General features: G+C 43.0%; 126 protein-coding genes, 8 long non-coding RNA genes and 1 pseudogene across 260 annotated transcripts; 63 read left to right on the forward strand and 72 right to left on the reverse strand.

The window, feature by feature from the left end:
- The first annotated feature begins 26700 nt into the window (after positions 1–26700).
- Positions 26701–29136, forward strand: LOC6725374 (serine/arginine repetitive matrix protein 1). Its single transcript, XM_002106355.4, has one exon. The coding sequence runs from the start codon at positions 26962–26964 to the stop codon at positions 28972–28974; it is 2013 nt and encodes a 670-aa protein (XP_002106391.1). The 5' UTR covers positions 26701–26961; the 3' UTR covers positions 28975–29136.
- Positions 29137–39140: 10004 nt separating this feature from the next.
- Positions 39141–39808, reverse strand: LOC27207964. Its single transcript, XM_016183589.3, has 2 exons — positions 39653–39808; positions 39141–39592 (listed from the first exon to the last, which is right to left on the reverse strand). Exon 2 carries the CDS (start codon positions 39578–39580, stop codon positions 39242–39244), a length of 339 nt encoding a protein of 112 aa, XP_016038427.1. The 5' UTR covers positions 39581–39592; positions 39653–39808; the 3' UTR covers positions 39141–39241.
- A 21849-nt stretch (positions 39809–61657) lies between these two features.
- Positions 61658–128217, forward strand: LOC6725375 (homeobox protein cut). Of its 7 annotated transcripts, none has more exons than XM_039298079.2 (7): positions 61658–62802; positions 98617–99813; positions 113018–113505; positions 113576–113754; positions 114750–116186; positions 123466–123886; positions 123981–128217. In XM_039298079.2, exons 1-7 carry the CDS (start codon positions 62680–62682, stop codon positions 127195–127197), a joined length of 7062 nt encoding a protein of 2353 aa, XP_039154013.1. In that variant the 5' UTR covers positions 61658–62679; the 3' UTR covers positions 127198–128217. The 7 variants fall into 7 exon arrangements, with proteins under 7 accessions (XP_039154013.1, XP_039154016.1, XP_039154015.1 ...); XM_039298082.2 differs by having other exon boundaries at positions 61659–62802; positions 113579–113754; positions 115287–116186; XM_039298081.2 differs by having other exon boundaries at positions 61660–62802; positions 115287–116186.
- Positions 128218–134574: 6357 nt separating this feature from the next.
- Positions 134575–156588, reverse strand: LOC27208056 (mucin-19). 5 transcript variants are annotated; one of them, XM_039296290.2, is made up of 6 exons: positions 156384–156588; positions 140503–142056; positions 139943–140440; positions 138994–139875; positions 138706–138924; positions 134575–138631 (listed from the first exon to the last, which is right to left on the reverse strand). In XM_039296290.2, the coding sequence occupies exons 2-6, from the start codon at positions 142053–142055 to the stop codon at positions 138043–138045; spliced, it is 3741 nt and encodes a 1246-aa protein (XP_039152224.1). In that variant the 5' UTR covers position 142056; positions 156384–156588; the 3' UTR covers positions 134575–138042. The 5 variants fall into 5 exon arrangements, with proteins under 5 accessions (XP_039152224.1, XP_039152222.1, XP_039152221.1 ...); XM_039296288.2 differs by having other exon boundaries at positions 156380–156588; XM_039296287.2 differs by lacking the exon at positions 156384–156588 and adding an exon at positions 148477–148731.
- On the forward strand, positions 144753–147019 carry LOC120285228. Its single transcript, XR_006542022.1, has 3 exons — positions 144753–144854; positions 145003–145687; positions 146892–147019. It is a non-coding gene; the product is annotated as an uncharacterized LOC120285228 (long non-coding RNA).
- An 85-nt stretch (positions 156589–156673) lies between the features above and the next one.
- On the forward strand, positions 156674–162475 carry LOC120285227. The gene is made up of 3 exons (XR_005544492.2): positions 156674–158970; positions 159211–159882; positions 159974–162475. It is a non-coding gene; the product is annotated as an uncharacterized LOC120285227 (long non-coding RNA).
- A 1668-nt stretch (positions 162476–164143) lies between these two features.
- LOC6740011 (general transcriptional corepressor CYC8) lies at positions 164144–169361 on the reverse strand. Its single transcript, XM_039296291.2, has 2 exons — positions 169120–169361; positions 164144–165842 (listed from the first exon to the last, which is right to left on the reverse strand). Exon 2 carries the CDS (start codon positions 165832–165834, stop codon positions 164188–164190), a length of 1647 nt encoding a protein of 548 aa, XP_039152225.1. The 5' UTR covers positions 165835–165842; positions 169120–169361; the 3' UTR covers positions 164144–164187.
- A 3997-nt stretch (positions 169362–173358) lies between these two features.
- LOC6725376 (protein HIRA homolog) lies at positions 173359–177164 on the forward strand. The gene is made up of 5 exons (XM_016173576.3): positions 173359–173513; positions 173615–175521; positions 175673–176037; positions 176104–176308; positions 176374–177164. The coding sequence occupies exons 1-5, from the start codon at positions 173477–173479 to the stop codon at positions 177001–177003; spliced, it is 3144 nt and encodes a 1047-aa protein (XP_016038431.1). The 5' UTR covers positions 173359–173476; the 3' UTR covers positions 177004–177164.
- Positions 177165–177246: 82 nt separating this feature from the next.
- On the reverse strand, positions 177247–179635 carry LOC27209313 (negative elongation factor B). The gene is made up of 3 exons (XM_016184753.3): positions 179401–179635; positions 178024–179322; positions 177247–177961 (listed from the first exon to the last, which is right to left on the reverse strand). Exons 1-3 carry the CDS (start codon positions 179530–179532, stop codon positions 177608–177610), a joined length of 1785 nt encoding a protein of 594 aa, XP_016038432.1. The 5' UTR covers positions 179533–179635; the 3' UTR covers positions 177247–177607.
- A 346-nt stretch (positions 179636–179981) lies between these two features.
- LOC6725377 (lateral signaling target protein 2 homolog) lies at positions 179982–182994 on the forward strand. Its single transcript, XM_002106358.4, has 2 exons — positions 179982–180621; positions 180924–182994. The coding sequence occupies exons 1-2, from the start codon at positions 180438–180440 to the stop codon at positions 182399–182401; spliced, it is 1662 nt and encodes a 553-aa protein (XP_002106394.1). The 5' UTR covers positions 179982–180437; the 3' UTR covers positions 182402–182994.
- Positions 182995–183121: 127 nt separating this feature from the next.
- On the reverse strand, positions 183122–185977 carry LOC27207226 (pyruvate dehydrogenase [acetyl-transferring]-phosphatase 1, mitochondrial). Of its 2 annotated transcripts, XM_039297966.2 has the most exons (5): positions 185922–185977; positions 185319–185766; positions 184237–184738; positions 183579–184146; positions 183122–183515 (listed from the first exon to the last, which is right to left on the reverse strand). In XM_039297966.2, exons 2-5 carry the CDS (start codon positions 185430–185432, stop codon positions 183272–183274), a joined length of 1428 nt encoding a protein of 475 aa, XP_039153900.1. In that variant the 5' UTR covers positions 185433–185766; positions 185922–185977; the 3' UTR covers positions 183122–183271. The 2 variants fall into 2 exon arrangements, with proteins under 2 accessions (XP_039153900.1, XP_044779708.1); XM_044923773.1 differs by lacking the exons at positions 185319–185766; positions 185922–185977 and adding an exon at positions 184792–184818.
- A 227-nt stretch (positions 185978–186204) lies between these two features.
- On the forward strand, positions 186205–188102 carry LOC6725378 (ras-related protein Rab-39B). The gene is made up of 2 exons (XM_016173577.3): positions 186205–186634; positions 187109–188102. Exons 1-2 carry the CDS (start codon positions 186527–186529, stop codon positions 187655–187657), a joined length of 657 nt encoding a protein of 218 aa, XP_016038436.1. The 5' UTR covers positions 186205–186526; the 3' UTR covers positions 187658–188102.
- Positions 188103–188739: 637 nt separating this feature from the next.
- LOC6725379 (mitochondrial import receptor subunit TOM40 homolog 1) lies at positions 188740–191355 on the forward strand. The gene is made up of 4 exons (XM_016173578.3): positions 188740–189072; positions 189260–189522; positions 189780–190197; positions 190299–191355. Exons 1-4 carry the CDS (start codon positions 188859–188861, stop codon positions 190436–190438), a joined length of 1035 nt encoding a protein of 344 aa, XP_016038437.1. The 5' UTR covers positions 188740–188858; the 3' UTR covers positions 190439–191355.
- A 24786-nt stretch (positions 191356–216141) lies between these two features.
- LOC6725380 lies at positions 216142–218059 on the forward strand. The gene has a single exon (XM_002106361.3). The coding sequence runs from the start codon at positions 216215–216217 to the stop codon at positions 218057–218059; it is 1845 nt and encodes a 614-aa protein (XP_002106397.2). The 5' UTR covers positions 216142–216214.
- Positions 218060–219867: 1808 nt separating this feature from the next.
- LOC6725382 lies at positions 219868–220438 on the forward strand. Its single transcript, XM_002106363.4, has one exon. It carries the CDS (start codon positions 220042–220044, stop codon positions 220372–220374), a length of 333 nt encoding a protein of 110 aa, XP_002106399.2. The 5' UTR covers positions 219868–220041; the 3' UTR covers positions 220375–220438.
- Positions 220439–229341: 8903 nt separating this feature from the next.
- Positions 229342–230487, forward strand: LOC6725383. Of its 2 annotated transcripts, none has more exons than XM_016173580.3 (4): positions 229342–229505; positions 229586–229723; positions 229782–230228; positions 230287–230487. In XM_016173580.3, the coding sequence occupies exons 1-4, from the start codon at positions 229427–229429 to the stop codon at positions 230415–230417; spliced, it is 795 nt and encodes a 264-aa protein (XP_016038439.1). In that variant the 5' UTR covers positions 229342–229426; the 3' UTR covers positions 230418–230487. The 2 variants fall into 2 exon arrangements, with proteins under 2 accessions (XP_016038439.1, XP_016038440.1); XM_016173581.3 differs by having other exon boundaries at positions 229343–229517.
- A 44876-nt stretch (positions 230488–275363) lies between these two features.
- On the forward strand, positions 275364–291725 carry LOC6725391 (carbonic anhydrase-related protein 10). Its single transcript, XM_016173583.3, has 8 exons — positions 275364–276058; positions 284222–284269; positions 285930–286066; positions 286167–286358; positions 286441–286603; positions 287783–287937; positions 288768–288899; positions 289313–291725. The coding sequence occupies exons 1-8, from the start codon at positions 275971–275973 to the stop codon at positions 289397–289399; spliced, it is 1002 nt and encodes a 333-aa protein (XP_016038441.1). The 5' UTR covers positions 275364–275970; the 3' UTR covers positions 289400–291725.
- Positions 291726–300325: 8600 nt separating this feature from the next.
- LOC6725384 (mitochondrial carrier homolog 2) lies at positions 300326–302073 on the reverse strand. Its single transcript, XM_002106365.4, has one exon. The coding sequence runs from the start codon at positions 302064–302066 to the stop codon at positions 300753–300755; it is 1314 nt and encodes a 437-aa protein (XP_002106401.2). The 5' UTR covers positions 302067–302073; the 3' UTR covers positions 300326–300752.
- A 3850-nt stretch (positions 302074–305923) lies between these two features.
- LOC6725385 (mitochondrial import inner membrane translocase subunit tim16-B) lies at positions 305924–306579 on the forward strand. Its single transcript, XM_002106366.4, has one exon. It carries the CDS (start codon positions 306017–306019, stop codon positions 306467–306469), a length of 453 nt encoding a protein of 150 aa, XP_002106402.1. The 5' UTR covers positions 305924–306016; the 3' UTR covers positions 306470–306579.
- A 179-nt stretch (positions 306580–306758) lies between these two features.
- LOC27208819 lies at positions 306759–308443 on the forward strand. 7 transcript variants are annotated; one of them, XR_005544604.2, is made up of 9 exons: positions 306760–306912; positions 306970–307200; positions 307266–307351; positions 307410–307543; positions 307604–307746; positions 307799–307934; positions 307995–308137; positions 308190–308222; positions 308283–308443. It is a non-coding gene; the product is annotated as an uncharacterized LOC27208819 (long non-coding RNA). The 7 variants fall into 7 exon arrangements; XR_005544606.2 differs by having other exon boundaries at positions 306759–306912; positions 307822–307934; positions 308190–308443; XR_005544603.2 differs by having other exon boundaries at positions 308190–308443.
- A 5530-nt stretch (positions 308444–313973) lies between these two features.
- On the reverse strand, positions 313974–316233 carry LOC27207342. Its single transcript, XM_016183042.3, has 2 exons — positions 315266–316233; positions 313974–315212 (listed from the first exon to the last, which is right to left on the reverse strand). Exons 1-2 carry the CDS (start codon positions 316088–316090, stop codon positions 314073–314075), a joined length of 1965 nt encoding a protein of 654 aa, XP_016038442.1. The 5' UTR covers positions 316091–316233; the 3' UTR covers positions 313974–314072.
- Positions 316234–316327: 94 nt separating this feature from the next.
- Positions 316328–322214, reverse strand: LOC6725392 (defective chorion-1 protein, FC125 isoform). 3 transcript variants are annotated; one of them, XM_016172874.3, is made up of 6 exons: positions 321974–322214; positions 320548–321908; positions 319643–320469; positions 319323–319585; positions 319009–319133; positions 316328–317046 (listed from the first exon to the last, which is right to left on the reverse strand). In XM_016172874.3, the coding sequence occupies exons 1-6, from the start codon at positions 322124–322126 to the stop codon at positions 316377–316379; spliced, it is 3399 nt and encodes a 1132-aa protein (XP_016038443.1). In that variant the 5' UTR covers positions 322127–322214; the 3' UTR covers positions 316328–316376. The 3 variants fall into 3 exon arrangements, with proteins under 3 accessions (XP_016038443.1, XP_016038444.1, XP_044779510.1); XM_016172875.3 differs by having other exon boundaries at positions 319643–321908; XM_044923575.1 differs by lacking the exon at positions 316328–317046 and having other exon boundaries at positions 319039–319147; positions 319643–321908; positions 321974–322213.
- Positions 322215–323035: 821 nt separating this feature from the next.
- LOC6725393 lies at positions 323036–325809 on the forward strand. 2 transcript variants are annotated; one of them, XM_016173587.3, is made up of 4 exons: positions 323036–323218; positions 323436–323536; positions 323702–324631; positions 324753–325809. In XM_016173587.3, the coding sequence occupies exons 3-4, from the start codon at positions 323777–323779 to the stop codon at positions 325773–325775; spliced, it is 1878 nt and encodes a 625-aa protein (XP_016038448.1). In that variant the 5' UTR covers positions 323036–323218; positions 323436–323536; positions 323702–323776; the 3' UTR covers positions 325776–325809. The 2 variants fall into 2 exon arrangements, with proteins under 2 accessions (XP_016038448.1, XP_016038445.1); XM_016173584.3 differs by having other exon boundaries at positions 323436–323472.
- Positions 325810–325934: 125 nt separating this feature from the next.
- Positions 325935–327970, reverse strand: LOC6725394. Its single transcript, XM_002106374.4, has 2 exons — positions 327480–327970; positions 325935–327380 (listed from the first exon to the last, which is right to left on the reverse strand). The coding sequence occupies exons 1-2, from the start codon at positions 327824–327826 to the stop codon at positions 325943–325945; spliced, it is 1785 nt and encodes a 594-aa protein (XP_002106410.3). The 5' UTR covers positions 327827–327970; the 3' UTR covers positions 325935–325942.
- Positions 327971–328773: 803 nt separating this feature from the next.
- Positions 328774–330649, reverse strand: LOC27208125. Its single transcript, XM_016183746.1, has 2 exons — positions 329837–330649; positions 328774–329787 (listed from the first exon to the last, which is right to left on the reverse strand). Exons 1-2 carry the CDS (start codon positions 330647–330649, stop codon positions 328774–328776), a joined length of 1827 nt encoding a protein of 608 aa, XP_016038449.1.
- A 244-nt stretch (positions 330650–330893) lies between these two features.
- LOC27207908 lies at positions 330894–333350 on the reverse strand. The gene is made up of 3 exons (XM_016183539.2): positions 332569–333350; positions 331993–332515; positions 330894–331940 (listed from the first exon to the last, which is right to left on the reverse strand). The coding sequence occupies exons 1-3, from the start codon at positions 332931–332933 to the stop codon at positions 330969–330971; spliced, it is 1860 nt and encodes a 619-aa protein (XP_016038450.1). The 5' UTR covers positions 332934–333350; the 3' UTR covers positions 330894–330968.
- On the forward strand, positions 333344–336166 carry LOC6740013. The gene is made up of 4 exons (XM_016181047.3): positions 333344–333928; positions 334344–334848; positions 334905–335092; positions 335231–336166. Exons 1-4 carry the CDS (start codon positions 333603–333605, stop codon positions 335895–335897), a joined length of 1686 nt encoding a protein of 561 aa, XP_016038451.1. The 5' UTR covers positions 333344–333602; the 3' UTR covers positions 335898–336166.
- Positions 336167–336255: 89 nt separating this feature from the next.
- On the reverse strand, positions 336256–337785 carry LOC6740012 (acetyl-CoA acetyltransferase, mitochondrial). The gene has a single exon (XM_002076862.4). It carries the CDS (start codon positions 337662–337664, stop codon positions 336432–336434), a length of 1233 nt encoding a protein of 410 aa, XP_002076898.1. The 5' UTR covers positions 337665–337785; the 3' UTR covers positions 336256–336431.
- Positions 337786–338046: 261 nt separating this feature from the next.
- Positions 338047–340661, reverse strand: LOC27209394 (serine/threonine-protein kinase Nek2). Its single transcript, XM_016184826.3, has one exon. It carries the CDS (start codon positions 340499–340501, stop codon positions 338279–338281), a length of 2223 nt encoding a protein of 740 aa, XP_016038452.1. The 5' UTR covers positions 340502–340661; the 3' UTR covers positions 338047–338278.
- A 1441-nt stretch (positions 340662–342102) lies between these two features.
- LOC123327024 (NADH dehydrogenase [ubiquinone] 1 beta subcomplex subunit 1) lies at positions 342103–342350 on the reverse strand. The gene has a single exon (XM_044923805.1). It carries the CDS (start codon positions 342348–342350, stop codon positions 342180–342182), a length of 171 nt encoding a protein of 56 aa, XP_044779740.1. The 3' UTR covers positions 342103–342179.
- On the reverse strand, positions 342103–342536 carry LOC27206764. Its single transcript, XM_039298136.2, has one exon. It carries the CDS (start codon positions 342534–342536, stop codon positions 342372–342374), a length of 165 nt encoding a protein of 54 aa, XP_039154070.2. The 3' UTR covers positions 342103–342371.
- A 308-nt stretch (positions 342537–342844) lies between these two features.
- On the forward strand, positions 342845–345829 carry LOC6725387 (general vesicular transport factor p115). Its single transcript, XM_016173582.3, has 2 exons — positions 342845–342979; positions 343047–345829. The coding sequence occupies exon 2, from the start codon at positions 343180–343182 to the stop codon at positions 345673–345675; it is 2496 nt and encodes an 831-aa protein (XP_016038461.1). The 5' UTR covers positions 342845–342979; positions 343047–343179; the 3' UTR covers positions 345676–345829.
- A 929-nt stretch (positions 345830–346758) lies between these two features.
- On the reverse strand, positions 346759–348499 carry LOC6725388 (40S ribosomal protein S6). Its single transcript, XM_002106369.4, has 3 exons — positions 348353–348499; positions 347913–348117; positions 346759–347427 (listed from the first exon to the last, which is right to left on the reverse strand). The coding sequence occupies exons 1-3, from the start codon at positions 348356–348358 to the stop codon at positions 346892–346894; spliced, it is 747 nt and encodes a 248-aa protein (XP_002106405.1). The 5' UTR covers positions 348359–348499; the 3' UTR covers positions 346759–346891.
- A 469-nt stretch (positions 348500–348968) lies between these two features.
- On the forward strand, positions 348969–350769 carry LOC6725390 (bystin). The gene is made up of 5 exons (XM_002106370.4): positions 348969–349243; positions 349308–349425; positions 349487–350279; positions 350335–350454; positions 350515–350769. The coding sequence occupies exons 1-5, from the start codon at positions 349115–349117 to the stop codon at positions 350663–350665; spliced, it is 1311 nt and encodes a 436-aa protein (XP_002106406.1). The 5' UTR covers positions 348969–349114; the 3' UTR covers positions 350666–350769.
- A 39-nt stretch (positions 350770–350808) lies between these two features.
- Positions 350809–354961, reverse strand: LOC6725395 (fibroblast growth factor receptor 3). Its single transcript, XM_039297627.2, has 5 exons — positions 354344–354961; positions 353596–354042; positions 353345–353522; positions 353132–353268; positions 350809–353080 (listed from the first exon to the last, which is right to left on the reverse strand). Exons 1-5 carry the CDS (start codon positions 354423–354425, stop codon positions 352902–352904), a joined length of 1023 nt encoding a protein of 340 aa, XP_039153561.1. The 5' UTR covers positions 354426–354961; the 3' UTR covers positions 350809–352901.
- LOC6725398 (protein hold'em) lies at positions 354747–367581 on the reverse strand. Of its 2 annotated transcripts, XR_006542102.1 has the most exons (5): positions 366521–367581; positions 366301–366457; positions 365950–366223; positions 355010–355303; positions 354747–354784 (listed from the first exon to the last, which is right to left on the reverse strand). XR_006542102.1 is itself a non-coding variant. In XM_002106378.4 (3 exons), the coding sequence occupies exons 1-3, from the start codon at positions 367434–367436 to the stop codon at positions 365836–365838; spliced, it is 1461 nt and encodes a 486-aa protein (XP_002106414.1). In that variant the 5' UTR covers positions 367437–367581; the 3' UTR covers positions 364626–365835. The 2 variants fall into 2 exon arrangements, 1 of the variants encoding a protein (XP_002106414.1); XM_002106378.4 differs by lacking the exons at positions 354747–354784; positions 355010–355303 and having other exon boundaries at positions 364626–366223.
- LOC6725396 (very-long-chain 3-oxoacyl-CoA reductase) lies at positions 356030–359050 on the forward strand. The gene is made up of 5 exons (XM_002106376.4): positions 356030–356639; positions 357025–357071; positions 357856–357931; positions 357997–358337; positions 358395–359050. Exons 1-5 carry the CDS (start codon positions 356474–356476, stop codon positions 358728–358730), a joined length of 966 nt encoding a protein of 321 aa, XP_002106412.1. The 5' UTR covers positions 356030–356473; the 3' UTR covers positions 358731–359050.
- Positions 359342–365797, forward strand: LOC6725397 (sorting nexin-25). The gene is made up of 11 exons (XM_002106377.4): positions 359342–360257; positions 360329–360468; positions 360606–360702; positions 360765–361076; positions 361494–361666; positions 361728–362134; positions 362196–362933; positions 362994–363173; positions 363236–363373; positions 363439–364122; positions 364188–365797. The coding sequence occupies exons 1-11, from the start codon at positions 360142–360144 to the stop codon at positions 364560–364562; spliced, it is 3360 nt and encodes a 1119-aa protein (XP_002106413.1). The 5' UTR covers positions 359342–360141; the 3' UTR covers positions 364563–365797.
- A 384-nt stretch (positions 367582–367965) lies between the features above and the next one.
- On the forward strand, positions 367966–369284 carry LOC6725399 (synaptobrevin homolog YKT6). Its single transcript, XM_002106379.4, has 2 exons — positions 367966–368101; positions 368192–369284. The coding sequence occupies exons 1-2, from the start codon at positions 367977–367979 to the stop codon at positions 368664–368666; spliced, it is 600 nt and encodes a 199-aa protein (XP_002106415.1). The 5' UTR covers positions 367966–367976; the 3' UTR covers positions 368667–369284.
- A 205-nt stretch (positions 369285–369489) lies between these two features.
- Positions 369490–378342, reverse strand: LOC6725400 (ATP-dependent RNA helicase dbp2). Its single transcript, XM_016172871.3, has 4 exons — positions 378205–378342; positions 376124–377648; positions 374120–375902; positions 369490–374055 (listed from the first exon to the last, which is right to left on the reverse strand). The coding sequence occupies exons 2-3, from the start codon at positions 377633–377635 to the stop codon at positions 374574–374576; spliced, it is 2841 nt and encodes a 946-aa protein (XP_016038464.1). The 5' UTR covers positions 377636–377648; positions 378205–378342; the 3' UTR covers positions 369490–374055; positions 374120–374573.
- A 680-nt stretch (positions 378343–379022) lies between these two features.
- LOC6725401 (dehydrodolichyl diphosphate synthase complex subunit DHDDS) lies at positions 379023–380602 on the reverse strand. Its single transcript, XM_016172870.3, has 2 exons — positions 379802–380602; positions 379023–379577 (listed from the first exon to the last, which is right to left on the reverse strand). Exons 1-2 carry the CDS (start codon positions 380456–380458, stop codon positions 379332–379334), a joined length of 903 nt encoding a protein of 300 aa, XP_016038465.1. The 5' UTR covers positions 380459–380602; the 3' UTR covers positions 379023–379331.
- Positions 380603–380950: 348 nt separating this feature from the next.
- LOC27208950 (40S ribosomal protein S14a) lies at positions 380951–381968 on the forward strand. Its single transcript, XM_039297290.2, has 3 exons — positions 380951–381052; positions 381286–381547; positions 381607–381968. The coding sequence occupies exons 2-3, from the start codon at positions 381311–381313 to the stop codon at positions 381823–381825; spliced, it is 456 nt and encodes a 151-aa protein (XP_039153224.1). The 5' UTR covers positions 380951–381052; positions 381286–381310; the 3' UTR covers positions 381826–381968.
- Positions 381969–382117: 149 nt separating this feature from the next.
- Positions 382118–383088, forward strand: LOC6740014 (40S ribosomal protein S14a). The gene is made up of 3 exons (XM_016181048.2): positions 382118–382209; positions 382455–382719; positions 382788–383088. Exons 2-3 carry the CDS (start codon positions 382483–382485, stop codon positions 383004–383006), a joined length of 456 nt encoding a protein of 151 aa, XP_016038466.1. The 5' UTR covers positions 382118–382209; positions 382455–382482; the 3' UTR covers positions 383007–383088.
- Positions 383089–383169: 81 nt separating this feature from the next.
- Positions 383170–401221, forward strand: LOC6725402 (E3 ubiquitin-protein ligase Ubr3). 3 transcript variants are annotated; one of them, XM_016173590.3, is made up of 12 exons: positions 383170–384012; positions 384072–384906; positions 386977–387713; positions 387783–388011; positions 388071–388483; positions 388550–388708; positions 394750–397632; positions 397687–398110; positions 398204–398970; positions 399043–399174; positions 399246–399385; positions 399450–401221. In XM_016173590.3, the coding sequence occupies exons 2-12, from the start codon at positions 384264–384266 to the stop codon at positions 399565–399567; spliced, it is 6645 nt and encodes a 2214-aa protein (XP_016038471.1). In that variant the 5' UTR covers positions 383170–384012; positions 384072–384263; the 3' UTR covers positions 399568–401221. The 3 variants fall into 3 exon arrangements, with proteins under 3 accessions (XP_016038471.1, XP_016038469.1, XP_016038470.1); XM_016173588.3 differs by having other exon boundaries at positions 383170–384906; XM_016173589.3 differs by having other exon boundaries at positions 383170–384906; positions 397690–398110.
- LOC6740015 lies at positions 388780–394481 on the reverse strand. 2 transcript variants are annotated; one of them, XM_016183928.3, is made up of 5 exons: positions 393707–394481; positions 393209–393532; positions 389817–390535; positions 389366–389752; positions 388780–389304 (listed from the first exon to the last, which is right to left on the reverse strand). In XM_016183928.3, exons 1-5 carry the CDS (start codon positions 393974–393976, stop codon positions 389010–389012), a joined length of 1995 nt encoding a protein of 664 aa, XP_016038473.1. In that variant the 5' UTR covers positions 393977–394481; the 3' UTR covers positions 388780–389009. The 2 variants fall into 2 exon arrangements, with proteins under 2 accessions (XP_016038473.1, XP_002076900.1); XM_002076864.4 differs by lacking the exons at positions 393209–393532; positions 393707–394481 and adding exons at positions 390979–391143; positions 391213–392030.
- A 40-nt stretch (positions 401222–401261) lies between the features above and the next one.
- Positions 401262–403231, reverse strand: LOC6725403 (DM7 family protein GD16138). The gene is made up of 2 exons (XM_002106383.4): positions 403090–403231; positions 401262–402982 (listed from the first exon to the last, which is right to left on the reverse strand). Exons 1-2 carry the CDS (start codon positions 403112–403114, stop codon positions 401277–401279), a joined length of 1731 nt encoding a protein of 576 aa, XP_002106419.1. The 5' UTR covers positions 403115–403231; the 3' UTR covers positions 401262–401276.
- Positions 403232–403235: 4 nt separating this feature from the next.
- LOC6725404 lies at positions 403236–404002 on the forward strand. 2 transcript variants are annotated; one of them, XM_044923642.1, is made up of 2 exons: positions 403236–403367; positions 403447–404002. In XM_044923642.1, the coding sequence occupies exon 2, from the start codon at positions 403585–403587 to the stop codon at positions 403945–403947; it is 363 nt and encodes a 120-aa protein (XP_044779577.1). In that variant the 5' UTR covers positions 403236–403367; positions 403447–403584; the 3' UTR covers positions 403948–404002. The 2 variants fall into 2 exon arrangements, with proteins under 2 accessions (XP_044779577.1, XP_002106420.1); XM_002106384.4 differs by having other exon boundaries at positions 403278–404002.
- A 69-nt stretch (positions 404003–404071) lies between these two features.
- LOC6725405 (neuropathy target esterase sws) lies at positions 404072–415284 on the reverse strand. Of its 3 annotated transcripts, XM_016172866.3 has the most exons (12): positions 414398–415284; positions 411345–412076; positions 410348–411276; positions 409714–410285; positions 409002–409420; positions 408600–408875; positions 408358–408544; positions 407203–407319; positions 406203–406319; positions 405517–405728; positions 405118–405462; positions 404072–405054 (listed from the first exon to the last, which is right to left on the reverse strand). In XM_016172866.3, exons 1-12 carry the CDS (start codon positions 414497–414499, stop codon positions 404653–404655), a joined length of 4410 nt encoding a protein of 1469 aa, XP_016038476.1. In that variant the 5' UTR covers positions 414500–415284; the 3' UTR covers positions 404072–404652. The 3 variants fall into 3 exon arrangements, with proteins under 3 accessions (XP_016038476.1, XP_016038477.1, XP_016038479.1); XM_016172867.3 differs by lacking the exon at positions 407203–407319 and having other exon boundaries at positions 414398–415283; XM_016172869.3 differs by lacking the exon at positions 406203–406319 and having other exon boundaries at positions 414398–415283.
- Positions 406319–408739, forward strand: LOC120285329. The gene is made up of 2 exons (XR_005544621.1): positions 406319–407102; positions 407185–408739. It is a non-coding gene; the product is annotated as an uncharacterized LOC120285329 (long non-coding RNA).
- Positions 415285–416562: 1278 nt separating the features above from the next.
- On the forward strand, positions 416563–432437 carry LOC27207085 (protein singed). The gene is made up of 6 exons (XM_016182837.3): positions 416563–417278; positions 429137–429417; positions 430673–431093; positions 431161–431730; positions 431794–432042; positions 432114–432437. Exons 2-6 carry the CDS (start codon positions 429213–429215, stop codon positions 432205–432207), a joined length of 1539 nt encoding a protein of 512 aa, XP_016038480.1. The 5' UTR covers positions 416563–417278; positions 429137–429212; the 3' UTR covers positions 432208–432437.
- Positions 432438–442131: 9694 nt separating this feature from the next.
- On the forward strand, positions 442132–479519 carry LOC6725406 (tyramine beta-hydroxylase). Of its 3 annotated transcripts, none has more exons than XM_016173593.3 (8): positions 442132–442350; positions 445760–446090; positions 470432–470790; positions 470847–470998; positions 475166–475557; positions 475794–476143; positions 476230–476417; positions 477634–479519. In XM_016173593.3, exons 2-8 carry the CDS (start codon positions 445865–445867, stop codon positions 477935–477937), a joined length of 1971 nt encoding a protein of 656 aa, XP_016038481.1. In that variant the 5' UTR covers positions 442132–442350; positions 445760–445864; the 3' UTR covers positions 477938–479519. The 3 variants fall into 3 exon arrangements, with proteins under 3 accessions (XP_016038481.1, XP_016038482.1, XP_039152569.1); XM_016173594.3 differs by having other exon boundaries at positions 442132–442346; XM_039296635.2 differs by having other exon boundaries at positions 442132–442285.
- LOC6740017 (DM7 family protein GD24576) lies at positions 465765–467591 on the reverse strand. The gene has a single exon (XM_002076867.4). It carries the CDS (start codon positions 467486–467488, stop codon positions 465866–465868), a length of 1623 nt encoding a protein of 540 aa, XP_002076903.2. The 5' UTR covers positions 467489–467591; the 3' UTR covers positions 465765–465865.
- A 3998-nt stretch (positions 479520–483517) lies between the features above and the next one.
- LOC6725408 lies at positions 483518–485480 on the reverse strand. The gene is made up of 5 exons (XM_002106388.4): positions 485232–485480; positions 484722–485043; positions 484593–484669; positions 484111–484501; positions 483518–484050 (listed from the first exon to the last, which is right to left on the reverse strand). Exons 1-5 carry the CDS (start codon positions 485450–485452, stop codon positions 483796–483798), a joined length of 1266 nt encoding a protein of 421 aa, XP_002106424.1. The 5' UTR covers positions 485453–485480; the 3' UTR covers positions 483518–483795.
- A 663-nt stretch (positions 485481–486143) lies between these two features.
- LOC6725409 (homeotic protein female sterile) lies at positions 486144–509281 on the reverse strand. 18 transcript variants are annotated; one of them, XM_044923697.1, is made up of 13 exons: positions 509055–509281; positions 507660–507955; positions 503728–503898; positions 501891–503654; positions 499454–501050; positions 499154–499324; positions 498229–498348; positions 497972–498103; positions 492244–492302; positions 491789–491906; positions 489282–491631; positions 489033–489201; positions 486144–488969 (listed from the first exon to the last, which is right to left on the reverse strand). In XM_044923697.1, exons 4-13 carry the CDS (start codon positions 503190–503192, stop codon positions 488904–488906), a joined length of 6084 nt encoding a protein of 2027 aa, XP_044779632.1. In that variant the 5' UTR covers positions 503193–503654; positions 503728–503898; positions 507660–507955; positions 509055–509281; the 3' UTR covers positions 486144–488903. The 18 variants fall into 18 exon arrangements, with proteins under 18 accessions (XP_044779632.1, XP_044779633.1, XP_044779630.1 ...); XM_044923698.1 differs by lacking the exon at positions 509055–509281 and adding an exon at positions 508808–509017; XM_044923695.1 differs by lacking the exon at positions 509055–509281 and adding an exon at positions 508707–508808.
- An 89-nt stretch (positions 509282–509370) lies between these two features.
- LOC6725410 (integrin beta-PS) lies at positions 509371–517933 on the forward strand. Of its 4 annotated transcripts, none has more exons than XM_016173597.3 (7): positions 509371–509516; positions 511672–512267; positions 512339–512567; positions 513865–513949; positions 514751–515185; positions 515247–516470; positions 516547–517933. In XM_016173597.3, exons 2-7 carry the CDS (start codon positions 511790–511792, stop codon positions 516610–516612), a joined length of 2517 nt encoding a protein of 838 aa, XP_016038486.1. In that variant the 5' UTR covers positions 509371–509516; positions 511672–511789; the 3' UTR covers positions 516613–517933. The 4 variants fall into 4 exon arrangements, with proteins under 4 accessions (XP_016038486.1, XP_016038487.1, XP_016038485.1 ...); XM_016173598.3 differs by lacking the exon at positions 513865–513949 and adding an exon at positions 513192–513276 and having other exon boundaries at positions 509372–509516; XM_016173596.3 differs by lacking the exon at positions 513865–513949 and adding an exon at positions 513192–513276 and having other exon boundaries at positions 509455–509660.
- On the reverse strand, positions 517928–523205 carry LOC6725411 (regulator of nonsense transcripts 2). Of its 3 annotated transcripts, none has more exons than XM_039296281.2 (4): positions 522992–523205; positions 520171–522897; positions 519803–520094; positions 517928–519732 (listed from the first exon to the last, which is right to left on the reverse strand). In XM_039296281.2, exons 2-4 carry the CDS (start codon positions 522819–522821, stop codon positions 518962–518964), a joined length of 3714 nt encoding a protein of 1237 aa, XP_039152215.1. In that variant the 5' UTR covers positions 522822–522897; positions 522992–523205; the 3' UTR covers positions 517928–518961. The 3 variants fall into 3 exon arrangements, with proteins under 3 accessions (XP_039152215.1, XP_016038488.1, XP_039152214.1); XM_016172863.3 differs by having other exon boundaries at positions 520171–522935; XM_039296280.2 differs by having other exon boundaries at positions 520171–522900; positions 522971–523205.
- Positions 523206–523528: 323 nt separating this feature from the next.
- Positions 523529–525927, forward strand: LOC6725412 (dynein intermediate chain 3, ciliary). Its single transcript, XM_002106392.3, has 2 exons — positions 523529–525362; positions 525429–525927. Exons 1-2 carry the CDS (start codon positions 523836–523838, stop codon positions 525855–525857), a joined length of 1956 nt encoding a protein of 651 aa, XP_002106428.1. The 5' UTR covers positions 523529–523835; the 3' UTR covers positions 525858–525927.
- A 96-nt stretch (positions 525928–526023) lies between these two features.
- LOC6725413 (17-beta-hydroxysteroid dehydrogenase 13) lies at positions 526024–530821 on the reverse strand. Of its 2 annotated transcripts, none has more exons than XM_039296285.1 (4): positions 530790–530821; positions 527039–527534; positions 526786–526968; positions 526024–526551 (listed from the first exon to the last, which is right to left on the reverse strand). In XM_039296285.1, exons 1-4 carry the CDS (start codon positions 530804–530806, stop codon positions 526288–526290), a joined length of 960 nt encoding a protein of 319 aa, XP_039152219.1. In that variant the 5' UTR covers positions 530807–530821; the 3' UTR covers positions 526024–526287. The 2 variants fall into 2 exon arrangements, with proteins under 2 accessions (XP_039152219.1, XP_016038489.1); XM_016172862.2 differs by lacking the exon at positions 530790–530821 and adding an exon at positions 529052–529535.
- LOC123327366 lies at positions 530609–532716 on the forward strand. The gene is made up of 2 exons (XR_006542096.1): positions 530609–531414; positions 531578–532716. It is a non-coding gene; the product is annotated as an uncharacterized LOC123327366 (long non-coding RNA).
- On the reverse strand, positions 531528–535278 carry LOC27209151 (EF-hand calcium-binding domain-containing protein 1). Its single transcript, XM_016184644.3, has 5 exons — positions 534540–535278; positions 532374–532716; positions 532188–532311; positions 531766–532125; positions 531528–531712 (listed from the first exon to the last, which is right to left on the reverse strand). The coding sequence occupies exons 1-5, from the start codon at positions 534541–534543 to the stop codon at positions 531593–531595; spliced, it is 951 nt and encodes a 316-aa protein (XP_016038490.1). The 5' UTR covers positions 534544–535278; the 3' UTR covers positions 531528–531592.
- Positions 535279–535489: 211 nt separating this feature from the next.
- On the reverse strand, positions 535490–537279 carry LOC27206359 (ubiquitin-conjugating enzyme E2 H). The gene has a single exon (XM_016172860.3). It carries the CDS (start codon positions 537277–537279, stop codon positions 536728–536730), a length of 552 nt encoding a protein of 183 aa, XP_016038491.1. The 3' UTR covers positions 535490–536727.
- Positions 537280–543960: 6681 nt separating this feature from the next.
- LOC6725415 (NCK-interacting protein with SH3 domain) lies at positions 543961–549605 on the reverse strand. 3 transcript variants are annotated; one of them, XM_044923705.1, is made up of 9 exons: positions 548535–549605; positions 546814–547082; positions 546604–546753; positions 545333–546532; positions 545079–545276; positions 544909–545017; positions 544641–544850; positions 544380–544552; positions 543961–544313 (listed from the first exon to the last, which is right to left on the reverse strand). In XM_044923705.1, the coding sequence occupies exons 2-9, from the start codon at positions 546985–546987 to the stop codon at positions 544122–544124; spliced, it is 2406 nt and encodes an 801-aa protein (XP_044779640.1). In that variant the 5' UTR covers positions 546988–547082; positions 548535–549605; the 3' UTR covers positions 543961–544121. The 3 variants fall into 3 exon arrangements, with proteins under 3 accessions (XP_044779640.1, XP_039152216.1, XP_039152217.1); XM_039296282.2 differs by having other exon boundaries at positions 548517–549605; XM_039296283.2 differs by lacking the exon at positions 548535–549605 and adding an exon at positions 547182–547515.
- A 447-nt stretch (positions 549606–550052) lies between these two features.
- Positions 550053–566103, reverse strand: LOC6725416 (glutamate--cysteine ligase). Of its 4 annotated transcripts, none has more exons than XM_016172858.3 (6): positions 565915–566103; positions 565338–565501; positions 552751–553377; positions 551501–552672; positions 551255–551436; positions 550053–551190 (listed from the first exon to the last, which is right to left on the reverse strand). In XM_016172858.3, the coding sequence occupies exons 3-6, from the start codon at positions 553373–553375 to the stop codon at positions 551001–551003; spliced, it is 2169 nt and encodes a 722-aa protein (XP_016038496.1). In that variant the 5' UTR covers positions 553376–553377; positions 565338–565501; positions 565915–566103; the 3' UTR covers positions 550053–551000. The 4 variants fall into 4 exon arrangements, with proteins under 4 accessions (XP_016038496.1, XP_044779641.1, XP_016038494.1 ...); XM_044923706.1 differs by lacking the exon at positions 565915–566103 and adding an exon at positions 565596–565871; XM_016172856.3 differs by lacking the exons at positions 565338–565501; positions 565915–566103 and adding an exon at positions 555251–555392.
- An 837-nt stretch (positions 566104–566940) lies between these two features.
- LOC6725417 (testis-expressed protein 10 homolog) lies at positions 566941–569068 on the forward strand. The gene has a single exon (XM_002106397.4). It carries the CDS (start codon positions 567066–567068, stop codon positions 568977–568979), a length of 1914 nt encoding a protein of 637 aa, XP_002106433.1. The 5' UTR covers positions 566941–567065; the 3' UTR covers positions 568980–569068.
- Positions 569012–571114, reverse strand: LOC6725418 (WD repeat-containing protein 46). The gene is made up of 2 exons (XM_002106398.4): positions 569290–571114; positions 569012–569227 (listed from the first exon to the last, which is right to left on the reverse strand). The coding sequence occupies exons 1-2, from the start codon at positions 570964–570966 to the stop codon at positions 569075–569077; spliced, it is 1830 nt and encodes a 609-aa protein (XP_002106434.1). The 5' UTR covers positions 570967–571114; the 3' UTR covers positions 569012–569074.
- Positions 571115–571277: 163 nt separating this feature from the next.
- LOC6725419 lies at positions 571278–578977 on the reverse strand. Of its 2 annotated transcripts, XM_016172855.3 has the most exons (6): positions 578441–578977; positions 576733–577490; positions 576371–576656; positions 573027–573203; positions 572265–572409; positions 571278–571961 (listed from the first exon to the last, which is right to left on the reverse strand). In XM_016172855.3, exons 2-6 carry the CDS (start codon positions 577251–577253, stop codon positions 571576–571578), a joined length of 1515 nt encoding a protein of 504 aa, XP_016038498.1. In that variant the 5' UTR covers positions 577254–577490; positions 578441–578977; the 3' UTR covers positions 571278–571575. The 2 variants fall into 2 exon arrangements, with proteins under 2 accessions (XP_016038498.1, XP_039153205.1); XM_039297271.2 differs by lacking the exon at positions 578441–578977 and having other exon boundaries at positions 576733–578322.
- A 595-nt stretch (positions 578978–579572) lies between these two features.
- Positions 579573–581578, forward strand: LOC6725420 (zinc finger and SCAN domain-containing protein 21). The gene has a single exon (XM_002106400.4). The coding sequence runs from the start codon at positions 579699–579701 to the stop codon at positions 581511–581513; it is 1815 nt and encodes a 604-aa protein (XP_002106436.2). The 5' UTR covers positions 579573–579698; the 3' UTR covers positions 581514–581578.
- A 480-nt stretch (positions 581579–582058) lies between these two features.
- On the forward strand, positions 582059–584765 carry LOC6725421 (dynein regulatory complex protein 1 homolog). Its single transcript, XM_002106401.4, has one exon. The coding sequence runs from the start codon at positions 582322–582324 to the stop codon at positions 584551–584553; it is 2232 nt and encodes a 743-aa protein (XP_002106437.2). The 5' UTR covers positions 582059–582321; the 3' UTR covers positions 584554–584765.
- A 151-nt stretch (positions 584766–584916) lies between these two features.
- On the forward strand, positions 584917–588909 carry LOC6725422 (zinc finger protein 239). Its single transcript, XM_016173600.3, has 2 exons — positions 584917–585849; positions 585905–588909. Exons 1-2 carry the CDS (start codon positions 585655–585657, stop codon positions 586655–586657), a joined length of 948 nt encoding a protein of 315 aa, XP_016038499.1. The 5' UTR covers positions 584917–585654; the 3' UTR covers positions 586658–588909.
- Positions 587085–591721, reverse strand: LOC6739896 (mothers against decapentaplegic homolog 3). The gene is made up of 2 exons (XM_016180903.3): positions 591428–591721; positions 587085–590707 (listed from the first exon to the last, which is right to left on the reverse strand). The coding sequence occupies exon 2, from the start codon at positions 590463–590465 to the stop codon at positions 589005–589007; it is 1461 nt and encodes a 486-aa protein (XP_016038500.1). The 5' UTR covers positions 590466–590707; positions 591428–591721; the 3' UTR covers positions 587085–589004.
- Positions 591722–592266: 545 nt separating this feature from the next.
- LOC6739895 lies at positions 592267–593486 on the reverse strand. Its single transcript, XM_002076749.4, has one exon. The coding sequence runs from the start codon at positions 593238–593240 to the stop codon at positions 592344–592346; it is 897 nt and encodes a 298-aa protein (XP_002076785.2). The 5' UTR covers positions 593241–593486; the 3' UTR covers positions 592267–592343.
- Positions 593487–593573: 87 nt separating this feature from the next.
- LOC6725423 (phenylalanine--tRNA ligase alpha subunit) lies at positions 593574–595305 on the reverse strand. Its single transcript, XM_002106403.4, has one exon. It carries the CDS (start codon positions 595192–595194, stop codon positions 593698–593700), a length of 1497 nt encoding a protein of 498 aa, XP_002106439.2. The 5' UTR covers positions 595195–595305; the 3' UTR covers positions 593574–593697.
- A 208-nt stretch (positions 595306–595513) lies between these two features.
- LOC6725424 (zinc finger protein interacting with ribonucleoprotein K) lies at positions 595514–597548 on the forward strand. Its single transcript, XM_002106404.4, has one exon. It carries the CDS (start codon positions 595648–595650, stop codon positions 597043–597045), a length of 1398 nt encoding a protein of 465 aa, XP_002106440.2. The 5' UTR covers positions 595514–595647; the 3' UTR covers positions 597046–597548.
- Positions 597549–597633: 85 nt separating this feature from the next.
- LOC6725425 (zinc finger protein 22) lies at positions 597634–598331 on the forward strand. Its single transcript, XM_002106405.3, has one exon. The coding sequence runs from the start codon at positions 597702–597704 to the stop codon at positions 598182–598184; it is 483 nt and encodes a 160-aa protein (XP_002106441.1). The 5' UTR covers positions 597634–597701; the 3' UTR covers positions 598185–598331.
- A 51-nt stretch (positions 598332–598382) lies between these two features.
- Positions 598383–600252, forward strand: LOC6725426 (zinc finger and SCAN domain-containing protein 2). Its single transcript, XM_002106406.4, has 2 exons — positions 598383–599094; positions 599163–600252. The coding sequence occupies exons 1-2, from the start codon at positions 598516–598518 to the stop codon at positions 599913–599915; spliced, it is 1332 nt and encodes a 443-aa protein (XP_002106442.2). The 5' UTR covers positions 598383–598515; the 3' UTR covers positions 599916–600252.
- A 40-nt stretch (positions 600253–600292) lies between these two features.
- On the reverse strand, positions 600293–601843 carry LOC6725427 (guanine nucleotide-binding protein subunit beta-5). The gene has a single exon (XM_002106407.4). The coding sequence runs from the start codon at positions 601694–601696 to the stop codon at positions 600620–600622; it is 1077 nt and encodes a 358-aa protein (XP_002106443.1). The 5' UTR covers positions 601697–601843; the 3' UTR covers positions 600293–600619.
- Positions 601844–602434: 591 nt separating this feature from the next.
- Positions 602435–604102, forward strand: LOC6725428 (zinc finger protein 311). The gene has a single exon (XM_002106408.4). The coding sequence runs from the start codon at positions 602590–602592 to the stop codon at positions 603988–603990; it is 1401 nt and encodes a 466-aa protein (XP_002106444.2). The 5' UTR covers positions 602435–602589; the 3' UTR covers positions 603991–604102.
- Positions 604103–604180: 78 nt separating this feature from the next.
- On the reverse strand, positions 604181–606911 carry LOC27206358 (TNF receptor-associated factor 6). Its single transcript, XM_016172853.3, has one exon. It carries the CDS (start codon positions 606768–606770, stop codon positions 605343–605345), a length of 1428 nt encoding a protein of 475 aa, XP_016038501.1. The 5' UTR covers positions 606771–606911; the 3' UTR covers positions 604181–605342.
- A 191-nt stretch (positions 606912–607102) lies between these two features.
- On the forward strand, positions 607103–608588 carry LOC6740019 (acidic phospholipase A2 PA4). The gene is made up of 2 exons (XM_016181050.3): positions 607103–607901; positions 608117–608588. Exon 1 carries the CDS (start codon positions 607236–607238, stop codon positions 607890–607892), a length of 657 nt encoding a protein of 218 aa, XP_016038502.1. The 5' UTR covers positions 607103–607235; the 3' UTR covers positions 607893–607901; positions 608117–608588.
- An 853-nt stretch (positions 608589–609441) lies between these two features.
- On the forward strand, positions 609442–611013 carry LOC6740023. 2 transcript variants are annotated; one of them, XM_002076869.4, is made up of 2 exons: positions 609442–609729; positions 609795–611013. In XM_002076869.4, exons 1-2 carry the CDS (start codon positions 609590–609592, stop codon positions 610873–610875), a joined length of 1221 nt encoding a protein of 406 aa, XP_002076905.1. In that variant the 5' UTR covers positions 609442–609589; the 3' UTR covers positions 610876–611013. The 2 variants fall into 2 exon arrangements, with proteins under 2 accessions (XP_002076905.1, XP_016038503.1); XM_016181051.3 differs by having other exon boundaries at positions 609798–611013.
- On the reverse strand, positions 611000–612251 carry LOC6740021 (E3 ubiquitin-protein ligase MARCHF5). The gene has a single exon (XM_002076870.4). It carries the CDS (start codon positions 612064–612066, stop codon positions 611104–611106), a length of 963 nt encoding a protein of 320 aa, XP_002076906.1. The 5' UTR covers positions 612067–612251; the 3' UTR covers positions 611000–611103.
- Positions 612252–613453: 1202 nt separating this feature from the next.
- Positions 613454–615058, reverse strand: LOC6740020 (odorant receptor 7a). Its single transcript, XM_002076871.4, has 2 exons — positions 613876–615058; positions 613454–613670 (listed from the first exon to the last, which is right to left on the reverse strand). Exons 1-2 carry the CDS (start codon positions 615049–615051, stop codon positions 613593–613595), a joined length of 1254 nt encoding a protein of 417 aa, XP_002076907.2. The 5' UTR covers positions 615052–615058; the 3' UTR covers positions 613454–613592.
- A 1178-nt stretch (positions 615059–616236) lies between these two features.
- LOC27207642 (mitogen-activated protein kinase kinase kinase) lies at positions 616237–626342 on the reverse strand. Of its 3 annotated transcripts, XM_039297270.2 has the most exons (11): positions 625714–626342; positions 625175–625610; positions 624456–625108; positions 624230–624396; positions 623986–624161; positions 623704–623724; positions 623224–623400; positions 623048–623162; positions 618744–619185; positions 618231–618673; positions 616237–618155 (listed from the first exon to the last, which is right to left on the reverse strand). In XM_039297270.2, exons 2-11 carry the CDS (start codon positions 625484–625486, stop codon positions 617218–617220), a joined length of 3444 nt encoding a protein of 1147 aa, XP_039153204.1. In that variant the 5' UTR covers positions 625487–625610; positions 625714–626342; the 3' UTR covers positions 616237–617217. The 3 variants fall into 3 exon arrangements, with proteins under 3 accessions (XP_039153204.1, XP_016038506.1, XP_016038505.1); XM_016183330.2 differs by lacking the exons at positions 616237–618155; positions 618231–618673; positions 618744–619185 and adding an exon at positions 619604–622666; XM_016183329.2 differs by lacking the exons at positions 616237–618155; positions 618231–618673; positions 618744–619185; positions 623704–623724 and adding an exon at positions 619604–622666.
- Positions 626343–628318: 1976 nt separating this feature from the next.
- LOC6725430 (MAGUK p55 subfamily member 7) lies at positions 628319–689683 on the forward strand. 11 transcript variants are annotated; one of them, XM_039296714.2, is made up of 18 exons: positions 628333–628655; positions 630090–630549; positions 639110–639292; positions 639392–639449; positions 653663–653793; positions 658247–659473; positions 659856–660124; positions 672947–673185; positions 673275–673366; positions 674377–675375; positions 677085–677315; positions 684814–685045; positions 685114–686401; positions 686464–686660; positions 686821–686877; positions 687015–687146; positions 687212–687393; positions 687463–689683. In XM_039296714.2, exons 2-18 carry the CDS (start codon positions 630463–630465, stop codon positions 687655–687657), a joined length of 5799 nt encoding a protein of 1932 aa, XP_039152648.1. In that variant the 5' UTR covers positions 628333–628655; positions 630090–630462; the 3' UTR covers positions 687658–689683. The 11 variants fall into 11 exon arrangements, with proteins under 11 accessions (XP_039152642.1, XP_039152648.1, XP_039152637.1 ...); XM_039296703.2 differs by lacking the exon at positions 686821–686877 and having other exon boundaries at positions 628334–628655; positions 674077–675375; XM_039296707.2 differs by lacking the exon at positions 686821–686877 and having other exon boundaries at positions 628337–628655; positions 674077–675009.
- Positions 689684–689835: 152 nt separating this feature from the next.
- Positions 689836–690684, forward strand: LOC6725432 (proline-rich receptor-like protein kinase PERK1). The gene is made up of 2 exons (XM_002106412.4): positions 689836–690103; positions 690158–690684. The coding sequence occupies exons 1-2, from the start codon at positions 689989–689991 to the stop codon at positions 690526–690528; spliced, it is 486 nt and encodes a 161-aa protein (XP_002106448.2). The 5' UTR covers positions 689836–689988; the 3' UTR covers positions 690529–690684.
- A 20-nt stretch (positions 690685–690704) lies between these two features.
- Positions 690705–692661, reverse strand: LOC6725433 (C-factor). Its single transcript, XM_002106413.4, has 3 exons — positions 692164–692661; positions 691410–691461; positions 690705–691349 (listed from the first exon to the last, which is right to left on the reverse strand). The coding sequence occupies exons 1-3, from the start codon at positions 692287–692289 to the stop codon at positions 690784–690786; spliced, it is 744 nt and encodes a 247-aa protein (XP_002106449.1). The 5' UTR covers positions 692290–692661; the 3' UTR covers positions 690705–690783.
- On the forward strand, positions 691703–697241 carry LOC6725434 (thioredoxin reductase 1, mitochondrial). 3 transcript variants are annotated; one of them, XM_016173605.3, is made up of 4 exons: positions 691703–691947; positions 695299–695644; positions 695715–695941; positions 696013–697241. In XM_016173605.3, the coding sequence occupies exons 1-4, from the start codon at positions 691932–691934 to the stop codon at positions 696897–696899; spliced, it is 1476 nt and encodes a 491-aa protein (XP_016038513.1). In that variant the 5' UTR covers positions 691703–691931; the 3' UTR covers positions 696900–697241. The 3 variants fall into 3 exon arrangements, with proteins under 3 accessions (XP_016038513.1, XP_016038515.1, XP_016038514.1); XM_016173607.3 differs by lacking the exon at positions 691703–691947 and adding an exon at positions 692793–693264; XM_016173606.3 differs by lacking the exon at positions 691703–691947 and adding an exon at positions 693627–693708.
- Positions 697242–697838: 597 nt separating this feature from the next.
- Positions 697839–700949, reverse strand: LOC27207495 (NADH-ubiquinone oxidoreductase 75 kDa subunit, mitochondrial). The gene is made up of 6 exons (XM_016183176.2): positions 700797–700949; positions 700401–700588; positions 699998–700329; positions 698904–699930; positions 698354–698842; positions 697839–698294 (listed from the first exon to the last, which is right to left on the reverse strand). Exons 2-6 carry the CDS (start codon positions 700581–700583, stop codon positions 698130–698132), a joined length of 2196 nt encoding a protein of 731 aa, XP_016038516.1. The 5' UTR covers positions 700584–700588; positions 700797–700949; the 3' UTR covers positions 697839–698129.
- Positions 700950–701895: 946 nt separating this feature from the next.
- LOC6725435 lies at positions 701896–721464 on the forward strand. Its single transcript, XM_016173608.3, has 8 exons — positions 701896–702638; positions 712941–713105; positions 714715–715165; positions 715233–715443; positions 716534–717378; positions 717462–717663; positions 717725–718799; positions 720933–721464. The coding sequence occupies exons 1-8, from the start codon at positions 702606–702608 to the stop codon at positions 721110–721112; spliced, it is 3162 nt and encodes a 1053-aa protein (XP_016038517.1). The 5' UTR covers positions 701896–702605; the 3' UTR covers positions 721113–721464.
- On the reverse strand, positions 718833–720345 carry LOC6725436. The gene is made up of 2 exons (XM_002106416.4): positions 720080–720345; positions 718833–719781 (listed from the first exon to the last, which is right to left on the reverse strand). The coding sequence occupies exons 1-2, from the start codon at positions 720177–720179 to the stop codon at positions 719237–719239; spliced, it is 645 nt and encodes a 214-aa protein (XP_002106452.1). The 5' UTR covers positions 720180–720345; the 3' UTR covers positions 718833–719236.
- On the reverse strand, positions 721316–722814 carry LOC6725437 (pyridoxine/pyridoxamine 5'-phosphate oxidase). The gene is made up of 3 exons (XM_016172852.2): positions 722684–722814; positions 721690–722215; positions 721316–721625 (listed from the first exon to the last, which is right to left on the reverse strand). The coding sequence occupies exons 2-3, from the start codon at positions 722202–722204 to the stop codon at positions 721499–721501; spliced, it is 642 nt and encodes a 213-aa protein (XP_016038518.1). The 5' UTR covers positions 722205–722215; positions 722684–722814; the 3' UTR covers positions 721316–721498.
- On the forward strand, positions 722409–725382 carry LOC6725438. The gene is made up of 4 exons (XM_002106418.4): positions 722409–722755; positions 723265–723611; positions 723707–724206; positions 724266–725382. The coding sequence occupies exons 1-4, from the start codon at positions 722549–722551 to the stop codon at positions 724358–724360; spliced, it is 1149 nt and encodes a 382-aa protein (XP_002106454.1). The 5' UTR covers positions 722409–722548; the 3' UTR covers positions 724361–725382.
- Positions 725383–731613: 6231 nt separating this feature from the next.
- On the reverse strand, positions 731614–820349 carry LOC6725439 (acetylcholine receptor subunit alpha-like). Its single transcript, XM_039296715.2, has 12 exons — positions 820143–820349; positions 818841–819107; positions 784066–784848; positions 761739–762033; positions 761374–761554; positions 756643–756758; positions 742188–742356; positions 737604–737740; positions 736370–736516; positions 736198–736290; positions 735123–736116; positions 731614–732091 (listed from the first exon to the last, which is right to left on the reverse strand). The coding sequence occupies exons 3-12, from the start codon at positions 784118–784120 to the stop codon at positions 731891–731893; spliced, it is 2388 nt and encodes a 795-aa protein (XP_039152649.1). The 5' UTR covers positions 784121–784848; positions 818841–819107; positions 820143–820349; the 3' UTR covers positions 731614–731890.
- LOC27207650 lies at positions 779317–779944 on the reverse strand. The gene has a single exon (XM_044923548.1). It carries the CDS (start codon positions 779699–779701, stop codon positions 779399–779401), a length of 303 nt encoding a protein of 100 aa, XP_044779483.1. The 5' UTR covers positions 779702–779944; the 3' UTR covers positions 779317–779398.
- An 18928-nt stretch (positions 820350–839277) lies between the features above and the next one.
- LOC6725440 lies at positions 839278–846676 on the forward strand. 4 transcript variants are annotated; one of them, XM_044923618.1, is made up of 6 exons: positions 839279–839801; positions 839884–841089; positions 841838–841891; positions 844801–845603; positions 845660–846023; positions 846124–846676. In XM_044923618.1, the coding sequence occupies exons 1-6, from the start codon at positions 839675–839677 to the stop codon at positions 846522–846524; spliced, it is 2955 nt and encodes a 984-aa protein (XP_044779553.1). In that variant the 5' UTR covers positions 839279–839674; the 3' UTR covers positions 846525–846676. The 4 variants fall into 4 exon arrangements, with proteins under 4 accessions (XP_044779555.1, XP_044779553.1, XP_044779554.1 ...); XM_044923619.1 differs by having other exon boundaries at positions 846094–846253; XM_044923620.1 differs by lacking the exon at positions 846124–846676 and having other exon boundaries at positions 839278–839801; positions 844801–845607; positions 845660–845969.
- Positions 846677–854610: 7934 nt separating this feature from the next.
- LOC27209245 lies at positions 854611–856222 on the reverse strand (annotated as a pseudogene).
- Positions 856223–856440: 218 nt separating this feature from the next.
- On the forward strand, positions 856441–862060 carry LOC6727414 (basic proline-rich protein). The gene is made up of 3 exons (XM_039297199.1): positions 856441–857549; positions 857663–858203; positions 858468–862060. The coding sequence occupies exons 1-3, from the start codon at positions 856938–856940 to the stop codon at positions 860084–860086; spliced, it is 2772 nt and encodes a 923-aa protein (XP_039153133.1). The 5' UTR covers positions 856441–856937; the 3' UTR covers positions 860087–862060.
- A 3-nt stretch (positions 862061–862063) lies between these two features.
- Positions 862064–864835, reverse strand: LOC6725441 (GPI transamidase component PIG-T). Its single transcript, XM_016172850.3, has 2 exons — positions 864314–864835; positions 862064–864097 (listed from the first exon to the last, which is right to left on the reverse strand). The coding sequence occupies exons 1-2, from the start codon at positions 864486–864488 to the stop codon at positions 862365–862367; spliced, it is 1908 nt and encodes a 635-aa protein (XP_016038527.1). The 5' UTR covers positions 864489–864835; the 3' UTR covers positions 862064–862364.
- Positions 864836–865761: 926 nt separating this feature from the next.
- LOC27206892 lies at positions 865762–887992 on the forward strand. 8 transcript variants are annotated; one of them, XM_039297198.2, is made up of 10 exons: positions 868564–868702; positions 875617–875691; positions 880516–880904; positions 881057–881361; positions 881423–881641; positions 881703–885715; positions 885771–886029; positions 886093–886346; positions 886410–887248; positions 887323–887992. In XM_039297198.2, the coding sequence occupies exons 3-9, from the start codon at positions 880894–880896 to the stop codon at positions 886920–886922; spliced, it is 5574 nt and encodes a 1857-aa protein (XP_039153132.1). In that variant the 5' UTR covers positions 868564–868702; positions 875617–875691; positions 880516–880893; the 3' UTR covers positions 886923–887248; positions 887323–887992. The 8 variants fall into 8 exon arrangements, 4 of the variants coding, with proteins under 4 accessions (XP_044779542.1, XP_039153132.1, XP_016038534.2 ...); XM_044923607.1 differs by lacking the exon at positions 868564–868702 and adding an exon at positions 865762–865871 and having other exon boundaries at positions 886093–887248; XM_016182672.3 differs by having other exon boundaries at positions 886093–887248.
- Positions 865877–869733, reverse strand: LOC27206572 (cysteine-rich perinuclear theca protein 1). Of its 3 annotated transcripts, none has more exons than XM_039297202.2 (4): positions 869645–869733; positions 866489–866756; positions 866313–866419; positions 865877–866249 (listed from the first exon to the last, which is right to left on the reverse strand). In XM_039297202.2, exons 1-3 carry the CDS (start codon positions 869691–869693, stop codon positions 866416–866418), a joined length of 321 nt encoding a protein of 106 aa, XP_039153136.1. In that variant the 5' UTR covers positions 869694–869733; the 3' UTR covers positions 865877–866249; positions 866313–866415. The 3 variants fall into 3 exon arrangements, with proteins under 3 accessions (XP_039153136.1, XP_016038528.1, XP_016038529.1); XM_016180863.2 differs by lacking the exon at positions 869645–869733 and adding an exon at positions 867659–868298; XM_016180864.2 differs by lacking the exon at positions 869645–869733 and adding an exon at positions 867061–868298.
- Positions 887993–890825: 2833 nt separating the features above from the next.
- On the reverse strand, positions 890826–891691 carry LOC6740028. 2 transcript variants are annotated; one of them, XM_016180862.3, is made up of 3 exons: positions 891550–891691; positions 891200–891481; positions 890826–891141 (listed from the first exon to the last, which is right to left on the reverse strand). In XM_016180862.3, exons 1-3 carry the CDS (start codon positions 891622–891624, stop codon positions 890926–890928), a joined length of 573 nt encoding a protein of 190 aa, XP_016038535.1. In that variant the 5' UTR covers positions 891625–891691; the 3' UTR covers positions 890826–890925. The 2 variants fall into 2 exon arrangements, with proteins under 2 accessions (XP_016038535.1, XP_002076912.2); XM_002076876.4 differs by having other exon boundaries at positions 891197–891481.
- A 485-nt stretch (positions 891692–892176) lies between these two features.
- LOC6740027 (mitoguardin) lies at positions 892177–894609 on the reverse strand. The gene is made up of 3 exons (XM_002076877.4): positions 894048–894609; positions 892793–893986; positions 892177–892731 (listed from the first exon to the last, which is right to left on the reverse strand). The coding sequence occupies exons 1-3, from the start codon at positions 894120–894122 to the stop codon at positions 892423–892425; spliced, it is 1578 nt and encodes a 525-aa protein (XP_002076913.2). The 5' UTR covers positions 894123–894609; the 3' UTR covers positions 892177–892422.
- A 198-nt stretch (positions 894610–894807) lies between these two features.
- Positions 894808–898580, forward strand: LOC6725442 (bleomycin hydrolase). Of its 2 annotated transcripts, none has more exons than XM_016173613.3 (5): positions 894808–895078; positions 896696–897519; positions 897574–898049; positions 898115–898235; positions 898294–898580. In XM_016173613.3, exons 1-5 carry the CDS (start codon positions 895075–895077, stop codon positions 898507–898509), a joined length of 1641 nt encoding a protein of 546 aa, XP_016038537.1. In that variant the 5' UTR covers positions 894808–895074; the 3' UTR covers positions 898510–898580. The 2 variants fall into 2 exon arrangements, with proteins under 2 accessions (XP_016038537.1, XP_016038538.1); XM_016173614.3 differs by having other exon boundaries at positions 896885–897519.
- A 389-nt stretch (positions 898581–898969) lies between these two features.
- LOC6725443 (uncharacterized protein F58A4.6) lies at positions 898970–900040 on the reverse strand. The gene is made up of 2 exons (XM_002106423.4): positions 899422–900040; positions 898970–899359 (listed from the first exon to the last, which is right to left on the reverse strand). Exons 1-2 carry the CDS (start codon positions 899803–899805, stop codon positions 899087–899089), a joined length of 657 nt encoding a protein of 218 aa, XP_002106459.1. The 5' UTR covers positions 899806–900040; the 3' UTR covers positions 898970–899086.
- Positions 900041–905281: 5241 nt separating this feature from the next.
- LOC6725446 (T-box transcription factor TBX1) lies at positions 905282–912597 on the reverse strand. Its single transcript, XM_016172849.3, has 7 exons — positions 911637–912597; positions 909478–909851; positions 909177–909409; positions 908951–909107; positions 908724–908885; positions 907757–907824; positions 905282–906878 (listed from the first exon to the last, which is right to left on the reverse strand). Exons 1-7 carry the CDS (start codon positions 911797–911799, stop codon positions 905957–905959), a joined length of 2079 nt encoding a protein of 692 aa, XP_016038539.1. The 5' UTR covers positions 911800–912597; the 3' UTR covers positions 905282–905956.
- A 1694-nt stretch (positions 912598–914291) lies between these two features.
- Positions 914292–915129, reverse strand: LOC6725447. Its single transcript, XM_002106427.4, is given in 2 exon segments — positions 914292–914506; positions 914509–915129. Coding segments are annotated over 2 exon segments (543 nt in total). The 5' UTR covers positions 914986–915129; the 3' UTR covers positions 914292–914440.
- Positions 915130–915850: 721 nt separating this feature from the next.
- On the reverse strand, positions 915851–917724 carry LOC6725448. Of its 2 annotated transcripts, none has more exons than XM_016172848.3 (3): positions 917525–917724; positions 916557–916721; positions 915851–916501 (listed from the first exon to the last, which is right to left on the reverse strand). In XM_016172848.3, exons 1-3 carry the CDS (start codon positions 917580–917582, stop codon positions 916029–916031), a joined length of 696 nt encoding a protein of 231 aa, XP_016038540.1. In that variant the 5' UTR covers positions 917583–917724; the 3' UTR covers positions 915851–916028. The 2 variants fall into 2 exon arrangements, with proteins under 2 accessions (XP_016038540.1, XP_002106464.1); XM_002106428.4 differs by having other exon boundaries at positions 916557–916670; positions 917525–917721.
- A 468-nt stretch (positions 917725–918192) lies between these two features.
- Positions 918193–920051, forward strand: LOC6725449 (splicing factor ESS-2 homolog). The gene is made up of 2 exons (XM_002106429.4): positions 918193–918669; positions 918809–920051. The coding sequence occupies exons 1-2, from the start codon at positions 918309–918311 to the stop codon at positions 919954–919956; spliced, it is 1509 nt and encodes a 502-aa protein (XP_002106465.1). The 5' UTR covers positions 918193–918308; the 3' UTR covers positions 919957–920051.
- Positions 920052–920144: 93 nt separating this feature from the next.
- LOC6725450 (sepiapterin reductase) lies at positions 920145–921130 on the reverse strand. The gene has a single exon (XM_002106430.4). The coding sequence runs from the start codon at positions 921000–921002 to the stop codon at positions 920217–920219; it is 786 nt and encodes a 261-aa protein (XP_002106466.1). The 5' UTR covers positions 921003–921130; the 3' UTR covers positions 920145–920216.
- A 1404-nt stretch (positions 921131–922534) lies between these two features.
- Positions 922535–923340, reverse strand: LOC6725451. The gene has a single exon (XM_002106431.4). The coding sequence runs from the start codon at positions 923231–923233 to the stop codon at positions 922688–922690; it is 546 nt and encodes a 181-aa protein (XP_002106467.3). The 5' UTR covers positions 923234–923340; the 3' UTR covers positions 922535–922687.
- A 1509-nt stretch (positions 923341–924849) lies between these two features.
- LOC6725452 (sepiapterin reductase) lies at positions 924850–926100 on the reverse strand. The gene has a single exon (XM_002106432.3). The coding sequence runs from the start codon at positions 925847–925849 to the stop codon at positions 925028–925030; it is 822 nt and encodes a 273-aa protein (XP_002106468.1). The 5' UTR covers positions 925850–926100; the 3' UTR covers positions 924850–925027.
- A 1843-nt stretch (positions 926101–927943) lies between these two features.
- On the forward strand, positions 927944–930131 carry LOC6725453. Its single transcript, XM_002106433.4, has 4 exons — positions 927944–928062; positions 928431–928619; positions 929304–929395; positions 929464–930131. Exons 1-4 carry the CDS (start codon positions 928006–928008, stop codon positions 930005–930007), a joined length of 882 nt encoding a protein of 293 aa, XP_002106469.2. The 5' UTR covers positions 927944–928005; the 3' UTR covers positions 930008–930131.
- Positions 930132–930857: 726 nt separating this feature from the next.
- Positions 930858–933069, forward strand: LOC6725454. Of its 2 annotated transcripts, XM_016173615.3 has the most exons (3): positions 930861–931239; positions 931381–931441; positions 932730–933069. In XM_016173615.3, exons 1-3 carry the CDS (start codon positions 930912–930914, stop codon positions 932758–932760), a joined length of 420 nt encoding a protein of 139 aa, XP_016038541.1. In that variant the 5' UTR covers positions 930861–930911; the 3' UTR covers positions 932761–933069. The 2 variants fall into 2 exon arrangements, with proteins under 2 accessions (XP_002106470.1, XP_016038541.1); XM_002106434.4 differs by having other exon boundaries at positions 930858–931239; positions 931381–932797.
- Positions 933070–934107: 1038 nt separating this feature from the next.
- LOC6725455 lies at positions 934108–935629 on the forward strand. The gene is made up of 2 exons (XM_002106435.4): positions 934108–934215; positions 934286–935629. Exons 1-2 carry the CDS (start codon positions 934147–934149, stop codon positions 935156–935158), a joined length of 942 nt encoding a protein of 313 aa, XP_002106471.1. The 5' UTR covers positions 934108–934146; the 3' UTR covers positions 935159–935629.
- Positions 935630–936256: 627 nt separating this feature from the next.
- LOC6725456 (chorion protein S36) lies at positions 936257–937368 on the forward strand. The gene is made up of 2 exons (XM_002106436.4): positions 936257–936365; positions 936452–937368. Exons 1-2 carry the CDS (start codon positions 936318–936320, stop codon positions 937250–937252), a joined length of 849 nt encoding a protein of 282 aa, XP_002106472.1. The 5' UTR covers positions 936257–936317; the 3' UTR covers positions 937253–937368.
- A 1390-nt stretch (positions 937369–938758) lies between these two features.
- On the forward strand, positions 938759–940136 carry LOC27208227 (chorion protein S38). Its single transcript, XM_016183833.3, has 2 exons — positions 938759–938888; positions 939127–940136. Exons 1-2 carry the CDS (start codon positions 938844–938846, stop codon positions 940000–940002), a joined length of 921 nt encoding a protein of 306 aa, XP_016038542.1. The 5' UTR covers positions 938759–938843; the 3' UTR covers positions 940003–940136.
- Positions 940137–940809: 673 nt separating this feature from the next.
- On the forward strand, positions 940810–941646 carry LOC120285247. Of its 2 annotated transcripts, XR_005544520.1 has the most exons (3): positions 940810–941040; positions 941115–941199; positions 941353–941646. It is a non-coding gene; the product is annotated as an uncharacterized LOC120285247 (long non-coding RNA). The 2 variants fall into 2 exon arrangements; XR_005544521.1 differs by lacking the exon at positions 941115–941199 and having other exon boundaries at positions 940952–941040.
- A 282-nt stretch (positions 941647–941928) lies between these two features.
- Positions 941929–946551, reverse strand: LOC6740029 (protein ovarian tumor locus). 3 transcript variants are annotated; one of them, XM_039296536.2, is made up of 10 exons: positions 946435–946523; positions 946343–946374; positions 945593–945830; positions 945410–945507; positions 945171–945325; positions 944718–945113; positions 944528–944664; positions 944204–944329; positions 942702–943958; positions 941929–942585 (listed from the first exon to the last, which is right to left on the reverse strand). In XM_039296536.2, exons 3-10 carry the CDS (start codon positions 945818–945820, stop codon positions 942409–942411), a joined length of 2574 nt encoding a protein of 857 aa, XP_039152470.1. In that variant the 5' UTR covers positions 945821–945830; positions 946343–946374; positions 946435–946523; the 3' UTR covers positions 941929–942408. The 3 variants fall into 3 exon arrangements, with proteins under 3 accessions (XP_039152470.1, XP_039152471.1, XP_039152473.1); XM_039296537.2 differs by lacking the exon at positions 946343–946374 and having other exon boundaries at positions 946435–946551; XM_039296539.2 differs by lacking the exon at positions 944204–944329 and having other exon boundaries at positions 946343–946532.
- Positions 946552–946756: 205 nt separating this feature from the next.
- Positions 946757–974275, forward strand: LOC6725458 (solute carrier family 41 member 2). Of its 10 annotated transcripts, none has more exons than XM_016173620.3 (9): positions 946757–947015; positions 967866–969092; positions 970731–971014; positions 972141–972465; positions 972533–972679; positions 972748–972895; positions 973429–973634; positions 973696–973844; positions 973942–974275. In XM_016173620.3, the coding sequence occupies exons 2-9, from the start codon at positions 968642–968644 to the stop codon at positions 974143–974145; spliced, it is 1914 nt and encodes a 637-aa protein (XP_016038549.1). In that variant the 5' UTR covers positions 946757–947015; positions 967866–968641; the 3' UTR covers positions 974146–974275. The 10 variants fall into 10 exon arrangements, with proteins under 10 accessions (XP_016038549.1, XP_016038551.1, XP_002106474.2 ...); XM_016173622.3 differs by lacking the exon at positions 967866–969092 and adding an exon at positions 948960–949042 and having other exon boundaries at positions 946758–947015; positions 970653–971014; XM_002106438.4 differs by having other exon boundaries at positions 946758–947015; positions 970653–971014.
- A 1246-nt stretch (positions 974276–975521) lies between these two features.
- Positions 975522–1013345, forward strand: LOC6725460 (neuroglian). 5 transcript variants are annotated; one of them, XR_001599844.3, is made up of 9 exons: positions 975522–975628; positions 990089–990400; positions 990705–990834; positions 1003114–1005927; positions 1005997–1006164; positions 1006235–1006612; positions 1006674–1006777; positions 1007257–1007574; positions 1008288–1009396. XR_001599844.3 is itself a non-coding variant. In XM_016173625.3 (8 exons), the coding sequence occupies exons 2-8, from the start codon at positions 990328–990330 to the stop codon at positions 1010215–1010217; spliced, it is 3924 nt and encodes a 1307-aa protein (XP_016038554.1). In that variant the 5' UTR covers positions 975522–975628; positions 990089–990327; the 3' UTR covers positions 1010218–1013345. The 5 variants fall into 5 exon arrangements, 4 of the variants coding, with proteins under 4 accessions (XP_016038554.1, XP_016038556.1, XP_039152460.1 ...); XM_016173625.3 differs by lacking the exons at positions 1007257–1007574; positions 1008288–1009396 and adding an exon at positions 1009961–1013345; XM_016173627.3 differs by lacking the exon at positions 1007257–1007574.
- Positions 983698–987807, reverse strand: LOC6725459 (actin cytoskeleton-regulatory complex protein PAN1). Its single transcript, XM_002106439.4, has 3 exons — positions 987437–987807; positions 984016–987336; positions 983698–983953 (listed from the first exon to the last, which is right to left on the reverse strand). The coding sequence occupies exons 1-3, from the start codon at positions 987627–987629 to the stop codon at positions 983895–983897; spliced, it is 3573 nt and encodes a 1190-aa protein (XP_002106475.2). The 5' UTR covers positions 987630–987807; the 3' UTR covers positions 983698–983894.
- Positions 1013346–1013389: 44 nt separating the features above from the next.
- On the reverse strand, positions 1013390–1016944 carry LOC6740573 (integrator complex subunit 4). The gene is made up of 2 exons (XM_016175376.3): positions 1014721–1016944; positions 1013390–1014654 (listed from the first exon to the last, which is right to left on the reverse strand). Exons 1-2 carry the CDS (start codon positions 1016821–1016823, stop codon positions 1013689–1013691), a joined length of 3069 nt encoding a protein of 1022 aa, XP_016038557.1. The 5' UTR covers positions 1016824–1016944; the 3' UTR covers positions 1013390–1013688.
- A 77-nt stretch (positions 1016945–1017021) lies between these two features.
- LOC27208129 lies at positions 1017022–1018502 on the reverse strand. The gene is given in 4 exon segments (XM_016183749.3): positions 1017022–1017506; positions 1017569–1017722; positions 1017803–1018008; positions 1018069–1018502. Coding segments are annotated over 4 exon segments (621 nt in total). The 5' UTR covers positions 1018172–1018502; the 3' UTR covers positions 1017022–1017348.
- Positions 1018503–1018733: 231 nt separating this feature from the next.
- On the forward strand, positions 1018734–1027663 carry LOC27206587 (non-canonical poly(A) RNA polymerase protein Trf4-1). Of its 13 annotated transcripts, none has more exons than XM_016181055.2 (5): positions 1018734–1018963; positions 1021322–1022553; positions 1022660–1023340; positions 1023559–1024232; positions 1024473–1027663. In XM_016181055.2, the coding sequence occupies exons 2-5, from the start codon at positions 1021548–1021550 to the stop codon at positions 1025112–1025114; spliced, it is 3003 nt and encodes a 1000-aa protein (XP_016038562.1). In that variant the 5' UTR covers positions 1018734–1018963; positions 1021322–1021547; the 3' UTR covers positions 1025115–1027663. The 13 variants fall into 13 exon arrangements, with proteins under 13 accessions (XP_016038562.1, XP_039152468.1, XP_016038560.1 ...); XM_016181053.3 differs by lacking the exon at positions 1018734–1018963 and adding an exon at positions 1018983–1019108; XM_039296528.1 differs by lacking the exon at positions 1018734–1018963 and adding an exon at positions 1019129–1019219.
- A 60-nt stretch (positions 1027664–1027723) lies between these two features.
- LOC6740030 (C-type lectin 37Da) lies at positions 1027724–1028462 on the reverse strand. Its single transcript, XM_002076880.4, has 2 exons — positions 1028304–1028462; positions 1027724–1028236 (listed from the first exon to the last, which is right to left on the reverse strand). Exons 1-2 carry the CDS (start codon positions 1028413–1028415, stop codon positions 1027782–1027784), a joined length of 567 nt encoding a protein of 188 aa, XP_002076916.1. The 5' UTR covers positions 1028416–1028462; the 3' UTR covers positions 1027724–1027781.
- Positions 1028463–1028578: 116 nt separating this feature from the next.
- On the reverse strand, positions 1028579–1030529 carry LOC6725461 (serine protease snake). Its single transcript, XM_039296545.2, has 4 exons — positions 1030394–1030529; positions 1030023–1030277; positions 1029533–1029749; positions 1028579–1029467 (listed from the first exon to the last, which is right to left on the reverse strand). Exons 1-4 carry the CDS (start codon positions 1030470–1030472, stop codon positions 1028840–1028842), a joined length of 1179 nt encoding a protein of 392 aa, XP_039152479.1. The 5' UTR covers positions 1030473–1030529; the 3' UTR covers positions 1028579–1028839.
- Positions 1030530–1031367: 838 nt separating this feature from the next.
- On the reverse strand, positions 1031368–1032126 carry LOC6725462. Its single transcript, XM_002106442.3, has one exon. It carries the CDS (start codon positions 1032124–1032126, stop codon positions 1031368–1031370), a length of 759 nt encoding a protein of 252 aa, XP_002106478.1.
- Positions 1032127–1032788: 662 nt separating this feature from the next.
- LOC6725463 lies at positions 1032789–1046936 on the forward strand. 7 transcript variants are annotated; one of them, XM_016173634.3, is made up of 10 exons: positions 1032815–1032937; positions 1033931–1034075; positions 1041940–1042660; positions 1042890–1043009; positions 1043262–1043342; positions 1044254–1044362; positions 1044425–1044684; positions 1044979–1045035; positions 1045710–1045977; positions 1046039–1046936. In XM_016173634.3, exons 3-10 carry the CDS (start codon positions 1042072–1042074, stop codon positions 1046616–1046618), a joined length of 2064 nt encoding a protein of 687 aa, XP_016038572.1. In that variant the 5' UTR covers positions 1032815–1032937; positions 1033931–1034075; positions 1041940–1042071; the 3' UTR covers positions 1046619–1046936. The 7 variants fall into 7 exon arrangements, with proteins under 7 accessions (XP_039153703.1, XP_039153704.1, XP_039153705.1 ...); XM_016173629.3 differs by having other exon boundaries at positions 1032819–1032937; positions 1033934–1034075; XM_016173628.3 differs by lacking the exon at positions 1032815–1032937 and adding an exon at positions 1033580–1033702.
- On the reverse strand, positions 1034783–1035226 carry LOC123327374. The gene is made up of 2 exons (XR_006542111.1): positions 1034960–1035226; positions 1034783–1034893 (listed from the first exon to the last, which is right to left on the reverse strand). It is a non-coding gene; the product is annotated as an uncharacterized LOC123327374 (long non-coding RNA).
- Positions 1046937–1047217: 281 nt separating the features above from the next.
- Positions 1047218–1049188, forward strand: LOC27207672 (kelch domain-containing protein 3). The gene has a single exon (XM_016183360.2). The coding sequence runs from the start codon at positions 1047554–1047556 to the stop codon at positions 1048763–1048765; it is 1212 nt and encodes a 403-aa protein (XP_016038573.1). The 5' UTR covers positions 1047218–1047553; the 3' UTR covers positions 1048766–1049188.
- A 229-nt stretch (positions 1049189–1049417) lies between these two features.
- Positions 1049418–1050362, reverse strand: LOC6740032 (INO80 complex subunit C). Its single transcript, XM_002076881.4, has 2 exons — positions 1050177–1050362; positions 1049418–1050117 (listed from the first exon to the last, which is right to left on the reverse strand). The coding sequence occupies exons 1-2, from the start codon at positions 1050307–1050309 to the stop codon at positions 1049918–1049920; spliced, it is 333 nt and encodes a 110-aa protein (XP_002076917.2). The 5' UTR covers positions 1050310–1050362; the 3' UTR covers positions 1049418–1049917.
- A 251-nt stretch (positions 1050363–1050613) lies between these two features.
- On the forward strand, positions 1050614–1059966 carry LOC6740638 (DENN domain-containing protein Crag). Of its 2 annotated transcripts, XM_039297766.2 has the most exons (14): positions 1050614–1051199; positions 1052085–1052401; positions 1052753–1053299; positions 1053357–1053507; positions 1053570–1053841; positions 1053905–1054118; positions 1054195–1054515; positions 1054585–1056005; positions 1056063–1056365; positions 1056701–1056781; positions 1057783–1058215; positions 1058280–1058741; positions 1058811–1058995; positions 1059058–1059966. In XM_039297766.2, exons 2-14 carry the CDS (start codon positions 1052101–1052103, stop codon positions 1059374–1059376), a joined length of 5010 nt encoding a protein of 1669 aa, XP_039153700.1. In that variant the 5' UTR covers positions 1050614–1051199; positions 1052085–1052100; the 3' UTR covers positions 1059377–1059966. The 2 variants fall into 2 exon arrangements, with proteins under 2 accessions (XP_039153700.1, XP_039153702.1); XM_039297768.2 differs by lacking the exon at positions 1056701–1056781.
- Positions 1059967–1060883: 917 nt separating this feature from the next.
- LOC6740033 (chromatin assembly factor 1 subunit A) lies at positions 1060884–1065129 on the reverse strand. Its single transcript, XM_016180854.3, has 3 exons — positions 1062710–1065129; positions 1062481–1062650; positions 1060884–1062421 (listed from the first exon to the last, which is right to left on the reverse strand). Exons 1-3 carry the CDS (start codon positions 1064967–1064969, stop codon positions 1061279–1061281), a joined length of 3573 nt encoding a protein of 1190 aa, XP_016038576.1. The 5' UTR covers positions 1064970–1065129; the 3' UTR covers positions 1060884–1061278.
- A 2542-nt stretch (positions 1065130–1067671) lies between these two features.
- LOC120285343 lies at positions 1067672–1072089 on the reverse strand. Its single transcript, XR_005544645.2, has 3 exons — positions 1071695–1072089; positions 1071331–1071544; positions 1067672–1068569 (listed from the first exon to the last, which is right to left on the reverse strand). It is a non-coding gene; the product is annotated as an uncharacterized LOC120285343 (long non-coding RNA).
- A 17438-nt stretch (positions 1072090–1089527) lies between these two features.
- Positions 1089528–1107277, reverse strand: LOC6725468 (homeotic protein ocelliless). Of its 2 annotated transcripts, none has more exons than XM_039296659.2 (4): positions 1106604–1107277; positions 1099150–1099518; positions 1097087–1097241; positions 1089528–1090823 (listed from the first exon to the last, which is right to left on the reverse strand). In XM_039296659.2, the coding sequence occupies exons 2-4, from the start codon at positions 1099319–1099321 to the stop codon at positions 1089528–1089530; spliced, it is 1623 nt and encodes a 540-aa protein (XP_039152593.1). In that variant the 5' UTR covers positions 1099322–1099518; positions 1106604–1107277. The 2 variants fall into 2 exon arrangements, with proteins under 2 accessions (XP_039152593.1, XP_016038580.1); XM_016172846.3 differs by having other exon boundaries at positions 1099141–1099518.
- Between the last annotated feature and the right edge of the window lie 15682 nt (positions 1107278–1122959).

The following is a 1122959-nucleotide window of genomic DNA, read 5'->3' on the forward strand; positions in this document are numbered from 1 at the left end:
TCGTATCGGATTTCGGCGACGCGTCTATCAGGCACCCACCGTGGATCGTTTTTGGAGCACTTACTGTAAACACTTACACATAGCTAGCCACCCGCGGCTGTAAATAGGACACTTGTTGTTCTGTTCGAATTCAATCATCGACTGATAAAAGCTTACTGCTGGTGGGGACAAAATAGAGTTTGCTGGACTATATGGGGAATCAACTTGCGATTGGCAACAACCGATATTACAATCAATTGAAAGCCAGGGCTGCGAAATTCGAGGGCGGGAAATGAGCTTTGAGCTAGATCAACAGAGTAAACGACTTTTGATTTCAAAAAATTAAATATAATATCCGTGCCGGACAACATCATCTCCATCAGTTAATGTTTTCAGTGCAATTAGTCCAGTTTCTGGTGCTCCTAAAACATTACCAATTTGCCACTAAAACCCAATATCAGAAGATCATAACTCGGTCAAAAATAGTCGGATCATTGAATGTTATACCTTCCGCAGCTCTGCTCAATGAGTACTTTCATCTGGTATCAATATCAGAAAACAAAAATTTTGGTCAATTTTTTTTATATTTTTGTGGGGATAAAAATAAAAAAAAAAATGACTGAAAAATTTCAAAAAATCGAAATCAAAAGATTAAGCACAGATTTTTAGATAATTAAATTACAAAATTTTAGACGTATGCCACTTTGAAATCGGAAGTCAATAAAAAAAAGTTATAGGTGTTACAAGTCTAGTTTCTGGTCATCCTAATCCAAAGCCAAAAAACAGTCGGCTCACAGAAAAAAAAAATAAAATATACCTTTAGATAATTAAACTACATACTTTACTATGACAAGAAACCGGGTCATTGTTATTATTATTAGAGAATTAAACCCAACGAAGTCAATTTACGAACCGATTCATGGTCAATGATGTGATTTTGGAACAAATTGCAATAATTAATCTTATTGCGAATATTGTTGCAAAAATGTTGACGTTATCAGGTGTCCTAAATATATTATTAAATAATTTAGGCACGTCTGCCCTGATTGTGGAACCAAACTGATATTATCTTAAAACCACGTTATTAATTACTTTTTACTTAACCCCTATAGGGCTATATGAAATTTTTTTTTTTCAAAATTCCTCGAAGCAAGCCTGATCGCGGGGTCACCATTTTAGCCAAATTTTAGGCTTGGATCAAACTTTTTTCCAGTAATTTGCATGTTGTTTACACTCTCCGGAAACGTGGCCGAATTTTGTAACAAACCCGGTCATAACCCGAAAAATCCACGGAAAGCAATCCAAACATTTCCTGTGCTCTCATCGTCTCAGGTAGCGCACTTCTCATGAGATTGGCCTTAAAAATTATTTATATTTTTTGTTAGAAAATCAAACAATTAACCTCGAACTTGGTGTTGCCGCCGTTGCCACTCTGCGCTTACAACATGTTTGAGACATAAAAATTTCCAATTAATTTTTTCACCGGCTTGTTTCGGTGTTTTTTTTTTTTAGTGGGCAAGCAACTTCCACGGAATGGGATGAACGAAAAAAAAAATTGTCACAGCCGCCGTTTACAAATAATTTTTGTGGCTGCTCGTTTTTTCGGCTCTTTGGGGTTTTCAATGGAAACGAAACACATAAAACATGGCCAAACAAGACCGGACAAACGGAGAGGCGGACACACTGACTGAATGACAGTCGAAGCGACAGGAATGCCATAAAAAATAAAATATAATAAAAAGCCAAACACTCGAACGGGAGCAATTAAAAGTTTGCTCCGATTGACCTTTTTGACCGGTCAAAAAGACAAATATACAATACATTTTCTGTAAATAAAGAACACGAAGAGAAAACCAGATGCTTCAAAAATCATATTCAAAATTATCTTTTATTTAGTTTAATCATTAAGTTCGATTAAAGACCCCCCTTTTGGCGCAGATTCCCAATTGATTTTCATCAATATCAAGAGCACTTCCACCATCGTAGCGAATTAACCCACATGTTGGCCATGTGGCTGGCAATGACAAAAGTTCATTAGCGTCGCCTCAGTGGGTTAAGCAGTGGACACTCTCTTATTATTGAGTAGAAAAACCACATCCGGTTCGGGGGTGGCTTCTGATTTTCTGGACGCCTGCTGGGCTTTATGAGTAATAAATATTCGACCATAAATTCATAATTAATATTGTACTCTAAGAACAAGGGCAGAAAACGCACCCACACATGCATATGTATGTATGGACGTGTGCCTTGACGAATTCAAGAAAAATATAATCTGCAAGACACTAAACACCGCCATTTAACCCATTCCCAAAAGGCAAGAACACACAAATGTGTAAATGTAATTTAAGCAAATATTTTAATTGTTTTCGGTCCAGGAGCATTTCATTGTCATTGCCGTTGGAGAGACGGCACCTGAAAATACTCACATGTGACGGCGTCTTAGCAATGGGTATGGTAAAATTTTATCGCCTGGAAATTTTTCAATTTCAAAATGAAACGACTATGGATATGGAAATGAAGATTTAAACGCAAGCTTTTCTGATGCTGCTTAAAAAACGAAGAATAACCGAAGGAGTGGGGCAGCGGAATCAAATAGTCCACCGACAGATGATGCCTCTTATTAAGGCTAACAACCCGCAACAAAACGGGCATGTCGAAGCCCTCAATCTTGAAAGGTTCTCTCTTTCCTCCTGGGTTGTAAAAAAGGACATGTTCCACTTGAAAATAACAATTTCATTCAATTTTTGATCATTTGCTACCAGAAATGGCAAATCAAAAAGCCATAAAAACCGACAAACGACCAAAACCAACAAAAAAAATATATATATATAAAACCCAAAAACCAAAAACGGACCAAGTGTCCCGTTCTGTCGTCCTGCCGTGTGTCGAAGTACTTGCTCCTTAAGCGATTTCCAAGGGCGGGTTTTTGACTACCCTTACCAAAAAGTATATGGCATTCAACAGAATGTTGACATTTATATTCATATATATTTATATTTATATTAATTTATATTTGGTATTTAGAGGATGGAATTTATTTTTATTTTTTTTTTTATTCGTTTTTTTTTTTTGCAATATATTTTATCAAAAGTGTATTCCTACATTCAGTGTTCAAATTTTTCACTGGCTCTTGTGTTTTCTTTTTCTCGACTGTCCTGTGGATTCGTTGGGCGGAGGACGGGGGTCAGGGTCGCTGGGTCTAAGCTCGTTTGGTTTTAAAATTGAAATGATACACACACACCCGCAGCCAGTCCACTTGCACTTGTGATTGAGTTTTCCGCCCCCGCACTTTTCCAACCCCACTTCGATTTTTTTTTTTTGGGCGATGGCCAGGCAAATCCTGCACGCAAAATTTATGTTGCATAAAATTTTTCAATGAATTTTATACCAGGAATTTGGCTTGGCTCTTTCCGTTGGCTGTCTTCTTAAATTTGAAAACGACTTTTGAGCGTTGCACGTGGCATATGGAGCGTAAAGCATTTGAATTGGGTTTGGTTTATTTTTGCCACCCTCTAAAGGATTCGCCGATGTCCTGGGAAAAGGAACTAGAGCCACCACCGAATATGCTAAGAGATTTTTAACGAGCCGGAGCGGTGGAGCCGGATTAGTCGTAAAATAATTATTCTTCTTTTTTCTGGTGATCATGTAACCAAATTAATGTTTACAAAATCAAAAACCTGGTCAGGTGAAGAAGAACACCTTATAAAGAAGTTTGTACACTGGTAAAAAAACTAAGCATGAAGCTCGAAGTTTATGTTGTTGCCACTGTGCCCTAAACTCTCAGGGCTTATGCACTTTTTCTTAAGTGCATCCGTGGGTGCAGCCACAATGTTGCGGCATCGCTCCTACAATTATTGCATTTTGCTGTTAAACAAAGCCACCACAGATGGCTATCCTTGAGGACTTGTCCTAATCCTCCTTCGGATATCCAACACTGCTTCCCCTCCTGCAACTTGTAACAAATTTGTCGCTGTCCATTTGCCAGTTTTGTTTCTTTTTTTTGTTGGCCAGAAGGTGTGAACACCAACAACGGCGGCATAAATTTAGAACCAACAATCCCAACAATAAAGGTGCATCCATGAGATAAATCAAAATTTGATGCAGCCAAAAACACCGAAGCCTTGGGACCACCAGCGTCAGATAAACAACAACTGAAACCACAAATCGGAGCAGGGATAGAAATATAGTACACTAAGTCTTTGAGTTAGGTAGCCCAAAATCAAGATCGATTTCCGAACCCGTAACTCATTCGTTGGTCCAAACACACAGCCACTAAAACAGATTGACGGGCGAAGAAATCTTAAAACACTGCCCATCGATATCAAATCGATTTGCCTGAGGTTTCCCAATAATTTGTGATACATTACACTTGGGAAAAAATCGATGGATCGAAAATGTGCGCAATTTAGGTATGATGGAAATAACCAAACCCAAGTTTTTGTTTTTACAAAAATTCTATAAAAATATAACTTATATTTGTTGTACAACACACTGACAATTTTTTCAAGTGCACAAAGTGCTTGGTAGCGCACAGGTAAAGGATGCTCATTAGTTAAGAGAAATGCTCGGGGAAAAGTGAAAGTGCCGCTCCATGGAGAAGGTAGGCAGGCAGGCAAGGGCATCAATAAGAACAGACAGGGTTTCCCATTGAAGATCGGCAACGAAGGAAAATAAGGAAATATCGGCCCAGCGAGTAGCAACCGTTTTGACTTATTACAGGTGATTTGTCAACATCGGACATGGCCTATCTCCATCCATCTTTGATGCATCTATACGAGTTCTATGAAACAAGCCAGAATTCTTCTAATAAGTTTCCGTTGCAGACGTGAGCTATTGGAACGTACATATCCCCCGAAATCCCCCCAAAGCCAACAAAAAAGACCAAAAACAAAACGGGAGATAAATCTCAGGGCCCGATCTTTCTACACACATGTGCATATGAAATGAATCGTTTGTCATCCGTAATACGATTTGAGTCTGAGAATCGGTTTCGGTTCGTGATCACCGGGCCAAGCTAGCAATAAAGTGATCGTGAACAAGCAATTAGTTTGGTAATCGCCATAAATCAATCAGAAATCTGCAATCTACACACATCGTCGATCGGTTGTTATTTAACGTTCGCCACAGTGCAAGGTCAGTTTTTTTTTTGGCATGGCAACTTGTTGGGATGGCACTTCCAAGTTGATATTATAATGCTAACAATGGTCACAGAAAAGGATCCCATTTTGCTCAAATTTTGTTATGGAAAGTTCGTTTCTGCAGTCTTTTAATTTGTGCAATTACTTGCAAATATTTTAACTACTATCTGCTTTTCAGCCGGGGCATCTTGCAATATTATTGGAACGATAACGACCACGATGATTACCCGTATTTGTCGCTCCCAATTTTTAACGATCCTCCCTCACAATTCTCCCACTCTTTCTCTTTATTCTTCTGAGCGTTCTCCCTTTGATTGTTGCTTTCTCCTGCCGCTTACTCATTTTATTGCCCTGGCCAAATAAACAAATTACTTGTTTGATTTCTTTTGAACGAGCCCCGAATATTTACCACAGCCTCAATAAATTCTGCAGCAAAGCGCCCAAAAAAGAAAAGAAGAAGAATTAAAGACGTACGAAGACCGGCATCGTTTATTGAAACGTTGCGACCGCTCGCGTCTTGTTTAGACAACAATTTCCATTGTTGACTTTACTTGTTATGTTAATGAGAGTCGAACCGTCGGCCGGATCGTTTGTCGGAAAAGTGGGCGGAGGGGCGGGGCGAAAAGGGGGCGTCCAATGGATGGGGGCGGGGTCGTAAAGGGCCGCAATATCTGATATGAACTGCGACTGACGCGTGGCCATGGGCCTGTTGACATTCCGTTTGACATTATTGACACACGAGTCAAGCCAAGTGGTTGTGGACGTGCAGCAAGAACAATATGAATTACAGCAAATTACACGGTCATTATCAGTTTATCGAGTTAAAAAATCGATAAAAGAAACCTAATTTTTAAATAATTTCAAGATATTATTACAAGCTTGGTAAAGAGATCACTACTTTCAGCAAAGTAATAAACACATTGATCAAAAGGAATAAGACCGACCTTAATGATTTTAAACGGAAATCTGGGTGCCGAATCTTACAGTATTTGTGCCACTGCCAATTAGTCGAAAGATCAGCTAATTCATATTCACATGAAATGGAAAGCGGAGAACGCAGAACATCGGCGATATCAAGATATTCAATAAGTTTATGACACCGAACAGAGTGAAACACCAAAATATAATTATAAAAGACGGCCTGCCGCCGTCTGTGATTCTAAATGGATATCTCGGTGGAGAGTTGGAGCCTTAAGACTTATCTGCAATTTGGCGATCGTAACAGTTTTGACAAATCACACACACATGCGGCCATTGTAAAAGGTGACTGCCTCAAAAAGGTAGTCCCCAGATTTGGGAGGGGGTTTAGAGGGGGTTAAGGGGCTGTATCGCTTGTCGGCTGGCTCTTTGAGCTTTATTTTGATTTCAATCTAAAACACACAAATCGTTCATTCTGCCTGCCGCTTCTTCGGCGATCTTTACTCTGTGCACAGTGGAGCGAATCGCATATTTTTGCTCATAAAAAGGCCGCTTAAATTGAGCTCCGTTTAGGCCGAAATCGGGACGGGTACAGGCCTCTTTGGAATGACATTTTTATGATGCTGACGCGCGTTCCTCAACACGGGACGACAACTGCCGGCAGAGTCCGTGATTTGCATGCTTAAGCAGCCGACTGAAACAAGCTGGTTATGCTCCTTAGGGTGTGGGGATTTTAGGGGTTCTGTGAGAGTTGCGGTGGAGTCAACAAGGAGTGGCCGAAGGAGGTTTCTAACTCCACCCAAAACTTCTATATCAAATTACATTTCGTTCATATAATTTAAAATATTTGTCCATCTTTTTAATTTCTTAAAATCGATTTATTGTAGAGATTTTTTTAATCTATAATTTCATATTGAAATCCTTTAAGTGCTCCTTAAAATATTTTTCCGCTATACCTGTGTTAATTTCCCAAAAAGCTGTCACCACCACGTAAATTTAAGCCGTCCAGCCGCGAAACACGTGATTGAATGTCCCAGGAAACAGAAAAAGATAAAAGACGACGAGCAGAGACTGACCACAGCGAATTCGATTTGGTGATGGAAAAACTCTTGGACGACAAGAGTCACACTCTGTGAAAAGAAGAACTGAAGTGCGATTTGGGGGCCCCCACAATAAACAATTTGTAGCGCCTGAATGCACAAATCTGGAGTCGTTAAAAATTAACTGCAGAGCACTCCTCTTTCTCTTCCCTGTTGCTGCCCCTCTTGGATTTCAGTCCACCTCATTTGGCGGCGTTGCATAATTTGCATTTCGATTCGATTGGAACGCTCGCTGGGCTTTTAGAGGCGCGTGTCCGCCGACACTTTTTCGTGATTTACCAGGCCAAAGACTTTGACTGTCGTTCGGTTCTAGGAAATCACAATAAAAATTAACGAAATTCGTTCTAGTAAACGGCTTCGACGGCACCTTGCCAAAGCCCCAAAGACTACAGCTGGAGCTGGAAATGGAGAACTGGTACCCAGAACTCAGAGCTCAAAGCCAAAACCAAAACCAAAACCGATGCCAACCCAATTCCATGTACGTGACACGATCACTGGTTGGTACTCTCTTATATTTGCTTTGCTTGCGCGATTTGTTTTGCCCTAACCTCAAGCCAAATCACCAGGTTTCATAATGGCTGGGGCCTTTGATTGATTCGACTATGGCAAATCTCTGACCAAGATCGCCGGGCCACGTCCAATTGTGATGACAAATCAATTGTCAGCGCCTGCGGTCGGTACGTGGGATCGGATCAGTTCAAATCGGTTGAATGGCGCTGTGGATGGGTTGCATTTGAATCGGACAATGAGGAGCGTATTCCAAGCTTTTGGTCAGTAGAAACACAGAGACATGCGCAAAATCTGAGCATAGCCAGGCATACTAGCCAATCCTAATATAATAACCCCCTTCAAAACCAATCAGTGACCTATGAACCTTTTAACGCCCAGGCGAAACCGAGCAGCATTATTAAGTACTCAAGCCACATAAATGTTTATCCCTTTCATTGTTCGATGTCTGCCGGAGCGGAAGTAAAAGTGTTGGACTGTAATTCTTTCGTCCTGTTTTTCCATCAATCAATTAGTCGAAATGAATTGAGTTATCGGCTAATAGGGCAGCAAACCCAACGTACACGTTGCCATCATTAATAACGCTCAAAGTGACGCCAAGTAGTTCCGAATCCGATTCCCCCCGATTTTCACCCACCCGGGAATCTGACTGGGGAGTCCCATTCCGGCGTGGCCGATCGCCGTGGATTGAACAGATCAATTACCCGCTGACTGCTTGGCTGCTTGCCCGATGCTCCAATGCTTTTATGCGGCGATGCCAATGTGTTTCCTTGCTTCGATGATGCTGCGCACAGAGAAAAATCAGGGGCATATTTCATGTATTAGGCATTGAGATGCCAACAAGATGGAATATATCTATTAAAACTGATTTTAGGTTATACAATTTTTTTTTAAATTATCTGTACATATACAAAACTGTTTAGTCAGTACACGAATGCGTTTTAAGTGTTGAACCTGAGTTTTCTTTCAGTGTGCGCCGCATAATCAGGAACACATAATTTTATGTGTTTTCACCTCCTGTTCGTACTTTTTTTTTCTTTTGGATAAATCACGCAGGGTCCAACGGCTGAAGCAGAAACATCGGCAGCACGCCAGCAATAATCTATCACCTGTCAGCACCTGTCATTCAAGCGTCGCAGCTGCGATTGGCAGGCCCAACATGCACCTACTGGAAGTCGGAAGGGGCATCGCCAAGAGATTGGTGCATAAGCTGGGGGACTGGGAACTTGGAACCGAGGATGAAGGACGGAGAATGTAGATGGAACAGCCAGAGAAACGAGCCGAGTTTGCCTCAAGTGTCAGTTTGACATCATTAATCATGCGATTAGTTAAGTGGGTGTTCGCTCATACGATTTTGGCCGTGGACCGGCGTTTTTGGTGCGATCTGCTGCCTGAAATCAGTTCCGAGCTGTTTAATTTGACGTTTGGACGCATGATTGCATTCTCAATTTGACATCGACGGCGACAGCATCGACAACGAACATCGACGGAAGTTGAAGGCTTCCTCCGCCGTCGCTGTCAAAATAATCACACGTACAATTAGCATGACGACATGCCCATCAATTTGTTTGCCCTGGACGATTGCCAGGTAGACGAATTGATTGGTTTGCTAGGGAAATTGGGCGTAAACGATGGGAAATCAGGAAGTTAAGAGATTGTCAATGAATGGAAAAACTTAAGTAAATGGGTATTGTAACTTGTTTTCATAATTTATGTTTTATAATAACAGATTAAGATTGAGTATTGACAAAATAAAGTGTTTTTTTTTTGCAAAACAGCTATCGGAACTTATACTCTTTTGTTCTTGTGATGATACCAAATAAACTCAATTTTAAAGAGCTTGCTGAAATTCCTTCCCTTTGGAACACTTAACCCCAGCTGACCCCCATCAATCCGTACCTCAACTGCCGGCGAAAGGTGAATGAAAGCCACACTCTGGTGACCCCAACTCCCCTGACCAAAAATCTACCAAAGCAGCAACTGCAAACTGACAGCATTCGGTGGCCGTGTGCCCATCAATTTTGCGCATCATCATCGGCATCAGCAGGCGCGTCTAACGTGTGGACCACCAGCCAAGCCCATGCAACACCTACAACGACACCTCATAGACCATCGAAGCATCGCAGCATCGAAGCAACGCAACAGAAAGCACGAAGGCAAAAAAGCATTGAAGCACGGCGGCACACTGAGACAAACTTGTATCACTATATATGTAATGTGTAACATAAATATTATTTCTGAAAATATATTTAAAAAGCATAAAAACCAAACAATATTTTTTTTATATGTACATAAAATAAAGTATTAAATATGTATTATATATGTATTATACTTATTTTTTTTTTTATTAATTTTTAAAAACCTCTTGTCCTCTTATTTTTCGTCCAGTGCATTGCTGCTTCGAAGCCAGCAACTTGAGCGAGTATCAAGTGTGTAATTAATGTTTTATTAATACAAGCGACAAGCGATCGCTGCCAGCTTCGACTTGGACTTCATTGGCCCTCCGCTGGGAGACAGCAAGGGGCCGGTTCCTCCGGCTCCACCATAATCCTTCCGATCTCCCCATACCCCAAACCATAATCCTCTTCAATCCGCTCCTCACCTGTTGCTCGCCCGGCAAAGATGAACAGCAGTCGAATTGCAATCGATGCGGTGAGGCAGCGGCAACCGACCAAGAGATTCATATGCACAATGCCATAAAATATGTTCACCGGGCGACTCCGACTCCGATTCCGACTCCTCCTCCTCGTTTGCATGCCAAACCGACAGTGGACTTGGTCTCAACTGAACCGAACTGAACTGAACTGAACCAAACTGACTAGCTGGGATAGCGGCTCAGTTTCCTGCGCTTAAATGAATTACCAGATTAATGGACGGCATAAATCACATTATCGCTTCACTTGTGGACCAACTGGATGCGGTCGCATTTAGAAGCTGCTCATCATGCGGCCGGGCGGCCTTTGTGGGCGGCCCACTGTCTCTGTCCGCTTGTCCATTTGTCCGTGTCCGTGTCCGTTTGTGTCCGTGCTTGTGTCCGCGGACGGTTAATGATGCTGCCAAGTGCGTTGGGAGCGAAGAGAATTTATTGAACCATTGCCTAAAAGTCCATTCAGCCGACACCAGTCAAAAGCCAGAACCAAAGATACACTAAGCAAAATTTCATTGAATTTGCCTCTTTTTTTCGCTGTTTTTTGGAATATTAGCGTAAGTAATCATATTTTTGTGTATCCATCCAAATGTTAATTTTAAAAATATTCCTATGATACATTGACTCATAATTTAACAATTTATTACTTATCAACATATCATTTTCTTTGTGTGCATTGAACTGCCTCCTGATGCATGATTCACTCAATAAAAAATAAATGCAAAGATCGGCAAGGGGAATGGCAGGGTATGAAAGAGAGCGAGCAGGACTGTGATCGGTACAAAGACAAATCACACCTTCTGCATTTGTTGAACAAAATAAATCTCGTAATGAGTTACGATAAGACGACGATTTCGACAGCTAAACAAATCACCTGCAATTGATCTTGTGTATGCAAATCGCAGAGCGAGGAGCCCTGGCAAGAGGAATGCCTGCGATTTCGAATACTGGAGCACCACCTCTCTTTTAAAGGGAAAACGGGTCTTGGGTGCTTTTGGTTTTTGGCTGGTATAGTGTGGTGTGGACAATCAACAACACAAACATGACATTTATTGACTGCTTGGCTGGATGGTATAAATTACAAATGAGTGGCCCAGGAAGAGCCCAACCAGACCATGTGCCCGAGGGTCGCTAAAGTATCGGATCGGATCGGTTCGGTTTGAATTGAATCGGATCGAATCGAACCCATCCAAAAGCATAGCAACGGTGTCACACAGCAGGACATTGGCTCAGTGCACGCGCGGAGGGCATAACTCACTTTCGCCTCAACAATTCATCCATAGAGAGGGATTCCGATTCCGATTCTCGTTCCGGGGACCAACCACAGCGATCTGGGCGAGATGAGCTGGGATTACAGCAGCAACAGCTCTCGACTTCGACTGTGCGTGCCGTTTCTCGGTAGGGGAATATATATTGCGATAATGATCATGACAGCCTATATAGTCGCTCGAATGCTGCCAAATGACATTTGTCTCGTCTCACGCGCCCAGACACACACTCTTCTTCATCTCGCGGACCTCTCGCTGTGTTTTTATGCCTGGCAAAATCAAAACCAGTGGCTAAATTGCAATAATAAGCCACCTTTATAAATCGACCAGCGCGCGCCTCTCGCCCATCCACTATTTGTCTATTGGCCAGTCCACGGAAAAGTTGGTGGGAGTGCTATTGGTGGTGCGATGGAGCTGTGGGTGGGGATCCAGAGGTTTGGGCTCGGATTCTGATGCGGATTTGGTTGTGCTATGCGAGGAACGCCCTCAGTAGGTGGGCGACTACTGATGGCTACTTTCTGATCGGGACGGACAATATATAAAGAGGCGGTGTAAAATATGTTTGGCGCCAAAAGAGGGGCCTTAAAAGCCAATATTAATCATTATTAAAAAACAAAATAATACATAAATAACTTGATGAGCTCTTTAAACGATTGTATTCATTAAAATTATACATCCTTTGCTACATAATGCTTCTGTCGAATTTGTTATGCGTTTGTGTAACATAATGCACTTTTAGCCCTTGACCACCTGAACCGCTCCTGTTTTTCGTTCTTCTGCTTGTGCTTGGCTTGGCGTGGCAGACAGTCAGCTCGAACTATAAATTTTTGACAGTTTGAAAAAATTGCCATTCATTGTGACCCCTATTGTGTAGCCGCGCCACCGAGCTGCAATCCAGCGATCGCTGATCATAGACCTGGAACTTGGAACTTGGAACCTGGAACGTGGACTGGGGATTCTCGGCCAGCGGTTGTAACACGAGCCAGAAGCTCCATCGTCTCGCTTCATAATGGCACTTTTGGTGGGCCAACGACGACGACGGCGATGGGGTTTCCTTCTTGTTGTTGTTCAATAGAATTGTTTGCCAGGAATTATGCTTTATTGATGATGATAATGATGTCCTTGGTGGCTCCTTGCGGCCCACACCAAGCGATGCAACACGAGTATAAGCCTGAAAAATTCCCGGAATGCCGCTGTAAGCTTCACAAAAAAGGGGTTCTGGTAATAAAAATGCCATAAGTCAATATCAGACAGTGGAGAGAAGAGAAGTTGAAAGAGTTGGGCATGCTTGGTGTATGCTTAATGAGTGCCAAGATGGGTATTGTCTTTGGGGTCAAGTTGGACCAGTGCAGCTGCCCAACACTGAAAGAAAATACCATAAGTAATGAAATCAACATTATCCTTTCAAATGACTTTTTTTACGACTTAACTTATGCTTTGGCAATTCTTGTTTTTAAATTCCAGAAAAAGTTCCCAGGACACAGTATTTTCGTCAGTGCAGACAAAACGATAATGTGCCAATGCGGACACTTCAGTTTGATATCATCAATTAATGCAAAGATCTGATGCAAAGGGACGCGGGCGAGGGCGCAGTGATCGACGCATGAATTATGTTTGCTCAGCAGTTAGTTTTAATTGAAAGTGACATTTCAATAAATTGGTAAGCCGCCAGTGCAGTCTGCATGGTATGGGTAATATATGAATATGAGTATGAATATGAGTATCTCATCTCATCGCCGATCATTAATGCCAATGATGATCGTTCCACTCGGCCTAGTGTTAATATGATCAACGGCAGCTCATCAGCATCTTAACTTTGTTTCTTTTTTTGTTGTTGTTGTTTGACTCTTGTCAATGCGATCGTTGGATCGCCAATCGTGAGGCAAAAGGGCGTGTGAATGCTTCAATTCAATTGAGTGTGGAGAAATTTAACTTAATTGAAAATGTTTCTCGTTTTTTATTCACTTTGAGAGTTTCCGTTAGGGAACAGGAGGCCGGAGGAGGCATGTTCAACTTGTTAAGTGATCACTTCATCGCCTTGGATATATGTACGTATAAGTATGCATGCGGATGCTGAATATTTGATTATGCCATGAGGATCAATTAGTGAGGCGGAGAGACAACAGCAATGATCATCGGTTAATTAGATTAGATAGGTTTGATAGTGGTTTACAGCACGATTAGCTCCGATTGTTCGGATTAACAAATGTGGGCTGAATGTGCGTTTTATGTGCATTATATCGAGATATTTCATAAATTTTCAAGCAACAGACTATAAAATATGTCCCAACTATTTAAAAAGTTCAACGACTATCCATGAAATGCAATCAAAACATTCTGAATATGAAAATCATAATATTTTACGGCCCGGATAATTTATATGGAGTAGGTTTAGATCAAGTGAGGTCGAGCCCCAAATCATATCATTAGATTGTCAAAGGTTCATTGGATCGCTAATAAAGATCATCCGTGTGGCGCTAAAAAACGTTGTGTTGTCGCAAACGCCCCCAACTCCCTAGAAATAGTTTCGATGTATTTCATGGATGGAATGGATGTAATGGATGGGATATGATGGAATGGTATGGGTATGGGAATGGCCACCAAGGTGGTCCGAGCGGCTGCCACCAGCACCACCGGGTGGTGCAACGCGGTCGTGTCGGCTGCAATTTTTTATGATTGTTTCTCTTTTTTCATTTTTATATGTTTATTTGTTGCCATGCTTAGTTTTAGTCCAACTTGAGAAGGGGATATGGGATATGGCTCGGTGTGCCCATCATTAACCCATTAAACTTCCGATTTGCCGGCAGCGATAAACGCCGCCCGACTTCATCTATCTATGTATGTATATATACAAAATACCTATATGTATTCTTCTTTTGTGTGTTATGTGTGTGTGTGTGTGTTTTTAATGACATATCGTAAAGATTTGTTAAAAGCCGACACAAAGATCTTCAAAATACGTTGCGCTTCCTGCATTTCATGGGTTCAATTTTAGTTGATGCGTGAAAACATATCGAGAGTTGGAGATCTCTAGAGAAATGCCAGAGATACGAGGAGAATGAGCGGAAACTAAACTAAACGTAATGCAAGTACTCGACTCGAATGCCACCTGTGAGTTAAGCGCCATCGAAATTGATCAAATTTTCGCTATAAATTATGGGCCGACAAATCCATAAAGAAAAACCTCAAAGTATTGGAACGTGATCGAATCGGCGAGGGCCACCCAAACGGTTAACAGTGCGTTTCATAACAAATATGAACTATTTATCATAAAAATCAATGGGAACTATTAAATAAAGCATAAGTAAATTCTTGATAAAAACATTATTCTTATCGCTTAGAATCATTTTATGCTGACACTTGTAGCTTTATCCTTCGACCTTACACTACTGATCCTCAGTGTATCTGAACACCGAATTGATGTAACCGCAATGCTGCAAAGTAATCAATTTTGGTTTCGTTTTTTCCAACATTTTTCCGTTGTATGTTTGTTCTGGCCACGACTTGATTGAAAATTGCAAATAAATTGTATAAGCGGTGCCAGGCAAAATGCAAATATTTCTGCCCGCGTTTGCGGTGGTCCAGTGGTTTGGTTGGGGTCTCCAGTTCTTCAGTTGGTGGTTCGATGGTGGTCAGCCGGGCAATTGAGCAATTTGCAAACGCACACATAATTGTGGCACGTTCGCCTTTAATGAGTTAAGGTGGAGCCATGAATCCGTGAATCTGAAGATCCCTGTACCCACAAAGGGATCATGGTTGGGATTCTGACTGGTTCATTTCGGAAGCCGCATACGAAAACCGCAGATCCCAACGTGATTGCCAGACATTCCTTCATATCGGCATATTCCATACGCTCATATTTATATTCGTTTACCAAATTGTCTTCGTCTTTTCAGCTGTGATCTTCTTTGGTCAAGTGTTGGATCGTTTAGCATAGTTTCACAATGACTGCCACCGGTCTTGGGTTTCTTCTTGGGGTTGGGTTTAATTTAGGTTAGTTCAAAGATCGCCTTGCTGTCGCCGGTAATTTAGTTATTTTACTTTTTTAGAGACTTCTTTTAGAGACTGACAAATAATAACGGGTAATATAACCTGTGACTTTTGATATGGTCTTTGTGTAAATTAGAAAGCAACTCAATTAAGACAATTTAAACATCGAACATCAGATTTTTATGCTTCCTTGTGAACCCTCTAAATAACCTATGAACATATTAGCGCAACAATAGAATAGCAAAAAAATCCACGCGAATGCCATGAACTGTGATTACCGATCGGAGTGAGCTTCTTGCCAAGACCAATTGCTCCAATCAGATCTTACAGGTCTCTCAAGCCTGAAGATCTTGGTACTGGCTTATCGGTTACCGATCTATGCTGACCCTATAACTCTGGGGCCCCTAAGAGGCGCCATTGAGGGCAGGTTTTATGTGATTTTTTACACACTTGAGAGTCGATGATGATCGCGAATTGCAAACGGTGGGCCGCAACCCCAAAACAAATGAAATGCGAACGAAAATTAAATTAAAACGCCGCTGCAAAATGGTGGAAATGGAAATTGGTTGGCGTGGAAAAAGGCAGCGATCGCATGCGAAAACAAAAGACGACAACGCTAACGACGATGACGACGACGTTGAGCGATCATCAGTGGCAACAGCCAGCCCAAGTATATAGAACCGATACATATGTACGGATGGATATAGGCACTGAAACAGAAGCTACATGTAAAATATATTTACATTACCATTTTAAAAACAAAGTTGCCTCGCACTACAGGTACACCATATATAGTTTATGAAATAAATATTCTTTTAGCATATGCATTTGCAACATTTGTATCCTACTCATATTTTTTCAAGTGTAGCCCTTAACTGGAGCTCAAGTGTGGCAAAGTCTTTTCGCAGAGCTTCAGTAGTTCCCGCTGCCTTACTCCCAGACCCCTATCATCCCCTCCCCCTTAACCCTTGGCAGCCGAAACCCCCCCGTCATCCCCCTTACCCCTCTGGCTTAACCCACGGCAGGCACCCTCCCTCTTTTGGATGATAACTCGTATGTAACAGGAGACATGCTCTACTGAACATGAGGTTCGATTAAATGTTAATGTTGGTTAACTTTGGGGTTTTCCTTTGGCTTGTTTTTATTGTTGTCCGTCCGTTCGTCTAACTAACTGACGGAATGGTAGTGTTGTTGTTGTTGCTGTTGCTGTTATTGTTGCTGCTAGTGCCTTTTGTGTGACTCGGCGACCGTGTATTTGTGCATCTATTTAACTACCGAACTTGTCTACGTTCACACATAAAAATCGCATACATATCGGCCTCAGTTACTTCTTTATTGTTGTATATTTTTCTCTCCAGAGTGTTTTTTTTACATTTTTTTTGGGGTTTGCTGCTTGGTTGGCTGGCGCACTGAAACGTAATGGGCGACTCGACTTCTTGCGACTGAGATGCGTAGCTCTCACTAGTCACTAGGCAGCCAAAAACGCATGAGAAACACCTTGCACTCAGTGCACTGACCAAAATGTTGATGGAAAAATATTTTTATCACGAAATTAATTAGTAAGAATTCTTGAACATTTTAAAGGACCTATACTATGCGACACACTGGGGAAGATTAAACACAAAAATTCGATTAAAAACGTAATAAAGTAATAAAGCTTTTTTGAAGTCAGTATATTCCTTTTTTTCCTTATTTCACCACCAGACTTTTGTGGACCGTTGTAAGTCTTTTTTTTTTTTTAGTGTACTTTGTGCTCTCCCCTTCAAAGTTACCTCCCTTTTTCTCCGCCCACACATGCGCAAGCGCCTTCGACTGCGCTTTTGGCTTTGCGCAGGCGCAGGTGGTTCGATGTTGGTGTTGCGATGTAGCTGCTGCTGATGGGTTTTTATTTCTCGGCTTCTTGGTGTTTTTTTTTTTCTCTGATTTTTGAGAGGCTCATTTTGAACTCGGCAGCTATTGTTGTTTGCCTTTTGCACTTCACTTCACTTCAATTTTGCACCGCTTGGATGCTCCGCTCAGTTCAGTTCAACTTGGCTCAAAGCTCGGTTCAAGTTGGTCTATTCTTTTGTAGTTTTTCGGTTTGGGTTTTGGTTTTGGTTTTGGGGGGAGTCTGCGGGTCGTAAATTTCCGTAGGCCTCGTCTGGCTGTTGCCTATTAAAGTGCGATTTGTTTAATGATTTTCTACAACTCGCTGTATAAATTTCCCATTTGAAATTACATACGATGTTTGGGGTTTTCTATTATTTTAGTTTCGCTGGCATTTTTTTTTTTTTTTTTTTTTTTTGACTTCTTTTTCTTTTTGGAAATGCTCATAGAAATTAAGTGTTTTATTATGCAAAAATCAGTCGGCCAATGCGCTGATTACGCTTAGAGACCCCTTTGGCCCCGCATTACCCCCATTTTTATTTGAATCCACTGGTTAACTGAGTCACGGCTTTGGCTTTTGTGCTTTTCTGAACTTTGTCCAAAGTCTGGCTCTTAATTTCCATTTTGGCTTCGGTTTGGTTTTGTTCGGTTTAGTTGGTAATATTTAGTGGTTTTAATTAATGGAGTAGCTAGCTGCTCTTCATTTCCGTCTTACCGTTGGGCAATAAGGTGATTTGCATTGAGTTCGCCATGAGAAATTGGCATTGCGTTGTAATAGGGCTTACAATGATATTACGCATCGCTACCACGGCCGGTCCGGATTAAGCGGCGTCTCGAAATTGTAAGCCAAATGTGAGAAAACATTTGGAGATATGTATTTTGGTTACAATATATTTGAATAACAAAAATCATATTATTTATTTACCCTTAAATTGTTAATTTGAATTCATCCTGAAAACGTAACCGATCTCAAAGGCTTACAAATATATATAAACCTTCTAGGCAACCCGTTCAATCAGTCAATGCCCCCGAAATGAAGGCACCATCTTTACCACCCCGCACTTTCCCCTTAATACCACTCAGGTGAGGAGTTGTGCCAATTGCCGCTATTTACCACACACATTACACGATGCGAGCAAACCAAACAACGCCAATCTATATGGCCAACAGCAAACCGATGATGATGATATATAGCTCGGATATGGGTGGGTATATACGTACGTACGAGTATGTGTTGTTTGTGTATGGCGCTTGGCTCGAAGAAGTTGGCAATCAAAGAACCGAAGCAAACAAGAACAACACCATCGTCCAATGCTAATAATTCAAAATGCTGCACATGCGACGCCAAAAAGTAGGGGGTCGGTTCTATGTGGAATAAGGTGTATAAGAAAGTAAGGTGGCAACTTCTGATTTATGCGCAGAGGGCCCATAATGACTGAAAGCAATGGAGTATGCATTATATGGCCACAAAGACCAGAAAAGAACGGAGAGATGAAGAGGAGGCAGTTCGAACCCCCAGTTTCTTATAGGCCATACATCAAGGTGGGGACCTCCATACCATAACATACGAGTACCATACCATTCCATCCCACAGACTATACCATCACAGGTCCAATCCCAACCGAGTGCCGATTCGCGTGATAGAACAATGTAAAAATTATGAACGTGTAAAATATGGGCAAAAGTTGCCATACCCCATAAATATGCATGGGATTTATAGGAAGCTTTCGTAGGGAGTGAAGTGGATCGGAGTGGAGTCGAATCTATGACGATGAGACTTCTACGAAAATAATTGATAAGCCAGCGTAGAAGAAAGGAAAAGAAAGAGATTACACATAGAGTATTTTTGATAACCTAAATGATGATTGATTGTTGTCCAATAAAATAGATATATAGAAATTAATAATCAATATATGGTGGATGGCAAATTTTATAGAGGATAATACTTCTTTTAAATTCTTTGGAATTCTACTGTCTACATTGCAGAAGTTATGCTCCATATTTACAGTGTAGTTATGGTCCCAGCTGCAGCTATAGCTATATAGATTCCATTATGATTCAACTTAATAAGCTGCACGCCCGGGTGTTGATGTGGTTGAGTGGTTTGATTTAATGGTCCCCGCTTAGGGCTGCCGCAAAGATAGTCCACCGCGTCCAGAGTCTCGAGCCACATAAAACCAAGCTACTGAAAGCTGGAAACTAAAGCCACGGCATCGTCTTCGGAGCGCCGGAAAGCAGACGAGTCATGCTGATGGATTGGAAATCAAGACTGCAGCCCGCGGATTCGGATTCGGTGGTAAAGCTGTGGGAAGAACGCTGGGAAAGAGGTTTTCCTCACACACACGCTGGTGCGCTGGTGGCCATGGCCACCATAATATAATGTTGGCACACAATTGCAGAAACACTGCCGGAACCACGAGGGTTACGACTTAGGGAAAGCTTAGGTCCCAACTGAATTTAGTTGATATTAAATCCGTTGACGGAGATTACATGCACGTAGCTTCCATGGAAACTTGGAGTTTAATTATTGAATGAATTTCAAAGTAAAGATTACGAAACATTTGGATTTAATTAATAAATAATTTAGTTTAGAACTTTATATTTTATGAAAAATAATAGCGATTCATATTTATATTTCCAAGTAAATCTTGTTACATTTGCTCCCACCGATAATTCGTGATACTTAATACTTAATTGGATTAGTAAATGGCAAAACAGCTTTTCTCATTTAATTTCTATAACAGCCATAAATCGCGCAACCATAAACTTAATTTCATTTGTTGGCATCTTAAAACCATTTCCTGTCCCTTTGGAAATTCCCGCATTTCTTTTTGGCTCAAGAAATCGGGCTAAGCCGACTTCCAAACCTCTGAATTTCTAGAACAATGGATCATAGATCATATTTTAATGACTCTCGACTTCAACTCGATGTCGTTGTCGTTGTTCTTCCGTACAATGAACTTTCAATATGAATATTTTACACGAAAAAAAAGTCGCACATTTTCACCATTTTTGTGATGCGTTACCCATTTTTATATACGTCTTGAAATCTTCTTCCTATCCATCCATCTATCTTTTCATATATCTATCTCAAGCGCTCCTACCTAGCCGTCTCTGTCGCACTTTTTTTATGTTTTTTAATAATTTTTTGTTGCTGTTATTATTTTGTTTTTGTCCCTCTTGCTGCTGTGTTGTTGTTTATTTGTTTTTTATGGCCCACAACGATGGCGGCATCGTCGACGACGGCGCGTCTTTTGATTGGTTCAAGTTGAGCGTTTTTAACGAGCTCTGATTTCTGCTGCCACCGAAAGATAGAGATAGAGGCTGGAAACAGAGGCTAAAACCCGAACTGGGGGCCTGAGACTTGGAACTTGGAACTGGGCGATTATCTCGCCAACGATCAGCGGCTGGCGGAGCCGAAGTTCTGCTATATATCTGTACGACTTTTATATCATAATTCACCTATACGTTGACGCGTCGCAATTAGGGTTACGCCTGGGATAAACACTTGGATTTAAGAACATCAAACAGCATTTAAATAATACTTAAATTCTAAGAACTGAAAACAAAAATCGTATGCTAATTGATTGGCTTACTAAGCCAAAACTTTATTTTTCTTGTGCGAAGCAAGTTAAAGTTGTATTATACAAAAATATTAAACAATTAGAGCAACATATTAAGAATTTTTAAGAATGCGTTGTAATATGGTCATTTTCTTTAATTTTGTGACATTTAGGCAAGTTCTGACCCCTTTTGCTTTGCGTGTATGTTCATAGAGAGACTGCGTGGTTGGCTTTGGCGACGTGACTTCGATTCGCTGGCAAAGATTAGCGGAAGCTAACTGGGATTGGCCAAGAAGTGCATCTAAAAGCGGCCAGATGGATGTACATAGATGTCAGCTGAAGGACAGCAGTTCCTGGATGCATCTGGCCAGCTGATCGACACTGGTAGATAACCGGGAACTCGGCTATAATGAAGATCTCCGCCTAGTCGGATCTTATAGATGGCCTGGGAAAGTTTTTCGCTTTTTTGCAGATCACGAGTGGCCACTTAGCCGGGTCATGACTTGGCCAAAAATAATGGAAATGGAAGTGAAAACCCAACCCGAATTATGAAATACAGAAGCAGCTGCCGAATGACTTTATTGTGCCGATCCGATCCCATTCGATCCCATTCGATTCACATTTGAATGGCACCGATGGATCGATCAAGCGATCCTCCGTTCGATAGGCAATGCCCAACCCCTCGGGGAAGTTCCTAATTACATGACACAACCGCAGGTCAAGTTACCTGGTGTCCGTTCGCACCTGTAGCTCACCTGAATGCAAGGAGAAGAGGAAGAGACAGCACACGACCCCAAGTGGCATTTTAATTGAAATGGTTTTACTGTCTCTCGTGTTTTTGTTTTCCTTTTCTTGGCCATCGAGGGGTATATTGTTTTTCAGCCTATCTCTCACGGCCTTTATATAATCATATAAAAATATCTGAATACCAGTAAGTACGTTTTATAACATATATTATTATGTCTAGATTATATTTCAGTGTAAAATTTCCATGTTTAATGTCCTATAAAAGTAATAAAGGGCATTTATCAAGTAAACATTGCATATTCCAAAACAACATAAAATAACAGGGTATTTTGTAATCGCATCCTTTTGCAGCTCTCATCATTTATAGGTTGTTCTTATTTTTAGACCGCGCTTGATTGATTTAGAGATCGGCACTGACCCGCACCAACAGGACATTCATCCCGTTAAAAAGGAAGGAAACAACCACCACCACCACCAGTGGCAGGCACCACATCATACTAGATGCAGCACCACCATCTAGTTTCCATCAGGGTTCCTGCGTTTTGGTATCTTAGTAGTGCTGCACCTGCCTGCCCGCTGGCCAAGAAGTCTTTGGTACGGGCCATCAACTGGCAAGTCGCATAATGGAATTCCGAGCGGCATGCGATCGACACTCACCTCACCCTCTTGTTCCCCCTTTGGAAGCCCACGAAGAACCCCCGCCCCTGAACATATATTTCCCTCAACCGGGTGCACCAGTGCGATCTTGTCCGTTGATCTTTTTGGTGCATTGGCTAAGTTAATTGGTTGTAAAACAATTTTTCGAATTAACATAAAAATGTTTCATCGGAAAAAATATTTATATGTGCATATATACTATACGTTGGTCTCTTTCCCCGGGTGCAATTAACATTGGGTCTTCGGTTGGAATCGCTTCGTTTGCGGTTCCGATCGCGCCCGCATATTAGCAGGAAACTATATGGAGGGTATCTTTTGGGTAGTGGGAGTTTTTGAGTACGTTCCGGGTTATTCGGAAATGTCTATTAATGTTTGATATATGATGAATGCCCAAATGCATGCAGAAACATCGTTTGACAGACAGGAAAGTCAATAAGCCAGCTTTTTTCATAAGGAAGAACTAAATTTTAACTATTGGAAAGTTTTTCCCAGCATTTTACAACCGAACGTTATTACACTGAATAACAATTGAGTTATATAAACTAAATTCGAATGCAGATCTGTTCATTATTCGGGGCAGAACGAGTACAACGGAAGAGTCGCTCAACCGTTCATTCTACCAAAGTTCGTCATCGTCATTGCGAATGCTATCGTCATCGAAACTGCAATCGTCATTCATTGTCATTGGCAGCGCTAATATGAGATGTGTGATATGCAATGTACCGCGACTGACGAACTGCGGATGGAACAAGAAAGCCAACACCGAATGCCCAACCAGCCAGACAATTGAATTGTTTCGGCTCTCCAGTTGACTCTCTTTTTTCGTCCACCCCCTACCAAAAATCCCCTCTGAAAATGTCCCTCTTTCCACCCCCACTAGTGGCACCCGCAAGACCATTCAACCATGAGCTGGCCACAAATGCAAATTGAATGAAATGGGAAATGGAAGTACAAGTGTGAGTCCGCGTATGTTGTGCACTCAGAGAAAACACAAGTGCAACAAAATTTCATCTACATTTGCCTAGCAGGTAAATGTAAGAATTGGATCTTAAAATATATGTTAATCATTAGCAATATTATGTAAGAGTTCAAACAAACTTTTTGATAGATTGTTTTACAATTAAACATTGGTAATACGTTTATTTTTTGAGTGCACATGAGCGCAGGCTGCGCAGAGACCCGCGCAAATAAAGACAATGGGAAGGCGACTTTTATTGGTTCCATTCGATGATCAGAGCGCGGCTTCAAAGGCCGTCAGTTGTGGCGTACTTAGTGACACCATTAACGCCGCCAGTACACAGTTTGCCTCTGTTCCCCATAACCCCTTTGAACCGCCTCTCATTTTGTGGCGGTAGCTGCTGGGCTACCAACACATCCACATCCGGCGTGCGCGCATGCGCAGCCCGTCTGTTTGATTGATTTTGTTCCAATGCAAGGGTCGCCGCTTTGCTAGCCTTTCTCTCCGCTCGACTTCGAGTTTATTGTTGGGCCGCCTGAAATGTTGAATGTTTATTGCAATCGGTGTGAAATTTCACACCGCAATGCTTAAATGATTCCCGGTCGCAAGTCGCTTCCTCTTCTTTTCCCCGACTATTCAGTTTCTTCTTCTTTTTTTGGCCCGCAAACGGCAAACAAGGCGCAAATGGGCTTAAAATACAGAAGGTGGGCTTAAAAGACGGAGGCGCAAGTTATATAAGGGGTCCACCGAGCCATGGCCACAAATTAAAAACGGGAAAAAAACATATTTTTGTAATACATACAGTCAGTAATACATACAGTCAGAAATAAAAACAATTGACCAAAAATTTAATTTTTTGTTATGAACCCCAGATCAAAGTACTCATTGAGCAGAGCTGCTGAAGGTATAACATTCCATGATCCGCCTGTTTTTTGCCGAGTTATGATCTGCTATTTATGAGCTTTTGGGACTGGACATATTAACCTTGGATTAAGGTGACCCAAAACTGGCCTTGTAGCAATCATAACTTTCTTTATTGACTTCCGATTTCAAAGTGGCATACCTCTAAAAGTAATTGAAATTTCTAAAAATCTTTATTCAAATTTTTGATTTCGATTTTTTGAAATTTTTCAGTAATTTTTTTTTTATTCTCCCCATAAAAAATATAAAAAAAATTGACCAAAAATTTTGTTTTCTGATATTGACACCAGATGAACGTACTCGTCGAGCAGAGCTCCGGAAGGTATAACATTCAATGATCTGACTGTTTTTAGCCGATTTATCATATGCTGATTATGAGCTTTAGTGAAAAATTGCCTTTGAATTAGAGTGACCCGAAACTGGAATTGTAGCAATCATAACTTTCTTTATTGACTTCCGATTTCAAAGTGGCATACCTCTAAAAGTTTGTAATTGAATTAGCTAGAAATCTGTATTTACACTTTTGATTTTGGTTTTTTGAAATTTTTTAGTAATTTTTTTCGTGCTATCCCCAAAAAAAAAAATAAAAAAAAAATTGACCAAAAATTTAGTTTCCTGACATTGACACCAGATGAAAGTACTCGTCGAGCAGAGCTGCGGAAGGTATAACATTCCAGGATCCGATATTTTTTGGCCGAGTTATGATACGTTTAAGATGGGCTTCGACTGACAAATTGGCTTTGGATTAGGGTGACCCGAAACTGGCATTTTAACACATATATCTTTTGTTAGTGATACTGAGTGGCATAAGTCTTAAAATCTTTAATTTAATTATTTTTATAATAACTATAATGTCAAAAACAAACTAAAAATTGAACGAAAATTGAGTAATTAGAAAATGATATTAAATAAAAGAACTTGTTGGACTGAGCTGTGAAAGGTGAAATACTCAATCATTACACTTTTAATTAGCCAAGTAATGCTGCGCAAAACAAATTATGATGACATTAAGAAATAAATTGGTCCTTTTCTAAGGAGTATTTACTTGTGTCAATGGGCTTTAATATACATAGGACTTACACCGAAACTCTAAATTCAACACATTAGTGCAACAAGTGTGACCCCGTTTTTCCCTCCACAAAGTTGGCCATTCGATAGGTTCCTGGGCTGCCTGTAATTGCAAGCCCTTCAAGTGCCGAGACCCCCTTTTCCCTGACGCGCCTGGAAATGCAACTGAAACTGCAACAATTGGCGTCACGCTTGGCTGGACTATTGCATACGACTAGAATGAAGGAAGAGGGAGAGAGAGAGCGAGTGAGGGAACAGGACAGAGAACGCAGAAGCCAGAACTGGGAACTCGGAATAGGAACCCCATATAAACCATATGTACATAAATGTATGTATGTATGTATGTATGCGATGCTATGGCATAGGGCTGATTGAAAGATTATTTTGCACTGATAACGCTAAAAACGTATGGATGGATGGCCCAACCACCAACTTGCAACTTCCAACAACCACCGAGCGCAGCAAACAAACAAACAAACAACAAAAGTCAAATAGAGCGAGGCAAGAGCGGCACAAAAATTGCTGTTCGAAAATTGTTGCGCTTTGGGTTTGCGTGTTTACAATTTTTGCATTCATTGTCCGCTGCTGCTGATGTCTGCGGTGGTCGTCATCGTCATCAATTCGCAATGCATTTCCCACAGACCAGCGACCATCATCATTAATAATATTGAAAAGCCCTAATTACGGTTAAGTGGCCCAAACGAGGCAAAAAAAAAAAAAAGAAAAAAAGAAATGAGACACAGGAGAAGGAGGACCGACAGGGGGGCTTCCGTATCGAACTTTGCAAAGGGTTCGGTTCCGTTCGGTTCGGTTCAGTTTGGTTCAGTTTTGGGTTTCCAAACTCCCCTTGGCGTTACTGAAGCGAATCATCATCATCAGAACTGTGTGTCCCGCTCATTGCGTAAATCATTTTTCCCACCCCTAAGCCAAGTGAGGACGACTCACCTGCCCAAGGTGCACTAAAACTTGCAGGTGCATCAACCTTCATTCCTGACCTACGACGACCCTCGATGGTTCGCTCTCGTCTTAATGAAATCATTTATAATTTTTCTTCCTACCCTGTGTGATGTCTTGCGGTTGGGTTCGCTGGTTTTCTTCCTGGCCCTTCGGTATTTTTTTCTCTTGTACCTCTCTTCCCCGTTGAGTTTGTGTTTTCCTCCTGACGCTTGATTGCTCATTTCGAGACCCATTGATAGGGGATAGTTTCAGTCTTAGCACGTGGCTACTGGTGGATCACCTGCTTACAGCGAGTTCAGCTGCCCAAGGATCCGCCTAATGCTTGATCAAAAGTAAGAAACACGGAGCCACCTCAGCAGGCATGGCAATTTCAAGCACTTAGGCGCCTGGTAATACTTTGTTAAATATACTTTCTAAATGCTTTTTAGCATAACTGGGTAATCTTTCAGTAAACGCAAGCATTTTCATTTTTACAGTACACTTCAAAACCTACGGGCATTCGATTGACAGATAAAAAAAATTGAAAACAAAATTAGAAAACACACAAACAATACACATCATATTATATAGTTTTAGTAAACCAGAACAAGCTCCTTTCGGCCCACGTTTAAATTAATTGTTTTCGTTGCTATTACTGGAAGACCATCTCTATCCCCACAAATCCATTTCCCGAAGGAATGCATCAGAGTATATGGAGCGCGCCGCAGGTAGGTGGTTCTGGTGGCGCTTTGAAGGCCTTGGCCAGGAATGTGGCCAATCATCTGAAGCTGAACCGCAGCAATATGAAACGAGTGGTGGCCCAGGTGGTCGCAGAGCACCATACCCTCGGGGAGGTGGCCGACTACAAGGGTCACATGTACTTTGCCAAGCCGGATCGCTTGAATTTTCACGAGCTGATTGCCCAGTCCAAGGAGGCCTTCGATGATCTGTTGCTCCACGAACCGCGATCTGCGAAAAAGCAAGCAATCACGAAACGTTCGAAGTATCCGACCAATCCTAACGTTAAACTACAGATGACAGTATCACCACCGCAATTAGAAAAACCACAAAAGAAGCAATCAACTATTAGAAAGCCCGGTCTTCCAAAAAAACATTCAAGGCCAAAAATTCGGAGTCGGAAGAAGAGTTCCACCACCATTTTTCAGCTGGCGGATGCAGGTCGTCGTAGTCTAAATGGTGTAATCATTGACGAAACTCATTTGCCGCTCGATGGTGAGCAAAGGGAGATCCTTTTGCATGTGCCCCCGTCGCTAGTCAAGCGGTCCCGAAGGCGTCTCCGATCTGCCCAGACCAAGGATACATCGGAGAAATGCCCACCGCAGAAACCGGATAAGGATCCCGATCAGAAGAAGACAGGACCACAGAACGATGGCGAGAAAATCACCGAGGAGAAGATTCTTCAAGTTCAAAAGCATCAACCCGAGAAGAAACGCAGCGAAGTACCGAAGCCAGTAAAGAAAATGCAAGAAAACCACCAGAAAGAGCTGATTCGGTCACCTTCTCGCCCCCGATCGGGGTCCCCTTCGGTTCCTCAGGCCCGACCGTCTCCTTCACCAGTTCGTTCACAAAAAGTGACATCTGTTCGGAAAGCGAGCAAAGCACTTCGCTCACCACCCCACAAGACAATAAATGTCAAGAATCATGCCTTTAATCAACGCATTAAGGCGGGAGACACCAAAATGGCAATTTCCAAGCCTGCGGAAAAGATGAAATCGAGATCGATGCTAAGAACAGTCAAGAAAAAATCATTGCCGCAAAGAAGCTACGACAAGCCGTGGATACTGAAACGCTCTCAAAAAAGACGCTTGTCGGCGGGAGGATCTCAATTAAAGAAAAATTTACAGCGACCGATGAATAGCGATGTCAAGAGAAAGCAAAAGTCCGGTAAGGGAGGGAAAATCCAGCATTCAGCGAGAAGCACCAAGGTGGAGCAAACAAAAATCTCTGCCCAGATTAAACCCACATCACATGTTGGACGCCAAATGCAAAGGGTAAACTTCCCGTGGTATACTCCCTATCAATTCCAAGGTGCCGCCGGAGCAACCCAAATACCAAATGCCGGGGTCGCCATACCGCCGTGCCAATTGCTAAAAGAAAAAACCCGCAAACTCACTCAAAGACTATCGGTAACCCAACCAATTTCCCAAATGAAACGTCCCAATATCACCAGTCGCCAAAGGCACAATCTCCGTATGCGGGAGCGTTTGATAAGAGATTTGCAACGCGAAGAGGACATCGATGATCCACTAAGCAATGGATCGGGGGTTCTTCGCCGAGCCCGCGGTGGAATGCAACCATCTCAGCAAATTAAGGAACCTGAGCAACCGAAAAAGGAGCAGGATCATCGTTCTGTGGAGCGCGTGAGCTCGCGAATCAAGCGTTTGCCAAAGGGAAGACGCTATCGCCAGCCCATCGCCACCAGCGAGCGGATCATGATCCCGCCACCGAAGGTGAATAATAATAATAACAATAATAACAAATCGATGTCTCCAAGTCGCCCCAACTTCATTCCACGAGTCCGTCGAAGATTCCGATCCGTTCTGGTGGACAGCAGTCTGGGAAGTATCGCCTTAATGGGTCAGCCGGTGCAATCAAAGCAAACACTAACTCCCGCAAAACGTCACCTTACCATTGCTTTTATGAACAAGAGATCAGAACGAACAAATGCAGCCGTTCAGCCCTGGAAGTAGAACTCCTATACTCCTATTCAGCAAAAACATATTCTTTGGCACCCCACCTTTTCAACGATGCTGTATTATCTATTGATACTGTTCATTTGTCGGAGCTAATAAATTATCAAGTTGGAATGCCAATTAAATGGCGTCGTTTCCATGTTGAGTATGCTTTATAAACACGTAGTTTTTATTATTTTGTAACATGGGACCTCCGTCACATATTGCAACACAGGTGGGTTTTTTCCTGATTAAATCTATTCTAAATGAAAGGTTGAAGATCTAGCGTCGAGGTCAGGAATCAAAACCCAAAGGCTGAGCGCTTAACCCCGTGTCAAATGTCTTTCACTCGTATTCCAATATCCTTGCCTTTAACCCACATCTTCCATCCCATCCTCCTTGAATTATAGCAATTTTTTCATGCATGCAACAAGACAACAGCGCCAAATGCCATGGGGAGTCAAAAGTCAGGCAGTCGATGAGCTCAACAGAAAACTGACAACAGCGAAACACAACAAAGTACGTATATAAAGTATAAAAAAGGAAGAAATAATACGAATAAAGACTGAGGAGCAACAACAAGACCATAATTTAAGTCGCTAAAGTTTTGCGCCTTTTGTTCGCCCGGCACAAAAGTTATTGATAATCGCGCAAGGGTTGAGTTTTCGTCGAAAGGGTTCGAAATTGAAAAAGAAAGCAAATGTCAGGTGGTTGAAAGTTGGAGGTTTTTTGGGTTGGGTGGCTCATTGGTCGTTGGTGTGGGTGATTTAGTGTTAAATAAAAACTTTTAAATTGCCATTTGATCGTTTGTTTAGCGACAATAATGTCGTCGTTGCCAGTCTTGTTCGCTTTTCGCTTCAATTGAATGGAACCTGGGTCCTGTGACAGGTTTATAGGTCGCTTCCTTCGCGATATTTGTGCGAGTATTCCTTTAAAAAAGGGTGAGGACTTTTGCTCGAGGTGGGCCACAAGGCAAAGGACCTCGGTGAGGGCGTCGTGACAATGACATTGTTTCGCTGACAGTTGTAGCAAATTTATTGAAAAGGTGTTCCCTGGCATTTGTTTCCCTTCGTTTCGGTACGTTACGTTGCTATACTTTTTTTTTGTACTTTTCGTTAGCTGTGTCTTCGGGAATTGTCAAAAATTTATTGATATGTTGAAATTGCTTCTTGGCCTGCCATAAAAACTTTGACAGCTCCATTTTTTCTTTACCATACCATTGGTACGCTCATTGTAGTAAATTTGACAGCAATTGTTTCGTTTGACAGTTTGTCGTCTCTGGCAAAATGATGATGTCAATATGCAAAGCAGTTTTGCGGAATTGCGAGGGTGATGCCAAAATACCCAATCGAGGGTTCTCAGCTAGAATGAATGCATGTATAAACGACTGAATGAATGGGTTATTGGCGAGTTGACAGCAGACGTTGACAGCTTGCAGAATTTTTTTTGCTTGAAAAGAGATTTCTTTGTCATTGAGGTATTGATTGCAGTAGCTTTGGATAAGAATGAAAAAAATCACTTCTTACAATTGAACTTTAAACCATTGCCATTGAACTCTGCCTGACCAAGGCTATCCGCAATTTGCGTTTCAATTCGAAATTCAAGCACCAAAGCCACCATTTTCCCCACCATTTCCACTATATTTATGTATGAGCATAGCAAACACAATCGCCAGAGTGGGAGAGAAATATTTTTTATGAGACTGTTTCGTTTTTCGCTTAATCACACTAGAAAATCTCTAGAAATGGCAGAAGGAAGATGGGTTAAGAAAAAACAAAAAAAAAAACGAGGCGAGCGTTCAACTTGAAAATATGCCAAAAGACAATTGGTTGTCGGGTGGTTTGGTTGTTTGCCTGTTCGGAACGCTAAGGGCACGGCCCAGTCACCAGTCAGTTTTCAGACTTCAGGCCCCGGAGATTCGAAGACTCTTCTTCCGACTCCGGTCTAAGTCGCAGTCTTAAGTTTTCTTCAATGTTAAGCGAAGCGTGAATAGTATTAGAGAGCCCAAAGAGGAGGCTTCTTCGCCAGAGGGATAAAGGGTGGGCAGGCATTTATTAATAATTACCACACCGACTGGGAAAGAGCGAGATAGATCGAGAGAACATAGTTGGAAAATTTATTTGTTATTTATCTTTTTGGCATTATGCATGAATGGCAATAAAAAAAATACACACACACTCACACATACCGAGGGGTATAGTATATAGCTTTATTCTTGCTGCTGGCATAAATAGTTAACCAGAAATATGCGGCAGCAGATCATAAAAAATTATAACAATCCATTCGCTTGTAACTCTCGAGTTCTCAGGTGTACCATCGCTCCTCTCTGGGAGTTCAGTCAATAGATTTAGATCACTTTCTGCAGGGGAACACGGGGCGAAGATGGGACACAGTCCCGGCACAAAGAGTCATAAAAGTAATGAGCTGGGCACGACGGCGATGGCGATGGCGACAATCATGATGTAGATGATGAACAGCAAGAAGTCTTAACTAGGCAGAGAATACCGGGCAGTGCGTACCATTGAAATACGGCTCATCAACTTTATAATTTAGAATGCGAACTCGCCCACATAAATATATCCAATTAAAGATATTTAAATACTTGATTTTAAGCTTTGCCCATGAATCAGTCGAAATCCCCTAATCAACAGAAAAAAGTTTCTATTATGATACGCACTTTACATGCAATCACAATTCAAGAACATTTCATTATGATTTTGATAATGATGATGTGACGGATGCTAATCTTATTGACTTTCGCAACTGTACTAACCACATGTCAGATGCGAAGAAAATAAAATAACAACCTTCATGCTTGTATTTTTTCTTTTGGTTGAGCTTCCACTTATTTGCGGCTGAGGAATTCCTTATCGCAGGGCAAACAATGAAATAATTTCTATGATTCCTAATGTGAAGTGTTATTATTGTTAAGGCATTTGCTCTATTTACTTATTTGTTCGGGGGGACAACTTCCCCTTAAAAAGGCCCAAATAAAAAAAAAAAAGAAAAAACAAAATCACAAGTTATTCTAGGAAAATTGGCCTCATGGCTTTGGCATGCTGCGGTTAGCTGATGAAACCTAAGCTGAAGCTGAAATCCACGACATAAAAAAAAAAAACGAAATGCCCAGGAAGGCAATGAGTTTTCGGTTCTATATCTTATCGCTCTTACCGGAGACACATGCATACAGAGACCAAATAAACCGAATGCCGAACACCCCCGCAATTCACGCAAGCCGGGTCTGATAAGTCGAAAACACAAATGAATCTATGGCTTATCAGTACCAGAGTCCCGAAAATGTGTACCTTCTACCATCCTCTACACACCTCCCTCCCTTTGAAACAGGGTGTGTACATTGTCAGGGATCGCATTGTTCAGTGTGGAACTATTTCTTATTTGCATAAGAACAACAGGTGCCAGCGAAGCAGCAGCGTCAGCATCTCGAAACTGAAAGATGACAGGCGTTGCGCAATGATCATGAGATCTGGAAAGTGGACCAAGTAACATCGTAAATTACGTTGGAAATGTTGAGATTAATTGATACTAAGTATCCATTCTGCACAACGGTGTAACTGAACCTTTTTACACGTTTTCCAATCAGAATTAAATTTATTACACATTAAACATTCCATAAGCTTTTACATCGCCATCCATCCACATTGCGTTCAGTTACGGTCCCCTTGATTAACACAATTTTCCCATGGAAAAAACCCAACCAATCGCACTAATCACACAATCTTCAACCGATTTCAACAACACCAAAACCCAAAACGAAAAAATCTCATCAAAAGTTTTATAAGGAAATACCCACAAGTGCCTCTCTCCAGAGTCCCCGCACTTCCCCATGGGCCGTTGCATTCGAGAAATTTCAATAATTGCGGCTCATTAAAAGTGCCCGGATAATGGGAGCCCGCCGCAAAGTACACACCACATACTCTCGGAAAACACTTCAGCCCACCTAACACTTCCGATTATGAAATTTGTTCATTTGACAAAATGCCATAAGAGAGTCAGTCAGCTGTCGTTGGGTGTTCGTCTGTTGTTCGTCCGTAGTTCGACAGACAACGGTAATCACAACATGGAAATATCTATAATGTAATTACAATTACGACCAGATCGAGGTGACTGTCGGTAGTTGTTGAAGAGAATCAAGTAAAACGCTAAAGCGATCACAGAGAAAAAGGCAACCAACCAACCAGCGAAGACGACAACGACAGCGACTAAGACTCATTAAAACAATTTTAAAAAATAATACAAAATAATTACAATAAATTATGATTACGCTTGACAGTGACAGTGGACGCGGACTCCATCGATGGTGGTTTTTGGTGTCTCAGTGGAGAGTAGAGAGTACTGAGTTCCGAATACCGAGTACCAAGCACCTAGTGCCGATTACCGCCACAGGTGCAACCGAGAGACGGCGTCATCGACTGGTGACGATGAACAGGCAACCGCCGAAGAAGCCCTGAAGACCAGAAGACCAAAGACGATGACGACGACACCCAAGAATCACTCAACTGTGGCCAAAAAGTTCGTTGTTCATTTGCGCTCGACTCCCGGCTTCATTATGCTGGGTAAGCGGAATAGTTAAAAACGGGTATATCAGGCCAAGCCGGAGTGTATTGAAGTTAGTCTATTAAATAACATTAAAATAAGGCTAAATGAGTTGCCAGAAAAAATGTTAAGCTCTTAATATATATAAATAAAGTAAAAAATGCAAGCAATTTATGCATGTGAAACGAATAGAGTGGAGCTACAGAAGATTAAGTATTTCCTTTTGCCCAGGGTAGGCGTACGTCGAGTTTTCCAGTCTTGAGACCCATTGCCTGCCCTGATGGTTTCTGCCATTGCTTTCCGTGTGCACTTCACCTCTTCGCTTTAATTCAATTCAATTTGGCCACAGAAATAATTACAAACTGTCCAGGTTAACGCGCAGCGTGTGAGCGTCGCAAAGTGGCGCCGCCCAGCGCTGATGACATGTACTACCCGTTCCAAGGGCAACTATATGTATATAGTCATCCAGGTTTTTCACATCTTAGAGGAGTTCTCCAGGGAGTATAGTAGACTACGGGGGCGCCCCGAGGAAGGGGGGATTTATCAAAAGGCCATTAAAATCAAATTGAGGCGCAGACAAGCGACAAACAAGTCCAAATAAATGAAGAGATGGAGATGTCGAATGTGATGGACTGATGGAATGATGGACATGTGTATTGGGCCCATACATCTGACGAACTCGATGCTCTGTCAAATGCATTTCTGGCGACATAAAAATCTCCTCGAATCGTTAAAAATGCATCATCATCAATTTTTGATGCATATTTAATGTAACGAGAGGCTCGCGAGTATCTTTGTATCTCTTCGATGGCATCTGTGCACTGAGCAGGAAATGTGACTGCTTTTGTACTTTTAAAATCTTAAAATTTAAATCCAGTTTTTACAATCAAGTGTATTTGTATATTTCGCTTGTTAAATATCAATTTATTCTGTTTTTACCTTAAATAAATTTTTTATATAATAATATTATCTATATTGAAAAATGAAAACAAATAACATTTTTTTAGTGTAACTGTGCGCTCCTCCAACATTAACTGCAAAGTGCGGCATAAAAATTGATTTACTCTCAACGCTGCGTCGGCACACGAAAAGCGAGCCAAATACCGAATGGCTTCGATTTTGGGGCCATATCGAAGACATTATAGCTCAATTAGAGGCGTTAAGTCCCTGACCAGTAAGTGACGATGACGATGACAATGACGATGCCCCATCCCCGGATCCCCGGATATCCTAGGCAACAAGATTCCAATGATCCTGCCACTCCTTTGTCGGCATTTCAATTTCATGGTATGTACCTGTTTCGCTGGTTGTCGGTTAACCTCAGGTCTGGTAATCTATTGAGCCTATTATTGTGTGCTTACAATGCCCCTAAATGCGACCACAACAAGTAAACGCGAAATTTCACAGGCAAACACAAATATCCGCTTCCCGGAATCCTCAGATCCTTGGGTGTTTTATTATTATGCGGTCGGTGAAAGTTCTTAGGGAATCTGTATCATATCAGAAAAATAAACTAAGCACACACTTCGATGGAAGTCCATGTGATGTGGAATCCGGCTAGTTCCATATATTTGCCTGCGAAACACTTGGCTGCTTTCCGGTGGTCTGGTCGCTCCCCCAAAAATACAAAAAAAAAAACAAAAAAAAAAACTGAAAGAACCGAAAACCCAAAATTAAAGTCAAGTCAGACCAACTTTCATAAATTAGTCATTGAACCCGGCAAATGGGCAGTCACAATGGCGGCGTGAAATATATAAAATCATAATAGTAATAAGCTAAATGCGAGCATAACAACAAAGAAGGGGCTCAGCTAATTTTGTTACAGTGTGAATCCAGCGCCAAAAGCCCACTAAAACAATATATAGTATCCGCATCAAGCTGGGTCTACGCTTTAATAACTTTCAGATCTTTTGGGTTCGCTACTTCACTTTTGGAAGAGTACATCGACTGACGAAGTTAGTTTGAAAAAAAAAAATAATATTTTAGGCTGGTAAAATGGTTTACCGAGGAATACATTTTGTAATCGAATTCAATTCATAATTTCATAATTTATGTATTTTTTTCTTCCCTAACAAAACTCAGTTTAAGTGCACATTCTCGGCGTTAGAATAATAATTACGTTACCATTACACATCTTTCATCTTAAGACCTAAACCTCTTACCCTATCCTACACCCCCTATTCCTGACTTTCCTCCACCATTTGCCATGGGCATTCCCCTACAAACTCTTGAGATTCCCGAAACGCTCTTGGCTCACCTTCGAATGCCCAGTCAACTGAGCCAAAAAGCCACCCACCGGCAAATGGCCCAACCGAAAAATATTTAATTTATGCAAAAAAAAAAAAACGACTATAACCTGGATATGGATATGGATGTGGGATTATGTGTGGCGTAGGTACTACGTGTATTCAAGGGAAACTTGACTTTTGAGAGCTGCGGGCGGAGGCCGAGGCATTTCCATTTCCCAGGGGCTACGCTAATTAGCCAAATACAAAAACCCAAAAAAATAAAAAATGCATAACTAACAATGAGCATAAAATTTGAAAAATGTTTTCATTTCTTTCCCATTTTCTATGTTCTTTTTTTTGGTTGATAAATATATATATATTTTTGTTAACTCATATTAGAGGCATTCGTCCAGAAAACGAAATTCAAAAATGGCGCACACTCGAAAAAAGAGCAGGTGGAATTTGAGCAGCCACCGATAAGAAAACTTGAACTCGGAGACGCTTGGCTGACCGACTGACTAACTGGCAAACTGACTTAATGACTAACTGGCGAACTGACAAGCCGACTGAATATCTGACTGATTTTGGCTTATCCGCAACTGTACGCTGTATTTTTGGACTTTTTTGTCTTGGCTTTTTCGTATTTTCCTGGGCTGTGATCCATGACCATCGCCATTTTTATGATTTGCCAAAATAAACAGAAACTTTCTATCCACCTTTGGTGGGGTCGAAGAGCCAAGAGATCGCCGGCAAGCTGCGTGAAAATCAAAGCAGCGATCAAAGTTCACCAAAAGTAATTGCTGGGCCATGGAAAGTTTTGGAAAAAAGTTGTAACATAATACAGCTTAAATGGGAATTTTATTATTATTTAATAAAAAAAATCATTATAAATTCTGTTGGCAATTTACAAAAACTCCAAGTAATAGATTGACCCATTTTAATACAAACTGCGCACCAATGAGGCCAAAAAAAGCACGTCTTTTAATTTTATTTCATTGTCAGGTTTCTGTTTTGTGGCGCCAGAATTCAACAAAAACGGATGCAAGTCACAGGATGTCTTCAATAAGCAAATGATCTGCATCAGCATACGTATTTGTATCTTTAAATGTATCTTTGCGGTTCTGCATCTGAATCTGAAGCCGCGAGAGCATTAGCCTACAACACACACGGTGCAATGCATTTTTAGTGTAAGCAATAAAATTTACTTTTATTAAAGAAAAACGAACCAAATTCAAAAGAATTTTTCGCGACTTGTTTTGGCGTCGACAACGACAACGACGACCACATAAATTTAAAACCACCTACACATAAATTTTTGCTAGATACAAAAAATAAACTGCAATAATCATTGCAGCAGCAACAGCAACAGCAAAAGCAAGTGCAACTGTCAACTATTAAATGACATTTAACATGCCCACGAAGTGTCGCAGGGTGTAGATCTAGTGGGGCAGTTGGTGTGGGGCGGGGTGGTGTGGGGTTTTGGGGGTGGATAAGACAGGCCACCAGATTCCCGCACCACCAGGCATTAGTTTCTTAAAATATCATTTCAAATTTGAAATCAAGTCATCAACGGCACCGTCTCTTTTCGTTTCGTTTCGTTCGGCTTCCCTCCTCCACTTGTCATATATATCTCGGATTCAGATTCTGATTCGAGGCAGCGCTTTTTATCAGTCAACCAGTGTATGGATAATTTCAATTATAATTTATATGCGATCACAGTGCTATTTTTAGACAAGTGACATCTCTGCCATTTCCTCGGCTGTATGCCGAACGTCATTGCATGGGGGAAAAGCCGGACTTTATGGAGAATAGTGAAAATGCCTTCTTGTAGTCCAATATATTTTCCATTAGATAATACCCTCGATCGCACTATGGTCCAGAATTCGTTTTTTTTGGCATAAAGTCTAAATTTTTATGTCAATATATCGTCCTCTAGCAATTATTTTCTAATAGAAAATTGATCATATAAATAAGAACCAAAAACAAAATTGACCGAAAGCTTCACTAAATCGTTTTATGAGCTTTTAAAGTTGAAGTGTTAAAAAGCTGATTGAGAGAATGCAATTTCCGAAAAATTACTTGCTTACTTTTGCATGTGGTATGATCGTTAATACGCATCCAAAAATTATAGTAAAATATGGAAAATAAATGCCAAGGTATGATGTTTTTAACTTATTTAGGTAATATATGTATAGTTGTACTGTTTTTATGTTGTGTGACATCCAATTTATGTGTATTTTAACAGAAAATTCTAACGTGTCCCCTGTGTTTCGTGGAGTATAACTAATTTTCTGACAATTTCTGACAAAAGTTAAAAACGTCAGTTTGTACCTTTAACTATTGTCTTTCACGGTAAAGTAATATCTTTTGCCCATTTTTGCTCGTTTTCTTAAAAATTTGATTTTATATAGGCAATTTTGAGTTCAGACATAGCGACCTCCTGGACATTTGGAGGCGTAACAATAGGCAAATAAGTTATGTTTCAGATTACGTTTATTCCGCAATCAACAACTATAATCAGGAATCGAAAAAGACAGAAGAGATTGACAAAAAAATAGTAAATTTTGAATTATTTATTAAAAGAAAACTGCCCGAGTGTAACAGACAACTAGAGCGATTTATTTCCAAACATACCAAGTGGATGGCGTCTAAGATAAGAATTCTTGTTAGTGATTTTGAAAACACCAAAACACCCCAGCAAATGGGACGCCGAAACTTATCCTACCAAAATGCAGGAGAAAGATTAAAAAGGAAACTGAAAATGCGAGTGAAGCCTGGAATAAACTTTACAAAAGGGACCGACTATCACATGCAAGGAAAAATAGTCGGATCAATAGGATGAGTGATATTTTCCACAGAGCGATTGATAACTCGGACCCACTATTATCAACAATTAGTTTAAAAGAAAGAGAGAGAAAAAATAGGAAAAACCACTTCCGAAGGCAGTAATAAGTCTTTTGGAAATACAGTATAATTTTAAACCTGATCCATGAGACAAAATATTGGATTCACAATCTGATTCTGATTCGAGTTCAGATTCGGAAATTTAAAATGTAGAACTAGAAAAAGAAGAAGAGGGCGATTATTTTTAAAACAACAATATACACGACTTTAAAAAAAAAAAAAAAAAAAATGATATTTCGTTGACTCCTGAGTCATACCAGTAGTTAATATGGGAGGCAAGAGAGGGCGTGGTCGCACAGACTTCAAATTTTCTGTGCAAACTATTTGTGATTTACCAACAAAATGTACAAAGTTTCAAGTCTGTAGCTCAATTTTTAGACTTTATGCCAAAAAAATCGAATTCTGGACCACAGTGGATCGTGGCTATGTTCATTTTCAAAGAAAAATGGTACTAATGGTGCTAGTTTATATGCTTACAAATTTAGAAATGTGTTTTTATTTGAACTACATTTTTTTTACAAAATTGGAGGTATTACGCAAATTATATATTAAAATATAATTTTATATTAAAGGATTGAGGAATTGAGATATTATTCCTTTTATTTAGACCTGCCATTAGAATTTTTGTTGCGTTGCTCGAAAAATTTAGGGTCCTTTAGATCCAAAACACTTTGCATAAGAATTTCATTTTTCTGGCGCTCCATACGCAATTCCCTGGCCAACTTAATAACCTCCTTGGCCAATTCTTTGGGATCACTGACCTGTTCGAGGAGGGATTCGGCACAATCATATCGTCTTTTAATGGGTTTTTCCGAACCGAGAACTGTGGCCGAGGTCTTCTCAGGTCCTTTTGACCAGCATGATATTAGTTGCTGCCAATCCAGACGAAAATGTCGTATTCCTCCTATCGCCAAGGTCCTTTGCTTTACAAAAAACATTCTCGCCAGACTCTTGAATTTCAAATACAATATTCTTAATTGGAAAAAGTGGAATATTTTTTTTGTGCTTACCGATTTCCAAACGAAATGTTATAACCGATACTTTGTGTAAGCTAAAACTAGTGCTTTACGTGTGAAAGGCAGTGACTGAATGAGTGTGAAAGTTTTCAACTCGCCTATGACAGCAGGAATTAGAATGCAAGGACTACTTGGGACAGAAAAAGGTATAAGTCCCCAAAGCAGCTGGTTGAGGGGATGGGTGCTTAAACTTGCTACCATATGGATTTGCGGCTTGGTATAGAGCACGCCATATGAGCATTACCACCCCACTTTGTCCCGAAATCGGGCACATTATTCATTATTCCGAACAACTTCATCAGCGAGGAAGAAAATGACGGGGAAATTCTTGCATGAACTATTTGCCACATATACACATTCGATGAAAAATTAGATTTGCGTTTTGCATACAACTAAGGGCTCGAACTTCCCTCATACTAAAATACAAAAAATAATGTATATATATATATATGTAGAAAAACATAACAGTTAGAAGTCGCAGTCGCATTTTGATTGATTTGAATGTTACGTTGAGTGCGCAGCTCAGCTCCGCCTTGGATGTGTGACTGATGATTGATGGACTTGCCAGTACCCTGCACTCCCCCAACTTCCAACTACCGATTGCCAGACGACCCTCAAAAAAAATATATATTCTCTTACCCAAAAAAAAGACCAATGTTTCCTTCTTTGAGAGGAAAAAAATACGAATCGGAGAGAAAAAATAAATGTAATTTCCAGGTTCTGACAGGCGTATGTCAAATTCGACGACATGCGAATTTTAATAAACAACAAATTGGCAACAAAAAAACTCAGAAAGTTTAACAGATATTAGTCAATATAGGAGCAGAAATGGCAAAGATTGGTTAACACTAAACTATTAAGCGTGCTTTAGTTACATGTTAGTATCCTAATATTATAGCTGCATGAGACCCATAGCTATCCTTCAACATTTTACACATCATTTCCCACAGAAGTTCACACATTTCCCACAGTCGACGGTTAAATCCTTTTCAAAGTGCCAAGTGTCAAGTGAATGACCGAGGCAATGTTCTGGATATAATCTTCAAGTGATAACTGGCCCTCCTGCTAGCCGATTTTGGCTTGACCCAGTGAACTTTCTCTTGTTTTCCAGTAGCTCCAGAAAGCTCACGTGTGTGGGAGCCGAAACTCAAAGTCAAGCCAAAGACTCTGACTCAAAGTCAGCTCTCTACTTCCCCAAAAGACGATGGCCGGATGTGGTTGCGTAGAAAGAGTCGTGGTGGTGGTGTTACTGTTTGTACCGGTAGTGGTGGAGTGGCGACCCCACCAAGTCGGCCTTTCAAGAGCCACAAAAAAAATATATCAAACAAGTAAAAAAATAAAAAACAAAAAGAACCAGAGAGCCAGCCGCTGAAAATGTCAGCGACAGCATGCAATGCGGACTTTCTGTTTGTCTAAGACCGCTCCAGGTAACTAAAATAATAACAATAATAGTACATAATACTAAGTCAAAATGCCAACTTCCGAAAGACGAACTCCGTCATTACTCCATTTTTACCACAATTAAAAGGTGGATGTTGTGTCTTGAGTGTCTGGGTGAATGTCTTTCCTATCTCTCCCCACTCTATTTCATTTCGTTTTATTTATTTTTTAATTTCCATGTGTAGACCTTTCATCTTGCCACTCTGTGTGTTTGTCTTTTTGGTTGGTTTTTTTTCTTTTCTCCCTGGGCATCATCACCCAGGCTAATGTCAACTTCCGTGGAGTGAAACCAAAACGAAAAAAGGGAGTGGGGCTCGAAAAGCTTATCGGAGCCAGAGGTTGAAGTTCAGATTGGTTAGGAATTAGTTTATTTATTAACAAGTCATTTGTATATATTACTATAGCTAAACAATAGTTTTGAAAAAATGCAACGAATATTTATATATTAAACATTGACTTAACCAAAAATCCATCAAGTGATGGGAAGTAAAATGGGGAAACACACGCATCCATGGGATAGAGATAGGCCTTCTCTGTGGTTTCCCATCGCAAATTATAAGCCACGATGGGAACCCAGCCGATCCATCCAGTCCCAGCCAATTCAATCGCAGTACCAAGTACCCAAGTATCATTCCAATCCCTGGGTTTCGTGCGTGTAAAGTTTTGCTTTTGTCGCGGCATTGTGTTTCGAAAGTCGCTTAACTGACAATTTAAGCGAAAGATAGATAGAAATGGTATAAAACGCGATCCGTCGCACGCAACAAAAAAAGGGGGATTTTTAAGGTGGGCGAAAAGTCTGTGGAAAGTCTATAAAAAAAAGGATTCAATATAGAAATTAATGTTGGGCCGCCTTGCCAGGAATCGCTCGACAAATGGAATGGGTAACAAGAATGCCAAATGAATTACGATAAGCAGCAGGCGGCCACCCACCGAAAAACAACAAGGATAAACAAGGAAAGTCCGAGGGCGGGAACGTGGTGAAAGAATTTCCAGGGGGCCGCCAGCGAAAGGGGCGAAAAATTGCACCAAAAATTAATAAGGAGCCGGTTCACAAGAAAAGTAAAAAAAAATTTCGACTTGTGTAACAAAATCTTCGGCTGCAAGCTGAACCAAAAATGTAGGCTCTAACGGCTAGAATGATGAGCGACAAAATGAAAATTATTATATATTTAATTATATATTTAAAAATATTTAAAAAGAACCGGATATATACATATACTTTAGTATATTAAATATTTCTGCGTAATTAAATTCTATATATATGACAATTCAGAATTCCATAGCTCGAAAACCCTGTGCATCTTTAAACCAATATCGTACATTTTTTAAAATATACCCCATATACCCAATTTTTTCGATTATAGCGCATTTCCGCCAATGGGCAAAGGTAAAAAATTATTGAAAGTTTATGAAAATAACAGTAGAAGAAAAAATGAAGAATGGAAAAACCAAACCGAAAAAAAGAGTAGAAATAACCCAAACACAGCACAACAATTGCTTGCCGGTGTCGGTTGCGGCTTTCTTTCTTTCTTTTTTTTAACTACAGCAACAGACGGTGTCGCTGGGGTTTGGGGGGCAGTAGAGGGTTAAGACGGCGTCAACATTGCTGGGCGGCATATTGCAGCCTTTGATTCCTTTTCATTTACTTTTCTCCGATTTTTTTCCTTGCCTTAGTAAAGGATACAACCCACAAGAAGAAGAAAAGAGAAAGGGGAAGAAAATTTTATTGTTACACCAGAAAAATAACAACAAACCAGAACAGAACGGTGAGTGGGTAAAAGGGGGTGTTGGGCGACAGCAGGGCGTCGCATTTTGGCTACATTTCCGTTTCCGTCGAAGACGAAGTCAAAAGTCCAAAATCCCGAAGTCGAAGTCAAGGAATATCGAAGACGATTACTGGTAGAACGAGAAAAATGGCAAACAAAGCAAAGTGGGGAAATCCTTACATACACTTATATATATATATAAATATATATATATATAGGCAAACGGTTAAAGGCAAAAAAGGAAATTATAATAACTTTTTTCTTTTCTTTTTTTTGCCTGCTGGTCAACTGCAGCTGGCGGCCAAGAGGGGTTATGGAAAACTCGGGGGGTTGAGAGGCCAGCCGATTGTTAGTCCTGCCTAAGAAACACTGTTTACATTTTTAATAATGCAAAAGCAACGGCTGAAAGAAAAAAATCGAAAGGCTAAAAAATTATGCATTGAACAGTGTTGAAGGAAAGAAGCCGTCTACACTCAGAAAAAATACTACTTATACCGTTCTTAATTGTGTGATCAGAAGCACATTTTTGTGTCTCAGAATTAGAGTTATAAGTAATATAATTTTAGAAATTAATTTAAATAGTGCACAATTTTTCTGAGTATACGAATTATTAAAAGGAGTTCAGCTCAATAAACCTGCAGAACAATGGCCAACCCCCTCCCATCCCTTCGAGCAACTAATGATTGAAGTCTATATACCTCCCTGACTACCTTCTTGGTTTTTTGTTTTTTTATTTTTTTGCTACAATTTACAATTTTTATTACCCAATTTCTGCGAGTCAAATTAAAAATTAATTATATACATCCAAAGGGGATGGCTGGCGAAAAAAAATAAAAAGGAACCAAAACGAAAATCAAGCAGTGAAATCTTTTTGATTTCTTGGCGATTTTTTTCCTTTTCTTCAGTATTACTGTTGTTGTTCGAAATAATTCAATTAAATGACGCCACACGATGATTGCCCCAAAAGGCGGACGGAAAGGGGCGGTGGGTAATAAAAAGGGGGTGGAAGGAGGTTGATATGGTTATGGTTAGCTGCCAGTTAAAACGCACGACGCAATTAAAAACTTCCTGATTAAAGCCCCAAACGAAGGCAACAAAATAATGAGACATCGCAGAAACAAGAGTAATACTAAAAGCGCACACAGAAACCGAATCTGAATCTGAATCGGAATCGACTACTGAGAGCTACGAGATCGCCGGGCACACAACAAAAAGATATCAATTAAGTGGCCACACGATGAGTAAGTAAATGTGAATTTCGACATTATTTGAATTTGAATTTACGATGCAACTGAACTGGCAAACCCAAATCCCGCATTTCGTCTCCAGTGTCAGCAATTTGAATAATCAAGTAACTCAATTAAATTGAAGGAAGTAAAATCATAACTTAAATCGTATGATAGGATAAATGTCATTTAATTTTTTGAAAAAAATGTGCTGTGATCCTTAATTGCAAATTGTAAGGTAACGACATAAATGTGTCTCAATTTTTAACGTTAGTATACTATACAAAATACAACACGAAGCCTATGATTTCACCATGATCTCCTTGAAAATGATTTCCGAAAACAAAATCACATGCATACAATACCTTTGTTTGTTGGAAACTGAGGCAACATTTTCGAATTAATCATTTAGCAGGTAATGCAATAACAATAAAATATTATTATTAACAACCAGTTTACCCGGCGACTATTATTATTATCGTTATTGTGATTGCTGCTGCTTTTTTTTTCGAGCTGTCAGACAAAAAGTACAGTCCGGCCCAAAAGTCGCCTTGAATTCAATAGGCAAAGGCTTTCGGTCTTGTGGTCAGTTTACTTTTGGCAGTCAGTGTATACGGCCGAGTCATGACAATAAAGCAAATAAGAGTGGAAAAAAGTCACCAGTTTATGACAGCAATTAAGTAATTTTTTAAACACTCTCCGCACTTGGCCAACAGCAGTAGCAGCCCAAAAAAGGGGGGAAAAAACACAAACCTCCCAAGTAAAACAAATATGGATCTGGTATCTGGTTATAATTTTTTTCTTTTGTATGTGAGTATCTTACTTAAGCAACAACATAAGCAACAAAAATTGTCATAAAACTGCCAAAAATATACGTTAATTACCTTTTAAAGGTTTTTCAAATTAAACTCGTTAAAATATGATGATTCCCTCTCTGTCTGTCTCTTTCTGTGTGCAGGAGAGACGGCAAGAAAGCACCGTTCCAAAAAGATCGGAAAGGGCCACTTCAGCAGAGACATTGCATATATAACGTGTGAAGTTAATTAAACCTGTGTACAAGTTTATTACAAAATATGATTTTAGTTCACACACAACCAACAAGAAATCTTAACGAGTGAAGGAGACTGATAGTTTAGAGCGAGATAGACAAGTTGAGTCAAAGCTTTTTAATATGGCGCACAATATGGCGGCTACCTTTGGGGTTTCTTGTTTTTACCATTTAATCAGTACGGGAATTCTGAGAAACTTGGGTGTCCAGAAATTCTGTGGGAACATTTCTTTAGTGAAAGAACAGAAAAACGATAATTAAATGCGCTAAATAAGTAATAAAGGTATATAGTATTCGTTTGCTTTAAAAGTCACTTAATAACATAATAAACAAGTTGGTCTTTACCTAATATAATACGAGCCGATAAATATTTATTATTTACTTTGTATGAAAATATATTACAAAGGGAACGTATATGGAATAGGGTGAGGATACTGCAGGCAACACATGCACTGATGTATGAATACCAGTGTTATTAATAAATGAATTGCATGTTAACAATAAAAGTTAAGAGCGGTGGCCAAAATGGAGCAACATGGGAATGAAAAGCAGCTGAAAACCCGTGAAAATGACGATGTGTACGGGAATATGTGTGTGTACTTCCTGCCGGGTTCCGTTCAGTTTTCGGTTTCGGGTATCAGGTTAAAGCCAACCGGCAAACAACAACCGCGAATAGTTGGTAATAATAATGAACGAGGCGAAATGAAACGAATGAAACGCTTGGCTTTTGGCTCCGACTCACTGGCTCCTTGCCCCTTTTTCCCTTAACGGCGGAAAAAAGTAGATTAATATCTCCCTCGAGTCCTTTTAGTCAAGTTTATACCTTATATATTTGGGTCTATATACATTTAGGTGTATTCAACTTTCTTTGCATATGAATTATAAGCGCTTCACATGTCCCAATTTAGGCAACATTGGAATCCTAAAATGCATTGAAAAATTACCTTCAACGGTGTTCATTTGGTTACAATTAACTTCAAGAAACATGATCATAAACATCGCCCAAGGAAAACCAAACTAACGGGCGATTATCTATCAATATAGTAAAATCTATTATTTTGAACACATATTCCAGAAAAATCCCACTGTGGTGTGTCGCAGCCAAATTTCGGACTTCTTAAACAAAAGCCAACGAATGAGTTCTCACATGCAATGTGTCTGAGTTCGCCACATCGACTTTCGTCATCTATTGGTTCCATATGCAAACACAATACACCTTATGTTAATATACACACGAAATGTAAGTTTATATGCGATACATATATACATAAATATAAACCCAACTATTACCGCAAACAGAAGTAGAGAAGAAATACTAAAATGTGGGGCTATCAGTCAACAAGAATGAGGATGATCTACCATATATGCCATTGATTTTTAATTCTGGCATCACATACTACTTTTAGTTAAAGCCCGAAATAAAACCCCTTGGAAAACTACACCACTGATCGAAACAAATATACTATAGCCAACAAAGAAAAATGTCCCACACTGCCGTCGTTGACTTTATTCGTATTCGTTTTAAATGAAAATTAATTTATGCGAATCGATAAGCCGTCGGCTGGCCGTTGGAAAAAGAAAAATAAATTTGCGGGAGTTGTGGAAAAACCCCCTCCGAGTCCCCTTAATGGCCGCTAGGTGGCGCCACGATCATTTAGGTCGCCAACAGGCCGAACAACATTACATTTCATTTCAGGACCTGTCAACCCTTCAACCCCTGTAAATACGGTGTGCGTGTCCTGCCAAGGGAATGTTTTTTACCACCACCCCTTCAACTAACCATTTTTTGGTTAGTCACTGGTCAGTCGAATGGTTAATTGAAGTCATTTTTCTAGCCCTCGTTTTGGGCTGGCTAACTTGACTCCTCGACTGTTGCCACCAATTGGTCATGTGCATTTCATTATTGAAAGGTGATAACAGTCCTTCGTTGGACAGACGAAAAACGGGGGTGTTAAATGGGGTTAAGTCCCTGGCAATTTTGAATGCATGTCTGGGCATACCAGTCGGTATTAATGGAGGTCTCTCACCTTTCGGTCTTAAGGTGAGATAGCCCTTTTTATCACCTTAAATGCTAATTTTAGTTGAAGCTATCAATCTTAGGGAGTGAACTGCAACCGAGACAAAGATTTAAGATTTGAGACCAGCCCAACCCAATACTATGATTCTCCTCATTTTTTGGTCCCGCAAAGAAATTATCACGATTTGGCACGTCGATCGCAAGGGACAATCGTTAACCCCGAAAATCGATAGACATAGAATGGTTTTAATGATCTCGAAATAAAAACTCGTAGGCCGTAGAATGCCGACACGTGCCCAAGCGATGCCAAAAGCTCGGAACTTGAAGAGTTCTGCGTAAAGATTTCCATCATCATGAGGCGATGATCATGGTGATGATGATTCGTCCCAATGCAACGCACGCATAAGTCATAAGGGAGAACTGAAGTGCGGTGGGGATATGGGGGATGGGGACTTGATAAAAATTATTACACCTTTATGGGTGATCACGTACGCAGAGCGAACAATAAATTTCAGCTAGAAGAAGCAAATAAGCTGATGATGGAGCGAGATGACAGATAAGGAGAGTCCCATAGAAGTCAAGAACAAGCCTCTCCAGTCTCAACTTTTGCCCTTAATTACTAGACACAGGGGATTGGTAGGGTATGTAGTACACACACAGAAAGGTAAGTGGGGCTCTATATAAATTTTGAAGTGTAAATAAAAGTATAAATCAAAATTTATCTTAAAGATTTTTGTTTTTTCTAGCGAGGCTCAAAGCTAACGTGGCCCAAAATAAAAAATGTCTTAGTTTTTGGTTGCTTAAAGAGTGGAAGTGAAAGGTATTGTGTCACGTAATGAAAATCCTCCCCGATGGCATATGTTTAGCCAGTAATAACGTAATAAATATTCAAATTACACTATTCCTCTCCATTCGAGCGGCCATTTTTCGCCCATTCGAATTTCCATTTCTCCACCTGGCCAGCGGACAAATAGCCAAACGTCAACATTAACACAACTAAATGTATATATCAAGAGCCACATAAACAAATACATATAGACGCGGGTCGCGGTAAAAGGTCGCGGTATTGGTAAAAAGTAAGCTATATCACATTTATAGTTGCATTATGCTAATCAAATGACACCCAATGGTGGCATATCGAGTCCCCGGGCTGGACTTTCGACTGACCCCTGTGTTTTTTGTGGGACCCTCGGGTTATACAATTTTATATATGGGGGTTGCTCGCCCGGTCGCATTTATTTTGACATTCAAGTTAATAGATCGGTTTTGGCCATAAATTAGCATTTTATATAGGCATATAGGTGTGTAAGGTTCGTTATGTACTATACGAATACTATATTAACTATATACGAATATGTGTACAATAATATATCCACCTTTATAGGTTCGTGTGAGTTGTCAAGTGTGGCGGCCAAATGGGTTTGTTCCCCGGTGGCGGGTTTTTCTTTTAATTCTATAACAAAAAAGTTATCGCGACTTGAGGGAGTTGTTGACTTTGCTGTGGATAAGCGATAATTATACCGAAATCGAAAGGCGGTGGAGTTATTCAAATGTATCATGTAATTTGGTGGCTTTCATATTAAACAGTATACTGAAGACGTAGTTTTCCTAATGTCATTTGCTTATTGATCCATTCAAAAGTTACGTTTTGTGTCACAAATCAACCTAGAGTGCTTGAAATCTTAACAAATCGTATCCAGCTAAAGGTGTTTTATCGCCAACAAGCCAAAATAATATCAATTTAAATTATGCAACGGATGAAACCTGAAATTTCACACATTTTTTATCTCGTTGTGTGACCATCAAGTGGCATTGATGATCGCTCGGCTACCTTTATTTCACCTTTATGCGGACGAAATTCAGCTGCTGTCTGGTATTTACATATGAAACAAACTGACGAAACTCCAAAAAACTTTTCGGGTAGAAAGGAAGGAAGCAGGGATCAATCAATAAGAGTTTTGGTTATGTAAATGACGAGGAACCGAGCATACATACCAACATCACATATTTTCATTTCCATCCGTAGACCCGAAAGTCTAAAATATCGACACCGACTCAGAAATGGGTCTGCATTTATAATTATGAGAAAATCGCGCTGGCCGAAAGGCATCGATCGGGCAGACATCTGCACCCATTAGAAGGTAACAGGGACTGGCGAAATCCAAAATAAGAAATACCCAAAATAATGGAAATAAATAATATCCGCTGGCATTGATATGCAAATGATCGGCATCGGAAGTGTATTGAAATCGGAATCAGGGAAAGGATCGAGGTCGAGATTTGAGATTCAGATCAACCCTTACCTTGGACTTGCCTCAAGATTATGATTATGCAAATCGGACGTAACAAAAAATGCCGCATCTTTGGGGGTTGAAATATTCCCCGATAATATATCCGCATCCTTTGAAGAGCTCAGCTATTTGGCAAATTTGCCAAAATCAAATTGATTGTTCGCATTGTGCGATTTGCGACAATTTCGAGTGGCATTTTGTGGTAATTGATACAAGTCCGAAAACCATTATCGAACCCATACCCAATCCCAATCCCAAACCCAAATCCTTTTTGTGCGAAAATTTGCCAGCTCTGAGAATGGAAAGTTGGCAAAACAGCGCAAAACATTTGGCGAAAGGGTGAAAGTGCCTAACCCTTTTCCCCGAAAAAGGCAATGTATCATGTAATGAGATCAACTTGGCATCGTTTACCGTCGTTTTCGGGCATTGTTTGCTAAAGTTGATATGTGAGATCCCAAGTGCCAAACAATAGATCCCGCTGGGACTGTGTCGTTTTCGGGAATTAATCTGCATTTATGTCGACTGACTTCTATATAGCAGATTAAATCTGCGAGTGGCCAATTTTAATGTGATTTTACGGAATTAACTTATTAAGCATAGTTTGGAACCTGATAAATATACTATAATAATAGATATTCAACAAGATATTTGGGTATTCGTTCCATGACAGCTTTGGCACTTACTTTGGATACTCATACATACTATTCTCATCTGGATCTCACCCTATTTTTGAGACTATGTATATCATGGTTATTGCCCACTTTATTTGCTGCGCTTTTATCTTTATATGTCCGATGAGGAATGCCTGGCATTACGAGATCCTCATCTAAGATTTTTTTATTGCTGCTCTAGATGCATCCATAACCAATTTGGTTTCAAGATCATCTGTCGATAGAGAACTCTTGATGAACAGCCAAGAAAAAACGTGTGTGAATCTTTTCCGCAATTCAACTTTTATTGAGTGGATCAAACCGGAGTATGTGTGCGTGTATGTGTGGAGGGGTTATAATACCACCACTATAAAGCCAGGGCTATACAACGTATATCAGGGGTTCACGTTAGCTTCTGTGGTCGCAACTGTTTGTCTATTGTTCTAGACAACTCCGACTGTTGCACGAAAATTAATTTCCAACGGCAAGTGCAATGGTTCTATGCTGGGTTTCAGCGGGCTAAGGGGCTAAAAGGGGGGTGGCATTGTAGGGGGCCATTGCAGATTTACCAGGCACTGATAAAAACCAGACGCTAAGGCTTGAAAAGGTCGTCGTTTGCGGCTGTGTGTGCTGCATGTTGCTGTTGGGTATGGTGTTGCTACTACTGCCACTACTACTGCTAATGTTGCTGCTGTTGTTGTTGTTGGTGCAAAGTTTTCGCGGGCCGCATAGCAAAATGCACCGTTATGCGAACGGCAAACGGCGAATTGCTAACCATGTGCCCTGCGTATCTATGAGATACAAATGGGCAAAAAGGCAAGTTTACATATGTGCCGCATCTCAACTGCCATGCCTGAACCTGCTGCTGCCACGCCCCCACTGGCAGCCCATTCCGGCCGCCCCCATTTTGGCCAATGTTATTTAGTAGTTAATAATGAGCATGTTGCCGCTGTCGTTGTTTGCTTTTCGCCCACGCTTCCCTCTTTGTTTTCTTTTTGTTCATTCGATTTTAGCTAGGGTATCATGGGTGATCCAAATTGCAAAGGGTTCGCAAATTTTAAAAAAGGTTTTTACCGGTATATAATGTAATGCCCAGAGTTCAATATGCTACATTTTAAACTTACAATTTAAACGTTTTCAATAATTTATATCGGGTAAACACAAATGTACATACAATATTTCTTCTTATATTTTTAATGTGTATAAAACGCATATTTTCTGTTACTTGATAATTAGCATAAAGGATATATCTCGAATGCAACCCTGCATCGAATACCTTCAGCACGCACTTGTTGCCCTCCTTCGCATATCGATGCGTGCATCTAATGCACTTTCTCCCCCCATTTCTCGTTCCCTCTAATCCTGCTCTAAATTCGCAGGAGGGAGAGTCCTGGCCTGCCTGACTGCCTGTCCTGGCATAATGTGATGTAGGTTGTTGTTTTCCGTGTGTTTGAGTCTGTTTTGCCAGCGAGGAAGAGAGGAACTCAAGGACATGCCGCTTCTCACGGACTCACAAACTCACCTCCTGAATGGTTATGCAAATTTGGAGCACCAGATATATATATAGCTATAGCTATACCCATGCCTACGATGCATTGTGCGATGGAATTCCCACAGAATAAATAGATAAAGTTGGGTACAAAATCAAGAGGGGGCCTTGAGGTTTAGTAAAAAGGGAGCCCATTGATTGGCTCACGCACTTGTTGTTCGGGACCATTAATCAATAGGCCAAACGAGATGACGTCGGTGGTTTCTTTATGCTAATGTCCTGGATTCTTGAGTTTCTGAATTACCGGAAAATAGGGCAGGCAGAGAAAGAGAGACTTTTTGCTAAATGCCAGAAAATGCCAATAAATCACATACGAAAGAGAGAGGCAGTTGCGGTTTTCTCTTCGCTTCACTTGTCAGCGGCATCATTAATAATCCTTTACTTGCCCCGTAGCCTACTTAACGGCGGAAAAGTGGAGAAAAGTCTGGGTGGAAAAAGCAAACGAAAATCTAACAGAGAGTCTGAAGTGGAAGAAGGTAAATGATGCAAATAAACAAATGTCATATGCGTTGCGCATCTGCAGACGGTGGAAAACCCTTTTCGACTGCTGTCAACCTCAAAAATGTCATTAGGCAGGACGTGCTCTCTCCTTTCTCCACTTTCTCCTTGGATCCATTTCCCAGCCTTACAAGCCTGTCACACATATGCTCAATTCGTGTAATTCGATTCAAAAGGACTCGCATTCCTTGATTCGGAATTAATGCAAATTAATGATGCCCAAAACGGATCCCAACATCCTGTGTGAAATCAAATGTTTTTTTGGCCCGAGACGATTGCAAATAGTTTTTTAATGATTTCTCTTCTGGGTATTTTTCCTTTATGTTTTATAGTATTTCTGTGGCAAAAAGTTTTATGGGAATTCCTTGGTGAGAAATAAGTCATTTTAAATATTAAATATATATATGTTGGTGGCAACTCTTCTTGGCCTTCTTTTCCCTTACAAAATGTTCAATATCTTCGAATCTAGCTTCAAATCAACATTAAAAATTCCCCACACGTCTGCCAGCAAGTATCTAGCAATTTTGGCACTTAAAAATTAATAATCCACCTGCCTTCTGCCCTGGCAACAAGAAATAAAGATCTCGAGTCGAGTACAATTGACTGGCGAGTGGCACTTAAGAGTGATGGAAACCGAACAATCAAATCTGAATTATTATACAAGCCGTAAATGGGAATTAACAGAAGCTGAAGTTGAAACTCGAACTAAAGTTGATACTGGAAATGAAACAAAAAACTCGAATGTGCGAACGTATCAAAGTCTGAGCGGACGATTTATAGTTTGAAGCTGACAATCAAGGTGGGCAAGGGAAAAATCTCTAGCTTTATTTTTGGAAGCTGAAACAATTTCAAGAAGACCCATTAACCTCAATTAGTGACTTCGGCCACGAACGAGATGCAAAACAATGGCAAACACAAACCAAACGCAAACCAACAAAAAAAAAAAAAGAAAATACAAAACTCGAACTGAAACTGCTAATTAAAATAATGTCAATAAAATTGTTGTCCATTATATGCCAGCCGAAAATTGCATCCGAACGCCGGAGACTTGGATTGCCAAACGCTGAGAGGGCCAAAAGTCGAACGAGTAAAAAATAACAAATACAGAAAAAATAATTCAACACAAAACAGAAAATAATCACAAGTTGGCCATAAAAGTCAAACTCAAAGTACAAAGCAAGCCATAAACGAAAAACGAAAGATGAAAACAATAAGTCAAGGAGTTAACTTATTTACTCACACGCCGACCACAGTGCGTGCCATTAATGTAGAGCTACGAATTCGGGGTAAGAATGAGTTCAAGTATATGTTATAAACTAAAAATATATAATTACTAATTATTAACTATTATATAACCAAACACAGCAATTTTATTTTGAACATCGGAAATCCCAAATAAATACTATTCCTAACCGCTTGAAAACCATTGTATGGGCATATAAACTGAACAATCGAACAGGAAAATATTCCCACAAATTTCGTAAGTCCACAGTCTGCAATTGTGGCTGCTGGCAAAGCTAATTATTAGTTAACTTGTATCTTTAAGATACGCGCGACTCAAGTCGCAGCATTGCTTAATAGACCAGAACTCCCCTTCTTCTTCTTGCTCGGTTTTCCTTATGCCCAGTAATAGTAATCTGAAGACCCCGAGCCCCTAACTCCGAGATTCCCGCCAAAAGTCCGTTGGTCTGATGGCTCCATTGTCATAACACGTTTCCGTGCAGTTCGTCGCTTAGAGGTTTTGTATCTCATGGATGCACACACAAAGTCCATCCAATAGTACAATTCATTGGCTTTCCCAGCGCTGTCAAATGCATGATTTTCACATGTATCTATTAGATACGTTTGTATCTCTATGATTTTTTTTCCTTTTTCATTTTTTTTTTTGGCGCACTGAGCGTGTCAATGCGTAGCAAACGACACAGTTTACCTCGCCAGCGGCCACGCCCACCCCTCGAACAAAATTATATAGTCCATGTACTATATATAACTGCAGCTAGTTGGTAATTTTCCAAGAAAGATTTCTCCCCTGTGGGAAGAAAAAAAGATATCTTAAGAGGTACGAGGTGGCTCTCTAAAAGCTAACAGCTTGCAGAAAAAAAATAGGTAAGCGATCAGCGTTCGAAATTCCGAAATCTGCATAATTAAAGACGATAGCAGGACATGGATACTTTACATTTCACAGTGGTGTGTGACTTTAAAATAGGGTAGTATAATTATTTTAGCGAATTTTACTCCTATTTTATCTTTTAAGAAAATACTATTTATTGGCTTAATAATTATGCTTAAGAAAAAGTCTTCAATTTTTTGTACTTGTATAATTCAAAGGCCTTATTTTGTATTAAACCCTGTTTCTAACCACTGTTCTATGGATAAGTAACAAGGGTTGAGGGTGCTGTAGTGCACACTCATTAGAAAAAGGTCAGAAGTGGGTTGGAAAAAATCAAACATTTGTGCAGTTGATGTTCCCGCAGGAATCGCCGCTATCTATAATGCGTTATGTCTATCTGCGATTGGCAATTGTATATACTTGTATACTCAAATATTTTAATGTTTCCAGTCGGTGGCATATGCAAGAGTCATAAATCTGCTTCGAAATGCTGATGATGAGCTATGCGTTTTCCATGCAAATCGCGACGGGGGAACGAGCGAGACTTCTCAGTTTAATTGAAATGCAAATGCAGGAGATTGGCAACTGGCGGCCATTGTGGTCAGAAGATCACGCTTTCAAAACAATTCCAAAACGAACCCAAAACAAATTTAAAACACGATCAAATGCTAACGAAATCCGAGATCGCTGACGTTGGTTCTATGCACATTGTATCTATATATCGCTCAGTATCTCTATCTGTATCTACAACTCGGAGGCCTTTGCTTTTGTCTTCTGTCTGTTTGCCAGCTATCCAATAGCCCAGCGCAATCCGCAATTCACAATCCGCAAGTCACAAGTCCAGGTATCGGTGTCCATTGGACGTAATTAGAACGAAAAGCTCAAAAAAGATGCAACGGAAATTTAGTGTGCGACTGAAATGCATCTGGCGGATTCTAATTCCAATTAAAGAGGCGCTTACCCAGGCGTTGAAGGATGTTTACCAAAGCGTAATGCGATCTCATCTATCAGCAGCACTTGAAGAAAACAAATATTGCAAGATTCGGAAAGGGTTTTAAATGTGTTAAATAAATATAAGGTTCAAGAAATCGCATTCTCTATGAGTATTATTGACAATCAATAAGTAAGTTATATTAACTAATAAACTTTAAATTTTAACGAACTCAATTTAAACCAATATTTAGATTTATAATATAAGAAATATGTTTCTTTACTTGTGGAATTTTCCCATTTCCTAATTTGTAATCCATTTGTCAAGGCAATTTTTTATGCAGTGCAGCCGCGTGATCATTGCGATCGAGAGCAACGTTGCCGATTTTCACGGCAATCGAAACTTGAGGCAGCTGGCATCTTCTCGGCACCCTGACACCCTAGACTCTAAACTCGCCACCCTCCCCCCGCTTGATTATAATAATTTAAGCCGAATAAGAAGAAACCGAACCGAAGAAAGCGCCTTCAACAAAGGACAAGGAAGAAAAATTACTGCCTAGGAAGTGGAAGTGGGATGGTTTTAAAGGAGCTCCGAACTGCGCCTGCAATATGCAAATTAGCACGAGCCGAATCGAGATATGTATATATATATGTATTGTGTGTGTATGAAAATACACCCGGCTGTACGGCGGGCACCCTTTCGATTTTTATAAAGAGCGGACAAACCCTTGAATCGAAGGTGAGTCCAAAGTTCCGAATTCCAAGTGAGGCGAGTAATGAGCAAAGGTGTTTAATTGTCGGCTGGCAGGACGAGGGAATTTATTTCTTCATTTTTTCTGTATTTATTTTTCAAAAGCAGCTGGATAGCAAAAGCGGTAGCTTCGCAACATGTAGCAATTGCCACGTAATGGCTAACTTTTTGAGTCGCAATTTTGATTGTGTAGGAATATCAATCGCAAGGGGGTAGATTGAATAAAGTGTTAAACGGTTTTTAATGGTCTTGGAAATGTAAGTTCCTCAGTTTTATTTAGAGGGCATATGTTGTTTAAAAATATATAATAATCAAGTATGTAGATATTGCAAAAATCATGCTTGTCGCTTTTTAAGGAGCGCTTAAATGATATTAATTCGCCCATCTAAATACCAACGCCCCCATTAACTCTTGCATTTAATTTCACTCCATCGTTTTGGCCTGCGGCCGTGTAAACAACAATTCGCGAATCATTTATCTATTACGCAATTACGGCGGGCGCAACAATTGCCGCCTGTTGCTCCTTTTACCCCCTTCGGTGAAATTACCCAACCCTCCGATCCTTCTGGTGGAAATTCGCATTGCTAAATTTGGTGTAATTTTTTTCGCAGCTTTTTTGTTTTCCAAACCACCAACAATGTGCAGGAGCAACAATGGCACGCACTGTTATTACCCCCGTCTTGAAGCTACCCAACCCTTTGCCCATTTTCAGGTTCACCCCTCGCTCTCGGCCGCCTTTCAACCCCTTGCAGTTGCAACACCTTTGCGTACTAGCCACGCCACGCCACAGCACACCACCCTCTCCGCCCATTGCCATTCCCCTTTCTCCACGGACTCCTTTCTCCTCATGTGTGCAATTATCGCGCATTTATTGCGAAACAATGCAAAATACACGGCAGCAACAGCCAAGGTCCAGTTCTATCAACTGTTGCTCTACGCGTATCTTCTAAGGCTCACGACTTTAAATGGGCTTAAACACAAGGAAAATGTGACTAAATGTGTACATTGGAGAATAGCTCAGTTATTTAAGAACAAGCAACAAAAGGGAAACTAATTATACTTCGATAACTTCTATTTTTTCTCTCTGTATATGTGTGTTATGCAATTTGCTATTCTTTTTTTTTCTTTTTTTTTGGCAAAAAGGTCAAAAGGCAACCGATGTCCTGTGGCGCTGCTGACGCCGGCAGAGGTACTCCTGTAATTGCTGTCAATCTGCAGTATGGTTGTTGTTGTCGTTGTTGTTTTTTGGCAGCGAAAGGGAAAGCATTTTTTGTGAGATTTTTCATGTTTACGTCTAATTAACAGTAATTAACGCATTAAATGGGCGTTTGTATTGTACGATATGTGTGCGTGTGTGTGTGCAAGTGAAAGTGTTTAGCAGGCCCTTTGAAAAATTATACAAAAGTGTGTGAAATTCAATCAGCAAAACCGCACGTTTGAAAAGAACAGGGTAAAAGAATTTTCACAACTAGAAAATATAACAAGTTCTTACCAAATAAGAAATTAAAATAGGTTTGAGGTCCATACCTGAAAATAAATAAATTAATTAAATTAAATAGAATCGAATTATTGAAAATAATAATATTCATCTGAAATATTTATAGTCGCTTTCAATCTAGTGCCGTAATCAAAGCGTCTAGCGTACACTGCTCAAAAACGAATTGATTCGTTTGTTGCCCAAGAAACCCGAAAAAAGTCAAAACAAATCAAATCAATTTGCGACGCGCACACACACATGCAAGCACATGTCGAATCAGCCAACCAAAAACAACGCTAATATGACACTTTAACAGTTAGGCCAACACACACACGCACAACTAATAATAAAAAATCATAATTTCAATCAGCGACAACAACAACAACAATGAATGCCAGCAAGTGAGAGGGAGTACGAGATAGAGAGCAAGAGCATCATCGGCACCTGCATATCGCTCACTCCCTTGCACTCGTGCACTCACATTGACGCAGTCGGCAGCGCAGTCGACGCAAAAAGAAATAAAACAAAAATAATAAAAGTAAAGCAAGAGCAAAAAAATATCACTCAAAATCCAAAAGCGATGAGAGCGCCTGCGCGCACCGACAGAGAATGAGTGCGAAAATGAGTGAGAGAGAGTGGAAGGAGAGTGAGTTTCTAGAGCGAGCGAGAGCGAGAGGGCGCGGTGTGAGCGAGCGAGAGGCCAGAAAGTAAACTTGAAAGCCGAAGAAAAATCAAAGCCAAAAGCTGTTCGAAAAAAAGTAGGAAAAAAAAACAGAAATATAAAGAAGAGACATTCAATGGCGTTTGGTGCGAGCGAGATACAACGAGGCAATTGTTGTTTCTCTATCTCTTTCTATCTTCGCTTTTCTTTGATTTTTTACCATTAGTATTAACTGAACTATTTACCTTTGAAGGTTGGATATGTCATACAAAAATTTAGAATATTTCCCTTGCTTTTAGTTAGAATATTATTGAATTGCTTTCCTTTAAAATATTTCTTTAACTTTAACTAATTACATTTTTAATCCTTTTGACCTTCTATAATTACAATGCATTTGCGTTTACCCACTTTTTGATGATCAGCAAGATTAAAAACAATATGAATTTTGTCTCATCAATTTCAACAAGTCAATGAATTACTTAACATAGTTCTGTGGTCTTATTTCTTTTATTCAACATCAAATTTTTAAATATATAAACTATGTTTTACATTTGAAGGTACGCTGCATTTATAAATATACCACTATTAAATTTGTTGTTAAATTAAATTTGTCGATATTTTATATTATTTATATATTAATTAGCCATAACTGTTTAATTATTTTAAATTTATAGAATTATTTTATGTCAGATTGATTCATTTTGGATCAGAAAATTTTGTGATTTTGTAATTCGCATGTGTATTTTTAAGTCGATACTTAATCCATTTCAACAAATCCAACAAAACCCTTAAATTTTGCTTGTCTTAAAATTTTATTATTTAAGTTTCCTTACAAACTTCATAATTCCTTGTTGATGTTTTTAAGTTTTGGGGAGAGCAACAGATATTGGATGCCCCTTGCAGGTAGCAGTGCCGTCGACGTCGACTTCGGCAGAGCCGCACACAGTCGCACACGTGTGACATACATGAGTATGTGTGTTGTCCATTGACGTTGTCGTCGTCTGCTTTTCTGTTTTTCTGCTTTTCTTTTTGCTCGCCAATCAAATGGGGCGGGGCTTAAATCGTTTGCTTCGCTTTTTTCTTCTTTTTTTGTCAGTCTCTTGCCCTCTGCTACTGCCGCTGCCTCAGTCGGCGTCTCTGCCACGGCGTTTCTTCTTCGACTTTTTATGTGACACTTGGCTATGTGTGTGCGATTTGGTTTTTATTATGCGAATTATCGAAAATCGAGAGCGGCCTGTCTAAATGAGTGATTTTTGGGGCTTGAGGGAGCTAGTTTTAATTTTTTTATTTGATTAATATTATTTAATATATTTGATTCAATTATTTTCAAACCTCAAATTCATCCATTTAGTATAAGAACTATTAATATTACCGGAAACTGAGTCAAAATCTAGCATCCTTCTTCACTAAAATGAATTTTTAATAATTGTCCTGGAAATGTACACTATATGTAGCAAATCCAAACAATAATAGATATTTTGAAAGCAAATCAAGAACATAAACAACTTAAAAACATAAAACAGAACATAGAACAGGTAAGGTAATCAACTTTTAATAAGTTGGATGTCTTAATGGAAGTTCGAAAATATTTCGAAAACGAGTTCGAACCCCTTGCATTTTCGACTCAAAGACAGGAGAGCGAGTGAGTGAATATCTTGTGAGTATTTGGATTGAGTGGTTTCTTGAATTCCGCCGATTTTAATCCAGTTGGAATTCTGCTGGTTGGCGGACACTTGTTTCTATATGGGCGATTTGTAGGGGTCTTGAATGCACTTATAATTTGTAATGTTGCATAGTTGTGTATATTTTAAAATTAAGAATTTAAGAGTGGGTTTTTTCACGTCTTATCATTTTTAAGAACGAATCTTTCTTTGAACTTCATAGCCTTTACGAATTTTATCAGTCATTCCTTTCATGATAATTATAACAAGCAGTGATATTTTTTTAAAATTTGTTAGAACCTTATATTGTATACTTGCATATTGTATTTTGTTGTATATAATCGCATAAATAATGTATTAAAGAAATTGTATAAAAATCCCTTATTGGTTTCCCCAATAATATGTGGCTAAATTCCCTTACCTTTGTGGGTGGGGTTGGCGGTTGGGGGGTAAACTAGGAGCAATAAAATGAAATGAGTATTTTTTTCGGGGTGAGTACATTTTTCGACGCCGACGGCGGAACCGAGCATCGTTTTTTGTCTTCGTGTAGTTGGCGCTGCCCTTTCTCTCGGCTCTCCCGTTATTTTCGTTATTTTGCAAGCCGACGACGAAGTCCCCGAGCAGATCCAAGCCCCCAATATTCCCCGTGCACCCCATTTACCAACAATTTTCCACCCAAATCCCTACCGCTTTTCAACCGATTTTCCTCTCAGACTGCAGCAACGCATCTGCGACTGCGACTTGGGTTCTCAGTCTCAGTTTAGGTGTAAGCCATAACCCCTTGGAAAATCCCAACCACATCGCCCCTCCCCACCCAGCAGAAATCGTGGGGTTTAGTGGAAAAATGGTGGTGGGGGGTGAGAAAACCAAGGGGGCGGGGGCGTCTGCATTGCACTTGGCGCTTCGATACAATTTGAACTTTTCTTTATGCGAAAATCCCGCAACGGGACTGCAAATTCCAGGGGTTTGCGGAAAAACACAAAATACCAGGAGGCTGAGAAGGGGCTTACTCTCCAATTTAATATTCCATGGATTTTTGAAGAGCCGAACAGAGACAGCCAGCCAAGGGACTTAAGTTGGGAATGCAATTTAAGGTGCATCATAAAGTGGCGGAAATTCGGAAAGAACAGATTGTTTTTAAAAGTTACATTTACCTCTAAAAAAACATATAAATTAAAACAAACCACCAAACATAGAATTGTTTGTCGAATTTACATTTAGCTTTTTTTACACATCCTATTCAATTTTATCACTTTACATCACTTTCTAGTATGTCTACTATGTTATAACATTTGATAAATATAGCAGCTGCTTTTAAGGAATATTCTATTGTTAAACTAGTTTAAGAAGGTGTTTTCTAAGACCAATTTCATCGAACTTTGAGTTCTTGAGCTCTTAACTTTAAACCTTATCAGTTTCCGAATAATACTTGAATTCCAGGTAAATCCTCCCAAAACCAAAAAATATTACAAGTTTCCGAAATATCCTCAATCTCAATCCCTCCGCCGGCGTCACAGTCGACGTTGCACTCAATCCTGCGCTCAATAAGCAACAACAACAAATAGTGGTGGAGAGAGGCGAGCGCCTGGCTCTTTCGTTTCCAATAAGAAATGCGATGTGCGAGCGGGAGGGCTCTAGCCAAAGTGTCTGTGAATGAATGAATTTCAATACATGCAACTGACATGCGACGGCGCAGAAAAATGCTCAAAAATAAGAGTAAAAAAAAAGCGGAGAAGGAAAGCGCAAAAAAAAGTGAGAAAATCAAAAAGCTATTGAAAGAAATCAAAAGCAGTGCACGGGAATTGAGTGAGATTCTCTTGCGCGGAGCGTGAGAGAGCGAGCGAGAGAGCTGCGCTGCATGAGTGTGTTGTGTGTTTGTGGCGCCTCTGTCGCTGCCAACGCCGCTGTCGGCGCTCTCTGCGGCAGAGGGTTGTCGGCGCTTCGTTAACGTTCGATTTGTTCAGTCATCAACAGCATTCGTGACTGGCAACGTCGTTTCGTTCGTCCGTCGCCGAAAGAAATCGAGAATTTCAGAAGATTTTTGGATTCTACTGCCCCACAAGGCAGTGCAGCTTCTTCTTCTTAGCCGCGGCGCGGGTGTGTGTGCGTGTGTGCCCCTCTCTCTCACTGTGTGTGTACGTCGTGTGTGTGTGTGTGCAGAAGAATCCCCCCACCCACTTCATACAAAAAATTCATAAAAAATAATTGCAAAAGAAAGAATCTCGCTTGCCAAGAAGAAGAAACGTATTGATCATATTTATAAACAAAACAGCACACAGCCAAACAAATCAAAAAGGACTAAACGAACGTATAATATAACTGTTTATTATTTTTTTCAAGTGCATTTTTGTTCGCTAAAATATGTGCGCGTGTATGAGTGTCAAGTGTAAACAACAACAGCAACATCAAAAGCAACAACAGCGACAGCAAACATGTGCAAAATAAGCCACAGCCAAAAAGCAACAACAGCAACAACATAATGATGATGGCTTGAAAAAATCACACACACAACAACAACAGGCAACAACCAAAACAACAACATCATACCCTCACCATTCAACAAACAACTACAACAAAATCCCCCACACAACAACAAGAAGAAACCCCCTTCCAAGAAATCAAAAAATTCTTTTTCGGAACTAAAGTGAACAAAATATAAAACATAACATAACCATAATAATAATAATAACACACAGAAATTGGCTTATTTATGAATTTTTTTGAGCACGTAACAAGAAACATACTACTTAAGGTGTAAATGTGATGACTAAAAACGAAAACCATTAAATAACAACTAACTAACAAGTAAAATCGAAACGACAACAGAACAGAATAATGCCAGGCCTTATTAGCCCCAAATTGGTAGAATCCAAAAACTGAAAAACCCCAAAAAACCTAAGCAAAAACTGACTGAGAATTATTGAATTAACCCAAGAAAGCCCACGAATGCAGCCAACATTGCCACAAGCCGCTGGGACAGCCGATATGGATCTGACGGCTGTTCAATCAATCAACGATTGGTTTTTCAAAAAGGAGCAAATTTATTTATTGGCACAGTTTTGGCAACAGGTAAGAAAAGTTAACAAAAACGTGCTTGAAAGCAAAGAGTTTCGTGTTCCAAAGATAATAATGAATATAGTTCAATTGGTTTGCCAAACAAACTGAGATTACGGGTTTTAAAATGTTCGGTGCAAAAGTGTTTCATCTTCTGTTCTTCCCTTATATTCGCTTTGGCAAACAGTCTTACGTTTATATTACATGCAAAGTGTATCTTATTTTTGTCAACAAAAAGATGAAATTACACCTGTTATATGTAGCATAGAATTTGATACTTGCGGCTTCTAACTTTATATGAATGAAATGAATTCGATTCATACAGTATTGTGTGTATTCAAAGTGAAAAGTTTAGGGGAGCGTTACGCGAAAAGCCCAAAGCCTTTAAAACGTTATATGCGAAATTAAAAACCAAAGAACTTTACATACATTGATTAGACTGAAAAGTCATATACAAATTTGCAATTATCATTGTAAGTAAACAGTGAATAGTTCCCGAGTTCTGTGATATTCGTTGCATTTCACTGGAAACTCCCACAGCTGACAACAATAACCCTAGAGCGCCCAGCCGCCCACTTTAACCCCACACAGCCCCCATATTTTGGCCCCGCCAACTGCTTAACTTAACTTAAGTTAACTAATTGAGTTTGCGTGTCTATGGCAAATGTGTTTTTATTGTTGCTGCCCCGTTATTGTTGTCTAATTTCTTGTTGTAAATTTATTTATTTTTTCTGCTATTATTGATTTCTGAAAAAAATTTGTTTGCACAAAACAAAAGCAAAAATGCAAAGTGCAACAAGCAAGTAATAAGTGAACAGTTTATTGCTTGAATAACTTTTTTTTGAAGCGTTTTTTTTTTTGTTCTGTTTCCTACTACCAGTGAACCGAAAAAGATAAAGCCAGACAAGATCGGCCAGACGGAAGAGACACTTCAGAAGGGGGGTTTCGATGTAAAAGGGGGCGTGGAAAATCGGGAGGCGGGGGCCAGACGATGCTGAGAATTTCGCTGGCCAAATGCCAGACTCCGAACAAATAAGGCGGCAAAATAACATTAGAGGCCAAAAAGGGGAAAAGAAAATCATCTGCCAGACCAGACATGGAAATATCAACTGCTGTATATATTTTTGAATATTTCTATATATAAAAATACTCTCTATATGGTTTGGCAAGTTAATTAGGTTGCGTCGACAGCCGGGCAAATTTTTTAATTGGAGTTTCTTCTTCGATTGATCGTGAAAAGCGAGAGACGCGCACAGTGAAAGACAGACATGGAAAAATTCCCGGAAAATCTAGACATTTGCCGTCGGTGAATGGCGTTTTTTCCCGCTCCACAAATATTTTTGTACGAGATATGGCGATGCAAACTGCAATCAATAAAACTTAAATAAGCAAAACCAAAAGCTATCCTATCGACTTTTTCCCGAGAACCACAACAAAGACAAAAAGATGAGAAGCCGCAGAACTCGTTAGGATTACTTAAAGTCAGTGGTGTACACAGGATTTTATGAATGGGGCTTTGCGGATTTCAAACAGAACCGGTTTTAATTTAATTAAATGCATTTGCTTGTTATATTTCAATATTAGATATGTAGTGATAGAGCAGAGTGTTGGCGGCCCAAACGAAAACCCAAAACCCCATCTAAAGGCGCCCCTGTTTTGGGTTTATTTTTTCCTCTTGCCTAACGATCATTTAATGGCTTTCAAAAGCTTCAAGATCCCTCAACCAATGATCGATTGTGATCAATGAATCAATATTTGAAAGGTTTCGTCATGCCTTCGCATGCTGATCAACCAAACAAAATTAGAACTCGATCCATAAATACCATTTCTCTGCGGCAGAAAAAAGGTTATTCAACATAATTAAATTTGCCAACCAAAAATAGAAGTTTATTAAATAAATTAAACAAACCGCAGACAGACGTCTACAGCTGTCCAAATGAGTTGATAAAAGACTTTTTATAGTATTTCACTTATTTATTTATTTACATTTCAAGAACAGAGCGCGCGCGAAAAAATTGACACAAATCGAATTCGAAAAAGCAACAATAAAAATGTGCTTGATTAACACAAAGTTTTGTCATTAAATATATAGAACGGTGGCACCGAAAAAATGATCACAAAAAATTGAAAAAAAAAACAAGTGCAAGAACAAAAAGCAGAAGCCAAAGAAGAATCAAAAGTTAAAAAGAGCAAAATTAATTTCCGTAATGCAATCTATAAACTTGACCCATTAACATCGAACAGATTTTTTTAGCTTCTACAATTACCGAAATCCGAAAAACCAAAAACCGAAAACTAGACGAAAGATGAGGTTTCTGTCATTGATTTGTGCTGATTCAAACTAGAAAAAAAGATGGAAATGGAAAGACAACAAAACCGAACTAATTGCCAAATGCATTTGCTGACTTAAAAAATATTAAAAAAAAGCAAAGTTGAATTGAAAAGATGAGAGCAAATCGAGTTTGGGTTCCGTTTTAATCGAATTGAAACCGGTTTATAGGGTAGTCACCACCACCATAGCACCATCACAGATGCAGATACGGATATAAAATACGAAATGCGGAATACCGGGGACGAGCATTGATAGTTTATAAAGTTTAATTTTCAAAGATGGCGTCCCGGCATTTGCATATGCCGAAAATGAGCAGCCAAGGGTTGTCCCTTAAGCCCTTGGAAGCACACGGATACCTTGTACACATATACCATACCATAGATACCATAGTACCAGATACAGTATACAGATAGAGATCAGATCGGTGGACTGAGCGGCGGCGTGTGTCGTATAATTTTTAGCGTTTTAAGTGCAATTTACTCGCTCTCTGGCAGAGAAGCCAGCTAATGAGTCACAGAAACCGAAACGGGGGGAAAAAAGGGGTTATACCAAGAATCACAGACCGAATTCAACCACCCACACAGCACACAGATGCATACATATGTAGATATACCCACACACACACACGAATGGTATACGAAAATATTTCAGTCAGTTCAATCGTTCGATCGCTGGAAAGATATGTTAATATAATTAAATTAATTTGTCAGCACGGAAATTAAAACAGAAGCGGCATCGGCAGCAGCAGCAAAAACAGAAACAGAAACCGAAATGTCCATCACATCCACATCGGTACATACATAGTATCTATAACAAAATGCGACGAACGAATCGAAACGATACTTTACTATACTATACTATACGAACCGAACGAAACGAAACGAGACGAATCGAAATGAAAATCGAACAATTAAAAGCTTGTGGTGGGTGGGTGGAGATGCCGATCTGAACCCGAGAACCCGAGAACTCGAACTCGATCTGAACTACCACGCAACTAATAATGTGAAATAAAAAATCATTTGGAAATTATTATTAAAAATTGAGTTCATGAACTATGTGTGTCCGTCCCGTCCGTCTATGCTAACATATGTGTATCTGTATCTGTGTGTGCTCGATCAATTTTTATTATGATTATTTGCTGTTTCCCTCTCTTTCCGGTTTATGGCATTAATTATGAATAGCCATTGAAGCTAATTGAAGCCGGTCGAGTGGAGTGTCCTCAAGTAACTTGGGAACTAACTAACCATCAAACGCACTTCAAATTTCCCATGTGATATGTTTAGGCCGTAATTAGCTGATTTTCAATCGAATGAAGCATCCAGCTATGCAATGACCTCAAGTAACTCAGCTTGCAGTCATCTTAATCAATTGAAATTTTACACAGCACTAAAGTGGGCTTTTCAAAGCATGTGGGTTGTGTGTTTGGGCATTTTTTAAAACCAATACACCAATATACCGAATCGCAAGAAGCTCAGCTTGTGGTTATCAAATAAATAAATACCTATTAAACAACCCTGATACTTTACATACTTGTAGTAAGCACTTAAATAAGTACACATTAGTCGTCTGTCGGCTAACCTCATGTAACTCAGCTTGCTGCCATCAAATCAAACTGAAACTTCACACTCTCATATAAGTGGGAAAATGGGGGGATTGGGGAATGGATCTCCAGCTAAATCGCCACACGGCAAACAGCGACACTAATTGAGCATAAATATCATAAATGCTAAATGCGCTTTGCGTGGTGTGCATCAATTGTCATTGCATCATTAATTCCGCATCTAGACGAACGAACCGAACCGTCTTACAAAAGCTGGCGATGCCAAAAATGAAGAAGCGGCAGTGGCATCAGCGGAAAAGAAAAGATTCGACGGCTTTTGTGTACAACTTAATAACAACTAATTGTCTTTTTATATGCATATATATATGTACATACATATACACATCGGAGGGACATAGGAAAAAAAAAGCCAAACCAAAAACGATTGTGGAGCGGAAAAAAGGGGAAAGGATGGCAAACCTGTCTTGAAAATCTTTGCCTTTGTGTTTTTTTTTTTGTGTGCGCGCTGATGCCTCTTTCATCTTTCAGTTGTCAGTAATTTGTGCAGCTCAATATATCAGTCGATATCTTATGAGTTTTTAATTTCAGGTTTCTCATGTGTGTCTCGCCATCAATTTGATTTCTTACACGGCGAGTTTTTCTTTTTCTCGCTTGAAAAGGACAAATCGTTAAAGCGAATGAAAAAAAAAACCCACTGATGTTGAGGATATTGAATAAAATATCATTTTGTGCACGCCCCCTTTTCGAGAGGAAAACGAAGAGGAACTCGCCACAGAACCAAACGAACCAACTGATGATGATGAGTTTTGTGAGCTTCTCCTCTCGGGATTCCCTTGGTATTGGCAACATTTTGTGTGATCGATACGTTGAATGCAAAAAATAAGAGTCAGAGAAATATAAAAGGAAATATAGTATCTCGGCTGCCGAGTCCCACAGAGAATCCCCTCGAAAAGTTCGTTTCTTGAGTAATGACCAACGCCCGAGGAGTGCACATTAAAAAGGAATCATCATTATTGGCAGGGGGGATCAAGGATTTTATTGGCGGGCTCGCTCCATTAAGGCAAAAACAAAACACAAACAAAAAATGAGAAAAAGAACAGCTCTTGATCTTTTCGCATTTTTCGTCTTTTTTAGTGAACCGAATTTTTGCACACAATTTTACATCGCTGTCCCCGTGGCGTTTTTCAGATGTTTTTACAATTTTTTATTGATGCTTTAATTAAGTTGTTGGTTTTTGCGCGCCTAACACGCCCACGCCAGACGCCTCCCCTGCCAACGCCCCTGCAATATATGCATTTCGTCGTCTGCTTGGCTCTCTTTTTATTATTTTTGGCACGACATGAAAATTAGTTTAGAATTTAATTCGCTTTGACTTTTGAGTGCTTGTTACCATTTGCAATCCATTGCTCCCCCATCGCCGCAGATTTCTATGTGCACAAAGCAGTTTTATGTTTAATTTGCTGTTATTGAAATATTTGATGTGGCATAACTTTAGCTGTTTACCTTAGATTCCCCCTTCTAGTATCTAGAATCAGGCGTGTATTTCTTTTTCATCGGAATCGACAGACGCTCGATTGAGCTTTATAGTTGCACAAATGGAACGGCAGCTTGGCGAAATGTTTATATAATTAATTATGTGAAATATTCCCCCCAAGATTCCGTATCGTTTTGTGGTTTTGCACTGCGGCATTAGGATGTGCATGTGTGTGTGAGAGTTTGCTGATTATTTTTATAGGGAATAAGTCTTGAAATTTCCTCCTGAGGGAGCTCAACGGAATTTCGGGTGCTCATTGTTTGCGATAAGGTTCAGAGTTAGTTTCTAATTAACATTTACTTGGAACTGAAGGATTTCGCTTTAAATATTATTTAGTGTGGCTCGGATGATCACAAGAAAAGATTGACTGTACCCCAATCGTTGTCATAAGGTTTCCATTCGTTTTCCCGGACATAATCCCACGAGAAGAACTCGTTTGCAGCTCGGATCTTGTCATCGTTCGATTAATTTCATTCCCGTCGAGAAGTTGGACCTTGGGAGGGTTTCCCCGTGTCGCCTCATCTGCTGTTTGACCCTTTCACATGGGTGGTTGCTCTTTTCCGCCCGGAAGGGTTGGTATTGGGGTTGGATTGGCTTCGGTTTTTCGACCGGGCTTGGGCCAGTTTGTCAATTGTCGGGCCTGTTTCGCTATAATTTATCAGTTGGTATGCAAATGAGTTTGATTTATTCAATGAGCTGAGCACAATTCCAATTTTTTAATTCGAGAGAAGAGCGGCACCAAAAAAATCAAACGAAAATAATATATTCCTCTGGTTTTTTTTATGGACAGCTGGGATAAAATTCTCAATTTTTTTGATATTTTTTCGGTCGTTTTTGTTTTTTGCATTTTTTCTAGCTATGCTGCTGCAGCATGCCACAAAATGTTGCGCCTCATTGCAAGGCAACAGACGTAAAAAAAAGCGAGAGGGAGATAGAGGGGAGAAGAAAAAAGAAAAATATATATCTGCGGCATATGCGGCATGAATATCGGGGTTGGTTAAGAAGGGGGGCACATCCCGATCCCGATCCCGATTCCGATCCCGAGTAAAATAAAAACACATTTATGCATTTTATCTCAGAGCCTGCGAGTGAGTATGTGCCCCACTCAATCATAAAGCATTGGCAGGCGTAAATCAAATCAAGTAGCAACGGTTGCAGTTGCAGATGGATGTGGAGTTGAAGATGCTGCATGTTGCACGCACACCACCAGCACAAAGACAATGATTAAGTAGGCAAAATACTCTTACTTCCCTCCTCACCGATTCTTCTGAGTCGTCTCTTCTCCAGTTCTCCGGATCTCCAGTCTTCAGTTTTTAGTTTTCGGGCTACCCTTTGCCGGTTTTTCCTTTTTCTTTTTTTTATGTTTTTAATTATTGCCGTACGGTGGCTGACAAAAGTCTGCGACCAAACAGTGACAAACAATGCGCACATGTTGGCTTCCCTTTCCTATATTTAGATTTGTTTTTCCCGCTTAGCTTGCTACCATATAACTTGGTTTCCCTATTGATCACACGATTTCTTACTGTTTGTGTGTGCATTGCCATATCGTTTTCATCTTTCGCCTGAAATGCAACTTGAACGATTGATAGAACTCAAGAACTTTGGTGGCATAACACGAACAACTCAAGAGTTCGATTTTCAGATCTTTGGATCTCGATACGCCTACATGCAAGTCGGAAAAATTCTCATCGGCCCAACGATCTGCTTTTCACACACTAATGCCCGCTGTAGTTGAGAAGCTTCTTCTACTCAAAACTCTGCATTCAATTCAAGACCCCTCATCATCCAGATAGATTTCTACTTCTGCTGACGCGGCTTTTTCAAGTTTCCTCTCATTGTGTGGATCATCATCCGTTGTTGTTGTGCCCAAATAATGCTTAAACATATGAATTACTATATAGATCAACTGCAAATGTACAGCGACAACGAGAAGACAGATCCACAGGACACTGGGAGAAAAGTTTATACTATAGCACTAGATTAACAATGTTTTCATTTGTAAGTAAATATATATATATAAGTAAATATATTCATAATCATATTTACTATATCATTTTTCCGCTCTGCGGTCTTGCAGATTAAACTATAATCTTAATCATTTTCAAAATATTTTGCTTATGCCAACTATTTGATATTTTTCATCAGTGTTTCAGCAGAGACAGCTACTCGAGATATTTGTTGTTGCTCGTGTTTTACTAAATACTTTGTCTGTTTAGATATACAGACACACACAACTGGCAGCCAGCGATCAATGTGATCAATCGCGCTTCAATTTTTCTTCTTTTCAAAGAAGAAAGAGATTTGGTTTGCTGGTGCTTTTTTTTTTTTTGTCAGCGGAAATCTTTTGTGCCACTCTATATATACTGTGATGTGGCCTCAAGTGGCCGCTTGTTGTTGTATTATTAGCTAGTTTGGTTTTTTATATTTCGGTTTCTTTTTTTGTTTGATGGAAATGGGGGTGTCGGTCTCCGTCTCCAACAAGTGGCAGTTGAACGGTTGCTAAGTAGCTCAGATAATGGCATAGCGTAATGCCCTCCACTCCCCACCAAGCATAAAAAAAGTAAAACATATAGACAAACACCCCCGCTCTCGAATAATTGAGTGTCAATTATACACACACATGAGCCATGGGCCTCTTGAGTTTTGGTGTTACTCGATGTCAGCTGTTGAAAATATTAGAAAAAATTATGGACGTAAATATTGTGCATTTCATTGATGGTTTTCTTTGCTTCTGTTTTTTTTTTTTTCTGTTTTGGGAAAATATATGGGGGCGTGGAAAAACAGTTTTTAATGTGCGGGGGAAAATATCTTTATTTATTAATTTATGGATCTGCAGCAGGCCGAGAAGGAGAAGATAATGTGTGTGGAAATTCGGGGAAAAATTAAACAAGTCCACATATAGGGCATTCTTTCGGTGCAGCTTCTCCTTTTTGGCAAATTGATGATCTCAGTTGATTTTTGTGCATCTGCAGCAACTCAACTCTACGGTTCTCAAAATTCTCGAAAGAACAAGGAAACACAATTTCCATACATATAGACGTGTATAAAATCAAATTGCACTTGTTGGCAGCCATCGTCACTGGGGAAGAGGCTAATAAAAAATTTTCGCTGCTGCCATATCGAACGACATAAAAACTGATCGACAACGACAAATATAACTCGTTGCGGCGGTGGCTTCGTTTTGTTTCAGCTTTCTAGTACCCGTTAATACGATGGGTATATTGTATTCGTCAGTCATTTGATTAACACTGCAATATCGCGGGATCTTTACAAGCCAAGCGAATCATTCGTGCGAATCGGAGAGTTAACTTAGTTTATGTGTGAAATTACGCCCTTTGGGTATGCAACTTGCCTAGCAAGAAGTAAGAGGTATGTCCTAGTCGTTCAATTCGACTCTAATGTTGTTTTTTTTTTCGGAAGGCATGAAAAAATAATGCCCAGAGAACCGATGGTTGCCTTTTCTGGGATCGAAATCAGAATCGGGACTGGGACTATGGGGCCTGGTCCCTGGTGTTGTTGTAAATTTTAATGATCTGTCATTTCGATTTATTTTATTTTCAACCGAAAACGCCGAAAGAGACAGAAACAGATACGGCGAATGGCCAACAGAGAGACAAAAGCGAACTGACTGACTGATCGGACGGCGATCGTAGAGCGCACGTCAGCTGCATATTAAATTAAAAGGTATTATATTGTACTAAATATATATATATGTATATGTACATATATGTTTATACATCTCTCGTGCGAAAGAGTGAGGTGGTGGAAGGAGGGGGCGGGCCAGGGGGATGTATAGCGCTCTTCCTCTTTGTTGTTCATGTGACATGACGAAGTGATCTGCTCCGGTCTCGACTCGACTTCGATAAAAATATCCACACATCGATAGAATTTGAATTTGAATTTGACTTTTCTGTGTTCAGTTCAGTTCAGTTGAGTTTCGGTTTCAGTTTTTTGTTTTTTCAGACCCTCCCCCCCTACCACCCGACGTCTTCCCTTCCCCCAATTTGGCATAGTTTTCGTGGCCCATTGTTGGGGAACTAATTCTTGCCGCCGTATATTTGATTCGATGGGAACTAGAGCGCATTGTACGCTTTGTTCTGGTGCCTCTTCTAGTTCACATGTCGCTACGTTATAATTTTTCCTTTTTGTTTTTGTATTTTTTGGTATATTTTTCATTTAATTTATTTGTTTTTTGATTTCACAATATTTCGATCGGGCCAGGCAAATAAATTTTCAACCAGAATATACGAATAATACTTTTACTGGGCTTTCAGAAAAAACTGAAAATTTATTGAAAATCCAAGAGGCAGACAAAGAAAGAGAAGACACAACAAAGAAAAGCAAAGTTTGTCATAAAATTTTATAACTTTTCCCGCCGCGCTACATCTGCACATATAGTATATCTATATGCTATAGTCTAGGATATCAGTTGTGACAATTTATGGTGATTGCCAATACTTTTGCGTGTGTGGGCGATGGACCATTGTTATGTTTCGGGGATTAGTTTGCCACTGTTAATTTGTTAAAATTTATTTCAAATTGCTCTGTTTCTTGTGGTGTTTTCTTTCCCCGGTTTTTATGGGGAAGGGGGCTTTATGGTGTGTGTCCATGATAGTTGCTCATTTGGCTGGCTCATTTGGTATCGGGGCATCATAAATATTTAAGAGGTCATAAAAGCGAGGGCGGGCCATGCCCCCTCCCTCATAATTGGCAAGCACTGATAAGCACACATACATGTTTGGTATATTCCCTTTAATTATGATATAATGTTTGGCCCAAAGTTTTCCCTCCGCATAATTGCCAAACATTTTTGGCATCCGTCGGGGGGTTCCGAGGGTTTTCTGGTAAATTTCTATTGAATTCTCTTGTGCTGGGTGTGTTTGTGTGCGTGCGTGTTGTATATTTTTTGTAGTTCGAGTAAACCGTTTATGAAGTCATAATTTCTGTCATATCATGCTCTTGGCCCAGATCGGTGGCTTATGATAAGCCCTGCTTCAATAAAACTAACGAAAACAACAAGGGTCAACTGATGAATCTTAAGTGGCCTGTGCCGAAGGGTCTCGAGTGTTTAATTTGATTTCGGACGAATCAATGTCGGCGGCACTGTTTGCATAGGTTGACTTATTGGTACTAGTGTGGCCAAGGATCCGTCCCACCCCTGCTTTAAAGCCAGTGTGGCCAGCCTCCAGTGTCATTAACCCACACACACGAGCATAGGATTTTAGAGAGCATTAACTGCTTTGGCTGTGTTTCGGTGCCAGCCAAAAACTATGCCAAAAACTTTCAAGGACACATGCAATGCACGCAGCAGCAACAACAAAAAGCAATTGGGTGGTGGCTGGGCGGTGGGTGGCGGAATCATGCGTTTGCGGCATTTTCCGAGACGCGCACATGCAGCCATGCCACCCATCTCACTCCCGCTCGCAAACTCTCTGTCTGTCCGTCCCTCTCTGTCGCCACCGCAAAACGTGCGTAATTAAAAGTGAGGGAGTGTGCGTGAGTGTTTACAGTTATACTGTAGCATTCACAAAAGTCTTTAAAGAAATAATCCTAATTATTTAAGACGAATTTTTGGACAAAAAGTTTTTAAAGTTTTAAGTTTTTTAAATAATATGAGTGGCCGTATATATTTAATATGAAAGCGAACCGCTTCATTAAAGAATCCATTTCCATAAACTCTAATAAACATTTAATGAGCCTTGAAGAAAACTAAAAGCTTTCCATATCTTATATTATGAAGTAGGTTAAAACCAGCTGTGACTATCTCTTTCTCTTGGTTTAAACTGTTGCTCGCTTTAAAGTTTAGACATAGGCTCAACAGCTCTTGCACACACATAGCCTGGCATATTGAAGCTCAAGGACGTGGTCTAAGTTTAAGACAGCACAAAAAAAAAAAAACAACACTCACAAACAAACAACAACACTAATACAAAGCCAAAAGTGCCTTGTCTTTCTCTGGCTTTGAAGCCCCATCCTCCATAAACACACACATACACATAGTACTCCACTCCCTATTTTCTACCCCCTTTTTTAGACCACGTCTTCGTCTTTTTGCTCGGCTCTTTTTGATACTAATTTTGCTACTTTGCCTGCCAGCTGTGGAAAGAGAGGGGGCTAGCGTGGAGTGAAAGAGAGCGGGCTAGCGTTTAATTTACTTGAGGGCGCCTTACACTAGGCAAGGTTTTCGTGCTTTTTTCGGAAGGAGGGATTCGTTGTAGTAGTAGGACTCGCCGGTTTTTCCTTTAAATTTAATTTCTTTTGCTAGTTTTTTGCCGGGCCAGCTGACGACGTCGTTGTCGGCTTGCTTAGAATTTTCGTTATTGTTTTGTTGTCTGAGGTTAGTTTTCACTGCCGACGTAGTCGTCGTCGTCGTCGTCATCATCATCACCATCATCATCATTATCATCATCATCGTTGCCTCTTGGCACATTTTCCGTCTTTTCCCGTCTGCCATGCTGGCACTGTATGTGTGTGCCAGCGAATGTTTGTGCCTTTTACTGTTGGCTTTAATTAGAACATTTCACTCTTTTTTGGGGTGGCAACAGTTGGGCGGCTTTAAGCCAAAAACTCCGTTCAAGGCCCCATTTAATCGCATTGAAATTGGGCAAACAACATAGAAGTATCAAGCATTTTACTCTGATAAAACAAAATTATACGTTTTGTATAAAATTTTAACGACTCTAAGATACATATCGAACTTGTCTAATTGACATGTCTTCTTCTTTTTCAGGTATGTGTACATCGAAGTTACTACAAAAAGAGCTTAGTGTTAAATAAAATATAGTAAGTATGTACAAGTATTTCGTGCAACGATGGCAGGAAGTGAATCAGTGATAAAAAATAACTACTGATTAAATGTTGGTAATCCGAAGAATTTGATTTTTGAGCCACAGAAATTTTAATAAGAAATATCAAGAAACGGAAGCTGACTAATAGGTTAAATAATTTCTGTGCTTGCAATCGCAGTTGATTTTGATTTAGTTCATGGGCGTGAGCTACTTTGCTAAATAGTTTTCCCAAAAGTCGACACTATTTTTTACGACACCCCAATAATATCCCCAAGTTATTGTTTTTGTTGCACTTATCGCACATCTGTTGGACATAACACTTCATAGCTCCTTGGTTCCCATCTCCATCTCCATATCGCATATTCCCCTCCTTGATCCCGAGCGCATCTCATTGAATTCGTCGCACATCCCGCACACAGCCACTATACCATATATATGATATATGGGCAGATCGGAGGAGCACACCTTTTACAGCTAGAGGGAGACTCCGAAAATGAGGTCTGTAATTCCTTGAGGAAGCCAAAAATAGACAGCCAAGCGCAGCCTTTAATTGGGAGGAAGTCATTGAATCACATATTTCATTGTTGGAGAAACATAAGTCCGCATTTTGATTTATATGCACGCCCGCGCATTTAATGCTCATCTTATATTTTTTTTCTTTTACTCTACTCTTGCAAGTTAATGTTCGATCGCCACGACTTCATCTGAATAGAGGTTCAGTTCTGTTCTTATGCAAATCCCAACTCGAACCAAACCGTACTGAACTGGAGAAATCAAATTAAAGGCGGGCGAAACGCATCATTGTCAGATGCACTCACGCTCCCTTATGGCATTCAATTTTAATTTGAATTTCCGTTGAGCATAAAAAGTCGGGTACTCGGGATCTCGAGTCTCTGGGAGCTGAACGATCCGTATAGGAAATAAGGAGAGGGTCTGCCGCCTAATAAATCTATAAAGTGGCAAACGCAAGTACACGCATTATTACTTTGATTTTTTATGATGAACACAGGAAGCAGCCTACACACACATGGATATGGAGTAGAACAATAAAATGTTGGCCCCGCTTCTGTTTCGACTTTTGTTTCACTGCTGATTGCCTTTGATTTTCGGGCTATTTATGCTCTGAGCTCAGCTTTGCTTTTGCTTCTGCTTCTGCTTTGCTTTCAATTTATTTTGGAGCGACTTCCGTTTGTTCTACATTGACATGCCAAAGTCGGACCCGCTCAGTTACTACTGTAGTCAGTAGTCGGTAGTCAGTCCAGTCCATCCATCCATCCAGTCGTCAAATCGAATTCAATTAAGTGTCTTTCCGCCGCCAACGTCCGGCGGTGAATCTCATATCTCAGATACGGACTCAGCCGGTAGTCGAACTGATTTACCAGTTAAACGCAACACTTTTTCTGCTCGCTGCCCGGGCAATTGATCATACTAATGATTATTATCTGGCCGCCGGACGAGACAATCCCAATCCCATTCCATCATTCCCCATCCCCCATATCTCAGTCAAACAAAAAGAAAAAACAACCAAAACCGAATCCAAACCAAACCGAACCAAACTGAGTCTGATAATTGAAGTCAACTTAGCCGAGCTTAGGCTCATTGTAAGATTGTTTAACTACCGGATGTTTTAAGCTGCGCGATCGCCATAAATGTGGCTTCGCTTCTGTGGCTCACTTTTATTTTTGTGGGTTGGCATGTCTGGATTTCTTTGATTTTTATACACATTTTCGGTTTTCCAATCATAGTTTCAATCGTGCAAAGTTTGATCATTATTGCCCGGGCAAAAGTCAAGTTACTTGAGTTGATTTCGCCTAAGGGTAAACATGTAGGTGGATTTTGTTTTAACTGAATCAATGAGTTGATCATTAGCATTTTGCTTTGATTTGATTTGTATTTGATTTTCATATAATTATACATTTTAATAAAGCAATTTGTATATGCTTACTTTGTTGTTATAATGTGTTTGCATGTTGGGATTTAATTAACCGACATATGTGTTTGGCATTATTATTCGGACTTCACGTTATCCAAGTTTTCTTGTAATTAAAAGCGAGTGACAATAGAGGGAATACCAGTGGCAAATCGCTCATAAAACCGCAGCCGGAAACTTTCTACTTCCCAGAACCCTCGAGATCTCTAAAGATTTTCAGTTATTATTGATAGACCAAGCAGGAACTTAAGCCTAAGTCGAGTCCCAGCTTCATAGCCACTCAAGTAACCGAGTTACGTGAGGTTACTCCATACGGGGCAGCCAAAAGAGGAGGCCAGGATGTGGGGAAGTGAAGATAGGGAGCATAAAAATCATCAAATAGCGCTGGCAGAGGGCAATTTATTGCCATGTACACGGCCAAAGCTATTCAGAAAAGTGCTCCAGCCATTCTAGATTGTATATAGCATGCACACAAATATCTATGGCCATATATATGCATTGCTATGTATGGATTGCTGGCCATGTATATATATAGAAAATGGCAAAAATCCTGCGCGCGCTCGAAAAGAAATAAATTCCCTTATTTTCTTTTTTTTTTTTTATTTCTTATATGCCGCGATTGCTTTTTCTTCTTCTCCAACTTCGTTTTTCTTTCATTTTTCCTTTTTTTTTTTGTATATATATTTTTCCTCCCGATTTTCATTTCTGCTAACGCGCGCAATCAAGAACAGGAGCCGCACACACACAAACATAGAACGAGAAAGAGAGCGAGTCGAACTCCTAGGACCTCCCAAAGACCCCATAGCCCCTACCCAATTTCCTCCCATTTTTCCTGTCTTTTCTTTCGCTTCGAGCTTCTCTTTATTTTATTTTATTTCATTTCATTTTTTTCTTTCTGCTGCCCTGCTCCTCTGGCTCTCGTTGCTCTTCTTTTTCCACATATCGGGAAATATCCTTGAATCGGAATGTACGGCTCCTCCTCCAGTCAGCCAACCCCCAATATCCACCATATCCATTCACCCCCCGAAAGCTGGCAATCATCCCTACCGAACAAAAATCTATACACGTCAGAAAGAAAGAAAGAAAACGAAACCCGAAAGTGAAGATGAAATGAAATAAAGCAGCAGCCAAAAGTGGAGGTGGTGGAGGGTGTAGGGTGGTACTGGGTGGTTTTGCTGCTGGTTCGGTTCGGTCTGGAGGTGGATATAAAAAAAAAAAGATGTAGGGAGCGCATAAAAATTGGCAGCAGTTTGGGGCAGACAGCATCGCAGACAAGTAAACTTTTTATGCCACCACCACCCCCTCGACACACACACACACACACAGTCAGTCAGTCCCTCCGCACACAGACACAGGCACACTAATACACAGACAGGGAAAGAGACAGCAGCGAACTGTGCGGCTAAAGCTGAAGCCATCGTCTCGGCCAAAACGACAAATGTGAAAGGACATTGTCGTCGTCGTCGTCGTCATCATCATCGTTTGTGTAGTCCTCGGCAGGACCCAGTGCTTCCTCTTCTCTTCCTTTTCACTTCCTCCCCGTGGTCCTCGTACTTCTTCTTTCTCCACAACTCGTTATTACGACGAGTACGAAGGACGACGCCTGCACTGGGTATCCTCTTTTCTCTTCTCCGGCTGTCCATGTCCGTTCAGTTCAGTTCTGAGTGCGTCGACACTGACTCCCCGAAAGACCCTACCCCATATATAGGGCCTCCTATAAAAGTCCCATCCTTTTGGTCCTTCAACACACCCTTCTCCTCACAATCGGAATCCCTCCTGCCTTCTAAAGACCTTGCGGGCATGCCTCTGCAGTCTGTGGATGGGTCTCTCAGTACAACGCCTTCTTTTTGTATTGGCAGACTTCGTTTATGGCCATGGGGATAAAAGAGGGATTTGTCTTTCGTATGTGTGTGGGTAAGGGAACTCTTGGGCAATCGGAAACCAATCGGAATCGGTAATCGGAAATCTTAGGAGGAAACGAGAATCTCTTGGAAACTGAAGCTAAGTTCTAGTCGTAAAAATGCATGAACCAATGTGTTGGCAATGTTAAAGGCAGCAAAGATTAAACAGCTTTTTCCACCTGTTTAAGAGTTAGTAAGGATTACGTTAGAGGAATAGCAAATAGATTAAATAGACTTATATGTCATATATTTCGAAACTTTATGCTAAATTTTAGCCAATGGTTACTTCAACTAAAAAAAGTACAGTGTATTTGCACCAACTACACACATGGATGTCCTTTAACAACAACAACGATAAATCGACACCCAACTAACAACAACAAGTGGTGAACACATATGTACTTATATATATGTATGGCCAACAAACGAAACGAGTCCTTTCTCATTTTTTACTTGTCCCCTCAAATGTGAGTATGTTTTTGTGAGCTGGGAGGGATCTACATATGTACGAGGCCAGCCCCTTGAGGTCCCCCCCTAACGTGCCATTTTCGTACGTTTCGTTTCGATTCGTTTTACTCGGTATTTATCGACCAATGATATTGGAAATATGTCAGAGATGCGCACAAGGAGCCGGCATTTGCTGCGCTTGGACCTCGTGATTTTTCTATGAACTTAAGTGTGGCTTTGCAAGGGGAATGGGCGTGATTGCTGCAGTCAGTTTGAGTCTTCAGTTTGATGTACCTTCGAATATCCCTTGTCAATGCATACATTTCACAACCTCCCTAAAAGTTGCTTTAGTGAAGCTGCACTTTGTTTTAAGTGTAGATGCAGTTTGCATTTTTATTTACCATTCAATCCATCCCTTCGACAGCGCTAGTCGTTACCATTTTTTATTTCATTGTGTGCCATTTTGATTGGAAAATCGTACGCAATTGGAAATTTTTGCCATTGGCTAAGAGTTCAATACACACTAACACACAGACACACACACACACGTGAGCGCGAGCAGCGCTGCCTCGGCCGACGTCACTGCCTGGGGTTGGATATTATGGAAAATCAATCAGTGAAAAACAGAAATAAACAAAAAATCTGCGAGAGAACGGATGAGAGAAGAGGAGAGAAAATTTAACGGAGAGAGTGCTCTCTCAATTGCAACCAAGAAACTGCAATTACTTATTTGGTTTTTTAGCTTGATTTTTTCAAGAGACTGTGAGTGAGAGAGAACACTCAAAATAATGCTCAATACGCTGCGAATCATTGAGTGAAACTGCCACAGAGAGAGACGGGGAGAAAACGCCCGCTCGTACGAGTGTGGCAGAAGGAGATAAGCAGAGTGAAAGAGAGAGGTTGAGAGGGACAGAGAGAGTACGCGAGCAGTTGCAGCTGATAAGACACACACATACAGCAGCACTCGGTTCAATGTGTGTTCGATAACCCAGAGCAAATGAATGAAAGAGCAGAAGCGTGGCGTCTGACGAGGCAGTGGGGTGGAGGGTGTTAGCCTGCAGTTGAGTCCGTTTTTCGAGAGGGGTCTCTCTCGCTTTCTCACTCTCTCTCTCGCTCTTTCACGTGTGTGTGAGTGTGCGGACATCGACTGCGTCGCCGTCATCATGAACATCATATATAGATAGATTTTTAACAAACCTGATTGGACGTTATTGACTGGCGCACACACACACAAGCACACGGCCGATGATTCGTTCGCTTTGCCTGACTGGTTTCAAAATCCACACATGCCTGTGTGCCTGTGTGCTTGTATCAGCAATCGACAGGCGAACCGAAAACCGAAAAAGGTGGAGGGGCCAATGGACGAGCGGTTCGAACCACATACGATATATCCACACATATGTATATCGTCCCGATTTAGAACCGAATCCCATTCCGTACTTTTGCACTAAGATCTCTTACGTGCTTGACCTCTGATTCACGATCGATAACTGGTTCATTTTCAACTTGAGCGCGATAAGCAGTTCCCCCCTGTGATTCATTAATTTGGCTATTTTTTTAATTATTAACCATGGACCAAAGTGCTTTGGGGTTTGCATTCATCGCTCACAGCTCATGGGTTTTAGAGCACAGGCGGTCCTATCTTAATTTTGACTAATGCAATTGGCTGTTTTTTCCAAATAAGCAAATGGAAATATATGTATATCAAATATACTTTACTTTATTTAATAACTTAAAGATTAGCAAATTTCAAAAATCTTCCAAATGATTAGTTATTTTGAGTACACGCCTGCTGAGTAAGTTAATAATTTTTGGAAATATGTGAGGCAATGTGATAAATATTTTAGTGACTAATCAAATGTACTTGTTAGGTATTTATAGATTTACTAAAACCAAATTTAGGTTCTCAATCAACATCTTAAATCTACAATGTATTACTTTTCGAATCCCTTACTTGTCCACTTCAAAGAAAGTTTCCAACGAAATCAGAAGTCCAGCTTCTTGGGTTATAATAAGCATTGACATCCAATTGCAGCTCCCTGCTTTGTTTCATTTCAACACTGAATAGCCCACGTAAGACCCTGCCAAAGTTTCATCTGGTTAGCTCGAGCAGAAATCGAGTTACTTAGGGTCAACTACTGTGGGAATACATCAGCTACCCCTGCCTCCCTATATACTCGGTAGTACAACGTATATGTGTGCTTGTGCCGCTGCCTGTGCGGTGAAAACCAATCACAAGTGGGGCCCGAAAGGCGTTGCCGATATGTATTGAAAGCAATCCATATATATACGGTGGGTATCTCTGTGTGTGTGTGTGTTTATGTGCGAAAGGTTAACAGCTTTTCGTTGTCGCTGACTGCGCTGCCAACAGCGCTGCCCTTTTTTCCGTTCTTTCTTTCGCTCCCTACACACACACACACGCACACAAATCCACTCGTGCGTTTCTGGATTCGTCCAATCGAATTCAATTGACGCACAAATTTTTATGTGGAGAAAAAAAGGAAAGCGAGGGAGAAAACCAAAAAACAAAAAAAAAGGAGAGGAAAATGTTGTGCTCCTTCTCAGTCATCCAGACACCCAGTCACCCTCCCCTAGATGCCAATACACGACATCCATCCAATCACCCAACAACCAACCCCCCTCGACAAAGTTCTACACCCACTTTTTCCCCCATAAACCGAACCGAACCGAACCGAAACTGAAACCAATCCAATTTGGTATTGCCCGTATGGGTTCCTTTTTTTCGAGCCCCCCTTCCTTGCGTTGGGAAAGGACCTCCTCTCTTGCTCAGCACTTGCTGTCCCTTTCTATCTTGGCACCCGAACTCGAAAACCGAAGCTTTGGCGCTATAAAAAAAAATAATAATATAACAAGAACGTAAAAATGAGTGGAAAAAAAGCAACACACAAAAAACCAATGAAGGAGGGTAAGGGGATTCTTACTACCAGACAGCTATAAAACACAAGGAAGAACCAGCATTGGGTGGAGGGGTGAAGAAAAAAAAAAGAAAAAATTACAAGGCGGCACTTTCACTCGACTCAATGCCGAACATCGTTGAAGCCTTAAAGCTGCTACCCAAGGAATATTGTCAACCAGGGCCCACCCAAAAAAAAAGTGGAGAGAGTACAAGAGAGAAAGAGAGAGAGAGAAAGGAGAGCGAGCAAACGAGTGAAATTTCTATTTTAGGGTGGTTAGGTTAAAAAAAAAAAAAATCCGAAACGTAACCGAGAAAAAGGAGCGAAATACATACGAACATCGATTTCGATTGGGAAGCCATCAACAGCTAAGGCCCTGAAACGGGAGGCTGCCACCCACCCCACCCAGAGTTTCCACCCAGCACCGCCTACCCTATTCTGAGCTACGCTTTTTCGAGAGGAGCTTCGTACACTTCGTTTTTCGGTTCGTGTTCGTTTTCCTGTCGATGGCGATGTCGCTCTCTCTCAGCGCCCTTTAAGCTTCGGTTCTTTTTTTCTTTATTATTATTATTTTTTCCAACCCCCTATGCAACCCCTACTACTATCAGGGGGGTTTTTTTCGTGCGTTTTGGGGCATTGAATTGGGGTGGGGATTGGCTTTTCGGGGGTTTGGGTTGACAAGTTCCCAAGTTTCAAAGGCGCCCAACCAGCGTTGAGGGGGGTTAACGTCAATATATATAATATACATGTGTAGGGAGCCAAAGGAAAAAAAACCGAAGGGGGATAAAGAGAAAAAGAGAAGAAGCAGAAATGTAATCAAGTGCACACACACAAATACAGAATGGCATGTATGGGTGTGTTGGTGGGAAGCCTTGTTGTTGTTGAGTGGCGAGTGAAAAAATAGTAGCATGCTTTTAGGTGCTAAGAAGCGTACTCAACGAGCGGCAAGGAAGAAAAGCAGGTGTAAAGAAAGGAGGTTGTCGTGTGCGTGTGTGTTATTTATGTCATTATTGAATATGCGTTCGAGGCGCAGCCAACCCAAATCCAGCCCGCTTAGACATGTGTATAGAGTATATCTTGTGGATACAGCATCGCATCGGCTTATGTACTCAGGACACACACATACGTATCCTTATGGCATGCGTTTTTATGCTTATTCGATTTTATTCGAGTGCTGGCACAGAAACATCTACACAGCTACGTATAGGTGTGCACACACATATATGTATAGTCGTACGTGCACACAGCGACAGAGACAGATACAAATACAGATACAGATACAGATGGAGCATCAGGATTTGCTGGATGCTGAGGCTTCCTTCCACCTCCATTTTCCACCCCCTCCCCATTTCCATTCGCATTTCCACTGCCATTCGAGCTTCAGCTGGCTCCGATTTCTTTTCACTTGGCAGATTTTTCTTCTTTTGCTTTCCCATTTCTCGTTTCCTTCATTTCTTTTCGTTTCGATATTTTTCTTCTTTTTTTTTGCCACTTGTGCTCCGCCCCGTTTTATTGTAGGGATTTCGCTTGATACATATAGATATATAGATGGGCAATGTACATATATCAGTTCGCTCGTTTATATATTCGCCGATTGTGTGCACAGATAGAAGCGATATATACCATTTTTTGTTCCTGCCCGTGTTTCATTGCATGTCATTTTAGTTTGCTTTTTCATTTATTTTTTATCTTTTCGATAGTTGACATATTATATATATATAGCTTCACAAAAGTCTGTACAATACTTTCAATAGCAAAATATGAAAATCATACGAAATGATAGTATATGGATTATTTGTTAAGATCAGTTTCGGTCTAGTGGTGTTATATCAAAAACCTCCAGACGTCAAGAGCAAATACTCCAAGTAGCTCAAGGTTTCCAGTTTTTCACACTTTACTAACCAACTGACGCCATTGCCTAATCAGCGTGCCACATAGTCACATCGCCTAATATATATCTGCACGTATATCTGGCCGATTTCTTACAAATCACTATATGATGGCCGTATAGCCCTACCATAAATCTTTCAACATGTTTAGCCAACAACTAAACAATTTATGACGATTGTCTCCGCCATGCGGGCGAATCTTTCTGTAAGTATGAGTGTATGAGTATGTGTGCGACTATATGGCCCACCGATTAACTGATATCTCGGCTATATCTATGGCTATATTTCGAGCTCGTCAGGCAGATATGACTGCCACTTCTTGACTTCTTATCTCGCTGGCACCCTTGTCTCGCTTTTTGTTGTAATTTGTTTTTATTTATACGCTATTTGTTTGTCCACTAAGCAGGCGAGGATATATACTATATATACTATATACGCGGCTTATATAGGCGTATACATCAGGGGCAGATAAGGTGCAGATCTTATCTGTATATGGGGCGGTACAGTATCACTCTGTATCTGTACCTTTGGCCAATAGACGAAGCTCTACTTGACTGACTTGATTACGTCTCCATATAAATATGGCAGCTATTTGTCTAGATATCTTAGGCACACATTCGACTTTAACTTTATCTGGGCCCACATATGTATATCTCTGACTCTCGGTATCTTTAGCAATACCTAAACATTGCTACACGAAATGTATGGCCTTTATAACACCTGATCCCCTGCTTCTCGGCTCGGCCACAAATAAAATTGATAAAAAAAACGGCAACAGGAATTTAATTTTATAATTATGATGATGATGATGTATTTGTTTAGAAATTGTTGCTCTTCTTTAGCTTTATCCAACTAATGCCACACAAACACACACAAAGGCAGCTTCAGTAGCTGCCTTGTGATTATTTTATTTCATTCTGGTATTCTTGTTTTTTTTTTTTTTTGGGAGCTTTAGATTTGATTTTATTTTGTCGTTTATCACAAAATGCTGCGGCCATTTCGTGTGTGGATACACACACACAGTCACATGTGTATTTATATGGATTTCATATATATATATTTGTGTGTGTATTTGTCCGTATGTCTCGGTGGGCTGAAGTTTTTTCGCGCTCAGAATATTTTGTCCAGCAAATTATCTACATCAGTTGTTAATTGCTATTTGACGCGTTATATCGGCTACCGACGTATTCCGACCGACTTGGCTTTAGCTTCGAAATATTTTCCACCAACTTTGTGGTTATACCAATTGATTGGTGCGTGAGCAGTGTTGGTATATTATATCGGTTTTGTTATCTGTGTATGCTTTAAAAATTCTAATGGTGATCTAAGATAATTTGCAAAAATTGTCACATTGATTGCTTTTTTTACATTTTTCAATGCGGAAACTTGAAGTGATTCACTCTTTACTCTGTGCCGCATAAAATAAGATATCTTTGTAGATTTTAAAGTGAGGTTACCTAACCTTGATCACTGTTTGATATAATATATATCAACAATTTTAACGTGATTCACCGCTAGTTATTCACTGTTCGGTTCATGATTTTCAGTAAACAGATAAACACAGATAAAAAAGAAGTGATTAATTAAACAATAAATATTATAGTTTAAACTAGTACGCCAAAACTATAATTATAAAATTAACAATAATTTCCATCTTCTCTTTGCAGGTAATACTCCCACTCCATTGCTCTCATTCAGAATTCGTAAGTTTTCGACTGTGTTTTTTCGTTTTTCCCTTTCCCCTCGGCCAGACAGACACTGTGCTCCACTTAAGGTGGTGAGCAACTAATGATGTTTGTCGCGACTGGCATTATAATGATAACTACACACACACGTGCGATTGGGGGTCCTGTTTTCAGATTTCTCTTTCCCTCTTTTTTTTCTGCATACATATTTTTCACTTTTTTGCGCTTTTTGTTTGGCCGTGTTGTGTGTGTGTGTGTGTGTTTGCTGCCTTCGAGCCGCATTTCATTCATTTGCGTTTCATTCATGTCGTTGCTGTTGTTGTAGTTGTTGGCGGTGCTGTCCTCTCCATCCTCCTGCAACAAAATATGTCAAAACTTGTCTCGTCTGTCTGCCATTAGCAGCAGCAGCAGCAGCAGCAGCAGCGACAACAACTTGGCAACAACAGCAACATCAGGAACAGCACGGCAGCAACATCAACAGACACGCCAGCAACATCTCGCCCACACAAAGTGGGCGCAACAGCAACATCATCATGCTCATTACCAGATGATCATCAATTTGGGTACCAGTTTTTGGGCTTTAGGGTTTCCTTTTTTTCATATTTTTCAAGGTAAAGAGGGGGTTACTTCACCTTAAATGTAATTTATGTTTCCAGTTTACAATAGACTTATCCTGGGACCAAAAGAGTTAGCACACGACTTGATTGCAGCTACTGTGCATGAAATGCTTCATTCATAAAAAATAAAAAATTAAGGCAAAAAATAAAAAAAAGCCCCGAAGCCCGCAGACCCCCGAAGACCCCCTTTATTGAACGCCCCCAGTGTGTCGCCTTCATTATATGCAAATTTCAATTATTTGCACAAATCAGACGCTCAAGATCTGCCAGATCCAGCCACGACCAGGCATTATTATCAATCCCCCGCAAAAAAGGCTAAAGCTAAAGCTAAAGCCCAAAGAAGAGAGCGAAAAATATTGTTCAATTTCGTTCTTCGCTTTTTTTTTATCGGAGCAAACAGGAAGAGCCATAATATAATTTATTGTATTAATGCTGTCCCGCATAACGTCAGCATCATCATCATCAGCAACATCATTATCGCCATCAGAGTTCGTTCAATGGGAAGCATTTCATTGATACCCTTCTTATATTATAAATACGTATATATGTACATATATGTATAGATGTGCGTACCCTGTTCTCTTGTATTATTATTAATTTAAACATAAACATGGATTTCCTGTTTGCCCTTGTCGATATGCAAAACCAAAAAAAAAAAAGAATTGGTTCAGCTTTTGAGCGATTCTTTGTTGGGCTTTTTGTTTTTCGGCATACAAAATGCTTTCGATCGAATTTCACATTTTGTCTGGAGGAAATTAAATTAAGCGTTCGCCTCGCTTCGTTTTGGTTTTGTCGTATTTTTTCTTTGTTGGAAAGATCATCATTAAGCATTCATCCATTGAATGCGTGGGAGCATTCGATTTTAATTTTGATTTTGATTTCACATTGAAGGTCACGCCACTCATCGTCTGCTCAACCGTTGAGGAATTGATAAAAACATTTTAAAAAAATGTGATTGAAGGAGAAGGAAACGAATTATAAGCCAACTGCAGTTCGCAGAATACCAACTTCAGGGAAAATAGATATCCAAGTAGGCAGGAATTTATGGGAGGGCGGTCTTGTAATCTTATCTACTTGGAAAAATTAGTAGTCTGAAACAAAGTAGATACCAAGAAATAAATCACCGCTCCCGTTTATTATCCCTATTAACCTCAGTTTGACATTGAAAAGTCATAGGCCTCGGGTGCTCCCCAAAAAGCAACGAACTCGGAAATTGCCCGCCCCCTTTTTGCGAAAATACGCGCAACCTGCGCATGTTGTTGACATTGCGTTGAGTGTGGACAATGTGTGTGAGAGTGGGTGTTGGGTGTGTGAAAAGTGGGTGGCCTGTGGAATGGGGGGCTGGTGACATCTCCCAGTGGCCACTGCAATTGACACAATTTCGCAGGGAGACAAGGCCGGCAGTCAGTCGGCTGGCATTGACCAAAAGGCACTCGCACTCGCAATCGCAGTCCAGCATAGCACAGCACAGCACGTGGCCAGTTTGTCACTGTATGGGTTAATATCTGTGTGCGTCTGTGTCTGTGTGATGTGCAAATGATACACTCGCTCACACACAGCCAGAGACGCACAGTCACCGCAGCATACACATGCAATTGATTTGTACTTTGGGGTCAGAAGCATACCAAACATGCCAACGCAAAATGCCGAGCAACAGTTTGTCTCTACCCCTCTCTTTCACTCGCTTTAAAATCCCCAACAGAAATACCCCCCACCCAAATGTTGTGCGTAAAAACCGCAACATTTGCAGACTCTGAAACCACCCACCTATATCCATTTCCCCGATTCTGCCTCTCACTCTCGTTTGGGCTGTATTCTTTTTTCCTTTGTTTATCCGCGAATTTTTTCGAGGGGTTTTTTTTTTTGCCAAGTGGCTTTAAGTCGGCTAAACAGTCTCGAAATCAGGTCAAAACTAAGCCCAGGATTGAGAGCATTTTGAACGGTTGTAGGAAACAGTGATAACTGAAGGTTGCAAGGAAATCATTCTAATACACCATTCGCAACTAATATTCAATTATGAAACCGTATTGATACCATGTTCTTAATCACCCCCAATGACATCTACAGATCCCAGACAGAGTCAAATTCGTTGCGCTTCAATTCTTCTCGCTTCTCGCCTGCTCCGTCTGCTCTTGTTCTTCTTGTCAATTAGTGAAAATCGAATTAATATTGTAATACTTTAATGAAATAATGCATGCATCATGCCAGACAGAGCAGGCAAAGAGATAGAGAGAACGCGACAGTTATTTATGCGGAACGACAAGATGAATCTGAATCTGCGAAATGTCTCTCCATTTCTATATTTCCTCTCGCTCTCTCTCTCTCCTCTGCATCGCGCCCTCTCTTTCTCTGTCTGCCGCATAATAAGTGCAAAAAAGCCCAAAAACTAAAGTTGATAAAAATAAACGAGAGCCACACATCGCAGACGTGAAAATTCAGACGATGAAGGAGCAGTAGAAGTAGAAAGGGACATTAGGGGGGCATCAAAAGGAGTGCGATGTCTCGTCTCTTTTTCCCTTCATATCCCCATCTCTTTCGGCAAGCCTTTGTGCAACTTTGTCAATTGTTAGGGCGGTGACACTTGAATTCTGCGGGGGTTGGGGTTCCGGAGAGTGTGTGAGGGGCGGTTGACTAAATGGCAAGGTGTGGAATGCGTGTATGACAAGAATTGATATAAAATATGCTAATTGCCTTCTAGAGATGGAGGAACTGTCGCACTGAATGAAATCTACGGGGGATGTTGTTTGAAAAACGGTTGCTATTGCTATCGATCGGCTGGAAAACGTAAATGTTACTTTTGACATCATATATTCCTTATATGTACAAATTTGGGTCACTTGCCAACTTCAATTTATTATGCACAACGAAAAAATTAAAATTCCATTAGGTTAATTAGAAACAAGCGTTTGATGAATAATTAGCATTCCATTGACTTCATTAATTGGTTGGTTAGCCCTCGAAATCATTATCTTACCTGAGAATACCCAAGCTCATTGAACTGCACCCATTGCCTTGCATTAACTCATCATATCAACTGAATGACATTTCATTGCAAATACTTGACTTCATTCCTGCTTATCCAATTAAAATCGCCCATTAAAATAGCAATGCTTAACTCTCTCCCCTTTTTCTTGCATTTCAAGTTGCAACTAAGTTGCAGTGTGTCTTTCGTCTCCTTGAAACATAGAAAACAATTGCAAATGTCTTTGAGAGACGGAACCCGTTCGCCATTTATGTGAATTATTGGCAAAAATGCATAACGGCAAACAATTGAAAACGCAATCAAGTGTTGGCCAAAATGCCTCATCAGTCTGCTTCTGCTGTGGCTGTCTCTTTCTCTGCCCCCTCTCTCTGACTCTTTCACTCGCTTTAGCCAACGACGGCGGCAACATTTGCATGCCCCAACAACTACAACATTGGCGGCAAAAACACCAACAACAGCAACAACAACGTTGCCAATTAATCAAGAAATTCTTAAATAATTATTTGCCTATTTTTATAGAAGAGTCGAGGGATATGAAGACAGACACATACGCATATATATATATATATATGAGTGTAGGTATATATAAATGAGCGCATATATATCAGCCGATATGAGGAATATGGGACGGAGGCGGAGGGGGCGGGACTGCATTATAGACAGCCGCTCTGGCTGACTGAGTGACTGGCACGACGACATCGTCTGTTGGAGTGTAAATTTGTTGTTGCCCCAACTCTCGGATACAAAGTATATAGTATGTTGATATACATATACAGACGCAGATATAGATGCACCGTAGAAAAATGTTGACCATTTCAGTACATCAGTAAATAATAGTCTCAGTTTGAATAACTATTTTGTAACGTAAGTTTTACATTGACTATGTAAAAATGGTTTGCATAATTAGATGTTACATGTTGATAGCTATAATACCTTGTCGATGACCTACATATTTTTTTATCTGTATAAAAATATATGCAAATATATCGCATATGCATATTTGTGTCTGTTCATTTGCCTGATATTATATGGGAGAAGCATGCACTTTTCGATTTTCATTTCTGTGATTTGTGCTCCCTCTCCCGCTCGTCATCTCACTTGCTCACGCTCTGGTTCATTGTTGTTGTAAAAATAAGTTGCCCGCCAGCCAGACCCCCCCGTTAACCCCCCAGCCCCCTTAACCCCATAATGCTCCCTTTTCCGATACGTTCCTCCGGCCATACAAACAAATTTCTATGAAGCATTGCAGTTAGATGAGCCGTTTAGTGACAGTCAAGTCGTTGAGGGGGGTAAAAAACACAAATAAAAAAAACAGACAGGAGTAGGGTGTTTGGGGGGGAGGGGGGTTCAGCCAGTGCGAATCAGTGGCATGCATTTTTATGCAGATATATAAGCACATATATAAATCGAGTGTTCGCTGGCCGAGTGCATTGCCATCGCCATTTGCGGGTCGACTAATAATAATAAATATTTTTGCAGAAATTAATTAACAGCAGCAGCAACAACAATAGCCAACAAAGTGTTAAAAGAAGCGAGAGATATATTGAGTGCTATATGCGGACTGACATTATCTTTGCAGTAGTTGTCTGAGTCAGAAAGTTGCTGTTAATATGTATATGAAGAATAGATTTCTCTGTTTTCCGAACGGCGGAAATAAAACTTTAAATTTAACCCAAATAAAACCACTAAAAACCGGGCGAACAAAGCTTTTGCCAGCGAATTCTCCTCCTTGGGCAATTACTCAAATTCAAATTTAGTGGCGGGGCACCCACACTTACGCACACGAACACACATACACGAGTATATGTATAGCTCTGTAGACCGAAACCCACCTCCCCCAACTCCGTTTGGAAAATTCCGAAATGCCGCAACTTGTCTCGTTTTGTAAATAACAAATCAGGCATTTATAAATGATGTGAGCATAAAATTTTGGCGCCACCACCCAAAAGTTCACCCTTAACACCCCAAGAATACCCCCACACAGCCCATCGAAATTTAACCCACTAAGCTCCGCTGGCAGCACTTGAAACAAAAGCAACTCTTTGGCAGCTGACACGCGCTGTTGTTTCATTTTGCCAGCAACAAAACTGTCGTCCTTTTCCCGATTTCCCGCCTTGATTTTCTCCCCTCGCCCCTTGATTTGCCGAGGGACAACGTCTTGGTTCGTCGTCGTCGTCGTCTTCTTCATACGTCTCTAATAAGACATGATTGTAATTAATTAAATTAATTCGTTTCGGTTTTAATACACGAAATGTTTTTCGATTTTGCCAGGACAGCAGCAGAAGCAACCCCAAGTTTCTCCCTCTACTCGTAGACTTTCCTCGCTCACAAAAGGATTGCCAAATGAAAGCGAAAGATTTCTGATTTACGTTCTCAAATATTTGTTTGTCACACACTCTGCGGGCTAAGCCATCGAAAAAGGTAAGGTGAGGTCTTCTCATCTCTATAGAGAACGACCGGAGCCCCCGTCGAAAAACCCCCAAACTATAAAATGTTGTCGATTTTGATTAGGCAAAACTTGACAGGCAACTTTTGGGCTTCGCTCCATCGTTGTTGGCGTGGCTTTTCATTAAAAATGCCAACTGAGTTTTGTCTTCGGGGTTGCTTTAGTAGCAGAATTTTAACCAACCAACCCCAACCATCAAATTTGGTTGCCTTGGTTTTTCAAGAGATGGAGCAACTCGGCATAATGAATTGACATTGATTGGAAATTTTGATTGAAAAAGGGTCTCGTCCTGGAGCAAAGAAACTTCGCTATAAAGCGCAAATAATAAATTGCTTCATTTTCGGTTTAATTAAGAGATTTTTCGAACGGAGCTAGCTTAGGCATTGCTATTCCAGCACCCAAAAGAATTATTGATTCTCTAGTCTGCGGGGCCTTAAGCATTAATACGTTCATTTATATTAATGCTTTGGTCTGATTAAGCCCAGAAAGGATTCACATAATATTTAATTAGGTATTCACATTCACATGCTTCGTGCACAACTGTACCACCACCGAGGAAACTGAAATCATTAATTTCGCTTAGATTTTAAAATGTCAAATTTTAGGTAATGGACAACCCTTCGGCTTTCCTTTTTTATCCCCACTGAAAGCATTTTGCGGCCCGCATAAAAATGTCAAAAATTACAAGGGTTTAGGGGCGGGGCTTTCTAATCATTATTTGTATGGCCTGACCGAACACACACATCCCCCACACCCCAAACCCCAACCCCAGCCCCCTTTAACCCACACAATGCCCACATATGAGTTATATTTATTTGTATTTGTCTGGGCCCGTTTTCTGCCTTGACTTGACCATTCCCACACCCTTTGCTTTGTGCTATTTGGTCAGTGTAATGCTTAATTATTTACTTTACAAAAAAGAGAGAAAAAATACACACAACAAAAATCCTGACCGAAAAAGGCCTACCGGAAAACCTTGGTTGGGATGGGGCAGACAGAACAATGGGCTCACCCACTCACCCACTGGATCACAAAAAAGGGTCATCTAATACACACACATGTATGTCCAGCGTTCATTTTTGATGTACGATTGGTCCTGTTGTTAGTGGAATGAGTATTTTTGGGGCATACAAAAAAAGGTATGCATACGTTATGTAATAATAAGGATAAGCCAAAAAATTATTATTACTTTTGGTCACTCAAAGCGGGAAGGTGGAATTCCAAAAGGGTGGTTTAGAAAACGGAGGGGGATTTGCAATGCCCCCCGTTAATCACAAACGGTAGCAAAACTTGGCTTGGTAGTATCAAGGAGGTAATTTCTGAAAAATTCCCGTATTCTTCAAACTAACTTTAACTTATTTTGATCATCGATCGGTTTCACAGCAATCCGCCAGTTGTACTTCTTTAACTGTTCTCTTCTAACCTCTTAATTTCCCTTTCCTCTATGCCTATGGCAATTATAAATCCTCTAATTTGATGCCCACTCACACACATTCGCATGCCTTGGGTATTATGAATACTGTAACTGTATCTCTCAAGCGGAATACACACGCACACTTTGACACTTTTTGGCGTAGTGAAAAAACTCGTAGGAACTTGAGTTTCACAATCTCTCTCCACATATAACTCTTTTCCGCTGTCATGTGACGCATTAAAAATCGAAAACCCCCACACTGTACATTTTCGCCAAGTCTCGTCTTCTTCTTGCTTTGGCGCACGCATTAATCCTTTTTTCCAGCATCTTTTCACACAAAACAGACACATATGCAGGGCACGCGTGTATATAATCCTTTTTTACAGGACCCCAACCCGAATATCACGCCCCATCCATTCCTCCCCCCAGACTTTTCTCATCTTCGTCAGCAGCTTCGCATATCAAAGCTAATTTATATTTTGTATAGCATACATTTGGGCGTGCACGCAGTTTTCAGTTACCAACAACCCCCCAACCTCAAAAAAAAGCATAAAACAAAATAAAATAAAAAAACACCAACCCCTTCTCAATGCCTTTTGCCTGATTTTTGATAAGTAAATAGAAAATGTTATAAATTTACATACGTGTGTGTGTGTGTGTGTGTGTGTGGAGAAGGATGTGTGGGTGAGGCGCACACATACGTGTGTGTTCGTTCGAGGCAATAAAAAAGAAACAGAATTTTAAATTAGAAAATATTAGTTAGCCAAAAGAAGAGGAGGCACAAGAGCTCAAATCTCCAACGGTATCTCAACGAATGTACAGTTATGTATTTGCACACAGAGCCATATCGTTCTCTATCTCTCTCTTTTCTTGTTCTTCTACTCCTCCTTGTCTTGTGTGTGCGAGTGTTTTTTATTTGTGTGCAGACAGGATCCCCATATCATCGCCCTCTCTCTTTCAGCATCAATACATCATTTTCGTCTTTTCTCTTCCTCTGCATGTGTGTGTGTGTGTGAGTGGTGTTTCCTCTGTGTGTGTTGATTTTATGGCACTCTTTCCATTTCGTTTTTTTTTCGGTTTTTGTTGCAGTTTTATTTTTTTTTTTGCGATGTGGGGTTTGAACTCGTTCCTTCTGTGTGTGTTTTGGGGATTTTTTGTTTAATATTTAAATAAATAATTAGCAAAAAGGGATATATATGTTTGTGCACATGTGTGCGTGTGTATTTCCCACAACCCCTTCAAAACCTCCTCTGTGTGCGTTGCTAATGATGTTTGAAATTGTAAAGCAAATGCAAAGGCATGCCCCGAATCTGAAGAATACTTTTTGAGGGGGGGCAACAAAAAGTGGGGGTTTCGAGCAGGAGTTCCTGGAGTATTAAGTCGAAAAGCAGACCGAGCAATTAATGGATAACAGTTGAGCTACTTAAATGCGCTTTGGACTATGAAGAGGGATTTTTAAATCGCGCTTGGAGGGAAAGGGTTATATTTCCAAGGCACAGAAAGAGTTTAATGCTTCTTATATTTATTACTTATTTTTATTTAATATTATGGAACTCCTTCGATTTCGCGGAACATCTTTTAACCATATATATGTATGAACACATATGTATGTGCTCCAGTTTTCAAGTATATATATCCTTATTTTAGCATTTGTGGCTGTCAAAGCAAGAGCTTAACCTCCATTTCCGTGTTTTTTACCCTCCTCCTTTGTCTGCGCCAAATGTCAGGCTACAATAATTTTCGCTCTCATTAGACAGGCACACACATATCTATATTTAACCCCTTGTAGCCATCTTCTACTTTTCTGAAGCTTTATCTTTGGCTTGTGCTGTTTAATGTGTGTGTAATTGTAAAAAACGCTTTGGGTTCTTCGTCGTCATCTCCTCGTTTTTTATGGGGTATTGGGGGCACAGCATTTTCCCCATGACAGCCTGTCATGTCATGTAGGCGTTTAAGTGGCAGTCATGGGTTAAGGGAGGGACTTTCAAGAGTCCTTCGACTTTTGCAGCTAACTAGGGAGTAGGGTATACTGGCTTCAAAGAAGTAACGGCGTGTGCCACCTTATCCCCCTCAGGATCCCATTCTTTTACTCCATCTGTTGTTGCATTGATTTGCTTTGATTTATTGTCCAAAAACCGCACAATGCAGCCTCGCGTGTTAACCCTTACCACGACCAACGATGTAGCTACCCTTTTCGGGCAACAGGGGGTTGAATATGCCCCCTGGAAAACCAGGAGAAGAAGATGAAGGCACTCGAGCTTAAGTTGAAGCACAATTCATAACATTGCCTTCGTACTAATTACAAAAAGTGCTCTCGCTGAACCTCCCTCCTAAAAAAAAAAAGAAGAAAAGTGCGGGAATCGTGAAATCCAGAAATTCAGAAGCTCAGAAATCCTGAGGTCCCGAAGTCCTGACAGCAGCTGCTGCGCTCCTTGCCAAAGAGAGAGAATTCCCCGTTCGCGGGTCTTGAGGCAAACTCACTTCAGACAAACAGCTTGAGACAATGCCGCATGCTGCAACTTCAGAGGGTGTGGAAAATGGGTAGGGTAAAGGGGCAAGGGGGTTTTTGGCAAATGAGTTGACATGTGCCAAGCACACGACAATTGCGAGCAAACAACTCAAACACACACACGGCTACGGACACACAAAACATTATAAAGAAAAAAATAAAATACAGAATCTGAATCAGAATCAGAAACAGGCGCTCAAAGTGGGATAAGGACTTTCAAGTTGGACTTGCCAATAGTTGATACAATTGCAGTCTGCGACCGAAACAAATGAGCCATAGAATTACCAGTTGAATTTAATCCACTTAAACCTAGTAGTACCGCACTTTTGTGAATACGTATATATCATTTAGCCATCCATAACCATTCCCAATTTCAATTCAATTTGTAGTATGACTGGAATTTTAACAGACCCTTAGACGAGGGGCTAACATTTCACTTAACATTTTTGGTTCGCGCGCGAAAGGTTTTACCCGTTTCTCTGTGCAATGATGCTTATATATATATATAAATATATATATATATATACATTTTTTTTTGGAAAGCTCCTTTGAAGTGGCAACCGGCAAAATATTAAATGAAACCCAAAAATAAAAGGGGAGCATGGGGCACGCTAAAAGGGTGCTCAATACGAAAAGCCTTGCCTTGCCATAAGCTGACCACACACACGGGCCAAAAGGACGAGAACGAGAGCCATTGAAGTGGGTAGAGTCCCGAAAAAAAAAAAAACAGAGGAAAACCCTCTCCAACTGGGGGCAAAAAAAAAGGAATGCCCGGCAAAGCCACCCGCATTTTAGTTAATTAACTCATTTGGTTGGCAACTGCTGCTAAGCCGAACTCAAAGTGGGCCAGAATCGTTGGACTGGCTGGCATTAATTGATTTGCCCAGACTACGAAGAGTACAATTTCCAAGAAACTATTTTGGCGAGGTGAAAAAACTGGACACCAACAAGTGCTGCCTTTCCCACGGGGATTACTTTTCAGTTTGATCGATTTTGGTGGTCGTTTTGGTCCAGCAAAAAGTCAGCGAAAGAAATGGAAACCGGGAATGAAAATGAAAACGGAAAAGTATCCTCTACAGCCTCTCTCTTTTGGCCATTATGAAAACAATTTTCAAGCTTAAGCAGCTCACGGGAAACGACAACCGGCAACAACAAGACAGTGGCATCAGCAGCAGCCGCCGACCGAGGTCTTAAAACAGAGCAACCACTGAACCACCGAGAGAGGGAGAAGCCACCCAACCGCCCAGAAACCACCCAAGCCCACCCACTTTCCAGCTGTCTGCCAGTGTGTCTGGCATTCGAAAGGACGTCGGACGAAGGACAAAACTGCACCCAACCACTTGTCTTGTTGTTTGTACTTAAGAGCTTTTAAATATCATAAATATATATCTATGCGAGTCTCCACTCCTTCCTTTCGATTCCCCCGTAATGAGGATGATGATGTTGACAAATATGCCTGGCAGGGCAAGAAAAATGATTTGCTTTCTGCCATTCGACATTCGCTTTTCCCAGGGATATTGTCATTAAGCGTACTCAAAATCATCGAATGTCGAACGATTTGTGGTTTTGGTTCTAGCCATTAGGGGAAGTTCTATAAGGGAAACTTACAGATATAAAACAAAATTCAGCTGTTGGCATTTTAAAGCCGAAGATCTGACCATTTTTCTTAAGTGATCTATACTTTTCAAAGTATTCAGCACAGCTTAAATATCGTATTTACAACCCACAAAACTCAACTATCTAGCACCCTTTACCCACATTTCTATACTCTGTGTAACGACTTCCTGCTTAACTTTATTCGGAAAATTGGAGGCAGAAGGACCTTCATCGATATGAAGTAGTACAATTTGGCCAAGAACCAACGGCAAAGGCTTAAAACTCACACCAAATAGTTTTGGCAGCAGCAGCAGCACTAGCCCACCGACTAATTTCCAAAGTTCTTTATTGCCTGCAACGCCCACCGAAGTCCTGCTTTTTTGCAAGCTTCCGGTATTTATACAAATAAAATTGCACAAAAACCCCAAACCAAACCGAACAAATCAACGGAAAATCGAAGCAAAAGTCATTGCCATTTGGTGCTTGGCTTGGGCTTAGGCAAAATGGAATGGAATGGAATGGAAGCCTTAAAACTTGGGGGAGATCCTGATTCTGGTCTGGGTCCCAGACTAATTTGCCAAAAAAGTTTGCACCGCATATTTTTGTAACCTTCTTTGGGAGTTCTGTACTCTCTTCTCCTTTTTTTCCTGTTGTATTGCCCAATGCTTTCTATTTTGTTGTTTTAATTTCTCATTTTGGCATTTGAATTCAGAGAAAGAGTCTTGCAAGCAGGCAAAACCGTCGAAGGTCAGGTCACTAATAGCAGGGAACATTTTCAAGTTGGGCTTATCGATACCGACGATAAACTATAAATTTGTTGGTCCTGGCTCTAGATCCTTGTTGTTGTTTTGGTTGCTAATGCAGACGGAAATACCCCGGAATGTTTTTTAAGCCTTCCGTCTGACTCCTTTTGGCCTATTTGGCGTGTGATTGTGTGTTTGGAAGAACTCTTTTTGGTGCTGGCATTTTGGGGGGCCGACAAAAGTTTTTGCAACGTATTAATTTGGCTAAATTTAACCCGTAATGACTTTAAAAGTAAAATTAATGAGGGTCGATAGTTGGCAAAGTCTGAATGAGGCAGGAGTGTAAAAGGGCTAAGCAAACTTTTAGCTTTTTGTTCGTGTTAAAAGCAACATATGTGCTTGATGTTGCTGCACAGCTTTTGAAAGGGGATGGTGTTGCCTTCGAGTCGCTTTTGTACAAATATAATAATTGAATTATTTGTATTCATATATCTGTTTAATAAATTATTTATTTATTTTTGATTTATTATTTTTTTCAGCGCGCAACCCTTGCCGAAAAGGAAGTGAACACACTCAAAGAGCAGCTATCCACCGGCAATCCCGACAGCAACCTCAACAGCGAAAACAGCGATACAGCGGCAGCGGCAGCAACAGCAGCAGCAGTTGCAGCAGTTGTTGCAGGAGCAACAGCAACAAACGACATCGAGGACGAGCAGCAGCAACAGTTGCAGCAGACGGCCAGCGGCGGCATTTTGGAAAGCGACAGCGACAAGCTGCTGAACAGCTCCATTGTTGCAGCGGCCATAACGCTGCAGCAGCAGAACGGCAGCAATCTGCTGGCCAACACAAACACGCCGTCGCCCTCGCCGCCGTTGCTCAGCGCCGAGCAGCAGCAGCAGTTGCAGAGCAGTTTGCAACAGAGCGGCGGTGTTGGCGGCGCCTGCCTCAATCCCAAGCTTTTCTTCAATCACGCCCAGCAGATGATGATGATGGAGGCGGCAGCCGCGGCAGCAGCGGCGGCATTGCAACAGCAGCAGCAACAGCAATCACCCCTCCATTCGCCGGCGAATGAAGTTGCGATTGCCACAGAACAGCCAGCGGCAACGGTAGCAACAGGAGCCGCTGCTGCAGCAGCCGCAGCAGCAACACCGATTGCAACTGGCAACGTCAAGAGCGGCAGCACCACCAGCAACGTCAATCACACCAACAGCAACAATAGTCACCAGGACGAGGAGGAGCTGGACGAAGAGGAGGAGGACGAGGAGGAGGATGAGGACGAGGATGATGAGGAGGAGAATGCCTCGATGCAATCGAATGCTGATGACATGGAGCTGGATGCGCAGCAAGAAACCAGAACTGAGCCAAGTGCAACAACACAACAGCAGCAGCAGCAGGATGCAGAGGATCTTGAGGAGAACAAGGATGCGGGGGAGGCTAGTTTAAATGTTAGCAATAATCACAATACAACCGATAGCAATAATAGTTGTAGTCGAAAGAACAACAATGGCGGCAACGAAAGTGAGCAACATGTGGCCAGTTCGGCGGAGGACGATGATTGCGCCAACAACAATACAAATACCAGCAATAACAACAATACCAGCAACACCGCCACCAGCAACACGAACAACAACAATAACAACAACAGCAGCAGCGGCAACAGCGAGAAGCGCAAGAAGAAGAACAATAACAACAACAACGGCCAGCCTGCTGTTCTATTAGCTGCCAAAGATAAAGAGGTAAGTTTCAACTAACCGGAGGTTAAGTGGAAATAGTCGGTTGACAGGTGGTTAAAAATAAAGTTCATTTCGGCTGAGCAAATATCTTACTCAGGCCATGGAGCCTACGAAAAATGCATCCCAGAAGTAAAGTTTAAGATGAATACATTTAAATGTTATTAACCGGAGGTTAAAGCTTCCTGTTAAGTTAGTGCAGATGTTTTAAGTTTAAGTCTACCTTTTAACCCCTCGTCAGTTCAAGTACTAGGGATTAAACACAACCCTATTAACATAAAACTTCTCCAGTCTGCTCAGTGAAAAAAGACCAACTTTAAGTGACTTTTTAATTTAATAAACTGTAGCGGACTAAGGTAGAATATCCTTAAAATCCACCCAAACCACCGCCAGACAATTACCCGGCGCAATGAAATGTAAAACCGTTAAGATTAGACAAACGTCGCCGCCCACACCGGAATTTCGGAATGTGCAAGTGTGTATTTGGGGGGAAAAGCGGTTGGGAAAGGATGCCGTGGGCTGCCAAAAGGAGTGAAAGAAGCGTAAAAAAGTTAACCGCAGTACCAAGGAGAGGAATTTCAACCGCAGACGACGACGCACGACTGACCGACCGCCGTCCCCCCAAACCAGTACGCACAATTGAGAAAACACTTGCACAAATAAACAAAACCCCCCTCACTTTTCCAACCACTCGGCCACTTTTCTTGTAATTTTCTAGCCAAACAGAAAAAATGTTGCCCGAGTACGACGAAACCGAAACCGGGAAAAATAGAAAACAAAAAAAGTATACAAGGCAAACAAATGAGCGGCGGGACTTTTGACTTCTTCTTTACACGCCCAAGAACAAGAAGAAGCAGCAAAAGGGACAAACTGGCTAAAAAAAAAAAAAAAATAAAAAAAAACGGAAAAAAACCAACATACAGCCAGGGATTTCGAGCCTTTTCCCTGGGACAGCAATTTCAACCCAACATCAAGCCAAGGGAAAAAGTTAGAAGGAAACTTTTGCGGCAGGCAAACAAGGACGGGGTCCCAAGGACAAGGACCAAAAACAGGGGGTGTAAAGTGATATCATTAAAATATTGACAAGACAATTTTTACGCCTACAAATTTGTTGAATGCCTTTGTTTACACAGTACCAAGTGGGAACGGACGAAAGATGTCGCGTCGAGAAATGGGATGAGATAGAAAAAAAAAAACAATGAAGACTTAAAGTTAAGGGCTTAGGATGCAAATTATTGCAGATATGAATGTCAATATTCCTTAATCAAACACCGATTCGTTTTACAAGGACCATGCCCATTAGATGTCCCCAGAAATCTACCAATTTCCCTAATGCAAAAATAAGACGGCATCCTTCCTCTGCTTCTTTTTGTAATGCGCACCGCATTGAATGATTGCTTATCCAGAAAAACCACCCGTGAAAAGCTTTGACTTGAAGTGTTCCGTGCGGCTTTTTGTGCTGATTCGAAGATGTGCACTCGGGAGTGGTGCACATTGCATTTTAGCATCAATCATTATCATTTGCCATTAAGTGCAACAGCAGCAGCAGCAGCAGCGGCTTCTCTTCCATTAGCAACCCCTAGGTGTTGCCGCATAAGAAGAGGGCAAAAGTAAAAAAGGAGAAGCGCATTTCTTTAATGTTTTATCACTTCTCTTGGCCAGACACCCAACCACCCACCCAGAGGCTTGCATGGGATATTGGCGCGGGGGCTGAAAGAAATCTGAGTGGTTTTCAAAGAAGAAACACATTATTTGTAGTATAAGAATATACATATGTATACTGATTTCATAATGGGAGAAAATATCACTTAACCTTTAAATTTTAATCGATTTACATAAATAATTCTCACTGTGCACCCCTGGAATTCTGCGTGGATTTGGCTTTTAACCTGCGTTTTCGTGGCGTTTTCTTATTTGAAATCCATTTAAAGCTATTTTTGCCGCCTGGTGGTGGGCCCAGGCTCATTAGTTTGATTACTGGCGCCCGGGCGACACCTCCCCAAGCCCCCCACCCCCGAAAGAAACACCCCTCTTGCGATGCATCACACCCCCCCCCCCTTCCCCCCCTGAAACCAACGTCCATGCACAGCTGTGATAAATGCACTCGACTGACAACTAAATCACTTATGAGCGCTGCTGTGTGCGTAGATTCAGATTTATCTGTTACACATGTTCATAAATATGCGACAATATTTTTTTGTCCTCGAAGCGGCGGCAGCCAAAGATGATCGACAGGAATATGAACGGCGAGGCCCTGGGATATATCTACAGTTGTGGGAAGAATAATAGTTGTCTTGGATACAAAAATGTTGGCACACACAGAAAATATATGCAAAAGGATATTCTTGAATTGGAATTACTTGATCATTGCTTTATAGACTTTATTCGAGTGTTCAGTCAATTTGAGAAATGCATTTTGCTTTTCCCACTACTATTATTTGCAACACATTTGTATGGGGCGCGAGTTTTTGCCCAGAAATCATGTTAAATGGAATTGCAACAGTTGTTTGTTGTTAGAGTCGAAGTGCAGCAGCTCCTCTCACTAGCTGTGCGTTTGTTTTGGCTATGAGGCATGTGTTTATTTTTTCGCAGAAGTGCATTTTTATAGACAAAGTGCTTTTGGGCCGCGTCTTGCTTCCAAAAATAAAACGCATCGAAAAAATGGGAAAATATTATCAAAAAATAAAAAACAAAAAAAAAATGGGGAAGAAATACGAAATGCTTCTTGACAGAGCAAACAAATGAACAACAAATTAGCAGCCAACGCAGCTTCCGCTTCGATTTTGTTTTGTTACTAATACTAAGCACACAATAATTTCAAACAAAAACGACACGTACGGTGGCAGTTTGTTATACTTTTTTTTATCACACGCCGCAAACAAAAACAAACAGCATATGCGGAAAAAACCAGCGGAATACAAGAAATGTATTTATTAAATAACATTCACGATTTCGTTTTTTTATCTGCCCCTACAAAAATGTGTATGTGTATTACACATATATATTTATAGAATTTTTTTATCGACATTTTTCGACATATTTATTTTATGCACAACAAAAACACCGACGGAAAAAAGGCCAAGCCCCAAACCGAAATCAATTTTTTATCTACTTTGTTATGCGGCTAGATTTAGTTGTTTATCCTAACACTATGCCGTAGAAGGAGAAATAAAAATTAAATAAAAATATATCTGATTAGCAGTGTTAAAAACCACAAGCGTTTATAAGCTGACCCATTATTAATACGAATCCATTGATAAGGTTTGAGGTTTTTCAATGTGGTCCCATACAATATTATAGTTTTCTCACAGAGCTATCAAGCAGCAAGTAAAAAATATATTTAAATATATTTTAGCGGCTATTTTAAGAACCTTTCAAACAAATTTGACTGATAACCAACACGATTATTGAGCACATAGTTTTGTGTCCCGCATCTCGTCAACACCCATCCATTGACCAGCATAAAACGACATCTGGGACGTGATAGATAATCGGTTTAGGAATAATAGAAATAATCATAATTTTTCATGCACAAATTCGATTTGTGCTTATCATCGCGTGACTGCGATCCCCATTTAATTCGATCCCACGATGGGCGCTCAAAAATAATATAATTCTAATTCTCGCATTGACGGATGGCTTTCTCGGCTAATTGGAATTGGAGTATACGTGTGTATATACACATATATATATATATGTATATTTGAAATAGTTATTTGCCCAGACCGTCTACGTCAGAGGCAAAACCCCGAAAGGGTTGGCTCGCATATATTTTTTTTATATATGTGCCACAGTTTGGCTGACAGACTTAAATATTTGGATACACGTTCCAGGCAAAAGACAATGCCAGTGTGTTATTTTTAAATGCAAATCGAGCGGAAAATCCATCAAATGTCTAACGCAAATGGTCTAAAATTAAACGCAGCCGGCAAGCAAGGCAAGACAGCCAAAAACCAGATCAACTGTTTAAACAACTCATCGAATCGATCCCCCTGAGAAATTTGGTCGCACTCCCCTACTTCATTTCTCTGCCAGTCTCAGTCTCTCTTTTTCTAATCAAACAACAAATAATAATTGAAATTCGTAATCTTTGATTCAAGGCAAGAGCTCAATTATTTTAGATTTTTTATTAATTTGATTCTCATTAGGTTTATTTGTTGCTTTTCGCACTTGTCAAATGTTCAAGAATTGAAACGAAGCAAACCAAATTATTGGCGACCATTCGAATTTAGTATGAATTATTATGCCAATCGAAGCAAAAGTTTGACTACAAAAATTTATTCGGTGCGCTGCTCAGAGAAATATCATGAAACGGGTGAGGGCAACATTTTCGTATCGGATTAGTGGTTTAGTTATTGAAATGGTCTCTATCCATCTCAACATGTCATTAGTCTCAATTCAAACACAAAAACGAACTGAAAATGTACAAAAAGACATACGGCGATACGAATAACAATAATAATAATGCAAATACAAATACAAGTCGCACAATTGCAATTATTCAATTCAAATCAATCAGCACACAAATACCAAAGCACATGGATTACTGGAGACATTGAGCTTAGTTTAGGACTACTAGTGCCTGCAATCATTGCTGCTGCTGCTGCTGCTGCTGCTGCTGCTGTATGATGATGTTGCTGTTGCGCTTATCGTGGCTGTTGTTGTTGCTATATGTATTTGCTGATTAAAGTGAAAAACAGTCATTATCGTATGCAGTGGCGTAAGAAAAAGGGACTTTCGATAAATAAAAGCAGGCTTCTTTTGAAATTCCAAAACTAACAGCTAGCTTCTTCGACTGCTTACTTCTATTGCTGATGATCTGAGGGATTGAGATCATATATGCCTTTGTACAAACCCATATGCGATCCCCATTGCAGTACGCCACTGATCCATCAACACACAAACATACTTGCGAGCCTATACACACCAACCAACCCCCTGGCATTTTCGACCAATTGCGGATAAATTCAATTTATTTATCGCATATGGATTCTGATCGGCGAGTGTCTGAGCAGTCCGGCCATAGAGATAGTCCCTCTCTATCTGGCCGGACAGCCCTCTCTGTCGCACATTGACTGATTGCCGTAGAGCAGTGTTGTACTTAGTATAGTTTTGTGCCGGGTAAATGTGTGATTTTGATTTTTTTAAATTGATTATTTCCTTATTTTCGTTCGCTTGGGCTTTTGTTGTTGCGTGAGCTAGTTCAGTTCAATTTGGAATTTAAAAAAATTATTGTTGATGCGGCGACGGCTGTTGCATCAGCATTATTGTTGGATTTATCAACTTTCCCGCGCCTCATTAAATGGAAAATCTCTCCATTTTTTTCTTCTTTTTTTGTATTTTTGCCACTTCGTATATTTAGAAACATGCACACGGCTCTACCTAATTGGAGGCCATTAAAACGGTGACAAGTCGAAAATGCAATTGGCCAAAAAGAAAAACCGAATTCGCTCGTGATTTATAGCCAACAAATAATCGGCTGAAGAAGGTGGTGTTTTGGGGTGGGTGCTCAAATGAAAAATCTGCCAAGTCTTGGCCCAAAATCTTGTAGCCATTAATATTTTTCGGTATGGGGCCTCCGAAAAACTCACACACAAAATCACTGGCAATTTCTGGCAATCTGTAAAATTGTCAATTTCGATTCCACATCGCACCTCTGGGCCTCCAAGTCAATTACAGGCATGAACGGAAATTTAGCATTTCAATTAGCAAAAGACGACGAGACTCCTTCACCTTCTCCTGCTCCTTCATTTTGCCTGTCGATAAATCAAATTTCATTTCTTTTTATTAATTTACCATTAAATTGAGTTTGCAAGCAGTCGGAAGGTAGCAGCAGCACAGCAGCAACATGTTGCTCTTTTGCTGATCCCACGGCAAATAGCAAACCTGGCAATTAATTAACTTTGCATTTGAATTTATTATCTTGAAGATAGTGGCAAAAAGCATACAGATATTCAAGCAGTCATGGTTAAAGTTGCTGTTGCTGCCTGATGTTGCTGATGTGTTTGATTAGCCTCCGTTGGCGTTTTTGTTTGCTAACCTTCGGCGATGTGTGTACGTGTGACAGTCCAAAACGATTATTATGATAGATAGCCAAGTACAAAAAACAAGACCAAGAATTTATGCAATTGCCAAGATGCGGTAGTAACACGCGATTAAATATGGCACAAAGAAAAAAACCAAATAACGAGAAAAAATATATTTATCTTGCTTGGTTTTATGTGCGGAAAAGCAAGCACCTAGGCGAAGCTAAGCAATTAACTACACAATTGATTTCAAATTAAGAACAGAACAGTGGCTCAAATAAAAATCATTCAATTTGGGGCGGTAAATGCCTGGTCTTTAATTAGTTTGCTATGCTGTCGCTTCAATTTTGATGCAAGTTAACCGCGACATCGTCGCCGTCCCCATCTTCAATTCCCAATCTTCATCGCCATCTCATCTGAACTCATCTCATCTCGACTCATCTCCGTTTTCGTCGTCGTCATCATCCGCATCCGAGAAATCTCCAACTCAACGCAAATTAAGCGTCGTCAAAATAATTGCCGTGGCTCGGTCAAAATGCGACCGCAGACCCAGACGCACAGTGGGCGTTGTGGGGTTAATTTAAAAATAGTAACACTTGATTTTATTTTTCCCTGTTTGTTTTTGCTCTTCCAACTCAAGCAAAGTGTTTTGTGCGTGGAATATTTCCTAATATCCGATGAATTACCATCACTTGAATTAAAATTCTCAATTTAACCCACCGTTGCTTAGCCAAAAACTCCAACCAACCAATTTCACTACCATTTCCTTTTTACCCCACCTCTAAGTCAAAACAAGGCGGGCAATTAAAATAAGCTGGCCATATCTATTTTTCCCGACTTCTTTTTCGGTGCTTTTTATGCATTTCCACTGGCATTTAGCCCTCCAACTGCCGACCGTCTAATAGGAATGAAATTGTCATCAAACGAAGATTGAGTTTAGAAGGAGACGCAGGCGAGTTAATCGATGCACAGACAGCGATGAGGGGCTGAAATTCAATTAGAAGTTGACGCTGATGTTCAAATCAAATTAGTGTCCCGTCATAGTACCGCCCCTCTGCCTGCCACGCCCCCGAAAAAAAATAGAGAACAACAAATTTTGCGGTGACTTTCTTTGGATCGAAATACATTTTGTATTTGCTTAGCGGCTCTTTTGATTGCATCGATATCTTACTTTTTTCACCTTTATTTGCCAAACTTGCAGCTGCTATCGTCGAATGACTTTAACCTCTTGACAAGCCCCCGGACTTCCTCCTTTGACCCCTTAAGTAGCTTTGTGTGTTGCAATTGCAGACACCTGCTTAACCTCCTACTTTTCAAAAATTTCACTCGAAACACACACAAAAAGCTGGCAAAAAGGACAACTGCAAGCGGAAGGAAGTTGAAACCATTAGAAATTGGCAAACCCCCCATTTGGAATTTTATACCCGTCCGTTCTTCATATTTTCATATATCCATTGAGGGCCAACACAAAAAAATAGCCGAAAAAATATGAAAGCACACACAGAAAACAATGATTGCGACCAGGAGCGGCAGGATCATCAGACAGGATGGAGAGGACTTTCGGTTCGAGCCTTACGACTGTTTGCTCGAGAGATGTTGATTGGCATTCGAGGGTTAAGTGGGAGAGGGGGCATTCCTCCATGCGGGCAAAGGACCAAAAACAGGACCAAAACAACAGGACCGAGAGATGAGCAATGTGCCGTGCTCATAAATTATTGTCTAGACTATGATTTTAACGTTTTTTGATTATGAAAGACCACTCAAACCCACACCAAAAACAGGAAAAAAAACCTATATAATAAAATTTCGCTGGCATACACAACCTTTTTCGGATTTCCCTTTTTTTGTTTTGCGTGTGCAGATATCATATCAATAAGCAAAAGGATTAGACATGTGACTGGGCCCCGAATAACCCATGGACCACCCATCTCACTTCGAGTGCTTATCGACAAAAAATATATAAAAACCTGATTCTACACTTTTTTTGGCAATATGAATAAAAGTCAAGGGGTTTTTTTTATGAGCCAGCCAGACAATTATTAAGCAAAAGTTTAACGAATTATAAACAAAAGTTTGAGTCGAGTGTGAGTTAAGGTGGGCAACTTTGATTAAAATTATACATATGTAAGGACGTTTGGGGGTTAGGACAAGCAGTCCGCCCACTCAAGGGTTAAATAGAGAGAGGCAGGGGAAAAGGCAGCGGCACAAATCCTTGTCTTCCCTTTCTCACGCACAAAATGGCAGACAATAAAATCGAAACATAAATCGAAAATTGTAAAATTCTAATAAGAAAATGCGCGGTAAAGAAGAAGAAGATATTTGCCCCCTCATATTTTCTGAATGATAAGGTGGGCGATATCGGGGGGTCCTGGGAATTGTAAAGCTGTCAAATTTTAATTACAAAACTTTATAATCCAAAAAATACAACAACATCAAGGGGGATAGCAGAAGAAGAAAGGCGAAAGACGAACGAGTTGCGAATTGCGTGCCCCCAAGGGGGAGCTTCAAATGCCATTCGCAACCCCCCTCCCCCTTTGGAAGCCCCCTTCAAATCAATTCAATAACTCTGGAACTGTGTGCGTGTACGCGTAAATAAGCGAATGAACGAATGACTGACTGACTGAATGACTATTTGACTGACTAACTGACAATCCCCCCTTTTTAGCCACCAAAACCCACGTTTTCGTGCCAACTTCAACTTGCAAAATGTTTGATTTATGCCTTTGAATTGTTGTAAATTGCCAGGTCCCCTCGAACTCGTACCCCCACATATACACCGCCATCCCCCTGAAATTTTCAAAACCCATCCAGAACCCCCCGGCAATTGACAAATAATGCAAAAATTCTGGGGAAATTACCTGCGATTTGAGGTCTTTAAGTTGATGAATTGTCTGTCAGTGGGAATGAATGAATAAGTGAATGAATTAGGCGATTGAGTGAGTGAATAAGGCCGTGCAATCAAAAGCACGGGCCAAATATTCAATTGAACAGTTCGTTTAGGATTACAACTCCACGACTTCCAAGTGCTTTAATAGGGCTAAGTGTGATACCTCGGATTTTCCGATAATATGTATTTTTAAGCTCGCCAGAAGTAAACAAAGCGAAAGTACCCTCATAAATATCATAAATACAGAAATCTTCCAGATGAATCATTTTCGATAGGATAAAAGTTGAGGGAGGCTGGGTGCATGGGTAAATGGGTGGCGGGGGCTTACTTACTGTAGGGACTCTTTCCATATGTGACCTCTTTCGGGGTCTTTGTTTCTGCTTTGTATTTATGTTTGCTTTTCTCCGCTTTTATTTTTTGTTTTCACTCTTTTCTTTTATTATTTTTTCTTTCGTTTCTGTTTCTGTTTGCGCTCTCGCTCGTCATATTCTTTGTTATCTTTTGTTGCAAATTGCCAACTTGGGCATTGCCAGTTGCAAAAATGCAACATCCACAGCGATACAAACAAACAAAAGCCTTGGCGTCAAAGCTCTGGGGTGCACTTGGCAGACTTTTAAGCTTCCTCCCCCGGAAAATGCCCCTTTTTTTATCACTCGAAGGCCCCTCACAGCCCGTCGAAACATCGCGGACCATACTCCTTTGCCAACACTTGAAACAATCAAAAATCAATGACAAGCTGCACGGCAAAGAATGATCACTGAGCGAAATAAATACGCAACTAGCTTATGGGCCTTATAAACGAATCACGATTTTTCTCTCCGTGTGGCACATAAAATTCAGCAAGGAACGCCAGAAAAAAAAAAAAAACAGTTGACGACATTGAGACGAAGCTTCTTCCCCGGCTGTTGCCTTTTACTCATTTGTCTTTTGGCTTTTTGGAAATTAACAACAGAGTCAACCCCCGGCCAGCCTCCCAAGCCCCCCACCCGCTACCTGATGTTGATGTTGCTGCTGGCAAAAGTTACCCCTTTTTTATATGCGCTATCTCTATCCATCACTCCACTTTCGCTGCTGCCAGTCATATATATATTTTAAAATTTTTATGCCCGAATGAATTTTAATTCCTTTGACGGTTTTTGCCTTTGCCATTGGCAGCTGAAGGCCTAAAAGTTAAAAAAAAAAAATACAACAAAAAAACAGAAGAGAATTATTTTATAAGCAAGCCCTGAAGAGCTTCGTTCGGTGTGGCTGTGTGTGTGTCTTTGATTGCTTATTGTTAATTTGTATTTGTAGATTGGTGTCTTTGTGTGTACATATATGTGTGTCTGTGTGTGTGTGAGATGCTGCTGCTCGCTGATTAAACCCTTTTTTTACACCCCCACCACCACCCACTCACCATGCTGAAAACCCTTGCCTCATGTGGCATATATATGTGTATGTATAGAGACAGCAGACTGAGGCATAACCTTAATTCCTTTTGGCATTTTATGCTTCCTTCTGTCGCACTGAAAAAAATAGAGCTCATTTGACTTTTAAAACTAAGGCTTCTATAAAAGCTTGTCACTATCGATCGTTTAGATTTCTGCCCTAATCAAAACTACTTTAATGGTCTTTATTCCTACTCGGTCATATTCCCACTTGAAAATTTTTCCATGTGTAAGCGAAACTCCTGCTGCCAATTGTGCGACGTTTCTCGTCTTTTGCCTTCGAGTGTTTGTTATTGTTGTTTCACATCCCAACCTCCCCCCAAAAACCCCCCATATATGTATATTGACTGCTTTGTCAATTGTTATGCAAAGGGTAAAACGAAATGCGGGAGAGGAATGGGAACTTTTCGGCTGCTTGGCAATTTTGTTAATTACAAATCGTTTGCTTTTCGCTCGCTGCTAATGTTCCACATTCCCGTTCTATCAATTTGTTGTCAGAAATTATTACCCAAACTAAGGGAAATCCAGCAGCAACAGCTCTCCTGTCCAGTTCTTTTGTCCAGCTTTTGCTGTCGGTTTAGAGTGGGTCGGGAAAAATGTAAATTTTCATAATTTCACAGTCAATACAGGAGGCAAAAACCAACACAGGAGTCCTCAAATAACCCCCCACCCCGCTCAAAAGTATTTGATATAGTTTGTTTGATTGCTGTTAGATGTTACATATATAATGCCCCCCAACCCCCTGAGGGACCCACCAGTTTGCAGCCTCATCAACCACAGAAGGAGTTGCAGAAAGTTTGTGCTCAAGGGTTGAAAATGATTTCTGCTGTCTGTGTGCTGGAAATCCAAAAAGTTGATTTATCGTTTTAATATTTCTTTTGCCAGGGCGTTTTTCAAAAATTTTGTGGCAATGCAAAAATCGAAATGACAGTTTCGCCCCTTAATTTTTGGCTTTCAATTTGCATACGTTGCCTGGGCATTGTTGTCAAACTTCGTTGTCATTTATGTTTACTAATTAAGTTTTTCACTTATTGTAACAGTGCAAAAGTACCTCAAAGAATCGCATAATGAATACACAGATCCACGGTACAGTTGCCACATGTGCGACTGACTACTCATCCGCGGGGGGACACATGCCCTTAAATGTAAGATGAAGAAAATCCATTCGAGTGTTTCCCCGCGACTTTCGCTAATTACGTTTATTTAAGAAAGCTGAAAAATTTCATTCTCCCAAAGAAGGGGGGGATTGCGAAGAGCTCTGAGCTTCGCTTGTCTGCCAAGCCAGTTGGCAATTAGAAGAGCCACCCCCTCAGGACCTAAAAACCTCCTGGCTTACCGCACCCATAGGATTTTTATGCAATTAATTTGAGTCGTTTGTCGTCTTGTCATGTCTTCTCCTTCGAAAGGGTGGCTCGTTCAGTAAGTTTGGTATTCTCCGTATCCCGTATCCCGTATGCTAATGAAAAATCGAACACGCATGCCAACATATTCGTTCACCCCATCCGGGGAGCCATACGAAAGGGACAACAACCAAACCCAAGCCGCTTCACATGTCCTGGATCCTTTGATTGATAATAGAATTAACCGGCTGGCGGCTGTTTTGCATTTTTCGCCATGCCACATGGCAATACACGCATGTTGTTGATGCTTTTTTAATGCCAATTATGTGCTATGGTTCTGGCCCATTGTTTATGGCCAATAATCATCAGCGTTCGTTCAGGCCCATCCACAAATATTGATAAAATAGACACATGAAGTGGGGCTTGGTTTGGGTTGTGGTGTTCCCATGTTGATGAAATTATTGTTTATGCCCATGTTCGACACAAATCACGCAATGACACGCAAATTCGTAGTTAGAATTATGTTGATTCCTCAACTTATTTATTTGCATATGGGTTAAAGTTTACTCATTCCCCATTAGAACAGCTCGATATTGGTAGTTTTCCTTCGGCGGAGTTATACATAGTTGCCGAAAAGCATTAAAGAAACAATTATGTGACTAGTTTACTAATCAATTTAAATAAAGTCTCCTGGTTATACAATTAAAACTATTCCCTTATGACAAAGTCACTTTTCATCATCCGACAACCGAGAGATCGATATATTCCAATTTTAGCGTGCGGACAAAGTTTGATCATGGGCCCCGTGGCAGATGCGTCAATTAAAAACCGCGCCGTAAAATTAATTTTAATCACATAATAACAAATACACACACACACGCGTGTGTGAAGGAGGATAGGGGGCGGGACACGCCCACCTGCCTGACATTAAAAAATTTCGTTGCATACCACACGGCGCTGCCGAAAAACTTTATCTTGTCAACTTTCACCAAGAAAGGGGGCGTTTTTAAGAGTGGGGGTGGCACGAAAACGAAAATCAAGAAGGGATGAGAGTTTGTGTGTGTGTTGTCGACGCACTTAAGAAAAATTCCCTTGTCAAATTTGCCAATTATCATATTTTCATCAAACAAACAAAGTTCCAAACAAAGCCCACATCGGCAAAGCTGGGGGCGGAATCTTCGTTTGTTGGGCGGCTGGGGCTTCACTGTACCTGGCGGCATTTGGCGGTTGGGTGGTTTGTGCCGCCATCACCCATCACTCCCTGACAATCACCGCCGAGCGACATTGACGTCGTTGTTAATTTTATTAAAAATTATTTTATAACTCTCGAGAACTTTTCACGCACACACGCTCGAACGTATGCTCATGTGAGGAAAATGTGTATTTCCCTGAAGGTAGACGATGAAAACACAAGACAACAGCTATCGATGGGAAATGGCAATAACATTAGGAACTTAAGTAACTAAGGAACCCTTTTAAAATCAAATAAGAATCAAGGTCTAATCGAAATCTCTACTTTGTTTATTCTAGATTAAAGCACTTCTGGACGAACTGCAGCGCTTGAGGGCGCAGGAGCAGACGCATCTAGTGCAGATCCAGAGACTGGAGGAACATCTTGAGGTCAAGCGTCAGCACATCATTCGATTGGAGGCACGTCTGGATAAGCAGCAAATTAATGAGGCGCTGGCCGAGGCGACCGCTTTGTCAGCTGCCGCCGCAACCAACAACAACAATAATAGCCAGAGCAACGACAACAATAAGAAGCTTAATACCGCTGCAGAAAGAGCGATGGATGCGTCATCATCCATTGCCGATCTACCGGAGTCCACAAAGGCTCCAGTTCCGACGGAGGATGACGAAGAAGATGAGGATCAGGCCATGCTGGTGGATTCCGAGGAAGCGGAGGACAAGCCAGAGGACTCACATCACGATGACGACGAAGATGAGGACGAGGATCGGGAAGCGGTCAATGCCACCACAACCGATAGCAACGAGCTCAAAATCAAAAAGGAACAGCAGTAAGTGTACAACTCAGGGGAAAACAAGGCAATTTCCCTTTTAACATTAAAATGCACTTTACACTTTCAGCAGTCCGCTGGATCTGAATGTGCTCAGTCCGAATTCGGCCATTGCTGCTGCAGCCGCGGCCGCCGCTGCCGCCGCCTGCGCTAATGACCCCAACAAATTCCAGGCTCTGCTCATCGAGCGGACCAAAGCCTTGGCCGCAGAGGCGCTCAAGAATGGTGCCAGCGATGCCCTCAGCGAAGGTAAGTCTTGAATTCTCGTCGCAGGTATCAGCTGGGTGGATCGATTAGTAACATTAAAAGAAACATTTAAAATTAGATTGGCAGAGTTAACGTTCTTCTTTTATTAAGAAATATATTTTTTGATCGCCTAAAGTGCATTCTAAGTCGACTTATAATCGATTCACCCTAGTGCGTACTGTACTTCCGGTTTGTCTTGCCTCTACTTCTTCCTTCCTCTATCCTGCTTCCTCCGCTTGTCCGATATTTCTTGGTTTATCAATCGCTTTGATTTGGAACCGACGGCGTCTACATGCTGTATTTCTTGATTTATTTTTTTTATGGTTTATTTGACCGCTTATCGCCGGCGGAGGATAAACCGTCCGGAGAAGAAGGAGCATAATTATATTATGGGGCGGGGGCGGTGAGATGAGGAGGGGTTTCAATAAAGGCAGACGGCGCCAGATTTTATGGGCTTAAAAGGCAAACAGCTCTCGTTTTCTTTTTCCTTTTTACTTGCCTTTCATTTCCACCTCTGACAAAATATTTGCATCGAGCGAATGTGAGCGTTCGATGGTTATTGTTGCTGTTGTTATTTTGTTGATATTAATGTTATCGTTGTTGTTGTTGTTAATGAAGTTGATGTTGTTGTTAAGTTCTGCATGTTTATCGATAGCAGAACGACACACTCCATCTCTCTACATCGCTATTTTCAATCATAAATCGTTTTAATATGTCATATTCATATATATATATATTTATACATATATACTCCAACACACCAGAGATTCTTTGTTATTTTGTTGCATTAAATTGGCAAGAAAAAAATCGAGAAAACAAATTGATAAATACAAATTTCGCTGTGAAAAAAACAAAGAACTGGCTAAAAACAAATTTTGATTAATTTTTGGCGTTATGTTCCATGGATGTTGTTGACCAAATATACAATAAGAAACATATGCTCTTGCTTTAAAAAGCAGCAACAACAAATAGCCCCATTTGTTTGTTGTTATCCCCAGAAACCAACCGAAATCATGAAGACGAAGACGAAGTGTCGCCAGCAGCAACTGCAACTGCAACACTCGCAACGCCTGCAACAGTGGCAACACCAATTGAAACACTGGCCACCGATTCGGAAGCAAAAGCCAGCAATGACATGGCGACCAAGCAGGAAATCGAAGAAGTGGATGATGAGGATGCCACCGATGAACCGGTAATCCTGCCGGAGCAACTAGTCAACGACTATTGGCGACGGGGCTTTGTCGAATCGGGGAATAACACTAATACGAGCACCGCTGCAATGCCAGGGAGCAAAACGCCAACAATTTATCAAAATTTTAAGGTCGAGCAGCAGGCACAGTTGCTGCCGCCACCGCCGCCGCCACCACCACCCCCGCAGCAACAAAATCAACAGCAGCAACAACAACATCTACACTTTTCACAGCAACAACAACAACAACATCAGCAGCAGCAGCAACATGGACCATCGTCCACAGCCCTGCTTAGTCAACTGGTTAACTCAACATTTTCCAACTCTTCCAACTCTTCTCGCCTAGATGCCCACCATCAGCAGCACCACCAACAGCAGCACCACCACCAGCAACAACACCACCAGCAACAGCACCTCCACCAGCAACATCACCATCACCTGCAACAACCAAGCAGCGGCAGCAACAGCAATCCAGCGAACAACGACCACCATCATGGACACCATTTGCATGGCCATGGCTTGCTGCATTCTTCGGCGGCGCACCATCTGCACCACCAGACGACCGAATCCAATTCGAATTCGAGTACACCCACAGCGGCGGGAAATAACAATGGTAGCAACAACAGCTCCAGCAACACAAATGCCAATAGTACCGCTCAATTGGCCGCCAGTTTGGCCAGTACACTCAATGGCAGCAAGTCCCTGATGCAGGAGGATAGCAATGGCTTGGCCGCCGCCGCCATGGCGGCTCATGCCCAACATGCGGCAGCCTTGGGACCAGGATTTTTGCCCGGCCTTCCAGCCTTTCAGTTTGCCGCCGCCCAAGTGGCAGCCGGTGGCGATGGACGGGGTCATTACCGTTTCGCCGACTCGGAACTGCAATTGCCACCGGGTGCTTCGATGGCCGGTCGTCTTGGAGAGTCGCTCATACCCAAGGGTGATCCCATGGAGGCCAAGCTCCAGGAGATGTTGCGCTACAACATGGACAAGTACGCCAATCAGGCGCTGGATACCCTGCACATTTCGCGACGTGTCCGCGAACTGCTATCGGTGCACAACATTGGCCAGCGACTATTTGCCAAATACATACTGGGCCTGTCGCAGGGCACCGTTTCCGAGCTGCTGAGCAAACCCAAGCCGTGGGACAAGTTGACGGAGAAGGGACGCGATAGCTACCGCAAAATGCACGCCTGGGCCTGTGACGATAATGCCGTCATGCTGCTCAAATCGCTGATACCCAAGAAAGGTGAGTGGATTAGCCTGTAAGCGGGGCGGATATATGTATGGTATGGTAAACGGGCTTTGCAAGTTGGACAGCTGGGCGTGGCGCGAAAGTTGCAATGCTGTCCAACTTAATCTAGCATATATATACATGCATACATACATATATTACTATACCTATTTTATAGAACCTTCTATTGGACTGGATATTCCGTATTATCAGTTCATTGAACTAGTTTCAAAACCACTATGGCCCGATTGAAAACCTTAGGCTATGACCGATTGAAGAGAATCCTTCAGCTCGAACTTCAAACGATGTCCTCTCTCCTTTTTTAGCTTTCTTATTTTTCTCATATTCCTGCGGCTTTTGGCGTTTTTCATTTCGTTTGGCCGGCGGCCAAAACATTAAATTGTGAAATTTTAATTATTTTTGATTTTTGCGTATAATCAACGTGCCAACAGCAGCCACACAGAGCACCAGCAGCAGCGACAACAAACTTGACGACGCCATTTTCTGAGGAGGAGGAGGAGGATGGTGGTGGCGGCGGCGGTAGTGGGGGGCAGTGGTGGCCCAGGGAGAGGGGGGCGTGGCGGACCAAAAAGAGACATTTGCGGTGCAGTTGGAGCGGCCATTTGGCTGTCGCCATAAATTTCGGCAAATTCGCACATTAGGCGTGAAAATGAACAGGAATTCGTTTCAGTTTGTCTCGTTTTTCGATCTAATATTTTTTGTGTTTAATTTTTAGTTCTTGTTTTTCATTCACGGCAAATTCCGAGACGCGCAATATTTGGCGATCATGTCTGAGCATAGCTAAAAGTAACAACTTTTACTTATTAAATATGCCATTTTAAAGTACAAAACAATTTGCAGTTATTTCCCGCAACTTGTTAGCTTATTTAGTATCACTTACCCCAATGTCTGTTCTTGTTATCTAGTTGTCTTGGTTTCCCGCTCCCTTATTGATTAGTCATCAATTTTATGTCCGTAAAACTTTCTGGCAGCGCAAAAAGCGAAAATATGTCAATGCAAAAGTATGTTTAAAGTGCTAGCACGCATTCGGAACCCCCTTTCGGTCGACGCCCCTTCCTCACCTGCTGCAAAGTTAATCAAATGTGTGTGACTGTGCGTGTGTGTGTTGGTCTAAGTGCATGCAAATGTTGACAATTAATTTATGACGATTACTCATGGCAGCTAAACTAACTGTGACTGTTTATAGAGAAGAATTGCTGATGGCAGGGCGGGGGGTTAAAGTTGCCCAGCAGAGGGTTAAGAGTGAGATGAGGGGTGCGGAATCCAAAGGCTAAAGTGCAACCGAGGTTATTCGACTTTTTTTTCAACTTAACGTTGCTAATTATAGGCAAACATATACGAAGAGTTGTGCCAGAGGATCGTAGATTCTCAAAGATTATTCTTTAACTTCATTTAATCAATTAATTAGCATTTATCAACTTCATCTTTAATCGACTTTTTTTCTAAGTGAACTCTCTCCCCCCTCTGGGCATCCATCTAAGCTCCCTCTCTAATGTGCGCCCCTGTCAACTCTGTTGGCTAACAATACTTTGAAGTCATTGTGGCAAAAGTTAACCCAGGATGCGCGTCAATGAATTTTGAATTGTAATTGTTTAAAGCGCGTTATGAACGAAACCGCTAAAATGGGTGGACATAAGGTGCGGTTTGGGGGAAAGTGGGTGCTAAAAGTGGTTACAAAAAAATGGGGAGGAGGAGCTGGTTCGACGCGACGACTGCCGTGACAATTGGTCTGTGAAAGGCTTAAAACAAAATAAAACAGAAAAAAATGGTAAAAAAAAAAATAACCATACATATAGCGAACAACGTGAAGTTGAATTAAATGTAAACAACAACCAGCGATGACGACGACAACAACAACAATAGTAATAACAACAACAGTAACAACAACAACTGCAACAACAAATACCAACTGCAACTGACTTCAACGAGGCATGCAAAACGTTGACGTGCCGAGCGTTTGAAGTCGTCTTTGTGGCTGGCCAAAAAGAGGGTGGTACTGGGTGGTTGTGGGTGGCATACCACTGCAGGGTAGGCATAGCACCACTAGCTCGAAGCAAAAGTTTTTGCGTTTTCGGTTTGTTTTCCTATTTCTTTGCTGGCTTCTATTTTTGCTGTTTCTTTTTTTTACATTTAACGACAATTGTTGCATATTAAACTGCAAGCGCAGGGTTAACGTTTTGCGGAGGACGAGTTGAAATATCGATAATGGGTTAGGGCTATAGAATTCTATGATTTTAAGCTGGGCCAATCGAATATTAATACTCGTATTAGTCTGCTTTCACATAAAAAATAAGATCAATAATTAACATTTTGATTTTTTTCCGTGCTCCCAGGTCAATTCCCTTTTTCCCTTCGTTTCTTCCCCTGCGAGTAAAGTTTGCTTAAAAACCACAAACGCACAAAAACTGTTGACAGGACTTTGGATATAGAAAAAAGTAGCAAAATAGGAAAGACCAGGGGAGATTTAAGTGCTCAATTGAAACTCGTTTAGCATGGCGCTCAAAGCCAAGGCAAATACAGCGCAAAAAAAAATAGAAAGAAAGAAATTACGCGGCGTATACGTAATGACAAAAGCGGAGCGTGGAGTTCAGAGGAGTCGAAAGGCGGAAAAGAGGAAGGCAAACGGAGCCATTATAGCAGCTAATAATACTAGCATATTAACACATAATTTTCAGCAGGCACCGCCGTTGTCATTTATTTGCTTTTAGCCAGGCCAACTCGGGCCAAGACAAAAAAAAAAAAGAAAAGCAAAGAGAGTGCGAGTGCGAGTGCCTAAGAATAGAACCAAAAACACAACGCACACGGTATTCGACAAAACAAAAGCATTCCAAACGCCAAAAGATGCGGCTGAGTAAAAACAAAAAGAAAAATAAAAAAGCTAGGCAGACTGCCACACATTCATTTGCGGCCGCTTCACAAATTATTTGTCACAAGCCATAAAGCGGGCTAAAAGTGTGTGTGTGTGTGTTGATGCCACACGAAGAAAATGAAACAAATGCTGGGAGATATTGCTCTGACTAAGTGACCAACGGGGCGTATCAATTCCTTCGCTTTTACGCGATTCTTGGCCCCCTCTCGATTGTATTTCATTTTATTTGATTTTATTTATACACATTAAAGACAGGTACAGTGCTAGGGATGCGCATATGCCGATAGGGTGGTTAGCACTAATATATCGAATATACCATTTCAAAATACAAGAATATGTAACATATCCATTTGTATTATCGAAACTATACTCAGCTAGCGATCTTTTAGTGACATCCCTAATGCACTAACACTTGGCCATGCAGCCATTAAAATATTGTTCATTGAGTGGCATCGCATAAGTGTGGCGACTCATTGCGGTAACAAAAACAGACAGATGAGGTGGTTTTTCTTTTGGGGGGAGCCGTTGGATTTGACTGCGTGGGCCGGCCAAACAATATGCATAAATTAGCATAAAGCTCGCTCAACAATTTTCATAAATCTGACGATCGCCAGCAACAACAAGAGCAGGCAACGAGTAGCGTAGCTAGAATTTATTTTATTTTGAATTTCTTTGATATCTTTTGTGATGAACGAAATGAGGCAATCAGGAATGAAAGAGCCGCGGCCGAAGAGTAATGGCCTCCGATCAGGGAGTGCTAATAATTTGATGAGGACTAACCGAAAAATACTGTAATAAAAAGATAAATAACAGAAAAAATAAGCAGACAAACTGGGAAACTTTTTAAGCCCACCGCCACACACTCACACACACACCAACCAAATTAATGTTGCACATGTCGTGTTCGTGCTTGATTTTTGTGCTTTTTATTTTGCATATAAGGCAGCTAATTACTTTGTAATGAACTTTGACAACAGCAGCGAAGGATGGCGGCCAGGGGAGTGGTCTGAAAGGTGGAAGAACAAAGCGAAATCATGACGAAAACAAATTAAAATGCAAGACAAAGTTGCTGCACGTTACCCATTCCATCCATACATCGAATTCTCCTGGCTGCTGCCGCCTCTGCCTCAGTCTCAGTCTCAGTCTCTCCCCCCGACCCAGTGCCCTAACCTTCTCTTTCGCACCACCCTCTGGCCGTCTCTGTCTCTCATATTTTCTGCCTAATTGCAAGACAAACAATGAGTGCGAAGGTGCCATTGGAACGGGTTAAATGGCAAAGAAGCGTTTTTTATTTTTTGATAACAGGTGACGACCCTGTCTCCATACTCTGCAGTGCAGAATGGGCCCACATTCGTTCGTATACCCCGCTTCCTATCCTGTCGAAACTCTTCAATTCGCCATGCTACGTTTGGTTTCTGCTCAGCTAGAAGAAGAAGCCTCCAATTTCGTTTCCAATTCCATTTGAAGGTACTTCCCTACCCTCTCCAAGCCCCACTTGGCCTTGTCTTCAGTTCCTTTTTTTTTTTTAATTGACACTTCTGCTAATACACAGGAGCAACTGACAAAGTGCGGGGTGGCGGATGGGGGTTTTCGAAAAACGGGGCCCAAAGGAGTCACTGAGTGGGGGAAAAGGAAAAACAAATGACTGGCATTTTAATTAGAAAATTTTTCTTGCAATTAATGCAAATTGCGTGCGTGTGCCAATTTCAATGTGCCGTTCAATTCCGTCCTCCTATATTTTCCCCCTCATATACATATTTATACATACATACATATGTATAGATATATAACCCTTTCAGATCGACGCGACATGTTGAAGTACGATTACATATTTGTGTGCTGGCAAATATTTATTGTATTAGAATAAAAAACAAACGAATCAACCCCAAGGCCCCAAGACCTTCTGGAGCTGAAGCAGCCACTTCACTCTACTGTCTGGGCTCCTGCTCCTGGGTTCTTCGTCCTCTGATTTGTTATAAAAGGCAAATATTCATCAAGCAAATTGCGAGGGTGGGGGTCAGAACGAGGAAAGGGAGGGGCACAAAGATGGGATAGATTGTCATATAAAAATATACGATATATATATATTTGGTATGTGCTAGACAAATATGATAGCTCATATCTGGTGCGCATATTTCCCCCGTCCGATTGCCGGTCCGAAATCCCTTTGAATGACAATTTGGTCAACATGTTCCTCTCTAATAAATTACAAAACAAAAAATCCAAACAGCATCTGGGGAGGGAGAACGAATGGTGTGGGTTACACAACACACAACGGAAAAAATAATGTAAATCGCAGACAAAAAAGTGGCCAACGGTAACGACAAATATATATCCATATCTGCTGCCTCCAACTACCGAAAAACCTCGCTATCTATATCTCCATATATATATATATATATATATAGTAAAAAGTTGAATGATGGCCATAAAGGATGGCAGCGAAAGTTGGGCCAAAAAACTGCGGGCAACTTCAGGAATATAGGATGGTTTGGTTGGGGGGCGACAGCTTTGTCTGCTCAGCAAATGAAATGCGCCACGTGAGACTCTTAAATTTTTGCCAAAATATTAAAATGATGGCTACAAATAAAAATGTAAATCGGGTAACAAATGCTCGGGGTTTCCTTATTGGCGTTTGGCTTTGTTGAATTAACTCCTGAGTTCGAAAATGAAGCAAGGCATAGTTTTAGGAAAAGCAATTTCCCATACGTAGCCCAGCTTTAAAGCAACCTACTAGAGTAGCAGTAGTCCTTCCAACACATCCCAAACCACATTTATCCAGCTGGCCACAATCATCCACTAAGACCGCTTAAGCTGTCTGTGTCTGACCAACGCCATACCATCGCTTTGTTCGATCCCATCTCTGGTCTGGGTCATTCCAGGTGTCATCAATGTCATCTTCGACTTTATAACACAAAAACACTTTGTAATCCCCAAATGAAGCGACGACAAGGAGTCCATACATAAAGAAAAAAATTCCCACAAAATCGTTTTTCCAATTTTTATTCCATGGAAACGAGAGCAAAAACCAAATGGGAGTGGAGTATCTATTGTAGTTGGCCATTTTATCGCCCTTATCCATCTACTCTCGTATCTGGGGAGTTCAGGCCCATACTATCACCCTATTTTTCAAATCTCTCGCTTCAATGGCTGTCAGCCAGGATGTTGAGCGGAGGAAAGAGGAAACGTTACCCGGTGCCTGGACATTTGTCATTCATGTGTTGATTTCCGTTTCCGCTAGCGTCCGATTCTTGCAGTTTTATTTGCGGCCAAGTGTTTGCTCCTTTGGGCATCGATTATGCTTGGCAATTGTAAAGCGATTTTCAGTTATTTCATTTCGCTGCCCATTCCCCAGCTTCAGCTCTCCGCATTGCGTTCCATTCCGCTGAACGTGTGCGGCTGATTGATGTTTTTGCTGTGGCAGCCACAAAAACATGCCGCAGGACATCACACAGGAAATTCAATGGTCCCTGCTCGGGCGCCACGCCAAGTCCGGGTTTGGGTATGTCCCTGCCCGGTCGCCATATCAAAGTATCACAGTGTGCATGTGGGTGGCTCGAACCACTTGTGTGATTATTTTGCAATTTACCACTCGATTCTCTGTCACGAGAAGCAAAAAGTCAAAAAGCAAAACGCTTCTCCATTTCGTTTTCAATTGAATTTCAGCAAAACAATTTTCAGTTTTACAATTTTTTCAAGCCCCTCCCATTCGCACTTTTTTTTTTTTTTTGCATTTCCTCCGACCGCTCTCAATTGCAATTGAATTCATTCATTTATTCATTTCGTTTCGTTTATTCAACTCCTGGACGCTCGCTTCGATGAGCATTTCCCTGGGTTTGAGGCCAGGCGCGTGCCAAATTAGCGCAACGCTTTTGCATCGAACAACTATTTGAGGTCCAGAGTTGGATGGGAAAACTCAGGTTTGGGGATGTACAAAAATAAAATAACACGAATTTACACGAATATTTTTTTTGTACACCATTCATGAGCACCGTTTGTGTTTGTGCTTGCTTGCTGGTTATAATTGAGCCGCCCCATGCCCCTTGGGGCATTCGAAATTTCTGTCAGTGCATTGGCTAGGCGGTTGGGCAAGAGGCGTGGCATTTGGTGGACACTTGGCGGGACCCTTTCAACTGCAGCGCCGCTTTATGGCCGCAAATTCGCTTTGGCTTTTTGAACGCTTTATGGCTTAATTGGTTTCGGTCTGGTTTGGGTTCCAGGTCCCACGTCCCAGGTCCCAGGTTCATGTCCTCTTCCACTTCCATGTCTATGTCCTGCCAATCGAGCGAGCATACCCCATATAAATGATCCGGCTTGGCATAAATTTTTACAGCATTTAATGGGCTTTACGATCATCTACCTCCTACTAATCTGGAATATCAACCATCTTCTTCGTCTTTGCAGATTCTGGACTGCCGCAGTATGCTGGTCGTGGAGCCGGCGGCGCTGGCGGCGATGATTCCATGTCCGAGGATCGGATTGCACATATCCTCAGCGAAGCCTCTTCGCTGATGAAACAGAGCAGTGTGGCCCAGCATCGGGAGCAGGAGCGTCGCAGTCACGGCGGCGAGGATTCACACAGCAACGAGGACAGCAAATCGCCACCGCAGAGCTGCACGTCGCCGTTCTTCAAGGTGGAGCAGCAGCTGAAGCAGCACCAGCATCTTAATCCCGAGCAGGCTGCTGCCGCTCAGCAAAGGGAAAGGGAACGCGAGCAACGAGAACGGGAGCAGCAGCAGCGACTGCGGCACGACGACCAAGACAAGATGGCTCGTCTCTACCAGGAGCTGATTGCACGCACCCCGCGTGAGACGGCTTTTCCAAGGTATGTTTACTCATGGTTTTTAAAGTATGGACATGATTTTTATTTGTTGAACAGTATGCAAAACATTAAACTGGTGTATCTGTTTCTCCCATAGCTTTCTCTTCTCACCCTCGCTATTTGGAGGAGCCGCTGGCATGCCAGGAGCAGCTAGCAATGCCTTTCCCGCCATGGCCGATGAAAATATGCGTCACGTCTTTGAACGTGAGATTGCCAAGCTGCAGCAGCACCAACAGCAACAACAAGCTGCCCAGGCTCAGGCACAGTTCCCCAACTTCTCGAGCCTGATGGCTCTGCAACAGCAGGTCCTCAACGGAGCCCAGGATCTCTCGTTAGCTGCCGCTGCAGCCAAAGACATCAAGTTGAACGGTCAGCGATCCTCGTTGGAGCACAGTGCCGGCAGCAGCAGTTGTTCAAAAGATGGCGAACGAGATGATGCGTATCCAAGTTCCCTACATGGTCGCAAATCCGAGGGAGGTGGCACACCCGCACCACCTGCCCCACCATCTGGCCCAGGAGCCGGAGCAGGAGCCCCACCCACAGCAGCACCACCAACCGGGGGTGCCAGCAGCAATTCGGCAGCACCCAGTCCGCTAAGCAATTCAATCCTTCCACCGGCATTGAGCAGCCAAGGTGAGGAGTTCGCCGCGACAGCAAGTCCTTTGCAGCGAATGGCCTCGATCACCAATTCACTGATTACCCAACCCCCGGTGACGCCGCACCACAGTACGCCACAGCGACCCACCAAGGCGGTTCTGCCACCGATCACCCAGCAACAGTTCGATATGTTCAACAACCTTAACACCGAGGATATAGTCAGACGTGTGAAGGAGGCCCTGTCGCAGTACTCCATCTCCCAGCGATTGTTCGGCGAGTCCGTGCTGGGTTTGTCGCAGGGATCGGTCTCCGATTTACTGGCTAGACCCAAGCCATGGCACATGCTCACTCAAAAGGGCCGTGAACCCTTCATTCGCATGAAGATGTTCCTGGAGGATGAGAACGCGGTGCACAAACTGGTGGCCAGTCAATACAAGATTGCCCCCGAGAAGCTAATGCGAACGGGCAGTTACAGTGGAAGTCCGCAGATGCCACAGGGATTGGCAAGCAAAATGCAGGCTGCCTCCTTGCCCATGCAGAAGATGATGAGCGAACTCAAGCTGCAGGAACCAGCACAGGCGCAGCACTTGATGCAACAAATGCAGGCGGCGGCCATGTCGGCAGCAATGCAGCAGCAGCAAGTGGCGCAAGCGCAGCAGCAGGCTCAGCAGGCGCAACAGGCACAACAGCATTTGCAGCAGCAGGCGCAGCAGCATTTGCAACAGCAGCAACATCTCGCCCAGCAGCAACACCCCCATCAGCAGCACCATCAAGCAGCCGCTGCGGCTGCCGCATTGCACCACCAAAGCATGCTTCTGACCTCGCCCGGACTGCCACCCCAGCATGCCATCAGCCTGCCACCTTCAGCGGGTGGAGCCCAACCAGGTGGTCCTGGTGGTAATCAGGGTAGCTCAAATCCCTCAAACAGCGAAAAGAAACCCATGCTGATGCCGGTTCATGGCACTAATGCCATGAGAAGTTTGCACCAGCACATGTCGCCCACCGTTTACGAAATGGCCGCTTTAACCCAAGATCTGGACACCCACGACATCACCACCAAGATCAAGGAGGCGTTGTTGGCCAACAATATTGGCCAGAAAATATTTGGCGAAGCCGTTTTGGGACTTTCCCAGGGATCCGTATCTGAGCTGCTGAGCAAACCGAAGCCCTGGCACATGCTCTCCATCAAGGGCAGGGAACCCTTCATCCGGATGCAATTGTGGCTCAGTGATGCCAACAATGTGGAACGATTGCAGTTGCTGAAGAATGAGCGACGCGAGGCCAGCAAACGAAGGAGGAGCACGGGCCCGAACCAACAGGACAATAGTAGCGATACCTCCAGCAATGATACCAATGACTTCTATACCAGCAGTCCGGGTCCAGGATCCGTCGGTTCGGGTGTCGGTGGTGCTCCGCCGAGCAAAAAGCAGCGTGTCCTCTTCTCCGAGGAACAAAAGGAGGCACTTCGTCTGGCATTCGCCTTGGATCCGTATCCAAATGTGGGCACCATCGAGTTTCTGGCCAATGAGTTGGGCTTGGCAACGCGGACGATCACCAACTGGTTCCACAATCATCGCATGCGATTGAAGCAACAGGTGCCACACGGACCTGCCGGTCAAGATAATCCGATACCGAGTCGCGAGAGTACCAGTGCCACGCCCTTCGATCCCGTCCAATTCCGCATTCTGCTGCAGCAGCGTCTACTGGAGCTCCACAAGGAACGAATGGGCATGAGCGGTGCCCCCATTCCCTATCCGCCGTACTTTGCTGCCGCTGCCATTTTGGGCCGCAGTCTGGCGGGGATTCCCGGTGCGGCAGCGGCCGCAGGAGCAGCTGCAGCAGCCGCCGCAGTTGGCGCCTCTGGCGGTGATGAGTTGCAGGCCCTGAATCAGGCCTTCAAGGAGCAGATGAGCGGTCTGGATCTGTCGATGCCCACCTTAAAGCGGGAACGCAGCGATGACTATCAGGACGATCTAGAACTGGAGGGCGGTGGCCACAATCTTAGCGACAACGAATCGCTAGAGGGTCAGGAGCCGGAGGACAAGACCACCGACTACGAGAAGGTGCTGCACAAATCCGCTTTGGCCGCTGCCGCCGCTTACATGTCCAATGCAGTGCGGAGCTCACGACGAAAGCCAGCTGCCCCACAGTGGGTCAATCCCGCCGGAGCGGTGACCAATCCAAGTGCTGTAGTTGCAGCCGTCGCTGCGGCCGCAGCTGCCGCGGCGGACAATGAACGAATCATTAACGGGGTGTGCGTGATGCAGGCCTCCGAGTACGGCCGCGATGATACTGATAGCAACAAGCCAACGGACGGCGGCAACGATTCCGATCATGAGCACGCCCAGCTGGAGATCGATCAGCGTTTCATGGAACCGGAGGTGCACATCAAACAGGAAGAGGACGACGATGAGGAGCAATCGGGATCGGTTAATCTGGACAACGAGGACAATGCGACTAGCGAGCAAAAACTGAAGGTGATCAACGAGGAGAAGCTGCGAATGGTCCGAGTTCGCCGGCTGAGCAGCACTGGTGGTGGTTCCTCAGAGGAAATGCCAGCTCCCCTCGCACCACCGCCTCCTCCACCAGCAACTTCTTCTATCGTCAGTGGAGAAAGCACCAGCAGCAGCAGCAGTAGTAGCAGCAGCAACACCAGCAGCAGCACACCAGCGGTAACGACTGCAGCTGCAACTGCGGCAGCCGGTTGGAACTATTAAAGTAAAACAATTAACAGAACTAAATATGAATTCAGTGCAATGTGTAGAGAAGCGGAGATGAAAACGCGTTTACTTGTGATTAAGTTTGAATGTTTAAGCGATGTGAGGACCCAGGAGATATGCATACATACATATAAATAGCACTTAGGCTTTAGAAAACTATATTTTTTTTTGTTTTTTTTTATTAAACAATAACTACTAAATATAGGCGTTAGTTGTAGCCGTTAAGGTAGCCTTAGGTTGAGGAGTTGTAATAGTTGTAGCTAAAAGTTTAGAGACGCTATGCGATGATGATAATTATGATGAGAGAGCAGCGCAAAAGTATTAATGAGAAAATAAACCCCATTTAAGAACCCCGACTTGCCGAAGAACTTTAACCAAAATGTCGAGATCCGATTGATAGTGAAAGATTTGATCTTGCAAAGATTTTCGATTTCGATTTTTCGATTTGTTTCTACTTGAAGACTGTAAGCAAAGGCGGTAGGATTGATAACTACAAACGTAATTCTATTCTACATACATTTTTTTTGAGAAACTATTATATAATTATTAGCAGTTTAGCTGGTTAAGTGTATATAAATAATTAAATGAATGATGATGACGTTGATGGTGTACATAGATTTCTCGCGAGGCATGATCTTGCTGTCGTTCTTCCTAAAAAAATCCTACCTTCTACCACCCTCAGCAACCGACTTGTTTAACTATCTTTTGATCTCAAGCAAAAAACAAAACAAAACTAATACGAAACGAAACAAAACAATGCAGAAATTGAAAGGGAAATGTGGAAGGCATGGAGTGAAAATCCAAAGTAAAAGATAGTTAAAAGAAAGCTGAATTGCAGCGAGCAGAAAAGTTTTCCCCTATTTTGTTGTCCAAATAAAATATAAATATGTCGATGAGGAAAGGAAAGGCAAATCGAGAAAAAAATATATAACAATAATCTTTGTAAATTCTGAATTTACATAAAAAATCACACACATAAAATACACCTACACAACAAAAACACACACACAAATTGAGTAATTCATAATTATAGCAAAAATAAACATGCAAAATGCACTAAATTATTTATAATCTAATTATTCTATACATAATTATATATGATTATACATATGCATATAAAGCGAAAAATGGAAAATTTATCAACTTAGCCTAACGGTAATTTAAATTTGCATTAAACCCTAGCATAAATAACAACAATTTTTTTCTGTGAATCTAAAATATTTAAAGATAAAAATAAAAAACACAAACCGCATATCGTACTAAAGAAATTACACAAAAGAAAAAATATAAAAAAAAAATAAGAAATCAATAAGCTAAGACAGCCAATTTTTTTTTGCCTAGATCTTAAGTTTACAACGTAATCGTAATATTAAATAAATTACAAAATAAACAAACAAAAAAATAAAAAATAATCTGTTTTCCTATATGAACAAGAGACAACATAGAAAACCAAGAAGAGCAAAAAAACAAATTTTAAGAAATATTTAAACCTTTTTTTTCCTAGGCTAAATGTTTAAGCTAAACAAAAAACAGATTTCTCAAACCAAAAAAGCTAAATAAATTAAAATTACACGAAACCATTTTTGCATAGGCCCAAAATTTGCCGCGTTATTATTATTATTATTACATACATATATATGAGACGAGTAATAAAGAGAAACAAATTACCAACATATACCAAACACATTTCAAAAACCTTAAAAAAAATGCAATTTGCGAAATTTATACAAGAAACAAAACACGAAACAACTAAAAATATTTTTAAAAAATATGCAAACAACTTTTGCCCGCTGTCAGCGAAATTTGTTACGATCTTCTTAAAATTATTATTATTTTTATCTTTTCCTCCTGTTTGCGTTTAAGTTATCGAGTTAAATACTTTGCATTTTCATACGCTTTAGCTAATGAATAAATTACATCTATATGGATATGAGATAAACAAGTAATAAATAAATATATATAAAATATATACAAAATATGGATAAAAAAAAGTTGAGCTGAGACAAAAACCGACACGACACGTTGAAATGGTTCGCAACTTTTAGTTTTAATTATTTCTTAAATACAATTTTTTTGTCTTCGTATTTTTATTATTATTATTATTATTGTAATTATAATATAAATATTATAAATATATATACATTAAAAGAAGGAAAAAGCGAATACACAAGCGACAACATACCAATAATACATGAACATGATCGAAACTTTATCAAATAAAAATGTTTTCTTAAACGAAAAAAAACCCATCGATATCCTTTTTTATTTCCCTACAACAAAAAACCACCAAAATCGCAGAAAATGCCGCTGAGGAACGAAAGTACTCGCAATCTCTTGTAATCCCGCAATCTCGTGACCCCGAGAACCCAAACAACCCATCTCCTACTACTCCTCGTCCCACGGAAGACCCATCACTTCCCCCCAAACAAGAAAAAATAAACATCAGACACAGAAACACTCTGAAATTGTATAGCATACTTTTGGGAGTTCCGATTTGTCGAAATACTCCCTCGCCACCCAGCCGATAAAAGCCTATATAGGACCTAGTTATATGTATGCATGATCAGCATTTTTATACATAACATTAATAGTTATATTTATTAACAATATGCGGTGCTAGCCAAGTAAAGTAAAACGTACAGATATTGATGAAGAAAATGCGCTGACCCGCATTATATGTATACATAACAACATACATACATACATACATATGTTAGTAAAGTAGGCAGTGGAAATTTTTTGCATAGATCCGTACTGCTCCAATAAAAACATACGTAATTAATTTTAAACAAAGCAATTAAAACGGTAACGTTAATTGATTCAAATCAAAAGAGTTGAGCTGTAAATACGATATATATGAAATTATCCTTCCAATTCGAAACACACACTCATACATTTTTTATACCGACTAAGAAATTATCTGTTTTTTTTTAGACCTTTAGACACAGATATCTGAATATACATGAATATAAATGAATTTAAGCCCATGGTGATATGCGCACACACTCCACTCACTTTGCCAATTGTCCTACCTTTTCTTCTTTTCCACCCACTACATATTAACTGTACATACGAAAATGAAAGGCCGAAATATAGAGGAATCCCAAATTTATGGATCAGAAAGTTATAACATGAGAAAACAAAAACCAGACCATATCAATATTATGTTTAAAGCATAAAGAGTAAGAAGTCGAAAGGATATACAAGCAAGTTATTTTAGCAGATCCAAAAACAAGTAAATAAAAACAGACTTGAAATAACCATATAGTGTTAACCAGCAGATATACATATATACAAACGTCTCTATATAACGTAATAACATATATGAAAAAACATGCATTCAGTACTGTTGAATGATGATGAGATCCAGAAGAAGAACAAGAAAAAGAACCGTAGTTAACACATAGAACAGATCTATTGAACCGATACCAAGCCGATTCCCTTAGTTTTTCAACCGACAGAGATCTTGATGAGGACAGCCAGCTCCGTTTTTCAGTTTGAAATCCGCCCAAAAATGCAATGAACATAACATAAAGAAAACCAGAACAAAATAAATGCAAAGCGAAGCGACGAGAGTAACAAAAATTAAGGAGATTCTTAAGCAAATTAGCAAAATGTGCCCAAAACAAACAATTGAAAAAGAAAAAGCAGCAAAAATATCAAAAATATACATATAAACAAAGTAAATAGAAAAACAAAAACCATATATAGTTATATATATTATACATAGATATTAAACTTAAGCACATACAATTTTTGGCAACCTCGAAATCATTTTCTAAGACCTAAGCAGAAGCAAAACGTAAAAATTAACCAAAATAAACTTAAAAAAAAATAAACAAAACAAAAGCAAACATTTTTTTGTAGCATTTCTTGTATAAATGCACACGAGCATAAAAATAACAACAAACCAAAATAAATTAAAAGGTAATGAATATTTTTTTTAATTAAGCTAAACTGTAATTGTGTTTTTGATTTCACACTCATTGAAAACGTTTTTCCAGCAAGCGGTTTGCAAAGAAGACAAAACCAAAGCGAATTAAAAAAAATCAAACGAGAAAAGGAAACAGCCACGAAAACAATTATCAAAATATGAGAAATGTCGCGAGAAATGAGAAACACGAGATAATGCGAATATAAATAATAATAATATGATTAATAAACTAGTTTATATAGCATGTAAAACTGAACAGAAAAATCAAATTCAATAAAGACGAATCTACTGTATTCCAATACTAACGTTATATTTCATTTGGGGGAAACGAATAAAACTGAAGTTAAAGTTTAAAAAAATCATTGGTACATTTCTTTTCCAAAAGCGTCTTCAGTTTGAATTTAATTTAAGCTGATTGCTACGAAACTATTTTGAGATATCTATCTCCGCCACCTGGCGGTTTCAAAGAGCTTTAAGTCTAGGGTTGTGCACTCGCTAAATCGAGTAGGTGTCTTTGCTACTTTGGATGGTGTATTTACTTTTGTAAATTTGGAAAAAGTAAAACGTTTAAAAAGTAACGGCTTTATAACTAACCTAACAAAAATGTTTATTTATTAACTATAATTATAAAAAAGGATCTATTGTAATGTTGATGAACACAAATCAATTAAATAACACATTCATGTACTTGCCTTTTCTATTTTTATTGTTTTTGTCGAAGTTTGTATATGTTGAGACAATTTCCATTTGAAAATATTTCACAAAATACTTTTTTTTATTATTTTACACAACCGGGCAGGTTTTATATACGTATTTCTACCATTATGCCGAAACCGATTTAGTAATTTTGCGTCTCGCGAACATCTTTTTACATTTAAAAGATTTAAAAGTGTTTATTAAAACCTCTCACCGACGCAGGAGGTCTTTTTTCCCCGCAAACCGACGTGATCGAAAACTAAGAACGGTAAACATGCCGAAATGAAAGCGCAAAAGGACGACGGATTAGTCGGCAAGTCTATATTGCGAAACAAATTTCCGTTGGTATCTCGTGAACACCTTTTTAACTATTATTAAAACACTTTTGTGGCACTTTAAGCCGCCTGCGCAACAGCGCATAGGATCTGTCGACCCAAAATTTAAACTGCACTTAAGCACATAAAAAAAATACACTTCACACGAAAACGGTAAATCAAACGGTACTTCATTTCTTACCGACAAGTGCAGCCATTTCTCCGGGCTTTTGTACCTGCGAACCGACGGGATCGAAAACCGAAAGGCAACTAAATGGCAAGCCTACGGCGATTCCGGAGAGAGCGTGCAGTTATGAAAGTGGAGAGATTACAAGGAGGTGACAAAGAGAGTGAGTTTACGGTTTTCAGGTTGGGCTTGCGAATTGTAATGTTGTGGCATCTCTAGGACTGCAAAACTGTATCAGATCCTTTATTGTTTTCTCTCCTTTTATTCAGTGCAGTTATGAATGCGGCAGAATAAGCGGAGAGAGTTGAAGGAGACGACAAAAATAGCGAGTTTAAGCCTCTTTAAGTTGGGTTTACAAATTGAAATATTTCGTCAGCTTTAAGACCGCTTAACTTTGTTAAAAATGGTGCGATTCTAAATCGCAATGGCTCCCCTGATTCAGCTCGTTGAGTACTTTAATCTTATTACAAAACATTTATACAACTTTTTTGATCAATTTTTCGTTATTTTTGTATCATTCAAAATTGCAAAGAGGAATTCAAAAAAGGTAACTGAATTAAAGCTCTATGTGCAACAATTTATTGATATTTCGCAATATATATAAAACGAAATTTTAATTTAAATACTTTTCCACTTCCCACATAACAGCACGCTATATTGCGAAACAAATTTCCTTTGGTATCTCGTGAACACCTTTTTAACTATTATTAAACACTTTTGGGGCACTTTAAGCCGCCTGCGCAACAGCGCAAAGGATCTGTCGACCCAAAATCGAAACACACTTATGCACATAAAAAAAATACACTTCACACGAAAACGGTAAATCAAACTGTACTTCATTTCTTACCGACAAGTGCAGCCATTTCTCCGGGCTTTTGTACCTGCGAACCGACGGGATCGAAAACCGAAAGGCAACTAAATGGCAAGCCTACGTCGATTTCGGAGAGAGCGTGCAGTTATGAAAGTGGAGAGATTACAAGGAGGTGACAAGGAGAGTGAGTTTACGGTTTTTCAGGCTGGGCTTGCGAATTGTAATGTTGTGTCATCTCTCGGACTGCAAAACTGTATCCAATCCTTTATTGTTTTGTCTCCTTTGATTCAGTACAGTTATGAATGCGGCAGAATAAGCAGAGAGTGGAAGGAGACGACAAAAATAGCGAGTTTAAGCCTCTTTAAGTTGGGTTTACAAATTGAAATATTCGTCGTCTTTAAGACAGCACAACTTTGTTAAAAATAGTGCGATTCTAAATCGCAATGGCTCCTCTGATTCAGCTCGTTGAGTACTTCAATCTTATTACAAAACATTTATACAACTTTTTTGATCAATTTTTCGTTATTTTTGTATCATTCAAAATTGCAAAAAGGAATTCAAAAAAGGTAACTGAATTAAAACTCTATGTGCAACATTTTATTGATATTTCGCAATATATATAAAACGAAATTTTAATTTAAATACTTTTCCACTTCCCACATAACAGCACGCTATATCGCGAAACAAATTTCCTTTGGTATTTCGTGAACACCTTTTAAACTATTATTAAACACTTTTGGGGCACTTTAAGCCGCCTGCGCAACAGCGCAAAGGATCTGTCGACCCAAAATCGAAACTGCACTTATGCACATAAAAAAAATACGCTTCACACGAAAACGGTAAATCAAACGGTACTTCATTCCTTACCGACAAGTGCAGCCATTTCTCCGGGCTTTTGTACCTGCGAACCGACGGGATCGAAAACCGAAAGGCAACTAAATGGCAAGCCTACGTCGATTTCGGAAAGAGCGTGCAGTTATGAAAGTGGAGAGATTACAAGGAGGTGACAAAGAGAGTGAGTTTACGGTTTTTCAGGCTGGGCTTGCGAATTGTAATGTTGTGGCATTTCTAGGACTGCAAAACTGTATCCAATCCTTTATTGTTTTGTCTCCTTTGATTCAGTGCAGTTATAAATGCGGCAGAATAAGCGGAGAGAGTTGAAGGAGACGACAAAAATAGCGAGTTTAAGCCTCTTTAAGTTGGGTTTACAAATTGAAATATTCGTCGTCTTTAAAAATTTAACCACAAAAATGTGAAGGTATCACAATTTAAGATTGGAGTCCAATCGTCATATTTATGGGATCGAGAATCCCAACCAAGTTTTAGTGCATAACTATCCGAGTAACTAACTTTCAAAATCTGGTATTAAAGATAAATAAAATATTTCCATGAAAGAACAGCCAGACGGATTTGCTCGATATCAACAGATGGGTGGAGAGTAATTTATTTATTGTATGTTCATACACAATTCGCTTATACACAAAGATACAGGCCCAAAGATCAGTCCCAAATCGGTTTCGCACTTGGTTTGCTCGTCTTGTTCCGTGTGTTTTCTATAAATTAGCAACAAATGGAAATTATAAATTTTACCTTTCATATGCATACATTTTTTACAATCGTTTCTTTGGTTTTCGTTTACTTGTTGTTTGTCTTTTAGTTTTACATCGTCCAAAAAGTAGAAAAATGTTATGTCTAAAAAAATACAGGGTAACATTTTCATCCTAAACATTTTTGTCTTTGCTTTCATACGTACGTACATCTACGTATGTACATACATATGTATATATATAAATAGAATTTATGTTTGATTTGCTTAAGTTTTGCTTGGTATTTCTTAAGTATCCTAATTGATTTACTTTGCTTTTGTATATATTTTGTATTTTATGTTTTTTTCGTTATTTTTTTTTGGTACAGAGGTTTTAAAGACATAAAAACAGGCGCTAGTTGAAACCTTGGAGGGCAAACAGATTGATCATCCTATTCATCGGAGAGATATACAAGTTTGTTTGTATGTGGGCAAATATATCCCAATCCCTTCGGTTTGTTCGAGATGTTTTGGATACCCTGTAGTCTGTACATTGTGTGTAGGTGAGTGTCTTATCGTTGTTATCTTTTTTTCAGGCTAAAGCAAGGCGGGGCTTAAGGATCGATTTCTTTTAGCTTCAAGCTAACACTTTAACAAACGAATCTATGAAAATTGGCAACAGTGCGACGTTTAATCAAAGCTCTACTCTGGTTTTGGCCCAGGTTAATTTTTTTTTGTTTCAACTTCATCATGGGAGGAGGCAGGCACTTACTATAGTTCAACAGAATCCGATCTCTCTATATAAACCCTATATTCATTTATGTACAACTACAAGCTATATTCACATTGCTGTCAATAGGAGTAGAAATTAAAGTTTATAAAATAACAACCCACAAAATGATAAAATGATGTGAGAAATTTAACCGAAATAAAACACATAGAGATAAAGAAAATATTTCACATTTTGATTGGTGTGTATTTGGTACGCAAAAAAAGTTGTATAATCATATATGTAAGTATATATACCATGAATATATACGGTAATAATAATAATGATGCGATATAATAATTAAAGTAGAAGAAAAAACACGGTAACAAAAGTGGTTAGCTCATCGATTGTTTTTTTTTTTTTTGCAGATATATGGTGGATTATGGGCTATAGAATCTGTGGGTTCGGGAAGATAGTTTTATCCACCTTATCTCGGCAAAAGCTTAAGGTTGTATAACAATATTTGTTGTATATGTACTTTGCTATTGCTGTGTGTGTGTGTGTGTAATCTATATATATATATTACTCGTAGGTATCTATAGCTACATAGAATTTGTTTAAACTTTAAACTTAAGCGACAACGACAACAACACGGGCGGCGATTGTCTTTCACTGTGTGTCGTACGAAGGATTTTATGAAAAAGGTTTGTATTTTGGTTTTTTTTCTTGCTTTTAGGACCTTAAGTTAAAGCTAGGCATACAATTATTTTGTTGTTCTCGCTTCTGGTATTTTAGTCACATTCCTTCCCCAAAATATGCATCAAGGCAATATTTTTACGTAATTAAACTAAAAAAAAACAAAAACCATAATCTTAGTAATAAGTTGTTGAGGGAACAAAATAGTTTTAACATTGTTTTTCTGTTTTTTTTTTTGTTATATGTTTTCTTTTCTGGTTTGTAACAACTAGCAAATTGGTTTCTCTTTGACATCAACATTTAGTTTAGTTTCGTAATTGGTAGTTTAAATATATGTATGTATACAATTTTAATGCGATCTTTGCTTTTGCGTTATTTGCTTTTTGCTAAAAAGGTACATGAAGTGTAACTTAGGGCGTTCTTGGTCAAGTTTTTCCTTCCGCCTATTTAATTATTTAATTAATAAGTATTTCTTGGTTTCCACAATATGCCTATGTAAAGATGTGCAGCATCATTTCAACAGCTTAATCCATTTTGTATATATGTACACCTGGGTAGGGAAATTGCAGGAGGTTCATTCAACTAAAATCGGCTAGCTTACGGTTGGATTCTTGTTAACAAATGTTTAGCATTTCAACTATGCACGTAACCATCTAAATGAAGCTTACAATTAGGATTTCCGGTTTAGTCCCTGGCTTATCAACTAAATATCTTTGATTTAACATTTGCTTGAGTGTGGTGAGGGGGAGGGGAGCGGAGGGAAGGGGTTACTGGGCAGGTCAAAATAGGGATGGGGCCTTAAATATATATAGAATATATATATGTACTCATGCATTCGTATAACAAAGCAGTTCAAACAATTCAACATTTTCTCTCTTTCGTTTTTAGCTAAGGACTCAATATATAAGGCGCTAAATGTGTGTTTCTTTGTGGGTTTTTTTTGCTTGGCTTATCTTACGTTTCTCTATATAACTCTCCATCTATATGTATATATATATATATGTATATATTTTTATATCGCTTGTTTTTAGATCATGTAAGTAGGGTGTTTTGGATCTTATAAGTGTAGGAAAAACCTTTTCTTGCGGCACAAGACCGAAATAAAAAAGAATCTTAATTCTGGTTGCTATTTGTACAAACGTTGCGTTTGCTTTCTACATTTTTTCCTTTTTCTTGCGCTTTTTACAATTTTTTTCTTATTTTCTTTTACTTAGCTACTCTTTCCTACTTAGCTCAATTGGTTGGTGTTTTATGTGTTGTTTCCTTTGATATAAACCTTGTCACTGATACGCTGGAAAAGTTCACTTTGCTTGTGTCCCTCGTGTCGCGAGTTAAAAAACAAATAAACTAGACTTTTTTATATGTATTAAAAGCTAACAACGAATTGTGGGCCCTAAAAAACCAGATACATTTTCATTATAACTCTGATTTCGATTTCAATTGGTTGCCATTAAAAGTAATTTCGTTCTGCGATTGGTCTGTTAAATATTTGCACAATTTAAAATTACAAGCTAAAATATAAGAAGTCACTTAACATCTAGGAGTTCTAAGAAATTGCAGCTAGGATGGCTTATAAATCATATAGTAATAGTTAATCAAGTAATAATTAAATGGCCAACATTCAATTGCGGGGCATAGTAAAGTCACAGAAAAAAAAACCTAAAAACATAAGGGCTAAGGTTTTAAATTAATAATCAAAAAAAAAAATGGTAGTCAAAAAAACTTCTATAACAAAAACGAAAACACACAAGAATTTGTAAAAGATAGAGCAATAAAAAATCTGAAGAAACTATGAACTTGCTAAGATTACGAAATTTAGTCTAAATGCTCTGTGATTTGAACAATTTTTGCTTTAGAAAGAGACAACAACAGATCGCAGGGGCGGGAGGGCGTATGGGCAGGGGCGTGGTTAGGGTGGCGATCTTTGGACGGCTGTACTAGGTCCATTTGCCGCCAGCCTGTCGCCATATTCACCGCATCCAGGCGGACTTTCGCTTAAACTTGGTGCGTAATCCTCGCAATGGTTTCACCTTATTTTTACTTGCCGCCGTTGCAGCACTCAAATGCTGTGGCAACATGCCCGCCGCCACGCCCACCGAGCCCACACCGCCGCCACCGGGCAAACAGTGATTGTTCAGTCCGCCCAGATACATACTGGCATTGTGTCCAGCCGTCGAGGAGTACAAGTCCTGGTGAATCTGCTGCTGTTGAGCAAGTGCCACATTGGCGGCAGCACTGCTCAATAAAGCCATCTTGCTGCCACTGCCATTGGTGTAGACCGCTTGAGTGCTGCCAAATTGCTGGTGGTGATGTTGCTGTGGCTGCTGCTGCTGCAGCTGCTGTTCCCTGTGCTGCTGCAGGTGCTCCTCCTCCAAACTGTGACTCGAGGCTCGCTTGTGCGGGGATCCATGGCTGCTGCCGCTGCTCCCGTTGCTGTGATAATGTGTGGTGGCCACCGAGCCGCACTCCACAATCGAGGAGCCGGATAGCGAGAGCAGGGCGTCCACGCCGTCGCGATGTCGCTGCCGATCGGCCATCTCCTCGGGCGTGATGTTGTGACTGTTGATTGAAGGGTACAAAAACCATCGGTTATAATCGAGAAACATACACGAAATCCTTTGCGATAAACTCACTTCTCCTCACTGCTATCGTAGGCAGCATCCGAGCTGGCGCAGTTGCTATCGGATCCAGCGCCTCCCTGGTTATTCTGAGCCTGGGCCACTGCTTGCGCCACGCTGGCCAGGGCATTGCCATTGGTCAGTGGCGTGGAGGAGCCGCTGTCCGCATTGCTGTTGCCACCCGCCGAGTAGGTGTGATCCTCGCTCGGCGAACTCGTTATCACCGGGCCACTGCTGTGGAGCAAATAACTGTGGATTAGATATCTGGATTGACTAGAAGGTACATTCATGCCCGACACTTACCCATTCTGGAAGGGCTCACTAAAGGCCTTTGGTCCGTGTTTGAGGTAGAGCATCGCCGTCGCCGCATGCACATCGTCCATGCTGTCCGCTCCGCAATCGCGGGCCAGTCGCGCGAAATTGATGCCGTCGGAAGCTCCATTTGCGTTGGACCCAGCACCACCGCTGCCAGCTCCATTTGACCCATTCAAACCCACGTAATTGTACTTGCTGCCACTGTTATTGTTATTATTATTATTGTGATAATCGCCGGACAGCTCGTCATCGAGGGCATCTTGCAGCAGTGGCTGCCCGACCGTATCCTCGCGTATATTGCGGAAAGCTTTGGACAGATTGGGGAATAGGTAGGGATCGAAGCGGGCATGACTGCCACTGCCACCACCATTGGGACTATGCGGCCTGGCCGCGTTTGTGGCCTGACTAGCACCATTGGCCAGCGCCAGACCATTGCTTTTGGTGGGCGTGGACAATGCCACGGCTGCGGCAGCCGGAACTCCAGCACCAGCAGCCGCTGGCTGAGCCGAGGTAACCGCACCACTGCCGCCGCCATCGAGGCTATCGTATGCGGATCCACCACTGGGACTCTTGAGCGAGGGACTGATTTTATCCACCGCCGAGTTGGGAAAGAAGGGCGAACGGTTTAGCGCCTGGATGAGATTCTGGCGCTGCTGTGGCTCCACACGCCACAACGATCCCTTGCCCATGTTCGGCGCCTTTTCCACCTTGACGAAGCTCTTGTTCAGCGAGAGATTGTGGCGCACGCTATTTTTCCAGCCATTGGGAGCCGTCTTGAAGTACGGAAAGTGCTGCACAATCCACGCATAGATCTCTTTAACGGGCAGTGCCTTCTCATTCGAACCCTCAATGGCCATGAAGATCAAGGAACTGCAATTGGTTGATAACATTTAAATATAACTCAATTATCTCACTTTTCGTGTATGTATATAATTACCTAAAGCTATATGGCGGCTTGTTATTGGTATGCACTAGCGGATCGTATGGCACGTTGTTGGGATGCTTTTGCTTTTGCGGCGTATTGGAACCAGCTCCGCCGCCATTCACATTGCTGTTGGCGTTACCATAACCGTTGGCTCCATTTTTGGACACCGAATATTGCGGCGTGCTTGTGTGCAAGCGTGAGCTGACCACCAGATCGAATTCCTTGAGGGAATCCTCGTTGTCGTAGCTGGCGTAGCTATTAGGACTCCGCAGGTTGGCTCCTCCTCCTCCGGATCCTCCTCCCCCTCCTCCTCCTCCTAGTGATCCATTGTGCACTTGACTCGTGGGCGTCATATTTGGCGGCGGCGGCGAGACGGATAACTGCAGACTGCGCGGCTGCAAAGTGGTTGTGGTTGTGCCCGCTGATGTGGTGCTTGTGGCATAATAAGTTCCTGGCAACAAAGCCGCTCCGGGTGGCGTTTCCGGAGAGGCAACATGCGCTGGTGTGGAACTGAAAGAGAAGGCGTTAGTTATTGGTGTCTAAAGAATAGAATAGATTCTAGATGAACTCACAGCACATGCGGCGTGCTGGCCACTTGATTGACGAAGCTATAGCCCGGCGGCAGGGATCCGGCACTGATCAATGTCGTTGTGGTCACCACAGCCGGCGACTCCTGGCCATGGAGTATGGCTTGACTGTTGGGTGTGCTGTTGCTGCTGCTGCTGTTGCTGGCAGCCGATGTGGCATAGTTGACCGCCTCGAATACGGTGCTAAAGCTACTGGTCTTGGGCACTGGGCTATTGCCACCATTCACAGCCGCTGTCGAGGAACCCGAACCGGATACAGAGCCTGTGTTGGAGCTGCTAATCGAGGAATTGTTCGAGGAGGCCGGCGAACTGACCACCGTAACGGTTGAGGCCACATGACTGCTGTGATCCATCTGGACGTGCATCTTTTCGCGCAGATACTTCTTGTGCGGATGGTGGGTGGTGGTGTTGCTACTGCTGCTGCTGGTGGTTGGCGAGCTAAGTGCCGGGTTGGCTGCCTTGTAGATGGTCCCGCCGCCGGCTGGTGAACTGCCATTGCTGGTCACGTAAATCTGTTGCGGTAGCTGCTGTTTGGCGGGCGATAGTATGGGTTGGCTGGCACTGCTGACCACCACTGGCATATAGCCGTGACCCACCATTGTGGTTCTTGTCGGCGTTGGCAAATAGGTCGTCTGTTGTTGTTGCTGCTGCTGCTGCTGCGGCTGTTGCTGCTGCTGATTGGCTTTGCTGGCCTTGTACTCCACCACGGTGGTGGTGCCACTGGCTCCTTTGTGCACCGTTGTGGTGCTGTACACAGTTGATGCTGCTGGTGCCGACCCACTTGCTGCTCCTCCGGTCGACTCCTGTTCACTGGTTTCACTCAGATTAGTGGGTAGCTCTTCTATCAAATCGCTGACTATACACAGATTGCCATTGGGGGCACCGGATCCCACCGTGCCTGCTGCCCCAGCCGTCGACTTGATGGCCACCGTTGCACCACGTTTTCCTGCCTGTCCGGCCGTTGTGGTCACAATGCCCTTAATTAAATTGGTATCGCTGAGCCAGGACAGTGAACGCAACTCGCCATCATCTTCAGTTGTTCGCACATTGACCAAAGCCTCGCCGGAACTGGCTTCCAGCGGCGCGGCTGCCAGGAGTACTATATTGCCACCGGTGGCACCTACAGTTCCGGTGCTGCCCGCTGCTGTTGTGGCTGCAGAGCCATCGTATGCCGTAAAACCACCATTGTGATTGTGCTGCAGAAATACATATTTTGAGGCACTTGCCGGCATGTTGCTATTGCTTGTGGATATAACTGGTGGTATTACAGGTGGTTGAGCTGATGCTGCTGCTGCTGTTGCAGATGTTGCTGTGCTGCTGTTGGTGCTGCTGCTAGTGCTGCTACTGCTGCTGTTGTTGGCGGGTTGTTGGGTCGGTGCAATGGTGCGGTATCCATGGGCGGCAGCCACTGTTGCTGCTGCTGCTGCCACCACAGAAGTGGGCGTGGAGGGCACCGCTACTGTTCCGGATTGCAGATGTCCACGCAGTTGGCTCAAATCACGAGTGGTCAGCAACTGTGTGGGATTATCTGTGGACATGCTGCAAAGGAAAATGGAAATGAAGATGTTTAGTCCGTGTCAGAAAGGGTAATACCTTAGAAATATTGATTATTCTATTAATAATAACAACCATTTCTTTCTAAAGAAACCATACATTAATGCAACATCCAAGATAATTTGCATGATGTGTCAAAACCACAGTTATTGTTCATTACATCATCGGCCGATGATTTTAGACATCAGGCTTGGTCATTTGCTCTGAGTCAGAGTTTGCAATTCGCCCTGTTTAACTTTAGCTTGACCAATCCAAAGACCGTTGTTATAATCTGATCTTACATCACAAAATTATATGGCAAATGCGTTGGTATAAGAATCGATTGTGATATTGGTATGGCATCAATTGCATTCAAACACTTTAGAATGCGATCATCGAACATTATGTGTTGTCATAATCTCAGTAGATTGCCTCATCATTAGGTATGAAATTCCTTTTTGGTTATCCGCGGCTATTTAAAGCCAAGTTTGTATTTTTAGCCCAACCCGCTGATGATCTAATGATTGTTTGATGAAATGATCAATTTACTGCACTTTGTACGGTCATCAAATTGACTTTCCGTAAAGTGCGATTATTGTTTACTAGACGACGAAAAACCGCATAAGTAATTATTTATCAGTTCAATTTTATTGTTATTGAACGTCCTTCGCCGTTTTTATTGCATACTTTACTGGGTATTTTCCCGGAGCACCCGCTCTATAATAATAATATTGCCTTTCCTAATTTTACGCAATCGAAGACATTTTTTGTGTGTTTTTATACTTTTTTGTTGTTACTTCTAATTTACGCGTGTTTGCTTTTTGTGGCATTTTTATGACGCCAACAGGGTTGGCACTTCACCTGCTCTCTTTCTCAAATAATGAACCTGTCTCTCTCTCTCTGTTCTTGTAGCCCCCTCTCTTTCTACATGTGTGTGGAGATTATCTTATCAGTATTTCTGTATGCGGGCGTATATTCCCTTATAGTTTCTAGTTATTTTCTTCAACTAAAGTTCCGAGTAATTCGACTCTAATTCAAAGAGAGTCCAAAGATCAATGATCGATGACCAATCAAATAGAAAGTATTGAATTTGCCAGCAGTGAAAATCTTTTCTTATATTATCAAAGATTCGCTTTTATTGGGTGTGCACACCTCAATAAAGTTTAAAGGTCAAAATACGTTCTTTCGAACAATTCAAAGATCTATGATCGATCGAACTAAAGTAATCGAGTAATGTATACATCATTTATTCATCCATTTAGTCAGTTGCTCATCACATGCTATTACATCAAAGGCAATTAACTTAAATATTCATTTTGCCCGAGGGGCAACATATATTTGCTGTCGTGCATCGCAAACCTAAAGAGCGAAAGAGAGGGCGAATAGTTGGTTAAACAGAAAGTGAGGGATGCGAGCGGTGAGGGGGGCAGCCAACAAAGTGTATTATTATTTATTGATTTTCATTTGGGGCAGGCACAACAAGAATAACTACGGAAACTAACGAAAACTCGACAATAGAAATGTCCAAGAAGCAATTTTACTTTTACTAGCTAGTACAGAGGGACCGCGATAAAAGGAACATATCAACATATAAGAGACAAATTGTGAATCGACCTCTTTTCAAGTCGCGTTTTAATTTTGATTATTTAATTGTATATCTCGTACATCTTATTTTTATCAAAGTTTTTCTATTCGAGTGCGGACTGTATTTCCTTTTCTTCTTCTTGCGCTAACCTACCTGATTATTACCCATTGTTTTGCATGTGCAAAACGTATGGCAAAAGGAAGGGCAAAGAGACAGGGGCGGGGCGGGAAAGAGAACGAGGAGAGGCAGAAAAGTGCGCGCCACAACAAAACCGTAACCGTAAATGCGAAAAACACAACAAACGCGACGAGAACGAAACGCACGGGCAACAAAAACAATAAAAACAAAAACGAAAAAACAAAGCTCCGCTGACCTCCAACGCCGACAGCGCAGTCGACGTCGCCGTCATTACACTGACCGCCCAAAACCAAAAGTACAGCTTGAAAGTTGTATTTATTATTATACACGGAAAATAAAAATGTATAATTTATGGTGTTCAAAAAGATGCGTACATTCATTTACAGAAAAAATTGGGAATTAATATCGCGGTAGTGCATATTTGTTTTAAATCACTAATGAAACTGATTAAATATTAGTCGGTATATAATTTCCTTTCAAATGTCATACATTTTTTACTGCGTAAAGTCTGGAATTCGTGTATTGTAGCAAAAACGACGCAATTTTTGTTTTCTTTTTTTCGAAAGTCTACTCGTTGTCTTGGCAACTTTTTATTTTGCTTTTTTTTATATTTTTGTATTTCTTTTTCAGAGCAACAACAAAATAATAACAAGACGCTTACGAATATTTTATTTTGCAGCGTCGCAAGAGAGCGGCAAAAAATAGAGTGAGAGCAAAAGAGCGTGTTTGAGATAAGAAGAAGATGAACGGAGGTGGAAGTGGAGGCGGTGCGTTGTTGCTTTGACATAATTAATTAGCAAATATGGCCGCATGGAGACAACAACAATGAACAAGAACAATAAGAATAAGAGAAGCAATAGCAATTTTTGGCCAATGCAGCACACTGGAAAAACTCTCCATCGCAAAATGCCGATACATATGTTTCCTCTCTCTCTCTCTCTCTCTCTCTCTCTCTGTCCGGTGAAAGGCTCTCTTTTCCGCTGCTCTCAGTTTGAATTTGTTTATCTCAGCTTTATTGTTGTGTTCGAAAGAGAACAAAAAAGAGAGAAAGCTACGCATTTGATTTTGAGCCGCAGCTACGGTTTGTTATTACAGTGGAACTTTCCTAAGGCGAAATAGCTGAATTCGTTTATTTTCAATTTTGTTTGATTACTTTGGGATTCAGATTTTAGCTGAATAAACAAAATTTATTTTAAATTCGCAAAAAACTTTGTCTTTTCATGTTTTAGAGCGTGCACTGTAAACGTTGCGAGATTAGTATTGTGTTCTAGAAACGTCAACGTCACAGTCAACAAAATGCCTCTCTCGTTGGCTTTTTAGCTTTTGGGCTGTGACCTGAAGACCTTTCTCCAGCACGGAGCCGTTTTAAATGTCATCTGGAAACCCCCCAAAACCATCCACCCACAAAAAAAAAGGAAATGGACAGAAAGAGAACAGGAGAGAGTGCAAGTCTTGCATTTGGGTCTTTTCTTCTGCGAGCCAATTAACAGCAAAAGCCAAAAACAAAAAAACCAGTGGTAACTGTACCTGAGCAAACTGCTTGCTAAAAAACAAAAGCCAAAATAATAAAAAAAAAAAATGAATAGAAAATAGTATAGAAGCAGCCACGCTAATGAAACGCCATGAAACTACTGAGGAGAACATGATGATGATGATGGAGGATGAATCATCCAGATACATGATATATATGTATATGTATGTAGCAAAGTGTGCACAAACGCGGCACACGGATGCCTATGAGCGTGTCAAAAAAATAATCGTAAGGGAGCCACTTAGCAGCAAATAAAACCACCGACTAGCAAGTGGAGTTAAGTCACGACGATAGCGAGACACCGCCCGTTGATACCCTGCAAATTATGCAATTATTAAGAAGTCACTGAGACTGCCAGAAATACTAACGAAATATGAAGAAAGGTGCGTTGAATATACATTTATTTACGAGTTCTCAATGCATATTTTTGTGCAACCGCTTAATTACATTAGTTGGAATCCAAGAAATCATGTGTTAATGAATGCGTTTTTCCGCATAATTTTTCTGGCCCCATTTTGTTGGTGTTTACATAAAACTATTGATACCCAGCTGACGGTAGAAAAATGGTTAAGCCTCGTAAGGTAATCAGCGTGCGACTGGTTCAATAATACAAACAAACAAATAATTGACAGCCAGCATGTTTCGTTTTTCTTGCTGTTGTTGGGAAAATTGTCGCCCAATTGAAATGGCAGAGGGGAAAATGGGAAAAAATATGGAATATGGAAAAAATGTTAAATGAGTTGTTTCCTCTTTTAATAAATGTAATACGAAAAATGAAGAGCGTGAGATAACAAAAAATAATGGTATATTAAAATGCAAATACGTTTGTCAGATGCCAGAAAGAGAATGAGTAGCCGGCATTTTTGACTTAACTTCCATTTACAATTATCGTAGATTAAAGTGTAATGGAAATTGCCTTGATTTAAAATGCTTTGTTTGCGGTCTGTGTATTTAATTATTTTGATTTGTGTTAAATAAAATATACAATAAACAATAGGCGAAATTATTGCAACAGCTTTCAAAACATTCAACGTAACAAAGAGCGAGAAAGAGAAAAAGCTTTGCATACTTCCGGCCATCAACAAGATAGCATAGAAGGCAAAAAGCTAAATGACCACAACAACAACAACAGAAGGTGTAATAAAATCGAGAAACAGCGAAAAAGGAAAAGCAGCAGCAGCATTTTTTGAGAGAACTTTTTTTCTTTCTTTCTTTGTGTTATTCGCCCTGTTTCTCTCTCGCTATCTCTCATTTGATGAAATATAAACAAAAACTTCTGAAATTCATTCAAATAACAGAGAACAAAGGTGAATCAAAAATGATTTTTAAACAATTACGAAGGGGAAATTGTTTATAATACATGTTTGCGATTCAGATTTATTCGGTTTTAGGTGTCCAAACCGCGATAAGAAAAATGCTTAGCATTAGTAACTTCAGTATTCAAGAAATTGTATACCTTGTTTGTTAGTTATTCGTATGATACACAGAGTTTACTTATGCATTTGCTTTAAACAATATGGGCACTTATATTATATTTTCGTTAAACAGCTTTAAATGAATATGTTGTATTTTCCCACCAATTTTCAGGTCGACACTTCGTTAATGTTTCTTTAAAGCAAGACGGTTCACTTTTATCGTCAATTTCGTACAATTTTCTCGATATACAATGCCAATAACAAAAGAAGGAAAATTATCAGAATAAATAAAATGGAAAGAAAATAAGAAATGCGATGGCGACAACCACGCGGCGTATACGTAATGCCTGACGTTGTGGCCGCCATGTCTGTGATTCTGCCCTGGTGTCGGTGAGTGTGCGCATGTGTGTGTGTGACTGCTCTCACGCGCTCTCTCTCACGCTCTCTTACGCTTTGCCTTGCACATTACGTATACGCCTGGGTCAAATCATCGAAAAGAATAATCAAACACCGACAACAGGGCGTATGAGTTATGAAAAAGATGAAATTGAAAAGGAAACTCATTGAAAAACCAATAAGAAGGGTGCATGAAAAGTAAAAGTTTTCGATTTGTATTATATTTTATGCAAATCCACCATCTTCTATAAATATTCACAAAGAATAAAACATGTATGTCTGGCATAAACTATTTACCAAAAGCGAGGCAAACAAAAATTTGTTTAAAAAATGTGCTTGGAATAAATATAAATAAAAACGCAACAAATCTGTACAAATTTGGCTAAGTTTTTCTATATATGTACACACGACTGAGTTGGATTTGTTTTTGGTTTTTGTATACACTGAAAAACGCAACAAGGCCGCTAGAAAAGCGCTTTTGGCGTTTATAATTGCTGTTGATCGCTTTTGTTGTTGTCTATTTATTGTTAGCTTATTCGCGTCGTTTTCATAAAACAAAAAAAAAAAAACAAATGTCATTGCACGTGTGTGTGCGAGAAAGCGTAAAAGAGAAAAATAGTGTGGACGATAAGAGAATACATTTTTTTTAGTGTGTCAGCTAGTCTGCAGTGCACTCTTTACAAAATATCTAGCTCCAAAACGAATTACTCATGAGTTTTAAGTTTATTATCAATTTCGGAGAAGAAGTTCAGTTGTATTTAGTTAGGCGTAATACAATTTCTATACTTTGGAAATAGCGATTTTGGTTCATTAATGGAGCTTTTACTGTGAAATAGCAGTTTAAACTGCTTTAAAGGCAGAAGAGAACCAAAAGACAGTGTCAAAGAGAAAGGGCAGCCGGAGAAAGAGAGGAATATAAACGAAATTTCAACGTGGTTTTCGTTTCTTAGGCATTTTTTTTAGTTGTTGTTATTTTTATACATTTAGTAGCTAAGTTTAAGGCATGATTATGAAATCGGAGAATGCATAGAAAATCGGGCATTACGCAAAATAAATGAAATTGCTCGAATGGGGAATCGATTACAAAATGCCAAGTTGTACTTTTGATTGGAAAAAAACCAATTTAAAATTCAAATTGTAATCTGTGATCCTCCGTCTCTCTACCACACTCGCTCTTTCCCTCTCTCTTTGTTTGCCATTCGTATTTCTTATTATTATTTTTGTTTTACTCACACACAAACACCAACCAACACACACACACTTTTGTTATTTTTATTTTATTTTTATGGCCCGCTTTAAAAAATTTGGTTTTCTTCTATTTTGTATTTATATTTATTTTGTGTGGATTCAGTATCACATACCTCCATACAAGGCGTTCTTGCAGTTTCGTTGTCGTTTTATTGGCACGCAAAAAAAATTTCTTAAATGTTTAGGAAATTGTTAAAGACTTCTCCATTTACTGTGGCTATATATTTTGTTCGCAAAATTTGTTTATGAAACCATGGAGTAATTTTTTTTTTGTTAAAAGGTTTTTACAAGATTTTCTCGTTAATCTCGAACCGTAAAGCACGCGAGCAGGCAAACGAATGAAGCGAAGCGGCAGCAACAGCAATTGAAAAACCGACCCCCACCAGCCCCACTCTGTTGAGCACACACACACCGCAACACCCACACGACACACACACTCTCTCTCTCTCTCTCCCGCTCACTCTCTGGCAAAAATCACACAAAGCTTTCATTGTGTACGAGAGCGGAGAAACGAGAGACAGAGAGAGCCGGCAAAGCGACAATAAATAAAAATAAATAAAAGCCAAAGCAAAGTCAAAGCGTCGTAAACAAGCTAGTGAGTAGGTACAGTAAAATATAATTTAAAAGTAGTTAATGAAACGTTTATAATCACATAATTGCTAAGCAGCTGTAGCTTTCAATTCATATCTGGGTATTTTAATCTCACTGTAAGCAAAATTAGTTCAAATTAAGCCAAACAGTCTGCCTATGCACTTCAAATAACATATCGATTTCTATTGCCGATTTTCGAGTGCCTACTGTACACCTCTCAATATATTTGTATGTGTCTGTGCGTTCGCGCATGACATTGCCATTTATTGAAGTGAGCAGAAACAAATACAAACGCGACAAAAATATGCGAAATAAAACTATACTTTGACAAAAAAAAACAAATACTCAAATTCGAAGCTCGTGGAGGCCAGCTGGCTGTCCGTCTCTTTCCGTCTGCAGCCCTTGCAGCTTTCCCCATCTCACCCTTCTTTTCTGCTCCTTAACATAAACAACTTTTGGCAAGGATCTCGTGGCAACAACAAAAGCCAAAGGCAAAAACAAAAATAAGGCACAACAAACAGCTGTTTGGGCTAGGCTTGAATTATAACTCTTTATAGCTCTTACTTCAATTGGCTCTCTTCCAAACTTCTCTTTGCTGTGCTCTTGGGTGAGCAAATGTGACTCAGAAGTCTGTATTTTATTACAATTCTCTAAATATTTATAAATAAACAAAATGGCAAAAGCAATGTGCGCTCAACAAAGTACGTCATTATTTCTGACTAAAAAACTAAATTTATTTACCATTTAACCACACATATTTGATGACCTAAGTCGCCAAAAACCGAAATCACGAGTTTAAAAATATACGTAACAATCAAATAAGATGTCATAATTTTCTTCAAATCGAATTCACATAAGAAGAAAAATTGATGCTTTTATTACAATTCATAGTGTTTTCAAATAACATAGATACTATGTTCACTTATAAAAATAAACTTAAATCAAATGAAACAATCTAGCCAATTGCCTAATTTAATTAATTAGAAGTCGCACAAGACAAAATTCGTGTATTAGCAACTGAAACTACACGTCATAATTAAAAGCCGCAGAAAAACATCTCAAACACTTGTTTACTTTCCTAATAAGAAAAACTAGCTCAATAGTTGATTAAATGCATAATTAAATTAATTAATATAACGCCAGCGATTTAGCCGCTTGCCAAAATTAAAAAAAAAAACCAAAAGCACAATCTAAAGCGACACGTGCGACAAAAACAGGGCGAGAAGTGGGTGGGTGAGGAGGGGGAGAAGAGAGCCAAAGAGGTGAGCGATAAAGCAGGAAATACAAGAAGCCAAAACCCAAACGCACACACACTAAATAAATTAAGCGAACGCAAATATTCCAATACCAACAACATATCGAATGCAGCAACGCACTGAAAAAAATTTAATAAATTTTTAATATATAATGTATTCCATAATTGTTATAAGATCTATTAATTTTGTTTTTATTTACATTTGTTTTGCATATAAATATTCCAAAGAACATGTTTAAAGCTCTTTACTTCCCGTCACACGACCGAATGATATAAGTTTCTCGCAGTGCATTCGCTTTGTTTGAGTTGTTTTTAGTTTCGCATTTGTTGCTTTTCGGCGTTGCTGTTTAACCATATTTAATTTTAGCAATAGCAGCGGAAAATTGAACAACGACGACCGCTTATGTATCATCCTATATTTGTTGAAAATATAAATAAATTTATACAACTTTTTCCCCATTCCACGGCGCACGCACAACAACGAAATTGAAAATGAAAACGCCAAGAAAAAAAAACAAAGCTAAAAACAAGAAGAAGAAGAAAAAGAGAAAATCACAGAGCGAGAGCGCGCTTTTCAAAGAGCATTAAGCGCCAGAAGAAAAGAGCGTAAATAAAAACGAAGTTTGCCGGCTTTTTGGGCACGCCAAAAAAAGACAGACAGACACAAAAAGCTAAAAAAGAAACCAGAGGCATGGGCAGAAGAAGACGGTGAAAACTGCAGCAGGAGAGACAACAAAAGAAAGAACTAAATATAAATGTATGCATGTAAGGCAAGTATATATTCTGTATATATACATATGTACAATAAATAGATGTACATATGTACATGTATCTATGTAGCTAAGTACAAATCTGGGTACAATTGCGGTTAATATGATGGCAACTTTAATTATGCATCAGCACTTTGTAAAGCACTTAAATAATATTTATAATCTTACAAACTTAGATGAAGTGCATAAAGTTAAATTAAAACAAACCACTTTTCATAGTGAAGCCATTTTTAATACGAATATTATTTGATTTAAATAAACCTTTGTGAAACATTGATTTCAAATCTATACTTAATGACTTTCTTATGGTTATTTTATTGTTGTTCAATTGAATTTAAGTGGTGTAGTATCGAAAGTATATACTTAATGCCCGCAAATGCCTTTCTTTACATACATTTATGTGTTTATGCAGGCATGTTGCTAGTACATTTTGTTTGCTGTTTTGTCGCTTTGGCATTTAGGTCTTTTTCGCTGTTGCCAGGCCAACTAACAGTCCCCGATAATCCCCGCAAATACAGCAACAAAAAAACAGAAGAAAAAATCACCTCGATGATCATCTGAGACGACAAATTACGGACTCTACCTTTCCTTCGACTGACAATTTCGATTTTATTCAGCTCGATTTTACTCGACTTCTTGTGGTCGGCGAAAAATTTCAATTTCAATTGATTTCGTCGTCGTTCAACCAAAATAAACCCATCATGTGCTCTTTTTGGCTTTTCCTCGTGCACATCTGCATTTCACCGTCTGCTGTGTTTGGTTCAGTTTATTTTTACTATTTTTCTATAATTTGTTGTTTTTTTTTTTTTTATTCTTTGTTTTTGCTCTAAGCAATTACACAAGGCGTCGCCTGTGCAAGAACAACAAATTGGGTCAACCGCAATTAATACAACTAAATATAGCCAAAGCGCACATTTCCCTCGCGAAAAAGCAGAAAAAAAGAATAATAACAATAAAATGAAAAACAATATGTGTGCATACAACAAAAGCCTGGGGGAAAAATAATAATGAATAATGAGTGTGTTCAGTGTTGACAGAGCAAAAGTTGTTTACCCTTTTGTGGGCAGCAGGCGAAAACGTTCTCAAATACAAAAAAAAAAAAAAACCAAAAAAAGAAGAAGAAAAACCAGCAATCGCTGATAACAGCGGGAACGATGTGCATCGGTGGCGTATACGTGATGCGGCTTAATAAGGGAGCATACTTGTCCCCTAACTGAAATCTGAATGCCACAATTGCATTTCACACAGCCCACCAAAGTGTCACCACCCATGCATAACACATATATCAGCAAATGGTTGAAAATTGATTGAAATCCACATTTTAAAGCATCACAAACTACAGTGGGCTCTCTATAACACTGTCCGTTCACGTTGTGAATGCTTTGTACAGTAGCCGCTATTTTAACTAACAGCTTCATCCAATATCATCATTAGCTATTTTCAAAGCCCCTTCAATTAGTGTCGTTTCAAGCGAGTGACCACTGTGACCAAACAGTGCGTGCTGGCGAATGGTTAGCAATGGGATGAAAACTTTCGACAAACACTGTGCTCGTTTGTTTGTTTGTTTGGCACACTCGTACAGTGGGCATCAGGCACAGTGGGATGCCCTTCAATCAACCAACTTAAACCAATTGACACAGACTCGTACGTTAAACGTTTCCCACTAATTAGCACATTCGTAGATGATGGAGAGCAGGAAAACACAATAAAAGAAAGAAAAAAACTAATATGGAGTACCAAGCCACGTTATTTTTTCGTTAAACATTTGGTTAAATAGATGGATTGATAATTGATGGAAATAGGAGCAGGTCGGATGGCATTACGTATTCGTACTGTTGGCTAACGATTAAAGTTGTATTATTTTCTCTTATATTAATTTGCATAATGCATTTGCTCAGCATTGAGTGAAAAACGAACATGTGAACATGTGCTAACAGCTGGGAAAACATTCCATATTGGTCTGAATGGGCGCAGAGTGGGAAACAGGTGTATTCTAAACAATTACAAATGGAAAATATGTATGCTCGCTTGAGTTGAAAATGAAAACGAAAAATATATGTACGAATATATCGCCGCAAAGTGAAATCCAAAACCCAATTATGAGTCTTCATTGTAGTTCGCATAATACAGAGTTCGTTATTCATTCAAAAAATATGCCATGATGGTTGAAACACTGTATACTCAACCTCTATTTGATATCTCAATAAACCGCATATCTTAATTTATTATTTACCATTGATACATTTCTATAAACTAACATGTTGCTAAACGTGCTTTCGACCTGCTATTTCCGCTGCTTCTATTTTCAATCCGATTGTAATTGCAATTCGAATTCCAATTCTAATTTGGATGCAGATGCGTCGCTCTATTTTCTCCGCCTTTGCTGTTGTATAACAATCGACGACGAAACAACAAAGTTGTCGTCTCCTGTTGCTACTTTTAAGTTTTTTTTTACTTTATTTTTTGTTTGCATTTTGCGCACTATTGCCGCCGTTTAGTTGTTGTTTTAATAGTCGCTATATCTTATCGCGCTAACAACTTGGTTGTGAATGTGTTTTAGTTGAGCACACCAGCACACACCAGCTCACACACACACAACATTTGTACATACATACATAATTATTTTCATTTTTTATGTAATCAACAAACAGAAAAAGCAACGCCTCAGCCTCAGTTTGCCTTCTATGCTGAGGTTCTCAAAAAAAGCACACCACACGCCTCAACAGCAGCGGTCAGATGAATAGCTCTCAAGCAATTTAATTCTTAAAGTAATATAAATTTAGTGCAAATGGAGCCTAAAACCCATTTTATAAGTTCTACAAGACCTAATAAGTTGCCCATGGTTGTCATACTAGCACGAAATGTTTATTGCTTTGAAGAATTATTTAAATTTTTGTAGTACCTCTTCCTTAATTATCATTTAAAAAAAACTCGATCCAACTGGAATGAAGCTATGAGAAAAACATAAATACACGCGGTGAAATAGAGAGAGAAGCCACTTTGGCAGCACGAGTTTTTCGGCTTTATTGTTGTTTTTGGGTGGTGCGCGTCTTGCGTGCCGCCGACAACCACCCAAACGTCCGCCACCGCCACCGCCCACCACACCACCCACTTGCCGCCCCCGAAACGTCGGAAATGTTACGGCCGATATTCAATTAGTTTTTAATCCCGCCCAGCGTCAAGGAATTTCAATTTCCAATTGGTTTTTAAGTCGGAAATTGCCGCCACACGCATACACGCAACCGAAAAAAAAAAAAACTACAACAACAACTAGTAGGAAAAACAATAAACAATACACACAACGCAAAAAGCTTTGAAAGTCTGAAGTATTCATTGGATTTTCTTGAATGCTCGTCGTTGCATAATCGCCGTGCTAATTGCACAGAGTGCTTATGAACCCTAAACCCAAACTTAAAGCTACTAGTTCCACGTGATCTTCACAATCTGCATAAGTGCTAGCTAAGTTTTTTCGTCATTCCAATTGATGATACAACTGAATTTTACAAACTATAGAAGACGGTTAACTATCAGGGGAAAAAATACAACAACAAAAAGAAGGCAGGCAATGGCGAGGTCGCTTTATCAAGACACGACGCTATATGCTATATAGCACCACTAGCAACAACAAATTAGCGTCTCGGTCAGATAGAGAAAGGCAGCGAGACAGGGAGAGCAACAGGGAGAGAGGGACAAAGAGAGAGAGAGAGAGCGAGAGAGAGAGGGTGAGTGAGTGAGTGCCGGAGAGACAGGGAAGAAGAGGAGAGCAACAAATCACACGATCGCAACTCACACATGAAATATGCAAGAGGAGCAAAAACAACAACGACGCCAAAATAAAACCAGTAACGAGTATTGTCGATCAAACATAGCATACCCTACATAGAAACCAATCGCGATCATCAGTTTGTAACTGCTAGAAATCCCAAATTCGGGCTAGCTTATTATGTTAACGACTACCAAACGTTGTAATTTGGTTTACACATTTTTGTATTTGGATATGCTGTATGCTAATTATGAATCAGCGTAGCGATATCTGCCTAATATACCGCTATGGTACATAAAATACAGGGTATAATCAACGACAAAGCGTTGTCGATATTCTGCGCCTCGTTTCTCTGCCAGAACATTTTCTTGCTGACGCAGCGGCGACGCACACCCCCTCCCCACCCATTACCCCAACCCCCTTTCCAAACACACTCTCACACACACACACACACCGCGCTCGTGTGTAGATTTGTGTGCGCATGTAAGGGTAACAGGCCAACGCGAAACCGAGAAAAAAGTGACAACAAACCAAAGTGGATTACAGTGGAAAATCATTAAAACCTCAAAAAACGTGTTTTTCAAATAACAAAGAGATAATTCACTGTCTACTATATATACACAACTTAAATATGTGGTTCCGAAAGCTCTATAGCCGGGATCTTTTGAAATTCATCATAGTTAGGTCCACCAGTAGCTGGTGTAAATTGTAAAGCGCAAACATTCACTTTTCGGGTTAGAATAGGCTTAGGTAAAAGGGTGTCAAACATTCGGCATGGGATTTGCATTAGAATTGAAGTCGAAGAGGGGCAAATAACCCAGATTTTGATTGATATGCGTTCATTGCACGAGTATGTGTGTGTGCGAGTGTGCTTATATAAAAGGCCAACAGGTGGCGACGATTTAATTTCAAAATGATTGATAGAAAGAATCTCAAAAATTCGAAATTTGCGGCTTAACTAGAGTTTATATTATTTTCTATTTCTTCAAATTCCAATGTGGCATTGTTTTGACTTTTAAATTCAGCTATTTGGTCTGAAAATAATATCAAATTTTGTTTTCATTCTCTGCGTATGGTAGTTTGAAAAATATTGCGTTTAACTAACAATTGTGCCTTGTTTTATTTTAATTTTTCATGCGGGTGCCCCGCCCCCTTTTTGTAGAAACGCCCCTATCCTTTTTTGTTTTGAGGGATCATTGATAATTTCGCTTGCTTCCAGTTTCCAATTTTCCCGTCTTCCAAGCGGGGGGCGTGAAAAGAAGTGGAAATAACAGAAGCAGCAGCAACAACAACAACATAGCGGGGGACACACACTCACATTTGGTGACACACAAACACACACACACACATACGGTGGGCAGCACTAAAAATACTCCTACAATATTTGCTGTTTACCACGTTGTTTAAGCTTTTTGTTGTTTTATGTGTTGTTGCTGCTTTCCCTGTTATTCTTCTGTTGTTTTTTTGGCACTCACTGTTTTTTGGCTTTGCAGCACACTCTCTCTTTTTTCTTTTTGCGAATATCAGTTTCTTTTTTTTTGCTGGCGGCACTTGCAATTTTTGTTTTGGATTATGTTATTAATTATCACAAATTAATTAAACACAAGTACACTTGTAAAAAAAAAGGTTTGGCATACCTACTGAATTATTTTTGGCTTATCAACGGCGGCGTTTCGTTAGCTTTGCTTGGTTTGTTTTGGAGTCTTAACTTTTTGCTTATGTTTACTTATTGCAGTTTATTGTTTAAGGGGGTTTCTTTTTCTTTTCGTAGATACTTTACGTGCCCACGTCCGCTGCGCTGAAAGGCAAAAAAATTAATGCGGAGGCAAACGCGAGAACGTCAAGCAGACAAGCAGCGCAGACGGCGGCGGCGTCAGCTGAGGCAGAACAACAAAAACAATGGAAAGCGTACCAAACAAAAACAAATAAAACAAAAACACACACAGTTGTTCGCTTACTTTACAGTCGAAACATATATCGTGTGTAAAACTTAAATCTGGCATTGCTGATATTCTTCGAGCTGCCGTATTAACATAAGGCTCAAACGGCTAATTGATTGAAATGGTTGCGATTTGATTTTGATTTGTTTCTGAAACGCAGCAAAGCAACGGAAAACACATGGCATAGAAGAGAGTGGCGCTCTCTTGAGCGCTCTGAGAGCACAAGAGCGCAATGAGCGCGTGGCAAACACATGGTTTTTGTTGTTGCCAAAACGTAGAAGTAGCGAAAGAAGAAGAAGCAGCGCTTACAGTTACCTCGCGTTGTTGTTCTTGCACAGTGGCACATTTTAAAGAAACAAACGCAAGCGTTAATAATATTATAATATGTTATAACTTTATGGAACTACACAATAAAACTGCTTTGAATTGTAAAATTAGGTAATGTATGTATACATTATTATATTTGCTAGTAATGATGAAACCAAAGATAGATATTCATGCAGAGTATAGCAAATTTTTGGCTCACAGTGCCCTCTTATTTATTATCGACAAAAGGTATTCGTCGCATTTACATAAATTCTACACACTGTATTAAACCGCTTCTGTGTGGGTGAACATATGTCACACGCAGCGGCGAAAAAGTCAATCACACTCGCGTTTTCTCTCTCTTTATCTCTCAGAATTTGTTGTTATTGTTCTTATCGGTCCCCACCCGCGCGCAAATAACAAAAATACAATGTATCGGCATTTACTAGGTGAGAACGAGTGAAAGAGAGATAGGGATGCCGTTATTGTTTTTACGCTGCGTGCGTATTTGTCTTGTATTTTAAAATCGCTCTAGTTTTGGTAACTCTCTTCGCATTTTGTTCTATTAATGAAAATTGTAATGCGAACGTGTTAATTAGAGAATGAAAAACGGTGAGAGAGCTGAACGAAACAAACAAAGCAAGCTAAAGAAAGTCAGAAAGACGATAAGCAACATAAAGAAAGAAGGCATGTTCTTATCGTTTGGTTTGTCATCAAAAAAATATACAAAATTTTGATGATTGCCTAGAACAACACAAGCGCACAGAGAAAGAGAGAGAAAAGATCTCTCGTAACTCCAATAGGAATTGTTTTCCCAATTTTCCGGCCGGTTTATTCGCCTCCAACAAACCGATTTTTCCAACAACGTGGCTTTGGCCAAAAATACGCAAAAGAGATAGATAGAGAAAAGAGCGAATTTAACGAAAACGAAAAACGTGTGTGTTGGAAAATAGAACACTCACACACAGAAAAACAAAGCAGAAGCTCGTGTAGAAGCAGCTGAAAAATATGGTTGTCATACCGATTTTTTTAAAGTCTTCTTATACAATAGGCAACATTCAAAGTTAATTATTTACATACATACATGTAGATTTGTACAATTAATAATTCATATTAACATTTTTGATCACTTCCTAATAATACCTACGTATGTACCTATGTTGTAATAGTAAGACAACATTTATATATAGAATTGGTCTACTTTTCTTGAAATATGACAACCCTAGAGAAAAACTAACAAACAAAAATTATGTGGGACAAACGCGCATAAACAAACTCTCTCGCAAAGATGTGAGTGAAGAGACGCTAGAGAGCGGCCCCAATTGTTTACTCACAACTTTTTTACGCGACGCCACTGTGTTTGTGTCGCTCTCTTTGGCTCTCCCATTTGATTTGCCATGCGGTTATCGTTGTGGTACAGTGGAAACTGCTTTAATTGGAAATAAATGAATATAAAATTATGTAATAATTGTAATATATATAAGCTAATAAAAACTAACCTATAACAGTAAGTTAATTAAATCATTGAACATTTAATATTTAAGCTACAATAAGTTTCGCACCTAATTGCTTATTTGGAGGCCGTACTGTAGTTGTTGTCGCCTGGTCTATATACACGATCTCACATAAATAGTTATACAACTCGCTCTGGGGGCCAAATACCAATGGGCAAGTGAAATTGCAGTGCGAAGGAATTTCAAAAAACCAGTTAGAACCATGGCAACGTTAATGGGGGGCTTACATTACCAACCCGCCCCTGCGCACCAACAAAACAACGCTTAAAACGGCGAAAAAACAAAAACAGTTAAACAGGTGCAAAAAAAGCACAACAAGCCGGAGTCAAAAGAGAGCTAAAAGAGAGCGGAAAAGCTTAGAAAGAGCATGCTTTAGAGTGACCATAGTTACCAAACTCGTCGGACCTAACAACAACACGTGATTTAACAATATAGTTGTATCACACATTCCTTACCCTATAAAATTTTGTAAATTCAACATAACCTTTAATCTCGCGCACTTATAATTAATTAAAGTTTTGGTTTTATTTGTACTTTGTTAATGATAACTTTTCTGAATGTCTGATCTGCATAGCAATACCAAAATATGTACATATTTTATCATCGGTTCAGTGAAATGATAAGAGCTTGTATAATGGGAAATAGCTGTAGAAGAGCATTAATTGATCGACATCATTAGCACTACTTTTGAATTCTTAATATTTGCAGATAACAAAAGAATGAAGGTAAACTTTGACGTCACTATGCGCATGTTGTTGCTGTGCAGCGCAAACGACGACGACAGCGACAAATGTGTAGATCAACAGATCAGTCACTCAAAAAGCGAAACTAAAAAGTAACCAAATAAAAAAATGAAACAAAACAAAAAGAACGTTTCGAAAAAGACATTTTCCACCGAACAAACACACACACGCACACACATACAAGCCGCAGGTATACTACATATCTGTATCTGAGTGTGGAGTATGTTTGTATAATCATGTGATACCAAAATAAAGAAAAATGTGAAAATCAAATAGCAGCGACAGCGGCCAGGGCACTAAAAGTCACAAGCAAAAGTGGAGCAATAAAGCAAACAAACCCGACAAATTTTCTGTTGCCATGTACAACCCCAGACCACAACAGCACCATCCCCATCCCCATCGCCATCGCCATACGCATCCGCACTCCCACGAAACCATCCCATCAAAACCGAACGATCAAACCATCTTCATCATCGCCACTATCACCATCAACCCGTCCAATGTCGCATGTAGTTTCGAATCGGACTCGAAATATGCAAATGCCGAGCACCGAAATTGAATGCAATTAAAAGACACACACAATATCACACACAGTTCACATAGGAATCGTATTGAAGATATCAGCTACAGTATCTGTGTGAGTAGCCAGCGAACTTCCTATAAGGGAGGGGAAAAGTGTATAAAACCGCGTTATCTTAACCTTATAATCTCATATTTTTACATTGTAGAACGTCTATACCTTCTGGTTGGATATGTCTTTAAGACACTTTTGACCTTGAGTGGAAAAATCCCAATGTGTAGTTGGTAATCCTACCTAACAAACATTTTGCAATGGTAATCATAAAACATAACCCTTCTCGAAATAAGACCTTTATAAACAATTAAAAAAGCGAAGTTATCATTATGTCTGCCTAAATGTTCCGAAGCTGTGAATGGTGCCGGCGGCTGTATTAAATTTCAATGAAGTGAAAACAAAGCGATCAAATGCGCGGCACTGCATAGAGAAATACACACAATTAAAGATACAGAAAAGCGAAAATCCAAAGGCATTAACAAAAACATTTTTAGCAGCCAGAGGTGTAGAGATGTGGATCCGAATCGGTGGCTATATAGCCCCAAAATGTTGTTGATGGGACGCCAAAGAAAAATGTAGCTCATGCGGTGCACAGTGACACAAGGCTTCCAAAAAATGGCATATAAATGTGGAAAAGTAGAACTACATTCGAATTAATGTTATGTATCTGGCTTATAAATAGATTTTCCCAGATCTTCAGATCTATCTAAAGATTGCGCTTTCAATATATTCATTTGGCATATTTAGCCTACCTGAGGTCTATGCATGTAATCTGTAGTTTTCTGGATTTCTTATATGTGCGTATTTTGGATAATTAGAATTTCAAATCTGCGTACCTTTCCCATTTGCATATCCACAGTATCCATTGATTGATCGGCAAGCATATGCACATTAGTAATTGTTTTATCCCATTGCCATTTGCATTTTCGTTCCACGGTGCCTCTTCATCGTCTTCTTTTGTCCCTTCTGCTCTTCCCTCTGTTTGCCTTATTGTCTAGCTGAGGTCGTTGAAAAGCGTTGATGGGCAGGGGGAGTGGCGGCGGGACGGTGGGTGGCGGGCGGTTGGACGCATTTAGCCATGTTTAATATTTTGTTGCATTAAGCACGCTCTCTCGCTCTCTCTCGTCTTTCTTCGCATAAAGAGCGCGTAAAAATAGGCGGAAAATTGCATAGAAGTCAACGATTTCCCCCATCCACTCGTGTTCGTTAATCTTTGTTTATTTTTATGGCATTTATCTTAGACGCTTTTTGGTGCTGACTTGTCGTTTTCTTTTCATCGTTTAGTTTTATTCAACTTATTGGTTTAATTTTGGTTGTAAATTTGGATATTGGGCATTTTGTTGTTAAGTTTACTTGCTTTTGATTTCAAAGCGTCATTTTGTGTTTTAAATTTTGCTTTACTTAATTTGCTGTAAAGTTAATTTATAGTTTTACTGTTTGTGTTTTAGATAAGTCATTGTTCTTACATTCTGAATGGTAACATTTTATTTTATTGTTATTCTTATTATTGTTTCTTAAAAATGTCAAGCAAATGACTACCTCCATCTCGCTTGCCCGCACTGTATTTGTTGTTTTAGTTTCTTGTTATTGTTGCTCTTGATAAATGTCAAACAAATAACGGCAGCCTTCTTCTTATTCTCTCTTCTTTGCTCTTTCTCGCTCTTCGAGTGGCGTTCTCTCTCACTTTTGTCGCTTACTCTCTCTCTTTCTCGTTGGTCCTGTATAGCACCATCCCACTCGCACCTAGCCCCACTTTGTTTTGACGCAAAATGATCCCGTTTACATTACATTTGCCTTTGATTTTGCGTCTTCGTTTTTGCCTATCTTCTTTTCTTGTATTCGTTTCTTTACTTTGAACCCTCCCCAGTTATTGCTGGATTTTTTTGTTGATCAAATACGCATTTGAAAATACCTATACAATAAATTGTATAAAAACAATTTTACTATTTTTAAAGTTACTTAATCGTCATATTTTTAATAAACGTGCTGCCACAATTAGTAACTTGGGACCAAGAAACTAAGCTAAATAAATACCATAAGCAAAAAATAAAAAAAATCATATCGCTATCTGGAAAATTTTCTCATAAATATGTATGAGCAAATAAAGCGCGTTCCTCTCTTAATATAATCAGCATTTCGAGCTCATTTACAAGCATGAATTTAATACAACAGCAAAGTCAAAAAAGTGAAAAAAGACAACAAAAGCAGAACAAATAGACAAAAAAATGCGAGCACTCACAATAACATGATAATTTGCCGAAGGCCAAATAAAACTCTTTTGGTGGTAAATGCAAGACTGCCTTAAGGTAGTCTGATTTAATTTGTTTGCCAAGTTGGGACCAAGTTCGTAGTTGCTCGAATTTACTTATGTATTTAGTGTCTGAAAATTAAAAGGAACAAATGGAAATTGATTAAAAAAAATATTTTGAACGGCGCGCCAATTCAGTGCTACCCATGAAGACAATATAAGTATGGGCAGCATTGGCCGTCGATAATCTTTTTAAATGCTCGATGTAACGGTTTCGTATGTGGTATCTTAAGTCATAGATGGCGCTCACTGTAACGGTTTCTTATATGCTAACTTAAGCCATAGATGGCGCCACATGTTTCGGTTTTGGGTAATTTCTGAATTACAAAAACTAATTTTTCTGTAATTTTTCTTCCTAAAGTAGCAAATTCTGATTTTCTAAAGTTAATTTAGATGTTGCAGTTACAACTGTGTTTTGTGAAATAACATATTTTTGTAAATTTAAATAAGCAATAAATATAATCTCGAGAGACAGTAGCATTACATAATCCCATTCCACCCTATACAATAACTCTTTTTCACGTCTTCTTTAATTTCCTTGCCTTTTAGACAAACAAATCTATCAATTAAGGGGAAAGCTTTAAGCTGTCAACACGCCCAAGTACTTTTGTCCCCTTGGGAGATGCTGCATTCATTGTTTGTTAAAAAAGAAACTCCACCCCATCTTCGCCCAAAGGATTTTCAACGCTTCTTCGGGTTTTCTCGAAATATTTTCCTGTTTTTTTTTTTTGTTGGTTGCCAGTTAGCCCGAATTGTCATTGGTAAAATTTGTTTTCAGCCGCAAGTTGATCTTATTGCTGGTTGGAAAATCCTTACCCACACCCACTATCATCCCCATCGTCTTGAGTGGAAACCGCTGCCAATTGTCGACTGTTGCATGAATTATGAGCGTCTGCCAAGATTTATGAATTTCGAGAGGATAACAAAAGTACGCAAGTATTCATGACAGGACCCTCCTCCAACCGCAAAGAACTCCCCGCGGCAGCAAAAAGGGAAAAATCTGTCAGCTGTTAAGTTGAGTTATAAATTTCCTGCAATTAGGTTGAATTTCAATTTCGCTGCTATCTCTTCTTGCTACTTACTTTGATTACACAATCATGATGATGATGATGGGAGCCCCACTTTGCTTCTCCTTTTTTGGCCCCGCCTCTCTTAGCGATGTCCATGCAAATTTTTATCGACACTTTTGATTCAGACTGTACTCGTTTTGGTTTTTTATTCACTTTTTTGTTTTGTTACTGCTGCTTTGAGTGGCTTTCAGTGCACTTTTTCTGCCTCAATGTGCAGAAATTTGCAAACTCATGAAAATCCATACGTTTGATAACAATGTTAAGGGGGGAAAAACAAGAAGCAACATAAATAAAAACGGAAACGGAAACGAGCCTGGTGAACGCACAAGTCGCCACGCCCCCACCGTTTTGCATTGCAATGTGTTCATTAAGCAACCGGGTAGCAAACAAAATCAATGAATGGTGTAAAAATTAATATCCTGTGGGGCTCAAATGAAAAAAGAATAAAAAAAACGATGCAAGAGAACTGTGGCGGGAAGTGGGTGGCATTGTCATCGTCAGCCAGCAGCCGGCAGCAGTTTTAATTTACACAAAGCGTAGTCAGGCGTGTAATGCTCGGTGGCGGTATGATGAAGGCTCCTTTTTTATGTGGCGCCCAACGTTGGTGGGCCTGATGCTCGGCAATTCGCGCAACGACATTTAAAAAATGCCTTGAGGCAGCAAATACGTGAAAGATGAACCAACAGGCGACGACGACGGCGTGAAATGATTTATGAAATTACTTTTACCGCTGCATATTTCAAGGGGCAGGGAATCTTCAACTTGGGCCAGAGTTTCGTTACAAGCTGTCATTTTTATTTGCAAAGAAACGTTGATTGAATAGATCTTTATCATTTTGTTGTATAAAAATCATATTTGGCGAGTAACTGTTTCTTCTTATTTTCCAAGTTACTTACCTTCTTAAAACCCCCAATTTCCGTAGAAAATAAATTAAACAATGATCATATCATGGACACATTAACTTTATTAGTATTATTTAAATATGTAGCCTCAATCGATTTGCGTGATGGAAGCCTCGTCGTTGCTGGAACATCGACTGCTCTCGCCATCCGTGCGATACTTGATGGAGTCGATGATCTCCACATCGATGTCACAATTGCCCTGATTGCCGCTCGTTCCCTCCAAACCGGCGCCCGTGTCACTGGAATTTCGTCCCAGTGAATCTTCATCGCAGAGATCGGGTGCCGAAAGTGATGCACTAACCGATGCCGATTCCGACTTGGCATCGGTATCCTGGCTCTGCACCTGCGCCTGATGGGCGGCAAACTGACTGTATAGGCGTGGCAGATGTTGCAACATATAGCTGGCGCCCGATTTCGATAGGTTCGCAGCTGCAGCGGCGGCAGCAGCGGCTGCCGAAAGATTAGCAGCCGTACTGGACGGCTGATTTTCCTTGGTCTCGCCCAGATCATAGTATTTGGCATAGTGCTCGAATTTGCTGCCCAATGTGCTGGTGGTCACTGCACCACCACCGCCGGCGGTTGATCCAGCCGCATTGGCGCACAGATTGATCGCATCGTTTTGGGCCGCCTTGGGTATGGGTACGGTGAAGGCGGAGCCATGACGCTGTTTGCTCAGCAAATTACTGGCCAAACCGGAAGCGGAAGTGGCGCCCGAGCTGGAACACGAGCCGGGTGAACCTTCTTCGGCAAGTGCATTGTTGCTACTCGAAAGCGGAGAGACATTCTCCTTCTTTCTATCGTATATGTGTCCGGAAACGCGGAGATCGATGAAAAAGTGCAACGGATCGATGCCGTAGGGTGCATAGAGTGGTGGATACCAAACCGGTGGTGGAGGCGGCAGGACCAAGTCCTGTGGTGGCAACGATGCCGCCGGCGGTGTATTGTCCTGCAGGTTAGTGTCCACGGCACCACCCAGACCACCAGTCTTATTGCCAGCCGTTGGTGGTGCCGTCTGCGGCGTTGGTGGTGTTATACCCAAAGCACCTGGTTTGGTTTCCATTTTGGCATAGCCATAGGGTGTCATTGCTTTGTTGGTTAGCTCCAGAGGTTTCTCCGGCACCAGTTGCTGCTGAAGCTGCTGATGCTGCTGCTGCTGATGCTGTTGATTTTGCTGCTGCTGCTGGTGTTGCTGCTGCTTCTCCTCTGCATCGCGTCGCTCCCGCAATTGCTCGTAGTATGGCCGGTGCGACCAGGAGCGCTTTCTTGGCCGCCTCACCAAGGCGGCCTGATGTTGCTGCTGCTGTTGCTGCTGCGCCTGCTGCTGCTGCTGTTGCTGTTGCTGCTGCAGCTGCAAAACACGCGCCGTCTCATTATTTCGCGCTTGCACCAAGGACCGCAGCATATCGCTGAAAAAGAAATTATTTGGTCCCACGGGTGCGGAATACAAATACGGTGGTGTGGCTGCCATTAGACGACTGACGTAGTCCTGATTTCTTAGCTCATGGATGTTGCTCTTGCTGCGTTGCTGCGGATTTTGCGGATTCGTTGCGGTTGGGTCTGCAGCAGATGCTGCTGCCGCCGCTGCTGCTGCTGCTGCTGTTGTGGGCGTACTAGGCGCACTGGGCGTGGCATTGCTGGTGGTTACCCCTGACGACGTTACTGCTCCTCCCGTGGAGCATGGCATCCCTGCTGTGTTGCTCGACGAGATGTTGCTGCTGTTGCTGCTGTCCTTCATTCCAGCAGCTGTTGGAGAAAAAAGTTAAGAACACACAAAAGACGTTGGCTCAGTTCTGTGGCTGAAGTCACTTGAGATTTATATTTGTATAGGGATATATTTGCATTGTCTTGGACCGGCATTCCACCGCCTTTTCCATGCTCCCGCCCAACCATTACCCACGGGACAATTAAATCTGAATTTCCTGTTTGCTCCGAGTGAATCTGTCTCGGTGTATGAGTGTGTGAGTTTACTCGGTTGGCAAGCAAGTCTAAATAATGGCTGCAGGGACTTGGTGTTGAACTTAAAAGCGTCTTAAGATTGACTGAAAAGCCAAGACGTTAGCAAATGGAAAGTAATTGGTAAAGGGCCGTATAGAAAAGTAGATTAGAAATCAGTCCAAGCCTTAAGCATCCAACCAGCGACCTTTGGAGTCCTGTATTCGTATCATTGTAATAGCACAACTGCCGTGTGCATCAAATCCATTGTACCACAGCTGCCGTCAGCTAAACTACCTTTATTATAACTTTATTAAGCCAACATCTGTGGCCAGCACCCAAAAACAAATGAAATTTGCATAGAAAAACAGGCGCGGAAGTTCCCCCACTCTCCGTTATCCCCTTAATTTTTTCCGTCTCCAACTCCCCGCTGATCCACCAAAAGCTGTTAATAAGCTTACACACATCGCGCCAAATTCCAGTAAATTAAATGTTTCAACAGCAGTGACACACCCACCCCCATTGCCGCCTCCATTTCCGCGAACGTTGGAGGACAAACTCAATTGTTGTGTTGCCAAACTGTTGAGGCACTTGACGCTGTGTCCTGGCTGCTTGTATCCTGTGCCGCCTGCGTGCCTGTCAATTCTAACCAGGAACAGTACAGAACCACTCATTGGAGAACCCCAACTCCATTTCCACGACTCCATTGCCTTGTTGCTCTTTCATTTTCGCATTTAAAAAGTTTTTAACAACCCACAGACGACGCCTGCAACCGAATACCCTATAATAAACCGAAAGTAACATCAAGGAGTACCAATTAAACAATTTGAAGGCATTACTAGTTCCTTCATGTTTTTCTCCTTTCTATGGTTTTTTAGCAAACGAAAAACATAATGTGAAATTATTCATTTTAGAATGTAATGAATTTTAGGTATCCTCATCTTCTATACGATTGCTGGGAACATTCATTTGCATTCCTTCTGTTTTTTCTGTTATTCCATGTTGGATTTGTGGAATTTTTTATTTTTATTGTTTTTTCATTTCGTTGTAAAAATATATAAAGTTTCCAACCGTCGCAAAAGGAATATATGATTGGGGGTTTCGGAGGCGGAGATTTTCAAAGGGACGGGGTGTTGATTTGCATTTTTTGGCAGCCGTTGTTCGGGAGAGGTAAAAATGATGGTTAGGGGGACATTTTTGCGACAAAGTTAAAATTAGATTATGCTAATTAAGGCGCGATGGGTGTGGGCGGTGATAGGCGTGGCCAACCCGGCATCTGGTTCTCGGTGGAAATTCCGTTGATTTTCCCCGGCACTGATTGATGCTGCTGGGCAGAGCTTTAATTGCCGGTTTCTCTTCTCGTTTTTAAATTGGGTATGGCTGTGGTGGCTCTGGAGCAACTGGCAGCATTTTAATATTCAATCAGCAGCTGTCGGGCAACTTTCTTTTATGGCCCATGCCCAAGTTTCTGCATAAGTTTTGCAGCTGAGAATAAGTCCGAGAACTAAAAATATGGAGCTGAGATTAATGCGCAAAGTGCATCCGACTTTTGTTTGTCTTTCGTCTGGGGATAAGCCGAGTACTAACTTTCGCGTAATTCTTTTTTTTTTCGCTTCTCAAACAGCGTGGCAATTAAAACCAGAGTAGCAAGTAATCCCTCCACTGGATTCCCCTTGGGTGGTGATCCACCCACTCAAGGCTGCCCAGCTGATTGATGTCGCATCATCGATGTTAAATTCAAGCCACCACCGGAAAATAGAAGAGCCGACTGGGATTGCGGGCAACCCCTGTAAGCATACACTTAACTGGCACTTGGGCTGGGCAACCTTATAACATAATTACTGCATATCAAACAGCGATAAGTTGCCCACGCCACTTCACTCCGAAATCACTCTGGAGTTCATCTGCCCACCCATGGAGTTGGTTAGCAACCCTCCTCGTGCTCACCTGGTGTGCAACCCTGAACGAAGTCTATGTTCGCATTTTGTGCCATTCAGGCGCGGTTGTAATCTTTGCAAAGCGTGATGTATCGTGTAATTGGCGCCCAATGTGGGGCTTTATGAACAGTGGCTTGTAATCATTATGGTTAAATAGTTTCAAAGGGTAAAGAATTGGAAAATAAGTAGCTGCCTAAGAATGTAAATCTGAATACTAGCTAATAATTTTAAAGATGAAATGATTTATGAGCAAACTAGATCGCTCAAATGACTAATAAATAACATTTTTAACCCTTGCTCGTTAAGCGTCCTGTTCCTGCCCTGTGTTTAAGCCACCCCGCTCATATGCACGCACATATGGGGACAAATGAACTTGTTGGTTTGTTGGTGACATGGCGTTGTGGTGTTAACGTTACAGCGTTTGACTGCGAATTAAAATAATGTGCCACTTGTGGCTTTCTGTCCATGTGTGTCGGCTACAGCAGACAGTTACCCCTGCCCCGCATCCGGGACTCTGTCCTTTGTATGTTGTCCGTATTCGTGTCCGTTTGGGTTGCCTGAAAATTTGACAAAATTTCATTTGCAACTTTGCCCGCTGCCAGAGATACGCATGCATCACAACGTTTCCCAAAATCGAATTTGCGTTGAACCCTTTCTGACAGGTTCTTCGTGTAGATTGATCTGGGCTTTTGCAAAGGGTTGAAGTAAAGTGCAACCCCTGCATGCGTTTGAATTATGGCTAAATAATTTCTTCAATGACAATTTGAAATATAGTTTGGATAGTTTGGGTTCATAGACTGATTGAAGTATTTTTGGCTTTATTCCAATCATTTGGATTGAATGCTTCAAGAAAGTTTAGTTCTGCAAGTTGGATTCGTTAGGCTTTTATCGAAAAGTTTAATTGTACACAAATGACTTATAAAGCTTATAATTATATTGATTACATATTAAGCTACATTTTTATTTTTAATATTAAAACCTGATCACTGATAAACCTGATAATTACTAACAACTCCCAATTGTGTTTTTTTAAAAGAGGGGTTTTTAAGTTGGAATATAATCATTGATTACAGTTTCACATTAATATTTGTTATCCACGCGATATTTTAACACATTCAAATCCGATCTTGCGAGCGGATCAATTTTCTCACCTATGATTACTAAATTGATAAATATATTTCTTTATAACTTATTTCACTTAAAAAAATATATAAAATAATATAAGCACAGCTTGGGTAACGCGTTGCTAGCGGTCTGAACTGCCGTCGATGACAGTTAAAAATCAAATGAAATGAGTGCCAGCAGCGGCAGCAGCAGGAAAGCAGAGCAGCATCCAACGAGTCCTGAGGCCGAGACAGAAACAGAAAAACAGAGACCGAGTACCAGAACCAGAACGAGGCGAGTTCGGTGCGATTTTAAAATTATGAATTGTTGTAAATGAAACGAGGCGTAAGCAGAGCGCCAGCAGAGCTACTAGGTGGGTGGTGGTGCGCCACAGTCGCTGTGGCATTGGTGGTGCGCATCAGCAGCAGCAGCATCGGCTGTGGCAGCAGCAGTAGCAACATCACCAGCAGCAACAGTGCTAAAGTGTTCATGGAAACCACCCTCGAAGAAAGGTAAAAAGTTTTCAAAAAGAGGACCAAAACTAGAGCGAGACGTAAGCTCATTGGTCTATGGGTTGATCGCTTCCGGTTGGTGCAGTCTTGCCAAATTTTACACGTTAAAGATCGACTGGGAATCGGAAGTCTAGAGACCTTGAAATAGTTTTGTTTAGGTAATGAGCTGTTTATTTGGCGCCCAACGTGGGGCATATGTGCTTCGGAACACTAAGTTGAAGCTTTGCATTATCATAAATCAATTCTAAGAATTAAATTTGGGAATAAGTTATGTATTACTGTGATGGAACTTTTTTCCCACATTTCTCGGGCAACGTTGCCCGGCTTCAATTACCATTCTCTGGCGGATGTTGCCAGTGGAACAATGGATGCAGTCCTTGGCTGTGGGCAACGTGTTGCTAAAACGACAGCTCAACTGCGGGAGTAGGTGGGTGATGGGCTGGTTTGAGCAGGATAAGCTTATAATTTCTATTACAATGAAGGCATGCGGATGCGGTTGGATATGTAGAGCGTTGCGTTGCTTTCTTTGCTTAATTTTTTGCTGCCACCGACTGTTTGCGACTTCATTAGCGACACCTCCCCACAAGCTGTTGCCAAGCAATTGCATCGTGTGTCTGTGTACGAAGATCACTGAAAAAATTCAGTGTTATTATAGTTGCCATATTCTAGTACTCAGTACTAGATTTTTGTTAAACATTTAACAGTTGCTATAGCTTTTTTTGGCCGTGCATCTTTGCAACTTGCCATCGGCAATGGAATCTGAATCCAGAGCAATAGCGTTGGAAAAGTCGTGTTGCTTTTTTTGCAGTTTGCTGGGCTTGTTTGAAATAAATACCGCATTTTTTGGCTCGTCCTTTTTTGCAGTAGTTGTTAGCTGTTGCCACACGTCGGTTGCGTGTTTGCCGCCCACTCGCAGTATTACAAAAAAAAAAAAAAGAAAAGCTTCCATGGCTGCACATCAAACGTCAGCACGGAAGGAAGCTGTTTCTGTCCAGGGAGTTTGGGTGTGGGCGCCTGGCATTCGGCATTGTCTAGCATTCCCCGCCACCACCCACCAAAAACCCACGCCAAATCCATTTTTCCCTCACCCAACGGAGGCTGTGAATGTTTACACTTTGGATTTGGTTCTGGTCGTCGCATTTCCCTTCCACCTTTTTTTTTTTAATTTTTGGTTGGACTCGACTCTGCTCGAGATTTTAAATACATCTCGGTTAACGGTTGTTATGGCAATCCGTTCGGAAAAGGGACCTGGTTTTACAGCGTGTAACAGCGGCTGTTGCAGTGGGGAATCCCCTCGAATAAGTTGCAAGTTTGGGCGGTCAAAAGATGTGGAATTTTTGAAAAGTTCAGCATATCAGAAAATGAAAAGCCTGATCAAGGTAATCTTAATAGTGTCATAAGTCTTGTAACAGATGTACATTAAAAGAAGTAGATTATAATATTTTTGAAATGCAGAGTTGCATTTCGATATTGTGTTGATTGATGTCAGTTTGAAGTGATGCTGATTCCTACATAAATTATATTTAAAATTATAGTTCTATTTAAGGGACAAGTTGCGTGCTTTTAACAATTTAAGGACACTATATCTTCCTCTCTTTTATAGCCGCATGCAACGTCTCACACATGCCACACAATTTGTGCCACTTTTGTGATGCGCATCCATTTCCGCTTGGGCGGCGGCACCACTTCCAACGAACCCCACCCACCCGCCAAACCACACGCTTGCCATATTATCCTTGCTTTTATTATGATTTTTTTTCACATTTCACTCGAGCGTTGATTGAAATGTTGAGCGAACATACACGTACACACGCACATATACAGACGGAGAGACAGACAGAAGGTTTGAGGTGGTTGGGTGGTGAAAGCAAACAAAGCGGTGCGAAAGGGAAGGCCATACGTTGAGTGGTGGTGGGTGGTTTTCTGGGCTGGCTGGGCTTATTTGTTTGTTTGCATGTAAATTGCAATGTACCACCGTTCTTAGACCCTCCACCTCCCACCCCCACCCCTTTAGCCCGTTTCAATTTTTTAGATTTTAAACTTTGTTTCTTGTCTTTTTGTTAAATGTTTGCCGCTCCCTCCGCTGATTGTCATTTGCTTTTAGCGCCGCATCACCACCCTCCATTCCCCGTTATGAGTGGTTCCAGCGGTTGGTGGAACGTCCATCATCCATCCATTTCATCCATCCATCAAGGACAATCAAGGCAAACGCGCGAGAGCTTTTTGTGGGTTTGATTTTGGGCTCAGGCCCAAAAACAGAATTTCTTTTCCTTTTTGGCCCAAAACCGGGAAAAATTGCTTTTGGGGGCAGCGGCTAATGAATTAGTGGGCGGGATATTTAAAACTTTTTTCGTTGGACTTTTGCATTAATTAAATTAAAATTTTATTTCCTGTTTGGCGGGGGGTGTCTTTTAAAACGATTTAAAACGCCTTGTAAATATTAAATATTTATTTAATTTTTTTATATATTTCATACATTTGTTTATTGGCATTATAACTCTATTAGCACGTCACCACATACATATGTAAGTATATCTGCATTTTCTCTGCCCTCCGTGAAAACCCAGCTTGCAATCCTGACAATGCGAACAATCTTGAGCAGCTTAAGTGCCGCTGGCGTCGGATTTGGCAAATATCCGTCAGATACACACAGTGTATCACAAAAGATATCCATGGAGCAGGAATCCCAGGAGCAGGATCCATTGCCGCACACCCATTTCCATTTCCATGTCCCTGCACTCACGCAGACTGTAATCGCTTTACGTGCGCTTTGTTGACAATTGTCAAGTGGCATTCAGAAATGGGTGGGAAACTCTGTGGAAAAACTCAGGGAAAGGGGAAGACCGTTAGAGGAACATCATTGACGCCACATGTTGCCGGCGACAGATGCGTTGGATTGCAAATTGTCCCAGGTAAAGTGAGTTGGCACTGCTTTTATTTCGCTTTTCACTTTATTGAGACAGTTCGGATTGTCAGTCAATTGGAGGCTTGAGATTTGCATTGGATGAATGAGACGAGTGGAAAACGGGGAAAAACCCACACACCCCCACAACTGACAAGGCAAACAAACAACTGGGCAAACAACATATTTTGAACGACAATTTTCACGCATGCAAATTAAGCAAATGGGTACATTTTGCAAAAGCAATTTTCTAGCTAAATCGCTGGATAAACTTGGCGCTCGTCTTCTCAAAATATTAGTTTTGTTTTGATTCATTTGATACTACCCACAACTCAACCCCCATTCCATTGTCCCCAGCCACGCCCACGGAATAGAAGGAGACCAATGGCAGTCAAGCGCTTAGGAAAACTTTCGGCGTTTTTGCCGTTGCTCGTTTCCTTTCGTTAGTTTCACTCCACCCACCCAGTAGTTATGAAAAAATAAACTAGAAAAAGTGGGTCCTATAGCGTGAGAGGTTCCTTAAAAGGGAGGAGCTATTAACGAAAAATAAATTGTGATTGTTTTCACAGTCATAACAATGAAAAGAAAAAAAAGCGAAGTTCTATTCTTATATGAATGATGTAGAATTGAAATTAATAAAGTTACAGTAAGAAACATGTGTTCTTTTAAGCTTTGCATTTGTTTCATTTGTTATATGTGGGATCGCTAACATTTTTTAAAGATTTGCGAAGTAGTTATTACTTAAAGCATTAAATGTACTATTTCAGTATTTTTGAAAATTTCGCGCCTTTGCCAGTGTGCCCATTCGGTCTCTTTATCGAAATATATAGGTCGGCAACGATAATAGTGCTTATCGATGATAAGCGATGATGGGCATCGTTATCGATACCGATATAGCGGTAGTTTATCAACAACATTAGTCGTAAAATAATCTTAACATTATCCTAACTTAATTGCACTGGAAAGATAATACCTATAAGTAAATCGTAAATGCGGCTCCTTAAGCCGGCCTGGGTGCATCACGATGGTAAGTTTGCACAATGCGGAAAATCCGCAAAAGCCGGGTTTTCCAATTGGTGGCTCCAAATTTGATTGAAAAATAATCCAACTCCATATTTTTGCCGGCAGACAAACAAATATTCTCGGTGGATATCCACAAGGATTGCACGAAATTCGCGACTGGAGGGCAGGGCAGCGATTGCGGACGAGTGGTCATCTGGAATCTGCTGCCGGTGCTCTCCGACAAGGCGGAATTCGATGCGAATGTTCCGAAGATGTTGTGCCAAATGGACCAGCATCTGGCCTGTGTCAACTGCGTCCGCTGGTCGCAGAATGGTCAGAACCTGGCATCGGGATCCGACGATAAGCTCATTATGATCTGGCGCAAATCTGCCGGCTCGAGTGGAGTTTTCGGTACCGGCGGCATGCAAAAGAATCACGAATCGTGGAAATGCTTCTACACACTGCGTGGTCATGATGGCGATGTCCTCGATTTGGCCTGGTCACCCAACGATATCTATTTGGCCAGCTGCAGCATTGACAACACGGTGATTATCTGGGATGCCCAGGCATTTCCACATTCGGTGGCCACCCTGAAAGGACACACGGGTCTGGTTAAGGGCGTCTCCTGGGATCCGTTGGGTCGCTTTTTGGCCTCGCAATCAGATGACCGGAGCATCAAGATCTGGAACACCACGAACTGGAGCCTATCGCACACGATAACCGAACCTTTCGAGGAGTGCGGCGGTACAACGCATATCTTGAGATTGTCCTGGTCACCGGATGGCCAGTATCTGGTCTCTGCACATGCCATGAATGGCGGCGGACCCACCGCTCAGATAATTGAGCGCGAGGGCTGGAAGTGCGACAAGGATTTCGTGGGTCATCGCAAGGCGGTGACGTGTGTTAGGTTTCACAATTCTATCTTGAGTCGCCAGGAAAACGATGGCAGTCCCAGCAAACCGTTGCAATACTGCTGTCTGGCTGTGGGCTCTCGCGATCGTTCACTATCCGTTTGGATGACCGCCCTGCAGCGTCCCATGGTTGTCATCCATGAACTGTTCAATGCGAGCATTCTCGATTTGACGTGGGGCCCCCAGGAATGCCTGCTGATGGCTTGCAGTGTGGATGGCAGCATAGCTTGCCTGAAGTTCACTGAAGAGGAACTGGGTAAGGCCATTTCCGAAGAAGAACAGAATGCCATTATACAGAAGATGTATGGTAAGAACTATGTGAATGGTCTGGGAAAGCATGCCCCACCCTTGGAGCATCCGCAGAGATTACTGCTGCCTCAAGGCGACAAGCCCACAAAATTTCCACTCAATAACAATAGTGAGGCCAACCAGCGACCCATAAGCAAACAAACGGAAACGAGGACGAAGGATGGCAAACGTAGAATCACTCCCATGTTTATACCTCTCCACGAAGACGGACCCACATCGCTGAACATGAACATTGTGTCCAGTAGTGGATCGGCCACAACAGCTTTAACTTCTTGCTCGGCGGCGGTCGGAGCGGTCTCGGCTGCTCCTCCAACGGAGAGCGCTGCCACGCCCCTGATGCCGCTGGAGCCTTTGGTTAGCAAAATCGATCTGGGTCGTCTGGATTCCAGATTGAAAACCCAACCCGCCAGCCAGCGCCGTCAATCACTGCCTTTTGACCCCGGCCAGAGCAATGAAATGTTACGGACTCCACGGCTGGAGGAGCACCAAAGTAGCACCAGCAGTCCCAGCAATCTCAATGTCACGGCCACCGGAAAGAGTGAGTTTGTGAAGGCCGCTCTGGACTATCGTCTGCATGTCTCGAACGGCCACCTAAAGACGCAACACGGTATGCTGGCCAAGGTCACCGCATCGGATTCCAAGGAAATGCTTTGGGAATTCTATGTTGGATCTCCGCTGGTCAATCTGAATCTGTGTGGAAAATACGCCATGCTGTGCTCTCTGGATGGGAGCATGCGACTAATTTCCATGGAGACGGGCTGTCCAGTCTTTCCCGCCATCTCGCTGACCAGTTCCGCAGTGCATTGCGCCTTTGTGAGTCCGGATAACTAGCACTTATATAAAGCAGCCATATCACGACTCGATTTTGCATTAGATCCTGCCTTTTTTTATTTGAGAAACCCCCAAAATCCAGTCGCGATCATTAGAGTCTAAAGCTATTTATATTAATTGCTATTTTTTCCAGAGTCCGGATAACAACTTGGTTGGTGTGCTGACCGAGTGCGGATTGCTGCGTATATGGGATATTGCCAAAAAGGTCATCAGCCTGGCCGCCGGCTGCCTGGAGCTGATAAACAAGCATGGCACGGCCGCACAGTTCTCGATAACGAATCAGGGGATGCCCTTGATTGGTTTCCCCAGCGGCAACTCGTACTCCTACTCGACGAGCCTGCAATCGTGGCTGGTGCTGGCCACCAAGGATGCGATCATGTACCATGGAATCAGGGGCACACTGCCAAGGGACATGGACCAAATGCAACAGAAGTTTCCGCTGCTCAGCATGCAGGCCAGCAGTCAGAATTACTTTAGTTTCACTGGTAGCATGGAGTTGTAAGTGAAAACTATTCATACCTATTCCGATATATGATTCTAAACGCAATAAACTATACCTTTTAGGAGACATTCGGAAAGCTGGCAGCAGTGCGCAAAAATCAGGTTCATCGAAAACCAGATCAAGTTGTGCGAGGCCCTCCAGTCGCTGGATGAACTGCAGCACTGGCACAAGATGCTCACCTTCCAGCTGGCCACCCACGGCTCCGAAAAGCGCATGCGTGTGTTCCTGGACGATCTGCTCAGCATGCCGGAGCCGGGAATATCACAGGTGAGCGAAGTCCACACATATGTGATTGTGTTGTTTATAAGATCTCTACTTTCATCTCTTTCTAGTTCGTGCCAAAGTTGGAGTTAATGCAGTGTGTTCTGGATACGCTCAAGCCACATTCCGAATGGAATCGTCTGCACTTGGAGTACACGGAGCTGCTAAAGGAGTGCAAATCCGAGAGGCAGAAGGATATATTTGCCACACCAGCTCCGCCACAGCCTAAAGCTGCCTCTTCAGCGGGTTCATCGCCAAGGTCAGGGGAGGCAACCGGTGAGGAGGTCACAGAAAAGGATGGTGCAACAGCAGCAGCTGCTGTCGGTGTAGCAGGATCACGAATGGCTGTGACAACGGGCACAAGCACTACAACAACTACCACTGCCAGCAGCTCACTTTCTTCATCCGGTTCATCCTCCTCCACTTCCGGTTCCGGATCATCATCATCGTCATCATCAACGTCATCGCTGTCTGTGCCACAGCCCGCTCCTAGTCTCTCGCCAGAAATTCAAACTCTAGACTCGCCCACCGTTTGCATCGATGATGAAATTTTGTCGGCCTCATCTTCACTACCTCCGTTGGATACCTCTCCCGTGGAAGTTTCGCCAGCGTCCACGTCCGGTGGGGCTGCTTCCACATCTCCTGCCGCTTCCGTAGCGGGATCAGCTCCAGTTTCCAGTTCCAAAATAGATCAGACATGAGACGAAAGACTCCTATCCCTTATAAACCACCTAATTTGTGTGTATTTCCCTAAGCTATAAGCGTTAAAAAACTTTTATACCGAAATTTATTAGGATCTTTCAATTCTCCATGTCCATAAGAAACGCCAGTTATGCAAATCATTAAAATTGAGTAAAAATTGCCCGATTTGAGTATGTGATTACAAAAACTGGTACCGGGAACCACTATATCTTTCAAAAACCCTGAAACTAAAAGACATTGCCTTAGATTTGTACTCTATATTGTGTACTAGAATCGATCGTTACACTAATGTAACAGTAATATATAATATATATAATAGCCAGCGACAACCGATTGTTGCCTGCCAACAAAGCCATACATTTGTAAATATGTAAACTATATCCGATTGCTCGGTCGCAGTGCTTTATGTTTAGTCTAAATAGTAGAATTATGATTTGCGCATGCATGCTAATTGGGGATTGCCATCCCGTCCGCTGCTTCAGAGAAGTATATGAGGTAGCCACATACATGGCCTCCGAGCATCATCATCATTAACATCTTCATCACAAACAACCGTCATCATCCGACGACAGCCGCAGGTGGTGCGACTGCCGGTGCCTCTAGCTATTGGACATTATAGTGCGGTCCTGGCGTTGGCACACTCTTCAGCGGAGAATCAAACTCCATGGGCGGCGCCTCAATGACCGGCGTCTCCGCCGCCCCGGTGCCGATCCTCTCTTGCAGGATTTCGTACAACTTGTGGATGTGCTCGTTGTGGGCCGTCGTCGGCTGCATGGCCTTCATCAATGTGGCCAAACGACCGGCGGGCAGCTTGTTGTGCACATACCACAACAGTTTCAACATGTGACGAGAGGTCACATTCTCGCGCGTCAGTCCGGCAAAGATGAACTCGTCGAAGAGCGTGGTGCAGAAGTCTTCCGTGGCAAACTCCTCGCTCATGGGGATGAGCAGGGCAATCTGTAGAGGTAAGCAATTGAGTCATAAAAGTAAATATTAGAAAAGCAGATATAAATGCTAACCAAAGAGTGCAGGAAGGGATCCTCATACGCGCGGTCGTCCTTGCAGGCGGACAGAATGGCCAGGACGCGCAACACGCCCACGCGATCCTTCAGGCGCGCCGTATGCAGCGTATAGTACATGGCCAATATGCTGGCCACGGAGCTCTCTTGAATGTACGCCTCCACGGCATCCGGTGCCGGTCCCGAATGCTCTATGGTGGTCAGAGCAGATTCACGCTCGTCCGGCGGTAGTTTGGCGTGCAAACTGCGGCACTGGTCGTCAACCATTAACGACATGAGGGCGGGCAAAAACTTGGTGACCACCTGGCAGTCTAGCTTGGGCTCCTTGAAGTCTTGCGAATCGATCATCACCCAGGCACTCAAGCCCAAGGCCAACATTCTCAGCAGCAGGATGAGTATCTGATTGTCACGCGGCATGCCCTCGTTGTTGATCAAGTGATGCAATATCTTGATGGCCGACGTGGCCAGGAAGTTGATGGCATACGGATCGCACAAAGTCATGGACAGATCGCCCAGAACCTGCTCCTGGCCGCGTTTGATGTTGTCAAGAAATCCCTGGAGCTCCCGTGAACGTTTAATGTCCACATTCTTCTCCCTTATGCAGGCGTCCAGGCACCAGGTGAACTTGTGACAGGGATCTATCGAGATGATCTCCTGCACCTCGAGATCGTGTAAGGCCATCAGTAGCTCTGCACGGAGCGTGCAATAGTGGACATTGCGGGTGCGCAGGAATAGAGTGCGCAGGAACTGCAGCACCATATCGTACAGCTTGACACTAGTGCCAATCATGTTGGCCAACTTTTGGACCACTTCTCCCTGCCTTCGCACCTTGGGCGTTGGGTGGAAGAACAGATTGTTCAGGTTGGTGTGATCGAACAGGATGTGCTCCTTCTCGCGAATATATTGTGAGAGCAGGGGCGACACCTCATCACCAAACAACGATTGATTATCACGCCATATCTGCCGCTTAACTTCCGTATCCGTGTCCGCATACAGTTCGCGATCCCTCACAAGGATTTTGAGGTACTTGTCATCGATGTGCTGGGTATTCCTCAATATGGCCATGACCACGGGACGCAGCGACTTCACCCGAACGACGGGGAAGCTCTTAACGAGGAGCTCCTTGAGCTTCTTGTCCCGCTCCCGTGACTCCTTTTGGCCCATCTCGTTGATGTGAGCTATCAGCTTGTCGCGCAGCTCCTCCATAAGCGAGGTATGGAAGTCCAGCCGACGCACGCCGTGCAAATCGAGTAAAGGCAACATGGGGCGCAGTGAAGGCAGCAATACACCATTCTCAAGCTAAAAAGGCAGGTGGTATTTGGATGAATAAGCCCACCTAACTTTTGGCGCCCATTTCGCGGTGCAACGTAAACAAACCTGAAAACTCTCGATGGCCTTCAAGGGATCAGTGCAGGAGGTCAGGGCCTCGCGCAGATAGGCCTGACCCGGAATATTCACGTCCTCCAGTCCAGTTCCATTATTATTTTTCGCCGGTGTGCTCATTATCATGCAATTCGTCGGCAAATTGAGCAAAACAAGACACGAAGCTACACAATTGTGTTGTTTTTTATTGTTAGCGAGGAGAGAAAAAAATAAGCGCAGGCTTGCACATGTGCAGTGTTATCGATAGGGCACGTAGCAGCACGGCTAGTAATAGCCAACTTTATATATTTATTATATAGCTATTAATATTATTTGGCCAATTTATTTTATTTTTTTTGTATTGTTATTATTAGTAGAATGGTAAATGGTACAAAAAAATAATAATGATAATAAAAGAATATTATATGGGCCAAATATACAATATAAGTACAATTTCTAATAATGTTGGTAGAAAAACTGAACTAGCAAAATAAAAACGTTTAATCTGTTTGTCTTGGAATATCATTCTCGTACGACTAAATTGGATCAGAACGAAACTTTTAATTGATAATTATATATACACGGAAGAGGTCTATTACTTTTCAGTGACGGCGAAAGAGAACGCCAATTCCGCGAAGTGTCATCCCTAACGCGAAATAAGCAACAGCAAAAACAGCCAAAAGCAAAGCTAGAGCATCAAGTGCAGTCAAATTCGCACAATTGGAGCTGAACGCCAAGGAAAAGGCGATTCTTGTCGAGATTCGCGCCCCATAGCGACTACAAAGGAGATCCTGCTGCACACAATCGCTATCCTTTGCATCGAGTGTGCACGAGTGTGTGCGTGCGTGTTCCTACACCCACATAAGCTGGTGTTTGGCTCCGTTCAAGTGTGCGTGTATTTGTGCGTGCATCTCGACGAGAACGAAAGCCTCTCTTTTCGTGGGTAAACAAAAACAAAACACTTGAATGTGAGGAGCAGTATTGGTATCGGGATAAGGATCATCAGGATTTGGGAGAGCACAACAGTGGAAACCCACAGAAGCAGAAGCAACATGTCCTCGTCGACACAAGAGCGCAAGCGCTACCACAAGGACAACGCGCCCACGGACGACATCCTTACGCTGATCAACCTGGTGCGCCAGAATCCGGTTCTCTACAACTACAAACTGCAGCCGAACCAGCGACGCCGCTCAGATGTCCTCACCGGATGGCAGGAGGTGGCCCAGCAGATAGGAAGTGAGTGCTAGTCATGGCGGGAATTTCTTAGCCTGCTCCTTGTCCGACTATTAAGCTTCTTCCAGAATTAATATGACCTGCCGCTAGAGTTGGTTATAAATGGTTTTAAATTTTGCCTTTGTATTGATAGGCTAGAGTTCTGGCGCCGGCTACTATAACACAGCTCATAGTTTCATCGTTACCGAGAAACATCTTCATAAATGTGATGCCTTTAGAGAGGTTCTAGCTTGTATTAATTATCTGGAAATGAATACGATTCCTTTGAAACCCCTCTCATATTTCTACTACCTCTTTCTTTCCAGACAAGTACTCGGTGCAGGAGGTGCGTCGTAAGTGGAAGAACCTGCGGGACACATTCCACCAGTACCGTCTGCGCACGCCCAAGTACATCGAAGGGCGGCTATCCAAGTGGCGCTACGCCAAGGAGCTGGACTTCCTTTCGAAGGTGTACCAGCCGAAGCTGAAATCGCACCGGAACACACAGATCAGCTACGAGACGAGTGGGATTGGCGGAGCTGGTGTAGGCGTTGGAGGCGCGAATAGTACAACATTGCCCATTGGAGCTATGCTGCATTTGAAACAGCATGTGGTCGACGACGACGACGAGGTTATGGACGATGACGGGCAGTCGGATCACGATACCGCCACACTTTCCTCACATCACGGCACCTCACAGATCACCCTGGTCAGCGATGAGGCGGAGACCTTCATCCTGACCGCCTACGAGGAAGGCGTCTCGGATGACACTGTATCGCAGCACCACCATCACCATCATGGCCATCACCAGCAGGAGCATCATCACCAGCCGCACCACCACCACCACCACCATCATCATCAGTCGCAGCACGACGGCAGCATCTCCAGCATTGAGCTCTCCCAGATTACCCACGATGACGATGTGGTCGATGATGTCGATGACGAAGATGATGTGGTCGACCACGACGGTCAGCTAGATATTGTGAAGCACGAACTGGACGAGGACGGGGCAACCGGCGCCGAGGTGGACTACGAAGAGGTGTGCCTGTACGAGGAGGCCAGCGGTGCCCATGTGGATTGCGAAATGGGTGTGGGTGACGCCGTGGACGGCGGTAGCGATGTTACACACGGCAAGGGTTTCCACTACATCGATGCCCACGAATTTTGTATATCGGACATTGAGCCACAGACAGTTCGCTCCAGCCAGCATCAGTTCACGGCCAGCGGTGGATCGGGCAATGGCTCAAATAGTGTCCTGACCGGTGGGACTGTGGTAACCGATGGCAAGCTAAAGAATCTCACGCTGGTCACCACCACGTCTGCGGTTGGGGGCGGTGGATCAAACAATCGTCATGATTCATCGGTGTCAACGCAGCAAATTTCCCTGGTGGATGTGACCGAGGCGACCAGTACCAGTGTGACCATTTCCAGCACGCCGGCCATTTCTCTGAATGCGGCCACCGTGACCACCACGCCAGCAGCGGCTTTGTGCAACACCACATCCTTTACATCCACGCCGACGGCCACGATCATTCAGATGCCCTCCTTGAACTGCGGCTCTGGTCAGCCATTGGCCGTTAGTGCGGCGGCCAGCAGCTCTAACAATCTCATCAAGGAGGATGAACAGCATCAACAGCAACAAGTGGCCCAGGCACTGGCCAAGCGTGATGAGCTCGATCTGTTCTTCGACTTTCTCAAGAAGAAGATGCAGTGCTTCAGCAAGACACAGATTACGCACATTCAGATGGAGTTCCTCAACTGTGTCAGCCGACAGGAAGCGGCCGAACAGGATAGCAAGGATTAGGGGCACCTGTATTTAGTTCTGTTCCCCAGAAAACAAACAACACGATCCCTGAGTAGTTGCCTAGTTTTTTCCATGTATATGATTAGGATTCGTACCGTTTACCAGTTTGCAAGTTCGTGAATTTCGCGTTCTTCAATTAGCTTTATCCTCCACCCACGAAACCCCGGATCCCTGTATCCTTCACCCATCTACACCATCCATTCGATTAAAAATATATATATAAATATAAAAATATATATATAGCCAGCGTTACAATCAATTGTAATTGGAAATAAAAGAAAATAAATCGATTCTCAAAAACTACACAACTTAAAATTCTTGAAGTTGATTAGCTTGGTTGCAACAGAAGATCTATACCTAAGTCTTAGGATTATCCTGAACCCCCCCCTTTTATAGACCGAACTAAATTTAAAACAAGAAAATTGGCGTAAATTATAGAATAAGAAGTTTTAAATTGAATTAGATTATATACATTACAAATTGATTGTAAATTTTAAACAGCAAAAATTAATATAAGTAATTGCTTTAAAAGAAAATAGTATCTACTTTACAAAATCACGAACTATTTGAGAATAAATATATGAAGAAACCTTCTTGATTGCTTATAACCCTTGATATATATGTGCATATTTGCTGCGATTTCAGTATGTCATTTTTATTTTATTAACAAACGAGACGACCGATCATCATCGCTCTTCATAAATAACAAGACAATTTGCATATGTGATTTTTCGCTTTCCGCGTGCGATTTATTTGGCGGAGCAGTCGTCCGAGGTCCGATGGCGGATGAAACAAACTTAAACGCAACACTTAGGCTAGTTCGGCTGAAGGTTAGCTCGTTAAATATACACATATGCACTCTCGCAGAGATCATGCTACCGGCGCAGTGACCTCCGTTTCATCCACATCGCTGTGCAGCTTGGCAATGTGCTCCGAGTTAAAGTAGATGACAGTGATTGTGATGTCGTCGCGATACAGACGCACCACGTCCCTGGGCAGCGTCAAATAGTACGAGATCTTGGAGTGCTCGATCCCATAGTCGGTGCCGCCCAAAGCATGCCGGATGAGATGCGTGGCCGCGTTCTGGTCCACGGGCTTGCGAGTGAGGCCAGCCCTGCAAGGCAATAAATGCGTAATTAATAATAGCTAACCAGCATACATTTAAAGGATAACTGACTTTCTCTCGGCCAGCTGCTGGGAGATTTCCTGCAGCGTTGTTTCGCCTTCCGGCAGGCGCATCGGTTCGAGGATCTTTTTGGAGTTGATGTGCTCCCCCACCAAGCTGACCACCTCGCTGGGCGAAAGGAAATCCCACAGGCCGTCGCTGGCGATGACTAGAAACTTGTCGTTGGGCCCCAATTCGTGCTGCTGGACATCGGGGCGGGCGGTTAGGTACGGTGGCGTATAGTAATTCGGGGCCATTGCCTGAACGCCGAACATCGGCAGCACCTTCTGCTGCATTATTTCCTGGGACCACTTGTAGCGAAAGTCCCCAAAGGCACGCAACGGCGCCAGCTGGCTCAGCAGCCTGCCGTTTCGGATCACCGTCTCATGCTCCTCCTTGGGATGCTCGGACAGAATGCGACGCACCTCGGACATATTGTCAGCATTGTGCTCGATGTTGAGCTTCTTTGGCTGCCACTGCTGAGTCTCGGGATCGAGAACGCCCAACACTGCGCCACAATCACCCGTGCTGGCCACGTGCATCTGCAGTCCCTCAATGTGAACCAAACAGGCAACGGCTCCTGGAAAATAAACACATGCAAAGTTTAGAAAGCGACAAGTATGAAACCGGTGGCAACTTATATACATAAATAAATGGATACATCACCCACCAGAAAGGGCCACGTTCATGGTGCGCACATCGTTGCTGGCCAAAGCCTCCTGCGAGATCTCTTCATCCAGCTGGAGGAAGGCGTTCACCAGTTCACTGGACACATCCCGCTGCGGTGTCTCTAACAATTGGTTGACGTACTTTAGGAAACTGGCCTCGTAGATGGGCTTGATCATGCTGACAAAGTCCACGTTGTCATTGTGGCACTTGAGGAACGACTGGCTGTCGGCACCCTGCATCATCTGCTCCCGGAGCACCTGGCGCGGCAGCGTGGCCGCCGAAACATAGCGAAGCAGTCGCTTGGACACCACTTGGCCACATGCTGCTCCTGCATGCCCGTCGAAAATGCCACAAATGAAGCCGTTGCGGTGCAGCAAGCTGGCCTCAGTGCGGGAATCCTCGCAGGGCCAGTTGGATCCCAGCTGATTTGATTCATAGCTGCGGATGACTCCATCCACGGGGAAGTTGTAAACGAACTCGTTCTCCCTCAGAACAAGGTTAACCTGTGAAAATAGTTTAAATTAAGAAAGGCTCTTACTCTTTTTGTGGGAATTACAAAGGCTCCCATGGTGATAGTTAACAATCAGTTAATTCTTATTCGGTTCCTAAAAACTCTGTTCTTAAGACGCTTGCTATGGACTCTTGTCCAGTGCACTCGCTCCAATGAAATTACCTGCTCAGTAACGGGTCTATAAATGGTGGCTGCAGTTGAAATATGAATATGGAAAATCGAATGCAGTCGGGTCGACGTCGTTCACTTTGTTTATAAAATACTCGGGACTTTCTTGAAAGCCCTTGAAAGTAGTTATTGGATCTTCAGACAGTTGTAATAGTTATTACAGTTATAGTTATTATTATTAGGCTTTATAGTTAAAGTTTTAAACTGTTTAAAGATTCAATGATGAGAGCTGGTTTCTAAAAGTAACTTCTATAAGATAAATCCAAAATTGATAAGTAATGAATTGCTTTCAATTGAAGATCTTACAAACTGATTACATGTTACGAACCATGCCCAACTATATGCTAATGGTCCCCGCCAGGGTAACTAGATCTAAGGCACTTGCCAGGAATCCCGGGTCTTACATCGTATGGACTCAATTGAGGCAGTTGCGGCAGCAGGCGCAGTGCATTCAAACTGAACTCCCGCACATTGGATCGCACGTAGCAGGCGGCGTCGTTCAGCACGAACTTGAACATCTATATGGAGATTTTGTATATGCTCTCGCCCCGCTGTGGCTATAATTAACGGTAATGATATTGGTTCCGTAACCAAATCGGGGGAGGAGTAGGCAAAGAAGATGGAGGAGAACGTGGTGGATTCCGTATCCCGGAGCCTCCGGCTGATTCACCGACTCCGGTTGCCGGCTGCTGAGAAAGGGATCTTATTTTCCGCTGCTGCTTTTGATTGGCCGGCGGGTTGTTTGTACATTTGTGTGCTGTGAAATACGAACTGGACAGTGTTCACGGAAAACAAACGTAAAAAGAAAATACAGTGCGTACTAGCGATGGGTTTTTCTCTGCACGAGTCAACCTAGAACGAAAATTAACACGCACGTTTAAATTTATTTGTCAAAGCACTGTACAAGGTAAAATCTTTTTGAGCAATTATTCTAAATTCTTTAGCTTAATATGAAAGATTATTTCATTTTTTTGTTATATTTTAACAGAACAATTTAAACTAAATACATTTGTATGCATTTATCGTGTCACGGGAGACCGCGTTCTTTGACCATCTCTATTGGGCGGCGGTGCCAGACTAGTGGTGTTGCCATTAGCCGGCTACCGTTTTCAAGCCAAATCTAGCTAGCTTTTGTGTACCGCCGAAATATACCTCTAGACCGTAAAAAAAATCTACAAACTGCAAAATTTATGTAAGGTCACTATTTTTGTTTAAATAATTTAATTTATAACTGTTTAATAATGGTAATGAAATATTTTCATTGTGGCTACTATCGATTGCTTTTGTTGGTCCGGCAACACTGTCATTATCACACACACGCGCACGCATATGAGAAAAAGAACACAAAACAAAACAATATTCAAGGGAATTTGAATTCTCGAATATTTATAATTTGACAACCACCAGCGACAGCCGAGAATATCGCATTGCAAAGCCAGTAATCGTGCGGAGAACAGAAAGTTTCGATTTGCAGTAAAACTCCAGGAAATAAGAAGAAAAACGAGCCGTAGAAGGGAATCAACGATTTGCGTATCAAGCGTTACAAAGGGAAGGCAGATTTTTTGCTGCGGACTCAATTCCAAGAGACAAATCCCTCGAATTCGGCTTCGGAATGGTGGAACCCATTTTCGAGTATCAATTTCGACTGATTTTAATCGGCGACAGCACCGTGGGCAAGAGTTCGCTGCTCAAATTCTTCACAGACGGCAAATTCGCCGAGGTGCGTATGTTCAACGATTTTGGCCACTGTACTTGGGCGCTTGGCCCACTGTGCGATCTTCGTGTGATGCAGTTAATGCGTTCATTACATAATTAAGTGATTGCAATGGGCGAGCAACAACAAATAATAGACAAAGGAAGTGGATTTTAAAAGATGCTGTCTTAGTCACCTTGTCAGTGTGTGTGTGCTGGTGTGCATGTTTGTGTGCTCGCCTGATAATGCAGGCAACAAAAACAACACACAAGTCCAAAAAAGAACCAGGGATACTGAAATAACTGCGCGGAAAATTCAAATACGTAGAGATATCATGAATCAAATCTTTCCATAGAGTTAAATCACATAGCAATTGGTTCTATTTGTTTGTGTAGAAACAAAAGTGTTCTCAAAAGCATTACCAGCTCTGAGCTGCGTCTCTTTTTACTGCCTTCCAAAAACGCACCTAATCATAAATAACACATTATTTACGTCTTGCAGCTATCCGATCCCACAGTTGGCGTCGATTTCTTCGCCCGCCTCATCGAAATGAAGGACGGCACACAGATCAAGCTCCAGCTGTGGGACACTGCTGGCCAGGAGCGCTTCCGTTCGATCACCAAGTCCTACTACCGGAACTCGGTGGGCGTGCTGCTGGTCTACGACATATCGAACCACGCCAGCTTCGAGCACATACCGCTGTGGATGATGGAGGCACAGCGTCACATTGAGCCCCACCGCCCCGTTTTCGCATTGGTCGGCTGCAAACTGGACCTCATCAATGCGGGCGGACACCGGGAGGTGACCACGGAGGAGGCACAAAAGTTTGCCAAACAGCACGGTCTGCATTTCGTTGAGACATCGGCCCGATCTGGCGCCAATGTGGAGGAGGCCTTTCGCATGGTCACCCAGGAGGTGTATGCTCGCATTCGATCCGGCGAATATAAAGCGGAGGATGGATGGGATGGCATCAAGTCTGGTTTCTCGCGACCCAATAGTCTGGACTTTAATCTCGTCGTAGCAGAGCCGGAAAAGTCATCATGTTGTTGATTCACCACGACCTCATTGTCTATTATTTTCAATACTGTTTGTGTACATTGATTTGTATCGTATGACCCACCAGCACCCTCTTCCCCCCTAAACACCAATTTGTTGACTCTTTATTCTTGTTTAATCGTCTAGTTTAGCTGAAAAACCAAAACAGTTACGTATATTTGTACAATGCGTTTTTTTTTTTCGAAATACATGTAGTTTCGCTTTTAAGTTAATATTTAGTTAGGTGACTCACGGTAATTAGTGAAGAATGAGTTTGGCCCCCTCTTTCCAAATTAAGTTTATTTCGCCCTTATTATTGATAACCAGTCACACGAGATATACGTAGCCGAAATTCTGCGCTCCTAACTCATACAACACATAACTCCACATACACAAATACGAACGGAAAAGCTATACATATACTTAAAACTTGAAATATAAACGTTTTTATTAATACGGACGGCATGCATTTGGTTAATCTTGGGCCTTGGTTAGCTTGGGCCTTGTTTTTGTCTAATCTAATCGGTTTAGAGATAATGCTCTTTTATAAGTCGTTGAAAGGGTGAATCTTAATTGTGTTTTATTTTTGGGTTTTTATGCACATTCCTCCGCTTTGTTTAATCAAAGGAGTCTGGAAGCAATTGTCAAAAAAGTAACCTGTGTGATACACATTCGTTCGTAACTGTGGACGGTTTCCAAAATTTACAATTTTACAATAAAAGCATTCGCGGCATATTTGGCGGCTGTTTACATATCTGTTCTATATTTATTTTATTCAATTTTTCGATAGTTTAGTCCACTTGATAGATAACCAAAAACAGCTGCGACAATTTCTATTGTTGTTTTACACCTTCGTTAGTTGTAGATTTTGTTTGAAATTGATATTAATATTGGAAGCAGCAGCGGTCTGGCAACTACAGGTAAATTCTTTAATAATTAATTGTTTTTTAGTGGTGCAATTTGAATAAATTAATCTAAAGAAGTTATAAAAATGTTTTTCAAATTTGCTCGCGCATGTTACAGTGTTCCCAGATGAAATTTTTCCGCAACGTTGTGGTCTTTTTTAGGCATACATCATACTAACATCTTTTCGGCAGGGCAAAGAGTATCTTACCACCTGGTAACACTGGCCGAGACATAATAACCTCCGATATAGAAGTCCGATATCGAAACGTGTTGGCTTTGAAATTACATAGATTACATCGGGACATTCGAAATGGGCAACGTGCTAGCGGCTTCCTCCGGCGCCCCAGGCAGTGGCGCCTCAAATCTGGGCCTCGGCCTTCAGGAACCGACTCCCGTGCCCTCTAATTCCGGCTCATTGACCGAATCCTCTTCGTCCGCCGAAGGCTCGGACTCGCTTGCCGCCGCCAAGGACGCAGCGCTGGAGAATCCCGGCACCGTTGAGGAGCTCCACAAAAAGTGCAAAGGTATGTGATGTTCAGTCAGTAAATCTCAGTCAGTCCGGCCGAAAAAACCCCGCAAAAAGGTCTCCGCACCTATGATGACATAACCTACAACATGTGGGAGCGAGATGGAGCATAACGGGGGCTGGCATCGGACGGGGTGTTATTATATATTATATGTTATCAACGCACTTTTCACTCCTCGCCACAGATATCCAGGCCATCACCTTCGAGGGTGCCAAGATCATGCTGAACAAGGGCCTGAGCAACCACTTCCAGGTGTCGCACACCATCAACATGAGCAATGTGGTACCCAGTGGATATCGCTTCGGAGCCACCTATGTGGGCACCAAGCAGTTCAGCCCCACGGAAGCTTTCCCCGTGCTCCTGGGCGACATCGATCCGGCGGGCAACCTCAACGCCAATGTTATCCATCAGTTCTCCGCCCGTCTGCGCTGCAAATTCGCCTCGCAGGTGAGTTCTGGCCGGGATTACGCTGCGGAGCTGCTAAGGCATCCACTTAAACATACATGTCGATACACAGAAGTGACCATTGAGCCTCGTGTACCTCCCGTGCCCGTTAGAATTAGGCTAGTTAAGTTTGGGCATCAATAGAGCTCAAAATAGAGTAGATAGTGAGACCTAAGATTCTGTTGTTGATTCTTTGTATATCACCTTTATCCAAGCCAATTATTTGCTTTACTTATTATATCCTTTTCTATATTCCACAGATCCAGGATTCCAAGGTGGTGGCCACACAGCTGACGACCGACTATCGCGGTAATGATTACACCCTCTCGCTGACGGTGGCCAATCCCAGCATATTCACCAACTCCGGCGTGGTCGTTGGCCAATATCTCCAGTCAGTCACTCCAGACCTTGCCCTGGGCTCGGAACTGGCCTACCAGTTCGGTCCGAATGTCCCCGGCCGTCAGATAGCTATTATGTCCGTCGTGGGCCGTTATACGGCTGGAAACTCGGTGTGGTCGGGGACCCTGGGGCAGAGCGGTCTGCACGTGTGCTACTACCAGAAGGCCAGCGAACAGCTGCAGATCGGTGCCGAGGTGGAGACCAGCCTGCGGATGCAGGAGTCGGTGGCCACGCTAGCGTATCAGATAGATCTGCCCAAAGCGAATCTCGTCTTCAGAGGTGAGTGGGGTATTATACGTTGATTAAAACCATAGCCATACTCGTAGACCATATCTTTGTGAACCCTTCGAACCCAATAACTCATCTTTTTGTTCTTTCAGGCGGAATTGATTCCAACTGGCAAATCTTTGGAGTTTTGGAGAAGCGTCTGGCTCCATTGCCATTCACACTAGCCCTGAGCGGACGCATGAACCACGTGAAGAACAACTTTAGACTCGGCTGCGGGCTGATGATCGGCTAAGCCGGATCTTTGGACAGCCATATCCTACTTCAGCCTCAGACCCCAAGCACACACCCATCCATTGTAACTTTTTCACATCATCCGCTAACAACAAGAAGAAGAACAACAAACAAAGAGATATATAAATCTGCTAACAAACTTTTTTTATGATGATCTGTCTGTCGCTTGTGTGTATAAAAAATGCCTTGCATTGCAAAAGAGGCGGCCAGCAGGGATCTGGGATCCTATGGAATGGCTTTTATTCTTTAATCCATTATGTACCAGTGTGCCACTGTTTGTCGTCCGTTGTTAATCGATCAATTTAACCCACTGACAGAGTCATAAACGCGGAGTTCAAAATACAAGAATGAAAACTATTCCACAATTAGTATACATTTCTTCACTGAATACACAAACACACACACATCCAAAACTACAGCAAGAAACTGTCACTGTACATTTTAAGTTGCTTCCTAAACGTACGCATTTATTTAGAACAACCAGCTATTTCCTCCAAACATACAAAAATGAATTAAATAATTAAAAAGAAAACAGCAGCAAGCAGAGACAACAAATAATAAATGCGTATGAATTGTATGTTACAAGCTATCAAATTCTTAAACTGCTTTAAGTTTATTACTTATAAATTTACAATTAGTTTTAATAACAAAAACTTTGTTAAACCAACCTTAATTACCTTATGGCGTGGAAGAATTTGGCGGAATTCATATAGAGTCGGCGCCGAAATGTTGTGAGGGGATAGAAAACCAAACAAATCAAGCTCCTTAAAAAATAATTAAAACCCAAACAATATGTTAAACATGTGAAATAATTAATTTAAATTGTAATTTACCCGTACCGAAACAAGAACCATAAAACCAACAAAGGAAAACCAGATGATAAAATAGGTTTTAGAAAAAATAAACAATTTAAATAAATCTGCTCTAGTTTTATTCCCATTTTATGCTGTTTGCCGCAATTTGCTGTTGTAACCATGAAATCATATGGGCCACGTCAAGTTCTGGAGTTTGTCCAATGAGATAAGATAACAAGTCACAACTTAATGTGTTGCTAATGAGATAATTTGATTTTAAAGATAAGTGTGTTATTGATATATTTTTGTTTTTTTGTTTCAATATTTAAAAAAATGCTTTTGCTTTTGTGTATGCAAACTTATTGACCATTGTTTGGAATGCTTTTAATTCTCTTTCAGGTGAACCATAATATTAAAATGGGATTCATTTATAATTTTTCGATATTTGTGTATATTTCTTGTGACCTTTCAGGATTCTTTCCAAAACTTGACCAGCTTTTTGCTTAGAATTTCTAGTAAAATCGGATCAGAGTCATCGGCATCACATGCTGTTGACAAAATAACAGAAACAAGTACATTGTGTTGTCATTTTCCCATTTGCAGCGCAAAACTCAAAAAGTTAGCGAAAAACTGTGTATGTGGCGAACTTTTAATACCTATGAATTTTAAATATATCTAAAAAAAAATATTTGGTACTTAAAAAGGAGTTAAGCGGATGGCTGCTTTTTGACTAGCTTGCTCTTGTTTTAAATTATTGATTTCCGGTTTTCGGAGCATCCCATTGATACCCTCTATTTATGACAACAACTTTACAAACTTTGTTCAATCAGCCATGGAAGCGATTCGGTTGTTGTTGTCGCTTTGCAAGTGCAGTAGTCGCAATATTGTTTAGATAAGAAAATGTTGCCACACTCACACCGACACACACACCGACACACATGTGGTGCTTTTCGGCTTTTCCTGCTTGCCCCGCTGTCTATCAAAATGGTTTTTGCTATGCACATTTTCTTTTCGCCCGTCTCCTTCCTTTTTGCCAAATGCAATTTGAACTTTGGCAAAAAGCGGCCGCTTTAGCTGACTTTTTCCCCGTGCCCCCATACCCCTTTCCCTATTTCCCTCCCCTCTCCGTCACAACATCATTCCCCCGTACCCACCATGACAACCCTTTGCCTTTTCCCGGCCATGCCATTTGTACGATAAGCAGGACAGCGACTTTCATATTTTGTGAAATTTCCAGCGTTTCCTTTTCCCCCAGAGAACCTCCCATGTTGGGGGTCGTACACATAGGAAAAATGTGTGAAAGATTGAACAATACGCTCATAATCATTTTGGTTTATTTTTTATATTTAAGATATATTTATATTTAAGATAGATAAGTAATTTTTTTTGGATATATTATTAACTCTTAGTGTGGTTAAATTTTGTAACAGTGCTTGCGTTATGTAAGCCGCGAAAGCTGTTTTCCAATTCAATTGTCGAAAACCACAGACTCCACTCATGGCCAAGACAAAGGAAATTTGTGTCAAAAGAAGAGCGAACTTGGCCAAGTGGGGCCGGCAGAAACTCATTAACATATAAAGTAGCCGAGCGAATTGTGCAGACAAATCTGGTAACTAATTACGCAACAGACGTCCAGCGTCAGCGCCAAATCCCGACATGGCTCATAAGGCAGGACCTCGAGAGCAGGACTCGAGCCAAGTGCTGGCCAAGCTGCACTGCTGAAGTGTTTATTCGCCTTTTCGCTAGCTGGTAAAAAGTGGAGCTTAGCGAGTAATTAGCAGCTCATCCCCAATTTTCCAAGCTTACGACTGCTGAAGGGGAGATTTTAAAGTTAAATCAAGACGGTATCATTAACTATTTTGGCTTTAAAATATTACTTTCTTCAATAGTAAGTAACCTTAAAGTAGTTAGAGCATATGCATGTATATTGTATTTCAAAGATCTCGAGTGAAGCAATATGATTTCGTTGAAAGCAAAACGCTCATTTCAACCACATTTGAATGAAAACGCAGTATCCAGTGCATACTTTTCGGCTTGTGTGCGCAAACCGGAAGTCCTTGATGCAAATGTAACCCCTGTTGAGAGGCGGCAGCATTCTCGTCAGTTGTTTGCTTAAAACAAATTACAAGCAGAGTGAGAGAAATTAATGAACTTTAAGCCAGGCCAACAACAACAAGTAATTGCGTGAGCAATTGTCTTTTGCCAGTAACTCAACTCCATTCGAGTGGGTGTGTTGTATGCTCGGCATATTTACGCCAACTTTAGTTATTTGAATTACGTGACTTCAGCAACAGTTCCACGACTGACTCGGCACCCCCGCACCCCTGTTCCCCCCCGCCCATGCACACGTGCATACAAAGCTTAAACTTTGTGCAATTTTTTAAGCACACACAGGGAGCAGCATGCGTACTACTTACTTTACTCATCCGTACTATCTACGTCTGCTGATTACAAATGCATGTTAAAAAAAATTTGAGAACTGGCAAAGAGATTCGTTAGGGCTCCTATGTGCATACTTGTGTATCAATAGTGCAGGCTGTTGACAGATGATAGGCCCAAAAAATCTTCACAGATTTCAAATCAACCAAAAATGGTGTTTTAAAAAAGGCTAGGATAAGCTGAATCGTATAGATACTTTTATATCTTATAATTGCGTTTCTATGAATTTACTTCTGTTCTTTTTTTTGGAAGATCTCTATTTATCTTTAATTGCGATTTTTCGATGTAAATAAACCCATTCAAAAAGATGCCCTAATCCTATAGAGTGTATTAAGCTCGTGGCTTTTACTATTGTACGTTTTTCAACCTCCAGACTTTTACTTCTGGCTGCTTCAAGTTGTTATTGCTATTTTCGGCTTTGAGTTTTTAGCCTTAAGCCAAATAAGTGTTTTAGCCGTCATGCAGGAGATAGAAGGCAGGTCATGGGTGGGGTTTACAGGGGGGATTGGGCCGAGACATGGACTTTGGCGTCGACATAAACGTTGTTGCAAAAGCAGTTGTAGTAGAAGAAGAAGAAGAAGAGGAACCGGAAGTTGCCACGACAGCTGCAGGAAACTCTAACTCACTTACACAAACAGCCAAAGCGCGCACCTTTCAAATATGTGTGCGTGGGTGTGTGGGCGTTTGGGTTTTCTGGGTGAACGTGTGACTCTGTGTGTGTGTGTGTGTGTGTGCCTGCCCACGTTTGTGTCTGTGAATTGTTGAAAGTTAGCAATAGATTTTTAACGGAAGTTGCACATGTGCGCACGTGTTCTTCCAAAAATTTCTTGGCCCCTTCAGTGCCACGCCCCCTATATCTTCCACCAGCGCTGCCCTTACCACCCTTTTGTGGCCACACCACAGCAATTCATTCGTCTTCTCCAGAAAACCAAAAAATATTCGGCTTAACTCTTGGCACGTTGTAATTAAGGCTGCGTCCGTGTGTGCATGTGTGTGTGTAGCGGGCGGAAGGCTGTGGGCGTGGCACATCATCATCATTCAAGCGCAGCAAGATTAGACCAACCGATTAATGCCAACTACACTGAAATCCAATATGCATAAAGAGACCTAAGGTAGTTGAATACTTATATTGGTATGTTCATATCCTAAACTTTGAATATTATGGTAACAAAAAAGTATAGGAAAATAGGTCAACTGCTTAAAAGCTTAAGATTATTTTCGTTTGTTTCGGTGTACCATGCCCACTCCCTCGGAACACATCTTCATCTTCCCGACTTGAATTCTACGCGAAGTGATTCTTCTACTTTCTGGCAGCGATTGCGTGTGCGCGTCTACTTAACGAAAATTTATATCTTTACTGCCGCTGACATATTTACCACTTTAACACAGCTACTCCACGGGATTCTCCCCCTTTTCCTGCGGTTAAGCCAATTATGAGGCTTCGCAATATTTAACCCCTCACCACCCAGGAAAAGAAACGAGAAAAACGCGCAGAACTATAATGGGAGCATTTTCTTTTCGCCGAATTACCATTTCCCATTAAGATTCCTGGCGGGATGGCAGGGAAGGTCGGATTTCTGGTAGTGTCAGTGCAGCCAGTTTCGGTGTAATTTAATGGAAAAATCGCTCAAGATCCACCGACTTGCCGATTAAGCAGCTTGTAATGCATAATGAATGCGAACTGATGCCGTCGCAGGAGCGGCAGAAGCAGCAGCAGCAGCCGCATTGCTCATACGCCTATTTGTCACTCTTGTTAAGGGGTCCCAAAAAGGCGGATAAGGGGCCGAAAGTAGGGGGGCGTGACTGTCTGCTGTTTGTGAAATGTGCGACAGCGTGAGCAGACAGAAATCCGGACTCAAGTTGTCTGCCATTTGCGCCTCAATTAGTTCATAATCCTGACAGAGACAGGCGCCACCTGGCGGCAGTCATCAGCACTTCTCTGTATGGCAATTTTTTGAATTTATTTAAATGAGTATATATTATTTCTATGTCCTATGCTTTCTTATTTGAACTATGCTTGCAATGCAATAATAATAAAAATCGGATTTTATTTTTCATTCCCTACAGCATAAAAGTCAACATTTTTTGTGGTTCCTTTGATGTAAGAAAGAAGCAAGTAGATGAGTCGGACTGCCAGGCATTGTTTATTCAAAGGATTTATTATTATTTTGCACAGTTCTTGGCTTAGGCAGTGTAATTGCAACTGCAACTGCAGCAGTCAGGTAATAAAACAAAGTATGCAATGCTTTGTAGCTTGCCCAACTGTTGGGATGAAGCCGTCTCCAGAAGCTGTGGACAGCAGCCAGTTCATAAATAAATGCCCATTGTGCACATTTGATTCATGGATTAGGTCAGCAGATAGCTAAGCTCAAGGCAGCAGATTGTGAAGTACTCTCAGATAACCCATTCGTTGCCATCAAAAACAAGTGCTTTTATTTTAAGGATGATATATATACTCTTCTGATGAAAAACTTATACTTGATTTTGTAGGTGAATTGGAGATTTTATAATATTCTAATATATGCATAGGCAATCGAAAATACAATCACTCCAACTTAAGTGGTGTCCCATCAATTTAGCAATTTAGTCATTTTCTATAGCTTCAAGGACTATTTCTTTCCCAAACAAAACCAAATAATAATGAAATGTGCTCGAAAGGAATTGTCGCACAAAAGGATCATACAGTCGATGGTGAAATGGAATAAAAATTTCTGCTGCATCATAAATAAATGTTTATTGTGTTCAAACATTGATTCATGGGATGATGTCGTAATGGATTCGACGTCTGAATGTCCTTTGGACGCCATCCTGGCCATCGTCCATCTGGAAGAGAGTGCGGTGGAAATTAAGATTCAATTGTCTGCATTCAAAGTTGTCAATGTTCATTATCAATGGGACAAACGTATCAGGCTTAGACGTGGATATCGATGCATCCTTCGTCCTTAGTCCTTGTCTTTTGTCTGTGCCGAATTTTAGGTGGTGTGTGTTCTTATTTGGGGGAACAGTGATTCTTGCCTGCAGCGATAAACATACTTGATATTCAGTTATAATGCAATATATAGATTTATATAGAAGAAATCTTCTATAATAACCTTGTCATTGGAAATCTTTCTTTTCCGTTTAATCATCCTTTTAATTTTGTACTCTTTTTGTAAATACGCTTTTACGCACCCTTGATTTTATTAATTGTTTAATAGATATATAGTTTATTTAACTTGTTTTGCCACATCTTCCTTAAGGACTCTCCACTGTGTCTTTCAGTTGATTAAGATAATTTGGGTTGCTGGACCCAAACTGGCCATTCCAGACCGTGCCTTTGCCGCTTAGGAATCCCTTGGATGTCCGAGCTCGAGTAACGATGCAGCTGCAGGACGCTGGTCGAAGGATGCGGTCCTGCTAGCAATTGTTGTGCCGCATTCGCTGCACATTTGTGCGCTTAATGGACTTCGTATGTCATTTTCAAATTGCAATAGACTTTGAACTGGGGTCAATGCAGAAAAAATGTCACCGCCAGACGAAGGACGAAAAGGAGCTGGAGCTGGAGCTGGGCACCCAACATTTATCTGTCCATCCATCTCGTTCTCACCCCTTCGACTTTGCAAGGATAACTGTCAACAGACTGCGTTTGTGTGTGTTTGTGTGTGCGCGGGGGTATCTGTGGGTGTGAGTATCTGTGTGAGAGCTTCGAATAGCGCTAAATGACCGCAAAGTGTTTTCATTATTTGTGGCTGCCAACAATTTATATCGTTCATTTAGGAATTTCTCTTTTTACACTCTCCATTTCGCCACTCCGCAGCTGTGCAAGTGTGTGTGCCACAAAAAAAGGGATGCCAGTTAGTACACTGCAAAAAGAGTTCATAGAGTTCGGATATTTGTTTGAGGGATGAAGCATAACATATTCTTATTGTACTCATAACATTTTTATATACATCAACGTTAATAAAGTGGTTTTAGTTTAGAAAACCTCGATGAAACTGATTTAATAAATCAGTAGCACTACTTTTCTCCCTCTGCCGTATGAAATAGCTGCAAAAAGGCATAAAGGAGTGGCAGGGCTGTGAAGGGGAATGGTGGACAAGCTGAGAGGTCCGGCAAGTGGCGGACATTAGTCCTGTGGCCGTGACTGTGGCCATGGTTGTGTCTCCTTAACGCTCCTCCCATCCTCCCTTTCCCGCATCCTGCAATCCACTCATCTTCCTATCCTGCTGCCTTCTAGTTGGGACCGCATGTGCATGGCTTCATTATCGTTCATCGGAGGGGTTTTGGGGGGAGCAGCAAGCCCACCCCCACCCATCATACCCAATACCCCATCATCATCATCAGCATTATCGTCTTCACTTACAGTCGCATTGAAATGGTCGTTAGAGCAACAAAAATGCCGTCTCAACTTTTATTCGATTTGCGCGATTCGCTTCACAAGCGATTTATCGAAAGGAACTAGTTCAGAAAAAGGAGCATTACGTTTTTCAAAAAAAGTTAATATGTTCTGAGCTTACTAAAAATTTATAGTTCAAAGTAATACCATTATATTATAGTATATTAGTTGCAAGTTAAACGTAATTCATAATAGTAAAGTAAATAAAATGTATGGCCTAAAAATACAGGAGTGTTATTATATTAGTTATATTGTCATAAAAGTCTTACAATTTTTCAATGCTAGTAGAGAAACGTTATTTATTGGGTGAACTGGTTCCCCTGTCCAGATTATCAACTCTCTCCCCGCCCCCAAAAAATACAGAATAAAACCAGACATGGGAAATCGAAGCAACAGCCCAAACAACTGCAAAGTTTCCACGGGCAGCTGTGCGGGACAGTTGGACAGTGTTTTGTGTGTGCAGTTTATAAATGTCGATGACGATGCGGTAAGGACATGGGTGGCGGAGTTCTAAACGTTGAGGGGGGATGGGCGAAAAGTTAGCTGGTTGGTAAATGGCAGCAGAGGCTGAGGTTGTCGATAATGGTCATGGCGTTGACTGTGGCGGTGTTGGCGGTGACTTTCTATGGCTCCATTGGAGTGCCTTTTTCCTACCTCCTTGGAAACCATCCCCCCGAACCACGCCCCATCCTGCGTCACACGCACACACACATCCACTCACGCACACACACTGAGCCAGGCTTTCGTGTGGAAGTGTTGGTGCATCCTGTGCGTCGATGCAAGGAATTTTAGTTGATAACGACAACATCAGCCATAGTTGTTGTTTCACCCCCCTGTTTGTGGTTGTTGTAGTTGATGATGGTGTCGTCCTGGCACCGAACACTGAGAAAAATATATATATATATCGCTTTCAAAAATAATGTCTTACATTTTCTTTCTTTTTTGCCTGTAATTAAGTACATATTTAAACTCTACATAATATTCATAGGAATATAAACTAATAACTGAATATAATAGCTTTACAATTCACTAGAAGCTTAGACATTATTTTGAAAAAACAAGTTATTGTTATTTGTTTATAGTGTTTTGTGTCGCTGTTTTTGCAATAGTCGTTGTTGCAGCTGTTAGTATTAGTGTTGGTGTCGCTGGCATTGGAGCAATTGAGTGTTTGGTTTTGAATCGCAAGTGTCAATTTGGAAAATGTTTATTTTATGCGACACTTGGGCGTTGTTGCCACGCCCTCTGATACGGGCGTGCGGGATGCCTCTTAACCCTCGATTGCCACCTTGGGGTTATTATTGTGTGCATTTAATGCGATCCGCTGATAAGCCGACCGGCAATCGTCATCGCAATCGGAATGCAATTGCAATTGCCATTGTCAGCAATTCAATTGCGACTTTATTGAGCCGTTTGTCTTCTAAGAAGTCCACAATCTCCAGTTTTTCCGGGCGTTTTAATGCCAGCTCCTGGCCCAGCCCAACGATCAAGGGCTTGGCTCCTTTCGCGGACAGTCATAAATTTCCGGCGAATAGATAATCGGCATCTATAAGTTTATTCCACTCAATTGAATTGCAATTTCGGTTATATTGGGACCGAATGCATTGCATCTTGTGGAATATACTTATGAAGTAAGTTCCTTTGAGTGCAGGATTAGTGATTCAAATTTCACATATATTTAAAGGCTGTCTATGGCATTTAAGTCGTTTACTGTCTTATTTTCTTTAAGATTTTAACCAAGTTATTATGGGTTTATTGCACCAATGACTCAAGCAGGCACCACACCATAAACCTTCTGCTATTCCCATTACTTTCTGGGCCCCTTTTTAAATGCGAATCATTATCCCACACCCACACCATTTTCGAGTCTAATCAGATAATTACATTAGTCGTGCTGAAAAGTGTGCTACATAAAATGTTGGCCTAGTCTCATTAACGCGGCTTTTCCACCCGCTTTTCCACTCATTGCCCGCGTAAGCAAATCTTGGCCAAAAAAAAAAAAACAAAATAGGGAACATAAAATCTTTATGCCACCGGAGGATTTAAGCCATGTTTCGCCTGCTTATTGATGAAGCCATTTAAACGCACGGAGGCAATTTATTATGCCATGAAACGGATGCAGAGCCACTCGAAGCAGGAGGAGAGAGGATTGGTATGGGAATGAGGTCGAGGATCTGGTATCCGCATCCGTATCTGGTGCAGTCACAATAATTGCTGGCAGCAAGTAAATCCAGGAGCTTCATTAGTATCGATTATGCGTTTAACGACCCATCGAGCGGAGATGGTGGCTGCTGCACATAATGATTGTCGCCATAAATGTCAAAATACCCAGCGGCTCGAACATTTATTGAATAAGTTTATTGATTTATACGATTTCTTTATGATATCCCTGCACTAGACGTATATGCGTGTATATGTATGGCTAAATATAAATATACTTCTGCCGACTTCTAAATGTGTATTTATGCCCCCGACTATGTGTGCATGCAATTTGCAAAACTTTTAGCAATGCCAGCAATAAAACAAATGGTATTTTACAAAAGAAACTTTTGCCAGGTCCTCCGTTTAGTCGTCTTGCTCTACATTTGGAGGGTATATATATATATATATATATATTTGCAGCCCTTTCTATACTTTTTCCCAGCTAGTTTCCATAATCAAACTTTACACATTTACAGCAAGTGCAAATGGTTTCGAGAGCTGTCGAAAACGACGCACTGAATTTCATTTAAATAGCAGAAGTTGACGGAAAGACTGGTCTTAATTGAGGTATATTTTTGGATATGTAAGGAGTTATAAGTTACAAGCCATATAAATTGGCAAGTTTTGGTCTCAAATTTAAAGCTGTCTTTAGGTTTTAAGCTATCGTTGTTAATGCAATTATTCGAAACTATTGGCGGCAAAAAATATTGATTTTATCTGAATCTGAAACTTTGAATATCATAAACCAGTTGAGCTCACATGAAGGACTTTAACTAATGTTAAACCATCTGCTGGAGAGGATTCCCTCACTTTTGGCCACCTTGTCTGGCACTCCACTCGGTCATCCCATGCCAGAATGGTTTTTCATAAATTTTTAAGTGAAATTTCATTTGTGAGCAGAGCAAGTTGTTGGCCTAAAGCCCGTGACCAGGCCCAAAGCCAAGGACTCAACTAAAACCGACTTACGCATACACCGGAAAAAGTTTTGGATATTTTTAAGCAATGATATACAGCTGAAACATTAAACTTTTTAAGTATATTATTATTAGCAAACGTATAACTTGGTCTAGAATTTGTTATTATAATCTAAAGTGTGCTTAGATCGATTTAATAATTAATTTATTTTTTCTCTGTGCAGCTGTGTGGGTAAAGTTCGGATAGCTTAACTTTGGGAAACGTACGAGTATCAGTGGCAACAGCAACTTGCAATTTGAAGTGGCTCAAAGCGACTCCAGAAATTTGTTCTCAAGTCGTCCTGGTTTTTGGGGATTTGCCTTGGGTCTCCTTGCAACTAGTTGCAATTTGTTTGCTAAAGTTTTAACACCATTTAGTCGGTTTCACATGAAGACAATTAGGCGAACGATTAAATTTATATTATCAAGGGATAAACTTGGCCATGCTATCCGGTGACTCTCAGTCTTCCTCTGTCTGCCTGTCTGGCATACATATAAGTACATATCTTCATATCTCCGGGTCGGTTTCAACTTGTTGGCCTTGTAAACATGACTGGTGTAAAAAAGGGCTTAAACAAGCATAAAATGGGAGTCAGCCGTAACTGCAGCTGAAACAGAGACAAAAAATGCGTTACGCTTTTCATATTCATATCGCAATTTGAGCTTCAAGTTATTTTTTCAAGGCCCCCGCTAACGGCCATGCCCCCAAGCTCATTAAATACACATTAAAGTTTAATTATAAACATTTTGCTCTTGCACTTGGCAGCAAAATGGCCCAAAGGGAGAAATGGTTGGAATGGTGAAAGGCCGAAAGGGGATGCCAAAAAGTGGCGAAAAGCGCAAGCGAAAGTCAAAGCAATTTAACCTCTCGGCACTCTGTTATCCAAAACCGCGGGCATTTCTAAATTGAAAATATCAATACTAATATTAACATTTAAAAAAATTCCAATTCGCCGGGCAATTAAATGTTTCAAAATGAATACAAAAATGTTGCGAGTAGTGGTTCCTATTTTAAAACTCCACTTCCTCAAGGACATCATGATGCCCTGCTGGTTGTAGGGCACTCAATTCGTAATGGCCGCACTTTGCATGCACCTTACCATCCCCTTTCACCAATTGGGTCCACTCCAAATGACTTTTATAAATGCAATGAATATATATGTATATATTTTTTCTTGTTGTTGTTTTCCTAGGAGCGCTGCTGGCTGGGCAAACATAATTTTTAACGCAGCATTTCCTCTGGGCGGGTGGACTTCTCCATGGGCTAGTGAAGGTCCTTTGCCACATTTCGCTGGCCCTCTCAGTTGGCCATTTAACATTTTCACATTTCGCACTTTGCACTCGTGCAGCTAATTTGGCCTTAGTTCCCTCTTCTCGCTGCCCCACCAGCAAATTGTACACAACGACAATTTTATGCAACAAATTTAATATATTTATCGATCTCTTCATAAATATTCAAATGTTGGAAAACAGTGTGGCGAATCAATGAAAAGTCAAGTTCTGCGTTATTTATTTATTGGAAAAGCTTTTAAAAGTACCACCTTATTTTTATGTGTGCATTTTCCCTTTTCACCGTTTATTTGCAGCAGGGATATCCTTAAAGTTTTTGGTCTTGGGTAGCCAAACAAAGTGCTAATAAGCTTTAAACAAAGACAGTCCAAATGCACAGACATCGAATGGAATTTCCTTCGATTCGAGGACAAAGCCGATTCTTATCAGCATTTAATGCGGTGGCTTCTGCCAGCCAACTCGTGCCACCCCCTTTGATTTTTCCCCGGCAAAGGGATACACATTCAATATCGTTTTACTTATCGTTTGGCCATAAAAACAGCCAGCCCAGAAAATTGTTTAGTCCTTTTGGCATGTCTGGCACTTTGAGAGATTGGCCGTCTTGAAGGAGGAAATAGAGATAGGGGTTTAGTGGATTGCTTGCCAGTTGAAGCTAACCGCTATCTGTTGTCCTTATCGTGGTAAAGGGGGCCCAAGGATATTCCCAATTCGGCGGCGAAGGATTGGGAGCCTCTCATTTAGGGCTTGCCTATTTTTATGGCGGCCGGGCAAATGTTTCGATTTATTTGCCTCCAAATCTGCACATCGTCGTCGCTTGTCCAATGATGATGCTGATGATGATGACGGCGATGGGGCGGGTATTTTCTAAATGAAGGGGGTTACGGCTTGGATGAACTAAACTTGCAGAGTTGGGCTATTTTGCAATTTTAGTTTATTGCCAGGCATTTGCAGCCATTGAAAGTCTCGACATTGAACTTGATGAGTGGCAAAAAAAAGGATCTCCAATGGGTAAAAAGGTCAGGACTGCGGCTGTGACGCTTAAAGCTCGTCCTCCCATTTTTGGTATATCTTGAAGAGGTTTCAGTTTAAAGTTCAAGCTTAAAAGTCATGGATCGCTATGCATCTAGCACCTTGAGAAAAATATGTAGCAACTTCCGTTTTCCCGTTACCATTTCCATTCCACTTCCGTTTCCGCTGTTGTTTCTGTTGCGGTTGTCACTGCCAGCGGTTGGCTGGCAATTAAAAACTTTGGAAATTGTTGTTGCCTTTGGCTGTACGTTTTTTTTGTCGTTTTCCTGATTTTTGGAAATATTTTCACATGAAAGAGTTTCTAGTTCCACATGCCAAAATCCCCCGTTGCCCTGGGGGAATTTCGAATTTTGCGGGTCATTTCAATCAGCGACGCTGTAATTCGCTTGCAAATTGCAAAACTTAAATTAAATGTCACCAAATAAAAACAAACAAGCAAACACCCAAACAAATAAACAAAACGGGGCGTGGCAGCGCGGAGGGCAGAAGGGCGAGTTGGTGCCCGGCAGGCAGCTTTTGTCAGCCAGCATAATGAAATAATTAATTGCTCGCAGGCAACGGACAACGGACATCCCCGCTTTCGCTCCAGCGGCAAGCCAATTAAATGGGCTGCACTTGATTATTAAGTGATTTATGCTGAGCACCTGGCTTAGCTCGAATCAGTCCCCAACCTCACCGCCCCTGCCGTATCGCGCCCCGCAATTCCTGGCCCTTCCACGCCTCCTCCAGGATATGCCCTTTGGCACGGCACTTTGTCCTCTGCCTTGCAGCTCAATTTGTAATTTGTGCTAATGAGTGCGTTAATTTAACGCCTGATTAACGTTGCGGTCAGCTTGAGGGAGGTGAGGGCTTCGACAGCGCGGAATTACACTAAAAACAAAAACTGTGGCTTTAATCGCTCATCGCGAAATGTCGTAGAAAAAGCTGCGTTTTTTTAGGGTTTTGTGGCTGTAACTTAGCTAAAAGAAGCCGCATAGTAAAATGGCCAACTGTTTTGTGAAACTGATAAGTCAAGCTAACAATCTGTGTAATAATTCACAAAACTAAATTTTTGGAAATTTTTAGATTTTTTTAATGAGGTAAAATTTGCGAAAAATCGGTCAAAATTATGTTTCTTAGTTTTGGATCCTATTCGATTGGAAATTTTGTTACGAGTTCAACGAGCTATGACATTCAACTTTTGGACAACTATTTTCGAGGTTTTGGCGAAAAAAAGTCGAATTTTTTGGCTGAAAATCAATAATAAACTATTTGTCAGAAAATTCGTTTCTTGGTGAGGTTTTCAGCTGAAACTTGGTCAAAATAAGTCGCATAGCCAAATGACCGACTGTTTTATGAAGCTAAAAAGCCAAGCTAACGATCTGTTTCACTTTTGGAAAAATTCAGAAAACCTAATTTTTTGACAATTTTTTTACTTTTTACAAGGGGTAACATCATTAAAATTTGCGAAAATTTGACCAAAATTAAGTTTCCCATTTCAGGATCCTATTCGATTGGAAATTTTGTTACGAGCTCAAAGAGATATGACATTCTATTTTTGGACCAATATTTTCGAAGTTTTGGCCAAAAAACTGATATTTATTTAGTTAGTTTCGAAATATCTGTTATCAAATATAACTGCATTGATGTGACTTAGTTTTTCTGTCAGTGTTACTACCTGTCGTGCGCCACAAGTCGACAGTCAATAGGTCAGTTAGCTGAAGTCGGCCAATGGATACGGATTTTCCACTTACAAGGAGCTTTGCGCCAGACCTTACGTCAGTTTTCCCACCCCAAGCCCATTACCGCTCGCATTAAATTTGTATCATTCGGGGCTTTAATTATGATTAATTGTTATTATGTGGTTGGTGTTTACTTTTCAATGACTTGTTCAATGGGCTGTACATAATTCGTGGAAAACCGAAATGAGGCGCGGTAATCAAATGAATCAGGGAGTCCGAGAGGAAGGAACGAAGGCGAGATTAACGGGTTGTGTAATAAGCAAAATGTAACTTAATAGGGAAACTGAATTAAGACACCGTGCTGGATGCTTTAAATCTCTAAATATGTTCAATTTCGTATATATATTTTGGTCTTTTCCGCACCATATCAAAGTGCACTCAAGTAGACACATTAGTCGTCACTTCATAATCACATTGATAGCCCTGCTAACACAAAAGGAAAAATCGAATGGGAAATGCCCCTTATTACGCTCACACTAGCACACTCGCACACACACACATACACAATCACACGTGAAAAAGTTTATCAGCTTTGGATTCTCCTCCTCTTCTTACCCATTTCCCATTCTTTTCAGAAACTTTGGCTAGTTACTTTTACAGTTATTATTGAAAGCTGCAAAAACTTTGGCTTATTTCATTACGCCAAAACTTTTCATTACGCAGAAGAGAGGAGAGAGCGATGGAAAGTGCGTGGGAATGCTGGAAGGCAGGCACAGATCTATTCCATTCGTGCACTGAGCAAAACAATTTCCATTTTATGCGATGGAAATGAATATCATAAAATATATAGTATAACAGTTAGTTTCCCAACAAAATATAATTGATTTAAAAGTGCTCGCCCCTTCCATTTTAGATAAGCTTTACGAAGTTAGTATCTAGTTTTTTTCCGTGTGTACTCGCTGTATGTTCACTTATCAATGCGAAAGTTTTGCTAAGCCAACACAAAGTAAACGGGAAACAAAGCGAGACGGAACGGGAGTAAAACTTGATCCGAACTAGACGACATATCATGTGACCCTTCAAACAAAAAGTGCCAAAGCCAAAGTCAAAGCCATTTAGGACGTCAAGCAAATTGAATTGTTTGGTGGCCTGGGAAGATGGATATGGTGGCTTTGTTGGTTTGGGCCACGACAAGCGACCCAGTTCCAGTTGGCTTTTAGAGGCCCAGTAAATAGCCCCGATAATTGTCATTCAGTTATGGTTATGGTATGGTATGTTTTTTTTTGGTTTTGTTCTATTTTCCGCCTCTGAAATCGAATTGCCTGTGACGTGTGAGGCTTTTAAGGTTTTTTATTACATTTATGAAACGAATATCGTTTCTCGTTCGTGCAGGATAGATAGATGGATAGATTGATAGCTCTTGAGCCTGAGTGCCACGGCTATCTGATATGAAAATTGATTTGTATTTGATTAATGTCCATTGTCGCCGGACATGTAAGCTAAGGCCTTATTAATTGCCCCCTAATTGCCCACGGTCACGCAATGGGAAAACTCCGCTGTGCTCCGCTAATTGAAAAAGTCGCCGTATCAAAGTTGTTTATACAAACATTTGCAGCATGTACGTACATATATATGTATGTATATATATGTATACGGAGCTGGAGTGAAAATGCAAATTAATTTGCACCACAAACTTCATCAAAATGCGGGCAAAAAAAGAAGAAACGGTAGAAAGATGGAGAAAACAAACATTTTCACACCATAACCAAATTAAAAGTTCTGCCAACTAAAAAACAATTTTTAAGCCAAAGTTGCAGCAGTCAACAACTGAAAGAGTGAGATGCCTGCAGCACCCACAGGGTATTTTAATATATATATATATATATTGTTTTTGTTCAACTATGTTTTTTTTTGTGTTTCGTTTTGTTTTGTTTTTGCTTATCTAATCAGCGCAGTTGGCGCCACACTTCAAAGCTCTGTGGGCCAAATGCAATTTCTCCTTCACTTTTTGCTCCGTGTTTTTCTATGCTCACGATATTTTTTGTGAGCGTTTTCCGCTGGGGAGCAAATGAAATCAGTGAGAAAGCCAATTGCATTTTCATATGGCAATTTATAGGCAGCAGTCGTCAAAAGGCCAAAGAAAGGAATCAAATTTGATTGAAAGCAAAGAGAAGGAAGTATTAAAAGTGGGCTTGGCAAAAAAATATTATTATTGAATATGCCTATAATATAAAGTCTTTTAGCTATGATAGTGTTGCAAATTGAAAACACATCTCCGCAGTTTGCATTTTTAAAGCGCAAAGTCACCACTTATTTGGTAACAGTTTCCCCTTTTTTCAATTCTCACAGTGCCAAATTGACAACTAACCACCAAGCGATTACACAACCCATTTAAATCCATAAAACCCTAATAATTGTCTTTGACATCATGTTTATGCTTATTGCTGTGCTTTCGTTCTGTTTTCCCCTACTAATTGTTCAGTGATAAGAAAGCCAAAAAGTTAAAGGACACAACTGAACGGAACAGAATAGACCAGAGAACGGAGCCGGGATAAGGATAATGCTTAAAGCTTAAACCCTTTTTGTGGGTTTTAACCGTTTCCGGCAGCCGTTTAACGTCGTTTACATGACACTTGAGGCTTAACCCCGAGAAAAGCCTGGGAAATGTGTTAAACCATTAAATGAAATTGAAATTCTTGCCGAGTTTACTTGATTATACTGTCACCAATAATTAAATGTCGCAACAAGTTGCCAAACTGCGGCATTCGCCCAAAAAAAAGGGCAAAAGGGATGCCGAAGGACGAAGGACGAAGGACAAAGCCACCGGGTAACACTTTAAACTGCGCTGCCAAAGCCGCTGGCGCGTGATAAATTGTACTCATTAAAATATTTTAATTTACTTGCCAAAGCGCCACCCGCAAAATGTCGCGACGCCCCTGAAAAATGAGGGGAACGGGGTGGTGGGGGCGTGAAACTGGGATCCCCCGTTTAAATGTGACATTAAATTAATGCTCAACACATTTTTGGCAAATGGGGTGGGGGGTGCGAAGGGAGTTGTTTGGTTCTATTTTCGAAATAATTGGTTGGGCTCATTTCCACTTTTTCAACATCCCCCCTTTGTTATTATCGTTATTCTGCGTTGAGCAAGTACAGCTAATTAGCTATTAACACTTTAATTAGATTGAATTCACTTACTATTAATTAAAAGAAAAAACCGTATATATTCTAAACAGCGGTTATAGGAAGAGCTGACTTTTTTTATAGCCCCACCATAATTGTAAAGTCGCAGCTCATTAATAGATCGCTTATGCTTCAGATAAACGATTAGGATTCGATGGCCTCGGGGATTCCCCGAAAAAATAAAATCCGAAAAAAAGGTTTCTTTGGTTAAACGGATAAGCAGAATTGTGTAAATTACCCGAAAATGTCATCAAGTCAATTTGCAAAATGAGAAAAGTAATCAGTAAGAGAAACATGGAATGATGGAAGGGATTTTTTCGGCGTTGGCTTTTGGGGGGTGGTAAATACTCAACAAAACACAAATGCAAAAAGTACTTAAAATTTAAATCACTTCACAGCAAATCCTCTTCGCCGTTTCTATCTCTCTTTTTTGTCCTCTCTCTCTCTCTGTCTCTCCCTCTTCACACACACACTCACACATATCCAGCCACAATATAAATTATATTTTGAGGGTAAATAAAACACTTAACGCCCTTTTAGCGGTTGACACCCTGGCCCCTTTTTGGCCAAAATCCCCACCGAAAGCAAAGCCACGACATGCTCTGTTAACGGCGCGTCCTCGCGAAGGACGCTCCTCCATTGCGGAGGCCACCAATCCAACCATTCGCCCATGCCACCCACTGAGTTGCCACTCCACGATCCACGCTTTTCCAGGCAAAACAAACACATTGTCGCAGCGGGCGTCCTTTAAGCCATCATTACCAAAATGGCATGCGGGCTAAGGACGAAAAGTGGGCGAAAAGTTGGGCGGAAAAGCGACTAAGACTAAACAAATTTGCCCCGCTGATGTCTTCGTCAGCTTTACTTTTTCTCATAACTGTCAGTTGACGGCTTCAGAGTCGCTTTTCCAGCCAGCCAGAGTTTTTCTCCTCTGGCGTTGACGAAAAAAACTTTGGCGCTTTGTTTTTTGTGTGTTTTTTTTTGTCATTTTCCTCACTTATCACCCGCCACCCTTTTGGGTTTGCTTTGCTTCCTTACCCTGTAAATAAAGTCATTTTTGGGTATAAGTCATTAAGCATTTATATTTTAAAAAGCATTTAAATTGTATACCTGTTCCTGCTGTAATGACAAACATTTGCTTTTATGCTAAAGAAAATATGTGTAAATTTTTACGAATTTTAATAAGTGGGTATTTAGATTGTCGGTATTTAGGCAACCTCCCACTCTTTAGTGTTTTTCCTTAGCCTTTTTTTTCCGTTGGCTTTTCGGTTTTGGCTGGGCGATTTGACATTAACCTGTCAGCGTCGTGCCTCCGACTGCCGCCTGCCGTCTTGCATTTTATTTATGTCTGACACTGTCTGACTCCGGCACACACATAGCCACAAACACATGCACCGAAGGCAGACTGATGAACTGACAGACTGAGTAACTGAAAGTTTTCGGGAAGTTGTTTTTTATTCGACGGCGATGATAGACTGCGATTATTCGGCGAGGCGGCAGAAGGTGCTAAATTGTTGCCATCAGCAATTGTTCTATACAAACATGGAATTCGGTATTTATAAACTAGGCTGAATATTATTTAAGTGCCTATTTCTGGAATAACCTTTTATTTATATTCACCCCATCGAATTAACATACTAATGAAGCACCGAAATGCGTTTCCCCTAGTGTGTCTCCCCATCGATTGATAATCCCCTTGAACGCCAAGGACGAAACCGCGTTCTTAACCCTTTTGTGGCATCTCGAGTGTTGCGGCGCGTTGAAAAGTATGCTAAGAATTTTTGCATTCAATTTGCCAGCCCATGAATCAAGTGGCGCACTCACTTTCCCTAACACACATACACACACTCACACACAATAATCTGCGGACAACCGCACACAGATAAAGGTGCTCAAGGACATTTCGGCCACCGCAGCGAACAGGCCCCACACGCACACAGCACGCCATCCACACACTCACACCACTCCGGCATTCTGGCAATGTAATTAGTTGCTCGAGGTGCTTTAATTAAAATGTATATCCTTATTGTGCTGGGTGTCTCGGTGTCTCGCCCCGTAATTGTTCGTGCCACAATTAATTATGTCAAATGGACGAGGACCTTCGCAGTCGCCTTCGCCCAGCATCCAATAAATAAAACTGCTAGGTTGTGCGCTGTTAACTAGAGTGTTTTTGTCAATCAATTTGCATATCGATGACCTAAACATAAAACCTTTCGATCGGGGACCGTGCGCCGTTTTCAATAAATAAATTTAATAACACTAAAATGGCTCGCGGCCATAAAACTCAATGCGATTGCCGTTGCTGTTGCAATTGCAGTTGCAGTTGCATTTGCAGCCATGGCAAAAACTGGAACGGGCATACTAAATGAAATTGAAATGTGAACCGAGAAATCCAGAGTACTCCCACCACAATTCACAACACCCTGGCTCAATTCGAGCTCAAGCTGCGTTAATAAATAATCAAGTCTGATGGAGTTCGTTTTTGAGTCGATTGAAATTATTGTATATTGTATATCCATACCTGAAGGCCATAAAATTGGGAAATGCTAGATGTTGCTAATGGAATTTTGATCATTATGGAAAAGGAATGTCTCTTTAATGAAGTGGTCATTTAACTAATAGTGGTATTTGTACATACGAAACATTAATGATGTTAATTATGTTGAATACAAAAACATATCATTTAATTTACTTTCGTAGAGGAAAAGTATTTGTTTTGAATCTAAGTTAATTTAAATTATTAAGTTGCATATAAATTTACATATTATTATATTTTCTAAAATCGTATAATATTTTATAAAGAATGTTTTATATATTTTTTTGGTTTTCGTACCCAAATTTTAATGAAATGTCGCATATTTCTTTTAAATATTTTTCAAGCCCTGCTTTACTCGAAATGAAAACGCAACCGGCAACTTTGAGTGCCAGCCAGCGACTGCTGGTTTTGCCACGAAGGCAGCTCGTTTTTAAGCAGCAATATTGCGTATAAGACTCAAAATACTGGGAACAGTTGTTAGGGCATTGCGGACGGAGTTATTTGTTTATGTTATATTGAACAGTAAGGCAGATATGCCTTAGAGAAAGAGAAAGAAAAGATATGCAGTTAATTTGTATCTAAGAAAAAATCTTATTGGGTCATTATTAAAAAAATTTCTTCCGTAACCAAAATTTCAGTTTATGTAAATGTCTAATAAATATAACCTTAAGATCACTTCCATTATGAAAAATGTTTGCAAATTACTAGTTACCTATTTTGTTTAGTGAATAAATACTTTTTCGAACAACATTAGAAAACTGACGATTGTTAAATAAGGCAACAACTTGTATTGCCCTGAAATGATTTCAGTCATAGTATCACTTGATTTGCAATTTTTCCCTAAATGGAAATTGAAATCGAATCCTGTTGAGCGGCTTCTTGAGCTCTGGCCGCGTTCTCTCAATATTTGTAAAACATTTTTAATTTCTGCTCACTTTCGGCATAGCCAAAATGCACAAGGAGCCGGCTTCTTTCTTTGTCTTCGATTTTTTTTTTTAAGTTTTCCTTTTTTTGCGGCTGGTGGCTTTGGCGCTTTATTTGAGTTACGTGACCCTGCGCCATTGAGAGCTGGGAAATTTCTTGCGACATGAACATGGCACACACGATGGGCGTATGTGCCCCGAAAGCAACATGCAACATACGTACTTACCAGCCAAATACCACCCAAAACCATCCAGAGCCACCCATTTTACCACCCCTTTGTTTGACTTGTTCGTTTGTCTGTCTGTCTGACTGTGGGTGTATGTAAGTGTATGTGTGTGGGTGTGTGTGTGTGTGTGAGAGGGGGGCGGTGGGCGGTGGGCAGGAGTCCTGTGTCCAACAGTCGTCCTTCTGCCGCCTCGTCCTTCGTCCTTCGGCCCGTCGCTGTGCGAGCTTGTTAAGTTCATTAAGGTTGAATAATAACAACAGTAACTACATTTTAAAGGAGTTGTCAGTTGTCAGGAGCGTGGCCGCCCGTGCCCTATCCATACAGTGAAGCCTGCCCTAATGACTTTTAAATGATTGGCTTATAGTCACTTTGTATTCACTTAATTTAATGCATCATATATTATAGTAAGTGGAACCCATAGTAAGGGGACCTTCGAATGTATGGCTCATTTATGGGCGGGTTCTTCATGTGGTATCCCCACTGTAGCCACGTTCGTTCCGTGACGTTCAGGTGTCTTGGCTTTCTGCCCGCTGTGCGCTCGCCTTGACTTCACTCATGTTGTTAACTGCTCTTATTACAACTTATTCTACTTATGCGCTCCTTGTTTGTCAACAACAACGGCAGCAACAAATATAAGGATAAAAAAAACGAACACAACCTGTAACCGAGTCCTTGTGGCCCCGTGTGCCGAGTTAAAGGTGCATTTACATCGGGAAAAAAGTCTTTATTTTTAATATTTGGCCACAAACGTATACGTACGTACGTACATACATCTTTCTATACTTTTCCCGGAATTATTTTTTTTTTTTTGGGTGGCTGGAGTCGAGTGAAGCTAATCCCAGTCCGCTGCTTTCCTGTTTGTCTGCCGCGGGCCCAGCATCCAAAACATCTTCCGAGTGGGAGCAACATGGGCCGGCGGTTCCTCGACATGTGTGCTGGCGTTGTCGTTGGCGAAAAAAAGCGAGATGAAAATAATCAAGTTTCCGACAAACATCAACATGACGCCAAGATAAAAAGCTTCCAGGATGCGCTGGCATCGCTCAGCCACTGCAGGACAAGATAAGACACATCATCAGGAGTAGCGGATGCACTGGGAGAAATATACTGAATACTGCCGTATTATTTCTGGTGAGTAAATGAGTCCATGAACTGAAAATATATTAGTTAAGCCATTTATAATTAGCTTTGGCAACTTGAATGCAGTTTCATATATCTTAACATACAACTTGAAATGAAATTATTGCCTAAGTATTTTCAAGTGCAGCTGCAGGACTACAAGTTGGTCCATTTCCAGGACTTGGCTTGAAATTGGCTGACTGCTGCTATTGCAGGGGGGCGGTGGGTGCTTGGATGGATGCTTATGTGGGTGGTGTTTTCCCGGCTGTGGGTTCAAGTGTCAGCCCTTGCCATCTTCTTCTTCTTTGGGCCTTGTGGCAGCCTCAAGTTGTGTTCGTGTTTGCTTTGAAAAGTATATTGGATTGGCCTAGCCACAAATACCCATATGTCTGTGTATGCCTGCTCATCTATCCATCTATATCTATATCTATATCTTTATATATATATGTATATATCTGATATGTATTAGCCTGTTAGCCAAAGGCCGCCTGCTGCTGACGTTGAAATGTTTCCACTTCTTTGGGTGGTTTTTTTTCTTTCTCGTTTGCCCCATCTTGCTTTGTTTTTAATTTCGTGTCTATACAAATATTTTCAATCGTTTGCGGTGCACAATTTTATTTTTATTTTTTCCAAAGGTTCACAAACAAAGCCACTTTAAATGTTAAACAAAATTATAACTGAGTTCGTGGGAGGAAAATGGGGTAAAGGTTAGTTGCCCACACATGTCGAACACATGAAAGGAACTGGAATGGGTTAAGGATGGGGCCGAGCGGGGGGTGAAGAATAGAGTGTGGCGCTGTTTGAATTTCTGCTGAAGTTAACATTTTTATAATTCCATTAAGCGAACGGTCGTGTCTCTATCTCCCTCACTCCTCCGCTACCTCACTCTCTCCCATATGTAACATGAGGATTTTCCCACTCACACACACACAAAGGCAAAACGGCCGTACAAAGTTGGTCCGAAAAGTTTTTGCATTCATAAATCATTTCCCTCTTTTTTTCCAGCCTCACCTTCACATCCATGTTTAAAGGTGGAAAATACTTTTCGCTGAATTTGTAGAATTTCTCGGTGGTGGGGGATGGGGGGGTGCTCATGTTTCATATGCCATCAAGGGGTTTTAAGGGGAGTGGTTGCGGGGGAGCAAGATGTGGGCAACGTTAAGTTGCAACTTGTTGCCTTCTTGGTTACACGATGCCAATCCTCCCACCCGTCCTGGCATATCCTTGTCATTTTTAATTTATGCGCAGACCAAGCCTGAACTTTCGCCAAACTTAAGGAAGAAACTGTGGCTGGGGTAAGGAAAAGGGGTTGTGTCTTGTTTTTTGCCCTTGGGCAGTAATTTAATTGGACCCATGATTGGGATTTTTTGTTTGCCCTAATCGTGTTATGGGCTTGAAACAGAATAATAGATATTAAAAGAGGTTATCTCAAATCAACTTTGTTTGGAGCCTAAAAAATGCTGCTGCGGAAATGAGGCACGAAAATGGGGAATAACTGCTAACAAGCATCATAATTACAGTTCACAAAACATGCTCACACATACGAGTATACTCGTATATGTGTATGTGCAGTTTTCCGCAGCTGCTTTACCACCACAAACTCTTACCCCCAACATTTTCCATTTTCCATCCACTTCAGCACTCCTTTTCTCTAGTGACTTTTGCATACTTTTTGGAAAACTTTTAATTTTCGAACTTTTGTCGCTTGCCTGGCATATGGTCCGTGCTCTTTGCTCCTTACGCCTTCCCCCAATCCCAACTTTCCACACTTTCCCCTCGATTGGCCCAATCTGATGACGTCTTATTAGGCAAATGAAAAGCTGCAAAGTTTTTCCTCGAGAGTCACTCGAGCCATGTGGCTTTCCAGAAGGACTCTGCAAGCCGGGATTTTCTTAAATATCGTTTTGCATCTCATATTCTTTTCCCTTTTACCCGGTTCTTTATCGCTTTGTTTATAAAAGTCGCCCACTAATTGCATACATAGGTAATGGGCGGGGGGCGTGGTGGAAGCGGGCGCAAAGGGGGGTTAGGCGGAGATAAGCGAGCATGTGAAAAGTTGCCTGGCTCTCAAGGGCACTGTTAAAATTAATTAAATCTCTTTGCAGGATTCTTTAAATTAAATATTAATGTATTTGTAACAAAAGGTATGAATATTATTTATAAATCAAAAATATTTATAACTAAAGAGTAAATGCAAGTATATTTTAACGAGCCACATTTTCTCGCTGTGCACCGTGTGCATTCATGCATGCAGCTGGTGCTGTTGCGGTGGGGGGCGTGGCTCCGGCGTTGAGTGGGCGTTTCGGACATATCGCTTCGTTTTTACCCGGGCAACAGTACCGCATTTGCATTTATATGCACATCCTTTGTGCCCAAAGGATATTACATTTTTCCACTTCAAGCATTTTTGTGAATTTAATGAAATTTTTAATTTTTATGCGCGCCAGATGGGCGTGAAGTGTGGACAGAGGGGGGCGTGGCAGCGCCTCCTTTCGCTTGGACTAACAAGCCACAGAGATATGTATGCTGCATTTGCTTTGCATTCTCAGTGGGTCCAGTGCGGTAACTACTTTCCACAAAGATAAATAAAAACTGGTCCTAGCCAGGGGAATACCCCTTATCCTTATCCTTTGCTCAGCCCCAACCCCGCACTTGTGGTCAAAAGGAGAAAAACAGTTGAATTGGCTTTTGGTTTGCACTTGCATTGCGTTTTACACTGTTCTCGGGATTGCGGCCACTCTTGCGATGATTGCTGCTGCTTGATTACCAAGCACTCAATGCGTAAAAAACGCAAGCAACTCTGAAATATTACATTTTAAAGTTAAAAAAAAAAGTAGTTATCATCAGTAATCAGTCTCGCTTATACAAATGTTATTAAACCCTTAACATTAAGCTAATTGGATGGGGCGATAGGATAAGATTGGATCGAGGCCAAAGTGGCTAACTTAACATTAATGAAACATGGAGCAGTGGCGATTAAGTTGAACTGAAAAGCTCACCATTAGGGAAATTAGACAGCGCATTTACTTGTGAACTCGCAACAGTTTCGTTTCAAATGTTTCACTATCTGTGGCTCCTGATGGGACTTCGATCCCTGGCAATGGGTGCACTGCATCCGCCGCAACCGGAAGTGATGACACCCCTGGTGGCAGCTGCCTTGGAAATTCTGGCCGAGCAGGTTAGTCCCTCGCAGAGCACTTTGGCCGTGATGGATCTAACGCAAGATGCTGAGCACCGGGATGACCGGCAGGAGCAGCTAATGAACATAATCCTCAGATCGGTGGGTTCAGAGATGGCTTTGAGGACGTTCCAGAAACCACCTGCCGAAGTTCCAGCCAGCTTCGTGGTCTTTCTGGTCAATTCCGCAGAGGCATTTAACACACTGGGTTTCCACTTTACGGATTTCCACTCCACGCGGGAATTCAACTTTCTCATCCTGTTGACACGTCGCATGTCCTCACGAGCTGAGAGACTTGAGGTGCTGAGGGATATATCTAGGACCTGTGTCAGATTTCACACTTCAAATGTGATTTTGATAACCGAGAAGAGAGACGGAGTGGTCCTGGTCTACGCCTATAGTTTGTTAAATATGGACTGCGATCTCAGCGTAAGTCTAGAGTTAATAGATATCTATGAAAATGGATTATTTCGGCATGGTCACGAGGCCAGGTCCTTTAACCGGGGCCTCAGTCTTTCCGGATGTCCACTGCAGGTCAGTTGGTATCCACTGGCACCATTCGTGTCCTTCATCGGCAACTCAAGTGATCCCGAGGAAAGGGCACAGACCTGGCGACTAACTGGTATCGACGGAGAGCTCATTAAGTTGCTGGCGAGCATCTTTCACTTTCGCATTCTTCTCGAGGAACCGTGCGATAAATGCCTGTCTCACGACATCAAGGATGATTGCAGTGGCTGCTTCGACCAGGTGATATTTAGCAACTCATCCATACTGATCGGTGCCATGAGTGGTTCGCATCAGCATCGATCGCACTTCTCCTTCACGAGCTCCTACCATCAGAGCTCACTGGTCTTCATTATGCACATGAGTTCTCAGTTTGGAGCAGTGGCCCAGTTGGCGGTTCCGTTTACTGTCATTGTTTGGCTAGCACTAGTGGTTTCCAGTTTGCTGGTGGTCTTAGTACTCTGGATGCGAAATCGACTCGTGTGCGGACGATCGGATTTGGCTAGGCATGCCCTACAAGTGCTCACCACGCTTATGGGAAACCCCTTGGAGGCCAGGAGGCTGCCGAGAAGTGGTCGAGTGCGCATCTTGTATGCTGGCTGGTTGCTTTTGGTCCTGGTTTTGCGAGTCGTTTACCAGGGCAAGCTATTCGACTCCTTTCGATTGCCGTATCATAAACCGCTTCCCACGGAAATATCAGAGTTAATCCGGTCTAACTATACACTGATTAACCAGGAGTATCTCGACTACTACCCGCGCGAGTTGACTGTCCTAACCAGAAATGGTTCCAAGGATCGTTTCGATTATATCCAAGGATTAGGTAAGGAGGGCAAATTTACGACTACCTCACTGATCGCCACCATGGCGTACTACAATATGATGCACTGGAGCACCAGTCGATTGACCCACATCAAGGAGCACATCTTCCTCTACCAAATGGTCATCTACTTGCGCCGCCATTCGCTGCTAAAGTTCGCCTTCGATCGGAAAATCAAACAGCTCCTGTCGGCCGGCATTATTGGATATTTTGTGCGCGAATTCGATGCCAGTCAGTACAGGAAACCCTTTGAGGAGGACTATGAGGTGTCACCCATTCCCTTGGATTCCTTCTGTGGTCTTTACTATGTTTCCTCGATTTGGCTGTCCGCAGCTGTTGTTGCTTTTATCCTGGAACTTCTCAGCCAACGGATTGTCTGGCTGAGGAGAATCTTTGAGTAGTTGATGTCTTATACTTAAAAATAGGAATATAAGTATATTTATAAATCTTTTTTTTTATTAATTAAAAAAAAATACAAATACACATGTTTCTACTTACCTGTTCTATCTAGTCTAAAATTTCCATTCTCAAATCTAAGTCCTCAAATCGCCATATGGGTAGCCAGTTGTTGAACTGCCGCTGGCATTTTGGTTGTGGCATCAGAAGACAATGGAAAGTCCTCGTTAGCCGGCATATAAAGAGCAACAACAGCAACAAGGCAACAAAATCAAGAGGAGGTTTTTGGGAGGTACAAAAAAAATAATAGGACAAAAACAAGACACGTCCGACATAGAACGAACTCATTAGCCTACATGGCCGCATTTTCTGCCTACACATGTGGCAGCATAAAAGGGGTAAAACATATGTACGTACACCAGCGGTCCAGTTAATAGCACTGAAAAGTTATTTCAAATATTTAAGATATAATCTGAAAATGGTAAATTGATAAAGAAATTTGTATTGTAAAAATTATCTTATTTCATATTCTAGGTCATTTTAGTATAACTTATTGTTGAAAATGAAAAATATAACATTAAATAAAGCTCACATTAAATTTCAAGAAGAATTTCTAAATTTTTTAATTAAAGGCGGCTAAAGCGGAATACTATGAGCGTTTTTGGGGGCTGAAGGGCACACAGGTTCCCAAATGGAACACAAATGCGCTCTGGCTGGTTGCAGCCGTGTGCTTTCCTTGTTGCTACATATTTTGTTTGCTTAAATGCCGGAAGTGTTGCAGGCCACATCAGGAGTGGGCGTGGACGCCGCCCACCCTAACCCCTTTCGTCCCTAAAAGTGCCTGCAAGCAACAAATGTTGTCAGCATATAGAATTCAATTACAAGGTCATAAGTCACTGTCAGCATACTCTACCGTATTTAGGTTAAAAAATACTAAAAGAAATATAATAACCAAGGTCTTTTAAAACCATTTTATCATAAAAGCCGCAGTGATTTTTTGCAGAACTTGTAAGGGTTAACAGTCTTTTGCTTTCTTTAAAAAATTGCACATATAATTGTTGACATTTTGACATTCAGTTGTGCATAAAGAATTTGAGCAATATATCCTTTATGACGGACCCATGTTTATAATGACTAGTTCGTTACCCTACCAATTTGGAATAGGCTTTCCTGTTTTGTTGTTCAACATTTACCGGCTTCCAGTTATCACAGTCTGTTGTTGCTGCTGCAAAACTAACTCGTAATTATGCGTTTTGGGGCTTAGCAGACTTGTTCTTGCCAATCGACAAACAAAACAAAAGTTTGTGCTCGAATGATGAGATTTACCTGGCCCCGTGTTAATTGCATTTAATTGTTGTGAAGTGGAGTGGGATGGGAGTGGGCGGGTAGATACCATTTGCCTTATTAGAGAAACATATCCAACCAATGGGCGGCCACTTCACACCCAGTGGATACCGGTGAGACGCCGTGTGATAAGATCTGATAACAAAGGTAAACAAAGCCGTCGCCAGATGGATGCCCTGATGCCCTCCATCATCGAGTTTGGCGGGAAACGCTGTAATTCGTCAGATATTCTGCCGCCCAAGGCGCATGCGTCGCAAAAATCCGACATTCGATGGTCGGAGATGCGTCGGTTTTTGTTCCCATATTTTTGGTATAAGAGCCACAAAACCAGTATCTACAGTGGGACCCAAAATATCGGGAAATTTATGCAAGATAACGAGCCAAAAGCGAAGGTTTGCCGCGCCGCTGAAGATCAGGATCAGCATACGATTATGTCTAATGAAGAGCCAAAATACGAATTTCCTCACAAAGTGAATTTTAAACAGTTTAAAACTAGGTCCAAATACTAATTTCAGCACAAGGTCTGACAGACTGCAAGTGAATATATAAAAGTGCATTTCATTTGGCCTTGATTTTTTTCGCATAAAAGAGGACTGCAATTTGGGTATTAGCACAGTTGAAGCTCAACGACGAAGACACTAAGATGCTGAGACATTCTTTGATCCTGATTCTAATCCTTTTGGTTGCAGTCTGTTGTTTCTCGGCGGAATTGCCAGGAAATGCCTACTTGCCACCGTTAAGACACAACCAACGGCTTTCCGAAGACATCCCAGTAGTTGACAATGGATTCCTCATTAATATTGAACAGGATTCCTTCGGCAGGTACGCACCCATCTTTGTGGACTATCCGGGAATTCACCATTTGCTAAGACAGCAACAGGAATACGCATTGGATCTGCCGTTCGAGGAAAAACAACATAATCGGAAAATGGACCTGAGTCCTGAAAATGATTCTGCTGCCAACAGAAATTGGTAGGCGTCTTTTGAAGTACGATGGTAATAAATAAAGGCAACGTCAAATGATTACGAAAGATTTAAAACTTGGTCAAGAATTTATTATTGTGCTGCTTATAAGAGCATTCTCTTTAGAATTATCGAAAACACAGCAGTTTAAAACCGACTTAAATCACTTCGAAAGGGCTTGAATACACTAACTATTCTACGTTATTTCTGAGTGGCCTTTATTTTTGGCTGGAGTGTGGAATGAAATGTGTGCAACTTTGACTTTCCGTCAGTGGAGTGGATAACCGCAACTAAATCCCCGACCTGTCCTTAGCCGTATCACAAACTTTTAGCCCGATTCGGGTTTTTGGCTTGGACCCCGCCCTACGCCCCTGGCTCCTACAGTGTGCTTCTGTGCGTCTGTGTGTGTGTGTGTGTGAGTGTGCGGTTTTAATCAAGTTTCGCCACTTAAGTTTGTGCTCAGGTGGAAAGCACTCAAAAGCCGCCTGACCGAACCGAACTCCAGTGAGCTGAAGCCCCCTTTCCGCACGCCCCTGCAAAAGTTTCAAGAGCTTTGCGACGCGTTGTGTTGTTGCTGAGTTTCGTTTTTGTTATTAATTTTTTTTTTTTTTTTTTGTTCAGCGCTTGTGTTCTATGGCTTTTTTCGGGGTGAGGTCGGTGCCTTTCTATGTGGTCTACTCGGCATAGAGTGGATGGTTTTCGGCCAGGTGGGTCAACCTGTTACACATCTGTTTCGCTGCAGGTCCGTTTGCCATTGTGTTTGCCACCATCTCAACCGAAAACTCTACGCTCGCTTCTGGTGAAACTTTAAAATCAATTAAATTGAGTGCCAGCATGATTGGGCAAAATGATTGTGCAAATGTCTTGTGGCGCCATTAACTAAACTCAGTCAAGTTATTTATCAAAAAGGGTAAAGTCAAGAAAGAGGGAGAGAAAGAGAGTTTGGGAAACACTCAGAATGTACATACATTTCAATTTATAGTTAATGAAAAAATGAATTCAATTCAGTAACTAATAAATGAATGAAAAAAAATACATAAGACCGCACAAAACAATTTAATTAAAAAGAAGCGAGTAAAGGGGGAAATTTTTTCTTATTCGGTGATACATCTACTTGTGCAAATTTCCCAGACCACGAAATCCAAATTGCTGCCCTCATGAATGAAGCGTGAATTCGCATCCAGGCATATGAGTGTGTGTTAGTAAGCCAAAGTCAATTGTCAAATTGACACACACATACGCACACATTGAGAGCGACATATGCTGGCAAGTGTATGTGAGTGTGTGTGTGGCTGTTTTGTTGTTAGCTTCATTATTTGCCAAGTAAAAGTAATGAGACTTTTGTTGCCTTGTTGGGTTGCACATGAGTGCGCCTTCTATGAATTCTTTGTGCTTGCACACACACAAGCACACACGGATACAAGCACAATGCGTTTGCAGAAAATAAGGTTTCACACACACAAACGCGCGCGTTGTGTCTGTGTGAAAGTATGTGAGCGTTGGTCTTTTGTGTATTGGGCAAACAAAAGCGCAAACCGTTGACAGACAGTGGGTCGCACAGTGGGACGATGGTCAAATAATAGCTAATTAAATATTTGAGTATATACCCAGAGAATTATCTCCATTACCAAAAGTTCTTATAAGAGAAAGCCTAGGAAGACTTGAAAATCCAAAAGATACTTCTGACTTTTTTATCAACTAATTATAGCTCGAATTGATCCCAGTGCAGTTGGGCAACAACAATTGCGTGGGGAAGTAAACAAAGTAAAAGCATTTGGAAATGCAGGAAAGCAGTGGGCTTGGACTGCAATTTCGGTGGATAAGTGGCCAGGGGCCAAATAGGGCTCTTTCAGGGGGGTAATGCAATGGAAGCTCTCCTGCTGGCTGCTGGCCAGTTTGCGATAAGAACCAGCTCCAGGCTCGTCCTTTGGCCCCCCTGCTCTTCTCGCCATCGAAAGGTAGCTGCCATTTTGGCTCTGGCCTCATATTACCGATAGAAAATAAATTAATTTTCATAATAATTGGCTTACGCTTACACCGCTTAACCCGCTCGTCGCCCAGGAACCAATTCACTGCATCGCCCCGGGGCCTTCCATTCGCAACCCTTTTTCGGAACTGGGCGCCAATAATAATAACATTGTTAACACAACGTGCGCATGTAATAAAATCGTTTATTGAATTGGCCATAAATTTTCGCAGCTACAACAGCCGCAAAAGGCGCACAAAGTCAAAAAGTTGTAGTCCACAGGGGGCAGTAGGGTGTTAAGGGCTCCGGGGATATATCCATTGAGGGCTTGCCTTTTGTGCAAAAGTTTAGAGAGGAGTGGTAGAGTTTAGGTGGAGAGGAAGGGGAAAATTCCTCGAAGGAAAAGCGAGCAGGGCATTGCTCAGTGGGGAGGGGAGAGGGGTTAAGCCTCGCCTTGCGGGTTAACCCATTTCGGGTTGGGTTTTTATCTCCTTGCCTGTGTGCTATATCGTTCACCTGTAAGCTGCAGCTAGCTAATTCAACTCAACTGCTTAACTGCTTCAAGCAGTCGAACTTGAGGGTAATGAGCCTTAATGAGCTTAAGTAATTAAATTGGCCGTCAGCCAGTGCGTTTAAATGGCTAAAGTGATCTTTGATATGCTTTTTAGTTGTTCTTTAACTGAATTGCTTTTTAAATATTTCTCATTTATATCGTTTTTCGGCTCATCAATATTGGTCTGAAGTTCTTTTCTTTCATTTGTAATTAGGCAGAGCTTGATCCCTTTAAGCTGATTTCCTTCGCGAGTGATGTGCCCGAATCCTTGGAGGACATTGCACATTGCGTCCATTTATCTGCGCGGCGTTTTAACTACCGACATAAATTGCATGTAGTGTCATTAATAAGCATAAAAGTGTCTTCGAAGGGGGTGTAAACTCGGTCGGAAAAGCGTCTCCTTGGTGGCCACTTCGGTGTGCCGAAGGACTCGCTTAAAATGTTTTCGATGCTGTTCAATAATTTCTCGCAAACGGCCAACAACGGAGGAGGAAAACAAGGACGGAACGAGGACGAAGATGCGACAGCGACTAATGAGCTTGATAAACGAGCCGAGACGATAAGATCCTCTTTCTCCCTTGTCACTTGTTTGCTTAAAAAATTGCGCGCTCAATGAAGTGATGTGTAAATAACGGTATTATATTTCAAAGGCTCTCATCGCATTTAAGCTTAACTTTAACCCCTCTTTTCAGCCCAAAACGAAGTTCCAGTCCCCTTCGTTAATTATTGCATGGCTATGCAACAGGAAGTGCAGACTGTGGATTGAACTGTGGAATGGGGACTTATCTCGCCTAGTGGTACAAAGGACATTCCACACGAGGACTTGCCAATGGTGAATAATGAATGGCATCAGGCTGGCAACAATAGAAGGACTTGTGCTCCTCCTTCGAAATCACATTCTTCTGCTCCCTTTCTCCAGCTTATTGTCGGATTTTTCCAGAAGTAGCCCGATGCACTTGAAAAATCGAACGATTGATTTCGATATCTAATTTTCAAGGTGTGCTATTTGTTAGCATTACTTTATATGCTATTCAGTTTGTCCATTTCCGCTATATATTTTAAAGTGTATCCATTTTGCTTAAGTGCAACTTTTCTGTCAGTGTGCCCACTTCACTTTACTTTTAATATGTTAAACTGCGAGAGTTGACGACGCACAAAAGTGCGGCATGCCAAGCATGTGGACCATTACCCCCCAAACCTTAGGCCACCCTTCAATTTCCCCCAACCAACCCCCCTCGCCCGCCAGCCAACCAACTAATGTGGAGTTCATAAAAAATGTAAAGAAAGGAGAACAGTGGCGGGGCAGGGGGTGAGGTTCATGGAGTATGTGGAGAGGGGGCAGATAGGACACAAAGCAAATGCACAAACTGTAAAACTGTAGCCAAGCACTTTTTGATTTATGGAGAGCCAAGCGGGACTAGGTTAGACACAGTGGGCTAAAACGGGGGCGGCGGTCGAGAGGGGCTTTTCTATGAGAGAGCGCAGTTTGGTCGGAAGTGTAGACAATTTGTTAGAATTTATACAAAAAATGCAGGCCGCTTTGCCCGAGATAGAAATGGGGTATACTGGTGTGTATATACAATACATATACATATGAAGAGGCACGGGAAAGCAGGTCCTTTTCGGCCATATAAAACATGAGAGGCATTTCATTTTAAAGCAGCTCAAACAAAACAAATGCCTCGGCTTTTGTGTGGACTTGAAACTAATGATTTTCACTTACCACAGCGACAGAGGAAAAGCCGGGCCAAAATGGGGGATACCCCACACCCATACGGAATCTCAGCACAGATTTACATGACATTATGTCATTGTTGTTGCTACTGCCGCTGCTGATGCTGCCGCTGTTGCTGTTGCTGCTGCTGCTGTCTGTTTTTATGACGTCAATTATGTTTATGAGTGTCTAAACAAAAAGTCTTATAAAGCCGTCAGCATTCCCGTTGTCCTCGCATATGAGCGGGCGGTTTTTGGCTGGCCCACATCCTTGCAGTGGTAGTTTGAGTTTAAGTGAATTTATTACCATGAGCAAAATTTATTTAAGCAGTCAAATGCACGTGAAGTGCATTTCAAGAAAGCTGTCACACAGTCTGCCTCCTCCCTCCATCACCCACCCCCCTTTTTAACATTCTGCACTGTCGTCAAAGGAAGGACGAAATGGTAAGGAATCGGGGGAAAACCAGGGCCAAACTGCAGACACATGCATGTGTAGCAAGATGCTGTTTTTTTCAGGGTCTTCTTCTCTTAAACTCACATTAGGGGGTTTCGGGATTGTAAAACTATGTAAACTAAAGAATTATAAAAGAAATTTTATAGTCTAAATGAATGTCTAGAATTTAAAAGGGTTGGTTAATTGACATATAATTATGTGTTCTTTTTTTATAAATAATATTAAGGTAATGCAAACCACATACAGCTTGAGAGCTTGATTCAACAAAAGCATAGAAGTATTTTTGTTTTCTATGATTAGTTTAGTGCTTTTCTGACTTGTCTAATTCGTTGACTCACCCTCGTGATGGGGCACTTGTGCCAATGACTGACAACTCTCGCACACACACAGACACTTACGCAGACACAGGACACACTCGCAGGACACCCGCTCACACACCTACAGCCACTAGCACACACACCAACACACACGAGGCTCGGGGCAATGCAAATTCAACTTTGCCGCTGCTTGAAGCAGTTGTCAGTAATTTCAAGCGAATGGCAGCCCAGGACGTTTCACAGAGCATCAGCCGAAGGACACAAAGCAGGAGCAGTAGCTGCGGCAGGATGCGATGGATCGGGATCAGAAACGGGAGGATAAGCATGAGCAGGAGCAGCAGCAAGGGCTGGAAATGGAGGTTGCAGTGCCAACATTGACGAGGACAACTCCTGATGCAGTTGCAGTTCCTGGTTGCCTGAAATCAAATCAAATTCCCGACAAACATCAACAACAACCAGGACATGTCAGCAGTGTCATGTGTGTGTGTGTGTGTGTGTGTGTGAGGGTGTCAGGATAATCAGCGTGATGGGGGGAAATTGAACAACAAGTTCCCGATTGCATGTCTTGGCCAGAAATTACAATTTTTAATGCCAAATAATTCGGCCTGTCTGACAGGCATTGCCTGCTTTTAAAGTTTTCCCCCATTTTGGTTGACAATTTCCGGAGCTTTCGTTTTCAGCCAGCTCCATCATTGAGATTGGCCACCAAAGGTAGATTCAATTAATTACCAATGTATTTATCAGAACCTTGAATGGAATACACTTTCTCATGTTATACTGTCTACGCGATTTTTGAATTGAATGCCCATTTTTGTGGCCAACTTTTATAATTCAATTTATTTATGCACGATTTGGTGTCCTTGAAGGGCGGTGGGCGTGACCACACCTACAATTTCCGCATGTCAACTGCACTTTGCATGAGTGCTCAGCGAGGGGGCGGGGTTAAGGGGCGGCGTAGCACACACAAACACAGTCACCCACACACTTGTGCCACATCAGCACTTCAACTCTTGACTCCTCGACTTGGTTGTGCTTTTCCACTGGATCGTCATCATCATCGGTGTGGTTCGCATTCCCAGTTCCATTTTCCTGCCCGGGTTTTCCGCTTTCACCGAACTCAGTGCTTTGTTTTTTTTTCTCTGTGGCATTTCCACTTGATTTACAAAACTCAACGCAACAACGAGGATAAGGGGCAAGTGGAGCAACAACAAAGCCGCATTTGACTGACTGACGACTGACTGCCACGCCCCCATAGGCCCCACTATATACCGCCGCCCGCCCACTCACTGTCTGAGCGTGTTCCTCTGTGTGTGTGTGTGGCCTGTTATAGAGTTGATTTATATGCACGTCGATTCGACGTAATTGAAGACGTGATCGAAATTCAAATTTTTGATTTTTAGAACCCGTGACTGGATTGGCATTTGTACAAGGACCTTCCGTTAGTTCCATCCACTGCCCGCCCCTTGTTGCCGCCCACTTTCCCCGTCTCTTTTTTGGCTTAATGTGAATTCGGTTTTCCATTCTCTTCGCCTTGTATATGCTATAAAATAATTTTCATCTCTTTTCGGCTTGTGCCTTTGGCAACAAGTTGCGGATTGTGGGTTCCTAGAAATGACATGTTTTTGAAGATGGCAATTTTCATCAATGAATCTTCTTTAATTACACATTTAAAGTTTAAAATAATTTAATATTAATCAATTACGTATAGTATCTTACAACATACTATAAACAGTACTTTATTTACTTAATTTGTGCAACTTATAATCTTACAATATATTTATTAGCAGCCCTATAGATGCAATAAACTATTACGACTTTAATACCATATAATTCAAAGGGTATTTGCAGTTGTATCTTAGCAGATTAAGTCCCTTAACTTGTTTGTCGGTTCTCCGCTGAGACGAGTTCCATCCCATCGCCCTCTCGATCTGTTTGCCATCCCAATCCGGAGCTCAGTTCCTGGATTTAACTTGGGTCTTCGCTTCTGTCGGGGCATTTCCAGCCCAAACCCAAACTCAAACTCAAACTCGGTTAAATCAGCCATGAAAACGGATTGTCGTCTGTGCATTTTTGCATTTCTTTTGCTCATTTCATTGACTGTAGTTCAGGCTGGAGGGACTAACTGAATGAATGAGTGACTGAGCGAATGACTGAGTGGCGTGGCCTGACAAAACGTGACCTGCTGTCATGTCTAACAGTTTTCAATAATAATGGCAGCCAACTGGCGGCCCTGTCCGCCCACAATTTACACCTTTTTCGCATTTTCCGCCCCCCTTTTGCTTATTAACACCGCCTTCATCTTGGGGATTATGTCCCCTTCACAAACACAGACACACACTCGCACGCATTCGACTGACATTAACTTCAACACCTGGTGGAAAAAGTGGGCGAAGATGGGCGGCTGAGAAGTGTGGGCGGTGGTACATCTCGCACTCATCCAGATGCTAATGGTTGTGTTGTCGACACTCCAGACATTTGCAGGCTTGATGTGTCACCCGTTTGTTGCTTCTGGGCTTCCACCTCCTACCACTTTCCAACTTTTCCACCTTGATCCTGTTGTTCTGGCTCTGAAAGTTCATAGGCTCAGTGATGAGAAGTGATTTCGTGTGGTAAAGTCACAGAAAGAAACTGAAGCAATATTCTAGAAAATATATGAATGCAGTTTGGTTAAATTCATTTTTAATACTTTTTTTAGGTCTTTTGATATTTTTTATGACAGTGAGTAGCAGTATTTTCCAAGACCGTGACTTCACCCCTTTAAAGAGGGGGTGAGTGCGTGGGAATGTCTGGATATGAATGTGTTCCATTGAGGTTGCCTATGTTGCGGCTGTTGTGCTTTTGTCTTATGTTTCGTTTGTGTTAATATTTACATAATTGTGGTTAAAAGTAGCTTTTAAGATGTTTTTAACTGGCAGGTGGAGAGGAGTGCTCCGCGTCGCCCCCTCCGTTTGCCATTTAGCCAGTTTGGCCTTTGTTGGCATCTCCTGCATTTAATGGCCCACCTAGTAGCAACAGCAACAACTGACAAATGTTAGAATCCGTTTTATTGCTGAAATCTCCGACCCCTTGGCCAAATACTCACTTCATCACCAATCCCAATGGCTTGACATTTTAATAAAGGGAAAGACTGTGCGGCGGGGTGAGGCATAACGGACAACAACTTTAGATACCAGTACTTCGGTTTATTTTGGCTAACAAAAGCAGCAATTTTTCACTATTTACACATAGAAATGCTGAAAATATTTTTGGCAAACCTCAAACATTTCATTTAGAATTTTTCTTTCGATTCTTTTTTGTTACTCATCTCAGCTTTTTTGCTAGATGAATTTGTTGGCAAAATTGTTTGGGTTTTAAAATATTGAAGAGGGGTGTGCGGTGATGGTGATGGAACTATCCACATATCCGTTTGTGTTTAGTTAGGGGTACCCACTTTCCCACCTACCCCCCTGCCCAAAAATGTTTGTTGGTTTCGCTCAGAATCCGAATTTCCATTTTCCCCTCGCTTTTTCCCCATAGTTTTCCCTTCAAGCTTGTTAGCAAACGTTTACGCAAGTGGGCGGCTCTATGTGTGTGCGGGCGTGGCACTTGATGGGTTGCAACTTTTGTTGTTGGCAGCCACGGAAACTTTAACTTTTTGGCAACTTCGTCTGGCCAGGGGGCATCGAGGGGTTAAAGGTGGTCAGCCGCATAAGGCAAAATTGTGGCCGAGAAAGCTCAAAAGCGCCACAAAGCGGAGAACAAGTGATAATGGTTAAATCTAAGCGGTAACGGATTAGCTGAGCGCTGTCTAAAGTTTCCCAAGATTTCCCTTAGGATCAGGTGCGTCTGGTCAAATATGTTATGTCCAATTTTAATTGTCTTTAAATTAGGGTTCGCCAAATGGTATCTTTGTACATGTGTATGGAATGTATATAAATGTATTGGAGTAAACTCAGCAGGCCAATTTATATCCTTTCACAGTTTCACCTTTTATATCTCAGTTCCCTAGGTTTATTTTCAGCTATCGAACAAATAATTCAAATATATATTTTTAAAATTTGTTCAAAAACGAAACCAAAGAGCATGAGGAAAGTGATTCTTGGACTGCCCATTTGGACGCCATTGTTCATCCTTTTCTTGCTTTTCCTAGCCGGCGTTTGGGGTAAGCCTTCGTGTAAGCAGAATATATATGTGCATAGGTTTAGATATTCCATAATTCAATTGATTATAATAACCCAACAGTTGGTGTGAATCGCCATGGTCTGCTGGACTCGTATCGTGAACAGATTCATGGAACTCCTTTAACTAGGAAGGAAGTCGAGTGTCCAGAGGATGGAATTAAGAACGCCAAGCAAAGCCGTTACGATAGATCACTGAATCGTAAGTTTATCGGATGCTATTTATTTATTTATTTTTTTAAATCTTAGATTTTGTTTAGCTTTCAAGGCCTTTCTGACTTGGCCGGATAAACATAAAGTAGATAAGGTTGATAAATATAAGTCACTTGAAGGGGATTTGTATGTCCACGAAGATCCTCTATTTGATTTTGATATGTCACAGTACCAAGCCGGTGCACCGGTATTTGATAACAAAGCTGATCACTTTCTAGCCCAAGATTATAAGTCAGAATTTGATCGCAAGCTGGGTGGGATGGATCATGATTATCCAGATCATTTTAAGCTTAATGCTGATCACTTTAATCTCGATGCAGATCAGTTTAATACGGTGTCAGACCGCTTGAATCAGAATGAAAATCATTTCAGTCTGGATGCAGATCAATTCAATCGGGATGCAGATCAATTAAATCGGGATGCCAATCACTTCAACGTGGATACAGATAACTTTAGTCAGCATCGCGACGTGGATATGTTTGACAATTTTCAAGGTTAAGTACCAAACAAGATAAGTCTTTTCGAAAATCTAAGAACTTCCATCAATTATAGTTAACAAGCCCGAATTGGTAAATAATCCCATGATGGACTATAAACGTGAATTCGCCAGCGATGAGGCCAATCCTTATGTTGAGAGCCTTCAGCAGCGTTACGAGCCCTTGCCACATGCTTTTAAGGACTAGTACATTAGTACATTAGTTATATTTGTATTTATACGAGAATGTATATTTTTCTATAAATTGTTGTGTATTTAAAGCTTACAATTTGTTAAAATACATATTTCGAGTTCTTAAAGAGCAAGTTACAGTTCACAGCTCAAGCAACTACCATTAATTTCTTTCAACTGAGACAAGTTGAAACTTAATTTATTTTTTTTGACAAAACAATACTTAATTATCTCGTGTGCGGCTGTCCAATTTCAACTGTCAGTGGGGGAATATGGGGCGGATGGGTAATGGGTGGGAAATGCGAAACGGAAAAGCTCGCTTGATCGGTGATTTGCGTGGCGCCCTCTGTCGTACAATTTGGGGCAATTACCAAGCGATTAAAGAAGAGTTTCCACGGGAAACTCCGTGGAAAAAGTGATGAAAGTTTTTCGACCAGAGCAGCTGGCGCGCAATAAACGTAATCAAATTTAATTTCAACAAATTGCTTTTGAATTACGCGACCTTCGCTGGCGCCGTTCAAGCGCAAAAGAGTTGGAAAATTGTTAAAATAATAATAACTTTTCACCCGCCACCCACCCATTCAATGTGCTTGCGCCGCAAAATAATTGCCACAATAACAACAGCAATTTGCGCTCGAAATAATGGAATGAGTGGCCGCCCACGCGGCGTATACGTAATCATAAAAATTATGATTCATTCACCCAGACAGACAGTCAAATAAAATGCGGCAAAAATCGGACGTGTATTGGAGTTAGAGGAGCTCCAAGCTCTCTTCCTAATAAACAAATTAATTTGATTGAAGCCCGAATGCAAAACTTTCCATTACAACTTGCAAAAGCAAATTCATTTTGGATTTTCCCCATCTACTTTAGTGTGGGCAAATCCATTTGCGAGAATTAGCTTCAGGGAAAGTTTCTGCTTTAAAATTGCAGCGAAAGTGTATTTAAATTGAATGGTTTTAAAGTATGAAAAATTAAAACTGATTTCGATTTGTAATTAGTTAAAGAAAGTTTCAGGCATGCTATTAAAAATCTGCTTTATTTACGTTAGTTAATCTGTTTAGCTTTAACTAAAGCAGACTGCATTTGAAGAAGTTTGATGAAATCATGTCAAACGAATGCTTGGTATTTTATTTTACCCAGAATTCCCAATGAAATGCCAATGGAAAGCGGCTAATTAAGGATTTCAACGTTGGCCCGTTTGTTCCCAGGTAATTTACATGTAAACAATTGCCCGATCCTGTTTGTTTGCTCTTGTTTTTCAAGCCCTATTTTTGTATTTTTGTTTTCCCATTTCAGTTTAAGCCATCATCAACTGACAATTTTGCGGCTCTGCGATGTCCTCTCGCCGCCCGTTGCACATTTACGTTTTGGCCGAAAGGGGGAGGAGGGGTCGAAAAGTCAAACTAATCTAACAACTGCTAACAATAAGAACCAGGATTTTCCCCTTACTCCGTTCCTCCTTTTTTTAGCGGGCCATCTAAGCGCCAAGGGCAGCCACTGGTTTTTGCCCCCATTTCCCTACCATTTTCCCCCGGCATTTTCCCGGCTTTGTGCAAGTTGTTTTAACAAAGCATTTTGTAGTTGGCAAATATATCTCTGTGTATCTGCATGTGTTTGTATATATCAGTATATACATGTATATACATATATATATGCACGTTGACAATTTTGCGTTGTCAGTTGTTGTTTTAATTAGAAAACTTTTTTACCAAACAACAACAGCAGCAGTAGCAGCTCAGCAGCAAAAAAGCTGCTGGAGCAACAGCAAAACTCAAAAAACGATTTTGAACGCCACAGTATTTTCATTCGCCGCCGCCCTCTGCAGTATTTGCATTTTCTATTTTATTTTGCTGCCTGCCAAATGAATAATGAATTTCTCTTCATTTTCACATTTTCGGATTTCTGTTTCTGTTTTCCATCTGCTGTATATACATATTGATATGGGTGTGTGTGTGTGTGTGTGTGTGCTTGGGCCTGCATTACTTATCGCAAAAATTCATGGGCTCAAATAAAAGCTTTCCACTTCAATCAGATCCACAAAGCAGATATCCTGCTATCCATCTGTGGACCAAGAAACTTTAGTTACCCTCACTGCGAATACTTATTCCGCCATTCCTTCAACAATTTTTTGGATTTTTCTTTTTGTTTACTTTGCAAAATTAAATCCAACGTTTTAGTTTTATGAGGCAAAACTTGCTTTGTTTGCTCAATGGGAATGGAAAGGGGGTGGGGCGCGGCCAACCACAAAGCCATCTGCCTAAATCGAGGTCACTTCAACTATACGATACCCTGTAATTGTCCATTCTCAGTTGTCTTGAGTCTCTTAGCTTAAAATAGTTTACTATATAAATTAGCTGGAGATGAGTGAAGAATCTCTACAAACTAACCTATCTTCTTTTACATCAATATTTTTTTGAGATTATTATTTAATTCTCATTGCAAAGCTAATTTAATGAAAGCCAAAATTCATCTTTACCTCAAAAGAAGATGGCATTCGATCAATTGGCAGAGTAAGTACTTGATCTGGGAAAGAATAGAAATGAAAACGCTGCATCCGATGATACGCAAACACACACAAACAGACAGACCCATACATGTATTAGAGTGCGGTTTGTTGTCAATCTCGTTAGAAACGAATCCTTTCGTAATCCTTGTGCTTCAACTGCAGCTTTTTTCGTCTGTTCGTGTGTGTGTGTTTTTGTGTTTTTGCGCTTTGCTTTATTTTTGTTGCTTGCCCCCATCGCTGACGTCACAGGGCGGTTCATGCGTTTATGCTGCTTAATCCGCTGCCACCATCAAGATGAGCTCCATGGGAGTACTTAGGGGGAATAAAGTTGGGTCAGGGGGTGGCGTGGCTCCATCCTAGCACTATCACTATCCCTATCAGCAGCTGAGCATCTCGGCATTCGCCCATCCAACATGCAGCGCTTCCAATTTCACGACGAGCCCTGCAAATCCCACATAAGAAATTGTTTTCCAGTTATCTTTCATTTTCCGCCATCGCTTTCTCTTTGCTCAATGTTTTGTTGTTTTTTTTTTTTTTTTTTTTGGAAGTCCGAAAAATGGGGGAAAAAGCCTTGTAATTATTTGGGCTAGTTAAAAATGTTAAATGCCATTGCGACATCAACAAATGGGCATCATTATTTATTTTCCAAATACTCTGGCATCCAGCTAAATATGATTGATGGCCCTTGTCGCGTTACGTAATCGCTGCCCTGAGTGCGTGTGAGCGTTCGAGTTTGTGGATGTGAGTCCTGCGAACTCAAGCCGTAAAATGCCATTATTTTTGCAGGTGCGCCATCAAGGGTGTTAACACTTTGTTGCCGCTTTTGAGCCACTGAAATGCAGACGTCACAAAGTTGTTTACGTGATTTCCAGATAATTATCAACATATTTTGTGCACTGAAGGAATGTACTCTCATGTTCAGCAAAGTATTGTGGATGATTAAGACACGTTTGTGCTAACATTGTTATCATTCTGTAAATACTTAACATGCGAGGAACTTACCTTTATATAGAATGCTTCAAATACCCTGTGCCATAAAAATATATACTCATTTTATATCTTAAGGTCTTAAAATTGTTTTAGCTATCGGCTTTAAAATTGTCCTTGCTCGATTTTGTTCGATTCGATTGAGCTCAAAGGCAGCCGCGTCAAGGACGGGCAACAAACAGGAAACTCGGAGCATTCGAACGCATATTTACGCATTAATCAATGAGGCAAACACGGCAAGAAGAGGGAAATAAAAATGAATGAAGGAATGGCCGAGATGGCGAACAGGTATCCCCCACTTTTGCATTTTCCATTTTCCGCCACTGCCGCTGCTGCTGCCGCGCTGTCCTTCCAGACGTTTTTCCTCCCTCGCCGTCATCGACTCATTTCCATTTTGATCCTAAGCTTGGCCTGGCCTATTCATGTGGAAATCGAGTGCGGTTTGCGCTCCTCGTAAACATAGCAAAAAATTCGTATATTTCAGAAGATTCGACTTTTGTATACCTGTTGATAAGATACTTAAGTAATTGTTTAGCAAAAATTTACGATAGATTATTTATAAAAATCAAAAATGCTGCATATAGCCCTTGTAGATCCTTGCAATCTAGGCTTTTAGGAAAGAGCTTGTTTGGTCTGGCATTGCCATTACTTTTCCTACGAATCTAGCATACCATTTAATTCTAGGATTAACAGATATAAAAATATTCGACTTGCAGGGTAGCGAGTGGGTGGGGACAGGCGCGTGGCCCCTTAGGACATGGGCGCCATAATGATATGAGTCACTGACTCAATAACGACAACCGACGTCTTCCGCAAAGGGGGGTGCACAATAATCGGGAAAAGCGTGCAGAAAATCGGGCGGAAAAAAATGAGGATAAGTCTAGCGTTGACGTTCCATAAAGCAAATCAATTCGATGTTGCCGTAACAGTTTTGTTTCTTTCTGCTTATTTCAGCAAATTGTGTGTGCGCCCCGAGGGCCAGCAATGTTAAGAAAGGGGGGGTTGTGATGCGGCATGTATATTGACAGGGCATATAAATAAATTATTAGCAAAATAAATGTTTAGCTAAGGGCGTGAGAGTGCCACCCCCCCATCAGCAAATATGGCGTGCCGAGCGAGCAAGTGTTTAAAAGATTAGAAGAACGATAAATAGAATATATTACATATATAAATATCTGATATGCAAACATTATAGAAGTGGGACGTTTTCTTTTATAAAATTTAATTATATTTTCATACTTGTTTTATTAATTACCATGCATTTTCCGCAAATGGAAAGTTCGCTACACTCGGATTCTCCCAATCGAGCATCGATAAAAGTGTTTCACACTTTTTGGAATTACTTTTGATTGCGATGTCCTCTCAAGCATTTCAAGCATGTAAATGGGCAAACAAACTGCTGGCATTTCAACGATGTCATGGCCACTTCAGCTGCCCCCCCTAAAAAAAGTGGGCGTGGCACGCGCATATTTAGCCAGCACAATTTTGGGGCAAACTGCTGCATATTCCATGAAGATGGAGTTGGCTCCGCTTTCTGGAATTCGGAATCTGGAATCTGGATCTGGATCAATTTGCATGCGCCGCAGAACAAAGCAGCAGTAGAATCGGAATTAAACCAAGTTTATGCCAGGATGACTGACAGGGTGACTCCGTTTTGCTGCAAACTTGACGACAAAAGTTTTTAACCAAATTAGCATCTTGCCAGACAGTTTCCGGCCATCACACACACACATAGACATACACACACACCCACAAACAGCCACAAAGGAGGCATTGGAATTGGCTAAAAACGGGGAAACTGGTGAGTCCTCCACTTTGATTTCCATATGTATTGTTATCCCGGCTGCCCATTTGTTTGTTGTTTTAATTAGAAAACTTGCCAAACAGTCGTCAACGGACGGAATTAATGAATTTCCCATGCCATTGCGAAATCCATGCCACCCCCTTTTGGACTATAAAAAATCGGCCAACCGGCAAATTGGCAATGCCCATGGCTTACAACACTATGCAGTGCTGAAAAAAATGTAGTCGAAGTTGGCCAAATGGTGATTCTATTTGGAAATATAGCAAAAGTCTTAAGAAGGTATAATATATTTAAATCCTTCTTTAAGATATGTCAATTTTCCGTTACCCATTGAAAACCCCATTGAAAAAGACATTCAAATATTGTTCTCCCCATTTTGTAGCTAATTTTCTTTTCATGTGCAGATACGGATTGCAATACATTTTTTTCGGATTTATATTGCTTATTGAGTGTGGCGCGTGCCAAATTTATTTTGGCACTCCTCCCTTAGCCTTTTTCTCGTATCAACTGGCAAAGTTTTATGACCTCCATATGGGGCTAACAATGCCTGCAATTTATGTTGATTTGCGTGTCGTGGCATTTGCAGCATTTAATTACGAGCTTTGTGTTTGTCGCCTTCTTTCTCAACTTGGGCCGTAATTAATGAGGCCATCATAAATCTGTTTGCAAACGGAAAGTGCCCAGAAGTGTCTGTTCTATTGGTGGGTACTCCTTTTCTACAGATCTTTCTTCGTATTTTACTTTCATTTGAGCCAAGGGGCTTCCTCGTTTTTTTTTTCGCACTGCCCCCTTGAGGGCGTCAAACACTTTCGCTTTTAATTACCGCGCTGTGCTGGCGAAATTAATGTTTGCTGTCATGTTTGCCCAGAAAATAAAAAATGAACGGCCAAGAGTACTTAGCGCAAATGACAAATGTTTCGGGGTGTCCGAAAAAAAGGAGTGAGTTTATTAAGTTTAGCAAGCTTCCGGTTGTGTTTCCACCCAAAAATAACAAAAGTTAAAAGATTCAGAGGCGTGCGCAGGATTTTATCAAAGTTTTTACATACTTTGCTTGTATACATGCTTTGCTTTTTATATTATTAAACAAATTTTTTTGTAGTTTTATTGTCTTTATAATTGTACAGGCCAGATTCTGCATTTATTGGTAATGCTTAAAACCCCCTTTTCTACGCCACTGAAACGATGTCCTCTGACCCTGTGGGCCACTTTATTAAAATCAAACTTAATGCCAAGGCAAATTAATTTTCTTTTGGCCTGGCAAACATTTAATCTTTGGCAGGAATAGTTTTAGGCCCCTGGACAATGGCCATTGGACAGCTGTCAGTGGGGAAAACGGCAACGAATGGAAAGGAGTGTAATAAGGAGAGTGGAAAAGAATTTCCCTTTTGCCAGTCCGCCTTGCCCTTTTTGTCCAATCCAGAAGTATTATTTTAATAAAGCAAAAATGTGAGTGTGACATTTCACCTTTTTGTTTGTCTCCAAATGGAATTTCCATCTTGCTCTCAACTTGATGAGGGTCATTCCATCTTAAAGCTGAACCTAGAAAATGGAGAAGGGCAACTGGTAAGAAAAGGAAAAAATGTACGAGTGGAAGGCAAGCTGAAACCAAAACCGAGAACCGAAAAACCGAATCGCTATGTGAATGTGACTGTGACTGTGGCCGTGGCGAAAGCATTTCATTAAAAACTTCCAGGCTATTAAGCAAAACTTTGTGCAGCATTTTGCCAAAACTGTGTGATAAGTATCTGAACAAAATGCAAAGCTGCCAAAGGACGCAGGACACAGGACGATGGCGATGGCGATGACGATGACGACTATGAGGACGACAGCTGATGAAAATCGCGAACGCGGGCGCCTCAACTCAGCTTTCCTCAACAAATCACAATTTTCGCCGCAAATTGCTGTCGGGGAAAAGAAGTTCAAACATTTGTCCAAGGATCCAGGGATCCAAGTATCCGGGGAAGGACCCAAATCCTGCTGGAAGGAGCCAAGGCGTTGTTGAACAACAATTGAATTGCAGTTGCTGGCCGTGCCTGGCGTGACAAGAGTGCAAGAAGTGCCGCGGAAAATGTGGGAAATGCCGGGGTGGTGGGCGTGACTGGTGCCGCTTCAAATGCGTGATTCAAAGCGTCGACAACAACAGTAAATACACCGAAAAACACACAGAATATAATACGACCAAATTGGATGAAAATCGCAGTTCAAATACTCTTCAAGTGGAGTAAGTGAGAACAGTGTCAACTCTTCGTGAAGTTTTAAACATTAAAACCCAATGTTCCTGTTCTTTAATAATTTGTAAAAATTATTTGCCATTCGAGCTGAATTTTTGCAATATAACTAAAACAAATGCTTGTAAATACCAACATAATAAAATTACTTGTATACCCCCAGTGACTTTTTTCAGCACATAACAATGACTTCACTTGCCGTACTTTACCTCAATTTCTTGGCCAGAGTTTGCTGCGTCAATGAACTTAATTTCCGCTGGGTGTTGGTGCTCCTTTGGCTCCTGCAGATCCTTTGACTCCATCCACTGGAAGTGTTGTTTGTGTTTGTTCTATACATTTTCTGGCAATTTGCAGAAGCCACCAGACTCGATGCTTGGCTAATGTAGCACATGATTTATAATATTTCAAATGACAGGGGCTCGTGGCCAAGGGGAATCGTGAAAAGGATTTCTTGGCCAAAAAGTTTTTTGTGCCGTGTTTTGGGCATTCGGTCTTGTTTGGTTTCCTCTTTTGCCAGTAAATATATGCTAAATAGGCTTTTTGACATTCTACCTGTCTGCCCGCGTGTCTGTCTGGGTTTCCTTCGCATCCTGTGAGTGGGGATTGCGAATATCCTGCAGGAGGCTGGCCAGCTGTAGGCCTGTGGGCCCTGGCATATCCAGTTACAATTCATTAAATTTTATTTTTGCCGTGCCGTCTGCTTTCCCTCCTTTCCATCCGTTGCCCCCCTTTTCCTGCCTTGTGGCATTTTCGGGCCATTGTGTGCGTCGTGTGCGTGTCCTTAAGCGGAAACTTCGACAGGAAACACCTGATTCGTAAAATATTGAAAAAGTTTTCATTTTTCCCGTTCTTGCTTTTTTGGCCTTCTCCAACTCAACCATTTTAAGAGGCTGTTGTCTGTTGCCCTATATTTATTTTGAAGTTTAAGAATTTGTCGTTTAAGAATGAGTCGTAGAGCTAATAAGATTCGGATTTTTTAGTCAAATTTTTCATTATTTGTATTTTTATAAAAGTGTAAATCCTAATTCATAGGTTTGGTTAAAATAAACTTTTACTTTAGAATTAAGTTTAGGATGAACGCGTTATTCAAGCTTCCCTTCTAAAGAGCATATGAGATTATTTTACATGCGAAATTTTGCTGTTGTAGCTCATGTTTGTTGTTGATGTTGATATAAAATTATTGCAAAATAAATGCAAATTGAATTTCTCATGCATAATTTGCTTAGAAGTTGAGCAAAAGTTATCGCCCGAACTTTGATGTATTTTGTGGGTGTTTACAGTCATCCCTTCTTTCAGTTCTATAAAATGTGTTTTGAATTTTAATGCGACGTGTGTTCTATGCTGCGTACAAAATCAAAAGAAAAATGCCGATATATGGAAAATTAGGTATCGAATCACCAATTAAACTTAGTTAGTAACCTTTATTTTTAAAAATGTGTTTCTTACTTTGTGTTTCATATTACAATAATAATCAGATGTTTTAGTTCACAGCATCAGAAAACAGTGGATCATTTGGCGTTGCGGCATATCATAATAATGAAACAGTTGAAAAACCAATTATTAGAAACTTAGTTTTTACACATAGTGGTTTGTGCTTGTATACCAACAAAAATCCCGAAAATATTAAAAATAATGGTCCAAATGTGGAATGTCATGGCTCGTTGGACTCGTAATAAAATTTCGAATCGAATAGGGTGCTTAAATGGAAAACCTAATTTTTACCCATTTTTCGTAAATTTTGATGATGTTACCCCTTATAAAAAATGGGAAAAATTACCAAAAATCGAACTTTTCTGAATTATCTTAACAATGACACAGGTCGTTAGCTTGGCTTGCCAGTTTCACAAAACAGTAAGGTATTTCGCTTTGCGGCTTGTTCCGACAATTTTACAGCTGAAAACCTGACCATGAAACCCGCTTTTTTACAAAATGTTAGTTTTTGATTTTCATCCAAAAAATATCAGTTTTTTGGCCAAAACGACAAAAATAATGGTCCAAAAGTGGAATGTCATGGCTCGTTGAACTCGTAATAAAATTTCGAATCAAATAGGGTTCAAAATTGGAAAACCTAATTTTTTCCCATTTTTCGCAAATTTTGATGATGTTACCCCTTATAAAAATTCGAAAATTGCCAAAAATGAAAATTTTCCAAAGTATCCTAAAAATGAAACAGATCGTTACCTTAGCTTTTTAGATTCATAAAACAGTTGGGCGTTCGGCAATGCGGTTCATTTGGGCCAAGTTATAGCTGAAAACCTGACCAAGAATCGAATTTTATCACAAATTGTTTTTTTAATGCTAGAACAATATGGTCGCCATTTCTAAAGACATTGAATATTTTTTAAGCATGTAAAATTTCGGAACAGACCAAAATGTGATACAGATTGTTAGTTTAGATGTCCTTTCAACAGGACCTCATTAGGAGTCGAACTTAACAGTTTGAAACGTTTGCAAAGGCTGGACATGGCACTCACGTGTGAGTTCTCGTATTTCAGCACGTTTCTCATATTTATTTTGATTAATGTCCACTTATCCACTTGCCACCAGCAATTTCAATCGTCTCCAACTTCTTGGTAGCCTGCGAGCAGCACGTGCTGCCAAAAGCGGGGTCGACGAAGGGAATTGTCTATTGGCCAGATAGCTAGATGGCCAGTTAGCCAGTTGGCAGAGACAGCAATTGATGTTCCACCCACTTTTTGGGACCTTTGCACCTGGCCCAAGGTCCACGTAGACAGCTCCTCATCTCGGGTATCTCGGATATCAGAACCGTCTTGGCCATACCGGAATCCGGTTTGTCCGCGTCTCAGAGATCCAGGCATCAGTTGCACTGGCCCGTGTACGTGTTCGCACTTCGCAGCGCACGTGACTACCAAAGTCGAATTTATTGAATATTTGCCATTGGCCATTTGATTTCTTATTAGGCGAGGCATGTCCTTCTATAAGGGCATACTATATGGCCGAAACGGAGCTTTAAGCGACGTTACGTATGCTAATTTAAAGCCGGCCACGCACACGTGGCTAAAACAAGCTGTGAACGGTACTTACATAATTAAATGCGACCCACAACTGCCAGATTTGTTCGCTGGGGCATTTGGCATTTATCTCTCATCACGACGACCTTTGGCAGTCAGGCCGACAAAAATGACACAACTCGTGCCACACAGAAAAAGGTGTGGGGCTATAACAGCCATCAAATGCACTTTCATTTTTCTTAGGCTTAACGTAACCTATCTTAGGTATAAAAAGTTTTATGGGCAGGTATTCGAATTAAAAAATTTGTTATTTAAAATAACACATAAAAGTTTACTTGGCTTATTGCATTTTTAAATTTATAGCCACTAAGCACAGGTAAAACCTAAAATCCTCGCAAAACTGGCATGACACACCCTTCCGCATTTTATGGTTTGCAGGGCATAGAAAAACACTAGCTGAAACACACTTACAATGGGGGAAAAAAAAACTTTTTAGTTAAAGCACATTCCCATACGCGTACGTGTGGGTATATGCATATTTTCATGATTTCCCATGCTTTTATGCGGCATACGAGAAATGTTTTTGCAGCGTTTTTTTTTTTGATATTTTTACACTCGGAAGCTGGAGAACTCTGAACTGCACTGGCAGACGACTAAAATGTTGAGGATGACACTTCCGTGTTATCAACTCTCTTGGAACTGGGAGCTGGGAGCTGGGAGCTGGGAACTGGTAACTGGTAACTGGGTTAATGTGGCAAGCTGACAGCGCCAAGAACTGCAAAAGTTTCTCCCCGAGAATTTCGCCACTAATGTCCTTCGAGGAGGCGAGAACGATGAAAGTGGATGGGTGGATAGCCTGTTTTTGGGCCACTACAGTGGCATTTGATGTGTTAATCATGCGTGAAATTAATTCGTTCCACAATGTCTCATTAGTCTGCATTAACTGAAGCGGCCAAGCGGTCAGGCCAACAAGGACACACAGCAGCAGGACAATGGGACGGCCGGATAGCAGGCAACAGGACATGGACACTCGCACACATGGCTCATATATTATTAAGTTAATCCCAAGCCATCGCCTCACCATCGTCGCTCGGTGCGCTCAAGTGCTTAAAATTAAATAATTAATTAAACTTCAGTCTGGGAGCGGAGGGATTCGGAGGATATGGCTGTGGATCCGGTATGGTGCTCAGTTGTAACGGTATTGTATCTCTATTTAACATCGTTTGTACACCAAGAGAAAACTAACATATGATTTTATATACAATCAAAGTACTTAACTGGCTTGCACCAACAATAAAAGCTAATGATTACGCTATGCAGCTGGCAAAGTACAAAGTAACATTTAATTTTATAAATAATTTCCACAGCTTGGAGCAAAATTTTCGGCCAGTGTACCTGGTATTCGGTAACGGAGACTGTATCACAATGCGAGTCACATCTGCGCTTAGCAGCTCATGAATATCGTATTAACTTTTACTTTTCGTGCCCTCAGTGGGGCTACGTGTTTGGTTTTTGGCTTCTTGGTGTTTTTAGCCAAAAAAGGGGAGGGCGAGAAACAGGTGGATGTGGTGGATCAGGGGTAGCTCAAATGAGACTGCCACGACAGGGGAATGACAGGCAAATCTCGCGGTTGAGTATTCAATCTCAGTCGTAAAAGTGCAAGAAAATGCAAAAGTGGAGTTTTGGCTTAATAAGCTAGGTTATTATCTTCAACTAACTTTAAATCAGCTTTAGATATGTTCAATTAGAGAGCTATTTATACAGATGTAAGTGGTTGGTGGGCGATGGGTGTTTTTGGTAAGGGGGTGTGGCGTCAGGTGTCTTGCCAATTTTATGGCCAGTCGCCGCTGTTTGTCCATCGCTGGAAGTGAAAACAAAAGAAACAGATGATTTATGTGCTGGCTTAAAACTTTGCGGTTTTTACTTTTCACCGCATTTTTGTTTGCTTTTTTAACTATGGTCTTTGGTCTATGGGGGCGTGGTCAGGTGAGCTATAAAGCCCTCGAACATTTCATTTTAGAGTTGGCCACGTGATTGCAATTTAGCTAACGAATTCTTTGACTTTGTACTACGAGTATATATGCTTAAGTTATATATAAATTCTCATATGCAATAGATGTCATGAAACTTTTTTTTGCCACACTCGTGCTTATATCTCTGTTACACCCTGCATTCGCACTTACTATATTTCTTAGTTATGGCACATACAACATCCCAATTATACTGTTGCAACGCCTTGCGAAGGAGGTTTCCAGAACTGGGGATAGAGATTTCGGGGAGATTTTGGCCAGAGTGGGCGGAAGTTTCGGCAAATGCTGCCTGCAGGTCACGTAGCGCAAATAATGAACTTGGTTCGACTGGCGACTGCAACCGTCCGTTGGATGGCGCAGTTTGTTTTGGCCAGAAGATGAAGTCCTCGAAATGGTGGCAAGTGTTAAGGATGGTGGTCCAGGGGTCGGGTACGGACCACCCTACCCCAATCCATCGCGTCCAAACGCCCGTTTTAATGGCAACAACGATGGACCATTCGAAATGATTACGGGTTACTGATTACTGCTTCTCCATTGGCGACCGTACAAAAGGGGTAATGGACGGGCTATTCGGGAGCCGGCCAACAATCGACTGGATTGAAGATAAATCCATGGAACATTTATCTGGATATTGGGCAGGAGGAGCATGGTATCCGGGAATAAGAAGTTAAGCCAGACAAAACAATTAGCTTTGCTTCGGTGAGCATGTTTCCTAGCAATCAGCAGGATTTTTTTCAATCAGAATCGGAATTGTCTTCTCCTGCCAGTGCCATTTATTCAATTTCATTTCATTACTTTTTTTTATCATAAAATTTTTAAAAAGTGGATGTATGGATTTATTTTGTAGATATTTAAGACTTTTTCTCAATCGAATGTTTGGTGTTGAACATCTGCGTATTTTTTTTCTAGATACTCCCATTGGTGCTAGTTTAAGTGCATCGATTTGCCTGTCAGACCTTTCAAGATATCGAATATCATAGGACTATTCGACAATTACTGGGGGGAGGTAGGTGCGTCCTTGAATGGCAGGATTATGGGCATTATGGGCAATCAAAGTCGGCAAACTGTCATTAGTGCCGACAGGCGAGTGAATGGCCAAATGTCCGATATTCAATTTGCTGCCATATTGATTGACTAATTGAGCAATCTTGATAATTCGACCGACTTTATCCCCTCCCATTTCCCGAAATTATACACGCGCTATATGCGGACTTCAATCAACAAATTAACCCCAAGAATTGAGAGCAATATTTGTTTAGATTACATATGCATGGGCCGGGTTTTAGGGGTACCCATTGTGTTACCACTCCGCCGTGGTTGAAATCAAAATGCTTAATTAATAGATTAAAACTAAATTATGTTGGCCAACTTCCCAATCTGCCCATCAATCATTCAATTGAAACGTAAATAGTAATTTGGGATGTGGAAACAACTGGCTACCAGCTGCAATTCAAATCAAATGAGAGAGCGAATATGAATATGAATATAATTACTGGCGATTGTTGAAACTCAAATTAAGTTGGCACAGTGTGTGCTGCATTTATTTCTAATGCAATAATATACTGACGTTTCAATCAGACTTTGGCCACAACGATTGGTTGACAAAGTTGTAAATTAAATGACACTTTTGATAAACTACTAATTCGAAATTCTTTACTCCATATTTATCAGCTGAATCTAGAAGATCTAAAAGAGTTTGCTGTTTTTAGATGTTTCAGCTTTCTTATCAACATATTTAGTAGTAGTAGTAGTATTTCTATCTCTGCAGCTAAATCTGTTTGGACCAACATTAAATGTGATTTTAATGGCTTTACGGATATGTGTGCATATTAGTCAATGATAACTATCACCAAGTACGCATTTATTTATTGTTTGGATAATTACCGAGAGTTGTCGTAGGACATTCGACTTTGGAGTTGTGGGATAATATTATTCCGTCTGTTGTGCTTGGCTTGCCATAATATTACAGTTATGTTATCCTGTCATGACAATCAGCCGGTGTTTGCCGACTTGGGGAGCGATTGGACAGGGATATTTCTGGGAAGCAAGCTTCCCTTTCCTGCCAGATGAATGTCTGATGTCCTCCGGTTATGCGAACTACAATCACCCCAATAAATATGCAACATGGACGGCACAAATAAAATACATGTATTTAGTTGTATATTTATGTGTATGTGCCGGCACAATGCGTTTGTGTGTGTGTGGCAATTTTGCATTCCTAATGCGACAAGCCAGAAAAGAATTCATAACAAATTTACAAAAATACATAACGAACATAAATAAAATACCCAAAGCAGCCCCGCACCGAAAACTCAAATATATGTTTGTGCACTGCGGGAAAATACAAAATATCTTTTCTTTATTTCATCTTCTATATAAAGTCAGTTTAATTCTTCATATATATATTACAAAACAAACTTTTGAGACTAGATATCAATTTTGCTTATCAACGATTAATAAGAAAATCTGTTTGTTTCATAGTTTCCAGTGCATATCCATCCAAATATATATAGATATATATTCAGGAAGATAAACAACGCGCGTTGCGGCTGTCCAAGTTATGGATGAGCAGTAAAAGAGGGGGGAGGCGGTGGGGTTTTGGCCCGCAGCACAAATCAATTGGATTAGAAAATTGTCAACGAAAACGTCGAAGGGAGGGTCCTTTTTCCCGAATGTGAGAGCGTGTGTGTGGGGGCGAGACGGGGTGGTGTGGCAAGGACACCAGCAAGACGACGCTGAAAATGTTGCAGCTTACATTGATAAATTATGGATAAAGGCGACAACAACAATAACAAATCGAATAAATATTTATGAAACTAATGAAATGACATCAGCGGGATTTCTGCTGTCTGTAGCTGTCTCCATATATACATATGTATCTGTATCTGCGGCTATGTGTGTGAATATCCTGAGTATCCATGTCTTCGTTCCGGTATGTTAATCTGTGTGAAGGACGCACCTTACAGCTGAGGAGGAGCGAGGCAACAGAATGATAATGACTCTGCCACGGGGATGATATTTTGATGGGGCTTATGATGATGTCGGCACCGTATAGACTAGAAAAACCTTTTAGAATGTTAATGACTTATGAGACTTTCGCTCAACCCCCCTCCCCAACCGACTATGATGTAATGTCTTGGCTGGCTGAAGGAATATTTTTATTGCTCTTGTTCCATTTGACTCAAGGCGAGTCGTTAAAAACACAAGCCATGACAAGGCACGAGAAACTTTTTGGGAACGTATTTCTATGCCTAACCAACCATCGAAAAAAAAGACAACAAAATGATGGGATTAAAGCCAGCTAGTTTTATTGGCATAATTAAAATACGGCCTGGCACGCTTTGCCGTTACATTTCTATTATTTACTTATCATAATTGAATATTTTTTTCTGCGTTGCTGTGCATTGCAAATTGCATTCTTTGCCTGGGTCCCCGAACAATTAAATGTCCTTTGTTTCCTAATTGAAATTTATTGAATTTTTGTTATGTGTATGTGTGTGTCTGTTTGATTGTGGGTATTTGTACGCGGCTCGAAGCGCTTTAATTAATTAATTTGGCTGCGTTTTAATGTTAACTAAGCACGCAATATCGTTTTGCAACCTCAAAATGCTTTGAAGTCAAGAAAAAGCATGGCAAAAAATCAAAGCAGTACGGCCACAAAATAAAATCAATCGGAAACCCTTTTTGAAAAAAAAAAAAAAATAATAGGAAATAGATTTAGTTTGATAAAATCTAACAATGTATAGCAATTTAATATACAATTATTAATTACAGCCTAGCGCCATTGTTTGGCCCATTTCTATTTGGATAAACCAAACAAAACATACCAGTTATTATATGTAATTAAGAAGGCATAGATATGTGTGATACGATTACCCAATTACGTAAGCTTTCGTAGTTGATAAACCCTTTTTAGCTGATATATCTTTTGGTTTTTTTGTTTCAAGACACCATTTCAAGTGCCGGAGCTTGAAATTGATGAGTCGGGCTAGGGTCATTTTCAACGTTTTTGTAGTAAACATTTAACGGCGTCCACATGACAAAGGATAACGTGGAACTGACCGCAAAAAGTAAGGAATCCGGTAATCCGGGAGTCAAGAAGTTTGGAGTCGGAGTCGAAGTCAATGAGCCGTGACGGGGCCAATCGATTGCTCGGCTGCAAGACCGCAAAACGAATTTAAGAGCCCAAAAGCTAATGTGGCCTAGGTTGAGGTCGAGTTTGGGACTCGGTTTCGGTTTGAGCATCGGGGAATTATTTGAGAATGTGTCCGTGTACATGTTGCAAATCAATTTCGCAGGACGACGCCTGACAGTTGCCACATCGAGTGGCAGTTTGGGGGTGTGAATCCGTGAATTTTCGGGCAGCGTGCACCAAGTCAAGTCGGCCATCCATCAAAAGCATTCGGCGCCCGAAGCGTTAATCGTTGTCAAAACCTGATAAAGACTGATTGAGTGCTTAATGGCATCGCTGGGCGCCAAAATCGAACGACTGCCGCACGGACGTTGTATGATAATCAAGTTGATGTCCTTTCGTAAATAGAAAGTAAATCCGCGACGCTGGAGGAGCAGGAGCAGTAGCAGTAGGCAGTGGATGATGATCTAAATCGAAAGATGAGGGTAACGCGGCTCTAGGTGAGTTGGCCAACTGCTGACAGCGCTGATGAAGATTGAGCAGCGCCAGTTCCTGCTCCTGATTCACTTTGAGAACGGCTCGCTTTTCTTTAAGCCAAATATTTGCTCCCTGTGAAGGCAAAACAGTTTGTGCAACTGGAAAGATTCTGGAGCAAAGATATTAAAAGATTAGCTGGTGTTGAAAGAGGTGCAGTTTATGAAAGAGAAAATATTAGTAAAAATGCAGTCAGTGTTTTTGATTTTTTATTTAAAATCTAAATACATTTAATTTAAATATCTGCTGACATTTTCAGAACTTTGACTTTTCGCTTAGTGTCCAAGTCGAGATCCTTCTCCTGGGACTGCCATCACAGCAGAGCTTATTTGGACTATACCTTCATCTGATGCTCCAACGACACAGCCCCTCTGGCCCCCGATCTGGATTTTGGATCCTTGTCCCTGAATAATTCCGCCAGCGGAGCTTGTTTTTGTTTTTCGACCGTTTCTTTTTCTCTTTCGGCTTTTCAATTGCAGTAGAAAAGTATTTGCATATGGCGCTGTGTGTGGATTGCATTAGAAAATGGCTGCTGGTGTTATAAGTGTTAGTGCGTGTGTGTATTTGTGTGCCAGAGTGTGTCTGTGTGTGTTGGCCGCCTTAAGCGGCTGTTGGTGAAAAGCGGCAGCACTTGGCACTTGGCACATGGAAGATGCGGAATTTTCCCTGCTGTTTACAGTGCAGCAAAAGATGGAAAAATGTGTGAGTGCAAATAAAAGCGAAAAAGAAATATGTACACCAAGCTATGGCATATAAAAATAAAATACACGAACCAACAAACAACTTATTTTTAAACAACTGCCAGAAATGTGTTTAAAAGGGGAACTCCCTTTTCCTATGATGTTTTCAGTTACTAGATGGTGTAAAAATGGGTCAGAAAGTGCTTGAGAAATGTTTGTTTATTAATATTCATAAAAAACCCCCTTGCCTTTAACTAAACATTTTGATTACACAAATATGAGCTGAAGCAATTCTCGACAATTTAAAGCATTTCTTCTATTCCAGATGCCAAGCGACCTATTGTCCAGCAATAATCTTTCCGAACCTTCCAGTTCGAAGAGAGGAGGCCACACCGCTGCCACAGAATCCCCCCAATCAATTTATGGTAATCAATTTCAATAAACAATAAACAATCAATATGTCATGTGCAACGTGCATTCCATTCATCCATTTATGTATGTGGCCAGAACCAAACCATTCACATGGCTTTTTAAAGTCCTGCTCCTCCTGTTTGTTCTGCCTCTGTTCTTGGCTCCTGCTCCTTCGGATTCTCCTTCTCCTGTGACTCCTTATCGTTATGCTTATCCTGCTCCTGATCCATCGCCCATTTGAGCTCCTTTTCCACTCGCTGCAGGCCTCAAAATGTTCCATTTTCCACTTAAATGGCAGGCAGCAAGTCAGAAATTTATGCATGTCCACTTGCTCTTAACGCTGCCACGCCCACAACGTTTCTGCCTCACACACATACTCCCACACACACACATCGTACACACATTCCTATCTATTCGTGTACTTGTGTGTGCAGTTATAGCTGCAATCATAGATTTCAGACTGAACAATTCACGTCAACTGCAGTTGGATTTTGAAGAGCTGTGCGAGGGGATAGGATGGAATGGTTTGGTTTCGGGTTTCAAAATGCTACGGGGAGGCGGAAGTGCCTCCAGTGGACCGGGGTCGGTTGAGGAACTGCGCCGGTAAGGTGTTGGCATTTTGCACGCTTGCAATCAGAGCGCATGGAACACTCACAGAAATGTTGGCTAAAAAGTATTGAAATTAATGTTCCTAGCTTAAATGTTGTGTATGGCTAAATTTTAATATAATTTTGAATAAGTAAGCTAAGTTAAAGAAATACATACACTAAGGTTCGTACTGAATTAGAGTGGAAATGTTACCATTAAGTTTTCAAATTCATATTCAAATCGGTTTTGGTCTAATGCAGTTTTCCTTGTGCAGCCCCTCGATTTTGCGACCACTTTTGGCCTGGTTGCCGATCCGAATGGAACTCTGACCGATGCACTGATGTCCTCGTCCACATACTCCACCTCCTGGGAAGTCTCAGATGGACTACGGTGGCTATTGGGGCATTGTTCGTCGTGGGTTGAAATAGCAGGCGCAGAGCTCAGTTTAGTTGGCCTAGGTAAATACATCATTAAACATGTAAGGCAAATGCATTGTCAACAGCAACTGCAGCACTAATCGAGTTGTGCTGTTATTCTTGTTGTTGGGAAAGCAGAAATCGGGCGGTGGGTTATGAGGGGCGGGGCACAAGGACTTGACTTGGTGGCTGACTTCTCTCACCCGAAATCCGTTCGCATTGCTCGACGTGCTCAAGTGTGTGCCATTATGTACCTGTTTCAAGGGGGGCTTTCAACAGATTAGGTCAAGCAAATAGGGATTAAGAGAGCTGCACAGAAAGATAGTTTGCAATATTATATTATTTAATAATCTTTCTTGTGATAATATAATATAAGATACGAACGATTGTATTTAATGAGACCTACACTTAGCCTCTATAATGGTATAAAATGTATGTTAAGTAACTGCACAAAGTCCTTTTTCCTTTGCCACAGCTGTGCAAGGACGAGAACTAGGTGTACTTGGCCTGAGTGATTTGGAGTGCGAGTGTGTCCTGGCATTGACGTGCCAAACAGCGGGCGATTGTCCAGGACCAAGACAAATGCACATTTTGGTAACTTGCATTTGCATTTCGAGAATTTGCAATCATCCGAGGCAATGCAGGGCCCAACTCCTCGGTCGCCCCTCGCCTCGAATATAAACATATATGGCCCAGCATTCAATTGTTGCGTCCAGGACCCTTAATGGCAATTTTGGTTTTTGCGCCTGGCTACCGTGTTTGCGTTGGGCTTTGTGTTTGTTGTTACTCCCCGGCCCCCTCGCCGGGAAAGTGGTTTTCATTTAAAGCGGAAATTAAAAAATGTCCAAGCGTGCAATGCAAACAACAGAGAGGGTTGTCCAGTCAAAAGGAGTGGTATGGAAAAAAAGAATGAAAATAATGAACAACCAGGGATTAACAAGCTGCCCCACGCCGCACGTCCCCACATTGACTACATTTTTCTTTTTATTGTTGGCCAAACGCCAGAAAGTGTTATCAACACCAATCCACCAGGGGCCAGAAAGAGAGAGCACCAGGCCAGCGAGAAAGAGACGGAGAATGCTAGCGAGCGAATTGGAGATGCAAAAATTGCTTTCGTATATTTATTTGACACGTTTATTGTTTGGTACACTGTTTTTATTTACCAGTAACCACCCCACGTCAAGCACTCGCGATTTTCCCCATACTCGATATTTATTTTCAATTTCATCTATTTTTCGTTTGTGCCCCATTCTCTGTTGTCTTTCTATCGCGCAAAAGGTGTCACCTTTCTGTGGATTTTCCTCGATTTTCCACACTCGCCCTTCCAACTGTCTATTAGCATTAGATATCAGAATACAGCAGACTGCAGTTTTCACAGGACATGCACAGAGTGGCGAGCTGCAGATTGCCGAACACTTTAAGTTTTTTTTTAAAGAAATGATGGTAAGCCTCCATGTTGCAAAATCCCTATGTATCAAATTACATGAATCAAAAATTACATTTTTTATAAAGTTAATGCTTAGCTAAACCGCTGAATTAGTTTTGATTTAACTACATTTTAATTGAAATATTTTACAAATATAATACACAATAATATATACTTCTAAGATATCAATATCACTGTAAATCAATTAGTGCACAAAGCCTACAATGAAACAAATACCTGAGCTCGGCATGCTCGCTGAAATCCGAAATATATATATTCCCATTCCCCTTGACATGGAGCATATTAAACAGCAGGTGGCCATATCCTCGACATGTACCTTAATATATGAATGCAAAATATGAAAACGAATATAATGATGCGCATGTATTCACATGTCACTGAATATCCTTGCACATATTGGGCTTCGATTGCAGGCGAACGGAAGTTGTGGCTGCTCTATGTGTGTGTCTGTGCCACGCCCCCTGTACGAGGAGACCCCTTCCCCGCCCACCGAATAGGAGCTGAGCGAGGTGAAGGGTAGCCGCTTAACCCCACCATCATCATGGCCACCAACACATTTGTCTTCAAAGATGTATTTATGGCAGCGCACTTCATCATCGAGGGTATCATCATCATGATCATCATCGTTCTCATCATCGTTGTTAGCTTTGGTTGTCATTATTGTCCTCCTGCCGTTGTCGTTGTCGTTTTCAGCATTGACACCTCATTGATGTCAGGCCGAGAAGCGAGAAGTGAGTTCCTCAGTTCTGAATTCCCAGAACACAGTAAGAAAAGTTTAATCAATTAATCGATTTCCTATAAGCATACAAATTCAAGTAAAATCACAAAAATATAATCCTTAATATGATACATATAAATTTATATTTATAATTTATTTATAAAATGTTAAAGGCCGGCAGGGTGTTTCTTTTCACAGTGTAGACATTATTGCATTTGGCTCGCTGTGCTTACCTCTCTCCCTCCCTTTCCTTAAATCCAGCAGCCATCTCACTCCCACACACACACACACACGAAGACAGTTGCAGTGCCTGTCTGAGCTTTACAACTTCAATCAAATTCAATTGAGTTCAATTCAATTGTAACGTATTGTATTTTTATTGAGGCATAAAAAAAGGGAAGCTGCCGCGCCGCATGTGTAAGTGTGGGAGTATAAGTGTACGTGTGTGTGTGTGTGTGGGGGAAAGCACACTCTCAGATTTAACAAGTGCGACATAATGGCGCTGACAAGCAGCAAACTGGAACGAGATATATGTATATACATATATATATAACCATATAGGTATATGGGGGAAGGAACAACGCAATCACTGACACGCAGCATACGGCTCAGACCCTCCCCCTTCTGCCCACCTCGCATCTTTTTGGGCGACGACTTTTATGACTTCAATTCAATTTGTTTACGAGCCAAGGGCTCCCAAAGTGTGAAACCGTCAGCAGCCTCCGCTCAGCCTTGTGCCATTTTCAAAGAGTCGCGCACAAATGTATGCTATGCTAAATAAGTAACTCAGCGCCAGCAACAACAAGGTCACAGCCGGTGGGCGGTGGCAAGTGGGCGGTGGCAAGCTGGGTGGTGCGGAACAGCGGCAGGTGATGAGCGTAAAATTTATGCAGCCACATGTAAGGCAGACACCATGAAAGTTGCCCAAAGGGGCAACCAGCGCGCTGCTGGAACCTACACTGCGATATAATCATTATTATTAGTATTATTATTATTAAATTATTATTAATATTGAAAACACAAAAGAATTTACTTGTATTGATATATTCTAAATTAAAAACATAATATTTATATCTAATTGTAAATTCTTGTTTCAGTTCAATTAACCCAATTTTTTTCTCTGTACCGGAAAAAGTGTAAAGTACTCGAAATGGGAAAAGGGGGTAAAGTGGGCTTCCCCGCATTAGGTTGACAGATTTTTCGGTATTATTGTCACGTCACGTCTGGCGGCGGATTTACTTTCAGCACACGACAGCTTAAAGCCCAGTGGCTTCAGTAAAATGATGGGGAAGTCCTTGAAAAGGCGCCAACTTTAAAGCCATGGCCAGGGCACTAATTAAGCAAACTCAAGTGGCCGTCGCCAGGTGGATTTTGGTTGCTACTTCTTGCATTTCTCTGGGCCGCTCTCCAAGTGCAGCCAATTAAATTTCATGGATAAACACTGGGTGGAAAGTGGGGAGACGGGGAAGATTGGGGAAATCCCTCCCCGACTGCTGAGGTGACTTTGGATTTGCGGGCGGAATAGAGGGATCCGCTGCCGCTGGCATTTTCAAGTTTCGCTACAAATTGAATTTCCAACAATTTTTGCCGCGTTGGCGTTATGAAGGTTCTAACCACAAAAGCGTTGGAAAAAAATCGAAAATAAAAGTGGGTGAACAGGAAAGAAAGTAAGCAACAACAATGGGAGTGAAGAATATAAAGTGCCAGCACAATGGGCAACAAAGGGTTAAGTGCTTGATAAGCGGAAATAGCCGTCTTATTTTGGATTTTCTTGGAAAAGGGGTGTACTAGATTTTTTTTGGGAAACAAATATTCAGAAGCCATCTATCGATTTAACGATTCAAAATTTCTATATTTGCGTTCATGCGTTTAAAAATTAATTTCAAATTTTGTATTGGTTTCTGTTTCTTAAGGTTTTGTGATGCTGAAAACGAAAATGATTTGAAGTTAATTCAGTTTTCTCTTTGGCAAACTTTTAAGAGCACTCATAATATTCCTTAACCTTGCCCTTCTTTTTTAACCCATTGTGCTTAATTTGTTAGTGTCGAGGACATTCTGGGACGGTTAAAGGGGGTGTGACGGGTTAATCGGGATCGGAAAAGGAAAAGGAGGATTTGGAGTAGAGCCCGCAAGAAACCAGAAACAAAAACCAGTTAACAGCATTTTAAAATTACAAACAAACAAAAAGGAGGGAAAACCTAAATCAACTCGAGGATGACGTCGTCGGCTGCCTTAACTCCACTTCAGTTCTTCTCGCACCCCCCTCGTTTTTTCCTTAACCCTTTCGATGCTCTTAAGCGGCGGCAATCGCGTTTTTGCACAACTTTTTCAGACGTAATAAAAACGTTCAACTTTTGCCTAGTGCCTTGCATTCTGAGCGTTTCTTTCCCCATTTCTTTTTTGTATTTTTTTGTATTTTTTGCAGCTGGAGTTGCTTTTGCCATTTTCATTTGCCGCCGCTGCAGTTTTCCTCTAGTTGGCGCAATTTTCCGCGTTTTCATCGTTTTAATCGATGTTGGTCAAAGTTGATGGCGGCGCACAGGGGCTGGGTGGATTGGTCGGGATAAGGGGGTATTTTTCGTTCCGCCAGACAGACATTTGCAGTGAAAAGAGAGTGAAGGAGCAGAACGAAAGGGGGCCGTGGAGCAGGAGCAGCCATCGACAAGGACTAAAAATCTTTGTAACCATAATTAAAAGTTGCGCTGCCTGGCCGATCCCCGCCGCCCCTCTAGCACCGCAATACGCCCGCCCATGGCACTTGTGGTGCAAACAATAATTAATTTAAATTGAAACATTTTAGCGCGTTGGCTGCTGCGGGATGAGAGACGAAGCGAGTGGAAATATCTGGATGGGTTAAGGAAAAAGAGATGGCTATCCAAGGAATAAGTACTTAATAGCAGTTAGGAAAAAATATGACAGGAGACATGGGTTAAAGATTAAGGGAAATTATGTTGATAAGTGGCCAAGACAAAATATTTACTTAGTGCATTTATAGTATTATGATTATTATTATTATTACTTAGCAAGACTTTATTTCCCGAGCTGTTTGGTAAGTAATCATGGTTTGAAATCGATTATTTGGCCATACCACTGCTTTAGTATTGGCAGTTATTTAATATTGATTAACAAATCGAAGCATAATTATTGCTCAATTTCCGACATATACAAATTGTGTTGGCTTAAACACTTTGCTGCCGTTGGCCATCTTTCAACCGCATTTAAGTCGAAAGGCTAACACAACTTGCGAAATATGAACTGAACTGAAATTGTTCCAAATGCACTGTCGATGATAATATCCAACTTCGAATCGAGGCAGTAGTTGCATTTGAGCGGAATTCCAATGCAAATATTTCGATGGAACTCGGACTCGAACTCGAATATTTATTGAATATTTGTCTAATGCGTTATCAACCACTTTGCCACTGGGCCTTAGCTAAAACTGAGAATTTATTTCATTTTATTTCATTCGATTTGATTTCCGTGCCGTGCGTTTCTTTCCAAATACGTGCACACCGCACACTTTCTGGCATTTAAATATTTATTTATTTATTTATTTATTTATTGTTGCAAAATGTTGAAAATGTCGAAGCATTCAGCTGAAAAATACTCCTCTTTTTGTTGCCTTTTCACTTATTGTTATTGTTACTGCCATTTGAATTGTTATTGTTTTACGCTTGCCAAATTTATTGTTGTTTTTGTTTCTGGCTAATTGTGATTGCATGTAACTGAAGCATTTTAAGGGGAATTATCTTTACTTAATTGAATGACATGGCAATTAATTCAGCTACATTGAAAAGGGTTAAGCGGAAAATGGGGGTAGAAACAAGGCTTTTTCCTTGTTGCTATTGATTTCCTGAATAATAGATTTTTATGTTCACTTAAGCTGTTCTTGTAGCGATTGAAGGAAAACAAGCATCTTACCTTTTTGTTAGTAAAACTGTGATATTACCTTTGTATTATTTTTTTGTTTAAATAATCCTTAAAGTTTTTACACTTATCAGTAGTTTTGGTGTATTTCCTGTGTAGGCTTCCTAATTTCATCGCGCTGCCAATAAAGTGAGTGTCCTATAATTCATGACTTCATCTTCAAATCACCTGTCAGGATCGAAACATAGTAGCCTAGTTTTCAGGGCGCCATTTGCATTATAGCCGAAATGCAGCGGTGGCGCAGTTGCACTAGCAACTCGCTGTGGCACAAAAAAAAGGCAAAGTGGAAATAAAGAAAAATGAGACGGAACTGCCGCTGAATGGATGCGGCTGTCAAATGCCGTGCAATTTGCCATGCAGCCCCGCCCACTCAGCTGCCAAACTCAACTCAATCTCAGCTGCGGCAATGCACAACAAGCGGGGAGGGTGTGTGTGTGTGTTGCAAGTGCGTCGGTTGCAACGGGGGCAACAACGACGAAATGGGGCCATCTGGCAATCTATCTCCGACGCTCGCCATGAATTTTCGCCCCATGAAAAAGGGGCGGAAAATGCCGGGGAGCCTGTGTGATGTATTGCTTTGTGTGATTCTGACAGAATTAGCAGCTGCTGCTGCCGAAAATTGCACAACAATTGCCGACTTGCTTGTCGGCCAAATAAAGTTTCGCATCTTCGATCAACGAATGGCCAACATAATATTCTTGGCCAAGCCCAAAGTGCACCTTGTAAGCAAAAAAAAAAAAGGGAGATACATATCTATATGTATGTATAAGGAAACATCCCCGCAAGAAGGCCACAAAAGGAAGGCCGTCAGTTTTAATGTACTTTCGGTCTCCAAGGATATATTAATTTGGTTTTTATGTAGCTGCGCTTTTAGGCCAGCGGCATATTTTTATGTTTATTAGCCATTAGGCTGACCACAAAGTAACCAGTAACAACAGCCCAAGTGGAATGGAAATATTGCGCAGAACTTTACCAATTAAAAGTTGATGCGACTCGGATTAAAGGTTGCCAAATCAAACGAAACTTTTGGATCTTCTTTGGGGGTAAAAGGATACTTTTGCAATCTGTCTATAACCTCAATTTGTTTTGCCCTTGATTGGCTCGGCATTTTTATACCTACCAAGAAACCCACCTTGGCCGCAATGCAAATTAATTACTCATCTCTTGAATTACTCAAGTTAATAACGTATGTATAAAAGTTACCTAGTTAGCCAACGCATAAGCCATTTAAAATTGCTTGTTTTCGTATGCATTGAAGTACAACCATTACTTGCAATTCTTCCCCATACAATTATTCCATATGCAGCTTCTCTGCACAACAATTACATACGGGCAGACACACAATAAAATAACTTTTAATTACGCACAACTAAGGGCTGCTTTGCATATGTGTGAGATATATGTACATTCTGTGCTGGAGTTCCGTAAAATGTAATTAGAGTTTTGTGTAGTGAAGTTGTCAGCTTTTGGATAACCGAAAACGAGCGTTTTAACAAGTTTAATTGGTGCAAAGTTGCACACAAGTTCATCGAGTGAACCACCCACCGTTCGCAACTTTGCCCCAAACTTTTCCCCAAAATGTACATCCGTAAATCCACGGATGCGTTCTGCGTTCGACAATAAGTTGCAAGAATGAGCGGTCGCCAGTAGAAAGTTGTTACACAAATTGATCCGCATTTCGACGACATAAGCGGTGCATAGGTAATCAAATTCAAATCGTTGGTATAACGACGCATTATAATTCGGAATCTAACTAAAACCGCATCTTTAAATTTTCAGAAATGATCATTTTGCTTTTAGACCTGACAATATTTTTTGTACAAACCCCGAACGAGTACTTCAGTCCGCCAACTTTAAGTAAATTTTCGTAAGTAGGTTAAGGCGTGGAATTAACGCTTTGTGGTCTGCCGCTGACAGAAATACCCCCCCTAATTTCCCCAGGTTAAGGATAAAAAGCCAAGCCAAGAGCTACAAACTTTCGCCAGACAACTTTTGTCATCTCATTCTTGACTTTAGAATTCTTTCTTTGATTTTTTGTTTGGCTTCCTGCTGTTGCTTTTGTTGTGCTTAGTGCAAAATTTTCATATTTACTAACTTATGCAGAAAGTGCCAGCCGCTGTCGCTGTTGTTGGCTAATGAAATGCAGTCGCTGCTGCAGGATCTTCCACTGTCTGAGACAAAAAAAAAAAAAAGTGAAAATCATACAAAAAAAAAAAAAAGAAAAAATAGATGCGGCAAAGTGTCGGCGGCAACTTTTGCCAGCTGCCAAAACTGGAGACAGTTGATAGCCACCAAAACGAGGAAGCGGTTGGGGAAATGCAAACTTGGACCTAAGTAAATGCTGCCAGTGCACACATACCTTTCCGCCGGGTTTTTCCCGTCCCCCCCTCCGCTGCACACTTTTCACCTGCTGCAAGATTTTCTTCTGCTCTGCTTTTCTCTGTTCTCTTGGCTGGCAAATTGCCCAGCAACAACAACAGCCTCAATTTGCCACTGGTTAACAAATTGAATTGCCAGTGACTCTGTCACTATCTTTGGTCTTTTGACACTGACAAAAACAACGACTAAAGTCTCTATCGTTTAAGTCTGTTTAAATATGTTTTGTTTTTGTTCATTCAAAACATTCAAAAATTCTTCAACAGCATTACGGCATGAAAACCCTTTTTTCACATATGTTAAATTGTCTTTCTTTCTTTTAGTGTATGAAAATGTTCAGTTCTAATTTCCTATTAGAGCGAACAATTTGCACGTTTTCGGAGGACAGGCAAGAACCTGTTGCATTTGTGCCAAATGAATTGCCGTTAATTAAGCGTTTTTTAAATCGCAGGATTTTTCTAGCTGCCCTTAAACCCTTTCGGACGCCGCCATATCCTTTTTTTGTTGTTGACGAAGCCCCGAGGACTATTTAAATGAAAAACATTGACAAACAGATACCACTGCCTGTCGAGAGCAGATCCAATTGACATACGGAATGAGGGGTGCGGGTTGACCTCAGACTCCAGACCCCAACACCTACCTATACATATACTCCGCCCAATCCAATCCGATCCGGACCAATTCTCAGTTCCCTGGGGGAATGGTGGAGCACCCATTGTGAAAACAAAAGTTTGACTGACTGAGTGAGCGGCAGTGAGAAAGGCCAAGAGCAACGGCACCCTCGTATATTTTTTTCACCCAGTTTTCCCTCCACCTCGCACACACTTCTCCCCCGTCTGTCAGTCTGTCTGGGTCCGGTTTTCACATTGATTTACGTGGGGAATGCGAAGGAGCAGAAGGACCAGCCACTTAACGCTGCACACACGCTTCCTTGGGTGCTTTTTTTCATAACTGTCTGCCTCGAATTTTATGGAGTTTATTAATTTGAGTGCTTTCCACCCTCCGGTGACATGGTTGTTCATGGGCTCAAACAACAAATGGCGATACTTGTTTTATTGAATGACCCAGACCCCAGACCCCAGACCCCAGACCTAAAAACCCAAACGTTGGCTACTCCAACGCATGTGTCGCAAAACTGTCAATGGAAGTAAACGGATTGGCTTTGAAATACCGCTCTTGACCCGCCAGCAACAGCAACATCTGTCAGCTGTCTGGCCAATTGATTTTCAACCTTGTCTGCCACGTAGTTTAAAAATATTTTACAAATATTGACACTACCGATTAAGCAAGAGGCGAGCACCAAGAAAATGCGAGCAAATAAATCACGTATACGCCATGTTGCTGCTGGTGCGTGAGTGCAGCAATTAGCATGCAATTAGTTGCAGAAAGCAACCAAAACGAAACGGAAAGGAGAGAAAGATGAAGGAGGCGAAGAGTAAGGGTAAACTTTTTGATTTGTGTCATTGTCTTTTCCCCAGCCAGATGCTATTGTTGTTCTTGTTGTTTGTGCCGTAGAACGTGCCACAAGTTGAGTTTTCCAGCCATCAAAATGTTCGTCTTGAGGGAGCCGCCAAAAATTTTTGGGGGCGCCAACTTTTTAATTGTTTTGCTGGAAAGAAAAAAAAATAAGACAGAAGAAGAACATGTAGATCTATGAAGAGTGCTGAAAAGATATCGCTTTAAGCTTGTTTCAACTTTAAACTAGGTATGCCACCTCTCTGCTTCCCCCTGATTTTTCTGCTTGCCCTCTTTAGTTGGCCACAAATTGCCAGACAAGCCAAAACATAAAACAATTTGCCGGCTAAATAACAAAACGCCAGCAAGATGCGACAATGAAGCTGGTGGAATAATGATGATGATGATGAGGATGGGATGATACTGATGACAACATCGCCAGACGGCAAACCACAACAAAGTGCAAATTTATGCCACAATAAATGTGGCCAGTACGGCTCTGTCCCCTAGATTCCTCCTCATTTGGCCGCTCTCGAATTAAAACTCAGCTGAAAGGAGTTTTTCTTGCAAAGTTTTAAGCATACGAATGCAATGCGCAGCGGTCATATGACTTTAGGAATGGTATAAAATATTGCCGAATGACCTCGGAAACAAGAAATGTTAAATTACAAAGAATTTCCCATTTATTTATTAACGATTTCGATTTTAATTAAAATGTAAAAATAAATCCCCATTACTCATGCGTTTTTATTAGATTTAAAAGTCTTTAAGGAACTCAAGCTGGTTTTTCCCCATGTATGTACTTATGTATATGTATTTGTACAAGGTCAGTTTCCTTCTCTTTGGGCCCACTTGTGAAACGATTGACGAGCCGAAACAAAATGAAACAAAACGAGACGAGACGAGACGACACCTTGAAAGACCGCTCAACCTTAACCCACAACAGACCATAAATAAAACGTCTTCTTGTCTGGCCACTTCAAGTGGCTATAGGAAGAGATCTGAGATGGTAGATGGAAGCTACTGGATGGACTACAGGACTCCGGGCGTATCGGAGATACAGGAATAGGCAGGCCCGTCGCCGCAATTTTAGTCTCCATAAACTGTCAGGCATCAGTAACTTATCGACCCTTAGCTTTTAAGTGGATGATTTCAGGCTTCAGATTTCCGCACACAAACAGGCACACCACGCTGTACATACATCCACACACAGGGAATCTAAGGACACCTGGCCAGGTGGTGAAGTGGATGTGGAAGTGGAAGTTCAGGTGAAGTGGCGAGGAGCAGCCCTTGTCTCGGTATTTTGTTTTATTTCACTTTCTATGCGGGCTCCCGTGTTCTTTCTATTTTCATCTATTTTCTTTATGTTTCCATTTTTCCAGCGTTCTGGTCCCAACTATCAACATCGCCCGGATTCTTTATATAACACTGTAAAAAAGAACCATTCCAAACACCAAAAAAGTATAAGTACATGTATTTATTTTATATTTCTTTTATTTATTGTTATAGTCTCTAAATATATATATATACACAATATGTAGTTGATATTTGTTTTTTGCAGTGCAGCTTCCTTTCTAACTCTCTTTTCGTATCTTCATCATTTGTATCATCGTTGTCGTCATTTTATTTTATAAACTCCAGCACTTCTGGTCAACTTGACTGACTTTTAGTTGGCTTTAGCGGAAGGAGGCGTGGTTTTCCTTGAAGTGACATTCGGGGAAAAAGGTGAAAAGGGCCAGGAGCAAGGACATGGCCATTTCGACTAGGTCCGAGGTGTGCCAGATCCTGCTGTTGCTGTTGTTGTTGGTCGTGCACACGTCAAGTGTCCTTAAAGGGATTAAGGGTGAATGATAGCGGCTTATGTCTTAGGTGTGTCTGCTGTCCTTTTGTAAAATAACTAATGCCCTTACCCTTCTCCCGGTTGGTATTGCTATTATTGTTATTGCTACATTTTGCCATTGTTGGCGTCGTGATTGTTAGTGCTTTAGATGATTATGATGATGTTGCTGCTGCGGTTATTTTACCTTATTGTGCAAATTTTGTAACATTTTTCTAAATCGTTCAGCCCTGTGAATGGCTTGCTTAACAATTTAAATAATGCTAATAACCTTTTATATTTGAAGAATTATTTTTCTACCGAGATATTTCTTCTAATTTCACCATGTCCAACCACAGATAACCACAGAACTGTCGAAACTCATTGGCGCATCGATAAGGATTCGCAGTCCCAAACTCTGATCGTAACTCTTCGCCACATAAAATCGGTTGGGAGCAAAGTTATTCCATTTGGATTCCAGGAGTCCTTTTTGGGCGAGCACTTAATTAACACCAAACAATATAATTTTCCAAACATTCCCGATGTCCAAAGTGGAGGAGGGCCAAAAACTTTTGTCATTTGCTGGCCCCAATTTTACCCCAGCCCCTTCCCCACTCCATTCCAATTCACTACTCATTAGGAAAGCTCATTATTGTCAATAGTTGGTAGATAATTTCAGACCCTTTGGGGCCTCTCGCTTTGCCCATTGTTTCATTTCCATACCCTTCTGCTATGTTTTCTTGCCATTTGTTGTGCTGTTTTTATTTTCAAAGTCATTACGAAAGTTTGCCGCATCGATAAATGGATAACCAAAACAGGAGACAGTAGCAACAGGAGCAGGATGCCAGGATCCAGCATCCTTCCGGTGGGCAACTTCGTGTTGTCATTGCGGCCCAAAGCACCCATGCCCGTTCCTATATACCCATGTACCTATACCAGTCGACTGGTCAACAGTTTTCCTACCTGTTCCTGTCTGCCGAGAATTTCCAATTGACTGCGGTGCTCCACAACTAATTGGCAACAAATGAGCACGAAGTTGGATGGTGGTGCATTGTCTGGCTGTAGGACTTGGATGTAGAACCTAACAGGGACCTGCAAATCAATTAGGCAACGCAGCGCGTTGTTAAACATGGCAAAAAGACCTTTTGTTGGTCTCAAGAAAAAACCAAAAGGAATATAGAAAGTTGTTAATTGAAAACGGCAAATGTTTCTTTGTCTACTTCCTCCTTTTCTTTGGGTTTCCTTAAGCTTTCCTTCCGTTCGACCAGCTAGCCAAGAAGTCAACTGACCCCTGGCACGACAAAACCAACTGAATTAACACATTAAAATTACATTTTATTACAAGTCAAGCCAGGACATACACCCGAACTCATAAGAGCAAACAAAAGGCTCGTCACTGAATGGCGGCCAAAGTTGAGTAATAAAAAGAGAAGGCAGTCAGCGGCTCAAGAAGTAGAAACCCAGTGTGGAAATTCTCACCCACAGCCGCCCACTTTAACATACACACATATACGCACAAAAGCAGGGAGTCAGGTGTTGCGTGCCAGTGAACTGTTTTTCGCCATGTGCGTGACCAAAAGAATAAGGGCTCTTCTAGCCCTTAAGTCACCCAATCCACCCAGCAACTCCCAAAGGCCACTCTACACACGTAGGCCAAGTTAAGCTGGCCCAAGTCTGACTAAGGACTGTGGACTCCAAATCAGTAGCTGCTAATTTCCGGAGTTTTGATTTGTGCCGAGCTCTAGCTGGGGAAACTGGCATGGATAACAAGGGATAATGATTTATAGACGGCTTGAGGAAATTCAAGTAACCTACAAGGTAAAATACGGACAGGGGGAATAGATAACAGAATAAATATAATATTTAATGGGAATATATTTATAGGGGAAGATTTGAATTTTACAACATTAAGGTATCCATAGCTCAATAAAACTGACAAATTTTGTATCTTCATTATTTGTGCTATAACAAATGAAGTTAAGGTCCAATTATAGAATGGCATACCTCGCTGAATTCGTCGCAAAATTTCCTATCCAATAGTAATGAAAGATGGAAATGTTCGATTTTTGCCCTTTTTTGAAAATTTTGATGATGGTACCCCTTACAAAAAATGCAAAAAATTGACGCGACTTTTTTGCGAAAAAATATTCATTATTTTTGCTATAACAAATAAAGTTAAGGTCTAATCATAGAATGGCATACCTCGCTGAATTCGTCGCAAAATTTCCTATCCAATAGTAATGAAAGATGGAAATGTTCGATTTTTGCCCTTTTTTGAAAATTTTGATGATGGTACCCCTTACAAAAAATGCAAAAAATTGACGCGACTTTTTTGGGAAAAAATATTCATTATTTTTGCTATAACAAATAAAGTTAAGGTCTAATTATAGAATGGCATACCTCGCTGAATTCGTCGCAAAATTTCCTATCCAATAGTAATGAAAGATGGAAATGTTAGATTTTTGCCCTTTTTTGAAAATTTTGATGATGGTACCCCTTACAAAAAATGCAAAAAATTGACCCGACTTTTTTGAAAAAAAAATATTCACTATTTTTGCTATAACAAATGAAGTTAAGGTCCAATTATAGAATGGCATGCCTCGCTGAATTCGTCGCAAAATTTCCTATCCAATAGTAATGAAAGATGGAAATGTTCGATTTTTGCCATTTTTTGAAAATTTTGATGATGGTACCCCTTACAAAAAATGCAAAAAATTGACCCGACTTTTTTGGAAAAAAATATTCACTATTTTTGCTATAACAAATGAAGTTAAGGTCCAATTATAGAATGGCATACCTCGCTGAATTCGTCGCAAAATTTCCTATCCAATAGTAATGAAAGATGGAAATGTTCGATTTTTGCCCTTTTTTGAAAATTTTGATGATGGTACCCCTTACAAAAAATGCAAAAAATTGACGCGACTTTTTTGGGAAAAAATATTCATTATTTTTGCTATAACAAATAAAGTTAAGGTCTAATCATAGAATGGCATACCTCGCTGAATTCGTCGCAAAATTTCCTATCCAATAGTAATGAAAGATGGAAATGTTCGATTTTTGCCCTTTTTTGAAAATTTTGATGATGGTACCCCTTACAAAAAATGCAAAAAATTGACGCGACTTTTTTGGGAAAAAATATTCATTATTTTTGCTATAACAAATAAAGTTAAGGTCTAATTATAGAATGGCATACCTCGCTGAATTCGTCGCAAAATTTCCTATCCAATAGTAATGAAAGATGGAAATGTTAGATTTTTGCCCTTTTTTGAAAATTTTGATGATGGTACCCCTTACAAAAAATGCAAAAAATTGACCCGACTTTTTTGAAAAAAAAATATTCACTATTTTTGCTATAACAAATGAAGTTAAGGTCCAATTATAGAATGGCATGCCTCGCTGAATTCGTCGCAAAATTTCCTATCCAATAGTAATGAAAGATGGAAATGTTCGATTTTTGCCATTTTTTGAAAATTTTGATGATGGTACCCCTTACAAAAAATGCAAAAAATTGACCCGACTTTTTTGGAAAAAAATATTCACTATTTTTGCTATAACAAATGAATTTAAGGTCCAATTATAGAATGGCATACCTCGCTGAATTCGTCGCAAAATTTCCTATCCAATAGTAATGAAAGATGGAAATGTTAGATTTTTGCCCTTTTTTGAAAATTTTGATGATGGTACCCCTTACAAAAAATGCAAAAAATTGACCCGACTTTTTTGGGAAAAAATATTCATTATTTTTGCTATAACAAATAAAGTTAAGGTCTAATTATAGAATGGCATACCTCGCTGAATTCGTCGCAAAATTTCCTATCCAATAGTAATGAAAGATGGAAATGTTAGATTTTTGCCCTTTTTTGAAAATTTTGATGATGGTACCCCTTACAAAAAATGCAAAAAATTGACCCGACTTTTTTGAAAAAAAAATATTCACTATTTTTGCTATAACAAATGAAGTTAAGGTCCAATTATAGAATGGCATGCCTCGCTGAATTCGTCGCAAAATTTCCTATCCAATAGTAATGAAAGATGGAAATGTTCGATTTTTGCCATTTTTTGAAAATTTTGATGATGGTACCCCTTACAAAAAATGCAAAAAATTGACCCGACTTTTATGAAAAAAAAATATTCACTATTTTTGCTATAACAAATGAAGTTAAGGTCCAATTATAGAATGGCATGCCTCGCTGAATTCGTCGCAAAATTTCCTATCCAATAGTAATGAAAGATGGAAATGTTCGATTTTTGCCATTTTTTGAAAATTTTGATGATGGTACCCCTTACAAAAAATGCAAAAAATTGACCCGACTTTTTTGGGAAAAAATATTCATTATTTTTGCTATAACAAATAAAGTTAAGGTCTAATTATAGAATGGCATACCTCGCTGAATTCGTCGCAAAATTTCCTATCCAATAGTAATGAAAGATGGAAATGTTAGATTTTTGCCCTTTTTTGAAAATTTTGATGATGGTACCCCTTACAAAAAATGCAAAAAATTGACCCGACTTTTTTGAAAAAAAAATATTCACTATTTTTGCTATAACAAATGAAGTTAAGGTCCAATTATAGAATGGCATGCCTCGCTGAATTCGTCGCAAAATTTCCTATCCAATAGTAATGAAAGATGGAAATGTTCGATTTTTGCCATTTTTTGAAAATTTTGATGATGGTACCCCTTACAAAAAATGCAAAAAATTGACCCGACTTTTTTGGAAAAAAATATTCACTATTTTTGCTATAACAAATGAATTTAAGGTCCAATTATAGAATGGCATACCTCGCTGAATTCGTCGCAAAATTTCCTATCCAATAGTAATGAAAGATGGAAATGTTAGATTTTTGCCCTTTTTTGAAAATTTTGATGATACCCCTTACAAAAAATGCAAAAAATTGACCCGACTTTTTTGAAAAAAAAATATTCACTATTTTGGCTATAACAAATGAAGTTAAGGTCCAATTATAGAATGACATGCCTCGCTGAATTCGTCGCAAAATTTCCTATCCAATAGTAATGAAAGATGGAAATGTTAGATTTTTGCCATTTTTTGAAAATTTTGATGATGGTACCCCTTACAAAAAATGCAAAAAATTGACCCGACTTTTTTGGGAAAAAATATTCACTATTTTTGCTATAACAAATGAAGTTAAGGTCTAATTATAGAAAGGCATACCTCGCTGAATTCGTCGCAAAATTTCCTATCCAATAGTAATGAAAGATGGAAATGTTCGATTTTTGCCCTTTTTTGAAAATTTTGATGATGGTACCCCTTACAAAAAATGCAAAAAAATTGACGCGACTTTTTTGGGAAAAAATATTCATTATTTTTGCTATAACAAATAAAGTTAAGGTCTAATTATAGAATGGCATACCTCGCTGAATTCGTCGCAAAATTTCCTATCCAATAGTAATGAAAGATGGAAATGTTAGATTTTTGCCCTTTTTTGAAAATTTTGATGATGGTACCCCTTACAAAAAATGCAAAAAATTGACCCGACTTTTTTGGAAAAAAATATTCACTATTTTTGCTATAACAAATGAATTTAAGGTCCAATTATAGAATGGCATACCTCGCTGAATTCGTCGCAAAATTTCCTATCCAATAGTAATGAAAGATGGAAATGTAAGATTTTTGCCATTTTTTGAAAATTTTGATGATGGTACCCCTTACAAAAAATGCAAAAAATTGACACGACTTTTTTGGAAAAAAATATTCATTATTTTTGCTATAACAAATAAAGTTAAGGTCTAATTATAGAATGGCATACCTCGCTGAATTCGTCGCAAAATTTCCTATCCAATAGTAATGAAAGATGGAAATGTTAGATTTTTGCCCTTTTTTGAAAATTTTGATGATGGTACCCCTTACAAAAAATGCAAAAAATTGACCCGACTTTTTTGAAAAAAAAATATTCACTATTTTTGCTATAACAAATGAAGTTAAGGTCCAATTATAGAATGGCATGCCTCGCTGAATTCGTCGCAAAATTTCCTATCCAATAGTAATGAAAGATGGAAATGTTAGATTTTTGCCATTTTTTGAAAATTTTGATGATGGTACCCCTTACAAAAAATGCAAAAAATTGACCCGACTTTTTTGGAAAAAAATATTCACTATTTTTGCTATAACAAATGAATTTAAGGTCCAATTATAGAATGGCATACCTCGCTGAATTCGTCGCAAAATTTCCTATCCAATAGTAATGAAAGATGGAAATGTTAGATTTTTGCCATTTTTTGAAAATTTTGATGATGGTACCCCTTACAAAAAATGCAAAAAATTGACACGACTTTTTTGGAAAAAAATATTCATTATTTTTGCTATAACAAATAAAGTTAAGGTCTAATTATAGAATGGCATACCTCGCTGAATTCGTCGCAAAATTTCCTATCCAATAGTAATGAAAGATGGAAATGTTAGATTTTTGCCCTTTTTTGAAAATTTTAATGATGGTACCCCTTACAAAAAATGCAAAAAATTGACCCGACTTTTTTGAAAAAAAAATATTCACTATTTTTGCTATAACAAATGAAGTTAAGGTCCAATTATAGAATGGCATGCCTCGCTGAATTCGTCGCAAAATTTCCTATCCAATAGTAATGAAAGATGGAAATGTTCGATTTTTGCCATTTTTTGAAAATTTTGATGATGGTACCCCTTACAAAAAATGCAAAAAATTGACCCGACTTTTATGAAAAAAAAATATTCACTATTTTTGCTATAACAAATGAAGTTAAGGTCCAATTATAGAATGGCATGCCTCTCTGAATTCGTCGCAAAATTTCCTATCCAATAGTAATGAAAGATGGAAATGTTAGATTTTTGCCATTTTTTGAAAATTTTGATGATGGTACCCCTTACAAAAAATGCAAAAAAATTGACCCGACTTTTTTGGGAAAAAATATTCATTATTTTTGCTATAACAAATAAAGTTAAGGTCTAATTATAGAATGGCATACCTCGCTGAATTCGTCGCAAAATTTCCTATCCAATAGTAATGAAAGATGGAAATGTTAGATTTTTGCCCTTTTTTGAAAATTTTGATGATGGTACCCCTTACAAAAAATGCAAAAAATTGACGCGACATTTTTGGGAAAAAATATTCATTATTTTTGCTATAACAAATAAAGTTAAGGTCTAATTATAGAATGGCATACCTCGCTGAATTCGTCGCAAAATTTCCTATCCAATAGTAATGAAAGATGGAAATGTTAGATTTTTGCCCTTTTTTGAAAATTTTGATGATGGTACCCCTTACAAAAAATGCAAAAAATTGACCCGACTTTTTTGGGAAAAAATATTCACTATTTTTGCTATAACAAATGAAGTTAAGGTCTAATTATAGAAAGGCATACCTCGCTGAATTCGTCGCAAAATTTCCTATCCAATAGTAATGAAAGATGGAAATGTTCGATTTTTGCCCTTTTTTGAAAATTTTGATGATGGTACCCCTTACAAAAAATGCAAAAAAATTGACGCGACTTTTTTGGGAAAAAATATTTATTATTTTTGCTATAACAAATAAAGTTAAGGTCTAATTATAGAATGGCATACCTCGCTGAATTCGTCGCAAAATTTCCTATCCAATAGTAATGAAAGATGGAAATGTTAGATTTTTGCCCTTTTTTGAAAATTTTGATGATGGTACCCCTTACAAAAAATGCAAAAAATTGACCCGACTTTTTTGGGAAAAAATATTCACTATTTTTGCTATAACAAATAAAGTTAAGGTCCAATTATAGAATGGCATACCTCGCTGAATTCGTCGCAAAATTTCCTATCCAATAGTAATGAAAGATGGAAATGTTAGATTTTTGCCCTTTTTTGAAAATTTTGATGATGGTACCCCTTACAAAAAATGCAAAAAATTGACCCGACTTTTTTGAAAAAAAAAATATTCACTATTTTGGCTATAACAAATGAAGTTAAGGTCCAATTATAGAATGACATACCTCGCTGAATTCGTCGCAAAATTTCCTATCCAATAGTAATGAAAGATGGAAATGTTAGATTTTTGCCCTTTTTTGAAAATTTTGATGATGGTACCCCTTACAAAAAATGCAAAAAATTGACCCGACTTTTTTGGGAAAAAATATTCACTATTTTTGCTATAACAAATAAAGTTAAGGTCCAATTATAGAATGGCATACCTCGCTGAATTCGTCGCAAAATTTCCTATCCAATAGTAATGAAAGATGGAAATGTTAGATTTTTGCCCTTTTTTGAAAATTTTGATGATACCCCTTACAAAAAATGCAAAAAATTGACCCGACTTTTTTGAAAAAAAAAAATTCACTATTTTTGCTATAACAAATGAAGTTAAGGTCCAATTATAGAATGGCATGCCTCGCTGAATTCGTCGCAAAATTTCCTATCCAATAGTAATGAAAGATGGAAATGTTAGATTTTTGCCCTTTTTTGAAAATTTTGATGATGGTACCCCTTACAAAAAATGCAAAAAATTGACCCGACTTTTTTGAAAAAAAAAATATTCACTATTTTGGCTATAACAAATGAAGTTAAGGTCCAATTATAGAATGGCATACCTCGCTGAATTCGTCGCAAAATTTCCTATCCAATAGTAATGAAAGATGGAAATGTACGATTATTGCCATTTTTTGAAATTTTTGATGATGGTACCCCTTACAAAAAATGCAAAAAATTGACCCGACTTTTTTGGGAAAAAATATTCACTATTTTTGCTATAACAAATAAAGTTAAGGTCCAATTATAGAATGGCATACCTCGCTGAATTCGTCGCAAAATTTCCTATCCAATAGTAATGAAAGATGGAAATGTTAGATTTTTGCCCTTTTTTGAAAATTTTGATGATGGTACCCCTTACAAAAAATGCGAAAAATTGACCCGACTTTTTTGAAAAAAAAAATATTCACTATTTTGGCTATAACAAATGAAGTTAAGGTCCAATTATAGAATGACATGCCTCGCTGAATTCGTCGCAAAATTTCCTATCCAATAGTAATGAAAGATGGAAATGTTAGATTTTTGCCCTTTTTTGAAAATTTTGATGATGGTACCCCTTACAAAAAATGCAAAAAATTGACCCGACTTTTTTGGGAAAAAATATTCACTATTTTTGCTATAACAAATAAAGTTAAGGTCCAATTATAGAATGGCATACCTCGCTGAATTCGTCGCAAAATTTCCTATCCAATAGTAATGAAAGATGGAAATGTTAGATTTTTGCCCTTTTTTGAAAATTTTGATGATGGTACCCCTTACAAAAAATGCAAAAAAATTGACCCGACTTTTTTGAAAAAAAAATATTCACTATTTTTGCTATAACAAATGAAGTTAAGGTCCAATTAAAGAATGGCATGCCTCGCTGAATTCGTCGCAAAATTTCCTATCCAATAGTAATGAAATGCAAAAAATTGACCCGACTTTTTTGGGAAAAAATACAGTTGTTGCAAATATTTAAGAGTTTTGGATTTTGGTACCAGTCGATCATAATCAGTATCAGATATCAACTGAAAACCAACTGATCGAAAAATCTTATAATAATAATTTTTGTGGCAAATTTCGGCACCATGCGATCATAATTGGAATCAGAAATTCTTTTTGCCTGTAGATAAATGACCTTGTCAACTAATCGACTCATACATTATTGGTGCGAAGTTGCAACCAAAATTCGATCGCTGTCGTATAGAGAAATGGCAAATGAAAGCGATGCCGTGGAAACCTCGACCAACTCGGAAAATTGCCAGGTTGTGCAGCGAATTTGTTTGCGTCACCGTCAAATTAGATAAAGAAGACACCCAAGGAGAACCAAAAGATGTGAAAGGGAAAAGTCGACACCTAGAAAGTCGGGAAAACGGCGACGACGGATAACCGCAAAAATTCAATTGAAGGAATGCAACAAACGAATTCGATTTTCTAGAAAGATGGGGCAGAAGGGGCTGGTACATGGGGGATGGTTGACAGGTAGGGTCAGGTTAGCTGCACCGTCAATTCAATATTCAAAATGTAATTTAGCGTAATGCACACACACTCACGCAGAGCAACAGTCAAGTGCTGGAAGATGAGACGGAATTGCAGCGATAAAGTTGCTCTTCGATTGCCCAGACCGCAAAGATAGGATGTGGCTGGTTTTCCAACCCATTTTCCTTTAGTACAAATTTTCCACCGCTCTTCCGAGCATCCCAGCATCGGCAATAAATTTCTGTTTGGAGCGTGAAAATGCAGATAATGTTTACACCTGAAGGCCATACACAAGCACAAGGGACCGGATTGTGTTGCACTTGGGGAAAAAGGAACACGGATATGGCGCTTTAAACTAAAACGGAAATATTTCTCTAAACCGAATTAAAAGGAAACAGCAGGTGGGCAGGACCCTCCAAGTACCTGGGGAACTTGATAGCGCAAAAGTTCAGTCTCGATTAAGTTTTCTTCTATGGAAAAAATTTTATGTTCGCGGAAGAATGCACAAATAAATAAATAAATTACAATTTTAAAGATTGGTATAAAATATGAATGATATGCTAGTTGAAAGAACATCGCTTCTTAACCCATGTGTTTTGCGGTAGACTTTTAAGGGTTGACAGTAGCATTTCACAAGGATTATTTAAAGACGTTTCTGTTAAAGTTATTTGTAATCAACCTACTACCCGTCTAAATCATGAATTGGATATTTAATGCATCTATAATTATGCTTTTAGCGAATTTTCTGTAAATCTCTGTTTGGAATGCTAGGTAGTAGTGTTACTAGTATGCCATTTGAATCCCTTAGGGTCAATCAACCAAAATGAATAGCCAGCGCCTGGAGTTGAAGCGCCAATTTAATTAGTGGTCAAGGCAGGCTTTGTCCGTCAGAAAGGGTGTGTGTTTTTGTGTGGCAATACCCATACCAGCGTATCTGTACTTCCGCTTGAAGCGTCAGCGTCAAAGGAATAACCAACTAAACGCACCGCCGGCAATGAAACGGAACGGAATGGAACGGATACTCCGACGGACCGGAACGCGAGAAGGGCGGGGAAACGGAAAAGAGCAGGTTTTCCGCGAAAAGAAAAACTATACTATATATATCGGGGAAATAACCAAGCAGCGCTGAGTGAAAATCAATAAAAAAAAAAGAAAAACAAAAATAAGAAATAGAGAGACAGGAAAATGGGAAACCCATGATAGAGCGATAGAATGCGGCGCCGTAAAACCTTTTAGTTATATTAATTTCAAATCACACCCCACTCGCCAAAGGCGTGAACCGAAAATGCCGTAAAAGTTTTATGACTTTTTTCCCGACCAGGGCACTTCTTACCATTTTTTTGGTTCAGTTTTCTTCCTGGCTCGATGGAAATTTACAACAATTGCAGACCTTGAACCTGCCGCACTCGCACTTGGATTCGCATCCAATTCGACGGCCAAATTGATCTTGTCGCATAATTCTCAGCAAATTGCCACAGCGATTTGTCTTGTTGCCAATTAGCCGCCGTTTCCTGTCGTCGGGGGCGATGGAAAATGAGGTGGAAAATGGGTGGTGAGGTGGGTGGGTGGAAGGCCCAGAGACACGGAAATGCCATGGCAATTGCGATGCTGCCGGTGGATCGCAGGCCAATGGCAATTGCCGTTGGCGTTTTTAATTAGAAAATGCGCAGTGTCTGCGCCAAACACCCACTCCACCACCCACTTTACCACCCAAATGCCCCCTCCCCCCGTGAACCCTTAGCACCAGCTACCGCTCATCCTCCGTCCACACATTCAATTCGCAGTGTCTGTCTCTCATTCGGTTTGGCAAGGTGTAAAAACTAATTACATTAAAACTGCCACGAATTCAATTGCATTGCCTGCAATTGCAATGTGCAAGTGCAAGTGTGAATGCGAATGCGAATGTGTGTGTGTTCATGTCCTTGTGTGCGTGTAGCTGTCAGCGTCTATGTGTGAGTGCGAGCAGCAAAGTGCGCTGCATACTTTTCGTAGCTGGCCTTAATCAATTCCGAATGCCTGCCAATTACATGAGCATTAACATCGGATATACAATGATTTCTCTCCAAAATATTCTCAATCGCCTAGTTGCAAGTCAGTCTAAAAATCGTATATTTGTAATTAATTTATTTGAACATTTAAAAAAGTTGCAAAAGGACGAATGAATTGTGAACCTTTTCGTCACTCGAATAGTTAAGGCAACTTCTTTGACGAATAAAAATAGTTCATTTATAATACTAATTTATTAAAAATAATTTTATTTTATAACCATGTGAATATTTAAACAAGTCTCTGGTTAGTCGATTTATCGGGTCGGGCAATAATGTTGTTTTTCGCATTGTTATTGGAAGTTGGTGGCTTTGCTTTTGTTGGGCTGCCCTCGCATTCAATTGCAATGTCAAGTGATTGGCTTCCAGTGCGTTGGTGAGAGGTGTGGGAAGAGTGGGGAGAGTGGTTGGTGATTTGTGGGGTTAAGACCGTCGGCAGCTGCCTGCCGATTTCCCGATTTTCCGACTTTCACACAGCCGCCGATTGCTGACTGACTGTGATTGAAATGCTTTTAATAATGCAGCGAAACATTTGAATTGAATTAGTGGCGAAAGCGATTTTATGGATTAGACGATGAAAACTTGAAGCCGATGCGAGTGCGTGGCGAATGGAAAATGTTAACATTACGGGTAAAATGAAAACTGTGTAAGGCCTGGCTTAGCGGCATTAATATGTTATCGCGACGCATTTAATACCACAAAGGCCTCATTAAATATATATGTATATATATATATTTGTGTTCATATATTTTATTCAGCTAATTTATGCGTGCTTGTTGAAAGACTGATTCGCCATTCATGGATTCGTTTTCATTTGTATGCAAATGAGGTGGAAATCTAATTACCGCAAAACAAAGGACCAAATCCGTTGTCTGTCGCGAATCAAGTAAGAAAAACTGTTTATGCCTTGTGTTATGTAAGGCGATTACATTATGTGCAAGGACCTTCCCACACAAGCACACATCTCCAGGCAAGACGGCAATTTGTAATGCGCCAATAAGAATTTATATCAACGCCGGCTGCCAAGCAGAAACCAGAACCCAGCCACGGCTCCCGACGAAATCCGAGGACTCCTCGTCGTCGGAGGCTCCTTGCTCCTCGCTGCCGGCCTCATCTCCTTTCTCCTTGCCACTGATAAGAAACCCGTCCTGTGGAACAGGACAAACACACAAAAAGCAGGCAACGCACGTAACGTTTCGCTGATTGCCAGCAGCAAGGACTGCCAAAGGGGGGGAAAGAGGAAAAAAAGGACGAAACCATAACCCAGGACAATCGCATAACAGCAATAACAATAACAACAACAATGATGAGACTTGCACGTGGCTGGCAAGCGTTGTAATTCGCCGGATCCGCGGGATTCGTCGCCCCAAAGTCGCGCAGGCGTCGGCAGCGACGGAAGGACCTCGTGTCCTGCCACGAAGGCGGCCGAAGGGCTCGCATTTTAGAAGAGTTTGGGTTTGCCGTATAAGAGTTTTGGCCCTAGTGGGAACAAATGCTGTTCATGAGGGAACATTAAACTTAAAAATATTTAAGATTCTCAATTGAGAATAATAAAAGTGTAATTAGCAATGAGTGTAAGATTAGTTCTATAAGCCAAAAATATATTTTAAATATAAAATTATTATTACTATTGATAATATATAATTAAGCTAAAACCAAACGACAAATCAATTAGATTAAAAATATAATATCTTTAGAAAGCAAATGCATTCCCATTTTCTTCTTGGATTGTTCTCGTTTTTCGCAATTTCCCAACGTTTTTTATAAGATTATGTTGAATTTCAGTCCCAGTATTTCAAATGGCAGCTCTTCGTGAAGCAGGCAATCGTTGCCGCTCGTCTCCGCTCGTTCATTTTCGTCCTGCCACGAACATCCTTTCGGCGTTGCTGCCGTTGGTAGTGTGCTGCCGTTGCTGCTGTTGCTGCTGCTGTTGCTGCTGCGCGACTGCCGAGAAGCCCGTTGCATATCCTTTGGCGCTGATGCCACTGACAGCGCCGTTCAGTTTCAATTCGCATTCAGAGACAGACGGACGCGTCCTGTCGGCCCTTCGATTGCAGTTGTTTCGAAAAAGCGCGAAAATTGAAAATTTCAGAAACCAAAAAAACGCACGCTTCTACCATTCAATCGGCAAGGCAGAAGAAAAGCGATAACAATTTTTTTCGAGTGTGCAGTGTGAAAAGAGCCGGGCAAAAAAATTGCAAAACGAGAAAACAGAAGACGGAAATGAAGCCAGCAAGTTGTGTGCATATCGGAGAAAGTAACGGAAATTAAAATTTGCATATATGCAAAAGGCGGCGGGCGGCGGTGGGCGGGCTATTCAGGAGCGATGAAGATGGAAATTAAGATGAAAGCGAGCCCGAAACTGACCGAAACAAGACTCAAGTGTCAGATCTAACTGCAGACTCGTGCGCAATCCAACCCACCAGCCGAAAGCTTAAGAGGGGCACACAAAAACTAAACCCCCCAGAACTCCCAGGAGCAATAGTCCAGTTCCAGTTCCAGCTAGTGCAATCTAAAGTCCAGCCACAAACAGATACAGTCACATAGAAATGCCGTCGCCAGGACACCACACATCATTCTGCTGCTCCACGGCAGGATTTATCGCTTGCTCAGCAATCGTTCTGCTTTGCAGTTCCGGTAAGTGAAATATGCCCAACAAAAGGACTCAGGACTCAGTGTCCAGGATCCAGGATCCCAGATTCAGGGCAAAGAAGACCACTGCACTCACTCCTTAACTCACTGCCTCGATTTCTTTTCTGTTGACCAACAAATTTGATTTTGCCAGCTTCTGGTTTATTGTTGACGTTGCATCTTGCAATGGAAACGTCATCGAATGTAAAATGTTTTGCGAGGCAAGTTTAAAAGGATTTTGGCAGTGCCGCACACAGATACAGCTGCAGTCACAGATGCAGATACATTTACAGATACAGATACACTTACTCCTAGACGAACAGAAACGCACCGACACTTGCCACAAACAGAGAGTGGCGCATGGGGCAGTGGCAGTAGCAGTGAAAGGACGAAAGTCCTGCCACAAAGGGCAGGCGGCAAAAACACTGCCAAGGTCTGGACAAATGGACAAAGGGGCGTTCAGACACAACGACATAAGGACGTGTGTGGCAGGATGTTCTCGGACAACTTCAGCTGGGTTAATGCATTTCGTTGCGCACACAAAAAACGGCGAAAGCATAAATATATTTACACAAAAATGTGCTGAATACAGTTTCGGTCGAGACCGTTCCGCGGCACTCACATGTTGCAATGGGAAAACAAATTAACACTCAATTAGCTAAGCCTTAAGCTCAGAACAAAAGGGAGTTTCCTTTAGTCCTGATCTAAAGCTCTCACTTGCTTTTTACTCAGCTGTGGCTTGTTTTCCGCAGATCGTTTAAAGCTTAACTCTTGCACAAAGTGTTTCAGTTTATGAAAAAAAGGGACTAATAGATTAACTCAAATATCTCAACAACTTTAAATAATTTTGCACATTTTGAACCATTTCCAATTGAAATGCCAAAAAAATAAAAGCCGCCTTAAATAATAAAACCGACTACAGACCGAGTTCATCAAGCTGGCTTAATTCCATGCATTTTGCACACATTTTCTGCAGTGGCCTACGAATTTATTTTGTCGTTTTGCACTGCAGCCTTTTGCAGTTGATGGGTACAATATATATTTATATTTAAATTTTATATTCATAATGTTTTTACACATTGAACAGCGCATTAGTAATAAAAACCGCAGACAGATCGGTTTTTGGAACAGGGGTCTTAATTCTTTTATTTTTTGTTTTTTTTTTTTCGAATTGGGCTACGAGGTTGGTTGTCAGGTGGTCGGGGAACAGGACAGGACACTCTGGCGTTTGTTATAAAAATTGCAGCATAAACAAGTGCAAATAAAAATAAGCGAAACCCAAACAACAACAACAGTAGCAGCAGTGCGGTCAGACAACAACAAGAAGAGGAACAACAACAGTGGCAGCAACTGAAATTGCATAAACTGCAAAGTGCAAAACTGAAAAACGAGTGAAGCGAATGAAAAGGGGTGTGAAAAGCGGGGCATTGGCGACAAAACATTGCCAGTCATAAATATGAAAATATTAAACTGTATTCACAACAAAAAAACGAACCCCAAATACTCTTTGCAGTGTGAAAATATTGGCTTTAATACAAGAAAGTAAGCTTCTCTAGTAAATTATTTATATATTGATGGCAAATTATGACAAACAAAAAAAACTAGTTTACTCGAACTAAAATCATTAAGAAAAATATTTAATTTTTAGCGGTACATTAAAAATGAAACAAGCTTGGATCTTAAAATATCGCATTTACTAAGCTAAAAATTACTCAAATTGACTAATATGAAGAGGAGTCTCTTAGAGTAAAGTGCACTTTAAATTAAATCCATTTTTTTCAACTTCGAAGCGATGATACAGCCAAAAAAATGCTTTTACCAAATCAGGTCAGTTTAAATCTAAAAGCCGACTAATCATATGAATGTGGTCAAAACACCCTGATAATAATCGAAAGGCCTTTCCATGGAAGGCAGGCCATAAAAAATAAAGCCGGGAAGCCCAGGAAAAGCGAGAAAAGCGGGAAAAGGAAAAACGGAAAACATTTTGTGGGGCGTAACAGAAGCGAACTATATGGCAAAAATGCATGCAGGACAATCAACTCACTCACACACACACACACCGTCGCACTCACAGGACTCAATAGTGTGTGTATATATTGTATGTGCGTGTGTGCTTGTGTGTGGTTTATGATACCATTTAGCCGGAGGGTTGTTTTGACAAATTGTGCAAATTATTGTGTTAAATTTGCCCTTGAGGTGAAAAATCACTTTGACATGGCCAGCCAAGAGGCAGCGATTTTCCTGCCTTTTTTCGTATTTTTTTGTACTCCATCAGCCTTCCATCCCACTTTTCCGCTCTTCCAAGAAGTGCTTAGCTGATTGTGCTTTTGTCTGTCGTATTATAGACGCCAATACATATGTCAGCCGGAGGGCAATACGCCTCGTTTGACCACCGATCCATTTTAAGTGGCTGCCCCAATCTGCTGCAAGTGCTTCGAAACACAGCAGCGTTCAAGGAAATAGAGATTCTTAGATTAAGAAATATATTGGCAAAGGGCTGACTACTTTAAAGCTGTTAATATAACTCATATAACTAATGTACTAACTATCCACTTCATGCCTTAATTTTGGTCAAAAACTGTTTGGGGTGTGCTACCATTTTGCTCGCAACTAAATGAAGAGATGTGAAGTACTTTTCCCTTTTTTAGGGCCAATGCCACTAATTGAGACAGCGCAGATATCCGTAGTTGAAGTTGCCAAGCTGGAAAAAGTTTTCAAAAAACGATTTCGCATGCAGCGTTGACGTGACTCGCATTAGCCACCGAAAACTGCACACGTGTGTGTCTGCATCTCCCCCTGTTGGCTGTGACCGCTCACCTTTGACCTCCAGCTCCAGCTCCGGTTCCAGCACCACCCACTTTTCCATGGTGCACAGGAAAATGTACTGTTGCTTATTATCGAAATTGTATATGCCAAGCAGCAGCGGCCACAACTTCCTCTTGAGCCTTCTTCGTCGCTTTCTTTCAGCCACTTCTGCCAGGTGGTTTTTCTTTTTGGGGGAAAAATGGGCAAGTCGGTGGTGCAGTTAGTAGTTGGTAGGTAAAAGTTTGTTGGCACCAACAAATTAAGATAGTTGGTTAGTTGCAAGCGGCAAATGTCTAGACGGTTTTTAGCCAAATTATGGTTTTCAAGCGTTGTATTTGCTCGCCCTGTGACTCCGTCCCCGATCCTTTCTGAACATGAGCTTTGGCTTACTTTGTTAGCAATTACCTCCATGCACTCGGGAAAAAACATTTGGATTTAATAAACTGTATTACGCTACAATTTCCGTGAGAGACGTACACACAATACAACTATAAATAATATCTTTCCAAGTAATGTGTCGCTTTAAAAAAACATTAAAGATTCGTAAACATTTTTTAGGGCGGCTCCCATTGCGGTTATACTTTATTTAATGACTTTTTTCGAAGCTGATCCTTATCCGGATGAAATTGCTTTTCAATCAACGTTTTCGGGAGCATTTAAACGCATTTGCACAGCATGCGAAAAAATAACAAATCAAACAGCACAAACATCAACTTTTGCTGTTAACTCATCGCGTGAGTTGAACGTTTATTTCCCTCCACTTTGTTCATCAGCATTCCCCTCGATTTTTCCTCCTCGCCTCCTTTTTTTTTTTGGTTTTTCCTGACCCATTTTTTAATTTACCCCAGAAGATGAAATGGGAATTTTATTTTTGGCGCCAAGAACCAACAAAAGTATTTCACTGCAAGAACACAAAATGAAAATTCGAATAAAAAGCAAAAAAACAAAAAGAAGGAGAAATGAAGTGGGGAATTCGTACAATGTTTCTTTCTGGGGTGAGGGAATGGAAAAACTTTTGCCAACTATTTAGAAAAATCATGTAATGGCGTGGAAATTGTTTCTGTCCCTATTGCTGGTTAATTTGCTAAGCGATTAGATGTAAATTGTGGATTCAATGGCAGTCCAGGGAGTTTAACATCAAGTTTTCAAACTCCCCTAAATAATGCGTAATTATTTAGTCGAATTCACGGGGGAAAATTTTGTGTTTAACATAAATTTAGTTCGGTACATCATTAAGTGTTCAAAAACTATTCAATATGCATTTAACCCATTGAGAGTGATGAGCATGTGAAGAGAATAGTTCAACCATTTGGAGAACATTTTCAAAAACATTCAAAATGTATGGTAGTTTAGCATTCGCTCAACTCAGTTAATAATATATTTAAAGCTGCCGTCTGCTCTCCGCTACCTGTAGTTGAACTATTTTTCCCCGTTTCGCAAAATGAATTATGCAGCTAATCAGTATTAATGCGCTTTCCATCGAAATTCAGTGTGAGCTTTCAGCTCGAGTGCGGGAAACAAATTAAATATTTAAGCGAAAAATGCACAAAACAAGAGACGAGGAAATCTGATCGAATGTTTGCGAGTAAATTAACTCGCCCAACGACTTTGGGAAAGGGAGCCAGGGGGGTGAGGGGTGGGAAAAATGTTCGGGGGTTATGGAGTTGTGGTCGTCAATCTTTTGAGGGGGCTGCCAAGGCGACAGTTTGATAAACTGAAGCAGCGCTTCAGATACTAATCAGCGCTTCTCTGCCCGCTTAACAGGAAGCAATAAATTCTGCCAGGACATGCCGGGATAAATGCACACACACACACACATACCATATATATATAGGTATATGTGTATACATTGGTGTGTAAGTTTGTGCGCATTCCGCGCCCTTGTCTAGAAATTTTAATTAAAAGCGATGACACAGCGAGTAATTCAATATCAAAATGTCGCCTATTAATTTTAAGGACATTTCCTTTATTGATTCACTGTCAATATTATATTGAACCCATAATTTACACATAAAAGGGCTATGGCTATGGCTATCCCCCCGCGATCGTTTGCCTTGAGCAGCCTTTGTTTGGCTTGTCTAATTCATTTAGACATTGAAATGTGGACGTGGGGCGTGTTTGGACCTCTTTTGATGGCACCCACGCACGATATGCTCTTGCGTGACTATATTGAAGACCGCAACGGGAACTGCGAGGAAAGTCGAGGACATTTTCCTGCTTTTTGATAGCCAAACATTCCATCTTTACGCCATTTTCACGCACACGCCAAACACAAGCAAGCAAACAAATAACAATGGCTAAATGGCCCAGGCACACGACCCGACCCTTTTCATTTCGCCCACTTGATTCCGATTCGGATTCTGATTTTGATTCCGATTTGACGCCCATATCGTATACTGCTGATTACAACAAACAAATAAACAAGCCAAATGGAAATCGCAGTTAATTTAGTCATCTAAACGCGCTTGTTATTGATAAGCAAGTGACTCACGCTCCTCCGTGTGGGGAAAAGCAAAACACGGCAATTAATAAGTCCATTCTCTGATAAAGTAATAAAATGTGGATAGGGTTCAAGCACACGGAAATGACAAATAACATGCAGTTTGAAAGGAAGAATGAAGGGGAAATTATGCTTAAATATTCATGATAGTTGCAGACATTTTTATGGACTTCTTAGACAACAGAAGATTTATTGACAGGCACAAAAGTTTAGCAATGATAACAGGCTGCTAGTGTTCCAGCTCTGCTTAAATATATTTTAAATAATTGGTACATATAAACCAGGATAAATTGAGTAAGTGAACTGCCAAGGACTCATTAAATAAAACTGTCATCCAAACCCAATTGTACACATTGAATTTAGCCCGGGCCAGACATCTAATCGGCAATCCCATGAACTATTTATACGCCCAACTATGGCCATAAACATATATACGTGTTTCGACTTCTGGCCGCTGGAATTGATAAACAGCCTCAGATACGAATTAAAGCAGCTGGAACTGGCACAAAGGCCTAATGCTCCGAATGCCAGTGAGGCCAAATAGATAGTTATAAATATAGGCAGATAGAGATGGAGGTACATCTACATATATATGGTGGAGGGTTTGGGGGGTCGATTGAGACAATAACCCGAAAGCCAGATTCCATTTGAATGGCCAACAACAGGAACCCATAAACCATTGGCCAAAGCGCACACACTCGCAAATACACACACAATTGTGGCGACAGACTGGCTGTCTTTGGCACCCTCCCGCCTCAATAACCCAAGAAAATCCAACACACTTAGACCATATAAAAAAAAAGAAATCAAGCTATTTACTGAAACCTCGAATGTTTCACTTTTATTAGCAGCTTTTGAATCAGAACTTTTCTTTTCTTATGTTTACAAAAATTCTAATTCGCTTCAAAATAAAAATCAGTGCTAAATGGCATGCAAATTTTTGCCGTGTATACGAATTTTCGGGTGCTATGAAATAAAACTGTTAAAGCAATAAATTAAGTTGCTGTTGCAGCATAAAAACGAATTTACCAAATGACTGAATTGTGTTTGAGGGGAGATGATTTGGTTGACGAATCGCAGGAGGTGAAGTCCTGGAACTGAATCGAAGAGCCTTTGGTCTGCAAATTGCACCGGGCTCTCCTCAATGCTATTTGCTAGCATTTATCGCTCGCCATTTTTTGGGGCCAATTCAATAGCATACTTTACAGCGCTAAGCAGACAATAACAACCGGGCAAATAAGAGGCAAAAAAGAATCGCCGGCAAGCGACAAACAAACAAACAAACAAATGAACAAAATGAAGTGACGTCGCCGAGTCGCGGCTCACAAAAAACGGACGTTCATTGTTATGCCAAGAAAAGCAACACGACGACGGACCCGAAAAGGAATTCAGCAGAAGCAAACAGAGACAAAGGCACGAGATGCCCAAGGATCAACTGGCAAATTGGGGATACACTATCGTAGTTGTGGAGCACTTACCATTATTGGGGTCAACAAAAAACTGACTGCTTCTCACTTTTATTAGCATATTTGTGCTGTCCATCATTCAAGGAACAAACCTTAAATTTAATTTACTTTTAAAAATTTTAAATATAATAATAACTGATTATCACTAACTCAAGAAAGCTATACTCTCTTGCAAATGTTAGATCTTAAGACTGCTCATTAAATGCACTATTAAATTATATCAATATAAACGACAGTCTTAATGGGACAGACCAATTGAGGTAAAATTATGATGAACCTGGGAAGTCACGATAAGTGCACTTCCTTCGCCCCAAAGTCGGAGTAGCTCCACTGATGGCCCCAGGGTATTCGCACTGATGGCAGCGAACAGGAAGCGGGCAACGGTTCCAGTTCCAGCGACTCCCTTTTGAACTTCCGCTTTGGCTTGCAGCAATTTCTTTGGGCTTTATTGCCGCCCAAACCCCTCCCCTCCCCTCGCCAACCCTTCCCCCTTGTGCAAAATCCCCCTGCCAAAAAGCTCCGTTACGACGCATATAGCATAAATTTTGAATACGCTCAAACTGCTCAAGGGGGGAAGGGTGGGGGGCAGTGGGTCTGCTTTGGGAGGGGGTCTTGGCTAAAAATGAGAAAAAAAAAATAGAAAATAGCGAAAATTGTCTGTCGCTTGATAAAGCGGAAGCAGAACTTGCCCATAAACGAAATGTGGCAACTGAGTGTAAACTTTATTGGCGCCAGACTGCCTGGCGACATCGCTGTTGTCATGCTCATCCCTTAACCCCGAATCCAGTAAACCAGCATCCCAGCATCCCAGTATCCTGGCATCCCGGCTGCTTTTTTGTGTGTGGCCCAGTTGGACGTTGACTCATGCGACACGCAGGATAAGCAGAAGACCAGGAGCAGGACGACGACCACGACCACTACCACTACGAGATCCGATGGCGTCTCGATGGCTGGCAACTAAAGTCATCGTTTACCCCCCAGAAAGAAGCAGCCGCTTGTTTGTTTTGTCTGACTTCGCCGGTGACTTTCAGTCTGCGGGTGAAATAACGGGGGGCGAAATCGAGGAAGTCTTACATTAGTTGATTTCATGCGCTGTTTACATTGGCAGCGAATTATGCGCATTGAAAAACCGAGATTTTGCTGCCAGCGGGCGGTGGGTATTCCGCATCCCAAGATCCAGCACTTCTGCACGCCTGCAATACTGCATATGCAAAGGGATTCGGGGATCTGGGATTCGGTATCCCGGGATGAGCTGAGCCGGGCTGACTGCTCCTTGGAGTCGAATTCGACCGGCATTTTCAACTTGTCTAGACTTTAAGCTCCTTGGCACCTTGGTGCTTACCTTTCAGCTTTAAGCCTCTCGATTTGATTGGTATTTTTGCTCTCTCTTACTTTCAGAGGTCCTGTCTAGTTGGGAAGAGTGGTGGACATACGATGGCATATCCGGTAAGTGCTGCAAAACTTATTTTAAGCTGTGAAGCGTTGGACTAATTTAACATATATGAAAGCAACTATTTACCCTTGACTTAACACCAACAAAGCCCCACCTTTTTGCCGCCCTTTAATCAATTACTTTTGTGAATGGCCGAATGTTTGAATCTTCATATGAATAAATTGGTAAAACTTTTGCACCCCCAGTCGGATGCTGCGGCTGATTTAATTACATTTCAAATGGTTTGGCAACAAAAACGCAGACAGAGCACACAGACAAACAAACAATGTGGGTGTGGGATGTTGTTGCTCTTGTAATTGTTGCTTGTCACTGTCTGCATTTTCCCCTTCAACCCATTTTTAGCAACAAAAAAGAGAAACGAAAAAAAAAGGAAGAAGGGGAAACAAGCAACATGCAACTGCAACAGAAGCAATAGCAACAAATGAATGCAAAACACAAAATGAACAGCCGCCACAAAAGCGACAATTGCCGGGTGGCAAGGGGGCGGTGGTGGGCGGAGTGGGTCAGAACACAATGGGCGGGTCAGCTGCATCACCACGGAGCAGTTTTTAAACTTTGGCATTTATTGCCGCCGCGTGTCATCAATGCACCCACACAAATACAATGGAAAACAACCACACAGCTCACACCCAACAGTTAGCCATCGATACCGAAGTGTAGAAAACGGGATTCGCATCCCAAAAATCCTGAAAAACATTTTGGGATTCATCAATAAAGCTGAACAATTTCGGATAATTAAATATTCAATAAATGTGTTCAATCCGGCTAGAAAATCAATTGATTATTATCTATATGCATCTATAGTTTGAAGTCTTACAACTACAATTTGTTAAGTGTCTCTAATATTTGTTCTAAAATTTATAGTCACATATAGTCAGTATTCACATGGAGAGAAAAATATTAAGTTTTGCATAAGGCACACAGACCTAATACCACTTGTCCCTCCTTTTTTTTTACCAGGGACCACAGCACCGCCCCTTTGACCACACACGCCCCACTCAGATAGCCAATATACACACAGACACACACACACACTTATTTGGTGAAGCATTGTTTTGAAAACTTTCGACAGTTTTCAGCCCGTCACATCGGAGTTGGAAAGCGACCAAAAACCCAAACTCAAACCGAAACATGTGAGGGTGCCACTGACCCCCATCGGTGCATTTAATTGCCATTTAAAAGGGGGTCAGATGGGGCCAGTTGGGGAGCTTATGAAATTTCATTTGGCATTTGAAATTGTCATCGATGTTGCTGCTGCAGTTTCTGTTTCTGTTTCTGTTTGCATTGGGCGAAGAGGCGAAGACACGTTTTCCATTTGCTCGATTGACAGAACACTATATATGGCAGAGGAACAGGAACAGAAACGAAGGCCAATAACCGATGTATATAGCCATGTTCCTACGGTGGAATACACTTTTTAACCCCTCTGATTATGGGGTATGATTATATCTGATAACTAAAATATAAGGAGGCGCCCCGAGAATTACCTTAACTTATATATACTACAGTAGTATGCTACCCCTGTTAACTTAAATTCTTCCATTTATAGTATTAAAGCCATAAATCCCATTTACAACTGTTTGTCTCACTTTTGGGCTGTGTATCCGTTTGAGTGGCGTCGACTCATCCGTTTCCATCCTTTTTTTCTGGCAGGACCAAGCTTCTGGGGCCTCATCAATCCGCAGTGGAATATGTGCAACAAAGGACGCCGCCAATCGCCCATCGACGTGGTGCCCGACAAGTTGCTCTTCGATCCATATTTGCGGCCCCTGCATATTGACAAGCACAAGGTGCGTAGAGGCCACGAGGTCATGAGGTGTAACCCCCCCTTCCCCCTTGCGAGACCCTTAACTTGACCCGGATGTCCTGGATATCCCATTTGCATTGCAGGTTTCCGGCACTCTGCACAACACGGGCCAGTCGCTGGTCTTCCGCGTGGACAAGGACACCAAGCAGCACGTGAACATATCCGGTGGACCGTTGGCCTACCGCTACCAGTTCGAGGAGATCTACATACATTACGGCACGGAGAATGTCCGCGGATCCGAGCACTTCATCCAGGGCTACAGCTTTCCAGGCGAGGTTAGATCTGCAAGGACATATTAACATGTTGAAAAAATCAATATTTACATAATTTCCATTCATTTGTTATCAATTGTTGTAGATCCAAATCTATGGGTTCAACAAGGAGCTGTACCACAACATGTCCGAGGCGCAGCACAAGTCGCAGGGAATCGTTGGACTCTCGTTGATGGTGCAAATTGGCGAGACGCCCAATCCGGAGCTGCGGATCATCACGAGCACCTTCAACAAGGTGTTGTATAGAGGTGAGTGCGAATTTCCAGCCCGCTGGTGGCAGCAACGAAAATCGCCAATCCCCAAACCGCTGACCGACCACCTTCATTTCCGTCTACGCAAAATGCTACCGGAAATGTTGCAATGTTAATACCGTTGCAAGTTGCCTTTTCTTTGGCTGTTTGGCTGCCCGCTTTTATGATGTCATTGCAGCGGCAGCAGCAACAACAACATTACGTCGGTGGGCCATAATTATGTCCAGGCGAACCATAAAAAAAATCGAAGGGTCAGAGGGGGCTGAGATGGGGCGTGCCAAATTGAGACTGGCCGGCACAAAGTGACGAAAATGAAACCTCGAATTACACTAAACCGACACTTAATAATTCCCCCCTCCCCCTTCGGAAAAACCCATTGCACGTCTCGTTGGCATTTTCTTGGCCAGTTTAATAGCCTTTTTACAGGTCGTACAACTTTATGGTGGCCCAGCCCCAGCCTTAATTTGTAAAATGCCCGGGCGAAACCGACCGAAAGAAGCCGGGAACCAAGAAATATGCCAGGCCACTCGCCAACAAAAGCAAGAACAACCGTAATAACTGCAGGATAAGGCGGCTATGTAAAGTTTAAAGTACTTAAAATGCAGATACTCTTCCGAAAATATTGTATAACTATTTTCATACCATAAGGTAATGATTACTTGCTTAGAAAATACTTTAGATAGACGCAATTTATATAATATTTATCTGAACAACATACATACTCCTGCAGAAGTATCCGTGAGATACACCTTTCAATCAGCTGATTGATGTCAGAGTATCACCGCAGAAAGAAAAACTACACCCGCGATGCAAAAACTCTGCCCAAAAGTGGAACTCCCACTCGGTGGGGCGCAGAAAAAACCCTCCCCTTCCGCGGATTTCATTTGACTTGGACTGCAAGCCGCGAGTTGCTTCATTTCCGGCTGGCAAAATGATTTGTATGAATAAAGCCGAGCGCTGACGTTGAAGTGGTCAGGTTGGCCACTGGGAACGGGGAACTGCCAACAGCGAACTGCGAAAAGTGGGAACTAAGAACTGGCCTGAATAATTCATTAGACGCTCGGCAGACGTGTTTTCATACTATATTTTTTTTTTGTGCGATATGCGCATAAATAGCCGGGTCCGCCCACCTTGAACTTAGCCCTCTAACTTGTTGTGCCACCTTCCCACTTGCAGGATTCTCCACGCCCATCCGACACATATCCGTGAGGTCGCTGCTGCCGAACACGGATCACTACATCACCTACGAGGGCTCCACGACGCATCCGGGCTGCTGGGAGAGCACCGTCTGGATCATAGTTAATAAGCCCATCTATATCACCAAACAGGAGGTGAGTTTGTGGTCCCTCCATTTGCGGACCGCAAATAATTAAATGCATTTCGTGTGTTTTTCAATTGCAATTAGAGCGGCTTGTACTTGCTGGTTTATTTATGTTCGATTCGATTCCATTCGGTTTTCCCTATTTTTTGTTGTTTTTATCTTTTTATTTTTTTTTTTTTTTTTGCGTACTGTAGTACTCACTCCTTTTTTACTGGTCGCTGATTGGAAGTACAATGAAATCGCATAAATGCAATTATAAAATTGCTCATCAATTTGGGCATTGGTCAGATCGCGGTGGGAATGCGGTCAATATTCCGCTCTGTGCATAATTAAAAAACAATATTTGGTTAGTTTAATCAATTTGCATAAATGCATATGAAACATGTGTAATGGCCATGCCGCTGGGGTCAAAAGTGTTGGCAGAAAAAATACTCAAAGTAAATGAGTAAACAATAAAATAGGACAGGCAAAAAGCCCAAAATGCATTAAGTGGAATGTAAACAAGTCAGCGAATGACAATTGTGATTTTCACAGGCCTTTTCGGAACTACGCCGATACTTGTGGGTAAAACAAGAAAAGATAACCAAAAGAATAATTTCTCTGCATGCCTTTTTACAAGTAATGCTCTGCATAATAAATTTATAAAAACATTACAATGTTACATATTTGATCGGCAATATGCCAGTCATATCAATTGAACACTTGACACATTGCACAGCGAATTTACCACTCAATTTGGCAGCAATTAGTGGCTAATTTATTCAGCTAGGCGAACCATTTAAAGGCCAAATATTAAGCAATTATCGAGTATTGATAACATGCTATATACATATATTCCAGTTGTACCAACTCCGACGACTGATGCAAGGCTCCGAGAGTACACCCAAAGCTCCACTAGGTAATAATGCGCGACCAGTGCAAAGTTTACACCATAGAACCGTAAGAACGAACATAGATTTTAAGCGAAACAAGGTGAGTGGCATCGCTTTAATTAACCCATTAGCCACACGGTTGCCAAAGTGGACACGCTTTTTATTTGTGGTCACATCATTATAGTATTTACACATTTTTTGTTCATTTATTTTTAATGCCCCAATGAGGGGGGGGAGGTGGTTCGTGTGGGCGCAACTTTTATCGCTGATTACTTTTTCATAGCATTAATTCTGTTAATTTAATTTTAATGCAAAGGGGGGCGATTTTGTGGACACATGCGTAAAGTGTTAAACATTGTAACGATTTGAAATTGAGCAAATGCCGAGCGAACAATTTTTTAGTTTTGAGTCCTGCAACCGTGTGTTTACCACTGTAACAATAACTACATAGATCTGACATTAATAAATGTATATATCTAAATATCTTTACCTGCATTTCTTCAATATTAACAGAATCAATATGCGTGCCCCTCGATGTACAAGGATATGTACTATAGGGCGAATCGATGGTCACCCGACACGGGACTTTTGATACGTTGACAACTGGGCAGCGAGTGCCGCGAAAAGCAATTATTATTATTGCTATTATTATTATTATGTGTGGTAAATAATGTTACAGCAATTACAACTATAATGACAACAACTGGTTACAAAAACATCAACAACTGAGGCTGGCAACGAAGCATTTTGCATTTTTTATGTCGCATTCAATTTTTATATTCATGTTTACAACACGAACTCAGGATTCGTTTGGCTTGCAATTGCAATATTCCTACAGCAGCAGCAACACAGCAAATTGTATTATTTATTTCATTATTATTAATAATACGACAACAGGACAAATTTAGGTAACAAAGGCAGGAAAAAAATAAATAACACGGAAAAGGAATGCTTATAGAGCGCGAATAACAATAGAGTAAATGCCATGCCAAACGCAAATGCTAAATTTAATAAACAAAAAGCTGGCACACAGACACTAGCGAAAAATAGCAAATAGTAGCTGAAAATTTGCGTAAAAATGTTATTGCATATTCTTGTGGCGGAGTATGAGAACTTAATTCAATGAAATTTAATACAATTCGGTTTTTGTCTTCAATCTATATGTATTTATGCAAAGCGCAAAAAGCACGAGTCTATATCATCGTTTTTTTATGCAAGGCTTAAATTTTGTAAATTGATGTGTGTGTTAATTTAATAAACAAGGACTCTTGCTTTTCAATCACCTATTTTTCAATAGATGTTCTTGTCGAACAGAAAATCTGGTCGATTTAAAAGCTTAGATTTAATCTGGGCTCATTTAAATATTTCCGATTCAATGCATCCTATATATGTATACATATAAATTCATAATCATTTGCGATTCGCCTCCTTTGTTATATGCCGATACCAAAAACAATTTAGCAAAAAAAATAAACAATGTTAAGAGCAACAAAAAAAAATGCGACAACAAAGTGAAATAAGAGAATTTCCGTAAACTGGATGGGTGGACAATAACTAACAAACAAAAAAGAAACGAAAGATTAATGAAGAGTTGGAGACGAAATATAAACAAATGGCAACAGAAATTAACAAAAAGTAAATATTCATATAAATATACACAAAAATAAAGGTATCTATATAAATTCATATATATACACACATATATACACCACTCTACCAGAGGATCTACAGAAATCGCTCAGGATTGAAAATTTCAAGACATTTCTTTCTTTCCAAATAAATGAATTTGATGCTTTCGAAACCGTTTTAAAAAATGTACAAATCCTGCTGCGATTTCTGTGACACCCCTGTTTATATATACACCACTATATATGTATGTACGATCCAGAAAGTGCAGTAACTAAAATAAAACCAATACGAACTACTAAGCAATGCAGCCAGGAAGTTGAACAAAAATCGGTACGCTATATAGGATGGCTATGTATAACTCCCACACTCTTAGGTACTCACACAAACAACCAAACATCTATAAGCGTCTATATACTTGGCTTCGAAATTTATGATCCGGCAGGACATCCCATCCTCAGTTAGCGGCCATCTATATATCTATAAATCTAGTCACCAGTCATGGAGTATACAACTAGCTAAACTGAATGGGCTACATTACGTAATTTAGCTCTAGAAGGCAAGCATTAGAATTAACTAATTAATTGATTAACTAGCCGTGTTGCTAACAAAAGCCCAAGAAAATCAAATTCGAATTAATGAGTAAACCAGAAACGATCTATATATATATATATATTTAAATAAAGTAAACATTTTTTTTTGGAAGACGAACAGTGTTGTAAAGTGCTGTAAAGACAAGTATTATGGCTAATGTAGAACCTAAGTTACTGAATAGCATTTAGCAATTAGCACCAACTGAGTTTGTATAATATACACGAATATATAGTATACCTAAACATATATATATACACACATATATATATCAGATCCGTTCAATTCCCACATTCGCAGCTGTCGAGCGACACTTTGTGCAATTATTTCTTTGGGCCAACAACCAACCAACTAACTAAGGAACATACTAAATGGCCCCCCGATTATGTGTAGAGCATTAACTATTTGTATAAAAGCTATGGGGATCGAAACGAATTCCGAATTCCTCAACTCGGTAACACTTTGCTACGACTGTAAGTTACTATTGTGTTGCCATATGAAAAACAAGAAAATTGAAAGGAGCAGAAACTATATATATATATATATAAATTATACAAATTCTATATATATGTAACTATAAATGCAAGAATTACTAAGCATAGAACGGGTTAGCAGCAGTGAACGAATAAGGTATTGTTTCCCGAGAAAACGAAATTGAAGAATGCAAAACTAATAAATGAAAAGCGAAAGTATTATATGAAAACCAAAATTACCGCTTGTTGTTGATTTGTTTCGGATGGGTAATCTCTTCAGTCGTCAGTCACACCAATATCCGGAACCCGAGATATAAATGGAATTTTAAATCATCATCAGATATCAAATTGGAGCTGAGCCACCGCTGGCCGCCTGCTCATGGGTCAAACATCCTGGTCACTGATAAATCTCGAGAATTTCCTCAGAGTATTTCAAAAGGTACTTCGATATTATTGACGTAGGTTTAACCAAACTATGGATCTAATTATTATGGTATTCGAATTGAAACCTCATTCGAAATATTTTAAGCAACAAAATATTTGAGTTAATTTATTATTCTACATTTTCCAAATATAATTTAAATGCTCCTCTACAAGTGTAATTCCAATTGGAATGTCCTTGGGCAGCAGGACAATAATAATTATAGAAGCGAATGCGTAACGCAGTCAAGTGCTTAGAAATGGGATAGCAACAAAAACACACTTTATTTCCGTTTGCTGCCACAATGACGACACGCACACATCTATGCACACACCCACACACCCACACACTCGCTAAACACAAACACACATACACTTACAGTTAGTGCGATGGACACAGTGGGAATGGCCTGTTTAAATATGCAATTTCAATTTCCGAAAAACACAAAACGCGTGCAACACGCAGAGGATTCACAGCTCAGGATTTCACTGGATGGAAATGGCAATGTGCCGGGGGTGGTGGAGAAAGTGAGGGGGAAAAGCGGAAAACCGGTGGCGATTGGGATTGGGATGTAAAATTTGATGTTGGATGTTACCAGGCAATCGGAAATGGCGGATTTGAGCGGCGGTTGGGCGATGGCCGCATGTTTAATTGGACGCAATTGAAACTAAACTAGCGTAAAATAGAAATAAAAACACAAATAGAATTGCTGCTTGCGGCCATATGGCACTATGGCCCATACAAATTCATTCGTTTCGTTTCGTATAAAAATTAATTACAAATTAATTTACCATAAATTGCAAAAGCGCGCGCCACTCTCTGGATTGTTTGGTCAGTCGAGTGGCCCGAAGTCGCCCAAACGCATTACGAGTGCGATTTTGTGGCGCCCCAAAAGTCGGTGGCGGGTGCCTCCTAAACTCATACATACATATAACGACTGTTCATTAGCGCCCCTCCGAATGGGGGCACAGTGGTCACTCGATTTAAAGGGGAATTAATTCAAGCAATCGGTGGCGGGTTTACTGATTTCCGTTCATTTAACGCTGCAAATTACTAGCCAGTTGAGGAATGTTTTTCCAATACAGTGGCATGCATCAGCAGGAGAATTTTATCACAGAAAAATAAGCAGAAAATACGTAAGGTGAAAATCTCTATAATCGATTTATAAAAACATGGGTCTCTTGTTTAGTTTTTCGGCTATAACTTGGTCAAAATATGACGAAAAGCCATATGACCGACTTTTTTGTAAAGCTGGAATGCAATACTAACGTTCTGTAACATTTTTGGGACAATGCAGCAAATTTAAATTTTTTGCCATTTTTTGATTTTTTATAAGGGGTAACATCATCAAAATTTGCGAAAAATGGGTAAAAATTAGGTTTTCCAATTTTGGCCACTATTCGATTGGAAATTTCATTACGAGTTCAACAAGCCATGACATTCCACTTTTGGACCACTATTTTCGAAGTTTTGGCAAAAAAACTGATATTTTTTGGATGAAAATCAAAAATTAACATTTTGTAAAAAAGCAGGTTTCATGGTCAGGCTTTCAGCTGTAAAATTGTCGGAACAAGCCGCAAAGCGAAATGCCTTACTGTTTTTTGAAGCTGGAAAGCCAAGCTAACAACCTGTGTCATTGTTGAGATAATTCGGAAAATTTCGATTTTTAGCCATTTTTCGATTTTTTATAAGGGGTAACATCATCAAAATTTGCAAAAAATGGGTAAAAAATAGGTTTTCCATTTTTGGCCACTATTCGATTGGGAATTTCATTACGAGTTCAACGAGCCATGACATTCCACATTTGGACTATTATTTTCGAAATTTTGGCCAAAAAAGCTGATATTTTTTGGCTGAAATCAGGGGACACCTTCATTAAACTATAAACCAGGCAAACAGAAGATGCAGAACACTACTAACGATCAGTTACATTCCGGAATATAGCTTCTACAAATAAACGCATTATATTTAAGTGGAAAATTGGAGTTAGAAGCCAAAAGCACTTAACCGATGTGTATGATATTTCCCTGATAGCTACATTAAACGGTCGAAAGCAATGCTTTTTTACTGCCCTCGATTTTTGGCATTGTTTGTGCGGATGCAGCAGCCTTGGGCCAAATAGAGGGGAACGGGGCATTGAGCCATCAACCGCATTTTACGAAATGCGGTCAGAAAGACTAATTATGCTAAACGCGAAAGCCGCAACAACCAGTTAGCCATGGCCAAAATCCGCCCGCTACTTTTTTCCGCCGCTGCAGTTGTTACTCGATGTTCTGTATTTGAATTTTTTCTTCGTGATGCGATAAACCAAAAATTGTGCACGATATTTCAATTAAATTGGCATGCCGATGGCCATGCATATGTAATGCATTATGATTTTGGCCACATTTTAGCTGCATTTTCAGTACGCAGTGCCACGCCTGCCAGCGAAAGTTTTAGCATTTCACAAAAAGCGATGGGCGGAGTAAGGCCGCACATGTAAATAACAGCAAAAGTTTTAATTAAATTTTAAATACAAGTTAATTTTTGTGTATTCTCACGCTCGACACGCACACGCACACACACATACACTCGCTCACTTCTGGCAAATGCATTTTATTTAACTTTGTCTATTATTTATCTTTGTGTATGCGCATCGCGCTGAAAATGAGTTATAAATATTTAGTTGTAATTCTTGTTTAGTTTGCACTGTTTGCGGCCTTAAAATCGAAATTAATATTCATGAGCCAGCGGCGCGACCGCTTCAAATTTTAATTAGAAATAAATAATTCCAGCACTTGTTGCTCTGCATCTCCACAGCTCCGCACATTGCCATTCATAATCCGCATCGCATTCAGGTGATTTGCAAGTAATCATGTTGTGCATTTCCAGGCCACACAACGCATATTGATGGCAAAGCCCAAAGCCCCACGCCCAACGCCCATTTGCGAATCCTATTCTCCGATCCTGTTTCCAATTCCTGCTTCTTTTCCAGTAATAAACGTGCGTAATCAAGCCATGGCCAGCTATATCTGTCTGCATGTCTGAGGCACACAACAAAGGCCAAAGCCGGTGCACATATGTGGCACTGAGAAACAAACCCATTCATTGCCACGTCAACGAGTCGTATACGTTATCGAAACTATTTGCATAGCATACTTTTGGGGGCAAGGGCAAATAGCTGCAGCTTAGCTTGCAATCGCCGTCAAAGTTTGATTATATATTTTGAAGCTAAATAAAAACCAAATATTCTGATTAATATGTATTTTTTTTAAAGTGTATGCGCTGGCACCTGCCTTCCCCTTTTGCCGGGTGTAATATTTGATTTTGATTGAAGTGCAGTCAGGCATGTGCGGCCAAGGAAAAATCGCACGAGACCTTCTGCCTGTTGCCTATTCAGGACCTGTCAGTCCGGAGTCCCGAGTCCGTAGTCCGGAGTTCAAGACGAACGCATAATGAGTGCCAGCCAAAGCCGGAGAGACGGGCTGCACAAAAAAAAAAGCAGGAAAAAAAAGCAGAAAATGCATTATAATGCCGCCTGCCAACCGACATGAACGTGAGCGAACGCCTCCGGTTCCCGTCCCTGAGTCCTCCTGGGACTCCATTTAAGCTACGTGACTAACAGGCCAGGACTGCAGCCAAGGATGCGTGGCAATCGGTTCACAGACATCCCAAAAACCGAGTCCGAGTATGTGATGTTTTCCCCCATTGACTTCATTGATTGGTTGCTAATTCTCGAATAGAAATGCCATCGTTATTGCGTTAATAAATGAAAGCATTTAACACAATTAAATTGCAGTCTTTCTATGTACGAGTTCCATAACTTTAGCGCTTAGTCAGAGGAACTAGTTCGCAGGGGAACGCGGCACTAGGATTAAGGGAACCCTTTTGCCCAGCTGACAGACATCCTCCGCCTGCACCCAAAACACGTTGAGCTCCTTTCAGCCCGCAGCTAAGCCATCTCGGACTTGGATTCGGACTGCGATCCCGCATCGCACTGTTCCCCCTCGCGTTTCCCCTTCGATAGATGCGGCTGCCGCTGCTCCTGCTGCTGCACTTCTTCAGCTTCGACTTTCTCCACTTTTTATACGCCAGGCAATTTTATGGGCTGCATAAATCAGAGATGCCCCCGCCAAAGCCACCAAGTCGTCTGTGGGCGTGGCAGGCAATTTATACATGACGACGTTATTATTTGCCTGCCACCCATCTCGCCCCCCCCGAAAACTATATACATACGTATATATAGTTTAGGCCTTGGTAATTGCCGACACTCGCTGCGCATGAAAATTTAAAACGCAACAAATGAAAGAAAATGTTTCGACTTTTTTCAGCATTTCTTTTTTTTTTAATTTTTTGCACCCTACACATTTCCAAGTGGCTTTCTGGTTTTGACTGCGAATTAAGGATGGGGAAAAAGGGAGGAGGGGAGAGGGCGATGGGCGAAGGACGAAGGACGAGGCCGGCTCTCTGGGCCACAATTTGTTTTGGCCCGTTTTTATTTGCCTGTCTGAAGCTGGCGCTGCGAAGAAAAAAACATTTAGGCAACTTGGCCCTTTGAAGGCTCGTGGTCATAAATTCCGTTCTCACCACATTTTCCCAGCCGCCTTTCCCAGCGAGTCCTGCGTTTTTCATTTATTCGTTTTCCTTGCCGCTTTTTTGTTTGCCATTGGCAAGGGGCCGGCACAAACATTTTCGTCTGCCAAGGTGCAAAAAACTGTGGCAGCATCAAGAGTCAGCCAAGGCAGCTAAAAATTAAATTCCGTCAAGAAAAAGTCGAGCATTAAATGCTCTGCACTGATGGGGACACTTTTATGGACTATTATAAAAAAATGCTAAAAATAAGACAACTATAAAAATAGTTATTCATGCAGTTGCAAAAAAAATATGTTCGATAAGCCTTCAATTAATTTAGGAAAGCCTTGTAAATGTTTGTTGAATATAAAAATTTGACACACATATTGCAACAGGCTGCATGAAAGTAGCTCCATCTGGATCCTCACAGAGAAAACCCAAACAAAGCATATTTCTAAGTTGACTTTGGCTTGGTCCTTCCTTTTGGTTTTGGCCCCCGCTTCCTTGCTCTTTTTGGACTGAGAATGGGACTGCGATAGAAGGGAAATAAGGAATCTAAAATGATAATAAAATATTCATATTAATCTGCTTGGCTCATAAAATATTCAGCTGCGTAATTGTTGGCATTACCTTCGAGTCGAGATCCGGGGCAGCCAGCTATGACGACAGTCGTGCCGGGAGTGCCATCATCATCATCTCCCCGCCCGCACGCAGAGGAAATGCCAGGGAAAATCTTACAAGTTTTGTAATTTACACCTGGCTGCTCACCTGGCATTTTCCCCTCCAATTTCCCCCGACTAAAAAGCACCATGTCCAAAAATTTGCTTTAAGGAAGAAATCAGTGGTGAAAGTGTGTCAATGGAAGCGTACAACAAACAAACGTAATAATTCCACATGTTAGATTTGAAAAAACATACTTGTACAAATACTCGAGATTAAATCCTAAAAAAAATATAGCATCAAATAAAATAAATCAATACGCTATTATGTAAATATATTTGCAAGGGCTGATTAAATAAAAACTCTTTATGGACGAACTCAAAGGAGAAAGCGCCTCAAAGGATGAGTTGAATAAACAAAGGAAAATCGAGCAAGCGAAACCAATGCCAGTCATCGGCAATCCCATTAAGCTATTCATAATTGCTCATAATTTTGGTTGATTTCATTAGCATATGTAACATTTTAATTTGATGTGGGAAGCCGCCGCTCGCCGGCCCCGCCCCTCCTCTCACTTGTACCGCCCCCGCACCCACACAAGCGCACACATTCCGCACCCGCAAAACTCATATGCATAATCAATGGAGCCTCATTAACCTGTCGCTCTATGGTGTGCGTGTGTGTAGGTGTATGGTGTGTGTTTGTGTTATTGTTGTTGCCCGTTAATTACGCAACCCATAAAATATATATTGCTTCTCATCGCGTTTTACATCAGAATGACGTCGATTAACACCTCATAAATGCGTGTGTCTGTGTGTGTAAAACCTGTTAATTGGTTTAACGTTATAAAATTGAAACCGCCGACGTTGTTGTCGGAAGTCGGAAGCCGATGCGGCGTATGCGTAATATATTTGTGAACCGCCGGGAAACGTTGACTTCCCCCTGGCACTTCCTATCGTGATGAGAAGCGAACGTGTTCCCAGCTCTGAAATCGTTTAAATCACATAATTTCATATATATATACATATGTAACATAAACTAATATCCTTTCTGCTATGCAACATTATTCGTATAGCCATATCATTGCTGTCATTTCAAAGAGATTTCATTGAGTGGAACATATCGGAGTATTAATAATAATGCATTACCTATACTGGCAGCCAACGAAAAAAATAAATACAACAAGCTGAACCAAGAGAACCGCACACATGCATTTAGTGGCTTGTGTTAATTATGACATTTACCCTCCAATTTTCCTATTCCCGCCCTTCGAGCACAGCCCACATATACCTTCATATGTATATATTCATATCGTTTTGGAAACGGATACAGATGTGGCTTTAATTTGATCTGATTCCAATAATAATTCATAATTGACTTAATAATGGACTCGATATTAATGTTAATTAAGCCCGAACGCAGGGCAATTAGTTCTGGGCCCAGAAACTAGCAGCTTTGCAAGTTGAGGCCAAGACAAAGCCTCAAGTTATCCATGCAAATGCATGACTTTGTTCAGCATTTCCGCTGCACATAGACACATATGAACAAAAATTGAAACATGAAATTGTTGGGCATGAGACTTCAGCTCAATGTGCGAGGTTTGCTCGAGAACAATTGCATTTAAGTTGTGGAAAACATTATATAATGAAATAAATACCAATTCGCATTAGATTAACAAACAGTACAGAAAGTGTATAGAAAACTTAAGTAGCCAACTGGTTATTTGCTTTTACATTTTTAACAATTTAATGCTCCTGCCTTGACAATATCAGACCGAACTACAAGGAAGTCCATGGCAACCCCTCGATTTTCGACTGACCATCTGACTATGTCAACTGGCCGCCCAATATTGCCGCCTCCTTTATCCCGAGCATCGCATCTTTATGAAGCTGAAGACAAAATTGTGTTGCATCGTTAGTCTAATTGCATTTTGCCAGGCGACAGTAACAACAGAATCGTGTTCTGCTCAACAGTTGCCCAGACACACACGATAGATATATACATACATAGATATATCGAATCACTACATCCACATACATTCAAATACATACACAATATATGTATATATATATATATATAAATATATGTATGCCTCTATGCAGGCATGCGTGAATGTTGCAGGACACGTAGTCCTTGTAGTCCTGCAAAGGCTGACGGCTGATGCCATTTTTTGGTTATTAAGACGATACGACTTATACCCACTGCACTGTCATCGTCACACAGATACACACTCACACATGGACACACAGAAACCACACATACACACACACACACAGGCACGCTCATGTAATAACTAGTAATTTTGCAACGTTTATGGAAGATGTAGGAGGTCCAACTTTTGACTCTTGATTTCTCTGGCCCAAATGAACCTGACCAACTTGCAACGGCAACAACCGAGCATAACTGGCATTTAGGTAATCGATTGCCATTAGTCATTGGACTAAGAAATACCCTGTGGTTAAATATAACATTCGATATGTATAACCCTTGTTGTTACTGTCTCTAAGCTAAGATTTTAAGCCACTGAAATATTCTGTATACTAATATAAAAAAAAATATTAATATACTTGAAATGTGGCTTCCAGCACTTGAGCTTTTGAAGGATCCGAGTGCCGAATGCTACCCTCTGCCCACCGAAGTGTGGCCCGCAAATGTGTCGCATTCAAATGAACCAAAACTGAATTGTGTCTGAGCCATCGCCCCCCCTTATCGCACCCCTTGTCGCACGCCACTGGCCACTGAAATCCTGTTGGCACATTTCGTTGTAGATTTTTGATATTTTCATTACGTGCATCTGCCAGTTACGCCTCATTGTGTGGGTGTACACTCACTGTATGTGCACCGTATATGTATGTGCACACATACGCATATATGGGTCGGGGGTTAAGGAGTACATAGAATGTCGTACATGTGTCCTGGCCTTGGTTAGTTCCATTCTGCCCGGATTTCAGTCGCTTAATCTCTGCTGACATTTGGTGAAACAGCAGCAGCAGCAGCAGCCCCAGTGAAAAGATACAGATAAAGAGCGGCCCTGTAGCTTTACAAGCTTATGAATGCGAAAACAACAAGAGGATGTGCAAATCTACAACTCAACTGGGGGTCTTTTCTTTTGCCAAGCAGCCTCATCATCCATCTGAGCTCTTTTCATGGGCCAAATAGTTGAGTAAGTGCTGGCTGTCCTTGTTGAATGTTTCCTTAATAGTACGCTAAGTTTCAAACATTTTTTTTTTTTTATTATTATTTCCAAATGTTATTAACAATAACTATATTCAAAAGTCGCTCACTCGCACAGATCAGTAAACGCCTTTGGTTGTTCTGCTATCCACATATCCGCAAACTATCAGTTCTGTGTCTCTTCTGTACTCTTCTGTAGAAATGTTTTTAACACTAAAATCTTTTAAATACCCATGCTCTTCTCACTCCAGCGTCTTCTTTGTAAATTTAATTAACTCCTAATTTTCTTCACGATCCAGGATGTATGCTCCATAATATATTCTCTTTCCTTTTTTCATTTCGTTGGTAGTTTCTTCCAAATACGTTTTCTCCACAGCTCATTCTATTTTCCTTGCATATGTGATTTGACTTAGATTGATTCTTTCTCACTTCTGAACTCTCATCCTCCACTGATATTCATCTAAGACGATTTTATAGTGTAAATTTCCTTGTTGCGCAGCAACTGGTTCCTGGGCACCGTGCGCCAGAAGAGATAGGCACCACGGTTTTGGCCACCACGAGCGTAGAGATCCGCGAGGCAGTCGACCCAGTGGTTGTAGAGCGGCATGCTCGGTGGCTCACATGCGGTCAGTGGTGCTCCGGTTCCGGCCATGCAGGCGCAGGTCACCTCCAGAGGATAGGCCACTAGGCTAGCCATCATCTGAATTACCACGGTGTTGTACTGATGCTGGAGATCGGTCATTGGCAGGAGACGACGGCACAGGTGACTCAGAGCGCTCGTGATGAAAAGGACGCTCCACTCGCCCAAAAGGCGTGGCACCATGCCCGCAAACAGTCCTGCACATCCCTCCCGCTGCGCAACAGTCATCAGGCTGCCAACGAGTCCCTCGTAGACGTGTTCCCGTCCCACAAACTGGGCTATCTGGCGCACCATAACCACGTAAAAGGGATGTGTTATAAACACTACGGTGGCCAGACGCAAGCTGTTCCTTGTCAGATTCCACAAGAACTCCTTAAAGCTCAGTCCCTCCTCGGGGCCTCTCTTGTAGGGTGCAAAGTGCAAGGCAGTCAGTAGAAGATCGCCAAGCAAATAGTCTACTACGCTGGCGGTCAGGCGAGCGGTCAACCCGCGATACATTCCCGTGTAGCCATCTCTATTCTGAATGTGCTGCACATACTGATGGACACTGGGCAAAAAGAGGCGTGGACGCCGTTGAAACAGTCGCATAAAGAAGGGCTTCGCCTGGAGCGGCTCATGGCCCAGTTGGATAAGAACCTTGGCCATTTCGTACGGATACAGCAGGGCGTTGTAGCCCACTCTTAGGCAAAAGCGCACCATCTGATTTGGTCCACGATGATCTTGAATTTGATTGGATGGATGTGATGATGCAACAACCAACTCTGATCCCTGACAGTTTTCCTCCCGGCTGATCCCCAACTGATCCCGATCAGCTGGCTGCTGCTGGTTGGCTGGCCTCATCGAACGGGAAGTGTCCACTGCCAGCTCCACCACCATCGTCCCAGCTCTTTCATGCTGCACCGCTAACGGTGGTGGGGTGGGGCGTCGCATCCGTACACTGTTGTCTGCATCGCCACCACCTAGCCCCAATCCCTCTGACTGGCCGTCGCGACTATTGTACTCCCGGTGGGCCATTATAAAATCGTTTTCTTGATATTTCAATTTCAATTCGCCAAAAGCAAAAAACTCGAATTTAGTTGAAAAACTAATGATCGAACCGAATGCCGTTTCAGTTCGAATATACTGATTTTTCATAGGAGACCCTCTGCCTCAGAGAGTTTGACATTTGACATTGTATCCAAGGCTGGCTAGATTTTTTAATATTATTTAAAGAATTCCGTTGAAATAAATTGTTATTCATTGGGTTAATCTTTCCAATGCCATCTGCCCGATTCGTACCCCAAGTTGCGCTTTTCTTCTCCACTTGATAACAAATCGCGGAAAATGGCAGCTCACACTCGCCCCCATTGATTTCCTCCCCTGCCGACGGCTCTCACTTACTTTTGCAACATGAAATTTCAATTAGGCTGACCCCGCAGCCCTTTTGCTGTTTTTCTGGTCAATTAAATGCAACCATATTGGCTGCTCCTGCACTCTGCAGCTTCATCGCTGCCATGCCCTTTGCACTTCCCGTCAGATTGCATTTTATTCATCGCAAGCCGTTAAAACCTAGTGCCAATTTCGAACAAAATGCACAGAATGCTTAAAACTCAGTAACGAAAATATGAAATGAAAATATATAGCTAGTCATAAATATAGCCGAATTAAAACCATCACTCATTCGATTCAAAAAAGCTTAGCAGCAATTCCGATAATGAAGGGCTAACATTTTACAAAACCTATATTACAAAGTAATAAATTCGATTGTTCACCAAAACGACCTTCAACTCGGCGAAGAATAATTAATTCCCAATGCATATGATTATCGGATGGCCCACAGCAAATTTCCACTCACTTAGATGCCCGGTTCTGTTGAGTCAGTTGGGTTCGGCCTCTAGAGCATGGAAACCAATCACACAACCCAGTGCCCAATTTAACCCTTTTTCCCCCGCCTTAACCCACCAAAGCGGCAATCGCATGCAATCCATTCCGACCAAGCGACCAAAAGCAAATGCAACTTATGCGACACGCACAGTTGATTAACAATGTCGCAATTTTTGAACCGAACCGTTGTCGAAATCTTACCCACGGCTAAAGTGCACTTAGAGAAAAAATGCAATGCAAATTAAATTCATCTCACATACCCTAGTTGTTCGTTGATTGTGTTAAAATAAATTTAGGACAAGCACTTAATATTAATGCACTTAATATTAAAATGTAATAACGCACAAGGTATGTAGCATATTTTCTCTGTGTACCGCACACCCACTGATCCACTGAACCACTGCACCATTGCACCACTAAGCCACCCATCGCCCTACTCCCCACACACACATCCACACACTGGCACGATTATTGCACATCACTAATTAGTGATGTGTGCGACGCATCGCGCCTAAAATTTCTGACCACCAAAGGGGGAGGTGGGCGGTGGGCGGCATGCAATGGGGGCGGGGTTGGGGATGGGTTTTGCCGTTGGCAGAGCGAGACCTGACGTTGACATTCCACTAACAGTGAAATTGTTTTCCAAATCCTAAGCTTGCATGTTAGCCACAAGCAACAACAGCAAGCATCATCCCCAAGGGGGTGGTGGTGCCATTGGGCGGCAGATGAGTGAGTGGGTGGTGGGTCAACCACGAACGGCAGCAGCGAATGAATGGCAATGAATGCGACACTGGATGGCCGGACCAACTGGACGGCAGGCAGTAGAATTTTCAGCGCCATGGCCATGGCCATGCATCACCGATGGCCACCGCCAATAGAGCGCCCACTCCACCCGCTCCATCCACTCACCAACACCACCGCGCTGCAGAGGATCCCACGTTGCGTGTGTGGTAAATAGTGAACTGTTCGCATTTTCCCTGACTCCCTCGCATTGGTAGCTACAGTTCTCTATGCGAAAGGGTTATATCAGCTAATAAATAGTTCGTGGACACGACTATTAAGTCTTAACCATATTGTCAAGTTATACCAGTGAAATTTTGGATAGCAATACTCCTGATTTAAGGGCTACATAGACTTCCACCTTCTGTTTAATTCCTTATTGCATTTACACCTCAACTTTTTTTCATTTTGGGAAGAGTACCGCTGGCGATGGCGGTACAGAGTAGTTCTGAGTACAACAACGCTGCCGTCTGGGGATTAAAACTGCCGGATGCAGTGCGGAAATCAAAATGCTATGGCGGCCAGCCATCGGACACAACTGACGAACGGATGGAGTCCACTACCGAGGCCCATTCGACGAAAAAAAAAATAAAACACCCGGAAAAAACCCCAAACGATTCGGAATCAAATGGAACTGGGAATGGGAATCGGACGAGGATTCAGGGGCGGTAACAGCAGTTTAAATGGCAACTAATCGCAAAAGGCAGTTGCTGGCTGCTCTTCTACAGAGGGAGAAAAAAACTATCAATAAGATGCTAATTTAAAATACATTTTTTTATTCAGAATTAATAATATCTTGAGAGATCATTCATTGTCGCAACAAGCATTTATCAATTTGCCGATTATTAAAATATAATTTATTTTTTAAGTCGTTACATTCAAACATTTTGTAACATTTAACCACATAGTTTTTTGATTTTTATTACCGTTTCCATTTTGTTATAATTTTTTCAAAGTGTTCCCTAGCGCATCGGACGTGGCCACGTTTAGATAGCCATGTCGAGGTGTTTGCATAATGAATGAGCCCCAACCAGCGGCAACAACAGCCGCTGACCATCAACTGTGGCTCCCGAATTGGAAAAGTGGGCGGGAAAATGGTGGGGGTGGCTCCGACTTGGTCTCACGCACAAGACAATGAAATCAAACGACAAACGCAAATGTGATCAATTACAGTTTGTGAATTTTAACGGCAAATGGCCAGAAAGCCATTGTTGTGCATTTGTGGTGGGAATGGATGGTGGTGGCGACTCTGGCAGCCAGGGTTACCAACTCCATCTTCTGCAGCAGCTGGCCATGCTGCTCCGAACGGCTGCATGGAAATGTTAGTCAGATTCGGAAATTGCGGACATCTCAGTAGTAAAGGGTACGGCAACAAGTCATTATTGTAATTATGTTAATATTCACCCAATCCCCCAGCCACCGCACACAGGACATTCCGGGGAGAGATTTTGCCCCGGGTACATGAGAGACTGTGGCATCCAGGAGACTAGAGACTAAACTACTTGATGTCCGCCTGGTCATAAGGCCGGAAGTCTGTCAATTTGCGTATAATTTGTTTACGAGCTTCACACACACACAAGCACACACGCACACAGCTACAAAAACGCCTGCAAAACGGATACGGAAGCTGGAAATCAGAGCAAGGAAACGTTTTGATTTCATTCAGCTATCTCAGTCTCTTTGAATCTTAAGAAACAGAGGTGGTGAAAATAATAATATATTTTAATATTGGAGCAAAGTACACAAACATATAATTTATATAAAATATATGTACTTACATAAATAATACACAAATATTTTAACTGCTGGGCAACTTAATTTGTCCACCACATTATTCAGCAATACAATATTCTCATTTTCCATCTCTGATGCAATTTACTTTATTCTAATATTGTTTTCAAATAATTGCAAACAATTGCTACCATTTTGACCTCAGCTGTGCAACTGTGAGCTTATGACACACTCGTTCTTTGGAATTTTTAGACACTTGAGTGCGTCAGGAGTTCAACGGGTGTGATGCTATGTGGCAAAGTGTATTAAAAATGAAAACATCAACTTAAACATTTAAATCAAACCAAATGCAGTCAAAACTGAAATGCTTTAATAAAAGTGTGTACAAACTTATTCGAATATTTTGCTAAATGGAATTCAAGAGTTTCCAGACCCCGTATTGTTTGCATAAAGTGAATCAATTTTCTGTGAAATGTGGCAAGACAAACAAAATTGGCTTAAAATCTTGTTGTTGTTTTCACAAAATGTTAAAGTAAAATATAATTTGCAAAATGAAAAAGGCACAATGGTAATTTATAAAATGATTTTCTCTTATTTTGATGTTTTCACCAAGCAATCGAGTGATTTTCACTTTATTATATTATGTTCAGGTTAATATTTCGGAGATCTCTAAACAATCGCGAGCAAAATTCCCTATAGACAAGCAGAAAATGGCACGATACCTAGCACAGATCATCATTTTGGGTGCCCAGCTGGTTGGCCGGGCGCTGGTAAAGACGATGCGCCAGGAGCTGCAGGCCTTCGAGGATGCGGCGCGCCTCCAGGAATCGCTGAAGGCCAACGATCCCAGCAGCGGCAGGAGTGCGGTGGCCACGGGAATGACCCTGGCGGAGGCCCAGCAGATTCTCAATGTGAGTGACCTCACAGACCGCCAGACGATAGATACGCACTACGAGCACTTGTTTCGTGTGAACGACAAAGGCACCGGCGGTACCTTCTACATTCAGTCGAAAGTTTTTCGGGCCAAGGAGCGAATCGACCAGGAACTGGAGCGGATGGAGCTTTTGGTCAAGACCGACGCGTCCCATTCATTCCCGCCATCGCCATCGGAATCCGCGCAATTCCAATGCCAGAACAAAGAGCCGGGGCACAAGAGCCGATGATCCTTCCAAGCTGTATTCCTGGATTGCTCATCCTATTTACAAAATCGTCTTCGAACTTCATGTACATGTATTTATTTAAATCGTCAATTAAATAGTTTGATATGCAAAAATTTCGATGCTAAAATTATCTGGTGTTCTTCACTCGAAGAAAGAATTCCCACAGTACAAACTCTAACCTATTCCCGTTTTACTCCTGTACATATATGAAAATATTACAGATAATTATAATAATTTCAAAAATTTGAGTTCTAGTGAGCCATTAAATTCGAACATGTTGGCCATGATTTTAACTTCAATGTCAGCTCCGATTTGGAGGCCCAGTCATCATAAATGTTCAGTTCTCGTTTTGGTCTTAACGGAGCCACATCTCCTTAATAATATCGAATAAAAATTTTCAGTTTTTGTGCAGTAAAAATGTTTAGACAATTTTACACCAGTTTGGGGTAAGTAAAAACTGAAACAATTTTTGTTTTTTCTAATCTAACTTAGGAATGCTGTAGCTACTTCTTATAAGGGGGTTTACACGTTTCATACAAAACACATTGCTAAACCGGTGAGTGGGCGATGACCAGCTGCCATCTATTTTATTGCTTCATGGATTCAAAAAGGCAAAAAATTGCAATTGAATTACCAAATATAAAATGCATTGGTATTCAGGCTTATTTCGACAAACTTACAATCACACACCTGCCAATCTCATTCTTCTGCCGTCTGATCTAAGCTAATACAAGGTTGGTATCTGCGATTAAAGAACCTGTAATGGATTAACCTCCAATTGCCTCAACTTGTTCGCCAGCTGCCATTCATTTGCTTTCAAGGAATCAAAAGGGCAGAATGTCGTCGTGATTTGGGACCATGACGACTTCGTTACACGACAAAACGGTAATATACATTAATTACAATAGAATTACCATGTATTTAATATTCCTGTTTACTTTAGCAAACACACACTCATTCAAAGCTGCTACAAGGTTGGTATTTACGATTATGGAACCTTCAGGCTTATTTCGACAAACTTACAATCACACACCTGCCAATCTCATTCTTCTGCAATCCGATCTGAGCTAATACAAGGTTGGTATCTGCGATTAAAGAACCTGCGATGGATTAACCTCAAATTGCCTTAACTTGCAGGTATTCTAACACATTTCATAGCATTACAAAATCGACGAATGGAAGTTCGCCAGCTGCCATCCGTTTGATTGCTTTCAAGGAATCAAAAGGACAGAATGTCGTCGTGATTTGGGACCATGACGACTTCATTACATGACAAAACGGTAATATACATTAATTACAATAGAATGTATTTAATATTCCTGTTTACTTTAGTAAAAACACACACTCATTCAAAGCTGCTACAAGGTTGTTATCTACGATTATGGAACCTTCAGGCTTATTTCGACAAACTTACAATCACACACCTGCCAATCTCATTCTTCTGCAATCCGATCTGAGCTAATACAAGGTTGGTATCTGCGATTAAAGAACCTGCGATGGATTAACCTCAAATTGCCTTAACTTGCAGGTATTCCAACACATTTCATAGCATTACAAAATCGACGAATGGAAGTTCGCCAGCTGCCATCCATTTGATTGCTTTCAAGGAATCAAAAGGACAGAATGTCGTCGTGATTTGGGACCATGACGACTTCATTACATGACAAAACGGTAATATACATTAATTACAATAGAATGTATTTAATATTCCTGTTTACTTTAGTAAAAACACACACTCATTCTAAGCTGCTACAAGGTTGGTATCTACGATTATGGAACCTGTAAGGGATTAACCTCAAGTTTCCCTACCTTGCAGCTTACATGGAGCTGGGCGATTCCATTCCGATTTTTTAAAGCATCAGCATATTGAATATATCGATTTATACAATCGCACCTTTTTCGTACACATTAATAATTGTTAGAAGCTACACTATCCACTACTATTAATGTTAAGTAAATAAACAAATTGGGTCGCAGTGTGGCAGGGCTTTACTTTAACTACATTTAAATGCTAAATTTTGAACCATTTGCCTACGCATATGAAAATGAAAAGAGCAACAATTTACATTCAAATGGCGTTTAATATCTGTTCGGGACATGTCATTGATCTTTATAATGAGGCACGTTTTACCAAAGCAAAAGTTCGCCCATTCACACACAACGACACACTCACACACACATGTGCATATTGCATTATGGCAATTTTCAATTTGTGTATGCATTTAAAATGCAATTTTCCACGGCAAAACGAGAGGCGAGGCTCAATAAAATTCAAGTGATTTATTTATACGCATTGTTGGGCGACGGAAAATTTTGTGGAACGAAGGGTGTGCGGAGGGGTGTGCTGTGCTGGCGTGGCGAACTCTTAATAAAAACAATTAAGCCAAATTGGCCACAATTGTAGGCAAAAATGAAATAAAAACCCAAATAAATTGAAACGGAAAACAGTTGAATGCGGGGAAAAAGAACGGACACAAGCTGATCAAGATGGCGGAAAATGAGTGGTGCGAGCGGAAAAGTGTGTGATGGTGCGAAAAAAAAAGGCGAACACTTAAGTGGAAATGCAGTCGAGTGTCGTCATCATCATCAAGGGGCATCGCAGCAAACTCCCACACAAGTGCAGAAAATCGAGAACAGTGACACTGCTACAGGCTGAAAAAATGTCGATACCCTGTAACGTTTATTGTTAAAGTTCCTTACGAAATATTTACAAATTAAAAAAAGCCATTTATATTATTTATTTTGAACACACCCATTTTTCTTAAGTAGATGCAATTTACAAGCGTACTTCTAGGTGTGAGTTTCTCACAGTGTACTTTTAGATATTTGCAGAAGTGCAGCAACAAATGATGAGCAGCAAAGTCGACGATGCGATTTGCGTTCGTCGCTTTCTTAGCCGTTCTTGTGTTTTTTTTTCTTATGCGCTCCTTTTAACTTCTTAGTATGGAAAAACTATTCAAGTCTAATGGCACGAGAGAGAATAATGACGCACAATACACTTCGACAGCTTAAGCGGATTCACATGATTACAGCCGAGTGGCGAGAGGAGAAAGTGGTGGGGAGGAAGCTGAGAGCGGAGAACGGAGAGCGGAGAAAGGCAGAGAGGGTGGTAAGTAATGATGTCTGTCGATGTTTGCAGAAACTTGTTAACCAGTTGAAGGCGACAAATGTCGAGAGCATTAGACATAGTTGGCAAGTTACAGTGGTATGGGATCACTATACACTATACATACTTACTAAAACATTTCGTGTATAACTACTTTTACCTAACCCATACATACATAAATCCTTACCCATTTTGGTTTAAGCCATTTGCAAACTTTTAAGAAACAGTAAATAGCTGAGTGTGCCGCCCACCGTGCGACTAGTCCTCAACTTCACTCGCCACTTGCCAGGATCTGGAAGCTAGGATCAGCCTGCCTCCACTTGAGCCGAACAAATGGCCAAGGATAACGCGCCCAGGCCTGGGAGATGCTAGTTTTCACAAATTGATGGCATTTAATTGCACGAATCTATGACGATATGTCACAGCTAATCGATTGCGTAACAAGCTAGTTTCTACATATATGCCGAAGAAATAATGTGCATATATATATTAACACCTACTATGTATGTATGTACATATATGGCGGCATAAAGTGGGTCGAAAAATGCCAGGCATGTACCAAATGCGTCTCTGTGATTTTCTAATTCAATTATTATTCAAATCATATAATTTCATCTTTATGACACGCACCAACTGCGGTGGCGTTGGCAACCCTGGCAGCATGTAATAATCATATTACGTATACGACAACAGGACTGCGCGTATATATGTATGTATGTATGAAACTATATGCCGAATGGCGCATTTCTCGAGTGGAGACCAAATCCAATTTCCCGCTGCGCGAATGAAAATTGCCAGCTTCATTCCTTTATTATGCCATTTCTTGTCGGCGCTTTGTCTCCGGCTTATCCTTCATTTGCCGGCATTTATTTTATTTTGCATATTAATATTGTTAAAAGCGCGCCGCCCGTTGCGCTCCACAAAATTAGCCCGCCATTCATGCCGCATTCCGTTCATGCCATCTTGTGTGTGAATGGGCAGCGTCTGTGGTTGGGTGGTTGGTTGGTTGGGCGGTTACGTGGGTGAAGGTTGGCGACTGGGGCCATATCAATTTATCCACCGGAAGGCACGCAGCAGCAACATCAGTGGCAACAAAAGAATGCGACCCGATTCGATTTGATTCGCTCCGTCTCGGCGGGAGTTCAAAAATCGTAAACATATCCCACCGTGGGCGTGAAGCACTAGGAAATCCAATGAATAAATTATAGATGAAACCCACGCACTGTGGGCTCTACGAAATATACAACTATATGCAAATGCACACATAATTATAATAGACTGATATTTCAAACTCTTTAAGGAATAATTTCAATGTAAGTAATAAATATTATTTACTTTTTATTCATAAATGCTGCTGACACTGTTGCTTTATAATAAGAGTGTGTGTGCCCGTTTGTATGCACTTATTAATGCGTATTCATTGTCACATCCGGCGCAAGGAAATTATATTCCTCACCGGGCAGCCGATCCCATTCCACCCGCCCCACCATCCAGCTCCACAATCATCGACTCATTTGGCGGACTCGCCTTGCCTTGCGGAAAGCAGACGCTTTTCTTTTGTCGATTTAATTGAAATAATTGCAAAAATGCAAATTGAATGGACAACAGTTGACACAGGATATTAACCATGGACGATGACCAGCAACAGGAGACGGTGCAGGATCCGGCAAAGGACGCGCCGCGCTCCTGTCGCGCAAGGAGCCGTAATGAGCTAACGAATGTATGCCGGATAATTGAGTGGAGACCACATGTGTGCAGCTGGCCGGGCGACCAGGTCGGGATCAATGAACTCACACGCGGATCGCAGCTGGAGTTCTCCGGAGGGATTATCAATTAAATGTACGGCAGGGCCAGGAACTGAAAGTGGGTTTGGTAATGGAGCTATTCATATTTTAAAGTCCTAGTTGGATATATAATAAGTATACCTTCTTTAAACTTAATTGTATCAAGTGCTCCGAACCTGGTGTATTTGAGTCTCGGCCAGGGGGATTCCAGTTGGCACCTCGGCAATCCGTAATGAGTGGCCAACATTTGCCACATTGTGCGGCGGTTGTTCCCGCTGCCAGTGGGCGTTGCGTTTAGGTGGGCAGGACGTGGCGTGGCCGGATGTGGCGGCTGTGCAGCGAACTTGGTCCTAAGCCGCCTCCTCATCGAATGTTGCCGATGTCGAATGTCGATTGCGATGATGGTGATGTCGATGTTGCTGCTGTGTCTGGCCAACTTCCGTTGCAGCAACCATGCCAAAGTGTGTGTGTGAGTCCGCGGGAGTCCCTTTATCCTGCGAGTATATATGTGTGCAGTTGTCCCTTTATCCTGTCCGCTGGCGTGTAACTGTGTGTGTGTGTGGGGGCGAGGCCGCAGGTTGCACCATAATTGTGTTGATTAGCTAATTAGATGTAATTTCGCGGCCGGAAATTGGCAGTTGCTGCAGTCGGGCAGCCATTAGTAGGACTATTTCTAGACCAGATCTGCCATCCCGCTTCCTTTTTTAGTACGCAACCCCTTGGTTGCCCCTTTTGCCAATGCAAATTTTTAAGTGCAACAGCGGTTTGGATGGGCGAGCATAATCTCGTCATGAATATGTTTGTTTAGCGAGCAGCCATGTCTCGCCTTGAAGGGTTCCGCTCCATCAGACTCAGACTTTTGGTATAGGTTTCAACATTTTGCTGCCCCTCCCTAAAGCCACGCCCCTGTGCCCGGGATGATGCTGACGTAAAAGTCGCGCCATAAAAATTCATTGCCAAACGAGCCAAAGTATTGCGGCAAAGGATGGAGATGAGGACGAGGATGTGGCAGTGGTGGTGGCAGTGGCAGTGGATGTGGCAGTGGCAATTGCCGAGAGTAGTTCAGACTGAGCTGCAAAAAAAACTGGGTAACGGATGTGCAAGTTGAGCTGAAGTGGCGGCATTGGACAGAGCACCCAACACCCATGGTAAAATCATTTATTTGGGCTTACATGACTTATGAGTGATGTTAGCTTATGACAAGAACATTTCATTTGAATTTGAATTTGGAAATATGAATTTTGTTATAACTCATATTTCCATCTATAATAGTAATTATATTAATATTCTATATTTCGAAACACATAACCTTTTAAATTTCATCATAAAACTCTCTGTCAAGCTCTTAACGAAAGAGCCTCCTGTGAATGATGCATAAAAACCAAAAATAGGAAACATTTTATAAAAGGAATTGCATAAAGTTTGGCTCCTTTTTGCTTGATTTTTCCCTAAACAGCGCAGCGTATTAAAGAGGTTTGGGGGGGGGGGGGGGGGGGAGAGTGGAAAAGCGGTTGCGAAATGTAAAATGTAGATGGGGGTGGTGGACGCCGGTTGCTGGATGGGATGTATCGCTTCAGACGCTGACTGCGACTGCTTCGAAAACGACATCGCAGGCAATGAGCTTAAGTTCAATACATTTTCTTGAATTTTCCAGCGAACGACAAGGACGAAGACGATGTCGTTGACTAGTTGGCTCCCAAGGATGAGTCGGAAACTTTGGGGGCACAGGGAAGGCAAGGAACTTAGGCAACAACACGCAGAACTATACTTTGTGATACGAATATTTTATGTGAATTTATCAAACTGCGCTTTTAGTTAACTTAGTCCGAGTTTTTACACATACACATCAAGTTCACAATAGTTTCGTAAATATTTACCTTTATTGAAAATGAAGTTTTTTTTGCGAGTGCATAATACCGAAGCCGGGCAACGTTGTGCCCATTACAGACAGTTTTTGTGGCGAGAAATTTCAAAAAGCTCAAATGTGCGAGGCGATAAGCAAAGCAGCAAGAGATTGCCAAGGATGGCGGCCGAGAGCGGGGTCGGTTAGGGGGTTCAGGGGGCAATGGCAGCACTTACATGTAACCAACCAGTCGATGGCGACAACGGCAGCCGCAAATGTTGCAAGGATTGCCGGCAAGAAGCACACACAAAATTGATGTCTATGTGTGCGGCGGGTGGATTGGGGTTTCGGAGTTCAGTTTGGTGGGTTCTGCTGGGCGGCTGAAGGACAACTATTCGGTGAGAGGGGAGGAGGGGGTGGGGGGTGTTCAGATCGGTGGGGGTTGATTCGCCAGCGCAAGTTTTGGTTTTCAAAATTTATCGCTTTTAGATAAAACGTTTTGCGTTTTTACGATACGAGCAGCGAACACTTTGGCCAACTATCCTGGAAGCCATCCTCGCAGCTGAAGGGGATGTCCTTTGTTGTGGAAGGGGCGGACAGAGTGGAAGTGGGAGTGGCACTGCCTCTCGTCGACTCTGTGGATTATGAAGTAATTTAATTAAAACGCCTGGCCCGCAAATAAATCTGGCATTATTTATGCCTTTTAGCAGAAAGAACGTGACATATCCAAACAGGGAAATCAGTATTATTCTCGTTAAAACGATACGAATTTATTAAGGTCACGTTAATTTTAATTGCAACACTATTTTTTTGGTCGTTTGTTTAAGTTTTGAGTATTTTCTTTGGATATTAACGATGTGTTTATGTGTCTCTCTATTCCCTAACCAAATTAGATAATCGCTTTTTTATGTGACTTTTCATTTTCATTGAAATTTTCCTAAGTTTTATTCTGGGTAACAGCAACTCCAGAACGAAGACAACCACCGCTCCGAGATTCGCCCAGAGGATTAGCCAAAAGAGAGCAGCTAGTTCCCGCATTGAGAGTACATTTTGGCGAACGGGAGCCACCTGCTGGTCCTCCGACTCCGATAGACTCGGGTCGCCATCAATGCCATCCAGGGTGCTATAAGATGTGGAGGCTATCCTGGCCACACTCTCGTCCTTCTCATCCACGGCACTGACATACTGCCGCGTCCAGTGCTCTAAAAATCCATGGGCATGGGCATGTTGGATCTGCTTGTTCAGCACACCAACCAAATGCGAGTGACGCCTCACATAGAAGGCCAACTGCTGGGTGTAGATGCGTTCCCGCACCAAGTGCAATCTCCTGCTCATCGGATGCACCTTCCTGAAGTAACCGAAGTACTCGTACGGCGTAAGAATGGCCACCCGGGCTGATGAGCCACTTTGCTTGGCCAGATCCGGAAAGGATTGCAACTCACTGCCCTCCAGATAAACCAATTGCTCGGGACTCAATTCCGGCAAACTGGCCAAGATTCTTGCCTCGTTGACCTCAGCCAACTGAATGGTGAAATGCTGGGCCAGCACCTCTGAAATAGTTTGTGGTGGATTCCTTTGGGTATCCTGCCTTAGCAGCTGATACATTCCCGACTGGTAGCCACTCCTAAGAACCAAGGTGGCAAACAGCCAAGTAAGCAGGATCAATCTACTGGGAAACCTTTGTGGCACCCATCGGTCCTCAAGATTTCCACCCATGGTCAGGACCAACAGCTCATAGTAAGGATTCCTTGGCAATTCCTGGTGATGACACCAGCGCACCGCCAGCATGAGGAGCAGGCAGGCCAGGATCAGGACCAAGCCAATGGCTCTCCACAAAAGCGGACTAAAGGGAAAGGACAGCTTCTCGTAGGCGGAGTAAGCACTCTGCAGATTGGTCACCAGCATAATGTGACTCATGAAGTAGTAGGTGGACTGGGAGTAGGGAATCTCACTCCCAGCGCTGGGCTTGAAGTGGAATCCACCCAGGGAGAAGTCGGCGTGATGGCCAAAGATCTGAAAATTACACAAATTGTATTACAAATTCTAGATTTAGATCCAAGACTCACCTCGTCGAAAATTCTGCCCGACTCATCGAAAGTGGCCAGCACCTCCTCCTTGTTCATCCAATAGAGACCCACACTAAAATTAAGATTTTCAGCCATGAACTGAAGCAGGGCACCCTCGATGCCCACAAAGCTGCCACTGCCATCGCGACGCCAAACCAAATAGGGCATATCCTCCCAAGTGGCGCAGGTCAAAAGACAGCCATAGAAATTCCCCAACTTGCTGGGAAAGTAATCTGGACTAACCCAACGTTTTGTGCCCACTTGGTAGCGATTTACTACATTGGCCGAGATCACTTGGCAGCCGTGTAACGCACTGAATGGAAAGTAACTGACCATGAGAATATGATCTCCAGGTGGACGAAGCACTACACCCACGTTTAGTACACTTAAACGCCACATAAGTCGAAGGGTCGCCTGTATCTCCTCACCATATGCATCCGTGGGCATGGACATGTATACCAATGTGTGCGATAAATCCTGGGTTGCTCGAATCCGAGCGTAGATCGCCGAAAGAGACGGAAGACCATCGACCAGAGCCAAGACAGCATGGACATATGGCTTATACTCCATGGACTGCTGGAGCAAGAGCCTACGTGCCTGGAAATTGTTAGGCAAAATCGTCAGCACCTGGTCAAGCAGCTCCTCCAAATGGGCACCAGTTGACTGAGAACTAGTGTGGGTGTATATGTACAAGGTCTTGAAGCGACCCATCTCTGAGTTGGCCACCACTTGAGCCAGAGCTTCCGCCAAGTCCCAATCCAATCTGGATTCCATTGTACTGGCCACCAAGGAGCAGCAGGATAGTATATATAACCAGTACTTCATGGCTAAAGAGTTGCCAAAGGAATGTGTTAATGTGGCCACTGTGGAGTACTGAAGTTTTCAGATCCCCGGGGAAATTTTGGTAATGGCCCTGACCAATCGCGTTAATCATATCACATTAAAGTCGGTTCCCTTGAGAAACTAACTTCTATTACTGTTAACGATACAGATTTATAGGCTGGCTAAAAAGGGTTGATAGCTTTCAGAAATAATGCCCCCACACTTTTTTGGAAAATGTTATTGTTTCTATATTTATAATATTAATTTTTATTCGCAATTATATTAAAAGTCAATCATCAACATCATCGTCATCGAAATTGAAGTAATCGATGTCGTTCTCATCCCGGCTTTTTCTGCTGCTGAATCCCCTAGGTTCACTGCTCTCGCTTGGCTCCTCCACATCCCGGTCATCCTCCTCATCCGGTTCTGGTTCGGGATCTTTCTCTAGAGAATCGTTGGTCTCGTCCTCGAACAGGCTACGCTCTGCGGCTCCCAATTCGAAGACGGGTTCGTCCTCATCCTTGGGCTTGGTCTTAGCTTTCGGCCTAGAAATCTTGCCCAGAACCGGAGGCTGTACCTCCACACGGGTAAGATTCGTATGGTGATTCAGCATACCCTTGTACAAATGGGGAAATCTACGCTGGAAATCCATTTTGATCCGAAGAAGTCTTTCCAACATGCCTGGAGTCAGGATGCCATGCTGCGAACCTTGACCCATGATGTGCGTGTCCCTTCGATGGCGACCGTCCCTCAGATAGGCATCGTAGCTCCCACCGCCCGTGTAGAGAGGATGGTGAGGATCGTATGGCTTCTGGTTCCAGGGATCATCGGGCCTCTCCACCGGCAGCAGACCCATAAACGGATGCAGCAATCCCTCGCCGTAGGTGAAAATGGAACCCACTTGGGGGTCAGATGATGGTGCGTTTTCGATTTCGGTTTCGGATGGTGCTGATGATGGACTGGCGATATGGACGAGGGATATGCAAATGAAAGATGGATGGATATGAATGGTTTGCGAACGAATAGTGAACATGCTTATACTATATCTAAATTATGTATAGGATTAGTTGGGATCTGTGAATTAGTTAAATGGGTTGAAATCTTATGTTTTCGATTGAATGGGGCTCCTGATGGTTGTGGCAATGGACTTGTGTTGCCTTCTGCGCAACCTTTTTCGCTTGATGACTTTGATGGGCTTAATGGATTTGGGTTTGGTTTTCGAAAGGCTATTGCTCTGGGCTCTCAACAGGCTGGATTTTTTCTCCTTTTGAATTTGCAGGCGCAACAGATCCTTGAGCACATCTACCAAACTGTCCAGCTTAGTGCTACTCACGGTGGCCTGCGTAGTCACCTGCGAGCTTTCCTTTTTCGGCGTGGACATGGACTTCCTGGGTCGTTGGGGCATTTTCGCTTGACGAGGAGATCGTACCCAGACCTCGTCGCTCCCCTTCCTAATCTTTGGAATGGGAACCCTTCTTGCCGTGCTCCTCCGTCTCACAAACTTTCCCCTCATCGCGTACGGAGAAGGTGTGGTGGTGGTGGCATCGCTAGAATCGCTTCCACTATCATTTAGGGCCGCATTGAGCAGCTGCGCCTGTTGTTTCAAACTTAAAGCCCTTTTAGCCTTGCCCTCCGTATCCGTGCTGGGTTCATCTGCTTGGAACTCCGGATAGGGGCCATACTCCTGGCTGCCATTTCCATCGTAGTTGCAGTTCTTGGGCATCTCGAGGTTTTGTCCCTGGGAAAACTGACGCTCATGGGATTTGGTTAGGTAGTCCGTGTCATAGCCACGATTGGCCAGAATGCGCTGCCAATTGTTATCGTCATCGTAGTCCAGTTTATTGGACGAGCCACTTTGTTCATCTACTCTAGGCGACGCAATGGAATGAACTGGTTTAAGTCCAGGTTTTGGTGAGTAACTACCACTTGGTGAAGGAGTCTCTGTGGTCGTACTAGTAGAGGTACTATCCTCGTCCTCTTCCAGCTCTTCCTCCTGCTCCACTGGGGCTTGCTCTTCGGCAATCACTTTCTCCTCCACCTTTGGCTTCTCCTCCTGCTTTGATGTTTCCTCCACCACGGGTGGGTCCTTCTCTGTGACCGGTTCTTTGGCCACATTGTTTGATATTATCGTGCTGCAACGCAGATTCAGCTTAAGGATCTCATTCTTCAGCTCCTCCACAATACTGTGCAGCTGATGGATCTCGGCCTCCTGCTTGGATATCGACTTGGTGACATGAGAACTCTCAGCCTCGGCCTGTGAGTCTTGCTGCATGTCCAGTCCCTCATCTTTGGTACTTTCGGTTGTTGTAGTTGTGGATGTGCTAGTGGTAGTGACTTCAGGTGTGACAGGTGCTTCTGAAGTAGAGTCATTGCCTCCGGGAGTGGCAGCTTCTGTGGTAATTGTGATTGGAGACACTGTGGAAGTGGTTAGCCGCACAAAGTCCTTATGATTGTACTGGGGTTCTGTGTTGGGATCATGCTGCAGTTGCTCCTCCTCCATGGGCTCCTGTTGCGCGTCCTCTTCATACTGATCCCCACCGATCTCCAGCGGTTCCATACTGGCTCGTTCCAAAGCTTCGCGAATGGAGGCCGCATTGTAGCGCATCAGGGCCTCGGCGGGATCTTCATCTGGACTGAGCGTGATCTCCTTTAGTCCCAGCTTATATTCTCTTCTCAGTTCGTTAAGAGAACCCTCATCGATGGTCTCCAAGGTTCCATATTCAACGCTACGCCTTTTCCGGCGACTGGCTTTGCACTGGCAAGTTCCCGAACTTCTACTGGAAACCACTCTAGATTCCAAGCCTGTTCTCCCGCATCGACAACTCCTGCCGCACAGACAATCCAACCTGCCGCATCCGCAACCCTTGGATGTGGTAGCATTTACCCCTGTCCCTCGCCCAAACCTGTGGAAAAGTGCTAACCTTTTGTGGACTCGATGTTCTTGCGGTTGCTCTTGTGGAGCTGGTGTCAACGTCGTTGGAGGATTAGAGCTGCTCTTCTGGCTCTCCGATCCACCGACTTCGCCTGGTTGCTTCGGGTTTATTGTCTGAAATGCGTCGCCTGTTTAATGCCATGAGAAAAAGGCGAATGAATCGTATGAAATGGATCAAATGAAGGCAACTGTCTACATGTTCCAGTGTATGGCTGTGTCTGTGTGTGTGGTTGTGGTGCTCAATGTGGTGTGGTTGTAGTGGTGTCTGGTATATCGAGTGGTTTAACACTAATCTCAACTTACCCTGGCCATTGTCTGGTGCTGGCGTAGCATATCATCTACCTCATCGTTACCCACGGCAGCCCTGTAGCCTTGACTTTGATAGGAATTGACTGGACGAGGGACACCATAGGCATTCGATCCGTAGCCACCTCCGCCGTAGCTTGTTCCGTAACTCTGAACCACCGGACGCTGGGGTGCCGCATAGTAATAGTTAATCACCGCTGGCGGCGCCGACTTGGACTTGGACTTCTTGCGCTTGTTGCCGCCAACTCCCAGGGCATCGACTGTGGGGGAGACAGATGGCACTGAGTCAGGATTGCGAAAGACTCCGAAGAGATTACCTTTGTGCCTGGCGGTGCCTGCGTTCTCCGGCATTTGGGGACCCGCCTCGCCAACTAGGATATCCTCAGCCTCATTATCTTGGTCCTCTACTTCACGCTGCATCATCGATGGAGTCTGCTGCTGCATCATCATGGGCCCTTGCTGCTGGACAGACTGGGGGTTCTCCTGGGCCCACTGGCGCTCCTTCATCATCATGGGGGTCTGCTGCATCATCTGTCTCTGCTGCTGTTGAATCTGGGCCTGATCCTCGGTCCATTGTCTTTGCTGCATCTGCTGCATCATCATTTGATTCTGTTGTGCCATCTGCTGAGCCTGTTCGATTTTGGTCTGCTCCTCGGACCATTGCCTTTGCTGCATCATTTGCGGATTCTCTGCCATCTGTCGTTGCTGTTGCATCATTGGATTCTGTTGGGCCATTTGCATCCTGGCCTGATCTTCTGCCCACTGTCTCTGTTGCATCTGCTGAACCATTTGGGGATCTTCTGTCCACTGCCTTTGTTGCATCTGTGGCATCATCATGGGTGTCTGTTGGGCCATCTGCTGAGCCTGCTGAATTTTGGCTTGGTCTTCTGACCACTGCCTTTGCCTCTGCTCCGTCATCATGAGACCTTGATGTGGTATCTGTTGTGCCATCTGTTGATCATGCTGAACCTTGGCCTGATCTTCCGCCCATTGCCTTTGCTGCATCATCATTGGGTTTTGCTGGATCTGCTGCTGATTTTGCTGGATCTTGGCCTGATCCTCTGTCCATTGCCTTTGCTGCATCATCATTGGGTTTTGCTGGATCTGCTGTTGATTCTGTTGGATCTTGGCCTGCTCCTCCGACCATTGTCTTTGCTGCATCATCATTGGATTTTGCTGGATCTGCTGTGGATTCTGTTGGATCTTGGCCTGCTCCTCCGACCATTGTCTTTGCTCCATCATCATTGGATTCTGTTCCGACCTGTAGGCGGCGTAAACCTTGTCCTGCTTGCCCTTCTCACTCTCCATCTGTTCGTTGGCCATGCGATAGGCATACGCCATAATCTGGACGATATCCTCCTTGGACAGAGTCTGATCCTGGGATTTGGCCTGTCGCTTCAAAGCATTTGCCTTCTGGGTGTTTACGCCAGAATTTCTGGCCTTTCGTTGCGCCTCCTTGTTGACCAATCGGCGGACATAATCATCTCGAAGGGCTTGCTCAATATCAGCACGGGTGATCTTGTGAATGGGTGTCCGACTCAGTGGATAACTAATTCTGTAGGGTGTATCTCCGTTTTGCGCGGCGGCGCTGGACCTCATCTGCTTAGCCATAAGTTCGATCTTCTGCAGCATTTTCAATTCGGCTATCACCTGGCGCTCGAAGGCCCTCAATTTGGCCTCCACCCTCAGATCCTCCAGAGTCTTTTCTTCAGTCGCATCATGATTCTGAGTAGTGGGCATCCGGAACCAGAGGAGAGGCACTTGCTCCTGATCCTTGACCTGAACCTGTTGCTGCCTCTCCTGCTCCATTTGAAGTGCCGATTTGATCTTCATCTGGGCCTCTTGCGAATACGGGTCCTCAGGACGTACCCTCACCTCGGAAATGTCGGAGGCCTGGGCATCCGTTCCAGCGGGAGCAGGTTGTGCCGGTGTCATTCCCGGGAAGAATTGCCTTTGCATTTGGGCGACGAAATCAAGATTGGGAGGAGCAAATGTGGGTACACTCTGGCCCAGAAGACTGGAGGCATCGAAGTTAGACGGATTGAGGAATGTGAAAGCGTTCTGCAGAGCGGCTTGTCCCAGTATGGCTGGTTGGGCTGCATCTGGAGCTGGTGGTGCCGGAGGATCCGCAGCTGGAGCTGGCGCCGGAGGAGCAGCAGCGGGAGCAGGAGCTGGAGCGGGAACTGGAGCAGCGGCACCCAGAAGACCAGGCATGGAAGGCATAGCAGGCATAGCAGGCAGTTGGGACAAAAACGAGCCCACTTGCGGTCCCAGATCCATGGAAGGCAGTTGGAAGTCCTGCGGCAGAGCGGGCCAATTCATTAGCTGACCAAGTGGATTTGGTGGCGGATTCTGACGGGCAACTCGGGTCTTGGCCGTCGCATCATCGGCCAGGACGAGGACCACCTTCGAGGCTGCCGCTGTAGGCTGTAGATTGTCGGGAATGGCGCCCAGGATCGAGTAGGCCGGGAAAAGGCTACCCCAGCGTAGCAGGCTGCCCAACGCCGGGAACATCATGTAAAATGCGTCCATCTGCGGATTGCCAGTGCGGATGGGGTTAATGGGCGGCATCTGGCCAAGTATCTAAAAAATATAATAGAGAACGTTGCATTAAATAAAGTCAATGATTAATCTCTAGTCGCACCCACCTCATCCTGACTTGGAATTCTTGGTTTGGTGTCCGCGGTGGAGTTGGTCGTTGATCCAGCATCCGTTGCAGGATCATCAGAGGTTACTTGACTTTGTCCGGCAGCCTGGACGACAAGGAGCGCCAGGAGCGGCAGAAGGCTATACAATCTCATCCTGCGTTTGGGCAAAACTCGGAAAAATCGCTGAAGATCGATCTGTGTTCGCCGGAGCTCGTTGGCCGACTGACTGCCGACTGCCGCCGGTTGGTCGTCCAAATAGATTTTTTGCCACCGCGTCGGCGGCGAAGAACTGCAGACGTCTTCAAATTCGTGACCCGGACCCGGGTCCGCCACACGCACCGGGGAACGGCCAGTGTTTCCGTGTGTGTGCCCCCAATTGAAAAACAGACCGCAGCAGCCGTCGCAGCTGCATTTGCTGCAAAAAACCTTGCCCAACTATTCCGCTCACCACCTTTTTCCACGAATTCAGCGCAAATGATGCACAGTAGACAGTATGAACGAAATCAGGTCTGGAATCACACGGAAGGCGCCGAAAATAGACTTAATTTAGCCACAATGCTGGGAAATCAATAGCAAGAGTTATCTTCACGTGACTCTTCTGCCACTAATAACCAATTGATATGAAGTAAATATTTAATCGGGAAACGGTAATATTATAACATTTAAAGAACCATTATGAAAGAAAGGTATACACTGCAGCGTAATCCGCCCCTGATTTTTGTTGAGGGCCGCGGTGTGTCTGCCCTTCAAGCGTCGATCCGTAGAATTCTTGCGATCGTCTTGTGGTTTATGTGTCACCAGAAGCACCACCAACACCACCAGCACCACCACCGTGGTTTGCTGAGGTCAGCGGTGGTGCAGCTTGTAGCGACACGAGAAACAAAAGCTTCTGTCATCGCAGCGGGTGGCTTTTGTGGAGGTCAGCAAAAAGTGCGAAACGAAAGAGGCAGTGCATTTCTACAACTCGGTACAGCTACCTTTGGCTGACTCCGATTTGGTTTCGGATTAACGCAGACTCTAAACTGTATAAAATTACTCATGAGCCACAGCTATCTCACATTTAATCACGATTCCGGCGACCGAAATGCGTAAGCCGCCTAAAGAAAAAACTCATTGAATTAAAATCTTAAAGTGATTTGTGGTATGGCAAAGAATAAGATACATTTTTGGACTATAATTGATATCTTACAACTCTTTGTTTTATTTATTTTTTAATAACCCTCGAGCTCTGCAAAAATATGTCAGGTTTGTCAAAAAGCAAAAAAGCAATGCAAAGGTGTTAAAAAATATGTTTAGTAATTATTGGAATATTGCCAATGTAATCAAATATTTTCCATAACCTACATTCAAGTATATTTACCTTGCCCTTTTTGTATTTACACATGAAATGTGAAAGCAATAAACATCGGCTTTTTGGATTTTATATATTTAAAGTTAATTTATTGTGCATTTGCATTTTCAGATTTCGCCGATAGAGCTTTCAGCACGCAATTTGACCCGTCAGTTAAGTGATTCCTGTTTAGATACTAATAACGAGCTGATGCACAGGAAAAAATGCCAAGTGTAATGAGAAATGCTATCTAAATAAAAATATAACAAATTATTTACAAAAATCATAATAATCGAACAATAATTAGGAGTAGTACTTTTCTAAGATGTTAAACCTTTAGTAATCAGGAAGTTTTGGCATTCAGCTCATCCAATAATGTGACCAATTCATATTTCCAGCGTTGCAACCCGTCATGCGATGGAATTGGCCAAAGTGCAGGACATCAGTTTGCTAGGAGCCACCGATGAAGCACGATGTTGCCCAGCGCCGTGCACAATGTGAGCCTAGTTTACGCCCTCGTTTGGGCCATAGATAACTACTATGGAATGGCCACTAGCACACCACTGGCGGTGGTGCAATTCCCCACCAGTCGGGAAAGCAGGAGGCTGCACAACGATCTGATAGATGCTGCCCTGGGAAGATCCTCGGGCACGGGAAGAATTCAGTTCCTGCTGGAGGATGACCGTGTGGGGATGACGGAAACCGATACGGATCCGCCGCCTCCAAGTGGATTAACGGGCAGACCCATAGCAATCTGGTTTCTGGACAGCTTGCGTTCATACTTCCGCTTGGAGATGTACCTCAATCAGTTGGGCAGTCCGTACAAGAGAAATGGCTTCTTTCTGGTCGTTTACACCGGACTGGAGGATCAGCCCATGGAGTCACTGAAGATCATGTTTCGGCGTTTGTTAAATATGTATGTGCTGAATGTGAATGTGTTTCTGCAAAGAGATGAAACGGTCCATTTGTACACTTACTATCCCTATGGACCGCATCACTGTCAGTCCTCGCTGCCTGTCTACTATACTGCTTTCCAGGATCTACCCGCTCCGGCAACGGGATTCGGTCTTACCAAGCCGCTTTTCCCCAGCAAATTGGCCAACATGCATGGCTGTGAACTGGTGGTTGCAACCTTTGAGCATCGGCCATATGTGATCATCGAAGATGATCCCAAGACTCCGGGAGGCAGAAGCATTCGCGGCATCGAGGGCTTGATTTTTCGATCCCTGGCCGAGCGGATGAACTTTACTATTAAAATAGTAGAGCGGAAGGACAAGAACCGCGGCGAAATTTTGCCTGATGGAAATTTTACGGGAATCCTAAAAATGGTATGGAAACATTGAGCTCTTCAGCAGAAAGACCGCTAATTAAACGCACTTATTCATGCGGGCCCACTGGTCGTATACGTAATGAACCAATATTTTATTAAGTATACGTATTCCTTTGCAGATGGTCGATGGCGAGGTGAATCTGACATTCGTTTGCTTTATGTACAGCAAAGCCCGTTCGGATCTGATGCTACCCAGTATATCGTACACAAGTTTCCCGATTGTACTTGTAGTTCCGAGTGGGGGATCCATATCGCCCATGGGACGATTGACACGACCCTTTCGCTACATAATTTGGTCCTGCATCCTGGTTAGCCTGATCTGCGGTTTCCTGTTGATTTTTCTTCTGAAAATTACTGCTGTGCCGAGATTGAGAAACCTGGTGCTGGGCAGACGCAATCGTCTTCCCTTTATGGGCATGTGGGCCAGTCTGCTCGGCGGTCTGGCTTTATATAATCCACAAAGGAACTTTGCCAGATACATTCTGGTGATGTGGCTCCTGCAAACACTGATCCTCCGGGCCGCCTATACGGGTCAGTTATACCTTCTCCTCCAGGATGTTGATGTACGATCGCCTATTAAATCCCTTGGCGAGGTGCAGGCCAAGGACTATGAGTTCCGTATTCTGCCCGCCCTGCGGACGGTCTTCAAGGATTCGATGCCCAACACCAATTTCCACGTGGTGCTCTCACCTGAGGAGTCACTGTACCGGCTCCGTGATGAGGATGACCCAGGTATCGCAGTGCCTCTTCTACAGCCCACTATCAACCAGTTTGACTTTCGATCGGGACCAAATAAAAGGCACCTGACCGTTCTGCCCGATCCACTGATGACCGCCCCCCTAACCTTCTACATGCGACCGCATTCCTACTTCAAGAGGCGAATCGATCGTCTAATCATGGCCATGATGTCATCAGGCATCGTTGCCCGGTATCGAAAGATGTATATGGACCGAATTAAACAAGTGGGCAAGCGGCGGAACCTGGAACCCAAGCCACTGTCCATCTGGCGACTAAGTGGAATTTTTGTTTGCTGCGCAGGGCTATATCTGCTGGCCTTAATTGTCTTTATCCTGGAGATCTTGACCAGGAATCATAGAAGATTACGCAGGGCTTTGAATGTAATTAACAGATACGCGGCATAATATATTAATCATATTAATTTGTTAAAAAACGTAATATGGATCTGTTTAAAACTATTATATTAATTATGTTAATAAAAAGTAATGGCGCAAAACATTTTAGTTAGTTTGGGCGCCTTATGTATAAATGTTTTTAATTTTAATATACGTTCAGAATAATTAAATACCATTCAAACTCTTTCAAACAGCCATGCTAATCCCGTCCAGCGGCGTCTTTGACTCAGCAGCTCCAGACCGAAAACCACAATGGAAACACAGAGTGCTCCCATCAAGCAATTCAGTGCTGCTACGACGAAGCTCATGGACTCAGCAAATCCCGTGGCTGCACTCTCCTTAGAGGAATGAATTGTTTTACCCGGCGAATTCGTATCCGTGGTCGTGGGCATATTGTTCCAGGCGAGGATCTGCGAATGGTGCTGGAATATACCAAAGCTACGCATATTGAAAAGAAGATTATTGATCTCCCAGGCGAAATAGGAGCCATGGGGAAAGTACATGCAAAGCATATTGTCGACGATCTTTTCGGCCAAAATCACCAGCTGATTGCGATGTTTCCGATGCCTAACCAAGTGATCGGCTAAAAAGGCACGACTGGTGAAGGCGCCTGTCTTCCAGGGAGACTTCAAGAGAGCATCAAATACATCCACTGGCTGTCCGGCGGATATTGAAGTCTTGCCCTGAAAAGACGGTATCTGCAGGGTCATCCGATAGGTGGCATGATCGGTGATGAATCGGAAGCCACCACTCAAGGCTTGCTCCAAAGTGCGAGGAGATGGCTTCACCGGTGAATTGTGTATGAAGTTGAAAACGGATGCCTCGTAACTAGCCCGAATGACAAATATCCAGAGCATCCAACCGGCCAAAATGGGGGATGGCATTCGCCACCGACTGCCCACAATCCAATGAAGACCCAAAATCGTACTGAGCAGCAGCCAGGTGTACTTTTCGAAAGGGAACAGCATAACCTCATATATACTATACCCGCCTCTGGCCTGCAACACGATTATGTAGGCCATCTGGCTGTACGGACTCGTGGCCTCCAAAAAGGTGGATCTTTCTGGTGTACAGGCAGCACATCCTATAGTGATATTGGCCCTTCTCTCGCGAAGCATTTTGTAGGCTCCCGTGAAGGTGCCATTGATAAAACTGGAGCCACCAATTAGTCCATTCGGTTCATTGGGAATCAATTTTAGCGTAAAGTTCATCTTGCGAGCTACGATCCGTAGGAGCCGCCCATCCAATCCGTCCAGTCCGTCCATCGGATCACTACTCTTCCAATTTATTCGCATGTAGGGCGGTATATCCCACACTATCACGCTCAATGGACATCCATGTAGGTTCTTTAATCGGCTCGGAAAAACGTCCCATAAATCGCCATCTTTTATGTCAGTTTCCACTGGATCCAAGCTCAAGCAGCTCGTGGGTGTGTACGGCCGGACATTGAAGGCTAGGACTCCCTGCAAACGGGGCACCAGGATCACTACGTTGATGTTGTATCGTTCCTGCATAAAATACGTGAAAATCTTCGTCATAATGGGTCGTTCCGGCTGGGATGTCAGCAATACGATAACGCAGAGCCCGTTTCTGTTCACTCCTTCGGCAATGGCACTAAAAAGGAAATCAAATGTAAGTTCTTAAAGCTAAAATCATTATATAATATGTAATTTTAAATATTTAATGACTATATAATAATACATTACAACTTACATGGCCTGCTCAGCATTCTGGACGAAGAGCAACTGGGTGAAGACTTGGGCGGACATTTTTCGATTCATCTTGGAGGCCAGGACAACGGGCACTGGGGTATTCGGCTGATATAGATTTCGATATAGGACTCGTTGCACCAAAATCACCCGATCCCTGTCCATTTCCTCGTAGGCGGTGCTGATAAAAACACTAGAATTATGAACCGCAAGGCCATTGATGAAAATCTTTTGTAGAGTAGCGGAAATCTGGCTAGCCAGTTGCTCCTCCAAAGGATGTTGGTGGGGCCACAAAACCGCTTGCACTTTACAAAGACCCAGGAGCAGTGCCACAACGCAACGAATGTCCATGGCGAATGTGAAACATTTGGCAAAATTTTTGCGAATTTATTTGATTGAGTTCTCGCCAACCAAGGGACTAGATTTGTTTTGGTAAGGGATTTTGGGGCTGCACTATCAATTTGGAAACATTTGCAACGCATACAGTATGTTTCATTAGTGTATAACACACAAAGAAATTATAAATGAACTTGATAACTCCCTTGCATTGATCTCTTATAGCAACAAAATACAAATGTGTAAATAAGGTAGCTATCATTTTACCCTTATTATTTGACTTAAATTTTACAATAGCTTATCCCGAGCGATTCAAATTAATTCTAGTAACGTGCCTGTAACGGTAATGCATTAACAAATCTGTGTTCATCACTTAAACTAATTGCTGCGTACGACCGAGCACCCCATGGCCACCACCCAAACGCCCCACCATCGAAGCCAGTCAGGAATCTAGCCAACCAACCTGAACCGTTCCGGAGGCATGTGCGTGACAGGTTTCGGGTGTCAGTATTATGCATGAGGCGCATAACCATAAATTAACACCATCAGCGGCACAGACACACACACCTGTGGGTGGAGTGGGTGGAGTTTGTTGGCGGGTGCCTGCTAGGTGGGTGTGTGGATACTGCCGGTAACACCCCGTCAGTGTCAGGTTCATGCGAGCACCATGTCGGCCGTAAGAGGTTTACAAATAGCTGGATAATGTCCTGACCTCTATAGAGACCACACGCCTGCCACAGTCACCCACACTTGAAAATATAATCTAATCCTTATATAAGAAGTTCGCAAATATTTAAATTATACCACTTTTTAATTACATTCCGGAAAAATAAATAAGTGAATGAAAGTAAATCGTTTTATAACTGCTATTGTAATAAAACACCTTTGAATTGAATTTAAGGATGAAGATACTATTCACTTGTATCAAATATAGCTATCTAAAAATATCTTTTAGTACAAAACTATGTAAAAAGTTTCCTTAAATAGATGGATCGCATTGACACAATTTCCAGGATAAAGACAAGCAGGCCAACGATCAGGCCGACCATGACCATTAAAAAGATGGCATATAGCTCCATAGTGCCGAGGACTTGGAAGCTCTGCTCGCTGCGCAAATAACTCTCGGTCAGTTCCCACCTGGACCAAACGGAGAGCAGACCCACTGATCTCATCCACATAATCTCCTCGTTGAGCTGGTCAATGAGGAAGGAGTGCTTGGCTAGATACATCGTCAACTGCATGCTGATGATGTCCTCCGGAACGATCTCAAAGTGAGCTCCTGATCCCTGCTCTCCCCTCTGATGCACTTTCTCCGCACTCAAGCGATTGAAATGGATGAAAATATCCAGAGCGGAGGCGGTGACATGCTGCCGCAGTTGGTGGTTAGCCTCCAGAAAGTACAGGGGATCCAGCTCGGAGCTGCCCTCCAGCAGGCGGAATCTCATGTGCTGCACACTGGGAATCTCGTCCAGCACCTCCTGCACAATGGGTGTCAGCACCACTGTGAAGTTCTTTTGCACCAGTGATTCAATGGTCTGTGGCCAACGATTCAGTTGATGGGTTCGTATCAGGTGGTACAATAAGCCCTGATAGATTGTCCGGATGATCAAGGTGTACATCATCAGCATGACACAATAAAGACGAGCGGTATGCGATCTGGGACACTCCAATAGCGGCATGCCCACGAAGACTAGCTCCAGGTTTAGCCAGAACCGTGATCCCATGCGCTCCCGCAACATCCTGCCAACGACCAATTGGATGAGAGCGGACAAGGCCACCACGCCGAGGATTCCCATCCAGATCTGTAGGCGGTACGGATAGAAGAGGATGTCGAATGAACTCAGTTCATAGCTGGAGGCGAGGACTCCAAACACCTCGCGGGTCTGGTGATAGTTATGCGTCGAGGTGGCCACCATGCCCCTGCCCACCGTCTGACGCATCCCGCCCAGAGTCAAGTCCGCTTCGTCTCGTTGCAGCTGGAAAATGTGGAATGTAATATGTTCCTTGGAAAATGAAAGGACTCACCATTTCCAGAGCCTCATCTCTCATATTGACATGCACCTTTCGAACAGCAATTGTGAAATTCATTTTCTCGGCAAGCGCCAGGAGCAACCGACCCTCGTAGCCACCGTTGACGAGCAGTACCTCTTCCTGGTCCTCATCCAATGTAAGGAAGGGAGGGACATCCCAAAGGGCGCATCTTAAGGGGCACCCAAAGAAGTTTCTCAACTTGCGAGGGAATAAATCCGGTTCGACCAGCATACTGCCATTATAGCGATTGATTAGCTGCGGTTCCATATCCGAACAACCATGCTCTCCAAAAGGATAGTAGCTATAGAACAGGATGTCCCCGTTGGACTTTTGCACCTGGATGCTGCAATGGATCAGCCGATAGCGCCAGCAGTAGTCGAAGATCAGCCGCATCTCGCCCTGCAGCAGACGATCCCTGGCCTGCAGGAATATGAAATAGTGCTCATTGTAGTTGTACTCTCTGGAATAGTACTCCATCCGGATTTCCTCGAAGGCGGCAAAGGAGTCGGTGAAAATAACATTGAAGTGCCGACGACCCGGAACCGGATGCCACGGGACACCACGCAGCACATTGACGATTTGCAGCGGGGCCAAGCCCCATTCCCGGAACAAGGTGCTCATCATCTCGTTGTAGAAATTGCACGTGTGATTGCTCCGGCAACACAGGGTCAAAACCAATGACGGGGTCACACTCAGGATGTAGTGGTGTACTACGTGGAGCACTGCCCGGGCCACGAACTCGTTGATGTGGTTCATTTGCTCCCCGGACAAATCGTAGTACGAGTTGAGCAGTGCGCTGATGTTCATCCCGCCGGGACCTGAGCTGACTCAATGAAGGATATCCATATCGTGACCAGGGTATTGCCTCCGAATCACCTTAGAAGTTTTGTGTAACTTTCAAGCTAATTGCCCGGAAAAGTTTCATGATTAATAGTTGTTTCTCTTACACAGAAAAATTGGGTCAAAACCACTGAAAACAAAACTATTCATGTAGAATAGTTAAAATATTCTTATATTTTAAAATATTAAATATATTAACTAAAATTCGTTAATATGTTTGTTATATGCTAACACAAACTAAATACTAACTAAATATCTTATTTCAATAAACATATTTTCCGAGCTTCTAGTTCCTCTGCCGAAGTAATAGCTCTCCGGCGAACACGAGGCCAGCTAAAAGATACAGACCCCCCATGACCATGTAGATCCCGGAGAGCTTGGCATGGTTAATGTACCGCCGGCTGGTCATGTGCACCTGGTCCCTTCGATGGACGGATGCAAAGGATGCGCGTCGCCAGGCGTGGATAAATCCGCTGGAATCCAGCCGCCGAATGTTATCGTCCATCTTCTCGTATAGAAACGAGTGTTTGGGCATATACATTCCAGCGTATTCCACATTCACGGGCTGCTTGACCACGTGAAACGCATTGGGATGTGCGGAGGAGTGTAGAAAGGATAGGGTGACATCCTGATTGGCAACGGCGAATATTTTTCGATTTCTATTCCGCGTCAGTACATTCAAAACATCCCAATCGAACGGTGTGTCCAGGGATTGAATACTATCCGGATCGCGGGCCACCTGTGGCATCTCAAGCAGCAATCGCTGGGTATTCGCATTGCAAATACCCTGGAATCCCTCCGCCAGCAGTTGATCCAGGGAAAACGATGGAGTACTGTACAGTTGCAGGCGGATCAAATGAAAGAGCAGGGACTGATAGGATATCCTCAGGGGTATACTGGCCCACAGCCAGTGGGCGGCAATGAAGCGGTGCCTCCAGGGGCGCGGCAGTCGGGCCAAGGCGGCGCCCAAAAGCAGGGCCACCACCTGCAATCCCCCGCCACCATCTTCTTGATTTCCCCTCCTTGTAGATGGCAGATGGATGCCCATGTGAATTAGCAATGCCAGGAGCAGAAGCATCCAAACGGAGAGCTCGAAGGGAAATACCAACAGCGCAAGCGAACCGATACGATAGCGCTCCAACTGGAGGACGGCCACCAGATTGGCCGAATAGTACGACATGGGGGTGGTAAGCAGTTGATTCCGGCGCGCTGTCCTGCGGAAGTAACCCATGCTGATGTTGACATTGCGCTGCAGGAGCTGGAATGAAATTGACTTGAAAATCCGAAGCTCAATAATAATGATTACTCACCTTTTCTATGGGTCCCTCGCTGGAGCCCTCCGCCAGGCGATAAGCGTTTGGACGCAGCAGCGCAATATTGACCAACTCCAGGCTGAAGTTCATTCGACGAGCCAGGTGCTTCACCAGCTGGATCTCGAAGCCACTGCCACGGCTGCGATTTAGCTTCGGATCCCAGACCAACTCCACGAAGGGCGGCTGGTGCCAGGTGAGCACAGTCAGTGGACAGCCGTGCATCTGGCTGAGTTTATCGGGAAACATCTGGGACGCTTTCCATTTGCGACCATCAAAAGTATTCACTGGAATGGGATGAGCCTTCTGGCAGGCGTCCGCTGTGTAGGGATAATAGGTATAGACCAACACCTCCACCTGGGCGGTCTGGATCATAACGTTGCAGTGCAGCCAAAAGTGAGCCAAGCAGTGATCCAGGATCAATTGAAGCTCCTTGGGAATGAGATGGTCTCGCGCCTGCAAGAAGATGAAGTAGTAGTCCGGATCATCAAAGTCCGCATTGCTGGCCGTGATGTTGGTGTCCCTAAAGAGGAAGATTGAGACTGGCGAAGATTATAGTTTACTTAGTTGACTTACAGCAAACCCTGATAGGAGTCCACCATTAACAGGCTGACGCGTTTCCTTCCCGGCACCGGATTGACCATCAGATCCGGACGAATGCGTAGCAGCTGCACCGCAACCATTCGCCACGAATCCATCAGGTTGTTCATCATATACTCAAACCAGTGGGCGGTGCCCAGGTGGCGCGTGGAAATGGTCACCACCAGCGTGGTGCTCAGCTGGGCCAGCACATTCTCGATGACCAGCCGTAGTGCCCGGGCCACATACAAATTGGCGTCCTCCCCCTGCATATCGATCCTCGAGTTCTCCAGGTAGCTGCGATAGATCGAATAACTGGAACTTAAGCTTGAACCCGCATTGGAATCGAAGCTGGTGTTCATGGCGCCAACTTTTATGCTCGACTGCAAGCACAGGATTTCAATTGGGACCTGGACTGGGCCATTTGTATCAATGTTAATTCATGGTCTGATCTTTATCGAGATTGTACTAATTAAAAGCAAATAAATGGAAAGTTAAAGTTGGGGAAGGATATTAAAACAATCAAATGCGACGATTTTTCTTATCATTTAAATTATTTTCCTTGCTAGCAATTATGTATTTCACTTGATATTTCATGTATAATTGAATTAATTTATATATCATATTTAAAGGCATGTGAAAATATAAAAGTTCAGTGTAAGTTATATAATTAAGAGCGTTAGCCAAAGAAAGAATTTCGAGTTTACAGATTACATCAATCAATGAAGCAATGCCCACCACCTTGTAAACGGAGCATACCTGCCGACCCATAAACATATACGATTATGGACATCAGTTAGGGTCGAGTCATAACCACCACCTTTATGGGCCATATAAATTTAGACATTTTCGATTGACCACCAGCTGAGGGACAAAATCCCTGGCTAATTGTCCAACTTGGTGCGTGTCCCACAATAGTCTTGTTTGACTTGGCAACTAATGAGATGCAAATAGTGACCGGATAGAAATGGAATTCACCGCGGGTACTGGTCAATTCCGGCAGTATTCTTCCCGGATTTCGATAGACGGACATGAACGTGACCAGCCTGCTGAATTTCGAGTCGATGAAGTACATCGGCGCCCAGACGCAAGCGGCGTCCATAAATCATCACGTGGCCCAGGCCCTTCGTGTCTTCATAGAGGACTTCTATCAGCGGATCGCTCCAGCCTTTATTGTGGTCCTCTCCTGCCGGCGACCCAGTCCGATGAACTTCTACCGCAACATAATGCAGCTGCTCTACGAGAGCGTGGACACGATGATCGTCCAGCTGGTCCTGGTCGAGCTCGGTCGTCCGCGGCGGATCGCAGGACCAAGGACACACAATCTACTGCTGGTGGACTCGCTGGATGCGCTGCTGTAAGATATTGACGTGATTAGCAACTTCTTTCGAGGGCTAACCACTTAAATGTAGATTTTGATAGATTTTCAGTCGTAACATGGTCAAAATAAGCCACATAACCGAAATTATCGACTGTTTTGTGAATCTGAAAATCCCAGCTAACGATTGGTTTAAGTTTTGGGATAATTCAAAAAATTTAATTTTTTGGCAATTTTTTGCTTTTTTTTAGGGGTTAAAATTTGCGAAAAATGGGTAAAAATTTGCTTTCCCAATTTGGGACACTATTCGATTGGGGATTTTGTTACAAATTCAACGAGCTATAACATTCCACATTTGGACCAATATTGTGTTTGTTTTGGCCAAAAAACTGATATTTTTAACAAAAATTAGATAACCAAATGTAATTGTTATAAAATTATATGCATATTCCAGCGACATCGAGATCCACACGTATACGGCGCAGTCGGACACCAGCGAGTACTACTTTATCTTCCTGCAGCAGCGGGATGCACTGATTCCGCACGACATGCAGGGTGTGTTCGCGTACTGCTGGCGCCACCAGCTGATCAACTGCAATGTGATGACGCAGAGTTCCGGTGGCCAGGTGCTGCTCCACACGTATTTCCCCTACGCGCCTGGCCAATGCAACGATTCCCAGCCCACCAGGATCAATATGTTTCTGGGCGAATCGTGGCAGCATCGCGACTACTTTCCCTCCAAGTTGCATAACCTCAACGGGTGCCCTTTGGTTGTTTTGGCCAGGAAAGTGTCGCCCTTTTTAGACCTAGATGAGGGGCAGCGGGAGCTTCGCGGCCTGGAGGGGCGTCTCCTGCAGGAATTGTCGCGCAGGATGAACTTTAGCATACAGTTTTCGGGCTTACAGGATCAACTGAAGAATCGCACAACATGGACGGAGAAACAGTTGCTACAGAAGCTGGTAGGATCGATCATTTGAGAATTTCATAGAACGTTAATACTAATAATATTTAACAGGTCCAGGAGCGCATAGCCCACCTGGCGATTGGTTATGTGAGGAAGCGCATCCAGTACGCAACGAATCTGACGCCCGTGTTTCCGCATTACTCGAACCGGGTGGTGGGATGTCTCCTTTTGAATGCCCACAACCTGACCAGCCTGGAGATTTGGTCGTTTCCGTTTCAGGCACTCACTTGGATCTGCCTGCTGTTTAGTTTTTTGAGTATATCCTGCCTAGCACTGCTCCATTGACGCGGCGCGGGGGATCGGTTGGCTCTCGTTCTGGCGGTCTATGCCGCCTCCCTTGGCTTGCCGATCGATCTCCCCGAGCGCCCGTCGCTGCAGTTGCTCTTCGCCAGTTGGCTGATTTTTGGCCTGATCGTTAGGTCCATGTACTCGGCTCTGCTGTTCTTCATCCTGCGATACCATCTGCACCAGCGATTGCCAGAAAGCCTGCAGGATCTGACCCATGGCGACTATGCGGCCGTAATGGGTCGAACCATGTTGCAAGATCTGAGGGAGGTGCCCAGTCTGCAGGATCTGCTGGGTCTCAAATCCGTGATAGTGTCCTCCGAACGGGAGGAGGAGGTGCTCCGCACGTTAGATCGGTGTACGCTCCGAGAAGGAGCCGGCTCACATCCACTTTTCTTTGGCCTGATTTCCCAGGATGCACTTCTCCATCTCACCCAACGGGGCCATCGGGCTGGAGCGTATCACATCATACCGCAAGACGTTCTGGAGCAGCAGCTGGCCATTTACCTGCAGAAGCACTCGCATCTGGCCAGCCACCTGGACCACCTCGTCATGTCCATTCGATCCGTGGGCCTGCTGCACCACTGGGCGGGCCAAATGGCTAGCGAGCGGTACTTCCGCAGTCGGTTCCTGTACCGGGAGAAGCGCATCCGACAGCCGGATCTTTGGGCGGTCTACATCCTGACCGCAGGACTCTATCTCCTGTCGCTGTTCGTCTTCATATGCGAACTCCTGGCCTCCAGACGAGCAGGGGTCTGAACAAAATATTTTACTTATTATTACTAAATAAATTATGAAAACAAGAGAAAATGCTAATGCTAATGCTGGGCGTTAGAGAGGGCGTGGGAACATGGGTCAACAAACTTGCGCTGTGTTTATGTCTCTATAATCTGTATGCTGAATCTTAACATTCTAGCTTTTTTACTTCCTGAGATCTCTTTTAGGTATATATTAAATGGTGAATTTATAGGCATAGATATCCTTTTTTATCCAGATACTAAAATCAATTCAATAATAAAGAACCTTTTCAGCACTTAATTCACTTTTTTCGCAGAACAAATATAAGATGTTTGGACTTTGAACCCTAGTACCGCCATGAAAGAACACTGATTTGATATACATAATTATTCACTGTTTCATAATTTTATTATGCAAATCACAATAGTTCGTTAAATGCGGCCACGCGCAATCAAGACACTTAACAATTTAAAAAAAACATAGAGCTTTCCACAATGATCTCGATGGATCAGTAGTAAATGCATTTCTGGTTGAGAGCAGGTCCACCAGGTGACCTTACAGCTTCTCGATGAGAATGGAGGAGGCTCCACCGCCGCCATTGCAAATGGAGGCGCATCCCAGCTCGCCCTTCTTCAGGCTGTGCGAAAGATGGGCCACCAGACGGGCTCCGGACATGCCGATTGGATGGCCAATGGACACGGCACCTCCGTGAACATTCACCTTGGCTGGATCCACATCCAGTTTCTTTATATTGGCCAAAACGACCAGGGAGAAGGCCTCATTGACCTCCCACATGGCCACATCTTCCTTGCGAACGCCGGCACGCTTCAGTAATTTGGGAATGGCCAGAGCTGGGGCAATAGGGAAGTCAATGGGATCGGTCTCCGCATCCTGGAAGGCCACAATCCTGGCCAGTGGCTTAATTCCCGCCTTCTGCGCTGCCTCGGCACTCATCAAAACCACGGCGGCACCGCCATCATTCAAGGTGGAGGCATTTCCGGCTGTCACAGTGCCATTTTCCCTTTGGAAAACGGTGGCCAACTGTCCAAACTTGTCGAAATTCACTCGCTTGTACTCCTCATCCTCTGAGATGACAATCTCCGGCTTCCTCTTCTGCTGAATCTTCACCGGGGCAATCTCGTCTTGGAAAACCTTGTTGGCCCACGCGGCCGCTGATCTCTTGTATGACTCAATGGCGAAGTCATCCTGCTGCTGACGTGTGATCTCCAGTTTTTTGGCCGTATTTTCGGCACAGTTGCCCATGTGGAACTTGTTGTACACATCCCAGAGGCCATCGAAAACAATTCCGTCGGTGAGATTTACGCCGCCATAGGGCGTGGCTCCCCTCTTCAGGTAGTAGGGCACATTCGACATGGACTCCATGCCGCCGGCAACGACCACATCAGCATAGCCGAGCATTAGGGATTGGGCGCCCAGCATCACGGACTTCATGCCCGACGAGCACACTTTGTTCACCGTGGTGCAGCACACATTGGTGGGCAGTCCGGCGAAGATGGCCGCCTGACGGGCGGGGGCCTGTCCCAGACCCGCAGATACCACATTGCCCATGATCACCTCCTGGACATCGGTCTTCGCAATTCCGGCCTTTTCGATGGCCGCCTCGATGGCACGGGCTCCCAATTGGGTGGCCGTCAGTGGGGCCAATTGGCTCTGGAAGCTGCCAATTGGTGTGCGGGCTGCCGAAACCACCACAACTTCGGCGATTTTGGAACTGTAGTTTCGCTGGGCGCACCAGCGACGCGTGGCCTGCAGAAGTCGGGCGGACATCTTGGAATTTAATTAATTTGTATTAACTAGCACAACAATCACACAGGCAAATGGCAAGAATCCAATCAGAAATCACGCCAGACCTGTTGCTTGCGTAACAAACCGGTAATCGGTCTATCGATAGGCAACAGCTGGCGCGGTAAAAGTGTTGGCAACTGTTAAATATGATAAAGTCGAATTTTTTATTATTTAGCATTCTTTAAATGTAATTTTTAATTTTTGCTGTTTTAAGTATATTACTTTAAAGCTACGCTAAAAAAATGCAATTCATTTATTCTTTTTAACAATACCCAGCACTGAAAATGCGACAATTGAATTTAACGGTTACAAGCGAAAAACATTAAATAAAAACACAAAATATTAAATTTTAAACACAAATGGATCTCATTTTATCAATGTATATTTATTTTAAGACTAATGCAAATTGCACAATGAATGGCAGCTGAAAAAACTGAAATCTTAATGCTAATAATACGGGTTTAAAATATGGCATTCAAAAAAATTTTTGCATTAAAAAAAATGTAAATATTTCGGAACTTATTCCACATCACAACGCTCATAGTCTCCATGGTTGCCATGGCTCCTGGACTGCACATCTCTCCGCATCAATATGATCAGATCACCATCTGGTCGCGCGTTGTTAGCTTCTGATGGCCACTGGCCACCACCAAAGACCTGCGCATGCGGTTCCGCTGGAGCGTGGAATTCCGTTCCCTCACCGATTGCCTCAGGTGCTGGCGACGTGCTCCTCCGGATCCACAACCAACGACACCACCTCCGCTTGCCTCCCTCTCCGCGGCATTCATGGCCGCCAGCAGCTCGAAGGCTTGTTTCTTCTGCTCCTTTGTCCAGAGATTGGCCACTGGTGGAACTTCTGCCGGCTGTTCCTGCGTGATCGGTGGCTTGACTGCCAAAGGAGGCCGCTGCACACGAGTTGCAACTGCTTGGGCTGCCTGATTGACCGCTGGCAAGGATTTGGATGCCGCCTTGGATCCGCGACTTAACCCGAAAAGCGAGAGTATGGATTTCCTGCGGGTGGAGGAGGCCTGGCTATCACCGGAATCATTGCTGGATACGCTTATTTGCATGGGAACGCCAGTGGGCGGAGGATTCACTGCCGGATTAACCGCCGGTGGGGGCATATTCTCGATACCATAGGTGACAAACTTATGGGGCGACTTGAAGGTAACCTTGCGCAGAGTATTTAGCGATTTTGGTGCCGGAAGTGTGGCTAAATTGAGTTTAGCCACCGTGGGCGACGTCTCGTTGAGTTCGATAGTGCAGTAGGTGTCATCATGGTGCGATTTCGCTGGCTTCCTAGGAGGAATGGGCGGAGCTATCGGCTGCCTGCAACTGCAAGTGTGTTTCTCCTGCTGAATAAGTTTTTCCTGCATCTGCCGCTCAAGCGATTGCACGCGCTGTTCGGCCAGCTGTAATTCCTGCTCCCGGGTCTGCAGCTCTTCGAGCTTCTGCTGCAGCAGGGATTCTTGGGCACGAATAGCGTGGAGACGGGTCTTTAGTACTTCATCGAATATGTTTTGAGTAAGAGCACGAGGACTGCTAGCGGCCTCCTTTAGAAGCTCCTGTTTAAGGCTTTCCTGATCCCTTTTCTGCTGCTCCTGATCCTTCTTTCGGCGCCGCTCTTCCGCCAGTTCCACCTGCCTCTCCTCCGCTCGCTCCTCTCTCCTTATACTTTCATAAAGAGAGGGATCCGACAGCTGTAGTTTTTTGGCAGGAAAGATTTTGCGCTTGGCGGAGTAGAAGAGTTCACTTCGCAAATCTGGAGTAAACACACCAGTGACGCTGAGTCTCCTTTGCCCATAGCCTTCATTGAAGCTGTACTGTTCCGTAAACATGGTGCTCGAAAGCTCTGGATGAACTCCATCATCCTCTTCGTCCTCGAAAAGCCTGGCACCAGATGGCAGTGTGTAAAAATCGTCTCCAGAATCAACTAGACTTGGGAACTTGCCATCCAACTCGCTAATATTACGCACCACTAGAGGATGCCGAATGATAACCTCGATGCCAGGACGCTGTTCATGATCTACTGCCAGCATGAAGGCGATGATCTCCTGGAGATCAGTACTATAGATCGCCGGAATCCGACTGAACTCACCCTGGGCGATCTTCTCGGACAACTGGTCAAAGGCTCTACCGCGAAACGGCGGTCTTAGGGCACACATCTCGTAGACCAAACAACCAACGGCCCAGACATCGCTCTTCCGATCGTATTTCCTGCCCTTCACCAACTCAGGACTCATGTAGTGCGGAGTGCCCACAAAGGATGCGGCAAAGCTCTGATCTCGTCGCAGCATCCTGGCCAGACCGAAATCTCCCAGTTTGGCATTGCCGGCCGCATCCAGGAAAATATTCGCTGGCTTGATATCGCGATGCAAGATGGTTCCGTTGGGGATTTTGTTGTGGCACACCTGAAGCGCCCGGCAAAGTTGGAAGAGCACCCGCCATATGTAGGGCTCCTCAAACCGCTGCCTCTGGGATCTCGCTCGCTGTATAATCTGGGCGAGATCGCCGCCGGCACAGCACTCCATAACAATGTACACCGACTTGGCCTCTCGATTCACCAGATGATGGTAGTACTGCACAATGTTAGGATGCTGGAGCTGCCGCAGAACACTGATCTCGGAAACCAAAGCATCGCACTTGGCCTCGTCCAGTTCATCGTAGTTCATTCCCTTCCAGGCGAACAATTCACCGGTGCTCTTGTCGCGCACCTTGTAGCAGGTGCCGAAGGATCCATTCCCCATCACGGCCAAAACCTCGTAATCCTGCAGGGTCTTTTGCGAAAAGTCCATGCCGGCAGATTCCTCTCCGCTCATGTTGCCTTAAGTCTTTCTTTCACTCTTATTTTGGGTATTCCGCCGCCGATTGCAAATGATCCGCTTGCTACAAAACCCAAACACGATTTGAGACTGGTTTTTGGGATGCAGGATTTCTGGAATTATCATGGCTACCTGCAAGAACGGGAGAGAGAGCAACAACAAGTGCGCGAGGGAGAGGTTCAAGTAGTGCCGCCACCCCGCTAAATACGGCGGGAAAAAATGAATATTCTAAAAACAAGCTACATTTGTATTTTTTTACAAAATACATTTTGTATATATCCAATCCAATAATATAATAAACAAATAGCTAATTCATTGTAATATGGATAATTATTATAATAATAATTCATTATAATATGTAATATGGATTAAAATACAAAACTTTTTAAAACCCAATTTACAAGACAACTACCGATTAAAATTTATAGCAGTCATTCTAGTCATTTCAACCTGACCTTCATATAAATAACCTTTCCATAAAACCCTTTCGCACCTGAATGCTAATGGCCAATTTGGCTATTTTCCCGCCGAGAGTCACCAGCACTGTTCTGTTATTGTTGCACGTCTGGATCTCTCGTTTTCTTCCAGGAACAAAGATCGTGTTAATACCCTCTCGCTCGCAACCACAGGTCAGCGGTATCCACTTGCAAATCTCTGACATCTCACCCTCTCGCTCACGCTCTCCCCCGCTGTGAGAGAGAGAAAGCACTTGTAAGGCGAAAATCTGGAAAATACGCTCCATTTGATCCCACTGCGCCTGTGTACAAACTGCTGACCATTGCAAACAATGGCCTAGAGAGGGGCAGCACGCCCAAGAACACAATTCCAGCGATTCATCACGCTCAATTTTGGAACTCGAGCCCAAATCCGATCTTGAACCGGAATCCAAAACCGAGTACAAACCCCTAGCCCTGAGCCATAAAAATAAATTAGTTTTGTTGCATTGGCATTTCAATTTGCTGCCTTGTTTGTTAAAGTGGAAATGTCCTTATCGGATTTCATATTTCATATTTGAAGTGAGCGATTCTCCATTCGGGGAGTCTCTCTAACGGTTTCTGCTGGAAGCAGTTACATACATTTAGGCATGGGCGTGGGAATGATAATTTTTGAGAGGCTCATGCTCAAAAATAGTTTTCAGAATTATCTTTTGGTTAAAACAAAAGAAATTTGTTATAGTTATTCTATTAATTCCCAAAAATCTCGATTCACATGCCACTCGTTTAAAATACTACTCTCGGTTACCACTATTCGTGTGATTTATGTGACAAGAAGTTCTACTGCTCAAGAAGTTCTACAATAAATAATACGAGTTTTGGTAGAATACACCAATACTTCTTTAAAATATCCTGCCTACGCCCCTGATCCGAAGTAAGATGAACTCGCATGTCGTGCAGCGATGCCCAGGTAAAATCCCTCGAAAAACGAGTTATCTCCTTGGATTTTCGTTGGTTTTCGGCTTATCGTTAGACGTGTGTTGAGGTTTTTATGGTTTTCCTGGGTAAAACAAACAATGCTACGCAATCCTTCACAAATAAATCACGTTCCCGACCGCAAATCTCGTCCTCCTGGCCATGCAGGTAAATTAGACGACAGGCGTATTTCACATTTCTCCGGTTTATTGATTAACAGTGAGTTGGGGGAAAAAAATAATGTATGTTGGCGAAGTTGGGTAGGCCTACCAGGATGGCGCCTTACCCTCGCTGCCGCCGGGACGGCCGTATAGGGCACTCTTGTCCCGGAACATGGTCATACGCTCCGTCTCCTTCTTGTCCAGGAAGTGTCCAATGGCAAATCCCAGCAGGGGCAGCGCGCCCCACAGAGCTCGCTTATCCAGTCCCAAGACCATGGTGTATATTTGTGTATCCTCTTAGCGCTGATCCTTCAGCTGGGCTCGGTGTGCCAACTGGAGCTGCTGGCGTTTCCACTGGCGGGTGTGCGACCAATCTGCGTAAATCGATCCGACTGCAACAGTGGGAAAGAATATCACTGCGCCGTACTTTCGAGCCAATTGAACCACAATCCCACTGCCCATAGGTCTGCAAGACAAGCACAGGAGATGGCGAGATTTACATATGATTTACACAAATTGATGTGGGGATTGTTATGTTATGGGTTGATATTTTGCCGCATTACGTAATAAAAACGAGTGATTTCTCCCCAGCGTCGTGATAGCTGTGTTGATATATTTGAGAACTTCTTACGCCGTGTGTGCGGAACGCCTCAAATTGTATTTTTTGGATCCTCTCGCTCAGTTTTAAACACAATTTTGGTAAATTAGTTTTGTTTTCAACTTACTTATAGCATCGATAGCACCAGGGCTGTCGAGTCGTTTTTAGTTTAATAAAATTTTGACAGTAAGACTATCGCCGACAGGGATGCCACTCAGTTTAAGTGCGGACGTCAGCTGAAAGTATCAATATTTTATGTAATTCAAGGAACAAAAAGTTGTAAATTATCTTAAAAGTGTTAATATAGGTAATTATACAAACATGATCAAATGTGGTAAATTGTGATTCTAAAAATATATTTAATATATTTAAAGACAAGCCGTTTATCGATAAGTGGGTGCCTATCGGACTTTAGCCATCGCTAAGCCGCCCGTGAATTGTTTTCATGAATTGACGTGTCTTGTTGGATGCGAAAAAACCCAGAATAGACCGTAAACACACACTCGCATGGAGTTCCTGAAGAGTGGCATCAAAACGGTGCTGGGCAGCACGGAGCCGGGTCAGCAACCGAGTGCCGCCGAGACGGTGGAGAAGCTGGTGGACCGTGTTTACTCCTCAACGCTCCTGGAGGATCGACGGGATGCCTGCCGAGCGCTAAAGGCCCTGTCCCGCAAGTACCGCATCGAGGTGGGCGCACAGGGTATGCCTCCGCTGGTCCAGGTGCTCCAGAACGACGGACAGGATGCAGAGATCATCAGCTATGCGCTGGACACACTGTGCAACGTGGTCACCAGCGAGGAGTTCGACGAGGAGGCTGACAATCCCACCGTTTCGGTGAATGTGGGCGAGCAGTTCACGGAGATGTTCATCAAGACGCCGGAGCATGTAACCCTGGTAATGGGCTATCTGGACGAGTACGATTTTCGAGTGCGTCGTGCCGCCATCCAACTGATTACGTCCCTAATCTCGAACAAGACGCGGGAACTGCAGGATCTGATTCTGGTCAGTCCGATGGGCGTTTCCAAGCTGATGGACCTGCTGACGGACAGCCGCGAAGTGATTCGCAACGATGTCCTTCTGCTTCTTATCGAACTGACCAAGGGCAACTCAAACATCCAGAAGATTGTGGCCTTTGAGAATGCCTTTGACCGCCTTTTTGAAATTGTCCGCGAGGAGGGCTGTTCGGATGGCGGAATTGTGGTGGAGGACTGCCTAATTCTGCTATTGAATCTCCTCAAGAACAACTCCAGTAATCAGCAGTTCTTCAAGGAAGGCAGCTATATCCAGCGATTGGCGCCAATGTTTGAGCTCTCACAGGATGCGGAAGAGGTTGGCTGGTCGCCACAAAAGGTCTCAAACTTCCATTGCCTGCTGCAGGTTGTGCGGGCACTGGTCACGCCCAGTAATCAACAGCAGGTGGTGGCCGCCTGCCAACGAGTCATGCAAAAGTCTCGACTGCTCCATGCTCTTTGCGAGATTCTGATGAGCAGTGGTGTCCCGGCGGATATACTCACGGAAACCATCAATGCAGTGGCCGAAGTGGTGCGTGGCGATCGGGACAACCAGGATGAATTGGGAAGAGTTATGGCTCCGAGCAGTCCACCGAGACCTGCCATTGTGGTCCTTCTTATGTCCATGATCAATGAGAAACAACTGCTGGCACTGCGCTGCGCCGTACTGTACTGCTTCGAGTGCTTTCTTTATCGCAATGCCGATGGCCAGCGGGCGGTGGTACAGACCCTGCTGCCCTCCAGTGCGTCCGATGTGAGTGCCCTTTCGACGGGACAACTCCTTTGCACCGGACTCTTCTCCACAGATGCGCTTGCCAACTGGTTCTCCGCTGTGGCCCTAATGCACTCACTCGTAGAGAATGTCGCCCTAAAGGAGGAACTACTGCGCGTACTGCTGGCCACTCCTGGTGGCCAAAGGCCTATCACGCTGCTCGAGCAGTGCACTAATCTCATGCAGCAGGAACGCTACCGTTTGCAAAGCAAGGTGGGTCTGCTAATGCTACTCAGCCTGTGGTTGGCCCATTGTCCTGGTGCTGTGAAGGCTTTGCTGGAAACGCAGGGCACCATGGCCTATCTGACCGCTCAACTTTGCTCCAACGAGCACGATGAACGAGAGTTCCTTGTCCAGGGCATGTGCGCCTTCCTAATGGGCCTGTGCATCCAGTTCAATGACAACTCGCTGCCTGGGCAGAAGCGCGAGGACATAAGTCAGCTGATCATCAAGCGAATTGGCCAGGAGAGCTTCTGTAGCAAACTAGCAGAAGTTTCGCGACATGAGGCCTACAGTCGGGCATGCAAGCAGGCCCAGATCCGTGCCAAATCCGCTGGGGAACTACTGCTCGACTTCGAGTACTGCAAGCTGTACAAGGGACTGGAGGCGTTGATTGCCAAGCTGGTCAGCGGATTTGATGTAGATGGTATAGAACTGACCGAACTCACGTTGAGCTCGGAAGCATCTGCACTGGTTTCCCAGTACAAGGGGATTATCCGCGGCATGGATGCCCAGATCCAAGCCCTGCAGCAATCCTCCAAGGAACTGGAACAGGAGAATGCCGAGCTGAAGGAGAAACTCGGTGAGGAGCAGTCGCTCAAGGCACAGCTCTTGGACCAGAACACGCTGCTCAAGGCACAGTTGGGAGCCTCGACCGGTCAGGTGCAGTCCGCCCAAGGTGCGGAAACCACGCCGGCCAACGAGGAGGAGCTAAATGCCGCTCGCTACCAAGCCAACATGTACTTTGCCGAGAACATTCGTCTAACTAAGGAGCTGGAGACACTACGTCAGCAGTTATCAGCCGAAAAACAGCGTGCAGATGCGGCGCAAGATTCCCTGGCGGCGATGCAAAAGGATCAAGAAGATTTGCTCGAACTGCTGGCCGATCAGGAGGCCAAACTAACGCGATACGAAGAAGCCCTTCCGACTTCCAATGTAGCTCCAAGCGTGCCGGCGGCTGGGGAAGGAAGTCCCATCGCAAGTGGCACCGCCAGCAGGTAGAAATCGTAACGCGGATGAGTTGCTAGCCACGTACATATTACAACTGGAAATTGCTCGACTGCCCTAAAAACGTTAAACTATCTTATATACACACATTCTACTTGTTTTATATTTATTTAACTTACGTACAGAATATACTAGATCGGAATTTAAACGAATCCATTATTGTTTTGGCGGGAACTGCAGCAAATCGCAAGAGATAGCTACATGTATCCGCTCACGATTTCCTGTTTCCATCTCTTTCCGATTCGTACCCAACTTTTTGTCTGCTTTGCTTATATACAGGCTTATGTTGGAATTCCTAGATAGTGTTTGTTTGGCGTTTATACAATCTTATTGGGTTAATCGTAGTGTTGTAAGAAAACCCTTTAAACAGTTTTTTGAACTTGGTAACTTAGTTTGAAGTTCCTTTCTCAGAAAATTAAAGGGCCTTACTTCATTTATCTGGCAAAAAAAAATAATAAAATAAAATAACATTTACAACCGATACATGAGATGAGATATCCTAAAGCTTATTCTCGCTCTATATCGCACTATAATTGAACACAACACATTCTATACCATTTTTCGCATTTATTTAACATGGTTACAAAGTTTCTTTTCTCCTCTCATGGATCATTTGGTTGTGGTCAACGTTCAGTTTCTGCCGAAACGAAGAATGTGGGTTCCGTGTCTGCGGTGTTTACTTCTAGTCGCTGGAGACGGAGCCCTTGGACTCGCGATTGGAGGCAGAACGGCGGCGCTTGGCCTTCTCTTGGTTGCTTGGCTTATGACAGAAGATACCCAGGTTGCTTGGCTTATGACAGAAGATACCCAGGTTGCTTAGGTCGTTGCCCATGCTTAAAAAGGTTTCCATACGGAATATAGAAATCTACACAAGGGATCGGTTCTTAATAGAACTTTGGAGCTATGTATATAACAAAAAAGTTTGTCAAGAAACAGTTTTCACACTGAAAATAAATTGTATTTCTGACTAATTGAACTATTTGTCGGAACTGTTGCATTCACCTGGCGAAAATATAAAAAAATAAAATAACATTTACAACCGATACATCGCACTATAATTGAACACAACACACCACATCGTATACCATTTTTCGCGTTTATTTAACATAAATGGTTACAAAGTTTATTTTCTCCTCTCGTGGATCACTTGGTTGCGATCAACGTTCAGTTTCTGCTTAAACGAAGAATGTGGGTTCCGTGTCTGCGGTGTTTACTTCTTGTCGCTGGAGACGGAGCTCTTGGACTCGCGAATGGAGGCAGAACGGCGGCGCTTGGCCTCCTCGCGCTTGGCCTTAGATTCCTTCTTGCGCTGCACCAACAGCTTGGCGTAGTCGGCAGCAGCCTCCTTGGAAGCGATCTGGCGCTTCTTCTTCAGCGCAATGCGACGGTGCTTGCGCTGCAGCACAACAGGGGTGATCAGGCGCTGAATTTTGGGGGCCTTGGAGGTAGCCTTCTTGTTGTCCTTGGCGGGCAAAGGGCGACGCACAACGAAGCGACGCACATCATCTTCCTTGCTCAAGTTGTAGAGCTTGCGGATCTTGCTGGCACGCTTGGGTCCCAGGCGACGTGGGATGGTGGTGTCGGTGAGACCGGGAATGTCCTTCTCACCCTTCTTCAGCACGACCAGAGCCAGCACGGACATGTTGGCGTCCACGATGCATCCACGCACAGACTTGCGCTTGCGCTCGCCAGTGCGGCGTGGACGGTAGCACGAGTGTCCCTTCTTCAGAAGCAGACGCACACGGCCTGTTGGAAAAGATGATTGTTTTTTTTTTAGTAGTTTCTTGAGAGCAGTCCATGGTTATGATGGTGATTGGAGAGTTATTAGCTGGTTAACCATTCGCGTGTATGGAAATGTGCTGGCAAATACTTAAGAAAATTTATCCTACTAATTGGTTGCTTAACTATGGAACGTACTCCAATCACATATGATATGATTGATTACTAACTTTTAGCAACTTTACAACAAAATTTTGGAAATTAATTCGCATTGTATTACTCAGAATCGAAAAACTCGCCAAGAATATACACATAAGTGTACACAGACACTTCCATATTTAGGTTATGTTCTTTTTACTTTACAACTTTTACAAATGCTTAAAAGGGTTCCCATACGGTTTTTTATAGGAACCACTGTTTCAAGGCGTACAAAAGACTAGACCTATGCCGGCTAGCCAGATCCAACCAATCACTGCTCAATACCAAAATTGTAAATCGCATTGCAAACTTACCGTGGGTCAAGACACCCTGCTTCATGGGGAATCCCTGCTTGTCGTTGCCGCCGGCGATGCGCAGCTGGTAGCCCTTCCACTCGTCACCGAGGATATCGGCCTCCACAACCTGGCCCATACGCTTCTCGTAGAAGACGCGCAGCTTGTGCTCGTCGACCACTTCGAACAGCTTTTGGCATCCCGTCGCGGGATAGGAAACGTTGAGCTGGAACACACAATGCAAAAAAAAAAGTCACACACAATATATAAACATACATATATATGTATATTAAATCGAATTGCAGCGGATAAAATATCATCCACTTATTTTAACGCAATCACTGGAAATTTTCGCTTGCAATTTGTTTGATCACCGCGCCAGTGCTTGCGCTTTATCATTTTCGCAATATTTCACAAATTGATATAATTTATATCAGTAAATTCACAAATTTTTAGCACACCTTCATATTGTCGGTCTGTTTGCACGCAACGCAGAAAAAAAAAGAAACGGCGGAGGTCTGTTGGCTGCGAGCGCAGGGTTGGAAAAGACCGATAGGAGGAAGTAGAGATGGCTGATCGACCGTACAACTGCACGCCGCATATCGATAGTTCGTGCTTACGGCGATATTTCTTCATTTCTTTCGATTTAAAAACTTACCAAATAATAGAGTGGCTTTATATATCCAACCTTCAATATAACATTAAAACATAGACATAATAAATATTATTTAGTAAATTAATTAATTAAAACTATGAACTTTATAAAGATCACTAAATTGTTTTGTTTAATTAAAATGGTAAAAGTTGTGCCATATAAGTATGAAAATAAGACTCTGTTAATAATAATACAAGAGAATGTAGATAATTGCACTGGTTCATCGAACATGTTACATTGTCCGGTCTACATTTTGCGACTGTTTAAATACACCTTGAAACGAATTATATAGATGCAATCGATTTCATAAAGAACTCCAAAAACAATATATATAGATTTTATCGAGTTACTGCACGATTCTTAAGTATAGTTTTGGCCACCATCCCTGGTCTTACAAGCCTATCGATAAGCCAGCCCTGAGGCAACGTTGCCACACGTGCTAAAATGTGTTTTGTTTTTCGATTTTCCAAATAGCCGGTAACGCCACTGCTTTGTTGCAACACGTGTAGCGATTAGAAATTTTGTTGCCTTTATTATTACACTTGATTTTTGACAATATCCGGGCAAAATGGGTAAGCCGAAGAAGGCCAACGTGGCAACGATAAAAAATGTGAATCTGGAGAAGCAGATCACCGAGGGCAGGGTAGCTAAAAACAAGAACAAGGATAAGGTCAAACTGCGGGCCGAGGAATCGGCGGTAAGAATCCTAGTTTGAACTGCATTTCGTGTTTTTAAACAAATTCTTTCATAATGTAACACAGAACATCGATGCCAGGAGCAGTCAAAAGATCCTGGCCGCGGCCAAGCTGCAGCAGTTGGAGCTGGACGAGGAGAACTTTCCCAGTCTTGTGGCCGTCAAGAAAGTCAACTTCAATTTGAGTAAGTGCGCAAAATGTCCCTATTCTATTCAAGCTAACCAACATTACCTTTCCTTACTTAGATGATGGCCATGTCCAGAAGGATGAAGAGGTCAACGAGACTGACTTCATGGCCGACCTAGACATGGACGACGACGATGTGGCCGCGTTCGAGCGCTTCCACAAGCCAGCACAGGAGGGCAAGCGTACGTTGCACCTCTCCAAGATGATCATGCAGAAGATCCAGGAGAAGGAGGCCGACATACACACTAAAATCTCTGACGAGGGCTCACTAAAGATCGAGGAGATCGACCCGAAAGTGAAGGAGATGTACGAGGGCGTGCGCGATGTGTTGAAACGCTATCGTAGCGGCAAGATCCCTAAGGCCTTCAAGATCATACCAAAGCTGCGGAACTGGGAGCAGATCCTGTTCATCACTGAGCCCCATAATTGGAGCGCTGCCGCCATGTTCCAGGGCACCCGCATCTTCTGCTCGGTGCTGTCGCAGGCAATGGCCCAGAGGTTCTATAACCTGGTGCTCCTGCCACGAGTTCGCGATGATCTCTGCGAATATAAGAAGCTCAATATGCATCTGTACAATGCACTGAAGAGGGCTCTATTCAAGCCGGCTGCCTTCATGAAGGGCATCATTCTGCCGTTGCTCGAGGGCGGCGATTGTACATTGCGCGAGGCGATCATTTTCGGCAGCGTGGTGGTCCGCAGCTCCATTCCCGTCCTGCACTCCTCCGCCTGCCTTCTGAAGATCTGCGAGATGGCCTATTCGGGAGCTAACTCCATATTCATCCGCTACTTTCTGGACAAGCGGTATGCTCTGCCCTATCGCGTCGTGGATGCCGCAGTCTTTCACTTTCTAAGGTTGGTATTCCCACTAAAATGCCTTTTGAAATCGAAATAACATGGTTTCTTGCAGATTCGAGAACGACAAGCGTGAGTTACCAGTGCTATGGCACCAGAGCCTGCTCACCTTTGCCCAGCGCTACAAGAACGATATATCCTCCGAACAGCGGGATGCACTGCTGCAGTTGCTTAAGTGAGTAAATCGAATGCTATTGAAACCCCAGAACTGTTAGTAAATTAATCGCAATTGCAGGAAGAAGAGCCATTTCAAGATTACACCCGATGTGAGGAGGGAGCTGCAGGCGGCCAGTTGTCGCGATGTGGAAATGATGGAGACGGATAATGGCCTGGCTGGGCAGCCAGCCAAGATGTACACGGATGCCGATGTGGAGTACGAGGGCTGAGGCGGTGTAAATTAAGGATAACTTTAAGATGATATTGTTTTACTATTTAATATCGGATAGTCGTTAAATATGTAAATATACCTACATATGCAGTGAAAATCAAATGCAGATGTTTATTCTGTGGGAAAATGAAAGCCACTTCAGATGTTTTGAATGTTTTAATAGAAAAAACAAATGTGTGTGTTTGTGTGTGGTTTTTTTTTATACAATTTTGCATTAAGTTTTAGTTGCTTTTGGTTTTTTGCTTGACAATGACGGTATCTTTTGGCGCCGTCGCAGTCGCATCGGCTATTGACCAGACGCCCGCGTTATACATTATGTATGTAGTTTTATAATCTCAATTTTAAATGTAGTAATTATTAAATATAATTCTGTAACCAAAATCTTTCTAAAAGTTTCGTTTCGTCACTTTTTATTAGTCTCTAAGTATTGTTTCGTTATCTCACTCCAACATTTGTCTTGTTTTGTTTTGTTCTGTTCTGTTTTTCATTTGTGTTATTTAAGGGCATACTCCAAGGACCGATTCGGGTCGGGATCAATTTGAATAATTTACAATAACTACACTGGACCATTTGAAATTAGTTTACCCAAGTACTTAGGCCTCAAGCCTTATCAATAATTTCGTTTCTTAAATTTGATTACTTTTGTTTTTTTTTCCGTTTTTTTTTTTTTTTTTTGTGTGTTTCAAGCTGAGCTTTGATTTCGAAATACAATTTGTAAAGAGAGTGTGTGGTATGTATATAATAACCGATCTTAAAAGCAATATGAATTTGGAAAGCCGTCGGTGAGTAAGGATATCGATAGTTTTTCGGGGCTTTAAATACAAAGGCGGTGATCGTTTGAAGCGAAAGCTAAAGCCTAAGAAATAAACTGATATACTCGCATGTGGGGGAAGGGTACAGTGGACATTGGCTATGTGCATACCGAGTGATGGGTCCGCACCTTACGCCCAAATCGAGAAATGACAGTGGCAAGTATTCATTTGCTTCTTGTTCTTGATCGTGATTTATTTCGTTTAATTGAATTACTTTTAGGGATTACGGTTTTGGTTTTCGATTTCGATTTCGATTTCGATTTTGATTTTGGTTTTTAGGGACCGTTTTCAATCAAAGAATCAAGTATTTACCCATTGGTCCGAGTTGTGTTGTGTTTTCGACTTGAAAAAGATACAAATATACAATTAATTGGTTTTGCCTCAAATGGTCATTGGTTCCGCAACCGAATTAACAACAATTAAACGATATGTATCCATTTTGAATGGCACAGTTTTGTTAACGTTAAACATTTCCTAAGTGTTTCTCATTTACATTTCTAGATCGTGGATAAACTGAGGAAAACCCAACTACTGATCAAGCTCACGCACATACATATAATGTTTCGAATTATTTAATAATTTAACAACCTCTCTAGCTCTCCTCCAGTTATCGATGCACATAAGTATTCAAAAATCTGAGACAAGGATAAAAATCAAGGACTGAAAATGAGGGATAATTGAAGTACGATTTTGTTCGGTATTGATTATTATTGATTACGATTACGAATGATCCCAACTGATATGCTGTTTGATTTCAAGAAGCTACAACCATATTTTCATTAACAAGGCCTTGGATCGGAGGTGTATACTATACGTTAATCGGGATATAGAATACACACGAGCGTTGTGGAAATATTAATATTCCGGTGATGCGACCTTTGGAAGGCGATCCGAGTGAGAAACAATTATGCTTTAACCTTTGGACCTTACGAATCTAGGTATGTATGCATGCATGTATATCCATAATGACGTGGACGTAACAAAGAGCTAAATGGATACGTTAGATGCAATAATGTGTATGTGTGTATATAAGATCAATATGTTAGCCAACATAAACACGGCCGTTTGGTAGTACAATTCGATTCGATTATGATACTAATAATGTTATGTTCTAGCGCTAAAAATCAATTTCTCATCTATATATTTCGCGTACGCCCTTACTAGTTACGACTTTTTCATTTCACTTTCATTTCCGTTTTTTGTTTGTTTCGTTTTGCTTTCGATCTTTCGATTTCCGCTTTTTTTTTTCCTTTTAAATACACTTGACTTAAGCTTAGTATTCGGTTTATGCTATGTATCGTATGTTAAACAACCCATGATTAGAGTAAAAGTCGAAAATGCAATCCTGGACAAGACTCTTTTGGTGTATGCATTTCCCGCGCCACAATCTGGGATCTACGATCCCCGGATTAGGCTGCGTCGTCATCGTCTTAATTCCCATCCCCATCCCCACACCCGTCCCAGGCCCAATCCCCGCTCCATTCCGGCTACGGAAATCGAACCGGAGATGCAAACGTACACTAGAAATAACACAACCATTGTGGAGGCGTCGGCCTTTTGGCGGCTTCCGTTCGCATGCTGCATGGCGGCTGGCTCCTCACCTGGAATTCCGGATTCTAAATGAATACCACAAAATGAGTTTGCTCACTTACCGTTCAGCACATGGACCACCACCGTCTCCGTAATCTCATTGCCCAGCATGCAGGTGTAGTTGCCCGTGTCCTGGCGATTGGCATTGGCGATATACAGGCGACTCAGAGCTCGTCCTGGCAGCATGTCCGTCTTGACACTACAAATGTATCAAATGCATGGTTATTAAATTATTAATTATTATTATTATTATTATTATTAACTACGAATCCTACCTGATTCCTCCGCGACTAGTATCGTAGTTGAGCAGGCGCGGTCCGTGCCGCCAGGTGATGTAGGAGGAGGGATGCGGAATCTTCGAAATGACGCACTGCAGCTCGATGGTGCTGCCAGCCTTGTAGTACTTCTCCGGCGTGGCCGAGCCCCGCTCGTCGAGTATCTCCACGTGAGGAACTGCGGGTGGATAACGGATGAGATCAGCATGGATCATCAGTTGTTACTTTGCAAGCCGAGAGCAGTTGCTCACCAATTATCGTAAGGTAAACGAGCAGGACGAGCGGCGGATGCGAGGACACCTGGCACTCGTAGGGACCCTCGTCCCGCTCGTTGGCGAACTGGATGAGCAGCTTCCAATCGTTGGGCTCCTCGAACTCCAGCGAATACCGCGAGTCGCCGCTATACGTGTGCTGGCCAAAGGTGATCAGGGTGAGGTCATCGCCACGGCGCCGCATCCAGGACACCGTCTTGCCCTGCAGATCGTTCACCCGGCAGTGCAGATAAACGCTGGACGAGAGCTGGGTGCTGATGTTTAGCGTGGTGTACGGATCGGCGAAGAACGGGAACGGCTCGTGGGTGGTCGTTTCGGTGACCTCCAGCTCCTCATCCTCGGGCGTGTCGGTGAACGGCGACGAGAACTCCTGCCAGAAGTTCTTCGGAAACGTGTCGAATGGATCGCCAGCTCGCGGTCGTTTCACTAGTTCGAAAAAACAATAGATATAGTTAAAATATATATGAAAATCATATAAAATATAAAATAAAATGCACTCAGCTAAAGTCACGTATAAAAGAAAGTAATTTCGCTTATCTTTAACAAATAATGCTTGCACACTAAGTAGTAAAATGTTTTATGTAAAAATATAATCATTTTTCACTTGGGTAATCCGCAAAGTAAACAAAAGAACTTAATCTTCAGCTGAAAACTGCCAAAGTTTGAGTTGGGTAAAAGTTTGCAATGTGATTATGGCGAAAATAGAAGGCATGAGGTGGACACTCACATGTGGTCGACGTGGAGCCCGAGCCGATGTGATGGAGTGAGGAGTATATAATCGCCAGTATCCAAAACAGCCTCGATCTCATCACTGCAACGGAGTGTCTTCATATGCCGACTTACGGGATACGGTAACAGGATGCGGGATGATGCATCGACTGGCGCCACTCGCCGCAGGATATGCACATATGAACGAACGCCCCTCTAAACTGTTCTATATCGATCCAAGTCCAACTGCATCAGCGTCCCACTGCATCGCCAGCGAGGATTCCACGGACTTCACTTCGCTTCGCTTATCGATTGCCCTGCGGCAATATATTGCTGGACATATTGCACTCAAGTATCTGCTTTTCCAGAGTGTCCTTTTCGATTATATATGTATATTTACTTTTTTTTTCTTCTCTTTTTTGTTGATTTCTTTGCACACTTTTCAGCGCGCGGATGGAGGCTGGAGGGATAGGAATGTCGGACAATTGGAAAATCGGAAAAGCGCTTATTAACCAGCTCGTGTTGCGTGTGTATTTATCCTTTTGCAACTGCTGCTCGGATGGCCAATAAGCGGGAATGTAGGTCAGGGCATCCTCTGCGCATGGCCAGCATCCGCATCCCTATTATTTCATCCGAAGGAATCCCTCTACCCGAGCAACAACAACAAATAGCAGACGCCACTCACCTCTCAAGCTCAAAATATTGCAATCTTCGGGGTTGTTTTAAAAACGAAAAGACTTTAAAATGACTTCTTTTGTTTGCATTTGTTCAGGAGAAAAGCTCTTTTCAAATCGGCGGATGCTTCTGATAAATATTTAACAATATAAAAGTTGTTTTTGCCGGTCCTTCGGCGTTGTTGTTCCCTCACCCACACTTGCTTCGGCACTGAATCCGCTCCGAAAGTCCAGCATCTCTCTCGGCATTCTTGCAATCCAGGGATTTCGACCCACTAAACGAGGTCCTTTGAATCTGTATAGCTCTGCATGCGGATAAATGGGGAGATTGAGCTCAGAAATACTTGTATTTTACTATTTCTTAAGCGCCAAGAGTTAAAATATAGATAAACTACCATTCCTTTATTGACAAATTAAGCTTCAAGTTCAAAATTCGATAAGTAACCGATACTTATCGATAGGCAAAGGATTACCCTCCCACATAAGCGATTCGCTATAGCCATCTCGCTCCGTCAAAAATTTACCGTTAATATAGCGGGCGTTACTCAGAACATGAAAAATATTAAACGACTTTAATTGTAGCATTCGCTGCGTTAAATTGTTTATCGCACTTTCTGCTTCCTGCGCATGTGCAGGAAATAAGTGAGACTAATTCGGTGGTTGCCCCATTTTGGCGTGTATTGGTGAGAGCATAGAACTTACACTGCCCTCCTATGATATATGCATGCCTTTTTCGCTTTTAAATATACTAATAAATATACTAGTTAACAGAAGGATATACAGTAATAAAATTAAACCAAGAACCTGTGAACCCTTAAGCGAAAAACTATTGCTGAATTTAATTTTCATCTCCCTATTGAAATCGTTTAGTGCAACATAACGGTTCTTGGTGTGATTAATTTTTGCGCGCACTGTTTGCAGCCGCCCTTATCTTTCGTATTTTGGTAGTGTGCGTGAACGCTATGAAATGACATAAGTGGGCACACACACACAGGCACACACCCCCTGAGGGGGGCACATGGATACGAAAAAGAACCGTTCATTTGCTTTTGTGCCGTTGACAATTGACATTCAATCGCTTTTTCCATTTGTTTTTATTTTCCCCTCTTCTACCCTAAGTTTCTCCTTTCGAAGAAAACGCATTTGGAATACAAATCAGGCGAAAAACACGCGTACAAAAATCGAGTAATCGAAAATCAGTGGCGATTTCGAAGGGTGTGTATGTGTATAGAATTACTACAACACACCACAAATACAGTTCGAAAAGGCAGCGCAGTCGGCAGAGGCGAAAAAAAAAGCAGCGGCGTCAGCATTTCCATTTCGGCATTGCAGCTCGAAAATCGTAGAATCAGAAACTAATCAGCCGGCAGAGGCTATAGCAGTCGCCCGATCGCAATCGCGCCATATAGTACAGACAATAGGTACCATTGCCTAGGAGTACCAGGAACCAGGAACCACTAATACCCATCAACGCCATGGAGGAGAACAACTCGCAAGTACTGAGCCTGCTGGGCGGTCTGGCCATCGGAATCGTTGGCTTCCAGGTCTTCCGGAAGGTCCTGCCCTGGATTTACGCCAATGTTGTTGGCCCCAAGGTCTTTGGCTCCTCCGTGGATCTCTCCAAAATGGGCGAGTGGGCAGGTGAGTCAGTTGCCATGGAAAAACATGCCGGCAAAGAGCGGAAACGGGGTCGATTCGAGTGCACAGTGAAAAAATACATAGTCCGTTTGCTAACGATGTGTAGTTAAAAAGATTAAAGACCCTTTTACAATTAAATTGTGAAGAAAAGGAATTTCTAAATTGCCAACACTACTTTCAAGTTTTCCAATTTTGCATTGACCGCTTGAAGGAATAAACTACACTATACAAAGCCACCTTTGAAATCTTTTCAATATGCATATGTAAGTTCATAGTGGAATACCTGGACTTGAGTACTTTTTTCACTGTGACCGATAAGATCGTTCCCCACGCCCCATAAATCCACTGATAACCCACAGAGCTATTGGCTAACTTTTTCGACTTTCAGTTGTCACCGGGTCGACCGATGGAATTGGCAAGGCCTACGCCAAGGAGGTATGTACACATAGATGACACGGAAGACCTGACCCAATCTTGACCAGCGCAAGCAAAGTCCGTCCAAGTTCGATCGATGATTATAGCAAAACGGGAAACGGGTCAAGCAAACAAACAAACAAACAAACCAACAGAAAACTATAGTAATAATGAGCAATTAGTAATTACTAATTACCGAATTGAGTGTCGCCCACGATGACTTGGACATTGGTTTAGCGGTCGCCAATGCATTAGCCAAGTGAATCTGCACTTTGAAATCGATCTTCAGTCAACAGTCCAGTCGCAAACAGTCCCTAATAGTGTTTGCTTGACTGCAAATCGCTACATTTGCTGCCTTCGCACTTGTACTTTTCGTTATTTATTTTTACAAAGTGCAATCGCAGTTGATTTTTCTACCTTTCGTAGTAATTTTTTTTTTTTACACAAACTTGGGGCAATCGAAGCTAGAAGCTATAAGGGAACACGTGTCCCCTGAATGGCAATTACTTTATGGGGTGGAGCACAGGGCCCCGATCGAAGCTTGGGCCAAATTAGCATTCGTCGTGCGTCGAACGCACAGAAAATGGTTCAATGTTCACACCAAATTTCTATTTATATACACGCTTAGTATACTCAAATGACTTCCTGTTCTTGAAATCTCCGCGTTACTCGGCTTTGAAACTCCTGCTTTAGGTAGAAACATTCAGTGTTCCCTCGCACCATTGCTTTTTACCTCTGACCAAAGAATTTGCTATCCAAAAGTGCGTAAATATGGGCGGGCTAATAAATATTTAATTACTTTCAGCTGGCTCGCAGGGGCTTAAAGCTGGTGCTGATTAGTAGATCCCTGGAGAAACTGAATGTGGTGGCCAAGGAGATAGGTAAGTCTGCTCACTAAATTACAGTTAACAACTCCAACTAACTGCTCATTGCGGTCTACTTTCAGGCGATAAATACGGTGTGGAGGTGCGTGTGATCGATGTGGACTTCACCGGCGGTGCCGAGATCTACGATAAGATCCGCGAAAAGACCACTGGCCTGAATGTCGGAGTGCTGGTCAACAACGTGGGCATCAGCTACAGCCATCCCGAGTACTTCCTGGACTGCTACAAGTCCGATCCCCAGTTCCTGCGCAACATTGTGGCTGCCAATATCCACTCGGTGACGCACATGACCGCACTTTTTCTGCCCGGCATGATTAGCCAGCGACGTGGTGTGATCATTAATCTGTCGTCCACTGCCGGAGTCATTCCCAATCCGCTGCTGAGCGTGTACAGTTCCACCAAGGTGAGTGGATACCATCAGAAGTGATAGTAGGCTAATACTAACACCTTTATTTTGCAGGCCTTTGTGAACAAATTCAGTGATGACCTGCAGACGGAGTACAAGGAGCACGGCATCCTCATCCAGAGTGTCCAGCCGGGCTTTGTGGCCACAAATATGTCGAAGATCCGAAAGGCTAGCGTGTTTGCTCCCTCGCCGGAGACGTATGTCCGCTCGGCGCTGTCCACCCTGGGCATTGCCACCCAGACGGCGGGCTATCTGCCCCATGCCCTGCTCCAGCTGGTCATCCACTTTACGGAGGCGGTGTTCGGCGAACAATTCGCACGCAACATCGTTTTGAAGAACATCCTGGGCACCCGGAAACGTGCCCTGCGCCGCCTGGCCAAAGAACAGTAGACTATTGAGGATGGATACGGCGGAGGAGGCATTTAATGGGAATCGGTTGGGATGACGAGTGGGTCAGTTGGGTTGTGGGGAAAATCCGGCTAGTCAAATAGCTTACGTAATCACCGCGTGTCATACGAATCCACAAAAAGATAGCTTGAAATACCAAAAAACAAAAAAACAAATTTTTTCCGAAATAAACTAAGCTTAGTTAGTTTTTGTCATTAATCAGCATTGAAGATTCGCAAGCAGCCATGTCATGTAAACAATAAAAAATGTGTATAAACACAGAGTTACTAGATATATGTATATATCTAGTTTATAATGATAAATAACGTCTTTTATTTGCAGCCCTTTATTTTTATTTAACTAAATTTAAAAAATGAACGCATTAAGATTTTATAATAGGCATATGAATATTAAATATGGATATTCTATAAACTTATTTATTTTGTATATTATTTTACTTTTTCTATTTGTGCTTTTATTTGTTTTCGCTAGCGATTTCCCTTTTCCACTATGATTTTCCATTTATTTCGGATGTATAATTTTCGAAATCCAATTTGAATTTGAATTGGCTGTGTCGATAACGGCTATAGCTATCGATTGGTCATCGATAGGCTCGCCCTTCGGCTAATCGGCGAGATGGGAGTGAGAGAAAGAGATACAACATTTCGCGCAGGGCGAAGAAGCAAAGCAAAGGGCAAAATTCATAAACATAACAGTAAAGATAGTGGATAGCCGGGCGTGAAATGGAATGAATCGGATTCATGACGTGACGTGTTATCAGGGCCAGCCCAATCCCAACTGCGCAGCAGCAGCGACAGCAACAACAATAATATCACATGAAGCTGAATCGAAGGAGCGTGTAATCAGTAATCAGAGTCGCTTGTTTTGATTTCCTTTCCTCGGAAACGAATCAACACGAAACCAGACGAGACGATTCGAAACGAAATGAAATCAAAACTCCGCTCCGGATAAAGCTGGTCAATCCAATCAACTTGTTGCGGATCCGCAGCGTCAGCCAGTATTGATTTAGCGCATATTGCCGACAGTTGTGGTTCCGATTCCGATTCCCAGCCAGCTGTCTCTCTGTCCATATATTTCAATATACGACGGACGCTTCTCCAAAAGCCGATACAATACTGTGCGATACCATATTTGTGTTCGTTTCTCATTCGTTGACGGGCGAGGCGTAGGAGGCGGTGGAGAAGAAGAAGGAGAGGCCGTCGACGACGGAGCAGGAGAAGGAGGAGGAGGTGGTGGACACCAGACCAAAGCGGAATTGACGCAATTGTTGAGAACTATTTTTAATGGTCAGCGGGTCGAAAATGTACAAAACTCATCAAATATTCAAACGACAAGTAGGCAATAAGGTGAGGAGGCAGTGATTCGGAAGTCCCGAATCGGAGTCAATTGGTCGATGGAATCAGAGGAGTACGCAGTGGACGCCATGGAGAATCGCCGTTTGCCACTGTTTCCCATCGAACCGGAGCCATCCGTAACGGCAACGCAGCGCCTGACGCTTCTTGCCACCCGGTAAGTCCATACAAATAATGTCCAATCAAATACATATATTGGATACGGACTAGCCCTGAAATCCCTTACAGACTACTACGTGCACTGCAATTAAATTGGAGGATTATTATTTCGGGCATCACGCTTACATTGCTGGCCGTCATCTGGTATTATCCCACCTTCTTTCTGTTCTTCGCCTTCGTGGTCTATTCTCTGGTCTTGGTCTTTGCGGGTAAGTCTTCCGCTTTCATTCCAGGGCGTTTTCGAATGGAAATATGGCGAATGAGTCACCTTATCGGGCGCAATCAGTTCCGAACGAGCGTCTAATTAAAATTGCCAAATATCTAATTGCCCTTATCTCGCCGACAGCTGTGGCGGGAACCGTCTATATCCATTATATATTCACCACCAACGAGCCGACGCCACCAAGTCGCGTGCCCTCGCGATTGCTCTACAATGCCACCAAGTGAGTAGCGGACTTTGTTCGATATGATATATATGTATATCTCTATCTCCATTGACCCGCAGAAGCAACATCTTCGATCTGCCCAAGCCCATTAAGAATCCATCGAATTTGCCCCTAATTTTTGGCAAAACAGTGGACCTTCAGCTCCAGCAGATCATTGAATATGTGCTGCGCGATTTTATGCTGCCCTGGTTGGGCTATGTGGTCACCAAGCCCAAGCTGATCAACGATGTTGTGCGCGAAGATCTGTGGAACGCAATACAGAAGATCCACGAGCGCGCCCTCAGAATGGACGCCGCCAAGATCATAGCCGTGGACATGGTCAACCGGGTGACAGTGCATCTGGAGAAGATTCGCATCGCAGAGGCCAGAGCGTAAGTTCTCCACCTTAACCTGTCTAAGTATCCACCTACTTAACAGTAGGTCAAAAACCTTTCCAGATAAGTAATGTATAGCAAAGATATCGGATTATTCCAATACATTTTTTTGATTGCGCTTAAACAAAGAAATGCAAGGAGGATGATTGTGATTGGATATGATAGATAAAATTAGCAATTCGACTCTTTGTTTAATACCTTTACCCACTAATGCTTAATGCTTTGTCATTTCGTGTAAAAATGCAGTGAACAGAATTAAATGTAATTTATATGCCTCAGAGAATGGTCATCAACCACAAATCATTAAATTGGTAATCAATAAGCAGAATGGCAACAGCTGCGATTACTTTGCATTCCATTGTTCAACGATTCAGTTCTATAATAGATATATAATAATTATATACCTATTTCTAGAGCTGAAACCAACACGCCGCCAGTTTTTAGTACAAACTCGTACCTCGCCGACGAGGAGAAGGAGATGGAGTTCCTGCGCAAGCTTTGCGAGATTATGGTGATCCTGCTGCTGCCACGCGGTTACTCCCTGCCGCCATTGAAGGTCTTGCTCAGCGAGATTCTCTCCTACAAAAGTAAGTACTATTGCAGCTTAATAAGGGATACGTTTTACACATTATCCTGTTTTATCCGCAGTTTTCTTTCCGATGATCAAAATGCTGACAGCACCGGACTACATCAACCAGAAGGTGGTCCAAAACATTGAAACTCGCTTGGCAGCGGCGGCCATGAGCAAGAGGAGCTACGAGTATGCAGCCAGCTTCGAGGATTTCCTTAAAATCATCAACAACTCGGGCAACCTCGAGGAGCTATCGCTCATCCGCAAGAGCATAGTAAACGATCTGATGCATGCCACCACCATGCAGAATCTGCAGCGTGCCAAAGGCCTCGATCCGTATCACGAGGACCACTCGCTCTCTAAGTCGGAGCTCACAGCCGCCGTCCGACTGAAGCGCTACGTCCGCCAACTCACAATGGCTAAGGGCGAGTGCGAGAAGAACCTGGCCAAGTTCGGCTGGAACGGCAACTACTCGAGTGATATTGTAAATAAACTTTAGCAATCTCCATATCCACAACACTGATAAACGTAATTATTATTTGCAGGACCTGACACTGGTCGAGATCCTGAACACTGCGGTTGGCCGGCGCTACTTCACCCTGTTCCTGGAGCCGCTGAAGGCTAGCGCTCTGATTGGTTTCTACCTGGCCGTGGAGGAGATCAAGCACGCGCACAAGTCGGCCAGCCATCAGCTGGGCACGGAGATCTTTTACACCTACATCAGAGTGCCCAAGTCAGAGATCCAAATTGACAAGCACGAACGCAAACTGATTGAGACGTTCCTGCTAGGGGATGCCGAGCCTGACATCTTCTACGACATCCAGCGCAACGTACTACGCACGCTGGAGGAAAAGTACTATCCGCCATTTGTGCTCAGCGATCAATATCGTCAATTGAAGGAGGCGCTGGACTCCAATGAGATTGCAGATACCACGCTCGTAATGTGTCATAACATTGGCGATGTCCCGGAGCCGCTGGCGGATGAGCAACAGGGCGCGTCGGATGGACTTAATGGCGGAGCTGGTGGTGCCATCGATGTGGCCGCCCACACATCTTATGCACGACGAAAGTTGGAACAAATACAGGAACGGATTGATAAAAAGAACCAGGCGCTGGACGCCCTTAAATATTCCGTGAAGCCGGAGTCCAAGGTGCTGACCATTCTCGAAAAGGAGATGGAATGGCTGAAGAGCGAGAAGCGTCAGACAGAGGCGCATTTGCGTCGCACGGACGCCTGGACAGAGCATCTGGGCAAGTGGAAGGCCACCATCCAAAGTGTAGAGGTGAGTGCTCCATCTCTGAGTGAATTTATCAGTCATTTTCAATTTCTTTGCATTGTTTAGGTCTCCGATGAGAAAGAGTCCTTGCAGTTTATGATCTTGGTTCATGTGGACGAGGATATTAATGCCCCAGTACAACCGACTTCATCCAAAAACGGTGACAGCGGCAATGCCAATCTACGTAAGCGACCGTCTGGCATTTCCAGTGGTTGGGTAGTAATGCGTTCCCTAAATCAAGTCCATGTATGTATTCCCTTTAAGATTCTTTAGTCTCACTCTCACTAACATTTTGGTTATGATTGAAGGAACTACAACGGAAACTGAGACACGTGAGCTCCAACCTGAAGGCCATCGACCTGCCCACGAACTTTAAGTTCTTTTTTCTGAAAACAGATCGACACGGTCAGGAAAAGGCCAAGTCACAGATCCAGAAGTTTTTGAATGTAAGTTAAATTTTTTCTTCTACACCATGGATAAGTTTGTAATTGCATACTTTTTGGCCACTTAGTTTATCCTGGAGGACGATCATTTGAATGGCAGCGAGGCCATCTACACGTTTCTTAGCCCAAGTTCCGACCACCTGAAGCAATCGCTGCCCTCGCCAAAGAAGTCAAAATTCTCGCTATCTACGCTATTTCGCAGCGATGCTGGCAAAGCTCACGAGGCCAGCAAGGCAACCGATCCGTTTTGGGGTCTGCAGCGCGATGACGAGGATATATCCACCTATTTGGACGGCGAGTCAGGCGGTGACGCTAAAATGCTAGCAGCTGATCTTGATAGCAAGGATTCAATAGCAGAACCGATGTACGCTCTAATGGGCGAAATCTTCGACATGGGCGGAGTTTTCAAGTGGTTGCGTAAGAGTCTCATCTCGTTTGTGCAGATCACATACGGCCGTACGATCAATCGACAGATCCGCGAATCGGTGGCCTATCTCTTTGAGGAGTCTATGCTGCACAACTACTTTTCGGCCATCCTCAAGTCATTTTGGCCAGGCGGCGTTCTTGCCTCCGCCTATCCGACGCGATCCGAGGATATGCGCGAAATGACCACAACGGCGGCCAAGGCGCTACTCACCGATCACATACCGGAGGTACTGTGCAACCTGGTCGGTGCACAGGCTGCCAAACGGGGTGTCCTTAAGGTTTTCGATGCCCTGCAGAATCCCGCCTACAACAAGCAGCTATTCTACGTGAGTATAGAAAAGGTTTCATTGTTCATATATCCAAGTATACAATTTGTATCTCTAATTTTCAGGAGCTGCTGGAGATACTTATGATTGAGTTCTTTCCTGAAATTCGACAATTGCGCGTCAGCAATTCCAATGGAACCAAGTTAAATACGGCCACTGCTGGAGCGGCAGCTGCGTCTGCCGCTGCGGCACTGGTGGCTGCCACGGCATCAGCTTCGCTGCCCTCGCTTAATCATAGTGGTGGCGGTCACAGTGCATCCGCGGGGGGTCACCAAAACCATCAGGTATCTTCGTCGGCCAGCGGATCCTCAGCTGGGGGTAGTGGCGCCACCGGTATTAGTGCCGCATCGCACCACCAATCGCACTACCACCACGCATCCCACCACCATCAGCAGCAGCAGCACCAGCACCACCATTCGCAAGCGGGCAGCTCGAAGTGAAGTGAAGTGAAGAAGCCCCACTTCGTTTTAGATTTTACTTTAACCTAAATGCCTTTTTTTTTATTAATGTTATGTTTCGTTTGATTTTACGTTCGATGTTTAATGCTCTCCCTCTTTCTAAACGGTGGATATTGTTGATTAAGCCGAGGAAAGGGATTACAAAGAATAGTTATGTAGAACACAACACAACTCAGTAGTACCAGTATCATTCCCTGTACAAATGCAGACTTACAATCCATTTGAATTCAGTCCTTGTTGATTCGTTCGTCCATCACTTCCTGTAGCCAGATTTGTTTGTTATGTGTATATGTCTGTACATAGGTCAGTATTAAGCGTTGTACCAAATCGTTGTTTATATACTCGTATAGTAAAATTTGACAGTCAGTTTGGATTGATTTTAATTATAGTTTAGTAGCAGATATTGAGCCCAAAGTTGCGTCTGCAGCTGCCGGTGAGTCGGTGCTTGTGATTCCCATGCCGCGCCAGCTGTAGATCCATCCTCCCCACAAAAATATTATAGAAACACAACAGGTGAGGCAATAGGCGTCCCAAACAGTGCGTTCCATGGCCATAAGGCAACTAGAGGTCACAACTTTCCTTACTTTCTTTAATGAACCTAATTTATTTTAATTTTATCAGGTGATACTTCAAAGTAAAGCTCTCATTTTTGTAATTTATGGTTTATAGTTTACTTTCGTATTGACACACATTGTATCAAAATTATTTAATTGTTGCGCACCGATAACCATCAATTAAAAATTGTATTTGAAATTTCCTAACTGACCAAAATTGGTAATGGTATCAAATAATCTTAAAGACTAAGCGTTGCTAGAGGCTGTCTTAACAAACCGAACGTTTGATAACACAATAAAACAGTCGCAAGTCAGGACTTTAAAGAAGCATTAATCCTAAAGCATTTGTGGTAATTCAACTGCATTTTGATACCATGTTAAAACACACTATTCGAAATTAGAAAATTTAGAAATCAGTTTTGTGGACCTGAAACGCCCCGTAGAGACACCCACCCAACACCACCACCACCACCACCACTACCCAAAGACACCGGCACCTTCTGTAGCACTAGGCAAAATGACACTTAGACGATTCATCCCAATGAGCCAAACGTATCCCACTTAGGACCCACATTCAGAGTTTCGAGGCGCTTTCAATCTATTTATGTATTGCAGTTGTACACTTTTATGTGAAAATGCGAAATAAAGATCGCTATTTATGTAGATGTTCACCAGTATTTGAATGGGACCACCACATACACTTAGAAAACAGCCATATTTGCAACAAGCTTTTTCAGGGGAATGGCTTGCATGTCGACGACCACAACGACGAGATGATTGCGCAATCCCACCGGCTTTTTGATCATCAATCTTACCTCGAAGTATTTCAGCAGAAAGCGCCACTTTAGCTCGCTTTTCTCGCGCTCCGCCAGTCGCTCGAAGTCTTCTGCCCGAAGTCCCAGGATACGTTCTGCTGGATGCCCAGCTAACCGGGCTTCGACGAGAGTGCCGGTCTGGTCGGATAAATGAATGTTGATATTAAAGTAGGTAATTGTTCGTTGTTCATCATTGCCCAGTAAAAAATACTCCTGGCAGGCGTCCGAGGCGCAATCTTGCAGGTTCCGTGGTATATGTCGTTGACAGGCAGTGCTGTAAAGTAAAAGGGGGTTTAAGAAGATGCGTTGTAAAGTATGTAACAGGAAGGAATGGGGATGTACAACACCTACCACTTCCTGTTGATGTGGGAGGTCAATCCATCCAAGTCGAACTTGGTGACCATCCCATACAGCACTGCAGTAAACTGATCTATGGACGGATCCTGTAGTTCGCCCTCGGCGCGTGAATATATCTGTCTAACCGTCATCTGCGCCTGAATGCTGGCAACTGAAAGTAATGCAGAAAGAGATATAGTATATAATAATCCTGCATTAATTACCCTTCACTCACCTGCAGGCACGTTGTCCAGCTCTGCCTGATCACAGCCACTAAAAGATGTCAGAGGCACAGTGGCGGCGAAAGCTAGCAAGAGGCGGCAATCATCTCCAGCCGCCTGAGGATTTTCGCAAATAAGTGTGCAATTGGAATGAGAGAGCACGGGAGAACAATGAAAGTTCGAGTAGGAAACACGCACGTCGATCAAATGAAGGACAGTGCGACGTGGCTGCCATAGCTGGGCCCGTTGTATCCAGTCGGGTTGCCAAACGGAGAGCAGCATGCCCTCCGGATAGCTTGCATCGATCACGATTACCTCCAAGCACTGCAGCAGCTCCTGAACCTCACTTAGTGGCGCCTGCAGCTTTCGCTTAATCTGACGCACTGGACGCACTGCAGCCACTACTACCAGTAGATTCACATTGGTGGTGATTATTTTATCGGGGGATCCCAAGCCGGAACGCACATCCGCCAGCTTAAGTACCGCGCCAAGTGGCCTTATGGGCTGCTGGAGTAACTGCTGGAGAATTGCTATTTGGTCAGAGTCGTCGTTGTTGTGGCGCACCACATAGCCGGATCCTTCGTTGACCACCAGGGCGCAGGAGACCGTCGCTTGGGGCTGATAACGCTGTTCTCCCGGAACAGCAAATGGTATGGACATCACTTTGGCGCCCACAATGTCCACCACATGGCCGATCTGCAGCATGGCAGCGTACTCATCCACACAGGCCCTCTGGCCCCAGCACTTGCAATTGGTCAGGTGATTGGGGGAATCTCGGATGGTCAAGGTGAGCACCCCTCGTTCGGTGCCACTCATCTTGTCGTAGAAGACGTTCGGCGAAGATTTTGACACAATCAGGGCAATGGTGGAGAAACGGGTCATTGTGGGACGCATCTCTACCAATCGCTGGAACTTAACACGCCTTGCCATTGAAATTATTTAAGAAATCGCGAACAGTCAGATTGCAGTGCTCAAGAAAACCGTTACATTGTCGTTACCGCCGATTAGTAGTTATCGATGTTTGTAGTGATGACACACCACAAATGGCGGTAGTTTCAGTTCGTAACAGAACGTATTGCTAACAACTTAGTTTGATAAAACAATAATTAAAACATTTACAAGAAGTTGTGCTTATTCAATGTAACCTTGCAATCGATAATAATCGGATGGCATCCGAATACCAACCGTACCATCCCTAATAAGCTGACACACACTACGCATATGGGCACCAGCGCACGCACACACACACACAGAGGGGAACGGCACAGATTTACTGCGTTAAACAAACTCACTTGTCGCACTTTTCCACGAATGCCAGTGCGCTGAAAGTGAAACCCATCCTCCGGAGCAAAGCAGGATTAGCCAGGACAACCGTTCAGCTCAGTGCCCCAAAAACATTTGATTGGAGGAGCAACAGTCGAGCAACCCGCGACCCGCAGTTCCACTCTTGGCAGCCCACAGCCACTCAAAATGGTCAAGCTATTCGCGTTGAGCATCTTTCACAAGGGCGCCAGCGAGGCGCGACTCCTGAAGACCGCCTCGGACCTGCAGTCCTTCTCCTTTTTCCAACGTGGCACCGTCAACGAGTTCATGACGTGAGTATGCATGTGGATGCCATAGAACGGCGCAGGCTCAAAGAGTCATCAATGACGAGCACCCCCCCTAAACAACTCCTCCTCTTGCAGTTTCGCTTCGAAGACGATTGTGGAGCGCACACAGCCGGCCCTGCGGCAATCGGTGAAACAGGATGCCTACATGTGTCATGTCTATGTGCGGGCGGACAATCTGGCCGGTGTGCTGATCGCCGATCATGAGTATCCGCATCGCGTGGCGCACACGCTCATCACAAAGATTCTGGATGACTTTACGGCCAAGGTGTCGGCCGATCAGTGGCCCAATGGCACGGAGGCCACCATCTCATTTGACTTGCTGCCAGCGTTTCTAGCACGCTATCAAAATCCAGTCGAAGCGGATCCGCTGACGAAAATGCAAAACGACCTGGACGAGACGAAGATCATACTGAAGAATACCATCGAGGCGGTCCTGGAGCGGGGCGAGAAGCTGGACGACATGGTCAGCAAATCGGAGAAATTGTCGCTGCAGAGCAAGGCGTTCTACAAGACGGCGAAAAAGACTAACTCCTGCTGCAGCTTCACCTAGACGCCAGCTGCACCTCTCATTACCCCCACCACACGCGAATCCTCTCAAGCAGCAACCACAACAGGAAACACCAGAAAATGCAAATCAAAGACAACACAAAGGATAATGGATACCACGATAACACCAACAAACTACAACCAAACAAACTCCAAGGGAGCGGTGCGACTTGGGTTTTGATGATTGCTTTTTATAAATGAATTAGTTAATTTTATATACTATATATATATATTATATTATATTATATACTGTATGAATAGGATGGCCAGTTGCCAGTTACGATAGTCCGCTAACCCAATGTCTACCTGTCTGTATATGTCTACGCTTTGGATATCTAAATGTTAATTACTACCAATACAGATTACGATCTTAACCCATGTGCTTAACATACTCCTCTCTTCACTTATCTGTTGTCACACGGAGGTCCGAAATTGACCCTTCGCTAGCTATTGATGTTGTGGGCTTTCTTATCGCCTCCCCGGCGGATCTATGTACACCAATCGGATCGGATGGCTGCACCTATGTATACACATGTAGTCGCACTTCCGATCCGGGCAACTGGCGGTCGGAATGTGTGGGCGTTTCAATAAAGAAGTATTATGGGAAATGTGATTGGAACAACCAAGCTTGTTTTTATTGCTCACATACAAACCTTACCTCTGTCAGTTTTGGCAAAATCTACAAGCTATTTGTACGAGCTCTGTATATAGCATATATTAACTTATTTTTTTTATGTAATACGTACCACTTTGTTTTTATCTTAAGTCCAAATTCCATTAGATCGTAGAGCCACGAACCTCCCAAAAAATTAAAATCAATTTAAAAGTGATTTTCTGTTGGCGTTTATTTATTATATAGAAGACACCTATTTCGCTTCTTGTAAAGATTTCCGTTACATTTTTCATATTTATGCGTTTTTCTTACGTTTTCGTGTTTAACCTTTTGGGTTTTGGTTATGTTTAATGGGTTCGGTTTGTATAGCCTAGTATAAGATAGGTAAATCGATTACAATTTAGTTATCGCCCCCTCTCCACCGCAATTTCCTTGTGTGTTTGCGCGGGGAGAAAGGGGAGGCGGTGCATTATAAATATATGCATTATACTGCATACCTATATCGTTTCGTTATAATTAATATAATATTGTGTGTGCTACCTTAGCTTAAGCTGCAAACATTGATTCAAACGCGTTTGCTTGGCTTCTCGTTTTTATTGATTTCAATCAACATTGTATGCATTTTCTTTTTCTTTGTGTTAGTGATCTATAGTAATATTTAGAATTTATTCAAATGGGTTGCTTTCAATATATGCAAGTGTAAATATTAGTCGATGCAATGTTCTAAATGCGCGCTCCTTCGAAATGGCTAAGAATTTGCATTTGTGTTTCCTGGTATGTGTATTTTTATTCTCAATTTTTCGCTAATATTAGCATTGGTCAACACAACAAATGAAAGTCAAGAAAAGTTCTCCTCCTTTTCAAATCAGTAAAAAATACGTGTGTATCTGCGGCTGGATGAGTTTTGTATTCATTTAAAAACTAGTTTGGATAAATTGTTGGCTTGCTTGCTTTTGATTGAATTTTTATTATTTAGGACTTAGTGGGGGATCCCCGTTTCATCGAATTCCAATCGAAATACGTACAAGTAAGGTTCTAACGTGTTTCGTTTACGCAGCTGTTATCACAATGGGTTTTGGTTTCAACTTGCATTATTTTTATTATTTTAAAGTTAGTTCCGTTTGCCGGTGGCAACTTTAGCTTACATGGAGCAGCTAAATGTTATTTGCCCCACAATTCTGGTGTTTAATGGTTTCCATATTTTGTTTTCAGAACCCTCAAAAGCCGCTCCTAACTTTGGCGCTTAAAAGTATGCTTGTTTTGCAGGTCTTGCGTGCACAGTGGGCAGCACAGGATGTGCCCACTGTACACATGTACATGTAATGTGTTCGCTTGTTTTTGTATCATCTATAAGAAACTTGTGTGTGTGTGGGTGGGTGTTGGCGTGTACATATGTATGTGTCTTTGTTTAATTGTTTGTCGTGTGAGTGTGTTTGTTTGTTTGTTTGTGTGTCCGAGTGCGTGGGTGTGTGCGGGTGTTTTTGCTGCATTTTTGGCACTTGTGCGCATCGCACTGTAACGGTAAATGCATTCACTTTATCGACTTTATCGACATTGATACATGTATATACATACATATTTTGGTTAACCAATGAAAAAGCTTAAGACAAAACAAATTACAAAGTAAAACAAACGCAAAAACGTAAACTACATCATAAACGCGTATTTGTGTGTGTAAACGATTTTTAGTTCTCTAAGTAAACGAAACAGAAAATAAGTATTAAACAACTATACAAACTATCGAAATAACGGCACTTCGTTTCACTTTCTCCGTTATTCTCTTGTTCTTGCTTCAAACAATTGAATTCATTTTGTTTTTGGCTTTAGTCTTTCGTCTTATTTTTGGTTGCATTTTTTCAAAAGTTGCAATTCTATACTTTCAAAAATATATGTATATGCGAATTTCTATCGTTTTAAATCTATCGTTTTAAGAAGAGACTGCGAGCGAGAAATATATCGTATATGGGGGCGGGGCGGGGGGTCTGAGAGAGATGGGGATGAAGACTGAGATAGAGCGATTGATAAGGACTTAAACGAAGGACTTGCCTCAAAAGTGCGAAGGGAACAACAAATTTTCCGCTTTCCCCTTCAGTTTTTGGGGGCTTTCGGTTTCAGTTACTCTTAAATTTTATCAGTTTCAACTTCTTTTGCTCTTTTTTTCTCGTTTTTTCTTTTTTGTTTACTTTTGATTTTGTGTGTTTCAATGTTGTTTTTTGCTTTTTTTTTTTAAGTTTGTTGTTTGGTTTGTTTGTTTTTCGCAGTGTGTACACAACAACTTATAGATAAATACAATACAAATATCGCGTTCTATAGTTTTATTTCTTCAAAAAAAGAATGTATGCCTCAAGTCATCCATAATACATTATATTTTAGCCATCAGACATTGTCTATGAGCGACAACGACAACGACAATAATACAAATACATAACATATATTCATATTCCTCTTCTGATTCAGATACTGATTTCGATTCAGACTCAGCTTCAGTTTCAGCTGCCTCTGCTTCAGTTTCAGTGTTTTTGGCCTGGCCTTTTTGGGGGCACTGCGATTACTTCATTTAAATTGGTTATTAATTAGTATTTTTGTATTTTCGTTTGTTTATATAAGTCTATCACATCATCACAATTCGGTTGCATCGAAATCATAATTACGAAGTATGCAATTATAAAAATAAATACGTTAATTCACTGGTAACTTTGCGTATACCCCTTGAGTAGATAAAAAAAAACACATTTTTTAGTTGTACTTTTCGAATCCCGTCTCCAATGATTTTCAAAATGTATGAGAAATCTACCAATATGAAATGAAATAAAAGCGCGCTTCTCTATGAAATATAGGTCTATATAGAAGAATTCGAGTCTTCCGTTCGTTTGCTTTTAAAAGAGATCCTTGTGTGATATACCCTACATATATAAATTTTTCTTATTGTTTTCCCCGATTTTTATTTATTTGCTAAAAAGAAACCGTATACGTAGAGAACTTATAAAAAAAAATTAATAGAAATATTTCTTTCACACCCCCGATCGGCTAACAAATATATTTCTAATATAATCTACATGATTTTCATATATTTTCCTTGTGTTCTTGTTCTCACACAATTCCACTGTAGAATATTCCCTTGTGTCCGTTACGTTTTCCCAAAATTCTTCGGATTTTTGTACTGCTTTCCCGTGGCGAGGATAACGCACTGCTTGCAACAACATGGACAACTGCTTGAACAGACGATGTATGGATATATTACTGCTAACTATATGACTGGAGCTGCCAATTAATGTTACTACTACTAATTTACTCGTCCTGAACTCTGGCCAAAAGTATTCGGAAGAGAGAGAGAAATTAATAATGCAAATCAAAATGATTTTCAAATCAATTAACAAGATATGGGGAAATGAAATAAGAGCCTTTGGAATAGTCAGAAGTATGCATTATGTTTGCTGTATTATTATTATCATTATTTTCGTGTGGCATTGCTTGGCATTATTCGATCTTCTAACCTTGTCTTGTGTTCCTCCTTCTTTTCCTCTTGTTTCGTGTTCGCTTTACTTGTTTTTATGGATGAATGTGGCGTCTTTTCTTTTTTCTTCGCTTTCTTTCTTCTTATTTTCAACTGCTTCTGTTCTTTGGTCTTTGAATAATTGAAAATTGTAATTGAATTTTTTTTCAAGTATTTGCATAGAACTTTTGAAAAAACCTCGTTAATTTATGCGAATTTTTGTGTTAGGGGATTATTATCGAATTCTATAAATCTTCAACAAAATGAGTTTTTGTTTTAATCTCCATTGAAAATCAAGCTCGAATCTACATATAGATGTAAATATATATATAGCATATATAGAATACACACATATATGTATCAAAATGGGAAATTAAATGATAACTGTAAATTTGCTTGTCATTGTGGTGTTCGTTGTGTGTGTGTTGAGTGTCGGTGTGTGTGTGTATGCGTGGGCTTGTGTGGGTTCTATGTGGCTGTGTACGTGTTCTCCCATTGCTTTTTAATCGTTTTATTATTATCGATTGTAACTTGTTTTAGTTTAACATACTTCCTACCAAAGCAGCGCTGCCCATTTCCCTTTTCTCCTATTTTGGATTTGGCCAAAACATGTGTGTACATTATACAAATATCTCAACCGTTAGCTGCGTTTTCTTAAAAGGAATTTGTGTAGAATTTTTTCCGTTTTCCCTTTGTTGCAAATTTTTCTCGGAAAATATATATATATAAATATATATATATTTATGTGTGTGTCTATAAAATAATTAAAAATGTATTTAAATATGTGTTATTATAAGCAAACCGTTCTTTTCATACCAACCAAGTTAGCGAAAAGGGTTATTCTTTCAATCCCTTACATTGTTATTGACAATTTTCGAATACAATATTTTTGTGTTTTTTGGTTGCGTGCTTGTGTTCTTAGCTTTGTGTAAAAATTGATACACATGAATTTTCGAAAATCACTTAATTAACAGTGCCTGTCTTTGGATCCTTTTTTTCTTAGTATAACATATACCAAATGACCATAATACGCCGAGTATACTAAGAATAAATATAACATGTGTCCTGATCCAATCTCTTGATTTTGAATGATGAAAAAGAATTAAAATAATAATCTAATTCTTTTTAAACATTCGAAGAACATGCAACTGTCGGGGTGATTTGTGTGTGAAAAGGCTTAAAAACTACAATAATCGTTCCCTTTTCGGATGCTCTTGAGTTTTGATTCGTTTTACCTTGTGTTTGGAAAACATGAAAGGGTTTCGAGGGCGATGTTCCTTGCGTTGGCTGTGTGGGGCGAAAAGATCCATTAACTGCTAGTAACTTTGCATATAAATTAGCACAAACTTACCCCTGGTTATTGATGGTTAGCGGCAGTTTGTCCAGAGAACATTAACGAATTAAAGGTTGGGTGTCAATATCGCAAACAAAAAATTGCGAATAAGCGGAAAGAGAACACAAATGTTCTACTAATATTAGTAGTGAGGTGTGAATAAATATAGAAACAAAAAGGCAACGATTTTGGTCAAAAGTTAAAGAGCTGCTATTATGCTCTGTTATGTTGGCAAAATTATAACCATTCGTTCATTTATCATCATATGCATTTGGATTTCATGTGTGTGGTTAACTGTTGATTAATTTGTCCATGTCGTCGGTGTTGTTATAGTTGTTGTTGCTTGCAATTTGGTTGATGTTCCTAAAGCTGCTGCTGTTGCTCTTGTTCTTCTTCTTCTTCTTGTTGTTGTAGCTCTCCACGATCCACTTCCATTTCGTCCCATGAGCGCGTTAGCTTATTGGTGTCCCGTCTACTCGATGGCCTGGCCGGGTGCTGGTCCGGGTCCTGCCACGGCTTGGGTGAACTGGTGATGTTGGGCGTAGTAGGTTGCCGGCATGCTGAACTGGTTGGCATATGGATTGGTGCCCGGCGCAGCGGCGGTGGTGAGAACACCGGCCGCATCGTACATGTAGGCGGCACCGGGAGCCGGAGCCACAGCTGCAGCTGCAGCTCGTCCGGCGGCTGCTGCAGCGGCAGCAGCTACAGCCGCAATCGTTGGCGAATTGGCTGGCGTGTATTGGACCAGCGAGCTGGTCACCGTAGCCGACGGAGCATACTTGTTGCCATCGTCCTTGGGCGGCTTTGTCTGTTGGCCAGCCTGCTGTTGTTGTTGCTGCTGATGCTGCAAAGCCTGCTGACCGTAGTGGGTCACTCCTTGCTGCTGGTACTCCCGCTTGGGATACTGCTGGAATCGTGGCGGCATGCCACCGGCACCGGCTCCCTGCGGCACAAACTGGCCACGTCCACGGTATGGCTGTGGCATATATTGTCCGCCCTGCTGTGGTGCCATGAGCTGCTGTGGGCCACCGGCTGCGCCGCCCACACCACCAGCTCCGACGCCGCCACCCTGATGGCCCATAATGGCGCGTGGACCGCCATTGTTGAACGGAGCCCTCGGGCGATAGGTGCTGCCGTTTCGCTGCTGCTGTCCGGCTCCTCCATCCTGTCCCATCTGGTTCATGCGGTTCCAATTAACACCGCCACCAGCACCATTCTGCAGATAGGTATTGCCGCCAGCGGCATACTGCTGGTAGCTACCGCCAGTTGGGGCGCCGCTGCGATTGTTGTTATAGTTGTTACCGGCCTGGTAATTCAGCGGATTGTTGTTGCGCTGCTGATAGATGCCGTTGTGACCGCCAGTGTTGCGATCCCCGCCACTGTTGTTGTTCCAGCGCTTGTTGCCGCGATAGCCGCCCGAGCTGGGCATCGAACGAGCAAGATCCAATAGAGCTTGCGACGGAGTCTGGCCAGCCTCCTCCAGCACAGAGATCAGTTCACGGGCCTGCTTTGCATTGTCAGGCGTGAAAAAGGTGTAGGCAGTTCCCAGCTGTTGGCAGCGACCAGTGCGCCCGATGCGGTGCACGTAATTCTCCGAGGAGTTCGGGTAATCATAGTTAATTACGTACTGCAGATCCTCGACATCGAGGCCGCGCGAAGCCACATCGGTGGCAATCAGAATGTTGGACTTGCCGTTGCGGAAATCCTTTAGCACTGAATCACGCTCATTCTGTGTCTTGTCGCCGTGAATTGAGGTGGCGTTGTAGCCCTCGGCACGGATGATCTGCAAGATGTCCTCCACCTGGATAGGGGCAAATGAAACGGTTGAAAATTAGTGGGGTGTTTCTAAGATCACATAAACAATATTCTTGACGGGTCATTTTGGATTTTTGCAAGGAAAAATGCAATTATAATAAACAAAGAATATGCCAATATCTAATGATATAACTTCGAAGTAAAACGAAAAGAGAACAAATACAATTTACAAGGCTTCTTTAAGCCATTTATCGAATCAAAACTCACCTTGATCTTGGTCTCCACAAAGACAATAATTTTGTTCCCATTGCTTCCCGAATTCTTGATGGGAGAAATCTCATTGAGCAAGCACACTAAGCGCTGCGGCTTCTCTATCTCTGTACAGATCTCGACAATTTGGCGAATGTTATGGTTAGCCGATAGGTTCATCGAACCAATGTTGATTTGGATATAATCGTTTAAAAAGTCTCCGGCTAGGGCCTGCACCTCCTTTGGCCAGGTTGCGGACCACATGACGACCTGACGGTCGGGACGAATCTGTTCAATGATCTTACGGATCTGCGGCTCGAAACCCATGTCCAGCATGCGGTCGGCTTCGTCCAGCACCAGATAAGTGCATCTTTGCAAGTTCGTGTTGCGATTCTCAAGGAAATCAATCAGACGTCCTGGTGTCGCGATGATCACCTCGACGCCCCGGTCAAGATCGCGTGCCTGCGGCACCTTCGATGAGCCGCCAAAGATGCAAGTGTGACGAATCTCGGGCTTGCACAGATGTCCATAGTCCCGCACGACTGATTGGATCTGCTGAGCCAGCTCCCGGGTGGGGGCCAGCACCAGAGCAATGGGCCCTTCACCGCGAATTATGGGCGGCTGATTGCCAATGTGCACGATGGCAGGCAGCATGTATGCCAGCGTCTTGCCGGAACCGGTCTGGGCAATGCCCACCAAATCGCGGCCACTTAAGGCAATGGGCCAACCCTGCGATTGGATAGCAGTGGGCTTGGTGAATCCCTGGCGCTTCATCTCTTCAATGACGTGAGCGGGAAGCGAGCTCTCCTCGAAACTGACCACAGGGTGTGGTAGTTCATTGCCGGACACGGTGATTTCCAGTTCGCGCCGTATGTCGGCCACCTGCTGCTCTGATTTGGCCAGTGTATTCGGATGAATGTTGTAGAAATCCTTGAGGAAGGGCTCGAGGTTCTCCCACTTGGGTTTCACTAAATTACGGCCGGGATTTTTGGCCTTTTCGCGTTGGATCTCGGCGCGCTCCTCTTTGGAAAGCATGCCTAAGGCGGCTGCATTGTAGTTATTACTTTGGTAGCCACCGGCACCTCCGGCGCCGTTGTGCGGCTTCTGATAGCGCTGTGTGTAGTTTGGATTTTTGCCACGCTGTCCTCCATAGCCGCCAGATCCGGATCCGGCTCCGCCACCGGCGCCTCCTCCAAGTCCATTACCGGCGAAGGCAACGCCGTTTTGCTGGCGATACGGATTGCCGCCACCAGAACCGGCGGCGCCCATTCCCAGACCATTCTGGATGCCATAGGTCATCACGCCATAGGGCTGACCAAAGTGCATGCTTCCAGCCGCAGTGGCTGCTCCATTGATGCCAGCTCCACCGGCGGCGCCGGCGAAGTTGCCGCGCGGATAGTACTGACGCTCGTGGCGTGGAGCCCCGTTGCCGCTACCGCCAGCGCCTGCTGCGGCACCATTGCCATAGTAACCGCCGCCAGTGTGCTGCTGAACGCTTCCGGCGTTGGGTGCATATGCTCCGGCGAACATTGTGTGCTGAATCCTGTCGAGAAATGAACAAAAGTTTAGCGAAATCGAATGGAGATACCTCGCACACACCACCACAAAGACTTTGCACTTTTGTAACTGTTAAGAGCGCTATCTCTCTCTCCCAGTGTAAAAATAAAAAGAGAAACGAAACGCGTTTGACTTTTAGGGCAGGAGTTTGCTTGGGGGGTCGGACGAAGTGTGGGACTTAGTTTCGAATGGTGAAGAGCGGGGGCAGTTCTTTCACCCACCCAATAGCCACCACCGAAAAAAATCAATACAGCATCGCCAAATGCACACGAGACGCAAAGAGGTAGAGTGATTGCGGGAGAGCAAAAGCAGCCGCGAGAGAGGGACGTATAGTGAGCCGCAAAGGGAAAGAAGCGCGAGCGCATTCTCATTTAGATAGAAAAACACTTTTAAAAGGTGCACCGCGTTTTCACGCCACACACACACACAAGGAGAGTGCGCCGCAAAGGGAAAGAAGAGCGAGCACGCTCGTATTTGGTTAAAAAAAACACTTTTAAAAAGTGCACAGCGTTTTCACGCCACACACACACACAGGCACTCACCTTTTTTCCTGTTGCGACAACTGGTGCCTATGTGTGAAAATTTGGATGAGCCTTGTGCGGGAAGCTTTAAATTAATGTATTTATGCGCCGCAAATTGACATTTGCCCCTCAGGCAACCGGGTTTTTTTTTGTTTTGGATGTGGGGTTTTCTTCAGTTGTCAAGTCTCTGCGATTTTTTCGATCCGTTTCCTTTGCGTTCTCTTTCGAGGCCCTGTTCCGTTCGATTCGATATTCTTCGCTCTCCCGCTCTGCTCTCTTCGTCACGCTCACACGCGTTCTCGCGAACTTCTCTTTTTGCTTCGCACAACTTCTGCCGAGAGCTAATGGTAATTATTTTGCAATTATTCCTTCGCCACGGGAAAGTAACCGTAATGCTAACTAAAGGTGTACTTGGTTAAACACTAGGAGCCAGTTAGCTAAATCTAATTCTTGTATTTTAGATTTTTTTAACAAAAAAAAACGCGCTTCAGCAGTAAGTTGCATGTGAACTGTAAAGCTGGAACAAAAGTCGATGGTGATGGAATACGTTCGATGTATTTTGGTGAAGATATCGATAAATATTATTATATCATTATTGCACTTATTAGCCGCTAAAATTTAAGACCAACAAATCCTAAAATTAAAAAACATTTAGCTAGTTACAAAAATAAATGGATATTTAAAAAATAAAAGAAGAATATCCAGATTAAAATAAATTGAGTACATAAAAAAAGTTTTTTGATACCAATTACAGTGACATATTTTAAGTGGGTGTCTATGTTGCACTTAACTTAAATTTGGGATTATTCCTTTTCCCCCCTCCACATATTAGGAAACTGTTTTTTTTTTTTAATTCTTTAATTTACTTATCAAATGGAAAGCAAACTTTTAAAAACTTATTTTACGACCGAAAGTGAAAACAATCTAGCTAAGCCCACAATTCGGCTACAAATTAAATGTCTTAAACAAGTGCATTAAGGTGATGAAATCTCCAACTGGACATATACTGAAAGGCGGATTACCTTCATACACAGGCCGGAAAACAGTAGCAGCTGTACGTACATAGGTATACGCTATTTACACGATTTTATTCCTCACTGATATCACAAACATCATCGTCATGTAGAAATCGAAAGGACTTAAGGATGTTAGTTGGCGGCCAGTCGCACAAGCAGCTTCCGCCGGTCCTCATCGATGGTGGTCAAGAACTTCTGGACGCGTTCGCTGTAGAAGTCGGTCGCCTTGGCCAGCTGGTAGCTCTGCATCCTCTCCGCTCGCCGAAAGTCGTCCAGCTGCCAGCGGTCACGCTGGTATGCCAGAATGCTGGCCAGGAAATGCCAGAAAGTGATCTGCGGCCACAGGACGTTGCTGAAGTACAACACGGATGTGCTTAACTGAAATGGTAGAAACGGTCGTTTAATATTAAATCTTTTCCACTTTATCAAAAACTGTTAAATGCTCAATTTTAAATGATGCAATCGCAGCGCGAAATTGAGTATTAAACGAATGAACATTGGGCACAGGAAACTACTTAACCACTAATATAACTAAATAAAAGGGAAATCTGCCAAAGGGGGTGACTTAACCAACTGTTTCTGGAAGAGAACCTTCCACACACCTGCCACATCATGAAGTCGCTTAGCCTGGTCTCGCCGGAGGTGCGGAACACCAGATCCGGTGGCGGCGAATGTCGCGTGTAGAGGCATTCCTCCAGTAGTCGCTCACTGATGTCCTCGCCCGCCAAATCTTGGCTGCCATGCCGCAGTATCGTTTCCACCGCCTGCGTAATCTCATCCCGCGATGTGTACGCAAAGGCGACGTTCAGGAAGAGCTTGTCATTGCGCTCCGTGCTAAGCATAGCCGAAGCCACTAGTTTCTGCAAGTCGAGTGGCAGTAGCTCGATGTTCCCGATCACCCGAATGCGGATGCCATGTTCGTCCAGTCGAGCAGTCTCCTCCAGCAGGCGGGCAAACTTCTCTCTGGCCAAATTAAACAGACCCTCGACCTCCTCGTTGGAACGCTTGAAGTTCTCGATGCTGAAGGCAAAGGTGGTCACCTCGCGAACGCCCACGTCCAGGCACCAGCGCAGGCAGTCCGCAAGCTTCTCGAATCCCCGCGAATGACCCTCGATCTTATCAATCTGCTGTGAGCGGGCGAACCTCCGATTGCCGTCCATCACGAAGGCGACGTGGTGCGGAATGTGGCCACAGGCACGCAGCGTTCGCATCGCTATCCGCTCCGTCCATGTGTACTTGTAGTCGGAGACCCACGACATTGTCTCCGAATTCAGCTGTACTAAGATTGGTGGTCAGTCAATTAAATATATAAATATTTATTTATTTTTTGCGGTGTCTTGTGATTAGAGGTGTCACTCTGTCGACCGCTGCCAATCGACAATTCCGCTATCGATACTTTGGCACCCTTATATAGAAAGCAGTGTGACCGTATGCTATATTTAGGTATTTAACATGGACACAATCCTACACAATGAAAGTGTGACCGTTTTCAGGTATAAATTTAACACATATAAGCCGATACACGAACCATCATCGATAGTAGAATAGCCCAGACAACAACCGTCTACGAAAATAGGCGCAGAACTACCGTTATGCGGATTTTGGTGAAGTCTTTTCTCTGGCGTGACTTTTATTTACAATATAAATGTATCTGAAGCTAATAAATGTTTCATAAAAGTGCTAAACCACTCAAAAGCCGCACAACAAACAATGCACTTTTAAGTCCGCCTAGGGTTTGAAACCCCGCCTCGATCTATATCGATAAGCTATCGCCACACCTCGCAAAACTCAGCAACCCTGTCATTTTGACAGCGACGTCAACCTTCTTTTTTGATATCCGGTTAACACAAGTGGTTCGTCTCAAATTTTTCTCTCTTAATTTTTGCGAAAAAACCCGACTTTGAGCCCTTTTAAGACTTTAAAAATGTGCCTCCCTCAAGAGTGTTCAAAGCGCCGACTGAAAATGGCAAAGAAGCTGTCCGGCAGCTAATTTTTTTTACATTTTTTGTTTTGTTTGTGCGCACGCATTGTTTTTATTTGTGAAACACGTGGTATAAATGTGGAAATTCCCTTGCTATTCCCGCAGTTGCTGATCGACAAACAAACCCAGAATGGCACCCAGGAAGGCTAAAGTTCAGAAGGAGGAGGTTCAGGTCCAGCTGGGACCCCAAGTTCGCGACGGCGAGATCGTGTTCGGAGTGGCTCACATCTACGCCAGCTTCAACGACACCTTCGTCCATGTCACTGATCTGTCCGGACGTGAGACCATCGCCCGTGTCACCGGAGGCATGAAGGTGAAGGCCGATCGTGATGAGGCTTCGCCCTACGCCGCTATGTTGGCCGCCCAGGTAAGTTGTGCGCTCTCCGGTCCAGTTGGAGCCCGTCTAACGGTTTCAATTCCATCCAGGATGTGGCTGAGAAGTGCAAGACGCTGGGCATCACTGCCCTGCACATCAAGCTGCGCGCTACCGGAGGCAACAAGACCAAGACCCCCGGACCCGGCGCCCAGTCCGCTCTGCGCGCTTTGGCCCGTTCGTCCATGAAGATTGGCCGCATCGAGGATGCGACCCCCATCCCATCGGACTCCACCCGCAGGAAGGGCGGTCGCCGTGGTCGTCGTCTGTAAATGGCGAAATCTGGAGAGCAGGAGTCTCTGTTTGCGGTCGAAATACAATACTGCATTTGTGTATGCGATACGAAAGATTTTCTGTTTGTGTGCATAGGTGCACTGTAATAAACCAGGAAAATACGATGTAAATGACTACAAGACATTTTTGTGTGTGCATTGGGTTTGGTTTGGGGTCTGCAAGTGCTGCAATATTTGATATATAAAGGCATTTCGCGAAATGTTTACAAAAATCGCCCATTACAAGCCGAAGAGTTGCCACCCTGGCGTGCCCAACGCGGTGGTAGCCCGATTGCGCCATCAAAGTAACTATGCGTCGATAACTATCGCATTACCAGCTGTGTTGTTTTTGACTTCTTTTTCTCGCATCCGGTGCACGCATTGGTTGGTTTTCTGCTATTTCTCCCTTTTTTGCGAAATAACTGCATTTGGCCAATTTAGTGGCAAAAGCGAAACGCTGATGCTAAATACGTTTCTCTATTCAGTGATTTAACATAAAATTAACAATTTTGCGGGCACCGTGAAAGTGCTGCTGGCGAATTAATTTGTTCCCCCCCCTCCCCCTCTTTTGTTGTTTTTTGAAGTGATTTGAGCCGGCAAATAAACATGGTGTTTTTTTTTCCTTTTAGTTGCTGATCGACGACTAGACTCTGCAGAATGGCTCCAAGGAAGGCTAAAGTTCAAAAGGAGGAGGTGCAGGTCCATCTGGGACCCCAAGTTCGCGACGGCGAGGTCGTGTTCGGAGTGGCTCACATCTACGCCAGCTTCAACGACACCTTCGTCCATGTCACTGATCTGTCCGGACGTGAGACCATCGCCCGTGTCACCGGAGGCATGAAGGTGAAGGCCGATCGTGATGAGGCTTCTCCCTACGCCGCTATGTTGGCCGCCCAGGTGAGCAGTCGCATGTTCTAGTTGTATGCCGAGTTGAAGCCTCTACAAATTGATTGAATCCCCTCCAGGATGTGGCTGAGAAGTGCAAGACGCTGGGCATCACTGCCCTGCACATCAAGCTGCGCGCTACCGGCGGCAACAAGACCAAGACCCCCGGACCTGGCGCCCAGTCCGCTTTGCGTGCCTTGGCCCGTTCGTCCATGAAGATTGGCCGCATCGAGGATGTGACCCCCATCCCATCGGACTCCACCCGCAGGAAGGGCGGTCGCCGGGGTCGCCGTCTGTAGATATGGATCGTGCTACCCGCTTTTGACGTTGCTTTATATTTTTATACCATTAAATACGTGCATAAATGCAGTGGCAAGGGCATGTTTTTTGGGCTCATGTGTTTCATTGTGGCCAGTGGCAACGCGTTGTTAGGGGGTGCTATCGATAGGTGATGGTGCGGACCACCAATGGTATGTGCAGGTGTAGAGCGGTCACACTGGATGAAATTCAAGACCTATCGATATCCTGATATACACGCCAACGAAGACCGTGTGTGGATTCGTAGAGCAAATCGAAATTGGCAGGATTAAAGGGATTCGCGAACGCAAAGGCAGCGGCTAAAGGGCCGCCCATGCACCAAAGAAACAAACTATCTGGTCCAGCGGTTCATCTATCTGCGACTAACATGCTAAAATCGGCGTAATTGGCAAGTTCAATGCACGACTAATATATTTGGCCACACTTGCCAGTGTATGTTTGTTCGTGTGCGTGCCTGTTTGTGTGGTGTCGTCTCCGTGCGTGTTTGTGTGTCCGCGACGAGTATGTGTGCGCACATATTCGTATATCTGCAAGACTCGCGGATGAAACAGCGTGAAAAGTGAGCAAAATATCGGGGAAAAACGGCACGGCACGGCCACAGAACGGAACGGTACGGTACGGTGCGATACGATACCGAGAAAAGGGCATCAGCCAGAGAACTCCTCGATCCGGAAACGGATAATGGGGATATAGCTGATACAGCCAATAGCTCCCCGAAAGCCACAGCACACAATAGGTCGGTCGGTCGGTCGGTTGGTTGGTTGGGCGACGTCGTCGAGAGTTAAACATCAAAAATCATACCCAAGAACCGACGGATCTAAGTGTCAAGTGTTTGGTGTTGTGAAATTTTTCGTTTCCAGCTCTCCGTTCAGCGTTCATCCAATTTGCCAACCTTTTCCCCACTCTAATTTGTTATCCCCGGGACAACACAAGAGTTTCGATCAAAATTTTCAATTGAACGCAACTTCGCCATAAACAAAAACAAAGGTAAAATTCGGCCACTACCCAAACAACAACAACAAAAATCATAAGAAAAAATCACGCAGTAAGGTAGAAGAAGCAGCAGCCGAAGCCGAAAAAAGACGAAAAGAAAACTTGTTTGAAAAGGCCGAACCGAAAGAAGAAAAAGAGCAGCAGCAGCAGCAGCAGAGCGGCCAAGTTTGGAAGAATTTCAGAATTTCAGCGTGCTAGGAACGGAGCAGCGGACCGGCGACGTCACCAAATAAACGCCCATCACCATGGACGAGGATGACAACCTGTCCAATGCCGACATAAGCATAGACGACGAGGAGGTGGTGCGGGAGCAGACCCACCATCCGCCCATGCAAGAGGATCAGGAGCTGGAGAACGAAGACGGGTCATCCGACGTGGATCTGTCATCGGTGTACGTCGTGCCACCCATAGTCTCGGCACCATCGCCCGCATCAGTGCGCATCGCGGGTGGATCCACAGTTGGTGGCGGAGGGGTCGCAGCTGGAGCAATCCCAACAACCACCGATAACTCGCATTCCCCCTTCCACGATTGGGATTCCAGTGTGGCGGCCGCTGCTGCTCCACCGCCGCCACCGCCAAGGGTAGGAGCCACTACCACTACAAGCTCCGGCACAGCGGCGGAATCGGGAGCCGCGAGCTCCTTATCCGACGATGCCGGCGCCAAGCCAAGTTTCTTCTTTGGCGCCTCCTCGTTCAGTTTGCGCAGCCGCAAGGAGGTGGCCGCCCTGATCAACACGGAATGCTGCCGTGGCAGCCCCACACCCGATCTCGACTCCATAATGGACACCCTATTTAATCCCGGGACGCCCATCGACAATCTGGACAACATCGAGTGGATACGATGGCTCATTGCCGGCGGACGGACGCCACAGGAGTTTGTTAAAATTGGTACGTCCCAATGTGTGCATATCGATAAGTTTGTTGCATTTTCTATCGCCAAACAGCTGATCGCAAGTCCGTTGCCCCTGAAACTCTGACCGAGCATGTGTGTGTTACCTGCGTTATGTGTGTGTGTGTGTCTGTGAAATGTAATGGTTGTAGGGCACGCAAAGAAGAGGTAGAGAGGAAGAGAGCATAAAAGCAAGGTGCAAGGCAGCGTGAAGAGTGCGAGTGCACCACCATGGCAACAGCAATCAAGCGCACTCTCTCGCACACTCACTACACACACATATGCACTGATTAGGGGAGTCAACTTTAGCCCAATTTAATCTCAACTGCTCATCTATTTGCAATGCTGTATTTGTGCATAATTTTCATCACTACTTATTACTTTTTGTGCCAGGCTGCGTATGTCGCCAAAGTTGCTTTTATCGTTTATGGTTGTTTGTCGCGTCTAGTCTTGTCTTGCTTGTCCCACTTGTCAGCTCTGTCACACGCACACACATACACACACTCGTGCAAACTGGCGGGCGGAGACGCACACGCACAGTGGAATGCAGCTTGCACCTTGTGGCTTTGTGTCAGCTGTTTCGGTACGCCTTGCGTAATAAATGTTTCCGCAGCATCCGTCCCAAAACCACACGCACACGAATGCAGATGGTGCTTGTTTATATGATGGCACCTTTTGTCACCGCTAAGTGCTCCTCTTATTTTTTTGTGTTATACATATTTCTCCCACCTTTTTGTTTGTTACTCTGTTGCAAGAACAATTGCAAAATTGCACTGGTGCGGCAAAAGTTGATTGACCGTCATTGATGTTGATTTGACAAAAACACGCACAGTGGACGCGAGGGGCGGATGTGATGTGGCCCACTGTAAGTTGTCAACGGCAATTGACCGAAAGACCGTTATGTTATTGGGCTGCGTGGGGTTGTGTGTGTGTGTATGTGTGTGCGTGCGTGCGTGTGTGGGTGAGGGTGAGAGAGTGCACCTTCTTTCCGTTCCCATGTCATGTCACCTCCCCTTCCCACTTTTCGGACCTTGTCCAAAAGTTCTCAGTTAGAAAGAGACTGCTGAGCCAAGATAGTGAGAGCGAGAAAGAGTTGCTAACTTTCCGTTGATCGATTGCTATTACAATTTTACAACATTGTCAATCAACTTTCCGCTGCACTGTGGTTGTTATTGGCCAATCCATCCGATTTCCTTCCGCATGCGGCGGCCGACAACGTTGACCTTTTTAGCCAACAAGGTCCGAGCGGAATACGTATGTACATACATATGTGTATAAACTACGAAACATAAAACAATCGTATGTACGTATATACGCCCCAGAACGCAGTCCGAAGACAAAAAATCAAAGAGTCACGCAACCAGAAGCAAGAAATTAACTAAGCAATGAGTGCATCATTTTATTTTTGGAACTCAAATCAAATCAATAGCAATAGCAAGGCAATGCGGTCGGTCAGAACAAATCAGCTGGCCTCGACTGGTTTTACAATTTCACCTCATCGCTCAATTTCGCCAGCGATATTTAATCGTTTCGTGATCAGAGGCGGGAACAATGCATTGCAATCGACCGATTATTTCGATGATTTTGAATATGAATTCGTCGAGTTCAATTAATTAAAAACACCTGATACAGCTTCTTAGTTCGAATTACCGTAGATATATTTATATATTATTATTACTAATTAGAAAAAATATACATATACATATCATGATTAACTGACCAACAAGATTGTCTTACGCATACCTATAAATTTGTGCCGCCTGTGTACATTATGGCACTGATTTCTTGATGCCCTTTGTCTGTAATAACCGCATTCCAATGACCCATAATATTTAAGAAAATCGATAGTTGGCCAGGGCCTCTCAGCTAAATACAGAGCAAATTCTTAACTTTTTAAGTACTTGTGGATGTGTCTGTTGGCTAAACATGACAACATTTTTAGCTCCTTGGTTTGATGTGGCGATGTCCTTGCTCCTTATGTGTCCAAACCTTTTTTATAGCTGACTTCTATTCTGCTAATCCCATATATTCAATGAATTGTTTTTAATTTTTGAAATTTTATTTTGCAGTGCGCAGCTATGACAACCACGCCAAATGCGGTCTGGTATGGGTGCCCCATGTGGTGGCCTACAGGTGCCGCACCTGCGGCATATCGCCCTGCATGTCCATATGCCGGGACTGCTTCAAGAAGGGCAACCACACGAACCACGACTTCAATATGTTCCTGTCCCAGGCGGGCGGTGCCTGCGATTGTGGTGACACCTCGGTCATGAAGGCGGAGGGTTTTTGCAGTGATCATGGCATCAATAACCGGGTCAATCGCGATCCGGTGCCAAACAATCTGTTGGCGGTGGCCGAGGCCATAATGCCCAAGCTGCTCTTCCGCCTGCTGCAGCACTTCCGTGAGCACAGCGACACCCCACTGGAGGTGCAGGCGATAACGTCATACTCATGCGAGGAGTTCGCCAACATGCTGATCGATCTGAACAACATGGGCGAGATAATGCGCAAAGTGATGACGCGCACGCTGATAAATCCGGAGGTATATGCCTTCTTCATGGAAGCACCGTGCCAGGACACGCGAAATGGACGCTTCTTGAAGGCGAACCGTGAGAAGTACGAGGATGCCGTCAACAGATTTCCAAACCCAGAGCCACCCGATGAGTACAGAGATCTGCCCGCGCTCGGCGACAAACTGGTCCACACCACGCTACTCGAAGAGTTCATCTTCTGGACATTTAAGTTCGAGTTTCCACAGACCCTGGTCTGCTTTCTGCTGAACATGCTGCCTGACCAGGATTACAAGGTTAGTCTCGATGAGATTATATGATTTTTCCATATCTTTATCAATATTTAATCGTTTTCTGCCCCAAAGGAACACCTCACCCGCACATTTGTGATGCACTACAGCCGCATACCGTCCGTGTTGGAAATGTCCCGTGATCCGGACACGCTCAGCAACCGGGTGGTCCACATGAGCGTCCAACTCTTCTCCAACGAAAGTCTGGCCCTCAAGATGGTCAACGAACTGTCGCTCCTGCACGTTATGATTATCAGTCTGAAGCTAATGATGTCCAAGATACTCATACAGAATACATTGCATGGTGAGAGTTATTTTATATTTCCGACTGCAGCTCTTTGAACATTCTGATTTGTCGTCCAGATCCCAACAAGAATTTTCATTTCGTCATCGACTGCACGCGTCAGGTGATGAAGGACCACTGCTACTGGCCACTAGTCTCGGACTTTAACAACGTCCTTTCACACGAATCGGTGGCCCTGGTCTTTCTGCGGGACGACAATCTCATCGACATGTGGTTCCAGTTTCTCCAGATGCTACAGGGCATGAATGTCAATGTGCGGGAGACGGCTTCTCATGTGGAATTCGAGCCAAATAGCTACTATGCGGCGTTCTCCTGCGAGCTTGAGGCCAGTGCCTATCCCATGTGGTCGATTATCTCGCATCTGCAGGATGGCACACATGCCCACCTGGCAAAGAAGATCATCAACTACTGTGTGACGACGCTGCACGAGTGGCTAGACTCTATTTACTTCATGGAGGCGCGTCTATCGATGGTTGGTATTTTCAATCCGTTTAAATTCAACGCAGTTTCAATAAAATCCTTATATTTATCCGTGCAGGAGGAGATGATGCAGGCTTCGTTCCATTTTCCCCTGCATCGATATCTGGCTGCCTTTGTTTGCCAGGCGGTTACTAAAATGGGAATCAGTCTGAACGATGTGCTGCCCTCGCGCCCCTATCTGCTGCCACTGCTTATGATCCATCCACTTCGCGTCCAGGTGAGTCTTCAATCTTTTATTTTGGTTATTTTCGCTTTAAATAGAAAGAAGGTCCTCGCTTTTCTGGGCTCTCAGATTCTCATTCGTTTTTATTTCTATTGTTATGGCTAAATTTCAATATAATTTGCTTTTATATTCTTGTCTTGCCTGATTCTGCATCTCTTGCGTTTTGTTCTCCTCGGATCTCACTTAGACTATGCGACAGTAATTGCAAGTGTGTATTGATAGGTAGTGTACATCTAAAAAAGCTATGACATATGTGCGGGATGGAAACAGCACCGCTTATCCGACTCTCTCCGCCTTAGAATCTATTCTTTGGCACCTGAACGTGGGGCGTGAAGTCGTAGGTGATGATCTTGGGGCCCAGGAAGCCGCCGTAACCGTTGCGGCCCTTGTAGTAGATGCCAATGCCGGCTAGTGGTACTGGTGGATTCGAGACCACGTCCTGGATGTCCATGAACGGCACTGTGCTCTGGGCGGCATCCTTGTCCAGTCCTGTGTTAGTGAAATCGATGAACTGATTGTGGCGCGACAGAGGTAACGATGGTGCGATTGTCCGCGTAGACACGTCGGCGTTGCTCAGACGCAGTTTTTCCCTGAAAGCAAGGTTGGTTGTTAGTTACTTCTATGCTATCCAATAATAGAGCACACACTTACCTGCGTGCGCCGCTGACATCGGTATTGTCGTTGGACTTCCAATAGCTATTGTACTCCGGCTGGATGAGCTGGCCGGTGAGGAAATCAAACTCACTGTAATAGGCCTCCAAATTCAGATGTGTGCCCACTACACGGAATCGCACGCCGGTAACGACAAAGGAATTGTCCTCCGTATCCACATCGTCCAGATCGATGGTGCGTTTCTCGTAGCTCAACTTATGATAGTCAACGCCATTCTTCACATGACGATCAAAGACGTTGTACTTCTCCACGGGTTTCCATTCCAGAGTGCTTTGATTGACAGTGCCACGCGGCAGAAGTTCGCCCTCCTGGATTTGCAGATGGAAAATCCGATTTTGCTTTACAAAACGCAAACCAGTCACGATTCTGAAATATAATTAGTTACTATTTTGTTGATATTTTAAAATCAACGGCTCCAACTAGAACTCACCGGTTGCGCTTGATATCGGCGATCGTATCCCGCAGATTGAAGAAACGATCCGACTTTAGACCCTCCTCGTCGCACAGGCAGAAGCAGTAGCTGCAGTGCCAGAGAAGGTAACGCCACCAGCTGTCCACCTTGGTGGTGCCCCTGGTGCACTTACCCCGCTGGCCAAGGACGCGTCCGTTCTCGTACTCGATAAACTCATAGCGCCGCGTGCTATTCTGTGGCGACGGGCACACCCACATGTCGGAGTCTACGAACTGGCAGTTGTACAGGCGACCCGTACATTTCGGTTGACGGGAACAATAGAGATCCTTAAAGCAGCCTTCGCTACGGGTGGACTGATAAAAGCCACACGTCTCTCGGCAGGTTTCCTCGTTATTCAAGTCTACCTCGTTTTCAATGTAGCCTTGAAGGAGGCGTGTGACCTCGTCATAGGTGACTCCCTGTACATGTTTCGTCGGATCACAGCGGTAAACGATACGATCAGCTCGTAGCATCACATCCTTGAGCATTTTCAGTGTGCGTTCTGTCCTCTTCTCATAGTCGGAACGCATGAGTTCCGCCTCCTGAGTGTAGTTGCCCTTCCCGTAGACCCGCAACATCATCCACGAGAACTCCATCATGGTGTAGGCTTTCAGTTCGGTCAGGGCTATATCCGCATATAGTGAATAAATAAACTGCTGGGCCGATTGCATGGTATTGCAAATTTGATTGCTAGACACCTGTAAGCAAGAAATTTGTTCATATTATTGGGAAATTCATTAATATGATCGATATTCAGCAGTTTTTCCTTCTATTCAACCGTCTGGCATTCTTTACCAGGTACACGTAGAGTGTTACTCTTGTTTTTAGCTCTAATTAGCCATCACATCTGGCTGTTAAAATCTCTGCCATACCAGTATTATTATTATTATTATAGCACGGTAATTATAGATCGCGTGGGGGTGTAAGATAAGCTATTGCATATTGGGATATTTTGTGAACGTTTCCACGGGAATCTAATGAGTTTACGAGTATTTAATTTGAAAACTACTACTTTAAAATGTGATCAGATAGTGCGAGATATCGCTTTCAACAAAGAACAAGGGATTTCTTGTTTTGCTTTTGTGCATATGATTTTCATATATCTGAGTGGTCGTCGAATCTGTTTCGTGGGTTAACTAACTATCATCGCTCGGTAGTAGAGGGTCTGAGAAACCATCACTCGCTCGATTTCCTGCAGGATTCGTGGCATTGATGCGGTGTTATCGTTGCGCAGGATTGCTCCGGCTAGATTTAAAACGGCCAGTTCATCCAGTTCAACGCTGTTGTTCTGCTTTACAAAGGTGTCCTATTCGGATAATGAGGAGTAATATGTTATGATCCATCTAAAAAACAGTCCTTATAAGAGTCGAAATACCTTGTAGGCATCGTAAAGCTTGCTGATATAAATGAGATCCCTTTCCAGCAGCGACCATTCATAGTGATTGAGGATCTCGTAGCGATGCTCCTCGAAGGTGCGTCTCATTTGGGGTTTCGCATCGAAATCCCGATGCGAATCGTATACTTTCCTTATCTGGGTTTCCTTATTGTTCTGACTATTGGCCGTTTTGGCCAGATAGTTCCACAGAGCTCGTTCCAGGGCGATATACTCGGTGCGCAGGGCGTCCACTTCGATTTGTGGGGTGCTTGGGTGCATCCATCCCTCGAACGACGCCGATTTTGTATTTCCACAAATCACAAGTGTAACAAGAACAGCAACAACAGCAGCTAATGCTCCGATGGGCGACGCCATATTTACTCTCACGATAAGATATGTATCAGGCTGGCGAATATAAAGTACGGGGATTTCCCTGTCCCCCTTTATCCCTGTATGATTCCAATTTGTCTAGCCTTGGGTGCTCTGCTTTTTCTATTTCTTCTTCTTCGACTTTGAGGTTTTACTTCTTTGCTGCTGGTGGAAGGGCAAGGCAAGAAGAAGAGCAACAGCAGGGTGCACTGCTTGCTTTCCACAACTTCAACTTCCTTCAACTGGAAACAAAGACTCCGAGCCTCGTTTTAGGATGCCCGTCCTCTGAGATTTCACGATTCTTTATTATTTGCGATTTACTTTAATTCGCGCTCGCCTCTTGCCATATAATTTCAGCTGGGTGTTGTTATTCTGAGTGCTGTTCGGCTACTGTAATTTTTCAGTTTCTGTTTTAAAGCGCTCCACGCTCAGCGATTGTTTGTTTGTGTATGTGTGCGTGTTGGTGTGTGCTCGTTGAAAATACAATACAAAAAAAAATTGCTGACTGAAGCTCTTTTTTCATGCATTGTTGTTGGTCTTTTAACAACCAGACGATATGAGAAGCGTAAACACACACACACACACACACACACACACACACACACAAAACACTCGTGTTTGTGAGCAGCAATCAGGAATTGAGCAAATTTCGTTTGATTCTTCGGTTTCACACACAGCAATAATACCCTACTTAGCTTAATTATTCAATCGACTGGTGATCATATTGGCACTTGCAAACCTAGCAATCGATAACTGGAAAGTTGTGCCCGCATTGTTATTGTTTTTGCCGACTTCTAATTGGTATGGCAAACAGCTGAGTGAGTGCATTGTTAGCACTCTCCTTTCTCTCTTTCCGGTTTCTCGTGACGCAATGCACTAACAAAGAGATGCGCTCTCCGCTCTCTTTCGCAGCATGGGGGCAAAACTGCTGCATTGCCCTCTGGCGTTTATTTGTGTATTTTTTGTTTTGTTTAACTTGTTTCGCAGTCTTTTGTTGACACAAGACCTTTGACCTCACACAAATAGAAGACGCATACACGCACACACCCGCACGAAATGGGAGCACTTGTGCGCCTTCCATGTCACAGAGAGAGAGTGCGTGCGGAGGCCTTAACCGTTATTTGGCGACAAAAGAAACGGTGACTAATACACTGCAAGACTTTCTTTTGCCAAAAAAAATTTAAAAAAAAAACGACTTAAGTGACGCGTCAACCGGAAAGTCGAGTTTACAATGCTTAAAACCTCGTGTCTAGACCTATATCATATCCCGGGCGAGCATCATTCGTGAATCATCCGGTTAACAGGCATGCAGGAAGCAATTCACAAATTGACACCCCAATCACAATCCGTATTTTTACAGTCAAGCATGCTTCAGCTCGAAGCACCCTATAATGTAATGTAAATAAAGAAAACAGTTGTTTACACTTTTCCTTTTTTCTAACTGTCTTCTGAGTTAATACGTTTTTTGGCTTAAAAATGTAGCTTCTTTTACAGTTATCCCAGTAGATAGAGCGGTTGATAAAATGTCTTTCAAAATGACTCAAGCTGAAAATGCTCTATAAGTTCGATGATCCCAAAATTTTCGCCTGAAATCAGAGTAGATCACATAAAAGTTAAACTATATTACCTCATAGGCAGTGGCCAGCTGTTGGAGTAGATTGGTGGACGTTGAGTTGGAAGATCTATCTTCGTTGCCGAGTAGAATGATATTCAGGCGATCCATCAGATGGTGCACCGAATGTGCATTCGGCGACACTGTCCACTCGGCAAACGTTATCAGCGTGGACATCTCCAACTTGTCCTTGTAAGCCTCGTACTTCTGCATCTGCTGATAGCGCGATGAGATCCTATTGATCGTGTCCGAGATATCGTTCATCTTGGCCATAATTGGAGCGTTGTTGTGCATGAAGCTAGTCACCGATTCGATGGCCAAGGCAACATATTGAGCATGCTGAAGTGGGTTTTTTTGTGTGGGTTAAGTATACAGTTGCCATGGTTGTTATACCCTTGCAGCAGATCCAATAACTATGGTGCAAACAGCTCACCAAATTGGCAATGCCCACTGCAAGGGTACGCAAAAGAAGAGCTAAAGAGCGGTCTCTTAGCACTCCCGCAGCTGACTCACCTGATCTTCGGTATTGTCTATTTGCTTGCTGACTTCTTTGAGGCGCTGCAACACCTTCTTCTGTTTCTCCCGCATCAGTGGGAAATCAATGTTGGCCGCCAAAGGGGAGGATTGTACAATGTCCCAGGCCTTGAGGACGCCGGAGGTGACCTCCTTGACCACATGTATGATGTCCAGGACATCCTCGATCAGAGCGTCCGTTTGTGTAGGCTGTTGCAGGGCGACCAACGTGGCCAGAAGGAGGGGAAGTACCCAATTCATTAATCCCATTCTGCAGCCGGCTGTGCGTTTCTGCTATTTGGGTTTCGTTTTGTATATGAATGTTTATTTATTTATTGCAGCGCGAAATCCGACGATCGTTGGGGATGTTGTGCTGACAATGGTGGGGTGTCTTTTAAATATTATGATTAAATGCTTGCACAAACCAACAAACAAACGCACACACACGGACAGACAGACAGAAGCGCACGCAACTGCGCCCGCTGAAAATCAAAACGCAAATGGGATAGTCACAAAAACAGAGAGTCGAGTTTTGTCTCGAGCTCGAGCGTCGAGTTTCGACGACGTTGGCAGATTAATCTGCTGTGCTGCTCTCGCCGCTCGGAGATTGATTAAAAAAATCATACAGATGTGGGTTTCACTTGTCTCTTTTTCTTCTTTCTTTCTTTTTCCGCCGCCTGCAGACACCCTGCCTCTCTCACACACACACACACACACACACACAAATGTGTGGAGAGACTGGCTCTGTTTCTTTGTTTTGCACCGTTCTTTTTTGGTTGTTTCTGAAAGGGAGGGGGGAGATAGGCAGCATAGGTCACAGCTAGTTTCGATAACTTTGTCTGCTCCCAAGTCATCGATGTTTCATGACTATCGCACTCGCTGGTGCACTGTTACTTTATTTATTTTTTTTATTATTTATTTCAGATGAAATAAAGATTATGTGCGTTAAATAATTTTTTATTTTTAAGAGAATAGAAGGAATTTGTATATAAAATTAAATTTAAATTAATTTAAATGCTTATTTACTTTTACTTCTTTTTTAGAGTTTCTTCTACGAAATCCTGGCCGGGAAATGGGTGCGCAATGGTCTCCAAATCAAGGGACAAGCGATGACCTATATCCAGGCGAACTTCTGCAACTCGATGGCCGACATGGACCTGTTCTTCCTGCAGATCTGTGCCACCAACCTGCCGCAGTACTTCTTCCTGCAGAACACCATCGAGCTGTTCGACGTAGGTCAATGGCTGGAGACGGCTCCCTTGAAGCAGCCCCAAAAGGCGGAGCAATCCTCGATGCTGGAGGGATTCCTAACCTTTTTGGCCACCCTGGTGACGAGTCGCACTAATCTGGGAAACGATGAGGCCACCCAATGCATCATTGAGATCAGTGCCTTGTTGGCTACCGAGAACAAGACGCACTCGCAGCTCCTTGAACTAATGCCGGAGCGGTCGGGCAATGTGCATACCAAAAACTTTGAGACCTTCCTGAAGAAGCTATCGGTTTACAAGGCTCCGTCGAGTGGGAGCGAGAACCTGGAACAGGGTCTCTTCACGCCCATCGATGAGGTGTGGGAGAAGCACTACGATCCGCTGCACGTCCTTTTGCGAGCAGTTCATCGTCGAGACTTTCAATCATCGCTGGACCGCTTTACAAACTATGTGAAGAGCAAGGATAAGATGCCGGCAAGTGGTAACCTATGGCCACCTTTCCGATTGCCCCATGCTCTGCCCGCAACGAGCTCCTTCAGTGATCCCTGCAAGATTCTGAACTCTCGCATCTTTCACTCCACCATCCTGTCGATATTGTTCCGTGCAGTTCACACACGTGATGTTTCTGAGCATCTGCTGGCTCTCGCTGTGTTCCTCTTAGAGATTGCTGTGGAAACAAGTGATGATGTTGGCAGTGGAACTGGAGATCGGGCCCCTCCTGCGCTGGCTGCTGTGGTGGAGTCATCTAGCGGGCCGGGCTATCATGGCTACGGCTCGGGGCGGCATGAGCCGCCCAAGCTCTTCCACTGCTATCCCACGGACAACCTTAGCTGCAATCTGCGCCACGTGGTCAAGAAAGTGTCGCTGAAGTCACGCGACCCGCAAGTGATCACCTCCAGCTATCGGTCGAACCCATTTTACTCAGATCTGGACTTTGATGTTGTAGCGGATCCAGAGCAAACGATGCGCATGATTGGTCATGGGGACCCCGAAGGAGATGAGGCAACGGGTGGAGCTGGACTGGGAATGGGAGCTCATAGCAGAAGGAATGTCTCCCAGGCGCTGGTCCCGATGAGAGTGCCCGGCATGGAGGTCGCCCTACCACCAGATCTTTCAGTGGTTGCCGAAACCGGAGTGGTTATCCGGCAGGATAGCAACGAAGATGATCTACTGCGAGAAGGCAATCATGCCATGGATATGAGTCCACCGGCTGCTCTCGATTTCCACTTTCCCCTGCAGCAGATCACTTTGCCGGAGAGTGGCATGGAGGTGGCCATTCGGAGAGATCTTCTGCTAGCCGAAACGAATAATATGGGCGCAATTGCAGGTGGAGCTGGAGGTGGCGCCAATGCATCGGCCACACCACCAGCAGGGGCTTCCAATGAGATGTTCTCGCCTACCACACCCACAGGCAGCGGTATGCTCCTGCCTTTCCAGCGGGTTCAGCCTGTAGCCGTACCCAGTAGCGGTAATATGGATATTGTACCATCAAATGCCCTGGGCGCCGGCGGAAGTTTTACATCCGGCGTAAGTGGTAGCGGCACTGGACGTAGAATGAACTACGAAACGGGTGGAGCACGTAAGCGATCCGTGGACATTGCCATCGGTGGCAGCAATAAGGATGAGCTGCATTTGGACGAAAGCATTTTGTCGCTGCTACTAAAGCTCCATTCTCAGCTCTCAGGCACACTAGATAGCTTCTCGTTGAGCGACGGCGAAGATCAATCATCTGGCGACGATTCGAGCATGGATGTGGACTGTAACGAAGCCAGCACCTCCATGGCAGCAGCGGAGAGCACTGCCCTGGCTGAGAGAGGACGCAGCAAGCGCAACTACAAGAACATCCATGTATCCTCCTCGCGCATCGGCGACGGACCATTCTTTATTGGTAATCTGCTGCGAAAAATCGCCAAGCAGGATGAGCAGTGCGCCGTGAGCATCGACGACATCCGTGCGAGACTCTGGCCGAATCAGCGTGAAAAACAAGCGGAGGCGAAAGCACGCGAGACCAAGGAGAAGGAGGAGCGCCGGAAAAAGGCACGTGAGCGCCAGCAGAAGATGATGCAAGACTTTGCCAACAAGCAGAAGCTCTTCATGCAATCCGCTGCAGCGTCATCCAGTGGCATGGGCTACGGACCGGAGGACGAGGACGATGAGGAGTTGTACGAGGAGCAGCCGCGCGAGAAAGAGTACGACTGCATAATCTGCAATTGCACTACGCCCAGTACAGAATCGAATCCTATAGGCTTGGTCGTTCTGGTCGAGTCCAGTGGCATTGTTGGTCATCGGCGGCGCATCGCCGAACGACTGCCGCTGCCGCTAAACGCGGAGGATGAGTCCCGACTGGCGCACACCACTCGACTGGCGGCTGAATTCAACAGGCGTACGGAACTGCTCAGTCTGAAGTTCGGCGATGAGTCCTGGTATCTGTCCAACAATATGGCCTACGACAACGGTGTACATGTGCAGTCGTGTGGCCACCACGTGCATCTCAGTTGCCTAGAGGCATACCTTAAGACGCTGTACACCACCCAACGTCAGCCAGTTCAGGATCGAGGCGAGTTCTACTGTCCCGTGTGCCGACAGCTCTCAAACTCGGTGCTGCCGCTGAGTCCGCAACTGGACAGACCCACGCATCTGGTCCGCTCTGGTAATCAGCCATTCGAACGTCTGGTCGCCGATCTAACAGATCTGATTAAAGAGAACGAAACGATACCGGTAGGCATAATGATTATTAAGCTTAAACCATTTATATACCCTTTTACTTTTCAGCAGCCCACAAAACTGACAGAGGCCATGGGCCATGTCATGGAGGTGATGACAAACATTGCCCAGCGCAAGGCTAAATGCTCCTCGATAACGTTCCGCAAGCTGTTCATCTTCGTTACCTCGATTGCGCGTACAAACCTGGAGGCGGAGATCATCCAGCGGGGCGGATCACTATGCACAGCGAATGCCACGCGATACAAGCCAAAGCGGGAATGCATCGTACCGCTACTGCACGTGCTATCGGTACATGTGCGTGTCTTGGTCGAATGGCCGCTGTGGAGCAGTTGGGCCTCGTTAGCTGGCCTGCCCGTTACCGCTACGGAACCGTTGCCGCCGCACTGCCTCGAGTTGATTCCCAGCATCTTAGCGGATCCCATTGCTCTGCTGCTCAAGTTTATCCTGCTGGCGCCACTGCAACTTGACCAGGGTGAGTAGTTGTGCATAATGTATATATGTATATATATATATTACTATTATATGGAACTTTTAAATACCAATGATTCTTTTTTATCCCATTTAGATTACTTTACTTGCATGGTGAAAGTCATGTACAATCTGCTGTACTATCAAATTGTGGTTCAGCTGTGCGTTACTCTCACCGATTTGGAGTGCGATCACATTGTCAAAGTGTACGGCAGCACAAGCGCTGACAGTGTCAACTCTGCTGCGGAATTCCAACAGCAGGAGTCTGCTGCCGGGACCACGAACAACCGTCGCCGAGCTGGACAACAGCAGCAGAGCTCCTCGCAGCTGGGAAAGGCCATGGCCCTGGTGCTGAGCCAGACAAGTGACCTATCTCACCTGCGACGCGACTGCATACCCAGTACAAGCAGCTCGGCGGCAGCGGCGGCGGCTGGTTCCTCCTCCACAACGTCCACAAACCCTGGAGTCTTCTCAGCCACGGCGATCGAGGTTAACCTTAAGTCCATGGAATTACAGCTGCAGGCGCTATGTTTGCCGTTTTTGCGAGTGGCTGCTCTGCTGCGCCAGCATCTCTATCGCCACGAGATGCCGGAGATCTCGGCACCGGGACTAGAGTTTGTGCGCCTTGTTTACTATTTGGAGCTCGTCACAGATTCTATGGACTGGGATTGCTTTAATGCTAGCAAGGGGCTATGCTTTATTCCCGGCACTGAGACAACGCTGCCGCTGTTCTGGTGCCAGCAGTTGATGGAGGTGCGTCCGCCGGCTGATACGGTCAGAGAATTGGTGCTCATCAATCAGCATTCGTTGTGGCAGCAGCCGCGACTTCTTGAATTGCCGCGCGAGTACGAACGCTTGTTCACGGTGAGAGTTGTTATTTACTATGTGGATTTTGGATAGGTAATAATAATAAGAGCTTTTTGTTTTTCCTCACAGTACTATCATGAGCGGCCGTGCCTCAATTGCTATAAAGTGCCCAAGGAGAGCTCCATCTGCCTGCTGTGCGGGACGATCGTATGCCTCAAGCAGAACTGCTGCGCGGAGAATGACTGCTGCGAGGCTGTTCGGGTGAGTAGTCTTAAAATGCACTCGATGTTGATTAAAGTAATGCTAATCCCTTTGGTTCATCACCTAATCAGCATACGCTATCCTGTGGCGGAGGCATAGGCATCTTTTTGGTGGTCACCTCCACGTACATCATAGTTATTCGTGGACGACGCGCCTGTCTTTGGGGCTCACTCTATCTGGACGACTTCGACGAGGAGGATCGCGATCTCAAGTGAGTAATCAGAGTCCTAATATAATAAGTTACGATTTTAATATATTTTTAAACTATTTTGCAGGCGCGGCAAACCTTTGTATCTGAGCAAAGACCGCTTCAATCTCCTGGAGTCGCAGTGGCTGTCCCATAAGTTTGCTCATACAAAACACACCTGGGTGTTTCACCGGGATCTCTTGTGAAATATGGAAGATCTTCTGCGCAGCATCCAGGAGTTGGTTGGCCAGATCTGAGATGCCCCATCCACGCCTAGTCGAACCAGTCAACCACACAACCTCCCATCCACCCAGCCACTCAACCACTCAACCACCCGTCCCCGAAATCCGCTGAATCACTAATCCAACCACCTGACTTAAAGCTAGTTTCAACGTGGTGTCGGCTTTTCGTATCCGTTTACGCATCTGCATTTTGTTTACGGCTTTCGACCCCCATCCCCCACCACATGCTCCAACGCACCTAGAAGCAATGTAGGCAATTTGCAATTAATTGATATTACACATTTTTTTACATAAACAATACTTATAAATATGGATGCAAAACGATACGGAATACCGACAGCTATACTATTGTTTGTTGTCAACTGTTTAACTGAGAAACGCATAATACAACTTATACAGAAGATCGCATAATCTGGCGATCGACAAGAATATTTAACAACCAATTATAAATTACAAATATTATACCCACCCATTTGCTGGGCAAAGACGACGCGAAAACGGCCTGGATAAAACGGAGATGGTGCATCGCGCGGGTCTCCAGTTGCGTTCTACCTAAACTAAGTCTTAAGTCCTTAACTTTATAGATTTTTTTTTTAGGGAAACAAAGGCAAGAAGGCAAATAACAAATTACGAGCAACAAATAACACGATACACAATATAAAAATTGCCTACATTGGACTCATGAGTTTGTGCATGTAAAAAATGAAAAAAAAGATTATATAGTTAATATATACAAATATAATATACACTACAGTTAATGCAACATAAACAAAAACGATTTAAAAAAAAAAAAACAATAAACGAAAAGCGAATTGTGAAATGCATAGAAACTAGTTTGCATACCCCATTATACATAAATATTATGTAATTAAGAAGCATAAGAAAAAAGTTGATTGAAAGAAGGAAGGATAATCAATCTGAATTGGAAACACTAGGATCGGATGTGAATTTGTTATTAGTTTTTACAAATTGTGTGTTATTTAGGCGGCGCTCCAAGGGAACTTCGATATTGTTTCAGCCCGAAAGTTGAGCGCATCCAAATGTTTATTTTGAACGATCAAATTGAGCCACTGCAAAGACTAGCTAATATTTCAATATCTAGAAGTATATACATACATATATATAATAGGTTTTTTCAAGCAAATTCAAAATTGCTGAAGTAGCGTCTTCGGCAAAAAACCTGGTTGTCTAGTAATTGGTATAAATTTCCATCAAGTTATAGAAAAATTGCATGTGCGTTAAACAAAAAGACATGGAAGAATTGCTACGAATTGTAAATACACTGAAAACGAAGCTGCATCTTGTATAATTAAATATTAATATATCACAGTTTATCTTTTTTTTTTACTAGTTATACAAATCTAGATGTTTTGGTTGGCCTCCTAGACTAACTAAATTCAATTCTGCAAAACAAACAACAACAAAAAACAACAAAAAACACATGATTTAAGAGATTAAATGGCACAACACAGCATTACACACAACACACACTACACACACAATACACACACAGCCACTAGTACTCTAGTACACCCAAAAAATAATAATGTAAACGTGCATTCTGAGTGACAAACCGAAAACCCTTAATAAAATAATAAAAAAAAACATTACAAAATTATGTACATATCTATATATATATATGTAATCAAAATACAAGCATTTGAAAGATGCATCTAGGAGTGCTTTGCGCATGCGGAGCACTTGCGGATTGGCTGACGCAGTGCCAGCATGATGTCACGCTCCATCCTGCAAACGTGATCCCGCATCAAGTCGTCGATGTTGGAGCGGATCTCGTCGCGAGTCTCGAAGACCTCGTGCAGCTGGTCCAAGGCGAGTTTGGTATCGACCCCGGGCACTGGGTCCACCTCGCCCAGCATACTCAATTCGGCGACTCCCATTTCGGCAATGGCATGGGAAATAAGATCAATGTCGCTATCAACCTTAAAGCACGAAAGGCATTTCTTATCACCCTCATCTTCGCCTTCATCCTCCGTCTGGGGTTCGGGTTCGGGTTCCGGTTCCGAATCCGGTTCCAGTTCGGGAAACTGCGACTGATAGTCTGCCGTATTGATTCCATCATCTCGAGTATCTGTGCTTTCAGTGGCACATTCCTGGGTCACCTTCGCAACGCATCCATCTTCAGAGGCCTCTTCGTAGCTTTCCACACTGTAAGCACCCGCTGGAGTCGTCGGTTTGTCCGATTCCATTACCAAGAAGCCCTTGGTGCTGCCATTGCGGCTATTAAGCCGGAGAGCATCAAGCCTTAAACGTGCAAGGGACTTGGCACATTCGCGGGCTTTCTGGTCGAAATGCACGCTGATTTCCTCTAGCATATTGATGCTCGCAGCGTTGCGGGTGTATTTGCCCACGAACAGAGGTGGTGTAATGGAACAGTTGTATTGCTCTTGTGGAGTGCCGAATCGACCTATGCGCTTAATGTACCATAGCTCCGAAAGACTTCCCGGCTTGAAGACGCAGCAGGCATCGAATCCCTTTGGCATGAAACGCTTGGGCAGAAAGATTGGACGATTGACGCCCTCACAGATGGGGAAGACATCGTTGGGCAGCTCGAATTTGGGGCACTCCTCGTCATCGCCCATGGTGGCGAACGCCACAGATGGATCATGCGGATTGTTTACGGTGGACAGAATGGCCACCGTAATGTTGAACTGGTGCGGCATAAGCATCAGGACTTTGGACAGATCCGGGGTGTATATGTTGTCCTGCTCCGGGACACTAGGATATGGGTACGGCGACGGTAGACACATTGATGCCGGCAAGGTGTAGGCCACCGATAAGGTGAAGTCCGGGCGAAGCATTAGCTCCTCCGGGGCCAGATCATTTTCGTAATGATGATTGGTGGCATGCATCTCATACAAATGTGGCTCCTTGCCATCGGGGCTGTCGTACATGTTCAGGAAAGTATTGATCATCGACGACAGGCTGACCTTCATGCCGCGCAGACCGACGAACAGCGGCGGCATTGGGCCCTTATGATCCGGGCTAATCAGATCAACGGGATAGCAACGACGTGGAAGGACACCCGGGCCAAACACCCCGCCGGCTTCGAAGCCCATGGGCAACATCACCTTGGGCATAAAGACGATCTTGTCTATCGGAGTCTTTTCCGGGAACAGTTTAGTCGGCAAATCGAAGCAGGGCGTCTGGAAGCCCTCGAAGTATTCGGCTGCCTGCTCATCGTGCTTTTGGACATCGGGATACAGACGGGCCATCACAATTCGGTTGGGGCTCTTGTAGAACTGTTTCGGCATGACCAGGTTGAACAGATAGGGCAAGTAATCTGTCTTCTTCAAGTCTGTCATCTGCTCCTCATCGCGACTAGCGGAATACACTTGCAGTATTTCGACCGTCGACTTGTCTGCAATGTCAATTGAGGCATTAAAAACTTATTAATTTCTTTTTTTTCAATTTGACAGTTAAGATTGTCAAATGCCCGAAGAAAAGCGTAAAACATTGTGTTCTTACCTCGCTTTTTTGCGCGCTTAGACATTTTGATTTTCCTTATTGGTCACAACACTAAGAAGCAGTTGTATTAACAAATTATCAAATTAAAAGTTCACAAATTTTTACAAAGTTCACAATTCAGGCTTTTTTTTTTTTAATAAGGTCTGCGAGCGTGCAAATTTTCCTGAATACTGAAATTTCCCTTCAGTCACCAGAGAGGTTAACATGACAACTTTACAAGTGCCTACGCTGATCCCTGGATTATGGCAATCAAAATTTTAGAATTGCCACGTTTTTAGGTTAGTAGAAAAAAAAAGAATTGAAATTGGAAAAAAAAAATTCAGCAAAATGGACGTTGCAACACTTTGGCGCTTGCAGCAGGCGCATCAGCGGCAACGCAACGAGTGGGACAGGATTGGTAGACGCCTCAAGCGGCTGACGGGCAAGAGGTCCAGCGACTTGCTCATCCACGATCCGCTCCTGCTGCCACCGTTCGCCGCCCATCCTGGCCAGCGGATGAGCGGTGGCGGTCAGCTGGCGCCGATGGCCAGTAAGCAGACAACGCAGATGAGACGCAATCATCCGAGTAAATCGGTTAAGTTCCCAGCGCCCAATAATAACCCCTTGGATCTACTTGTCGTGGGTCAACGGCTGCAAATGCATCGTCCACCTGGACGACGCCAAGTGCAGCTCCACAGTCCCATGTCCCCTCAGCCCCGCCAGCATGTCGAAGAGTACGTCTATTTCTATCCGGTCCACTACCATGAGGCGGACCACTGGCCACAAAACGGTCAGCGGGAACCAAATCTTGTGATGGATGCACGATTTGTGGCCGAGCTACTCGATGAGCTGCTGATGACTGCAGGCAACCGTATTTGATTTGTGCTTCGTTCAAATAAAAAAAACCGCTAAACGTTCTTTTTTCTCCTATCTTTCGTAAAAACGATATATGATTTCATTTAAAATTCTGAAATTAACAATTGAATTTACATAAAAATGTCGATCTGTTTGTACTTCCATTTTAAATTTATTTGTTTGCATTTACAAAAAAAATCCGACCATTAAACAAACAATTTGTTACCTAAGATAGTAGAGAGACTACAAGAGTGTGCGGCAATTTTGGGGCTGAATTAAGGGAGTTCATTGCGAGGGAGTATCAATTTCGGGGCTACAATATCGGTTGCTTCAGTAAAAATATATAACTATATGTATATACAAAGTTTGTGGACTTCTTGTGCCTCCATTACAATGGGTGTGGGTTGGTGTGGTTAGGTGAATGAGAAGGAGTGGATGCATGGATTGTGTTAATCGTTTCATACGCTAAGCTAAGCCTAAGTCTTGGTTGCTATAAAACCTATAGGTTAACAATTTTCCTTGTCATTGCTATTTTACTTCGTTTCGTTGGAGATTGGATGATTGAGTAGTTGCGGTTGCTTTCTTGGTGAAGTGGGGGGCGGGACCTTGTGCCGTTGGGCGTCTGGCAAGCGAAAGGCACCTCGTCCTCCGGCTTGTTAATGCTTCTTGTTGAGTAGATATACACGCATCGATTTTGCATTTGTATTTGTTTTGTTTGTCTATATATAGCTAGTTTTTGGTTTCGTTATTCGGGCTACTTCTGTTCTCTTTGTCCTCCTCCTTATCCATATCCACCAGCTGCTCAGCCCTAGCTCCCTGATCCTGCTGCAGCTTCTGCTGCTGCTGCTGCTGCTGCTGGAGTTCCTGCTCCTGACCAGTCTGTGTGTGTGTGGCTACAGTGGCTCCGCTGCCAGTCTCATCCTTGTGCTTGACACCCCAATGCCAATTAGCCATATGTTTAGCCTCTTCCTTGCCGCGCATGTCCGTCCTGCTGCTCGTCGGCGGCGACGACTGTGTGGACTTGTCCATCTTGCGTTCCAGCTTCAGGTCAAGCTCCACGTCCGAGTCCATTTCCGTTTCGGAGAAGGATAACGAGTTGCCAGCGCGCGACACCTGGATGCGTCGCCGATCCTGTACGAAATCATTATTTAGTAAAAGTAAACATAGATGTTGCAATGATACCGGATCACCTACCGTATTCAGTGTGGTCGGCTCCGAAATGTAGCCATCACAGTCTTCGTCCTCGCTAAAGAGTTCCGCGGTATTCACGGCGTATGTCTCCGGCAGACGGCACACGATCTGCGCCAGATCGATGAACGTGTACTCGTTGAGGGAGGCATGGTTAACCCGCTTGGGTGGCTCCTTGTTGAACCACTGATTGAAGCGGCCCAATCGACCCGCCTTGGCCATGTTCTCGAAGTAGTTTTTGCCAAACACATAGCCCACGTCGCGAATCTCGTCGAAGCTGCCGAAGGCTAGAGTCTTGTACTTATCGATCGGCGGTCGGATATACTCGCAGTAGTCGGAGTTTTTGACCTCCTGCAGAAAAAAATGTTAATTGCCTTTGAAGTTCGATTTCATGGAATCACTTACCTCTAGTTGGCGCACGCAGGACACATAGGCTAGTCGGGATTGGATGTCCGGCAGGTCGGGCACCTTCACAGGCGACGTGAAGGGATTCCATTTCTTGTAGAGCAGCCACCAGCCGCTCAGGTCGTCGCCGTAGTTGGTCAGGTCAGTGTCATCCTGGGATCCCACATCGATGGCGATTATATGAGCAGCCCCCAGATTATGCATCACATCGGCTAAATGGTGGCCAAGGAAATAAAATGGCCAGCATGCGGGTGGTGATTTAGTTGGTCGCGATGTGTAGGATGTTGTGAATGCAATACAAATGTTCAGTTAGTTGTGCTTATTGGTTTTACGGTATTGAACAACTAATTTAACAAATTGCGTTTACAATTTAGATTTGGATTAATATATTGTAATCATGTTTCAAAATTGATTAAATTCACATTGTAAACGCATTTGTTTAATCTTATCCCCCAGCATCTCAGTCCTATTGCCAAGTCAATCAGTTGTGATATCTGCGAATATCGTAAATTTATGTGTGGAATGTGTGGACAATTTGATTGAAACTGGATTGGGCATTGGAAGAAGATGCTGGGAGACGAGCATCGCGAATTTCCAAAACTGGACGGACGCAGGGGGCGGCGCAGAGCGTTGGAATCAGGATCGTGCATCGCCAATGTGGATGGTGTTTCAATTTTTCTTTTTACCTGGCACGTTGTTCGTGTAGCAGCCATCGAGCAGCAGGTGGCCGTCGCGGTAATCACAAAATGGTGGGAAGACGCCGGCAATCGACATGCTGGCGCGGCAGTACCGCCACAGGTGGCCTGTTTTTGTTTTTTATCACAGATGGGACAAAACAACAACAGCACAATATTGTGGATCGTTTTTTTTTTTTGTGAATGACACGAAAACACGTGGTGGATTGCATTGGTTTATTCAATTGGTTTGTGTGTGTGTGTGAGAGAGACAGGTCGTGTGTGTCGTAGATAAAGAGAGAGGGAGAGAGAGAAAGAGACACACTTTTATCCACGAAATAATGGTTTATTTCAGTGCTAAAGCTACATATGAAATTGGGTTTACTTATACGCATACAACAACAAAATAGTCAAGGCGAACAATTGGGAAATAAACAAACTAAAAAGCAACTAAAAATACCACAAATAAACTAAAATAGGTAAAAGATTGATAAACCAAAGAAACTTTGTGCACTCAATTATAGGTGTGATTCGGTAATTATGTATAGGTATGCGTGTGCATGTTCGGTGTGTTTACGTAGAAGGGAGTGGGACAGATGGTGCAAACAAATGCGCTTTACCGTTAGAAATGCAGGCCACGCAAACTATCGATAGGCAACACTGGCATTGCCAGCGTGAAAAAGTTTCAAACTCTCAAACATTTCAAACATCTAGGAGAACAAGAACAACAAATATAACATCATCTCAGGGATTTGCCGGGAAAGAGGGACCAGAAACGGAACGGAGCGAAACAAACGGAATGGAACGTGAGGAACGTAGAACGCAGGCAAGCATGATCGAACAAGTGGAATCCAACACTCTGCGCGCGCGCTCTGTGTGCCGAAAAACTCAGCTCTAGATTGGAAGTTTAATGTGAGAATTTTTGTTGGATTAACGCTCAGGGTTAAATATTTCTTTTTTTTCTTTTTTTTTTTTTGTTAATTCTATTTGCTAGTTGCTAAGTGCTAATTACCTGGCAGATTATTCACATAGCCGCCATCCAGCAAGAGGTGCCCATCTTTAGGATCGCATAACGGCGGCATGTAGCCACTGAGCGACATGGAGGAGCGTACGTAACGCCACAGAGATCCTGGTATTTAAAATCAACGACAGACACATGCCAGCAATGATAAGTCGGTGGGTGTTTTGTGTGTGTTTGTGTTTTGGGGGAGGAGAAGAGAAAAATAAGAAAGATTGAGAGAAACTTGCTTTGAGCTATCTTTTTTTTCTTAATGGAGGAGAGAAAGGGGTATATGAAATGGAGAATTTTGGGATGGGGAGCACCAATGGATTGGGTTTTAATGGGCGCAGCGATGCGGGGTGGTTTAAAAGAGGAGCAACGAGTTTAGCCTCTAGCAAAGAGCACCATTTCGATTTATGGCACAAGCTCTCCAAACAACAACAACAACAGCGACAACAATGAGATTTAAATTTGGTTTGTTAGGTTTCAAGTTCAAACAAAACGGCACATTCGATTGGCAGCATAACGCCGATAACTAGTCGATTCCACAGCAGAAAATAACAATAAGAATAGTGAAAATGCCTCTACAAAATTGCGGGCCATGGAATGTGGCTGTGCCTATGTGTGTGTGTGTGTGTGCGTGACTGTGTGGGTGCGTGCCTGTGTGGGCGTCTCATTGTCTGGGATTTCATTTTTGGGCACACTCAGTTCTAAGGCTACCAAAGGATCAAAAGGATCAGGAACTACAAAACGATACAAAAGCACAATAAAGGTGGGGATAATAAACTACAAAAATCATAAAAAAGGAAAATACCCAAAGAAAAACTTGTAGCAGAAAGCAAACCAAAAGGGGGAGCATATAGAATAAAGAGTACAATGTATTAACAGCAGTTTCAAACTTTTCAAATTACCAATTTCAATTTCTTTCGAAAATGTAACTAATTTTACTTTCTTAAATACAAATTTAAAGTATTCAGAACCGATTATCAGTTTATTTATTACAAACGATTTAGCTTTAAAGGTCATACTAGTTAAGTACATTGCATTCCCATTAGCCGATATCCCAAAAAAAAAATAAAGAATAGCGACTAAACGACAGAAAATGACAGAGACAGCCACATACAAAGCGAGGGAGACAGACAGAAAGAGAAGTCTGAGTTGACTTACCATTGGTGTGAATGCGATGGCAACTGGCGGTTATGTCGGTGGTGAGGGTGAAGTAGGGTATCCACAGGTCCTCGATGCTCACGTCCCCGAAAGTGTCGTGGATCGTCTTGTTGAACTCCCGTCCGGAGAACATCGATGTGATCGGGTAGGTGAGGTCAAGTAGTTGTAGGAACCATTTCGTCATTTTCTAAAGTATTTGCATATGTATACATTAAACATGTATATGTATATAAGGAACTAACCTTTGACCACTCGCGCGCCTTCTGCGTTACCGTGGTGATATTACGATCCGAGCACCATAGAGCTCCCATCAAGGCACCGATGCTGACGCCGCCCACCATGTCAACAGGTATGCCCGCCTCCTGGATGGCCTTCAGCATACCAATGTGGGCAGCTCCACGCGCTCCTCCGCCGCCCAGCACCAGGCCAATCGAGTTGCCCGTAAGCCAGCGGGCCAAGCGCGAGAAGTCGGAATGCATGTTCGGCTCGGACAGCAGGACGCGACTGTAGAGATCATTCTGAAAGGTAAGATCACGGAGATCACGGAATAACCTAGACATTGATCGGAAATAAAGTCTAATTGCCTGTAGACTGCAGCTTAAGCTTTTGGCAAACATGTCAGCTCATCCTCCTTTCTTACTTACAATGCGGTATTGACTTTTGCGCGTAAAGATCCGCTTGACGCATAGCACATGGTGGTGTTTGGTCACCCAGGGTCGGGCATTTAGCCAACTAAGCGTGTTGGCCGGCTTGGCATTGGTGGCCTCCGGATATAGCAGGACGAGCTCCTTCTGCGTTCGCATCGCCAGCCGGTCGATCTCGCGCTCGAACTTTCCGACCAGGTGGGAGCGATCGCCGAGGCCCACGATCAGGATAACGTCGGCCTGTCGCATGCAGCGCTGTGTCCAGGCGCTCAGCGAGCTGTCACACTGATAGAGGGTGATGATGTTCCGGTCCTCCTGCTGTGCCAGCCACGAGGTCAGACGATACTCGTTGGCTGCCTCAAAGATGTTGGAGCCCAGCTGCTTGCGCACCACATCGGAGGTCAAACGGAGAACGGGTCCTGAGCGAGAAACAGAGGAGGAACGTTACAATTGGCGGGTATATCGAAGATTCAGTGCAGCAATGTGAAACGTTACCGGACTTATCCATCGTGTTCTGAATAAATCTTAGCGGAAAAGAAGTGTCTGGGACTTTGTCCTCTTATTATTATTCTCCTATTTGTTTATATAAAGTGAACGTTTAACTAACAAACTGTATCATAGAACCCTCCGATCTTTTCATCAATTACAAATAATAATGTATAGATAGTAGTATTGTCCCACAGATTGGAGCGCTCACTAGCTTTATACGAACCTATGGCACAGAGCGAGTGGTAGAGCTCGTAGGTGAAGGGCGTCAGCGGCACCTCGTCGGTGATGGGCACCAGGGCCACCGTGGAGTACTTGTGCGTGACGGGATTGGCCTCGACGGGCGCGCCCGGCGCCCCGCTGCCCGAGCGCGTCTGCATCGAGCCGAGGAAGCGGTGGCTAAGGAAGCTAATCAGCTTGGTCACCACGATGGGGTAGCGCAGCTTGATGGCATTGAACAGGCCCTCGGGCAGCTTGGCCAGCTCCGAGTCGCGCACAGCCATCACCGTCGTGGTGCGCGACGTTTCCGTGATCATTTCGACGATGCCCACAAGATCCCCCTTGCCGTATTCGCCGACGATCTCCTTTTTGCCACCAGGATGCGTGATCACCGAACGCATTCGACCGCTGAGCACAATGTATGTGCTGTCGCTACTCTCGTCCTGCCGATAGACAGCTCTGCCCGATTCTAGGAAGATCCAGTCCAAGGCGTAGTCGCACTGCCTCACCAGAGGCGATAGGCGGCGTACTACTCCGTTGCCCAGATCCAGAACAATGCGTGGTCGTTGTCGCATGATCCTGTCGAGGAAATATAGCAATCATAAATATCTTGGCTTCATTTTGTACACGCCCAAACTCACTGGTATATCGCTGCTCGTCGGATGAAGGCTATCCTGGTGTTGCTCCTCGATCGTATGGTATACGCACTGGCCTCTCCCGTTAGCATGGCCAGTCCGCCAACGATTTCGCCGGGATGCACAAAGTGGATGAGCATGTCGCTCTTATCCTGCTTGGCACGCGTGGCATCCTGATTGCTCTGGTAAACAGCCAATGTGCCCGTCATCACAAACCAAACGCAAACATCGTCCGCATTGCCCTCGGTAATCAGGGTGACATTGGGCTCCAGTTCCCGCAGCTCTACAAAAGGCTCAATGATGTGGGAATCCTCCTCGGACAGACCCAACTCCTTGCGCAGGCTGTCCACCGCAGAGGATTGCACCAGGCGCATGTCTATCGAGGTTGTCACACCGGGTGTCTGTGGACACGAGTGCGAACCATCGGGCGCCATCAGAGTTATGGAACTGCGACGCGTGGATAGGTTGCCCACCGAGGGCTGCTGCTGCTGGTGGAATAGATCTGCATTGGGCGCATCGCCATGCACCTCGGTGAACAGATTGGTAGTTCCGTGAAAACTACCATCCGGATTCGGATTCGGATCGGACAGCGTGTGCTCCTCGCGCGAGTGTCGCGATGGCGAAGGTGGTGGTCGAGTAACTGTCACCGAGACACCCGATCCCGTTCCCGAAGCAGCGGACTGCATTAGATTCATCTGGTTGATCACCATGGGCGGCCCATTGGGCGCCTGGCGTGAGGACTGCGAGGTCTGCGAGTTGATCGGTCCACTCATTGTGGATACGCTCTTGTAGCGCATGTGATTCTGCACCAGTTCGGCATTCAGACCGAGGTAGTTGCGCAGAGCGGTGAACAGTACGCGTTGTAGCCGGATCATAATCACCTGGATGACGCGAATCATTACGTCCGGATTGTCCTGGAACACCTCTTCGAATGCCTGCAGACGGAGGAAAAGAACGAAATAAGTGAGTGTTCTATTAACATGAAGTTTAGTTAGAAAACTACCTGCATGGGCAGACGAATGACCACCGATTTCTCAATGGCCTTGGCGGTGACCGTCTTGTAGTAGCTGGGATTCCCCGACAGGACATCTATAAAGCTGAGCAGCGACGTCACCGACTCGCCCTTCCTGACCGTCTTCAATGACAGCGTGCTGCCATCGGCATTGGAGATGTACACATTGATCATGCCCGACTGGACGATATAGACGCTATCGTCCGGATCGGTTATCTTAAACAAATAGTCGCCGGCCATCAGTTCCAGCAGTTGGGTGTGCTTGCAGAGCCGCAGAAAGACGGGCTTCTCGAAATGGCCAAAGATGCGAATGCTCTGGAGCATATAGAGCGCATCGGGCGGAACTCTATCGCTGCCCTCGATTGTCTCCTCCAGATACTCGGCTGGCGGCTCCACGGTGCGCATCTCCAGCGGCATATTGTCCCGCCTCAGCTGGAGTATCCTTCGCGCGAAACGCATCACAGCCCGACGCTTGTAGCCCTTACCGCTGCTGTACATTTGACCGCTCACGTTTTTCACTTTGCGCAGCATTCGCCGGCCGTAGAAGAGCATTTTGTCGCGCTTCCGGAAACGCAGGCCACGCAGATCGCCGGACGAATTCGTTGCGGTGCTAATGGAACGGGCTAGCTCGTCGCGCAGACGCAAACGTGTCATTCGCTTGAAGTACAAGAACCAGGCTATGAAGAGCAGGCTCATCATTACCAGGGCGCAATACATGTACACCTGCAAAGAAATTTGAATAAGATAGCGATGGTTTCTCCGTTCAAAGGCTTTCATTTTAATGGCTGTGGAGTTCGGTAGAACGCTATGCTGGAACCACGTGACAACTGTCAAATTTCCTTCGAAGTTCAAATCCCTGTCAATCGAACTGGTTCCGAACTTAACATTCTCATAGAGCTATTAAAAGCTAATGTAAACAAAATTCATTTTTTTTTTGTTTTCTATATTTTTGAATATATATTTACACTATTTTTGAAGTAAAATCAAAACTAAACTAACTAGACGGAATATTAGTTAATTCTCATACTTCTCCAGCCTAAGAACTTGAAACGAAAGGATAACAGTGACTTTTTGATGTCGTGTCCAATATGATTTCCATTTCGTATTTTCCACGTCGCCCAGTTATTTTGGATGAATTATTTAGCACGAAGACACTTGCAGTTTCCCAAAAGCAAGTGTCACGCCCATGTAATCAAGTGCATCAGCTGTGTTTTGTTGTTATTTTCCCCCAAATCTTGTTGTTTGTTGCTGCCATCGCCATTGTTGTTGTTATTGCACTCAGCACTTTGACATTGAAACGTTGTTTTATTGTTGTTGCTAGCGGTTCTGAGTGAGTTGTTATTGTTGCAGTCGCTGTTTTTGTTGTGGCAGTAGTTTCTCGGGCGATTTGTTATTGTCTGCAGTTTCCGCATTTGATATTACACAGGGCGAAAAAAAGGTTTTCTCGCACTTCATTAAACGTAAATTATAGTGACAAAGTTTTCATTTCTTTCGATAGAAATAAACAAGGCATTCGTTTTAGTTGTAAAGAAATTTTATTTATTTTCCCCTTATAAGTTGCACATATTCTTTCTCTCTCTGCACCTACTGTTTGTCTTTTATTGCCCCCAGCAATTATTGTTTGTTTACAGTTTATTTTTACAACAGGTTTGCAAAATGTACAAGAAAAAATGCCATAAATACCAATTGACTCAGTCGGTCTAATTGGAAGCCGAAGCTGCGCCACACACGCACTTATCCAATTGGATTTGCTTTGATCTGATCGGACAGCACACACACACACACACACACGCATAAAAACACGATAACGATAAAATTCGCGCAGTCACAAGGCGGCTAAATTGATTTGGCCCCAAGGGGTTAATTGAATTATTGAAAACTGATTTCGTACGCACCCCCCGCCCACGATTGCACGTGCTTCTGATTAGCAATCGGTTATCATAGTTATCAGCTCGGGTGGTTTAGTTTTTCTTCTTTTTCTTTTTTTTTTTGCTTCGGGGTCGCTTGGCTGTCATTATCAATACTATGGTCGTGTGGTGTTATCATGTGGCTACTGTAGTCAGTGGTTTTTGTTTTTCTTTCGTTTTGTTTTATGTAAGGCCACAAAACAATTTCGATTTGAGGCGACGCATGAAAACACGGAAGTTTCCCCTTTTCTCTTCCGGTTTTTCTCTTTTCTTATCATTTAGCTGGGTTCTAAGAGATTAGAGATTAGAGTCCTGAAATCTACACTTGCCTTAGCCTGTCTCGTTCTAAACTTTAGCTGGGGTCTTAATTTCAATCCGCTGGTGGGGTTTACTAGAACTAAGTTATGGAAAACTAGTCAGGAACAGCGAAAATTCGCGACTATTTCAATTCTTCTACCTATAAATCTAAGTACTTAACCTATGATGTTAAGTTATGTCTGGCCGACATTCATTCGTCAAGCTAACATTTTGTAATAATTTTTTTTTAGAAAAATTTCCATAAAGATAATGGATTACACATTAAAAAATTACAGACACAATACAGTGGAATTTTCGAACAGGTGTTTGCTCTCAATACTCAAGTGGGTTTTCTTGAATAAAGTCGGTTTACTTTACTTTAACTACTTAGGTCTGCTTTATCGCTCATTCTGTGATTTTTATCAGGGGCCCTAATCTTTATAGATGTTGTCACAAAAAAGCCGTATTCATAATGAAATTGTTGAATTATATAAAAGAATTGTGACGTGAGTACGTAAATACTTAGTAATCTTATATTATATGTAGCCTGGACATGAACCTAAAACAGCTGTTATCCTGCATAAGTAAGATCCACATGCTCTCTTTTCGCTCACGTTCTCTCTCGTGCTTTAAGCAGGGGCACAAGCCCGAACAGCTGTAATCCTGCACTTTTTTTTATTTTTTTTTTTAAGCTTTCCAGCTGCCCTTCTAATCCTCGCGTCTTCTCGCTCTCGCACATATTGTCTAGAAACTGACTCACTCACATTGCAAACAGCAAGCCAAAACCAGAGCCAAAGTCAAAGCAAATAAAAAGACAAAGAAAGGGTGAAGTGCACCTACCGTTGCTGTGATCTGCTTGGAAACATATTGGCACCACGCGTCCGAGAAGATTGTGTTGTAGCTGCCGCTGGCGCTGGCGCGCAGCATTTCCAGGACATCCATTGCGCTCTCTTACGCGGCCAGTTTTCCAATGACTCTGCTCCACTGTCCTTTCTCCCACGAAACTATTCGATTTGCTGTTTAGTTGACTCTCAATGTTGTTGTTGTTCTGCCTATTTTGGCTTATGTATGTTCCGTTTATTTGGTAAATACGCAAGTGTGAGGAGGGGACGGGGTACAGGGTGGAGGGGGCAAAGTAAAATCACAGCCCTTTGTTGTTGCCACCGTCGCGTTCTCTCTCTCCCTCGCTCTCTTACTCCGTCCCTAGCTTGTTTGAATATGTCGCGCTCTATCGCACTCACATTTACAGACACCCCCGCCCCACGTTTGTCATGCCTTTTGTGCAATAATTGTTATAATGCACGCACCGTACCGCACAAACGCACTCACAGACACGCACAGCAGAGAGCACAGCTTCTTTTGATTTAGATTTAAAATCCTGTTGTTTTTGCTGTTACGAGAATCACCAGAACCGAAGCAATTGTTGTTTTTTTTGGTGGTTTCTTTCGGAAATCTTTCGTTTTGGTTTTATATTGTTGTTGTTGCTCTCTCTCTGTTTTATTCTATCCCTCTCTCTGTCTTATTGTAGGCGGAGGCGGGGGGTGGTTTGCCGTTTGGATGGGGGGCGAGGCAACGTGTAACGAAAATGTTCTTAATTTACTGAGCCAAAATAAACGCGCATTTTGCTATGTAACTACAAACTAATAAACTGAAATGCACTCTAGAATTATTGTTATTGGTATCGATTCGCTTTGATGGTGGATTGAAAAACATCGATATGCCCGGAAATCGATTGTTACACAGCTGTGCGAGCAGCCCGCTAGTGTGACCATTCAATGTCGACTTTAGAACGGTTATTTCAAAATAATTTGTAAAACTCGTAAAGGTTTGGTGTATGCAAACCGAATTATTTCATTTGCAAAATAATACTTAAGGCGTACGGAACAGAAAAGCGTTTAGCCTAGTTATGACTATTTTTAAATTTTTAATAGGCCAAGTTATATAGTCAAATATATTTAAATATATATAATTTCTAGAAGTGATATGCTGATATCTGGAACATTATAAATGTAAGATTCTTGTTTATTTGACTTTTATTTAATTTCATTATCAAATTAACAGTTTCTGACATGACAACCCTATGTTAAGTGCGACACTGCGTTGACAACAGCTAAGAACATGGCTGGTGGGGGCGACAAACTTAGCAGAGCGCACGCTGCTAGATTAAATTGTATTTGAAAACAGCGCAGGTGAATCGAAAAAGTCTTGGCATGCAGTCAAACATTAATTTGCGAGCATAATTAACTCCGCTTAAGATTGCTGGCAGTCAAGGAGCCGTGAAGAGCGGAGACGGCCGCCGGTAATATTCAGTGATTAACAACTGTAAAATCTAAAATCAGTATAAATATTCATGTGTGTTGATTTAAAGGATTTTGGTGAAATCCGGACCCGAATCGGAGCGGAGGTCCGAAACTAACGTGCAACATCCAATAAAAGCAAGTGCAGTGCGGATTATTAGAGCATAAAGCATCTCCACCGAAGTCTCGGTTGCCAGCCAAGCAAAACGGCCGAGACGCGTCTTTCGGGTGGCCAGCTGCAGTCTCGGATGCAGTTTTTGGCTGCAGCTCCAATTAAATATGCAATGCACTTAAGTTATGCACATTTCCTTTGCCCAGGGACCGTTACGATTTCGTATTTTAAAAGCCGCGCGAAAGCTAACAGCGCTGTTGTCTAACAGACGTCTGCCTATGTTGCTGTTAGCCAACAGCCAACAACAACCAACTGGCTCTTGTTTCGAGTGCACTGCGATCTTAGCTCTTTTCCCGCTAAATGTTTCTTTGTGTGTCATTTTGTTAACCATTCGATCGAAAGTATTTCTTTGTGAAGGCTAGAAATAAGATCCTTACATGCTCAGCATATATAATATTGGTTCGCACATATAGCGACTCCTTTTTCATGCATCCAATTCACTTGGTAAGCTAAAGAGATAGCCAGACGGCTGTGCTAACAGAGCTCGGCTATGGTGAGAAACCGCTGCAATGGCAACAGTGCCATCTCTGGCGGGCGATACAAATAGCGCAACTTCGCTCGCAACGGGTTTCATTCCCACTGGAGTGCAGTTCGTGAGCGGTCGTTCTCTCCTCTCTCTCGCAGAAGTAAAACTTAAAGTTTTGTGCGCGCATGCGTCTCGTCTTAGAAAAACCTGCAATCAGTAATCTCGAATCGTGAAAATCCTTTTCTGCCATACCAAAAAAAAGAGCCGGACAAAGCAAAGCGTTCGATTGCCTTCTGCCAATTTGAGCAGGGTAACAAATAGAGGAAATTACAAATTAATTGCCGCCCTGACCGTGATTTGTTTACGTTTTTTTCTTCACTTTTTTTTACATTGTGTGAGTGTGAGAAATTTGTTGGCCAAAAAATATTCCAGATATTCCCAGAGATATATATATTCGAAATTCGAATTGGCGAAGTGAAGGGTGTGACGACAGACGCACACACACGCACGCACACGAAAAACGCACTGAAAAAACACCGGCTAAAAGGCAGACGAAAAGGAGACGAGAGAGCGAGTGCTAAATAGAAAACGCGAAAACAGGATAATAATCAGCAAACTAATACTATAAAACAAGCAACTAAGTGACATCTCGATCTCGCCGAGAAACAACAAAAACAACAGTTACAACTTCGGCAACAGCAACAAAAACAGCGGCAGCAGCAGCAACAACAACAAAAGCAGCGAAGAGCATAGAGCCAAAAAGAAGGAGCAGCAAAAGCAAAGAAAGTAAGTGGAATTCCTTGCCCAAAGATGGCTCTCCTCTCCTTTGCCATCGCTCTCTCATCCAGACTAGAGATGGCCCAGGCCCGTGCTCCATTTTGTACCACGACAAATTTGTTATTTTCCTAAAAATGTAACAAATAATACAACATTTCCTGTAGCTTGTTGCCTCGAAATAGAAATACAGCTTTAAGCAAATATATTTGCACTTAAACATTGAATCGGCATTTAAAGTGCAGGACTTCTTGCGTTGCAAAGAGGACACCCAATTAGTTTCATACTTCGACTTATAAACTGTTCTCAATTGGGAAAATAGATAAGCGTGTCACGCGACCATCTCTACTTCCAGACGTCTTGTGCAAATTAGACAGAGCCGGCTGCTGCTGCTCCATTTCCAGGTGTAATGCCAATGCCAATGGCCACGGTCTTTACTCTGGGCCTCTTGCAAGTCATAAAATCTATGGCAGTTGTCAGTTCGCTTCGCTGCCTGTTTTTTCCTCTGTCTCTTCACTTTTTTGCTTTAGCATTTTTCACTTTAGCATTTCATTTTGAGCTCTCCTTCGGCTGCTCCACCTCACCTTGTGGCGCATTGTTTTCCAGTTCGGCCGCTGATTTTTCCAACCGGCTTTCGGCTGGCTAATTGCCTTGACATTGGCATTCCTCTTCCTCTCCTCGTCTTTCCTTCACGCCCCGATCTGCTCCACTCTCCGCTCTTCGGCTTTTTGTACTCCTCTCTTTTCTGACTCGTTTCAATCATTCAAGTTCAACTATAAACAGACATAAACACGCAGTAAAGGTGCCGCCGCCCCCTTTTCGTGGCCCCGCCCCCTTTCTAACCGTTATTCCTCTCTCTCGCTCTCTTGTATCGCTCCCTCTTCATGTTTAGCTTTGCCGTGTTTACATTTTCTCCAGCTCCTTTCCTTCGGCGGCACGGACTTTCCTCTTCGGTCCTTTGTTACCATGCTCAAAAACGCATCCAATCCATCCCAATCCGATTCCTATTCGTATTCGTGTGTATGTATCCGTGTCTGCTCTTCCGCTCCAGTCCGTCCGTAAGTTTCGTTTGTCCTGCCGGTCCGTCTGCACTGGAAAATGGAAATGGTAATTTGCACACTTTAAGCCATTTTAAAAGTTATTATTAATTTAACGCTATCATAACTTAGTAAATTCCTAAGAATTTAGTCGTGCTTGCTTACTCATTTACAATTTGTAGAAACATGAAATTGTTCATAAATTCCTCCATTTAGTTCCTCATAATAATTGCTCATACTTATATTTGCAATTGAAGTACAAGTAATCGAAATCGATCCCGAACCTAAGGCACCACTGCGATTCGGTAGAGTATTATTTTCCGTTCGAGGAATTGCATTCAATTGGAAAATTACAACATTTTTTTTTTTTTTGGACCCATTGTGGGCGATGTGCGGACGACACGTCATGGATATTTCTTTTGTTTTCGCAGTGCGTTTCTGCCTCATTTTGCACAATCACCCCCTGGCAGCCTGTCACTACTGCCCCTCCTCCCCTCCCCCTCTTTTTTTGTATCCTGCCCTACCCCAGTAAAATGGGCAAATCAATAATTTTCAATGAGGATTTTGCATTTTAGCCGTCCGTCGGGCTTGGCGTTTCGGTTCTCGGGATCAATTAGTATGCCAGGAGCGAAATTCCCCTGAAAATGGCAGGAAGGTAGACTTATAGCACATAAAACCCCTCTCACTGAGTCACGTTTTGTTTGTGTGATTTTGCCAGTGCTAATGGCAGCGTCTCCCATATCTCGTACATACATATATGCATTTACATATAAGTATATACTATATATTATGTACGTGCATATGGTCGGTTGCTTATGTGGAATGGCAATCGAATGCTTCCGCTGCGCGCCGGAAATCAGGTACACCGACAAAGACAACCCCCACCCAACCCCTTCCAATGCACACCCACACCACCTTGGCTCAAGTCAGTGCCCCCACACCCAACCGCCCTTTGGATTACCCACCCGGCGAGCTGCTTCTTCACGTTTTCGTTTCTTGAAGTTCTTTGCCCGCAGAAGCCATTGTCGCCACATTCTGCCAAAGACGAAGTTCATACAATACAGCTGTGCTCATCCCATTAGCATTGCCACCGAAAAGATATTAATCTATTAATGAATCTATAATCTATAAATGAATCAAAGTGCACCAAGAACGGTGTCTTTATAATAATATATATTATTATAATATTATTAGTCACAGCTAAGCATGTGTGATGGAATACTTTTGCACTTGAAGTGATTTCTTTAAACACCGCCTATATTTGTGGCCGCTGTTGTACGTATGTATGCGCTTATTTATGGTAGTGTTGTGCCTATGTACTTGTTTGTGGATTTCGGCTGCATACATATGCTCGCACTACACCCCCGCGTCCTGTGTCGCCTTACCACCCCCGCATCCATTCGCCATCCCCCCCAACCCCCGACGTATCTGTCATCAATTGCAGCTGTCGCCCGTCCTTGAACGCACTTTACGCACTCATTGTTGCTGGAAGGGGGGGTGTGTGGAACGGAAGGTGCTGGGGTTGGGGGTGTGGCGTGGAATGATGGGTGTGTCTAGGGTTGAACGGGATAAGCTATATATATTTATGTATATTCCCTGTAGAGATATTCCCGAAGGCACACTTCTTTCTTCATTCAGCACACATTTCTTTGTTCGATTTTGAATTTCAAGCTGATTTTTGTGGCGCCACATTTGTATGTTTCTTCATTAAACTAAAGAGGCTCTTTAGTTTACTATTGACTTAATTATTAATTACTATTAATTATTATTAAATCTACATAAATCGCCCGCAAGTGCATTTCCCTTTTCATTATCGCACACCATTCGCATATTTTCCCTTGGCACTTCTTTGTGTGGCAATAATCGTATGCGTAATCCCTGCGGGTCACAAAAGGGTTTCAGTTCCGTTTGATAGTGATATTCCGATTTCGTATCCGAACTGGAGCTCTTTGTTAGTTTCTTAGGCAACGGAGCGACTCCCCCGAAGTTTTTTCTCGGCTGTGTTGGCAGAGTACTCCCGTATATCTGTTGCTGTGCCCGCTGACTCATGTGTCCCCTTGCATTGTTATTCCTGTTCCTTACTCCTTTTTGTTTTTTGGTTTCTTGCCTTTTGTTGTTTTTCGCTTTTTGACTGCTTTGTTGACTGGTTTCGCTTTCAACGACTCACCCTCACCCCCCGCGGAATGCCCCAGCAACTGCCCCGACTACTTGTGATTCAGGCTGCCTCTTGTGTTTTGCCTTTGCTGCCAACTTAAAAAACTCACTTAAGGCCCATATATCAATGGCCCGCGTTGACTCCCCCCCCTTCGACTTGTGGGCATTATCAATGCAAATGGGCATGGTATTTTAAAATCTTCGAGCGGCGGGTGTGCCCTGCCACCAAGGCGCCCGCCTGTCGTCGTTGCTGCTGCACTTGGTCCTACCCACTTCCAGTTCCCATTCCAATTCCCATTCCCATTCCCATTCCCTTGCAGCGATTGCAGTACAAATAATTGATATGCTCACTCGGTCCTTTGCAGTCAGCCTTTTCAGATTTTTCTGCCGACGATATTTTGTGGGGTTCATTGGCCTCGCGGCATCAGCAGGCCCAAACATATCAGCATTTCCGTTCGATAAAGCGAAATGCATATTTATAAAACCGCATTATCAACAGAACTAACTCCATCAGCCAAAGAGCAGCAAGCACTTGGCCCAGCCAGATAATTGACAATCGAAAGGAACAATGAATGTGGTGTCAATGATATACGAACAAAAACATTTACAACAATAGCTTGAAAATAATATTACTCACTCTTAAGTTGAAAACTATCTCCATTAGTCAAAGCATAGATTGGTTAACAAACAACTCGTTTCATGTGACGTTTGAACTAAATGCTAAGATATTTGTAAATAATTTGATATCTTTATGTGGTGGCATTCGGTACTTATCATAACGTTTTGTGTTCATTTTTTAGGATATGTTTTGAATGGTTCAAATTTGTTAGCATCTTTGCGAGACTTATGCTAATTTCGTCAGCGACGGGTGGTAAATGGCGTTCAAACCATCTTTTTTATTTGGTTTTTTTTGTGTGCATTTAGCTGCGGGGCGGGAAACTGGCAGGCTGGCTTACTAGGGGGCGTGGCAAGTGGCGCATGCCACACAAGTGCAAGTTGCAGTTGCAGTTGTGCGCCGCTGATAAACTTGTTGCGCTGCAAACTAAAAAAAAGATGGAAAAAACCGCAACCAGATGCCAAAGATGCTTTTGGGTGAAGTGCAGCGGTGACTGGAGGCCACGGCAACACTGCAGCAACTCCGAATCCGAATGCGAATCCCACTACAACTGGTCCAGCTGGTTGTCAAGTGAGACATAAATGCCGCGGTGCGTCGTCGGTCCCAGACTTTTTAGCTCCAGGTTCAGTTTGAGGTTAACCAAAAGCAAAGATAGTTTGTCCAACTCATTTCGAGCTCTGGATAGCCAATGCAACTAACAAAATGCTCAATTTAAATATTTAATTTTAAATGTACAGATTTAATTTTATTATTTAATGTTATGCTTTATAAAAGGAATTCGTTGTATCTGGAATAATATTCACTAAATTATGCAGCTCAAAGCTCTGCAAATAATTCATGGCAATAATAATAATAAATTAGAATTGAATGGCCCCAATCCAGCAACGGCCAGCCCCTTAATTCGATTTGATTCCGTGTGAAAGATGGAAAATTATTGAACGGGGGATAAAATGCATTTTTTCATGCCCGCCAGAGGCATCTGGTCTATGCAATTTGCTCGACTCCGTGATATTTATGCGCATTGTTATTATGTATTGAAAATGCGAACAAATTATTAATGTGCACCAGTTGAGATGGCAAAGAGATGGTGGGGTTGCGGGGAGGGGGGATTGGGGGATGGGGGATGGGGTCTTTTAAATGTGGTAGACGGTGGGTCGAACGCTTCGAAGATTTTCCAAGCGACTTTCCCGCGCTCTCTGCTGTCGGCGTTCATATATAATTGGCGCATAAATCATTTTACCTGCTTCGCCGAGAGCGCAGCGGTAATTTCAGTGTTGCCACAACAACGAAGAAACGAACGAATCGAAACGAAACGAAACTAAACGAAACGAAGAAGACCGTTAACTGTTTTGCCTCAGATACATTTGTATCTCATGCCCATGCCACAGATATTTTCATACATATGCCCAGATGTGTTCAATAAACCAAACCTCAACTTAATTGCAGACCATCCCCCGTATACCCTCCCCCCCCCCCATTCACTCTAATCTCTGGAAGAAAGAAATGAGAAGTGTTGGAAGACGGAGCGAGGAGAGGAGAAAAGATAGAGATAAATCCAAAACTCGAACCCAAAACCGTTTTGTCTTGTTTCGTTCAGTTTTTTTGTGGCTTTCATTGATTTCTCTATTTGAAATCACTCCATTTCATTATTGATTTTGATTTTTTGATTGCCGGCCGTCCATCCGATCGTCTCGTTTCAACTGTAAATTGCACTGGTTCGGATCTGTTTTGATACAGCATACAGTGAGAGAAACGTAGTGATTTTTTTAATTAAAAATCTCTTTCAAATTTGGTTAGCATTTTTAAAATGTTAAAACAAAGTTGAATAAAATACAAAGTTTTGTTTTTGGTACGAACATTTGAATCTTAATATAATTGTATATCCATCATTTTTCACCGTGCATATTGTTGAAAAACGATTTCGGTTTGTTATTTTTAGGTAGCGCCGTTGGGTTCCACATTTGCATAACACTGGCTTTGGAGCCAACTTCGATTGCGAACGCCAGCGCGGTTCTAACGGTTTTTGGCAAATCGTCCGAAACAGAAAACTGAAAACTGAAAACCCAAAAACATACAACAAATTGTTAATCTTTTGTAGTTTGTTCGGCAGACTTTTACTTTTAAAGCCGTCGATCTTTTGCCTCGTAATAATTGATTGCTGCACTTGTTTTGGCGCTTTCTAAAATGCAAAGGCCGCAAAAATAGAAAAAAAGATAGTGTAAAAAGAAGAAAAAAGAAAAGCTTTGCGGTGGGTAATTATAAAACAATTGGAAAGGTGACCCGTTGATGAGTGGTCGAGTTGAGTTGATCTCAGTTGAGTGGTTGCCGTGACAAACGATCGCCGGTTATAGACCAGATCGGCTATTGAATTCGTCGTTAATTGAATTGTGGTCGTCGATCGTAAGGCTTCATTCATTATGGGTATGTAACAATTTGCTCCGGGCACAGCAGCGGGCAAGCAAATGTGTGCCATCACAGCATGTCCGCAATTATCGTAACTGATCGATATATATATATGTACATATATCGATTGGAGTCTTGCATGCATTACTGCAAATAATCGTGTGGCCTTTGCGTCTTTCGGCGAAATCTCATTTGCAAGAGCATCATGTATGTTAATTCTTCGCCAAAAAAAAAAAAAAAAACATGAAGAAAGTTGTTTTCTTTTGTTTTCAACGCCTGTGTTGATGGGGGAAAACAATAAACAACCGCAAAATGGTTTATAAATAACAGGCCCAAGGCAACTCATCAAGCTCAAGAGTGTGTGCGCGGTGTAAACGCTTTTGCATCTCACTATTCCTTATTCACATTTCGAGTATCTCCGCTCGAAGCGCTGCCATCCATTACCTTGGGTCCCTACAGCATAATACCCTGTATTATAGCAAGTTTACTAGATTCGCCTAAAAATTGCCACTTCATTATCATTTAAGCTTGCATGCAACTCACTTGTTTCATTTTTATTTTATGTCAACTAAGTTTTATAACTAAGATGTTTGTACATACATGTTTACATAAAGTGTACATCCCTGTATACCGAAAGGGTATTCAAGTGTTCGGCACTCGCACTTCTTTCTGGCTCCTTGCGTCTGTTGCGCCGCATTCTTGACAGCCATAAAAGTCGCAACACGAACACGATCACAATGCAATGCTGCAACGCTTGAGAGCGCGTGCGCGCGTGCGTCAGCCGCAAGTGGGAACGAGAGAGGGCGCTACGTGCCACTTGATGGCAAGAAGAAAGTGCAACAGAGACAGGTGGCGGAGTGAGTTGATGGGGGACTCGTTAACTGTAGCAGTCTGTTTTTTATATACTATATATTAGTGGAGCCTCCTCAATGTTTCTATTTCTTTGGCCAGAAGAGAGTCTTCACAGGCCGAGAAGACGAGAAGCCGAGAACCTGGGGCTTTAAGACCAATCCCACCTCCCCCTCCCCTTCCCCCCCTTCACGTTTAATTGCTTGGCGTAGATGATCTGTGCCTGTGTTCGTGTTTTCAGAACGCCAATGGTGCTCCATTTGCTGCTGCTGCTGCTGCTGCTGTTGCATTACAGTAAAATATACCGTATGCTGCAGCATACATACCTCTCCCCACCACGCCCCCTTCTCCGCCTCATTTAAGGCTGTTTATAAAATGCTTTACAAGAGCAGCCAGCAGTTAGCGAGCAGAATGAAAGAAAATCGCACAATCGATGTCTGCGTCTTTTGTCGCTGATTTATTGCGCTTATGAAAGAAAAATTGCCAAAACAATGTCAGGTCTTTAGTCTTTCAGACGAAAAAGTACAAAAGTAATGCATGGAAATTGGCCAGGCGGCACAGTGGAAGCTCGCTAATGGCAATTGGTACAATGGGCCCATTGGATTTATGTAACGCACTTGTTGTTGCGGTGATCACAAGTTGTATAAATACCGCAAAAGTAGACCAATGAAGTGTGACAATCTTATTATAAAAAGCTTGCGATGACATGGGTAAATGTGAATTATATAATATCTCAGTTCATTGATTGATTAAATCACGATAGACACCCTAAATGCAATGATATCACATTGTATTGCATTACAATCATGTGCTCGTTAACATTTTAATCCCAGTTTATGTACTAGTTGATTAATTTTCGTTATTTCGGGTGTTCACTGTGCTCGAAAACGAGAAGATGAAGTGGCAACAGCTGAACGAACGAACGAACGGCCATGCAAGCGGCAGCTGCACTGGAAAACCAAGCTGACAACGGATTTTAGATCTCGGATCTGTTGTTCGCATTGTTTGAATGCGACTGCGTTTATCAGTTAGCCAACTAGCGAGCTAGCTAGCTGTACCGTTATCATTAACCAGCCAACAGCCAACGCAGAAGCAGCGACGCCGACAGCGACGCAGGCAGAGCACGCATGAGAGCGAAACACACGCAAAATAAAAAGCAGGTTGGTCGCTCCGAATGAGAGGGGAGGGGAGAGAGAAAGGAGATGAGGAGTGGGGGAGAGGTGGAGAGGGGGAGAGAAAGGAGAGGGGGAGAGGAGGAGAGCAGGAGAGAGGAGGTGGAGAGTCTGGCAGAGCAGCACGTCAATTGGTGAAAGGTGCGCTGGATGCGATAAAGCTTCCATCATATTTTACATTTTAGTAATTTGCTAAAAGCAAACAGCACACACACGAAATAGGAGAGCACACGGCGTAGTGTGCGTGTGCAATTTCATTTAATTAGATTGCGTTTTAATAATGCCACAAACAGAAAAGCGCAAACACACACACACACACAGATACGCAGGAGCACATCAAGGGAAAGATAAAAGATACAGATACACCATCATTCTTTTCTCTCTCTCACACACACACACACACGCATGTCATACACAGACATACATACATACAGATTGGAACATGGGAACATACTATAGCGACATTCAATCGGCGATATTGATAGTGTAATTTAATTGATTTGCCAGCAGAGCAGAGAAGCAAGAAGAAAAAGTCGAAGCAACAGCGGAATAGTAATGAGCAGACAAGAAGATGTGTCTGCTAAAAGAACGAGATTTGAGATACCCTGGAAAAGGCATTTATTATTAATATATATTTACTGAATATATGTATATATATTACAGAAAATTAATCACCTCAACATCTACAGATCATAGTTTATTGATACTGAAATACTTTAACTGCCCCAAAAGCCAAGAGCGCCGCTTTTCTGGGGCAGGGTAGTAAGCGCAGACAAAGCCCGAATCAAATGCACTTGGCAACAGCTTCTGAGCCTTTTGGCATCGCGATGGACACGAACATGGATGTGGATATTCGTCGAGATAATGTGGCTGTGGTGCGGCTGCTGTATTTGTTCCGCTTGGCGATGCCCGGCACTCCATTTGCAGTAATTGGCGCTGCTTGTGGCCCCAAGGCTCCCCGATAATGATGATAATGGCAATGATGATGATGTTGCTGCTGCTGTTGCAAGTTGCTGCTGCTGCAACGGTGCCTAACCGTTGTATTTGCCCGGCCAACATTGCTTTGTCTAATTGCTTGAGGACGTGTCCGTGTGTATCTTCGCCAGAGATCCGCCGTCTGACCCCTGTATCAAACTGACAAATAAAAAACCAAAAACGACTCGTTTGCATAATTAATTATGATTTGCACTGCTCACGAGTGTGGAAATCGTCTTGTAAATGGCCATAATTAATTTCCCAGCGAAATTGCACAGACATTTTCGCCTATCGAATTGCATTTAGCCTGAAAACAAATGTCGAAAGACGTTAAGAGGGAGGCAGTTGGTCGAAAACGAAGCGGGGAAAGGTGAGAGGAGGAGGAGGAGGTATTGCTAAAACGTTTTTAAGCTGACGAGGCATCCAAGTAGCGAGCGTTGACTCCAGAAAATAACGAAGGAAAACCCAAAGCTGACAGGTTACACCACCTATACAGAAACCCATGATACGTGATTAAATGCAATGAATAATAATTATAAAAAATACAATTTACTTTTGAAAATATTGTTTATATCAACCATTTATAAATATCCATGCTAGTTGCCTTTCAAGCCAACTGTATTCTTGATCTAAAGATATTTCCTTTGCTTCTGCTTAATGACAGTTTTTCGTGACCTTATATCACATTTAAGATGATCATATATTTGCCTGTGCAATTTCGGCACTAATTTCTCGTTTTTTATGTGTATTTTCATTTCATTTTCGTTTGCTTTTCATATGATGTTAATCTGCCATCTGCGATTTGCTTTTAAGCCAACGCCCAGGCCATCGTCCTCCGGCCAATTTTATGTTTTATATATTTTTTTTTCCGCCGTGCAGGAGCCAACGCCTAGAAATACAAGAAAAAAGTGCAAAAGAAAAAAAAAATAATAATAAAAAAAAAATAAAACTGGGAAATGTAGGAGTCGCTGTCACGCTTTTGTCTTCAACTCCTATATCGCCCCTTTTGTGTTTGCTTGCCTTTTTGAGAAATTAGAATGCAAAATCCAACCGCCTACCCAACTCCCCCTCCTCATTAAACCCTCCAGTTGCAAACACCACCGCTCACACACACACACACACCTTTTGTGGCATCAACTTTTTCTGTTTTCAGTGTTTCCCCAGCTTATTTATTATGATTATTGTGCCCCCGTGACTGTTTTTCTCTCCTCGCATTTAGTGTCTGTGCCCCTAAGTATTTTTTTATTTATTTTACCTCTTTTTTTTATATAGTTTTCTTTTTTTTTCTTTTTTCTTTTTTCTTTTTTTTTTTCTTTTTTCTTTTTTTTTTTTTCTTCTTGATGTTCTTAATTTATGTTTAGCGTTACTGACTGTGGGCCTCTTTTTTGCTGTACGCTTTTATTGTCGGTCGGCTGGCGGAGTTGTGTTGACTCATCCGGGCCCGGCGATTCATAAGCTCTGATTAGCAGGCACGCGTCACGCTAATGAGTTGTTCTTGTTCTTGATTCGGTTTATGTTTATTATGATTCTATACTATATACTTATCTTTGCACACAGCGCTCCTCTCGCAGCAATTGCTAATGGCCTGCAGCTGCTAAATACTCGAAATACCGACATTTTTATCAGTGAATAACGGTTGCAGAAACGGTTATTAAGAAATTTTGTAGAAATTCAATTGCAATGAATTATAAATGAAAGAATAAACAAACCACGTCTTTCAACAGATGTTTTGTTTATTAATGGTTGATTAATTTCAACCGGCAAATTGATTGCATTTGATTAGTTCGAGGCAGCTCTCAAGCTCGGCGCTAGTTAATCCAATTATGCAAACAAAGTTGGAAATACACAGTGCTCCAGATTAATTAATTGGATCAGTGTGTGTATTCCCAGTAGGTGTGATACCAGTTCCATCGAGTGCGAAGCCAAACACCTGCTACGAATCGCAGTTTTATCGATGGATCCCATAGGATACGATGCGAGTGTCATCGATGCCTTGACGGCTGACTGCTGCCTGTTGCGTTTGAATTTATTGGAGCTGACTTGAATACGGAGAAAAGAAAGGAGTTGGAGTTGGAGTTGGAGTTGCAGTCGAAGTCAGAGTTGTGGATCAGCGACATGTGTCGCCATGTAATGCAAATGTTATCTGCATTTCCTGTTGAGATGAATGGCACAGCCAAAGATCTCAGTATGGAGAACTTCTCGGCTTCCTCCTGGCGATGCTCCCCCGCCCCCTTGCAGAACCCACTGCCATTCAACATGCATGCGGCACACATGGCAGACAGTCCAGACAGTGAAGACAGTGGAGACCCTGTTTGACAGCCAGTGGTAGTGGTGCCGATGCAAAGAGACGACGGCGACCCATAAATCTTGCGCCCAGACCCGGCACGCCTCCTCGCCGCCCGTTCCTCGACAAAGTGTTCATCAATCAAGCGGATAGTTTTACATAATTAAACGAATAATCAATGTTTTCACCCAGGGGCGTTGCCAAAGGGGCACCAATTGCCATAAAATACATTGAAAGGAAGGCTAAAGATAACTCTAACAAAGTGCTCACCTCACAGTAATTTCTTAAAATCTATCAGGATTTGGTTAGGATTGTATTGTATTGACTACCAAGACTTTAACCGGAAACTAATCGCCTAATCCTCTCAATTTCCTTTGCAGCACCATTAAGTTCGATCTTCCTCTCGCAAAGAAGCCGGATTCCGGAGACAGCCTCAAGATTGCTCCCATCAGCACCATGAACGGCCAGGGCTGCGAGCTGGGCCACAGCAACGGCGACATCATCTCACAGAACCAACAGAAGGGATGGTGGACCATCGGCCTGATCAACGGCCAGCACAAGTACATGACCGCGGAGACCTTTGGTTTCAAGCTCAACGCCAATGGCGCCAGTCTGAAGAAGAAGCAGCTGTGGACACTGGAACCCTCGAACACCGGTGAAAGTGAGTAGAGGTTCTAAAAGACCATCTGAAACAGATGGGACAAAAATTTGGTTAGTTGGGTTCTTGAAAGATTTAAGATTAGGATGGACTTATGATTGAATTTGGATACTCCTGTGGATATCTTCTGTATATAGCTTGATTCGTTTTAAGATTGATCATCTCTTCTTGATTACGATTGGAAAAAGAAAAGTTTTCGAATCAAATGCTATTTTACTCAATCACAATTACCAATTCGGTTTCTGGCCAATCGATGGCATTTAACATTTGAGTGGCAAACAATATTCATGTGCGCGTTATCTGCAGATACTACTGATAAGCATGTAAATCCCACAACTGCAAGTGATTTTTTGTTTTATGTTTTTTTACTCCTTTTTTTTTTTAGCAGGGGAGTGGTACATATATTATTTGGAAACCAGTTACCCCAACTCCCGGGCTTAAGTGGTGCAGTCGAAGCCATTTGCCAACCGTAATCACTATCATCTTGGCCAGTTAGTGGAGTCTTATTTTTCTTCTTTTTTTTATTGTTTACAACATAAATCATCTGGGGTCTCTGGCGAAGAGGAGGATAAGTCCAGTTGCACTAATTTGACGTGCTGGAGAGTAGAAAACAAAGCGCCTCACGAATTTGGCATCATTTATCAACCTGGCGGCTGGCTGCATCGCAATTGGAATTGGAATTGGATTTGGAGTTGGCTTTGGCTTTGGCTTTGGAGTCGGTCTTGCGCATGGCACTGCAGTCCGTTGTGTCCGTGGCCAGCAATTATAATTAAAGCTGGCCAGCAACTGCAACTGGTTTTTATACAGTCGCCGACACCACTCTGGTCGTTGCCACTGGCAATTAATAAACATTTTCTATAATACCAAAGCCATAAGTCAGCCGGCATTCGTTGTGGTCATTAAAATAGCTCATCCAAATTGAAAATTTCTTGCTTCGCCCAGCTGGCTAGCTCGCTTGGCCTTGCTGCTCCTGGAGTTGAGTGCAGCTCCCAACTGAGTATTACCGCTGCTGGTGGATACGGATTGAGCAAATGGCTAAATGGCTTAATAGATGATAGCGTTCAAAATGTTTGGAAAGCGAGCCAAATGGTCGAAATGGCCGGGGTATCGATAGCTCCAAATGCCATCGACGACGGAGCGCGAGCCAAATCGATTTTTGAATTTGTCCCAGCTGGCGGGGGCATTTTTTCATCTCAGAGAAAAGAAAAAGATTTCCCTGCAATCTATCTAATCCATGGCGTCGCCATATCTGTTTCAGGTATTATCTACTTACGATCTCATCTGAACAAGTACCTTTCGGTCGATCAGTTTGGCAACGTGCTGTGCGAGAGCGAGGAGCGAGACGCGGGCAGCCGCTTCCAGATCAGCATCAGTGAGGACGGCAGCGGACGTTGGGCGCTGAAGAACGAGTCGCGCGGCTACTTCCTGGGCGGCACTCCGGACAAACTGGTCTGCACGGCCAAGACGCCCGGCGCCAGTGAGTTCTGGACGGTCCATTTGGCTGCCCGGCCGCAGGTGAATCTGCGCTCCATCGGACGCAAGCGGTTCGCCCATCTGTCGGAGTCGCAGGACGAGATCCATGTGGACGCCAACATTCCTTGGGGCGAGGATACGCTCTTTACGCTGGAGTTCCGTGCCGAGGAGGGCGGTCGCTATGCTCTGCACACGTGCAACAACAAGTGAGTGATTGGATTGCCTTGACTCTACAATGCATCTAACTTTTTTCCAAAAACCCGCTCTTTGCAGATATCTGAATGCCAATGGAAAATTGCAGGTGGTGTGCAACGAGGATTGCCTGTTCAGCGCCGAATATCATGGTGGCCATTTGGCGCTGCGCGATCGTCAGGGTCAGTACTTGTCGCCCATTGGCTCCAAGGCGGTGTTGAAGTCCCGCTCGTCGTCAGTGACGCGGGATGAGCTCTTCTCGCTGGAGGATTCGCTGCCCCAGGCTTCGTTCATAGCCGGACTCAATTTGCGATATGTGAGCGTCAAGCAGGGCGTCGATGTGACGGCCAACCAGGACGAGGTCGGCGAGAACGAGACGTTCCAGTTGGAGTACGACTGGTCGGCGCACCGTTGGGCCCTCCGCACCACCCAGGATCGCTACTGGTGTCTGTCGGCGGGCGGTGGCATCCAGGCCACCGGCAATCGGCGCTGTGCCGACGCTCTCTTCGAGCTGATCTGGCACGGCGATGGCTCGCTCTCGTTCCGGGCTAACAACGGCAAGTTCTTGGCCACCAAGCGCTCTGGGCATCTGTTTGCCACCTCGGAGTCGATCGAGGAGATAGCCAAGTTCTATTTCTACTTGATCAATAGGTAATTGCTTACAGCATTCGGTATTTTCCGTTTCTAATTGTATTGTTCTTTTTAAATTAACAGACCAATTCTTGTACTGAAGTGCGAGCAGGGATTCGTGGGCTATCGCACGCCCGGCAACCTGAAGCTCGAGTGCAATAAAGCCACCTACGAGACGATCCTGGTGGAGCGGGCCCAGAAGGGCCTGGTGCATCTGAAGGCGCATAGCGGCAAGTACTGGCGCATCGAGGGCGAAAGCATCTCGGTGGACGCCGATGCGCCCAGCGATGGATTCTTCCTCGAGCTTCGTGAGCCGACCAGGATCTGCATAAGGTTGGACCACATTTGGATAAATCCTGCTGTAAATTATGATTGCTTACTAATGCCAATACTCTGTATTTTAGATCGCAGCAGGGCAAGTACCTGGGCGCTACGAAGAACGGGGCGTTCAAGCTGCTGGATGATGGCACCGATTCGGCCACACAGTGGGAGTTCTAGGGCGTGACCACGACCATCCCGAATGGGTTGCTGCACGCGTCATCAGTATCACAATCACACACATACTTCCCAACCAGGCGGGGATTCCCTAATTATCGATCCGCGCAGCTGAAGCGCCGAGAAGAGTCGCACAAGAATTTGATATATCCTAAACAATTGCAAAATGAACGAAATGAAAATGAAAGGAAGGAAACGTTGATAGACCCAAGGAGATACGAGTGAATGAAAAATGAAGAAACAAACTTATATATTTATATATAAAGATCTACGTATACATAGAGAGAGATTTTTTTTAAACAACCTATTTAGCTTTTTATACGTTTTATACGATGAGAATATCTACAAACAAGAACAAGAAATCTTTTAGCGTAGACAACAAAACAAAACTTCTGTCGCGAGTCCTTCCGTTTTATCAAATATATCAGCAACTAGGCCAGCAAAAATGAAGAAAGACGTAATGGTTATACAAGCACATCATATATACACCAATATATACATATTCGATTCGTAAAGCTTCACGGAAAAGAAACTGAAAAAAGCAAAGGGAAATAAGAGCATAAAAAATATGAAAAAAATAAAAATAAATCAACACATATTCCTATAAATTTATTTATATATTTATATACATATTGATATGAACGATAATACACGAACACACACACACACACACACACACGAATCCACACGCGCACATAGACACGCATACCCAAAACGACACACACACACACACTCAAGCAAGCAATTTTAATACGCAAAACAAAATTTAGTCGCTAAGCAAACCTTAAAAAATTAATCTGTAATAAAAACAAAGTCAAAAATTAAACATCAAATCTCTCCGTACGGCGATTTTGCAATGGAATCAACTCCACTATATCTAGCATATGCATATATTGAATTAGTTTTTTGTTATTTATTTGCGTCGATTTCTTAATTAATTAATTAGTAATCTTTTTTTTTTAATTTGTGCACTTCAAAACGAAACAAAAACTCAATCCAATTTAGTTGCTAAATCTTAAAATGGAAATTTTGTATGATACATATGAAATATATACATATATACAATTATCTTCTTACTTTTAATGGGAAAGCTGCTTATGCGTGGGGTTGCATTATTTTGAAGAATCTATATTTTGACGGTTTCTTTTTGTACAGCATTTCAAATTTGAAACTTAAATACATGCATCTGGCAACCCCATTTCCGCAAGCTGGCAACTCGGCGACGAATGCAACCCTGCAATGTACTGCTATTTTGAAAAAGCGTTAGGAATTCGAGGAAGAACATAAATTCAATATATTTATCATGAAATAAAATGCAAAGGCATTTTATTTAATAATTGCTATAAAATGTTGTATGCGAAACATTGAAGTGCAATCAATTTAGTGAGCAGCAGGGAAATAACGCCGCGTAATGCAATAAGTCTAAGGGTCGCCAACTTCTGATTGACCGGCTGACAAATGGTTGGTGGTCACCCGCCAGCCCCCCCTCGCAATTTTCCAACGCCCACGGGCCACGGGCCACCTGCAACGTGTGCGGAAATTGGTGCCAACTGTCATAACAAGATGGAGCACACTTACATACACACATGCACCCCAGGAACAATGGGGCGTGGCTGGTGGACGGGGGCACGCTCACTTCGTTGGCGTCCAACTGCCTCCGTCAGGCAATAATAATTCGCCAGTCATTGACAATGTCGGTGCCATAATGGCTCTCCACTGGCTCCGGTGCCCAGTATTCTCTATCTTTGGCTTCGTACCCAAGCCATTATATCCCATCGCCTCCATCCAATTCCACCCACTTGGTGCACTGCGTCGACGACGTTGACAAAAACGAAATGACAGAGGGCGCGCACCCGACACCTACAATTGTCAGCGTCGTCTAAATGAATGAATTAAGTCAGACATGTGACATAACTGCAATGGCCGCACCAGGAGCAGGAGCAGGACCAGTACTAGGACACGAACTCGCACCCACTCCCACCCAGATCCTAGCAGAGACCCAGATTTGGGGATGGAGCGGAGTGGGCGCCCCTGGCCACGCCAGCAAAAGTGGCACCATCACCACCATCATCAACATGGCAACCAGCGCCACCAAAAGCCAGTCCTGCACATTTGCCACATTGTGCACTTTGACTTAAGTACTATAATTAAGTTTATTTATTAATCGAACGTATATAATGATGTGAAGAATCATATCAATTGCATTTTCCATTTAAAATCAAGCAAATGCAATGGAAATTGAGACGAAAAACTTTAATTGATGCAATAGACGAAAATCATTCAATTAAAAATGGTATATAGTGTATATATTTTAAGAACTTAATAATTTGTTGGTAATTGAAAACTCTGCTGTTTGGAGACCACTGTGCTTCTCTGCTGCTGTTGTGATTACGTACTGCACTTGGTGCACAATGGACAACTACGATGACAATGACGCCGGCCAAGTTATATGGCGCACACGTAGCGAAACTCCAGCACTCCACGCCCACGCCGGCACCTCCACCCAGTCCATCCATCCACCCAATCCACCCATTCACCCACCCACTGCAAACCCGCCTGAATTCAACCCGGCCAAACGACTTGGCGCAGGACAATGGCGGAATGCAAATGGCACACGGACGTGGGATGGATGAACACGGCGCGAAAATGTATATGCAGCTCTGGTCATCGGGACTGGTGCAATCATCCAAGAATCTGGACCACCACCAGCTGGGATCGGGATCCGCCGTATCCGGGGCAGCACGTAACCAACTCGGCCGGCAATTTGTGGCAGTGCAGACGCTTCTCTCGGCCGGCCGCCAATTAAGCAACAAAAGGGACGCGACTTTGCGTTCCGGGGAGTACGGGCATGGGTAGCCATTAAAACGGAGCGACGTTGCGAAATGTTTGTGACGAAACCAAACTGAACGAAACGTACTGCCTCCCGGACTCAATCCCGGCTGCAACTTTCGCCGCCGGATTTTCTCCCTCTTACTTGCTGCACATTTCGCAACAAAGTTGCCAACATCAAAGTAGCAACAGCAGTTTTTACACAGTGGGAAAATTTCAGTTCTCAAAAGCAAGAATTTCAATTAATTTATATTGCACAATTAAAAGTAGTCAAGTGATTAGAAACATTTTCCCATTTAGCTTTAATAACATCTTGAATATCTCTATAATTTGTTGATTTATTTAAGAAAACCAAGATTTTTTGTTACCACGCAGAAGTTGAAGAAACAGTTTGGAAAAGCCACAAACTTTATGCCTCCATTGCACCGTGGGCCATTTTAAAAGTTGTTTTCAAAACAACAGATATGATACAAATATATCGTTTAACAGTAAAAGGATATACCATCGATCCTATATACATATATTTGGATATTATTTTTCTAGCACATATGTATCATCTTATTTCATCTCGATGCAAAGAAATAATTTTTTTTGGCCAATATAAGTGCCCGTTGACCCCATAGTGCATAGCTCCGTCTCGGAGTTTTCAATTTGCTTTAAACATTTTTATTGTTTAGCGAAATGTGTAAGGACAACTGAAAGCGGACCAGGACCAGGCCAGGACGAAAAGACCAAAGCAGGACCAAGTCCTGCGCCCAACAAGTGGATGGCCGACCTGACCCCGCCAAACGTTGCTCGTTAGGTGGAATAAGAGCAAAAAAAAAACTGGGGAAAGCAAATGGTGGTGGAGCCATGGACCTGCCATGTGGATGGACTAATTTGCCAAATTGCCGTCCGAGGCGCCTTAACCGAAAAACTTTACACAATTTTCACTTAATTAAAAAATATACCACTTCTCAGTGCGCAACAAATTAAGTAGATGGCCTATTACATTAAGGTATTGGACGTCTTTAAGGTCATAGCAGAAATTGATAGCTCTTATTATTGAGCTTGTGCAACAAAAGGTAAAAACAATGTATCTTTTACTTAGTCCTATGATGTGGAGCACTGTAACTGACCGCTCCACTGAGAACATATGTTTCCAATATTTTCTAAACTGATTATTGGACAATAATAACCAGTATTTTGGCCAAAACTAAAAAAATAATGGACCAATGCAAACAAGTCATACCATTTTGGATTCGTCGTAGAATTTGCAATCAAGTGGCATTCACAGTTGAAAATGTTCGATTTTGTCAATTTTTCGCAAAAAAAGATGATGTTACCCCTTATAAAAAATTGAAAAAATTGCAAAATTTTAAATTTCTGGAAATCAGCGGGAAAGTGATAGGGATCGTTAGCTTAGATATTGAGCTGCACAAATCAGTTATTATTTTAGCTGTGCGACTAATTATAACGAAGCTATGATCAAAAATTCACCCGAAAATATGTCATTTTTCTTTTATTTCTTAACTGGATTTTTCGCAAAGAAAACAATCAGTATTTTTGTCATAAGCAAAAAAGTAATGGTCCAAATATGGAGTGTCATACCTCGTTGAACTCGTAATAAAATTTCCAATCAAGTGGCATTCACAGCTAAAAATGTTCGATTTTGTCAATTTTTCGCAAAAAAAGATGATGTTACCCCTTACAAAATTTGAAAAATTTCAAAATTTTTAATTTCTTGAAATCAGCAGGAAAGTGATAGAGATCGTAAGTGTAGATAATTTTCTGTACAGAGCAGTCATTATTTTGCCATTGCGACCAATTTTAGTCAAGTTTTTATAAAAAGGAACCTAGAAAAATCCAGAACTTTTCCATTTTTTCTTGTAGCACTTTTCGTGGAAAAGATAGTTTGGTAAAGTGATACCAGGCCTATGAATAGGTTCCTTAGCGTGACCATATTTCCCTTCGCTTATCGTTGTCGATGTGATATAAAAGCAAGGATGAGACAAGGCAAACGCATTGCAATATATCGCCGGCTCCTTCTTGCGTTGCAAACGGCCAATCCAATTAGTTTGGACTGTGTAAACAAGGAGCTTGGGCTCCACTCGCATGTGGCCACCGGGCAATAAAAATGGAAGCAGCACAAACAACAAAATAAGCAACAAAAAATCAACAACAACAAAAGCCAAGGGAACAGAGCAGTGAACAGTGCTGCCAGCTTTCCAACAGGAAACTAGCTGCATCTAGGATATAAACAAATGACTTAGTACGATTCAACACAATTCATAACTGAAAAATCTTTCTAAAATCAAACAAAAGAAGAAAAACTTAAATTAATGATTAATCATTTCTGATAGTGACTTAACTATTTTAGCATTAGAATATATTAAATTGGTATACCGTGCATGATCTATATGATGTATAGGGTTTTAGTTTTAGCGGGGAAATAGCCAAATCCGGCAGCAAGAATCTGCGATCCGGGACGCAGACAGGGAACGCACAACGCCCACACACGCATACAGGTGCAGGGGAGCGAAAGAGAGGGAGGAAGGAATCCAGTCCAGTGGACTTTGGACATAGACGCCGCCAGGCCTCAGGATGTGGGACTAGGAATAACATTTTTATATTCTCCCGGACTCTCTGACTCTTAACTATTTATGAGGTCGAGTTGTTTGTGCAGTTTGATTATTTTCCTGGCAGCAGGACAACGTTAACCTGTGACTTTTCATAATTCAGCATTTTGGCACAACGGGCCAGAAAGAGATGGCGAGAGAGTTGGGAGATCGCATTGGGAGTTAGCGGCGTGGGAGAGTGAGAGAGAGAGAGAGAGAGATCAGCTATAGTTGTGGGAATATTTATTGGCACACGTGTCGTGCGTTCCATTCTTTTGTTTTTGTTCTCTCGTTCAATTAAAAAATGCTTACTGCAACTGCAGAGCCATAAAAAATAAAGGAGAGATGCAACCAGCGATAAACGAAATTGATTTTATTTGTATAAATTGAAATTGGTTTCAACACAGTCGGCCAGAATCTGAGCTTATGAATAAAATGCAAAAATTCCAATAACAATTGCAATCTGGATGAGTACAGTGCACTTTGCTAAAGGCGCTAAAATGGTGTCAACTAACTTGATATCGCATGATATTATTGGCTATTTTCAGAATATTTGATATGAACGAACGCATTTAAAGGCAGGAAATGGAAATTGAAGGATAATACGATTGCTATATATGCATGTATGTATGTTTGTGTGTACATAACCAATATTCACTGTAATAATCGTGATGAAAACCGCAGGGGGGGAGGCGGTGGTTTGTGGTTGCTGCAGCTGCAAAAGCATTTTATTGTGGCCATCGAGGAAGCGTTTGTTAACTGCTGCCCGATGAGATGACGACCACGATGGTGATAATGACGATGATGAGGACCTGGCAATGGAGAAAGGAGCTGGTGGTTGCCCAAGAACCTCTCCGCTCTCTCCATCTCTACACTTCGAACGTTGCCAGCTTTAATTAAAAAGTTACCTGGGCAAAAATGTTTTAGCTATTTGCCCGGCGGCGATGGCAACCTGACCCTCTCGCCTTCGAGTGAATCCAATGAATCCTGTGAATTCCGTGAATCCTGTGAATACGCCGAACCCCACCCCTGAACCAAGCTAACCGAGCTGCCAGTCAACGGCTCTTTTGCTGCTGTTGTTGCTGCTGCTGCGGTGCAGGTGAAACTTTCTATTGGATTCTGGATGCCAGTTCCTGTGCCCCATGGACCATGGACCATGCCCATGCCCGTGCCACACCACTACTACTTACCAATTGATTCCCGGGAAGCCGGTATCGATATCCCGTGTAAACTTCGATTGACAGCCTGCAGCAAGAATCGGAATGGCAGCGGAAAGGTAACGAGCGTTCAATTGGATTGGTTTGGATTGGATTGGGGTCGGAATGGATTGGTTTCTGTTTCGTTTTCTGCAGAAAGCCAGTTTATGCGTGTTGCACTTCCCATATCTATTGCATTTCAAATTTGCTTTGTCCTTAAATGCATTTAACATTATAACATTTCGAATGTTGCGTGCGCACAAATGTATGCTACGTTATTTTTTATTGTGATCGTGGCTTCCAAAAGTGATTAAAGTGAAATGATTTAACTTAGTTTCAAATAAATAAAAGTGTAAACACTCTTATTTTTCTATTTTTTACACATTTGGCTAAGTTATCATAAGAGATTTGCTTAGGAAATGTTTTAAAAAAGTCAAACTTAAACGTTACATGTATATAAACTTGCTGCATGTTACCGAAATCATAAAATTGTGAGGCATAAACGCTGTAACTTCGCTGGAATGTCACCTACCATATATTCTACAACAATTTGGCCGCTTACGAGATATTGCATTTGAATGAAGTTCCCATGACTATGACTCTCGCGGGAAATGGGAGTGAAAGTGGGCGCCATTCGGGACGGGCGATGATTGAGGCCTCTGGGGTGCGATTTTCCCGTTTCCGCAAAAATACGAAGAAAAATATGGGGAAGGTACGGAGAAAAGGTCTTGAGATTGAAGCCGAGTCAAGCTACTCAAGGCGATGGAGAATTTTTTAATGATGTTACTTTCAGGAGTGCTCTCAAATCGTTTGAATACAAATTGTTCGCCGACTCCTCGATGTCCTCCCCAGTCTCAGGTTATATGTACATGTATGTATATATATCTGGCATTTCTCGGGATGTATTCATGAATTCTTCATCTCTATCTGCTTGCTCTGCCAGTTGGCAAGTTGTGAAAGTGAAATGCGAGACATGCTACCCGAAAATCCTTGAGGCTGCTAGGTATGCGGGGGCCTTTGATGGGTGGTGGCCATTGTCAATGAACCCAAAAGTTATCCCAGCCATGCAAAATATACGCAAACTGCACAAGCTGTGCACACTCGCAAAAACTATGCATCACATAACACAGATTTTTGTGTAGTTTTGGCACAATTATGCAACTTTTTGCTGTTTCTATTGAAGACTTTATTGGTTATTGACTGTAGTTGTCAGATAATATTCATTATTATTTATGAATTTGGGATAGTCACTTACTAATCGGAATATCTTCGAAATGAATCCCTAAGACAAGCCGAGTATCTATAACGAGTATCTATTTGCAAGATAAGTTCATTTGTTTCGGATATTTCGTTAATCCGTTTATTTATTTATTTAATAGTGCACACACACGGACCGAACCCAATTTGAGGTATCGAAGGAATGTCGGGGCCTGTCACTCACCCAATTTGCCCGTTTCCCCGCCAGGTGACACAACATTCTCCGGACGGAATGCAGCCGGATCCGGGAAAGTGCGGCAGGTGCGGCGTGTTTGTTGCGTGAAGCCGCGGGATGCGATGCCAACCAGCCTGGATCCATCTCAATTACCTTGTACGCACACCATTTCACCAATCCAAGTGGCAAGAAGCAGTTCAAGTTTGAGCTGTTCGGCTTGAGGTCTCGCTTATGAAACTACTAACTTGGCCAGAACTTGCCATCGAATTTGGCCCGCATGTGCAGCCCTGTCTGGAAGTTCAAGTTTGAGTGGTTCGCCTGTGAAGGGGACTTCGATTCGAGTTGCTAGTGTTCCAGAGTTTCTCGCTAAAAGTTGCAGCAATTACAAGATAGATGGGAAAACATACTGCAAATTATAAGTGAAGTGAGTTCTGAGTGTAAGGATAATGTATGAGTTAAAACCATCTTATCTGGTAGAAATAACTTTTGACTCGCTGATGATTTTAGGGGATCTAGAACTTCTTAATGAGATCTTAGCGCTAACAAGTATCTACTCAGTTATTGTATTAAATCGTTAATAAGTAAATACCTCGCTGATTGTCATGCAGGCACAGGAATGCCAGAATATCGAATGTAATAAAGGCCTGGCCAGAAGCGACAGGAGCAAACACATCCATACACGTTTGCCGAAGCTCCTGTCTGTCGTTTATATTTGCCATTAATCAGGCATATCCATTTACATGTGATGAACTTTATCCCTTAACCTGTTTACATGTAAATTACTTGCTGCTCATTTTCTGCTGCACGAAGAACTGGCAAACAAACAGATGCCATGCACAGCCGTATAAAAAAACAAACACACAGAAGTACAGTACGACTTATGGATCCCGAACTATATACTCAATTAATATGTTTTGAATACTAACTTAAGGATAACAAAATGTGATCTAAGACATAAATCGAAACGGCTCTTTAAGATAACCAAATGCCTTAAGTTCTTCACTGCCAATGCAACCTGTGCATGTGCCGCATTAATAATTGCGATTCGTACAATGAAAATGCCAGCGCTGCAATGCATTTTTCATATTTACCTTGGCCTGGCCGACCCAATGCGTTGGCACACACACTTACGGGTTAAACAATATCAAGCATATGCGAGTGCCATTACATCCTTGTAATTGCCAAAATAATGGGAATTATGCGTATGAGAAAGTCAACGCGGACGCACTTTGCCATCCGCCGGACGGATAGTTAATTGAGCTGTTGGCTGTTCGCTGGCTTACAATTCAAATTGTTGCCTTTTGTTGTTGTTGGCGTCATTAATGCGAGTGTTGGCACTTTCGCACGCACCTCTCGCTCGCTCGCCGCCTGCTGTCTCTTTTCGGCGCCAAAGTTTGCTGGTAAACACATTCATAAAGTAAATATGCAAACACTCGCGCACAGCGCACGTTGAACGACTAGTACAGGCTTATAAAAAAGAATGATACATTTAAAAAAAAAAGCTCAAAATTTCTTTATTAGCTAAATGTTCCTATAAAACATAAATTTACAGATATGTAACATTTTCTATTTTAACAATATAAAAAGTGTAAAAATGCAAAGGATTCAGCTGGAATAAATTTACAAATATCACTGTTATTGTGAACTCTGCTGTGCGTGCACACGCACACATTGTGCCAGTGATGCCCATGTCGATGGCGGCAGACATATGCTAAACGAGCCGAAGCCCCCGCCGCGCGCTTTCTATCGCTCACCCACTAACTTCCATTTCCCTCTCCACGCAGCCGAAGTCGTAGCCGAAGCCGAGGCCGAAGGGCGACGAGTGCTCGGGTCGGTGGGTCGCGTATAAAAGCCGCTGATGTCTGCGCTATCGCTTGCATTCTGCGTTCGGCTGGCGTAGGACGCGCTCTCCACTTGTTCTTGCTATCCGTTGCGCGATTTCCGTGGCAAAAGCGTAGAAGCGCGCCAAAAAAAGCGCGCGCAAAAACAAAAAGCCAAGCTAACGGGACAAAAGTCGCGCGCGACTCGTAAGCTTGTTTACTTTGCCATTATAAATCCGGCGGGCGCTTTGTTTGTGTTTGTGTTGATGTTGGTAATTCCCTGTGTTCCCCCTTCGTTTTTTTTTATTCAAGCGCTCCCGTGCGCTTTACGTTTTTCCCCTTTTTTTTAGGTGTTTTTTTTTTTGTGTCGTTGTTCAAACAGTGGCCAAGAAATAACAGGAACAAAAGCTAGTAAAACAAACGGGAATTTGCAAAACGGAAGAGTAAAGGAAAAGTGTTGCATTTCCGTCGCTTCGTCAAGTTGGTTTGGTGTTGTTGTCGTCCCCGTTACCGTTAGTCTCTCCATTACCGTTAGCATCTTGGCCGCGGCAAAATGGTAGCAGGTGTTATTTAGAAAAAAATTAGCACAGGCCAAACTACCTAAGTGAAATTTGAATTTAAAAATGGCTTACAAATTGTCTAAGTATTCGTATAAGGAATTATCCGCATAAAAGTACTCTTTTATTTATTAAAATATGCTTAAATAGGGAAATACGTTTTCCAGTTATATTTGGTAGGTAGTTTGAGTGACATGGAAATGCTGCCTGTCGATTGAAAGTAGTCATCGTAGTGAATGTTCACTATACGGAACTCCAACTGTAGCACAACTTCAACCAAATCACAAAAAAACAGATCCGACAGAAAAGAAAATGGGGGGCAGGACACGAGATATGGAGCAAAAAACCACAAGCGAAATTGCCTGAGGGTAAAAATCCCCAAAATGGCATCATAAAATCATTTAATTGATGATTTAGTGCAGTTCGTGATATCAATATAAAATTCTCCATTATCAGCCATGTTAGCAGCGCTCCCAGCCAGCCGAAAAAAAAAAAACTGGAATGTTTTCCATTCCGTGTTCTTTTTCACAAGCATATTTCAAACAACCGGACGGGGGAAAGCACCTGCGTTAAACATTTATGTTTTTAGCACTTTCTGCTGTCAATTTGGCACTCCTGCACTTAACAATGCAAAGTGGGGAAGCTCGTAAATGTCGGAAACTCCAGCGGAGCAACTGAAAATTAAAAGCACGTCTGGAACTCTTTATACGGTGACACATTTCTTTCAAAATATATATTTTCCGAAGAACACTAAGCTTTAAGTACAAAATGGTTTAGAAGCCCAAAGGGAAAAGTTATTTTATTGGAAGTGCAGCCAGTTGTGTGATTTTCACTAAAGTCTAAACGAAGTCTAGCAACAAGTAATCTGATCAAAAGTGTGATCGCTCTAAGCTTTAAAGTTTATAAATCGCCCAGAATGGTTGAGCTCTTCCATTTGATAAACCAATCAAAATGGAAATTGCATTCTTTGCAATGAAAAAAGTACTGCGAATATATATACTCGTATAGAACTTTCGAAGTTTTGCTTTAAAAAAAAAGTAGAACAGAATAGAATAGAAGGCATTTAAGTACTTTGGCAAAGTATTTCGGCGTGTGGCGCGGTGCACAGAGAAAGCTGGCTAAAACTTTTGGCACAAAGCGTTTGAGATTTCATTTTAATTCGTTTTCAATTTGGTCTAGCCAACCGCAGGGCAGACTTAATGCCTCGAGGATTGCTTAACTCATGCCCGAGTTGACAGCAAATACGCAGATCCCCCGCAAGGCGATTAAATTTGGCACGGTTTAGGTTTAGGTTTGGGTTTGGGTTTTGGAATCTGGCTTTGGGTTTGGGCCTTGGTTACTCAGCTCCATGGGTATTCATGGGCCAAAGTTCATTCAGGGCAGCCAATTTGGCGGATTCATCAGCCACAATACGGTTGACAATACAAATACGATACGAAGCTAATTATATTCATTGAGGCTAGCGTGTCTGCGAATTTATTTCAGATCAACCTCAATATTTGTTTGCCACTTTTGTGAAACTATATTCTAGCTAGAAATAATTACTACCGCTTTTGCAAAACATAAATTTGTTTGCTGTATATGTAGTTTAATTTGAATCAAGCAAATTAAATTGTCTGTGGCAATTTCAGGCAGCTCGCCTTGTTGTCTGAAATATGCAGGAAACAATTTCGGTGCGGAGAAAATGTTTAATTTAAAATATGAAATCCTCGCATAAATCATTAAAGTGTTAAATTTACGTTCATGCCACACACACATTTTAGCCTCCGAAATTCATATTAATATGTCTTTCGGTATAAAAGCATACATAACATGATTTGCCCTGCAATCCAGGTGCTGATATCCTTTCACTTCTTTGAAGGCTCCCTTGAACGGAACCAGCTCGGTTTTTATCGACGTACATACGTTTAATTGGAAATTTTGAGGTAGCAGGGTGCACAGCACACAAGGCGTTAGAAATTCTTTGTGAAATTTAATCTTACGCAAATAGCAATCTGTTGAAATTGAATCTGTTATCGGGGAATCCCCGGCAAATTGAATTTCCAAAAATGAAAACGAATGATTCGTGGAGGTTTCTGTGCGCCAGCTTATTACTTATGACCCAAAGTGCAAGCTGCACTGGGTACAGGTTTAATTAATTGCTTTTTATTTGTGGATGCGTTCTTAAAATAACCGTTTTATAAGCCATGATTCCAAATTACTTTAAAAGGATATCACTGCTTGAAAGGAATTCCTCGAGAGAAACTTGTAGATTTCGATATGCAAGTTCCCTAAACGATAAAGTTACACTTTGGCACTTTTACTTTCCCACCAAGAAGTTGGATGACTTGCGAAAGTAAACCGCAAACTGATTAATGCCATTTATGCCCAACGAATCTGGCTTTATGTACCAAGATTGTCAAGGCTGTCAAGGGGGCGTGGCGGTAGGGAGGCGGGAAAAACGGCTGAAGTGGGCGGTTGAAAGTGAGTTACACGTCGCCGTTGTGATGCTGGCACGTTGAAAACTTTTTCGGAATAAGTTGAAGGATGTGGCAAGTCGTAAAACGAGGCGGTGTTGCAAAGTACGCGGCCACGAAAATTTCCAAAAAATTTTTAATGCACACAGGCACGTGAAAATCGCCCAGCGGCTATTAGAACATCGCCATCATCATTATTACCGCACATAATTTACCCATCAAACGCCACCCATTTGCCCATACCCAAAGCGAAGTTTCCACCCAAAAACCATCGCCGGATAAATTTGTCATGTAAATACAATACAATGAACGTGTAAACATTTATTATGTGCTTACCATTCTGTCGTTGTTGTCCATGCTCAAATCTGTCAATTGTCTGATTTAAATTGTACACGGATTTGTTTTATTATACCCGCTGTTTGAAAATAAACTCGGGTATGATGAAAAGCAGTTGAATGGGGGGAACTTTCGGCTTTATTGTTAGTCAATAAAGTGCCCATAGATACCAAAGCATATAACTTAAAATAACCTTTGAGATTGGTTATAAACTAAGCAGTATTCCCAGAAAGGTTATAAAAAGAGGGTATCATGTAGTCTTGTGCTTTCATGTATGTTATGTTATGAATGACCTTCGCCTATCAATAACTGTGCAACATCAACATTTGCAGCAGCAGCATTAATTTCAAAGTGTTTGGGTATTAGTGACTAGCGATAAACGATATCCGAGAACAATAATTCCGCAAACGATCTGCAGGCCGTGCAATCTGCTCAAAATGCTTAAAATGCCGCTGCAGCTGAGCAGTCAGGATGGCATTTGGCCAGCCCGATCCCGGCGTCTCCACCACCACCACCAACTGGCTTATCATCATCAAAAGCAGCAGCAGCAGAAACAAAAGCAAAATGGAGTGCAGCAAGGACGTTCGCCGACATTCATGCCAGTGATGCTGCTCCTCCTGATGGCCACTCTGCTCACGCGCCCGCTGAGCGCCTTCTCCAATCGTAAGTAGATCCTTCGATATATGACATCCAATAATTCATAGCTCATAGTGCTTTTCATATTATAAAATGGCTAGAAATGTTGCAGAGCAAAGTAATTCCCTTTGTAAACAGCTAAATATCTTAACTAGCGATGCATTTCATTTCTATGCTGATTATCTGAAATCAAAATTGGTGTGGAAAACACAGATTATTTGTAGCGGAATATAAGGACAAGAGCATCCTTTCGTGATCCTTGGCTTGGCATCCATCGGAACTCTCACGCAGTCATCTCAAGTACGCAAATGCATAGGCGGGTCGGCATTTTGGGAAGGCAAGTTCAGTTGCCTGTTTGCCAGCTTGTTTATAAAGCTGTCCGTCCGTACGTCCGCTGGTCCGTCCGGATGGATGGCTGTCCGTCCGTCCGGATGACTGTCTGTCTGTCTCCGTGAGTGTCAGTCCGTGTGTACGGGTAATGGCGTATGTGTGCGTGTATGCGTGTGTCGAGGCATGTGGATGTGGAAGCATGCGTGGGGCATTAAGTTATCAAGTGGAGCAATGGCAATGGCATCGCCGAAGAAGATGGCGGATTTGCGGCCAGCCCTCTCGACTGTGACATGTTTGTTTGTTTCCCAGCTACAAGCATTAAAATTCGCACCCACCCGCACACATCCGCACAATCCGAAGAAGAAACGCAGAGTAGGGTAAAATTGAGATGTAGCAGGACGAAGGAACAAGGACTAAGGACGATGCTATGCCAGACGGAGTCTGGGCCCGAGTAGGTGGCTTCCTCGCCTCGTAAAGTTCATGGCTTGGTGGCTTGTTCCGAGCACCGACTACGACTACTCAGACTGCGACTACGACGACGCCTTGGCTGGCAGGACAGAAGGCGTGCATTAAAAATCAATAGAAGTTACAAATGTATCCTTCCATTGCGAAAAAGGGGCAAAACATTTGTGGCGCCATTTGTGCGCTGACAGCCTGACTGACTGACTGGCTGACTGGCTGACTAACTGAATGGCCGACTGGCTGAATGGCTGACTGGTTCGCTTCGCTGCTCCACTGCCCACGACGTCGGTGGATACTGCAAGGGTTAACGGTGTTCCGGGGAACGGAATGTGCACCGTGCAGGTGTGCCAACGTCATCGGACGACTGATTTTGCAGATCCCCAGCCACAATAGTAAATGCAGTGGGATACAATTTATACGCTCGACATGAAGGTGGTAAAAACTGGAAAAATATAAGCAAGCTAGGAGTAAGACATTTTATGCCAATCATAAAAAACAGCTACACTTGCTTAATATCATTGATAAAAAAAAAAGGTAGAAATCCGAAAATATCAAATTTTTTTCATTTTTCTACTTTTTTCGCCAAAAAATAATCAGTATTTTTGTCGTAAACAAAAAAGTAATTGTCCAAATATGGAATGGCATACCTCGTTGAACTCGTAATAAAATTTCCAATCAAGCGGCATTCACAGTTGGAAATGTCAGATTTTGTCAAATTTTCGCAAAAATAGATGATGTTACCCCTTATAAAAAATGGAAAAAATTTCAAAATTTTAAATTTCTGGAAATCAGCGGGAAAGTGATAGGGATCGTTAGCTTAGATATTAAGCTGCACAAATCAGTCATTATTTTAGCTGTGCGACCAATTTTAACGAAGCAATGACCAAAAATGCACTCGAAAATATTCAATATTTTTATTATTTCTTAACTGGATTTTTCGCAAAAAAACAATCAGTATTTTTGTCATAAGCAAAAAAGTAATGGTCCAAATATGGAATGCCATACCTCGTTGAACTCGTAATAAAATTTCCAATCAAGTGGCATTTACAGTTGAAAATGTTCGATTTTGTCAATTTTTCGCAAAAAAAGATGATGTTACCCCTTATAAAAAATGGAAAAAATTTAAAAATTCTAAATTTCTGGAAATCAATAGAAAAGTGATAGGGATGGTTAATTTATGAAATTAGCCACACGAAACAGTCAATGATTAATCTGTGCGACGATTTTAGCCAAGCAAAATGCCAAAAATACCAAAAACACCTTAATATACGAGCTCAAGATTTGAATTTGTTTTTGTTGCTGCTGCTGTGTCGCATTTAAAAGCATATTGTTTGGATATCTAATTGAACTCCAATCAATGCTATATATACACCTTCAATCAAGTACATTTCTATGAGTTTAGGCAAATCTCTTAGGCAAATTTACTCGATACTCTTGAAGAGATGTAAAGTAAACCGTTCGAGTGGCCAAACATCCAAACATCCAAACATCGAAGGCAACAAGTCCAAATTGATGCTCAAGTTACGCCAGCTATTTGATGACAGTTCATTGGTCCGATGGCAGCAACAAAGAGCATTCATGAATCATAAACGGGACAAACATTCTTAATGGCCATCCTAGCTGATGCTCCACTCAATGCACTGTGAAAAAATAAGTTTCAAATAAAACGAAACATATCGATGTGCAAGTGAAAACTTTGAGATAAGTAGGCAAGCCAATAATAGTTACTACTTTGCTTTAACTACCTTTTTTTTTGCCGTGTAAGTGGCAGTGTGTATGCGAATGAAACTTTATATGTTCCTTTCGTATTGGCCATCGAGTGTCCATAAAACAAAATTTGAATACGAAGCGTAAACATCGAAATAAGCAAAATAATTTGCTATTTTTTATGTCGTCCTTCTGCTCCATTTTTCCCCATTTGCTGCTCAAATTACGTATCCGACGTGTGGGCGCTCGTCCGTCCGGGCAGCCGGCCCACAGGACATCCCAAATCCGACATAAGTGTCTGATTAGTTCAGGATGGGACTACTCCACTTATTTACCTTCGACGGTTGGGCCTCATAAATCCATAAGGAACTGACAAAAAAAAAAAAAAAGAAAAAATGTAAAAGAAACTCGAGTGAAATCACTTTGCTTGTCGTGTGTTTTTCTCCTATTTTCTTTTTTTTTTCTTTTTCTTTTTTTATGTCTGCCGATTGGCCGGCTTACGAGAGCTTTGGATCAACGGGGCGCCATGACACGGAGTTGCCCGCAAAAGCCTTGGCCACTTTCTATGCGCCAGACACACGCACATGCTGTATGGAGGAGGTGCTCTGCTCCAGCTTCCTGCTCAATGGCCAGGGCCATGTTGTACCAAACAATTCAATTTATATAATCCGGCGGACAGTGGGTGCCCGGTGGCCGGTGGACGGTGCTCCTCCTCCTCCTCCTCCTCCACCGATTCCTACGTTCCAGGTTAATGTGTCACCAACAGACATCCACGAAGGATGCGAATGTCACGTTAAATGTATCACGTAACCGGATGCGTGTTACATATTGCTTTGCCCTCCTACAATATCTGTTGTATTGATTGTAATTTTTATGTTTTTTTTTTATTTTTTATTTTTTATTTTTTTTGCCATTACCAATCCTTTGGGCTTTCAAAGTTGCATTTGACTTGTGTAACCCCATTTATGCAAACGCACATTTGATTAAATTTCGCTCGCAACAAAGTTTATACGAAAAGTAAGCAGTTTAAGTGCGACCAACTAAAGCTTTAATTGCTGTCACTAGAGGTGTTCAATTTGTTTCAACAAAAAAAACTGTTCTTAATTGCTAAATCGAATTCAGCACGTTGTGCGGAAGATAATGCCTCGCTATCAACAATTGAATTGCAGTTCGCCAGTGTGCTGGCATAATAAAGTTATTTGGATTTTATTAGTTAGCTTAAATGTTTTATTTCAACTTAATAGTTCTACGAAAATTTGTAGAGTTGTCAGAAATCATATCGTGGTTATTAGTGTTTTATTAAAAATCAAAAGATTTTTAACAACGTATTTTTGCCGATTTGTTATGCCAAATACAGTAAATTGGAAAAAATGTCTGGAAAAGCACATTCTGTAAATTGCAATCCAATCGATTTTCAAGAGAGCACAATTAAATGCTTTTACCGTTAAATCGCCACCACCCACCAGCCGCCCACCCTTTAATTCAGCGGGCTTTTTATGTCAGTCGTCTTAATTGTGTTTGTAGGTCTCACCTTTTTGTGGCACCTGTCCTGACCAACTGCTTCTGAATCCAGCTGGTGTTTATTTAATTCGCGTAGATTTTTATTAATTTTAATTGAAAGCTTTACGAGCATTTCGCTGTGCGCTTTGAGGCTTTGGCCCCTCCCCTTTTGCCACTTTATACACAGCCTCCGCCACCCACTCTTTTTCGCAAGCGGCGCCTTTGTTTGAGATTAACTTTGTTTTTGTTTTTTATTTCTCTGGCTGCATTGTTTTTGTTTTATGTGCTCAGCTGCAGTTCTTGCTCGCTTGCCCCCTCTCACTCTCTTCTCTCTCCGCTCTCTCTTCACCCTCTCCTTATTTCTTTATTCGAGCTTCTGTCCCTTTCTTAGGCTCCCGCTGCTCGACTTTCATCTCTGTCTGTCTCTTTCTTTCGCTTGGTGTTTTTGCTTTTAATGCTCTGTTTTTGGTGTTGATTTAGTTGTTGTTATTGTTTGGAGACTTTTGTTGTGTGCAAAGTGCTCGCGCTTATGTTGTTGTTGTTCCCCTCCTTTCTCTTATTGTCGTTTTTAGACTGCTTGGCACTAAGCTAACTGGACTTGACTGGAAAATTAAAAGAGTGGAAGGAGAGCGTCTGAGATTTCTCATTTTCAGAGATGGAAGCTTAGAAATCATTTTTGGATATCAAATCTCTCGCCAAAATGCTTATAAATCAATAGCTGGAAAATATAGTATTTCGTCTAGGCTTTTTAACTGCATTATTTATTTAAGGAAGTTTCATTTGAAACCATATATATTGCAGATATGAATTTATTTATTAGTTGTCTACCAGATATATTGCTCTTTATCTCAATTTTAGACGACATAAATAGTGTTTGCCCATAATTCACACTAAATATACTAATAAATTCCAATCTTCAGGGCATAAAATTAGTGTGCAGAAACAAAAAAAAAAACACTCTGATATTGCAATTTCGTTGTGCAAGCTAAACTTGTCATTAATCAAGAGCAAAAATGGCCCGCCAAAGTATGCTATGAAAATTTAATTAGCCAGTCTGCATGAGTATTATGCATCGATTTTTGCGAATTTTGCTGCCATTCCACACAAGGATTAAGAAGCCATCATCGATGTGTGTGTGTGTTTATTTATTTAAATTAGAAAATGTGTGGATATCGATAGAAGGATCAATGAACCGCAGCTGCCGTATGATTTATACGTATTTCAATTTCCATTGATTTAAGATCTATAACACACATTTTGCAGATAATGTCATCCGGCTAAATATGGCCCTATTATTTATGCTAAAATATTTCATTTATCATTGCGGCAGACTGTGAGTATTACAAAACAGTTATCTAATCTGGCCGGAATATACATAATGTCAAATGATTTGCCCAAAAGCGGAGCGACCATCCCATTTCCCCCACCTTTTTCTGTCACACTTTGAAGGTGGCTCGAAGCGGTGTTAAAAGTTATTACCTTTCTTATCGCCAGCATCGTTTTTCCTTACCATCCACCACTTTCACCAACCTCCCCTCACCCACCCACAAATCCCCTTGACAGCTGGAAGTTGCCCTTGTATCTGGATTCATCCGGATTCGGGGACCTTTTTCGGCTTTTTGGCCAACTTGGGTGCGACTGCAATCAGTTGACAATCGGGCAAATCATCCGCTAACTAAGAACAGCCCAAACGACTAACTAATGAGATGGCCCCTTATGTACATACATACACATATATCGCAAATACATATTAACGTGTATATATAGCCTATGCCCGTATGGACCCAATAAACGGGGACATGTATTGGGATTTGGTGTCAGAGTGAAAACTTGACTGAATAAATAATAAGCTCGAACCAAAGCGGGCCAAAAACTTTGCCCAACATTTATTGGAGTGACTTGAGTTTGCTGGGCAAACTTTTAGCTTCTCGTGTCGCCGCCGTTCGCCTTTCGGTGGCAGCCCTAATATGTCCGGGGCTAACGTGAGGAGTATATGGTATATATGCTATTTGCTATATGCTATATGGTGTACATATAGGATATGGTACGTGGATGGCACAGGTCAGGGGGTCAGGAGAGGCCAATGATGGCCATTCTGCGACGTTTGCCAATTTCAGTTCGATTTATTTAGTGGAAACCAATAAATAACCAATGATGTATGTCCTGCTCGCACACACTTGCACAACTCTGTCCCACGAGTGCAGTGTGCACAGTGGTGCAATGTTGTCAAAAAAAAAAAAAAAACCCTAAATGCAACATTAATATTTATAATAATTAGTACGTTTCGATTAACTGTGAATGTTTTGTAGCTATGAACATGCAAACTCGTATAAGATTTGCGAAAAGAATAAGCATTATTTCCGACTTGAACCACTGTTAATCAATTGAAAATTAAATGACATGATTAATAATCTGCCCGATTTGGGGATAATTGATGCACTGTGCCGCGGGTATTGCCTGCAGCTCTCGGTGACATAAAACGGGAATTCCCCCGATCTCTGGCTGTCTTCCCATGTACCCATCCCCACATCCTCACATCTTCCCGGCGTTCTGTCATTCTTTGGCGAACACAATTTAACACTTTGTCGCCGCTCGGGGGAAGCAACTAGGATAACTGGTGTCCCGCAGCTAGAGGAGCATTTCAATTGCGAAACCAATCCACATTCGCATTCGGAACCCAAAAACAAATATGGCGTCATTCAACGCATTTCCGTTTACATTACACGCTCATTTCCGCTTCGTGTGGCTTTATTAAGCGTCGCTAGTTTTTCTGTTGCATTTTCCGTTCTCACTTCCCATTCCGCTTCGCATTTTCGCCAGCAAGGATTTTCGCTGCAACACGTGTGTGTTTGGTGTGTACGGTGTGTGCTTGAGTGTGTGCTTGCCACTTGAAGTGCGCTCAAGCAAGCCAAAGCCGTTGAGGGAAATTTTTCTTTGAATTTGCTCCAGTTAGTGAAGGAATCGAAATGTTTTGTTGGCCCCCAGATCCCCTCTCTCCCCCCCCCCTACCCCTCCTCCCAAAAAAAAAGGAAAAAACCAGACTTAGCATGGCTGTGTGCATGCGAACGTACAGCTGCGGTCAAGATAATAGGATATTATATATGTCTTACAAACAAATCATACTACTCTGAACATATATCAAAAAACTTTGCAAGCTGTATATTAAAAATAAAACCATTTTTAAGTAATTATGGACTTCTATACCGATCAAGATATTCCGAGGCAGTGCTGCTAATTTAACCCAAGTTGTAGATCCTTATGTAGGCAATTTAAATTGGGCAAATCATTTGATGCAACTTAATCCATATGTGTGCGTACGTAAGGATGTCGATGGTATTCTTAAGAGACCACGATTGGCTGACTTCGATGGTGGTTGTGAGAACTTTAATACGATTTAAGATGACCAAAGGAATGGTGGGATGTGGCATGTGAAAGGTGGGTGGTAACACAACCGCGAGACCTTCACGGAATGCAATCCGGTAGATACTTACTACGCTCCAGGGCCAAATCCCACTTGATCTTATTGGTATACAAACACTAAAAAGAAGGCGAGCTGCTTAAAAAATGGACGATATGTGAGGTATAAAAAGTATGTATTTCAATGTTATTTGAAGGAATTCTTTCCGGATGCACAGCGTCCACAGATTTGATCCGTTTTGCGGCCATTTGGATGGGCTTATCATTGACTTGGAAAATTGTTTTTCGCCAGTTTTAAGAGATGGGGAATTCAGATGAAAGAAAAGTGACTCCAAAGAAATTTCTGGGAATATATAATTTCAAAGTCAAGCCATCAGTATGAGCTTAAAAACATTTCGCAGGCATTAAAGTGCTGGTTTTTCCATTTTTTTTTTGGCAATTCTCAGAGCACACAATGCATTAATTAATAACAATAACTTGACAGCCCTAGCTGGTGAATAAAAAATGACATTCAGTACAGTTTATTAAATATTAATACAAGAATTTTTGATTTCGTAAACATTTTAAAAGTTCGCCATGCAGCTGGAATAATGGTTTACTTTAACACATTTATTTCATTTAAATGCTCACCTGGTGAAAATGTTTGCACTTTTTTTCTTAATGAGCTTTATGATTGCCTCGCGGTTGCGCAAGTATTTCGTTAAGAAAATCAGATTTTATTTTCCGAGTGAAATGGTCACTTGATTGAATTTCGATTCAAATGGAAACGGAAAGGGAACCTTCGATACCTTTGACCTGAATACCTACTATTTGCCAGGTAACACGGATCGGTTAATGCGCAGTCCTTTATTTACTCGCAGTTTTCTGGCCTCTTTCTTCGTTAGTGGCTCATTCAGTGCTTCGTTTCATAAGCAACATTTCATTTCTTTTGCTCAACTGCTGCATAAATATTTAGATTCAATTCAAATTGCTTTCCACTTTCAGAATTTCGCTGTCCTTCGTGCTTGGTCCTTTAGTCCTTCAGTCCTTTCCCCTGCCCGTTTTGTTTGTTTATTTGCTTTGTTATTTCGCTTCGGCTTCCACTTCTGCTTGAGCTTTATGCGGACGATTGGCAACAAAAGCTGCCAATTTGTATTTCAATTAAATTTGAATGTATTTGTGGGCACTTGGCTGCTGCTTTCTCCCCAGCTTTTCCAGACTTCCGCTCTCGTTTTTTCTTAGCCGCTTCGCGAAGACGCTTCTTCATCTGCTCCTTGGCTAAAGGGTGTGCGCCTAGTATCTGGGTATATGCATTTTGTGCACTTAAAAATTACATTTTCGAAATATTTCAATTGAATGATAAGATAGCGCCGAAAGTTATGGCCAGCACTGCGTATACGTAATATTTTAGCTTCGACCAAGAGACAACGGTGCGTATGAGTAGTTTGCTGGAATATCACTTCGCACTTCGCACTCTAATAATTTAAGATACAATCTGTTGTATACTGTCATTATACCAATATTTCTTATTATCCGATGTATTAAATGTTTTCATCGTTGCCCTTATAAATAGGCAACGATTTTGTTTGAGTCCAAAACTACTTGAAGTTTACCAAAACCAATGGGTATCTTGCAATTGAAAGCCCTTTCTCCTTGTTTACACTTTCTGCTGAGAACTTAAATCCATCAGAGAAGCGTGGGTGTGGCCAAAAAGGGGCGGACGGATTTTCCGGCAAAGGGGTTTCTTCCAGAAGGAGGCGGTGGGCAGCGGAGGGCGACGGACTGTGGAATTGCCGCCGCCAGCCAAGTGTCAAAATGGCGCTTCCAAGTAATTTACTTATGTCTAAACAACTTTTATTGTTGTTGCCGTTACGCTGCTTGTTAACGCGTTGTTTCTGGCCCAGTTGCTGCTGCTGTTATTTCTGGGGCGTTGAAAAGCGTTTAATTAACTAACTGCTCACCATATAGCCGCGCTTAGTTTTCGGCAAATATTTGTTAATTCCGAAACCACTTGAAAGCGCTCGTTTTGGCTGCGCCTCAATTAGCGCGCCAAAGTAAATCTATTTTAAATTGATTTTCGTTGCCTGATTAAATTAGGTTCGCCCCGTGCAACGTTAGCTCAGCCCCACCCACTTTTAGCCATGCCGGGCATGTCCTTGTGGTGTATAATTTCATTTTTGAATCCGCCCCACAACCCCACCCCCGCCGCACCGCTCTCTTTTAGCCAATTACAAAACGCTGCCGGGCTTCATTCCGTTCTCAAATGTTTCCATGTGGAACATTTCGCAACTCATTAAAGTCGACGAAGTGGAGGCGGCATTGCGCTGCAAAGAATTAGTATTCAAATCTATTATAATCGTTCATTTAGCTTACTTTTCATATTTTAATATTTCATTTTTTAAATATTTTTATTTGGTTTTAGATAGCACCACATTAAGTTCTTAGCAAAAACGTTAGCTATTTGAAATCCGCATTTTAATGATCTTTAATCCGCTTTTTCTCTCAGTAGCAGCAGTAAAATTTGTGCGGATTTATTATGGCTTCAAAATGTTCTATGCAAAATTCAAATTTCGTTTCTGTCTGTCAGTCATTTTTATCGGAGCCGTAGTGGTCCAAAGTCCATACCAGTAGCAACTCCAGCTCTAAAGCCAAATCCAAATCCAAGTCCATGAAGCGACTAAGGCAACCAAGCAACCACTGCTCCTCTGCCGATTTGGGTCAACTATGGTATGTGGCGCACATTAAAAGGAAAACCATTTGGAAATCGGGAATCATCAGCCGATCCATCCTGCATCCTTCATCCTTCATCCTGCATGCATCCTCCATTCAGCAATCTCCATGCAGCCATTATCGCATCGCCGGGCGTTCGAGTGCGATGCATCAAGTGCCCAAGAGCCCCAGAGCCCAAGTGCCCAAGTGCCCGAGTGCCCAAAAGGGTCGTCCTGTCCAACATCGAAGAATGGAAAAAATTCCAAATCGAGGGCGTTGCGATTAAGGGGCGTGGCCAGGAGCAGCTAGCAGGGAATATGGAATATGGAAGGAGTGGAGCCGGGCCGAGTGGTGCGGAGTGGTGCGGAGTGGAGCGGAGCGATGGGGTACTTTCATTGAGTACTTTCCATTTGAAACTCATTAGTGAGAGTTCAGTTGGGTTGCAAATGTGGGAGTTGCCAAGCGGAGGATGTGGACGATGTGAAGAATGTTGTGGAATGTGACGGCGATGCGCGGTATTTTAGCCGGGGGGCGTGTCAATGTCTTCATTGCAGCCAAATTGAATCATACATACATGCATATGTATGTGTGTGCCTGTGTTGGCCATGTGCAGCAGCAGCACGAGTGTGCGTGTGTGTGTGTGTGTTAGCCATGCAAATGTTGAGCCATTATTATTAAGTCACTAAAGCGCTCGACGATGGGCGCCTATATTGGTCAAGCCCCCAGTCAGACCTCGGTAACTTTTTCAGCTTTTGGCCTACATTTCATTAACAGCAGCGCATTAATTAGTGACTTGTTTTTTTTTTTTTAATTGCCAGCGGAGGTCTAATGATGACATTTTAATGTTCAAATGCAAACTGTAAGCCGAAGCTTTAATGCACTTTTTGCTATATAAAACTGCATTGTCAACTTGCTTGGACTGCCTTTGGACATGGAGTTATGACACTATATATATAGATTTAAATTTATAATATTTATTAGCAGTATTTTGTTATTAATATTATACTAAAATATGATTAAATTTATCAACAATTTATGATAGATCCCACCATTGTGCTTTGTACTCATTCTAGGCATATATGAAATCAACATTATGCAAATGCATATGTGTGCATACATACATACGTACATATACATGTACATGTACATATACATATACATGTGTCTTTATGTATCTGGCTCAGCCCTCGACATTTGTACATTTAATTCAATTCAGTTACATTCCATACGTTCTCGTCTGTTTGTCTATTTTAATGTTTTCTTTTTTTTATATTTTTTTTAATTTAAATTTCATTTCCATTTCTTGCTGGCACATCCCAAGGGGACGGGTGTTGCAAGGGGCACAAAGGCGGGGCAGATGTGAATGGGCATGCTGCATTAGCACAAAGCCAGCAACAACGGCAGACAACAGTTGCTGCTAAAATAATTCAACCAGAGTTTGGACTTCATAAAGGGGCAAAAGTGGTGTTGGCGGACGACCACTTTCATATGCACACACACAAACAAACACACACACACAGGCAAAAACAAACGGCAGCATGAGCAACACAACAAGCATACATACATATACACGAGCACTGAGAGAAATTCGTTGGGTGATACATGCGCCCAATAATTTATTTTGATTTTAATACACATAAGGTGTACAATATATATGTTCTTCTTTTGGATTCCGATCTTCATTAAATCAAAGATCGCTTAACTATTTAATATATATGTATAACTGATATTATTTACATTGTTTAAACTTTGAAAACGAACTAACTTCATGCTTGCCATTATATTTCTCTGTGTATACAAAGGACACATGACGGTGGGCCGACCGAAAACTTTATGTGTCAGTTGAAAAATATCTTGGAGATACTTTCTTGCCTCCTTCTTAGCCATGAATCCCCATCCCCATCCCCCTCCTTTCGCCCACTGTGGCTTTTGGCGCAGCAACCGCCACAATGTCATTAACCAAATGAATGGCTGACACTGCAGATTCGAATGACTGAGACTGGCAACGGAGGGGGGGGGGGGGGGGGAAACCGGGAGATACATATACAAAGACAGCACGAGAGAGTGTGAGAGAGAGAGGGAGGGGGGGGGGGGGGGGCAGCGGGGGAGCAGGCCAAGTTAAGACTGTGACGTCCTTTTCTTGTGATTAAGTCGGTTACCCACCCAGTGGATACCAGTCAGCCCATCAGACTCCCTCCCTCATTCAAATCCCATTCCCCCACCCCCCCTCGAGCATTTGCCGTTTAGTCGTAGATTACCTAGTGACTTGTTTCCCTGACCTTTCTCTTAGCCCGGCCTAAACAAACCGAAAATAAAGCAAGGAGTCCGACAAAGACAGTCTCGTCAACGGAGCTGATACACTTGTTTTTTTTTCGAACAGTTTTCGAATTTAATGGTGTTTAAATGCTGTTAAGTTTCAAAAAAATATCGAAGAGATATGAACTTATTAAGCTCGTAACTATAGATAAAAGATACACAAAGATATTTTCTTCAACCAATTCACAGTCTCTTCTTCTTTTTGAATATTTAACAAAGATGTTTTGAAGTGAGTAAGCTTCAACTCGATAGCAAATGCCCAAAACTCCAACCAGAATCGAAGAGTATGTGGCAGAGGGAGCAAATTTTGTTTTGGCCAAGTGCCTTTGGCGATGGTCAAATGAGGCTCGCAGGAATGTTAGTGATGACAACAACTTAATGGAAATAGCTGCACATTTATAAGTGACAACTCTGCAGCTGTGTTCGTGCGCGTATCTGTGTGCCTGTGTGTGAGTATCTGTATCTGCATCTGTATCTGTATCTGTAGGTATACGTGTGAGGCACGTTTGTGTTGGTGTATCCAGGACCCCAAAGAACGTGTTATTTATGGTCAAGGCGTGGCAGACAAATGGCCAGCATATGCATGCTGAGATAGACACACACACACACACACACACACACACAGGCGGATGCCAAGTAATAACTAACGGTAAATTAGTTTGCAAACAGAGTGCAAAAAAGGCAGCAAAATAGCAAAAGGAAAATTGCCCAAAGATGAAACCTAATTTAGCCAGCACGCACACATACTCACTCACTCACTCACCCACTCAGGCACACTGATAAGGCTGTGAGCCTTGCCAACCGCCAACCGCCACCCACACGCCCCTGCCACGCCCCATTCGGCCTTTTTTTTGGGTTTTGTTGTACCAAGTTAACGGGACAAGTGCCTTATAGCCAAGAACATCAAGTAGACTTTGGATACATCATAAAACCCGAATCAGTTGGGTGGACTGATTAGCTCTCAAGAACTTGACTTGAGATCTCGAAATCGTGATAACACGGAATACTTGTATGTATTAAATACTTATTGGATTTATATATTGTATATATATATACCTGTGATTTTTGAAATTAGAGAAACAGCTGTAAGCTATGTAGATTTTTAGAAAGTTCTGCTTATAGAGCAGTTGGCATATGGAAACCCAATATGTTTCTGTCATCAGCTCTTTCTTTCTTTCTCTTTTTTTCACCACTCGATATTCTGATCACCTTAGATTGTTTTTCTTCAGTTTCTCCGCTCGCTCCTCCGCAGATTTAGCCATTTTTTGTTGCTAGTGGCATCAAGTGACCAAATGAAAACAGGGTCCTTGGTCCTTGGTCCTTGGTCACCCAGCAGCCAGCATGCAGTTTTGCAGCTGCACTCGTTTGGACATCGCTTGTTATCCATTTGAAGTTGAAGTGGGTATTTTTTTTGTTACTATATAAATTGGTTGTTTTGTTGCGGACGTAAAGTTAGCAAATGGCGAAAAAGTATTTACAAAAACCCCATTTCGTTCGCATCAACAGCTAGGATAAACTTTCGCAATTCATTATTACCAACAGATCAGAAAGTTGATAGTTTTATTTAATTTGTGCCACTAACCTTTTTCGGACTTTTGCGCACAGAGAAAACCAAAAATTAAGTGTGTGTGCAAAAGGTAAAGGGAATATTTTTAAATTGAATTATATTGTGCTTATATAATTTGTTTTTTATTAAGTGTTTGGAATTTAAGTAATATATTGTTTTATGGCTTGTTTTGGTTTATATTAAGTTTAAGCTGAACTGGCGTAAATTATAGGGTATTTCTGGCATCGATCATGCTCCTCCATGCGTCTGCCTTCCTTTTTTTTAGTTTTTTTTTTGGTTTTATCAATTTTGTTTAGGACTGCGGCTTTGCAGCTTCGCTTTTGGGCCGTTTTTGCCGCTTTGGGCCGTTGTGTGGCCACGCGTTGGCGGTTTTTTTTACCGACTTGGCCACACATGTACCAGCCCCCCATCCGCCCAACCAACCCCACCCCCGCAGCCGGCCAGTTTGCGGTGCGTGGTCAGCTTTATTAGGTTCAAGTTGCATGGGAAACTTTGGGCTTTTCCCGCTGTTTTGCGTGTGCCTTTTAATTTATTTATCACAGGCCGCAGTCGCAGCCGCAGTTTTGGACCTTTCCACTCTATTTGTTTTTTTTTTTTTTTTTTTGTGGTTTATACTGGTTTCTTTTTGGTTTTCATTTTTTTTTTTTGCGAGTGGTCATAGCGTCATTTGGGCCAAAAACGTGGCCGTGGCAATTTGGCGGCTTTGTTATTTATGCAACAGCCTGCGGCAGTTTACATTCACGTGCGTTTTGGCCGCGCCACGTTTATCCTCGCCACCTTCTAACATATGCAGCTCCCGGTTTTCCGTTTTCCGTTTTCCGTTTTCCCGCTTCCTTCCCCGTATTGGATGCCAAATGTCGCCTTTGGGGGCTATCCATATGCCACGCGAAATGCCCAAAAAAAAAAAAAGGGAAAAAAATGCAAACTAAATTAACGCGTAAAATACGCTTGCTGTTTTATGGCGCTTATGACTCTTTATGATCGAAGGAAGGACTTGTCTCTGATCCTTGAGAATGACGACCTTGAAAGCTTAACTACACTTCGAAAAACAATATTAATGGTGTGGTCAGCCTTTTAGATAAGTGAAGGCTTGCTACTTGGATACTCAGTGTAGTTTTCTTGTACTCAGTCTGAGTTTACTCAGATAAACTCAGTGTATTACCAAACTTAAGGCCTTGGCACAGATTAGTTTCTCTTTGCTTTTGATAAGTTTGACAGTTGGCCATTTAACTTGGCTTCGAGTTATGGCAAAATGCTCTTCTGACATTGGTTTTAATTCTACCATTTACTGCCATTTATCCCAGACCCTTTTATTCGCAAAAGAAAAAGAAAATAATAAGTCAACTAAACAGCACTCCCCGGAGACATTAACGATTCATAGGGCCCAGTTTGTCGGACATCCTAATGGATTATCGACTGGAGGGTGTCATTACTCAATGTGTCACGGCGGTTGGTGAACCAGCCTCCCTCTGCCTATGTATGTGGTACTTGAGCACACCTTTCCCAGGATCGGTCATCATCATCATCACATTGGGAATCATCATCGAAAGGTGGCGCAAAGTGGTTGCCATAAATAAGCTTTATGATAAACTAAACGTGCGCTCATTTGTACAAGACAATGTGCGAATTTGGCGATCTGGTGATTTGGTAAAGGGAAAAAGCGAAGAAAATGCAAATTCTTCTACACAAAAAAATGTATTTTTTAGTAATAAAATATGTCATATTAACATAGCACTTTTATGTTTAAAACTTTAGGTATCTTTTTTGCCGTCTTGATGCAAAGCCCTCTAAAAATGTGTAAAAAAAGCTATCATCACCAAGGAGTTTTTTTTTTTGTGCGTGGAAGTGAAAGGAAGTCCATTAAAATGCCAATAAACATGTGTGAGTGTGTGTGGGTGTGTGTGTGTGAGCGTGTAGGCAGTACATCCAATAAATCCTCAATAATTTATATTGAGCCGCCGCCGCATTTCTGAGGGTTTTGCCAGCGGAAAGGAATGTTTGTGGGTTGTCTAAGCGAAAGCGAAATTTGTTCAAATATTTGTCTCAATCAAAGAGGAGGCGCGACCATATCACAAGCTCTTGCAGAATTCGACGAAATGATACTTATTATTCAACTGGTGCAAGCTATGAAAAGTAGGCAGTACTTTTCAAATGTTATGCTGCTGTCAAACATATTTTACAGCTGGCCAGGGATAATGAATAATAACGCTTTGACGATTGCGAACCGCTCATGACGAGCCATTGCATAATCCAAAGGACGAGGGCTCAGTCTATCTGTATTATGAGCCAATGTCCTGGACAACATGGCAATCGAAGTGGACAGCTGAGGGCGCGGATAATGATAAGTGATAAGTGATAAGAGTAACAGGAACAGCAAGAACAGCAAACCGACTGGCATCCGCAAACGGAATCCAATAAAGTGTTAAGTGGGGCAGCCAAAAAGGGGGGGGGGAAAGCGGTGAAAGTGGGGAATACAGGGAGAAAGCACGAACATTTCATTCCCCAGATGCTTTTGCGTCACTTGAGCGGCAATTTGAATGAGCGAATGGGAATCGGAATGCGAGTGGATCAGGGAATGGGAAGTGAAAGGAAAGGGAAATGCTCGAAATGCGACAAATAAGAGGGGGGAGGGAGGGATGTGCGATGGTTAAAGCCATGCTAAATCGTCCTCGGGCCAAACCAATTGACGATTTGTGCATATAACATTATTATAATGACATCATCCCGGAGCGCCTTTGGCAGCCCAACGTCCAAATGCAAAAATTACACTGGCAAAAATGTTTGGTTAAACGTCAATCAATAAATCAAGTGTGTTTTCTTTTATATGTTTATTTTGTAAAAATTGTCTTTTCCTATTTTGAAGTAAAGCAGTTAAGCATTTTATGGTGCAGCAATTTATCGCAGTGTAATTTCGAGAAGCACTTCGGTATGTTCGCTGGGTGGGCGGGTGGCTTTTGCGAGAGGAGAATCCAGAGTGAGACTGGTGGGTGGCAAGAAATTGGACATGCCTTCAAGTGCCGTCCGCATCGCATCCAGTAAATAATAAGAAAATTCCTGTGCGCCTTGGCATTTCCGCCAACGCCAACATCCTCATCGCTTCCGTCATCTCATCAGTCCGGAGACACAAAACTATGCGGCGCAGTCCCAAGGATCCGCACCAGTTTAACTCCCTTCGCCTGAAAATAAGGCAGAACAAAAAAAAAATGAAAAAAAATGAAGCCGAATGAGTGGTGCGTCAAAATGGCATTTCAAGTTCAAGCGGATTGGAAAAATCGAAAAAGTTTTCGATTGGCTAAGGGACGCAGTCGAGCAAATGCAATAAACTTCAAGTTTATTAAATTTTATCACACTTATACCGCCGTCATCTTATGAACTGCATGGATGTACATACATACATATATGTATTTCGGTGTATGTGTGGCCCATTGGCAATTGTTCGCCGGGAATCAAATGGCCAAAAGACCGAACAGAGAGTGTAAATTTCGATGGCAGCCCAATCAATGGCAAATCAAATCAACTGGGCCAGTTCCACCCACTGAATCTACAATGAACGCGCACCAACCCATTCCAATCAAAACGTAAAAGTAATACAAAAGAGCAGCGATACAAATTGAATTACTTAGGTAGATATGGATATTTGTGAGTACTAGTATAATACGGCTATTATGTGGATGGGGGATATGGCGAGACTCATAAGGAATTCCAATGAGATGCGGCTCAAGGTCGCTGATTCCATCACAGAAAGATGTTATAAAATGTTCTTTTTTTTTTTAATTATGCTCATTTACCAGCAAAAACGTGCAACTATAATGCGTGCCAAACATTTTGGGATCAACGAGCCAATTATGAGTTCAAACCATCTCCAACTGAATTCTCAGATCTCATTTTCCGCGTAACAATGGCGAAATGGCAAATGGTGGGAACGTAACTACGAAACCGATTTGTTTCGTATTACCAAACTTTCACCGGAAAAAGAAAGCAGCGGGGCTTTTTGGGGTTTTCCAGTTCCGCTTCGTTGGGGTCCTTGTGGTTGGGCCAATGTATCTGTAACTGTATCTGCACTTGTATTTGTATCTTTCTGTATTTGTATTTGTATCTGTATCTGTATCTGTATCTGTATTCGTATCCGTGTCCGTGCGCCTTGTAAAAGTGAAGTGAGACATATGTACAGTAACAAATCAATTTTAGTGGCAAACACAGACGGTGGTTTAAGGTGCGGAAAGGGGAGAGTGGGTGGCCAATTGCCGGACGATGGGGGCCATGGGCGCCATGTGCCGGCTGGTGGCCAAACTCGTTTTTGGGGGCATATTACTTCCGCCGAACGTGATTGAACTGCTCTGGCATGGACAGCGAGCGAGCAGAAAGCGAAATTCATCAACGCACCAGTGCCCACTGCCCGGAATCCTATGCAGCCACTCCCCTTCACTCCTTTCCGCCCGCACCCATGTCAAAAGCCGCTCCCCCCCCCCTGATACCGTGTAAAAAAACCACGGACCCCTGTCACTTTTGATTGTAATCGAGTGTTTTTATTGTCGCTCTCGCTCTCGCTTTTCCACTGCCTTCTGTATCTTCATCTAGCTACACTGTAAGAAATAATCAGTTAGCCAGCTGCTTGGATTCGTTTAAATTGAGTTTCTGATCTATAATTCGCCTGAGTGCTAAAATCGTTTATTAAGCAGCATTCTAATATCTATTCTCCAACTTTTGCAGCACCCATGAACAATTATCATATTATTATTATTATTTTTTTTCTTTTAATTTGCCACGAAATATGTATACTTTTCATAAACTATTAAATTTTTTTCAATATTTTTTTTTTACGTATGGCAAACTTTTTGATATACTTCACGAACTGCCGTGCATAGCGCCATTCACATCCGCATCCAGAGTCCTGGCCATGGTCCTCATCCTCATCCTCATTCGCATCCGCATCCTCGTCCTCATCGTTCTCGTCGTCCTCGATCTCGGCGTATGTTTGCCAATTGGATTTGACATTTTATTGGGTTTTCCTTCGCTCTCGTTACTGCCGCTCCACTGGATCCATGATTGCTGTTGTTGTTCTTGTTGTTGATATTGTTGCCGTAATTGATGTGCCTGATGTGCTGCCGTTTCGACCAAGTCGCTGCCAACATAAATCCACGCTGTCCTTTATGCCCCGGACTTCATGGATGCCCCGGTTAACCACGACATCGCGAGCTACTCAGTTACTGGTTATATGGACTTATGGACTGGGTGGTGGATAAATTGAAGTCGCGTGGCTCGCTTTTATTTGGGTAATTAGTAGAAGGCAACTTGATTATCGCGCCATCTCCACGGATGTTGCCCAGTTGCCTATGAATTGGTAACCAAAGCAGTGTAGCCGGCTTAATGGCCTGCAATAACTCCGCCTGACGCTGGATGGCGGGGTGTCCAGAAGGACTTTAGCTGGGTAACAGGTCGGATAACACTGTCAGCATCGGCTCCAGCTGGAAATTGGCATACAATCTCTCAAGTGCCGTAATTAATAAATTGAACCAGGATCTTTCCACACGATGTGGGCATCTAACCAAACAAAGCGCTATCCAATTCGAAGCTGGACTCAAAATAAAAAAAAATCTTGAAATTGTTAACAAAGCATTTTTACCACAATGTGGTAAAACATTATAGTTAATGTTTTGTTTGCAATTGGAAACATTTCTTTTATAAAAATAAAAAAAAAGGGAAACGAAATAATATTTGCAATTTGAATAACTAATTTATTGAAGAAACAGAAACAAAGTAAAACATTTTCAGCTGTAAATATCACTCGATTGGTAGTTTGGACCTATTTGGACTATTATTTGTTTTCTTGCGCGCCGCACCCGATACAAGTAAATGGCTGACGCAGGGCCAGCATGCGGTTGCGATTCATCCGAAAGATGTGATCCTGCATCAACTGGTCAGTGTGGGTGCGGATCTGGTTACGATCCTCGATGACATGGCTCAACTGAATCAAAGCGCGATCACCATCGATTCCGGGCATTGCCTCCCCCTCGGCCGGCAGACTCATATCGGCGACGCCCATACGGGCCATGGCCATGGCAATATTATCAATGTCGCTATCAACATGAAAGCAAGATAGGTGTTTCTTATCAGCCTCAGCTGAACCTTCATCCTTCTCCTGGGACTGATCGCAACTTGTACGTATTTCATCCCTTCCCCGAGTGTCTGTGGCTTCAGTGGCCACTCTCTTGGCCACCTTCACAACGCATCCATCATCAAACGCCTCTTCGTAGCTTTGCACACTGTAAGCACCCTTTGGGGGCTTCGGGTCCTCCGCCGCCGTTTCCATCACCATGAAGCCCTTGGTGATGCTAATGTCAATTTTAGGTTTGACAGCTGGAAGCGTTGCATCTTCGCTGGCTTTCTTTTCGATCTCAAGTTGGATCTTCCTTATCATATCGACGGTCGGCTCTTCGCGGCAGATCTTGCCAACGAACAGCGGTGGTGTGATGGAACCGTTATGTTGCGGCTGTGTTGGACCAAAACGTCCTATGTGGTCCATGAACCACAGGTCGGAAAGAGCTCCCGGCTTTAAGACGCAGCCGGCTTCGAATCCTTTGGGCATGAAACGCTTGGGCAGAAAGATTGGACGATTGACGCCCTCGAATGTGGGAAAGGCACTGAGGGGCAGCTCGAACTTGGGGCACTCCTCCTCATCGCCCATGGCGGCGAATGCCACAGATGGAACATGCGGATTGTTAATGGTGGACAGAATGGCCACCGTAAGGTCGCGCTGGTGCGACATAAGCAACAGAACATTGGACAGATCCGGGGTGTATATGTTGAACTGCAACGGGATACGGCCATATGGATAGGGCGACGGTGGACTCGGTGGAGTCGGCAAGTTAAAGACCATCGATAGGGAAAATTCATCGCGAAGCTCTTGTTCTTTTGGCTGTTCCCCATTTATAAGGTTATTGCTGGCACGCACCCAATTCATCAATATGTCCTGAGCTGGTTGGGATTCACCCACTTCTTTCAGGAGACTCTCCACCTTTGTCGGCGCCTGGATATCCATGAGCAGACCGATAAACAGCGGCGGCGTTTGACCCTTGTGACCAGCGGCCTTCAAGTCGATGGGATAGGAACGCCGTGTAAGGACACCCGGCCCAAAAACCCCGCCGGCTTCGAAACCCATGGGCAACATCACCGTGGGCAGAAAGACGATCTTGTCCATCGGCACCTTATCCGAGAACAGGGAAGGCGGAACATCAAAGCATGGGGTCTCGGTTCCCTTAAAGTTTTCGGCTGCATGCTTATCGTGCTTATTGACATTTAGATACAGCCGGGCCACCACAATCTTCTCTGGGTAGAACAACTTCGGGATGAACAGGTTCACCAGATAGGGCAAGTAATTGGTCTTCTTCAAGATCACCACCTGATCTTTATCACGATGCACAGTATCCATTCGCAGCATTTCGGTTACTAACAATTATTAAAATTTTAAAAAAATATCTATACTTAATCCCGCTCTGGAATTTGTTCTCTATTCACTGAATAATAATAAATTTTTCAGTTTCTGATCTGACAACTGATATTGTGAATGAAATAACTATTCCAAAGCAGCGAACTCAAATGAAAACATATTTCAAAACAAATCCGTCGCCAAGGATGACTCTTCATGGAATTTTTAAGCGATCGAAGCCACTGGGCTGCGAAATGTGCAATGACATTGTAGCAACTTTCGGGCTGCCCATTGTCACAATCTTTAAAATGCTTTTAAGCGGTTGATGACACTCGGCCAACATATGTATACATATATTACTGCAGGTTCAAAATTATTTTCCCAGATTTTTTGTAAAAAAAATATTTGGTTTTTTGATCAAAACATTCGAAATATTTACCCAAATATGGAATGTCATACCTCGTTGAGTTTGTTTCTTAAATCCCAATCGAATTGCATTCAAGTTTTGGAATTCTAGGAGGTTTAAATTTTTTGCAAATTTTGATGATGGTACCCCTTACAAAAAATTCGAAAATTTGGCCAAAAATTAATTTTACAAAATCAGTTTAAAAGTGAAAGGGGTTGTTAGTATTGGTTGTAAGGAGTACAAAATGGTACTCCTTTTTGCTCTGTGACCATTTTTAGTCAAGTTATAGCCAAAACAGCCGATTTGAAATTTCATTTTTTTGCCAAAAATATTTTCCCAGATTTTTGTGAAAAAATATATGGTTTTTTGATCAAAACATTCGAAATAATTACCCAAATATGGAATGTCATACCTCGTTGAGTTTGTTTCTTAAATCCCAATCGATCTGCATTCAAGTTTGGGAATTCTAGGATGTTTCATTTTTTTGCAAATTTTGATGATGGTACCAAGTGATCATAATCAGTAACAGGTGTATACTGAAAACCAACTGATCGTTGGTCACCTTCTGGAATTCCTGTTCGCCTGGTAATTTAAACCGAAAAATCAAACAATTTGCATTACAAAATACGCGTTTTTGTGCCGAATTTGTTAGATTTTTGGATTTTTGGTACCAAGTGATCATAATCAGTAACAGGTGTATACTGAAAACCAACTGATCGTTGGTCACCTTCTGGAATTCCTGTTCGCCTGGTAATTTAAACCGAAAAATCAAACAATTTGCATTACAAAATACGCGTTTTTGTGCCGAATTTGTTAGATTTTTGGATTTTTGGTACCAAGTGATCATAATCAGTAACAGGTGTATACTGAAAACCAACTGATCGTTGGTCACCTTCTGGAATTCCTGTTCGCCTGGTAATTTAAGCCGAAAAATCAAACAATTTGCATTACAAAATACGCGTTTTTGTGCCGAATTTGTTAGATTTTTGGATTTTTGGTACCAAGTGATCATAATCAGTAACAGGTGTATACTGAAAACCAACTGATCGTTGGTCACCTTCTTGAATTCCTGTTCGCCTGGTAATTTAAACCGAAAAATCAAACAAAATACGCGTTTTTGTGCCGAATTTGTTAGATTTTTGGATTTTTGGTACCAAGTGATCATAATCAGTAACAGGTGTATACTGAAAACCAACTGATCGTTGGTTGTTCATATCGTACATATGCACATTTAATTGGTCATTTACAATTGGTTCTAGACTTTAACCTTTTCTTCAAGATATAAATATTATTAATAATAATTAAATTAAGTTTAGCATGTGCGCATTAAGTGATGGGAATTGATAGTTTCGATTAGCAGCTGAAAAGCCAATCATGTGTTTGTTTTACCAAAACATTTTCCTTAATTTTCCGCTGGAAAATAAGCCGTTTTTGTTCATAACTATAGATATATGCGTCTGAATATGGAATGTAATATCTCATTATGTTCGTAATTAAATACGCAATCGAATGTCATCCCAATTTGAACACTTTAATTTTTTACCTTTTTTCGCAAATTTTGATGATGGTACCCCTTACAAAAAATGCGAAAATTTGGCGAAAAATTAATTTTACAAAATCCGTTTAAAAGTGAAAGGGGTGGTTAGTATTGGTTATAAGGAGTACAAAATGGTAATTATTTTTGCTGTGAGACCATTTTTAGTCAAGTTATAGCCAAAAAAGCCAACATGAAAATTGAGCTTTTTGCCAAAAATAGTTTTCCAGATTTTTTGTGAAAAAAATAATCGCTATTTTGATCAAAACTTTGAAATTACTGCCCCAAATAAGGAATGTCATACCTTGCTGAGTTCGTTGTTTAAATACCAATCGATTTGCATTCAAGTTTGGAAATTCTGGGATTTTTCAATTTTTTGCAAATTTTGATGATGGACCCCTTACAAAAAATGCGAAAATTTGGCCAAAAATTAATTTTACAAAATCCGTTTAAAAGTGAAAGTGGTGGTTAGTATTGGTTGTAAGGAGTACAAAATGGCACTCCTTTTTGCTCTCTGACCATTTTTAGTCAAGTTATAGCCAAAAAAGCCAATTTGAAATTTCATTTTTTTGCCAAAAATATTTTCCCAGATTTTTTGTGAAATAAATATTTGGTTTTTTGATCAAAACATTCGAAATAATTACCCAAATATGGAATGTCATACCTCGTTGAGTTTGTTTCTTAAATCCCAATCGATCTGCATTCAAGTTCGGGAATTCTAGGATGTTTAATTTTTTTGCAAATTTTGATGAAAAACAAAAAAAGCGAAAATTTGGCCAAAAATTAATTTCACAAAATCAGCTTAAAAGTTAAAGGGGTTGTTAGTATTGGTTACCAGGAGCGGTAATTTTAGCAAAACATATAAAATAATGGCCCATATATGAATTGTTTTACCTCGATGAATTAGTTTTTTTTAATCCAAATGGATTTCAAATTTGGGAATGCTATGTTTGTTCAATTTTTTGCAAATTTGAAATGCTTCTTATGAAACAATGTTTCCAATCACTACCTTAAGGTTTATCCGACACAAAGCTTCACGAGATCTACCTGGACGACAAGGAGATTAAGCTGAGCTGGATGGTGGACTGGTACAAGCAGGAGGTGCTTTTCCACTTGCAGAATGCTTTCAACGAACAACACCGCTGGTTCTATCTGGGGTTCTCCAAGCGCGGTGCTTTGGCGGATGCGGATATTTGCTTCTTTGAGAATCAGAATGGGTTCTTCAACGCAGTAACCGATACGTACACCAGTCCGGATGGGCAGTGGGTGAGGCGGGACTACCAGCAGGACTGTGAGGTCTTCAAGATGGATGAGTTCACGCTGGCCTTTAGGCGCAAGTTCGATACCTGTGACCCTTTGGATCTGCGACTCCATGTGAGTTGAGCATCGGACAGTCGGTAATCGGGGATAATGATGTGTCTATTTTGCAGGAGGGCACAATGTATGTGGTTTGGGCCCGTGGTGAAACGGAGCTGGCCCTGGAGGATCACCAGTTCGCCCTGCCCAATGTGACGGCTCCGCACGAGGCGGGTGTTAAGATGCTACAGCTGCTCCGGGCCGACAAGATACTTATACCCGAGACGTAAGTGGTTGTGATATATCAAAATCGTCTATAGCTTTCAAAGCGAACGGTCGTGTTTTTTTGCTCCCCGGTTTTTACTTTGTGTTTGTCAAACCAGCCGCGGTTTTTAAAAAATTTTCTTTAATTATCATATATATAAACATAATTTTTAATGATCCGTTCGCTTCGCGAGTGATTCTTTTGTGATTTGTGCAGTAGTTTAAACAAATATACAAACTAGCTTGCATTTTTCGTCTCTTTGTTTTGTTTACTCTCCCTTTTTGTGCGTCGCAGTGGTGTTTGGTGTTGTTTTTTGCATGCACATATACTGCACTTTTCGCTCTCACTCTCTCTCTCTCTCTCCTTCGCTCTCCCACACAAAATCTAAATTTCTCAGCGTGCAGACTGCTCTCGTGCGGTTCTTTTAACAGCTGGCTTGAAAGTTTTGGTTTTGTGTTTTCGTGCACGCACAGTGGTCTGATTTCAGTTAAATATGGAAACCGTAAATGTTGTCTGCTTTTATAAAAATTGTTGCCAGGTTATAAAACCTGAGCAGCCAAAAATGACTTGTTGGCTATGTGATAGAATGGTGCATACTAAGTGCGCTGGTTTTAATGGCCGTACAAGTGATGACCTAGCAAAGGGTAAAAATCTAAATTACTGTTGTGATGCTTGCCTTGTGGTTGCGAACGAGATGAAATCGTTTATGCGCCAAACTAAAGGTGGCTTGAAAGAACTGATCAACAGTTTTGGCGTAGCTAGAGATAGTTTTCGTCGAGCCGATGATCTTCTTTCCGCGCTTAATTCACAGTTTAATGGCCTTAAGCTATTAGATGAATCTCCAAAGCGCAAAAAAGCCGCTGGTGGTAGGCTGCCTAAGGCCCCGCAACCACGGGCAAACGATCAACAGGACTCCACAACTGATCAGCTGTCAATCGCAGCAAATCCACATATGCTGCTAAGATCGGCAGCTAAAAAAGATTCGGAGCAATCCGATCAATCAGCTGTGGATGGACCACACCCTATGATTGCTAAAAATTCCGAATTGTCCGCATTGGTTTCTCAACCAGTGATTCCACCTGTCTCGATTAGTTTACCACCACAAGGGAACATTGAGTCCGGACTACCGGCACAAGTTGGCGCTTCAGAAATACAATCTGCAGCGCCAAAACCCCTCGCGGTGGTTCCACTAAAGAAACAAATTTTTGTTTCTCGGCTTGCCCCTGATCAAACATCGTCGGATGTATTGTCTTATATACAAGACAAAACAAAAGCCGATAATATAAAAGTGGAAAAATTTAACTTCTCTTATGCTAGGGACATATCATCTTTCAAGATAACTGTCCCAAACGAGCTCTTTTCGACCATATGTTCGGGTGATTTTTGGCCGGATAGTATGGTGGTAAAAGAGTTTGAAGCTAAGATCAAAAATAAGAAAAAGGTGCCCGTGGGAATTAAACTTCCCTCACGTGCCCAGACCACTGCACCATCCGCCTCTTCATCTTCTTCCTCTTCAAAAAACTAACTACAAAACTTACTATCTCCTATCAAAATGTTAGAGGCTTGCGTAGCAAATTAACTAAATTGTATTGTGATAGTCTTTCATTTGCATCCCATATTATAGTGCTCACAGAGACTTGGTTAAAGCCGGAGATACTTAACTCCGAAGTCTTCCCAGGTATGTACACTATATATAGGTTTGACCGTCCCTCCAGACGGGGAGGTGGAGTCTTAATTGCGGTTAGATCTACCCTCGCGTCGGAGGAGTTACTTTTGGACGATTCCCGTAACTCGGAATTCGTATGTGTAAAGCTGTCTTTTTCCGACAGATCAGTTTATATTACGTGCTCCTATATTCCGCCATCTTCTGAATTCCCAGAATATCAGAATCATCTGTCCGCTATCCAGTCCATCTTGAATAAACTTTCTGACAGGGACCAATTGGTAGTTCTAGGTGATTTTAATATACCTGGCACAATGTGGTCCCCAGAAGAACAATCGAATATCCTTCTCCCCTTAGCACAACATGACTTTATTGACGGCTTGCTCGACTTATCCCTGTCGCAAGTTAATTATATTCCAAATTCTCTTGGTCGACTTTTGGATCTATGTTTTGTAACAAGTCCTGAAAGTGTGTTTCTGTCCAGGGTAGTACCTCTTACTCAACCTGAAGATCAATATCATCCTACTTTCGAGGTGGAAGTCGACTTAGGTACGGTATTAAAAGTAAATTCAGAGAAGTCAATAAATCGAATTCCCTGTTTTCGCAAGGCAAATTTTCGGAGGCTAAACAATTTTATAGCTGGCTTTAATTGGTCCGATCTTTACTCCTGCAACATATTCGCCAAGTTTTTTCAAACAACATATTCAACTTTACCTCATTCCGAACAGCCATACTCTTATGCTGTATCTAAGTCGAACCTAATATTTTGCCCCACTATAAACGAAAGCTCACTGCTTAACGATCTTCAGCGTGTTAAACCGGTCTATTCGCCAGGTCCCGATGGAATCCCTGGCTGTGTGCTCAGATTCTGTGCGGAAGCCTTGTGCAAGCCTCTACTGAAACTGTTTACCTTGTCTTTGGAATCTTCACAATTCCCTCATATATGGAAGGAGTCCTTTGTGATTCCTCTTCACAAAAAAGGTAGCAAACTGGATGCAAGCAATTACAGAGGAATCTCTAAATTGTCGGCTATCCCAAAACTTTTCGAAAATGTTATCACTCCTCATTTGCAGCACCTTTGTAGATCAATCATATCACCGTGTCAACACGGTTTTATGAAACGCAGATCTACAACCACTAACCTCTTGGAGCTAACTTCTTTCGTAATACAGGGTTTCAAAAATAATCTTCAAACAGATGTCATCTACACTGACTTCAGTAAAGCATTTGACTCTGTTAATCATTACCTTCTAATAAAAAAACTTGACCTTATAGGTTTCCCTGTTGATCTTCTAAATTGGATTTCAAGCTATCTGAATGGCAGGACACAACAAGTCCTCTTTAAAAATTCGTTATCTTCTATTCTCCGAGTCACATCCGGTGTCCCACAAGGGAGCCATCTTGGTCCGCTTCTTTTTACATTATTCATTAACGACCTCCCCTTAATAATAAAACATTCGCGTGTACTTATGTACGCAGACGATGTTAAATTATGCCTCCAGTACAAGGACACTTCTTGCCATTTGGACTTACAATCCGATCTAGACCTATTTCAAATATGGTGCCGTGATAACATATTAGACTTAAATAGCTCCAAGTGTAAAGTTATGACCTTTTGTCGTGCCAACCCAATACGCACGACTTACACTCTAAGTGGGTGCCCTCTGGACAGAATAACACGAGTTGATGATCTTGGTGTTCTTCTGGACCCAAAACTAAAATTTTCTGACCATATTTCGTCTATTGTCAATAAGGCCAGGGGTGTGCTTGGTTTTATAAAAAGGTGGTCCAAGGAATTTGATGACCCTTACTTGACTAAAACATTATTTATTTCGTTAGTCCGTCCGATTCTCGAGTACGGATCACCTGTTTGGAGTCCACAATACGCAGTCCACTCGGACCGCATTGAATCGATCCAAAAAAACTTCTTACTTTTTGCCTTGCGGCGCCTAAATTGGGATGCAAACCATATATTACCTCCTTATTCCAGTAGACTACTTTTAATTAATTTACCATCCCTAGCTAACCGTAGAACTATGCTTGGAACAGTATTTATTTGTAAGCTTATTCGTGGGGATGTTGAGAGTCCCGACTTGATTAGTCGGCTTAACTTCTCGGTTCCAAGTAGAGTCACTAGAAACTATATACCCCTTATCTTAAATCATTGTAGATCTAATTATGAGTTGCATGACCCTTACAGAGTTTTATGTTCTGACTATAATAGACTTTATCCTATTATCTGTAATCTTGACTCTCTGCCGCTATTAAAGCAATCCATTTTATCTTTTCTATTACATAATTAGATCCTACTAACACTAATATTTAACATAGTTATTAATTTCCTCGTTCCTATTCTATTTTTTATATCGCGTCTATATCTTCTCGCGAATCGAGCCGTACGATACACGGCAGCGCCCCTCGGTCGGTTGGGCGGGAGGTGTGGCCGTGGGACCCGTGCGAAAAAAAAAAAAAAAAAAAAAATATATGTAGAGGTTGGTATATAACGTAAATACTTATCCCACCAGCGAGCTGGATCACATGGAGATCACCCTGCAGGAGGCGGCAATTCCCAGCCAGGAGACCACCTACTGGTGTCACGTTCAGCGACTGGAGGGCAATCTCCGGCGTCGCCATCACATCGTCCAGTTCGAGCCGCTCATCCGGACGCCGGGCATCGTGCACCACATGGAAGTCTTCCACTGCGAGGCCGGCGAGCACGAGGAGATTCCCCTGTACAACGGCGACTGCGAACAATTGCCGCCACGGGCCAAGATCTGCTCTAAAGTGATGGTCCTGTGGGCCATGGGAGCCGGCACCTTTACCTATCCTCCGGAGGCCGGCCTGCCAATCGGCGGACCCGGCTTCAATCCGTATGTTCGGCTGGAGGTTCATTTCAATAATCCGGAAAAGCAGTCTGGTGAGTAGTAGGGCGAAATGGAAGTGGGCGATTCTAAGAAGATTACACAGCATTATTACAGCATCGCTTGTGTTTGAGAGGAAAACGTTGGCTTATCAATCAATTGATAATATGTATCCACAGCGAAATGAAACAATAATGTGAAACTTGCATACCGTTTAACTAATCATATACGCAATATTGTTTCCAATATTAATCATCCGCCCCAATTGTCTGCCTGGCAATTCTCTTTTCAGGCTTGGTGGACAACTCCGGCTTCCGCATCAAGATGTCAAAGACACTGCGCCAGTATGACGCCGCCGTAATGGAACTGGGCCTGGAGTACACCGACAAAATGGCCATTCCGCCTGGCCAAACCGCTTTTCCGCTGAGCGGCTACTGTGTGGCGGACTGCACTCGAGCCGCTCTGCCGGCGACGGGCATCATCATCTTTGGCTCTCAGCTGCATACCCATCTGCGTGGCGTCCGCGTCCTTACCCGCCACTTTCGCGGCGAGCAGGAGCTGCGCGAGGTGAACCGCGATGACTTCTACTCGAATCACTTCCAGGAGATGCGCACCTTGCACTACAAGCCACGTGTCCTGCCCGTAAGATCCTTTATCCAGATTATAGTTATTTATAAACATTAATACTATGTATAATTATGTGCAATCTATCCGTTGGTTTTCTGTAGGGCGACGCTTTGGTAACCACTTGCTACTACAACACTAAGGATGACAAGACCGCCGCCCTCGGCGGATTCTCCATCAGCGACGAGATGTGCGTCAACTACATCCACTACTATCCGGCCACCAAACTGGAGGTCTGCAAGAGTTCCGTTTCCGAGGAGACGCTCGAGAATTACTTTATTTACATGAAGCGGTGAGCTCTTGCTTTATTATATACATATAATATATTTAATAGATGTACATTTGTACCGAAAACTGTGACTAAATTTTAGGCAATCAATATTTGGCATCTGCGTGCCGCTTCTTAGCTAGCCGTTTAAGTGATGAGCTATTTCTCTAGTTTGATTCAATTAGGATTGAACGACAACCCTTTGATTTGGAAAAGTGCCGCAGGCTCATTCCCTCTGTTTTGGCATATCCTTTCCATTTTGTGCCTCTTTTTTGTTTTTTTTTTTTTTTTGCTGCCCTGCCTTTATTCAACAATTATAACGCCCATGCACATTCATCGCATTCTATCCATCCGTCCCGCGGGCGTTTTGCGGCGTTAATGGAAGGAATATTTTTTAATCTACGCAGCGAAGGCGACGACGGGCGACGTCACAATGGGGGGCAGTGGCGGGTATCCAACGGGGGCATTGTGGGTTTTCATTAAGGGGGTTCTTCCGCTCGGCTCCTTCTGCATCAAAGGGAAACTTTTTGGCATTCCCTTTCGAGGCTCGATTCCGTCGGCGCATTCATAACGGCGAAATGCTCTTTGTTCGCCTCCTGTGGCCGCGCCCCCTGACCCCCATCGCCTCCCAGCCCTTTCCCCTATTCCAAGATCCCATTTCCTTGGTTTTGGGCCCCAAAAAGGTGTTCGCTAATTGCCAACTTTAAGCAGTCGAGCATCGGTTGATGGCAAAGTTTACATTAGATTAGGGCCACCGCATCGTGGAAACTTGGAATGCGGCCTGTTGGGGAGCATTGTGTTCAGCCACATCCGCATCCGCATCCACCAGGTGGTGGGAGTCGGAAATGGAAATTGCCGGCCAAAGTAAAAGTTATTGTTGCGGTTATACTTTGGCCCCTTCGCAGGCGTTTGGCCTCAACTCTTGTGATCGTATTAGTATTATCAAAGGCCAAGTAATAAAGGATTCATTAAGGATTCATTAATTCATAAAGGAAATTATTCACCCAAATTGGATACGTGCATTTTTTGCATTCAAATTGTGTTTGTTTCATAAAAAAAAACATACCCAACTGATTATGAATGATGAGCTTAGCTTAGAAAAGTTATAATGGGATAACAACGAATTTTGAGGCATTATTTAGTAAACAATCTTAATTGTTGCCAGTTCGATTTGTGTTAAGATTGAACTTATATATCTGCTTATACATACAATCCTAATCATCCCTTTGTATACTTGCAGCACGGAGCATCAGCACGGCGTGCATCTGAATGGAGCCAGGTCGTCCAATTACCGGAGCATCGAGTGGACCCAGCCGCGGATCGATCAGCTGTACACCATGTACATGCAGGAGCCGCTGAGCATGCAGTGCAACAGGTCCGATGGCACTCGCTTCGAGGGGCGGGCCAGCTGGGAGGGCGTGGCAGCGACGCCCGTCCAAATCCGCATACCCATTCACCGCAAACTGTGCCCCAACTACAATCCGCTGTGGCTGAAGCCATTGGAGAAGGGCGAGTGCGATTTGCTGGGGGAGTGCATCTATTAGGGGCGCCGTACATTAGGCATTAGGCGAATAGGCGAATGGGGGCGTGGCATAGCACACACTCACACCCACACCCACACACACACACACACACATACAGCACATGCACACGCACACGGCATGGATAATATGAGGATTTGGATTTCAACAGTCGCCTATGCAAAAACTGAACTCATTCACCATTCACGTCGAATTGGCAGGCGCATGTTCTATTTTGAAAGCTTAACTCATGAATACTTTTGAATATTTAGCTAAAATAGCTTGAAATTAGATCTAACAGCATTGGAAAAAGGTTATTTTACTCCTATTTGGTTAGTTAGTTCAGTGCGATGGCTTATTAACAGTAACTAACTGATAGCCTAAATGTTTTTGTTGACCTTACTTTGAAATTCGCAACGGAAATCAGAGGAATCACTGTAATTTGTATAGCCCTGAGTGGTTTTTACGCCTTATGGATGTTAGACTGTAGTCGCTTTGTATTTTACCCTTTATCCACATGGTCATTAGCATTATCATCGTGTTTGTGTGTGTGTGTTTTTTTGTTTGTGTGTAAGGGCAACAGGGCAAAACAAATGTTTTCACTCTTTAAATAACTAATGCATTTACCAATCCTGCCCATGTTGTTCACCCCTTTACTTTCACTTTGCCTTTGCTTTTGCTTTCGCCTTTGACTTGGCTCGTGCCCTTTGCCCTTGTTGTTTTGGCCAACCTTTGAAATTTGCCGACTGACAGCGCCGCCAGGCTAGAACGTTTAATACGAAACAGCTTACAAAGCATGGCCCACACACACACTCACACGCACACACACAAGCGCACTGAACTTGGCTGAGACGAAACTGTAGCATACTTCTCAGCGCCAGCTGAAAAATTAAATGGCCAACTGACTGAAAGAAACGGAGGAGCGTACTTAAACGGACAAACTGGCCGGAAACAAGAAGGCCAAGAAATGGGAGGCGAACTCTCACTGTTTATACAATATAAATGAGCAAACTTTTGATGCAACCCGACGTTGCCAAGTCTAATTACCAAGAAGCTCGGGGAAAGACGGCAGGCGAAAAGGCGGACAAAAATCGAAAGAAAAAACAAAACTAAATTGGTATGAGATCTTATTGGAAATGTGAAAAGTTGGCGCGGAGGGGATCATGGGACATGGTAGATGGGCTACCAGCAGCCAGGAGCTTACCACATGCACCCATGTGTTTCTTTCACAAAAGGGGAATCCCCCAGTCGCCTCGTTCCATTCCCTGTTAATCCAACCCTATCAGTCCTTCACGCTTTTCTTACTTTTCACTACCGTTTCCCTATCGACATAAATGCACCCACACATACACTTACACGTCCGCGCACACACACACCCACACCGACATACATTTGAGTAAACATGTAATGGATACGTTTAAGTGTAGCCAACATACATATGTAAGATGTGATAATTGTTCTATGGCTATAAATGAAATATATATACACATGAATATATAAACTATGTAGATGAAATATTTATAAAAAACAAAAACCAAGCGAAAGCGAAACCAAAAAAAAAGTAAAATGTATAATTATCTAATAAAAACTGACCACCATACCAGAACCATGCATTTTTCATTGAATGCATAGGGTAAGTCAAATATGTAAGTATTGTTCAATTAGTGACTGCTATGGGATGCATTCCACGAACGATTATTTAACACTTAGCAAGTACTTGTTACAATGCCAAATATTTATCAATTAATTGCATTGACGAATCAAGTAATTCGCATGAGTCTCCTTTCATTTGATTTTTACGCAATAGAATGCCGGAAATCGCAGAGTGTTCGAGGGCTTAATTCCCGCCAATAATGGACTCTCGTTTCTCATTGTCCTTATTGGAAATTTTTGATCCTTCAGCGCGCTGACTGACGAGCGGCCATTTTAATTGATTTTTCAGTTTTGTGCACAATTTTTGTGTGACCAGCGTGAAAAGGGGCAAGGACGTGGCGATGGGGGAGTCACGAGAGTATTAAAAACGCTGCAATCCAATTAAAAGTTTTTAACGAAACAACAAATATTTTAATATTCATTGGCGCCGGGCGTACACGCACACCCAAAAAAAAAAAAAAAAAAAACCGAAATGTGGGCGTGGGAATGAGACAAACTACATTACAGAAACCAAAGTGCTGCACAGAGAACAAATCATGTAAATTGCCATCAATTACAATGTTCTGTCATAGTTTTCGATTTCCCCCATTTCTACAGCATTATATTTTAGGCAAATTTATATGCCTGATTTATATTGGCAGTCGAAATACAACAGCTTCCATTCCATTAGCATTAATTCATCAGACATGGAAGCCTTCAAGCAGATGACAGACTTCGCACACATACACATACGCTTTCCCATTCCCCGCCACTGGAAAATCTAGCGAAAATAAGATGTAAGCGAGGGGAAGGAAGAGACAAACAGAATGAGCGATAAGAATGAACATCGGAGGAGTGGCGGCGAAACGGGACATACGCATATATGTATGTATGTATATGCACTTGTATTCTCAGAGTATTATATGAAATATTAAATAAATTAATAATTTAAGATTCAAGGTGAAATCACTCGCACAATCCACACTTTTTACATATATTTTTGCACATATCTTTTTTTTTAACTAATACAACTTTTATGCAAAAGTTCTTCTGGTAGTTCAGCAACTTTTTGAGCCCAGTGTTTTGCGGAGAGAGAGAGAGAGAGAGAGTGGTGTCAGTCGACGGCAGATGCCCCATTCGTGACTGAGAAAAGTCAAGTGGTCCGCGGCATACGCGGCGTATGCGTAACGCAACCGAACGTAATGGCATACGTGAAGGCATCGCGTTCCGCATCTTGTGCGTCTGTGTGCGTAATCGCTTTTTTCGGTCTGTTGTCATTGCATTTTCACGCTCGCACACACACATACACGCACAAACACAGCACACACACGCACACCAAAAATACAGGAGCAGAACATTTAATCAAGCCAACCTTCATCGTGACCGCCTGGTTCCGCTTAGTGGCAGTACAGTGAAGCACGGATACAAGTGACAATAATACAAATTATACAATTAAAGTAATAATAATGGCATTGCACTGGCAAGTAACTAATTCAATAATTAATCAACTAGTTAACCCATTTCAGCTGGAGTTCGTTCTTATTTTGGTTTCAGAGGTTGTACTGTATAGACCGAGCGGAGGCAACGCTTGATGTAGTCCTTGCCACTGGGACTGAGGCTTAGATCCCGATTTTGGGGCCCGTGCAGCATCCTTGCTGCCAACGGCATTTCCATACCCATACCCATTCCCAGTCGCAGTTTCAGCCGCAGACACATTCTGCTAAAACATTTATCTGCGGCCCAATCGGTGGCGTGTGTGAACGAGCTTTTCTGGAATGGCGGACGCGGCCGAGGGACCAAATTTAATGTCACAAACTTTTGATGTGTTCTAATTTATATACAAACAGACAGACGGAGCAGAGCGCAACTTGGGGGGAGTCCGTTGATACCCTTTAAGCGAATATTGTGGCACAAGGCGAAGATGATTCCAAACTGTCAGTTGCAATCACATTACATTACATTACATCACATTACTCGTAAATTGCAAATTGTCATAAATTAGAAATAAAGAAAATATCTGCATAAGTATGCTTGTTTAGTTTGAAGGCATTCGAAGGTAGTTCGAAATCGAGCAAAACCCGTTGGGCTTCCCAATTAGCCACCTGCGTGCCCCGGGAATCGTTAAAGTAAATTTGTTTTCACGCTTGATGGCGAATTGTGCGACTTGGTTGATCTTTGGCACACCGCTTGCGCCTCACTCCCGTTTTTTAGCCAGATTTCGGCACTTTCATCTCTCCAAACACCGCCCCACATAACCCACATACCCGACATACACTGCCCTCCAAAAATTTAAACAGCACGCGGTGTTCTTGTTAATATTTCATATGTCATCGCAAGGAGCCGCAGAAACACCACTTTGCTCTCTTTTATTTATAAATTTTCTTTTTTTTATTTATTTTTTGTCAGCCGTCATTCTCAGGATGCGCGAAATTTTGGAATTTTCTTGTAAGCGGTCGCAACTCTTAAATCGCTTGCGTTAAAAAAAATTTGATTATGTGACATTTTCGTTCAGCTTTTGTGGGAACATAAAACGCATATAAAAAAAAAACGGAGGGCAAATTAAATTTGTACACAGATTCACTTCGTTTCGTTTATTTATTTTTTTTTTATTTTGTTTTTCATTTTCGTGGTGGCTGATTGTTGCTGTTGTTGTCATTGCAGGACGAAGAGGCGAAGGACCTCCGCACAGATCCTGTGGTAATTTCATTCCCTTTTATGAAGGCTTTTCCGCATTTTCGGCATCAAGGAGCGAATAAAGTCAGTTACGGCGAACTGATCGACTTTCAGACACCCTCGTTTCAGCCACTCGAAGTTGCTGCATTATATGCGAACTAAAGAAAATTGGTTTCCAAAGTAGTAAATAATTTGTTTAAATATTGAATATGTATATGCAGTGAAATGTACTTCTTGATAGTTATTACATTTGCATTGGGAAACTGATAACACTTAAAATATTATATACTTTCAAATTTAACGTTGCTAAATGTGTTCTTTGATTATTTCTACTATTTTTACTGTTTTCTTTTTTCAGATGAAATCGGATAAAATCGGCTTAAATGCGGGGCCGGCAAGGGGCGTGGCAGCGGGATGAGTCCTTGGGGACCAATTGCGCATCGCGAGCTCTTTTTGTTTCACTTTTTTTGGTTGCCGCTTTGTTTTATGCATAATTTATGCAAAATAACCAAGCACAAATTGGCATTAATCAGTATGCTTTATTGACTCACCCGTGGCCACTGGTCGCAGGACATTTGCCAGGATAAGCCCTCAAATTCGCAGCCATTGGTGGAATGTCAAGTCGAGATAAAACGCCACTCATGTCCGCTGACATTTCTGGTGCTGTGGTGCTCTGGAGTCCTGGTGCTCCAGTGTGTTCTCCGCTCTGCAGCGACCCAACATTCCTATTACTTAATCAAGAAATTCCTTTTGGCCTTTGACTTTGCTTTTTAGCCCAATCCGCTCGGCGTTAATGGCCTTTGTGGCCTTTGCCATTCGCGGGCATTCGAGGGCATCTTCAATCTATGTGTGTGTGTTTGTAAATATATGTACATCATATGTACATCAGTTGAAGTCCCCGAAATGATATGTTTTTGAATGATGGCGAGTGCACAAACCGAAAGGGTATTCTAGATTCGATTCTGAATTTCAACCGTTGACCGTCCCTTTTTTTGTTTTGTTGATAATGAAAGTGACTTGGCATTCCGCTCCCTTGTGGCTTCCACTTGTATTCGCTGGACGTTCACTGGGCGTACGACGGACACCCATCCACTTTGGGTCACCAGCAGCACCAGGAATGCGCAATAAACGTGGTCAGCGGAAGGGGATATGCCAACGCTCGTTTGGCTGCCACCACGCAGAGGATCCAGCGAGTGGAGTGCTTTCATAGGGTATATTATAGGCCAACAATTTATATTTCAGCCTATTCATCATTATACTCTGCTCTACCTATCTGCATAATGCTTAAAGATTAAAATATGCGCTGATTGTGACTTTATTACTGGAATTAAGGATCGTATACGGATACAAGGCAAAACGGGCTGATTAAATAGACAAGTATATGTAGGCATTATTGCATTAAATGCATATTAATGCATTAAAAGGTGCTTTATACAAATTACATGTACACAAAGGGTCCCATATTTGCTGGAACAGAGGGATAATATGGTTTAAAGTATTGAGATTACGCATTTGTTAATGCATTTCACCCTAAATGTGTCCATGTTTCTTTTTTGAATGTTAAACCAAGCTATTGTTTATATATGTTCATCGTTCTCATAAGCGAGATCCACTGTTGGTGTCGTTGTAGCCTCGGTTGTCCTGCTGACATTCATATTTGCATTCTCAAAGGGACCGGGAAAATTGTCCAGTTTGTGGGCCACATCCTCCACACGGCAGCACTGCACCATTCCAAAGGCGGGAAACTCGTGGAGTCTGGCGAAGAGGGTGTTCCTCAGCCAGGACACCTGGTTGCACATCGAGGGGCACAGATTGCTTAAGTCACTGCGATACTGCAAGATCGAAAGGATTGAATATTCCTGATCATAACGCATTCAATGGCATTCACGCACGAAGGGCGAGTTGTGGCCAATGATGACGAACTCATCCTGTCCGGTACCGGTCTTCTCCACAGCTTGCACATGGGCCCAAATGTGGGCGGGAATGGGCAGGGATTTGCCGCTCAGCAGTTCAATGTTCAACGATCGGCTTGCGTTGCATGATTGTCCGGTGGACGTCGGCAGCTTCACGCTACCGGAGACACCCAAACGAATGTCGAAGTGGACACCGATGGCATCATGCATTGCCTTCGTCCAGTGCTTCCAGTTGCCGGAACGCAGAACCTCCAACCAGACGGTGCTCATCAAGTCCTCGTAGCCAACCAAGTGCCTACTAACCAGCTCATCCTGGACCAAACTGCCAATCTGAAAATCCTTCGCCAAGTACGCAGCAAGTTCACTCTTCCTGCTCGAAAAGATATTATGTTAACTATGATTTTAATCAAAGAGGCACTCATCTAATCACAGGAATAGCGCGCCCTACTGAATCCACCTACCTGATGGTCTCGAATAGATATTTTTGGTATCTGATAGGAATATCAAGTCCGATATGGTTAAGTTGTCCCAATTGGTGCTACACAAAAAAATATAATATATATATTGCTCGAAAAGTTGCTACAACCCACCTCTGAGACAATCCGGATATTATGGAAACTTGTGGTATAACCAATATATTTCAATTGAGATGCGGCCAAATCGTAGCACAATGCCGAATCTTTAATTAGGCCCTTGCCATCGAATTTTTTCCCTAAAACCAGGGTCATGCCCGTGCAATTTGGCAATTTGGTCATGCTCTCAAACAACTGAGGGCCGTCCTCCAGACACCGAACACTAATTATACTATTTTTTCTATCGTTATAGATAAACGTAAACCTCTGATCACTGTCGCAGGTTACTGTAAGTTCAGTCGCGTCAACTGTCTGCGATGAATGGCCGCCGTAATTATAACTGAAAGCAAAACAAAAATGTTCATTTGCATATGCCAGTTTATGCTTGAAGGAATGTACTCATCAAGTGGTGCATATATATATATATATATATATCACTAATTTCGAAAAAAACAAATTTTAAATAAAAATTCCTATTTTTAAGCAAAGGTTATTATAGCATGCGAGTAACATATAATCAAACAGTACACATAGTCCATGGAAAATCCACTCGCGCATGAAAGGCGAATGGTCTGGCCCTTTTCACCCTCATATGTTGTCAAGAAATCGGACAATATGCGCTGGGAGCCAAAATTGGTAATAACAAGCGGAGCCGGAACACCGATGTTCAGTTTACACGTTCCACTTGCATCCTGGGTCAGTACGGAAATAACCACAATGGCCAGGATCACGGCGTTAATCGGAAACATCGCGACGAATTCAAAAATCAACTGATCGCCCCATTCGATGTCGATCATTTTTATAGGGCCCGAAAGGTGCTGATGCTGCAGATATCCTCCTTATCGCACTTTTCGATTTGCGGTTGTTGACAGATTGCGACCCTTTTGCGATTATTTCAACTGAGGTGCGAGATAAGAAAGCGGATCGCAATAATAAGCAATAGTATATGCATTTATAATAATGCATATAATAATAATATATAAAAATAGAAAAAGGCACTATTGATAACTATTCGATTACAATTTCGATGGAATAAGAACACACGATTGGTTTTTTTTTTATGAACTTTTGTTTATTTTTTTTTTTTTTTTTTTTGCAAATTTTCTCTGTTTTCTTTAGTTGTTTGTTTTTTGCTTTTTATTTATTTTTTGTCTCATTTCTTATAGTTTTTTGCTTTTGTCGGCCATTTCATTAATACTAAGTGTACGCATTAAAGGTAAAATATGTTTTATGTTTTACGTTTTACTTGTTAATTGGTTTCCTTCGCATTTTCTGCTTACACGCTCTCCTCCATTAATAATAGGCTTACTAAGAATTCTTGTATTTGTATATCTAGAGAATGCTAAAGGGGCCAAAATGATGTCATGTTTTGTAAATGTAATGGTTTCTATATTCACCCTTTCTGCCAGCGAAAACAGTTTCCCCTTGATTTTCTGCTTCATAGTCGTAATAGTTATTATTATTATTAATAATAGTGTTATTAGTTCCTGCATTACGTGCCACACGTAACGTTGCTTTAAAGTTATTCTGTTTAGCGGTAGGCGCTTAAGGCTAAGATCGTTTGCTTTTACGTTTCAGAAAAGTGATTCTTTAGTGAGTTTTTCGCTATATGGTACATACTCCTCGACTCGACTCGACTCGACCCACCCTATCCAGCCATCCCGCTTTCAGGGTATCAGGGTATCATGCTATCTTGCTATCTGGCTATCCTATTCCTTATCATCATCATCATCGTCTTCTAGTTAATGCCCTCGTTAGGTAACAACAAAAGATCAACAATTACATGCTAGTATGCCAAATGCATCTGCTAGAACTTGGGCGACTCGATCAGATTGAACAAAATCAAATGCGTTTTGTTCCACCGTCGGGTGATGTTAAAATATATATATATATTGGTGTTATATTCATATATGCAAATATGCTGTTCTTATCAGGGATGTCAATATATATATATTCCTGTTTATATATATATGTATTTATGTATATGTGTATATTGACTGAATTAAAAACTTCTTTTGTTTGAATCGTTTGGATTTTCCCAATTTTTATTTTCATACATTTCACGCTTTTCTCCTCGTGCGAATTATTCTCAATTAAATGCTAAAATTAAGTATAGAAAAAAAATGTTTCTCATTTTGCATATGTATTACTAGATACAACATTTTTCGTATTTAAATATATATATATATAAATGTATATATATATATGTTTTTTTTTTTTATAGAATAAGGGTTGTTTTGTGATCATTTTTCTGTTCTTTACTCGCTTTCGAAAAAAAAACTAATTTTTACACAAACAAAACGAAATTTGCTGCGAGTGTAAGCCGGGGAAAGACACGAACCTATTGACCGCCTCTATATACAAAGACAAGCACGCATCCCTAATCTCAACCACACCCTGCAGTCTCACAACTCATCGCTCTTTGGACACAAATTGAGCGGTGATTCACCGATGATAATGGATCGGTGAATGGAACTGCAGGGCACACACAGGCTCACGCACAGAGTAAATAGAAAGAAATCAGAACCCCAAACGTATGTCAAATATATATATAAAAAAAAAAAAAATGGTGCATGATACAGTTACAATTTGGTTAGGTTCGACACAGATAGTTGCTATCATAAATCCTACTGCTATTTCAGGATCAGAGTCCCCGATGGAAAGATGATCTGGAAGGACCCATGGATCTATATACAAGGACACATTGACGAGGAGGATCGGGTGCATGCAGATGATGGGGTGAAGATGTAGACGAAGAATACACATGGTGGAAGACGGCAGAGACTCCAAACGTGTATCATTAATTTACTGAATTGTCACTGCAATTTGGGGGATAGCATCCTGGCACCTACTTGCGAAGGCTTCTGGTCATTAGAAAACAATTTAGGATTACTTTCCATTCTTTTTTTTTTTGTTTTTTTTTTTTGTTTCAAATTTTTGTTTGGGCGCGTCATCGGCATATACAAAAATGTCGTGGCTGTTTTGACTTATTAACTAAGTTTGTATCCATATTATTGGTTTGTGGTTCTGATTCTGCGGATCGTGCTGTATTTCTTTCCAGTGTCTGCCGGTGTGTTAATGTGTGGGTGGGTGTGGGTGGTTGTGTGTAGTTGTGTGTGTGTGGTGTGTGTTCCTTTTGCGTGTGTATAAATTACAGGTGCATGGGTGATGTGCCGAATTAAAATCGAAAAACAATAAGATTTCATTGAATTTGCTCATAGCGGTCCGTAGGATGATTTGGGAATGGGGAGCGGACTACATTTTTAATAACATTTTCTTTTGGTTAATAAAATAAAATAAGAATTCGTGTACCGACAACTTGGACTGAACCGTTCCCTTGCGGTTGGATTACTTGAATTGATTTTGTTTCGATTTTCTTTAGTTTGTTCTTTTTTTGTTGTGGTTTTCGCGTTTTTGTTTTTAAATTAGTTAACAACTCTAAGCATAGGTGTGTGTGTGTGTGTGTGTATACAAATATGAAAAAAAAATAAGTATTATCAATTAAGTGTATACCTACGAACTAAACTTGCCTATGCAATCAATAATATTAAAAATAATAAGCTTTGGAAACATGTGCGGACATCTTTGTCGCCACGATCCATCATCATCATAATCGTAATTTTAATACAAAATAATAAGCGAGATGGTAAGTGATTTTTAAAAAATTGCGAAGAATCATTTGCTAACCGAAGGAAATTTGCCATTTTTTTTATATTTTTTATTGTTACTGCTGCTGGACTGCTGCGGATGGGTGATGGGTTTCGCTGACGGTTTTCACAACATATTCCCTTAGCTCGCTCCATCCGTATATGCATTATAAATATACTCACTAAATGTACGTATGTTATTTACGCCTTAGAACTTTGCTTTCTTGGTTTTAACCTTAGCTGTTTGCTTCCTTAATTTGTTGGTTGGTTGGTTTGTTGGTTGGTTTGCATGTTTTCTATGTTTTGTTTGTTGGTTGGTTATTTGTTTGCTCTGACAGTTCTGTGCCGAACCGTCGTCGTTGTTACTGTCCTAGCCGTGTTGCTTTTGCTCTTGCAAGCCGTTGTCCAACGTGGTGCGGTGGTACTGACGCCTTGTCCGCCGCTTCGATTGGCCGCCGGAGGTGATGGTGGATGAGGTGGTGGTTGTAGTGGTTGTAGTGGTGATGCCGTTGACGCTAATGCCCCGGTTGGTCGACTTTCTCCGGGCCTTGGCCTACAGCGTCTCCTCAAAGGCAGCCATGAGATCGCTCTGCATGTTCATATCGATTTGGCCAGCCAACTGCAAAGCACGAACATTTGCTTAGACTTCGAATTGAAGTGGGAAAGGCGTCGGTTGACTTACCGCTTCGCGCCTGCGCCGCTCCTGTTCGGCCCGCCGCTGCTCGGCTCGCTTGGCGGCTGCCCGATCCTGCGGCGATTGTTGTGCCGGCGAACTCTGACCCTGGCCGCCCGGCGACGCCTTGATGTCTTCCACGCGCGAAATTTGCGGCTGGGCATCGTGCACGCTTTTCCTGCAATTATTACGAAAAAATGTACGTTAACATTGAGCTGCTAAGATTAGAGGTCCGGTTGGTTTTAGGATTGGGATTACCTTCCGCTCTCCATGGCGCCCAATGGCGAGGCGGCCAGAATGGCCTGAGCGGCCACAGCGGCCGCCACATGCTGAGCCTGGGCGTTGGCCGCCACCTGTGTTAGCACCGCCACCTGTTGACCGTAGTCGAGGGCGCCGCTGCCCATGCCACCACTGGCTGGCCCTCCGCCGCCGCCTCCGCTGCTGCCCTGACTATTGGAGCCGGGTCCGCCGCTGCCAACAATGCCGCCGACGCTGCTGTTGCTGTTGCTGCTGGCGGCGCCGCCGCTGCCAACACCACTATTGCTATTGCTGCCAGCATTAAGCAGCGCTGGTCCGCCGCCGCCACTGTTGCTGTTGGCGGTGCCACCCCCGCCACTGTTTGGTCCACCGGCGCTGGTTGGTCCGCTGCCTCCGCCGCCTCCACTGCCACCGCTGCCCGCGCTGCCTGGCCCATTGCTGTTGGCCGAATTGCTGCTGTTGTTCCCATTGCCGGACTGACCGCCACCGCTGCCGGATCGCTCACGTTCCCGCTCGCGATCCCTGTCGCGGTCGCGATCGCCAGTGATTGCCTGTTGGCTGGTCGAACCGGCACCGCCACTACTGCCGCCGCCAGAAGGATTCGAGGCACTGGAGGCCAACGCCGCTGCTGCAGCAGCACCTAGTGTCACTGCCGCCGCTGCTGTTGCTGCTGCAATGGCTGCTGCCTGGGCCACAGCGGCCGATGTCAACGAGGATGAAGACGACTTGTGGTGCTTTCGCTGCTGCTCCTTCTCAGCAGCCTCCTTTTGGTTCTTCTTCTCCTTCTCTGCCGCCTCCAGCAGCTTGAGACGGTCGCGTTCTTTGGCTTTGTTGCGGAACTGCTGGAACGAGTCCATGGCCGGTTTTGCCTTGCTGCTGCTCGAGCTGCTCGACGTGTGCGACTGGGGTGAGTTCGCCGATGCTAGGGAGGACCAGGAGCTGGCATTCTTCAGGTTCTGTTCGTTGGCCTTGAATGTCTGCGCCAGTTTGCCCTGCGCTGATGCAGCAGCAGCCGCCGCCGCCGCGTTCGGATGAAGCTTCATGTCCGAGGGTGACTGCTGCGGCGGCAACACCTTCTGGTGCTGCTGCAATTGCTGCTTGTCCGGCGGACTGGGCATCATCGATTCGATGGGCTTCGGTATGATCAGCAACTTGTTAGCCGCCTGATGGTGCTGCTGTTGGTGTTGCTGCTGTTGGAGATGTTGTTGCTGCTGCTGTTGTTGCTGCTGCTGCAGCTGCTGCTGGGTTAGTTGCTGCTGCTGCTGTTGGTGGTGTTGCTGCTGGTGTTGCTGCTGTTGCTGGTGCGTCTGCTGCTGCTGCTGATGGTGTTGCTGCTGCAATTGCATCTGCTGCATCTGCTGCTGCTGAAGCGAGTGCTCCAGATCGAGGAATGAGGCTGCTGTCATATTTAAACCATCGAATCCGGCCATGCCGAAATCGGCCACATTGAAGCCATTGTTGTGCGCCTGCTGCTGTTGCTGCTGTGGATGCTTCTGCTGGTAGGCCGCCGCCATGTCCAGGTTGAAGTTCAGCAGATGATTGCCATTCATGCCGCCCACATTCTCCGCTCCTTTGCTTAGCAGCTCAGTAACATAGTCCATATGTTGTTGCTGCTGCTGCTGTTGTTGTTGCTGCTGCTGCTGCTGTTGTTGTTGTTGTTGATGGCCAAATGGTTGCTGCTGCTGCTGCTGGGGTCCGGCGGGCTGCATCAGGTGTTGCTGCATTAAGAAGTTGTCCGTTAGCCCAGATTTGCCCGTAGAACCGGCGCTGAACTCCAGTGAGGCCAGCGACTGCTCTACGGGATCATCAAATTGTGGTATCTGTTTGAGGCCCGAGGCCAGCGAGGCATTGACCATCGCATCCCCATGCGATCCGCCCAGTGGATTAGCGTTGTTGTTGCTGCCACCGTTATTGTTAATGCCGCCGCCAGCAGTGCCGGTGCTGTTTATGCCGGACGTCAGGGCAGCAGCAAGTGCCGCATGATGCTCGCCTAGATCACCGCCACCCAGACCGGACGGCTTGTGCAGATTGCTGGCTATGCGGATGCCGCCGCTCGACTGACTGGTGGCCACCGTTGCTGTCCCTCCGGCGAAACTGTGCGGCGGCAGGGCGGCGTTGATGGGACCACCCGGCTGCACTTTGCTCAGATCATTTGGTCCATTCTTGTTGTGCTGCTGCCCCGTCGCCGCCGAAACGGCAGCACCGGCCACTGGAACGCCGGCGCCGGCATGCATCATGTTCCCGGGAGCGGGCGCACCGCCACCAAAGTTGCTACCCGGCAGCGATGTCTTGTTGTTGTTATTTAGCATGGCAGCTGCCGTCAGCGGATTGGCATTGCCCAGCATATTGGCTACACGAGGATCACGGAAGATAGGGAGTGACACAAGAAACGCTAGTTAGTTACACACTTCACACGAATATGTATATATATCGTTCACAGAGATCGATGGCCTACAATAGCCATCACAAATCTCTGTGAACATATACACCGACTATGCTCTACTTACACATTTGTGATGTGGGCGTGTTGGAGTTCACCACATGGTCCAGACCCATCAGCATGGGCGAGAGGGCGCCACTCGGCAGGTTGCCGCCCATTACCACATTTATACTTGGATTATTTACCTGCGAGCACAGATTTAAAGGGGAAACGCGGCGTGGAGAGAGGGAAAGGGAATGGGGATGGGAACGGGTAGATGGACATGTGTTACATTAACTCTGGTTATCACGACAGTCAACAGAAGTACGCTGCATTTGGCACTTAACTATTTCAGATCAATCATCATTGTGTTGCATCAAATATGCAAATACATATGTATCTTCTGTGGGAAGATCAATGCCAATTGGAATTTGATTGGATGACAAGTGATCGAAATAATTATAGGTATGATGTAAGTATGTAGTGTGGTATGCTGTTCCGGATCATCTCCCTGACATGGAGTCACTGGATTTAGGTACTTACATTGCTTCCATTCGAGTCTCGGGATTTTTTCTTGCGCGGCGGTCGCTCATCGCCATCACCTGTTGGAGCGGGAATAACCAAAACTTTAAATGAGAGAGGTTGGCTAAGAACGGCGACGGAGATGGGGTTTGATATAATTAACAGCAACAAAGTCAGGGAAAAATTCCGGGGTGGAACTGTCTATATGTCACGTCAAATTGGCTTATGAAATGAAGATGAAACTAAAACGCAACTGAAATTGGGCGACTAAAACATAAATCGCACTAAGAGGACCCTAAAAACGAAGCAGTAAGTTAGTTTGGAGCGCAGAGAGAACCACCCCAACAGTCATAAGCGATAGTGAATTTTTAAGTCTTAGATCGAATTCATACGTGTCGTACAAACAATACGTTAGCGGTGGTATTCGGTTTACATAAATATAAATGTAAATATAAATATAATATAGATATAGTATAGGTGTAATAAAAATACCTCTTACAATGCCGATCGATGAAACAATTGTGTCGTGGTGGGTGGGTTATCGTGGTGGTGGTTTTTGGAGTTTGGTGGATGAGCGGCCGCTTTTCGGCACTCTTTCTTCTCTTCTCTGCACTTCTGTGTCTATCTGCCTTTCTCCGCCCACTTTCACTTTTCAATATCTAAACTGTAAATGAACTGAAAAAGAACGGCCAGAGACCCCCTCGTCCACCCCCTCCTTTTCTTATAATGCTCCAGCCAAATGGATAAGGACATTGGGTAATCGCAACCAAACCAACCATCGGGGTTTCCAATCGATATTCGTTATCGGTTTTGTTAAATAATCGCTACTTTTGCATTTTTATCGTTTAGTTATCTCTCCACTGTGAAAAGAAAGGCACTTTTGGCGGTAATGAGAAAACACACAGAAAGTTTTTTTCTTCTTTTTTAATAAACATTTTCTTTTCTCATTTTTCGTTTTTGTTTGTTGTATTCATTGCGTTTTTTTTAGTTTAGTTTAGTTGTTGTTTGTTTCGCTGCTGCTGTTGCGCTGCCATTTTTTAATAATAAATATTATTATTGTTTTTACTATAAATATTTAAATGTATGCGTGTGTTTCCATAATGCTAAATGTGTGTGTGTTGGTTTGTTTGTATTTGTATTTGTTTTCGTGTGTCGGGTTACGTTACGTAGTTCGCGTCGTCCGCTCCTTTTTTCTTTCTTTCTTCTTATTCCCTCTACCTTCATTCTTTCCCTAAGATTTTAACTATGTATCCTTTCATTTATTTTATTTTATACCTTATTTTATTTATTATTTTTTTTGTTGTGAGTCGCCTGTGCAAATTGTAACCAAAAATGCACTGATTTATCATATCTCATTTTGATTTTAATGTTATCGCTCGAAAAATTCTGTTTTCGGCTTCTAACAAAACGATTTTAAGCGTGTTAACGTGTGTGTAATGTTGGTGTTATTGAATTTCTCTGCTCAGTTTTTTTTAACAACAGGTTATATTGTAACATGTTCAATATTGTAAACATGTTCAATATTGGGAGGGCTAAATGAATTGGAAAAAGAGTTTGAAGGGTGTGGTTACCTCGACTACCTGACCGGACTGACTACATACAAAATGTCTGGATCCTGAAGAACAGGCAATCGGGTTTGAAAACAAAAACTTAATATATAAATAATCTTGACTGCTTTGTTTGCTTACTGATTGGCTCTCTTTAAAAACTGCTTGCTTTCGACCGTTGTGTTTCAATTTGAAATTAAATATTGTTACATGTTGTGGAAAGTGCTTTTGTTTGTTGTTGTCAATCATTATTATTGTTGGTTTTGTAATTTATTTCATTTTTCTCCTGGCGATTTTAATTTGATTTAATTTAATAGTAAAAATTTATATTTAAATTGATTTTATGCAATTTGTTTTGTTAAATTTTCTTTATTTCCATTGCATTATCATCTCGTCATATCATCAATCCTTCTCATCTCTTCTATGCATTTTTTTTTGTATATTTTCGTAATATAATATATATATATTTATTTTTATTTATTTTTTTTTTTTTTTTGAAAAAAACGTGCAAACAATGTGTAAAGGGGAAAGCCGACAGCCGAAAAATAAATAATAAAATGTTTTTAAAATACATTTAATTATTTGTTTTCTTTTTGTATTTGTTTTTGTTTTATACCTCTTTTGATCATATGTATAGCATACATCTATCTATGTAAGTATAGCTATGTATATAGAACTAGTTTGAGTTTAGTAAGCTATAGAGCAAGACTCTATTTACGTTACGCTTGGTTCCATTCCGATTCATTCCGCTTCTCTCATACCGTTAGTTATACCGTTACTTCTACAGACAGAGACAGACACAGTGGCAAGGACACACAGAGAGAGAGAAAGAGATAGATAGATGACAGAACACGATACCGTTACCCCACTTTAAGTATTCGATTGTATTTGCTCACGATAATTGATTTTGGATATTTACAACATATTTTGTTTTTAATCCGTTGATTTGTATTTATCATTAAGGTGTCTTTTCGGTTTTTTACTCAAGGAGTCCTCTTGGAAGTGATCTGGAAGCGATTTTTTTTCGGATGACGGTTCTCCCACATTTACACATTAAGTTAATGACATCAACAAACAATTAACCACGAACTAATGATACGAATATACAATTATAGAGTGATATTAGGCAAATCGCGGTTTAAAGTGATAGTGCGGGCTATTGCTAGCGAATTATGCTAACTGCAGTGTTTCCGTTTCCATTCGCTCCACCTGGAAACACTTTTTTTTTCCTCTTTGTTTTGACGTTAAAAGCGTTAAAATAATTAATAACATCAAATTTAACATTCACAGTAGTCAGCCGACTTAATTAGAAGTAATGTGAAAGTATTCCTCAATGTCTCGTTGCTCTCTAGCTTTAATTTGAATTTTGGGTAATCCCCCCCTATTTTTCTCTCATTCTCTCTGTGTTGTTCTCTTACGTATTCTCTTCTTAGGTTGCATTTCGAATTACGTATTTGAATTTTTTGCGGATAGGTGTATCTCATTTCATAGCTTTTCGAAGCTTTTCATACTTTCTTTGTTTTTACACATTGTCTGCAAGTGTATCGAGAATTTCAAACGTTTTTTGCATATGTTAATTATTTCTTCTATTTGGTTCATTCAGTTTAGTTAAGAGTTTTATATTATTATGTTTATTGTTCATTTGCATAATTATTATTATATATTACACATAGTTCTGTTACGTTCTGTAGGTGGTTTATATGTGCGTGTTTTGATCAGCTTACTAAAAAAAAAAACCTATCGACTGGATTATTACAGTTACAGACAGCATGACAGTAGGACCGTCACAATGGAGCTTGGATTAACACATTGGAATTGTCAAGAAACAGGACTAGAAAAACATGTGAAATTGGCACAGAAGTATTCGTTTCGGGGACTATGGGACTTGCACCCTGGAAAAGTCGGCGGAGAAGATTGTTCTAGAATCGCCTGCAATGCGATACATATTACATATATGGTCTAATTGGTGGCCTGGCCTAGTTGGTAGAGTGCAAAACCCTGGATCATTTCAACATTTGATTTTAGTAGTAGGGGGAAGGGGGTGGGGAATGGATATAATGATGATCGATGAAGATTGCTAGCAAGCTGCCTCTGAGATATATATACTCATAATGGATAGTACTTCTGAGGGGTTATCATGTGTGTGTGGATTATGGATGATAAGTTTTTATTTCGATTTATTCGTTGATCTTTTATCAATCATGCATTGTTGCTCTGCTGCTTTGTAGATTTAATGGAGCTTTGATATTTGGTTGATTGGTTCGATTGGTTGGTTTGGGTTTGGTTGGTTTGTTGGTTGGTTGATTGATTGGTTGATTGATTGGTTGATTGATTGATAGATTGACTGGTTGGTTGGAGTTGGAATTCATTAGTTTCTTTTTCAAATTGGCTGCCCCCAATACACAATTGCTTCACGATTTTTTCAGCATATTCTCATAATCATAATAATAATAATAATAATAATAATAATCATAATAATAATCATAATATTGGTAATAATAAGGTTTTTCTTGTTCAAAAGACTTAAAGTAGTTAAAGTGTGTGTTTTTTGCATAATGTTCTCATTTTAGATAGTTTTGTATGTGTGTTGTGTAAGATTTCTTTCATTTACAAATACAATTCGTTTAATACCTACAAATGCTTAAATATGATATATATGTGTGTGGGTGTGTATATATAATTAAGTATGTACTAGACCTAGATTTTTATATATAGATATATATATATATATACATACATATCGCTTATATAAAGTTTTGCGTTCGGTTCGGTTCGTGTTGTTCTCGTCTGTATTTAGTGTATCTGTTTCATGAAAATGGAAAAGTGTATATGTCGTACTGAGTGGCCCTTCCAACCGTCTGATATTGTGATGACCGATCATCATCCAACTCTGATGTGGTTAAATTGCGAATCGAAACAAAAACCTCAGTTTAAACGTTCCCTCAGCAAATTTGTTTAACAACTCTGCCATGTAACTAATAATCATCAACCTGTTTCGTTTCCCATATGGGCTTTTGGCTACCTCCTCTCTCGAAATATCTGAATAAAATACATTTAAATTTTGATTCAACTGACACATTTTACTCGCTAGACTCCATATTTTCGGGTGCATTTCCTTTCTTAGAGTAAATTCATATTGCACTTTGTCATGAACTTGGTTCTTGGGCATTTCTAAAACACATTTCTGTAAAAAAAAAAAATACAGATCGAAAAAAAAACTAAAAAAAATATTAAATCAGAGTTGAATGTCCTTCTCGTTGGCCTCTCATATCAGACATCAGACGATTGGCAAGTGCAAGTTTCAATTTTTTGCAGTCTGAGGGTCGTCTTGTCATTCTCCTTTGTTGTTTAGCACACGAAAACATAAACAAAATGCGCTAAATTCAATAATTCAAGATACCCTATTCGAGCGAGAGAGAGAGCAGTGGGTTTTTGTGTTTTTGAGCGGGATATCTTTCAGTCAGTCGGTCATCGTTTTCAATCGAAACAATACCCTTATCATTTCCCCTCTCGCTCGCTCCGCAGTGGACTCTCTGTGCCTGTGTCTGTCTCCTTCTAATTCGTAGTTCAGTGTGAGTGTCTGTGTGAATTTTCGAAGCTAACTTAAACAAAATGATAGAAAGAAATGTTAGGCAGAAAAACACGATCATCTGCTAATGGTGTAGCTATTGCATTACAACTAGATAAACCTATTTATTTCCAACTCAATTTATTAAGCCAATCGCTCTGCTCAAGTCTCCTGAATCTGCCCGACTTATGTTCAATTCATATTTACTTGCAATACATATTTTTACACTTTCATGACAGTTCTTTGCTCGTTCGAATCTTCTCTTCTCTGACTCAAGCCACGCCCGCCCCGCCCCTTTGCCTTATGTTTTTTTTTTTGTATCTAAAGTTATCTAATTAAAAACGATAATATAATAAGATTGTGGGTCTTGTATCTAAAGTCGCAATCTGTATCTGCATCTGCATTTTTTGTTTTTGTGTGTTTAGTGAGTTTGCTGTTTGTTTCTCAAACAACGTATCTCTATATATATATATATGTATATGTATACATATATGTACAATATATATATATATATATATATGTGTATATGTATATATATGTATATGTATATATATATTTCTATTTGCATATTTCTATGTATACTAATAAAAAAAAAGTTGTATAAAATAAACAAACAAACAAAACGCGTCCTAACCTGCTTCACTGTCGCTCGAGTCACTCGAACTGCTATCACTCGAACTCGACGACGATGAATCGCTGGAACTGGAACTCGACGACACGGGATTCGCCGGCTGCACTGCCTCGACCTTGCTCGAAGCGGACTCATCTGCGGGAAGTAAGAAATATTGCGAAATTAGCATCGTTGAATTGAATGAATAAGTACGAAAGATACCAACTGGTAATACAATAAATAAGTGATAAATTCTAGGGTATATTGTGGTCACTACATACCTTTCTTGGCGGTTTTCTTGCTTGCCCCCAGTTGGCCGGTGACATCCTGCAGGCGCTTCTCCAGCTCCTGCTTTTTCTCGGCCATCTGCTCGTCCTTCGACTTGCCAGAAGGCTTTTTATCTGCGAGATGGAAAAACGACATTTTGTTTACACTTAGATTGACTTTCAACCAATAGAGCGACGATGGAAGTGGGAGGGGAGATTGATTGAGGGGGAAATATATAAGATCATGCTCGAAACGAAATGTCTTCAAAATTTGGAAGGGGAAAAAAGGTAAAGCGGCAATGTCATTAGCGATGTTACAAAAATCTCTTGAGTAACAAAACCCAATATCAGAAAAGGTTCGTTATCATAAATATGATAAAATTTGTAGGCTTTAGAGATTTCTGTAACACATCGGCACTTCTACAGCATTCACAAGCTACTTGAGGAAAGGAAAAGGGGTTTTCATTTATTTTTTCCTTATTTTTTTTGTTTGTTTGTTTTTTTTTGCATGCACTTGCTAGGTACAGATGAACTGGATAGAAACTCTCGAGTGTTGAAAATCTTAATCATAAGGATTTGCAGTTTGATAGATTTGGTTTTTTTTTTTTCGAGTTTAACTAACTAAACATGACCACTACGGTTTTCGGTTCGAAATGAAAATCAAATTTGGAAGCGCAGTCAGCAAAGCCAAAATGGAAATGGGTGTTCTTCTGTTCTAAATTGTATCTTTTATCTCGGCAATGGGTATGGATTTGTATATAGATTTCTCAGTTGTCTGATGGCTATCTTGACTCTTGTACTTGGTCTTGGTACTTTATTTTTGATTAGCTTTTGCTGTTCTTGCTGCTTTGCTGTTGCTTTCGCTTTTGCTTTTGCTTTTGCATTTGCATTTGCATTTGCTTTGGCTTTTGTTGTGGTCTCGGTTTAGTTACAAACTTACAATATGGCTTACGTGTTTTTTTGCGCAAACACGACGCCACATAGCTTTCTAGCTCGCGCAGCGTCGACGGCTTCAGCGTCTCGAAGTCGATCTCTATTTCATCGGGATTGGAGTCACGCAGCGATGGCTCCCGATTCTGGATAATGTGAACCACACGGCCCAGCTTGTCCCCTGCGAACAGAATGGGAATATTAGTGAAGCTTTAGAATAAAATCAATGGCACTTTCACGATTTAAAGGATCATTGAACGTTCTTTGGATTTAAGTGTGGTTCAGTGATTAAATAGAATCGACAACATACCTGGCAACTTGTTGATGTCGAGCGACAACTGGCGCTTCTCATCGTACGACATTGGCTTGGCCGTGTCCTCCTCCTCGGAGTCAAAGTTCATCACCTGGCTAGGCTTCTTCTTGCTGCTACCGCGTGCCCCGGCACCACCGGCGCTGGCATTCGCGCCACCAACACCACCGCCAGCGCCCGCCGAACTGCTGCCCTTGGCCCGCTTGGAGGCATTGCCGCCCGCTGCTCCTGCACCGCCAACACCTCCCACAGATCCAGCGCCCGCTGCAGCTCCCGCTGCGCCACCACCCGCATTGCCCGCAGCGGCATTATTGCTGGCTCCAACGCCGCCGGCTCCGCTGCCCTTTGCGCCACGTCCGCCCTTGCTCTTAGCACCTTTACTGCTACCGCTGCCAGCCGTCGTACCGCCGGCACCTGCCGCTGCGCCCGCTGCCAGAGCGCCGGCCAGTGTGCCCGCCTTGCCGCCCGACGATGCTCCAGCTGCTGTCACACCGGCACCAAAGCCAGCACCGGCCGCGGCACCGCCGCCCGCCAGCTGGCTAAAGGCCATGGCCACGTCGTGAACCTGGCTGTGCAACGCACCCACATTGGGAACGCCTCCTGCGACGGCCGCTCCGCCATGGCCAACCAATGAGCCACCGAGCAGCGCGTTGAGATTAGCGCCGCCCGCTCCACCAGGACCCAAGGACCCGACACCGCCTGGCACGGATACGCTCCCATGGCCGCCTGATCCGGGACCGCCTGCTCCGCCAGCATTTGCACCGCCGCCCGTGGCGTGACAATGGTGCGAGGCCGAACCAGAGCCTGATCCGCCGCCTATTGACTTCTTCTTTTCCTTGAGTTTTTTCTTCGCCTTCTTTTTAGCGGAGGCCTCCTCTGACAGCTTGCGGATCTCCTCCTGCAGACCGAGCAGTTTGGACTCGAGCATCTTCAGCTTAGCGCTGCGCTCCTCATCCGAGTTGGATTCATTCTCGGTGTCGCTGGAGTCCTCGCTGGACGAATCGCTGGCATCGTGCTTGAGTGAGGAGGAGCCGCCGTATCCGTGACCATGACCATGTCCGTGACCATGCCCGTGACCGTGGCCATGGCCATGACCATGCCCGTGGCCATGTCCGTGATGGTGGGCTGCATTGGCTACCGGCTCATCGGGGATGTTGGCATAGCGCATCTCAAATACGTCTTGCAGCTTGCGACCCATAGCGACAACATCGTGATCTGGCGGATTGTACTTGTAGCAGTTGGTGAATATTAATCGCACGTCGGCGGCAAATTCCGGCGCGCTCTTGTACTCGCGATTGTCCATTTTCCGCTTGACTGTGCCCAGATCCATTGGTTTCTTGATGATGTCGTGGTAGTCATGCAGGCCAAGCATTTCCGCGTCCACTGGCTTGTAGAACGGCCAAGCATAGCCCGAGTGCTTCTTCGAGAAGAGCTCCTTGAGGATTTCGTTGCACGACTTGAGCGCATCCGACAGCTTCTCCTTGTTCTTGGCCACCGCAACACCAGCCACGCCGCCTGCAACTAGACCGCCAAGTCCGGGCACTCCGGAGACGCCTAGCGGCGACATATTGTATCCCGAGCCCTGGAATGTAAGATCCTGTGGTTCAGAATGACCCATCGTTTCGGTTTTTGATGATTTGGTTGATTTGTGGTTTGTTGTTGGTGTTGTTGATTGATTGGTGTGGTTGTTGGTGTTGATTTGATCGATCGATTGATTGGTTGGTTGAGTGCAAACAAAATCAACGCAAAAGAAAAGAAAATAAAACGAGCAAAAAGCAGCATGGGGTTAGCATCAAAATAAATCAAATGGTTCGAAAACAAATGATTGCAGATCATGCCAATGGAACTTAACGCCTGAAATTGCAGGTCAAGTTAAATTCCCTTCGCATGTCAACTGTGACGAAATGATTACCGATCATAAGGATGAAATTCGACTCCATATAATTACATATATGTTGCAGGTCAAATCACATCCCCACTCACGTATTTCGATTTATTTACAAATCTATGAAATGGCTTTCGAGTAAAAGGCAGGACGGCGTATAGTGTATGATTTGATCGATTGTTGTTGTGCATTTGGATTGGATATTATTGTAATTGCAAAGGAAATTATTGAAATGATCAGTCTGACCGAAGTATGAGCTTGACACATCAAAAGTAATGCAAAACAGGAGCTTCAATTGATTGATAACTTTAATTAAACTAAGAAGACTCGGCGTGACAATTACGACGTTAAAACTAAATACAAATTCAGGATTTTATACCAATCTAGCTGACCTAATAGATTGGCACACTTTGTGTTAATTACAAAAAATGAACTCCAAAGAAGATACAACTCCTGAATATAAACTTATATGTGCGAGCCGAGCCCTTGAGGGACTATAATCATACTTATACGACTGGCGATGCCCGTTACTCTTACCTTCTTGCCAATTACCTGACGATTCGACTCCCGCCGCGTCGCAATCTTGGCCGATTTGGAGTCCATTTGCGTGTACGGGGATTCAAAGGCATTGGCCGTCGGCGTTGTTGTGTCCGCCTTCCGTTTGACGCCCTTCTTTATTTTGGCGGGCTGCTGAGGCGGTATCACGGCGTCGACTCCGACGCTCACGCCCGCATTCACATAGGCCTGAACGGCGTTGGCGGCATTGACGGCAACTGCTGGTATTGTCCCTGCTCCTCCAGCGGCTCCCACTGCACCTCCCGCCGCCGCCGCCGCCGCAGCCGCTGCTGCTGCCGCCGCTACTGCGGCTGTACTGCCATCTAGAAGCGAGGAGCTATTGACCGCCGTCTGGCCGGGCGCACCGGGATAGCCGCCCGTTTGGCCCGCATTCAGAAGACTAGCCATCAGGGCGGCAGCATTGGGATTGGCTCCAGCTGCACCTGGCCCACCAACGCCGCCAGCCATCGCTGTCGTCGTCGTATTGGTGCTGCCTGGTACCGTGTGCGGTGGCATTGTGCTAATCGGTGGTATGGACGGTGCACCTCCGGCCGTCGATGAAACCGTGCCGCCCATGGCGGATACGGGTCGGGCGGCGATCGCTCCTCCCGCACCGGAACCCGGCTGAGTTCCCGGTGCGCTTGAAGATCCACCGCCTGCTCCCGTCGCTCCTTGCAGGCCGGACTGTTGTGCGGATGAGGCAGCGACTGACACTTTCGTGGAGCCACTACCTGGTCCGCTGGTAACTGCTGCCGAGGATGTACCAGAACCGGCGGATGCTCCAGCGCCACTCGACGATGACTTGGGCGTAGCCGGCACCCGTTGCTTCTTTTTGCCACCCTTGGCCGTAACCGGCTCCAGTTCGAGCTCCTCCTTAGGCATCGATTCAATCTTCTGCAGGAAGACCTTCTCGAGCGTCTGGGCCATAACAACTACATCCTCGCCGGGCTTGTTGTAGACATAGCAATTGTTGAACATCGTATTGAAGTCCTGTATGGTCTCCTTGGCGGACCAATAGTAGTTGTTCTCCAGCCGCTTCTTGATCGTACCCATGTCCATGGGCTGTTTGATGATCTTGTGGTAGTCGGGCAGGTTGAGCTTCTTGGCATCGACGGGCTGTTGGAAGGGCCACGAGAAGTGGTGCTTCCATATCACCTTCATCACCGTCTTGATCAGATATTGCAATTGGTTCGTATTGCGGCCGGGCCGCTCCGCTGGTGGAATCACCGGTGGCTGTACAATGCCATTGACTGGCTCCACGGGTGGCTCGTAACGAGGCGGTGGCTCACTGGACGACATGGTGGTGGTGGTTCTTGTGGTGGATCTGGTGCTTCAGTTTGAGATTTGTGTCTTGGGATTAAGGATCCGGGTTGATGGTTATCCGACTGAGACGGCCAACACACACACTCCACCTACACACACACACACACACACGGGCCGCCTCCGTCTCTCCTCCCTGTCCTCTGATTTGATCCTCCTTGCGATTCCTTCGTTTGAGGGTATGTTGGGGGGGTGAAGTGGGTTTAGGGGGGGAACTGGTCTTATGTGGCCGGTGACCACCTCCTCCTCCTGCGACTGACTACGCCTTCTCCTGCTGTTCCTGCGACTCCTACTCCTGGTAATCCTCCGCCGCCTATCGTTTTTTCAACTCCTGATCCTGGTGCTTCTGTTCTGGTTTTTGATAAGAATCTCTTCTTGTTCAAGGGATAAAATTGTGTAGTGGTCCGTAGTGATTGCTTCATGCTCAGCAATGTCTGTGCACTGTGAATATTGAGAAAATATATGAATTAGTTAGGATTGCCAGGAGCATTGCGAATCTAGAGGATGTACTCACCTCGCCTGCTCCAGATTCTCAGGGCCCAGGCTCCTCTCATTGGAATCGGCTCGCTTCACCTGATTCGAGGGCCAAGGACTTGACAAGTACAACTGATACTGGAGTCATTGTGACTTTGTATCCTTTCTTATTATTGACAAAAATCCTAGTACAGCACAGACGGCTATAAATCTGTAAATGAGAGTAAAAAGAAACGCCAAGTTAGCCGGTACATTCGGATATTTTGCAACTCTAGCCGTGGGATTTGCATTTCACAACACTCCTCCATTGTGGATTACATAAACAAAAAATAAATAATGATGCCCACAAACAGATAAAAACGAAACTAACAATCAAAATGTACCACTAAAAGTGCGGCGGTTGCCATAAACAATATGCGACACCAACGAATGTAGAATGTAGAATATGCAGAGGCGGCAGGAAAACGGAAAACACAAAACAGAACACACGGAAGAAGCTGAAAACAGGGAGAACGACAAAACGCATACACTCGCGCACACAAGCCAAGTGCAAAACAATCAATTGCGGGCACTTTTTAACAGCAATCAAATCACTCGCTTCGCAATATTCCTAGTATTTATTACTTTATGCGTTTGACTCTAGATTTCAACATTATTTTTAGTCGTTTTTCTTTACTTTTTTTGCGGTGTCTGCCGTTTCATTTAGTTTTTCCCTTCCACCGTTTTGCTCGTGAGTAGTTACTTTGCCGCCGCCGTTTTAGCACTCACAGAGAGCAACACCAAAAAAAAAAGATGAGCCAGGAGCGGCGCTCTTATTTTCTAGTTCGAAATTCGAGAGAGCGCCCGGCTCACACATACACGCATATGCAGACCGCACAATAGAGCTGTCTCGCTTGCACTTAAGGAAACAGAGCAAGCAAAGCAGGCAAATGGCGCACGCTAAACGCTGCAAAATACGTTTTGTAAACCTTAAAAAAAGCCTTCAATAAACACAATAAATATACATTAATGCAAACGCACAAATCAATGATTAATTTCATTTCACACACGCAATACAAATCTCACTACACATAGAACGAATGTAGCGTGTGTTGTGTTTGCATGAAGAGAAATTCACCACCACGCCGCCTTTTTAAAGTTGAATTCTTGTCATTCGGCATGATTCATTCGCTTTGTTTGTTGTTGTTGCAGCGCTAGTGAAAACGGCATGCCAAAAGGCAATAAAATGCACGTAATTCCAACTTTTCTACGTTTCTCACATTTTATTTAACACCCTCAACTAAGTGTGAGCGAGAAAGAGGAAGAAAGAACACACACACACGCATACAGTGGAATAATTTGCCTTTTGCCGATATTCCTAAATGACAGTGGACAAATTGCATTCAAGTTGCACTTTAAAATCCATTGTACAGTTAATTGGAATGTCTCTGGCTTTCATTATGGTTTCCTTAATGTTTATAAAAACTTTGTATTTGTAGGTCAAGCGCAAACACTTGCCTTTGCTTTTTAGCGTCGATTTGTTTATTAGCCAACTAGAGTTTTTGTTGATGTTGCGAATTTATTTACACTCGCACACGCACACTCACAAGTGGATTTGTGCCGCCGGCCGGCAAGTGATGTTTCTTCTCTTTTCATCTTTCTTTTTGTTTTTGATCGCTTTCACTTTGAGCTTTACAGATATCAGCTGTATATTTAAAGATGCATTTAATAGTCCGATTTGGCCCACTGTGTTTTTGTTAGTTGCCAAGTGTGCGTATGCGAGTGTGTGTAAGTGCGTTTGTGACGCAAAATTAAACGGAAGAATAACGAACACGAACGAAGGTAGACACCAGCAAGGCCAGCCAATGGATGTGACGTATTTGGCCCATTCTAAACTCGCCTCGCCACATTTATAATTGGAATATTAGGAATAACAAATATTTAATACACAATAGCGGGCGACTCTCTCGCTCTCACAACAAAACAAAACATTAACTGGCACTTATCACACACACAGGCACTCTAAACACAGGAGAGAGAGAGAGAGCGAGCGAGAGAGTGGCAAGAGAGCAAAAGCGAAAGAGCGGACGAACGTGCGGTTGTAATTATGTAGTACAGTAGACTTTGAGTTTTCAACAGAAATTCACGTAGAACGATACGATGACGTAGAGGAAGAAGCAGAGTTGCGGAAGAAGAAGAAGCAGAGACAGCAACGGCATGCATTGGGAATGAAATTGGGAATGGGGTTTTTTAAACGCGACCCCGGATTGAAAACTCATTTTATTATATTTCCATTTTGGTGATTAATGTTTTATTTAAAGCTCTTGTTTACAACTAAATCAGAAATCTGTCTTACGTCCAAACAAATAAATAAAGGTCAACAGTTTGTAGCAGGAAAAATAAACATCGTTTTTATTTACCTCGCAAGCCGAAAGCTCATTCACCAAGCACTCAACTCATTAATTAAATATTGTTATTTCTGTCCTGTTTAAAATCCATGCACTTGAACTACGGGCAAATATATCAATTTTATTTAAATAAATAAAATTCTCAAGTGAAGCACACTCACTGTCACACACACATACTAACGCACGCTCTCCGTTGAAAGTTGCAGCTGCTCAGGCGTGCGGTAGAGCGAGACAACAGTAGGGGGCTACGTAATACGTAGCCAAATGCAAATATGGCGGCATGTCGCCGTCCATGTGTGTTGTGTGCGGGTGCGTGTGTGTGTGTGAAGTGGCATTCGGACGAGAGCATTTGTTGTTGTAGGTTTTAGTGCCATCGTTGTGTATCTGCAAAAAGAGCGAGCGAGCGAGCGACAGAGAGGAAGCGAGTCTGATAAAGAGGCTTCGGCTGGAAGGGGGTGGGAAAGGGGAGCTGCCTCTAGGTTAATAAATCGTGCTAATAGTGGCACGAATTTAAAGCCGGTTTACATGGCAACATGCAGCAAATGCAGAAGCCGAAGAAGAAGCAGAGGCATCACAAGAAGCTGCAAAAAATGAAGAGCAAGGCACCAAAAAAGCATCAATGAATTTGAATTCACAGCTAGGGAGAGAGAGTGAGAGAGCCGCCGCACCGCAATCGAAATTTTGCGCTTATTTACGATAAACATATCTTCAATTTAGCGCCCGACAAGTAAACAAACAAATTGCGTTTGCCTATTTACGCGCCAACCAGCAAAGTGCAGCAGCAACAACAATTGCACACAAACGTGAGCGAATAAACGAAAATCCTAAATGCCGGTAAAAAGTACATATGCACATATATGCGTTTTGTAGAAAGAGAGAAATGGTAATTGGGAGAGGGCGCGAAGATATTTGCCATTGAATTTTATGATAAACTATAGGAAATCTGTAAGATGCACAGATACTATTTAATCACAGTATAAAGGAGAATCTCTCAAAATATAAAAGTGAAACGATTAAATCTTTCCAACAAATCACATCTTTGGGAATGTAAATTGTAAACTAGATTAGTTTGTTTATAGGCTATCAATAAATATGATACAATTTTCGTACACTAGAACATTTATTCTGGCCCGTCGAATATATAAGTTTACAACACAAAAATCATTTCAACAGCTTTGCTTTCAAAAACGATATGATGTTGCATTCGAGTTGAAGAACTCTATGATCGGTAAAAGTAGCAGATTAATTCGAAATCACCCTGGGAACATTTGGTATCTCAGTTATTGCACAGGAAAATTGTAAATAAACATGGAATGCATCGTTTTCCCAGGCCACGGGGAAAAAAGGGTTGTTGCGGCAGTTGAATAAATCCGGGGAAAAGCAGCTGTCCTGTCGAAATTTCCCTCCATTTTGCCGGGTTGCTGACCCCTAAGCAAATACTCGAAAACTAGCAGAAAATGCAAATAGTCCTTGGGGCAAACCGAAGTGGCGCGCTCTTGCATCCTTTTCCACTGTGCGAAGGTGGGCCACTAGAGGTGGAGGAGGCGGGGGTTGAAGCCACGTGCGATGCACTTTTGAAACTTACTTTTCCTTTGGATTTTCTCGTTCTTCTTTTCTATTTGTTGTTGGGTTAAATCCACTCGTTCTGTTACTGTTTATTCGCTTTTATGTGCAAATATATATATATCCGAATGACTTTTGATTTTGGCTTTGTTTATGGCCGCGCTGCCGCTGGATGTTGATGTTGTGTTAGCCGAGTTTAGCTCGTCGGTTTTGCTTGTGTTGTTGCTGAATTGTTGAATTGCGTTGTTGCTTTTGTTGTTGAATTTAAATTGAACATATACAACATACAGATTGTACACGATTGTTAAAAAGTTGCAACTGTAAAAATAAAAACAAAAAATATTGGTCACATCGGGCACTATTTTTTTTTTCTCGAGATTTTTGGATTTGCGCGCGCCAGAGAACGAGTGTGGCGCGAAGAGAGGGAGAAAGAGTGAAATCCTCAGCGACAAATGTAACGTAACCCACAACGTAAGCGTCTTCTGCACGTCACCACGCTACGTAGGCCACGTAACGGTATGCTAACGTTACCGACGGCGCCGCAAAATCAAAAAATACAATAACAAAATCGACAAAATTATAGATTTTCAATGTGCACGTCGGTTTCTTTTTGCTAGCGAACAGCAACTAGCGCTAGTAAATTTTGCTTTTGTTTTTTCTCATTTCGAGTGAAACTTTTCGCGCGCTTCTGCGTGTGTATTCCTCTTTTTTCGTTTTTTCTTCTTTTATTTGTTAATATTATTCACTTGGTGACTACACACGTTCATGCTCATGCCCCCTCACTCGACACACACACGCACACACACTGACGAACGTTTCTGCTTCTTCCTCCTCTTTCGTTCGCTTTTGTTCCACCACCGAAAAAAATGAAAAAAAAAATCGTCATGTCCATTGAAGTCTCACATTTTTCAAATGCGTTTTTTGGCGCTAAAATCTTATAAATTTCAACATTTTTCCATTCGCATCGGATTCCCCGCAATTAGCACTCCACTTCGAACACAAATTTATATAATTTTTGCCATTTTTTACCACAATTTTTAGTAATTTCTACACACCGATATATACGTACGCGCTACGATTTTTCGACAAACGCGCGAGTTTCTTCTGAGTCGCCATCAAATATACAAAATTTTTTTTTCGAAATTACTGAAAATGCGAATACACACTCACACATGGACAGCCGACGGGCACGAGGCGCACGCGCTTGCTACATGCGGCTATGCCGTTTTAACGCATTGCTTTTATTGATAAATCGAGAGCGGGACAGCTAGAGCTACCGGCCGAGAGAGTGTGAGAGAAGAGCGTTCTGTGCGAGTGTGTGTGAGAGAGAGAGAGCCAGAGAGCAAAGTAGTCACACATACTCTCACAAACTCATAGAGGCTTTCGTTCTCTCCTTTTCTCAACCATTTGCACGTACTTTTAGCTTTTTCATATGGCTCTTTGGGGAATTCACAAGCAGTTTGCACTTATGTTGTTGTCAGTATCAATCCATTTATACTGGCACAATGTAGATTCGTCGGCTACTTTACATTAATTTCGTAACGTAAGCGCAACAAAAACAAGACTGTCATCGATATAAGCAGGCGTTTTTGTCTGAAACTATCGGGCAATAAGTGACTCCGATAACCAGAGTTCTTTTACGTGCTTCTCGATTACTTATCGGATTGTGTTAGCGAGCACAAATGTCTTTTTCAGCGGAGACACAGTCCTCCTCAACTGTGCAACACTGTTCCTAGGCTCGGTGTGACCAGAGCTATTTAACAACACTGGCGAACATCGGATGGCAAATATCGAGATAACATCGTCGGTTGTTCCACCCCCTGCTGACACCATCTGGTAACACTGAACAACAGACCAGATCTGCGGACAAAGCAAAGCAGTAAATATTAATTTAATCCGAATCCGATTCCCGACACCAATTGGCGGCCTTCAGCTGCTGCTTCTGCAGTTGAATTGTATTTTTTTTTTTGCTTTTCGTGTCACCCGAAAAGAGTTGAATCCGCTGATCTAGCGAATAACGGTGGCAAGTAACTGTAATAACTGCGTGTGTGCACAGTGCTAGTGTTTTAGTGTGCGAGTGTGTGCGTGCGAGTGGGAACTCCACAAGTGTGCGAGAAGGCAAATCAAAATAAGAAAAGTGCCGCCCTGATGGAAATTAATATCGCGAATTACCAGCGAAAACGCAGCGAAAGTTGAGCCAAAGTGCTGCGATTAATCAGATAGCGGGTGAAATAGTGGGTATTACGTAAGAAATCAATGGATTCCGGGCTGCATTTGCCCAAAAAAAGAGGAAGCAACATCGAAGCGCTACTTTTATTCTCCTCTTTTTTCGATGATTTCATTCGCAGTGACGACACACAGGCACGCACACACCGAACGCCGTATCTGTGTGTGGGTTGTTTGTTGAGCTAAAAAATATAATGAATCCTCACGATACATTCACTCGTTTCATTTTTTTTTTTTGATTATTATTCATCATTATTTATTAATTTCTTTGAGTGTGAATATCGGCGACTTTGCGACGCCAGTTGCTGATTACGCCCGCTCCCTTCTCAGGGCAACTTCCCCACCCCGGGGATCTTGCACTCGAACTCAAAATCGAGTGGAGTACGTAGGCAGGAGCGAACAGAGCGTACAAAATCAAGAGCTCAGTGGCGGCCGCAAGAATTTCTATTTGTCAGTGGGGAGGGGGGTTATTGCCCAGATTCTGCGAATCTAATTGTCTACTTTATAAACATCTAAACCAACTGTAACTTGAAGTAAAAACCAATTTTACCAAAGCAACGTTTAGCTATAAAAAAAAAATGAAATCCTGAGTACGCCGCTGGTTTAACCAGTACGCCCACATGTGGGCGGCCCAGATGTGCCTCGTTTTTGGCCCAATGGCTGTGGGCGTCCATCCGTGGTTGAAACTATGCGCTGCAGATGCTGTTTACTCAGGCGGTTTATAGTATTACGAATTTGCTAGCTAAAAAACTGATTAAAACTACGACTAAGTGGACAACTCATAACTTTGATATTCTGTATCTGGGTGTATAAACGATAATCGAATGAAATTATTAAAAGTTATTCATACATGTACATATGCAATCGAAGGGTATATAAACATGGGTTTAGCCGTTTTTTAGTTTGTTTTCCTTTCGGCACACGATCTGCTGCAAATCAAGCTCTGCGGTGTGTTTGTGTTGGTTGTGTTGTGTGTGCGTGGGCGTTTAAAAATAGCCGACCAACACAACACCAATACGTATACGTAATCTGCAGCCCTTTTTTTTCCCCGTATCGTGCATATGAAATATGGAATTTTGATTCGAGTCTTGAGTGGATGGCTTGGAGTGAGTGATTCATGTCGTTTTAGGCGGAAAGGAAACCCAACGAAGCTGACTCAATGACCACTCATTGTTCGTTCGGCCTTTGTTTACATTTTGCCAGGAGCCAAGAGAGCGAGAGAGCGTGCTAACGGAACGTGCTCGAATGAGTAATTCGCATTGCATTTGACGTTTATCGAAAGCTCTCTTCCTTCCGCTTTTTTCCTGTTCTTCTTTTCGGAGGCCAACAAAAAACAACAAAAGCACGCACTCACACCCACACACGAGTTCGTACATCAGTCGCTTGGTGTGTGTGTGTGTGTTTGTGAGATGAGTCATCTGGCCAAGTTGATGAGAAAATAAAATTAAACATTAAGGTAGAGCGAAAGAAACAACAACAAAAAGGGGGCAGATGTGCGGCCATTTGCTGTTGTTTGTTGTTGCAATAAAGAAAAAAGCAGGGCACGCGGAGAAAGCAGTGCTCAGCAAGCAGTGTAGTCAGCAGCTGGACTTTTACATACACCGGCGTTCGTAAAAATTGCAGCGAAATCGAAGAAAATTAAATTGTGTCTGTAAAATAAATAAAAAATGAAGTCATACAAAAAAAATTAAAATTATATAGGTAGCATTAGAAATCTAAGTGAACCAGGGATGACTTTTATTATAATTTCTGCCTTTACTGTAGTTTTTGTGCTAAATCTAACCATTTCAATTCACTTACCATTGCAGCCGGCGCACAGAAGCGACAGAGACAGAGCGCACATAGCACCTGGCACACCCAAGGATATCCGATCCTCCTGCATCCCGAATCATCCACAACCTGCACCAACCGCTAACCGCTAAAGCCATGATCCTCGAGAGAAACCGGAGGAGCCAGCTGGCCCTCCTCACGATCGCAATGCTGGCAGCCATCGCTGGACAAACGGATGCCCAGAAGGCGGCCAAACTGACGGCAGTGAGCACCTGTGCATCGAAGGAAAAGTGTCACACCTGCATCCAGACAGAGGGTTGCGCCTGGTGCATGCAGCCGGACTTTAAGGGCCAGTCGCGGTGCTACCAAAACACCAGCTCACTGTGTCCGGAGGAGTTCGCCTACAGTCCGATAACGCTTGAGGAGATTCTAGTGAACAACAAACTAACGAATCAATACAAAGCTGAATTGGCGGCTGGTGGCAGTGGCATTGGCGTTGGCATTGGCGCTGGCATTAGCGGTGGCTCCTCCATGTCCTCCTCGGGATTCAGTTCCTCCAGCGGATACGAAGAGTACTCTGCCGGCGAAATTGTCCAAATCCAACCGCAGTCCATGCGCCTCGCATTGCGCGTCAGTGAGTATCAAACGATTGCATCATCCATGCCCTACATACCAATCCCTTGCTTTCTTATCAATTCACCTTAGATGAGAAACACAACATCAAGATTAGCTATTCCCAGGCGGAGGGATATCCAGTGGATCTCTACTACTTGATGGACCTCTCCAAATCCATGGAGGACGACAAGGCCAAATTGTCTACGCTGGGCGACAAGTTGTCCGAGACCATGAAACGCATCACCAACAATTTCCATCTCGGTTTCGGTTCGTTTGTGGACAAGGTGCTCATGCCCTATGTCTCGACCATTCCCAAAAAGTGAGTATGACCTAATTGGAAATAGTTCTACAATTTTGCTGATTGAAGATGCCAGATGCCGTCAGTTGATGGTGCATTTCTTCAAGGCTTGTTAAATTATTGTATTTATATATTATTATACAGCGTATTTGACTTCTTACAATTTTGGTTTGTCTATTGTAGCGTACAATAGCCCCTCTAGTCATGACGATGTGCTTATGATTCAAATAGCGATTCAAATTAAGTTTATTTTTAAGTGATGCTACTTTCCGAAAACTCTGCGATAGTCATATCCTATTCGTCAGCGCTTTTCCAGCAATTCCGCTTGACTTTCGAAAAAAAAAAATCAAATTGATAATGTCAGCAGTGACCAATGCCTGGTTATCAACATAGAATTCCAAAACTATTTCCTTTTGCTAACTCTAGAACGAAATACATAAATTCCTAACTCATTGGCTCTCTAAAATTGAAAGTGCAGCTCAACAACAGTCTGTGTATCCCCATGCTGCTCTCTATGTCGACTTTTGAGCTAATTTTATCTAATTTAACATACCACATACAGCCGCTAACTTTGTTAATTATTTATATACTTACGAACACCAACAAACAACATCAACGCTCGACGGAATCGAATCGAATCCATAGACTCCAGCATCCATGCGAAAACTGCAAGGCTCCCTATGGTTACCAAAATCACATGCCACTCAACAATAACACCGAAAGCTTCTCTGTAAGAGACGATTAATGTATACTGCACCCGTATAAACCCATCCACCTAATTGTGCCTGCTTCCCCATATCGATATCAAATATGAATAGATGAAGATCCGTAGGATTTTCCTATGTAATATGTGCATGTTTCCCCATTATCCCATTTGCTGGCCCTATCCCATCTATGGTCATTCCCATTGCACCTTCTAGTTTAAGTGCTACTCCTAAGTGTTTGTCTATAGTTTATGCGTTGTACGCTGCCGGATCGGGCTATCGCTGATCAGCACATTTTGACATTTTTATCCACTCTCTATATAGCGTATAGCATATAGCATATAGCATATAGCATATAGCATATAGCATATAGCATTTACATATATATTGGTATCGTATCTATATCGCAAACTATCTGCACTACTCGATGTTGTCATTTATTTATATACTCTTTTGTTGTTTCTCTATTTCTTTATTTCATTGTGTACTCATCACTATCTTCATATATAAATCTGGCCTATATAAATTGTACATGTGCATTTGAATATGACCCGTTGTTTGGCTCGAAATTTGAACAAATTGTAACGATACTACGGAATCTAAACCAAAATTAGCCTGGTGGAGCCGTGCCCTAATTGCACAGCAACCTATGGCTTTCACCACCAAATGGTCTTAGATAAGAATATAACCCAATTTACTGTAAGTGGTCAAGATCAGCACCCCAAAACAATCGGATTCGGAATTATCGCAACCGCATCCGAAGCATTTAGCTTCAAAATTCATGACCTAACATTGTTCATATTTCAAGTTTTGCACCTTTCACATTAGCACATTGGTTATTGCACGAGAATGTATTATTATGATTTTTTGTTTGGACGCCTGCTCCTTAACTCTGTGATGTATTGTAGCAAACACCACATAGTCATCTAATCTAGCATTAATGTTGGTTATGGATAATGGTTACATCTTTTTTGCATGCATGCTGGTTTTTTGCTTGGCTGGTTGTATATGTTTGTAGTTTGGACTCTTATCTGCTGACACACTCTGAAAAATGTATTCACATTCTGAATTAAAGAACCTGGCAGGCAACATTATTAATAATATATATTGTGATATGCAATATGTTTTCACGTTCTATCTCATAATGATCTAGTTGATCTTGACATATAAAACGATCGCTTTTCATTCATTTTCCAAATATGGAATTCAATGCCCTTAGCTACTTAAGCCATTTGCTATTAATCACCGACTGGCTGTATGTACATATACATATATCTTATCGTAGTATGGAAACATTTGCTATCTTTAACTAATATTGATAGACTGACTGCTCAAGGTATAAAACATTTTGCTAGAAGAGGAGTATTCCTGCTTGAAATAATCCGACATTTCCGTCAGAGTGTGTCAGCTTGCATTGTAATACGAATCCATCAAACTAACCGAAATCTCACAAAAACATACGCATAACTAATCGTTGGAATTTTTCTGTCTCTACGACAGAACGAGGTGAAGAATGCCACAGTGTCGGGCAACTTGGATGCTCCCGAAGGAGGCTTCGATGCCATCATGCAGGCCATTGCCTGCCGATCGCAGATCGGTTGGCGGGAACAGGCTCGTCGGCTGTTGGTCTTCTCCACGGACGCAGGCTTCCATTATGCTGGCGATGGCAAATTGGGCGGCGTGATTGCTCCAAACGACGGCGAGTGCCACTTGGGTCCCACGGGCTTGTACACGCACTCGGAGCTGCAAGATTATCCCAGTATCTCGCAGATCAACCAGAAGGTCAAGGACAATGCCATCAATATTATCTTCGCCGTCACTGCCAGCCAGCTGTCTGTCTACGAAAAGTTGGTGGAGCACATCCAGGGCTCCTCGGCGGCCAAGCTCGATAACGATTCATCCAACGTGGTTGAATTGGTCAAGGAAGAATACCGCGTAAGTGATTGCTCGAGATTTCAGCACATAACTCTGTTAAATCAACACTTTATGCATGCAGAAAATCTCCTCTTCGGTGGAGATGAAGGACAACGCCACTGGAGACGTGAAGATCACCTACTTCTCGTCCTGCCTGAGTAACGGACCCGAACTGCAGACCTCTAAGTGCGACAACCTGAAGGAGGGCCAGCAGGTGAGCTTCACAGCCCAGATTCAGTTGCTCAAGTGTCCCGAGGATCCGCGCGACTGGACACAGACGATCCACATCTCGCCCGTCGGCATCAACGAGGTCATGCAAATCCAGCTGACTATGCTGTGCTCGTGTCCCTGCGAGAAGCCCGGCTCAATTGGATACCAGGTGCATGCGAACAGCTGCAGCAGCCACGGCACCTCCATGTGCGGCATTTGCAATTGCGACGATAGCTATTTCGGCAACAAATGCGAGTGCTCAGCAACGGATCTAACATCGAAATTCGCGAACGACACTAGCTGCCGGGCGGATAGCACCTCGACGACGGACTGCTCTGGTCGGGGCAATTGCGTTTGCGGCGCCTGCGAATGCCACAAGCGACCAAATCCCATTGAGATCATATCCGGAAAGCACTGCGAGTGCGACAACTTCAGCTGCGAACGGAATAGGAACCAGTTGTGCTCGGGTCCGGATCACGGCACCTGCGAGTGCGGCCGTTGCAAGTGCAAGCCGGGCTGGACGGGCGCCAATTGCGGCTGCCAGGAGTCCAACGATACATGTATGCCACCTGGAGGTGGCGAGGTCTGCTCCGGTCATGGTTCCTGCGAATGCGGTGTCTGCAAGTGTACGGTTAACGATCAGGGACGCTTCTCGGGCCGACATTGCGAGAAGTGCCCAACGTGCTCGGGCCGGTGCCAGGAGCTGAAGGACTGTGTCCAGTGCCAGATGTACAAGACGGGCGAGCTGAAGAACGGCGATGATTGCGCCAGGAACTGCACTCTATTTGTGCCCGTGGGCGTGGAAAAGGTCGAGATCGATGAGACCAAGGACGAGCAGATGTGCACATTCTTCGACGAGGACGACTGCAAGTTCATGTTCAAGTACAGCGAGCAGGGTGAACTGCATGTGTATGCCCAGGAGAACAAGGAGTGCCCGCCCAAGGTTTTCATGTTGGGCATCGTTATGGGCGTAATCGTCGCCATTGTCCTGGTGGGTCTGGCCATTCTGCTGCTGTGGAAGCTGCTCACTACGATCCACGATCGGCGGGAGTTCGCTCGCTTCGAGAAGGAGCGCATGAACGCCAAGTGGGATACGGTAAGTTTAGCTAGTCCGCCCATACATACCTCTTTTCCAACCTCGATCATCATTTATTTTTCTTTCTGACTCGCAGGGTGAGAATCCCATCTACAAGCAGGCCACCTCCACCTTCAAGAACCCCATGTATGCGGGCAAATAGATTCGCTAACTAACTAAACACTAGGGAATTATAACTAGTGTCGTTCCACGGAACGACCACTGTCTGTGCTTGAACCGGAAATCAGAAGGAACCCCAACCAGCCAATCAGCCAAACTTAATCAAACACACCAGCAACAAATCCGCACCACCTAAAAACCAAGCAACCAATCTTCAGAACCGATTCCGACACCGAAATCCCGAACACATCGACGTAGCTGCTTTGCCCGGGTGCAAAACCACTGAAGTCAACTGCCATTGAAACGCGTTCTAAACTAAGTCAGCCCTATATATACATATATATGCATATTTATATATACATTTACACAAGAACCCCGCCGTGGGGCAGCCTTTATACATTGCGTATACTTAACGAGCAAACGATTTGTGCCTTGCAACATATTTTAGACTAAATCTATACGTATATGTGTATACAAACAAGTAAGCAGACAACGCACAGCAACAACGCGGAGCCAAGAATCGGAAAAATTGAAAAAAGAAAATTAATTAAACCAGCCAAGAAATGAACTACGAACGATAGTTAGATTAATGATTTTTGTATTCTTTTTCTCGTACCAATAGTATCCAAGCCAGCGCATGAATTTGTATTTTATTTTACTCCTAATTTGTAATTGCTTTTTTGTGTTTTTCGACCTAATTCTAATTGTTTTCATCGAGCCCCATTTATTATTAACTGCAATATAGCGGATGTATTTAGGCTCCTGAGAGAGCGAGATAGAGAGATCCTGAGAGATCAGAAGTCAGAATCGGGATACTTAACTTATCTGCTACCCTCCCAAAAACGGTCGTCCTTCGTAATGCCAAACCCACGTCTTAATGTTTTTCTATTGTTTTTTTAAAGCTAACTTTACAATTAATATTTAAGCAATTAACATTTAAGCTTGTAATTGTTAATTTCGAAATGCAAGAGTGCCCCGGGAACGTTTTTGTTTTTCTGTAAGATCTTTTCATTTTTATTTTTGTATGTTTTATTTATGGAAAACGAAAGCGTGGCAACACGGGAAATTGCTCCTTGTGTGTGTTTTATTTAACTGAATTTCGATCATTAATAGTAAAATTAATACTACTATATAAATACATATTTTTTGCCATTTGTACTGATTACTGATTAACATTTAAAGTAATAATACAAAACCAAAACGAAATGAAACGAAACTTTTGTATAAAAAAACATTTTGAGTAATTTTATTGAATGATAAACCAATACAAAAATATGGTGGAAACACTGGCAATATGAAAAAGATGTGGAATTTAAATTGTTTGACGCTAATTTTAGTAAAATAAATAAAAAGAGAAATACATATTTAGTGTGTCTTATTTATTCATCGGATGGAAATAATGCGAAATTTGAGTACAGAAATGTGGATCAATCGTTTACAAGTTATTGTTTCTTATACAACATGAGATAAAGTACCTAGCATCAATGCAAAAGGGCATCCGAGAATTATTCAATTAAAACTCCAATACACAAGCGAGCTGAGTTCGAGACTTGCTGGACTCACTGCATCCCCCGAGGAATCTCAGTGGCTCAGTGGTCTTTCCATTTGCTCATCCAAACAGCTTTCCCAATGGAGACGAACTCACTTTCCGACAGCATTCTGCATTTGATTCAAAAATGTCAATGGAACATCGGATGGCATTATCGAATGTGTGTGTGTGTGTGATTGTGTATATAACATTCTATAACAATCTGTATATATCGTTGTATACATGCTTTGTTATTCAATTGGGTTGTGTTTTCGAAACAAGTCTAGGCATTTTTACGTACTAAGTAGTGTTAAAATATATACGGTTACGGATCGGGATCGTAGCAGCACTTCTACATATATACACGATAATATCGAGGACGAGGTCCCAGGTTCCATTTGGATGGGCTCCAGCTGCCACGACTGCGATTGAGCGGCTTGGTAGGTTGGCATGTTGGCTGTTGGCCTGTTGTTGTAAATTGGATTGGATTGGATTGGATTGAGTGTCTGGCCTAACATGTTGGCCCGTTGTTTTGTAAATTGTTTGGCTTAAGTACAACTTGAGGTTGGTGTGTCTCTTGTCTTTCGGATCGTGAAATTTCCGGAGCCTGTTCCGTTGGCGGAGAGCCGTGGGCTCTTGGAGCGTTGCTCTCCACACCGTATTATTTCGCTTCCGTGGTATCGCAATCGCAGTCGTTAGGCCTTACAGCAGCTGCAGCTGCAGCAGCAACAGCGACAGCACATTGGTATTAACACGACGGCCAGGAGGCTGGGAAAAGCACAAGTGGCTGTCACCCAAAACACCAGCGAGCTACCGCACTCACCAGCACCGGCTGTATTCGGCTCCGTTGGCGGGGGCAACGTTTCAGTGAAAGATGAGGTCTGCATCGGGCGCACCCTTTTGGTGCTTGAACTTGTGCTTACTGGGCTTCTGGTAGTAGCTCTGGGTAAAGTTTCGATGCTGCGGCGGCATCAGCGACTCCTGGTAGTCCTCCTCCTCGATGCGCTCAGTTATGTTAAGCGTGAGGCGCTTGACCTTCTCCTTCTCCTCGCGTAGCATCTGCTCCTGCCGCATTAGGTTGGTGGCCAAGTGCGAGTCGGATGGCGCCACAAACGACTTAAATTGTTGCTTTCCACCCTTGTGGCCGCGCACCATCAGCACAAAGGGCACAGATGTAGGACCAGAAGCACCAGCAGCCCCAGCATCGCTACCACCCGCACCGTCGCTGGATTTGCCGTTGCCATCTGGTGAATCTGCACCTGGAGAGCCGGGCGTTCCGTCCTGATTGGCAGCCGCCTTTGAGATCTGTGGCGTATTGTTGGTCCCGGGGCCGATGGTCTGAGCACCTGTTATTTGATCGTACGACTTTTTTTGCAGGCGCGCCATCATCGGCACAGGTATGTCCTTGGCCGTAGCCTTGATCGGCTCCTTAAGCCGTTCTTGGTACGAGTCTGTGGTCATTTTGTCGTACAAGTGCTCGAACTCTAGGTCCTCCTTAGACTTTTCTGGCGGCGGGGGCGGCGGCAGCGGTGGCTCCGCCTCGTTCTCTGTCCACTCGTTGCTCTGGTCCGGCTCTTGGCCCGACATCTGGCGCTCCCGCTGATCATTCGATGACCCAGAATCCTCATCAGTGGCCTGGCAAAGTAGAAATCAGACATGAAATCTGTTGTATGGTGTATATATTTTTTTTAGTGGAAATACGTACGCCCTCGTCTATCTCGCTTATTTCACTGATTGTGCCCAGCGACGGATCCTGAGGATTATTGGTAGTCTTTAGCTGCGGATAGAGCTTCTCCTGCAGATTATCAATCGCCGCCTTGGCCTGCTCTAGACTCTTGTAAATCTTCAGCTTGGGCCGCACATTGAGTAGACAGTCGCGATAGGTGTGATCCATTAGGATGGGGAACAAATCGGAGGTGTTCTCCGTCTTGCTGAACACGGGATGGGATTTCTTGAACCAATAGTAGTGTTGGAAGAAGACCAGGAAGTAGTCCAGTCTGAAAAAGGAAGGACAGCTTTAGTAGAATCAGAAGCCCAACTTCGTTGAGGCTGACCAGCTAAGATCCCACTTACTTTTTTCGCGTGGCCTGGCTGGTGAAGTAGGGTGCACACGTGTCCAGTAGCATACAGGCAAGCTTCAGTCGGAACAGGCTATCGGGCGGATCCAGTGGCGAGATGACATTTTGGTCATTCGATACGCCCAGCGAGATGATGGAGTACAGCGTATTGAGAATGTGCGTGGACTCCACCAGCTTGTAGTTGTACATCTCGCCCAGGTACTTGGCCATCGCGATGCGCCGCTGAGCCATGCGTGGCGAATGGATCTCGAGGCCAGCGCGGATATCCTCAAACACATTATCGATCACGATGGTAACCGCTCGTGGCTGATAGGAGCTCAGTCCGGATACGAGATCGGCCAGGCAGCGGATGAGCTGGAAGCGCAGCAGATACGCCTTGCTGAGGCACTTAATGGCATAACAATTCGTCTCCGGATCCTGCCAGTCGATGCGGCGCAGCATTTTGATACAGCGATCAACGTTCTGCTTGCAAAGCTCCTCGAAGATCAAGTAACGGATGTACTCATGCATTGCCGGCCGAACCATGGCCTCTCGCTTGGCCGATTCCGGCGGCTTTACCAAATAGTACACGCTCTCAATCTGCGCCGCATGTCGCGAGTCCATTGCCGTGGCTGTTTTCAGGCGCAGCATCTGGTCCAGAAACACATTCATCAGCAGACGGGCATCCCGGCAATTGTAAAGATACACGCCGCTGACTTCCACAAAGGCACAGGCCATCTCGATTTGATGATGCTGAAAGTCCCTTAGCAGCATCTTCAGACATCCTAAGGCATCGAACTTCTTAAACAACCCAAACTTAACCAGTTCGCCAATGAATCGCACGATCTTGAGCTTCGTCTCGATATTCAGCTGGTTCTTCTTGTGAATGTGCCACTTGAACTCCTTGCGCAGCAGTTCGGCCAAATCGGCGGCCACATCGGTATTGCACATATGCACAATGGCCACGAAGCGGGAGAGATAGGGCAGGATATCCAGACGCGTACGCTGCACCGAGAATATCGTACGCGTCAGCTTCTTGCGTTGATGCTTGGTGTTGAAGTTGAGCAGGAACTCGATGGCCGCCGAATCGATCAGCTCCTTGTTCACACAGTTGAATAGGTTGACCAGGAAGCCATCGAACTGCTGACGCATTTGGTTTTGGATCTGGGTCGGATTCTGGTTGAGCTGACTTTGCTGCTGCTGCTGGCGACCCAGTTCCATCAGAGCGTTACCCATCTTCTGCGGCTTGAGATCCTCCGCAGAGGAAACTGGCGTTGGCTGCTCTTCGATTGGATTTTCCGGAGTCGTATCCGAGGTGGTGGACGGTGGATCATCTAGATCCATTTCGGCATCTAGATTGGCATCGATCGCTTCTTCGGTAAGCTCACTGGGCTCCTCTAACGTTTCCAAATCGACTTTGGGTGCCGAAAAGTTTGGCAGAAACTGTCTCAAATCGGGCAAATCCGTGTAGAAGGCTCGGGTCTCCTCGTCGCCCCACGGATCGAGCACACCGAAGGAGGCACTGTCCAGCATGTTGTCGATGACTGTGCCCGGATTGCAACCCTCAGACTCCTTGGCCAACTCGGGCAGTGGTTCACACAGCAGTTCCGACAGTGATTGGGCGGAGGCCAGAAGCTTATCGAATCCGGCCTGCATCAGTTCACACTTCTCGCGCTTCTCCGTGGATATCTCACCCTTGCACTCCATGGTGCGCCGTATGTTCTTGGTCATGTTCATCAGTTCGGCCTGCTCGGCCAGGACATGCTTGCACAGGGCCTTGAAGTAACCCTTAAGCATGGTGCGCAGATTGAGCTGCTTGTCGGCAGTCAGGAAGTCGGATTTCGGCACCTCCACTCCGTATTTGGTGGCCAACTGTTGCATCTTTTGCGGCACTAGGCCGGCGTACTCCTCGCCGCAGTGCCGACAGAATGAGAGGATGATTGAGAAGTTGCTGTGGTCATCCTTGTCCATGGCAATCAGGTGCACCAGGACAACACCCAGTTGGGCCAATCCGGGCTTCATTTGGATCACACCAGAGCTGATTAGTTCGGCAAACAGGCGAAGATCCACGCGCAGTTTGCTCGGATTGCCAATCTTCTCGGTGGCCTTGATGTTCAGTGCCTTTTGCCACGCCTCCAGAAAATGGACATCGAAGTCGGCATATGTGCAGTGCAGCCGGGAGGCCAGCGTCACCACCGCCGACACATCCGTCATTTTCAGCTTGGCCTCGACCAGCGCGGCGCATATTTCCGAGATGTATTTGCTCAAATTTAGAGCGGATATCTCACGCAATAGTCCGTCCAGCTGTGTGGCCGTGAATAGCTTCAGTTTCTTGACGAATGCCGTGTTCTTTTTGAGACTGGAGTCCAGTTTGGCGAAGTACTCCTCACCGGGCAGCTCGATTGTGGAGTTTTGCAGGCGCAGCTGTCGCTTGCTCTCGATCTTGTCGCGCAGCTCGCTTATGAACTGTTGCAGCTCCTCGCGCTCTTCGGCCTCCAGGGCACTGGCAGCAGCCGCGTCCACATCTTCATCCGCATTTGCGTCCGTGTCGCCGGTATCGATGTCGTTGTCGTTGTCACCCTCGGCAACATCATCTGCCAAATCTTTCCTCGACAACGGCGGTGTGGACACCTCGCTGTCTGTCGTTGCGGAATCGTTGGCTAGCATGGCGCTGGTGGCAGTTCCGTGAACGGAATCACGTTGGCGGGACTCGATGCGCGGTGGCTATGTTTTGAAACTCGATCTGCTGGCAAAGGTATGCGAATCGGGAACTATTTTGTTCTTGGAGAGCTAAGGCTGAGCGTGATTGGGCATACTTTTTTATGTGAAATAGTCACCTTAGGTTGATCAGTTGCTGGAACTGTTCCGACAAATTATATATTTGCTAATTTGTTCTTTAAATAACTGTCATTGCTTTGTTTTTCCCACGTTTTTCCGCCACGATTTTCATGCGGGTGGGTTGGGGAGGGCGATGTTTTTAATATTTTTTTTATGATATGTTATCGATAAGAACAGACGTTTTTGTCTGGGCTCATTGTTACTCGATAGCACTGGCGCTTGCTTAAGCTGGTCACTTTACATACGCTGTTGTCATCGGAATTTTTAAGTTATTAACGGCTGGTCACACTGTGCAAGATAACCGTTTTTTAAAGTAAAATAAATTAAAATACTAAAAGTCCAGATATTAATGTATATTTCTGCTCTCTATTATATCGTATAATGCTTAACCACTTCTTATTTGTTCTATTATTTTCATTAAGCAAGAAGTTATGCACTCTATTTATACAATTGAACTAAAACCATGTACAAAACAGGTGTGCTCGCTTGGGTCACCTGTCCATTTGTCCCAGAATATGCTTAGTTGGATTTTCATATTTAGTCAAATGTACATGATACACAAACATAAAACACAAAATACGAACAGGCACTAGCCAACGAAAAAAAAAAAAACATAAAAACTTAAAAGAGTGCAGACAGGCGGAGGAGGAACACAAGTACACTTGATTCTGCAGCAGAACTATTTGGGAAAGGCGGTTAAATCTCTTAAGACTGCAACTAAACATCTGAATGCCCATCACGCTGCAATCAAATCACATACAACTCCTTCTCTGCAGCTTCAGCTTTGGATTCTCTGAAGAATTAGCTAAAATCCCTTGAAACAGTAGTTGTGCTTTTGACGACATGTACCAGAACCAGTTCATCTACTCCCGCGAGAGGCGTCGCTTTGGGCGGCAGTGCCGGTTCCAGGATCGCAATGAACTGATGGTCAGCGTGCATCCCAGTGGCCGCCAGCGTCTAAAGTACATCATGGCCAATCCGTCTGACCAGGCCACCCAACTGAGCCGCCAGATGGCGCTGACCATCATGGAGACGGAGAATGTTACTCTCGACCAGCACGGAATGTACCACTACGAGGGCGGTTGGCCCAAGGAGGTTAACTTCAATGATGAGGAGCAGACGCAGCGGCATCGCAAGAAGGTGGAGCGCGACGACAGCTGGGGCGAGCAGGTCCTGACGATGATCCGCACCACGATGTCGGTGGCGGAGCAGAACAATACCCTCAATATCTACCAGAACTTCTTTGCGGATCTGCCGGCGGAGTTGGGACACGACATCAAGAGCAAGTTTCGCGCCCGGGTGTCCAATGTGTTCCATGATCTCTGGCTGCCAGCACGCCAATTGAAGTCCATCGAGTGGATGCCGAACAATAGCCGGCAGTTTATGACCCAGTTTACCAATCACTTTGGAAAAGGAGAGCGACTGCGTCCGGTCACGGAAGAACCGTTTGGCGGGACAAATGGCTTCTATGTGTGGGATGTGAAGAATCCACTCAAGCCGAGGATCTCCTACGACAGCAAGCAGCAGGTGTCGTTGGCCAAGATCTGTCCCAAGGATGAGAACAACATGGTCGGTGGCACGGGCCTGGGGCAGGTATGTCTGTGGGGAACCTTCAAGGGCGGACTACCCGTAAGGAATTGCCCCCTGGAGGTTTCCCACAGGGAGACCACCTCGGCCCTCTGCTGGGTCCATTCCAAGTCCAATACGGAATTCTATTCGGGCTCCCTGGATGGCTCCATCAAGTACTGGGACACCAGGGATCTGAAGATGCCCATGCAGGAGCTACTCCTCGAACCGGAGCCGCAGGAGCGCCAGTCGCGCATGGATTCGCATGGCGTGACGGTGCTGGAGTTCGAGTACACCATCCCGGTGCGCTTCATCATCGGCAGCGATATGGGTCACGTTTTCGTCGGCAATCGCAAGGGTATGACCCCGATAGAAACCCTTCTGGCTCACTATCAACTTTTTGTCGGACCCGTGCGCAGCATCAATCGAAATCCCTTCTTCGTCAAGAACTTCCTGGTCACGGGCGATTGGCGGGCGAGAATTTGGTCGGAGGAGGTCAAGGATAGTCCGTCTACCATGTATTTCCGGAAGAATGCACAGATTCTTTGCGGCGCCTGGAGCACGGGTCGCTGCTCCCTGTTCGTCACTGGCGACATAAACGGCGTGGTGGACTTTTGGGATCTGCTGCTTCACCACCGTAAGCCCATTCGTTCCGTGGACTTTAAGGTGGCCATTGCGGATTTGGTCTTCCGGCCGGAGGGCGATCTGCTGGCCGTAGGCTTGAAAAACGGCGACACTCACATCATGACACTGGATGAGTCCATGCGACAGGCCACCGGCAAGGAGAAGGCACTCATTGCCGCCGTAAGAATCGAACTTTCTGTAATGTAGTAATACTCCCTCTCCAATTAACCCAATACCTTCCCGAAGATGTTCGAGCGGGAGATCGTGCGGTGTAAACTGCTAGAGGCTCGCTATGATGAAGTTAGGCTCAAGCGGAAAACGCTGCAAATGGCCGAGGAGGAACGTGTCCGGATGCAGCAGCGAATGGCGCCCACTCTCGAGCTGGATCCCGACAATCCCGATCAGTTTGTGATGATGATCGAGGGCGATGAGGAATTCCGCGCGGCCATCACCGAATTCCAGGACATCATACTCAGTGTGGAGCGGAAGCGCTCCAAGAGGCAGGTGATCATGGAGCGCACGGTCTTCGAGCAATGGAATCCGGCTGACGAAAAGCTCCAGGGCGAGCCCGTCGTGTACACCAAGCCCGAGCGAAAGGTTCAGACGTCGGCAAACTACGACAAGAGGACTTCGGGGGAGCCAAGAGCTTCGCAGGGATCCATGAAGCACCCGTAAAAATATGAATAACTATTGGATAAGTTGATATGATGTGCAAATTGAAATAAAGTTATTATTTAAATACAAACTGTTTGGATTCTTTTTATGAGCAGATGAAACCCCATAAGATGAGCACCATTAAGACCAAGACCAGAGCGGGTCAAGCTAGCGAAACCACACTTAATCACTTTATGGATTACTCTTTGGAGACCTTTATTACGACCAACACAATTAGCCCGACTACGTGCGCCTTTTTAATTAAGTAACAACCTTTCTAACAGCTAAATTGAGCTCACTAAATTCACTTTTCATATAGCAATTAGTTGCACTTCTCTACACAGCAATTAAAAGGAGATAATAGTACACTGGAAAAAAAAACAAGCAAAATAATGGGGTGGAAAAGATTAAAGCTATATCATCCACTGGGTGGGATGGATAGTGGGTTGCTCTAGTGCTTATCGGTATCCACGCCCGTGTCGAGGAAATCGTTGACCAATCGCATCGCCTTGCGGGGAATCAGGCGACCGATCTTCTCCACGGCCACGAAGTGTCGTGGAATCGCCGCCTCCTCCAGTCCCTGGCGCTGGGCCTCGATGATCGAGCCGGCGGCCACGTCGGCGGGGATCAGCTTGAACAGCTTGGGGAACCGGTAGCGGGGATTCTTGCACAGACCCGTATCGATCATATACGGATAGATGGTAGTCAGCTTGACCTGCAAGCGGAAAGTAGATGGCTATTAAGCTTCGAGTCCATGGAGTTATTATGGGAAAGGTCTCCACCACCTGGGATAATAAAATCCCAGTGTGGAACCAAGATGCTCGCTTAATATAATATATTATTTTTAATTAGCTACTCTTTACCACCTAATAACCTTTTAATTGGACACCAACTGGATTTTAATGGGCCACTAAATGCTCACTAAAAGCGCGAGTGAGTTGGTACTTACGTTGTTCTGTGGGTTCTTCTGACGCAGCTCCTCGGCGAGGGCGGACATGTAGCCACGAACGGCGAACTTGGTGCCGCAATAGGGCACCAGGTTGATCAGTCCGAAGAGTCCGGCGCAGGAGGACAGGGCCACAATGCTGCCCTCGTTGCGCTCAATCATCTCGGGCAGGAAGGACTGGATGATCTGTGGGTGGAGTGATCAATGTTACATCTTAGTTACTTCGGTGTTTACCATTACCATCACATCAACTTACCCAGAAGTGGGAGAGCACATTGATGTCGAACATCAGACGGATCTCGTTCTCGGTGTGCTCCAGCAGCGGATGGCAGGGCATGATGCCGGCATTGTTGACCACCACGTTAACGAAGCCGTGCTCCTTGCGCACCTTCTGGGCCAGTTCGATCAGCTCCTCGCGCTTGGTCACATTGCAGACGTAGCCGAAGGCCTTGCCACCATTGCTCTTGATCTCCTTGACGGTCTGGTTGTTCGTCTGCTCGTTGACATCCCAGCAGAGGACGGTGGCGCCCAGCTTGCCGTACTGCAGGGCCATCTGCTTGCCCATGCCGTGTCCACTGCCGGTGATCAGTACCACCTTGCCACTGACGTCGTCGAGCGGCGCGGGACGAAACACACCCACGATGGCCTCCACGATGGCGATCCAGAACTTGACGATCAGCATCACGATGTCCACCACCAGGAGGACGATGTTGTAGATGTCATTGCTGTTGGTGTTGCTGCCGTTGCCAGCACTGAAAGAAAAATGTACGATATTAATATCTAATATAGGTTATATTATAAATAGTTTAAAATATATATATATTTTTGTTAATAAAGTAGCAACATAATGCTATGGTTTTTGTGGCAAGTGCGTGCCTTTTGATCTGGGCATCATCATAATTATCAAGCGGAGTGGAGTTCAAATGGGATTAATCCGGAGCCCAACTCTTGCATGACCCACAGTCATTTGGATGGCGAGTGTGCGTGTATGCCTTATCTTACAGCCAGCGACAATCGGCTGACCTTTGCCATCCTCACTTTTTGCGGCTACACTGGGAGAAAAAAAAGTGGCTCTTTGTATCATTCCGTTTTTTTTTTTTGAGCACCATTACCACACATTTCTGTTATTTACTTATCAATGATGTCATGTAATGTGATTCAGTTTTTTTTGTGGGAAATGCGGAAATAGCCACGCCCAAAAGAGGGCGGCAATGGGCGTGTTTGGGTGGCTCCAACTTGGGTCATCGTGTTTTCCCCCAGCTCATGTTCTGTAATTATATTTCGCTGGCTGCAGCTGCGTGAGATCTTGATAAAGCCGAACTGTTTCCAGCTTTTTTTTTTTTTTTGGTGCGGTTTCAATGTGTTTTCGCCCATGCATTACGTAGTGCGATCAGTATATATACATATATATACTTGCTATATATTCTGGCAGATCGTGCCATCGACTTGACCATCATGACCATGTGCCCTCTCGCTCTCGCCCCCTTGCACTTTCTATCGCTCCGTTTCACTGCCATGGAAACTGCTCTTATCGGCGCACTTCTGGAATGCTATTTATTGACCGACGTTCGAAATCGGACCAAAATCGTTTCGAACAGCCCACCTATGTAGATAGTTCCAAACAAATGCACAACCACCATGTGTGATGATGATGTGGTTATTTTTTTCTTTTTTTTTTTTTTTACTCGAACAAAAGATCACTCACGTTGTTCAGTTTGGGATTTGGAAAATATTTTCGATTTGGAAAGTAGTATTGTATTTGAAACTATTTCAGTAGAAACTATTTCAGCCACAAACATTTCAAGTGATCCTTTGCCCGGTCAACCAGTGAAGGCGATCTTTGGTCAGGGCAATTTGATATAGTTAAACTAAGTCGGACGAAGGTGAATGGCGCTTAAGTGAGCTGATCCAGATTGCACAATGGTCAAAGGTTGCCGCGATCATCCATCATCGTTCATATGGATGGTTTGGCCATCTATAATGCGATCTCTGGGCCAATTATTCCATCGAGCTGAGCTGAATTAGTTAGTAGTTAGTATTTGGTGCTCATTGAACCCTGCTACTCCTGGTCACTGGTTGTAGACCCAAGTCGATAAGGTGATCTTATCGCCGGCGATTAAAATATTGCACTACACTTGTTTCCAGAGTTCCGTTGATAAGATAGTTGATTCACACTCTTTTAAGTTTTTTTTTTTTTTTTATTATTTTTTTCCTTTTTTTTTTATTTGTTACCAACTGGTGGTAGCACTCTGTTTCGGTGATTACCCACCTTTGTGTCACTTTCGACATGTTTCGTTTATTTGGCTAAATCCTGCGAGGATCGTAGATGTATATAGATTTATATATATATATACGTATATAGGAAGGGATCGGAGCAGCCGGAGCAAACCGTTAGCGGCTGTTAACGAATTCGGACTGAATATTGAGCAAAGTAAACACTACGCACCGTACCGCCACGCCGGTCTTATAAGTTATTATTTCAAATCTACTCACACACACACACACACACACTGGGTTTTCAGATACTATATGGTACTGGTACACTGGTACACCGGCACTACTCGTAGATACACTCTGCCGGCAGAGTTGACGTCGACCGAGGCAGCGGCGCAGGCAGAGCGTTCTATAAACACGACTACGACATATGTTCAATGGCACTGCCATTCCGATTTATTCCATTCCATTACAATCCGATCCGATCCGATCCGATCCGATCTATATGGAACGAGACATCCGTGGAGTGCAACGGTTCAGCCGGTATGGAATGCATATATGTGTTTTTGTTTATTTTTGTTAGATAGCAGCCGTCTGTTTGTTAATCCGGTGTCCGGGTAATAATACCCTAGTCGGCCATAAATAAGATATATATGTGTCATATATAAATACACACAGCCAGGCGGAGTTTACGACCCAGATCGTTCAGATGCCCAGATACTTGGATACTCAGATACTCAGATACTCAGATACTTAGATACTTAGATACTCAGAGAGATGAGCTACAGAGATGCGGTGCGAAAGCCAAAGGTGGAAAAAGTGCCAAAGGGGGTGCTAATGCCAAGGCAGATCCACGTCGCCGATATAACACAAAAGCTTCGCCCGAACAGATCGGCTTCATCACTTATTCTTGACCAAATCATATGCGGAGATAAGCACTGCAGGATGATCTTTGGCCCACGGCGAAGCTCGGGAAGCCAGAACCAATGTACAATGTACACCATTGCGAGGTATTATTTGGTTCAAAGATTTAGTTTTATCAACTAGGGCATGGGTATAGGGTAGAGTCTTAGTCTGTGCACTACTTGACCCCTGAGACATGCGAATCAGATGGCGATTAGATAGTGCTCCTTGCGATTTGCCGGCTCAGCATGATGAATCACTTTTCGATTGGAACATTGGGTCAAAGTATGGGGCTCACCCCATAAGGAGAGAGAGAGTCGGGTGAGTGGAACCCAACCCAAGAAGATAAGAGTGGGTTTCCTCGGCTCATTGGTAATACATGTATATGGGTGATCACCTCATCAGCGATATTACTAACGTTCAACGATCATACGCCATAGCAAACATGCGCCTATATATAATTAAGTATATGGCAAATAATTTAATTATTTATAAACGACTGGTTTTTTTACTTGGCACTTATATATTTTACAGCTCACTACACTAATGAGTTATTACAGACTTGTGCTACTAATATATTCACGATAGTTTCACAAACTTTTAAATTGCAATGAGATCTATTAAGGGCGCTCAATCTGATCTTAACTATATCTGTTACTTATTTATGGTGTTCGTCAAGGGTGATACCTTGTTTGCATTTCAAAAGTAAGCGATTAGCATTTAGTACTTGTGTTAAATCGTTCTAGTTTGAATACTGCGAACTTAGTGAAATACAAACATTTTGCTTATTAATATTGAGAAGTAATGTCAAGTCAACATCAAGGGCAGCATCTTCCTTTCCGGCAACTCGAACTTGGACGGACACCTTATAGCTGCCATGCTTCACTCACTCATTCCGGTTCGCCATCTATCCGATCCGATCCGGTCCGGTCCACCTTCCCACTTGCCAGATGGAATGAACGCCATCCATCTAGATATCGGTGGCTGGGCGGCGTAGTTGCAACCCAATGAAACAAAACAATTTCGAATAGAACAGGCTTTGGGCGTTGCGTTGCATGAATGCATTCAATAGATGAACAAGATTCGTGACAATTCGCTAGGCGGGCCTGTGTATCTGTATCTATGCGGCTATATAGTTGTTCCGCTGTGGATGCGGCTGGCTAATCGAATAAATTAGCTCGCATAACCAGACCGGTTGACTAACTGACTAACTGACTAACTGACTAACTGTCTAACTGACTGAATGACTGGCTGACTGGTTTATTGTTTCACCCGAGGCTTGCATAAATATGACGCCTTGGCGGCTCATCCGCGGCATCCATCTCAATCCGCGCCTCCATCTGGGGAATGATCCAAATGTGGATACGTGCCAATTACAGGTTCGCGACTGCAAATTGCACCCCTGTCGTGGGTCGGGGTCACCACTGAGTCAACTAGCAACCGCAATTAGTCGTAACAGCATCCGCGAATCGGACCCGCTTTAAGTCTGGCTATTTGTAGGGATCACCAGTTCAGGTGGGATGCATAAACAAGTTCCACGCCATCGACCGTGCAAAGTGTTGGCATTAATAACTAAACGTCTAGTGATAAACTTAAACTTTTGTGTACTGCACCATTAAAGATCGAAATTATGCATAAATTAATGATTAATTTTATTGATACATTAACAAATTCAAAGATCTTTCGATGCTGATCACACCTGCAGCGTGGAGAAGAAGGAAACCACGGCGCTGTCCGTGGGCAGACACTGGCCAAAGGCCTCGATTAGCAATGGTTCCGCGGTGACCGTGCCCATAAAGTCCTCCAGGGATACCTGCAAACCAAATCATTATATCTATATGGCATCTTACCGCCTAATCCGCTCACCTTGCCGTCCTTGTCCAGGTCGAACTTCTTGAGCACAATCTCCACCAGATCCTTGACGCCCTCGTCGGGATCTTCGTCCTGCGGCTGTTTAATCAGGCAGTTTCGCAGCAGCGTGAACATTTCATCCTTGGTGATGAATCCATCCGTGTTCAGATCGTAAACGCGGAAGCAAAAAGCCGCCCGTTCCGCCGGCGTGCCGCGCAGGAATGTTGAAAGTCCAATCAGCCAGCCCTCGAGACGAAGGGGCAAGCCCTCGTGGGCCTTGTCCCAGCTGCAGAAGATGCGCTCCATCAGGATCTCCTCGGTGACGATGTCGAAGGTGCTGTGCAACAGCTCGCGGAACACAATGCGATCGATGCCCTGCGGAGAATGACGCTTAAACCCCATTTCTGGACAGGATCTGTGCATCTGCTCATAGTTACCTCCACGGCGGCATGTGGCTTGGCAATAGCTGCGCTCGACGAGCTGGAGGCCAGCGTCTTGGCCGCATACTGACAATTGGACACCAGCTTGCGATAGATGCGGCACAACGCATCCAGCTCATCCCTGTTCGGTCGCCAAGTGGCAAGTACAGTTCATCATCGTACGCTTGTATATATATCACTCACTTGGTAAACCGCGTCTTCTTTCGCAGGCTGTCCAACAGCTTGGGATTCACTTTGCCGCTCAGCTCATCCATCCTCCGTTGCCGCTGTTGCCGTTTGTTCTGCAAAGCAGCCGCGGCGGCCTTCGACTGTTGGTTGCTCGAGTTGCGCTTGCCGCTGGCAAGGAACACGGATACCGTTTTCAGTATCGTTTTGTTGGCATGTAGTGTGGATCTACCGACGCCAGTGGTGCCGCCAGTTGCTGTGGGTGCCGCTGTTGCACCACCACCGCCACCACCAGCCGTTGCCCCGCCATCCCGATTGGGTGTCGGTGTTGGCGAACGACCCTTGCCAGCGCCCGCCTTTCCTGCAACCCAAAAAAAAAAAAAAATAATAATAAAAAAAAAAATAAAAAAAAATAAGGTTCAGCTTTACATGGGTGCGTGTCTCTGTCTTTGTGTTGGCCTGCTACTGCTTTATGTGTCAAAGTCGACACGCTCACCCCCGAAACCCCTGACTCCTCCTCCTTGGCGAGGTGAGCTTAGCCAGAAAGGCCCTTCAAGTGTGTGGATGTGGAGCAGAGCAAACAAAAGGCCTGAAATGCAAATGCGCCAGAACCATCCCCATCCCCATACCCCAAACTCCATTCACCCCATTCGCGGGCCATTCAAATGGGTAATAGCGTTCACATTCGGCCCATAAATTGTTTTCGATTCGAAATACACTGAGCGAAACCAATAGCAGAGCACTCAACTGCACACCATATGGTATACAAGATGATCACAGGATATACAAAGGTTTACAATCCAAAGTATCTTACTATATCTCACATAACCCAAATACCGAAATTCATAACGATTGGAATTTCGGTTGATTACTGATTCACTTCTTTTTTGTTTAAGTGCACTCATTTACTTTGTGCTCACTTTGATTTCAATCTACTCTGCCACCAAAGTCCTCCCTGCTCCGTGTTGTTGTGTCGTGCCTCCTTTGAGAAAAAATGTTATTATCTTGTGATTACCCATATAAGTGAAGGAGCAGCATATGGGGGCCCGTCTGTCTATGTCTATGTCTATCCATCTGTCTGCTTATGACCGCCTCCGCTCCAGACACTATAATTTTATTAGCATTTTCATTTGCTCCAGTTGGGGGGAAACTGAGCATTTTGGAAGTGGATGTGGAAACGGGGAAGCGTGCTGGGACCGTTTGTCTAGACCCCCGATCCCATGCATGTGCGGCATACGGTTTCGTGTAATTTGTTGATATCGGTTGCCCGGTTGCCACACAAAGCCTGCAACATGGGATCACCCACACCCACACTTGAGCGACCACCTCTGATGGGGCAACTAAATCAAACATCTTTGGACCTGGCAGTCCATCAACGGGTTGCAACCGGCGCCTCCGCTCAAATAACTGCAACATATATCCCCAATTACATATGACAGAGGACCTGGACGAGCTTGCTCCTCGCCTGTTCTTTTGGCCAATCCCTCGAAGCGCCTCAGTCGCGATTTGCAAGCCAAGCGAAGGCATCTACTCCGGCAGCCTATTGGATCAGCATGAGTTTTATAACTTCTCAAATTGAAACTCATATTTAGATGATTAATAAGTGAACCCATAAACCATAAACAATGGGTTATGTTCCTTCGTTGGGAATCAATATCGAATGGCTGGTATATGTATACAAAAAACTGAGACCGTTCTTAATGCCTTGAATAAATAAACATTTTCTATTGATTTTCACTGATACATGGCCAAGATTCCCTATGCATTGCAGGCCAGTTGGCAGGTGGAGGCAACGAAAATATCGGCTTTTCCATGTGGACGCAATGTATGTAAATATGCAAGCATTACATCACAGATGGACGTGCCACCCATTTTATAGCCTTATTCCTGGAATTTCAATGGACTTGAGGAGCTTTTAAGGAGACCCCCACCTGTTTTTAAAACTCAAATGGAATTTCGCCTGCAGTGCCGACAAACAACTTGCGTTCAACTATTTCGCAGAATGGGGCACTTTGTTGGGGGCGCGCTGCAAAGTATGCTATGGCAATTGTCGAAACGCCAGGAGTAATTACTCCACACACACCGATACAAAAGCGACGAGTACACACACACACACTCACACACAGAGAGAGAGAGACACGGAATGTTGTTGGTTTTTGTTTTATAGATCTTTAAAGTAGATACCCATGTTTAGCTGCTGCTGTTGTTGTTTTTGTTTTGATTGCCCGATTAACTCCACGCAGGAGCGTTAAACCGTGTCCCTCGGCCCTTGGGCCACAACAAAAGGTAAAAAGGCGCTGAGGGAATCAACAAACGTGGCACTCTCCGCCAGTTTCCAAGGCGTTGACAATCCGCAGGCATTGTCAGTTGGACTAGGTAGGGAGACTAGTGGAGCCAAGGAGCCGAGAAGCCAAGGAGAAAGCTTGGCCCATTGGATATTGGATATATGGGGCGGTGCCAGGCGAAGAACCAACAACTATTGACAAAACAAGGCCAAGAAACGGGCGTAACTTTCATTTCTTTTCTTTCGTTTCCATTTTTTTTTTATTTGTTAGATTTCACTTGTTTGTAACATGTTTTTTAAATTTTCTTTTTATTTTTTTTTTAATATTTCTTTACTATTTTTACTCATTTTTTGTCCCACTCTCGTCCATGGGGTTTCATTTCCATCTGACTTCGATTGCTTGAATTACGTTTTAATTATTGTGTATCCTGATAGATATCGGCATATATATATATATTTATATATGTATGTTGAGTGTGTGTCTGTTGGTGTGTGTGTGTCACTTATATACAACTATCAGATTACTCATTAATTCTGCTGTTAGACTTAGGCATAAGTATTGTTATAGTGTTAGTACATAGTACAGTAGATCGCTAATGTCTATATATCTGTACTTTCATTTGATTTCACTTAAGAACCCGCCTTCTAAAAATCACACCCTCTTCAAAATTCCAACCCACCGGCTGTTCTCCAATTCTCCAATTTGATTAACAATTTTAAAAAGCGAGAACGAGGGAGAGAGATGACTAAGAGAGAGAGAGAGAACGATAAATCAAGTAGTGAATGTGGTGTAAAGGCAAAATGTATTAGAATAAAAAAATATATGCTTTTGGCTTAAACACGGGTGACATAAGTTAGACATAAGAATTATTGCATTTAATTACATGATCAATTCGAATCCTATTTTAAAATATTACATAATAACCGTATAATAAGATTAATTAACAAGAAAAAGAACTGCAACGATTATTCTGTCTGTTCCACGCAATCACCTCCATGCGTTTCCTCTAGGATTTGTCTTGGCTTTCTATTTCGTTTCATTTAGTATCGATCGTATTTCTTTTTTTTTCACTTCGGCAGGGAAAGTGCTGCTAAGTCAGATGATGATTTTCCGCGGTTTCCAAATATCTTAATAAACATACACATATACAGACAATAAAAAATTCGGGCTTACAATTAAACAGAACCAAAACAAGACAAACATATGAAGTACACACACGTACATAGAAACAAATAATTCGCACTTTTGTTGATCGATCGATCGTCGTAAGGTTTCCGTTCCTCTGGATTGCAAATTGGATATATTGGGTTATCGTCGCTTGGTTTTCATGTGGTGTGGGCTTTCCAAAAACTTATGTTTGATGGTGGTACTTGTGTTTACGTTTTCTATCAACTTGATACTCCATTGCTAAACTCTAAAGAACGACGAGCATCGAAGTCTGTTTAATGCCAGATCAAGGCCAAAGCAATTTCTCATCAGATTTCGCATTGCATGTGCACTTACTATTATTAACCATTTAAATTGCGCTTGCATCTATGCTTTTATCTCTGCTATCTGTATTTTATCGGTTTTGTTTGTTTGTTTGTTTGTTTGTGTTTCTATTCTGTTTGTTTCCATTTTGCTCTTCCATCCGTTCCATTTTTTTCTGCTGTGGTCTATATATCTGCTATGATCTGTTACGATCGTTGCTCCAATCCGTTTTGTTATCAGCTACTGATGGCTAAACTAAGAGTTTTTAAATCTTGTTTTTCTTTCTGCTTACATTAGTGTATATATATATATATATTATGTATATATTTATATGTATCTGCGTGTGTGCGCTGATCATCACACGCCATCATCGAATCACTTTCTATCTTAAAATCCAATTATCATTTATCAATTATTATTATATATATATATATGTGTATATATATATTGTTGCTTGTTGTTCCATCGCCAACTGAAGGGGTATGGTGACAGTATAAGTGAGTGTGTTTGGTTGGGGAGATTGGGTGGCGGGAAAATGGATTCTCGAAGCATTTGTATTAGGCTGTTGTCAGTGTTAGTGTTAGCGGTAGTTCCGTAGGCTGGCGTTCCAACCGATATTATAACTCCATGTCCCTGGCCTCATCCTCACTGTAGTCGGACATGCTCGACTCGCTGTCGCTGCTCTCCCGCTCCTGCTGCGCCGCCCGCAACGCGTCCTCGGTGGCATAGCGCTGCACATAGTCGGCCACCTTGCGATGGTACTCCTCCGGCTCGTGCAGGTACAATGCGGCCGCGTCCCGATTGAGCGGATCGACCGGATTGGGATATGTGAGCAGCTGCGGCAAGAACGATTCAAAGATGTTCGATAGATCGTACAACGCCGTCCAGGCCTGATTGATCACATCCAGGCACACCGTCCCAGAGGATTCGTCAATGTTCGGATGGTAGATCTTGTTCACAAAACCAATGCTGGGTGACTTGAAGGGATAGTTGTCGGGCAGGTAGACGCGCACCTTCCACACGCCGCCCTCGTAGGGCGTCTCCGTTGGGCCGAAGAACTTGACGTGGAACTCGTTGAGGCCTCCCAGGATCGTCACCTCGTGCTTCGATTCGATCAGCTTGATCACATCGTTGTCCATGCGTCGCTTTCCGGCACTGGGCGAGGACATTTTGTTGGTTTATTTGGGATTGTAGTTGCCTGGCTTTTGATTTGATTGGTTTGGTTTGATTTGATTTGGTTATGGAGTGGTCGTCTCCTCGTTGTTTTTCACTAAGGCTAAGGCGGTGTTATCTTTGTTATCTATAAGTTGTATGCTTAATGTTGTTCCTTTGAAATATTGCTATTGAGTTACATCCGCTATCCGCTTCCGGTTGCCCAGCTGCTGCTCCGCCAGCCACGAACTGCTCCGCATTCGTCAAGTCTCACTGGCACCGTCCAGAGCAAAACGGGAGCTGCCTGCAATGACAATTAATGGACACAAGGATAAGCAAGGATATTCAAATTACAGATAAGTCAGGTGAGGTCACGGAGAGCATAGAGACATCAACTTTAGGAAGTATACCCATTTACAATTTTGCTTTCTCAGTTTATAATTTTTCAGAGTTAAAAATATAGATAGGATAAATATTTTTTAAGGAATAAATAATAAATTTAAAAGTGTTCCTAACATTTTGAATGTTATCCCTTTTAAAAGGATGTTATCTTAAAAATGCACATTTAATTACTGTTAATTTTATCCCGCAAAATTTTAACTTAGCCAATTGGGACTGTGGCGCCAAGTGAGGGGATATGATCTGGAGGAGGTCGAGTTACCTTCTGAGTTATCTATATGCCGTATATATATTTATATTCATGGTTATGTAGGTCACCAGCGAATCTCTTGCTCTCGCACACACACACACACACATAGAGAACATGCACATGCATACTTGGCCTAAATGAGGAAACTATGTCAGCAATCTGTGACGTCGTCGCCCAAATCCACCCACTCCCACTCCCGCTTTCTCTCTCTCCAGCTCTCTCACTCTCTAATACGTCATTACCATTTGCAAAAATCGCCGTCCTTCGAAACGGATTTGCTCAGCGGACTTATGCTGCATACTTTCGGGATACCGTTATGCTCTATCCCCCCCCCTCTCCAATGACTTTTTCATCCTTTCTCTCACCACTCACTTGCTCTTGGCGATTTCGTTTCAATTTCAATTCCGTTTCCCGTTTCGGCGGGAGGGGGCTTTTGTGCTAGTTGGTTGGTTGGGTGGCTGTTGTTTTCAAACAAGCTCAGCTGTTTAATGTTGTTGCTCAAAAGTCACGGAGCGATGCCAGAGAGAGAGAGAGAGAGAGAGAGAGAGCCAGAAAGAGAGTAGAAGAGAGGCAGCCCCACAGCAATCTTGAAATCAACAAATGTACAGTGGGGATGTGAGAAATATATGTAGATCGATCAGCAACGTAAATCAAACGAACTTTGCTTTAGGGAATTATGAAAATTCTTACACAAATTTCAGGACAAATTAACATTTTCAAATTATAATATATGCTTTGTGAATATTTCGCTTTACCCCACTGTGCCCCATTCTATGGCTCTCCCTCTCTCTTCACCACTCTTCCACGCTTTGGGATGAGCTAATTCTGCTGTTACTGCTGTTACTCTCTTGTACTTTGTCAAGTGTTTGTATGTGTCTGTTTGTGTGTGTGTGCGCGCTGGCTCCCCTATCGCCCCCTATCTCTTTTCCTCCTTATGGCCACCCCATATCAAAAGTCTTTCCGTTTCTGTCTTTCTGTCACGGTTTGGCTTCGTTAGTTTAACAAATTGTGAAATTCTCTTTCGATTTCTGTGTGGAGAAGCATTAATGTGCCTGTCGTTGTTGCTTTTTATTGGCCTTACTGTACGCAATAAGCGAAGTAATACTGTCTCTCGTCGCTGTCGCTGTTGTTGTTTTTGCATTGCATTGCTTTTGTGCAAGACTCTTGAGTGGAAGTGGAAGTGTGCGTGTGTACTCGTGATGCCACCACATGGAAGATCACCAAGCAACCAAGTCAGCAACAGCAATAATAAACAAACAAAATAATAAAAGTCAGCTGCAATTTGATGCTTTTGTTGTTGTCTCTTGGAGGTGGAATTCTTTTCACTCTTTAATATATGAATGTCTTCATTTATCATATCACCATTGGCATCACCATTAAATAATCACACACTTATCAAATATTTAAATTTAAACTTTTCGCAAATATACATATATAAGTCGGATTTTTGTGACTTTGTTATTTACTTGCAACTATTGTTGTGGTTTTCGATGATGATGTTTTTAGTTGTTGCTGGCCCTCCGTCTCCCCTATGCACATATATCAGCCTAAATATGTGTGTGTTTTCGTTTTCGCTCGTTTTGTTGTCTACTTCAACTAGTTACTGAAAATTAACTGGCAACAGAGTTTCGAGCCCCCAAAGCAGAAAGCAGAAAAGCAGAAAGCAGCGCACGTTGGAGCTCACGAGCATCTGACGGCGGCAGCGACGCCAGCATAAAGCAGAGAGCGACAATCGGGAGAGCAAGCGCAAAAGAGAGAAGGTTGATGGGGGCTGACGGGTGGAAGAAGAGGGGCGAGGGAGAGAGAGATTGCTGAGTGCAGTACACAGAAAAACGAAACTGGTATCCAATTTTAAATTAGAAATATATTTGCTTATGACAGCTTCAGCCTTAATAAATGTTGGCAATAGAATTATAAAAGAAGTAATAAATCTGTTTCCAAATTCCAGCTTTAAAACATAGTGAAAACGGTGGAATAGAAACAAAATGTAGTTTGCCGAATATATTGCAATATATATCAAGGCAAAACAGAAAAGGTTTTGTTAATATTGTATTTAAAAGAAATAAATTTGTTTTCTTCTTTAGCTTCAATTTTTAACTTTTTACATCGCTTTTTTTTCTTAGTGCAATGGACCCCCTTCAAAGGAAAATCATAATAACAAAGCGATGAGCAACAACAAATTGGACGAAAAGAGAGCCCCCAAAGTAAAGCAAAGCAAAGCAAAGAAAAGCTATAATCAAGGACAGCGACAGCTGTGAAATGCAGCAAAGGCAAAGCAAAGCCAGAAAAACAAGAAGCTAGAGATAGAAATGAAACGGGAAATGGCAATAGGGGGGGGAGTGGGCTGAAAGGGGAGAGAGACGGGAGAGACTAAAAAGCCGAAGTGGCGATGCCCTTCAAAATTGCACACATGCCACTGCCTAAGTGTGTGTGCGTGTGGAGCCTAGCAACAAAATATATACAAATACACATGCCAAAAGCAAATGAAGGAGGAGATTTAACGAGGTCAAATGCAACGTTTAAGCGAAGGGTTCGAATGCAAACTCAAAATCAAAGTCAAAAATTAGGAAGACATCTTTGTGGATTTCGTTTATCGTGTTTTTGCAACTTCCCCCCACACATGCATACTGGGTCATTGACTGCACATGTGTGTGTGTGTACGCTTGTGTGGGAGAGGGGCAGAAAATGGTAGCAAATTTTTGTTGTAAAAGCATTCAATTTATTACTCAGCTTTAAAGCGCACATTTAATTGTTCGTACTGATAAGACTTTTGAAACGCAAAACAGGGGGAGAAGCGAAAACACAACGCAATAAGCAGGCCAAAAGCAAAGTGCGTAGTTTTCGGGTAGGCGGGGTAGGGTGGTGTGCAAAAGGGATGGCAATAGCACAACAAAGAAAATATTGCAACTAAGCTAACGGGGGAAGTTATAGAGATCCACATATATGTATATATGTGGATATATCGTACATATGTACGAATGCACGTTCTCAGCTTAGGGCTCCCGACTAACGGCAAATTGCTGGAAACAGAGGTAAATATGTATGTGGCGATTGGAAGTTTGATTTTGAATTCAAGGCAGCAGAATGCGAAATTAGAGAAAGAGGGCGATGGGGACTGCGGGTGTCAAAGAGAGATGGAGAACATTCACAGCTGTGCGGGGGTCAAACTGCCATTGTTGTTGTTGTTCGTCTATGGCTGATGATGTTGTTGTCGCACTCTCCCACACACACACTCACAAAAATCCGGGATATATATTCAATATAAAGTAATTCTATTTTTCATCAAACAATTATGCATACACACACATATTCCGTACCTTTTTATTTTGATTTCTTTCGGTGTGTGTATATTTGCAGTAGCCTCCCGTTTTAGCTGTATTGTTGTTATTGTTGCTCGTGGGTGGTGTTATTGTGGACTGACGGTCGCCGTCGATTCTTACGCTTCGATACTTCTCCACATTCCCGTTTAATCACCGTGATTCCCTGTGCATTTTCCTAGATACTTCGTCTCTAATTACTTAATTAATTTTGTTTTGTTTTCCGGAATATGAAAGACTTGGAAAATTTGTAGTGTGACCAGCGCCCGCAAAGTGTGACCATTGATGACCGTTAAAATATACCGCAAAATTCTCAAAATATACCACTGAACAAAAGTGGTGCAAAGCTTCAATGGCCACAAAGTCGAGTTTCAAACCTAAATTATTTTGCATACAATTTTCAAAAACATCAGCTTTCAAATAGGTATTTGAATTATTTGTTCTCATTTGAATTTGAATTTTAAACTCATTGAATGTATACTTGAATTTCTGCATTTATTATTTTCGTTTCTTACAATTGTAATTTCGTTCCGTTACATTTTGAATGCGTTTATTAAAACTTGTAATTTGTTTGGTTTTCTGTATTTAGGATCTCTATTTCGTGTTAAAAAATGAGAGGATAACAATCTTTTAAATTAGCTCTATTTGCTTGACGTAAAACGTGTTTGTTTTTGTTAACGTAGTACTTTTAAACATCAATTGTTTTTATTGCAGCTTCGTGTACTCTTTGCCTTATTGTTTTTATTTATTTCTTTTTTTTCTTTTCTTGCAAATACCGAGAGTGTTATTTAAATTCAAAATCGAAAGGTACAATTCGTGGCTAATATTGGTTTTAGTTTCTGATTTAGTTTAGTTTTTAACTGTTTGTAAATACTCCTATTCGTTATGAAACTTGGCAAATTAAATTCGTTTATGAATCAGCGCAGCTTGTCTCAATTTTAATATTAATTTAAAAATTAGATCCACACAGGGGTTTTTAAATAGATCTTTTAATATCATGCTCATGCGTTTTGATTAAAATTTGTTTCTTAAACAATATAACAATGAGAATCTCTAAAACCTAAATCAAATTGGATCGCAATAGTTCAGGGGGGAAACCACAATAGAAATTTATGGCAAAATGCTGAATTTTATAATTACGTTAACTTTTACTTCAATTCAGGCTGAGGCGAATTTTCAATTTCTTCCTAAGCTATAGGCAGTGTTTTCTAAACCACTTTTCGTCAACTGGAGGGCATGAAAACTTGAAAAATGTATTGCTTTTTTAAAGTGGAATGATATAAGGATTTCTATACTACGTTTTAAGGTAACCAAATCCAATGAGGAATAAATATCAAATGTGGTTTCCGCCCCTAATTTCCGTATTTCATTACTAATCTGGTCTAAAATGTTAATTTTTATTTGAGCTTCGTTGTTTTAACTTTTAAGATTTATAACTGTGACGTAACAATAACAAAGAAAGACCATTGAAATCTGTCCAAAACTCGTTATGCTGTCATCTTGTTGGCTGTATGTGTTTATATAGAGATAGATATAACTTTTCCCAGCGGATCGTGCAATCAGAAATAAATACAATGTTCCTGTTTCGAAACTAGAATGAGAGGTCCTAGGCCTCTTCGAATCTAACTACTAAATAACATAACAAATACAATAGAGTTGCCTTAAAATTAAATTTAAAATTATGGATCTTTTCGTAGGATCCGCTGGGAATTTTGTGTTGTTATTTTTCTTGATAAATAGTGAGAGATATATAGAGAAAACGTGGCTGGTTTGCTGGAGGTTAAAACCCTATAGTTCAGAAAGAAAATGTATTAACAAATATTACAAAAAAAATGAAACTGGTAATGCAATAATTTGTTTTAATATCATTCGGAATTCCGTAAAATTTCAAAATGCAAGTGCCACAGTGTGTTTGTGTCCTTTTAGTGAGGGAGAAATGCAAATGGGTGTCCTAACTTTCAATGCTTCTGCATAGTTAATTGTTTTCAATTTCCAGCCTCCTTAGCCTCCAATTAATAAGTATTTGAGCTTTAACAATTGTCAATGATTTCCTGTTCGGCTTAGTTCTCCTCCTCATAGATTATATAAACAAATTTAACATTATATGCTCGTTACATTCGAATCGATTTGGATTTTGCTAGCGGCAAATACTGCGGTCATACATCGTTAATATATCAATTGTTTACTTGTAGATTGCAATTAACGTTTCATTCGCATTCGCCGTGAATGTATATTTTTCATTATAGGTGTATAATTAGGCTATAAATATTATATTCCTCGAAATATTTCGTTCTTCCTTATGCTTCAATCTTCTTTTGTTTTGTCAAAATTTTGAATTCCAAACAAATGGGCAATTGGAACTATAAAAATTTAAAAGTGAGGCTAATCTCTGACTCTGCGTCTGGCTAAAATTGTCCCTGGCTAAATTCTAAATTAGTGAAATCATCCTAAACAGGGGATAATTTAGTGTTAGACTATATGGGCTATAGGCTATGGCTTCATTTCTTTCGTCTAGATCGCTAGATTGGGTTATCATCTCTATGAGGTTGCATCTACTCCACATGCAACTAGTACATTTGTCCTGCTTACAGACTATGTTCATAAGATATATGTAGAGTCGCGTGTGTGCTCCCTTTCGATCCGGCATGGATCGAAATGCATTCTTTTCAATATTTTACTTTTTTTTGACGAGGGCTATCCTAGACCGAGACACTAAACAAACACATAACAAATGCACTGATCAAATTTGAAATTATTTGAGATTTTAAGGTTTGGCTCGCTTTCAACGGCTCGCCTCACTAGCAACGCTTTACAATTTTGGTTTCCCTTCGTTTTTTTGTTTTTGGTTTCGGCTTTTTTTTTTTGTTGTTTTGGTATACGTATCCAATAATCCTTAGGCCTTGAACAGCTGCGGAAACTCGTTCGCTATTTCCCGCACCAGCTGCTGATCGGAGGCACTGCACTCGGTCTCCTCGCAGAAGATGCGCGTGAAGATCTTCATGAGATCATGCTTGCGATGCTGGTGCTCCTGATAGTTCGTATTGCGCAGGATGCGTCGGCACAGCTCCAAGTAGCACGGCCGCGTCTGGAACCAAATTAAAGTGTACTTAGTACGGAGCACTATAGTTGCATGGACTTCTGGCGGACTCACCGTACTGCCGGCATCCAAATCGGATAGCTGGCGAACCACTATATCGATAAGCACCTTGATGTCGTTCGTATAGAACATGCCCGCCGTATCCGGATGGCTGAATATGTCGATAAACATTCGCAGCACCGTGTTCATATGCTCGTTGGGATGCTTGAGCAAGCGTGTGGGATCATCTGGTTAGAATTCAAGAAGAAAGCGATCAAATTTACATGGTTTTGTTTTTTAGTTAATTAATAAGTATGCTTAAGATTGAAAACTTACCCTCCCGATTGAGCAAAAGTAGCAGCTTCTCCGTAAACACCTTGGCGGATGGCAGATTCTGCATACCTTCGATGATGACATTATAGGTGTGTTCGCTAAATTGCTGATTGAAGGCCAAGATCAAGGCAATGACCATGTCCACCAAGACCTCCGGATTGTTGCCCTCGACGATTTCCAGCAGGAAGCTGGCAAAGTGTACGCCCAAATAATCTATAATATACATCAATATACATCAAAGTACTATTGGTAAAGTTAAGATAGATCTTACCCTGATGATTAACCGGCATAGGCTGCCCAAGTGAGAAGATAATAGTGAGCATCTTGACTAGCTGCTTGAAGCGATCCAGATTGGAAAAGTGCGTCTTCATGTCCTCGACCTGAAAGGGAATGTTAAGTTCTAAGCTTAGGGAACCATTAGGTGGCACAATCTGAGCTTACAATCTCCAATGGCAGCACCGAGGTCAGCAATATGTCCACAATGATATAGTCCAGATGGCAAGCGGCCGTAAAGGTCTTGAGCAGCAGTCGCTTGATGGACCAGCGCGTCTCCATCTGGTAGTACTGCACCAGATTGATAAACATCTGGTACTGATCGCAGGACATCTCGTAGCAACTGATGCTCTCATCAGCATTGATCTGGAAGGAGTGATATATGTTTAAGATTTCAAGTTACAAAAGAAGCTAGTTCCTACCAAAATCTCGACGAGCTCCTCAAGGAATTGAATGATGTCCTCCTCGTCCTCGTAGAGCATCCAAGTGCGTTGCTCCGTATCGTTCTTGCAGTCCGCCAGCTGGGCAAAGAGATACTGCAACCGCTTGGCGTCGTGCGTTATGCCCAGCAGCTCCTTGGGCGTGGCCACCTTGCCAGTGACATGAACGGCCACCGCCTCCAGGTACGGATTGATGGCTCCGTTGTACAGCTGCTCCAGGCTGGTCAGCACCACGCGCAACGCCTCGCAGGAGAGATCGAAGCTGAGGTTGGTGTTCCGCCGCAGGGCGTCCACAATCTGATAGACATCCGATGACTCCACCTTCAGCTGGCCTCCTCCTGTGGCACCCTCCTCGATTCTGCCCAGACTCAGGCCGCGCTGTCGATGCGACGGACTGTCGATGCTGTCCAGCGCCTGGCTATTGTCCGCACTGTCTCCGTTGGGCGGGCAACCGTCGTCACTTTGCACGGCGCTGGCATCATCCGACTTGTCCGGCGCACTGTCCGCTTCCTCCTGCTGCAGCTCCTGGTGCAGAGCGGCCGCACTCCCGTTGGCCTTGCCGTTGCCGCCGTTGCTGCGCAAAGCTGAGGCCGAGGCGGATGCGGAAATGGACGCCGAGGCAGTGCTGCCATTTTGCGGCTTGTGCTGCTGGCTGGTGCTCATTTGGCTGGTCTCCTTATATGTGGTGACCACATCCTCGCTGGTCGTCGTAGTGGTCGTTGTCGTCTCCGAGGGCTCCGACGTGATGCTATTGTCCTGCGCTACATCACCGCCGGTAGCCGCTTTGGTCGTTGATGCCGCAGTGGGTGTGACCGATGCTGCCGATGGCGAGGGAGCTGGTGCTGGCGGTGCTGGGAGCGGCTGTTGCTGCTGCGGCGTCTGGATGGTGCAGCTGCTGCCCTGGAACTGCATGCTGCCCATGCTGGGCGACTCGATCATGCCCTGGTTCTGGGGCAGGCCGCACGATGAGCCCACCGCTGGACTGGACATGCTCTTCTTGCTCATGTCCAAGCGCTGGGAGCCACCGCTGCCGCCGCTGGGCGGCGGACTGTGCTGCCTGTGCTGGGAATGAAGCTGCGTCTGGGATTGGGTGGGATGGGGATGCGAGTGCCGGTGGCTACCCTTGTCACTGTAGCTGTGTGAATAGGAGAGCGAGGAGTCACCGTCGCGCTCGGAACTCTCCTGCAAGATAGAGGACACACATTAATAAATTACATTCATTTTGCTATACGAGTAGTATGGAATCTACCCACCGCATACAGGCGCTCCATGGTGTGCTTCTTCTCGCGCAGCCTGTCCAGCAGTTCGTCCTTGGACATGATGCCATTGATCTCATGGTCCGTGCACTTCTCCAGCGATTCTATCGAGGAGTTCAGAAAGCTGATGAGAAAGTCGTGCTCCACCTGTCGAAATGTGCATATGTTTAGTAATCCCTTCCATTCACTAGTGAGTGACGAACTTACCTTAATCTTCATTACGTAATTGGAGGGCACAAAGCCAATGTTGCCTTTCATGCTGACCACCTGCCACCAATTGCGCTGGCGGGCGGACGTCTGGTAGAGGATGAAGTACTCGCCCTCATCGAAACTGATGGTCTTCGGATAGACCGCCTGGAAGTCGTACAGAGCCTTGAGCATCTCGATGCCGATGCCTAAACCGATGTCGTTGCCACCTCCTCCACTGGGACCACTTGCTCCTCCTCCAATAGGGCCACCTCCTGCCGTTGCTTCTGCTAAAATAAAAACGATCAATTTCGAACGGATTAATTTTGAGTGATTTTCAATTCAAAGCTGGAAAATCTAAAAAACTAAATAAGGGCGTCGACACTCACACAAGCACACGGGGAAAAACTGCAGTAGGCGCTAAAAAACAAAAGTTAAGTTCACTGCCGAGGGCCAAACTGCGGACTGACGGCACTGGCTACACTCTTATTGATGCTCCAAAACGTTTTTTCGTGCCACTGAACTGGACTGCAGCAGAACTGCTGAATTCCGCAGGACTCGCACGGAGCCGTGAAAGAGGATACTCCTCGTGCTGGTGGAATTTTTAATGGAGCACCCCCACACAGGAAGAGGAAAATGCAATTTTCATATTTCACTTGCGCTCGCTCGCTCACTCGCTCGCTCTTCCTGCCTTTCCCGTTTCTGCTTTGTGCGCTGCTTTTAGGTCCTGCAACAACGCCTTGCGCTTTTGATCCTTTTCAGCTTACATTGTTTTCCCCACAAACACAAACACGCCCGAGAGAGCCACGTGGCTTCTGCGCTCTCCACGCTCCTTGCTACACCGAAAAAAGCACAGAGTGCATTCAATTTATACACTATTTTGAGGACATCTACAGCTTGGAACAGAAAGGTCTGAGTTCAAGTCCAACTTCTGTCCTAAGAACTTTTCCTATATTTAAAAACAAATTTTTTTTTTAATTTCTTTGGGTGCCTATTTTATTGCTTAGTGTGAAAATCTCAACACGAGCAAATCCGTTTCAAAACACAGCGCCCCCTCCACTGCCCCGCCCACTCGTGCTTTCTCTCTCCACGCGCGCGCATTTCCCTCTCTCGCGCTCTCCTTGTCTTTCTCTCACACTTTTTCTCGCAGGATATCCGTGCAAGAGTGAACCGGTTCATAAATTAGCCAGTAAATAGCGGTACAAATAACAGTAATATTTGTGGCCCACATTTGCGGTTTTAGTATTATGCATGCATTAAATCTTCACAAATATCTTTATAAATATTAACTGCAATTTCCTAATGGATATTTTCAAAGTTAAGCTTTGCAAACTTTTTCAAATATTTTGCGGTTAATAAAACCTAAAATGAACTAGATCATTTGTTTTAAATACTTCAAAACCAATTACTTTTCAAAATGTACTAAAAACAAGTGTTGTGTAGTTACAAATTTCAAGGGTGGTAAAAGATGTACATCCGGAACTGCCCCAAAGAAAACCTTATTAGACATCCTATAGGACTGCCCCAAAAGAAATCTTATTGGACCTAAGGCCCGATGATTCACCTGGTGAATGCTCCCGAATGCAAAGTGATTTTCGGAACTGCAGGGCTGCTGTACTCACTCACGCACACAAGGACACGCGGTGAAAGGGTGTAATGTATGGAAATGCGACAATGGGCCCAACACAAAAAGGATGCAAAGAGAATGTGCCCCGCTCACTTACCCATGTTGTTGGGCGCACCTTTTACCGTAATTGCGTTTGTCGGTTGCTGTTGTTGTAGGCGCTATTGCTGCTGTTGTCTTCTTCCTGTTGTTTCTTGTCTCAGACGTCAGCTATCCTTCGTCCTGCGCCCTCCCGCACATCCGCTGTTGGCGTCCAGGAGCCAAGGACGTTTGCATATGTGTGTGTGTGTGGATGTGTGTGTGCTTTGTGTTGCCTTCCGCCGATGGGCGTGTTTGCTGCTCCTCTCTTTTGTGCTCTCGATGTCCTTTTGCGGGCGACACAGCCAGTCGGTCGGTTGGCTAGTTCCGCTGCTCCATCACTTGTTGTTGTTCCCTTTGGCCGCAGCACGCGAATGAGGAGCTCACTTGATTAATTCCAATGATGCGAGATGCGAAATGCAATGGGCGACGGGCGATGCGAGAAGGGTGATGCTGCTCCTCTCCTGGCAAAATGCGATGCACTTGTCTTGTGTCTCCTTCGCTCCCCTGGCTGTTTGTCTGTCGCCGGGAAGGGGGGGGTGGTGGTTTCGGAGAGGGGATGCTGGTGGGGGGCGGTGATCACTCGATATGGTGAAACTTTAGCAACAAGAAGTGTTGCAATAATATCAAAATACTCTTTAATTTTTACAGTTTAATAACAGCACTTTGGCAATTTTTTAGTTTTCGAAATTTATTCAAAATAAATACTTGTTATGCGATTTAGAGAGAGAACACTGTACGTAAAATGAGGCAAAAAGTATGAGCGACAAATTGTTGTTGCATAGCGTAGCACAGATATATGTGTTTGCAACAACAACAATAACAAACTATTCCACACCCAAAAAAAAGCCGCAAGCTAACACACACGCGCACAAGGGTTAACGGCGTTTAGAGTTTGTTTATATATGGTTTTAAACAACCCACGATGAACACTAACCAAAATTTGAGCACATCCAAGTTGCGTTAACTAAGTTTTCACCATTTTACCAAACAAAGATAGCGGGATCAACAAACAAAAATTATCCAATCACTTGTTTTTATTTCCTATTTGCTTTTTTCCTTTTAATGTAGAGGTGGGGCATGCCGGCCTGTTATCGTTATCGATATCAGATATTTGTGGGCTGCCAACTTGGCGCTGCAATTTAAATGTGAAAAAAAGCTCGATCTCTTTCTGTTTTTAGGAAAACGTTTCTTTATTTGCATATAATATTTAACTCGTTTGTGGGGGACAGTACATGGAGCGATTTATATAAAAATACTGATTTTAAGGGCAAGCTAATTCTTGGGATGCGTTATAAAAATGTTTATTTAAATGCTAGCAAGTTTTTATTTTGGTTAAACGTTTTGCCTGTGGCACACATATGTATAAATATTGTTTTTTTTTTTTCATTTTGATTAGTTATAACCGCAATTTGCTATTTTAGACTACAATTCGCAGGGGAAACCCCTTTGTAATAACGTTCACTAGGCGTAAATAGTTTATAAGTACAGTTTTTGTTTGATTCAGAAGGCATCATATCAAAAGTCCCTAAGTCCTTGACGACCCAATTCGACTAAGTTTAAAGATTCAACAATATTTTCCGTTTATTTGCTTGCTTGTGGTCACAATAAATCATAATCGTATCATAATGGTGAAACAATCACATACACAATAAATTATAATAGCACAGTGTTGTTTTTCGTTATATGTGTACTTATCATATCTAGTTTAATAACAGCAGGCCACTTTTAGACATATGTGTATTTGCGTGTGTATGTGTGTGTGTAAATATATCTATTAAAAAAAAATAAACAACTTTTCATTGTACTTGCTTTTATAAGAATAGGAATAATATAATAAATATATACGATATAAACGAAAACAAACAGAAATACACTTTTAACCTTGCCTCGTTTTGAACTATATGTATTCATATTTTTGTAGGTCTCGTGGAACGGCACTTGGTTGAGATTTATGTTGCCGTAGTAGTTCTTGATGCTGGTATATAGTTGGTTTGGTTTCGAAGTTCCATTTAGCTCTCTATTTAACTATGGCAAATCGGCCGCGATCGAGGGTTCGAGGATCTCGATGATCTCGAAGTCCCATCGAAACGATGACGAGAGCATGGTGATTTCCTGGAGGATATCCTGGCTGGCGAAGGATCCCCTGGCAGGTGGATCCTCGTGTGCCCCATAACCATTCCTTAATCCATCCTCCTTCTCCGTCGCCTCTTCTGCTTGACTTTCATTTCCAAAAGGTCACGCACGGCCGCAAAACATTTGTCCACAATTAGGATCTTGGTGCACGCTAATTGTTAATCCGTTTGAAATTATGCTATTAAATTAATATTGATACATTTTTCTCCGTATCCGTAACGTATCCATTCCGTTTCGTTTTGCCGTTGCCTTCGCCTTTGCCCTCAACATATATGCCGCACTCCATCCGAACGGACCCACAAAACCCGAATCACATGCGCCGGCCACCGGCGGCCAGCTGCGTTGGACGCGTCCGCAGCGCGCTCCTCGATCATTTCTCCTCGCAGCAGCCGTTCTTGGCCAACTGCTTCTGCAAGGCCGGCGGAATGAAGTCTTTCGTCTTCGTCTTGGAATGATAGTCTTGTCCGAGCAGCGCCGGCTCCACCTGCTTGCCCTCCTGGATGCCTTGGATGCGTTTCAGCAAATCGTAGTTGATGCGCTCGCTCACCACGGAATCCTGCCTGTTTAATACATTACATTGGATTAGTTCCACTGTAGAGTTGAACATTTAGGTATAGAACTTACTTGTAGTCCGGGTGGCTAAGCACCTGTTCGCGCATCCAGGTGGCCGTGGTGATCAACTCGCCGGCGGCACGCTTCTGGATAAAGCGAAGATACTGTTCAATGGTGCAATGCGTATCGGTGTCCACCTCCATGGACTGCAGATAGCTGCGGATCAATGGCACCAGACCCGGAAATACGTTGGGCTATTGGTAGTAGATAAGATGGCATAAGATTCTAAAACTTTATTCTGGACATTGTTTAACTCACCTTTCCATTGAAGATCTCATTGATGGACAGCAACTGGAAAAGCTCATTCTCCTCGTCATCGGTGTCGGTGTGATCGCTATCGGCGCCATTCGATGATCCATTGGAGGAGCCATTGGTGCCGTTAGTGGTGCCATTAGTGGTGCCATTTCCGTGGCCATTCATCTTGGCCGAACCATTGGTCAGAGGCTGCTGCTGCTCCTCCTGGTCACCGTTCTCGCTGCCATTCCCATTTCCATTTGCCAGTCCATTGCCATTCAAATTGGCCTTGCCATTGGTCTGGGCCTGAGCTTGAGCTTGAGCTTGTGCCTGCTTTTGCGCCTTAGCCGCCCTCTGCTCGGTGGTCTTCGAGGATTTGCGGAACCAAAACTTCTCCTTGCGACAAGCATCCCGCTTCTGGGCCGTCTGCATGTTCTCGTCCACCTTGCTGATCGGCGTTAGGAAGTTCAGCTGGTAGGAGAGGATCACACGGGTGAGCAGCACCACAAAGCACACGATGGCCGCATTCTCGAAATCACTGATCTGCGCCTCGCAAGGTCGGAACTCCACACGCCAGCCTATCGAGCTGTTCGGTGGCGGCGGCTTGAAGCGCATGGTCTGCCAGTTGGTGGACTGAATGTTCTCAAAATGATCCGTATCCTCGTTGTCGTTTTGATGCACCTTCTCGCTGAACAGCGACACGGTGTCGCGTATAAACAAATGGGCCACATGCTGGGCCAACAGATGATCGATGCCGCCCTCCACCAGACGCTGATAGACCTTCTCATCGTATGTGAGCGGCACATCGTTGTATTTGGCTCCCTCGGGCGACAAATACGAGTCAATCGAATCGTATCGCGACTTGGCTATCTTGAACTTTTGCTGATCCAGCGGCGCCAGTCCGCGTTCCTCTTCCGTGCGGCAATCCACCGAGGAGCTAATCACATTCCAGCGGCAATCCGACTCGGTTAGATAGCCCCTGTAAATGGGCGAAGCGGCCGTCAGAGCCAACATGATCGGACAGAGTGGAGCCAGCTGGTCGTAGAGGCGACGCGCCTCCGTGATGTTACAGGCCTGGAAGGTGAGCTGCAAGCAGCAGCAGCCCATGCCGAAGCCCATGGCGTCCAGGAGCACCACATCCGGTTCGCCAGGCGGCGCACCCTCCACCGGTAGCTTCGTCTTTGTGTCCTTGAAAACTGCAATGGCAAAGATAAAGATACAATTAGTTGGTCGCACCTTTAATGGTAGTCGTAAACGAGGAATGAAATGCTTACCCTTTAGCTTGATGGACACCTTCTCGCCGCGTCGCTTGCGAATGTTACGCGTGAGGGTCTTGAAACGCGGGTGACCCGGAAAGATGGCCTCATCCGGGAAGTAGAGCGAGCGGGCTGAACTGAGAGGATCCTCGGGACGCGGCTGGGCCAGCGGATAAGTGAAATTTGGTGCGCCGAGTCGCGGGAAGTTCGTAATGGACATGACGCACTCGTCCTTGGCCAGCAGCTCGGTGACCTCCTCGCGACGATAGCGCATATTGGCCTCCACCAGATTGAAGTGTGCCATCAGACCGCCAAAGGGCTTGCCCGGTGTGCCCTCAATCATGTAGGCTCCGTATTCCGGACGCCACAGCGACTTGACGCCATTGGGATCGGCCAGTTCCTTCTCATTGAGCTGCGCCAGCAGATCCTGGGCGCGCAGCGCCACACGTGCCACCTTCTGATCATCGTCGAACTTGACAATGATGTACTCCACCTCGTCGCCCCATTTGAGTATGTCACCCTGGCGATCCTTGAGTCTGTGGTACAGGTTGATGAACTGATTCACGCCATGCTCGCGCACATGGTCAGCCAGCGCCTTGGTCTCCTCCCAGGAGAGTGGACTGCCCTCGCTCAGTAGACCCATTGCTGCAAAAAGATGTGAAAAACCATATGTGTTACTATCGCTCATGTGCCATGAATCCCATGGTTATCCCTATCGCCAACCTGACCCGGCCTAATCCATTGTCCCGAACCTACTGTTTCATTCGAAACCGATCCGATGAGACGTCCGGAACAGACTACTACGACAACTGCGCCATTATCATCCCGAATACCATTTCCATCTACACACGTCCGTCCCTCCACTTTCGTTTCCATTTCAACTAGCGCACATTGTGCAATCGCCATCGCAATCGCATTCGGAACATGGAAAACTGCAATCGAGGCAATTGCAGTTGCAGTTGGTAATTTGCATTCGCAGTGCAATTGCATAAACGATATGGAGGAGGCCAAGAAGGTCCAGCGCGAATTCAGACTCGATTGTTTGGATTCCCCTTTATCGATGCGATGCGAAATCTAATCAATATACTAACAACAAATACAGTGATACCTCTGTTAATATCAAATGAAATAATTACGATTAAGTAGCCAATGTAGCATGCAACTATTCATTTAAGTTGACATATTTTTCTTCGATTTTTTCTCTCTGTGCAGACGCATGCTTAATAATTAATTAACATCACCGATCGCCAGTCAATGCCCTCCGTTGGCCGCACCACCTCAAGTTTCAGTCGAAAGTCGGCGGAATTCAATTAATTTATCTACGTTAAGTTATAAATATGTATGTGTGAACGGACACGAAAGTGCATTCGTGTGCCGGAATCAAGTGCATTATTTTTTTTTTATTTATTTATTTTTTTTTTTGTTTGCTCCTTGCTCTTGACACTCGCACAATTTACAACATTTGAGTCAATTAATTGATAAGGTGCGACGACGGACCAAATATTAATCAAATAATTGATAACGTGGGTAAATCAGCCTTTGGGTTTAATTCCATGTGCTCCGATCGCACGTATGTGTATGTACGTACGTGTGTGCTTGTAAAAGTGTGGAAAATATACAATTATAGTATATTTAGACAGCCGACAAGTTGCTGTGCGCCACTCGAACTGATTGAATCATACGGGGGGAATCGGAAATTTCAGATCGCAGATTTACGACCGCCACCAAAACACTCAACCAAAAAAAAAAATAATAAAAAAAAAACAAACCATAAAAACACTCCACTTCAGTCGAGTTCACTGGCTGAGATGTCAATGGAATGGAAATGCGTATGGGAATCGGATCCGATCCGATACGCACCAGCTTCACCCAAATCAAAGCCAACTAGCCAACTAACCAAGCCAGTGGAGCGTATAGCCAAACTGTTATGACCACAATGAACCCACCGATCGTGGCCGAAATCCAAATCTAAATTACAAAGGAATTTGGAGCGACATTCGAAGCGATTGTGTAATGTTGAATTCGAACTGGCAACTGGTAATTACCATTGAATACGAGATTCTATTGTATTTGAACAGATTTCTAAAGAATCTCAAAACGAAACAGAAATCTCGAAAATCAAACAGCTGAACAATTTGAAATGTTAATTTTCTATATGGAATATTCACTATGCCAAGCTTTAATTTATAAACAATACTAATGCTTGGCTTGCAAACTATTTATTAACTTTATTACTATTTTAAAACTGTTAAAGATGCTATTAAAGTTTGATATTTAAATATCAAGAATGTTCTAAGACAGCAACTTTAAATTGTTTAATTAAACTTAGTAAGGTAAGTAGTTTAAAATCGGAGAAGAAACAAAGAATCTACAAATGAAAACTGCCTATTTGGCTAGCAATTCCCTGGAGCAAAATAATAGCCTTTTTATTTTTATTTTTTTCACAAAAAAAAAAAAATAATAAAAAAAAAAAGTCACTTGGTATTTGTTCACTTAAATTCACTTTCGTTAAGGATACCTGTTTCTTGTTATTTTGTGCTTGCTGGTTTATTAACACTTTCGATAAACAATTTGAACTTGAAAGTATCTAGATGTGCGTTTCTTGGCCAGAAGGTTTCTTGTCGCTCCACGGCCAAACAGCGACTAAATTTATACGCGGCCAGACTCCAGCTTTTTACGAGCCGATGGCGATGGCGATCGGCTGACGACGAACCGAAAAATCCGAATCCCCATCCGTTGTCGGTGGACGAAGGCGGCTCGATGGGTTTACTCGGCCAAGTGGGCACACGCAGCCGGAACGGAAGAGCAAGGAATATGTGAAGCAGGGGCTGGACGTCCATATCTGGTCGATCGGAATCGGATCGTCGGCCATAAAACGGGCCACGAAGAGCCGAGGCAATCCATAAATGATCCATGGAACACGGGACGGGACGCGCACTCGAAACGATCGAGTGCCATTATAATTATTTGGGCAGTTATTTATTATATTTAGAATTACTCGTCGCTGGCCGACAGTATGGAATTCACATATATATATTTTTTTTTTTTTTTGCGAATCTGGTAATCTGGCGAGAAGGGTTTATTATATATATTAAGGTGCTACATATTTATAGATTTCAGGGGGCTTTGTCGCTGATTTACCACCGTTTCATAAAAATTGTGGCGAGAAGGGGGCGGTTGGTGTGGCATTTTGTCCACAAAATACTCGAAACGACATCGGAATTGTAAATAACTGCCAATCAAGTTTCGGGCTACTTTATAATATTCAATGCGACGACGGAGAGGAAACGCATAGATTTCAATCAATTGCCCCCAGTATATCATCATCATTTCGTTGGACTTCTAAATTCGTACATGATACAATTGAATTTCACGCGGACTCTGTGCACTCGCAGTCGGTGTACGATTCCAGGTAGTAACGTTGGAAACTCTGGTCCCGCAGGTCCAGGTGCTGCTTCACTTGCATTTCGAGGAACTCAGGAATCTAGCTAATGGGGAAAACACCTGGAGCGTGGAATTCAGTGGAGCCAGTTACTTGTACGCTTGGCATTGTGATCATCATACTTAATTGATGGTTAGTTAGTTAGTTACACCGAATCAAATTCGATACTCTAAACTTTATATCAGCTTTCAACTTCGACTATTTATAGCGATTGCCTGGTTCTTAAGATCAGCTGTGTATATTTCTATATCATTTTCGATTTAATTCCATCGATCGGTTTACGGACACTCGACTGCAGTTTATTTTCGAACCATGGCTATGACTACTTGTCCGCCTCCAAAACTAAATACTTATCGTCCTAATTCCTCTTCCCACTTGGAATTTCCTATCACAGCTGGCAACAGATTGATTAGCAAATCAACAAGTTGAATGCGGAACAAAAAAGTAGACAGATTCGCACGAGGAGTGCTCCTCTCGAGTGGACACTTGTGGCTTCTATCAGTGGGTATCTGCATCTGAATATGTATCTGTATCTGCATCGGTATATGTATCTGCATCTGTATCTGTATCTGCATCTGTGTCTGCATATGTATCTGTATCTGTATCTGTATCTGTATCTGTATCTGTATCTGCATCTTTATCTGTATCTTCATCCGTATTTGTATCTGTATCTGCATCTGTATCTTTATCTGTATCTGTATCTGTATCTGTATCTGTATCTGTATCTGTATCTGTATCTGTATCTGTATCTGTATCTGTATCTGTATCTGTATCTGTATCTGTATCTGTATCTGTATCTGTATCTGTATCTGTATCTGTATCTGTATCTGTATCTGTATTTGTATCTGTATCTGCATCTGTATCTTTATCTGTATCTGTATCTGTATCTGTATCTGTATCTGTATCTGTATCTGTATCTGTATCTGTATCTGTATCTGTATCTGTATCTGTATCTGTATCTGTATCTGTATCTGTATCTGTATCTGTATCTGTATCTGTATCTGTATCTGTATCTGTATCTGTATCTGTATCTGTATCTGTATCTGTATCTGTATCTGTATCTGTATCTGTATCTGTATCTGTTCTGTATCTGTATCTGTATCTGTATCTGTATCTGTATTTTCTGTATCTGTATCTGTATCTGTATCTGTATCTGTATCTGTATCTGTATCTGTATCTGTATCTGTATCTGTATCTGTATCTGTATCTGTATCTGTATCTGTATCTGTATCTGTATCTGTATCTGTATCTGTATCTGTATCTGTATCTGTATCTGTATCTGTATCTGTATCTGTATCTGTATCTGTATCTGTATCTGTATCTGTATCTGTGTCTGCATCTGTATATGTATCTGTATCTGTATCTGTGTCTGCATCTGTATATGTATCTGTATCTGTATCTGTATCTGTATCTGTATCTGTATCTGTATCTGTATCTGTATCTGCATCTTTATCTGTATCTTCATCCGTATTTGTATCTGCATCTTTATCTGTATCTGTATCTGTATCTGTATCTGTATCTGTATCTGTATCTGTATCTGTATCTGTATCTGTATCTGTATCTGCATCTGTATCTGTATCTGTATCTGTATCTGTATCTGTATCTGCATCTTTATCTGTATCTTCATCCGTATTTGTATCTGCATCTTTATCTGTATCTGTATCTGTATCTGTATCTGTATCTGTATCTGTATCTGTATCTGTATCTGTATCTGTATCTGTATCTGTATCTGTATCTGTATCTGTATCTGTATCTGTATCTGTATCTGTATCTGTATCTGTATCTGTATCTGTATCTGTATCTGTATCTGTATCTGCATCTGTATCTGTATCTGTATCTGTATCTGTATCTGTGTCTGCATCGGTATATGTATCTGCATCTGCATCTGTATTTGCATCTGTATCTGTGTCTGTATCTATATTTGCATCTGTATCTGTATCTGTATCTGTATCTGTATCTGTATCTGTATCTGTATCTGTATCTGTATCTGTATCTGTGTCTGCATCTGTATCTGTGTCTGCATCTGTATATGTATCTGTATCTGTATCTGTATCTATATCTGTATCTGTATCTGTAAATGTATCTGTATCTGTATCTGTATCTGTATCTGTATCTGTATCTGTATCTGTATCTGTATCTGTATCTGTATCTGTATCTGTATCTGTATCTGTATCTGTATCTGTATCTGTATCTGTATCTGTATCTGTATCTGTATCTGTATCTGTATCTGTATCTGTATCTGTATCTTCATCTGTATATGTATCTGTATCTGCATCTATATCTGCGTTTGTATCTGTAGCTGTATCGGTATATGTATCTGCATCTGCATCTGTATCTGTGTCTGTGTCTGTATCTATATTTGCATCTGTATCTGTATATGCATCTGTATCTGTGTCTGTATCTATAGTTGCATCTGTATCTGTATCTGCATCTGTATCTGTATCTGCATCTGTATCTGCATTTGTATCTGTAAATGTATCTGTATCTGCATCTGAATCTACATCTGTACCGGTATCGGTATTTGTATCTGCATTCTTATCTGTATCTGTATTTGCATCTGTATCTGTATCTGTATCTGTATCTGTATCTGTATCTGTATCTGTATCTGTATCTGTATCTGTATCTGTATCTGCATCTGTATCTGCATATGTATTTGTATCTGTATCTGTATCTGCATCTGTGTCTGCATCTGTATCTGCATATGTATTTGTATCTGTATCTGCATATGTATTTGTATCTGTATCTTTTCTGGTCGCTATGTTCCTGGGCTGGAAAAATGCTAGCTAAAGATTGCGCTGACTGCTTGTTTTTTACCGGCTGACTTACTGCGACGATGCAAATGCGCTTAGATAAGTCTCAATTGCACAAGCATATATATACATACATACGAGTATATGCACTTGGCATGGGGTTAGATAATGCGCACCCAGTTACCCAGCAATTCATTTTACACTCGGGATTAGGCAAATTACTGGCCGAAGTGGGTGAAGCGCCTTATCGTTAGGAACTTTTCCTTACACTCGTGCCATTTCCTTTATGTAATGCCCATATGTCAATATGCCAGCTTAAGTATTTCAATCTCGTCCCATTATCGTTCATCGTTCACAAAATTTGTACATCTAAACATCTCGTTTTGCTCTTTGCAACTGCTAATTAGTGTGTAAATTTTGGATTCTAACACGTCACCGCCCTCATAGATCTATATGTAATTGTATCTAGTAGATGAATAATAATTGTATCTAGTATATGAACAATTATATAGTCGCCGAGAAACTGTGAACGCTTTTTTGCGATGCCTGATTTGTGATCCTGACCAACGCAATCGAATTTGACGAAGGGCAGAGCCACACAATGATTTTGAGTTTTTTTTGTTGTGTATTTGTTTTTCTTGCGTTTTTGGATTGTGCCATGTCATTTATGAAAACAGTTGGCGAAGCCAAAAATGATACCATTGTGCGGCTGTGTTTGTTAGATTTTAAACTAGTGTACAAGGAAAAGCCCAAGAATTAGGCGATGATTCACTCGACTTTCGCAGTACATTACACAAAAAAAAGAAAAAGATAAAACGACAATTGGAATTGGGAAGTCGCATAAATGACTTCGCTGACTGATAGGCCAAGTTCAAAAGACGCGGCAATATGGCTAACAAAAAGTGAATACTGCTGATTACAACTCTTTATCGACACTTTTCGACTTGGGTTTTGTGATATTTGGTGATATTTCGCACGAAATTTGGTTTTCCCACACTGCGTATACGTAATGCGAATTCGCAGGAAATTTTGTTTTGACATTTTCAAGGGTTTTTGAATGGCGTCGCCAAATCAGCAGTCAATCAGCAATCATAATATGATCCTCGAACGGAAGCCAAGCGAATCGGAACATCCGCCTACCAATACACAGAGAGAAATCATTTTGAAATATGCTTGCACCTACGTTTACACAGCTAAAATGAACCAAATTAAAAGGGTTTTATCTGATGCGTTTAAAAATAGTTTTGTTTGTCAGCAGACTTAGTTGAAATAAAACTTTTCCCATTTTTGGGTATTTAGCAAACTACTTTATTCAGCTTGAATGCAAGTTATTCATATAATATTGCACATTTGCTAAATGTTTGTTGCATTATGACGTTTTCTATGTGCAAACTCAGAATTTCGAATCGAATGCGGAAATGCAAAGCGAAACATACACACAACTTGGCGATGCCTTTGCCATGTTTTTTTTTCTTTTTTCTTTTTCATTTTTTTTTTATTTTTTTTTATTTTTTTCTTTATTTTTTTTTTTTTTTTTTTTCTTTATTTTTTCAGGGTCGCCAGACAGCCAGTGAAATAGAAAACAAAAGCCATTTGCCCATTTGGCAATCGGTGGGAGCGGGGAAAAGTGCAAGACGGCGGCAACAACTTGCAGATAGAAAAATGTGGGAATGCACATTTCTGCGTAATCATGGGCAAAATAAGTTTAAAATTTCACACAAGCTTAAAACGGACTTAAATCGGATTTAGTGCTAAGCTTGCAACTGCAGACTACAAGAGAATTGAAATAGAAGCCTATTTCGACAAAAGCGAAGTGCATAGGAAAAATTATAAGATAACGGCCAGATTACGTATACGACTCATAAAACGGTCGTCGTCGCACTGAATTGCGACGTAATAAATTCACTTTGGCCATGGCAGTCGCAGTGCGGGAGGAGGAGGAGCAAGGGTACTATGGGGCAGAAGGGGCGGCTTCCGGAGGATTCCAAGCAACTGGGGGGCCCGCCGTTCGACGTGGGCGTGTATTATGCATATGGGAACCGGGCCACCGCGTTTCATGTGGCGAGGAATTTTTGAAAGACGAGGAGCGTGCACGTCGGCGAGATTATTAATTTCTTAATTGTTTGCCAGTCGTCGTGGGGAGTAAGTGCAGCAGTGCTTGCCAAGCGCCGATCAAATATTAATAGCTAGGCAGTTGCATATTTAATGGTAACTAACCGAAGGTTACAAATATTTCGGTATTTATTTAAATAATAGAAATTAAACAAAACTAGGTTTTTTTTTTTACCTAGAAGCTTAAGCGTAGGTTCAACTAAACTTAGTTTCGATCTGAATTGGCATAGCCTGATCAACTTCTTTGTATCTCTGACTTAACTCTTGCGCCAGCCGTTAATTGTATTTTATGTTTATACTATAGAAATTAGCAAACATTTTATACGGATACAACCTCACAGCCCCTCCCCTCTTCCCCTCACAAATTGATCGCTTTAAATGGCAATAGCACGTGTGCGTCGATCGGCTTAATCATTTTCGGTGTATTTTTTATTATTATTTTTTTTTTTTTTGTTCGTTGCTTGCTAATTGTTATTGCTGCCAGTTGATGCACTTGTGCAAATGAATGCGTATATGAATTTGTTCCCAGTTGTGTTGTTTAATTAGCAACAGTCGTCCGTCGTTCAATTGCGTAAAATAGAGTGCAAACAAAAGTGCCCAGAACAATCGCAGGAGTGACGCACTCGAGATGGCAAAACACATCGGAAAACAATAGAGATATATACATATATATAGTAAATATATTAATGAGGGATCTAGGCCCAACAATCTGCTGCAGATTGCGATGGCTAGTCGGTCTCCAGTGTGAATGTGTGAATCATGTGACACTATTTTTTTTTACTTGAGTATTTTTTTTTTTTTTTTTTTTTTTAGTAACTTCTGTTTGCCTGTTTTCATACGAAGATTGCTAATTGAAAACAGTTTTTGCGTATGTATGCATGTATGCCATTTCAGTTAAATAAACACAAAACAGCAACAGACAAATTGCCTCACAAACACTTGTTGAACACTTGTGTTTAACACACGGATCTTCAGTTAGAATCCTTGAGCTTATCGTAAGAATCGTAAAAACAACCAACTTAATGCCAGTGTTGTAAAGCCATAACAAACAAAATCAAATCAAACAAAAGTAACGTGACTGAAATTCATTTCCTGGCAGTGACATTTACTTACATACAAGTTTACTTACTTACAAGTGCACTGCACTTGAGTTATGACTAATAAAGTTAAGAGTTAAGATCGTTTCGCCTGGAGAACTTGGGACGGAAGTCGGTTAGTCACGAGATCACGACGCAGCATACAAACTTAGAAAACACACTATTCAACATAAACTATCATGGCCATTGTATCGATTAATTAATTAATTAATTCGATTTAGAGAATTTCATTTTAATTTCAATCAGAAACTTCCGTCTAATGAACCCTTCAAACTAACTCAATGCTTAGTAAAAACTTCGACTTTCTTGACTTGAGCTGTAGTCATAGCTCTGATTTACATGCCAAATTAGTAAATAGCCACAACTATGTACATTTTTTTTCCAAGAAGCAATTAAAAAGCTAAAACAAGGACACGACGCGCACTAAAAAACGAAGGCAATCAGTGGTTATATTAACAATGCGGCTGTAAAAGCGATTACTCAAACAAGTTAGTCGCTAATGCGCATCAGCAAATTGTCACCTGCTGGAGATTGGGGCCTAAAAGTACACGGCGAGAAAAAGGGTGAGACTCCTGCAATTGTAGTTGAAAACAGAGCTTTGATAAACTACTAGCGAAATGTCAGGCTAATTTGCATGGCTAACAGTTTGAAATAAAAAGGAAAAAACGTGTAGCATGTGTCATATAATTGATGGAAAAAACAAACACGATAAAACTGTTTGTTTTAATGTATTTCAAGCATCATGGCGATAAGGTTGTGATAAGAGACAACCCCCCCACACTCCAACTCATCATGCTGTTGTGATTTTTCGTAATTAAATCATAATCACTCATAATTGTGCGACACTTTTCGCTCGGTGTAGCAAATGTGCGTGTGTGTGCGTGACAATGGACGGGATTAGGCCGCTCAATAAAGGCTAACTTAAGGCAAGGCCAAATGGTGCTATCTGAACGGACCCTCGGGCGTATGCGTAATGTACGGGTACTTATCTATTCAATGTTCATGATATATCTACGCACACATCTACATACATACTATAACTATAGCATATCTATTACAGTTGGCATTTGGGGGCAAGTCATGGTGCGATAATATAATGGCAAATGTCACAACAATTGCAAAGGGCATTGAAAAGCTTTGATTGCTTTTCGCACGCCGCTATCGAACAGCAAACAGTCGTAACTGATCGTGAGATGCGTGTGAGCAGGCGGAGTACAGTGGACACCACGTGTAATGACCGCTTAAGCAACAGTTTCATTCGATTCTCATCCAGCTACAACGCAAAAGTTATGCCAATTCAAAACTATCTAGCGAGCCAGCATGTTTATAGTTTAAATAGTTTTATAGTTCAAATAGTTTATAGTTTTATAGTTTAATAGTTTTATAGTTTTATAGTTTAAATAGTTTATAGTTTTCGCGCGTTCCTCGAAACGAATCATCACTGTGGCCGCCGCTGTGTGAGTCACGTTCATAATTCGTGAGATATTTCTGCATTCTCATGCTGATAGATCACGAAAGTAAAGTGATATGATATTTTGTTTTTCGATTGCCTTCCACCCTCTTTCGCTCCTTTTTTTTTTTGGTTTCTCCTCCTTCCCTTTTATTCCCACCATCCCGAAGTGACGTCAGTCGGAAACTTTGCATATTGTGGTGAAATTGCGGCAAACACTTGCACATCCCAACGATTCCCAATTCCACATTTCCCTCGTTTTCGGCGGGGATCTCCATCTGGTGGTGCGTAGCCGGCTGGAGAGGAATACCCCCTTAGAGCTCGGTCATACGCGGCGTATGAGCAATCCGCTCGCATGCTCCATGACGTCACTTTCGCCGGCAAACAGTGACTCGGCAAAACCCACAAACTGCGCGGCCTTATATCGGTATCGGTGATTAGGAGGCACCCATTGCAGCTACACATTTTTCGATTGGTCATGCCAAATGGGAGAATATTATAGAATGCCAGAAGTTTCCACCCAAGGTCGATTTTTTACCACCCAAAAAATATAGTATATAGTATATAGTATATATTATATAGTATATGGTATACAAAAAATCAGATGAGGGACTGTAAATCGCATGCACATACAAATGAACTAATGTCAAGGCTGTGACCACAACAACCACACACACCGGAAAGTACAAATACAAAGTACAACAAAGTCCGGCGGATACTTAAAATCGAATTGCCCGGTAATTACCACAAGCCACAAACATAGAAAATCAATAAAAAAAAAAAAAAGAAATAGTTGGCCCCCCCGATAATTACGCATTTACAAAGTGTACCTATAGACACAATTATTAACACCGTGGCCCATAAAAATAGCAATCATATCAGTTAATTGAAAAATTTGATTTGCTTTCTCGGAAGTTCACTTTCTGTTCTACAGACATGAATCATTGTAAACATATTTGCATTTACACAACTACTCATTTCAGTTTGCGATTTAAAAAACACTGCCCTTTAAGAAATGTTTTTATTTTTATAAAAATATTCCATATTTTGAAGTACATAGAATTTTTTACACATATTTTTTCTTCGATGGTCCTAATATCTTGACCACTATTGTGGGCCCAGCGGAGCCCAAGGCCGTGCCACTTTGACCCCCTTTGAGCGGAATCATTATAAAACCTGACTCGCCACTAGTGTTAAATGAAATACCAGTAATAGCAAAAACATCAACATGGGGCAAAGAAAAACACACCAACAACAACGAATTGCCGGCAAAAGGGAAGTCGCAAACGCACACACGCGCAAACACAAACAAAAACAAAAGTACACGCGCGCGCTGACGTTCCAATAAGAATGTGCGGCTATTGGATTCCTGTCCACTCAGCTGTTGCGTTTGTCCAATCGGAATGGGTGCATAAATATTGTTATACAATGTATGACCATAACAAAAGCAAAAATATCCACTATCAAAGAAAATAAACCAAATGGCGATACGGTTTTGGGTTTTATTGAAAAAGTAGGCTACAAAAATGGTATCAACAGAAGTTGCCCCCCTCAAATAAATGCGGATGCGCCACTGCAAGTGCTAAAGTATGTTCCACAGGTCGTTTTTTCGTAAGTTTTCTATATTTGTCAAGACCAACAGCTAACAACGAACACAACGCGTTGGAGATATTAGAACTTTATTTGCTCTATTCGAACATAGTATGCATTTGCCCCATAGATTACAATTTTCATTATTAAAAATGTGCACTGACCTGCTTTTTGTTCTTCGTCGCTCTGTTTCGCTCTCTGCCGCTCTCTCGCTGCAGTTTTGGTGGGTTGTGTAACGTTATTTGCCGAATTTACCGCTGTTTTTGCGCTCTCACTATTTCCTTTTTATGTTTTTGGTGTTGCGATGTGTGTCGGTGTGTGGGTGTTTCTATCGAAATTGAATTCACGATTATTAGTATTACAAGAACAAAAAAAGAAAAAATAACAAATGATTCTGTTAGCAGGTCGCGTGTTTTCCTCACTTCACACCCTCCAATTTACAGCTGCGGCGTCAGCTGCTCTCTTTGGATGTAAACAGATAATGCGGACAGGTTTCTTTCAAATTTGATTTTTATTCGCTGTTGCTGGTTCGGCTTCGGTTTTAATTATAGAAATGCGGCTGCCACCGGAATAGAGATCAAGAAATCTCTAAAATCACGGGCGAAATTCACGCGAAACGTGCTCCCCCGCCCAGAAAGGTTCTTTCCAATTGGAATTGTGCTGAGTGTGTGGGTGTGAGAGAGTATGTGTTTGTGTGTGTGTGTGTGGGTATTTCACAATAATTATTTCACTCGAAATTACCGTAATTATTTCGTATATTTGTAATTTCTTTAAACGCGACTTTGGTATTGCGTTTCCTTTGCCGCCAAATTCTCCGACAACGTAAACAGTGTTATTAGCACTAACGAATGCCCAAAACAATAAAACGCTCCACTTTAAATACAAATTTTGAATGTGCCCAGCTGCTGTTATGCCAAAGAGCCGCTGGCCGACGCGTTAAGTTGTTTTGCCAACCGATAGCGATAGTCCGATAGGCTGACTGCACGTGTTGCTTAAATCAATTATTTATATATTATTTAACGCGTAAAGTGTTTGTTTTCTTTTAGATTTGGGCTTTGTCATGTAGACACTACAATTCTCATTTAATAATAATAATAATACTTAATATTTTTGCAATTGAAAATTCTTGATTTATTTTCACATATTCTCAGACAATGACTTCTCGTTTAAAAACAAAACCATTTTAAACATATAGCTAACACGCTTTTCTATAGTTTTAAAAGTTTATTACTCCACCTAATTATTTTAGTTATCTAGAACATTCTGCAGCTTGTGATTTCACCACAATTTGCAATGTGACATTTTATATCCTAAAAAGCTTTTAAATTTTGAAGATTAATTTTTTCCGATTCTTATAGCTCTATATTTAACAATTTAAAAGAGATTTAAGACAAAATTATTTAAATTTTCTTAGATTTAGGAAATTGTAATATATGTTCGTAGACAACAAGATTATGCAAGGATATTCAACTTAGTGATAGTTGGGAGTAATGTACTGTCTTAAAAAGACATATACCTTTTAGCGATGGTTTTTAATTCTTTACTACTTTTTAGATTTATTGCAATGATATATTTTATGGTTTTATGAATAAATGATCATTAAATCAGGACAATAACTATATTTCATTGAAAATCAGATGAGTTAACATGAAACAATCACAGAGATTTTCATTTTAAATTTAAATTAATATTTGACATACATGAGAAGTAAAAAGCTTTCTTATTTTTTAAGTTATCTTCAAGATAAAAGATTTTTTAAGTATATCTGGTAGATACTGTGCCTTTCATATTTACTTGGTCACACTGTCCACCACCAGTTGAGTTTGGAGCGCACATGTTTTGATTGTTTTTAATTCGCAAATCCACCTCCGATATTCTGCCGAGCTGGAAAAATGGGAGGCCACCACAAGAAGAACCTGCGTGCGGAGAAGGCCAAGGTGAAGCTGAAGGGCGCCAAGCTGCCCAAGGGCCTGAACGTGACCAAGACGGACTTCAAGGTGCGCAAAATCGAGATTCGGGAGCAGCTGAAGGAGTCCTCCTACTCGGAAACTGGCCAGCGACAGTTCAATCTCAAGGAGACACTGTCCCGTCTGAAGCATCACAGTGTCAAGTTCCGCACTGATGCACAGCGCAATGTGCGCGACTCCCTGAAGTCCGGCAATGCGGACCATTTGATTGGTCATCTGAACGAGCTGTTTCAAGGAATTGCGGCTGGAGCTTTGGACATGGAGGGGTCGGCGCGAAAGGAATCATTCAAGACGCTTGATGTTCTGCTAGAGGCACTGCAGCCACAGGCAGTGGCGCCCTTCTTCCATGTCATAGCCACCTATTTGCGTTGCGCCATGACCCATGTGCTGCCCGCCATCCAGGAGGACTCGCTGCTCATGCTCGACGTCCTACTGCTGCGCGTACCACCGGCTTTCTTGGCCGAGCGGAGTGCCAGCACCATAATTGGCAACTTCATCGACATGATCTCCCGCGCCCGCCACGACAACGAGCGTTCGAATCGCACGTTGACATTGAACCTGAGCCAGGGCAAGCAGACGACTGTGAAGTGGCGCACCAAGGTGCTTATCCGTCTGCAGCAGATCCTCAGCACGCTAGTCACCTCGAAGACGGCAAAGCCAGCCGCTGCCCGTGTGGTTCACTTCGAGGAGATGCGTCCGCAGTACTACAATGTGCTGTGTCCCGTGCGCCAGGACAACCGCAATCTGCATGCCATCCTCAATGAATCCAAGCTAACGGCGGAGGGCACTCAACTGCATACGTATGTGGAGCAACTGCTACCACTTCTCCAGGACAACTGGATGGAGGTGCGGCCGCAGCAGCAACAACCTCTGCTCAACCAAGATGCGGCGGCCAGTCTGCATGTGGTGATTGGCCTAATGAGTCTGCTCTGGAACCTGATTGAACAGCACGAGGCGGAGCACAGTACCACGGAACTAAGCGATTGGCTGAGGAAAAACTATGCCCAGAAGTTCCTGCTCAATTTTTTGGACAAGGACGGCAGTCGTTTTCCCTACCAACAGATACCTCTGGCAACCAAGAAATCATCCAAAGACAAGGGAGCCGTAGATGGCGGAGAGCTCTGTGTGCCACAAAACCTGGGTATTGTCCAGCTGGCCTGTAAGTTCTTTCCGACTCCCCTCGAGAGACAGACTCAAATGTTTGCGCATTTAATTGCGTACATGCACGAGACTTTGAAGCGCCTTAATTCACTGTCACCGGAGCAGCAGCTCTCACTGGTGGCTTCACTCCGTGCGCTGCTCTTCGAAAACGCCACATCGCTGATGAAAATCGTGGCGGAGCCGTTGACCAGCCTGCTGAGCGCATCCATTGAGGCATATGTGAGCCAACGATTCACCACACGCGAGGGCGTGGCCACTCGGGTGCTGAACCTTCTCTGCGAGATTGTGGAACGTTCCGATTTGTACACGCGCTTCGGCGGCGAACAGAGATTCACTCCGTTTCTGAGCTATCTGCCGCAACTGCTGCTGAAGCCAACAGTGGGTGAGAGTACGTTGCGAGCCATGGCCACGCTCTGCCGCCAACTGAATGGAGTCTTTATGGCCGCTCTAGTCCGGTCTGCTCCTGAGATAGTCAGCCACTTGCATAAGCTGCAGATCACGGGCGATATCGAAGGCCAGGAGAAGTTCGAGAACCATAAGCGAGTTCTTAACTTGTTCTACTATGCCAGAGAATTGGATAAAGAGGGCAAACTGGAGCGTTCAGTTAAGCAGCTGGAGGAGCAGGTGGAGAGCAAAGGAATTGCCGATTACCTAAAGGCTGTACTCGGCTACGACTAGTGGAGTCCCGTCCGCAATACACACAGTCAGACACTTTGTTTAGCTTCTAAGTTTAATGTATACATTATATTCCTCTCGCTTAAGACGAACTCTGTTCAGGTTTTCTGTTTTTTGGGTGGCTTGGGTTTGAAACGATCCAGAACGGAGCGTGGTGCCTTGGTCTTGGGCTTGCCCTTGGCACCCACCTCGTCGACTTTGTGCTGCTTGATAACGTTCTTCTTGGCCTCGCGCACCTCGGCAATAAACTCCTGCGTGGCAAAGACTTGGTTATAGATGGGGGGCTAAAGAGTAATAAGTGGCTAACACTCACCTTTCGCTTGGCATCCTTGACGATCTGTTTGTTGCGCGCCGCCTTGGCGGTGCCGCCACGTCCCTTCATCTTGTGGCGCGTTTTCATGTTGATGCGCGGCGCCTTCAAATGGAACAGCTTCCTCTTGGCATCGATCTTCTCCTGCAGCGTGGGCGCATCCACGCCAGTGATCTCTTGCGGATCCAGGGTGATCAGATCGGGCGGAATCTTCTCCAGCAGAGCGTGGACCTCGTGCTCGCGTCGTTGCTTCGAAGTCTCATACGGGTTGTCTTCCATAGCATCGAAGTTTGGCTCTCCAGAGCCGGGCACCAATAGCGATTGGAAGCCCTTGGCCGTCGCCACACCGAGCACATCTTCGTACGGGCAGAAACGCAGCCCGTGGACGAAGGCATCGCAGCGCTGGCGGATATAAGGCAACCGGGTTCCGTCACCCGAACCTCCGCCGGAGAGCAGATCCGAGTAGGTCTCCAGATAGGTGCCCTGCGATAGCGCCAGCATGCCACGTTGCGACACATCCAGTTCGTTGGCGGGCAGACGCAGCTGGAAGTGAGTCAGCGGCTTGTCGTGCACCAGCATACGAATGTCCCAGACTTTCACAGCCCTGTCCAAGCCAGCGGTGACCAAATGCTGGCCCTTGGGGTCCACCGCCAGAGCAGTCATGGCTGTCGAATGGCACAGCAGCTTGGCCAGCGGCTCACGCACCTTGGGCGACCACATGGACACCACGCCACGTCCGCCGCCAATGCAGAGTACACCATTTCTGGGATTGTGTCGCAGCATGCGTATATCGCCCAGTCCCGTGTTAAAGTTACCCACCAGCTCGCCAATGGAGACGTCCAGCCAGGAAGCATAGCCCGCACTGTTGCCGGCGGCCAGGAGGAAGTGGTAGGGCAGGAAGTCCAGGCGATTGACGCGATTCAGCCGCTTGATGCAATGCAGTTCGGTGCCCTTCTTGTCGTAGAAATAGACCCAGCTCTTCTGGGCCACCGCGTACATGGTGGGCACATGCAGCCACTGAACATCCTCGACGCTCTCCATCACATTGAATTCGCAGTGCAGTCGCTTGGTCACCCAATCGAAGGCGGCCACATGACCGCGTCTGCCGCCGAGCAGCAAATGCCTGCCGTTCTTGGTGTAGCGCATTTGATACGGACCGAATTCCATGTTCAGGTTGAAGTGCTTGGCCGACGACTGGATATCCACATTCTCGGCAATCTGGGACTGCCTAAATTCGGCGGTGGTCTCGCCCTCATCTGCATCTAGCTGCCCAGCGGTTTCCTGGAGTAGGAGCTCTGTGCGGGCCGCCTGCTCGGTGGCATATTCGAGGTAGACCTCCTTGCGCGTCTGCTGCTCCTTGAAGTGCCGCGTTTTTACACCTTTCGGCTGCACTTGCTCGCCACGTGAGTACTTGTCGAGGGTCTCTTTGGGAATCGGGTTCTTCTTGGGCCTGGCCTCCAGCTCCTCTTTTGTGGGTTTGGCGGGAGCCTTTTGGGGACGCGGCTTCTTCGTTTTATTTAGCATACTGATAAAATCGCCAGTGAAATTCTGTCGGTTTTTGCTGAACACCTTTACATGTTTCAGATCGCCGTCGCCCGTTTCTGTGTCCTTTTGGCCGTCGAAGTAGCGTTTGTAGGGCGTCTTAGCCTTTGGGCGCCCTTTTGGCGCTATTTTCGTCATCTTGATGGATCCGCAAGGTGAAATTAACTTAAAAGCTGGCTTAAAACAAAAATAATTTGAATTTTGACAACAACGTGCACGTGCTGCTTCTTCTTCTTCAAATCAGCTGTTCCGCAGTGTGACCACGTGGCATTAGCGTTGTTAGCCAGATCAGCTTTAAATACTAAACAAATACCGTATGTTCTAAAATTCAAATCATTGAGCGCGCGATTTGAAAAACGCGCAATTTAAATGATATAAACATAAAAGGTTTATATTAGAAGTACGTTTATTCCCAATTAAAACTTGTTCGTGGAATAAAAAAGGTAAACAAAATATAAAAAAAATGACCTTAAAGGGAGCTTGAGTTTCATTTGGATGCAACTATGTTAGGTTTTTATTCTTAGATCTATGTAGATATTACATACAGCTACAGCGAAAGGACATCAAAACGCATTTTGGCCCCAAACCGCTTGCAAAACGCTTTCAAGATCCTTTCGACCAACCGAAAAGTTACAGAACTACGCATAATATTGCTAAAGTTAGACCTTATTTTGGTGTACCACTCGTTAGACGATTCCGTCAGTCTCTGGGAGGCGCCTCCACTAAATAACTCCGCCGCGTAATCAATTAGTAGACACGGCCGTAGGGCAGGGTATTCGGATAGTAGGGCATGAGGAACTTGGCCCCGAAACGCGGCTGCGATTGCGCCGATTCGCTGCTGGATGAGAACATCGAGGTGCAGATCTCGGCACGATCCCGATGCAATCGACTGCTGCTGTTCGACGTGCTCGTCCCGGCGATGCCCAGGCCCACTCCCAGACCCAGACTCAAGCCAGCTCCATGACGACGCTCCCGGCGACGCGAGCGTATCAGCGAGAAGATGGCCACCACCACGGCCACCAGGAAGATCAGGCCCAGAACGCAGAACGAGATGGCCAGCTTGGAGATGGACAGACAGAGCGTTCCCTCGCCGGGCATCACTTGGCCCCTCACATGCGGCGCATAATCCTCGCCTGAAATATGAGCTCACTTTACTATAGATCAAGTTTAAGGTGTAATCTAAAATCTATGCTTCATAGTACATATATCGCTACATTTATATAATTATATGATGAAAGCGAAAACCTCATGAAGGAATCCCCCATTAATTTGCAGCTTACAAGTAATTAAAGAAGGAAATTGAAATGTTTGGGCTTTTGCACAGCACTTGGGTTTTGGGTGGTTCGGCAGCCGTGACTGGCACGCACTCCCACTCCCTGCCTGCCTCCCTCCCACTGCCACGCCCACAGATCCACCCGCTGGTGGCATCCACTTACCGCTCATGTTGTGGCGCCTGTCGTAGCGCAGGCGGTCCACCTCGATTTGAGGAGCTGTCACGGCCAGCGAATTGAACACCTCGATGCGTGCCAGGTGCTGCTCGGCGCTCAGTGCCGGCGAAGGCGTCTTCAGGCGACAATTTAGCTGGAATCGTAAACACAAACATTGATTACCAGGTAACTTACTCACTTAGCTCTTACTGATACGTGTTATTTTGCCCATTTCTTGTACTTTTCCCCATCAATATCTTGTGCTTATCAAGCTGCGCATCTTTCAAGTGGAGCTAGTGCATCGGTTGGTGCACCGGTGGCTCTAAGTGGGTATGTGGCTCCACTTGGCTGCATTTCGGTGCAATAACCACATTAATTAGCAGACGCAACAACACGCTACGCTGGGCAGCAGAAGAAGCGGCGGCGGTGGCAACACTTTCGTTTTCGTTGCAATTAATTGAGATGCATGCGAGCGGTGCATTTTGTCGGTACACAGCGAGAAATAGGGGCTAGTTCCAATGATAAATCAGCCACTTCCGTTTGGGCAGCAAATCAAGGCTAGCACAATTTACATACTCAAAAGTAATTTAAGATCTACTTGTTTAGATAGATAAGTTAACAAGACTTGAGCTTGAGCAAAAGTATTTCAAAAATTAAAAAAAAGGATTTCAACTCGAACCTTCGCCGCACTTTTGCCTTTCAAACTAACTAACTAAATTCTCGCAGTGCACCTGCAGTGCGGTGTGTGGCACAAGTATTTGGGGTACTCACAGTCGGACACTTCCCCTTGCAAAGCTGCACGCCACAGCTGACGTGTAGGCGCTCGCGGTCCGGGAACTTGAAGGCGGGAAACGTGGCCGCGAACGTCCGCTCGACCAGGTCTTCCTCGTGCTGCTTGGACCATCCCTCCTCCGCCGGTCGGTGCTGGGTGTGCAGAGCGGGCATTACCTGGCCATGGCGGAAAATTAGTAGATTCATAGGCGATGCATGGCGAACAAGGTTGTTTTTTAAGTGGTTTCGTTTCGGTTTCGTTTGCTTAAGAAAGTGGACTACTAAAGGTTCTCATTACTTGCTGCACTTATGTATTATAATGAGTTTAAAGAAAGAAAACCTAATAATATTTAAGAACTCCAGCGAACTGAGAACTTAAAGAACCACCATTTGTTATGTCACATTTGCGGCTTAATCTGGGAATATGAACCTGTCTCCGTTTATGGTCACTACTGTCCCTGAACCTGAACTCCAACCAGTTGTAACCTTTTCATGGCCCTCTCTTTTTTTTATCGCCGGTTATACAATAATTCGGGTTGACAAAACACGGTCACTTCCGTTACGTATAAGTAATATGGTGCCATGGTACTACAGAGTAAACCCGCCCCACCAAGAAACCAGCGAGCAAAAGGTGGCAAAGCCAAGTTCAATGACAACAACGCCCGGAGTCGCAAGTCGCAAGTTGCAAGTTGCAAGTGGGTGCACGTTGTGGATATGGATGCTACATGTGAGTGGTATGATGCATGTGCGATCGCTGGAAACAGATGTATGGAATTACAAGACGCTGCGATTTACATCTCGCCATTGTTGGTGGTAACTAAAGCAAAAAGGGTTCAAGCAGGAAAAACGAATGTGGTAATACCCTAACTAATGTAATAGAAACATTAGAATAGATAAAATCTCTGCAGATACTATTTGCATCTTATATTTGACAGCTGTTGATAGCAAGATTGATATAAGTTGATTATGGTACCCATATCCCAAGAGGGTATGTGAGAATCGAAGTATTCCAACCAAGACACGTTAATTGGCTTAGATGGCGTACCACAGTTTCAATTTACACGCCCAAGCACGTGTTTCCCAATGTGCGGGTGGATGTGAATGCGAAATCCGAGACAATAACGAGAAAAAGCAAATTGTTGCGGAAGTTCAAATGAGTTCACGTGCAGAAAGATTGTACGAATGCAAATGTAACAGCCAAATGCTTCCTCAGTGGAAGGGAAGATAAGGATAACGCGGTGATTGCCATCACTAAAATGGAATAATCGAAATAATTGACAGGATTCACCGTTAATCGATAGATGCATTGCCATGGCTAGGGAGTTACAGTAAATAGGGATCAGTAACTACAGTTTAGGCTTCTTCTCCCTTTTAACGGTACCCCACCTGCACAGTGGGTCAGGTTCTAGAGATTCCAAGGCGAAAAGTGGGTCACCATCATCGACGCCGTTTGCAGACAAAAGACGCGGTTTTTATTTCACTTTTCCTCCACGCTCTGACCCAGAAGTGTTTCTAAACCAAACAAATCAACCTGTGATGGGTGCGCGCATAAATTTGCAATCGCACTGGAGCGACTTGATGGAGAGGTAAAGAGCAAAATAATAGAAAATAGAAGAAGAAAAAAAAAGTGGAAAAAAGGCACAGAAAAATAAAACAATAAACCAACGCGAAAGAAAATGAAATGTGCTAAAACGGAAGACAGCCGCCAAGAGCTGAACAATAAAACAAACATAAAATGCAAATGGTTTTCTTCGTGGGTTTGTATGTATGTATATGTGTACATACATATGTACATTTAAATATATACTATGTGTCTTCTAGCCCGTTCCGTTAAAATAAAACAGAAATTAAGCCGTGTGATTTTTCTAGCGCTACCCTGACCACCAACAACACAAAGAAGTAGCGAAGCGTCAGCCGGAGATTTGTTTGACCCATTTAAGGCCGCCTGGTCGTGAATGGATGAATGACATGTGCACAAAGCTGCGACGGCCGGCGACCGAAATGCAAATGCCTGGCAATGGCATTGCCCACTGTCGCACAGTGGGGCCAATCGTCGCAATCAAAGCTCTAAAATAATATTTACTTGTTTGATCATACTTGTATGATTAATTATATAAGTTGAGTATTGAGCTTAAAGAAAAAAAAAACGTGTGCTTTACTACTAGTATGATATAAATAAATAAATACATACATACATATAACGAAATCACATATTTACTATTAAATGTTATTAAAATAAAGCATATGCCTTTTTTCGAGCAAGCAAGAATAATTCGAATTGAAGTGGGTCTCGAACCCAAACTTCCTATTATCACTTCCACTGCGTATTAGTTCCACTGTGCAGCGACTAAATGGTTTGGTGGCGGGTAGAGGAAGATGTGGCAACCGCAACAGGGGCACGTCAAAATGCTAAACGATAAATATTTCTATGTATTTCACTGTTGGCTAATTGTTGTGACCTCCTAATTTACTCAAGAAGAACTGAAGATCTGAGGCGCTGGAGGAACCAGGGAACCCTTAGAATACTTAGCTCGTTCTTCGCATTTTTCTTCCCATTTCCCACTTTACCTAATGGCTTGGGCCAACCTAAGACGAGTTGAGTTGTTTGGGCCTGGTTGGCTGCGCAACGAAAACTGTTCTAACGATGATCGCGTAATTATGGCTAACAGTTTCGGTTTTGCTGCCGTTTGCCTCACATTTATGGTCGGTGCTGTAATAACTGTTACACTTAATGAGCCAGGCTTAGTTTTGATCATGTTTTTTTTTTTTGTTTTTTTGGCGGCAAAATATATAGAAACATCTCCAATCAATAGGTTGTTCCATCTACTTGGATTTCCCTTTCGCTGCAATCAAGAAATCAGTGGCAAAGAATCAAACATCGAATGGTTTTTGTTTTACATTTTCGTCGTCTTCAAAATGCACTTAAAACGCATGCAAATTTACAGGGTATGTGAAGTTGATGCGACTGGTATCTGTTTTATGATATTTCTTTCTTAAATAAGTTTGAGAAATACTTCAGTTCTTCAGAAGGCACTTTGTGAATGGATTGTTTCTGCCCATCAGTTGGCCCAATATACCCTCTAGACTGATACCCTCTAAATGTCGCCTATAAAAATGAAAGTTAAATGCGATCAATCGCAGATCGCCCCACAGCATCGAGATCGTGGCTAATTAATGACTTTCCGTTCGCCTCGTCGCATCCAAGTTAAGTTTCTAACGGTCTGCTCTGGCGTAGAATGTCGCGCCGCCGGCGCACCTGTTACGCAAATGACCGATCCACCAGATACGTCTATGTATATATATTCATATGCATATAGATAGCTTCAGCTGATCGCTTCACTCACCTGCTCGTCGATGGGACAGCCGCGGGCATCGAGTAATTGCTGCGTGGATTCGCCCAGGCCATCGAGTGCCGCACAGTCCACCACCCGCACTCCGATGTTTCCGGGCACGATGGCTCTCACCGTCAGCGTGGTGGCCACGCCCACCTCCACGGATCCGGTGCCATTGGGACCGCCCAACTCCAGCCAGATCCTCACGCGTGGCGTGTCCCGCTGCTGCTGGTTGATGGGTGAAGTGGCGCCAATCGCTGGAGCTGCAGCAGCTGCCAAAGCTCGCATCCTGGCATTTCTGCATATATAACGCACAAAAAAAAAAAAAGAACTTCTCCATCTTGTTACATTAACTAAAGCATTTGTAGCATTACCTATCGTGACCCTTTTCCTGTCGCAACACCGGCAGTGGCATGCCCATCGCATTGGCCGGCAGTTGGCACCTCACCGAGCTAAGGATGTCGGTGCTCTGGCGCAGCTTCTGCTCCTTTTGCAGCATCACACGCACCGTGTACTCCAGACTGCCGTCCTCCAGGGGCTCCGCCCTCACTCCGCATCCCGATGTTGGGATGCGCAGATGCAGACGCGTCGAGTCCTTGCCACGTGCACGGCACTCCAGCGGAAAGTCCTTTGCGTAGAGTAATCCCCGAAAGGGACGGCTCAACTCCAGATGCATCTCGAGCAGCTCCCGGCTGCAGTTCACCTGCATCGCCTCGATTTGCATGGTCTTAGTGGCGGTGGTTGTATCGTTAATGAAATTTTCCGGCGTTCTGGTTGCCCAGGCAGCATGACACAGAAACTGCGGCAGATGCAACACTCCGATGGCGATGGCCAAAGGCAGCAGCTGGCCGAGATTGAAGGATGTGGACGCGGCCGAGGCGCTGGAGGAGAACATGTTTCCGATTTCCCGTTTTCTACCAGTGGCAACGGCAAACCGCCCCGCCGATGATCAAAACCGCAAATGATAATGATGCCACTTGTTGCTGCTGTCTTTGGATGTTGCTGCTGTCACTAGATGTTGCTGCTGTTGCTGCTGCTGTTGCTGTTGCTGTTGCAGCGACGACACCTGTTCGTGCGGCCGCGTGGCTAACTCTTAATTGGCCTACTCCCAGTCCAAGTTCGAGAATCTTGTCTGCGAAATGGAAATGCATTAGTTGCATACATAGCATAGCGATGATTTTGGGTCAAGTATTTAGGGGGCATGGTCTAATTGTTGCTGCTGGGCTTTCGTGTTTAAATGGGTTAACTAAAGTTAGATAACCATTTAAATGGTAAACCAAATAAGTACAAGAATATAAGCTATAGCTAGCTAATTTAAGCCTATGCCATACTGATGATTTTAATCAATTGTATGGCTAATAGAAAAAGGGAAAGGGGCACAACGCTGTCACTTTATGTAATTTTTAATGGCCAAATAAACGAGAGGCCAATCTGGGGAGCCCTTCCCTGCCCATTTTCGATGCCATGCGACGCGATGTGATGCCAATTCCGCGACGAAAGCGGGTCAAGTTTGTCCCATATTTGTTTGATTGGCTGGAGTCTATAAAGCCATGGAGCTGTGGAGCTGAAGATGTTGCAGCACGGCGAACAAATAAATAAATAAATAGATGCGATAAAGGCAAACACCGAAGCTTAAATCAACATCAACATAATGCGTTTGCAACTTTGCGTAATCCTATTTTGTGATGTTACTAGCTGGCAGCTCGTTGGTTATTCGCTTATTGTGCTCTCTATTTGTATTTGTGATTCCCATCTCTTATTAACTCGACTGGGCATTGTAATCAGCCCAATTAACAATATAACTTGGACGCTACTTAAAAAGTAAATATACAAGTATGCCCTTCACTCGTTTTGAGTTATTTGAAAATCAATCCTTAATCCTTCGAATTGAGATACTTAGCTTATTATTCTATATAACATGTGTGGTTACATAAACTTATTAAACGTATACGATCCTTGCAGTTGATACTTATTTTAAATTGCACAGATAAGTTCATTAAATCGAAGTGTGATATTTTCTGCCCATTTGTTTCTACTCATAACTTGACATTGTTTCTTATGTATTACTGATATGACTCTTACCTTTTAGAACGAATTTAACATCCTCTTATTATCCCAATTTTTGCATTCTTAAAAATCTCGTGTTGCGCTTCTTCTCTTTTTCAATAACACTTTTATTATAAACAGTAAAAAAAATCGAATTCCTTGCGCAATTATGCGGTCAATTTGAATTGCGAAAAAAGCAGAAGAACCGCAATTTTCAAATTGGTTAATTATCAGCTACTACGCATGCGCGCACTTCGCACGCTCCCAACGAACAGAAACAGTAAACACCGTAAAAAAAAGCAGTAACTGCTTTTAAACAAGAGGATGAGATCGCGAAACACGCCCGTTTTGGATTGAAGAAGTCTCAAGAAGACAAGCGCGCGCCACCGAGTGTGCAGATGCAATGCACCGGGCCAATTCCGAGTCCAGAAGTTAGCCAAGTTAGTCGCGAGCGCAGACCGCAAAATAGTCAGTACGGCAACAACAACAACATCAACAACAACGAGGGAAGGGGCCAAAAGCGGCAAAAGACGTTGGTCGACGTCGCGCATGCGCAGCGATTTTTTTTCTGGCGCGCAAGCAGCCATTCAAATTGCGTGTTATCGATAATGCGGATGTATCGATATTTCGCGATATAATCATCGGCGCAATATTTCATTTATTTATTTTTTAGTAAAGGAAATACACGTATCGCACAGGCAATGATCAAAATTCAAATAGTTATATTCGTATTTCGCAGTTTTTTGATCAATTGAATATTGGTCCAAATATGGAATGTCATACCTCGTTGAATTTGTAATAAAATTTCTAATCAAGTGGCATTTACAGCTCAAAATGTTAAATTTTCACCGATTTTTGTAAAAAATTATGATGTTACCCCTTACCAAAAATGTGAAAATCTATAAAATTTTTAAAATTTTTGAATTTAGCAGGAAAGTTAAAGGGACTTAGATTAGGCAAATAGCTGCACAAAACCGTGATTATTTTTGCTCTGCGACCATTTTAAGCCCAGTTATGTTAAATGTTTCGTTATAGTGAAGTCTTCAAATCTTCAAAAACACTGAATTCTCGCCGAAAATTCATAATTTTCGCCACAAAAATATTTTGTTGTGTTTCAGTTTTTTAAGGAAGCATTTCTACTAAGCGAGTATTTTACTGGAAATTCCATCGATATCTGGTATCCGATAGTTGGTGTCGGCAAGCAACTGGCGACTGGTCACACTTGCGATTTTTTACGTTTTCTTTTGGCCGTATTCGTGCAATTTAATTAATTAATTCAGTTGATGTGACCAGGATGAGCCACAAACGCTGCCTTGCGATAAGCATGGACAAAAAGAACGAAGTAATCGAATTTGGGCTGCCGGGCAATAGCGATTACATGGACGAAGACAACCGTGGGAACGTTCGCGTGATGAACACCAGCGATGATGCCACCTACGTGCTTCTGGACAACCTGGGCAACGAGTTCGAAGAGGACATCATCATCGTCAACGAGAATGGCGTGGAGAAGGAGATGCTGATGAGCAAGGAGCTGCACGACTATATAGTGGGCTCCCGGATGAAGGATTTGGCGGATGACGAACAGATGCCCCAGTTTCTGGTCAGAGAATTGGATATGAGCGAAGTGGGGGACTTGGTGGAGGTGGAACAGGAAGTGGAACAGGAGGTGGACTACGGCGACTACGAGCACGAAACTAGCTACGGCCATCCGCGCGATAACGAAAGGGAGGAAGAGGATCTGGATATGTATCCACCGTCGTCACCCTCGCTGCCACCATCGCCACCAAGGCCGCCGCCGCCTGTTGTCCAGCCCGCTAGCAAAGCTAGAAATTCTACCCGCCAGATCGCCTTACGCAGCTTTGTCAGCCAAAAAAACAACGACGACGATGATGGCAGCGTGAAGGATGTGAAGCCAAGCGAAAAGATGCTGGAGGAGTTCAAGGGACCACGCCGCTACATGCTTTTCGACGACCTGGTAGCCACCATTGTGGACTTTGACGAGGACAGCACACCCCTTGTGGAGTTCTCCATGATCAGCGACATCGTGGACGAGAAGCTGCCGGTTGAGTGCGGCATTTGCCCAGATGTGATGCACAAATCAAAGCTGTCCAAGCACCACAAGACCCATCTGGTGCCTGGCACCAATCGCTATGCTTGCATCTACTGCACGGAAACGTATCGCGACTGCAAGTACCTGGCCGGACATGCGCGACGCCACATGGGCATCCGACCATACGTCTGCGAACTGTGCACCCTATACTTTTCGACCAAGCAGGATTTGCGCGTGCACAATCAGCGCCGCCATCTGGAGAAGGAGCATATTTGCGAAGTGTGCGGCAAGACGTTCGCACAGAATACCCAGCTGAAGCGGCATCGCGAGGCGACGCACGAGAAGAAGCGGCGATTCCAGTGCCAGTACTGCCAGAAGGCCTATTACAAGAATTTCTCTCTGCAGGAGCACATCCGCAATGTCCACATGGGCAAGCGGCGGATGCTCAAATGCCCATTCTGTGGCATGCAGTGTCGCGATGCCCACAAAATGGCCCGTCATCGTAAGGAGATGCATCTGAGCCAGGGCACATACGTGTGCCATTTGTGCCAGGAGGAGTTCACCGACATTAGCTACTTCGATGCCCACAAGCGTTCGATTCAGTGCCGTAGCAACACGCGTCGCTTTGTGAAAGCGGATGGGAATCGTGAAGGATCCGATTCGGAATCCATTTCGGGTCGCAATATAGATGGCCAGGACGACGAATACGACGGCATGGGCCCCCTGCAGGAGGAGTACGACGAGGACGACGGCCTGTTGGTTGAGGACAATCAACCAGACGAGCAGGGCTCGTCGTCCAATCGCCAATATCTAGACGGGAGCGATCAACAGTATGTGCAGCTTTCGGATTACGATGACCAGCAACTGCTGGTGGAGAACGCAGTGGACGCAGAGGACGGCGGCGAGGATTTAGATGAGCTGCTAAACGAGGATGAATACTTTAACGCTGTCCAACAGCATCACCAGCAGCAGGCGCTGCAGCAGTTTCATCATAGCCGAGGGCAGGACTACAACGACGGGCTGATATATGAAATCACCTTGAAGACTGAGGATAACTGAGTGCCGCAACTTCGCGCAAATTTTGTACATAGGTCGAAAGTAAATACTATATTGTAAATAATTCATTTGCTCGACTTTTTTTTTTTTGAATGGCGGTACCAAGTTTTTTGGTCGAATGCAACCCAGTGTCAACAAATCCGCAGGGCTGTATTTCGAAGGGGATCAAGTTCGTATTGTTGATTGCAACCCAGGGATCAAACATCGCGCCTTTTGGTTGTACCAAGGGGTCAATGGGTCATTGCGGTTTTGGCAATGGAATTTTCCACTCATTTTGCATTTAGCGAGGCCCCGGTGACGTCAGCATGGGTTATACAGCAGGAGGAAGTGAGAGGGAAGTAACTTTAGTACAGCACTTATCGCTCGATTTCGATAACGATTATTTCGGGTGGAGGTGAACTAATTTAAAAACTTAATAGATTTTCATATATTATATAGGTATTATTCAATAACTTATTGATAATTATTATTGACAAAATATAGTAAAGCAGTCATGAGACACTTTATTAAAAAAAAAAAAAATAAAGATCACGTATATTTGCTTAAGCCTGCAGTTCTCTTGTTTTGCAACACTGATGGGGCACCACTGACAACAGAAGTAAACAAACATAAAGACAACATTGTTGTTTATACCGGAAAAGTAGGCGCAATGAGCAATGGCCACGAAACCAAGGGAACGTGGGATCCTTCGATCAAACTTCTCCAGTCACACAGCAAACCTCCACCTTGATTTGGAGCAGAGTTGCCTTCAGAAATTACGCACAACAAAGCGATTCTCATCCAAATCTCGACCTGGCATATATTTTAAACAATGGACGACAACGAGGATGAACTGGAGGAGCAGCAGGAGATAGTCAGCGACGGCAGTGTCGAGGAAGAGGAGGAGGTGGAGCCCGATCTGGGACCAGTGGACAGTTGGGAGTCCTTTAATGACCGCATCGATGGCCTGATCTTCAACGAGCGATGCGACAAGTCGGTGAAGAAGTTGGACGAACGCCGGCTGGCGATACTCAACCGGGTTCGTCAGCAGTTCCGCGAGGCCCCGAAAGGCGTCGCCGAACGTTGCCAGGCCCAGAAGTCGCCCATTGACCAACGGCTGGAGTTGTCCAGCGAGCGATTGAACGAACTGGTACGCTTTGGCAAAGAGCTGGTGACCAATGTCCGGGTGGCCAACGAGCGAAGGGAGCTGAATCGCCGGATCTTCGAGGGTGCGCAGAAGAATCAGATGAATGTGAAGCTGCAACGCGAAAGCGTTGAGACAATGGCTCGTTTCGAGAACATTAAGGCACGCTGGACGGAGCTGGAGGAGACCAACGAGCCGATGCTGCTGTGGGACCAAATCGAAGAGCAAAAGAAACGCATTGCCGAGATCATGGCACGCAAGGATGAGATGATATCTGCCTGCCAAGCGGAGGTGGACCGCATGAATGCCAAGTACGAGTTCGATCGCGAGCGGCAGGCCCAGGATCTTTGCTGTCTGGTGGAGCGCGTCGATCACCAGGTGGAGACGCTAAAGGAGGCCTACAAGGAGCACATCCAAATGCTGCGGCAAACCATCGAGGAGGAGCGGCAAATCTTCGCCGATAATGCGGTGGAGAAGTGGCGCACCTTCTTCGATGCGATGAATGCCAACTTTGACGAGAAGGCCAATTTGGTAAGGGCACGCGAGCAATTCTATGCTCGCCAAACCCAGCAGATCAACGAGTCCCAGGAGGAGCTGACCAAGAGCACTCGCATTCGGCTGGAGAAGGAGTGCGAGAGGCTCGAGCTGGAGCTGCGTCGCACGCGCGACAATGTGCTGATGAACTCCGAGAAGCTGGACTATAACTATCAAGTTCTCCAGAAGCGCAACGAGGAGAACGTGATCATTAACAACCAGCAGAAGCGACGGGTGGCCCGACTGCATGAGGCGATCGGACGCACCCGGCGTGGCCTGAAGAATCTTTACAACACGGGCAAGCGGAACATAGCCCGTCTTTCCTCGGACATCTACAAGCTGCACTCCAACATCAACGATATGGAGTCGAAGGCGCATCAGGCGAGGCTGAACAATCGTGAGAAGTTCGATCGCATCTGGGAGATCAACTACAAGGAACTGAACCTGCTGGTGGATCGGGTCTACCACATCGATCGCATCATACACGAGCAGCAGCTGGCCATGCCGTGGTCCAGTCCCGTGCCACCTATTCCGAACATCAACAAGGCGAAGAAGAAGCGCAATAACATTCTGGAGAAGTTTGACATGCGGATTGGCCGGGTTCCCAAGAACAGGGTGATGCCCAAGTCGAGCGTAAATTGCAAGCCGGATATCAAGGAGCTGCCGCCGGATTCGCTACGCTTGATGCGTAATCTCATTCGCAAGCTGTCCGATCGCGGCGGTTTCCTCATCGAGGAGCGCCTGCTAAAGATTCTTGAGCCGTATTCCGAGGAGGAAAAATGCCTGGTACGCATCGACAATATATTTGCGGCGCTGCGAATTCGTCATCTGCGTGACGTCAAGGAACTGACCAAGGTTTTCATGCCGTACACCTACTGTCCGAATTGCCAACCGCAGGGATTGAGTCCACGCAAGTGCGCCGAGGTGTTCATGAAGGATCAAAAGCCAAATCGGCTGCAGGGCACGGCGAGTGGCAAACCGGAGGAGAAGGAGCATAGGTCGACAGGGGAAACATTTCTACCCAAGAGCGAGGAGGCGGCCAAGAGATGCCACAATCACTATCTGGTCATGGAGCCGGCCCTATGCCTGCACGCCATGAATCTGTTCACCTCCAAGATGCACAAAAAGATGTACGAACACGAACCGGGCAGCATTCTCAATGCGGTAAATCTTATTCAGATTACGGATGCAGAGATCCGTAATTTCTGGCGCCAGTTCTCGGCCTGCTTCCCGGCCTCCAAGTGCAAGCTGTGGAAGACCCTGGAGCACGGCCTGAATCACTATGTGGAGGTGCTCAAGATGCGTGTGCAGTACGATGCGGAAGTCGTCTTCCTGCGTCGCCAGAACGAAGAGTTGCGCCATCTGCTGCAGAAGTTCACCGTCTAGGTGGGATATCATCCAATTACATCCTCAACTGCAATGCACACACATAATCCCAAGCAATTATTGTCCGATTTCACTGCAAACATGATAAATTATAGTTGTGCCTAGTCTTGCTCTTTGACATTGCCATGGAAATAGTTCAGAGACGTGGAGCCATCTGAAAAGCTTGTTTCACTCAATAAGCGTGCAATAAAAGTATATTTTGATCATGAAAACTTTGGGGTTTTGAATATTAAAAACAATGAACCCCTTCAAAGTGAAATATTACCACGTCTATAACTCACTTCGTCCCGCTCTAAACTATGAATAGAGCTCTCTGATGACCGATATTATCATTAGTGCCTGGCATTGGAAGCTCTTTGATAACATTTGTATACTGCCATGGACAGTCTGTGAGGGATTACCCCCGAGTTAAGTCCACATAAGAATCACAATACTATATCTTTGTATATTTGCTCCACTAACTTGAACTACCCATCCCCTTTAGAAATATTGCCAATGCCGTCCATGCTGCTCTGTCGATCTTAGATGTTTGATTTGCTTTTCATTTCATTTCGAACTTTGAGTCCGTGGGAACCAGTTGGCAATAGATGATCTCTACGACGGGGAATACCTTCGATCGCTTTCCGCGCACAGCTACCATTTCACTACTGGAAGCCAAACGATTAGGACTTGTTGCACTTGTGTCTTCTGTCTTATCAGGGCAACCCGATAAAGTTGAGCGGTGGACAAAAGAAATGATTATGCCATATGTGAAAACACATATTTAGGGTAGTCGGAGTCCACGGAGAGATCGTCCAATTGGCTCAAAGTGCGCACCGCCAGCGTTTAAAGTGCAGACCACCGGGCTAATCATTCATTTATGGACAAACTTTATGGACGACATTTCGATAAAATAATATACAAGCGCTTCTATTGAATTCCATGGCCAACAACTACAACGGCGACCTGTAATAATATACTACATAATTAAACACGGCGTAATCTTATCGACGCTCGTTCGGACTCCGTTGGCATTGCCTTCTATTTTCCTGCGGTAGCGGAAGTCTTGATCGCCAGTTGGCCAAACAACAGCAGTCCGAGCGAAAGCGGAGGACCATCATCATGCGATCCAGAGATCCTATATCCCAAATGAAAGACGCCACTTTTGCGGACGACGATCTGGATAACTATGGCGTTTGCCTCGAGGATTTGCAGCTGTTTGCCCAACTGGAGGATCTCTCCGGAGAAAGATTGCCAATGGAGATGGAGCTGCTGAATCCGGGCTCGGAATACGATCTATTGGAACTTGTAAATGGGGTGAGTTGAAGTTCCCAATGGTGAATTGCACATTATTAATGAATCCTCCATTCAGGCTCTCCAGCAGCGAAACACCACGGAACATGAGCCACCAGACATGTGTAAGCCCAAGCGGACACCAACCACTAAACGCCACCGAAGAGCTGGCAAGGATCACACCTGCGACGTGTGCGGCAGAAGCTTCTCGGAAGCCTACAATCTGCGCATCCACAAGATGACCCACACGGACGAGAAGCCGCATGTGTGCGAGGAGTGCGGCAAGGGATTCCGGCAACTGAACAAGCTACGCATCCATGCAGTGACCCACACGGCGGAGCGGCCACACAAATGCGATATCTGCGGCAAGGGTTTCCGGTATGCCAACTATCTAACTGTCCATCGGCGCTTGCATACGGGAGAGAAACCATATCCGTGTTTGTCCTCGGACTGTCATCTCTCCTTTCACTCCATCCACGCGCGGCGCATACACACAAAGCTAAGGCATGCGGCGCCAACGGATACGGATCCCGAACATCCGCTGGCGGAGCAGGAGCAACGGGATACATCCGCGCTCAGCTTCACCTGCCCGGTTTGCAGCCGGGTCCTAACGGATCAGTGCTATCTAAGCATCCACCTGAAGCGGCACTACAACCAGCGCGACTTCCCATGCCCACAGCCGGAGTGCGGCAAGAGATTCTTCAGTGCCTCGGAGCTGAAGCACCACCAGATCGCCCACACTCATCAGCGACCCTTCGCCTGTCCACTCTGTCCAGCTCGATTTCTGCGCAAATCCAATCATAAACAGCACCTCAAGGTGCACGAGCGTTGACAGCTCGAGAGCACTTTGATTATTTTAGTATACGGTACGATTTCCCTGTCCATTCGAATCGAATTCCAGGCGAATCCGAGACTCGCCCCACCCTAAGCTGCTCCAGAAGGGGCTTGGGCTGCGCTTTCCATTCAATATAAGTGTTTATTTATATATACGATTCTGTTTGTCTTTATCTGCATGCTTGCATATTAGATATATGTATATATTTGTATTTATACTTTATAAAGTTACGGGTACGGGGTTGCTGGTTCTCTGTGGTTGTGTCCTCGGAGGACTGTTGACTGTTGCTGCATGTTCGCCTGCATTGCTTTGTTTCGTTAGGCATAACTTAAGGATTACATTACATTATTTGCGGGCTTAGCCGGAAATACGAAAACAATTGATTGATTAAAAACAGTGATTAGAGCCAATTAACAAAACACAATCTCGTTCGCGGTCGTTTATTCGATTGATTGCCAATCAGGACTAAGTGTCTTAGCACAAAACTACGCACGTGAGAAACTTAAAAGCAACAAAGGGGGCAAACAATAGACAAAACTTAAATTAAAGTTTCGCCGGAACCAGAGGACAAGTGCGCTAGGCAGCACTGTGCCCGCCGCGCACCATTCACTGCCCAACACTGGCCAGGCGGTACAGTTATTTTTGGTCGTAACAGCGAAGCGATGGACAAAAAACAAAAGAATTATAAGAATCAGCAAATATTGACGTAAAAACAATTTGAACTCGAACTTAAACTTGGATTTGGGCTCTTTAAACGTTAAGATAAGCTAGCGAATTTCGTTACATATATAGACTTAAGATCTAGACCCAAGAAAAACGTGCACTTGCCAAGCAAAATCCGGCCAGCACCGGCAAACCATATTGCATATTGGTTGGTTACGCTGTCGTTTGAAATACGAGGCTGTAAAAGAATCAAGAATCTCTCATTTGGTACACAATAAATGCAGTTCTGAACAAAATGGCACCTTGGATGGGCCAGACCTGGCTTGCGGCATTCAAATTTTGTTGGGCAAGTGCTTTACACATAGGATATATGATCGCATTTTACGGATATTACGACTAACAAGAGCTGACTGCGCTTTAAGAGTTTACGAATTTTTTAACACACACGTACTAAGCGAAAATCGAAACGTTTAACAACCATCATCAAACGGATATATCTATAATCCCATACTCGATCAAGTGGAGGTCCTGCGTGAATAATTTCATTACATTTGGTCTTATGTACATTTGCAATGTATGGTAGTGTGTCTGTGTGTGTAAGCTTCAAGCTTGATAAATCCCAGTTCCTGTTTTGCTCATTCATTTTTGTTCCAAATCACCAATATAATTGTTTTGCTTCTTTCTCAAAGAATTTTGACTTTCTCGCTTCTAGCGCTACCAACTTTACGCACACAGATTCGGGGTATCTTTTGGTTTTGTGTGTTCCTGGTCGGTTCCATTTCGGTTATTTCCTCATGTGCTTTTGGTTTTTTTTTTTATGTATGTAAAATGTTTAAAAAAATTGTTGCTTCTTATCGAAAACTGTAACTCTCTCCACGTTTCCACCTACACAATATATAGTCCTAAACTTGTAACGCCAAATACATGTTCTCTCTCATATATGCTTGTAAAGATATATATCCCACATGTAAGTGTGTGCTCTTTGTATATAGATATATCTGCATCTGGTTTGCATCTACCATTTGTTTTTCAATTACTCATTTATGTACTCGTATATAATTTGCCTGAACTTATTTCATATGTGCTCTCAGAATTTTTCTTGGTTTTCTCTTTGAAACCAATTCCGATTCTCATTTTGATCTCCCGCAGAGCTGCTGACCAGTAACACTGATGAATCCGGGCCATAATCAACATGAACAGAGATGTATATAGTATTTTTGGATACGAAAGTTCTTGGTACATCAAGGATTCAAGTATTGTTGTGCCTCAGCTTCTTCTCGCCTTCGATTTGTACAGCTTTTGGCAATTGAAATGTACTTTTTCTAGAGCTAGTGACAAAATTGAATTTTATACCCTGGCAGAGGGTATTAAAACTACATCACTTGCCTAAGTGATCAGCGAATTTAAATGAAAGCCGAACAGAAGCACATTGATTGCATACCAATTTCATCTAGATTTTACGGACTGGTTAATCTAAACCATTTTAATAACCATTGAAATTTCTCTCGAAATTCTTGAGAATAGTATCCATTCTTCGTCAGTGTTACTTGTCAGAGCCGTACTGGGATCTCTGGGGCTTCTTTCTTCTTTCAACCCAAAAATGGGCCTTACACTCCGGCGCTTTCTGTGCGGAAAATTGGGGGGGGAGGGGGAAGATTGAAAACCGGAACCGGCCGTGCGCTTACGACATGGAGCTGCACGGCAGCCGAGGCGAACCCATCTGTGTGAGCACGCGATCCAGCCACTGGAGCGGCCCGTTCAGATGGAGTTCGATCCAGCAGGGCGTTGAGGTCACCGTCTGGCGGCGATATTCGGCGCCCCAGCCCTTGACGAACGACATGCGGATGGTGCACATGCGTGTCAATTGGTAGACCGCCTCGAATCCCTGCGACACGGACTGCGACAACAGGGCGGCGAACTCCTGGTTGTTGAAGATCTTTAGGTTGCAACCGGGCGGTATCTTGCATACGGTGGCCGGATGCCAGCCGTATCGCTGGTTACAATTCGGGCTCTGTACGAAAATGGACGAGTCGCTCAGACATTCTGCGAATACCTCTCCGCCAATATAGTAAAGCCGTACGCCCTTACCGATGTGGCGACGTGTCTGCTCCACGACCTCGTTGCGATTCACATTGGACAGCAGTCCGAGGCAGAAGCGCTCCGAATTGGAGGGATCGGTAAAGCCATCCACCGTGATCGAGGGCTGCGAGGCATGGAACGTCTCGCCGACACGTGTATTTAGCTCGTAGTAGGAGATGGAACACCAAAAGGCCGGCTCATGGTACATCACCGGCGCTGCATCGGCGGGCGGCGTTAGACGCGACATGTTCATGTTGTCGTTGGGATCGATGGGGTCACCATCCTCGCTCATATAGCCGGGCGGCGGGGTGCCGGTGTTGGGAATGCTGCTGCCCACACTGAGCACACTCGATTGAGAGTCCATGTTTTGGCCAAAGGACAGCTGCTGCTGTTGCTGTTGATAGGCGGAGGCGGCGGACGAGGACGACGACGACGAGGAGGAGGGACCACCACCACCACCGGCGGCAGTCGCTGGCGTCGAACTGGCAGACGATGATACGGAAACGGGCCCGGCACCGCCCAATTCCATATACTGCGGCGGACTCAACGAGGCGCTGCGAATTATCGCCGCATTGTAATCGGTGTTGTTGGGTATCTGGTGCGTATGGTTGTCCAGCGGATAATCCACAATGGAGTCGGGCGGCGTGGGCAGCGATTTGGGCACCAGGATGGACAGTTCAATTTTCTTGTAGTGGTACGGATTTATGCAGATCTCCTCCTTGCGCAAATGGAAGGCGTACTCGCAATGATCGAGGGGCTTTAGTTCATTCTGACTCTGGAGGTCGGGCCAGCGCCACAGGCGGCAATAGATGACGTGCGGCAGACCCTTGCGCAGATGCTCGCCGGCGGGAGCTGGCTTGCTGCGCGGCACCGTCACGCACCGCGTCTGGCAGTTCTGTGTGGAGATCGCGCGCTCTAGCTCCTCCAGCTGCGAATTCTTCTTGATCTTCTTGACCAGATTCTTGACGGCCTTCTCCGACCACTTGCCCTCGACGCTGTTGTCCTCGTTGCCCTTTTTGAGTGCTAACAAACGCTTGACCACCTGCGGGGTGAATGGCAACATCTCAGGGTCTCAGGGGGGGAGTTCTCCTGGGCTTTCCTGGTGTCCTCCGCGTCCACTAGCTCCTTCTTCTCCTACTCGGCGTTGCCTTTTGAATACTGCTCTCACTGCTGGCGTTGGTCGATTTTTAGTTTTAGTTTTATTTCGATCACGTTCTCTGGAATACTGGAACGGGAATGGGAACTGGAACTGGAACAGTCCTCCTGCTGCTGCTGCTGCTGCTGCTTCCCTTGTGCACTTCTGATCTGGAATAGTGGAATGGGTTTAGTTGTGCGTGCTTTGGCAATTAAAACCTGATAATTGGCTTGCATGTGTGTGCGTGAGCGGCTGGATCTGATAAAAGCTCGACCCTGATGACGATGTTATTGTGATAATTGCCCGAGCGTGTGTATATGGGTAATCTATTAACTTTTGCCTTAGATTCACATTCAGATTTCTTCAGAAAGATTCAATTTAGATTTTCCGTTTTCAAAACGGCAATCGCAAATGCAATCGTCTGCGTGGGTTGTTGCTGTTCTAGCTATTCTCACTACCGTTGTTATTGCTATTCTTGTTGTTATTGTCCCCAACAAGGTCAAATGTCTGCGTTTGCAGACGCTTTTTTTTCTTTCGTTGAGTTACAGCAGCCACAGAAAACAGAAACAGAACCAGAATGTGTGTATATTTCTGTATGTATGTACACACGCCTAATCTGTGGGCAGTTTGGAATTTTCCATCTTATCGAAGGCGGGGCAATAAATTACCGAAAATAACAAAAAAAAAAAAAAAACATGAGCGTCGCCGGCGAGAGGGGTACGTACGAGTTAAACGCAAAAATAAATAAATAATTAAATGTGCATTGGGGAAACAGCGAAAAATGCACATACAGCCGCTTTGGAATGTATCCATGTATCTGTATCCGTATCTCCAACCCCCACCTAACACACACACACTTGCGTCGAGTGTCTCGCACATATAAATATTACCTGTAACGGTACCGGCAACTCGAGCTCCTCTGTCGTCCTGCTCTTGCTCCTTTCGCCTGCTCTTCTAACTTCTATCGTGCCCGCTCACTCGCACGCACACACTGCTTCCAGGTCCAGATGCACGGGAACGGTAACCAAAAGGCACCGGAACCGGGCGCACACATCCAGCCGAGCCGAGCCGCGCCAACGGGAGGGGGTGGTGTTGCTGGTGGCGTTGATGGTTGTCTGGAACGGGGAGGGGGCCGTGTGGTGGGCACCGCTTTTTCAAATTTCTGTGTGTATATATCTTGTGTGCGCGCCAGAAAGTGACAGCTATACGCACACGCACACCAGAGCACAGGCACTGCACACGAACACGCAAGAAGCACGCACACAGTTACACGAGCGCACAGACACAAACACACAGAGGCACAACAAGAACAGAGAACTTATTTTGATAAATATTTGAACGTCTCCTTGCTGTTTGTTCTTATATTATGCTCTTTGTGTTTATTTTCTATCCGTTAGTAGTTCGCTTTACGTTCGAATTGCGCTCTATGGGAGTAATATAATTTTTTGCGTTTCGCGATTTTGCTATTCGCAAAGTTGCAGTGTGCCCAGACTTGCTGCCCAACAATAGTGTGACCCACTGTGTAGTGTGACCGTTGGCTGAAAATCGAATAACCGTTGACGCTACTGCTTAAAATAAATTTTTTTTTTTATTTGTTAGATATTTTAATAATTAAATACATAAATATACTTGTTCGCAATTATATATGAAAATGTAGACCCACAATAGAATGGGATTGGATGGTCAACTAATTAGTAACTAAATCTAGAATTAAATCAACTCAGGCAGCTTTTCTTTTTGAACGTAGTGGAGTTTTTACTTTGAATTTACTTATTGGTAATTGTCAACTACCAGGATGAACTGAAGTCAAGTACGGGAGATGCGCCAGGACTTTTGCAGCGCCTGCTTGACGAGCTCATCCGGCGAGGGAGTATCAAAGCGGAATCTCTTCACCTGGATGCCGTAATCCTTATGCTGGCACATCCGCAGGTGTTGCCGTTCCAGCGGAGTGACGGCGTACACCAGACGGGGCTTCCTCGGCTCCGGATAGCCCACCATTGCGTCCAGCATGAGCCCAATGGGTCCCGGTTGCTCCCGGTAGTCGCTATTCGCTGGTGACCGATCGGCCAGCTCGTCTTCGTCGTACTTGATGGATCTTTTGTTGGCCAAGAGAGTTACGCCGGTCGTGCTCCTTCTTCCTCGATCGGAGGCAATGAAGGGTATCTTAAAATGCTCACGACTGGACAACTGGCGTGCCTTGCTGGCCAGCTCCTTGGGCGGTGCGTCTTTATGCCTTTCGATAATCGTGGACGTGAGGTCAATTAGTGGAGGTGCTGGCGTGGCTGTATTCATCTCTGTCCCATCGCCTATTTCCAGCTTCTTCATGCCGTGCTCCAACTTCGTCAGCAGGGGTATGTTCAGGGGCGCCCTGGGCATCGCGACCAGTTGGGGTATCACAAATCCCATTGATTGCGGCTTGTTTTCGCCCTCCGATCGCTGGCGTTGCCTCAACTGGATCTCGTTGAGTAGCATTTGATTGTGTGCCTCCGCCGCTCGCCGGTATTCCTGCTCGGCAGCGGCATCCGCATTCGTCTGCAACTGCAATTTTGGAATTCTCAGCTGTGGAATTTTTAGCTGCGGAATAGTAAATCTTGGCATCGCTTCTAGGCTCGTGCCACTTATACTGCTTAATTTGGATAAATCGCTGGTGGTCTGGAGACCAAACTCGGCCTGGTGGAGGGACTTTGTCGGATTGTTTGCCATTTTCCAAGGCCCAAACTCCAGCGACGATGACGAATTTGTTTGTTTTTTTTTTGCGTGTCTCCTGTGTTGTTTTGTGCCAATGTTGTCAAATAGTTTCAACTGATTGATTGTCAAACCGATTGTTTTATGATTCCCACATATTTTATGATTGTCACAAATTTTATGATTCTCATTCTGAGCAGTTTCGTTAAAATTTGTCCGAATTTTATAAACCCGATATGCTTCCCTCAAACAAAAACCTAAAATGCGGCTAGCATTAATCGGCTGCACTTGACAACACTGAACAACAGCTGATTGGAGGGAAAATACAAATGGTTCGCCAAATGTTATAGGAGAATTCCCTTATCAATATAGCCTCAGTTTCTGTGGCGGAACTTTTATTTATAAATATGTTTTGGAACATTCATGTGTGAAAAAAATGCAATTTGATCGCAGGTCCTATTGATTTTTTAAGGTATTAAGCGTGATCCAACCGGCAGATGGGGCCCTCCTCCACCATCTTCAGATCCACCTTGGGTCCGACCAAATCGCGAATGTTGTTGATGCCGTACTTGATCATGGTGGGTCGCTCCAGCGACAGACCCCAGGCGATTACATTCACGTTCTCCGGCAGTCCCATGGGCAGCAGCATCTCCGGCCGGAAGACGCCCGAGTTGCCCACTTCGATCCACTTGGCCAGGCCGGGGTGATAGCAAAAGATCTCCATGCTGGGCTCGGTGTAGGGATTGTACGCCGGCTTGAATTCCAGCTGCGTGATGCCCAGCTTTCTGAAGAACTCGTACAGCGTGCCAATGAGATCGCCCAGCGTCAGGCCAACATCTGCGATCACGCCCTCCACCTGATGGAACTCCGCGAGATGTGTGGCGTCCAGTGTTTCGTTGCGGAACACCTTGTCGATGCTGAAGTACTTGGCTGCTTTGAAGCCGCCCTCCTGGTTGGCCAGCTTGTACAGCATCCTCGCACTCACGGCCGTCGTGTGCGTGCGCAGTAGATTCTTCTGCGCCTCCTCCAGCTTCCAGTCGTAACCGTAACCCTTCGATCCATAGCCTCCCACAGAGTGCACCTTCTTCACGCGCTCCAGATAGTCCTGCGGGAACTTGTGGCTTTTGGCCGGATGATTTACGAAGAAGGTGTCGTGGGCATCGCGAGCTGGATGCTGTTGCGGCTGATAGAGCGCATCGAAGTTCCAGAATGACGATTCCACATAGTTGTTCGTGGGCATCTCTGAGAAGCCCATCTCGAGGAATATCTGCCGGAACTCAGTGCGCACTTTGAGCAAGGGATGGAGATGTCCACGCGTTGGTGGTGCACCCAAGGCATCAAAGTTATATGCCTTGAACTTGAGCTGGTCCCACAATCCGTTTGCGAGCATTTCCACCGTGAGATCCGTCTCCAACTTGGTGAGAGTGGTGGCAAATTCAGGGCCGCGTGCCAGCACGAAGCTCTTGGTGGTCGTTTCCTGGAGGAGCTTGCGTTTCTTGAAGTCGGCCACCTCCTTGGCGGGCAGCTGGTCACCCTTTCCCAGCGCCACCTGCTGCAGTTGACTACGCACCACATCCGTAATGGTGTCCACCTTGCGGCGCACCAGCGGCGGCGTGACGCTCTTGTCCACCAATATCCAGCCGTGCGACATGGCCTTGCTAAAGCCCACCTTGGCATTTGCGCCACCGGCTGTCATTAGAGCCGCCTGGGCGATTCCCTCCGGCGGAACTAGGTCGTAGACCAGTGCCTCATGACTGCCATGCTCCACGACGGAGCGACCCTCGTCTGTGAGGCCCAAACTCTTGTGGGTGACCGTTTCCGCGGTGACCAGTTCGCCATGCGCCTGTATGCTCTTCAATGAGCCCACAATCTTCTGGTGATCCTCAGCAAAGAGCGCGGCCAGGTCCAGTGTATCCGCCTTGTCGGTGGTCTCCAAGTGCTGGAGAATGCGCTCCGTGAGATCGGGATGCATAGCTGGCGGTTCAATGGTTGTATCTTTCAAGGAAATTCGGAATTTCAATACCGGAATCTCGTGTTGCCACAACGCAGCCTATCGGAGCTATCGTTCTTCGATAACCGCGTCTATCGTTCGAAACAACGACGGTGGCTAAAAAAATAGCCAATAAGCTTAAAATAGCTAGAATTTTATCTAGATATTGGAAAATATGTGTCAATATTTCAGCGAATAGTAAGATTTAATACTTTTGTCACTAACATTTCAAAAATAAATTTAATACTAATAAAGAAATCTAAAAAAAAAAAATACCTAGTTTCAACTCGGATTATTTTCCCGCTTACCATCTCACCTCCAATAAAAACAGCTGTTGACGCCAAGACTAAAAGTTTGCGTTCCAATTAGAACGGCAAAAATATTCCAAAAAAGGAGCAAATCCTGGGGAGCATCGGCCAGGTGGGAGCCGCAATCATGCTCAAGTCCCTCAAGCCGGACACGTACGCCGGAATGGCGAACGCCAAGTGCGGCGAGATCTACTTCCAGAGCCTGCACAGCTTCCGCATCGACTGTGCGTTCTGCGAGATGAAGAGCTTTGTGTTCGGAGACTTCCTGCTCCACGTCCAGAACGTTCACTTCGAGAACGGCCTGCTGAAGACGGAGGCAACGGACGCAGGTGCGGATCTCAAGCAGGAGCGGGATCGTGAGCGGGAGGCCAACTCGCCGGTGCCCATTGTGGCGCAAGTGAATCCATTTGCCTGGTACGAGATTGGTGGCGATCATAACGAGGACAGCGACGATGAGCGCGTTGTCCTGGACAAGCAGGACGAGGACGAGGATGAGCGACCGGGCAGAAGCATAATCAAGTGGCAGGACCATCAGTCCCTGGCCAGCGAATCTCTACGTCAAGTCCGAGCCCTCAAGGTGGACTACAAGGAGGAGGACTCCGAGCAGGAGGAGTGCGGCATGGAGCTGGATCTGGACAGCGAAGGTAGGCACTCTGCCAAGATTCCGCACTCGTGTCCGCACTGCATAAAAGTTTACCAGAGCCGCAAAGTCCTCGAACGCCACATAATGCGCCATCACAAAGACACCCTCTCGCCGGATGCGGACAGCGAGGACGCGGACTACGAGCCGCCCAAGGATGCGCCCGCCAAGTCCGCTGCCCAGGAGTACAAGTGCGAGCACTGCGGCAAGATCTACCATGGCAAATACAGTCTGCGTCAGCATTTAAAGCGGGATCATGACAACGGCGAGGAAGGAGGCTCCGCCATCTTCACCTGCCTGGAATGCGAGGCCCAATTGCCGCGCTTGCGCCTGCTGGACGAGCACATGGTGCAGGCGCACGGCGGCGCTGCCTGTGTGGTCTGCGGGCGGCGCTACAAGACGCGACACGAGCTGAAACGCCATCAGCTCAAGCACACCAGCGAACGGAACGTGCCTTGCCCGCATCCCGGCTGCGGCAAGCGTTTCTTCACCATCCGTCATATGCGCAATCACGGCAAGGTGCACACGGAGCAGAAGAACTTCGTCTGCGAGAGCTGCGGCTACAGCTGCCGGAACAAGGAGACGCTGCGCGTCCACATCAGGAGCCACACGGGAGAGCGGCCGTTCGGGTGTCAAGTGTGCGACAAGAGATTCCCCTCCCATTCCGGCCTGCGAGAGCACATGGCCATGCATTCCACGGAGCGACCGCATGTGTGCAGCGTTTGCGGCGCGACCTTCTCCCGACAGAAGGGCCTCTACCACCACAAGTTCCTGCACGCGGACACCAAGCAGTTCGTGTGCAAGCTGTGCGGGAATGCCTATGCCCAGGCCGCCGGACTCGCTGGACATATGCGCAAGCACCGGAACGACGAGCTCAACGGATAGGATCCGGATTACCGAAGTCGTACGTTTAGTATCTTCCAATTCCGACGTTTAAGTTCAGGAACTCAGGCATAGGCTATATATAGGATTACCATAGAAATCAATGGTTTTTTGTATTGCTCCGGCGTGGAGCGGCTAACAGGTGACCCTCCGGTCCTCGTTTCACGGGTTTCCATCGAATTTATTTGACACGCACTGTAAATAGTATCCCTAGTTTTAGATAAACTGAAAGTTTGTTGATTTGTCTCGAGAGAACTTAGTTTAAAGCGAATTTAATTGGCTCGATTGTAAGTACTAAGACTAAACTACATTTCCATGAATTTTATAAAATACCAACACAAATAATAACTAAACTTTGTTAAGGTTTAAACTATACATTAAGCACACAATGCTTCCAAGAACCAAATCGAACGCCGTAATCCCGGCAAGCGGATGTGGCTAATACTCGAATGGTTAACCTTTTTGTATTGATAAATATACATAACATGAATCTGATTCGCAAAAGAGAGCCCGCGTTTAAAATTAGCCAAGCGATTTGGTACCTTTGACAGCAATTAATCGGTCGACTGCTGCTAAAGCGGCCAAATGCCAAGATGGTATAGGATGGGGTGCGTCTAACAATAGTGCCGCCGATTAGATTTGGCACACGCGGCCAGACCATGTCGGCGGAACGTCCAGCTGCCAGTTCGGATAATCGGCGACTTATGTGCGAGTTCTGCGGCTATCGGACGCGCATCCATTGGAATCTGCAGATCCATCGGCGGCGACACACCGGCGAGTTGCCCTTCAGTTGCCAAACATGCCAGGCGCGTTTCCCGGCCAGCTATCAGCTGAAAAGCCATCTGGAGTGGCACTTGGACGCCGGCGAGCGACGCCAGCGGCACATCTGCACCGACTGCAACGTGGGTTTCTCCAGTTCGCGGGCCCTGTACCACCATCGGACGCTCCACGAGGCTGGGAAGCGCTTCAAGTGCTCCCAGTGCGACAAGTCGTTCGCTCAGGCGGCGGGCTACGCCCAACACAAGCGGATGCACCGCCAGAGGAACCAGCGAGCCACCGGAACCACGGATCTGAAGGATCTGCAGACAAAGGGAGTGTTTTCAAGTGATTATCAGCGGCGCGAGTTTAACACGTTGCATTAAATTCTTATTCAAATTTAAAAAACGGGTAACCGATTCGTTATTTTTTTATATCACTTTCTAAAAGTCTGGTAAGAAACTGGTAACACTTGAGAGGAGCACATTGCTTAGGTATTTAATATACATAGATCAAATATAATTAATTTTGAAATTGAAATTTATTTTTTAGTTCATTTGGTCAAACGGTTACTTTGGTTTGAAACATAGCTAAATAAGTGCTGGTTTAAGTCTGCACTAAATGCCTATCGAAGTCGATCGAAATTTTGTTTACATATTTTATTTTAATTTTGTTTAATAATATTGCAACAATTTTAATGTAAATTAAAATTAGAAAATGTTGAGACACTGCCTCGCCAACGTGGACTATGTCCGCCTGCACGCCCAGCAGCAGTTGCGTCCCAAATGCGGCGAAATCTTCTACGAACCGGAGGCGAATATATTCCAACTGGTCTGTTTGCTCTGCGACATGAAGCACTTTGGATTCGAGGACTTCGCCCGCCATATACGCAATGTGCACTTCGACAAGCAGGGCCGACCGCTCACCAAAACGGTCACGGGACTAGGCAGACTAGCACGAGAGGATCAGGAGTTCCATGCGGTCAGTGCAGAACCATTGGCTGTGGACAGCTTCAAAGAGGAGTACCATTCCAACGAGGATGTTCTGTCGGAGGAGGAGGACGCGGAACAGGAGCTGGGACTAGAGCAGGACGACGGCAATCCACTACGCATCATGGTGCTCGAAGGTAAACAGTCCGAGGACGAGGAGACCATCGATACGATGTGGCGGCCGGATCATGGAAGTTCCTCCGCCTCCGACAACGAGGGGTGCGATCTGAAGGCGCTGTTGGGCGTGGAAAATCCGCAAGACTATCAACCGGATGAGGAGGAGGAGGAGCACCAGTCTGTTTTTAAGGTAGAAACACTGTAGTACGTGCACTTGGAGAACGATATCCAATATCTGAATATGTTTTTTCCCTGCAGAAGCAGCGCCAACCGAAGGACTACAACTGCCCACACTGCGACAGGAGGTACACGACGCAGAAATACCTGAACACCCACCTGAAGATGAGCCATCCGTTTCCGCAGGCCTTCAAGTGCGTCGACTGCGAAGCCACCTTCGATGTGGACCGAGCATTGGCCCAGCACCGTCGCAAGGAGCACACGGAGTTCGCCTGCCAGCTGTGCGACAAGGTGTTCAAAAGCTCGCGATCCCTACTCCGCCATGTGCAGGGTCACTCCGGCGCCAGGACATTCAAGTGCGAGCACGAGAACTGCGGCAAGTCGTTTGTCAACCAGCACAACCTCACCTCGCATCGGCGGGTCCACAGCGAGGAGCGGAACTACGTGTGCGAGCTGTGCGGCTATAGATCCCGCTACCGGGAGGCGTTGATCGTCCACCGGCGCACGCATACGGGCGAGAAACCCTTCCAGTGCCAGACCTGTGCCCGCTGCTTTGCCTCCAAGTCGCTGCTCAACGAGCACCAGGCCATGCACTCCACCGAGAAGCCCTACAAGTGCGACAAATGTGATTCGGCCTTCTCCCGCCCGAAGGCGCTCTACCACCACAAGCATCTGCATTTGGGCATCAAGAAGTTCAAGTGCAAGATCTGCGGCAATGCCTATGCCCAGGCGGCAGGTCTATCCGCTCACATGCGGGCGCACAAGCTCCAGGCGTCCGTAAATGCGACGGAGGGCGCCGAGGCGGAACCCATCGAGATGCTGTTCACCTACTGACCCGACTGAATGGAAACCTCCTGTCAAGATATTCAAGATACACCACACACAATGTTCACTGTTCTAGATTTGATAGATAGCTTATCAATGTTTATAGACACTCGACTCTTTCGTTCCAACTTTTCACATATCTGTCAATAGTACTAAGCAATTTCTAATCTTTTTTTAATTTAAGTGATGAAGCCTTCCATTTCTGTGTCTCAAATATTAGTACCTACATATCAGTAGAAGTCGTGTGTAAGCTGTTAAATCTGTTAGTTAAGCTAGTTTTAAGCCAAGACCTTGCTTCCGACTAGAACAAACCACGTATGTACAATAAATGTTCCGAAACACGTTACTCCAACTTGGACTTTCACATGGGCGCACAAAGAAGCACGTTTGTCTATAGCTCAACATTTATTTCGAACAGGAACTTATAACTAGTCGCATATTGGTTACACTTGGATGCATATACATGTATATATTTAGATTCAATATGGTACAGCAGCTGGTAGTAAGCATAACACTGCGGTAACCAAGACTTCCCGACATGAGACATATGTACACACTTGGGGGATCACCGAATCCGTAACTTAACTATCCTAGAGATGCGATGCACAACAAAAAAAAAAAAAAACAAATCAGAAGAGAGGGAAAACAAAGCGAGACGGCATCTGTCCTGGACAAATGCATCCCCAACAATAAGGTGCCACATGGCACATGGCTTAGGCCCACACCCGTATGGTGTAGTCCCAACTGCCGGTGGATAGGGCGGTGCCATCGGGCGAGACCTGGACGCAGGACACCTTGTTCTCGTGCCCGTACAGCAGGCAGACCCTTTCCGATTTCAGCGTGTCCCACAAGTTGACGGTGTAATCGTTGTAGCCAGCAAACAATAATCTTCCGCTGACAGAAAAGTCCACCGAGTTGACGCCAAAGATGATGCTCTCCTTGGCAAACACTGCCACCTCGCGATCCGCTCGCATATCGTACAGCCGGCAGCTGCTGTCATCCGATCCAGTGGCTATGGCATCTCCGCAAGGATGGAACTTAACGCTATTCACATCCGATTGATGACCCTCGAAGGACTGAACGACATGCCCGGAGCGCATGTCCCAGATGAAGGCCATGCGATCGCAACTGCCCGAGACAAAGGTGTTGCCCGTTTCGTTGGGAGCCAGATCGATGGCCATTACATCGCCGGAATGTCCGTGGAAGCTTTGCAGCAGCTGGCCCGATTCCACGTCCCACAGAGCGCATGTGGAATCCCCACTGCCCGTGAGGATTTGCTGATCGGAATTCGGATAGATGCAGCACGACATGTAGCTGGTGTGGGTGCCCACGGTGCGCTTCTTGGCGGCCATCTCCTCATCGGAGGTTATCGGATACACGGTGACCTTATTGTCCAGTCCGCCGCATGCCACAAAATTGCCCGACGGCGCGTAGGCACAGGCCATAATCCAGGTGGTGGGCATGGTGACGGCGTGCTCCTTGTTCGTGGTGAACGCATCCCAGATGATCAGCCGTCCGTCCTGCGACGAGGAGATGATGTGGCGCTTGTCGGGACTCCAGTCGGTGCACAGGACCTTCGCCTGGTGGCCCTTGAGCACCTTACGCGGCTTGATGTTCACATAGGCGATTTGCTCTAGCCGCTCCGCGATGTTTGACAGATTGACGTCGTTCAGCTTCTGGCGCTCCTCCTCCAGTTTGGTCTTCAAATTCTCCGCCTCTCGCACCAAACTGGCCATCTTCTCAGTGGCATTCGCGTTCGCATTGCTCGCTGGCACCGCCGCCTCCGACATGGTTGCTCTGAGATTGCGCTTCTATGGATATCTCTCGGGGATTGTGTGTCCTTTCCCGTTCGAACTTCTCCAATTGGACAGCGAAAAATCAATCCGAAAAAAAGTGTATACTCGAATACGAAAATCCGAATACACAGCGATAGGCGCGGTCGGTTATCGATAAGTTTTACCGTTGTCAAATGGCAGAATGTACCGCTACATATCCTTTATTTTCGGAGAACTTGATGAAAGATTGTGATTAAGTTATGATTATTAATTTTCATTAATATGGCAAGTTTGAACAAAGTTATGATGAAAATTGGCATCGAAATAAAAAAAAAATTTTTAAGCTGGTTTTCCGAAATTCCCTCATAAAATAATCACTTTTTTGACCAGAACTTTAAAAATAATTGACCAAATATGGAATGGCATATCTCGTTGAACTCGTATTGAAATTCCTAATCAAATTGCATTCAAATCTGCGAATGTAAAATTTTTCATATTTTTTGCAAATTTTGATGATGTTACCCCTTCAAAAAATGCAAAATATTAAACAAAAATAAATTTTTTTAAGCCCGCCAAAAATTGATTGGGTTTGTTAGCAGTAGTAATTGGCTGTTCAAAACAGTTATTCTTTTAGATGCATGATCATTTACAGCCAAGTTATGATAAGAAACTCCTTGTGATAGATAACGAACTTATCGGAGTAAATACTATTTCAAATGTGGCGCCCCAACCAAAGCAAGCTCAACACTGCGGTTCGTTAGCCAACACTGCCATCAGCTGGGGTAAACCACCCTTCCCCTCACCCTTGCAATAAACACAAAAAAGCGACGCCAATGCCTGGAATCCTCTGCTAATCCGGAGCCAGTTGACCGCCACATCCACGCAGACAGACCAGGGATCACGGAGCGATGATCAAGGTGCAGCCACCGCCGGATGTGGCCGGTGGCTACCACAATCTGCGATGCGGCGAGGTCTTGTTCAGTGCACCCGCATCCTACGAAGTGAGCTGCTTGCTGTGCGACCAGCTTTTGCCGTTGGACGGCTACCCGGAACACTTCCGGCTGAAGCACTTCACGCGCAGCTCCAGCCCGGTGTGTCCCACCGAACTGGAAAGCGATCCCATTGCCCAGGACGCCGACGAAGTACAGGGAAATGAAAAGCTAGTCGAGGAACTGGCAAAGGAAGCTAGCCCGGACTTAGAGGAGGAGGAGGAAGGTTCAACACGCCAGCATTACCAGCGGGCAGCGGCCATGAAGAACACCCTGGTGGAGACTCGCGAGGATTTGCTGGACATCGATCCCGAGTGGACGGGCGGCGAGCAGTCGGAGCATAATGAAACTCACGAGGAGGAGGAGGGGGAGTCGGATGATGATGAGTGCGACCAACCCAACATCGACACCAAGGACATGCTCTTCCAATGCGATCAGTGCGACCGGGCGTACAACACCAAACGCAGCCTGCAGAGCCATCGCCGCCTAAAGCACAGCGAAGCCAACGGCAGTAGTCTGGACAAATCCGCCAGTGAACGCAAGAGCAAGAAGCGTAAAGGTCCGCCGAAGGTGTATAAATGCAATGAGGAAGCCTGCAACCAGACGTTTCGCACCGAACGCGATCTGCGCGGCCATCGCTGGAAGCACACGGGAATCTTCTGCGACATCTGCGGCAAACCCTTCACCCAGTCGGGCAACATGATGCGCCACCGCCAGCGGCACAGTGGCATCAAGCCGCACAAGTGTCCGGAATGCGATGCGACCTTTTACACGCAAAAGGAGCTCTCCTCGCACAGTATCTGCCATACTGGTCGCATGCCCTGCATCTGCGAGGTGTGCGGACGACCTTGCCGAGATCGAGGCGTTCTCACGGCCCACATGCGCCGCCATACGGGCGAGAGGCCGGCCAAGTGCGAGGTGTGCGGCAAGGCATTCTATAGCTTCCATGACCTCAATGTCCATGCCGTATCGCACACCAATTTGCGGCCCTTCGTCTGCGACGTGTGCGGCTCCACGTTCCAACGGAAGAAGGCGCTGCGGGTGCACAAGCTGCTCCATTCCGAGCAGCGCAAGTACGTCTGCAAGCTGTGCGGCAAGACGTTCGCCCAGTCCGGCGGCCTAAATGCCCACATGCGCAGCCATGATCCGGCGAGAGTTAAGGGAGCTGTGAAGCCGCTGCCGCAATCGGTCACCATCGAGGTGATCGAGGGCAAGAGTCCGCCCACCACCACCATCACCATGGCCATCGACCTCAATGTGGAGGAGCAGCTGGTCACGCAAACCGAGACTGCACCCACCACTTGGCGCCTGGCCAACTGAGTAGCTAGCTAGGATTAATATTAGGTTAGATGTAGTTCATCTATAAGTTCCAAATTGCGCCATAATAAATGAGAGAAATTTCAATTCACCACAAAAATGTGGACTTAATCAGCACGAGAAGAATGGAAATGAATCATTGATCGAATGAACCCACTGAATATGTCTAAACGCAGATGCATAAAACGTTTGATTGGCGGTACAAAAGTGTCCTTTATTGAGGTTTCCTAAACGGAGAGGGTTCCAAGCTGCCAGCGATCCAAGTCCAGATGAGTCTGGGCTCTAATCCTTGCCAGCGTGCGCATTCTACCCGGGATTCTTAGCTCTAAACATGTAGTTCGTATCGCTATGGACTAAGTTAAGTATTGGGATAAAATAATACATACAGCCTTTGTGTTTTCTTTATCCAAACGAAATTGGTGATCATAAACGGAGGCATTTGGGTTAAAGGTTAAAAAAATATATTCCCGCTCCTTCGTTGTTTGCAAAAAGGTACATATTTTAAATTCTAAGCGCTGGTTGGGTTCACCCATTACTAGTTTTTCGAAGCGATAAACAGAAGAATTAAAACCTAGCATAATTCTAGATGGAATATTAAGTAAACTAGTTTAAAATAGGGCTGGCATTTCTGCCAAGTGGACGTACTCAGTTACAAATATAGTTAAAATCAATCAAATTGACGAGAATGTTTTGAAAACTAAAGATTAATTAAGCACTGAAAATGCATTGATAAGGTATCACGGGAAAACCCAAGACCAACTAGGTTTTCCAATTATAGACCTATGCATCTACGTGATCTGCAATGACTTTTGTTCGCTAGAACCAATAGTAATAGTATAGAACTAGGAATATAAAGGGAATAAGAGATAGTTCTAGGATACTAGGATAATAATATCGATTAGTATTGGAATATCATCAAGATTGCTTAATGTGATGCTTGCTAGACGGTGACTATTAGCGGTCTCTCGTATACTATATATATATAGGTCTATATAAAATATATATACGTGTGTGTCAGCTATCGGGTATTGCATATTGTACGTTGGCGCACGAGTTCACTAAAGTGGATCGATCGACTAATTCCACACGAATCGCGGGGTCGCCTTGTTATCAGTGGTTCTAAACTATATTGCCTCGGTGATAACAGGTCAAGCATTAGCTAGCACTCCTTGGAGATGGGATTATCTTCTATGATTGCTACCATGCGTACTCGTGTACTTCTAATACCTGGCTACTTTTCTCTACTTGCACGGTTTACCTTTGGGCCCCTATGATTCGATCCACCTCGGTGCAAACTCAACGCCATCGGAAGACATCAGTGCCGCCGAGTTTCCAGTTCCTTTTCCATTGCCAGTTCACACAATATTGATCTCGATCTTGATGAGCAGCCGATCGTCGGCGCAGAAGCCCAGCTGTATGATGTTCGATATGTTGGCGTACTCGAGGAAACCGAATCCCCGTGTGCTGATCGCCTCGCGTGGCTTGTGGAAGGCCAGGATCTCCGGCTTGGTCATGATGGTGTCGTGCTGCGACAACGTCGCATCCGCCGGATGCACCATGCACAACTTGATGCGACCCTTGAAGGGCCAGTCCAAGTGGTAATCGTTCTCCGACTGCATCAGATGCACATGCAAACTGAGCACATGCGGCTTGCGCGGCTGAATGTTCAGCCGCGCACAGAACTTGTAGCCATGCGGCGAGGTGTAGCACTCGTGCGAGTACACCTGATTGTTGGCATTGGCCCGCAGGCGAGCCACCAAGGCGCCCAGCTGCTCGATGCGCCACACAATCGTGCCATTGCTGTAGCGCGGATCCACGGGCGCCTGCTGGCGTGCCAGACGCAGCTGCTTTTGCATATTCTCGAGTCGCGTCTCCTGCTCGCGTGTCCGCTGTTCCAACACCACAATCCTCTGGTACATCGTTTGCACAATCTGCTCGTCCACACCATTGGCATATTGCGGCGGTGGCGGCAGCTGCTGCTGGCCATGGCCGTTCTCCATGGCGGCGCCACTTGTGCTGGGCTTGTGCGGCTGCCAGGTGGCAATGGCTGTCTGCTGGAATGCCTGTAGCATTAGCTGCATGTGATGCGGCATGTCCGCCTTGAGGTGCTCCTCCAACTGATTGGTCTCCGGTCGACCCACAAAGTCGCACTTGATCTTGGCAAATGGGCACTTCTCCTCCTGCGGCTCCTGCTGCCGCCGATAGGGACAACTGGGTAGATGGCGATGCAGTTCGATGGGCGAGGCAACCACCGAACAGCCCAGCGAGGAGTTGGGGCAATCTCGCTTGAGTTGCTCGATCTCGCGGCGCGTGTAGTTGTCCGGAAAGATGTCGTGCTCGGCGGACAGACGCTTGTTGTCCATGGGGCAGCATTGATTGTTCTTCTGCATCCAGGCGGTGAGGCAGCTGCGACAAAATCGATGGCCGCACGACGTCAGCACCGGCTCATTTAGCCAATCGATGCAAATGGCGCACTCGTAGCGCGAGTCCAGCAGCTCCTCCTCCTGTTCCCCGGATGTGTCCGAACCGGGTGCATAGTGATGGTTCTGATTGAGCGCCAGACTCTTGGGCGGAGTGGGTGCTCCGCTGGCCCCGGCTCCCGCTGCTGCGCTGGGCGTGGCACTGCTGCTGGCCGCAATTCGACCAGTCGACGACAAGTTGGTCGTCATCTCATTGCTATTGTGCTCCTTCTCCTCCGCATGCTGCAAACTGTGCGCGTGTGAATGCGTATGTGCATGCTGGTGCATTCTGGCTGGCTTCTGGTCGGCCTGGACTCGCTGCATCTTGGCTGCTCCTCTGGCCGCCTGCTGGCTATCCTCTTTGAATCAACTAATTCAATTTTAATAATAATTTTCGTTCATGACTCCGCGGAACAGCTGTGTATCCAACGAGGGTTGTGCAACACTGGCGGCGCGTTAGTATACCAGAACACATGTGTTCACACTGCACAAAAAAACTTTTGCTGGTAGCGTGTTAAATGTGCTAAATTTAGTTGTTATTTTACAGATAATACAGATAATCAATGTAAAACCATTACTTGTATAGTTTATTTGGTAGTTAGAAGCTGCTAGCGTGTATACAACATAGCCTGCGCAGATGCAGGCCAGTGTGAACACGCTCGTTTCGTTTTGGCGGCGGTGGGCGAGCATATAAAACGGCAGTGTTTTTCGGATTGGCGAGCAATCAGTTACGGGCACCGTACGCTGAAAAAAAGGAAACCAGAAAGAAAACGGACAGAACTCAACACGATGTGGATCGCGAACGAACGCACTATCTGCGCACTGATGCCACTGGTGATTTTGGCGACCTGGCAGCTGTGCCTTGTTCCCGGGACGGATGCCAAGCACTTGGCCATCAGATTGCGCGACCCTCAAAGCGAAATCGAATCGGAAACGGTGCCCCTAGCCCATGTCCACAGCCACAGCCACAGCCAAGCGCGCGAGAGTGGCGTTCGCGGTGCTGCAGTGCATCGTCGGGAGCGGCGGCAACTCTCCGATTGGCTAATTGCGCCCAACACGCGGTGGTGCGGACGCGGCAACCTGGCCAATGGAACGTACAACGATCTGGGCGGCGCTTCCAAGGCGGACAAGTGCTGCCGGAAGCACGACCACTGCAAAATGTGGATCGATGGCATGTCGAATCGCTATGATCTCTTCAACTACCGACCGTACACGCTGTCCCACTGCAGCTGTGATCTGCGGTTCCGCACGTGCCTGAAGATGGCCGGCGACGAGGATGCGAACGCCATCGGAAAGCTCTTCTTCAATGTCGTGCAGACGCAGTGTTTCGGCCTGAAGGCCGAGACCGTGTGCGTTCAGCGGGGCGGTTCCGGAAAGGAGTCCGATCCGTGCCTCAAGGAGGAGGTGCGTCACAAGGCCTTCCTGCGCGACAACAAGCGCTTCTAAGAGAGCTAGGTGGGTAGAGCTGCCATTTATGATAATGCTTTCAAAGGAAGAATGATGTGGTTATTCTATTTTATTGCTTATATCGTTACGCTTTGCATTTTAATTGGAAAGTAGTTTAGCTATCATTCCTAGAATCCCACTCATAGAGGTCTATCCTTTCACAATAAACCATTGTTATGGTGCTAAGTTTGAGTAACAATATGATTTTCTCTCCATATTTCCAGTTGGCCCACGACGACCGGCAGGAATTTGTGTCGCCTGTCCGCAAAAGGAGCTAACCAAACATACCGCCACATAGTGCTGCAATTGAGTTTGAAACTCAATGGGAGAGCATGGCAAACACCATCATCATCCGTACTCAGATGAATAGATTGTGGGAGGAGGAGGAGGAGGAGGAGGAGAGGAGAGGAGAGGAGGAGAGACAGCCAGGGACACCCCGTCAATGTATTAAGCTAAATACCAACATATTTATATGACTGTCAAGTGCTATTATAAAGCGTAGTAGTCGATACGATGTACTAACACACCTAGTTGTAGTCACTCAATCTAGTTTAGGCCGACGAATCGATAACAGGCTGCCAGAAAACCAAGTTTTTTTAAAAACTAGCTGTAGACCCCGTAGATACCCTATAAACCACAGTGCGTAATTAGTTGTAGGCGTAGTAACTTAATAAATGAAATTTCCAAAGAGTAAAATGTGATTGTATTGTGCAAATACGAGCTCCGTAATCCGACAATCCATCCATCCATCCATCCATCCATCTATCCGCTGTGGAATGTCGTACTTTGCACTGGGCACTCGGTATCAGCGTCCCATCCATCCAGCCATAGTATACGCGTATGTCTGGACTGTGATCGCCGCATTGACGTAGCCATTGCCCATCCAGATGACCCGGCGACCCAGGGATCGTAAGCTCGCCTCTCGATTGGCTACCACTTCTAGGTCAGATGCGTCATGGTGGTGGCGTCTGCGAACTCGAGAAGGATCCACGGATTAGTTCAAGTCCAAGGTGCATGTTTATGTGATGATTGGGATTTAAATCCCAATATTTGATCATGATGATGATGACAGTAAACCTTTCCCAGGCCTTTTTGCTTGGTGTAGTTAAGCTAGCACTGGGAGGTCTAGTTCAAGAGAGTCCAGCATTATAATCAGCATTCAGCATTCCCAGCGTGACGCAATTAAATATAAATAAATATTTGTATTATTATTATACACTATTGATTGATTGGCGGTTTACAACAGAGGGGCCCGTCTGTTTTGGAGCTTGTAAATGCTTCCTGCCAGTTGGCTTCAATGTCATCGCATCGCATCCCATCGTAATCGTAGCTTTCGTTTTTTTCACGTAGAATCGTAGTACAACAGTGCGTATACTCAATGCATTTGGATTGTTCTGCGCAAGCAGTTTATTTGTTGATTTCGCAAATAGTTACGTCACGAAAACTGTTGTCGATTTGCAAATGGAAAGTGATGTTCTTACGCAGTTGGTATATTAATAACAATATTATTAATAATAATAATTGTAATCATGTGCGTTTTCCCAGTTCAAAAACACTCAACATTGCATCAAAGTAGCTCGCCGTTGAGTTTTCAGAGTTTTCGAAACTATATTTGCTTTGTCAAAATTTTAAGAAGAGTTAGAGCGATATTTTAGATTTATTTGGCATTGTGTTGCACGCGAAAAACGCTGCCGAGCATGGACACAACCATGCCCATGGGCATGGTGCCCAACAGTCTCAATCCGATCCTCAATCCTCGACCCCTGCCGATACCCGTTACCAAGCCCAGGTCCAAACTCCAACCGGATGAGCCACACGATGGCGTTTTAGCCTTTAAGTAAGCATTGCTTTCGTCAATGTCCGATGCCCAGTCTCACTGACTTCCCACCATCTCATCCTAAGAAGCAAGGGAAAAGTACCTCCGCCGGTATCCTCACGTCCCATTCCGCTCCAGCGGGCAATGTCTGAGGTTCGGGACGCGCTGCGAGCTCAGCCCCAGGCCAGTGACATTAGCCTGTTGATCTTCGCGGCGGCGGCCAGCAGTGTGGAGCACGAGAGGACGCTTATTCCGGTGCCGCCGCAATTCCAGGCGGCCCCAGGCTCCGGCTGCCAAGTGGATCGACTGCGTCACGCCGTCGCCGACAATTGGCCCTCCTGTCGCATCTTGTTGGACTGCCCCAGTACCGACGAGCAGTATGCCGCCTTGATGCCGGACGATGTGGACGCCCTGCATCTGCTGCACTGGATCCTGGTGGCCACGCCCGCATCGCCCACTCTGCGCCGCATGTCGGGATTGCATTTGCGGCGACTTTGCCGCTACCTGGGCCTGGCACGACCCACCTTGGAGCCCGGCCACCTGCTGAGCATCAGTTATGAGCGGAATGTTCAGCGGCTGGGGGATCCCAGTCCAAGGCCAAGGTCCAGCTACGCCTATTTGGGCTTGCCCTTTCAGTACCTATATCGTTTCCTGGCCACCGGACGCCTGGAGCATCCGCCAGGTGTAGCCATTCGTTTGTATGCCCAACCGGAAACAGCCTTGGTTCACTGCGACGAGCTGAGCTCGCAGCCGCAGGAGCAGCATGTCCAGTCGGAGGAGCAATCCTCCAGCCAATCCAGCGCAGAGAGGGAGCAGTCTGGAAGCCCAAGCTCGCTGTGCTGGCGGAACTCCACACTGACTGCACCGCAAAGGGCACTGGTCATATGCGAACTGCCCTCGGAGTTGGACGAATCCATTGCCCATTCGCCGGAGAAGCACTTTCTCGAGTACTTTGTGCAGGAATCGCTGACCCTGCGACCCTGCTATCTGCTCCTCTTCGACGAGGCGGTGGCCTCCAACATAATGTTCGCCTGGCCGGGCAAATGCATCGAGCTGGAGCATCCGGGTCCTTCGATGGTCCAAAGATCGCGTATCGGGATCTTGAATATCGTCCGGAATCTGGGCAACCGGTTGGGAGCAGTTAGACGGGCTTTAGCCGCCATTTAGATTTCTGGCCAAGGACACTGATCCCGGCCAGGTGCCGTCTGTCTGTTTAATGTCCTGGACATGCCGACTCCGGCGAACTGGAGCAACTTAATGTTTTGGAATTTCTCAAACAATTATTAATAAATATTTGGCAACTAACACTAATTTATTGATTTTTGGCCATTCAGTGAATCTTTGTTGTAAATTATGAGCGCCTGCAGCTTCCAGATGCCTTCATCGCCACCGGGACTAATGGTTGTTACGATTGGGAGGAGTGTAGTCCATGACAAATCTTTGGCGCCTCTGTTGGTACCGCGAATGGCTAAGATAGATACTGGCCAATCCCTTGATGGCCACAAAGGTCAGTCCGCCCAGGAGGATGCTGAGTAACTTGTTCTCTTCGTAGATCCGGCCGTAGAGCTTCTGGCCCAGCACCACGGAGATGGTGGGCAGACTTAGGGCAATGCAGAAGCTGGTGGCGGCGCGTCCCAGTTGCTCCGTTGCCAAGTTACCGCCAATTAGGCCATCCGAGGCCGGATGCTCGCGCTCCAGCTCATCGAAGTACTCATCGCTCAGCGGAGCACCGGGCAGGGGTAGACCCACAGCATCCAGTTGCTCGGCGGGAATGGTGCGACGATTGCGCCGCCGCAGCCAACGGATCACACAGTCCTCCCAGTGCACCAACCTGCTGAGAAGTAGGAGCGTCGGCACCGAGGGCAGCATAATCATCAGCAGCGAGGGATCCTCTTGGAGCAGCTTCATGCCCGTGTCATAGCCGGCCAGTTCGAGCAAGGTGTGTGCTCCGTAGATCACAGCGGAGAAGTAAACGGTGGCCGCCAGGGTGCCCATCAGAACACTGGGACACATACGTTCGTAGCCCTTGTCCAGTCGCTCCAGCATGGCATCGAAGTGGCACAGTGGCGGCATCACTATAATGTACTCCGTGCGGCACTGGGTGCACGTCACGGGGACACCCGGCGACATCATCTCCTTCTCATCGATCCAGCGACTCAGGCAGGCCTCGTGCACCCACTTATTGGTGCCGCGACAGCGACACGGATGCACCCAATCCCGTCGGCGGTGATCCTCATCGCCCCTCAGGCAAATCCAGCACATCCTGTCATCCGCGGTATTGCCGGATGGCGGTTCCAATCCGCTTCGCAAACGGCTTAGCCGACTGTGAAACGGTAATTGCATAAATTGACGGCTCATAGTGATGGTGATGTTTTGGGCGATGACTACGATGACCACCGATCATCCAGGGATCCAATCTCCAGGCGGAGCAAGTGAAATTTTGTTCCAGCGCCGGAAGGTGGCTACTTGGCTTTTGTATACCTGACTTTGTGTACCCTAAATTCCAAGGTTCCTGATTTCCCTGGTTCTCGAATAAACTTTTCTGATTTAACACATACACTTTTACAACACTTAGTTTTTGAAACACGTCGATTTCTTAAAAATAACAATTTTTCAAATATTCTATACGATTATTTCAGTAATACTTGGTTTTTCTGATCAATGGATTAATCCTAAATTAGATAGAGTTTCAGATATATGTATCTTCCCAATATTTTCGATTATATTTATATGTTTATAATGTTAAGTACTCGATTTTGAGGCATTTTTCGAGTGCATTCCCTGCGGTCTACTTTTTATTTGTAGGTGGTTTACTTTCGGCGAATGTGGCACATGCCAAAAGGAAAACCTGTTGGCCCACAAAGTGAAAATAGGCGAAGGCCAAGTGCAAGAGTAACCACCACAAACTGGATCTGCGGGATCTGGATGCAAATGCACGTTTGCCTCCTTTTTCTTCCCCAAAGCATATGAAACGTAAGTAAAGCACTTACCATCCCGATGATCCTCTGATGGCAATGTATCTTATGGATGGAAATCAGGAGCAGGAGCAGCACTGGCCACTAATCACTGAACATAAAACATGGTTTTCACACACATTTCCGACGAAAGAAACTTCGCGACGGACCGAAAAATAAGCAGAACCTGTCGGCTCGAGAGCAGAAGAACATTTGGCCAGCCTCGAATATCTCCAGCTTGGCCAGAATTTGAGAACCAGACTGGGAAAGCCAGCCTTTCCATTCCACTTTTCCACTTTGGCCACCAGCTACACGCAGAAAAAGTTGACTGCAATCCAAGATAAAGGTAGTTATAACTAATTTTCAAATATAACTATATACATATATTCCAAGCAACGTTTGGATATCTGATTTGAGGTCATGATCCTATAAATATGTTAACAGTAGCATACATATTTTTCGCTGAGTGCACAGGCCAACGGTAAAGCACAACAAAGTGCGGCCACCACTGCGAATTGGGCCAGAAATCGCTGGCCAAGTGGATCTGGCATGGAGGTGGCGACGCAGAGGAGGCCACACCGCTCCTGACAGGTGCTTCGCCTTGGGATGCAAAAAACTGGACGAGGATTGGCATGGTGGAATGGTGGAATGGGGGTTCGGGGTTCGGGGGTGCGCCAATGCGATTCGGTGGTTAGCAGGCTTCTGTTCTGCCCGATTAGCGATCATTATCGATTTCACTTGTAATTCGGATATATGAGCAGGGAATACACTGCAAAAAACAAATTGGCACATCGTGTTCTAATTTATTGCTTACAATAAAGTGTGTATCATAATGGAATGGAAAATCAAGCTACAGTTGGGATTTAAAATCCTATAGATTCGAAATTCGATAGATTATATATTTCTCAGTGCATCAAAGATAAATGGTCTTCAATTTGTCCTGTTGAATCGCTCGCCGAGATTCATCCCCTTGATGAGCGTGTAGAGCGAAAACGAGAACTTGGCTATCTAAAGATACGGGGAAAATATTATTAATGTATAGAGAAAGATCTATAAACACAACGGGACCCTAAAGATATGAAACTTGGTATGTGGTTTGTTTTTGGAAAAAGAAAGGGTATGTGCTCAGTTGGTAAACCTCTAACTCTTAAACTAAGTTTGTTATTCATAACTAATCATCTAACTATAGTTGCCAATAGTAGAGCGGACTTACACTGAAGTAGGTGGCCAAATTGATGGGGAACAGCTTCATGGCGGTCAGCGTGATGGGCTGCTGGGCGCGATGGAGATAGTAGAGCAGCATCTTGCGGAACCGGGCACTCTGGCCCAGCCACTGGCACTGGAAGATGGCCAGGGCCAGCTTCTCGTTGTCCAGCATCAGCGAGGTGGCTTGGTAGCAACATGGAGCCGTCTGCAGGGTCACCGCCATCAGGTAGATGATCGATGCGATCTTCGTGTTCGTATTCGCGAAGATGAAGATGTTGATCATGGTCGTGCCCATGATGGCGGCGGTGATCAGGAACTGAACGAATATGGTCCGCGAGATGACGGGACTAATGCAGCCGAGCAGCTGCAGCATCGTCTGGTGATCCACAATGCAGCGCTGCAGTTCCGCGCAGTGCTCCTCCTGCCGCCGCTCATCCGGACAGATCTCCATCTGGCCACTCTCATCCCTGCCCAGCTTCTCCACCCGCCTGGCCAGCAATTGCACCTGGATCCGGACCACATACAGATAGATAACGGCGTACACATCATCGCTGGCCTGGTGCAGGCACGTCCAGTTCATGATGAGGAACTCGATCCAGGCCTGGATGCAGAACTGCAACTGGGAACGCTGCCAATCCAGGCCAGGCAAATAGAGGGCATAGGGCGGTTGGCCCAGTAGGAAGGCGCACACAAACGTCGAGGAGGAGTAGATGGCATAGCAGATCTGGTAGAACCACACCAGATAGTTGCAGAACCTCACCGCATCGAGGATCAACTGGAACTCCTCCTGATCCCTGCAGCGCGCATCCAAGGCGGCCAGATGGTGCTCCGCTCTGCGCAGCAATGGCAAATTCCAGGCCAGTGCCACAATCTTGGCCGGCAGAATGACCGCATCGATGGCCACCTGGGCGGAGGTCAGCACCTGGGTGATCTCCATGCCGCCCATGTACCGATAGCTGATCACAAAGAACGTGGGCACCAGCAGCAGTTGCCACACGTACATGACCACCGAGAAGCAGCCGTAGATGCGCCGCCATGTGCTGCTCGTGGTGGGGCGACTGCCATCCGGTGCCTGCATGCCCAGGGCATAGAAGCAGTTGAAGAGATTCCTAAACGCTCGCCGGGATTCGGGCACTTCCTCCTCCTTTTCCGCCTTCGTTGCCACGCGAGTGCTCACCGCCATGGCTGATGGACTTTTGAGGCCTGGGAATATTCGAATGGCCTCTTTTATAGGCTGCCCAATTAAAAGTTGACCCTCATTTCGATTCCTTTTTTTTTTTCTATAAAAAATAGTTTTTTATTTTCGCATTTTGGTCTCTGAATGATTTAAATGAATCGTCAATTGTTAATTGCTAATTTGTACATAACATAAGTCACAAGCAGCATTTTGTTATTGCATATTTGTGAGTCCTTTTCGCCCCTCCCCCAATCCTTTCAACCCTTTTAACCCTTTAAACCCATTCCAACCCCACCAGAATCGAACTTTTCAATTCGATTTGAATTCAATTTCGTCCGCTTGCTAATTCGAAGGCAATTAAGCAGCAAATACAAATAAACTTAACTTAAGAACCCGAAGAACCCTTCCTTCGACTAATTAATAAATAATGCAGGCAATTGCAATTAAGCTAGTGGGTAAATGTAAAGGTTAACTGGTTTCATTCTTCTTCTGTTTTTTTTTGTTTTTTGGGCAGATATTTGTGGCTATATTGCTTGGTTTCTGGTCAATCGGTTCCTATTTTTGGTTAACTTCGGCTTTGTGTGTGGAGCATAAACAACAATTTGTCTAAATTATAGTTATTAATTGATGCGCATATGCATATGAGTTGGACTCCATTGCCTGCCAATCGCTCCAAGAAAATGTGGCCCAGATTTTTGGGATTTGGTCGCGTGGCAAACGAGTCGAGTAACGAAATCTTCAATTTGCTTTTTGTGCATGCTGCGATCGGGATGTTCTGGAAATATCTTAAGATATATACACCGTATTATCTCGAGATATTTCCAAAAAAACAACTTGCAAACAAACATGATTATATAATAAGTATCTGTGTACGTGGCATACATACATATATGCAAAGGTAGTTCAAATTCATCGCCATTATATCATTATTATAGCTATTCGGTATTTGGAAAAAACAGCAGCAATATGCTTCTTTATGTATATATAGATATATATGTATATATATGCATGTATATACTCGTATATATCCATTATAAGTAATTGTAAATCGATCGAGTTAAACTGGTATTCAATTCAGAGCTAGTGGTTTTGTGGGTTAACGCGTCTATATCGGTCTATATCTAGGTGTCTATAACTATATATATATATGAATATATAAACACTTTTTTCAGACTTAAAAATGGAGCTTACGGCTGGCGTGTGTCTTGATCGGGATGCGGTGTCCTCGGAATTACAAAGTATTACTAATTACTTGTTATTATTGTTGTTGATGGCTTGCTAGCTAGCTGGCTGCACTTAATCTGAATCAGAAATCGGAGAACGCAAGTGGAGGCCTTCGTCACTATACACATGTATACCTAGGTGTATAATACATAAATGGGAGTATATATCAGCCATATTTGCATTCGTTGGCTGGCTAATCTTACACGAGGGATTGGGATTCGTTTGGATGTGTGATATACATATATTTGGTTTTGGAATCCGGCATCAGGCAAAACTAGTGAAGTCTTCACTCTACTTTTAAGGCAAATCGCACAAGTCGGGGGCTGCACAAGTCTATGGGTCTATGGGTGTGTATGTCTGAATCCTCGGGCAGATTTCGATCGGGATGATCCTTTCCTGCCTATCAGTTAGCTAACACTAACATCGAAGTTTATATAAGTACTTGGGTGTAAACAACTTGGTAGCTACTCTTATGTACAGACAGTGGGTATCAAATTCTGCACGAACCTATAGCATCTGGAATCTTAGCCACAAGGATGCTTCGTAGTATTCCCCATCCCATCTCCAGACATCCGTTTGATATATATATATAAATGTATGTACCTAGTTCTTCCTGAAAACCATTTGATTTATCTGCGCTTCCTCAACCTTTGATATTGCATTTCTCTTCCAATTGCTTTCTGCGAAGATGAGGGATCTTCCCAGTTATCGCCTCCCATGTTTTCCAGCTGCTATGGCTATCCCTCTCTTTTTCGCTTGCCTGGTTGAGCCTGTCCTGCTCTTTCACAAGCGGTACTCATAGTGCGCCGATCGAGATCGCCGGGCTCCCGAGTACCAGCGATAGGGTACCCGCTGCTGATGCAGCGCCAAGCCAGCGGCTCCTCCGCCGGTCCCAATGTCCGCGCCCGGACTCCGCGCCAACTGCAAGGTTAGCGCCAGGCGCGACTGCTAGGAGGATGAGGCCGATGGCGACGGAGTGCTGCCACTGGACGCCTGTCGCTGGCGTCTCTGCTGCTGTTGTTGTTGCTGCTGCTGTTGGTGCGGCAGCTGCATCGCCGGTGCCGTCATCCGACGTCCCAGGGCGGGCAGCGGATTGGCATCCAGATAGGCCTCCGGACTGAAACGCACCCGACTGTGCTGCGAGCCAATGGAACCCTCTTTGGCACTCAAGTAGGAGCTGTCATCGCTGGTCAACGAGTCCGGCGGTGTGGGATTAGTGGGCGTGCCCTGCTGCGAGGATGTGGACCCATTGCCGCCATTCCCACTATTGTACTTCTTCAGCGAGCTGCGCAGCTTGGACTGGCCGGCCAGTGGTGGTGGTAGCGCAGTCACCGCCACACCCGCTCCCGATTGCTGATAGCCCAGCGAGAGCGCATGCTGCTCGAAGGGCAGACTGGCCGGTCGCGTCACCGCCGCCGTGGCATATTTGCTCTTGGTCATCGGCAGCGGACTGTGGATGAGGCGGTTCAGTAGCTTGGGTGATCCTGCGTACAGTTCCTGCTTTGTGGGCGGCGGCACCTGGTCAAGCTCTCGCTCCCGCTCGCGTTCCCTCTCGTACTCCGCATTCAGATTGAGATTGTTGTAGTCGTAGCACAGCAGCTCTTCGTGCTCCAGCAGGACATTCGAATTGTTCGAAACGGTTGAGGGAGTGCGTCGGTGTCCGGCCGCACTTACGCCCATCTGTGGCACCCGCGGTGGTGGTGTACGGGTCTGGCTTACCGGACAGGGAACGGTCACGGGCAGCGGCACCACTGGCGGCGCCTCATACTGGTAGTCATAGTAGTCCGGCAGGCGATGGTTATAGTCGTAGGAATAGTCCGGATACGATTTGCAGTCACGCTCGTAGCTGTAGTTCAACTCCGGCCGGTATGGAAAGTAATTGGAACCTATCAACGGGCAAATAGGATATTTTAAATTGGAGGATTCTTGTCGAATTTCAAAGATCTGGCTTGCCCACTCACCGAAGTAACCATTTCGGTAGTTTCCGCCATCGTTGGAGTAACTGGGCCCGTTTCTCAGGTAATCGGCTGGCGCATAAAGTGGCGGTGGACCGATGCCACCGCCCACACGGAACTCCTCGAAGGCATCCGCTTGAGGATTGGCATTGCCGAAGCTGCTGTTGCTCAGCTTACGTCGTGGCGATGGCGTCGGTGGCTGGGTTCCGGCATACAGTGCACTGACCACGGCTGGCGGTTGTGATGGCGCTACTGTTGTCACCACGGCCGATGGAACTGGCTGTGGCTGGTGATGATGATGATGGTGCTGCTGCTGCTGCTGCTGGTGATGGTGCAACTGATGCTGTGGTGTCCGCTGCACAGGTGTGTAGTACGGCTGACTGCCTCCGATGCGCCGCGCCAGGGATGTGGGCTGCGATTTGCTGACCGGAGCTTCAATGCCACCAAATCTGGGGGGCAGAAATACGAGATACAACTTTAGTTCCAAGGAATTCTATTTAGGATTCATTCAGCACTTACCTTGCTTGTGTGGCTATCTTACGTGGCGTGCTTTCCCTGAGATCCGGCTGTTCGCCCTCCTGCTGCTTTAGTGGCACATCCACCTCCAGCTCCAGGGTCTGCTCCGGCAGTGAGTCCTCCACCACCTCCTCCGGTCCGGTTATCGCTGCTTTTGGCGCCGCCTTCAGAGCGGGCACTTCGCTCAGCAAAGTGGGATGCACTGGCGACACGTTCGACATGCGAACATCGTATCCGGCCGCCACTCCGGCCAGCAGGGAGGCCATGTTGTACAGCAGCAGCTCGATCACGGAGAGCTTCGGCTTGCGCGCCGAATCGCCGGCGTAGAGCGTCGGCAGGGGCACGTTGCTGGTGAAGCGGCTGAGGAGATACGGCGATGGCGACATAATCGGCATGTTGGTGGCACCCGGACGCCAGTCATCCATCTTGCTATTGCCCTGGTAGCCTGGTCGATGCGATCGGCAGCATTCCAAGGCGGATATGAGACATGATTGAGTTACGGCATATGGTTGGTTCTGGCTTGGGGAATGGTCGGTAGTCGGGTGGTAGTCGGATAGTCGGAGGCGGGGGGTACGAGAGTAGATGGATAGTAACCGCAGGCAACACCAAAGTTTAACCACCGCATACCAGGAGACTCTGTTCGTTAAGGTTAATCTCTCTCTCTGTCTATCCAAATTGGAGGATTGTGCTCATGCACAGAGAAAATCCATTCTCCATTCAGACATTTTCACATTAAGTTGACATTATTAGATAGCTTAACTTTAAATACTAATATAAATTTAAATAATTTAAGTATGTTAGTATGGATCATTGGACTTTCTCTGTGCTTTTTAGCTGCGAGGCAATCAAAACTGGTCGGCAGATTGTCTTAAGTTGGTTTTATTGTCGGATTTCTGTTTCTAGGCATTGGTTTTTTTTTTATTTTGTTTTTGTTTTTTTTTTTTTGGGATGGCTTGGCCCCAACATGGAAAATACAATAATATACAAAGTACATTGAAATAGAATCGAGCACTAAACGTAGAATGAACAAATCGTAAAATGAAGTATAAATATACAATTGAAAGTTTTCATAAAAATAATACAAAAAAATGATCATTTCCGTTTCGCTTCATCATCGTTTTTTGATCACAGGTTTTTTTCTTTTCTTTTGCGCGATTATTCTGTTTGTTGTAGAAATAAATCATAAATAAATAAAATGGAAAACCCGATTGCATTGTAAATGTATGTAAATAAAACTGTGCTCAAAATACCAAAAAAAAGTCGAATATCAAATTAAAATTAAAAAGCGCCGCAACTTTTCGTTAAGTGTACTCAAGCCGAAACGAAATGCGGCAAGCGATGGAAATTTGGAAAATATCTCTTACAAAAAAGGACGAAGGACTCAAAAAAAAAGTTCGAATTCCTACAAAACTAGAACTTAGTTCAACTAAGATGTGTGTAATGCAATGCGTAAGGACGCACTTACGCATCGGTATAAATATAGCAATATGGTTTCCTTAAGGTTAATCCAATTGTTACACATTCATGTATATGGTTTAGTTCAATATATTTTGCCATTGGCCCATGCACACGTTTTTTCTCTCCGTGTCCGTTTGTCTATCTATCCGTTTGATCCTCAAAAAAGTTCGTCCTCACTACACTTTTGCAATTTTCTAGCCGCTCCTCTGGCAAAAAAACCAAATCACTGGACTAATTGGGGATTAACTTTAGTTGTGAATTTCGCGCACATCATATTGCATTCGTTAGGAACAATTCGGTTATTATGAAAATGCCAACCGCGGACAGAGGGAAGGAGTTTGGTTTCATGTTTAGTTTTATGATTTCGTTAGACGGGAAGAATTCGGATAGGTATCTGTATCTGTATCTCTGGGCCCTACTAATTCCACACATTAGCTATGGCTAATCCTCGTCTGCTGCTTCATCTCTGCGCTCTTCCTTTGCGTCTGACTTAGTCTACAGTTTTAATATAAAACAATGAGCTAATTAGGCGGTTCTCATCTGGCGGCCAACTCCAACAGCAGCATAACTGGAACATCAGCATCGCTCCAGTTGCTCGCAGGATTGCGTCTGCGGCTTCTTGCCCTTGCGCTTCAGGGAGCGACTGCTGCCGCCCATGGCCAAATCGGTTTGATACGGATCAATGGCACAGAACTCGGGCCCACCGACCATGTTGTGCTCCGCCAGCTTGCTGTACTTCTTACGCGAGCGCGTGAAGAGATTGAAAAGAGCGCGGATTTTGCTCGATCCAGCCGAGTGATGCTGGTGCTGTGGATCATTGTGGTCATCATGTTCATGGTGCTGTCCCTCGACTGGCGCCTCAACAGACTTCGATTTGGTAATGTGCTTGGGCCGCTGCTTCTTTTGGTTCTTGGTCTGCTGGCGCTGTTCCTGGGCCCGCAGGTGTTCCTTCAGCTTGATGACATCGGGATGCGGCTGAACATCTTGCATCCGACGCGTGTTCAGTATTGAGTTCTCCTGCATGTGATAGCCGTTCACGGCTTCCGTAGAAGCAATGGACGGTGAGGCGGATGCAGTGGTGGACGACGAGGACAGCGATGGCGAGGCGGAGCGGTAGGTGGCGAAGCTAATGGAGGCATTGGATGTATATAGATCCGATCTGGCAGTCGCTCGTGGCGTGGCCACGAAATCGGGCTCCTCGAAACTGACGCTCTGGAAGGTCACTGAGCTCTTGCGCGACGTGGTGGAGTTCTGGCGCATCTGACTGGCGGGCACTTGACACTCGTCTTCGGCATCCGCTTCTGCTGCGTCCACCTCCGCCGCCACCTCCTCCTCCTCCTCCGCTTCCCCTTCCTCCTCCTGCCTGGTGAAGAAGCAGTGCCGTGGAAACTGCGAGCCGGAAAAGTTACGCTGAAAGCGTCCGCCCTCGAAGGCCTCCTCTGCATCATCGCAATCCCTGGCAGTCAGCGGTGTGCTGGAGTTGTACATGGTCAGGTCGCCACTGGACTTGGAGTTCACCCTTTCGCTGCTGGCCATGGACATCTTCTTGATCACATCCCGATAGAAGGCATGGTCATACGTATTGTTATCCTCCGATGGCAGAGTTAACTGGTTGGGCAGTGCAAAGCTATTGCTACCGTTCGGAGGCGGATGATGACTGCTGCTGTCCAGCGAATGCTTCTTCCTGCCCACAGCTGGGCTGTTGCCCAGACTGCCGCCAAAGCGATGCAGATGCACGGCACCACTGGCCGACGACGAATTGCCGGACTTCAGGAAGTGAAAGCAACCGGTCGGACTGGCCACGGTGTCCGTTTCCGAGCTGTCATCCGTTACCAAATAGAGTGGTGGTGGCTGATACGCATGCGGATGATCCAGTCCGTACTCCTGGCTCCTGGCGCGATGGTAGATCTTGGCTGGGGATTGACTGGTGGTGCTGCTGTTGGAGTTGCTCCGGCCGTTCTGGAGGACGATTATCGTGTTCGGTTGGGAGGTCAGGTTAGTTTGACTGTTATTGTTATTGCTATTAATAGTACTAATATTATTTAGCTGATTGTTGTTGTTGGCGGAGATGCTGTTGTTGTTGTTGTTGGTGGTTGTGGTGGTGGTGGTTGTGATGGTGGTGGTGATGGCTTTACAATTGCCAATGTTGTTGTTGTTGGGGCGCGTTAGTATAATGGGTATACCTGGGTACAACAAGGGTGTGGCCGGCGTCCCACCAGCGCCTCCACTTCCACTTCCACCCAAAGTTCCCAAACCCGGCGGCGGTGTCAGCGAGGCCACCTGTTGCTGGTTCTGCTGCTGCTGCTGCTTCTTGTCCAGATTCGGAGCACTCTTGCTGAAGGAGGAGTGGGTTGAGGTCTGGGCGGGCCATTCCGGCTGACCGCCGCTCAGTTGCGAAGGCAGTAGGGATCGCTCCCGCTGATGCATCGTCGACGGGCCCCACGTCTTGCCCTTGTGCCCATCGGTCACTGATTCACCCCAATGTCATCACAAATAATACGGAACATAAGAGCAAAATATATAACGAAGAAACCAAAGGCAAATCAATAAAATATACAAAAATTAATTCAAAAATAATGATAACAAAAATATGCAAATAATCGAGTTCTATTTGTTCACCGATACGGAGTATCGTACATTCCATGGCCATGACGTCCAGTCTCCTGTTCTAATTTTGGGCCTACTTAATGCCTAATCTTATCACTAAGAGCTGCATAATGCACTGAAATCTCACCAGAGACATCAAATGACTACGAGTAATGTAAGTTTTGATTGGACTGTACAAGTCCGCCAAATACATCGAATAACCCACAAATTAATCAGATCTTTGGGATAGACAAAGTACTCACGTGCCACGATGCGCAATCCGGAGAGGGAAGGTGATCCCGGCTGTTCCGCCTTGTCGCGTACGGCCGTAATCGTGTGCCGGAAGCCCGTGGGCAGCGATATCTGCAGTGGTTTGTTCTGAAAGATAGATATAAGATATGTTATGCAACGATCTTCTTGACTAATGTGACTCACATACCTTTTTGCCCTTTTTGTGTTTGCGTTTCGATGGCACCGGCTGCATCATGACAAGCTCCCGTTCGATCAGCACCATTTCACGCTCGCGCAGATTCTGCTCACGGATCTTCAGGAGATTCGCCTTCTCGCGCTGCTCGTTCTGCACCCTGAGCAGCTGCTCCTCCTTGTTGCGCAGTTCCTGCCGGGATTAAAAGGGATAACATGGCGGAATGTGGCGGGTTAGTGTGGGCTAAGCATGGTCACTGTACAGGGGACGTGTGCTAGAAAATAGCATTAACTAGGAACTAGAAACCATGCAGCTGTTGGCTTGTGTGGGGCTCTATCGTGGGAGTTATCCAGCCAATAAAAAAGAAACAGGATAACTTAGGGTAAAATAGAATAGAGTAATGTAACGAAACGAAACGAAACAACAGAAAGAAACGCAACGCAACGCAACTGAAACGCAAACGGCGGGCAAGAGAAACCTGTTGGACGCGCTTACCTCTTCGATGGTTTGGAAACGCTTAACGTCGTTGGATGTTTTATTGTAAACAGGGGAATTTTGTATCGTTTTGTTTTTGGAGAGAGAGTATATACCAAATTATTAGAATTTCATCAACAACGACCAAGTGGGTGAAAAAGGGGGAACGACTATGGAAGAACTGAAGGGCGCGGCGTAAGGCCAACAAGGAACGGTCTAGAAACGATCTAGATCTAGAGCAACTCTAACAGGTGGGGGAGTTTATATTCTCAGTTTGCCTGGCGTTTTCCAGACAGTTGGTACCTTTTCTTTTTCGCGCAAATCGTGTAGCACTCCGGCGATCTCCTTTCGCCAGCACTCCTGCATGTAGTGAAACGACTCCTGAGGCGTCAGCGTGAACTTGGAGCAGGCGATGCTCTCCAGCTGTTTGAGAATCTCCTTAAAGCCCGGTCGCTTGTGCGGATCCGTTTGCCAGCAGCCTGCGGGATTTCGACATAAGGATATATTACAATAATATGTACATGCTCATCGCATTGCGTCCACTTACTCTTCATCAGGGCTCCCCACGTCTCGGGGCAGGTTTTTGGTATGGGCAAGGTCAGCGTGTTGACAGCCACGCCATAGGCCACGGACAACGGATCGAAGCCCTTGTAGGGCGTCTCGCCCGTTATCAGTTCCCACAGCAAGACACCGTAGCTCCAAACATCGGAGAATCTGGCGGGTAAGGAGTTTTGTCAGTTAGGAAAAGATAGAGAGAGAAAAATGGAACTTACTTGGAATAGGTGCTAACGCTGATGACCTCCGGTGGCATCCAAGCGTACGTGCCCGCCGCACTCATCCTCTGCGTGTTGTACATCTCCCTGGCCAAACCGAAATCCGTGATCTTGAGCGTCTTCTGCTGCAGATGATTGCCCTCGATGGCCTCGTAGATCAGCACATTGGAGGACTTGAGGTCGCGATGTATGATCGACATGGGCGCCTCATTGTGCAGATAGTTCATGCCTCTGGCTATCTGAATGGCCCAGTTGACTAGTACATCGGGTGGTATCTTGCCAGCCAGTATGCGATTAAGACTTCCTCCCCTGGCGTACTCCATCACCAGGCAGAGTTTGGTATTCAGACATACTCCTCGCAGGGCTGCTATGTTTTCGTGCTTGAGTGCCCAGAACAGTTTGGCCTCCTGCAGGACGTTGTCCCGCATCCGCTGCATATCATCCTCGCCCGTTTGATGGGCAATCTTGATGGCCACCTCCTCGCCATCGTAGTAGCCACGATGGACTTTGCAGAAGCCACCGGAGCCGATGACTTCCTTGATGTCCAGCTCATTGTATTCGATCTCATGCGGTTGGATGTCGCCAATGGCCGATGAGACATTCAGTTGCAGTGGGTCCTCATCGGTGACAAAGTCTTTGGGGAAGACACCGACCTGCAGGAGAGAGATTGGGGTTTAGTTCGGAGGTTCTATAATGAACGTGGATGTATGAATGATTACCTTATCTCCAATCTTGCCGGTCCACCAGCCCACATCGCCAGACACCTCGCTGTCCGTGGACAAGACTACCACGATTTCGCCGCGTCGCAGTGTCAGCTCATCCTCGCCCTGGGCATCGTAGTCATACAGCGCTGTCCACAGGCTGCCATCGCCCACCTGGGTCTCGACTTGCTCTAGATCTGGTATGGGAATCTCTGGTATCTGCGGATGATGCAGTTGCTCCAACTGCTGCTGCTGCTGTTGCAGCTGCTGCTCCTCGCTGATTGGCAGCATGTTGGTGGTGTCCAATCCTCGGGAGACCTGCGAGGGCATCAGAGGCCCACAGTTGGCGACATGGAAACCACGAATCTCTTCTTTGTTTTTGTTTTCAGCTTCTCCTACTTTTTTTTGTTGTTTTCTCTTGCCTTCCTTCGCTTTTTAACTTGCTTTTGTTTCGCTGTGTGTGAAAGAGAGATAAAAACGCAAAGGGGCGCAGAAGAAGAAGAGGCAGCAGCTTAGTAATATTTGTTGCCAAAGGGGGTGGGGTGGGGTCAGCTTACGGGTAAGGATGTTGCGGCCGATCCTGCTCTCCTGCCCACCGGATTCGGATTCTCCACTCTCCTTGTGTCCCACTGTCCGCACGTCGACCACACGCACAAGAGCAAAAACAATAGCAACAGCGAGAACAACAATCACAACAACAACGGCACACAATCAGACAACACGGTACAAAACACACACACACGCACACGCGCTGCTGCACACCATGGTCGCTCTCTCGCAGTCGCAGTCGGCTTCGCAGTCGCCGTCAACGTCGTCGGTTAATTTGATCTATCCTTGATCCTGTGCAATCGGTTATATCCGTTTTATTAGCCCGTTTCTGCATATGTTTTTAAAACACATATGTATTAAAAAAAAGAACTAGAGTTGCACTGTTCAAATGTGAACTAGTTTAATTGAACTGGTCTTTGGACCAAGCGAAGTGAACTGGTTACATTTGCGGTTCACCTGGGTTTTTGGTTCCAGTTCGTTGACATAATTTGAACTAAAATTGTGCTCAAGGCAAGTGTTTAAAAACCTCAATATTGGTAATTGTTAATATTTGTGGTAAAACAAGGTTTTGTTGATCATTTTGCTGCGGGTCACATAGACCAGTTGCTGCTATTTATACTAGTTCCATTCGGAAATGTACTAAAAAATGCCATCAAATCGGTGTTGGTAAACGCAAAATATTTGGTATTTAAAAATACCTCATTCAGTATTTTCAGCAGTGGTATTTATCAGGCCGTTAATTGTATTGGCGGTTAATATTCAAATTTGAAATGTGCTTGTAGTATTTAAATTTTTTTTGCATACCTAAATCAAATTAAATTAAAGTAAGTAAATTTAAAGTAAGCCAGAACGATTGCATTAATTGAACTTCAGTGTTTAGGTCTTCGTTGTTGCTAGGCAACTTAATATTTAATCGAATAAATTCCCTAATAAACTTAGTTGTTATCTATGCAAACTGAAAATTATGCACTTGCTTTCATCTTTAACTATTTAAGATAAAATATATCGAATGCCTTGCACTTCGATTAAATCACATAGTGTGAAATAATTATTTGAAATCACGTTTCAAATGGAATGTCGCTGTCATATGTTTTCCGTTTTGATATTCGGCTATTTCGTGCTGCGCATGATTTTTGCAGAGAAGTCGGGCAAATCCATGGAAAAGGGGGGTCCTTACAGCTGCTGCTGCCTTTGGCCGCTTTGGCTGTTTGGCCTGTTTCGCCGATGCGGATATGGCCTGATGATGTTGCTGTTGCATCGCGGAACGGAACGCTGTGTATACTGTGTGTATCCTTCCCCCCACGCGCCACGGACTCTCTCGTCGGGTGTGGGTGGTGGTGGGTGGTGGGTGGTGTGTATTGGGATGGTGGTGGCTTGTGGATGCTGGGTGGCCTAGTCCATGCCATGTGTTTAGTAAGCCCCCGCCCTCTGCCACGCCCCCTTGAAAAGTTCGGCGGCGCTCGTGTCCTTTCGGCTGCGGCGCTGCGCCGTTCATCCTTTTGGTCCAGCGTCGGCAGCGCACAGTGGAATGGAATGCTAATTGATCGCTCAAAAATATTTCTTTTTATTTACTATTTAAAATATATGTAATTTCAAAGAGTTAAGCCTTTAATTTAAAACAATAATTAACTAATTGGTTGTAATGTTTTGTATTTTATGCATCTTTCTTACTTTTTTAATCATGTGTATGATATTTCAAGATTTTTTTTGCTTAAAAATGCACAATAAGCGAGTGAAAGAAACGTAGCTTAGATAATTTAGTTCACATTTATGTTGCTTAAATATTGTAATATTATTAACCTATTTAGAACAACTAGCTATGATCCATTTTGGCCCACTGTGCTTCGGCAACGGAGCGACTCGTGCCGAGCCGATGGCAGCCGAATTGAAACCGGGCTGCTGGCTGATGTGGCGCTACATCCGCAACTCCGTAGTCGTAGTGGCAGCCTTTGCCGGATCCGGAGCCAGGAGCAGAGCGGCGCAGGACACTACGGCCCAGGACCAGGACCTGTACCGCTGGGCAACGCCACTCGCTTCGCCCGGAGAGGAGAGCAGCCTCGGCAGTGGTCGGCGAGGCTGTTGTGTGCCAGCATCAGCAGCAGCAGCAGCAGCAGCAGCAGAAGTGGCAGCAGCAGCGGCGGCAGCACCAGGCTGTGCCACTCAGTTACGCGCAACATTTCAACGCAACGTCGTGGCAATTCCAAATCGGCGGCAGACGCGGGCGTGCGCAGCGCACGGGCGGATTGCACGTAATAAATCCTCCGGAACGGGCTAAAAATACGGCAAACGCAACTAATCACACACAATAGAAACCGAAAAGAGAGCTAGCTCTTCGCCAAGAAAACCGTAAATTTGCGTAGCGCCTTGCATGCGCCATCTTGCACGGAATTCCTCGCATAATGTAGCAAAAACCGGAAACCGGACTGGAAATATAAATAATAAACTTTACGCACCAAGTAATTTGAACGCAGCGTTCACAAAATATATATATATAAAAAAAAACAAAAAAAATTGCTCATATTTTTTTTCCGCCGCGTGCGCGTTTTTCAGTGTGTGTGTGTGTGTGTGTGTGCCTGCGTGTGTGTGCGCGTATGTGTGGGTGTGATTTCGCGCGCGTGTGTGTGTCGCTATTTTCTTGTTGTTTTTTTTTGGGTAACTTTTTTTTGCCGTTCTTTAATCCCTGGCTGAAATGAAATACAACAAAATAATGATCGAAATGCGAGAAGCCAAGGCGAAAATGTAAAACGGGCGCAATAATGCAAAAAGCATGCCAAACGCACAAGAGTAAAGAGGAGTAAATAAAAAATATATATATTTATAGAAATTATCAAGTTAAATTTAAGGAAAACGAAACGCACAACAAAAAAGCCAAAATAGATCCAGTAATAAAACTAATTTAAAATTAATCACTAAAGTCAACAAACTGCAGTTTCAGCAGCGGAAAAACGAGGTAAGCTATGGTTAATTAAAACGATTAAACATATTTTATAAACTTTATGGCAGCATTAAGGAACTGATAACTGATAAATATAGAAAATATGGTAGAATGTAAATCCAAACAAAATACAAGATATCAGCGAAAATCGTTCCATTGCAGGCTGTTATCACTGGGAAAATGCAAAACTGTTAGCCTAAAATTAGATTGGCTCAAATCTCGCTGACTGACAGCTTACTTAATCTATTATTTAATTTCTTTGCCGTCTCTCAATAGTTTCCTTGACACTATTTTCGCTCTTGCCAAAAGAAAAATCGGGGGAAAATCGGATGGCTGCCTTCACACACACATACACACATTTTTATACAAAGGCAAACACATACATACATACACGCACACACATATAGACATAAATCCATGTAAAGCTGTTGCCTCTGCCGCTGGTAGCCGCGACGCCGACTGCGACGCCGGCAGCGTGGTAAGCAGCGCGCAAGAAGTTGAGGTTATGTCTGCGCCGCAAAATGTGCTTGTGCTTGGGATCCAAAAAACGCTGCGAAAGTGGCGAAAAACCGGGTGATGGCTGTCGGGTGGTGAAAGTGGGTGGCGTTTGGTAATGGGGTGCTACGAGCCATGCCCTTGGCATGGAAATGCTGTCGCCCCTTTTTTCGATGGGCGTGACTGCAGCATCCTCTTTTGGCCATCCAAAGGATATTCGGCTTCGCCTTTGTCCTTGTCCATGCAAAGCATTCATTGTACTGTGCACACTCGAAAATGCGGATGCTTTACATATTTACCAATGTTGGCAAACTATTTTAGACGAAATTAGCTGCGTAGTGTTTAAAACTTGAAACAGAGGTGTCCATAAGTATGCTATGATTTTTGTTGTGGCCTAAAATCGGTGACTTTTGTTAGCCTTACACTTGATTTTGATGGGTTTCAAGAAAACGTGGTTCTTTTTCAAGGTGTACACATTTAATTTCTCATATTTAACTCATTATTAAAAAAAACCTTGAGCACTTAACACACTTAAACCTATTTAAATTAATGACATTTTTCTCTGTGCATTTATTTTTTATTTTTATATTTTTTTTGGTGTTGCATGAGTGGTAACACGATGTGGATGACCTAGCCCTATTTTTGGCCATTTCAGAGTCAACTGCCAGCGCTGCTGCTGCGCGGCGACTGCGCTGCTGGCAGAGCTCCTTTCCATTTCTTTCTGTTGATTTTTCCTCACTCCGCGGAAGAGACACAACTTTATTCCAGACAAACTCAAGAGAGAGAGAGAGAGTAAATGAACAATCGAGCAAACGAAAGAGCAGCCAAGTGGAGTATAGAAAGCGTTTTAAATTTAAGCTGAGAACATTAACTATCTTTAACTTTACTATGCAAGCAGCAAAGGTCAATAGAGCTCTAAAAGTAGTCTTTCCATTCCATTTCCATTACTTCCAGAACACCAAGTCTTACTAAGGAACTATTCGACTAAGAGCGTTAACCAAATCAAGCCGTTGTATTTAGCTGCAATCCAAAGACGTAATGCTTTCGATCTGATGCCATTCGACGACGGGCGCCATGAGCATCAGTGCCACCTGGTTTTGGGTGCCATCTCCGTCTCCACTTCCGAATTCGAATCCGAATCCGAGTCCGAATCCACATCCACATCAGAATCTGACTCCCATTGTCAGGCGCAGCCAACAGGTGCGACTTTGATGCCAGTTGGAGTTCGTCTTGGAGCTTAGACAGCTGAACTCGTGGAGCAACAGGAAGAGCATCCGGACAAGGGGGAACAGGAGCCCCCGCTGAAGTGGCGCCCCTGCCTTGCGCGATGCAAGCGAACAGCAGCCGCTCCAACTTAAGCGCACAATCCTCGGGCACGCCGTCGGCCTCAACGATCTCCTCGTCCCAGGGCAAGGTGGGTTCAATCGAATTACCTATACTCTTACTATAAGTATTCATTTTGAAGACTCAAAAGAAGTCGGCAGACATTTTCGAAAACAAAGGTTTCGAAAAATGTCCCAAGACTGAAGTTCTAAAGTCCATAACTCAACTTATATCAATCGGATTTCAAAGTGGCATATCTCAAAATGTTTGTGGTTAAATTCTCTAAAAATCTGCATTCAAAGTTAGAAATAAGTTTTTTTTAAATTTTTTTGTCATTTTTATGATGTTGAAAATTTGAAAAACTTCAAAAATGTCCCAAGACTGAAGTTCTGAAGTCCATAACTCAACTTATATCGATCGCATTTCAAAGTGGCATATCTCAAAATGTTTGTGATTAAATTCTCTAAAAATCTGCATTCAAAGTTAGAAATAAGTTTTTTTTAAATTTTTTTTTCATTTTTATGATGTTGGAAATTTGAAATAATTTAAAAATGTCCCAAGACTGAAGTTCTGAAGTCCATAAATCAACTTATATCGATCGCATTTCAAAGTGGCATATCTCAAAATGTTTGTGGTTGAATCCTCTAAAAATCTGCATTCAAAGTTAGAAATAAGTTTTTTTTTAATTTTTTTGTCATTTTTAAGATGTCGGAAATTTGAAATAATTTAAAAATGTCCCAAGACTGAAGTTCTGAAGTCCATAAATCAACTTATATCGATCGCATTTCAAAGTGGCATATCTCAAAATGTTTGTGGTTGAATCCTCTAAAAATCTGCATTCAAAGTTAGAATTAAGTTTTTTTTTAAATTTTTTTGTCATTTTTATGATGTCGGAAATTCGAAAAACTTCAAAAATGTCCCAAGACTGAAGTTCTAAAGTCCATAACTCAACTTATATCGATCGCATTTCAAAGTGGCATATCTCAAAATGTTTGTGGTTCAATCTTCTAAAAATCTGCATTCAAAGTTAGAAATCAGTTTTTTTAAAATTTTTTTGTCATTTTTAATAAGTCGAAAATTCGAAAAATTCAAAAGTGTCCCAAGACTGAAGTTTTAAAGTCCATAACTCAACTTATATCGATCGCATTTCAAAGTGGCATATCTCAAAATGTTTGTGGTTCAATCTTCTAAAAATCTGCATTCAAAGTTAGAAATCAGTTTTTTTTTTAATTTTTTGTCATTTTTATGATTTTGGAAATTCGAAAAATTAAAAAATGTCCCAAGACTGACGTTCTAAAGTCCATAACTCAACTTATATCGATCGCATTTCAAAGTGGCATATCTCAAAATGTTTGTGATTAAATTTTCTAAAAATCTGCATTCAAAGTTAGAAATAAGTTTTTTTTAATTTTTTTGTCATTTTTATGATGTCGGAAATTCGAAAAACTTCAAAAATGACCCAAAACTGACGTTCTAAACTACATAACTAACCTTATATATATCGGAATTTGAAGTGGCATACCTCAAAATGTTTGTGGTTCATTTATCTAAAAATCTGCATTCAAAGTAAGAAATAAGTTTTTCCTATTTTTTTTTTGTCATGAAAATGAACTTTTACAATCCATTTTCGGAATGACAACGTGGCGTATGAGTAATTGCCTTCTTGCACATGATATTGACACAATAAAATACCTTAAATGTTATTTGTACGAAACGATTTCGTTGGCAAATGACAATCCGAATAAATTGTGTTGCACAACAACTTTCAGACATATAATATTGAGACCGAATTGTTGCACATACAGACATACATCGGCTGTAACCATCAATTTGAATGCCTTGCCTTTGAGTCCTTATCGGTGGCAGGCCCAGGATCAAATTGAATTGGTTTCCACCTCACGGCGAATTGATGGCCATTACAATTATGCAATGTTTATTGACTGCAATTATAAATATTGGCCCCGTTCGCCTGTCATCATAACCCTCAAACGGCACAGATCCCCGCCAGTTCGATTTGGGCCAAGATTCGTACATTTCGTATTTCGAATTCCCAGTGGGTAAAAATGGCTTTCACTTCGAGTGAAATTTTATTTGTCAGTTCGCTTCCTCATGCCTGGCCACATGGATGGCCTCGCAGGGGGATGGGGATGGGTGGGGGCAGAAATGGTTGGGTTGGGTGCACATTTCCGCTTTCAATTTGTTTGGCGTGTGCGTGGGTGGCTAAAAAAGGGGCAGTGATGGCGGTGCTGATGGTTGGGGAACATAAATGTAACTGGGGTACACTGCTGCATCCGTTGCTTGTCAATCGAGCGACGTCTGATGAATGCAGCCCCCTTGTAGACAACCCCCCCGCCCTTCCCGCGCCACTACCCCATCCTATCCAGCTCTTGTAGGCAAAGGACGCACTGCCTCCATGGGCCACTCCCCCGTTGGCGCCCTTTGCATTCAGTCTCTTATTTGCATTGCCCATTGCCGGCGTTGTGTCCTTTATCGTTTTTAATTAAACATTGCCGTTTTGGGCTATTACACACACACAGACAGACACACACACACAAATGCACACACGCACACAGGTGCAGCTCGCAAATACGAAAGAAAAAAACGTAAATACCACTATTTAAAAGCTTTTATTGAACTTTAAACAGCTGGTTAAAGTACTTGAAAGTAAAGTATTAATTAAGCAAAATGCTTTCTAAATATTTCGAAATTATTAAAAAATTTTAGAAGCTAACTAGTTTTAAATCGCTGTGCAATGCTTCGATTTGAATCGAATTCTGCCGAGCCTGACACATTTTGAAGTTACTATTCCGCACTGAGTGGAGGTCCTTTTGGCTTCACTTTTGTGCGTGATATGTGCTGCAAAAGGGGATTTGCAGGAGTGGGGAAAATAGTAGTTGTTGGAAATCACCGTTTTTCATTACTGTCATCGGCCATCAGACGAGTGTAGTGTTCTGTAGTGTTCCTTTTTGCTGCACGAATTTTCGCCGCACTCAGTTGGCACTTTTGAGAGGCCCAAAAAAGTAGGCAAGGCTTTTTTGCGAAAGGAATTTCAGTGCCGGCCGTTGTCTAAGTGCAAGGATAATGCTGAGTGAATGGACAAAAGTGTTCGATACTCCTGCATGTGGATTTTGTGTCCTGCGTTTCCCTTGTGCAAAGGAAAAAAGAAAAAAAATGAAATTTCAGTTGCATTTCATATTCACTTGAAAGTCTTTGTCTTTCGATTTTTGCTCATCGAATTGCAGCGATGATTTTGTGTGTGTGTGTGTGTGCTATTTTGCATTATGATGTCTATTTTCGGTTAATGGAATTCCGTCTAAAAATACAAATTCCTGGAAACACATATTTTTTTCATAGTTCTTTATTCGGAGGAAACACACAAAGCAAGTGAATGCTCATTTCCGTTTCCGTTAAGGTATTTATCGATAGAATTTCCATGTGCTTTTTTATTTAATGCAGTTGTCTCTGTCCTTTGTTTTAGCTGGCATTATCGAATGGATTAGTTGTCTTACCAACACTGTAAATTCCATTTACCACTTTTATTTTTAGTTTCAACTTCCTTTGAAGCGTTCTTTTATGAAAATTCGCAGCTTCCTTTGTTAAATTTTTAGTTCCTTATTAAATTTTGTGTTTTATTTGTGGCTTATGCTTATTTTCTATATATTTTCTGCTTCGTCGCCAAGTGAGAAACACATTAATATGACATTGGTATAAAAGAAATACCTCCGCATAACGCATACGCCGCGTGGTCCATCAGTCAGTGCGGTCGTTAAATGTGTGTGCTTTCTGCCACATTCTTGGCTGTCAGCTAGCTACTTTCTGCGGCTGTCAGTGAAAGTTTTTTACATGAATTGCCATGAAATTTTCAAATAACTTTTATATATGATGGCCATTGGCAATGGTATTCTACTATTAGTGGGTGGCTGTGAAATGATGCAGAAGAATGAAAAGTATGAAACATTTTGCTTCATTAAGTGGCGTGTGTGTGTCCTTTCCACCAATCTCCAACCTCCCCGCCCCTTCCCCTCCTCTGTTGTTGTTCTTCTTCTTCTTCTTCGTCTTCTTCTCCTTCATCTGCTTATTGTTTTTGTTGTATTGCCTTTAATTCAGAGCCGCAAAAAAGGACTAAAAAAGCGTGGGTGGGTGGTATGGGTGGCATGGGAATAAAGAAACGCACATGCGTGTGTGTGTGTGCTGGTGAGTGTCTGATTGCGGTGCCTGCAATTGCGCATGTGCTGGACCACTCTATACCCTGCACAATCCCCAAAAGGACCCCTCCATCATAAGACATATGCTCGCAAATATACAGCTTTAACAAGGCGAAAAGCAACAGCAACAACAGCAACAACAACAACAATAATAACATTAACAATAGCCACAATTGTGCGTATCATTTGTGTTACTTTGTTGCATAACCATAACCCCATTGGGAGAAATCCCACGGAATACGGAATATCCATTCAAGCTGCCTTCACATCCTTCTTCATCCTTCAAAAATAACCGCCCCGCCCCCCTTTTTCGCCACTTATTAGCTGCCTCTGTCTATGTGTGTGTGTGTGTGAGAGTGTGTGTGAGTGTGTTTAGGTATGTAGGTATGTGTGTGCATCATTTAAAACAATATCCAAAGATTTGTTTCGCCATTTATATGTCAAAAATGACAAGTCAAGTGCTTTGTTCTTGTTCTCGCCTTTCTGCCTTCTCCTCCTTCCCCCGCTTCGCTTTCCTCCCTCTCCCTTTTGTGCCGCATCCTTCTCTTGTCTCTGTTTTCTTTCCACTTTTTCCAGCGATTTTTTTTCGCTTTCGTTTCTGGTTTTTGTTCTTGGCTTTGTCATTAGCAGTCAAGCGCAAAGAAGCGGAGCGAATGGAGAATTTATAGCGAGATCACAGGGAATTTGTGATGCTCTTTTTTTTGGGGGGAAAAGTGTTGGTAAACGACCCAATTGAGCTAGATAATTTCCATGTTTTGCAACAATACCAGGTGCAGCTAGCTTACCTAATATATACATATGGATCATGCTTACTGTTTACCTCTTTAGGGAACAGCTAACTGCTTGTAAACCAATTGAATGCTCCTTGCTAAGTGTTGGTAAATGACATAATTGTCAATTTTGACAAGCGAACTTTAGGGAAATTTATTTTTTGAGTCGAGTTTTCTGAAGACCGCCGAAATAAAGTTTTATTGGCTGTCAATGGTTTATTACGTTGGCCTTGTCTTTATTTATAAGACATTCCGGTGGTTCAGTCAACCCATAAAGGTATGCTATCGTGAAATTAGTTTTTCTTTTTACCGAAACTTTCTATATATATATAAATATTTTCTTGGCCATCGAATCACGCTCGACTGAATTTCGGTGCAGTTTTCATGGCATTTCCCAGAGCAAAAGGCAAAGAACAACAACAAAAAAAATGAAAATAGAAAAGCAGAAGAGACAATGAACGACAGAATGAAGGATGGGGTGTAGGGAGAGGGAAAAAGGGAAAAACTTGTCGCCTAGACTCTGTGCATGTGTGTGTGAGTGTGTGTGTGTGTTGTACTTGCCATGTGTCTATGTGTGAAATGAGCTTCAAGTACAACAACAAGAACAACTGACAAGGACGCTCATATGAAAACAAACGCATAATTTAAGCGTAATTGCTGTCATTTTTCATTCGAGTGCGACAAAGTGCTGGCCAGGGGGGCGTGGCGGGCGGTGGTGGGCGGTCCAGGGGGTGGAGCGGTACTGCCACATCTGCTGTTGCTACTGCTGCTGCTCAAGTGCCCCAGTTTGTCTATGTCGCCAGTTGCCCCCGTCAGTCCACGACTTCATGCACCCCCACGTTGCATGGTAAACAAAAGTTGGGATCATAATAGTAGTAATGTTGCAGCGTTTACCAAAATGCATGTGTGTTTTCTAAATGTTACTGCAACTAAGAAATTAGTTGCTGCAACAAATGCCTGCACTTTTAAATCACTTAAATCAAGCATATTGCTTTTTAACTGCATTTATCCTTTTAGCCGGCAGTCGTTGCTCATCTGATTAATCGCCACTATATTTTCGCCCTGCGGTGTAGTTCGCTGAGCTTTTTGCCTGCACGGATGTTTGATGGCTCCTGCATCCGGCGTTGAAGCGCCAATAATTATGAAGCTTAGTTTAGATTCTCGTTTCGTTCCCTTTTTGCAGACACATTTTCCAGGTTTTTCCTTTGGCTTTATTTTTTTCTTTCTGCGCTTTGCTTTTTTGCCATTGCATCCTGGCAAACGTTGGCAGTTCATCAATTGACCTGACTTTTTGCCACGTTAATCCGCAGCAATATATATATATACATATATATATGCATGTTTGTTTAAAAGCCAGACGAGCGGAACACGGAAAAGGCGTGAAATATGAGGCTGGAGCAGTCGCAAGCATCGATGGAAATGGAAATGGGAATGGAAATGCTGGCCACTGGTTATTCCTGCCATTTGCCCATTTGGCCATCTACCCATTTGGCCACCTACCCATTTGGCCATTTTGCTCCACCAGATGCAGCGTCGAGTTGTCTTCCTGTTTATTCGCCGCTTTGTGTGCGCCTGCTTTTGGCCCTTTTAGCACCTGGCCCAGGACATTCCGCCTTTGTGTGTCCTTTTTGGCCGTTTGCCAGCTCAACTCGAGTTCACTTCCAGTTGAGTGTTTTGCCTGTCGCCTCTTGTTGGTGTTACACAGCGACAAATCAGTTTCAAATTCGTTTAGTATTCAACGCGTGTAGTGTTGGTAAACTGCATGTGATGCACGCATTGTGTTTCTTCCTTTTAAATGCATACATGTCCGCCAATTAAGCGGTATTTGTTTGTCCTTATTAACGTTTTAATTTAATCGAGCGTTTTTTTCCAACTGTCTTTTTCACTGCCAAATTACTAATTGCACAATGGAAGAGAGCAACATTTTTTTCTTCCTGTGGCTTTTTGTGGTTGCTATTGCTATTGTCGACATGCGCTTGCAACAATGGTTGTTTCTGCCACACTGCCACGCCCACAGCAACGCCTGCTTATTCACTTTTGTGACCCAATAAAGTCGAATTATTCCTTTTTCCATTCGCTTTTTCACTTTTGTTTTGTAATTAGGCACTCTTCTGCAGATCTGTGCGTTTATTTCTATATATAACTAAATATACATATATTTTTGCACATTTATATTTATCTCAACTGGCAGTTATTTATTTATATATTTTGTTCTTCTCTTTGTTTTTTTTTTATTACTATTATTACTATTATTTGGTCGAGGACCCAGGTTTAAATGCTTCTCAAGTGCTTTTAGCCAATTTTTGGTTTGCATTTTCTGGCTTGCTGGCATCATTGTCGCTGCTCTCTTTGTGTCGCTTTCATTTTGGGGTTTTGTGCGAAACGAACTTGGAGCATATTTAAATTGCCATGGATGTGGCAGAGGATGCATTTGTGCGCCGACTGTGCGAATTAAATGCGACAGCCAATGAATTATTCTAAGGATTCATGCCAACGCCAGGTGAGACTGAGGCGAACTGAGGGGAATTTTTTTGTAAATAATTTATTAGCCCAGGGAAGCATTCCTGGCTCGTCGTCACTGAATGCCACTTAAATTGTCATGGTCCTGGGCAAAAGCATTTCCATTTCCATGCTGATCTTATTTAAGGACATCAGCCAGCTTTACTATGCTATTTTTAGTGAAATTGCTACGTTCAGTTCACTTTGGCCATGGAATGCTGTCAATTTGTTAATTAATTGATAAATGCTTGGAGTATTTTCGAGCGTACAGTGCCTGCCATGAACATAGGCCTAAATGCACAGATATTATGGCTCAATGCAAAAGTGACTGTCAAACTGTGGGCTAATCAGAGCCACCACCTACAAATACCGCCTAAAAACACCCACTAACTGGCCTGCTGCCTACTGATTACACGCTCGAGGGCGTTGGCATTGGGTGGTTCAAGGATATGTGGGCATGGGTATTGCCTGAGGCTGCTTGGAGCCAGGAACTAGCAGCTGGGGATGGAGCATGGAGCATGGGGAGTGGGAAGTGGGGAGTCCCCCGCAATTGCCGCATGAGCATAATTTGTTGTAATTAACATAACGAGCCAGCCCAAGCAATAATGGCCAAAACTTCCCACACTCGCACACTCGCAGAAGTGTGGGTATTTGAACTGAAGTTGGATTGTTTGCTCTGCCAGGCTGGCTGTGTTGCCTTTGTCCTTCATCCTTTTGTGTAATTAATTTGATTTTTTTCGTTTTGTTTTCAGTAGTAGTAGAAACACACACACCCACACCCACATTCGCCCACATGCCGTGGCATAAATAAGTTGTTCTCTGCTATTTAGGCAGCATTTATGAAAATGACTTTATGTTAGACATTTGCGAAAGACTTTGTAAATATTTCGTGAGCGAAGGGATCGCTTGGCATTAAGCATACGCCGTGTGTGTCAAAAAAGGGATGTAATTATTAAACATTTATAAGCTAAGCATACATAAAATGTTTTCAGCTTGAATCGTTTAGCATTAAGTATTTTATTTAATCGTGCATTCCAAAGAGTTGCCTAAGAAACTGTTAACTGGCTAAGCATTAAGTATACGCCCAGTGGCTAAGGGACAAAGCATTTTACGATAATGATCCTTAAACAATATTCCATTAATTAATTAAAGCACACACCATACTTTGTCGTTGCAGCAACAAGTTGTCGAACTATCGGGCTATGTCATCATACTCGTCGAAAATGTGGAGGGTAAAATTAAACTATACGGCTCACCGCCCGATCGCGATAATCTGGAAGTGGGCGATGAGATACTCGAGGTCAATGGCCTGACCCTGGAGAATATATCGCGCACGGAGGTCATTCGCCACATACACGACGTACGGCTACCCCCTTCCCCATTGTGGTCCACATCCTGAGCATTCCTAATTAATTTCTATATTCGTTTCTTCTTTTCGATCCGCTCGACTCGGCCGCAGTGCATCAAATCCTGCACCATTTGTCTGCGTGTGCGAAAGAAGAATGATTCACGACTGGGTAAGTTCTCGACTCTAAAGTACTAATTAAATCTAACAAAATAAATTAAAAAATATTAATTAAAGTTCTGAAGAACTTTGTATTTATATTTTTTGATATTTCGTCAAATGTTCTGATAATTTACAACATTTAATTAGAGAAATGTTTGCGAAAAGTTTGACACTCACAATTAAGTAAAAGCCGCTAATCAATTTAATTACAATGGCTGCCAAACCTCTAATCGCACGATCACCTGTGCAGTTGGAGAGCCACTGCAGCCCAGTTAGAGAAACAAGTTGAAGCTAACTGTATTTGTATACCAACGCGAATGAAGATGAACATAAGTTGGCCAAAATTAACTTGGCTTAACTTTATTTGATTTATGTGTTAAGTGCCTTTTAAACGATGTAAATAGCTAACATATTTCGCACTCTTACTATTTAGAATGTACATCTTACATGTACGTGTACATGCAGACATCAATATGTAGACTGGATCACAATCCTTCATATATGTACATACGTATTGCATTTGTGCATTTAAATGGATATTCTAACATATATGTATATGTATGTATTTTATATGTTTGCAAAAACTCACTACCGCGATAACTTAATAACTCTCATTATTATTATTATTTTGAAAATGTAAAACAGCTGTTCAAATCATCAAAACAAATATTTAAGAGAGAGAGAGCACCAATTTTGCAAATCTAGCGAAAAAAAAAGAGAAAAACAAGACTGTTTCAAATTGCCTCTTTTTTTTGTTTTGAAGCATAACATTTGAGAAGAGAAAATTTTAAGCGTCTTGTTTCTCTCTTTATTTCTTAGATCAATTTTCGAGCATTAAGTAAAAATAACGGTTCACCGCCAGTGCTGTCCAATCAGCTCTTTAGTCATATTTTTGTGAATTGTCGCTGGTCTCTCGTCAGCGACAGAAACAGCTATTTTCTAGACAAAAGCTCTCGCGATCCGCTCTCTCATTCTTTTCAGCTGGGCTTTGGGCTTTTGCGGCTTGGCAATGGAGACGCGTCAGTTTCAGTTGCGAGGCGACCGTCGACGTTTCCGTAGCGTCAGCGCCGCAGTGTCGCCGCTTTGACCGTATTGCCCACACGTATCGCCGTCTCGCTCCCACCGGCGGACTGCGTTCTCGTTTTCGGTGTTCAGCGTTCGGTGTTCGGTTATCCGCCTTTTGTTTTGAAGTGCGCGCACGCGTTGGCGTCTCGTTTTTGGTACGTGGTTTGCAATCGTTTCGTTTTTTTTTCGGTGTAACAAATTTGGTTTGTTGTTGTTTTATTGTGGTGCAGCAGCAGCAGCAGCAGCGGCAGAAAAAGCAGCAGCAGCGCAGCAGGGTGAGTGGCCAGTGGCTCTCAAACTGGGCAAACTATCTATGGCAGAGTCATGAATCAACATTGTTAGTGTTTAGTTTGGCATACCTGGCCACAGACACACACACATATGTACAGCCGCATAAACACATACATATATACGGGTTTCTATGTACCAATGGATACAACAGTCGAACCTGCATGCCTTTGATTACACCGTTAAAAAAAAGTATATATAGTAAATCAATGCTGTGGCATCTAATATTAGCAAACAAAAGTTGCACAGCTCGTTTTCTCTCAGTGTATACACACTCGGAATGTTTGCAATGATTTTTTAGAAGATATTTCTTGACATGTGAACAATTTGTATGGTCTATTTGTAATAGAAACCGATGCTAACTTTGAAATTGCGTACTTTTTGCAAGTGCCGTTATTTGACTGGAGTTTAATAAATCAATTTTCGCACAGAAACTTGGTATTTGCATTGCCTTGTTTATTTTTTGAGGTATTTATTTGTTTGCGATTTGTCATTTCAAAAAAGCCAAAACGTCCACACTTTACAGTAAAAGGAAATAAAGATTTGTAGATGAGCTAAAGACAATTTTTTTATTATAGAAAACCCTCAAGATATTTGAATCCCATTGGCATCTCTTCGGTGTAAAACCCAATAGGGAATAAAAGAACGAGAGTACAGGAAGTTGGAGTTCTGGAGGTTTGACTGTATCCGTAAACAACGGCTGTACAATTCCGTTTCGAATCACGGAAAGTTTTTTGTCGCTTCATTATTATGGGCAAAACTTCAGTTTAACCCATTAACACGGCGATGAGTGCGGTGTTTGCTCTTATTATACTCGCTTATTGCGATTTTTTCCAGCTTTTTTACTGATTTTTTTTTTGTTTTTTCTCATTTTTGTGGTGTTTTGTGGGCGTGAGAGTGCAAAAAGTGAGGGCCGACACATGTAGATACAGATACGAAATCCCCCATTGACCATCAAAGTGGCCAACAAAAAGCATTTCGAAATGGAAATGGTGGGAGTTATAAGACCTCTCGTTCTCCCCATTTTCCTCTCTCTTTTTGCAGCCTCCTCAACTGTTTTTTTTTTTTTTTGTTGTTTGCCTCCCACCGAATTCAACCAACTGGAAATTACTGCAAAATAGACAAGGAGGAAGCGAGACAGGGCGCTGCGAAGAGCGCGGAGCGCAACAGAGACGGGCTATAGAAATAAAAGCTGCTTACAGTTTGGCCTGCGTTGTGGGCCACGTGTTGTTGTTGCCATAAAAAGCGGCTAAACAAGAAACAACAACACACACAGCGCACACAAACAAACAGCCAAGCGGACGGCAAAGAAAACTAACCTCAAAACGAAACAAGTTTTGTCGAAAGTGGAAATCAACTGTCAAAAACATAAAATAAAAAATATACATAAAGTGGCAAAAAAAAAAGAAGAAAATAAACACATTTTATGGGACCCACATACCAAAAGTAGCATTCATTATGCACTCATTAAGTGGAATTACCAAGACAGATTTTCGGATGCAAATGAATGGCTAACCGGCAGGAAAGTTCTGAGAAAACCAGCGAGGCAAAGTAGTTCAGTTGCTTAAAAATATAATAAAATGTTTACAAATGAGTTTTAAGACCAATAATATAAAATAACTAATAACTAATGAAATCAATTGGCTTCATATCTACGAATTCTGATTGAAACAACCTTTAAAATTGGTCATTTTAAGACTTTCTCAAACCAAGTGAATTACACTTAGACAGCAGAATCGATAAAATCAAATAAAATTAGTGTGGATTTGGAAATAAATTTATAATTTTCCCAGGCACGACGACCGTCGGTCAATTTATCCTCCATATATGTTTGTATATACGTATGTATGTAAGTAGCTCGCAAGACAAATCCAATTACGGGTTGAAAGTAAACTGAAATTACGGCACAAAAGCAACATTATTGTGCGGATACTAAATCAATCAGATGCTGACCCATTTCGAGCGCACACATTGCTGAATCCGCAGCCAATTGAATTACAGTTTTGGCTGCACTGGGCCGCATTCCAAGGGGCGTATACGCAACCCAGAATAAGGCACCACCCCCCTTCCCCCTCCGGCCGACGATGCTCCATTGATAAGGTGGCAATCAGTTGCAGTCTCCTCGAAACCGCTTTTATTTTTGGGTCAACTGCAACAGAGCCCAAAGAATTTCCAGTTTGCAACGGCGGCTAACACACGAAAAAAATACAAATACCAAAAGGAAAGGGGGAAGGGTGGTGGTGGGGGGTGGGGGGGTTTTGAAAAGCACTAAAACACCAAATACATTCCTAAGCAATGTATTTCTTGTTCAAAGCGAAATCAATGGGAGTTCGCCGGCAGAGGAAGCGAGGTGCGAAGCTGGAAAAAAAACTTCAAACTAAAAACTATGGCCAAAGTTTTCAATGTTCGTCTATGGGCTCGCCTGCAGGTGCAAGCAGGATGGCCTGCGATTGGGTGAAAGAGAGAGAGAGAGAGAGGGAGAGGGAGAGGGAGAGGAAGAGGGTGAACAGCATCCAAAATCCGGTAACGCAAGTTTCTTGGCTCCAAAAAAGCACTGGAAGAAATGAAAAGAGTGCCATCTAACTATTGGAATGCAAAACGAAGAGGCGAGAGAGCAGCGCACAATTTGATTATAATTAAAGTAAGAATGAATTGAAAGGTCAACCACAATGAAAGTCATTAAAAGAACACTGAAATCAGGTTGTTACAAATAAAACCAATTGTGTGTCAAGTTGGAAAACTGCACGTTTCAATGTCCTCTCGATAAAGTTAATTGAGCAATTAATATTGTATATTTACTTATTTAATATTTCACATTGTGAGCGAATGAGCCGCACAATAAAGTGAATAGCGAAAACGATTAAAGAGGTAAACAATTTACTGTATGTAATGTCAACATCAAAATCATCAACATGCTGCTTAACAAAACAAAGAAAGCTCACCAATTTCCCGCCTAATATTCCAGTTAATTCCTGGAATTTTTGCAGTTAGTTGGGCCAGAGTTGCATTTTATTTTCCAGTGTAACTGCTGACTCAATTGTGTGAGTAAGTCTTTAAGTTTTACACGCGGCCAACGTCGACTGAAGCTGAAGCTGAATCTGAATCTCAATCTGAAGCGATACAATTGAGCGCGCTCAGATGCGCTGGGTGGCGATGAGCAGGGGCGTAAGGGGGCGGTCTGTGGGGTTGGTTGGAAAAGGTACGAGATGGCCATGTGCTGCGATGTGTAAAAGTCATTGCCTCAGGCGAGCGAGCGAGAGGGAGAGCGGACACAAGGGCGAGATGGCGATAGCGAGGGGAGAGCCCAAATTGTTTTCCAACTTGGCCATGGAATTGCATTGAGATGCTAGTACACTGAGCGAATCATATGGGAATTGGAATTGGAATAAGATTGAGAGAGGAAAACATATATTTTATAATATTATTTTTAATTCTAATAGATACTGAATCCAGAATGTCTTGGTTTCCAACTCAAATTAGACACAAAAGAACCCCTGTTTTTTGCGAGTGTATTATCTGCAAGGATGCAGCCGAATTGGGGGCGCGGATCGCGGGCTGCACACGGATGTGGCCATGGCTATGCTCGCATGACTTCGACTTGGGTCGACCTCCGTGGCCACAGGAATGAGGAGGCCCAGTGGTCCATCTAATGTGGTGCCAGTGAATTCCGATTATTCGATTATTCGATCGACTCGCATGCCCTTGCTACCCCAACTGCCTGCCACTGCTGGCATTTGGATGCACATACACATATGTAGGTGTATTTTAATTCCACCTGTATTCATTTACCCCCTAACGAGTTTAATCGGAATAATTGATTCCTGGCATTCTCAGTGCGAAGCAAACAAAGTGCACAGTAAATGCAAAGGAAATCGCACTGATTTGGTTGTACAATAAACAATGAGAATGCGGAGCAAACAATGTCGTTTTTTTTTTTAATTTAGATATCTGACTTCCATTTGTGTAACCTTATATGTAGGTAATTCTTATTGGAACAAACTACCTCTGACTGAAGACAACCCAACTCTATAGCTTTTCAATTTTCAAATATCCATATTCATGCTGTTCATTTCGCTATGATCATTTTCCTTGGCATGACAGCCAAGTGCCACGCCCACTTATTCATCACATTTCTGGTTCTTTTTATCTGCTGCATTTGCAGCTGCATATGTTGTCTTGTTTCGTTTTCTTTTTCCCCGCATCTGTTTCGGTTTCTGTTTCTGTTTTTGTTTGCCGTTCTGCGTTCTTTTTTGTGTTCACCTGAACACATTTTCTTGCTCCACCGTTCACCGTTGCACTTACATACAGCGTTTTCCCCATCGCGAAGGGCATTATCTAATAACAAAAAAAAAAAGAAAAGAAAAGAAGAAAAGAGCGAAGAAAGGTTGAGTGAAGAATCGCTTTGTGCCGTTCCGTTCTTCTGCGGCATCGGAATGCTTGATTTCTTGGGTGCCGTTGTCGATTCTTTGGATTCTTCAGCGCTTTACCGTTAGCTTCTCTAATTGGTTATGCGCAGATAATTCCCTAATGCCAATTCATTCGATATAAATTATGTACAAATGCAGCCAGTCAGCGTGGCTCGCAGTGATTTGCCAATTTAGATACATACCATATATGCATATGCATATCTATAAACCCAGTTTGTATGATTAAATTATGGCGTTTTAAATGGAATGAAATACATACTATGTATATAGATGTTATCCTAGGCTGTGTTTCCACTTTCATAAAGCAGCTCCATTCTTTTCGGATCTGTTTCTAATCTCGAAAAGATCGTACTCGTTGTCAGGCGAAGCGAAACCCTGCACGCAACAGCAAAACAGCGCGGAATTAAATTATTTCAGTAAGTGATTTCGGAGGAGGGAGGGGGGCGTGGCCGATCGGTGGGGCAGCTGAGGCAGGCGGGGATTCTGGAGCTAATTGCAATTTGAAGTCGTCACAAAGAAAACGCCGTGTGTGGGGCAATCAAGCGCGCAAATAAGCAAACAAACGTGAGACAATGCGCACCTGAGACACTACAAAAAAAAAAAAAAAATGAAGAAATTGAAAAACATAAAAAAGAACAACGAAACACTACAGCGAGTACACATAACGAGAATATGACCCTGAGATGATGATTGTCGTCAGCTCATCGCATGTCAAGTGGAGCTTTAATTGAATTCTGTTAGCAGAAAATTATTTTCAATTCCGGTTTCGCAAAATGCCATTTAACTCTAAAATTAATTTCATCTTAAAGCAAGGGAATGCTTAAAACAAATTGAATATTCATCGATTAGAAAAGAGAATTATTTTCTTTTACTTGAGTTAATGCTTTTTTAAATATGAATTACATTAATTGGTTTCATATTCCGAATAAAGATGAAAATATCACTTAAGTTTCCACTTGGCTTTCGCTTTCAATTACTTTTATAATCAGGTTGCGAGTACCTGGTAAGAAAAAGGTAAACAATGCGACCGTCCATCAGCCGTAATCAACCCCGCCCCGCCCCGCTCCGCTGTCTTTACCCCTTTGGCCCCGCAATTAAACAATTTTCATGTTTACCCAGAAATCCCAATGAGTGGGAAAGAAATATGGAGCACAACACGAAAAAAGTGTGCGATAAGCGATAAAGCAACGGCGGCCCATGCGGCGTATGAGTAATGTTTAAATATGCCCAAAGGGGCTTCTTCGCTTTAAGGGGGGATGTTGGATGTTGGGGCTATACAATACAAAAAAGTAATTGAGTAAGGTGCTCACACTCATTCAACCCGTGATTGGCTATATCAAATCTGCTTTGACACCAATTGATATGCATGGCTTTTATTTACCAAACAATTGAGTTGAAAAAAAAACGCTTTTGTGGACTTCCCCCCGTTTGACAGATTTATATTCGGGTAACAGGAAAAGTAATTTGACTTATGGTCGTCACATTCAGTTAATTATCTAGCAAGATTCTCGACGAACGTTTGTAACTGTTTGACTAATCGCAATGGGGATCAAGGTTTCTGTTGAGTTTCGAGAATTGTAACTTTTCGTTTGTATTATTTTCAACTTGATATTGATTACTTTTCGCAAAGTTTTGGCAATGCAAGCATCTAAGATTTTAATTGCTTGACTTTTTGTGAGCTCAATGAAGCTGGGTTCGGAAAAATCGAATTTTTGAAATTTAAAAGCTGGAATCGTTTGCCCATTTTTTGCCCATGTTTGCCCACCAATTAGTTTTTTTTGCCCACGTCCAGTTTTTGAGATATGAATTTTCGAACAAGTTCGAAAATTTTCGAAGATCAAAAATTTCACTTTTTTCAAAATTTTTTTTTTTTAATCGCAATAACTTCGTTTGCCCACGTTTGCCCACCCTTCAGAATTTTGAAAAAATTTATACTTTAGAAAATATAAGACATTCAAGTTTACCTCGGTCTACTTTGCCCAACCTTTAAAATTGGTTTATTTCGTTTGCCCACCCTTTAAAATTACATTTTAACGTTTGCCCACCCTTCGAAATTAGTTTTTTTCGTTTGCCCACTCTTAAAAATAAAAAATTCCGATTGCCCACCTCTTAAAACTAAATAATTTCGTTTGCCCATCCTTTAAAATTAAATTTTAACGTTTGCCCACCTTTTAAAATTACATTTTAACGTTTGCCCACCCTTCGAAATTAGTTTTTTTCGTTTGCCCACTCTTAAAAATAAAAAATTCCGATTGCCCACCTCTTAAAACTAAAAAATTTCGATTGCCCACCTCTTAAAACTAAATAATTTCGTTTGCCCATCCTTTAAAATTAGTTTATTTCGTTTGCCCACCTTTTAAAATTACATTTTAACGTTTGCCCACCCTTCGAAATTAGTTTTTTTCGTTTGTCCACTCTTAAAAATAAAAAATTTCGATTGCCCACCTCTTAAAACTAAATAATTTCGTTTGCCCACCCTTTAAAATTTGTTTATAATGTTTGCCCATCGTTTAAACTTAGTTTTTTCATTAGCCCACCTCTTTAAAATATATATTTTCAGTTAAAAACGTTTGCCCACCCCTTAAAAATGGTTTTTTCGATTTTCCACCTATAAAACCAAATTTTTACATATGTATGTAATAATATGTATTACATAACATATATGTATGTACATAAATATATATGTATATATACAAAAAAAACTATATATATGTATGTTCATCAACACTTGCATGAAATTTATCAATGATTAAGAAAAATTGATAATTGATCCGCCGATCCTAAGATACATATGTAAATTGGCGCCACAACTTACAGTTATTACATACATATGTAAAAATTTGGTTTTATAGGTGGAAAATCGAAAAAACCATTTTTAAGGGGTGGGCAAACGTTTTTAACTGAAAATATATATTTTAAAGAGGTGGGCTAATGAAAAAACTAAGTTTAAACGATGGGCAAACATTATAAACAAATTTTAAAGGGTGGGCAAACGAAATTATTTAGTTTTAAGAGGTGGGCAATCGGAATTTTTTATTTTTAAGAGTGGGCAAACGAAATAAACTAATTTTGAAGGATGGGCAAACGAAATAATTTAGTTTTAAGAGGTGGGCAATCGGAATTTTTTATTTTTAAGAGTGGGCAAACGAAATAAACTAATTTTAAAGGATGGGCAAACGAAATAATTTAGTTTTAAGAGGTGGGCAATCGGAATTTTTTATTTTTAAGAGTGGGCAAACGAAATAAACTAATTTTGAAGGATGGGCAAACGAAATAATTTAGTTTTAAGAGGTGGGCAATCGAAATTTTTTATTTTTAAGAGTGGACAAACGAAAAAAACTAATTTCGAAGGGTGGGCAAACGTTAAAATGTAATTTTAAAAGGTGGGCAAACGAAATAAACTAATTTTAAAGGATGGGCAAACGAAATTATTTAGTTTTAAGAGGTGGGCAATCGAAATTTTTTAGTTTTAAGAGGTGGGCAATCGGAATTTTTTATTTTTAAGAGTGGGCAAACGAAAAAAACTAATTTCGAAGGGTGGGCAAACGTTAAAATGTAATTTTAAAAGGTGGGCAAACGTTAAAATTTAATTTTAAAGGATGGGCAAACGAAATTATTTAGTTTTAAGAGGTGGGCAATCGGAATTTTTTATTTTTAAGAGTGGGCAAACGAAAAAAACTAATTTCGAAGGGTGGGCAAACGTTAAAATGTAATTTTAAAGGGTGGGCAAACGAAATAAACCAATTTTAAAGGTTGGGCAAAGTAGACCGAGGTAAACTTGAATGTCTTATATTTTCTAAAGTATAAATTTTTTCAAAATTCTGAAGGGTGGGCAAACGTGGGCAAACGATGTTATTGCGATTTAAAAATTGAAAAAAGTGAAATTTTTGATCTTCGAAAATTTTCGAAAATTTCAAAATTCTAAAGGGTGGGCAAACGTGGGCAAACGAAGTTATTGCGATTAAAAAAAAAAAATTTTGAAAAAAGTGAAATTTTTGATCTTCGAAAATTTTCGAACTTGTTCGAAAATTCATATCTCAAAAACTGGACGTGGGCAAAAAAAACTAATTGGTGGGCAAACATGGGCAAAAAATGGGCAAACGATTCCAGCTTTTAAATTTCAAAAATTCGATTTTTCCGAACCCAGCTTCTTTGAGCTCTTTTTGTGGATACACGCCGCCCTGCTGTTTGCCTTCAGTCTTTGATGGAGCCTGCCAGTGGTCAGGTGGTCTTGGCCATGGATTCTCCAGATCAGACGGATTTTTCAGATTCCCCAGTCGCTGGCAGTTCGGTGAAGAAGAAGATGGCTTCCAATGCCGGCGACGGGTAATCCAATACTCGATTGTGCGGTTGCATAACCCGTGTGCACATGATTCGTAGATAAAAGACGGAGACAAATAATAACAATTCGCACACTTCGATAACCGAGCGCACCTGTATCTTTGTATCTCTGTATCTTTCTATCTTTGTATCTTTGTATCTCTGTATCCGTGTGTCGCTGTATCGATGTGTTTTTCTCTCGGAGATAATGTGTTATAAAACGAAATCTTCTTCTATTAACCAAACGGGTTTCGTTTCGCTCACATCAAAAAACAAAAAGAAGCGATTTAAGCCGCAAAACAGCCAACAAAGAAGGCCAAAATATAATCATAATAATTACATATATCATATTTTATATATGTGTGTGTTCGCTCTGCAAAAGAATTCTGTGCAATTAAGTTGGCAAGTTCTCTCATTAAAATATTTAAAATCAACATATTTGCATTATAATGTTAATCATTTAATGGCCAATTAGTATGTTTGCCACAAAAGTGTGACTTTTCCACTCGCCGATTCGACATATTGTATACCCTGTTTTTCTGTACACTACACAATACAATTCAGTGGCAATTAAATTTTGATTGCAAAATGCACAAATAAATTCGTTCGAGCGACGAGCGACCATTGTTATTATATTTTCATTATTTTTTCTGTATCTTTTGGCTATTTTCCTCGTTATTATTTTGCTGCTCACTCTTTCTGTGCTAAAGGCCAGGGCCAAAAGTAAGCAACAAAAGCTGAATTAAAAATCACATCAAATGGCAAACAGTTGGCTGTTTTGCCTGGCCTTCATTGGGAATTCAATAAACTTGTATAAGAAGTATGAGACTTTGCTACTTGCTCACATAATACTCATTGTTATGTTTTTAAATAGCGAATTCCTCCATTCGATAGACAGATATTACAAAATTGTACAATGTTCGCTATTATGGTTAAATACACCACGAGCATCGGGATTTTACTGGTGGCTAGGCTGCTACGGCAAAAACACACATTCAATCCGCCGGAAAGTTTCGCATAGCTCGATTTGCGGTTTGTGCTCCCACTGCCAATTGAAATCCATCGATTCCACCGAGCGCTGATTCCGGCAATTCCACCTGCAGTTTGGAAAATCAGGAAGTTGGCTGGTACTTGTATGTACATCCATGTACATTCATATGTACATCCATGTATTGTTGCGAATGCCATCGTTTGCTGCATGTTGCAGGCACTTCTCGCGTGGTTTCTGCAATTTGAGTGCACTTTGGTTTATTGTTTATCGATTTGCTTGCGGGCAATTAAAGTCCCTTCTACTCCGCAACTTTTCATTGCGATCCAAGACGCCCAGATGCCAGTGCAGACCCATAGACCCATTAAACGGCGAGGTTTCCCCCATCACCTTGGCCCCTCGGTTACTCTTGGAATGTGTGAAGTGCCACACGAGCGGGGTAACAAGAGACGCGACAGAGAATGCAATACAACTCGACGTGGCAATACTCTATATAAACAAATTCCAATAATCAAACTTGCATCTGGCATACAATTTGTTTAATTACTTTATAGCAATAGTTTGAAGTTTTCTTTACTTAAGTTTCTTTGGGTAATGTATCTTTTAGTTTTCTCTTTGTGACACATCATAATTGAGGCGGTGATAAAGGTTTATTTACTTAATGGTGCAGCCAATAAAAGTTCATGTCCATATACTCGCATACTCGTTGCGAAAACATCTAAAAGTTAACAACTGTGCAACAAACAGCACTTTGTTGAAATAGCTGATGTTTATGCACTCTACGCAGCGACAAACACAAATGTGCAAAATGATAGTAAACGCACAATCCCCTCTTTTATTTGCGAATAAAGTGGAGACAAACTCTGGTCGAAATGACAGATGTGTACGCAGATCGGATTTAAATAATAAATATTATTTGCAAAGTGAATGAGTGACCACAAAGTAAATTATTTATCCGTTTTTTTCGAAACAGGAGGTAACTGTTCTTTTTTTTTTTAATCGATTTCAACTTCAATCAAAATGGTACGAATATGCAGGGTAAGAGTTCAGTTTAAACTCGTTAAACTGCCTGATAGATGGAGTATGCCCTTGTTTTACCCTCTCCTCTTTGGTCTCACCTGTCGTCTTCTCGGGCCGCAAGACCTATTAATGGTTAATTAAGGTTAATAATATTGCACAAACACTCAACACAACGGAGAGCAACGAGCTCAAAGAACAACAAATTGCGGACAATGGACAATGGTGGACAACGCAGAGTGGACAACGAACAGGGCACTACGGACGGACGACAAACGGACCGGACGGACAGTAATGGACACCTGTGATGACTACGTCAACAGCTTGCTACTCGATTACGAGCATTTGCATGTGTCAATGGGGCGGCGTTCGATGTTCGGTGTTGGGTGTTGGGTGTCCGCCCTTTGACAACAGCCCCTCAACCAACCAGCACCCAAAATCCCACCCTTTTCTCTATTTTTTTTTTCCTTTTTTTTTTTTTTTCTTCTCCGGACGGACATGAACTCAATCGGAATCGCAATCGCAATTGCCCGGACTTGAAGAGGCGCTCGACTGACACGGCATGTCAAGACTTATGAGAGGAATGCCGAAAGGGGCGGTGTCGCGGAAATGAATGACACAAGCGAACGGCGCACACATGGACACCCGCTTACATCCACACACAGACACACACACACACACGCGCAGCAATACCAACACACGGACAGAGACACGCACAGGGTCACACAAACACACATGCAAACATATACTCTCTCGCGCGCACAAATGAGATTAAAAGTCAGAAACTTGGAGCTCGGAAAACGCACGGTAGTTGCTCCAACTCGCAAAAACGCCCCCGCACCAACCCTTCGTCTACATGCAGCAAAAATCCGATACACTGCTCGAAAAGATTTCAAAATTAAAATTACATTTCTGTTTAGTTAGTGCTAGATGCTTTTATTTTGGTTACTTTACTTTGAGGATTGTTTAAAGTTGAATCTTTCATCTATCGACTTATGTGGGTCTGGATTTATTCCAAGTGTAGGAAGAGTGAGGGGGCGGTAGGTTCAACGACATGTAGCGACATCGAGGCTGACAACGCGGCGCCTAATTGGATCTGGCTCGAGCGCTCCACTTTTGCCCGGGCACGCCTGCGGGGTATCAGGGCGGGAGACGGGTCTTGGGGGATGCGCCCTTTGGATCGAGGACGTCTTTAGCCCCATACGTACCCCATACCCAGCTGCCTGTAAAGCCCACCGCTTTTCGACGCAATCAACAGCCGAAAACGCAAGGGCAGCGAAATGAAATTAAAGCCGAGGTCATGGGGTGGGGGTTGCTTAGTGGGCGGATTGGGCTTGCTTTTTTGCGAAGGGAGTGCAGCCGAAAAGCAATAAAAGTGACAAGAAAAGTTGAGACGCTGAGTGGGCGACGAAGAAGGATAAGGACAAGGAGAAAGTGGATTTGGCGAACAGGGCGAACAGTGGGGTAGTCGTTACTGTCAGCAACCAGCAAATTTTTGGCAAAACTTTTGGCCACCTCCATCTTCCTTGGCCAAAAAAAAAAAAAAAAAAAAAAAAACCCACACATACTCAAAAAAAAAAAACGAGAAGAAGAAACAGGCATAAAAACGATTCCCAGGCGGCAGGATTTTTGTGGCCCGTGAATGCACTCATGAATATGTATCGAATGATTCGTTTAGAGCGCCGTGAATGCAGCGAATGAGCGATCGGGGAATACCCAAAAACCAAGAGGACTAAGCCACATAACATGCCACATGCCTCTCATAATGGCGCAAATCATTGCTTAGGTCAGTGACGTAAATTCCCAAAACGAACACAGGCGGCTTTCGTTACCAGTCTGGAAAGTATGCAATATATATATATGGGGCATCCTGTTGGGATGAATAGCTGTGGAAATTTGTGGAATTTTACAACACTAATTAAGGCGTAGCTTATGACGCTAAGTTATGGTACTTAATGTAAAAACAACTAAATATAAGAGCATGCCTTCGTCACCAGACCGAATCTAGTGTCGATTTTTGGGGCTCTTTCTGCTCGAGAGATCCCGGGCAATTAGGCTGCCTGCTAAATGTTTAATGTCCCAAATTAATTATTCCATCCACTTGTCTCCCTCTTGCAGCCTGGGACATTGGCAACTCGGTGCAGGACGCCTTCGTCATCGCCGTCGAGGAGCACGCCCGCGAACGTCTGCAGAGATTGGCGGCCTTGAACCGGGTCACGCCGGTCGACATCACACAGCTGTCCAAAAAGGTGAGTGACCCGCCCAATTGGGCTCCATATCCATGCCGATTTCTGGTTGCGAGTTTGATCACAGCCTTATGGAATTTTTTGTAAGAATTTCAAGTTTAATTGGACTCGCATTTTCCCAAATTGTTAATTCACTTCTGAGGATTTTCCTTTTTTTTTACGAAATTTTCTGCTCGGTGCTATTTTCTTTGCCTGCGAATTTAACGGGAGGTTTTCAAGAGTTTTTTTTTGTGCCTCCATTTAAAAAGGTGAATATCTAGCATACTTTTCCAATTAAAAAGTTTTTCTGGCTTGCAAAGGAGTTATATATTCTTTGGTTATTTTCGGGAAATTTCGGTTGCAAACTTGCCAGTTTCTTCACACTTGCCTTGCATTTCCACGTAATTTTCCGAAGTTTTAATGACACATGTCTGGAACATTTTTCAAGTTTTCAACACTAATTAAATCAAAATTTAGTTGAGAAATTAATTTTTAGCTGGCATGTAAGGTAATGCTTTACGAAATTGAGGCGACTGACAGAGATTGGAAACCAATTTGGGATTATAGGTCAACTGCGGCAATTTGTCGTTGTTGTTGTTGTTCTTGTTTTCTGTACAGGATTAACTTATTGTTTTTTGCCGAAGGACATTAGCAAGACCAAGACTTTTTTTTTCGAGAAATAACATTGCTATTTTTAGGTTTTCCCATGGTTTTTTTAAGCGGGGGCTTCCGTAGGATTTTCTCTTCTGCTGAAAGTGCATATTTGATGGAAAGGAAAGGAAGGAGAGAAAAAAATGGCAAATCAGGATGGGGAATTCCCGGAAAGTCCAACACCGTTTTTCTCCTTCCTTCTGTTTGGATTTTTTATATATATATATATTTTTCGGTTTGTGTGGCATGTGGCATTGAGGCAAACATGAATGTGAGCCATTTATTTGCAGGCTGTGTGTTTGGCCCGATTTGGATGGGAAACTGAAATTGAAAACGAAAACGTTTTATCAAAACAGCTTTCTATCACACATGGTGTGGAGTCCACTGTTATTGGCATAACTGAGTGACCGGAGGCCACTCCCAAATACCAAATACCAAATACAAAATAGAAAATACAAAATAAAAAAACAAAAAAACACAATACAGCCTGCAAGATACAAAATGCGAAATGCAAAAAATGAGGAAGTATGCGCTCGCTCGCAAAATTCAATTAAAAATTCAACAAACCCAACACACGAGCCAGTAGACTAAACTCGTAGACTACCAACTATATAACATAGTGGACTGAAACTAAAAGTGGAAACAAAAACACAGACACACAACTAAGGTAAAAAGTGAATAAAACAAAGAAAAGCTCACAACAAACGTTGTATAAACTTGAAAACAAAATCAAAAAAAAAAATAAATAAATAAAATTGCCATCAAAGTTACGCAAAACAGGGGGAAAAAAATCGAGAAAAATAAAACATTAAAATAAAAGAAACAGATACGGATACAAATACAAATACAAGTAAAAACAAAACAGTTGCCGAAGGGGAAAAAAATAAAAATAAATGCAAATCACATATGTGGGTAATTGAAAGTGAACGCTGCAATTCCATTTGCATGTGCGACCAAAAGAGTGAGTGTATTCACATGGGACTAATAAAGCGATTCGCTCAAAGTTACATAACATTACCGATTCCCAAAATTAGGTACACCACAAAAAAGAAATATATATATATAGTGATTAATATATATATCTATAGAGTGGTTTCAAATCAGTTGAATGAGTACATTAAAAATACAAGAATTTTTTTAGTAATTTGATCTTTTTTTTTTCATAACATATAAATGTAGTGCACCATTTTTTCCCGTGTACTTTTTTGAATCTGTGGGTCAGTGAATAAATTCATTAGCTATTCATTGTGCGTATTAACAGTTTCGTTGCGTTTACAGTTTAAGCACAAAAGATCGCGCTGAATGAAATGACTTATTGCGAATCATTTGCATGCAAATAACATCGATTGCATTTAAACAATTGGCTTTCATTGATTTGTATATTCAATGCATTTAAATCACTGCAACTATTTTAGTTTGACTTAGTGCAATATATGAGTTTTCTTTTCTTATTGGAATGAATCCCCGAATTACAAATGACATTCATTTTTGCATTTGATTCATTATATGCTTACAATAATGAACACACCTCGGTACTTTCAGTATTATTTGAAAAATCAAATCATTATAAAAAAACAAGGGCGGAATTCTCTTGTCAAGGGTTCCAAAGTGATTGAATTGAGTGCATTGTTGTGCCCAATAATTTGGTCACTCGATTCGAATGGGCAAATGGAAAATCGCGGAGTTCGAGTGGCTCTCATTGCGATGGAATGGATGGTATTCCACGCATTAACCGCATCGAGAGCTGCGCCAAACCCGAATAACCCGGTGTTACCCGTCATCCCCCCGGTTATCCCACGGAATTCGCTGGAACCCCCAATGCCGATCCCCTCGTGCTTCCAGCAATTTTAAGCGCATCAAGTGCTTTTGTCATCATCGTCATCACAGTTGAACGCTCCAACAATTGCTTTCAGCTTTCCGGACGTCGCATGGAATGGGGGTCAGGTGCGGTTCGGTTCGTTTTGGTTTGGTTAGGTTTTGCTACGAATCTGGGGATCTGGATTGCGCTGGCCTGGGCTGGGCTGGGCTGCGTTCAGTTTGGATTGGATTGGGTTACTCCAACTGGAGTGGGTGGCAGCGGCAGTGGGTACTTTTTTGTCTAGGATGCGCTAGAGTGGCGCTGCGGGGCAGTGAGTCAATCGTTTGTTGCCAGGCCAACCGAACAAATGATTTTGCATACACAAACAAACGTGAATATGCATATGAGTACACTGAGCGAAAGTAATAATAGCTCTAACAAATATAACAATCATTCGAAGGAATATACTACATACACAGTGGGAAATTAAGTGCTAGTCTAATTAACTTTTGTTCAGTTGAGTTTAAATTGTGACTACTATTTTCCCGCCGTGTCTACTTGTACTTGCATCGATTTATCCGTTAAGTGTTGAAGTGCGTAGGTGGATTTTTGCGGCATGGCGGGCTGGATGGCAAATGGTTTATATGTGCGAACTGGGAGCTAGCTGAAGCTGCGACCGAAGCCACGACAACGACACTTCACTCCGCCATCGAGAGAATCCACAAGCCGATGCGGTAGACTGACAAACCGACTTGGCTGTCAATAATCCGATAAAATGCGAACAAAAAATACGCTCACGGCGTATGGGTGGCTTGAAAAAATAAAAAAAGAAAAGAAAAAAGAATTATATAGATATACATATAAGCCATAGGGAGTGAAGTGAGAATGTGCCGCAGGCGTTAAGCACGGAGATCCCCCTACTCGGTCGTTCGTTTTTTTTTTTTTTTTTGTATATATATACATATATATTTTCATTCTCCTAACCCGCCATCAACTTAGCCGTCTCATCCTCAGGTAATTGCATCAAAAGAGCCCCATAATTCAACTTGTTCATTTATTTTCACTTTTTTTTTTTTTTTATATGCTGACACTTAGCCATAGCCATTGGCATACGAGTAAGGGCGCGACTTAACCTGCCGAAGAAGGTTAAGGCCAATTGGATTGGCTAGGATATAGTATGCGGAGTATATGTGCCGAGACCTAAATGCGTCCTAATTGACAGGCACTGAATGCGTTGTAGATTGTGGGGTGCAGTTCCAGTGGGTTTTTTGGTGGGTTGTACAGTAAAAAAAAAAAATAAAAAAAATAATAAAAAAAAAATAATAAAAAAAAAAATATAAAAAAACCCACAAGAAAGGAATGAAATACAAACCTAACCCAGACGCAGACACACCCACGCACACACATGCCGCCCAGCCACATCCATTATGTGTTCGTCGCATTAATAATTCATATTTCATTAGGGGAACAGCATCAATACACAGAACCACGACTTCAGCGTGGGCGTGGCAGTGGAGGGGCGTTACTTGGTTAGCTTTATTTTAATGGAATTTGATTGATTTGCATACTATAACTCGTACATACACACGTACATACATATATGCGAAACGAAGCCTGTCAGCGGTGTTAAACGATGACAGTTTTCAGCTCTTACTTATTTTTTGGTGTTCGGTGTTCGGTGTTTGTGCTGCCACAACAGTGCAAACAGAAATTTAGATGATGGTTTGACAATGTGTGCTGGTGCACTCAATAAAATGGTTATCATAATAGTCGCATGAAGTGCAACACGTGTACTCAAATGTTTGACAGTGTTCAACGAGTAAATATCCATGGCACGTTGAAAAATGCATTTATTTCAAGTGGGCGGGCGTTTTGCTCATTGTTTTAGGGTGATCTTTAATGTGGAATAACAATTTTATATATATTTTAACTTTTGTTTAACTTTTGAGGAGGGGAAATAGTGTGATTCCTGTGCTTACACCGTTACCTTCTGAATCTTTTCCCACACTTTTGGAACGATTGGAACAGCTGCAGCAAACGAAGAGCGGCACGGCGACCAGTCAGCGCCAGGACCTCAGCTTCCTGAACGAATCGACGCCGATCTATGTGACGTCCTTCACGAGCAACCAGATCACCTGCAGCAGTTCCACAATGACGACGGCCACCGCCGGCGGTCCGATCAGTGCACCATCGCTGGCGACGGCCACCACCACCGTGCCGACGGCATCCTCCCACACCACCACGGTGGTGGCCCAGATCGAGCACGGTGCATCGGCGCTGGTCAGTGCCGCTGTGGCAGCGGCCACTGCAGCGGATCGCAATGCGAATAGCACCACGTCGGCGGCCCTGAAACAGACGGCCAATTGCATTGGCAATAGCACCAGCAGCCTCGGCACGACCAGCACCACCAGCAGCCAGTCGACCAGCAGTGCCACGGGGCACATCTACCAGACCAGTCAGGCGCAGCAGCAGCAGTTGCAACAGTTGCAGCAGCAGCTTGCGGCAGCAGCGGCGGCGGGGAAGCCGCTGCAGGCCAAATCCCTGCTGGCCAGCAGCTTGCAGCATCTGGCCGAGGAGGTGGACAACGAGGATCTGGACGATGATGACGATGTGGATGGGGCCAACTATTGTGGCATAACCTATATAAGCTACAACAACAAGCATGCCCAGTTGCCGACGACAACATTGCCGGCGACGACCGCATTGCCAGCGGCAGCTGCATCATTGGCCACCACGGCGGCGATTTACCAACAGAGGCAGCAGCAGCAGCAACAGCAGCAGCAGCAGGTGCACCACCACAACCACCCACCAACGACGAGCCAACTGAATCGAGCCACAGCACCGGCGCCACTGCAGCTCGGAGGTCCTGTCAATCCCAGTTTCGTGGATGCCCAGACATCCACATCGCCGCTGATGGCACAGCAGCTTCATTCGCAGCATGTGGATGTGGATGCAGCGCCACCCTCGTCGTCATCATCATCGGCGGTGGTGGTGGTGGAGCGGCATGTGCATGGCACCACCACGCCCAAAACGGAGTACTCCACGGCCATATCCAGTGGGCAACTGCAGCAGGCCTTTGCCGAATTGCAGCTCCACTCGAGCAACAATAATGCAACACAGCAGCAACAGCAACATTTACTTTTAAGCAACAACAATAATAGCAATAATTCAATGGCAGCGGCGCAGACAACGGCATCTCTGATGAAGAATTGTGATCTACTGATATCGAACAATCTGTATCCACCGAGAAGAGAGGTGATATATTTGAATTACAGGTGTCGCATGATTGACCATCCATTTGTGTGTATTTTGTTTTTATTCTTTGGTTTTTTTGTGGAATATTGAGTTTCCTGTTTGACAGCAATTGATTGATTTTCATTACATTTTAAATTGAGGAATTCATTTGGTTTCAGCTTCTGTTGAATTTCCTTGAGTGTATGCAAGTGAATTACGAATTGATTTCGAAGTTGTTCAAGAATTTATTTAATTGGGCTTATAATTGGATTTATTATCTGAAATGGTTGACTTGTTTTGAGCCAGCATTTGCCGGCGATTGAGTTGTATTCCTTTCGATTTGTGAATATTCTTTACACATGATTTTCATCATCTAATTTAACTGCTTTTTACCACTCCACAGTTACTAGAAGACGTCATAGTCCATCAAGCCAGTGATGTGCATTCATACAGCACGAGTGCATCAGCAGCAGCGATCGCGAGCAGCAGCAACAGATCACAGCAGCAGCAGCAGCAGCATCAGTTGCTGAGTGCCGCCTACGAGTTGCAGCAACAGCAGCAGTTGCAACTTCAGCAGCAGCAGCAGCAACAGAACAGTCCCACAAGTAGCATATCAATTGGAAGAACTGAACTTTTACTGGGCGATCAGAGTTTGCGGCAGGATCCCAGGGGGTGAGTTCTTAAAACATCCATTTATTATATTTATAAGTTTATTATTAGTATAAGTTAGTGTATTAATGATGTCACTGTGTCCTTGCTAAATGATCTCGCGGGAAGTCGAATAATGTGTAGCCTAACCTGCAGGCGCTTTCCGCTAGCAGTGCTTGTCAAACTGTCTCGTTTTTCGTTTGTTTGTCAGCTGATTTATTTGACCAACACTGCGAGCGTGTTTGTGTGTCTGTGTTTGCATTTTATGAAGCATTTATTACCGCTCCATCCCTTCCTTCTTTTTTTTACCAACTATGGTAGCTACTGGTCCACAGCGATGGCCCTCCGGCTTGAATGGAATTTTTCGCGCTGCGGAAATACCCAACATGTGGCCCACACACACACGCACACACATATGCACACCCAAATGCACTGACACACTGCACGAGCTGAGTTTTTATGACTGCTTATTTATTTACTCGCTCTGCTCGCTGGGTTTTCCACCTGGCTGGATCGCAGCAGCTTCGCCCTGCATCCTTATTCCCATCCGCATCCGCATCCGCATCCGCATTCGCATCCGCATTCGCATCCTTGTTCGAGCTCCGCCTTTGGCCATCGCTGACATTTTTCACACATTTTTCCCAGTGCTCGCACTCCGTCCCTCTCGTTTCAGCCCCTCCCTCTCGTTCGTCCTTGCCAAACGAACCTGTTGTGATTTCGCCTTCAGCGACAAACTATTCGCAGACAGCAGCGGAAAAGTGATTAGCACCCCCATGATAATAATACAATTATTCTATCTGTTTTATTTGAGATCTTATTTGAGAAGCTTGTGCAAGTTTTGAACAAAGTGTATGGGAAGGAACTTTTCTCTCCTTGGGTTCCTAATTTGGAGTATGTATTTATGGCCTGCGCTGTACGCATCCGCGTAAGTCAACCCAGCATCCTTTTTTACACACCCTTCCCCCCTGGCCCATAATACAACTTCCACAACGCCCCATTTAAGCACGTGCGCTTTCATTTTATGCTCATTATTAATTAACGAGTTATTTTCCTCGCCCGGCGATGAATATTTATACATTTTTAATCGATTTTTCCGCTCCCGACTGCTAAAAGCATCCGCAGTTTGATGGCGATTGCACAGTTTGGTGGCCATTGATATGGCATATAGCAATTAGGCCGATGGGGTTTGGCCGTTTGGCCGTTTGGCCGTTTTGCCGTTTTACTGTTTTACCGTTTTGCGGGTCAGTTTGTGGTCACTCCACGATGACCCTCCTGCTGATGCCAGCTGACTCGTTCTATGGCCTCGGTGTCCTCTTCCAACGTCCACAATTGAAAACCTGCTGACTAATCAGTTGCAGACAGTGACAGCCCACAAACGTTGCTGATGACCATGATGATGATGTTGATGATGATGAGGATGATGGGCAGTGGCGTGCTTGAAAGGGGTGCTTATGCTGCCATTCATCTGAAGTATGCAGAATAGATTGGATTGGATTTCTGACTAATGGTTATGGATTTTTTGTGTAATACAAAAATGTGTGTCACCAATTGGAATTAAGTCCGGGTTTTCAGCATGAAATCACATTAGGTGAGTTAATTAGTTAATATTCATTCTTAAGACCTGGTGTACCATAGTTTATACTTAGGACCCCTTTAGTAGACGCCCCTGTTGACGACACTTGATACGACGACGCATTGCACTTGATGTGCATTATCTACGAGTTGTAGTTGTGTGCTGTGCATTTGTGCTGCCTGCCAAACTGTCACTCTGATGTACGTACATACATATGTACATACGTACGTACTACGCACTCCCCTTGCCCGGATCCCCCCGTCAAATGTGATCCGTAGCCCCTGGCTATATCCACTCATCTCGACATCGACATGGACATCGGCTGACAACAATCAATGTGCGATGACATTTCTCTTTCTCGACTTTTTTGTTCGGTCAGATGGGAAAGTCAAGTTGAGGTGGGTTTTTTCCGAAATTGATTTAGATTCGCTTTCAGTTTTTGGACCTTGATTGCTTGAGTTACCGTTTGCGTGGCAGATTCATTAACTTTTCAAATGTTAAGCTTCGAATAAGAGTCTAATTAAAAAAAAACTTAACTTTGGCCTAGCGTTATGTGAGTAAATAAATTAAGGAATTCCCCTTATAATTAAAGAGCAGTGCTGCTCAAACTGGAAGAGTCACCCAGTCCAGACAACTGGAGAATTCTGCCCGATTCTTCTTTGGCATGCGAGCCATGTTTATGGATCTGCGGCTACACGTTTGGACTTGGGGACCTCAGAACCCAGAGCTCAGAACCCAGAGCTCAGGCCTTCAGACTTGGGATCGCGGAATCGGGTCTGGTTTTTAAAAAATTCTCGGCACGCGCATGCGCAGCATTTTTTCTACTGCTGTCCGCATGTTGTTCTTTTCGTTCGAGTTTGCTGTACTGTTCTGTGCCTTTTCATCGTTGGCTTCGTTGAGGTAGGACTTGACTTTGGAAATTGGTTGGGTAAGGGTAAGGGGGATGGGCAGCTACTACTATGTAGCAAGCTGGTCACTTTCCCATGGGAGCCAGGGAAAGAAAATCAATTAAAGGTGCCGCCATTAACTAATCTCTGTTTCTGTCTCTGTCTCTGTCTTTGGTCACCGTCCTTTGCTCAGCTGGCTAGCCAAAAATGTAATTAAATCATTAATTTCCTGTCGTTATGAGGCAGCCTTGGCAACAACAAAAATAATGGCCTTCATGCAGCGAGAACCTGAACAAAAATGCCCTAGAAATACAGTCGAGTTTTTCTAATTGTAATTTTTTTAGGCCTGGAATAGTTAGTACCGTATTCAGTGGTTGTTTGATGGCAAACTTCCAAGTAGCTTGGGAAGTTTATAATTCTAAACAACCGGAAATTAGCCACTAAATTTAACAATTTCCTAGTGTTGGAAATCAATTTTACCTATCCAAGCGTACTGAAGAACGTAGGATTCAATCACCCCAATCACAACAATAGATATGATGTCCTTGAGCTTGAAGTTCACTTGCCGAGGCAACACTGTAGCCAAAGAAGAACAAGAAGCGATAGCCCAAAGGAGTTGCGAGTTATTTGTATGGCAACAAAACTAAAAGGCAAAGCGCATGAAAAAGTTCGAGAATATACTATAAAAAAATAAAATCATATTTGTGTTGCCATGTGTGGCGCACAAACACACAAGCTTGTAACTTGAGATAAATCCGTTATAATAACTCTGAGCATCTGGGTTGGATATACATACCTGTATATATACATACATACATGCACATATAAATGTGGATGCCCAGGCACACACACACACACACTCATACTTCAGCTCAAGTGTGTCGATTGTATCTTTGTAGCTTTGGAGGATGCTTGGCGCTGTATCTTTGTATTAGTATCTTTGGAGCTTCTCTTCTTCCCCACCCTTTTTTCTCTCGCGCTCTCTCTCTCTCTCTCTCACTCTCTCTCTCTTGCTCTCCCTCTCTTTCGCAGGTAAGCCAAGCAATCAACGTTTTGTTTGCCTCTTGTTTTTGTTTTGCTTTTGTTCGCCGAGTGTGTTCGTAGGTGTGTGCGTGTGTGTGAGCTAGTGTTAGTGTGTTTGTGAATCTCTTCCATATCTTACCTGTTTACCTGTTGGCCCTTCCCTTCCCTCTCCACCCATTCCACGCTCTTCAGCCTCCTGCCCCTCCTCCCGCTCTTCGTCCGTCATTAGCCTGCGCCTTTTCGTGGGATCGCCAGGCAGCGAAAGAGCAACGAAAACAAACGAAACTTGAGCCCAAAAAGGGGGGACTAAGGTAATATCCAAAAGATGGGCCATACTCCTCATTCGAAAGTGTGTCTTGAAAAGTATGGGATGTTTGAAAGAATTTTTAAATAATAATTAAAAATTACTTCAGCTCTAACAGGTGACAACAAATTATATCTTAATGTTTAAGAACACCTAAAAATGTGTAGGAAAGTTTATTCTACGTTTGAATACACCTGATCTGATTATCGCATATCCATTGCGATGACTTTTTTCCGGTGTAGTCTTAGTTGACCCAGTCACTTTTAATTGCTGACCCAGTAGCAAGTGGCAAGTGCCTCTCAAACGGAAATTAAATAATTATCGCTTAACGGCAAAAGGAAATTAAGCTGGTCGTGTCTGTGGCAATCAATGTGGTCAGCAATCGACCAAGTCTGCAAAAGATTGACAGCAAATTTGTTAGCCATGCTGCACTAGTTCAAAGCAATTCATTGATAGCACACACATAAATAAGCCATAAAGTTATCTAAGTTAAAAGACTTTAACATTAAGGATGTGATATATGTAAAAAACATGTACTTAGTTTCATTAAAAAAGCGGGAAAATAATCAGATAGAGGGTTGATGGTTTCATTATTTTGGTAAATAATGGATAGTTTTCTACCTGTATACTCCCCCGAAATTTGGTTTCCTACTTTCTCTCTCTGAATTGTGCTCTCTCTCTCTCTCTCCCGCTCCCGTTCGCTCACTGATTAATTTTTGGGAGTGATAAATTCTCACCTGAGGCCCCAGCTTCGATTTCCATCTGAATCTTGGGGCAAGGCTCTTGAATCTTCTGAGAAACTGAGAGAATCGACATACATGCCTCTGCGTTGAGTCACGTACCCACACACACCTGCAAAACTTTTGTTCTTTTATGTACGGTAACTATGCATGTGTGTGTGCCGAAGAGTAAGAGTACGAGTTATTTTTGTACCTGCTCTATAGCAGCTCTTCCTCTTCTTCAGGAGGGTTCACTTACAAGGAACGAGAAGAGGAAGCAAAAGTGCTTAACGAACTTTGCGAGGGAGTGCCGACTAAATGATCTTCTCGCAACAATCCCTTTATTCCATGAACATTCGGTTTGCAGAATGGAATTCGTGGGTTTTCCGTTTCAGTATTCACACTTTAAAATGTTTCAGATGTTATCTTGTGATTTTGCTTAAATATGAACCATATATATAAAATAAATATTTTAAGAACAGTTTTTGATAATGAAAACCTATAAAAAGAGCTGTTAATAAGATATAAAAAATGTCACAAAAAAAGATCTTAATACATAAATGTTCGAAGTGATCCTAAATATGTGCAAGTAGGGTATCCATATTCGCAATTGCCCTAATTTGCGGCTCTTCACTTGTGCTATTTCTATTCCTGTGTGCCTCCTTCGCCTGTTTGCACACTTGAATATTTTTGCTATTGTTTGCTCCCCTCTCAGCCAAGCACACACACACACTCGCAAAAACAGTTGAGCACACACACACACACATGTACACATATACATATCCTGGGGCAATTGAGCGCGCTGCACTTGCGCTGCTTGAAAATGAAAAAACAGGTACGCTCTCTGCCGCGCTCTCTCGCTCTCTCGATTTGGTTTGAAAGCAGCGCTGCCAGCTATTTTCTGCTTTATTTTCAGCTCGGCTTTCAGGTTTTTTCATTCTATGTTCGTAACGCGAGGTAAAAACGCGTGTGTGCCACAGCGAGAGTGCAACAAAAACAACGATAACACACACGACAACAAATACGCAGAGCGCGGCGACAATGTTTTAAATACGATGCGATACGAGAACGTGCAACTGCAGTTTGCCGTTAGCTAAGCTGCACGATCGATTTGCAACAGCAACAACAACAAAAAAGCAACGTACAGTGGTTCTAACTCATTAAATTGCAATTAAAGCGTTCAGAAGAAGAAGCAGCAGCAGCGGCAGCAACAAAACAAACGGTTAGCCAATGTTGCCAGACCGTTTGCGTAGCATACCTTTTTTTTACCTTTTTTTCTGCCTGCAAAGTGAAAGAAAAGTGGCAATAACTATTTGTGCATGCGTGTGTGAGTTTTGGACATGCAACATGCAACTTGGTCAGTTGTAGTGTTGTTGTTGCAAGTTGCAGACACCTTTCGAAAGTGTTAAACGAAACGATAGAAGCAGACATAGTCGAGTGGAATGCAGTAGATATCGGCTTAAATGTTAAAAATCAATCGAAGAAATCGTTCTTTTGAGTTGCAAATTAAATCACAAAAGATTTATTTAATTTTCAAAACATATAAAATTAGTGTTTTCTTTGACCAATATCTGCTGTGAATCCATGTTTTTTTTTTGTTGCCATGGCGCAAGCGCACCACCAATTGATGTTTGAAGATTTTCCCTTTAATTAAAAACAAATTTTGTTTTGTGTTTCGTGCGTGTGAAGGCAGCAGAAATGTGTAAACCAAAAGGATAAACCAACAAAAAAAAAAAAGCAATATTTAGAAACCAAAAAAAAAGTTGTAATAGAAAGTCAGACACAGAGAGGGAAAGACGCAGAAAGAGAGAGAAAGGGAGACAGAGATCGAACGGATTATACAGATATGCGCATCCTAAAGCAATGGTGAGTGTTTTTCTTTGTTTTCCCCAGTGTGCGAAGATGGGAATGGGAATGGGGAAAGCCCCTCGGACCTCGCATCTCCTCCAAAATGAAAAAAAAAACCCTTTCCTCGCACACACATTCAGGTATTAAAACTGACATCCGTCGTTTTTGTTGTTCTTGACAATCAACACTTCCATTATAACTGCCCATTGTTCACAGCTGGGAACAATACAATAGACACATTCATGGAAAACTTGATTAAAACGCTTTCCGAAAAATTCCCAATTTCAGATCTTAGTTTCATAAAAAACTGTTCAAATCGTATATTGGTATATTTTAGAATCTATCCATATCTAACCAAATCATAACCCAAATGATCTAATGGCTAGAGTGGGCGAGTATTATCTATGGACATATTTATCTATATGCACGACCTGTTGAGCTGTATCTTATAGATACATTTTGTATGCAAAACACGAGGGGCGAAACTGAAATATTTCGTGATCTACGCCGCTGCCGCAACCTGAAGTGCAGTCATACATAATTCACCCCGCTTAAAGACCGCATTCCGATAGTTCCGATATTATAATGCCATAATTACATAATTCGCTTTCGTTTGTGCGGGTAAAAGCAATTTTCTGGACGAATCTCCGCGGCAAATAGTTTCTCACCTCGTCTGCGGATAAACTGGTGAAGGGATTCAGAAGTTGAGGCAGCCCACAAGACCAACCCCAATCCCCCACTCAGATTATACCCCCCCACCTGCCTCGCATTTACCAGCATTTCCCGGGAAAACTCTCCAAGGAGAGGACGTGGAAAGTCTTGGCATGCCGAAGGTGGTTTTCGGATTGGAATGGGCGCAGGAATAGAATGGAACAGAACAGAATGTTGACCAGAAACCACAACGCAAATGCGCAAAGTTGGTAGAACAATAATTTGAGCAATAATTTACCAGGTAAATTGCAAGCGAGGACGGGAGAGATGAGCTGGAAATTGGAAATGAACATGGCGATGGCTATAACTATGGATAATGAGGCCGGGGCACAGGAAACAAATTAAATTGAGCAAAATAGAAAGGAAATGTTAATTCGACTTAAATATTCCATGGTGAAGAATGCAAACTCTAAACTAAGCTGAAATCTTTTCAGTAATCTGCAGTTTTATGGATTATAACCTTATGAATTGTGCAGGTTTACCAATTATTTCAGTGTTGGAAAATAAATGGAAAATAAATGTTTGAAAATTATATTCGACTTAAGCTGAAGCTTTGTGAGTGAGGAAAACAATGCCGAATGACGTCAAGCTAAAATCCAGCCTGAATATGAAGCCCACTCACCAAATGCATAAGCCGCACCAACTTGCACCACACACCACCCCCCTCCCATCGAGTTACCTGTGTACAATCAGGACGCACACCACCCAAACCCCACACACCCCCCCCTCAAGTGCACGCAATCAGGACGCTCTCACCTCTTTCGCCACTTGGAATTTCCATGGCTTCTTGGTGAGAGGGAGGGATGGAGAGGGGGGGCATGCCCCAGGGGGCATTGGGGACGAAGGACAGTAGGGATTTCAATGCACAAGTGCTGCAGCCCACAATCAATTAAGTTTCATTTCAATTTGCCAAATGGCAAAATGAGTTCGACTGAACTTTAATTGAACGCCCACATTAGCCACACCTCTCGCCAAATTGAAAACGAAATTTTAGCTTTTCGCTTGAGTATCTAAAAGGGTATATATATATATATATATCTGTATACCTATAAATATATTGCATTCAGAGTCACAGCCACCCCCCGTTTTTTGTGGGGCGAAAAGAGCTTTTCACCTTGACTGCCTTTGTGTTTGGGTTTTAATTAATTCTCAAGAAATTTCCCAACCTGACCACTATATTTGCTTATGAATTTTTACACTGGCATTTCCAGGAAAACTTTTGTTGCGCAGGAGAGGAAGGGGAGGGGAGGAGCAAATTGGAGTGGCGAATCGAGTGTGCAATTGAGCGGTATCGATGATGTGATTGCGATTTCGATTGCAAAATTTCCCATGAGTTGAGTTAGCACTGAGAAAAACGTGCTACCAAGTTGTGAATTAAAAATGTTGGTTGCTACCAAAAGCTCAAAGGCATATCTTAGTGCATATTACAACAATAATCAACAATATTTGTATGAATATAATATATTTTAGACAAAATGCACTAGTTAAGTGATATTTCTCTCCGTGCTTTAACTATCGGTTATGGCATTACTCCAGCTTTTGGTTTGCTCGGCAATTAAACCAGCTCCAATTGCTATTGCCACTTCCATTTCCACTTTCAATCCCATGTGGCTGCCTTGGCAATGAATAATTCAAATGGAATGCCAGCTTCAGCTTCAGATATATATGTGTATATATAGTATATAGTACCTTCCCGCTTGTAAGGAACCCCCCTCCGCCCATGTTTACATCGCCGCTTCTGCTTACCCAACACTTTTCCTGGAGCCACATCCAAACACAACCGCAATCCATTACGATCTCCTCTCAGTTTGAGTTTCATTTCCAGTTTGGAGCCGAGAGTTTTACATTCTCAGTGCTGAGTTCTGAGTTCTGTATCAAATTGAGCTGAGTTCGGTGTCTGGCCAGGGTCACACCCACAAATTCTGGTCGAATTGAGGAGGTTCTACCTGAGGGGCAATTGTAAATGTTGAATGGTAAAATGGTAAAGTGGAAAATGGTAAATGGGGGATTGTGGTCTGGAATGCGATGCAAACGGGTGACTCATGGCTGCCACTTCCGCTGCAAATAAGCCTCTTCCGGTGCCGCCCCTCCGGCAATTCCCAGCTCCGGAATCACGATACTCGCTTCCCGATCCCCCATGTCCGATGTCCAATGTTCGGACTGCACCTGTTCCAGCCACTTGTTGCCACAAGCCATCAAGCATGAACCCTCCCAAAATCGCTGGCTATATCGGTCTGTAGGGGAGATCCCTCCGTCCACCTGTTGTCATATCATATAGTGTGGAACGCAAGTGCGGCAGAAGTAATAGCATTACATCTAAGGTTTAGATAACAATATTTAAAGTAAGTAATCTAAACAAAACATAAATAGGTTTCTGTTATGAATGATATTTAAAACTTTGTGCTGACTTGAAACAAATGAGGCAAATACATGTTCTAAGAAATTCAAGATCTACTTTAAGTTGCACATTATATGAATATTCCCCCCAGCTAACTAAATGCTATTCCATTGTCCGCAATTGTTTATTAACCCCTAACCCCCCGCACTTTTGTCTCGTGCTCGCTTGGTGGCCGTAAACAATTAACATGTCGCATGTTGCCGTCGTGCTGCAGCAACAACAATGTGTGTTGCTCTTCTGGTCAGTTGCTCATACACACACCACTACACACTTGCAGTGGCACACACATACGATGCAGATACGCACACACACACACACACACACACACACCGATGGACAGCTGGAAATGCAAAATACATTTAATGGTTTCCCCCATGTGTTGTTTGCGTTTATCTGTCTCCTTTCATCGCTGTCCCGCTGCCACGCCTCCTTTTCCGACCGCCCTCCAGCATGGCTAATTGCCATCCTTAACCTGCGGCAATGTGCACTGCAAAAAAAAGTGCAGGCAATTTTCAATTAATGTTAAATAGTTATGAATAATCATTTCTATAAATTCAAGTAAAAGTACACTTCTCCATAAATTTCACTTTAATTTACAACTATTTTTATGCATTTTAATAAACTGTGTAGTATAAAATATTGATTGATGATTTAGTTGCTGACAGAGGAATGTTTTTGAATATTTTTACGATTGGCAAAAAGACAAGGCCGTAATGCAAAATGCCATTGGCTTGTCATCGATGTATGGATTGCATTGCCCACTTTGACAGCTGCGTCGATGCCATTCACTGACCACCAAACGCCCAGCCACCCCCATTTAACCCTCTATCGCCCCGCCGGGTTATTGATGATCCCATCAAGAGGGGGGTTTGCTGTGTTTGAAGTGGGGCAATGGGGGTTATTTGTGGGCATCTCGCAGTGCTCGGCTTGTTATGACACAGATACAGATGGAGTAGAGATACGAATACCGATAGCGATACAGATACAGATACAGATACGAATGGGGCGTTTGGAATGGCAATGGGATTGAAGATTGAGGATTGAGGATTGGGATTGGGATTGGAATTGGAATTGGGAGTGCGAGTGTGGATGTGGATGCGGATGCGGATGCAAGCACCGATGCGGTCATTAGATGGAGCATGTCGGGGTGACAATCAGATGCATGACAGATAGCTGCCGGCTATGGTCGCTGCTAATTGCTGGCAAAATAGGGATATGACGGCCAGCAAGCCGATTGATATGCCACTCGTACTAGCCATCTCACTAATTTAGTTGGTCAACAGCATTGATGTGTGTGTATACAGGACATAATTGAATTGAATTGAATTGAATTGAATCGTATGGTGTTAATCTTTAGGGAATTTTATAATAATACTCTTAACATTAAACGGCTATGCCAAGTGAAGTGTAAAGTGTGTTTAAGACTAGAAAAGAGAACTTCGCTGTCTCCAATTTGTGCGTTCCTAATCGAACATCTGTCAAAGGGAGGAAACTTCAGATAAAAGCTCTCCTTAGAGGTCGACAGATTAATGAGGCGGATAAAAATAGGAATGGGCTGACCTGACCAGCTGACCAGCTAACCAGCTGTTGCTGCTGCTGCTGCTGTTGCAATGTTGCTGCTGCAACTGGACGACTGGCCTTGGTCGGTACTTGATGTCAGAGCCAAAGGCATTTTAATTCGTTTATGGTCCGCTCTCTGCCGCACCCCGCACCCCGCACCCCGCACCCCTGTCCATTGGTCCTTTCTTCTCGTCTGTTTGACTCATTTGCACTGCCCGTTGACTTGACTCCAATCTCGCAGTGCCGCCGCCTCCCCAATGGGAGCACCCCCTCCGCCGCCAGTCGGTTCTCCTGCCATTACTGGTCCTCTGCTGTTACGCAAATTGAATTGTCTCGTGTTGGATTCACATTCTCTCCACTCAGCGCCACCGACATCGCCATCGCCATCGCCATCGCAACCCATCTTCCTGTTCTTGGCCATAAGGGAGCCATCTTGGCCATCGTCGTTGCATTCTACAGAAATCGGTTTTTAATGCCCTCCACAGCCATTGTGTGACACAGACCAGCTCGATGGGAAGGCGGAACTGAACGGAACGGAACTGAATTCCGCTAGTAAAATGAGTAGGAAGTGCTTAAGTTGCAGATGAAGTGGAGTTTTGGGTTGCACAAGGAAAAACTGGTTTTCCATTAGAATTTATAGCACATATTCAGTCAACTTAAGCAGAAAAAGCTAGAAATAAATTGCTATTAATAATACAAATTAATTTATAACAAAATCTGGCTTAAGCTATGTGCATATGTGCATTTACATATATGTCCTTTTTGATCTGAAAAATCCCCAAAGTGATGTGTTTTGTTTTTGCTCTGTGCGAATCTGTTGGTGGGTCACGTATTGGAGCTACTGCCACTGACGTTCATCATTACCCAAAGGGATTCCAGAAGAGGAAACTGGAGATGGAGCTGGTGATGGTGATGGTGATGAAGATGGGGTTAAGACTGCACTCCAATGTCGTTGCCAGGCTGCGGCTGAAATTGCTTTTGTCGCATCAGCGCCTGGAGAAGGGCGATAAAGCGATTGGGGGTTGGGTTGGGTTGGGAATTGGGAGCTGAATGGCAGTGCATACTTCTAGGCTGGTCCGGCATTAAATCCACTTTGAGCTTTTTGCAATTAGCCAGCCGACTTGGCCCACACCTACATCCACATCCACATCCCCATCCACATCCCCTTTCCATCCACGAGCAAAGCCCATAATCCGAAAGCCAAACAAATTAAGGCACAAATTGCCTTCAAACCAGTCACTGCTCCTAGCCACCTTGCATAATGAAAGAGCCACGCAAAAGTGCAAAGTTATAACAAAGTTTTCGGCGAGCATACCATTTTCAAGTTGGCCTATACCTATACCTATTACCTCTACTTCGCCTAAGCTCCACAAAAAAAAGTCTCTTTGTGCGGATAACTTTTTGAAATAATAAAAGAGGCTGTCACCGCCCACCCGACACCCGGCCAGTGGCTGCCAAACTGTGTGCGCCACCTGGGCCAAAATTGAAAGCGCCGAAGATGCCTGCCATCGACAGAAGCTGCCAATTTGCATCGACGCAGTGCACCCAAAAGAGCAGCAAACGACTTTAATATGTTTTCACCAGAAAGTAGCTTATTTAAAATGCTTTAAGAAATATATTTAAAATATACACACAAAATTATACACAAGCCTTCAATGCTAAAAGTTAAAGTCAACCATTTAAGCTATTGCAAATCCATTTTATTCCGACCGAGATCTCGCCGGGAATCCCTTTTTGGCCCCGGTTCAACTGATTTGTATCCGGACCTCAACTGACGGCATCCACCTTTTCCTTTCGTTTCATGTTCGATTTGCGATTGACAGGAATCGCCGGCGCTCCGGATCGAGCATTGTTGTGCTGGATGGCGACGATTTGAAGCCATGTCTGCCGGATGACTACATAAGCGGCCAGCACCATCTGAACCACCAGCAGCAGCTGCAACTGCAGCAGCAGCTGCAGCAGCAACATCCGCTCCAGCAGCAACACTATCGCACGCACTCGGGCGACATCAGGGAGATTGACCAGGAAATGCTGACCATGCTGTCCGTGAACCAAGATAACGGTGAGTGTCCACCATCTCCCACGTCCACCAACCATCCAACTGACCCGAGTTCCGCTCTGTTCTGTGCCATTCTGTGCCATTTTGTGCAGGTCCACACCGTGAGATGGCCGTCGATTGTCCGGACACGTTCATCGCACGCAACAAGACGCCACCCCGATATCCGCCACCCCGTCCGCCACAGGTAAGCATGAGCGGGCATCCGTAGTCCGTACTGTGCAATCCGTAATCTGCAATCCGTACAAGAACCACCCACCCAGTCCAACGTACAATCACCACAGAACCACTACACAACACACCCAGCCACACAAATTCCAAACCAGTTGAAACCATAGGCCAACGATAACTTTGCATAAATCGAGGCAGCGCAGTGCTTGTGAAATTGCCAAAGCCGAGAATTACTAACAACATTTCGCCACATTCACTTAGGCTAATGTGTACATATGTATATGTGTTTGGAATCCTGCAAAAACCATGAGTCCCATTAACAGCAACCACCAAAGTCGAAATATTCCCGAAATTGTAATCAGTTCATTTACATAACAACCGCTTAGTGGACTCCAATGGAAACCCCTTAACATTAAAACAATAACCGCATTAAGTTGAAAGTGAATAACAAACAACCAATAACCAACCCGCATTTGTCCTTAACTAACAAGTACAACAACCACCAACCAAAAGTCCCAAACAAAAACGTATTTTTTAACAACAACCAACGTGTATGTAGAAATCAACAACAGCAACCCACCTAAAAATTAGACGTAACTAACCAAAGCCACTCCAATTCACATTCAAATCATTCACACATGCATTCATTCTTTTTTCACCAACACCACATGCACCACAACCACCAACACCACCACCACATGCACCACTTAACCCACACGCACACAGAAACACAAGAAAAGCACCAACACCACCACCACAACCACAACCACAATCACAGCTATGACTAACAATGATCATGCTAACAAAATGTTAATTGTTGCATATCATTCTTCACATCAACATGAACAACTACAACAACAACACCCATCAAAAACATCAACAACAACAACAACAATTGCACTCGATGTGGCCACACAAAATTTGTACAATCAAAAACAACAAAACAAATTGGAACAAATCGAAAACTATGAAAATTGCCTGCAATCGGAACGAAATGAACAACACGAACAACCATTTGAGCAACAGAAGCAACATCAAGCAACAAGCGCAGTGGCAGCAACACAGGTGGCACAACAGCAGACGCCCAGCCACAAGTTGCAGGCAACATTGAGCAGCGATCCGAATGGCAACAGCAACAGCAACAACAACAGCCACACAGTTGGCGGCGGCGGCGGCAGCAGCAGCAGCAGCAACAACAGCAGCATCACCGATGACTTCCTGTGCGTTGTGGATGGCCTGTATCAGGGACGCAAGGACTCGGCCTCGCCCTCATCGAGCGCCTTCGATGAGGTGATGAGCAAACATACCCTGGACTCCTTCGGCAGCATCGCCTATCGTCACCTGCACCAGCAGCATCAGGCGACGAGCAACGGCAACAGCAGCAACAGCAACACGAGCAACACCAACAGCAACACCAACGGCAACACCAACGGCAACACGAGCAACAACACAGCTGTTTCGAGCAAAACGGCAACGGTGACCAAAACAGGCGTGAGCAGCAGCAACAGCAACTCGCTGAACAGCAGCAACAGCTCGATGCACACGAGCAGCAGCAGCAGCGGGCACAGCAGCAACATAGCCAGTGCCACATCATCCTCATCCGCCACCAGCAGCTCAACGGTGCCCGATGATCTGAGCCTGGCGCCACCCGGCTACGAGGTGAGCCAGCAGCAGCAGCAGCAACATTTGGTTGCAACGCCCGTGACCATGTTGCTGCCACCGATGGCCAAGCATCGCGAGCTGCCCGTGGACGTACCGGACAGCTTTATCGAGATGGTCAAGACCACGCCAAGATATCCGCCACCAGCTCATCTCTCCTCACGCGGATCGCTGCTGTCGAACGGCAGCGCCTCCACCGCCCACACCACGCTCTCCTCGATGGGCGTGTCGCCCTCGCCTGTCACTGCAACAGCAGCAGCAGCAGCAGCAGCTGCAGCAGCATCAGCATGTGCAACCACTGCGGTTGCTGCTGCTGCGGTTTCTGGTGTTGCTGCTGACGGCGATGCGAGGCGGGTGGCCGATGAGGTATACCACATTGCATTTTGTACTCGCTATCTGTCTCAGCCTTTCACTGGCGACTCTCCGCTCTGCTCTGTCTCTATCTCCCGTTTCGCTCTTCTCTTCTCCGTTTCTCTAAGTCTCTAATTCTCTAATCTCTCTGAATCTGAATCCTTTCATTTTAGTGTGTTTTGGCAGTTGATTAAGTTCAGGGCCAAAATGGTAATCCCTGCAACGCAACGAAAGCAATGCATTTGAAATACACTCGAATATATTATTAATTGCAGACTTTAAAGAAGTGCCAAACTATATTAGTTGAAAGCATTTAATTACCTTTATTCTAGAAACAACAAAGTGCGCAAAGTCAACGCGCAATTTTAGCCACAATTTAATTAGTGAAATGGTCGTGAATAGCGTGATTATGACGGATTATTTGCAATAATCCATACTTTTAGCCACCAAAACAATTGCGTTAAAATGCCAAAAAGACAACATAAGCATAAAACCTTGATAGAAACACGGCAAATGAAAATCCCAGCTAATAGCGATTTAAAATAGAATACAAAAAAAAAAAAAAGAGAAGGAAAACCATGACAGTTGAATGGGTTCCATGAATATGTCATTAAAGGGTTAGAGAACCGGAAATTATGAAATGGCCCATACACATATGTACATATGTACATATGTATGTATTAAATGTGGATCGATAATTTTAGCGACCCCAAACGCGGCTAATTAACGGCGGGCGCACTTAACCCCTTTTATGTGCCACCGCAGCATACGCATTGATTCCCTTCCTTGTATCCGGCGGTGCAGGTCCGACCGGTAGCCGGTTGGGCACCCAGTTGACCCATAGACCCTGGAATCCAACCAGCCAGCCAACCAGCTACCCAAACCACTCGGCTTGTCACCTTGTTCAGCCGGTTGGCCTAATTCACGGCATCAGAGCCGCTGCGTTGGCCTCGTTAGCGGGGCATAATCCTAACAACATTGAGCCACACACACACACACACACACAGTCACCCATTTGTGCCACCAGCCACTCGGTGGGTGGTGTCGGTGGTGCCACCGCCCGCTGTTCCGCTTATTTCATCATTTGCAGCTCGCTAGCTGGCTCTTTGGAAACACCAAAACCCACCCAGCCACCCACTCGCTCGGCCGCCCATTTTCCTGCGCTGGAAAATGCTCTTTTCAGGCGATGAAAAATAAATGCCATTTATATGAAATTGCTCTCGATTAATTTTCCAATGGCTGCAGAACAAAAGCAAAATGTGCGCCTTTCTTTCGTTCGCTTTCGCCATATTCTTTATTTTCCGACCGAACAAAAGGAATCCAAAAAGGAAATGCATACGTACTGTATTCAATTTGCGCCAGTAAATGACACCAACAAAAAAAAAAGAAATGAGCCAAATTGTCAGGGAGAAGAGGGTTTTCTTCTTTTTTTTTTTAAGTTTTAAATGCAAACAAACTTAATAATATTTATGAAATATCATGAGATAACTGCTTATCATATTACTTCGAAAATAAAAGAAGGTGAAGGTTTGGTTTTTCATGCACACTTTTCACTCGATGTAAGGATCTTTTTCGTGTGAAACTCATTCAACTTTAATGACCAACAGTCATCAGCCATACACACACACACACACACACTCTCATAAGCACACACACACTCACACACTTACACACACTCGTACTACATGCACGGAACTAACCCACATCCGCTCTTCTCCGCACAGCTCAATGGGAATGCGAAGCCCGTACCGCCGCCACGTGATCATCTGCGTGTGGAGAAGGATGGGCGGCTGGTCAACTGCTCACCCGCACCGCAGCTGCCGGATCGCCGGGCGCCGGGAAATGCGAGCAGCGGCAGCAGTGGCGCCACAACGCATCCGCTGCAGCAGCAGCAGCAGATCGCCCAGATCGTGGAGCCCACTTTGGAGCAGCTGGACAGCATCAAGAAATACCAGGTGAGTGCCTCTCAAACTGTATACCATTTATGCACGCATCCCAATGGTTAGGCTACAAAACTTTCGCATTCTCAAACTGTGCCAAGAATGTAACTTAATTTATACAACAGTTTGAAATCCTTTTGAATGCATTTTTATGGGCTTTCTTAAGAAAATCCTTAATTCCTTAAATTAAATAAAAGGTTATATTGATCACAATGAACTTATTCTGTCAAATGCTTCTACTTTGCTTAGGAGTCGCTTTAAATAGTTATGTTTTAAAACAAACCATCCCTAAATTAGTTAATTCCCAAAAATCTAATCAAAAATGTTCACCCATTTATTATCGTTATGCCAACTGTGCTGCAAAGTAATTGGTAAATCCCAGTAAGAGTTCCATTGTTTAGAATTTTCTTTTGGCCCGAATGCAGCTCATTAGCATTCATGGCAGGCACTTCACCCACTTCCTCCTCTTTCATCATAAAAGCCTTTTTGATGAATGTCGGCTTCAATGCTTCCGGTTTGAGCCACGTTCCATCTTCCCCATTGTTATGCCCAATAATCGCTGAATGTTCAGTTACTTCTGGCCATTGACCGTCTCCAGTTAGCCTCAAACTGTATTCATAACCATCACAAGCGGCCGCCCAGCGAGATCATCCAACTAACCAAATACAAAGTGTGAAATTTTTCACGATTTTTATTGCCCCGGCCTGACCATTGCATTTAACTAGTAAAACTATTAAAAAGTTTACCGCACCGAAAGACAATAAACCTGACGACAGGGGCGGGGGCAAAGGGGCGTAACGGCATTGTGTGTGTGTGTGTGTGTGTGGGGGCGTGAAAAAGTTGCCCAACAACTTTTTCTGTCTGTGCACTCGAAAGTGGCAAGAGTTGGGGGGTTCAAAAGCTGGTTAAAAGCGGTGTGGAGTGTTGGGGGGGCGGTAATATGTGGGGGGAAAGGGGTGTTGGAAGTGGAATTATAATGCCGTTTAAAAGTAAAACATTTCGCATTCATTTGGAAGGCTGCAGGCCATATGGGTGGGATTTACCATGGGCGGGCTAACAAAAGGGGGGTATCCGGGGTGCTGATGATGATTCACCAAGCGAGTTGTTGAGGGGGTGCGGGGTGGGGGGTAATGTTTGCCATAGGCGTTGTTTCATAGGAAGCCATCAGGAGACGGGGGCATAGTGAAAAGTTGTTTAATGCAATGATTAATTATGCAACTTTTAATCGAATTGTTACGTTCCGCCCTCAGCCACGCCCTCCGCCACCCTAGTGCAGACAGAGACAGAGCGATAGTAAAATAAATAGAGCGACAGAGACGGCAGATGGAGAAGGGAGGCGGGAGTAAGGCAAAGTGGTGGCTAAAACACATTTGCTAAATGTAATTAATTGAAAACTGCAAAGCGACTAGTGCCATACAGTTTGACAGCCATTGAGCTGTGAGTGGGGGGCAGGTGAAGAAAAAACAGCACAGTGTAAAAAGCGACAGGGGTTGTGAGCTGGTGGGTGGTGATTATGGATGTAAGCTCATTAGGAGAACGAAGCCACAAATGGTAGGAGCAAAGGGGGGGTGATGTGTTGGGGCAATGGATAATGGGAACGCACATAAAATCTACCTTCATGCATTTGTGCGTACAGAGAAAAGTGAAAATCTAAAAATCAACAGCTTACGGAGAGATTTCCAAAGCTATTTACATTTGAAAGATTACGCTAAAGTTGGTGCCAAGTCCCTTTGGGCATTATCGTTTTAACTGGAAATTAGTTATCTAGGAATTTGTGCGATAACTAATGTTCGATTGTCGGCGATATTTTCGATATAATGCGTATCTCTGAATCAGTGTTGTCAGATTATGGTTCTGCATTAGTAATTGAATCTCATTAGCGCTACACCCTCTCAGGGCTCTTATCATGGTCATAATTAATAGCCATTCTTATGGGATTTATCGTGTTTGACATTGTTATCGTGTTCTGCTTATCGCTATCGTAAATCTTGTATAAATAGAGTGGCCAACATTGTTTAAATTTAACCTGCTTGTTTGCACTGCTGCTCTGTTTGTTTGCTGTCCGATGGGGGGGTTGTTTCTACTTGCTACTGTCGGTTGCCACCGGCGGTTGTTAGCACCCCCGCTTTTTAAGACAATCCCCCTCCCCCCCTTGACCACCCCCTTAAGCCCTGGCCGAGCATGTTCGCAAATTAGTTAAACATTCCATTTTTGCGCATTTGTCTCTCCAGGCCGGCTTAGCACATATATGTACTCTGGCTCTTTTGCTCACCTGTTCTCCGCTCGCCCGCTCGCTCGCTCGCTCTACCTCTCTCGCTCGCTCCCTCTTTCATTTCTTCTGAGGTGGAGGGGTCCCCACCCCCCTTTCGTATATTCCACTGGCTCTGCCGACGCCTCTGCTTCTGCCTACGTCGACGTCTTCTGGCGGCGCTGGTTTGTTATGATTTTCAGTTGGCGTTTTAGTTGTTTTTCTACGCGTTCTGCGATCGGCCGCAATTTTTTGTTGATTTTTTCCACCAATTTTAACCGTTTGTTTTATTCTCTTCACTGTTGTGCGTGACACAGAACCGATAAGCGATTAGATAAGGCCATATGCATACGTATGTCTACAACGAAAATTCCAACTTAAATGCCTGCATTTCGGCCGTGGAAATGAATTCTTTTGTTGAGAAGTGTTGAGGTTTTAAGAGAACTGGCTTCCTTTTTTTTTTTCTGTGGTGTCTATTTTTTTGTTTGATTTTTTTTCACGTGTGCATTTGCGTGCGTGTGTGTGCGTTTGTGTGTGTGTGTTTTGTGTGCAATTGGAGCCATGCAAATAAGGCGCGGCTGGCAAAAAGCGCCCATAGCTGGCAAAAATTCTGGGACCAAAAAGCACGTACCAGCCGCCACACGAACAACCATTTGCAAGTACCCCAAACGGCAACGCAACAACATTCGACAACATTTTATGGGCAGGCGGCAACGGAAAAAACAGCTAAAACAGGCGTGGCAGTTGCAACCATAACGGAAAGTTGCTCGCGTAACCGCAAAGTAAAAAAGCAAAAAAAATAGCGTGAAAAAAAAGGCACAGAAACGCAAAATATGTGAAATAAATGAAATATCCCGAAAAAATGTAGCGGCAGACCTTATTGAAAAAAAGCTGGCTGCATAACGCAAACATGAACTGGTTGCGAGCATAAAGAAGCTTTCAAACTGCCAGGCCAACAAGGCAAAGGATTTAACGTGTTAGTGTGCCCAGGATAAAAACTGGGGCAGCAGTGTTACCAGTGCACATAAGTAAGCAGCCAGAATTGCCATATGCATTCGCTCCAAAGGACTTGTTAGTCGAATGTGCCCAGAGGATCGAGATTAGTGTTACCATGCCTCATTGTGATTGAGATCGTCTCTGACTCACAAAGTAAATTCGTCGGTCATTGCATTTTACAAATATATGGTATGGAGTGCATGCAAGAAAAGAAATTGACATTTGAACTTAAAGTCTATGGTTTTTGCGCAATCAGTATGAAAGATGCGCATTGCACATATTTATGAATAATATATCACATACTTTTATCATACTCCAATCAAGTGATTGCCTCTTTTGGACTTTGCTCTGACTCACGACTCGAAAGCAAAAAAACAGAAAATACCTATAGCAGGCAGCTGAAAAATTTTAATATAAATGATAAACAGTTGAGGTGAACTGTTTTACTCTTTTTTCACTTATTTGTTTCATTTTTTTTTTATTTTTTTGTTACCGAGAAGGTGTATGTGTGTGTGTTTCTTATTGTTATTGATGTGCCAAGCGTAAATGCAGCGTCAACAGCAGCAATGCGGCTCATTCCAGAGTTCAGGCACGTTGAATGCTAAACTGAATGCTGAATGCTGAGCGACGGCAGCAACAATCAAGTGAAAAAAAACAACAATAACAAAAAAAGCCCATAAATAAACAAATAAACAAATGTGTAAAAGTAAATAGTTGTAAATTACACGAGCTGAAAGGAAAGCTGCCGCTACTTTTGTTGCGCTAGCAGTGCGTGTCTGGGCCAGAACTATTTCGGCCATCTCAACTTTCGCTTTTTATGGCTTTTAATCCACTGCAGCAAAAGCAGCAGCAGCAGCAGCAGCAGCAGCAGCAGTAACAGCAGCAATTTGAGTTGAAATGCGCATTAAGTTGCATTTCATTTGGAACACACAATTCACAATTCCCCATGCAAATTTATGCACTGCCCAGGTGTGGGCGTGGCCATTTGCATAGTGGCTGCCGCTGCTGCTGCTGCAGCATCTGGTGACAGTTTCCATTTTGGTTACCATTTCGGTTTCGGTCTCGATTTCGGTTTGCTAGGAAAGATTGTCGCCGCACCGCGTCGCGCCACGCAGACAAAGATCGATGAAAGTGCAGCTCGAAAATGGTCGTGTCCACTTTGCACATAACGCTGGAGAACAACGGCAATGTTGCTGCGGGGCAGCCGGCTGCAGTTGCTGCTGCCAGTGCCGTTGGGGCAGCAACATCGCCCACCAAGTTTGCCGTGCTGTCGGCGCAGCAGCTGCAGCAGCAACTGCAACTGCAGCAGCAGCAGAACGAGAAGGAGAACCATATGAACAATAATAACAACAACAGCGACTATTGTGATATGAATGGCAATGGAGTTGGTGGTGCTGGTGGACCGGGATCCCTGTCGCCCCAATCCCCCGACCAATGTGTCGGCTCACCTGTATCATCCGCTGCCACGCCCCAGCGCACCGCCTCCGCCCTGCGTCGCGGCATTCAAATTCAGCGATCCTCGACGCGTTTGCGACAACAACAGGCAAGTCAATAGGTTACCTGCGTCATGGGAAGTCCATATCTCCACAAAGGCACATACTGTACTCGTAATTAAGAAGTTATTCAAGTCACAACACTCTAATAAACACACTAATGTGACCAGAGCCTCAACGGCGGAGGTGTAACCAAAGTGGCATTTAAGGCTGCCTAAAGTGTTAAGCTGTTAGAAACTAAAGTGTATCATAAACTTGGGGAAAGTTTTGCCTTAATGTGAATAACGTTTTTAAAGCTCGAACTTTGCATATACCTGGATCTGATCAGATCTCACTGTATGCACTGTTGCCAGCGACAACTGGCTTTATCTGCATAAATGCTAACGAAAACACAGCGGCAACAACAACAGCAACCAGTTGACAACTTGGCTAACTGGCTGCCGGGCCATAAAAAATTAGAAATAAAACGAAAAAAGGCAAAAACAATTTACCTAAGCGATAGCCGAACTGTCGCATTGCGTTGAGAAATGGCCAAATACCCTCGGTTCCCACACATTGATAGGGCGAAGAGATAAGCGGGCATACCCCACACGATCCAGGGTATCGGCTGTAATATATTTTTAATTTCCCCGGTACGCGTTTGTATTTTTCAATATTTGTTATTTATTTATGCCGGCATTTGTTGGCAACGGCAATTGAGATGATGATGATGTCATGGCGTTGTTGCCGTCGCCAATTGTTATTGTCTTTGAAGTATGCCCCTTCTTTTATTGTTTTTCACCTTTTATGCTTTGTTTTTATAGTATTTTACAATTTGCTCAAGGTGCTCGTTGTTGTTGCAAGATGATTGATGGTCTCACCTAAGCATAGGCTATGTATATTTAAATCAATACCTTCGACTATTTATAGGACTTTTGCGTGGGGGAGTCGCCTGGTTGGTTTTAATTGCTTGAGCTGAAATTCAAATCTCTAAGCTGCACCTGAACTTTCGTTTAATCGGAAAATGCATAGTATTGATTACACAAAGCAGTTTTCCTAGAATTACTTATCATAAGTACCGCAGCGCTCAGATTGCAGCACAAATAGGATTTAAGCTGGAATTTTGCCAAAATCCGCACGCTTCAATGTCTTAAAAGCAGTGAAAGGGAAATATGGCTTACAGTTGGCGAAAAGGGGATATAATAAAAGATTCATTTCCATAACTTACTACTATATATACTGGCACAGTTTGGGAAGCGCTACAACTAGTGGCTGTCAAACAGTACTATACCCACTCTTTTTTACCCATTTTCTGCGATGCTGTGACTTTGAGCGATTTTTGTTTTGGTTTGGCTTTTGCACGCCTTTTACTTACTTCTTCTTTATTTTTTTTTAATGCCAAACTGCTGTCATCGTTTTTCATTCAGGTTTCAATGTTAAACTCAGTTTTGGTTCACATGCCGGTGGTATTTCTCAGCCATTCCATTCGAAGCTTCTTGGGCCTCCCAACCTCCCCTTGAAGAACTCGTGAATTTTCTGCTGATTCTCCTCCGTTCGGATTATGCAAGTTCAGCTGAATTCATTTTTTAGTGGCTTTGCATTGTTATTTTCCTCCTCGGTTTTGTTCTTCTCACTCTTCTGTTGCTCGTCTCTTCCGCCTTTTGGAATTTGGAATGTCGAGCGCCTTTTCTGTTGTTATTCAATTAAGTTTCTTCTTTCCTTCTATCATGTGGCCATTCTGGCTTTTTTTTGTGTTAAATATATATACATACGTATGTATATATTTTTTTGTAGTGGGAACTTTTGCTCTGCTTTGTTGTCATCGATCTGATTTCATTCTCTTTGTTGGTCACGAAATTGGGAATCAATCACGTTTTCATAATTAGTGACCATGACAGTTTGGCATGCACTGGACTGGACTGACCATGCCCAGACCTCAGATTTCCCATTTTTCACGCACACGCCCACGCCCATTCCGATGAATGGCGAGCACTTAAGGGGCTTCCGCAACAATTGCAACAGTTACCGCCACCTCAGCTCCGCTTTTGTCCCCAGTTACCTTTGTCAACCCTTTACGCTCATTAACTCATCGCCAAGGCCCTCGACGGGATTTGCTTGGGTTTGCACAGTGGGCACGCTGCGTCCGTCCACCCACCAGAACGCCCATCGAAACACCCACCTGAGCTGGTCCGTTTTGGGGCAAATGCAACCGCATCGATACCCTACAAGTGGGCAGGGTATATATGTACATACTCATACTTGGCTGTACTCTGTAATCTGTATTGAAAACGTAACGAGGGCCAAATCAAGAACCCCTGTTGTTAATTGGTTTTTTTTTAATTAGCTCGAAGTCTTTTGCATATAAATTAACTGATAAAATGTTGAAGTGCCAAGATTAACAGGGCTATAAAAACTAAGAGGATGGGTCTTAAAATTGCAAATAGAAAACAAATTAAATATATGACACACATTCCACTTACATATATATTAAGATGCTTTAAAATACAGGGTATTGGTTAAGTTGAAAGCCCTTGCTTGTTTGACTTCCTGGTGGAAGTGTGCTGCCCCTGTTCGGGCGCCACTAATTAAATTAGCGATTGTGGCAAATGCGGATTAAGTGCGCCACTCAAGAGTCAACGCCCAGAGTTGCAGTCCCCAGTTGCACATTCCAACTTTCCCACTTTACCACTTTAGCACTTTCCCACTTTCCCACTTCCTCTGCTCCTCAAAAGTGCCAATCTGTCCGCGCAATTGAAGCCATTCCGTAAATAACCATTCAATTTGATTCCATCCACAGGAGCAACTGCGCCGACGACGCGAGGAGGAGGAGCGCATAGCGCAGCAAAATGAATTCCTGCGGAACAGTCTTCGTGGCTCCCGGAAGCTGAAGGCGCTCCAGGATACGGCCACGCCCGGAAAAGCCGTTGCCCAGCAGCAGCAGCAGGCAACGCTGGCCACCCAGGTGGTTGGTGTGGAGAATGAGGCATATCTGCCCGACGAGGACCAGCCGCAGGCGGAACAGATCGATGGTGAGTACTCATCTTTTGCCTCCTTGAAATGCCGCCATCTAATCCCTTATCTACCTAATCCCCTCCAGGCTATGGCGAACTGATAGCGGCACTCACCCGCCTGCAAAACCAGCTGAGCAAGAGCGGACTGAGCACGCTGGCGGGTCGCGTTTCGGCAGCCCACAGTGTCCTGGCCAGCGCCAGTGTGGCCCATGTCCTGGCCGCTCGCACCGCAGTCCTCCAGCGACGACGTTCCCGCGTCTCCGGTCCACTGCATCATAGTGCCCTCGGATTGCAGAAGGATATTGTGGAGCTGCTAACGCAATCGAATACGGCGGCGGCCATCGAGCTGGGCAATCTGCTGACCAGCCATGAAATGGAGGGTCTACTGCTGGCCCACGATCGCATTGCCAATCACACGGATGGCACGCCCTCGCCTACGCCCACGCCCACTCCGGCAATTGGAGCGGCGACGGGATCCACACTCAGCAGTCCGGTGGCTGGACCCAAGAGGAATCTAGGCATGGTGGTGCCACCGCCCGTGGTACCACCGCCACTGGCGCAACGCGGAGCAATGCCACTGCCTCGCGGGGAGTCGCCACCGCCGGTTCCGATGCCACCACTGGCCACAATGCCCATGTCCATGCCCGTTAATCTGCCGATGAGTGCGTGCTTTGGCACGCTAAACGATCAGAACGACAACATCCGTATCATCCAGATCGAGAAGTCAACGGAGCCGCTGGGCGCCACGGTGCGCAACGAGGGTGAGGCGGTGGTCATCGGCAGGATTGTGCGTGGCGGAGCGGCGGAGAAGTCGGGACTGTTGCACGAAGGCGACGAGATACTGGAGGTCAACGGTCAGGAGTTGCGTGGCAAGACGGTGAACGAGGTGTGCGCCCTGCTGGGCGCCATGCAGGGCACCCTGACCTTCCTGATCGTCCCAGCGGGTAGTCCACCGTCCGTCGGCGTGATGGGCGGCACAACGGGCAGTCAACTGGCCGGATTGGGTGGAGCACATCGTGACACCGCCGTGTTGCACGTACGGGCGCATTTCGACTACGATCCGGAGGACGATCTGTATATACCCTGCCGGGAGCTGGGCATCAGCTTCCAGAAGGGCGATGTGCTGCACGTGATCAGCCGCGAGGATCCCAACTGGTGGCAGGCGTATCGCGAGGGCGAGGAGGACCAAACGCTGGCCGGTCTTATTCCTAGTCAGTCGTTCCAGCATCAGCGCGAGACCATGAAGCTGGCCATTGCGGAGGAGGCGGGTCTGGCGCGATCCCGCGGTAAGGACGGATCGGGCAGCAAAGGAGCCACGCTCCTGTGTGCGCGCAAGGGTCGCAAAAAGAAGAAGAAGGCCAGCTCCGAGGCGGGGTAAGCATATTTGTTCTCCTCAAAAGTGATTTATAATTTAAACATTCAATTTACAATTGTAGATATCCTTTGTACGCCACCACGGCGCCGGATGAAACGGATCCGGAGGAGATACTCACCTACGAGGAGGTGGCCTTGTACTATCCCCGCGCAACCCACAAGCGGCCCATCGTCCTCATCGGCCCGCCCAACATTGGAAGACATGAGTTGCGCCAACGCCTGATGGCCGACTCGGAGCGTTTCTCCGCCGCAGTGCCACGTAAGTGAAGACCACCGACCCTGTACCTCCTTAAGTCCAAGAAGCAAGTTGCTATTACTTTGAGAGCGTTGTAAACGGAGCAGGAATGCTGCATCGTCTACAGCCGTCATGCATTCAATGGGCCATCGTCTTTAATGTCTGTCTCTCTTCCGCCGGGCAGTCTTCTATTTGCTGGAGGAGCGGCTCAAGCCGGCCAAGATCAAGGCTCAGGTCAAGGGTAAAGGGCTGCGCTTCAGAGCCACCGAATCCCAGAGCCATTGCTAGACATAGGTCACCCAACCACCCCACACATCCCGTACACCCAATCCACCCCTTGAAATATTCTCCTTAAATACGCTTTGCCATTTTCCGTAGACACATCACGAGCCCGCAGGGAGGGCGAAGTGCCCGGAGTGGACTACCACTTCATCACGCGACAGGCCTTCGAGGCGGATATTTTAGCGCGCCGCTTTGTGGAGCACGGTGAATACGAGAAGGCCTACTACGGTAAGTTGAATTTGCAAATCGAGAGGATGGGCTGTTGACTAATGTGATTCCCTACTCTCGCACAGGCACATCACTGGAGGCCATACGCACGGTGGTGGCCAGCGGCAAGATCTGTGTGCTCAACCTGCATCCGCAGAGCCTCAAGCTGCTGCGCGCCTCTGACCTCAAGCCGTACGTGGTGCTGGTGGCGCCGCCCAGCTTGGACAAGCTGCGCCAAAAGAAGCTGCGCAACGGCGAACCCTTCAAGGTGCGTTTCACTAACTCCAACTGCAAATAAAAAATAAGCTAACCTATGCTATTTATTGTATTTAAACAGGAGGAAGAGCTCAAAGACATCATTGCCACGGCCAGGGATATGGAGGCCCGTTGGGGTCACCTATTCGACATGATCATCATCAACAACGACACGGAGCGCGCCTACCACCAACTGCTGGCCGAGATCAACTCGCTGGAGCGCGAGCCCCAATGGGTGCCCGCCCAGTGGGTGCACAACAATCGCGACGAGTCATAATGGGGTCTACAGCACCCCCAACCACCACACTACCACCTTCCCTAGGATCCACCACCACCCAAGAAATGAATAGCAAACCCAAACTCTTTGTAAATACAATTTTCAATTGAGCCATGAAGCGGAGAGCAGGATCGATTCCAGTCCAGTAGTTCGGTTTGCCTGCCGATGCGATTAATCCCAACCCCTCCAATATTATAACATAAATATATATATTTATACTATTCGTTGCATATGTGCATTTTAGTCTTAGAGAGAACGAGTTTTAATTGTGTGTACCCCTGTTTTAAAAGCATTCCAAACTCTTTATGTATGTTCACAAAATTTGTTGTTCGATTAACCGATTTCGGGAATGCCACAGAGGAATTGGTGATCCTGAGATCAGTGATTTCTAAAACCCAATTGCTTCTTGTGGCACTTCCGTTTTCCGTTTTCCTTTTTTTTACCACTACCACTAATTTATATATTGTAAAAGAATGTTTTTTTTTTTTTGTATTTAAATTAAGCTTGGACACTTCCTTAATTTCAAAGGGCAAATTGAAATTGTAAAATAACGAATCAGCAAAGGAAGGCCAGAATCGATATGATAGTACCCTAGTACCCAATAAAATGTGTAATAATACCCATAAGCGACTCCGAATGTTAACAGAGCCAGAACAATCCGTAGGCAGCTGTGCGAGGGGAGATCGATCCGTCGGATGTAGATTCAGATTCAGATTCAAATTCAGCTGCAGAAACAGAAACAGACAGAGAAACCGAATCAGAAGCAGATACAGATACAGATGCAGATGCAGATGCAAGTGTTGCAATTACGTAATCTATTTACTTTATAAAATATATACTATACGGATATACATACACATAAATTATAAATCGAAGCGTACTTAATACAATTAATTTTTAACAAAACGAATGCAAGAGCAAAGTGAAAACTAAGAAATAAAACTGTTCATAAGAGAGAAACAACAAAATCAGTAAGTCATTGCCAAAAAACAAGAAAAACGAGAGAAAACAAAAAGAGTTAAATAAATGGGAGTTAGATGAGGAGAGTTAGGAGAATCACTTAGAAAAACCACTCCACGAGCGAAATTGTTAAAAACAAAACGGAAACGGAAAAACAAAATACTTAGCCAACTTTAAGCACTGTAAGATAATGGAAAACCCAATAAACGAATGCAAATAGTAAGGCGGCAAGAAAATGAACTAGGCTAAGGTATCCGAAACAAAAACAAAAACAAAAGGAAAATCGAAAAACGAAAAAACAAAGTAATTCCCAAGTAAATGTTGTTGTAATTAATTATTTAAACCAATTCGTCTAGAGAAGAGGGAGGGCAGGGCGGCAGATCCAGTTGGTTTCAACTCCAACCACAACTAACTAACTAGATATACCGTGCATATAGAGATCTATACAAATTCCATTGAGCAGCAGCTGAAACCAGAATTTTATATTAAAAGAATAAAAGAAGTGTGGGTCAAGTAAAATGGCAAACTATGTTACGCAATGTTGAACACTTGAAAGATTCTAAAAGCGAATGATATCTAATATACCTTAAAATCTACATATACGGGGTCCCGCTGGCCAGTTCCATTTCGATCCATTTGCTAGATGGCTGGATTTTCCAGATTATCCCTGTATCCTTTGAGACCGCAAGATCCTCTTTCGATCTGGTGGACTACTAATGGATGCTTGGTAGAGTTTGAATTGAATCGGAATTGGTAGCGGGGCAGATAATAATAAAATTCAAAAAACAATTTTTTTTTGTAGTCCACAAGGTATAAAAAATGTGTGTGCAGTAAATCTGTTTAAGTTTTTATTTATGTATGTGTGTGGTGTAGCAAAACTAAACTAAATACGAAACAAATACCTAAAGAAAAACAAAGCGGATTGCAAAATAGGCACGGTTTAATAGCCATTGTACGAAATTAACGACATTTATGAGTAACCCTAACGCAAAAATGCGGACAAAGTCAGATGAAATAACAATATTAATAATAATAATAAAAAAATCGACAAACCAAGAAATATAAACTTTAGACTGCGTTTTTCTGGGTGGCAAGTTGATAAAAACTCAATGGCAAAACATTTATGAAAATCAAATCATGAAATTGAGAAGTTTTTTTGCAGGTTTTAAAAAGTGCGGGCTTTCCGTCAAATTTATTTGGTAGTACCGATAGTTTTCGACAGACTTAATCGAACATATCGAAGTAGGCAGAGCCCGATACTTCAGGCGAACGAAACTTTGTTTTTGTTTAGTGAAGCTAAAATCGTTTTGTTTTCGTTGTCAAAATCCGGCAGTGGGAAAGGAGCTGCCCAATTTGGATAGAGAAGCCATCATGGATCCAACACCGCCGCTTCGCCCCACCAATAGTATTAACCTACAGCAGGTGGCAAGCGCTCCACCACCACCGCCAACGGGGCAAATCATAGCTCCATCGGGAGTGTTTCCTGGTGAGTTGATTCCGCTTTCAAATCGGGCCAGGGCTAAACTTTTCCATCGCACAGGTTCCCTGACTCCCGGCTGGAATGACCCGCCACCCGTTTCGTCGGATTCGTCAAACAATAGTCGTCCACGCCTAGATCTTCGCAAACGCGTGGCCCACCCGCTGGACGGGAAGTCCTCTAGTGTCCAGCTGGATCAGCCACATCCACCAATACCTACAGCACAAGAGTCACTCTTGCCGCGTCCCGTGGCCCTGGTAACACCCCAGCGCCATATTCCAAATCCGGATCCCAACAATCCACCGGGCAGTGGAACGGATGTGGGCGGATTCGGAGCCGGACCGAATGCCAATGCTATGCGCCTGCCACCGTTGGCCCACAGCATCAGCATCGATCCCTCCAAGGTGGCCAAGGTTCCACCAAGAGCGAAATAGCATGTAGTTATCGCCAATTCAGGGCCTAGGCTAAATAACTTCAAATTTATGTGTTCAATGGCGGGCTGGAAAATCAATTATTTTTCTATGTAAAACACTTAAGACACCTCACAAAATACAATCAGAAATCAGAATGATGGGGAACGGGACCTCCAATAAGTAAACCCAAGAGTTTCTTGACTTTAGGAGTCCAGTTTATTCAACAACAATTAACAAACAGAAACAAAATGCAGGTAAACTAACCGCTGTCATCGTTCACCAGGCCAGCGGAGTGCCATCGTAGTTGACAAAGCCGCCGTTCTGTTTCTCGCCCAGCTTGCTGATGGTCTGCACAATTTGGCCCGTGCTGGTGGGCACGTCCAAGGGCGCACTGGAGCCACCCATGTCGGTTTTCACCCAGCCAGGATGCAGACTGACGCACATGATGCGCTGCGGATACAGATCCACGCTCAGCGACTTGGTGGCCGCATTCAAGGCCGACTTGGAGGTGCGATAGGCGTACATTCCGCCGTCCGTGTTGCCCTGGATGGAGCCAAGGATCGAGGACATGTTAATAATGGCGGCACGGCCCACGCCCATCGGCTGGGATTCGTTCGCTTTGGCTGCCTTCTTCAGGAGCGGCAGACACGCCTTGGCCAGCATGATGGGCACCACCGTGTTGGTCTGCAAGGTGTCGAGCAGCTCCTGCGATCGAACGGCCGTTATCCTGGCCGATTTGGGCGCTATGCCGGCATTGTTGAAGAGCACATTGAGGCCTTGGTCCTTGGTCACGCCCTCGATGTCGGCGACTAGCTTGTCATAGGCATCGAAATTCCTCAAATCTGCAAGGAAATTATATTTATAAGTGAGAGTGTTTAGCGACTGTAAAACATTATGCTTACCAATCTCAAGGATGTGGATGTTCGAGTGCTTCTTGGCCAGATCCTCCAGCTCCTGTAGGGCCAAGTTTGGAAAGACAGTGTTTGAATAAGAAGCACATTATAAGTAAATAAGAAATTATATATAAATAATTTTCCAGTTAAAATACTGTAATTTTGAGAATTGAGAGGGGCAAATTTGATATTTCATGAGAGTTTAAATAGCGCGCCCAACAAGCGCGTTAGTGCCAAAATAACCGATAGACGATAAGTGCTGCTAGTGTGACCGAACAATAGTAGGCCCAACAATCGACAAGCCGCCTATCGACGTCTCCCTTTCGCACGCTCGTACGAAAGTACAAAAGCTATTGCAAAAGTTAGCTCCGCTTATTCGTTTCGTGCTTTCGCGAGTGCCGAGAGCCGCTAAAAAACACACGCTTAGCAGTTTTCCATTTCCGCTTCGACGACAACAACATTCACTACCCGCCGTTGATCCTTGTTTTCAGTCTGATTTACGTGGAGCACCTACCAACAAGCAACAAAATAATGGCGCCCGTGCAAGGTGAGTTTCACAGTTAATTCGATTCCAATGGAGCCATTCAATTTATGCATACTCATTTGGACGATTAAAAAGCGGTTTGTAGTAATAGTGGCTCTTGTGGATTGTTCGCGTAGCTTCTGTAGTTTCTGCTCGACGGTTGTGAGTCACCGGTTTTGTTGGATTACTGGATTGTCTTAGTAGAGAGACAAGGCAAAGTAAGAAGAAAACATCTCTCACCTTTGCCTGCTCGCGATTCCGGCAGGTGGTAAATAGATGCTGCGGCGGCTGGGGAAGATTGAGCAGCGCCTTGACCAGGCCCAGACCCAATCCTCGATTGCAGCCGGTTATCAGGATGGAGTTCATGTTTTTTCCGAAGATCTGCGATCGAGTTGCTCGAAATCTTATCGCGTCGTACTTGAGATAAAACCAATAAAGGGCGGCACTACTATACGGGTTCCGTGTGTTCTGTGGATTTCACCAGACCCGCAGCCAGATCTCTCCGTGCTTATCAATCGACTTTATTGCCGTAACACAAGCGTGAAAATAGTGAAATGTTGGGAAAAATTTTGACGGCCGGCTGTTCCGTTCGGCCAGCAGCAGTGTTGCCAACCATCCGCGAGTTATCGATACACTTGCGCATTGCCAAACGTGCGTTTCGCACATTTCCAATTGGCATTAGGCAGAACAACTGTTTTGGTGTTCAAATCCCAAATGGAATCTCGCATTCCAATGGATGCTCCTTGATTGCAATTCCCTTTTATCCCAAACATTCGGGTTTTTGCAGTACGCGCTCTTGCGCCCTCTCTCTTTCTCGCTGCTTCTGTTACGTAGCCGTTTATCGGCACCTCTGCCTGCCCACCGCTTTCGCAGCATTCCCGGCCGAACCAGCGACGTGTTTGTGTTGTGTGTTCCGCCGTCATTTTTCTGCGCCCTTTTCGCGAATAGTTTCGTTTCGCCTCCAGCTGGTAAAGAGAAACGCCAAACGGTGAAGGGGAACGGCCAACAAGATGAACTTGTGCAATTCGAGATTCTCCGTTACGTTCGTGCGGCAGTGCTCGACGATTTTAACGTCTCCTTCGGCTAGCATTCTACAAAACAGAGGCTCACTGACAACAAAGCTTCCCCATTGGATTTCCAGTAGTCTCAGCTGTGCCCAGCACACGTTTCAGCGAACGATGAACTCGACGGGACAGCGAGGATCACGCGACAGTACTGGAGCTCCCGGTGGGAGTGCTCCAGCCGGATCCGGTGCCGGCGCACCACCACCCTTCCAGCATCCACATTGCGACAGGGCGGCCATGTACGCGCAACCGGTGCGAAAGATGAGCAACAAAGGAGGTGAGCGTCGATATCGATTGATATTCTGATTAGATTTTTGCTGCTGCCGCCGCAGCTGCTGCTGCTGCTGTTGTTGCCGCCGGTTGGCAACGCGGTCGATTGTCGCGGTTTTCTTGCTTGTTGTTTTTTCTGGGTCTTCTTGTGTTTAACCGACGCCATTATGCAATAACCGTTAGTTGCCTGGCCAAAAAGTCCATTACTCTGCTCTTATTACCTGGCTTATCGGGTTTCTGCGGCACGTATTCGCCAAGGGTTTATATGCCCGCCCGGCATTTGCCGCCACACATTTGCACCGTCATCGTCAATCGTCATCGCGCACCCGCTCCAACTGGAATTGTACAGTCGGGGTCGCGCGAACAGCACTCGAAACTCGTATCATGCTGAAGTACATGATTTGCGCCATCATTGTGGGCGCCAAAAAGAGCACATCCTCTAAGTATAATGGTCAACAAAGTTCTGAATTTGTCAGTCGAATCTTTTAAATGAATTGCTCATAGAAGGCATTACTCATTTGCAGATTAAACTACTACAGGGCTCATTATTTGCCTCAAAACAAAATTGCATCACATGAATTAACGAATTAATAATGTTTCTTAAATTCTATTCATACAAGTCATTTGTTTTGCCTTCAGCTGGTAAACAAAAACTAATATCTATTTGTATGAAGCTAAACGTATCTGATGTTTTAATTTACTATATAATATAAATCCCACATGCCACGATCAAGTTTTCTTGTTAAATGAATAATTAGCCAATCGAGCAGACACGAAGCTTCTAATTCCGAAAACAATAGGAGAATTTACTTAAAGATATTGCATATTATGATTTTAAATGGTAATTGAGGGTATAATAGGTTTCCTTAGAGCCCCAACATATGTGTGATTTTTGTCGAATGCGGTGCTCTTGAACGAATAACCCTTTGCGGAATGTTCGAGAATCGCTTTATGATGATGATGATGATTTCACCATATCAGTCGGGTGCATTTATTTCCTTTATCTGTGTGTTTCTATTTCGTATCTCTCGTATCGCCGCTCAACGAGCGCCCGCCATCGTCTTTGATCTTTCATCATCATCATTGCTAAGCTGCGTCATCCCCACTTCATACCGCAATTAATTGCAGTGTGACGACAACAATTGTTTATTTGCACTCGCATTCGTACGTAGCCACCTGATTTCCCCCTGTTCCTGGCCAGGATTAGCATTCCATCCGATAAAAGCCAACTGTGTGTGGTGTTGCCAACTAGTTTTGGGGCGTAACCATGACAAAGTCCGGCGGGTCAAAGCAAACCGAATGGGGGCGTGGGTGGACGAACGGACGGACGGTTGGGAGGCGTGGCCGGGCCGGGCGTGGCTTGGTGTGTGGCGATGTCGCTAGATGATTGCTCCACTTTGATTCGAACTCCCACTGACCCAGTGGCATGTGGCATTCGGCAGCCCTATCGCTACCTGGCATCTGAAGCCAAGGAGCTCGACGGGATTGCACGGTGCAGATTACGGATTGCAGGCGGCCAAACAGTCTTCGTTCCGCGCTTCTTCGGTCTGGATGCATCTGTTCGAATTCATACCGGCGTCCCAGTTGGTCGAGGGTGAACCACGCCACCGGAGGAGCATCTACCGATCCGCCTATCTGGACATACGACTGCGCGAGGAGTCCACCAAAGGCAGGCGGGGATTAGCCATAATCATGAGTGAAGCTAGAGAGGAAATGGAGTAGTTGGCACCACATGGCTAATTGATATCATTACTTATCACTGATAAGGATTTTCAACTAATCTAGATACTGGTTAAGAACAATAACAGACCATGCCAAAACAACATGGGTTTTGATGTTACTATCGGTGATAAGTGTTCAAGAATACAAGGTGATTTAGCTGTGCTACGATTAGATTTCCTGACGGCTCCTCATGTTCTGTGACCTCTTGACCTCTTTAAGCCCAATTTTGGCAGTAGATTACATATTTTTCTAAACAAAAGGCGATGAATCTCCTTAGAACGTTATAATTTACCAAACGAAATCATTATTTATACTTCAGGATCCTACGACTACGACCTTATTGTGATTGGAGGCGGATCAGCTGGCCTGGCCTGCGCCAAGGAGGCGGTCCTCAATGGAGCCCGTGTGGCCTGTCTGGATTACGTTAAGCCCACGCCCACTCTGGGCACCAAGTGGGGCGTTGGCGGCACCTGCGTGAACGTGGGCTGCATTCCCAAGAAGCTGATGCACCAGGCCTCGCTTCTGGGCGAGGCTGTCCATGAGGCAGCTGCCTACGGCTGGAACGTGGACGACAAGATCAAGCCAGACTGGCACAAGCTGGTGCAGTCCGTACAGAACCACATCAAGTCCGTCAACTGGGTGACCCGTGTGGATCTGCGCGACAAGTAAGTGTCACTATATATAATGCATATGCTCGAGAATCCTCACTAATTATACCCTTCTATTCGCGCTCAGGAAAGTGGAGTACATCAATGGACTGGGCTCCTTCGTGGACTCGCACACCCTGCTGGCCAAGCTGAAGAGCGGCGAGCGCACAATCACCGCCCAGACCTTCGTCATTGCCGTTGGCGGCCGACCACGCTATCCGGATATTCCCGGTGCTGTCGAGTATGGCATCACCAGCGATGATCTGTTCAGTTTGGACCGCGAGCCCGGCAAGACCCTGGTGGTGGGAGCTGGCTGTAAGTAGCGACTTTCATTTGCTTACATCAAATTGATGAATAACCCATTCGGTTTCCTCTTCTTCACTCAGACATCGGCTTGGAGTGCGCTGGATTCTTGAAGGGTCTCGGCTACGAGCCAACTGTGATGGTGCGTTCTATTGTGCTGCGTGGCTTTGACCAGCAGATGGCCGAGCTGGTGGCAGCCTCGATGGAGGAGCGTGGCATTCCCTTCCTGCGCAAGTCGGTGCCGCTGTCCGTGGAAAAGCAGGATGATGGCAAGCTGCTCGTGAAGTACAAGAATGTGGAGACCGGCGAGGAGGCCGAAGATGTCTACGACACCGTTCTGTGGGCCATCGGCCGCAAGGGTCTGGTGGAAGATCTGAACCTGCCCAATGCCGGCGTGACTGTGCAGAAGGACAAGATTCCAGTGGACTCCCAGGAGGCTACCAATGTGGCGAACATCTACGCTGTCGGCGATATCATCTACGGCAAGCCAGAGCTGACACCAGTCGCCGTTCTGGCTGGTCGTCTGCTGGCCCGTCGCCTGTACGGTGGATCTAACCAGCGCATGGACTACAAGGATGTGGCCACCACTGTGTTCACGCCCCTGGAGTACGCCTGCGTCGGCCTGAGCGAGGAGGATGCCGTCAAGCAGTTCGGAGCCGATGAGATCGAGGTGTTCCACGGCTACTACAAGCCCACGGAGTTCTTCATTCCCCAGAAGAGCGTGCGCTACTGCTACTTGAAGGCTGTTGCCGAGCGCCATGGCGACCAGCGCGTCTACGGACTGCACTACATTGGCCCGGTGGCCGGAGAGGTTATCCAGGGATTCGCTGCCGCTTTGAAGTCTGGCCTGACCATTAACACGCTGATCAACACCGTGGGCATCCATCCCACGACCGCCGAAGAGTTCACCCGGCTGGCCATCACCAAGCGCTCCGGACTGGACCCCACGCCGGCCAGCTGCTGCAGCTAAAGCGGGAACGCAGCTCAGCCGACTGGGACGCGTCGAAGCCGCTTGCTCCACCCGAATTCCCGTAGATGAATGGTTGTTGTCGCGGCCCAGCGATCGATGAGTTCAATAGTTCCGTTTAGTTTCCACAATTAACACCCACACAATAGCTCTGCGCAAGGGAGGGGCACTGGGCAGCGATGGCGGGTGGGACGACACCAGTGGAACTCCCCGCGCGACCAGCCCAACCCACGACTGCTGCGCCGCCGACATGCACTCAAAATTTTGAATTTGTTTGAACCTATGAAATTAACTATGAAAATCCCCTAAATGTACGGTTGAAGAATATAATTTTTCGCCAACAAACCTGAGTTTCAGTTCTCTTAAAACTTGCCTCGACCTTTGGCCCTTCCTTTTCAATCAGTTAAGATAGCCTACCTTCATTAGCCATGCAAATGGCTTGACTTGACCTGGCTAAATCGATTCTGTCTGCCAACCTGACAACTTGTTAGCCACCCGACTAATTGCTAATGCCATTGTTAGGGGAATCTCGGCCCTCGGGGGCTATTAATCAGCCAAGAACGATGGCACCCTGGAGATATATATATCAGTGGGTAATAAATGATACTTTAGTTTTCAAAGGGAAAACTGCGTGATAAAGTGCAATAGAAGCTAAGAAAAGGTTGAACTTTATGACCTCAGGAATCCTTCCAAGCAAATCAAAATCAAATTAAGACAGTAATTTGATGCAATCAGTTAATGAACAACAAAGAGGAGGAATCAATAAGAATCCATAAGGAATCAGCATTAATCAAATCTAATTGAGTATGGAACACCTTCGAAGTGTTCCTACGATTGGATGCCACGAAACGAAGCGAGATGGCTATACAATGAACCAAGCGTCTTGGAATTGCCCAATATACCCAAAGTGAAACCCAACACAGTGAGAAGTCGCTGTTGTGATATTTTTTCTATTACATTTTTATTTTGGTTTTCCTATTTCTCGTATTGAATAACACCTTTGTTTTAAACAACGTAAGACTTTTTCATTTACAACTGACGCAGCGCTGGCGCCTCTGCAGCCGCCGATCGTGCTCCTCTTCCCGCTCCTGCGCTGGCTCATCCCGCGGCTCGTCCTGGTGTCTTTGTGTCCGTTAGTTAGTGGGGGCGAGTGCGGCGCGAAAGGTCGAAGGGCAGAGTTTAAAAAAAAACATTAATTAGTTATTAGTTTAGATCAGACGCGAGGGTGGGCGCCTAGATAGCCACACTCTGCTTGGCCTCGTTCTCCCGCTGCTGCTTGTTGACCGCCGATATGCACTTGGCCATGGTGGGCGAGGCGCGCGAAATGGCGTCGGTCATGAAGTAGTCGCGCAGCTCCTTTAGCTTAATATCGATGGCTCCACCGCCGATGGATTTGCTCTGCAAACAAACAAACAGTAATAAAGTAAAACTTTCAATAGAGCATTATTTCAACTTACGATAGCGCCCGCTGCTCCGGCATCGCCGGCTGGCTCCAAGTGGCCCAGGCGCGTTAGATGTGGCGCCACATCCTCCAGACGGTTGCGCAGCTCGTCCAGGTTGTCGTACGGCAGCGGCTTGCCCACCACCTCGGACAGAGCGCGCAGGATCTTCCAGTCCTCGCGAGCCATGCCCGGTGGCGAAACACCAGGCAGCGTCTGCTGTGGCCTGCCCTCCGTGTTCACGTAGATGCCCTGCTTCTCTGTGTAGGCGGCACCAGGCAGCACGGCATCGGCGATGGAGGCGCCGTTGTCACCATGCGATCCAATGTACACCACAAAGCAATCCTTGGGCAGCTGCTCGCGGGTCACCTTGCCGGCGTCGGCGTTCAACAGAAACAGCACCTTGGGCTGAGCCTTCACAGCGGTCTGCGCGCCGGCCTTGTAGCCCACATCGAGGGCGCCCACCTGGGCGGCGTTGGTCTGCAGCACATTGAAGGGGTTCCAGTTCTGCAAGCGAAGCATCAGATTAAGTATGGAATTCATGTGAGCAAAGGGATAGCAAACTTACCGGCTTCTTCAGCTTCTTGCAGTACTCGGCAACGGTGGCGTGAATGGCGGCACCATCGGCACGCTCCAACAGATCGGCTCCAATAATGATGGCCGGCTTCTTGGCACCCTCCAGAACCTTTGAGAAGGCATGAGCTCCGGAGCACACATCCTTGACCAAAGCGGCATCGGCGCCGAGGTTCTCGTGGTCGTAGGACAGATCGATCTTGGGTCCAATCGAGGCAATCTGCAGTTCGTTGTGGACATAGGCCTTGCGCAAACGGGTGTTAACCAAAGGAGCCTCGTAACGGGGATTGGTGCCCACCAGAAGAACGGCGTCGGCCTCCTCCAAACCGGCGATGGTGCTGTTCAAGAGGTAATTAGCACGGTTGTCGGTGCCTCCGGCAATAAATCCTTGTTCAGTGGCGACCACTTCGCTGCCCAGACGGTTCAGCAGATCCTTCAGGGCCACCTGAGCCTCCAGGTCGGCAAGTTGGCCGGAAATACCGGCAATCTGACCACCGGCTGCCTTGACGGCCTTGGCGACGGCGATGAGGGCGCCCTCCCACTCCACGGCCTGCAGTTCGCCGTTGGGCATGCGCACCATGGGAGCCACCAGGCGCTGGCGCTTCAGACCGTCGCAGGCGAAGCGCGATTTGTCGGCAAGCCATTCCTCGTTGACGTCCTCGTTCTCACGGGGCAGGATGCGCAGCACCTCGTTGGTGCGGGTGCTGACCACAATGTTGCTGCCGACGGCGTCCAGCACATCGATGCTGCTCACCTTACGGATCTCCCAGGGACGGGCCACAAAACTGTAGGGCTTGTTGGTCAGCGCTCCCACGGGGCACAGGTCGATCACATTGCCCGACAGTTCGGTAAGGAAGAGCTTCTCCACGTAGGTGCCGATCTGCATGTCGTTGCCACGGCCAGTGGTGCCCAGGTCATCAACGCCGGCGATCTCGGAGGCGAAACGCACACAGCGGGTGCAGTGGATGCAGCGCGTCATGATGGTCTTGACTAGCGGTCCGATGTCCTTGTCCTCGACAGCGCTGTTAACGCATTAGGTAGAATTTCTTCAGTTTACGGAAAAGGAACTTGATGGATTATTCTCCTTACCGCTTGCCCGTGTAGTTAATGTCCGTAAAGCGGGATCGATCGGAACCAAAGGCCATGGCCTGATCCTGCAGATCGCACTCGCCGCCCTGATCGCAGATGGGGCAATCCAGCGGATGGTTCATCAGCAGGAACTCCATGACGCCCTCGCGCGCCTTGCGGGTCAGATCCGAGTTGGTCTTGATGCGCCAGCCCTTCATCACGGGCATAGCGCAGGCGGCCACTGGCTTGGGACTCTTCTCCACCTCGACGAGGCACATCCTGCAGTTGCCGGCCACGGCAAGACGTTCGTGGTAGCAGAATCTGGGTATCTCCACGCCGATCTGGGCAGCAGCCTATGAATTGCAGGGCATAGGGGATATGGGTTTAGAAGGCGCTTTCCGCGAACGAGGGACTGGAAACCAACCTGGAGGACAGTGGTGCCGGGTACCACCTGCACGGGAATGTCATCCACAAAGACCTCGATCTTCTCGGGCGCCTTCGCCGGTGTCTGGGCCACCATGGCGCTGGTTCGCACCGCCCGGCTGGCCATCTGATGTGTGGGCGAGCCCAGAGCGCCCAGCGCCTTGACTAGCGGTGCCCGTATCATATTTTCTGCAACGAGATGGTAACCAAAAATCCGTTGCAATCGGAGGAGCCAATGAAAATTACATAAGTGTTTTGGTACGCTGGTTGGCACAACACTCCCGCATATCGATTGTTTTTGAATTGTGTGTGTTTCCGGAGTCTGCTCCTTCTCTGCACCGCCAATTGCCACCTGAATGGGTATCCTGGAGGACGCCAAAAGCGGACGAAAACCTACCGAAATGCTGGAAAATATTCCTGTGATCTTTTAATGTGGAGACAACTTTTTTTTTATCGGATTTTGCTTTGACAGACCGACCGCGTTGCCAACTGCCGCATTGACAGCTGGTCAATCGCAATAATTTATCGGTTTTTAAATTTATTCCGTAAATAGAAATTTATGTGCGAAACCAATTTATAAATCTCTGAAATTAGTTTTTCTATTCAAAAACTATATATTTGGTATTGTTAACTGCTTCGATTGCCACCTGTTCAAGTGTTCCTGTTGTTGGCAACGCGAGTGGACAGCTGCTCAAATTTGTTTGGCCATTCACTTGTGAGCGTACTCTCAGTATGAATTTAATATCTCAAAACAAAGATGGCGCCACTTCACTAATTTATTGGCGCTCTCAAAATTAAGCAAATTTTCTAAATATTTAAACCTTATTACTTGAAATTAAATATAGTTCAGTTAATCTAGTTAAGCTCAGAACTATATTCTAAATATCTTATGATTGTTTTTTACTTTACTTGAAATGTTTTGTTGTTAAATATTTGACAGTTTTGATAGAAGCTTTTTGTTAAAAGTTTTTAACCGCTCAAATTTAATTGTTTAGTTTTATTTGCCATTTTCTTATCAGCTGACATTCATACATACGTACATATGTGCGTACTTATGCATATCTGGCCAGGATCTTTGCAGCTTTATTCGAATTAATCATCGCATAAATTACCGGCTTAAAAGTGCAGCGTTGTTCTCCCGCGCTCTTGTCGTTACACTAAGAGAAATTTGTTATGTGCCAGGTTAATTTTTCATTTAAGATAAGTCTTATCAGTTGTAAAGAACTTAGGTTTGATTTTTATAATACAATAGTGCACATATCTACATATCTAAAAGATGCCAAAATAAACGGAAAAGTAAGGCTTGCAAATTTATTAAATAAACTAATTGATTTGGAACTGCTCTTTTGAAACAATTACTCCAAATATTAGTGTACACCATCATCTGTTTCATTTCTTCGGCGCGTGTAGAGTGGGCAAATGTAAGGCCCCAGAAGACTGAAAACTGGTTGCGACAACTTTCGTTGCGGCCGCCGAAGAAGTCGCCCCGTTTGGGCCAAGTTAGTTGGCGTTTTAGCTCCGCTCGAGACGGTCGTGCATCGCTTCTCATCGCATCGGCTCTCAGATCCCGAATCCCACCAAATCGCAAATCCCGCATACGGAGTGCATCACTTGGCGATATCCGAAAGAAAGAAAGGTGCGCGCATGCGCATATGGAAAGCGGGAAAAGCGGCGGTCGTGTGTTCTGCAAGACGGAGCGTGAAGTGCGGCATTGTTTGCATTTAATATATATATTATATATATACACACATGTATTTATTTTGTATTTTGTTTTGTTTGTATTGTGTGGCTCTGCCTAAATGCGGATAAATATGCGGAAAACCTAATCCGCCAAAAAACGAAAAAAACAAAAAAACAAAGATCGCAACAACAGGCGACGTCAACTGGCCATATCGATTGCAAGCCAACCGGGCTGTGTGACACTTTTCCGCGGCGCAGCAAAACAGGTTGCCATCATAGTCGTTTTGGCCAGCACCTAGGGCTGCTTCACCTGCTCGCCAGTTTACCTGGATCACCGCCTGGCTGGTTGGTGGGCATGCTGTCCACTTTGTTTCGCCATTCCATAACGACAGCGAGGGGAAAACGCTGAAAGGTTTGCGAGTGGCGCGAATCCGCGACAGCGGAGCAGGCGCAGGACAGCTCCAGATCCGTACCCACATCCACATCCAGAGCCAGATCGAGATCGAGATCGGAGCCCAGAACCAGGATGTCGGACATATACTACTGCAGCAACAGCCAGGTGAGTTCTAGTTCAAATCAATTACCCGTGGCCGCCGCCAGGAAATGCGGCTAATTCCAGCGCGGCCAGTAGTTAAACTTAATCAGAGGTCTGAAAGTACACATTTCTCCGGTTCATAATTGGATTATGGGGCGAACTTGGAACTTCTCTTTCTCCGCGTCCATATGGCAACTGGCCAATGTGGCAGTAACATTCAGCATGGCTTTAGGTATCATTAATTAAATCTGCAAATGCTGTCTAATTAAGATTTAGGCTGCTGGTTAAACTAGCACAGTTGTCTGGATTCATAATGCATACAAAATACCAATCCAATTTCATTTACTTTTACTAGAAAAGTTAGTAAAGCCAAGCTGATCTTAGTTCGTAACTTGGCAATGCCTCAGATAGTTTTTGAGCTAGAAAATCTAATATCTTGCAGATACATAGAGGATTTAAGCCTCTCCCTGCGCCCAGGGGCCAAAATCAAGTGCATTGTTTTGGCCATTTTCCAGACAATAGTGAAATATATCCGCGGATTCCTGGAGGCCACTTACCATAGCATACCCATACCCATACCCATTGCCATGCCTTTGGAAATGCCTTTCGAAATTCCACAAAATCCGATGGGGCTGCGATTATCGGTGGGGATTCTTGAAAGGGCAACAACACTCGTTGGCTATTTGGTCTTTGGCTTATTTTTGGTCACTCGGCTTAAACGGCTTTCCAATCGCTGTCATAATTGGAAATCGTTGAGCTGCCATAATTAATGAAACAAAAGTAAAAGCGTCGCGTTGTTTGGTTTTTTTTGTCTTTATGTTTTTGTCGTGCTGCGGATTGGCATTATGCAATAATGCTGCACTACTAGACGGCGATATCGGTAACCTGCTAACGTTGGCCAATCTGCAACGGGATCGCATCCACAGCAGTCCACAGCATGTACAGTGGCCACTCGTGTTAACGCCCTCGTGCGATCGCACACTTACTATTCCGCTCATTAGAGTAATCAGTTGTATGATCATTCATATTAGCCAGTTATAAAATGTTACTATACTCACCCACTTCATTGTGCATTCACTTCTAACAAAAAAACAGCTTAAGTTCAATAAATTTAGTTAGTAAATTGGGTAATGTTTAGTTAATTTTAAGAAAAATGTAAGAGGAACTTAAAATGTATGAAAAGGAATCAAAAATTGAATAATTTCTATCGAATCAAACAATTAGTGACCGCTTTGCTTGCATTTTGGCCCACTGTGTGAGCTTTGGCTACTGTTAAGTTTATGGAAATTACAATGCCACGCCCCCTTTTCGTAGCTGGGGGCAGCAGCATCCCCACACTCACGCACACATGCAAAGAAAGAGAGCAGCGACTTCAGCTGCGTTTAAGTGAAAGTGCGTCCCGTTATAAGCCAATTTTGACTTAGTAACTTACTTTTGCCGCTCGCTGCTGCTGTTGTTGTTATTAAAATTGTTGATTGTTGCTTTTGCCGCGGGCGCTTCGCTGTTAAAATCTGGCCCGCCTCAACGAAAGAAATCAAAAGTTGGCCACACTGCAAAAAATAGTGATTATTTTGAACTAAACTTAGATATTTAACAAGAAAGTTATGTAGAATGCTAAATGGTTGGTATATCATTAAATTACCTATGCAACTTTATTTGCATTGGCTTATTACTCAAAAATTCAAATTGCTTTAAAGTAAACTCTTATTTCTTTCTGTGCAGAATGCGTTGTCGTCTTCTGCGTCTTCGCAAATCTTCAGCTCCCTGCGATTTTAATTTGCAGCTGTTTTCATGCAAAAATGTCAGTTTCTGTTGCTTTTCTTTATTATTATTATTTCCCTCTTGTAATTTGTGTCTTGTTTTTTTGTTTCTCGTCTTTCGCATTTTGTGTTTTGTATCTTGTATTTCTCCCAGCAATCAGCAACTGTTTTTGGTGGCGTGTATAAATTTGTTTGTGAAATGAGTCGTTGAAAACTGCGGACGGTTGTTTCTCTTTCTTTTGTTGTCTCGCCTGATGAGAATTTTTCGAAAAACAAAATATGTCGTTTCTAACAATAATAGTGTTAAGTTGCTGCCTTCAAACCGAATAAGCAAATGCTCTACGCTTGTAATATTCAAAACAAGTTGCTCGCAGATTGGTAGTTTTGTTATTGAAATAAATTGGGATTTGAAAAGCTGGTAACTTGTTTTATCTAAAGACTTCAGAAGAAGAGTGTTTCTTATGTTCGTGCATTGTTTGAAGAATCAAGAATCTATTCTAGCAAATTGTCTCCATTAAATGTGGCGTTCTAATGGATTCGCAATTGAAACCAAGGCCATGGACTTCGAAAAAACTGCATGTGAAAGACATTTGTTAAGGGTATTATTCACCACATTTTGGAACCAAGGCTTTTCGACCAAAGTTTGACCAAAGTTTTTCTCGCTTGTTAGTTGTTTATTGTTGTTAGTTGTTGCCTGGTCGATGTTGGTTGTTGCAGGGCGTGTGTGGCTTAAATAGGGCCCCCTCCCCCCTCTAACTGCTTTTGTTTTTATTGTTGTAATTGTTGCTGTTGGCCGCCAAAGGCAAAACAACGAGCATTGAGCAATTTGGAGTTTTGCTGCGATTGTTGTGGGTTCATTCCATTCCATTTCATTTCGATTCGTTTCGTTTTCTTCTCACAAGTCCGCCCGCTGTAATTTAAACTGCGATCTGTAGGAATACGTATGCATATGCACAGCTGCGAACGAAGAAATAGGTTTCGTTTTGGCCAAGTTAAGGAGATAGCCACGCTTGAAATTATCTGATTTTTGTCATATATTTTTGGTAATAAATAATCAGTATTTTTTTGATAGCAGTCAGAATAATTGTCCAAATGTGGAATGTCATATCTCGTTGAATTCGTAACAAAATTTCCTAACGAACTGTATTCAAACTTCGAAATTCTAATTTTTTGCCATTTTTCGCAAATTTTGATGATGTAACCCCTTACAAAAAATGCGAAAATTTGGCCGAAAATGAATTTATCAAAGTCCCTCCAAAAGTGATAGGGATGGTTAGTATTGGTAATTAGGAGCACAAAACGGTAATTCTTTTGATCCTGTGGCCATTTTTAGTCAAGTTATAGCCAAAAAAGCCAACATGAAAATTTAGTTTTTTGCAAAAAATCGTTTCCCTGATATTTTGTAAAATAAATAATCGGTATTTTGAGCATAACATTGAAAATAATGGCCCAAAAATGGAATGCCATACCTCGTTGAATTCGTTACAAAATTTCCTAGCGAACTGTATTCAAACTTCGAAATTGTAATTTTTTGCCATTTTTCGCAAATTTGGATGATGTTACCCCTTACAAAAAATGCGAAAATTTGGCCGAAAATTAATTTTTCAAAGTCCTTCAAAAAGTGATAGGGATGGTTAGTATTGGTAATTGGGAACACAAAAAGGTATTTTTTTTGATCCTGTGGCCATTTTTAGTCAAGTTATAGCCAAAAAAGCCAACGTGAAAAATGAGTTTTTTGCTAAAAATCGTTTTCCTGATTTTTTGTAAAATAAATAATCGGTATTTTGAGCATAACATTGAAATTAATGGCTCAAATATGGAATGTCATATCTCGTTGAATTCGTAACAAAATTTCCTAGCGAACTGTATTCAAACTTCGAAATTTTAATTTTTTGCCATTTTTCGCAAATTTTGATGATGTTACCCCTTACAAAAAATGCAAAAATTTGGGCAAAAATGTTTTTCCCCAAATCATAAAAGTAGTGATAGGGAAAGTTAGTTTGGCTTATTAGCAGCACAAAACAGTAACCGTTTTAGCTGTGCTATCATTTTTGGACAAGTTATGGAGAAAACCACCTTAAAGAATGGTCAAAAAAAGTATGCAACATTTGTTCTCCTATTTAAATGTTATCCTACATAGGCAAAAACATAAGTCAATATATATTATTTCATTCAATGGTGGTAATGAGTAATTAATTAATAAATTATTTTCCCGCTGAAAAGGAAAGACCATAGTGCTGTGACCGCGACTGTGCGTCGCCATGTGTGTGAGGCTTGGCATTCCAATAAGTCCATGGGTCTAGTCTCGGTCTGGAGTTGGGGCTTGGGTTTGGGTTTGAGTTTGGATTTGGATTTGAGTTTGAGTTTATGCGCCAAAAAGTGATTGCAGCGACGACGACAACAACAACAACAACAACAGCAGCAACAACAAACTCGTTTGGCTTAGAAACAAACGCAACAACTTTCAGTTGTCTGCCGCCGATTTTGCTTTGCGGCGATTTTTTCCATGTTTTTCTAGGCTTATCTGACTCGTGGGGCCCCATTATTGTCTTAGCCATTTTCGGTTTTCGTTGGCGAATTTTTCCCTCACTCTCTTCTCTATTTATTTGTTTTTTTCCGCCTTTTTTGCACAATCACCAGCGACACCAGAAATCACTAAAGTCTTAAGAGCAAAAGAACAACAAAAGCGCTCAATCGGTTGCAACTATCAGTAATAAACCAAATTTGGGATAGAAAATCTATTTGAAATCAACAATGATGTGGGGAAACTTTTCGTTTTGCACTGAGATTTGCCTATTAGCCATATTTTCATCCATCTTCAAGCTGCGTTTTCCATCATGTGCAACAGGTTCACCTTACCAAAGAAAATCCAGCAATAGCAACAAAAAGCCAGCAGCAACAATATGAAACAAAATGTTGTTGCCATTTGGCCAAATGCCACAACACAGCAACAACTTGGGGGATTGGCAACAAAGTAAGCTGACTTAACCCTCTGAAAGTCAGCTACTACATTAATATATTTAATGTATTAATATATAGATATATGCATGTTTTATTAATAGAAATATTGACTACAGCAAAGAATTTAGGATTTTGTAAAATTATTTAATATGAAATAAGCAATTATTGCCTAGAATAATCAATAATCAATATAATCACAATGTTACCAACTTGTTATTTAATTTCGAGTATTATTTTCAGTGCTTTTGAGCGTGGTCTTTAGTGGGTTAAGCTGAGCTTGATTTTTCTGCTGGTCTGAGCACAATCAAATATTTTCTGAATCGACCTTTTGACAGAGCAAAGTAGCAAATCATTAAAGCAGTAAAGCGGTTAAGCAGCGGAAAAAGCACTGTGGAAAATAAGTAACTCCGTTACCTGCGATTTGTTAAAAACTTTAACTCAAGTCCAATTGATTTTGTAGTATTTTTTTTCTGTGTAGGCTGCTCCTGTGAGTGCAAAAGAGAGAAAAGAACTTTCTCCCACTGCATGCATTTTTCGACAAATGTCATTCAAATAAATTAGAAGTAAAGTGTGTAGACAAGGGGCAGGAAGAGGGGCAGGGGGAAGGCCAGAAGAATGGAGGAGCAAACAAAACAAGCAGTGACAAAAGCCACAAAAGCGGAGTCTGCGCGCTCAGAAGAAAGTAGCACAAATCTTCAAGCTCTGCTCACAACATTTCTTCGCTCTTTCGCAACGAACTCTTATTACTCGATTTATGGCTATTTCTGCTTAGTAAATATATATTTCTGATTTATTCTTGCACATATTTATAGTACTTGAAAACTAGAAAACGACTGGCAAAAAGCGCACTGCTTGCAGCCTTGAACCAGTGACGTCAGCGGCGTGGGCAAATTGTTTTTTTTAACTTTTAATTTTTGCTTGCTTTTTCAAGGCGTGTTTTTTTCGAATTGTTTTCTTTTTGGCTGTTTACCTTTTGTGGCATTTTCCTGCTGCAGTTGGTCGTCCGAAATAGTTGCAAAATTTCAATTAAATATGCTAATCGCAGCGGAAATTAATTTTTGTCTTTTTTTTTTTTGGGAAATTGTGGGAATGTCAAAGTTTTAAATAAACATTTCGCAATTGCCTTGAAAATACAAATAAGTCGTGGGATCTGCATGAAAGTCTTTGACGAAATTGAAGTTTTATAATAAGTTAGGATGAGCATTTAAGTTACGTAAAGTGATCTACCCATAGAGGAATTTCTCGATGCAAACATTTAGTTCATCAACCCCTATTTGGCGTCTTTTTCTATTCTCTTCTCATTTATTTATTATTTATTTATGCTAATTTGTTAGCTTATCTTTGAAATCTACCTTGGTTCCCACATAATCGCAGCCATTCCCATTTTGGCCCCAAGAATCGCATTCTGAATAGACAATTCTTCCAGCCAGAAGACGGCTGAAGAGAAGAGCAGGAGGGGTATATGTGCGGCCAAAAAGAGAGGGCGATAGAGGAAAATAAATGAACAAATGGCCAAGAAAGCGCCCAGCGGCATTCCAATGATCGATTCTTTTTTTTTTTTGTTTTTTAAACTGAGAACTTTCTACTTCATTTGGAATTCACAACAAAGCAGTGGGTCCAACTTAAATAGCTGTCAAGTTACACTGCAAGAAACAAGGTTACATCGATTTTTGTGTTGCATGCTAAAGTAGGAGAAACTAAGCATTTGGTTCAACTAGTCGCTTAGTTCTTTCTATTTTAATTAATTCCATTTTTATGATTATGATTTATTCCAAGTATATATGCCACCGCTTCTTCCCAGTGCATCCTCCTGCTGCATTGCATTTTGATTTGCAATAATTGGTGGGGCCTGCTAGTTGTGATCGTAGGCCGACGAGTGAGTCACTCCGACTTCACCCACTTCGACTGCGAAGAGGCACACACCCAGAAAAAATAAATAAAAGGCAACCCAGTTTCCAAGTGGCCAGAAAATCGGAGAATCGCTGAATCGGAGAATCGGTCTCAGTCACGTCGTCGTCACCGATTTCTCGGCACTAGCCCAAACCAAGCCAAACCAAGCCGAAGTCTTCCATCAGGCAGCGACATCTATCATCTATGCGTACGCTTTTCCATACCCACCCGATATGATCCCATCTGATCCTATCCAAAAGATAATCCAGCACGCACGTAGCCATGCGATTGAGGGGCAATAGGCGTGCTATTCAGTTTTGAAAACATTTTTTAGAAATTTTTGAAAAGCAAGAAGATTGTACTTTTAGTTATAGATATTTTCCTGGCATGTTTATAGATGGGCAGTCTATATATCGTTTTTATGGTTTTGTAACCATTTGATATCTGTTGAATGCATAAAACACTATAGTTCAGAACTTCTCCCATCTCTTTTCTCCCAGTGCATGGCGGAGAGAGTGAGAGCGGAACAGTTGCAGTGGCAAATGCTCCTTGAAGGGGTCAAAGCTGTTCGCTTTTATCTTGCGGCTGAAGTCGCCTTGTCGTCGGATTTGTTAGTGTTTTTACCATTATTTCTTTTTTTTTTTTGTTGTGCGCCACTTTGAAAGAAGGAGGGCTCCTCCGCCCGTTTATTGTTCAGCTGCAGCTTTCCCCCGTTCGTTCGGCAAACGTTCCGTTATTAATTCGTCACGATTGAGTGGCAGCTGCGACTGAGAAAACTGAGAAAACTGAGGAAACCGAGAAAACTTCAAGAAAACTTCAGACCGGAGTCTGCGGCGGCTGCTTGAAGGGAAATTAGTGAAAAGCTGTCACAGCTGCCGTTTTGTGCCATTCCATTCCATTCCAGTCCCTTCCCTTCGCTTTCCGCTTCCGCTCCATTGCCCGCTACCTCCAGCACTTTGGGGGCACGTGTCTCCACTTCCAAATGCAACAATGCACTCGACACACGGTGAAATGTGATACTTGAGCGCAACAACTCGGTGCTCCTAACTCAGCGAACTGGACTTGTGGCCCAGGGATTGGTGTGAAACTTGACCAGTGGTTGCACTACTGCATGTGGCATGTGGCATGTGGCATGGGGCATATTATGCGTATGATGCCATGTTGTTCCTAACTCTGCTAACTTGGCTGTGCGATGGTCTAGCGTCATGAAACTCGACCCACAGCCCTATTGGCCACTGACTTGGGTTTCCTGATCGTTGCACAAAGGCTACTCGTAGTTGTAACTTGACCCAGACTTGCAATTACCATGTTGCATTACCTGCTATTGCGAAACGCACGCCGATATGATTTAATATCCGAGTTGATATTTGAACGCATCTGGGCAGACAATTAAGTTAATTCACTTCCCAAGACGGGTATTATTGAGATTTCCTAGCGCAGACAGTGGGAACCAGGGACAAAGAAGCAACCATTTGATGCCTCAATTTGGTGTATATATAGGCCTGCCATTGTAACCGCATTTTATTAGCCCAATTTGTAGGATCGGTTCCATGGCTCCATAAGCCATTGTTTCTGCATGGAGTATATGCATGGCTATTTGCAGTCTTTTAATTGTTCTGTGGAAACTCTTACTCGCAACATGGGCGCATAATAATGCGAATACAAAAGTCCACAGATGCCACGTTTCGTTTTCGCTTTTCTTTCACACGGGCGACTAATTAGGAAAATTCGTGGAAAGGCGACTGGCGGGGCGGGGCGGGTCGGTGGTTTTTTGGGAGCCAAGAGTCGATGGCGACTGCAGTTGGCTCAAACATGTTTGCCGAAACGTGTTTGCGGTGGCAGAAGCAGAAGCGGCAACAAAAACACTTTCATTTCCAGCTGCATCGCCTTGGCTTTGAAAACGTACAATAGCTGCAAGAGCAACAACAATGGGGCACATACATATAATGCAACAAAATAAAAATGCAGTGTATTTTCGACTGCAATTGGCACGAAAAAATTCGCTTTCGCTTTGTGCCAGCCAGTTAGCCAGGCTAAAACCAAACGATTCAAAAATGCGAAGCTTCTTCGCTTTTTCTCGAATGACACTTGTCAATGTGGAAATGGAAATGAAAATGGAAATGGAAATGGGAATGGGGAAAAACGAGTTCGTGGCCTCAGTCTTTTGAACTCTGCCACATATCGAAAGCCTATAAGCCTTCCAACTTTTGACTGGTTGACCTTATGCTCTTTGCGACGCAAAGAAAGTTGCAGCGAGATTTTCGGAATTTATTTTTATATATATTTTTTTTTTTTGTATTTCGCTTGCTCGAAAAGGAAAGCGACCGCACTGATGACCGAATTTACCAAAGGCGCCCTTGATTGGTTGAGATGTTTATATAGATCCTATATATATCGTATATCATATAGATCATATCATTATAATAGATCAGCATGGCAAAAAAAACAGAGGTTTTCCCTTTTTAACTGGTGTAGCTACTTACAGCGAGAACTTTCGTTTTATAACTCCCAACTCAACATTGACGTAACCATTTGGGCTTAGGTGCTCCACCACATACCAAACTCCACGCTCGGAACCAGCCGGCAAATCTCGGCTAGCGGAGATCAGTGACCGAAATAGGCGGCAAATAATGGGAGCAAACTGGTGGCTGTGCCAGCGAATAATCAAAAAATATGTAAATATGCTAAACGAAGTGGGATAAGCAAGCAATATGAGCAGCGAAAAACCAACAGTGAAACTTTCTTTTCTTGACATTGGGGCCCGAATGCCCCTGCAATGTGATGACTGTCGGCTGTTGGCCTTTTGTGTTGGTCAAAACTGGAGCGAGCCGCGCTCATTGCTCGAGCCATGTTCAAATGGGCCCAGAGGGCGGTGCTGAACGGCGATTTGTTGTTGCGAGCGGTCCACCGCAGGCGGGGGCCACTGTACGGGCGGACCGTGCTAAATTCGTAGTCGCGCAATTAGCACCTGTCCGCTTGGTTAGCTGGCTAGTTTCGGGCGTCCGGCGCATGTCATCTCCATTACCAGGTCTGTAACAATGGATTATATTCGTTTTCACCACTCGCTGGCCGGCTGATCGCGGTACAGTGAGCACCCGGCGAAAGCGACAGACCACCATTTCGATTACATGGCCAAAAGAGCGCAATTACGATTGTGACACATTTTTAATTGCACCATGTGACATAGTGCAGTGCGCGAAAGTGCTTATTATTAGTTGGTTATGTAATGGAGTTAGTTAATTTACCAAAGCGGATCGATACAAATACATATATTGCTTAAGCGGATTATTAAACAGTAAGCTAGTTAACTTAATCTTTTTATTAAGAGCAAATTAGTAAGTTGAGCTTCCACTTGCACGAACCTCGAAAGTCATTACATGTGTGTGTCTACTGTAGCTCAGTGTTGTATACTTTTTGGTTTTTATTGCTGGGATAACTTTTTTGACCGTGGGCGCTTGTGTTTAAACTGAATTCTTGTTTATTTGGTGTTTGATTTGGATAGATATCTAACTAAATCTTGATAAATTGTCCGTTTCTAACTAAGTAAGTAATGTTTTCTGTCAAAATCTAATTCTTTCAAAGCAATTTGCTTGATAATCTCTTATTTTTTGGGTGTCCGCTTAAAAAAAACTAACTTTATTCCAGAAGCTTTAATACTGTTTACAAACTTTGTAGCTAAAGCTGTCTTAATTAATTTCTTCTTATCATTTTGCAGATGAAGAAATCGCGCGACGCGGATAAATCATCCGCCCCGTTGTCCGCGGCCAGTATCAATGCGAATGCGACCAATTTGTCGGCTGCTGATAAGAAGAACAACAACAACAACTGCAGCAATCGCAACAAAGAGAAGAGCATGCAGGCGAACGGTAAAAATTGGAAGGTGAGCGCAATTAACGCAACTGTGCGGTAATTAAGCAAATCAAGGAAAAACAGAAGCGAAAGTGGTGGGTGGAATGGAAAATGCAGGGAAATGCGAAAGATGCGAAATGAGATGAGGTAACTGCGAAAATCTTGATGCACGTGCGCCGAGCACGTTAACCGTTATGCGGCCGACTGACTCTTGACTCGCTCACTCTTGCACACACTGTGATGCTCCAACTTTAACCCTCCGACGGCCCAGTATGTCAATACAGTCGCGGGCCAGACACTAGTTCCAAAAAGAAGCAATAATAACAAAGGGAGCTTTTTTTTCGTTTCTCATCGTTTAAGCAATATATTTATTTTCTTATATTAGTAAACCTTTCTTTTCGTAACAATTTCTTAAATAATCTTTGAATACTTTTTGTTTAAGTTAGCTAGTAAACTCCGATTGAATCACTTTCTAATGCTAATTAACAATTACACGTCGGTTATTGCATTCATTTGCATGCTTGAGAAGCTAAACAGAATTGGCGAAATGCGATTGGGAAACTGGGCGGCCGAGTGTTAAAGTGCGTAAAAGCGTTAAGAGTGTGGAATTGGCCGGCGAAAAGTGTTGACCGATGTGGGGATTATGAAACGAGGAAGCCATTCGGGTTTAATTACTTGTTGTTCGCTGGACTCTAGTTTGCATTGTTATTGCTGTTCGGCTGGCGTTGGCAGCATCACATATCATATGGAACCACATGGAATCACATCACATGGAGGCACGCAGCCGACGAGGAAAACTGAAACTGGGCCGAGTGCTGACCCGTTTTCGTCTTGGCCCCAAGAAAAGTGGTGGCAACAGCCGGCAGTGGTTTTTTCCTCTTACCTTAGTTGCGCTTTAATTGTTTTTCTAAATTGTGCCCGTGTGTCTGCGTTCTGTTTTTCAGCTTTTTTCTGTTTTTAGCCGCTTTCGCAACTGCAACATAAAAGCCAATTCCTCTCCTCTTTCGCCGCTATGTTACGTGCTATTTCAGTCTGCTTAAAGTAAACACAGGCTGTGCTCATACTACAGCAATGATGAATTATTTATTTTTGTAATTGAAAATTCCTTCTAAATTCTCTTATTTAAATTCAAATTTGAATTCAAACTAAGTTTGTTAAACTAACGGTAGCTGCATCTGCTTCGGTTGGCAACGCCGCCCCCTGCACGCTTCATTAAGTTGGCAACGCCAACGGCGCGCAATTTGAATTAATTGCTAGGCATAAATACACACCAGAAAATACCCAGAAAACGAAGTCCGAAATGCAATACGAATTTCCTTAATTAATGCTGGCTGCTTCCTCGCACAAAATCCAAATATCGCATGTCGCATTTGCATGCTGCAGCAGCATTAAAAACGAGAAAAATCATAATTTTCAAGTGCGAGATTTTGAATTTTTCACCAGTTTGAGAGTTTTCTCAGCCGGTTCGTTCCGTGATTTGATTTAACGGCATGATTTGGCTGAAAATTGAACAGCATTTAAGGCGCTTAGCTGGTCAGCGACCTAGCTTAATTATTGAGTCCGACGAAAAGTGCTTAATACTGACGAACGCAAGTGTGTGTCTCTTTCTTTTTTCCTCATTTTTATTCGGTTCTTCGCAGGGCATTGTCCAGAGTAATCCCAATCCGAGTGGCGGTGTGGGCACCACGGCTCAGCCGCCAAAGGTTTTCCACAACACCCGATGCACAAGGCACCACAAACCGCACCACAGTCACGGTAATGGAAGTGCAGCTTCCGCCGCCGGAGGAGCAGCAGGCTTGGCCAATGGACAACCACCACTGGAAGCCACACAGCAGCGGGAAAGGGAACGGGAACGAGATCGGGAGCGGGAACGGGAAAGAGACAGGGAGCGAGACAGAGAGCGGGAACACCAGCTTCATATGCACCAGCACAATCACGGGCTGCGGAGAAAATCCGAGTCCGTCCTGTCCACCGACTCGGACATCCGCTTCACCCGCCGGAAACTGGGCGATGGCCAAAAGTGCGGCTGTGCCGTCATCGCTGGATTCCTCATCGCCCTCCTCGTCGCCGGAATATTTGTCTATGTGGGATGTGAGTACTTTAGTAAACAAAAATATTGTATTTGATACATTACCCACTGATGGTTTACCCCATGTAGATACCTATTTCCGACCGGAGCCGCTGCCAGATCGCGTTTTCCGCGGCCGCTTCATGGTGCTGAACGACAAGTGGAGCATGGAGCTGGCCAACCAGAACTCGATGAGGTTCCAGCACAAGGCGCGCGACTACCGGGAGCGGATCAATCTCACCCTGCGCCGATCCGATCTGCGGGAGGCCTACGAGGGCAGCGAGATTTTGGCCCTGGATGGGTGCGTAAAACTGCTTTACTTTATTTTTTAGCTTAGGAGCGCACAAAAAGTACATCCCCATATCCTCTACCTCCTTATTTATTCCCCTTATCAGCAGTCGCATATTTTTGGTGTCCACAATTTTCGTTGCATACTTTTGGGCGCCGCCAGATTGCGAACTGCGCTGAAATTTGTCGATTTTTGGCAATAAATTCAATATTTTAGATCGGTTTTTTTGCTATAACTTGACTAAAAATGGCCACAGGATCAAAAGAATAACCGTTTTGTGCTCCTAATTACCAATACTAACCATCCCTATCACTTTTGGAAGGACTTTGAAAAATTTATTTTCGGCCAAATTTTCGCATTTTTTGTAAGGGGTAACATCATCAAAATTTGCGAAAAATGGCAAAAAATTAAAATTTCGAAGTTTGAATACAGTTCGGTAGGGAATTTTGTTACGAATTCAACGAGATATGACATTCCATATTTGGGCCATTATTTTCAATGTTATGCTCAAAATACCGATTATTTATTTTACAAAAAATAAGGAAAACGACTTTTGGCAAAAAACTCAATTTTCACGTTGGCTTTTTTGGCTATAACTTGACTAAAAATGGCCACAGGATCAAAAGAATTACTGTTTTGTGCTCCCAATTACCAATACTAACCATACCTATCACTTTTGGAAGGACTTTGAAAAATTAATTTTCGGCCAAATTTTCGCATTTTTTGTAAGGGGTTACATCATCCAAATTTGCGAAAAATGGCAAAAAATTAAAATTTCCATGTTTGAATACAGTTCGCTAGGGAATTTCGTTACGAATTCAACGAGGTATGACATTCCACATTTGGACAATTATTTTCAATGTTATGCTCAAAATACTGTTTTTGAAAATCAATTACCAACTTATCGTTGGTCGTTTCGCACGGTACTTGAAATCAAAAAATCTCCCATTTCCCCCAAAAAAAACAACAAACAACAAAGTTTTGACATTCATTCCGTTTATTGTGTTCTTTGAAATTGCTCTAATATTATTAAGTCTGTTTATTATTGATTTAATAACATTTTCCTTAACAATAATTGGTTTGCTGGTTTTTGAATCGACAGGAGCGAGGATAACAACAACATAGTCGTTCACTTCAACATGATCTTCGATCCGTACGCGGGTCTGGTGAGCAGTGGTGACCTTTTGGCCCTATTCCACGAGGAGATGACCCAGCCGCCGCAGCAGCGCCGCCATTTCGCCAACATGACGGTGGATGTGGCCAGTTTAAGCATCAAGGAGACGACCGGCCTGATCGAGGAGCCCGTGATGTCCAGTTCGCCGCTGGGCGGACACGATGAGACCACCGAGCCGGTGGTGACCACCACTCCGGCTCCGCCACGTCGCTGCTCACCGCTGGAGCTATCCTACTGCCGCCAGGTGGGCTACAACATTACCACCTATCCGAATCTTCTGGGACACGCCAGTTACGAACAGTTGGCCGAGGACGTGATCGTGTTCCGGGAACTGGTGGACGGTGAATGCCATCGGGAGGCCTACGACTTTGTGTGCCGGCTCCTCCAGCCGCCATGCGACACGCACGGCTCCGATATGCAGCCAACTCCGGGCCAGATATGCCGCGAGTACTGTGAATCCTTCATGGCCGGTTGTGGCGGTCGATTGCCGCAGCGCTTCCGGCAGTTCTTCGACTGCGAACGCTTCCCGGAGTCCACGGGCACCCAGTCGTGCCACCAGAAGCCGCACTGTGTCAGCGACATGCAATCCAATGTCCAGAGTCCTCGGCTCTGCGATGGCTATGCCGATTGTCCGGATCTTTCCGACGAGCGCAGCTGCGCCTTCTGCTCGCCCAACGCTCTGTATTGTGGGCGTGGCAGGGCGTGTGTGCCGCGCAAGGCACGATGTGATGGCAAGGCGGACTGTCCCGACGGCGCCGATGAGAAGGATTGCCGTGAGTAACCAGTTGTTCCCAGGAACCATCTCTACAGATTTTAGGTTGATAAATATATTAAATGATTTTTATATATTTTGTAGTATCTATAGCTCCACTGGCCGCCGATCTGCTGCAGCCGGAGCCCCTGGTACCGTACCTCTCCCGCTTCCATTCCGCCGGCTACGCCGTCTTCTCCGAGAAGGGAGTGGTGGGCAAGCTGTGCGCCGAGGGTCTGGAGGGCGATGCCAAGCTGGTGGTGCGCCAAACGGTCTCCGAGTCGCTTTGCAAGTCCCTGGGATACGAGTAAGGATACAAGTCTATTATTTATGCGAAATAACGTAAAATATGTAAAATAACCTTTTAGATCCGTGGAAATATTCGACGTGCAGAACGATACGGAGCGTTTAAACGACTACGTGCGTGTTTTGGATCCACATGCGCCGGAGATCAGCTTCATACGGACGCACTGCCCCCGGCGACAAGTGCTCTACGTGGGCTGCGGGGAGCTGCGCTGCGGCGTCCAGTCGGCGCTTTTCAATGCCAAGCAGCACCTCTCGCTGCCGAAGATGTCCGCTCCAGGGGATTGGCCCTGGCTGGTGGCCCTGTTCCGCGAGGATATCCACGTTTGCGACGGCACCCTGATCTCGCAGGACTGGGTCCTCACCACCGAGGGCTGTTTCCAGGGCCAGCCGCGTGCCACTTGGATGGCCATTGTGGGTGCAGTTCGTCTGTCCGCCAAGGCACCGTGGACGCAGAGGCGCCGCATCATTGGCATGATCAAGAGCCCGGTAGAAGGTTCGACGGCGGCACTGGTGCGCCTGGAGACTCCGGTCAGCTACTCGGACCATGTGCGACCCATTTGCCTGCCGGACGCCCTGCAGAGACGCCTGCTCCAGCAGCCACCGGCCCAGAGGAGATCCCATGTTCCGGTGGCCGAGCGATTGGAGGGTCAGCTTGTGAGTCAGCAGCGAAGTCGATTGTCGCAGGAGAACCAGCAGTTCTTCCTGATCCCATCGCAGGAGCAGCAGGACAGCTCCACGGAGAACCAGGAGGATGAGGATCAGGACGAGCAGGAGGATCACTTTGGCGGCGAATCCGCCGCCTCCTATATGCCCAAAGCGGAGGCTTTGCACCAAGAATTGGATGGGTACCCACTGCCGGATCATGCGCCGCAGGTTAATTACTACTCCTCCTCCTCCACGGTCACATCCTCCTCCACCGCCGCCCGCACAGCCACCAAGGCTCCCGTTTTGGCGGCTGTTCCGGCTGCCCAGGAGCAGATCTGGACAAACTGCAATACACTCGGTTGGTCCCGGCAGCGGGATCACCTGCAGCGTGTTCAGCTGAAGATGGGCGACATGGCGCCCTGCGAGAATGTGTCCATTGCCACCGTGAACTCCATGTGCATGGAGGCCACCTACCAGAAGTACGACTGCACGGTGAGTAGCCAAAAGATTGGGAAAGGCATAGAGTAGTTTGAAAATATTACTTAGCTTTATTAAACTGATTCACTTCAATGAGAGTAGAGGGGATATAAATTAATTTTTCAGTTAGTTATTTATGATATTACGATGAAAACTGAATTTAATATTTATAAAATGGTATAGTGTATTACGGCGATTAATTAAATCTCAAATCATAATAGACCAGAAGATTGCTTAGGATCTAAAGTCTAAAGTATGTTGCATTCACATAGCTTAAAATTATCAACAAAAATGATTATTTTACATAATATAACATTTGGTTTGGACGTTTGTTTGGTGCGATAGGTGCAGTTTGAGTCTTAGGAACAATGGTTCAACCTTTTAGCTTATGAATACAACTAATTGGAGTATCGTATACGTACTAGAGCTATGTACAATCCGTGATTGGCGACCTAAATGCGAATCGTGCGCATGACAGGAACGGGAGATGGACCAACTGACGTGGACGCAGTGCGTCTTGGCTTTGTACAGACGTCCACGCGCTGGCGCTTCTTGGGCGGCTCCTTCTGCTGGTCATCGTCCTCCTGCAGCCGAGGTATGGAAATCTCATTCAACTGCTGCTGCGACTGTTCCCTAAGGAAACAATTCTGACGATGCACGGGCATGGCGCCGGCAGTTGGCAGCGATCCCAGGAAGCAATTCATCCGGTAGACGGGCACCGGCTTGTACTCCGGCACCGGATCCTCCTTTTCTTGGTCCTCCTCCTTCTGGCCCTCGGTTTGCTCCAAATCCACTAGACGCTTTCGCTTAAGAGACTCGGTCTGGCCCATGCTGCGGCGCATCTTTGACCAGTCAAATCTCAGGTGAAAGGTGATCTCCGGGCAGGGAAACAGAAGCAGGAAATACTCCAGCAAATGCGCCTCAAACACGTAGTCCTTGCCGTTGGTCAGGATGAGGGCTTTCCTTTGGGTCTCCGGAATGGCAAAGCGGGTCATGGCTGGAAAAGTCGGTTAATTAATATCAGAATAATATATATGTACTAGATTTAGATTCTCTACAATTTACTTTCAATTAATTGTCTTCCAAATTTTTAACTTTTTCTTTTCATTTATTTTTATTTAACAAATCTTATTTTAAAATTTAGTTAGCAGAAGAAAATGCTATGAATGGGACTCAATATTTTTCAGTGTTCTTAAAGCAGAATCACGCAGATTTAGGTGTTGAATTAAATAGTAAATTGGCTTGGAAGACGACGCCACTATATTCCACTTCTTAATTCAAATTTCGTGACTCACCTTGGGAGATGACCTCTTCGTAGGTGTTCGAGGATCCGCAAGTGATGAGGTTGGTCTCGCCCTGGAAGAGAATCTTCAAGCTGCTCGTGATATCGGCCATCCTTTGGTTTTCTTTTTGAATATTGTAGTAAAATTGATAACGATCTTCACACTGGCAATCCTTCTTTATCTTTCTCTCTTATTTTCCACAATCTTTCTTGCAGCGATGCGTTCGCTTGGAATGTTGCCGATCGAATGAATGCAAGCCAACAGTTGGCGCTCTGTTTTATGTGTTTTTTTTGTTATTGCGGTGTCCCTTGCTTCTTCTTGCTATCTCCCTTTTTCCTTTTATCTGCCTGCAGCTGCACTCATAGTTGTTGTTTTTGCTATCCTAGGTAAACCTTCGCAGGTAACGGGGGTTGCTTATACATGTGTATACATGTGTGTGTTCGCTCGTGCTCACTTTGAATGGCAATTGGAGAGAGTAAAAAAGAGAGGCAGAAATTACTCATTCAACTTTGTTTTGTTTCGACTGCTCGTTGTTGTTGCTCTACGCCAAGCGCGTTGCTGCATGTCTCGTGCGTGTGACGTCACGATCGCCAATTGGGGTGGCACGAGTTTAATTCGATGGTGAAATATTGCAGAAAAACAGAGTGGATCCTATAATATTATTACGAAATTATTTTTAATTTGAAAGTTTACAGAAACTGTTGACAATCAAATTTTTAACGGTTAATTAATTAAACTTAGCCTTTACAAACTATATAGCATTGTTTAGAGTGGACCAAAATTACAGTTTATAAATATATTTTTAATTTCCAATTACTTGATTTATCTCTGATATCTATAATATTTTTGTTTTGTTCATTTTCAGCAAGAGGAGTATTCGGGAGCGCCCGTCCAGTGCCTAATTCCGGGAACGAATCAGTGGGCGCTCATTGGGGTCTCCTCCTGGCGGATCGCGTGCGGACCCACCGGCGTGGAGCGGCCCAGGATGTACGACAAGATCGCCTCGAATGCCGCCTGGATCCGCGAGACGATCAGCGCGATATAGTCGGGATAGTCCACCAGGGGGCGGGGGCACGCCCCTCAGCGCATTTGTGTAGAAAACGGAACCGAAACTCACTGGGTATTATGTGTGTGGTGTAGCAAAGCAAGTAAGACAATTAAGCATATTGTATGTACTTATGTAACTAACCTGCTCTAATGTTACTCGAACCTATGTAACTCTATGCTAACTGTATTCTTTAAACGTCCTTTTTTTTGCTGTTTTGTGTAATATTTATTAACTATGTTGTAATTGTATGTTAAACATGTCGAAAAGGAAGCAAATTTAGTTGTTAGTCTGTACGTTTAGCTGTTTGTAGAAAGATATTGTTGAATAAAATGAAATCGTCCAAAATCAAGATAATTGTTTTACTGCGGGTATATGTACCACAATTAGGTGGACACGTGCATGGATGCCCATTTCCCATCCTTCTGAAGGCGGTACTGCACCCGATCCGCGATTTGGTCGAGACCCACCTTCAGGAAGTCCCAACGCTGCGGTTGGAATTTCCAAGCGGTACTAGAAGAAGTTTGTAATTATATGTTATTATATTAAATATAGTTATGTAAACGGTGAAACTCACTAGCTTGCTGGCCTCTCGATGGATTTTCCTCTGTGATCCTGAAGGAACTGATCGTGCTTCGCCTTGAGTTCATCGTAGTTAATCGGTTCTCCACAGGGACAGATGTGACCCCTGATTTGGGCAGCCAAATTCTCCTTGGCCCACAGAGCATCCATTTCGCTTTGGGCAAGTTCCACGGCGGTGGCTCCAATCAATCTCACCTGCCAGGTACTCTGATTTCCGGCCCCATCCTTAACATCCGGCATATAGAAGGTGATGCAGGCCTTGGGATTCGCCTGAAGGTTCTTGAAGTTGCGAACGTACCGATGGGTGATGTAGAACACACAGTTATCCTGGGTGAGTCCGCGGTACAGGACAGTGCGGTTGAGCACACCGTATTCCTCGTCCACGGTGGCCAGGTTCATTTCCTGCATGAATCCATCGGGATGTCCTTTGGCGGCTTCCTGAAGGATCTTCTTAAAAAACTCAACGGGATCGGGGGGAAAGTCCTCGATTTTGGCCAAAGAAGAGGTCATATTGGTGGGTTCTTGAAGCGAAAAATATTCTTATAAGTTTATTCAAATTTAATACACATTTTATGTCAATTGGTAATGCAGCTGATAATTTAAGTAATTTAATGGCATTCAAATTTGGCGCACTTTGCCCGCTGTTAACGCTAACAGCGCAGCAACAGAAGCGTAACAGAAGCGCAGTACTTTGCAGCGGTTCTATAATCGATAACCGTTGATTTCACGTTACACGTTACGGGTACTATCGATACATGGAAACGAAACAAATTCTCCCAATTTTCGGCTGAAAACGAGGAAAACCAACTCGCGATTCTGGGGCGGCAGAACGGGAAATCCCGCCGAGGAGCAGCATGACCTCCATTCTGGACATGAAGGCCGGTCCGCCCGACTACTGGGCGGAGATCAGCAACTTCTTTCTGCCGCTGAAATACCTGATCACCAACGACCGCTTCGATTCGATGGTGCGGGACATAGACCTCTATTACCTGATAAACGGTGTGTTCTGGATATTCGTGGCGTTGTCCTGCGGCTACTACGCCTTCCAGCGGCTCTTCCAGGTGGGTCCTGCACGTGGCAAATCCTTTCAATCGCAGCACCCTCGATGCGGCGCCTCCAATTGCACTTTTCTTTTGAGGGGTTGCTCGGCCAATTTGCCGTTTATAAATAAACAGAGCGGACACGGGGCCGGATTCGCGCATTCCGGGGGTGGACGGGGTGCCAACCGAGCGGGGCGCTAAAAATACTGTTACCAACCCTTTGAAAAGCTACACAACACAGCGAAATGCGGCACTTTTTTGTATTGTTTTGGCTTGCAACTAAACTATGAATGATTATTATTTAAATGTGTTGTCTCTTGTAAAATCAATGTAAGGCGAAGATAGTATTGATTTTACTCCCGACAGTGTTTGGGAGTCCTCTCCCATTCGGTTGGCACTTCGCTCCTGGCTTTGGTGATAGCATAAGTCCGGCGACAGCCGACCCATCGGCGCTGACCATAAGCCATAGAAACCATTATCTGTAACGACCCAAGACCAATGCTCGACTAATTGCTCCTCTCCCTTTGCAGTTCTTTCTGAAGTCGTCGAGCATGAAGCACTTTCAGCGGAGGCTGTTCGCCCGCGTGATCTGGAACATCGCCTTCTATGCGGCCAGCTGCCTGTTCCTGCACTTCTACAACGAGTTCATGATCCTGCCGCAGCTGATGAAGAACCAGGGACGCTACTCGCTATTCTACTCCTCGGAGAACCTGATCTTCTATCGATCTCATCAGGCGGAGAAGTTTCAGTTCTACTCGATCTTCATCATCACGTTCTACCTGCATGGGGCGTGGTTGGACTTCAAGGACGCTGACTTCCTGGAGGTGGGCTCCAAGGGACTCTACCTGCTGTCCCTGGTCGCCATCGATGTTTATAGGCAAGTCGAGACACGTTTGGGAAAGGGACCTGGTCCCTACCATTCTAGCCTGGAGCCAATTAAGCTCGAAAATACTAAATACTCTTTGTTTTTAGGTACGAAAACTACTTTGTGGGCCTGAATCTGACGGTGGGTCTGTACAGCATACTCACCGAGGTGCTGGCCCTGTTGGTCCTGCCCAGCACCAATTCACACCGGATCATCTACCAGGTTTTCCTCGGCCTGCGCATCATGGTGTGGGCGTATGTGTTTGTCAACCTGCTGCCCTTTAAGTACTTCATACCCACGCTGTTCGCCAAGAACTTCAAGCTGTCCCTGAATGTGCCCATTTGGTTGTGGTACGGCCTCTCTATTTGGAACTCGCCGGTGCTGCAGTACTTCTACCATCAGATATATCACACAGCGCCGTCGGATTGTTCGGGCGAGGGATCGGCGGCTAAATGCATCCTGGTCAAGGACACCAGTGAGTTCCGGCACTACAAGACACTGAAGAAGGCCTATTTGGAGGTAAAGCTGGCGCACATTAGAACCACGTCCAATTCGCTGCCCTCCGAAACCAGTTCGGCCTCGGCCAAAACCTTTCAGGCCATCAAATGTAAGTTTCTTGCTCTGATTGATGTTGAAAATCTGATCAGTAACCATTTTCCCTGGCAGGCGTCATGATGCTGAAGCGCAAATTGAAGCGGATTCGCGAGGGACGTGGCCATGAGCCGGAGGATGACAACGATGACCAGGCCGTTGATACCTAATCGCGTCCTTCAGCACGGACGCAGCACACTTTTACACAGTAGAAAACCACATTTCCTTAAACCAAACCAAAAAAGACACAAGTTCAGCTTAGGCTAAAAACTCACAAAGTTGAAACTAGCGCTCTCTCTCTCTCACTCAGGCTGATTTCGGTTTATGCGTGTTAGCTAAATCGCGATCAGCGAACAGTGCGTTTTGGTCAACATTCAGATCGTAATCAAAAAGTTGGCAGTACACCTCTGATGCTTGTCAACGTATTATAGTAGGAATATTTAACACTTAAAAATTTGTCAATTTGTCTACGTTTTTGTTGTAAAGACTTTAAAAAGATCAGTTGGTAGCTTTCAATCAAAAATTAATTTAAATATCTCAACGAATTATATATACAACTAAAGGTTGTCAAAATTAAAACATGAATATAAACGATAAATCAAACGTGCAGATAATCTCAAAGGCTATATACGCAAAAATCGAAAAGTGAGGCTTACAAAATTAATCTCCTAGAAGTATTTAAAATAATGTTATATATCTTAAAACGTCGAATTCGACTGTTGCCAAACGCACTGTTCTAATAGTACTTATTCGTGATAAGCCGCAGTGCGTTTCGATGCGAGCAATGCAACAATGGACGCACTGTTGTCACTAGTTAACAATTATTTATAAAAACTCTAGATCAATATTAAATTTAATATCTACCAATCACGATTTAGACAGCACGCATAAACCAAGCGGCTGAAAGACCTTAGAAAATTTAGTTAGTATCGCTCGATTTTTGGCGCCAACGGAGATCGTCGCGGCTGATATATATATATATACATATAGTTACTATATCTCTCCAACTCTCTCTCTCTCCCTCGCACACACGATCGCAGTTTCTCTCTCGTTTAGATTTGTAAGTCGCCTTCAACTTATTGTTGTTGTTTATTCGCTGTGACTTAATGACATATTGAAATATTGTAATGTGTTTTTTTTCGTTCTTTTAATTGAAATATACTATATATGGGCTAAACGAGCGCAATTGAAATGTGTGTGTGTTGTTGTTACTGGTTGGTTGCATTCGTTTGTTTTATTCACTTCTTAGCTCTCCCATCGTGGCTGAAATATTATATTATATTATTAATGTTCTTGCTTTATTTGATATTTGAAAAGAATTCTCTAGTTAAATTTCGGTTTCTCATTTGGTTTTAGGTTTCGCGCTTCTTCCTTCGAAACGTTTCATTCGATATCCTTGCAATCGTGCGTTCTCAAAAGTTTATGCATTTCTACATGAATTCTCATTTGCTCATTTTATATTCGGAATCGTTTTTATAACTGTTTAATTGTACAACATATTTACGTATTAGGTCTGTAAACTAAACAATTTCTTTAGTTTTAAAAACCAAGTAAAAAATATCTTAGTAATTAAAGTAACAGAACTGAGGGTATTTATTTTGGAAAGATTAGAGTTTTGGGGTTTGTATTCCATTTTCACGATTCTAGACTTTTGTAATCGATTGCAAGGGTATTTGAGTGTCGGCTAGCCGAACTTATTATTCCATTTTTATATTAATCCTTCCTCGATTTGTTAACATTGTTTCATATTTTGGTTTCTGGGGCATTTTCTATCGTTTCATTTTTGCTTTGTTTTAAAAATTCTCTCACTAGAAGCTAAGTTTTGGTTTTAATTATAATTTCTTATGTTTTTCTCTTATCTTCTTGTGGTTTTACTTGAATGTTGGTTTGGTTTTAGTTTAATTTTAAACATTATTTGGTTTTGGGTTGGCCAATTTCTGCAAACATTTCGTTTAGAAAATCGTTTTGTGTTGGATTTTTTGTGGTTGGTTTACATTCGTGACGAACAAATTTTTACGTGCCGCGAAATATATTTTTTATTTTTGTGTTTAAATTTTTTTTCTTTTTTTTTGGGAAAGTGAATGAGGGTGAGGGATCTGCCCCCTGGCTTTGAGCAAAAAAAAGTTGTCTCTATTTTTACAATTATTTTTTGTTCTTAGTTTTGTAAATCGTATAATTTTATAGTTTTTTTTTCTTGGCTTCGTTTAAATATCTTGTCTTAATTTCTTGTTCGTTTTTTTTGTTATGTTCTTAAAAGTTAATTCAATTCGTGTTTGGTTTGCTTCGCTCATTATTAAACAATTTTGCTAATTTCTTTTTCGCTGTGTATATCGCTTATCAATGTCATTTGTTAGTTTTGGTTTTATGTTAATTTTACCATTAGATGTATGCATTAAAATTAGTGTTAGTTGTTCTGCGTGAACGCTTCTTAATCGTTCTATTAAAGGTACGTTCTAAAAAAAATGTCTCCTTTATGCGATTTGCTCGATTTTTTCGTTATCATTTTAGTGTTAGTTTCGCCGGCCCCACAATGCCCCCGATCCCAAATATCTTTATATATATATATTTATATTCATATATCTATGTGTGTTATGTATAAACTGCTGGAGCACACAATGTCCTGTGGCAAATGGTAGCGACCCCAAAGGGTCGAGTTCAATTAATGTCCAAAGTGCAACCCCTTTTAGCCCCCTTTTGGGCATTTTGTTTAGCTTTTCGCCCGATTCGATTTGTAAAAAATATTTCAACATTTTTACACTTTGGTTTCGCTGTCGCTTGAGTCGGTTTTCGTATGCTTGCTCCAATTTCCATATAAATATGTTTATTAATTAGGTTTTCTTCAACGCCTGTTTTTTCCTTTTTGTTTTTGTTTTAGTGACTAGTGATATATATGACACGCACGCACACTCACGCATTTGAAAGGATTTTCTTTGCTTTTTTTTTTTGGGCCGCGAGAGGACTTTTTAAATCCGTATTTGTGGAACATCTATTTTTTTTGTATTCCTGTGAAACCTTAGAGGTTCATTTCATTTGTGCTAAGGATGTTATCAGCGAATTCCGGGCCAAATATTTAGTATCCTTTTAGTTTCGCTGAATTTAATTAATTAAAAACCAACTGATGATGAATTGTCCCACATTTCCAAACTTCCTTCATTTTTTTTTGGCTAGAGATAATTTCGGTGAATTTCAAGAAAATTCAATTGCTTGCAAAACGATAATCAATTTCACCCCGCCCTCGCATTCATTTTCAATTAATCAACTCACGAGCACAATCATTTGCACTTGTCGCACGAATCAAAACAGCGCCATGAAACAAATGCCAAAAACGGCAAACTTTCCGAATGAAATCAAATTCAAATTAGCCAAAATGCCCGCCCAAGGTGTGGGCGTGGCCGATAATGGGTCGGGGCTGAAAATGAGCGCCAACATCGGCCAACAGACCAACAACAATAACAATTCGAATATAATGAATGAAATTATGTTGAAAACATATTTTTCCGCTGCTCCAGGGGCTTCCCATTCCGATTCCCATGTCCATACCCATACCCATTCCCATTCCAACGTACAAACAAAAAATGTGGACAAACTTTGTCCTGCCGCAAAAGGAGGGAAAAGCCGGGGAAAATGTGGAAAATGGGGAAAATGTTGGGGGGCTTGGGGAAAAGTCCAGAGGGAGGCTGTTTTCCTATTAGCAAGCAATAAATTCGCCGCTCTTATTGAGCCAAAAAGGTGGGCGAAAACAGAAGCAGAAACATAGATAGGACATTAAATGGACATGGGTGTGGGGAAAATGGGAAATGGGCGAAGGAAAAGCGGAGTTGCCAGCGATCTTTAATACAAAAGAGCATATAATAAGATTTAAAAACCAGACAATATCTAAGCTCCAATACTTAGGCCTACAAAAAATATCGAAAATTATTCAAATCAATTATGAAATCAAATACTTTTAAGTGGAAATTCGCTACAATATTTGTGTGGTGTAAAGACAACACTGTTTTTTAGAAAGTGGGCGGTTGGGTGGTATGATTTTCGAGTGTGGGCGCGGAAAATGTTCTGCCTGCTGGATAATGTCGCCCTAGGGTGTAAAGTTGGTTTTTGCTTCCAGTTCTTTGGGGGCCAGCAACTGGACCGAAAACCGGCCACGTTAGTGGAAATGGAAATGGCCAACTGGCAGTATAGTCAGTACAGACCGTCCGAAGTGGCGACTGTTTCGACCGGGCTATAACTTTATGATTGCTTTTGTATTGCCCGCTGCGTTTGGGGGAACGACACGCGAAGCACGCGGGCCCATAGATAAAACGCCGGTACAGTGGGAAATGTTCAATGATGGATATTTCCGGCTAAGCTTTTCCCTTTTTTTTCTCCATTTCGTTGGCCCAACAATTGGCAGGCAGAGCATAGGTTTCCCCTTTTTGTTCGTTGCCGAGCTTTGAATTCAAATTTGCATTGTATGGGTTGGTTGAAAGGGATTTTGAGATATACGGCTCAATTGCTTTCGCTGAAATGTTTTAATCAGCTTTGGCATATCCGCACTTGAAGTTGAATTTGGAATCCGTATCGGTTATGAACCGGTTAACCGCATTTTACTGTATCATAAGCACTTTCGGTGTTGATACTCATCGCTCATTGGCGACCCAATAAAATTAAATACATAACAAAGTATAAAGTAAAGCAGGGTCAAATCCACAAGCACAAGCAACAGCCAATGGCTGAAATGGCAAAGCAAACTGGCGAGGAAAGGAGCAGGGCTAATGTCCTTTTTGTGTGTGGCCACACAGTTTGCATTGTTACGACCACGTGGAGGAGTCCAGTCCACCATTCCAACACTCCACCACCCAAGCCCCAACTCCTGGACCACCCATCCGAGTTTGTTGTCTTGTGTGTCCGCAACAATTATGATTTGCGGTCTCCAAAGGCGGGGGGTTCCCATGCCCGAATTACTACTTCTCCACTTGGGGCGAGTCATAATTCGGGGGTAACCTATTAAATGCCTTGCGCTTAAATAACATCAAAGACACTGGGGAAAAATCCATGCAATCCACTAATAAAAAAAAAAGCTTCAGCTCTTTTGAAACTAAATAGCTCTTTAAGATATTTCAGAGTTTCCAAATCTAGGGTATTAAATTAAATATTATTCAACTTCTTGGCTAACACGCACAACTGTTTCTCTGGGTGCAGAATAACTTCCGAAATTTGTGCGCTTTTTATATCCCAAACCGGATTCAGCTGACATCGCTACTCCCTCCATCTTCAGATATAATATTTCGTTAATGGCTTTTCATTTTGTGTGCATTTCACTCATCGCCCCGTCTCGCTCTGGCGCACTGTCTGCTATAACTCTTTGCTTGCATTTCATTTAATTAAAAACTGGAAAAGTGTTTTGTTGTGTGGGTGCGTGTGAGTGGGCGGTAATGGGGGCGTGGCAGGACAATTGCACTGCGGTGACTGTGATTGACACTTGCTTGTGACGACACACGCACTGTGGTTTTTGTTGGCTTTTCCCATCATCTAGGCGACCAAAAATTACAAAACAATTTCAGTAAAACATTTTTAAAATGATTTAAAAAAAAATTAAAGGAAGAGAATGTACGCATTTTAAAAGATAAAACCATTTAAGAGCTAATATATCTTAAAACCTTTTCATTATTTAAATTAAGAGTTAGCTGGGATATTATAGAAATCAAGATTTAATAAATAATAATTAATATTAGGAAAAATATAATTTAATTTTATTCAAGTTTCAGAAATTTCCCTTTTTGGAAAGGCAATAGCGAAAATGAAACTTCTGTCGCCTGGCTGCTGTTAAAATTTCCCCCTGGCTAACAGAATTCTGTTACGTTGCGTAGATTTTAAAACTTTCTGTTTTCCGAATGCAAAAAAGGGGATTTCCCCCGCTGTCAATGTCCTGTTTGTTACCTTTTTTGTTGGCTCCCCCTAATCAGGCATCATTTGATTTTATGAGCCATAAAAAAAGTGTAAGGCAAATAAACGGGGCTGCAAATATAGCAATCGCTATATTTAAGACCAGAAAAGAAACGAAGGAGAAGGTAAGTTAACTGCCTTTTTATTTGGCAGGTAACTTGCCGTGTTATTTGTTGCTGCTGCTTTCGGTTTCAGTGAATTATGCAACTGGAAATTAGCATAAATTATGAGCGCGGCGAGCGTGGGAAATGTTAATTGGGCGGCCAAAATGGAAAACTAAAAATAAAAAAGGGAATCACGAGCAACTTGGACGCGCTTTTGCCAATTAGGCAGTGCAAGCGCCAAAATTGAATTTGAATTTCTAATGGTGATTATTTACTATGCACACACATGCGCTCGCACCAACACGCATACAGGCCCACGTACACTTGGGCATAATAACTAAAGCTTTGTGCTAACTAATTGCCCCAAGGCGAAATCGTGGTGGGGGCAGGGGTGAGGGTGAGGGTTTCCGGTTTCCGGGGGCCAGGGGCTGCATTCTACCACCCTTCTCCCTTACACTCTTTCCCTCTTACTTTCTCTCACTTTATTTGCACTAATTTGCATGCCTCATTTGCAGTCACACACATGCACACACACACACACACACACATGGCAGCACGCACACTCATGCACACGGAGAAAATGTTATGAATCGAGCAGAAGAATTCAAAATGGCAAAAAGTGGGCTTCTTCGCGACGGCGTAAGTCTCTAAATTTGATTTATCATAACTTCCTTAACAGATACGCTTTTACATATAAAAATTGCAAACAATCAGCCAAAGATTTCCATAGAAAACTTTAAAAACATTATAATATTTATGGAAACTATCTTCAAGATGCATTTGTCTTGATTTAAAGGCAAAATGTTCTTTGTTAACTTTCTGTGAGCTATTGTTATGTGTGTATGTATGTATGCAACTACATTAAAAAGTTGGAATTAATCTCTTCAAGTTAAATGGTATTCAAAGGCTCTAAATGGCAAACAATGTCGCGTTGTCCCTTCCTCCGCTTTTCTCTCAGTGCAGACACACACACTTTTACACACATATGCCATTTTTGTTGGCTTTTTTCCTGTTCCTCTATGTTGATTCGCTTAGCTAACTAATGTTGTCCTTCTTCTACTCACTTTCTTGTTCAACAAATACACGTTTTTTTGTTTTGTTTTTTGTTTTTGTTTCCGTTTTTCTTGATGTTTGGCTAGGCTAATTTAATTTCACTAATTTAATTTCGCTCTCAATTATTACCATAAATCGTATTTGTTTATCTGTTGCATACTATTTTGCGCTTCGTTTCAGTTGAATTGGTTTACTTAATTAATTCGTATTTTATATGTTTTCTGTTTTTCGTTTTTTCGTCACTTTTGTCTCTCTGTTCATTTAGGTTGCCTAGAAAAAAAACCGTTTTGTTTAGCATCGTTGCCTGTTTAAACATTAGTGTACAAATTATTTATAGTTAGTTATACCTTTTATGTATACAACAAATACAATTTATTAGTTATAGTTACTTGGATTCTCGTCGTCGCTTCTCTTTGTTTTTCTGGAACAAGTTTTGTGGTTATTTTTTTTTTTTTTGTTATTTTTGTTTCTTTTTTTCTATCCTCCGCCTCTGGTTAAAGAAAAAACAAATGCGAATTTCATTCATTACTTGTGTTTTGCTCCTTCAGACTGTGTGTGGTTTGTGGTTTCTCCGAAATACTGGATATCGATCGATCCGCGAACCGATAGTTATCGATCCGCTTACAACACGGGCCTGGCCACATTCGGCTTGGCCGTCGTCGAGGCGATCTCCGATAGCTTTATATCGATGGGCATCCGGGTGTCGTAGAGCGTCGGAGCCTGCAGGATAATGCCGGCGGTGCCGACGACCACGGCTATTGTGAAGATCCACAGGAACAGGCGGTCCAGCACCATGGCCACGTACTTCCAGTCCTCTTTCACCTGTTTCAAAAATGGAAAAAATATATTAGAAATGTTAATACTAATGACCATCTATCAAAGGTTTAACACTCTCTTAAAAATAGCACAATACATCTTATGTTATGTAACTTTTTCAGGGTTCTACCATACATTAGGTTTCGTATTGACTTTTATTTACTTGTTACATCAATATTTAACTTGCTACATCTTTAAGAAGGCATTCAATTTTTAGCCAACCTGATTGCCCCCCATTCGATTGGCATTCATTCGATATTCATTCGCTGGGCCTGCAGTTCATAACAGAGAACTGCAGCCCGCCACTGGCACTCTACGTCCACCCGATAAACACTCGGTCTCTAGGCACCCCGTCTTTTTTGACACCCTACTTGCGGCAACAGAAAATATTCGGGTGTTTTACCAACGTTGTGTTTTTGTTACGAGTAAAAAAACCACCCGAGGCCTGCTGCGCAAGAGCCGTATGGGTGAGTGGACGCACAGTCAACGATCGGCCGCAGGTCATTTTTTGTACGCCTAAAATTTGTATGGGTGGAAGCGCGACGGGTATAAGAAATGAAGGGTAAAAGGGAATACCCAAGAAAAATTTCGTGCTCATGTCGGGTGCCACCCGTTTCGAATCATTGCCTTACTAATTTTTCACAAGTCGCTAGCTGAATACTCTACTGACAAATATTCTTACATAAATTCATTTTTGAAATGAATTTTGTGACATTATGTACATAGATTCGGCTATTAGCATTATTACTATTACTATTATTTTTACTATAATTTACATTTAAATAATACAAACGTTAATAATATATATAATATATAATAATATATAATATAATATATATATATAAGAATTAAATTACATATATATATATTACTAATATATAATATAATAAAATATAATATAATATACATAATTATAATAATATATAATGAAGATGAAGGGCATATTTTACAAAGTATTCGACAAAGTCTAGAGCCACGCCGAAAGAATAGTGTATAAACGTATGGAGTGTAAAACGTATGGAGTTACGCATCTTGTCTGTGACTCGACTATCTACAAGAGTAGATAGACTGATAGAGACTATTACCCGAGTATTTTTCGAAACACCCGAGTATTTTTGGAAACACCCATGTGTTTAACGGTAAACCCACAAGTGTTTTTGTCACTCATCCCTTTTTAGGCATTTGTCTTTTTCTGACTGTTTGTCTTCTCTACCCTCCGTTATGGGTGCCGAGTATGATCGGCACCCGCGACGCAGGTCACCGTATTGATTCGGGTGCGGGCACAACGGGGTGTCTTGTCTACATGTGCAGACGTATACTGTGTGTTTGTAAGTACCCGCGATGTGCGTGGCGGGTAGCACCCGCACACAAAATTGTTGGGTGTGAGTCGAGTGGTAAAAAATGCCACCCTTGCAGTTCTCTGGTTCATAAGCCAGGCAATATGTTCAACTTCGTCCACGCGTCTTGCGACTAATTCCCCAGTCAGTCCGCTGCCACGCCCCCACTCCGAACGCCTTCCGTCGCCCAGGGGGCGTGGCGCAAATGACACGCACTCAATGTAAATGCCGCCGAAGCTGTCTCGCATTTCTCAGCATTCGATGTTCGTTGAGAATGGCGACTTGGCTATTTTATCGCCGACAAAATTGTTACCTACTTTTCAACAATTTTGAAAATATATTAAATATCTTGAAAAAATCGAGAGGATTTATAATATATTCTTCGAAAGCTCTGCTAATGGTATTTATATTTCTTGCAGTACCTCATTTTAAAAATAGATTCATAAAGCTATGCTAACGCCAATAATTGAATGGGTAAAATAGGCTACGTTTGATATTTTGCGACTGACAACACTGTTCTTGGTTTCCGTGTCCTGTGTGCTGTGCCCCGTGTCCTCTGTTCCCCATTTCCCTTCCGGAGGTGCCCTAGTTCTGTCCAAGTGTCCGGGAGTAACGAAGTCTCAGTCCCACGCCACCTCCCTTCCCTTCCCTTTCGCCCTCGTCATCGTCTTCCTCTTTCTTCGGCCGCTAAGCCCGGCAGGACATTCCAATAATGATTGAATGTGTGCGTAATTTTAATAAAATACTTTTATTGGCATTTTGTTCGATGCCACAAGAAAACATTCATTATGATGAGAGGACAGCAGCAACAGCAATGCTCGCAGCTACGCGAACAGGGCTGCACTTAAAGAAACAGGATATTCTAGCATTTCCTATTTAAATGATAATTTATCCAGACAGAAGAGTGGGAACCTATAAAGTCCGCCTTAACGATATTTCACCGTTTTACAACCCTAAACTTCTGCACTATTGTTTCTCGCTAGCAAGGACTTTCGTTTCAAGTGTGCAATGGCAGGACATGGCCATAGTCGCTGCTCAATAAGGCGCATGAAAAGTCATTAAAACTTTTGGCGCAGCCGGCATAGGAGCGCCCATAGAGGCGTCGATGCCCCAGGGGCACACATATGGACACCGGCCGGGAAAGGTCAACAAAAGGGCAGAGCCAGTGACAGTCGGACATCATCAGCCAGTGGGCCCACTGGACAAGGTATCTCTGGACTCCAGAGTCTCGGAGTTCCAGCCGCAAGTCCGGGGCCATCGATTATCGACGTGCCAATAAATCCCGCCTTAGGTCGCTCTAATTTATTGCGCCAGGCTTATTAACATCAAAATATCCGTCTCTCTCTCTCTCTCTCCCTCTCTCTTTCTAGGTCTCAGTTGCTGTCTCTTTCGCAGGTATCGCCGTCGCTTTTGTGGTCAAACGTTAAGCGGCTTTTGGGCCACTTGCTTTTACCAGCTTCCTTTTTTTTGAGGCTTTTTCAAAGAGCAGGGAAAATTGTTTTCCCAATGGGGTATGAAAAAAGTTCGTTTTAAAAATAATATTCAAGTGTTCTTAAATGGTTGTCAAGTTTTTTTTTTCTTTTTTGAATGTCTGCAGTTGCAAAAACGATTACATTCTTTGGTGAATCACCATTTAATTAAACATAAATAAGTGGGTCACGAGCTGAGCTTTGAATCGCCGTATTTGGGGCAGTACTCACCCTTGTGCTCTCCTCTTCCTTGCGCGTCTGATCCGCAATGTAGGTGACCCCGTCCATGGCCTTGTGGAGTTCCGGGCAGGTGTGCCACCGCTGGCGCACATTGCCACGCCCCGAGCAGCAGTGCGGCCCGCCCTCGCGCTGGCAGGCGGGCAGAATATCACAGACGCCCGCCGGCGGAGGCGGTGGGGGTGGCGTTCCGGCCGCCGCTGCCGCCGCTGCTGCAGCTGCCGCTGCCGAGGTGCTGGGTCCGCCGGCGGCTGCCGCTGCTGCTGCCGCCGCTGCCGAGGTGGTGGGTCGCTGGTGGTGGTGCTGCTGTTGCTGCTGCTGCTGCTGCTGCTGGTGGTGCATCTGCTGATGGTGCAGCTGCTGGTGGTGCAGCAGCTCCGACGACTGGCAGGCGGCTCCGGCGCCCATGCCCTGGTGGATCTGGATGGTGCCGCTGCAGCAGGAGTCCGCCAGCGTCGAGGCGGTGGCCACCGAGTTAACCGTCGTCGTCGACTTTATCACATTCGGATTGGCCATGCCCAGATCGCTGGTGGTGGTGGAGGCGTGCGCCTGGTGGGCGTGCTGCGGCAGCGGCGAGAAGTTCGCCGAGCAGCTCGACTGCTGCCGGTACAGGTGGTGGCCGCCGCTCTGGCCATGCCCGCCGTAGCCACCGTTCCCGTTGCCATTCCCGCTGCCATTCTGACCCGTCTGGCTGGAGGTCGAGGTCATCTGGCGGAACTTGGTGGGCGTGAGCGGATGGTCCAGCAGCGAGCCGCCCGTCTGCTGGTACTGATTGTGGTACTGGGCATCGATCAGCGAGGATGTGGTCGAGGTCTGTTGGTTGGCCGTCGACATGGTCGGCGGATAGAGGGAGCTCAAATGGCCGGTGATGGTGGAGGCACCGCCGCCCATGCCCATGCCGCACTCGTCCATCAGGTTGTAGGTCTGCACGCGGTGCTGCAGGTGCGGCGAGGTGCTCCGCGATGTCGTCTTCGGGCTGTGGTGCATGCTACATTAAGATGCGGAAGCCATGCTCATTTACCTTAGCTATTTATGATTCTTTTGCGTTGCAAGTGTGGCTTCAACTTACCGAGACAAGGCCACCGGCGGTGGCAGCGGTGGTATCTGATCCCTCAGTTCGAGTCCGTTGCAGGTGCGCACCATCAGGCGGCGCGAGGATTTGCTAAGGATTAGATGGGAGATGGGAAAGAACACGGGCATAAGCTGGACCTGTGGACAATTTCCATTCAATGGGCACTCACATCATCTCGCTGATCGGATAGAGCGGACGTCGCATGACCAGGAAGCGGGGCAGCTGGTTGATGAACACGGTCCGCACCCAAGGAGCCATCGTGTGCGTCTGCGGCGACCGGAAGTGGATGTTCAGCACCAATACAGTCACACAGATGCTGCACGGAAAGAAATCGGATTGTGGTCAGTGTGAATGTTATGGGTTATAGGTTGGGTTATATAATATAAATATGAATAAATTGAGATCTTTGTGCTTAGCCAGCATTATTAGCTGCAAGTGCATGATAAAGTGTCACTATATAGTATTTTTTCGTTGCTTCTGCAGAAGAGTTGTCCAAGGATGTAGGATGCGGCACCGGGGGAGTGGTGGCAACATGCAGAAAGGACTTAAGTGAGTTGCTCTCTTAGTCTGGGTAATTAACTTGCGACGCCCACGTCTAATTAGCAGCTGGCCAAGGCGTTGGGCAAAGAATAAGGCGGCGAAGGACGAGGGATGAGGGTTGAGGGATCAGGGTTGAGGGGGGATGGTGTAGTGGGGCTGGGTGTCCTGCCAGCCTTAATTACATCATTTGAGGCGAGGTCCTGTTGCGCCACTGGCGATTCCCATTGTTGGCAGACTCCGTCGACTTTTGTTTACCAACAATTAGGCGGCCATCATTTGGTGTGCCAGTCGGCCAGCTGCCCAGCCGCCTTGTGGGCGTGGCAAATGACTGTAAATTGCCGCAGCCATTTAATAGGCGAGTGGGCGTGGCACTAAGCCACGAACGAATTTCATTTTCCGCCTGCGTTTTGCTAACTTCTCCAAAAAGGCAGTCGAAGTTAAGAAAAGTTGTTCGAAATTTTCGAAAGTTTTCAAAGATTTTAAATTTACTATTTGCTTTTTTGCCTTAAATTTTTATATTAAATATAATTAAGAGTAGACAAAGCATTTTACTTTTTCTAAAACAAAATGTGATTTATTGGATTTTGTGATTCACATTTGTGAAAATGTGTTTCATAATCTCATAAATAGGATAGTAAAATATTTGCAATTATCCGTTTATTTATTTGTAAGTCTAGATATCAACAGTGTGAGTAATTATAATTGATGCAATGAGTGCAATTAGGATGCTTAAAAACGGAATTTAGGAACTTTTTGCCACGTTGCAAACACTATTGCTGGTGCTTCGTGATGGCGGGCAAAAATCGGTGGAAAATCGGTGGGGAAAATCGGGAAAAAGTCAAGGGAGTGGGGGGCTGACTCACCTGAAGGTATCCAGTATCATGGTGAAGAGCACAAACTTTCCCAGCAGCGGCACCACCAGCGATGTGGGCGGAATGATTTCCGCCAGCAGCAGGAAGAACACAGTGAGCGACAGCAGAATGGATATGCTTAATGAGACCTGCAAATATATGTATTTTCGTTTATATAAATGTATATGTATGTATGTACAGGAAGTGGGCGGCTTGGCAGCTTGGGGCGTGGCAAATTGAGCTGCACGTCGAGCGGAAAATCTAAAGCGCCATAAAGAAGCGACAATTGCGAACTGCGAACTGCGAACAACAACGGGAAACTCCCGTACCGATAAGGTATCTATCTCATTTATAATGCATAAAAATATTGCTCAGACGCAGCTTAAGCTCTTTTCCCCAACCTCCAGCCATTTTCCGCCATTTTTTCCGCTGCTCTGTGCTTTAATAGTGACGAAAGTCGGTACAAACATATCGATTAAATAATAACGCTTAGCGGGAAATCAGGTGTCTGGGAATTTAGTTAAGATAAATGATAAGTACTATTATTAGAGTTCTAAAAAGGAACTTACTACATTTGATTTTATTATTTAGTAATAAGATTAGTTTATTAACATAGGAACACGTGTCTGCTAATTAATTTATATGAAATAGTAACGAAAGCCCGCTGGCTTAAATAGTTATAATACGCAGGACATTTAAGCTGCTTGGAATAACTAATGAGCAGAAGTTGGGCGCTGTTAATTAACGAAGACAATCGATAAGCTTCTTTGGATTATATAAACTTATAGATATGTAGTAGAAATATATGTAATTTAATTTTGTAAATTATTTTAATTAATTTAGAAGCCATAATTCAATCAGTTCTTCTTGTAAAATAAATTATTAGATTGTTTTTTTTCGTAACAAATATCCCTGCTGCCTAATAAAACAAGCTTGTGTTCTTAATTTCAATGCCATATAATTGCCAAGATGCCGATTCCCGATCCGAATCCGATTCCGATTCCGATTCCAATTCCGATTCAGAGCCACAAATCCAAATTGATTTCGAATGCCTAAGCGGGCATCACAAGCAAATAATAAGCCGGGGCAATGGGCGTATGAACAGGCGGTTTGTCAGTTGGCATTTTGCGGCCTTGCCAAAGAAGCTGGCCAACAAATCATATGCAAGGCCAAAACGGCAAAGTGCCGAAAAAGAAAATTTTTTTGAATGAGTCGAGGGGGGAGGGGTGTGGGGGGTGGAAAACCCCCGCAACCCACACTGAAATCAAAATGAAAACGAAAACGCGGCACACTTTTTGGGGCGCTCAATAAAGCGCAAAATGATTTGTGGGTGTGAACGAAGCGAAGGGGCAGGTTGAAAAAAGGGGGCGTGGCAGTTTACCTTACTTATGCCTAAGCTGATTGTAATTAAGTGTGCTTGTGTATGGGTTTTTGCTGTGAGTGTGTGTGTGTGTGCATAAAGTAATTAAATGTCGAAAATGAGACGCGCGATTTGAGCCTCTCTTCTGTCTGTCTGTGTGTTTCTCTCTCAGTGTGTGTGTGTGTGTTTGTGTGCGTGTGTGGGTGAGTGTCTGTGTGTGTGGGTGAGTGTCTGTGTGTGCAGCATAAATTTTCGATGCTTAATGATTTTATGATAATTAGCCTTAGTTTGGGGCCAGGGCTTGTAAAGCGATTAGTGACGTTGCCTAATTAAGGTTACAACTTGCCAAGCAAATCCATTGCCAACATCCTCGACCTTTCAACTACAAGTGCACTGAGATAAATGCTAACGTAGTTATCCAATTATAAGATGCAATTTATGAGTCAAATGTTTAATAGTGAACTATATCAACTGAACTATGAGATATAAATATATGTGTATGTATATATTTGCTTTTCAAATTATATTTTTTTAAGTGTATTTCAACTATTGCCTTAGCGGTGATACGATTGGCTACAATGACCCCGATCCGTGGGCAATCGCCTCACGTTGCCATCACTAACGAATTGCTAATTATTTATGCAAATGCTCGGTGCAATTAAGGTGGCCAAATGCATTTCGGTTGCGATTTGGGTTCCATTGGGTTGAGTTCAATGCAAACTGGATGGTTCGGTTGGCCCAAATGATGGGCCAGTTTCAATCTGGACTCCGTTCGTAAAACGTAATTGTTTCGGCCATAAAAATACGATGCAAATAAACGGCGGCGAATTGGGAACAGTGCGGCTACTTAGTATCGGGAAAAGTAGCCTGTCTCTTTCAAGCACACTTAGAAAAATGCATGACTTGCTTAAAATATTTACAATTCTTAAACTTCTTATAGTTTAAAGCTAGTTTGCTTTCTATTTAGATACATTGGAATGGTGTAACGTCTTAAGAGCCCACCTTGGAAATCCCCTAATTGATCTCCATTGGGCGCAATTTTCTGCCAGTGTTGGCAAGCATTTTTGACCACCTTCTTTCCGCACACTCTCGCAATCGGCAATTGCATGAATGAAGTGCGTTGTGGCGCATATGCATGTAAATTGGCAATTCCAATTCCAATTCCGATGGAACTTCGGCCACGGGGCTCCAAAAGGACCAAAACCGAACGAAAGGGGGGGGCGCTGGGCGTGGCGGACGTGCCAGAGTTGCCACAGTTAACTGCAGACTGACTGACCGGTGGCGTTTCGGCATTTCGAGCGAACTGCGAACTGTGCGGCAGTTTGTGCTCTGTTTTATTTCGCTGCCTGCTTTTAGGCGCAAATATTTGCCAGCTCTGTGTGTCAGTGCTTCAGTCTGTCCATGTGTGTGTGAGTGTGCATGAGTGTGTGAGTGCCTGAGTGTGCGTGCCTGGCCATAAAAGGGACAACAGTGCAATGAAATGTGCCCACACGGCACAAATCGTAAGAGATACCAAAAAAATAAAAAAAATTTACAAAAAAAATGGACGGGGGCAAACTGCTGGCAAAATAATAACACACGAATTGATTATTTTTTGCATCGAAGCGGGCAAATTTAAAAATATTGATTGCATTGCTTGCAATTGAGTTTGATTTATAATAAGAATATATCATTTCTTATTAGTTAAGTACTTCTGAATTGAAATCGAAAGTAGGAACTAATATTTAAGTGGATTTGATGCATAGTTATTTACATCCTCGAACTCCTCAAATATGTCGCTTTCGTTTAAATACGTGTTTTATGTTGATGAGCCACTCAGTGAACACACCGCTCTTAACTCGATAATGCACACGCAAATCGGCAAATTTACATAATGCTGCCTGCTGCTGTAGAGTGCCATTCTACTGGGATGGCCCATCACATCAAATGCCAAATGCAAAATACCAAATGCCAAATGCCCGGCACTGTCAATATTTATAACATAAATTATGCCCCGTGAGCGATGTGAAAATGTCGAATGGCATCAACATCGAAATCGACATCAACATCAACATCAGCATCAGCATCAGTAATCCACAAACCGCTTGCGCACACAAATTATTTTTGCATTTTATTTATTTTGAAAATTGGCCGTAATTTATTCATAAGTCCCAAGCAGCATGTAAATGTTTATATTTATGCATTATGCCATTTTCGTGTTTTCATTTTCGTTTGGCTTTTCCCCTCAAAGAATCGCGCAAAGAACCGCAACAAAAAAAAAAGAGAGGAAAATATGCGTGTACATATATATACATAAATATGTTTATATAGACGCGCCAGACTTTTGTTCGCATTAAATTGAATACATCGTGTAATTTTATTTACTCAAACTTAAATGATGGCAAACTGGGCGAAAAAAGAAAGCCAACACAACGAAAAAAAAAAAAAAAACAGAATTAAAATCAAAACGTATAAAATGTTGAAATGCATTTTCATTTTCATTTGAGTGTGAAATTATTATTATTCTTTTTTTTTTGCTTTTTAATTAAAAGCACATTTTTAGCAGATGGGCGAGGGGCGTGGCGTGGGGTGTTGGTTGTTCTGAGCTGGCAATAAATTATGGCAATTGGTTTAATGCAAAAAAAAAAGAAAAAAAATCAGAATGGGGAAAAGCGCGGGGAAAATGGCAGCAGATGTGAACAAAGCAAATATAGCGGAAAAATCGGGCGGACACCAAAAAAACAAAAAAAAACGAAACAACGAAAAATTGTATATTCAAGCTAATGCATTTCAGCTGCGAATGAACTTGATTCTAATGGTTAATTCCACTGCGTATAAATGCAATAACATGCGTATCATTAGCATAAATCCAATTGGCAGATGATAAAGCTTTTAGACACTCGGTGCGCCACTATTTTGCGACTGATTTAATTAAACTTTAGCTCATTAATTGAACGCGTTTATCAGTGGAGCCGCACAGCATATAAACTCTATAAATAAGATGGCTATAAATAACAAATATAATTATTTTTTGCCACCATGGGTACTATAAATATGCTTGTGGGTGGCATCTAACTATATCTCGACGAATGAATTATGTGCTCTAATTTATAATGATTTTTTTTTAAGTCGTAAAACATATACTTGTATAATCAAAAAAAAAAAATTCCTTGAAAGGATAGTGATGAAAAGGAAACACTCTTCAAGTACCAAGCGCATATACTTCGTCTCCCAACTATCTGATACCCCGCACTCACCTTCTCGCCACTGTCCGATGGCAGGTAGAAGACGAGGATGGTGAGAAAACTGATGCCCATGCAGGGAATGATCAGGTTGACGGTGTAGAAGAGCGTCTTCCGCCGCATCGTGATGTTGAAGGTGATGTCCAGATATGGCTCATCGCAGCACGTGTAGAACTTCTCGTTTCTGGAAGAGATCGGGGTAACATTGTATCATCCATATGCATTGGAGTGGGGTCAATTTGCGTACGAGTTAGGCAAATTGCTACGCAGCGCGTAAATATTTATTAAGGTTCATTCGGTCTGACGTTATTTATTTTGATGGTGTTTTTTTCATTTTTTTTTTTCTTTTTTATTTGTTCGGTGCTTTTGCAATGCAGAACCCTATATTTATTTACATAAACACACACATATATCCGCAGATATATGGCACTCCAATCACATAAATCATCGGCCGCATGATAAATATTGCAAAATGCTGAAAAAATATTGGCCTAACTGCTAACTGAGTGTCAAAATGGTTTTGTGTATTTTTGCGTGGCTGCGAATCGAACGGCAGTGGCTTTCAAACTTTTTGATTGACTTTGAAACTGTGGTGTCAAGGTAAAATTGAGAGTATTTAGCATTTAAATATTAAATATTTAAAAATATTCTAACAATGCTAGCGTAATGCTGTTCTAGATATCCAAGTTACAAATGCAAACTTTTCAAAATGATCCACTTAAGAAACCAACTGATTGAACTAACCCGCTGAAACTTCCATCCATTTGCGTTAATCAGTTCGATAGTCATTCAGTGTTTGAGCTTTTCTCATATTTTTGCCCCTTTTCTGTTGAATATAAGCAATGCCCACATGTGTGTTGAATATAGGCAATTTCCACTGCGCATATGTAATTTTGTATGAGAACATACATACATACACATGAACTGTATGTATGTATATGTATTAGTAAATAAGCAGCCGCATGAAGCTGGCATTTTTATGTGTATCAGTTTTTCAGTTTCAAATAAAACTTCTTCGTGTTCGGACGCTCAACAAACAACAGGTTATGGGCCCAGCGCCCTAGGAGCTGCCTAAAGGAGAAACGTGTAGTGAAACTCAGGAGTTAGATTTTGGAGTCTACTCAAGATTGCCGGAATGAGTAACCTGTATCAGATCGATAAGCTGGAGGATGGATCCTATGAAACGTGGAGCATCCAGATGCGTTCAGTGTTGGTGCACGCATGTTTGTGGAAGGTGGTTTCAGGAGAGTCCGTGAAACCTGAGGTTGATACTGGAGGTGCTTGGCAATCCCAAGATGAAAAAGCATTGGCCACGATCATCTTGAGTGTGAAGTCTTCGCAACTTGGTTATGTAAAAGGGTGTCTCACTGCGGCTGAGGCATGGAAAGTTTTACAGGATGTCCACCAGCCGAAAGGGCCGTTACGAACGGTCATGCTGTATAAGAAGTTGCTGAGCAAACGTTTGTTGGAAGGGCAGAGTATATCGTCACATATTAAAGAATTTAAGGAAATCTTTGATGCCCTTGATGCGGTGGAAATTGGTATCACCGAGAAATTGCGCAGTGTTGTTTTGCTGTCGAGCCTTCCAGAGAGTTTCGAGAATTTCGTTGTCGCCATTGAGACGCGCGACGAGCTGCCGCTTTTCGATGCTCTATGTATAAAGCTGATCGAGGAAGACACGAGAAGGGGAGGAGCGGAGCAGCAGAGAGAAAAACAAACGGAGAGCGCAAAGGCATTTACTGCAGTACATAAGCCACAGGCGCCGGCGAGAGAAGCTCGGCCGAGCGCAAAGAAGAGGAAAGACGTAGTTTGTTATAACTGTGGAGAGCGTGGGCATTTTAAAGCGAACTGTCGTCGCGAGAAAGTAAACAAAGAGAGCGCGACACAAAAACAATGCTCCTTGTTAAATGCGCTGGATGGTGGTGGTTTTGGCAAAACACAGTGGTGTCTCGATAGCGGGGCTACCAGTCACATGTGCTGTGACAGAAGTGTTTTTACTGAGTATGAAGAGCACACTGAAAAAATTAGTCTTGCTGGAAATGGATTCCTACTAGCAAAGGGCATAGGAACAGTGAAGCTGAAGACTGATTTATGTACTCTGGTATTGAATAACGTACTCTTCGTCCCAGATTTGAACGGCAACTTTATGTCAGTCAGCCGTGCAGCTCAGTATAAATGTTTTGTCAATTTTGGACCACATTACGCTGACGTCATTCAGGAAGGCGAGCGAATACTGCGTGTAATGAGAGCTGGTAATTTGTATATGTTTCAAGGGAAACATAACAGTTGTTTTGCGGCCGTTGATGCTGATGGTTCACTATGGCATAAAAGGTATGGCCATTTGAATACAAGCAGCCTACAGGAGATGGTGAGGAAGAAGATGGTGTACGGTGTTGAAAAGGTCGTTTTCAAACCAGACGCAGTATGCAAGACGTGCATGCTGGCAAAAATCCATGTGCAACCATTTCCGAAGATAACGAGGAGCAGAGCTGAAGAGCTGTTGGATATGATCCATTCAGACCTGTGCGGGCCATTTAGCACACCGTCACTTGCTGGATCAAAGTACTTTCTCACTTTCATAGACGACAAGTCCAGGCGGATTTTTGTATATTTCTTGCGGAAAAAGGACGAAGTCTTCACTAAGTTTGTCGAGTTTAAGAAACTGGTCGAGCGACAAACAGGTAGAAAGATAAAATGTATCCGGAGCGATAATGGTGATGAGTTCGTCAATAATGTTTTTGATGACTATTTAAAGGCACATGGGATCGCTAGACAGCTGACTGTTCCACACACTCCCCAACAAAATGGAGTTGCAGAACGAGCCAACCGCACGCTAGTAGAAATGGCTAGGTGCATGTTGCTGCAATCGGAGTTGTGTGAGGCTCTATGGGCTGAGGCGATAAACACTGCGGTGTATCTGAGGAACCGATCAACGAGCAGAGCATTACAAAGCAAAACCCCTATGGAAGAGTGGACCGGAAAAATACCAGCAGTGAGCCACTTGAGGGTTTTTGGTGCCATAGCAGTGGCATTGGACAAAGGAGTCCATAAAGGCAAATTCGAATCCAAAGGAAAGGAATATCGTATGATTGGATATTCAATAGCGGCTAAGGGGTACCGTCTGTTTGACAAAGAGAAGCGGTGTGTGATCGAGAAGCGAGATGTCCTTTTTGATGAGTCTGGTAGTTTGGTAAATCATGGAAATACCATTGAGTTCCAGTTTCCCGCAACTGATGACCCGGAGCCGCAGAGTGATTCGAATGCACGGGAAGGTGACGATACAGAACCCGTGGGCAGCAGCGACGACTATGAGAGTGCAGCTGAGGCAGAAGAAGCTGAAGTACATGTGGGGCCTGGACGGCCAAAGATTGTTCGGACGGGCAGACCAGGGCGCCCGAAGAAGCAATACAATGTACTTGGCGTGTTGATGGCTAGCGACGTCGAAATTCCCAATTCCTATGAGGAGGCCATCAATTCGCAGTATTCTGCAAAGTGGGAAGAGGCAATGGGCCTGGAGTACAAGGCGCTACTTGCAAATGAGACATGGAAGCTGGCTGATTTACCAAGAAATCGCCGGTGTGTGGCTTGCAAGTGGGTGTATTCTCTGAAACGAGACGTCTCTGGTAGAATTGAGCGCTTCAAGGCACGACTAGTAGCAAAGGGGTGTTCGCAGAAGTTCGGAGTGGACTACTTCGAGACTTTTTCACCCGTGTGCAGGCTCGAGAGTGTGAGGCTCATTTTGGCATTGGCAGCAGAGATGCAATTGTACTTGCATCACATGGACGTATGCACGGCGTACTTAAATAGCGAGCTAAAGGATACTGTGTACATGAAGCAGCCCCAAGGGTACATAGATGCTGCTAATCCCGACCAGGTGTTATTGCTGAGGAAGGCAATATACGGCTTGAAGCAGTCAGGCAGAGAGTGGAACTCCAAGCTCGACGGTGTTCTAAAAGACTTGGGATTTAAGGCCTGTAATCATGAACCATGTCTTTATCAGCAAAGTGGTCAAGGTAATCTGATGCTCATCTTAGTATACGTTGATGATTTAATTCTAGCGTGCCAGTCAAGAGAAGATATGGAGGATCTGAAAGCCAAGATTTCAGAGTCTTTCGAGTGCACGGACAAGGGTCCACTGCATTTGTTCTTAGGCATGGAGGTGCAACGAGATGGCGACCTTGGAGAAATCACTTTGGGCCATTCGCAATATATCAAGGAGCTATTGCGGGCATATGGCAGCGAAAACTGTAGACCAGCGACGACACCTTTGGATGCAGGGCATCAAGTTGTGTGCTCGGGTGAGCAGTGCCAGAAGGTCGACGCAGGGCAGTATCAGTCTACAATTGGTGAGCTAATGTGGCTTGGGCTTACTACCAGACCAGACATACTACATTCGGTGGCGAAGTTGGCTCAGAGGAACCAGGACCCGCATTCTGAGCACATGGTGGCTGTGAAGCACATCCTCCGGTACTTGGCGTCAACTGTGGACGTCAAGCTGCATTATCAAAAGTGCGGTCAGGCATTTACCGGCTTTGTGGATGCAGATTGGGGAGGCGACCGTTTGGACCGAAAGTCATACACAGGGTATGTGTTTTTCCTGTCTGGCGGACCAGTATCATGGAGGTCCGAGAAGCAGCAGAGCGTGGCGTTGAGCAGTACTGAAGCCGAGTATATGGCTCTGACCACGGCTTGCAAGGAAGCTATAGCTTTACGAAGGCTAATAGTAGAGATCGGATGCGGTGATCTGAAGACCCCGACGGTTATGCATGGCGACAACCTGAGTGCGCAGCACTTAGCGAAGAACCCGGTTCATCACTCTAGGACGAAGCACATCGACATTCGATATCATTTCATTAGAGAAGTCATGAAAGAGGGTCATGTTGTGTTAGAGTACACTTCTACGAATGAGATGATTGCAGACATTATGACAAAGAATCTTTCTAAGGGAAAGCATAATGGGTTTATGAAAATGTTAAATTTGTTTTAATTTTTGTAAACATGTTGGCATTGAGGAAGGCTGTTGAATATAAGCAATGCCCACATGTGTGTTGAATATAGGCAATTTCCACTGCGCATATGTAATTTTGTATGAGAACATACATACATACACATGAACTGTATGTATGTATATGTATTAGTAAATAAGCAGCCGCATGAAGCTGGCATTTTTATGTGTATCAGTTTTTCAGTTTCAAATAAAACTTCTTCGTGTTCGGACGCTCAACAAACAACATTTTCATCCTTTGAACCAATGCATAATTTAAAAGTTAATAATCTCTGACTGCGGTTGCCCACCAAAAAAAAAAAAAGAAACCAAAACAGAAAAGAAAAGAATATAAAAAAGTAATGAAGAAAAAGAAAGGGAATTTTTGTAAATTGAGTCGAGCGGACTGTTCGTTATGTTTTATTTGCCCCATCCCTTGTAGGCACTTGGAAAACTCTGGAAGGACATGGAACAGCGCAAAAAATAGGTATAAATAACAAAAAAAAAAGCGAAAAAAAAGAAAAAAGAAAATCGTTACTGCTGGGCAAGAAGCGAAAAGGGGTAACCTCCCAGTCAACATTTTCCCATTTTCCACGGCTTGTATATGGCCGGGCCATCAATAATTCCGAGTGGCTTGCGGCTTCATTTTGAATAAGAAAATATTGTAAATAAATAATAAACAAGGCGGGGAGCAGGGAGGGGAGCGGGAGCGGGCATAAAGCGTGGGAAAGGCATTCGGCCGGAGGGAAGGACGCCGACCGACTTCCACTTCCACTGACTGCGACAAGGATGTGGCCGGCAGGCAACTAACTGTTTGTGGCAGTTGACTTCCCTCCAAATAGAAATGAAGTATGTGGCAATAGGCACACAGGATGGGGCAAAATGGGGCAGGACGAGATGCGAGATGTGCGGGGAGTCACGGGATTGAAGGCCAACATCTTGTGGGTTGCTTTTGATGGCTGCAGCAATAAAATATAATTTGCCATGGCAATTCCGAATGTCAGTCACTCAAAGGACGAATATGATAAGCGGGGGCAAAGTGTCGAGTGGATGATATAAAGTTATTGTCTTGCGAACTTTGCACAAATATCACCAAATTAACCAGCGAAATGTGCATCCTATTTTATATAACTTCTACTAAAAGCAGACACCTGGACTCAACGATTTGATTGCCTGTGTCCATTAAAGGGACATTTAAATGCGACGCGACACAAGTGGGCGCATAACCTAATACCCAATATCCTTCAGCTCGCTTGGCTTCCCCAAGTCCCCCGATCGAATGTAATATGGCTGCAGATTAAGTCTGCTGAAGTGAGCTTTGGTCAACAGGCCGTGGAGTGTCCAAAAAAAAAGAAAAAAGGGGGAATTCGCCGCCACTTTACTCCTTAAAGATAAGTCCCAGCGGACGGAGGACACACGAGTTCTCTGACAGAAACACTTGCCCCGCAAGAAATGTGGAAAAACAGACCGAAAACTTGGAAGACCCTTAAGTCAGCAAATGTGGGCGTGGTGTGGGTGGTTTGCTACGTGTAAAGGTCAGTGTAATAAGCTCGGTGACTTGGTGGATTCCGTTCGTTGGTTAGTTGGTTAGCAACCACGATGGGAAAACATACAATAAATCATAAAATAGGCAAGAAAACACACACACACACACTAATAGAACACGCGTGCCTCGGCACACACGCACACACAGACACACGGCGCCGGGAGATGGCGCCATATAGCCAAAAAAAAAAAAAGAAATGAAAGGAAACAAATCTCAAATAGAGAAAGGACTAGACAACAACAAATACCAGCCAGGACCAGCAAAACTTCAGTTTGATTTGACTGGATGGCACATGGCAGTGCCATGTTTCCACACCCCCTTGAATAAACGCCCCTTCCCACTGAAAACACAACCCACTTGCTAAAATTCCGAAACTGGCAACAATTCATCAATGCGCCGCGCCACGCGGCGTATGCGTAATAAGGGATGGGAAAACAGAGACGGATATGTGTCCAAAATCAGTTGAAGGAGCCGAAGTCTGTATCATTCTGCTAAAGCTCTTGCAAATGTTTCGAAAAAATTAGAAAGAAAGTTTTTGGCAAAAAACTCAATTTTCATGTTGGCTTTTTTGGCTATAACTTGACTAAAAATGGCCACAGGATCAAAAGAATTACCGTTTTGTGTTCCTAATTACCAATACTAACCATCCCTATCACTTTTGGAAGGACTTTGAAAAATTAATTTTCAGCCAAATTTTCGCATTTTTTGTAAGGGGTTACATCATCAAAATTTGCGAAAAATGGCAAAAAATTAAAATTTCGAAGTTTGAATACAGTTCGATAGAAAATTTTGTTACGAATTCAACGAGATATGACATTCCATATTTGGGCCATTATTTTCAATGTTATGCTCAAAATAGCGATTATTTATTTTACAAAAAATCAGGGAAACGATTTTTTGCAAAAAACTCAATTTTCATGTTGGCTTTTTTGGCTATAACTTGACTAAAAATGGCCACACAGTCAAAAGAATTACCGTTTTGTGCTCCCAATTACCAATACTAACCATCCCTATCACTTTTGGAAGGACCTTGGAAAATTAATATTTGCTCAAATTTTCACATTTTTTGAAAGGGGTAACATCATCAAAATTTGCGAAAAATGGCAAAAAATTAAAATTTCGAAGTTTGAATACAGTTCGCTAGGAAATTTTGTTACGAATTCAACGAGATATGACATTCCATATTTGGGCCATTATTTTCAATGTTATGCTCAAAATACCGATTATTTATTTTACAAAAAATCAGGGAAACGATTTTTGGCAAAAAAATCAATTTTCATTTTGGTTTTTTTGGCTATTACTTGACTAAAAATGGCCACAGGATCAAAAGAATTACCGTTTTGTGCTCCTAATTACCAATACTAACCATCCCTATCACTTTTGGAGGGACTTTGAAAAATTAATTTTCGGCCAAATTTTCGCATTTTTTGTAAGGGGTAACATCATCAAAATTTGCGAAAAATGACAAAAAATTACAATTTCGAAGTTTGAATACAGTTAGCTAGGAAATTTTGTTACAAATTCAACGAGGTATGGCATTCCATTTTTGGGCCATTATTTTCAATGTTATGCTCAAAATACCGATTATTTATTTTACAAAAAATCAGGAAAACGATTTCTTGCAAAAAACTCAATTTTAATGTTGGCTTTCTTGGCTATAACTTGACTAAAAATGGCCACAGGATCAAAAGAATTACCGTTTTGTGCTCCTAATTACCAATACTAACCATCCCTATCACTTTTGGAGGGACTTTGAAAAATTAATTTTCGGCCAAATTTTCGCATTTTTTGTAAGGGGTAACATCATCAAAATTTGCGAAAAATGACAAAAAATTACAATTTCGAAGTTTGAATACAGTTAGCTAGGAAATTTTGTTACAAATTCAACGAGGTATGGCATTCCATTTTCGGGCCATTATTTTCAATGTTATGCTCAAAATACCGATTATTTATTTTACAAAAAATCAGGAAAACGATTTCTTGCAAAAAACTCAATTTTAATGTTGGCTTTCTTGGCTATAACTTGACTAAAAATGGCCACAGGATCAAAAGAATTACCGTTTTGTGCTCCTAATTACCAATACTAACCATCCCTATCACTTTTGGAGGGATTTTGTAAAATTAATTTTTGGCCAAATTTTCGCATTTTTTGTAAGGGGTAACATCATCAAAATTTGCGAAAAATGGCAAAAAAATACAATTTCGAAGTTTGAATACAGTTCGCTAGGAAATTTTGTTACGAATTCAACGAGATATGACATTTCATATTTGGGCAATTATTTTCAATGTTATGCTCAAAATACCGATTATTTAATTTACAAAAAATCAGGGAAACGATTTTTTGCAAAAAACTCAATTTTTATGTTGTCTTTTTTGGCTATAACTTGACTAAAAATGGCCACAAGATCAAAAGAATTACCGTTTTGTGCTCCCAATTACCAATACTAACCATCCCTATCACTTTTGGAGGGACTTTGAAAAATTAATTTTCTGCCAAATTTTCGCATTTTTTGTAAGGGGTAACATCATCAAAATTTGCGAAAAATGGCAAAAAAATACAATTTCGAAGTTTGAATACAGTTCGCTAGGAAATTTTGTTACGAATTCAACGAGATATGACATTTCATATTTGGGCAATTATTTTCAATGTTATGCTCAAAATACCGATTATTTAATTTACAAAAAATCAGGGAAACGATTTTTTGCAAAAAACTCAATTTTTATGTTGTCTTTTTTGGCTATAACTTGACTAAAAATGGCCACAAGATCAAAAGAATTACCGTTTTGTGCTCCCAATTACCAATACTAACCATCCCTATCACTTTTGGAGGGACTTTGAAAAATTAATTTTCTGCCAAATTTTCGCATTTTTTGTAAGGGGTAACATCATCAAAATTTGCAAAAAATTAAAAAAACCTAGAATTCCAAAATTTAAATGCAAATTGGTTGGGACTTAAATAACAAACTCAACGAGGTATGACACTTCGTTTTTTTTTTCAAAAAAGTGAATATACAGGACAGCCAAAAGGAAAGACATTCGTCACATTTCTTTTTTTCCCCCCACGTTACGTGTGTTTGGCTGGTGAAACGGACTTAAGATCAAATGTTATTTAGATTTCCAAACAGCGCACCCTTCGAAGAAAAAAATTAAGTGAAATTCCAGTGAAATTGAATGTGGGAGAAGAGGTTTTTCCTGGGACTGGGGTTACCGCACTAAAGTGACCGAAAATGGTCAAATCGCTGATTGACAACGGGAAAGTCCGAGGGGAATTGAAGGGGAAACAGCGTGCTGATTGCAGTCAAAGAACAAACGCATAAATACGAAATGATTGGCAACATAAAAAAAGAAACGAAGACATAAAGAAAGCGTAGCATAAGAAAAGCACTACCAGCAACAGCAACCCATTGCCACCTAGAAATCGTTGGCGGAAAAGTCAGGGGGGAAAATTCGGGGAAAATTGTAGGGAGAATAGGTCTCAACGCCTGATTGATTTCAGCAACTTTGAGCCAAAAGTTCTTCTCTATGAGCTTTCGAGTGTTTTCTATGTTTTTCATCTCCACTCTAACAAATATCGAAAAAGAGATTGGACAAAAATTAATCCATATTCATTAGAACGCTGGCAAAGTGCTTTTCACAGCCAGAAAGTATCTTGGCTAATTGCTGTTCAGTTCTTATTTTTTTTGCAGTGCACTTTATCTTCAGATACTCGATTTTGGGGTCAGCCAGAAATCAAAGTAAGTAATAGAATTTTAATAACTAACATAAACACGCTTCGTTGCATGACTTGAAAAAAGAAGGCGTGCAAATCTCCCAGGATTCGATGGCCAAAAAAGTCTCCAAAAGGGGCGTGCCAATTGAGGTGTGACCGCAAATGGAAAATGCGAAATGGTAGAGAAAAAGGAAGAAGATTCTGTGGAAAGTTTGCTAATTATGATTTTAATCGATCTGTGATAAGGCAGAGAAGAGCGAGCACAACCACAAACACAGCCAAAAATTTGTGCCTCGTAATCAAGGCTCAGTGGTGGCAAAGTAGCGAGGTGGCAAGGTGGCACGGTGGCAAGTAGCAGGCTTGGGTGGCAAAGTGGGTGGGCTTTCGCTGCTGTATGAGCCCTGCGTGTTGATTCGTTCGGTGTTGTAAGACCCATTGCGGCAATTAAACAAAATACAGCTCCCAGGGGAATGGGAATTAGAATGGGAATTAGAATGCGAGAGGGAAAGACAACTCAATAAGCGGATCAAAAGCAAAGATGAAGGCAAGTCGCCGAAATGCGGCAAACAATGAGTTTATTATGGAGAGAAGCTTTAAGATTTTGGGGACAATGAGTTAATTGCAAGATACTCAATCTTTTAGTTATATAATAGTATAGAAATAGGTATTACTCTTATTTATATTGCATAGATGAAAGAAAGTAGCATACGCATTTCCCAATCTTCTAATGTTTTTACCCCCGTTCCAAACTATAAACTGCAAATGTCATTATTTTCCGTATCGGATCTGAAGAAAAGGGTTTGAACGGGCATAAGTAGGGTTAATTTTATGGCTCCGTGATTGCCCTGACCTTCGATTTCTGACCCCTTTGCCCACCTGTCCGCCTGTCAATCAATGCCTGATTGTCTGCCGCTACTCCTCCACTTGGTCCATGGTCCATGGTCTATGTGTGTGGAAACCGAACTCCATCCGCAAAACCATCCAAATTTTCCCACCTGTACGTGCTGCGGCCTGCCACGCCCCTTCTGCGCCCCTCAGTTAATTTAACTGTCGATGCGCATTAAAACTGAATCCTGTCGGAGGCTCTGCACAAGTTTTTGGAAAGGAGCTGGCGCAGGAGGAGTGGGAGGAGCTGGAGGATGAGGTCCTGGCTTCATGGGAAAATTGCTCTACGTGCTGTGAATTGTGTTGCAGCATTTTAGGCGCAGCAGCGGCTGCCTGCAGACAATAAAAGCTGCCAAGGGAGTAAGCCAAAAGGGGGGAAGGGGGCTTATTGCGTGGTGGTATTGTTGGGTGGGTGACTTTGGTGGCTCGGAAGGCCATTGGTTAGGTGGCCAAATTGTGGGTGGCTGTGGGCGAAGCAGGTTTAGAGACTTCGCAGCCGGCGGCCGCTTTTGTGAGTGTGTCACGCACTTGTGGCATAATTTACTGCCAATGCCACGCCAAATAAACCAAGCAGCCAGCACTCACACTCGTGCACAATCACATAGAAAACACACACACTCACACTTATGCACAGGCCCAAACACACACACACACACACACGTGACTGGCGCTGTCAACTTTTTAATTCCCGTCAATGACTTGAGCCCCGTTTTCAGTGGTTTACAGCTCTCGGCTGGCGAAAGGTCTTAGCATGCCGTTGATACCCTGGCCTCCAGGGTATTATAACTTTGTTAGCAGTTTTACAAACGGCGGCTATGGTATCAGGTATTCTGAACTATTAATATATAACGAAAGTACTTAAACTCAAACAAATGAGCTAATTTTCTAGGGTATCACATTTTTGTTCCTGCCCCGTTTCACTTATTTACTGCTCACTGTAGTTGAGGCTCGTCATTTCCGTCTGTCACGTGCCGCTTATGAGATATGAAATATGCTGGATGGGTTGGGCGTGGCCAAGTGGGCGGGGCTGGAGGTCAAAGGGCAAACGAATTCAGCTGTTTGAGTTTTTGCCACTCGAATCATTTATAGGTGCCATCAAAACGTAAGAGTTCTCGACATAATTGCCTTTGTTCGCGCACTGGTAAATATTATTACTTAAAATAAATGTAATTCTCACTTATACATACATATATGTATATATGTATAACAGAGCCAAGTTTGTGTGTATAGGTGAGCGAAAAGAAATGGAGAAAGCGAAGCAAAACTCTTGCCACTGATTTATTGACTATTTCTTGCCCCACACGCAACTTCAAAATAGTTCAAGGAAATTATTGCCTCGCAGCCATTTTACTTTCTCTTTTCTACCTTTCTCCCATTTCTCCCTTTCAGCACGCAAAAAAAAAAGCAAAAAAAAACTCATACACCTGAAGAGTTTACTGCTTTTTGTCCTCCATTTTTGGTTCGCTTTAGGTGAACTGGGTGCTGGATACATAAACAACACTTTCACGACATTCACGGACAATCTCGACGCTTTTCCACCTCACCACCTTTTGCCGGGAAAACCCACTCAACCCACCCAAAAATAAAGAAAAAATAAAATAAAAAAAATGGAAAAAATCCAACCATTTATCCCCTGGCTCGTAATACTCATATAAAAATAAAATGACTTTTGGAGACTGGAGTCGCGACTTGTTTGTGGCTTCCACGCGTGCCGATGGCGAAAAAAAAAAACGAGAAACAAAAGTAACAACAGTAAATGCTGCAAAAAAAGGAAATTTCTTCCTTATTATATTTTATACAGCTTGTGAAAAAAAACTGACTGAAAAATCAACTGACTCAACTTTTGTTGCCTCCAAGTTTTGGGCAATAAACCAGAAAGGCAATTGAAACAGAAATGTGAAACAAAGAGTTATTTGCAATAATACCATAAAGTTGATAAAGCTTTAAATTGGAAAAAAGTGATATCGAAAAATCGGTGGAAGATTGCAGTAAGTTTCAGAGCAACTCTGAACAGAGATCAAAGTAAAAATCCAAGCCATATTAGCCTAATGAAAACTGAATTTTCTCACTTCATCTAGCACGTGTCATCAACTAATTAATAGCACTCAACAGTAGTGCCCCGCCCCCCATTTTGTGCAACTCCTTCTGCTTTTAACCCATGACCGCCCGCCCACAAGTTCACCTGCTCAACTCCTCAACTCCAACAATCGCAAGGATTCCGAACAAAGTTGCGCTAAGTGAAACAAAAATTCCTTGTTGCCTTTTGTCTGGGGCTTAATGCATTAAAGACGAGCTTCTGTTGGAGCAACTTCTTACCAACCCGAAAACGCTGCTCACTCTCACACACATTCCCTATCGCCCCTCTCGCTTGCTCCCAAGGTGGGTGTGCACACAAACGTGCTGTTGCCCTCTTTCCACAAAAGGGGGCGTGGCAATTAAGCAAACGACCCCCGAGCAGCTTTCACTTTCTCTGGCACAACGAAAGTCACACATTTGTAGGAAGTGAGGTTAAAAATTCTATAAATAAGGCTTAAAAAGTGGAGAATTACAGAGTTAATTAAAAAATGGGTTAAATATTTTTAAGCAGCTGTACTGTTTTTAAAAGTGTCATAAAATAGCAAATACAGCTTAAAGAATTTTATACCGTGTTATATACACTTGAAAGCTAGTAGCAGACCTATTTTTCTAGCCGCTGCTGTACGCACAACACATATGCCTGACCAGACGTCCAGAATGAAGAAACATAAGAAACAGGACCCTCTATTTATTTATATGTATAATTTTGTGTCGTTTTGGTTGTTTTTTGTTTTTTTTTTTTTTGTATTCCTTTGGCAGTTCCTTTTGGCAAAGTTTTTTAATTTAAAAACTTCAAGGAAAAATATCGAGGGTGGGCGAAGAAGAGGGAGGTGTAAAGTGTAAATAGGGACCACGCCCACGTTCATGCCCAAAAGATCATCATCGGCATCGACAACTCAACTCAGGTCAGGCCCCGTTTCTCGCCGTCTCTTTCTACCGTTCTATGTCTGTCTCTCTCACTTGCATCCTTGACCTGCGTTAGTGTGTGTTTGTAAGTGTGTGTGTGTGTGTGTGTGCGTTCTGACATCCTGAAAGATTTGTGTTTGTGTTTTGTGACAGCGTCCAAAGCTTCCAAGGAACTTGCCAAAGGAGTTTCTGCCAAAAATAATTGTTGTTGCTGTTGCTTTCTCGGTGGGTGGATGGGTGGGTGGTTGGTTGGTTGGGTGGGTGGGTGGTTGGATGGACCACTGGATAGTGGGCCACCGGAACGGTTGGTTGTAATGGTTTCAATTGGGCGGTTGCTTGGCGAACTGAATGGCTGGCACTTACCGCACTGCAGGAACTTCGAGGATATCCCATTCGACGGACGTGTAGAACTCGGACAGATCCACGCCCACCTCCACGACATTGGTGCCGTTCAGCTCGTCGATGTGCCGCAGATCCACCTGAAAGTGGATGCAGAGTGGTTAGTTTTCCAGCTGCCATTGTGGTGCACTGCAAAATCCTGCGGCTTAGCTTGAGTTACTTGGGAGTTATGATGCGAAAGTAAGTGGTTACTTAAATAAAAGAAGTTGTCTTATAAATAAAAATATAAACATATATACCAATTAATAACAATCGACTCGTATATGTGGCCAAATTGCAATGGCTTCCTTGAGTTTTCTCGCAGTTCGCCGTGATTAGACAAATACTGCGTTGCGCTGACAGCGAACATAATTGGACTGCACTCTCTGCCAGATGTCTCTGTTTCGACCCCGTTTTTCCCATCCCCGGATATCCTGACGCGTCCTGGCTGCCATTCCGATTTGACTGTCAAACTCAGTGGCAGCATTCTCGAAACTGGGAAGCTGGGAAACAGGGCAGCCCGAAAACTGGGAGATTGGCAAGCAGGATCCAAGTGCTGCCAGGAGCTGAGCGGGTGGCCAGGTGGCCAGGTGGAGAGAAAATGCTCCAGAAGACACCATCGATACCGAAATGGACAAACATGCGAAGGCTGCACTTCAGTTTCAGTGCTCAGTTTTGCTTAGTTCGGCACGACTGCAGCTGACAGGACATGGACATGAACAGGACCTGGCCAACTCACCATCCACTGCCCATCTGGCCACCTGGCCACCTATCTACCCATCCAGCTATCCACCTATTCAGCTGGCCAAAAGGAAGGTGCATTGGCAGCATTCCTTCGCATGTCCGAGGTCGAATAGTTCCGGATAAAGTATTTGACATGCGATTGCAACACTCTATCGAACTTGATTCGTGGCTTTCCAATCTTCGCCTGGAGTTTCACTTGATTCCATCCAGATGTGCTAAATATTTGGGTTCCTGAAGTTAAGCCAACTTAATACAACACATTTTTTGTATACAAATTAAAGGACCTTTAGTAATAAATGATAAATTTGATACCGATTTGTTCTTGATAGCACGTATTTAAGAATGATCCCTTTAGCTTAACTTGCTTTTCATTTCCCTGCTCAACACTGACCTTTTTTTCTTCTTTTTGGCCAGGTCGCAAATAAAGCTCTTCCACAACTGCATTATCTAGTTTTTGCCAAGCTAGCTCAGCTTTTTTGTGTGCACTTGCTGTTTGAATATTAACCCGGAAGTGCATTCGTTCCATCAGCAATTTTTAATTCCTTCCTTTCTTCGACTGAATTTCCTAAAGCATTTTGTCTGCCAATTTACGCCTCAACGATTTTCCATGGCCTCCAAAAGGTTGAGTGGGAGGAGGGGTTTGGGGTGGTGCTAAAGTAGCCAAGCAGGTGGCAAGGTAAAGGGGGAGTGGCAAAGTGGGCGGTGGGCGGTGGCATGGCTGTTGCAGGTGCCAGTTGACATTGAGGGCGGTGGGGTTGCGTTTTTGGAAAAGCGTGAAATTTGAAAAGTGACGTTAATACGATTTCACGTCTCTATGCCAGCTACTCACTCTCTCTTTCAGCTAAGTTCAGTCATGCACTTAAAAAATAAACGTGTAAGCTTTAAAAGAAACTATGTATAAGCAGGTATATTCTATCCAATTTATTGCCAAAGAAGGCAATGATTTTTTAACTATCACATATTTTTAAGTAACAAAAAGTAAAGGTTCTCAAATTTTACAAGTGTCTTATTCATGTGTGTTTCCTGTGCTAAATCAAGTGTGAAAATTGAGCCTATGAACTTGCCCTTGCCTTTTGTTCGGCTGCGCAGAGCCTTCAGGATTTCCCAACTCGATTTTCCCAAACGAGTTTTCACCGTTCAAGTTTGGCTCATTGACACGAAATTAGGAAATCGACGCTGGCTGAACATGAATGAAAAAAAGGCTGCGAAGATGCAGCTGTGCCGCCGATTGGGCCAGAAGGGAGAATAATCCACACAGGATGTGGCTTCCCCAGGACGAGGATGCGGACAAGGATAAAGACTCGGATGCGGATGCGGAGCAGGTCCTGGCTTTGGCCAGGTGCAATGGCTGCTGGTGGAATTGCCAGTGCGGAAATTGTTATTTTAAGTGATAGCGGAAATTTCACTATAAGGAAGTGATGATTTAATGAAATATTTCCGCTGTCGGGCAGACTGATGCCACACTGGCATCTGGAGAAACTGCGAACGAATGGATGCCATTCGCTTGGAGTCTTCATAAATAATTTGCAGCTACTATGTAGGATATCGCTCATTTTGCGGTTGATTTATGCGTGAAGTTGAACACAACATGCCAGCGTTTACATCGCACAATGTAAGCACACTTCAATTAATCGGGGAAGCAAAACTGGTAACTTGACTAAATAATAGTTTAAAAAAATGCACTTTAAGTAATTTAAAAATCTGACAAATATTCTTATGAATATGCAAATTTATTGCAACAAAAATAAGACCAATTTTAAATTAATTTCAATAGCGACATAGGTAAGCATTTACAATTTAAGCATTTACATTTTAGGCTTCTTTACGTATATGAAATTCCTTTAAATATATTTTTTTCTATTTTTTTCAGTGTAATCATCATTTGAGACAATGTTCGGCCGCATCAACTTTCCTGTCCCCGCCCCCCTTTTCGTGTCGTGTCAAATGCTTGTTAGCGCCTTTCCTTTTTAATAGTAAATGAGCATTTAGCTTTTTACCAAATTAGTCAGCTGTCTGTGTGTGTTCTTTGTACTAAGTGCGCTTGTGTGTGTGTGCGTGTGTGTGTCGGTGAGCAGGTGTTAATGCATGCATATGTATGTGTACGCTCTCAAGAGAAAGTAGATACATTCTGCTAATTGTGCCGACAATTAAACAAAGGCAGCAAGTCAGGCTAATAACACACACATAGATACAATTTAACTGCTCTGCTAATTGAGTGATTGAAACAAAATACACAAATTCCATTTTCCCCCGGCACTTTTCACTTTAAGTAGACCTTAATGTGCGCCATTAAATTGTTGATATTTTCCGAGATAATAACCATGGGCTGTGTGCGCTGCTGAATTTATGCATAATTCACTCGAATTTATAAGGCGCCCAGCCTAATTTGATTTCAGTTGGCTAAGCTTTAAATTGATTTAACAATTATTTGGCATCTGTTGTTAATATGGGGATTAACATTTTAAAGTTCTACTCTTACAATCAGCTACTATTCTAATCAGCGCTACTTTGGTTTCATTCTGCCAACGGAAACACCATAATTTTTTAAACCTGTTCGCCGTTTTTATGGCCTGGCTAATGCAGCTCAGTAGATGCATGTGGTTAACCCTTTACCCGACTTTTTTCCGCCTCAATGGAGGCCTAAGAGAATGGAGCCGCTTGGCTTAGATGCCCCACCTAATGCCAGTTCATTATTAGCTGGCAAGGTCCCAACCGCAGGACGAAGCCGCAAAGCATCCATCGGGGCTCTCCAAACGTTCCTAAATCTACACACGGAGAAAATCTATTCAAATTGCTGTTGAAAATATGAAGAAAATGCTCTATTCATAATTATCATTAATTCGTTAGTTTAGAGCACTTTCACAACTGATTTGGAGTCTCTCTTTGGATTTTTGTGCCACCTTTGGCTTTCATTAGCTCAAAAATTAATTTCTTGATTTTATTTTTCCCAGTGTACGCCTGCCTAGTCTTGCATTTTTGTGTGGTGCAGGGAATTTTACGAGGTAACGCGGCCTGCGACCGCCAGTCGCCGACATTTGCCGATTTGCCGGGCAGGTGTCAAGCTGCCTTAGTGTCCTGCGTTCGGTGTCCTGTGCCCTGGATTCCAGTTACCCAGTTCATTCTCGTCCTTGGTATTTGCGTCCTCAACCCGCTGGCCAAAACCACTGGAGACGTTTTTATGAAGCTTCCCTGTGGTCGACTGTCTATCTGTCTGTCTGTTTGTCGGTCTATTCCAAACCCATTTGCCTGGCAGCCGTCTCCTTCTTTGTTGCCGCTGTGTTTTGTGACCATAAAACGTGAGAAATTCCATGCCAGTATTCCAAAAAGGAATTATGACCGTATTCCGGTTTATGACCACTAAACCGGGCTCAGAGACGCCCAAAAAGGAGCGCCAGGTGAGCAATTTGTAAATGTGTAAATGAGATAGTCGCCGGGGAATGGGAAATGTGGACTGGGAAATGGGTTGAGATAAGGAGCTTTTTGGCCCACTGGCACAACCTTTAATGGCAACACACATACATACATACATACATATGTATGTATATCTGCCTGATATATGTCCTGCTGCGACTCGAACACTTGCCACAGATTTATAAACCAATTAGCCAAAGGCCAGACGGCCGACAAAACTTTCATTTGTGTGTGGTTTAAATTGGATCACGTGTGCGGGGATGCAAAAAGGATGCGCAAGGATCTCCCTCTATCTCTCTCTCTCTCTCTCTCTCTGTGTCAAGGAGCCGCCAGCCAAATTTGCGGTGCACATAAAAGGGACATCAAAGATTTGTTTCCAAATGCGAAATTGAAATCTTCGTAGCCAACGAAATGGGTTCGCGGTGAACATAAAGTTGCTAAGCTCAAGTTATACCTGGTTAAAGTAACGAACTACCTGGTATAAAATTGCAAAACTCAGCTGTTTAAAGCATCAGCTCACCAAAACTTATTATAGCATATATGGATACTAGTTGTGCCCACCTGAAATCCATCGTATGTCCAGCTGCCGAACTTCATGACGCAGGTCTGCTCGTCGAAGGGAAAGTACTCCACGTCGATTTCGCAGGAGCTCTTGTAAATAGCCGGCGGTCGCCACTCGACGCGTCCTGTGTAATTCAACGTGGCCTTGGTGGCCAGCGTCACCTCGAAGTTGCCGTCGGCGCTGAAAAGTTCATCAGTTTATAATACATTGGCTACATAACATGTTAAGTGAATTAATAACAAGTTAACAAAACCCTTTGGCGGTTAATAAATATTATTAAAAATTAAACATGTCATAGAATTCATGAAGGTTTAGGTGTTCTAAAGCAAGTGAAGCTAGTTATAACCCCTGATGAGCAACTCACTTGTTGTAGAGGACGATGTCCGGACGCCAGATGTGATCGGAGGGCACGTGGAGCATCTCGACGCCGCCGTACTCCTTGGGCTCCCACTTGAGCTTGTAGTCGTACCAGGACTGCTCCACCCACAGGTTGGTGGTCATGATCTGGTTCTTTAGGTTGACATCGATCAGTTGCGATAGCTTCAGCTTGATGCGAACGGTGAGCGCGTCCGTCACATTGACCACCGGTCGTACCAGTTTGTTGTAGTTGCTCAGCAAATCGTCGTACAATCGTTTCGCATCCGGATTCGCTGTGCTGCCTGCGGATAAAAAAAGTGGAAGCAAAAGGATAAGAGGCGGATAAGGATAAGTGCCATCAAAGTGGGTCATCAAATGGTCGAGGAGCTGTGTGTGCGTATATAAGTATGTATGTACATACATAGATGGTGGTGAGTGTTTCCGGAGTGGAAACTTTTCCGATTCGAACTCAAATCAAATCACCCAGGGCTATTTCAACTATTCTAGCTTATTAAACATTCTCGATTTCCACACCTATTTTGTGTGTGAATGCAATAATAATATATATATATATGGGGCCAACGTGTCGTATGCGTAATATTTTTCTTAGAATTAATATATTATATCCTGCTTGTAGTTATAGCTGGAAATTGTACAAGTATTTCTACCAAAATCATCCGCGATATCATTTCGCAGCTTCTCTGTCAGTCAAAGCGCAGCTAAGTGGAGTCCTGCGTCTAAATTGATTAAGGGAGCGCTGGGGGGGATCTGCCTACATCCTGGCCACGTCTGTGGCGTAAATGTGCGAAAATTGCAGGTGCCCCTTAATGATGCAGGAAATGAGTTAATGCGCCGTCAATGCCAGCGACACCAGCAACAACAGCAACAACGTGGCACCACCACCAGCAAAGAGCAAATGGCCAATGCGCTGGCAGGACAACAGGATCTGGGTCAGAGGTCGGGGGCGGGCAGAGGGACTCGCCAAGCGACAGCGTTCAGCGAGGCGGGTGGCCAATGGCTCAGTCAAGCGTTGGCCTCCATTGTTGCTGCTCCTCCTCCGCTCCGCTCCACTAACTCCAGCCACGGTGCACTGGGCGAAAAGCGGGAAGCACAGCTTCTATATATATTTCTAGCTAACTCCTTGCTATATCCCTGTTATCAGTTAGCATAATAAGCTTTCATTAACTTCTCCCAGTGTAGCTTGACATGCAAAGCAAGGAGCATCAGCAGCAGAGCCTGATTGGCATCCTCGCCTGGGGGCGACAGCCATCCGCCCGCGGGGTTGGCTTAGTCTGGCTCGGATCGGCAGCAGTCTGCAGCTGATTTCGAATCGCAATGAAAGGGAGCCAGCCGGCAATGGAAATGGATATACACATTCATTCTGTATATAGTATGAGTGTAACTGTGGGTGCGATAGGGCAGCTGTAAAATGTCGCCAATGTCATTATGCGAGGCTTGCGCTAATCAGCTTATCATTACTATATAACATCGGGGGCATAAAAATGCCTGTCTCTGGGGCTCTAAGCGCATTAAAATAGTTGCCGGCTGCGGATTGAAATGGAGATGTTGTCCAAAGTCGCAGACAAAGCGAAAATAAATCAATTAAAAGATTTCCCATCCACATTATCCGCTCTGCATGATGTTTTGCACCCATACGTATTGTACTATATACTCCATTCGTTTTTCCAAAGGGCAAGCAAAGCCAAGGTTCCGAACGGAAAGCTAATTAGCTGAGCGACCCAGCCAGATTAGCCGGTCACAATGGTCAAGGCGGAGGGCGGAGGGCGTGGCTATCGGCGTATATCATTAATTTAATGTCCCGCACATTAATTGACTTTGTCGAAGGGAGGCGACGACGATGGGCAGCAGCACAATGACCATAATGCGAGCATATATAATGCTGTATGCTCCATGTCTTCCGGGAATTTGCGGAATGGGGAAAGGGGGAATGGGGAAAGGAGGAGTGGGGAATCCGAATGGGAATCGGCATCGAACAATGTTAATGGCATAAAGCTAATCCCGAATCGTTATGCTGCCAGGCAGCAGGCATCATTGTGGCCAATTTAGGGTTTAGGTGCTCCTAATTTCGTTCGCTTGACAAACAAACGAATAAAACGTATATAAATTATCAATTTAATCTGTGATGGCTTAATTGAACGTCAGCTAATATAAAATTATAATGGCAAAATAATGCAGTCGAACATCACAAATCAAGCAGAGAGAAATTTGCCTGCGGTAATGCAGAATTTATTACTTTTATACTTGGCAAACAGTTTTAATACAGCTTCTAAGAAGTATTTAATGTGTAACTAAGTATTCTTCTGTCTTACTAAACAATATAATGTTTAAATGGATATTTTAACATTAAACTTATACAGAAAAGCCTTTCTAGCTGGCATTGACCTATTCCATTTTTGGGACAGCCAGTTCCAGTGACATTACCATCTGGTTTACTCACTTTTGGCCACCTATTGCGGTTGGCCTAAACATCTTAAACGAGCCTTGAGGCCGTTAGACGGCGTCAAGTAATTTGGCCAGCACATGGCTGCTGGATTCGGAATTCCGAGTACACTCATAAAAAGATGGGCTAAACTTTAAGGAAATTTATTCATAGTTTAGAAGCTATGGCTGCAAAATGTAATCTTCTAGTAAAATAGTGGAAATATAAACCTTAAGCTATTTAAATATTTATTTTAGCTCTTTAAGAAAGTTTCCAAAAGAGTTTCCGAGTTTCTTAGTTAATTTTTCAAGAGTGTACACTCACCCACTGTATGGGTGTGTGTGTGTGTACCGCACTCATACACACACACACACATACACCCAGTCGCATATGGATTGTGGCTCGCGTGGGAAACGTTAAGTTAAACGGACCTTTGCGGCAACCGCTTTTGTTGGGCTCAACTTGGGCCTGTCATACGCGGCGTATGCTTTATATTGCTGCTTTTGCCTGTGTGGGTGTTAATCGACTGTCGCTGTGTGCGTGTGTGTGTGTGTATGTGTGTGTGTATGACAATCACATTAAGGTAGCCAAAAAAGCACATTTTATGATTGCTTTGCGTGTTTTTTCCCCGCACTTGTAAATGTGTTTATTGTCAAAAGCACACACAGAAATGAAGACACATAAACAAGTGTACATGACTATGTATGCACTGAAAGAAAAGTGCTGCTTGTTTTGAAACAAAATGTATTCATACATTTAAAAAATTAAAAAAAAACAAATACCAACCTGTCACAGTTTAAAGTTTTCTCACTACTATTACTAATTTAATATGTAACTTTTAAGTAACAAGTAGTTTTGATATATTTTTTGTCAGTGCCAAAACATTTGTAAATAAATTTGTTTGGTATTTAGCCAGCCGTGTTTTGTGTCCTAAAATATAAAACCGAAGTTACTTTGTTATTTGGCCTTTCGCTTGCAGTTAATTGATAAGACCGGAGGGCAATTAAATTTCCATTCGAATGGCTCGACTTCATTTCGAATAACTATGTGCACTTCGGTTTTTGGAACTTGAAATTTGAAATTCGGAATTTGGAATTTGGCATTTGTAATTCAAAACGGAGTAATCTGAATCGGAGACTCTCTCCACTGACCTCGACTTCTAATTAAAGCACAGTGCTCGTTGGCCACCGACCAAATGCAATTTTCCTGTACGAGTATGAGTTTGCACCCCCTTTGTTTTTCGCACTTCCAGCAGAGACCAGCATTTTCCGACCGTATTTCTGGCTCCTAAATAATTATTTCCAGTTTGCTCTGCTCCATTCAGTTGGTGTTTCAACACCAACAACACACACAAATGTGCCATGAACTTCTGATTAGTTTACTCCCGAACCTTTTGTTCCCTACATCCCAACTTCTGTGGCGACAATATTAATGAATAAGTGAGCACAAGCACAGTGCGTTTCGCAGCTGTAAGTCGTCGGGCTGTAAGCAAATCCCTAAATGAGTTGACCAACTAATGTGTTGTAAATTGAGCTTCATAATACACAAACCAAAAGAGGAAATATACATCCTAATCATTAATTCATAAATACAATTGATATGTTAGTTTCTTTAGGGAAAAGGTAAACCATCTATAGTTCCCATTCGTCGAGCTGGAAAATCTATGAAAATAAAGCCGACAAATGGCAGCTTAAATTTAACAGGAAAATACATTTTCCAGTGGGCATTTCCTTTCGCTGCTCATTCATTCACAATAATTGCGTGTAAATTTGCAGCGCTCAACCAAAACCAACTTCAACAAAGAATAAGCAGCGTTTTCATGATAATTTCAGCTCTTTCTTGGGCTATTGAAGCCGCCCTGCTTTTCCGCTTTTCCACAGTGCCCCCCCCCCCCCTCGTTTTTCCCCTTCAGTTTTCCCCTCGTCTTTGCCAGCGGCCTTGTCTGCCAATGCCAAACGTTTTGTTGTTTAGTTCCATTGGAATTTATGGCGTTGTTTACACAAAAATTGCATTCGCCTTTTGCAGTTGAGTAAGCAAAAAAAAAAAAGAAAAGAAAAGCCAGAAATAGAAAAAGGGAGCAGAAAAAAGCGAGGCGAAGTTGAAAAAGAATTGTAGGAAAAGCGGAAAAACAGGTGAACATTGTGGGTGGCATTGCAGCTGCTTCGAACGGAGTTTTCCTGCGGAATATATAAATATATTTGAGCGAAATTCTCTGCGGCACATCGAGGAAACTTTCCGCCATGACAGCCACTTGCGAAATTCCCCCAGTTATCAGAGGCTTCTGCATCCCTTGCCACGCCCCTTTTGGCAGTGGCTAATTAAAGGCGTCGGTTAAGCTGGATAATTAGAGAGATAGAGGGAGAGAGATGGAGAGAGAGAGAGATAGAGAGAGCGCGCCAAAGTCAACGCGGCGTATACTTGATGCAGGTTTGCAACTATGTACTTTGTAAAACTAAATCTACTCCTTAAGCCACTAAATATATTTAAGAAAATAAAAAAACATATTATTTACTACCTCTTAAATGCACGAGACATCAAAAATGTTGAAAAGTTTTTCCATTTTATTGCTGCTGTCAGTTTTCCTTTGATTCAACTTCGCAAAAATGATAAACTGGGCTGATTCACGTCCGATCTGATCGTGTTTATCGGATGGTTGAACTTTGCGGTGAAATCCGCGAAAAAAAAAAGCAGAGAGCAGTCCAAACTTTTTGGTGGCAACTGCAAAGTGCAGCTGCAGTCGCGGGCCAACGGGGCGTATGAATAATAAAACATTCGCTCGCAGAAAAGGCGGTTTGTGGAGGGTTAAGGGTCGCAGCCAAACAATGTGAATGACCAATGTGGGAATTTCGAATGTGGGTGACAAACTGGCCGCGTTTTGTTAACCCGCAATCGCTAGTGATTTCCCATTTCCCCTCCACCCGTTTGGCCAGCGGCATTTGCAGGTGGCACGCACATGGGGCAACACGAACACGTTCCACATATTCCACCAATAAAAGCGTGCAACAAAAAATTGCGAAAAGAAAGAAACAGATTGCAGATGAAAATACGCAGGAAAAACGGGCAAAGCGAAGCAGACAGCCACTGTGTAAATATAATATGAATAATTTTGTTAGTCGTGCCCCCTTTTTTTATAACATTTTTATACCCATTACTTGTAGAGTAAAAGGGTATGCTAGATTCGTTCAAATGTATGTAACAGGCAGAAGGAAAAGTTTTTGACCATTAAAGTATATAAATTCTTGATCAGAATCAATCTGGACATATTCGTCTGTCCCTATGAACGTCGAGATCTCGGGAACTATAAGATCTAGATAAATCAGATTCTATATACATATATTCTTGATCAGGATCATATACTGTATATACTTCTGCCACGCCCACTCTATTTTTCATAATTTTATGCCAGATATCCCAGCAAAATGATGAAATTTCGTGTTCGCATTCACACTAGCTCAAACTAGGGTATCTGATAGTCGTGTAACTTGACTATAGCATTCTCTCTGTTTTTTTTTTTTTTGTTGCGGGGGGCCAGAGCAAGTGACCCACGAAGATGGCACAGCATAAAACGGTTTGAGGAGAAAAAAAAAAACTAAATGAAAGTGCTGACCAAGCCGCATGTGTGAGCTTTTGCGTATTCCAGAAGGCTTCTCGCTTTTTGGTAAGCATATAAAGTCATGGAAAAATAAATGGTTATATTTAAATTCAAGCACAGAGTTTAATTAAAATATTTGCCAAAAGAGGGAGTTTTTTTCAGTTACGTTTTAGTACAGCCACAGCCATTTTATAATGTTTCTATCTTGGCTTTAAGTTTAAACTTCAACTAAAATGAAGAGTTTGGTTGTTAATTCTTTTTGTTATATGCAAAGTGTCCAACGAATTTATATCCATTTCCAGCGGACGCATGGATTGTTTGCACCCATTTTTCCGATGGCTTTACCCACTTTTCCATTGCCCCACTGCACTTGCCTGCATTCCGCGTGGAATTTGGGGCATCCTGTTTGATATATTCTCGGTGATATGACCAATTACATGGCCATCAAATGCAAACGAATGCAATCATTCACTAACTGACACCCTGTGCCAGTTGCCCCACCAGCTCCACTGCTCCGCTTCTTCACTTGCCCACTCTTCACGCCACTTTTCCAAGCTTTTCCTCCGCCAGTCATCGTCATATCCTTGCTGGTCCTGTCAGGGGCGTAAACGCTGCGTCCGAAGCTTAAATGGCAATATTTTTGCCAAGTGTCAGGCGATGCCCATCAACTAGCCCACACACACAAACACACACACACAAACACCCAATACATGCAGCCATTTGGAAATACCGAATTTCATTCGTTTTGTAGGTGTTGCAACCTGATGAATTGAGCGTAGAGCACGTGCATGATCCCCATCATCATTTTTTATGGCCATGCGTCAAAAAAGGAACAGGAATTACCAGTAGCCCCCGGCAAGCTAGCCTTTAATGCCATCTGGCAATGGCAATGTGTCAAAACGAATCGGGACTTCCCTACGATGGCCAAGTGCAGAAAAAAATAAAAAGGAACAACGATCCAAAGTAGTCGGAGTTGCGGGAGCCAGATCGGATTTCGGTGGTGTAAGGAACTTGGGAAAGCGGCGGAAAACGGAAGCAGGAAGTAGGAAATGTCGCCGACACGCACACTCCAAAACGGAAAGCGGGAAAATGGGAAAACTGGAGTGTGGAAGGGCACTGCTGCTAACGCATTTCTAACGAGCGCACTTTAAATGGCATGTGCTCTCTGGGAAAATCATAATATATTTAATTATTTGCATTTGGCAAGTGAACTTTTACAAGTAATGCGAAAAATGGTTGCCCCTAAATATATATTCCTTCTTTTTATTTAGTAGCAAAAGTAGTAAGTGTATGCGAACGCTCAAATCCGCTGTTCTTTGGCTTTATCGAAATTGGTGGGAGTTGGCCACGCCCTGTTTGCTTTGCGAATGTTTCTTCGTGTGTGTGCGTTTTTGGCATCATTGACACGCGGGGATAGCATGCAACATTTTTAGCATTTATGTATGTGTGCTAAACTAACCTTTGGCCCCCACCTCCACTTTCGTTCACTTGGCTGGAAGGCAAACGAAAGCTGATTACTTTGGCACAATGGAATGCCAAAGCGGGCACAAAGGACGAAGGACCTCAAATGGGTTACAAAATTAATGTTTAAGAAATGAAACTCTCTCTCTCTCAAAAGATTTTCTCAATTAGAGCATTCAATTTGCAGTTAACAATACTTATGCGTCAGAAGCTTTATAATGCACAGTTTTGCGGAATTAGCTGTATTATCCTCACAGTTTTGCAAAAAGTTCAACTCATTTGTCCTTTTGTTTTGGAAGCTATATTGGTTGTCAAAATATTGGCAAAACTTTCGCTTCACTTTGCTTGTACTAAGCTGTGCTAATATTTGCGAAGTTAGTTTTTAATGAGGTCTCATTTGCCCCTGGGGTCCACACACTGGCTCCATTCTTTGTGATATAATAATCCGATTGCATCCACTTCAATGCGGAAGGCAACTTTGGGAAAAGGCGGGTGCATGTGTTATGTCGAAAGTTTACAGAGCTCATTTGGGTTCACTGGGGATTACAAGTGCGAACAGACATTTAAGTGTGTTAAATGCACAATTTATGTTTGAAAACAACAATGGAACAGATGTACAAATTGCACGAATCGTACGTAATTCAAAGATTTAGTTATAGAAATCCATATTTTGCATGTTCTTTCAGAAAATATAATCAAAAGTTTTGCGAAACTGCATGGCAAATTGATATAAAAATGTCATTTACTCGCTAACATAATCCCCCTGATCCCCCAGATGTACAGGCTGCATGTGTGTGCGTGTGTTTCGAGTGTATTTTCCAAGCAAATGGCAACGTAATCAAGTCGAGTCGCTTTCGCTGTCAAGATAACGCACACACACTAGCGCACAAGCGCAGTTCTGAAACGGAAACGGAAGTGCAGCCATTGACAGCGGCAGCGACAGCACTAAAAAGATGGCGATGATGATGACGCGATATTTGTGCGTATGCGTGTATGTGTGCGTGCCTGTGTGTGCATGAGTGTGTGTGTGCTATAAATCTAATATCGCTTAATGTTGAAAGAAAGCTTTGCGTGGGAGCCCGCATTTCCCCGGCTTTTCGTCGACTTTTCCCCCGATTTTTTCCTTTTCTCCCTTCTCTCTCTTTCCGCACACTCACACACACACACACATGCACACACATGTCAATGTCAGCAGAGTGGTGGGGGGAAGCCCCTGCCCGCGAAGGAAAATCTCTCTCAAAGAGAGAGAGAGTTTTCGTGGGTGGCAGATTGGCAACGCTCGATTGGCAATAAATTGAAATACGCGACCATAAAATCACTTAATTGCGAATTCGTGTCTCGCCATCCCTTTCCCACGCCCTCTGCCCATCTCTCTTTTGCAAACGGGAAGCGGCCAATTCACGTGCCCCACATTCAAGGCGCTCCTGATGCACTATAAAAAATATTTAATACTTTTTAGAGATTAACTCAAATCGTTCATATCGTTTATTACATTATTTAGTTTTTAGTGACTAGTGAGAGCCTTGTGAACTTATGAACTTTGAGCTATTAGCACCATTATTTTCTGCCAGTGTTTTTAAGAATGTAATTGCATTGCGGCAGCAACTGCCAATGGCGAACGCATTCAGCTTTTCACTCGTCGCCTTTTCTGGTTGGTTGGTCAGGAGTTCAGCTGAATTTCTGGGCTTCGGGGGGTCATTTACTGCTGGTAGCTCACTCACTTTCACTGCCATCCGCTGCTGCCGTTACGGTTACTTGATGATTATGGCAAATTGATTTGTTTGCCGCGCACTTTGTGGCTTTTAAATGACGCCGCACACACAAACACACACACACAACCACAACTCACGAACAGGTATAAGCGGAAGACAAATGAGCAATTGGCGGTTGGCAATCAAACGGCAAAGGGACGAGGGTATCGTCAAGTTGAGATTGAGATTGGTTAGGTGGCAAATGTCATATCAGTGACTAGAAATGGCAATTGATTGAATTGGGGCTATAAAAATCAAAGGAGTGCTATGCTAGAAAGCAATTGAAAAGGTCTAAGATCAGATCAAGATTGGTAAAATAAGGAAAATTCCTTGCCATATAGAATTTAACTTCTTTAGTATCCTATCTTAATCTGCATATATGTAACCCCTATTTTCCTGCAAATTAATGCTGCAACCATAATCTCCAATGCCAACAAAGGCTGGCTGCTGCAGAACTTTAGGAATGTCCCAACTACTGGCAGTTTCTGCTGACATTGGTATAATACAAAATACAGTACAAAAAAGAAAAATATCTAGCAAATGTAGTAATAACATTCAGACTCTAGGGACATGAAGATGGGGGCATGTGTGAATGTACGAGCTTGAAAGCCGTAAAATGCAATGCGTCACAGGACTGAAGATTGAACTGCAGGCCACACTGACACAGATACATATGCAGATACAGATACAAATACTGATACAGATACAGATGCAGCCGCATACAAGCTCTCAAGTGCAGCTGGTAACAAATTTGCACAGAACTCGGATGAGGAAAATGGGGGTGCTGCAAAAAGTTCGCGCTTTGATAAACAAATACAAATGGCGGAAGGTAAAGTCCGTAACCCGTCGCAGAAACCGACAATCCACTAACATGCGCTCCGTAATCCTACCCCACCACCTCCCCCCCCTTTTTTTTACTACTTAACGCCGCCCCTGTCCCCTTTGTGACATTTCCGCCCTTCTGGCCCAAAACTCTGCTACCCCCATTGCATTAAGCGTATGCAAAACCATCAACGTCATGGCCCAATCCTTATCTCTTTGCCTTCCCCGATCTCTGGCCAAAATGCAGGGAGAGAAACGAGTTGCTGGATATATATCAGACGTATCAGGAGCAAAGTATCTGAGTATCTGGCAGATGCGTTTGCAGCAAAAGCTTTTGCACCGCGAAAAACTAGCTGTTAAGTGGGTGCCAAGCATTTGACAAAAATTCAATAGTTACAATACTATTTTTTGTATAATTTGGCCAAAAATGGTCAGAGAGCTAAAAGAATTACATCTTTCTACTACTATTTACCAATACTAACCATCCCCATCCCCATCAAAATTTGCGAAAAATGGCAAAAAATTACAATTTCGCAGTTTGAATAGAGTTCGCTAGGAAATTTTGTTACGAATTCAACGAGGTATGACATTCCATATTTGAGCCATTATTTTCAATGTTATGCTCAAAATACCGATTATTTATTTTACAAAAAATCAAGGAAACGATTTTTTGAAAAAAACTCAATTTTTATGTTGGCTTTTTTGGCTATAACTTGACTAAAAATGGCCACAGGATCAAAAGAATTACCGTTTTGTGCTCCTAATTACCAATACTAACCATCCCTATCACTTTTGGAAGGACTTTGAAGAATTAATTTTCGGCCACATTTTCGCATTTTTTGTAAGGGGTTACATCATCAAAATTTGCGAAAAATGGCAAAAAATTAAAATTTCGAAGTTTGAATACAGTTCGCTAGGAAATTTTGTTACGAATTCAACGAGATATGACATTCCATATTTGAGCCATTATTTTCAATGTTTTGCTCAAAATACCGATTCATTATTTTACAAAAATTAAGGGAAAAGATTTTTGTCAAAAAATGCAATATTTAAGATGGGTTTTTTGGGTATAACTTGAATAAAAATGGTCGCAGAACTAAAAGAATTGTATTTTTTTACTCCCAATAACCAATATTAGCTATCCATATCATTTTTTAAAGGTCTCAAAAAAATCAATTTTTTGATGATTTTTTTCATTTTTTTTTTAAGGCGTAAAAATGAAAAAAAAAAATATAAATATAAATTTTTCAAAGCAAAACACCAATTGATTGAGAATGAAATCACGAGTTTATTTAGGTATGAAATTTCACTTTTAAAGCATTATTTCCTAGGTTTTTGTGCTCTTCTCTTAGCATTGACAGCCTTCGATAGCCTTACAGTTTTTCTCTCAGTGCACCGACTGGCTTACTGGTAACTGGCAACTGGCAAATGGTTACTGGCAACTGGTTACTGCCACAGTTGCTTGGTTTACTGGGCACGCAGCGAACGACAAATGTAACTGTCACTTTATGCGCAGCCATTCATGTGTGGAAGTGGGTGGTGCACGGGTGGTGCATGGGTGGTGCTGTGGGTGGTGCGGTTGGGATGCAAATTGTATCCGGATGTCACAACTTCTTGGGCCACACACACTCGCACACATGCGCCAACGTTGGGAAGACGTTTTTATTGCGTTATTCATATTTCATTTGCACCGGACCGAGGAGCCGAAGGAGCTAAAGAAGCTAAAAGGACCACAAGTCCTTGGCTGTGGCATGCTGGGTCCTAAGTGCAGCGGTTAGTGGCTAATAAATCCCACCCCTCATTTATGCTACGTTTCCTCGAGCGGCCACAAATCGCACCAATAATGTTAAACATACAATTGCTGAATTTATGACACACAATTATCATTTCTGAGTGGCTGGCATTCAAAAATGCATATTACGACAGTGCTGTTGATCATTTACTTATTGAATAGGTTAGAATACAAAGCAGGTATAACGCAACTATAAACTTTATTCATTAAAATGCCCCTCAAGTGAAACGTTCCATTAGCTGACGCCGATCGGCGAAACTCGGATATAGATACATCCATATATAGCGTGTCAAAAATCCGCAGGACCCTTGGCGTTTTATTGTTCCTCGGGCCAACCACTTAACTGAAACTGGAAACTGGTAGCTGACCAATGACCCCCCCGAGCAGCAGGAAAGCGGTAATCTCTCCCACCAGCCAACAGCTAGCAGCCAGCAGCTAGCAGCCACACGGACCTCAGGCCATTCGAAAGTGCCGACTATCACCCACAAGGAGGCCAGCCAACCCAGCATCCGGGCATCAGTGTAACCTCAGATCCTACCTGGCCCACTAGCATTGACACGGACACCTTGATGCGACGGTGGTGCTGGTGCTGGTGCGGGGGTGGAAGGACTCGTGCTGCAGGACCTCCGGGCGTTTGGGCTTTGCTGGCGGAGGAGAGGGGAGATAGCAGGGCGGAGAGCGGCGAGTGGAGAGTGGAAAGTGTGAGTGGCGTGCTTATGAGTTCATGAAATGCTCTTTGAATATGCATGAGGCCCTAAGGAGCGTTGAGTGCTGCTCCGCCGGCATCTCACCAGCTCCACCGCCTCGCAGCCAGAATTTGGCCTGCTTTGGCCTGGCGGTGATTTTGCCCACGGCCCGCGAATGTAGGCAACACTTCTTTTTTGTGCACTCCACGTCGGCGGCACTGAGAGAAAAGAGTGGATTTAGATCTGCAACGAAGTCAGTTCTTATCGGTGAGTGTGAAGTAAGTAGCGAAGTAAGCACCAGGTGAGTGTACATTAGTGTCATTCAATGGAATCCTTGATCTGATCCTGAATCCTGATACTGATTCTAATAGTGCATTAGATGCACAATTTCTCCATGTGCTTGCTCCATGGCATCACCCTCGTCGCTCGTCCGGCAAACGAAATGAGTTGAAATTAAATTAAAGTGGTAAACTTGGCCAGGGGAAATTATGGAATATATATTTAAGCCAACTGCGGCAACTAACCGAAAACCAAGAAATTCACTTTGCTCGCAAGTTGCTCACTTGGAATCGTAAAAACTTCGCAATGAGCTACAAATCCGTATGATATTTTCACGGGCACTTTATAGAGTAATCCACGAATTCGGCGCTGTGTTGTTGAACAAAACTTTGGACAACTTTGAATTCATTCACTTGCCTTCGGCTGGCATTTTGATGGCAGATGCAAGTGCAGCCGATGTGAAGTCATCAAATTATGCAAAGGTTAATGCAACAAAAGGCAGCTGGGACAGGTGGAGCAAGTGCAGCAGTGCAGCCACCGCCAGCGATTCCCTAACGGATTACTCCCATATATATTCACACATATGCACAACAGATATGAAATATGCATGACCCACCGGCGGAATATGGAGCAAAAGTTGAGAAACTCCAAGGAAAGTGCAGTGCGTTTCACAAAGGTAATGCAGCTATGGCCTTTTTGGCGCTACTTTAAACTAGAATATTGTTGTAAATTGAAAATGTTATACTTGAAATAATTTAAAATTTAAGTAAATTCCAGTGAGCTTACAATTTCACATGTGAATGCATGCAATAAACACTCTCTTTTTTTTCTTGCATATTTATAGTGCCGTAACGCACTGTACACTCCATTGTGGGATTGTCTACCGTAAAGCTTTCTCAAATGTCGCTTGAAAGCAAATTGCATAAAATCAGCCTAAGAGCAGGCAACATGCAATTTTTATTTTCCTTTGTGGGCGGCTGAGTGTGTGTGTGTGTGTTTGTGTGTGTTTGTGCTACAGAAGGAATTGCGAATGGCGAAAAAAAAGTGAGTAAATAAATAACCGAGTAGGAAACTCAAACTTGAAGATAAATGCAATTTTCAGCTGCAGCAGGAAGGACAACGGCAGCCAAAAAAAAAGAAAAAAAAAAACTAAAAAAAATATGAAAAAATGGAGTACAAATGATGGGAGAAAAAAAGAAAAGCTCTGCCATTTCCGCCAAAGTCAGTTGCGCTCCTTCTTATTCGCCTCGTTTTGCAGGTTTCCTATTTTATATATATATTTTTTTTTGTTCCTTGCGGTTTGTATGGCATACTTCCTTGCCTTGCCTGGCGAAAATTCTTTTGTCGCAGCTTAAAAATTTTCAAGTGTCCGCCGCCTCATCCTGGCCATTTTTCACCCACCCCCGGGCTCATTTGGCAAACTGGCCAACATTAATGTTGGGCGGGGAAAAGTGAGGAAAAGCGAGGAAAAGTCGTGGGGAAGTGTGGAGAAAAGTGCCGGGGCGAAACAGAAACAGCAAATGCAACTGCAACTGAAATAGCGACAACAACTTCATTTATCAAAACACTCGCTGTCGTCCATTCCCTTCAACCCTCCACCACCCACCTCACCCACTATTCAGCACCACCCACTATTCAGCACCACCCACTGGCCTTTCGAGTCAAAGAGCCAACTAACCTAATTCCTGGCCAAATGGCACTTGGTCAGTGCCACGCCCACTTCTAACACACGAGCAGTGGATAAATACAAGTACGCTATCTAGACAAATCAGCCAGTAAGGTGTTAAGAAAATTCAAGACATATAAATATATATATTCTATATATGTATAAACAGCTGAAGATGGAAAGATTTTTAAATAATAACTACCAGTATTTAAACTGGCTTATTAAATTATGAAACAATTTAAAAACACAACAAGTGTAGTGATTAATACAAGTTATCTAAAACCAATCTGTATGTTAAACTTTGTTTACAATTTTGATTAGATATTAAATTCCAGATTAGTTACATTTATTTTTAGATGTGAAAATGAAAATATCTATTAAAAATTCAAAATGAAACTAGTTAATTCATTTACGAAGACCTTTGAAAACACCAAACAAAGTAATTAACATATATTAACGCATGTAGTACTTTTCCATTTGTTTGAAATTTTAATTAGATTTTAAATACCAGATTAAATCATTTGATTCTAACATTTATTTTTAGATGTTTAAATCAGGCTGTAGTCATAAAATTCAGAAATCCACATGACATTCACATTTGCTCTCGTATCGTGTTATTTATTTATTCATCATAAGGCAAAAGCGATTGATGTAAATCGACTGACATCTCGCGAACGCCAGTTCCCAATTAACTTTGTGCCCGTGAACAAACGAAACGATTGTATGCCCAAAATTATCCCCATTGTTTGTCGGTCGGTAATCAGTCTCTGTTGGATTCTGTAGCGGAATGAATCCCTAATCCAATCTCGATACGTGTACGTGTACCATCGCCATCATCTACCATCCATCGTGTTATGCCCATCAACTTTGTTGTTGGCCCAAATGGGGTTAAGGCCTGCGACATCAATCACGGGCATTATCTATTAAATGAGCATTTCGCCCCCAAAACGCAGCTACCCGCTACCCGAAAATCTCCAATCAAAAATTTGTCAACACATTTGGATTGCAAACCATTTTGCCATTTTGCCAGTTTGCCAGTTTGCCATTTTCCAGCCAGGCAAAAAACCCCCCCTTATGCATTCTCATTTGTGTAATTACATTTGGCGCATTTCGCAAAACAACAATTAGCGCCGCATTCGCGGACGCGACTCGTTTACAGAATGCCATCAAAAACTTTCATGTTGCCGAGCAGCGAAGGAAACATCATCAATCATGCATTTGAAAAGTTTATTAAGGCCCACACACACACAGACACACACACACACACACACTGGTGTGGATGGCAGATGGGTGATGGGGTTTATGGGGGTTTAGGGGGCTCTAAGGGGGCTTCGAGGTGGCGAGGTTACGGGCTTCTGGTTTCTGTTTTCCGTTTTCTGGCTGGAGCTGATGCCTGGTGGCAAAGGGCAAGTGTACTTAAGAGCTGAAAACTTTTCAATGGCTTTTTGCAGCAGGGAGCTGAGGATTCTGGGCTGCGAAATAGAAAGCCAGGACAGCAAAGACCAAAGTTGCACCAGAGATGTGCAGTGCGATCGATACAAGTTACAAGTTTCTAAGGCATCAATCATTTCGCTTACCAGTCAATCATAGTTTTTTGCTGGTCAAGAACGAGAGTTTTGCCTTGAAAAGTAATGTAAATACAAAGCCTATCATTAAATTCGTAGACAACTTTCCATTCACCATATTAGCTTTACGTATTATTTATCGATGTTGGAAAACTTTACATTTTCCAGCATCAAAAGGAAAGCGGAAAGTCGACCAATATCGCTTAGCATGAATTAATCATGAGCCGAGGCCATAATCCCTGGAAAGAACTTTCCTCAGCCCGCCGCCACCTTTGTCACAGTGGCTTTTCCGCGATTTCCTCGAAAGTCTATTTAAATGTTGACCCTGAAAGTGTAGATCGCATTTGAATGAGACAAGTAGGCTAGTGGAAATGCAAATGGAATGCATTTACCCAGCCACATTGCAGTGTTGGAAACTTCTATATTTATTCCTCGTTTTTTTGTACTTTTTTCACTTTCGCTTGATTTACAGCCCGAAAATGCAGGCGGCAATAATTTCGCCAGCACTTTCACTCAGAACCGAACCGCTAATCCCCGCACCCCCCGATGTGACCCGCTAATCTTTGACGATATTCTCGCAATATAAGTACGTGGGTGTTCATCAATTTTCAATAACAATGGAAGCCAAAGGGAAAATGCACAAGAAGGAGAATCGGGCTCCAGACAATGGCAGCACGTGGCGAATTTACGATGCAAAATCTGCACAGAGAAATGGCAAAAGAAAAAAAAAACGAAGAAATCAAATGAAAAGAAAAGAAAGGAAAATAAAAGAAGAGGAAAATGGGAAAAGTCCCGAGTCCGCTGGCTTCAAGCAATTTCAATAAATCGCAAATGATATAAAGCGATTGAAGGGGAAGATGTGGCGAAAAGGACGGGTAATGCAATACTTTCAGTCAATAGCCAGTGCGATAAACAAGGGATAAACGAGCGGAGAATAGAGTTCGATAATCGTTAACTGCAGTTTACCTGCAATCGGCGATTTGTTTATCGATAAAATCGAAATTCCTACAGAATAATTCGTAGTGCGGAAAAATGCGGATTATTTAGAAAGCAAATTTATTGCTGCAATTGCTTCATAATTTATGAATAGCCACTTACAAAACGATCAGCATCAATTGGCTGATTTGGTATGAAAAAGATAAACATCCTTGCATTCTGAGTAAAAACTGAAGGAGAGGCATGCAGGTGCGTTGAGTGAAAACGGAGTTTTCACTGTTTGAGCAAACCCTCTACGTACATTCTGTATGTGATGCACATGTATGTACATCCTCTGCTCCTTTACACTCCTGCGAAGCTGAATGGACGCCCATTGTGGCAAGCACCCAAACACATTGACCGACCGAAGGATGCCGCAGGCTTCCAACGTCTGTCTCTTCCCAGACTTCACTTGAGCATATACACTGAGAAAATTGCACTGAACTACTGTGATATATATGAAATATGAATATATGAGATGTATATATGGTACGATATATGGTATGGGTATTTAGGTATCTTCATTTTTGACTCGCACTCCTATTCATTTCTCGCAGTGCATGCCGCATGTGTCTGTGCCACTTTTTGTGTGTGTTAAGTCGCGCGTAGACGACGAGAACGACATTGCCATGGTGCGGTCATGAATCATGCCAAAAAATTGCAGTCACCGTCGACGGGAGGATGGTGACCCAAATTCCCGCTCCCAATTTCACTCCCACTTCCACTTGCACTCCCGCTACCGCAGCTCCATCTCCAGCACCATCTCCCCTGGGTGCAAGTCCAACGATTCTGGGATTCTCGGATTGCGAGCCGTTGTGGCACGTCGATTGTGGTGGCCAGATACGGCGAAACTGGCTGCTGGTCGCCATCCACTTGAGGCAACCCAGCATCCTAGCAACCCAGACGTCGAACGTGGGACAAACGATGAACGCCGTGGCCATGGAGACGACGCTCCTGTTTCCACATTCCACTTCCACTTTGCCCGATGCTGCTGCAGTGAATTTGCCGCACTGCCTCAGCAAAAAGTGGGCGTTCTGCAGCTCACTCACTTACTGGGCGCACTGAGAGAAATGCCTATGCAAATGTATATAAAATTAACAACTAATAGTCACTCAACTAGTACTTCATACAGTAGCATGTGAGCTAAAACCAGAAGCCTATCAACTTTTCTCTCAGTGCAAAGTGACTCGAGCGGGGCGACGACACGCCCCATTTTTGCAAGTGCCATCGACGCTGTTGTTGTTGTTGTTATTGTTGTTGTTGTTGTTGTTGTTGTCGTCAACGTTGTCGGTGGCACTTCACTTTTCTATATTAGCGCCACGTAAGTGCAGCCGCAGGGGCGTGCCAATTGCATTAGCGAAGGACACGAAGGACAACGACGGGTGCGCTGGTGTCGGTTGGGCGAAAGGATAATGGGCGTTGGAGGACATTAGTATCGCAGTAGATAAAGTGGTTGCAAGTGAAAAATTATACGAAGCTTTGCTGATAAGCGTCGCACAATGGCAATATTTCAATACACTTTGCAGTTTCGAAAATATATGTACATTGTATATTATACATACATATATATTTCAGCTCACATTCGAAGAATATGAAATATTTTCGAATTTCTATTCAGCATCTTAAGTGACTTATAAACTTCAATATGACGAGCACTTTACAAATATGCATTTAAATGGTTTATTGCATCTTAAAGTGCACAAATGAAATTGCACTTTTTCTGCATTACTTTTTGCAATAAATTCAAGTCGTTTCTTTTTGACGCCCCACATCTTGTGTATAAAATACCCCATGGTCGCAAATAAACTGAAAGTGCAATTTATTGTACATCATTTGCGAAATTCTTTATAAAAACATGCAATGAATTTATCAACCCAATGAAGTATACCGTTCGAGGGCAACGCAAGCACACACACACATGAAATGGGTGTGTGTGTGTGTGTGTGTAATATATGCCGCAAAGTTATAGTTTGCCCTTTGACCCGCCGCTTGAAATAAGCAGTCGTGGAATAAGTTGCAAGCTGTGGAAATGGGCTTGATGTCGTCTGCCGTTTGATGCTACAAGAAAAAGTGGGCGTTAGATGCACTCGTTCTTCGGCACTGAGAGAAAATCTAGTGTAGAATGTAAAAGTAAATCATTTTATGCCGAAAAAGCAACTATAAGCATAAGCTAATGTCGAAAGAAATTATTATAAATTTTAGGAATTATTTACAATGTAATTATATTTATTTATTTTTATTATATAAGAAAAGTTGATAAAACTCTGATTTGAAAGTAGATTCCTCCTATCTTTTTCCTCAGTGCGATCGTCTTATATTTTAATCTATAATCTGCCCCGATGCTTTTCTTTTACTTTTCTAAATTGATATTTTGCGGTGTACGTGTGAGTGCAGCAGTGTGCGTGCCCAGCCCGTACATGTGTGTGTCTGTGTGTGTGTGTGTGTGCCTGTTTAATGGCCACAAAGCGGAAAGTGGAGCGTGGCTGGTTCTTCGTCTTCGGCTGATGCAGCTGCATTAGCAGCCATTTGCAACAGCCATTGATGGCAGTGCATATGTGTTTGTTGCTCTTACCTCTCGCTCTTACTCCCTCCCTCTCTCTCTCTCTCTCACTCGTTGTCTCTCTCTATCTCTCGCTCTCTTCCTCTCTCTCTATCATTGGGCGTGCTTTACTGCCATTTATATTTATGTTTGCCCAATGCCTTGGCCCCCCGAAAAATGATGACATGAAAAATTGTGTTGCCCGCTTTTGGGCGCTGCTCTCTGATTCCGCTTCGCTGGGGGTTTTCTAGGGCGGGGGGGGGGGGGGGGGGGGGGGGTGGTGTTTGGGGGTGGTGGGTTTGGTTTTCTAGGGGAGTTTTTCGGTTCCGGGGGATCCCCACAACGAAACTTCACGGATACGGCCCTAAGGCCAGTCAGCAGACAGCCAGGAAGCTTTTCGAGCGCAATTTATGGCTTTTTAAATCGAAAGAAATTCAATGCTTGCTTAAGAAGAATGAACGAAGAAAGACAGCGAATTGGGTGTGTGTGTGTGTGTGTGTGTGTGTGTGGCCCAAAACAAATTTCGAGATTTATGTTTACCCTCGCAGTACTTATTTTCCACTTTGCCTTTATTCCATCTACTATTTTTTGTTTTATTTGCTCCTTTTTGGACCAAAAAAAAGATGTTTTGTAACATAAGTAAGTAGCTCTAATTATCCTGCACACCATTTAAAAGCTAGTTATATTTGTAAATTAGAGATATATATATTTATATATGTATCTTGGCATAATATGCATATAAAGTAAAATGTTTATAATCAGTCGCGTATTTCAATTGAAAACTCTTCTATTTGCCAAAGCAGCGAAAACGACAAATTGGATTTTAAAATCCACACCCGGCAACTGGCGAATAAAGTGAATGAAGTGAATGAAGTGAATGGTGATTAATGCGTGTTCGATTTATTTTATTTAACAAATAGTTGTCGCACAGCACATATGTTTCTGTCAAGGATCGCAGTGGTGGTGCTTGAAAATACATACTACCAAATTGCTGTGGCAAAGCTTGCGATTTCGTTTTCGATTTTGGCCAAGGAGTGAAAGTGAATACAGTGAATACAGTGAATAACAGTGAATATGGTGAATAGAGCGACTAGTGGGCTGGGCCATTAAATGCTGGCTGGCCTTGGTGACGCGTCGCGACGCGATGCGCATAAAAAATGGAAAATCAAATCGGAAGAACACGCACAAAAGGCGTTGGACGGTGGGTGGCAAAAAATACAACAAAAAATGCAAGAAAAAAAAAGGGAGAAAAAATATAAAAAAGGGAGAAAAAAATGCAAGAATATGGGAAAAAGGCAGGCTCAGTTCGCAATCAATGCGTTGTTGGCCAAGAAAACGAAGAGGAAGAAGGGAAAGCGGGGGCGGCTGCTTTGATTGTGGGCGTGGCTGCCTTGTGCCAGTTTCGGCTATGCAGCCACACACACAAACACACGCACACAATCAAGCATCTACGCAGACACACAGATACACCGATGCCGATACACATACAGATGCAGGGCCACAGATACAGATACAGATACAATGCTGCGGCCTCATTTTGCAGACGCCAAATAGAACTAAAACTGAAACTGAAACTGAAACTGAATCTGAAAACTGAGACCGAACAACCGAAGCCAGTGCTGAAAAACTCGCTTCAGCCGGACCATTGTCCTTCGTCCTTTTTCGGCTGCATTAGCCAACGCATCCCGTTACGTTCTCGCCAGTTTCCACTTTCCATTTCAAGCCAACTGAAAGTCTGCAGCTCACAGCTCAACTTTCGGACATCACAACTTTTTGAAATTTCCATTCGATCTTCAATAAATTTGAGAGAATATGAATATTACATAATATAGTTTGGAAAGGAAGATATTATCTTATTAAATTCCATTCGCTGATGTAAAATTTCTACCAAACACAGGGTACCAACGCATTCGACTACGATTTAAAGCGGTCTCATTAATCCCAATTCCCAAAACGTTTATATCAAGTGATTTTTATTTTTGTTTCATTTGTTATTCGCTATTATTTTATTTCCCTGTGTGTTTTCTGTTCCTTTCGCCTTTTGGCCAAAATGGCCAAAATCCAAATTAAGCTTTGGCAATAAAGCCTGGCACAGACAATAACAGCTAACCTCGGTCCTGGAAAGCCTCGCCAGGATCCTCATCATCCCAGGATTTCATTTCTGGCCACCGATTGTCTTGATGTCCCACTTCCACGATGCACACAGCAAAAGGGCAATGTTTGTATGTTTGGTTAATTCAATTAATAAATTAGTTAAGTAATCTTATCTTTAATTAATCTTTGTTTCATATATAGGGAATATAATAATTTCCTATGCAGTGAACATTATTATTAACTATATCTAATGTTAAAAAGCAGTATTTTCTGAGTGTAGGCTGGCCCTGTCCTCCCAGTTCCGCCCCCATAACTAACTCAAAGCACTCGAGCGCCTCAATGGACACACGGATACACGCATACGAATCGGAGGATGGTGGATTCCAGGAGGGGATTCTAGTGGGACCAAAGCCGGCGGAACTTGGAGAATGTTTTGAGTGTCGAGAGGATGTCGGGCGAATGTCATGCGATTGTGTTATGTTGTGTTGCGAGTCCTTGCCGTCGACGGGCTTTGTTTGAATGGCACTCGAATCGAGGGAGGGCGGGGATTCGGATTCAGATTCGGATTCGGGGTTGGGGTCACTATCTATCTATATATATATATATGTTTGTATGTAAGAGTGGGCAGGCCAAACAAGATTGGGTCGAGGCTAATAAATACGAGCCACTTACTTGATATAAATGAAAGCACAAGAATCATATCTATGGTCACTTGAAACCACTTCATCTCATTTCCCTCTGCACGCTTTTTTTGCCTGTGCTGCGGTGGTGGATCTGCCCCGTCTCTCTCTCTCTCGCTATATATATATATATAAACGAATATATATATATATATATATATAATCCTCTGCTCTGGCGGCTCCAATCCTTCCAATTTGATAGTTCCAAGATCGATACTATTATATATATATATTTATATATATTTATGTCTAGTTTTTAAGGCGCAGGCGCAGCTGTCGCGGGAAAAGTGAACTTTCTCTTCATGGATTGCGGATTCGTGGTATTTCTGGGATTGTTGTTGTGCGTTCTATGCATCTCAGTTGCAGTTCTTAATTCGCAGTGTTATCGAATTGGCAGCATTTATTTACATCGATTATTATTCTGGGTATCGCTTCCATGCTCCTCGATTTCATAGTAAATATATAACATATTTCTCTATATATGTATCTATATATTTTTAGAACTATTAATGTACGATCGTTTTGTTTCTTACAAGGTATATAAATATATTTGTAAATATACTTGTTTCTTGGCAGTTTTCGATTAAAATTCTTCAAATGTGTGTGTTCTTCAATTTGGTGGCCTTCTTCCGGTTTTGCCTTTGTTGTGCTCCTTGCTGTCCTCGTTGTCCTTTTGCTTCACATCGCCTCATTCCTGCGCTTCCTCCTCCATCTGTTCCTCCTAAAATCCGCGACGAGTGCAAGGGATGTGGGATAGATAGACAAAGGGCGAGTCCTGGAAGAAAGGACACATTTAATTAGTGCTTTCATTAGAAACAAAAAAAATTCCTTTCATTTCGCTGGCGAAATGTATGTGTGCGCATTTTTTTAAGTTTGCACAAAGGGAATTTAACAATTTATCAAAAGAGAGGGCAACTTGGTTACCCTTAAAGTAATAGAAATACTCCCAAAATTAAGATTAAATACGTAGCGGAATTAAATATTAAATATTTCTTCAAGCAAAATGAGATTTTCTCGAGTACTTAAAGAGAAGGTGACATAAGAAATTTTGCTTGTGATTTATTAGGCATAATCTTTCCTTTTTTGTTTTTTAAATATTTTCTTGGCCAAGCTCATCCACAATAAAGTTTTCGGGTCCAGCGGAAAATCTCAAATATATTTGCCATCGCAGGACTTTTCTTATTTTTCTGTTTATGCAAATTGATTTTAATTATAATTTTCTGCTCAGACCGCTGACCCAAATTGGATTGTTTGAAATGTATATATGTATATTTTAGAATAAGGCAATTCTTCTTGTTTTTTGTTTTTGCGTCTTGGGCCGCAAACATTTTGTGAATTTTAATTGCTAATTTTGCGTAATTCATTTACCCCAGTTCCAAAGGTATCCCAAAGTTTTGTGTTCTTGGCAATGGGGCTCCGTTGGGTCTGTTAATTTAATTAATAACTCTGGAAGAGACTTGTCCCTTTTTCCCTTTTTCGTTGTCCTGGGATAATCTCGAAAGTCCTTTGAGTAGCTGAGTGATTGCTAAACTGTGACTGTTTAAATCCGAGGGCCTAACTAATATTTTAATGAAATAACTAAGCATGATGGGCATTTCATGCATTTAAGACGAATCTTGCCCGAACTCATTATGTAAATTTTAATCACAATTATGGCCGAGGAAAATCGATAAGTTGTCCTTGAAATATCCGGCTGTCACCTTTGAACTTGATTTATTCGCAAGAAGCCAAGTTGTCATGCGGTGCTTAGAATAAGTCAACATGACATTGACATTGAAGGCTTGCAATGTGAAGTAATATTATTTGACATTATTCGCCATTTAGGATATTGGCTAAGAAAATTACACGTTTCCCTAATTTTATTCATGGCCAAAATGTACTCCAAAGTTATGGCGAATTAAAAAGAAATAGCACAGCACTTCAGTGCCCCTGAAAAAGTTGCTACATTATTGCGCAATTCAATTAGGGCGACTTTAAGTCGCCACTTGAGTAAAATGAAGGGTATACGATGGTGGGGTGGGGTGGCTTTTTTGGCCCAAAGGTGGGAGACGTTGGGGTTAAATTGTGAATGGGGGCGTGGGAAAATGTGAAAAGGGGCGTGGGAAAATATGGTGCCAAGTGTGGGAGTGGCATGAATGAGCAATTCAGCGAGGGCGTGAAAAGGTTTTCGGAAGTAATTTAAGAAAATGTCATAAGAGTGTGCATGACCTTACCACCCCACCACTTTTCCACGCCCACCGCCCACCGCCCACTTTGCCATGAAGAGTGCTCACCTCATGCTGTCAAATATTTAACCCTCTTAATGCCCAAGTGACATATCTGTAATTTTGCAGAAAATTACGCATAATTCCAAACATTTTCGCAGCTTAAGCGAGCGTTATGAATTTTTAAGGATCCATTCAAAAACATTTGGCATTTTCGTTACATAGCTTTCAAAAATTTTTAAAGAATTTTCTTAAACATAGATTACCATTTAAAATTAATAAACAATAAATTCTGCGTAAATCTTTGTCGAAATTTCTTGATTAATTCGTAGTGCTGAATCGAATGAATACTAATTAGAGGGTTAAGGGTCGCCTGCAGCGGCAGGTGGCGAATGGCAGATGGCAGGACATGGCAGGATAAAGCGATGCGATGCGATGCAAGGACGACACGTTTTTGATGCAACAAAAGATGCCAAGTGTCAATTTAAACAGCCGCACGACTGAAAGAGACGGCGACTTTTCGGATAGGGGGAGGGGCACCACCAAAAAAATGTGCCAGGGGCATCATGCCATCGCATTCGCACTCGCACGGTCTCGGCCCGTCCTGCCACTTGAAGCTTGAAAAAGCCAACGTTGACAGCGTTTAAGACTTTCCCCATTGTCCTTGCCAGCGCCTTGATGGTTTGACAGGGCAAGGCAAAGCCGCCGTCGTCCTTTGCGTCCTTTTCGTCCTGCCAGGACCTGCCTGTCCTCGCCTGTTGTCTTTTCATATTAAATGCATGGCGAAATGTACAAAAAACAAAAAAAAACAAGATGTATATATACGAGCGAAACGACAGGACGACAAAAGCCAAAGGAGTGCATTATTATACATCGAATCTGCACATGGGATGGACTTAAAAATAATTATATTTACCTACAGCAAAATTCAGCTTAAATGCAGTATCAAAATTGTTTAACTATCTTTAACTCACTTTGAAAGTATTATAATACAAGCACAACTATTTACTTTTATTTAAATTAAATTTATATTGGCTTAAAACACCAAATAGTGTCAGTTTTTCTTCTGAAAATCAGCTTAAATAATTTAAATAATAGAAGCAAAATTCCGTTGAAGTGATTAAATTTAGAATATCCCCAGCGAGGGTAAATGATGGGACTTAAGTCAAAAAGCGCGAGAGAAATTCGATTTTTCGCCGTCAACATCCGTTTGTCTGCCCGCCCAATTTGCCACGTCATCACGCGATAGTTGCCACTGCCACGGCCTTTGCAACACCCCCCACCCACTTACCCCCCAAAAAAAGAAAAAAACTGAACCACCCCCACCACATTTGTCGCTCATTATGGGCGCTCATTAGGCGGCGCTAGCGGCATGTCAAGTCTGCAAAAAAAAATGAAATGAGTTGAAATGAGTTGGAATGAGTTGGGTTGAGATGGGGAATATGAGGGGGTGAGCTGGAGCCCCTGACCCCTGACCCTTAACCCCTAATCATGCGAAGCCGCGAACGAGGATAAAAGGGCGTAATAACTATATTATGCAGTCTGACTAAGTTATGGCCAAGGCCTGGAATGAAGCCATACGCAGAAATTAGTAAAATTTAATGGAATGTGCAAGTTGTTAAACAGTTTATAGTTAATTTGTGAAGGCAAATTAGTTATGCAAAACCCAAAGATTTTCACAATTATAATTGGCATTTGTTTGTACTTTGTAGCATATTTAAGCCACTTTACAAGTACTTCAAAACTATAATAAAATATTCCAATATATCCCTGTTTGTCATAAACTAGTATTAAACTTTGAAAATCCTCGAATTAAATGTGCGTACTTCGCTACCAATTAAAATGGCATTTGGACAATTTTGTGTCATATCCATTTAGTCTGCGAAATTGTTCGCCTCCCCCAAATAATATCTTAATATTTCTGGCTTTTATAATATGGTATATGTCAAAAGTCTGGAGTGGAATAACAAAGGCTAAGGCAACAATTTTATTCCCATCAACAGAAACATCATCATTATCATCTGGGCTACTCATTCGCATGCTCAGCAGCAGCCGCTGCTTGTCTGTCGCATGCGTCTGTCTCTTTCGTTCGACTAGCTCTCTTCGTCGCCGTCTCTTTCGTTTCAGTATCGCCATCTCTGTCGCATCGCTCGTTGTCTGCTTGTTGCTGATTTTGCTATTATTACATGCATATTTCGTGTAATGAGTGCGATTAGCATTTTCAATGAAGTGGGGTTAACAATGTGCCTTGCATTTCTAGTTGGTCCGCCCGCTTCCTCCCTCTCTCTCCCTATCGCTCTCCCTCTCTCTCTCGCAACTTTCACCCACTGGCACTCAAATATACTGCTGCTGCTGCTCCTGCCACTGAACTGACTGAGATCCCCGCCAGAAATCTATCTCATTCGCTCTCCCTTTCTCTCTGGCTGCTCTGCTCCAAATGATGCTGCGTCATCAACATAATCATCGGGCATCAACATTTCAAATTGAGCGGCATTATTGGCCCGTCGGCACTGACATCAAGCTATATACTGGTTCGCCCCGATATCTCCAACGATATATGTACACATACATATACATATACATATAGGGTCTGGTCACACATGCCCCCATAAACAGTCGCTGCATTTGATCAATTGCCAAGCATATTTATGAATTGACAACACTGGAGGAAATGGCTGATTGCGAAAGTTAATTACACTAGAAAATATCAAGTATTTAAGTGAAATATCACAACATATGTATATTAAACAAGTTCAATAATTTGAACAACAAAGTTTAATTCTTAAATAAATGTTTTTAATTATATTTTCACACTACATACATCAATTTTATCCATTTAGTGTTGTTTCCAATGGATATTTTCCAAATCTCTTAATGTTTTTACGGTGTATATGTACGATTTGCAGTCGCATTTCAGCCATTTCAATCGCTCTCAGCCGCACACATTTCTGGGGCCCTTTTTTTATGGCCACTTTCCTCGAGCCACGCCCCCATTCCCTTACTAAACGCCCACCAGCTGAGCTTTGTCCTTGCGTTGGCATCTTTAATGTTGCCTACTTTTTTGCGCTCCGTTTTGCCTTCTTTTTTTCCGTTGTTTGTGGCCCAGGATATATGTGCGCATATATATCTGCGGGTTAGGATCTGGTAACCCCGACGCCACCGCCCCCCTTCCCCTCCGACCGATGCTAGATTTTCGCTTTTAACTCATTGTCTACTTATGGCTGGGTGTCCTGTGCTCGCCTTGGGTTTTCCCACCCACTCGAATGGCCTTGTCGCTGGTTTTGCATTTCGGTGGCCTGCAATTCGCACACTTACACTCGCAGGTGACAGTCGTCAACCTGCAGCGTGCCCTTGCTGGTTTTTTTCCCCCCCTTTCCTATTTCTGTTTGGTTTTTGCGTTTCTAAGAGGGACGGGGAAAGCACTGGGCTTTTCCCCAGGCCCCAATTTTTGCCCACCCAACCACGCTCAAGTTCGCCTTCGCCTTGGCAGTTGATTTCTGTCACAGCTGCCGTCTGTGATTTGTGCTTTCTACCTCCATTTTCCATTTCCCATTTCCCATCTCGCCACTCGCATTTCGCCCTTTGTCTTTGCCACTGCTGCCTACTTATTTTGGATTTTTCCTTTTGGCACTCGCCAAAGAGATTTATTGCTCATACGCACTGTGTGCCGAGACCATGTTTCATTTCTTTTGTATTTATAAGCTGTTTAAAGCGCTGCCAGCGCAGGCTTTTCCGACTGCGGCCTGCTCGAGTTCGAGTGACAAATTACGAGCTGGAGAATTGATTATCTTGTTCGAGATTATCCCAAGTGTCTATGTGACGGGTTATTGCCCCATTCGATGCGGTTCGACTAAGCTGCCATGAATTATACGAGTTCATGCCATCATATATGTCTTCACAAAATAGAAAAAAAGAAGAAAAAATCGCAGAAAGGGGTTTTGGCAGTGAAGTACAAGGAAAAGTGTGCTTTATCATTTATATGTGTATTTAAAACACATTTTCCCGCTTCTAAACATTTTCATTCATTGTTCCTGTTCTTGTTTTCATTTTGTTTTATTTTCTATAAATATGTATAACTTCTATGCCTTATATTTCGCTTTAACAGACTTTTAGCAACTTGAGGCTGACATTAATGGCTTAATGCCATGGCCATTTGCTATGCACTTGAGGTAACCCTTTAACCCGCGTCTGGCCTGCTTAACCCTCCACTGGCCGCGCTAGTTGGATAGCTTACAATATTTTTTCAATTTAATGCGAACTGCAATTTCTTCATCGTTTTCTGGTTTCCTTTTCTTTTTTTTTTTATTTTTTTTGCCAAGGCTTGTTATGATGAGGCGCAGTTTTACTCGTTTCCGCTTGCACAGGATCCGTTCGCGTGGAACTTGTTATCGCTGCCATAAGGCCATCCCCTGCCCCTTCAATGGAAACTGGTGGCGCGGGGGCGGTGGCAAAGCAAGATCCTTGCACATTTTTGCAGCTCAAGTCCTGTGTTTCACTCTTTTTATTGACAGAAAGTTGAAAGGAAGACGCTGCAGCTTGTCCCAGCTTGTTTGCCTCATACACAAAATGAGACACTTGACCAAATGGTTGTCATGGCAATGGTCATGTTCTTGTGCTCGTTGGCTTGATACCCTATACAGAAACTACACAATGTTGGCTTTTGAAATAGCCCACCTTAACGTAAAGAAGATATTGTAATTCAAACTAATATGTTGCAAATATGAAAGCCAATTATTTGATTTAACCAAGTTAATTAATAGGAAAGTTTGAAGCCTAAGTACTTGCATTACAACAAAAAATTATCAGCCTTGTGCAAAACATTTTCCAAAATGTAATTAGTAACTTGAGGTTTTCGAATAGGAAGTATTTAAATCACATATTGCCCCAAAAGCCAAATGAATAAATCACAATTTTTGCAGGATATCCGACGCTTTGATGCTCGTCTTCCTGCTCCAATTGTTGGCTGAATGCTTTTAGCCCGGCCCTGGAGAGTTGTTGCCCTGAAAGGTTTGTTTTGTCATTAAAGTTGAGTTTTCCCGTTGATGATTCTGTTTCTGCTGCTGCTGCTGCTGCTGTTCCAGTTGGCCAGGTGAAGTGGCCAGCGAGCTATGGAGGATGCTCTAATTAAATTTGCCCGGCCGCTTCATTATGCCACTTCTGAGGGCCACGCCCCCCCATCCGCCGCCACCGAAACCGCCTCTTCACATGTTGACTGAAGCAAATAAATCAAGTTAAATAATTGCCACTCGTATTGTCAACTCATCTTTGTGGGTGTGGGTGTATGGGTGTGCCTGTGTGTGTGTCCTTTCTCTGAAGTTGTATAAGTTGCTGTTGTTTAACATGGGCATGGTCCACATGTGCCACGCCCTCTCTCGCCCTTCCCCCACAAAAATACTGAGAGAAATTGAATAGTAGAAATTGCAGCCAAACTATCTGACAAATGTGACAAATTTAGAAATATTCTTCGAGTGCAATAAATGGCATTATATATAATGTTGAAGCACAAATTTTCAACTAGAAAGCCAACAAGTTTTTTGTTGGCGACCACCTTCTGTGCCACGCCCACAACCTTGAAACAACAAATTGCTCTGTGAAATTTTATTATAATTAAAACATTTTGCTATGCACCGAAAGTCGTGCCAAAAAACGGGCACACACACAAATTCACACACAGTCTGTGTGTGGGTCACTTCCGGTTCCTGGCGCACGACTTCCGGTCCGGCCTGCCACGCCCCCGTCTCCCCTGCGCCCACCCAGTAGCCACCGCTCTGCGGGATCCTTTGACGTCGGGGATCCTAAACTATGCATGAGCTTTCACTCGGTCTGGGGAATATGTATATATATATATGGCATTTGAATGGGACATGTGAATACCTTGGGTATTCAAGTTTTTGGCCATTTTAAATTAACTTTGAACGGGCTGGCAAAAAGGCTTTTGATTGTGTTTTAATTAAAATAAACATAAGCTTTTAAAATGTGAATATGCTAACATGGCACATACGCACATACATACGTTTTGAATGAATTAAAACTTTTATAACGAATTTATAACTAATTTTTGGAAATATTACAATTTTAAGAGCATGTACAGGCTAAAATTAGCTGAATGATATATTGCAAATAAATGTACATTTTATTACGATTATGTCGCATTTATGCATTAATTTTGACTGATACTCGAATGATGGATGGTGGGAGTCCATTCATTCTGCACTCGTTAGGCACTCGAACGCATTAATGTGTGGCGCACCCACACACTGACAAACACACACATACCCCCACACACACACACACATTTTGGCTCTTGAGCTCTCGTTTTTGGCCATTTAAACTTGGCCAACACAGCGCGCTTATGACGCTGCCTCTAATGGCATTTGGCCCGCAGGCAAATGCAATTTTTTTGGGTTCAAAATGAAAGCAAATTTTCCGCATTAAGTAAGCCATAATTGAATAACGTCATAAGCTGCCTCCAACACGCTTGCAAAACGCAAAAAGGGGGCGGTTTTGGCAAAGGGGGCGCGGCCTGCGGTACTTTCTGTGTGTTTGCGTTTTTCTGTGCGTTTGTATGCGTGTAATCAATTATGCTTTTTATGTCAAACGCCACAAGAGAATGATCCAAAATGACGGGCGGGAGGGGAGCGGGGGTCCAAGTGGGCGTGGCTTTAAGCGGCACAAAACATTACCATCAACAACAGGCATAGGAAGAAACCGCCCTTCGCAAAATCCCCCATTAAAACAGCCAAGGAGCCCACTGTCATCAGTCAAAATTTAAAGTTAATTTCATTTGACAATTTTCGAAAATGAAATCACGCGAAATTAATAAACAAAATCACGAATCAGTTAAACTTTGTCACAGCGTGCAATTTAATTTCATTTTGATTATAATTAACCCATTTGCATGTTGAAGACACTGTCATTTGAACCACAACAAAATTGGATCAGTAAGTGAATTCTTTTAAGAAAACTTAATTCGTTTAACTAGCGAGAAAATGCCCAAAAAATTTGGATTAAAAATTGTTCTTTGCAAAATTTTCTAACAAAATATGCGAGTTTACGTCATAAAATAATCACTTTTTTAGCCACAAAATAAAAAATAATTGTCCAAATATGAAATGTAATATGTCGTTAGGTTCGTATTTAAATTCCCAATCAAAATGTGCTCATAAAATGGAATTCTATTTTTTTGCCATTTTATGCAAATTTTGATGATGTTACCCCTTGCAAAAAATTCAAAAATTGAGCGAAAAAATTATTTTTTATAAAACTAAAAAAAGCGACACTATCAGTTAGCATTGGTAATTAGCTGTGCAAAACAGTTATTTCCTTAGCCATATGACCATTTTTAGCCAAGTTATGATGAAAAAATCCCATGTAAATATGTCAAATTTGGCCATAAGTCGTTTCCCTGATTTTCCTTCCAAAAATAATCGTATTTTTCCCATAACTTAAAAAATAATGGCTTAAATACAAAATGGCATACCTTTCCAAATTCGTAATAAAATTTCCTATCCAATAGAATTGGAACATACAAATATAAAATTTTTGCCATTTTTTGCAAATTTTGATGATGTTACCCCTTACCAAAAATGCGAAAAATGTCCAAAATTTTAATTTCCGTAAATCAGCAAAACTGTGATACGGCTCGTTAGTTTAGTTAATTAGCTGTATAAAAGAGTAATTATTTTCGCTATGCAACTATTTCCAGGCAAGTTATCGCAAAAATAGCATCTAAAATATCGTATTTTTGGCAATGTTTTTAGCCCGATTCTCCCATCGATAAATTATACACTTTATTAACAGATTAATGGCTATCTGTGCACTTAGTCTTGTTTTTCGTGTCAATTTGGGTACGTTTTTCCCCGAGTGTGGCCACCATGTGGCTCTGTAACCGAATCGACCACCGACCCATCATCATGCCCATCGCCATCGCACGCCTGGCTGTCATCATCTTTTGTCATCCGGGTGGATCCTTCGGCCTGTCTCCTTCTAATTCCTCAACGCCGCGCTTAACGTCCATTCATCTTCATCTGGCCCCATGGCTTCTAAGCTTCGCCTTTGTTGGCCCACTCTCCTTGAAATGTCGCCTTCAAAGTGTCGAACCTTTCAACCTTTCAATGCTTAAAATTTCAGCAAATATTTTGCCTTCTTTTAGCAGATTGCCATTGGGGGGGAGGAGTTGGAGAGTGGAAATGAGTGGGTTCTGAGTTTTTGGGGGCGAAGGTCCTGCTCCTTAGTCACACACAATACTTCATTTTGCTCTTGAAGGTGCTTGAACTATTGGCCTCGTTAACGGAAATTAGCACAAACAAGAGTTGGCCCAATGAGTTAGTTGCTTTAAATAATATCTAAAATTTAATAATTTCCCTAAGCTGATGTATCCAAATACTTAATACTCAAATTTTGAATATTTTTTAGTCCCTAATTTCTTGACCTAAACTTAATGTCCTTTTCGCTCGCCTCACTTCCTTGGCCTCACACGTAGTCAGCAAGGAGAAGGATATAGAAAAAGAAAAAAAATCGACACTCCAATGTTTTTGTCATTAAGACTTTGCCTCGTTTCCTCGTTGTCCTGCCATATAACGGCGGATAAGGTCCTGCGGCCCCTTCACGCCTCGCTCCTCTCGTTTGTGCCAACGGATTTGTCAAAGGCATTAAAACGAAATCTCGCGCAAACTGGGCATCAATCATGACGCCGAACACACGACGCTACACTGCAAGAAAATGCGCTTAAATTCATTTAAATCCAATAAATATCAAGGTGTTTTTAATCTCGAAATCATTTAAAAATAATTCATTTAAATAGCTTTTTAGCTAAGTTTATATTTATATATTTATATTTATTTTTGGTGGTTTCCTTTTACTATTTTGGCCGAGTGTCGTAATACCCAGTACCAGCAGCATCTCCAGCACGATCCATGCAATGCATACAAAAAAGGATTCGCCAAAGGATCCATCGCCTTCTTGGAAAATCAAGGGAGTGAGAGTCCTGGCAGGGCCATTTTTTTGAAGGAGGCAGCTTAACAATGGCCGAAGGGGCCAACTCAAAGGCACAAAGCGCCCAAAACGAATATGGAAAATGGCACTTTGAACTGGCTCAAGTGTGGGTGTGTTCGTACCGGCGAAATTTCAATGGAAACCAAATATGTGAGGGTCAAAAGATGTGTGAGCATAGCTACATTTAAAGCCAATCCGATTTAGTTTTTAGTAAGCTATAAAGCTATTAACTACAATTACATGCTAAATGATTAATTTTAATATTATTCTACTGCTTAACATCTATATGAAAAATCAACATGACTGACCAAATCACGCATTCCGACTTTACAACTCGCTGATGGTCCATAATTGATATTATTCGAATCAATTTACAAGCGCCCTTTGTCAGCGAGAATGTTTCAATTATTGTGATTTTATGTTTTCATTTTAATTTTTTTTTTACTTTTTTAGTTGGTTTTGTAGTTTTTTGTCTCGATTTTACTATTCAGTAGTGTTGCAACAATGTTTTTGGTATGCGGTTTTGTGAGCGCGGCTTCTGCGGTAAACGCGAATCCAACAGATTTGCAGCGCTTAATGGAAATTTTCAATTCACTTTGACACTTTATGACAAACTTTGGTTTTGGCCAATGGCACAATGGCAATGGCCACATTAAGAGCACAACAAAAAAAGCCATCGATGTGAGCTTTATAGCGGCTTTAATGCCACGCCTGTCAGACGCACTTGTCGCCCCCTTTCTCCGCTTTCTCCGCTCTCTCTGGTTTCTCTGCTTTCTCTGCCTTCTCCCCATATACCAATTTCCCCATCCCCTTTCGCCTTTCTCCTTTTTCCACTCACCCATCCAGAATCCTTGCTGAGCCTTCGACGCCAATTTCCAAAAATGCTGTCAGCAATTTTTGGCTTCGACTATTTTTTGTTTGGTTTTTTCTTTACTTTCATTTTTTTTTTTTTTTGCAGCTGCCTTTTGCTTTTGTTTTGTTCGGCCGTCGTCAGCTGCCAGTAGCACTTAAAGCCAACAGGAGCCACAACAACAGGACGAACAGGACACACCGAAACACAGGCGCGTTCGCATACCTTATATGTGCATATATCCTTAAATGGCACATAAGAATTTATACGTTCCTATACTTTCCAGTTAAAATTGCTCAAAAAAAGCATGTATCTCATCCTTTTGTAACTTGTACAATTTGTTAGATTTCTTGGAATTTTACTTTTAAAACAATCATGCTACTTAACATCCATTTCAAGTGTACATATATACTCTTCCACTTAATAAGAGGTACGATAGGCCAGCTTCAGTGACTGGCAAAGGTGTGCAGCAACTAGATTTTTCCTACCCCCCAAAACTTTCATCATTCTGGCGAAAATCCAAGCCCAAACCCTGGGGCCGATAATTTTGCGAATAAAGTCACGTTTTGCTTATTTAACATTTCGTTGACTTGCCGAAGTTGGGCTCAAGAAATGTCCTTAAAGCCATATGGCTGCCATTTGCCATTGCTTTGCATTTATTCATTTAGTTTGTCGCGTAGGCCAGAAAGCAGTTGGCAATTTACGGCGATTCATTATGCATTCATTTCGGCTTTGTTCGATTCACTAAGCCCCAACATAAACAGCATCGCTCGTCGCTGGGCAATAACGATAACTTATCGATTATTCGCATTAATGGCTTTGATACGCAGCGAGAAACCGACGAGTCGCGTCAAAAATAGCAATAGTCATTATAATGAGTTTTGAGCTCCTGGGCAAACTTATTCTTGGATCGTGATTTCACTTAAATTGCGCAAAAGCAATTGCTGTCACTCAAAAGTGCTTAAATTTATATAATCAAGCTTAATTTCATTGGCACATTCATATATATATATATAGATCTTGTTTCTAGCAATCAGTAAAGTTTCATTGAATTAAGTGCACAGTCTTTAGTATACGAATTACATAATTATCCCAAAAACTCGCTTACAATGAACTTACTATCAATTTGTAGGCCAAAACTATCGGCGATTATGCAAGTAGCTTACCTCTTATCCTCTTACTTTTTGCTCGAACTTAATTTGCCGCCTCGAGTGCTGCGATAGCTATCGAAATTGTTATGCCCAAGCCTCGGGTTACCCATTATCCTGTGGGCAGGATTCACATTCACACACACAAGGGCACATACGCACACACACACACACAAGAGGAGAAACGCAGTTGCGGGTGGGAAATTGCCAATGGCACAATTTTCTTTTGTGTTTTTGTAAATTGTGTGAATTTTAACACTTGATATTCTTTTAATGAATTATTTCGCCCAGCTCGTTCCTTTGGTTATTTACATTTTTCAACTATTTTGCATGCCAAGACCGAGGAAAATTGGTCGAAAAGAGAGAGGGGGGGGAGGGGGGTCGGAAAAGCGTTATGTTTTCCGATGGAGAATGGGGACTTTTGTAAGTCAGCCGGCTGCCTGAGGGCGTAGGAAACTTTTCCAGCAAATAGCTTGCAATTGAGTTATTTATTGTGTGTGTGTGTGCGAGTGTGTGTGCCTCGAAAATGGCCAAATTATTTGGCCAAAACCAGACAGTCCAGTAGCTGCTGTTTTCCGTTCTCAGTTCTCTGCCTTCCATTTTTCAGTTTTCAGCTTCCAGTTCCAGATGGCCCAGCAGCTAGCTGTTCCCATTCTGCAATCTGTATTGCCTTTTAGCCAACGGCCAACGCTTCGTTTCGTTTCGTTTTGTTTTGTTTTGGCCTGGCTTTGTGTGCCACGACCAAGCCCCTCTTTATTTGCCTTGTGGTTGCCACTTTTGATTGTTTTGGCCATAATATTTGCTGCCCTGGCAATGTGTGTGTGTGTGTGCGTGCTGCGGCTTGGGCATTGTTATTATGTATTTGTCTATATGGCCGAGAAACGCAATTTGCAGTCGGCCTTCTACCAAAGTAAAAACCCAAAAAAAAACACATGGTATCCAAAAGAAAAAAAAAATCTCCAAAAAAAATGGTTAGCGGGCAAATATACAGATTAAGACTAAGGAATTCCCTAGCATACAGTTTTTAATTAGCCGCTTAATTTTACACGCCGATTAAAGAGCAAGAAACTAAGAAATTGTTTAAAAATATAGTTCAAATTGAAGGCAGTCGTTATATTTAAGTGTAACACTATTTACCCAGCAAGCTAAAAACATAAAAATCTGCTGAAATAAATCGCGGAAAATAGAGTTGTTAAACAGTGTGGCACGCTTGTTGGCCAAGAAACCAATATACCCGTTTATGGTTATCGGTTATAAAAAGAGCAAATGAAACGAAACGAAAATTAAAACAGTGAAATGTTCCATGAATCTGAGAAGCACAAAAACATCAAGCCCAAACACACACAGCACACACACACACACATGCACGCATTAAGGACATAAGGCGCAGTGGTCCTGACGCTCGATTGCCTTTTTATAACAGAACACTTGGCAGGAAAAATACACTAGTACACAGGGAAAAAATAGGTGCATATAGAATAAACTAAAAAAATTAAATATAATTAAACCAAAATATTAGAGTATTGAATTCTAGTTTATATAGATAGATAGATAATTGAGATACTCTCAATTGAAAATACCCCTTAATTTCTCACAGTGCATGTGTGCCAGCGAGTGTATGTGCTGCATAGCCACAGGAGGCGCTTTAAAAGTTCATTGTTTTGGAGTATCCCGGCTACTTCTGTTGATCTAAAACCAGCAAACCAGCAGACCAGCCTTTTCCCATTTTGGCCCTTACTTTCCCATCCTGGCCATTTTCTCGATTTTCCCTTCTTGTCTTGGGCTTACCTTAGGCAAACTTTTTGGCCCCGAAAAGTTTACGCTGCAAAATCGTAAGAAATTTCCCAAGCCGAGTCACGAAAATGAATGTGGCATATGGGAGATGGCCCAGTGTTCGCATTTGCAGTAAGCGGCACAACGATGAATAATGACAGTGAGTGAGTGCACTCGTGAATGCATGCGGTGTGATCGAGTGCTCGAATTAAATTAAATTAAGTTCAATTAAATTACCAAAACTTATGCATAGAGATGGTACGAGAGCGCAATGCAATTAGTTACTAACTAAATAATTGCTTACTTACGAATTTCGCTATCAGTGAACTTAATGCGCAAGTTCTGTTTAAATTTGCTTAAATATTAAAGTGCCTGCAAGAATTATGAAATATATTTCTTTTTTTTTAGAAAATTCACTTGCAAAATGAACCCATTCTCGGGAGAATTCGCCAAAGCCAACGTTACCACGCCTTGCTCTTGACCCAACCACAAGTCGCATTTGGCAGTGTCACACAGACCAACACACACACACACACAGACGCAGATACGCATATAGTTAAGCAGGCACACGTATTGTGTGCGTGTGCACTCGGCTTAATTGCCGCACAGACCGCATCAACCGAAAACCCCACCCGGAAAATGCCACCCGTGTAGACGAAAAATAAAAGGCTGGCAGTGCAACGGTGAAAGTTTTCGCAACGCATTCCAATTTATATTAATAATAATAAGTCATGATAATTTGATATGTGCAACGCGTCGTATGCGCAATGTGCGGCAGTGCGCCTTTCAGGACATCGCATATGTACGTATGTATGTATGAATGTACGTACATATGATGTATGTATGTGCGAACGAGTGTTTGGATTAGCAGATGTACGTGTCATTTGCACATGCCAAATGCCAAGTGCCGAATGTGCAAATGGCGAATGGCGAAAACAAATTCCTGAGTAGTTTTTCTTACATTTTCTATTACGCCTGCTCATGCATTCTCTTTGCAGCACTCTGGCATTTCCTCCTTCCGTTTCCGGTCTCCTCTGCTCAGCATCCTGCTCCTCTGCACTATCCTTACCCATCACATCCCATCTAGCACTATCATCATCACCCCCTTCCGCCATCCGGTGGCCATTTGCATGCCGTCCACGAGGCGGTGGCACAGATTTCTGGACTCGAAGTCTGAGCCTGCGACTGAGCCACCACTAGAATCTGGCCAAGGACTCGGCCAAAAGCTGAAGGCTGAAGGCGCAGGGCTCAAGGCTCAAGGCTCAAGGAGTTGTCGAATAAACGCTCGCATGTGTGTGTCAGTTGACTGGCGATGAAGTGGATTGGTTATGAACTGCCAGCAGATTGCCGAACTTGAGCTAAATTTCAACTGGCCTCTCGCACTTGTAGTTCAGCTTATTTCGGCTTCACACAAGGCACTTAAGGTTTCTGCTTAAACTATTAACTATTAGTTAAGACTAGTATAATATAGGTTTAAATAAACCTTTAATATGTGCTTATATAAGCATTTGAATGCTTATTAGTTGTGCATATCTTCTATTGAATTGAGTGATTGCCAAAGAAAGTTGTATTCCAAGAGACTAAGGTTGATATAAAAAGTAAATGTATGCATTTTATACTTTATGCCACCAAATTATTTAAATTTCCCTACTCTTCGCGTTTCTTTCCCTTTATTTACAAGTCAAGTCACTTGTTTCCATCGCCGTACGTTTCGTATATTATGATATGCTAATGCATCTCATGCAGAAATTCGAACTCGTAGGACTTATTTCAGAATATGCGCATAGGAAGAAAAGCGTCTTCTTTTATTTCATTTAGAATTTATTTTATTTTATTCAGTTCGTATCTTCATCATCTCGTTTCTTCTTCTGTTGCTTCTTCGGTGGGCGTGGCTGGTGCTACTCGTTCGACTTCCTTTTTTTTTGCTTTATACCGTTCGCTACGTGGGCTCACGTCGACATTCGAAGGAGACATGATGCCTGAAAATTGAGTATACGACATGTTGGCATTGTCATGATAAAGACGCCAGCCGCCAGGACGAGGCCTGCGAAATTGTCCTGGCACTCAGCCAGCGTTCGAAAAAAATAAAATTCCAAGCAACAGAACACTCAACGCGACGCATTAATTATTGTAATTAGAAATTTCTCAGGCTCTGCTCGCGACAAACAAAAAAAAGGGCAGTACGTAAAGAAAGAAAGGAGAAATGCTCTTACTTTCTGGCCATCAGTCAGGCGGCTTTAAGAAAATTCAATTTGATGTTAAATTAACCCTTAAATCATGTGTGAGTCTGTGTGTGTGTGTGTGTGTGGGAAAGTCCTGCCTGTCTGTCCCTCAAACAATGTAAAAGAAAATTAACTCACAACAATTTGGGAGGACGTCTTTGTCGCTGCCTGTTTTAGCAGCTCAAATTTCAAATTGCTTACTTAAAGCAATAAAGACGAGCAAACACTCACTCACCCACACACACACACACTTGAATACTCGCACACACACACACACTCAAAGCCTCGGCACTCAGCCAAAAATGTCTGCTCCCGATAAGTGAAAGCGAAAAGAAAGCAGGGAGCAAATTGCAAACAGCACAAAGCTCAAATGGCTAACAAGAAGAAAAAAAACGCTCACAGGACTGAAAGATTATTTCATAAAAAAAGGAACTGTGGATTTTACAAAGTAAAGTATTTAATATTCAAAATTAATTGAAATATATATTCCATTTCTGCAAATATATATTCGCTTAGTTATTTTACCCTACAAACTTCAGTTTTATGATATGATATGCTTATGTTTAAATGATATAGAAATCTTGTTGCTCTTGTCATGTCCATTGTATTTGAAAACTGATTTTCACTGAGTGTATTTATTTCGGAACCACCGACTTGTCGCCACTTGCCACTTGCCACTTGCCACTCTCCACTGCCACTTGACATCGCCTTAGTTGACAGCTTCCTCATTGGCCAACTCAGTGTGCTCGGTGTTGGGCTTAATGTCGCGACTGTTTGTTGATTTTTTGCTTTCATATACATTTTTTTCTTTTTTTTTTTTTTGGCATTTGGCTGGGCTTTTGTTGCTGTTGCCATTGCCGTTGCCACTTGCAATGCGTAAATATTGTTTTAAATTCCCTCACAAAAGCCCCAGTGAAAATGAGTCGCAAAGACAATGGCGAAATAGAAATAGACGAAAAATAACGGGCAGACAAATGAACTTAGTTTTGGGTCGAGTGGGAATGGAAACGGAAATGGCAATGTTTGGAAGGTGGGGGGATTGCGGGGGTGTATGTATGAGTAGGTGGGTGGCGGGGTGTGTGCTTGGGGGCGTGGCTCATAGTTATGGATGTGGGCCGGGGCAGGCAGTAAAAGTTTTTGATTTGTGTGTAGAGCACACAGACTGGCATCCAGATATATAGATACAGATACACGCGCCGTGCCCAGTGAAAGTTACAACTTTCATTTCGTTTCTATCCTGGGATGGGGGAGGGGGTAGGGGCGTTGGTGCTTTGGTTTTTGGAGAAGGGGAATACTATATGCTGGAATATGCTACTACCCAAAGAACTGAATCAGTTTATGCTGGCCACTAAAAAAAAGAAAAGGGAAAACTATAATGAGAATGGCTGGGGCACCGCAAGCCAGCTGATTTCCGAGTTGAAAGTACCATTCATTTTGCTCTGACATGATTTCAAGATTTATTGGGCAATACATTACAGTTTGGATACATATTACAATGCCTAGACATTAAGATATGGTATTAGTTTTGTATAGGTTAGACCATTTTATTGTAATCTTAGGTTTATTTGGCTGATGTTCAAGTTCTCAGAGTTAAGTTAAGGATTTATTGGAACTACAACGAAACGAACTATTTATTCGATAAAGTGTCTTACTTTATGGTTACTTTATTTCCAAGAGCAACCGCATCCCAATATTCAGATCTCTAGCACATTCGTAGACCGAGTTCTCTGGGGTCAGTTGCTGAAGAAAAATCTCATTTAGCATTTCTAATCCTAATAGCAACAAGCACGAACACCGAGGCCAAGTCAAAACGTTTTGCGCTGGCACGAACACAGGCCATACACAAACACATCCCGTATACATGTGTATGTACACTCCTGTCTGTGTGTGTGTGTGTGTTTGTGTGTGTGGCAGGCTTTTCCCCAGGATGGTTGGCCTTTTGTTTTCCATGGCTTATCTTCATAATGTGAATGTCGCCGTCGCTGTCTCTGTCTCTCATTGCAGAAAGTAACTGATAGCAGTTACAACTTTTTGCCACTCGCATACACACACACACACACAAACAGACACACAAATAAACGGGCGCGCACACGCACACAGAAATACACACATACGCACGTGGTCCTGATACTCGTATATTTTGTAGCATACTTTTGTGAGCCAAAACTTTAATGAAACGCCAAAGCGCAAAACTTTCGCTTTTTGTTTCGTTTAGCCGAATGCGATAAAAATGAAAGACAAAGACATAGGGCTGCAAAAGAGACGGCTATATTGAATCGTGAAAGAGAGGGAATCATTTATGTACGAGCATATTAATGGCATTTCCCGTCGCCTGGCAGCTGCATTGAACACTCAAATAAAATATATATAAAAATATATATTTTCATTCGGAACTGCGATTTGCGTCAAATGGCTTAATCATAAGCCAAACAGCCTCTTTTTTAAGGTTACTACTTTACAAAAGCTGGCGGAGAATAGGCGAAGGGAAAATGGATATCCACTTAAAGTGCCACAAATTGCTCGAGCGCGCTTTTTCCATCGCACCAAAGCACTTTCCCCACGCAAATGCCACAAAATGAGCCATTTCAATGGACCCAAAGTGCCAGCAATGCCTGCCGGCTATTAAGCAATCGCCGTCAAAATCACGCGCCACCATGGAAAAGCTGAAAACCAACTGGCACACTCCAAAAACGAACCATCAGTCAGCAAAATTGCCAGCGAGAAAAAAAAGAAGAACATAGAATGCCACATTTACAGCCGTGTTGGAAAAAAAAGAAAATATTAGTGAAATGCAGCCAGATAATTTGGCAACTAAAATCGAACAAAACAAACTTATAAATCGTTCAAACATTTATGACTTCAAGTGATTTGTGTGAAAAAATGAATGAAATGAAACCTTAAGCTTAACGTGGCAGATGAAAACTAATTATTAACCTAAATGCCGCAAGAAGAAACCGCAGAAAAGCTTAACTCATTCAGCAAACAAGCTGCAAACTTTTCAGCCTGAATACGCATTGCGAAAAGAAAATAAAAGCAAACAAAAAGACAAAAAAAAAATACAAAAAAAAAGTTGCAAAAAGGCAACCAAGAAAAACAAACTTAAATAAATAAACAGCAAAACAAAATACCATAAACAAATTCCGAAATTGTTTCGCCTTTACGCTCACAGAAGCTCACAGAAAAGCCACAAAACAATGCAACACCAACATCTTCAGTGGGTGGTGCAGTGGGTGGTGCATGGGGTGGTGGTGCAGATAGTGGTACAGTGAGAAGTTGAAGCCTCTCCCACCTGACAGGTGCAACAGCGGCGGTGAGACTTTACCCCAGCCGGGGGCGTTATAAATTTCGAACAGAATAGAATAGAAGTTTGGAACACACAGCAGGGAAATGTTTCTGGGCACGCAAAAGTTTGTATATAACATACATATACATATACAAACATATACATACATATACACAACGCACAGTTTGGTCTTCCCGTTAGTTTCCATTAAGGATAATCTCTGAATTTTCCAAAACAACTGGGTAAAAATTTGAGCACAAGTCTTGTGCCCCAGCGGATAAGCACATTGTAGGGTGACAAAAATTAGCACAATCATTTCGAAAGCTGGAAATCTAAGCTCTATAACTAAGTCAATAAAATCGAAATATTAAATATATTAAATTTTAATCGCTGCACATTAAATAAACATTTAAAATAGTTACGCTTTGCTTACAGGAATACAAAGAGCGGCTTATGTTTCTGATTCGTTCACCGCACCAGACACTTCTCCATTCATTCATCTGATTTTGGAGGAAAACTTTACGCACAAGTTTCCCGAGCCGCTTACGGCTGGTATGCGGAGTGGGTTGCCCAGGTGCTCGGATGGCTGTGGGTGGCTTGGCCATGTCCCAGACGTCAGAAGTTGCAACAAGAGACAAGTTGGAGACGCAGGAGCGCAGTGCTCGGGATGCGAATGGATGAATGGGGAAGAGGTGCAGGAAAATCCTGGGGACAGGACAAAGCATTTAAGCAGTGCTCATCGCCCTCTAAGCCCTTCGTCCTTGGTCTTTGCCAGCTGCATTAGCATTAGCCACTGCCAACTGGCCACTGGGTGGTGCGATGGTACTCGGAAAAGTCCTCGAGTGGCGTGCTGGCTGGGTGGCTTGGTGGGATGTCTGCCCAGAGATTTGACTGGCTGACGGGTATGGAGTTTTGTGTTCAGTGCGTCGACATTCTGGTTGCAATTTGCTGATAAGGCAGAGACAACGAAACTTTTAACTGACACACCGAAAGAAAATGTGCTCTATTATTCATAAAATAATAAATTATCGCATATATAAATTAGCTAATAAAAAATAGCTTTATATATATATGGCACAAATATCAAATGAAAACATTAAGTTCTTTTTTTTTTGCTACTTTAAGCACTGAACTGTTGAAAGCAGCTCCCATTTCTCGCAGTGCACCCTCATTCTTCCTTATCTGCGAGACAATTCTCCCATCAAAAGTCACTCAACGTTTGGCCCATCACCCCCCCTCCATTTACCCCCGCTCCCACACTTGTGCCCCCTCTTTTGTGTAAATTATTTTAAAAGTGTCTTAAAGTTTTCAACGAGCTGCGGCAAAAGGGGTTTGAAGTGTGGGCAGCGGGGGCTGCTTCGGGTGTTTCGGGTGTCCGGGTGTCAGGTTAAGTATTTTGGGGATTTTTCTGTTCGTGACGATCCCCGAGTGCAATTGAAGGCCCTGTGCGCTTAATTCGCTTTTGGCCGGCTTTATAATTGCATTTATTTTCATTATTTTAAGCTCTGCATCGCCTTCGTTCGCTTTTCCATTTATTCGCGTTGCTTTTCACTGCACGATTGCGACAAATTGAATTTGAAATTGCAAACAGCAAAAAAAGAAAAAATAATGAAACAACAGGGAGCAGGAATAAAAAATTGAAATCAATTAAAAGCTAGCGCAGTGACTAACAATGCCGAAATATGAATGAAATGCGGATGCGGAAGATAACAGGACTGATGGACAATGAAATATGTGTAATCATTCAGGAAATAGCGTTTAAATATGCAAATATTAAATATGATTTCGCTAATTCGAAATTAAAGAAAACAAACAGCAATCAATTTAAAAATGCAGCGCATGAACTATTAACTACTTAAATGTGTAACAAGTTAATAACAAAACGCATTCCAGTGAGCAAAAGTAATGCGGTATTTGAAAGGATTTAATTCGATTGAAAAGAATGAATACAAAATATAAGCTCTTAAAAAATGCATAGTTTTGTGAAAGTATTTCGTTGCTAGGTTTATTCAATTTATTCCCACCTGTCCAAAAATGAATTTCATTTCTATAAATTAAGCGTACGGAGACGCGCAGTGCAAATTGATTGATTTTCTGCTCGGTGAGGTCAAAGCTGCCGACAGCTGCAGCTGTCCACCACCACCTAATCCTGGCCAGAAATCCTACCCAGTCCGACTGCTTGTCCAGTGTGTCTTTTTATTATTATTATTTTTTTTTTTTGCGAGGAGGAGGAGCTGCTCTAAGTTCTTGTCGCCGTGTGGCAAAAGTAATTATTTTTGATTTATGACAAGTCAGACAGCCGCTTGGCTTGGCCAGTCGCCTGATTTCCTTCCGTTTTTTGTTCCCCTCCTCATTTTTTTTTTTTCTGGCTGATGGGAAACTGGGAAAACTGCATTTAAAGCGAGCTCTGTGTATCGTCGTGGGAGCCAGCTGAAATCCCCCAGCAGACCAAAGAAACCTGGTCCCCACATCATTTGTGAATGATGTCAACGCATGCATAAAACATGGCCCGCACAAAAAAAAAAAATAAATAAAGCGTGGCAAAACGAGACGAAAAAAGTCATGAAAGATCGTCTAGTTTGTGGAGGGTCGACGCTAAGCATACCCAGTATGCAGATATAAGCATACATGACAAATATAATGGGACATTGTTAAATAGAGCATAAAGTATTTTATGTTACTTAATTATTATAAACTATATATCGCATTTATTTTGCTTTTCAAACATACCTGGCTGCTCAAACCTAGTTTCACATTTACATATTAAAATTCCAAGCAAACAAAGTATGTGCAAGTATTAACAAGTTTAAGAATTATGTTTTTAGATAAGATATGCTCTCTGCCTCGTGATACTTTCGCTGCTATTAAAGAAACTAACAAACTTTTCCAGGAAGACAAACTTGTGTTGAAAATTATAATACCCCTGCTGCGATGCCCCCGTAGTTTTTTTTTTTTTTAGAAAAGTGGGCATGGGTATGGGTGTGGATAAAAAACATAGAATAGCGAGAAACTTATGACAACAAACATGCAACTTACAACTATGCAAATTGCGCGCTTTTAGCCGGCAACAACAACGGTGCAACAAAGAAGGCTGCAGCAGGAAGTAGATGGGCGCAGAAATATTCATAAGTGCCTGGTGGGTGGGAGACAAGAAGCGGAAGTCGCTGTCGCATTATGAATTACGTATTGCTGGCAAAAAAAAGGGGAGGGGGTGGGGTGCACACGCGGCGTATGCGTAATGCGACGATAGGCAGCAACTATTTTAATTATTGTCGCGCAAAGGCACACACACACACACACACATAATAGGGAAAACGCTGAAATATGTGCAGTTAAGCAGGCAAAAGAGGGGAAAACTGCACTAAAACATGCCTCGGAATTACGTGCATCAGCGCACAAAGGCGGCGCAAAAGGGGGTCGGCTACAAAAAAAAAAAAACGGGGGCAGCTCAGCTGAAATTGAGAACAGAGTCACCAACCAAATGCGCAAACACAGACCAAACAATAGTCGTAGCACCAAAAAAGGATATCACTTCATAAAACATATCGCATAAGTTCATGTAGCTACAAAAATGCGAAAAATGCCGTGAAGTAAACAAGGAAATGCCGAGCACAAATCAAACTAAACCAAATACATTGTAACTGATTGAGTTAGCTAACAAAATTTCAAAATGCAATAAAGCGCAAACCAGAAATGCCAAAGAGAATCCATTTCGATGGCATCTGCAAGCCGAGAGTTCCAACCTGAAAGCGATCACCATCGCAATCCCAATCCCAATCACTTGGTCACCTGCTCAAAGGAATGCAAGCGTGTCCAGGTGTGCGCCGAGCAGTATGCAATACATTTTTGTGTCTGCAGATGTGGCAACACAAGGTGGGCGCCACTGGGGGTGGGGGCGTGGCCAGTTGCACCGTGAGTGATATATGTCCGTCCACCTGTTAGTGTCACCTGCACGAAGGCAAGACACAATGCCAAAGTAAATAAAAATCCAAACTAAATTGAATTTTTTTGTGCATACACTTAAAGAAGTTAGGCAACTTGAACAACAAATTATGTGTTAAAAGCTTCTAAGCAAGAATATAGTAATTATATATGCATATATATTCGATTGATTAGTGCACATTGTTTGTATAAAACTAGCTTTTTAATATCTCTTCGTTTATTGTTTTAACACTAAGCGTATTTTCCTTTCGCTTGATTTCTAATATTTTTTCTCGGCGGAATTTTCATCGAAAACCCAGTGTAGTCTGTTGCAATGTGCCACGCCCAGATGATACCACAAGCGGCTATTGTTGTTGCCATACTTTCCTTTTAATTTATCAGCATATGAAAATCTGCAACTGCAACTGAAAGCGACGCTGCAGCAGCTGGAAAGCGACCCCCCCGAATTGCAGATTTTCCATGCAAATTCGGTCAGTGGTAGTGGCATGCAGCATTTTCCAAGGATGGCCACCACAAAACTTGGCCATGACGATAGCAATTTGATCTGGATAAATGGCGCCCAGTCAAAGGGAAGAGTTTCGCTTTCCTTCTATTCTTATTTTTTTTTTTTATTTTGTTCTTAAACCATTTTTCATTTTCGGTGCGCGCTGACAGTTTCCCTGGAGAAAGCAAAGGCGAAAGCGAAAGTGGGTGGGGTCGCTTCAAAATTCAAGAAGAGAAATGCGTGAGCGGCAAATGAGTCGCACCTGGGAAATGGGGAAAGTCAGTGTGAATAAATGCATGAAATGAATGAGTAAATAGCTCGAATGACTAACTGCGCGGCATTTGCGCCCAAGACATTTTCCACCCACCATTGTTGGGCGATTTACTAAATTACTAGGACCAGGATGCGATGGTGTCGACAACCAGTCGGCAAGATGGAGATAAATCCAGATGTACATGGAGTAATTGGGGCTCTGGAAGAGTTGGCTATCCGGCGAAAAGGGTCTAAGTCGGAAAATGGCCAGAGAATTTATGGCTAAATGTAATAGCACTTTTATAGTTGTGTGGCCAATTGATTGAAACTTTAGTGAATTGGTATTTTGTCTATGCACACTTGGAGAAATAAAGCTGTGATGCCACAATAATCGGAATCAAAATGAATTGAATATTAATTTAAGACATATCTTTCATAGTAAAAAAGTAAGAAATGTCTGCTGCCCAATTAAATCTGATTCGAATTAAATACGAATAAATATGAAAACTTAACCGGAATCTCTTCCAACTTAAATGGTAATTTAAATGCCTGCAGCATTTCTGGCCCCATAAAATGAGCGTTTGAATCAACCAACCGTGTGTGCTGCCCAACTTTGCCCCAACACAAAACCCCCATCGAATATCATCTTAATAAATCAGAGATTCTTCCACACTAACCAGTATAATCTGGCAATTCAGCTGATCCCAGAATAAAACTAATATCCCAGGCATTTTCCAACACAACATTTGGCTGGGCAAAAAAACCAAACCCCCCAAGCAAATGGGGCGTTCAAAAACAAAACAAAAAACCAAAAAAAAAAAAAAAGGAATGGAAATGAAAATGGGGAAAGGAAAAAGGTGTGAAAATTCAGGGAACACACAGCATTCGCACAGAAGGACGTGCGTGCAAGTGAGATAGTGGATGGAATGTCCTTTGGCATTCGAAAATGGCATTATCAAAATTTACATACACGCATATCCTGATTATCCCTTAAGCATGAATTATTGAAAGCGTAAATACCAAAACACAGGCGACAGTCGACAGCCGAGAGAAGGAGAATAAACAACAACAACAACAACAGCAACAACAAAAGCAGTAGCAACAACAACAATGCGAGATTGGGACAACAATGCGACAGAAGTTCCTCGAGAGTGGCTTTTTAGGGATGCTGATAATGATAATGATAATGATGATACTGCTGCTGCTGATGATGATGACGATGATGTGTAGAGCAAGTTATAGCCAAGGATGGGGCAAACTCAGCCAGACGACGGCTTAATTTTCACATGACAAACAAAAAAAGACAAGCTGAGTGGAGACATTTTGAATGGCAACACACAAGCTAAATAAGACAAAAAATTTCACAACACACAAAAAAAAAAAAAAAAAAAAAAAACAATAAAAAAAGCTGAAACAGAAACAGGTTGAGTGCGGATTCTAAAGTGGGCTGAATAGCTAAGAAATATACATACATATGTGTGCACATACATACATATGGGAAAAGGGGTAGAGTGGACCAAAAAAGAGGAGACGGGTAAGTGATGAGGTGCGATGATGCGTAGAATGTTGGACGAGCAGTTAAGCGAAGAGCCTAAGACAACACAATTGAATCGAGTCAACGAGGGTCACTGCAAATCTATTGAAAATAAATTATAAATAATAATTCAGAAATATAAAACATTTATAGAAAACCTTAAGTTATTCTTGGCATGTTAGCAATTTTAGTAACGTAGATATTAACTTGATGAAAATGGCTAAGATATATTGCATTCAAAAGTATGTTAATCACACTTTATTATTTAAATATGTTCCAAAATGCAAATATACCACATGAGTAAATAAGAAAGTCTTCGATTGCCCCTCGGCCCGCATTTAGGCAAATACACTCGCACTCACACTTGAACACAATCACTCACACGCACACGGGCAGGACTCACTCACTTGGATAAATGTGTCTACAACTGCAGATAGCTTTGGCTGTATGTGTGTGTGTGTGTTTGTGTGTTTGTGTGCGTGTTTGTTTATTTGTCTTTCCATGTGTATCTGTGTGCGTGGTTCAACATCCTTTGGCGCCCGTTCCGGGATATGTCAGGAAAATCCTGTTAAAAGTTTGCCATAAATCCTATTTACATATTTTCATCTGCTGCGGCTCAAAAAGAGTTGCGAGAACATGTCTTGGCCACGCCCCCACCCACATGGCATGCATGGGCTGTGCGAAAGGACGAGGTCGAAAAGAAAATAGTCATATCAATTGTTTAGGCAAATAAATCATAAGACTTCCTAAAAACCATCATCTTTGCTTAAGGCACAGAGAAAAACAAACAAACAGCATAATCTGAGAATTTAATATTCTTTAAAAATTTATACCAAACATCAGTTTGCTGAACTTAAAAATAACATTTTAAGTTGCATATTTCTTACTTTCTGTTCAAGTTGGTGCCCTGTTTTTGCAGTGCATATCTTCGTTCCAGCCGCTGACCTCGTTTCTCGTTTTCCCCATATCCCTGACCATGGTCGACTTCCTTCCTTCCTTCCAACGCTCCTCAATCCTTGCGGCGGCCATTCAGCATTTCAGCTTCGATTAATGTTGCCAAAAAATCGGCTGAGATGTCTGGCCGTACAAAATGTATTATGGAAAAAAGAGCGAGAGTTGCCATTGTTCGCCGCACTTTTGTCTAGCAAAATCATCGGGCTGCGATTCACTTTCAAGGATAGTCGCAAGAAAAGTCAAAAGTCATTCCCCCAAATATTCAGGCACGTAGAATAGGCAAAAAACCTCTACTATTTATATTTTAATAATATATTAAAAGTAATAAGTATATGTAAGTAAGTTCTTGTGAGAATATTCTATCTTTTTTTCACAAAGTTCTATTATCTTGAACACGGCTGTCTGCATATATTTAGTATCTGCTTAATCCTTGGCCAGTGGTCGCATTTGTTATGCTAAGGATTCATTTTTGCATATGCTTCTTAGTCTCATCCGAACCGAGATGCCTCGCATTAGTCGCTGGCATCGTCTCAGCGCCAGTCGCTCATCCTTAGTAAATATCCTTGGCAAATACATTTTGAATAATTGTCCTGGACATTGGACGCTGGACACTGGACTGTGTGAGTGTGTGTGTGTGTGTCAAGGAAAATCCTTTTCCGACGAACTCAAATTCAAATGACTGTAAATGGCACAATCCTTATGCATATTTCATAGTTCCCTCGCTCCTTTTGTTGTGTCGATGTGCAAATGTTTGCTTTCACTTTCCTTTGTCCTTTTTCCGGGTCCTTAAGAGGCTGAGCCGAATTTGTTTAATCGATTACACAATTTGTGCACAACTCATTCTCATTCTAATGTGTACATTTGAAAGTCAAAAAAAAAAAATAAGTTGCTTCTCGCATTTAGCAAAATTGCGCTGGCAAACCATTGTTAATTTATTTAAACAGTTTAAACTTGTAATCTTATGATTAAACTAACAAATTATTCACAAAGTGACAGGAAGTCGCAAACGTAAACATGCAGCACAATACTCAATACTCAAAACTGTAGAAAAAATGATTTTTTGTTTGCCAAATCACTTAAATTATTTAAGCAGCGCGTTAAAAAGTTTTTTATTCTGCCACACAAATTGACTTTATAAAAAATTAACATATGTACATACATGCATAGCAATGCAAACACATAAAGTAACAAATATGGTTTAAAAATGTGCATCATCTGTTTGATTTACATGCTGAAAAATCGCCCAGGAATTGTCGGTAAATGAATGAATAAATAACCAGAATGTTGCAAATGCGCCTCAGCCAATTTTTTTTCACCTGCCCCCAGGTGGAATGAACCTTAATCACATTAAAGGAGCTCAGTGGCATCTTACATATGCTACCCGCAAACAAGCCTATATAAATCGTCAGTTGTCAGTGGCAGGCATTAGCTCAACTCGACTCATCTCATCTCGTCTCTTCAGTTTTCATTCACGTTGCGTATACGCAGCGTACGCCCCCCTGGAGCGAAAATGACTACCCGTGGCTTTGCTTCACTTCCCTTCGCTTCACTTAATCTTTCTTCGCTTTTTTCGATAGCGACAGCTGCTGGATTGAATCGATGACGGGTAAATCTTTACTTTTCCCGTTTGTTTTTCAGCTAGAACAAAACTCAATTAACATTCGAGAGGATAAACTGTTGAGGAGACAACAAAGTCAAAGAGCCGAGCACACATGCACTTCAAAAGCGACCAAAAACGAAGCGACACTCTTTTTAGTGCAACTCTGTTGACCATAAAAAAAGAGGAAAAGAAAAGAGTAGGAGTAGGGAAAGAAGGCGGAGCATTTGACTGCATTGGTAATTGAAGAGGAAATGGTAATGAAAGCGGGCGGCAGCCCAAAAGGGGGCGTGGCTGGTTGGCTAAAGAGTGCCGACAAAGTCGCCTTATTGTGTGGCACATTGTTAACTTTTGCCGCAGCCCGGAAAAGTGGACGGGAAAAATGGTTCGGAAAATCGGGTGGAAAATTGGGTGGCATATGTGCATACATGAGAGCGCTGTCACTCGCTCAGATAAAAAAAAAAAATGCAGCGAACACAATGTGTCTATAAAACAATCTTTGGATGCAACAAAAGTATTTGCATATCCGACAATTAGGTATATTTTCGAACTGTGCAACAAGCATATGTGCATAATTTAATAAATTAAAATTAAAGTTTCATTTCACAACCATCAGTTCCTTTCAGTGATTTAGCAGCATATCTTTGCTATTTAGCTGGGAACCAAATTAAACAAACAAAAGTCAAAAAAGCCGAAAAATCACTGCCAGCGACACTGGTGACAAATGGGAAACTATAGTGTGTGTGGTGGTGTGTGTGTGTGGTGTGTGTGCACAGCCAGATAAAATGACAAATTTACAAACAAATGAATGTCGAAAAAGCAGAAAAGCAGAGCAAATAAAATCAAATAACAAGGGAATATCAAGGCGAAAGCCAAAAAGCAAATTAAGAAATATATGTTCGAACAGAAACTGATTAAACACCGGTGACAACAAACAAATGCACAAATATTTGTGGATATTTTCTGAGTTTGTGAACTGAGCAAATGTTTGCGCCAGTTGTTCAAATATTTGAACATTTTATATATTTAATTTAAAATCAAATATATTGCAAATAGTTCAAGCGCAACCAGCAAACGAAATTCGGATTGCTTTTGCTAAGACATAAAAATTGTTGTAATTTTCAAACGGGTTTTTCGCAATAAGGAATTTCCGAATTTCCATCATGTAAAATCCCTGTACCATGAAAATACTTAATCCGTTGAGTTAAATTAGCTTTTTCAATGGGTTCTTCTCGATTTTTTTGTAAAGACGCAACTTACGCAAGTGGAAAATGCGCCGAGCTTATTATTTAAAATTTTCCCCTCAAAAATGAAGGAAATACACACGCACGTCCCGCACACACACACACACAGATACTCACACACATACAAAGACTAAGGGGACCATCGTCATCATCGCAAATCTCAAAATGCTTCCTGCGGCTTTTTTCGAGGAATTTTCAGTGCTATTAAAAAGTTTACGCGAATCAGGAAAAACGGCCAACGAAGCAGCAAAAGGGAAGTGAAAATGCCAGGGAATGAGGGGGGGGGAGGGGGAGGGGGAGGGGTTTGGTTCCAGCAGCCAGGCAGGAAGTAACGAAAAAATGAATTTATATATATTTATTATAATTTTTTATTTTACGCATTTTGTGCGTTGACTGTGGCCTACCAAAAAAAAAGAAAAGGAGAAGGGAAGGGCGGTGAAAATTCCGCCCAACAAGCAGCAGAGCAAAATGAGGAAAACACATTGAAAACCGCACGGAAAGTGCGAAATTTGAGCAGGAAGGAACTGAAGGAGTGGGAAAAGCAGGACGAAAGGAAGAAGGACAAGGGCACAGCTGCCGGGGTTGATCGAAAAGTTTCAAGTAGGAGATAAATTCAGGTGAGAGATTGAAATATATATAAAATATTAATAGCATAGATATGCGAAAAGAAAACATATATTAAATAGATTTCATCAAATACTTGTAAAGAAAGCAAGTTATTTAGAATCTAATCGGGAAACTGCTGAAGCGACCCTCGCTGTAAGCTAATTGGCGCCACAAATAGGCCGCCTGCCCACACTCCTTATCTCTCCTTCTAGGCATTCATATTTATTTTTATTAGCCAGCCACTCTTTGTTTTGCCATCGCACAGTTTTTCACAGTTTTCACACATTTTTCACTTCGCTCCTTTTACTTTTGCCCTGTTTTATTTCTATTTTCTTTTTTTTTTTTTGTTGCTTTATTTTTTGCATTGTTTTGTGCGGCAGCAATTAAAAATTGTTTTTTTTATGAGCAAACAAAAATTTTTGTTTACAACAAACAACAATAAAGCGGTAATAAAAAATCATAAAATGGCCGGCGCCAGAAAACAAGAAACAAGCGAAAAAGTGCTAATTGGTTAATTGTGTGTGTGAGCGAGGAAAACCGGTGCACCTGTATTCGTGTTGTGCTTTTGTGTGTGTGTGTGTGTGTAAGTTTCAGTTTCCCGCTCAATAATTCAGATCCTTAAATTGACCGCCGCACAAAGGGGAGCAATAAAAAAAAATAAAAGGCTTGAGGCACTTAAAAAATTTGTCTACAATTTAAAGTTGTCGTCCTGTGTATATTTCCCGTTCGTTTGCTCGCTTGTTTCTTTTTTAATCCTTTTTGCGTTTCGAAAGGCGTCAGCTGCAATGCAGACAAAACAGGGCCACGCCCACTGCCGGATCCCCGGATCCGGATCCAGATCCAAGTGGCGCTTGTTAGTTTAAACTGATTTGCAATGTTTGACATGGGCCATAAAAAGCAACGAGGCAAACGACAAGGACGACAAGGATAACGGTGAGATGGAGATAGCACAAGGAGCGAGCGGAAGAAGAAGAAGAGCAAGAAGAAGGACATTAGACCACTCGCCCAGGTCGCCACACTGAGCGAAAATGCGCTGTCGATTGTCTTTCAATTGGAAAGCGGATTACAGATTGCTTACATTGTTTAAAGTAGATTAATAATGTTTTGTATTTGGTTTGTGGCAAATGTAGAATGTAATCGACTGGCTTTTTAATTAAATTAATTAATTAAGTTAAGTGAGGAATTTCTGATTAAATCAGCTTAAATACCAAATGTGCAAGTGAAAATGTTTGCGCTTACTGGGTGTAATATATTTTTTTAATTAAGCAAAAATGTGCAATTGCATTGATTACATTGATTACTATTTTGCTAATTTTTACGCCAGTGTTTTTTTTGTTTCTTTTTTTTTTTTTGCCCACGTTTGATAGCCTGGCCTTTTGGCATTTCTAGGCCACCCTTGGGCTTTGTTTTGAGCACAAAATTTTCAGCGAGTTGTCAGGAAGGGTCCTGCTCTTGGCCATTTCAATAATCTCTTCATTTGGCCGGGGCCACAACGATTTTTTCCATGTTAACATTTTATTCGCCTGCACAATGGGGCGTATGAGCAACGTGGCCATCGCATCCACCCCCACATCCACGTTGCTCATACGCCCCATTGTGCTGAAACTCGGACCGAAAACCATAACAATGGCGAAACGAGAGCCACATTCTAAATGCTAAGTTCATTCATTCATTCATTCACTCGTTCACTCGTTCATTCATTCATTCATTCTGCAGAGAGAAACACAGACACCGACACACATTCGCTTGTTTTTCGGCAACAATTAAAACGATTTAAATGCAAAACAGTCAACGCCAGAAGAGCACAGCCCCAAGTGGGTCATCTGCTGGCCGACACTGTATTAGCCAATTTCTGCATTTCTGTATTTCTGCATTTCTGTATTCCTGTAGCGCCCCGATTGCCCTCGATATGCGAAAAGGAATGGCCGCAGCACAAAAGTCAAACTGGCTAATGCAGTTGGGCCAGCATGGAAAACACATAGATCGCAATGCATCTCAGTTGATTAGAACACCGAAAGGTATTCAATAAAACAAAGTCAGGCTTTTTTATCTGGCTAAATATTGCAATGCTCAATAAAATTGAATCTATATTAAATATAATTCTTATACAATCGCATTAATGCGTAGAGTAGCAAGTATTTTGCTATCAGTTGATAACTGGTGATTATTATTTCATTCACTGCTTGCCAAAAAAGAAGAGGAGCTGCGTAAGAGCACTTCACTTCACTTAAGTAAACTTGGCTTAATTACTTTTCGCTTGGCTCTTACATCTCTGCCAAACGAATAATAAACATCAATTTCGTTTTCGTTTTCATGTCAAATGAAGGGTGCGAAAAGTGGCGCTGGATTTTGGCATTCGGGCACTAATTCAACATTTAATCAGTTCGTTTAATTTCCATGCACAAATCGCTATTTGTTGTTAGTTGGTCACAGTTCGGGGGCTTTCATTTGGCCCTTGACTTTTACCAGCACCCCCCTCCCCCCACTACCAATCATCCGCATTTTCGCCCGACATTTTCCCCCGCATTTAACCCGATTTTGCCCGCTTTTCCCACGACACCATGTTTTAGTGTGCGAATGGCTTTTGTTTGATTCCGTTTGGCATTGCCATCGTCGTTATTGTTGTTGCATTTAATTAAAAGCCCCGAATGTAGATTGAAGATGGCCGGAGTGCCAAATGTAGAATGGAGAATTCAGATATTTCAGAGATTTCAGAGTGCGCACAGTGGCGGATGTAGAACGCCGAATGGCGAACAATAGCAACAAACTGGCTAAAATGAATAAATATAGGCGCTTTCGCTGTTTTGGCCACAACAGCAGCAGGAATGCAGGGAAAACAATTGTTTTAAACATTTTAAAATGCATTTATCATTAAAAGAACTATACAACTTAAATATCATAAATTGTAAAGACTAAAAGCATAGTTTATTTATGTCTCAACACAATTCATTTATTTTACAGCTCGAAAAGAGCAGCAAATTTTTGTTAGTGTAGCTATAACAACAGCAACATTGGCATTTCCACTCCCACTGGAGCCATTCATGTCACACACAAGCGCGTAAACACGCACACACAAACACCAACACACACACAAACACACACACAAACACACACACACGCACATGAACACGCACATTTCGTAATCGCTCAAAATTGTTTGGCAAACATTTTAAATATTTTCTATTGCATACGCACAGGGGGCAATTCTTAAAAGTTTTCCCATAAAATAGGAATAAACGCTACGTGTGGGCTAATTCAATTGAAAAGTCTGGGCGTGGTCATTGTTTTCATAAAAGTACGCATTTTAGTTGTTTTGTATGATGATGATTGAATTGAAATGATACGTGTTGAAAAGAAAGGTAGCATACAAAAGGTAGGAACTACAATAAACCAAAGAAGATGATTAGACACAATGCACTTGCACTCTAAATGCATTGATGCATTTAATTGATTCCAGAGATGATTGATAAAAAATTACTGAATATTTGAACTGACCTATCCCGATCTTAAATATTTATAGTATGCATAATTTAGGAATCTACATACATATGGTTTCTATCCCCTTTTTCATTCTTTGCAAACGTGGCTTAACCCAAATTTGGCTGCCTCGTCGCAAAAGGCGCATATTTGCCTAGCCCCATGAAACAAGACATTAACTTTGGTCCTAATGCTAATCTTACCTTGGCACAAAAAGTATTTCGCCCGCTGCTGCCGATGCTGCTTTAGTGGTAGTGATAGCGGTAGTGGTAGTGGTGTCGCCGCACCCACACACACACGCACACGCACACAGACCCAGGAGGTCCTTCACACGGACAGGAGCTCGCTTCCTTGTTTTGGTTCCCGCTGGCTTCCTCGAACTTTAGCTTTCAATCTGCATTCGGTTCTCTCGGCTTACTGGCACACCTCTTTTATTCGGAATTTTCCAATATTTGTTTTGAAGTTTCAGCCTTGGTTTTATTTTCGTTGAATTCGTTTGGTTTTGGAACATTAAAAAAATAGCAAAAAAAGAAGTTGTGGGTTGGTCTCGCACTCAGCTGAACTTAAAAGAAAATTAAACGAAAATCAAAGTAAAATATGGAACTAAACTAAATTGTTAATAAATCAAGCTCGACTTAAGCCTTTCTGCCTGAACTAAGAACTTTTTAATTACAAATCTCTGCTCGTTGCCAAAACTTTCGCATAACCACAAATCATTGATAAGTAGTTAAGACCATATCTGGCATTGTCACGTTTTGTAAAAAGTAATAACTGCGACGCTTTTGCCTGGCAATCAACAAGTTGTAACTTTTGACGGGAATTCCCCTTTTCAATTTATTATTACGAAACATTGCATGTCAATTGATTTCTAATTCCCCTTGGCTGTTTTTGCCTTGGCAGCTCGCAAATAAAATCTCTCTTTTAGTTTGGCGCGACCTCCGCAATGACCGTGTAACAATTTCGGTTTTCTTTGGCCCCCCCTTCTTTTTTCTTTCGTTTTTTTCCCACCCCATTTTCTTATTTTCAAACCATTTCTCCTTTTTCTTTGGTTCACCGAGAAGTCGCGCGCTTTTTTTGGGTTTTTGCCTTTCTTTAAATTTGACGTTTTCCAACCAAAATTTTCATTTACTTGCATTAAGCATTTCGGTTAGGTAATTTTCTAGCCTTAAAATAGCAACACACACACACACGCACACACACATACAGTTGCGCTTACAAATGGCCAACTTATGTAAGCGTTTTGTGCGCGTTTTGCCCGCGTTTCGGGCGCTGTTTTATCCGCCAAACGCGACAAAGTTGCAACTAAAAATTTGTTAACCCCACAACTCCGCAGCTCGTTTGCCCCAGCTGTTTTGTTTTGTTTATCGCGGCTATATATTAGTATTTTTATTTTCCTATTCCCTGATTGCCTGGCACAAGAAAGTGGATTCAAACGGTAAAGCTGGCATTAAAAATAATTATAAACAACAAAGTGGAGAATGCAAAAGAAATAACGGTTAACCTACAGCTGAGGCGGTCACATGCGCGACACAGACACAACACACCAACACACGCTCACACGCAGACAGACAGTCGAAAAGGGGGCGGGGCGGCGAAGGCGGAGGCGGCGGGACGACGGCAACAACAAAATAACGCAAAAAAAAGAACCAGAGAGCCAGCAACAACAACAATACGACAACAACCGACGACGACGGCGGCGACAACAACAACGACAATCAACGAGAAACAACGGGAAACAACGAGACAAGCGACAAGCGACAACCGACTTTCGACTTTCGACGACGACGACAACAACAACAACTGGCGACTTTAGCGCGTTTTTTGTGCTGCTTGCTTGGTTATTTTTCGGGTAACTCTCTCTCTCTCTCGAAGCGAAACGCGTGCCGTCAGCGCTGAGTCCTGTTTCATACTGTTTTGGATCAGCCACGCATTCTGCCAGCGGATGCTGTGCTGTTACGTTCCGTTAGGTTCTGTTACTTCTGCAGCGCTGCTGCTGTTCTGCTCTGCTGCTGTGGGTCCGCACAGTGTGGAGCCACTGTTACTGTTAGGCGCTTGCTGCGGCACAGGAATATCCCGTGCTGTTAAAATTTCCCTGGCATGCGCAGCACTGTGTGACTTCTTGTTTTTTTTTTTTTTGTGCTTTTGGGCGAATGCAGAATGCAGTTTTTCAATGCCAGCCGGCCAACGTTGCGGATGCGTAATGTGCAGCGGGAAGGGGGGCGCAGCTCTATTCGAAATTTGTCAAAATTATTACTGCTGTTTGCGAATTTAGAAATCTTTGTTATGCTGTTTTAGTTTCATTTTTACAGCCATTAAGACATTTTCATTTTTGAATATTTATTTATTTAGTTCTCATATGTATGCTATTGTTCATTAATAGAAATGATAGATTATTGACGCATTCCATTAACATTGCTCCATTGCAATTTAGTATGAAATTTGCCGGCGAACTTTCTAATTAAACCGTTATGCTTTGGTGAGCATCTGCTGAGTGAAGTTTACGCATCTATTTCAGCCAATAAGGTAAGTGGCAATTGACAGTCATTAATGCTAACCGCAGTTAGCCACAATTATGCCAGCTGGAGCAAATCAATTTATTTATGAAAATTTCGAGGCAGTGCGCCATGTGCAGCTTGCAGTCTGAAGTCTGCAGTCGAGGGTCCTTCGTCCTTCGTCCTGCATTGCACACGTGCATGGCATTAATGCAAATGAGCAGGATGCTGAATGGAGGATGGAGGATGGAGAATGGTGGATACGGAATGGTGGCTCCTGGCATACACACATACATACTGCTGCGAATGCGGAACGCTCGACTTGAGGCCAAATTGAATTATGTTGGATGCCAGAAAGGTTAATGAAAGAGAGCGCCATACTTGCACCCGGATGCGGACACATCCACGGATTTGGATCCGGATTCGGATGCGGATTCAGATTCAGATTCGGTGACGGTGACGGTGTCGGTGTCGAGCTACGTATTCAGAATTCAAGCTGAATGAATTGTGATGAAGCACCACCAAGCAACCAACACCCACCAACAAAATGCTGTCGAGGGGCCACTGAGATGACCACACATAGATGTGGTCGAACACTGAGAGAAATTGCTGCTAATTAAGTACCTCATATCATTTTTATAACATTTGTGCATTAATAACAAATTTTATTTTGAGGTTAAAGTAAAAGTTGAATAAATAATACTTTACATTCCACACGTTTTTCTCAGTGTAGTTGCAAAAACACTGGACATTGGCGAGTGTCGACTGTCGGTTGCTGCTGGTGGTTAGACTGCATGCAAATTGATGCTTTTTGTGTTGCACTCTGCATTATCTTGGTCTGGATCTGGTTCTCGGTTTCGGTTTGGGATTGGGATTGGGATAGGGATTGGGGCTGGTCGATGGATTCGTTTCGGGTTGGGTCTGGACTCCAAATTCGGAAGGTGGACATGTGGCTGGAAATGTGTTGCAGTGTAATGGCCAGTAATGTGAGGCGGACCAACTGGAAGCTAAAGCTAACGATGACTGACAATGTTTTTAGCCTGACACAAGCAAGGGAATACCTACTTATGTGGCCAAAGGATATCTTCCTAAGAGCTCTGGTTGACTTCATTAAGGGTTTGTAGTTTTCACTTCATCTAATTGCATTTCCAGTTTACCTGTCGTTTAATTAATGCTACCTAAAAGGTTTACATACTTACATATATAAATCAAACAACTACTAGAGTTACTCAAGGCAAAACTGCTTTGAAGAAACCTTATTAAAAAAAATTTCGATACGAATTTGTTTCATAACTTTGCACAAAATGGTCATATAGATGAAAGTATAACTGTTTTGTGCTCCTAATTACCAATACTAACGACCCCTATCACTTTTTGACGGATTTAAGAAAATCCTTTTTTAGATGAATTTTTGCCTTTGTTGTAAGGGATAAAAATTTGCGAAAAAAGTCAAAAACTAAAATTTCCCAAATTTGAATGCAGATCGATTGGGATTTAAAAAACAAACTCAACGAGGTATGACATTCCATATTTGGGTGATTATTTTCAATGTTTCGCTCAAAATACGGATTATTTTTTCACATAAAATAAAGAAAACGATTTTTGTCAAAAAATTAAATATTAAAGATGGGTTTTTTGGCTATAACTTGACTAAAAATGGCCACAGGATCAAAAGAATTACTGTTTTGTGCTCGCAATTACCAATACTAACCATCCCTATCACTTTTGGAAGGACTTTGAAAAATTAATTTTCGGCCAAATTTTTGCATTTTTTGTAAGGGGTAACATCATCAAAATTTGCGAAAAATGGCAAAAAATTAAAATTTCGAAGTTTGAATACAGTTCGCTAGGAAATTTTGTTACGAATTCAACGAGGTATGACATTCCATATTTGGGCCATTATTTTCAATGTTATGCTCAAAATATCAATTATTTATTTTACAAAAAATCAGGGAAACGATTTTTTGCAAAAAACTCAATTTTCATGTTGGCTTTTTGGCTATAACTTGACTAAAAATGGCCACAGAGCAAAAATAAGTACCATTTTATACTCCTTATAACCAATACTAACAACTCCTTTCACTTTTAAACTAATTTTGTTAAATGAATTTTTGGCCAATTTTTCGCATTTTTTGTAAGGGTCATCATAAAAATTGGCAAAAAAATGAAAAATTCCAGAATTTCCAAATTTGAATGCAAATCGATTGAGATTTAAGAAACAAACTCAACGAGGTATGAAATTTCATATTTGGGCCTTTATTTCAAATTATATGATTAAAAGACTGATAAATCAGAGCAAAAATATATCTATATTGGTCTCACAACTAAAATAATTAAGGTTTTTTACTTCTAATTACCAATACTTGCAATCCTCATCACTTTTTGACTACTTTTCAATTGAAACGCTCGATGATCCGATGTAAAGCGACTTAATACCCTGCGCTTATGAGGATTATTCAGCCGACATGCCGCTTGAATAACCCTTTAATAACGCGGCCTTTCCATAATTTTCCCTTTTTCGATGGCGCGAAACCGCAAAAAATCCCAGAGTGAGGGGGCAGAAACATGTAACACATACTTGGGCACTTATTTCAATGAACCTGGCGCACATCATTGGGCCATTAAGCGAACAAAGTGAGGCAAATCAGTCCCAACTGCTCGCCGTCATCAAGAAGCCAACTTTGCGTCAAATGCCCAAATAACCCGAAAACCGGGCTGCCAAAACCCTTTCGACCTTTCCCCAATTTCTGGCGGGGCCACTGAGTTGACAACATGCAACTGGCATTAACCAGAAACGGGAAAGCCCCACCAGGATGCCACCAGAAGCCCCAGCAGCTGAAGCATTTTCCGCCTCAATTAATTAAAATGTTTTGTTTTAATGCCTCGACGGGGATGAGGGAAAACCGAAGCCATATCCTTCGTCCTTCGTCCTTCATCCTTTTTCCTGACACATCCGTCGGCAGTCTAGTGTAAAATGCTGATTGATATTTCCCGGTTAATAACTTGGGTCGCTCGATGCTTTCGGCTTCGTTTTTTGTTGTTTTTTGTTTTCTCAAGGTCGCGCAATAAAAATTAAGTTCATCCATCATTAATAGCCACCCACAACAGCCAAAGAATGCCAAAAAGGATAAAAGGTGGCAGTTCGCTTCATCCTGTTGACAGGCTCCAAATAAAATACCCTCTAAAAGGCGCGGCCTATAAAAACACTCAAGATGAATCTGTTCAACTAAAGATAATCATCACTCTACTTGGCTATTTAGTACAATAGTTTATTTTAAAATATTTAAATATTTCCTCAAGTAATTGCTTTGTTTAAATTACTTTTAAAGTGCTTGTAACGCAAATAGAAGCCTTTCATGCCAACAAAGAACGCAATGAAAACCATTTGATTTTGCAAAATTACAAGAAAGTTGTATTTTTTTTGTTCTTGTTTGCCATAAATGGGATTATAAGGTAGCACTATGCCTTTCATTCAGCCGAGAGCGCATAAAAGGCAAGCGCAGGACGAAGGATAATGAGAACAACGACGACTCAATTAGCGAGTCGAGCGCTGCATTTACATAACATTTGAAGCAAGTTTATTTAATTTAATTGTTGTCGACTCCTCGCCGAACGTCGCTCATTGTCCTGCGAACTCTGCGTTCTCCGCTGTCCTTTTTCAGCGCCAGCTGTTATTGTTTTTTGAAAACAATATGGCCTTGCGCCCTGCGCCTTGTTAGACAAACCGCAGACACACGAACAAAAGGACAACGGAGCGCCGTGCTCACACACACACACACACACACACACAAATAATAATTTTTGGTGGCATCCAACAAAGGACTCCCGGCCATTGTTGTTTCCTCCTGCCGTTCGAAAGGACTCCGGCTGGCAGCGCTCGTGTAATGATCACTAATGGTCGCTCAATCATCCGCTTCCCGGCGGATTCACCTATGGACTTTGCATGGCAGGACAGGACATTCTCTGACGGCAGGACAATGGCCGCTGTGGTTGCCTCAAAATATGTGTTTATGGCCAGTCGGCAGCGCTTTCTGGGTTACTTTAAATAAAATTCCTTAGAATTTTACTTAACTTTCGGTGTCTTCATAATAATAAATTATTAGTGCATGCCATGTTTTAGCACATCATTTCGTTGGTAAAACAACCTACTTTAGTCATAAATAATAAGCCATTAAAAAGTAGGCAATAGAAAATAAACAGCATGATTTTTCATTTCAGAATATATGGCTTCAATTTTTAAAGATTATATATTTTATAATGTGTAAAAAAAGAGCTTACATAGATAGAAGGTCTTTCAAATCGAAAAAGGCTTGCAATTAGCACATTTTCAGGACTTTTGAGCCGCTCCTTGCTGCAGCAGCGCCCCCCGGCGGACGGCCCGTGAACCGTCGAGTTGCGCTGCAACTAAATTCTCAATGGTTCTTTATCTCAATTTGGCACATTTTGGTCTCGGGCGGAGAGCTCGTGGCTGTCGCAGCTGTCTGCCAACTACGGCGACTCGAGTTGAGTTCAGCTCCTGTCAGCCGCAGCCTCAGCATCAGACTCAGCTCGAGTCCTGCACACATATACATGTACAAATGCACTGAAAGAAACGCTAAAACAACGTGATGAGTGGATTAAAATCGAGCATAAAGTTGATGATCAGCATGTGCTGTGTGTCTTCGGTTAACTAGATATAGCAAAGTACTTATTGTTTACTGCACTTTTATAACTTATTGTTTAATGCACTTTAATAACTTATTGTTTAATGCTTTCTTTCATTAAATTCTTAAGTCACACTTTTAGTTTAAGACTGCACTGGTTTTAATCACTGTGTAGTGCCCCTTGGCACGCAGTCTGTCTGCCTCGCTCGCACGCGCATTGCCTCTCACTCTGTAATGACCTTTGTTTTGATTTTATTATATACTTTTTCGTTTCCTCTTCTCCCCTCTTCAGTTATTTATTATTTTTTTTTTTTATTTTGAGTGGGCGGCGGGCAGAAGAAACAACACTGTGTCGTTGTTGTTGCGGCAAATTGCGTGCGGCGCCTCAACGCAACTTTCAAGGATGCCACTTACCGCGCCCTTTCGCCACCGCCCCCCCCCCCCTCCCCCCTCCTCCTGTCAGTTAGCTAACGATGTTGCCCGTTTACCGTGTGTTCCAGCTGCCACGCCCACCACCCAACGCCCACATCCTAGACCTGACTAAAGATCAACATTCGAGTGCTACAAAACTTTTGTCATTTACGCGCCGAAAATTTGCTCGCCTCATCCTAGAAAACACCCCAGACCGGCCACGCCCCCTAGATGACCTCGCCGCCCCCTTACCGTTACGTTCCGTTCCGTTTCGTTTCGTTCCCATAATTGAATTTCTGCTGCTGAAACTAACACAAAAAATACAAGACAATGGAAACAATCTACAGATGATAAAGAAAATGAAAATACCTTATGGGGCATATGGTCTAAAAATCGAAGTTGACTGGCAATAAAAAAAAATAAAAAAAAAGAATTAAAAAATTAATTGTGTAAATAAGTAAGTTTAACTATTTACAAGATATGCATCTTTATGAAATAGTTGCAGGTTCATGCACTTATCATTTAATTGTTATTTGAAGTTAGACAGGATATTCCCTTCTTGATATCATCAAAATAGGTTCAAAAACATATAAATAACATTCCAGGGTATCCAATGGCGTGCCAAATAGACGCACGTCCATCTCTCAAAGATGGGAAACAAAAAAGAACGAGACAGGGTAGAAAAAATAGTGTAAAATTAAATGAAAAATAAACAATGAACATGGCGCAGTTGAATTGAATTGAAGAGCTCTGCTCTTGGCAAGCTTTGAACAAGCGAACGAATGGGACGGCAAGAGCACCCCGCGAAAGAGAGGGCAGATGGGGGATGGGACGGGGGTTTCTGGATAAAAAGGGGGGCGTGGGGGGATGGGTGATGGGGGATGGGTCATTGTAGTGGCTCAGTTCTTGGCCTGCCATGTCCCGTACTCGTTTGTCTTTGCTTTACCCGGTTTTCGTTTTTAACACATGCGAGTTAAAAATGCTGACATGGTCATGGTTGTGGGTGGGGCAGCGGGGGCGGGGCGGCAAACAAGGGCACACTTAGAAAAAATACCGAGTTAATGATTCAAAACTCCAGCGCAAGCTAATAAGTTTGAAAAGTGACTTTAAAACAGTTTTCCAAGTACTTACATATTTAAAATATAAATAATAAATTTAACACAGATTTGTATGCCATTTAAGAGAGAAAAAAACACAAAACGAAACTAGATAGTGCAGAAAATAATAATTTATTTATAACTTTTATATATATTTGACCTGCATTAAGCAGCGAAATTAAGTACACGTAACGCGGACTGTCACTTTGATTCAATTAAACTTTATTCGCAATAAAAATTGCACTTTTTTCCATGTGCTATTGGAGGCTATTTCTATGAATTACAAGCGACACAGACACACAGACACACACACACACACACACACACACACATGCATGCTCATGAGCAGCACTTCCCGCCATCTCGCTCTTACTGTGTGCCATTTCCGTTTCCGTTTTCCACTTTCCACTTGCTGGGTATTTAGTGTTGTCGCCCCAGCCCCTCCCCATCGTGTAATTGTTGTACTTCGCTTGTACTTTCTGTTGTCGCCGTGATTTTGATATCCAACCCCATACCCCCCCCCCCCCTCCCCCTTCACTCCGCCAACCGGAATTTCCCGCTTTCCCATTTTCCTTGCCGCTCGGAACAGCTTCATGCCACGTGTTTGACAAGGCAGCGATGAGCTCTCGCATGCAACCTAATTGAGTTTCCAGTTTTAAGCCCGCCTCGTGTGTGTGTGTGTGTGTGTGTTGCAAGTTGAGCTTTCACCCCACCTGACCTCCGACCTCACTCACCTTCTCCACAAAGGAGTTTAGTAGGCTGTCACACCGAAAATCCCTTGCAATTCCCACGAAAATCCGACCAACCGAAAAGCGCCTGGCGTTGTTAATTAAAAGAAAAGCAGATGGGTGGAGAAAAATGTTGCAGAAGTAATGATCCCGTTGGTATGTGAAACGGATGCCATGGGTGCCGCTTAACAAAAATAATCGTCTTGGCCCACAAAAACGATGCCCAAACACGAGCACAGTGGTTGCCAAAAAAAATACTCACTTATAAATGATATATAAATGAATATTCTAGCAAGTCTGCAAAATGAAATTGCGCTGTATTTAAGCCAACAAAATCATTACTTTTCGTTGTCAATATAATTTAAAAGATATGCCGCTTTGCCCATTGAAATGGGCGCATCTGAAATTCACTCCACTGTAAAATTTCATGGCCATCATTAATATACACATATAATCGTAAAATTCGTACATCGTAAAGCGATTTGGGAAATCAGAGTACCCATTCTCGCTTAACAATCAAAGCATATTTCTGCTTATCAGTTTGGGTTGGTAGGCCATAAAAAAGTTGCAAATTGTGTTTAGCTTGTTGCGGCGCTTCTTTTTTTTTTTTTTTTGCTAATTAAAAGCCGGCAAATCGACGGGCATAAAAGTTGCTAATGAAAAGCTAATGGCTCAAGGAGAAGCGGAAAATTGTGCGGCGAAACGAAGGAAGTTGTGCTGCGAGTTGGAAGAATTGATGATTCAAGTGTCCTGGCATCTGTGGTCTCTATCTGTTGCCAGATTTTCTCCATTTTTTTATTTTTTTATTTTTTTTTTTTTGCCCCCACTTGTAACCATCTTCGATTTGGCACTTGAAAGTTGAAAATATCGAGGGAAGAACGCACATCATTAATTCGAATTTAACGCAAAACTTTTTGCATTTCTCTCTATCCGTGCCCAATTTTGTTTGCTTTCTCCTCTTTTCTTTTCGCAACCATCAAAGGTGACTAAATGGTTTCCCCGACGCTGATCAATGACAAGCTAGAACAATGAAAAGCAGTGCGTAGAAAACCCAGAGGGTACCGACTAAAAGATACTCATTTAAAAAATGTAATGCGCTTCTAAAAAGTTTACAATGCTACTTTTATAACACATTTTTCCTAGAAATATGTGACTGATGTTCTTTTTATGGCCACCAATAATACAGGGTATTCAAAGACCCCTAAAGGAAACATTCACTTTGTGAAACTTTGAGCAAATAATTTGTGCAAAATTGTCGTCTGCCGTCTTCGTGGTAAGAGCAATAAAATCTTTGGGCCATATAAATACAACAAAAACCCAATGAATGCGGAAAGGGAAGAGAAACACAAAGGCAGTGAGAGAGAAAGGAAATAGGAACCGGGCAAGACAAAGGACATTCGCCTAAGAGTCGAGTCAAAAGTCAGCCTGGCGGCAAATCGAAGTGAAAGTTTGTCCTATGGGCAATAATGAAATCTATTGACTGATGGGCAGGGGGCGAACAAACATGCAAACTGCCATTAAAACTGACAAAAAAGTACAGAGAGTCGAGTCTGAGGTGTTGAAAAGCAGTCATCGAAGTCATCAATGGACTGACAACAAACTTTACCTCCTCTTAATCAAAGGTAGAAACCATGGGTATGACGCAGACAGTTAAAAAGGGGGCGCAAATGGTTCGACAACCTGTTGATACGCCCATCAATCCCCTTTTGATGGCACTGTCGTCCGGCCAAATAATTGGCGCCCAACGCGGGGCAGGAAATTGCTCAAGAAAACCGTCGCCCGACAGTCAACTTTTTCAAGTCGCGACGGTTTTCTTTTTTTACGACCTGAACATGAAGTTAACGCAAACGTTTGACATATTTACCATTTGCCATTACGCGTGGAATCGAAATACAAATGGCTTTCATTCATGGCAAGGAAATACAGAAGTAAATAAAGCAAAAAGAGTAAAATTTTTGAGTTAAATGTAGATGTTTAAATGCTAGATATTTCAGTGGTATTTGTAGAACTCATGACCCCAATAAAAATCTCTTGAAACTGAGCCGTACATTCGATTTGAAAGCCCACACCGATCGTCAGGATCAATTGCTGGCAGCAGGAATATCCTGCCGCTCATCCTCTCATTCTCTTGGCAAATTTCAAAACCGCCTCGTGCTCCTCCTCCGCCATCATCATCATCAGCATCAATGCCGGCATTCTGGCCGCACCTGCGGGTGTGTCATAACTTTGTCAAGTGCCACTCAACACACACACACATGCACTCACAGAAGGCACAAAGTGAAATCAAAGCAGCAGAGGTAAGGCGGAAAAGCAAAGAACTGAAAAGCGTGGAAAACAAATTCGCGCCCAGTTCAAAAAATCGTAAAAAATAAAGGAGCGAGTGCGGCGGGAAATGGTGGCTTAACAGCAGCCAACCAACCAACTGAGCAATGTCATGTGGAGTAGACCAACAAATACAACAAAAGCGGCAGACAAAGGCAGCTGGGTAAGCGTGGAAAAAGTGGAAAACGTTGTGAAAAGTGGCAGGCAACGAGGAGAAAATAAAAATCAACGAAAAAAGAGCAGCCCGTTTCATTCAGATAGAGTGTTATACATATTCATACATGCTAACAAGTCAAGGGTTTGGAGATGAAGAGTATGTATTGAAATTAAATTGTGATTTTACTGTGATAAAATAAATCTCGCTCGCTCTCGTTTTAAATGATTGCACAAGCCTCCTTTCAAAGTGACCTCCATTAACTTAGCTTTGACCAGAACTGCATAATTTATGTGCATTTAAACAAAAAAAAGAAGGAGAAACTCCCATACAACCTCTTTAAAATTCCATCTACGAGCAGCAAGATGTCAAACAATAAATAAATAAATAAATAAATAAATCAAAGGCATTTAATTTTATTTTTGAAGGCAACCGAGGCGAACCGCACGCAGCTGAACTCTGACTCGCCTCTATTGCCGTACGAAAAAATGCGTGACACACGCGGCGTATGCGTAATGTGGCCCACCAGCTGAAGGAGCCAAACAAACGGGAATTCGCAGGAGGTGAAAGCGAAATCAGTGGCATAAACTAAACGAGGGACGACGCGCAGCGGGGCAAAGGAGTAGCAGCAGCAAGTCCTGCGGGGCAACTTCACTTCGACGCCTTTGTCAATTTGTTCACCTTCAGTCGGCCATTGAAGGGCGAAGTCGGAGAAAAATGGATGGGGAATACACTGAGAAACAAGATTATAACTTTGTGAAATTAAATAATGCTAAAGCTCTATTTTCCAACTCCAAGAACATATATATATATTCTGCCAAATCGTTTGAGCTGCGTCAAGAAGTATTTATATTTTCAATCTTTTTTTTGCAAGTGCACTTTTTCTAAGGAGCTCGGTACGTGCCACGCCTTTGTTGGTTCTTATTTTGGCCTTATTTTCCTTTTTCCTTGTCGTTGAACTAACAGAGGCCGCCCTGTTGACTTTCCTATCAGGTGACAATTTATTTAACTGCGTTTGCATTTAAAATTCGTCCCGAAACGAAGTTGTCTCGGGGGGAAAATCCAGGCGAAGATTTTCTTCCAAACTAAAGGAAACGAAAATGCGCGAGTGGCAGATAATCCACGTTAACAGGTTAATGGATCTATTTACTTTTTCATAAACTTCGCGGCAACCGGGAAAATGCCGAAAAGCTGCTTACAGCAGGTACTTGTGGGGATTTCATTTCAAAACAGATCCGGCCAAGTTAATAGATCTATTAGTTGAGCTGGAAATGAGCAAGGAATACAGTCGATTGTATCTCAAAGATATTTAGATAATCCGTTTCCCTATTTTTTATCTTTGGTAATCCAAAACCTATAAGTTCAACTTGTGTTCCTTCAAATACAGTAGATTTAAAGGCATGTTTCTTAACTGGTTGTATCTCAAAGATACTTAGATATCAGCAATCTAGTCCGTTTCCTTATTCCTATCTTTGCTGATCCAAAACCTGCAAGTTCAATATGTGTTTCTTCAAATACAGTAGATTTAAAGGCATGTTTCCTAATTGGTTGTATCTCAAAGATACTTAGATAACAGCAATCTAAGCCGTTTCCTTATTTTTTATCTTTGGTGGTCCAAAACCTACAAGTTCAACTTGTGTTCCTTCAAATTACCTCAAATTCAGTTCAAACCAAGCCAAACATAATAAATGCCATTTTGAACTCGAAAACCTGTTGGCTAAACTGCTGACCGAAACGCCTTCGGATTTTTAAAGAGTCAGCCCCGTTTCCACCTACATTTAGCTATCTGCTTATTTGATTGACTGACAGCTGATGATGGCGGGGAAGGAGAAGGGAAGGGGGATGGGGAAGGGGCAGGGAAAGGGGGTTAGCACTCGGTTTGGGGGCAACTGATTGTTGGCCCCTCATTCAATATATCCATGTGACTTCTGGCCCGCAAACTCAGTCACACACACACACCCAGACGACAGATGCCCCTGCTTTCGTAGGCATGACAAATGTCTGGGACATTTCGGCACACTTGTCAGGACTCAAAGCCCAAAAGCCAATTCCCCCGGCACATCACAACACACAGAAAAAAGAAGCACACACAAAACAGCAGCAAAAAATACAAAGAAAATGAGGAGGAACAGGACGAAAAAGAACAGGACTTTCAATGCTCTACCAAATATTTTGGAAAAATAAATGTGATAATATTATATATGATATATATAATAAAATATAATATATAATATGATATAATAAAATATATTCTTAAATAAGTTCATAATAAACACACATACTATCTAAAATGCTTAGAACTACTATCTAAAATAGAACTACTTTTTAACAGAATTTTCCTAGTAACTTTTATACCCTACTTTAGCAAGAGTATCGCGTGGAACATGAGCCCTGAATTTTCCTACTTTTCCGACTCTTTCGCCCTTCACAATTTGTTTCTCTTTTTGCCTTGCCGCACTTTTCCGGCTCCATTTTCCTCGGCGGTTGCAGATTTTCGCATTCCGTTTGATTGTCCCCGGGGAGAGTGGCAGAAAAGTAGCATTTTCCTCTAACTTCTATTTTTTTCTTTTCATTTAAATAGCTTGTTTAAAAATTAAAATTGTATTTTCCACTAATTTATTTGCACAGGTATTTCCAATACAGAAGTCGATTAGGATTCAAGGCTAACTAGAATTTCCTAATAGCCATAACTTGGCCCAGGCATTTTCTTCCCTTTTTTTCCTATTTTCCGCCCTGTCACTTGGATCGTCATTATGGTCATTATCCCTGCGTCTAAGAGACTCCGTTCCTTCTATTTCGTTTATTTTTTTTCAGTTGATTTCGATGCACTTTCCCGGGCATTTTCTTGTGAAGCGATGACGCTGCAAGCCGGCGGAGTCATTAGCCCGGGAAATATTGATGGCCGCCATTGACTAGTCATATATCACAAATTACCAAAGCACCAGGGGTGTTTTAATGACCATCGAATGGGTGGGCCACTGGCCACTGGCTGCTACCATGTTATTGTTGGCCTGACAATTTTAAGCCCCCGGCAAAAACGGAAGGCTAATTATTCAACGTCAATTGGCATAAATAATGCAGGAGAAAGTGGAACAGGAACCAAGAGAACGCCATCGCAAGGACAATCGATGCCTTTATACGGACGGACAACGGAGAGGATTTAACCCCTTCACCTTCTATTAGCCCGTGACATAATTACATGGATTGGCGTGGCCGATAGAGAGGTGCAAGAATATGCAGCTCGCTCACCCACTCAGCATTATTAATTCATTGGAAAGTCCATCAAAGGGATAACGAAGGATGCTGGGCGTGGCACATGCCTTCAATGTGTGCGTAATTGATGTTAGAGCCACGCTCCTCCTTCATCCTTCTCCGGATATTTCCCTGGATAAAGATGGTGATGGCGATGGCGATGGCGATGGCGATGGCGATGATGAGGATGCCGCCGCTGCTCCTTTCTGCATATTTTAGCTGCATGGGCAAAGTTTGTGCGCTGAGCGGGATTGGAACTGACAGAAGGTCAAGGAAGGCGGCCGAAAGTTGACCTCAGTGTTGCACTGAAATAAACTAAATTTGCATATGCCCAACTATTAGTAACTAACTAATTAAAATGCTAACAAAAATGAACAAGCTTTATGCCAACATTGCAATGGATGATAACTAGTTCATTTTTGTATCTACAATCAACTTTATTTATTTTATATTTAGCACATATCACTATCACTTTTTTTCTCAGTGCAACCGCACCTGCGGACCGCTTTGCCCCTCGTAGCTATATTTTTTTTTTTTTTAGCCGCCTTTGGGGAGTTTAATCGTCGGCGCACTTAGCGGCCGCCTCGACGAGTTGTTAAAAATTTTATTTCTAAAGTGCTGGAAAATTGCCGAGCGCCCACTTGAATCGGCCCAAAATGCCGCCGCCCCTTGCCACCATCAGCCTGTTTTAGCTGATTCCCGGCGAGAGTTTTGGCCATGCCGTGCCTTAACCCCTAGCTGGCCGCACTGCCCCCTTAACCCATCGCATGCCTGACCACAAAGAACTTTGCGCTCCAAAGTCGCTGCGGCAATCAAGTGATGGCGGGCCGAATGTGTGCTGCACTGGAAAAAATTATTGCAAAAATATGAAGCATATTATAATAAGCATCAGAAGATATAAACATGTAAAGACATTCGATTTTCAATCTAAAAGTATCTTTAGATAGTTTTTTAGATAGTTTTTTAGATAGTATTTTAGATAGTTTTCACCATGGAATATGGTAACATCAGTATGATATAATTAAGCTAAGGAATATAGATTTATACAAGTAATTAATTTTCTATATTTAACTATATATTTTTATATTATACTAAATATTATTTTACAATTAAAAACCTAGTGCAAATGCCCAGAAGATATTAATGGAAAGTATCCAAAATGCAGAAGTCTGTTCATCCTTTCAGTGCGAAGTGATTTGGATTGGCTCTGGTTGCGCATTCCCTGGCTTGGTCTGGTCTGGTCTAGTCTGGCCGGGATCGGGCTGTGGGTATCCTGGCTAAAGGATCCTGGGGTGGAACGAGTGGAAGGGCCATGTGGCTGGCTGGCTGGCTGGTTGAATGCTCCGATGTGCAGCCGCATCAGGAGCAGTTGGGTTTCCTTTGGTCCTGGACTGCGCCTGACTTTCGTTTTCCCTTTTGGCTTTCGCCTCAGCGAACTCTGGGATTTGCAATGTGTGTAGGTGGTGCCTCCTGGTGTGGCATATCGATATATAACAAGTATTTTAGCCCATTCAAAGTGTTTCAAGTGCAATAGATCGTACTTTGCTTTTTAACAGAAAGAAATTATGTTCAAAAAATTCAATTAATTAAAATCCAATGTTTAAACATATATCTGACTTATATGTAACGTTTATAAATATATCTAAAAATATTTGAAAAATATTAAATTCGCTTAAAAAGGAGATCTGGGAAATCGCTTAAGTCGAACTAAATCTCGTTTGCAGTTCAGTGGGAAAAAGCCATGAGGCATCCCCTGCTGGTTTTACTTTCACTTTGCCAGCCAGTTTAGAGCAGTTTTGAGTGCTCGCTACGTTCATATTCATTTATCATTGATAAGAAACATAATCAAGGAAATGAATGAATGCCTGACTGGGCAAATGAATGAATGAGCGACTGCAGTGCGGAGCCAGATGGACTGTGTTCTTGCCGGGGGTTTTTCCGGGCAAGGCATGGGTTTGGGTTTGGATTTTCCCCACCCGCTTTCGGCCAAAGTGAGTGCAGTGCTAAGCGCAGTTGACTTGCATCCCTGAGCTTGACTAACGCCATGTGGCAACTGTTTCCAAATCCCCCGCACATCATTCATCTCCATTTCGCAGCCATTCCGCGTTGCAGCAGCAGCAGCTCCACCAGTTTTCCCCCCTCCCCTCCCCGCATCACCGCTTTTCACAGCTTTTCCCACATTCCTGTGCGGTTTTTTGTTCGCCGCGCTCACTGGCTCTTTTGTCAGTTCCTTGACAAGCCCTGGGCCAGAATCTCGTCCAGCTTAAGGAGCCAGGAGCAGCGGGGTCGCGGCGGGTTGGCGGCAGAGCTTGTGGACCGCAGGATTCAGTTGATTGATCCTTATCACAGTTTTCACTTTCCTGTAATCCCATCGATTGCTCTTTCCCCAGACACTTTTTGCACACGGATGACTGGACTTGCATTAGAGAAATTAATAAAAAAAAATTACACAAAGGAAGTGAAATTAAGAAGAAGAAAAAATATAAAAGTTCATGCTGGTTTTTTTAATTTTTTTAATAATCTCAAGAAAATTTCCAGCCTTACCTACTTTCTTTTAACTTCCTAAATGATTCTTTTATTGTTTTAATTTTTTTTAATATTTTATAGATTTATTTTATACCAAATTGAACTATTTTGCAGCCATAACCCAATAAGCTCCGCATAATTGGCACAAAATTGACGTTAAGCAGTGTGCATTTCCATCGATTAACGATTAAGTACGCCGATATTTTATAGATTATTCTTGTGCTGCATAAACTGGGCACCTGCAGCAACCTAAATTGCCCGACCACGCCCCCAATTATGCAATCGCCCACAATTGCGCCAAGCCATGCAAAATGCATTTGTGGAGTGAAAAGAGTGGGTGGTGGGCGATAGTGGGTTAAGTTGGGTCACATGTGCCGCGAACTGGTTAAAAGTCAATTAGTCTAATTGCCCAAATGCAATGAATGTCAATTTTAATGAGGCCACTGCACAAGGAAGGACATCGGACCATTCGCATCCTGTTTTTGTCACCTCTTCCGAAGGTGACGCTCACCTGTCAAAGGAAACGTGGGGGGGTTGGGCTCCCATCATCGCATCCACTCAAAATCATAACAAACAACATCAGCGGCAACAGCAATAAACATAAAAAAAAAAACCAAGAAACAACGAACCAAGTGCAGACATAAGCAGACTTAACTGAAGCAAAGCTGACTTTAAGCGAAGCGACGGGAAAGGGAAGTGAATGGAAGTGGAAAGTACCCTGTAAAAGCAGGAAAAGCGGTAGAATGGCACTGCAAAGCATAAATACATATGTATAACAATGTAATATACTTATGCTCTTGGAAAAATCCAATCAAGAATTTACCAATTAAATTTTGAAAAAATAAGTATGCAAAAAAGCGAATGATAGAAATTTACAGGGTAGCCGAATGGCCTGAGCAGCACGCAACGAGAGTGACGCCTGAACGTAAGGACACGAACAGGAGCAAGAACAAGAGAAGAAGTGAAAAAGGACACTCGTAAACTTTGCACCTCACTTGCTAATGTGGCAGCTTAGAGGCGGAGAAAGCAAAAAAAAAAAACTGACAAAAGAGAAGGGTCCCCCCTTTTTAGCTTTCAGCATATTTTTTTTTTTTTTTTTTTTTTTGGGCGCCGGCGAAAGTTTTGCACTCGAATTTTTTACTGCTTTCATTTTTCTTTGCGACTGTGTGCGTGTTCCTCTAAGCTGCAATTAGTAAGGTCAAAGGTGGCGTGAAAAAAAAAAAAAGAAACAAAACAATAAAAAGTGAAAGAAAGGGGGCGAAAAAGCAGCAATGCGTCAATTAATTAACCTAAGTGAGTCGAAACTTTTACAGACAACCAAGTGAAGTTGGTGAGCAGTGCGGAAATACTTTGCAAACTTAAGTCATTAAATATATGTATATAATATTTGTTGGTAAATAAGCTAATCAATAAAATAAATATACATAATATTTGTATTATTTTATCAAGAGGTATGTAAAAGTCTGTCATATTCGCCAGCTGCGCAACTCAAAATCCAAAATGGAAACGAACACCGAAATACGCAAAAAAAAAAAAAACGAAAAAAGACGAAACACCCGAGGGCGTTTTACTAGGGCTTGTGGTCGCTTTTGGCAATGCATAAATTACGCACTGTAATTGAATTAAAATCAATTTTTGCATTCGTGCGCACATGCACATGCATTTAGCCAGGGATCCGCTGCAGCTGCTCCGGATTTTTATCCGGGTCCGGGTCTCCTGGTCTCCGGTTCTCCGGGTCCGGCTCTGGTTTTCCAGCTCCTCCTCGTTTTTATGCATTCTGCGCACTTTTCGCCAGCGGTCCGCCCATCGGGATATTGGCGATGCGGTGGGGCGTCGATAACAAACAAGCAAACAACATCATCAATGGACTGGTCTGGTCAACCGACGGACTCATCCCCCTCAAGCCCGTCGAGCCACCGTGCACGCACTCGACCGGGTGAACCACTAGCACCACTTCACCACTCCATCCACCTGAGCGTGGAGAAGCACTCGCCAAAAAGCTGGCTATCTGAAATCAGAGAATGTCAGTTAATAAACACAAGTCTGTACAAAACTAGCTATGAGTCACTAAAAAATTCACTTAAATATCAGGAAAATAATTAAAAATATACAAATACATTTAATGTTTATTAACTTAACATAATCATACAATTTTTGAGACTACGTGTAATGAAAAATGGGTTTAAGCCTATTGAAACCTTTCTTGTAGCCCCATTTAACAGAAGTTTAGGGATATTTCTTAATGGCTTTCACTGCGTAATTTCTTCGAGTGCACAAACAGGACGACCAGCATTCATTTTTCAGGCCAAACTTTGACAAATTGCTGCTGGCCAAGCTCAAAATCGAGGGAACCACGATGGGCCAGAGATGCGATGCCATGGCTAACGAGGGGGAGTGCTGCGAAGTGGTGACCCCGAACATCATCACATCACTGCGGCTAATTATTACATTTTTACCTTGACCACGCCCAGTGGACGAAGTGGGGCTTTCGGGGGAGGGGGCGGAAGTGGGCGGAAAACTGGGGTGGCGGATGACGGCACTTTGACAGCCACTGATAAATCAATGTCAAATGGCTGCCTTTTCGTGGGTCCACGGCGCTGGCAACCCGGCGGGCTGGAGTGGTTGACTCGGATTAGCAGCGTTGACTAACGAATGAGTGAGCATGGGAGTGCATTATGTATGACCGGTGTGGGCTAATTTGATTGAAACACACATAATTATACAACTAAGTTACGCGTTTCGTTCGTTTCGGACACGCGAAATGCGCAAACTGAGCCACCCCGGGGTTAAATTAAGCTGGGTGCTGGTGTTCATTCACTGAGGGATTCATTGCTTGACTTCATATTGACTAACCAAAGATCATTGGTTAACACTGGATTTTCTTGGATTAAAGATAGCCTGACTTTATATTGACTTACCAAAGATTATTGGTTTCTAGAAATTGCTAGAAATATATTGATATATTGAGTAAACTGGGCAGACCCCGATTGTTGTGTCAAAATCGAAATAGATGTAAGATTTCTTTTTACTCGGCTTTAACGTTGACGTTACTTGAGTTTCGTGCGTGTGATTTTTTTTTTTTTCAAAATACAGACAGAATTATCCATTTTCACGCACCGGCATGTTTTAGTACAGCGCAGTTAGTTACGTTTTCGATTACCTTTCGCCCGTTTTCGCCAAGCCATTAGTTTTAAGAGCATTAAATTCTCAAGCAATTCAAAAGTGGTCTGAGCAACAGGCAAATAAAAATTCAAACATTAACTCCGATTCTGTGCATTTTGAAAGCAAAATTGTTCAAGTACAAGACAATAGATAGAAGCCAAAACAGTAATTATAGGCCACAATATACCTGGGCCATTCGCCAAATTCGAACATTGCGAACTTTCGGACGTAGAAACCATCCGGCGTTACGATGAAGCCCGACCAGTTAAATCGCTTGATCAAAGTGAATACCCGAATGCAACCCTGGTTTTTGCGCAACACTAGCGAGTTGTACGAAAGTGCCGTTAGATCCTATTACGAGCGCGGCCACAGTTCACGTAAGTTTACAGTTATAACTAAGGAAATTCGAAGAGTAAACAACATAATATCTATTTACTAACTTCTAACATCGATTTGTAGACAACCGACACCCACGTTTCCGCACCGAGAACGCTGGTCCTTTGCGCCGGATCAAGCGGGCGGAGGCGAAGCCCAGTGCAAACGATATCTATCCGCGCAGCCACATCATGCAGGCGGATCAGGCATCGGCGGCCAGCAATGGCAATTCCGGCCAATTTCTGTACTCGATGATGCAGGCGAATCGTTCGCGCTCCATGTCCTTTACGGCGGCTCGTCCTTACGCCTCCGTTTACGGCCAGAGCTCCGTGCGTAGGGTCGCCAGTTCGAGCTGCTCCAGCGGGCGCAGTAGCGAGTCATCCCGCACCGAGTTCCTGGTCGGATCCTTGCGCAAAAACAAAGCGAAGCGGGAGCGCCAGAGCCGCTCGATGCGCAAAAGCAGGGACTCCAAGGAGGAGTCCCATCTGGTGGACATGGGCATGTTCAGTGGCCGTTCCATGAGCATGCCATCCCGTCCATCCGCATCCGTTTTGGGATCCGTAGCAATGATGCCGCCGAGCAGGCAACACCACATAGCGGCCATGGCGAAGAGCTCACTGGCGCAGGGCATCCAAATGCCGCGGACCGATGGCGACTCCCTGATGCCGGTGGATGCCGCCCTCAAGCGTCGCATTTCGGTGCTGGGCAAGCTGGACGGTGGACGAAAGCGGTCAGGACTCGGTCCACTGGGCAGTGGGGCGACCAGAAATGGCAGCACCACCGCCATAAACGGACAACAGCCGTCGGAGATGCGCCACCGCTTCCAGACTTTGGGCGATCGCATCAAGCAGTTCGAGTACATCCAGTTCGCCGACGGACCCGTGGCCACTTATGCCTTCAATCGGAGCCAGCAGAGACCCATCAATACCAGCATTCGTGATTCGCCACGGAGCCGGATTGAGAAGAGCTCGGATATGTCAATCAATGGCACTACCAATACCACCAGAAGCAACGCCATGACGCGACGTATGGAGGTGAGACAACAGCCGCGCCAGCTTAGCTTCCACAATGTCCTGCACGCCAACTATCGCCAGAGGAGCCGAAGCCTGGAGTCTGGAGCCGTTCAGCTGAGGGAATCCCTCGAATCCATAGCGCGACCCGCCACTCCACGCGGTCCACGGGGCTTCGATGGAGCCACACGGGGATCCAGCCTGGACAGCAGCTCGCGGACTAGTTTCAGGCCCAGCAACTCGACAATCACTTGGGATAATTCTTTGGGTAGATATGAAGGTGAGTAAACTGGAGGAAATGAAATGATCAACAGGACTCCACAACTGATCAGCTGTCAATCGCAGCAAATCCACATATGCTGCTAAGATCGGCAGCTAAAAAAGATTCGGAGCAATCCGATCAATCAGCTGTGGATGGACCCCACCCTATGATTGCTAAAAATTCCGAATTGTCCGCATTGGTTTCTCAACCAGTGATTCCACCTGTCTCGATTAGTTTACCACCACAAGGGAACATTGAGTCCGGACTACCGGCACAAGTTGGCGCTTCAGAAATACAATCTGCAGCGCCAAAACCCCTCGCGGTGGTTCCACTAAAGAAACAAATTTTTGTTTCTCGGCTTGCCCCTGATCAAACATCGTCGGATGTATTGTCTTATATACAAGACAAAACAAAAGCCGATAATATAAAAGTGGAAAAATTTAACTTCTCTTATGCTAGGGACATATCATCTTTCAAGATAACTGTCCCAAACGAGCACTTTTCGACCATATGTTCGGGTGATTTTTGGCCGGATAGTATGGTTGTAAAAGAGTTTGAAGCTAAGATCAAAAATAAGAAAAAGGTGCCCGTGGGAATTAAACTTCCCTCACGTGCCCAGACCACTGCACCATCCGCCTCTTCATCTTCTTCCTCTTCAAAAAACTAACTACAAAACTTACTATCTCCTATCAAAATGTTAGAGGCTTGCGTAGCAAATTAACTAAATTGTATTGTGATAGTCTTTCATTTGCATCCCATATTATAGTGCTCACAGAGACTTGGTTAAAGCCGGAGATACTTAACTCCGAAGTCTTCCCAGGTATGTACACTATATATAGGTTTGACCGTCCCTCCAGACGGGGAGGTGGAGTCTTAATTGCGGTTAGATCTACCCTCGCGTCGGAGGAGTTACTTTTGGACGATTCCCGTAACTCGGAATTCGTATGTGTAAAGCTGTCTTTTTCCGACAGATCAGTTTATATTACGTGCTCCTATATTCCGCCATCTTCTGAATTCCCAGAATATCAGAATCATCTGTCCGCTATCCAGTCCATCTTGAATAAACTTTCTGACAGGGACCAATTGGTAGTTCTAGGTGATTTTAATATACCTGGCACAATGTGGTCCCCAGAAGAACAATCGAATATCCTTCTCCCCTTAGCACAACATGACTTTATTGACGGCTTGCTCGACTTATCCCTGTCGCAAGTTAATTATATTCCAAATTCTCTTGGTCGACTTTTGGATCTATGTTTTGTAACAAGTCCTGAAAGTGTGTTTCTGTCCAGGGTAGTACCTCTTACTCAACCTGAAGATCAATATCATCCTACTTTCGAGGTGGAAGTCGACTTAGGTACGGTATTAAAAGTAAATTCAGAGAAGTCAACAAATCGAATTCCCTGTTTTCGTAAGGCAAATTTTCGGAGGCTAAACAATTTTATAGCTGGCTTTAATTGGTCCGATCTTTACTCCTGCAACATAATGGCGGATGCGATAAATATGTTTTATACCGCAATTAAATCATTTTTTTACTCTTGTGTTCCGATGCACTATCCGTCAATCTCTAAACCTCCTTGGTTTAATAAAGAGTTGACACACCTAAGAAATGTAAAGTCCAGACTCTATACGAAATTTAAAAATACCGGTTCTCAGTCCATCCTTTGTAAATATTTAAGTGCTCGGTTAAACTTTACCGTGCTTAATGCTCAGTGCTACAAAAATTATTTAAACCGTTGTAAGTTCCACTTTGCACAGGATCCGAAACAGTTTTATAATTTCGTTAGCACTAAGCGAAAAACAAGTTCTTACCCTTCCTCGCTATTTTTTGAAAACACTACGGTTACATCGGATCAGGCAATAGCCGATCTATTCGCCAAGTTTTTTCAAACAACATATTCAACTTTACCTCATTCCGAACAGCCATACTCTTATGCTGTATCTAAGTCGAACCTAATATTTTGCCCCACTATAAACGAAAGCTCACTGCTTAACGATCTTCAGCGTGTTAAACCGGTCTATTCGCCAGGTCCCGATGGAATCCCTGGCTGTGTGCTCAGATTCTGTGCGGAAGCCTTGTGCAAGCCTCTACTGAAACTGTTTACCTTATCTTTGGAATCTTCACAATTCCCTCATATATGGAAGGAGTCCTTTGTGATTCCTCTTCACAAAAAAGGTAGCAAACTGGATGCAAGCAATTACAGAGGAATCTCTAAATTGTCGGCTATCCCAAAACTTTTCGAAAATGTTATCACTCCTCATTTGCAGCACCTTTGTAGATCAATCATATCACCGTGTCAACACGGTTTTATGAAACGCAGATCTACAACCACAAACCTCTTGGAGCTAACTTCTTTCGTAATACAGGGTTTCAAAAATAATCTTCAAACAGATGTCATCTACACTGACTTCAGTAAAGCATTTGACTCTGTTAATCATTACCTTCTAATAAAAAAACTTGACCTTATAGGTTTCCCTGTTGATCTTCTAAATTGGATTTCAAGCTATCTGAATGGCAGGACACAACAAGTCCTCTTTAAAAATTCGTTATCTTCTATTCTCCGAGTCACATCCGGTGTCCCACAAGGGAGCCATCTTGGTCCGCTTCTTTTTACATTATTCATTAACGACCTCCCCTTAATAATAAAACATTCGCGTGTACTTATGTACGCAGACGATGTTAAATTATGCCTCCAGTACAAGGACACTTCTTGCCATTTGGACTTACAATCCGATCTAGACCTATTTCAAATATGGTGCCGTGATAACATATTAGACTTAAATAGCTCCAAGTGTAAAGTTATGACCTTTTGTCGTGCCAACCCAATACGCACGACTTACACTCTAAGTGGGTGCTCTCTGGACAGGAGTTGATGATCTTGGTGTTCTTCTGGACCCAAAACTAAAATTTTCTGACCATATTTCGTCTATTGTCAATAAGGCCAGGGGTGTGCTTGGTTTTATAAAAAGGTGGTCCAAGGAATTTGATGACCCTTACTTGACTAAAACCTTATTTATTTCGTTAGTCCGTCCGATTCTCGAGTACGGATCACCTGTTTGGAGTCCACAATACGCAGTCCACTCGGACCGCATTGAATCGATCCAAAAAAACTTCTTACTTTTTGCCTTGCGGCGCCTAAATTGGGATGCAAACCATATATTACCTCCTTATTCCAGTAGACTACTTTTAATTAATTTACCATCCCTAGCTAACCGTAGAACTATGCTTGGAACAGTCTTTATTTGTAAGCTTATTCGTGGGGATGTTGAGAGTCCCGACTTGATTAGTCGGCTTAACTTCTCGGTTCCAAGTAGAGTCACTAGAAACTATATACCCCTTATCTTAAATCATTGTAGATCTAATTATGAGTTGCATGACCCTTACAGAGTTTTATGTTCTGACTATAATAGACTTTATCCTATTATCTGTAATCTTGACTCTCTGCCGCTATTAAAGCAATCCATTTTATCTTTTCTATTACATAATTAGATCCTACTAACACTAATATTTAACATAGTTAATAATTTCCTCGTTCCTATTCTATTTTTTATATCGCGTCTATATCTTCTCGCGAATCGAGCCGTACGATACACGGCAGCGCCCCTCGGTCGGTTGGGCGGGAGGTGTGGCCGTGGGACCCGTGCGAAAAAAAAAAAAAAAAAAAAAAAAAAAAAAAAAAAAAAAAAAAAAAATAATCATATCATAATAATTATATATGTATGCATATGCAGAAGAAATAGGTAGAAGGTCGGTACACGATTTCGGATATGCAAAGAGTTCGGATGACACATCAGGCGATTGGGATGTTAATCCAGGTGAAGATTGGCCCAAGTACCCCAGATCAAGTAGCCCATGCGGCAAGGGTTTGATATCCAATGTAGCAAAATCAGACAACGCTTCGGTGGGTAACGCAACTGCCAGTAGTCAAAATTGGGCAATCCCGTCGGGATCAGCGACAAAATTACGCTCGATTGAGGGAAAAGCCAAAGAAGATGCTTTGGAATCGACAACAGTGAATTCGGAGCATGGTAAAGCCAATTCCAATTCCGGTTCCACTTCCCACGACACTTCGCAAGCAAACTCGCAAGCGGCTTCAGTTCACGATGAGCCCAATAGAGCCACCTTGGCACCCGTGCGTCGCGTCCACCTGCAGCAACAGAGTCTGCAGAACCAGTCTGCAACCAAGGTGGATGAACCCAAGCGCGAGGATCTGCCACTCAGTCCCCTCGAGGTCAAGGACACGGTCAAGGAGAAGGCTAAGGAAAGGGTCAAAAAGAAGCAGCTGCTTGAGAGTCTGCAGGACAAGCCGCGAGTGACCAAGGTGACCAGCAACCAGGTGAGCCGCTCCAGCCATCGATCCTTCCTGCAGCCGGCCAAAGATGACGACGTGACTGCGGCTAATCTTTCCAAGAAATCGCAGTCGCATCCAAAGCTCGAGAAGAAGCCGGAAAGGAAGGCGAACCAGAAGCGGGAGGACAGAACTCCAGCCCAGGTCAAGGGAGCCAATCAGCTGCTGGTGGCGAGTGCCTCGCAGGTAGGTAATACGTCCAACTCACATATATCGCAGAGATATCCCATGATCCTTGACAGGTTTCGGCCTACAAGCGTGCCTTCCGCACCCAGCAGCAGATACGCAAGGCGGAGATCCTCCAACAGCAGGCGCAGCATCTGCAGGAGTCCCCCATAAGTCCGACTGCCATCGAGGGGTCCAGACAAACCGCCAAGCTGCAGAGCCACCAGGGCTCGATACCACAATCTACCTCTAATCGAACCAATGTTCGAACGTTGGTCAGACGCAGTGCAGCCAGTTCGGGAGGCAGGGCTTCCCCGTTGGGCGATCAGCTGACATCCAAAGCGGGATCTGGAACTCATTCTTCGTTGACAGCCAAGCCGAAATCTAATGGATTGGTTCTGAAAACGAAGGGATTAAATAGATCACAGATGAAGACAGCAGGTAAGCCGCATTAAGAGGGTAAAGTTTTTGGATTTTGGTAATTTCCTTTAACATTTTGTATTTCTTTTAGTTAAAAACAAATCATGTTAACTCTTTACAGCTGCTACTGCAACAGCAGCACCGCTAACAGCGAAGCGGACTGCGCAGCATATAGTGTTAACGGCAAAAACAACAACGAAAAGGGGCAATGGAGCTGCGATTTTTGGTGGAGGAGGGGGAAGGGGAGTTGGAGTTGGTGGAGCAGTTCGGAGAGCGGCAAAGGAAACGCTGACGGTGGCAGCTCAACAGCAGCAGCAATCGCGTAACGGTAACTCGCTGCTTGGCTATCGGCGCGAAACGGTTAACCGCGCAGCAGCAGCGCTGCTGCAGCGACGCGACGCAGACGAGCCGCTGTCGCAGTTGCAGTTGCAGTTGCAGTCGCAGTCGCCGTCGGCGTCGCAGTCGACGCAGCAGCGGCGCCAGTTTCACTGTCCCTATCCCCCATGGCGTCCCAGCTACTGAGTGTTCACTGTGTCCCGTTATGCCGCCCGTGCTCAGTTACTACTCTCGCAAATTGTTCCCACCCATGAGCCAGACAGAGATAAATCCAATGTAACGGTCAACTTAACAGTACAATAAAATCTCACGAAATCAATGTCTTTAAAAACAGCAAATGCAATGGTAAACCAAGTGTGCATATGTAAGTGGGTAGCTGTAAATCTGTGGGTGGAATAGTACCGCAAGCTGTTGGAGATGCTAATTTCGACACAACAACAATAAGCAGAGACAGATAAATGTACATACATACATACAGACGCAATACGGCGACCACTTTCCCTCTCCACTTTTCCCGTATCAACAACACAGCATTAATTTTTCATGCAGATTTAACCGTTACATGACAGGACCAACAAGCGCCGCGTACAGTGAAACCACTTGCATAGGGAACCAAATTGGCTAAAATAATTAAATACTTAAATCAATTGAAGAAATGTTGCAATGTTTTATTTATATGCTCTGTAGTATATTGCTCATACGCAGTGTGGTCTATTTTAAAGCAACGAACCTATAAATCTATTTAATTCAACTGTTTTTTTTTAGTTTTGGTGGCAAATAAAGTGTACTTCTGCATTTCGACCACTGTACTCCCGGCACATCAATGTCAAACGGCAGATAAGCGTCGACAACAACAATAAAGCATCCAAGGAAACGCAGGAGACCGAATAGAGAGAAAAAAAAAACAAATACAAAATTGCCAGGGAGTGGGTAAAAATAGTAGCGACAAGAAAACGGCGACGACTTTTGTGGGTGGGACAAGTTGGGTGTCTTTCGTTACGAAAGATTGGAGGATGTTTTTTGGCTTGTTGTCAGCCCTGCGAATTGTTGCCGCGTTCTTTGATAAATGATGATGCGTGCCACATGACTGGCCATATAAACGGACTCAGCTCCGCTTCTTCGAGGATCTAGAGAAACCGAAAAATAAAGAAAAAAAACCAGAAAAAACAGTGGCAGACAAATAGGCTCAGTGGCCGGGACAAAAGCAGTTGAACATTTGAACCAGGCTAACTGGCTGACTGACTTGGCTAAAATAGATTGACAGTTGTACAAAGGGTATGCAAAAACCCAAAGAAAAGCATATTGAAGACTTACAACTTATTGTGTGTTTTACTTGAGCATAAACCAAAGGAATGCAGCTTGAATCTCCGATAAACTGAGTTTTAATCATTAAATTATATTCCAATACTATGGCTTTTTTCAATTGACTTGAGCTTTTGGCCTAATTGATTGTGGAATTGGTTTCAATTCCAAATAAAGCGTACGCACTTCCACTACATTTTGCCTTGGACTTTTGTAAATTGGCTCGCCTGACTGGCTTGAATCAAAACAAAAACCAATTTCCATTGGCATAAATAAATAAAAATCAAATTAAAGCAGGAAGAACGCTGCAGTTGAGCACCTCGACTACCAGATACCCGTTACTCGCCTCTCTGTCAAGACAGCAGCGCCACCTAGTGGGAGAAGTTCGGAAACGCTATCTTCTTTATGTTTGTTACATTCTTATCAAGGAATCTATTATATAATTTTACCCTGCGAATAAAGCGTATAATTAATTCGAACACAAAGTGGCACATCCCGTTAGCTTTTCCCTTTGTTTTTGTCTCTAGTTTTTTTTTTCTTTTTTGTAATTGTTTCTTTTTCCTCCTTTTTGGCAACAAAGAGGCAGCCAAGCAGCAATGTACATAAAAGGCAATAAAATTAAATCAAATCAAATGAAATGCGCATATGTATGGCGTTTTATGAGCTGCGCACCGCTTTCCAGGATCACAAGACGGCCAAAAAGGACGAAACGAAAACAAGGAGCTCGATTGGTTGGGTTAGTTAGGTTAGGCAGTTGGGAGGCGAAAGGATTAAGGCGAGAACCGCACACAAAAAGGCAACTTGGCTGGGACAACCGCAACCTATCCCAATTCGTGCGTTTGTGTCTCTCAACTAAATTGTACCCTCTAATTAGTATCCTTATTCAGTTAAAAAATGCAAATAAAAGGAGTAAAGCTTAAGCAATGCATTAAAGTGCTTATTTACAATATAGCGGAATAATGTTTATAAATTTCTATTATATTTATTATATTTATTTTTTATACCGCAATCATTACATATATATTAAATTACACTTTAGTTGCAACTTTTTATACGTTTATTTAACTATTTAGAGCTATAAAACATATGTTTCCATTTGATTAGATTTAATTTCGTTTTATGAGTGTGAAAACAGCGTCGTTTACTTGAACTCAGCTCATTTCCGATGCTTTTTCGTGTTGGTGTCTCATTTCTGGCAATAAAATAAATCCACCGCAAAGCCGCTGCGGGTAGATTGCTTGGTTGACCCAAAAAAAAAAATACATATAGGTGGAGGGACTTGGAGGAGCGGCAGCAGATGTTTGGATGCTCAGCGTGGCATATACATAGTACATGGCCATAACCATTTGGCCCGAAAATGCAGATGGAGCAGGAGATGCTGGATGCTGGATTCGGTATCCTGGAACTCCTTGAGCTGCCGCTGCATGGCTAATTCAGTTGTTTCGGCCACTTTTCATCCGTTAATGTGTCGGTGGTCAGCGCAGGATCGCAGGATTCCCAAGGATATATGCACATAGACATATTTGTTTTCAGTGGGCAGTTAGACGAGCGAGCGAGTGGCATTCCAGCACAATGTCGCATCATGTCCGAGTGCCCATTTCCTGTGCAGCTATGCCTTTCACCTTCTGGGGAATTCCCTTTGCAGCCCCTCTACACTGCAATTAAATCAATTTATTGCCTCAATTTTTATAAACTAAAAAAAAAAATAATTTTTGTTTTTATTTTGCTTTGTTTGCAGCACAAGTTGGCTCAATTTTCTGAATATTTTTTGAATGGAATTCTTTTATTTTTCCAAGTGAACTATCTTCGCTTCTTTCGCCTGCATCTCGCAGAGTTTTCCCTGCTCCCTTCGGTTTTGTGGTCATTTCAAATTTTCATTTCATTTGCCATAAAAAGGAAATTGGTTTCGTATGCCAGTTGACATGGCCCTTTACCACCAGTCGAGGGATTGAGGGGGGCGGAGGAGGTGCTAGGGGGGTGTGTGTGTGTGTGTGGCAGTTAAACACATAACTGCAGCAAACAACAAGCTGAAATACCTGACAAGGGAATGGAAGTATGGAACTATGGAACTATGGAACTGCCACTGCCAACGGAAACTGGTTGGACCAAGACCCATGGAAAATACTCAGGGAGAACCTCTAGGAATATGGGTGGGCGCAAATGGCACAAAGCATAAATGCCAGTAGCTGTGCTTAAGCTCTTCTTCCAACGCCATGTGGGCGAATTTTCGTGACAGATTCGAGCAGGGAGTCCTGGGAGGAGGCGGAGGAGGAGGCGGAGTCCTGGCCAAAAAGGATGCCGGCTTGTTTGCTTGCCAGGTTGTTTCATGTCCCTAATTAATGAACTGCTTATGACACCGCTTGGTCACTTATTAATGAACCACTGCATCAACTGGTTAACCGGGTTTTACTTTGGCACTTGCATTTGGTAGCTTCGGAACGAGGAAACGATTTGGATGAGTAGGTACGTGTGATTTTGGTCTCAGCAGTTATTGCTTTCTGAAGTTATTGCTTTCTGAAGTTATTAGTTTCAGAAGTTATTGGGTGTTTTTAATCAAAATCGAAACTGTTTTTGGCTCAAAATGAAAATGTGACCAAATCTAAAACTACTTTTGGCTCAAAATGAAAATGTGTTGCATACTTTTACGCACCTTTGAGATGACTTGGTTTGTTAGCACAGTGTTTATGCGTTTGAGGAGATTGCAAATAACAAGTTCATAAGTAATTTATATTCGTTAGAAATCCTTTTAAGCGTACGCATTACTGCAATATATTGTTGCTTTTTCTAAATTAAATTCCTTCTGCATGCTTTGCACCTTTCCGTGCTTACAAAGTGCAACTAACTTGAAAAATGTGGATTAACTCTTTTTCTCTTTATTTTTTTTTCGTTGTGTTGTATCCCTTGGTTTTATTCCCATCTTCCTTTTTTTTTGTTCTTTGCACAAACAAATATTAAATTAACACTCACACGCGCGCTTACTGATTTGCTGCACAGAAATAAAGGCGAAAAAATGTGGAAAAGTGAAATACCAGAGAGCTCACACAAATTTTAGAGTTAAATTCAGGTCAGGGTTGCCAGGCGCCCGCGACGACGATGATGATGACGATGATGACGATGGCGAAGGGGATGATGATTTGGGTGGCAATGATGGCAGAGCAGCAGCCACAGAAGCACCAGCAACAACAATGTGGGCAGACACACATTCACACGCACACACACACTCACACGCACACTCACACGCACACTCACACACACACGCACACGCGGAGAAAGTGAAAGAGAAAGGACGAGCGAAAGGGAGAGCAATTTAGTTCAAAGGCATGAAAAGTGCAACCGAAAAAAATATATATTTAGCATTGCGGTGCGGGGAAAAAATAAATAAAAGCCAGCAAGAACAGCAAAATTAAAAAAATAATTAAATATGAATGGATGAACATTAAGCTTTTAGCTGAATTCTTTAATAATAAATAACAGCCAGCGAATCAAGCAGATGTCATTAAATATTTAAAATCTTTTAAATCACTGCCACACAACAGGTAAAAAACAAATGGAAAGTGGAGGCCAATTGAAAGGGAATCGAATATGTTGTTACCTCTTAAATTGATCCAATAAATTAGCTATTCGATCAGTTTTCTAATCATAACATTGGAAATAATGGCCCAAATATGGAATGTCATATCTCGTTGAATTCGTAACAAAATTTCCTAGCGAACTGTATTCAAACTTTGAAATTGTAATTTTTTGCCATTTTTCGCAAATTTTGATGATGTTACCCCTTACAAAAAAAGCGAAAATTTGGCCGAAAATTAATTTTTCAAAGTCCCTCCAAAAGTGATAGGGATGGTTAGTATTGGTAATTAGAAACACAAAACTGTAATTATTTTGGCTGTGTGGCCATTTTTAGTCAAGTTATACCAAAAAACTCATCTTTAATATTTCATTTTTTGACAAAAATGGTTTTCTTTATTTTATGTGAAAAAATAATCGGTATTTTGATCAAAACATTCGAACTAATTACCCAAATATGGAATGTCATAGCTCGTTGAGTTCGTTTTTTAAATCCCAATCGATTTGCATTTAAATTTGGGAAATTTATTTTTTTTGCATTTTTTGCAAATTTTGATGATTACAAAAAATGCAAAAATGTGTCCAAAAATTATTTTTTCTAAATCCATCCAAAAGTGATAGGGATAGTTAGCACTGATAATTGGCTACTTAAAACAGCTACTCTTTCATCAATATAACAATTTTTATCAAAGTTATGTTAAAAATTCACATAGAATTTTTGTCCATTTTTGTAAAGTCAAAATTTTGAATTTTTGTCATAAAATAATTTGTTTTTTGGCCATAACCTTAAAAATAATTGACCAAATACGGAATGTTATATCTTATTGGGCTTGTAATAAAATTGTAAATATAACTGCGTTCATAAAAAATTATTCTATTTTTTTTCCAAATTTTATGAAATTTGATTACAAAAATAACAAAAAAAAATTAACAAAAATTTTAATTTCCGATAATCGGCAAAATAGTTATAGTTTAGTTAGTTTAGTTTACAAGCTGTGCAAAACATAAAGTAATTTGGCTGTTTGACAATTTTTCGGTATGTAATGGATAGAAACCACTGTTAAATATATATAATTTCGACCGCAGATTTTTAAAACATTTTTTTTTAATGCGGCTCTTGCGGGGACTTGCATTTTTGCATTTTTGCATACTGGCATTTCTGGCAGGTCGATCTGAGCGGATTTTCTGTCAATGGCCCGAAGCAATGAAACCCAGCTCATGTCTAACCGCCTGCCACGCCCCCGCCCCCGCTGCACGCCCCCCGTCGATGAAGAAGAAGAAAAGCGGTAACAGCTGCAGGGTAAAAAATGAGAAAAAGTGAGAGGGAAAACCCTTCAAAGCTTTTTGGCTGCTGTTTGTTTGAAGTTTTTTTATACATATATTTCTTTTTTTTTGCGCCTTTTAAGTGGCAACTACTTTGCACCTCTCGGTGGTTCACACGCACACCTGCCACGCCCCCGCAACCCCAGCCCCAACCGACGCCCATTCATGTCTGACTGTCTGTGGCGCCATCTCGTTCTAGTCAAGTGTTTTGGCCTTGAGTCGCTCGGTTCTCTTTTTTAGCCAATTTTTTATAATATTTTCCCGGCTCTCGTTTTCTTTTTTTTTTTTTATTCCAGCACCTTGGCACACATGTTACACCTAAGAGAAGCCACAAAACACCACCTGCCCTTTGGCACACACACACACACACACTGCGTATACGCAATTTATGTAATCAAAGTCATGGGGTAGCGCACAAAAATGCATAAAAATTAAAATAAATAAATAATGTTGGCAAAATTTACGCAAGTTGCGTGCGCAAAAGTTAAAGCGTAAGCTAAATAATATTTCGTTATATTTTTTTTTTTTTCTCAATTTGTTACCTTAATCAAAAGTTGCAAGGGTAAAATAATAATTTAAATTGCATTAAAAAGTAATTTATTTATTTATGTAATAACAACAGCAAAAATTCGATCAAGTTTTGAATTAAAACCGACATTAAAGCGAAATAAATAAAGCTAAATTGAAAAACAAATAAATGAAATGTAAAACTTGATAAATAAGTTGAAGAAAATATGTGAAATTCTCGTGTTGACCCGCATTTTGCAATTATTTGCAGGCTGAAATGCAAACAAAATTTATATAAATTATGGTGTAGGGAGCGTTGAGCGGGGAAGGGGGAGTGAAACGGCCAATGATTTATGGTATAAAATTTAATTTTGCGGCTTTTTAATCAACAGAAATCAAATGCAGGGCAACATGGTTTTCCACTTATGATTTATCAAGCCCGCACACTAATTTTGCGAATATTTTATTTTTACTTTAACACCGCGTTTTAATTTTTTAAGATGCTGGGCATTTGTGGTGTTAATGTGCATAAATCTAAAAAAAAAAAAATAAATAAAAAATAAATAAATTTAAGCAGTCGTCACGTAAATAAAGTAGCTAAAAGCTAAATTATCAATGGGTTAATGTGCTTTGGCAGGTTTGCTGCTTATGGGATTAAAGTGAAGCTAAAAGGGTTAATGGGTGGCTATAAGGGTTAACGGGGTTTTTGGGTGGAGAATTCCCTTTTTTGGTTTTTGGTGGGTGGAGGAGGAGGAGGGGTGCCTGGGAAATCGGAGGCTGCGGTGGCGCCCAAATTGATGCATGTGCAGCAGCACGTTCCGGCAATGCCACTAAATCCCCTCTGGGACAACAGGCGACAGGCGGCGGCCACAAAAAGGGGCGTGGCAGCGCATGAAGAGCGGTGCAAGGGGGCGGTTTATTTGAAAATGCTGCATCGATATGTTATTTGCATGTGTCCAAAAGGTTGGGCAGATTTTCCAAAGGGGATGGGTTTTTCGGTAGGGTTTTCCACACAGCCAAGCAAATCCCGTGGCAACTTTTTGCCACGCGAAAACTTTCTCAGGCAAGTTTATGCATGAATAAAGTGAAAAGCTGCAGGCAAACACATGCACTGCAAACGGAAATGGTGCACTTGAAGTTAGAAAAATATTCAAGAAGTTAAAAACCAAAAATCAGATGCCAATTTCCAGGCACTCGCGTTAAAAATGAAGCCTAATTTAGCTGGCTAAAAAAACTTGCATGGATTTCTCGCAGTGCACACGCAGAAACAGTTGCCACAGCGAAATGGCTGAAAAAAGTCATTTCGTGTTCAACTCACATGCGCATAATCCGGCGAAAAGTTGCATTTTATTTAGTGCAGACAAGACACTACAACATATGTATGTTGTATGTTGGCCTACTTCAAATTCGCATTAGGCAGCTTGCAGCGGACAAAGACAGCGGATATCCATGGATTCGTTTTAATTATCGCCGTAAACAATTGGCTGTGCGGTGAAGAACTTTAATTGCAGCAGCAGTTGCACTCAGTTATCCCTCGAAAAACCAAGTTAAGTAGCTACAATAGTCGTTTGGATACGAGTTCAAACATAACACTTTAATAATTCAATATACATCATTAAGATCTTGTTTCACAGAAAGAAGTCACTAAGTTACACTTCTACTTTAAATATTTAAAATCACTTTTCTGCTAACAAGTGCAGTAACATAACAAAAACTCATACAATGCTATCAAATATATCGTTACAACGCAAATCAAAATGTACATAGATACACCCTTGTTGTTGCTGTATTTTCTTAAATATATAAAAGAAATATCATCAGTTGAGAGTGGTTTTTTTTAAATCCCGCCGGTGTGCTCCCTCAGATATTTGGCCAATTTGAATCTCTTCGAGCAGTGGGAGCACTCGATTGGTTTCTCCGTCGTGTGAACGATAAGATGATCCTTCAGACCGTTCCAGCGTTTATAACTCTTTGGGCAATGTGGGCATTGGTATTTGCTTTATGGTTGCACTCTGCTGTCATCCTGTATCTCAACAACTCGAGGAGTACCTTCGATGACATTCTCTTTAATGTCCTCAATCTCAATGTGCTCATTGATCTGATAGATCGAATCGAGTTCGCAGTAGTTTTCTTCCTCTGAGAGATCTTTGTCGATGGGCTCAATCTGGACGTATCATTGGAATCGCTCATCCTCGGTGGACTCTTCCTGCAGCTGATGTACTTCAGTTCCATGGTTTGAATTCTCTTCTCCTCCGGTGTCAACTTTTGCATCTGTTTCCGTTAACAAATCATTGCTACTTTCAAATTGATTATCTTCCGAATGCTCTTCATGTTGAAAACTAGTTTCAAAATTCTCCATCTTAACTTGGAATTGCTGTCCATAGGTAGCGGCTAATTCCAACAAATCTTCTATATTTTGTTTCTTCTTAACATTGGAACTGTGGATCACACGTTTCCTTGTCATCCGGCAAACCCTTCATTTCAGATTCCTTGAGAAATTGGTGACTCCTGCGGAATTTTGTAATTATTTTAAAGGCACTTTTGGCATCCTTGAGGCAAGGCAGATAATTGGTTTCGGGTAGGAAATCCCCTTTATATCCGCAATATTTTATATCCTTATATCAGCAATATTATATCCCAAACTCTGTGGATCATCAAATAAATTGTCCATGACTTCCCAACTTTCCAAGCTAGTGCGGCAAATTCTCGACTTTGTCCTTAAATTCAGGCATTTATTATTAATATTTCAATAGATGTTAATTCATATGCACTTACATTTTAATATAATTTTACAACATATTCCAAAAGCCAATTAACAAATGATTTTGTTTACATCGATATTGCATTAATCACCCTGTACAACCGCTTTAGCCAGTGCTGCTAACGTTAAAAACTAGCTGAGTTGAGTAGCTAAAAAGTAAATGTGCATTAACTTATAGCAAAGTCAAGAGTCTTTTTCAATTTGTAAAATTCACAACAATAATAAAAAACACGTAATCAAAAATTGACTAAAATATATATACATATATCTTAAGTAAAATGCTACGTAAAATTAAGTCAAGAAGAAAGTAATATTAAACTTTTTAATTAACAAATAAATGAGATGTAAAATAGCAACAACAAAAAACCGGTATCCATTCCGTCCAGTGCTGCAAACCGCTGCTTTACAACACTGCTTACAACACAATCGAACGCCATGTTGAGGCGACCTACCACGTTCAGTCCTAATCGTCATGCAAACCATATTCTGTTGTCATTTCAAAATAACTATTGAGACTTGTTAAGAGATGCGCTTGCATGGCGAGTTATTTTATTCATTTTATTTGACCACCGTTATATTTAAATGTGTTTAATAAACACTTTAAATTCGAACTCAAGCCTAACAGAGTCTGTTCCCCCCGGCTGTTAACTAACAGCCCGGCTTGATCGTGCACTCGACCGATTAATCGGCCTGAGCCGCCTGTGTATCGTTTTAAGCGTCGTTGCGTTCCATGCAATTTGCGAAAAAGTGTCGGAAAATTGATGAAAAATATGCCACTTTCCATTGCCAACCTGTGAGGGCCGTCGCACGCGAACAATAGCTAGCCGAATTAGCAACGAATTTTGCGCGTAGCCGGCGTTTTTCCGTGCAGCGAAAAACAAGCAAAAGAGAAAAAAGATAGCCACTACTTGGCCCGTGTACGTGTGCGTGTGTTTGCGTGTCTTTAATTGTGTGTGTTTTTGTGCTAGCACTCGCGGTTGTGTGTGTGTGTGTGTGCGTGCGTGAGTGTGTATGTGAAGAAAAAGCCGCACACTGCGAAAATTTTCCTTTCCTTTCCCCAACGGTCGAATATAACCGCTAAAATTGTGGAAAAACAGGAGAAAACCCCCAAGCGGAAGAAGAAGACTGCAGCCAGTAAAATGTCTGCAGTTTATTCGCCGCAACCGCCGCAGCAGCAGCCGCAACAGCAGCAGCAACTGCAGCAGCAGCAGCAGCCTCCCCCGCCACAACAACAACAGCAGCAGCAGCAGCAACAACAATTGCAGCAACCGCCACCGAACTCTGCGCCCAATCAACAGCCGCCTGGCTCCGGTGTAGGTCCCGGCGGAGGAGGAGGTGGCATACCAGGCGGCGGTGGCATCCTGCCCATGGGCATGCAGCAGCAGCAGCAACGTCCGCCCATGGGCGTGCCAGGATCACCGGGCAGCATCATCTCTGGCGGCGGCGGCGGTGGCGGTGTGATTGGCGGCGGTGGAATGCCCGGTGGCGGAATGATGGTCACACCAACGTCCGCACCACGCGGCGGAGCCAACATGCAGGGCGGCGGAGGCGGTGGTGTGCCGCAGCAAGTGAACTCGGCGCAAATCCAAAAGATGCTCGACGAGAACTGCGGCCTCATCCAGACGATCCAGGACTTCCAAAGCATGGGCAAGGCGCAGGAGTGCATGTCCTACCACGTCGCGCTGCATCGCAATCTGGTCTACCTCGCCCAGTTGGCCGATCCCGCCATGAACATCTCACAAATACTGCCGGTGGGTAAAAAGAACATAGAGCACGTTCATCAGATTTGCTATTTCATGAACTTGGACTAGGCTCAACATCTCTTTCTGATCACCAGTAATGTATACCATCTATCCTCCCCCAGCCGCCGCACATCCTCCAAACGCAAGCGATGCAGCAGGGTGGCCAGCAGACGCCGCCAACCGGACCGCACGGCATGCTCGGTGGTCCGCCGCAGCAGCAGCAGCAGCCGGGACAGGGTCCAGTGCCGGGACAACCTGGCCAGGGTCCGCCGCAGATGGGCATGCAGCAGCATGGCGGCGATCCGCAGGGACCGCCCGTTCAGATGCCGCCCTACGGCGCCCAGCAGCAGCCGCAGCCACATCCTGGCCTGCCGCCGGGCGCCCAACAGCAATCTCAGCAACAGCAACAGCAGCAGCAGCAACAACAGCAGCAGCAACAACAACAGCAGGCAGCAGCAGCGGCGGCAGCAGCAGCAGCGGCAGCTGCCGTAGCAGCTGGCCAACAGCAGGGACCGCAGGTCAGCCAAGCGGGACCGCAGTCGCAGCAGCAGCAGCATCCCGTCTATCGGAATGCCCAGGGTCAGGGACAGCCGGGAGCTGGGCAGGTGCCTGGTCAGGGCCAGGGGCCGGTTCAGTCCGTCATCAATCCGAATGCCGCGCCCAGTAAGTGTAGTGTAGCCGCTCAAGACGATGACGATGATCGGATGTGGTTGGACTTCATTTTAAATGAATTCGACATCGATGCCTTAAATTTCGACCCACTCCTGTGATATTAAAAAATGTTAATTTGTTGAATATAATTCGAAATCCTAACATATTGTTTAAGAGTTTAATTTGCGTGTAACCCAAAAAAAAACCCGTTTAGTCAGTGGTGTGTGTTGTAGGCTGTGATTATACTCATCTCTCCAACCATCTTTCGCCTTGCAGATCAGCAGCGTCCTAACAACGGACCCCTCTCCGGACCGCAGAATCCCCAGCAGCAGCAGCAGCAGCCGCAACCAGGCGGTCAACAGCCGCCCAACCAACAGCAGCAGCAGCAGACCGGTCCCGGCGGACCAGGACCGCAGCCAGGTGCCGGCGGACCAGGTGTACCGCCGCCACAGAGTCCGTACCGCGTCAGCTACCAGCAGCAGCAGCAGCAGCACAGCCACTATCCGGGCTATCCGCCACAGCCGCAGACGCAGTACCAGCCGCAGGGCGCCTATCCCTATGGACCGCCAACCCAGGGCTATGGCCCACCGCCACCGGGACCACCGAACGCCGCTCAAGGTGGCTACCATCATGGTCCGGCCGGTGCGGCGACGGGAGCCAGTGGGCATGGCTATCAGCCGAATGCCGGAGCCGGACAAGGACCACCGCCGGGTGCATATCCACCGCCGCCCGGCAGCCAGCAAGTCCCACCGGTGCCGGGGCAACAGCAGCCGCCGCCGGGACCACCGCCACCCGGACAGCCGCCGACCGGTGGCCAGCAACAACCGCCACCTGGACCGCCGCAGAGTCAATACGGCCCGCCGCCGCCGCAGAACTCCGCCGGAGGACCGCCTCCGATGGGCTATGCGGGCTATCCGCCGAATCCCGGACAGTATGGCCAGGCGGGTGCTGGCGGTGGCCCACCGCCCAGTGGCTACTGGCCGCCGCCACCACCCACGAGCAGCGCCCAGAGTCCCTATCAGGCGTATCAACAGCAGCAGCAGCAGCAGCAAGCAGCCGCTGGTGGCGGAGCGGGTGCACCGCCGGGCAGTAGCTATCCGGGTGGACCGCCGACTAGCGGGGCAGCGCCACCACCACCGCCGGGCGGAGCGTACAGCACCACGGCGCCCAGTCAGACGCCACCGCCCCAGGGAGGTGGCGGAGCAGGCGGTGGCAACAACAATCCAAACGGACCCAACGCACAGCAATCGACGCCGCCGCCGCAGGGCGGAGCTGGTGGCGGAGCGGGGCCCAGTGGACCGGGCGGAGCTGGTCAGCAGTATGCGGGACCACCGCAACAACAACAGCAGCAGCAACAGCCACCGGGTGTAGTGGTTTCCGGCGTGGCGCCACTGCCCACGCAAGTCCAGCCCACGTACTCAACGCCGGGCAATTACAATCAGCAGCCAGGAGCTCCGCCGCCGCCCAATCAGCAGCAGCAGCAACAACAGCAGCAGCAGCAGCAGCAACAACAACAGACACCGCCATCGGCTGGCGGATCCGCCGGCGGCGGAGGAGCACCAAATGCCCAGGGACAGGGCAATCAGCAACCGCCTCCGAATGGAGCCACACCGCCGATGCCACCGAATCAATACCAGCCGGCGCCGGGCGCACCACAAGGACCGTACGGTGGACCGCCACCACCACAGGCGTATGGACCACCGCCGCCGGGTAGCGCGTATCCCGGCCACGCTTACCATCAGCCACCCCAGGCCGGTGGCTATGCACAGTATCCGCCGACGCAGGGCTATCAGGGGTATAGGCCCGCCGGGGCACAGATGCCGCCGCCAGGAGCACCACAGGGGCCACCACCCACCGGCGCATACGGATATTATAGCCAACAGCCGCCCCAATGAGGAAGGGACAGCCTATTACCGCCGCTGCCACCTGGCTGTCTCCACAACAAGTAATTCTCGGCTGAAATTCGCCGGTTGAGGCTGGAGAGGATTGGGACTTACAGGCCGATCACCGATGGAAATCCGCTGAGGATCGGAGGCGGCCCGTTGGAGGAGGTGGTGCAGCGCGAGTAATAGCATAACTGGACGAAAACAAAGGAGCCGACGAAGCAGATTGCGTTACACTAGGCATATGACTAAGAATTGTATCGGCGAGTAGCATGGAGGAGCGAGCAGGGTGGAGGAGGAGAGGACTACGATTAGAGCTAAGTGTGTGGAAGCCGCGGAAGATGAAGATGGATTATAAGTAGTAGGATTACGGATAGAAGAACGACGAGTAAGCATAAGACTTAAAGTAGGCGAAAAGAACGACGAATGCGGAATGAAGACGAGATGCAAATTGAGGAATCCCACATTCAAGCAGCGAGTTCCTCGAATTTCAAACGAAGCTGCACGAAGTTGAGAAAGATTTTTAAATTCGGTGATAAATAGCTGAGAAAACGAACCGGAAACCGTAGGATCTAGAACAAAAGAAACGGAAAGCAAACACGAAGTGAAGAAGCGATCTAGAACTAAGTAAGCTGATTAAGATGCGCAAGCGAACAAGAAATCGTGTCCTAGGCCCAAAAATGCAAACAAAATGGATGGATCGATTACTCGGGATCCTTGCGAGGAGAGCACAAAATTCCCGATTGAGAGTGACGAAAGTGTCCGTTTCCTCGAAGCAAGCAAGTACTCAAGCTTTGAGCTTAGTGACGAATCACTTGGATTGGCAATGGGCTTTGTAGTCTGTGGGCATTTATAATGGATTGCTTGTAATGGTTTATAGATTACGCCGCCCCTTTGCTGGGAATATCCAAGCCGCAGCAATCGACCCATCCTATTATACATATATATTTATATATTATTAATTCTCTCTTTTAAGTAGGTTCCGCTCCGCTTTGAAAACGATTATTCTAAACGATTTATACATATACCTATATGAATATACTTAAGTGTAGGGAAGAGGACGATGGAGCAGCAGGATAGTGCGTGTTTTTAACCTAATTAATCCCTTAGATATTTTAAGTATATATATATATGTTTTTTGTATTTTTGTGTTTGTCTTTGTAGATGTCTGTTTTTTTAATGTTCGTGCATTTTTTGTGTAGCAATTTTACATTTAATTATCCTTGGTATCCGTTTCCCCGATTTCTTCCAAAAGTTTTTTTTTTGCAGCGAAAGATTGTAATAAAATCCAATATATATATTTATACGATAAGCTTACATTTACTATTTAAAGTTAAACTAAAAACTATAAATAGCAAGCGCAAATCATGAATAAATCTTAAATTTAAAGTTAAACAAAAAGCGAGCATATTGAAATGACGCGAATTCATTGGAAATTTTGAGCAAACGGAGGACGAGCAGTGTACAGTGAACACTCTCTATGCCAACGCAGACACATATAAATGCCAATAATCCTAAAACAAGATTAATTTTAACTATAATTGAAAATGTAAACTGAAATACTTTATGTAAGTGCTGTTAACGATTATTGCAATTATTTGCTTGCACTTTAGAGTTCCAAATTGATATATAAATTATTTATTAAATATGCGAATTATGTAAGATTAGTTAAAATCTAAACCTAAGAGCCGAACAATTTGGACAACATTTAAAGCAACTCGCTAGCAAGGTAAAAAAAAATTGAAACTGAAATCGATACGTATTTCCAAAAGTTCCACTAGACACTTAGAATCTTTCTCGCTCTAAATTAAGAGTCTGGCTATTTCTGCGCTGCTCTAATCCGATCTGATATAATCCGATTCCATATAACGATTATTTCAGCATCCACATCGAGACATTTTGATATATGTTTATCAAATAGCATTTAGAAATTTCTATTTTCGAAATGCAAAATAAAAACAAAATCGAAAAAGTTATAAAAACAAACCGTGCATTTTCACTTTTTGTTTATTTGGTTACAAATTTGGTTAGCTTTCTCAGCTAAAAGTATTACTTTGCAGTTCTCATTCTAACATTGTTTATACACATTTTGATAACTATATCTATATATAGAATCCCATGGCGATTTCCTTGATTTTCTTAGCAACATAACTGAAAATACTGTTTTTGAACACCGCCGAATAAATTGAAAAAATCTTAAAAATCGAAATCGAATCGATTGGAATTGCCAGGGTATACTATCAGTGGGAGCTTATCACGACTCCCGGTGGCTGTTTTTGTGTATCATCTCCTAGTCCTGCTCCTCCTCCTCCTCGTCGAGATCCTCCAGCAGCGGCTGGTCGCCCGATGGACTGCCTGGCGATATCGCGGGTCTCGCCGATGCAACTCCAGTTGCATCCGATGCTGCTGCTCCTGCCGCTGGCAATCCTTCGCCCTCGGCTGCTGCCTCATCGGCGGCCTTGCCGCGCCGGAAAACCTGGTTGAAGATCTTCTTAACAAAGTTCTTCGGCGTCGACGTCTGACGACCGACAATGATCATCTTGGTGGCCACACTGTGTATGGGTCCGAAGGCCAGGGCAACCACTGTGCACGCGAGACAGATCACATTGTACGGCATGCTGAAGTCCGGCGTGGGCAGCGAGACAATCAGCGCTTCCGTGTGCAAACTGAGCACATAACTCGGCCGTGTCGCATTGAACGAATGCTCGAAGAGATGCCCCTCCGGCGGCAGAGCGCTGTAGTTTCTGCCCATCGGCAGTTGGCTGGACACGATGGCCGAGCCGATGTAGTGGCCGTGATTCGCATCCGGCGGATACTCCAGCCATTTGAGCAGCAGATAATCCACATCGATGCTTATCAGCGCCGATGTCTGGCCGGGCAGCATGAAGCCAATTTCCAGATGGGACGGCAGTTCCCTCTGCTTGCCGGGCGTATAGTGGAGCAGCTTGAAGGGCAGTCGCTGGCGTCCGTATTCGTTGATCCGCTGCGGCTTGCGGCGTATGGAAAGGGTGTGCAAATAGGCGTGCACATACCACGGTATCACCTCCTGCAGCATTATGGGCAGGGCGTCGTAGTGCGAGTTCGTCACCTCCGTAACGATCCTGCCGCGCTCCTGGCCGTGCCCCAATAGATAGCGATGAACCGTCACCGGTGGCAGCGATGGCTTCGCCAGATTACGACGACGATTTGCGCTCTTTGGCGCCAACCAGGCGACATTAAACAGCCGTTCGCCGGCCTCCTTGAACTGCTCGTGCATATCGTAGACGGAGTAGACGACACTATGCCCACCACGCGTGGTCTTCACCTCGTGCACGGGTTCCGGAACCAGCTGATAGCGCTCGCCCAGCTCGTTGCGCTGCACATAGATCTTGGAGCTCTCGGCCAGCTCACAGTAGCCATTCAGTCCCATGCCGAACAGGCGGCGCAGCGAGAAATCATTGTTGCTCAGCTCGAACAGGCGGAGATCGTAGACCAAGTTGGCCGTCTGCGTCAGCTCCACAATGCAGTTGTCCTCATCGTGATCCTCGCAGAGCACGCGCACCTTCAATCCCAGCGAATGGTACTTGGTGTTGTGCACATGACCCGAGTTGAGAAGTGAGGCAAAGCCTGAGGCACTGCCACATGGCAGTAGTTTCTTCCACGGCGTCAGGTTCTCCGTGCACACGATCTCACGCGGCAGTGTGGCGTAGCGAACGAATCTCTGGCCATTGGCTGGCATAAATTGTGGACGGATCAGGTGCCTCGGTGCAATGCTATTCGTATTGTCGACGAAATTCAACGAGGCGCACAACACGCCCGAGAACACGTTGGCCAACGCCTTCCACTGGCTATCCACATCGCGGTTGGTCAGATTTGCGCCACTGAACCACGCCCACATCTCGGCACCGCTGGTTGCCTCCACAATGGGATAGCCCCATGTCTCGTAGCGCCACAGTCCTTGGGTCAGGCCAATGTGCAGCTCCTTCACCGCAAACTGCTGCAGCAGCTCCGCAATTACTCGCGGCGTCAATTGGGTGTGGTAAACTGAAAGAGCAAATGGAAGGCACAATTATAAGCACTTGATCACTTAACCAGAAGTTCTAATGATGCTTCAATGGGGCACAGGGTTATGGAGTCGGCGTGAAATGGGTAAGCAACGAAGCTAGTTCGCCGTATCGAGCGTGGCCTGTACTTCAGTGATGCCGGTGGGGGGTGATCCCCGCCCCATTTTTGCAATCGAAATGATGCGAAAACACTCACGATTATCCTTTTCGCCGTAGTGCCAGCGCGTGGTGAACTGAAAGTAGGTGTTGACATGGTCGCCGGACAATGGACGAACCACTAGCTCCTCGTGGAATCGTTCGTCATCGCGTCCCAAATTCGCGCCGGCATTAAATGCAACCAGGAGCAGCAAGACAAACGCCACCGGATACATGCTGGCCCATGGGTTCAGTGCCAGTTTCTCCGCCTTTAGTCCGTTTCGGTTCTACCAACAGCTGACCGGGATTCTCCGTTTTAATGTATTTTATTTATTTATTTATTTATTTCTTTTGTTTTTTAGGTTACCGCGACATCCGTTATTGTCGTGGAATTATTTGGCCAACCTCGCGTTCCACGTACACACTTGCCAAGGACGAAAGGTTGGAAAGATTTGTATGTTTATTTAAATTTAGTGTAGGAAATCTATGATGTCTTGGCAAGCGTTTATGTTTTTTTATGTTTTCGTTTTTAAGACATCTACCAGTTTTGGTATTTTTCCAGGGCTGGAAAGTGTTGCCTAGCAGTGTTGTATAAGATGTGGGTTACGTTATCGATAACGTTACATTGGTCACACATCGATTGTAACGTTCATTTCATTCAAAGTAGAAAAAAAAGAAGTCTTTTAATTATGTTGATCTCTGTAGATTTAAGCTTACAATTGGGATTTTTTAACCACGATTTTTGTAATGTGCCTGGGAAAAGTGTGCAGTAATCCCGCTGTTTGTTTGCTGCAAATTATGCGTATTCCTTGTCCCAGTGTTTTTTAATTATTCTGTGTATTTCCGCCGTGGCATCTTTGATGTTCGAAAACTGAGCCATCAGTGAAGATTATCTCAAAGCCCCTTAATTTTTGGCAGTTCCTTTCTACTTTAATTTAGCTAAGAGAGAGAAAGAGAAAACGCGAATAAGGAATAACAAATAATGCTCAAATAATGAAAGAAAGAATAGGGAATCCAAAGAGAAAGATAAAACAAATTATTGGAACTCGGAGGCGCGCCAATTATTATTGAAAAAGGAAAAAAGGGACAAATAAACGATTAGACAGACCGTTTTCGGGCAGACCGTTTTATATACCATATATACTGTAGAAAATACTATATAATACTCATGGGTGTGGAACTCCGCTTAATTATTGGTTTATGGCCAGGATAAAAATATTTTTTTTATTATTGCTTATAAAAAAATGTATAGTTAATCAAAAATATATAAAGGAATAAACAACCCAATTTAAAGCCAGAATTGACGTGTTGAAATGAGCTCATTTCAAAAACTCAAAACCAATTTAAAAGCCTGCATTTTTAAATCAATTTAAATCAACAGAAGCAGCGATTATTTAACAGTTTTCCGGCTTGAGAGTTGCCAAGTTTCTATGTTATTTAATTAGTTATAATTGGGAATTTTATCAAATGGGATATTTCAAAGGTCTGAGTAAGGGTCACTCTGTATTTACTTCAAAAAATAAGTCTTCGTAAACTACACATTTCAATAGCAACTTTCAATTTTTCAGAACAGTAGTGCAACCAAAATTAAGAACAAAAACTCCAGAGCGAAAAAACAAGTAAGTGCTGTTCTTCAACTTTTTTAATCGATGCTTAAACACAGCGATCATTTATTATAATGTATATTTAACATACATATTTAATATGCACGCGAATAAAATGAAAAAGTCAACGACAAAAGTCTTCCAAATGAAAAAACGAAAAGTAAAGTTTTCTTTGTACATTTGAAAATGGCAGGTAGTCATTCGGTGATTTCCAAGACCTTTATAAAACTGAGATGAGAAAACTCATCATTTGGTAATACTATTAAGTGGCGTACATTCAGTTCTTGCTTATTTCCAAGCAAATAAATGATTTTCTAACATCTTGTAAGTCATCTGCACGTTTTTGAGCCCAAAAACACCTTGTCCTTGAAATTTTTTGTGCCACCTGGGTTCCTATAAGCAAAAGTAGTTTTCTTTTAGTGCATCTAAAAAGGCAGCTTATTGTTAGCAACTTACATGAAGTCTACGGGGTTTTCAGTTCTTTAAACTTCTTTCTTTTGCGTTGCAATGCCCGCTTGCAGTTGTCGTATGAAATTTCCATTTCAACTCCTTTCCGGGTTTATCTAAACAAGAATTGCAAATCGGTTTAGATTAAAGTGCTCATCCTCTTGTCTCATCTACAGTCTACTTACTGTGCCAAACCTTTGGAAGTTTTGCTCCCGATTATTGCTTCTGTCGTTGAGCTTTCATCTGCTTTCGGTCTCTTCACTCTGTGGCTATGATTATGATGCAGTTGCTCCTTGCAGGAGATGACGTCACTCTCGTCCTGCGATAAGCACACACGCGCTTTGCTCGTGCAGGTGGAATCATCATGCGATAGCCTCTTGATTTTCAACACAACTGGCTGTCGAGCCTCCTTGAATTTTAATCTTTGTTCGCATATCCAGAGCGGTGGAGTATCTGCAATTCAAGTTGTTGTATATGTATATATTGTATGCATACATGTTCTAGCCACTCTGTAAAAGTCCCATGTCCCATTAATGTACCTAAACTAAATGCATGTAGTAGCATAAACAATTTTAAATAAATGTGCCAATTTAATGGAAAAAACAAAACATCCATCACAGCTGATTTGCAAGAGAAGGAAGGTTCGTGTCTCTGGTGGGCAGCGAGTTGGTATTTTTGCAGCATATTTTCGCTGCTGTCTGCGCACCATAAAATTGTTTATATTACTTTTTAAAAACATTGGCAAGCGTATATTTACACAAAATATAAACCCTTAAGTCTTATAACCAAACGGGTAAATGTATTTCAACGGGAAAGTGCAGCAAAAGCAAGCGCGAGTTCGTTTCAACCACATGGTATTCGGTTTGGATTTTTTTTTTGGTAATTTTCCGCGGCATTCTACCGCACGCGTTAGTGCCATACGCACACGGCTCGCGGGCCATATTATAGCGACGCACCACGGTCACGCTGCTCAAAGTGAAACGGCCAAACGAAGAAGACGTATCGTGTGTGCTCAGACTTGTGCTCTCAAAATTTTTGGTCAACTACATTATTCAGCTCTGGTAGCGAAACAACAACAACAACTACTACTACTCACACTTAACAACAGTACGAACGAAATAACAATGCCGTCGACGCAGCGCCGAAACGCAGATATAATATTTTGTTTAGTTAATTCTTTTGGAGCAAGCAAGTTCTTAAGCGATCGAAAAATAAATGAAATGCAGCCGCCGCACAACATGATATGCAGATTAATTTAAACAAAAAGCGATCGAACTACCGCGGGCGGGGGTTATTTTTACCACTATATTTGACAACAATTTGTATACTGTTTTTATTTGCTGCCGTTGTTTTACCTTTTGGCCAGTCATATATGCAGATATATATATATATATCTATATATGTATATCTACATAAATGCACATGAAAATTCGCGAAACGGAACACACTATAGAAACGTTAAGCAGCAGCGGCAGTAGCAGCAACAAGAACAACAACAGCAGTAGCAGCAACAACAACTACTACAACGAACAGAGACGACGTCGAAGGAAAGATTTTTACTCGCGTCGCGGTATACTTCAACTGTTTTTGAACTTTTATTGCGTGTTTGCTGCTGCGACACAACTTGCGCGGCGCCACAAAGCGGAGAAAACGTTGACCGCGTGTGTGTGGCGAAGAGCATGCGCTCTCTCGCCCGTATACGTATACGCGCTGTTGTGTGGTGGTGTGCGTGTCTGCGCCAGTCGGTACGCGATTTCAGTTGCGCCGCTCGTTTCGCTCGCGTTTATCGCGACTCACACACTAAAGTGAAGGCGGGCGACAAGCGCTGCCATTGCCAATGCCACAGTGTTGTCCGTTGTTCGCCGCGTTCGCTCTCGCCGCAACTCGAGTCGATATGCCCGAATTCGCCGCCGCGCCTGGCTGTGTGTGACTTGCTTGCTCCAAATTTAGACGACCCCCCCTCATTATTGTTTTCCTTCCCCGTCTCAGTTTAGAATTGTAACTAAAACAGATCACAAGCCAAAAACAAACAAAGAAAAACCTAAAGAAATATCAACCAAAAGTGTGCAAATCAAAAAGATTCTACAATCCGAATCGAAAATAAAAACATAAGAACCACAAAAGCAGCAGCAGCAGAAAGAGACACAGAGAGCAGCGAAAAGTTAACTGCGAATTCATCGGCTGAAGCAAAGCAGCGGAGCCCAAGTGCAAGCGAGACGGCAGCAGAGCTCCGCTGCAAGGCAACGGGATAGAAAGAGAGATAAATAGAGAGACAGCGCAGCAGCGATAAAGAGTTTGAGCAGGCGGGAGAGCGAGTAACGGCGGCGACAGCAACACAGCCACAAAAGAGAACGAGTGAGGGAGGGAGAGCTAGACGACGACCTACTACACAAAAAAAGGTGATAATTTTTTCATTTCATTCTTTTACCTTTTGATTTTTCTTTCTTTACCCCCTTCGAATTTCGTTTTAGTTGTATTTTGTGGTATCTATAGTTAATACATCTTGTACGCCTAGTCTAGTTTTAAGTGAAAATCGTACGAAAAAAACCAAGAAATGCCAAAGCAAATAATGTAACTTGCTCTCTCTCTCTCTCTCTCCCTCGCACACTTCCTCTAGCTCTCGCTCTCATTTCATAACTCGTTTTGCATAAATTTCATATATTTTATTAATTTGTATATTTCTTTGTTCAACCCAACTAAGAATCAAACGCCTTTCCTAATTCTCGTCCAAAAAGTCCAATCAATTCAAAATCATTACGAATTTCGATTTGCAGCTTTGTAGCTCACTTTCATTGAAACCACAAAGAAAAAATTGAGAGAGGGAGAGTGTGAACATTTAACAGTAACGAGGGCTGTTATTAACATTTCAGCGGTGCATAAAAGAAACCAATAAACATTAACCAAAAAAAAAAAAAGAGAGTTGCTAAAAACCAAACAAAAATGTCTGCATTTTTCAATCCTTTCGAGTGTGTTTTGTGGGCGGGCTGACGTCTGACATCACGCGGGGCTGCTTCTTTTGCTCCTAGTTACTTTTCTTGGCCCAGAGCTGTGTGGAACGATTCATAGTAAGAAAGTATCGTTGGTTTACAATGGGCACATTGGAACACTTTTCTATGGAAAGTGCACCACTTGCCGCCCAATGTGTTTTTTCTCTCTTTTTCGCTGCCCCAGCGGCAAATCTTTATCCTTTCGCATCGAATTCGCCCTCTAACAGTGTGCGTTAACATGAAAGCGCTAACAGCGGCGGGGCAGCCAGAGAACAAGGCGAAAGGGGGAGGGGGGGAGAGTTAGTCAGTGGATGAGTGTTCGCCAGCAAATCGTAATATACTTTTGTAACAGACCACTGCTTCGGGCCGCGCTGGCGGCAGACTGAACCGCGTTGTCACACATTGAAAATTTCAACAAACTTCGCTACGCTGCCGACGTCGACGTCCCCACGCCAAGTTAACCAAGCGAGTGCGAGCGAGTATTGGGCTCTTGAATTCGCCGCACGCTCACTTGTCGCTTTGTCGCCGGTCGCTCTCCGCCTCGCTCTCGTTTTCGGGGAATAATTTCAATGATTTTTCTTTCCTTTGAAAAGAAGTTTCTAGCAGTTGTGGTTGTAGTCGGCCATGGGCTAAGATTGTATTTTTATGTCGCTCTTCGTTCGTAAATTTCACTTAGTTTGGATATTTTATCATTTTACGAGGGGTTTTGAGCAGTTGTAACTCATTTTTGCACTTGTAGTTTACGCAAGTTATGGTTTTGTTTCGGCATAGCTTAAGTTTTCTCCCACAAATGTTAAATTGAGTGGGTTTTAAAGCATTTTATCATATTTTTGGTAGGCTTTCTTTCGGGTATACGCTGTTGACTGTAGGTTTTCATTATTTATAAGAAATATTAGTTTCATAGCAACAAGTACTTATGTACATATGTATGTGATTTCGCCACTTTCTAGCCTATTTGCTCATTACGTACATTTTAGACAAATCAATGAATATTTCTCATTTTCAACATATTCTATATTACAATGACTAGCTGAAATATGTAGCCTTCATTGGTGGTCGTTCATATAATGTTTTTTCCCCACTATCTTATCTCTTTTGATTGGATTTCACATGTTTAAGGGGTCAAAATGAGTGTATTTTTCAATGCTCAATTTGCTTCCGTTTTTCAGCATGCTCACTCACGCACACACTTGTACGCTTTAAACGCTTGCGGTTCTGTGTGTGCGTGTATGTAAATGTCTAATACTTGTGTCAATTTTCCCTAGTGATGTAATAGATTTTTTAGGTGCGGCTTCTTTTTCCGCCTTCATTCGCTCTGCCATGTTCCACACATTTTCATGCTCTTTAATATTATTTTTTTTTTTAGTTTGCCAACGAGGTCAGACTGGCACACAATACACATACAAATGCACGTGCATTATGAGCGCGCGCACACAGAGACACATCCCTAAATAAATCGCAGTTTGCAGTTCTCCCTTCCACCCTTGCTCTTCTCTGTCTCTCTTTTGTCTACCTTTCATATGCCCTACCTGTCAGCGATCGCTGTTGTTGTTACTGTTAAATGCATCTGTTACACTCCTCTTCTTTCTTAAAACCTTACTTCCGGCTTGATCATCCATCTCATGCTCTCCCTCCTCTCGCTTATTCTCACTGTTTCTGCATAAATCAGTTGCCCGCATTTTGTTGTTATCGCTAAATTCTAGTGTATGTGTGTGTGCTGGTTGGGTGTATCTGTATCAGCTTGTAGTATTACTAAGCCTTGTTTCGGTTTCACGCCCTTTTTATTTAATTATCTGTAGAATGTGCGGCGATCCAGAGATTCCGATTCCGTTATCCCTCATTAAGAAAAGTAAACACCAGCCATAATATGTAAACATTACGCATTTACATACATACGCATTACATACATATGTACCTACATCCAAACCAAAGAGATTGCCGATATAGTATTACGAATTTTAAGAATCAAGCTCAACCTAGTTATTGTTTGTTTCATTATCTACTCGGTCTGTAATATTAAAAGTAACTGCGGTCGCATTTTCCAAAAGTAGAGCAGAAAGCATTGGCTTTACCCCTTTTGTTCCTCCCATTTTCCGACCGATTGAAATACGCAAATGATTGATGTAACTTTGTTAGTGCTCGCTTCCTTTGCCTTTAAATTAAGCCCATTAAAATTAATTAAGATATTGACCCAGTTCGCTGGCAGTCGTCGGAAAACCGCCGGCACAGAAATAAAATTGTTTCAAGTGCCTGACATTTTTACATTAAAGCGACATGACGTCATTAGATGAACTTGTTGTGCTCAGTTTGCTTTTGTTTGGTTTCTGCTGGAAAACGAGCATAAGCAGTTAATAATTGGCAGTGATTGCAATAAATGCAAATGTTCTTTTTTAAATGGAGCATGCAAAAAGAATATAAGGGGGGAAATCAGCAGAGATTGCAAATAAAAACTATAAACAAACCACGAAGTACTTTAATTTATATGTATGTATGTATGTGTACGTACATGTACATATGTACATTAGTTTGAGTGCTTGAACTGCGAAATTCCACTGTATTCCGTTGGTTTCTTTATTTTCCATATCTCGCTGGATGGCGGTAAAAGGGGGAAGCAGAAGGTCTGAGTTAGAAAAACAAATGCCTTTAAAGTAATTGTGATAAGGCGATAAGCCACTACCAATTTTTCTGCTTGATAATTGATTTCGAATTCAAACCATTTGTTTATTTTGGGCTGGAAATATTTCAATGCTGTTTCTTTCCGCTCTCGCCTTCCACTCTCTTTCTTTTTCCCTCTCTCGCCTTTTTTGTCACTTCTTTCGCTTCTCATCTTCATCAACCTGTTGTTATTATTGCTTCTTTTTAGTGGGCAATTAAAATGAGCAGAAAAAAATAACAACTAAGAAGAAAATGAGCAACGGTAAATGTAACTTGCTTGTGTGAGCGGGATGGCAAATCTCTGTTGTAAAAGATATTAGTTTAAAGTCTGCATATGTATCTATGTTGTTGTGCATATTCAATAATGTAAGCAAGCGAATTTTTGCCGTACATAAACAACCTTGTTTCGTCTTTTTTTTTTCGTTTTGTTTTTTTCTCAATGATTTTTTTACTCATTTCGCATACATTTCAAAACAAACAATACAAATTCATTGATTTCGACTTTTACTTTCCTCCGCATAACTGTACATTTTTTGCGCCTCCGCTGTGGTCGCTTTCTTTGTGGCGTCTTCTTCCACGGCAGAACACCAGCGCAAAAGAGAATCGAAATCTTGGACAGAGAGAGAAATAAGTGTGTCATCCACATGCCTTTTATTCAGTTTGACCCCCTTTTTCCCAAAGTGTAATGCGTAAGCATGGAAGGATTAACCATTAAATTTTGCTAAGTATTTTTTCACTTCTCTGACGTCAGCCAATAAAAAACTACAACCCAGCCTAAAGCAACAAATGTATGTAAATGTACATATACATATGTGTCTGTGTGTATGTATATTGCTTTAATTGATTAACACGCAAAATGTTGTATTTGTATTTTTAAATGAAGCGCAATGAAAATAAAATTACAAGGAGGCACTCAAAGCGCAGTCACAGTGGTCTAAAATGTTTTTCGTAATTTCCTATTACAAATATTGCTGTTCTTGAGACAGTGTTTAATGGTGGAACTCATTGCCAAGGAGCTCACTTTTATTAGTTCGTACATACGTATGTACATACCATATGTATGTATATTTTTTTATTATTTGTTGGTCGAACACACGCATTGTGGTTACAACGAGTTAGCAGTTTAGGCAAAACGCAATCAATTAGCACATGGTTTATGCCAACAGCAATGCCACTCTACGTATTTATAAATATCTGCTCATATATTTACATATACCAATGTATCTATGTACGTACATACATATGTACATATACTTCGCTTTTCACGAACAACGAACAGTAGCAGCAAGGTCAGCGATAAAAGCTAATTTCCTTTCCGTCTGACTTTTTATCCTGTCTCGCCAGACAGCCACGAAATCCCCCAACAAACTCCCCGAACTTTTCGCTTGAACCTTCGCCCCTTGAGTGTATTGATTTCATTATCCAACACCGAAGCCTTAAAAACGTGTGACAACTTCCAAATACTCTATAATTTAATTGCGGTTTTTATTCTATGCTAATATAGATATATGGTTATATGCTAATATGGATGTGGATGGTTCTGTTTCGCTGTCTCAGGCAATTGTCAACCCATTTTTTAGCTCCCCTCTGGTTTTTAGATACAAATAACAGCAACGGTCACAACAATAGTGCAACAGACCATGGAAGAAACCCGGTTATGATACGAAAATCTATCCAAAAGCCTCCCAATTAGCAAAATGACCAAAATTTTCAAAAATTCTAAAATGCCCATAAAGTTGCCTTTGAGTTTTCTGTAAGTCCTAATAATGACATTTCCATTTGATACCCGACAAGTCAGTTGAACAAAATCAGTTGAACTCAATCGGTTGAGCAGTACGGAGCAAAAAAGCAGTGCATAAAAAAAACAAAAAATATAACATAAAACAGAACACAAATTTGGAAAAAAAAAACAAATTTATTTGAAAAAAAATTTTCTTTTGATCGAAAACTTGTGTTAGTGGTGCTAATATCGTGACCCCGAGTGCGCAGGCAAGTTGTACACACATGCAAATGTTTCATTTGTATTTTCAGCACACCTGGAACAAATTTTTTATTCTCCTTTTGCTTCCTTGCGTATTTTCTGTGCCTTTGTCTATGACCAGCTGTTTTGTTCAGCATTGTTAAGTTTTTCCCTTATTTTCTGCAACACCCACTTAGAATAAAAATTGAGAATTTATAAAAATCAGTCCCTAGTTGTTTCAAATTTCAAAGCTCCATGTTCGTTTCTTTAACCCTCAACAACAATTCATCATCCTAATCAATGCATTGATTTTAACATTGAAACTCTTAAGCTGTAGTGTATTTAGTGTAGGGTATTTAGGAACTACAATTCATTACCCTTGTCTGGGGGCCTTGAAGTTGCCCTCTTCTCTCTTCCCAGCGATTCTCCAGTTCGCTACCCCCCGTTTCCCCTCTCGAAATAACGGTAAATAATAACAAATCGGCAGCTGACTCCGTCTGCAATCCCATAGTGGCTAGTCTTTTTTTTTTTTTTTTTTTTTTTTGTGTAGGACATGTCATCGACTTGGTTTTTGTTGCTTGTCTGCTTCTTCACTTTCTTCTTCTTGGCGTCTCTTCTGCTTTTGTGCAAAGGAGCGTTTAAAAGAAAAGGGGAGAAGGTTAGGCACTTGGCAAAAAGAATATACCAGTTCAATGACTTAGAGGCGTCCAACGATTTCGGGGTTGTCTTTTATATTTACTGTTATTGCCCTTTTCCCCATGGGACATTCTTGAATATCTAATATGGAGCATGTCGTTTTCAACACTGGCACGTAGTCTCTAGAAATTGCTATAATATTCTTATTTTTGTTTATCATATTGAGTCATACGCTGTCGACTGAGTGCACTGAACAAATTATGTATTCATGCAGTTAAGCATACAAATGTACATATAGATTAGTGATGTGTGTATGTGCATGCATATGTACATACATACATGGGGTGTTTGTTTATCTATCTTGGTAATGGGATTTTTGTAGAGCTCGTTGATTTCTCGTGCACGCAGCATTTCCGCCCTCCGGGTTTTGGTTTTTGGATGTGAATGTTTCTGTTTCGCTGACCCAGGCAATTGTCAACCCATTTTTTTAGCTCCCCTCTGGTTTTTAGATACAAAGAACAACAGCGGTCACAACAGTAGTGCAACAGACCATGGCAGAAAACCGGTTGTGATGCGAAAGTCTAGCCAAAATCTGATTTTCTCATTAGCAAAAATAAAGAAATGACTAGGTCAAAATTTCCAAAAATTCAATAATGTCCATCAAGTTGCCTTTGAGTTTTCTGTAAGTCCTAATAATGACATTTCCATTTGAAACCTGACAAGTCAGTTGAACAAAATCAGTTGAACTGAATCGGTTGAGCAATACGGAGCAAAAAAGCAGTGCATAAATAAAAAAAAAAAAAAAAATTATTTGAAAATAAATTTCCTTTTGATCGAAAACTTGTGTTAGTGGTGCTAGTATCGTGACCCAGAGTGCGCAGGCAAGTGGTACACACATGCAAATGTTAATTTGTATCTTCAGCACACCTGGAACAAATTTTTCATTCCTGCCTATTCTCCTTTTGTTTCCTTGCCTATTTTCTGTGCCTTTGTCTTTGACCAGCTGTGTTGCTTATTTTATTTTCCTGATATTTTGCCACACCCACTAAACGGCCTTCTCCTCTTTTCGTTGCAGGCTCCGTGGTCGCGATTGCCAGCGCCTGCGACAACCAAGAAAACAAAAAAAGAAAAAACCATTCAAATAATTAAGGTGAGTAATCCAAAGCGATCAATCGCTATCGATAAAAATGATACCAATGTCAAGTGCAATGTTAATCGCGAATGTTAACTGGTTAATCGCGTCTGCTAAACACGTGCAAAAAGTTTTTCTCTGAGTAATGCGAAGAATTGATGACGAAGCCCCAAAGCCGGTCGTCTCTCTTCAAAAAAAAAAAAAAACCCAGCCCCTCTCTTCTATTTCCCTAACTGGTTTTTCTTGCATGACTTATTCGGTTACCATGTGCACCCAAAGTTGAAGTCTGCTAAAGTAGATGCTGTAAATGGGAAACGTGAGTGCTAAGTTAGCAATTGTTACAGATTACATTCGAAATTTTCTAGGCATACCTATGTTAAATGAACAATGGTTGTCTTACTTATTCAAGTTGTTTTTTTATAAAACAAAAACCAACGAAGGATTTTAAATTATCGCAAGTTTGCCAACCATCTGCTCTGCCATTCCGCAGATTTGTGTATGACTTATCCTTATCGATGAGGTCACTTAAAAGACCGTGACTAAGTCTTTAGCCTGCTTGCTCAACATGCAACTAAACGGAATTCGATGAATCAGCCTTTTGCATGATTTTAAAAGTTTACATTCAATTTAAGGTATATTTTTCAAATGCACATATGTATGTACACATCTCTCCTCTTGACTGACGTCAACATTGAACAATTGCGTCCTGGTTTTATTTTTCGACATTTTGCATGTTTGCGACTGACACATGTTCTTCTGGCCCCTTCCCCACTACTTACATACGTACATCCAAGATGTCATAAAAACGTATTATAAAAAAAAAAATAAAAAAAAATTCAAAAAGATTGTTGCTACCATCTTTGGTTGTATATATGTACATATGTGCGTTTATTGGACAGGGTTATTTTTCGTCGATTGGCTGATACTTTTTTGGCTCGCCATTGTAACAGCAAATTTGGGTCACTGTAACAGAGTTTCTGCTGACTGTTAACTTAATCGCAACTATAGAAACGCAAAGTAAATCGAAATATTCCATGAGGATTAATATTAACAATACAAATTAATAATAAACTGATTAGAATGAACATAAAGGGTTCCACTGTAAGACCTAACAGCACTTGTCCTACTGTAAATGTAACTGTAAAGCTGAGCTATCGCTTACAGTGATGGTGAAATGCAGCTGTTGTTATTGTTGTTGGTGCTATTATCATGATTCACGTACCGCTCCGCTCCAAGAATTTTCTGGAGAGGCAGCGAAACAGGTGCTGGGCCCCCACTTCCCCTTCCCCTACCCGTCACACTCGCACCCACTCCCTCTGATCCATTGGGGCATGAAAACGAACGTGAGCGGTGGCACGAACAAACATGTTGCGCGGATGTGTGGCAGCACTTGTTATATCCGCCGGATGATTGTGATTACAATGTGCGGTCACATTGCAAGTGCATCGTTCTATGAGCATCGTTTTTTAAAATCAAAAAATTATTTAAAATAACTATAAAAACAATTCATGCTTAATTTTACAATTTGACATGCCTTGTGCGGCGATCAAAAGAAATACACAGATTTAAAATGCACTCCCCGTTTTTGTTTCTTCGACTGATACACCCATCAAATGTGGAACGGAAATAAATAAATACGTACAATAAACGGGGAATTGTGGTGTATGTATATATGTACATACATACGTACATACATATGTATCTGAGTGCGCTCGTTTGCATATTTTATTGTAGTTTATGATTCCTCTTGTCAGACACGTACATAGCTCACATTTCGAAAGCCTTCTCGAATCTTGAACAACGAGTCGAGTTCCACTGAAATTGGATAGCTCCCCGAATTTGTGGGCGGAAAATGGGGCGGCAAAAAAGAAAAGGGGCGAAAAAATTCCTTGAATCGTGGGAAATATTATGGTAAATCATTCGAGACAGTTTCAAATTTGATGTGATAGCACAAAAGCGTGGAACTCTATAACTAGGCACACAGTTCCCAATCGGTTTTTAATTCCCTGCCGAAATGAGATGTCATGTGGGCACAGTCAAGACTCGTAAAGCGTAAATTATACCATTTATGGGCGACAACTTTTTATTGAAATAGCAAAGTGCATAGCTCATGGTTTCGGGTGTGTGCACTGTACTTAAAGCGAGGTTAGCCGTCATAGATTTATAAAATATTAAGTAGAAGTAATAAACGATCAAGCCAAAATGGCAGCTCGTCAATTGTGAATTGTGTATTGTCGCTTGGCCTTGAACCTGAATTTTGCGCTTCTCTTTATTTTGTTTCTGTTTGCCGTGTGCTCACTGTTTTCGTGCTTTTTGTTGGTTATTATTCTTAGTATAATGCCTTTTGTTTTATCTGGTGCTCATCCTCTCTCTCACTCTCACTCCAACCCCCTTCCCCTTCAACGAAATTGCGTACAACTCCTCTTCCTTCCCTTCACACATTGCAGAGTGTTGTTCTCGTTTTCATTTTCGTTTTGGGTTAATGAACTGAAATTTTTACCGTTTTTTGTTGTTTGCTTATATCTAGGGGCACTTTTTGCGTAAATTTAAATTTTTCATTTCTCTCGGTGCTCGCGCTAGTGTTTGCGAGCGCGTGTTTGTGTGTGTGTTAGGCGGAGTTTAAATTTGATTTCGATCAAATATTTTTGCACATTTTTCGCATTTTCCTTTGGTTGGGCTGCCATGGTGCTATTCTTCTTTCTTTATTGAAATTCAAGCAATGAGAGGCATTTGCATTTATTGTGCATTTGATTTCGCTTTTATTGCTTCCTATTTTCGACCCTCTTTGTAGTTGCTGTGCTTCTGTTGCCGAGCTGTTAAAAATAGTCGTTGCTCATGGCAAGAGAGAAGAGAGAGTGGTAATTGGAAGATGAAGAGAGAGAGAGAAAGAGAGTGAGAGCGAAGAGAGCGAAGAGCGCGCGAAATGTCAAACAAAGCAAAACAAACTGTCAAATGTCGACGTCATGTGAGTGCGCACACACACGCACGCACGCGCGCACGCAGCAATTGTGTTGGTGCAAGTGACGTTTCCCATTTCTTTTTGTTTTGCTTCGTTTCGTTTGCTGATTACTATTTACAGAAAATAACGGCAAGTTGCGACGCGAATTAACTGTGATCCTTTACTAAAAGATGTAGATTCTTTGAAAATTCGTGAATAAAAACCAGAGGATCGAATTCAAAGATTCATCCTCACAAGTTGGTAGTAAATAACGGTGATCCTTCTCTAATGCAACGAGAAATTGTTGTAATTGTTACGCGAAATAACTGAACCTTTTTCAAAACGTATGCAGACAACATTTTGTGCTCTTTACTGTGAATCTAAATGAAAAAGGACTTCACATTTATCTGTTCTCCAACTAACTAAAAACTAATCGTAATCGTTTTAACGTGGGCTTTTCAAATAGCATCAATTCGCTTTTTTGTGGGTCATCCAAAAAGAAACCAAAACACCCACACACACCCACACATTTTGCTCTTTCCGTTTTGCTTTAGTTAGTTTCGTTGGAATGCAAGTCCAAGTGAATCTTTTTTTTTTACATGCATACATATATTATGTTACATATGTTATGTATGATTTACAAAAATATAGAAGTGGATTGTGGAGAAATAGCTTGGGACTAAATCTACATCCGGCACCCGGCATTTATCAAAACGGCAATGTCGGTGGAATCTTTAACTAGAAACAACTAAGCGTCGAGCAATTTGACTAAACACACAGTCGTGCCTCTCTATAATAAACAGAGAATTTTCATAGATCTCTTTGGCATTAAATGAGTGAAGCTCCTAAATGTACATATGCAATATATTCCAGCAGTATCTACTGTAGATAGGCATGTATGCTCATACATATTTCCATTCTCATAAATGCTCTCTATTGTAATTTATGGCAATTTGCGTATTTACAATAACAATTTTCATTTGCACTTTGCTCCGAAAATAAGCGCAGTGCTGCATTTGCCAGCCGGCTGGTGGAAGGGGGATAGCAACAATCGATGTTGGTGCATAACTGTTGTTGTTGCTGTTGCTCGATTTTCGTGTTTCTTCTATCATTTTTGTCACTGTTGCTGGTGTTGTTGCACCGACGTCGCGCTCAATTGACAGATTGCTCCACTTTTGACCCAAAAGTATTGTACTGCCCACACAGCCCGACATATACACCCTCCTCTCTCTCCCGCTTTTGGTGTCGTCTTTTCGTTTTCCACCGCCCCTTCTTCGTGCATCTTCTTAGCAGGCATGCGAAAATCTATGTTAAGGTCAGCGCACTTAGGTGATCCTAATAAAAAGGACTGTTAACGCGCTGTTAGAGCTCTCTGTTAATCGCAGCTCCCGTTAACAGTGGAGTCGTCTGTAAAATACAATATTTTTAAAATCTTAGTTTTGTAGTAGGACATGATTTCTTATCATTTTTTTTTGTTGTAAATCATTACATTTTATAAATCTATAAGACGCATTTTTTTTTTTTTGGGGAGGGAACCCTCGTTCTGGAAGGGAACCCCTCTTTTTTTTGTACAGCGTGAGTCTTCGTGAGTCTCCGCGAATCATGCCACTCTATAAGGGCCGGCTCAGAGTTCCATCTCTATTTGCATGACAGGAACTACAAATCTTCCACGAAAACTCCCAAAGGGTTAGACCTAGACCCTTCACTTGTGCCGTTTGTCGGGGGTCGTGTTGATATAAAGTAGAAATTTGATTAAATAGTATCATCGTGTTTATTAGGTGCGCTATCAAACGAATTAATAAATGCATTTATATTTATTAAGGAAATTTGCGTGTTCTTATTTTCCCAAATTTCAACTTTTCCAATTATTTATTTACTTTTTATATATTTTCCCCTACTTGCAGACTGCTAAACGGAACAACTAAAAACTACAAGCAAATTTAACCAGGAGAAAAGAACGGAAGACTAGACATAATCATAAACAGAGTAGATAGAATTAGAGAACCCGCAAACCCAACAACTAAAACACTAAAAAAACATTAATTCTAATACAAAATCACACATAAAGAAGTATTTTTCGGCCTTAAGTGCAAACACACACACACACATACACACATCCACACCCACACAAACGAAACAGTGGAATGAATGTAATACAACACCAAGGAAGAATCACCTTTAGCCTTATATACAATTAAATATAATTAAGAATCTAGCAAGAAAAAGCAGAGCAAGAATCCTATCAAGAAACCCAAAAAGATAACAAGAAATATTTTTTAACGATGGGCAGTGTGTAAGTAGGCATACAGAGAAAAAAAACTATTACACGATATACAGTAGATATAAAGAGCCGCATATTCACACCGCCTCACACACACACACACACAGTAAGCATAAATCCCCAATGAAATATAATAAAACTTCGTCTCCCTAAAACAACTGTAGCGTCCAAAGGGAGGATGCTTCCCCGGATCGAGCAGTTGGAGAATACCAAGTAGCTAGGGACTTAAGCAACGAGGATTTGATTCCGGAACATCCGGTTGAAGCTGACGAAGATTCGGACAAGGAGAACCAATCGCCGAATCTACCCCCCACTCCAAGACCCATCGGAAATTGTGAGCAAGGAACTGAAGTTGGTAAAGATACTCTAAATCCCGACGAAGCTGACCAGCTTTCGGACGAAGAAGTTGAGAAGAACGAAACCAACAGCAGCGGCAACGAGTCGGAAAGGGATGCTCGCAATTATAGAGGTAAAATAAATTGCTAATTTAAATAAATGTTGTTTACACAAATTCTTTTCATCATACGCAGATCGTTTAAGTGCTTCTAATAGCGAGGAAGAACAGCTCCACCAAGAATATTCTACTTCACCAAGCGGAAGAACCATCGGAAATTGTGAGCAAGGATCTGAAGTTGGTGAAGATACTCTAAATCCCGACGAAGCTGACCAGTTTTCGGACAAAGAAGTAGAGAAGAACGAAGACAACAGCAGCGGCAACGAGTCGGAAAGGGATGCTCGCAATTATAGATGTAAAATAAATAAATAATTTATATAAATGTTGTTTACACAAATTCTTTTCATCATACGCAGATCGTTTAAGTGCTTCTAATAGCGAGGAAGAACAGCTCCACCAAGAATATTCTACTTCACCAAGAGGAAGAACAAAGGAATATGCTGAATCTGACTTGAATCACGGCAATCGCGAGTACCAGGACTCAAATCACGAGTATCAGGACTTGAATCGCGAGTACCAGCTCTTGATTCGCGGGTACCAGCTCTTGATTCGCGAGTACCAGTACTTGAATTGCGAGTGCCATGATTTGCATTACGAGTTCCAGGTTTCAAACCAAGACCAGGACTTAAGTCCCGGGTACCAGGAATCAAATCAAGAGTGGCTGAATGACTTTAATCAAGAGTACCATTACTTTAGTCGCAAGTACCAGGCCTTGAATTGCGAGTACGAAGACATAGATCGGGAGTATCAGGTCTTGAATCCCGGATACCAGGAGTTTAATCACGGCAATCAGGATTCAAGTGACGAGTACCAGGACCCAAATAACGAGAACCAAGTCTTGAATCACGAGTACCAGGACTCAAATCACGGCAACCAAGACTCAAATGACGAGTACCAGGATTCAAATCACGAGTACCAGGACTTGAATCACGAGTATCAGGACTCAAACCACGAGTATCAGGACTTAAATCGTGAGTACCAGGTCTTGAATCACGAGTACCAGCTTTTGATTCGCGGGTACCTGGAATTGAATCGCGAGTACCAGTACTTGAATGGCGAGTACCAGAAATTGCATCACGAGTACCAGGTTTCAAACCAAGAGTGTCAGGACTTGAATCCCGGGCACCAGGAGTTTTATCACGGCAATCGGGACTCAAGTGACGAGTACCAGGACTCAAATCACAGCAACCAAGACTCAAATAACGAGTACCAGGAGTTGAATCACGGCAACCAAGACTCAAATGACGAGTACCAGGATTCAAATCACGAGTACCAGGACTTGAATCAGGAGTACCACGACTCATATCACGAGAACCGAGTCTTGAATCACGAGTACCAGGACTCAAATCACGAGTACCAGTATTTCAATCAGGAGTACCACGACTCAAATCACGGCGACCAAGACTCAAATAACGAGTACCAGGAGTTGAATCACGGCAGCCAAGACTCAAATGACGAGTACCAGGATTCATATCACGAGTACCAGGACTTGAATCAGGAGTACCACGACTCAAATCACGAGAACCGAGTCTTGAATCACGAGAACCGAGTCTTGAATCACGAGTACCAGCACTCAAATAACGAGTATCTGGTCTTGAATCTTGAGCACCAGTATCAAGAATCTGATGGGGGAGAGGCCACTAGAGAAAGGCACTTTTATATCCTTTTACGAGCCCACGCTACTCAGGTATTTCTCTCTCTCTCTCATCGTCCCTTTAATGCAACCAATCGGCCAATCGATCGCACAATTCCAAGACCGGAGTCACCTTTACCGCCACCTTCGCCGGAGAGACAACACTCTGAAGGCGAGTCGCAAGCTTCAGATGAGGGATCGTCTTCTGCGGACTCTGACTACTTAATCGATCCAGTTACTGGGTGGCTATCGCGCCGACAAGAAACTTCTTCCGAAAGCGAGGAAGAAAGCGACCACATCCAACAGGAGTCGTCGTCAGGGGAAAGTATAGACAAACAGGAAGATAGCGACGACGACGAACAGCAGTCGCCGGCTGAACACACTTTTTCTGATAGACGCGATCATTCGCTAGACAAGCAACAGAATAAGCGAAAATCGTCAGACCCTGGGAATTCTTATTCGAAGAAACCATTTTTGGACGGTGACGAAGGAGAGACACGTTTGCATTTATCGTCTCTAGGAAGTCCACATGATACATCAGAATATGAGAATAAAAAACCCATAAAGCGTAAATTGCCTTCTGATAGTACGGACTCTAAAAAATTTAAACCAAACTTGCAAAGTGAGGAAGACATATCTGAGGAAGAACGTGAAGATACGAAAGGCGAAAACTCTGACAAAGAAAACTCAGATAGATCAAGAGATACAGATTCAGATTCAGATTCCGAATCAGAAGGAGGCCACGGAGCTTCAAAATCTGAGGAATCTGATCAGGATCCAGCTTCTGAAGGCGAAGCCGATCAAGATCCATCTCCTGAAGGCGGAGCCGATCAAGATCCATCTTCTGAAGGCGGAGCCGATCAAGATCCATCTCCTGAAGGCGGAGCCGATCAAGATCCATCTTCTGAAGGCGGAGCCGATCAAGATCCATCTCCTGAAGGCGGAGCCGATCAAGATCCATCTTCTGAAGGCGGAGCCGATCAAGATCCATCTCCTGAAGGCGGAGCCGATCAAGATCCATCTTCTGAAGGCGGAGCCGATCAAGATCCATCTTCTGAAGGCGGAGCCGATCAAGATCCATCTCCTGAAGGCGGAGCCGATCAAGATCCAGCTCCTGAAGGCGGAGGCTATCGGGATCCAGCTCCTTATTACGACGATCAAACTTTTGATTCTGAGGAGGATTTCAAACCATCTATATTCTCAAAGGAAAGGGAGATCTTGAAATGTTTAACAAATCCTTTAGGGGATGATACATCTAGCTTGAAACTTAGCATACAGCTCTATAAGGTATTTGTAGCTTATAAACTGGAAGACGTATACAGCAGTCTTGATGAGAAGAAGCAACCAGAACAGGACCAGCAACTGAAGCAGCCAGAGCAACAGCAGCAGCCACACTTGCTACAGAAACGGCAAATAAAATATCAAAATTTGCAACTGGTAATCTTCTGGCAACAGGAGCAAATCTTTCTACATGAGCATCTAAAACAGTTTTCCGAGGAACCACAGTTGCAACAGGAGACTCTCTTCCCACAGGAGCAACAGGAGAAACAGTTTCAACAGGAACAACTCTTGCAACCGTTGCAACAGGAACAACAGTGGCAACAGGAGAAACAGTTGCAAGAGGATAAAGTCTTCCTACAGGAGCAAAAGTTGCAACTGGTGCAAGAACTAAAGGAACAGCGAGAGCGGAATCGCCACCTCTTTGAGCAACAGAAACAGTTTGTCCAAGAAAAAGTGCGCCAACAGAAGGAGCAGCACCGTTGTCAGCAAAATCAGGTCAACCGCGAACGTAAATTGCGCCAGAAAAGGGAGAAACAGCGATTGGAATTCGAACGAAGCTTGAAGTACCATTGGGAGGACTGTACTCGTCAGTTGCGTTTGCAACGCGAGCATTATCTGATCAAGCGCTCGTTGAAGGGGAATCTAAAGCACGAGCTGATGCAAAACGATATGGTCAGCATACCGGTGGCCAATATGAACGGCGGCCTTAAGGCGGCCAGCAGCGGTTCCGGAGTTGGTGTAGTGACATCCGGCGGCGTCGTATCCTCGGCGGTGCTGGCCAATGCTCCCCGTGTTTATCTAACGCCCTCCTCCACATTCATGACCAATCGCCAAATGGCGGGTGTGGCGACCACCGGAAGGATGAGCGGACAAGTGGTCGGTGGTTCATCCGGCACAGCCTCAGCCGCCGGTACCGTTCGCTATTTTTCGCAATTCAGCAAAGTGCAAACGGCCGGCGGACCCAGTTTGCAAAGGAAACTGGCCAACGGGGATACCATTGTGCTGGCAACCGGCAGCAAAAGTATGTTCCTTACTAGCAGCGATAATAAGGCTATTCTGCCGACCGTCGCCAGCAATGGCAATGGTCTGATCACGGCCAAAATGGAGCTATTGGAGGAGGAGGTCATGCAGTCGATAACTGTGATTGATGACGATGACGAGGAGAAAAAGGAAGTCGCTGAAGACGAGGAGAGCAGCAATAATGCCAAATCCATTGGCGTTCAGCAGCCAATGGCTGATAATGAGCCCGAGCTGGACATTGTGATAAACAATGTGGTATGCTCGTTTAGCGTCGGCTGCCACCTGAAGCTGCGCGATATTGCGCTGCAGGGATCGAATGTGGAGTACCGTCGCGAGAACGGAATGGTGACAATGAAGCTCCGCCATCCATACACCACTGCCTCGATTTGGTCGTCGGGGAGGATTACCTGCACTGGTGCCACTTCCGAGTCAATGGTATGCACTAAACCATACAACTTTGTTAGTTTGATGATCTCACGTATTTCTTTAGGCGAAGGTCGCAGCACGCCGCTATGCCAGATGCCTTGGCAAGCTGGGATTTCCCACTCGTTTCCTCAACTTTCGCATTGTCAACGTGCTGGGCACCTGCAGCATGCCGTGGGCCATCAAGATCGTCAACTTTTCGGAACGCCATCGCGAGAACGCCAGCTACGAGCCCGAGCTGCATCCTGGTGTGACTTACAAGATGCGCGACCCCGATCCAAAGGCCACCCTGAAGATCTTCTCCACCGGCAGCGTAACAGTCACCGGTGAGTACTGTTGTTATCCTCAAACTCTGGTCAGTGTACTAATGGTCTTGTTTATTTATTTAGCGGCTAGCGTAAACCACGTTGAATCGGCTATCCAGCACATATACCCGCTGGTCTTCGATTTCCGCAAGCAGCGTTCGGCGGAGGAGCTGCAGCATCTGCGTCAAAAGCAGCGCCTGCAAGGCGGCGGTGATCCCACTGAACTGGAGAATCAGGTCCTGGCCGACAACAAGACTGCTTCCCTTGATAACATCTTTGTCAACACAACAGCGGCGCACTCTAAACCATCGTCGAATGACCAAACATTAGCATCCTCGGTAATATTGTCTAGCACAGTTGATAGTATGCCTCGTCTGAAACAAATTGTCAACTATCACCAGATGATGAAGACTACCCAGGAAGAGCGCCGCCATATATCGATTAATGGGGAGAAAGTCGATCCGGCCTCCACCTCATCGGCGGCAGCAGCTCCATCCACCTCCTCCTCATCATCCTCAACCGGGGATAATATCTGTGCCAATGCCCGTCGCCGGGCCACCGAATGCTGGGCAACCAAGCTGCAGAATAAGCGTCCGCGTTACAATGATCCCGGTACTACGGGCACAATTAACGCCGCTTCGTCCACAGCATCAGCCGCCACATCTTCGGTAGCCTCCCAGGCGGCACATCTGCGTAATCCTCTCAAGACGGCCCCATTGGCCAATGCTCGTATGGCAGGCGCCAAGGTGACAACATCCACACGCAACAGCATAATCGTGCAGCAGCCGCAACGTATCCACATGCAGCAGCAGCAACAACAGCAGCAGCAACAGGCCAGGTTTTCGCCCAGCGAGTTCGATGTGGACGACTTGATCGAGGAGGAGGAGAACAACGAATTGGATATGCCCTTCTAAGCTAGCGCTGCCCGTGCCAAAATATTTCAACTAAATCAAGGATGAAACACTACAACACAACACAGGCCACACTCACACAAATCCCCACGAGCTTCTTTCCGAATTTGTTGGTTATTCGTTCGAGTCATTTTTCATCACATTTATTTTTGTGTGCTTGCCGCATTTAAACCAAACTCGAGGAAACCCGGACACCGAAGCAAAAAGCACCCACAAAAGCACTTGAATCCAAAGCGAATCACCAGTTCCAGAAATCACCAACGACAACAACAAACAAACAAAACACCGCAGCAACAACAAAATCAAGAGCCAAATATTTAACATATAAGGTGAGTGAGTCGTCGTCATTGTTGAATTCTTGATTTGTTGAATAGTTTTCAAAACTGCGCACATTTTCTTGCAGATTTACGTTTAAACTACTTTGTAAGTTAAGCGAGCACACCAGAGATAGCGAATAGATGATTTCGATCCCGACGTATCCCAGAAACCTCAATAACATCTAGATGGTAAGCAGAGAGCTTACCACAAGGTAAACTTAAGTTTAGACTTAAGGAAAATACTAAATCTGTGGATTGCCCGGGGGAGTCGTCGCCACCAATCATCGCAATTGCAATCATTTGTGGAGAATGTAAGAACAGCGCCAAAACAAATACTGTAAATCACACATATGCAGAACTAATCACCTGGACAGGAAGAGGACGATAGGAGCAAGGTGCCCGGGCGGATCGGATCTCGCAGCTTCCTATCTTAATATCTGTTTTTTTTTTGGAAAGCTGAACTCCAATTCAGTTCTGCCCAAGCAAGCAAACTACAATTCTCAAGTAAAAACCCGTGGAGAGGAGGAGAAGGATAGTTATCAATTATCTGAAGAACAACTGATTAATTTCTTGTATATTCATAGTAATATTTTTTTGTTTTCGCTCTAAGTCCTACATATTAAATACTATACATAAGTGCTGCGTGTGGAGCCAAACAAACGAAACGAAATGCGTTTGAATACGATTGTAATAATATTATTATGCATATATACAACACACACACACAAATACCAATATCTGGTCACTTCTAACCAATTATAAAAAAAACTGGAAAAGCAGCAAGTAATTATGTATGTTTTAATTTGTGCTAGCAGTTTTTGTGTTGCGCAGAAACTCGAATCGAATTAAGAAAAAACTCCTGTAAGATGATGACAAAAAAAAAAAAAAACATTGTAATAGGATAGGCCAGAGGAGTCGATTTATGCGCGACTTATTAACAATAAGCTGAAACACATATATATATTGTAATGTTTTTTTTGTATTTCGCTTAAGCGTAGATTTACAAACTTGTTCCTGTGTTGTTAAAATCAGAAAGTAAATATTTTAGTTAACTTAACGAAGCATACGCATACACAAACACACTCACACACACACATTAAACAAAAGCATACGTATACTTATACATAATATTAAGGCATCCAAACAAACAAACAACCAAACAAACAAACGAACGAACGAATCATAAGCAATAATAGAATGTTTTCGTTGTAAAAAGAGGTAAAAAATTAAAACAAAAACAAAAACTAAAGAAAGAAATACTCACGTTAAACATAAAATAACAAACTCTAGATGTTTTGGCGTGCCTTCACCCATAAATAGGAAAACGAAATGAGATACGATAGCCAATTGTACAATCATTGAAGAAATAGTACTTCCAGACCACAACAGAATCCAAAATCTTTGTACATACGCAACCAAAATTGATGTTTTCCAATTAAACGTGAATTGCCCCATTCGTACAACAAGTTCAATTTTCATTTGTGCTTAAAACATGAAACCAACTTTCATATCGTTCAACTTATGCATAATCAAAATAGCTAAAACGAAAGTGAAAGGGAAATTACATATTATTAGTGAGAAATATCAACATTTCTTTCCCTCTATTTATTTATACATATTTTTGGTCTACCGTTTTTTTTTTTGATTAATTTTTGTTTTTTTTTTTTGATGATTTAATTTGCATAAACAAAATCGAGAAATGAAAATGCCTTTAGGGAACAAATAACTAGCGCGGAAAGGAAAGAGATAGGTTTAAGTATAAAAAGTGAAGGATATTGAACAGATCGGAGCCGAAATGTATTTTTTGTGTATGCGAATATGTGAATAGGTCGACGAAGGCCGAAGAACGTGTTACAATTGCAAAATTAACTAGCCACTAAGCTTTAGTCTTAAGTTAGCTGACAAACTGAATACTAAATTGTAAGCCACAATGCATATATAGCGATTAAGAATGAAAATGAAACAACAAAAAAACAAAAAACAAATCAAATCTAATGGAACCTAACGAGAACATAATTGTAATTTAAGTGTAAATAAAATAGTTGTTAGCAAATCACAAAACAAACGAAAGCAAGAAACCAACAATAGTGTAATGTCTTCACGTCTAACTGCCTTCGAAAGATTCAAGAATTATTGAAATTTAAGCAAGCCCACATTTGAATGCGAAGTAGTATTCTCTTAAAACACGACTGCAAATTGCTTCACTTCAACCTTGTACTTTCAACACATTTTTTGTTAGAGCAACAACAGCAACCAACAACCAACAATTAACAATTAACAGACAAACGGACAAATTGACAAATGGACAAATGGACAAACGGACAAGCAAACGGACAGACAAACGGACAAATAGATCGAAAAGCCTAAATAAGTGTATTTGGTTTCAAGAACTTTGAAAAAGCAAAACTTAATATTAATATAGTATACAGATATATTTTTGATTATTATGTATTTAATGAGAAAAAAACAATGAAACGATAATGATAATGATGCAAGTATCGATGATAACTAAGTGAAAACAAATTGAGAAATCAAATAGCATAATTCTGTTTTTGTTTTGCCGTAAAGACTGCATTATACCAACAATTAATTATATACAAACATAATAAATAAATAACTGATAAATGGGGCGATTAAGCTTTGCACTAAGCAGAGAACAAAACGGATGGATAAACATTTAAAGCAAGCATAAAACAAAACAACAAAAAAACACAAAAAAACAAGAAGAAAACATGGAAAATAAAACCAAGAAACATTTATTTATTAGATCCTAAGTGAAGACTACGATTTGCTAGCGGAGATCAAGTCAGGCCAGAGCGGACCTTCAAGGTACCGCGTCCAATACGAAAAGCAAGATGAAATTACCTTACCAAAACGTGCTAGCCCTCGAAAATCCGCCATTATCTCCATGGTGATCGATTATTCGGGATGGGGCGAGTCTACAAGAAAGTCTATAATAGGGCGAGAATCGGAGTAATTAGTACACTATATATCGTATGATAAATCAATTACCAACTAACTGGCTAACAAAACACGTATATCCACTAAGATTTATAGTTTTCCCCCTAATCCCTGAAACTAATTCTAAGTACATAAGTTGCGCAAGCAAAACGCTAAGAAAAAGAAAACCTAAAAGTTAGTTATATACACAAAAGAGGATATATGGATGATGAGTGAATGGCGGTAGGTAAGAAGAAAGGATGAGCGTTTACTTTGGTTTTGAGATTGTTTGCCGCAGCCTCGCATCTCGAGCAATATATATTTGATGTACCAGGGCTACGGCGAAACTGTGCGGTTTTTGAAAACGTCAGTTTTGGAATAAAAACCAGAACTGGCGTTTTCAAGCATCGAGCCTCGTTTGTCTTTCAATATTTAACAAAAATCACACACACACACACAGATACACACAGAAAGAACTCATTTGATGTATTTAGTTTAACGTTTAGCCCCTATTTTCGAGGAACGTTAAAGAATGCCTTTCCTGAACTGCAGTCAACACTCAAATAAGCGACAAACAAACAAATTGAGAAAAGAAAAAAGAAACCAACCAACCAAATGAAAGCAAATTGTTTGAATAAAAATCAAATTACATAAAACCCAAGCGCATTTTTATTGATTCGATGAGGAGTAGCTGCATATATCGATGGGTTTTTCTTTTTCATAAAACCTTGATTATGGAGATACGATACTTAGTAATTCAACGTCGGCTGTAAACAATGCAGGAGCAGCTCCTGGATGGAATGGGCCAGGTAGAACACCACTGAGATGCCGGTGGCGATTGCGATGTAGTACAAGTGGTAGACAACCAACTGGTTGCACCGCACATCCGTGAATGGTTCACGCTGATGGAGAGCAACGGTGACCATCACCAGGAGCACCGATAGCAGGGATCCCTTCAGCATCATCTAGTACAGGTAGTTTTTTTTAGTATGTGAATGCTTTGATATCCATATTAGCTACCACATTGGCGGTGACCAGGCTGATCTCAAAGTTGCCCAGGTACTTGGCCCGGATGAGGAGCGTGGTGGCGAAGGAGTAGAGCAGCGTAAACACCACTGTCCAGCGCAAGTGCGATAGCTCCTGCCGGCTAAGATGCGCTGCATCCGGATTGCCCACGATGAGGGTTCCATGGCAGCGCACGTCCAAATCTTTCGCGGCCTCCAATTGCATGGTCACGTCAACGGAGGCGTCCAGTTCGATGTGAATAATCTGGTTGAGCATGTGCAGCGCCACGAAGCAGGAGATCTGTTTGGGTTCGAATGGCGGAGCAAACTGAGCTGGACAGGATTAGAAACTAGAAACTAGGAACTCACGAAGGCGACAAGGGAAAGTATACCGCAACCGAGTCCCAGGCTCTTCCACATTGTGCTCCACCGAGTCGATGGCATAGACTGCCGTCTGCTGAAGATTACCTTGCAGTGGGCAGCCCACTTCTGGCTCTACACTGATACCCTATATAGCTAAATAATGGGCTACGGCATGTTCTTTACTCAGCATCTGACCACTATATTTCACATAATTTAGAGTTCATAATTTTACAAAAATCATTTCTATGGGGGATACTAGTTAAATTTTAAGATTTATCACTGGAAGGAAGGAACGATTGGTTGTTAGTCGAAAAAATTCCCTATCTGTTTAATTGGTTGGTATCGATTTGAAAAATATTGAAACATTAAGGATACTTGTCTATATCAATAATCTCAGATATATTTTTTAAGTTTTACAGTTCAGTAGGATTTAAACAAAACAGCCAACTCCTTTCAACGGTCTTAATGTCATAAAATAACTAGTTCATGTCTGACTCTCAAATTTAGTATCGTTTGTGCGTGGTTATTTGAGTGTGTGTACTATATGTATCACTGAATAACATAGTATAACAGGGTATGCAGCGCGTCTGTCACCTGGATCCACTCCACCCATGCAATTGGAGGCATTGCAGCTGGATTCTCGCTCGGAGCGGGCGGTAAACAGTTTTATTTTACAAATGTTTTGGCGACTTAAATGCAGCTTATTCATACAATGACGATGCGTGGATTTGGTGTACGTGTGGCTGGATGTATGTGGCTTTAAAATTAGTCAACTTGTGGAGCATTTCTTAGGGAAACTACCGAACCAAATGGCTTTTGTAAAAAATATATAGAAGGGGAGTCCAAGAAGTATGGATAGAAGGCTTAAGTGAACGCCAGTTACTGGCTAAACTTCACGCCAATGTTGTTGACGCGCGTCTGCATGTGCTGGAGCACATCCTGCGAGAATTCCTCGATGGTCGTGAAGCGGCTCTTTTGGAAGCTGAAGATGTCGCCCAGAAAGGCGAGCAGCTCCTCCCGAAAGTAGTGGCAGATGTCGCGCAAGTTCTCGTTGGGCCCAAAGAAGCCCCAGGCCATTAGCGGTGATATCTGCTCGGATATCACGTAAAAGTGGGACATGAACCCGTTGGGAAACTTAAGCATCCGCTTCTTTGCCTTCAGCACCGACCACACGGCTGTTGTTAATGCCTGGAATTAAAAGACCATAGGGCTTAACATTTGGCCTCGACCTAAAGCTGAGTGTACCTACCGTCTCTTTGAATCCGTTGGATAGCCAGCGATTTTGGACAACCGCTGTGACGCTGGCAGGCGGAGCATCTAGATCCTTGAACGAATCGAGGATAATGAAGTCCAGACAGATGTCGTAGAAGGTCATCGCCTTGACATTGCGCTGCTCCAGCTCCATTTGGATGCAGGGCCAGTTGTTGCTATCGTGCAGATAGTTCACCATGTCTTCGTAGCCCACAAGAAACTCCTTGGTATCCTTATCGCCCAGACACAGCAGATCAGTGAGAATTTGCCGGCCAGCATCGCAGATCCACTGGCCCACCGCGGGATCCTTGAAGAGGAACTGAAAGGCCAGCCGAACGCAGTGCAGCTTGGCCAGGTATTCGGTATCGGTGCTGCAGTGCATCAACTCCGCCCGAATGGTGCGACACGGCACAGTGTACTCATCGTGGTGCTTCAGGGCACTCTGAAATAGCGGATACTCTTCGTACGAGGTCTCGATAAAGCCGTCGAACTCACGCAGATCCGCCACCTGGTCGAGAGCGGAAGCAAAGCTTTCCGCGGAATCAAAATTCGGATCGGAACCAGCGCGACTGAGAACGCTGCCCGATTTGTGCGACCGCCGATCGTCATCGGCCTCGCCCGCCTCCTCCTCGACCTCGTCAATGGAATGCTCCTCGCGGAACAGCACCGAGCGCTGGTCCAGGAAGAGCAGTTCGCTCTGCTCCTGCAGCGTGTAGGCCATCTCCAGCAGATTTTGGATCTCACGACAGAACTCCGAGTCCTCCGCCGTGGTCAACAGGGCGGGCAAGCCGCCGGGCGAGTAGTGTGCCGCCAGGGCATCCTCCCAAAAGTTGATCACTGTGTCCAGTGCCTCCATGCCCATCATGCCCAACTGTTGGGCCGTCAGTTGTGTGACTACCGAGCTGCCAGGACCGGCATTTTGTACGCCCAATACACCAACGCCAATCGAGCCGGACGCCATGGACAGGCGATCCGAGTAGGCCAGTGTGGAGCCCACAGGACTCCCCGATCTTGCCGAGGCCTTAGATCCGGCTATCGAGATTAGATCGTTTGGACTGCGCATGCTGTTGCGGTTGCGCCGACCCGTGTACTTCCTGGCTCGACGAGGCGGACGCGGTGGCTTGCGACGCCGCAGAAATCGGGAGAGCACGCTCATCAGGGCCACGCCGGCGGTCAGTGAGAAGAGCACAACCTGGTGGGGATTTGGAGGGTGATTAGTGAAAAGTCTGGCTACTTAAGTTAGCTAAGCTCACCTTTGTGGTGGTGGAAACGCGAAATGGCAGCAGACTGCCCCCGCTGCTCCAAGATGCCGGCATGACGCGCTGCATCCTGCGGCTACGATGACTACGCCTTGGATACTGTGAATCTTTCGGGATCGAGATTGGGAATGGTGTGAACAGCAAGGATTAGTTGGGTGCTGATGCTGCGGATTGTGCTCGTGCTTTGAGGTTAGGCCTCCGCGCCCACTCCTCGATGCCCGCTCATCGGCGGTTGCTATCTTGGTTTTTGTTTTCTGGCGCGGCGTTGACCCTGCGCTCCATGTGCGGCCGCCCTTTGGAATGCAGCTGCAGAACGGCTGGTTGCTTTTGGGGGCTGGTCCAAACGCTGGCCTCGTCGCCTGGCTGACACGGAACGGGGTCACCACGGATCAATTTTACGTTGGAGTCTCAGTCTACTGAATCTTATCAGTGGCAACTTTCACTTTTAGGCCTGAAAACAACAAAATTGCATCACAACGTTTTACGAAGAGAAGAGCACGGCGGCAAAAGATCCAGCTGTTTGGGGTGTTGCCATATGGGTTTTTGATAGGCCTAGGCTTAGGTCAAACGACGCTGCCAGATCAACAGATCGATATAACAGTTACAATTTTATTTATAAATCAATACGCCTATATTTATGGAACATTTATGAAATTAGGTGCATTAAAACAGTGTAAAAGAAGGTTCATAAAGAAGTTGGTATGTTGACGGTATATCGTATGGCAAGCCAATGTGGTATTAAAAGTATATTTTTTCGAAAGCCGGATGGTATAAAAGAGGGTTCATTGTATGGTCATACTATTAGGAACAAAAAAAAACACTCCACAGCAAACCAAAATAAAATCAAATTAAAAAGAATTATCCAAATTGCGCATAGTACGATTGCAGTAGCCAGAAGTCAGAGTCAATAGTTCGGAAAACTGAAGGACATCCAAATTTGGGTCGAGCAAAATTCGAAGTGACCTTATAAAATCAAAACAAGTGTAAAGCCACAAAAGAAAGGAGAAAAAAATCATTAAATATGTGTAAGTTAATAAACGAAAGGAAGAGTCTTGCATAAAATGCACGTACTTAGAGTGATAATTAACAACTTTTAAGTGAAATTAATTTCCGGCGACATTCTTTATTTGTTGTTGCTGTGGTGTGCGGCTGTGTGTGTGAGTGTAGGAGGGAGAAAGAGGGAGAGGGATGGAAGTTTTGCTGACGCCCCAGCAACAAAAACAAATTAAAACCAGACGAAAGTAAAATTTCACCCAAATTTTTGTTTGTTTTTTTTTCCTCTCACGTTTTTTGTTTGTCAAACTGGACAAACAGGTTTTTGTTTTTCCTTCTTTTTGGTTTGTTTAGATTGTTTTTGTGCCGGCTTTCCGCGAAAGCTGTTAAAACGGCACTTTGCCTGCCCTCTCTCTTCGTGGCCTCCTCTTCCTTCTTCGTTTTCCTCCGTTTCATCGCTCCCCACCCGCTACATGCATATGTGTGCACTTATGTGTGTGCTAGTCCCGTTAAACTGGTTTTGCTTAATTGCATCGCCCTCTCTTTCGCACGTAACGGTTTAAATAGGCATTTCTTGACGGCTTTTAACCCGTATCCCGTCAGCTTCGCTTATCAGCATCACCCACACACACACACGCATGCACAGACATTTTTTTCAAATACCTGGTAGTGTGCATATATGCTGATAAATAATAAACACAAAGCGCAAACAGAGAGTAAATGGCGAAAGGAGCGAGTGAAAGAGATGCGGAATCCAAAGTGCATAATGGTTATGCCCATGTTAATGGCCCCTGCTGCAACGCAGCTGTTCTTTTTGTTTCTCCTACTCATTGCATTTCTGCCTTTGTGAATTCGTGCCACGCCCACGTTTTCTTTGATGGGGGCGCAGCCCCGGAAGTTGGCCAAGTTGAAAATAATGCAAGTAATGCCCAATCTTTGCCAGATTTTCATCAGATTGCGTCACAAGCGTTCTATTTTGGATCTGTAGGATTGCTTTGCATCTTTAGGATGCTCTTTTGGATCTGCCAACTCTATATATATATATATACCGTCTTATCGGGATTATCAGAGTTATAATAGCATAACGTTCTGGAAAGTTTGGAGCCATTATCTTAGGATTTTGTTATCACATCCAATCTCCTTGTCGCCAATCGTGCTACAGACCTCGTTAAATATTTAAATTGCTTTTGTTTTAACGCAAAAAACATCTGTGCGATGCAAAAAATATGCCATTCCCGTTCAATTTAATTGCCAATTTAAATGTTGAACAGTTTCAGCTGTGTTTGTCGTTCAAATTGCTGCGATAAATGTTTTTGAATTGCAAATTCCTAATATTTCATTTTCATTATTACAAAGGAAATGTGCAGATTTTCTAAAACAAAATTAGATTGGCTTTCTTTTTCTGTCAGTTATTTAACTTATTTGTGATAGCAACTCCTATACCCAGGTTTCATTATGAATCTACGGATCTACAGATCCTGACGAGAAGCGTAAGTCGGTTTCTGCTGTCAAAATTGCTTTTGTTATTTGTTTAATGTTTGTTTCGCTCTGAAATTGGCCAAGATCGCCGTCGATTTTCTTCCTTTACCTGGACCGTCAACACAAAATTATCGCTTTCGGTTTCTTTTCTGGGTAACCCGATCCTCCAGTTTGGGCGGTGAGGCGGTCAGTGACGCAGATCAAGATCAATTCCCCGAAACTGAGTCAAAATCCAAATACGTATCGCAATCGAATCCTGAATCCGAAGCAGCAGCAGGAGCCGGCGATGTACTATTCAAACGAATACGTTCGAACTCACACAATATCCGGCGAACGTTGCCAATCCCATTTACTTGCAGCTGACAACAACAGCGGATCCGGAGGAGGCGGTGGCGGTAACAATAATAGTGCCAATAGTGGTAAGAACTCGACGCACATGATCAGTGAGACCAGTGCGATCACCAATCAATTGTTGGAAAAATGGCGGAAAAACTTCTACAGCGAACCGAAGAATCTGCTGGCGCAGAACGTCTGCTCACGCGTTGATCCGTTCGATGTGTGCCTGTCCAGGAAGGCGCTGGAGACCACCAATCATGTGTTCAACTACAAGGTGGAAACGGAGGGCAAGCCGGTGACCAATCAGAGGAGCTCCGGCCGCTGCTGGCTGTTTGCGGCACTCAACTGCATCCGCCTGCCATTCATGAAGAATTACAATCTGGACGAGTTCGAGTTCTCGCAGGCCTTCCTCTTCTACTGGGACAAGATCGAGCGTTGCAACTACTTCCTCAACAACGTTGTGAAGACGGCACAGCGCGGCGAGAAGGTGGATGGTCGTCTGGTGTCCTTCCTGCTACTCGATCCCACCTCCGATGGCGGCCAGTGGGACATGCTGGTCAATCTGATAACCAAACACGGCCTCATGCCAAAGAAATGCTTTCCCGAGAGCTTCAGCTGCGAGTCCAGCATACGAATGAACGCCATACTGAAGAGCAAGGTGAGCAAATCGGATTATTTATGGGTATATAGAAAGTCTAACTATCTATTTTAGCTACGGGAGTATGCCCGCAATTTGCGCGTGCTGATGGAGAAGAATCCCACGGAGGAGGAGATCGCCTGCAAGATCCAGGAGCAGATGGCCGAGATCTACAAGGTGGTGGGCATTTGCCTGGGCATACCCTCGGAGACCTTCACCTGGGAGTACTATGACAAGAGCAAGAACTATCAGTCAGTCGGACCCGTCAGTTCGCTGGAGTTCTATGAGCGTTATGTTAAGCCGCATTTCAACGTGGAGGACAAGGTGTGCCTGGTCACCGATCCTCGGCCGACGAGTAGCTATGACCAGGCATACACTGTTGACTGCCTGGGCAACGTGGTCGGCGGTCGACCCGTTCTGTATAACAATCAGTCCGTGGAGCTGCTCCTGGCCGTTGTCACCAAGTCGCTGAAGGCCGGCGAAGCCGTTTGGTTTGGCTGCGAGGTCAGCAAGCGATTCGCCTCCAAGCAGGGCATCGAGGATGTGGATGTGTGAGTGTCGTAGACTCGGGTTATTTGCTAATCTAGCTTTATACAACTGACGATTATCCTTGTAGCCACGATTTTAAGCTGGTCTTCGACATCGACATACAAACGACATTCTCCAAGGCAGACCGCCTGATCTACGGCGAATCGGCCATGACCCATGCCATGGTTTTCACGGCCGTCTCCGTGGATGTGAGTAGCACCAATCCCAGCCTGCAATTCGTTTGCTAACCAACAATTTGAATTGCAGAAGAGCGGCGTGGCCCAGAAACTGCGTGTGGAGAACTCGTGGGGCGAGGATCGCGGCGAGAAGGGCTATCTGGTGATGAACGCCGATTGGTTTAGGGAGTTTGGATTCGAAGTGGTCGTGGACAAGAAGTACGTGCCCGAGGATGTATTGCGCGTGTTCGACATGGATCCGATCGTATTGCCTGCCTGGGATCCCATGGGTACGCTAGCACAGTAGGTCCAGGTCGCCATCTAGACACACCCAACACACTTACACACACACACACCCACACCCAACACACACACACATATAAATACATATATTAAAATACAATATATATAAAGCTTTACGAGCAGCAATCTTCGAGCAGCATCCAAATGAGTTCGAGTTACCGGCTTTCAGTTTTTATGTACATTATTTTGTTCGTTTTCAAGATCCCCCGATCCTCAAGGAGGATGATGTGCTCGTGCACAAGCAATATATCCGCGTCCAAGTCGTCCCACAAGTCCTTGTCAATTCTGTACAACAATAATATTGTGTTTAGCGCTTAGGTAAAAAGAAATGTCTCAGTTCTCCCTTCCACGGATTACGTTTGATTTTTAGCAGCGGGCAGTTGAAAATATATATATATATACAAATACGAACGAGAAATAAATGAATAATGTAAATGCATTTTTTACGTATATACAATTACATATTAAATAAATAAATTGAAAAATATATTTGACTTTGCTGAACAGAAAATGGAAAACAGACCATATAATGTACAATTCTTAGATCTTTGATCGAAATAATTTGCGCTTCCAGGTTCAACTTAGTTGCCTCCCTTTCGCAGTCTTCGCTGCTCGTACTCGTAGCTAAGTCGCCGCCAAATGCCCAGACACATCCGCATCAGGCGCACATCCTTCTCGATGTTTTTGCTCGCGAACTGGTACTGCTCACGGATCAGATGCTTCGCCATCCGTAGTTGACCCCGCTGGATCAGGGAAATGCTGTAGTACAGCTTGCAGCGCGTCTGCAGGAAGGGATCACCGAGTCGCAGGCCAATCTTTAGCTGCTGCAGCGAAATCTTGCCGGCCGTTTTCGCCTGCAAGTGGGTTGGTTAATGGGTGGGATAAGCATGATGGATGCACGACCACGATCACTTACACATCGCTCGAACTGCTCGCCAAGGGCGGAGAATCCGCCGCCCAGTGTGGACAGCCAGGACATGAGGTGCTCCACCTCGATGCGCTCCCAAATCGTGTGTGCCAGCATGTCGGCGAATCTGTAGTCAATGATGTCCTTCTGCGGTTCCTCGAATTGCAGCCAGACCAGCTGGACGCCATGGTTGCGCCTGAGGCTCTCGGCAAGCACGTGCTGGTGCAGGAACTCGCGTAGGTAGTAATTACCATTGATGGCGTCCACATGGATGCACAGCCTCCGCAGCGGCTTGGATTTTGGCCAGGCGTCGCCGGCTTCTGGATTTGGACGATTGTGGTAATGACATCGCTGCCAGTAGTCGGAAACGCAAATGATAAGCGAATCCGACATCGAAAGCGTTAAATTTGAAAAAAAAAAACTAAGTAAAACCTAAAGGCTACTAGGTAAATTCCACAGATTACTGGGTCACCGGTGGCGGTCACCAGCTGCTCTCGACTACGTTTCTGTATATGAACTGTCTTTATTGTACTATGATTGCACTTTTACTAATGTTTATTAATGTTTTTGTTGAACAGAAATGTTAATAACAAAAGTGTGGCCACCGTATAAGCGCCAAGAAAAGCTGCGATCCAAGTGGAGGCGGCACTCGCCACTCGAAAGCTTTTTGGCGCCAATTTGAGTATCGCAAAATAGGGGTTTTTTCGTCATAACTTTGCAAAAAATATGCGCACAGCCAAAATAATTACTGATTTTTATTGCTAATTAGCCAATCTAAAAAGCCATATTACACTTTCGCTGTTTTACGCAATTTAAAATTTTTCACAATTTTTCGCATTTTTTGTATCATCAAAATTTGCAAAAAATGTGAAAAATCAAAAATTTCCAGGCTTGAATGTCATTCGATGGGAAATTTTGTAACGAATCCAGCGAGGTATGCCATATTCGATCAATTATTTGTTAAGCTAGGCGGAAAAAACGGATTATTTGTGGACAGAAAATAAAAAAAAACAAATTTTGCCAAAATATCGTTATAACCGTTGAGTTTTTTCATCATTACTTGGCTAAAAATGATCATATAGCCAAGAAAATAACTGCTATGCACAGCTAATTACCAATGCTAACGAACTGTATCACTTTTGTTTTTAGATTTAGAAAAAAAAATTTTGCCAAAATTTCACATTTTGGTAAGGGGTAACATCATCAAAATTTGCAAAAATTGCGAAAAAAATAAAATTCCCAAATTTGAATCCAAATCGATTGGGAATAAAAAAACAAGTTCAACGAGGTATGCGAATCCATTTTTGGACAATTATTTCCCATTTTATGAACAAAATACGCCAAATCATCTTCTAGAATTGTGAGCACAAAACAAAAATTTACTGAAAACTTCAATTGATCGAAATTCAAATTGAAATTGCGTTCCACACCTATCGACGATTGCAATCCACTCGCGGTGGAAGCCATTTGGGCGCGTCATTCAAATGGTTATGGCACTTGCAATCGCCATTTAACTTCGAAAATTGTCCAATTTCACACACAGCGTGTGTAATAATTCCGCGTGAAAATAACTCAATTTCGCCGAAGTGCAACTGCATCTCTGGTGAGCCTTCAACATGGCCATTATCATTATCAAACAAATGTTTCGCCCCTCGATTGCTCAGTGCCAACACAAATCTGTTAGCAGTTGGCAATAATTGTGCAGCCAGCGGCAGCATTGTCCCCACACGTCCCCCCCCCCAAAAAAAAAACCCATTTCCATTCATGATTTGCCCTTTTTCCCTACCACACCAAGCCATTTCATTTCATTTCATTTCCCATTTTCCCTTCGTTTTCGTGGCTATTTTTGTGCGCTGGCTTTTATTGTTGCTGGCTATGTTGTCATCGATGGCATTAATTTTGGTAAGTGCGTCCGCCTATATCCTCTGCATCGGGCTCCTTCCTCCATATCCTCCTCTTCTTCTTGCTCTTTCAACGCACGATCTTTATGGCACGACATTTTTGTGAATTATGCGCCCAATTTCCGTTGAATCGAAGAGGCCCTTATGTACATACATAAATCCCCACACAATTCCTTATACGCATTGTGTAATATTAATTGGTCACAAGCCATCAAAATATAATTTGCACCAGCCAAAAGTGTCATTAAATTTATTTGACAGCTGCCATACACTGGCATGGTTACCCATAATCATTAAGATTCATTTATTTAAATAAATGTAGTGAATAAAAGTACAAATTATAAGTACATCATATTTGTAGAGGCCATGAAATTGTTGAAAAGTTTGCTAGAACATTTCCGCATTCGCTGCTGGAAATGCAGCAATAATTTTCGAAATTGGTTTGCAATTTTATTTCATAATTTTCACGCTTCGTTAAATGACAGCAACATTGTTGTGTGTGCTTGCTGCATTTTGAAGCACGTGCGCCAGATGAAAAAAGTGAAGAGTTTCTTGTTCGAGAAAAAAAAGGAGGAAAAAGGGGAAAATCCGTAAATATCAAGGGGCAATGACAGATCCACGGAAAGATTTGTTTGTGGGCGTGTCAGCAATATGTCAAAATTGCACTCGACAGTCGCGCATGCGTGCCCACAAAAGGGATGACCCGTGTGCCTCCAGCTCCTCCAGATCCCCGTATCCCTATCCCTCAGCCGCATCCTACGGTGATCATCCTTGATCTCTTTCGTTGCCTTCGGATCTGGTCGCTCGTCCACTTGAGAAGGCGAAACTAAGCGGTAGTCGAATATGTGATATCCTGCAAATGCTTTAATGTACTACAAAATAGAAATTCATGCATATAAGAGCTATGTGTATTTAAGGAACCTAATCTGTGTACCAATACCCCCGATATATGTATATATATCCTATCCCGAGGAAACCTAAACAAAGCCTCAAGTGTCGGGCACCAACAACAACAACACTAGCTAGCGGAAAATGCAGGAAATCCAAGGAGGAAAACTCGTAGAGCGGAAAATTGTAGGGAACAACATAAACACGGTTTCACTTTCAAAGCGATTAGCCACGGATGCGCCTCGTTTTTGTATCGAAAATCCAGAAATGACAACAAACACAGACACACTCGATAAGGAAAACAGTGTTGCCAAGCAGCACTGAGAAAATTATTCAATTATAAGTATGTAGATTCATTTAAGATATTAAAATTAAATATATGCCAGCTTCCTTCTTTTCAAATCCTTGCTGGTTAAAGTTAAAGTGCGATTTAATGTTAATAATATGTTTATGCGAGGTAAATGTTTTGTTTGCTGGTTTAAAGTTTATTTTTTCTTAAAGTTTATTTTTCAGAGCTTAAATGAAAAGGATTTTCATAACTATTTAACTGAAAGAATATTTTGTGGAATAATTCGAAGTTTTTTAGAGTGCCTGCTGGAAAAAGTGAGCAATTCGACACCAAGCGAGTGATGGAAACGACAGGCGACACACCCTACAACCCAACAGCAAATGACACAGATGTGTGTGTGTGCGTGTGTGTGAGTGTCTAGAGTGGACCTACCACAGCGCCGCCGTGGGCAGCAATAAATATTCAAACTATTCACGTTTTACAGTGGCAGCAAACTGATCCGTTGGCCCAGCCAGCCATAATTCATGGCATTTCAAGTGGCCAGTTTTCCCGTCGCAGCGACACCCTCAATTTTTTCGGGCCACCCCAATCACTGGCCATTATCACCACATAATGATAGCACTGTACATATGTATAGTCGATATGGTACGTCATATACCCCACTTATCAGTTGACCAAAAGAAGTGCCGATAGTCGATAGTAAAAATGAAGCATGCTATGTGAAAACTCCTCGTTTTGCAGAACGTACTAAATGGATTGGCCTTGCATGGCATATTACATAACATCCTATGAAGAACATGAGCCCCAACATTACATCGATTGTACATATTAGTCAGTTATTAGCTGGATTGACTTAGTCACTATGTTTACATTGGACTATCCCTGTCCCAAACTGAATCATTGGGCACACTCAGTTAGGGATACGTTTTTGTGGCAGTCAGTGGTTTATTTGTGCGTCATGATCTCGTCATGAATTTACAAGAAAAATAAAAAAAAAAGAATTACAAAATGACGTATTGCAGGTAGTAGTATTCGTACAATATATCAATCAATGAATATATATATAGCTAATCGGACGGAACGATCAGCGGGGCATGCGACACATGGACTTCTTCTTATCATTAGTAACGTCACACGCCTGACGTTTAGTTTACTTAACCTGCCCCAGCGAATTGAAAACTCCACTTCACACGCCCCTGTCAAATATCCCAAAAAAAAAAAAAAAGAAAAAATTAAAAAAAGAAAACTATGACAAGCCATCAAATGCAACATTCATTAGTCACACGAAAATTGTGACACGATGCGAGTTTTCCGAGATTAATTGCACGGCATATTGAACTTTGGCCAGTCACTCGAGTAACGAAAGCATGCATATGTACATATTATTTTTTTTTTTTTTCGAAAGTGGGCAACTCCCATTGAAAAAGGGCGGCAGCTTCAAAAGAATTTGAAAAAGTTCTGGAATTTAATAACACCACAATACTACGAGTAAATGGCATATCTGCTGGCACAGCTCCTTATCCATAAATAAGAACAAATTGGCATGCAATTCGCCGTTTGAGCGTCGACCAAGTAGAACATAAATTTCTCATCACTTGCATAAAATTTTCACAAAAACAACAACGCCCAAGAACAAACAGATGTGTCGCCGACGGATTTGGTAGTGGGGGTATTTGGGTATTTGGGCATGGATATATACATAGATATGATATGAAGCCGTATAGGATGAGTTAAGTGAGGGCAGGGGATCAGTTCTGGCGGAAGAGTAGGGAAATTCCTATAGCAGGCAGCTATGAACTTCGAAAAAAGCATTTTCAATTGAATAATATAGTAGAATATAATTCATTTGATTTATCACAACTTGATCGGTTGCCAGGCCAATCATTTTCTTATCAGAACTGTTTACGATGCTAATAAAAGATAGCAAAAAATAAAAAAAAAAATTAAAAAAAATTAAAATAAAGAGACCCTCATTCAGGTGAATGAATGATGAGGCATAAGGTGGTATAAATATAAATAAACTTTTATCTACTAAGCCACATGACAGCCCCATAGCCATTTAAAACCTTCCATTTGGCATTTAAATCCAATTCTTCAAAATATCTATATACAAATGACCATATACTTGGAGATCGATGTGCCCATTGGCTCGAGATCCGAAATCCATTCGGCGTGTCAATCGTCGGCGGTGGAAAACTTATCGGAGTGTGGAAAACTCATTTCGGGGGTCGATGGACCCGCAATGATAACAAAGAGGAGTCTTCGCTGGGAAATCAAAGTGTTGGAAAATGTAAGATACGATTTTATGGCTTCCTTTTCTCAAAGCGACTATCTCTACTTTCTTTGGATCACCTCCTTCCATTTCGAAGGTATCTTCTTCATTTTCAGAATATTGAAAGTGCAAAAAGTATGCTAAAAACTGAGGTTTTCGAAAAGTGTTAAAAAGATCTTTAGACCTTTAGACCTTTAGATCTTCTCTGCATATACATATCTTCTTTTTTTTTGGGCGAACAACTCCTCCTTTTCACGATTTCCCCATTTTTCACCGCATTTTCCAGCCTTTTTTTCCGCGCTGCTCTTTCGTTGGTTTATCTCAATTAAAACCGCGGCACAGTTTGTTTAAACAGAGACGGAAAACTCGAGGAAAAACGTTCGCCCGAGAGAGATGGAGATAAAGTGCTATATAGCATAAACAAAATGGTAAATGGATAATCGCTTTTCCCCCTGCCATTTCCATTTCCCAATTGACTTCGTCCATTTTGAAATGAAATTCCGTTTCGTTTGGTTAATTTATGCTTCTGTTTGCTTGAGTTTCGGTTTAAAATTTTCTTTGTTTTTATTGCTTGAAACTGTTGCAGTTCTTAAATATATAGCGACATACATATGTACTTGTATTTACATAGAAAAAAAAACCTAGAGTGTTAAGCAAAAAAAAAAATGTATATTAAAATTAGACTACAGTTTACATCGAAATGTTTTATGATTTCCATCCGCGTTTCTGTTTCACAAATAAATTTATGACCTAAGATAGAAAAAAAATATTTTAACTTGTAATGGTAATTTTTGTGTGTAGAAATACTTGTAATACTTGTTGCATTTATTTTTGGTTTTCTGGCTGCTAATACTTGAAATTAATTCTAAAATCAAGAACCAAATCCCGCTAATTGTTTCTTGAAAGTTATTTGAATGCTTATAAATTAAAAAATAATTCCTGTTATTTAGTTTTGGCTTAAGCTTAGTTATTTTGTTTTGTTAAAACATGTTTTTTTTGTGGGCGAAAATTGAAGGCTTTTGGAAATAGATTCTTGATTTTAGAACGAATCTTTGGCATGAGATTTACACATATATAGCTTTGGCTATGATGACGTAGTCTAACTTTGGATTTTACAATCATTTTTACAGGCAAGTGACGTGTTAATTCCCTGGCGCATCCGATCCGAAATCCTTCTCTTCCAGCTGGTGCTCCCTAGCGGGGCACCAGATCTATGTAGCTATTCGGTCGCATCATCTGGTGATGTGCAGCCGAACCGTAAAAACTTGGATAGGTGGCGCCCATTCCGTAGGCGGCGGCTGCCGCATGACGCGACACCTTCAGCTTGTCGTAGGCGCTGGCATATGGGCCGTGGGCGTGGCTGTGGGCGTGGCCGTGGGCATGACCATGGTGATAGTGAGCGGCCGCTGCGGCAGCCGCATTATGATGGTAGATCGCACCGAAGTTGCTCTGCTCCTGGGCATAGGGTTGTCCAATGCTCGAGTAGATATTGGCCGCGCTCATCACTTGTGTGGCTGACGTTGCTCCTGCTCCTGATCCTCCTCCTGCTGCTGCTGCTGCTGCTACTGCTGCTGTTGCTGCACTTGCTCCGGGCGCAGCAGTTGCTGGCGGGGATGCGGAGCTACTGGAGTGCGGCGTGAGGGGATGCGGCTGCACCTGTGCCTGGTACGCATGATGGTAGCTGCCATATTGCGTGTGATTCTGGCTCTGTTGGAGCAGCGATTGCTGCTGGTTCGCCTGGTGTTGCTGGTGGAGATGTTGCTGCTGGGACTGATGTTGCTGCTGCTGCTGCTGCTGGTGTTGCTGTTGCTGCTGCTGCAGTTGCTGCTCCATCTGGTAGCCCAGCAAGTCGGGTGAGTTGCCGGAGGTGGAGCTGCTGGAGGGCGTGGCTGGGAGCTGCAGGACTCCCTGCTGCTGCTGCTGCTGCTGTTGCTCAATGGCCAGTTCGCTGCAGCTCAGGCCAAAGTTGCTGGCTGCTGCCGTTCGCTCCTTGAGTTGCTGCTGCTGTTGCTGCTGCTGCTGCAGTTGCTGCTGCTGCTGCTGCTGCTGTTGCTGCTTCATGCGCGTCTGACTTTCGTGGCTCATGGAGGACATGCCGCTGCCACCGCCAGTGGTTCTATAATGACAAACAATAATATATATTACTAATATTATAATACAAGCTACATGAGCAGCAACTTTTCCAGCTTAAATCTACAGCGAATGCTGTAAGTGTAAAAGCGAGAAATATTATAAATATTAGTGTTATGATTTGTAACATAACCAGGCCGAAAGGCATCAGCCAAACACTCGTTGAATGCTTGCAAGTTTAATTCGAAAAAAAGAAAAGAAAAAAAATCTAAAAATTATTTGAAGTATTCCCCGTAATAAACAAGTTGCCTAAGCACGATCGTAAACAAAATTGGGCTACTGCTGATTTGTTTACATTACACTATGCTACCAAGTCGCGGCCTGGCAGTTCGACAAATATGAAAAGCCCTTCGAATAAATTGTTTATGCCGCCGGCACATCTGTCAGTCCACCCATCACCATCATCATCAGCAGTCCCATTCCCATTCCCAAACCCATTTCATTTCCATTCCAGCTCCACATTCTCGGCATTTTGAAGTTCTTTTGTTTTTGAGTTATTGTTGCGTTATTTGAAGATTTTCAATATTTTCCGGGAATATCTATGCCGAATGTCGACCGAATGTCTAGCTCCACTTTGGACATTTGGGGATTTCAAGTTTTGAAAAGTGGGTCAATTTGTTTACCATTTGTTATTATTACATATTTACATCTAAACTACTATACTATACTATGCTATATTGCTCGTGTCAAAAATCTAGAACTAATTTAAGCACATGTTTTTAAAATTCCTTTGGCACATTCTCGCTGACAAATGATATCGCATTAAAATTTGCACACAAATATAATTGGAATTTCATTTTCATGGATAATAGGTAAAAAAAATAATTTTTTTTTTTAATTTTGAAAATTTTGAGTTCTACTTACACATCGTTGGTGCCGTCATCCCGAAAGCCTTTGGCGAATGGATTGCTGGAGATCTTCAGCTGTGTCACCTGCAAGACGGCCGAAAAATTGGGGAAAATATTTTTATTGGACTGGAAAAGCGCGAGAGGCATGCCGACAAGCGGGCGGGCCAAACAAATAAATTAAATACCCAACAAATTAGAGAAAAAAAAAATAAAAAAAAAGAAAAAAAGAAAAGAAAATATGTTTACAACTGTGGCATTCCGCTGGCAGCGGGGTAAAAATGATTTGCGATAAATTCGAGGGCGGGTGGAAAAAGTGTTAACACCCACATTGAGCGCATAAATAATTTAAATACTTGCCCGACCGATGTCTAGGCTATATTTTTAGCCTAGATGGTAGCCGGATTGTACACTGCCCCACCCCCACCCCAGCCACGAAATTCAAGACAAAGTGTGGAAGCTCGAGGGTATGCGTACGTCGAGAGTTGCTTCAATTCGCCAAACAACTTGCGATTAGATATGCTGTTTACTTCCGTTACTGATATCAATGCACCCACAACACTGGTCACCTGAATCCCAAAACGTTGTTTTATTATTTATTCAATTTAACGCGGAATTGAAAAATCTTCCATAGTGTTTAGGTGTGTATTCATGTTACTCCTTAATCATCATTTCGGTTAGAGTATCTGCATGGTCTGTGCTCGTATTTCCCAAACAAATGTTTTTGTGCTGCTATATATATATATATATATATCGGTTCTGTTCGCAATGGATGGGGTTGCGAGCTTTGGCCGCCGTTTGTTATAAATTATGGGAAAAACATAAACAATAAGGCCGAAATGGCACAAAATGGTCGGAATGCCAAGATGAGAATGCGGTGTGGAATTGCATTGGGCAAGTGAACTTATGATAATACATACAAATAACATGGTAAATGTTTCAAAATAGCAATCATATTTATATTAAAATTAATGTGCAGTGCTCACCCGCTGATTCTGGTAGGCAGTTACGGCCGTAAAGCTCGTTTCCGGAAAGATGAAAGTGCGAAAGTGGCTGGAGTGCTCGTTCTCATCCAGGGACGCGTTCTTCGGTGGCAGATAAACCAGATGGAAGCGCGGCTGGTAGCGATGCATGGAGTTCAGAATGATCTGGAAACGAGGAGGATGATGATCTATGGATGATGAAGGAAGCTAACGAGGGCTACAAAACGTACATGTCCATTTTCGTCCAGCTGGTTATTGGTGAGCTTCAACTTGTCAAAGGACACGATCTGCTTCATCCAATTGGAGCCGGCGGCAGGCGAGTCGGGATGCACATGAATCCTGGGCGGCGAAATGGGATCCGCCTTGCCAGCCACCACCCAGCAGGAGCTGCAGATGAAGTGCATCATTAGCGATGGCAATCGAATCGTATGCCATGGCGCCATGCCATTTACTCACTTGTGAAACGCGTAGCGATAGCGTTTGTCGTCCATGGGCACAAAGTCCATCATGCAGATGTAGGTGGCATGGGGATCCAGGCCGCCGATCCTCACCTGAAAGGTGGGGAACATGCGGCGGCCCGTCTTGGTGATGATCATCTCGGTGCCCTGGGCGTGGAACTGATCCCACAGCGCCTTCGTCTCCAGCACCACAATGGCCTGGGCCAGCGATGGATGCACTGGCTCCGATTCCTTAATTACCAATTAAAAGTCATATTTTAGACGATCTATTTTATTTCGTATCCCATAGTTGAATTTACCCCTTTGCTGATATTGTGACTGTTGGGCTTCACTGTACCGTTCTCCGCACTGTTGTTGTCTTTTTTGTGCTGCCCCTTGAACTTCTTGGACGCCGTGGATGCACTGACTCCGCCAGCTGACGTCGATGTGGCTGCCGTGCCGCCGGCTGTTGGCGCCATCGAGGCTTCACTGTGACCGCCGGCATAATCGGTTGGCAGTGGCACGGACGACGACTGATCCTGGCAACTGGGATTCGAGATGCTGCTGTTGCTGCTGCTGCTGTTCGCGGTGCCAGTGCTGCCTGTACTGTGCGTCTCGATGTCCGCCAACTTGGCATCGATCTGCTCCAGCGGCTTGTACGAGCTGCGATCCTTGCCAGCCGTTTGGATGCAGGCTGCAGTGAAGCACACGAGTTGGGGTTAGAGTGCGGGTTGAAGTGAGGGTTAAAGTGACGGTTAAAGTGTGGGTTAAAGTGGCGGTTAAAGTGTGGGTTAAAGTGGCGGTTAAGGTGTGGGTTAAAGTGGCGTTTAAATAGTAAAAGGAATGTAACTTAAAATGCTGCTTAATAGAAGTGAAGAATGATCAAAAAATCCATGTAACTAAGTAAAATATCTATGTAAAAATCTATTTATTTTAAAGAAAACTATAGTTTTGATATCCCTAAGTAAATTTAAAACCTAATTAATAATGAAGAGATCTCAATTCAAGCCCCTATTTTCATATTCCTCTGACAAATGGGCGGAAAATATGCGACTATAAATCAAACACGTAGCGCGTATAAATTCTATAGCAAGTGAATGGGTTTTATATATGTATGTATATATAGCTGGGATTTGCTAATTTCATATTCCATGTGATTTATGCGATTTAAATGGGAAAGTGGGGCAGAAAACACGTAGACGCCACGCCGGCGCAGATTTCTCACTTCTGAGCTCACAGTTCGCAGTTCTGAATTCATAATTCTGATTAAGGGAGTCTTGTAATATCACTTGATATATCCACACACCGCTATGCTATATAATGAGCCGACTTTTTGTTTTAAGTTTCGAGTTGCGAGTTTGGGGCAAATGGGACAACATGTCCAATTATAAAAGAGGCGTCTGAGCAGCGGCTGCTGATTGAGTTGCCTGCTCTAAATTTAGGATCTCCCCTTTTCGGGGGATGCCTGTAAAATGGTATGGTATGGTATGGGATTGCATGGGATCGGACGAGGATGAGATGGGATTTTCCGCAATTAATTGTCAGCGGCTCGAAGTTGCGGGAATTGCCATTGCCAATGCCGCGAATGACCCATGACAGGTCATTTAGCCTCCTTAGTGCTAAATGGTTTCCCATTTTTCTTTCTTTTTTTTTTTGCATTTTTCGCTGCACAAATGAATTCTAAAATCAATTAACGTTTGGCACAACAAATCGTTTTTCTGTCACATGCACAACATCAAACAACAACAAACACGAGAGAAATGCCACTTGAAATCTCGGGGATCCGGGAATTCTGAGCTAATTGATCGGGTTTTCTGGTCTTTTGGTTTTCCGATTCTCTGGTTTTCAGTTTCTCAGTTTTTTTTTGAGACTTTTGGATGTCATTTGTGCCGCCGCTGCCATGCTCGGTGTATTTTGCTAATTACTCTATCGGAAAGGGATTCCATTTCAGTTATTTGGGTCACTTGCAGGCAGACAAATGATATGGAATATATATTCCATATATTTTCGAACTTAAGAAATTGGACAAAAAAGAAAATATCAAATTGTCAAATGGAAAATTTGACTTTCTGCTTGCTTTGCCTTTGGTTTGCTACTCGATATTTCTTTGATAATTAATAATAATAATAAAAAAATAATAATAATTAATAATTAAAGCATATATTTGAATTTAAGAAGTTATAGAATAGGTATAGGTATTCAAATAATAGCTTAAGAAATCTTGGAAAAATATGTTTAACTATGTAGTTTGCTAATATAAACTAAAAGTCTTTCGAAAATTTATCTAAGTTTAAGTTTTGAAGCAGGAGGTGAAAAAAACTATACTTTAAGTTTAAACAAAATGAAGAGTAAATGCAAAAGTAATCACATCTTAAAGGTACACATCATAATATCCTAATATCCCAATATCCGGATTGAAATACTCCTCGGTAGAGCGGTGCCTAATCCTCTCCAGCTTAAGCGAACTCGGGCGACTCACCTTCGATCTGCTTCATGGGACTGAGTCCGCCGGTCATGTACGGCGATGCCCAGTAGTCGTTGGCATAGCAGTTGTAGTCCGGCAGGCTGGTGTCCAGGAACTGCATGGAGGTGGTGGTCATCATGGCGCCGGCGCACTCAGTGGGGCCCATCAGGTGCGTCATGGCGATCGTTGCAATATATACGATGTATGGTGTATGGTGTATGATGATGGCTGGCTATGTGGTGCTCACAGTTGAAGGAAGGAAATCGCAGCGAGTTCTTGGCCCATTTATTCCATTTATTCCGGCACGATTTGTTTTGATCTCGAACGTTATTCGCGCAGTTGTCAAATATGATTATTGCACCCACGCACAATCACTCACTCATTCATTCACTCACTCACTCAGTGTGCACTGCAAAAAAAATGTGTGTAGTACGCTCTAGTTGGTGGTGCGAAAATCCAACGCCAACCTTTCGCAGTTGTCAATCAGAATCGAGATCGAGTTCGAGAATCGAGCATCGAATTGAAAATCAAATTAATTCTCTTCGAATTGTTTTTATGGCCCGATCGCGTTGACTGGCGAAAATTTGCCCGATCGTTTTTTGTTTTTGATTCCCTGTTAGCTGATTGATTGACTTGAACTTCTTCTATTTGTTTTCTTTCGAATTCGCCTGGCAGAAAGCGTTGAGTTGTCTCAATTGCCACCTTCTTCCGGCCAAGTGCGAACTGATTATCCGTATAAGTAGTATCGTATCTGTTTATATCCCGCGGATGTACCGATCTCAACTGATGCGATCTATGGATATGCCTAGATCTCTGATCACGCACACATCCGTTCCGTCAAGCGCTGGTCCGCCGAATGAGAACTACTGCTGCTGCTGGGCAGATGCACCACTGCCTCTCGAGATCCCAAGATGCCGCCTTGTGCGGACCATCTCCCCATCTCGAGTCCATCCGCCAATCGCCGGCGGCAGCATCCAAATTTAGACTCGCCAGCCGCACCAATCGATCCACCAATGGCCGCACGGCCACCTCCTCCTCCTCCTCCGCCTCCTCCTCCTCCTCCTTCTACTCCTCCTTGGATCGCACCGACATGTGTTGGCTCGCCTGGGATCTATCCTAGTATCAAGTGGATGAATATGCCGCGCAGAGCCGAGCGTAGGGTGCGTGCAAGGCATTTACCAGATGTGGCTACAGTGATGCCTAGGGCTTGGTGGACACTTGTGGTTTTGCTAAATCCAACTCTTAGTTTGGATTTATGCAAAGTTTGCTAAAAATAGTTTCGTTCAAGTAACCTATTTCGATTGTAATAATAACCTAATGCATGTAAATAGCAGAGAAGTGTTCTTTAGAGGATATAGATCACTGTACTCCCCACACTAATTTCTGCTCCACTGTTTACAAAATTCCCTCTCTACTTCGCTCTCGTTTTTCGAAGGGGCGTGGCCTTTGATCATACACAGGAGGCGGAGGAGAAGGAGGAGCAGGTGATCCCCACTTTCGCAAATTGTTTATATCTTTCTCTTTTTTTTCAGGGGGGGTGGGCGCCGAGCAGTGGGCGTGGCCCGTGGAGTGGGTGGCCGACCTGAGTCGTGGGCCTCATTTGGAAAACGCTTTTAATTGGACTGCGGCCACATGGTGGTGCTGGGTGCTCGTGGATCTCGCGGTGCTCCGCTCAATGCTGCACTGCAGCCGAGATGGTGCTGCTGCTGGTGGCCATAAATACAAATTGCGCCATAACCTCGACACTAAATAAACCGTAAATAGGAAAACGGAATATTAAGACGGTGGCAAGGCGCACCCAAAATATTCAATTCAATTTGAAACATTAAAAGTTTTTGAAAAAATTGCATTAAACATAAGAAATACCAAGAGAATATGAATTAATACTTGAACACTGCTGATTTTTCGTACGAAATTTGAATTTGCTGTGAGCAATATTTGCGCTCAGTGTAGCGTGGGTCACCACCGCCACAAGAGGGAAAATGGCGTCTGTTGGCCATTGGAGCCCGGAATGTGGGCCCAGCGGAGATGGAGATCAGAGATCCGGGGAAGCCGAGAAAACTGGACCGATCAAAGCGAAACAGCCCGATTAACCGGGTGCGTCTGCTTTTCATCAGCCACGGCCATTCAATTAGTAGTACGTACATACATAGATATGTATATATATACACATATATGTATATATACCATCTATATAGTATGCAGTAGTATCTGGTACCTGGCACACGGGGTCTCCAAGTGAACCGATTTGTTTACCCTCCCTCCTCCTTCCATATAAATCTACGCATCCAGTTGCGTCCAGGATTTACGGAACAACTGCTTGTTAATGTTTTTCCCTGATTTTCGTTTGCCGCCCTACTGTTTACAATTATTTTGAGTTAAGTGGCTCTCGTTCTCCAGTCCACGGGTTATTCGTTCATTTCTTCTTTTTTGGCACTTTCAGAAGCATTTCAATCGCAGCAGATCGGACCATGCAGTCCATAAATAATACATAAATTTGAAAAATTGTTATGGCATTGGCCATGCCATTTTAGTCGTTAATTATTTGTTTGAGTGTAAACAATTGGAAATGAAATGCTAACTGCTTCGAAGAAATTACTTTAAATGATTCATAAATTCGATATTCGATATTTTTATCGATTCACAAATATAAATGAGTAATGCATTTGTTGTAAGATTCCATCATAGATAAAATCGACTAAAAGTTTATTATTTAACGAACAAAATCGAAAATTGAAAAGCGTTTGGTTTCAAGGAATTTTGAAATGAATTGAGGACCAAAGCTTTGGAATTCAAAATAATTTATAACAGTCTACTTCTCATTGTCGTTCTTCGTGTCCTTCATCTGGACATCCAGAGAATCCACGAGATCCAATGGAGCAATCGGCTCCAGCTCCAGCTCCGTCTGTCCGTTGACCGGTAAATCATCGGTTTCAGTTGAGGACACATCGAGTCCAGTCAAGTCTTGGGCCTCCGGTTCATCACTGTCATCTGCGTTTCGTTGACTGACGCCGTCCGGTGGATTGACTATGCCACCAGGGTGTTCTTGGCGTAGCTGGTAACCGCCGATCAATGTAAACATAATTTTCCAATCGTCCATCATGTCGAACTTGTCGCCCTGCTTATGCGCCACGACGACCGGCTTCCAGGTGAGATCCAGGGCGGACTTACAGGGCCCCAAATCCTCCAGTATGCTCTGATTGGACAGCTCGCGACCCTTGTAGGACAGCCGACTGAAGCCCATGGGCACGGACATGGCTCGCCCGATCCGTGCCTTCAGGCTGGCCACCGTTCCTAAGCTATCCACCTCGTAGACGGTCTTCTTGCCGTCGCGCGTCTGGACCAAAACTTGCATGTTTCGCATCCTGATCTTGATATATATATATATAGTGGCACGTCGAGCTGAAACCTTTTTCGTTTTATAGACAAGCTCTGTGTTTCCAGGTGTAGTCTGCTTCGTTCGGATAGAAGTTTGCTTCTAGAACTCCTTGTCAAACTGTCGTCGTCATGCGAATGCCAGTGGGAGTAACATTTCATGGCATCCATAGATTACCTAATTTGATTACATACATACGTTGATTCCCAAATCGAATTTCATAAACAAAATCAAAGAAGATCAAGTGAAGCTATCAGCAAGCTGTGATGGCAACGAAGTTCCAGCGAAATGTATAGAGTACGACTGCCTCATTAGAGCAAACATTTAAATCAAATTGACTAATATTATAACTCGCACAGTACATAATTATGTTTCCAGGTACATAGCTATATGTTAAGTTAACAAATCGCTGGAGCCTAGAGCCATGCACAAACTGATCTATTTCCGCACATCCAGTTCGATCGAATGGAAATGGCCACCGGAAAAGCGAGCCGTGAAAAGTAATTGACAAACATTCGGAGGCGTCGACACATTTACGCGCCCCTCATTTGTGCAGAGAGCTTCCGGTTTTCCAACTGCTGCTCGTCGTGGGTTTCTTTCTGGGATCGGTGGAATCGGAATAGGGATAGCAATCGGAATCGGGACTCCACATACGCAGTGGCATGATGTCAATTGCAGTTGACACCTCGTAAAAAGTGAAATGCAAACGAAATGTGTGATCACTGTTTACGCATTAAAGTTTTATGCTTAGTTTTGCCTCAAAAACATTATGATGAAGAACTGTTCAAAGTGAGGAAGTTGGACACTTTAGGTATCCCCCCATCCCAAAATGCAATAACTTAAACATTTCTGATTTGTCTCATTTAGTTTAGTTATCTTTATTTCTTAAGGCACAGAAATAAAATAGAATAAATGTAAGGCTACTACATCCCAGTGTATAATGGTGTTTAAAAAATGAGACGGGGATTCCAAAAGAACTGGGTAGGTGGCAGTATGAACTGGCGTCCATGGACTCTGGCCGTCGTTCCATCTTAGAGCCTCCAGGCGGCGACGAGTCCGCTGATCAGCAGCGTCATGGACATGATCAAGTTGGAGGCGCCGTCGCGGGCCAAAGGAATGGTGGTGTCATTGGCCAGCAGGAAGTTGCAGCCGCGTCCCTCGCACGTGTAACAGTTGCCATCCTTGACGCACTGCTTCTTGGCATTCGCCGAGGTGAGGCAGCCGCGCTGGAAGGATCCGTCCACGGTGCGGTTGCTATTGCGAATGTAGCACTTGTCGCCGAACTTGTACAGCGGGCAGATCTTGGGCGACACATAGGTCTCCGCGGCGCAGGACGACGAGGTCGAGTTGCCGCTGCACTGCAGACACATGAGGCGGGTCAACGGGAAGGTGTTCCGGTTGCATCCCTCGCTGTAGGTGCACAGCTGGCACTGCAGCTCGTTGTTGCACGCATTCCGTGTGGCGTTGTCCAGATCGACGGCGCAGCCGCGAATTGTGTAGCCATCTGCGAAAGATACCATTAGATACCAAATCACGGGGTGGAGCCAGGGCAACCATACCCAGGACGCGGGAGTAGCAGTTGGAGGATCCGTCGGAACAGTTGCGATTGAGCAGGCTCAATGGATCAGTGGCGCAGCGTTCGTTGTCCTTCGAGTGGCACTGGATGCATCCATCTGCGAATTGAGCGAGTGGAACGGAGCGTTTCGATTGAGTCATGGCCATGCCTGATTAGATTAGATCAAAATTTTGGTACTCTGCGTTGGCATGATGACATCATGTGGATTTGGTGCAAAGTCCCCTAAGTATGCACACAGTGCATATGTGTTCCAATGTGTTTGATTATTTCTATATACGTATCTACCTGCATGCCGCTTTACAATGACGCGCACTGTACTTGGTTGGCCGTTATTATCTCAGCTCCCCGGTTGCCACAATCGATTCTTATCAATTTTTTGTTTGCACTGACAAGTGAGTCAGTAAACTATATGTATGTTTCTGGATAAGAAAAGCCAATTTACATTGCTTATTCGAAAGTTTGCAAGCAAATTATTTCGAAATTATGACAAATATTTATCTTGTCAGGTGGCAAGTTTAAATATTTACAAAATGTAAATAAATAAGCAACCGAGCGTCGTTTTCAGAGATCATGTTTCAATTCAACTTTAACAACTTTTTTTGTACCTACATCTATTACATTTCATCACAATGAGAAATTGAATTACCGCTGACATATGTGACATATGTACATATGGTGTAAATATATATAATTTTCACACCTTTTTGCCGGCCAAACACACTCAGAAAAAAAATAGAACAAAAAGTATGTTAGCCCAGTTACAAAGCTCAAAACCTTTAAAATTTCTTTGGCAACTCGCCTATTGATAGCTTATCGTGAATTTATTTCCGTGTCCATGAGACCATCGCTTATCACACCTTATATAATACACTCGATAAGTTCTTCAATTCTCACAGCAAAAAAATAAATAAAAAACTGAAACCTATTTTGGGTGCAGGGTGCAACATTTACCACAACTGATGTAGGCCAAAAACGAGAGGGCTGCAATCACCAACAGGTAAAACTTCATGGCTGATTTGTATATATGTATGTATCGGGCGAGTTGGTGCAAGTGCAGTAACTAATTTCACGACGATCGACGTGTGCGACGGCTGAAGCAAGACTAATGGGCGTACGGAAGGTTCGTTGGAGGATTTGAGGTTGTCCAGCTATATATATATATACGTACAGCTTTACGATAAGGCACCACGACAGCTGTAATCTGACTGATATGGTGAGTCAAACAAAAATCTGTTGACGTATTTGTTATTCGGAATAAATAAATTATGTTTAGCCTGCTAGTCAGCGAAATTTCGAAACTAACAGATGTTTTTAAAATATATCTTAAATGTGTGCAAAGTCGAAAAAATATCAATACCAAGTGCTAGCTAATCGCATAAAAATTTCAATTCAAATGCTAGCGCGCATTCGAATGCGTTCCACACTTATCGATAACAAGTGGATAGTTACTCCTTGCCAGAGTTTTCGAATAACATAGCTTAGCATAATATAATTTTGTTTTTTTTTTTAAATTTAAATTGGTTCATACTCACCAATGTTTTGTAAAGGAAGTCGAAACATTTAAGCTAATTTTTTCACTTTATACATCCGAGAATTTAAAAAATAAATAAAACCGACGTTTTGTTATTCTGAGTGAAAATCAAAACGGTCACACTTCACTGGCAGTCAAAAATGTTCACTTTTCATAACTAAACAAAACAAAGCTATTTACGAAAAAAGCGAGATATAAACGGCGATGAGCGCCACGACTAGAACACCTGCCACACCGGGCACACCGGGCACACCTGGCACTCCCGGCAGCCTGGCCATGGAAGTGGCCCGCGTCCAGAATTCAGCCCTCGCCGAGTTCAAAAAGCCCACGGCGATGGTGCGCCACAAGAACAAGCCAAAGATCCTCACCGAGGAGAAGTACATCGAGGAGATGTCCAAGATCATCCAGCGCGACTTCTTTCCCGATCTGGAGCGACTGCGTGCCCAGAACGACTACCTGGACGCGGAGTCACGTCGCGACTTTGTACAAATGGCCGAGATTCGGGAGCGCTACAGCCTGGGCAGGATTTCCGGGACAGGAAGAAGCACCAGCCGACGAAATAATGGTGGGTATTGTATTCGATTGGCTGAACATCACTGCCACCTCTCTGTGCTATTATCTCACTTAAAATCAAGTCTGATGAAATTATACATTGGTCAAGTTTAATAGATACCTAATTAACTATTTTAATTCATTCATTTCAGCCATGTCCCCGGCCACATTTGAGACACCAGTGAGCCAGGGGAAAGGTAGCAACACCCCATTGCCCAATTCCCGGGCCACAGACACACCATTTTCCACGGACGGCTCGGAGAAGAGCGATGCCGAGGGCGGGGACACCACCGCAAAGCTATCGCTGGACGCCTTTCTGCAGAAGTACACCAGCGAGGATAACCAGAGCTTTCAGGAGATAATCGAAACGGCCGAGGCCAAGCTGCGCCAGAAATACGCAGTGCTGTACAACCATGAGAAGCTCTCCGCAGAGCAACTGCAGCGGGCTCTAATGCTGCCCAGCATAGAAAAGCAATTCGAGGAGCCAGATCCGCTAAGAAAGATCGAAACCTGGAACTACACCAACATGAACTCCATTATGTACGTGCCCGATGGCGTGGAGTACACAGAGGAGGAGCGCGTCCAGTTGGCCGAGCGGAAGCAGAGCATCCAGCACAATGCCACCAGGCTGCCCGACGAGGCAAAGCACCGCGAAATCGACACTAAAAAGCTGAATGAAGTGCCCCAAAATGGGGCAGATGGTGCCACAGCCACTCCGAAGGTACGCGGCTTCGATTTGTTGCGCTCACCATCACCGCGACCCGGAGAGGCTTTCTCGCCCATCATGACCTGGGGTGAGATCGATGGCACTCCCTTTCGTCTGGACGGAGGCGATACCCCATTGCGGCCCACACAAGGACCCTCGTTCCGGATTAATGAGAACTCTCGGCGCGAAAACATCGCCATCGCTTTGGCCGAGAGGGTCAGCGAAAGGATGCGAAATCAAAAACAAATGGCTCTGGATACGGCGCGTCGTAACATTGGCTCACCACTGATACGCACCAATATGGAACGGCTGGCCAGCATGTCGCCGGCAGCGCAGCTACTGGCCACGGGTAAGCTGGGTATCCGCGGCACGCCCCGATTAAGGCACACACCATCGCCGCTGAGCGCCAGAAAACGAAAGGTTACGCCCGGCGTGGTGAGGAGCACCAATACGCCACTGGGTGAACCCAAACCCAAACCGCAGGCCAAGATTAGCACTCCGGCTAAGAATGTTACCATTGATACGGGATCCACGCTCACGGACGATCTGCTTAAGATACCCACTAAACGACGCACTGCAGCCGATTTCTTTTAGCACATAACATACCCCAACTACATTGTTTTACATTATAATTTCATCAGAATACCCCATATATTTCTTATAAATAGAAGTCGAGTTGTTGGAAAGAAGATTTAAGAATGCGTAATCCTAAACATCATACACATCTTATCAGCTTTAAAGTTCATTCAGATGTGTTTGGTATTGTAGCAAAAACCCCTGCGCACATTTTTCTTTTCATTTTAATGTTTCAATACAAAAACCCCATTACCACAGATAACATACTGATTAACTAGCTAGAACTGCTCATCCCTGTAGTCCACATGATCGCCGGACTTGAACTTGAATGCCTCCAGGACCTTAATGAACCGCTCCGTCGTCTGGGCGGGTGTCAGCATGGTCTTGGCCTCCCTTTGCTCTCGGAACATGGCGACCACGGCGGGATCGTGGGCCTCTCGCTGAACCTGGACTGTCATCTGGGTGTCTATGACGCCGGGCGCGTAGTTCAACACCAGGGTGTCCTCGGCGGACTCCTCGGTGGCCAGCACTCGGAAGTACATCTCACGGGCAGCCTTCACCGTGCAATAGTGTGCCATCGAGGATATAGGTGCAATGGCTGCCAAGGTGCTGAGATTAACCACCAACTTTGGGATTCCCTGGAAGACGCGCATGAACTCGCAGTTCAGCGAAATGGCCGAGAAGACATTGGAGTGGTAGTAGCGCTGCAGGAAGTCCGTATCTCCGATTTCCTTGGCCCTCTTGGACGTGTCGCCCACTGTGCCGGCATTATGAATGACTATGGCTCGCTCGAAACTGTTCTTTCCAGCGGATGCCTCCAGAATCTTGGTAAAGTCCTCCGTTTTGGCCGTTTCCAGCTCCAGCGAGTAGGTTTGCACGGGTAGATCCGGCACTGTGGCCACAATCTCTGCCTTAGACTCCTGCAAAAGGGTTTGATTGCGTCCCAGAAGCGTCACCATGGAACCCTCGGCTTTGATCCGTTTGGCCAGCTGCTGGGCGAACTCACGGCCAATTCCACGGGATGCCCCGGTCACCAGGAGATAGGTGCGCTGTTTCAGGTCCATGATTGCGGCAAAACCCAGACTAAATTACTTTCTAATTTCCACACACTCCAGCGGCAACAGTTGGCTGTCTTTTTGCGTTAACTCGCTTTTACCTGATTTGGCAGCTTTTGCACAGCTGACTAAAGCTTGGTGCTTTTATTTTTATGACCAGGAGCGTAGGCGAAACTACTTTCTAAAAGGGGGTACTCTACACAGTGTAGTTTTTGGCACCCATTAAATAGTATCACATTAAACTTTTATCGAAGAAAATATTCCTTCGGTTATTCATTTTTAATTATTAGTATTTGTAAGTAGTCTCTAAACATTCACATGTTCTTTGGGTTCAGAAATAATTAATAAAATATATTTGGAAATTTTAACCCCTCCAACATACCCACCCATGTCTCACGCTCTCCTCTCCGCCTTTTGTGCTCTCGATTCGCACATTTCTCTCACGCTTTAAGCTCCACTTGATGCGAAAGGTTATCGCCGGCTCTTGCTTAACGATTTAATTTAATTAATTGCCAATGTTTTATTAACCGCATCGTTACAGTGGCCAGAATATACTACACTATATACATATATAAATATATCAAAACCTATGGTCCTTATGGAAGTAACCCAGCTAATATAATATATATATATGTGTGATCGAAAGTCAATGTCAAGGTCAGCATCTTAAAGAGTTAACTCGAGTAATCTTCTCTCGAAAGCTCTGCAACTTTGTTATAAAGTTCAAGCTCGCAAATTGTCATTAAATTTATATTGATTTTTCTTACGAAATTTGAATTTGCTGTGAGCAACATTTGCGCTCAGTGTAGCGTGGGTCACCACCACCACAAGGGGGAAAATGGCGTCTGTTGGCCATTAGAGCCCGGAATGTGGGCCCAGCGGAGATGGAGATCCGGGGAAGCCGAGAAAACGGGACCGATCAAAGCGAAACAGCCCGATTAACCGGGTGCGTCTGCTTTTCATCAGCCACGGCCATTCAATTAGTAGTACGTACATACATAGATATGTACATATATATGTATATATACCATCTATATAGTATGCAGTAGTATCTGGTACCTGGCACACGGGGTCTCCAAGTGAACCGATTTGTTTACCCTCCCTCCTCCTTCCATATAAATCTACGCATCCAGTTGCGTCCAGGATTTACGGAACAACTGCTTGTTAATGTTTTTCCCTGATTTTCGTTTGCCGCACTACTGTTTACAATTATTTTGAGTTAAGTGGCTCTCGTTCTCCAGTCCACGGGTTATTCGTTCATTTCTTCTTTTTTGGCACTTTCAGAAGCATTTCGATCGCAGCAGATCGGACCATGCAGTCCATAAATAATACATAAATTTGAAAAATTTTTATGGCATTGGCCATGCCATTTTAGTCGTTAATTATTTGTTTGAGTGTAAACAATTGGAAATGAAACTATTTTCTTCGAAGAAATTAGTTTAAATGATTCATAAATCCGATATTCGATATTTTTATCGATTCACAGTCAAAACTTTTAAACGTAAATATATATAAATGAGGCTAATGGATTTGTTGTAAGATTCCATTATAGATAAAATCGACTAAAGGTTTATTATTTATGCTTGCATCGTAAATTTAGATTCCAAATCAAAAATTGAAAAGCGTTTGGTTTAAAGGAATTTCGAAATTAAATGAGGACTAAAGCTTTTGAATTTAAGATAATTTATAACAGTCTACTTCTCGTTGTCGTTTTTTGTGGCCTTCATCTTGACATCCAGAGAATCCACGAGATCCAATGGAGCAAATGGCTCCAGTTCCAGCTCCGTCTGTCCATTGACCGGTAAATCATCGGTTTCAGATGAGGACAAATCGATTCCAGTCAAGTCTTGGTCCTCCGGTTCATCATCGTCATCTGCGTCCGGTGGATTGACTATGGCACCAGGGTGTTCATGGCGTTGCTGGTAACCGCCTATCAATGTAAGCATTTCACTATCGTCCATCCTGCCATAGCCGAACTTGTTGATCTTGCCGCCCGGCTTGGTCGCCACGACGACCGGCTTCCAGGTGAGATCCACGGTGGACTTACTGGGGCCCAAATCCTCCAGTATGCTCTGATTGGACAGCTCGCGACCCTTGTGGGACAGCCGACTGAAGCCCATGGGCACGGACATAGCTCGCCCGATCCGTGCCTTCAGGCTGGCCACCGTTTCGAAGCGATCCACCTCGTAGACGGTCTTCTTGCCATCGCGCGTCTGGACCAAAACTTGCACCTTTCGCATCCTGATCTTGATATATATATATAGTGGCACGTCGAGCTGAAACTTTTTCGTTTTATAGACAAGCTCTGTGTTTCCAGGTGTAGTCTGCTTCGTTCGAAGCAAACTTCTATGCTTTTAGAACTCATTGTCAAACTGTCGTCGTCATGCGAGTGAAATTTCATGGACTTATTACCTTATTTTATTACCAAATTTTAAAGAAAAATCAAGTAAAGCTATCAGAAAGTTGAGGAGAGCACATGGCAACCCTGGACGTTGACAGCACATATAAAAATATTTGCAATTTAATAAAAATCCATTTTTGACCTTTGACTAGCCTACAACAGTGGCACATTCTTTGAATGGTGGCCCTCAATACAGCTAGAGAAAACTCCGGGGCTCCACTGCCCAGCCTCCAAGGCCAGAACATGGATACATTGAGCAAATCAATCCTTGGCGGGGCACTGAGAAAAGCCGTTTATGAACCATGTATGACATAACGTGACGACACTGATGCGGCTATATCAACACTGATAATAGGTGACTCTTCAGGCGCCCAGCTCGGAAAACAACACCTAATCCAGTTCCTGCTATATATATTAAGTGTGATCGAATGTCAATGTCAAGTTCAGTATCTTAAAGGGTTAATTCGAGTAATTCTCTCTAGAAAGCTCTGCAACTTTGTAATAAAGTTCAAGCTCGCAATTTGTCATTAAATTTAATTGTATTTTTATTTCCCACATTCAAGGGAAAAACTATAAAATACAACTGATTACAGAAGCCTTGCAACATTGTAGGAAAGCTCCATTTACATATAATTCCTGATTGTTTTTTAAAATATTTCATAGGTTGATTAGGAAAGCTTTAGCAACATTTTGAGCAACTTATGGCTTTGAAAAATACTTTTCTATATGTATGTATTTACTATAAGGAATACCCAAAAGTATGCCTTGAATAGAAAACATTTGATGTATTGAAATTAAACTGAAAAAAAAAATTTTTAAATAAACAGATTTAACCAGAATAAGGAGAACTAAGCTTTTCATAGCTATATAGGTTCAAGATTTTTTTATTTTGTAGATGCTCAGTACTTATAGAGTTTAAAAACTTTATCCTAAGGAATACATAACTACAAATTCGAGCGGATACAGTAGCTAAATTTTCGCATAGAATTGAGAAAACCCGGATCAATAATCAGTCTATTGGGAATTTTGAAAATTTTCGACCCGGCAACACCACACATACAATTCTATACATTTGAACACGTGTGACTTTTCTTATCACTAAGACTACTTGATCTGTCTCATTTTCTGTTTTGAGCTAACAAATAATACATATTCTGTATATTTGTTTAATCTGTTTTGCATGGCTGACTCATAAACTCACGCCTGCACATACAAATTTACCTATAGTAACTAATTACTAAGTATATTCTGCAGTACTCCTTTTATAAACATCCGTTTTGAATATATAATATATAAAATATAAGGGGTGTGTTTGAATCGGTGATTCCTATCTATTCTATTTAAAAATATACTTAATTTCAAATTCTGTTGAAAGTAGAAATTCGAAAATATAAATATGGAATGTAAACCTGTAGAAATCCAGATTTCTACCACCCACCCAAAATAAAAATATAATTTTTCGTTCGTTTTCCTGTTCGTGTGCTTGATTTTCGTGCACTTGCAGGTCTGAAATCAGGGTCATTGGCCAGATTTTATTGATTTCCAAGGCGATCAAGTCATGTACAGCATTCCAATCGTCAAGCAAGAATAGAACCGAGTCCATCGGGGACGCAGCCCACCGCCACGGTGCTACTCATAAAACGAAGGTGTCGTAATAGTCGACATCGTGACCGGAGACAAAGGATATCTCCTCCAGAATGTTGATCAGCTTGAGTGTGGCCTGGCAGGGCTTGATCCTCGGCAGCTGGAGCAACTTCTTCGAGGCGATCAGATCAGCGGGAGTGATCCGATTGCCGTTCACATCGCACTGTCCCTCGTGGGTGTCCATCAGACCGGGCGAGAAGCTGAGCACATGGACTCCGAAACGATACTCCTCGGCGGCCATGGCGCGGAAGTACATATCCCTGGCCCGTTTGCAGGAGCAGAGCAGACCCGCATGGACCAAGGGACGAACCATCAGCGAGGAGGTAACGTTCACCGCCAGCTTCTCCACCCGCTCCAAGTGCTTCGATTGCAGCCACGTCTGATTGAGCGCCACCGGAGCATAGAGCTGCTGCTGGACATAGGCCTTCCAATCGTCGTCGCTCTGGGGTTCCAGGAGCACATGCGTGGCCGCCTTTCCCTCGTTGTGAAGGATTATGGATCGCTCGAAGCGTTGATTGTCCTTGTCCGCCATGAAATTATCCTTCAATGCCTGTTCCATTAGCTGCACACCATTCGAGTGATCTTTGTCCAACTTTCCGGTCGTCACCTTAACGTTCTCCGTCTTCAGTTCGCTCCGGATATGATTCTCCAGCTCCCGAAGCTGCTCCTGATCCTCATCCAAGATCAAAGCAAGGGATCCAGTGGCCAGGCGCCGGCAGAACTCCAGCGCCAGGGATTGACCCAAAGGATTTGAGCTGCCGCTCAACACCATGAAGGTGCGTTTATTTAAATCCATTCTCTTTGCTGCCATTATTTTGATTTGAAGGATTTCGGGTACTTGAGGATTTCGGGAACTGAAGAATCTTCCACTTGTGTTCACTTGAAGCTCTACGACTGTACTGTTGCCTTATTTCCACCGGGCTTTGCCAACTGGACTCTGTTTTGTACTGATAAGCTTTATTCCGATTTCGATTGGCCAACTATATGTATATATATAGATGTATGTGTATATATATTTATGCTCGACTGAGCAACTCAGGTTCCGATTCCGTATGGAGAAGCGCTCTGGACTGGCGGGGATGTCAGCTTGGTGCTTTTATACAACCCAATCGGCTGATAAGCCGGGGTTCAGGCGTCTGCTCTTGTTGCCGTGCCATTAACCATTTGTAATGTTTGGGATTTCGGCACCGTAATCCGGACCTCTGGAATCTGGTGGAGTGGTGCGCCAATATTACGCATCGGGGACAGTCCTGGTAAATATAGACAGTTTAGATAATGTCCTCACAAACAAATTGCTCTATATGCTTTATACTTTTCATTTCATTTTATACTTGCATATTAGAAAAGGTTCTTTTTTCAGAGTAATTTTTTCAAGCCCCTCTTGACTTTGCCACTGTTTCCCATGAGCCAAAAAGCTGATCGATTGTCATCTGGGGGTTCATCGAGTTCCTTTGATATGGCGCTTAGTCAAGGTTGTCTTTTTAGTGCAAGAGATTAACCAAAGAATTTTGTAAACAAATCAGTTGGCAACAATCAATAGTGTAGCACAGATGGGGGCAATATTATGTGGAAAGTATAATGGTACATTCTTCGCAAAACAAATTAAATAAATTTCCATTCATACGGTTTTTGCAAGTGAAACTGCTTTCCTATATATATATGTTTATTTTCCGAATCACATAACAGGTTATCGCATTCAGTCGTTGAACTTCCGTAGACGAATAAAATGCAAATGGTTTTTGCAATTACATAATATATATAATATATGCCTGTGAATTTCATGGGTTGCCTATCGATTTAGTGTAACACGTGTGAATTTAATGAACTATCTCGTTACTAAACACATCAGTTAAGTCGCATGTCCAAAGATTACGTAAGAAACGTATATATTTTAATGTGTCATATTTGTTTTTTATTTTCTTTTTGCCCAGAAATGTGATTTTTCCACATTTCTATAGACATTATCGATCGGAAGGGAAGTGCTTCAAGATCTTCTATCGATAGACGGCTGTGTTTCCAGAATTTGCTGTTTTGACTATATTTTCGCCAATAACAAGCTGGAATTAGGTTAATGGCCTCATTATATTGCGGTGGAGTCTGCTCCCGATTCCCGGGTCGTTTCGAGATGACGCTGACCTATTTAGAAATCGGGAATGGAACGCAGTTCTAATCGTAGTTCCTCTAATTAAGCTGACATTTTTTTTCCATTTTTTGCAGGAAATAGCTTGCAAAATAGAGTTTATAGCATTTGAAGCTGCACTACTTCAATAACTTTTTTTCGAGCAAAGCTTAAGTTCCCATTTATTATAATATATAATTTATATATTTATATATTTGTTATTGCAACAGACTTGCAAATACAAGAAACATCAAAAATAAACCTTAATGCACTTATGAATGCCAAAATCTTGATAACTTTGCTGTTTTGCTTGTTGATAAAGACCAAGTCTTGAATGGCTGGAACATCTTGGTTAGTGCACCTACTTCATTGTTAGCCACTCACATGGTATCGTCCAAAGTTCTTGGAATTCACCAGTGGGCAGTGGCAGTGGGTATAGCATCACATCTGTCTGTTTATGTTGATTTAGGGGTATTATCAAAACTGCGCTGGGCTTTCAAGCCGAAGCACGTAGCATCGCAGCTTTAGTGGACAGGCGCGGACCTAATGGAAAGCATATTTGGAACAGGCTATACCTGAACCTGACCCTGTCCTCCGTTCAATGTCGTTCAGCGGGAAAGTGACCCCTAGAAGATTTCATTTAGCTGGAAGAAAGAGTGGAGTTTTCATTCACCTCGATCAAAATCGAGAGCAAACCAGCTGCGGAAAACTAATGCATGAGCACAGCTTTCGGCGATCTGCGGTTTTCGGGTTTATCACGGTTATATAAGCCGTGTGGACCGCTCCCACAGTCAGTCCAAACTTTTGACGAGCCAAGAACACAGTGATCCGATAAGAACCTTTACAACATGCTAGCCTGCAAGCTTCTTCTCGCATTGGTCATGGGAATGCACTGCATTCAATTGGTAAGAAACTCAAATAAGATGTATCTATGCAATCGATTAGTGTCCAGTGGAGTGGGAGTGTTTTAGAAAGAAAGTGAACTGGTTATAAAAAAGGATAAGCTTCCTAACGAACTGATCAACACTGCTTAGTACAGTGATTACAAAAGCTTAAGAGTGCTTACTAGGAAGATTTTGAACACTGTTTAGTGGGTGGTTACAAAGGATAAAAGAAGTTTCCATGAACTTAGAATAGTTAATATAAGAGCATTAAACAGATGAAAGGATGCTCCTGATCCTGACCCATGTGATACTTGGATCAAACAAATATATTGAAGATCTAAACCGACATAGACCAAGGATTACTAATAACTACCCCTATATTCTTACAGTTGATGGCGGCCTGCGTGTGCTCCGAAAAGGGAACGGACTACTGCCAAAGCTGCCAGGGATCCACGGTGATCCGGCCGAAGCCCCGATACTACGAGCCCAGTGACGTGAACCTGCCGCCGATCGGAGACAACTGCTGGTGCAGCAAGCAGCTGATCGAACCGGCCCAACTGCCCAAGACCTGCGGAAAAGTACGTGAGCTGTTCCAGTACATGAACGCCTTCAACAACCTCTTGGGCCGTCGGATGCTCGAGGGCGCCATCGAAGCCAAGACGCTGGCGGCACAGCGTCTGGCCGAGCGGCTGCAGCGTCTGGAGCGGATCGACTGCTTCAAGAGGGGCGCCTCCGGCCATCGCTATCAGCTATAATCATCCATGACTAATCCACATGCACATCCATAACCATAACCAGTGACGCCTACCCACCAAACTTAAACATACACAATACACGAAAGAGTTGGAAAATATGTGCAATTTCAATTGCATATTTCAGATGTAGTTACTATATTTTATATGTTACTTAAAATCAAATCCCCGTTTATAGCTAAACAATAAGTTACCTATCATAAGCATTAGCATTAGTTTCGACACCTGTAATCAGCACCCAGTGGCAGTGGCATTCATCCAACGTCATCCCCCCAGCTGCAGTTACGATTTCCGCATCGGGCATCATTATCACCGAACCAACTTTGCGTCACCATGATCAGAACACAGCATCGTCATCCAAATATATGCATAACGCCCTCATATATCGCCGCGTACGTGCTCCTAAAAACCAAGAGCTATGCGAAGCCCATGCGATAGAACCCATTTAGATACACCACCCACCGATTAACCGAACCGAAACTGAACTCTCGATTTGATCAATCCACACAGACCACGCCGTGCAAGCCCACCTGTTCGTGCCAGCAGATCAGCTCCGACAGCAGCTACGCCTCCTCTTCCAGCTCAGGATCCGTCTACGGAAAGTGAGTATAGAAAGAAACCCTAACCACATGCGATATTTTAGAATCTAATCGACACCGATCTCCTCCAGAATCGACTATGCCGCAGAGAAGACAGTGGACAACAGTCCAGCTGCGGATCCCATCAGCGTGAGTCTGGCCGCCCAGGCTGGAAAGGCCATCAATGTGCCGGAGGCCAAGTTGGCCTACGGATTTGCCCAGAAGCCCGTCGACGGTGAGAAGAAGGTGGTGTTCTCCAACGTGCCCGAAGAGAATCTCTTCAAGCTGAAGAGCGACGTGATCACGCTGAAGAAGCGCACCTATGCGAGCAAGCAGGAGGACGAGGAGGAGTACGCCGAGGAGGAGCAGGAGCAGGAACAGTCCTCCGATGATGAGGAGGCGCCGCAACTCACCTACAAACAGCTCGGCTACATCACCGAGCAGTACAAGAACCCCAAGTTCAGGAAGATCAGCAGCTCCAGATCCAGTTATGCGTACAAGGACTACAAGGATTCAAGCGAGAGCGGCTACGGCAAAGTGGCCGGCAAGGTGTCCGTGGACTGTGGCTTCAAGCCCGGCCGGATTACCTCGTACCGGAAGTCCAAACGAGAGGAGTCCGACGACGGTTACTACTGAATCAAACCCATCCCATCCAATCCAATTCCAATCCTTCCGTTTGTAAATATGTATATACGCCAAGGACAGAATGGATGTTTGTCTAAGTTAGTCTTAAAAAATATATACATTTTTAAAAAATGCACAGCAATTGGTTTTCTCGGAAAAATTATTACTTTTAACTTGGTTAACTATTTGAAGACAATTTTTAATAGTTTTAAAAGTGGCTCATTAGACCGAAAAGAAAATGAGATGAGGCCAAAGAAAATAAAATGCAAGAATTTTACTTTGCATTTAGAACTATAAATAAACCATTAAGTGTACTTTAAATGGATTATAGTATCATTAAGTCTTTTAAATATTCCCACGACATATTATTTGACTTATTTGTTTATGAATTGCATTATTACAGTTGAGCATATCTAATAGAGATTTTACAATATTTAATAGTTTGTAATACAGTATGTTACTTTTGAATGAATGTTATGTAATGCGATATGCTGCACAAGAAAATAATTGATTATATATCAACAAAAATTTGTATAAGCTAGCATAATTCTAAATGTTTTACAGAATACGGTTAAAACTTAAATGTTTACCTTCCGTTCGCATTGGCTAAGTTCCACTGTGGACAATTCTGGGTTTGGCGTTTGGATCTCAAGCCATCGAGACACTCGACACTGAAGAAAGCGGCGAACGTCGGGAACATGACTTTTGACGGAAAACATGACCCGCGAACTATTTGAAAAGGTCAGCGAAAACAAAAACAAACCGAGTGGCCAAGCCGGCGTCTCTGGGGAAGAAGACCTTGCCCAAAGTCAAGACCATTGGGGTCCGCGTGCTGGCCGAGATGATATAAAGAATGTGACGGTACATTCTGCGGCTAGTAGCCAGCAAGGCAGACAACCGAGAAGATCTAACCGAGATGCGATACTCCATGGCAATGATCCCGATTCTGGGCCTGCTGCTCGTAGCACTTGTCCACGCCGCTCCCGTCGAGGTCGTCTACACGGGCGAAAGTTGCGCCTGTCCCACCCAGTTGGGTTACCAGCTGAATGTGCCCAATACACCCAAGCCGAAGAAGTATGTCGGTGGCGAGTACGGCTATCGGGTGGAGAAGCCCGTCCAGACGAAAGCGAAGATCACCTACAGCTTTGACTTCACTGTGGAGCAGCCGAGGACACCGGCGCCGCCCAAGAACAATCCCGCCAAGCTGTATGCCAAGGTGGACCGGATCACAGTCAACAAAGCGGGTAAGTGGAACAAAAAACCAATCATTTCATTCAAAAATCCTCTTAAGCGGACAATTCTCTAGTGGGCGGACATTTCTCTATAGTTCCCACCTATTTCCATGTTTTCATCTAACATCTTTATCTATGATTTATACTATACAGATTGCCAGGCCAAGAACAAGTCAACATGCGGCTGCTCGAGTTGCTCCGGCCAAAAACCCAGGTACGTAGCTTCACCGGTCAGGTCGCCGAACGCCATTCGTCGTCGCAGGGATCTTCGCCAGCCGGGTTCGCTGCTCCGCCGTCGGCTTATGCGCCAACAACAGATCCAGGAGCGTCCGCCACGCTTTGTGAAGCTCTACCACAAGGATTTGACTCCTGCGCAGGAGAAGCATCAGCTTAAACTTTTTGGCCTCTTCCCCGTGGAATCACCAGAGTCAGTGGCTGCCGCACCCAAGACCAAGAGAAAGACGAAGAAAACCCAGCCGAGCTGGATGGGATTGGGACGGCGTTTAAAAAAGCGAGATATTAAGGGAGAGTTTGATCTGCTGGAGCAAGAACGATCCCAGATAGATCTGACTGCACCGGAAATAATCCAGTTCATGCCCGAGACTCTGAATCCGGACTTTAGGCCCGGTCAGTGCCACATGGGCTGTGGAGCGATGACAGCATCGGCACCACCACCAGAAGAGCCACTGCCCAAGGAGGAGCAAGGGCCTCAAACGACGCAGCCTGTGCAAACGGAACCGCCAGAGCAGCTCAACTCGATTCCCGCCAAGAGGGCCGCCTATGGTTACTATCCCCTGCAGATTCCCTCGCCACTGGGCCGCCGGGAGGACTACAAGTTTGTGGATGACTCGCAGCTTAGAAGCCTGCTGTCCACCACTTCTGTGCCGGATCCGCAGGAGTACAGCTCCACGCCGCTGCAGTTTGCCGGTGATTTGGAATCGGTTACAAGAAGATCCTATGGCGCACCACTTACGGGTCTCGGCGGTGGCTATCCCGTGGAGCATGTATCCGACTCCCAACTGGACAGCATTATCTCCGGGATAGTGTACAATCATCCTGCCTACGATCACTACTCCACAGAGGGCAGTCTGGTCGATCCGGAGCCCATTCAAAAGCAACAGACCACGGATTTTCTCAAGAAACTCATCGATGGCCGGCTGGGCGGCTGGGGTTTCGATCAGGGATCGGAAACCGAGCACAGTTTACGCAATGATTACTCCACACAACCCGCGAAGACCTACGGCTACAATAGTCACACCCAAAATGGCTACAGTATAGACACCTATAATGCGCCACCCATTACGGATTACCTGAGGGCCTGGTTCTAGTGACCAAACTACCCAACATAAAATACATAGTGTTTAGAAATTAGTTTACACAAAAAAACAGAGAAAATCATAGACGAAAAGTAAACAAAAAAAAAAGAATATAATAAATTGAAAATACATTGTGGTGTTTCTTTCTTTATTCACCCACCGTCTTCGTCTTTCTTCTCTTTGCAGCTACGGCGAAGACGCGGGCTACGGCTACTGAAGTGAGATCTTACGTATAACCCAACAATATCAAAACCCAAACCAAAACTCCAACCCGAAAGCAACCCAACCCAAACCATCGATCTGCTGAGCTCGGCTTAAAATCCAGCAGAAAGTAGGCCAGTGGAGCACTCCGCTTTCGGGTCTCCATTCGCTTGTATATATGTACATATGTATATGTATCTACGTGTACCATATAAGTTACCCCGTTGAATCCAACCTCCGATTTCTGTTTACGTTTTCCGCTTTTGTCGGCACTTGAAGAAGTTGCCCCAATTAACTGGTTAATAAAGTGTTTGCTTGATTAAAATGTGCTCGATTCGATGATTTTGGGTTCCATGGTGAACCTTTGGCATAGGGAGATATATGATTGGCATATATGATACCCCTAAAAGTATGCCCACCGAAATTAACTACACTAATTTTTAGCCAGCTCCTAATCCTAAGCATTTCAAATATTACAATGTGTGAATAAATTATTAAAAATATTACTTAGATAAACAAATAAGGGGTTTAGCATTTATTTACCTAAAGCAATTCTTCTGTTTTCTAGTCTTAAGCTCACTTATCACTAAAAAGCCACTATATTTCTCATATTTTTTACCAAAAATATGAAGAAGTACGCTTGCATACCCGCGTATTTATCACGATCTGTCAATGGCCAAATATTTTTTGTTCCACATAAACAAATGGTGGCGGTTCATCATTCAGCGACAAAATTCTTGCGATTGCATACTATTGAAAAGCCAAAAGATACTCGCAACCGAAAGCCACAAAAAACTCACTGAACTTCGTGACCAGAAGAGCAGAACATTTCCAGAAGAATACTCAAGATTCATAGGTACTAAGTAATAATAAATAATTTATCGTATTCGCTTAAGCTATTTTATTTAATGCAATGCATTAATCTATCGTGTTTATATATTTCAAAAATGTTTAATTTTTATAAAACATTTATCTTTTATCCTCTGATTGAAGAATTCTGAATATGTAGGGTGTTTAGTGCCATAGTTTATTGTCTGATTTTTGCAGAAACGAATGCGTTGTAATCCCAAGACCTTGTAATTCGGCATGTGAACAATGCTTTACAGCATCCAATTAATGGCACATACACCCATTAAAACCACCTGAAGTATCGTTAAATTATTGCCAGCGAACCCATTGACTAGTGCCAAAGAATTCGAATGACCCTGGCTTGGTGTTTTGATTTTTTTCTCTGACGCATCAAGATCGCTGGAGATTCGTGGATGAGACATCTAGTGAATATGGCATATGGCATATCTGGTTATAGATCACGTCCCGGCACGCCATTTTATTTTTTACCCGAATCGAGCTACTTTTGTGGGTATTTAAGTGGATTCCATGAGAGCCGGGGCCCTCAGTCGAAATGGCAGCCGACGGCAGTTGGCCTATACTACTCTTGTTGGTCTCAACACAGGCCATTATTCACGCAGAGGTGGGTTCACCATATACACTCAGTTGATACATATTCTAAATGGTGCATATATTCTTCATTATTCGTTCAGAATCTGAGTGAATCCACGCCCGGCCCCGATGAGGAGTACAATGTGAGCACAACTCCGGGTGCGCCGCTGGAAGAGACCACCAATCGCTTGGCTGCTCGCGTTGAGCCATACGATAAGGGCGATCGGGAGCAGTACGATGTGATCGATGTGGCCACTGCCACGGGCACGGTGATGGGCAAGCCCAGGAGTGGCCAGACCACGAGGATCTACACCACCGGCGAAGTGGACGAGAGCTTTTGGCTGAAGCATCTGGGCGATGACTTCAAACATGCCATCCATCTGCAGGTGGGCGGCACCAACGAAGAGTACAATCGCCTGATCAATCGGACCCAGAACGGTGTCCACGAGGAGGTGCATCACGAGTATTTACCGGGGGCCGAACGACCTGGCAGTGGAGTTCAACCTCCATCTCCTCTACCTGCGCCGTACCAATCGCGTCCAACTTATCGTCAGGGCTTCGACAATCGAGCCATGGCCATGAAACAGCAGTATCTCATCCATCAGCAGACCCAGCAGTCGCATCCTGCCCAGCAACGCTATAACTATGCCCAACAGCACGCACAACACTATGCACCACCACCACAACCACAATACCCACAGCACACACCACACAGAAACACGTATGCAAAGCCTCAGAATTATGGGCAGCAGAATTACAAGCCGCAGAGTTATATCATCAACTCTAGCGAGGATCAGCTGCACGCCGAGCAATCGAATCCCTCGCCGGTGAAATCAGCTGGAGAGGATCGGCAGCATAACGAGGAGGAGTTGGACTCCTTTGGCGGTCAGCTCAACTTCAAGTCACCCTTCAATGACTACGGCAGTCGACCCGCGCGAGATCTCACCTATCTTCTCTATAAGCGGGGTCTCTAGAAGCTAAATCCACGTCCACGTCAAACCAAAGACTTGCGGTCTCCAGTCCATTGAGTTCTATAAATGCGACTGAGCCACACACACCACACACCACACATACACACACGACAACACATCACACACAACATGAACTACACTGAGATTAAGAAAATTATTAAAAAAAATAATAAAATTAATAAAAAAATATATATATATATATAAAAAATTGTTATTGTTTGGATTGAAATAAGAAAACATTTTCAGTGACTCATATAATACACTACTCTACAAGTTTAAATTGAATCAACAATTTACTTTTCATGGCTTAGGTTTTAAGTAACAATGTTTATAAGCTTTAAATAAGTTTTAGGTAAAACAAATGTTTTAAATATAAGATACTGTATTTCACATTGAGACGAAACAATCCACCGAAAATGATAGCATATAAGAATATTGCCATTTATTTTTTAAAATAAAGATGCCTTTAAAGAGGAATATCTTAAATGTTTTAAATAACTTTGAATTTTAATTATATGGGTAATAAACACACAGTTGAAACTTAAACTGCATCGAAATGAATTCGTTTATAAATGTACTTATATACCATGTTAATATGGTTTAAATCTTTTTAATCTTTCTCGGAAATTTTTACAAAATTTATCTGCTCATATATCTCGATCGTAAGATATTATCAGTTTACAGATCAAATCTTTAAATTTTGGGTGACTCTGTTGTGATTATAAAACATTGCTGGAGGGCGTGTTATATACAGTAAAAATCCTAAGTTAAATGTAAAAACATATGAAGGAGCTTAACTTCAAATCCAAAGGATTGCAGAGAGATGGCACAGCTGTCACCATCTCAAGAAGGCAACCAAAGCGAGACTCGTAGCGTTGCGTGGCATATTCCATCTTTGGAAGAGCTATGATTCAAGCCAAGGGAACCAAGTGCCGAAAAATAGAAGATTGCGACGGGCGGAAAGCAGACTGGTGCACCATGGTGCTTAGGAGGTTGGTTGTCTAGAGATCTGGGCACGATGGCGAGACAAAGATGCGGCGCAAAATCGGAAATGGAGATGGATCACGTAGCCGGCCATGGCGGGCAGCGATTATAGGCACTATAAAGAGCCGGAGTCATCGCCAGACAGCGAGCAGTAGACGATCCACACGTAAACGGCAACATGCAACTCGGTCTCTGGTTTGGCATTTTGGCCATCGCCGCCACGCCGGTTAGTAGCCACAGCTCATCCATGGCAATCGCATTGGGCATCCCTCTAATCTCGCAAATCTCTCTCTCTTACCTTCTCCCCCTTAGCTGGTGAGCGCTAACTATGGTCCCGCTGGCGGACACGGACACGGACATGGACAGTACCTGTCCGGTCCCAATGCCGGACTCGAGGAGTACGTGAATGTGGCGTCGGGTGGCAACCAGCAGGCTGCCAATCAGATCGCCTCGCAGGCCGAGATCCAGCCCACGCCGGAGGAGGCCCGTCGTTTGGGTCGCGTCCAGGCGCAACTCCAGGCCCTCAACGCCGATCCCAACTACCAGAAGCTGAAGAACTCCGAGGATATTGCCGAATCTCTGGCCGAGACCAATCTGGCCAGCAACATCCGTCAGGGCAAGATCAAGGTGGTGTCGCCACAGTTCGTTGACCAGCATCTGTTCCGCTCCCTGCTGGTGCCATCGGGCCACAACAACCACCAGGTGATCGCCACCCAGCCCCTGCCCCCAATCATTGTCCACCAGCCTGGCGCACCGCCAGCCCATGTGAACAGCGGCCCACCGACTGTGGTGCGCGGCAATCCGGTGATCTACAAGATCAAGCCCTCGGTCATCTACCAGCAGGAGGTGATCAACAAGGTGCCCACTCCGCTGAGCCTCAACCCCGTCTACGTGAAGGTGTACAAGCCCGGCAAGAAGATCGAGGCCCCACTGGCCCCGGTGGTTGCCCCCGTCTACAGCCAGCCCAGGGAGTACAGCCAGCCCCAGGGTTATGGTAGTGCCGGAGCTGCTTCCTCCGCCGCCGGCGCCGCCTCCTCTGCCGATGGCAATGCCTACGGCAACGAGGCTCCACTGTACAACAGCCCCGCGCCCTATGGCCAGCCCAGCTACTAAGTTGGTCATCCTGGGCACAGGTTGCTCCTCAGCTGCGACAGCTGGTTTAATTTAAATTTTTGTTTTTTTTTTCTTTGCCGACTACTGAGCGCAAATAAATGAAAAAATACTTGAAACGTAAACGTTTTGTCATCAATTATTTTCGACCGGAAGGGGCTACCAAAGTGGCAATGAAGCACTTGCTCAAGCACATATTCATAAATATAAATATACGAAAGCATGAGAAAAACAAATAATTATATTTAGTTATCTTCAAAAATAAATAATCAAGGGGAAGAAGTATGTACATGAAAGTATATATAAGTCTGTAATTGATATCTCTACGGTCATAAAAATATTTTAACTATTCTATAAATATGCACAACATGGTACGCAATTTATGAGATACAATTCGAAAGATATGGGATAGCATTATCATGAATAAAATTATTTCACACTCTTGTGATGGTAGCTATCTTATTCCAGTTATCGTTTAATTGCGAAGAATGGGATCAAAAGGTCATCTTTATCAACATTTTGTTGATTCCGGAATGAATAAAAAAATAGCATAACTCTGAATTAATGGGGCAACTATTGTTTTTCAGCCTCTTTTCTTTTAAACAAAGAATATAGCACTTTTAATAGTTAGCATTTTTAATAGTTAGCACCTTTTAATGCATTAAAAGTACCAAATTTATATGAGAGTTTCATAAGTGTTTTTAAACATAAGAATTGGAGATCTTTTTAGTTGTTTGTAAGCCTTAAAATTTCAAATTGGAATAGCTACAGATCCATATTTTTCAAAATGCCTTCTTGAAATCCCTTTTTATCTTTATCCATTGATCTTTATCTTTATTTTATCTGACAACTATTAAGTATACATTTTTATATGGTACTTTAAACCGATGGTTTAATCAGTAACATGTATTTTCTAAATTAAAAATGGTCATGTTAAGATAGCCACTCTCCAACTATCTAATCACATTTATAGCAAGAAATCCAATACAATTGTGATTCTTCGCGATTCGTTCCACCTTTTCCCAATTCAAACAATTGAATCTGCGCAATCCGTGTGAAATTCAAGGACTTCAACTGGGTAATCATTTCCCCCTATCCACTTACATCTCGGATTGCCTCTTATTCCGACTCCCGGAGTCTTGTGTCTGCCAATGCGGAACTATTTTCGCTATCTGAGCAGACGTTCGGACCTCGATATGCGGCGGAGATTCACAGCCCGGCTGTTGATTCCGATTCGATGGCAATGTGTTCGTTGTTATTGTACAACGGGCAATGGGCACTGGGCAGTGGGCAGTGGGGTTTTCGGGTTGTGGCTTCTACGTAAGTGGAAGAGACGCCGTGATATGCGCTGGCAGCGATGCGTGCGATCTATCAGCATTTGGCCATGTTTCGCTCGCATCGCGTGGGCCCGGAGCGGAACAGCCGGCACCGGAGTTGGCATCAATCCAAATGTCACGTACCCGGAGCCGGAGACGCGTCCGGAGCATATTTAAAGTAGTCGGCCACCAATGGAGGGCAGCAGAAGACAGCAGACAGTCCAAGCGGGAGCACACCAGAAGCCGAAGAGCAACTGGAACTGCAACTGGGAGACAAGATGACGAGATCGACCTACATTTGGGCGCTGGCCGCCTGCCTGATCGTAAGTGTTCAAGCTCGAAATCTTAGGATTAATCCCAAGAAAACCAAGTCTTTCAATTCTGGCTGCTTTCGTTTGTGCCATGTAAATCGTACATGAAAAGCAACTTGACTTTCCTTTAAATTACTTGAAACGAAATCAAGCTATCTATCGATCTTAGACAAAAGATCATTTTCGATCTTAAGAAATGGTATATGTCGATCCAATTCTAATCCATTTTCCCCACCTTATTTACTTTTAGGCCTGTGCGAGCGCCAACTACGGCAGTTCCCAGGGCTATGGACCCGAGTCCGGAAGCGGCGCCTCCGATGGCGGTGCTGATGCCGCTTCAGCGGCCGCAGCTGCTGCCGGCGGTGCCGGTGGAGCTGGTGGCGAGTACGGTGGTGCTAACGCCGGTGCTGGTGCTCTCGAATCCGGAGCCGATGCCGCCGGTGTGGCACAGGCTGGCCAGAGCAGCTACGGCTCCGACCAGAACATCCCGTACAAGCCGGTGAACACCAAGGGCAACACCCTGACCTCATCGATCACCTACCCGCAGAACAAGGGCGAGATCCTCATCCATCGTCCCGCTCCCATCATTGTCAAGCGTCCGCCCACCAAGGTGCTGGTGAACCATCCTCCATTGGTGGTGAAGCCCGCTCCCGTGGTGCTCCACAAGCCCCCAGCAATCGTTCTCCGCAAGGTCTACGTCAAGCACCACCCACGTCGCGTCAAGGTTGAGCCCGTGTTCGTCAATGTGGTCAAGCCCCCAGCAGAGAAGTACTTCGTCAACGAGAACAAGCAGGGCTACGGACAGGGCTCGCAGTCCCACGGACACGGCCATGGACACGGTGGCCATGGACACGGACACAGCGGACACGGACACGGTGGACACGGTGCTGGACCCCATGGTCCTGGACCCCATGACGGTGGCCGTGCCCTGCCCGCCTACGCTTCGGGAGCTGATTCCGCTGCCGCCAGCGCTGGCTATCAGCTGCTCCAGAGCGGCAACCAGGGTCTGTCCGCTCTCGCCAACATCGCTGGCGAGCGTGAGGGTCCCTATGGTCCCGCTCCCAGCCATCAGCACTATAGCGCCGGTCCAGCCGGACATGGTGGCTATGCTGCTCCCGCCTATTAGGTAGAAGATGCGGAGGAGTTACGGATTGGATGACTGCTGCGGCTCCGGAATCAACTGAAGCGGCTGGTTTAGTCATCCGCTTATCCGGCTGATTAGTTACTATGTTTTAATAAATAAAACACAGCCTGATCGACTAACGCCCATGCCTACGCCCACGCCCACTCATGCACACCCCAATACCACCCACCCACCCATTCAACGGCCCAGGAGGGGCGTGGCACTCAGGTTTCTTTGCAAACAAATAAAAAATTTGAAAAAAAAAAAAAAAACAATTTTACCCAAAGCTGACTGTTGTTTTCGATGAAGGGTGAAATGTGGATGCGAGTTATATTTAAATCAAAGTGTCATTAGATAGATATAGATATATATCTTGGGAAAGTAGAGATACATATAGCAATATATACAATATATATAACAAATAGGTAATATAACTTATTTTATACTTTATATACCATTGATATCATTGTCGGATGTTATTGGACACAGAGTGCATATGATGGGAATCGATTTAATGATGGGAGAACTGACTTACCCGCAACTTTATTCGCAGCACCAAGTGTCGCATATAATAATACAATAAATCCGATGCGCAGGCTGTCATTACACACATCGTTCGGTTGTCCTTCCCATTGTTGTGCGGTATGCCAACGGATCCCACGCAATTGTTCAATAACAAACGGGCGGCAAAATCGGCCGTAATGATAGGTAATGCCAAGAAGCGATCGGTTGATGACAGGTGGAATCGCAATGTAGGTCGCCCAGTGCCGCCCATTTGGCAGTTTGAAAATTCAGCATAAAAATGCGATACCTTTGCACAGAGATTTCAGTCTGTAAGCAGAAATAAATTGAGAGCATTAATAAAATAACCAACTAAACAGAATTATTAAAGCGAGCCAGAACAAATCGGTTTCAAGTTCAAATATTTTTTTGCGAACACTTTTCCGTGGATAAAACAAAACAAACAGAGGCGAAATGAGTCACTTATGCTTCCTTGTAATGGGTTTGTGTTTCGCATTAATCGCCTTCTGTTCTGGACAAGTTAGTATTGTTTTAACAATGACTGATATGTAAACTATAGAATAACAAGGAATTATATAATAAATTTTGTGCAGGGTATCACAGAAAGTCCTTATAACCGAAATTGTCACAGAGACATATATTGCTTATTGCCCGATTCAAATTAAACAAACTGTACAGGTACGTTGCTAAATTTAAATATTAAACTACCTTATGTACATACAACGATTTCTGTGATACCATCGTATTATAAGCTTTCAAGTTCTTTATTACTTTAGTCTATTTTGTAATTCTTAGTTTAAAATACTTATTTTCCTAATTTATTCCAACTAGCCCTCATCCAAACGGACAACGGAAACCAGCATGGAGGCGTTGCACTCCTTAACGCAACTCATCTTTAGCATTCTGGATGGTTTTAACATGGGTTAGTTTTAGCATACATACTAAAGTAATCTTAATTGATGGAACTAATGAACCTTATGAGTTTTCCAATGTCTAATCTAATGTTCTTAGTTGTATATACTTTTTGTTGTTTTTTTTTTTCTTAGTTAGTATGCACTAATTGGATGTAATATGCTACAATATAAATGCATCGATTAAAATAAACTATCTGCTTATCAAATATAACAGCGTTTCCTGAAACTATACACATAGACAAACAAATTGCGATACAAAAGACAGTACATACAATAAAGACAAACTTTTACAATGAAACTAAAGGATTACATAAGAGTTCTTAATCGTTTGGAAGATCAGCGTGGATGTGATGTGACGAGGTGAATCAAAGCAATCCAAGCCAATCCAATCCAATCCACAGCTTTTGTTTGCTATCTGAAATCGCGCCGAAACACGAGAATACCACGTAATTGCAGCACCTGCAAAATCTTTTGTACATTTTGTCTCTTGCGCTGCAGTTGAATCTTGTTTTATTTATGGTTAATTTGATGGTTCAATTTACATAGGTGAGTCTCTAGCCGAACAGCGAGCACATAAATATATATATATATAATATTATATTATATATATATATAAGAGAGTATGTAGGTATTTTTGGTTGGAAGGGTTTTAAATATATCATATAAATAGGTGGTGCTTTGATTTCGTGACGGCTTACTTTAAAAAAATTCGCATAAAATTACGTTAAATTACATGTTTAAAATGAAGTTGGGTTGACATTTGCGTTAAGTTATGCAATCGATTGTTGTACAGAAGCTGAATGGTTAATGCTAGAGCGCCAACGACCAGGTGGCCTATAAAAAGTTAACTACAAATTTAAAAGTGAGATTAAATTTTAAAAGCCGTTAATTGCAATGGAATGTAATGCCTTCGATCCGTTTGGCCTCTCTCTTTCAAGTGATCTGTTTTTTCCCCAGCTCCCTTTTTCTTTGTTTAGTGATGACGCGGTGCAGCATAGACAGCTGCCGGCTGAGATTGGGCAGATGAGGGAACTGGTTGCAAGGTGGCTGCCTGTTGTTGTTGTGGCTGAGCCAACGGGTCCATGTTATAGTTGTTGATCACCTCATAGGGGGACACGACCGGAGCTGGCATGCCCCAGGCGTAGGGATTCTGAAAATGGTCGAGCGGCGATATCGCCATTGCCTATTCTGAAAATGGTCGAGCGGCGATATCGCCATTGCCTATAGAACATTTTGAATTGGTTAGTGGTTATGCATCACTCCTACCTGCCCTTGAGCTGCTCCCGCTAACTGTGGCGGTCCCGCCTTGTGGAAGAATATCGGCTGCGGTGGCGGCGGTTGGAGCAGCCTCGGCGGCGTTATCAGATGATGATGCGGCGATGGAGTAGTGTAGAAACTAAACTGACTGCCATTCGAGCTAGGCGAGGGCGTTGGAGTGGGCAAAAAGGCCGCTGGCCCCAGCGAATCCTTAATATCTTGCAGCTGCTCCGGACGTTTGCCGCGCACCTTAACCGGATTCAAATTGCGCTTGGCATAGGCATTTTTCTCAAGCGGACTCTGCTCCGTGGCATTTGCCACCTCTGGCGAAGGTGGTGGTGTTGACTCGGCGGCAGTCAAATGGTCATCTGTGGCGCCAGTGATTACAGTCTTTCCTGCCTGTTGGTCAGTGTTGTTCTGCTGATGGTATCCAAACACCGCCATTTCATCAGGCGGCGTGTGATGCGTCATGCGCCAATGCAAATCAACGCCCATGTTGTAGAAGTGTCTCAAAGTTATTATATCCACTGGCAAATCGTCACCGTTTAGGTGTAGAGAACGACGTGGCTCGTTAACTCCGGGAACATTTAGCGGTGGAGAAGGAAGTGGCATAAATGGATGCGGTCCCGGTAAAGCAACAGCTCCCGGTGGTGGTGGAGCATAACCACCGAATGGCATGTAAACACAACCTTCGGTTGGCGGTGGATGCGGTGTTCCAGAAATGGGGAACTGAAACTCCTCGGCAAGAGCTATCGGAGATGCAGGCCAAGGTGGCGGTAAATGCCCAGGACGACTCGGTATCATGGGCACGTAATTCATATACTGAGTGGGTGGTGGCGGGGCAGCCGAACCCGAACATTCCTGGTTTTGGCTGGAACTCGAGTTCTGCGGCTGAACCCTTGATGCCTTCGTGCGCTGGTGTTGCTGCTGTGCCTGCGGCTCTTCACGATCCCGCTGCTCCGTAGCCGGGTTCTGGTCATTCTGTTCAGGATCTCTATGATCCCGCTGCTCATCGTCCTGAATGTGCACATCCTGATGATAGCAATTCTCCGCGGGCATGTAGCCTTGCATCGGAATCAAATCACACTTGGTGGACTCAAAATACTCAATTTCGAACAGCTTGTTCTTCTTCCATTTGGCAGACTTGTTGGCCTTACCGGCAAACTTGGGCAACGGCATGCGAGGCATCTGGCGATGATAGCGGTATGGCAACGACCATGGGCGGTACTCCTCTGGCGGCATGGGATGGAGCGATTCATACGGGACCTAAGCCAACAGATATGTTTGTATGTTAGTAAGATCTCTATTAAAGCGAAAGAGTTATAATTAGCTTCGGATACCGAAAATTGTGAGCCCTTGCAGATCAATTATTTTATAGATTTATATACCAGTAGTTCCTTTAACTAAACTTTAACAAATTTAACGAATTGTTGGATATGATGATCGTTTCTAATCGAAATCTTTTCATTTCTCTGCAAGGGTCTGGAAAATCAGATAAAAAGAAGAGGTACCACTATCTTTTTGCCAATCGTCTCAACAAAGATGAGGCCGTATTTCTTGTCTTTGGAGATGTTTTGAACGTGGCACGTGTACATCTCCGTTTCGTGCGGCAATTCCACCTTGCACTTGGCGCCCACCTGGAAAACAAATAACACGGCGACGAGACGAGGAAGGATAAGGCAAGACATACATATATAGTAAAGTAAAGGGTGTATCGAGTGTTGAGATGAAAATGAAAGTGTGTTAATTTGGATGTGTGGTTGACATGAAACGTGTGTGGGTGTGCGTGTGTGTGTGTGTGTGCTAACGATTATCCAAAGTTCTGCCAAGCTTACCTTAAAGTTATAGTCATTTATGTAGACATTGTAAAGCTTGGCTTCCTTGCGCATATCGTTCCAGCAATCAAATTCTATATTACGATACATATTGGGGTCCATGGACTTGGCCACTTTGTAGGGAAATGGAGAGATACCTAAAAACAGAGTACTATGTAAGCGTTTGATGTTTGAAACGCCCTTTACTGACCATCATCGAGCAGCTGGCGGACACAGGACTCCAATCGGTTTGGGCACATGGGCAACATATCGGTTAGTTCGAGGCCACTGCTTCCGGATGCCTTTCGCTCCTCCTGGTTTTTAATCTCTAGCCGGCCTCCCTTTCGAGCAATAATGCTCTGATTTCCATTGGTGCTATGGAAATTGCACAGCTTATAGTTTTCCAGTATGCAGTTGGTGTCCATCGGCAGGTCAAGCTTAAAAACTCGTCCATCTGTGCAATGAATGCGAACCATATAGCCCTTGTCATCGAATTCCACATTGAAGCGATCCCAATTGAAGGTGTGTGGATGCAACATGATCTCCACAGCAAAGGATACGTCAGGCAATTTGAAAAGCTTCTGGTACAGCAACTTAAAGGCGATTGCTGAAAACAACGTACATATATAAAAAGCAAAAATGTATATATTAAAAGGCTACCTACATTGACAAATGGCGGCCCTTTCTATATATTCAACGTCATAAACCGAATCGAAGTGATTCTCATTGTTGAAGAAGACACGGAAGTTTTCCGCATAGCGACGATTAAAAATGACGCTGGTGCCCATGTTGAAGGGCTCATACAGGATAACATTGCGGCTGGAAGACGTACAGATCATCATCATATTGATATATATTGATAGAATTTAATAGGAATATACATAGTAACTAAAGATTATTTACCGATATAGGCAGGACATGGCGCGTAATTCTGTCATGGTTCCATAGGTCTTGGGCTTGGACATGTCCTGCATGTAACTATCGAAATCGCCAGGGATTTCCTGGGATATAAATAAAATATTAGTTTCGATTTTTTTTACAAAATGTGTAGAATGGTAATAGATTCACGACGGGAAGAGGCCTTACCTTCTCAAAGATGCGTCGTTTTAGGGTCATGAAGCGGACGCACTCCAGCCGAATCTCGTAGTGCAGCATCTGGGTGTCGTACATCTGCTCGGCGATCACACGGAACAAACTGGAGGCGTCCCGGGCCGTGTGCTTACGATAGAGTCCACGGCTCTCCAGATACTGGTCATAAGGATCCGGGGCCTGCCGGCTGCCTGACGTAATGGGGCGCTGCAATTGCATGTCCATGGCGAATCCTCTGGAATCGAAAAACTTACATTTTATTCAATTCATTTTTTTGTTTGTCATGCTTTTCCATTGAAATACAAGTATTGCACAATTAACAGTTAGAAGAGGGCCCTGACCCCGAGCTATTTGACCTTCACAATCACTTTTCACCTGCTATCTGCTGTCGTTTCACTAAGAAGTGCGCATTACCTTATTACTTATTTTCAGTTGACTATTGTATAGTTATACAAATTTGCTGCAATACACATATATTATTAACCAAGTATTAACACCTTACTAGCCGAGTGCTAGAGCGAGAAGACAATAGGCACCTGCTAATTCAAGATGGCGGAGTAGAATGACAAACGAAGCAAAATGAAATGTGAAGCTGATGAAAACGAAATATTTATTTAAATCTAATGATTAAATTAGCCTCTTGAGCTGCACTTAATGAATTAAATTCGTTTATTTGATTTCACTCGACAAATTGCCGTTACTATAAATGTTTTAACTAATAAATTTCAAATCAAATCGACATATTACCGGTGTTCTGATGTTCTTCTGTTCTACAAATTCTATTTTTATAAATAGTTAACAATTAAATTAACAATTAAAAATAACACTGGCATCCGCACCTAGCACCGTTACACGAAGAATTGAAGCGAATGGCACGATCTAGCCTTCCAGAGAAGCCGCGAACTAGAATGCAATCGGAATGTGCCTGAACGAACTTCCATTACCTGGAAGGATGCAGACAGGAAACTAGGCAATAGTGATGTGCAAGCCATGACTATTAAAAAATTGAGTTGGTTCGTGATATTATCAACAAAATAAATCTATCTTATCTTATTATTGAAGGGCTATTTATATTAATATAATATTTTCCAATTGAAATACACATGGGTACTATACATTTGAAATATATTGCCGAATTAGCGGTTAGAAAACTCCTGTTATCGCCGTCTATCGATAGCGGCATCATCTGTTCCGTGTCATCCCCAAAAGTTTCGGTTACCTTCAAGTTCTTCTTGTTACTGTCGTTTTTGTTGTTGCTGGCCCGCTTTTTAGGGGGTGGAAAATGCCGCTTTCCACACGGCGCATTGTTGTTCTTGCCAGCGGCGGCTCATCAGATTCAGTTCGAAATTGCGAGTCAATGAAGCCAGGAGCAAACTTCCAGTTCGCGCTGTTACCGCGACAAAAGTTGTCTGGAAGAGATGTGAGTGTGTGACTATATGTGTGTGCCTTTTGTTTTCCTGTTTTTTTTTGTGTTTTTTGTGTTCTCGTGTAAGGTTATGTTATTGTTTATTGTTAGTAAATGTCGTTAGTTGGTTATCTTGCGAGTGTGCAAAACGCAACGACTATGATTTCTATTTCCTCTCGGTGTTCCATCAACTTTACGCCATGTTCATGTGTTTCGTTTTCCTCCTTCTTTCATCGAAAAATAATAACAAAGAGTTTTACATATGAAAATCACAGTCATTAACAAAAACAACACACGTGGACTTAACCACACACAACGATGGACATTTGTACATGCGATACACACATGCAAACAAGCAACGTTATGAAATTGGAAGGAGTGCACAAAAGGAAGAAGTAGAAATGTGCAGTTATTTCATTTCCATGCAATGCCGTAAAAATCAATAGGAGCGACAAACAAAGCACGTGCTTGTGCGAGTGCGATGGCAAATCGATAAACCGTTAATCAAGTTTGTTGAACGCGTGTTCGCCCCGTCTCTGTCTCGCCTTGTTTGAGCCACCTCTCTTTCCCACACACGGCCCAACGAAATAATATTTCTTTGATTCCTTTTCGTTAATTTGACGATTTTCGATTAACTGGGTCAAATGGTGACATAGATATGGTGTTCTTTTTTTTTGGGTGGTATTTCATTTTCCAGGTGCCGAGGTCAATGTCACGGACATTTTTGCAATGTCGTCTGCTGACCTTCGAACTTTGGCTCGTTTTTGTCAGCAATTAATTGATTAAATGATTCGGGCAATATATTGTCGGTCGTCTTATCGATATACCGCTTATACAACTATCCTGTTCCCGCGACTATCTTATCACCAAAAACAAAATAAAGAAAATACAAAAATATAGGTCTCTTGAACCGGAGTCGTCGGGCTCCGAGATAAGTGCTCCATTAGCTCCATCTCGCTCGCTCGCGGTTCTTGACATGTGTCCCTCAAACACGAATTAATGACTTAAACTCTTCATGTGATAAAAATCGACGTTCCTGTTTTCGAAAAACCATCACTTTGTATTCCAAAATATCAAGGTCTTTATAGCTCTATATCTGATATTGCATGATATTTTATAACATCTAAATGTTGTTTTTATAAGTGGTTTTAAAATCTTGTGCTGCGGATAATATTATGTTAACGTAATTTCACAAATGTGCGAAATGAAATGTTTGATGGTATAGAAATACATACATTAAGTGAACCTTTTTTTTAAAATAGCTCAGTGAGTTTCTGAAATCGAGAACATCTCGAAAGTTGTCTTCTCTGCTTTTGGTTTTTTTTTTTTCTGATGCGATTGTTTGCCGGTCGGCGGCAAAGTATTTCCGTTTGCTGCTTTTAGTTGCCTTCGAACATTTTAGCTCGTCGCGTCTTTGCTGAAATAAAAAGGGGAAGAGGTAAAGCATAGAGCAGTAGCATCAGTCCAAACAAAACAAAGAGAATTTCGCTGGCCAAGAGAATCCGAAGCAACATTTGCCAAAAGTGAATTGTGCATGAGAAATATCTTCTGTTCTTGTTTGTTTGGCTGCCACGAACCGGTTATTTTATTAGCTTCACTCGATCGAACCGCACACAGTCGTGGACCCAACTATTGGGTACACCCATCCGTCGGCGAAGTGCCTGGTTTGCAGAACCGCAAATATATTAATAGGGCAGTACTACACATTTCGTTGTTGATCTTTTAAAAATAGCTCGACAAATTCAGTCTCGAAAAACCTTTCAAGTGATTTGATTCAAAATATCAGTGTGCTCGAACCGTACAAGTGTAATGCTGCCTTAACACCAAAATTATTATCTTTGTCTTTATAGTTTTGCTTTACTTAAATTCTTGCTTTTCTTTTGATTCTTTTTTCTTTTCACGTATTTGCTTTGCCAATCGAATCGGTTAAATACCGCTTACCACTTGTTGTTGTCTCAGTCGCAAGATGCAGCCGTTTAACAGTAGCGGTGCCCACAGTGGCGGCGAGAAAAATGAGACCCGCATGCGCCGCCGGCCCATATGTAAGCTATTTTTGCCACCTTATCAAAGTCCGCCATATTATTGCACTTTACCCCGAATAACTTTAATACCCGATGCTAAATTAACTGCTTTATATCTTAAGTTGAACTCTCATTTATTTGGTTGGTTTAATTGACATTTATTTAGTGTAACCTTATTTACTAACGCTAATTTAATATTTGAATGGGCACCTTGAATACACTTTCTATATTTATATTTATTGTTTGGGGCTAACAGAGTGCAATGAAATGCATTTATTTATTGCAAACTCTAACTGCCATATTATTTATAAAATATATTTACATATTTTTAAGCTTTTTTAAGCGCCAGAAATTGGCAATTTCACAGCCACCACTGTGAAATGTAAATCTAATCGCTACTAATTTTTTAACAAATTCCCAGAGGCCTCTCTCTCCGTTTTCCTTTTGTTTTACTTAAGTTTATTTTAGTTTGTTTGCTTCGCTTTGACATCTTTTATTGCATTTTCCCATAATTTGCTGCACGCTATTTTTAGAACGCAGTAAAGGGGAATTTCGCAGCAATTAATGTAATGCTAAGTATTAATTTATAGTTTGTTTGATTTTTACACTAATTGCATTATGCTAACAATTGGTTTTGCTAGCGTGGCCCTGAAACGCAAAGTTTAAGGCCAGCGTGCAAGCAGTGCAGTGCAGTGTACTGCTTGGCGTTTAACTTCTTGCTTGAGTTGGCCCGACTTCACTTGACTCCCAACTTGGTGCCATTTGTTTATTTTCTGTAAACACGCCAGTGGCTATTTGTTAGTTTGTTGTTATTTGTTGTATTTTTTTTTGTTTTTGCAATCGGCTTCTCGGTTGCAATATTGTAATGGCACTTGCAGTTGCACTTTCATTGCCATTGCCAGATGACGAGGCTTTAACGGTTCAGCGCAGTCAGCTGTTTATGCGGAGTTTAATCGATTGCATGTAAGCGACAGCGGCGGTCATCTAACTAGCATGTTTAACAAATTAATACCCTTTAATAACTTTTATGCATAAGTTATTCGAATGTATAAGAAATTTATATCATTAATTTGAAATACAAATTCGATGAAATTATCCTGCAGCTATGCTAGTAACCGCACCCAAGCTGTATGGTCGTATCACGTCATTGGTGCATATTGAGCAACATAATCGATATCTTCTATAGGTTATGACTTACCCAATGAATCGTGAATTGAATAACTTAGCCTAGTAACATTTAGTTTGTTGTTGTTGGGGCCTATTTTTCACGGCATTGTTTACAAACATTTCCAGTTGCAGTTGCATTTGTTGTTTGTTTATTTATTTTCATTGCCGTAGTCGGCTTTTGAACCTTTTTTGTTTTTTATTCATACATTTTTTTAAGGGGCAGCAGCGCATAACGGTTTTCTGAGTGCCCAGCGCATGAGCGTTTAATCATTTTCGATTTATCTGGCTTTTTCGCTGCCTTTGTTTACCCTTTTCGAGTGGATTTTGGCCATTTCGATCTCGGGCTGAAGGGCTTACACGCGCCCACTTACACGGGTACACTCGCGTTCGAAAAAATAGCAACAGAATGGGTATAGTGTATACATATATACCTCAACACTGACTTGTAAATTGCAGAAGGTTGTTAATATATATACATGTTAAACAATTTTTTAATGCGTTTGAAAGAGAATTAGAATATTTGGTTGCTGTTGCTATTAATTCTACCCCATCTGTATATCCGGGGTGCTCAGAATGAGCAGCGTCTTCTTGCGTAGGTGTCTCAAAAGCTTTCTAAGTCCGATTGTGCTCGTTATGACGTCAGTGGTGCTGCATTCATGCTGCGTGGTAAACAATCGCGTCAATATTGGCATTAACACCTCATCTTTGGCTTCCAGTTAACAGACAACGTCATTTGTTGTCTTTGGATAACTCAGCGGGGAATTAGGAGCCCACTGCAAATTGATCTATGGGAAATAAATTAATTAATTGGGTCCACTTCGACAGACTGAAGCCATTAAAAGTGCTACTGATTTGAAAATATTAAGGCACCGTGTACAGTGGAACTTCTTACCAAAAGTTCGTTTTCTTTTTGTTTTTACTGCTCTTTCGAAGTCAAAAACTAATTCCTTGGGAGAGTTTTCTACACAACACATGTGTTTAAATAGAGATATTCAAGCCAGCGCGTTTCTGGAGCAATCAAATAAGAAACTGTGGCCCTGCCAGTCGGAACTTAGTCGACATTGAGAATCGGTTGATGGAATTAATCGAAATTAAAATAGAAAATTTAATTTTTTTGTTTTTTTTTGGCGAAAAATCGGTTTTTTTTTCGTGTTTTCTATAAAAATGTGGCTGCCTTTTCAAGGACAACTTTGTGCTATATCAGTATTGATATAGATTGACCGATCTCAAGATATAAAACGAAATTATGGATCGGCTGCTGGGTAGCCGAGTAGGGCGTTGTGGGCGTGGCACATACTGCGGTTACGCCCGACTCGTGAACACCTGTGATGACGAAAGCAACGGTGAGGCAGGTATGTCTGTGAATCCCTCAGAGAATTGATGAATTAGGAAGCAAGTGAGAGGGAGAGAAAATTGACAGAGAATAATTTGAATTGTCGATTTCAAATTGTTTGTTTGCTTCGGTACAACATGTTTGCTCAAATAATTGTTGACATTTGCTATGATAATACATTTCTGACGCCTGCTTTGTGCACGAAAAACATTTATTTTCTGAGGAAACACGATCTCTGCTCAACTGATTTCAATTATAAAGGGAGTCTCATTCTACATTTTAAACTTTACACTAATTATTTTCAGTAGACTAATGTGGTAATTTGAGATCAGGTATTTCTAATTGTTCGATTGTTTGATGCGCTAGCCCATAGAACCCTTAAATAATTTGACTATTTTGTCTGCTATTATTTATCGCTTTGCATCTGACTCCTTGTGCAATCAGCGAACTGTTGACACTGTCATTTGGTTATTTTATCAAATTTACAATTGCGTTTTTTTTTATTGCCATTGCTGTTCGCTTTTTACAGTCGGCTTGCTGCCCTCTGAGAATTGAGTTATCCAAACACAAAAAGGTGATCATCTTTCGGCGTGCATTGTAAAATAATAAAGCTCCGTCGCAATTCGTTTGAATTGTTTGTTGTTTTCGACGTTGATAGAGGTTTCCCCATAATGCCGTTGATAAGCACCAGTCTACAGTCGTACCATTCCAGATAATATCCGTCATTTATGGATGAATGAATGCCCGAATTTGGGCTCGTGAATCATTTTTCACATGGGTCAAGATTAGTGATTGGTAAACATCGTATAGTCCTGCCTCAATCTTAGATTTCTTCAACTGCGCCTTTCGATTTGCTTTGTCCATATCATTGGGCCATAGAAATATTTTCGGCTGATCGCATTGCTTTGGAATTGACTCATATTAATGAAAACTCACGAAACAGAATCGGAAATGAGACCACTTTCCAAGTTAGACCGAAAATTCGCTATAAAGTAATCAGTATTTTGATCACAACATTTGAAATAATGGTTCAAATATGGAATATCATACCTCGTTGAGCTTGTTATTTAAATCCCAATCGATTTGGATTCAAATTTTGAAATTGTAATTTTTTTCCATTTTTCGCAAATTTTGCGAAAAAATGCGAAAATTTGGCCGAAAATTAATTTTTCAAAGTCCTTCCAAAAGTGATAGGGATGGTTAGTATTGGTAATTAGGAGCACAAAACGGTAATTCTTTTGATCCTGTGGCCATTTTTAGTCAAGTTATAGCCAAAATAGCCAACATGAAAATTGAGTTTTTTGCCAAAAATCGTTTCCCTGATTTTTTGTAAAATAAATAATCGGTATTTTGAGCATAACATTGAAAATAATGGCTCAAATATGGAATGTCATATCTCGTTGGATTCGTAACAAAATTTCCTAGCGAACTGTATTCAAACTTTGAAATTGTAATTTTTTGCCATTTTTCGCAAATTTTGATGATGTTACCCCTTACAAAAAATGCGAAAATTTGGCCGAAAATTAATTTTTCAAAGTCCTTCCAAAAGTGATAGGGATGGTTAGTATTGGTAATTAGGAGCACAAAACGGTAATTCTTTTGATCCTGTGGCCATTTTTAGTCAAGTTATAGCCAAAATAGCCAACATGAAAATTGAGTTTTTTGCCAAAAATCGTTTCCCTGATTTTTTGTAAAATAAATAATCGGTATTTTGAGCATAACATTGAAAATAATGGCTCAAATATGGAATGTCATATCTCGTTGGATTCGTAACAAAATTTCCTAGCGAACTGTATTCAAACTTTGAAATTGTAATTTTTTGCCATTTTTCGCAAATTTTGATGATGTTACCCCTTACAAAAAATGCGAAAATTTGGCCGAAAATTAATTTTTCAAAGTCCTTCCAAAAGTGATAGGGATGGTTAGTATTGGTAATTAGGAGCACAAAACGGTAATTCTTTTGATCCTGTGGCCATTTTTAGTCAAGTTATAGCCAAAATAGCCAACATGAAAATTGAGTTTTTTGCCAAAAATCGTTTCCCTGATTTTTTGTAAAATAAATAATCGGTATTTTGAGCATAACATTGAAAATAATGGCTCAAATATGGAATGTCATATCTCGTTGGATTCGTAACAAAATTTCCTAGCGAACTGTATTCAAACTTTGAAATTGTAATTTTTTGCCATTTTTCGCAAATTTTGATGATGTTACCCCTTACAAAAAATGCGAAAATTTGGCCGAAAATTAATTTTTCAAAGTCCTTCCAAAAGTGATAGGGATGGTTAGTATTGGTAATTAGGAGCACAAAACGGTAATTCTTTTGATCCTGTGGCCATTTTTAGTCAAGTTATAGCCAAAATAGCCAACATGAAAATTGAGTTTTTTGCCAAAAATCGTTTCCCTGATTTTTTGTAAAATAAATAATCGGTATTTTGAGCATAACATTGAAAATAATGGCTCAAATATGGAATGTCATATCTCGTTGGATTCGTAACAAAATTTCCTAGCGAACTGTATTCAAACTTTGAAATTGTAATTTTTTGCCATTTTTCGCCAATTTTGATGATGTTACCCCTTACAAAAAATGCGAAAATTTGGCCGAAAATTAATTTTTCAAAGACCTTCCAAAAGTGATAGGGATGGTTAGTATTGGTAATTAGGAGCACAAAACGGTAATTCTTTTGGTCCTGTGGCCATTTTTAGTCAAGTTATAGCCAAAAAAGCCAACATGAAAATTGAGTTTTTTGCCAAAAATCGTTTCCCTGATTTTTTGTAAAATAAATAATCGGTATTTTGAGCATAACATTGAAAATAATGGCCCAAATATGGAATGTCATATCTCGTTGAACTCGTAACGAAATTCCCTAGCGAACTGTATTCAAACTTGGAAATTGTATTTTTTTGCCATTTTTCGCAAATTTTGATGATGTTACCCCTTCAAAAAATGCGAAAATTTGGCCGAAAATTAATTCTTCAAAGTCCTTCCAAAAGTGATAGGGATGGTTAGTATTGGTAATTAGGAGCACAAAACAGTAATTCTTTTGGCAGTGTGGCTATTTTTAGTCAAGTTATCGCCAAAAAAGCCAACATGAAAATTGAGTTTTTGCCAAAAATCGTTAACCTTTTTTTGTGTAACATAAATTTTAGTGCTAAGTTTTTACCCCTTCTGGAAAGTCCAAAAATGTACTAAAATTGTATTATATTATCTTAGTAAAGCCATTCACTACATTTTGCGTTGTTGAAGAGTAATTGCTATCGCAATTGTTGGAAACTTCCGTTTTTTCCAATAAGTTAAATTTTGTATAGAATGGGAGTTTTTAGACTTTGTATAATCTTATCATTTTCATTCGTTTGGGAACTTCCCTTTACATCACTATCTACGGAGAATTCTCAAAGATAGTAAACAAAGTGGATGACGGTTTTAGGTAATTTTAATTGTAACTTTCGATCGTCTATCGCGCTGCGCACTTCAAAGTTGTAATGCTTACGAGGAAGTGATAATGAGGTGATCCAATAAAAAGACGGTGGTGGCGCTAACTTGTCAACGACCACGTCCGACAATTGTTTAAAAATCCAAGGTCAGGGGCAAGGCCAGATGCCAAACCACCCAAAATAAAAAGTTAAATAAAAAAATTTCAAACGCCAAACGAGAAAACATTACATAAACGCCTCGCACACACACATCCGTATCTATAGGCGGTGTGTATCTGTATCTCGATCGGTATCTGTATCTGTATCTGTGGCTGGGAATACTAATCAAGGCAAATGACGCGTGTCGTTGGCTTTTGTCTCCACTCTTCAGAAAAAAAAAATCCGAAATCGACATCAGAAAGAGCCTCGTTGCTGGCCGTGATTAAACCCGCTGATAAGTTGCACAAACCCCAAAGAAAAAACAAAAGAAGAAACGCCTGGGAAGCACTGCGAATGCACTCGACGTGATAGGAATCACATCGTTTCTGGCGAGGATTCCGGGTACGGCTGTCAGAATCCCAATAATGATATCCAAGCAATCAAACATAACTTGTTAAACCATTCAACTGTCGTTGGCTTCAAATGTATTTGGTCGAAAGTCATTAAAGAACTGATTCTTAACAACAGAACAGTATCTTAAAATCTAAATTCTACGGACTGCAAACGTGCTTATTGGATTTAATTAAAAATAGAGATTTCGTGCAAAGTTCCCCTGCGATTAGATTCGCATATGTACAATGTATCTACGTACATATTTGTCACATATGTAGCTCTGTGTAAACACAGGCTCCACTCCAAGGTCTCCACCGTGTCCAGCCCTGCATCTTCGCCCCCTTTCGGATTCCTGGACTTCACTTGCGGTACTTCACATCAAGATCAAGTTTGTATGAGCTGTATGCCAGAGATAACTTTTTGCCATGTACGTGACAACTGATAATGCCAAAGGAAATGAAATCGAAACACGGAATCCATTCGACTAGGTGAAGACGGGGGGGTACTACTCCGAAAAGGGCAGAACAATACGCCTCGATCGGTGGGATAAAGCCATTTACTTGACGCAATTGCAATTCACGCACGCTTCCAGGGAATACCCTTTATTATCGAAGTGTTGTGAAGGGTCGATGCACTAGGAAATCACGCTGTTGTCACACAAAGAACAAGGAAGCATGCTAATGCAAAATAAAAGTAACTACGAAGATATAAAGTAGTGCTGAAAGATATTAAATGAAGTGTTGGAAAGGGAATATTGCACGCTTGTAATATTTTCAATAGGTAGGGCATCTTTATTGCCGTCTTTAAAGTAGCACACATTCTCCCGATCGATTGTATCGCTCAAGTGGTCAAAAGGATGAGGCGCTGGAAGGGGGCCTGTGTCTTATGATTTTCGGTTTTAACTTTGCGTCATCGGAAGGCACTTATGTCCAGCGCGATTCTGCCAATTTCGATCGATCGATCGATAACCATTATCTCGCCCAGTGGCCTCTTAAACGGCTTTCAATGCTCAGCCGACTGGTTAGCGGGATCAGATCGGAACCATCGGACAATAATACCCGATTCACTCATGGTCAGGCGGAGTCAAAGAACCTATTCAGGTGACCCAAACAGTACAGTGTTGATAACCGCCATTATCTTTGGCCTACGAGTGTTGTTTTGGTCTTGAATTTTCTTTTTGTCGCATACGCAAGAACCAAATATGTGGGGAAAATACTATACTATATGTATATATTCCCTTGAATCCAATTCGCCCTAAACCTTGACTACCTTGAAGTCATCAATATTTCAATTCTACATATATGTAAAAAGTTTTTGGCAGCTTTGAAATGCCACACTCATTAAAAATTCGCCAAGAACCACCTATGCCTCCTGCCATTAAATTACTATTAAGTGAACGATTTTATGGCCATAAACTTTCAATTAGTTGCATTTGCTGCATATAGTTCAATCAAAGTGATAAAGTAAAGTATCTTCTCATTTTTAATCGACTTGGGTTATTCGACTGGAAAGTTCCCGAAATCCCGCGGCATCCACGGGTCTTCCCAGCTATCAATTGTTGGATATTCCGGGCATACTCCACACCACAATGAGTCATATAAAGACATTACACCCATAGCCAAATTGGTTGTCGGTATTCTATCTAAGTATCTTGTGGTATCTCCCATGTTTTTTTTTCCCCCCTCGATTATTTCAGTCATTTTTCGGTGGAGAAATCACGGGAGAATATAATGTAATCGTTTGTCAGGCGATGATATAGTCGCTCTCGTATGCAATTAATATGCACATCTTGCACGATAAGATTGTGTTATGAGCTCTCGAGCACATCTTTGGAGTTTTTTCTTTTTTTTTCTTATTTTTCTGGTTTTTTCGCAACGATTTTATTGTTTTATTGGTCGCTTGTGGCAATAAAACACCTGTCAATAGTCGGGTGTGCAGCAAATTATTTCCCTAAAAACACAATTAAAGCTCATTACATTTGTATAATTGGTTGGTATTTAGGTGAAGACTGCAAGGGGGCGTGGCTCAAGGGGGTGGTTCAAGGCCAAGGGACGTCGGCGTAATAATTCATGTTGCAATTTGCAGCTGCTAATTTTATTTCAATCGCGTGCTAAGCTCAAAACAAGTCTCTCAATCCTTAGTTCAAGTTGAGGGTTTACCCACACCGCGAGAAGTTCATGACCTTATTTATATGGTATTTTACATACACTTAAAGAAAAAAAATTCACTCAGTTAGTGGGCATGGTCGCGCTGAAACAGCTGGCAATCAGCTGATTAGCAGTATAATTGTTTTTTTTTTTCAATATTATTCTTTTTTTTTATGTGTAGATTAGAAATGGGTTTCAGTTGTGGGCGGGGAAATGCGACAAAGGGGCAGACTTAAACAATTTACTAACGAAACTGGCGCTGATCTGCCGGCAAATAGTAGATCGTAATTAGCTGACAGGCAATTTGATTGAACAGGTCAAAAAAAAAAAGATAAATATATATATCTGTACATACATATACCTTTACTCTCGAAAAACCAACGGTAGTTCATCAATTGCCAATCGATTTGAGTAATTTCCTCGGGAAATTCAGCAACGGAAAATTACAAAGAAAAAAGCCAGCGAGCTCAGCGATGTCAACTATGTGCATGTAAATAAACTATTCGAAACGAATAGTATCTCTGATAAGCGGCAAATGTATCTTTTGTCAGGTTGTTTGTTGTTGTTTATTTTATTGTTCTATTTGCTCGCCTGTGATCGATATATTGTACTTCCCTGTTCGAGTTCAGGTGGCAACTGTACCTGGAAAAATAAACGAGGGGGTTGGGCGAGAAACATTGCATGTCTCATGTGGGGGGAATTCCCCGATGGGGATATTTTCCGATCAATTGTCTCTTTGTTCAGTTTCAGCAGAAGGAAAGAAAGATTACCTAGTTAAAGGGCAAATCTAGATCTACAAGTGATTTAAGATATATAAAAAAAAAATGATGTCCCAAATACGCGATTGCGATTTCAATCACAGTAAGCAAACATTGGTTTACCATTTACAATTTGTTGACGTTGAAGCTTATAATCAAAAACTATTTGTAAACGCGTCGCCATTCGTTTCGGTTCATTCATGCGGTCAGCCATTGAGAGATCTCTTCACAACATCCTGAAAGCCAAGCGAATTCAATTCTCAATTCCGAATCCAAATCTTAATTAAAGCCCCGCGGCGGCTTCCAATCGAGATTCCAAATGCCAGATGTTTGGGCGTACGTTTTTGGTGTTTTGTTTTCGGCTCTTCGACTTGGACTCTCTCGCACATTTCATCCGGGTGCGGAAAACCAGTTTTGTCTATCGAAATAAAAACAAATGAAATGAATATGAAAAAAGCTCCGAAAATAAGTAAATAAAATAAGACGATACGAAACGAAATCCAAGTAAATTCAAGTACAGATGTTGGTCGTTTCAATCTTGGCACATACCAAACAGAAATAAATTGTCAAATTTGAGAGAGTGCTTCACAATCGAGTGCCAAAGTTTAAAACACTTTCCTTGTTTGTTGGCCCCCTCTTGGTTTTTTTTTTCTTTTAACTCTTTTTTTTTGTAACCCTGGGTCAAACGTTTGTATATTTGTTAGCTATTTTTGGTTTGGTAATCTATTTCAAGACGTAAGTGGTTTTGTCAGAGGATCATGATCCGATTTAAAGAGAATTTATTGCATTTCTATTTTATATTTAATAAATCTTAATCATTATCTAACATCTATATAGGTACTATAATCTATGAATTTGCCACAAGCCCCCCAATCAACAGTCAACAGTCATATCGGTCCGAAAATAATTGTCAATTAAAGCAAATAAGATTCTTGATTAGAATGTACCTTAAAAATAATTATTTATTTTCAACGGTAGTAATCTTTGGAAAATTACGTGACTCTTTTAGTTTATTAGTATAATCGATAGGGGTATGTCCAACTAATCGGTTAATCGGTTTTGTAAGATACACAGTGGTAGAACTCATTAAAAATTAATTTACCTAATGTGTTGTTATTTGGCTTCGATAATCTAAAGTTTTAAGTTAACAAAGTGTTAAAACTTAAAATGTATTTTCAAAGATAGCAAGCAGACATTACTCATTAGTTGCAGTGAAAACTTCGCTTATTTATTAGTCTAACTTGTAAAAACATGAGATGCATCACTCATACGCCTAGTTGTCCCTATAAATTAAAACTTTGTGTTGCCTGCACTTAACACTTAATATTGAATTATTATCTGATGCAGATGCTCCAAAAAAAAAAATGGGCTAAAGGGTTGTGGTGATAGTAAATCATGGATAATTCTCGGTTTCGAATCACGCGTTCGCATCACTCATACGCCGCGTTGCCCGCGTATAATGAGCCAACTAACTGTCAAAAATCATCGTCAATTACAACGAATCGCCACGAACGGTCACGAAGTTTGACACGAAGTGGTGGACTTCGGGTAATCTCATCTCTTCGGCTTTGCCTCGTTCTAACGGTCTACGCGACGAGCGTCGCGTCGCAGCAGCAGAGACGCCGGCGCAGGTGATTCGATGGATCTTCTCTGTGGGGATTTACAGTTGCACCTTCCTGAAGGGGGTTTTGTTTGCAACACCCTCTTTTAGCAAAAGTTAATCCTTGTTAAGTAAAATAAGTTAGCTGATCTTCAGCTAGTTCCTTTGGCATCATCAGGATAAGCTTGGTACCAACTTAACTTCAGACTGTAAGATTATCTTTCATCTTCGTTAGAACCAATAGCTAAAAATAGAAATATGTTTTAGCAACGATCCTTTCAGATTCTTCTGCCTTATCATTTGCTAATAAGCCTCCGCACTTTGATAACTCGATTTCTTTCCACGTTGTTATGTTGTTGTGATTTCATTCATGCACTCGATATCCGATCACAGCTGATAACAGGTGGATTCGAGAGCGTAAACGCTCACCTGTCGTACCGCTCGATGCTGTCGTCGCTGCCGCTGCCGGCGTCGCAGTCGCCGCCTCTGCCGACGCTCGCGTCCGCGTCTTATCAAGAGCAACGACAGGCCCAAGTGGCTTATTGATTCGGGCCAGATTCGGGCGTCAGCATCGTCATTTATATTTCACATATATATGTATATATATATTTTTTTCCGTTTTTCTGTGCGACGCGAGCGATGAGCCCGCTGCCGGCGTCGCTGCCGCGGTCGGCGTCGCAGTCAGCGCTAAATGGAAACGCTTTGACGCGTTATAATAACAAGTGTTTGCCGTCTTTGGACATTCAGTGTGCGATATCCCGGCGGACGGTGCAGACAACGCTTTTCGCCACGATCACACGATTCGAGCTAAACAACAAACAGAAAAAAGAAATATATATATCAAAAAAGTACAAGAAAAAGAAAAGCTAAAACACAAAAGGTTGCCCTTTTGAAAACTTAAAACAAGCCACGCGAAAAACTTTTGACTTCAAGTCAAAACAATTATTTTTTTATTGTGACAAAACAAAGAGTACAAAATAAAAGTCATTACCAGTACAAAACATACCTCAATCAGTAGTTACAAACACGTGCTAGAAGTGACCACAAAAAAAAAGTTAAAAAAAAGAAAATAAGAAAAGAAAATAAGAAAAGAAAATAAGAAAAAAAAAGCGAAAAAAAGAAAAGATCAATAATATACTATTAACCCAGTGAATTGAAAATCGCCCGAGGAAGTAAAGTAAGCCCAGATTTTGTACAATCCAGCAGCGAAAGGTTGAAAGGCGGAAATCAATGGAATCGGAATCTTGAAGGCATTATAACTATTACCATTAGCACTGCCGTTAATTGGGAACAGAATCCGTTCGGATCTCATATTTCTAGTCTTTCGTGTCGTTTCTCCCACTCGCAGCGAATTGGCCAACAAGTTTTGGCCAACACTTTTTGTTATTTTTTTTTTTTTTTTGTATTTCGGTCTTTGCCAATCGTGTGTCATTGATCGATGGTTTACAGTTTGCGTGGATTTCTTATTTCTTTTCACCTAGAACAGCGATTTTCTTGAGCAGATCCTAAGATGATCTCACTGCTCTGCCAGAAACTCTTTCTCTACGGTCTTTGCATTTCCAACTATTTTAGCCATGTTTATGTATTTCAACTAACATTGGACTAATTGAACTCGGCAAGAATTTTCCCACTTCATTTATCAGCTGCAAACTTTAAGTCATAAATCAAAGCACAAATAGTTGTAATTTAATGCCGTTTTCTTTCGTTTCGCTAATTGAGGCTTAAAACAAAGTTATTAAAATACTATAAATAGTATGAACACGTATTTGAAGAGCAACCTTAACTGACCAAAAAAAAAAATGTGTATGAATATATAAATAAAGCTTTACAAGCGTCGAAAGGCTGAAAAGCTTTGGGCTTATGCATAGTTAATCCAAAGAAGAAAACCAAACCAAAACAAAAGAAAAAATCTATTATTAACAATAATAATTAATTTATGTTTGCTGGTATTTCGTTTTCACGGCCAAATTGCATTTGGAATTGGATTTTATGCTTTGGCAGGCGTTTCAATGTCTGCACCTCTAGGGTTTCTGATTGGATTTGATTGGATTTGATTTTTCCCCTCTTGGAGAATCTACCTTTTGTGTATTCACTGACTTCCCCAATTTTCCGACATGATCGCAACCAGCATCGAGATACACCTAGGTGCCCCCAACTGCTGCGTGTGGCTAATGAGCTTCGTTGGGGCTCCAATCTGATTTCTAGCCAGCCAGTTAGCTACTGCTGCCGTTCACTCGATTTGGTTTCGCTAACTTGGCCGGCTGCAGATTGCAAACTGGGTAACTGGGTGGGCAAGGTCGTCGCTGGGTCGCACGGAGCTCAAATTTTTTTTCGGGGCGGGGAATTCCCAGAAATGTGCGAGCATCAAAGGTCAGATTTTCATAGGATTTAACACTCCATTGTAGTTCTTAATTTCTTAATTATCGTAATTACCAATTCATCTTAAGTTGGCTTGAACAATACGCTTCTATTCACTCGATGACTTTCCAAATTTGTTGTTTTATAAATACTGCTTTTAATCTGATTAAGTCGGATACAAGTTTGTCGAAATTTGAGAGCGCACCTTTAAATAAATCAATTTGATTGGCAAATTAAAATTGCCATTAACTTGTTTATTAAATTGCACAGAACTGGCATCAATCAATCTTGACTTGTTCTTCATTACTTTAAAAATAAACACTTTCTTAATCCAAAATAATAATCATTATTTTTAAAGTCCCTAAAACAACTGCTTTGAGTTTACATTGCCCAAAAAGTGCTCGTCCAATTGTCGATTTGTCAACGCAGTGATTCAATGGGATAAATAAATACAATTTGATCGAAATTACTCAGCCATTTAATTGATTATATCATCCGCAAGCCAAAATGCTGATAATGTGTATTCAAAATGAAAGAAATCCATAAATGGCAGGCGGCCAAAGTGATTCACACTCAACAGGTGACATCCTCCACTAGCCAATCTTCCCACGACTTAGATTCGGTATGAACAAATCATATGTATACAAACATATATGTATGGTATGTATTTATTGTTCAGGCACCTGTTGCTTTAACTCCGATCTGAGCTCACGCATTGTTGCCAAGTTGAATGACATTTGATACAGTTTCGGTTTTGGAATCGTTTCCAGTTTTTCAATCTCACTTCGTTACACTTTACACCTTAGAAAGAATTACATATAGAGGTATGTACGTATGAAAGTCGAGTCGGTTAGCTGATTACTTGGCTAAATAATAATTTTGTTTTCGAATTAACGGCCAAACAATTTGTTTGTTTCGCGCGGATATATATGTACACATTTATTTTTTTTTGGGTCTCTAGGGCTGACAAGGCGATTCATTAACAAAAATTATTGTGTCCAGAATCGAATTCGATTTCACCTGCGTCATGCGCAACAATAAAACAAAATAAAAGTCATAAAACCGAAACAACAGCAGCGAATCCCATATGAAAGACTTGTTTATTTAGTTTTTATCTGTTGCCAGGGCGCTGAAAATGATTCTCTCTGAACTGAAATGAAATGAAATGAAATGAAAAGCGTTTCCAATCTCGAATGTGATTGCTTTTTTCTATCTTTTGGCCAGAGTTCGTTTACATCGCATGCAAATGAGGCGGGGAGATGAGACCAACTTGTGTTCACGTGAACGATTTGCATATTTATGCACACTTTTTATTATGAATTAATGATATTTTCGTATATTACGCAGCCGACCAGTGGGTCGCACGTTTTACTCGTGAGAAATATACATATATCATAGATAAATTGTATGTGTATATATAGACAAATCCGCTAAGAGGATTATGTTTGCTGTTTCAAATGCTAAATACCGGCTAGTTAACATTTAATGGGTATGCGATAGTGATATCCTATATGTAATGCCATCGAATGAATGGCAAACCCATATGCCTACATGCATATGTAACTCAGGGTAGCAGAGTCCATTTAAAATGCATTTCCTAGTACGAAAGTACTTTTGCACAGGAGGGCAAAAATCGCTTTTAATGAAGCCTGGGAACAATTTAATCATAAAACATATGTTCTCGCCTATATGGTACATACATACATACATACATGCATATATGAGTCTACATTATATGTATGTGAACGAGAAGCGAACACAGCGACTTTTTAAGCGCACTTAATAGAAATTAGCCCGGGGCATCATCGCACATTTAATATTTAGCGCACGTTTTGCTAATTAATGCCGACAATGACTGTGGGCATTCTTGGGTTAAATGTGCGCCATATGACCGACCGACTTGGACACTTGTATTCCCAATCATAGAAATCTTGCCGAATCTTGTGATTTTTATTGTTTTCATTAAATATATATATTATACACATGGCGAGATCTATCATTAATCTTGTGCTTGCAATCTAATCTTCTGCTGTGCAGAATTCAAACGAAAGTGATTAAATGCCAGTTAATTGATTTATTATCAATTTTGGCTTCAGACTTCTCACTTCAACCTTGGGATCTTGACCAGCTCAGATTGCTTGCTTTATGGCGTTTTATTTTCGCTAGATAATAATATACTACATCAGCAAAAAAAAAAAAATAAAAATAAAAAAATAATAAAAAAAAACATTGTGAAGCCCTCAGATAGGAATAGTTTATTGTAGGGCGCCTCATCGTAAACTATCTTGTGGATTCAAAGCTTACTGTCTGGATATTTTTCTAAACATTTTTATGACTCAAGATATGTGGGTCGAAATCTCTTAAGACCGGGCCCATAAACAAATTATGTTCTATTTTGGCTGCACTTACTTTTCAGTTTGTTCTAGTTTATGGCATATATCACAATTACCTAAGTAACTTAAGATTTCTTTCTGGACTCGTGCTAGCCTTAAAAAGCTGAACTAGTTTTTGGTTAATTTATTGGATCTAAAACTCTCGTTTTGCCACTCTGAAACCTGATTTAGTTTTTAATGTTTGGAAATTTACCTAAATCTTAATATTTCTTTGGCTTTGTGAATTAATAAATATGAATGTATATTCTTTTGTACTCACATATATCGCTCATTTAATTTACCTTAAAAATATGCATTTATTTCCAAAAAAACAAAGAAGTGAACTAGTTCAGTTTAGACCATGCACAATTGCAACTGGTTCCGAATAAAACCTGATCTTGGCATTCTGTAAATTTCCATACCCAACTGGAATTTCGCAGACATATCGTCTGCGAACAGAAAACCAAAACCCAACAAGGAAAAAGACAACAACATGGTATGAATACAACTTTTGACATTTAAGCGGGTGAATCGTAAAACAATAACCATTGAAAATCAATTGGTCACTGCTGCTCCCATCGATAAGAAAAAGTGGGCAGAAACCAAGACCGAAAGGCGGCAAAGTCTATTGAGGATCGATCGATCGATCGATCGATTGTGTTTTGGATTGCCGGCGAATTTTTGCGCCGGCGGCTGATCCACTAATCAAGGTGCATTTATATGCCCCACCGATCCGCCGGCCATATAATTGCGATTCTCAGTTCCGCATGCAAACAGTCGGGGGAGAAAAGGAATGATATTGAAAATTAAGACCCCAAGTCAACTGCCACGCCCACACGCGCCCATCAGCCCACGTGTTTCGTTTTTTGTTTTGACTTTGAACTTGAAAAAAATCTGTTGTCACTTGGGAAACACTGCGTATACGTAATTTTTACTTAACTCTCTCTTTTCACTGTCTTTTTTTTCGGTTACTGTGATTTATGGCCGCCAGAATTGTTGTGTGCATTTAAAGTATAACTATTTAACATAGAATATTTTGAAATTAACTTACTAGCTATTTGTGGGCACGCTGCGTATACGTAACGTAAATATAGTTTGGATTGCCCTTCGTTATTCGATCAGTCTAAAGTTGTGCTGGGCCCATGATAAGCTTATCGGTTTCTGGTAAATAATCAATAGTTGACTTTATAGTTTTTCTTTTTTTTTTTTGTTCTTTTACAACCAAATTGACTGCTGTTTGTGGGTGAAATATATTTCAGAAATGATTTGGCGCTACTTGTTGGATAAGAAGTCGTAAGAAATCGTAACTTCTTGATATGAAACCATGCCATTATACTATCTCGATAGTCATAAATTTTCCACATCCCAGAATAAACCGCTGTGAATCAGACGGTGCAAAGGTAAAGAAAGCTTATCGCTTAACACCTGACAAGAAAGTGACAAATGAATTGACAATTTAAATATTGAATTTACCATTGATGCGGAATGTTTTCGCTGTCATTATGTGCATTTCCATTATTATCAGCTGCTGTCTCGTTGACAAGTGTATTTTCCACAACGTTGGAAGATTTCCTGCCGTCGCTGGTTGTTTTGTTTACAGATGGTTGTTGTAAAGTCCCTACTCCGCGCGGCTTTCTCGACAATTTCTCACTAATCAGCGGTAATCGCATAGGATTGCTAACCGATAAGATTGGTCTCAGAAACTATTTTAGAAAAAGAAAACAACACAATAGCACAGTTTGCAATCGGAAACGTCTTAGTCAGCAACGATTTTAGTCAGAAATAGAAATTTATGGCATTTGTTGTAAGGTTTAACCAGCGTTTTTATCAATGGCCGGGGGAACTTTTCATGACTCGGTGATTGTGCTCAATAATTTATTGATAAAAGATTAAAGGACTTCTACTACTATTAACTTCCTAACCACAATCATATATAATTGCTTATTTTATGCGATGATCTTGACAATTTATAGCACCACCTTCTCCTGCGTTTTATGGCGACATTTTGAAGAGCATCTAGATAAAGATAAGGCCAACATGCAGGTGCCATAAGCTATTTGCTGCACTTATCAAGTTGTATATACATATATATATTTTTTTCTGCTACGTAGCCGACGCGTGGGCCTGATTTGTGACGTGATATTGAATTGCGAGCGCAAGGCTTTCACTTCACGGCGATAAGGAAAAATCGCGTAAAAACCCTTTACTAGTCTCGAGTGGATCATTCAATATATGTAGAATCGATTCTCAATAATCGCTGTCAACGGTATTGTCGATATGTATGAATGTGGTTTCTGGTTGTCAAAGCCAAGTGGCGGCAATTTATTGTGTCCAACTGTTGTCAACGCGTTGGCAAATAAGCAATATTAAAATCTTATCGCCGACAGGCGTGTGAGTGGCTCTGGAGATGTTGTCAAGACTTTATATAGACTTTTATTCAGCAAAAAAAAAAAATAAACAAAAGAAGCTAGAAGAGCATTTGCACTTTTATTTGACTGCCAAAAAAACTGGAAAACTTGGCGATTCCCATTTCTCCAACTCATCTCATCATGCGTCCAAACATCGACACACAAATGCAAAAACGATCTCGAAAACGTTTAGCAAACAGGTTCAAAAAACGAAAACCAAAAAGTTTGCTAACTATATCTTGGTCATGGCCTTTCGGTTCCTCGGCCATGCGGAAGTTCCAAATAAAATGTTCGGGCAGGTCAGAGGCGCATTTTTGCAGAAAATAATCGGTGTCAGGAAATTAATCAAAGGCTTCATTTGTAATCTATTGAAAAAATTAATAATCTACATCATTAATTTCAATTTTCAACGTATTATATTGTTAACTTAAGCTCTGAATGAGTGAAAAGCATACAACTTGTAGTAAAATCTTATAGGGGATTTTGACGTTATTAAATTTCGAAAAATTGCGTTTCTTTCCTGAAAGGAGGATATACGGCATAAACTTTTCGACTTTTCCAAACCGAAAACAAATTGTTGTCGCTTTTTTGTAGACTTGTGACCCGATCTTTTGTTGCTTTTCTTGATTTACATTGATTCCACGTTCCAGCCGATCTAGTAGTTATTATTCAAATCGATTTTAATGCATACCTTAAACAAGAAATAAACCAAATGCGTTGTTATTGTTGCCTTGCAGCCATATCAACGGTCCGGTGACTAAGCTCAACCTCTCAACCTCGACCTCAGCCTCAGTCCTACTACCTACTACCTACTACCTCTCACTATCCCCAGTAGTACGACATCCTGGCCCCCAAAAACCACGGACATTACGACGCACACATCCTGCGACAGACACACGGCGCCCCAACATTCCCCACATTTTCAATAAAATGTAAACCAAACGATTCTCCGGATTCTTTCAATTCTTGTTCCGATTTGTATTCTTCATTCATTCCTTAAACAAAAAACCGAAAGAAACGTAAGCCTACGTAATACTGAACAGCAATCAATGCACTTTCCATAATTCTTAACTTATTATATATTATTTATCTAAAAATAAAACCATCTTGTGATATCTTTTTTTGTGTTTAGTCATAGGTTGAAAAAAAAAAAAATAGAAAGAAAAAACCAAAACAAAAAGTATGCAAAACCCATAGACAAGTAAATCTTAAAAAAAAAAAAAACAAAAAAACTATATTTATTAGAGCACAGCTTATAATTTGTGTTGAATGTTTAGTTTCCGTTGATTTTAAGCAAACATATAGTTTCAAAGCCTAGACACTCAGGATTTAGTTCAAATATTAGTAGCTTAGTCGATGAGTTGTATTTGCGAATACTCGCTTGAGAGAAGTCCCCCGCACACGAACAGACCCACGCATGCACGCCCGCCGTTTGGGGCTGCTCTACACCGACACATAAAGACCCCCACACACGACGACCAGACGGACGAAGACAGGCCAAACCAATGCTAAAATGTCGCTGCCCAACGAACAGACAAACTTGCCGCACAATCCCAGCCAACCAGCATCCGCAGACACACAGACACCAGCCACGGCAACAGGAACCACAACACCATCCACACCAACACCATCCACACGAGCCACACAACCAAATGAGCTGAAACACCGCCTGACGCCACTGAATGTGCGTCGTTTATCGGGCTACGTTAATCCGCAAGCGATCAGCGATAATGCTGGCGATGATCCCCCGCCCACCACCATTAACATTGGCCTCTTCAACAACAATAACAACAATAATACAAATAATAATAATAACAACAACAACACAGCATCAACAACGCCACCATCTGCATATGCCACACCACCAATATACCAACAACAGTTGTCCACACTGACAGCAACAACACCGCTAGATGTGGCACCGGATGATAAATACAGATTGTTTACCATTTTCAATGGAAACGGTGAGTGAAAGTATACGAAAGTATAAAAGTATAAAAGCCAACCTCCCCCCGTTGAGAAAAATCCAACACGATGAAATCAAATAAGTTCCACATGTTCCACAACAACATCGAACAGAAGGCGGCAACACTCGGCGCTCTCGTGTAGATAGGCCTTTTTGGGGAATTATGAGGTTTTGGTCACACTAAAACACTAGAGAAACAACACCATCGGTATTGTTGAATCTTTCCTTGATTTCTTTGCGCTCTATCTCTCTCTCTCTCTCTCTCACTCGCTCTCCCTCTAAATCTTTCTCGCTCTGTCGCTGACTTTATCTTACTATCTTTTGTATTTACTCTTGATATGCAAATATTTATATTTAAGCGTCCAGACTGGTTTCCCCTTTTTTGTTCAGTTTACAACATATTTACCTTCGTATCCATATATCCATATTCTTTATACTCCTTTTTATATTACATTAATCCCATGCAATAATCGCCATGGCTTGCGAATGTCTCGACTATTTGCGATTAAAACCCACAGAATATTTACCAAGCAATTAGCATGCATGCTCCGCCTCACCCGTAATATGTATCTATATCTCGATTCGAAGCTACCACTTCGTCTGGAAACTGATCCTTAATCCAAACCAAATGCGGTATATGGGGTTTTTATAAGCATGTGTATTTTAATGACACACAATGCTGTTTCAGGGATCTCTATTAGTTCAAATACATGTGATTAAACCAAAATATGATTTATTAAAAATTGGGTTGCAAATAAAATAGGACTTATCATCATATGATCTAATAGAAGTCTAGAATGATTGGATCTCACAGATAAAATAAGCTATACATATTGCATTTGGTATACAGCATTCTGAGAACTTAATATATATATATATCAATTCAACTTTCAACTCATTTAGCTAACAACACTCAAGGGGTAGTCAATGGTCTATACCCATTCATCTTGTATTATGGCAGTCTTAATTGTTATTTTCGTGATGTTTAATTGTCGCTGTCTCGGCGGCTTGCGAATTTGTTTATGGACGAACGATTTGTGGTTTATGAACTTGGCTGCGAGTCGACACAGAAACCGAAAACGCAAATAAATATGCGAGAATTCTAATCAAACGAGTTTTTTTTGCTTCTGCTTGAAGAAGACTCCACCTGGAGACTGTCGAAAAAAAAAACTGAAATGAATAAAACACAGAAAATGAGAGACACAAGCACATAGATTGTATTTATACGTGTAGATGCTTAATTTATAGCATTGTTAATTAATTGCCTTGCTAATTGCATAATACTGTTAAATTTAGATGCATGCCACACATACGCACACTCGAGCACTGGCGCTAGTCTATATATATAATGCATGCAACAATTACTTATATGATATATAGCAGTAGTAGCCATGTACGAGAGAGAGACCCGAGCACCTAATCCGGCGACCCACTTGGAACACACCTAATCTACGATCTGCGCATTGTTCCCCAAAACTAACCCGCATCTTGCAATCCTCTTCTTTCGTTTCGTTTCGTTTCTTTCCCTCACAAAAAAATAATCCGATCGAAAACCCAGATCCCGACAATGAGAAATTGTCGGGCCTACCACATTCGACAACCGGTTCACTAAGCTCAATCATCACGACGTCCATAGCATCCTCCGAACCGGATCCTGGAGCGGTGAGCGGCGGCGGCGGCGGAGCAGGAGGAGCAGGTGGCGGCGGCGGAGGCAATGGCGGTATCGGATCGGGTGCCCTGGTGGCAGCGGATGCCTCCAGCATTGCCGGCATCAATGGCAGCTCCGAGGAGAAGTTGGCGCTCAATCGACCCGGCATCAAGCAGGAGAAGTGGACGACTATCCTGCTGCAGGTATCCATTCCGTTCTTTCTGGCCGGGATTGGCACCATCGGAGCGGGCATTGTTCTGGGACGCGTTGAGGTGAGTCCATTAGCTAAAATTAATAATATATTAATATGAAATAGAAGCAATAATAACATAAGATGCTCGAATAGTTATACTTTGAAACAAATGTACTTCCCCCACTTTGTGTATCCATCCATCAATTAGACAGCTTTAAATATAATTAAATTGCCATATAATAGGCTTGGTAAACTGATACAGTTTAAGGTATTTAATCTCCCTTCAGTCCGATAAGCACAAACGCTAAGAAAGGCGAATAGAAACGACAGCGTTAATTACGCCAAATTAAATTGTAAAATTGCAAAAATTTGCTCCGTGGAATGGGGCACTAAAATGGGTTTTACACCAAGTCAAGTACAAAGTAAATCGCAAAATAGTTAATTGCACATTTGAGCTCAATTCAACTTATTGTGTGGGAAAATTCCAAGCAGCAAAAGAGTAAACAAATGCGTAGGTAAATCGAATTTTTATGAGAAGTGACAACATTATTTTTTCTATTTGCAAACATATGTCAACGTATGATAAGACCAACGAATTACAGCAATTACAATTATGCAGATAAGGACACTTTATACTTTATGGCTTTGCTTCATCAATAATCCTGTGCGATGAAGCCGCGTGATAAAATTAGAAATCAGCCATAAGTACGCATAATACTTAAACAATCTGTGCGAGATTCAAGACTTCAAGAGCCACTCAATCAAACAGAAAGCAGACAGAGCTCGGCTATTTTTAAACCTTTCCCCACGATTTGTGTACTTGGTGAATTGGCACAATTCCTTTTAGAATGTTTTATTTATGGCTGTGCAGTATATACACCAATATGCATAGTACAGGCGTGTTAGATAGTTAACGTTTAATTTGCCCGCTAATTGATGGTAAAACTTCTGGGCCAAACTGGAGACTCAGCCAGTTACAGGCGGCCAATGCCCGAAACGAACTGAAAATATTGGTTAAATCTGGAGGAGATTTATTGGTGGGCCATAAATGTGCTCGAATATTTGCTTTAGAACTTAATTGGGAATATGAGAAGGTGCATTTGAATAAGGTTCTCAACGAAAAAATATAATTACTTGTTAATAAGTTATTGTAAAATGATTCGTTCATTAATTATTCGCCCTTTTCTCTCGCCCACTTTTCCCAGAAATGGTATGTCTTCAAGAACGTAAGCGAGCTGTTCATCCTGGTGCCGGCGCTTTTGGGTCTGAAGGGCAACCTGGACATGTGCCTGGCATCGCGTCTGTCCACGCAAGTGAATCTGGGCAACATGACCAGCAGGCAGGGCGTGATACGGATGATAGTGGGGAACATAGCACTGGTGCAGGTCCAGGCGACGGTGGCCTCCTTTCTGGTGGCCATGTTTGCGGTCAGCGTGGGCGCGGCCATGACCGGCGACTTCTATTTCGAGAACATGATGCTGCTGACTGCCTCGGCCATGTTCACGGCCACCTCGTCGTGCTTTGTGCTGGGTAGGATTGCACCTGCTACTTCTGCATGCCATTCCCTCTATATTATATCAATGCCGTTTCTTTTTAGACTTCGTTTTGGTGGCTGTAATCCTGTTCTCGCAGAAGTACCGCCTCAATCCGGACAACCTGGCCACGCCGTTGGCCGCCTCCATTGGTGACGTGGTGTCCATCAGTTTGCTCTCCTTTATCGCCTCGCTGCTGTACGATCATATCAGTATGTGTCTATATTATATTATATTATCCATTTGTATATCTAACTAATGGCTGTTACTTTTCGCACAGAAACGCACCTGTGGATCACATTCATCGTGGTCACCTGCTACCTGGTGCTGTTGCCCATGTGGGTGATGATCGTGCTGAGGAACGAGTACACGCGGCCGGTGCTAAAGAGCGGATGGGTTCCCGTCCTCTCGGCCCTCTGCATAAGTGGGTACGTACTGCGTACTAAGAACTGGGAACTACGAACTGCGCACTCTGCCAAATCAATTCGATTCGATCGGATCGGATCGAATGATGGACTCTCGAGTCTTAGGAACAACAAAATTGGGGTACCATGATAAGCAGAAAAGACGTCAAGTTGCCCGCTATATTTAGATATATCAGACCGTTTCATTTAATGCCCAATCATGTCCAGGCGATTGTTTTTGTGGGGAGTAATAAGTAGCCGAGACCATGGGAACCATTCGCACGGTTGGATGTCCCTGACTCGTGTTTGGCGACAGGTCAAGCGCTCTTATAATTAGAATTCAGCATTAGGATTTGAATTCCCGGGCGTAATTACTCGCCATGACTGGGAAATTTGCGGCAATAGAACTTCAAAAGACAAACACACTTGAGTGTGTTCGAATCAAAATTAAAATGTGATTTGGAGTCAAATGAATCGTTGACAATGGGTTAAAGTGCATCTAGTGACTGCTGTATTTAACTGATACGATTACTGATCATTCCATCATCTCATTACAGTCTGGGTGGCCTTGTGTTGGATGCCGCCGTCGAGGTGTTTAATGGATTCGTAGTGTTTCAACCGATCATCAACGGAATCGGCGGCAATCTGGTATCGGTGCAGGCCAGCAAGATATCCACAATGCTGCACCAGAGCTCAATTATCGGGATTATACCACCGCACACGCAGATCTTCGAGTGGCCTTGGCGGGCGCTCTTCAAAGGAGGTAGGTCTCAATCACATTTGTTAACTGAATAGGGTATTATACATTTGTGCTCTTCATTCAGTTCCCTATGCGAAGACAGCGAGGATACTTATTGCCATGTCCATACCCGGCAATGTTCTGTTCATCTTTGCTGCTGACTATATAAACTATAGCACCTCGACGGTCACCTGGGTGTTTGTGCTTTCCTATCTGACCGCCAGTTTGGTTCAGGTGAGTTACGAATATAATAAGGCCGTTTACCCACATATGTATATGTCATTGTAAACCCTCCGAAAACACACTCGCTAATGTGCTGCGATCGTTTCAGGTGATGCTGCTGCTGTATATTGCCCACATCATTGTGCACGCGATGTGGAAGTGGAAGATCGATCCGGATAACTCGGCCATACCCTACCTGACGGCCTTGGGCGATCTGCTCGGCAGCAGTCTGCTGGCGGTGGCGTGGCTATTCACCATGTCGGTGGGCATGCAGTACGGATCCGGAATGGAGACACTCAACGCACCTAACTAATGTAGCTAACGAAATAGGGAGAGTACGGAGTAACGTAGAACGATAAACAAGGCAGCCACACACACACACCATACAATATAAAGAACTGTTATGTACCTAAAACAAATATACAGAAAACATAGAAATTGTACGTATAGCCAGCCTCCTCCAGCCACCCAAAAATCTTAAATCCAAGAAAAAACCTCCCAACACCAAACGGAAACGGAAACCGAACCCGAAATGGAAACGGAAACGGAAGCCGCTATAAAACGAACTAATTTTTAATGATGCATGTCGAATGCTCGAGGCGAGAGATATTAAGAGATATGATATCATTTTACATTGTGTCCTTCTTCACATGGCTTTTGCTTGTGTTCCTTTTGCTCTACCGAGAAATTATGTGCGATTATGGTATATATACAGGCTATATATAGGCATATGTAGAATTGCAGGCCGCTGCGTCATATTTTTTAAGGCTTTTAGGACAATATTATACACATTTAAAGAAAAGTATATACATTGTATAGGGAGAAAAAGACGACGAAGAATTACTAAAAGAACATTTACGCTACGCAAATTGTTTCCTCCCACTTCGGTTCTTGATTCTTTCGCTCTTGATTACCTTAAACAGCCAAATAATAATTGCAAAACGTAGACGTAAATAGAACCTACTTAAATCCTTAATTTACACTTAACCAATTATGTAGTATTAGCGCAGATTTGATTTTTGCAAGTCTCGCTTTCGATTTTGTGCGTTTTTTTTTTAAATATTACTTTTCTCATTGTCCCCTTTCCCCCTTCCATTTTCCCCCCGCAGAGCGCGAGCGATAAAAAAAAATAGGAGAAGCAATAATTAAAGCGCGAATTGCGATATTTATAATTGCAAATTAGTTAGGACGATGGGAAGGAAGTGTGTATGCAGGAGTTTGTGCGTTCTGCTCCGCATCAAAAAGTGAACAGGGATTAAAACGATGAGAATGAGAGACGTTCTGAAAGGAAATGTGATCGATATTTAGTTATAACAATAATAATAATTATAATAATAATAATAAATTAATTGAAAACGTAAGAGAAAAGGCATCAATATTGTGTAATACTTGAAACAATAATACCAATTAAATAAATATGTTGGAATAAACGAAAGAATACAAATTTGTTTCAATTTCTATATAATTTGTTACGTTTCTGTTAAGTTAATTCACTTTAATTGTAAATAAAACGTTAAACCATTTGAATTTGAATATTTTGGCTTCGATTCATCAATCGATATATAATTCATCTTATGGGCAGCACTGTCAGCACTATCGATAACTGTCTTGACAGAGTTACCAACATCGATAGATGATATGTCATCGATAGCTGGTATATCTTCGATAAGTATCGATATCCGCAAACCAGTTTGACGGTGATGCCACCCCGCATTCCGTGCGTCCGATTGTTACCGTTCGCGAGGCTGGCAGTTCCTCTCCGCATTCGAAAAGAAAATATTCGCGCTGCTGGTTGTGTATGTCCGCCGAAACGTATTTACTGAAAACTACGCCGAAAACACCGCGATACATATTCGCAGTCGAGCGAATATATATCGTTCTTTGGGTGTTTAATCACTAACTTTATTTATTTTTTCCTACAATTTCGCGTGTATAACATAACTGTCCCTGTGTAACTGTGTGTGCTTGCGTCGGTGTTAGTGTTAGTGAGCACCGGGAATTGAAAATAAAATAGTAAAAAAACAAACTGACGCCGCGTAGAAAATTGTCTTATTTACTCCGCCAATATATAAATTAGTTTTAGCTCTGCCTTCGCATTTTTTTTTTAGTGTGCGTTCGTGTGTGTGAGTGTGCGGGTGTGCTTGTCTGGGAATTGTTAAAAAAAATACGAAAAATTGGCTGGCAAACGAAAGGAAGAAAAAACCCATAACAAAATTGTTTGTCTCTTTGCGTTACTTCCACCTTCTTTTTTTGTTGTTGTTTTACTTTGCACACTGTGCCGCACCCAAAAAGTTAAATAGTTGATGGTTTTCATTAATGCAATTGAATATAAATGAATGGCAATGCAATAATGTACGAAGCACACGATGACAACAAAAAAGGAGAAGGAGAGCAAATCGGAGGACGCCAAAAGCCAAGCAAAGGCAACAACAACAGCAACAATGGGCGCCATTAACTGTACAAAAGCGCTCAAAACCTCAACATTTAAAGCTCTGTGTTTTATTTTATTTTTTCCGTTTATTGTTGTATTCTAGTTGTTTTTGTATGTACATATGTATTTACCACGAAGCCAAAACTTCGTAAGCGAGTTTTGAGTGGCTCCCTCTCACTCGCTCCGCTCCCGCTCCGTCTCTCACGCTCTGGCGCGTCGCCCTCTCCCTATCCCTCTCTCTCTCTTACCTGAGTTTTGAGTTTTGGATTCTTGAGCGCTTTTTGGCAGAATCCCGTCATCTAGTTGTTGTTTTTGTTGTTGCTGCTGCTGGCTTCTATGACTTAAAGGTAAGCATTATGGATTTGAACCAAGTTTTCGTCCAAGGGCGTAATCTTAACTCCACACACACCGTTTTTCTTATTCTCATTTTTATTGGTGGCTCTAAAACAGGTTTTCTAGCAGCTAGCGAAGATGGTGATGAAGAAGAAGAGCGCAGACAATGAGCGCGAATTACGGCATGTCTGTGTGTGTGCGTGTGTCGGTGTGCTTGTTTTGGTGTGTGCGTGTGTGTGTGTGTAAGGTGGGGCAGCTTCAAGAGATCACTTTTGAGCTCTTTTTACGTTTTTCGCCCTCTCCATAGTTCGTCGCCACTTTGGCGCTCTTCTCGTATTTTCACATGTATTTTCCACGTTCCTAGCGATTTCTCTCTAAATTCTTTTGATTTGATACCTCAAGTACTGAGATAACGGGTTTTCCAATTACATTTTAGAAGATACAAAAAACAAACTATCTTTAAGCGTTTTCAGTTTTATTTCAGTCTAAGCCAGTGCAAAACTTTAAAATTCTTTAAATTTAACAATATGTGGAACAACTGCTTTTCCAATTGCAAATGGAATTGAATTTAGTTAGGTAAATATATACGCTTTTTACTTCTCTCGGCTATTTTTGTTGCTTTTGCTTTTGACCATGCGGTCATCGCGACGACGTCATCGTTGTGAATAGGTTTATATACGTATGCACATATGTACATACATACATACATATGTATATGGCAGTTCGTTCCGCCCCAGCAACGCCGTCGACAGCAATGCCTCCGCCCCGAATCGACCCAAAAACGTATCAAGAAAAATAATAATAAATAAATAAAGAAATAACAGAAACTGAAACTGCGCCAACTGAAGCAGCATTAAAAATTAGCCTGCCAGTTGCTAGTTAATAAATGCCCTTGTTGGCCTTTTGGTGTGGGAATGTCAGGCTAAAGATACAAGATACAATAAGAGCTGAAGTAATATGCTTACAATATATAGATAGAATTGAAATAGAAATATTTAAAAATATTTACTCAAATTGTACGCGTTTCTGATAGCACATTTTATCAACTGGGTTTTTTTCACTTCAACCGGCGACCAGCAACAGAAAAAAAAAAAATAAATAAGGGCAAATTTCAAAAGTTAATTCAAGAATAAATGTTTAAGCAAACGCACAATCCAAAGTCACTGTGCTGATATGTAATCGCAGTTTTCTTTTTTTTCAAGCATAGTAGAAAGATAATATTCGGCGATCCTTGACTTTGAATAAATCAAGGCCAAGGTGATCGGAGAATACTTCCAAGTTGCAGGTGAAAGACTATTACTATTAGTATTATTACTATGTATAAATTCAAGTCCCTTTCAATGAGGCTAACCTCCAGTAACTGGGATCGTTTTCAATGAGAGCGATAAGCGAGGAACTTGAAACGAAACATTGAAGCTTTATCGATAGAGAAACATCCCCTATAATTTATGCCATTAACAATTCGAAAAGTCAAGCATAATTAAAGTAGTTCATTAATTGAGTAGGTACTGAAATGGACACTCACACTCGAGGCCACTTGAATAGGTACAAAGCATCTATTATTTACGGTTTTTTTTTTTTGGTCATGCTTCGCCTATTTGCTATTGTTAATTCTCTGGTGATTTTTCGCAAATAAATTTGCAATTTGTCAACAATAAATCATACGCAGATCACTGATATAATTGTATGTTCTTGGATTTACTTGGTTACTTGGGTGCTTTTTCTTATATCTTGGATTGCTAAACCTCAAAAATATTCCCCATTTTCACTTATGTATGTATGGTATGATCTTGGGTGATTTCCCTCGTAATTGAATTGTTCTTGAACGCCAGAGGCGAACTTTTCGTTTATCAATTCTCCTGGGGCTTTTGTAATTTGTGTTATCTACTTTCGAGTCGATCAATTCTTGATTCACACTTGAAGGCACTTTATTGGTTTTGTCACTTCTGTCGGCTGCTGAATGTACATACATACAAATTATGATATCATCGATGATATCTATCTGCGAACTCTCTTGTATCGCGCAATTTATGAGAGATTTATGTTGATATTTTCTTCTTTTTTCGGCGTGCAATTGCCTGGCATTTGTTATAATTAAAATGGAACGCCCCAAAAAGTTGGGGGAGCTGTTAGGAATCAGCAGCATATACTCGTATACAAATTTGTGCGTTCCAAGTGGATAAATACATACATATATGCATATATGTACCTATAAATTTATGCGTTTTTGTGCGGCAGAGTGTGTGTGTATGTGTGTTGGATATATATTGATATCATCGCCGCGATCTGTATCTTTTTCGAAGCTCTACCATGTGGACGGACTTCTCGGATCTCATTTTTAGTCTTTTCATCTCTTGAACAGCTGGCTGATGGCGATTGCGTCATTTTCATTCGACATTTCTGCCGCTCTGCGACCAGTTTTTAATCCAATTCCGTCCGTTGGCCACGAACAAAATCCTTTTATGATGTCATTTCAAATGTTGCATGTCGCATGTCGCAGGCCTCAGGCCAAAAAAAAAAGAAAAAATGAAAAAAAAATCCTTTTTCGTTCACAAAATCAATAGTAAAAGCCAGGAAATACAGCTTTTTTTTTTTACTTCGCTACTCCGCAAACAAACAGAAAACACAAAAACGGCGTGCTGATGTCATCAATTCATTGCCTTCGAGAATTGCCCTGTTTCTTGGTTAGTTTCCCCACATTTTTTTTTCCCTATTTCAACAAATATTTCACTATATATTTCATATCCGACTTGCTGTTTGCATGGCATACCATGCTCTCTGGTAAATAAACCAACATTTTGTTATAAGAAACGCTCATCAAGATTACCCATCGAGTGTATGAAATTCTTATAAAAATGTACGCAAATTTATTATTACTTTAGTTGATAACATATTTGTAGCGTTTGTTTATATAAGCATACAAATTTTAGAGCGGATGTGCTTTGATTTCATCAAGGATAAACACCAAAACAACTGCATAGAATTCCCAATCAATCATCTCAACTTTCTTTCTAGCTAAACTTTAGTTGAAAGCATAAGGGTTAAGGCGGCAAAGTGTGCCTGTGCTATTGTGGGTTAAGGGGATTCGATGCCGGTTCGCGGTTTTCGCGGTTGTCGCGCTTAGATGTCTGTTGTTTTACTTTTATTTATCATTTTTCGTTGCCAAGCTTTTTTCGAAACTGAGAAAAAAAAATTGTTTAAAAAATGAAACTGAAGTTATACAAATTTTAGGCAATTATTGATTTTAGAGCTTGTAATTTGATTTTTTTTTTATATTAACTTCAGCTGATATACCAATTATAATATACAACACTACTAAACATGTGACAATATTATAATTTATAGCATTTAAACAATAAGTGCTCGGTAGTATTAGGTTGTATTTTTGAATTGCCGATTACACCTTTTTTTCGCCACGTGCATTTGTTAGTTTCGCTTGTTTTATCAGCCGTTTTTGCGGCTGCTCTAGGTGCCAGTACCGCTGCTCTGCCGGCGTCTAAAAGTGCATTGCACTTTTAAGTGTTTTCGGCCTGGGAAATCGGGTGGAAAGCGGGGAAAAGACGCCAGAGAAAAGCCCCATGTGGCACAGTTGCAAATAGACGAAAAAAAAGTAGAAAAAAAAAATATGGGAAAATAGGGAGACAGACAGGAGTGGCGAGTGCAATTTGCATTAGCTTTTCGCTATGTTTTAGTTCTTGTGCACTCACCGCCAACTTCTTGTGCGCATTTTCCCCATTTTCACCATTTTCCATGCCCAATGGGGCTACTTGGGACCCTCTTGTCATTTGGGTTAAATGCGAGCAGGCGTAGAAAAAGAGGCATGGCACTTTTTTTTTTTTTTTTTTTTTTGTTAGTTAAACTGAAACAAACGCAGAGTTGGAAAGGCAAATGAGTGGTATTTCAAAATGAAAATATTTCAATTTCAGACGATCATTGCAAACTACTTTTAAGTGGGTTAACTGCTTCTCTTACTGCATTTCCAATACGTAATGTTATGTATTGAGCGATTAAAGATTATTGAACTTTTGTTGCCAATCTCCGCCTGCGATTTAATTGATCAATCAACAAGTCAACTCAATAAAGTGGATATATCTTGATAACTTTATCTTTATTTATTTGTATCTTTGCGATCTACAGACGATCGCATTTCATTTTCCGCATATGCAAACAGTTCTTTGTCGGCATTTACTCGTATATTTAATCGAATTTGTCATTTAGTTTGTTTCCAGCCTTAAACAAACAACAAATAAAGCTTCGTCGTTTTGTGGAGCTTTTTTCCAGACTCAAACGGTGACTCAAAGTCAATTCAAGCTTGTATCTTTCCCGATTTGTGTGTTTGTTCACATTTTTTTTTTCAGGTATTTTTTTTTTTTCATTATATGTATTATCGGACACACCCAGTGAGAAAAAATTTGTATGACAAGCTGTCACTTTTTTTTTTTATTTTTTTTTTTTTGTGAGCCTCTCTCTGCGCCTCTCTTATTTTGTTTATTCTTCAGATTTGATGGGAAATGGAATTGTACAATTGATCTTTGCCAGTTATTTCAGTTTGAATCATACATACGTATGTATTTATGTATGTAGCTTAGGCGTGGCTAACTGCTAAGTGTAGAAGTATCTACATAATTATGGCAATTAACATACGTCTGACCCACATAATGAGCACTTATGTAAGCTGAAAAGTTACTGGAATATTTTGCTGTAATATTTATTTTTGCTGTTCCTTGACCTTTTGGGAATTCCAAAGAAATCCATTAGTTTGATGAATATCTTATTCCTATTTTTTTTTTTTTTCGGTCGTGTTGTGGGGCCACTAAACTTCCGTTTAGTGCGTTAGTTGGCCCGCTTTAAATGTGGTTAAGCTGAGGATACACTAGCGTATGGTGGGGATATGGTGGGTTTGGTGGGGCGACGAGCTCCCGTTTCATAAATTGCATTATGTTGCCGGTGAATGGAGCGAAGTTGCCACCGCCAGCGGAGCATTGAACTTCTCGTCTGTGGTCCGGAAACCTGACAGCAACTCCCAGTGGAAAATGCCACCCCAACCCACTTTCCTGCCAGCCTTTTGGTTAAAAGTTTTGCGTCAGCTTTGCTCACTTCCTTTGAATTTTCCGCACGCGGTGGAAAATCCGTCGAGGGGAGAGGTGCGGGGAAGTTTGTGTTTGCGTGATTGATTGATTGCGGAAAAGCTTACTTTTTTTAGTGGGTTAAAAAGCGGTTTAATTAAGTGATCAAGTTGGTGCAAATATAGATTTTTGTTTGTACGTTAATAAAAGGTAGTTAACACGATGGGTAAATTTAACAAAGTTAATGTTTATAATGAGATAACTTTTTAGTGTTACGAATGTTTTATTTAAATTCGAAACCTATAGATAGAAAAATGAGATAATGTTTGGTCAGCCGCCCGTCTATCAGTCACTCACTCACTCATTCATTCATTCATTTTCCATGCTGACCGCACAAAAAAAAAAAAAAAAAAAAATAGAGTAAGGGAAAAAGACAAAAGCGTTGCGGATTTCATTTCATTCACATTGATTGGGGTGGCTCTGGATTTCTGGATCACATCAGGGGTTAACGGCGTGTGTATCCGTATCTCTGCGACTTTGTAGATACTTTTGGATGGCTGCATATTGGTGTTTGGTCGCGTGTCAAATAACTGTGCTTGCAGCTGTTTTCCCGAGGGTTGCAAAACACAAATACTTTCATATAAAGGATATGTGATCGGGATGTGTGGGATATTAAGGATATAAGCACATATAGTAGTGACCTGTTATTGTTTGCCAGCTACCTAAAATCGTCTGCAATTTTGCACTTACTATTTACTTTGCGGCCCATGGCCCCCGGAGAATTTCCACTTTCCATTCTTAATTGCCCATCGAAAGTCAACAGTTTTCCCGATTGAGTTATGTGGAAATGCTGGTAGCAATGCCCATTCTTAATTTATAGAATTTATTGGCATTTAATGCGTTGGCATGAGGGCGAGAAATTACACTGCTATGCTCCGTCGCATTTACAGCATAAATGCGCCAATAAAAAAATGAGTTTTCCACGGCGCGGGGAAATTAGTCACCACAAGCAGAGTTTAATTAATCAAACGGGGCGGATGGTGTGCTTATTAATTTGCTCTGATTAAAGGCCCAAAATGACGCCACAAGAGTCATTCAATCGCTCGCTCGAAAAGTGGGAAAGCAGAGAGGGGAAAGGACTTTCTAAGCCGCCTAATGAATCAGCCCGCCGGAAAATGACTAAGCTGTGAAAATGAAAGGGCAATCGGTTGGGGAAAAGTGGGGGCTTGTTTTGAACTCAACATATATACACACTATATGGCACTGCATTGCAGTCGAATCAAAGGGCCAAGGCCACCGAAAAACCCGAGTCAGAAAGCCAAACGAAATGTGAGTTGGCTGCCAGAATATTGGAAAAACTAAAGAAAATACTACATGAAACTGCACTAATTTAAACAACAGATGTTGCAAGTATTGGCGGCATGATCCTACGCAGTTTACGCCTATTAAAGATAGCCGGGCATTATCCTTATAGCCGCCATATGTTGCGTTCTAAAATAAAAAAAGAAAAAACTATAATGCGCGTCTGCATCCAAGTTGCACCCTCCACCAAATTAATTAATTAGCATAAATTATCAATTAAAATGCGCTCAGTCAGCGATTCGAGTCAGTTGCCGACTGCTGGCGATAGGGGAAGTAAATTCCGGTTTCAGGATCGCTGCAACCACCCCTACCTATATATAGTTATATATATATATATATATATATATGGAATATGTACATATATGGTGGTGAATTCTGGTGTCAGCTGGCACCTATATCAGCCTATATCCCCTCCCCGTTGCATTTTAGCGCTATTAATCAACTTCCATCCCCGAAAAATATAAAACGTGCTGGATTTTATCTGCTTCCAAATGGAATTAACTTTTGAATAACTTGCGCAAAAAGCTACGATTACTGTTTTTCTGTTATGTTTATGTTTATTTTCTTTAAAGTTATACAACTTGTACTCTTTACTGGATAAAAGCTTAGGCTAGACAAAAAAAATTGTTCAAGTTGACTTGAATAAGTAGTGTTAGTAAATAGCATATTGAAGTAGTGTTCGAAAATTTATATTTGGGCATTCAAAAAACGCGAGTTGGTTACTGAAACTACAATTTTGAAAATACTAAAAAAAAAGCATTACAATAATTAATACACGCTGATACGTTGTTTTTTTTTTTTGGTTTATGTTTGTGTTAGAAGCACTATAGAGTTCGCAGATACTCAATCTCTATACATAATCCTCATCGCTCAGATCTCCACCACATAGCGACTGCTGCCCGAGGGACTTATGGAGTAATAGCTGTTCTCTGAAAGGAATTTACGAAGTTTTATAAACTTCATTCAGAAAAATATCTATAAGATAACTTACCTTCGTCGCTATCGAAGCTATAGAAGTTGTCATCATCGCGGGTCATGGATCGTCGGCTACGTCGTTGATGCTGCAGGATTTGCGAGGGATTCTGGCTGGGATTGGTACTGGGATTCGGATTGGGATTCGTGTTGGCATTGAGGTTGGTGGGCGTGGAACTGCGCCGACTGCTGGGAAAGGACAGTGGCGAACCGTACTCGGATCTGCTGCAATTGGAGTTCTGTCGATCCAGGGCCAGTTCCATGGACTTCTTCTTCCTTGCGTCGGTAATCTCCTGATGATCAGATTGATCCAATTGCTCCAATTGCCGCTCATTGTTATTGTTGACAGTTATTTGGGGTATGACCACAGCGCGATTCGTGGGTGTCACCGAGTCGACGGCTCGTCTTTCGATTATCTGCAGCTCCAGGATTTGCTCCATCTCCGGTTCCTCGTCCTCGGCCTGGGCACTTCGCTCGTACTCCTCGCTGTGCATCCGCCGGGGGCAAAGTCGTGGTCTGCCGCCCTCGAAGCGGGATATCAGCTTATTGACCTTGCCCACATCGCCTGGTCGCACCTGTTCGTTGTAGGTGAGGCGCAGGGAACTGGTTTTGACCAGCGGCTTGGCCGGTCTCGACATGGAGGCGCTTCTCTGCGGAATTGCCCGGGTGACGGGAGCCGGTGAGGGAACCGGTGCCACCGATGGAATGGTTTCGGCCGTCGGAGGCGGCGGTGGTTTGCTGACGGGCAACGGCGGAGGCACTGCATCGTAAATGGGAGGCGTGGCTGGGCGTTTCGGAGGCGGACGTCGCTGTGGAAGTGGCGGCGGTGGCGGCGATTCCGATGGCGGACGCTCCGAAGGATCTCTCTCCTCATCCGCCTGCTCCTCCTCCGAATCCCTCTCTGCCTCTTCGTCCTCCTCCTCCTGCGCCATCAGGCTCTCCCTACTGTTCCCGATCTGTGGACTCTGCACTCGTATCCTTGTGACCCGGGAACAACTGTCGTCCGCCTCCTCGACACTGGTATCAATGCTACTCCCAGCACTGATCCTCAAAACGGGTGCATTTCGCAGGGCCTCATCGAAATCAGCAAAGGCAGCTGATCCTCCGGCCGATGCCTCGAATATATCGATGCTCTTGGGCTTGTACAGAGCTGGAGCTGGCCACGATGTCTGCTCCTTGAAGCCGGCGATGATCTGTTCGTTGGGCAACCAGGCGCTGGCCTCAGATGGCGGGATTTTGGTGCCCCCAGCTGGGGTTTTGAATTCCGGCGATGGTGATCTCTTGGTCACAGGCTCACCACTGGGATTGCGTGGAGAGTACGACATGCTTTGTGGTCCAGAGGCTGAAATTCTGATCTCCGGATGGGGCGAGGTTTTTGGCCCAGCTGCTGGAGAACTTTTAAGTCCGGAACTTCGGATGACCGGAGACACCGAGCTTCCCTTCGACGCCACCGCTATGATCAGCGTGGATTCGTAGGCATCGGAGTGCTCCTGATGGATGAGCACTCTGGGATAGTCCTCGTCGGCGATCTCCTCCAGCGATTCGCTGCTCCAGGCAGCCGCTCCGCTCTTCGACGCCGCCTGAATCTCAGCCAGCTTCGCCATCTGGCGAGCAGCGTGGGCGGTCGCAACTCCCGATACGGGTGAGTGGCCCCGCTTCGCCTGATCCTGGCTGTGATCCTCCTCGTCGTCCTCCTCCTGGATCTGGCCAAATGCCTCCTCAGCGGATATATCCTCGCCGCTGTCATCGTTCTCGTTCCGGTTCTCATCCTCGAGGCTATCGCTGCGATGGTAGGTGGCCTCCAGTTCATCATCATCGATCTCGACCGGTTCGTGACCCACTGTATTGGGTTTCGGTTGCTGGGACGTTGTCGCGTTTTGGTTGTTGGCGTTACGCTGAAAAAACTTGAGCTGATGCACCTTCTCGTTCAGCTTGGCCAGGGTCTTCTCCAGCTGACTGCCCACGAGCAGCCCGCCCAGAACTCCCGATGCACCAGCAGCTGCAGCTGCAGCACCACCAGTAGCACTACCTTCCGCTTTGGTTTCCAGCTCCTTGGGTTCCTTGCCACCCTTGAAACTCTTTCGCCAGCGCTGCTGCAGTTGCTCCGTGGATGCAAATCTACTGAGACGAGCCCTCAGATTTGCAGTGGAGCTTCTGGTGGGTGCATCTTTCGTTTTTTGACCCTCCGGCGTTACCTCATCCCCCTGATCCTCTTCGTCTGAATCTGGAGCTGGAGCCGCAGCCTTGGGCTTAATCTTGCTCGGTCGTTTGATGGACTTTCTGAGTCTCTTGATATTCTGCCTTATGCTCATCTTGCTGCTGTCATTGTTTTCGTCAGCATTTTCTCCAGTTTTTGTGGGCTCCTCCTTGCTCCTGGAAAACTGGGGTAGATTGGGCAGACTGGGCAGATGGGGCAACTTGTTGAGCAATTGCTTATAGCTACTGGGACGTGGTGGTGGTGGATTAGCTCGTGGAGATTCCTCCGCCGCTGCCCCATCGCCTGTTGCCTGCTGCTGCTCCTCCATTTCCAGTGGTGGCTTCCTGACCTTGGCGAATCTGGTGGCAGCTATGCCGGGCTTACGGCGACTTGGCAATGGTGGCGTGGCCTCCATGCCGCTCTCATCCGTTTCGTGGCTCATCTTGCCCCTCTCGAACTGCTCGTGCTCCACGTCGTCGTCATCGAAGGTGTTTTGTCGTGTGCCCGCCAAGGTTTTGATCTTGATGTCATAGTTCTCGGCTATCTCGCGATCCCTGCGCTCCCTGGCCAGCTTCTCCGATTTCAATTCCCGCTCGTACTGCTCCACATAGCGATCCACCTCGATGTTGTCCCTGCGCACCGTCGTTTGCTTGGCAAAGATGTGCTTGATCCTCAGTTCGCTGAGGCTCTTGTAGCCCCTCTGCAGGCGTTGGGTCAACGTGGTGCGTGCATTCCCATTCCCACTGGGCGAGCTGTCATCCGCACCAACGACTGGAATTTTAATGGGACTAATGGGTCGCGAGGCTCTGTCGCCGCTGCCAGGCGCATAGTAGTCGTCATCCAGACTACCAGCACTTCGGTACGTTCCCGGCTGTGATCGTCCCAGATTAGCCCGGATCTCCTCCTGCTCACCCTCGTACATCAGCGAACTGATGGTGGAGATCCTCTGTGGCGTCCTGTTGATGAACTGCTGCGATTGGCCTGCCACCTGGAGGTGCGATTGCTGCGCTGCCCCGGCGCCATCTTTCGAGGATCCACCCGCTGTTCCTCCTGCTGCATTCGATCCGCTCTTGGAGCTGCGAAATATCTTGCGACCACGCAACTTGGGCAGCGATTTGGGCAACTTCAGTTGTGGCAATTTGGCTATGGAAAAGATTATATGGGCGAATAGGTATTTTACTTTATAGACTAGACCTTGGTCTAAAAATTAAGAATCCCTCAAGTTCATCCTACCATCCCCTACCTTTCAAACCGTCCACATCGATGCGTTGGCATAGATTTCGAAAATCCATGGAGGAACCGATGCGATCCGTATTCCTACTGCGATTTGGCTCCAAGTCGGAGCTGCGTTGCTCCAACTGCGATTCTGATTGCACCTGGTGGATGTGATGCTGATGATGATGGTAGTGCTGGAACTGCTGCTGCTGGTGGCTCATGGCACCACGCAAGCGAAGATCTATTCACTATCCACTCGATCAGCAAGGCGATTGGAGATCAAAACCAAAACCGATACGGAAACAGAACCAGAAACGGAAACTGAACGGAATTCGTGGGACGTCCGATGCAGTTCAGCATTTTAGTCGGTTTGAAGAGGCTCTGGCGGAGAATAGCGCAGAAAAATACGGACTATGGCTGCGCCACTGGCACCTGTCAATGGAAAATCGCTAATTCAATTAGCACGCGGGGGATTTTCCAACCCTTTGTTTTGGTCGAAATAAGAGGTATCTCCAGGGCGTTTCACTTTAACGCAAAGAAGTGCCAAAAAAAAAATCCCCGCAAAGATAGAAAACCACAGTTTTCAGATTGATATGTAATCATTTCAAATACTTTCATTTCGAAAAGAGTTCTACTTTTTTATACGAAAGTGCATCTTGTGCTTTGCATTACATTATTCGAATTATAGGGTATTTCGCTATCGACACCCTTTGCTCTATCGTTTTAACTTGTTTTCCATCTCCTTTCGAACTATTTTTATGCTAACTGCCCTGGCACATTTTCTAACCAGGTCTATGACGTTACCTCGCATAGCCCCCAATGTACATACATATGTACATATTGATTCATTGGCGGTTGTGCGTCTGGTTTTCTGGTTTTCTAGTCCTTCGCTGCATTTCGTTTACCAATTGTCACAGTTCTCTTGGCCATTTCCTCGGCGTCTGTTTTCACTGTCCCAAGGCAAATATCGTCGCAAAAGTAATAAATTCACAATAATCGATACTCGGTACCCTCTGCGTTTGTTTTCTTTGCGTTTTAGCTTTTTGTTTGCCTTTGTGTGGTTAATGATTCGAAATGGTAAAACGCATTCGATATCGAAATTGTGGGGTCTCTCTGCTCAAAATCAAAAGACGTTTCGAAATAGAAAATAATCAGTATTTTGATCACAACATTTGAAATAAACATCCAAATATGGAATGTCATACCTCGTTGAGCTTGTTATTAGAATCCTAATCGATTTGAATTCAAATTTTGGAATTTTATTTTTTTGCCATTTTTTGCAAATTTTGATGATGTTACCCCTTACAAAAAATGCGAAAATTTGGCCGAAAATTAATTTTTCAAAGTCCTTCCAAAAGTGATAGGGATGGTTAGTATTGGTAATTGGGAGCACAAAACGGTAATTCTTTTGATCCTGTGGCCATTTTTCGTCAAGTTATAGCCAAAAAAGCCAACATGAAAATTGAGTTTTTTGCCAAAAATCGTTTCCCTGATTTTTTGTAAAATAAAAAATCGGTATTTTGAGCATAACATTGAAAATAATGGCCCAAATATGGAATGTCATATCTCGTTGAATTCGTAACAAAATTCCCTAGCGAACTGTATTCAAACTTTGAAATTTTAATTTTTTGCCATTTTTCGCAAATTTTGACGATGTTACTTACCCCTTACAAAAAATGCGAAAATTTGGCAAAAATTTAATTTTACAAAATTAGTTTAAAAGTGAAAGGGGTTGTTAGTATTGGTTGTAAGGAGTACAAAATGGTACTCCTTTTTGCTCTGTGACCATTTTTAGTCAAGTTATAGCCAAAAAGGCCAACTTTAAATTTGCACTTTTTGTCAAAAATAGTTTCCGAGATTTTTTGTGAATAAAATATTTGGTATTTTGATCAAAACATTCGAAATAATTACCCAAATATGGAATGTCATACATCGTTGAGTTTGTTTTTTAAATCCCAATCGATTTGCATTCAAGTTTGGAAATTCTAGGATTTTTCAAATTTTCGCAAATTTTGATGATGGTACCCCTTACAAAAAATGCGAAAATTTGGCCAAATATTAATTTTTCAAAGTCCTTCCAAAAGTGATTGGGATGGTTAGTGTTGGTAATTGGGAGTAAAAAACGGTAATTATTTTAATTGTGTGACCATTTTTGGCCAAGTTATGCTGAAAAAACACATGGGATATATTGAACTTTTGGCCAAAACACTTCTTTGGTTTTCCGTACAAAAAGATGTGAATCCTTTCTAGCGAAGTTTTAGTGAAATAGTTGGTCGTTTAAAATATTTAAATCTTTTCCATATGTTTTAATCGTTAAGAACCTAACCAGATTGTATTGCGTGCTTCTGAAAGTGAGAATAGAACATTAGTGGGGAAAATTCGCGCGAACAAAGGAGAGTTTCGGTTGAGACATCTGGTAGTCATTAGGCGAACACTTTTCTCGTTGAAATCAAGTTAAATAATCGCATTACTCACGGCTCTTTTTCCACTCTTTCCACTTTCTTTGCAGACATGAGGGACGTGCCACATAAGCGTATACCGCCCACACCACCCACCAGCCATAGCGCCATTTCGCTCGCACTCACACGCTCGGCGCGACGCGATTTTCGCAATTTTCGCAATTGAAAAGTGTAAAGTTCTAGACACCATTATCAGCGTTGTCATAATCTCATTTTCGCAGTGCAACAGCAGAAAGTAATAAAAGCTCGGCTCGCATGCAATTTTCATTAGTGGGAAAATTGTTAGATATTTAAGAGGCAACCGAGGAATAAACAGAATCAACAGCAGCAGACACACACACACATTCCAAGCCAAATTAATAATAGAAAGAAAGAAAAAAACAGCAAGCAGAAAACCAATAAAAGTTTAAACCAAAACGAAACACACTCGAGGGGGCGAGCGGAGAGCCAAACGACCAAAATGTGGCGGCAGTCAACGATACTGGCCGCGTTACTAGTGGCTCTTTTGTGTGCGGGCAGTGCAGAAAGCAAAGGTAAGGAAATTTAAAGAAATAAATCTATAATTAATTGATAACTCACTTGGGCTACATTTGTATCTATATATTGAGTGCAATTTATGGAACTGCTTTTAAGTACAGATCATAGATCACTTGGAGATTTCCAACAAAACCTAATGCTTCGAATTCCCCAAGCGTGTCCCAAAAATTAGTCACTGCTATAAATACGAGAAGCATTTAATGGGGTGGAAATCTTCAATTTATGCGATCAATTAGTAGACTGGAACCACCAGCACCCAATGCTCATCGATCTCGCCTCTCCTTTCCCGCATTCTTCCAGGCAATCGCCCGCCAAGAATCACCAAACAACCGGCACCCGGAGAACTGCTCTTCAAAGTAGCGCAACAGAACAAGGAAAGTGACAATCCATTCATAATCGAGTGCGAAGCCGATGGACAACCCGAGCCAGAGTAAGTCAACTGAAGATCTGGAAGATCATCAAAATCTCAAGAGAAGAGCAGAGCTCTTGGGGAATTGGATCGTTTAGTTTGGATCTATTTTATATCAGCTCGTTGGCTATATATTTATGTGTGCCCTGCTCATCATGCCCTCTATTTTAATTCACATAAATCAAATTTAAGCAGTCGCGTCTACAAAGTTTTCCAAATTCAAAGAGTGCGTGTAGGAAATCGCATTTTTTTTTTGTTTATTTCATTTCAGCCTTGTTTTTCTAGACGGGTTGTTTTTTTTTACGAAATATTTGGCGTCGTCACGAGTATTTTTAACTCATATGAGATAGAGCAGGAAGCAGCACATTCTAAGGCAACTTGATATAGTTTGCCCTAAAAAACAGTTTTCATGTCCAAAAGAGCGAAACTAATTGATGGAAAATAAAACATAGTTTATGTTATACGGCTGTGCCAAGATTTAGCTAGAATTTTAATAGATTTTTTCGTCTGTAACATTGAAATATAAATCTTCTGCTCAAACTGAACTTTCTAGGGTATTAAATACTTCGTATATCAAACACATGGCTTTGTTCATGTCGCTGCGCTATTTCTGTCGCCAAAATGTCCAAAAATACATCTTTCTAAATGTGTTTAGAAGTTTTTAGAAGATTGCGCTCCCCTCTCGTTTTACTTGTTGTTTTATTTTCGTCACGATGCAAGTCTCGTTGAGGAAGTGAAGTGATTTTCGTTACGCTGAGTAATACACATAGACCTGCTCCATAAATACGATTTGAACCTGTTTCCGAAACACGTTTCGTTTCGGTTGTTTTTATTCATAAACAGCTTAGATCACATTTTTATTAGTAGGGCATGTACTTGGTGACCATTGCAGTGGAATTGAGTCATTCCCTTGGAAAATGCGGAATTTGAAGTTAACATTTTTGTGCACAAAGGGCAAACAGTGGCTGATGATGATGATGACTACTTCTACGATGATGATGATGATGGCATGACCTCATTGCCAGAGAACTGTGTGGGTGGGGGTGGTGTGGTCAAAAGAGGCGAAGACAAGCAGGGTGCCAACGTGAAATTCCATAGTGTCTGGAAAATAGGACTGTGTTGTAAAATAGTTTGCTCCTCATTCTCATTTTGCAGTTGAAAATTTCTTAATATAGTAATATTACCATAAAAAGGCAAAAAGAAACGATCAAAAGAGTGTTTTACATGCATATTGCATTAAATACAGTGGCTATTGGCTATAAGAAGAAGTTACTGCATAGAAAATTCAGCTTCAATATTTGTTTCTTAAAATCTTATTGCAAATGCAGATATTTCGCTGTATTATAAATTTGCAGATTTGGTAGCTCATTAGTTGATGTTTACTGTATTGCAATAAAAAATTGGCAACAAGTGCAAGCAGCGCAGCAGCAGCGCAGTCGACGTTGGCAGAATAGCAACAGATGGCCGAATGCCAGACAGACACACACACACACAGATACGAAAAACACACACACGCACATACAAGTGCAGAACGTGAGAAATGTGCGAGAATACTAAGAATAAAAAGCAAGAAGAAGCATAAGGAATGGGAAAATTGTGTGTTGTTTATTTTTACACGTACGAAACTAAAATGGGTTAATAGTGGGAAATGTGTGCGCTTTTCCTTTGGCCCTCTCTCTCTCTCCCTCCCTCTCTCTCTCTCTCTATCCATATATCACTATCACTATCCCGCTCTGTCACAGCAAGTGGTTCAGGTACAGTGTTAGAAAATAAAAAAAATATCAGAGTCAAAAAGCGGTAATATCACAGAAAACCAGTTTGACCGGATGGCCAAGCACGTTGAGAATATTAACCAAAACGAAATGGAAACAAATTGTTGGAGAGAAAAAAAAAGAAATTTACTCAACTGTGCCGGCTAGGCATTACGTAATTTTACCGGACAATTTTTAACAGTTTTTTTATAGAATTTTAAGAAAATTTTTAGTGCCCCCACTTCGGGCGCCATCTACAGGCGAAAATTGTTACTACCATTGATTTATTTTCAGTTGCCAGTTATTACATCTAGTTTTAATGGTTAGCAATTAAATTGGTAATTGGGAAAAACTAACTATTTAACAGCAATCGATTAAAAAATGCTACAAAGATTTCGATTTAATAATTCAAAAGTCTATGGGCATTTTGCAATTATGAAAGATATTTATTACAATGCAAACAGCGTGGGCATAAAACGGAAATTGCTGTCCAATTTTCATATTTTATCTTAGGCATGTAATAAGCTGAAATTACTAGCATTTTTTCTTTCCATTTTTAATTCATAATAATTTTGTTATGCTAGCTGGTTTGTGTTGGTTTCCATGCACAGAGAAAAAGTGTTGGTAAATTGGTTTATTTGATTGTTACCTTAATAAAGAAGCCATTGGATAATTTTATAGAAAGAACTATGATATTCAAGGGAATATAATTTATTTTACTTCCTATTTGCTTAATACCACTGTATTTTATTTAAAGTGTATAAAATCCAAATTCAGGCCGCATAAATTATATTCATATTAGACTTTTTTTCTCTGCTTGCATTACATCAGACGTGCGCCCGATTTTCTATTACTTTTTTCGTAGCTGGGCTTATTTTTTGTGTGTGTGCTGCATTCTATCTATATATCCACATCTGTATCTATCTATACGCCTCCGTGATTCAGCATGACACACTTTTATTGTTGTCATTGGCCGTCTGATGTCTGATGTCGCATTTTCTGCGTTTTATGTCGCTACTTTGTGGCAGTTGCTGTTGCAGTGGCAAATGCATAACGCGTATATTTTTAGAAATTACAATAATTTAATGATTCAATGATTGAGGCAACAAACGATCCCCTTCTATGACCAAACCACGATTGATTAAAGATAGTGTTATAGTTTTGATTCATGTTTATATTCACAGTTACAGTTTCATAAATACTTTGGTTTTTCCTTTCCCGTCAATGTTTATATTCGACGGATTTTCATTTCTCTATTTCTACTGCCTAAAACTCAAGAGTAATGAGTCAGAATTTCGCCAGGCATATTTCAATTGATTGTATTTAATAATATATATAAGTAGCAAACACATCTGCACACAGAATCTGACGCATCGAAAGATGATTAATCCATGTGAAATGAAAATTAAAAAATAAAAAAAGCTGAAGTCAAGAAACGTGTTTTCTAATCATTTATCAATTCATTAGTGTTACAAAGTTTCCCCTGAGGGAAATATACGATTATCCGCGTATTACTTTCCCTTTTTTCATTGTCTTTTTCTTGCCTCTTACAAATGAAACTATTTCCATATTGTTTGTGCCTCGCCTTTTCTTCATTTTTTTTTCTGGCACTCTGGGGTTAAGCAGTTCAATTGAATCGGGTTAAAGCGCAGTTATTTAAACCTCTCAATTCCCCTTTGTCAACAGTTTAAACTTGTGTAAAAAGTGTAGAGCATTCTTTAAACTGCCCTTGAATTTGTAGGGTTTTAGGCTCGTCAGTATAGGAAAAAAAAGAAAAAAACTTACGCTGTTTGGTTTTGAAAAGTTGTTTGCTTAAACTTTGAAGAAAAACTAGTTTCGTCAGTTTTTTTTTCTTTATGTTTATGCATGTGTGGGAGCCATGGCAGTCGTATTAACTATAAGGCAGACAAATACTTTGCTTTTCTTTTGTTTGATGCTTTTAAAAAATGCCACGAAACTGAAGCAGAGCTTTTCGATTGCTTCATGTGCCATGGAAAATGTTTGTAAATGCGTGTTTGATTTTATAAAATAATAAATAATACTCCAAATATGTATTTAAACCATTGCTATTTAATGCTTCGGCTTAAAGCAGCCAATTAGAATATAATCGCTTATCCTTGTAACCCAGAATATGTATATTCCACATACGCAGTGTGTGGCAGCTGCTGGAAGATAAATAGAGATAAAAATATGGAGAAGTGAGTGGAGTTGAAGGCTCATTGATTTTTCACACCACGCTGCACAAAGTCCTTCAAAAGCTGTCGCTACTAGTTCATGTCCTTGAATGTTATTTTCCTTCATTCCTCCGCTTGGCCCACCCTCTCGTTTCCCAACTCCCCCTCGTTAATTTTGTTATTTTAGCTTCATGTTTCCCTAATGATTTTGTCTCGTCAGTTTGGCGCCAGCTTTGCCGCGACCACCCCCAAAAAATTCAAAATCAAGGGAAAAGGCAAACAAAATGTAGGGAAAAACTGCAACTGAACAATTCAGTCTTAAGTAGTCCGATTAAAATCCGGAAATTGCAACCCCAAAGTGATGGAGTCATCAAATGACTTGGTGAAAGATTGAGTACAGTGAAACCTGGCTAAGAGGAAGGCATACAATATTATCTAAATATACGCACCCCTATGTTTAAAGCATGATGAATTTGTTGAAAGCATGGTCACACTGTTCGTGTTCTGAAAAGCAACTCTGCTTCGAATGGCTTAGCATAGCCAGGTTCGACTGTACTTCCCTTTTGGTCTTTCTCGTCTCCCTTCCAGAGCATGATTCATGCGTATCAATCAAACTTTTTGGGCAAAGGGCGCAAAGTGGGAGAGGGGTGAAAGGTTATAGTTAGCGGTGGGAGTCAACTGATGACGACACGTTCCATTGTTGTTGTCTCGACTTGCCATTTTGTCATTTATTCGGCTTCTTCGGCTCATTCTTCCGACTTATTTTGGCTATTGCGCATATGAAGAATTAAGGAAGAATTGTGGAAAGGGAAGCGCAGGGTGTGGAAATCGAAGGGAATCTTAGCATATTTAATGCAGCCAAATTGAAGAAAATCGATGAACTGCGACAGCGGCTGAAATAAGACATAACGAGTAATAAGAGTAGGGCTTCCTATATCATTTGTTGTATTTCTTGGGAGGGTGGAAAGTAAATGGAGATATTACTTATTTATTTACCGAACCCAATGTGACTTCGAGGGTAATAAATGCTGTACTTAGAAGATTGATTATTAAATCCTGCTAAAGCTCTTAATTGTATTACCAAAGTGAAGACGTGAAGAACCATGAAGAACGTTTGAGTAGCAGCAATTAAACTTCAACTTCATGAAAGTACTTATTCACTTAAATAACCCAGAAGATCTCGGTATCTGCTCCATTTCGACATTATTCTGCAGTTGGAATTCTCCGCACGATGAAATAAATCATAAAGGCCTGCACTCAGATCTCTGGCTCAAGATTAAAGTCAGGAAAAAACCAACCTGTGCTCATAATCCGAAACCCAAAAACTGAAAAAGTTGAGAACTTTGTGTGTTGTAGCTTTTCCCAAAGTTTTCTCACGTTGCGTAGTGCATTCACGATCGTGATTCCTCGATTTCCCCTTTCGTACTTCTCAACTACCTTTCTTCTTTCGCCGACGACTTCTTCTAACGGTGGCTCGAGCACTCTTTTAACCCTTTTATGGTTTTATATGTTACAGTAGAGCCCAAGTTGGGGGCACAAGAAGCATTACGCACATAACAATTACCAACGGAATGAGTGGTTTCTGCGTTTCTTTCTCCTGCTTCTCGTTCAAGTTTCGTGACTTTAATGACGTTGCATAACGTTGGGAATTTAAATATAGCTAAACCCAAAAATGATATCAACATATTTTTGGAACTCGCCACTTCCGGTCCAGGTGTGTCCACAGGTGTCTTCTGCGGCCCATCTACTCGGCCCGGTTTTGTTTGTCTTTTTGCCCAGGAATTCCTTCCGTTCTCCAAGTCACCAAATGTTTATTGATTCGGCTGTCAAGAACAGAAGCATCGTCTAAAACGATATCTAAACAAAAGCCACACTGAAAGAAATGGATGTGACATATTACATATTATTTCTAATTTAGATAATGTGTCTTTGGTTCTCAAGAAATTGAAATAGAATAGAAGCAAAGTCCTTGATAATTTTATACTTTTGATTTACAATGGTTTGCCATATTAATTTGTAGATACATCCGCAATCTCTCAGTGTATATTTCCTTCGCCATCGATTAATGTGCAAGCGGGATGGCAAGCGTTAATTTGGGGGATGCCCCTTGGGCGGAAAACGTTGTTGCTATCGAAATTGGAGGCTAATATGGTAGTTAACTGGCCAACATGCATACACATATGCTGCGCAAAAGGCCAACAAATTGAGCCAGTGTTGGGCACACACAAAGTTAAAAGTTATCGATAATAATTTGGAATATTTGAAATTAAATGCAAGTTACTTGTTCTTAATATTCTAATTAAACAGTTTAATTTTTTTTTTTTGCAAATGCAAAGCCTAAAACCTCTGCTCACTCAACTTGCCACTGGGACAACTTCTCCCTTATGTCTAAACTCCCAAACCTTTTCCTAAATTCCCACACAATCCGCATCATCGTCATCATCTTTTATAGCTCGTAAAACCGAAAACGGCTTTTTAAATATGTACAACACACACAGACAATATTTGCAAGTCGTTAGACGTCTACTCAAAACCCATTCCCTTGCATCATGCTGCGGCATCCTGTTGCAACATAAAGCGGAAAAAAAGTTCAACTCCAGGAGAAAGGAACTCCATTCATTCGATTCAAGTGTGTGTGGGTGTGTGTGAGTGTGTGTATTGGAATGCGGGTGCAACCCTTCAGGAGAATTCCCCTTTTCCATTCACCCAGCACAGTGGAATCAATATTTTAGGTACGTCAATTGCAGCTGATGTTTGGAAAACATTTGAGTTGACTTAAGCAACGGCTTGTTATAGCAAACAAAATCATTCTAGAATTTTAAAGAAACAACTTAATTTAGTTTCTAGTTATATTTTTTCATCTAGTATTTGTCTAATTATTCCACGGTAACTAGAGCTCGGAGTCTCATGTTGTTTTTCATGTCAGATGTTAAGTACAAACTTCGGTGTGCCGCCGTTCCTCTTTACATTGCCCCTTAGGTGGCTGCGTTTTCATTCAATTCAGTCAGTGGAGTTATGCCTGGCTGGATGAGTCATCGTCCTGCCCCTTTTTGCCCACTCCCCCAGTTCCCCCGCCTTTTGTGCCCCTCTCGCTGAAACCGGCACGTGGCAACTCCTTTGCTGTTTGTTTTAGCTAAAAGCGTTTGTTGCTCCCGTCTAATCCTTTCCCATCTGGTTTCTGCCTCCCTTCGGTTCTCTCATTCGCTTCGCAAATCAATAGAATAGGACTTGCTCCTATTCACTCAGCGAATATAATCATATGATATATACATATATAACTTAAAATATGTTGCTTGCCTAAACTCTATGGAATTTGATTTTTGGTATGTGTGCATATTTAACCATTAACTGCTCACATACCAAATTTCATAACGATTATAGATTGCAATCCATTAAAAATTTCTCTCTCTGCACATCTGAGCTCTTAATGTGCTGTAATTGCAATTGAAAACGCATTGAAAGACACATAACTGACATTTGACATCGTTGATATGATGAGTCGATCCAAAAGCCACTGGATAAGTGAGAGGAAGCCATATCCATATATATTTATTTAGTGCATATGGGGAGTCCACTTGAACTTGAGCAACCTCGATGAAAGAAAACAGAACTGAAAAATTACTACCGATCGCCACAAGCTAATTTCGTCGGACTCTCGGTGACTTGATGATTGCCCAAATGTTCCGGTGATTCAGACGTTTCCCCCAAAATGCTCCAACGTTCATCTTCAATGCTACTGCGTGTCTGTTGTAATTTTACTTTATTTCACTTGATGTTGTCATTTTCGGCAGATGGACGAACAGATTGGGCAACCAACAGAAGGGCACGACAATGTCAATTGTTTTTTTTTTTTTTTTACGCTGTTCTCTTCTTTTGCTCGATCAGAAAGCACAAGAAAAGCACAATAATCACGAAAACCAAATGTATGAAACTTGTATGAAACTTTTGTATGCTCTACTTAAGTTGGTACAAGATTACAATGATGCCAAAGAATTCGTGTTTTTTGAACAAATAATGGGTAAAAGTATGACTGTTCTACTGGGCCAACTTACAAATATATGCATATATAATTTATATATAATATATAATGTAATTTGTTCGTGGAATTACCCAATTTGTCACACAAAGCCGGAATGATTTAGTTAACTTTATTAGACTGACCAGCTGAGGGTGGGACAGGACCCATGAGATTTTCCAGTTAGTAGTGTTACCATTTTTTTTATATTTTTTTTTTTATTTTGCCTTCCCTTGGGTTGTTGTCACACCTAATTTTTGTACTCGCTCGCTCTTTTGGGGCCATCCATCAACTGTTGCCATGCCAGGGGTCGCAGGTCACACAGGTCGGGTGTCACCTGCTCCTGCAAGGACCGCCCCCCTCTCCCCTTCCTTTCCCTTCTGCATTTTCCTGCTGCTCCCTTTTTCGGGCCTTCCATCGAACTATAAAAAAAACATTGTTGTTTGCATGTTTGTTGGCCATTAATGAGCGCTGTTTCCCCCATTTCATTCGGCCCAATGTCCCATGTCCTATTTTCGTGTTTCGTATTGTTGTTATAGTGTTGTAAAGTATAGTTGATACCTTGGAGACGCTTCCGCTTTCCCCACTTCCGCTGTGCGATATCCCGCCTGTTTTTTTATTACAAAATACAGTCAATGCACGACATTATGTCAGTTTCCTTTGAAAGTAATTCCTGGCAAGCAGAGACAGCAGAAGAGTTGTTTGTTCAAGTTGTTGAAGCTCCACTGTAGTGCTATTCGGTGTCATTGCTCGTTTGACATGCACAAAATGTCAACAAAACTGACGAAGCTTTGGCAAACACACGCCCAGTTTCTTGCGAATTTCAATTCCATTTCCTGTTTAGCTGGATTTCCCGATTTGGTATTAGCCGAAAGAGCTTTCTGCTGTTTTCCAGCAGCCCAAGCTAAAAAATAGACTGCGGGCCAACCCTTGTCGGCATTTCCTCGATTTTCACCCCCTCTAAAAAAAAAATACAACAAATGAACCCGCGGGCCATTTAAAGTTTTTTGCCATTTGGAGGCCGACAAAATTCACGAAATTAATTCGAAAAGAAGTCCAAGCCAAAAGGCAATGTACCCTAAAGTCTCACGGGAATGTGGAAAACGTGACTAATTTGGGTAATGAAATACAAGGAACGAGCTCTAATTAATTTAAATGTTCTAGGGAGAGTCATAAAATGGTATAAATTAAATAAAAAACAGTAGTTGTATGTAAGTAAAAACATATGATGTAATAATTACAAGTTATATATACAAAAATATATCAATATTTATTAAATTATTAAATCAATATTTTTGGATGGCTAATAAAAAATGCCTCCACTTTTTTTCCACCTGTTGATCAGGGTATCATAATTTGCGACTGAGTGCAGGAAGCGGCATTCTTAGACCTAATACACATTTTGCTCCTTTTGTTTAACTTCGGTCTGAGGCCCCGCCCCCAACCACGCCCCCCCTGCGCCACTCAGTCCACTGTCTCGCCGACTGCCCACTTTTCCTCTCTCTCGCCCTCCCTTCTGCCAGTGGTTCTCCCCTCTTTGCGAGGAAATTTGCCTTTGGCTAAAAGCGGTTTTGGCCTGGCTCCTTTCCTTTTACTTCTAGCCCTGGCAGAGTAGCCACAATTGCGGTCACAATAATAGAGGCACCAGTGCTTAAACAGATGGATTTTCTTCTTTAAATTATATTTTTATTTTGTTGTTATGAGCTTTATATATACATAGCTATTTATTGCATTGCATACCAAATTTGCAAAAATCCTAATTGAATGCTTGTGTTTGTATGTCTGCTATGTAAATGTATCTAGGCTTATGTATGTCTGTATGTTTGCATATAACTGGGTTACATACGTATGTATATGTCTGCCCTTACTGTGACCACTTCCTTTCTTCTTTTTTTTTTGTCAGTGAGCGCGCAAAAAAGTATGCTACGGCATTTTGTTATTTTGCAACCCCAAAAAGTAATGCACAAATGGAGCCCAACCGCTAAAACCCCTCAGCTATCACCCTCACACACACACACACACACACCCCCAGCCACACTTATGCAAAGCAGCTTGTGTGTGTGTGTGTGTGTTTGTTTGTTTGTGTGTTTTAGCCGGGCTGATGAGTCATCAGCAGCCATATCCTGGCACTTCTTGGCGCATTTTCCATACAGATTTCTATCGCCATGAAAGGCTGGCAAATGCAAATGCAAGGGGGAAAGTGAGAGGAAAAGGAAAAGCCAGCTGAAGGAAAATCCGCTGAGGGGGAAAGGGGGCGGGCCAGTTAAGTGAAGCCAAGTCAACCCTAAAACTATCAGCGCACTTTGGGGTTAAGTGGTGTCGAGCGAGGACAAGAAGTAACATAAAGGAGCTGTCTACTAACCAGTAGCTCTTCAAAATATGCCCGAATATATATACCCTTTATTTTTAAAGAAAGTGTACAAGATAGAGATTTACTTTGCTTGCTTTTGCACTGTTTTCTTTTTTCAGACATTTAATAATTACTGTTGTGCAAGTAGTGAGCATACCCTACCAGCTATATGATACCCTCTAGAAAACAAGTCATAAGAATGAATGTACAAATCGTTCAGCTTGCAAATGGGCGAATTCCTGCCGGCGTGGGCGTGACTGTGTGGGGGCGGGGGGCGTGGCGAGCAGCTGTTGTCTGGCCATTTAGCTGTTGTCTTTGGCAACCGTTTCAGGTGACCGCCTCGCCGTTGGCGGAACGCTAAAGCGGTAAAAGTTTCGATGGTGTCGAGCGATGGCGACAGACGTCGTGCTTTACCGCTTGACTGCCCTTTTCCTTTTCCTTTTCCATTTCCATTCCTGGCATCCTGGCGGCGGTATCCTTGGCTCCTGGCTTTCCTGCCACTTGGCCAACAATTTATTGACCCGCCGACCAGTTTGTTTGGGCGCATAGTTTGGTTTAGTGTTTGCCGTTTGTCGGGGTTGAACAACTGCGCTTAATGTGTCATTGCCAACGGTTTACGGACTGCTTTTACCAACACGGGGGTTAAGTTTCCATACATTGATCCACGTGGCCTGATGGCAATATCCTGGCATTTCGCTGTCTCATTGCTTGACTCTTTGACCCACGCGACGAGGGTTCACAAATTCACTTTTCATTGACACAAATTAACACTTAGGGCCAAATTCAATTAACATTTGAAAAGTATCTACGCAAGACTGAACTTAAAACTAGGAAAGTGTTAACTAGAATATCTAATTGAAGTACGGCACCAATTAAGTTGTAATTTTTTAATCTGCATACTTGCCAGCAGAACTCATAAAATCAGTTGAGTCACTTGAATGACTGCAGTTCAACAAACTGACCGATCGCCCCTCGCCAGTGCATAAATGCCCCAGAGTTCTCTTCACAGTTCAACTTACAACACTTAAAAACAATTCAAATGATTGACCTATTGCATGACCCGTCGTCAAGACCGAACCCAAAAAGATCCCAGATGAAAAGAGCTGACAAAAAAAAAAACCAGCTCAAGTATGGCAAACAAAAAAAGAAATAAATAAAAAAAAAAATGCTTAACAAGCTCAAGCAGCGCGGCTTGTTCACATAATTGAGTCGGGCTTTTCAGTTTTATAAAGATATATATGTATATAACAAGTCTACAACTATTCACAATTGTGGTGAAAATAATAGTGGGATTATGCACTATTTTATATATTTTTAGATATAAAGTTACCATAAACTGAAGTTACTGAAACTGAAGTTAGTAACTGCTAATAGTTTTTATCGTTTGGTTTAAGATAAAAACTAAAATGCAAGTATATAATATATCGCTAATATGCATAAATATCTGGCATAGTTACAGTTACAAGAAAAATACAAGATGATGCACAAACTTATGAAATAAACCAGCAAAAACTGGGCTCAGCTCGTTGACTTCCTTTTTGCCGCTTAATTGCAATTACTTGAGACATGAAACAAGCAAAAAATAAAAAAAAAAGAGGAAAAAACCCCATCATCCCCACGCACACTTCAATCAACATTTTTCGCAATTGGAAATTAAGCAAGTTGTCATAATTTGTGCATAAAAAGTGTCTTAATTTTCTTCTTAGCGCGCCGCCTGTAGAAATGTTGATTAAGCCAAATTAAATGCGGTAATTAACTTGTTAGAGAGTCTCGAACTTAATGAGTCGATTGGCAAGTGAGGAAATGCGGAAAACTGCGGTCAAATTGTTGTTGAAATAAACAATTAAAGGTGCAATTAAAATATATATAACAAATAATATTAAATAGTTAGTGTGGCAGATATGTATTAGTATAGCAATAGGTTATTAGTTTCATTAGTAAGGTGCCTCTATTTTCAATAACGAGTAATACATCGACTTACACCCCACTATTTCCACTTTTAACCCACAGATATAGTTGGATCAAGAACGGCAAGAAGTTCGACTGGCAGGCGTACGATAACCGCATGCTGCGGCAGCCAGGACGCGGCACCCTGGTGATCACCATACCCAAGGACGAGGATCGCGGCCACTACCAGTGCTTCGCGTCCAACGAATTCGGAACGGCCACCTCGAACTCGGTGTATGTGCGTAAGGCCGAGCTGAATGCCTTCAAGGATGAGGCGGCCAAGACTCTGGAGGCCGTGGAGGGTGAGCCCTTCATGCTGAAGTGTGCCGCACCCGACGGCTTTCCCAGTCCGACGGTCAACTGGATGATCCAGGAGTCCATCGATGGCAGCATCAAGTCGATCAACAACTCTCGCATGACCCTCGATCCCGAGGGTAATCTCTGGTTCTCGAATGTTACCCGCGAGGATGCCAGCTCCGATTTCTACTACGCCTGCTCGGCCACCTCGGTGTTCCGCAGTGAATACAAGATCGGCAACAAGGTGCTCCTGGATGTCAAGCAGATGGGCGTTAGTGCCTCGCAGAACAAGCATCCGCCCGTGCGTCAGTATGTGTCCCGTCGCCAGTCCTTGGCGCTGCGTGGCAAGCGAATGGAACTGTTTTGCATCTACGGTGGAACTCCGCTGCCGCAGACCGTGTGGAGCAAGGATGGCCAACGGATACAGTGGAGCGATCGAATAACGCAAGGACACTATGGCAAATCACTGGTCATTCGGCAGACAAACTTCGATGATGCCGGCACATACACCTGCGATGTGTCCAACGGTGTGGGCAATGCCCAATCCTTCTCCATCATCCTGAATGTTAACTCCGTGCCGTACTTTACCAAAGAACCTGAAATCGCCACCGCCGCCGAGGACGAAGAGGTGGTCTTCGAGTGTCGCGCTGCTGGTGTACCAGAGCCCAAGATCAGTTGGATTCACAATGGTAAGCCCATCGAGCAGAGCACCCCGAATCCCCGACGAACGGTTACGGACAACACAATCCGCATTATCAATCTGGTTAAGGGCGATACTGGTAACTACGGCTGCAACGCCACCAATTCGCTGGGATATGTGTACAAGGATGTCTACCTAAATGTCCAGGCTGAGCCGCCAACGATCTCCGAAGCTCCAGCAGCTGTGTCCACTGTGGATGGAAGGAATGTGACCATTAAGTGCAGGGTTAACGGATCCCCAAAGCCTCTGGTTAAATGGCTGAGGGCCAGCAACTGGCTGACCGGAGGTCGTTACAATGTCCAAGCTAACGGCGACCTGGAGATCCAAGACGTGACATTCTCGGATGCCGGCAAATACACGTGCTATGCGCAGAACAAGTTTGGTGAAATTCAAGCCGATGGTTCGCTGGTGGTCAAGGAGCACACGAGGATTACCCAAGAGCCGCAGAACTACGAGGTGGCCGCCGGACAATCGGCCACGTTCCGCTGTAACGAGGCCCACGACGATACGCTGGAGATTGAGATCGATTGGTGGAAGGATGGCCAGTCCATTGACTTTGAGGCCCAGCCGCGATTCGTGAAGACCAACGATAATTCCCTGACGATTGCCAAGACCATGGAGCTGGATTCTGGCGAGTATACGTGCGTGGCCAGGACGCGCTTGGATGAGGCCACGGCCAGGGCGAATTTGATTGTCCAGGATGTGCCGAATGCGCCAAAACTCACCGGCATCACCTGCCAGGCCGACAAGGCCGAGATCCACTGGGAACAACAGGGAGACAATCGTTCGCCCATTCTGCACTACACCATCCAGTTCAATACATCGTTCACGCCCGCCTCCTGGGATGCCGCCTACGAGAAGGTGCCCAACACGGACTCCTCGTTCGTCGTCCAGATGTCACCGTGGGCCAACTACACGTTCCGTGTGATTGCCTTCAACAAGATCGGAGCCTCGCCGCCGTCGGCGCACAGCGATAGTTGCACCACCCAGCCGGATGTGCCCTTCAAGAATCCCGATAATGTCGTTGGCCAGGGCACCGAGCCGAACAATCTGGTCATCTCCTGGACTCCCATGCCCGAAATCGAGCACAATGCCCCCAATTTCCACTATTATGTGAGCTGGAAACGCGATATCCCTGCCGCTGCTTGGGAAAATAATAACATATTCGACTGGCGACAGAACAACATTGTGATTGCCGATCAACCGACGTTCGTGAAGTACCTGATCAAGGTGGTGGCCATCAACGATAGGGGTGAGTCCAATGTGGCCGCCGAGGAGGTGGTTGGCTACTCTGGCGAAGATCGTCCCCTGGATGCGCCCACCAACTTCACGATGAGGCAGATCACATCCTCGACCAGTGGCTACATGGCCTGGACGCCGGTAAGTGAGGAATCGGTGCGCGGACACTTCAAGGGCTACAAAATCCAAACGTGGACGGAGAACGAGGGCGAGGAGGGTCTGCGGGAGATCCATGTGAAGGGTGATACCCACAACGCTCTGGTCACACAATTCAAGCCCGATTCAAAGAACTATGCCCGCATTTTGGCTTACAATGGACGCTTCAATGGCCCACCCAGTGCCGTCATCGACTTCGATACTCCGGAGGGTGTACCATCGCCGGTTCAGGGACTGGATGCCTATCCCCTGGGCTCCTCGGCCTTCATGCTCCACTGGAAGAAGCCGCTGTATCCCAATGGCAAGCTCACTGGCTACAAGATCTACTACGAGGAGGTTAAGGAGAGCTATGTGGGCGAGCGACGCGAATACGATCCCCACATCACCGATCCCAGGGTCACACGCATGAAGATGGCCGGCCTGAAGCCCAACTCCAAGTACCGCATCTCCATCACTGCCACCACGAAAATGGGCGAGGGATCTGAGTAAGTACCTTTTTACTCATTATGTATGTCTGTCTGTATTTAACTAATTGCACGTTCTGCTTTCTATAGACACTATATCGAGAAGACCACGCTCAAGGATGCCGTCAATGTGGCCCCTGCCACGCCCTCTTTCTCCTGGGAGCAACTGCCATCCGACAATGGACTAGCCAAGTTCCGCATCAACTGGCTCCCAAGTACCGAGGGTCATCCGGGCACTCACTTCTTTACGATGCACAGGTAAGATCAAAATACACATATATATTCTCGACTGTCCACAAGTGATAATTGAATATATTTCCGGTTCCAGGATCAAGGGCGAAACCCAATGGATACGCGAGAATGAGGAAAAGAACTCCGATTACCAGGAGGTCGGCGGATTAGATCCGGAGACCGCCTACGAGTTCCGCGTGGTCTCCGTGGATGGCCACTTCAACACGGAGAGTGCCACGCAGGAGATCGACACGAACACCGTTGAGGGACCAATAATGGTGGCCAACGAGACGGTGGCCAATGCCGGATGGTTCATTGGCATGATGCTGGCCCTGGCCTTCATCATCATTCTCTTCATCATCATCTGCATTATCCGACGCAATCGGGGCGGAAAGTACGATGTCCACGATCGGGAGCTGGCCAACGGCCGGCGGGATTATCCCGAAGAGGGCGGCTTCCACGAGTACTCGCAACCGTAAGTCCAAGATCGTATATCAATTCGATAGCAAATCGCTTAACAAATCTAAATACAACAGGTTGGATAACAAGAGCGCTGGTCGCCAATCCGTGAGTTCAGCGAACAAACCGGGCGTGGAAAGCGATACCGATTCGATGGCCGAATACGGTGATGGCGACACAGGTTAGAGTCCTTTTTATATGCCACCTCTCTCATATCATTTACGTATATATCATACGAGTGTGTCCTCCTCACATAGAGTTTCCTACTATCCTCGAATGCGGTAATGCTGCGTTGGAATCTTTTTTATACAATTTTTTTTTTTTTGCCAGAGTAGATAGCACTTAAGATCTAAATCCGTTTTTATTAGATTTTTGTGATCTTAACTTTAAAATAAAAATTTATTTGTTTAGTCGCATGTTTTGTTTGTATACATTTTAGATAGTGATTTGTTAAAACGCTGCATTACCGTTATGGAAGTACTAGATAGAGTTGTCCATCTAGAGTCACATCTAGCACACCACCTCCAACTGCTCATTACATTTTTGTTGTCTCTCTTTGGTTGTTTTTTCACTCTCTTGATTTCCTTTGCCACATTTGTTTTTGGTTTTATTTCGCGCATTGATGACGATTGTGTTTGGGGATATGAAAATGATGATCAGCTGTGGCCACAGCCGCTGCTCGTGCAGCTGCCGCAGCACGCAGCAAGTCAACGGCGCTGCCAACGTCTACCCAACAACAACAACAACTACAACAGCACCAACTACCTCAGTCGACGTCGGCGTCAACTGTTCCATTGCTCACCTTGGCCCCACCCTCACCCTCTTCCAACTCCAACTCCCCCACTGCTGCCCCGCCCTCCTACGAACTGTGCGTGGCGGATGCTGAGCACCGCAAGGCCTAAGAGAGAGTGTGGTGAAAAGGGGGAGCGATCCTTTCGCTCTCCCAATCAATGTTGTTGTTGTTATCCAATTAGCCAGGTAGCTCTCTCTCTCTCTTAATTCGTACCGCTGCCTGTTCTGTTTCCCTTGCGGCTCAATTCCTTGCGCTTCAAAGAGAGCTTAGTGCCAAATACATTAGTGGAAGCACACATAAAAATGAAAATAGTACGAAAATACTAATGTAAAGTAGATACTTTGAAGATTATGCATTAAATTAATGTTGCTGTCCCAAAAATGTTGACCCCTGCTATACATTTGACTGCTGCTCCAAGTGTCGTGCTTCCTCTCTCTTATGTCGCTTCCAAGATGCTGCATGAAGTTCAAGGCTCTGCCGAACCCTTCAGGCAACCGAAGAGAGCCACTTGCCGTTATAAGGCCGCTCCTGCGCTTATGCTTTCCCCGATTGATTTATTGATCTCTGCACGAAGTTGCTTTCCTTTCCAGTTTGTTGATTGTTCGTTCTCTTCTAATACTAACCATGCTCATGAAAGAGAATATTCATTCATTTGCTGTCCACCAGTGGACCATCGAAAATATCGATGGAAATCGATCATCAAATCATTTCGAGCAACTTGCATATTTTGTGTTCCTTGTTATGTGTTCTTTGTTTATACGTTCCATATTGTTTATTACTTTTAATTGCACTATATTTTATTTATATTATATTTGTATCATTTTTTTCTTTTTCCTAAACACGTAAAATAAACACAATCACAATCAATATTAAATCGACACCGACAACCAATATCCAGGCATGAATGAAGATGGATCCTTTATTGGCCAATATGGACGCAAAGGACTTTGATTTAATTAGTAAGCAGCGCACCGCAACAGCAACTCAAAAATAATATCGAAACCGAGCCCTTAACCCCAAAAATCAAAAAATCAACAAGACCAAACACCATCACAGCAGAAAAATGAGAAATGAATGGAAATAATAGTAGCCTACATTTTATTCGACTAAGTGCAAACACCACGACTAATTTAAAGTATATATAAAAATGGAGATTTTATATATAACTATTAAAATCTAAAAATGTGTAAAAAAAAAACAAAACGAATGCAAATCAATACTGCCAACAACAAGCAACACAACAGCAAAAACAACAACAACGAGAATGCAGCAATAAGGCTATTATCAAAATAAAAGTCTTCATATCGGAAGAAGTAGTTATCGAAAAAGAAATGCATGCGAATCAAACCGAATTATGAAAAAAATCATATAATTTTCTGGACGTTATGGAGATGATGCGTGTAATTTTTTTGTTAAGAAATTTAAGAAACTATGTATGAGGAAAATAATGAAGCTCGCTTATAAAATCTCTATATTGCGCACATGTCTACCTGTCCCACTCTGTCCCCGGTACTCTGTATATCTCTGTCCCGCTCTCTCCCTTCTCTACTTGTAATGCATATATATTTATAAATATAAAGCGTAAATAAGTTATAATTTAGTAATTTTTTTATAAAGCAACAGCACTTGAATGTCAAATCTCCGTTTTAGATTGGTCGTAAATCGAAATGAAACTCTCTTTTAGCTTACATGTTTACTACTTTATTTAAGCCTATTGTGTGTATTTTGTTTTTATTTCATTATCTTATTTTTTTAGTTTGTGTAATGACTTTGAATTTTTTTGCTTTGAAATCGAAACAATGTTTTAGTATAGCCTCCTGTTTGTTTTCCGGGAAGAGCAACAAAAATGAAGTGTATTTTTTCAGTGTATTTAATATTAAAGAATGAATGAAGAAAACATCATAATTATATGAAAATATAATTTTTTTTACATATGTTGATGTACGTTCGCATATTAATTTAGAAAGAAAACAAATAAAATAAAGAAAACCGAATAATAAACAATTACAATTGTGTAGACTTGGGAATTATTTGTTAATTATTTTAAATTAAAAAAAATGCATGCCAGAGTAGGCTTGTTATTGATATTTGGTTAAACCGAATTCATTTACTTTCCTTTTTTGGCTTCTCTTCATTTTGAACTGACTCATTTGCCAGGTAAAGTTGAGTATAATTTCAAGTATTATTATTATTATTATATCTTTTAAGTTATTATTTATATCTGTAGTTTGCCTGACAAAGTAGTTGTAGTTTAACCCGAGATCCCCGAAGTTTTCATCCTTAAATAAGCGGAATATGAATTATAACAAAACTAACTTACTCTATAATTATACTAAATCGGGATAACGAAATCTCACTGGTGTTGGTTGTGGTTAACCTAAACTATAAACATTATTCGTAACACAAAGAAAACACAATTTAACATATCATTTTGCACCGGCTAAGTTATTAATTAAATGTTAACGAAATCGCAATGAACAACAATCACAATTGCAATGGGGTTTTAATAGAAGAAATCGGGAATTGTATATAGAATGAAAACTAATAATGTATACATCTTTTTAATCCCAGGACAATTTACCGAGGATGGCTCCTTCATTGGCCAATATGTTCCTGGAAAGCTCCAACCGCCGGTTAGCCCACAGCCACTGAACAATTCCGCTGCGGCGCATCAGGCGGCGCCAACTGCCGGAGGATCGGGAGCAGCCGGATCGGCAGCAGCAGCCGGAGCTTCGGGCGGAGCATCGTCCGCCGGTGGAGCAGCTGCCGGAGGAGCATCTGCCAGCAATGGAGGAGCTGCAGCCGGAGCCGTGGCCACCTACGTCTAAGAGGCGTGGCTGGGATTCACTTGCCCCATTGTTCTCCTGATTTTCTACCAAACGATTCAAACGCCTCTTAAACAAAAAGAAACTGTGTAATTCTATGTGTAAAACGAAAACTGCTTTAAGTGTCTGCAAAAAAAAAGAAAGAAGAAAACATTATAATTAACTCAAATCGAGAAACAATTGTAAAGTGAAGGAAAACTCGCATGAATTTAAAGCATATAATTTTGCTTCTTTTGGCTTATGAAATTATTATAGCAAACAGTTAAACGCCTTTTCAAAAACAAAAAACAAAAACAAAGAAACTTTTGTATAAGCTTAAAAAAAAAAAAAAAAAAAAACCAAAACACAAAAAATGAATGTAAACGTTGACAAATGTATGGAGAAGTAGAAGGACGATTAATGATAATGCCTGTTTTGTGTAATAATTTTTTTTCTACAAAAATACCTTTAAGTTATGAGTGGCACAAGGATCATTGTCTACATGGAAACCGCGTCGAGTTTGTAAGCCAAAGAGATTGGCGAACCAAGGAGTCGAGTGAGGGAACGGAGGCAATAGCGACAGATATATGCGTTTATACCGATTCCGGTCTCAGCTAAACTAGGAACTGTTCAAAATGTACAAAAACCAAGGCTTAAATGAGAACCATCGGGCAGCTTCGATCAATGATCAATGACTGAATTGCGAGGGAAATGCCCGGACTATTTTGCAATCAACTACACAGTACAGCGCATGTCTGCTCCTCAATGTCCAATGACTAACCAAAACATCGATGTGTTCAACTAGCAGCAAGTCAAATACTCAACTTGACCTCGATCACTGTTCGCCACAATCAAAGACTTAAGGGCAGAGCAGATTTTCCAGCGCCAGTTCAAGAAATCCAGGAGAAGCTGAGGCAGCAGCTTTCCTTCGTCGGCAATTCGCATATATTTGTGAATATGTGTATCGTATAAGTTCCGATTTTCGTCCATAGTCTAATGCAATTTTTCGCGTCTAGTATTTAAACAGAATCCCTTCAGTTTGTCCATTAATGAGTTAAGTAAAGCAAATTAGTTAATTAACAAATTAGTTGGCCCACCCGCACGAGTCGGTCATTGTAACCTATATTATTATACGATTAATACGCAGCTGACAAACCTATAACTGTTCCACATAGTACTCCCTCTTATTTGAATAAAAAATGTTAAAAACCCTCGAGATGCCAGTTGCGTCTCTGGTTTCCACTTAATCCAAATATCTGTAATAATAACGATGTATTCATAATTTTTTTTAAACTAAAAAACACACACAAAGTGACACTAGAGTCTAATGAAATAAAACACAATAAAACAAATGAAGTAAAAAATACAATTTTAGTTTTTGAAAATCTTCTCTGCCGCTTTGAGAGAAGAAACGCTTTGAACTTTGTAAGAAACTCGATCAAAATATATATATAGTAATATATATTTTTTAGTGTACACACTGCGCTTTAATCGACACCCGAAGAACATGAAAAACAAAAGACGCAATCCCATAAATGACTAGATTTTTGAGACGTTAATTCGAATCGGTTCGGCTTTATTTGCAAATTAGGCAGTATATTAAGTATATACCTTAGGTGGATAAATAAGCTTATGATAATTTGGTCTTTAACGAACATACAGGGTTGCTTAGTCAAATTTTTGCATAGATTTACGGATTACGAAAAACATAATGGCGGAGTAGGCGTGTAATTTGATGACTCATATTTTGTGCACTGCGTTCTGTTTGTTGTTATTTCAATTAGCTACCTATGTATGTATAATGTACTATAATACCCGGCTTCAGCATAGTTTTCAATCGAATACCCAATACCCAGCCTCCCCAGAAACCGAGCCCACACTAAAAACTGGGAGACAACCGAACGATCCACAAACATAATTCACCTGCACCACGCATATCCCAACGATTGATATAGCAGATATACGAGGAGGAAGTAGAGCGGAGGGAAAACTAGGAAACTAGATCGGAAAAAGGACATGCAAGGACAACAAGACAAAAGAACTACATAAAACAATACAAACAAAACTTGCTATACAAACGTATATATGGATATATGATATATATTTACAGTATAGAGGACAACGATCTAAATCTAATGTTCATGACAAAGCGATATATATATATATATATATACATACAAAACATATAGAGAGATGTATAAGATTTTGCATAGATATTGTGATTTCCCAAAATAAAAACTCAAAATAGTCAATAACAATGTGGAAACTGAAAAACCAAAAGTAAACCAATTAACTAAACTAATATTTCCTCTTTTGTCGTATGAAATTAAAAACTAACTAAAGTGTTCATCAGTGGAATTTTCGAAATAATCGCTCGTCTTCGATGACAGAGCTTAAGATTTCGATAGCGATAGAACCACAACAACAACAACAACAACTGCACTGCCTGTGTCGGGTTCTATTTTACATTTACATCTACATTTACAGAATCATAAGAATTTACACACTCTAATAAGCGCCAGTCGAGGAATTCAGAATTGAAAACTCAGAATGCCGAAAGCTAAACAACATCCCAAGCAAACATTTTTGAAACTAATAATGGTAATTTGCACAATACTGTGATTCCTAGCAAGAAACAAGAAGACACGATGAACAATTAACGATAAACGCTATTAATTATCGACTTTTGTGTGTTTGTGTGGTTTGGAAATCGATGTGTTTGTATTGTACGTATATTTTTCACAGCATGCTGAAAATGTTTGCAACAAGAACTACTTATCTAACCACTCAGTAATATCCAACTTGATCAATTTACTTGCATATGATTATTACGATTATTATTGCTAACCAAAGGCCTAACAACAACTTAAATATAACGCAGAACGAAATCGAAAAACACAAGAATACAAAGTACTTTTTTAAAATGAGTTTTTAGCGAATCAAATATAAACTTAAGATTAACAAATTCGTATACAACAAACAAGCATAAATGAAAGCAGCGTCTACAAAATCCACAACCAGATCAGAAAAAGCAGGAGAATAATCAAAACGAGAAAATGGAGAAAAGGCTATCCAGAAAAATGATCAGAAAACGTGTAAGCTGTAAAACCTATAATGAGAAATAAACTATAGAAACTATATAAAATGATCAAGTCTTCGGCGTTTCATTCCCCCATAGTAAGTATTTTAAATGATGTACATTTTCTCAAAGATTTATGGTACACACTTTATTCAAAATGAATTCTTCTTAAACATATGATAATGGTATAAGCTACACACAACTGATGCTCTAAACATTCGGTTTTTTCGATTTAGAAAGAACTAAACCAACTGCTATGGTATCTTAAACAATCACATACATATTTTTAACTAACAGTTGCTCGTTGCCCTGCTTCCCTGGGTCCTCCTGCTCTTCCAGCGGCTGTGAGGCCTTGTCAGCTTCTCGCTCCGCGTCTCACGGCCAGAAAGCACCTAGTCCATTGCGTGGGAGTCAGGCTAAATGCCCCGCCTGACTGGTTTGGGTGCGAACAACACCTTGGCCGGCTTGCAGAGCTCCAGTTCGCTGCCGGGACGAACGGCCAGGCACAGCTGGATCTCCACCAGCGACGACTCCGTCCAAACGCTGTGCGACAGCAGGATTGTGGTGCGCAGGCGCACGTTGGTCTTGTGCTCGCCCTGCTCCGTCATAATGGGCTTGAAGTCACTCTGCTTCGGCACCACGGTGTGCATGTGCTGGTCCGGATACTTGATCTTGATCCTCATGTCCGCCTTCTGGGACTCCAGCAAATTGTCGATTTCCGCCACAAAAGGAACGGCTGCTATCAGGCCAGCCGTGACCTTAATTACATTATCCTGCGATTGCAGCGGACATGGCTCGAGGATGTTGGCCACGCAGCGGCGTATTTTATCATTGGCGGGTGGCAATGCAAGCGGCGGAGCCTGCTGGACCAGCGGCAGTATTTCGCGAAAGACGCGACCCGGCTTGGGATCCGATATGCCATCCAGTTTGCTTAGCAGCTGCCGGGTGAAGCTATCCGGCTGGGCATCCCTACTGACCCCCGCTTTCATGGGCATATCGGGCTCTACCACCGGTGGCTTCTCCTCCTCATCCTTCGTATTCGCCTTGATGAACTCACTTATATCGCCGGCGGTTTGCAAAAGCATCTGGCACGGGCCCAAGGCACTCTGTGAGCGATCCCTGACCACGAGGACCAAGTGAAGCGCGCAAGCCCTCAGGCGCAGCTGCTTCACCTGCAGGATATCGCCGTAATTGAGGCCGGAGAACGTGTGCTGCAGCTTGAGACAGTTTCGAATGAGCGCTGCCAGTGATTCCTTCAAGGGCACCCTGCTTCGTTGCGTGCTGGCGCAGCGCTGCATCTGCTCGATCTGGATCTGGGCCGCCAAGAAGGTCTCTAGGAAGTTTGAGGTGCCGTACATGCCCGCATCAATGGATCCCAGGCGCTAAAGTTTATAAAACAAACATAGTTAACATAAGTGTTCAGTTATAAGCCCGGCGGGCGTACAAACCTGCAGATTAGATTGGGCAGTCTGGAGCAGCTCCAAGCGCTCGTCAGTCATTGTGAAGATCTCTTCGATGTGACTGAGAATCATCTGCAAGTACTCCGCCGAACTGCCCGCTTGGTGCACAGCCGAATCGATCCTGTGCGTCGCACTCGCCGAGGACGCACCCTCGATGGGCAACTGGGGCACCAGATTCGGCATCGAGTCTCTCAGATAGGCGTAATGGCGATGGGTGGCCGTGGGCAGCAAACTGATAATGGGCACCAGGTGTTCTGCAGCATTGAAGACGAGTATCAGGACGCACAGATACGCTGGATCCTCGACATCACGTTCGGGCGTCTCGAAGAAGGGATGCACATAAAGCAGGTGGACGGCGACAGCCATCACCAAATGCGGATGCTTCTGGCCAATCTTGCGCATGCAGGCGTACGTGGAGTGCCGATCCTGTGGATACTTGGCCAGCACATCTAGCAGCTTCTGCACCACCATTAGCAGGCACGTTTGTGTGGACACTCTGCAGGCGCCCAGCATGAGATGTAGTCCCTCGCGCACGTCCACGGAGTAATCCTCAAGCGATCCAAGCATTATCTCCAGCTGATCCTCGCGCAGCACTATGTGCCTGGCAATGGCCGTTAAACTATAGATGGCCTTCAGCCGCACATCCTCGATCTCGTCGTTGAACATATCCACAAGGAAGTCCAGGCTGGTCACCGCGAAATCCGGTCGAGATAGAGCAAGCTTGCACATGGAGGCCACTGCCGCAGTACGCACCTCCAGGAACTCATCCTCTAGGCCATGTATAAGGGCGCCACAGGCGCCGCTGGCTATAATTGAGATGCTCTGAGCATCGAGGTGCTCTTGCGGCGCATCGTCCGCCCACCGTTTACCCGATGACCACTCTCCGCTGGCCACCAGGCGAGCACCTCTCTCGTGCGCCGTCCGCTTCCGGCGGAGATTGCTCATCAGCTTTTTGTCGAGTGTCTGGTGTAGGAACTCCCTGCTTACGGCGGTCATCCCACCCAGCAGTTCCGCTGCGAGCACGCGAATTTGCAGCGATAGATCGCACAGGGCTTCGCAGACCTTGCTGAACGCAGCGTCTATCATGCGCAGCTCCTCCTGCTGACGGTCCGAGTGTAAAATATAGTCCGGATGCCGATTGCCCAGCATGAAGACCAGCTGCAGTGCCTCTTTGCGCACGCACTCGTAGTCATCCTTCATGGCCTCGACGGCACGCTTGTAGAGCACCGCCGGCAGCTGGGATCCCCGTTCGCCGAGGGTCAGCAGGGCGTGCAGAGCCTGGGCACGAACGCTCGAGTCCTGCGAGTCGATGTAGAAGGCTAACTTCCATACGTAATGACGCTCACCCTCCATTTTGGTGGCAAAACGACCGATCACCAGCATGGCGTTCTTCTGCGTATGCGTGGAACCGGAGCGGAGCTGCTCCTTGGCCAGGTGGGCCACCTGGGTTTTGTACGATATGGGCAACATGTGCTTCCTGCGCTCCCCGATTCGAAACAGGCACATCATGCCCTGGGCGAGCACCTTCTGGGACACCTCCTTCCTCAACAAGAAGATAAAGTAGTCGATGATCATGGTGAGCGCCTGCTCGGTGGCACACTCGCAACCCAATCCGGACAGCAGTTCGAGCAGCTTCACCCGGATGGAGGTGTCGCTATCGCGTTCCTGCAGCTGATACAGTTGGAAGATCTTGCTGGCCACCTCCTTAAGCTCGCCCATTTCCACGTCCTCGTAGGATATCTCATCGGTGATCTTGACCAAGAGCTCCAGCAGTTCTCTGCTACTAGCGGCTGTCATTGGGGGAGCTCCAGTCGCCGCAGCCGGCGGATTTCCGATGACACCTGTTGACGGAGCTCCCGTTGAAGCAACTGGTGCCCCAGTGGGCAGGACCAACGCGCCGGAGGGCAGGTTGCCCACATAGGCGTCCAGTTGGTTGAGCGCCGTCAGCTTGCGCTCCACATTGCCCGCTTTTCCGGATTTCCCGCCCTTGGCATCAGCGGCCAGTGTTTGCAAACGCAGCTTCTTCACCGGCGGCACGCCGTCCACCGTTTCCACGTAGGTGCCTAAGCGCTTCTTAATGGCCAGCGCCATGGTTTCCTTTTCGTTTGCGCGAGTCAACCAACGAAGACCGGAGTTTCACTCTTCCACTTGGTTAAGGTAAGCCGCAAATTAGAGATGGCACACCACCGATGCCAACCACCCGTCCCTAGCGATGGCATCGTGACCGCGCAAATAAACTTCTTGCTGGTGGACAACACATCAATAAATAAATTGCTTTCACAAGAGTGATAATGGTAATATTTAATAATATATTATATATTATTATATTAATATTATTTAATAATTATATTATATAAGGAAAATGTGGCATTTAGTAATCATATAAAGGCAACCTTGAAGACCTGAAACATCGATAGCATAGGGAGAAATCGATGTTTTCTTTTCGTCTTTTGTTTTGCTCTCGCTCTTCTTCCTGAAGTGAAAACTTCTCAACAAAGTGATGATGATTCATCAACCACTCTTTGGGTGATCATCCTCAACTCGGGTTGATTCGCCCGTACATACATATAAGTAAATTTATCCTTGTTTCTACTATTTCATCTCACATGGGCATAGTTATGATTTCTGTACGCCGTTCATATCCACGTTCAAAAAGGACAAGGGGTCTTCATCTACCTTGCCCTTCTTTTTAGCTGCGCAATTCTTTACGCATCTCATGGCTTTGGATAAGACTTTTTCCGAGGGTAGCGTCGGTTACACCTGACCGATGGCGTCTGTAGTTGGGAACAATTATTGAGTGGACCACTAAAAGTTGGATATCGAGCACTAAACTTACTCATAAGCGAACGAAACAGATGTTCGTGATCTTTAAGTCTCTTCTTCTTCTGATTCCCATCAATATTGTAGTTCAGGAGGATGTCTTCGGAGAAAATGAGTCTTATGGTTCGACTTAATCTTCCCTGGCGCAGGAATTTCCGTATTGAATTCGTCTGATCAGGGATCATATGAGTACAACTGTATACATATATATATTCTAGTGAGGGAAAAGCACGAGGAGGGGGAAACTTACATAGATCCCCCTGGAGTCCTGGCTTATCTTGTGATCCACTTCGACCAGATCTTTCTCACATAGAATTGGAAAATCATCGTCCGGATTTCCCTTCGCCTTCGGCTTGGTCGTTTTCATCGACTGCTTAACGAATTCCGTGAGTGTCTTAACCGCCCTTGTCAAGTTTTCGATTTCCGCGCTCTGCGACAGGACTCGTGAATTGAGTTCTATGTGGGTTAGGTAGTGGGTGATATGATCCGGTGTTATAAGATATGTCACAAACATACCATCTATCTTTGTCAGCAGCATGGCATTGGCTGCGATATGACTGTGCTCGGTGGCGAGGCAAAGCCTCTTGATTTCAGGAGTTGTTTCGTTAATTTTCAGCATTAAAGTGAATATATTGAGTTTACGAATGGAGGAAAATCCCTAATGGAAGCGATTCGCTTCGCTACACAGTTAAGCTCCGAATGGAATTCCTCGCTGTTTCATCATTGCCTTCGCCAGCCGACGAATGGGAATGCAAGACACAGACAAAAACTCCCTCTTGCTCACCACGTATGAGTAGCTGGTGAATCAGTGATGACGACGTCTGATTAGCGGCCGAACTGTACATCAGTACAGATCACATGGTGAAAGCCCGAATATCGCATGACCCCACCAATCGCATAAGCCACAGGATAAATTATACTAATTGTTTATAATAATCACACGGTTTTTTACGAACGAAGTTGGTAGTGCGTCCTGTCAGTTGAGTAGGTGGAAATATCATGGACAGCCCCCCAATAACAAATGCTAAACTGAGTTTTTAATATAATAATGTTTTAATATATTTTTTTATGTTACAGTTAAATTTGAAACTATAATTAACAAAATATTTGGATGTCATCGATATCTTGTAATAGGACCGTTCACTTAGCGAAGTTGGCAGCCTTGGCGGATCTAGCGAGCACATCCACCTCTCGCTTATCAGGTCTATCGATAACGTCACTAACGTCACATCAATCGATTCGTGAACCAGCTCTATCGCGAAACGGTCGCGTGTTCGCACGCAAATTGCAATAAAAATCAACAGAAATTGACAGGGAACGCTGCAAAAAGGCGAAACACAATCGTGCGACGATTGAGGCCTGCGATCTGCACAGGAAATGCACAATTGTGAAGCGCTATTTGATAAATTCGGTAATGTTCGATTCTCGAAAGAACCAGTCGTGTGCGTCTGTATGTGCTGCGAATGTCTCTCTGTGTGCGGGTGTGTGGGGTGTGCATAAAAGGCATAGAGGCAGCAAGGAGTGAAAGAGAGAGCCCCATCGTCAGCGCAACGAAAGTGAGCGAGAAGCAGAAATTGTTAGTGCTTATAAGGATATATAATGCGGAGGGAGAGAGAGACAGTAAGAAAGAGCGGAAGAAGCAGTTGCGACGCCGACCGACAACAACTGTAATTTTCCATTAATTTTTGGGCGGGTTTTGTGCTGCACAATAATACAACTGGCATAATATAACTTGGACTATTTTGTATAACCACCATGTGTATTTTGTTCACGTTTTGCTGCGTGTGTAGGTGTGAGTATATGTATGTGTGATAAACTTGAAATACAACGCAATCGCAACGAGAACCAAAACTTGTCAAGGTAAAACGGCTAAAAAAAAAAAGAAGAAACGAATTGTGTGTGAAAAATTCCAACTGAATTACGCGAGAAATCATGTGAAGAGCAGTTCGATACGCATGTGTGTGCGTGCGATAGAATACGGGGGGAGAGCGGGCGTGCGTTTGGAGTAGTCTCCTTAATTGATTTTCGCTTAATTACTGCAGCGGTTGCATAAATTAAATGTTTACATTTGCCCCGGACAGTGCTGTAAAGAGAGAGAGCCCTTAGCAGCCAGGTGGCAACACCGCTGCCCGTCTATCGATATCCACTGCAATTAATTACTCCGACTAATTTGACCCTCTGTATGTTTTTTGCCGGTTAAAACAATAAATCGCTCTCTCTTTCTGCCTTTCTTCAATATCACTTCGCCTCACTCTCTCGCTTGCTTTCCTTGTGACGTTAGCCAACACTGGCCAACATTAAGAAAGTGTTAATTTGCCTAAAATGTACAAGTACATGTGCGCGATGGCCTGCTGTAAATATGTGTGGGTGTACGGGAGTTTTCCTCTGCCAAATGCAACTAAGTTTTGTACCGAAAATTCAGCCAGCAAATGAAAATCGTATCGGGTAAAATATGCATTAGGTGTAGGTGTGTGTGCACTTAGCGGTTTCTCTGCCTTTCTTTCGATATTTCTTTTCCTTTTTTTTTATTGTACTATATTTTTTTTTGCATAATCGAAGCCGCCTTTCGGTACATGTGCATGTGTGCTGTCCCGCTCCCACTCCCACCCCCATACTACGGCCACCTGTACGCCCTTGCACACTCACACACGAACGCACACACCCAACAGAGTCACACGCACACTGCACAAAACTAGAGTAGCTATCAGTGTATTGGTGCGAGATATAATATCACTTTGGAAGTCATTTATTTGCTGGTCTCGGAGTCTCGTGAGCTGTTTTTCCTTCTATTTTTTTTTTCGTATTGCTTGTTGTTTTTATTGCATTTTGATTTGCTTTTCGTATGTGAAAAACCATTTTGTTGTGGCCCATTTTTGTTTTTTTTTTTTTTTTTCTAGCGCGTGTGTGTATGTGTGATTTTTTGCGCTCTGAAAAACAATTTTCGACTGGCGCCTTTAAACGCTTCAGCTGCAGTTGGTTTGCAAAAGGAGTGAATAAGAGCGTTCGTTTAAAAGGGTTAGGGGGGTGGGGGTTTTGAGAGAGAGCGGGGCATTTCTATTTGTAGAAAAAGAGCGCATAATTTGCAATAGTTTGCCATTTACGCTTTCCATTTTGTGTAAAATGCATGCAAACCCCTTTGAAAGAGCAACAATAACAAGAGCAGCACCAACAACTACTGTTACTATTGTTTCCTTTTCTCCAATCTCCACCCCATTCCTTTGTTTATTTATCCCCCGAGTTAACCTAAAACCTCTACATCGATAACAGTACTCTGATATCAGTATTTATTTGATTTTTCAAATTACTTGAATGTTACTTGGGATTATCATAAACAATGAGTCTGGTTAAAGCGTCGAAATATAACTGTAGATTATATCGAAATGTGCATAGTTGTACTTGGCGAACAAATGGAGGCTGTTGGTTCTTCCAGAACTTTCCTAATATAAGCCAATCTCTCAATAGTTTTTTTTTTTTTTAATTGTGCTCATAATGATCGCAAAACTGCAACACTGGCATAATTATTGAGTGATGATTTAATAATATTAATCAACCGACGAGTTCAGCCTTGTTTAACATTAATTGTTAACAAATAAGATCGAAGTATACTATACCTGAATTAAAATGGCTATGACTTTAGTGTAAAATTGTCACAATAAAACTGTTGACAGTTCTAGTGTTTGAGCCGTTGAACGTAGCGTATGTGTAGCTATAGATACGTGTAACTCCGACTCCGGTAACTAATTAACATTTCTTGTGACACTCTTTGCAGCACTTGAGTGCTGACCGCATTCAAAGAGGTGTAGTCCCGGCAGCAAGGAGACTATAGCTAATTTTTCCCTGTGGAGCACAAATATCACATCGGATCTATACGAGAGACACGTCTATATATTCAGACCACCAGGACGCAGAGGATAGAGGAGAAAGGACGAAGCGAAGGAGAGACGCGCGCCCCCCTCGTTTCCCGCCCAGCCAACAGCCGTGTGAACCCGTCTTGAATGGATCCATTTGTTGGCTGGTTTCAGAAGGAACAGGAGGGACCATCGTTGTGCACATGGTTAAAGATTTGGGAGACGAATGCCCAGGAGATGGGCGCATTGCTTAATCAACAGCTACAGCAGACGACGGCGATCAACGGGAGCACGAGCAGCAGCAGCAGCAGCAGTAATAGTGGTAACAACAACAACAACAACAACAATAATAACAACATCAATAACACTATCACCAACACGACCAATAACACTGGTAACAATTCATCGGCCAAACCCTACTTATCGCGACCCTACAGCTCGCTAAATCGGGTGCTCAATTTCCGAGCGGATTCCCTGGAGATCCTGCAGCAGCAACAACAACAGCAGCAGATCAACGGGACCACTCAGCGCAACAGCACTAACATCAACACCACCAGCGGCGGCAGCACTAGCTCGTCGGCAGATTCCACCACGAATCGGGACAATAACTCACCCGCCAACAGCAGTTCAACCAACGGACCAGGAGCAGGAACGGGAACGTCAACAGGAGCAGGAGGTGCCGGTACAAATAGTCCGGTGACCACAGCGTCAAGCACAGCTGCGACCACGACTGGTCCAGCCACTAGTATGAGCGATACCAGCAACAACCCGCCACAGTCAACGACCACGCCCGCCAGCCGAACGAACAGCATCTACTACAATCCGTCGCGGAAGAAACGGCCGGAGAACAAGGCTGGCGGAGCCCACTACTATATGAACAACCATATGGAGATGATCGCCAAGTACAAGGGCGAACCGTGGCGCAAGCCGGACTATCCGTATGGCGAGGGCGTTATCGGGCTGCACGAGGAGATCGAGCATTTCTATCAGTACGTCCTGCCCACGCCCTGCGAACACGCCATCCGCAACGAGGTGGTCAAGCGCATCGAGGCCGTTGTCCATTCCATCTGGCCACAGGCGGTAGTCGAGATCTTTGGCTCTTTTCGCACTGGCCTCTTTTTGCCCACCTCCGACATAGATCTCGTTGTGTTAGGTAAGTGAAGGGACGGGACTAGCTTTTTAAGTGGCCCCCACATGCATTGAGTTTTTATTAATGGGCTTTATTAACTTATCCTATTTTCTCTTCAATTTACTTTCAGGTTTGTGGGAGAAGCTGCCGCTGAGAACGCTAGAGTTCGAGCTAGTGAGCCGCGGTATCGCCGAGGCTTGTACGGTGCGTGTTCTGGACAAGGCATCAGTGCCCATCATCAAGTTAACGGACCGGGAAACGCAAGTGAAGGTAGACATATCGTTCAACATGCAGAGTGGTGTTCAGTCGGCGGAGCTGATTAAGAAGTTTAAGCGCGACTATCCAGTGCTGGAGAAGCTAGTGCTTGTGCTGAAGCAGTTCCTACTGCTCCGCGATCTCAACGAGGTGTTCACGGGGGGCATCTCCTCCTACTCGCTGATCCTTATGTGCATCAGCTTCCTGCAGATGCATCCGCGCGGTATCTACCACGATACAGCCAATCTGGGGGTGCTTCTCCTCGAGTTCTTCGAGCTTTACGGACGTCGCTTCAACTACATGAAGATCGGCATCTCCATAAAGAACGGTGGCCGCTACATGCCCAAGGATGAGCTGCAGCGTGACATGGTCGATGGCCATCGACCCTCGCTCCTGTGCATCGAGGATCCGCTGACGCCGGGCAATGATATCGGTCGAAGCAGCTACGGCGTCTTCCAGGTGCAACAGGCATTCAAGTGCGCCTACCGCGTGCTCGCCCTCGCCGTCAGTCCGCTCAACCTTCTCGGCATTGATCCGCGCGTCAACTCGATACTGGGTAAGTGATAGTCACGCTTCATTAGCTAATTAAACTAAAAAATACAAATATTTTAATGCAATCCAACAGTTCACAGTACAAAATTGCATATAGCTAAGCAATTTTTACTGCTGACACGTTGATAACAACAATTTTGTTATATGCGCGTATATACCACTAGTTTCGTGGAATTGATGTGGATTTGTAATGGTTATGGTTTCCTTTGTTCGCCAATGCAGGTCGAATCATCCACATCACCGACGACGTGATCGATTATCGCGAATGGATCCGCGAGAACTTCGAACATCTGGTGGTGGTGGATCGCATCTCGCCGCTGCCCACTGCCGCTCCCACTGCGTACGCCACCGCCAATGGGGCGCCAAAATATGTGATTATGCCCTCGGGCGCCGTTGTCCAGCAGCTGTACCATCATCCGGTGCAGGTGCCCACCGCTCACGGGCACAGCCATGCGCACAGTCACGGGCACGCGCATCCTGGCGCCCATCTGTGCCAGCCGTATGTGACCGGGACCACTGTATCTGCTGTAACGACGACTACAACGATGGCGGTGGTGACCGTGGGCGTTTCAGCCGGCGGAGTCCAACAGCAGCAACAGCAACAGAATGCGACGGCCCATACCCACGCGCAGCAGCAGTCACAGAACCAATCGCAGTCGCGCCATAGACGCGGCAGCACCTCGTCGGGCGATGACTCCGAGGATAGCAAGGACGGTGATGTTGTCGAGACGACGTCGGGTGCTCAGGAGGTCGTTGACATCACGCTATCGCCGCCAAATGGCCTGTCCAACATGTCCATGCCCATGCCAGTGCACGCGGTCGGAATGCCAGCGTCAAACAGTTGGAGCGGTAATGGCAATGGAAACGGAAACAGCAGCTCATCCACAGGCTCGTCGGTAATGCACACAATCCCCCGCCTTGACACATGATGATTGGTGGTGGCCGGCTGCCTAATGCCCAGGCATCAGGTGGTCGGCTATGCTCCCATGCTGGCCGCAGTTGAGTCCCGGTTGTATCTGAAACCGAAAGCCCAAACAAAATTTCATCCAAAGACCATGGGAGCAACTGCAGCCAGCATGACTAGAAGCAACAGCAGCAGCAAGCACACATATATAACCTCTTCACCACCAAAACAGCCGGAAATCGCACACATCGCTGCCCAGGAAATGGACCCCGAGCTTGAGGATCAACAGCAAAATCAGCAGCACCAAGAGACTTCTGGAGGCAATGGCTTCATCCGACCGGGTGACGGCGGCACCGGTTCCAGCAGGGGAGGCGGTGACGGCAGTGGCGGACGCAATTACAACCAGCGGAGCAACCACAACTCCAGCGGCTACTACCACCAGCAGTACTACGTGCCACCGCCGATGCAACAGCAGCTGAGCAAGTCCAACTCCTCCTCCAACTATCACCAGCAACACCATCACAGCCACAGCCATGGCAATCATAGTCACCGACAACCACATCACCATCAGCAGCAGCACCACCACCAGCAGCGGCCGCAGCATCTGCGGGTGGGCGGCGGCAGTCGATACCAGAAATCGTTGGGCGGATCGCCCATCATCAGTGCTGGCAATGCGTCGAACAGCAGCAGCAATTGCAGCAACAGCAGCAGCAGCAGCGGCAGCAACAACAGCCGCCTGCCGCCGCTGAGGGGAACACTGGTGAATTCGTCGTCAGCAATATCAATCATTTCCATATCCTCAGAATCATCCATTGCTAGCAGCAGCTCCAGTTCGTCAAGGTCCGGACAGGATCAGCAGCGTGACGAGCGATAGGAATAGGATGTAGGAGGATATTGCGTATGTCTATGACAGAGAGGGAAAGAGAGCGCGAGAGAGAAAGAGATAGTTACGAGTTAGCAATATTTATGGATTACATTTCTTTCTCAGGTTAATTGTAAACTATGCTGCATTTTTCTAATAAATATCACCGACCCCCCGCCTCGCCCTAATCCTAAACCATCTCCTCAAGCAAGCTTCCCTTTGCAGTTCCAATGTAACTGCGATTACTTTCTTTTACGCTGCAGCGACGCAGACCTACTAAGCCTAGAGTTAGGAACTTTGCCTCTGATCGCGCTAAATGTATTTCAGTTTGTTTCTAAAATAAACATGAAAGCAAACAATATATATATATATATATATTTATATATATATGTATTTATATATATAGATATATATTAAAGTTAATTGTACCATAACTGTTAGCTTATAAGTAGATTGTAAGGGTTTAAAAGATCGATAAACTGAAGTATGAAATTATGCTAATCTCTCTTCCCATAAAAAGTTTGTGAGCCTACTTAACTTGTTCGAACACATTGTCCAACCCCAAAGCAATTGTGTTTTTAAGCTTAAACAAAAAAAAAAAACAAAAAAACAAAACAAAGAAACAACAAAACAACAAAAAAAAAAAGCAAAAAACCTACAACGCATCTTTTGTTTATACTTATTTACTATTAATTGATTATTATGATTATGCAATGTTGTGCATTTTGCATAGATTCCTGCCATTTGTTTGTATAGTTGTTCACAAATCTTTGTAAATACTTAGTTACCGCCCCCTGTGACACGCCTCCCGCCCCACCAACCACGCCCCCTCTAAACGCACTGCCATTTTGAGAAAGGTTTTTAAAAAACACGTCGAAAAGGAGCTAGCAGAAGAGTAGAAAAGAAGATTTAGACTTTGTACATGTATAACATTTTAGGCTGTTCTTCTTTCCATTTGTAAGAGACAAAGAAACAAAGAAAGCAAAACAACAACAAAAAACCCAAACCAGAAACATAAACCCAACTAATTGTAAAGTCACCTTAATAGTCTACGAATATGTTTGTCAATCGAGTCGCGAACGTAGAGCTCTGTAATACTAGGCGGCAATATTTAAAATTTCATTCTGAAAGCGCAACATTTCTGATTCTTGGAGATAAATGACATACAAAAAAAATTGTACATCAAAACATATTTGAATATGGATTTCTCTGTTGTATTGTAATATCTGATTGTGTTTTGTAATATCTAATATTTTAATATTTAACTTCTATTTTACTTTCTCATAAGGCTTTGCTTTCGAACGTATTTGTGAACAGTTGCGACATATTAAGCTAGTTTGTGAATCGTGAGCTAAGAGTTCATAGTATTGAATCTGAAATATCGACCTTGAGTGGTTTAAAACCTAAAGTTTCAGAAATCGAGTTTAGGTTCAATATCTTTTTTTTCTGTTGCCTAGTGTGAATAAAGCGATGTCCAATGTTGACAAAGGCCGAAGGTGCGCTCTCCCTTTCGCACGACGACTCCTACAAGCTGGCAGCTTTGAAGCCCACCTTACACATACACTTGCTCACTCACATCACAAACACACACAAGCGCAAAGGCTCCCCCACACAGATACCCGAACAGAGAGGGACACTTAACGGTAAAGTTAGCATAGACAGTTGGGGAAGACGGGGCAATGAGCCGTTAGTAAGAATGAGCAGGCGGTTGCGATAGAGCGAGATAAAGTAATAAGGAAAGAGAGATAGAGAGAGCGAGCGAGAGTAACATATAAGAATTATTAAATTTATGCACTCGTCTGTTGAATATTTATATGAATTATATGTATGTAGTTACTAATATTAACTAATTGGTAAATATACAATATTTATATGCATAACTTGTGGATTAATGTGGACAAACAAATGTTTAGAATTAGCAATCTAGCCACGTAAGACTCGTAAATGGTAAATCGTAAATCGACAACTACTTAGACTACATAACTGTGTACCAGAGCATATGTAAGCACATAAGCACTCCCACACACACACACACGAAGACACCACTACATGCGCATACTCGCTAGAATGTTGAGGTTATGTCGTAGATTTTTTCAGTATCGATCACGATTTCGCCTAGCCTAGCAAGTAAGCCGCAGAACTAACTGTAAAACTAACCCATTTCCCCACTGGATTCCATGCGTTCGAACTCGTTTCATCCTTCGCCGATCATTGCCCATTGTCCTTCGTTTCGTTTCCTTTGCGTTCCGTTCGCAGTTCCCAACTTTCATAATACGTGTGCATATACTCGAAACACACACACACAGTTTTTTAGTTAGTGGGTATTAATAAATTAAATTAAATTTAATTAACTACATTTAACGCAACTAAATTCAATTCAAGTGAATCAAATGAATCGATCGATACTTGTATATGATAGAGTTCAATAGCTGTGTAAGAATCGGAATCGTAACAATTTAGTATGCAAAAATCGTAAATCTAACTGATTGTATAATTAGCGAAAAGAGAAAAACGGAAGCGATAAGCAAAACGATGCGACAAATAAAAGCCGGCAAAAACTACAACTTTTGTTTTTTTGAATATATAGTATATAGTTTTGCCCCATCCCCGTCTGAACTTATGGTTTCTATATATATTATTATATATATTAAGCAACTTTTATTTGGAACCAATCGATAACTACCACTTAATGTAGGTGAACTTGAAGGTTTTGGGCTCCGTCGCCTCGCAGACGTACAGCATCTGGATCTTGCAGTTGGCATCGTTGATCATCTCCCGGGTGGCGAACATGTGGACGCAGTTCTCGTTGCCGCCGTAGTTATCCGGCATTTGCTTGGGCCCGTTCCAAGGGGCGTAGGTCATCGGACGGCCGTTGGACATCCAATAGAAGGCGCCCTCGGTGCCCAGGTCGTTGCCCGATATCCAAAAGTAGTCATTGTTCTTGAACCCCTTGGCCTTCATGTACTTGATCAGCGCCTCCATTTCCGGCTTATCCTCGATGGAGGCCAAGTGGGCGTTCATCATGCGACAGGCGCCGGCCGCCTGGAACCAATTCACCTTGTTCATGGGCTCGATGTAATAGTAGTTATCCCCGATCCGCACGAACGGTGTGGTATCAATCTCCGATGGAATGCCTAGCGATATTGTAGGATTACTTGATTAGTCCGCCACACATGACCACCAATACCAATACACACATACCATTATAGACCTCGGTGCGGTAGTTGGTGAAGATGTTCACGTCGGGCAGATAGGCCAGTGACGGTATCCCGACGCTCGTCAGGATTAACAGCAGCGTCTCGGTGCGGTACATCTTGCAGGTGGTCGGTGGTCGGCGGTCCGTGCTCAAGTAACCGTCTCCTGTGGTTCTGGCCACTTATATATCCATGCTGCGCAGCTGTTTATCCAATGGGTATCGGCTGAAAAAGCAACATGATTCCCCAAACAAGAAACCCAATCCCATAAACGTACATGGATTGCTATAAATATTGTTCTGTTTATTTAAATCTCAATTGTTGATTCGATATGCGCTGATATGCAGTTGGCTTTCGCTTACGGGTAAGTTTAAATAAAGTTTTAAACACTAAACGAGCTCATAAATAAATATTTCCCATGCGTCATCTTGAAATTGGTTGATTTGCCTAACACACATATGTATGTTTAAATATTCAAATAATTTCTTGCTGGATCATCTTGTAGATCTATTCCTGTATATATGAAGTTGTCAAAAGCAAAACTCAGATCGTCGCCCGCAGATCGAATTCGGGACTGGTCGCCATCTGGATGGGCTTCGGTGTGTTCGTCACCTGCTGCACCGGCCACACAATGCCCTCGATCCAGTCGACGAAGCTGGAGACCCTGGTGTAGACCGATGGCGGGCCACTGGCGCATCCCTGTCCCAGCGATGTGATGCCCACCACATAGCCGAGCAGGCCGTCCTGCATGAGCAGCGGTCCGCCGGAGTCGCCCTGGCAGGTGTCCCGCTCGCCGGTTATGTCGCCGGCGCACATCTGCGTGCCCAGCACGCCCTGGGCCAGCTGATCCTTCTGGTAGTGCGGCTGGCACTCCTCGTTGCTCACGCTCTGCAGCGGCACCTTCAGCAGCTGCGCGGAGGATAGGCCGGCGAAGCTGGTCTGCCCATAGCCAATGGCCGTGACCAGCGTGTTGGCCACCTCCTTCTGCGCCCAGATGCAGGTGGGCTTCAGTTCCGGCTTGGCCGCCGTCTCCAGTTCCAGCAGCGCTATATCGTTGTACGCCGTGCTGGCACTGTAATCCGGATGGATGATCACGCGCCGAATGCTTATATCCTCGCCCTCGGTCAGGGTTAGATTGTCGCCACCGAGGCGCACCTGGCTGGGTGGCTCACTGGAAGAGAGGAGGCGATATTATTAGTAGCTCAACATCCTGTCCGATTAGCGGATCCAACTTACCCGCCCAAGTCGGCACAGTGGGCTGCGGTCAGCACAAAGTTGTTGGCGATCAGGGCGCCGCCGCATCGGTAGTATATCCGCTGATCGAAGTTCGAGCGCCAGCCCAGTGCCGCCATGAAGGGGAACTCCCGCGGACGGGTGGGCTTGCCGCCCACCACCGACACGAAGAACTCGTCGCCCTCTTTGACCTTTGACACCTTGTTCAGTTCGTTGCAGGCTGGGGGAAATGGAAACGCCAGGGGGATACCCTGTGGTTAGTCATGGATGAAACTTATTTACAAGATTTCGTAATTAACTCATTATCACATTTAAACAAAAACCTGTTCTTGTACATATTTAAATTAAATATTAATGAGTAATAGCTTATACTAATTGGCTACTATCAAAACTATAAGCTATATACTATCCTAAGCCAGTTTATATAGAAATAGGATTTACATGTCAGATTTACATGACATGGACATGGATATGTTGAGGTGGGACATCTTACCCTGCTGGCTGGATCGGGTGACAATTGGAGCTGCAGCTGGGGCGCAGCACACGTAGTGGTCGAACCTCACAAAGTAGCAGGTCTTGGGCGATTCGCGACGCTCCAGCCAGCCGTTGAGGGCACTGGGACATTCCTCCATGCGCCGGCAGGTGCCCTTCGTCCGCGCCACGTCGTCCAGTTGGCACTCATCGAAGGTTTCCTTGGGGAAGATGATGCCGCGCAGCGACTGCGGACTTATGGCGGGCGTGGCGTGAACTGCGACGAAAAAGTACCATTGGATGGATGTGTGTATTTCCTGTGAGTCACTGCCACTCAACGCGACTGAGCTGGGAAAACCCCTCTGATCGATCAGGTATTCGTCGTGTACTCACCTGCCAAAAGTGGCAGCCACACCATCAGAAGGTGCAGATACACACGGGTGGGTGTGGAATGGGCAGACCGAATGCGCATCCTCCGTTCTTGATCAGCGCCAGGTGCGGACTGCAGTGGGGTCAGCTCGACAAGTGGCGATCCCAGATCGGAAAGCAGAAACCAGCCGGGCAACTTCCAACTTCCAAGTGCCAATTAACCGAAAGCCAATGGACACACAGTGAGAAAAGCGACACAATATACCATAGATGGGCGGTACAAAAGTTTTATTTTTGAATTCTATAAACGTGAATTTCTAGAGAGCAAACAGAGTGCATTTTTTTCAAACATAGATTCCAAAAAGCGTTACAATAAATTTGCACTTTCTGTTTGAAATACAATAAAGGTTATTATACATTTTGATTATTGTCGCTTTTGCGCACGTGCCGAATTGAATTTATTAATTTCAAACAAAAAAACAATACTTTTGTTTAATTCCCGAGCTGTATTATCTGCTCGGTTGCTTCTTGACTTTTGTGACACGAGTTTTGGGCTCTTCTGATAGCAGCCAGAATCGAAACGAAAGCAATATAAGCAGGAGCAACCGGTTCTGTCGCTAAATTCATTTGTTTACTTGGATTTGGCTCATTGAACTTGGCTTATATGCATTGTTTACATTCGCTTACTTCAGCCACTCGTGTGATTTCCGCCGATATTGATCGCTGGTGTTTATGATTTGGCTAACAGCGTATCCGCTTACTTGTTTACAATCAGTGAGGCTGCGCGAATGGCGCCATAGTATAAGGTATCAGATTTTCGGAAGCTCGGCTGGAAAGGCGACTGAAATCTGGTCACATGTCGTGGAAAGCTTGACTAGTGATTAAACAATCGCATAGTGACGATCGAGCTGCGTACAAACATGTTAAAATGCTATGCTATCTAGATGGAGTTAAAAAAAAAACGCTTAATCTATGTTTGAAATGCGATTCCCTTGAATTCAGGCATCTTTGTAATTTGGGAAGGCCAAATTTTGAAAGTATTTAATTATTGGCATCGGATATGCGTGTCGTATGTCGCTAAGCAGCACCGCGTCCATCGTGGGGTGTCCCACCCAGGTGACGAACATGAAGAGCTGCCTGCGAACAAAGAAGCAGTGGTGCACCTTTTCCAGCTCCAGGCCACGCGCCAAACCGAAGGACCCCCTGTACGGCTCCATTTTCCAGTTCGGTACCTGCGCGGATGTGCCGCGTGAAGTGCGTGGATGCTGCACGCCCTCGATCCTTGGCTGCTCCACAGCCAGCGGATCGACACGCTTGCGCTCATGCGCGAGACCAACTCCTCGAGCTACCACCGAACTCCCTGATGATTGCTCATTACTGCCGCGTTCCCCATTTGCTCCTTGGCCCGCTGCGGCCGAGCCCGATGTAGCCGATGTTGCTGCTTGGCCACTGGGCACGTGGCGCGATTGGCGTCGACGGGCGGCGCTCTTAGCCTTGCTTTTGGCTCGCGATTTGGGGCCCTTTGCCGCCTTGGCCAGCTTCTTCCGGAAGCGCTTGTACTGCCTCGCCTCATAATCGGCCAGCAAGCGCGAGAGGTGGCCCAATGCTTCCACTGGCTCCCATGTGCTCGCTTTCATCGGATAGTGCATCCACTTGACACGAAACTGCAGACGACCTTTTACGATGCGCTTTCCAACGATCTTCTCCACCACATACTTCTGGCTGTCCACCGTGTTTCTCCGCTGTGGGTTGCGCATTTTACTTAATATTTTCGTTGCCGAATCAAAAGAAATGAGGAAACTCCTGCGACCGTAATGACGTTGCCAACACGAAAGAATGTGGCGCACGTGCTTGTTCCACTACTATTCCAAAATTAGGCAATTTTCACAAAAGTTTGTTTTTTTTGGAATGGAGTGAGAATCATGATTTTATTTTAAAACTTTTAACTTTCTTTTCGCTTTTTCCGCATAAAAAACTAATTGGTAAGATCATGCGCATCTTTAAATAAGATTTCACTAGATATTTAATGAAATTATTTAGCCAGTAAAGGTGAAATTTAAGAATATAGCTGAATATTTGAAGAAAGAAGTCTTTTCTTATTTTTTATTTCTTCCTTCCTTCTGCGAATTTGATGTTTCTTTTTCAAACGGACGCTCGTGCTGTTTCTGCCTCCCCCTCCCCCCTCCCCCACACCATAATGTTTTGCCCAAGTCCATTTCAAATATAGTCTGGTTGCCAAGGTTGCATTGTAATGCGACAATTATTTATTTTTCAATAAATGCTTAACATATTAAATGAAGATTGCGTTTTAAAAAGCCGTTAGCCTCGATTTTTACCAAAAGCTTTTGTTGTAGTGTAACCGAACATCCGCGCGTGAGCTTTTTGGTATTTACGCCTCACTGGCGGATGGTCACACTGTGCGCGGCATTTGGCATTTTTGGCCGCGCAACCGAAAGCCGAGTCTGGTCAGTCGAAAAGCGAACTTTGAACAAAACGGACGTTGGAAAGGGTTTCCATCTATCAACATCTATCCCCGTGTTTTCGTTTTGTTTTTGCCGGCATTTTGGCGTAAGTGTACGTGCGCTGCCTCGCCGCGCCCTTTCCCTTTTACTTCCGCCCTCCTTCGTAAGCGACGCGCGCACTAACGGTGAAAATGCGAACATTGTGCCATTTATTAATATAAATAGCGCGTAATTCAATATACACTTTGTGTGGCGAACGTGGGCTTCTCTACTCTTCGCATTAATGTATTTTTTTTGTTTTGCCAGTGCTTCTTGTTTGCCTGTTGGTTCTTGCAAGTGTAGAACAAAATGAACAGAATGAGAATTGTAATTGTTTGAAGTTTGAATGGGGAGTGTGGGAGGGAGATGGCAGTACCCGCTGATCAGCTGAAGGTGAACCAGTGTTGTTGTTGTTATTGTTTGGCTAATTTCAAGTGCAACCCGTTCATCGCCATCTCTTTCTGCTATTGTCAGTTGACGTCATGACGTCACTAAAACCGTTTTACCGATCAGATGACTCAGGTGCACTGAACGAAAAGAGATTACTTGATGAAAGTTACGTATTGAAAAAGCCAAACAAACGATTATATGCCAGATGACAATCAGTCTCCCAAACAATTGATGTTAAAAATGTCTTTGAAAGTGTAAAGTATGTGACTCGGAATCGATCCCCTAGTTTTTTGCAGTGCATTCAGAAGATCGCACACCTTTTGAAGCTCTGACGTCAGCTGGATACATTTAGAAATGCTAAGCATTTGGTGACTATTACTTGCAGAGCAGCGAGAAAACAACAAGCAGAAGGGCAAACAGCAAACCGAGCAAATATCGATGTGTACGCACTATCAGTTGATAATGAAAAATTGCCCAACTCCCCCTTTTCCACCCACTCGCTGATAAGATAAGATATAAGCATTCTTCGCTCCGCGTGTTTCGCATTCTTTTTTTTCCACATTTTTTTTTATGCGCTGTGCATCAATCAGAATTCGCTGAAAAGTTGTTAACACACACGTTCGTTGGCGTTTAATTTTTATTATTGTTTTTTTTTTTTGATGTTTTTTAGAAGTAGTGAAATAAACGAAGCAAACCAACAAGGAAAACATAAAACAAATTAAGCAAATAATAGTGACCGAAAAGGGAGAACCGGTTGCAAATCAAGTGGCAAATAAAACACGTCATTTGTTCGTTTGTCGATCCAGCAGCAACAGGTGAGTCTAAAAAGCGGGCAAATGCGGGTGGTAATAGTATTGTTTGTGGCACTTTCACCATTTTTTGATGGCCATAATGAGAGCTATTTACGAGTATAAAAAGACTTGTTTCCTTTGTCACTTTTGGTCAGTTGGTGCACAATTTGACTGGTTGCTTTCATCGCCTGATTAGATAATGTTTACCAGCTTAATGAGCCATAAATGAATCTAGTAACTTCGTTTTACTTACAAGCAGATATTGCAAACAATTGTACCTAGCTTCCCAAAAGTTGATATGCCGTAAAAAATTAGCTGTGCCCAAGAACGTGACTTTCATATTAGAATTTGCAGTGCGAGGGTATCATAAACAAACAATTTGATGTCGTGCTGCATTTGAATTTCAATTTCAATTCAAATTCAAGCAATTTGAGCCGCAAGGCCAAGTGAGAATAACGATACTGACCCCCACTAAACTAACCGAATGATTGCCGTTTATGAGTCTGGGGATTTGTTATTGTTATTACTTGAATATATGTATATTTCGTATTTTGTATTTGGTACATTTGGCACTGGCTTTGATAACATTATTTGCGCTCTTCGTTGTTTACTGAGTTTATCTAAATCCATTTCCGTTTCGTTGTCGCAGTTTATTTGCCATTGCTTTGTTTCTAATTCATTTGTCTGACCTGCATTTACCCCTCAACGTTATCCGCACTTTGTTTTTTTTGTTTTGTATATTTCCGCTCTTCCAGTCGGTGGAAATTCGAACAATTTCTACGATGCTAAAAACATTTGGTTAACAAAATGTATACAACGGCGAGCAGAGCGAGAAGAATCAACTGGAAAGAAAAAGAGCGTGAGAGAAGTCCAAAAATGATCTCATTCTCGTATTTATTGTTGCTTACTTGGCACAGTTTTTGGTCAATTTTGTTTCTCCAGTTTTTGTGCCTAGGCAATTTTGTTGCACATTCTAAAAGATTTTGAAGATCCCGGCAATCTTCGATGCCACATCTATTTCCACTCATTGTCTAGAATTTTCGACAGCTATGAATCATGAAAAACAGGGTAATAGCGCAAATAACTTCTTAAATAATATTCTAATAACTATTCTATGCTATATCTTCACTTTGAACTTAGATGCCATATATTTGATGAGTTTACCAATTCGGTAAACTATATGTACATACATACATATTTACTACGTAGAATTCAGACCGAAGAGGCGAGACCATCTCCTCTCATTATAATTATCTATTCGATATATATGTATAAGCATGTACATATATATATTCGGCGCCGGTGTGTTGTGGGTCATTCAACTGGGAGTCCCAACCACTGGCACTCCGCCGGATTCCCGGTTCCCCGGTCTTTCGGTCAATCGTCCGGCTCGGCATTTAAAAATAATCTCCACTCTATCTTCTCCTGACTTCAGTTCCTCTGCCATTTGTGGCCCGATCTCGATTGTGGCCACTTTTACATGGATGAAATGAGGCGTGAGGCTGCCGCTGCTGCAACTGCAACTGGTGTAAAATGATATGTGGATGATTTGTCAGCGGGACGATGGGGAATTCAACCTCATTTCGCTTGTCGATAAACAAATGCAATTCGAGATGAGCCGCGAATTTCACCCGCATTTCTGTGCGTTTGGCGGCTCATTTGAAAGTTGTTTTGTAATATTAGAGCTGGGGGAAATATGCTCATATTTGTGTACATGGGAATGCGAGTGGATGTGACCTGAATCCGAAGGGCCTTGCAACTTTATATACCCATTATTGTATTCCTTCAAAGCAAATTCGTACCAATATCAACATAACTTGGCAGCGTTTTTTGACAAAAATAATGCACAAAAAATGGGGTGGCCCAGAACGGTATGCATCTTGTACCTTGGTTGTCTTGTAATTCGATTTTCAAATGATCGCCGATCAAATATTAGACTTTAAATTTTGTCATTTAATTAACAATTTTTGATCTCCTTAATAAAAATTCGAAAAAATCTGTATTTTGAGCAAAACTTTGAAAATAAAGGCCCAAATATGGAATGTCATACGTTGTTGAGTTTTTTTTTTAAATCCCAATCGAATTGCATTTAAGTTTGGGAATTCTAGGATGTTTCAATTTTTTGCAAATTTTGATGATGTTACCCCTTACAAAAAATGCGAAAATTTGGCCAAAAATTAATTTTTCAAAGTCCTTCCAAAAGTGATAGGGATGGTTAGTATTGGTAATTGGGAGCACAAAACGCGAATTCTTTTGTTCCTGTGGCCATTTTTAGTCAAGTTATAGCCAAAAAAGCCAACATGAAAATTGAATTTTTTGCCAAAAATCGTTTCCCTGATTTTTTGTAAAATAAATAATCGGTATTTTGAGCATAACATTGAAAATAATGGCCCAAATATGGAATGTCATATCTCGTTGAATTCGTAACAAAATTCCCTAGCGAACTGTATTCAAACTTCGAAATTGTAATTTTTTGCCATTTTTCGCAAATTTTGATGATGTAACCCCTTAAAAAAAATGCGAAAATTTGGCCAAAAATTAATTTTACAAAATCAGTTTAAAAGTGAAAGGGGTTGTTAGTATTGGTTGTAAGAAGTACAAAATGGTACTCCTTTTTGCTCTGTGACCATTTTTAGTCAAGTTATAGCCAAAAAAGCCAATTTGAAATTTCATTTTTTTGCCAAAAATATTTTCCCAGATTTTTTGTAAATAAAATATTAGGTATTTCGATCAAAACATTCGAAATAATTACCCAAATATGGAATGTCATACCTCGTTGAGTTTGTTTTTTAAATCCCAATCGATTTGCATTCAAGTTTGGGAATTCTAGGAGGTTTCAATTTTTCGCAAATTTTGATGATGGTACCCCTTACAAAAAATGCGAAAATATGGCCAAAAATTTATTTTACAAAAAATGTTAGAAATGGTTAGTATTGGTAATAAGGATTAAAAAACGGTACTTCTTTAAGTTGTGTGACCACTTTTGGTGAATTGACGTCGAAAATCGCGTTTTAAACATGGCAATTTTGACCAAATTGGCATTATTTTTTCAAATTCAGTGAACCACTCTCGATTTCAATTATTAATCACTATGTGGGTCACCTAATGACGCCTTAATCAGCCTTTAATCGGCGCTCCTTCAACAAGAAAAGCAGCAAACAAAAGCGAAAACCGCCCACTGGCACACTAAAGAACTTTGCCCCCAAAAAGGAAAAGGGGTTTTCTTTGAAATCGAAAGGGGAGGGGGGTGTGTGTGTGTGTGGAAAAGCGGGGGTCTTTCAGCATTTGTAAACTGCATTTTCGATGTGTGTTCTATGTTCCGTGGCCATAAAACTGTCAGACTGGCTGGTCATATTGCCAAGTTGCTCTAATTTATGGAGCACCACCAAATCCACCCAAACCCACCAACCACCACGGCTTTTTCTTTATTTTTTTTTTTGTGGAGAGGGTGGTGCTCTGAACTTTGCCTCGCTAATTCCCAGAATATTGCCTTGTGTATTGTGTAAGCAAAGGAAAGCCGACTTTTCTTTTCTCGCGTGTTCGAATGAACTTATTAACGAATGCACTTCCAGCACGTCAGTTGAGGGTTTTTGCTTAGGAATTAATGGCAATTGTCCATATGACGCATTCTGTAATTGCTTTCATTCGATTTTCCGAGCTATATGTGGTCAGGAAATTATTCTGCTGCCCGCAAAGGGTTTATTATTAGAAACGTTCAGGTAATCTGATTAGAAAGATTAGTATATATAATTGAAAGAGTAAGCAAATCAGGTTATTAGATGATTGCTAATGATATAAACATCTTTATTAATACATATTTTAAGAATTTTCAAATGATTGCGTAGGGTATCCGCTTGTCGCACATGCTGCGTATTAATAATCCAATTTCTATTCCGTGCACAAAGGGCATAAGAGTCAGCGGCATGGAAATGGGGAAGTTGAGGCCATGATGGGGTTTGGTCATTTGAGCCCACGCACTGCATGGAGTATTGATCAGCGGCTAATTGATCGAGTGATTCACTCGTATAACTCCAAATTGATGAAGATGATGTTGGGTAGGGGTAATGCCGCATGCCGCATGCCACAGCGATGTCGCAAACTGTGCCCAAAAACAACAGAATCTGTTCTGCCCCAAAATATTGCATCAAACCGATCCGCCCGAGAACTTTATTATTATTATTATTAGGCTTCTCCCCTTTCGCCCACACAAGAGACTCGATGAATAGTTTTTGGTGAGCCATCTGACGAGAGATTGGGCAAAGACAAATAAATCTTGCTATCTGGGCATAAATATACTTTTCCAATTTGCGCAACATTCGGCGGCAGATGATTCACTCTGCGATTCGAAAGTCCAGACAAACTGACGACAGGAAGGAAGGCTTAATTTGATGATCTTCTTGGTAACAAGTCAGCGAAACATACATAGAATAACATGTGAGTAATACGCCGATATGCGAACGATTGAGCTCAGGATAAACACTCACTTACAGCATGTTTAACTAAATAACATTGATGGGTTTTTCCGAGTTCTTTCCCAAGCTCAGATTGTTTGCTTTGAAGGTCAGCGCTCAGATGGCAACTTGTTTGTCGATTTCAATAGTCCGCAAATGCCTCGAATATTGCGTCACGGGCGATAAAAGTCATCATAATGAAATACAATACTATACACTCATTATATATATGTATATAATATATATTTGAGGGGCTGACGTCATCGCAGATTTGGTTGGACTCGTCGAGAAATCCCAACCTAGCCTAGCCAATTCAAAATCAAACAGAACGAGCGAACGAACTCAATTAACCGAAATGGAAAAACAATTTCAGCCGACTAAACGTTATTCAGAGATATGCAAATTCTGATTCTGATTGAGTTTGTATTCAAATTCGATTGGCAGTTAAAGTTCAGGGCAAGAATGAGGCATTCCACTCGCCAGTAAGTTGTCTGATTTAATTCTCATGTAATTCAAAGCAACTATTAGATCGAATATGATTTTATTAAGATCACACTATGTACTTCTAATGAACACTCGCCGCTATTTGCGTTACCGAATTCCTAGCCAAATTTGTTGTTTGTTTGTTTTTTTTTCTTGGGGGGGCGCCCAATAAATTGCCTAGTTTTTGCAGCCACAAGAAGCTGCTTCAAAAAATATGGCTACAAGAAATTCCAAATTGTTTCATAAACAATCTCATGAAGGCAGCAGGGTGATTTTTTCGAAAAACCTTGACTCGCTTGACGAGTCTATGAAAATGTCCAGAGATTCGATTTGACTGTAGATACGGTTTATTTACAGCTCGATGGGGCAAGACGTAGCTATATCTTTTCCATTGCCCCATCAATCGGTGAGAACAGATGTATGAATATATAGCGACTATATCGTCTCTTATCGCCGGATAAGTCAAGTCAATTAACCATCGAATCAACAATGTTCGATCGAATCACGTTTGCCGCCGTGAGTGAGTCACTAAGTACACTAGTTTACTTTGCAGTTTATTGCGTTTGTTTGTGGAGCGACGCGGTTCGGGAAACTTTGACTTTGAGTCACGTTCTCGCCCCTTTTGCTAATTACGACAAAGGGAAAATTAACTGAAATCAACTGAAATTATGCGGTAATTAGCGCTTGTTACACTGCCGTAGCCGAAACAAATCCACCAATTGTCTCGATTTTAGGCCGCTTACTATGCAACTTCTTTGGGGTACATGCAGCAGGGAGCTCCATGCAACAAAAAAAAAAAATAAAATAAAATAAATGTGGCAAACAGGAAATTGCTGGCGAAAAGTGTCTACATATGACAGTTTCATGTGTGGGCCCACGGACAACCCACTTTCTGGCTGAGTTTGCCCGGCTTGGTCCACGCCTCACTTAAGCGGTACACTGAGAGAAAATAGAGCAGTCAAATGCAGCTTGAATCTAGTTAACACTTACAGCAGAGTAGCTGAAGTCAATCAACAAAGTATATGAGTCAATCATGAAGTGTTTCGTTTTATTAACGATGAGCACACAGAGCAAATATTAAGAAAATAATAAAAAAAAAATAATAAAAAAAATAATAAAAAAATAATAAAAAAAATAATAAAAAAAAATAATAAAAAAAATATATTTTAAATATATTCCTTTATTTCTAAAGTGGAAAAGTGGGCCTGTGAAAAGAGTGATTTTTTCTGTGGGTTGTGGAGGAAAGCACTAACGGAAATTGCCGCCGATGGTAAATGTGTGTGTTGTTTTTTATGCAGCCATATATAGTTATGGAATGAAATTTAATTTCGAAGTATCTGCACAATGTCTGGCTACTAGCTGCATATATGTATGTATTTTGTTCGTTACAAGACACGTGACTGGGATGCTGTCAAGCGTGAAGGGTTTTCGCCGGGGGGCCAAGCCCTTTGGCTTTGCCTTAGCCCCTTTCGGGATTCGCTGGAGTTGTGGGAGTTACGCATCGCCAGGCACTTGCGATAGGAATTTCCATATCGGACGTCGCCCCAAAAAAACACATTGGCCAGCGGAAGTGAAGCAATGCACTTCCAAGCGGGTGTGTACTGTACTCTGCTGCAGTTGATCCGAGATCCGATCATCTCATATTTATTGTTTTGCCAGTGTTATTAATTGAAATTGCAGACGACGAATAATTTCCGGCCGTGAAATTCGAGTGCTGTGCACCCTTTGGCGATGAAAATTGAAGGGGGCTGAAGTGCTTTTAATCTAATTAAGTGAACGGGATGAATGGATTCAGCATAAAGTGCAGAGCCAAAAAATTCTATATTTTTAAGTTATGTGCCTCTACAATTGAATAATAATAAATAACAACTTTCTGTCTCAGCGGCAAGCAAACAAAAGCCGAATTAATTAACTTGACAACTTCCGTTGTTTTGGAACCCAAACATATATGAACATACGTACATATGTACATAACTCATTAGTCGAAAGTTTGGTTGCCGTAATGTCCTTTTGGGAGCACCGAGAATTCCACGAACTGGCATTTGGAAAATGTAAATTTTCACATCCTCTGCATTTTCCGCTTTCCATGCCCAGTTCATTCGCCCCTCGTTTTCCCGCGGGGAAGGAATGCTCCTGTTGTTTGTCCTATGCAAATTTAGCGGCAGCTCAACCCCCAAAGGAAAACACCACCACCCCCCATTTTCTTAACAATTTTCCATCTCGGTCGCCAGTTCCCTGGGCGAGTTCAAAAACCTTTTTGTGGCTCTTTGGTGACATTTGGCCGGAAGTCTCTGCCTTTATGCCTTTAATTGCTGGGGGTGGCAGGTGGTTGACCCAAGGCTCTCTTTTTTTTTTAACCATTCGGAGCCCTAATTTTTATGGTTGTCATGCACATGTCGTTACCACGTTTCCTATTGATTTTCTTCCGCTGGCGTTCTGTTTTGGTTTCTTTTAGTGCTATTATCGAAGTCACTGGGTCGCAGTAAGCCGCCAGAAGGGGGGATGGTGAAGGGGTTTCGTATTTATGACACCAATTATTTATGAATTCTAAATTTGTTTGGCCCACTGCCAGGCAGACAGACAAACAGACAGACAGACAGACAGACAGACAGGCAGGCAGCGCAAGAAGCCCCGAATTCCAAAGGCGTCGAAGGGTACAGGTAACATTTGATATGACCAATGGTTTCGGGTGGGGGAAAATATGGAAATCCGAGTCCGGGCTAAAAATACAGCTGGCACAGTGCAGAGTCGCTAAAAGCGATATTTTAACTGCCACGTGTGGCAAATGGGTTACATTGCTTAAAGCCAGAAAAAAAGAAACTATAGAATCAGATATTCATATATTCTTTATATATATGTGCATATTGTGGATTTATTGAATAAGTGTCCACCGTAGGCGAAGTTCCCTGTTTGTCAGCCACTAATGACAGTCGACTTTTGCTTTCTTTCGGCAGCACCAGCAGCAAGTTTGGGCTCAAGGACGTCGCCGGAGCAGCGGTATCGTATCGGATCGAAGGAGCAGCAGTTCCAGCAGCAGGGAGCAGGAGAAGCAGGAGGAGCAAGGCGGAGCAACCAGCACCAGAACCATGTCGGAGCGCAGGAGTCACATACAGATGGCGCCGCCACCGCCGCCCCCCAAGCCAAACAAATCGCAGACAGCCAATGGAAATGGAAATGGGAACGGCACAGGCATTGGAACTGGCATTGGCAACGGAACCCTGCCGAATGGCAATAAAAACTATAACAAAATTGTCGCAGGCCAAGACCAGGAGCCGCTGGCTCAGAACTCGAGCGGCGTTCGAAGGAGCCAGTCGCCACCACGCACAGAACAGGTCGTGATGACGCCACGCGGTAAAACGGCCAATAGCACGGTGATCCTCATCGAGCGCAAGCTGGTCGATGAGATCAATGATCGCGTCCATGTCGCCGGCGGCGATCACACGGGCATCATCATCAACAAGGACACGGTCGCCGGGCAGAAGAGCGCCAGCAAGGCGGCAGCGCTCTCGCTGGAGTTCCGCGTCTTCCTGGTCAGCGCCAATACGGGCAAGCATTCGCAGGAGTCGCGCACCCTGCGCTTCTGGTTCCGCGACTGGCTGACCAACGAGGAGAAGCAGGCCCACATCGCCCAGGACTTCTTCAAGGAGCTGGTCAGTCCGCAGGACTTTCCCAGAGGTGGGTCTGAAATGCTCTACTGATTTGAAACCAGTTGTGGTTTGATAAATGAACCATTTTTTTTAATGGTTTCAAGCCTCTATTAAATATATATACATACAAGTTTTTATGGTTTGCTTACTTGTATTAAATTTGATAAGAAAACCCAGAACTTCTTATCAAAGTAAAGATAGAAGGCAGTGTGAGAAGTTTTAGGTTTGCTTGATTTGCTTTTTATTTCTCTTTACAGACTACGTGGGCTTCATCAAGAAGATAATGAAGCTCCTGCAGCACGGATACACGGAGATCCAGTCGATCGAGATTGAACTGCGCATCCTGGAGGAGACCTCCGCACCTCCCTCGCGACCACGTGAGTATTCCCTGTTTCTTTCTATGGGGATGTAATAAGAGGGAACTTGATATTCGAGATCTTGTAAATCAAGAGCTTAAATTAAGAGCTTAGTAGCCTACTTTTATGCATTTTTGCTCGGTAAATATCAAGTTCCATGTCTTACTTATGTTTCCGCGTCGACTTTACCATGCGAAATTGACTTCTCATCTGAACTACATGGCTCCATCTATCCTCTGGGCTGTGCGGGTGGTTTGTTTTTGTGGAGATCAGCCCGGGATGGGTACATCATCTACTGCTACGGCGACTGCAACCGAAAGTTCGAGGAGGCGCTGATGGCGCAGCGGAAGACAGGTGACGGCGACAACCTGATGAAGGCCATTTGGCTGGACATGTACACCGAGCAGCTGAGCGCCCGGCGGAAATGAATCCCGATTCCAATGCTGCTCCACTGCTCCAGTGCTCCCACAACTAATCATCATCTAATCCAATCCGCTCAACGAACTTCGTTTTGTATCCGCTTCGTTGCACATTTCCTCGCCGCCTTCCTTGTTGTTCGTTTTTGTTTCGTTTCGTTTCTCCTTTTCGTACTAATGCACGCACTAAAAACTCACTAAAAACAAAAAGAACGCATTAAATATATACACAAAAAGTGTTGTGCACTTCAGAGTATTGAAAACAAAAGAACGGATATGTAAAAAAGCGAAATAAAATAAATAACCAGCTAAAGAGCTGGAAAATTGCTAGTCAAATGCTCTGCAGTTACTGCTCCAAATCCACAAGGATCCCACCTGAGTTTCCATTGCTAATTCAGCTAGGTGGTAAATCTACTTGGAAATCTGCCGGATGTTTCGAAAATACCCTGCGGTTGTGGTCTTTCAACAGCTAGTTACCTTGTGCCGTTGTCTAGCGCATCCTGTGCTGGCTTGGAACCCCCGAAAGCATCCCCCCTGCCCCTTCAGTTGTCCTCGAAATCCAGTTGACACCTCGAGTGTCCAATTTGTCTGCTGTCTGCAATTAAAATGCGCTGCTTAAGCACTTAATTGACCGCCCTGCCAGCCGTTTGACTGTGTGTGTGTGTGCTCATGCCTGTGCGTTTCCTTTACTAACAGACACCGCCTAACCAGCCACGCCCACCGCTCAGAGTAGATGTCATTGCCCGCTAACAGAAGAGTCCTCGCCAAATGAATAACCCATTGGTAGCGGCAATTGCCAGACATGTGCTTTAATCGTGTATGTTGTTTCCTTTGCTCTCATCCCCGTAGTTTCCCTCGAGGAATCGCAGTTCGAATCTCCGCCGTTGACCCAGGAGAAGGTGCTGGAGCTTATCGAGCAGGCATACCCCAATCCCGTGTCCCCCGAGGATCTGGCCAAGTGAGTACATCAAGATCCGGTTGAAGTCTACACCAGAGACTAATTCATTTTGTTTAATGCAGGGACTATGGCTGGAGCGAGCAGGATGTGCTGCTGGTGATCAAGTCGCTGCAGGAGCGCGGTCTGATCAAGTCGATGGAGTACAACGCGTACACCCGCATCCACCACGAGGATAAGGAGATTAAGGTGGTCAAGCAGATGCCCACGATCGCCTCCAACAAGCAGCCCACCATTGCCATCATCACGGCGCAGTATTGCGAGAAGCTCGCCGTGGACGCGATGCTCGAGAACAAGGAGACATTCGTCCGATACACCACAGTCGGTAGGTTCAGTTCGGTTCAGTTCGATAGCGAGTCGACTTTCCCTCAACTCTTACTAATCAAACTCTCGCCTAACCGTCTTTTCTCTGTTTCTCTCTTTCCCCTCCTGTACCCCAATTCCTCGACTTTGGTGGAAACAAAAAAAATATATACAAATCCTCATCACCACGAAAATTTCGCCATAAACGAATGAATTTGCATACAAATTTGCTGATGTTTACTTGCCTGCAATGATATTAATTAAAAACAAACCTTTCACCTTCCCCCGAATCGAAAAATACCAAACCATGTAACAGATTCCGATCCCAATCTAACGAACTCACTCAGAAAGTCCAAAAAGAAACGAAGATTCGGTAAGCTAAATGTCCAGAACCCACTCCTCAATTGACAAGCACCCATATATCGAAGGTCAAGTTCATGAGTTTTATATGATTAATACTCTAAAGAATCAACTTTGAATCAAAAATAGCAATAGTAATGCGAACATTAAGCAAACGATGGGTGGGGGAACATGGAGCGTTCGCATCTATCGAGTGTGCACTGTACGCGAATGAGTTGCCATAAACTTGGATAGAAAGTTATGAACTTGGCCTAGAATAATTTGATTTGTTGTAACTGTATTCGTGTCCTTTGTGTGTCTGTGCTATGCCGTCGGTGCTTTGTTTTGTTTCATTTGTTTTGTTGTTATGGTAAAGGATTGCCCCAGGATACATGACCTTCCATTGTACATATGCACATGTAACTACGTCATAAGACGGATTGATTAGATCCGTCACGCACTCGGTTCATTAATTGGCTTACCATCAACATTATGTTTTGTATTTTGGTCGCAAAAGAATATTGAATGTATGGGATTTATAATGGTGTTTCTTTTTGGAAATAATATCTACATTTCGTATGATTTGATCCTCTTTCCTGTTCTTTTGAGGCCTTTTTGTATAATTTGGTATATATCTATCAATGTCCTGAACGTAAACCGCTTTCTGTAAGCCAATCAACTGATCCAAACTTTCTCTCTTCTCCACAGGCGAATCGAATGTGTATACCCTGGGCAACATCGGGGCGCACAGGATCGTGAGCACCAAGCTCCCGTCGGTGGGCAGCAATCGGGAGGCGATGACGGCGACGGGCAATACCACCACCCGTCTGCTGGGCACATTCCAGAAGGTCGACTTTGTCTTCATCGTGGGCGTAGCCGGTGGCGTTCCCCACTACACGGACTACAAGAAGCACGTGCGACTGGGCGATGTCGTCATCTCGTATGTGGACAAGCAGCGGGCACTGATCAGCAATAGGTAAGTTTCTCGAATATAACATCTTCAATCTATCAATCGTAATCATGTATGCTCTTCACAGCAAGGAGAAGCCGTACGTGTACTTGTACAAGAGCGGCGAGGACGTGAAGACCTACTTCCCGGTGAACGATTCGCTGCAGCAGATCGCCGAGAGCCTGCAGGCCAACATGCAGGTGAAGCGGCCGTGGGAGGACTACCTGAACCAGGCCCAGCAGGCGCTGGCCCAGAAGACGGATGCCGACTTCAACCGGCCGGACGCGCGGACGGACAAACTGTTCATGAACATTGGAAACAACGAGGTGATCGAGGTGGCCCACCCCATTGCCGCCGACGAGGTGGACGGTGTGAATCGGCTGCGACTCCATCTGGGTCCCATTGGATCCGGTAGGGATCTGGTGAGGAGCGACGAGCTGCGCACCCAGTTCGCCAGGAAGTACGGCCTACTAGCCACCGATGTGGAGATGAGCAGCGTGCTGGACAGCATCATTGGCAACTGCAGAGAGAGCTTTATACTGGTGAAGGGCATCGCTGACTACAAGGACGGCACGTCCACCAGGAAGTGGCAGAACTTCGCTGCCATTTCGGCGGCGTCGGTGGTCAAGTCGGTTATCTGCGGCATGGACGCGCCCACGAATGTATAGGAGGCGGGGCTTCGAATCCCCTATTACCTCCATTCCCTCCCCCTCCCCTCTCCCAGCAGTCCTAGCATTTGATTTGCCTCCAATTTTCGTACCAATCCCGCTGCGGCGCCCCACTATTCGTAAACCAAAATGTGCATAGATTGCATCATATATAATGTATGTTCGCGTAATATTGTATTAAATGATTTCTTGTTATTTATTTTGTTATAACTTTTGTACTACAATCAATCTAATTTACACACAAACACTTGACGTATATAAACACATATATACAGCAGTAAATAAATATCGCAACTAAGCTTGCAAACACTAAGAATATTTAGTGAGAATTTGTGATTGGGTGAAAAGTTCAGGTAACTTAACCAAAGATATTAGAATAGTATAATCTCTTTGACATTATTCATTGTTTGCAGCTTCATCTTAAAAATAAATCTAGTGTAAATGCAACTATTTCGCAAAAATAGCTAAGTATTTAATGCAAATGCATTGGATTTTCGAATTTGTAATTTTTGAAAAGCAATTGTCAATGAGAAATCGATACTATCGGTATCGATAACAGCACGACCCAGTGGAGCCCTGCTATTTCGTGCGTCCGCTCACGCACGCAACTCTGTGTGTTTGTGCTCTTCAAAATCCGATCCGTTTCGTTTCGTTTCAACATCTGGCAAAACTGGCAGAGCGGAGCGCAGCTAGTGTTTGGTATCAGCGTTTACACCTGTGTGGCCTTCAATCGCTCGCAGCTGCGCCCGCACCTCCCCGCCCCGCGCCCAAAAGGAGCGACAACTGCGGCGCACTTGCTTTCCTTTGTGTGTTTTGGCTGCTTCGGCTGCTCGGGCTGCTTGGGCCCAAATCAAAGATCTCCGTCTCCTCGCACAGCACACTGGTGCTATACGGCCCGCAGCCCACAGCGCACAGCTCATCCAGTTGGCCAAGACATGCTGTGGACGGTGCACCTGGACGGCGGGCCACAGCGGGTCAATCACGCAGCGGTGGGCGTGGGCGACTTCATCTACAGCTTTGGTGGGTACTGCACTGGATACGATTATCGCTACAATGAGCCCATCGATGTGCACGCCCTGAATGCGCACACAATGCGCTGGACTCTGGTGCCCCAGCAGCTGGACGCCGCGGGTGTGCCACTCAAGTATCCGCTGGTGCCCTTCCAGCGCTACGGACACACGGTGGTGGCCTACAAGGACCGCATCTACATTTGGGGCGGCCGCAACGACGAGAATCTGTGCAATACCCTCTACTGCTTCGATCCGAAGACAGCGCAGTGGTCGAGGCCTCAGGTCACTGGCTGTCTACCCGGAGCGCGGGATGGCCACTCGGCATGTGTCATTGGCAATAGTATGTACATCTTCGGTGGATTCGTCGATGAGATCAACGAGTTCAGCAGCGATGTGCATTCCCTTAATCTGGACACCATGGAGTGGCGCTATGTTCAGACATTTGGCGTGCCGCCCAGCTACAGAGATTTTCATGCGTCGGTGGCCTACGAGCAGGAGCGCATGTACATCTTTGGCGGGCGTGGCGACAAGCACAGTCCGTACCACAGCCAGGAGGAGACCTACTGTCACGAGATCGTCTACCTGGACATGAAGACCAAGGTGTGGCATCGACCGTTCACGGCCGGCAAGGTGCCCGTTGGTCGGCGCAGCCACAGCATGTTCGTCTACAACAAGCTGATATATGTCTTCGGTGGCTATAATGGCCTGCTGGATCAGCATTTCAACGATCTGTACACCTTCGATCCGCGCACCAAGCTGTGGAACCTGATACGGGCCAACGGCAAGGCGCCGACGGCGCGACGGAGACAGTGCGCCATTGTGATCGGCACTAGGATGTTTCTGTTTGGCGGCACCAGTCCGAGAAGCGGCTCCTCCAGCTCACCGGCAGCTGTTTCACCCACTCAAGAGGCGGCCGGAGCCGCAGCGGTTGTTGGAGTTCTACCGCCCGGTGTGGCGCTTATCGACTACAGCGATCTGCATGTGCTCGACTTTGAGCCCACTCTGAAAACCCTGGCCACCATGGTGGTGCTCAAGCACCAGCTGGACATCTCGGGGCTGCCAAGGAGCTTCCGCTCGGACCTGCAGATGCTGACACAGCCGAACAGTATTAGCCGGCCCATCAACCAGGCCGGCTAGCGTCCAAAGCCGTAAGGAATAAGCCGGAGTCGACTGCCACAAAATGGAATGAGGTGGAAAAGGGTGTAGCATCGCGGAGCCACTAGTCCGGCTCTTTGTATTTGAGCTCGAATAACATTTACGGGAGGGATGACGAATGGAGGACCTGAGCGAACGATGAAGAAGCCCCAGTAATTACAAAAGTTTTAGAAACTTGCTTTTGGTACTTCTGATAGCTGCTAAATAATACACAATAATTATGACTATTTGAATATAGAATATAGTTCATGAAACATTTATAAATCGTCCTTAAATGATACGCAATAATTATGACTATGCGATTATAGAATATAGTTCATGAAACATTTATAAATCGTCCTTTCGCCAAAATGCCCGATAAGAAAATGAATATAATATCTTAAAATCATTTGTTCACACTATAAACATGTGCGTACACTTAATGAATTCAATTCGGGTGTTTGACCGCGTGGTCATATCTCTTGACATGAGATCAGCGGCAATAGGCCGCTGCAATCGTACTTATCTGTAGTTGCCACTTATGCTGTCCTGTGACATGTTTACTGCAGCCCATAATTAGAACATATTTATAGTTTGCCTACTTATCATGTCTAAACACATATTTAGACACATTAATCATATTATTATTATTATAACTTTGCCTTCATGCTGAATTTTGTATAGCTGGTTAACCTAACACTATATTAATCTGTGGGCCTTTCATTGCGAACTCCAAACTTGCACGAGTCGGCTGTATAAATATTTGCTTTTCGCATTAGGATCTATGTGGCAGCCGTTTTGTCAATTTAAACAATTTCAAACCGCCAAGGTATTCATCTCACCTTGGAATTACCTAATCTATTGTTGCGGTCAAACTAGTGACAAATCTCTATAGCCAATTTACAGAGATCATCTCCTTTTAGGCAGCGAATGCATATATATGGTAATTGTGGATGTAACTTCCCTTGAACGCGGTTTTCCAGCCAGGAAACAGTCATCGAATCACTTGAAAGCAACAGCCTCGCACGCAATGCCAGTAAGAGTAAGGTCAGCAGCGCTCTAATTGCCTATTATGAGTGGTAGTTGGATCGCAAGGTCTCCAGGGGCGAAATACAGCGAGTACATGGGATGTATGCACCATATGGATCGAACGAACTATCCCACGGCGCTCGTATAGCCGCGCACCATGAGATAGCCATTGACGATGTCCGAGGGCATGTGCTGCATGGACGCGTACTCGTCGGCGCTGGCGAACCTTAGTTTCGTGTGCGGATCGGCATAAGGAGCGGGCAGACCGCTGATATCCGAGTACTTTTTGGCCGGAACCAACGAGGGCGGTGCATTGAGCGTGAAGTCTGCGAAGTGAAGCACACATATGGATGCCGTTGCGAATCCACATTCATTGCTTACTCACAGGTTGGTTGTTCGGCGGACAGCTTTTGGCTACGCTCCATGTTGCTTATCTGCCGTAGAGGGCGGTAAACACAGTTCTTTGGAAAGGTAAACGGACGCTTAAAAGATCGTTTAGGCTTCGCGTTTTGTTCCATATTTCACACGTTTCAATTGAGATGGCCAGAAATCTAGAGATGGCAACTTATGCCACGGCAAGTCTATCGAGAGTAGCAGACATCTAAAGGCATTGTTATCGATTTGATAAGCGTTGAATATATCGAAAAGAAATAAAGAAACAGCTGTCTAAATTAAAGAATAAAGAATAAATTATTACGCATCCATGAAAGTGGGCTCTGTAATTACTCCGTTCAAATTGTTTGAAAGTAGTCTTTGAGAATTACAATTCAACCAGGCGGGAAAAGTTTGCAACTGGCGTTGACATTCTTTCAAAGTAATCGGCAGTTAAGTCTATCGATAGACCAAAAGCTATTGTCATCTGGCAACGCTGAAAAAGGCCTGAAGCAAAGGCCAAATAGTTATTAATAATAGTAAATCCGATAATAATAGTCGCGTGTTTCGTATTGCATGTTAATTATATAGTTCGCCAAGCAGCGCATACAGGCGATTGGCACATTCCGCCAGTCACACCGAGCCGCGTACACGGCTGGCAGGCCAGTTAAACGAACATTATTCCTTACTTTTCTGTCCACTGCACTCCACACGTATTTGCGTAGCTTTTAAAGTGGCTAAATTCGTGGATTTCAACGCACTTGGCGCGTCTTAGTCAAAGTTAGTGGCCCAGTTAGGCAGTCCAATTGGAAAACTGTGAAAATGATGTAAAGGAAAACTCTCAAGTAGTCCAACTGTGTGTGCGTGTGTGTGTGTGTGCGTGCGGTGAGTGTTGGTGTGTGGAAATTAACGTAGTGTGAAGAAAAGCGAAGGAAAAGCGACAATTGCAGTCCAAGGCGAACAGCAAAAGCAACTGAAGGTTGCCCACGCCCCCTTCGCCCCCGCGCCCCCTTGGAGGACAACTAACGGGAGTGCAGTAAGTTCACCAGCCAGCCCCTCTTCCCCTCCCTGCGCCCATGCCCCACGTCTTCCACTCACACCTGCCAATTGGACTCCTGTAAACAAAAACAACGCATCAGCAATCAACACAAACAAAATGCGTTGCTGCTATTGTGCTGTAAAACGGAAGCGGAGGAAGTTGAATCATCAAGCGGAACTTGTTTTCCCCAGCTCCATTTGTTCTTGCTGTCGCTGTTGTTGCTGTTGCTTTTGTTGCTGCTGCCGCGCGAAGCATAAAAAGTCGCCAGCATACAAAGTCCAATCAGAGTATCAGTTAATGCATGCAATTCCAATCGGACGCCGACTTTATCGGCATATGTAAACAAAAGCATTTTGCGCCCTGCGGGCAGAGATATACAGTGAAGCCTGCGCTTGGGGTCACCAACCAGTACTCCAGTGGGTCACCCACAAAATAACCATATAATCTTGCGGTTCTTCTTTGTGGGTAATGCGATCGGATGTGATGAAATATTGAAGATATCAGTTCAGCTCTTTTACCATTCGGTTTTTAAGAGATAACATCATTTTCACATCGTCCGAAAAACCGCAAAGTAAACATGTTTCTCTTCATGAAATCTTAAAAACATAAAGATTTATATATGTTTCCTCATGTCCGTTGCAAGAACCAAGGGAATCACACGATCACTTGTGTCGCTTATCTGAATCTTTCCCTCGGAAGAAGAACCATTGACTTTGCCCCCAGGTGATACTAACTCAACAAAATATTAATAAATGTGGGATTGGGAGCCACCCCAACTAGTAGAACTGGTGTTCCCTGTCAACCTTATCTTATCTGGTCTGCCAGTCCCGCCATGCCCAGAAATTAACCACTCAAACCGGGGTCTTTTGCTGTCTCTTGCAGAGGAAACGGCGCCGCCATGGAGGAGAAGCGCATCGCCGACTACTTTGTGGTGGCCGGAATGCCGGAGCATCCGCAGCTGCTGCAGGAGAACATCTTCAATGACTCGGGAAGATTGAGGGCGGCCACCACCATCGAACCGATCACGGACATCGGCGTCTATTTCCCGCTGCTGGGCGAGGAGGTGCCCGAGGGATACGAGATCCTCTCGCACACGCCCACGGGTCTACAGGCGAACCTCAATCACGGATCGGTGCGCACCACCGACTGCTACATCTACTTCCGGCGTGGCAAGGATCGCCCGCCTCTCGTGGACATAGGTGGGTGCATTTCTACCAGGAGACCATTAGTGTTTTGCTTTGTATTTGAAAGTTTGCCTATCAAAGTTCTGACTTACTTCCGGTTGTGTTTTTTTTCGGAGAACTCCAAGTTGTTTTTGGTAGATTTAAGAAACCAAAATGAAAGACTGGGTTGTGATAACGAAAGTAAATTTAAATATTATAATCTCGACACGACTCGTGATAAAGCCAACAAATTGTTGCTTATTTAAATCAAATATCGTTCACAGTCAAAACTAAAATATGCAATATAAAATAGGTGATTAAATGCTTGCGCCGTCATTTCTATGTAATAAAACTCGACTTTTATATTAATCTTTTCCACCTTTGCAGGAGTCCTGTACGATGGCCACGAGCGTATCATGTCGGATGCGGAAATCGTGGCGGAGACGCCCGGCGGCAGGGTGGCCAATGTGAACAACTCGTCCGCGAAGACGTTCCTCACGTACCGACGCGCCCGGGCGGACATGCCCTGCAACGAGCTGGTGGTCACCGAACTGTGCGTCATTGTCCAGAGCAAGGGTGAGCGGGCTCCGCACGCCTTCTGCCTAATCTACAAGACTCTGAACAAGGGCTATGTGGGCAGCGATGTCTATCTGTGCTACAAGAAGTCCATGTACCGGCCCAAGCACATCAGCTACAAGCCGGAGATCCTGCTGCGCTACCCCACCGTCGACCACACCGACTTCCCGCTGAATCTGTGTCCGAGCGTGCCGCTCTTCTGCCTGCCAATGGGCGCTTCACTGGAGGCCTGGCCACACGTCAACGGCACGGAGAAGCGGAAACCCATCAGTCCGGTGTTCAGCACTTTTGTGCTCACCGTGAGCGATGGCACCTACAAGGTGTACGGATCGGCGTTGACTTTCTACGAGGATTACGAGTAAGTTGCAATTGAATATATTTTTAAAGTATATACACTAAGGATTTACACTTTCAGCGAGTCAAAATTGTCGGCTGAGCAGAAGGAGCAGCTCGGTTGGGACGAGGACTTCGGCGCCCAGCACTCGCTGCACATGATCAAGGCTATATGTCTGCTGTCGCATCATCCCTTTGGCGACACCTTCGACAAATGGCTGAAGTACCTCCATGTGAGCTTACACTCCCATTAACTTCGATTCAATATAATCCGTATCTGGTGTTATCGTTACAGCGAATGGTGCTGTATGACGTTAATATACCCATTCCCGTGGAGCGCTACATCACCCAGCTGCTGGACGAAGTGCCGTTTCCGGCGCCCAGCATTCACCTGCAGCTTTCCAGCGAGTCCAACGATCGCATCCTGCTCACACAGCCGGAAGATTCCCCTCTGCCGCGAAGTGGCGCTGGTTTCCACATACTGCTCCAGAATCTGGGCACCGACAACTGTCTGCATGTGCTGCTGCTGGCTCTCACCGAACAGAAGATACTCATCCACTCACTCAGGTATGTGCATCACATGTACCAAATACCCTTACCGTATCCTACATATCGATTTATTCGCCGCAGACCTGCCACGTTGACTGCTGTGGCCGAAGCCATTGTCTCCCTGCTGTTTCCGTTCAAGTGGCAGTGTCCGTACATCCCACTTTGTCCGCTGGGTTTGGCGGAGGTGCTCCATGCCCCATTGCCTTATCTCATTGGCGTGGACTCGCGCTTCTTCGATTTGTACGAGCCGCCCACGGATGTCACCTGCATCGATCTGGACACCAACAACATTAGCGTACGTTTGGGGCTAGTTTTCGGATTGGAAATGTGTTTCTAATGAATCAATATCGCACTTATTGCCGTACTTGCAGCTTTGTGAGTCGCAGCGCCACTTGTCACCCAAGCTGCTGCCGAAACGTGCAGCCCGCCTACTTCGCCAGACGCTCACCGAACTGGAGAATGCCAAGCCCATAAGCTATGACTCCACAAACAGTTTGGATCGCGACATTCGGAAGCGGAAGCGAGAGGTGGTGCTGGAGCAGCGCATCCAGGAGGCCTTTCTGCTCTTCATGGCCAGCATTCTGCGCGGCTACAGGGACTTTCTGGTCCCCATTTCCAAGGCACCCTCGGTGGGAGCCACCGATCCGAGTGCCCTCTTCCAGCTGAAGGCCTTTTTGCGATCGCGGGATAAGGTAAAAAAACTGTTTTAGCATTATTTGCTTAGTCAGTCAGACAAAACACTTTGATCTACCCACAAACAGTCGCACCAGAAGTTCTTCGAATTGATGATGAAGACCCAGATGTTCATCCGTTTCATTGAGGAGCGCTCCTTTGTCTCCGACGGCGATCATGGCCTCAGCTTCTTTGACGAGTGTGCGGAGAAGGTGGGCAACTACGATGAGACGCCCGCCCAGCTGCATTTGGTGGACTGGGACACGGGGCAGAACAGCGAGCGCACCAAGTACATCTTTCCGCCGGACAGCGTGACTCCGGCGGGATCTCAGCCTGGCGGCGGAGGAGGAGCCTACAACTACGAGAACTTTACGCTGCAACCGGAACTGTTGCAGAGCACGAAGAAGACAGCTTTATCAAAATTTCTGCAGCTGCAGCTGAACGCTTCCCTCTCGCCAGGATCACCCATTGCCCGGCGGACCAAACACGAGATTAAGCTGTCCCAGAAGATGGCCAGCCGTTGTCAGCAGCATCCGGAGGCGTGGTCCAAATACTTGTTGGCCACCTGCTACTCGCTGTACTTCCTCATCCTGCCATCCATGGTCTTGGATCCGCGGCACGCCGGCAAGGAGCCAGAGATACTGCGCGCCGCCTACGATGTCCTGGTGCGAGCCAGTCGCCTGAAGATCACCTGTGACGAGTTCTGCTACAGGATCATGATGCAGCTGTGCGGTATTCACAATCTGCCGGTGCTGGCCGTCCGTCTGCACTACCTGATGAAGCGCTCTGGCGTGCAGGCCAATGCGCTCACCTATGGCTTCTACAACCGCTGCGTCCTTGAGTCGCAGTGGCCCCAGGACAGTACCACGATCAGCCAGATCCGCTGGAATCGCATTAAGAACGTGGTGCTGGGAGCGGCGCAGTTCCGCAAGGCTGGCAAACAAAGGGCCGCCTCCAAGGTGAACAAGTCGCTCAGCGCATCCCAGGACCAGAACCTCAGCACCCTGGAAACGGTGGACGGACAGTCGCGCACCAGTTTGGCTTCCTCTTCCGGCGATGGCGGTGGCCATGGACTGCTCGATTTTGCCGCCTTCGATCGGCTTAGGAACAAGTTGGGCAGCATTGTGCGCCAGACGGTGACGGGCGGTAACAACGAGACAATAGGGGATGCGGTCAACAACACTGGGTTGCTCATACCCGGCGAACTCAGCGCCCCGAACACGCCGACCTATGGCGGTGACACCGAAATCCTGGCCAAGGCACTTCAGCAGCAGCAGCCACGCAAACAGATCATGAGCATTGGCGGCGGCGACGACGATGATGAGGATGAGGACGAAGATGAATACACGGCCGGATCGCCGAGCACGCCGCAAAAGCAACTGGAAGCGGGCGCCGATGACCTGGAGTACGCCGGTGGAGGAGACTACGAGGCGGACGAGGAGGATGACGATGAAGTTGACGAGCATGTGGCCGCACAGCGGGCACGTCAGCGAGTGCAGAGTCCAACCAAGTGAGTTTGGGAATACTTCCAAGCTTATCGAAATCGAATTAAAACGTTATTTTTTAGAATCTCGCCACGCACGCCCGTGACCCAAAACGATCCACTGGGTGCTCTCAACGAGGAGGAGTCCGCTGCCAGTGCCACGCCCACGCAGCAGGCGCAGCAGGAGGAGCAGCACTCACAGTCGCAGATCGACAGCAGCATATACAGCGACAAGCCGATCCTGTTCCGGGGCCAGAGGAGCGCCACTTTCGACGAATCGACGCAGATCGGGAAGAGTATGCACCGTTCGGAAACGATGCCGGTGGCCAGCAGCGGTGTGACCAACAGCCTGGCCAACATCGGATCCTCGCTGAAGTTCACGTTCGGGTAACTCCGGCATTCCACAGCCTTTCCTCCCCCGATCCCTCATTCTGTGTCTCCCTTAAATCATCTGAACACACTATTCCACAAGCATTCCACCGTCCACTCACCAAAAAAAGCGGATTAGTTTTCCCTTATTTTAGAATTTTCTTCCCTAACTACATGGCTTTTCCCGTTTTCTATATCTTATATCTTTAGTCTATATCCTTGAATTCAATTAAATGGTGTGGAGAACTGGAGAAGCCATGTATTTCTACTACCTCTTTCTGAATCGAACCAGTTTCTGTGCCACATTTCGTTTATGATTTATTTACATATATATATATATAATTATATCTTAGACGTTATTCACCCGCACGATTGTCCCTTAAGAAAGACTTGAAATTGCCCGCCAATATTATAGAAAATATATCGAGCATAAGGTAAGTGGAGACCTTTCTTAGAGAACAACTAGACAAACATACCCGAAAACTACACCCACTTGTGTGTTGTGCTGCTTTCCACGCTATACACCTGGCATTCAAATTGTGCTCTCTCGGTGAAGGAGGTTTTTTTTTTTTTAAATATTTCTTGGGTCGCAGTTAAGATAATCTCATTTCCCACTTTGATCTGTTCCTTGTGTTCAGATGTAAATCTTAAGTGTATGTTATATGTTTCAGTTTTTCAGGGATGTTCTATGTCTTGTCTTCTTAATATCTGAATACTTTATTGTACTTAAATTTGTTATATATTCTGTAAAACAGGCCAATACTAACTATTTGCAATGCACAAGTGGACAGCGGCAATTAACACAGAGCGGCACAACAAAACACACACACACAACAGAGTCTTAACCTCTTGTTTTCGTTTTGTGTTCCACATAAGTTCCACACCCGAAATGCTGTTCCACAGAGTTTCGCCTTTGGTTCTGGTTACGGTTACAGTTATGGTTACGGTTATGGTTTATAGTCCCCTTAAAAAACTTCGTTGGTGGCGGGCAATTCAAGGTTTGACTAAAGCCACGCAAAGCATCCACACTAACTCGATTAAATCGAACAAACTAACTAACTAACGGCCATTCACAAGCACCGCACCACCATGATATATAGCAGCACCACCAGCAGCTGATTTCCCCGATCTCATATATGTATATTATTTTTGGATTAACTTAAGGGAGTTCCTAAAACTACTGTATGATTATTCATTACTACATGTAATTGATTAGTTCATGGATTTAAGAATAATATTAACCAGTTACCCTTTTTATTATCGGGTTATAGACCAGATCTTAAGAGCAACCAATTATATTGCTATGATAATAACAGAGAAATCAGCTGCTAATGACTTTACCTCATTCTCGTTTCGTTGTACATAGAAATATGATAATTCATTATTGTTCAGCCTTTAAGCAACCCAATTAATTCCCGACCTTTGTACCATCCAGTCCCAGCTTGACGGGCAAGAAGTCGAACGAGTTGATCCAGGGCAGTCTGAGCAGCATCAAATCGGCGGCCAATTCGCTGACCAAGAAGTTCGACGAGATCAAAGGCGTGATATCGGCCAATTCGACGCCGACGAAGACGAACAATGGACACCATCCGCATGGCCTGCATCATGGGCACCACCATCCGCACCACCACCACCATCATCATTCGCAGCACGGCAATGCGGAGCAGGAGGAGCACGATGCGGCCGTCCACGAGGAGGGCAAGCTGCGTCGCGTCTCCAGCGACCTGGATCCATGGGGCAGGCTCAGCGAGTCGCGCAAATCCAGCTACAATAACCTGGTGCCGCTCGGCGAGAACAGCTCCACAGGCGCCCTCCACATGCACGCCTTTCCCGCTGTGCCCGACAACCTCTATAGTCTCACAAGCGAGGTTAGTACAGATAGCCTGGAATCTGAATGTATCCTCACCCACTTATGCACTTTTAAATCCACAGAACGCCTCGGATCGTGACTGCGATGTGCTGATCCAGCTGACGACCTGTTCGCAGTGCCACAATTGCTCGGTGCTCGTCTACGACGAGGAGATCATGAGCGGCTGGACGGCGGAGGACTCCAACCTGAACACCACCTGCCACGCCTGCAACAAGCTCACGGTGCCTTTCCTCAGCGTACAGATCGAACGGCAGGCGGAGGAGTCGGAACAGTCGGATCCGCTGCACGACGGCAAGGAGCAAACAGCCAACGGCACTAGCCACAAGACCAGCCTGACCGTGCCGTATCTAAATCCGCTGGTGCTTCGCAAGGAGCTGGAGAACATACTCACGCAGGAGGGTGACATTGCGCTGATAAAACCAGAGTTCGTCGATGAGCACCCGATCATCTACTGGAACTTGCTCTGGCTAATGGAGCGCATCGAGAGCAAGACGCACCTGCCCGAGCTCTGTCTGCCCGTGCCGGTAGGTCATTCAATATGGCTCCTAATGATGATGTACCATTGATTAATGTTTGATTTCTCAACTGGTTAGAGCGACAAGGAGCACATCGATCCGCTGAGCAAGGTGAAGACGGTGCACATCCAGTGCCTGTGGGATAATCTGAGTCTGCATACCGAAGCCAGTGGTCCACCCATGTACTTGCTGTACAGGGAGACCCAGCCGACGAGTCCGCTCATCAAGGCGCTGCTCACCGACCACGCGCAGCTCAACAAGAAGTGAGTAGATCTAGGCAATAGAGCAGTTATTCCAATACCAATGATGTCTTTGTGTCCCCCAGTGTCATTCAGCAAATCATTTCGGCCATCCGGTGCAATGACTTCGCCACTCCCCTCAAGCGCTTGGCCAATGAGCGACACAAGCTGAAGAGCAACGGCGTGGAGCGATCGCACTCGTTCTACCGCGACATACTCTTCCTGGCCCTGACCGCCATCGGAAGGTCCAACGTGGACCTGGCCACATTCCATCGCGAGTATGCAGCCGTGTTCGACAAGCTGACGGAGCGGGAGTGCAACATGTACTATCGCAACCAGGATCTGCCGCCCTCGGCATCGACGATCTTCTGTCGTGCTTACTTCCGCCCGCTCCTGCTGCCCTGACGCAGTGGCTCCCAGCTGGAGCAGGAGCAGCTCCAAGCGATGCCGAAGTGGACACATGATGGAGCAGCCGAAGCCTAAAAGACAAGACGACCAAATAACTCGACAACAAAATGGAAACGAAGGGAGAGTTTGACGACAACGAAACGCTTATCACACACCTTAGGCTGGGTCGATTTTATAGATGGGACGAGTATGAATTAATTTTACTTAGATATCAGAGCTCTTATTTACGTTACGGAAAAGAAAAGGACGGTATTTCGGAACTATTCCTAGTAGACTATACAAATTTAATTGTTCTAAACGAAAAATACTTGATTCGAAGTGTTCTTAGGTTTTCAAACTAATAGTTTTTTTCCCAAGCGAGGAAGCGTTCTGGGCAAACTTCTTTAGAATTGTCCTCAATTTACTTGTACACAAGCCAGAATATTTAATTTTTTTAAACGAACTTTCCTAAGTGAAAGCCCCAACTTGACATGTGTTGGGATTGTGAAAACATGCAAATGATTTTGTAAATGACTTGATCTTAACATTTAAGTACTTAACGATTTTTCGCTGTTTAAAACTAATCAAAAATATACACACACACACGATTGACTGGTTTCTGTGACAATACATGAATGCGTTCAGGCAGTGCGTTTCATAGGTGTAATAGCAGCAATGGATTAGTTTAACGCCCCTCTACTAATATTTTGTACTTACGACCAACTCACCTAGTCTAACGACTGCCTTTTCTGATGTCGCTAAATTTTGCAAACAACGAGGCCTTACACGGCCGAAACGCACTGCACTTACCCTATCCATAAACACGAAAGGAAGCCACACTTTATGATTGCCCCTCGTCAGATTTGCCTTATTATATATAATATAACGATACATATTCGTGTACATACAAAGCTATATGTGCGATCCTGTAAATCAGCATTGTTAGCGGAACCCCCCGACCTCTTCTCCCGAGCGGCTCCATCCTCTCCAGCATCCGGTTATTTCAAAAATAATCGCCTGTGTAAGCGCACTTTTTTTATCTTGAGATTTCCTCACAATGCTCGGCTCTTTTAGTTAGCATAGCGAACTTTTGGGAACGCGGGAAGGAGGATGAACGGGGTCGGTTAAGTAATAGCGACGGCAGATAGCAATTAAACAACGATTACAATAGCAATAATTAATGGATAATCGGATAATCGTATTTAAATGTAGATGGGATAACTCTTGCAGATCTAATGGTACGACACACGTTCACGTCCACGTTTTTAAAGACAACACATCCCCCCACACACACGACACACACGCACTTCTACGATGCAGCCACAGTAATTTTTTTTGTCGGGAATCTTAACTAAATGTATATTAAATAATTAATTTAATTGAAACGTAAAGCGTAACGAAAATGGCAAAAAGAATAAACAAACAAGTTTTAAAAATAACATCAAGCGCCGTTTCCACTTATTCCGCACACTGATCCCCTCAAGAAAACCCCAACAATTTGGGACTGAAATGATAAATGTAGCTATAGATTTATGTATTGTGTCTATATATTTCCAATGCGAGCCCAAAATCGCCATCGAATGAAAGAACATCAGGTAGGTAGTGTATTTTTGCATATATACTATATATGTATAGCTGGCTCAACGAATATTGCAATCCGACGAGCTTCTGTTGCTCAGCTTCTTAAAAACTTTGCGATCGAGTGGGTGGGGTGCTGGGTAGGACAGGGGTGACCCTGGTGGGGATGGGGGGTGGCTGAGAAGGACATACAAGTCGAACGTACATCGGAACATTTAAAATTAAATCAACTTAAGAGTGAAACTACCGAGAAAAAAATTGTGTATTCTTAAAATACTCCCTAAGCAGGAAGCGAAATCGCGAACGCGATATTTCCTTAGGGGATCTAGCTTAAGCCTACTCCTAATCCGAGAGCATCACCACATCATCGACGACGGTGGGCGGCGGCTTCTCCTGCTTCTTCTCCTTGGGTTTGCTGGCATCGCTCTGGCGTTGCAGGAACTGGCTGATCAGCTTGTTCTTGGTGGCCGAGGGAATCGGCTGATCCCTGGGCACGGACATGATCAGGGTGGCCCGCTTCTTGGCGCCCTGACCCGCCTGCGCCTGTCCACTGATGGGCGTTGTGGGTGCCGAGTTTGTAGTCTGGTTGGCAGCGGGCGAGGCGGCTGGTTCCGCATCCGTTGGTGGACTTTGGTCTTGCTGCGCTGCATCTGGTCCGTTGCTAACCTTGGGCGTCAACGTGTAATTCCACTGATTCTGCAGCTGGAGATCCGGCAGCTGGAACTTTTCCAGCATATCGCTGGCCACCACCCAGCAGAGGCGCTTCTTAGGTTTCCTGCTCTTCTTGGCGCTGTTGGCACTGGCGGGAGCGGCCTCGGGTGTGCCCAGCTCCACGGTCTTCCAGCTGGCCAGCTCGTCGAATTTCTCGCGCAGCACAGCCTTTGAGGGCAGCGTTGTTTGATTGGGCTCGGCGGTCGCTTGGGTTTTCAGGTACTCTAAATACTCGTTGATCAGGAACATCTTCGAGTTCCGATTGCCGTGGGTAAGGCGCACCAGCTGCTGCATGAGACGATCGTCTAGCTGCAGCGGCACCGGCTGCTCTGGCGTCTGATCCTGACGCTCCGGTTCCGGAGGAGGCTCCAGGCTGAGTGGCTCCACCTGCCAACAGGCGTACATGTCGATGGTGTGGGCAAAGATAGCCGGGAATAGCTCGGACTTGTTGCCGTTCTCGTCCAGCCAAACGGGACCCAGCAGGCGAGCCTTGATCTTTTTCGTCTGCTTCTTCATTTCCTGGGCGAACTCCTGCTGCAGCACCTGGAGTTTCGCCTTCTGCGCCTCCCGCGTGTGGCCGTCTTCCATTCCGTCGCCGTCGTTTTGCAGTTCCTCGTCGCTGAGATGGCCGTGCGGCACGTACCACTCGTTGTACTCCTCTTCCGATTCCTCCTCTGACTCCTTCTCTTTCTCGTCCTCGCTGGCGCTCAGCGATTCTCCCGGTTCCTCCTCCTCCCACTCGCAATCGGAGTCCACTTCGTAGTCGAAGAGCACCTGCGATATATGATTAATGATATTTGTGTTATGAAGAAGCCAGAAGAAGTGATTCATACCTTATCTTGTGCCAGCGGGCGTCGGGCGGAGATGCTGCTACTCTTTTTTCGCCACGTGCCGTAGTACGGAGGCCTCCGGTTGTCGGCGAAATGCAGATACTTGGCCTTCATTCGGGTCAGCTGCTTGGGCTGTTCCACCTCGATGGGCAGTCCCGCCGACGAAAGGTAATCTGATGATGCAGACGATGGTGAAGAACATATGATTGTTTAATATCTTGCAGCCACTTACCTATCACTTGAACATCGTCATCATCCTCCTCGTCCTTGGTGCGTCTCTGGAGCTTCACATCGCGCTGCATCTTGAGCGGCTTGCGCCGTCCGCTGCTCAACTCGCTAATATAGAGATTAGCCCGATTTGTCGGCTTTCGCCTGACGATATCCTGCTCCTCCTCCTCCTCCTCGTCGTCAGCTTCCTCGTCGCGGTGTCGGAAAAGTTTATCTAGCTGGGAGCGCTGCTCCTGGCCGAGCGAGTTGCGCACGATCGGTGCTAGCAGCATATCGTCCTTGATCTGAAATGGTCGAAAGGCCAACGTTTGGCTGCTGGCCTTGGAGCTGTCGCAGCTGCTTTGCTCGTGCTCCAGGTAGGATGTGTTGTTGGATCCGCTGCCGCCCTTGGGCTGCTTGGGCACGAAAAACTTGGAGAAGGACTCGGCGGCGCGCTTCTTCTTTTGCTCGGCCTCCTCACGCTCCTGCTCCTTCTTGCGGCGCTCCTCGTCCTTTTTGCGCTGCACCTCCTCCTTGGCCTCGTTGCGCTTGCGCTTCTCCTCGTTCTTGGAGTCCATCTCCGCCTGCCGCTTGCGCTCCTTCTCCTCCTTTTCCATCTTCCTCTGCTGCTCCTTCTGATCCTTCTCCAGCTTCCGCTGCTGTTCCTTTTCGTCGCGCTCCTGCTTCTTTTGCTGCTCGCGATGCTCCTTCTCCTGCTGCTTGAGGCGACGCTCCTCCGCCAGCTTTTGCTCCTTCTCCTCGCGAGCCTTTTTCCTTTGCTCCAAAAGTCGTTGCTGTTTGGGCGTAAGACCCTTTGGGGCACCGGTCTCCTCCGGCAGACTCTTCCTGTTCAGGCGAGACTCCTTTTGGCCGGAGGCTCTGTCTGTGGCCGCGGTGTCCGTGTCCACATCCATCTCGTGCTCGCTGCTGGAACTGTTGGCCTCGCTGGTCGAGAGGATCACCGAGATTTCCGCAGCTTCCGGAGATTCGTTGTCCGACTTAACTTGGGTAGATGGCTCGTCTTTCTTGGAATCCTTCTTGGCTGTCACCGATTTCTGTGAGTTCGACGCATCTTCTGGTTCAGAAGTCTTTTTCTTGGCTCCCATTTGTTGATTTTTCACAGCAGCGAGTTCTTCTTTTAGATTATTTGCAGGTGAGTCTGCTTTCTCTTTCTTTGACTTTGTTGTGCTGTCTTCCTTTTCTTCTTTCTTACTCTTTTCAGATGGCTTTGCTCCCTCCTTCTTGCCTTTTCCTACGGTTTTGCTTGTGTCCTTCTTTGGGACTTCTTTTGGCTTGGAATCCTCTGCAATCGACGGATCTTTGTTGTCTTTAGCGGTGGTCTTGACCTCCGGTTTATCCTTCTTATTAGTTTCCACTTTCTTTCCCATAAAGAGATCTATTGTGGCCTGATCGTTCTTTTTATTTAGTTCTGCGTTCTTTGGCTCTTCCTTCTTCGACTCCTTGCCCGTCTTCTTGGACTCCTCCTGCTTCTTTGGGTCCTTTCCATTCTTCTGCCTGACCTCCTCCTCCATCTGTTTGCCGCTTGCAGAGCTGTTTTCTGGAGATTTCTCACGCGGCGTTTGCACTTTATGCCTCTTCTGGGGGTTCAGTTCTTCGGCGATGATCTCTATGTCATCGCTGGACTCGCTGTCCCCCTTGGCAACATCCGTGGTCGAAGTCTCCAACGGTTCCTCAGATTTCTTCAGGGATTTTCTGCGCTTTGATCGCTTGTTGACCAATGGCAGCTTGATTTGTATGGGTGCCGGCGAGCCTTTCTTGGCCTCCGCCTTCTTGGGCTTCGTCTTGACCACCTTGGACGACTTGGCCTCCACCACCTCATCCTGGCTCACCATCTCCTTGTCGGCCTCATCCTCATCCAGTTCTATGACATCATCCGCTATCGAATCCGTGGTCTTGACCTTTTTGGTGGCTATGGAACTGGCCAGATTCAAGTTCTCCTTGCTGGTCGAACGTCGCAGTTGCCCCGTAGAGCAGCCAGTGCCCTCCGATGGCGACTCATCGTCGTACGAAAGCTTTCGCTTGCGGGGAGCGGGATCGTCCTCATCCAGGATCACAGTGACGGGACCGGAGCCGGTGGTGGCGGGGGACGATGAGGAGGAGGAGGACGTGGGCCCCGCCCCACCGCCAGGCGTTATTAACTTAAAGGGCAAACGCGTCTGCACGAACTTCTTGCCACCGCTGGCCGTCTTTTCCGCTGATTTGGCCGGCACAGCCGCATCTTTCTTCCTGCCGCTGAGCGGCGTCTTCACAACGCCAGCGGGCATTTTGCTGTACTCTCTGTCTGCCTTTTTCCTGTTGCCTGCGGCTCCTGTTTCCCGCAGAAAATCTTCACTTGTTATTCGCTTAATAAAAAAGGCGGTGAAAACACCCTAGCGATGGCAGTTGCGGGTGCAGATTGCCGCCAATAGATCCGATCGGGCTTTCGATAGATCGATATGATGTGCATCAGTGTTGGCAAGCGATCGAGTGGTGGAGAACTATGATAAAGTGATCCTGCATATGTGGATCTTTTTACCCACTAATCCTTTGATCATTTCAGTGGAGATTTAATTCCTGGTAGATGACTTTACTATGGCAAAGTGAAGAATCAAATTATGGCAAATTGAAGAATTAAGCTGTGATCCAGAAGGTGGGGAACTTAGATAAGAAAGAGGAATATCCTTGTGTTCTTTTTATTTAAGGATCTTTTGATTAGCTTTCTTTAATTTTGGAGACTTTACAACTTTAATAGTGGAGTGGAGAAACTTAAAAATGTCTGTTTAAGATAGGATAGACATAAAATAAACTATTGATTTAAATATTTTATACTTTGCAAGTTTCTTTCAATATATCTCAAAAATTTTTTTATTTTTAATTCCATAATGTGTTATAAGAATATTATTATTCATATTTTTCCAGAACAGTGAGCACTTTCACATAGGCAATAAAATTGAAATAGACATTGAAAATTACTCATGCAAGCGAAAAGTACAATGCTGCTAATTGTTGTGCACCCTGGGCCAGCTTTATGTCAATAATTAAATACAATTAAAATGCTGTCGTCTTCCCAAGTTTTTCCATTTCTGCAAGCTATCAGCTTGATTGGGTGCGTAGTTATTGTTACCTTTTGATGCAGCTGACAAATATCGCCCCACTGCCCGTAATTGTTTACTTAGTTTAATGTGGCATTTTTGCTAATCCCGGATAAGTGGAAAAATGCTTGCGGCCACAGTCACAGCCACTGTTGACCCCTTTCCACCTGGCGACCTGGTTGACATGGCGACCCGAGCCGAGGGAATGGGAGATCCTGCCTCCGGCTGCCTGCGTCGCAGCGGCCTGGAATACATTTCATTTAATTACAATTTGTTTCAATAGGCCAACACGTACACAAAGCACAAAGGGGGAGGGGGGGTGTGATTGCCAACTACTCTGTGATTATACATACATATATACTATGTGTATAATTCTGATTGCAATTGCACTCCGATGCACTGGATTTATTATTCCATGAAGTACTCCTAGCTTGTAAACTCAAAAGATAAGTAATGATTTGATTAATCTGTTGTAAGATAAGCAGACAATAATTATATGGAATTGCTACATTTTTAAGTGATTTGTGTAATATAGTTAGTAATATTAATATAAACAAAACACTTGCAACGGCCCTAGAGTGCAAATCTTGACGACTAATACTGACATGTGCAATCCCATTCACATGAGTTACAAATTGCGGTCGCCGCTTGTGGCTTCTTTGAAAAAATAAAATATATATCTATATAAAACAAAATCAGAGGGGGTTCAGATGAAGTGGGTTGGACATGTGGCATATTATACGCATTGGCCGGGATTTGCCAACGCCACATATCGACTCCTTTAATAATGATAATAATAATAATGCCGCATCGATTCCGCTGGGACTTTTGGCCCACGACCGATGGCCCCGGAAGAGACGGGGCGTAAAATGGGAATTCGGTCATGCGTGTGAACGGGTGCGGTATACCGAGTACCCAGTACCCAGTACCCGGTAACCAGTGTTCCTGCAGCGTCCTTGCCTTCCCCTGGTAATAGAAAATCTATTAGCGCCCCATCCCCCTCAGCCAGCACCCGGGGGGGTGGTGGTGAATGACGTAGAAATGGCAGGGGCTGTCGCGGGGCGTGGCCATCAGGCATCAGTCGTCCCATTTTCCCTTTTGATGACGCGAAAAGAGGCCAAACACTTTGAACATTTTGCCAAAACAGACAGAGGCTTTGATTCGAAAACGGCTTTGGGTTACATAAGGAGGAGGAGAAGGAAGAGGAGGAGTATGAGGAGGAGGAGGAGGAAGAAGAGGATAAGGAGGAGGAGCAGCGTTTTTTATTTCCCAACTTGGCCACTTTTGGTACGCGCTTTTATTTGCCATTTACAGAATGGATTTTTTTTGGTAGGAAAGGATGTATTATTAGTATCACTTGTTTATTTTCTTACTTAACTAAATCAAGCTGGATCTGTTTTTTTTTTTGAGTGTACCAAAACAAAGTGCACTTTTCGAAGGGGTGGAGAAAGAAAGCGCAGACAAGCGAGTTGGAATTAGAGACCTGTTGGCGTGAAGCTTGCATAAGTGACACGACTGTCAAGTCTGGAAAATAATGGGAAAGCGCGTTGGAAAAATGTCGGAAAATTCGCTAATAATTTTTACGATATTATTATTCGCCAGCCAAAACAACACTGCTGTTAGTAAATTTGAACCATAAATAGTTAACAAATACGCTTTGAGTTTTTATTGTGTTTAAGTAATTTGAGGGTAAAATGTGTTTCCAATTTGTTTTAACTTCGCCAGCAGCATTTTCTCCCGTCATTTTCCCCCTCGTTGTTCTTACATATCGAAACACTGAGAGAAATTGCTATTCCTAAAGTTCGTAGTATGAGTATTTGATTGTATTTTCAACCATCCTGACTGAGTACTAAAGATTTTCTATTGCCAGAACTCACCTAGAGTTGTGCTCAGTGCATCGTGGCAAAAGTAACCGGCAACGGCAACAAGATTGAAAAAGTATTGAATTACATTCATACAACATTTGCTTGAATAGCCTTCGCCAGGGGGTGGTGGGCGGTGGGTGGTCGAGTGCTGCGGTTTGAGTTTCCTTTTGTTTGCCTAGTGGGTGGTTTCTGGGTGGGGTTGGACTATGTCTCTTTTTGTTTCCTTGAATGGGGTTCGGGTTTTGGCGATTAACGTGAATACCACCTCTGCAGCGCCCACTCTCCGCCGCATTTTCTTTCTCTGTATATTTGTGGCTTCTTTGAGTGGCAGCACAGAGTACACCGTAAACAAATGATAGTGCCTTCAAATATATTTCCAATTTTATTTCCAGCTACCATTGCTCAAGTCAAATTACATTTGCAATGTAAGGTTGTTCTGTAATGTGAGGAGCGTAATTTATGAGTATTTTTTTCACAATGTTATACATATTTTTGCGCCGTGTACGAGGATGGAAGCGGGGAATATCGAAACGGAACAGAAGTGAAGTGGACCGAAGGTCGATTCCCGCAGGAATCGCTGTGAAAATTCATTAGTTGCCCATTTTTATGCTATTTTATTTCAATATAAAAGACGCACGCATGCATGCATTTAGTTTTCCATTCTCTAGCCACTGCCGGTGGACCCCTCCTCTTCCTCCATACGCATCCTCATCCTCATCCGCATCCTCATCCGCCGCCTCTGCTTTATTATGCCGTTTGACGCAGCGGACACGCATTAAAATTGTAGCAGTCCGAAAGGAAAGACATTGACAGTGGTCCATGGGCGGGGGCGTTGGTCCAAAAAGGGCAAAAAAGGGGGCGGGGCGACCAGGTAGCAGCGTTCGCCTGGGAACGCGACAGGTAATGCTGTCCAATCTGAGCTAAAATTCTGAATAGATCGTTGTATATAATATTAATACATGTATTACTAAACAATTTTGTTTAATATTTTAACTTATGTTTTTGAAGCAAAATAAGCCATAATATATACATAACTATTATATAAAATAGCCAGGTGGACAACAATGGATGTTGTGAATGGATATTGTGCGACAGAGAGGCGACTATAGCTGGAGAAAGGGACAGTTGCATTGACACACTTGCCTTGGGCAACTGCAACTTCCTTGGGAACAATGGGACTTTTGTTTACGCCGGGTTCGGATATTTTCCGGACTTTGATTTCCAAGAACACGTATTTCCCACACTTTTCACTTTTCCCCTGGCTGCCCACGGTTTCCCATTCCTACCATTCATTCGATTCCATTTCGAATCTTTTGTGATCGAACCTGTCGATCGGCGTCCATAAATAGCTGTCAGATTGAATTCCGTTTCCACTGCACAGGAAATAAAGCCAAGTTCATTCATTTCATTTCGGCTATACTTACTTTGCTATTTTTTCTATATTTTTCATGATGCCATGAGTATTGTTTTCGTTTTTGATTTTGAATTCTGTAAGCTTCATTGCAGCAAATTAGCTTGAAATTACGATCGCGATCGGACAAATCATCTGTCATTCTCCGGGCTTCCGATCTGTATCCACAATCTCTGACCATGACTTCCACCAGTCATCCGCACAAATTGAGGAAAGCTGCCAGTCATCGCCGTTCGCTGAGCAGAGTTTTCCATTTCTGTGGCTCTGCCTTGGGAGCAAAAGTCCAAAGTTTGGTGTGCACTTTCTCCATCTAAGCTAAAGTGGATAAATAAGACCATAACCCATTGCCGATCTATTTATTCTAAAGATTCCCTAATGATCAAATGATTTTTCGTAGGTGAGATTTCAGATCAACATGCTGCAGTGAAGGAACCCGAAAAGGATAAAGGATACCGCCCACTGCGGCTACTTCATTAAAGATCAACTCGCACAATTCAGAGACTTCGAAAATTGGCAATCGAACAATTTGGCAATTGAACAATTGGAGTAAGGATAATTGAGCCAGAGTTCCGATGCCCTTTTTTTATTATTATTTTTGCACCATTGTCGGCTTCTTTCAAAACAAACTCCTGCCAAGCAAAACGACGCAGTGATGGGCATATCGAAATTGTTGTTTTGATTTCGATTTGAAATTTGTTTGGAGAGTGAAAATGTGGCAACAAAGGCGAACGGGAGCGTTCAATATGCGATACCATACATACATACCCATCTAGAAAATGTGGAACACATTTGGGATACGGCAAAAGGCCACAGGAAGTCAAAGTGTCAGAAGGGCTCAGGGGCACGGAGATTTTTCTATTTATTTCTTGCTGCCGCTGCTATTTGTCATCATTGTTGTCGTGTAGGATCGCCGGATCGAGGCGGAAACGCGGCTAATTTGCGCCCCTGCCCCGGATTTTCGTTTCCATTTCCATTCCCAGTTTTCCTAACCATTTCCCTACTCCCTTTTCGCTGCCGCCTTTGCAAAATTATTAATTTACGAGCTGTCAACAGTTATTGTTCGGCCAGCCCCGTGTTTACATCCACACAAAAAGCAACAACACAGCAGATTCTTAGAGAGAGATGGAGGGCTGCCGGGAAAGAGAGGGAAAAGGCTTTCAGCCACAGAAGTAAACTAAACTATCAAATTTTTGCTGATTTACGGAAATTTATATTTTGTTAAATTTTTTGATAGATTCATCAAAATTTGCAAAAAATGGCCAAAATCCAATATTTCCAGGCTTGAATGCAGTTCGATAGAAAATTTTGTAACGAATTCAGCGATATATGCCATTCCATATTTGATCCCTTACTTTTTATGTTATAGCTAAAATACTGAATATTTTATTGTAAAAAAATGGTCTTAAAAATCTACGCTAAAAATGCAATATATTTTTTAGGGGTTTTTTCCATTACATGCCCAAAAATGGTCGCACAGCTAAAATAATTACAGTTTTGTGCAGCTTATTAACTAAACTAACCAACCATGTCACATTTTTGCTGATTTTCGGAAATTCAAAATTGGTCAATTTTTCGCATTTTTTGTAAGGGTACCATCATCAAAATTTGCAAAAAATGGCCAAAATCCAATATTTCCAGGCTTGAATGCAGTTCGATAGGAAATTTTGTAACGAATTCAGCGAGATATGCCATTCCATATTTGATCCCTTACTTTTTATGTTATAGCAAAAATACTTAATATTTTATTCTAAAAAAATGGTGTTAAAAATCTACGCTAAAAATGCAATATATTTTTTAGGGGTTTTTTCCATTACATGCCCAAAAATGGTCGCACTGCTAAAATATTTACAGTTTTGTGCAGCTTATTAACTAAACTAACCAGCCATGTAACATTTTTGCTGATTTTCGGAAATTCAAAATTGGTCAATTTTTCGCATTTTTTGTAAGGGGTACCATCATCAAAATTTGCAAAAAATGGCCAAAATCCAATATTTCCAGGCTTGAATGCAGTTCGATAGGAAATTTTGTAACGAATTCAGCGAGATATGCCATTCCATATTTGATCCCTTACTTTTTGCATTGTAGAAAAAATACTCATTATGGTTTGGTAAAAATCGCATAAAAATATGCGATAAATAACTATAGAAAAGTAATGTTTGTGTTGATTTCTACTACTTGAATTCAATTTGGCGGTATTCACCGTCTTTTTTTTTTGAAATCATGAGGCAATTATTCTCGATTAGGCGGCGTGATATGATGATATTGATATTGTGCCCACCTGGTTCTAGGCAATTACCGCCATGACTTAGCTGCTCGATTGCTTTTGAGTTGCGTTGGTAAAGGGTGATGACGGTCGGCGGTCATTAGGGCTAATTAAATCAAGTGCTCGACGGGTTTTCCTCGATTCAACTGCGTCATTGTTTGGACAATGGCTGAGCAATTAGCCACCGATTCCCCGATTTCCGACTTGGCTTAAGGGGCCAATGTACTGTCTTCAAAAAAAAAATAAAAACTCACAAATGTCGTTTAAGTGAAAAACATTTTTCAACGCGTTTTTGGCGGGGGAACCACCAAATTTGCGCAATCGGTAAATAGTATTTGGATGATCGCACAAGATCCTTGGCCCATTACCATCTACTGACCTTATCACGAATCCTTGGGTAATCCGCGCAGGGTAAGCTTCTTCCTCATCCGCCGGCTGATCGGTGGCTTAATCGCTTATCGCATTGGCTCTGAATTGTCACTATAATCCGGCAGTGATCCGGGCGAGTCTGGCACCGTCGCCATATCGCTATACCTTTGCCCCGATAAAAACAGGCCAAACTGGGAAGGAACTGCACTCGGCTGGGAGCACTAAGCTCTTGGGCAAACTGGGAAAGCTGGGAAAACGCAAGGGGTGGAGATCCGAGGAGCGGCACAAAGAAAATGCAAAGGAAAGTCATCGCTACCAACTGGCGAATGGCAAATGCCAAAGACAAATACTTGTGTGGGAGTGCCAGCGATGTAGGAAGCCAGGCACAGGTGCCACTTGCTCCCATTCACCCCAGCCACACTATGCATATACAATTATATATGTATATATATCTTAATGTATATATATATATCGTTATGTATGTACGCATGGTCCTTGTCAATTGTTTGGCATTGTTTTCCGACTCGGCGACCACTCGACACGGGGCACAATTGTCCTTGTTTCCGATACCCTGTCGCCGCTGGGCAAGTTTGCAGGGTATATCGTTGATAGGATATGCTTTTGAGTGAAAGCAAGCTAAGGGTAAAAACAAGCTGCCTCCCAAAATAATGTTACAGTGATGATATACTAATGTTTCGTTTATTCAGATTTATCTTGTCTTATTATAACTCTTATCTAATGTTAACTTCTAACAGTGTTTGGATTACGGAGTAATATCGTCTCGCCTTAGATTACCTACTGCTAAGAATTTCCTTTTTTCCAGGGTATTTCATTGTTCACTCACCGCAGGACCTCTGCTAGTTTCTTCAGACGCGCACAAAGCTCGTCGCTCGGCACTCGGGACTCGGCACTCGAGCGTTCTTCGTTCGAGTGGCAGCTCTGGCAACTAAATGAGCAATTCATGAGTTTGTTGGCAACCCTACTTGAGGGTGGTCGCAGTGCCCTTTCCCGCCCCCCTCCAACCCCCTTTCGCGTTCCACATCCTTTTGCAACAGCTCCTCCTTGGCTGTTAAAAAAAGGGGTGTGGCGGGGGAGCAAGAGACTCAATGAGGATCCTTTTGCTTGCTTTTCGGGCATTATTTTGTGTCGCCGCCTTTTGTAGTGCTCGTTTGGTTATTGAGCTCGTCATTATGCTGCTTATTATTATTATATTTTTATTGTACTTGTGTTTTTTAATAATCAGGCGACTTGACTCGCTCCCACTCACCCAGCCACTTGCCCACATGCGTGCAAAAAGTCATTCATTTTATTTACACACATCAAACACACACACAGCCCACACACCCTTTTCACCCTTGCGACGTACAGTGGTAAGTCGCCTGGCGAACTGATCGCTGAAACTTGAAGTAGACTCCTTTTTAGTACAAATAAATTGGCACACCATTTTATTAGCCAGATAAACTAAGATCGAAATGTAATTAAACGCATAATAATGACACCTATCATTGCACAAATCTTCGATTCATCGGTAGATCTTTTGATGCAAAGTTCCAGGGTGAAAGAGCCACGATGGCCATCACCACCTATCATTTTCCCGCTGATGCATATGGTAAAACCCGGGTGCGGTTTTTACACTCCAAATATTCAATTACGCCGCGGGCGGTCTTTGCCGGGTCCGGTTATACTTTTGCCAGTTCGCCCCTGTTGCCGATTATTGCCTGAATCAGAATCCGAAGCCGGATCGGAATAAAGAGGAGTGGGCACCAGATTCGCAGGCGGAGACGGAGTCGTAGAGTTCTGTTGACACTTGAGCTCAGGCGGTGGTATTTAATATGCGGCTCAACATTCTTTTCAATTCGCCGAGCATTTTTTCCCTCGCTCGCCAGCTCCTTTCATTTATTTTCTCTCCTTTTTTTGTATTTTGTAAACCCTCCTTCTACTTTGGCGACTGCTGTGAAAATGAAAATCGCCCGCCGACAAACGACAAACGTCAAGTGTCAGAAGGCAAACGGCAAAGGATGGAAAGATCACACACTATGATCGACGATGGGCATACCGTGGACACATTTAAATACACTTTCCTTTTGTTTTCAACGTTTACACTTTTTCGTATGTATTTCGTATGATTTAAGGTATTAATCAAAAGAAAAATATATTAAAACATTACATTTCAAAGTTATGTGGTGAATGTTACTTATCCACAGTTAGTTGATCACTTTATAAAAAAAAACAATGAAAGTGCATCCCCTATTTCTTGTTCCGACTGGTATTTATACAACCCCATCTATATTATCGCGATCGAGGGTATCGGTTAAAAAAAGACACAGGCTTTTGATGATGTGATTTTCTGATGCAATGAAGCGAGTTCCACGAGAAAGAGACGGCGACACGCGGCTAGAAAGAGAGCGAACGATGATAAGGCAAAGTGCGCAGCAAACTTCCTGCTGATTGCTTAATTGACAAAGAGCATATGGGATGCATGAATGAATATATGAATATACCCACACCGCCCATCACACATGTCATTGTTGGTGGCCATAAGCTGCTCCCATCGCCATCTCGCCATCTCTCCATCTCCACATCCACGTCCATCGTCATCGCATGGGCGTCCAAAAACGCTAAAAATGCATTAGCGAGGAGTCGAATTCTCTCGCTCACTGGATCCCCATCTCCGATCCCCATTCCCTGTTCTCCAATCCCCAATCCCCGATCCCCGATCCCCTTCTATTCCCCTCGCCTGCCTGCTCCCAAGAGGCCAAAGATTAAAATCTAAAAACTGTCAATTAGAGCACACATTTTTCCTCATCAAAATGCGAGTAACAACAGGCAGATATCTTTCTGCATTCAAGTCGCACTCGTGATGCTCTGCAAAACTAAATAAATACGAAAATATAGTTTACTGTTGTTTAATTTAGTTATCAAGAAACAGCGTTATAGATTTGAGTTTCTGTAAAAAACCGAATCCAACTACTAATATTTAACAAAAAAATAAGTATAAATGTACTCGCTATATAAATAATTCCACTTTGAATTTGAGTAAATAAATGTATTAAATTTGTTCAATGTTATGTGACTTCAATAAGTGACCACACCCTTGCCATCGATATTAGGGTATCCCGAAAACCGGGGGCCACAGTCAGCGACAGACTTGGGTCCAGCTTAAGCCGCTGCCCCGCCCCCTCTGCGTCCATCGAACCACCCCGCCCACCCTCGAACAGCCCCCTGCCTTTGTCCCCCGCACCGCTCCATTTCGCGTCCATCAATGTGACGGCGTCCCACGTCCAACGTACAACATCCAACATCCAACATTGAGCGTTCCCTGTGGCCAGTTCAGTCCAGGTTCCATTGGATTGGTTTGGGGGCTTGGGCACTTGGACATGGGCACCGTGGACTGGACCACACTAAGTCCCCAGCTGTCCCTCTCGCTCGCACTGACATCCATCGCATATGGCCGTCTCTTTCGCGGGCCCTCCATCGCTCGGTTGTCAGGGCACTCGGAATTCATTGACATATTTCTTGGCATTTCATTTGTGCTTCGCCAGCTTCGACTTAGGCTTCCCGCTCTACAGTCGAAATTCGCTAAATAGAACAACATTTCTCAGGAACAACAGAAATTGCAAAGTCCTAGTGTCATAGCAATCAACTAAAGTTGTTAACAGCTAACAGTATATATTAAAAACAGCCTATTTAACATGATCAAACATTTGTTATATACTAAAAATTGATTGCATCTATGGTGTTGTATTATTTAAGAAATTTCCCCTGTATCTTGAACTCTATCTGTCTACCTATTTATATATGTTGCCATCTCTTTTCGCCGCCGTTGTCTTCGCTGGCATTTGTGTTCTTTTAATTTACTTCTTTCAGTTGTTCAGTTCGCGAGGGTTTTGAATTACAACCGCCCATCCCCAACCCTTCAGCCCTTATTCCGCCCACCTCTGTTGTTTCCCCCTGCTTATATTGGGCCACAAAGTACAAGTAAATACATTTATTTAGTTCGATCCAAACGTCAACGTCAACATCTTCTTCTTCAGCTTTTCTTGGTCTTGGTCTTGGACCCACGTTTACCAATTCCCAATTCCCGATGCCCGTTGCCCGATGCCCGTCCTCCATCGCCATTGTCTTCCCCCAATTCCCCATGTCGCTTGTCAGCGTCTGGGAGGGCAGACAATGAAGGAAGAGCTTAAAAATAATACCTTGCCTGCTTATGTTGACGTTTTCATCCCCACACCCAACCAAGCCAGCCCATTTCCAATCCCCGCTCACCTGTTGGCCACCACCTGAAGCTGAAGCATAGTTACAGCAACATTATAAGATCCCCCGCTCAGCCCACACCCATGCACTTGGAGAAAGTAAGTGACTAGTGGGTATGGTACATCCTTTATTTCGACTTATATACATATTACATTATTTTACTTTTCCTAAGGATCCACTGGTTTTTTTTCGTGTGCCTCTGTTTCTGTTGTGGACCATTGGCCAGCATTGCTGTTGTCACCAGATACCCGTGGCTGCTCTCCCTTGGCCAGATGCCAAGTGTTGGGGCCGACAGCAAGTGCTTCACGTTTTCCCTGAACTGGAGACACTCGAACGAACGCCGGAACCGAAACCCACCTCCCATATAATGAGCAACGGTGGGCAGAGCTGAAGAGCCAGGCTAATTGGAGTCTTAGTTTTCCTGCTCCGCAGTTCAAGTTTTCTGGGAGGGATCGCTCAAGGATCCTTGTGGCAGAGTGCAAAATGGCGGAAAATCGTATTAAATTCAGCAAGGGAAAGCCAAGAGCTTTAAAAACATAGTTTTGTATACAAATGAAACTATACCTAACTAACTATATTCAGATATTGTTTCATTAGCTTACTCAACAATGATAAATCAAATGGTTGCGCCATTTTGTGAGGACTTGAAAGAAAAAAAAAAGAGCTCAGCCCAGGCATATTGAGTTACCAGATATTGCCTAATTGAAATGTTTGCTCTATTTTGGCCTCAAATGGTTTTTGACACTCGCCGGCTTCCAATTCGAGATGCGAGTTTTCAGATCCCTGATCGCTTATCGCGCCCAAGTGAGAAATGTCAATGCAAGGATTGTCCGCCTGCCTCAAGATCATCATTATGTGCATGTATACATATATATGGAGAACAATGGACCCAAAGATGATCTTGGCAATATATATATGTATATACATCATATATCGATGGTGTCGCCATCGGCAGCACACAAAACATCAACACAATGGATGCCACGATTTTGATTTCGATTTCGGGGAGGAACAGATGAGTTCGAGGAGTCCTCCTTTTTTTGTCCATCTGAAAGCCGATCGCTTGATTGACAGTTTGGAAACCTCAGAGTGCAGGGAATCAGTGAATCCGAATCGGGTAATAACTCTGAAATTGGAACTATCACCTATACGACCAAACAAAGGGACGAACTTTTGCCTCGGGTGTTGATTGGTTTGGATAAAAGGAATGGAATGCGATCCCTTGTAAGGGATTCCAAAGTGCCCATTAAAAAACAGTCTGCTTAAAATTCATAAAATAATAATATATTAAAGTGCATTCTAAATAGACGAATCTACGCCTTATTTGGTTAAAAAAATGCATCATAAATTTGCATTAAACACCAAGAGCCTTTGGCTTTAATCAACAAACAATAAATTCATGCATTTTCAATACATATGCTAAATAAAACTGATATATAGGCAATTAATTAAGATGTGCTAAATACTTCCTTGGCCGCCAGGTAGCTCTATCCCCAGTATAAATCCCCACAAAGTGACTGTAATAGCTAATAAATAATAACTGAATGTACATATAAATCGTATATAATTAACAATCAATAACTTTGTTGTTTGTCGCACAATTCAATGCAAATCGAGATAATTACATATCCGCTGTCGAAAACAACTCAATTACGGAATGTAAACGAACGCCTTTGCTAGCTAACCTAGTGAAAAATTTCATTAATTAGCCGACACACCCCGCTCATTATTCCATATATTATACATATATACTCGTATATATCCTACGGCAGTTGGCATTATCCCTTTCCCTGTTGAATGGAAAATCCCTGAAAATGCCACAAAATGTTGACATATGCATTTAACTTGAACGAGAACACAGAGCATTCGAATGGGAACGGTACATTAACATTTTGACTTAACTCTCGGGCCGAAGTGAAGAGCCAGAATCCAACAACCCCCACCCACCCCCACCTCCATTATAATAATAATAATACCCCTGGTTGCGGGTGATTGCTTTGATTATGGCTAAATGATGACTGATGTTGCTGCTCTGCCAGCGAGTTAATGCCAACACCTAGCAACGCAATCTTGAGTGCCGAATCCCCCTGAAAACCCCGGGCCAAAACCCCTGCGTTGCCCCTTTAAAATCCCAGAAGCACAAGCTCTGCCTCTCCCTCTCCCGCTCACTCGCTTTCTATCCCTATCTCTCGCACTTGCTCTGCAAATGTTGCGTAACAAATGGAAAATGGAAATGCGGCTCTGAAATTAGTTACCCCGATCTAATCAGTCGGTAAACCCTCTGCCCCGGTAATTGTTCCATCTCCTCCCCGCTGCTCCTGCTGCTCCTGGTGCTCCTGCTCCTGCTGCTCCTGCCGATGATGAATATTCCGTTGTTCCTGTCCGGATTTGCAGGTTGCTAGTTGGGCAAAGCTGCTTGAGATGTTGCTCTTGGCATTGGTGAGTGTTGCAGCTGCAACTTGCAACGGATTTCCATCACTTTTTAGGGAACTTTCGGTTATAATAGCAGTTTGCTTGCCACCTTAATCATTTGTGATTTTGTAGCTTAATTATCGAAAGTTTAGTTTGTAGTTATCGGAATTGCATCAACCTATCACGTTTAAAAGAGCATTTCTGGGTCACCATGCTATAAGTTTTTTAAAATAGTTTCGAAGCTATTTTTAGTATAGGCAAATGTACCGCTTTTCAGCTAAAAATGTCGTTGGTTGCCAGTTAAAGTTGGTGACGAGGCGTGAGGTCTTTGTCACTAGTGTTTTGCTTTGTGTTTCGGCTTTTGGCATTAGCACTATGGCTTCTTTCGTTACACTCGATGCTTTTATTGCGGCTGAATTTTTGTAGCCGTTGCAGTTGCCACAGCAACTTTATCTATGGTGTTGTTCGCAAACATTTGCCAACTAAAATGGTTGTTTTCCAAAAATCTTATCTCAAATGATAAATTATTATAATAACTGGTTTAATTTGAATATTTTTGGCAAGTTGTTATGCAAATGCCTAGTATCTGCCACAGATTTCTAGTGTAATTTTCTCAGAAAATGCTGCATTTGCTGCCATATTTAGCTGCAATCGAATGTTGTTGCTGGTTGCTTTGGTTGCCGCACTGCTTAATTTACCATATGCCAATTAGCATAAGGGAAATGTGGCCATCGGTGGGTTAAGAGGGCTTTCAGGGGGTTAAAAGGGCAGCAGGGGTGGCGGCCTTTCGTCTATAGCGTTCTTTTTTCGTAGATTTATCAGTCCAGTTCGTATTATCGACATCATTATCGAATGTTCACACAGAACGCAATTTGTATGAATTTAAATTCGAACTTTCAGTTTTAATTTGCTTAACAAAAAAAGCTTAAAAAGTCTGAAATAACTGTGGTGTAAATTCGATATAATATAATAAGAATAAATTATTTCTTAATTTATGTTTTGATTAAATTACCAGTATTTTTTAGCAGCTTTTTTTGATGCTCCTAGTTCTAATTAGGTTATAAAAGTATTAACAGCTTCCTTGTAATTTCATTATAAATAAGATAAACTGTGTTGTTAATTATGGAGTATTTTTTGCTTGTGTGCGTGCAAAGAGGGGTGTGTGTGTGGGGGGGGTTAGGGTATTTCAATCCACCCCCTCTCCACCAACCCGCTCAGTTTGATCCCCTCGACTCGTCGTCAAACGATTATGATTGCTGATGTTGCTGCTTGACTACCGTAGGGTACTTGGCATTGGGTTTGAGTTTTGGGATTGCTTTCCCTGTATTGGTGTGCAGTGTTTTTACACACACACACACACACGCAAATGCACATATAACTCCTCACCCCCTGCGGCTTTTCCGCACCCCCTCTCCACTGGAAATGTGACTGCCGTGCTGGCGGTGCTGCATTTAATTAATTTAAAAGCGTGTGGATAATACCCTGGCATTTGCAATGAAAAGTCAAATGAATTGAAAACTCAAAATGCTTAATGCTTAAAAGCATTCACACACAGGGACAACTGAAAACTGACAAACTGAAAACAGCAAACAGACAGGTAAAACGGCATCAAGTTGTCTTACCTTGTGTTGTTTTAATCAGCAAATTACCCGAGAGCAAAAAGCGACTACAAAGGCAGCCAGAAATTAAAACAATAAACAACAAAATGTAATCAGAATAATAATAATAATGCCAAATAATAATAACAACGAAAATCCGCTCATTTTTTATACGGTTTTATTTTCTTTAATTTCGTCGACATTTATTTGTTTGTCTTTTGTCTGATTGTGTGTCTTTTGTTTAGCTGCTTTATTTAAGTTTTTTTTTTTTGTTATTAAGACTGAAGGTGAGCAGCTAAGTAACCAAAATTAGTTCTTCTAGATACTTTTAAACAACCTTCTATTAAAAACAAATAAAACTGCATTTACATATTATTAAATATTAAATTTATTTCCCAACGAAATCCCCACAAATTATAAACACCTTTGTTTAATCTCCTTCTTCTAAGCGGATTTTCTATCATTTTCCACACACCTTATAGCGATCTTAATTGAAACTCCTCTAGGCGAACAACAAATTGGTAGCCAATAAAGTTGGCCAGTTTTTGGTGAAAATCCAAATCCCCCAAGCCCATCAATTTTTACTCTAATTGCCTTAGTCCCTCAATTAATCCAAAACAAACAGAGACAAACAGGAGAAAACATCACAGAAAAAGGAAAGGAAGTCAACTGAAAAATTGTTGCAAAACGGATCGGGTGAGGAAATCGCAGGGAGAAGGCCTAGTCAGCAGTGATATGTAACTATATATACAGACATATATATGTATATGCATCTACATCGGTGCAAGACCCGATGAGCACCCCCTATATGGTGCCCCCTGTTTCACTAACCCTATTTCACTCCCCCTATTTCAAACTGCGTATCCTTGCATCATCCATAGATTTTCTTGCGTGCACTGCGAAAAAATGCTAGCATTAAAAAACCGAATTATTTGTAGGATGTAGGATCTTTATTGGCTAAAATGAACACTTCATATTTTACATACTATATATAGTAGCTCTATAACATCATATGTACGTAAAATATTGAATATACATCGAATATTAAATTAACAATTATTGCTTATTAGTTTCGAACTAAAGTAGAGACCCAATTATTTTTGTCAGTGCAATTGCCTGTATATATCCTCCTGTTTTCTTTTTCGACATTCCTCCCGCCTTTGTACTTTCACCCATTCTCCTATTTTCTGGTTCCTCTCTAGCTTCCCTCCGATTTTCCACCCCCTATCCAACGTACGTATTCCATGCCATCGTACTCCTTCCCGCGTTTCATTCCATCGAGGTGGAATTTTTGCCTGCTTGATTTTGATTTCAACGTTAGTTAGTTAGTTAGTTCGTTATCTCTGGTGCCGTTATACCAACCCCTACGACCAAATGGCCCACCCCCTAAACCCTCCTGGATTTTCACCGAGTTTTATGTACGATATTTGGGCTACCACCAGCAGGATGGGGAGAGAGGGGGCTTATGTACCGAAAAAAGGGGGTTTTTGGGGGTTGGTTAAATCGGGGAATGGGGGTTGGCTTGATTGGCGTTGCCTGTTTGGCCAAATGAAAAGAAACATTTTTGCCAGCAAATGAAGAAGGGAAAAATACAGCGAAAGAAAAGAAAAATGCCTGGAAAAGAGGGAAAACAGCACGGTAGAAAATCAAACCCCCCCAATTTCACAAAGAGCAAAAAAAAAAAACCACATACAATCCCAGAAAAACAACAAGATAGGTAAAGAGGGTAAAGAATATGGGAGGGGGAGGTGTGGAGGAGGAAGAGGTAAAAGAAGACAGCAAAAGAGGTGGAAAAGAGGACGAATTTTGTGACTTTGAAGTGCGAGAGGCGAAAAATGTTGTTGACGGTGGCTTTTCGGATCCACAAAAAAAATCGGAAAAAGAACGGAAAGAGCAGAGAAAGAGCCAAAAGTGATGGAAGAAACGGAAGAAGAGGTGGAAACGAAACATTAATGTAAGCAACGCAAAGGCAAACAAATACATGCAACAAAAAGAGACACACACACAAGGGAATATTAATATGCGACTCCTGTTTTCGTCTCGCTCGCACTGCAATGGCGACAATTTAACGGTAAGCAACGCGCTGCGTCGCGACATTGTGAACGCCCTCCGCGGCAGAGCGAGATGGGCATACGCGGAGCCGCTGCGAGTGGGAGCGAGAGAGCACGAGTGGCGCACTTGGAACGCAAGTGGAGCGCGTGTGAGTGTGTGGAACGCATTTCACATGGCACTGGGAACAGTGGGAACAGAACCGGTGGTGGGAACGGTCCCAGAAGAGTTCGTTCACTGAGCTTCGTTCAAATGGGCTTCAAATTGGTCCTATGTTATAAGTTTATTATTTGATTTATAGTAGTTATGTTTCAGCTTTAAATATTTAAAGTAATATTTAAAATATTTAAGTAAACGCATTCTAAGTTTAATATTATAAGAAGTTGCTAAACAGCAAAGTTCTTAATAAATTCAATTGAAAACTAGGTCACTGAGGTTCCTAGGCATGTTCATAGCTCAATTCAAATATGAGTTTAAATATAACTTACATAAATATGATGCACACAAAACACACAGTTTATATGTAATGCCTTTATTTGATTTTTTCCTTGAAATTGCATCAGTTTCATTACCGCACTGCTTACTTTGTTGTTCCTGGAATTTGCCAACCAATCATAGATCCAATTCAATTCACCGACGTAGAATCGTCGGAAATGATTGTGTTTCATAAAGTAAGTTTATATTTTTATCAGGAGCACAATGAATCGGGAATCGAGCGGAATGAACGGAGTGAGCCACCGTGGAGGCATTTCTTTATTTATTTATTTGGCTTCCCTTAACGAACTCTTCTTGTCAGCTGGACGCGCTTTGTTGTCAGCTGTAAAAAACCGAAATTTATGCAATGACAGTGTCAGATCAGATCAGATGAGCACAAAGGGAGAAACGGGCAGCAGCAGCACGAGTACGAGTACCGGCCCAAGCCCAATCCCAAACCCAAACCCAAGCCCAAACTCCAACTGCATTATTTATCGCATTTCGGGCGGGCGATTCCGAGTCATTTAAATATTGTATTTAAAAAACAATAATAAATTCGTGGCGTTTTTGTTGCTGCGAAAATAGCATAAAATCGCATAAATAATTCAACTTAAATCACATGCTAAAGCAATGCGTGTTTAATAACAAATATATGCAAATGTCAGTATGTAATGTCGTTGATTTCCAAGTCTCATCTTTTGTTGTGGGCCATTTTTCAATACAAGTAGCACATTCCAAGCCACAACACTGCCGAAGCACACAAAGGCCCGAAAATCCATATACACACATATCTATATATATATATGTATATTTTGGAATAATATGTATGTATATATGTACTAAATAGCAGCCAAACGAACTCGGAATCGTCGTATTTTGGTGCTGCCATCTCGCTTGCGCATTAAATGGGTATTTTTCAAAACATTTTTCATACTAATTAATCAAATTAAGCTTAACCTTTTGTTGTTGGGCCCCAGCTACCATCAGTGAAATATCCCATGGATGGAATGGCATGGAATGAATGCCGAAATATGCGAAGGTGGGCAAGTAGCTCCAGCTCCAGCTCCAACGAGATGAAGCACCTCAAAAGTTTGGGTCTTTGTTATCTTCCAGTCTCCAAATTCTTTCAATTCATTCTTTAAGTGCATGTGAGGCTTTCACATGTGCTGATAGTTGTGGATAATACATCTTACTAGATAGTTCATATAGCAGATAGATTTTAGCGATATTTCGACAGCTAAGAATTCCCTCTCCACCTCCTTGTCCATTAACAACTTTTAACATATTTCGTATTTATTGATTTCCACTGGCGCTTGAATAAACAGATCCCCCGACTAATTTGTCAGGCTGCGATCCGCTAACACAAGATGGAATTAGTCGCATATTAATTAGCGGCTTTAATTCCCCCGATTTTCTCTTCGCTCATGTCTATTGAGTTTGTGCCAAAAAATTTTCCATGTGCCAAACAAGCGTCCTTTGTTAACTCTTTGTGTTCCAGCTCAATTAATCAGTTGTCAAGAAATGGACAAAAAGGCAGTGTGTGATGAGATTTCCCCATCGAAATTTCAACTGATGATTCTGCTTAGCATAAGTTTTTTCATCGACTTTTTGCCGACTTCACGGCTGATCAGCGGCCCACTTCAAAGGCGAAGCCATTCAACCTGCTGCGTCGGAGGGGTGGGGGTATTTTTCAGGGGTTTTCTCGCAGCCTCTGGGTTTTCCGGGGGGCTTTCCGAAGGCGGAGTTACGTGCTGCTGGAAATCAAAATAAACACACACGCCGCACATTATCGGGCAAGTGCAGCAGGCGCCGTCGGAAAGGGGTGGCTACACTGCCCAAAAAAAGTGGGCTTCTTCCCTTCAGAAAACTATTCAATACTGCTTATCACAACCAAACATTATTTGTTCCAAATGGATAGTACTTCTTAGTTACTCTAAATCATATTACAGCGACATATGTACTTACTACCTTTTTTCTCTCACTGTGAACTGGAGTCAATGGTGGTGGGCTGGTGAAATGGTGGGGGTGCTTCACATGGTTCACATGGCTCTCCATTAGCCGAAGCCAGGCCAGAAATTAAGTTGATAAATAAAATGCCAAAGAGGCAGAACGCCGTCGCCCAGCGTGAAAGATGAAAACATTGACGGACGGCTCATCATCATACCAATCATCTCCTGCCGAAGCATCGGGATTGGGATTGGGATTGGGATCGGAATCTGGCCTCTGGATTCCCTGGGACTTTTAATCAGATGAGGGGGTCGGTCACGTGGCGGCTGACAAATCGACCAGCGGCAGGCAACCGCTAATCAGCAGAAAAAGTGGTCCACTCTAATAGATTTTTGGCAAATGGCAAGCGATAAGGTGCATATATACATATATATGGTTTAAATGTTTGTTGTTTGCAAAATATGGATGTGTTGATATATATTTAAATGTTATATGTGATAGGAGGTTTGCAATGGCTGGGCTTATTTTGTTAAATAATGCAGTTTTATCATAGTTAGATATTGGATTAATTCAATTAAATGTCTTTATAACCCAATTCCAGTGCCAACTTAAGGTCAGGCAGCCAATTAGGCCAACCAGGAGGAGCAGCATCATCCCTTTGCAGGGACTAATTGGCACTTTTTGGCAGCAATCTCGGCCCAATCTATGTATCTGTGCCAAACCGCATCGAATCTTATCGCTGCACTCTGGTAAATCCGAGTCCCGTTCTACTCGTGGCAACCCCAAAATGGGCATGCTACCGAAAATAATGAGTGGATGCTATTTTATTTTAACGCCGCTCTTTGGCTTGGGGTTACGTGCCGCTGAAAAGGCGCAGCGGAAGATTAAAAACAATTTCCTGCCTGCCGGGGGTAGCATCTCAATTTGCTGGCTTCCTCCGGTGCCCCCAAACCCAAACCCGAACCCAAACCGAACCGAAACCCACATCCAATCCCAAACAACCTGCGAAACAGAACAGAACAGAAGGCAAGGAAAGCCAACCGACAGCGATTCCTAGACCAGCAAAATGCACTCGACGAAGCCTCATAAATACCGAATTAGTTGGTAATTCTATAAGCAACACGCGCCCATTGATGACGACGACTGCCGATGGAGATGGATTGGGTTCTGTTCTGTTCTGAAAAATAGAAATGGAAATGGGAATGGAAGAATAAACGAGCGAAAGCAATGGAAATAGAAATGGGTCGCGTGTCTCGCCGGATAGCAAACGAATTGGCAAGGAAAATGGTATAGGGGTTCCCAGCCATCCGAGAACTTTGGGAATCGATGGATCGCACAGATAGGATAGCTTCAGCTTCAACTTCAACTTCTCCGATTCGCAATCTGATTGAGCCGCCGCACGTGCCGCCAGCTGGTGCGACAATTAGCCGCAAATGGCAAATGAATTTCCCAGCATTTTCATTAGCATAATTAATCGCAAGTAACAAGCGGCGGCGGTCGACGTAGATTAACTCCAGAAGTGGACTAGTTCAAGGGAAATACCTGGGCACTTGTGGTTGGAAAATGGGAACCATGCCACTTCACAGAACTTTATAGCACAATAAAGCTTGATAATCGCGAAAAAATCGTTGATATTTATAAAGCATGGAAAACTAGAAAACTAGTATAAAATGTATTTTATGTTAATTTGAAGTTTTTATCAGTAGTCGTAATCAAAATTAAGCTATTTGTGACAAAAATGTGTTTTTCTAGGCCAGGTTTTCAGCTGTAACTTGGTCAAAATCAGATGCATAGCCAAATGACACACTGTTTTGTGAAGCTGGAAAGCCAAGCTAACGATCTGCATCATTTTTGGAAAAATTTGGAAAATTTAAATTTTTAGTCATTTTTGCGATTTTTGTAAGGGGTTACATCATTAAAATTTGCGAAAAATGGGCCAAAATTAAGTTTCCAAACTTTCGCCACTATTTGATTTCGCTACGAGTTCAACGAGCTATGACATTCCACTTTTGGACCAATATTTTTGAAGTTTTGGCCAAAAAACTGATATTATATTGGCTAAAAATGTAAAAAATATTTTTTATAAGGATTTCTGTTCTGAAAGTTCGCTGAACTCGCTGAGAGAACTAAAACGCACTTAAAATGTATATACTTAATACCCATTTCGTTGAGTGTAGCAGCGGGGCTGCGGGGCGTGGCAAGTTGTATAAGTTTTATGATCTGAATTAATGGTTTATGATGATGATGGCTGACTTGACTCGCCCTGTTTCGCCCAATTCGCTTTGCACGCCCGGACTGCAAATGGAAATGGAAATGGTATGGGTATGGGTATGGGTTTTGTTGAAGGGCTACCTTTTGGGATCGGGATCGGGATCAGCAGACGCGTGCCCCACGGCTGCCAATAAATGCGCAAATGCAAACAAACAGCCAGAGCCACTGGAGGATCAGAAGTGATTGGATTTTAGCCGTCAACGGAATGTTAGCCTGGTAGCCTTTAAGGATCGGGTTTTATTTGCCCAGCCGAATTCCGCATCCCAAGTTATTTATGCCAAGTTGGGAATGCCAGACGACGTGTGACTCAAGCCAGTTGGAATTGGTAAATTATTTTATTTAATACAACTATTTCTTAAAACTTTGCGTTAAACCTGCAGAGAGTTGAATAAATAAAAAGACGTGCTTATGTTTTTTTTTCTTTATATATATATTATTCATCTGATCATATTTTTGTGAACTTTTTACAATTATTTTAGTTTTTCTTTCGGTTTTATAATTAAAAAAAAAAAAAGAATTAACCAGTTTGCTTAAACGTTAGCATATAATTATATATAATATATATATATATATATAGGGATCATATATATAATTATATATGCTGTATATAGATCCGCTCTTAAATATTAATAACTAATTTTGTTTATCTTTCTCTTGCATCCAGATCATCGTTTACATCGTTTTTCGCTTAAAATGTATCCCGCGGAAAAAAAATGTTCTTAGATTAAGTGAATTAAATGCTAAATATTCTTCGATTTTCCTTACATGCTTTTCGTTTATGAGTGTGTGTGGTCTGTATGTGTGTGTGTTGTTTTGTCGCTGTGTGTGTGTGTGTGTGGTGTGTGCGAGTGAGTGTAATTGTGTTTTTTAAACAAATTGTTAAGCTTAAATTACAATTAAATTGAAATTAAAACTAAACAAAAAATTCCAGAAGAACTCCATTGAACTAACTTTTGTTTGTGGGTCTGTCTGCGTCGTGTGTGTTTTAATATTACAAAAGTTGTTCGTTATTTATTTATATATATATATATATTTATAAATCTTTTAGCGTACTTTATGAAGAACATTTACACACACACATATATGTCATTATATATATTTACCAAGAATTTTTCATGTGTTTTTTTTTTAGGTTTTGTACATTTTTTAAAAATTACGTTAAATTATTTTATAAATATTTTCTTGCTGTTGTTTTTGTTTCGCTTTTGGATTGTGGCTTGTTTTTTATTTGCAATAAAATTTCCTATATATAATATATCAATCGTCATGTGTGGAGTTCCATCATTTATCGTTTGCCTTCATCATTTCGAGTCGCTTAGTTGCTAAATACTCTTTTCCCTTAGTTGGGAATTCCCTTCGTTTTCATATTATTTGATGCTTTTAAAGTCTGAAATGTTAATTCGTTTTAGCTGATTTGGGTTTGTATTCTCTATATACTTTTTAATATTTATATATATATATATTATGTATAAATATTCTTGTTTTTTTTCGATTTCGTTTTTGTTTTTCTTTCGTTTTTCATTTAGTTTAGATATAAAGACGACAAAATGATGATTTGAACTTTAAACATTGTTTTTTCCTTTTCTTGTTTTTCGTAATGTTATGTCTTAGTTTGGTTTAAAGAACTTGAAATTGGAATTAAGTTTTAGCTTTATGATATGCTGAGCTGGTCCAAACCACCAGTTCTATGGTGATGGTGGTGCAGCTCTGTTTTCTTATTTCTGGCGATCCCCAAAACCCCCATACTTTTTTTGGGCGATCCCCCCAACCCCCTGGCTGTACCACGGAATGGTCTACGTATTGCATTTAAAAACTCTCCTGCCAACTTACAATTACAACGCCCCACTTTTCGCAATCCTCGCATGCATTTACTTTCTGGATTTTAACAAATGTTTGTCATCGGTTTTTCCTTGATTTATCACTCATTTTCTTCGTTGATCCTGGCGGCTTAAGCTAGATCTATAATACCTATGTTTAGTTATAGATTTACGTTTATGTTTGGGCTGTATAAACTTGTAACTCCCCGCTTTTTACACACGCTTCTAATATATATATATATATTTAAAAAAAATTGTTGTTAACTACACAAAAAAAAAAAAGAGTAGAAATAGACCTCTAACGCGGGGCATTCCTTTTCGCAATCATAGTTGGTGGAATTTGGCATTGCTAAAGTGGATGTTCGTTAGTACGAGACTTAAAAGAATTTTCTTGAATCTATAAATATGCATGTACGAATTGATATTGGAATCTAAATGCCTCAATACGAATAATAATTAATCTAACAAGTGAGAAATCTATTTATATCACTCTGAATTTATACGAGTCAAGAAGAGTCTTTCGAAATCAATGAGAATTTCCTATTTCCACCAAGTACGATCGCAAAGGAAGTGTATCTCCGGTCGGTGTGTCTTCGAATAAGTTCTGAGAATGCAGCGGAGTGTCGGGGGCTGTATCTATGTGTGTGTGTAGATATGTATCCATGGGGCTCTATGCTCGCGATCAATCCTAACCGAACGTGTGTTCCAGGTGCTGCTGATCTCCTTGATGCCCCATATCCTGTCGCTGCTCATCATCGTGATGGTGTTGCTGCTGATGATGATGGCCGTGGTGATTCTGGTGATGATTCTGGTGATGATGCTGCTGCAGCTGCTGCTGCTGATGATTGTGTTGATGGTGCTGCTCCAGCTGGGGAGAACTATTGCTCCCCGATCCGGAACCAGAACCAGTTGCAGATCCACAACCAGACACAGAACCAGAACCCGAACCCGAACCCGAGCCACTTGCCCCCGCTGAACTGTTGTTGTTGCTGCCACCGCTGCAGTATTGGAAGAGTAGATTCTACACCATATTCGCGTACTTATCCTGCGGCGACATGTAGTCCAGGCTGTTCTGGGAGAAGGCCTGCGCGGACACGGTGCCCGTGAAGGATGGCGATGGCGACAGTCCAAAGTTGGAGGCCGTGTAGCCCGAGTGGCCCATGTTGTAGTTGACCTGGTTCTGATTGCTAAAGTACTCCATCTGCGAGTAGTAGCTGGGCGCCTGGGCATAGTTGTTCGGATACTGCTGGTACTGATTGTGCCAGAAGTTGTACGAATCGTGATTGGACATATAGGCGGCCGAGTGGGCGGCGGAATGGTGGGCGGACTGGGCCGATTGGGCGGCATGGGCCGCTGCGGCCGCCGATTGCGGCGACATGGGTGTGATGGGCGGCGATGGGGTGGTGATGCTGCTGCTGCTGTCCATCGGTGTGATGTTGCCACCCGGCTGCAGCAGGCGCGGATTGCTGCCGGCGGCCGAGCCATAGATGCTGTGATGATGATGCACTCCGGCCCCAATATCCCCGCCGGCGTCCTTCAGCTGATCGTAGGGCGAGCGAAGCAGATCCTGCGACACGCCCACACCGACGCCAACGCCCACGCCGACGCCCACGCCCAAGTTGAGGCCGCCGGATGAGGCGCCGCCGCCACCGCCGCCGCCGCCGCCCACACTGGATCCATAGCCGCCGGACAAGTGCTCCTTTTTGCAAACGATGCTCACCGGACTGACGGACGTGGCCGGCGTGGGCAGCAGTGGCGAGGAGTTCTGATGGGCGGCGGTCACGTTTAGGGCAGCCGCCGCTGCTGCGGCGGATAGGTGTCCGCCCGCTTGGCTACCGCCGCCGCCGCCGCTGCTGCTGCTGTTCGGCGTTGAGTTGCCCTGGTTGTTGTTGTTGCTATTGTTGTTGGCCGACTGATTTGTACCGCCCGAGGCTGCCGCCGCGGCGGCGCTCAAAAAGGAACTGTGGTGCGTCTTGATCGATTGGGCCGCTGCCACCGCTGCCGCTGCACTGGCCGCCGCTGCTGCCGAATTGTTGTTGCTATTGTTGCCGCCGGAGGAGCCGCCGCCCTGCTGGCTGGACTGTGAGTTGCCCTGCTTTTGGGACGACTTGTTGCTGTTGTTGCCGCCGGAGCTCTGTGAGTTGTTGTTGCTGCTGCTGCCGTTGTTGTTGCTGTTGCTGCGACTGTTGGCCGAGGAGCTGCTGCAGCTGCCGCCGCTGCCGCCACCGCTGGCGTTCTTGGAGCTGCTCAAGCTGTTCGACTGCTGCTGCTGCTGCAACTGCTGGCGGCACTTGGCACGGCGGTTCTTGAACCACACCTGGAAAAATTGCCAAAAAAGTAAAGGTAATTAGTGGGGTTTTATTTGGATTTAAGTTGGGCAAAGTTTGGCAATAGAGCCATAAGAAAATCTCCCAAATTTTACCATTTTATAAATGCTTTACATCAATCACAATTTGAAATGGTTCCCCCGCCAAAAGATGCTGTTAAATCAATCAACCATCGATATTACAAATTCGTGGCTATTCAAGCAATCAAATTCAAAAGCTCCAGCCCCCGGAAATTTCTGAAAATCGGAAAACAAGGTAAAACCGCAAACGAGCCAACAATTTATAAAAAAAAAAGAAATAGAAATCACTTTGAAGTTGGCCCACCCTGACTTTCCTTTGAAGTTCATTAGAAGAGGGACAAATCAAGTTGTCGTCGTTTTAAAACATCGCCAAATGTTGTCTAAATTTGTGCTAAAATTTGCAAAAATTCCCAAGCTTAGTGTTGTCAATATTATTATGAAATTTGCGAGCAGTTCATTAAACGGTATCAAAGAAAATGTCATAGGAAATCAGAGCGGGCGAAGTCAAATCACAAAAGGGGATTTACGAATGCAAAATGGAATTGAAAATTGTAATTGAATTTCCTTCCAGTTTCAAGTGGAGCGGGCCACTGCGTTGTGCTGACAAATAATGAAATTTGATACGCCATGTTTAATGCTCTTTTTTTTCTCGACTGGCTCCCCCTTTCTTTATTTCACATTTTTTTTTTTTTTGTGGAAAGGTTCGACCTCGAGAACTCCCCATGAAAATCAACAGAGAAAACGGCAATGAAATGCTCGAGTGGCCGCAGCCGCGTGGCAAGTGTTAACTTCCGAAAAGGGGCAGGGTAGTTTCTGGTGGGCTGAGTGGTGGGGGGTGGGGGCGGTAATAAATTCAGCTGTTTACCAAAGCACAAGCCATTAGCAAGCAACACCAACCCCAAACAACAAATCACTGAAATAACATTTGCCATGCAGTCGGCCTAGCCCGACTGCTTTTCCAATTCGACTGCTTGGCCAGCAGCACTGCTTGTGCTTTGATTTGCGCCAGCCAGAGTTGCCAGAGTTTTTCGGTATTGAGCAATTTTCAAAAGCATAGGACTGCTAGTTAAACGTACTGTCTGAATTAATGATATTCTTTTTTTGAACTGCTTAAGACCTTATAAGCTTGAAATGAATATAAGCTAGCCCGCTTTTGATATTAAAAAATGGTCTAAAATAAGTTAATATTTTCTATTTTTTGGCTTTAAAATGCCTACTTTTGGCTAGAATACCGCTGTGCCGTCTGCACTGGCACTTAGCGGATTGTTTGCAGCCCCTTAAGCATAACAAACAAGACTAAGTGAATTCCTTGCGCTCGAGTGTGCCGCTTTATGGGCTGTTTATTGTTGTCCTCCTGTCTCCAGGACTCTCCGGTTCTCCGGTCGAGAAGGGGATGCGTTTTCCGCCCAGGGGCGCGTTTGAGTGGGTGGTTATGGGTTTCCGGCCCACTTCATGCCTGGCTGTGGGTGGCAGGGGGCCGTGTGATTCCGTGTGACAATATAATCGAGTCAATTTTTTGGCCACCGCCACCGCCGCCGCCGCCGGCTGTTGATGTAACTTTTCCTCTCACAGCACAGCGCGTGACTTTTTGCACTTGTTGTGGGTCCAGAGATCCCAACCCAACCCAACCTATCCCATCCCATACCATTTCACATTCACAGCCAGCCATGGAGGACAGCCCGCAAACACCCCCCGCATAATTTATTCATTGCTCGCCGGGCAAACTAATTGATGTGGGAAAATTGCAGCCGCCGGCCATCGGGCACACGCCCACTTTCACGCCCCCCTCTGACAAATAAACAAACAAACGCAAACATTCAGTAACAGCAAACTGGCTGAGACACTTGACTAAGGCAAACACTTGAGGCAGAAATTGTTGAGGCTGTGGGAATTCCGGCTATCTGGTTCCTTGAGAAGGTCTCCCAAAATATCCATATACATTTCCCAAGTAAACATACTATAACATATACAGACTATAACAGACATTCTAAAGATGATTGCTGAACTAAAGTATGCAAGTTACCCATTTTTTTGAGCTTACTAATGCAGAACTCTTTTGCAGGCAAGTGTAGTAGTCTCTATTTTGATTAACTTGATTCCCGGACTGACTTTTAGCTTTGGGATACAGCTAAGCACACATATAATGTTCCACATTGCATTAACAAATTGAAAATTATGCATAACTCTCGCAGCGTCTCTTTCTAAGCCCCATATACGATGCATCGGTCGGTCTCTTTCGCGCAAAACGGGCATGAGTGAAATGCGCGTGAGGAAGGAGTGAAAATTGTTAATCCGCAATGGGAAAATTAATTTTATAAAACAGCTGTGCGGCAAAGTTTCCCTTCTGCGCTTCTCCCCTCATTTTTCGCAGCAGAAAAATCCTTTTGCAACAAAGGAAAAGGGAAAATGGAAAACGTATAGAAAAAAAAAAAGAGTTGGCTAAGTTTAGGTGCGCTCTCGCTCTCGCCCTCTCGCTCGCACCCATCGTTGCCGTCTCTTTCTCGCTCGTGTTGCAACCCCCGACGAAGAACAGCTGAAAACGAGGCGAACATATCTGGAATCCGAGGTGATAGAGCCAGAAGGAGGGGGCCACGGGAAGGGGTAGGCTACTACACCATGGAAAAAGTCCATTATGAATATAGGATCTATCAGAGATATGGTATGATATAGTAGTGATATAGTGATCTAACTAAAAGCTTCATGAAATACGAAAGTTTTCAAGATTCTTCACATTTGTTCATCATTCATTAAAAACCTATGACTCTCATTAGTAAACAGGGTTCCCTCCTTTTGAAGAACTCCCGTTATAGAACTCTTCCATATAAATTCTGAAGATTTTCTTTTAGTGCACAGGAGCTGCAGAGGGGTTATTATTATTAGGGGTGCCTGGCTGGCTGGGATTGGGATTGGGATGTTTCTGCCGCTGCTGGCTTCCCAGTTCACCAGTTTGCCAGTTTCCCCGTGATTTATGACTGCTAGCGATGGCAGCCATCCAAACTCCGAGCACCGCGACCCACCGGCACCAAAAATGGAAAAAAAAGAAGAGAAGAGAAGAGAAGAGAAGAGAAGAGAAGAGAAGAGAAGAGAAGAGAAGAGAAGAGAAGAACCCGATCCGCACCCTCGAACGGCGAATGAAAACATTTGGGCGTAAATGTTTGCTCTGTTCTGGTGCAGATAAGCTGCGTAAAATTATTACGTTATTTGTATTGGTTGCAATCAACGCCCTCTCACTTGGAAACGAGACGCAGGGACCCACCCCGGATGCCAAATACCGGATTCCGGATTCCGAACACTGGCAACTCGCTACTGGGCCATAAAGATGCCTATCATTCAATTAATATTTACCAGGCCTAAGCCCCGTCCTTCTGATTATGACTCCGATTTCGTTGCGGGGATGCTGATGCTGAATCTGATTCTGATTTTGATTCGGATTCCGATTCGGATTCGGATTCTGTTACTGAATTCTCACCTTGGGGGTAATGATTATTTATGTGAAATGATACTCTGTTCCACTGACAACGTGGTGACCTTTCAATGGCGGCCTCCTGCGGCGAGGACTCAATGGTAATGTCGTAACGATGATATGATGGTCCTAAAGGTGGTCTGTCTCTCACTATGGGTAGCATAGTTATAGTTGATGCGAGTTCTCAATTATTATTATAAGGCAACGTATTTGTTTATAATCCACTTTAAATTCTAGTCAAACTATACAGCTACTAACTCTTTCCCCCAGCCGTCGGCAGTCTAGTTTTGCTCGGGCTAATTGAGTTGCTTGGCTTCCTTGGCAGCGCAAAACACGAAGCCCCAGTCTCAAGACCCCAGACCAGACCAGGCCAGACCATCGGATCCCCAATGCTGAATACCCAGTGGTTCCCCAAACCGAAAGCCAAGCCAAAACGAAAACCAAAAGCCAGACGCCTTGTAACATGCAAACGAATCGTGTTTTTGCCCCAGCTGCTGCTCCTCTTGCCCCGCCTTTTGGCCAGCATTTCCATTCGCAGTTTTCAGTCGGTTGGGGTTTTGTAAGGTTTTTCCTAGTTTTCCTGCCTGTAATCTGATACGTGACCGACCGAGTGTGGGTGGCTATGTGTTTTTATAAGAGTGGATGGATGCATTGACATGTTGCGTGGCTACAGAGGCACAGGTACAGTGGCTCCAAATGGGGCTAAGATAGGTACTTCAGGTACTTTATCCGAATTATATTATATGATATTTGCAAACGAATTAACACGAATTAATACGATATTTTTTAGTAAATATCTTTGCTTTTCCCTATGATGCAACCACTGTGCTCGACTGCGTCTGAAAAGCATTTGAGAATCAGTCAAGCCAGGGCGAACTATCCAAGAAGAAGCGACATGTGTGGAAACAGGGAAATCTATACAAATGTCAATTCCCAGCTACACCCCCGACATCCACATACTTCCTTTACACATACACATACATATATCTTGCCCCCTGGTTTCTCCGGTGTGCATTACTGGAATCAATTGTGTAAAAAACGTAACTTTGAAAAGGAAACAATACAGTAGCCAGCCGATTCATGGGACATGTGCAAGGTGTCCTTGCTGTATTCTTTCCCTGCTCACCATTCATTCCCGCTGCCCCTCCCCTACGAAAATAGAACGTGTCGTTTTTCATTCGGAGCCGACCACTGCAGGGGCTTCCTTAATCGCTGTTGCTTTTTTTTCCGGCCAGGTCTTTAAAGTTGACTTGCTATTAACTGACTTTCTTTCACTGTTATTCGACTGCCTTTTAAAGCCTGCTGGTTATCTAACTAGCGCTAACTCGGTATCCTTACGCTCATATCTTCAACTTATCAACTTATACTGATATTCTAAAGTTAGTTGTCTTGTTGCAGAAACTCCTGTTTATATCCTTCTTTAGTCCGATGAAAGTTGCATGATTCTAGCCCTGCAGTGTCACGTCCTCAAATTACACGGACAAAAGCAGCGGCTAACAAAGCAAGGGCAAGCAAAGCAAAGCAAAGCAAAAGCAAAGCAAAAGCAAAGCAAAAGCAAGGTAAAAGCAGAAGCAGAAGAAAAGCAAACAAATCGATAGATCAATGTAGCTGTTGCCAATAATGTTTATTTTTTGTGCGCTCGCCTGACGTTGTGTGTTTTCATTGCAGTTGCAGTGTACAAAAACGATCGATGTTGCGGCTGTGTTTGCCCAAGAAATTACCAAAAGGAGATGACAGTTTTTCCAGCGACCGGAAACTGTGATCGTTTTTGGGCCATTTGGCAGTTTTTGGGCCAACGGCGCTAGGGAATTGGGTCTGTTTGTTTAGGCCCTATCATCGTGGACACCTAAACAAACAGACGCTACCCGTCGCCGTCTCTTTATTCACCCGAAAATTGAGTTGTACAATTTGCCGTCATCGTGATCATCTGGCTGACGCTAGAAATTAGCGCAAATTATGCTCGCCTAATGCCTTGAGCAAACTTCAGTTACTTCAGCTTTTATTTCCTATCCAATATCCTGAAGGGGTGACTTGTCATACCCCGCAAATACTTTCGGCAAATACGGCAATTTATATCGCCCCGTTTTCCGTCGAGGGGGGAATCACGGACATCTCGGTACCGGAACTGCCAGTCTATTTGCATTGGATGGAAGTCATCGAATCTGTGCGCTCCATATGCGTATATGGACGTGGAACATGGTAGCACCACCACCCCCATATCCTGGCTATATGTACTATGTCTATCCTCCACAACAATCTGTTACGAGCTGTTGTAATTTGTTTGTTTTATGGATTTCCTTCGACGTCGGCATTTTTCGAGGGCATTTCGCCTAATTAAACCAACTACACAAGTGTATCTGTGCGAGTTTTTGTGGGTTAAAAAGCTCACATGTGCGGGTAATCGTAATCGCAATGGGCGTGTGCCCAAGGCACTGACGCTTCCGAAGTCAAAAAACGAGTTAGCAGGTCAGCAAGTGTTTGTATTTGCGTTTTGGGGCGGAGAGAAGTTAAAGGAAATGCGATACCGGCAGGGAAATTAACTCAATTTATGGGGGAAATGTAAGAAGATGGGGAGTTTAGTTTTCAGAAATCTAGCCTAGCAATCTTTAATAGCCAAATATGGTTTCAATTAAATGCTATTATCAAGGAAACTAGCTTGTACATTTTACTGAAAACCTTACACGATCCTTGCTTGAATAACCCACTTTACTTTTCCCAAGTTTCATATCGATAGCATTATAAGTTCCCAAGTTATGATGGTTTTGCTTACCTGTACTCTGGATTCGGGCAGATTGATCTTGAGCGCCACTTCTTCGCGCATGAATATGTCCGGGTAACGGGTCTTGCCAAACAGCGCCTCCAGAACGTCCAGTTGGGCGCGTGTGAATGTGGTGCGTTCGCGACGCTGTTTTCGTGTGTTGACGCCTGGATAGCATAGATCGCATAAAGGGGAGAAACGAAAAGGGATACAAATTATAAGTTATAGAGTTCCCAAGCAGAAGTGAGTGCCTAACCGAATGTGCTGAAAGTTCTTCTACGAGCGCAGGCCACGTTGCGTATACGCCATGGATGTCGTGACTTTTCCCAGTAATATTTGCGACAGTAACCGTTATTTTGCTGCCCCTCGTCTGTGTGTAGCGCACCCCCCATGCCACTACACTTCGTGCATCTGTGTGCGTGATGTGATGTGGCTGTATAGCAACCCCCGAAAAATGCGACAGCCAACCCCTAAAAGAATAAAAAGGACTGGCAAAGGAACCAACCCCCGTGCAGCAGCCGCCCCAAAAGACTCGACTCCCTTTTTTCCAGTACATAATGTTCCGTATATAAAGCGTATATTGTATCTGCGTGCGTGTGTGTGTGTGTTCGTGTGTGTGCGTACTAAGCCGCCGCATTGTTTGCCCTGTCAGCTCTCTCTGTCGCTCACCCTCGATGGCTCGAAAAGTCCAAAAACCCGAAACATCAAGATCGAGACTTTGCCATCGGCCCACTCCCTATACTTATGCCTCTTTTTGTCCCAAATACACCCCGACCATTGCGACCATGCCACTGGTATTGCCCTCCCTTTCTCGCTCTGGCTCTATCAAAAATTAATGAGTTAGTCATTTTGGTCATGAATTTATAAATTGAATAAAAAACTTCACTTCACTTTGCAGCTGCCGCATTTCGTTTGCGTTTCAGTTTCAGTTTCGTTTTCGCTTTCAAAATGGTTGCCAACTTGGTTTATTTCTTTATATCCACACAATTAATTGCAATTTGTGTCTGTCTCTCTTTTTTTTATATTTATTTTTTGGCATACTTAATATTATGATTTTTTGCCTTGGCTTTATGGAGAGAGCGCGTTCGTTTAATTAACTGCACCTATAAATTGTTGACTTCTTTCAAATAATATTTTTTATGGCTAATTTATGGGATTTCCTGGAAGGTCTCGGAGCTTTCAATAGCTCAAGGTTTGTCTAACTAAGATTTCAGAATTTCAGATTGTAAAAAACCCGCTTTGTTTTTATAAGCCCTTTTATTTTTTTACCACCGTAAGTCGTCTGTTACTTGCTTTTTTTTCTCCCCCATTAATGTTTTTCTTCATTATGGCCTCTTTCATCATATTATATCTTCATCGTCAACACAACTGGCTTATATAACAAGTTAAAATTCTGTCAATTACTTGGCTTATTACAGCAGTGAGGCAAAACTACACAAATTGATTACGAGTATGAAATGGTTGTGTTTTCTTTTTATCATTTTTCTTCTTTTTTTTTTACGATTTTTAGTCTTTTCTTTCCTTTTTTTTTTAGCCGTTCAATAATTTTGTGTGTGCCGCTTGGGCAGAGAGTCTTTTGTTGGCATTTTGTAGCCAATTTTTTGTGATTTTTGTCAGGTTTTGTTTGTCATTTGCAGCGTCACCGAGCGAAGCGAAAAAACTGGAACCGAAAAGCTGAATCTAAAGCTGAAAACTTGAAGATAAAGTCGCCGCGCAGACCGAAGACTCCGGAGACTTCGAAAACTGAACGAAGCTCATTATTCATTTTGACAATTTAACTGATAATGATGCAATATCGATGCGAACTGACATTGAAAGCCAGCAAAACGAAGAGGAAGCCGGACTATGCAGTGGCAAAAAAAAACGAACATACGAAAATTCCCCTTAATTCTATCTCTGTAATGTTTTGAAACTCGAAGCATACGCATTTCGCCGCAGTGTAGCCGCCTGTCTCTGGCATTTTGTTCTGCAAACTTTCAGCACATTTGAGCGATCTGATTTGCTTACGTGCTGCACAGTTATGTTTGTGCATATATATATACCAAAATTGTCGATGCGATATTTACCCCACATACCTTGGGAGAACCCGACGGCCTCCAGTCCGTGTGGGAGGCCGAAGGGCCCCAGCGAGGGCATGGGCATGCCGGGCGGCAGGGGTCCGTGGGGCACCGAGTGGTGCGGATGCGGACCCCCGTAGCTGTGCGGATGGGGGCCCAGATCGCCCGACTTGAGGAAGCCCGCCGCCATCAAGGCCTCGGTCGAGTGCAGCGCCACGTTGAAGCTGTGTGTCTCCACTGGCCTCAGGCTTCTATAATCCGTATCCGTATCCGTATCTGTAGCTGTAGCTGGCTGGATAGATCCACCAGTTCACTCACGTATTCCGATCGATGGTCGAGTCGAACGATGATCGCTGGTTAGTGCGCTCTAGGTCCTTTTAGTAGGATCTGCAAGGTGGTATAAGTTACTAATTATTATTAGTGATTAAACAAAGTAGTACCGAGAGAATAGCTTGATGATTATTTCGACTGATTATGTGACAGCTTGTTGAATTATAATGAACAATATCACATAAGATTCTTTATAAGACAAGATAAGTTAGGAAACTGCAGTGCAAGCAATTATAAGTCAGCGAGATAGGAAAATCTGTGCGAAAACCACTTGATGCCAAATCACTCACAAATCACTCACAATTCGCCAATTATCTGTGAAATTCACTGGGCTATTCCGCAAAGACGGTGGATGGGATGAGATGCTTGTTTTGTGGTGGGCTAAGCTCTTGCCACGAGTTCCAATTACATTCTAAGACCGAGACCAAACAGAACCGGGACTTATAAGGCAGGTCTAGGTCTTGATCTATCGCTGTCTGTGCCACCATCTCTGTCTGTCGCCTATAGCCGTCTCTGTCGCGCCCTCGCACGCTCTATCGCCCACTCACGATCGTTCCTTGCGGTTTAATCCCGAGGTTTGCCTATGATGTAAAATCTTCTAATCTGGGCAGCGCACACAGAACCCGGGGAAGATTACCCAACCGCCTCCAAAACGGGGACCCGAATCCCGAGTCCCGAGATCCCGAGATCCCGAATCCCAAGACCCGAGCACCGATACGAAGTCGCATTCGGGCTTATCTTGCGGTTTAAAGATCTTTGATCTGCGCTTAGCCGCAGGATTATTTCAGACACTTACTAACACACACGAGGAACATCTACGGGGAGGAGACCGCCTGATCCAGGACAATGGGCATTAAGATTAAGCCCAGAAAGAGACAACTAGCCTGGATTAAATTCCCTTTGTGCTGTTCTCCTCTACGCTCGGCAGTTTTCGTGTGAAAAAAATTAGCACTATTTGGCCGGGAAAGTAGGGAAAGAAAGTCCAAATAGTTTCAAAAAAAAAGAAGGTTGTAATTGCGGAATTAGCACGAACACCTCTCGCATTGTTTTGAAATAGAATACCGCACATGGAATACGGAATACGGAACTATTTGTCACATCCAGAGAGAAAGATATCCACATACGATGAGTGTATGTAAAATTTGTTTTGTTTTGTCATGTCGTTTTCATGGCTCAATGCATTCTGGCCTCAAAATGCAGCCGCAAATACATCGAGATCCCGAGATGCGAAAGACAAAAAGCACCGAAACAGAAACAGAAACCCAAACCCAAACCCAACCGAACCGAACCCGACCCTGATATAGCACCCGATACGGTGCCCCGATCCCCGATGTGCGAGGACAGACCCGGAGCCTGTTCCTCCTGCCCTCCGAATTGCCAAATTACATGCTCACGCGCACACGCAAATTAATAACACATCTGGCTTCAATTCGAGAGGCAGGGCAGCGATAAAAAAAAAGAACACAGCGAAGGAGACAGCGAGAGATGTGCTCTATAAAGGATAACCATCCACCAAAATGCCCGTTCGGTTCGCTGCCCATCCTGGCAATCCAGCTAAACGGAAGCTGATCGGAACCAAAGCCGTAATTGATAGTTGCATTAAGTTGATTAAGGAGAATCAACTTATGCGATGCATTATGATTATATGCACAACAGGTTGTGATATAAAAACTATTGAGCTATTAACAATACTAAGAACTTATGTTCAACATGTATTAGTTACAAAAAAGGAGAGCTTAAATAACCAAGCTTATCGCGTTTAAGTTTTAAGTTCCCATGGCTCTTATTTAAGCAACTTCCATTAACCAAAATTTCACAAACGATCGAAGAAGGTAGAAATGTGAAATGTAGCTCCAAAAAAAACACAAAAAATAAAAACCCCCGTCGACAAACTCTCAGCATCTGTCAAAAAAGCGAATGTGACACATTTTCGAAAACATCCCGAAAAATGGAATGGCGATCTACGGCACTACGTGATTTTCTAGACATTTCAGCCCCCTTCGACCTTCCGCCCTCGCTGATTATGAAAAATCATGGTAAATGGCAAAAAGAGCAATATATAAAAAAAAAAAAGAAAGAAAACAAGAAGGCCCCGCTGGCACTTTTTCATTTTTTCCTGCTTTTTTGAAGAGATCCATTGTGAGACCGAAACGAGTCGAGACAAAATCATTTGGGCTGGACATATATCACGTACGAACGGCGGACACTTTCATTATAAATTCCATTCGGCATTTTCTGATTTTCGGTTCGCTACGATCTTCTGATTTGCTCGATTCTCAGCGAATGTTTTTCAATTTCCACTCTCGATTTCTATATATCAACTCCTATTTCCGCCGCCGCACAACATTTCAATTCGTTTGTCCGCGCGTAATTACGGTCAAAATAATATTTATTGGACAAACAGCCGGGAGGAAAACAAAATAACGATGCTACCGTAAGATCTTGCGGGTTTTTAGAGGTTTCCTAGAGTGTGTGTGGGGTACTGAACCCTTTATAAGCCCGCACATCCAAGTGTTTTGGTTCGCTGATGATGCGGCTGACGGTCCCTGGGAAAGTCGCAGAGTCAAAGATTCGAATAGAAATCGAACTGCCACTTGGCTACTGTTCATCTGGGCCATGGGAATCATGGATCTCCACGCCGTTTGCCCCGATGATTAATGGCCCGACTTTGCATAACTTTCGGTCTACGCATTTGGCTCTGACTAATATGAAATATTAAATGCCGTCTCCGCGATCGCATATTTATATCTATATTTAAATTTCAGTCAGTCGGACCGCTGTGTGTGCAGCTGTCAGGAGTGCTAACCTGTCAGTCCCCGGATCGCAGTTAGTAGTAATCGCTGCTAGTTTCTGGTAGTCGCTGCTATTAGCCGCCTTAACAAGCCCCGCAACAACTTAATGTGCCCGGGCATATTGCACATTTTCCTACTGCACACTGGTTACTGGCCAATTGTTCATAATCTTTATCTTAAAACAATCAAATATATAGATTCTCTTATAACAACATGGTAATATTGTTAAAGTAAGCTTTCTTCTGATCAGCAATTGGACTCGGTAGTGCATCACTTTGGAAAAGCATCTTGGGATGCACAAACCGCATTAGTGAGCCCAAGTTTCTAGCCAGTGTAAGCCACATATTCGTCTATATGGATAACGCGTTATGGCAGCGAAAGAGACGGAGGCATACAAACCGAAAGAGGTGGCAGATGAAAAATGCATTTCTCAGGCTCATTTACATTGAGCCGCGGCTACTGGAATATGGTATATACAGATGTATGTATGTATGTACGACATGGTATATATGGGTTGGCACGGCATAAAACCCAAACTCAAACTTAAAACTAGACGGTCCGAAGACCCAAAGTCCGAGTTCGAGTCTGAGTTTCTGTTTCTGTTTCTGCTGCTGCGGCGGCTGGTCTAGCATAATAAGCCTGTCTGCCTGTCTGTCTGTCTCTGTGGCAATAATGCAACTTAATAAATGCAACAAAGAACGCGAAGCAGAAGTGGTGCCCCAAGTATGAAGTATAAAGTATAAAGTAGCCACTGCACCAGTCACGTCCCAAAAAAAAAAAAAATAAGAGGAAAAAGAAAAATAAAACGAAGCGAAGAGAAGAAAACGGGTAGGAAAACTCGCAGCTAGTCGCGCTGCCATTTCTACGCAAATGCATTTTGACATTTAAATTTGCAATTTTCGCATAAAATTATATTTATTTATTCCAGCTGGCTTTGGTGAAAAGTGCAACCTTGCTGCCGCTGGAGGATCGGATCGCGATTATGATGATGATGAGATGTGGATGTGGCTGTGGCTGTGGCTGTGGATTCCAGCTACTGACTTTTGACTTTGACGTTGACGTTGGCTGAAGTTTAATTAAGCAACGTGCCAAATAATTGAAAAAGTGTGAAGATTTGACAAGTTTAAGAGGCATTAAAATCTAGCCTCCGACTATGTACACTCACAGTTGGCATATACACATATGTACATATGGCCTAGAAATCAAACGACTAACTGTTTGTGGCGCTGCGACAACTTTTCCACTTGGCCACATTTTTTAATTAGTTTCTGTATTTTCGCTTATCGCACGGCAAATTATTTATTATTTACCTAATCGAATTGACACATGAGCAGACGTCGGTGTAATTAACAGATACGAGGCAGATTGCTCAATCACAGTAATCTATCGTCTATAGATTTAAGCATAATCCCCGACTTGTCCAGTAAAACGGACTCCCTTCTATATATGATGGATATACCCAACTATGCTAACAAATTGCCGCATTAATTGCTTTCCCATTAAGTTAACAATTAGCGATTCGATACGCTTATCAGATAAACGAGCGAGTTAAACGAATTGCAATTGTATAAGCAAGAAGTTTTTATATTTCTATGCGATGTAAAGTGTTTTCAATCAGAATAGCTCGAATAATACCAATATTCTCAGATCTACCTGTTCATTCACAAGCCACTTTTCTGACACACAAAACCCAATAAATTTCCATAAAATTGCTTTTAATTCAACAAATTTCTGGCTTTACATCATTTTCTCTGCCTCTTCCCTCAAATCCATTCAAAAAAAAGTCCAACCAAAAAATAACAGAAAAAAAATGTTGAATGAATTGCGCTTGTTGTTTTGGTTATTGTTGTTGCCTTGTACAAATGATTGCATCATGGACAGTGGACCAAAAATAAAAATAAAAATACATATCAATAATAGACTAATAGAGTAAAGAGCTCCAGTCGAATCGCAGCACAAACAAAAACAGCAAGAAAAACAACGACGGCGGCTAGAAAAACTTATTATTTGACGCATTGTCAATGTGATCTTGATAAGTCGAAACTGGAAATGGAACCTGAAAACTGAAAACTGAAAAAATCAAACCTCCGTCTGAGTGATTTCTATTTAAATGGCATTGTCAACGAAATTCGAGAAGCGAACGCCAACAACACCGCCAGTATCGCGTAATGAGCAAAGAGTGAAGAGAGATAAAAATTAATAATACAAATAATTGGTAGGAAAAAAAAAATATTTTGGGGAAAAAAATCCGTAAGTGCGTCCAAGTCCAAGAAACGCCGGATGAAATGAAATAAACTGAAACGAAATGAAACCTCACTTAAGGCGAGGCGACGCCACAAGAGATTGACAAAAGATGACGACAAAAAAAGGCAACACCCGATCGCCCAGGTACGAGCATATATATCCATAGCCATGCCAAGTGTGTGGGAGTTTCGAGCTGAGCCCAACCAAACCGATCCGAAAGATTTGGGGCGTGCTAGGGAAGCGGAACAATGGATACCGTTCCACACTGAGCGAAAATATGACCACATATCGAAATATAACTCAAAAACCACTACTAGTATTTCGAAAATGAATCAATAATGCAAAGGTTGGATCTGAAACATATACTTCTTTTGACTGTTTCAAGTACTCAGATGAATTTATTATAAGAATGCATATCTTATGATATTACTTTATAAGATATTGATAAATACTATTGGTTGTAATATCACATCATGTACCACTGGAATATCGAAAAAAAGTACTTCCAATGAGGTACTGATTTAGTGATCTAATGATCTAATGTTTAGCTCTGCCATTGCTATATGAATCCACAACTTCGAGTACTTTTTTTGCAGTGCAGCCTAGAGCGAAATTCACTTATTCGCTGGGCTTTGTGGAATATCCGCGATAAGGTATCAAATGTGTCGCGACGCGATCTCGGCGACTTTCAATTCACAATCGACAACGCTGGGCGGATGTTGTGAATGAATGAATTGGCATTGGAAGATTGGTACATTGAGGTATTGTGATGCTGTGGGGATCTAGGCAGGGCCAGCAAGCGCACAAGCGTGGGTGGGACCCAATAGATCCCAAGAGATCCCCACCAGCTTCACCAACTCCACGAACTCCGTATCCGAACTCGAATCCGAATCCGATTCTCAGCGCAACACTTTGATTCGGATGGAGAAAGACCATCGGAACGGGAGAAAAATGAATCGACTTGCATATTAATATTCAGTTGCTTTATGTTAGAAAACCATATGCAAATTAATAATAACGCAGAACAACAAAGTAGCCAGCGAGGAGTCAACGTATTATTCAGATATTTTAATTTATAGCCGCCGCTTTGAAATTAGACGATCCGATCGCTGGCATCGGGAAGTGGGAATGTGTGGATGTGGGGCTGTGGGGAATATGTGTGAATAATGTGACCCGAACGGGTCCGTCGGCTGTCTTCTATTGTATCTAGTATTGGTTGTCTTGGGGTTTCTTCGCCGTTGCCCCTATCATTTTGGTAGCCTTTTTCTATATCACATTTCTCGTATCGATTTGGTCGGCTCTTGCTGGCTTCTTCTTTTTTTGTTTTGCCTAATTAGGGGAGGCGGCCTTAATATGCCCATTAAAATTATGAAAATCATAACGAATCTCCGAAAGGCGCATTTTCTCACATTACGATCCGCACATTAGTCATAGGCGGAATTTCCTGACCGAAACTAGATATTAAGAAAGGCTCCATTATATCACGAAGAGCTAAAAGAACTGAAACAAAGTTTCGGACTTGGAAGAGGTAAGTCTATTGTTGGACTAGGGAGTCCCCGAAATCAATGAATTGTATTCCAATTAAAGACTTCTAAGATCCATTGAATCTGAAGCTAAATAAAAAGTAGTATATCTAGCAAAATAATATCGGTTGATTATAGTATTTTGAAGAACATTTTAACCTTGTAAATATGTAGAAGTGTACAATCCCTTGCAAATGAAAAACAAAAGATCTATCAAGTTCGGCTTATCGGAAATAATAAGTCAAACATATTATAAAATATCTCTAGAATCTGAGCTTTATAATGTAGAATCATGAGCTTGAGCTAATCAAGAATAAAGTTGAAGCGTGTTAGATCTTTCAATATTATTCCAAGTTTAAAGAGTGCATTTCAAATATGTCATGTAGTAAAGTGGTTATTGTGACCTAATATCTCTGCTAAATAAAGAAGTTGATAAGCGTAATCCCTGAGATAGATTCCCGCCCCCAGAAACTACTTAGGTCTACAGATTCCCCATGTAATCCGTGCTTATCTCTCGGCTCCACATTCCTCGCTGGATATATAGATTGCTACCGATTTCTCGATATCGGCGGATCGCACTCACCGAAAAAAAAACACAAACAAAACTAGAAGCAAAACGGTGCTGTATTCCAATGGTGACTTGTTTACGGATCCAGCTACTATATGGTTATGGCATGAGTATATGCTACACATGCGTATATATAAAGATATATATATATATATTGTATTCCAGAGATGTATGTTTTTGGGCGATGTTTATGGTTTAGCACTGGCAACACGGTAAAAAAACAGATTCTCGTCACTTGGCACTGCGATATATCCAAAGGGACATATCTCTCTGTATTACTTAGTATTCTCCTCTGGCTCTTTGTTTCTCTATAGCTGTGTTAGCTATAGCTTCTCGTTTTGATATTTGTTTATTTGTGTTTGATTGGTTTGGTTCGATTTGATTTGATTCGGTTTGGCGACGGCGAATTGATTGTTGTTATTGGCTTGCGCTGGTGCTTGCTTGCTTATCGGCGAACGCGGCGAGTGGCGAGAGCGATCGAACGAGCGGCGAACGGGGCGAATGAGCAACTGAGCAACTGAGCAACTGGGCGACGGACGACGCACAAAAACAACCCGAGCGGCACGAAAGTTACTCTGGAAATGAATTGCGGTACACCTTCCACGGACGATGGCAGCGGCGGCAGCAGCGCAGCGAGCAGCGGGCAGAGCAAAAGTCGTTCGACCAGAGTCTGCGAAAAAAGAAAAACAACAAGAAAAAATGTTGGAAGAAGAAGCAGGAAAAAAACAACAAACAAACACCAGCGGTGGTGGAAACGAGAGGGAGAGCGAGTGAGTGCCTGCTTTTAGCAATGGCTGCCCGGCTCTCAACCGCGCGCCAGAGTGAGATAGTCGTAGCTTCGCTCCGTTCCAGTCGTTCAGTGTCTGGCGCTCTCTCTCCCTCTCTGGCGGCATCTCTCTCGCACGCCGCTTACAACCTGGCTGAGTGGGAGCGAGACAACCGCTGGTGGTACCGTTTGCTGAGCAGCTGTATTTACCGCTGTGTTGTTGCTGCTGCGCGTGTGTGTGCGCGCGTGTATGTGCGTGTGTGTACGTTGCTGGTGTGCGTTTGAGTGTGGGACCACACCCCAAAAAAATTCAGTTCAACAACTTTGTTGTTGCCACAAGAGCAAAAAACCAGGAGCAAAAAATACATAGTCATAAAAGGAGGAAAAAAAAAAAACAACAACGTACCTTCGTATTTTTGCGCGGCAGCAATGAAATTTTAATGAAAACGACAAGACAGCGAAAACAACGCAAAAATTTGTTAGCTAACAGCGAAAGATAAGGAAGAGGGGGAGTGGTGAGGGGGGTGGCGACGGGCGTTTAAAGGACGCTGGTCAGTACCGCTACTTTTGCTACTGCTGCTGCTGCTGCTACTGCTTCTTCTTTAGTTTCTTCCTCTTCCACTTCTGCGTCGCAAATTGCCATGCACACACAACACCAGCGGCGAAAGCGCGACAGGGATGGGGAGAGCCAGCCACTCACACTTGGCACGCCCCCTCTCTTTCACCCCACTGGGCGGCCCCATTGTTCAATTATCATTTACGCAAAGTGAGGCGAAAAGAATCGAAACTTAAGGTGGATTTGGGTTTAAAGTCTAGTTTGCTATTCGTGTGCTGAGAATTGCTCAAAAGAGGGCTTTAATTATGTTATTAAATTATTTAGTTATGATATGATTTAAGGTTTTGTTAGTTTTAATTTTTAACATTAATTTTAATCCACTTTTACTAAAAACATTGCCTTATTCAAGTATTCAGTAACAAACTTCTAAAATAATATGCGAACTTGAATAATCATTTGATGAATTAAAATATTTGTTAGCTTATTTATATTTTATTTTTATTTTATACCATGGCAGTCTAACTGTAAATGATATTTTCAAGCAACCAAAACTTTTTTGCCCTAACATTTTTTTTCCCGTTATATTTTTGCCTTGTAGCTGACGCAGGAAAAAAATTCGTTGAGTGGGGGGCAGTTTGGGTGGAGCAGCGGAAAAAACCTTATCAAATTTTTATGACAATTTGAAATAGCTGACGACAGTTGTTTGGCCATCTCGCTCGCACATTTGGGCGGCGAGAAAATGTTGCACAAATATTTTATGGATTTTTCTTGTTGAAATTGCTGTGTGCTTTCTTTTTTTTATCCAGCTACCGCACTTTTCCCATATTCAGGCGGGCAAATTAAATTGTTGCGGCTAATTGATGTGTAGATGAAACATGAGGCAATTACCCTGCGAGGGGCAAAGCTTAGCGCACAAATTGGGACTCGAACACAACAAACGGTAAATCTCGGAAAAATTGTACAGAGCGACCGAAATGAAATAAAACAAAAACTTAATTTCATTGAAAATGTTGCGGGGAAATTTAAAATGTTTTTGGAGTAAAACTCATGGAGGCAAAAAATGCGCGGAAATGGAAAAGTTTTAGTTAGACAAAAACTGTAATTGATGTAGACAAGTTACAAATAGTTAATTTAAACTTTAAATAAGCAGTTTGTTTTTTTTTTCACTTTCATATATTCAATTGTGAAAAACCATAACAAGCTTTATTGAAATAGAACTTAAACAATTAATAAGACCTATTTATCTTATAGAGTTTAAGTAACTTACGCGTGAATTTCATTATATACGAGTAAAAACTACAACAGCCAACACGAAAATTGTATCTTTTTTAGTTCGGTGCGCTAAAAAAAAGCGTCAGCGAATAAAACCCTTAAAAACAAGCGAATAAAAAACGCAAAGCAAGTAAAAAACCGATTTGAAAATGAAAATACTCAAAGTTGAGCGCACATATGTACACGTGGGTGTACTTTTGCCATCATTTTTTATTTTCTCCCTATTTTTTTTTATTCTTTTTTTTTGTTGTTTGTTCGCGAGTCGCCAGCCGCGAAAAGTTCGCCGCCATTTGCCCCAAAACATTTTTCATAGGCGACAGTTTTGATTGCTCCGTGTGGCAAGAAAAAAAAAAACTTTGAAGGGGCGGTGGCGGGGGGTCTTATGTGTGGGTGTTCAGGTTTCCGACTAGAAACGCAGGCAACTTGCCTTGCTTACCCCCCACCGCCCCTCTGCCTTTTTTTTATTGCGATTTCTTCTGCCCATTTTTTCACAATTTTTTCGCTTTTTTTTTTTGCTGGCTGATTAACGACAATTCGTTTGGCTGATTTTTTATTGCCCAGCACATTCATTAGCCTCTGTCGTAGGCGCGTGGCATGCAACATGCACTGCACAAAATGGGATTAATTATACATTTCAAGAATTTGAAGCCAATAAATAAATAAATAAGTAAATACATGCCAGTATAAATCAATTTTTACTTTGCAGTTTCCACAAAAGGTTGCAATTCGAACAGTATTTTTTTTGCAGTGTGGGGAGGGTCCCCTTATGACATCCCCCTCGCCTTCCTTGCGAGCCAGTAAATTTCATTAGCCTCAGCCGCTGTCTTTATTGTCTTCGCAAAAGGGGTTTACTGGCGGGGATCTAAGATTGCGGGGCCAAAGGGCGTGGCAGTGGCATTATGGGTGGGCGTGGCATGAACAGCCTGATTAAATAAGCTCGTTACCCTGGCAACAGTCCATCAAAGTTGAAGAAGTTCGTTTCCAGGAGGAGCCCACTCAAAGGGAATTGGTTTCTATATTTCATTTATATATTCGTAGATAATCAGGCTTTAAAATTCAATTGCACTCGAGCGTTTTAATCTCAACGCCCGAACATATGTAATTTAATCTAAGATTATGGATTAATAGCCTTAATCAGCATAGGGTAGCAAGGGTAGCATGTTCTCACTTGAGCTGCGAACCGTTTGAATCAATAAAAATGTCAAGAGATCAGCGGAAACCCGAGGAAAAACCAGCAGGCCGATTAGTTTGTTGTGCGGCAAGTGCAGCGGATCCAGATCTCGTGGATTTGCCAACATCTCAATGCATTTTACCCAGTTTCATTAAGGCGATCCGCTGGATCAATGCATCTGCAGGGAGGCTAGGTAGGCGTAGAGCCCAGCGGGTAGGTTCTTCAGCTCCGCGATGCGAGATCCGAGTTGCAAGATCCTAGATCCGAGTCCCATGGCTTCGAGATCCCGAGATCTTAATTCGCAGTGCGTGGCCCGATGATTATAATGGCTTGCCTTTATGCTCGCTGATGGTTTTATGATGCGGTTAAGCGCTCGCAACCGCAAAGTGGCCGCGCACACGACGCAGGACCAAGTGGCAAGGACCCCAGGCAGCGGGACAAGGACGACGGCGAGTGCACTGCGAGAAAAGAGTGCAAAGAAACTGACTACAAGCTAAATACAAATTAATTACAACTTACAAAAGGTAAATGTTAGCATATAACATATAATTGATACGAATTGATATTGTGGATTTTATGGTGATATTGTTGATTTATTTTCTCGCAGTGCACTTGGCCAGGACCGAGTTGGTAGTCCGGACTCAGGCAAAGGACTTTCGCGTAAGCTGCACAAGTTTTGGGTAATGCCTTGAGTACCTGTGCGGTAGACGACGGTCCCTCGCCGTTCGCCCAATCGCTCAGCCCAGCGAGCCAAGTCCTTTCGTCTTTTTTCCGCCCTCGCCTCGCGTGCGACATTGCCAAAGGATTAACCGCATGCCAAAAGGATGGACATGGACCGCCAAGGACCACGTTGCGGTTAGCAGGATAAAACGCCTTTAATCGCCTTCATTGTTGTCCCAGTGCGCGGAAACAATACAAATGCGAGGCGACTGACGGACGGACGGACGGCGAAGGCGGTACTTAATCTCGGGCCCAGGCCGACCTGTGAAGTGAAGTCCTGCCGCAGGACTCATATGACCTGCTGGTCAAGACGGGGCACCAGACGGTCCAGATCAACCTGACCCATATGGAAGACAACCAGCTGAACGAATCAAATGAAGTGTTGAATAATCGAAATATTAAGTAAATTGAACTCAACTCTACGGACACTAAAACTTTGGTATAAAAAGCTACAAGCTTCTGCATCTTCTGTTATATAAATTATAAAAAGAGAATTTTGAATCATACACTTAAAAGAACAATGCAACCCGGGGGCGGCTTAAACAATAGAACCGGCATCTAAAATTGCGGTTAAGGTCGTAAACGAGCCATCCACGGATGCAAATCAACCTGACCTGCAAAGTTGAACAGGATAGTGACCTGCCAGCGTGGACGAAACTGACCTATCCGTATAGTAATAAGCCCGGGAACTAAGCCCAGAATCCAGCGAACCCCTTTTTTCCCGACCGAGGTGATTATGAGTTTATGATGCGCACGGATTTCGCTGGAAAAACCCCTTTTGGGAAGGGCCAGAAGACCTGATGACAAAGGGCCCAAGACGCCGCCGCCTCATGATGATGATGATGATGATAACATGGCCGATTATCAGGCGATTATCGCGTTATCGATAATGAGATTTACGTTTTTACCCCTTGAGCTTGAGCGGGAGGTTTTCTTTTTTCTTTTCTTTTTTGTTCGTTTTTGGAAGTATAGTGTATGTATGTAGAAGTAGTCCTCCCCCTTTGGCAGCAATTAAGTTATCTCAATCCACTTGGCATCCGAAACGGAATCAAAACTTGGCGGCGAGGGTTGTTCTCACATTTCCCAATTCTGATTTGTGATTTCCGACTTTTGATTTTGTTTGGTCGTTAGGCCAGATGATGTTGTAAGACCATAAGCTGCGCCAGGATATCCTTGCCATTGCCTAGGCAACCCCCCCGCTCCCCCCTTGCGACGATCCAGTTGCCCAACTACCGCGTACACCTGCTGTTTTGATCATTTGCTGGCATTTAAGCGATAATTCATTTGATTTCCACTCGCTGCCGATCAGCGACGACCACTGCCAGACAAATTGACAACCCAGGAAATGAAGCATGACATTGCAATGTCCGAAGAAGAACCAGAAAGTGTGGCAGCGGCAGGATCGCCGACTAATGGATACCTCGGGTAATGCATGGCAGTGGTAATAATATAACAAATACTTGGGAAACAGCTTGAGATAGGCATGATCCATTATCACCCCAACTATTAACTATAAGTATAATATTTGCCAAGCTAGCAAGTATCCCATGCCGCATACCCTACAAACTAATGAGCAAATCGAAGCGGACTTGAAGTCGCTTTAACCACGCTTCGACTTTTGAGTTCGACTTTGAGTTCGGGTCCGCAAACATTTCAATGATTGACAGGGCAAAAATAAATGAAAAAAGAATACAACGAAGTGAAAATAAACAGGGAACCGCGACGGACGGCGGTGCCACATTTAGAGCAGGCCATCGAAAACTGGCAACGGCAGCTAACCAAACTAATTTGTGGCAAGATCATGCCAGAGATATAGCCATACATATCACAGCAAGCCATCGCGGCCCGCGGAGAGAGCCTGTCCCAGTCGCAGTCGCAGTCGCAGTCCCCGATCCGATCCAGCGATCCGATCCAACGATCCTCCGCCGTCTTTATCTCTGGGCAACCGACTTCTCCCCACTTCCCGACTTCTTGGCCAGTCAGGTTCACTTCAGTTGAGTTGAGTTGCGTTGAGAAAAAATAAGAGATGCGATGAGCCCAAGCAGAAGCTGCGGCAATGAAAACACGTCGCCTGTCAGTCACTCAGTGCACTGAGAGAAACGAGGAGTGCGAAAGTGGAATTCAAATACTCAAAGGGGTAACTGCTGACTCGAATCCACCAATGCACTGAAGTTAGTTGGCGAACCTAAAATGTTGTTACCTTCTTTTCCACTTTTGCAACTCTCAAAATTAACTGAATTACTCAGCTACTTTTTTTTGCAGTGTATGCCCGGTTTAGTATATAGTTTATATAGCCATATACTTTGTCTAAGCATCGGAGATCACCAGCAGCGCACGCTGAAATAAATCAACTGGCTGCTCGGCCAGCTGGGGGGTTTCGGCGGGGCCTATCGGGGTTACGAGGTCTTGGGCTTTGGTGGGGCCACATGGAAAATAGGAGGGGTATACGGTAGAGGGGGTGGGGGGTTGGAAACATGCGAGCGGAGAAAAAAATTAGTTTCATCAAGGCAGGATTAGTGTCAGAAACGTGTTAAATGGACTGAAGGGTATATGATGAACGGTCGTCGTCGTGGTCCGCGAAAGAGAGGGGCATAGTGTGTGGCGAAAGAGACAGCTGCCTATACCGATGCAGAGAGAGAGAGAGAGAGAGCGAGCGAGATCGGAAAGATGGAGTGGAGGCTGTCGATCAAACAGCGAGAAACCAGAGACAAGCGACAATCTGCGGCCTCCTCTGGTTTTAGCTGATTTATTTTTTGTCTTTCGGCTGCTTTCGGTTGGAAACCCACCTCCCCCCACCCCCAACAATGACTTGGGTTTTCCTCATCAACGCAACTTTTATTAATGAAAATCATATTTTTTGTTTTAGCTCTTTTTGGTGGCGGAAAAAACTTAATTGTTGCACGCTTCGCCGAAGATTCTCATGGCTTGTTTTTTTTTTTGTTTTGTGATCTTTCACTCGCATCCAGCTCGTTTGGGATGCGAAAAGTTTTTATGTTTATAGGGGATATATTGGGTGTATGGAGACCCATAAATTCGCCGCTGATTTCTGTTGATGTTTCGCCAGCAATTTGCAGTTAATCAAGCGAAGTGTGCTTAGCAGGCCATAATGTTTACAGTTGATATTTACACCGATCCGCGCGGATACCTCTTGATTTGCCACTCACTTTCACAGGCGAATTCGATCTTTAAAAAACGGGGTTTATCCAAATTATCTAGCTGATTGTATAAGTTTATATATATAAAGTATGTATGTAAAATTGAAACACTCGGCACAACAAAAAGATGCTTTTAATCTGCTTACACATTTCATATATGCACCTGTAATCCCTTCGCTGATGTATTGCTCTTTGTACATATTGTTGTAGCTATTGTTTTAAAAGGATAAAGAAGGACTCGCGTCTCAGGAACAAAAGCACCATTAACAGTTGGTTAAAGTTACTTAAAGAACTTTTGTTAACTCACGCCAATGATGAAAAATGCATAAGCGAATGGAAAATGAGCCAAAGGCATGGGCGGCGGGGGGAGGGGCTGGAAAAGCGCGGGGAGCTGCGTAGCGGGGATGAGTGGAAAGCTGAGCGCCAGTCATGTGTGTGTTGGTGAGAGCTTAAAACCGGAAAAGTGGAAATTGGCAAGCAAGCGAAGCAAACAGGCCACAAGCTAGTCGACGATGAACGATGAACGGTGGGTGGAGAGGGGTGTAAAAGGGGGGAAATGGGGGTGGTGGGGTTTGTCTTGGATAGGGTTTCCCTTCCAACCAAAACTCCATGCAGCAAAGGTTTCTATATCTTAAAAATCAGTGGAAATACAAGATAATTGGAAGGCTTCCCTGGAAGGCTTTCCCTAAAAAAAAACACATTTCAAAAGCTAACAAGTATTATTATTAATAAGATATATGTAGTCGTAAACTGATTAAGTTATATTTTAGTCCCCAAATGGCTTATCATCCTAAACTTACCACTTTTCTTTATCGCCTTATCGCTATATCACCATATCTTTTACTCTCCGCAAATCTTTGGTCCTTCGCGAAAGGGGAGGGGAGGGGGAAGACAAGGTATTTTCACCTTTTACGCCAAGATGCATTCAATTAAAAACTCGGCCAGCCCCGCTACCCGGAATACCCTGCTCTTAACACCTTTTTTGCACCTCAACTACTCGACTCGCGTTAATTACGCCTGCTTGGGCCGCCTGAAAGCTACACTGAGAAAAAAATATGCGCATAAAATGAAAAAGAATTTAACTAATTAATTATCTTAATCACTAAAGAAACAGGCGAACATCTTGAGTTATATTTTTGTAAACTTAATTTAATTTAGAAATATTTATATTTCGATATAAGTATTTAATTATTATTCCTCATTAGAACATTTAATGTTCTGTGTGTATTAATAATAGTAAAAACTAATAGTAATAGTAAATAGCAACCCGATGTGCAAATAGGCAGCGCAAAAAAGGAGCAACTTTGCTGCGGGCCAGGATCAGATGAGGATCTAGAGCAGCGAAGAGGTCCTTCCATTATTGGGCAATTACGGCAAGAGGTCTCCTGCTTCCTTTTACCCCATTGTTCTCCTCACTTTCCCAGATCCTCCCAGTATCGATGGCCATCGATCATTGCGGTTACCCCTCCCCGATTACCATGCCATTTTCCTCCTTTTCGCCCCGAGGGTTTCATTTTATTCCTGGGCGTTTTTCATTGAGTGTGTGTGTGTTTTTTTTTTTTTGTTCACCTCTGCGGATTCGCAAATGGGCGTGGCACTTAGGGGAGTGACGTGTTGACAGGCGGCGGAATTTTTAATGTCTTCATTTATTGGTGTCGTTTGCGTTTCCAGATGTTTTGACGATTTGTGAATTGAATGGGCAAAGTTATGCAATTATTTGGCAATTTGGTTTTTGTGTTCTATTTTTGGGAGTATAATTTTTTTGAAATTTGTACATATTTCTCGCCCTTTTTGTTAAAATCCAAGGTAAACGAATTGAAGACTGCAAGTATAATAACTCATTTGCTGGCTGGTTGGCAACGCAGTGAAAGTTGTTTGGGTCATCAAAGCAACAATGTTGAAAACTGACCATCATAAAATATTTTAAGAACTTCGCCGAACGAAGACGAGAAGCATCCTCGTGGATGAGGACTCCTGTCCAGTCTTCCCTCATAACTCCAGCTTCTTCTTGGTATTTTCAGGAGCTTCTGTTGCATTTAATTAATGCAATTAGTCGAACAACAAACGAAACATTCTAGCCATGGGTAGTAAATTCATGGGGAGCTGCAACAAATGGGGCTAGTTGTTGTTTGTACACTAATAAACAATAATGAATACAATATGTTCCAAGCAAGGTTATAAAAGGTATTAGTAAACGATATTAAGTGGATTAGTCTCTGAGTTTTCTTAGCATAACTTCTACATGCATATGTATATGATTATGTATATAATATTTATAAGCTATAAATATATTAAGTACATAAGTAACACGGTTATGTAGTAATTGCATCCCCCTTCGCTGGCAACGCCTTCAATAAAATTAGCAACAATAAAAAGTGCCACTCGGTACTTTGTATAGGGTACTCCGAGCACCGTGACTTGCAATTATCGCACAATCGCAATCATGACCCATCTGGCGTTGGTGGAATAACAAACAGAGCGCTGCACACCCCGCCCCTGCCCGGCGAACACCCAGGGAACACCCCTCCTTGTGACCCCGTGATCACCCCACCCGCCGGCGCAGCATCATTCCCCGTGCAACATGATTTAATCACCGCCATAAGATTGTCCATAAAACGCGCCCAAAACGGGCGGGGGTAGCGGGGGTAGGGGAGGGGAGGGCAGGGGGAGAAGGGCAGCAGAATCGCATTATGTGTGAAGTGTTCTGACTAGAGTTTACCCCTTGGATGGGCTTATCCGAAAGATTTCACTTACGGAAGTCAGCAGCCGCTTGCATTTCAGATATAGAAAAAAACATTACTTACTCATGTTAAATATTTTAACATTTTGTGATTGCCACTAATGCGTTAAGATGTGTGTTGATAAACATTGTTGAAAGCAAAAGTATATTGTGATAAAAACATAATTTAAATCCTTTAAAATTCCACACCCTTGATAGTAATATATATCTTGGAAGATAAGTAAGTTCTTATCACATGCCACAATATCCCATTTAGAGGGTATCAGAGAAGAACGCGAGCTGGGGAAGAAGAAGAGGCAGCTGAAGAAATCAGAAGCCGCGAAGAGAATGAAGAAGCAGAGCGCGCGCATCATCCAAAAGAAGGAGGGGGGAGTGGGGGGAATGGGGGGAAAGAAGCAGCAGCAGAATGGCAGCTGCAGGTTACCCGCCCCAAAAAGCAACAACAAAGTCAGCGTGTGTGCGTGCGCGAGAGCGACAGAGAGGGAGCAGGAGCCAGAGCGAGAGCGAGACAGAGTGGTAGAAAAGAAGAAGGTGGACCAGAAAGACGGGGGCACAACAGCCAAGTTCTCCGGGTGCCCATCTCCATCTTCAACTCCAACTCCTTGGATGCACGAATCGGTAGCCTAATCCCCTGTTGTACGACTAATAACATTGTTACGATTAATGCTTCTTCTTTTTTTCCTCTTTCTTTCTTTTTGGCTCCCCCCCCCCATCTCCTCCGCCACTCCATTCCACAACCTTTCCCCACTGCGCCTCGCCCCAACTCTTCGCCCGTTGTTATTGTCGATTTTTCTGACTCTCTGTGGCTGTTTTATTTATTTATGTCCCTTGCCTTTTGCGTCTTTTGGGGCTTTTCTTATAAGAATTGGTCAGCGTCAGCATCAGTCTGCCCCTCCCATATAGCCCCACCTCACCCCCCGATCCCCCACTCATTGGGCACTCCACCCATTTGCAACTGAGCTACTGTCGCTCCACAAAAACAAAATCAAGTTTCCAACTGACCAAAAATGCTGACCAGTTGGCTTCTTTTAACCTTCAAATCTGGCTATTTTTTAGAGGGAAATATATCTTCAAAAAATAATAATAATTAATAATTTAGAAATAATTATATCATGTATTAATTTCTTCACTTTTATTGCAGATTTTTAAGCAGAACACATTACTTATTATTACTCATTATTATTTGGATATTTATGATATTTATTAATTTTCAATTTATTTTGTTCTATTAATGCGGAAATGCAATATAAAGTTAAAATTACTTTTAGAATCAGTAGCTTGTGCAGATTTAATTATCAAAAATTATTAATTTACACCTGATTGCTTTAATCACACGCCTTAACTGATATTTAATTCAGCTTTATTCCGGGCATCACCTTGAGACTCCACCTCGTGAGTCTTCTCGTTGGGTCTTCGGTTTCTTCTGCCACTGCGTCTTCTGCGGCTGCTGCTGCTGTTGTTGTTGCTCTTGTTGTTGTTGTAGGCTGCTTTATCTTGAAAAGAATTCGTTTGATATTAGCGCTCTGGTATCGCCCTGTGCTGCTTCATATATCAAAAATTATTATGACGATTTTATGCGTTCGAAATGTCGTCTCATTATTAAACAAAAAAGCCCAGCGAAAAAGGTTTTTTTTTTTATATTTTTTGTACTGATGGAGAAGAAAGGGAAGACAGCGTCGCAGGGATTGCCTTTGTGTTATTAATTTTTTGTTGTATCTGCTCGGAAGCTTGCATAGAAAAATAAATGATGAGGCGGACGGGTCGGGGGGGGATTGTCAAAGAAAAATAAAACAAAATTAATTATGCATATGTGGCCCGAGACAAGCAAGCCAATTTGTAGGCTCATTGCCAAAATACAAAACGGAATCCAACAAAACACATAAACAGTGATCGCTGGAGGTTAGAAAAAATCTATAAATGTATCAAATAAATTAGGTATTATTTTAATAGATTTTTATATTAGATATATTATATTAGAAAACATGCCATTGAAAAGAGGTATGTACATGTACATACACAAAGCATAGTTATTTTTACTTACAATGTCAAATTAAAAAAACCTTCGGTTATATATGTCTAAATTCCCATTTCCGAATGACCACTGTACTTTTCCAGTTTTTTATTCGATCTCGCATTTGTCTGTTCGAAAACTCATTTTTATTGGCTTGCAAGCGGCCGAAAAAAAAGATGAAAACTTTAAAGTTTCAACTTCAATCATTTCTTTTATTATTATTACTATTTTCATTCCTTTTTATTTGGTGGAGCCGATCGCCATTGTGTGCGCGTTGACGTCATAAAAATTTCCTTCATAGCCGCGCACACCGGAAATGCCTACACAATACCCTCTACGAAACAAAACAAAAAAACTGAAAATATGACGAAAAAAGGCCGAAAAAATCAGAATATAACCGATATAAAGATATGTAGATACCGAATTCGACGGCTTCGAGTTTGGTGTTATTGTTGGAAATTGGAATTTCGAATTGAAAATTTCCCCATCGTTATTTACAGTTGAACGTTTCACGGTGCGAGAGAGAGAGAGAGACGGGGCGACGGCGCGGGAAAGAGAAGGGGAGATGCGGAGGAGGCCATGCGGCGTATGCGCAATTTTCATAAAACTTTCAATGGGTGAACGAACAACAACTTTGGCAAATGTTTGCGGTTTTGTTCGCTATTGAATGGTTTATTCGGTCGTATTTTATGCATTTTGAGTGCCCAACAGTCTGGTTAATTTGAACCTTAAAAAGGCAAATGCTCATTAATTTATTACTATTCACAACAATGGTAACTTAAACTAGCTAAAGGGTGCAAAACCCATTTTGAATTATCACTTACACCTCCGAAGAAAAGTAATCTTTGTTTCCAAAGATTAAGTGTACGCATTCTTCAACATTTCCGTTTGACTTCCAATCAAACAACATTTCCGATTGATTGCGTCGAACACGAAAACTTTTCCAGATGATGGCGACATTTTCCGTCTTCTTTTGACTTCTTGTCGCCGACTTAACCCACGGACTCCAATTCGGTGGCAGGTGACCCCGATTTTTCCCCCCTGTTCCCCGGAAAATCCATCGCTAACGCTCAACAATGAGCGTTGTCAATCAACGTTTATTTTTTTCTGCTTTTATTTTTCCGTGGCTTAAAAAGCAATGCTGACAAAACACCAACTGGAATATAACAACAATGAACAATGGCCAGTGGACAGATTGCCTTATGGGGCATATTCAGTTTTCAGTTAAGTCCCTCCGCAGCAAGTTAAATCGAATCGAATCAAATCAAAATGTTGTCAATGCGCGCAGAGTTTCCCAAACATTTTCGAATGGTGTGAGAGCGGGGATAAATATATATATATATAATAGAATATATCTTCGTTCCTGGAACTCTGAGAACGGTGCAACGGATTTCTCCAGATTTACGCCGTTTATCTGCAGCCCAAATAACAAAAAACGAAAACCCGCCTCGACGTTTTCTCAGTTGTGCAACCATTTTTGATTGACACTATTTGTGTGTGCAGATTGAAGACTGGAGATTGAAGACAGCCGAACCAAATTTCGATTTCGGCTGCCTACACAATTGCACTGGGAGAAAACTATAGTTAGCCAGATGCAGAGAAATCTGAAATCAGTATTTTTGCTATAAAATAAAAAGTAAGGGATCATATATGGAATGGCATATCTCCCTGAATTCGTTACAAAATTTCCTATCGAACTGCATTCAAGCCTGGAAATATTGGATTTTGGCCATTTTTTGCAAATTTTGATGATGGTACCCCTTACAAAAAATGAAAAAAATTGACCAATTTTGAATTTTTGAAAATCAGCAAAAATACGATATGGTTGGTTAGTTTAGTTAATAAGCTGAAAAAAACTGTAATTATTTTAGCTGTGCGACCATTTTTGGGCATGTAATGGATAAAAACCCTGAAATAAATATTGCATTTTTAGCGTAGATTTTTAAAACCATTTTTTTACAATAAAATATTCAGTATTTTTGCTATAACATAAAAAGTAAGGGATCAAATATGGAATGGCATATCTCGCTGAATTCGTTACAAAATTTCCCATCGAACTGCATTCAAGCCTGGAAATATTGGATTTTGGCCATTTTTTGCAAATTTTGATGATGGTACCCCTTACAAAAAATGCAAAAAATTGACCAATTTTGAATTTCCGAAAATCAGCAAAAATGTGACATGGCTGGTTAGTTTAGTTAATAAGCTGCACAAAACTGTAATTATGTTAGCAGTGCGACCATTTTTGGGCATGTAATGGAAAAAACACCAAAAAAATATATTGCATTTTTAGCGTAGATTTTTAAAACCATTTTTTTACAATAAAATATTCAGTATTTTTGCTATAACATAAAAAGTAAGCGATCAAATGTGGAATGGCATATCTCGCTGAATTCGTTACAAAATTTCCTATCGAACTGCATTCAAGCTTGGAAATATTGGATTTTGGCCATTTTTTGCAAATTTTGATGATGGTACCCCTTACAAAAAATGCAAAAAATTTACCAATTTTGAATTTCCGAAAATCAGCAAAAATGTGACATGGCTGGTTAGTTTAGTTAATAAGCTGCACAAAACTGTAATTATTTTAGCTGTGCGTCCATTTTTGGGCATGTAGTGGAAAAAACCCCTAAAAAATATATTGCATTTTTAGCGTAGAGTTTTAACACCATTTTTTTAGAATAAAATATTAAGTATTTTGCCTATAACATAAAAAGTAAGGGTTCAAATATGGAATGGCATATCTCGCTGAATTCGTTACAAAATTTCCCATCGAACTGCATTCAAGCCTAAAAATATTGGATTTTGGCCATTTTTTGCAAATTTTGATGATGGTACCCCTTACAAAAAATGAAAAAAATTGACCAATTTTGAATTTCCGAAAATCAGCAAAAATGTGACATGGCTGGTTAGTTTAGTTAATAAGCTGCACAAAACTGTAATTATTTTAGCTGTGCGTCCATTTTTGGGCATGTAGTGGAAAAAACCCCTAAAAAATATATTGCATTTTTAGCGTAGAGTTTTAACACCATTTTTTTAGAATAAAATATTAAGTATTTTGCCTATAACATAAAAAGTAAGGGTTCAAATATGGAATGGCATATCTCGCTGAATTCGTTACAAAATTTCCCATCGAACTGCATTCAAGCCTAAAAATATTGGATTTTGGCCATTTTTTGCAAATTTTGATGATGGTACCCCTTACAAAAAATGAAAAAAATTGACCAATTTTGAATTTTTGAAAATCAGCAAAAATACGATATGGTTGGTTAGTTTAGTTAATAAGCTGAAAAAAACTGTAATTATTTTAGCTGTGCGACCATTTTTGGGCATGTAATGGATAAAAACCCTGAAATAAATATTGCATTTTTAGCGTAGATTTTTAAAACCATTTTTTTACAATAAAATATTCAGTATTTTTGCTATAACATAAAAAGTAAGCGATCAAATGTGGAATGGCATATCTCGCTGAATTCGTTACAAAATTTCCTATCGAACTGCATTCAAGCCTGGAAATATTGGATTTTGGCCATTTTTTGCAAATTTTGATGATGGTACCCCTTACAAAAAATGCAAAAAATTGACCAATTTTGAATTTCCGAAAATCAGCAAAAATGTGACATGGCTGGTTAGTTTAGTTAATAAGCTGCACAAAACTGTAATTATTTTAGCTGTGCGTCCATTTTTGGGCATGTAGTGGAAAAAACCCCTAAAAAATATATTGCATTTTTAGCGTAGAGTTTTAACACCATTTTTTTAGAATAAAATATTAAGTATTTTGCCTATAACATAAAAAGTAAGGGTTCAAATATGGAATGGCATATCTCGCTGAATTCGTTACAAAATTTCCCATCGAACTGCATTCAAGCCTAAAAATATTGGATTTTGGCCATTTTTTGCAAATTTTGATGATGGTACCCCTTACAAAAAATGCAAAAAATTGACCAATTTTGAATTTCCGAAAATCAGCAAAAATGTGA

This window comes from Drosophila simulans, chromosome X (genome assembly GCF_016746395.2).
Source record: "Drosophila simulans strain w501 chromosome X, Prin_Dsim_3.1, whole genome shotgun sequence".
In the NCBI taxonomy this organism is placed as follows: domain Eukaryota; kingdom Metazoa; phylum Arthropoda; class Insecta; order Diptera; family Drosophilidae; genus Drosophila; species Drosophila simulans.

Excerpts from the sequence above, each read along its gene's own strand:
- LOC6725404 (XM_002106384.4), top strand. The coding sequence starts at position 403,417 with ATGGACGTTGCAACACTTTGGCGCTTGCAGCAGGCGCATCAGCGGCAA.
- LOC6725462 (XM_002106442.3), bottom strand. The coding sequence starts at position 1,032,126 with ATGCGCAACCCACAGCGGAGAAACACGGTGGACAGCCAGAAGTATGTG.
- LOC6725446 (XM_016172849.3), bottom strand. The coding sequence starts at position 911,799 with ATGACGCACCTGATGGGCCCCACTGAGTGCGCCGGCGCCATGATGACC. Across the intron at positions 909,852-911,636 it reads TCCCATGAAGCAGATCGAAG|CCTGCATCCAAACGGCTGGC; the intron begins GTGAGTCGCCCG and ends GCTTCACTGCAG. Across the intron at positions 909,410-909,477 it reads GTCACAATATCAGCAAAGGG|GAATCGGAGCCAGTGCATCC; the intron begins GTAAATTCAACT and ends TTGGTAATTAAG.
- LOC6725449 (XM_002106429.4), top strand. The coding sequence starts at position 918,309 with ATGAGCGCCACGACTAGAACACCTGCCACACCGGGCACACCGGGCACA. Across the intron at positions 918,670-918,808 it reads CACCAGCCGACGAAATAATG|CCATGTCCCCGGCCACATTT; the intron begins GTGGGTATTGTA and ends CATTCATTTCAG.
- LOC6725415 (XM_039296282.2), bottom strand. Across the intron at positions 544,851-544,908 it reads TATGCCGGTTAATCATCAGG|ATTATTTGGGCGTACACTTT; the intron begins GTAAGATCTATC and ends TGTATATTATAG. Across the intron at positions 544,314-544,379 it reads ATTTGGATGCCGGCAGTACG|ACGCGGCCGTGCTACTTGGA; the intron begins GTGAGTCCGCCA and ends ATTTGGTTCCAG.
- LOC6725453 (XM_002106433.4), top strand. The coding sequence starts at position 928,006 with ATGCTAGCCTGCAAGCTTCTTCTCGCATTGGTCATGGGAATGCACTGC. Across the intron at positions 928,063-928,430 it reads GAATGCACTGCATTCAATTG|TTGATGGCGGCCTGCGTGTG; the intron begins GTAAGAAACTCA and ends ATATTCTTACAG. Across the intron at positions 929,396-929,463 it reads TCAGGATCCGTCTACGGAAA|AATCGACTATGCCGCAGAGA; the intron begins GTGAGTATAGAA and ends GATCTCCTCCAG.
- LOC6725456 (XM_002106436.4), top strand. The coding sequence starts at position 936,318 with ATGCAACTCGGTCTCTGGTTTGGCATTTTGGCCATCGCCGCCACGCCG. Across the intron at positions 936,366-936,451 it reads TGGCCATCGCCGCCACGCCG|CTGGTGAGCGCTAACTATGG; the intron begins GTTAGTAGCCAC and ends TCTCCCCCTTAG.
- LOC6740023 (XM_002076869.4), top strand. The coding sequence starts at position 609,590 with ATGGACACAACCATGCCCATGGGCATGGTGCCCAACAGTCTCAATCCG. Across the intron at positions 609,730-609,794 it reads GATGGCGTTTTAGCCTTTAA|AAGCAAGGGAAAAGTACCTC; the intron begins GTAAGCATTGCT and ends TCTCATCCTAAG.
- LOC27207085 (XM_016182837.3), top strand. The coding sequence starts at position 429,213 with ATGAACGGCCAGGGCTGCGAGCTGGGCCACAGCAACGGCGACATCATC. Across the intron at positions 429,418-430,672 it reads ACCCTCGAACACCGGTGAAA|GTATTATCTACTTACGATCT; the intron begins GTGAGTAGAGGT and ends TATCTGTTTCAG. Across the intron at positions 431,094-431,160 it reads CTGCACACGTGCAACAACAA|ATATCTGAATGCCAATGGAA; the intron begins GTGAGTGATTGG and ends CGCTCTTTGCAG.
- LOC6725382 (XM_002106363.4), top strand. The coding sequence starts at position 220,042 with ATGCTGAGACATTCTTTGATCCTGATTCTAATCCTTTTGGTTGCAGTC.
- LOC6725388 (XM_002106369.4), bottom strand. Across the intron at positions 347,428-347,912 it reads GCAGGGTGTCTTGACCCACG|GCCGTGTGCGTCTGCTTCTG; the intron begins GTAAGTTTGCAA and ends CTTTTCCAACAG.
- LOC6725432 (XM_002106412.4), top strand. The coding sequence starts at position 689,989 with ATGGATCCAACACCGCCGCTTCGCCCCACCAATAGTATTAACCTACAG. Across the intron at positions 690,104-690,157 it reads TCCATCGGGAGTGTTTCCTG|GTTCCCTGACTCCCGGCTGG; the intron begins GTGAGTTGATTC and ends TCCATCGCACAG.
- LOC6725463 (XM_039297769.2), top strand. The coding sequence starts at position 1,042,072 with ATGTCGGAGCGCAGGAGTCACATACAGATGGCGCCGCCACCGCCGCCC. Across the intron at positions 1,043,343-1,044,253 it reads GATGGCGCAGCGGAAGACAG|TTTCCCTCGAGGAATCGCAG; the intron begins GTGACGGCGACA and ends TCATCCCCGTAG. Across the intron at positions 1,044,685-1,044,978 it reads CGTCCGATACACCACAGTCG|ATTCCGATCCCAATCTAACG; the intron begins GTAGGTTCAGTT and ends ACCATGTAACAG.
- LOC6725458 (XM_002106438.4), top strand. The coding sequence starts at position 968,642 with ATGTCGCTGCCCAACGAACAGACAAACTTGCCGCACAATCCCAGCCAA. Across the intron at positions 973,635-973,695 it reads GCGGGCGCTCTTCAAAGGAG|TTCCCTATGCGAAGACAGCG; the intron begins GTAGGTCTCAAT and ends CTCTTCATTCAG. Across the intron at positions 973,845-973,941 it reads TGACCGCCAGTTTGGTTCAG|GTGATGCTGCTGCTGTATAT; the intron begins GTGAGTTACGAA and ends CGATCGTTTCAG.
- LOC6725387 (XM_016173582.3), top strand. The coding sequence starts at position 343,180 with ATGGAGTTCCTGAAGAGTGGCATCAAAACGGTGCTGGGCAGCACGGAG.
- LOC6725413 (XM_016172862.2), bottom strand. The coding sequence starts at position 529,071 with ATGTCGAAAGTGACACAAAG. Across the intron at positions 526,969-527,038 it reads ATGTGCTCTCCCACTTCTGG|ATCATCCAGTCCTTCCTGCC; the intron begins GTAAGTTGATGT and ends CTCCACCCACAG. Across the intron at positions 526,552-526,785 it reads AGAAGAACCCACAGAACAAC|GTCAAGCTGACTACCATCTA; the intron begins GTAAGTACCAAC and ends TTCCGCTTGCAG.
- LOC6740573 (XM_016175376.3), bottom strand. The coding sequence starts at position 1,016,823 with ATGGCGCTGGCCATTAAGAAGCGCTTAGGCACCTACGTGGAAACGGTG. Across the intron at positions 1,014,655-1,014,720 it reads CTGCCCAATCTAATCTGCAG|CGCCTGGGATCCATTGATGC; the intron begins GTTTGTACGCCC and ends TATAAACTTTAG.
- LOC6725443 (XM_002106423.4), bottom strand. The coding sequence starts at position 899,805 with ATGTCGGATTCGCTTATCATTTGCGTTTCCGACTACTGGCAGCGATGT. Across the intron at positions 899,360-899,421 it reads GCGAGCAGTTCGAGCGATGT|GCGAAAACGGCCGGCAAGAT; the intron begins GTAAGTGATCGT and ends ACCCACTTGCAG.
- LOC6740030 (XM_002076880.4), bottom strand. The coding sequence starts at position 1,028,415 with ATGTACCGCACCGAGACGCTGCTGTTAATCCTGACGAGCGTCGGGATA. Across the intron at positions 1,028,237-1,028,303 it reads CCGCACCGAGGTCTATAATG|GCATTCCATCGGAGATTGAT; the intron begins GTATGTGTGTAT and ends CAATATCGCTAG.
- LOC6725423 (XM_002106403.4), bottom strand. The coding sequence starts at position 595,194 with ATGCATCCCGATCTCACGGAGCGCATTCTCCAGCACTTGGAGACCACC.
- LOC27208125 (XM_016183746.1), bottom strand. The coding sequence starts at position 330,649 with ATGAACATCAGCGCACTGCTCAACTCGTACTACGATTTGTCCGGGGAG. Across the intron at positions 329,788-329,836 it reads GAGATGAGGCTCTGGAAATG|CTGCAACGAGACGAAGCGGA; the intron begins GTGAGTCCTTTC and ends CACATTTTCCAG.
- LOC27209151 (XM_016184644.3), bottom strand. Across the intron at positions 532,312-532,373 it reads AAGAAGACGCGGTTTACCAA|GGATGAGCTGGATGCGTTGT; the intron begins GTGAGTGATATA and ends GCGACCGAACAG. Across the intron at positions 532,126-532,187 it reads AGCCACATGCCGCCGTGGAG|GGCATCGATCGCATTGTGTT; the intron begins GTAACTATGAGC and ends CATTCTCCGCAG.
- LOC6725433 (XM_002106413.4), bottom strand. The coding sequence starts at position 692,289 with ATGAACTCCATCCTGATAACCGGCTGCAATCGAGGATTGGGTCTGGGC. Across the intron at positions 691,462-692,163 it reads GGAATCGCGAGCAGGCAAAG|GAGCTGGAGGATCTGGCCAA; the intron begins GTGAGAGATGTT and ends TTGGCCCTACAG. Across the intron at positions 691,350-691,409 it reads CATCCACATCCTTGAGATTG|ATTTGAGGAATTTCGATGCC; the intron begins GTAAGCATAATG and ends ATTTCCTTGCAG.
- LOC6740029 (XM_039296537.2), bottom strand. The coding sequence starts at position 945,820 with ATGGACATGCAATTGCAGCGCCCCATTACGTCAGGCAGCCGGCAGGCC. Across the intron at positions 944,665-944,717 it reads CCGCCAGCTGCTCGATGATG|GTATCTCTCCATTTCCCTAC; the intron begins GTCAGTAAAGGG and ends CTCTGTTTTTAG. Across the intron at positions 942,586-942,701 it reads CGGGAGCAGCTCAAGGGCAG|AATCCCTACGCCTGGGGCAT; the intron begins GTAGGAGTGATG and ends GACCATTTTCAG.
- LOC6740033 (XM_016180854.3), bottom strand. The coding sequence starts at position 1,064,969 with ATGCCCGCTGGCGTTGTGAAGACGCCGCTCAGCGGCAGGAAGAAAGAT. Across the intron at positions 1,062,651-1,062,709 it reads TGACGATGTTCAAGTGATAG|ATTACCTTTCGTCGGCGGGA; the intron begins GTAAGTGGCTGC and ends CTGCATCATCAG. Across the intron at positions 1,062,422-1,062,480 it reads GCCCGCTGGCACAAGATAAG|GTGCTCTTCGACTACGAAGT; the intron begins GTATGAATCACT and ends CATATATCGCAG.
- LOC6725411 (XM_039296281.2), bottom strand. The coding sequence starts at position 522,821 with ATGCTAGCCAACGATTCCGCAACGACAGACAGCGAGGTGTCCACACCG. Across the intron at positions 520,095-520,170 it reads AGCCAGGCCACGCGAAAAAA|ACTGGACTACTTCCTGGTCT; the intron begins GTAAGTGGGATC and ends TTCCTTTTTCAG. Across the intron at positions 519,733-519,802 it reads TAAGCGAGATAGACGAGGGC|GCCACTGATGAGGATTCTGG; the intron begins GTACGTATTTCC and ends CTACTTTGCCAG.
- LOC27207908 (XM_016183539.2), bottom strand. The coding sequence starts at position 332,933 with ATGAACACCAGCTTCGATTCCAATGCGGGTTCAAGCTTAAGTTCCAGT. Across the intron at positions 332,516-332,568 it reads GACTCCTATCAGGGTTTGCT|GGACACCAACATCACGGCCA; the intron begins GTAAGTCAACTA and ends CTTCCTCTTTAG. Across the intron at positions 331,941-331,992 it reads GCGAGGGACCCATAGAAAAG|CTCCTGCAGCGCAATGTCAA; the intron begins GTGAGTAATCAT and ends ATTTCATTCCAG.
- LOC6725377 (XM_002106358.4), top strand. The coding sequence starts at position 180,438 with ATGTCCTCGTCGACACAAGAGCGCAAGCGCTACCACAAGGACAACGCG. Across the intron at positions 180,622-180,923 it reads GGTGGCCCAGCAGATAGGAA|ACAAGTACTCGGTGCAGGAG; the intron begins GTGAGTGCTAGT and ends CTTTCTTTCCAG.
- LOC6739895 (XM_002076749.4), bottom strand. The coding sequence starts at position 593,240 with ATGGCAAACAATCCGACAAAGTCCCTCCACCAGGCCGAGTTTGGTCTC.
- LOC6725402 (XM_016173588.3), top strand. The coding sequence starts at position 384,264 with ATGGACGAGGATGACAACCTGTCCAATGCCGACATAAGCATAGACGAC. Across the intron at positions 387,714-387,782 it reads TGCCTGACCAGGATTACAAG|GAACACCTCACCCGCACATT; the intron begins GTTAGTCTCGAT and ends TCTGCCCCAAAG. Across the intron at positions 399,386-399,449 it reads GAGGAGGATCGCGATCTCAA|GCGCGGCAAACCTTTGTATC; the intron begins GTGAGTAATCAG and ends ACTATTTTGCAG.
- LOC6740015 (XM_016183928.3), bottom strand. The coding sequence starts at position 393,976 with ATGGGATTAATGAATTGGGTACTTCCCCTCCTTCTGGCCACGTTGGTC. Across the intron at positions 393,533-393,706 it reads TAGACAATACCGAAGATCAG|CATGCTCAATATGTTGCCTT; the intron begins GTGAGTCAGCTG and ends AACCCACTTCAG. Across the intron at positions 389,305-389,365 it reads GATGTCAGCGGCGCACGCAG|GGAAAAACTGCGTCTGAGCA; the intron begins GTAAGTGTGTGC and ends CCTTGCTTTCAG.
- LOC6725393 (XM_016173587.3), top strand. The coding sequence starts at position 323,777 with ATGTTGCCCAGCGCCGTGCACAATGTGAGCCTAGTTTACGCCCTCGTT. Across the intron at positions 324,632-324,752 it reads TTACGGGAATCCTAAAAATG|ATGGTCGATGGCGAGGTGAA; the intron begins GTATGGAAACAT and ends ATTCCTTTGCAG.
- LOC6725417 (XM_002106397.4), top strand. The coding sequence starts at position 567,066 with ATGGGAGGCCACCACAAGAAGAACCTGCGTGCGGAGAAGGCCAAGGTG.
- LOC6725395 (XM_039297627.2), bottom strand. The coding sequence starts at position 354,425 with ATGAGATCGAGGCTGTTTTGGATACTGGCGATTATATACTCCTCACTC. Across the intron at positions 354,043-354,343 it reads GGGCTCCACGTCGACCACAT|TGAAACGACCGCGAGCTGGC; the intron begins GTGAGTGTCCAC and ends TTTTCGAACTAG. Across the intron at positions 353,523-353,595 it reads CGTTTACCTTACGATAATTG|TTCCTCACGTGGAGATACTC; the intron begins GTGAGCAACTGC and ends ATCCACCCGCAG.
- LOC6725435 (XM_016173608.3), top strand. The coding sequence starts at position 702,606 with ATGTCGGACATATACTACTGCAGCAACAGCCAG. Across the intron at positions 702,639-712,940 it reads ACTACTGCAGCAACAGCCAG|ATGAAGAAATCGCGCGACGC; the intron begins GTGAGTTCTAGT and ends ATCATTTTGCAG. Across the intron at positions 718,800-720,932 it reads ACCAGAAGTACGACTGCACG|CAAGAGGAGTATTCGGGAGC; the intron begins GTGAGTAGCCAA and ends GTTCATTTTCAG.
- LOC6740028 (XM_002076876.4), bottom strand. The coding sequence starts at position 891,624 with ATGCCATCGACTCGGTGGAGCACAATGTGGAAGAGCCTGGGACTCGGT. Across the intron at positions 891,482-891,549 it reads TACTTTCCCTTGTCGCCTTC|ATCTCCTGCTTCGTGGCGCT; the intron begins GTGAGTTCCTAG and ends GAACCCAAACAG. Across the intron at positions 891,142-891,196 it reads GCCTGGTCACCGCCAATGTG|ATGATGCTGAAGGGATCCCT; the intron begins GTAGCTAATATG and ends TACCTGTACTAG.
- LOC27206764 (XM_039298136.2), bottom strand. The coding sequence starts at position 342,536 with ATGGGCAGTGGGATTGTGGTTCAATTGGCTCGAAAGTACGGCGCAGTG.
- LOC6725430 (XM_039296703.2), top strand. The coding sequence starts at position 630,463 with ATGCAAGCGAACAGCAGCCGCTCCAACTTAAGCGCACAATCCTCGGGC. Across the intron at positions 660,125-672,946 it reads TTGCGGCAGGATCCCAGGGG|GAATCGCCGGCGCTCCGGAT; the intron begins GTGAGTTCTTAA and ends TGCGATTGACAG. Across the intron at positions 686,402-686,463 it reads AAGGCCAGCTCCGAGGCGGG|ATATCCTTTGTACGCCACCA; the intron begins GTAAGCATATTT and ends TTACAATTGTAG.
- LOC6725419 (XM_016172855.3), bottom strand. The coding sequence starts at position 577,253 with ATGTTCTCCTCCAGCGCCTCGGCCGCGTCCACATCCTTCAATCTCGGC. Across the intron at positions 573,204-576,370 it reads GCTGTCCCATCGACGAGCAG|GTAATGCCCGCTCTGCACAC; the intron begins GTGAGTGAAGCG and ends CGCCATGGCCAG. Across the intron at positions 572,410-573,026 it reads GCAAGGGGAAGTGTCCGACT|CTAAATTGTCGCCTGAAGAC; the intron begins GTGAGTACCCCA and ends TTACGATTCCAG.
- LOC6725403 (XM_002106383.4), bottom strand. The coding sequence starts at position 403,114 with ATGTCTAAGCGCGCAAAAAAGCGAG. Across the intron at positions 402,983-403,089 it reads TAAGCGCGCAAAAAAGCGAG|ACAAGTCGACGGTCGAAATA; the intron begins GTAAGAACACAA and ends TTGACATTGCAG.
- LOC6740012 (XM_002076862.4), bottom strand. The coding sequence starts at position 337,664 with ATGTCCGCCCGACTTCTGCAGGCCACGCGTCGCTGGTGCGCCCAGCGA.
- LOC6725455 (XM_002106435.4), top strand. The coding sequence starts at position 934,147 with ATGGCAGCCGACGGCAGTTGGCCTATACTACTCTTGTTGGTCTCAACA. Across the intron at positions 934,216-934,285 it reads AGGCCATTATTCACGCAGAG|AATCTGAGTGAATCCACGCC; the intron begins GTGGGTTCACCA and ends TTATTCGTTCAG.
- LOC6740021 (XM_002076870.4), bottom strand. The coding sequence starts at position 612,066 with ATGAGCCGTCAATTTATGCAATTACCGTTTCACAGTCGGCTAAGCCGT.
- LOC6740011 (XM_039296291.2), bottom strand. The coding sequence starts at position 165,834 with ATGAAGGACAGCAGCAACAGCAGCAACATCTCGTCGAGCAACACAGCA.
- LOC6725398 (XM_002106378.4), bottom strand. The coding sequence starts at position 367,436 with ATGGCAAGGCGTGTTAAGTTCCAGCGATTGGTAGAGATGCGTCCCACA. Across the intron at positions 366,458-366,520 it reads GCTGGACAACGTGCCTGCAG|TTGCCAGCATTCAGGCGCAG; the intron begins GTGAGTGAAGGG and ends CATTACTTTCAG. Across the intron at positions 366,224-366,300 it reads TCCCACATCAACAGGAAGTG|CACTGCCTGTCAACGACATA; the intron begins GTAGGTGTTGTA and ends TTTACTTTACAG.
- LOC6725416 (XM_016172858.3), bottom strand. The coding sequence starts at position 553,375 with ATGGGTCTACTGAGCGAGGGCAGTCCACTCTCCTGGGAGGAGACCAAG. Across the intron at positions 551,437-551,500 it reads ATGAGATCTTCAATGGAAAG|CCCAACGTATTTCCGGGTCT; the intron begins GTGAGTTAAACA and ends TACTACCAATAG. Across the intron at positions 551,191-551,254 it reads CTTAGCCACCCGGACTACAA|GCAGGATTCCGTGGTGAGCG; the intron begins GTAAGTTCTATA and ends TGTATTAAACAG.
- LOC6725385 (XM_002106366.4), top strand. The coding sequence starts at position 306,017 with ATGGCACGATACCTAGCACAGATCATCATTTTGGGTGCCCAGCTGGTT.
- LOC6740020 (XM_002076871.4), bottom strand. The coding sequence starts at position 615,051 with ATGGCGGTGAGCACTCGCGTGGCAACGAAGGCGGAAAAGGAGGAGGAA. Across the intron at positions 613,671-613,875 it reads ATTTGGCCACCTACTTCAGT|ATAGCCAAGTTCTCGTTTTC; the intron begins GTAAGTCCGCTC and ends CCGTATCTTTAG.
- LOC27207342 (XM_016183042.3), bottom strand. The coding sequence starts at position 316,090 with ATGAAGTACTGGTTATATATACTATCCTGCTGCTCCTTGGTGGCCAGT. Across the intron at positions 315,213-315,265 it reads CGGGCAGAATTTTCGACGAG|ATCTTTGGCCATCACGCCGA; the intron begins GTGAGTCTTGGA and ends TGTAATTTTCAG.
- LOC6740014 (XM_016181048.2), top strand. The coding sequence starts at position 382,483 with ATGGCTCCAAGGAAGGCTAAAGTTCAAAAGGAGGAGGTGCAGGTCCAT. Across the intron at positions 382,720-382,787 it reads CCGCTATGTTGGCCGCCCAG|GATGTGGCTGAGAAGTGCAA; the intron begins GTGAGCAGTCGC and ends AATCCCCTCCAG.
- LOC6725438 (XM_002106418.4), top strand. The coding sequence starts at position 722,549 with ATGACCTCCATTCTGGACATGAAGGCCGGTCCGCCCGACTACTGGGCG. Across the intron at positions 722,756-723,264 it reads CCTTCCAGCGGCTCTTCCAG|TTCTTTCTGAAGTCGTCGAG; the intron begins GTGGGTCCTGCA and ends CTCCCTTTGCAG. Across the intron at positions 724,207-724,265 it reads AACCTTTCAGGCCATCAAAT|GCGTCATGATGCTGAAGCGC; the intron begins GTAAGTTTCTTG and ends TTTCCCTGGCAG.
- LOC27208227 (XM_016183833.3), top strand. The coding sequence starts at position 938,844 with ATGACGAGATCGACCTACATTTGGGCGCTGGCCGCCTGCCTGATC. Across the intron at positions 938,889-939,126 it reads CGCTGGCCGCCTGCCTGATC|GCCTGTGCGAGCGCCAACTA; the intron begins GTAAGTGTTCAA and ends ATTTACTTTTAG.
- LOC6725420 (XM_002106400.4), top strand. The coding sequence starts at position 579,699 with ATGAGCCACAAACGCTGCCTTGCGATAAGCATGGACAAAAAGAACGAA.
- LOC27207964 (XM_016183589.3), bottom strand. The coding sequence starts at position 39,580 with ATGTTTTTTGTAAAGCAAAGGACCTTGGCGATAGGAGGAATACGACAT.
- LOC6725418 (XM_002106398.4), bottom strand. The coding sequence starts at position 570,966 with ATGACGAAAATAGCGCCAAAAGGGCGCCCAAAGGCTAAGACGCCCTAC. Across the intron at positions 569,228-569,289 it reads TCAAGGATGCCAAGCGAAAG|GAGTTTATTGCCGAGGTGCG; the intron begins GTGAGTGTTAGC and ends TTTGCCACGCAG.
- LOC6725378 (XM_016173577.3), top strand. The coding sequence starts at position 186,527 with ATGGTGGAACCCATTTTCGAGTATCAATTTCGACTGATTTTAATCGGC. Across the intron at positions 186,635-187,108 it reads CAGACGGCAAATTCGCCGAG|CTATCCGATCCCACAGTTGG; the intron begins GTGCGTATGTTC and ends TACGTCTTGCAG.
- LOC6725409 (XM_044923697.1), bottom strand. The coding sequence starts at position 503,192 with ATGTCGTCCAGTGAGCCACCGCCTCGTTACGAGCCACCCGTGGAGCCA. Across the intron at positions 498,104-498,228 it reads CAAGAAAACCGCCAAGAAAG|ATGAGTCCGCTTCGAGCAAG; the intron begins GTATGTAGTGAC and ends TACTTCCCGCAG. Across the intron at positions 492,303-497,971 it reads CTCGAGCGACAGTGAAGCAG|GTGATGGCGATGAGCGACCG; the intron begins GTTAGGACGCGT and ends CCGCTCCAACAG.
- LOC6725436 (XM_002106416.4), bottom strand. The coding sequence starts at position 720,179 with ATGGCCGATATCACGAGCAGCTTGAAGATTCTCTTCCAGGGCGAGACC. Across the intron at positions 719,782-720,079 it reads CGAAGAGGTCATCTCCCAAG|CCATGACCCGCTTTGCCATT; the intron begins GTGAGTCACGAA and ends CGACTTTTCCAG.
- LOC6740027 (XM_002076877.4), bottom strand. The coding sequence starts at position 894,122 with ATGCAGCGCGTCATGCCGGCATCTTGGAGCAGCGGGGGCAGTCTGCTG. Across the intron at positions 893,987-894,047 it reads GCGTTTCCACCACCACAAAG|GTTGTGCTCTTCTCACTGAC; the intron begins GTGAGCTTAGCT and ends AATCCCCACCAG. Across the intron at positions 892,732-892,792 it reads CCAACGGATTCAAAGAGACG|GCATTAACAACAGCCGTGTG; the intron begins GTAGGTACACTC and ends TTTTAATTCCAG.
- LOC6725441 (XM_016172850.3), bottom strand. The coding sequence starts at position 864,488 with ATGTATCCGGTGGCGTTTGTCTTGCTGCTCCTGGTTGCATTTAATGCC. Across the intron at positions 864,098-864,313 it reads CTACGGCGAAAAGGATAATC|TTTACCACACCCAATTGACG; the intron begins GTGAGTGTTTTC and ends TTGCTCTTTCAG.
- LOC6725380 (XM_002106361.3), top strand. The coding sequence starts at position 216,215 with ATGTTTCACTATCTGTGGCTCCTGATGGGACTTCGATCCCTGGCAATG.
- LOC27206587 (XM_016181055.2), top strand. The coding sequence starts at position 1,021,548 with ATGGATCCATTTGTTGGCTGGTTTCAGAAGGAACAGGAGGGACCATCG. Across the intron at positions 1,022,554-1,022,659 it reads CATAGATCTCGTTGTGTTAG|GTTTGTGGGAGAAGCTGCCG; the intron begins GTAAGTGAAGGG and ends ATTTACTTTCAG. Across the intron at positions 1,023,341-1,023,558 it reads GCGCGTCAACTCGATACTGG|GTCGAATCATCCACATCACC; the intron begins GTAAGTGATAGT and ends TCGCCAATGCAG.
- LOC6725454 (XM_002106434.4), top strand. The coding sequence starts at position 930,912 with ATGCGATACTCCATGGCAATGATCCCGATTCTGGGCCTGCTGCTCGTA. Across the intron at positions 931,240-931,380 it reads GATCACAGTCAACAAAGCGG|ATTGCCAGGCCAAGAACAAG; the intron begins GTAAGTGGAACA and ends TATACTATACAG.
- LOC6740017 (XM_002076867.4), bottom strand. The coding sequence starts at position 467,488 with ATGCTGCGAATGGATACTGTGCATCGTGATAAAGATCAGGTGGTGATC.
- LOC27207672 (XM_016183360.2), top strand. The coding sequence starts at position 1,047,554 with ATGCTGTGGACGGTGCACCTGGACGGCGGGCCACAGCGGGTCAATCAC.
- LOC27207642 (XM_016183330.2), bottom strand. The coding sequence starts at position 625,486 with ATGCCCTCGCAGGTCTCCCGAGGATTGGACACCACCAACATGCTGCCA. Across the intron at positions 624,162-624,229 it reads GTGGGGAGCCCTGATGAAGA|GCTGCTGGCAAACGGATCCG; the intron begins GTAAGTGGACGC and ends GAAATCCCGCAG. Across the intron at positions 623,163-623,223 it reads AACACAAAAAGGGCAAAAAG|AACAAACCACTGCAGATATC; the intron begins GTATGTGAGTCA and ends TCTATCTTTCAG.
- LOC6725461 (XM_039296545.2), bottom strand. The coding sequence starts at position 1,030,472 with ATGCGCATTCGGTCTGCCCATTCCACACCCACCCGTGTGTATCTGCAC. Across the intron at positions 1,030,278-1,030,393 it reads GTGGCTGCCACTTTTGGCAG|TTCACGCCACGCCCGCCATA; the intron begins GTGAGTACACGA and ends TTTTCGTCGCAG. Across the intron at positions 1,029,468-1,029,532 it reads CACTGTGCCGACTTGGGCGG|TGAGCCACCCAGCCAGGTGC; the intron begins GTAAGTTGGATC and ends CCTCTCTTCCAG.
- LOC6725397 (XM_002106377.4), top strand. The coding sequence starts at position 360,142 with ATGGAATCAGAGGAGTACGCAGTGGACGCCATGGAGAATCGCCGTTTG. Across the intron at positions 363,374-363,438 it reads AGATCCAGAAGTTTTTGAAT|TTTATCCTGGAGGACGATCA; the intron begins GTAAGTTAAATT and ends TTGGCCACTTAG. Across the intron at positions 364,123-364,187 it reads ACAACAAGCAGCTATTCTAC|GAGCTGCTGGAGATACTTAT; the intron begins GTGAGTATAGAA and ends TCTAATTTTCAG.
- LOC27208950 (XM_039297290.2), top strand. The coding sequence starts at position 381,311 with ATGGCACCCAGGAAGGCTAAAGTTCAGAAGGAGGAGGTTCAGGTCCAG. Across the intron at positions 381,548-381,606 it reads CCGCTATGTTGGCCGCCCAG|GATGTGGCTGAGAAGTGCAA; the intron begins GTAAGTTGTGCG and ends AATTCCATCCAG.
- LOC6725422 (XM_016173600.3), top strand. The coding sequence starts at position 585,655 with ATGCGATCCAGAGATCCTATATCCCAAATGAAAGACGCCACTTTTGCG. Across the intron at positions 585,850-585,904 it reads TATTGGAACTTGTAAATGGG|GCTCTCCAGCAGCGAAACAC; the intron begins GTGAGTTGAAGT and ends TCCTCCATTCAG.
- LOC6740032 (XM_002076881.4), bottom strand. The coding sequence starts at position 1,050,309 with ATGGAACAAAACGCGAAGCCTAAACGATCTTTTAAGCGTCCGTTTACC. Across the intron at positions 1,050,118-1,050,176 it reads GTCCGCCGAACAACCAACCT|ACTTCACGCTCAATGCACCG; the intron begins GTGAGTAAGCAA and ends TTCACTTCGCAG.
- LOC6725421 (XM_002106401.4), top strand. The coding sequence starts at position 582,322 with ATGGACGACAACGAGGATGAACTGGAGGAGCAGCAGGAGATAGTCAGC.
- LOC6725460 (XM_016173625.3), top strand. The coding sequence starts at position 990,328 with ATGTGGCGGCAGTCAACGATACTGGCCGCGTTACTAGTGGCTCTTTTG. Across the intron at positions 1,005,928-1,005,996 it reads AAAATGGGCGAGGGATCTGA|ACACTATATCGAGAAGACCA; the intron begins GTAAGTACCTTT and ends TGCTTTCTATAG. Across the intron at positions 1,006,165-1,006,234 it reads CACTTCTTTACGATGCACAG|GATCAAGGGCGAAACCCAAT; the intron begins GTAAGATCAAAA and ends TTCCGGTTCCAG.
- LOC6725406 (XM_016173593.3), top strand. The coding sequence starts at position 445,865 with ATGCTTAAAATGCCGCTGCAGCTGAGCAGTCAGGATGGCATTTGGCCA. Across the intron at positions 446,091-470,431 it reads GCTGAGCGCCTTCTCCAATC|GTTTATCCGACACAAAGCTT; the intron begins GTAAGTAGATCC and ends CACTACCTTAAG. Across the intron at positions 470,791-470,846 it reads CTTTGGATCTGCGACTCCAT|GAGGGCACAATGTATGTGGT; the intron begins GTGAGTTGAGCA and ends TCTATTTTGCAG.
- LOC6725434 (XM_016173607.3), top strand. The coding sequence starts at position 692,934 with ATGAACTTGTGCAATTCGAGATTCTCCGTTACGTTCGTGCGGCAGTGC. Across the intron at positions 693,265-695,298 it reads AAAGATGAGCAACAAAGGAG|GATCCTACGACTACGACCTT; the intron begins GTGAGCGTCGAT and ends TTTATACTTCAG. Across the intron at positions 695,942-696,012 it reads CCTGGTGGTGGGAGCTGGCT|ACATCGGCTTGGAGTGCGCT; the intron begins GTAAGTAGCGAC and ends TTCTTCACTCAG.
- LOC27206892 (XM_044923607.1), top strand. Across the intron at positions 881,642-881,702 it reads GGATGCTCGCAATTATAGAT|ATCGTTTAAGTGCTTCTAAT; the intron begins GTAAAATAAATA and ends CATCATACGCAG. Across the intron at positions 886,030-886,092 it reads CGGCAGCGTAACAGTCACCG|CGGCTAGCGTAAACCACGTT; the intron begins GTGAGTACTGTT and ends TTATTTATTTAG.
- LOC6725412 (XM_002106392.3), top strand. The coding sequence starts at position 523,836 with ATGTACCAGAACCAGTTCATCTACTCCCGCGAGAGGCGTCGCTTTGGG. Across the intron at positions 525,363-525,428 it reads AGAAGGCACTCATTGCCGCC|ATGTTCGAGCGGGAGATCGT; the intron begins GTAAGAATCGAA and ends ACCTTCCCGAAG.
- LOC27207226 (XM_039297966.2), bottom strand. The coding sequence starts at position 185,432 with ATGTTCAAGTTCGTGCTGAACGACGCCGCCTGCTACGTGCGATCCAAT. Across the intron at positions 184,739-185,318 it reads CTCAATTGAGTCCATACGAT|GTTAACCTTGTTCTGAGGGA; the intron begins GTAAGACCCGGG and ends CTATTTTCACAG. Across the intron at positions 183,516-183,578 it reads CAGCAGCTGGCCGAGAGAAA|GGCTGGCCTCACTCGCAAGC; the intron begins GTCAGTTATCCT and ends ATTGCCTTGCAG.
- LOC6725394 (XM_002106374.4), bottom strand. The coding sequence starts at position 327,826 with ATGGACATTCGTTGCGTTGTGGCACTGCTCCTGGGTCTTTGTAAAGTG. Across the intron at positions 327,381-327,479 it reads CAGAATGCTGAGCAGGCCAT|TGCCATTGCCGAAGGAGTGA; the intron begins GTAAGTTGTAAT and ends TTTCCTTTTTAG.
- LOC6725383 (XM_016173581.3), top strand. The coding sequence starts at position 229,427 with ATGAGGAAAGTGATTCTTGGACTGCCCATTTGGACGCCATTGTTCATC. Across the intron at positions 229,724-229,781 it reads TTACGATAGATCACTGAATC|CTTTCAAGGCCTTTCTGACT; the intron begins GTAAGTTTATCG and ends GATTTTGTTTAG. Across the intron at positions 230,229-230,286 it reads TATGTTTGACAATTTTCAAG|TTAACAAGCCCGAATTGGTA; the intron begins GTTAAGTACCAA and ends CATCAATTATAG.
- LOC27206358 (XM_016172853.3), bottom strand. The coding sequence starts at position 606,770 with ATGCAGCGAGTCCAGGCCGACCAGAAGCCAGCCAGAATGCACCAGCAT.
- LOC27209394 (XM_016184826.3), bottom strand. The coding sequence starts at position 340,501 with ATGAGCGGAGAGGAATCTGCCGGCATGGACTTTTCGCAAAAGACCCTG.
- LOC6725408 (XM_002106388.4), bottom strand. The coding sequence starts at position 485,452 with ATGTTTCCGATTAACGCCGTGATCCTGGCCATTGTGGTTATTTCCGTA. Across the intron at positions 484,502-484,592 it reads TATCTATTCGAGACCATCAG|GAAGAGTGAACTTGCTGCGT; the intron begins GTAGGTGGATTC and ends CTTTTCGAGCAG. Across the intron at positions 484,051-484,110 it reads TTGGCCACAACTCGCCCTTC|TATCGCAGTGACTTAAGCAA; the intron begins GTGCGTGAATGC and ends TCGATCTTGCAG.
- LOC6725391 (XM_016173583.3), top strand. The coding sequence starts at position 275,971 with ATGCCGTCGCCAGGACACCACACATCATTCTGCTGCTCCACGGCAGGA. Across the intron at positions 284,270-285,929 it reads GACATACGATGGCATATCCG|GACCAAGCTTCTGGGGCCTC; the intron begins GTAAGTGCTGCA and ends TTTTTCTGGCAG. Across the intron at positions 286,359-286,440 it reads GCTACAGCTTTCCAGGCGAG|ATCCAAATCTATGGGTTCAA; the intron begins GTTAGATCTGCA and ends CAATTGTTGTAG.
- LOC6725439 (XM_039296715.2), bottom strand. The coding sequence starts at position 784,120 with ATGAAGTGGTTTCAAGTGACCATAGATATGATTCTTGTGCTTTCATTT. Across the intron at positions 761,555-761,738 it reads GACATCGTCCTCTACAACAA|CGCCGACGGCAACTTCGAGG; the intron begins GTGAGTTGCTCA and ends TGAACTTTTCAG. Across the intron at positions 732,092-735,122 it reads AGGAAGAGGAGAGCACAAGG|GTGAAAGAGGACTGGAAGTA; the intron begins GTGAGTACTGCC and ends TTTTTGAAACAG.
- LOC6725425 (XM_002106405.3), top strand. The coding sequence starts at position 597,702 with ATGTCGGCGGAACGTCCAGCTGCCAGTTCGGATAATCGGCGACTTATG.
- LOC6725442 (XM_016173613.3), top strand. Across the intron at positions 898,050-898,114 it reads GGCATCGAGGATGTGGATGT|CCACGATTTTAAGCTGGTCT; the intron begins GTGAGTGTCGTA and ends TTATCCTTGTAG. Across the intron at positions 898,236-898,293 it reads TCACGGCCGTCTCCGTGGAT|AAGAGCGGCGTGGCCCAGAA; the intron begins GTGAGTAGCACC and ends TTTGAATTGCAG.
- LOC123327024 (XM_044923805.1), bottom strand. The coding sequence starts at position 342,350 with ATGGTCTTGGGACTGGATAAGCGAGCTCTGTGGGGCGCGCTGCCCCTG.
- LOC27206359 (XM_016172860.3), bottom strand. The coding sequence starts at position 537,279 with ATGTCCTCGCCCAGTGCCGGAAAGCGACGCATGGACAACGATGTGATC.
- LOC6725396 (XM_002106376.4), top strand. The coding sequence starts at position 356,474 with ATGGAGGAGAACAACTCGCAAGTACTGAGCCTGCTGGGCGGTCTGGCC. Across the intron at positions 357,072-357,855 it reads GCAAGGCCTACGCCAAGGAG|CTGGCTCGCAGGGGCTTAAA; the intron begins GTATGTACACAT and ends AATTACTTTCAG. Across the intron at positions 358,338-358,394 it reads GCGTGTACAGTTCCACCAAG|GCCTTTGTGAACAAATTCAG; the intron begins GTGAGTGGATAC and ends TTTATTTTGCAG.
- LOC6725379 (XM_016173578.3), top strand. The coding sequence starts at position 188,859 with ATGGGCAACGTGCTAGCGGCTTCCTCCGGCGCCCCAGGCAGTGGCGCC. Across the intron at positions 189,073-189,259 it reads GCTCCACAAAAAGTGCAAAG|ATATCCAGGCCATCACCTTC; the intron begins GTATGTGATGTT and ends TCCTCGCCACAG. Across the intron at positions 190,198-190,298 it reads AGCGAATCTCGTCTTCAGAG|GCGGAATTGATTCCAACTGG; the intron begins GTGAGTGGGGTA and ends TTGTTCTTTCAG.
- LOC27206572 (XM_039297202.2), bottom strand. The coding sequence starts at position 869,693 with ATGTGTGACAACGCGGTTCAGTCTGCCGCCAGCGCGGCCCGAAGCAGT. Across the intron at positions 866,757-869,644 it reads CAGCGCGGCCCGAAGCAGTG|ATACTCCACCGCTCTGGATA; the intron begins GTCTGTTACAAA and ends CTTGAATTGCAG.
- LOC6725392 (XM_016172875.3), bottom strand. The coding sequence starts at position 322,126 with ATGAGATTGTATAGCCTTCTGCCGCTCCTGGCGCTCCTTGTCGTCCAG. Across the intron at positions 321,909-321,973 it reads GAATTCCAAGTCAGGATGAG|ATACTTGGCCAGATGCCGCC; the intron begins GTGGGTGCGACT and ends TATATTTTTTAG. Across the intron at positions 317,047-319,008 it reads GAACATCGAGTCCACAAAAG|TCCATCATCAGCACCATCCG; the intron begins GTTAGCACTTTT and ends CCATATCGCCAG.
- LOC6725390 (XM_002106370.4), top strand. The coding sequence starts at position 349,115 with ATGGGTAAGCCGAAGAAGGCCAACGTGGCAACGATAAAAAATGTGAAT. Across the intron at positions 349,426-349,486 it reads GAAAGTCAACTTCAATTTGA|ATGATGGCCATGTCCAGAAG; the intron begins GTAAGTGCGCAA and ends TTCCTTACTTAG. Across the intron at positions 350,280-350,334 it reads GCAGTCTTTCACTTTCTAAG|ATTCGAGAACGACAAGCGTG; the intron begins GTTGGTATTCCC and ends GGTTTCTTGCAG.
- LOC6725427 (XM_002106407.4), bottom strand. The coding sequence starts at position 601,696 with ATGTCGGAGGCGGCGGTGCCAGCGAGCAATGCGAACGCGAATGCCACT.
- LOC6725400 (XM_016172871.3), bottom strand. The coding sequence starts at position 377,635 with ATGTTCGCCGGAGCATATGCACCCAACGCCGGAAGCGTTCAGCAGCAC. Across the intron at positions 375,903-376,123 it reads TTGTGGAGACCAAGATCAAG|GTGGAGGACATCTTGCAGAT; the intron begins GTGAGTTTTGAT and ends GCCCCTATCCAG.
- LOC6740019 (XM_016181050.3), top strand. The coding sequence starts at position 607,236 with ATGTGGATCGCGAACGAACGCACTATCTGCGCACTGATGCCACTGGTG.
- LOC6725437 (XM_016172852.2), bottom strand. The coding sequence starts at position 722,204 with ATGACCTCTTCTTTGGCCAAAATCGAGGACTTTCCCCCCGATCCCGTT. Across the intron at positions 721,626-721,689 it reads ATCGAGAGGCCAGCAAGCTA|TACCGCTTGGAAATTCCAAC; the intron begins GTGAGTTTCACC and ends AACTTCTTCTAG.
- LOC6725424 (XM_002106404.4), top strand. The coding sequence starts at position 595,648 with ATGCTCAAGTCCCTCAAGCCGGACACGTACGCCGGAATGGCGAACGCC.
- LOC6725376 (XM_016173576.3), top strand. The coding sequence starts at position 173,477 with ATGCGGCTCCTTAAGCCGGCCTGGGTGCATCACGATG. Across the intron at positions 173,514-173,614 it reads GGCCTGGGTGCATCACGATG|ACAAACAAATATTCTCGGTG; the intron begins GTAAGTTTGCAC and ends TTTTGCCGGCAG. Across the intron at positions 176,309-176,373 it reads CGGAGCCGGGAATATCACAG|TTCGTGCCAAAGTTGGAGTT; the intron begins GTGAGCGAAGTC and ends ATCTCTTTCTAG.
- LOC6725401 (XM_016172870.3), bottom strand. The coding sequence starts at position 380,458 with ATGTCGTGGGTCTCCGACTACAAGTACACATGGACGGAGCGGATAGCG. Across the intron at positions 379,578-379,801 it reads GCGACTTCATGATGTGGCAG|TTAAGCACATCCGTGTTGTA; the intron begins GTGTGTGGAAGG and ends CTACCATTTCAG.
- LOC6725405 (XM_016172866.3), bottom strand. The coding sequence starts at position 414,499 with ATGGATGTCCTGGAAATGCTGCGCGCCAGCGCCAGCGGCAGCTACAAC. Across the intron at positions 406,320-407,202 it reads CTATGTGAATAATCTGCCAG|GCCACCTGTGGCGGTACTGC; the intron begins GTAATTAGCACT and ends AAACAAAAACAG. Across the intron at positions 405,055-405,117 it reads AGCCGACCACACTGAATACG|GATCGGCGACGCATCCAGGT; the intron begins GTAGGTGATCCG and ends GATTTCGTACAG.
- LOC6740638 (XM_039297766.2), top strand. The coding sequence starts at position 1,052,101 with ATGGAGGAGAAGCGCATCGCCGACTACTTTGTGGTGGCCGGAATGCCG. Across the intron at positions 1,056,366-1,056,700 it reads TCGCTGAAGTTCACGTTCGG|ACGTTATTCACCCGCACGAT; the intron begins GTAACTCCGGCA and ends ATTATATCTTAG. Across the intron at positions 1,058,216-1,058,279 it reads TCTATAGTCTCACAAGCGAG|AACGCCTCGGATCGTGACTG; the intron begins GTTAGTACAGAT and ends TTAAATCCACAG.
- LOC6725450 (XM_002106430.4), bottom strand. The coding sequence starts at position 921,002 with ATGGACCTGAAACAGCGCACCTATCTCCTGGTGACCGGGGCATCCCGT.
- LOC6725384 (XM_002106365.4), bottom strand. The coding sequence starts at position 302,066 with ATGAAAAATCAGTATATTCGAACTGAAACGGCATTCGGTTCGATCATT.
- LOC6725440 (XM_044923618.1), top strand. The coding sequence starts at position 839,675 with ATGAAGCCCGACCAGTTAAATCGCTTGATCAAAGTGAATACCCGAATG. Across the intron at positions 839,802-839,883 it reads CGAGCGCGGCCACAGTTCAC|ACAACCGACACCCACGTTTC; the intron begins GTAAGTTTACAG and ends ATCGATTTGTAG. Across the intron at positions 841,090-841,837 it reads TTCTTTGGGTAGATATGAAG|TGCTCACAGAGACTTGGTTA; the intron begins GTGAGTAAACTG and ends CCCATATTATAG.
- LOC6725451 (XM_002106431.4), bottom strand. The coding sequence starts at position 923,233 with ATGCGAAAGGTGCAAGTTTTGGTCCAGACGCGCGATGGCAAGAAGACC.
- LOC6725452 (XM_002106432.3), bottom strand. The coding sequence starts at position 925,849 with ATGGCAGCAAAGAGAATGGATTTAAATAAACGCACCTTCATGGTGTTG.
- LOC6725410 (XM_016173597.3), top strand. The coding sequence starts at position 511,790 with ATGATCCTCGAGAGAAACCGGAGGAGCCAGCTGGCCCTCCTCACGATC. Across the intron at positions 512,268-512,338 it reads GCGCCTCGCATTGCGCGTCA|ATGAGAAACACAACATCAAG; the intron begins GTGAGTATCAAA and ends AATTCACCTTAG. Across the intron at positions 513,950-514,750 it reads AGAATATAACCCAATTTACT|AACGAGGTGAAGAATGCCAC; the intron begins GTAAGTGGTCAA and ends TCTCTACGACAG.
- LOC6725468 (XM_016172846.3), bottom strand. The coding sequence starts at position 1,099,321 with ATGGCGGCGGGCTTCCTCAAGTCGGGCGATCTGGGCCCCCATCCGCAC. Across the intron at positions 1,097,242-1,099,140 it reads GTTCTCCCAAGGTATGTGGG|GCGTCAACACACGAAAACAG; the intron begins GTAAATATCGCA and ends TATGCTATCCAG. Across the intron at positions 1,090,824-1,097,086 it reads TGCCCGAATCCAGAGTACAG|GTGTGGTTCAAGAACCGCCG; the intron begins GTAAGCAAAACC and ends CAATTTTTCCAG.
- LOC6725459 (XM_002106439.4), bottom strand. The coding sequence starts at position 987,629 with ATGAGCCACCAGCAGCAGCAGTTCCAGCACTACCATCATCATCAGCAT. Across the intron at positions 987,337-987,436 it reads CGATGTGGACGGTTTGAAAG|CCAAATTGCCACAACTGAAG; the intron begins GTAGGGGATGGT and ends TCTTTTCCATAG. Across the intron at positions 983,954-984,015 it reads TAGCTTCGATAGCGACGAAG|AGAACAGCTATTACTCCATA; the intron begins GTAAGTTATCTT and ends AATTCCTTTCAG.
- LOC6739896 (XM_016180903.3), bottom strand. The coding sequence starts at position 590,465 with ATGTTGCCATTCACCCCGCAGGTGGTCAAGCGTTTGTTAGCACTCAAA.
- LOC6725375 (XM_039298079.2), top strand. The coding sequence starts at position 62,680 with ATGCAGCCAACATTGCCACAAGCCGCTGGGACAGCCGATATGGATCTG. Across the intron at positions 62,803-98,616 it reads TGGCACAGTTTTGGCAACAG|CGCGCAACCCTTGCCGAAAA; the intron begins GTAAGAAAAGTT and ends TATTTTTTTCAG. Across the intron at positions 113,506-113,575 it reads AAAATCAAAAAGGAACAGCA|CAGTCCGCTGGATCTGAATG; the intron begins GTAAGTGTACAA and ends TTACACTTTCAG.
- LOC27207495 (XM_016183176.2), bottom strand. The coding sequence starts at position 700,583 with ATGATACGGGCACCGCTAGTCAAGGCGCTGGGCGCTCTGGGCTCGCCC. Across the intron at positions 699,931-699,997 it reads ATTAACTACACGGGCAAGCG|CGCTGTCGAGGACAAGGACA; the intron begins GTAAGGAGAATA and ends ATGCGTTAACAG. Across the intron at positions 698,843-698,903 it reads GCAAGAAGCTGAAGAAGCCG|AACTGGAACCCCTTCAATGT; the intron begins GTAAGTTTGCTA and ends CTTCGCTTGCAG.
- LOC6725399 (XM_002106379.4), top strand. The coding sequence starts at position 367,977 with ATGGTCAAGCTATTCGCGTTGAGCATCTTTCACAAGGGCGCCAGCGAG. Across the intron at positions 368,102-368,191 it reads ACCGTCAACGAGTTCATGAC|TTTCGCTTCGAAGACGATTG; the intron begins GTGAGTATGCAT and ends CTCCTCTTGCAG.
- LOC6727414 (XM_039297199.1), top strand. The coding sequence starts at position 856,938 with ATGTCTGCAGTTTATTCGCCGCAACCGCCGCAGCAGCAGCCGCAACAG. Across the intron at positions 857,550-857,662 it reads ACATCTCACAAATACTGCCG|CCGCCGCACATCCTCCAAAC; the intron begins GTGGGTAAAAAG and ends ATCCTCCCCCAG. Across the intron at positions 858,204-858,467 it reads CAATCCGAATGCCGCGCCCA|ATCAGCAGCGTCCTAACAAC; the intron begins GTAAGTGTAGTG and ends TTCGCCTTGCAG.
- LOC6740013 (XM_016181047.3), top strand. The coding sequence starts at position 333,603 with ATGAACGTGACCAGCCTGCTGAATTTCGAGTCGATGAAGTACATCGGC. Across the intron at positions 334,849-334,904 it reads AACAGTTGCTACAGAAGCTG|GTCCAGGAGCGCATAGCCCA; the intron begins GTAGGATCGATC and ends AATATTTAACAG. Across the intron at positions 335,093-335,230 it reads GCACTCACTTGGATCTGCCT|GTTGCTCTTCGCCAGTTGGC; the intron begins GCTGTTTAGTTT and ends CCCGTCGCTGCA.
- LOC27208056 (XM_039296290.2), bottom strand. The coding sequence starts at position 142,055 with ATGTCCACAGATAATCCCACACAGTTGCTGACCACTCGTGATTTGAGC. Across the intron at positions 138,925-138,993 it reads AGTGAGCCCTTCCAGAATGG|CAGTGGCCCGGTGATAACGA; the intron begins GTAAGTGTCGGG and ends TTTGCTCCACAG. Across the intron at positions 138,632-138,705 it reads TACGATAGCAGTGAGGAGAA|TCACAACATCACGCCCGAGG; the intron begins GTGAGTTTATCG and ends TTCAATCAACAG.
- LOC6725374 (XM_002106355.4), top strand. The coding sequence starts at position 26,962 with ATGCATCAGAGTATATGGAGCGCGCCGCAGGTAGGTGGTTCTGGTGGC.
- LOC6725448 (XM_016172848.3), bottom strand. The coding sequence starts at position 917,582 with ATGAAGTTTTACCTGTTGGTGATTGCAGCCCTCTCGTTTTTGGCCTAC. Across the intron at positions 916,722-917,524 it reads TTTGGCCTACATCAGTTGTG|GCATGGCCATGACTCAATCG; the intron begins GTAAATGTTGCA and ends TAATCTAATCAG. Across the intron at positions 916,502-916,556 it reads CTGCTACTCCCGCGTCCTGG|ATGGCTACACAATTCGCGGC; the intron begins GTATGGTTGCCC and ends TATCTTTCGCAG.
- LOC6725426 (XM_002106406.4), top strand. The coding sequence starts at position 598,516 with ATGTTGAGACACTGCCTCGCCAACGTGGACTATGTCCGCCTGCACGCC. Across the intron at positions 599,095-599,162 it reads AGCACCAGTCTGTTTTTAAG|AAGCAGCGCCAACCGAAGGA; the intron begins GTAGAAACACTG and ends TTTTCCCTGCAG.
- LOC27209313 (XM_016184753.3), bottom strand. The coding sequence starts at position 179,532 with ATGATAATGAGCACACCGGCGAAAAATAATAATGGAACTGGACTGGAG. Across the intron at positions 179,323-179,400 it reads AGGCCATCGAGAGTTTTCAG|CTTGAGAATGGTGTATTGCT; the intron begins GTTTGTTTACGT and ends CTGCCTTTTTAG. Across the intron at positions 177,962-178,023 it reads ATCCCTTCCTGCACTCTTTG|ATTGCCCTGCTCATCCCCAT; the intron begins GTTAGCATTTAT and ends TTACCTCTACAG.
- LOC6725428 (XM_002106408.4), top strand. The coding sequence starts at position 602,590 with ATGATCAAGGTGCAGCCACCGCCGGATGTGGCCGGTGGCTACCACAAT.
- LOC27207650 (XM_044923548.1), bottom strand. The coding sequence starts at position 779,701 with ATGGCCACGGCGTTCATCGTTTGTCCCACGTTCGACGTCTGGGTTGCT.